At 35.3% G+C, this 1,035,184-nt stretch overlaps 2 protein-coding genes, 1 non-coding gene and 1 pseudogene across 31 annotated transcripts; 1 reads left to right on the forward strand and 3 right to left on the reverse strand.

Annotated features, from left to right (window-relative positions):
* Positions 1–5,240: 5,240 nt before the first annotated feature.
* HGF (hepatocyte growth factor) lies at positions 5,241–81,773 on the reverse strand. 7 transcript variants are annotated; one of them, XR_011502694.1, is made up of 19 exons: positions 81,190–81,523; positions 74,327–74,492; positions 69,376–69,488; positions 67,779–67,893; positions 62,897–63,039; positions 56,780–56,900; positions 55,021–55,139; positions 39,507–39,681; positions 35,758–35,885; positions 27,978–28,080; positions 24,483–24,616; positions 19,225–19,263; positions 17,915–18,011; positions 15,273–15,347; positions 14,294–14,440; positions 13,637–13,743; positions 13,369–13,514; positions 10,173–10,332; positions 5,241–6,583 (listed from the first exon to the last, which is right to left on the reverse strand). XR_011502694.1 is itself a non-coding variant. In XM_014855374.3 (19 exons), exons 2-19 carry the CDS (start codon positions 81,275–81,277, stop codon positions 10,502–10,504), a joined length of 2,193 nt encoding a protein of 730 aa, XP_014710860.2. In that variant the 5' UTR covers positions 81,278–81,319; positions 81,577–81,773; the 3' UTR covers positions 6,967–10,501. The 7 variants fall into 7 exon arrangements, 6 of the variants coding, with proteins under 6 accessions (XP_014710860.2, XP_070363361.1, XP_014710862.2 ...); XM_014855374.3 differs by lacking the exon at positions 5,241–6,583 and adding an exon at positions 81,577–81,773 and having other exon boundaries at positions 6,967–10,678; positions 81,190–81,319; XM_070507260.1 differs by lacking the exon at positions 5,241–6,583 and adding an exon at positions 81,577–81,704 and having other exon boundaries at positions 6,967–10,678; positions 62,897–63,024; positions 81,190–81,319.
* A 121,189-nt stretch (positions 81,774–202,962) lies between these two features.
* On the reverse strand, positions 202,963–719,169 carry CACNA2D1 (calcium voltage-gated channel auxiliary subunit alpha2delta 1). Of its 23 annotated transcripts, none has more exons than XM_070507302.1 (41): positions 718,432–719,169; positions 629,553–629,634; positions 612,717–612,833; positions 443,122–443,181; positions 401,884–401,925; positions 385,933–386,062; positions 340,375–340,506; positions 324,992–325,061; positions 322,750–322,800; positions 320,059–320,158; positions 295,365–295,523; positions 289,910–290,014; positions 276,835–276,913; positions 275,899–275,948; positions 274,578–274,667; positions 270,696–270,773; positions 268,695–268,769; positions 268,348–268,422; positions 264,931–264,987; positions 261,128–261,184; positions 259,700–259,771; positions 257,301–257,362; positions 250,758–250,834; positions 249,466–249,486; positions 248,759–248,819; positions 241,317–241,414; positions 237,745–237,832; positions 236,610–236,672; positions 235,855–235,958; positions 234,820–234,906; positions 233,347–233,414; positions 232,887–232,925; positions 231,298–231,369; positions 230,222–230,374; positions 230,086–230,138; positions 228,399–228,454; positions 227,882–228,011; positions 225,098–225,207; positions 223,886–223,968; positions 221,775–221,863; positions 202,963–207,075 (listed from the first exon to the last, which is right to left on the reverse strand). In XM_070507302.1, the coding sequence occupies exons 1-41, from the start codon at positions 718,524–718,526 to the stop codon at positions 207,039–207,041; spliced, it is 3,327 nt and encodes a 1,108-aa protein (XP_070363403.1). In that variant the 5' UTR covers positions 718,527–719,169; the 3' UTR covers positions 202,963–207,038. The 23 variants fall into 23 exon arrangements, with proteins under 23 accessions (XP_070363403.1, XP_044624021.1, XP_070363458.1 ...); XM_044768086.2 differs by having other exon boundaries at positions 261,128–261,199; XM_070507357.1 differs by lacking the exon at positions 718,432–719,169 and adding an exon at positions 678,745–678,930 and having other exon boundaries at positions 261,128–261,199.
* LOC123288341 (U6 spliceosomal RNA) lies at positions 365,419–365,525 on the forward strand. The gene has a single exon (XR_006532009.1). It is a non-coding gene; the product is annotated as a U6 spliceosomal RNA (small nuclear RNA).
* A 145,585-nt stretch (positions 719,170–864,754) lies between the features above and the next one.
* LOC106840182 (cytochrome c oxidase subunit 7B2, mitochondrial-like) lies at positions 864,755–865,000 on the reverse strand (annotated as a pseudogene).
* Positions 865,001–1,035,184: the final 170,184 nt, after the last annotated feature.

Below are 1,035,184 nucleotides of genomic sequence, written 5' to 3' on the forward strand. Positions count from 1 at the left end.
TCCTTCTATACCCATTTTATTTAGAGTTTTTATCATAAATTAGCCTTTCATATTTGAAAGTGGAGAGGCCATGCTCCTCTAGCCAAGCTTTGAAGGCCTGCATGAAAAGCAGATTGACCCCTGAATAGCCGCTTGCTCAGATCCTGCCCAGATGATGGCAGCATTCTCTTGTTTAAATAAGAGCTTTGCCCTTTATCCTACTTTTCTGGGCAACAATTAAATTAAATGTTCATTAGACGCAATAGAACAAAAGGGTCAAGCAGAATCAATATTGAAAATCTGCCCCTAAGTATCTTCTTATTACAAGTTATTTTGATACCTCCTTTTCTCTAATATGGATGTATTTATAGAACCTGCTTATATAACATTATAATGATGATTAAACAAGGTAAAATAGACCCCACAAAATAGAAAGCACTGAAGAGGCATTATCTATTGTTACCAAATCATCTTCAAATGTAATTAAAAAATTATTATGATAAAACATTTATCACTCTTGGGCTAGCAAAAGAAATCTGTATAATTCCATCTCTAAAAATTGCTAATGTTCTTACCATTTGAGAAATTATATTATTCTCTTGATAATAAATGCATAAACCTCTGCGAATCTACTAAGTGTCATGAGATTCTTGGGAATGTAAAAAAGAAGGGGTAAGAGTTAAAAGATTAGGAAACTGGAAAAATTGAACAAAGAAAGAGGAGATAAAGGAAACTCTGAACTTAGTTAAATGATTAGTAATGCAATGATGGAAGTGTTCATAAAATAGAAAAAAATAATATTCAAATTGGCAGGATTTAAAACTAGAAGAATGTAGAAAGATTAAGGAAAAATGAGCCAAAAAGCTCAGTAAATCTTGTTATATTTTCCAGAAGCTATTTGCACTTCTTACTTAACACTTTCAGATTCTTATTTCATGCTTGTCTTCCAGACTTGTCTGTATTTATAATGATGGTAGGGGCCAAGTTTTATTTATTGCCACTATCTAGCACTATCACTGTAAGTGATTGATAAATATGTGCTGGTGTAAAACAAAAGTGTTTCACAGAAGCCAGTAGAAATCACCTCCCCAAAACTGCCACCAAAGGAATTTGGAGATATTATTATTTTAATAGTAAACAAAATGTAGAGATTGTAAAGTGATTATATTTTGGAATTGAATAAAAAAAAAAAATCTCCAAACAGGTAATTACTGATAGATTTACTTAACAAATATTTATCATGTAGTACTTAGCCAGCATTGAAGATAAATACGTGAAGAATTTAGACCCAGCCCATGTTCTCATGGAGCTTATAATCTAGTAGGAGAGACTCTTTCTATACGTGAATATATATGTACATATATATACACATAACAATTTAATTAACTGAGGTAAGTATTCTGAAATAGAATTGCATCATACTTTGAGATGTGTAACAGGATTGAGAGACTGGGGTGGGAAGAGCATTAATGACATTTAAGCTGAAGGATGAAGTAAGCATTAATCAGGCAAAAACCTGTAGGTGGGGGTATAATTATAGCCAGAAAGAATAGCAGATGCAAAGACTTTGAGGAAGGGAAGAGCTTAGCCTATTTGCAGAATGGAAACAGTCTGATGTAGCAGGAATGTAGTGGGTGAAAGAAAAATAGGTGATGGAGGAATTGAACAGTCAAGGACAGTTCATATAGCTATTGGTAGGTCAATGGGAAATCATTAAAGAATTTTAAGCAGGAGAATAACAGTTATATTTTAAAATGTGTTCTCTGGAAATTGGATAGAAAATGGTTTGAAATATATATGGAGAAACATTTTGATATTATTGTGGTAATGAAGATGAAAGAAAGTTGTGGTTGGGCTAAGGTGGAGCCACTGGAGATGGAGATATGTGAGTGATACAAGATATTTTTGAGAGGTAAAATTAATGTCCTGGTGTTTGGATAGACAGGGAGGCATAACACAGGTAAAAAGTGACTTTCTGGATTCTGGTTTGAGAAAACCAGATTGGTGTGCCTTTTATTGAGAAGAAGATTGAAGGAGTTGGAGGGATTCGCATTTACTTTTGGATACATTCAGTTTAGATGCTGAAAGCACATCCAAGCAGTGATGCCAAGTAGACAGCTGAAGTTTTGCTTTTGTCTCCATCAAGTACTTCAGTTCTTTCCCATCGAGCTGTTTTGCTGACATTTCAGCAAGTTCACCTGTAAGTTATGGCAGTAGAAAGATGCTGAAGCTCTTGAAAATGAGAAGCACATTGTAACATTTTAGACAGCAACATTAATATAGAGAAAGCTTTGCTTTTCCCTTTTACTTTGGGTCACAGGTAAGATATAATTGAGGGAGACAGCAAGTAAAATGAATGGAGAAGATAAAAGAATAAAAATGAGACATTGACTGTGAATGTAGAGGAGCTATACTCATGCTCCATGTTTCTTCATTTTAGGGTGACTCATTATACTTAGTGTTTACAAGTGGATTTGTGAAATACAAATGGTTGTGACTAAGAAGGAAAGAGGCTAATAAAGAATAATGCTTTAGATCTTTTTGTTGACATCCCCTCCAGGGACATGTAAACACCTCCTGAAAACTTTCCCAACTCCCCTCCAAGTTTTTTTTTTATTCTTTTCTTCCATTTCCTTTTTGTTTTGTGTTACAACTATTATTTGTCTTTTTGTTCCCTTAGTTCTCCAACTTCCAAAGCTGGGAATTTCAGCAGCTAAGGGGATACTGTGAAGGCTAGTAAGATAGGAAAAAATTAGGCTACTTCATCTTTTTTGTTTTCAGCTTTGGGTGGTAAAATACTACCACCTTCATATTTTTTGTTATGAATTTTGATTTTATATTAATGATATGATATGAAAGCTCAAGTGGATGTTACACGTAGGTCAAGAAAAATATGCCTCAACTCCTCCTGTCTGAATTTTACTCAAAATGAGTATTAAAGAGCAAATCATGTAAAAAAGATTGATCTGAGAAAATTTGCCAAATGGAAAGATTGCTGGGAGATGTTTTGTCAAGAAGAAAAATGATTGTAGATTATAAAAGACAATAGAAATCTCAAACTATGTATTTACTACCGTTTCTCATTTAGGAAATAAATATGTAAATCGTTTTCTTGGACTGCATTTAAGCAGAACTCTTCCGCTAAAGGTGTAAATATTGTCTCCATAATTTTAAGGGGGTTCTATAGTACAGTAAATTTGAAGAATACGCCATATCATGCTCCCTCATGGAGCTTCAAAATGTACACGAACATCCAAAGGCTCTTGACAATGCTGCACAAAGTGACCTATACAAAGCATCCCAGCATCTCTAAAACTTATTCAAGCCCTGAACATTTTGTTCTTCTCAGCACAATTTTTAAGTATCTGTTCCACAAGAGACCAGTTTGGGTCAAACTTACCTAAGTCAGTGAAGAAATATTTGCTATTTTAAGACATGACCATAGTAAGACATTCTAGATTTTCTTATTCATTTATGTATTCTGTAACTTTCAGAATTAGGGAGTTCTACCTGGTACCTAAATTATCTGACTGAAATATTAATCTTATTTTTCCCAAATTCTTAGTTTCTTAACCAGAAGGACCTAAGAATTTCCTCTCAGGATGACCCTTTGAACAACCAAAGAAAGATATTAAATCATAGTGTACCTTCTCTTCTCACCCTAAAGATCCTTAATCACTTTTATTATTGCATAGTATCAAATTTCCACTTATTAAATTATTCATTATTTTTCTTTTATAGGCTATAAAATCTTTGTTTTAGAGTATGATCTTATATGCTAAATTATTACCACATTTGGATTTTGGCCACTTAAAAAATCAGAGGTCAGAAAACTGGACAATATTTTTGTAAAATTTTACAAATATATATACATAAAAAAGAAAATCCATCTGACTTTCCTTCACTTCATTTCATTGCAACATATTACCCAAGTCAGCTCCTCTCAGTTAAGAAAACTCATAAAATGAAAATCTTTTGCTAATTGAGTAACAATATTGTGAAACTTCTCAAAGCACAGCAGATGGCATATTTGCACATAAGTAATGAGTAGACCATTCTTGACTCAGAATTTTTTTGCAGTAATTAATACAATCCTTTTCCCCTAAATGTTATGACATCAAGGTTTCATGGAAGAAACTCAGATGGGAAAATGTTCAGCGACACAATCAAAAATGTATTAGCTTGTATGAAGTAAACACCTGTATCCACTAGCAAACTAAATCTAATTTTCCATTGTTAATACATTTACAAATATAAATGTATAAACTCTTTAAAGTTACTAATTCTTCTCTTTTCAAGCTGCATGCTTTAGTGTATGAAATACAATAAGCCATTTAAAAGTAGTGCCACTTATTAATTCAAATCTAAATAATGCAATTAAATATAAATCTCTAAAATTCTTAACCATCAGTAAGAGTTGTGCAAGTTTTACAAAAATTACAAATCTCTGGGTAATACTGATAAGACTTCAAAAAGTGAATGGATTATAAAACGTCAATAATTATAAAGTATATATAGGGTATCATGATGAATAAATAAAGAATAAACAAATACTAATAACAAAACATTGCTGATGTCTCCAGGAGCTCAAATTGAGTAGAGGTAGATTGCACATGAAAAACAAAGCAGAATAAAACAAAACAAATCTCAAGCAGTCATAGGTAGACTGTTATAACAAGTGAAAAGAATGCATCAGTAACCCAGCAGTTGGCTAAGGAAGTCATGATTTCTAGGTAAAGATGTTGAGGATGAATTCACAAGGAAAATTATGACATTTGAAGGCTTCCAGGTGTTAAAGAAAAGCCTGAAGTTCGCAGGAACTGTTTGAACACAAGCATGAAGTTTAAGTGTGAAGGTGTGTTCAAAATGATGAAAGTAAAGTGATGAGTGTTCAGTATCTAGGGGAGATGAGGGTCCAAAGTTAGTTTGGAGTTAGACAGTATGTCAGATTGATAGGTTTTGTTTTGCATTGTTTGATGTAGTTCACTTTAAAGGATAAATATACATATGAACAATGTATAACCTCACAAATCTTTTGAATTATATGAAGTTAAAAGTGCCTTTCTTTTGCCCAGAATTTTCTGTCTTGCTTAGACTTCCTTTAGGCAATAACATATTCTTCATAGTACTGTAAACTTTACCCAAATTACTACAAATATTCTTTTTATCTTGAAATTACTTTTAAATTTCAGCTTTCCCAAACAACACATGCAGTTGAGATATTTGTAAATGTAAGGGACAAAAGAAAAACAGACTGTTTAGAATAAGACTTTTAATCTGAATTTTACATGAAAGGGTTGTAATTTTGTAAAATGATACAGAAAGCATTTTTAGGATTATAGAGATTAAAAGTGGTGCCCACAGATTAAAGATGGCGCCTGTATAGGAAATTAATGAAATAGAATGGCAATAAAACTCGTGGACTAAAATGTTGAGGAAATGCAAACCAAGTGATTCTATTCAGGGCATTGACAAATGATGACATATTAAAGCATTAGAATTTATAAGAGTAAATAAACTATATTAAGAAACCAACAAAAATATTGTCCAAGTTTTATTTATCAGGCCTCAGATATTTTTCACATAGCTTGCTCTCTCACTTAATTGAGGACACTGTTCAAATACCGTTTCTTTTTTTTTTTAAGATTTTATTTTTCCTTTTTTCTCCCCAAAGCCCCCCGGTACACAGTTGGGTATCTTTAGTTGTAGGTCCTTCTAGTTGTGGCATGTGGGACACCGCCTCGGCATAGCCTGATGAGTGGTGCCATGTCCGCGCCCAGGATTCGAACTGGCGAAACCCCGGGCCACCGAAGCAGAGCATGCAAACTTAATGACTCGGCCACGGGGCTGGCCCCCCAAATACCATTTCTTAAAGAAGCTTTTCAGAGCTACTCTACTAAGGATAGCAGAACATAGGTTTAGAATGGAATAGAGTTCTAGAAAAGAGAGAGGAAAAATAAAAATTTAGAAAAATCAAGTCAATATATTTGAAATATTCTTACTGACACCAGAAATGAATAAGTGCATATATTCTGTTTGGATCATAATCATTAAGAAGATCAGATATTTTATCATGGGCTCTAGAATTAGATACATTAATCATCACTTGAGATAAGTATCTATGCCAGAAAAATTAGTAGAACAGCCTTTTTGGGGGAAAAGCAGTCTAATATAACTTTAAATAATCAATGCTGTTACAGAGCTCTTTTGGTTAGATCAATTCATAATTAGTTCTTCCAATCTTGCTTCCAATTTGAATTAAATGAGTCTACTTGATTCATATTATTTTGAATTTAATGCATATTTTTAAGATATACTCCACATTGATTAATTGAATCATTTACAATCACTTTTGAAATATATAGTGATATATGGGGCCAGCCCAGTGCCATAGCGGTTAAATTTGCGTGCTCCACTTCAGTGGCCTGGGGTTTGCCAGTTCAGATCCCAGGGGAGGACCTATGCACTGGTTATCAAGCCATACCGCAGCAGGTGTCCCACATATAAAATAGAGGAAGATGGGCACAGATGTTAGCAGAGGGCCAATCTTCCTCAGCAAAAAAGAGGAGAATTTGCAGCAGATCTTAGCTCAGGGCTAATCTTCCTAAAAGAAAAAAATAAGATAAGAAATATATAGTGATATGATAAAGGAATTTGAGTGATCATTCGTGACAATACTTTGTATATATTATAAAATTACATCATAGCACCATTCTAGCAAATATGACAAATGACTGAATAATTATATTTTACAGTGGAAGAAATCAAAGTGTGTAGAGATTAACAGTATACTGAATACCACTGATATTGCCTTGGATAGATATTGGAAGAAAATAATGATTTTTTTGTCTTAGTTCTATAAACAGGTTATATGACATTTCTTGCAACAAGGTACATGTCCTTTCTGTGAATGAGATAATTGTTGTTTTCTGCATTAAGCCCTAGAGTAGATTCAAATATGTCCATGTAAATAACTATAAGAAGGGAAACGTTTTGATAAAATATTTTATTATTATTAAGAATAATAACAATATAATCATGGTTATAAAAATAACTTTATTAACTACAGAAACTTTATATACAAGTCCTAACCACAGTATTCTCTTTTTGGGTAAGCATCCAACTATACCACTCAATAGATAGCTTATCAATTTCCTATTTACACATAAGACTAACAGTCATAATATCCACAGTATTCCATTTTCAGTTTCCTAAAGACAAAAACTTTCTGTGCAAATGGAAATGAACCTACTTAAAATTACAATGTCAAGATTTACAGGGTCCAGAGAATTTTAACATTTTTTATTAGTAAATTCTTAGTTCAAAATTCATTTGAAAGATAACTTCTTTTTGGACCTTACTGTGAAAAGTAATTTATTCACACAAAGATTGTGTCTTTTTATTCAAATTAATTTTATTTTTCAAATGAGTTTGTCCTTAAATATGGAATATAATTGATTGAAAGTAGTTATCTTTTGAATCTCAGTAAATCAGTTTAAAACTTTTTAGTGTGAGAGTTTATTAAAATTCTATACCTTATGATCTTTATATTGCAATACCAGTATTTCTTTTTTAAAAAAATATTTAGAAGCAACAAGAAAATGCCTGACAGCAATTTCACACTTCTTGACAGTGTTTTTTTCCCAAGAGAATGTTGTGGCTATAAGATTCACTTTGTACAGTACCATTGGTACCAACAAGAACTATTCACAGGAATAAGTGAAATACAGTTTTGCTATCACATGCCATTATTGTTATTTTTCTTGCCTTTCAGTGTCTCACATTTGTCATAGTTTGAAACACTTAGATAGCAAGCAAGAGCCTGTTAATACTAGAGATTGACTCAGTATAAACTATTTCACTGAGGACCTGCCCACAGCAAATAGGTAAAAGTCATTATATATTTTACAATAAAATTAAAGCAGTATACAAAAGGAATATCATCCTTTCTGCACGGCAGAGGCATTATGACAAATATTTTAATTTTACATTACTATTCCTGGTAGACATAAGAAAATGTCCACAGTTATAACAGCATATAGCCATTATTCAAACAGCCAAAAAAAAAAAAAATAGCATTGAAAACTTCTAATTTAAAAGATCCTTTTGTCCATCACTCAAAATGAAACGGATTTTTGGATATTTGGATTTTTCACTTTTGTAGTTTATTAAGAAAAGAATGCCCAGGAAATAGTATCTTCTACCAGAGAAAAATGCATGATTATATCCTGTCTTACCACCTAAGGTAACATGGATCTTGTTCATCTTGCTTTCATTGTCGATTCCACCGGTCTCCTTCTATTACAAAGGAAACTTCCCAAAGAAAGAAATGCTTTGTACACCAACTATGATGGTTTATTGGTGGTCTTGTTTTTACTCTTTAATAAAGCGGAAAACATTGAGTTCAAAATGTCTGAGAAGTTAGCTGCATCTTGTATCTAGGTAATCCCTATCTCTCTTTCCATGGAAATTTAGAGGAAAAGACATGAACAAAGTATTTTAAAATGTGACTATTTAAAAATGTTATAATTTTATAAATTTTTACAAATATCATTAATATGTGACAATAAAATTTTGCTGGCAAGAAGAAACTGAAAAATACTTTAATATTTGGGTAATATGCCTTTGAAATTTATGTGTGTTTTGATTAAAATGGTATACTGATAAGGGAAAGAGGAATATAATCAGATAAGATGGTGTGGACTGGCAACTCGTTGGATCTCTGTTTTCATTGTTTCTTAATACCAGCACATATCTTATTACAAAAAAATGTGGCACAAATTGGATAAGCATCTCTGGATTTGCTGCCCTAGACTCTTGAACTAAGCTCTTGGATAAACTTAAAACCACTCTACTCAAGATTGAATAGTGTCCTATAGAGCTTTCAGAGCATTGTCTTTATCCCTGGCCTTAATAGAGATCACTCAAGAGAAACACATAAGAGAAAGAATATTGGATTTGAATCATTCAAATAATTATTTTTAAAGATCTTTTATGCAGGAAGATTTTGTGAAAATTCAGAGCCTATCCTATTACTCTGTTATTTCATTCCTTGACAAATGCATGATCTTTAGCTAATCATGACAAATACAATAATAAGTATGGTAATTTGCTATTATCATACAAAACATGAAATTTGAATGAATATCTCCCGTGGCATTAGAAAAGATCTATGTAAAGAAAGTAAGGTAAAATGAAGATATCTTGATAAAATATCTCATTCAGCAGATTCAACTTTACTTTAAAAAATAATTGAATACAGAGTTTACAAAAGCTAGTTCCTTTCCTTTCCTGTTTTACATTTGTTTCTTCTTTTACTGGAGTAAAGTTTTATTAGGCTAAAAGACTTCCTGGGTGAGAAAGGTATTTTGATTTTTTTCTCCAATATATACTTTAATGCATAATTTACTGAAGGGCTACTTAGAAATCTTTTGAGACAAATGGAAATTTTCTTCTTATATATAAAAAAATTTAAAGAGGGTGAGCTCCAAGCCAATCACAGCAGCAAGCCTTACTGTTAACATTCTTAAAAAATTTTAAATACCAAAACATTTTAAAACTTCACTTGGAACAGTTATCTAAGAATTTAAAAAATACTTTAGGGAAATAGATCTAAAAATATCTTGCATAAATAAGTGGCCCTAAATTTGGAGGGAAGAAATAATACTAATACACATATCACCCTCTTCCCTTTAAGAATTAGAAACTACACAAAATAACTAGGTTGATAAATATATGTAAACATCTAAATTAGGTTTTTATTTAACTTTGTGGGTCATGGCCACACCTTCAGTGCCAACCAGTAAAGGTCATCTGCAAATTATGTGCAGAGGATGAGCTAGTCACTTCTACTGTGCACTTTTTCTTAATATTTCTATTTTTTTCTTAAGGAAAAACTATAGGTACTCATCTTCAGATTATTTAGGGGTAACATTAGATACACCACAATTTGAACTCTAGTGCAAGTACACGTGTACCAGGCATGTGCATATGGGTACATGATTTCGAAAAAAGTTACATGTACTAGTATTATAGGACACACAATAAGGAGAAATGAACGAAATATAAGGTACGGCATATGAGAGGTAATATAATTTGATAGAGAGTTACAATTTAAGGACACAGGTATAAATTGTTTCTGTGAGGTTAAAATAACGTTTAACTTATGATTTATTCACTATTAAAAAACTAACCTTGGAAAGCAGCATAGAGAGATTAATTGATCTTTTCCATTAAATCTTTCATCATCTAGCAATTACACCTTTGCATTTTTTAATCCATTCAAGTATCTTCAGGAGATATGTTACTGCACTTGCATGTACCTTAATTCACTTCAACATTTACAAAATAACACTGACAAACAAAACAACAGAAAACACCCATAAATATTAATGAGTATCTTAACAAACATGACACTCAAGTAGTTGTCTTAGGATTAAGTGACATTTTAATTCCATGTTCTGCAAAATCTTCATGTAAAAGAAAGTTGTATTGATGGAAGCTTCTGACATGGTTACATCAGCTACAACTGTGGTACCTTATATGTTAATATAATTTTGTGTATCCATTTTGCATAATATGCTACTCGGACAAAAATACCAGGACGATTTGGAATGGCACATCCACGACCAGGAACAATGACACCAAGAACCATTCTCATTTTATGTTGTTCACAAACAAGTGGGCCACCATAATCCCCCTAGGAAGAAGACATGCAACAATACAACAAAAAAAGTCTTATTTTAGAAATAAAAATTAATAATTCATTAACATTTCCTATATAGATTCCTACATGTATCTCAAAGGTACATAAATACAGAAAAGAGTAACTGCAACTAAAATATGAAGACATAAAATTGATGTACTAGACCATTGGTTGCCTTCTGTTAAATTACCCAAGTGAGACAGAGATAAGTACAAAAGTTCAAAGTGTTTTATCATGTGTAGTATTCATTTAAGAATGACTTGTCTTTTCCAAAATATTCACTCATCTTTCAAAATAGATTTTTCCTTTGTTGAATGCAGACTAATTAACACAAAACCATTGACAACTATTTATGAAAGTAGATTTTATATTTATTTTTATTTACTTCTGACGTTCAAAATATGTTCAATATAGAAAATTTGAAAATGTAGAAAAATACAAGAACAAATAAAACTCTACCTATAATCACACAGTTTTAACGTCTAAACTACATTAAATTTTCTCTTATTTTTAAAGGTCTTTTTTTTCTCTTCCTCCAATCCTGCCCCAGAAAGATCTTAACAAGTTAAATAAAAACTTGTGGTTGATAAAATAATTCTATTTACTTTTTGGAAATTGCCTTTCCAAGCATAAAGAAGGAATGCTCCTTTACTTACTGTTGATATTAGTTGTTAATATAGTTATATTTATATTTATACTCCTCTTTGTGGGAGGTAGCCTATGATTCTTGGCATTTCTTGTATGGTAACCCTGTTGTATCATGAGATATACATAGGTGGTAGATAGATGAAAGATGAATAGATAGATTGATAGGTTGATTTATGTACATTTTAATATACATATATATTTACACATATTGTTACACTGTTACATTACAAATGTGCTGCATCACTTTCATGTACCATGTAGCCTCCTAAGATTGCAATGACTGGCTTTTGGCATCCTTAAATGAAGAAGAGTGTTTGGAACTATCTTAACATTTCCCCAACAGTGATGTGATGAGATAGAACTAAACTACTGAAAAATTGTCTTCTGTAATAAAGGTGGAAAGAAGACAGCTATCAACATTTCACGATGGGGAAAATCAAGGAGGGGGTGAAGTAGAAGATAAAACAGTAAGGAAAAATAGTTTATTCTAAGAGACTTAATATAAGCTATACCACATGAGTTAAGAAATCTGACTTTTAAATAAATGAACCAGTGATTACTGATGCAAACTCTTCAAAGAAATTCACTTTGGGAGACTATCACTAAAGGTGATGCTGTTGCTATAATACAAACATTTGAGAGATTTCTTTTTCAGGAGTTTAGATTTCTGTGGTTTCAGTGATTATATTACCCTGTTTTAAATATCAGTGATATAAAAAGACATTCTGAAGGATAAATGCATTTTTGAGAAGTGGCAGAATCAATTTGAAGTTGTCTTGTCAATATGGATAAAAAATAACAAATACATGATAGTGTGATAAATACTTCAATGTTAAAGTTAGGTATCTAAGATTATATAGATAATAAACCAGATTACAGGCTATTCCTGAAGAGTAGTTGCCAAAGAATTTTTAGTAATGGCAGTAGGGTTGGGTTAAGTGCATAGCTTCCTAAATGATCTCAAAGATTGGGTCTATCTCAAAACTTCATACTTACAGGGCTCTCAGGGAAAGAGAAGAGAGTACAGGAGAAAGAAAGAAGAAGGAAGGAAGGAAGGAAGGAAGAAGAAAGTAGTAGATTTTTCACTTGTTATAATGAACACAGTAATACCAATTTACTGGAAAGCACCAAATTTGAAAGTGGTTATAAACACATAATCTGTTTCCAACCATATCACTTTAAAGCAGTTCTAAAAACTCTAACTTACTAAAGGTTTTCTTTTCAGGAATAAATCTCAGAGCAATATATATAACACATGCATTTCAATACATATTTATGCTCCATATTTAAGGCATTTTCCTACATGTCAAAAGATATTTCACATTATTGAACTTATTCCATGCTTTGAGACACACGGTGTTTTACAATTCCACAGCTCCCAGGCTTGGAGAGCATGTCTTTTACATTCAAAATAAATCTAAAATAACAGTGTAACAGCTTGTCTATGTAAAATAAGGATAGGAATCCTGCCAAGTTGAAAGAACAGTTGCCTAACAGATGAAATGTCCTAGCTCTTAAAGTCACAAACTTTGACCTTTGGAGTTTTTTTTAAATAGAATTTGTTTATACACACACACACACACACACACACACACTGGCTGGATCCAAAATACAACGTTTAAACTTTTAAAGGCACATATCTCTTAATAAAACTTTAATAGAGTTCATTTAGGGAGAATTTGGTAAGATCAGATAAATTTTTTAAAAATGCTAGAAAAATGCAAGCTATTGTATCAATCTGCATATTGGATACTTCTAATTTGAACAGCTTTCCCTTAGAGTTCTGGCTATGTTAGTTTATTGTTTTTGTGAGAGACAAATGTCATCATAGTTTGCTGCTAATGAAACATGGATTGTCTCACTGTTTAATTACAAGAAATGCACAAGGATAGTACAGGGTTATCTTTCCCCGTTCCTCTTTCTTAGAACAGGCTGTTGTAGAACGATTTTGATTTGAGAAAAATATAAAAAAAATAAACATAAGAAACTATGCTATCCATCACAAACTCCTTACTTAAAAAAACCTCCCTTTTTACCTCGCATGGTCCTGATACAATATTTTCAGCCCCAGCACATATTTCAGACTCATTCAAAGTCACCTTCCCTTGATGATATTGGCTGCACTTCTCATTCCCCATAATATAGAGATGTGCTACTCGTAACAGACCATCAGAGTTGATCACTAGAATGGTGCAAAAAATGTACAGTTAATGAGCACAGTGTAAGGTAAGAAAAATAAGAAACAAATACAATTTTTTAATAAAATAAATATGATATTGTCTTATCTTTTTAAAAATAGCTTACATCCAGTGTAGCCCCAGCCATAAACACTGCAAGTGGTTTTTTCAGGAATCGTGCATCCATAATTAGGTAAATCAATTGTACTAACAAAATCATCCAAGACAGCAGGCCTGAAAAGAGAAAATATAATGGTAAGTACCTTTGACTGAATTCAACACAAAATTAACATATTAAAATGTAGTGTTAATGTTTAAAATGATATTTAGAGAGAAAAGACAGTCATTTCTTTTTAAAAAAAGAAAAAGGGAGTGTCTCATATATAATGTAAAAATTTCAGTAGGTAGTAGAGAAATGAGCTATTTATTTGCTAATATTTAAGAATTAATGATCATTGCAGTTTTTTAAAAATCATTGTTATACTTGTTAAAGTTATCAGATAATTGTTCATTGAGCTTTAGTTTTAGAGCAGGCTGATGAGACTGTTGGCTCAACTTCATTTATTCATTTTTGCAAATTCTGAAAATGCCTCTCTCTCTGTCTCTGTGTATATGTGTATATTTATATATTGACTCACGTATACACATATATAAATATATATGACATGTGACATATGATTTTATAATAAATCTACATGATAGAAAGAATAGCCACATAGCTGAAGAAAAAGTTTCAACAATTCCAGTCTAGGATAAAAATACAAAACCTTCAAAAGGAACTAACCTAGTAAGCTTCAGTAATACCAGATCTGATCCTTCAGGCCCATATACCAGCTGGGAAACATTTAGAACCTGTTTGCGTTTCTCATCTCCTCTTCCATGGACATCATGAATTCCAAGCCAAGCTTCATAATCTTTCAAGTCTTTGTTTCTAAGTGAGAAATTAAAATGCAAAATGTAATTTTAAATTATGTAATATTATTCAGATTTATTGTTATTTTAGCTTATCAGGGCAGATAAATAACCTAAATTTGAAATATGATTCAAAGTATAATAAAGAGGAACACATTTGTTATGGGAGACTATGCATGCATATAAGCAGAAAGAGCTTTTAAATTGCTGAAATTCTAAATGTCTATTTTTTAAAAATTTGATTATGCTTGAAAGATTCTCAAAGTACCTTACAAAAATTATAATTCTACTGCAAATTTTCCTTTTTTATCTCAGCTGTGTATATGCTTGGTTTGTTAATGGAGGTTGAAGATTTATACTAACAAATTCAAAGTGACCTTGATGAGAATCAGGAAATAAGCTTAGAAATGCTGCCTCCTTATCTTTTTGTAAGGCTAATTTTCATTGACAATTATTCCCAGTCTGTTTCTGAGGTGGGCTCTACATAAGAAAAGAGAAGTGAGGATGGAGAGAATTGCGTTGATAATTCAGAAAAAGAATTTCTATGTAGTAATACAGAGTGCAAGTAGGAGGTTCGGGTAAAAATTACTTACATAATTCTGGCAAATTTTTCCCCCAAATGAGAGTAATGCCAATTGTGGAAAGAGGTGGACAGAAGTAGTACCCAATAAGTAAATATCAATTAAGTCAAAGTAAGTTTTGTAAGCTAAATCTAAAAAAAGAAATTTATTTGTTCACCCCATATTGCTGAATCTAGTTATATGAATACACATTCTAAGCCTAAAAGCTAAGTGGGAGCCATACATATCTTCAAATGCTCAAAACAAATATTGGTTTCAGAAACACTTTACCGAGCAGGGAAACATTGTCTTGCAGTAAGAATCCAACTTTCCTTTATCAATGATCCTCCGCAGATATGTTTATTTCTATGAGAAAGAGGAAAAAAAACAAGTAACATCTGTGCAGAAAGCATGCCTGCTAATTACTGCAAAATCTATGGCTCCATTTGTTAAAAATAAATGTATTTGAAAGGAAAATGTAGAAATTAACCCAACTAGAATAAAATGAGTAGTCCTTTTAATGAGAAGGATAGTATTTAGTGATTGTAGCATTAGCACTTTTTTTTAATAATGTGATTACAATTTTATGAATTCAACTTTATTTTTGTATAAGGAACCCTGTCACTACATAACAACATCCATTCTCAGCACACATGTTCACATGTGTGTGTCTATCCTTGTGAGAGAGAGTATGTGCCATAAATACAGGATAATTAGAATAAATAATCACAAAAGAACAACAAATCAATGTAGATCTATTTTAAATTCAGTGTTTGATATGAAAAATGAAATTTGGGTTTTTATTAAACCCTGAAAACTATCTGGTGGTAGTAATGTATAAAATTGTACATTATTGTCTTCTTCTTTCATTACCATTATATAATTCTAATATGTTAACTTAGAATACAACTGTTTGAGCAAATTTATTAGTTCAGCTTAAGACTAGCAATATAATATTTCATTTGTAAAATTTCAACCATTGTGCAGGATGTATCATCTAGGAAATTATAAAATATTTATAGAGAATAATAAATACTAGTACATTTATTTGATGATATCCAAAATCTGTAAATCTATTATGTTTTGGCCAAGAAATGGAAAAAGTACAACTTTTCACAACTTACATTTCCAAAGAGTACAGATGTTCAGAGCTTCAGAAGGCAAGAGAAGAAGATTCCCAGGCTAAGACCACAGTTATTTATGGCCTGTGCCACACAGGATGTTCAGAGCATATATCGAGTTTGAATTTCTATTTCTCTCAGTACATGCTTTGAAAGAATAACTAAACAGCTGTTGTTACTAAGAACTTGGATTTAAAATGAAAAATATTTTTTTCTAAAAGTTTATAGTTTCTGATCTGATGAAAAACAGTTTCACTTGCTTCTCCAGGGATGGAGGCTTTCAAAGAAGTGTCCTTGTACATTCTCCTATTGGCAATAATAAACTCAGAAGTATAAGCCTCTTCTTTTTTCTGGAGTTATAAGATTTGCAAAAAACCAATAATTAATTCAGAGATGTGGATTCCTGGAACATTTTCTATAATAAATAAAATGAAACATTCCCTCCAAATTTTATAGCCTTCATTAAAGCTTTGTATTGCACGATGAGCTTTAATATTCTGGTGAGTCTCACAATTATATTTCAGAGCTACACACCTAGGACAGCTATGCTACAATTATTGACATAAACATTTATAAAAGTTGATGAGTTACTCCTTAAAGAAGGACATCCTAAAAGAGAACTTTAGGCTATCTTCTACCTAGTATTTAAAGTAACATATATATCAAAGGATATAAACTCCATGCTTCCTAAGAATTGGCTTAGTCATAAAAACCCTCAGTTTCAAGTTGTCTCTATTCTACTTTAATGCTACTGTGATTTGATTCTGGTAAAAGATACCCTTTCTTTCTCTATTCTAGGAGGCTAGAGGTAAAGGAACAGGGAGGGGTTCCAAAAAGAGGAGATATTCAAGTTGGTATGTGAAGAATGAGAAGGATTTTCCAGGCATAAAATATGGAAGAAAAAAGCTGCAACATGCAGTGGCAACAACAGCATAAAGGCTTGGAAAGAGAAACATGGGTTGTTGAAAACAAAGGAAAATGTGGCAAGAATTAAGGTGGATTTTAGGGTATGTTGCATGAAGAGGTTCCGATAGAGATAAATATACACAAAGATATTTTAATATTCTCATTACCATATGGTATATATATGTAGTGTATAGAAAATTGCAACATCAGATTTTAAGTTAATTCCTATTTTTAATATTTAATTCTCATAACATAATTACTAAGCTTAATTTTTGTATAACAGCATATTTTGCAAAAAAGAAAACGTCATTGATTCTAAAGAGCATAGAGAGAGATTTGTCAAGAATTTTTTATCCACACTGAATATTATAATAGCAAGACTATTCCACTATCAATATAGTTTGTTAATTTTTTTCTTAATGATAAAATATTCTAGAATTTAAAATTATTACCATTTTTCACTAGGACAACAATGAAAAAGTCAGAAGTTAAAAACAAAATTTCTGATGCAATCATGCATAGGCTTATAGAAAATAAAATCATAATATCCTAGATTGGGAAATTAATAACATATATACTACAGCTACTATGGTAATATAAAAGTATAAGTAGGTTCTCTGCGTTGTCTTTTGCTTAATCAGAACTGAAGTGTCACTTATAATCAGGGACAATGTCAACACATATGGGACCTTTGTGAACATTTAAAAAGGCGCTTATCTGGAGGCATAAATGGGAAAATCCAGGGCTCTTTGGCAAGCATTATGTGATCAGTCCTCTCTTGTGCCGCTTTCAGATGGGTGCCCGTGTGGACAGTACAATCTGCATGATTACACAGCCCCATACTGCTGGGAAATGACTTTTGCAAAATAATCCAAAGACATGTGATTTGTGTCTATTAATAATTACCTGTATTTCAAACTAACCATCCATCCCACATTTGTTCGTGTTGGAATTCCATTTACAACTCGCAATTGTTTTGTTTTGGCGCAAGATATTACAGGATCTAAAAAGAGGACCAAACATAACATTTTGACAAAACATTTTGAAATAATCAGTGCCTCTAAGCTTTCTTAAATGCAATGGTAACTAGACAAATGTAACTGATATAATTGTGTCAGAAGAAGACTTTGGGGGGAAAAAAAAGATAAGTATTATGGCTGGAGGCCCCAAAACTCAGGCCCCAAATGTTTTCTATCCTCATCTAAGTAGACAGAAAAACTAACCAACTCAACGTCAAACAGTATTGCCAGGATAGCGAGAGGGCTTTGCTCTCCTAGCACTAATAAATTCTTCAGGTCTAACACTAATTGTATTTTCCTCACCTCCTCAACATAAAATGGAACAATGTTACTTATACTGATTTTTTCTAAATGCCAATGGAAATCAATAACCTGAGTGAAAAAAAAAACCCAAACTATATTTAGTTTTTTACTTCTGAATTTGTACAGTAAGAATAGAGAGACATTTTGAACTATGTTACTAACATTAAATTTATTGAAATTGTATCCAAATTACATAATTATGATGTCCAAATCATTATATTTAAATGACATAATACAGAATTCTTTGGAGTAAACTTTTTCCTGACCCTCCTCTGTGTTTCTTGCCTTATCCTTTCTACTCTTGTCCATGGTCTAAAATAGATTTCCATTTGCTTCTTCATCCTGGGGCACAGCAGGTAGTCTCTTAAATCAAAAACCTTGAGTAATTTCCCTCAGCGCAAGAAATATGTGAAAATCAAAAACAAGCAGCTCCCAACAGATTTTCTCAAACTGAGGATTAACTTAACCTCTCATATTGTGTCATCTCTTGCCTGGTAGAGAATGCAAAGAGCTTTAGACAGAGATGCTGCATAACTTTCCAACTTTCTGGTTTCACTCTTTCTGACTCTAGCATCCTGATTTAATATAAAGGATAAAGTCCATTATATATATTTTGTCTCAAATTAAAAGTAATATAAATGCTCTTTTCAAAGTGAAATATAACATCTTACATTTTCTGATAGAGAACTGAATTTCGATATTCAGTCTGCAGTTGCCTTTGTAACTCCTGTACACATGCACATAGAAAAAATTTTCTTAAAGATAAAAACAGATTAACTTGTTTTTATGACAGAAGTTAATGTGGTGATAAAATATTCTTCTGTGAAGAAACAATGACATCTTTTCTGACTCATAGAGGCTGAAATGCACCATATATTTTGAAAGATTACTTACGGTCTAAATTGACTATTGTAGGTGTGGTATCACCTTCACCTGTAAAAATAAATATATGCAATATACATAATTCATACATACACATTTCTGTTATATAGCACCAAAGCCATATATTGAAATCTATCCATGAATTTGATAATTTACTAAAATTCTTGACATTTTATTCAAAGATAAAATATAATAATTCTCATTTGAGTAATTGTGTATCACTTTTACTGAACAATATTGAAATTACATGCCTTCTAGTGGTGGAGGATGTGAGGACAGCTCTGTTTCATGACTGTTGAGGTTCTCAGGTGTATGGTTTAATGAGTGTTGGCAGCTTGAATTACACTGCTGGCATCAGGGAGCTGCCTCATTCTACCAAGCTGCCCAATACTGCACACAAGGAACATTTCACTGAATAAGAATAATGTTTTATTATGGTTTGCTTGGGCCATTCATATAGATAGACTTTTTTCCTGTAATTTGGCCCATTTATATTTTTTCTGAAAATTACTTTTATTTTTTTATATGGTTGAGGGTAACTGAAACTTCATATGCTTCAGAAAACTCTTCAAGAATTCTAGAAGATTGAAATCAACATTACTAATGGACAGAGGGATAAAAAATATAATTATGTTTTGTTAGAATACTTCAAAGATTGATTTTTCCAGATGGTACCAAACAGAAAAAGTATGGAAAAAAAAGAACACTGGAAACTGCAAATGAACTCTATAACTAAATCCTCATAACTTACTCCTTTTTCATAACCTCCCTACTGGAGTTTTATTGTTACAAAGAGAAAGACTTGGAAGATGCTAGGATTTGAAAATACTTGTGTAATAATGAATGAGGTACAAGACATTTCCCTGAGTTTAAGGTCTGACTGTTCAGAATTGATGGCATCGAGTTTAGTCAGGCACTATTTGGAGCCCGCTGGTTTTTAATCCCTGGAAATACCCTGAGCTCAAATAAACCAGCAACAAAACAGTAATGGCATATGGATTCCTTTGTAACAGATGCAAATTTGATTGTTATTTATAGTGAATCTCAGGAGAATTAATGCATGTTAAAAGGTTTTTATTTATGTTCATTTTCCAGATCTAGCCATTTTAAATGAATGAGGGTAAAGGCGAACGCATAAATTTCGTCATTTCTCTTTCCCTTTAGCTTATCCTGGCGAGGATTTTGTCTTAGCTGAGGTCAGTGTTTTAGTTCATAGTACAAATTAGGATTGAGGCTGACTATGGTCATTAAAACATCAAGAATATTGGTTTTTCCACTCAAGTCAATTACTTGAAAATTCTAAAATAAAAAACTAAAAATTTATTCCTTATGTTGTTGTGATGAGAAAGACTAGACTATTCATTCTATCCTTAATTGCACATCAAGTTCATAATTCTAAGTATCAAGTTAATAGGTCAACAGAGTATTTAGTTCATTATTTGTACCTTACTAAAATATTTAAAGTTTTAAAAATTTGTAGATATTGTAAATTTGGGGTTTTAATAATTGACAGTTATATTCATTATAAGTTACATTTATGCTTCCCTGTAAGCAAATATGTCTCACACTTTCGAATAAGCTGAAATACCACTTAAAATCAGATTTCTGGAGATTCTGGGGTGGTGGTTAGATTATGAATTTTGAAAAAGAATTTCAAGTTCTTCTTTTGCACACTTTGAGCAAAACTTTGAGAAACTGCCTTCTAGGTCTTTTCCATTTTATCAAGTACTGTTCTCACTTCTCTTTTACTTTTCCCCCACTATCTCCACACCAATATTCAAATCTGAAAAAACATATTTGATACAAATCTTATGTGATAAAAATCTTGATTTTGTATTGATTTAACTTAAATTTGAAGAAGGAAAATGTGTTAATGATCAAAGTTCTACTTATGGAAGAGTAGGCAAATGTGTGTGTGTTTATATGGCCTCAGGACCAAATATGAGCTCTTACTGAAAACATAGAGAAACCTTTCTTTTAGAAAATTCTTAAAGTTTTGAGTCAAGTTCAAAACTCTATGAACATCACATATTTTTCCAGGCAGAAAGCTATGTTCCCAACCTCTTTATATATTTCAGTATTAACATATATTTGTTAAATGATTATATTTGCAATTATTTACATAAATGTCTCCTCTCTATGCTGAAAATTATTTGAGGGTAAGACACATTGTTTATATTGTTGTAGACCTAGCATGTTATATACAGATTTGCACACAATAGCAGCTCAATTTAAAATTGTTCATCAATGAATAAATAAATACAAACTGAGATGGAAGTAACTTGCTCAAGGCACTTATACCAATAGAGCTAGAATTTTTACCCAGGAGGTCAGAGTTGAAGCTTGTAACCCCGACACTCTCAGTAGTTAATACTAAAGATTTTTCTATGACATACTGAATGTGTATGTGTATAAACAAATATATATGCATTTCTACAGTTTTATTTTTGTATATTTGATAATCTTAAAAATATGTTAAATATTATTTTGTAAGCAATTTTTAAAAAGGAATAAAAACCTTTACATATTTTGTAATACAAATGTATAATGTGAAAATGATTTATACAGTCTCTGCAGTTAAATAAATAAGAACTCAAATCTTCTAAAGATAAATTTTATTAGCCTTTCAGCACGAAGAAGTAAATAAATCCTGGATGCAAATATTAGTTAGAAAAATGACAGTGTAAAAATATTTAATGAAATTAATGTTCAGAATACACTGAAATAAAAATGAATTAGGGGCCAGTCCCATGGCTGAGTGCTTGGAGTTCTGCTTCGGCAGCCTGGGTTTGAGGGTTCAGATCCAGGTGTGGATCTATTCCACTCATCAACCATGCTGTGGAGGCATCCCACATACAAAATGGAGGAAGACTGGCACACGTTATCTCAGGGCTAATCTTCCTCAAGTAAAAAAAAAAAAAAGAGGAAGATTGGCAACAGATGTTAATTCAGGGTGAACCTTCCTCACCAAAAAAAAAAAAAAGTTATCTGCAATAGCCTTTAATCAAATGGTAGCAACACCCTGAAGTCTTTCAATAGCACATTACTAACTTTTAGTTTAAAAATGTTTGAAAATATATTTTGAAAACTTTTAAATTATTAGATCTTGTGTCAGTTAAGTTTATAAACCAAATCACAGTTCCCTGAGATTCTACAGAAGCATTTTACTCTCAATTTTATCTATGTGCTAAAACTAAGCTTCTGTGATTTTTACAAATCTGGAATTCTGTAGGGTAAGCAAAAGAACATGTTTCAGAAGCCAGATCATTGACTTTCTTGCTTCTTCCTAGATCATTCGATATTCTATTAGCCTCCATTATGCTTAAACATAAAGACTTTACAAAAGGTACTGTGAGGTAAAACTAATAGTTAGAAAATATAATCATTTAACCAACTAAAAATTTTTGTCTGTGCCAGAGAGGTACATGTGCTTGTTTGTTTTAGTGTTAAAACTTGAAAGGCATCTTCTGTAGAAGAACATTTTGAGGATGTATGCAAACGTACGCTAACATAGAAAAACTAGGACATTAGGAAAATACTAATTAATTTGAAAGGCTATGATTATAGACAATGAAATAAAATATAATAATATGAAATATTATTTCTTGGCAAACATATAGGATGTTATATTATTACAGAGAATTTCTTTATTAAAAATAGGTTGAGAAGTTTCGAGTCTTAACTATAGACATACTTGATTAACATCATATTTAAGGAGTTTGCCAGTTTGCCTTTTTAGGCTAAAATTTCATGAAACATGACTTGTGTTTTCACTTAAAGTGAGAAATTATCTCTTTATTTAACAAACTATGGAAAAATATAGACATGTTTGTATTACAGGTTTTAAAGCAAACATTTTAAAATTTTAAAACATTTAAAATCATTTAAAATTATTTTAAAATAGAAAATCATTTCTTCAATTAATCTCTCTTTTTAAAGTGGTTATTTTTGCTGCTGTTTTCAAGGTGTTTGCTACTGGCTTGTCTCACAAGAAAATAATTCTTAAAATTCTTATTGTCCTTTTTAAAAGTGTGTCCTTTTTAACAAGAAGGTAGCGTAACATAATGTTTAAAGACGTTTGCTGTAAACATAGAGCTATGAGATATATAGTATAGTAAAATAGTCTCTTGCTGCTGACATGGCTTTGTAATGAGGTTTTTTCACTCAATAACATTGAGGATCTTTTCCGGTCTCCATATATATTGCTCTACATCAATGGTTCTCAATGGGGATGATTTTGCCCCCCCCACCAGGGGATATTTGGCAATGTCTGGAGATACTTTTGATTGTCGTGACTGAAGGGAGGGTAGGTGCTGTTGACATCTAGTGGGTAGAGGTCAGGGACACTACTAAACATCTTCTGATGCACAGGACAGCCTCCCACAACAAAGATTTATCCAGCACAAAATGTCAGTAGTGCCAAAGTTGAAAAATCCTCATACATTTCCCCAAACTGACTTCCAGACAGACTTTCCAATTCACAATGTAGCACAGAATTGAGAAAGCCTGACTACCCAGGCCCTCACTAATACTGGAGATTAACAATCATTTTCTTATTTTTCAGCCTGATGGGTGGAAATGGTTTCTTATGCTTTTATAATTTTATTTTTTCTTACTACGTTTTAATAGCTTTTGTTTATTAGTTATATTTATTCTTGAAGATTCATTTTCTTAATTATTCTCCTGAGTTATCTCATCTTTTTCTTCTTGATATATAAGAGTTCTTTTATATAAAGTATATCACACGTATATATTTTACATATATCTTTTACTTCACACCCTAATACTCTTTTAATGAAATCATCTTAGGCTTAGAGAAGTGAATAAAATGCTCCAAGCTTCTTAGTCTTGGGGTAAAGAACTGAGAATAACATGAAGCACCACTATCTCAGGTCTGTTCATGGGTCTGTTAGTGGGCCAGGACTTTGCTGAGAGCTCTGCTACATTCAGAGGCTGAACAGGTGTTACTGCAGGTAGCGGGGTCTTTCTAGCCCAGCCATATTAGAACCGTGGCCATTGCTTGCTTCTGGGGTCCAAATGAAAATTTTCTAATTGAGGAAAACCTTCTTTAAAAGGTCAGCAAAATGTCTCCTTGTCCAGAGGAGAGATGAAAAAAAGTGTGTGTATGTGTTGCTGTCTGGAGTGCATCTTCATTTTGGGATCACCTCCAGCCCTGCTATATTATTTCCATCTGTGATTAAGGTATCACTTTGAGGAGACAAAGTATATTTAAAATATATCACCTGAAAAAGATTACTGAATGTACTTACAACGAGAAATAGGGCAATAATCCCAAGGAATGAGAGGATGCCCTGTGTAACACCAGGGACCATGAGCATCATCATCAGGATTCCGGCAGTAATTCTTATTCAGCTTACTAGCGTCTGGTTCCCAGAAGATGTGCCTGCAGAAGCAACAAACTCTGAACATCACAAGATGCTCATTTTGTCTAAGAGGAACAAAAGGTCACCAAGAAGATATAATCTTAGCACATAATTTTCATTATAGATACAACACAAGTTTCTATTTGGTGTGAATTTGGCTTATTTTGTTTGAGATTTATTTTGTTGTTGTTCTTACAGGTTGGAAGCATGGTCTCTAACTCAAGACTATGGGACAGGGCTGCATAATTAGCATAGATAAAATGATGAAAGATTTTGTGGCTTTGCTTCACTTTAATAATTACAGTGGCAAGGTAACTATACCTCTGTGCATAGAAATGGAGACATATTGCCAAAAAAAGAGCAGATGACAAAGGAGATCAAGGTTATAAAATGCATAGAAAATACAAGCTATTGCAAAAGTATTTTTTTCATGTTTTAGAAATATATGAATCATCACTAGCAACATCACCATGACAAAGTAAAGAGAGAAACACTGAAAATTAATAATAATGTGCTAATTAATTAAATTCTAAAATTTCACTGGTCATATAGTTGCAAAATACGATTTTTTGACAAATAACTGAGTAACACTTCAGTCTTTCTCATTCTACATCTTAACTAAATTTATTACAAAAGAAAAGCAAAAATACTGTGCATTATTCTTGCCCACTCATACCGTGTCCTCTCATATAACTTCAATATTTATATTTACCTCAAGAAGATTAATGAAGTTAAATTCCACAAAGCTAACCTGAGCAAGCCAAAGAAAACTTACATCTAACTGAATTTGTTTTGGATTATTAATTACTACCATACTCAAATTTAATTAATGTGTCATTAAAAATAATTGAGAAGAGCTTGGACATGGAAACTTAAGGTATCTTTGCAAACTCAGGTTCATTTTCTGGACAGGAAACACATGTGGCACTGTAGTCCTATGTGCCAGATTTTATTATATGTGATTTGCGTATACTAAAATCTTAGACCAGCCGAATGAGACAGCCTTTTTGATTATGCTATTTTATATTTGAGGAAACTGAAATTCACAGAGGACAATTACTTTGTCTAAGGTCACATGGCTTGTAAGCAGTAGAACAGGAGTTCAAACACATGGCTCTTTCCAGAGTCAGTGATCGGAACCACCGTGCTGCGTTACGTCCTCACTCGGTCACAGTTTGTTCTTAAACCAAAATGCTGCCATTCAACTTCATCATTCATCAATTTACTGCAAATTGTCTCCAAATGACTTTTAACTATTTCCAAAAGTTAAACCTAAACTCAATGAATTAACTGTTATAACCATTGTGGCCCCTGGTTAAATATGTCACATATTTCCAGCAATATGCTGGTAAAAGGGTAACAACTGGCATTTTGAGGTGTGCTTGGGGTGAGTCTTTGTTACCCTTGCTGATTTCTGTGGTGTAAATGCTTCCACCATAAACTACCATTTCCAATGTGAAATCACTGAAGGCAGAGTTGGTACAACTGTATCTCCAAAGTCTGTGAGAGCTAGAGCCAATCCATGAGGTTTCTAAAAATTCCTTCAAAAATATCAGTGTTGAAATCAGCATTTAATATTAATCATGCAAATTCCTGCCTTAATGAATCCCTTTAATGCTTGGGATAAAATCTAAACTTCTTAACACAGCTTACAGGGCTTTATATGGTCTTGCCACTGAAGAATTCCTTCTCTGTGGACATTGACCAAATTACGCTATGTTTCAACCTTACCAAAATTATTTCTGACTTTTAAACACTTCAGTCTTTGGGCTTTTGGACAAGCTATTGCTTCTGCCTGATGTACTCTTTCTCCTACACTTCCTCTGATCAACTACTACTTATCGCATATGTCCCAGCTAGTGCCCCTTCCTCTAGGAAGCCTTCTTGACCGCCTAAGTCTGGGTTGCACTTCTTTGCATTCCCATAGCACAAAATATGCTATTTTTCATGGTTTTTATATTATGGTATTGGCATTTTCTGTTTTCTGCTATTCCAGAGTGTGAGATACATGAGGGAAGAATTCTGCTTTTCTTTGCAGCCCTAGAGCTACATTGTCTAATACAGTAGCTACTAGCCACATAGGGCTACTGAGAAATTGGTGTGTGGCTAGTCCAAATCGAGAGGTGCTATAATTGTAAATATACACCCGATTTTGAAGATTTAATATGAAAAAATGTAAAATATCTTATTAATTTTCATGTTTATAATATGTATTGAAATGAAAAAGCTTTAGATATGTTGGATTAATAAAAATATATTACTAAAAATAATTTTGCCTGTTTATTTTTACTTCTTTAAATGTGGCTGTTAAAAAACTTAAAAGTACATGGGTGGCTTATGTGAGTGATTGCATCTTTATGTTAGAGAGCACTGCTTTATAACTATCACTATTTGCATTGAAGCAAATTAATTGAAACAATATCATCCACTAGTGAGTATATTTTAGAAGAGGATAAAGCTTTAAAGTTAAAGGAGGACTGGAGGCAAAGTGACTAAACGTCTCTGATCCCTTAAATTCTTATTCACACATACAGAAATATCTTTATAAGATTGTGACGGTCCAATGAAGTAACAGCTCATGTAAAGCAACCATGTTGTAGGCATTTGATCAAATGACACTAATTTTTTTTCTTTTATTCTAGTGCATTTATTCTGGGGTATTTATTAAAAATCTGTTTTATGTCACAACTATATCTCATACTTCTTTTGTAATTTCAAACATATGAGCAATATTGCTAAAGTGGAAGATAACTTCTTTTCTCTAAATGTATCCAATGCCAAAATATCTAATTCCCTGAAATATATGGATTTTGAGTTACATATACATTTAATTATAGAAAAGTTTTATGTGTCAAAATAAAGCTATACAATGGAAATCTCTCTCTAAATTTTTAGTAGTTAAGTGAATATGTAAAGTATGTGTATATATGAAAATGATCACACTGATTTTTCATGAACTGTTATAAATAATTCATTAATTATGAGAACATAATCATATAATGTACTATTTGAAAAACTAGATTTGCCACTTAATTTTACATTGTCTTATCAAGTTCATGTAATTGTTTTCTTAATATGACCATATCCTCCTTAAAGGTGGAGCCAAAATGTATGCCTACTTTTTGTTAATGTTCCCAATGGCACCTATCACAGAGCAGAACACATAGTAAACACTCAATAAATATGTGATGGATTGAATTGCTTATTTAAAAATTTGCTAAATAGAAAGAAAATGTTAACTGACTTGTACAGAATATTCAATCTAATGTTTTTATTAGATTACTATGATATATAAAAGAATAGAAAGAAATAGCAATGTACATATCTGAATATACCTATCTGCTATCACTACATAATACATATTGAAAGAAATGTACACACCTGTGTAAGTCCTCCATGTTCTTGTCCCACATTGAACATGTTAGTCCCGATCGTGTTTTGGATAAATTGCCCATGTAATTTTTGCCATTCCCACGATAACAGTCTAAACATAAAACATGTAGAAAGAAGACTAATGAAGCATAGAATGAAAATTTTTTACAAGTATATGAATTCATGAAAATCAACATAAAATTAAAACCAAGCACTCTGAAATCTGTACCAATAAAAGAGATTTAAATATCTCAGATTAAAGTATTTTTATTTTTAGCCAAATTTCCTCTTCATTAAAGTGAGAGTTCATGCATCAAATTACAAATTTAAAAAAAATCAAAGAAAAAATGAAATGAGTGGCTCTTAGGGACACTAAAAAAATGAGAATTTTTAGAATGACATACATATTTCCCAACATTTTCTTCTGAAAAATTTTACTCCACAGAAAATTCACAGGAATGATAAAATGAACACTCATATACCCATCACGTTTGTCGTGTTCTGATTTTTGTCTTTTACGAGACACACATTCTGAGTCACTCAAGCCAGCTGTTTTGCAAATGCTATCTCATTTCATTTCATCTGATTATTTTTCTCATGAATAAAATCAAGTTAAAGACAGGAATATTGCATAGGTGACATTTTACCCTCTTCAGACCATTATATCATGTGACATGTGACGTCAGTTTATTCCATTATTGGTGGCGAGTTTGATAACTTGGTTAAGTGGTACAAAGCAAAAACTTCTCTTTGTATAAATGACAACAAAAACATTGTTGGGGCTTTGAGACTAAGTAAACATCTTATTGCCAAACAAATTTTCACAAAATGGCTTAGCCATACTTTGATTAATTGTACATGAATCAGTTATTACTATTCTGGTTTTAAAATAGTTATTTTTCGATTTCTTTATCTATTAGTTGTCATTCTTCTGTAAATGACAGTTTTTCCTTCTCCCTTACTCCTTCCGTTTAAGCATTATCGCTACTAGTAGTAGTGGTAGCAGTGGTAGCAGTAGTAATACCAGTGCTAATAGTAACAGTACTAGTATAAATATGGACTCATGGATTCTCTTTTTATTCATCGTTATATGTAATCTATTCCTGTTCATTTTGATGCTCAAATCATTCCAAATTTAACCAATAGAAGCCACTTTAAACTGGCTCCTGTGTCTTTTGACATGTCCCACTTTTTTTCAGTTGGGCAATTTGTATTCTATTAAACATTGATAAAAGCGTCCATAGTCTTTAATTTTTTTTTGAGGAAGATTAGCTAACTTTTAAAAATCACATAAAGAAGTCAAGTTCTTCCAAATATGTAAGTTGTAGTTCCACATTTGAAAAGAAACACCATTCCATATCTTGAAACAATACCACATATTTAAAAAGTGACTATCTATTAAACATTCCTAATTTTTAAATGAATAAAACCCGATTTGACTATAAAATATTATCTACCAATGTACATTAACATTAAGATTATTCTCTGTTTTAAACTTGGTAAACCATGGTATATTATCGTTGGTTTTAAATATGCTACGTGGTTATAATAAATAATAGGTACAAGTCCCAATAAAAATTTTAAAGGAGTAACAATTTGTTCAGGAATCAGTTAACATAGTGAAAAAGAAGTAAAATAAGTATATCCAATAGTTATGTTTTTGTATCCATGGATCACATTTTGCAATAACACTATAAGAAATTTAAGCTTAAATATAAAAACTAAAATAGGATAGGATTTGATACAAATAATATAGCAGTCATTACTGTATACAACAAATTTTTTTTCAGAAATCATACACTTGCAAAATCTAATACTTGAACCTATGCAGAATATACCAAATAAAACATTTTCCTCTACCAGTACTTTTTTTTTTTTTTTGTATTAGGAAAGATTAAACTGTTAGGTACTAATTTCTTTAGATAGGCTCTTACTGAAGAAAGCAATTGTGCAATGCAGCTTATTGGTACTGCTTTTTTATACATCTTCATTTTTTACATCTATGTTTTCTGTGTTGGAGGAAGAGATCATCCTCACCACTACCACCTTTTATTTGAATATGGGCTATGAGCTAGCTTTTTTCCCCCAGTAAACTTTTTATTTTAGAATAGTTTTTAATTTACAGAAAAGTTGTAAATTGGTACAGATTACCAACACACAATTTCCCCTACTTCTAGCATCTTACATTAGTCTTATAGATTTTTCACAACTATTGAACCATACGGACGCATTATTATTAACTGAAGACCATACTTTGTTTACATATTCTTAGTTTTTACCTAGTACCTTTTCTATGTGTGTTCTGGGATCCCACATGATACCATATTACATTTAGTTGTCATGTCTTCTAAGGCTCTTCCAGATGTGACAGTTTCTCAGACTTTCTGTTTTGATGACCTCGACAGTTTTGAGAATTGGTTAAGTATTCTGTAAAATGTCCACCAATTGAGTTTGTCTGATGTTTTTCTCATGAATAGATTTGGGTTATGGGTTTTTAACGGGGCGACAAGAGTTTCTGAGCGCTTCTTAACTTGCTGGCAAAAAATATTCCAGCTTCATCTTGTATTTTTCTTGTCCCAGGCCTGGAACCATCAATTTCTCCAAGGAGCCCTTATTTATTTTAGCGATAAAAAGTCAGTAGCAGATAGAAGTGGGTGCCAGGGGGCTCATTGCTATTTGGTACCATCGTTTCCAGTCTTTTTCATTTGATAGAACTGGGCAATGTTTGTGTGTGTGTGTCTGTGTGTGTGTGTTTTCAGAGTAACCATTGATTCCTCTAACTCCAATCCACCACCGCAGAGTTCTTCCTTTCCTCCGTTTCATTTGTGTATTTCCTTTCTCCCACAGTGAGAACTCTGATTCTGGGTAACAGCAATATGTTTGCTCATTTTCTTAATTCTACAATGCACATGAAATAATTTCAAAGCTGCTACATCCTAATACTAACAACAAACGTACACTTTAAAGTTTGAAATGTGTTTACAGTTATTTCACTTTACATATACCTAATGAGGTTATATGCAGTCAGAAAATTGTGCCCAAAAGTTATCTGGATTTTTTTTTTCCTTCTCTGTAGTAATGGTATCCATTTGATATACAGATAGGCAGGCACATTTCTATGTTTCCTTCTATTATTTTTGAGGTTACTTTTTGAATATTTAAAATATTAATATCAGTTAATGGTCAAAACTATATGAAAACGTGTACTCAGAGAATTCTCATTTTCCCTTCTGCCTCCGTGTTTATATTTGTACCCACTATCCACCATTACAGGTAACTGATTTAATTAGTTTCCTGTTTATGGCTTCTGTGTGTTCTCTTCTCTTTATTTTTAGCAAAACTAAGCCCATATGTGTATATACACACACACACACACACAAATATATAATACAAATATGCAAATCGTTTGTATATATAGTCTATATTTGTATTATTGTATCCCATTCTTTTTTACTCGTAGTAAATCTCTTTATTCATTACTAATGGAATACCAAATACGTACTTTAGTAACTCGCTTTTTTTTAATTAATAATATACCTGAAAATCACTCCACATTAGTTCATGGAGAGTTTTATTATTCTTTTTGCAAATTCATAGTATTCAATTGTGTGTCTGTGCCAGAATACATTTGGCTTGTTTTACTATCACACAAAATGCTGCAATAAAAAACCCGTGCATGTGTTTTTGCCTATTGTTATAGCTGTATATTCAGGTAGTAAATTGTTGGGCCAAAAGGTGAATGCCTATGGAATTTTATTAATTATTGTAAAATTCTGTTGCACTCGTAAGGGCAATATGTGAGAGTTCCTTTCCTCATACGGCTTTGCCAAAAGGTGGTGTTGTCAAGCTGCTGAATTTTTGCAAATGTATATGTGACAAATGTAGGTCTCATATTGTGAGACATCGCAATACTTAGATTTTACTTTTCTCTTATTATGTGTGAATTGAAGCATAATTTCATGTGGTTAAGAGAACTTTTACATCCTTTTTTTTTTTAGATATCTTCCTCTTCGTGTATTTTGTCCATTCTTTAATTTTTTTGGTCTTTTATTTTTCAATTTCAGAGTTTCTATATATTAAAAATATTTTCTCTTTATTTGTCATATGCATTTCAAAGCTTATTTCCCAATTTTTCATTTGTCTTTTGAATTTAAATATAGTGAGTTTGTTTAATTTTTTTGCCAAGGTAAGTTTTTGAAGTGGTTTATAATTTTATTTCTTTTATTACCTCTAGATTTTGAGTGTTAATTAGAAAGCATTTTGCCACATCTAAGTTACAAAGGCATTCTTCCAAGTTTACTTCTAGTATCTATGTGGTTTCCTTTTTTATGTTGAGATCTCTTATCCATTTGGAGTTTATATTCTGGAATGGTATGAGACCTGGAATTAATTTTATCGTTTATCCAAATGATTATCTTGTTTATCCATTATTATATTTTAAAAGTTCCTTTGTCACCCAGTGATATATAGCACCACATTTTTAATGTAATAAATTTCAGTAAGCAGTCCATCTCTGGACTCAGTGTTCTGAGTCCTTTTCAAGATTTTCTTTAGTATACTTACATTTTATTCTTCCAGGAGAACTTCAGAATCAATTTGTTTGATATCAAAAAAAGACTTGTTGACCTATTTATTAATATCACATTAAATATATAAATTAGCTTATGTATAATTGATGTATTTATGATGTTGAGTTCTCATATCAAGAACAAGGGATGTTTTTCTACATGTTAAAGTACACTTTTGTGGCTTTCAGGAGTTATTTAAAATTTTTATCACATAGATTTTGCACATTTCTTTCTAGTTAATTCTAAGTTTCCACCAGTTTTATTGCTATTATAGATGCACTTTTCTCTTTAATTAGATCTTCTAACCCATATACGAATGCCACTGATATGTGTATATTAATTGTATATTCTGCTACCTTAGTGAATTTTTTTATTATTTGAATTCAGTCTTTCAAGTATATTACTACTGTATCATTTGCATAAAAAGAGACCTTTTGCTTTTTTACCCAACCAATATGCCTTTTTATCTAATTGTATAGAATACTATCTCCAATACAATGTTAAAGAGAAATAAAATGTAAAATAAAATATATTCACAATGTTAAGTAGTAAAGAAGATAGTAGGCATTCTTATTTTCTTTCTGACCTTAATAAGAATGCCTCTAATGTTTCCCCATTAAGTTAGTGGTGGTTTTATGACAGAGATACATACACACACAGATATATATATGTATGTGTATGTATATGTATGTGTGTATATATATATATATTTACACACACAACATCTGTGGGGGGAGTGTGTGTGTGTGTCTATATATGTATGTGTTAAAATGTGAATATATATGTTAAGGAAGTCTCTCTATACAGATATAGATATATGGATATGTGTGTCTATATATTCTATAAATTCTTATTTGAGTACTTTTGTGGGGAATAGGTGAACGTTGTCACAAGAATTTCAAAATCTGTCGAGATTTATTATATGATTGTTTTTCTAAGATCTTAGATGAATTATGTTAATGGGTTTCTAGTTCTGAAACTTTTTTGTCCTTAGACTAAACTCTACCCAATCATTATGTATTATTTTCCTAATTTCTTTATTAGACTGTTCATTCAAATTTCATGTAGGATTTGTATATTAATATTCACAAATGAGATAAATCTATCTCATTCTTTTTATGTGCTATCTTTATCATGTTTAGGTATCAATATTACAATTCCATCATAAAAATAATTTAAAATTTTGTTGTATTTGTTAAGCTACAGAGCAATTTAGGTAGGAGTGAGATTATCTGGTCTGTGAATGCATCTAAGCGTGATGTATTTTTGGTGGAATAGTTCATTAACAAATTTCTATATTTATTCTATAGGAATTATTCTAGTTAAGGTTTTTTTCTTTACCAGGATCAATTCAAATAACTTGAATTTTCCTAGTAAATCATCCATTTCATTTTCAAAATTTTTTACGTGAGGTTGTATAAAATAATCTCTTATGTTTTCTAATTTTCCTGTTTCAGTGGTTATTCCTCCCTTGATAATTATATTTTTATAATTATGTACAGTCATGTGTCATTTAACAATGGGAATACGTTCTGAGAAATGCATTGTTAGGTGATTTCATTGTTGTGTGAACATCGTAGAATGCACTTACACAAATCCAGATGCCATAGCCTACACCACACCTTGGCTATATGATGCTGATCTTATCAGACCAAGGTCATTTATGCGGTCCATCCTTGACTGAAATGTCTTTATGCAGCACATGACTATAAATAAAAGCATCTTAATACACACCAGAAGTTTATAAAACAATTGTTCTCATTTGCTTTTATCACTCACAAATTATCAGTAATTGTTTCAGTGAACAAGACAAAGAAGATGCAGCTGGTACCAAATCTCCCTTAATCATTGATTTCAACTTTATTTCCAATTGACCTTTAAAATCTGCCAGAGAACAGTGAAAGTGACTGAAAAGGGACTCATCCCCTCGTCTCTCTACAACTGTTTTCAGAGTCGCTCATGAAAAATGTCACTAAGGAAAAAGTTAAAGGATGGAAGAAGTATGTATAAGGCAATAAATCTACGAAATGGAGCTTTAAATTTGGCTTGGACTTTTTAGGATAATTTAGGACTGACCATGACCATGACCATCATAATTAAATTTATGTGAAAGATTATGATTATTTAAAAATCATAACTCCCATTTCATTATATACCAATGAATGCCCAGAGCCCAACATTATTATTAATCTTTGACAAATGATTTCTTTTTAAAACCTATTTCAATCTTAATTTTCTCTACAACTGCTCCCTGAAACAATTAACTTCAATGGCGTCTATGTTCCCAAGTACAACGGTGATTGATCCCAAGCCTCACTGCTACCCATCACCTCCACTAGTAATACTGGGGTCCACATCACTCTCATCTCTTGCCTGAATTACTGAAACAATCACTCAATTGATTTCCCTGTTTTGGCCCTTCTTAAAAGTTCTGGCTATTTTCCATAAGGCAGCCAGAGTTGTCCAGTTAAAACTTAAGTCAGACAGATTGTTAAATTTCCCTTCACAGAACCCTACAACAGAGCACTTTCTCTTTCAGAATAAAGGTATAAATCCTGCCAATTCCTCTAAGACCCATGCAAAGTTAGCCCAACTACTCTCTAACTTCTCTTGCTACTCTGTCTGGCTCATTCTCTACCAGCCACAACAATGTGCTGTTTCATTCCTTTAACTTTTCAAGTACTCTCCCATCTCATGTCATTTTCATTTGCAGTTTCCTCTACCTAGAATGCTTGTTATATAATATATGAACATAGCATATGGTGCTCCCTCCCACTCCTTTCAGGTTCTCCTTACATGTTACCTTAATACGTAAGATCTTCTCAAACTATTAAAATATAAAATAGCAACCCCTCTTTTTTAACTGGGACATTTTTCTCTCTGGCATGTACCACAAACTAACTTACTATCCCCACCTCAGTTTTTTATTTTACTTTTTTTCTGTTTGCTGCAAATTAGTTCGATGAGGTAGAGAAGTTCATTTTGTTTACTGGTATATGCCAGTGCCTAGAACTGTGCCTGTCACTAGTATACACTCAAATAAATAAATAAATGTTGAGCAAATGAATATGTAAAAGAAATCCAACTTCAGACTTGACTTTGTTTGCTAACCAGCAAAACCAGTGCAGAAGAAGTAGATAATTCTGCTATAAAATGTGAACTCCCTTTAGACATTTCCTCTGAATTTAATCATGTCCACACTGCAAAATGTCAGCTATTACCTTGTCCACTTGACACGTCACATTTTGGAATTTGGGAGCAGTAGCCAACTCGGATGTTTGGATCAGCGGTAAAACACCAGGGTGACTCAGCCCCATCTGGATTTCGGCAATAATTTTCTCTTAGATCCCTATTGAGAATAAGCATGTTAATGTAAGTTGCCTGAGTTCTTACAGTGGTGAAGTCAGGACTGTTACATTTCTAGAACCCCAGAATGTATGCAAGTCTACAAAGCAGCGTCCTAAGTTTTAGATTTAGGATAGATATAACAACTTAGAATTCAGTATACACAACTGACACTGCCCACATTACTGAAATAAACGCTATTAGATGTCAATATTTTCCTTCCACAGGGCTGGCGTTCCACACAAACACTACTGCTTTGTAAAAGAGAGAAATAGTACCACTTCATTCTTCTCACTCATTCTCAAGACTTGGACTCTCAACTATACCATTTTTAAAAACTGGCCTGTTTATTATGTTTTCATGGCCCATATATAACATAGAAACGACATGTATCTCTCTTTGCAGAAGAATGGCTATTATTAACAGTCATTAACAATTCTCATTTAAAATAACAGTTCCACCTATTCAGACATTTACCACAAAAAACACAACAGCTATTTCTTCCTTGAATTCTGTATTCCTTTGATTTATTTAATACACTGCAAGGATTTCTTTTAAATACAAAGTAGTTCTTCCTTGATTTAGAGAAGTTACCTGAAATATTTATAAACATTTCTGCAAAATTAAGGCCTAATTATGCTGTAGAATATCTCACTATAGAAGTTGCCAGTATAGTACATGTACATCCTTTCTTTCTTTTTTTTTTTGATGAGGAAGATTGTCCCTGAGCTAACATTTGTGCCAATCTTCCACTATTTTGTATGTGGGATGCTGCCACAGCATGGCTTGATGAGTGGTATGTAGGTCTGCACCTGGGATCCAACCTGCAAATCCTGTGCCGCCAAAGAGGAGTGCACAAACTTAACCACTATGACACCAGGCCAGCTCTTGTACATCCTTTCTTGTACCAGTGATTTAATTAGATGTTTAGAGTTCTCAGTAAGGAAAAAGTCTACACTAATATTCTCTGTATGTAAAAAGAGTCTACCTTAATACAAGATTCACATTAAATAAAATGTAGAATTTATGGGGGCTGGCCCCGTGGCCGAGTGGTTAAGTTCGCGTGCTCCGCTGCAGGCGGCCCAGTGTTTCGTCGGTTCGAATCCTGGGCGTGGACATGGCACTGCTCGTCAGACCACGCTGAGGCAGCGTCCCACATGCCACAACTAGAGGAACCCACAACGAAAAACACACAACTATGTACCGGGGGGCTTTGGGGAGAAAAAGGAAAAAATAAAATCTTTAAAAAAAAAAAAAAAAAACTGTTTTAAAAAAAAAAATGTAGAATTTATGATTTGCTCTTCTGAAAAATGCTAATTTGAAGCAAGTGTGTACTTTCTTTTTATAGATCTGTGGCTAACAATATAACAAAATTAATATTCAATCTATTGGAAACTATATTATTTACATCGCTTAGGTCCAATCACAAGTACTACAATTTCATTAATACCCAAATTGACCATTAGGAATGAGAAGTTTTTAGGAAGAAGCTTGGGTTTGGTTATAAAAATCAATAAGTAATAGTTTATCCAGTCAAAATACATCCTGATACAAACCATTATTTAAGGTTATAAGAACAGCGATTACCAATAGTTAAGACCATTGTACAGCAAGTTTTGATAGTTATAACCCATATTCAAGCCTTTAGCTTTCTTATAAAATGATAAAATTATTAATTGAAAAGTTGACGAAAATCTTTTATTTCTTTTAACCAATTTATGCTTTAAAAATTTGTCAGTACAAAATATGTGCATTGAGTTTTACATAAAGTTTACAGAAATTTGCAGTTTTAGGTAAATAATTGCTTAGTTAAATTATTTTGAGTTGTTAACTTACGACAAGATAATTAAATGGAGATCTAAGGCTATCAAAAGTCTTAGTTTAGGCCCACTCTGTATCCAGAAGCACATTACCCTAGATTAAGCAAGAATGAGAGCCAAGATTTCCCCAAATATTTTTTCCTAATTTCTTTCCCTTAAATTGAAAAGGAATTGTTTACAATTACTAAATCAAATTAGTGACTATATGATTCATGTAGATTCATCATAGTAAGTACTGTTTAGTTATAGTGTTTTAAAAATTGTCATTTGTAAGGAGTCTCAGTACTGGGGCAAATAGTGTTTAAAACAACCAGAGACACCTTACCAGCATACCATTCTCTGCTAGAGCACAAATAGTAAATGCATCAATATTGTGAACAAAATGTTGAGTCATATTTTATCATTTTTATAACACACCTCACTTTTCTCTTTTTGATATTTATATTTGGTTATCTTGACCAAATAACTAAATTAAGAAAGGATGGCTTAAATTCCAATAACATACAATAACTAAACTTTTGATAATTTTTAATTGTGAGATGTGTGAATTAAATTTCTATAATTATTCTCTTTTTCTTACAGATGAACTTCATTGGGTATTTGCACACACATAATTTCTTACTAGACTATTACCAATCATTAGAAGTTAATGAAGGAAAAGTGTGAACGGCACTGACACCGTCTCCTTTGTCTCTCAACTATTCTTTTCTCATTTTCTTTGCTTCCTCTACTTTGATATTTATTTCGGAGTTCTGAAACACAGGGGTCAGGAATAGAGAGTGAATATCTATAAATAAAATGGTGGGAATAAATGCACAATGACTACAAATTCATTCCTATTAAATGAAAAAATCATAACAGATGAATATGTACTATCTAAGCAAATACACTGAATTAACTAAAAAACTAAAAACAAAAAAACATAAAATATCTCCTCTCTTTAGTGGAGGGGCAATTGGTGCTCACAGTTCTCCATCTTGAAATGTTAAGCTCTCTTATTAAAAGCTAATTACATAAAGTCAATATATATTATTTATAGGTGCTATTTCAGCAAAGCCACTATGAATGGCATTTGTGTTATAAATTTCAAAAGCAATCATTTTATGTTCCTCGTAACAAGGTGGACAATTTAAAAACACATGGCTTGTGGCTCTATCTGTCCAACAAAAGTCAAGTGGTGAAAAAAAGCAGCCAAGGAGACGGCACATAATAACTATATAATTGATATTCAAGGGACGTTTCCTTGGCTGGATTCATCTAAACAATTGTTTTACCTCTCCACTTTTTAAAGCAAATCTAGAAATAATAGAAAACATTGATTTAAAATTTTTTACATAATTTTGTTTTGAGGCTGAAAACCTAGTTTACCATGTTGACTGAAATTAAGGTATGCCTCTTCTTGTAAGAGAAAACATATGCAACCTCCCCGAAAGTTAATACGAAAATTTAAGAAGGCACTAGTTTGAAACTTGCCTGGTTATCTTTACCACTAACTGGTTTATTAAATAGACATGCAAGAACAAAGCTGTGATCGGACACCTAGAAATGTGTTTCCCAAAGCACAGTACATCAGTCGTCTGATTTAGAATTACCTAAAGTGCTTGTTAAAATACATATGTGAGGTCCAAATATCAGTCCTAAGGAATCAAAATCTCTGGGTGGATGAATCTGCCTTATAAGTCCTGATTATCCCTAGGTACACTAAAGTTTAAGGATCACTAACACAGAAGTTAGTAAAAAGTAATCACTCTGCCTCATTTCCCCACAGCCTACTGAAACTTATAATATTTGCCTAATTTACTCACTTGCATTTGAAATTTTCAGGAGTTATATCATGCTGATGAGGATACTGGGAATCCCAACGCTGACATGGAATTCCATTCCAAATGGTATTGATGGTGCCCCGGTAACCTTCTCCTTGACCTTGAATGCATTCAGTTGTTTCCATAGGGATATCTGTGTCATTCATAGTACTGTGAGCTATTGGTAAAAAGAAACACAAACTTAAATAAAATCTTTCAACCTGTCATCCTCCTCTTAGAGTTCATTTGCATTTGTACCACCAAGGTTTTCTGTCACATAGGTTTTGCTAATAATTGAGAGGAATAAAAAATTCAATTTATCGTTATTACTATCTCACTCAACCTAAAGGAGTAAATTAACATGGTGGACTCAGTTGTGGCATTTCTCTGCTTATGAAATGTAATATTCTAGCTTGGCTATATCTAGATCCATTTGAAAAATCATGGTCTTAGAGTATTTAAATTTCCTGGATCTGTCTAGTCATTCATTAACATTAGATGTAAAATCTCTCTATTTATTAAGGTTTAAATACAGCATATATATTTTTTAAAAATCACTCTACTTTCTTTAGAAATTGAAAAACATCTATGAGTAATATAGTCACTAAATAGGGAAAAATTAAAAAGCACTGTGTTATAAGTTTGGCCATAAAGAAAAAGTAAGAAAAGGAAAATTAATGTTGGTCTAGAAATCAAAGTTACAAAAAAAATTGAATTTATCATTATCTCCACTCCAATTTTTCTTTCAAACATTAAATTAGTTTATTTGAAAAATTCTTTAAAGGCATTATACTTTCATATATCACTATAACTTATATATGCCGAATACACAGTATTTCTGAAATGACCATACAATTATTGCTAAAATTAGTTTTCTTAAATACGTATAAAGTTGGCAACGGTATTAATCATGGTTTCCCTCTAATGTGATTATATTCTAAGCTGATATATTAAATTTTTCTTTTTAATCAACTTTTGGCATTAAAAAAGCAAATCAGTTGTTCCTAGGCAGATTTATTTCTTGCTTCTTTCCTAGTGCAACTGCAATGCTTCTCATACTTCATAAAGATCATTAAAATCTCAGTAATAAAATAAAAAAAAGTACAAAATTAGAATTTTACCATAACTTAGGCTCTCTCTTTTTGTCTTTAATATTTACTTGCTTAAACAAAATATAACAAACATTCTGGAGCAACTAAAATTCATATACCCTTTCAAAAGATACATGAAAATGTTTACGGTTCAATAAAGTCAATGTAAACTTCCCAGTTACCTTTAAGTTCTTAATGGTCATTCAAGATGCCTCTGAATAAAACTCAGGTTGACACTCTCTAGAACAGTTTAAGATTTGAACAAAAGTCTTTGATTCATTCATTCTGGGATTAGATGTATCATTTCTCAAAGGAGAGGTCAGAATTAGACATGCCTTCATAGGCTAGGGATGTCTATAAAAGTGTTCCACATTTATTAGTGTAAATTCTTTTAAAATGGCTCTTAAATTTTTTTAAAATTTATTTCTTCTTTCAAATAATTACTACCTTATGTGGCTGAATGTTTCATTTTATTGAGTTCCATGAAAACTAAGTAGAGCCTAAGTTTCAAGCTATTCTAGGAAACTTTGTAAAAAAATGACGGAAGATTAATTACTGACCATTCCAACCACTGGAATATGTTGTATATACAGGTTTTCACGAATTGACCTTTTAAAATCCTTTCTTCAGCTTATTTTAAAATGGGCTTTTATTTCTTATGTATCTTCTTAAAGGAATAGAAATGTCTCAGAAATATCTTAAATTAAAAGGAAATTCAAATGGAGATGAGAAAATGTCCAGAGATTGACCCATAAAATGGTCATTGAGAGTACATAGCCTAGAGAATTAATATATATTGGTATTGGTAATAAGTATCAATTCAGGAAGAACAAGAATTGTTGGGCTGGGAGAAATAACTTGTATAGAAAAAGTTGGTGCTGGTTAGCCAAGTGCTTTATGATTTTAATATTATCTAAAGTTTTTTGGTGAAACAGAAAATAAGATGGATTTCATAGGTCCCAAGGAACTATATTTCCTCAAAACAAATTCCACTAATCTACTATACTTCTGAAGATTTGAGTTAACTGTTAAATGATTTGAGAAGACTAAGCATGAGGGGGATATCTTTAAAGGGTTATAACTCTAAAACAGGTTAAAGGTCAAGCTTATACTGACACATTCCATATCTAGTTATAAAACTAGGATGTGAAAGAAGACAAAAACAAATGTCTCCAGGAATTCATCAATTCATTAGCTTAACATTTTAAGAAAAAAAGTTTTGATTCTTCTACATCTTGGTCACAAGCTCCTGGGTAGCAAATTCATGTCCTTGGTCAGAACTCAGAATCCTAACAATGGGAGTAAGGTCAGAGGTAGGCAGCCAGAGCAAAAACACTTCCACACATCTTCTCATGGTCTTCCTTGCCTGTCTTGGGTACTTCAACTCTCTTACTTTCTTAATTATTTGTGCGTGTTTTATTTTATTTGTTTATTATTAACCCATTTTTCTCAAGTATTACTCTGGCACTGTGAACATGTAACAAAAAAACCCAGTCTTGATGAGTCCCGATGTCTATCAGGGCCACCTCTGTCTCGATACAGGTCCATCACATCTCACTGAGAACACAGTTTGAGGCTGAGCCCATCAGAGATTAACACACTCTGCTCTTTGGACATTAGTATGATTTGTCAGATAGCAACCTAAACAATGAAAAAAGGAATATGAAATTCAGACATGATTAGAGATTTGGCCATTATTTGATGGACTGTCTAAATGTTGAAACAGGTGCAGAGGGCTGTTTCCTCTTCTGTGTGAAGGCAGCTTCACACTATAAATCTATGCCTCGGTGGGGGTGAGAGAGTCAAACTTTATGTCTACAGTGTAAATATAAGATTAAATATCAGGTATCAATTCTAGAGTGTGTTATTAGGCAAGTGCAATTGGATTTTGCAAGCAATTTTTTCATAAATATCTTTTTTAAAATGATGCTCTTGTAGAAATGACCCATGATAGTTAAAATTTGAAACAATATGTAGAGCCTTAAACTCAAAAATAATTTGAATTGCACTGCTCTTTATAAAAAGAGGTGATTATTAAAGAAATATTGTCATAATTCATTAGGAAATCAATACCTGGAAAATTCAATGAGTAATTTCAAGCAACCACATGATCAACAGAAAATATTAAGAGGAATGATAAAATTTAAAAGCTAGTAAAAGATAAATACTTTCCTAATTTGAAGGTAAAGCTTTCAAATTTTAGGAGTTTCTGTGAAAAGAAATATTACAAAAACTAAGTCAAAGAAAAGACCACTCGTACATCAGGGAAAATATTTCACTGTTGAGTGATACACTGAAATTTCAGTGTCAAGTAAGAATACTTGAATTATTGGTACTAACTTTGCACCTCCACTGCAGAGTTTCCTAAGATTTAATTAAGGAATCTTTCACTTTTAAAAATAGCAATCATAAAATCCTCATTTGAACAATTATGTTGAACAGCTTTTTCTAAACTTTCATTAGTATATTTTAAAACCTTTGACATAAACTTATTTTTAGGAGTTACCAGATATTTATGAAAAGAAAATGTAAATTAAAATGGTTAAGTAAAAACCAAAATTTTGGTTTGGGAGTAAATAATTTGTATTATTTGACTCTAATTTAGAGGTAGAAACTTTTTAGTTTAGGAAACTTTTGAAATTATAAAAACCGCAGAATACAAAGAATTACTGCACATTAATGAAATACAATATTGTACAGAATATATTTCTACTTCTAATTTCATTAGGCCTTGCTATAGAGTGAATGTTGTATCTCCCTCAAATTCATATGTTGAAATCCTGATCCCCAATGTGATGGTATTAGGAGGTGGGGCCTTTGATAGGTGAGCCCTCACAAGTGGGATTAGTGTCCCTTCCACTATATGAGGACACAGTGAGAAGACAGCCATCTAAGAACCAGGAATCGGGCCCTCACTAGATACTGAATCTGCTGGCACCTTGATCTTGGACTTCCAGCCTCCAGAATTGTGAGAAATAAATGTCTGTTGTTGGGCCAGCCTGGTGGCACAGTGGTTAAGTTCACACGCTCCACTTCAGCGGCCCAGAGTTCGCCAGTTTGGATTCCGTGTGTGGACCTACACACCTGTTGTCAAGCCATGCTCTGGCAGGTGTCCCACATATAAAGTAGAGGAAGATCAGCAGGGATGGTAGCTCAGGGCCAGTCTTCCTGAGCAAAAAAGAGGAGGGCTGGTGGCAGATGTTAGCTCAGAGCTAACCTTCCTCAAAAAATAAAGAAAGAAAGAAAGAAAGAAAGAAAAAAAGAAATGTCTGTTGTTTATGAGCCACCGTTCTATAGTATTATAGTATAGCAGCCTCAACCAATTAAGACAGGCCTTATCAAGGTATAAAGAATCTAAATAATAATATTATGATTTTTTGTCTTTTATTTTAATAAGTACCTATAACTTTGAAATATATAACCTCAAACAACTTGATGGTTTTACTTATTCTTGTGTTTGAATTCAGTGATATATATTTTAACTACAAACTAGCAGTTTTCAAATAGTATTTTTCTTTAACTAAAATGTACCCTTTGAAGTTAGTGCATTTGTATTTATCCCATTTGACATTCAGCTGCTAGAAGCAACACCATAAATAAAAATTACATAATTCTGGAGACAATGTATAGAATAAATATACAGGCAAAAAAAGTATATCTATTAGTACAAGTTAACTGCATAGTTTTCATCAATAAATAAAAGTTATTATGAGACTTCGTGCAGCTGTTTGATAAATATTATCTGATGAGGACTATGATGAATGATCTGCCCATAGACTGTGTAACTGTGATATAAATGTTAGACCTTTGCTGCCTTCACTCACACTTACTATTCAAACAAAATGAATTATTCCTGAGCTGCAATAAAATAGACTCCTTCAGCTGTCCTACTGATATTTATATGTCCTATTTGATATTTATCAAAATTTGTTGCAAAAACAAAAATATTTCACACCAATTGATTTAGAAAGGGCTATTAAATGTTGGGAAAGCTATTCCTTTGGACTTAACACTTTAACATGGGACGTGAACAAGGGAAGAATTCTAAAGAATCTCTAGTGGGCAAATGAAATGTTAAAGAAGCACAGAAATATTCCCAAATATCAGCCGGGGCTGAACAAGTTTAGCCAAAGCAACACGTACTTAAAATACTAAATGCCCACATACACAAATGTTTTTGCAAGAATGTCTACCAAGCTCATACTGAAAATACCAGGAACTCTTCTGAGGGTTCCTCACAAATAAAACATTTGGCCAGGGGTGTCAATAGTAGGCACCCTTTGGAAGCAGATGCAAAGATATTTATATGATCCTCAGTGGCCTATGAGTGAAGGAATGTTTTTCTTTGATGACTGACACAAAGTTTTCTGTTTGGAAATGCTTTAACGAAAATAACATTTGCTGTTGAAATTTTTCACTGTCCTGTCAGGACATGATCAAATACAGTGGGTGCCTCTTGGAACATTAATTTCACTTTGCTGGTGTGGATGTGTCATGATTTGATTGCTACAATATTTGGTAGAGAACTTTAAGTTTTGAATAGATTTTTTGGAAAGAATGAACATTAACTGTTATATAAATCTTGGGACAAACATCTTGCCTCCTGAACAGAAAGAGTCTAGTAGAACAAAATGACTAATAATAAATCTGATCCATTTTCTCCAGGAAGCCTAGCCAAATCCTTGCAGAGAGACCACATGGCCCTGATGGAGGTCCATGAATGGCAACTGGAGAATGTGAGTGCATATATATATTACAGAGAGCCATAGCCAGGGCTCTGTAAGCTTTACATGGACAAGTAAATCCTTACATTTACACTTCCCTGTTCCCTCCAAAAATCAACATTTCGCAGTGGTGATAATGTATTGCTGTTCTTTTGCCAATATATAGAACAAGTTCCTTCATAGGCCATTGGACAAATACCTGATTATTCCTTGGAGTAGGTCAACCCAACCCAATTCTTATTTCCAGCTACTAAAGAGCAACTAAAATGTAGGATTTACTTTATGTTAGTCCCCAGAGATTGAGAACAGTCTGTAAAGCTACTCTCCTATCAACAGACTTGTGCTCTTCAGACCACGAAGGACAGGATCAGGCTCAATGGAAATTTAAAGAGCTTCTTGTTTTAAGATTGACATGGGAAAGTAGCATAAAGACCTGCAAAGTACAAACCTCAAACTGCTTGCACACTTGCTTTCCGTGTGAACCTAGGATTCCTATCTGAAACTTTTCCCTGGACTTTATCCAAGCCTTTTCTGGTATAAAATGCTTGAGAGACAAGGCTTTCATGAAAGGTCTTCAACTCTACACTCTTATTCCTTAGCAGATGACTTGGTAAAGACCTCCAAGTACAAGATCTTTCCCTTGAGAAAGGATATTGATAGCATTGTTTTTTCCTGACTCAGAATATAATAATAAGATTTTATTTCTATGACTCTCTGGCCTTGGATGAATTAATAAAATTTAGAGAAATAATCAGCTTTCTTTAAGAAAGAAAAAGAAGTTGCTAAAATTATTTTTCCAACACACAAACACACTGAATTTTAAAATGTGAGATATTCTCTTAAAATGATGCCAAAGTACATTGCTTACTAGAAAGAAGGATTCAATTATTTATTACCAATGACTGCATACCTGTATTAGTCTGCTCGGGCTGCCATAACAAAATACCACAAACTGGGGGGCTTAAACAACAGAAATGTGTTTTCTCACAGTTCTGGAGGCTGAGAAGTCCAAGATCAAGGTGCCCGGCTGGGAGGTCTCTTCTTGGTTTACCGATGGCCATCTTCTCGCTGTGTCCTCACATGGTAGAGAGAGAGATCTCTCTCTCTCATCCTATACTTACAGGGCCACTAATCCTATCAGAGTAGGGTTCCACTCTGATAATCTCATTTAACTTTAATTACCTCCTAAAAGCCCTGTCTCCAAATATAGTCACACTTAAGGCTTCAAAGTATGAATTTTTTGAGGGGAAGGGGACAAAATTCGGTCCATATCAATACTTTTTCTTTTAAAGATTTTTTTATTTTTTTCCTTTTTCTCCCCAAAGCCCCCTGGTACATAGTCGTATATTCTTCGCTGTGGGTCTTCTAGTTGTGGCATGTGGGACGCTGCCTCAGCATGGTTTGATGAGCAGTGCCATGTCCGCACCCAGGATTCGAACCAACAAAACACTGGGCCGCCTGTAGCAGAGTGCGCGAACTTAACCACTCGGCCACGAGGCCAGCCCCCATATCAATAATTTTAATAGAAATCTTAGCTATCAAAGTTCTGCCTAGGTCACACTTCTGAAATGATTTGCTCAACAGGTATAAAGTTTCAGTTATGCAAGATGAGTAAGTTCTAGAGATCTACTGTGCAACATAGTATGTATAGTTAACAATACCGCATCGTATACTAAAAAATTGTTAAGAAGGTAGATCTCAAGTTAAGTGTTCTTACCACCCACAAAAAAAGGGCAGCGGGGAGGGAGGAAACTTTTGGAGGTGATGGATATGTTTATTACCTTGATTGTGGAGATGGTTTCATGGGTATACGCATATGTTCTAACCCACCAAATTGTACACATTAAATATGTGCATTTGTTATATCAATTACACCTCGATAATGCTGTCCAAAAATAAATAAAATGGCTCTGGACACTTACATATCTAGAAGTTTAAAAAATAACAAGGAAAAGAAAGAGGAGGAGAAAAATAAGGTAAAATATGACAAAACTTGTCTATTTTGTTGGTAAAGGGAAAGCCATCAAGGCAACCAGCAACAAATGAACAAATGAACCAGGGAAGCATGAAACCTGAGGACGAGTTGAGATTATGCGAAGAAGGTATGAAGCAAATCTTCCTGGTTGGCAATGTCTGAGGAAAGCCAAGTTTTCATATGAAAATCAAGAATCACAGGAGAAATTCCAGAAGACAGAAAAAGAAAATGAAAAACTACCACTCTGTAGGAAAGTAACATTTATTCATTCAACAAATATTTGTTAAACTCCTGTCATGTGCAAGGCAATGTTCTAAGTTCTACAGGAGACAAAAAGAGACATGGTCCTTGCTCTGCTGGAGTTTACAAATTTTGATGAAGAGAACTATTAACCAAATAATTTCAAAAATAAATGTAAAAACCAGACTCTGAGAACATGGAAGGAGAAGTTTATGGTGCTCTAAATACATAATAAAGAATTTGACCAAGTCAGGGAAGTAGAATGAAGAAATGGTAAATAACTGAGGAAATAATAAGTGAGGTGAAATTTGAACAACGGGTAGCTGTCAACTAGGTGAGAAAGCAAGAGAAAAGTTTTCGAGGCAGAGGAGACAGCACAGGTGAAGGAACTATAATAAGAATATGGAAAATATGAAGTATAGGAAGAAAACTACTCTGGCTGGAACAGAGAGCCTGGAGAGAAATGTGGTAGTATATGAGGTTAGAGATAAGGGTGGGGGAGTAAAAGATGGGGTTTTTTTTTTGTCTTTGTCTTAAGGTCAAAGGGAATCACTGAAGGGATTTTAACCGGTGTGTGTGTGTGCAGTGTGTGTGCTAGGAATGGGGAATGATACACTCATAGATTTTGTTTTGTTTTTTAAAGATTGGCACCTGAGCTAACATCTGTTGCCAATCTTCTTTTTTTCTTTCTCCCCAAAGCCCCCCCACCCCATACATAGTTGTTTATTCTAGTTGTAGGCGCTTCTGATTGTGCTATGTGGGACGCCACCTCAGCATGGCCTGATAAGCAGTGCTAGGTCGCACCCAGGATCCGAACTGGCAAAACCCTGGGCTGCTGAAGTGGAGCGGGCAAACTTAACTCGGCCACAGGGCCAGCCCCAATATACTCAGATTTTTAAAATATTATTCTATTTGTAGTGTGGAGAAAGGATTGGAGGGGAAAACTAGTGAATATAGATACAACTCCACTCAGAAGGCTATTCAAAAATTCAACATGAAAAATAATACCCTTTTGGATAAAGGAGACAGTGATGGAGTGAAAAGGTCTTATTTGAGAGGTACATAGAAGCTAAAATTGACAGGTCTGAGGATGGATCAAATGTGAGGAGTGAAGGAAAGGGCATGCCTAGGATTATTCTAGGCTTTTGAATTTTAAACTGTGTAAATGGTGGTACCAATAATCTAAAAGATAGCTTAAAAAGCAGATTAGACCATCCTACAGGATAAATGAAGAAAATCAGAGAAAAAGATAATAAATGATAGAAGTCTCCAACCAGGTGTGTTGCTGATGACGAGAGGTGGGAACAATTAGAGCAGCCAACAAGCATCTCCTAGTTAGTGTACTCCATTGGGACCACATCAGCCTTATATGTCTAATATGTACCAAAAAAGTTCTCAGAGGGACTCCTAGGGTTCTGGAGATCCTTTCAGGATCAAAAGATCAAAAACTATTTTCAAAGGAGATAAAAAACCACAGGAGATCAAAACTATTTTCATAACAATGCTAAGACATCATTTGTCCTTTATACAGCGAAATTCCCAGACTACACTTGATATATGATATCTCAAAAGACTGAATGCAGAAGCAAATATGAGACACTCAGCTATCTTCTTCTAATTAAGGTGACATTAAAGAAATTTGCAAAAAATCTAGAACAATGCCATTGCTCTCCCTATTTTTCTGAAAAAATATAGTTATTTTTCATTTAAAATATATTAATATCCAATGAGATTATTATTTTTAAATGAATTAATAAATGCTTTTTAAAAATTTATGTTTTAATTTCCAATACAGTAAATATTGATTTATATAACCCACATAGACAATTTGGGGTTCTCAATAATGTTAAAGAATGTAAAGACATCTTTAGTCCAATAAGCTTATGAACAACTGATTTAGATAATCAATGAGATTTTCTAAAGGACATCAACCACAAGATAGCTTTTCAATTGCCAGAGAGCTATTAAAGTTCACTTCAGAAAAATACAATTAGTCCCAACAAATATTATTTCTCTCTGAAAAGCAGTGAACTAGTCTATATAACAAAGTGTTACTCAGAATATGAAGTTATTATAGGGAAAAGCCATAAGAAAATCAGTACTACATTCAGGCACTATGGAGAACTGCCAATCTTTTTATATGTGTGCAATGTCTTAAAATTCCATATACCTGGAAGTCTTAAAAGTTATATAGCCAGCATATTTGTGGGCTACTGCCATTTGGGTAGACATCACCTTCTGAGGAGTATGGTGAAGGAAGACTGAGAAGGCCTGTCCTAGACACCCTGGCACACGTTTGTCAGGTGATGAGTAACATTCATCCTTCACTTTCAGTGATACACTGATTGTAAGATTAGAAGATTGGAAACGAAGTGACAGGAACAAATTTGTGGTTCATTCAGCTTTTTAACAAATAAAAGGAGGGCCAGCTCCATGGCCGAGTGGTTAAGTTCGCGCACTCTGCTGCGGCGGCCCAGGGTTCGGATCCTGGGCGCAGACATGGCGCTGCTCATCAGGCCACGTTGAGGAGGTGTCCCACATCCCACAACTAGAAGGACCTGCAACTAAGATATACAACTGTGTACAGGGCGGGGTTGGGGAGATAAAGCAGAAAAGGAAAAAAAAAAAAAAGATTGGCAACAGTTGTCAGCCCAGGTGCCAATCCTTAAAAAAAAAAGGAAGATTGGCAACAGTTGTTAGCCCAGGTGCCAATCTTTAAAAAGAAAAAAAGAAACAAAGAACAAATAAAAGGAACTGAGAGCAGTATTCAAAACCTTGGCTCTGAAAGGTGGGAATATCCCAATGTCAAGGCGATGTCAACCTTTACTTTACTAGTTTGTGCTAAAGCTCTGAAATTTCAGTTTTATCATAGGCCTGGGCCTGTTTTTTTCACTTCTATATCCACAGAATCTAGGAAGTGTTAAACAACCCTCTTTATATTCTCTATGTGCTCCCTGGGAGTGCGGCTAGGCCTAAGGCTTTTGCCATCACTGTTGACTTAAGACTTTGCATGACCTTCAGAGAAGACTGAACTTAGATGTGCTGTAAGCACAGACATCAAACGCTTGCATCTCAACAATGGCAGAACTAAACTTATTATCTTTCTCCTCAAATTTATACCACTCTCAAATATGCATCATCTACCCAATAACTTAGGAACTTTTAGACTTTTCTCTTTCCCCATCTCATTTTCCACTACATCCAATTTGTCATTATAAACTGGACATTTTACCTCTTTAACATTGCTCACGTCCTCCCTCACCTTCTTATTCCCACTGCTTACTGCCCTAGCTCACATTCTCTTTTTTTGTTACTGGCCTGTTAAAATCAGCTCTTATCGGACTCTGTCTCCTTTCTCAGCCTTCTCCATGCCAATTACTCGAAATGTATTGCAATTCTTCTGGGTCACTGGTCCTTAAATGTTGGATGTTTTTTGTTTTTTGCTTTTGTTACTAGAAGAATTTTGAACAATTATTCATATTCCCTCTCATGCTTTTAAGTTGACATCTACACTTTTTATGGCAAGTTTAGTTTCAAAAGATATGATTTCTAGCATATTTTCACTATTATTTATACAAAAAAATTTATATCACTCTTTTAAGTGGATTTAATGGACTTTAAATACCACAGTGATTTGATGAGTACCTGTTTCCAGGTAAAAGGTACATTATCAAATTTTTTTCTCCTTGAATCATTTTTCCATTCTACTTTACCCACAGAATGTTATTGCAATGCAATGTATTTTATTTCATGTTAGAGAGTCTTTTATTCCTTACCCCGTCAAACTTTTCTGAAAGATTTTCATATATTGAGATTAATTTTTTAAATTTTTGGGGACTACAAAATTCTAAGAGATAAATACACACATACGCTAAACACACAAATACACATATGTATATATATATATATGTACATATTCTGGATAGAATTACAGAATTATTAGTAGTACATAAATAATAAATAGCATGAATACATAGTATTTTCAAAGGATTCTTTGTTTAGTAATCCCAAGGTTTTTATATCCCAGTACAATAAACCACTCAGGAAGGGTGGGCAGTCTACCTTTGTTCAGTAAAGTAGGCAAGGGTAGTTGTGAATGGTAAGGTAGGATGTTGAATTTGACTGATTCCTTAGGAATATGTGCATCTCAAGCAGAAAACTTTGGGAAAGAATTCGTATAGAAGCAGAGGAGCTGGACTTTGAACCCTTTAAGCTATCCATGTCCACAGACCCTTAGGAAAGTCTTTGTGTTCTCCTGGGTTTTGTGGACACCAATTTGGAGACTACTATCACAAATCAGGTAAGACCACTCTCTCTGCTTAATTTTTCAGTGTTTCTAATGGCAACTGGATGGGCTACTCTTGGATTCTACTTGACCTGCCTCCATCAATATTATTTTTCTCATCTTCTTCCATTTCTCTGTTTTCATCCCATTCCTACCCATATCAACCTAATTGCCATGTCTTGATACTGCAATGTTTCTCCACCAGTCCATATCTTTGTAAACCTTTCCTTACACCTAATCACAGTCATTTGTAGAAGTGAAATGAGGATTATTGATAGTAGATGGACAGCTGCTTTCTGTAGGTGTTAAATAAATAGTGGCAACTCCAGTTTTCTAATACAGTTATTATTTAATAAAACAAGAGTTTAAAACTCCTCCTTCAACTTATGAGAGGATAAATAACAGAATCATCAACTCTATTATTCAAACATGTTGAAAACTCAGAATGGATTCAAGCAGTCAGGACTGAGAGATAATCAAAAAGCTCACCCAAGAATAGAAGGACACAAACAAAAAGTGATAATCAATATTCTGTTACAACCAGTGCATGTAAATATGTGTGTGGTATACAGAATTCTAATATGGGCCCCAAGATTCCCACTCGTTGGTGTACACTCTGTATAATCCCCTCCCCTTGAGTGTGGGTAGAACTTGTGGATATGACAGGAGAGCCACTCCTGTGATTAACTTATATTGTACAACAAAAGTGAAGAGATTTTGTAGATGTAATTAAAATCTCTAATCAGTTGATTCTAAGTTAATTAAAGGGAGATTACTATAGATGTGTCTGACCTAATCAGGAGAGCTCTTTAAAACAAGGTTTAGGGGTCAGAGGCAGAAAGCTATCCTGTTGGCCTTGAAGAAGTAAACTGCCATTTTGTAGAGAAGGTCATATGGTAGGAAACATCAACTGGTTTCTAAGAGCTGAGGACTTCAGCACTATATCCACAAGAAACTGAATTCTGCCAACAATGAGTGAACTTGGAATGAGACACTGAGTCATAAATGAGACAGTAAGTGTGGTGGGCACCTAGATCATGGCGTTGTGAGATCCTAAGCAGAGAACCCACATGATTAATGCCTGGACTTCTGACCCATAGAAACTATGAGATAAGAAATGTGTGTTATTTTAAGGGGCGAAGTTTTTGGTAATTTGTCATGCAGCAGTAGAAAACTAATACACAATTGAAACCACCTCCAAATTTCTTGGTTTTGCATTATAGACTTTACTATACATGTAAGCCAAAATATTTGGAAGAATATTCGCAAAACATTCTCTCTCATGCTTTCCAGAGTTCCAGAATGTTAACTTCGCTTCATTCATTTTAATAAAAAGTGTAGTCTCAAGATATAATTTTACAAACTAAAAGCTGTCTTGTAAAGAAATACTTCCAAAATATTCCCACAGCTCAAAAGCTTATTTTAATTGTAGCTATATAAGTTTGGCTCACAAATTCTACCACCACTTTCTTAGAATTAACATCTTATAAACACCACCCTCTGTTTAACAAAGCCATTGGAATTATTGCATGTTAGTTACATAATATGCCAACTTCTCTTTGGATAGAAAAGAAAAAGAAATCTATGTAATAGTTAGGAAGTGCCACATTCATTCTATTTCTTTCCTCTCCCAATGTCTTAAAAATAGCCAAAGATTGGTTGGGAACTGAAGAGGAGGGTAACACTTGGATTTTTTTGGTGTGTGCATTCCAATTAAAGGATGAATGTGCTGGTGAGTGTGCATGTGAGTGTGTGTGTATTTATACTGGTCTTATTCCAGAGATGATTTATAAGAGTATCTAAAACACAAAATACAGAAAGGAAACAGGTAGTTTATTGTACTTAAATGATCTAGAATTATGGAAAGATTAACAAGATTTAAAAAGTCAATGAGTGGAACTAACTCAACCTATACAGAGAAATACTGTCACAGGAGTTATCTTTTATCTTAAAGGACCAAACAGATGACTCAATTTCTGTGAACATTGTGTTCACATTGAGAACCTTCCAGAATCTGCAGTTATTTCACATATGCCAGGCACATCCCTTCTTTGTGGGCTTTATTTGAGTGGTCTAAAACATTTCCTTTTATTAGCAGGTTTAAGTGGAGAGAGATTATCCTGGCAGTATCGTAGTGTGGATAATACTGAATTTAAATACTTGTTCAAAGGAATATCCTTATCATGCTGTTCTGGTAAAATACACAAACACTTAACCATATCCTCACAATTGTATATTTATCATTCTTGGAGCTCATACCTGATCTTATGCAGATTATTTGTCTTTTTATGGCTCTCTCTATATACATATCTTTATGTTATCAAATAAATTTATAACATTATTACACTTTACTGAATTTATGCAGTTCTACTGGTCTTAAAGCATTTTAGGATCCAGTTGAAAAAAATAAGACCTGTACTCATAGAAATAAAGACATGTCTATAACTAATTTTTATTTAGGATTATTTCAGGGAAGAGTAAAAATGTGTGTTAACTCTGGAGGAAAGGGACAAGTACAGATTTAAAGGCATAACACAAAGCAAATGAGAAAAGAAGCTTTTTATTATAAATTCAGGACAATTGGGTAAAGGTCAATATATAGAAAAAGACTAGAACTGCTGAAAAACAGGTTGAAACAGAATGCAGTGTGCGTACAAGGACAGCCAGAGAGGTGAGGATTGGCTACCAGAGATTAAAGACACCTATAAGAAGCTTCTATTAGACTTATTATTCTTCATGGCAGCCTCTGTCATTCACCAGAAGAGGTTCACAGTCAGTTGATAGCTCATGTTACGTCTGGTGAGGAAGAATAGGGAAAGTATACAGGATTGGAAAGTAAGAATCTAAGGTCCTAGCTTTTATGGCTCTGATGACGTTTATAATACCGCACTTATTCCCTGACTTCTTTCTCCCTCTCTGGAATTTTTTCTTTTTCTTGACAACATGAGAATGTTTAGGCCTTTACCCTAAGTATAAATATTTTGTGTATATGTGTGCACTTGTGTATTTATCTCTTTCAAAATAATGGCTCTCTGAAAATTCAAAAGATTGGGTAGGATTATGCGACACATTTTTAAAATATTAAAACCTGCACCCATTAAAGCATCAAGTGAAATAGCTGTTAACCTGTCTCACTAATAATCACCTGCTTAGATCCAGTCTGTGAGAGGAAAAGGAAGCAATAAATTTGACCCTAACTTACCGCACACTTTAATTGCACAGTACTCCCAGGGGGTGTCAGGGTCAAGAGTATAGCACCATGGCCTCGGCTTGCCATCAGGATTGCGGCAATAATTATCATCAAAGCCCTTGTCAGGATATCTGCAAACCACACCAAGAAAAGTGTCACATAAATCTGCCTAGAAACACCACCCAGCCCACAACTCACAAAATAATTTTCGACTTAGTTCAGATGCTACTAGCTGGGGAAAAAAGAAGTTTCCTGTTTTGCCTTACAAGGACTGCTAAATCTATTAACTTACAGATTCTAGTAAGTATAGAGTACCATCCCTTTTGCTAGTAAGTTAGGTCCATTTGGTACTTATCCACCAGTTGCGGTCCCAAACTGAATGCCTTTGTCACAAAGCCCAATTAAGAGAAAGATTACATAAACATGACCTCATGTAGAATGCTCATTAAGAAAACAGGTCCTTTTCTGGGCCAGGCTTAAAGTTCAAACTGAAAGTCAGGTTTCAATAGCTCTGTTACTAATGATAGCTCAATTTTGGAAATAGAGCCTTTCTGGGTCATGCCCTCACCTCCACCAGAGCCAGAGACAAACTCCATCACACCACTTTCTCTATACCCTCCTCCCTCTAAATTAACAGAGTCCTGAATTGGTGACTTGATTTTAATTGCTACCATATCCTTTCTGTTCTCACTTAAAAGACAAGAGATGAACTTAAAAATAAATGAGAGTTTTAATTTCATTTAAAAGAACAACAAAAAAACAAAAAGAGAAAGAAGAAAGAAAAAAAATCTGTCAGCAATTTCCAAAAAAGGTGGGGACAGTTTCCTCTATAGTTATTTGTACATTTATTCTTTATAATAAAAACAAGAGAATTCACTTTTTCTTTTTTCAGCTACAAGTTTCATGTGAAATGAATGGGCCAAAGTAGACTTTTTTTTTTTTTGAGGAAGAGTAGCCCTGAGCTAACTGCTGTCAATCCTCCTCTTTTTGCTGAGGAAGACTGCCCCTGAGCTAACATCCATGCACATCTTCCTCTACTTTAATACGTGGGACACCTACCACAGCATGGCTTTTGCCAAGCAGCACCATGTCCGCACCCGGGATCCGAACCAGCGAACCCCGGGCCATCGAGAAGCGGAACGTGTGAACTTAACCGCTGAGCCACTGGGCTGGACCCAGACATATTTTTTTTTTTAACTATTTAAACTCAAAACCTACCTCTGAGGAGAAAAGTAGACTTGGTTACCTGACTTCTCCAGATTGGCAATTTCAAAATACACCAGAATAAACCAAGCAAAAGAATTGTTTGCTTCACTTTTCATTCCCTTTCTATGAGCATGACCTATGTCATAGTGTCACAAATGTGACCCTACTTTACCTAAGTCACTGAAGATGTGGCTTTAGAAGGAGATTGGTTTGTATTTGGCAATAATGCCTCCTCCCACAGCTTGGGCCTGTCAAAGTGGTCAATATCGAATGGGCCTTTTTTTCTGCTATGGAAGAGAAAGAGGAAGCTTCTGTTAGTGCTTCCCTTCTGCACCCCATTGATGCTCCTGTGTTCAGGACCATCCTGATTTCAGGAACTCTTAACCTAGTCACCCAAAACCAGCTGAAGGTGTAACCAGCATTCTCATATACTTCATCATAAATCCCTTTTCCCCAAGACTATCCAAAAAACATCATATATAGAGAATTTCCATGGCAGTTTGTCATGGAGTAAATAATGGTATGTAAAAAGAATCACTGGAAGCATGATTTGGTGGTATTTTACCTTTCTGGCAAGAATTTGTGCCGGTGTGGTGTCTGATGATCCCAGCGCTGACAAATCTTGCCTGATTCTGTATGATCCATGGGACCACGATAACTTTCCCCATTGCAGGTCATGCATTCAACTAATAAAATTAAAGTATGGCATGTTAATTGCTTCTGACAGCAAAATCAGGACCACCACTGTTCCTTTTAAAGAACAGTAAATCACCTGTTTAGCAGAAAGATTTTTAGAAATGCTTACAACCATTTTAACTTTAAATTAGGGCCTAATGTTCATAAAATAGTGGCATAAAATACTCCCTACAGAACTCTTCATATAGTTTAAACGGGGTTTTGTAGTTAGCGTCAAACAGATTTATCATAGAGCCAGAATGCTGCCTTTCTAATTTTTCAATGTGTCCAAAGGTATGTAGACACTGAAAACATAAGATGGAACCTTGGGGATCTTCCCTTTGTTGGTCTAAAATGCAAAGGATCTCAGTATCTATACTGACAGCACAATAGTGCTCTTCTCTCAACTTATCCTCCAAATACACATACAGGAAATACATAATTTAAAATGAGTACATGTCATTCTCCTATGGTTAATGCCAAAATCAGAACCAGATAGACTTGAGAGACCATCTTTGGATAGAAATCTGGCACTCTGGTACTATTCAAAGAACATGGATATTTTCCATGAAGAAGAAATCATGAAGAAAAAGAAGAAAAGAAGAAATCGTGCTTCATTTCTGTTAGTGAACATCCAAGTCGAATAACTGGGCAGGCTCACATTCCTATCTAGCTGAGGATAAAGGGTGACCTACTATTGAACTTCTTGTACACATTGTAAAATATATAAGGTGCTCTGATTATGCAGGATCTTACTGATGACTCTGGGAGGTTAGTTAATAATTCTTTTCTGGCTGGCCTTTTATGACACACAAACTCTGAATCACATCAACTAGCTGAAAATGAGGCTTCTCAAATGGATAGGTTAATCTGTAGCACAGCAGGAATCCTGTGGAATAAATCCTTGCTTGGTTTTCCTACAAATCCGAAAAACTTCCCCAAACACACCATTTGTATCTTGTGATTACTGATCATCTAACTTTAGCTGAAGTGGGGAAAAGATATGAATGTTTGTTTTATCCACTAAGATATAGCCTAATGAGTATTTGTAGTATTTTGGGGTATAACATTAGAATCATCACTTTTGAACCTTTCATTTTTATAATCTAATAGGACATTAATTATTAACTTCCCCAAACATGAAACCCTTTGGCTTGATTCATCTACTTGTTGTCATGTAGGTTAATCTGCGAACTAAGACAAGGGACCAAAATTCAGCTTCCTCTCATTTGATACTGAGATTTCTCAGAGAACAGTCAGTAAGCACCTGAGCTATAAATAAGAGGAGTCCAAGAGCATATTGATAAAGGTGCTCTGGTTGGCCAAGGTCATTTGCATATTGAAATGCTCGACATATGTTATGCATTATCACATTTCAGCTTTCCATTTGAATGGGGTACAGATTTATTTAGCTCCTTTTTTTTTAAAAGAATGCAAGGTTTGATATCTTCACAGAAAATGATGTGGCATTTATCACAGTTGTTTGCTTCTTTATATTGAATGAAAAAGTAGAATAGAATGCTATGGTCAAACATAAGAGATAAATATCCAAATGTACAATTTCTAACCTTGTATAGTACTCAGGAATCAGGATATACCTATTTTGTCTCCATCAGCAAATACAGTTTATGAGTATATCCCTTTCTCATGAGAGTAAATAAGTTTATTTTCTGGGAAGCTGTACTATGGGCATTATTATAAAACATTTTTTCTGGACTTTAGGATTTTTAAGTTTCTTAAGGAAAAACAGCTACACAAATGAAACAGGTAATTCTATTAAGAGGAGTATTTTCTGAAGTGAGTGTGGTAGATCAATTCAATGCTTCTTCAAACTTCAATATGCATAAAAGTCACTTTGAGATCTTGTAAAAGGGCAAGTTCTGATTCAGTAAATCAGAGCTGAGGTATTAGTAACAAGCTCCCAGGGGATGCTGATGTTTCTGATCCTTGGACCTCACAATGAGTAGCAAATCTGTAGATAATTTGTTCTATTCTAAAAATGGCTTTTTGGGAGAGAATTGATTTCACTGGATCTTGAAGGATAGATGAGATTTGGATAAATTATAAAGGGCAAAATAACATAAAATGGTACAGAAACATGAATTAGTATGCTATGTTTATAGTAAGGTGAAGAGAGTTGTGGATGCAGGTGCAGACCTAATGAGATTTTAAAAACATATTAAAAGTTAACAAGAACAATGCTAGATTTTGGAAGGCAATGAAAGTTGTTGTTGGGGTGGGAATTAAATATATCTTGTGGTACGACTGAGATGCTAAATATATTATAGTTACATGTTCTGTGATTATTCAGCACTTTTAGCAAATAAGAAATCATTTGATCCTTGCAGTGAGGAAAACAAGGCTCACAAAAGTTTTAAGGGACTTACCTAAAACAGAAAATGTCAAATCTGTGCCTGGAACACAGGTCTCTGACCCATAGTCCAGTGTTCTTTCCAGTGTCTTAATTGCCTTTTTGTCCTACATATTTTAAATTGTTTCCTACACAATCTAATTGGTCATACCTTAAGATAGACTGATAAATTTAGAAAGTCACTCTCCCTGCCTTTTTCAACATTGCCCCCATTACCCTCTGCCTTCTTGTTTACAAGAGTAGGTTGGCCTCCTGTTGGATCCTCACTTATTGAAGGATGGGGGGAAAGGAGGTCACGAAAAAAAGCAACTAGATTGGCCATTTTATCTAAGACTGAAAAGTTTGTTGTTCTACCATTGCATCAGACCTTCAGGTTAGTCATCAAAATTACCTCAAGAAAGCCAAACTGTGAACTCATATTCACTTTTCTAACTTCCAGAATTCTAAGAATCTTCTAAGTTTTCCCAACTCAAAGTCAGGCAGTACAGGTGGAAACCAAGTCCACTTACTCAAGGAACCAGGTGAAAGCATGATCTATATAATAGTGCAAGAGGGTGAGGATTGCACTTCCTGCTCTATTTCATTTGGGATCTCTCTATTCTTGCCAGTGTATTATTATTTAACCATTCCAGCAAGTTCTTGCCTTTAAAAATAAAGAGCAAAATACTTTTCCAGATTATATAAACTCAAACTAAATAAATGTTTCTATTTAAAAGTAGAATTTTTTTTTTCTAAATATAGTTCTGGCTTAAATGATAGTAGAAAACTACAAAAACTACACCTGAATTGTAATATAAGTAGGATTAATTTAACATCTTTCTCATCACACTAACCAATTAAACTAAAAAAAATACTGTGTTCCTTTTTCTCAATCATAAAACCACAGGTAATCTGAGTTTACAGACTAAAATAACTACTTTGACAATATCTCTGAGAGAAATCCATGCTGGTGATCACTTTAACAAAACTGAATGTTTAAAATATGAAGTCTCACAAATCCACATTTATAAATAATAGTTTTATTTTAATCTTTAGTTTTAAAAGTCTTTCTCCACACAGAGCATAGAATCACATAAATAAAGTTATGGCAGTATTATTTGGGATTTAAAGTGTAAGGTATTAAAAAATAATGATTATGGTTTAATAAAATGTATTTACTTGAATATTTGACAATCATTACATATAACATCTGTTCCAAAGACTAGTGATTGCTTTATTTTAAATCCCAAGTAAATGTTACAACAAAAAATTGAATTTTACATACCTCAGTTTTCCTTGAATTAAATGTTAATTGTAATATTTTCTTCACACAATTATGTAAAGTTCTAAATGTGATAAGAGTGTTCATTTTCTTTTGGAATGCTTAATATATTTCAAAGGTTTAAATTATAAGAAAATATTAGTTATTGGATATCAGATATATTTCCTTTATGAATCAAAATTTCAGATGATTATTTAGCCAAGACTTTAATATAGTTACAAAAACTTCAAAATATATATAGTGTTTAACATGTCTTTTTCAAAAGAACAGTCCAAAGTTTGACCACAGGCCTTTTTCTGGTTTAATTTTAAATATACAAAATGATTTGATCATTACTACCTCATCCATAATGACGTAACCTTTGGAAGTTGCCATTTAAGAAATTAATATGCATAGATAAAAATAGCTCACCCATTATACTGTTTAAGCATCCTGGATTTTGAGGTTTCTCCCTCTTATATGTATTTTAATAGACGTTTACATCATATCTACATTATTTTGTATATTTTGTATTATCTGTTTTATAAACAGCATGCTTTTTTCTATTAGTGTAGTGACAATGCTTCTTATTTTAGATCCTATTCACTAAAATCCTGCTAAAACATTGTTCATTTTAGCATGCATTTAAATATCACAGCTCAATTCACACTTCCTGAAATATGTTTGGCCTATAGGTCAGGTGTTGATCACTTCTTTCACAGGAGGGTCATTCTATGCTATCAGACCTCTAATTGTTCCCAGAAAAATCATATCTGCAACCTTTACTACCACAGTGCCAATAGCATCATGTGCCACTAATACTAATGAGCAACCTTTTAAGAGAGGTGCAATGACCTCAAATTATTAAAGGATATTAGAGATGTATATTTAAATGAGATAAGGATAAATGGAAACAGGATTTTCCCAATCACTTCTTTTCTAGAACATTTATTCTACATTGCATATCGGTCCAGATCTACGCCAGTGTATTTTGATGAAGGTTTTTCTTAAAAACTAAGGATTGAAAAATCACATTCCCACACAGACCAGGCAGGTATCATAAATGCTAAGCTGTTTAAAGTTTGACCAAGTTAACTTCCCTTGAAAACACTTTCCCAGGTCAAACAAAACTCCTTGCCAATGACTTTCAACCTCAGAAAACTGTTGTAGTGGAGAGTTACCTAGAAGTAGGATTTTTTTCTTCCATGTGTAAATTTAAGACAAATATTAATTATAGACTTATTCATACAAAACAGACTTGTTCGTAACTTTATCACAGATCAGTTTATTATTTTTAAAAGAAAAGAAAACAATGAAGAAGTTATAGTGAACAGAATATGATATAGAATGGAAAGTAAGAATTTACAAACAGAGATGGAACTGGCTCTAGCACATGGAGCCAAGAATTTTAAATTAACTAACAACAGAAAGCAAATTCACCTTCTCTGTGACAATTAGCCAACAATGGCCTTTTTACGTGATAAATATCAACCTAATGTTTAATGGATATTTGTGGAAGAAATATTTCAAAAAAATATTTGGTTAATAACAAACAGGTAAGATATCTTACTATAAAAATTGGACAGCATTCCAGCAGCCCCTGCCCCCAAGTACTTCAAAATCCTATTAACCCATGTTTCATTCAGATTTTTAGAATTTTAGTTTCCAACAGAATAACCAGATAACTATGAAAAATGAAATCACATACAATGCTGACATGGTTACTCTTCCTTCTTGTCAGTTATTCAATTTTCCACTACAAAAGTAAGGGCAGTGCCCTTTTATGTTGGCAGAGGAGGTAAAAAGCATAGACACGGGTTTAGGGTGCCTGCCTTCAAGACAGCTTGGCAGCTACTGTTTTGATCTCTTCATAAACTATTCTAAATGGTATTCAGCTCCAGTCTATGTATCAAATTTGGTTCTAGTCACACATGGGGATATCGACCTTCCAGTGACCCCCTCCAATATTCTCTGCTGGATCCATATATCCTTGCCACACCACTTCAGAGTAGGTTTGACAAAACTGCTGCAGAAGAAGGTGCCAGGTGAATATAATTAGCATTACTTATAAAGGACTCAGTTTCATTCCGGAGCAGATTTTGAGGTATGTGAGCTCCCAACAGTGGACGAGAAAGCCCAAACTTTTACTCTCCCCAAAGAGATACCTCAGGCTCTGTTGAAATTAAAACTGATAACTCGCTTCATTATTTTGCATTTATCTGATGATAATCGTTTTTAAAAACATTATGTAAAAAATGCTCAAATCATCTATAGCTGCATTTGAAGAAACAGCATATTTATTGTGATCTGATTTGTTCCTGTTAACCTGTAACGTGAGCTGCAGTTCTACACAAAGGGGTGGCAGAGTGCCCCAGATGGCATTCAGGTTCATTTACCTTCTGAACACTGAGGAATGTCACAGACTTCGTAGCGTACCTCTGGATTGCTTGTGAAACACCAAGGTCCCCCTTCTTCCCCTCGAGGGTTTCGACAGTAGTTTTCCTGTAGGTCTTTACCCCGATAGCTCGAAGGCAAAAAGCTAGTTTTAAAATGATAATCATTACAGTATAAGAGCATGCAACTTGATTTTTGGTCTATTAATTTTACTAATTAGTTGGTACGTTTTTCCTGAAAGCAGAGAAATCCTTTATTCTGTCTCACACCTCCATATATTTTAACTTCAATTCTGTCATTCAAGAATTCAAGAATGTCTACCCATTCTTAAAATACTTAAATTTTATAAACGTTCACCTGAATTCCCATATTCAGCATCACTAAGAATGATTTGTCTCTGGATTTGCTAAAAGTCAATCAGGCTGGAACTTAATTGACGGTTTTGAACCACAATTTCAAAGCTCCACTTGAAGGCAGCAGGTGACTGAGCAAGGCCACTTAGGAGAGAACTGAAGAAACACTGCAATTGACCACGAAATCTCGCTATTACATTGCTTATCTGAGATAAATTACTTCTTTGTTTACTGCTTTTCTTATGAAGAATAGCCCCCTTTTCTTCTACACAATTGAGAAACAGATTAATGAAGTAATACAAACAAAGAGTCTAGAATCAAATTAAACCTGGACTCAAATTTCAGCTTGCTCTTTTACTAGCTGGAGACCTCAGCAGGTAGTTTAGGCTCTCTCAGCCCGTTGGCTTACCTGTACACTGAGCAGAACCATAACTTATAATATCTTATACCTTATATGGTTGTTTTGAGAAGTTCAAAGAGTAATTGACACAATAGATGCTACATATTATTAAGCACATGCCACTTAGTCATAGTGAAAAACAGAATTGCTTATTCTCTTCAAAAATTTTAATAGTTTTCTCTGTGACTGGGGCTTGGTGCTTTCAGGTTTAGTTCACAGAAGTAAGCCTTTAGTGCAGAGACTGAAATACATTACCTTTACTTAAAATTTCTAATGCCGTATTTATAGTTTCGTTACTAGCATAAAGTATTTCAACACAGTATCAGAAAAATCCAAAGCCTTTTTATTCCTTTGTACTGCTTGTGACATTGGCCTGTGACACTGCACTTGTCTGCTAGATTGCACACGAAAAACCGCAAATAAAGAATATACATCTGTAGGTGACACTAGTAAACACTTGTTTGAAAATCCAGTTACATTTTCAATATTCAGTTCAATTTTTGTTATAAAGCTTTATTTCTACTTTTACTGACCTCTGAGTTCTAAATGGTACTTAAATTAGAGTGAAATCCAAGGATTACAAACTAGCATTTGAAATATGAGGAAAAAACATAAGAGATTAAACCATATAATTGACAAAAACTATCATAAAATTAAAGCTCATCATGATTTCACAGTTCCTAACAGTATTTAATTTTCAAATGAAAAATAAGTCATTTTGTCTTAATTTTAGCCCCATTATTCCAGAATATTTTAGGATGTTTTTTGTTTGTGCCATTGTTTGAAATTTACTTTCTTTCATTTTTGCCACTTCTCCAACTTTTCCTAGTAAATTATAATGAAATACTGATGAAATTGCTGATATATTGAAATTTATAATGAAATAGTCATTTTCCAAAACTGACTTTAACTTTATATTTTTTCATAAAGTAATGCATTAATCAATTTACTTAAAAATATTCTACTATAGTTCTATTTTATGAAAAATCTTGGTATAGTAGAGTGGTAAGAATAAGTAACTGTTAATCACAAAATCTATATTGTTGCCTCATGTATCACCCAACTAGCGTATGACATTAGCCTTTGAACAATTTATTTACTCTTTGGGTTTCAACTTCTTCACCTATAAGATGAATAGAGTGAATTAGATTATTATAAGGTCCTTTATTCTGTATCATTTTATGTATTGCGTTTACTCAAGAAACTAAATAATGGATTTAGCATGTTAAATATACACGTATTAAATATTCACAATTTTAAAGAAGATTTTTGTTACACACACACATACACATAGAAACACACACATATACATACATACACCTTCCCAGTGGATTCATAAAGCCAAATGAAGCTGTGAAAAGCAGTGAAGGAATTCCATGATTTAGTAGGAAAAATACAAGTAGGAAGGAAGCGAGATAAAGTAGAAATCAAATCTAGATATGGCCAAAAGATGAGTAAAGTTTTCCCACTAGAGTTAATAAAATGTAATATGAAGAAATGAAGAGAAAGGATGCACATCTTCACAATTCTGTATCAATGCATATTAAATTCTTCCTTAGGTCATGCACAGTAAAGAGTAGTCTGGATCATCTTTTCTCTTATTCTTTGGTGTATACGACTTTTTCCCCAAATTAACTGGTTTTCTTTTGTCTTCTAAGGTGTTTAGCCTGCTTTTCCTTAGCCTCCCATACTTGACCAATGGATAAAGCCTAACCCTGCTCTTTTCACTTATATGTGTTCATTCAACAACCGTTTATGAGAACCGATTACACATATGCCCTGTGTCAGTCAATAAGTTCTATAATAAACTTTTATTCACATACATAATGTTTTTGGTTCTTTGTCTTTGTTAGCAAGGCTTTAAAAGAGATAAGTAAAGAAATATTTAAAATTGAGCTATATCCAAATATACTTTGAAATATAAATTAGATCTCCTGGAGGCTAGCGACCTTTTCTTTTCATTAATAGAAACTGCGTTTTAGGAAACCTGACCTATTCCATCATCTGCTTCATTAATGAATGCTGGGTGGCCAGTGAAGGATATAGATGTAGATATCAGGTCACCTGATTTTCTGGTTAAGCTTCTATACTAATTTCATCATCTATCATCATGTTCCCATTAAGCCACTTGTAAAATATTTCAATTTAGGGAGTCATCAATAAATCACTCCTCTAGACACAGACATATTTCTTTTTCCATTTCCCATAAAGTTAATATTTAGTTAACTCAAAAGTGTTAAGCTACCACACAGATACACCAATAAGCAGCTAACTGATGAAAATTAAGTATTGCTCCCACTGAATTAAAAACAATTTGATTAATATACATGATTCTCTCCCTCATATACCTCTATATCACAAGGAAATGTTTCTTGGTAAAATAGCTGGTTGGACTGGGAAGCCAGTTCCCAGGGAGATCTATTTCACATTTACTCCTCCCACAGAAAATCCCAATCATAGAGTATTTCGGTTGAAATAAGACCTCTACTGGGTCAGTCCAGTTCACTCTCCCTGAGTAGGGTAGGACTGATTTCCAAAGCTATTCTTTTGTTCATGAAAAACAGATCTATCAATTTAAATAAAATGTTTTCCTCACTATGCAGGAGTGACACCATCAAATCCTTATGAGAGGGCAAAACCAATTATATCGTTCCTTTCTTTTTGTAATATAAGGATAATACTATGTTTCAGAGGTATTTGTGTATAATTGTAAGTAACTTATTTGAAAAGAATTAGTCACTTTCTGTTACTGAAATACGGCAAAGCTGATCAGCTTGGATACTTACTAGCTGGTGTTAACTGACTGAGATCACAGGCTTGACCTCAATGTGGAGCAACTAACTCTTTTTCTTTACATGTGGGCCAATTATCTGCTCTCTGTTTACTGAAATAAAATCATTGCATAATTATGGCCCCCCCCTCAAAATGAATGAAATGAAATAAAAAGAGGATTCATCAAGGCAAAGTCATCAACACTACTGCAGAAACAAGTTGCAGCATTTGTCCTACTGATCAGCCAAGTGTTTCATGCCTTGGAGTTGTTAAAAGCACAGGTTATACAGTGAAATTGGCTGGGTTCAGATTCTGGCCATACTGCTTACTAGTTGTGCATGACCTTGAAAAGTTACTAAGGCTCTTTGTGCTTCAGTTTCACCATATATAAAATAGAGCTAATAAAATCACCCGCTATGGGGTTCTTGGGAGGATTAGAGATAAACCAAGTACACTGTTCAGCAAGGTAATTGGCACATGGTAAACTAAACCTTCCAATGCATTTAACAACCAGGGAAAGCTGTTTTAAAATACTTTAGCTCCTGTTAAAATTATTTGTCAAATAAATCTTGAAAAACCATGGCTACAATACATCTTGGGTATTAGATATCTATGTTTCTTCTCAATGATGATTAAAACTCTCAGACTAATTAGCCTATGGATATTATGTTTGCTCATCTTTAAATATCATTCATCTGTTATAATGAACACAAGTATTCTCTTAAGTGTAGACATTTAATCCAAGGGATGAGAAGTTTTCTCCAGCCATTAAGCAATAGGTGAAATGGGAAAGCTGGTCAATCTGAGGTATGAATTTTTAGCAGTGGTTCTCAATTGTGGCTGTACTTTGGAATCATCTGGGGAACTTTAAAAAAAAAAATACTGGCCTGGGTTATTCCCCCAAGAGATTCTGATTTAATAGGTCTGTATTGATGCCTGAGTGGTGGGAGTCATTAAGGGCTCATAGCAGGTGATTTTAATGTGCAGCCAAAGTTGACAACCACCATCTGATCCATCTCCTATTTACCACAGTCAGTTTCTCTACTGCAGCTGCAGAGTGCTGTACCTTCTCGAAGGCAAAGAGAGGGGAAAAAATCTCTACAAAAAAATAACATTTTCACTATTTCTTCACAGAAACATCAAGATCTATAAATTGGGGTTTTGAGGTAAGATAAAATGGTAAATTTAATCTTTGGCTACATATCAGTTATGAATTCACATAAGCCTTGCCCTAATACAATTCAGTAAAGTTGGCTATGTTGTTATAGAACTATAGGGTTATTCTGAAGGACTCACGTGAGATTGCTAACATGTATAAAAAAGAGAGGCTCTATCCTCTTTTCCTCATGCTGTTCTTACCTGTGCTCATGTGGTATCATGGAATTCCAGGGCTGGCATTTGATGCCACTCTTAGTGATAGACACCGTTCCCTTGTAGCTACCTCCTTTACCAATGATGCAGTTTCTAATGTAGTCTATGAGAAGAAAGTAGAGAAAAATGTTATAACCGTGTGTTACATATGCTATATTAACAAGAAAAAGAAAATTCCTTTTAAATCTTTAAGTAACTAACGCTTGTAAAACTATCTCAAATCATATTGAAATTTCTTGTCTAAAGCTTCTACTAATATTTTCAAAATAATACATTTCAGAATAATCCAAACCAACAAAAGGCAATCAAGAAGTTTTAATTTTGTGAGTATATACCTGAATAACTGCAGAGATAAGTCTGTTCTTCATATAGATTAGTCTATATACTCAACTGGCCAGGCAAATTTAATTTGGCAGAATGATTTGCTCAAATATACAGACCACTTTAAGAAAACATCAAAAACAAAAATTGAGCGATTTTTAAAACTTATGTTGAATTCAGAAAGTTACTCTAAGATAATAAAAATAATTAATTTGTCTTTATCTCAGCAAAAACTGTGTGGATTTATATATTCATGTATGTGTGCTGTAATTACATTATGTTGATTATTATTTTCCATATTTTTGCTAACGTTTCATCTGCTAAATTATAGGGCAATCACACTGAAACAAGGTGTATATTCCTATTAGATAATAGTATATACAATTGTTAGCAACCTAGATTGAAGATGGTCCTATACTAGATTATGAATTATGTTTAGGATTTATAGAATTATTGGGGTATATAGAGATCATCTTATTTTCTACCATGAATTAATTTTAATTTGTTTTAAACATCTACCCTATTACCAAGGAAATATCTGTGTATATTACCAAGTACCCAAATTATTAAGACACAGTATGATTTAAGAAAATATTAAAATTAAAATAAATGCTATTATCATAAATACAATCCATGTTTATTATTTTGTGTGCTGAGGGACTCATTTTGTAAAATTCATAATTATTTAACATTCTTCAATTATTTCATTGATATAATTCTGCTTTTGAACAAAGTAAATACCTTGTGAATACACTATCAGACTACCAATATAGACAAATTAACAACATGGTCTCAATTCTTCCTTTAAAGATTTTTTTTTAAGTATATGATTAGGAATAGATCCAACTAATTTTTCAAAATCTTCACAGTTTGTTATCAGCAATCATCACTACAACTTAGATGAGTTATCCAAAGTTGTTAAAATTTAAAATACTATAGTAAGCTCAAAATGTGCTGTAATATGAGATGTCTTAAACTAACTGGGTGGCACTTTCTAAAATGAACATGGAAAATACGAGTTCTAGCAGATGCTCCTAGAAATAAACAAAGAGGGAGCGGATAATTATGAGAATTTTGGGAAATGCTGCCTTTAATCTAAAGAAGCATACTGAAAATAGTCAAGATACTAGTGTTATCAGTCTTAATGGATGAACTGACTGCATCACAGATTCTTTATATAATTGAGGAAAGAGCACTGTGGCAGGAAATTATGTATATTTTATGCTTTATTTCATAATAAAATATTTAGGGAGAAGCCAGTTACCTTTGTTTTCATAGAGGTCGAATTCATGGCCAAACTCTTTTCTCACTCCACTTGACATACTATTGAAAGGGAACCAGAGGCATCGTTTTCTTGCTTTATCAAAAACAAAGGCCCTGAAAAAAATATCTGAATGAAAAGAAGGAATGCTACTATTTATACAGTTTTTAAAGAATGCGCACATAGTTTAACCAAAGAGGGCAATATAAAAAGAGACACATTGTTACATATATGTAATAAAAGCATGAATGATATTTGAGCCCACCATTTTTTTTTTTTTAAGATTTTATTTTTTCCTTTTTCTCCCCAAAGCCCCCCAGTACATAGTTGTATACTCTTCGTTGTGGGTCCTTCTAGTTGTGGCATGTGGGACGCTGCCTCAGCGTGGGTTGATGAGCAGTGTCATGTTCGCGCCAGGATTTGAACCAAAGAAACACTGGGCCACCTGCAGCGGAGCGCGCGAACTTAACCGCTCGGCCACGGGGCCAGCCCCTTTGAGCCCACCATTTTGATGGCCAAATGAGAAAGAACAAAATTAAGTGTTTCTAGGTGTAGATTTAAATATCACATTGAATACTATTTGGGATGTTCTCATGTTATTCTAAACATCTTGAAAAATGAGGATTTCAACAAACGAGATCAATCACAACTACTTGGATTATTTCGGAAGACTATTTTTTTGTAAGTACACAGCAAGTTGGAAGATTTTGTTTATAGTTATATGCAAATGATCATATTGTAAATATCATCATCAATTTCCAAAGTTTGTGATTGTATAAAAGTACATTCTAAAGTGACATTTCCTAAAATGCATTAGATAAATTATCACCCCAGAAAATTCTCCTAGCAAGGAAGGATCTGAAATCAAATGTTTGGAAAATTTTGCATATAATACCCCTTCTTGGTGAGTTATAAAGCACTGAATCTTATTGAAGGCTACGGAAATCTTGCTATTAGGATAACTGTTTATATAAGTCAATGTTTCCTAAATAGATTTGTTTGCATAAGCATTTTTAATTTAAAAAAACTATTAATACCATAGAAAATATGCTTTTGGTATATCATCTTGAACAAAATTACTAAAATGTGTCACTCCTACAATTATCATTCCTATCACTGTTATATTGATTTTTTTGTTCACGAAAAAATGTCTTTCTAAAGCAAAATGATAAATACAAAAATTCCTTAGCCAAGAATAGTAAACTACTTGACAGAGTTTAAAACATATTAAATGTTATCATTTCTCACAATATGGGAAATGAAGTTAGAATTTGAGCTGTTTTCCTTCTATTAAGAAATGCTATTGAGGGGGGCCAGCCCGGTGGTTAAGTTCTTGCATGCGCCACTTCAGCGACCTGGTGTGCACAGGTTTGGATCCTGGCTGCAGACCTATACACTGCTCCTCAAACCATGCTGTGGCAATATCCCATATACAAAATACAGGAAAATTGGCGCAGATGTTGGCTGAGGGCCAATCTTCCTCAGCAAAAAAAAAGAGAGAGAGAGAGACGCTGTTAAAACTCCTTCTCACTTTGTTCATGCTAATTACAATGCCACCATCTAATTAAAAGAAATACACAGATTTTCTAAGAATAAAGATTTTTCACTTTCAGTTCATATATTTTTGAGAACTCATTATTTTCTTCTAATTTTTGATATTTCAAATTAGTAATTTACTTCTAAGTATTTTGACAACTTTCAAATAATTTTAAGGGGAATAGCTTTTATAAAACAGATATTAAAAAGGCCTTATCAAATTATTTAAAATATTTTACCTATTGTCATATTTTTATTTAGTACATTTTATTCTATATCCAAATAAGTTTAAAAATTATATTCATAAACTTTATGCTTTGATTTACATACAGATATTTTGAAATATCTACATACAAGAGCACTGTAGCTGAAATAGTAATTAAGAGCAAATCATAAAAATATATTTTTGCAGCTGTAGCAGAATAACTTGATTAGAGACTTCAATTTTGATCTGGTAGGCTGAAAGCTTATGCAACACATGTTAAATTTCCTATCTCCCTAATATAGGGTGTTGGGAGGAAGGTGTTAAATGACCTTAAAGGATACAGATAAAGATAAAAACTAAACAAACATGTAAAAGGAAATTTTAAAGTAACAGAATTAATAACCTGCCACTTAACTACACATTCAAATAAAAATGTACCACACATGTATAAGCTACTTTTCTACAGATAATATGATTTTGACATGAAATCGCCTTGCATATTTGCAGATGACTCGAGAGCCCCATCAGGAATATGCAAGATTTGCCTCTGTGAATACAAAGGTGATTCCACCTGGAAAGTGAATAACAGGGTTTCCAGTTTACTGATTTCATTTACTCTTTTCTCTGATTCCATTACAATGCCATAGTCTCTCAGAAAAGTGTTTCTTTACATCATTTTACACCTCTGTATGGACTGGAGGAGTTGCATCTTCTTTTAAATTTTACTTTGAGTCTTTATCTTAGCTTTATTTTAATTACCATCTTCCTTTCAAGAATTTACTTTGTCTAGTTTTCTAGTTGTTTATGGCAAGAGGGCAATTCTCATACCGTTTACTCAGTCATGGCTAGAAGAGGAAAGCCTCCTATTTTTTCCTCCTGAGTCAATTCATGAATTAGCAATTTTCTGAAGATCTTAGGATGAGGCATTCTGGTCATCTTTGCTACCTAGCATAGAGGAACTTCAATCCCTATAAAACCAGGATTGTTGATCTCTTTCTAAGAGGAAACAGTGTTTGAGAATGTTCTACCCCATGCCCACTTGAATCCCAGATGCTTTAACACAGGTTTGGTGATATTTTTTAAGCATTTTCATATATTTGCCATTGTTTTTTAGTGAATCTGGTCCATATAACAAGGCTGCAAAAAGATCCTTTAATTTATTAAGAACTTAATTTCAGAGAATTACAGTATGTCCATTCCATTCTGAATAACTAATGTATTTGGTGATTCCAAACACATGTATATATTTATTTGGGATAGACGAGTGAGAAGGATGACACCTCTTCTGGGCAGAAGAACTTTGGCTGTACACAGGTATTATTACATGTAGATTTCTGCACACGTTGTCATAAATTTGGAGACTAAATATAACTCTACCAGAATATAGTAGGAATGAAACCTCTTATACATGGGATATGTAAAGATTTATTAATCAGGTCACCTGTGTTCTCCAATGCAGCAAAATCATTTTACTTTCTCCTAAATAAAACAGAGGGAAAGCTTTATTTATTTATTTATTTTTTGCATAAGGCTGACTAATGTAAAAATGGAGAGCTAGCAATACTTTCCTTGCTTGTGGATCCAGGAGATTGTATTTTCAGATTCAAAGTTAAAAATCAACAAGGAGGTGTGGTTCTCCAGTTCCCCTTGCCCCGCCCTGCCAACCCTGAGAGGGGAAAATATGATAAATCCAACTTCCTCAATTGCCAGAAGAATATCTCCATAAATCTACACAGCTGGGATGTTGATTGAGTGTAGTTTTCTCTAATTTATTTCTAACAATTTCAAGGCTTTCATAAGAAAGTCAGGGAATGAAACAGAATTATTATAGGAATATATGTACAAAGACGATTCCCAACTGCTCTTGCCAGGAAATATCGTCCTGACAGTGGCAGTTTGGTTCTAAAAAATACTTTCAGAAGAGCTGTCAATGAACAGAAAGGAGATAGTCTCTCCTCCCCCTAAATCTGTTGAAGACCTTCTCTGACCATGTCCTTTCCCTCAGGCTCATAACCCTCATTTCTCTGAGAATGGCAAGATGAAATTAGGACTGCCTGTCATGACATTTCTAAACCCTCTGTTCACACTATGTGTCACTAGCCAAATGTAACAGAGGAGAATTTAAAACTGACAGGATGTTATGTGCAATTCTGTAAAAAAAACATGAGATGAAATGGAACAAAAGGGTGGAAAGTAAGTGAGGGGAGGGAATGTTTATGAAGAAGAACTAGGAAATGCATTTTCTTCTGGCAGTTTGGAAGGTTATTCAGATGAAATTGGCACCTTCATGGCCCAAATTCCAAGTCTTATCCTTTGGAATCACTGGCAAAGTAGTAAGGAATTCTCTCCTGTGAGGTCACAAAGGGACTTTCAAAAGATAAGAAAACTCTCTGAGTCCCTTCATGCATCTTTCAATTGCCTCATCTCTTTTCACCTAAAACTTCATCATCTCTACCCCCTAACGGCACCTGGGCTAACAACTGTTGCCAATCTTTTTTTTTTTTTTTTTTCTGCTTTATCTCCCCAACCCCGCCCTGTACACAGTTGTATATCTTAGTTGCAGGTCCTTCTAGTTGTGGGATGTGGGACGCCGCCTCAACGTGGCCTGACGAGCAGTGCCATGTCCCAGCCCAGGATCCGAACCCTAGGCCACCGCAGCAGAGCGCTTGAACTTAACCACTCGGCCACGGGGCCGGGCCCTATATCCCCTAACTTTTTTTAAACAGCCTCTGCTGCTGATACCATTCCTTCTAGTTTTTTATCTAATTCTCTCAACACCTTTTATTTAGATCCCTAAAGACAATGACATAAATTTTGGAGTAAATTTTGGCTGTTGCCCAACTTATATTCTGAAAATTTCTCCATTCCTCTTGCAAGAAAAAAATAGTTTACTTTGAATAGACTATTTTAAAGTGTTAGAAAGGTAAAAGTCAATCTAATTGAATTTTAGTTCCTAAAGTTGAAATGTACATAAGGTGAAAAAGCATCAATTCCATACCCAAAGCCACTGCAGGGTCTAAAAGATAACAGTTTATGTTCTCTCCCTTACTCATATTTCCATCAACTGAGAGCTAAGTCTTCTGTTGTAAGGAGTAAAAACTAAAGTCAAGCTTATAATTTTACCTGCAAATTACATTGAATAAAAAAAAATGATAATAATGAGTAAATACTGTATTTGAAAAATTATCCTAAGAACAAAATGAAGCAACTTACTTGCAAGTGAATGGAAGTCCTTTATTCCTAATACATCTATTGGCACATTGGTCTGCACTGTTCATTTTTTTTGTCTTTATCTTCAGTAATGGGTCTTCTTTAATTAGAGTAGTCTTTGCTGACTTTTTGAATTCATGAAGTGTGTTTCTTCTTTTCTTCTGTCCTTCTACGAATAATGATAATTTTAAAAAATGGGGAAAAACTTTTAAGGCTCATACAAAAAAAATGTCTTTAAGGATCATCTACAAGATAACGATTTTATCTGACAACGTACTAGACCTCCAGGGATAGGAGGTGAAGTGAGTGGGGAATGATACTTTCAGATAGTTAAAGAGCAAGAGAGGAATATTGTAATCAGTGAAGAATAAATAACTTGTCATGTAGAGTCATTCATCTACATTCTTTCAAATGAAGGATGCTTTTAAAAATTAGGACAGAGTTCACTCTAAAGAAATAAATAAGATGATATTCTCTAAACAGTATGAAAGCAAGTGCAAGGGCACATCATAACATGCTCCATAATTAAATTTTTCATTTCCTCCTACAATTAGTCCTTATGAAAGCTATAGTGTTAATTAGAAAAGGCAATTCAATGACAGGTGAGAAACTTCTCACTAAAAAAGGTGCAGTAGATAAATTCTTCTGACTTACTCTTTAAAGTAGTTCATACTATTAATATTTTAGCTCTTCTCCTTTCCTATATAAGTGTTTTCTGTGCTTTTGGGCACTATTTCTTAGTATCACTGAACTGTTTGTCTTGAAATCAAGCCAAATGCTGTAAATCAAATGCATGTAAAACTTCACCCTTTAATGCAGCAATATCATTTTTCTTCATGAAAGTATTCTAGAAGGCCCCTAGATAGCATGAAGTCTCCTACTAAAAACCTGAAAAACAAAACTAAAACATCCTAACAGACTTAATCTTTTGGGTAACTTTAGAGTATCATGAACTTGCTTCTTTATTCTCAATTTGCCCAAAGTTACCCAGTTTCTCATGATGATCACTACCTTCATAATGACATCAAAATGTCTAAGAGATTGCAGCTGTTGTATGGAAAGGATGGACACGATTGTGCCCCTCCTCTGCCTATCAATTCTTTTAAAAACCCTTATAACAAAGGCAGTAATAATAAATTCATTTTTAAGATGAAGAAACCCAGACACAGGGAAAAATTAATTGACCACTTAGAATATCTGATTCAAAACCCAGCTGCCTAGCTTCAGAATCCCCCACACTTGAAAACTTACAGTGCCATCTTTAAGAATTGTTAAGAAAGTGTGTGGAAATATGGCTTGTAAACATTTCCTGAATATTTGGTTTAGGGCTATGAGTAGAGAAGAAACTTGGATGGTAGAAGAGGAAATGCATTCCTGGTCTTTGTATGTGGTGAAATGGGTCAAGAAAAGAGGGTAACAATTTTTTTGCTTAAAATTTGGGAATTTGGCTAGCAGAGTGAGTTACCAAGAATGGCATCATGCTCTAAGTTTGCCAGGAGCCACTGGTTCCAGTTGGTTTATTAAACATGCAGATACTACTCATTGATATCTATCCTATCCTAACCTGAAGTCCACAATAAATAAGAGAAAACATGAAGTCTTCTAAATTTCTGGCTCTCTGTAAAACTCCAGAACACAATCCCCAAAAGACCCATACTAATTCCCGTAATAATGCTTTCATTTTTACCTTTTCTTTGCCCTACAAAATGGAATGACTATGGTACAACAGATATAATTTAAAAGACATTTTGACATAGAAATTCCATCAACCAAATAATCTATCAACATGTTATTTATTGAGTGTGGAACAAATGCCTTGCATAATGTTGGCAGACAGACGATAGTTCTGGCATTCTTATTGACTTGCAAGATGACTTTGTTTAATTACCTGAAATGCTAATATTCCAATTATTCAATCTACAAAATTAAAGTTACATTATATCTGAACTAAAAGGAGCTATTTAAACTATCATCATTAAGTGATATTTGGAAATCAATTTAGATTAAAAAGTTATGAATACACAAAGTTTTAGTTTTGTTTTTGAAATTTCATCCTTTAACTTCTGGCATAAGAGAAGAAACTATTATTCTCCAAAGCAAAGAAGTGGTATAATTGTTTTCAAATTTTGATTTCTGCCACAGGATCATGTTAATGGAAGATAAGATTCCATTAAGAGTTTCTCCTTCTTTTGACCTTAATGCACTATTTCTTAGGTGCTGTGAAATGTTTCACAGCATAATAATCATGTGATTTCCTGTAAATTAGAATATTCTTAAAAACAAACAGTAGTTAATGGAGACAGAACATCCATTTTAAAAACTGTCCACCAAATGGAAGAATTGTATGTATACTTCTCAAATAAATGTAGTTAATATAGAATTAAAATTGGACTGATGTATAATGTGTTTATTATACATGTCTACGTGTGAGAGAAAAACATAAAACTAAATTTAAAAAGTCTAAGACAAACATTAAATTCAGATATGTATTTTACTAATTATAAAAAAAAAAATAGAACCCCTGGTGACTGCTCTAGTTTCTTTTCTCAATTCCATGCAATATGAAGGTAAGCCCTGAGGACTACTATAGAGAAAAGAGGTCTCTGTGGGATTGCTGGTTGTGTTTAATTCTTCAGATACTTAGTTGTCCTATTGAAATGTGTTAATCTGTGGCCGCGCCTTATAGAAATAGTCTACTCTTGCTTGTTAATAAATTTTTCCATCACTACCTTTCATCTAAGATCAAAAAGCATTCTGAAAACCCAAGTAAATCTATGATTTCCCTTTACTAGATAATAAATAGGAGTGAAAAGCTTGTCTGGGGCTACAATGCTAATCAGAGGCAGATACCAGGATTCCCTTTTCATTATTTATTTCTCATGACTTAGAAGCTTTCCCTTATTATTCAGTCATTTCTACTAGGTCATAACTAATTACTCAAAAATGTGAAGTTCAAGTTAGTTGTACATCATGTAATCCACACATCCATAAAGTTAATTCCTTCTTCAATAAAAGAAAAATTCAAAACAGAAGTCATTCAAAAACAGAATCGAAAATAAAATTCCTTTGCTGAAAATACTTTCAACTTTCTCTTCCTTATGTATTAACAACCAATGCTTGTTTTACTGAAAACAATTAAAAGACAAGCTTAATTTGGGAAGAAACTCAAAAATATTTTTGGATCAGATTTTTCCCTACTATTTTTTTGTGCATGACTGTTAGTTCAAGTTTATAAACAAAATATTGAAATGAAATCAAAGGGTGAGAGATCACTGCAACTTTGTCAAGCTTTCCTGTACTTTAAATTGCAAGTCCTTTTTCCTCTTCTCCCAGTATGGGAAAACATTCTGAAGGCTATATTTCTTGAAGAACATGAAGTCCTTGTTTTAGAACTGAAATCATTAGGATCTTTCTGAAAACCTACAAACAGAAAGTAGGGTCACATGTATCAAGATGCTTGAAGAAACACACATTTCTCCCTCTTGTCCCTGGGCCTCACACTCATTTCTCTCAGTACCTCATATATTTTCTTCTCTGTATGGATTAACCATTGACTTCAAAGGAAAACTGTGCAAGGAAAGGATTTGCAGGGTGTGGAAAGAAGCAGGAATCTGGCTCCACATATTCTGAGAAACCTACCCACATGATTAGTGATTAACAGCTTGAAGTGGCAAGATGTTAAGATGAAAGTACACGAATAATTAATGGAAGGGAATGGCTGTAACTGGAAATTTTAAACTTCCCAAAGGCAAGAATCATAAACACTTGTCCAAATTTTCATTGTTGCTATCTAGGACTGGGATTTCACAAATCATCTCCCCTTCTTTAGAGAAGGTAACAATATCACAAATAAGGATCTCAAGAAGAAAGGGATTGTGTCAGATTTAAATCAAATGTTGGTATTTGAGAAGCTGCATAATAAGCTCTTCTGAAGAGATTTACAAAATGAAGCAATATTCAACATGAGATTAGGGGCCTCCCTAGGTATTTCCCTCTTTTTCACTCCACTTCCTTGTTCAGGATTTCATTGTTATAGAAGCCTCCTCCTGGTTTCTTCCTTTACCATCTGTTTCTGCCTACAACTCTGCCTCCAAACAGCAACCAAAACCACCACATTGAAGTACAACTTCAGGTAGGTATCTTATCAAAGCAAAAACTTTCAGCTGCTACCCACAATGTTCAGAATAGAGGAGGTTAACATGACATTCAGGACTATACATGCTGCCATATCTTACTTTTCTAATCACAGGCCATACTGCTCCCCCTCAGCTACTCAGTAGGCCAGCCTTACATGGTTAACCATCCTTTTTTTACACTTTGTTACCCCTATGCCTTTGGCCACTTGAGTTCCCCTGACTTAAGTACTGACCATGCAACTACCCATCTTTTCATGCTCAACTTGAATATCATATACCCCCTGAACCTGGTTTGATCCTTTAAGCCAGAAATGAACTCTACCATAGTACAATAGTATTTATAACAGAGAGTTTTTCTTATATTAGTTAGTGAAATGGATTTTTAAAAGGCAGTTTCAGTTGATTTCACTGTTGCTGGCTTCAGTATAAACAAAAGGAAAAAGATTCACATATTTCATTCACATAGATTTGGGTAGGAATCTCAGCTCTATCCCTTAACTAACTAAGATTACAAGATAATTAAGGTCTTTAACCTCAGTTTCCTCATGCAAGATGAGTCCAATAATTCCAATCTTATTAGTATTAACTAAGCTTTATTTTTAGAGCTTGGTCCATAACAGTTGCTCAACAAATTTATGTTTCTTTCTCATTTTTTCATCTTTATATCACCACAGGCCCCTGGACATTAGGTGCTCATTTAATGCTTCTTTTGTAACAAGAGATTGGATACTTGCTTTCAGTCAAGTTGGGAGTGGATAGAGGGTAATTCTATGTAGACCAACTCCTATAAGGATGGCTTGGGCCCACTCTATTACATATTTCTTAAGAAACTTTTTAATAAAGTATCTCCATAATACATTCTGCTCATAAGTGGTTGTCACCTCTTTATAGTATACACTTTCTAACATTGTGCTATTTTACAGTATGTACAAGCAGAGATTTAGAGGATAAATCAAAAAGTATAAACAGAACAAGTAACAACAACAACAAAACTCTAAACGTTCAAAGTTACATGAAAAAGAACAAACTTTCTTGTATGTTCTAAGAGGGCTATCCACGTTTTCTATTTTGGAGAATGTTATTTAAAAAAAAAAAAGCTATCAAAATAAACTTGCCACACAAATAAAGGCAGAACCTCTTTTGATGACAATTTTAGCATTATCCACTTCAGGAATTATTCACAGCATATCTCTAATTCCCAGTTGGCCCCTCCTTGCCTGCCAGCACACTCTCAGGCTACATTCTCCTTATACTCAGGAAACACAGTCATTTCAACATTTGCCAAAGTGAAATATAATTACGAATGTATATCTCCTGCCAAAACTTCGTAATGAGTGCCAAAAACAAATAGACATTGTCTGTGGTTGATCTACTGTTTGAGTTTTCCACACTGTGTTCCCTTTGCATTAGCACAGATGATTTCAGGTAACCATATTCTACTTCAGACAATCAGCATTTTAATATTTAAAAATGAAAACCATGAAAATATTAGCCATGATTTCAATTTATGCTCAAAATCCCCTAAGCCAGCAATATCTTATATAAATCCATTTTAACATGACACACTTCAAACATGATAACCTGCTTTATTGAACTAACTTCTTTTTCACCTCTTCAGAAATCTTACCTAAATGTTTTCAAACTGACCCTTCCCATACATTGTTGTTTTCCAAAAGAGCTACTTCACAAAACAGAAGAAAGCCAGGTGGTTGAATTCTTGATGTTTTCAACCCTTGTATTACATCAGCAACTAGATCAGAGGTCTGACGAATTTCATATTTAATTTATCTCAAAGATACAGCCAGTTCTCTGTTTTATATTATAAAGAGGCCATGTCTACAATCTGGGCATTCGTTCTATTCTTTTATTCCCCTGTGCTCACCCATGCTGGTCACTACCTCTCCCGTTGGCATCCCAGCCACTACAATGATAATACAACCAAATACAGATGTTTCCTCTTGCCCTGATAACAACGGAAAACTTCCCAAAGCAGCAAATGAAATCTCTAAACCTCCAGGCAATATGAACTCCCAAGCAACTCCTTCCCAACCTATAAATTCAGGGGAGAAAATGGGAGACAGAAAGGAGCAGTTCTGCAGCTTTAATCAAAGTCATACAATCCTTGCCTTCCTCGCACTGCAGTTTCAAAAGGGCAGGCATCCATACCCAGAAAGAGTGAGATCTTAGAAGAGAGGCTTTCTCTTTCATTTTCATAACATGCATATACTCAGAGTTTAATCTGCCTTGTCCGAATGAAAACCTGTATAAAGTCATAATTTGGCCCTGAATGTTGACCAAGTGATGTGAGGTAGTGGATTATCATGGAAAATTATCCTCTAGAAAAAAATGAGTCCCTGCTGTACTGGCGGTCACTCCCCGCTCTTCAGACCAGACCCTCTATTCAGCTTTAAACTTGTCCAAACCAGCAAAGTTCCAGCCAGTTACCACTTTATTCCTATCCCACAGTCCACAACTATCAGGCTAAGTGAAACAGGGTTGGGTCGGCTGAGTAGGGAGGGGGAGACCCACTTAAGGGATGTTAATTATCATTTCAAATGCTTTGCAAACAGAAAAGAGTACCAAAAGAAAGCACAATAAGAGGTTTAAAAAATCCGTACCCCACACTGAGTTAAGAAAGGATGCTGGGAATAGGGTAAAGAGAGAGAGAGTTATGAAAAGGCAAGGTTAGCAAGAGAGAGTTAACATAATAACGAAGAAGAGAAAACTAACCTGCATAGGGTATGGCGATGGGAAGCAGAAGGAGATGCAGAAGGACATGCTGCAGCAGCAGGACTGGCAGAAGTTTGGTCACCCACATGGTGCTGCTGGACGTGCTAGAGGATCTCACTGCGGGAGATGCCTGGGTGAAAGAATCCTGTTACGACTCAGTGCCTCTAAGAGCCTGTCGGCTCTGAGCTGCTTTTTACTGCGATGAGCTAAGTTTGTTGTGTGATTAACTGGAAAGATCTAGGTCTGAACTCCCTCTTACGGTAAGAAACTGTTTAACAACAGCCCTTTACTCTCTTCTACTCCCTCTGCTTTCCTCACTGCTCCCCACAACAACACGAAGCAGATCCCACCCTCCCCACCCCCACTCTGCTTAGGAAAGAAACTTACGAGGAAAGGTCACTTGGCCTGAGGCCAGCTTCAATTTGGAAGCTCAAGCTCCAGATCTCAGTGGCTTCTATCCGACTGGGAAGGGAGGAGCAAGGCTCAGCCCAATAGCTAAATCAAGGCATAGCCAGAGGACCAATTTGCTAAATTTAAACAGGGAAATATATGTGTTTACATATCTATTTGGGAAAAGAGGAAGGGGAAGCAGCATAAGAAGAAAGCAAAGAGCTGCCTTTCAGTCAAATGTACCTTAGCTCCTAACCTGTCTAGTTTCCCTGCCACAGCAATTTAGTGATTCAAAACCCTGACACGGGTTCCCAAGAGTGTCAGAAACGGAGGGAGGAGAGAGGCAGGCAAAAAGGCAGAGCACCAGCAGGTCCAGCCCGGGTAGAAAGAGGTGAGGTAAGAAAAGGGTGTGGTATTGTGAGGTAAATATAAATAAACAAGAAAAACAGAAGCACCCACAATATCAGGTGGAAAAATTGCCCCTGCCCAATGGATTCACAGCAGGTAGGTTTTTTTCAGAAGCTGCGCTAAGCTCCCCAAATCACCACAAATGTTCCCAAAGTGCATAAAGGAAACATCCGATTTGAGGTCTATGATAAAATCTGATCATGGTCTCTCTTTAAATATCTAAGAGATTGGGAAGATCCACTGCCTGTCCCTGACAGATAAATGTAACATGGACTATGTGTCCCTGTACACACACTCACACTCACACATGTGTGTCTATAAGATGTGTGTGCCTTCTAAGACTATCACTGGAAATCTCTTAAGCTGTTTTAATTAATGAATAATGAATGCACCTCTCTTCTCCAGCTCCATCCTGCTGTTTGCAGCCACCAGGCTCCCAAAATCTAAGTGGAAGGATGTAGAACTTGCATGGGGGGTGGAGAATGGGGGGAGTGGATCATGTCTGTGGAATCTTTATGAGATCTTTGCCTAGACATCTCATTTTATTGAGAGGATTTGTCTTTGGACCTTGAGTGATGCTCTTACTTTAGGCAAGAGCTTGCTTTATTTTTAAAGGATTTTGGGGGATAGTTGCCCTGTGTATCTCTGAAATGGGCGCTAGTAGGAAGTAGGAACCAGCGTCTCTGTCAACAGAGGAAGGGAAAATTGGCATGATGTGGAAGTGACTGGAGCAGTGTACAGAAGTGGTAGCAGGCAAAATTAAAGCCATCGACAGAACAGCCTTCCCTCTATGTACAGCTCTCATTCCTCCACCTCCAGCCCTACCCACTCCCACCTCCAGAAAAAAGGTTAGGTTGTGGGAAAGCTAGAGAAGCTAGGGATTAAGAGAACTACTTTTGAGGAGTCCACTTTATATTACCTTTTCCTACTGTTGATCCTTCTCTTTGATCATTTTCTCTTTATATAAACAAAACCAAGCAAACTTAAAAATCGTTTGTCAGTCTCTCCCTGGTATCCCAAATATCCATTTTACTTTCCTTTTTGCTTCCTGTTACACTTTTTGGAAAAATCTCAATTTTAGTGTATTGCCAACCCATGATCCTGAATTACCCCCTGGCATCTTCTGCACTTTATTTAGGAATTCAAATTCCTTTTAAAGAAGCTAGACTTTACCATAAATAAATTCTTGTAAGTACAGAATGAAGGAGATCAATCTTTCTTTCTTTTCTTTTCTTTCTTTCTTTCTTTTTTTTTTTGAGGAAGATTGGCCCTGAGCACAAGTGGTGCTATGTCAGCGCCCGGAATCCAAACCTGCCAACCCCAGGCAATGGAAGCAGAGTGCACAAACTTAACCACTATGTCACCAGGCCAGCCCCAAGGAATCAGCCTTTCCATTTGTTTACTGTCTCTTTCAGAGCAAGCACAATCAGGGCTGTAAGTATAATTGCAATTATCATTATAGGCCTGGGGAAAACTCTGTCCTGGATAAAGACAAATAAGAGATTCAGGGCACAACAAGGAAACTGAATAAACTTATCTAATAGGTCACACATTTTCACAATTTTTATTGTTACGTTAAATACGATAAATGCTTACACCTATTTAGAAATATATATTTATATTTCTTTTGTGACTGGTTATTTGTTTTCTCTATATTGAAATGATAGCTAATATGCATTGAGTTTTTAGTGTATGCTAAGCATTGTGCCAAGTACTCTTAAAAAGATTGTCTTATTTAATCCTTACTATAAACATATTAAGAAAGAATTATTAAAATTCCCATTTTATAGTTGAGGAAACTTAAGTAAATTATTTTTTGTATTCTTAAATAACTTGCCTAAGATCCCAACAGAACAAAGATTCAAGTGTGAGATTTGAAGAGTTGGTCACACCCCATAGGATGGGGTAAATTTCTGCAAATCCCATGAGAAGAACTACCTGCCTTTTATTCAAAATTATAATCACTGAAATTAGCATAAGACCAAACATATAGGAGATGCTCAATAATAATTTACAAAATAAACCAATATATACATAATTTGAAATCTCCCAAAACTATAATGAAATGTACAGATGAAATAAATGATTAGCTGTGCTATTATTTTACTTTGCTTGATAGCACATTCTTTTTGTTCTTTCTAAATTATAGCAATGATGTTTTCCCCATGCCTTGCTATTCCTTTCTACTTCTTAAGTGTTAGTGTCTGAAAATTTTTTGATAAAACAGCAAATCCTATAAGGAGAATACTTTAAATTCTGCAATTTGTACAATTACTTAAATACAGGATGAATATGCGTTGTCCATATAATATCATTTTAAATCTGTCAGAAGATTGAGGTCCCTAGTATCCCATGTAAACTAGATGGATTGAACAGAAAAACGTACATTATTGTAGTTTTTAAAAAGGCTGCACTTGGTTCCAAAAAAAATATATATCTTTGTCTTCAAAAGCTCCATGTTTCTCAAGCACAAGTGATGTTTGCGTCTATGTACATGGGCAAGAAACTGATGTGACTTTGTGCTCTGTAGACCACTAATGAGTTCTGTGCTCTTGGACTAGTCATTTTATTTATGAAGTGACTGGCATGTGTGTGGTGCCATTCTGCATGCTGCTGCTACTCCTGTAGACTCAGTGTAGCCATATGCCGGGTTTCAAATCCCGGCTGTCTCACTTACTGTGTTACTAATTGCAAAAGTTAATTAATCTCCTTATACCTCAGTTTTTCTACCACTAAAACGGGACACTGTGCCAGGTACTGTGCTAAACATTTCACATGTATTGTCTCTCTTACCCAAAAGCCCCTTCCCCCAAGAAAGAGATATGCACATCTAGGATATGTATATTATTATTGTCGCTTGATTTACTGATGGGGAAACTGGGATTTAGAGATGATAAGTAACTCGCTCTAGTTTAAACTGCTGATAAAGTGTGATTCTAAGTTATGGCTGTCCGGGTATCAAGTCACCGCTATCAAATACTATGCCACATTGACAGAGATCCAGATAGAGAGATTTCCAATGTTCCTCTCAGCTTTAAAATTTTATTATTCTACTTATCTGAATTCTTTAGTGATCACCATACTTTTATACAATTCTTACTTTCCACATGTGAGAAAGAAGCACCTGTGTAATCTTTTGTTTTTCATAGTCCAATACTTTTTTTCTTTAGTTTTTTTTTTTAAATTTAAACATTATATATTACTTTTCTTTCCCATGCAACCATGTCTTGTCATTCTTTCCCTCCTTATTTGGTCCGTCCTCTAAAGGATAATTTTTCATCTATAGGCCTCACCACTGAATAATCTGTGTTGACTACCTTTAATGTAGGAAATATTGCAAAATTCATTAAAATTTGTATTAATTTCTTTTAGATAATACAGCTTATTTCATAGCATCTGTATATAATTTTGGTCAACACTTAATTTGCCTTGACTTATATCCAAGGTGCTATTGTCTGAATGTTTGTATCCCTCCAAAGTTCAAATATTGAAATCCTAACCTCCAAAGATGATAGTATTGGGAGGTGGGGGCTTTGGGAGGTGCTTAGGTCATTAGGGTGGAGTCCTCAATGAATGGGATTTGTGCCTTTTTAAAAAAGGCTCCAGAGAGATCTCTTGCCCTTTCTACCATGAAGGAGCATAGCAAAAGACACCATCTATGAACCAGAAAGTGAGTCCTCATTAGACACCAAATCTGCTGGCGCCCTCAACTTTCAGCCGCCAGAACGGTGGGAAATAAATTTCTGTTGTTTATAAACCACCCACTCTGTGGTACCTTGTTGTAACAGTCCAAATGAACTAAGACACAGGTATCTTTAACAGAAGCTTCTAATGAAGAAGGAATATATGCTTTAGAGAGGGAAAATGGTTATTGCGCAATTTCTTTTCAGAACACAAAATTTAAAAGCATGTCTAGTGTCTAACACTGAGTAGCGTTTCAACTAAAACTTCGGATCAGATAGATAACATTTTTAAATACCTGAAGCAGAATTAGAACACACTATGATACAAGCAGACATGATGGCATATTTATTTGAAAAATTGTTCAAGAGTGAGTACGATGGCCACAGAAAAACCCAGACCTGTGCTGTCAGTATGGTAGCCACGTGTGGCTATGTAATTCAAACTTAAATTAAGTAAAATTAAAACTAAACTTTCAAAGTTGCACTAGCCATGTTTCAAGTACTTAATAGCCAAATGTGTGTGGATAGTGGACAAGGCAGATAAAGAATATTTCATCATTGCTGAAAGTTCTATTCGATAATGTTGATCCTGTCTAAGATGATTGGCATAAATGTCATCTAAATGTGATTATGGGCTCAACAAGAGGGGCAGAGCAAGACAATAACTGTTAAAGATGTAATAAAAAGAGAATACTAAAAAGTAATCTGTACTTTGGTGACATTTAGTTTGAAATCCCCCATTTTCTTTCTATTGGTATTTTATATAGTTTGAACAAGGGTAACAGGACTTTACCTTGTCTTTTGAATATAAAGTAACTACGACAGAAGAAAGCTCATTGTCTGGAGGATGTGTCAGGCACACACCACAGACACAAGCACAGAGAAATTGGTCATGTGGAAAACTCTTTTAAATAGGCGTTTCTAACAAAACACCAATCTACTAAGGAATGTGACACAATCTACACATTCAAGTATAGGGCTTCTGAGAATGTGGCAAGTCTTTGTCTATTACGTTAAAAGAAATTGGCCTAAATGAAAACAACTGACAGGACTTTAGGACACATTATAGATGTAAAGTTTTTTCTAAACTAATTTAACATTGATTAACCACTAAAAAGACTGTAATGTTTACTCAATCAAATCGTAGACTCAACCACTCACCTATGCTTTTTGCCACACTCTCGGGAAATCTGTTGCAGAATTAGTAGTAAGACCACAAGGCGACATCATGACAGTAACAAAGTCTATCACAAGGTAGGAATTGTCAAGTGTGTAAAAAAACAGGGTTATTTTTTCTCTAGAAATATGTCATATACTTAAGCAGAAATCATCATTTTTCTTCATGCAGTTCACTAATGTTGCTAAAGCAATAGCATGGCGCATATTAAAAGAAATTCCTCTAAAACCAAAAGGACAGTTATGACTGGAGCTATTGCTTGCCTTTTGGAAGAAAAGAGAAGACAGGCATTGAGAGCACAAGGAAATCTGAGCATAAATTAAACTCTATGATGCTGCCTTTTCAGTTTTCTTTTTTGAGCCCCGAGGGGCCATTCTCTGAATTGAGGGGACCTAGTTAACTAACACTCATCACCTTATGCTTTGAGGTCAGCTTTTATATATTTCCAGGTGTTGGCTGCTTTGTTAAATCTGCAGTGCCCCCAAACTTATAAAGCCTAAGCATAGCATTCCATACTTGGGATGTTGGACACTGGCATGTTAGTAAAATGTGTGAATTTGGAGAACAGATTTCTTTTTTCTGAGTTTAGAATTCAACATTGATAAAATCATTAGTGTAAGAAAACTGAAATATTCACGATAAGGTCCTTTTCAAAGCAACTGTTTAACCCATTTGCTTTGCATCTTAAAAGCTACATAATAAAATTGAGGTTTGTCTTTTACTATATGTACATGTTGCATGTTTATTGTGGTCTTGGGGATAACTGAGGTCAACTCCATATACCAGATGGCACTCAAAACCAGGAATTACATTTCACACTCAAGAGAGAAAGGTTTCACCTGGTGAGGCACTGCTTTTGTGTGAATGTTGTGTGTGTGTGTTTGTGTGTGGCTGGGGGTGTGTGAGTTTGTTTCTTTATAATATACTATACTGTACCCAGCTCATCTAGTCTATTGACCACACTCATGAATTACTTGAAGAGCTATTTAACTAGCACTATGATAGCATGGTCCCATATAGCATAACCTTGGTAATTTTTTCTCAAATGATTAAATTTATATCTAGTTTGTTTGTAATAAGGCAGTATGGTTTAGGTTTTTAAAGAAGTTTACTCTTAAATTCCTAATCTATGAGCCTGGGACTCCTCACTTTAAATGGTAGGGTCTTTGGCAGATTCTTTACCTTTCTCAAGTTTGGGAGTATTTGCACTCACTGGACTCATGTCCTGTGGGACTATCAAATCCATCAGAAACATCACTTTTCTCTAGCCACATAGTGTTGAATATGAGAAGATAAATATCATGGTTCCTGAAACTGTCTATATTTTTTAATTATTTAGTCTTGCTATATTTATATGCTTTTACAATTCACAATAATGTTAAGGGAAAAATGGCAAAATTATGAAAAATGGCAAACTTAAAGGACAAATGAAATATATTGCTCAATGTTTTAATCTAATCCTGAATGAAGGGAGAAAACTCTAGAATGACCAAATGTTCTCACCCTGCAACTCTAAACAAAATTATACCTCATATATTGAATAGGTGATGACATTTAGCAGAACACTCATGATGGAGAATAGCAGATTATAGCTATTTTAAACTTTTTTTTTCCCTGATAAAAGAAAAATGTTCAAAGTTTTCTGAATTTCTTTTGCCTGGCTAGTTTATTTTTTATTTTTATAAATAAGAGAGGTTATAGCTTTCTTTCTATTTTTTTTTTTTTTCTTTTGGTGAGGAAGGTTCACTCTGAGCTAACATCTGTGCCAGTCTTCCTCTATTTTGTATGTGGGTCACTGCCACTGCATGGCTTAATGAGTGGTGTAAATCTGCACCTGGGATCCGAACCTGAGAACCCAGGCAACCAAAATGGAGCATGCCAGACTTTAATAACTGTCCACAGGGCAGGCCCCAGCCTTGTCTTTTAAAAGTAAATAAAATGTTTTCTTTAGCTGTCTCTGACCAACCTCAAAACAATATATTTATCCTAGCATTTCTTATATGTGTACTAATATTTTTTCCCAGTTATTTCTGTCTTTTTCCTCAGAAACAACTTCCTAACTCTCCAAAGTGCTTTTACATCTTATGGTTATTCAGCATCATCCTAAAAATTACTTATCAAAAGAAAACGTTGTGCCTTGCTTAATTTTTAATTCAGGATTTCTGTACTATATAGCTTTAATGCCCTATGATTTAACATTTCTTGTTATGGATTTATTTAATTCTTTCTTAATGTATGCAAAGTCAAGACCAGCTGGTTCAAGTCCTAATTATACCATTGACCAACTGAGAAAACCTAGACAAGTTAATTCACTTTACTCACCTGCAAAATGATTGTAATAATGGTTCTGACATTTATTTATAATTAAATTTATTTTATAATTATTAATTATAGTAATGATTGGAGAATAGTCATACAAAGCACATGGGAAATATTTAGCAACACAGTACAGTTTTAGTTATTATTATCCTTATTGATACTGAAACATTTAAGATACTCTTTTGGTCATTTAATTTCACAAACAGAAAATACCGAATTTAAAATGCAGAGTGAAGACATGCTTTTGGCATAATGATATTAGGAAACCCTCTAAAAAAGGTTTAAAAGTTATTTAATCCAAAGTGTGTGTTAATATTTTACAATAAACTTAAAGTGACACTAAATATGAACTTAACTTTTCCACATGCATCTACATATTGACTAATCTAGGGAAGCAGAGAAAGCCACAAAATTCCATGTTATGAAACACTGCTGGTGAAAAATTAAATATAAGTCAAACAATTTGATATTTTAAAATGTAAAAAGTGTTGGGCATGCTCAACTTTGCAATGGCATCTTGCCTGGATAAATGTCATTAAAATAATTTTCTTGAAGTTACTTATGGGAAATATAGCATCCAGAAACGAACAGTATTTGTGTTTTGTTCCATTAAATCAGTAAAAAAGAGATTCATTTTACATTCAAGTCTATAAAGTGTATGTTTGAATAGATATTGTCCACCTTGCACGTTAGAGCCCATAGCTGTGTCTAGAATATCTCAGGGACTACCAAAAACTGTTTAGACTTTGAATAGACTTTATTCCTTTTGATCTAACATATCCAAAATGTTTGATGTTTGTCTTCAAACAGCATGAAAAGATAATAATAAATTCGTCATTTAATTTTACCCACATAGACACACTACACACACACAAATGAATGCATAAATAAAATCTGTTGGTCAAAACCACCATAAAGTACTCTATGGAAAGCCAGTTTACCATTTAGTAGACTGCTAGATTTTTAAGTGACCCAAAGTCTGTCAATTGACAAAAGAAGAAATTGAAACTGAAAGCAAAGTTCTAATTTTCTAGGAGTCTCAGAGATCCCCTATTTTTGATACACATCTTTAGAAATTGATTTAAGACAAAATCAAAGATCCATGTCCATTGACAGTCTATTGAGATTGATTTCAGCTCCAATAAATACCATCTTAATAGTATATGATTTGTAATAGCAAAATTTAGGAGCTATTAACATGCATTGACATTAGAATTTATCTTTAATAATTGTAACAACATCCAATAATATATTTGTAAGCATATGCATATAATACATTCTGAGTTATCTTTAAATCTTTGGATTTGAAATCTTTTGTCTTCAAACAACTAGATATTTCTGTAGCCATAGTCAAATCCTGTAAATTTATGTGTAAGTGATGTCTATTTCTAAAACCTAAAACTTTCCTTATATCTTTAATATACTGCTTTATACATCTTTCTGTTCATTCATTGATTCAAAATATTTATGGAGCACTCTGCTAGGTGCTAAAGATATCACAATGATTTTACGTGCTGTAGTGGGCAGAAGAATGGCTCCCAAAGATGTCCGTGTCCTAATCCCTCAACCCAAAGAATACGTTACCTCACATAGCAAAACAGACTTTGCATGTGTGATTAAGGTTGAGGATCTTGAGAAGGGAGATTATCCTGGGTTATCAGGGTGGACTCTATATCATCAGATGAGTCCTTTAAATCGGAGAACCTTTCTTAGCTGTGTTCAGAAAGAGAGAGCCAAGAGAACTGAAGAAGGATCAGAGAAATACAAATTGCTGACTGTGACATTGAAGGAAGGGGCAACAAGTTAAGGAATGGGGGGCAGCCTCTTGAAGCTGAAAAAGGCAAGGAAACTGATTCTCCCCAAGAGCCTCCAGAAGGAACGTTACCCTGCCATCATCTTGATTTTATCTTAGTGAGACTCAGGTCAGACTTCTGGCCTACATTAACAAATAAACTTGTATTGTTTAGTCACCAAGTCTGTTGGTTGCAGTTGGTTACAACGGCAATAAAACCCATACATATGTATATGTCTTACCTCTCCGGGTAGTTTGTAAATTCTTTAAGGGTAGGAGTTAAGCCTTTATTTCCTTATATCTTTCCAAATTACCTATATCTATGCTTTCAATTTAGCAAGTGTTCAAGAAATCTTGATTGAGTGATATAACAAGGAATTTTGTTTTAAAAAAACTGTTCGTGCTGATTAGGTTGTTATGGCAATCTTAACCTCATAGTGGTTTCTGCTTTGCTCTTTGCAATGATGCATTAACTGCTCTCTGAGAGAAACATTTTGCAATGTACTGTTTATTCAAGTAATCAGGAGAAGCACAAAAATTACACTTGACATTTCAGGAAGATTAGCAAACAATAGCACTGTTTTGAAAGACAGAGATCTGTATCTTTGAAAGGGGAAGTTGCAAAATTGTCTTTTCCTTTATCTATTCAGATTCCTAAGGAAGGAGGATTTTACAACTAGTATTACCCTTGTTGGAGACTCTTTTATATGTCTGGCACTCCTCCAGTCCAAGTTTATCTGATACACTAAGGCTTCCCGGAGAGCCTCCTCTGGGATGTAAATCCAAAGTACTTGTGCAAAATTTAACTGAAAAATTTATGTGGCAATGCAAAAAATTTGCCAAATAATTTATTTAAAAGGAGCAGAAAAATATTTATAGGAATTACACAAAGTCTGTTAAAAACAGATGGGTTTTGCTAAAAATCTTGGCCACATCCTCTAGGACCTGTGGGTGTGAAGTGGGTAATTGAAAGTATTTTTATCCCCGCCAACCTTATTGGCTCATTTACTATTTCGTGGATGACTGCTGTATTTACACATCTTATTACAAACATAAATCATATATTAAAACCTACTCCAATTCTTGCACCTGCTGGGAAATGGTATTATTAATCTTTGAGTGCCCAATGTACTAATAGATATGAGGTCATACAAAGAAATAGGAGACATGATCTCCATCCCAAGGAAGAATTATCTTCTACCAATAAGCCTAGCAATGATAATGTGAGAGAACCACTAGAGATGTATAAAGTTATTTCATTTATTTTTACATTTAATTTTGTGTTTCCATTCTTTGTAGTACATTTCTAGTGATTTTTAAACTGTTAAGTAAGTTAATAGAACTGGGTTTATTCTCTTCCTTTCTTCCTCAGTTTTTCTAGTTTTTGGTCATCATGATGGCTAGTCAGTAATATTCATCCACTTCCAGTTTTTTAATCTGATTATTTTCACTATATTTTCTAATTTAAAAATAACTAGAAATACCATTTTCATTAACTTAAGACTGTGCATGGGAAATCACCAGGTTATCTTCCTTATTGCTTTTGCTATAAATAATTTAAATGCATTAACTCCAGATCGTAAATAATGATAGACAATTATTGGAGCACTATTCTAAGCACATTCCATATTTTATACTTTTTAAATATATTTTTTTAAATCGTTACAACAAACATATGGTTGGATACTATTATTATCTCCACTTTACAGATGAAGTACTGAGTTTTACTACATGCAGCCAGTACATGGCAAATCTTGGATTGGAACCCGAGCACTGCTTCTGGAGCCTATGTTGCTAACCTCTAGCAAAAAAAAAAGAAAAAGACTAAATACTGCACAGCAGTCTAAGGACAGAGAATAGAAGTTTTCCTCTAATTTGAACTTGAATTAAATGTGGAAAATGGAGAGAAATCTGTTCGTTAATAACATAACTGATCTCTCCATTTGGTAGGTGGCAGTATGGATTAGCCACTTCTCTTAGTCACTACTCAGGACTGCCCCATTCTCTATAAACATCCATATAGCCTTTTTTCTGTACCTTATTAGTGGTTACAAGTTTCTGCATATTGAAATAAAACATTGACTCTAAAATCCTAGTTACCATTGCTGCAATTGACACCTTCAACTTAGTAATTCATGCTCTCTTATTTCTTCCAAGACAAGAAATCTATCATTTTAGGTACTGTTAGAAAATTTGTACTGCTAGAAAATTCTTCGTATTGAGTGATGTGAAATCTACCACCTTATAACTTTCGTGTATTTGGTCCCGATTCTGCCTCTCAGAACCAAAGAATATAAGACTACTCACTTTCAAATACATAAAGATGCGTGATACTTCTTCAACTGACGCACCTCATTACAGTCCTTTCAACTACTCATTTTCAGCTGTTTCTTATGCTCAAATGCCCTCTTAAATCACCAAGTTCAAAGGAGAATAGAACACTATAAACATGATCTAATCCACACAGAGTGGAACTCAGATGATCTCTATTAATGAATTAAAAACTACAAAGATGTCGATTGGATTCAATTCTTATAATGCATGATCTTCCATCTATTGACAGGCTACATATGTCTAGAACTGGGAAAGAATTTTATATAACACCATACCATTTAATTTTCATAATAATCCCTGGAGGTGAGTACTTTGGGGAACAAGGCGTACTATTTCTATCCAGATGCAAGTATTCTTTCTCCACATTTTGTTCACTGTGGTCTCTCAGTGCCCACTCAGTATCACTTCTTCAAGCAGCCTTATGAAACTTCTCTTACATACTTTGTGGATATTTAGGAACAGTAAAATATAAAATGTACATAAATTTTTTATAGTAGTATTAAAACAATGTAGTAAAACTATTCACACATAATAAATCGTCATAAATGCAGTGATTTTAAAGTGTTATTTTCCCATGTAATCCATTCTTTATCTCATGCTTATAAGGTTATATCAGCTCATATATTTACATGTGATTTGATTATGTAACATTTACAGATAAATATTTAGTAATAGAATTTTTAACTTTTTTTCAAAGTTGAAATTATCGTAATTAGGAAAACATACATATCATTAAGAAAAAGCTGTCTGGAACATAAAATAAAGGCAACTATACAAAAATTATCCATAAATCACAAAGAAAAGACGTTGAAATATTTACCCACACTTAAAACCAGAGATCTTGTTTTTCAACTGGAATAAAATTTAATTATGATACCATTAGGATCAAGAATAATTGTCCAATAATGTGTTTTATATTAACTAAATGACACCTTACACTCTTTTCACATCTACTCCAGGAACCCCTGATCTTCATAGTTCACAAAAATATAAACAGACTTGTCAGACCTCACTAAATTTATTAAGGTTTGGCAGAGTGCCTGTGGGGAAAAAATCATATTTCAGAATAAAGTTTAAAATGAGTAAGAAAAATAACCTCTTGAAAGTCAAGCAGCCAAGCAAAGCAGGTTGCAGCTAACTGGTGAAATAATGAGTTCCTTTAGTATTTATCTATCATGTACTTATTGTTTCTTTTCTTTTTTGAAACAAAGTTCTAAAACAGATTGACTGCAGCCTGAGTTCTGTTCATTCTGGGAGATGTAATCAAAATCTTACTGAGGTAAAACCGTGTCATGAAAATGAGGGGGAAAGATGAAGATAAGCATATTAACTAGATGATGCTGTCACATACACTGATACCTTAAATTTGTTTTCACCTGTATCTTATATTTATATGGTACTTGGTAAATCATATCTGTTATTTTGGCTTAGTGGACTTTAGGCACAGAACATCAGAATGTGGCTATTTAAAAATAAATAATAAAACAATGGATAAGAACTGTTTCGTGATATTTATAGAAATAAATTGCAACTAAATCACCATTCTTTAATTTCTTTATTAAAAAATTAAGAAAATATTAATGAAAAATAAATGCACATATATAAATATACATTCACATGTTCAAAAAGTATGCAGAGAAATTACGAGTAGTAAATTCAAAAACATTCCTTAAAATAGTTGATAGGTTAATGTTATTATGCTTAAAATTTCATCTCCCCAAAACTGTGTTTGCTTTTATTTACAAAGATTTTGGTAACTATTCATCAAGGATTTATGGCAGTGTAACATTTTTCAAAGATAGATCCATCTTAAAATGTAATGACTCAATATGTTTGATTTAAGAATGAAAAAAAATGTTTTTTCAATATCCAAGGGCTTACTAACATGGTGCATTAACTGTGTTTATGATTAACCTAAATTTCTGCTACTGTGCTTAAAAACGTGCATAGGATCTAGTCCTGTAAATAGAGGATATGAATTTTCCAGATGAATCTGTAATTTAAACTGATTGTTAGTCACAAAAGGAAAATGACTTCTGAAAAAAATAGAATTGTTTTATAAATTCTTGATTTTACTTAAATTTTTGAAATAAAAGCAAAGAGAAGTCAACTTTTTTTAACCTCCCATTGAATATATCATAACAACAAATACATTCAAGATAAAATAGTCAAAACTCAAACAAATTTGAAGACTAAACTACTAAGTATATAATTACCCCATGAATTACAGATTGAGTGTCAGTTCTTCCAAAATAAAATTTAAATGGTAATAATTAAAATGTAATTTTAATTTTCTGCCAAGAGAAACATTGTTTTCATTCTTGCTAATCTTTTCCAGCTATTGAACTACCACTAATGTTACACTTCTCTCCAAGTAGGCCCACTGATTTCAGAGGAAAATGATAGTATATAACAGGCCAGAAATTGTGTTCTCATGTAGAGAAAGATCATTCCATTTAAAGTGTTAGATGTAGCACACATTATGATACTTTTTTCTATTGTTATTATATATTTGTTACACTATATAAATATAATATAAAAAAGCATATGGAAATTTATATTTAAAACATCACCACAGAAACATTTCAGTAATGTTTGGGGCCAAAAACGAAAGTACTGTAAATTTTTAACATATTACTTATCTTTGAATAGGACTAAAAAGACTAGAAGTAGAGTTAATGTTAGCATCTAAGTAGGCCCTACATAGTTTTTATTATCTCTGAAATTAATCAGTAAACTACAATTTAATATTTTTATCCTGTACCACAAATGTTCACCACAAAGCATTTTCTCACTTGGTTTCCATGATATTGTAGGATCATACTTTGCTATGTGCTTTTCTTTTTCTTTTTTGCATCAATTTTGTTCCCACACATCAGATCTTTGTCTGCTCTCCAGAGTTTAGTCCTTCTTTTTGTTCTTATGGCTAAACAGCTTCCCTCAGAAAACTGCTTTATTGTCATGGTTTACTCCTTAATGACAAGCAATATGCTTCATTAAATTATGAATCCTCAGTATTTAACTCAGAGACCCACATACATTTCAGTCGAATTATCTACATTCATTCCTTCCTTCTTTTACTTTTCTTCTATAAAAATTTATTGGATGTCTACTTTCTGCCAATAACAGTTCTAGGCTCTAAAAATACACTGATGATCAAGATAGGCAAATGACCCTGGTCATCTGGGGATGATATTTTACTGAGAAGAGAAACAAGTAAACAAGTAAATAAACTATTTCTAAGATTATTTCACATAATAATAAGTGCTTTGAAGAACATAAAACATGATGATGTGATAGAGAAGACAGAGAGGTGACAAAAAAGTTAAACCCGCATATCAAAAGGAATTAGTTCTGGAAAATCTGGGACAGGGAATTCCAGGCAGAGAGAACAGCAAGTATGATTTTAATGCTGTATTCCCAGAGGGAGCTTGTCACCTGATCTAGCCTCTCAATTATCTTCAGTTACCCACTGGTCATTTCAATAAATATTTAAATATAAACTCAGAGTCAGTTTATCATACCACCATATTAACTTCCTCTTTAAATTGCTTGCCCTTTTAACTTTAAAATATTTTTGGTGATGTTACCATTTTTCAAATCACCAGATTCAAAATCTTGAATTAGCTCATACCCCACATCCTTTTTTTTCAGGATGCATTAGGCATTATTCTTTCAAGATGCTCTCCTGTCTCTTTCTTACTTCCTTGGATGTGTCAACCTAGACCAGTTCACATGACTTCTTTAACACAGAGTTTCTCATCTGTAAAACAGAGGTAATAATTATACACACTTCTAGTGGAAATAACATGGGTCATGGAAGAGGCAAACAAATTTAAAATGTGGCCCACCACTTATTAGCTATGGCCTCAGGAATGACAACCTATTTTAATCTCATCTTTTTTACCTTATAAAAAGAAAATCCATTAGAATAAAAATGATGTACTACTTTTTTTCACAAGATTTTCATAAAGAATAAGGGGAAGATATCACACAAAAAGAACCTAGCAAATATTAAAAAATGAGTGTTAAGTAATTTTCCTTGTCCTTTTTGATTACAGAACTAAAGGAATTAATATAGGTAAGTACTTTACTGATGATGCAAAATAATTTGTCAAATATTCTTTTTGTTTTTCTCCCCTTGTGTTCCCAATGTCATCATCTGATCCAAGTCCTCATCTCTTCCAACTTGAATTTTTCTCTAATCTTTGGATGCTAAATGAAAAATTCAGAATTTGTCTGCCTTTAGCTCTCTCACATCAAGCGAATTGAAGTTGGGACATTGGAGCAGAGAGCCTGGAGATTTTGCCTTAGAATAGGTTATAAGAGACAAAAACTGTCATTGAGAATAGAGTTTTGGCAGTTCAGGTATCATTTGATTCTTGCTCCACCACAAGTAGTTCCTTGTGAATGAATGCCTAAGCCCAGTGTAAGATAGAAGGAGGATTCCAATCATCCTATTAGAAGGAGAACCTTCTCCATTAAACTGTGATCTCCTGGAGGTCAAAGCCAGGTCTCATTCACCTCGGTGTCACCAGTGCTCAGCACAGTTCCTAGAACATGGTAGGTACTTAATAAACGTGTGCGTTTATTTTCACCAGATGCTAATATAGTCTTCAGTGAATTTCAAATAAGGGGAATATATCACTGAATATGAAACCATCAAGCTTCATCACACTGCCCATGATTGAGTTTCAAAGTGTGCAGAGGTTCACATGGAGAAATCTGTGACCTCTGGCACCGTGTGGTTTGAGTGACTGGTTATTCTGACCACCTAGTCTTGTAAATCCCACACTACCCAGGATGAGAAGCCTGGCAGCTTCCTCTGCATACTTTGCCAACAGAGTGACTATCATGTCACAGAGCAGGTCACAGCCCTCAAAGACGAAGAGAGAATCGCCTTTTTGAAGCTATCATTCCCTACACTGGGAGGTCCAGCAAAGATCTTTTGCTGTGGTTGCTTTATTTGTTTTTTTTTTGTTTTTTTTTTTTTAACCACGTACAAGGCCAGAGAAGTGTATTGCCCATAAAGTAACCCCAGAACTTCATGCCAGAGGAATTTCTGACAAAATGAGTGGTTTCAAATGCAACAGCCTGCTACCAAGTTCCCAGCTTACGATCTCCCTGGAATCTGCGGTCTCAGATTACCCTCAGCAAAAAAGTCCCTCATTCTGATGCTTCTGCCATCCCTATTGTCTGCTCCACTTCTATGGACCCTTTGGGCTGGGTAAGCTAATTTGGACAACTAGATGTGTGGTCATACTTAAAAGCCATTTGTTCTATTGCTTCCAAATATATTTTTAAAAGAATGTGAGGAGAAAGTTGCAAAGCCTCTTTAAAAACCCAAATTCAAAACACAGCAGAAGGAACACAGGAAGTTTTACTGAGTAAATGAAGTGATTACATGCAAAGCACTTTCCCATAGTCAAGGAGTTTGAAAGGAGGGTAGAGGGTGATTGACAGCATTGGCCATGCTTGAAACTACATCCTGATTGGAGGAAATAATTACAAGCGGGGGAGAGAGATATTCAGCAGTCTACATTTCTTTATTTTCAGGTTTAATCTGGGAGAAGGATGGAAATAGTAGAAAATGAAATTTCCAAAGTTTAGAAATTTTGTTCTTGGGGAACAGGAAAGCAGGAGTTCCTGCTATATCTCCCACAGATTTTCCTCTTTTTTTCTTGTATTCATTTACTAAACACCTACTATGCTCCAGGTTATGAGAAAGGTCAAAGGATATGATGTCATGAAAGTTATTCATGTGAACTATAAACATATAAAAATATATAAGCTGTCATTGTAGATATTAACTTTTCAAGAAAAGTAATTATGACAAAGTGACAAGCTATGATGCCAGATTAAGCTTGCTGTTTGTCTGCCAGAATGTACATCCATATACACTTATGTGCAGATGGATGCTGAGCAGTTTCAGTGGAAGTAGGCATGGGGTCACTTGACTCCAAGAATCTTTGGAGCTCCAGGGAAGCATTTGAAAGCCACTAGGCTAGAAGGAAGTGTTCATGCATCTCTGTCTGCCTTGGTGCTTTGCCCTTCACAAGGAGCCAGGCTGTTTTCTTGATATCTTTGAAATGCTTCCTCTTTTTCCCCCCTAACTTGTTCTTCTACTCCAAGCCTCCTACCTTCAATGCTTGATTTTTTTTTCTAGAAAAGCAAAAGCCTGACCATCTTCCCTGATGATTCCCCGATTCACATGTATCTTTTGATTTCCCCCAGTTGCCTGTAGTAACTACTAAAAATACAGTATTTAATTGCATACTTTTTAAAATTACTTGCTTAATGTATGAGTTTCTCATCAGTCCCAAGAAGCCCATGAGATAATTATCTACATGTTTTGGAATACTTATGACAAATGCCAAGTCTTTGGAGTCAGCTTGAGAAGGCTCAAATCTTGACTCTACCAATTAATTGCCATGACCTGTAAGTAAGCTACTTACCATCTCTACAATTCATTTTCTTCATCTATCAAATGGTGATAATATTAGTGTTTACCCTTTATGGTTATTTTAAGAGTTAAATAAAATGATGAATGGACAGTGTTTAGCACGGTGCCTAGCACATATTAAGTACTCAATAAATTTCAGCTACAATTATTGTTATCAATATTATAAGTATTTTCTCAGGCAAGTTTTACTAAATGGAATTCTTTTGAATAAAAATTAGGCCTATGTTCCAGATTCTTTTGCAAGGAGAAAAATGGAAACTTTTCAGAAAATCACCCATTTACAAGAATGCATTACCAAAATCAAATGGGAGCGAACTAGAAAATCCTGAATGGAACTGGCTAAGCAGAAAGTAGATTAGATTAAACAACACGCTGGATGATGTAGGGGAATAAGGCATTAATAAGAAAACATTGGCTTTGAAATCCCTTGTCACCCATGCTCAAGTTGGATGATCACAGTGATACAGCCCAGCTGCCTTCCTTGCCACTGCTCCATCCATGTTGCAAGCATTTTCCTATGACAGGCTTAATATCAATAGCATTTAATCCTACCTTTATGTATTCTGTTCCATTTTAAGCTTAAATCATTCTGTTAGGTCTTTAGTGGATTTTAGAAATTAACTATTAGTGGCAGAGTTCAATTAGTCTAAAAACAAATGCAGAATTGGATCTTTTTAGAGACACAGTTAACCAGCTAGTCTCAGCGCAAGGACTGGACCACCAGTCTGCTGTGTGCTGTATTAGTGTGACAGAGTGGTGAACCATGAAAAGCTGAGCAAAACTTTAGATTCTACGAAACAGAAAACATTATGACATTTACAAATGAAATATTTCATAAATAGTATATACATTGAAGCGCCTTAAAAGGATTCCTTCTTTTAATCATGTTTAAGTAAATTTTTTAATCTTGCAAATTTTTCTAATTTGGTTGACATTCTCTCTAGCAATCTTGTGAACTAGAATATGTTGGCCATTGGTCCAACTCAATCTTATGTGTAAAAAATGTTACTTTGTTAATAATTGAAATTTTAACTATTTTATTCCATATGTGACATATAAGATAAAGAAAAGTATTGAATCCATTTTTGAAAAAAATAAACTATGTAAATTGTATAACACATTGAAAACATTTGTGATCACAAAATTAAGTACAGTTCCCCAGGCTCCATATATAGTGGACATTATTGGAGACAGAATAGAAGAGAAAATATTTTTAGTTTTTTAGTTATTCTCCCTATTTTTAGAAGCCCAGGAATCATAGGATAGGATTGAGCCACTCATTTAGTATATATTTATTGAACTCCTTCTACATCCCTGAATAGTTATAATCCTCTGGTATGCAAAAAACAAATTATATATGTTTTATTATATGTATCTATATGTGTGTACGTATATGCATATATATGATATATATAATATAATATGTATGATATGTACATATATATATATGATATGTATGTGTATAGCAAGCACCTACAGAGCTCTTTTTATGTGCCAGAAATTGCTCAAAGCACTTTACCCATTTACTAATTCAAACAATCCAGTGAAATATGTATTATCTTCTATTTTTGTAGATGAGTAAACCGAGACACAGAGACCCCAAATGAATTTCTTAAAATCATACAGCTTTTAAGTGGCTATAAACCTACTTAATCTGCATCCACAGAAGATGGATGAAAAGAAGAATTTTAACCAGGAAAAGGAGAATCGAGTACTGCGTTTGTTTTTGTGAAGTTCATAGCTGCTTGATGAGAGAAAAGAAAATTCCTTTCTTCTGAGTTTGAGCAAAAAGAGTTTATGTTCAAAGAAACATTTTAATCATTACTAATTAAAAAGCTGATTTCTCTCCAGTCCTTAAATCACTCTTGTATTGGTAGTAATATTAAAGAGAGGTCTCGATCAAAACACTTGGCATTTATATATGGTTTAATAAAGATAATTTTTTAATAGTCACAACACTCTAAAAAAGAAATTTTGAAAATATTATTCAGCTCAGGTTTGAAATTTTTCTTCCTCTTTTTTTTCCATTACACCAAATTACTTCCCCAGTAGTAAGGCAAATGTTATTATGTCCATTTAACAGATTAGAAAACCGTAGTGTTAAGAGGTCAAGCAACTTGCCACATCCCATTACATTGGACCAAGATGAGACTAAAAGCCAAATCTCCACATTCCTACTCCAGAGTTTTTCAGCCATTTCATGCGACCTTCTCACATCAAATGGTGCCTAATACTCTAGAAGCAGATTATAATATAACCACTGTGTTTAGATGGTAGTGGATAAGCTGCCATCCCGCCCAGTGAGTGCCTTTCCCATCCACTGTGATTTCACTTTCAATATCCAGTACCTGTGACTCTTCTTCTGAGGATGACTGCAAGAGTTTGGGAATTGTTATCCCTCTGGATGGTAAGCAGTCCTGAGGGCACCCGAGCTCCCATGCCTCGGGGAAAACTCCTGAGAAACACATAAACTTCAGAGTCCCTCTGCAGCATCAGGCTGAAGCTACCCTCTGCGGGATTTTGCCTGAGATGGCTCCTTTCTTTGGCTTACCCCCTTGCCCTCTCCTGCTTCTCCCCTCCTTTGCTACTTTCCCTGGGATGTTTCCTTAGTAAATCACTCATACCTGCATCCTTGTCTCAGAGTCTTCCTCTGTGGAACTTAATCTAAGACAGATGGTATTTGTGTATTATTATTAATATTGTTGTTGTTATTGTCATGATAATTGAATTTTTGCTTTCTGTACCATCCCATTGACTACAATACTCTTATGTCACATTCTTACCTCCTCTTGAGATCCAGGTTTGGGTTGGCAGTTACTGAGGACTCTTTACGTGGGTATTTTGAAAGTCCTTCTAATGTCCAAAAGAGAGTGCACTGTCTTCTCCACTCACTCTCACTATCTCTCCTTCTTGTCTCTGTTAGTGGAAATTTCTTAAGGAAGAAACATCAGTGGTTTAAACTTTTTATTCTTATTTACCTTCTTATTTTAAATTAGTCCCCAATACCTACATGTTCATGCATTCTTTTTCAAATATTTATTTTCTTTTCATTACTACTTAGTTTACATTTTCAAATACTCTAATAATATTCTACATTTGTCCATTTTCTATTATCTAAACTCAAACTTATCCTACACCAAAATGATCTTGAAATATGACTATATTATTTCTTTGCCTGGGGAACTGATGAGTTTCCAGAGCCCGGGATTCAAGCCGCTTCCCAAGCCAGCTCTAATGAAAATCTCTAGTCTCATCTCATGACAAATTTCTCCACTCAGCACAATGCCAAAGCTAGTCAGAACTATTGAGAAGATTTATGAATGAACCTTGCACTTTTACATGTGAGTGTCCGTGGAGTGTCCCCTCTGCCAGTACTTTTCCCAATTTATCAGGCTGTTGCTTATTTTTTATCATTCTATTTTATAACCCAACACCTCCACTGAATTATCTTCTCAGTCTTCACCAGACAAAAATAGTTCTTTCCTCTTCATTTTTACAATGAACTGGTTACAATATTTGTCACATGGTTTTGTCCAGTGTATGTCTGTCTCCCTTACCTTAGGCTCTTAGCTTCTTGTAGGCAAGGGCTTTATTAATCAGCCATGTATTTTCAGTTTGAGGCACATACTAGATGAACAAAATATGGTTGTTGAAAAAACAAATGCTAAATATTTTCTGAGTAAAGAAAAACATATTTTTTTAAAGTTTTCTTCTAATACTTTGAAGGCCTAGATTTATAGAACTCTGCTAAGTTACTTTCTTGAATTCAGAAGTTTGTCCAACTCACATCCCAATTCCAGGAAGACCATTAACAATGTCCTTAATATGTGTGGTTCACCCACAATTGGCTTCAACACAGTATTCTGAGTTTTATTTTCTTATCTGCAAATGGGAATAATTCTATCTATCTCACGGGTAATATGTAAAACAAACAAACAACAACAAAACTCAGGGTCTTAATCAGCTTTTACAAATGCAGATGTTACTGTTGGCACTAGGGAGTGACAGCACGAGAAGTAACAACCTCTGAGACAGTTTCCACTGGAAGGCCATTCCCAGCAGGGAAGATTGTTGATTATATTTGAACAAACTCGTTCTTTTTTGGGGCGGCTCTAAGTCCATATTTCAGTAAACAGTGCTCATCCACTTAATATGTTAATGAAGTTGCTATATAGTATCTTTCAAAGGACAAAAAGGAATGCTTGCATCTCTAGTATCTTTAGTGGCTAATAATTACATCAAACTGAATCATCCAAAATAGTCCATTAAGTAACCAACAGGGTTACTACAGATTTAGCTTTTTCTAGATTTATTGTAAATAATTCTGTATTAAATATCTCATCTTCTAAAACAATATCTTTTTCATTAAGAAACAGATTAAACATTATAGATTCTCTGTTCTGAAAAGGATTTATGTCTAGGAGGATGATATCATTTGCTTCTAGATATTCTTTGGTTTCATACAATCTTTGATCTGTACTCAAGAGTTAGATGTACAAATTGCTCTATAAATATTGATTGCAGGTGTATAAGCTCTGATGAACAAATGCAGGAGAATATTTAATATTTCTAGATTTAAATGCTAACATATTTAATCATGCCTTTAAGATTCTTTCTGTAACCCCTACTTCTGATTTAAAAGAACTTTAAAATATGCATATTATACATAGATGCTTTTAGTAAAATTTCCTGATTGATCTTGATCTCCCTATGTAATGCCTTCAAGAATTTCATTTCCTTGTTACATAAAAATGCAAAAATTTTCAGATGAATCATACAATGCACATTGCTCAGTGAAGTTCATGAAATGGTACGAATGGCAAGAACTTTTATTTAAATTACTCCCAGGGCTGACCCCACAGCCAAGTGGTTAAGATCGTATGCTCTGCTTCCATAGCCCAGGGTTTCACTGGTTCAGATCCTGGGCACAGACTTAGCACCACTCGTCAAGCCATGCTGAGGCGGCATCCCACATAGCGGAACCTGAAGGACCTACAACTAGAATATACAACTACGTACTAGGGGGCTTTGGGGAGAAGAAAAAAAGAAAACAAAGAATGGCAACAGATGTTAGCTCAGGGCCAATCTTAAAATAAATAAATAAGTAAATAATTACTCTCAATGGTAACGTAGATGTAGGTTAGAAAATAGGCAAGGCTCAGTAGGAAATAGGTTTACCTTAAAATGTGGTGTATATGTTTCTTTAAGTTTGAGAAAAATAAATGGTAGTTGTTTACTTCATTGTGTTATAGTCCTATGTTGAAAGATTAATAACAGACTTCCATTAATTAGACAGTGGCTAAAAAAGAATCTTTGTATGGAATTTTAAATGCATTTAACCAATGTTGGTAAGAAAACCTCCACCAGCATCAAAACATGAATAAAAATGTAAATAAAGATCAAAGGCTTTGCACAGCTGGCCACAGTGGCCACTCAATTCACACCAGGCCTCATTGAGCAGTTAGCAAAATCAAGTTTAATAGCTATGCTGAGGTCAGTGTCACTTTGAAAGCAATGTACAGTTGGAGATCAGGGAAGGAAACTGGAGAAGAGATTATAAAGAAGAGAAGCTGAAAATATCAGCAAAACTCCCAGGAAAACCTTGCCCTAGAGAGAAGAAAATTACTTGGGCATAAAACTTATTTCATCCTTAATAAGCAGATTTATTTTGCAGACAATTGCTCTAAACCATTTCTTGAATTAGTAAATATTTTGATTTTCAAAGAAAACCACAGGACAATATCCACTAACCTTAAGTAAGATTTGACACACTGTACATCATCAATTCCTCTCTTTAAATCAGGCATGCAAATTCCAAGTCACTCACCAGGGCTCAAGAGTGAATTATGTCTTGCTTATATGAGGTTGTTTTACGCACAATCTTCATTCATGGAATCATTTCAAAGAACGTAGTGATAAATATGAATTGAATTCTTCCAGAATGAGATTATTATGTAGAGCAACAATGGGTGGATCCCACAATTTGAGAAATAGACCATTACTCCCCTTCTCTTTATACTACCCTTTAAAGTCTGTCTATTATACATCTGGTGTTTGTTCTCCTAGACTGAAAATAACTAGTAGACCACCAGTAATTTAAATTGTACCTTGTTCCAAGGATATTTGACATGTGGTCCCTTTGGAAGAATTAATGCAAAAAACTGGCTCTAACCCTGTGAATAAGGTTACTATAGACTCACAGAAGTTTGCAATTAACTACTATCGAGAAGGTTAACCTGCAAATTTCTCTCTCAAATACATACTAATCTCATTTGTAAACCATTTTATGCAGTTGCAGGCAATGAAATAAGGGTTATAATGTTTAATTTTAAATTTGATTTCTTTTCTCTGAAAAGAAAAATAAGAAGGAAATGTCACATTAAGTTAATAGTTACCAGTCATGCCAAAGAACACACACACACACACACACACACAGTGAATTTATTTAATGCCTAAAGTTTGTAGATATGAGAGAGAGGGAGAGACATTCCTTCTGAAGACCATGATATCTGTTTTATTTTTATTTAAACATAAAGTAAATAAATAAGACTTTATATTTTAAGGTCTTCCTCCATCATTCTCTATCACTGTGCTTTCCTAAAGGATACACTCATTAGAATAGAGCATAAAGAGTTAGAAATTATGTAGTTTATCCACTGCAGTTTGTAGATCAGGAAACCAAAACACAGGTCACTGAAGTGATTTGCTGCAGTCTGCACAGCCAGTTCCTGGAAACACGAACTAGAAATCTGTTTTCCTGATTCAAAGTCCAGAACAGTTTTTTACAATACCATAGTGTCTCTCATAAAATATTCTGCATGTATCTCTGTAATTGATAAAATATGGGCATACTTAGCTAGAAGGGTAAAATAGTAGTATATAAAACTTGGTGACAAATTTAAATAAATTCTTGTATAAAAAAGGTTCCATTTTAGAATATTTTTTTAAATGGGGGTACAAAGAGAGTGAATTTTATAATTAAAGGAAGTAATCTATTTATTTGAATATTTTTAAATAGAATCTGATCATGAAACGGTTAAGATTTACCTATAATATAGAGAATTACTTTAGTTTCATGTTGACTATTTGGAATAAAGTGCATAAACTAGAATAGGTAGGGACTTGTTACTCCAGTATCCTATGAATTACGATGCTGTCCATCCATGTTACGGGGTTCAGGGCAGGCTGCCTCAAGATGCACCACTCTGGTATGGGGACTATTTCGAGCTGAAGACAATAACGGCTCAGAAGATTCAGGAAGAGCATTGGACCGTCCCCCGCCAAACCACCTAAAGGACTTTAACATAGAAGGCCTGTTCCAGGAAGGAGCTCGTACCTTATGACAGCTATAGTAGGATGTAAAATAGGTGTGATAAAAAGACACCAACAAACCCATTTTTTTGGTCCAGCAAAACCTGTTTAACAAACATTTGCATTCCATCTCTATGTAAATTGTCTTCCTCCCCTTTGAAGCCCCAAATCACTATCCCTAAGGTCCTTCTTGTCTGTAACTGAAGATATTTAAACAGGCAGCCTTAGCTATATGGCTGAGTTATTCAGTTTCTTCTGGGTTTCTCTCATGTATAAATGCTATTAAACTTTGTTTGATTCTCTTGCTAACCTCCCTCTTTGATTATTTGACCAGCCATAAGAACCTTAAGGAAAAGCGGGGAGAGGACAATTTCTCCCAGTTCCCCAACACATGCATAATAGGATCAGTAGAAATCCCTGTGATATTTTCTTTTTACCTCTGTTACTTAAGAGAGCATATTACAGAACCACACATCAAGCTCAAAAAGCAAAATAAAATAAAATAAAAATTGAACTTGACATAGAATATTAACTTATATGACGATAAAAACAGAAAGTTTGTCTATAAAATAATAGAGATCAATATATATTTAGCCTAAGAATAAGTAGTTTATTCATCACTTTAGTGGTTTACATTTGTCTCAAAGCCCTGCAGCACCCTCTCCCTAATGACCACCCTTTTTCTCATGTTTTCTCATCCTCTTTCTTCTTCGCTCATCTACCTATGGAAAATTGGATCACTCATTTATTTCCTCCATGTAAATATGAAATACTGAAACGTAATTTGTAATAACATTAAAACCTAAAACTGTAAATACTGTTGCACTAAAATCATTCTTAGTTTTTTATAATATATTCAAAATAAACAAAATCGAACAACAAATTTGACACTAAAGATGTGAACAAGTTCGTTGAAGTACAGATTCAACATGGGGAAGGAGATGAGCATTTGAAATACTTAACCAACGTCACTAATAATAAAGTTAATAATCCTCATAAATAAACTCAGAGATATCTACAAAAAATGTTACTTTCTGATGATGAAATTTTGACATACTGTTGAAAAAAATTTACTTCTATAGATTTGATCTTGAAAAGTGTCAAAAATCAGGAATGATATTAAATATGAGCAAAAATAATATTCAGCAACTCCTACATACATGATCAAATTAATTTCCAAAATAGATCTAAGCTACTTTTATTTTTGAGACAAAATCACCCTAAAAGGAATACATCAAATTTGATTCCAACTTTTCCTTCAAGGTCCAGAGAGAAGGTCTTCTAGAAGTGCTAAAGTAGTTACGAAAACAGAGAGATTATGGGTGTGACTTGTTGCTTCAACTTTTTAAACCACACTTTCCTCATCTGAAACTTATGGAAACCAATAAGTGTCTGGAGAATTGTGTTCAGTTTACAAACAACATATGTAAAATGCCTGGTTCAGAAGAGGAGTTTAATAAATGAGAGCTAGTGTTATTAATGTGACTGGGGGACATAGGCTCAGCAAAGCAGGAGAGAAATGTCAGACAGAGGAAAGGAATAGAAAACATGAGAATTTTGCTAGGTTTGGCAAACATCTTGGCAAGAACAAATCATTTGTACAAAGCAGCATTTTTTATGCAGGTGCAAATGCATGATTTATGCACTTATAAATAAATCTGGCTTTACACATGGTTGACTATGTAAAATGGGGCTTTTCTATCCAGAGGATTTGTGATCATAGTATCTGTGTATAAAAGAAAGCGGAATTGTTGAGAACTCATAACAATAGGAATTGTGGAAATGATGATGTCAGGAAAAGCTTGAAATATTTAACAATAATTTTTTTAAATATTATTATACCCAAGCCTATGGTCATGGTTTACTTTTTAAAAAATAATACTGGTATCTAAAACACTATAATTAACATCAGTGTACAAGAAATAATATTCTTCAAGTAATTAGAGAGCGAAAAGAACTTTAAAACCAAAATCATAGGCAATGTGCTATTACATAAAGATCTCTATGGAGAGAACCATTAAACATGGGGTAAAATTTCAATTATTCACTTGCTATCTGTGAGGCCATAGATGAAACACTGGACCTTAGTTTTATTAACAATAATCTAGGTCAGTGTGTCACAGATTTCCCATCATTTTATTTTTAATTTTCTTTGTTTAGCCATGAAATCCTTATTTCAAAAATAGCCTACTCATACTCCTGCTATGTAAGACAGATAAAATTCTATCTTCTCTGATTGAAGCAGAAATAGTACCCTGGCATTCTTCTACCTTGCAGACTGGCCTACATACCCTCATCTCGGTGCACCAAACTCGATGGAATCCGGTTTGAAACAATCTCTTCAGGAGTCTTTTGATAGTAAAAATGTTTGGTCCAATGGTTCACTTAGAACAAGTGCTATACATTCCTTAAGAATATATCTCTCTTTTTGATTATTCAAAGAAGAATAATTAGGGGCCAGCCTGGTGATGTAATGGTCGAGTTCCCGAGCTCTCCTTGGGCGACCCAGGATTTGCAGGTTTGCATCCTGGGCGCAGACCTAGCCCTGCTCATCAGGCCATGCTGTGGCAGCAACTCACATAAAATAGAGAAAGATTGGTACAAATGGTAGCTCAGGGCCAATTTTCCTCACAAAAAAAGAAGAATTACTCTCTCCCATTTATTTATAAATATAATATTTTGACATGAGTCATCTACAGTTCTCCTGAAAAGACAGTATGGTATGAAGTAAATAAGGTGAAAATCCGTTTGAGCAACAAAATCTGGTTTGGTTCTACTTGCCTCCATTTACAATCTGGGTGACCTTGGTCAAATCTCACTTCTCTGAGCCTCAGTGTCCTCAAATATCTAATGTACACAATAAAGTCTATTTACCTCAAAGGATTGTTGTGAGTTCCAATAAGCTAAATATGTAAAACTGCTTGTAATATTTATAACATTTACATTCTGTACTATAACTGTAATTTCCACAGATTTGGGTTATAAAGTTTTGTTTAATATTCAGATTGATTGCTGGTTCACTTCTCACTTTAACTCTTTGAAAGTAACTACTTCATAAAAATACTAATTCATAGAGTCACCAATGAATATTGCAGAATTTTACACCTGCAATAATAAATATATATTCATACCTCAATTACTAATAAAATTTTGACATATGAATCTTTTACTCCAAGGAAGTAAATATTCAGATGTGAAAAATAAATCTGAAGGGCATGGCCTATGTCTTTTACTGGCATTGGTGTGGCAATTAGAGTTCACAGGAGCCTAATCACTTTTCATATACAAGCTCAGAAATGCCAAAAATGACACGGAAGCAAGACATCCACCGTTTTGCATTTCCAAAGGTCAAGGCTGAAGCCAAAGCCAATTAGTCGATTTGGGATATATTTAACGACTGAAGGAGAACTTTGGTGCATCTTTGAATGTATTTAAACTACATGAAATCTTTCTTGTTTTCTATTTCTTTTATTTTGCTTTATGGAAATGATTATCATTTCAGATCTCTCTGAGGGTAATTCATACAGATTTATTCAAGTTTGCATCTGTGTTCTGAGCAGGGAAGGCCTGCTTCACAGGTGTGCAATCTGTGCAGTCTCACAGGGGTCTGTGCTCAGAAGGTCTCTCTCTCATGCACTGTGGTGGCCACCTTGAAATCTTTAATAATTGTTGAACAAGGGGAACTGTATTGTTTTCACTGGGCCCTACAGATTACGTGGCAGTTCCTGGTCCTAAATCCACTCTTTCTTCTTGGGTCAATTTTATTCTTCTCAGTTTAATTTGTTCTCTTCTTTTTTTTCAACTCTCTGTAGTCATCTTTGGTCACCTATTCATTTTTTAAGGTGAGGCAATTAAAAACGCTCTTGATATACCTGTATATCCAGGCAGGACTTTGCCTTAACATGCTCAGGCAAGGAGACTTCCTCTCCCTGCAGGAACTTAAAGTTTGTTCTTGGAACATTCAATTTCTCCACAGAAATTTCTAATTAAATGTAATACTGATACGATCACCTTTCAAGTTAGGGCCACTCCAAGGTACAATGAAAACAGACTCCTTTTTATCCTCCCCATATATAGCAGAATACATCTATATAAAATATTTTCCCAGAAAAATTCATCTCCTATGATGATCTTCTTGTTATTTTATCATCAAAAATCTAACAAATGATTTGTTTCAAGAGTTAAGCAACAGGGGGCTGGCCTGGGGCGCAGCCGTTAAGTTCATTCATTCTGTTTCTCAGTGGCCCGGGTTGGCCGGTTGGGATCCCGGGTGCGGACATGGCACCGCTTAGCAAAAAGCCATGCTGTGGTAGGTGTCCCACATATAAAGTAGAGGAAGATGGGCATGGATGTTAGCTCAGGGCCAGTCTTCCTCAGCGAAAAGAGGAGGATTGGCAGTAGTTAGCTCAGGGCTAATCTTCCTCAAAAAAAAAAAAAAGAGTTAAGCAATGGAAAATGTTAAGATTGATAAATGTTGTTTTAAGTAGCTAAAGGAAAGCCACGCTAAAGTAAGGTGATTCAGGCACACAAAATACCGAAGGAACTTCAAGAGAAGATTCTTTAGTGTTTATTATGGACATGAGAAAATGTTAATCCCCGTATGTCGCCACACACTCATATGTGGGTACATCATCTTGTCTATTTTTAACAAACGAAAGATTCCATGCATTGAGGAGAGTTGGGGATGGGTGAGAAGGCTGGGGTGGCTGAGAAAAATTAGTAAAATCAAGTGTCACTTTAATCTGTCTTACTTTCACCTATTTTATATTCAAAGTCTTAGTGTTTTAAAATTTGAAATATGCCCCAGAAGTGCAATCTTTCCAATAGTCAGTAATTCCTTTCTCAAAAGGTGCTCAAAATAATAAAAATTTAATGTACTACCTCAACCTATGCAACAGAGACACAATTTGAATTTGTAGCAATATCATATATAATTTTATATATTATATACATCATATTATATATTATCACATATATAAAATATTATGGACAGCATTCTTCTATGGATCTTAACCTAAAAAAAATCACACCTTTTTATGAAATTAAGATCATTTGGGTGTCTTTGGCAATTTATTTATTATCATTACAATTATAAATTAGTGTACCATCTTCAAGGGGAGATTGTAAAGATGAACAAATGTAAGGCACCTAACAGTACCTGGCAGATAATAAGCACTCACTAAATGTCAGATAAGATACTGCTACTGTTGTTGTTGCCGCTGCCATCTGTATTGGACATTGATCCATTTGGATTGATTGCCCAGCAATCCATCTCTTAACAGAATGGTAATTCCCTTTTGGCAAACTGCCACTCCTCATTTTGTGTAGCCTTGTGGGATTGTAAATTCAGATGCCTACTTTCCCAGTAGAGAAGCCAGTGAGATCCCTGGAACTTCCTTACGTCAGAGGCTTCTGCTCAGTGCCCCACCTGCAGTTGTACGGGTTTGTGTGTCACCCAAGCTCAGCTAATAACTCTCTCATGGGATTTTAAATCCTGAGCATTTTGCAGATCTGGAGCCATTTTTAAAAAATATCTTATACATCTTTTGATTTTTAGTGATGGCTGTTTATCTCTCTCTTTCCCTGAAGGTGATATGTTTAACTTCTCCTCCTCCTCCATCCTCCTGCACTGTGGCCTGGGGGAAGGGGTGAGGAGGAGAGAAGATTAAGATTCCCATTTAAAGTGTTTCATTTTTTTCTTGAAAAATTCTGTCTCTGGGTACAATGATATGTAGTCTTATCAGATTGTTGACTTTCGCTCTCATTTCACTTCAATATTCCCTCTCCCCTCAGAATAATTTGCTTACCTTTATTTGTCTTGACCTGACAAGGTCTACTAGCCATTGACATAGAGGGAAGTCGGGGTAGACAATGAAGGCAAGAGAAGGAAAGCAGTCCAGATCCGAGTGACTGCCACAAGGAAATACTTGTTACAGAAGCAAGGGCAATAGATAAGTGGGCTAATTCATTAGAACAGTGCCTGGGAGAAACTTGCAAACTCTTTCTGCTATTGAGACACAAGTCGTCTTTTTATAGCAATAGACACAGGGACAGCAGGGAAGTGGGACTTACTGAAGTGCTATTGCCTGGAGAGACTGGCAGACTGTTCCAGCTACTGAGACTCTAAAAAGACTGGTTCCTTTTGGGTCCAAGCCTTGTTTTTCAACCTTCCTTTTAATGCTGGGAGCTTCCTCAATATCTTTTCAATAAATTTCCTTAAGTTACTCAGAGGTGGTTTCTGCTGTTTGAAACTAAGACTAACTAAATAAATGCTGTACAATGTTACTTATGAGAGAAACTCCTGAAAACTAGTACTAGGAGAAAATTTGTTTTCCTGGCATTCTCTTATGCTTCCCATGAGATAATTTATCCTATATCTCTTTTTGCTTAGCTGCTAGGAAGTTTAGGGCATAGCTACAGTAGCTATCTTTAAGCTAGAATTTAGGGGAAAAAAATAATGCCCTCTTTTTCTTCTAGTCGCACTTCTTTACCTTATTTTAATTTTTTTAACCTTATTTTAATTTTTAACTACATATCTGCCTTTTATCACAAGTTGTTTCCTTTATAATTAAATGGATGAATAAATAAAAAACAAAACAAACAAAATTAACAAAATCAAAGAGATGGTGCATTTTCATTTCAGGCGATTAAAACATTTCCCCATTGCCATCTATTCTGCTGTTCTCCTACACATGCCCCAAAAGAATCAGCTGTGAAGACATAAATTTGTATTCAATGTAATAAGTTAGCCTTTAAGTTTCTTTTACCAGATTTCTTTTAAAAGTGATATTTGAATATATGTATAGGTATGAAATTTTACTGTAAGTCAGATTATCATGAAAATTTGCATGATTCTTTTTTCCCCTCTGATATTTAATGTCATTGGACCCTTTTTTTTAAAATTTAAACTCTTCAGTGACACTCACTAATGATTAATGACCCTCTGGTTCATGCTGCCTTATAACATGAAAGTCACCGAAATGCCTTTTCCCTGGAGAGCACTTATTCTATGGAACAATATCCCCTACTTGGTGCATTGAAGTCCCAAAGTCTGGCTGTAAAACTTGCAGTTGTAATTCCTGAAAAAGTCCAGAGAGCCAAGTTTTGAACTGCTGGGGATTTTATGCACAGTCTCATTTTACTAGAACAACTTGTTTCTTTTCTGCCTTTACTTTATAAAGATTTTGAAATAAGTAGCAGGAAAGGCAAAAACTTGAAGTAGCTATTTTTCTATTTAAGGATACCTATCTGGGAGCTATGTATTTCCCAACTTTTTGGCTTGTGAAATTAAAATACTGCTAACACAAAAAATGTACAAATTCAGGTGTGTGTATGTATTCAGATGCTCATCCATTTTGATATTTCAATGGGGTGAGACAATTAGAAAGAGAATGCAGCTCAAGCATCAGAGTTACATTCTGAAATAGTATAGAATTTCAATATATAATTCTGTATGTAAATCTCTGGTCCTTGAAGTAAAGGATGCTTCCTATTCTGATACTTCCCTTGTCAGTAGAATATTCAGAATATTTGGCTCAGGATAAGTATATAAATAAAGCCAAAATGATTAGACTTGTAAAATCTAAAGAAGTGACTAACCTCCTTGAGATATTTGATACCGAGGGATAACATGCCAGCTTTTCCCATCTGCTTATAAAAGATAATAATGCATGTTTAATGAATCAGTCAATTAGTAAAATATCACTTTTATGAGTCTTCAATTGTTTTGATGCTATGAAATGTATACGGGATATTAGTTCTCTGCAATAAGTATTTATAGTCTCCGTGGTGAGATAAATACACCATATCCATTAGAGCACAATGAAGGACCAGAGAATATGCTACTGATGAAAATCATAGGAATTCAGAAAATGGATAAATCATAATTAACTTCCTTAATCATAGAAGATGGAGGACAATGATTTTTGAGCTGAGGCTCCAAGTATGGTTACAGTTTGAATACAAGGAGAGGTAAGAAGGAAGAAGAGAAAATTATTCAAGACAAATTTTTGAAGCAGAAATAATGTGACTTGTGTAGGACAGTGGATGAAAAATGGCCTCCCTTGAGCTGAGAGTAAATGTCAGACTATCCTAAAAAACAGGCTTAGATTAGAAAGACTCAGAATCCCAGAAGTGTTTGTACTAGCTAGTGGCTGTGAATATTGACAGGCCAATGATCTGAGGCCAGAGTGGTGGATGATGGAGTGTAGGCAAGGGAGTCATCCTGAAGGCTTTTTCAGTAATTAGGGTCTGAGGTGATGAAAGACCTGAGTAGTGAGGTAGCTGTGGGAATCAAGCAAGGAAGGCAAAGTTGAAGGGACGAGAACTCTTGGGCACAGATCATAATTAGACAATGAAGGAGCAGACTGAGTAAAAGATGACTCCAAAATTTCTAGTCTCGTTCAGATGACTAGATGAATAATAGTATCTGTGAGAGATATGATGCAGTTAGGACTTGATAAATTGAATGTAGCGGCCAGACAGTTCAGTGGCAACACCCTACAAGCAGTTGGAAATATGACTCAGAAGAACTGCTGAAAGACCCAAGATATATATATATATCTTGTGTACATATATATATTTATGCATATATATATATATACATAAACGTTTATATATGTCTTGAGATATAAGTTTTTCTAGGGCACTATGACATTTGGGAGCGTGCCATAGAAATTAATAAACAGCAACCTGGGTAACTTAAACTAATTTCAATTCTGATACAAGTAAAAATAAAATGCCATATTAAGAAATCTCATTTATTCAAACTTGATATCTGTTGACCCCAGATAAGTGCCTCAGCCACTTTGCATATCAGTCTCCTTATCTGTAAGCTGCAGATAATAACTTTGGCCTTTCCCAACTTAAAAGAAAGTATGTTAACCTTTTCATCCTAATTATGCTTTATACTTATAAAAAAAATAATTCCTGGTTAATCAATAAGCCAATAAAGTAAAAAATATTTTTTTGCGTTTGAATTTTGTGTTATCTCTGGTGATATAAAGATAGCTGTAATATATAAACTATATATGGCTATTCTGACTAACATGCACATCTATATTTGTTACTTATTGATAGCTACCTCAACTAGCGAGCTCCAGGCTTACCCTCCGGGTTATTGTAGAGTATATCACTTACCTTATCCAAGTGATGGTTAACGTGAGCCAACTGATGTCTAACAAGTTTACTGCAGTGCACCACCATCTGCCTAGCACCATTACCTCCTACTTCTGCCATTCCTGAGGCCTGTGGGGAGCAGTGGAACATGGCTGCACTGATGGCTATGGGAGGAGGGGAAAGGACAGAGAAGAGTGGGCACTGTTCCCCAGATACCATCAGGCTGTTAGCAACCGTAGTATTCCACAGTCTCCTGCTACAATAGAGAAGAAGTGGAATGGAAAGAGGAGAAGAAACAGGCAAAGAGTAAAGTTGAGAAGGAGAATAAATCATGGGGAAAGGAGAGAATAAGGTTAAGACATTTTCAATCTTCAGCAGATTTTCTAGAGCACTTCTTTATCACTTTACCACTTCCCTCCTATTTCTCAGTACTTAATCTCTGATACTTGAATTCTGCTGTCTCCTCTATCCTCTGTCTGGAGTCCTTGATTTCCATAATCTTCAGGTTCAGAGTATTAAAGACAGTGCCACTAGTCTAGAGTTGGGGACAGTCTTATTTATCACCATCTACCAACATCTAGCAGGACACAAGACATGGAACAGTGAGAAATAAGAGAGTTTTCTGCCCGTTGCACTGTTGTGTGATCACAACAGTGACTTTCTTGATCTCGAAGGTCACTATTATAAATGAATTAATGTCACTGAACATGTGAAGATTTTATTGTCCTTTTCCTCTCCTTTGACTATTTATAATGCATTTTCAAAGATTTCTTAGCACGTAAGCTTTGGGAATTCTACTTTACATTATTCTCATTCATAATGTGTTTATTATATTTTTTAATCTCTAGGCAAGATACAATCATAGGTATTTTCCAATTTCTTAATTTTTTAATTAAATAGTTTAGATCTTCTCTACAATTCAGTATAAAAGAAAGCACTAAACCAAAATTTAAAAAAAAATTATTCTTGTCCCAACTCTGCCTCAGTGGCCTTGGGCACATCACATTGATTTCAGTTTTTGTAATGTCAAATGTAATATCTTGTATGTCATCTCTGAAATTCACTTCACTCAATGTAAACTTGAGATAATATTTATCTTACTGGGTTCTTGTGATCTTTAAATTATGTAATGTAATTAGAGCATTTGATAACTATTTTTATTTGATGATAGCTTTAAAGTTCTCTCTTCTGTTTTTAATGAGAGAATCAAAAATGTTTTGCAGTATGGAATGACTTCAGTAGTAGATTGGATAATGAAACGAAGTAATCAAGCCACATTATGAATTAAACATTTTTGAATTCAGAAACTCTTGATTTTATAAAGATTTAAAAATTTTTTGTCAAATAGAGAGAAAGGTTGCATTTGAAGACAAAAAAAGTTGGGTTTTTTTCTCTTTTTTTTTTTTTGAGGAAGATTAGCCCTGAACTAACATCTGCTGCCAATCCTCCTCTTTTTGCTGAGGAAGATTGGCTCTGAGCTAACATTCATGCCCATCCTCCTCCACTTTATATGTGGGACACCTGCCACAGCATGGCTTGCTAAGCCATGTGTAGGTCTGCACTCTGGATCCGAACCTGTGAATCTTGGGCCACTGAAGCAGAACGTGTGAACTTAAGCTCTGCACCAGTGGGCCAGCCCTGTCTTTTTTTTTTGAAACAAAAAAATTTTTATAAAAATAGAGTTAACAGATGTCTAGAACCTCAAACAAGTAGATAGGGCAGTAAAACCTCACTGGTCGTGATCCACTGTCTGCTTGCCACAGGCAGAACTTTTTCTTTCCCAGTTGCCACCTGCTGTGTATTTAAGTAGCATTTTAGTTCCATCATCAAGGTAGTATCAAGGGAACAGATGTGCAGGGGAACACAGGTGCCTGCTCTTGTGGGTATAATAGAAGACAACTAGATGATCTTAATGCTGTTACAAATAAACTTGTAAATATATTGTTTAATTAGCTTTGATTTTTGTTGATGATTATGATCATGAAGATTAAAAATAGAAATTTAAAAATTTTAATTATAACAAAAAATAATTCAATATTAGAAATAGTTTTGAAGATTTGCAACTTGCATGTTACATACATATCTCTTTTCTTTCACTACATAATAATGCATTTGGATACTAAATTCATATATACAGGAATGATAAACTGCATTTGTATTCTATTGAAATTTAGGTAAATATTTTATTAATGAAGCAATATAACATGTGTATATACTCTATTTTAACAAATCTCGCCTCAATTTTGCTAAATCTATGACCTTTCTACAGGCATTTCCATATTTAATTGATAAGATGTACAACTGCATGTTTATTCATCCGAAAATTAGTAATAACATTTTTCTCTATTAATTCACATTCTGAGGGAAACAATTGTGTTTCTGTATTATGATTTCTATTGTACAAATTGCTCGCTGCTATATTCTCTGGCACCAACAATCTTGAAGGGAAAAGTTTAGACTTCCTCTATTCTGGAGTTTGGGATAGAGGATTCTCCTCATAAAATATTTCCTAACATCAGAAGCTTGGTCTTTACCATGTTTAGAGATACCATAGAAAGGGTATAAACACTGGAGTAAGGCAGAGTTAGTCAAAAGTTAGCTCAGCTTCCAGAGCAAATAATTTCATTTCCCTTTGCCTCATCTGTGAAATAGGGCTAATAGTGCCTTTCTCATTGGTTGTTAGGCAGCCATGTGAAGACTTAACACATGACCCAGTAAAACTTCTAGGCACCCCTACCATACTTGGCATTGCCCTGGGGACAGGCAGTTAAGGGCACGAGCACGTGTTCACACCACATACATGCACACCCCCCCCCTTTATTTCTTAGGGCTGAAAGATGCAATGACACTGTTCTGAGAAGGCTCTATTTATTTTCTTCTAATGAAACCAAAGTTTATAAATACAAACTGTGTGCACACCAACATAAAATGCCATAGAGTTAAATTAATTTTCTCTTTGGACCTCCTGTACCTTAACCTACCAGTCACAACTTAAACTGCAGACCCTCAAGACAGTAAAGCAAGGACAAGCTTTCCTCTTTACACTTGTCTGCACGGTGAGGATGGGGCATTGTCTCAGCTTCCTGTCAGCTGGTTTATAAGAACCTCTACTCAGGCCTCGCTTAGAAGAGCACAGATCCAAGGGAAAGTCATTCTGTTTAGGACACTTCCCAAAAGATATTTAACTAAATATTAGAGCAAGTTTTAAAGGGAAAAGAAATTTTAGAAGCCCAGCTTGAATGCTTCTTTGCTATGTTGCTTTGGAATTATTGGCAGCCTGCCAGTAGGCACCTTACATGTTCATGAGAAAAGCCTTCTTAGACTTTCTAAAAATAGTTTCATCTATAACTGGAATGAGACAATACAGGACTGAGACTTGACTCTTTAGAAATAAGCACTGGGTAGGGGAAGTTTAGCTCCATATGTTGTCACACCAGAAATACCGAAGATAATTTAGGGAACTTAGCAAGGGTTTATGACAAAAATATATTTATAATACTGTAATCTTTACATTTGGTATTTTCTGGAGTTGCTTTTGCCATGCTAAAAACAGTCTGGTTGTAATTAAACACGAGAACAATAGTCCTTTATAGATGAAAAGAGAAGCAAGTGATACTCTTCTCAGAATAAACCTAGTCTCTCAGGGATTCAGGGATGAAGATACACTATGAGACTTGCTTAGAGCGGTCAGTGCAAGAAGCTGGACTTACTCCACCAGTCCATACAATCATGTGCTCCACCAAAGCCTTGCACTGACAACACAGGGATTGCTTGCTGATGCAGCAGGATTATTTTTAAGTATTATTTAGTGATCTTGAGTCCATTGTTGAAAAAAAAAAAAGCAAATGAGAGGAAGAATTCTTCTTTCTTTTTTAAGTAAGGCAATACATAGCTGGAGGCTCTGACCAGATCACCAAGACCTGATGCAGTAAACTAACCCTGTGGAATAAAGTTCCACTTCTCAGCTGACTGCTGCGGCACCACACAGAACAACTTTAGAGACAAACAGAAGGCAGCAAATCCCGTAATATTCATCTAAGACCCTTCATTTCTGTTTTTTTTTTGAGGAAGATTAGCCCTGAGCTAACATCTACTGCCAATCCTCTTCTTTTTGCTGAGGAAGATTGGCCCTGATCTAACATCTATGCCCATCTTCCTCTACTTTATATGTGGGACACCTGCCACAGCATGGCTTGACAAGCGGTATGTAGGTTTGAACCCCGGATCGGAAGCGGCGAACCCCAGGCCGCTGAAGCGGAGCATGCAAACTTTACTGCTGTGCCACCAGGCCAGCCCCAAGAGCCTTCATTTCTGAAATTCTCTTACGATATTATGAGAAGGAAATCAGTCCTTGATTGATTAAATGGGTAAGCCCTATAAAGTCTAACATTCAATGACTTCTAACACAAACTAAAAGTACGATGTGTGTATATAGACACAGGACATAGGGTCACTATGGCCAGCACTGTTGATCTTTGAAAGAAGTCAACTATGATAAGACCAGGTGCTGCCAGCTATGTGACTTTCTAAGAGGTTTCACAACTTGACAGCTCCCTAAGAGAGTTACCTGATCTTCATAACTGAGAGGTATGGAAAGTTTATTTGGTCAACACACCAGAAGTGGTCTAAAGCAAATATATTAATCTAGCTCACAGTAAACTCTGGATAAGCCAGAAGGTCAATTATCAGTTTACAACAAGAAATGCAGTTGTATTGGACACTGAAAACATTGCCCACATGACCAATTCATTTTCTTTTTGTAAGAGACCAACATGGGGATGTATCTAAACTGTAACTCGAAGCAATAAGCACCAAATCAAAACAGAGAGAATTACCCATATCATTTAAACTAGGATGCATATCTGGATCATAAGCTAGAGAGCTTGCTAAAAATATGGATCATCTAGCCACACTCTGCAGATTCCAAATGGGGCATGAGAATTGTATTTTAAAAGTGCCTCAGACAATTCTTTTGGCACCATTTCACATACGGGAATGAGTGTGAGATCATCCAATGTGCATTGCAATCTCTCTAGGACAATCAAATGTGTTCACCTCCTCATCAAACATACGCCAGCCTCCTGACTAAACAGTTCTTATCCTAATCTTGTGTCCCCCGGACATAGGTAAATGAGCACTGTCAGTGAAATTCCTTCTCAAAATATCTGTGGCGGTGTAATTACTTTTTTAACCCATGCCTTCTTTATTTACGTACATTGTTACCTTTATTTGACCTTTTTATAACCTAGGATCTATTCTGTTTCCTCAAAGGTAGATTTCTCAGATTATAATTATACTTATGGAGCACCTATTTATTAGGTACAAGATCTAATGCAACATAATTTACATACATTTTCTCATTTAATCCTCACAATTGCTCTGATAATTTATTCTTATTTTACTGATAAGGAAAATGAATTTCAGCAAAGTTAACTGGTTTGCTCAAAATAAAACTAGTAAAAAAAAAATGGTGACACTGGAAATCAAATGTATTTTGGGTTCATTGTAATCCCAACGCCATAACCTCTAGACATATTGCCTTGTACATTGTTTTTATACTTCAAGTCACAAAGAACATCGTTAATTCCAAACACTTGGTGTAGCCTCTCATTCTTCCTCTTTCTTTTCATGCTTTGCCTACCTAGAGACTTGAGATACACAACTGCCTAACAGTGCATTTACCTCAACCAAACAAAGGATTCAGGAATTTTATTTATATATTTATTTTGTCCATTTCCTCGTTCTACTCATAGGTTCGGTGAGAAAATGGAAAATGTCTACTATTGAGAGAGAGCTTTTAAATAATTTCTTTTTAAAATGGAGATTAAATAATAACACATGATAATTTTTATTAGGAGAATATACATACACATATGCTGGACTAGGAAATGGAAAATAAATATTGAAGAAAATACGTTCTTAATTCACCACAGGGTTCTTAGAAAACATAAATTTCTTAATCTTGAAATGCAGGAGGTCAGGATGCCCCCTCCTCATTTTCATTCTTTGCTTTCCTTCCCCATGATGGGAAGACAAGATTAGGGAAAGAGCTGTCTTTGGTACGATGTGGACACTATTAGCAAAGGCGAAGTTTATTTAGCTTTTGTGGTACTTCCATTGAAAACATATGAAATATTTAAAATTTCTTCCAGCTATGAAAAGTAAGGCACTGCTACCTGCCTTCAAGGATCATTGCCTTGAGTCTCCATTATTGCAAGGACATTTGTCCTAAGTCATAACTAGGGGACTTGACAGAGAATTGGAAAAAGTTGAAGAGATGATAGGAAGAAGAGAGAAGGCAGCAGGAGGCTATCATCAAAAGACTACAGAACATTGGAAAAAACTCTAATTGGGCTAAAAGTTAACTCAGTAGGAAAAGGAAATAAATGTTTGGCATCATTGAACAGCTGCTAGACTTCACTAGCATTCTGTGTCATCTAAAATAATGTTTTCTTTCAAGTAGAAGACTATATCTAAATGTCTCGCTAGATGCTAAAGATGTAACTAAGAGGTTAGCTTATATTACCCACACTTTCTTCTAGCAACTTGTCCAGCAATGAAAGTAGTGTCACTAAAGCTCAAATTCACTAAACCTCAAATTCTGCCAAGTCCTCACCTTTTAATTTTGAAAAGCATCAATGTACTTGACAAATGTCCAAAGGTGAAAAAAAGGTTAATTCTACTGCTTTCCTAGTTTCACACTTAATTCTTCTTCCCAGTTTGATTTGAAAATTCTTAAACTTCTATTTACTTACAAACTTTTATTGAATAACCACTATGATGTAGACACAGTTCCATAGTGATCAATCTGCCTGTGGATTAAAGCTTTACCACTTGATGAGCTCATAGCAAGTAACTTCTCAGGCTGTTTAATGTCTCTATACTATTGCTCAAGGTTTTTCTTCTTGCTGTCATGTCTTACTATTTTGGTCCAGAAATTAAGCATCTTTACATTTTGAAACTCAGGCCAAAGATCACCTACTCTGCTAAGGCTCCCATGACCCTTCCCAATCCTCTAGAATACTGGACACTTTCCTTTGTGCGCTGATTAAGCTTATCTCCATTTCTACAATAATATCTATGTTACATAATATATCTTTAAAAAAATCTATAATAGACATCATATTTTCTCTTCCTGGATAACTTTTGTAAAGTTATTTCTCCGCATTTTAGTCCCTGTGTTTCAGGTGGAACTGACTTCACTATCCTGCTTGCAGGCTAGATACACAACAGAGAACAAAGCCAATCATAATATTAAATTCCTCTGGCCACAATGAATAACTCAGGAAAAACAAATGACCCAAGTGGTAAAAGCCAGATTCCACTTTGAAACTGATATGTACACCTGAATAAAAAGGTCTCTTTTCTGAGATCACAGTTACCAAGCATCATGTAAATTTGCAGGTCATATTTGCCACCATTTATTGGAAACATGCCTGAACATGAAGCCATTAAAAAGTAAAGAACAATCAAGAAGTCAAGAGAAAGAGAATGAACCCTAAAAATTGTTTGAGCACCTGAATTTAGCTTTGGCTGAAGCCATTTGTACTCCTGGATATTTCAGCTATACTTGCTAATGGACATGACTCTAGGCTAGTTTAAGCTGTGTTCATCATTTGCAATCAGAAGAGTCTGCATCATGCCTGTCTCTGTCATTATACTGTGATGTAGAAATTGCCTCTTCTATGACAAGACTTGGAACAAAGTGGGTACTCAATTTGTTTACTGATTAAAGAAGAAATGAATGAAACAAAAAAAATAAATAAAATATAGGAATGCAAGAAAAAATATATTTTTTGCTGTAATCCCAGCATGTCAATAATTTGGTGCCCTTTTACCAAAACAAACAAACAAAAATCTTCCAAGTAAAAATTATTTTCAAATTATTGTACTGCATGGTGCTGGATCATAGTGGGTCATGATTCCTCAAAAAATCCTTAAGGTGGCTTACTCGGATTGGATGGATTTAGTAACTATCTCAGGATAATCAAGCCTTTTATTTACTTCTTAACACCAAATGATATACTCCAGGTCCTAAAGTTACTTTAAATGGCACATGAGATGGCATCTCTGTCAGTTCCCTTGGGATTGGGTTTCATGGTCTAATCAGACTCACCATTAATAATCTTCCCCTGGACAGGAATGGAGCTAATATAGTGTGATGAGAGAGTGTTGGCCTGTGGCTCAAGCAGCTCTGCAAGTTTGCACATGTGGATTCTATTTTCAGACCTGTGATTGATTTACTTTCTGACTATGGCAAACCACTCATTCTCCCATATGATGCTTATCAACAAACGAGGTCTGCTAACTCATTTATTGAGAAAATATAACCACATTTCAAAAATTGAAAATTATTTCCCATGAACAATTTTTGCTTTTCTTACCACAGTGCTATTCTTCATGTGTGATTTACAACCTGACCAAAATAAAGTTACTTTGGGACAGTTATTCAAAATTTTGGAAATTCATTATTTCCTCTTAATAAAGATATTGACCACTTTTGATAATTTGATATTTCTCTTATCTTAGTTCATATATTATTCATAATCTCTACCATAAAAGATACCTTTTGAGGATGCATTGTTTTAAAGTGTTCGCCAGTTTGTTCCCTACAGACTGTAAACTACTCAGATAGGGAGAGATGAGTATTGAGCAAGCATTTGTTGATTTGACTTATTGACTTTTGACCTTGAGGCAATAATCATCAGTTTCATGTATTATATATAGTGATGTGTGTGTGTGCATGTGCGTGTGTATAATCTCCAAGTACGAACTACTAGAAGAAAGGAGTGCTCATTTGGGATTCATTTTTCTTTTGATGTTATACAAATCTGAGCTAGCTTGTGTTGGAATGAAATGGCACGGGCTGTGAAAAATAATTAGAGCTTCTGAATTGCTGCTGTACCTTAAAGTCCAGAGTTAGGACAGTTGACCTTAAGGGAATCCTTTAGAAGTGATTCTGTTATTTGAAAACCAATACAACAGGAGAAATTTTATAAGACACTGTCACAGATAAATTGTCTTAAAAAATTTTTTTTAAATATACCTGTTTGTATAGAGATTTATGGTCAGAGTTATGCTGACTTACTTGTCTCCATGTTACAGAACACACTAACTAAGATCAGCATTGTCTATTCCTTCAAGGTTTTAAGAAGAAAAGTTATTTAGGAAATTGTCTAAGCTTGCACTTTGGGAAGAGTATTAACTCATGATTCGGTGGCCATTTTTACCATGGTTAATGGTTTGTTCAGTGTTTCTCTCTTTTCTAGGGTCATTTTTAAAATTATTTTGTTTTTTTCAGTTATTTATGTATTTTGATTTATATTGTAGAAAATCTTCCATTTCTTCTAGGTTTTGTCATTTATTTACTTATACTTTTGTAAAATATGCACTAAAATTGTTTAAATCACCTCTGTGTCTGGACCTTTGCACTCTTTTTTTTTATAACTGTAGAATTCGTTTTCTCATTTCATTTCTGCTTTTTAAATTAATTTATCTAAAAAAATAAGCTATTCTACTCTTTTCTATCTTTTATTCATTTTTTACTGGTTTTAACTCTATTTGTACCCTTTCCTTAGGTTTATTTTGTGGTCTATTTCTATCTTGTTCTATTAAATGCTTAATTTATTCTTTTACATTTATTTTGTATTGAATTAAGTAACTAAGGTGTAAGACTCTGAATTTTTCATCTAAGCCCAAGTTAGCTCTATCTTATATATTTTTTTATAAGTAATGGTTTAATTTTTTATATATTCTATCTATCCTGAATATTATATATATTGAAATACACATACATTACATACATATATGTTTATGTGTGTATATACATATATGTCTGTGTATATGTATATGTGTGTGCACACTGGACACTTTTTTATTTCATTGTTGTTATTTGGTCTATCTCACGGTTTGGAATGCATTGTCTAAAATACTCTATTTTTTGGAAATGTAAAATAACTTGAGTCATTTTACTCTAGTGCCATGATATTTATTCAGATATGTATCTGGATCAACCTTATATACATCTATGTCTTTTTGTTTATCTACCTGATTTTTCGTGGGATATAAGATTTCTTGGGCTACTCTGTTATTTCTATTGAGTTTCTATAGATTTTTATTTGAGATTCAGTCATTCTTGTTTTATATATTTGACTGTTTGCTATTTGTTGCATAATGATTCATTCCCCTGTTTAGGAACATTAGTTTTCTATAAGTTTAGCATTAATTCTTTGCCCAATATAAAACATCTTTTCTCTAGCTACTTTGAAGACATTATCTTTTCTATGTCAGTATTTTAGTTTTTAGATATGTATATTTAGTCTTTCTTAACAGTCATTTGTTTGTTAATTCTGTAATGATGTAGTTTTTATTCTCAAGTTGTTTCCTTGGTTCCACAGTCCTAACTTATATCACTCTGTTGTTTCATTTTCTCACCCAAGATTTATTTTTTGTTTCATAGATTTTGTGTTTGTTAGTATTTCTTCTCAACTTGAAATTATTTTTAAAGAAAATCTTTTTAAGTATGTTGTGTAAATTCTCTATGAAGGATTTTTTTTTTTAAAGATTTTATTTTTTCCTTTTTCTCCCCAAAGCCCCCCAGTACATAGTTGTATATTCTTCGTTGTGGGTCCTTCTAGTTGTGGCATGTGGGACGCTGCCTCAGCGTGGTTTGATGAGCAGTGCCATGTCAGCACCCAGGATTCGAACCAACGAAACACTGGGCCGCCGGCAGCGGAGCATGCGGACTAAACCACTCGGCCACGGGGCCAGCCCCTCTATGAAGGATTTTTTAAGCTTGTATTGCATATTATGTTCTTGAAATTGAGGTGGCATTTTTTTCATAGTGCTCTGGGGTTTTCCTTTCATCTTTCTTGTATTTAATGTGGGTAGTTATGTCTGAATATTTTTCCCCAGATAGTTTGTATGAATTCTCTATGATTCTTCTACTTCCTTATTTGAAAGCTCTTGGTGTTCACCTCAGAGTATCATGAAGTTTGAGGACTGATTATTGCCAGTTTGTGTTATGTCTGTATTTTTGTACTCTTATTTTAGATTGGAGGCATGAGCTCGCCTATAGAGGCTGTGTGTTAACATAGTTGGTGAATAGGTCTCTGGTCTTTTTTTATTAAAGGTTTTTGGAAGCAGAAGTCAAGACGGCAGCATAGGTGGACTCTGAATTCACCTCTTCCCATGCACACAACCCATTTACAACTACTCTTGGAACAACTACCCCCGAGAACGAACTGAAAACAGGATAAAAAAGAACCCCCCAAAAAAGGGTCAGTCGTGACAAGTGGAAGAGGCAGGAACTCCTTTCTGGGGAGACGGAAAGCCACTGTCACAGGCCACAGTGCTTCACAGCTGTCCAGGAGCAATCCTAAAGTACGCGGCCTTCCCTGAAGGAGTATGGGACCTGAATGGGGAAGCATTACTGCTATAAACATCCCTTGGACTCAGCACAACTGAGACAAGTGTCATAATATCTGGCTTTGCTGGCTACTAATAACAACAACAACAATGGGGAATATCCCCAGAAAAGCTATCAGACGTAAGCGGAAAAAAGCCAGCTCTTAAAGGGTCCACACACAAATTCACCGATTTCAGAAAGCAACCTAAAATCACCAGAAAGAGAGGTGCACAGTCCTTTGGTGAAAAAAGACTCACCTGATAGGCTCTGGGTGCACCTCAGTGAGAAGTGAGACCTCTTTAGGGACTGAGGCATTGGCGGCAACCATTATTGTGACCTATTGGAGAAACACTGGCAGATGCTGGCGGACACCATTGGTGTTCTACCACTGACCTATTAGCATAGGGTCTGCCCCACCCCCTAGAGCACCAATTTAATCCAGCTCAGCCTGGACAGGTAGCTTCCCTAGGGACTAGCTCCACCCAACACAAGCCCTTGGGCAACGTGTGAGACTGCATAGACTGGGTGCCTGGATCCTCTGCAGCCAGGGAAGTGGGTCTACCTCTGAGGCGTAGGGCATGCACAAGGAGTGGGTTGAGAGTGTGGGTCATTGGTGGATCACTTGTGTTTCTCAAACAGCAAAATAGGGGCTTGGCCCCACCTTCTGAAGCCTGAAACAATTGGGTGCTCCTGTGCCAGAGGCCAGCCCCACTCAGCTGCAATCCTGAGAGAGCTGATAAGAGCACTACAGGATCGAGGCCTACAGCAATTGTAAGCCCCTGAGTCTAGCAACCAGCCATACTGGGGGCTTACTTACTTAAAGAAAATCTGCAACAGTAATGTGCTATTAGACCTTGCAGCCAACTGTGCTGGGGCTCCCCATGCCTGATAAAGTGACTGAAGGCTCCATAGCAGTCACATGAAGCTGAGCATTACAACCGTCTTGCCAGGGAAACAGCCTAGCCTCCCTGGGCACCTGAATCAAGATCAAATCTGCCACAACAAGTCACACATAGCCCACAGAGGGGACACCACTGGAACACTTGGAACTGGTGATGAGAGGGAAGCACACTGCTGGGCCTCATAAGGCATCTCTTACATAAGGCCACCTCTCCAAGATCAGGAGATGTAGCTAACCCACCTAATACACAGATATAAGCACAGAGAAAGGAGAAATTGAGGAAGAAATGGAAGGGAACAGGATAAAACCCCAGAAAAAGAACTAAATGAAGCAGAAATAAACAATCTACCTGACAAGGAGTTGAAAAAAAAAGTTGTAATGGATAGACTTGGTGACAATATCAACAAAGAATTGGAAAATATAAAAAATAATTAATCATAAGTGAAGAATGTACTAATGGAAACGAACAATTTACTAGAGGGACACAACAGCAGAGCAGATGATACAGATGAGAGGATCAGCAAGCTGGCTGAAAACTAAAGGAAACCAGCCAAGCTGAACAGATGAAAGAAAAAAGAATTTAAAAGAATGAGAACAGTCTAAGGGACATCTGGGACAACATAAAGCACACTAATGTTTGTATTATAGGTGTTCCAGAAGAAGAAGAGAGAGACAAAGGGGCAGAGAATATACTTGAAGAAATAATAGCTGAAAACTTTCCTAAACTAAGGAAGGAAACAGACATCCAGGTACAGGAAGTACAGAGATAAACCCAAAGAAGCCCACACCAAGACACATTATAATTAAAATGTGAAGAAGTAAACATTAAGAGAGAATCCTAAAAGACATAAGAGAAAGGCAACAAGTTACACACAAAGGAAACCCCATAAGGCTATCAGCTGACTTCTCAGCAGAAACCTTACAGGCTAGAAGGGAGTGGGATGATATATTTAAAGTGCTGAAAGGGAAAAACCTACAGCCAAGAATACTCTACCTGGCAAGGTTATCATTCAGAACGTAAGGAGAGAGAAAGAGTCTCCCACACAAGCAAAAATTAAAGGAGTTTGTCACCAAGAAACCAGTCTTAAAAGAGATGCTAGAGGGATTTTTATTTAAGTGGAAAAGAGAAGACCACAAATAGGAAAAAGAAAATTATCAAAAAAACTCAATAAAATCACTCGTAAAGACAAAAATACAGTAAACGTAGTAGATCAACAACCTATGAAGATAATATGAAAGTCAAAAGACAAAAGTACTAAAATTACCTATTTCCATGATAAGAGGGCAATGGATACACACACACAAACAGAGAGGTTAGATATGATGTCAAAAACATAAAATGTGGGAGGATGGAAGTAAAGGGTAGACCTTTTAAGAAAGGAGAAAGGCATGGAGAATTGGCATGGAGAAAGATACTCCATGCCAATAGCAATGAAAAGAAAGCTGGGGTAGCAATGCTTATATCAGACAAAATAGACCTTAAAACAAAAACCGTAAGAAGAGACAAAGAAGGGCACTACATAATGATAAAGGGAAAATCCAAGAGGATATAACACTTGTAAATATCTATGCATCCAACATAGCATAACCTAAATATATAAAGCAATTATTAACAGACATAAAAAGAGAAATAGACAGTAACATAATAATAGTTGGTGATTTTAACACTTCACTTGCACCAATACATAGATCCACCAAACAGAAGATCAATAATGAAACACTGGCCTTAAATAACACATTAGATCAACAGGACTTAGTAGATATATACAGAACATTCCAGCCAAAAACCGCAGGATACACAGTACACAGTCTTTTCAAATGCACATGGAACATTCTCCAGGATTGATGACATATTAGGCCACAAAACAAGTCTCAAAAAATTTAAGGAAATTGAAATAATACCAAGCAACTTTTCTGACCACAATGGTCTGCAACTAGACAACAAACGCAGGAAGAAAATCAGAAAAGCCACAAATATGTGGCGAGTAAACAAAATGTTACTGAACAACGATTGGGTCAATGAAAATCAAAGGATAAATAAAAAACACCCAGAGACAGGTGAAAATGAAACTACAGCATGGCAAAATTTATAGGATGCAGCAAAAGCAGGTCTAAGAAGGAAGTTTATAGCAATACAGCCCTACCTCAACAAACAAGAAAAACCTCAAGTAAATAATCTATCAGTGCACCTAAAGGAACTGGAAAAAGAATAACAAACAAAGCCCCAAATCAGTAGAAGGAAGGAAATAATAAAAATTAGAGCAGAAATAAATGAAATAGAGATGGAAAAAAATCAATGAAACTAAGAGCTGAGTCTTTGAAAAAATAAACAAAATTGACAAACTTTTAGCTAGACTCACCTAGAAAAAAAGAGAGAAGGCTCAAATAAATAAAATCAGAAATGAAAGAGGAGAAATTACAATGGACACGTCAGAAATACAAACGATTATAAGAGAATACTACGAAAAGCTATATGTCAACAAATTGGATAATCTAGAAGAAATGGATAAATTCTTAGAATCATACAACCTTCCAAAACTGAGTCAAGAAGAAATACAGAATTTGGATAGACCAATCACCAGTAAGGAGATCAAAACAGTAATCAAAAATCTCCCAAAAAATAAAAGTTCAGAACCAGACAGCTTCCAAACATTCAAAGAAGAACTAAAACTAATACCTATCCTTCTCAAACTCTTCCAAAAAATTGAAGAGGGGAGTAAGCTTCCTAACTTATTCTATGAAGCCAACATTACCCTGATAACCAAAACCAGGCAAGGACAACACAAACAGAGAAAATTACAGGCCAATATCACTGATGACCATTGGTGCAAAAGTCCTCAACAAAATACTAGTAAATCAAATACAACAATATATTAAAAAGATCATAAACCATGATCAAGTGGGATTTATTACAGGGATGCAGAGACGGTTCAACATCCACAAATCAAGCAACGTGATACACCACATTTACAAAATGAAGAAAAAACATTACATGATCATCTCAACAGATGCAGAGAAAGCATTTGAGAAGATGCAGCATCCATTATGATAAACTCTGAATAAAATGGGTACAGAAGGGGGCCGGCCCGGTGGTGCAGAGCTTAAGTTCATATGTTCTGCTTTGGCGGCCCAGGGTTCACCGGTTTGGATCTGGGGTGTGGAGCTAAGAACTCCTTGTCAAGCCATGCCATGGCAGGTGTTCCACAAATAAAGTAGAGGAGGATGGGCACAGATGTTAGCTCAGGGCCAGTCTTTTCCAGCAAAAAAGAGGAGGATTGGCAGCAGATAATAGCTCAGGGCTAATTTTCCTCAGGGAAAAAAAAAACTTGCTAAAAAAAATGGGTATAGAAGGAAAGTACTTCAACATAATAAAGGCCATATGTGACATACCCACAGCGAATATCATTCTCAATGGACAAAAATTGAAAGCTATCCCTCTAAGAACAGGAACCAGACAAAGACGCCCACTTTCACCACTCTTATTTAACATATTATTGGAAGTCCTAGCCAGAGCAATCTGGGAAGAAAATGAAATAAAAAGGATCCAAACTGGAAAGGATGAAGTGAAATTGTCAGTATTTGCAGATGATGTGATTTTACATATAGAAAACTCTAAAGAATCCACGAAAAAACTTTTAGAAATAGTAAGCGAAGATGGTAATGTTGCAGGATACAAAATCAACATACAAAAGTCAGTTGCATTTCTATACACTAACAAAAAAGTAGCAGAAAGAGAAATTAAGAATACAATCCCATTTACAACCGCAACAAAAATAATTACATGCCTAGGAATAAATTTAACCAAAGAAGTGAAAGACTTGTACACTGAAAACTATAAAACCTTGTTGAAAGAAATCAAAGAAAAGACGAAGAAATGGAAAGATATTCCATGCTCTTGGATTGGAAGCATTAACAATTGTTAAATGTCTATACTTGCTAAAGCAATCTATAGATTCAAAGTAATCCTGATCAAAGTTCCAATGATATTTTTCACAGAAATAGAACAGAGAATCCTAAAATTTGTATGGAACAACGAAGGACCCCAAATAGCCAAAGGAATCCTGAGAAAAAAGAACAAAACTGGAGATCTCACATTTCCTGATTTCAAAATATACTACAAAGCTATAGTAACTAAAACTGCATGGTACTGGCACAAAAACAGACACACAGATGAATGAAACAGAATCAAGAGCCCAGAAATAAATCCACACATCTATGGACGGCAAATTTTCAACAAGGGAGCCAAGACCATACAGTGGAGAAAGGAAAATCTCTTCGATAAACAGTTTTTGGAAACTGGACAGCCACATGCAAAAGAATGAAAGTAGACCATTATCTTACACCATACACAAAAGTTAACTCAAAATGTACCAAAGACTTGACTGTAAGACCTGAAACCTTTAAACTTCCAGAGGAAAACATAGGCAGTATGATCTTCGACATTGGTCTTAACACCATATTTTCAAGTTCCATGTCTGATGGGGCAAAGGAAACAATACAAAAATAAACAAATGGGACTATGTCAAACTAAAAAGCACAGCAAAGGAAACCATCAACAAAATGAAAAGATAATCTAACAGTTGGGAGAAGATATTTGCAAACCATTTATCTGATAAGGGGTTAATATCCAAAATACACAAAGAAATCATATATCTCAACAACAAAAATCTAACAACTCAGTTTAAAAATGGACACAAGCTCTGAAGAGTCATTTCTCCAGAGAAGATATATAGATGGCCAACGGGCATATCAAAAGATGTTCAACATCATTAACCAGCAGGAAAATGCAAATCAAAACTACAACTAGATATAATCTCATGCCTGTCAGCATGGCTGTAATTAACAAGACAGGAAACAACAAGTGTTGGAGAAGATTTAGAGAGAAGGGAACTCTCATACACAGCTGGTGAGAGTACAAACTGGTGCAGCCACTATGGAAAACAGTGGAGTTTCCTCACAAAATTAATAGAGCTACCAAACGATCCAGCTATTCCACTGCTGGATATTTGTTCAAAGAACACGAAAACACAAATGGGTAAAGATAGATGCACCCCTAGGTTCACTGCAGCATTATTCACAATACCCAAGACTTGGAGGCAACCTAGATGCCCATCAAGGGATTAATGGATAAAGAAGATGTGGTGTATATACACAATGGAATACTACTCAGCCATAAGAAACGGCAAAATCTGGCCATTTGTGACAACATGGATGGACCTTGAGGGTATCATGCTAAGCAAAATAAGTCAAAGGGAGAAAGTCAAATACCATGTGACCTCACTCATAAATAGAAGATAAAAACAACTACAAATAATCATATAGAGACAGAGATTGGATTGGTGGTTAGCAGAGTGGAAGTGGGCAGGGAGGAAGGAGAAAGCGGTGATTAGGCACATGTGTTGGTTATGGATTCTACTTCGTCTTTGTGTGGTGAACATGATGTAATCTACACAGAAGTCTAAATATAATGATGTACACCTGAAATTTATATAATGTTTAATCCAATGTTACTACAATAAAGAATAAATAAATTGTAACCAAATAAGGTGGAAACAACCTAAGTATCCATAAATTGATGAATGGATAAAGAAAATGTGACATATGTCGATGGAACATTTTTCACCCATAAAAAGGAATACTGACACAGGCTACAACATGGATGAATCTTGAAAACATTATACTACTTAAAAGAAGCCAGTCACAAAGGACTACACATTGTATGATTCCATTTATATAGAATGTCCAGACTAGGCAAATCTAGGCACCAAAAGTAGATTAGTGGTTGCCAGACGCTACAGGGCCAGAGGAATGGGGAGTGATTGCCTATGGGTATGGTTTCTTATGGGGGTGATGAAAGTGTTCTTGAATTAGATAGTGGTGATGGTTGTATAACTTTGTAAATAAGAAAAACACTAAATTGTACATTTTTAAATAGTGAAATTGGTGAATGTTATATGTGAATTTTAATAAATTTTAATAAAATTTAATAATTAAAAAACATAAGGTTTTAAACCACCTAATTAGAGGTCCCTTGTAACCCAATAGAAGATACCTTTTAAGTTAATATCAGAGACTAATTATGAAGGCTCTATCTCTCACGGACTCAGCCAGAGGGGTTGAGTTCAATACCTTTGCCAACATTTCCCCAGCAACATGCCACCTCCTCTCTTCGCCAGAAGAGGGAAAAATAAAGTATAGAGTTGAAACAGAGCTTTCTTTGAGGCCTTTCCATTGGGTTCTTAAACAGGCTCAGAGATTCCTGTGTAACTTAGTTTCTCTTTTGTGTTTCTATCTGATAATTTCATCTTTATTGTTGTTGACCATTATTATTGTAAGTTGCCTCTACTGGCTTTCTACCTGCAAGAAAAAAACTCATTCATGTGTAATGAATAATACTTATGATGATGATGCCATTTGCCTTCTCTTACCTTTAGCTATCAGTCTGCTGATAAAATTAATTACTCTTGAAATGAGGTTTGCCAATTATTTAACCTGAAGTAATACATTTTCCACAGCTCAATCAAAATTCTGGGAGTTTTGAAACAAATGTTCTTCGTATCCACAATGGTCAATCTACCAGAATACTCATTTTCTTTGCAAAATGTCCATTTTATGTTTCTTAGTTCCATGATGATAATGAGACATGCAAGTCATAAAAAATTCCAGTATTTTAATTTTAAAATTTCGATAAGCTACAATTTCTGCAAGACTAAAGGCAAGGCCATTTCTTTAGTTTTGCCACACTAATTTGTCCTGGTCAAGCCAAAATATCATTTTAGTTCATGTGGTATTTAATTATGAACAGCAATGGCTAAAGGATTTTAAGGGTCACTAGGACCAGATGTTTGGTCATTAGTCACCACCATATAACTCACCTTCAATATAATAAATATGGATAAAATAAGGAAACACTTCAGCCGTCAACAAGATTAGTGTTCAAGACTAATAGGAGCCTGATTTCTGCTTTTTAACTTTGTTAACATTTAACCCTTTGAGGGCAGAGGATGGCACTTGAAGTAAATCTCTCCTCACACACTCTGCTCTTATTTTCTGAAGTTCATATACCTTCATTAATGACACATCTATTCACCAAAGAAGTGCAGGCATGCTTTTAAGTATTTTAATACTTAACATCACACTTCATATCTTTTTCTTAACAACATATTGGAATGTTTAAGAAGGTGGTTTTGTTGGACAAAACTGATAAAGTGACCTATGTCTGTGGCTATGGAGCAGTCTATTTGAAAGAATTTATTGGACTTATTGGGCTGATGTACTCCCCCAAGCAATAAAGATTCTTTCAAAAACTTTTTTGTGTGTTTGTTTTTCCTTTTCTTTTTCAGTATTTATAGAAAACAAAAAGGGAATATCCTAAAATTTTCTATCTTTAATGTAGTATTGCTCACCAGATGCAACAGAAATAATAATCTGCAACTATATTGTTCAGGCCTTAGACGTGAGCTACACTAGAAGCCATTTCTATCAGTTCCTCTGCTGAAAAGCAGAGAGAATAATACTAATAACCAGGGAAAGTTGTTGTCTGGATTTAATGAGATTATATAAGCATTAAATTAATGCTAATTTTCTTTTTCTTATTTATAGACCTTGTACAATAGTCTAACACATGTATTTGCAAATCAAATATCTACTTTAAAAAGCAGATGAGATTATTAAGGTGCAAAATAAACAGACTGGATCTTTTTGCTGATATTTAGCTGTTATTTTGGCATTATGTAATGCCAATAATTTTACATCTAACTCTTTTATGGAAGTTCTTATGTTTTATCATTAGATTAAGTATCACCTTGATTCCATATTTGGGGAATATTTTTACTGTCAAAACAGTCCTCATTCTGTACTTTTAATGAATCACTTAAATTCTAGGTTTATCTTAAAAAATTTCTTAATTAAAAAAATGAAAACAAAGGAAAATATATATCTTTGGCTAGTTGATTCAGTTTATTAGGATGCATTTCCAATAAAGACATAAAGGAAATTGCAACCCTCTTGAGTACAGATTATTTCTGCTCTACTGCATTGCTCCAGAACCCTAAGTCTGGCCCTGTTAAAATCACAGCTTGCCTCCTCCAAGCCTTTGAGTCCCTCTTTGACCTGTCCCAGGAGCTAGGTGGCAATGATCCAGATGGAAATAATTGTTCGACTGAAGAAAAATAGTGGGAAAGCAATGGATCCCCAAGTCCAACCAAAAGGTGGGAGTCCATTGACTAAAGCCCGGAACAGTGTCAGAAATCCTTCCTTTCTTTATGAATTGTATGGCTTTCTTCTGTTTCCTCCTACCCCTACTCCTCCTTCCTCTTCTCTCTCTCTTTGTATAATTTATTATTTTCACTGCTCCAAACATTAAGAATCATCTCATTCTATATGGTCTATTCTCATGGCACAGTGCATTTTTATGAAAAGAAAAAATAAGTAATTTATTTCTATGTCAGTTGTATGGTCATTAAAGGCCAAATTTTTGTAAGCATCTATATAATAATTAACTGCATTGTTTATTTTCTATTGAGATGTTTTCTTATTTTGAAAACTCAATCAGCTTTGGTTTTATTTAAATATTGAGCTAAATTGTTATCAATTTACTTACCTATAACCTTGATTTTTCAAGACCATTTCTCAATCAAAATATATAAAATGGTTACATTTAGTATATGTCTATAACACATGCATGGATAAGTATATATAGTTTAAAGCAGTATATGTATATATAAATGCACATAAATATTCAAATTAATAGCTATTTGTATTCGGTTGATGTTATAAATCTAAAAATAAGCTTTCCAAATGCTTACCTCAATCCCTATGGACCCTGGGAAGATCATCACAATTTATGTCATACGTTGCTATGAGGCTAAGGAGAAAGTATCCGATGTATTTTTGAATGCTGACTAAACTCTTATAGATTTTTTTCTCCATCCCTACCTATAATGCTTTTAGTTAAGTTAGTACAGCTGTTTGAAAAATCTGATTTAAAGCCTTCAAATGTTTCCTTTGTCTTAGAACAGATACCTCCGGAGACTTTCCACTAGAAAGGTACATTGGATTACCACAGCTTGTTTTCCTACTACATTCTTTAAACAGAACTGACACCTCCAAAATAGCAAGGGCAATTTATTTGTTAGGACATGTATGGAATTTAAAGAGAGGACGTATTTTTACCCTACCAATATGAGGGAGACAAAAATAGGTTGTTTAGGAAACAATTTTATATCATTTCAATGAACAAGAGGATGTCAAATGAGATACTTAAACATGTCAGGCTTCTATCAATGAAACGGATATTTGCAAAATGAGAAGAGAGGTTTACTAGTGAAGAAAATTAGTATATCAGCTTAGTAGAGCTATCAATCCAGGAATAATTGTATGCTAAAGATATTTGACATATGATAGCAATGTTGAGTGCACACATTATGATCTTGTTTTATTGGAACACACACATCAATAGAAGCCATGTTTATTGATTAGGCAGAAAAGAGGCATCGTGAGATCTAACACAGAATCTTCAACCCCTCAAGAGAATAATGGTTTAGCGCAGAACACAGCACCTGCTACTTTTCACCAAGTAAGATTTAGGGATTTATTTTTATCTTGTAACTCTGAACTGAGAATGTGGACTTTGGATAATACCTCAGAATTAGAAAACACAACTCTAAGATAAAAGATAAAGGTCTGTCACAAATTATAGAAAGCTAACTCATGAAAAGTAAAGAGGAAATATAAGCAAAATATAAAGAATCTTATTGCATTCCTCCAATTGTGTGAGGGGGGAATGTGCCTGAGTATAAGCTTCTCTTTTGGGCAACAAAGATCTTGCTATTTGGCAAAGGAATTTTTCATCTTGAAACAATAGCTTTTGTATACTGGATTCTAGCTTCTGCCTGACTTAGTTTATGCAGGCACTGGTTGTGCTAATGGTGTTATTCAAATAATGATAGACTCTCTTAAGAAGTAAAGATGAAGAATTCTCACACAAAAAACCTGCATGTGCATTTTAGCTTCATTATTTTAATAACAAAATACACATTTTAATACGTGTGGCAAAAATGTATCTGATGTGACTTGTTGAGTGTATCTAAATTTTATTTTTTCACAAAGCAATATGAAATAGAGGAATTTTTTTAAAGCAACAAAAGGTTAGACTATCAACAACAACAACAAAAATATGTATATATAATAAAGTAGCCACTATCAGTAGGAAGACTTTAAACTATAATTGATGAATTGCTGGAGGCACAGTGAGAGTTAAAAACGCAGAGGTGGCCCGTTCTTGCCAGGGGTAAGGGGGTACATTTTCATGACTTTGCTTCCAGTTACCCTATCAGGTTCTATTTGTGACGATTTGAGAAAAATTCCTCATGCTTCCAGCAGGAGGAGGGGGAAGTAACCATTTTGAAATATTTTCAGAGCTCTCTCTTCCTCGACAAGGCCTGGCCCCAAGGAAACTGTTACACCAGAGCCTAACTGATTGGGGCTTTACCAGAGCCTCCCCAAACTGGAGAAGGAAAATATCCAACTCAAGTCTTCTCTAGTCTTTGGCATAAGGAAGGAAAATACCCAACTCTGGCTCACTAAATGAATGAGACCTAATCATGAGACTAGAGATCACTTTCCCTCTCCAACACCTTACTACCATATCAATAAGGCTCCTGTATAATAACAAGAATACAGCTAAAAGAACTTCAATCCTCAGATCTTATTTAAAGGGTCTCTAGGAAAACAAAAAATTACGGGAGGCAAAAACACAGACACTAAAGCAAATTTTATCCTTTGAAACTACATCTACAGCAAATATAAATACAGCCTAAGCCTTAGACAGAAAGACATAAAACCTCACATTAAAGGCCTATCTACCTCACTTCCTTTTACCTGATAGTCATGCCTGGCTTTCAACAAAAAATTACAAAGCATGGTAAAGAAGAAAACACACTCTGTAGAGCCAAAGCAAGCATTTGAGCCAAGATCATTTATAATGGATATTTCAAAATTATCAAACTGGAAATTTAAAATAGCTATGATTAATATGCTAAGGGCTCTACTGGAAAAAGTGGACAACATGCAGGAACAGATAAGTAATGTGAGCAGAAAGATGAAAGTTGTAAAAAAGAAGCAAAAGGAAATGTTAGAAATTAAAAGACTATAACAGAAATGAAGAATGCCTTTGATGGGCTCATCAGTAGACTGGGCACAACTGTGGAAAAAATCAATGAGCTTAATGATATGTCAAAAGACATCTCTAAAATTGAAATGCAAAGAGAAGGAAAGAAAGAAAAAGGTGGAAGAGAATATCCCATAACTAGGGGATGATTCCAAAAGGTGTAACATATGTATAATGGGAATGCCAGAAGGAGAAGAAAGAGAGAAAGGAGTAGAATAAATTTTTGAAATAATAATGGCAGAGAATTTTCCAAAATTAATGACACACATCAAATCACAGATACAGGAAGCTCAGAGAACACCAAGCAGGATAAATGCTAAAAATTCTAAACCTAACACCATCATATCCCAGCTTTAAAAAAGCAAAGACAAGGAAAAAAATCTTGAAAGAAGCCAGAGAAAATAACAGCATTACCTACAGAGGAATAGGGATAAGAATTACATTGGACTTCTCTTTAGAAACCATAGAAACTATGTAAGCAAAAAGAGAATGGAGTGAAATACTTGAGGTGTTAAGTGAAAAAAACACCAACGTAAAATTCTGTATCCAACAAAATTATCCTTCAAAAGTGGAGGAAAGTACTTTGGTACTTTGCTATGTCAATAATCAGTTGTAACAAATGTACCATTCTGGTGGGAAATGTTCATAATGGAGGAAGTTATGTATGCGTGGGAACAGGGGATATGTGGGAAATCACCGTTCCTTCCTCTCAATTTTTCTGTGAACCTAAAACTGATAAAAAATAAAGTCTTTTTTAAAATTACATTTTTAGATTTTAAAAAAAGTGAAGCAGAAATACTTCTCAAAAATTCAGAGAATCCCTTGCCAGTGGATTTCTTACAAGAACTGTTAAAAGAAACTCTCCAAAGAATTCTTCAAATTATATAGGTCAGAAGCTCAATCTACAGAAAGAAAGAAAAAGCATTAGAGAAGGAGAAAGTGAAGATAAAATATATTTTATATTTCTATTCTTAATTGATCTAATAGATAACGATTTGTTTGAAAGAATAACAGTGTATTTGATGATCATAGCCTATGGATAAGTGAAATGGAATGACAACAACGTTATAAGGGATGGGAGGGTATAAATGGGAATGCTCTGTTATAGGTACTTGCATTACCCATTAAGCAATATAGTATTATTTGAAAGTGAATTGGATTAGTTGTAAATGGATATTGCAAACTTTAGGGCAAATATGGGCCATTCATTTGACATGGTTTAACTCACATAATTCATTCAACACTGTGTAGTAAATACTTATGTTCTATTATAGATGTGAAAACTAAACATACTTTAGAAAAACAAACTAAATGTTTTCTAGATGAGAAAACTTATGCTCAGGGAAATTAGTTAAACCACATAACTAATAACTGGAGGACTCATGATTTTAACCCATTTTCATCAGCTTTCAAATCCTATAATTTCCACCACAGGTTCATGATGCTTCTCATTTGTGAGCTATCTTTAAAAGATCAAGGAGTAAATTCATGACTAAATGATCCAAGAAAATTAAGGTAAAAATAGATAACATTTTTCCTTAAAAATGATATCGGGGCCGGCCTGGTAGCAGAGAGATTAAATTTGCACACTCTGCTTCGGCAGCCCAGGGTTTGCTGGTTCAGATCCTGGGTGCAGGCCTCGCACTGCTTATCAAGCCACGCTGTGGCAGGCATCCCACATATAACGTAGAGGAAGATGGGCATGGATGTTAGCTCAGGGCCAATCTTCCCCAACAAAAAGAGGTGAATTGGCAGTAGATGTTAGCTCACAGCTAATCTTCCTCAAAAAAAAAAAATGATATCAATGTAAGAAATATATTTGGAAGTAACAAATCTGCTTGTCACATCTACATTAAATAAAGGTATTGACAGAATACATATCCAAAAATGTCCCATTCTTTAAATTCCAAGGAGAGTACTGTTATCAACTAAATTAAGAGTAGGAATTGTCAAAGGATGGAAAACTGATGTCCTCCAGTGTCGCTGACAGGCATCCAATTCTTGCCTCCCAACCCAGCCAAAGGTTCCTTCATTCCTTCCATAAATGTGCATCTACCAGGTACAGCATGCCCTGAACAAGAAGACCCTCTGGTATTTCTATACCAGAACAGCTCTGATTGTTAGAAAGTTTGTCTTTATATTCTATTTAAAGCTATCCTCATTAGTCCTAATTCTGCTTTTTGAATAAAAACCAATACCTTTGCTACATGATAGTCTTGGGCATATTTGAAATATGTCTCATGACTTATCTGGACTAAACATTCCTATGCTTTTCCCTTGGCGGGGGGAAACTCATGATTTGAATTTTTCTAGCTGCTATCCTGAGAAATAGTTCCAGATTGGTGGCCCATGCTTGTACATATAGTTAAAAACATCAATTGCCAAGATTAAAAATCAGAAGATAGCAGTTAGCAATAAATAGATCTTACATTTTGATAAATATTTGAATGTCTCAAGATCAAAGGTGCCTGGAATAGTTGCCCTTAACCAAGGCATGTACTACCCACACTGCTCACTGGTTCTTATTGCCTGAGGCACACCAAGCAACAGTTGCCATTTAACATCTTGCTCTCTCTCTCTCCTCCGTTCCTCCCCCTCACTCCCTGCCTGCCTGCCTGCCTTCTTTCAATTCGAGGTTGACTTCATTCCTTTACACTACATGTCCAGCACCTTAGGCAATTAAATTTGTTCCTAAACTGTATGTCTTTACCCCTCACAAAACTTTGCATCCAGAACTAAGTGCAAAACAGCATTTTTTAGACCTCCCTCTTTAATTATGATGCTACATCCTTATCTGATGATAACAATTGCATTACATTTCTAGGTAACCAAACTAAGCTTATATTAATTTCACAGTCAAGTAAAATTCTCAAGGCTGAAGTGCTGCTCTCTATTCTTTGAAAACCATCTGCAGACTCAACACTTTCCTCCATCCTAGAGTGATACTTAGAGCTCTAACTAACTGTGAGACTAAACATAAGTCACCCCTGCAACAACCCAAAGCTATGTTCTCACAACTCAGCTGTTACCTCGTTCTCACTTGAAGCTTTGTTCCGATGTCTGGGTCCCTGCCTGTTTACCTGTGCTGAAGCTCCTTCTTGGAAACTTGCCATTCCAGAACATGTCCCTGGTCCTCAGACTCTGGTAACTGATGCTGTCACTGACTTTAATGAATGGCAAGTTGCTGGTATGTCAAAATGAATCCTGCTGCTGTATTTCCCTGTTCTCCTAGCATCTTCATTTGTCATTATTTCTTTTCTACCTTTTGGGGTTTTATGCCAGCCCTCTGCACAGGGCCCTGGTCCCCTGGATGTCAACCCTATCTTTAGCAGATAGGGCCAGATCCAGGTCCCAGGTACTGTTAGCAGTCTATATGATGCGTCTGTTAAGTAAGTTATACCTACTTTTATTTTTTTAATGTAAATAGCAGTTAAGTGATTCTTTGTACTGTAGCAGTTTGAAATTTTTGTCTTAATTAATAATAATATTTCCTAGTGGTATAATTAATAATGTAAGCATATGACTATTTTTTCATTAGTATCACGATACATTTGCAATCTATTTAAAGGGCCTTTACAGTGTCTATGTTTCCCAATTGTTCCTCCTTTCAGTCAGCATCAACCTCCACGTTGCTCATGTTAGCACTAAACTGTAAGTTATAGTTGAATTTTTGAAACAACGTATGGGATTTTATAAATGTCCCTACTATATTTACCTAGTTAGATGGAGACTTTCACTTCATTTTTAAGTGCCTTTCAGCCTTGATTAAGTCACTAAGTATATTACATATGTATTGTAATTGTAAAGCTTCTGAAAAATTGATAATTGTCTCTCTCTTATCTACAAAGTAACCAGAGAAAACTTTGAAAGGGCCAAATGTAGAGACTTGTGGTTCCTTTCTATAGACAATTTTCTGAATTAACACATTTCTTGATTTATTATGTCATTAGACCTTGAGTTTTAGCATTTTCCCCACTTCCACTATAACATTGATGTTTTTAATAGAGAATATGCAGTAAATAAATATGGATTCTGGCATTTAAAATTCTGAATTAAAATTTCTTCTTCATCAAAAACGTACAATTAGTCCAGGTAGAAATCATAGAAATCTGGTATAACTAAATATTTGAGTGTAGAATCCACAGAGCTCAAGCTAATTCAAAATGAGGTGGAAAACAAAAGCAGAGTCTAGCCTGACGCCTGAGTCTGTGATGTGTGATGGTGTAGCACAGCTAAGAGAAGAAGGGACTTAGGAAGAGGGAAGAAAATAAACTCTATTTTAGATATGAGGTTTGTCAGGGTCCTATGGATATCCAGGTATAGATGGATAAAACACGAATAGATATATTATTCTGGAACTCTAGAAAGTCTGTAGGGGAGGAAAAGATCTGGAATTCAATAGTAAACAGGCATGATGTGAAGTCGTAGGAAATAATGAACTTGCTCAAGAAGAACATGCACTTGAGAAAGGGAAATATGCAGAAGAAATAACATTGGATGATGTCACGGGACTTATTTAAATTATGACATTAACTACCCCACTGGATAAATAATATTCAAAAAGAAATTGGAAAGCCTGCCAACAACTCCATACTACTCCACAAAAGGCACTAGTTTCAAATGGTTTCATATGGAAGTTTTCACACACATTCAACTTTTGATAGCATACACCAGTGGATTTCAACCGGGAATGATTTTTTGTTTGCCAAGGGGACACTTGCCAATGTCTGGAGACATTTTTGATTGTCACAACTGGACAAGGTGATGATGTTGTGGGTGGTGGTGGGGGCGGAGAATGTTCCGTTTGGCCTCTAGTAGGAACAGGTTGAGAATGCTGCTAAACATCCTACAATGCACAGGACAGCCCTCACAGCAAAAAATTATTGTCTTAAAATGTCAAGAGTGCCAACGTTGAGAAACTCTGGCATAAAAGAGAAAAAATATTACATATAAAAAAGCTTATTCTTAGTTTACATCTGAAGGCAAATGAAATTCCAAAACTAAAATCTACTGAAGATGGCTATGATAAAATTATGAATAAAGCTTACTTACAATTGTTGATGCAATTACACCAATAAAACACGAGCAAGTCCAATGTTCTTATTAAAATAATACACCACGACAGAGAAGGCTTTATTTCAAGTATGCATGGATGATTCCACAAAAGCAAATCTGATAATGTATAATGTCAAATATAATGGAGAAAGCTGCATCTCAACATATCCCAAACAGTATTTCATAAAATTCAATATCCAACCCTAATTAAAAAATTAAAATCCCAGCCTAGTGAAAGAATCTTTCTTAACATGGTAAAAAGTACATGTTAAAATAAAAAAAATTATATTGACCAGTGAACTACTCGAAGCATGTCTATTAGAATTAGGAAGAAGAAAAGTGAGACAATCACTGGTATATTGGGTTATACTCTATAATGTAATAAGACAAGAAAAGACCTAATAATATAAATTTTACAATAGAAAAGGTAAAACAATCATTATCTACATATAATATTTTTGAATGCTTAGAGAACTCAATAAAAAAGACAGAAAAATATTCAAATTATTGAAAGAATATTTAAAATTTTATTAAAGCAAGATAAAAAAATCATTAATTTATTTAATACCAGGAATAGTCAACTAATCATCAGGAGTTAAATTGTCATTCTATTCACTTTAATAATAATGATAATAAGCTTAAAATGGAGGCTATCTTTTGTTTTTGGCTACCCACTATCTCCTCCTTTTCTTTTATATAATAACCTCCCAGTTTTATGGTGGAGAACTGGAGATGTCCTTTATGTGTTGGTATCTAGATCCCCAAAGTTACTCAGGCCATCTGTTCTTTCTGACACCATTATTTTCCTTTGTTTATAGAGATATCCAATATAGGTTCTATTGATTTGAAATTGTTTGTTGGAGTAGTTTTATGGTTTCCAACCAAAGAACTAAAACAGTGGTATGTGGAGGACCAAAAGAAAGAAAAGTCTAATCAAAAAGCAAAAGAACACATGAGCAATTCGGTATATGTTGTTCCTGGGTGGGGAGACACAATCAGCAAAGATGTAAATGTTCTCCCAAATTAATGATTATAATTCTATGCAATGACAATTCCATTATCTGGGTGTGACCCTTAACTAATTAATATTATATTATTTTTGAAAAACAAATGCAAGAAAATAGGGCAATTTTTATGAGTATAATGCAGTGGATCTTCCCATCAGGTAATAAAAACAGAACAAATAAGCCATGTTTATTATAGATGGAATCAGGAATAAACACATAGATGAAGACAAATAGAAATTCTGGCAATAACTTCACATGATAAAATTCTAATTGATAACGAGAGTTGCTATGTTCAGTATATAGTCTCTACTTTATGGAGTGTAATCCGAAATTATTAAAGCAAAGTCTGCAAGAATATATATCACATGATTATAGTGATACTGGGGGATAGGAAATTAGAATTTTTAGGTTTTTTCACTTCATACATTTCAGTACTGCTTAAAATTTTCACACAAATCAAATGTTATTTTGGTAATTGTAACACAACAATAGTTCAATTTTGAAAGAAAAGTTGGGTCAGAAAAAAATAAACCATACATTTGGACCCAATAATCTCACTTATTATAGCTGACCCAAAGAAAATAATTCAAAATAAGAAAAATCTACATAACTGCTTTATTGAGTCATAATTTATAACTGTTAAATATTAAAACCAGCATATGTGACCAACAATAAGAATATACCATTTGATGTAATATTGTGAAGCCATTAAAGTGTAAGTATGAAGACTTGTAGGAACTAGACACAACATATTTCACAAAAATAAGTGAAGAAGTAGGATATAAATTATATGTGTATAAACATTCAACTATGTGCATATGTATGAAAGATTAAAACAGGCATTCTTAATGTTGATAGGATTCTTCTTAGTGTGTATTACGTTTAATTTTTAAACTCTTAGTAATCTTATTTAATTTTATTTTATGAACATACTTTTAAAATGAGGCATGCTTTGTTTTTTTCCGTTAAGTCTCCTTGGCTGTTTAGTGAACTCCTGGGAGGGAATTAGTTTAACCATTGATTCTTCACTGCCATTTCAGATCACTTATCACTGTTTGTGATTATTTGTTTATTTGTGTAGTTATTGCCTTATAATCCTTACAAACTTAATCATGCATTCATAAATTCTAATTTTTTCCCATTTGACTCGCTAAATTCCAAAGAAGATGAGGGCAACCACCATACCTGTTTATTTCCACTCTTTTCTAGTAAAGTTGTAAAAATATTTCCACATTTATACCTAAATGGTATTAGTACTCAGAAAATAAAAATCACCCAGATATAAGAAATATATATACATAAAAAAGAGAGAAGGGCACAATAAATGGAGGGGTGGCAACACACAATTAACGTTTATTAGGTACTTGGTGCTGTTACTTATAAGCACTTTACATGCATTAACTCCTTTAATCCGCATAATGACACTATGAAGCAGGTACTATTGATAAACTATTTTATAGATGAAAAAAGCTGAATTTTAAAGACTTGAGGACTGGGTACACCCTGGCTGTAAACCCAGGCAGTCTGGGCATTCTGGCTCCAGAGTCTGCCATTCTTTTACCAATGGGATTATCTAATATGGCTTTGTGGTATTATTATTAAATGAGTATATTAACTAATATTAAGTGATATACACATTGAATAATTTATTTAAAGAAAACTCTTGAATATATGTATATATATTGCACAGTGTTGAAATTTTACTATTTATCATTTTTTTTGAGGATTTTATGTACTTACAGGAGTTGGTCTCAGGGAACCCATTAGGATCTATCTGAACTATATTTTCAGTTGAATTAATAAAGAGTTCTTTTTGAAAAGCTATCAGATAATATTCCTTTTCCCTAATTCCAAAGCATCATTTAAAATTAAGAAATGAAATTGGATATATCTAACTCATACAGAATCTAGACTATTTGGGAAGTTCATTTGTCTTCATTGGGTTTTTGAGACCGATCAAGGAAACAACACTAGCAATTGTGAAATATGGTTGGTCAAATTTTCCCCAAATCATCATAATGGATTGCTGGCAGTGGGACAGGAATTTCCACTGTATGGAAAGAAGCAGCCATTAATTCTACTTAAAGCCAATCTACTGAAAGATTTTGGTAAAAAAATGTTGTTTAGTCATTAGCAATGCAGCAGTAAAAGTATTTTCAGGGAGACAAAATGGTCATTTTTAGTAGGTAGGGTCTTCCACATGTTAAAAATGTGTTCTTCACTTATACGTAAACTGTAAACTTTACAGATTAACCTTTCACCTACTGTCAATGCAGCACAAAGTCAAGCTATTAAACTTTTTAAGCTGTAAAAATAATTAAATTATTATATACACCTTACAAAGAATGCTTTACAAATGTAGTCATAAATTCATAAATACTTTTTTTTCCCGTTTCAAAATGCTTTGAGGCTATGGTATGGCTATAGCTGGGATGGTCTATCTAATCTGATGTTATTTTATTGTTTTGGCACGTTTGACGATAAAGAACGAAATTATCTTTTCAACAAACTTAGCAATGGTGCTATGAGACATTAGCAATCAATAAAAGCAAAATAGTCATATTTTTATACCTCTTTTAAGTCAATCAAAAGGGCAATAGTGCTCTACTGTTTTGTGATATGACAATTTTTGTCTTTTTCTTACTTTGAAGTGCCCTGTGCCTTCTATAGAGAGTAGATCTTACTCCTTAGAAAGACTGTGAATATAAAACAATATAATATATGTAAAAGCACCATGGAAAGTATAACGTAGGCAAGGTATTCTTCATCATTCCTATGTCTTAATTCTTAAGCTGTTTTTTTTTTATCATATTACATCTTCCTTTCCCTTTCCTTTACCTAAATATCAAGCTTCCCTCCATTCATCCCACATAGGGTAGGTTCCCTACTAGTCATTAATCAATGAAGTCATTCAGTCTACTCAGGGTATGGTCAAGAAACTTAGCTCACATTCCAAAATTCTAATTAGCTATGTTTAAACAGTGGGAAAAGATGAGCTGTCAACTCATCCTATTGTCATTTAAAAAAATCCAACATATTCAGTTAAAGCATTTGTGATTTGACACTTCCTTTTTTAGTCTTTAAATTTCTACCTCCACCCCCTCAAAGAGAGGCTAGTTAGATTCACAGTAGGAAACATCAGGTAAAATAAAATACTCAAACTTTGGAATCTGACAAAACTGGGACATCATCTTACTTTGCTATCTCGTGTTTTTGGGTCTACCATTGACTATGTCATCTCTCTAAACATGAGTTTCCATAGCTGTCAAGTGAGCACAGTAATAAAACTTTTTAAGCTGTTACGAAACTTAATATACAATCTATGGCATTTGGTAAACTCCTTATGTGTGACATTTAGTGTATATTCTTTCTATGACACTTAAGGTCAACTTCTCTTTGGAGAGCGATTTTTAAAAGTCTTAAGTAGTCTTCTTTAATGGCACCTATATGATAGGAGTTTTAAACTCTTTGCCTCTGTCTTAACAGGAGTGACCAAATTATATGTAAACCGAATGTTCCAAAAACCTCAAAACATTATGGTATTTGTTTGACAGTTAGATGTATCTTACAGACTAATTTGGATTCTTGATGTTTAGTTTCCTCTTTCATTCTGCTTGCAACCCAGATGATAATTGAAAAGAGATATAAGAAATGTTTACAGTTTAGTTTATCCTCTGGTGTTCTTCATTAACTTACTGTGGGTGTTGTTCTTTTAAAAGGCCAAGGTTCACGGTTCTGTTTTTTAATTGCAGTTCACTCTTTCCTCCTTCCAGGAGCATCAGCTTTATCATCGCCATGAGATTTACAGCACGTCCTTCCATCGTCAGCTTGCTAATAGGCAGTTGTTGAACTCCCTAGAGTCTAAACTAGGAAATATGAGCAGTATGCAATTGCTGTAGCTGGAATTGCATTCCACTTCAGAAGCTTCTTAACAGCATTCTCAGATGTGTGAATATCCATTAGTGACCCAAGGGGATTACTCCCTGGCACCAAGTTTACCTTTATGAGGGGCCTGGATGATGAGACTATAAGCAGAAGGTGAGGAGAGGCAAGGGGCTTGGAGGTTGGTGAATTTAAAAAGAAAATGTGTGGGAAAAGACGGTGGTTTTAGAAGAGAGGAACTCAAAAGGAAAATTATAAAATTTGGCCTTGGGGGTATGTAAGTTTAATATTTATATTGAGTAAATAGTTAACTTATTTATCAAAACATCCAAGGGCAATAAGGCTAAGTAACATGACTTGGTCTTCCTGTGTCTGTTTATGCGGATGGCAATTCACAGTAAGCAATACTGAACTTTCACTTCCTGTTCACTGTATCTAGCACAGACAATACTGGGAGGATGACTCAGTTGCTCCAGCAGCAATTGCCCTTTGAGGAAAAAGCTTCCTGATTTCACCATGTCTCTTTTTAAATATTTCTACTCTTCCTGCCCACTGCCAACAGCTCTTGAACTTCTCTTTTTGCAACAACATTTCTAACCACTGCCCCTTAGATGTTATAGTGATTAGAAAGTCTCTCCTTCATAGTTTTCAAATTAAGGGAGAAATATTTTTGTATAGATGTGCCTACTTTACAGCAGAGGTTATAGGTTTCTTGCATAAATGATATCTGCATTATTACGTTTGTGCAATCAATGTGAAGGGCTACCATGTGTTCAAGTGATATGTATAGTGAGAGGATGAGCAAAGAGAAAATTCTAGGGTTAAATTTATGGATTAAACCTGTGATATCAGCAAAGTGAGGAAAGAGTTCATTCAAACTGGAATCAGGAAAGTGTCTGGCCACAGCATATAGTCTTTCACAACTCCTAGTAGAAACTTTTGCTTCTAGTAATAAGCATACTATTCTATATTAGTGTAACAAATATAGGATTTAGTAACATATGTTTTAAAATTATAAGTTTTGAATGAATATATGAATGCATGAATGAATATAAGGATCATTTAATTAGAATTAGGCCAAGAGTAATGGCTTCTATGGTTCATGAACAGATGGGTATTCAGATTTCATTCGAGTATGTTTCACAACATTGGCTACACATTAGAATCACCTAGAAAGCTTTAAAAATAATTTTTCAGTAAATATGAGTAAGAACAATACTTTTCTGTGCCTCAAAGACCTAGTAACCTAATGAATTTAGAAAACTCTGAGGTATTTTTACATGCTTATAAGACAACAAGGAATAAGGCAATTTCAGTATGAGGTTATATCAAGGTAATGAAAATATGCTGAGTGGTGGCCATATGACAAATCTTCCACTACCATAAAATGTGTATACAGTTCTAAACTTTTGCAGATCTGCATTTGTGGAAAAACTTTCTAACTAACAGATACACTGTATTAGAATCAAAGGGAAAATGCATGGATAACACTGAATGTCATTTAACCTAACCAAATCTCACATAATTGATAGAAGGCAATTATCAGATCATCTCAAAATAAATAAATGTACATCAAGATAAAAAAATGTACATATATTTGTTCCATTTAGATCTAATTTTGGTGATCTCCCTTATTGGTTAGGTTTCCATTATATTTATCAGAACAAGGTTGTTCTTGATCTTAGTAAACTTTTCACGTAATTCATTGTTGTCATTGTTGTGGTGAAGGCCAATGCTTTACTCCCAAAGGATTTTTATGATAAGGAGGCATTGCACTTCAAAGTCACTTTTTGAAGTGACTTTGGTGACTGATGTGTTTTAATTAGATCTACTCTTACAAATGTCCTAAAGGAGCCTAAAATTTTTGGTTTTATCTTTTACAAACTTATGACTTTCTGACAACCAGATACTGGTAATTAAATGTAGATCCAGTGTAAACATGAGAGGCCATAAATCATAGTATCTTTCTTCAAACTAGCTTAGTGCACTGTGTATGTATTTCAGAAAACCTGGAGGATGTTAAGCTTGCTCAAAACAAAGCAAACAAAACCCCTTTATTGCACTTGAGGTGTATTATTATTGCTGATGTTGCTGTTTAGTGATTCAAAAAAGCAACCAACTTCTAATTCATAAAAGCTGAAATTTAAAAAAATCCCTGTTTAACTTCAAAAGAATTGTTCTGACTTATCATCTAATCCTGATAATCAGACCGTTGAAAAGCAGTTACCTTCTGTAAAAAAGGAAAAGGTTAAATTGGGCAATATTATTTTTATAACTAATATCATAGAGTATGTGCTTTAAGCTGAATTAAATGATACTCATAGAGAGAATTTATGGCATTTTTCTACCTAAAATGATTATTTGTATACAGTTCTATTTATATGCAAAGAATACATTGAGAAACTATAGAAGGTTATCATTTTTTTTTACCTCACATTCTTACTTTATGGCAAAGTGTTTAACATCCATAGATATTCTCCTCTAATTTTAAGTTAATGCTAATGATTTATGAAAGGAAATGAAATATGTCCAGATTAGGTCTGCAGAAAAAAACACTTAGAGTTTTACGGTTTTTGGATACATTTTCTTTTTTTAAACATACAAAGCCCCTTCTTAGCCCACGTGGAATTATTATAGGATATTACTCACCATTAGTGATAACCCTTGACTTTTGTCATGCTGTCAAGTAGTAGGCTGAAAAAACGAGTAGCCTTAGATTCTGATAGGATCGTATACTCTTTTCAGCTGGATTTAGACAGTATTAGTGTTCAGTTACATTGCATTCATCATGATGACATGAATATGAATGATGCAGTATAGGAACAGACACCTGTCTCAAACTTCTGAACTCAGAGTCATTCTCCTTCGCATGGGTGCTTCTTGATCTGTATTCTGAATCACAGAACAACTCTTTCAGTTTGCCTGGCAGGCCAATCAAATCTGAGCATATTATAAATCCATTGGAAGTTTCGGTTACACTCCAACGTTTTGTATTTTATTTTTTGTATTGTATTTTATTTTGTATTTCATTAAGCTGTATGCTATTTTTTCATCTTTTTTCTTTGTGCACAGATCTGATTTGTATTGCCTTTTGGAGTAGGCCCTGAAATCAAAGCATACCGTTACAACAGAAAGAGGAATTGGCAAATAAAAAAATGTATCCTATATTTGTCTTATGCATATTTTAAGGGAAATGGAATTCAAATGCCTTTGCTAGATATAAAGCATAAAAATTTTGGAGGACTAGACCAAGAAATGTTTGTTTCCCATTTGGAAGAAGACAATGTTAGCACATGTATACCAATATAAAAGTCATGCATTCTATTTATGAACTCTAAGAAGGATTTAACAAATAGAAAACATTTTCTCACCTGTATTCTTTTGTGTCCCTCAAATCTCACGCACGCACACAGGCAAACACACTGCAGACTTTCTCAATGTATTGGCCCTCCTATACCTTTTACGCCACAAAGACATTTAGGTCCATGTGGGTATTGAAGAAAACATTGTTATCACTGATGTGAGACAAAATATTATTACTCTTTGCTTTTTTCTTTTAGAATAGGTGAAGTATGCTTTCTAAATTTTAAGCAACTCTCAATACAAGAAGAAAAGATGTAATATATTCTTGATGTTTTTTATTCAGATTCAGGAATAATGTTTTAAGGAATTATACATAATGATTTATGAAAGGAAATGCAAAGAAATTGAACCACAGTGCCAAAGGACTGCATAAGTCTATGTTTACTAGATTGCACGAGCAGTCAGAAGTTTAAAATGCATGTTGAGTTAATTAACTGTCATCCCCTGTAGCCCAAAGGATTATTGCACAGTTTTGCAAAATGATTAGCGTAAGTATTGTTTTGTTTTTTAAATCAGTGTGACAGAGGAATATACTTAATAGATATTAACAATATGAGTTTTACTAGATATATATTTTTAATAGATATTTTAATAGAATATATTTAATAGATATTAACAATATGAGTATTACTGATGTTATGATTACTGATCAGAGGTGGTTTGTTTTTTACATTTTTAATTCTATAATTCTTTCTCACTATCCCTCCAAGTATGAATAATTTTTTCAGTTTTGATATCTAGTGTGGGTTATAAAGGCAACAGGTATATCAAACAGTCTTTTTCATAAATTCCAGAATACTTCTCTTATCTACAAGATACATATTTGGTAAGGATGTATTTTTCAGTCCAACTCCTGGTGGAGAATGACTCTCTAGAATGATGGATTTTTTATTAGGAGTTAAAATATTATGAGTAACTATGAACCAAATTGAAAATAAAGCAAGGAACCATTTACTTGATTGAAATATTTAAAATTGTAGTGGGGGAAAATTCCCATTTGTTACTTAGGCATTTTTAACAACAAAGTAGGGGGTCATGCAATTCTAGTGAAAATATATTATCATTATCATGCCTATACTGGGAATTCTAGATTAGTATTTGTGGTCAGTTAAATAGAGGCACTGAAAAAGAGGCTTTGGGGGAAACTTGCTCTGCTGACACCTTAAATTTCAGACTTCTGGCCCCCAAAACTGAGAGAAAATAAATTTTGTTGTTGTAAGCCACCCACTTTGTGGTAATTCATTATGGCAGCCCTAGGAAACTAGTACAGTATACGACAGTATAAATTAAAGAAAATACACGCTCATTGTAATTATAGACCATTCTATAGGCATAGGCAGGGGCTCTGCTTCTTTTGGTCACCACGAATGCAGAAAACCAGGTGCATAGTACGTGTAAGTAAATATGTGTGCTAAATGGCATCTATCTTTTCTTTTGATACCACAATTCATGTAAAGTGAAAAGCATAAAAGATAGAAAGCAAAGCATAGATTTCATATCTTGTGGGTTCTTTTATTAAGTATAATGGGGAAGCAAATTTTCGGTGTTTCTAATGTTAGTGTGGAATCAACAGGAATCGAAAAGCCTGAAAGAGAACCTCACATCCCTCCTTTGTGAAAATACGCTGTGCAATATGTGTATTTTTCATGAAAGGAAAGTTTCATCTGAAAACATTGACAATTTACCATAACTTGCTTTTACCACAAAACCATGAATGAAATGGCACAAGAGTTTTTAAACTGTTTTCGTGTAATATGAGATACATACAAAAGAAAAAAGTATAAAATGTTTCATATACGTTAGGAAGCACAGTAAAAAATTAACCATGAACCCTCTGCCTCCATTCACTTAAGAATGTGAACATTAGGGATGAGATTGTTTTTACCTTTGTGATTATTCCTTGGTTTCACAATCCTTCTTCTTCCACTCATCCCATCTGTATTAGTTTTCTTTTGCTGGGGAAAAAGTTGACAAACTTAATGGCTTAAAACAACATCCATTTATTATCTTAGAGTGTAAATTCTGTACCTCATGAGAAAATTAAAGACTCATGGAGCTGTGCTGACTAAATATGTCATTGTATTAGTAAAAAGCTTCTGTCTCCCTACATAATTGGACCCAAAATGCTAGTTCCTAAATCTGTTTCTCAGAGTTTCTGGCCCAGCATGCCCAATGTATTTTGAACCAGTTGAGAAATAGATGCAAGGATCAGATTGAACTCCAAATTTTCTCTTTATTTCCAGTACAGAAATTGATCTAATTTCTAGTTTAGAAAATGAAGTTTGATTACCCAAACAAACTCAGTTATCATACTATTTCTTCCCCTGCAACTGAGTTTACCTACCCAGCCAGAAGGAGTGAATGATAAAAAGCAGAGCCTACCAACTAAGTTTACCATGGGGAAAAGAAAGCAGAGCAGAAAGCACATATTATGTGAAAGGCAATTTATTGATTCATATAGGAGCACAGTCTTTTAACTTATTAACTCTCCTAAACCATTGGGCAGGCTCTTGCAAGTCCTTGACTCCATCGCTCTGCCCATCCAGATGGATCCAGGGACTGGTGACTGTGTGAGTTACTGCCCCACCTCAGCCTTCCTTTCCTCCAACCAAGTTTATTGCAATATTATCATCCACCAGTGCGTAATCTACCCAACAGATCCTGGCCCTCAGGAGATCATAGGAAACTTTAGCTGGAACATTTAGATTCTCAGATTATGGTTGGAGACTGGAAGTCACATCAAAATGTGGAAATAATATATAACGGTCATGTGAATAAGCACTTTCAAAAGTCCTTGTAATGAGGGAAGGAGATATTCAAATATTCATTAATTTGACACATTCCTTAATATTTGACTACTTTTGTTCCTTTATAGATTATTAGCACTTTGTTCAGTCATTGTGACAATTATAGTATTGTATTATACATATACTTACATATCTATCACTCTGATTAGACTATGAGCATCTCAAAATAGGACATCACTCTTTCTCATGTTTCTCTTTAAAGCACTCAGTATTATTGCTGGCTCTACAGGTACTCAAAGAGTTTGAGTAATGAAGATATATTATTGGCTACTAAACTTTATAAGTGAAGTTAAAGAAGGAAGAAAAATCTTAGGTAAAGTGATTAAGAAAAGATGTGCCAGTTTTGATGGAACTTTATATCAAACCCATTTGGAGGGCTGACCTAGAGAACCTCGTTGATCAAGATAGATGGCTGGCAGACCCAATCCTATGATCCAAAGGAATGTGATCAACATAAATTTGATTTTGACTGGCTTCTGTATTGAGCGTAGCCTGATTTGGTGGAGGCAAACCCAGAAACTAGAATCATCAGGGAATCACATTACATTGGGTGGGAGCAATGTTATTGATCAGGATATTGGTTCATTTTAAAATAGTATCCCAGTCAGCAAATGAAAGTACAGCGAGTAGAGAGTACAGGGTTCCTCCCTACAAGACAAGAACTTTGATTGTCACTGCAGGTGGCGTTCTGAGTGCAGCTTTAAATCTAACAGGGAAATTGTAGTGCTAATTAGAATAAACTTAGTTGTAGAGAATGACTAAAAAGATAAGAGAAAACTCTGGTTTAGTGTGTTTTCTAATGTTCAGAGTTCAATCATAGACACTTCTGTACATAAAAGTTTCAACATCGATGTGAGCGTTTTGATATGAAGCCAGCCTTGTCTAGAAGGCTTTGCTTTCAAGTTAAAAGCAGGTGTGTATAAATTTAAAAGCTACTTTAAAAGATGAGACCAGAATACATGATAAAAGCTTTAGAATAGCAAATATCAGTAACTTGCAGCAATGTAACATTTAGCTCCCTTAAGAAATGATGATAAGAAATTATACTGACCATCCGTTGTTTTATAAACTGGTATTACTAAAAGAGAATTATGTTTTTTCTGTAATCTTAGTTTTCCTTCCAAAAAGGCAGGATTGAAAGTGAAACATTTTTGGTGGGCTTTTTTTTCTAAACATATGTTACTTGTGAACTCTTAATTTCTTGCATTCTTCTCGGTGCATGGATTTAAGAAACATTGCTGTATTTGACTATCCCTACCATAGGGAAACTGTAAACATAATGACATGGGCATTTATTAGCATCTCCTGGGGGTCTTTCTCACTTCATCTAGTGTGGCATAGCCTTATCACTGATATCTGCTTCTCTTCCTAGCAATACAGAATATTACATTTTCAGGTTCCCTTCAAATTAAGTTGGGACGTGTTGGCCTCGCTGTGGAATGTGGCCTGTTCTAAGGCTGTGTGTTCATCCTCACTCTGTTCTATTTCATCAGTGATCTTGGAGCCCATATGTTCAAGATGGCAGGGTCACAAGAAGGAGGAGCCTGGACCCCTGAGTCACTACTTACCCAACTCATTATCTTTTTTATGATGTGAGCAAGAAGTAAACCTTTATTGCGTTAAGTCTTTGAATGAATTTGGGTGGTTATATATTACCAACAGTAACATTAGTTAATTTGACTAATACTTCTAGTCGGAGTTAAATGTCTTCCATTTCACCATGTTAATATCATATTTAAATCTCAGTAACTTTTTTTTTAGTTTACTTCTCCCCTTCTCTCTCTCTTTGCTTGAGATATAAACACCAGCTAAACTAGTTAAGAGGGTCTAAAAAAATAGCTCTCAGTGCCCCAGGGTAATGATAAGGAAATCTTGCCTATGTCAGGGCTTCAGTGGCAGAAAAAAGTCTTCCATGAGAAGAAAAATTCCAAGCTTTCATATAATTCTGTGCACATGGCACTCTTTGGGAGGAGGGCGGAGGAGGGGCTGGAGGTGGACCTCACAAATGAAAATTAGAAAACCACGGTTAGAAAACGTCCTCCATGAGGAAGAATCAGTAAACAAGGGATCTGTCAAAATGGCCTCGTTAGACCCTTAGACCAATCTTTCAGAGTAGATATGCAAGACAACATTCATTATGCCACAATCATAAGAAAAAAGTTTTCTCCTCACCAGTATTGAAAGACATACATTTTAAAAAGCCTAAATAATTTTGAACTTTTTTTTTTAGGATATTGTATTCGTTTCCTAAGGCTGCTGTTATAAATTACCACAAATGGGGTGACTTAAAACAATAGAAATTTATTCTCTCACCGTTCTGGAGTCTAGAAGTCCAAAGTCAAGTTGTCAGAAGGGCCATGCTCCCTGGAATGGCTCTAGGGCAGAATCCTTCTTTGCCTCTCGGTTCTGGTGGCTCCAGCAATTCCTAGCAGTCCTGGATTTGTGGCAGTATAACTCCAGTCTCTGCCTCTGTCTTCACAGGATTTTATTCCCTGTGTCTCTGTGTGTCTCCAGAGCTCCCTTTCCTTATTAAGACTCTAGTCATTGGATTTAGGGCCCACCTTAATCCACTATGACCCTCATCTTGAATTGATTGTATATGTAAAGACCCTATTTCCAAATAAGGTCACATTCACAGATACTTGGGATTAGGACTTCAACATATCTTTTTGGGAGACACAATTTAACCCATGATATATATATAAACACTTGTGGTGATTCAAAGAAATAGATATTCTCATAATTTTCTGTCAAAGATTTTGCAACTTTTCTGGAGGAAATTTTGCAATAATTATCAAAAGATGTAAAACACTCATATTCTTTGGCACAATGACTTTACTTTGAGAAATGTATCTTCTAGAAATAATTGGAAAGATGTAAAAAATGAGGTACAAAGCTATAGCAACTTCATTTATAGTAAAAGAACATTTTAAAAATACATATCACTTACATAGTATTAAAGCTTTTAAATTATATATCAAGTAACTTTTAATATATAGCAAAATGCTAAGGAAATAATTTAAAGTTAAATGTAATTTTGTACCAGTTTTTTGAGGTGTGCTACTCATATTTTAAAAGATATTTTCCTAGGTGTCATAGTTTTTTATTTTGCTTTTTATATATTTGTATTTTTTTTTCAGATTTTCTCCAATGGGCATACACGTGTTACTTTTATAAGTCAGGAAAACAAAAAACAATATTATTGAAAATCCACCTATTCTCATGGTCATTTCAGCTGCAATAACCTCGCAAGCTCTAGTTATAATAGATTGTATCTGTTCATCTCTTTTTTGGTCTTTTGTTTTCCTGAATTGTAATCATGTCTTTCCTCAGGCTCTTTTGATCAACTCTGTTATTGTTTTTCATTATCCTACTGAAATAATAATGTGCTGTGTGTGATTACAGACCTGCTGAGGTAAATAGAAAGGGATTCTGAAAAACAGCTACTTAAAAAATGCTACAAAAATCCCTCAGCCACACATTTATCGAGTCACATAACACTCTAAAAACATGCTGAGAAGTTACTATTTCACAAATGTGGCAGAGAACTATCAGTGAAAAGGTAGCAAAGTAGCCATAGCGAGAAGGAAAAGGACTAAGAAAGATCATAATAATCCATGTATTGGAAACTGAGGAGCTGAATAGCTAAGATACACCAGAACTTTTGGATTATTTCATTATAACAGAAGATTTCCAAACTTTTTTTGCTATACTTATTTCAATAAAAGGTATATCCTAACAAGACTCTCTCTAGAACTCAAAAATGAGCACACATTGATAATATTTTAATATCCCACATGTGTTGAGCTCTATGGAGACCTATCAAGGCAATCCACTCTACTGGTCTGTAGGAATTTACAATCTCTTGAGGAACAACAGCCTGACATTTAGAACACTGTGGGAAAAAAGTTACATTAACATTTAAAATAAGTTACCAGAGCATTAAAGTAACACAAGAATTGAAAAGAGAGAAGTTAGATCTGAGAGCATAAATTTTAAATTGAATATTGGGGTCAAGAAGAACACCAAGAACAACTCAGGAGACAGGTGGGGAAAGCTTGAAGGGAAGAATGAGCTTTGGCCCAATCACTGGCTGCAGTAATATCTCTGCTGTGAATATGGGTCTTGATGGCTTCCAAGGAGAGGAGACTTGGTTGTTGATGAACTTGACATATCAGCAATAGTATAATGAAACATCTTGGATTCTATTTGACTTTCCGTCTTCCTCTAAAAACCTCATAGATGATAAAAGTCTTCAGATGTGTATACATAATATTTTAGTGAATCAAAGTTGTATGTGGATGCTACAGAGATATGTGATTGCATTGAGGAGCCACTAAATCTGTCATACACTTATTCTAACATTGTATATATTTTTTAACCACAAGGAATTGTCAATAAGAAATTTATTTAAAACATGCCGTGCTATTTTTAATATATCAGATTGTGAAACGTTAACAAAAATGACTGTGCTGAGTGTTGTACAGTATATGGAGAAAATACATTCTCATATGATTTGTAGGGCATGTAAATTGGTACATAATTTCTGGAGGGAAACTGCTATCTTTGAGAACAAGACAATTTTGATTAAAGATGTTGCTTCTGGGAATTCATTGCAAGGATATATAAAAACATTTTACAGTGATATATGAATAAACATGTTCATTCTATTTTTTTAATGAAGTTTATAAAAAAGGAAAACAGCCTAATATCCAAAAATGAGTGCTTCTTACATGTAAAAAGTTAAATATATATAAAATGTTAATAATTGAAAACTAAATATCTATAAATAGAAGACTTTACAGGAAATTAATAGAAAAAATATCTTGCTTCAGATTTATTGATATTAGAAAGTATCTCTGCTACATTATTTATCAAAATAAAATTAAAAAGTAAACTTTAATTATTTGGGATTATTAAGAATATGTAGGGTATGGAATGATGTCAGCATCATGGAGGAGTGAACTTGCCTGGGACTCTCTCCCACCCAACATACAGGAAAAAGGGGCATCCAGACTCCAACAGAGGACATCCTAACAACACAAAAATATCAGAGAGACACGTATCCATATGTTGGAGGGCAGGGAAGCTGGAACACCCCTTGGAGGAGCTGGAACAGGGTAAGAGAGAAGTTCACTCCCTCCCCTAAAGACTGTGATCTCGACTGCAGGAGGTTCTGTGAGGGAAGGAACAAGGGAGGTGTCACTCATTTGTGGGATCACTAAGGACTCCCTAGGGCCCTTACAGCCTCGAGAGAAGCTCTCTAATGGGACAAAAGCTTTCACAGGGGGTGACTTCATCAAGCCGACAAACCAGCAGACCAGATAGCCAGAGCTGATTGAGAAAGCCCAGAGTGCACACAGGAGAAAGTGCCCTTTCCCCTACCTGCCGCATGCTGCTCCACTGCCTGGGATATTGGCTGAAAGTGGAGGGCTCAGAATACACAGCTCTCAATCCACACCCAGTGTCAATAGGTGGTAACTGCAAACCAAAAAGTATCAGAATGCATAAGACCTGACCTACCTCTAGCAACATCAGACACTACATCAAATCTCCAGATCAGAGAGAAAACGATGAGCACCCAGAATTCAGTCCTGAGGACACAGAAATATGTAATCTAAATGATAATGTATTCAAAATAGCTGTCATGAAAAAAATCAATGAGGTAAAAGAGAATGTAGAGAAACAATTCAATGAATTCAGGAGCTACTTCACAAAAGAAATTGAAGCTATAAAGAAGAATCAATCAGAAATATTAGAGGTGAAAGACACAATGGAAGAAATAAAATAAAATACATATTCTCTGAATGCTCAAGTGGACATCATAGAGGAGCGTATGAGCGTAATCAAAGAAAGACATGCTGAAATGCTCCAGACAGAGGATAGAGAACTGAGACTAAAAAGAAATGAATAAAGTCTCTGAGAAAGATCTGACTCAATGAGGAAATGCAACCTAAGAATTATAGGTATTCAAGAAGGGGAAGAGAAGCAGAATGGAGCAGAAAGCATGTTCAAAGAAATAATAGCAGAGAGCTTCCCAGATCTAGGGAAAGAGAGGGAAATCTGTGTGGAAGAGTCTTCCAGATCTCATAGATATGTCAATGTAAAAAGACCTACTTCAAGGCACATATTAGTAAAACCAGCAAAAATGAATGACAAAGAAAGAATACTAAGGGCAGCTAGGCAGAAGAAAATAACCTAGAAAGGAACCCCTATCAGGCTTTCAGCAGATTTCTCTCCAGAAATGTTACAAGATAGGTGAGAATGGAGCAACATATTCAAATCTTTAAAAGACAAAAATTTTCAGCCAAGAATACTCTATCCAGTAAAAATATCCTTCAGATATGAGGGAGAAGTTAAAATTTTCCCAGACAAACAAAAGCTAAGGGACTTCATAGCCACAAGACCCTCCTCACAAGAAATCCTCAAGAAGGCCCTCATACCTGAAAACAAAAGGGTGAGAAAGTAATCACCAAACACATAGTAAGGAGATAAATATGTAGACAGAATCAGAATAATATACCAAATGTTCAACTATAGCATTATCAGCTCCAATGACAAATACAGGCTCAGAGTGAAGGGGTGGAAGATGATACTCCCAGCTAACGGCAAACAAAAGAATGCAGGTGTTGCAATATTTATATTAGACAAAATAGACTTCAGGATAAGACAGACAAGAGGTGTAGTATATAATGATCAGAGGGATACTCCATCAAGAAGAAATAACACTTATAAATATTTATGCACCCAACACAGGAGCACCAAAGTTCATAAAGCAACTATTAGCAAACCTAAAAGAAAATATTAATAATAGCACAATAATCATAGAAGACCTCAACACTCCACTCACATCAATGGATAGATCATCCAGACAGAAAATCCACAAAGAAACAGTGGAATTAAATGAAAAGCTAAACAAGTTGGACTTAATAGGCATATATAGAACACTCCATCCAAAAAGAGCAGAATACACATTCTTCTCAAGTGTGCATAGAACATTCTCAAGGATAGATCATATGTTGGGAAACAAGGCAAGCCTCAATAAATTTAAGAAAATTGAAATAATAACAAGCATCTTTTCTGATCTTAATGCTATAAAGCTAGAAATAAATTATGAGAAAAAAGCTGAGAAAGGGACAAAGATGTGGAGACTAAACAACATGATATTGAACAAGCAATGGATCATTGAAGAAATTAAAGGAGAAATAAAAAAAATATCTGGAGACAAATGAAAATGATAACATACCATACCAACTCACATGGGATACAGCAATAGCCATATTAAGAGGAAAATTCATCACAATACATGCACACCTTAACAAACAAGAAAAATCCCAAATAGCAATCTCAAATTACACCTAACTGAATTAGAAAAAGAAGAACAAATAAAGCCCCAAATCAGCAGAAGGAGAGAAAAAAGAAAAATCAGAGCAGAAATAAATGCCATTGAAACAAAAAAGAAAGTAGAAAGGATCAATGAAACAAAGAGCTGGTTCTTTGAGAAGATAAATAAAATTGACAATCCCCTAGCCATACTTACAAAGAAAAAAAAGAGAGAACGCTCAGATAAACAAAATCAGAAATGAAAGAGGAGAAATAACAGACACCACAGAAATACAACTGATTATAAGAGAATACTACACAAAACTATATGCCAACAAAACAGATAATCTAGAGGAAATAGAGAAATTCTTAGACTCTTACAACCTCCCAAAGCTGAATCAAGAAGAAACAGATAATCTGAATAGACCAATCACAAGGAAAGAGATTGAAACAGTTATCAGAAGCATCCCAAAGAATAAAACTGCAGGACCAGATGGCTTCACTGGGGAATTCTACCAAACTTTCAGAGAGGGTTTAATACCATCCTTCTCAAGCTATTCCCAAAACTAAGGGAAGATGGACCACTTCCTAACACATTATATGAGACCAATATCACTCTGATACCAAAGCCTGACAAGGACAGCACAAAAAAGGAAAACTGCAGGTCAATATTGTTGATGAACATACATGCAAAAACCTTCAACAAAATTTTGGCAACCCAAATTCAGCAATACATCAAAAGGATCATAAATTATGATCAGTGGGATTTATACCAGGGACACAGGGATGGTTCAACATATGCAAATCAATCAAGGTGATACACCACATCAACAATTGAGGAATGAAAACTACATGATCATCTCAATAGATGTAGAGAAAGCATTTGACAAGATCCAACATTTATGATAAAAATTCTTAACAAAATTGGGATAGAGGGAAATTACCTCAACATAAAAAAGGCCATATATGACAAACCCACAGCCAAAATCATACTCAATGAGCAAAAACTGAATGCCATCCACCTGAGCATGGGAACAAGACAAGGATGCCCACTACCACCACTCTTATTCAACATAGTACTGGAGGTCCTGGCCAGAGCAGTTAGGCAAGAGAAAGGAATAAAAGGAATCCAAGTAAGAAGGGAAGGAGTGAAACTCTCCCTGTTTGCAGATGACATGATCTTGTATATAGAAAACCTCAAAGAATCCGTCAGAAAACTAATAGAAATAATAAACAACTACAGTAAAGTTGCAGAGTACAAAATCAACTTACAAAAATTAGTTGCTTTTCTATACTCCAATAACAAACTTACAGAAAGAGAACTCAAGAATACAATTCCATTTGCAATTGCAACTAAAAGAATAAGGTACCTAGGGATAAATTTAACCAAGAAGGTGAAGGACTTACACAATGAAAACTATAAGACATTACTGAAAGAAATTGAGAATGGCATAAAGAGATGGAAAGAGATTCCATGCACATGGGCTGGAAGAATAAACATAGTTAAAATATCCATACTACCCAGAGAAATCTACAAATTCAATGCAATCCCCATCAGAATCCCAATGACATTCTTCAGAGAAATAGAACAAGAATCCTAAAATTCATATGGGGCAACCAAAGACCCCAAATTGCTAAGGCACTCTTGAGAACAAAGAAGAAAGATGGAGGTATCACAATCCCTGACTTCAAAATGTACTACAAAGCCACAGTGATCAAAATGGCATGGTACTGATACAAAAACAGATACACAGATCAATGCAACAGAACTGAAAGTCCAGAAATAAAACTGCACACCTATGGACAGTTAATCTTTGACAAAGGTGCCAAGAACATACAATGGAGAAAAGATAGTCTTTTCAATAAATGGTATTGGGAAACTGGACAGACACATGCAAAAGAATGAAGGTAGACCATTATCTCATGCCATACACAAAAATAAACTAAAAATGGATCAAAGACTTGAAGATAAGTCCTGAAACTATAAAACTCCTGGAAGATAATATAGGTAGTACCCTCTTTGACATCGAACTAAAAAGGATCTTTTCAAATACCATGTCTTCTCAGACAAGGGAAACAAAAGAAAAAATAAACAAGTGAGAGTTCATCAGACTAAAGAGCTTCTGCAAAGCAAAAGAAACTAGAATCAAAACAAAGAGAAAACCCACCAACTGGAAGAAAATATTTGCAAAGCATATATCTGACAAGGGGTTAATCTCCATAATATATAAGGAACTCACACGACTGAACAATAAAAAAATAAACAACCCTGGGAAGAGGAGATGAACAGACATTTTTCCAAAGACGTGAGACAAATAGAATCAGATATAGAAATAAAATAAAAGAGGTAAAAGAGAAATAAAAGAGGTAAAAGTGGTTCATCCATCAGGAGAATATTAAGATATATGCAACTGGGTTTTAGAAATTCAAACACAGCATAGTAGGAAGAAAGAGCACAGACCTGGTTCCAGTTCAAACTCTATCCCTCCCTAACAGTGTGAATGTGGGAAAAATAATGGCTTCAGTGAAGAGTTACCTTCTCAAGAGCCATAAATATACTTTTCCCAATCATCAAAAACAGTTGAAAGAAATTATCAGGGCCTGGCATATAATAGGTACTTAATAAGCATCTATTATTATTCTTATTAGTTTTAAATATTTACATTGGTTATAAGAGAAAGTCTCATATGACATAACAATATCAATTTCACCTGCCAAGTCAAACATGAACAAATGTGTTTTAAACAAGAGTGTTTAAAATAGGCAATCACATTTTAAATGTTCTCTTCAGCTCTAAAAATTGTCCTGCTTGTAGAATTTTTTGGCCTTGGACAGTTCGAGTAACATTATTATGACGTGTCGTCATTTAACTTTCTCCCCAGGTTAAGAAGAAATGATTAATCCTCTCTTTCAACCACAGATACTTCCTTTGCTTTTGGTCATTTTATGAATTCTCCATCTTCACAACTCTCATAACAGCTGTTTTTGACAATCTAGTTCTTACACCACAGCTTAGAAACAGGAACACATGATCAAGTACAAATTGACCACTGAAACAATTTTCATTATTAAAAACTCAAGATTTTTTGGAAGTCATCAATGTTACCAAAGATAGCTGCAAAGATGATATTCATACTAGCCACAGAATTTTGAAAGACTTTTCTTTAGTTCTGCAGATTTTCTCATATGCATGGTCCATAGGAGCAAAAAACTACATATTTTATTTATAAACCCATAGATAATAATTGTATTTTCAAATCTTATCTATAGTTTATAGGGAGAGAAGTTTCCATTTTGATGCCACCATTCTGTTTCACATGGTCAAAGCTGTTGACAAGAAAGCTCCCAGTGTAACACTTGTCACAGTCCTGGCCTACCTACAGTCTTCCACGTTTTGCTCACTCAGAGACCGATCTTTCTGAAGTATTGTTTTTCCAGCACAAAATGCAGTCACCTTAGTCTCTCATAGGTTTGATATGGTCATGCTTTCTTCAATCTGCTCTTGGGGGAATCTCCACCTGGTTGGCTTTTATGGTATGGCTCTTCAGATTTCTTATATGCAGTATTTACATTCACGTATAGTGATATTTCTCAGGTTTTCCATCCATGAGACTTTTGTTCAACATTCTTCATTTCTTGGTATGCTTGGTCATATCAAAATTTCACAGATTCCCTTGAGTGTCTTTTTCGCTATAGTAGTCATGGTCTACCAAAGTCAGTCAGCCAATATGAAACAAAGCATCATTTGTCCTGAAAGTAAATCTAGGACTGTAGAGAAAGCTCTGGTTGGATCAATAAACATTCTCCCAATGAATAATTTATTTCTGCTTGATTGATGAGGAAATTGAGGTGCAGAAATATTAAGAAATGAGTCTACACTTAGAAAGCAAGAGTAGGGGCCAGCCTGGTGGGACAGTGGTTAAGTTTGTATGTTCTGCTTCCAGGGGCCCGGAGTTCACCACTTCAGATCTTGGGTGTGGACCTACTCACTGCTTGTTAAGCCATGCTTTGGTTGTTGTCCCACAGATAAAGTAGAGAAAGATGGGCACAGATCTTAGCTCAGGGCCAGTCTTCCTCAGGAAAAAAAGGAGGATTGGCAGCAGACTTTAGCTCAGGGCTAATCTTCTTCTTCTTCAAAAAAAAAGGCAAGAGTAGCACTATGATCCATTGCCAGCTCTGCTGACTTTAGAGGCTCTGTTCTTCCCAGTCAGCAGCCACCATCAGCAAACACAAGATATTCTTGCTTTCTTATACCTGATCCTGAGTCTGGGGCAGATGCTAATTGATCACAGCACCATTTCCAGCTGAATATGAATGTAACCTCTCAACCTTTCTCAAAAGAAATTTGCACACAGGCACTAGCAATTGGCCCAGAGTTGACACTCAGCCATTTTCTGTCACAAAGTTACAATGCACCCTCTCCATGAAATAATTTAGGTTTTTGTTTACTTATCTGTAGAATGGCAGCATTAGACTGGAAAATCTCTTAAGTCTTTGCCACACTAAAATTGTTATGAAGATTATCAATCTATACATTCACAGAGAATACATAATTTAGGAATTCCTAGGTATTTCCCATAGAAAATATATTTGAATTACAGTATGTTTACAGTATAAAAGTAGCATGACCTGTGAGCTTACATTCATTTTGCCACCTTCAAATACTTCTCCTCAGGGTGGAAATTTCTTATGCTTGATCACAGCTCAAAGATAATTTGGTCCTGGAAAATACACACACTGTATCTGTATTCATCTAGAAGTCCTATCCGGTATGTGAAGAAAAAGAAAAAACAATGAAGAAGAGCCATACACAGTTGAAATATTCCATGTGTCTGGTCTTTACTGAGGCATAGCCTCCTGAGAATAACCTTTTGAATTATGTTTTACAAATTGAATTTTTAATGCAATGTATGTAGTATGAAGCCAGGAGAAATTCTTTCCTTATTTCTTTGAAGTTTCATGATTTAAAAAGAATGCCAATACAGGTTTAGGATTCTTTCAGAATTACATAACTGTGGTTTAGTCTTGCTTTTTAACCTAGAGGTACAGTCTTTTTCCCTTTTGAGAGACACCAGCAAAGCACTGCTCTGAGAAATCTCTCCCTGTCTTACCCCCTTGCCTTTTGGCCAACATTATGCTCACATCTGTCCAGAGAGGAGGAAACCCCAGCCACCATGTGCAGTCTTTGTGCTTTCAGCCTGCAGCCCAGGAAATTACTACGTGTGTGGCCAGATCCTCAGTGTACAACCATTAGGTCCACAAAATGAGGACTCAGCAAAAACAAAGAGAGAGAAAGAGGGGGAGAGAGGGAGAGAAGGGAGAAAAAGAGAGAAAAGGAAAGAAATTTCTGTCTCTTCCACCAAAATACTCACCAGCTTTTAGGGTTTCATAGCCAGGGTTATAAACAAAACAAAGTAGAATCAGGAATATGTGTTCCCTTACAAATTGAAACAAAACAAAACAAACACCCTTAATGATATAAAAGAATATTTTTACAATAATAAAAACAATATATTCACCAAGTGAAAACTCTGTGCCAGAGTTTACTCATTTACTCATCACCTCAACTCTATTTACTACAGATTGTCATCTCCACTTTATAGATGAAGAAATTGAGGCACAGAGAAGTTGAATAAATTGTGCAAATTATTGGGCTTAAGTAGTGGTGCTGGGATTTGACTCATGGGCCTCTAACTCTGACCCACAAACTTATCTCCTGGACTGTGCTGTCCCATAGCTAGAATAGATTGTTCATAGGATCTATGCATCTTCCTTAGAGCCTTCATAGCACCACAGAGTCTAAAGTCCTGTAATTATTTTTTAATTCTTAATAGAAGAGTATGAGGAAAGATCTGCTGTTTTGATGGCTCCTCACTTCCACACAGCCTTTAGCCCTTAGCAGATGCTGTTTTAGGAATTCTCTATATCATTCTCTCCTCTACAACACCCCAAGATTACCCTCTCTGTAACACAATGGGGTACTACATGACTAAGTCAACCTCTTTCATTCTGTTATGTTCTTGCACCTAATCAGATGATTTACTGTAGTACGTGTAAGGGCAGTGATACAGAATCTATAAATTCTCTTCCTTAAGGGCCGTGCAGTGCCCCGCTTCCCATAGTGAGTTGGATAACTATGTTCCAGGGAAAGAGTGCTATAGACACATGGCTGCCACTTAATCAATGCATGTCATTATTAGTCTTATCCCCAGAAAACATCCCCTTCAATTTTGTGTCCTGTTAGACATAACAAAAATTCTCTGAGGAGTATAAAGCAATATTTTATGATAATCCAAGTTGGCATTAATATATGATCAACTTAAAGAGGCAGGATGTACCAATACGATGTTTTCCTGTTTTGCAAGTGCAGCACTTCATATTTTAAGTCTAGTTTAACTATCTGAACAATCATCAGTAAACAGTAGCCTCAGAGATGTCTTAAAATGGATTTGTCAGTCTCAATTGTCTTTGAGTTCCTCCTCCTTCCTTCTCAACACTGGAAATGTTCAAGCAGGGGATGATAGCCCATCTTCCAGGGCGGTAACAGGGAAAATACCTATAATAGTAGAGAGTTTGAATGAGTTTGAATAATAAGAGCCCATCCTTTTATTAGCTTTTACAATTCTAAGATATTGTGCAGTATTGCTATAATAAGAATAAAGAAGAGTATAAGTCTTAATTATGAGTTTGAAGTTATTCAGAATATAATTTAAACCTAAACCAATTTCCATATGAGTGGTGGTACATTGAATTAGGTTTTTAAAAAGAAAATCTTCTGGCTAGATTCCCTGCAGCTAATCTATAGGGTTATGCCATGTGGTTGGGAACAGGAAACACCTGTCTCCCTGCTTGCTAGCACTCACTTAACATGATCCCTGGCAAAACAGTTTTCTCAGCCCCAGTCCAATTCACCAGAGGTCATTTCAATATGGACTATTTCAACTTGTATTACAAACCATCAGTGTTCAACAATTTTCAAGTACTTTCTGAATATGAATCATTATACAGTCACCAGAGAGTTTTAAACTATTGTCCTGAGGTCCTCTGAAAGAGATCATTTGCACATTTCAAATTCATTGGGATTTCAATACATAAAATACCTTATTTTTACATTTTTATTATCATAGAGAGAATATATCTCACCTTGCAAAATGGAATGTATATTTCTAGTTCTTTGTTTTTAAAATGCATAATAAATAAGATCTATTGTAAAAGTTTCAAATGTCCGTGCAATATATTTGGTTTAGGGCTTTTAGTTTCCTTCTTTTTTACTTTTTACAGTGCTTGAAAACAGAATTCTCATATTTAATATCCCACTCAAGTTCAGGCTTTGAATTTTGCAGTGCAAAGTTTGACATTTACCACCAATACAGATGCTTCAGATATGCTAAGAATTTCAGCTTTGGGAATGAATATCTGGACTTTTTTTTTTTAACATTAGCATGGTTTCGTAATTGGCAATCTGCCTAGGGCAAACAAAAAAACAATGAGTTTGGGCAATTGTTTTACCATTCTCTCTGGTTGTGAGTATACTCATTTTTAAAAGAAGGAGATTGGAATACATAGACTAGACTTGTTTTCCCCCCACTTGGAGGGGTTAACAGGCAAATACTGACTTGAAAATAGCAAATTGCAGAATATCTGTTATACAAAACAGTCCACAGTTACTGCACTAGTTAGTCATAGTGTAGAACTATGTGGTTGCTTGAGAGAGCTGTTTTCACCCCTGATGTAACTATTCTTTTCGACCTGTGCACCAGACAAAATTATTTGATGTCTCAAGTAAACACTATGTACAGTCATATGTCATTTAACGACCACGATGCATTCTGAGAAATACATCGTTAGGAAATTTCATCATTGTGTGAACATCATAGAGTGTACTTAGACAAACTTAGATGGTATAAGCTACTGCATAGCTACACTATATGGTACTAAGCTTATGGCCGACCATCACATATGTGGTCCATCATTGACTGAAAAGTTGTTATGGGGCACCTCACTGTAGAGTGTCCTAGAACAATAAGACTCGAAACCCCTGGTTCTTTTAATTTTGCATCTATTCTATAAGCTATCCCAGTATACTTCCCAGAAAAATGCCTTTTCCCTGTTAAATTATTTGAAGTCAGTTTCTTTTTCCACTAAGGAATTCTATTTGTCACAAAATTCAAAGGAAAGACCATTTTCTGAACAGATATACATCAGAGTTCACTCAATATAGATTTTTGGAGAATATTTTTGCCTTGGCATTATAGGCAATATTGTGGAGTCTCCTGAAACATTTAAAAGTTTATTTATGTAAGCTGCCACTCCAGAGAAGGAGATGGGAGATCAACAACATGGAACTTTCCAATCTTGGAAATATTTCTGCAGAATGAAGTCTAGAATTTATATATCAGTTTCACTACAGACAAGAATCTGAAGACACCTGGAATACTACAGCCTTCTTTTGAAGATTACTTCTGCTCAGACAACCTCAGAATTGAAATGTGAATTTCTTCATTTCTTTTTAATTTTTTTAAAGATTTTTTAATTTTTTTCCTTTTTCTCCCCAAAGCCCCCCGGTACATAGTTGTATATTCTTCGTTGTGGGTCCTTCTAGTTGTGGCATGTGGGACGCTGTGTCAGCATGGTTTGATGAGCAGTGCCATGTCCGTGCCCAGGATTCGAACCAACGAAACATTGGTCCGCCTGCAGCGGAGCGCGTGAACTTAACCACTCAGCCACAGGGCCAGCCCCCTTCTTATTCATTTCTTATCTGACAAAGACAACATTGACAAGTCATATCTTGCCAAAGGTGATGTCAGCCTTGAAGACAAAAGAAAAGATTTGACATGATTTCAAGGAAATGTCTTAGAGAATTCTGGTTTTTCTCGACATAAGCCGCACTCATCTGGAGAAGTGGTTATGAGAATTCACTCTGTTTCTGTTTGCTAATGCATACTTTTATGAGTTTGGATTTTCTGCAGCCTGCTGTTAAATAGAAAATGGTCAAAAGTAATTGCTTGTCAATAATAGCATATGTATTACCATGAGAAAGATGACTCACCAATTCAAATTATTTTTCATATCCACAAAAGCGATCTTCATGTTGAAAACTACTTGGAGCAGAATTAAACCAATTTGCATAAGTTGAATTTAGTTCCATTTTTAAGGGAAATGGCCATAAATTTTGCAGCAAAATTAATAAAAGGCAGTTTTTGAAATATAATTTCTTGAATTTTCATTGTGTGAAGGAAATAAACTTTTAATGCAATATAATGAATTTTAGGTAAACTTTTAAATGCAAGTGTTGATATATGTTGGAATAAGCAGAGGTGGAAGAGGTTTGTAGATTTATTCAATTTTAAAAAGGTCCATGAGTCCAAAAGGTTGAGTTAATTTAATATGGTTTACTTTTTTTGTTGTTATATTTTTCAGTGATTGGAAATATATACATCCTACCTGCATGAATTTTAAATTTTCTGTATAATTTTTTGATGATCAATGACAAGTCTTCTGACTTCCATAATATAAAAAGGAAAATTTACCATTATTTTCTTAACCCTTAAAATTGGAGCCTCATAGATTTCTCCTTTATTGAATATTTTTTTTTTACTTTTACATGCTGTTTATTGTTAATTACTATATTTTTAAATATCCACATGATCTTTGAAAGATTATTCTTGTAGTTAGCCTCCTCTTTGCCACCATATTTGCTAAAATTATTGAGAAGATTCTATGTTTAAATGCTTCAATATCCATCTGCTAGTTCTTTTTATTGTCCTGTTCTTTGATATTTATTTTTATATATTGAGAATATGTGTTAAGTATTTTGGGGCCATTTTCATATCTGAGAAGTACTTCCTGTGTTTTCAAACATAAAATCATTGTAACTGTAGATGGAATTCTGATTTTACAACATTTTACTTTAAAACTGCAGTGAACAGATGATTTCATTTTGTAGATCACCATCTTCAGTTTCAGTCTGATTTTTGTTCAATTTTAAATAATTTTCACACTCCTCTAAAATTTGCATTGTAAAATAGAATAAAGAATATTTTTGTTATGTTGCTTTATTTAATTTAAAATGTATCTTCTAAGTTTTCACTAATTTTTCATGGTATAAGGAAAGCCTTTTAGTTTTCTGCATAGTTTTTTTATATATATATAGTCTTAAGTTTATGTGTTTGGTTTTGTTGTTAATGTATTCTTTTTGACTTTTATGTATTTTTGATACTTTATCAAGAGTTTCTTGGGGCAGACCCCGTGGCGCAGCTGTTAAGTGCACACGTTCTACTTCGGCAGCCCGGGGTTCACTGGTTCGGATTCCAGGTGTGGACATGGCACCACTTGTCAAGCCATGCTGTGGCAGGCGTCCCACATATAAAAAAGTAGAGGAAGATGGGCAGGATGTTAGCTCAGGGCCAGTCTTCCTCAGCAAAAAGAGGAGAATTGGCAGCAGATGTTAGCTCAGGGTTAATATTCTTCTTCCAAAATAAGAATTCCTAATTTTCAAACATTGATTCCTTTTCTCTCTGTCTTTGCCATATATTTTTTTCTGTTTTCCTTAGTATAACCAACTTGCCCATTTAAACATCACTACAATACTACACTTAGATCGTTCTTGGATTTGCTCTCTACTTAATTGAAATAATTTCTACTTAAAATTGATTTGATTTCTATAGTGTCTATTCCAGCTACTGCCTAAAAATACATTTTTACTCTGCTACCAATATTTTAGTTTTGTTAAAATAATTTTTAAAATCTCATCAATGAAAAATGACAGTCTTATCTCTTCCTTACCAATATGAATACCTTTTATTACTCTTACTTGCCTTATTGCACTAGCTAGAACCAGCAGCACAATATAGAATAAAAGTGGCAAGAGAACAGATCCTTGTGTTGTTCCTAAGCTTAGGAAGAAAGTATTTAGAGTTTCACCAATAAGTGTGATATTAGCTTTAGGTTTTTCAGAGATGCCTTTTATCATATTTTACAAGTTTCCTTCCATCACCAGTTTTCTGAGAGTTGCTATTATGAATGGCTGTTGCATATTGTCAACTGCCTTGTATATGTGTGTGTAACTTTTGAACCACCTTCACTCATTTCACCCACCTCCCATCCCTCACCCTCCACCCATGACAACCACAAATCTGTTCTCTGTGTCTATGAATTCAAAGTCTTTTAGATTCCACATATATATTAGATACAGTGTTTGTCTTACTCTAACTTTTTCACTTAGCATAATGACGTCAAGGTCCATCCATGTTTCATGAATGCCAAGATTTTCTACTTTTTATGACTGAATAATATTTCATTGTATACATAAATACACCACATTTTCTTTCTCTACTCATCCACTGATGGACATTTGGCTTGTTTCCATGTCTTGGCTATTGTAGATAATGTTGCAGTGAACATTAGGGTGCAATTATCCTTTGGAAACAGTGATTTCGTTTTCATCAAATAAACACCCAGAAGTAGGATAGCAGAATCATACAATATTTCTGTTTTTAATTTTTTGAGGAACCTCCATACTATTATCCATAGTGACTGCACCAATTTACATTCCCATCAACAGTGCACAATGGTTCCTTTTCTCCACATCCTTGTCAACACTTGTTACTTCTTGTCTTTTTGCTAATAGCCATTCTAACAGGTGTGAGGTGATTTCTATTATTGATAGGTATAGACTTATTGCCATTTTGTTATTTTTTTCTGGATTTTTGTAATACTTTTTTTCCTTTCTTCTTCTCTTGCTCTCTTACTTTGTAATTTGGTGTTTTCTCTAAGGTGTGCTTATATTCCTTTCTCTTTATCTCTTGTGTACCTACTATATAGTTTTTACTTTGTGAGTACCATGAGGCTTACATAAAGCATCTATATTTATTACAGTCTGTTTTAAGTTGATAACAACTTAAGTTCAAAGTCATTCAAAAGATCTATAGTTTTACTCTCCCGCCACATTTTATGCTTTTAACGTCACAGTTTACATGCTTGTATCTTATATATCAATTTACAAATTATCATAGTTATAGCTATTTTTACTGCTTTTGTCCTTTAACCTTCATAATAGGTTTATAAGTGATAACCCACCACCATCAAAATATTATATTATTCTGAATTTAACTATATTTTCACCTTTACTAGTGAGATTTATACTTTCATATGTTTTTCTGTTGCATATTAGTAGTCTATTATTTCAGCTTTAAGAAGTTCCTTTAAAAGTTCTTGTAAGGCTGGTTTAGTGGTGTTGAACTCCTTCCACTTTTGCTTGTCTGGAAAACTCATTATCTCTCCTTCAATTCTTGAGGATAACTTTGCCTGGTAGAGTATTCTTGGTTGGCAGTTTTTTTTTTTCAGTACTTTGAATAAATCTTGTTACTCCCTTCTGGCCTGCAATGTTTCTTCTGAGAAATCTGCTGATAGTCTTAAGAGGGTTCCCTTGTATGTAACAAGTTGTTTTTCCCTTGCTGGTTTTAAGATTCTCTCCTTATCTTTATATTTTGACATTTTAATTGTAATGCATCTTGGTGTGGATCTCTTTGGATTCCTCTTACTTAGAACTTTTTGGGCTTCCTGGATCTGGATGTCTGTTTCCTTTACTTGTTAGAGAAGTTTTTAGTCATTATTTCTTCAAATAAGCTCTGCCCCTTTGTGTCTCTCTTCTCCTCTGTGAATTTTGGTCTGCTTGATGGTGTCCCATAAGTTCCTTAACTTATGTTCACTCTTTTTCATTCTTTTTTTTGGCCTTCTGACTGGAAGAATTCCACTGCCCTCCTTCAAGTTTGATGATCATTTCTTCTGTTTCATCTAGATGTAGTCTGCTATTAAACCCCTCTTTTGAATTTTTCAGTTCAGTCATTATATTCCTTAGCTTTGTGATTTCTGTTTGGTACTCTCTTATACTTTTTATCTCTTTATTGAAATTCTCACTTTGTTCATGTATTGTTCTTTTGACCTCAGTTAGCATCTTTATGACCGGTATGTCGAACTATTTACCAGTAAATCACTCTTCTCTATTTTATTAAAGTCTTTTGTAGGGAGGTTGTCTTGTGCTTTCACTTGAAACATATTCCTCTATTTCTTCATTTCCATGACTCTTTATGTTGGTTTCTGTGCATTTATAAAACAGCCACCTCTCCTAGTCTTGAAGGAAAGGTCTCATGTAGGAGATGAAGCTTATCATTCAACCCTGATCTAGTTCTTGGTTCTTTCTCAAACTTTTGTGATTGTCCAAGCAGGCTTCTTTGTTCTTAGTGTCTCCCATTAGTTGAGATGATCTTAATTAGCACCTAGATGCAGGTTGATTGGAAGCTGAATGCTTTGCAGCAGATTTTAGTGTATGCCAATATACCTCTTTTAGGAGAAGACTGGGAGATGGGCATTTCTGTTTGCCCTCTTTGCACTGAGTCCTGGGGGTATAGCCAGTTAAGAACCGTTTCTTTGTTTGCTACCATCTATTGAACCTGTGAACACTTTATCTGATATAAGTATAGTCACTTCTGCTTTCTTTTCCTTCAACCTGTGTGTGTCTTTAATTCTAAAGTTAGTCTATTGTAAACAGCATATCACTGGATCTTGTTTTTTTAACCCATTCAGCCAATGTATGTCAATTGATTGGTCAGTTTAATCCATTTACACTTAAAGCAATTATTAAGAAGGGAGGAGTTAGTATTACCACTTTGTTCATTGTTTTCTGTTTGTCTCCCAGTTCTTTTGTCCCACGCATCTTCTCTTGCTGTCTTCCTCTGGTATTTGATTTTTTTGTAGTAATTTACTTTGGTTATTTTTGCTTTATTTTTTGAGTATCTTTTATATGTTTTCTCTTTGTGGTTAGCTTGAGGCTTGAATAAAACTACTTAACTTCAATCACATAAAAAACACTACACTTCTACTCCCTCTCCATACAAGTCTTTGTTCTTGAAATTAGAGTTTGCATCTTTTCATGTTGCATATCTATTAACAAATTTTTACTATTAACTTTTATATTAGGGTTATAGTAGTATTAAAAAACCTTTACAGTATTATGTTAATCTGTATATGTCTATATATTTATCTTTACCTGTGAGATTTATGCTTTCATATTGTTCTTTAGTTGCAATTTGAATCAAAAAATGCTCCCTTAAGCATTTCTTGTAAGTCAGGTCTAGTGGTGACGGACTTCCTCAGTTTTTGTTTGTCTTGGAAACACTTTCTCTCTCCTTCTTTTTTTTTTTTTTCAGGAAGATTAGCCCTGAGCTAACGTCTGCCACTGGCCCTGAGCTAACATCCATGCCCATCTTCATTTACTTTGTATGTGGGAGGCCTGCCACAGCATGGTTTGACAAGCAGTGCATAGATCTGTACCCAGGATCTGAACTGGCAGACTGGAACTGATCAAGACCACCAAAGTGGAACATGCAAAAACCACTGGGCCAACCCCTCTCCTTCATTCTTAAAGCACAATTTGCCAAGTATAATATCCTTGGTTGGTAGGGTTTTTTTTTCTTTCATCAATTTGAGTACAGTATTCCACTCTTTCCTGGCTTGCAATATTTCTGCTGAGAAATCCACATATATTCTTATGGGGTTGCCGTATGTATGAAGAGTTGCTTTTCTCTTGATGCTTTCAAAATTATTTTTGTCTTTGACTTTTGGAATTTGATTATAATATGTCTTAGTCTAGTCTTCTTTGTGTTGTTCCTGTTGGAGGACTTTTGAATTTCATGAATCTAGGTGTCAATTTCCCTCCCAAGATATGGAAATTTTGGGGCTGGCCCCGTGGCCGAGCGGTTAAGTTCGCGCGCTCCGCTGCAGGCGGCCCAGTGTTTCGTTGGTTCGAATCCTGGGCACGGACATGACACTGCTCATCAAACCACGCTGAGGCAGCGTCCCACATGCCACAACTAGAAGGACCCACAACAAAGAATATACAACTATGTACTGGGGGGCTTTGGGGAGAAAAAGGAAAAAATAAAATTAAAAAAAAAAAGATATGGAAATTTTCAGCCATTATTTATTTAAATGTGCTTTTTGTCCTTTTCTCTCTCTCTCCTCATTTTGGAACTTCTATAATGTACACATTGGTTTTCTTGTTTGTGTCTTATAAATATTTCACTCTTTTTCATTCTTTTTTCTTTTTCCTCTGACTGTGTAATTTCAAATGACTCGTGTTTCAGTTTTCAGATTCTTTCTTCTGTTTGATCAAACTGTTGAAGTTCTTTAAAGTCTTCTTAAAGCCATTGAATCTGCTATTTTGAGGCTTTCTATTGTATTTTTCATTTTATGCATTATATTATTCAGCTCCAGAATTCGTTTGGTTCTTTTTTATGATTTCTCTTTGTTGAACTTCTCATTTTGTTCAGGTATTGTTTTCCTGACTTTGTTGAGTTGTCTATCTGTGTTCTCTTGTAGTTTTCTGACTTTCATTAAAACAATTATTTTGAATTCTTTGTCAGACAATTTGTAGGTCTATGTTTATTTGGGTTTCTGGGAAAATATTTGGTGATGTCATGTTTCCTGATTTTTTTTTCTTTTTTGTAGCCTTGTATTGATGTCTTCTCATTTGAGGGAGCAGTCACCTCTTCCAGACTGTATGGGCTGACTTCACTGGGAGAAAGACCTTCACCTATGGGCAGGTGTGATGGTGTTAGATGGGAGGAGTGCAGTAGCTCTTGCTCTATGGAGGTGCAGTGGTGTAATCTCCATGGAGTTCAGTAGTCTGAGATTAACCTTGGCAAAGACTTTAGGGGTCATCAGAGGCCAAGACTTTGTGTGTCCTTGGTAATGAGGACTGTTGGTGTCCTTGGCAGCAAAGTGTGCTGGGGTCCTCCTATTCTTTTCCCTTGTGGTTGATGGGTCCTTCTTGGCACTGGATCTGGTGCATGGGTACAAATATGGCAGCAGCAGTGCTAGGATCTGGGGAATACATATACTAATGGTGGCAGTGGCAACAGAGTCAGGGGTGCAGGTGCACACTGAGTGTCCACAGAGCCATAGTCCAGGGCTCATGGGCTTTCAGAACTATGGCACCTGGCCCAGGGTATAGTCTCACTCACCACAATGGCACCAGTGGTCACAAAGCCAGAGTCCAGGGCATGTGTGTGGTTGCAGGGGTGGGATGTTGGCTCTGGTAGGGGAGAGGGGGAGCATGCAGCCACAGATCTGACCCTTGGGGGAGTGGGAAACAGTGGTGGCTCTAGCCCAGCATATTGGATGGGTGCGGCAGTGTGGACTCCAGGCAGCTCTATCAGATGGATTCAGCACCTGAAGTCTGCAAGGGTCATCAGTGGCAAAATCTGCAGGGATCCATCGTGGTGATGTGCGCTGCTGGGATCCTCCTGCTCTCCTTTTCTCCCATGAGAGGAGGTAAAACCAAGGGAATTTCTCTTGGTGCCTGGCTGTGCCAGCCTGGGTGATGGGTTGATGCCAGCAAAATGCTTCCTTGCTTTTCTGTGCACCATCCTCAGTTTCTGTGCTCCACAGCATTTCTGTATCTCCTTTAATGTACTCCAGAGCTCTCCCAGAGCTATTTTCATTGGTATGTAATTGTTTATTCATTGTTTTTATTGGAGACGACAAGTTTTGGGATCTCCCAGTCTTCTATCTTGCTGACTTCAACTATTAGCCTTTCCTTCTTTAGTCTCTATATCTTCCCTCTCCAAAAATGATAAACCTGGCCCTCACAATCCCACCTTTCATCTTATATGTTTATTTATAAGTTCCTTTTATTCTTTAGCCCTACAGTTTCCAGTCAATCATTGTTTTCCAAGGCTAATTAAGTCAGTTTCTCCCCACTTCCTCTTCAGTGAGGTTATGTCATATATTGGTAATACAGTTACCTTCACTTGTCACAGTCTGCATCCCATCATGGGAATCCCCAAGAAACCTGGTTGATGTTCTTTTTTCTTTTCTTTTCTTGTGCTGTGAGTTTTGACAAATGTATACAGTCATGTACCCACTATTCTAGTATAATACAGAACAGGTCCCCTGTGTGTCCTCTTTGTAGTTAAGCCCCCACCCAACTTGAGCAACCACTAGCAACTATTGATCTGTTTTCCATCTTGATTGTATTGCCTTTTCCACAAGGCAATACAGAAGGAATACAATACAGAAGGAATAATTTAATAGGTGGTCTTTTCTGTCTAGCTTTATCCATGTAGCAAAATGCATTTAAGATATTCATGTACCATGAAACAATAGCTCATTTCTTGTTATTTCTGAATAGTATTACATTATTTGTTTCTCTATTCTCCTGTTGGAAGACAACTTGGTTACTTCTAGCTTTAGCTATTATGTGTAAACTGCTATAAAAAGGTTTTGCATGTGAACATAAGTTTTCAAATAATGTGAATGAATGCCTAGAAGTGTGGTTGCTGGATCAATTGGCAAGTTTATGTTTAACTCTGTAAAAAACTGCTGAACAGTCTTTCAAAGTGCCTGAACCATTTTTAAGTTCTCTAAGTAATAAATGTTCCAAATCTTTGTCTACATTTGGTGGTGTCAGGTTTTTGGATTTTAGTTTCTTCATAGTTGTATTCTGGCATCTTGTTGTTTTAATTTGCATTTCCCTAATTACAGATGATGTTAAGCATTGTTTCATGTATACATTTTTCATCTGTCTGGTGAAGTTCTGTTCAGATCTTTTGTTCATATTTTATTGGGTTGTTTGTTTTCTTATGGTTGAATTTTGAGATCGTTTTATATGTTCTAGATGAAGCCCTTTATCAGACAGGTGATTTTTAAATACTTTCACATGGTGTGTGGTTTGCCTTTTCATTCTCTTAGCATGTCTTTTGCAGAGAAATTTTTAAAATTTTGATAATATCCAACTTTTTGATATTTTCTTTTATGGATTATGCTGTTGCTGCTGTCTCTAAAAATTGATTTCCAAAGCCAAGGTGATATAGATTTTCTCCTATATATTCCTATGCATTCTATAGTTTGTTTTTTTTAAAGATTGGCACCTGAGCTAACAACTGTTGCCAATCTTTTTTTTTTCTGCTTTATCTCCCCCAAATCCCCCTAGTACATAGTTGTATATCTTAGTTGCAGGTCCTTCTAGTTGTGGCATGTGGGACGCCGCCTCAACATGGCCTGATGAGCAGTGCCATGTCCCCTCCCAGGATCCGAACTGGCAAAACCCTGGGCCACCACAGCAGAGCACGAGAACTTAACCACTCGGCCATGGGGCTGACCCCGAATTCTATAGTTTTCTGTTCTTACATTTTGGTCTATGACTCAATTTTTGTATGAGATATTAATTCCCAGTGTCTCAGAATACAATTGATTTCTGTTTATTGGCCTTGTATCTTGCAACTTTGCTTAAACTCATTTATTGTTTCCAGAAAAAAATTCTTGTAGTGTCATTGGGATTTACTACATGGAAAATCATGTCATCTGAATAAAGACAGTTTTATTTCTTCCTTTCTGATTTGTATGCTTTTTTATTTATTTTTCTTGCTGTATTGTACTAGTTAGGATTTTCAGTGTGATATTGAATAGGAGTGATGAGAGAAAACATTCTGGCCTTGTTCCAGATATTAGAGGAAAAGCATTCAGTCTCTTAACCATTAAGTACAATGTTAGCTATAGATTTTCTATAGATACTCTGCATTAGGCTAAAGATTTTGCTTTCTATCACAGTTTGCTGAGAGTTTTTATTATCAATGGGTGTCGCTTTTTGTGAAATGCGTTTTCTATATCTATTGAGATGGTCATATGGTTTCTGTTATTTAGTCTGTTAATATGGTAAAATTCTTGGTTATTTTCCTGTATTGAACCAGTCTTGCATTCTGTGGAAAAACTCCACTTGGACATGATGTGTTATCTTTTTTATATATATTGCTGGATTAGATTTGCTAATATTTACTGGAGATTTTTGTGTCTGTATTCATAAGAGATATTGGTTTGTACTTTTCTTATGATGTTTTTATCTGGCTTTGGTAATATGCTGGGGTCATAAAAAAGTTGGGAACCATTTCCTCTGATTATATTTTTCTGGAAGTGATTATGTAGTTCTGCCACTACATATGTTATATAGTTCCACTATTATAGAAAACTGGCATTATTTACTTTTAATTGCTTAGTAGAATTCTATTAAAATCATTTGGTCCTTGAGTGAGTGAGTTAAGACCTACAATTTTTAGCTACAACTTAATTTCTTTAGCACATCTAGGACTATTCAGTTTATCTATTTCTTCTTTGGTGTGTTTAGGTAATTTGTGACTTTCAAGGAATTGTTCCATGTCATTTAAGTTATTGACTTTATAGGCATAGATTTTGGGGTAGTATTTTTTTATTATCCTTTTAACCAGTTTTGATATCTCCAATTGGTACCTGATATTGGTAAGTTGTACCTCCTCTCTTTTTCCTTGGTTTCCTGGCTAGAGTGTAGACTTCAGCTAATAAAACAATGCAATTTATAAAAGATACCAGAAGAAATGAAAACAGTATGTTAGGAAAAGAGAATTTTAACTTATATTTCCCTCTAATAAAGCAAGAGGATAATTAAAGAGGAATATAGAAGACCAAAATAATATATTTAAGATGGTAGATCTAATTGATATACATCAAACTCTGTACTCTAAAAAAAAGAAATTATTTTCTTTTTCAGGGTTTATGGAATAATCATGAAAATTGATCACAAAGAAAACTTTCTAAAAATACAATCTAGTAGTACTACTATATATAACATTCTCTAATTACATGGCACAAAACCTAAATGTTAATTAATAACAAATAAAATAATTAACTGTGGTAAAACAGGGCAAAAATGAGACCAAATCAAGTTAACTAAGACATATAAGTCCTCTTTGAAAAATCACTAAGTCAACCAAAATGACTCTAGTGCATGGAACTAACCATGCAAAAATTGCTATGTGCTAGTAGTGAGTAGTATGGTTAAACATTTTTATTTCTACTTATAATTTGTGTTTATACAGAAAGTTATTTGCACAGCTTCCCTGGTTTGTGGCACGAATATGTAAGGTCTCTTTTGAAATTTTATAGAATTTTCTATCAATATGCACGTATTTTTGAGAATGCTTCTGGTTATATAATTTTTATGATGCTCTGAGGTGATTTTGAAAACATTAGGACAAGTAATTATGCATTCTATATTTCACAGCTTATCTTAAAATGTTTCTATGTTCTTATTAATATTAGAAGGGGAGAATTTTCAATTTACATAACTCTTATTACCTTTTTAATGACTTGTTTATAGGTACTGGAGATCTATGTACTAATTTGAGGTCAAACTATTTCTTTAAGATGTAATAAGTGCAGAGGCTAGCCCCATGGCCTAGTGGTTAAGTTTGGCGTGCTCCGCTTCAGCAGCCCAGTTCAGTTCCTGGGCACAGACCTACATCATTTGTCAGTAGCCATGCTGTGGCAGCAACTCACATACAAAATAGAGGAAGCTTGGCACAGATGTTAGCTCAGAGTGAATCTTCCTCAAGCAAAAAGAGTAAGATTGTCAACAGATGTTAGTTCATTGTGAATCTTCCTCAGGACAAAAAAAAGATGTAGTAAGTGCATTTAATACCACACATTGGAAAATGTGGACTTTTAAATATTATTAAATTCTTCTATAATAACACCTGCAATCAAAAAGCCATTTCCCACACACTAAAGCTTTGTATTGCATGGCAGATGCTACTGAAGGGAAAGTAAATCTCTCAAGCTTGCCAGAATTTTATATGTCTGAACAGAGTTGATGATAATAGGTTAATTTCATGTTTGATAGACTTCTAGTGAATTTCTACTCTAATTGAATGTAGTTTTTTTCATTGAGTTAGTGGCTTATTTTGAAAGATTACAAAGATTATCAAGAATAGATCTGTAGTCCTACTTAGAAAATGTGTTTGAAGCAGGGGAGATTAATTAATGTGTGGTTACAACAAAATATTCAGACACTGTTGTCATTATGAGACTATTAAGATTGGATAACAAGACTTTATAGTTCAAAATATAAAATTAAAGCATTTATGTCAATTTCATAAACAAATTAAGGACAAAAACGGCCTCATTTAATTTTCCTCAGTCTTCTTTGGAAGCTATTTTAATCCTACAAATTTTCTGTTCAATTCACATGCAAATTTGTCAGGAGTGTCAAAATGCAAATTTGTTTCAAGAAATAAAATTTGAACTCTACTTTCCGTTATAATTTTATCTTTCTACAGTTATTCACTGCAAAACACATTGGCTCACTATCAACATGATATGCTTTTAATGCCTTTATCTCAGTTCCTGCTTAATTCATCAAGGGTGGTTTCTGTCCTTAACACTTCATTTCCATCACAGTCATTAGGGTCAGTAGTTTGCTGTCTTCCATCTTCTTTGTTTAATCTCATCAATATCATTAACCTAACAGGTCAAGTGCTTTAGTTCCCCTCCCCACCGTCCTTCCCATCCTCCGCCCTTAACTCCACCTCCTTGTCATTTCATGAGATCCTTTTCTCGTACATTTCTGAAACTGAGCATAAAATACTCAGTGAAGAAGTTGAATAAAAATTTATATTTAAGTAAATAATAATGCAGTGAAAAATTTAAAATAATAATTATTTCATCTCCAGGTAAAGTATGTGTATACTGTGGAAAAAATTTCCAGAGTGACCAAAAACAAAAAAAAGTTTTCAGATGACTTGAAGGCCATTTCTATATTTTATTTGAAACAATATACCTTTCCTAAAATAAATCGTAAAATGAACATTAGTGGTAAATTAACCATATTGCTCAAAAGCTGTAAAATGGACTTGTTCTGAAACAAAAATGAATACATACAATACAGTTGCTTTGTTAATTTAAGCATTTCAGAGGTCATTTTCAAAGTATTTCATTGGCCTAGAGCCAAATTCTATGCTTCAGGTGAACACAAATTTGTCCTTTCTAAATGAACCGTACGGACTGGTAGTTTACCTAGAGGAGAGAAATGTTTAACATATTTTCTCTGCTATAACTATCAATAATGATATAGATAAACTATAAAATATAAAAGAACCTCTTTGTGAAGAATAGGCTTTACCTCAGCCCTGTGTTAAGATAAATGCAATTTTTACTCACAGAAAAACAAGAATTTTCTTTTTTTTTTTTTTTGAGGTAGATTAGCCCTGAGCTAACATCCATGCTCATCTTCCTTTACTTATATGTGGGACACAGACCACAGCATGGCCTGCCAAGTAGTGCCATGTCTGCACCCGGGATCTGAACTGACCAACTCCAGGCCACCAAAGTGGAACATGTGAACTTAACCGCTGCGCCACAGGACCAGCCCCCAAAAAACAAGAATTTAAAATAAAATTTAGTACATGTCACGTCAGTCTTAAAGGACTTACTTATATCTCATCCATATGGATGAACATCAGAAAAGACTAAGGTCAATTAGATATATATTTTTAGCAAAAGAAAAAAATAGGTGTTTTCATTTTCAGGCTTAAAATATTGCTGTTATAAATGCTTTTTTCCCCAAAGCTCATGAATATACCATACATTTAAAATAATATCACTGAATTATGAAACTGTTAACTATTCAGGGTTTGAATACATCAATAATAGATCTGAAAGTGCAGAATAAATCCATTATAGCATGTAGCACATAATTAACTCTTCATAGGCTAAGAGTTTTTAAAACTCTGAAATCAGATTGTTTTTCAGTAAAATGTAATAATTTATCTTATGATTGTGATAAGAAAATTAAGATCTAATAAAAAGTATTGTCATCAAGGTTTATTGAATCAGTGTGTAAGGACAAGTGATAGTGATTATATCTTCTTTTTAATAGTATGTCTTTTAAAACGTTTTTTATTTTCAGATGTACATCATATTTCGAATTCTGTGTACATTACATCATGTTCATCAACTGAAAACTAATTACTGTCCATCCCCTCACATGTGAGCCTAATCACCCATTTTTCCCTCCCCCCTCCCCCCTTCCCTCAGGTTAACCACCAATCCAATCTCCAATGCTATGTGTTTTTTTGTCATCGTTTTTATCTTCTACTTATGATTGAGATCATATGGTATCTGTCTTTCTCCCTCTGACTTATTTCACTCAGCATAATATCCTCAAGGTCCATCCATGTTGTCACAAATGGCCGGATTTCGTCATTTCTTATGGCTGAGTAGTAGTCCATCGTGTATAAATACCACATCTTCTTTATCCATTCGTCCCTTGATGGGCACCTAAGTTGCTTCCATGTCTTGGCTATTGTGTATAATGCTACAATGAACATAGGGGTGCAAGTATCCTTATGCCTTTGTGTTTTCAAGTTCTTTGGATAAATACTCAGCAGTGGAATAGCTGGATCATATGGTAGATCTATCCTTAACTTTCTGAGGATACTCCATAATGCTTTCCATAGTGGCTGCCCCAGTTTGCACTCCCACCAGCAGTGTACAAGGGTTCCCTTCTTTCCACATCCTCTCCAACATTTGTTGTTTCCTGTCTTGTTAATTATAGCCATTCTGACCAGAGTGAGGTGATACCTCATTGTAGTTTTGATTTGCATTTCCCTGATAGCTAATGATGTTGAGCATCTTTTCATATGCCTGTTGGCATCCGTATATCTTCTTTGGAGAAATCTCTCTTCAGATCTTTTGTCCATTTTCTAATTGGATTGTTGGTTTTCTTGTTGTTGAGCTGTATTAGTTCTTTGCATATTTTGGATATTAACCCCTTATTTGATATACGGTTTGCAAATATCTTCTCCCAATTGTTAGGTTGTCTTTTTGTTTTGTTGGTGGTTTCCTTTGCTGTACAGAAGCTTTTTAGTTTGATGTAGTCCCATTTGTTCATTTTTTCTTTTGTTTCCCTTGCCCTGTCAGACATGAGACCTGAAAATATGCTGCTCGGACCAATGTCAAAGAGCATACTGCCTATGTTTTATTCTAGAAGTCTCATAGTTTTGGGTCTTACATTCAAGTCTGTAATCCATTTTGAGTTGATTTTTGTGCATGGTGTAAGGGAATGGTCTACTTTCATTCTTTTGCATGTGGCTGTCCAGTTTTCCCAACACCATTTATTGAAGAGACTCTCCTTTATCCATCATATGCTCTTGGCTCCCTTTTCGAATATTAGCTGTCCATAAACGTGTGGGTTTACTTCTGGGCTCTCAATTCTGTTCTACTGATCTGTGTGTTCGTTTTTGTGCCAGTACCCTGCATTTTTGGTTACTATGGCTTTGTAGTGTAATTTGAAATCATGGAGTGTGATACTTCCAGCTTTGTTCTTTTTTCTCAGGAGTCCTTTGACTGTTCGGGGTCTTTTGTTGTTCCATATAAATTTTAGGATCCTGGCTCTATTTCTGTAAAAACTGTTGTTGGAACTTTGATAGGGATTGCATTGAATCTATCGATTGCTTTAGGAAGTCTGGACATTTTAACAATGTTAATTCTTCCAATCCAAGAGCACAGAATACCTTTCCATTTCTTTGTGTTTTCTTTGATTTCTTTCAACAATGTTTTATACTTTTCGGTGTACAGATCTTTCACTTCTTTGGTTAAGTTTATTCCTAGGTATTTTATTCTTTTTGTTGCAATTGTAAATGGGATTGTATTCTTAATTTCTCTTTCTGCTACTTCGTTGTTAGTGTATAGAAATGCAACCGACTTTTGTACGTTGATTTTGTGTCCCACAACTTGACTGTATTCCTTTATTATTTCTAAAAGTTTCTTAGTGGAATATTTAGGGTTTTCTAGATATAAAATCATGTTGTCTGCAAAGAGTGACAGTTTCACTTCTTCTTTTCCAGTGTGGATCCCTTTTCTTTCTTTTTCTTTCCTGATTGCTCTGGCTAGGACTTCCAACACTATGTTAAATAAGAGTGGTGACAGTGGGCATCCTTGTCTGGTTCCTGTTCTTAGATGGATAGCTTTCAGTTTTTCTCTATTGAGAATGATATTTGCTGTGAGTTTGTCATATATGACCTTTATTATGTTGAGATATTTTCCTTCTATACCCATTTTATTTAGAGTTTTTATCACAAATGGATGCTGTATCTTGTCAAATGCTTTCTCTGCATCTATGGAGATGATCATGTGATTTTTATTCTTCATTTTGTTAATGTGGTGTATCACGTTGATAGATTTGCGGATGTTGAACCATCCCTGTATCCCTGGAATGAAACCCAGTTGATCATGATGTATGATCTTTTTAATGTATTGTTGTGTTCGATTTGCTAGAATTTTGTTCAGGATTTTTGCATTGATGTTCATCAGTGATATTGGCCTGTAATTTCTTTTTATGTGTTGTCCTTGTCTGGTTTTGCTATCAGGATGATGTTGGCTTTGTAGAAGGAGTTAGGAAGGCTCCCCTCCTCTTCAATTCTTTGGAAGAGTTTGAGAAGGATGGGTATTAAATCTTCCTTGAATGTTTGGTAGAATTCACCAGGGAAGCCAAAGGTCTTGGACTTTTATTTTTGGGGAGGTTTTTGATTACTGTTTCGATCTCCTTACTGGTTATTGGTCTATTCAAATTTTCTATATCTTCTTGGTCCAGTTTTGGAAGGTTTCGAGGAATTTATCCATTTCTTCTAGATTATCCAATTTGCTGGCATATAGATTTTCATAGTATTCTCTTATTATCTTTCGTATTTCTGAGGTATCCGTTGTAATCTCTCCTCTTACATTTTTGATTTTATTTATTTGAGCCTTCTCTCTTTTTTTCTTGGTGAGTCTAGCTAAGAGTTTGTCAATTTTGTTTATCTTTTTGAAGAACCAGCTCTTGGTTTCATTAATTTTCTCTATTTTTTTTTAGTCTCTATTTCATTTATTTCAGCTTTGATTTTTATTATTTCCTTCCTTCTGCTGATTTTGGGCTTTGTTTGTTGTTCTTTTTCCAGTACTTTTAGGTGCACTTTTAGATTATCTATTTGGAATTTTTCTTCCTTGTTGAGGTAGGCCTGAATTGCTATAAACTTCCCTCATAGAACAGCTTTTGCTGTATCCCACAGATTTTGGCATGTCATGTTTTCATTTTCATTTGTCTCCAGGAATTTTTCGATTTCTTCTTCGATTTCTTCATTGACCCAATCGTTGTTCAGTAGCATTTTGTTCAATCTCCACATTTTTGTGGCTTTTCTGGTTCTCTTTGTGTAGTTGATTTCCAATTTCATACCTTTGTGGTCAGAAAAGGTGCACGGTATTATTTCGATCCTCTTAAATTTATTGAGACTTGTTTTGTGGGCTAATATGTGATCAATCCTGGAGAATGTTCCATGGGCATTTGAAAAGAATGTGTATTCTGTGGTTTTTGGATGGAATGTTCTGTATATATCTACTAGGTCCAGCTGGTCTACTGTGTCCTTTAAGGCCAGTGTTTCCGTATTGATCTTCTGTTTGGATGATCTATCCATTGGTGTAAGTGGAGTGTTAAAGTCCCCTACTATTATTGTGCTACTGTCTATTTCTCTTCTTATGTCTGTTAATAATTGCTTTATATATTTAGGTGCTCCTATGTTGGGTGCATAGATATTTACAAGTGTTGTATTTTCTTGTTGGATTGTTCCCTTTATCATTATGTAGTGCCCATCTTTGTCTCTTATTACAGTTCTTGTTTTAAAGTCTATTTGGTCTGATATAAGTGTTGCTACCTCCGCTTTCTTTTCTTTGCCGTTTGCATGGAATATCTTTTTCCATCCCTTCACTTTCAGTTTGTGAGTGTCTGTAGGTCTGAAGTGTGTCTCTTGTATGCAGCATATACACGGGTCTTGTTTTTTATCCAATTGGCCACCCTGTAGCATTTGATTGGAGCGTTTAGTCCATTGCCATTTAAGGTAGCTGTTAATAAATATGTATTTATTCCCAGTTTGTCACTGTTTTTTTCTGGGTGTTTTAGTAGTTCTTCCTGTTCCTTTCTTTTTCTCTTGCTCTCTTCCCTTGTGGTTTGATGGCTATCTTTAGTAATATATTTGATTTCTTTTGTCTTACTTTTATTCCTGCTTGTTATATGTTTCTGATTTGCAGTTACCATGAGGATCCTATTTAATATACCATGCATATAACAGTCTATATTGAGGAGATAGGCTCTTTAGCTCGACCTCTTTCTAAAAGCTCTACTTTTTCACTCCCCACCTCCCACATTATATGTTTTTCACCTCATATATAGTCTCTTGTTTGTGTGTGTCTATTCATTACCCTCTTATCATTGAAATAGGTGATTTTAGTACATTTGTCTTTTAATCTTCATATTACCTTCACAGGTAGTTGATCTGCTGCCTTTACTATATTTTTACCTTACAAGTGATTTTATTGCCTGGGTTTTTTTGTTGTTGTTATTTTGGGTTTTTTTGATAATTTTTTTATCTCTATTTGTGGTCATTGCTTTCCCACTTAAGTCCCTTCAGCATTTCTTACAGAACTGGTTTCTTGGTGATAAACTCCTTTAAGTTTTGCTTGTCTGGGAAGCTCTTTCTCTCTCCTTCCATTCTGAATGACAACCTTGATGGATAGAGTATTCTTGGCTGTAGACTTTTTCCTTTTAGCACTTTAAATATGTTGTGCCATTCTCTTCTCACCTGTAGGGTCTCAACTGAGAAGTCTGCTGATAGACTGATGGGCTTCCCTTTATATGTCACCTGTGGTCTTTCTCTTGCTGCTTTTAGGGTCTCTCTTTGTCTTTAATTTTGGACATTTTGATTATAATATGTCTTAGTAAGGGGCTCTTTGGGCTTATCTTGTTTGGAGCTCTCTCTGCTTCCTGAACTTGAATATCTGTTTCCTTCTTCAGGTGAGGAAAATTTTCCTCTGTTATTTCCACAAATAAATTTTCTGCCCCTTTGTCTCTCTCTTCTCCTTCTGGGACCCCTATAATCCAAACGTTAGCACGCTTGATATTGTCCCAGAGTTCCCTTACACTGTTCTCATTCTGTTTAATTCTTTTTTCTCTTTTCTGTTCTGCTTGGGTGATTTCCTCTAGCCTTTTGTCTAGCTCACTGATCCGTTCTTCTGCTTCCTCTACTCTGCTATTGAGTCCCTCTAGTGAATTTCTCATTTTGAGTATTGTATTCTTCATTTCTGATTTTTTTTATATCTTCCAGTTCTTTGCTGATGTGCTAACTGTGTTCATCCATTCTTCTCTGCATATCTGTGAGCATCCTCATGATACTTTGTTTGAACTCTTTGTCAAGTAGGTCGCTAGTTTCTGTTTCACTTAGTCCTTTTTCTGGGGATTTGTACTGTTTGCTTGGAAAGTATTCCTTTGCCTCCTCATTATGCCTCTTTCTCTGCGCTATTTTCTTTGTAGTAGGTGAGTCAACTAAGTCTCCTGATCTTGGAGAAGTGGCCTTATGTATGAGATGCCTTATGAGGCCCAGCAGTGTGCTTCTCTCTCATCACCAGTCCATAAGAACCAGGAGTGACCACTCTGTGGGCTTCTTGTGTCCTTCTGCTGTGGCAGGGTTGCTCACACTGCAGGTACCCAGGGAGTCTGATCTTTCTTCTCTGGCCAGCTGTTTGTAAATCCAGTTTGGGGAGCCTCAGCACTGTTGACTACAAAGTCTATCAGCACTCTCTTATTGCAGTTTTCCTCTTAATTGGGTTGTTACCCAGTGTAGCTGGTTGCTAGGCTCAGGGGTGTACAGTTGTGATAGGCCTTAGGCCAACAAGGCTGTTGTCAGTTCTCTTAGGAGTGCAGCTGAGTGGGGCTAGCCCTTGGCATGGGGGCACTCAATTGTTTCAGGCTTTGGAAGGTGGGGCTGATCCTTGTTATGGCTATTTGTGAAGCACAAGTCTTCTGCTGCTGATAAGCCTCACCCCCCACTGGACCACATATACTGTCAACACAGTCCTGGTCCATGCACTCTTCTCAACCCCCTGGAGCATACCCTGATGTCACACTGCAGAGGCCTCCACCTTTCTACCAATGCCCCCCACAGTTCACCTGGTCCTCACACAGGCCCTCCCCCACAGAGGCAGACACCCTTCCCTGCCTGTAGAGGACCAAGGCACCCAGTCAATGCAAGCTGAAAAGTAGCCTGAGGGCTTGCTGTTAGGTGGGGCCAGTCACTAGGGTGGGTTGCCTGCCCTGGCTCAACTGGATTAAATCTGTGCTATAGTGGGCATGGCAGACCTCTGGGTTAATAGCCCAAGGGATGAGCCTCAATGGCCCCCACCAGTTTCAGTCTCAGCACTTGGACCAGTTCAGAACAATGGCCCCCACCAATGTGTCAGTCTCCAGAGAGTACCTTCTCTCACCAAGATGCCCCCAGAGCCCACAAGGTGAGTCTCGTTTCACCAAAGGACTGTCAGCCTTCTCTCTGGTGATTTTAAGTTGCTGCAATGAGTGAGTTTGTGGATGGGCCCTTTAAGACCGGGGTCTTTTGGGCTGTCAGCCGATAGCTTTTCTGGGGGTGTCCCTGATGCAGTCAATAGCCAGCAAAGCCAGACGGTAAGACCCGCGTCTCGGTTGGGCTGAGTCTGAAGGATGCTTATAGCAGTATCACACCCTCTCTGGACCTCACTCTTCCTGGGCTGGCTGCGTTCCTTAGGGTGGCTCCTGCCTGGCCAGCTGAGAAGCTCCACTGCTCCCAAAGGTGGCTTTTTTCCTCTTCAGCAGTAATTACTGCCTCTTCTGCCTTCGTCAGGACTGTCCCTTGTCATGGGGGTTCTTCTTATCCAGTTTTAAGTTTTCAATCCAGGGTAATTCTTCCAAAAATTGTTGTACCCTGGTTGTGTTCACGGGAGGAGACGAATTCAACATCTGCTCACTTCGCCATCTTGACAAGATGTCTGATTATATCTTTATAGCAGCAAACAGAAAAATGCTTCGTGGTTTCAGTTGCAGATAAACAGAATAAAACAATATTGTTTGTCTTGGAATCTACAGGAAGAAAATGTATGTGAAAAACTGATAGATGGAAGAAATGAGGCCAAGGTAGGGGTAAGCTTTGGGCAGTGGAAGGGAGTTCTCAAAAACACTCAAAAATGGAAAATGTGGGTCAGATCAGAAGAACAGTGCATGTGTTATGTTGTATTTTCAGAAAGTGTAATCTTATGTTAGGGTTAGTAAGAGGAATGAAGCTGGTGAATAGCATAAATGTCTCCTATTTCAAATTAACTTTGAAAGCCTGGTTGTTATACGTGGATTCCTAAAAAAGTGGAGAAGTCAAGAATCAAACCACACAGCCCAAACTTCTATCTATGACCTATCTATGATTCAATCACCACTGGTCAGTGATTTCATCCAGGAAATAAGTCCTGCCTGGAAAAAAACCCCATAAGTTTTCATAGTCTCCTCCTTTCCTTGATGTGTTCTTTTCCATACAACCAAAATATTGTTTGTTAAGGTTGTTTTCATTTTTTGCCTCATGTAAAACTAATATTGACATGTATTCTCATAAACTTTAAAGTTAACACGTTTAGTTTTAAAGATAAATTCCTGTTATATTTAATGTTAATTCTAAAAGTTAACTTAGTGGTAACTGACATCTTTATTATAGATTTTCTAACCAAGCTCAAAGAATATTTTTCCACATTCAAGTTCTTTAGTAGCATTTATTTCATTAATTTATTTTTACACATTTCTTGTTAGTTTTTTTCCTATATATTTAATCTTTTTATTCCTATTTTTTAAATTTATTGTTTGTATATAGGAAGACTCCTAATATTGTGTATTAATTTTTTACCCACTACTTTTCTATATAGCTTGGTGCTTGTGATATTCTCTAGGGTTTAGCTCATACCATTTCATCAACAAATAGTGATAACTTTACCCTCTCCTTTCCAACTATTTAACTCATTCATTTTTTTATTTCTCATTGCACTTTATACAGTTCCATTCAAAATGACTCTTGAGCTAAAGTGTTATAATAACTTTGCTAGGTCATTTTGGAATTTTTTCATGAAAGAGGTATATTTTAGAATGCTTTAAAGTAGTGATGAACAGAACAAATGAAAGTGTAGCTATGAGCGGAATGTCTGGTGAGAAGGTTCAGAAGTGGAGTAGATGACTGAGGTGAGTGCTGAGTATTCTAAGAAATTATTTGTCAACCTCATTTTGCTGATGAAATCACCAAGGCAGAAGTAGAATCTGTCTTTTGCTTTGTCCCCTGTTTTATCTAACATACTTCGGTTTGCTGTCTTTCTCCTAACCAGTTTCTGATGCTGACTGAGGTTCTTAAGCTCCTCTGGCCATCATGTCTTGCTATATTATGGTCTTTCTTTAGTGCTAAGGGCTAAGTGTGGTCATCTTCTCAAATGTGCTACCAGTTAGATTTGGGATCTACTGCCCACTTATTTCACTGGTCACTCATGTTAATCCTGGAATGTCAGTTGTCCCCACCCTTTGTTTCTTGTTCCCACTACCAGAGCTACTGTGAAGGGACTGAGCCCCAGACCAGTGTCATGTGACCTGCTACTTCGAGGGCAAAACTTTCAAATGACCATGTAACCCACTAGTTTCCAACCTTGACAACATATTAAAATGATCTGGGAAGCTGTACAAAATTTACATGTCTGTGTTTCAACCCTAGATGTCTGTGTTTCAACCTTAGATATCTGATTTCATTAGTCGGAGGTGGGCTCTACAACTGTATACTCAGTTTGAGAACTGATATACCTTCATTCGAAAATGCCATCTTCTCCTCCTCTCTATCTTTCTGGCTGACATTCCAACACTATGTGGATACCTTTGGGTGACTATGGCCTAGATTAGCCTGGCTTTATTTTTTCCTTCAACCACTGTTCTCCGAATTTCCCCCTTAGTAGATGTTCCATTGTCACTCTAACTCACCTGTCAGCCTATTCAAATCTAGTAAACTGTTCTTTCTATCTCTCTTTACTTAGGCTGTAAGGAACATCATAATTCACACTTTAGTCACTCACATGGGTAGTTAGTGGCAAAACCAGGGCCTGAAACCAGGTGTACTGATTTATAAACATCTGTTCTTTGCATTATGCCTGAATGCCTGTAACTTAGTTCATTATTTACTTTTCCACGTTCTGGATTCTCCCTGTTTCCCGACATTTGGGCCTAGTACACTCAATAAATATATATTGGTGATCATTTTTTTTACACACTTTCTCCTTTTGTACACATATCTCATTTTAGACAATACTAAAAAGATCATGATTCATTAGTCCACATAGTAACTAACAGCTGGAGTCCATTAAAGTGACCAACTCATATACCACATGGTACAGAAGCTGGATGAAGTTTTTATTGAAGCTGGACATTGGTAATGCAATATGTAACATATATAGACCCTTTATCACATTTCATTCCTTATGTCCTTGAACTTAGGTGCTATAAGATGGCATGATCAGATCATGAGAAATTGCGATGTCAGTTTTTTCAAAGAAATAACTCTTTTTCATTCAGCTAGGTCCCCACAACTTCACTTTAAAATGAATTAGAAATACAAATTATCTTTCACACTTTAAGACTGAAAGAATCTTGAAAAAATAGAAAAATGTGACTTAAAGCATTGCTTACTGATGTTTCTTATAAGAAGTCATAGAATTCTTATTCTTTTTTTCCTCTTTAAACCATCTAGGAGCAAGAAGAAGCATTTTCCTTTTTAACTGTCATTGATAATTGGAATTTTTTATTTTAGGAATAATTTACTAGGAAGAAAAGTAATCAATCCAAATACAGGAGCTAAAAATAAGCATTCCTAAAGATCATATTTCTGTAAATTAAGCTACCATACTAGACATGTACATCATATTATATAGTTTAATACCTTGATCACTAAAAACTTAAATAGGTATCATATATGTGGCCTACAACAAATAATAGCAAATGTGGTATTTTTCAATGTTATAAAATACAATTGGAACAAAATTAAGAAAAAAACATTATAAAATATTAAACTATTTATGCCTTTACCATAGGAAACCACACTCAGATGGCATCATAGGTGAATTCCACAGGTATTCATAGACTTTAAACTGAAAACAGAGCCTTTGATTACATTACCCATGTATCAGATCACACTAGGCACTGAACTATTTTTTTTTTAAGATTGGCAGCTGAGCTAACATCTGTTGCCAATCTTTTTTATTTTTTCTCCCCAAAGCCTCCCAGTACATAGTTGTATATTCTAGTTCAAGGTCCTTCTGGTTGTGCTATGTGGGATGCCGCCTCAGCATGACCTGGTGAGCAGGTCCACGTCCGTGCCTAGGATGCTAACCAGCGAAATCCTGGGCCACTGAAGTGGAGTATGCGAACTTAACCACTTGGCCTCGGGGCCAGCCCAGCACTAAATTCTTATTCTCATTTATTTACTGGTTATGGTAGTTGTCTAAATAATGGAGAGTAAAATTTTGCCTACTACACATAATTGAGAAATGAGATAGAGATTGGAAAAGGGTGATTCTAAAATAAAATTTTCTTCTCAACAGAAATGCTTAAAGTGTAGGTTAGTCTAATTTTATTTTATGATTTATTTTTATAAATAAAAGACATTCTTTTTCTCCCATATAGGCCAGTAGTTGTGTCGTAGAGTGCTCTAATTTCTTTCATCTCTAACTTTAGTTAGCATCTTCACACTACAGTCACATTATTTATTTACACACTCTTTAGTATGTGTCCTCTACTCAAAGCATAGTTACAACTTAGTGCAAATAGAGATCCTTGGCTGTCACCAACATGGAGAAGATCAGGAAATTTCTGAATGTGGTGCAAAATGTGACTGAGATTATGTAACTAGCATGCCTGCTAAGCATTCACAGTGGAATGGGGCAAAGCGACCCTCTAGTTAAGGCTATAGAAGGAGGGTTCAAGCTATATTAGGAGATAGTTGAGTTCAGAGCAGCAGATACATGCAATAAGGACTAAGGTGGAACCCAAATTGACAGGAGAAGAACCACCAAGCTCCAGTTCAGAAAAAATACTGTACATTTCCTATGAAAGTAGAGACCATAAATTATTCCATCTGGGAACATAATTCTTGCAATGAATATGGTGGCTAATATCTTAGGTCAGATATGCGTGGCTATCAAGGACAGACATCAGTACTTGAGCAGGCACTGGACTACTAGGTACCTCCAGTGCCTACTCCTTCCTTCCACCACCAACAGAAGCAAAAGAAGAGTCCCAAGAGCCCAAGCTTTAAATCCTTAAGTATCTCAGTTACCTTGAATTGGCCATATAATTATTTCTACTACCAAACACTAATTGGGATTCATGAGCTAAAAACAAATTTCAATTAGGAAGAAATATAGACACATTAAATGGACACTGTAGTTGTGTTCATTTCGCAACTGCAACCGTTCAAAGCACATTGTAAACTCTCAGTGCATTACCCTACTGCTTCAGAACTGCTCTTGATAAGTCTGAGACTTATTATAGCCAACAGTTATTAACAGTTTGTTAGGTCTAGGTACTGTTCTAAGCAATTTAAGGTCTTAACAACCATAAAGATAAAAACTATTATTTCCATTTTATAATTGAAGTAACTTAAGCACAAGTTAAATTGTCCAAATCATGTTAACTATGTAAGTTGCAGCACCTGACTTTAGACCTCATGTGCTTAAATACTACATTACACAGCTTCTCATGACAGTCACTATCGCATTGCCCTTTAAGTGACTTTTTGGGGGGTGGGGTGAGGAGGAAAATTGGCCCTGAGCTAACATCTCCCAGATTCTCCCAGAGCCAACATCACCATTTGCTTTACTGTTAGGTCTATGTCTGCTGTGTTCCAGACGTCTAATTGTTTTCTTTCTTTCTTTTAATTGAAATATATTTGACATGTAACATCGTGTAAATTTAAGGTGTATACGTTAATTTGATACATTTATATCCTGTACTATGATTGCCATTGTAGCAATAATTAGCACCTCTATCACTTTCCATAATTATTCTTTCTTATCAGTGGTTGCAAAAATTAAGTTCTAGTTTCTTAGTGAGTTTCATGATTATAATACAATATTGTTGTCCATATTCACTATATTGTGCATTAGATCTCCAGGACTTATTGACTCTTCATTGCAAGTTTGTACCCTTAAAAGAAAGTCTGTCCTACCTCTCCACTCCCCATCCCTTGGTAACTACCAGTTTACTGTCTGTTTTTATGGATTTAGCTTTTTTACATTCCACATACTTGTCTTTCTCTGTCTGACTTATGTCACTTAGCATAGTGTGCTCAAGATCCATCCATGTTGCAAATGGCAGAATGTCCTTCTTTCTCATGGCTGAATAATATTCCATTGTATATACATAACACATCTTTTTTATCCATTCATCTATTGATGGGCACTTAGGTTTTTTCCATATCTTGGCTATATGAATAATGCTGCAATAAACATGGGACTGCATATATCTCTTCAATATCCTGTTTTCATTTCTTTTGGGTATATACTCAGAAGAGGAATTGCTGGATCATATTGTAGATCTATTTTTAATATTTTGAGGAACCTTCGTATTGTTTTCCATAGTGGTCGTACCAATTTACATTCCCTCCACCAGCGCACAAGGGTTTCCTTTTCTTCACATTCTCGCCAACACTTATCTCCTGCTTCTTGATGATAGCCATTCTAACAGGTGTGAGGTAAAATGTCTTTGTGGTTTTGATTTGCGTTTTTCTGATGATTAGTGATGTTGAGCATCTTTTCAGGTACCTGACGTTCATTTGGATATCTTCTTTGGAAAAATATCTATTAGCTCTTCTGCCCACTTTTTAATCAGATTATTTTTTGCTGTTATGTGAGTTGTTTATATATTTTGGATATTAACCCCTTATCTGATACATGGTTTGCAAAAATTATCTCCCATTCAGTAGGTTGCCTTTGCATTTTGTTAATTGTTTCTTTTGCTGCATAGAAGATTTTAAGTTTGATGTAGTCCCATTTGTTGATTTCTGCTTTTGTTGTTTGTGCTTTTGGTGTCATATCCAAAAAATCATTGCCAAGACCAATGTCGAGGAGTTTCTTCTTCTCTCTGCTTTCTTCAAGGAGTTTTATGGTATCAGGTCTTATGTTTAAGTCTTTGATCCGCTTTGAGTTAATTTCTGTGAGTGGTGTAAGAGAGGTGTCCGATTTCATTGTTCTGCATGTTTATCCAGTTTTCTCAACACCATTTTTTGGAAGTGACTATCCTTTTGTCATTGGATGTTCTTGGCTCCCTTGTCAAATATTAATTGTCCAAATATGTGGGGGTTTAATTATGGGCTCTCTCTTCTGTTCTACTGGTTTGTGTGTCTATTTTTATGCCAGTACCGTACTGTTTTTATTACTGTAGTTTTGTAGTATAGCTTGAAATCAAGAAGTGTGATACTTCCAGCTTTGTTTTTTTCCTCAGGATTGTTTTGGCTCTTTGGAGTCTTTCATGTTTATGTACAAATTTTAAGATTGTTTTTTATATTTCTGTGAAGAATGCCACTGATATTTTGATAGGGATTGCATTGCATCTATAGCTGGCTTTGGGTAGTATGAACATTTTAACAGTATTAATTCTTCTGATCTATGAACATGGGATGTCTTTCCATTTGTTTGTCTTCAATTTCTTTCAGCAAAGTCTTGTAGTTTTCATTGTATAGATCTTTCACTTCTTTGGTTAAAGTTATTCCTTGGTATTTCATTGTTTTAGATGCTATTGTGAATGGGATTGTTTTCTTTACTTCCTTTTCAGATTTTTCTTTATTAGTATATAGAAATGCAACTGATTTTTGTATGCTGAATTTACATTCTGCAACTTCACTAAAATTATTGATTAGTTTCAACAATTTTTTAGTGGAATCTTGGGATTTTTACAAAATCATGTTAACTGCAAATAGTGACAATTTTACTTCTTCCTTTCCAATTTGGATGCCTTTTTTCCCCTTTGTCTTGCCTAATTGTTCTGGGTAGGATTCCCAGTACTATATTGAATAAGAGTGGTGAGCATGGACATCCTTGCCTTGTTCCTAAGAGGAAAAGTTTTCAATTTTTCTCCTTTGAGTATAATGTTAATTGTACATTTGTCATATATGGTCTTTATTATGTTGAGGTTATGGCCCTTCTATACCCAATATGATGAGGGTATCACAAAAGGATGTTGTATTTTGCTTTTCTGCATCAATGGAGATGATCATGCAATCTTTTATCTTTCATCCTATTAATGTAAGGTTTTACATTTATTGACTTATGTTTGTTGAACTATCCTTGCATCCTAGGGGTAAATCCTACTTGGTCATGGTGTATAACCCTTTTAACGTGTTCTTAAATTTGGTTTGCTAATGTTTCGTTGGGAATTTTCACAACTATATCCATCAGAGATATTGTTCAGTCTAACTGCTTCTGAGATTTGGATAAAAACACCCAGGGAAGTTTGGATCTCCCATTTACCTTTTTACCATCCCAGCCACTAAACCCAGTTCAGTTTCTCCCACCTGTTTTTTTACCCTGAGGAAGATTCACCCTGAGCTAAAATCTGTTGCCAGTCTTCCTCTTTTGATTGTGAGCTGCCACCACAGCATGACCACTGACAAACAAGTGGTGTAGGTCCATGCTTGAGAACCCAACTCAGGCCACTGAAGTGGAGCATGATGAACATAACCATTAGGCCACTGGAGCTGGCCCCAAACCCAGTTCAGTTTTCATCAGGCCCTGTTCTCCCACTAGCAATCAGTTCCTTATTACCAAGATCTTTTATTGCAAAGTGTTTTTCTACAGTTAGCAATTATATGTTTATTTACATGATACTTTTGGACAAATTTTCTTTCTATGCTCTCCTACAGCTTGTGCGGTGTTTGTATTTCTCATCATTATTATTGCATCCATAGTGCCCAGCAGAGTAAAAAATTAGAAGTTCTGGCAATATTCTTTATACCTTAGGACTCCAAGTCTCTCTAGGCACTCTTGAAATCATCAGTGTCAGAATGATTGAGCTTCTGAGGTAAGAAGTAGAGGCCTGAAACTATTAGTGACTTATCATTGTTTTTATATACAAATACTTATGAAGTCTATAGTATAAATTGGACAGACAAGGAACAGAAAGTTAGAGATTTTATGTAACATGCCCAAGTTGGGAAGCTGGGATGTGGACCCAGGCAGTCTGACTGGAGAGCTTAGAATCTCTACCATGTACCACATCATGATCTCTTTTGCCTCAGTCAGATTTCTTTGAGGTTCTGTGGATTAAGATAGATGGGTAGTCTAAAATCAATCTAAAACATTTATCTCTTAAGTGGATCTTAAAAAGCTTTCATTAGCTTTTTATTTTATGAAGCAATAGCCATTATTTAATTAAATATGATATATACAGAAACCAGAGTGTCAAGTAATATTTCCTAATTTTATTCTGAGTTACAGGATTATTTGCCATAATAATGAACCTGATTAACGAAGTTCTCTGATAATATTTGTATTATCTGTGGTTCAACTCTATGAGACATTTACTATCATTAATATGACTTAAACAGGAATAGAATATCCTGTAGTAGGAATTGTCTAAATAGTGGTCCTGATTACAACCACAATCAATGAGAACTTTATTATGGCAGTAATGTTAAATTTCCTTGTTAAATACATTTATTTAAAAATAGTCCATTTAAATAAAAAATATTAAATAAACAGCATTGCTGATTGTACGCCAATTTACACAAAATTGTGTAGGTGCTCTGTGAATAATTCTACTTTAAGATACAAAGATTTAAGAATCAAGAAATGCCAAGGCCTTGAATTTACTGGGACCTCATGCCAGTAACTAAACATTTTCAGTGGTAGCCCAAAACTAAAAGTCAGAGATAATATGCCTTTGAGAACTAAAATTCTAAGGCCTGGTTGAATATATTGCAAAGAGAAGAGACCACCAATGTGTGCCTGTGGATGTACAAAGGAGTATTTTAATTCTGGGTTTATAACTCTAGGAATCAATAGGGCTAATGGGCAGCCGATTTTTCTGTTTTGCATAGCAGTGTTTTGAATGTGTGTGCAGGAAGGGGGAAGTAAGCCTGCAGAAAAGGGAGGCTGAATATGTTTGAGAAAGGAAAATTGATGAAGCAAGGTCCCAAGGCAAGAGGTGGGAATGGGATCAAGAGATTGATGGAGGAAATGAGGGTCTCTTGGGAGTAAGAGGGTTGATTGAGGAGATAAATATAGGATGAAGCCAGATGTTAAAACAAATGTTATTTACCTTACACTTTTAAGTAGGATTTTTTTCTGTTAAAATGCATTGATCAGAAATTACGAATCAGATTTTCTAGGAATCACCATCATTGGTACTTAGACATTACATTCCTCTCATGTGTAGGTATTTTTTCCCTCTCTTATGAGAGTCCTCAGAAGGAAAAGTAGGCTTCCATCATACTAGATTCCTCACAATATCAGGCTCATTACTTTATCAGGTGAGCACAGGAGGGCAGGTCGTAAGCTGGTGTAAACGGAAAAGGAACCAATTTTTTAAAACTCTTTTACACTAGACTTCATTGCTTCAGCTGCTATTTGCCGTATAATGGCGAGGAGAAATATTTAAATATTAGCCAGATGTAAAAAAGATATGCACACTTAAGATACTCTAAATTGTTTCTTTCTTTCTTTCTTTATTTTTAATGAGGAAGATTGTCCCTGAGCTAGCATCAGTGCCAATCTTCCTCTATTTTGTATGTGGGATGCTGCCACATTATTGATGAGCAGTGTGTAGGTCCACACCTGGGATCTGAACCTGGAGAGACATGGAAACATTATTTTTGCCTAGCGTATTTTTTTTTTTTTTTTTTTTTACAATAGAAAGCCAAAGTCTGATTTAACTAGTTCCTGAATTCTTTGATGGCAAAAGCACATGTGCGGAGAGTCAGGTTAGGTAAAGGAGCTGCAGCTGCATCTGTTTCTTTGTAATTGCAAAAGCGCTTTTGTAATCCCAAGTTTTATTGCCACAATGTAGAATTTTCTCCACAGGACGGCCTGCTTTCTTAACATATATTCATGACAGAGACCTCTGTCTCTTTCAACTGGGCTTTTATAATTAAATAATCCAAACTGTAGTGACTTTAAATGATAGGCTTTTATTCTGAATATACTGTTTTTGCACAAGATTTAACACAACATTTTCTGGGATTATAAATATTTTTATAACAGTATTATACAAATTTTTACAAAATGTTTTTATCAGGCTAGTTAATTTCCACAAAAGTTTTAAGAGAACAAAATAAAGGGGAGAAAAGATCTTTTGTTCACAAAGCCACTTGGCCTTTTGCATGGCTGCAAACTGAGCATTTCAAAAAAAAGTATCCCTAAAAGCATGATCCAACAATCATACAGCAGAACAAAAAAGACAGCTTCGTCAGGTCACACTGAAAACTCAACTGGCATCTATATGAGACAGTATCCCATTCGTCTCAGTGGAATTTCTGTGAGTTAATTATGTGGACTAGAAATAAAGTAGATGAAACGATTGGTAAGGGTTGTCTAAGTCTTCAAAATTCTGGGATGTTTTTCAAGACTTGATACTTCCATTTTATTGATTTGCTCTTTACAGAAATGTACACAGAATAGTAGCAATATTAACATTCTGCTATGGGAAAACAACACAAGCTCTAGATAATAAAATATTTGAAATTGTGAGCAAGTAAAATAATCATTCCAGTCTACCCTTAAAAAAAAGTCACCACATCCATTTTGTTTCACTGATCAAACTCCATACCTCTAGACATTTTAATGTCAACTAACATGATTAATGGAATAGTTTACAGTTTTAAATTAAGACATAGAATTTAAGCTTTGGTGGAGTCAAAGATTTAAATGAGATGTAAAATACAAGACAGCCTCAAATAAACAAGTAACACTTGGGTTGCAAAGGTCACTTAAAAGGGATACTGCCTATTTGAACCCAGTAAGGCCAGTTTTAAAGTTAATAAAAGGAATATTATAGGAAAACTTACAAATGGCGGCAACACTATGTTGTTTTTCTCCAAGTTAAGCAATAATGCTTTAAGCATTAGAAACATGAAAAAGATCATACTAAATTCTTATAGGCCAAGGACCTAAAAATCTCTTCAATCAAACTTGCTAATTATGTCATGTTAAAAACCAGTTACAAATATGGACCACGACTGGTGTTTGGCAGTAATGCTGGTTGTTCAAATGAAGAAAATATAAAGAAACCATTAATGTAAAATTTGTTCCTGTAACTCAACACCAATGCAATACCTATTTTGATCTTGTTTTAGTGACAAACTACATTAAGCTGCGTGAGTATAGCAAAAATAAGTGAAGAGTTTAAAAGCTTTTAAGTTGATCTCTTATACTGTTTAGTCTTTGAAAAATGAGTATTTATAACAGGCTATAATTTAAGTTCTTTCAACAATTAGAATTCACAGAAAAATCCTAAATTAAATATAAGAATTTGATGAATGTTACTGTTCTTTAAAAAGTATGCTAAAAGCATGAAGACTAGCATTAGGCATGAGAACGATTTTTAGTCAGAGAGCACGTTCTTACCCAATTTATTAACATGTACATGGTTCTCATAACATCTAAGTTTATTGTATAACAGAAAATAAAGGATCATAGCAAGACGTGTGTATAAATATAATTTGATGGCAAATGAAATCAAATAGGATCCTGCCAAGAGATGCCAAGTTTAACTACAATTAATACAACAATAATGTAGTTGATAAAAACAAACTATTTCAGTGACATTAGCCATGAAAATATATTTAATAGATTTTAAAGATAATTTTAAGGTAGTTTGTTGTATGCTGGAAGCAATTCAACTGTTTTAATGCATGTTGTTTATATACACAAACTCACCTAATTTTATATTTTGATATCCCCTTCCCAACACTTTCATGATTTAAAATAGTCTAGCAAAAGTTAACAATAAGTTTTAAATATTTAATTCGCAAACAACATGATTTTAACATATTGTTACTAGAGTGAGAAGTTCCATATTTTTTAAAATCACTTTGATGTTTTCTAAAATGTCAGCATCACTTACAAATGAGACTACAAAATCACAACAATGCATTAGAAATGGGAACTGATGTCAACTCTTAGAACAATAGTTGGCAAAGTGATTCCATTTCCCCCTGCCTCCATTTTTAAATGAAAAATATTTTAAATAAGGAAATGTACACAAACAGTACCTAGGGTATTTTGGTGGCATGAAGGAATTACCAATGTATGCAAAAATATAAACAAAACAAATATATCTTTTAAATTATCCTAAAGAACTGGTTATATCTTTGATGTGTGGAGCATATTAAATCATGCTGGATAATGTTAACAAGATTTTGACTTAAAAATGATATATAAGAAAATTTCCAGCATATACACATACCAATATTTGGCATGTTCAAAAAAGGAACAAATGCATTTTACCGTAAAAAAATATCTACACACTTTCAGCCTTCAGCAGAATTATTTACTATAACTAGAGTTATACATGCCTTGCTTTTACCCTTTCTTCAAATACTGTTTAATTCTGAAAATAATTTTTAAAAGCATAAATAATATTCTGCTACCGTATTAATCTATAACGAAATATCTGATTTACTACACTAACCATTTCCACCAATGAGGCTGTATAAAAACAATTTTGATTATTCACAATCAAGTATTCATGTGCATACATGTAGATTCAAGGTTTCCTATTTGTTCAGATTATTGTAAAACCCTCATCAAACTGCATGGAAATTTTAGTCAAGTGATCATACCCTTTAAAACGGAGAGACAAAAACAGCAGCAGTAGCAATTTCTAGATTGTACATGCTACTATACAAACGAACAAAGAGGAAACCTAGGATGAGTCTTCATTGAGAACATATATGTGCTTTTCAAAAAATAAATGTGTCAAATCTGATTTATGTACTTAAAATATCTGTACATAGGTTTACAGGCAAAAGCACAAATCTGTATAAAATCCATTAATTCTCATTTCACCGTTGACCTAACCCGATCGTTCAGCATTTACATCACACAGTATATTCAGAGTAGATTAACATCTTTAAAGATGACTTAAGTGTATTACACTGCAGGGCTCGGATTCTCACATAACAATAATGTCACTCAGTTCACTTCTCAATGGACTGTATTCTACAGTAAGAGAAAACAAACTGAAAGTTCAAATAGCAGCAGCATCATGCAAAATACCCTTGTAACCAAAGTTCATTAATCACAAGAAAGAACATTTTCCCCTCCCCCCAACAAGCTTTTCTTAGAGCATTTTGAAATATCTGGCTAGTACCATGGAACTTTACTGTGAATAAATGGAACATTACATCGAAGCATTTATTAAGGGCTTACATTTATGAGGAAATATGTCACATATTCAACTTTCACCCTCAAGCACCTTTAGTTTAATAATTTCTTAGTTATTATTTTCAAAAACCAATTCATTACCCCACCAAAACTTAATTGGTCATCATTTGTTGTGTGTTTGGCAGAGAAGTCACTATTCATAAGGCATTTTATTCATGGCAAATTTTTTATAGAAAATTAGCCATTATTTCTATTTCAGCAGATTATACCACTGTTAATTTTCTCTCAATATACACATTTTTTCAATAATAACTACTTAAAGCAGGAAATAATTTTTAACAGAAGAATAGTGAAGGCAAAAATAAGTCTGTATTTTTCCCACTAGGAATTTTCTTGGTAGAAGAACAAGGATTGTAGCAAGTCAAAATTCCAGGTCAATATCAAGACAATTTGTATGATTCATAAATGATTGTGCAGGGAGCCCTTTTACATGTCATCACCAGCACTGCAACGACACACTCTCAACTTTTCCAATAGAACACAGATAGAATTTTGCTTGGATGTTATACACGGATGATGCAGCATTCACACAAGTTTAAGGATCTGACACCCTGACATGCAGCCAGTGGGTGCCTTATGAGTCTGCGCCTTAGATTTATGCCATGGGATGGGCCCAGCTAGTGTTCTGCTGATTCCATGGTTGACCCTATTTTAACACAATTGAGGGCTCATGTTTTGGCAGGGTCTAGAGTTTAATTATGCAAATTTGTTTTTAGAAGGTCATAAGTGGCAGTGTCTGCTGCCAGATAAAAGCCAAAGTAGTACAAACTGGATTCCGAGGATGGACCACAGGGAGGGATTCAATCCAGAAACACCACCACAGTCAGTATAATCCTCCTGTTGGAAAGAAAAGGAAAAAGGAAAATCTTGAAAAATATTTAGAAAGACATCTTTCAGAGCACCTCATGTTTAGTCCACTTCTGAACTTACCTTATAAAATTGCTATAATTTGAATCCAAATAAATTACGTTCTCCTAGATTTTATTCTTCAACAATTTTTGATAAAGCAATTTCCCTAGTACCATTTGAAGAATGCTTTAAATTTTTAGTTGTACATTCTGATGATTATGAAAGAAAATACTTTAATAATAAATGCTGTTTTGAGTAATATATCAATTTCTAAATTAAAAAACTTACTCTCATAGTATAAAATATTCCTGTATATATTTATAAGTACAGGAAAAAAATAAAATTTAATAGTATGCTTTATAATTCCCAAGAATTATAATTTTAGCAATTATGCTCAATCAGGCAAACTTTGACAGTGGTAAAATAAATAAATCTCAGAAATGAAATTGTGTTTCACATATCCATTATATCCAGTTTCTAAGGTGAACATATCATGCACATGTAGCATCGGGACCTGCATCACGAATTAAAATGAAGAATAATGTATTCGAACCATAAATAATGAAAGGACAGTCTGAAAACATATATCCAAAATAAGGAGCTAAGCAAGCAAGAGAGATTTGTTTTGTTTAGAGAACCATGAAACATAAGCAATGAATATACTCATTTGGATTCCCCACTGTCTAGTAGTGGCTCATTAGGTTCACTATTTATACAAAGTTATTTTTTGTCTTTTATTCCTAGGTTTTGTATTCTGTTACATTTTCTACGTCTTTTACTTTTTTTTTTTTTTTTGCTGAGGAAGATTTGCCCTGAGCTAACACCTGTTGCCAATTTCTTCTTTTCTTTTGCTGGAGGAAGATTAGCCCTGACCTAAGATCTGTGCCAGGCTTCCTCTATTTTATATGTGGGTCACCACCACAGCATGGCTGACAAGTGGTGTAGGTCTGCGCCTGGGATCCAAACTTGGGCTGCTGAAGTGGAGCGCTCTGAACTTAACCACTATATCATGGGGCTGGCCCCTTTTACTTCTTTTTCATATACTGAGTTTCATTTTTAAAATCCCTCATATTTAATTATTTTACTAAACATCTTTTAAGAATTCACTAATCCAAGGTTCATCTTCCAATAACCAAAACAGGCTATGTAAGTAAATAAATTTTCTATTCTTCAGAATACTTTTAAAGAGACTCTGAGCTCCCAGAGAATAAGAACATTGGCTTTCTGCTCACTAGGGTTTAATACGGTACCTGCCATTTAGTAAATAAATATAATTACTTTCCTGATTTATATTTTACAGTAGCAGAACGTTTTTCTGTTTGTTAAAGAGAAGTCTGGGGAAAAAGAATCTATTAAGGAAAATTTTATTTTTCAAAAGCTATCTCTCAAATCTAAAGAGAATCATAAAATAATGATCATTCTTAGTCCTCATCCTATTTCACTTTTCAAGAGCATTTGATAGTGTAGAATATTCTTTCCTTGAAATATTTTCTCATGTGTCTTTGGCTAACACATCTTCTGGTTTGCCTCCAAACCTGTTTGTGGTTCATCTTACTCTCTTTGGCTTGAATTCTTTGTCTTCATGCTCCTGAAATGTTAGACTTTTCCAGCAGTTAGTATTCTCTCTTTCTTTCTTTCTTTTTTTTGGATGCTGAGGTGTACACTTATTTATTTATTTCTCATACTATTTTTTAAAATTTTACTTTTTTTTAATTGCAGTAACATTGGATTATAACATTATATAGCTTTCGGATGTACATCGTATTCCAAATTCTGTGTAGATGATATCATGTTCACTACCCAAAAACTAATTATAGTCCATCCCCTCACATGTGAGCCTAATCAATCCTTTTGCCCTCCCCCTGCTTCCCTTATGGTAACCACCAATCCAATCTCCAATGCTTTGTGTTTGTTTGTCATTGTTTTTATCTTCTACTTATGGGTGAGATCATATGGTATTTGACTTTCTCCTTCTGACTTATTTCACTCAACATAATACCCTCAAGGTCCGTCCATGTTGTCAGAAATGGCCAGATTTCATCATTTCTTATGACTGAGTAGTATTCCATTGTGTATAAATACCACATCTTCTTTATCCATTCATCCCTTGATGGGTACCTAGGTTGCTTCCGAGTCTTAGCTATTGTGAATAATGCTGCAATGAACATAGGGGTGCAAGTATCTTTATGTCTTTGCGTTTTCAAGTTCTTGGGATAAACACCCAGCAGTGGGATAGCTGGATCATACGGTAGATCTATTCTTAATTTTCTGAGGATACTCCATACTGCTTTCCATAGTGGCTGCACCAGTTTGCTCTCCCACCAGCAGTGTACAAGGGTTCCCTTCTTTCCACATCCTCTCCAACATTTGTTGTTTCCTGTCTTGTTAATTATAAGCCATTCTGACCAGAGTGAGGTGATATCTCATTGTAGTTTTCATTTTCGTTTCCCTGATAGTTAATGATGTTGAGCATCTTTTCAAATGCCTGTTGGCCATCTGTATATCTTCTTTGGAGAAATCTCTGTTCAGATCCTTTGCCCATTTTTTAACAGATTGTTGGTTTTCTTGTTGTTCAGCTGTATGAGTTATTTGTATATTTTGGATATTAACCCTTTATCTGACATATGGTGAAAGATCTGTACACTGAAAACTATAAAACATTGTTGAAAGAAATTGAAGAAGATACAAAGAAATGGAAAGATATTCCATGCTCGTGGATTGGAAGAGTTAACATCGTTAAAATGCCCATACTTCCTAAAGCAATCTATAAATTCAACACAGTCCCTATCAAAGTTCCAACAACATTTTTCACAGAAATAGAACAAAGAATTCTAAAATTTATATGGAAAAAGAAAAGACCCTGAATAGTCAAAGGATTCTTGAGAAAAAAGAACAAAGCTGGAGGTATCACACTCCATGATTTCAAAATATACTACAAAGCCATAGTAACCAAAACAGCATGATACTGGCACAAAAACAGAAATGCAAATCAATGGAACAGATTCGAGAGCCCAGAAGTAAACCCACACATCTATGGAAAGCTAATATTCGACAAGGGAGCCAAGGTCATACGATGGAGAAAGGAGAGTCTCTTCAATAGATGGTGTTGGGAAAACTGGACAGCCACATGCAAAAGAATGAAAGTAGACCATTCCCTTACACCATGCACAAAAATCAACTCAAAAGGGATTAAAGACCTGAATGCAAGACTGGAAACCATGAAACTTCTAGAAGAAAACACAGGCAGTACACTCTTTGACATCGGACTTAACAGCATATTTTTGAGTACCATGTCTGACTGGGCAAGGGAAACAAAAGAAAAAACAAACAAATGGGACTACATCAAACTAAAAAGCTTCTGCACAGCAAAGGAAACCATCAACAAAACAAAAAGACAACCTAACAATTGGGAGAAGATATCTTCATTTCTTATTTATACTTTCTCTCTAAGGGATCCAAACCAGGCCTACAGCTTTAAATTTCATATATTTGTTAATAAGTCACATTTATTTTGTTTTTTATTATGAAAAAATCTTTATGTTTTTGTTTTATGTTACTTTTTAACTTCAGTTTTATTGAGGTATAATTGGTAAATAAAATTGTAAGATATTTCAGGTGTATACTGTGGTGATTTGATATACTTACACATTGTGAAAGGATTCCCCCCATCTAGATAATTAACACATTCATCACCTCACATATTTGTCTTTTTTTTTCCTTTGGTGAGAACATTTAAGTTCTACTCTCTTAGCAAATTTCAAATTTGCAGTGTTATCAACCATGTTTTATTAGATCCTCAGCCCTTATTCATCTTATAGGTGAAAGTTTCTACCCTTTTACGAATTCTCCCTATTTCCCCAACCCACCAGCACCTGGCAACCACTTTTCTATTATTGTTTCTGAGTTTGAATTTTTTTTTTTAATTTCACATATAAGTGATACCATGCAGTATTTTGTCTTTCTCTGTCTGGCTTATTTCACCTTGCAGAATGCCCTCAAGTTTCATCTATGTTGTTGCCAATAATAGGATTTCCTTCTTTCTAATGCCTGAATAATATTCCACTGTATATTTTTACCACATCTTCTTTAACCATTCATTGCGGATGAGCACTTAGGTTGATTCCATATTTGGCTATTGTGAGTAAAGTTGCAATGAACAAAGGAGTGCAGATCTCTATTTGATATTCTGTTTTCATTTCCTTCAGATATATACTCAGAGGTGGAATTGTGGGTCATACAGTAGTTCTATTTTTAATTTGTTGAGGAACCTCCATACTGTTTCCCATAGTGGTTGAACCACTTCACATTCCCACCAACAGTGCACAAGGATCCCCCTTTGCTCCACATCCTCTCCAACACTTGTTCTCTCCTGTCTTTTGCATGGTAGCCATTCTAACAGGTGTGAGGTGGTATCCGATTTGGTGATTAGCTGATTGTGCTTCTGATTTGCATTTCCCTGATGACTAGTGGTATTGAGCAACATTTCATGGTCCTTGTTGATCATCTGTATGTCTTCTCTGGAAAAATGTCTATTCGGTTCCTCTCCCCATTTTTTAATTGGATCAGTTGCCTTTTTGTTATTGAGTTGTATGAGTTCTTTATATATTTTTGGATACTGGCCAATTATCAGATACATGATCTGCAAATATTTTCTCCCATTTAGTAGGTTGCCGTTGTATTGTTTATGGTTTCCTTTGCTGTGCAGAAGCTTTTTAGCTTGATGTAGTCTCACCTACTTACTTTTGCTTTAGTTGCCTTTGCTTTTGGTGTTAAATCCAAAAAATTATTGTCAAGATTGATGTCAAGGAACTTACCCCCTATGTTTTCATCTAGGAGTTTTATGGTTTCAGGGCTTACGTTCAAATCTTAATCCATTTTGAGTTGATTTTTGTTTATGATGCAAGATAGGGGTCCAATTTCACTCTTTTGCATATGGCTGTCCAGTTTACCCAACACCATTTATTGAATAGACTGTCCTTTGCCCATTGTATATTCTTGGCTCCTTTGTGGTAAATTAACTGATCTATATGCATGGATTTATTTCTGGGCTTTCTATTCTGTTCCACTGACTTACGCGTCTTTTTTTAATGCCAATACCATATTGTTTTGATTAGCTTTATAGTATAGCTTGAAATCAGGAAGTGTGATACCTCTAGCTTTGTTCTTCTTTCTCCAGAATGCTTTGGCAATTTGGGGTCTTTTGTGGTTCAACACAAATTTTAGGATTCTTTGTTCTATTTCTGTGAAAAATGTCACTGGAATTTTGATGGGACTGCACTGGATCTGTACATTGCTGTGGGTAGTATGGTCATCTTAATAATATTAATTCTTCCAATCCATGAAGAGGGAATATCTTTCCATTTACTTGTATCTTCTTCAATTTCGTTCCTCGATGTCTTATAGTTTTCAATGTACAGGTTTTTCACCTCCTTGGTTAAATTTCTTCCTAGGTATTTTATCCTTTTTGATGCAATTGTAAATGAGATTGTTTTCTTAATCTCTCTTTCTGATAGTTCATTATTAGTGTATAAAGACACAGCTGATTATTGTATATTGATCTTGTATGTTGCAATTTTACTGAATTCATTTATTCTAACACTTTTCTTCTGTGAAGTCTTTAGGGTTTTCTATATATAATATCATGTCATCTGCAAATACATATTGTTTTATTCCTTTCTTTCAGATCTGGATGCCTTTTATTTCTTTTTCTTGCCTAAACTCTCTGGCTCGGACTTCCAGTAGTATGTTGAATAAAAGTGATAAGAGTGCATATCCTTGTCTATGTGTCTGATAGATGTTGTCTAATCTTAGAGAAAAACCTTCCAGCTTTTTCCCATTGATGTTAGCTGTGGGCTTGTCATATATGGCCTTTATTATGTTGAGGTATGTACCTTCTATACCCACTGTGTTGAGAGTTTTTATCAAAATGGATGTTGATTTTTCTCCAATGCTTTTTCTGCATCTATTGAGATCATGTGATTTTCAACCTTCATTTTGTTAATGTGGTGTATCACTGATTGATTTGTGGACGTTGAACCTTCCTTGCATCCCTGGGATAAATCCCACTTGATCATGGTGCATGAGTCTTTTGACGTACTGTTAACTTTGGTTTGCTAATATTTTGTTGAGGATTTTTGTGACTATATTCTTCAGCGATATTGACCTTTAATTTTCTTTTTTTATAGTGTCCTTGTCTGGCTTTGGTATCAGGTTAATGCTTGCCCCATAAAAGGACTTTGGATGTGTTTCCTTTTCTTTTATTTTCAAAGGGTTTGAAAAGAAATGGTATTAATTCTTCTTTAAATGTTTGGTAGAATTCACCAGTGAAGTCATCAGGTCCTGGACTTTTTGTTAGGAGGTTTTTGATTACTGATTCAATCTTCTTACTGTGAATTAGTCTGTTCAGATTTTCTGTTATTCAGGAGTCAGTCTTGGTAGGTTGTATGTTTCTAGGAATTTATCCATTCCCTCTAGATTGTTCAATTTGTTGGCATATAACTGTTCACAGTAGTCTGTTATAATCCTTTATATTTCTGTGGTAGCGTATGTAACATCTCCTATTTCATTTCTGATTCTGGCTAAAGGTTTCTCTATTTTATTTATCTTTTCAAAAAAACAGCTTAGTTTCATCTTTTTTATTGTCTGTTTAGTCTCTGTTTCATTTATTTCCACTCTGATCTTTGTTATTTCCTGCCTTTTACAAATATTGAGCTTCACTTGTTCTTTTTCTGGTTCCTTGAGGCATAAATTTAGGTTGTCTATTTCAGATCTTTATTCTTAATGTAGGTGTTTATTGCTATGGACTTTCCTCTTAGAACTGCTTTGTCACTTCCCATAGTTTTGGTATGTTGTATTTCCATTTTCAGTGTCTCAAGATGTTTTTTGATTTCTCTTTTGACCCATTGGTTGTTTAGTAGCATGTTGTTTAATCCCCACATATTTGTGAATTTTCTAGTTTTCTTCTTATAATTAATTTCTAGTTTTATACCGTTATGGTCAGAAAAGATGCTTGATATGATTTCACTCTTCTTAAATTTATTAAGACATTTTGTGGCTTAACATATTATCTATTCTGGAGAATGTTCCATGTGTGCTAGAGAAGAAATGTGTGCTTTGTTGCTTTTGGATGGAATATTCTGTAAATGTCTGCTAAGTCCATCTGGTCTAATGTATCATTTACTCCAACGTTTCCTTATTGATTTTTTGTCTAGATAATCTATCCATTGACAAAAGTGGTGTATTGAAGTCCCTTACTGTTATTGTATTACTATCTATTTCTCTCTTTAGGTTGGTGAACATTTACTTTATATATTTAGTTGCTTCTATGTTTGGTAAATAAATATTTACAACTGTTACATCCTCTTGTTGGGCTGACCCTTTTATCATTATGTAGAGACCTTCTTTGTCTCTTATTACATTCTTTGTCTTCAACTCTTTTGTCTGATAAGTATAGCAACTTTCTTTTGTTTTCCAATTGCATGGAATATCATTTTCCATCCCTTCACTTTCAGTCTGTGTGTATTCTTAAAGTTTCAGTGAATCTCTTGTAGGTAGCATAGAGTTGGATCTTCTTTTTTAATCCATTCATCCTTTTGTACAGAGAATTTGTACATGGACTAAATTCCATTTACATTTAAAGTAATAATTGACAGGTGTGGACTTATTGCCATTTTGTTAATTTTTTTCCAGATTTTTATAATTCGTTTCTTCTTCTTTTGGTCTCTTCCTTTGTGATTTGATGATTTTCTGTAGTGATATTCTTGGATTCCTTTCTTTTTATCTTTTACGTATCTACTATAAGGTTTTGCTGTGTGGTTACCATGAGGCTTACATAAAATATATTTATAATAGTCTATTTTAGGTTGATAACAACTTAAGTTCAAATACATTCTAAAACTCTACAGTTTTATTCTCTGCCAGACTTTATTTTTGAAGTCACAATTTATATCTTTTTATCTTGTGTTCATTAATAAGTTATTGTATTAAGTTATTTTTACTACATTTCTTTTAACATTCATATTAGATTTATAAGTGATTAACCCACCACCATTACAACATTAGATTTTTCTGACTTTAACTGTATATTTCCTTTTACCTGAGGGATTTATACTTTTATGTTTTCTCATTACTGATTAGTGCTGTTCCATTTCAGCTTAAATAAGTGCCTTTAACATTTCTTGTAAGGCCAGTATAGTGGTGATGAACTCTTTAGCTTTTGTTTGTCTGGAAAACTCTTTATCTCTCCTTCAATTCTGAATGACAATATTACCAGGGAGAATAATCTTGGTTGGCAGATTTTTTTCTTTTAGCACTTTGAATATATCATGCCACTCTCTTCTGGTCTGCAAAATTCTGCTGAAAATCTGCTGATGGTCTTAGAGAGATTCCCTTGTATGTAACAAGTTATTTTTCTCTTACTGCTTTTAAAATTCTCTCGTCTTTTACTTTTGACAATTTAATTATGTGTCTTGGTATGAATGTCTTTGAATTCCTCTTATTGGTAGCTCTCTAGGCTTCCTGGATCTAAATGTCTGTTTCTTTCCTCATGTTGGGGAAGTTTTCATTCATTGTTTCTTCAAATAAGTTTTCTGCCCCTTTCTGTCTTCTTCTTCTGATACTCTATAATGTGGATATTGATCTGCTTGATGTTATCCCATAAGTTGCATAAACTTTCTTCACTCTTTTTTCTTTTGCTTCTCTGATTGGATGAATTCAATTGTTTTCAAGTTTGCCAATCCTTTCTTCCACTTAATCTAGTCTGCTACTGAAACCTCTATTGAATTTTTCAGCATAGCTATTATATTTTTCAGTTCTGTGACTTCCGTTTGCTACTTCCTTATATTTTCTATCTCTTTGTTGAGATTCACATTGTGTTCATGCATTGTTCTCATGACCTTGGTGAGCATCTTTATGACCATTATTCTGAAATCTTCATCATGTACAGTACTCTTCTCTGTTTCATTAAGGTCTGTTTGTAGAGTTTTACCTTGTTCTGTTGTTTGGAATATATTATTCTGTTTCTTCATTTCCTTGACTCTCTCCTGTCTTGGTTTCTGCACAACAGATAAAACATCTACCTCTCCAGGTCTCGTGTAGGAGATGAACTTTATCATTCAGCCCAGTGTTAAGTCTTGATTGTATTTCAAACCTTAGTGACTCCCTACAGTTGAGGGTGTGCCTTTAACTGTCAATTTCCCAATGGGGAGGAATTAAGACAGCACATAGATGCAGGCTGATTGGAGGTTAGACCCTCAGGCAGCAGCTTTTAAAGTAGGCAAACAGACTCTTTCAGGGAAAGACTGGGAGATGGGCATTTCTGTCTGTTCCCTCTGTGTGGAGCTCTGGGGGGATAGCCAGTTAGGAACTGTTTGCTAGAGTGCTATGGTACCTGTGAATTCCAGTCCCAGTGGCCACCAGAGTCAAGTGGTAAAGAGGTGTAGCCTTTGGATGGCAGCCTCAAAAGCTGGGATACCATGTGTGCACAAGCTCCTTCCAGGGGGACGCCAGCAACCTGGAGTGGGTCAGAGGGAGAATGTGGAGGCACCTCCCATGTCTCCAGGAAAGAACACAGTCAGACACTAGATGTGTGCTGAATTAGAAGGCTTACCTTCTGGCAGGAGCTTTTAAAGTATGCAAATAGGCCTCCTTCAGGGAAAAACTGGGAGAGGAAATTTCTGTCTGCTCTTTCTTAGCTGAGCCCTGGGAAGATAGCCACAGCAAGTCCTCAAGAGCCCATTAAGAACTATTTCTTTGTCAGTCTTGTGGGTCTCCTGGATGCAAGCCCTACTAGGCTTTCAGAGCTAGGTGTTTTGGGGTCCCATCCCTCAATAGGAAGTCTTAAAAGTTGGGGTACCAGATATTTAGTCAAAACTCTTCACTCCTCAGGGAGAAGCTGGGATCTGTGAGTTCCTTCCCAATTTTATGCCACTGTGCTGGGGTTGAAGCTTATGGCAAGAGTATAGCTCAGCCTTTCCTACCCCTTTTGATGTGGGTATTTTCTCATTTGTACAATGTGTAGGATTTGCTCAGCTAGTTTCTGGATTTTTTCAGAGGGAGTTGCTCTGTTTATAGCTGTAGATTCAGTGTGTCTGTGGGATGAGGTGAGTTCAGGGCCTCCTGTGTCGTCATTTTGAACCAGAACCTCAATAAGTCACACTTTTATATCTTCAGGCCTGAATTCTCCTCTGACCTCTACATTCATTGATCACTACCACCTCACCTTTCATATATCTCAGAAACATCTCAAACTTGCCCCAAAATATTATTTTTCTGAATGACACTTCTAGGAGTAGTGGATCAGATCAAAGACAAGTCATCTGTGATTCCTCCCTTTTTTCTCAAATCTAATCCATCAGCACGTCTTCTTAACTCCAGTTTCAAAATATATCCCCAAATCTACTACTTTATGCTATCTCAGGTCCAAGTCATCATCACTTCTTGCCTAAACTCCTGCAAAAGCTGCCTCACTTGCCTCACTGCTTCTACTCTTGCCCTTTTGCAATCTCTCCTCTAAAAAGCTGTCTTCTTAAAACTATATATCAAATCCTTTCACTCCTTTCTTGAAATTTCTTATCACTCTCAAAACAAAAATCCAAATTTCTTACCAAGGCCTTATGTAGCCTGAAGCCCTGTTGCCTCTGCATCTTCATCCTCCTGTATTCCTCTCCCCTCCCCCACCACTCACTTTGCTCCAATAACACTGGCTTTCTCTGCAACAAGTCAAGGTGTTTACTATCTCAGGGCCTTTGCACTTGTTCTTTTCTTTGTTTAAATACTTTTCCCCTTAGGTAGGGTAACCAGATAAAAAACATGGTGCTCAGTTACAATTTCATTGCAGCTTTTAAAAAAAATTATTTTTTAGTAAATATATCTCAAATATCTCACATGGAAGAGTAGCCTGATACATAGTAGGTGTGCAGTATTAAATAAATGTCTAGTAGGTACTCAGTAAAGTAGCACATATATTGATTGGTTAGAAGCACTGCAAATATAAAATACTAACTAAAAGGCATAACTGTCATTTCACCAGGAAGCCTCCCCAGTTCTGATTCAGTATTAACTTGATGGAATGGAAAATTAGCACACATACGAGAACCATTAATGTATTTAGGATGTATTTTGTCAAGGCAATTCTTATTAATATAAAGTACATCTTTATATTCTAGAAATGTTTTATGGAAGAAAAATATTCTCTCTGGTTCTTATTCCATTGTTTTTATTTTTTACATTTTTAGGGGTTTTTTTTGTTTTTGGTTTCATTTCCTCTGTGTGACGATGAGATATGTCTGTTTTAGTTTGGGAGGTGGTAGTTTAGATAAGCTATTTGGAGTCCCTGAAGTCTGCATGTTGATTCACACTGAAAAATCTGCCTCTTCAGTTTCCTGATCACATTTTCTCAAGTGTTTCGTCTGGTGCAACCACATATACTAAGACAAAATTATTCTGTGAAAGTAAATTGAGAGATATTCTAAAAACATTCTAAATTACAAACGCATAGATGCGGGAGAAACCTCAGCATTTTCTCTGTTTTAAAGAGACCAATCCCACTGACACGATGACCAGACAAATCAGCCTGACTTTTAAAGATTACTATAGCAAAAAATAACACATTGGTACCTTGTTTCAGTTTAACACATTAAAATAGAAAAAGGATGCAGTGCCAATATTATATATATTTATTTTAAAATATAAGAGACTACTTTTATTAGATTTCCTTCTAGGGACCTCTCTCAAAAGACTCTTAATAAAGATATCAACTTAGAATTCCTCATTACTTTTTCCTTTTCCATTTCTCAATATTCATATGATTTTCCCCATGGCTTGCTTTTTAAGAGCATGTATACTAGTAGCCAAAATCTCCTCAATTTTCTCTTGTTAAACAAGTCTTGCTAAACTCTTACTCTGCTTTTCTATTCCCAATCAGATCCTGGAACAACTAATTGCACATGTAAGAGCCAAGTGATTTTTAATGTATTTAAATAAGTTTAGAAATAAATTTTCCCAAAAGAAAATTTTCTGGTCATTTGGCTAAGAAATTTTTGTACTTTCCTTCCTGAATTATAGTCATCATTAAATTCTCTTCAAAAGGTAAATCACTGGTGAAGACATCTGCCAAATAGAGGCTAACTTTTGAATTTAGATAGGTCTCTACTTAAGTCACCCCCAGCAGTTTCAAAGAAAATCTATATTTAAAATTATTTAGGCAGGTGGAACTACACAGTAACTCTTTTAATAGGAGTAAGATCCCTAACAAATAATTTTTTCTCCTACACAGCACCTTAACACGCTTATCACATTAACTCATGAGGTAGGTCGTATATTTGTTCAACTATTTATACATGTGTGTATGCATATATACACACATACAGATACATACATTTATTTATGCATATTCAGTTTTCATGTACCCAAGAACATGCTTTTATAAATTAAGTTTTGCATAAAATAATAAACTTCCTCAATGGCACTTATTATTGGATTGTTTTACTTTCTTCTTTGATAAATAAACCTCAGCTTTTTTATTTGTTTGCTCTTCTTTTGCTCTTCCTTACCACTTAGATATTCAAAAAGCTTTTGTCAAAAGGTCTCATTTGAACACTTGTGTTTTAAAGAACTGCTCATTGTATGGGGCTTCATAATTGGATACTTATAATCTATATATCCTTTTTGAACTCCCCAGGGTACAAGGGTCCTAGCTTTGGAATGAGTCATTCTTTAGAGGATTAGGGAGATATCACCTGTTAGAAGACTTTAGAGATGACACCATCATCCCAGCTTTCCTGTGAGCAGAATCTAATCATCTACCACAAATTTCTAGTTATAGCCAGACTAACACTGAAGCTTGGATTTTGACCTTTATTAGTCCTCAGTGTGGGGAACAACTGTCAACTAAACTCTCAGTATTTTTTGTAATATTTTTTGTTACTTTTTCAACTTTCTTTTGTTTCAGAGAAAATGATACTTCCTTTGCTATCATATCAACAATCAAATAGCATAGACTGGATTTACTGTTCCATACTGCCAGCTGTTTTTAAATACCCAACCCTAGTCTTGTTAATGTAACATATATGTCATCTACATCATCTTCAAGACTACCCATTATATATTCCCCAAGGACACAGGAATATCAAGGAATCTCAGAGATGCTCTTTTCATCTTTCAAAGATAATTTCTTGGTAAATTTACAGTTATGGTGGGAAAGATATCATCACAGGAAAATTAAAAATTCTATTTTTTTGGGGGGGCCTTAGATGAAAACTTATTTTAAAATTCATTGTTACCTATAGATTTTTAAGGCTAAGGTAAAAAGGGAGCTGACCTATTCAAAAGGAAGTTGACATTTAAAAGCACTTCTTCCCATTTTGGGGTCTGATTGATAGCCTATAAATCTTATCTAAAAATTCTGTGATTGATAGAATTAAGCTTTTGAATCAAAGGTGAACATATAGTGGATTTTTACACTATTCCTCACCTATAAAATATAACGTAATTTTTTTTACCTTTATGTGCTGGTTTGCTCATTTCTAGTATCATCACAAATAGAGCCAAGTATAAAAAATATATTACTACACTTTTCATATGTAAATGGTGTGATTACCTATATAATTTTCTTTAAGGTATCAATTCTTTAAGGGATCAATAAAATTATATTTCAAATAGCTGCCTATATATCAATTTAAAAAATATGTCCATGGAGAGGGGTTATTTATTTTTGATCTTCTATTTTAATTATTAAAATAAGCTAGGTTTCCTTTACTTGGAATCTTTTGCTATGAATACCATTATTTTATTATCCTAAAACAAATTTTATTTTCTGAGATTCCCTGTGCTGTGCCATGTTTTCCCCCCTCTGATGATCTCATTCCATTCATAGTAATGACCACATCTCCACCTAGTGGTTTCCTAATCAATGAATACCTGGACAGCAGTGAAGAAAGAACACAGCAAAAGTTGCTCTAGTAACAACAATCATGGTAACTCCAAAGCATCAGAAAAAAAATTGCAAAACTGTAAATGAAACCTGAACACAAACTCAGGCTCTAAAATATCTGTTTAGTAGTATTGACTATAAAATCCAGAAACTTGTCAAAAGGCTAATAAATAATGATAATTTTGGCCTAGAGAATGTAAGCAATATTAAACCAAATAAACTTAGAAACTGGAAGCACTCCTAATAAAATATTTCAGTAAGAATATCAATATTTTTGGAGTAAAAAAATCTAAAAAGTTTAAACCATATTTCTTAAAAAAGAAAAGAAAAATTAGAATGATTGACAGAATTTCTTAAATAATGCATGATAAAATGAAATGGTTCATTGATTTTATGGTAGCATTTTTTGAAAATAAATTGAGAAGACCAGCTGTAATAATTGTCCTTAGGGTATTTGTCTTTGGTAAAAGTAAGACATCATGAAGCATGTATAATGTTTTTTCCCACATTAACTTAATCTTTATGCAAAACCTATCGAGAAAATACTGATTTTTAAATAAATAGGAAACATATGCTCTGTTGAGGATAAGAAACTTATGCAACCTTTGAAATCAGCTCTTTACAAAACAACATTAGTAGTAGGATTTTAATAACCTGGTTTCATGACATTTATTATAGTGGATTTAAGGATACGGATTATTTTTTTAAATTTCAAGCCAAAAACAAAAACAAAGAAAAATTAGAGAAAGTGACTGACCATCCACACCATATGAAAACTTGCAGTAAAATGAAGATAGGAGCTGACATCATGGTACAGGCACGACTCGTTGTGCATATAAGTTGATCCTATTAATAACGGGCAAAGTAGCAAGTACAGGAAAAGGAAAGAAAACACAAAAAAGAAGACATACAAGATGAGATTTCATGCAATTTGCTTGCAGTTAGCAGTTTATGTGAGCCTCCATCCAGAGCAGATTCACAGTGACCGTTGCAAACAAGCATTACTAAAATATTCCACTGCTGAAGAAACACCAGACATTATTAGCACAGTAAGCTACTGAGCAAGAGTTGTACTTTCACACACAATCTACTGTATAATTTATAGGAATTGTTGGAAATTTTTGTCTTAGTCAAGTCTTTTTAAGCCTTGGTCAAAAGATAGCATCTCCTAGAGTGACTCTAGCAGACTATTATTTTAGGGAATAGGGTTTCTACATGATCTTTAAAATTCATCTGAGTGAATTTAATCTGTCTTTGGTGATAAATAGTTGATGCGTGAGTTTCCCTAATAAGTGACACTACCTTTGGGCCAACATACAACATTCTTTAGGGAATGATTTTACACAGGCAAAACTCCTGAAGGTATGGTAGAACAACAGAAGTCCTCATATCTGGATTTTATTTAAGTCTAATTGGGTAAAATGGAAAAAAAAAAAAGACAACGTAGCTGCAACTTTGAATCACTTTCCCAATCAAAGAAGAATGATCAATAGTCCTCACAGAGATAACTAGAATTTACTGACTAAAACATCTTGCTTTTTTAGTCCTATTTCCCATCACTGATTTTATTTCTTCTTTGCTCCACTCCTAATTTATATTACCTAATTGCATAATATGTATCTGTGGAAATGCTTTATTTTTTCTGTGACAAATGTGGGTCGTGTACATAGTAGGTAAATCTATTCTAAATAAATAATAAAAACCTCTATAAGTGCACACTAATCAATACATGATCTGACATGTTTTTAGAATAAGCATTTCATAAGATGATAATGCTCCATGTTTGCATGCTCATTGGTTTGTGCAAGCCACTTAATGCAAAGGCAGACCTTGAAGAATCAGAATTGGGGAATATTATATTTAAACTTTGTTTTAAAAAGTAAGGAGCCAGCCCTGGCAGCCTAGTGTTAACCACTTAGTGTTCCGCATGCTCTGCTTAGGTGGCCCAGGTTTGGTTGCTGGGCGTGGAACTACACTACTGTCTTGTCAGTGGCCATGCTGTGGCAGCAGCTCACATACAAAAAGAGGAACATTGGCAGTGGATGTTAGCTCAGGGTGAATCTTCCACAGCAAAAAAAAAAAAAAAAAAAAGGCAGAAATTTTTATATGGCATTTATGTTTGAGAATAAATTAAAGTTTCTAAATTAAAATAATTTTAAATGCATAAATCTGATTAAATATACAGTAAGTCAGCATAGTATTTATTAAAAGAAGACAGCTGACCTATAGGAAAAGCAGTGGTCATCTTTAGATAATATACATTAAATACACTTCGTAAAATGTTATCAACTTAACCCTATGTAATAGACCTTGTCTAATTTCAAACAAAATAAAAATAAATTAATACCATTAAGAGAAATAATACAAATCTAATGTGTAAACGAATCAGAAACCATGTAAAAAAAAAAGAAGAATTAGGAAACAATAGGACAATAGCTGTTTAACAGGCTTTTAAATACACTGAATAAGGACTAAACACAAACTAGTAAAAATATAACAAAAATAACTTTTATATCTTCAAGATTGGATTATAATGAAAGTAGGCAACTCATATAGCATAAATAACATTTACTGTTAGTTATGTTAATATAAAGTCTTTAAAATCATTGGATTTGTGACCTTAGATTGTTAGTAAATTGATCAGAATTGTGTTTGAAAGTACAATTTCTGTGGGAAGGACAGATAGGAGAAGCGATTGTTAAGCTTATGCTAACCATAAAAAATATTGAAATGAAAAATCTATCTACCAGCAAGTACTATGGTTTAAGACATTATGTTTGAGCTAAAATTGCAATTTGTCTCTTTAAATTCTTGTGGTCAATGACCATTGAACTATGGTATTTTAATAAAGTAAACATTCGGTCTTACCAGGACATTGTTATCAAAGCAGACATCAGGCCCTTTTCGATATCTGGGTTGCTTAACCATATCACAGGGGTCTGGACCATCAGCTAAAGAAACTTGTTAAGGAATATCAAGTTAGTTTTTCTCACAATATTAAAAAAATACAATGCAATATATTTATTTCCCAAAGCCAGCAAGAGATACCTATGTCATTACGCTAGTCCAACACAACCAGTTCAAGCACTTAGGAATTTAAGAAACTAAATTGCCACAAATTTTCTCCTGTCAGACGAGGGGCTGTATGAAGAAATCAATTCTTTTTTATTTTTACTGCACATAGCATGGTCCCTGGCACACAAGAACTACTCAGTAAATATTTGTAGAATATTAGTGGATGAAATGCACAAATGATGCAGAGTATAAGATAGGGGCCTACATGTAAAACATAGCATAAGAGAGGACCAAGGTGCCTCCTATTTAGCAAGACAGAAATATAAACTAATTTCTAATAATAAACATCAATTCCAAACATAGGTGAGGACTATTTTTAATGGCAAAAATTACAGCCATTTTACAGAACCTCTGCCTACAATGTTTTAATAACCATTGCACTGTCATTTAGCATTTTACTATCAGAAGTAGTTTTAGTGTTACTGCCATTGCAGTTGTAGCATATGACAGGATTTCCTTCTTTTCTTTAAGGCTGAATGGTATTCATTGTAGGTGTATATCATATCCAGCTCCATTTCTGATGACTGACTGTTGACAGCTTTCAAGCTACATTACTCCCTTTCCCTTCTGCCCCACATCTGGGCAACCTGATAGGGAAAACCGAGTGCTCCTTCCTTTGGCACGACCTGGAAGTTCAAGCCCATAAGTCCCAGCTGGCATAGACAAAAACTCAGCACTACTCCTCACCCACATATCAATCCCCAAGCCAGCTGTTCCTCCCTGCTCTCTCAAGCCATCTTCAGATCTACTTGGGAACCTGCACTGCTCTTTCCACAAAGCCTCATTATGCAAGTAGGAAGCTTTTCACACTCTCGGTGCATGTGTAGCATCATTTGTCTTGACATCCAAGCCAAATTTTGCGTGAGGGGTCCTTTCTGCCTCTGTGAGGTGATTGTAGCACTCTATAATATTTTTTTCTTTAAAGCATAAACAATGTGACAAGGTTAAAAATGCATTACTTTAAGATGGCTTTCTGTTCTGAACATCGCCGACATCAAAGGATACAAGTCTGCTCTGCTTGGATGAGCAGTCGTGTGTCACAGGGGCAAGTCCCTTTGCTCTCAACCATTATGAATATTAAGTTGGTGTTCATAAGTTTTTCTACATGAAAGATTCTGCAAAATAAATATTTAAAAATCACAGAAAATGAACATTATCTTTTGGGAAAAGAATAAAAGTACTTCAAATATTCTCACATATTTAACTGAAAGACAGAATATGACCTCTTGAAACACAAAGAATCACCAATGCAAACAGTAAAATAGAAGGAGAATGATTTCAGAAGAGGAAGATTATCATGTTTTACCATTTATCAGCATGCACATATTACCTCTCTCAAATGAATACAAAAAAATTGCAACAGGTGTTTTAAGTGTGACTTTTGTTTTTCAAGTGTTAGTCCTCAATGCAAAGCAAGTACTATTTAGTTGTTGAAACTCATAGAAAAAATGTTTTATTTTACATGTTTAAGAAATTGTGGGGGCTGGCCCTGTGGCCGAGTGGTTAAGTTCACATGCTCCGCTTCAGCGGTCCAGGGTTTCACTGGTTTGGATCCTGGGCGCTGACATGACACTGCACATCAGGCCATGCTGAGGCGGCGTCCTACATAGCACAACCAAAACGATCTACAACTGGAATATACAACTATGCACTGGGGGGTTTTGGGGAGAAGAAGAAAAAATAATATTAATAATAATAAAGAAAAAAAGCAAGAGGAGATTGGCAACAGATATTAGTTCAGGTGCCAATCTTTAAAACAAAAAAAGGAATTGTGGTATTTATCACTGAAAGTATGCCAAAGTTGCCTTACTTTATAGATAAGAAAACTAGGACCATGAAAATGGCTAAGCAGGGGCTGGCCGGGTGGCACAGTGATTAAGTTCGCACCTTCCGCTTTGGCGGCCCGGGGTTCACAGGTTCGGATCCTGGGTGCAGACATGGCACTGCTCAGCAAGCCATGCTGTGGAAGGTGTCCCACATATAAAGTAGAAGAAGATGGGCATGGATGTGAGTTCAGGGCCAGTCTTCCTCGGCAAAAAGAGGAAGATTGGCAGCAGATGTTAGCTCTGGGCTAATCTTCCCCCCCCCCAAAAAAAAAAAAAAAAAAAAGGCTAAGCATCTTGCCCAAACTAATGGCAAAATTAAAGTGCTATTCATCAAACTTTCTGTGAAGAGGGAAATGATTTCTGCTTTGTCAAATATGGTAAACAATTGCCACCTGTGGTTACTGAGCACTGAAATGTGATTAGTGTGATTGAGGTACAAAATTTTAATGTTAATTAATTGTAGTTGATAATTGAAATAGCACCTGTGGCTGCTAACTACTGAGTTGGACAACACAGATATAGACAGAATCAAGGGCTTTAAATTCCATGCAGTGTTTTTTCCACATCTTATGCTGCTCTGCCTTCTTTAGCAACCAAGATAAAAATGTAAATCTGTCAGTAAAGAGTAACTTCTTTGTGATTATACACTTTCAAAGAAGGGGGATTTTTTTTCTTTCTTCCTCACTGAACTTGGGACACAGCATAAAGCAAATCAAAAGAAGCCATGATTCAACTTAATATCTTGATTACATTGATCTTTACATTCTACTTTAACTTTGCTATTACTGGATGTCAGGTAATGAAAGGCCCAAGGACTCTGAAACTCTTTTTCATGTATCCATTAAACAATTCTGTTTCCTGAAGTTGACAGCCTGATATGCTAATCTCTAAACAAGATGGTCTGTTTTTTCTGAGTTCATCCATGACTCCTCCCCTTTCCTCTCATTGTCATATCCTCGAACTCCTCCTAGGACACAGAGGTTTGCTAAAATAAGTCATAAAAACATACTGACCACATCTATTAAAAATTCATGCAAGTTTAACTTAACCCCTTCCTGAAAGTATTTTTTTTAATTGTTATAAACTTCTTTTCTGAATCCCGTAGCAATGAAGTATTCCAGCCCTGTCACCTGCTCAGATTACCTCACCTCCTCATATTTCCCCTTCTCTGTATTAATGTTTCTTCTAGAATAACTTGGCCTCAGTCACTAAAAACAAAGTGTCCCAACTCTGTGCCTTGTAAATTGTGACTTTCTGCTCCATTCTCAGGGATCCTGTGACATGAATTATCACTTTCCTTTCAAGACTTCAATAATCGCCACCTTGCCTTTCTCCCCTATCCCATTACAACCAAATTAAATTCTCCATCTCTTCCCAAAAAGTTTTCAAGATGTTTTATCAATACTGATGACTAACAGTAACTCTGACCTTAGGAAATGATCTCCTAGTTCCTTCAGTTTAAAATAAAAGATACATACAATTCTAAATTTATTGAAGACTAGAAATAAAACAACACCCTCCCCACCCCGAACATCTTTTGGAGAACCTGTTTAGTGACCACAGGTAAAAAGAAATATTTGGCTTAAAATTAGAATTACTTGTATAATTAACTCTAATCAACTTTATATAGGAAGGTTTTTTGTCTGGGTTCTTTTAGACAAAAAATACATTAAAATATAATCAAATTTCCCTATGTTCTCCCTAAAAGTGGGTGTGATTATTGTGATAATATAATTATTATTATAGTTGAAGGGACTACAACTTATCAAAGTTAGCATTAATTTAAAAAACTGTAAATTTTAAAAACCTACACAGAAACTGAGGATTTCTGATGTTTTCAACTTAAAACTGTTACTCATATCTCTGTCTTGAACAAGAATCTCCATTATTTCTGTAATGATTATAAAAGTGAATACAATTTTTAGTGAAATAAGACTAGTCTAGAAATATAGAAACAAATTACCTGGAACAGTTTCCACAGTCTAATACACCACTGAATGATTTGCTATCATTATCGAAGAAATACTGGGTTTGTTCAGTAATGCAACTCTGCTTTGACAGAGAGGCCGTAAAATCATCCTCTTCCATCTCAACTGTGGAGAAAACAAGGGCCATCATTATGAGAGGACACTACAGTCAGTCCCCTGGAGCCTTCATTTCTCAGGGAGCAAAATAAATGTCTAAGGGCAGGTGCCTCGACTGGCTTGTTTGCTGCTGTATAATATAGAGGCAGCCCTAACAGGTACCCAATAAATATCAATAGAAAAAATTAATTCAAATACAACTGAAAAATGGAGGCCAATGTGGCCTGGGAAAGTTTCTAAAGCGTTAGGAAAGTTTTGAAAAGAAGATTTCAACCTACAAAAGAGTCAAGTGGACAAACTCTGTCTCCTACACTTCCTCTCTGAGTTCGTAGAACTCAGCACAACCAAAAAGAAAATTTTAATGGTCATTATGACAATATCTGAGCATTTACCTACCTGCCTCAAGAAGTCGTGGGAACGTCAAACTCAAGAGAAGTTGCTGTAGAATCGACCTGGATTTTAAATATGAATAATTATTGATAAAAATCTAGATATTTTCCTTTATAAATTATATAATAAAAACCTGAGTATTTTTGCATATATACATAAACACATATTTCTTTTTCAAAAAAACTGAGAATTTGCTAACAGAAAGTTTAGGAGCATTTTATATAAGTATTTCTTAAATTATACAAAACATCGTAAATTTTTCTGTAAAAGTCATGAAGTTGGATGTGTTCATGACCAAGAGAAGGAGGCACATATATGTTTGAAGAGGTGTAATATGAAATGACATTGTGGAAAAGTGGTAACTCTAAGAGAGAGAAAGTCAACAGTTCAGTGCATAGGTTTCACATTAAGGATTTTCTCCTTATTTTAGTTTTTAAAACTCTGTGATGGAAAAAAGATGACTTTGTGCCATGAGTTTGCACACTGTTTACTTTACAATATAGAATATATTTGTAAGTACATAACGTGACATTCATGAAATAAAATATACATATTATATATAGGGCATATGACGTGTTTTGGTTTTATAATAAATGGTGAGTAAGCCAAATATTAGTATAAAATCATCTGGATCTGAGTTTAGGAAAAAAAAAGGCAGGTGGTGGTTGGGGAGGAGAGAGATTATGGCCAGAAAATGGCATAAAGGAAATCAAATATTTTGGGATTACTGTGAGATTTAGAAAACCTATGTAAATTAATATATAAATATCATTGTCACTTCAGAAAGCACCATTTTCACTATTTTTTCAGAAAAATAGGAGTTTTAATCTAAAATCTTTGCTACTTTAATAAAATGGTATAATTATTTAATTTTAGCTAGGAAAACCTCAACATCAAATGTTATAGATTAATCTACATAGAATAAGGCATTGCCAATACAGTTGGATAATGATACAAAAGAAAGGAAGAAAGGAGGAAAGAAAGGGTGGCTGGGAGGGAGGGGGGGAGGGAGAGAATGCATCCCAGATACAACAGGAGATTTAGTTACTTGACTGACCAGAACCAAACAATGACAAATTTGATCTTCCAGACTATCCACAGCGCCTCAATGAACAGTTTAAATGTCTTATTTCCATAGGTGGCAGGGTATAGGTGAGGGGGCATGAAGGAGGTAGGCAGGGTAGAATCAGTAAAAAGAAAGAATTAGACCCCTTTCAGCAAAATGATGCCTCTAAAACTATGCCAGCCTTTGCATGAATAGCAAGGAGGTAGAAAGATAAGTCAACATGCCATGATTTTGATCAATGAAGACATCTAATTTGGACATTGAAACCAACAAACAGTAACTTTCTATAGATCAGCACACCTAAAATTTAAGGAATTGAGTATAATATTAAAAAAACATGACAAGAGTTTAAGGAGATCTATAGAAAAAAAGAAGCCTCTGAAGAGGCTGAAGTTTGCATAACCATAAAATTGTTTTCATATGAAAAATTGAGTAATTGTAACAGTTTTACAGTGACCACTTAAGAAAAACTATTTATAAATATTACCAATATGTGCTATGAGAAATGAAAAAAAGAAACTCCAAGAATAATTACTTACATGTCACAAAATCTGTATTTTCACCAAATTCTTTACTATTTCACAACACCTTTCTCTCATTACCAATAAAACTACAATTTTGACTTACCAGGCAGCAGCAGTGGCCCACCAGCCAATCTGTAATATGTCTGCTATTGATGGCTATAAAATATGATAAAAAGCCATTACATTAGTCTACACTGAGCATGCCTTTGAGAGAAAGGGATGAGTTGGATATTACTGACCACATATGCTGAGCGATGCCCTGCTCCTTGTTTTGGTGTAGCTCCAGGTTCACACACTGACTGATAATCATAAGATTTGTTGAAAGCATAAACTGATATATTAACCAGGTGTCTCATCAAACTTGGATCAATCTCTCCAAAAAATCTTCCAATCTGGTACAGAAAAAAATGATAAACTTTCAAATGTAAGCCAAATATTAACACCTGAATCAGTACGATGAAAAGAAATAACACAAAGAAACTGAATTAAAACCACTCAGGAGCTTAAAAACAAAAGCAAGGAATAAACCTGTATATGACACTCCAAAAGAACTCAAATGAGATTAGGCGTTCTCATTTCTCAGAGGCTCTGTGTGATATTTGTGGAAGGAATGGACGGTTTACTTAGCATTAAGGTCACAATCAAATGCCTCCTGAGAAGAGAAAAGTAGCATAAATAAGAGAAATGGGTGGGACTAGAAAAAGAAAAGGAACTTGTAGGGCCTGTGATGACCTGCACCTGGTCCCATCGAAAGGGGGAACGTCTAGGCTAATGAACTCCAGCCCATAAACACTGTCAGTTAGGAGAAAGGTCAGTGTTGAGAGGTTTTTTCCCTTTTCTTTTTAAGAGAAGCCAGAAATGTAGATTCAGAAATGAAATTAGTTGGCAAGTAATTCTAATTTGTTTAAAACCCTGTATGAGCCAAATAACCTATGTGCTGCCAATCTGCAAATTTGGGACTAGAAATTTCATCAGTTTCAAGTCAGCCATGTATTAAGTCAGACATTACTAATTAATTAATATGTGACACTGAGAGCTCAAAAATAAAAAGTTCACATCATGTTAAAATTCTTAACTCTATAGTTTAATAGTAACTGTTAGTACCAGAAAGTAAACTCAACTAACAAATACCAAGAAAAACTAGATTTAAGATGCATTTCTTAATGGTTTATATGGTATTTAGCACTTTAAAATTTATTTTATGACAGAAATAAAGCAACTCATCAATTTCTATAATGGTTTTAAGGAGTTTCGTAACGTTGATCAGGGAAACACACTTTGGTAACAGTGCTTCTCTCCCACTTTAGGTACATACCTGGTTAGTATAATCATCATGATTTGCCATCAAAAGAAACCCACCATCATCTAAAATCACACAATCCATTACCTATAAAAATAAAAATGACAGTTAACACATTTTTAGGAAGGTTAGGAGACTGCATTATCATTATTCCATTATATGTAGATGATTATAACAATAAAATTAGGAAAGAAATTCAAATGACTATCTTCTCTTGAACATATATGATCTAGAGATTCTGATGAAATAAATGAAGGGCATGCACTGATGCATATTAAACCCTCAGGGCTGGATATTCCACCACCATCCATCTAGTTAAAACTACCAGCTCACTCTGAACAAATCATAAGAACAAATCAGAAATAATTTTTTGCCACTCTAAGGTCAACTAAATGATCCAGGAAATTGGATAGACCAAAATATTTAATAATGTATACTTATTTTATTATTTTAAACACATACTTGAGATTTTGACAGGAAAGATATTTTTAAAAATACATTTTAGTCGCTATGCTTCAGACTAAAAAAAAAAGAAAAAACAGCAGAGTGAGGATATATATAACTATTTTACACTAAAAATGTTTGATTGGATAAATTGAAATCAAAAAGCAGAAAGCAAAACAAAAAATGCCTGTGACTGAGGAAAAAAAATCATTCATCCTGAAATGAAGAATAAATTCCCAGGCAGTTTAAATCATGTTTAAATGCATGAATCACTTTAAAAATATTTATTGTATAAAATCACGATTAAAAACATTGTTTTCAGTGTTGGTGACATACGCATTCTATTTTCCTAATGTAGAAGCAACTTGCTAAAACCTTTGCTCTAAAAACAGTCTTTATAGTCTACATAAAATAGACAAGCTATAAAAAGAATTAAAATTATTGGCTATAATTTCGCACAACTAGAAGTGATAAAATGATATGAACTCCCTACCTCCCTTGGAATATGCACAAACACATAAAAAGATTAGAAGAAAATAGTGGAATTCATCCTTCTGATTCATTCTTAGAATAATTTATCTACTATTATTCTCAGAGCATCTTCAACTTTTGAGCAAAAAATTCATATTTGCTTTTTCAACTTCTCAAACAGAAATAGAAATAGAAAACAATGTAAAATCCAATCTATGTAAATGGAACATTATAATGAATTATATAATTCCAAGGTTTAGTTCCCAAAATTTTCTCATCACTATAAATACATTGTGAACAAATTCAGAGAAAGTACAAAAGACAAGGGAAGATTGCATTGATAACCAATAAGGATGGTTTGGTTAGAAACTTCCCACGTAGGAACAGAGCTAAAGGTAAGTATGTACAAAAGAACATAACACAATTAAGATTCAAGAGAATACAGTCCATACTGATATGGCTTTTTTATACCTTCCAATAATATATGAATTTTTTTAAAAATAAAAGCATTTAAGATTAGTAAATAAAAGCATATAATTCAAACTCTTATTTATGAATTAGTCCCCAATGCCTTAGAATAATTTCTTTTAGCCTTTGATTAAAATTCCTGTATTTTTTTAATCACTGAAGTCTTAGCAAGAGTAATACAAGAAAAAATTATAGTTAATTTTATTTTAAAGTTTTCTTACATCACTGTTTCTTTTGCAGTCACAAACTGGACCAGCACACTGAAAAACAAAAACACAGTTATCACCTCACATTTTATAAAACATTGGATTTTAATTATAGTCATTAATTATTACCATGTAACAATTAGAAAATTTAGACTAATTTTTTGATGATAAAAGGGCAAATGACAATCTAGTCCATAATAAAAAAAGATAATTGCTTTATCTTTAAAGTCAGAAAATATCAATTAACAGATATCTAAACTAGCATTTCAAATTATAATATTGAGATATTTTTCTTTTTATTGTTTATCAATTTACTATTTAAACAGAAAATTTTTAACAAATAGAATTTCATAATTATGCTTCAATGTAGTGGCACTGAAAATTTATTTTGCCTCTGTGTAAGACTTTACTTTTATTATTTGCATTTAAGATTTTTAAGTGTAGCTATGAATTTTTGTTAAAAAAATTATCTTACCGGATCCCTGATTGATGTTTTGGTGAAATTCTCTATCCAGGAATTTACATCAATTTTAATTCCAACAACTGAAAAATTATGTAAAGAAAAATTGACACATACATTTAAAAAGTGTAGTTATGATTTTACATATCTATTTTTCCTCTCACATTTGAAAATTCCTGAGTAGGCAAACGTAAGTTTCTTGAGATTAAAAAAGGACATTAAAAAGTTGATTCGAATTAATTTAAAAGGCTGCAATTTTATTTAGCTACAATATAATATTTGCTCCATGATAATTCAGATATTTTATACAATAGCATTAAATTTGGGTTGAATATAAAAACATTATATTACAGAGATATATATCTTGGGGTTTTCATTAAGAAATAATGCTAATAGCTCTTAAACTATTAAACAAACTTCATTTATAATCAAAACAGTTTATTCATTTCCCACAATCTGGCCAATTAACTAATATAGATAGTAAGCCAAAAAAAATTGATAGTGACAGGAATAGCCTTATAGATATGAGGTCATTCAGTGGAATGTTTTAGGAGGCTTCCCTAACCCGACCAATGCATGCAGTTTAAGAAATGTTTGTTGAAGAGTAGGTCGATGAGTGGTTGGGAGAGTGGGTAAATGAAGGAGTAACTTAGAGGAACAACTGTGAGTAAATGAGCAAATGAGTGAATGAAGAAAAGGATGAATGAATTAGTAAGTGATGGAAGAAATCTATATAGTTGAATCACTGTGGGGTAAAACTGCCCTCAGGTGCAGGAAGGCAATTTATCTATCTTCTCAATCTGGCCTAATATATGCTTTTTTAAAATTCAAACAATACTGAATCATACAGTGAAAAAAATTTTTTACTTTATTTGTATCCACTCATTCCAGCCTGCTTCCAATTCTCATTGATGCTCTGTTTTACAATTTGTTTTGTTTTCTTGTTTGATTTGTTTCACTTTACCAAAAAAGTCGTTTTCCTATTTTATTGTTGTTTTTTAAAAATAGATTCCTACCTAATTCTTTTTAACAGAGACATAGTATAGATATGCCATAATTTATCTTTTCTCCCAACGATGGAAATTTAACTTTCCATGTTTAAGTTATTACAAATATTCAAACCCTTGGTCATATAGCCTTTTGTGTATTTGAAAGTATCTTGGAGGATGGGCTTGTACAGTGCAATTGCTGGATCAATCCAGCATTTAGGATTTTGATATATGAAACTAAATTAACTCCATAAATTTGTGTCAACAGTGTATAAACACAGCACTCGTTTGACAATAACTCAACTCTATAACATATCAATTTTATTTTACCCCCAATCTCATAGGTAACTAAGTGTACTTTTTAAAATTTGCAAGTCTTTGACTTTATTTTGGCTGAGGCTTTCTGATGGCCTTCCTGATAAGCATTGCCAGTTTTTAATATAAACATTAGGTCACCGTTAATTTTGGTGATGTGCATGTGTACAATATATACGCTTACCTGCAGGTTTAAGAAGTTTTCCTTGGATATATATTTCCACAGCTTTGCTTACCATGATGCCTGATTCATAAGCACCAGGTCCACTTTCTAAAAAAAAAGAAAAACAGAACTATATAAATCCTATATAAATAAATCAAATAATATTGAGTTTATTTTGATAGGTACAAGTAGATAGCATTTTGCTTAAATATTCTAGCATAGATATGCCATAAAGAAGTCTGTGGTCTCCTCTTTTCTCTTCTTCCTCTGTACACCAGGCTAACTGAAGTATCCATGAAGTATCCATGAATTACATTACATTAATTACATTAATTGACTTTGGGTTGTGAAGGAATTATTCATCTTGGCTACATTGAATTCATAATAAAATGGATTCATGACTAATCTCAGCCTCATGACATTTGCTAAAATATTGAGGAGGCTGCTGAAGTGAAGTGGAAGGATTGATCTTAGATTCCCAAAACTGCCTTTGCATTTCAGACAATATATTTGCCCTGGGCAAAACTTTAAAATTCTCCGAACTTCAGTTTCACCACTTGTGAAACTGAGGATAAATAATACCTACCCTCAGAGAGAGGTTGAGGGATTAAATGAGAAAGTTTTGGGCAAGGAACCCAATGATATATTATAAAATACGGGCTTTTGCTAATTTTTATAAATAATATATTTAGCTAAAACCAACTAAAGGTGGAGTAAACTGATTAGTTACATTTTAAAAAATTTATTAAACATTCTTCAGTATATTCACAGTTTGTGAAATGAAGGATTATCTACATGTGTTTCTATGTATTATGTATGCCTGTAGGTATGCTGTCTCTATGTTGATGGATGACTGCTTCTTGTGTGTGCATTTTACCTCCTCAAGTCAATGGACGCTTGTGTCTTTGCAAAGTCGTACATGTAGTATATGCTTAATAATAACTATTCTGAGCAATTAACTTAAAACATATTGTTTTGGGGTAAAGCGGGTAGTAGCAGTAATTTATTTTTTTAAAAAAGGGAGCTGAGAAGGCTGAATTCCAATGTAATACTTACTGTTAAAGTAGGGAGCCGTGAAAACATAGTTATCATTATCAAGACTCCTTTTATAGAAGCTGTCCTCATATGTTTCTGGGTTTTCTTGCCAATTTTCTCCAGCCCTAGGGAGGAAATGGTTTGTCATTTTTATTCTTTAATCTACCTGATAACCTATTTTTCCCTTTGTGGACATTGTCGAACTTTACAGACATGTCTACATCTCTGGTATGTTTAAAGAAGTTAGTGGTAATTGATGGTGTAAATGATACTCATTACTAAGCAATACATCAGCATAGATTTATAAACGACCAGAAAAAGCTGACTCCTAGTTTTACTCTGCCATTTACTAGCCAGGTAATTACGGACAAGTCAGTTCAGAAGTCAATTATTATTGATAAGCCTACCTAGCCCACCTTATGGACTGTTCAGAAGATAAACAGAGAGAACATCCAGTGAAAACAATGACGTGCTATGCAAATATTGCCACTAGGCTATGACCATGACGTTCATTTAACTAGGTCAGCTTGTGTCTACAAAGAAAGATCTCTTAAATTTTGTAGTATGTATGACAAGCAAAAGTGTCACTGAAGAATCATATAATAGCATATTTAAAGAAAGAGAGTATTTTAATAACATAAGTACTTTAAACGACTTCAATGTGATCTACTAATAATCGGTTTCTCTGAAGAATGGCTTCCTTATACAGTAATGTACAGATCCTTGGAGTAGTCTTTTGTAATTTACTGATTTTTATAGATATTATTTGAACTTACTCTTTGGGATAAACTCGGGTAATCCCACCATCAGTCACAACAAACCGCGCTTTCACTCCCTTGCTGGAACAGAAGACGGATGAAGGGAATTTTTTATTTAACTTACTCTTTGTAAGATATTAATTTAGGTGTTGGTGATACAAAGAGAAATAAAATGAGTTCCTAAAATAAAGGAAGCCAAAGTAAATACATCAATAAATGAAACTATATTTTAACAGTTAAAATATCTAAGAAATAAGTAAGTAAAGGGAGGATGCTTAAAGAAGACATCTCATAGGAAGTAATGATATAGCTGCATTTTGAAGATAGAAGGGGAGTTAAGAGAGATGACAGAAAGCAGGAAGACATTGAATGTAGAGAGAAGAGTATGTTTAAGGGAAAGGTAGTGAAGAGTGATAGTATTTGGTGTAATAAAAGCATAAGGCACAAGCTGAGAAACAATAGGAAGTGAAGTTTCAAGCACAAGTTTCTTAAGAGTGGTCAGCTCATGAATGATCTTGAAATTCATGCTGGAGAGCTTCAACTTTATCCTGAAGTTAAAACTGCATTTTAAAAGAAGACTCTGGTTAGTATGTGTTGTATAGAGAACAGACTGGGGACTGTGGGGAGAGGAATGGGAAGGACCAAAGGCAGAACAATCAGCTGCTGTAATTTCTTAGACGGGGGAATTGCGACCGTGAGTCTGAAGAAGGGGGAAAACATTGCTGGAAGAAATACTAGCATTTGGTAATTGATTGGAAATGGTGTGGAGAAGAGACTGTAAATGAGGAACACAGGTTTCTCAGTTTCTTGACTGGGTATATGGTAGTGCTATCAGAAAGCCAACTGGACATTCGCTAGAAACCCTATTTTACCGCAAACACTGAAACACACACAAATACCTATTTAATTTGGTTTATCCACATTGTAATGTATATACCTGTAAAGTTGAGTAATGGCAGATGTTAGTCCTGACACACTCCCACAACTGAAAATGCAACTTGTCAACAATTGCAAAATGATTTTCTTGAGAAATTGTTTTAAAGATAAATAATAAACTTGAAACTTATGAGACCTATTTCACAAAAATTTCCAAGAGAGAAGCTAAATGGAAATGCAGAATATATATTTTTTATTAATAAGAATAAATACTTACATGTTTTTCTGCTTACTCCAGTAATTTTGGACAAGTTCGTTTGTAAAGCCTGCATCCAGCAAGACTCTATTAATCAAATTCGTGTTACCTAACAGAAAAAGGATAGCCTCAATTACACCCACACAGTTTTTTAATTAGTATAACAATGAGACAAATATATTCTCTATTTCCAAAAGCAATTTACAGTTGATAATATTTCTATGAATTTAAAAATATATCCTATATTAATTTTCTGCATTTTTTTAATATTGCTCGTCTCGCCTCACATTTTTCATACTATGGACAGAATTAGTAGTGGAAGAGCCAGTTTTAAAGGAGGCAAATTATTTTGTAAACTTCATCAAAAAGATCTATGAAATATGCCAATCAAGAAAAAAATGAGGAAATATTCTTTCTCTTTTGTTTTTGTAGGTTAGTATGGTGATTCCAAACCATCATAATACTTCATAGACAATTTTACATATAAATATAAATCAACATAATATACATAGTGTTTCTTTTTATTTGTTTTGGACAAGGAACAAAATAACTTATCACAGACTAACACTATTCTAAGAGTGGCTTTTGGAATTACTGATATTGGTGAAAGAACACAGGCTTCAGGTTGTCTGGAATAACTGAAGAGTATATTAGCAAAAGGTCAAAGATAATGGTGTGGATAGATGATGAGGACCAAGGGTCAATTAATACACATTCTTAAGCAAAGAAACTTTCTCCTGGTTCTTCTGAGCTAAACCCATGAAGCTCTGAATAACTTACAAGTATCCTCTGAAACTTCATAATTCTGATAAAATTTCATTTTATTTAGGTAGGAAACATATGATTTGACTTAATATTCTATTACTATAAGAGATAGGGGTAGGATAGGCTGGAAAACATTTTAGTTGTTTTTTGGTTTGTTTGTTTTTTGTTCTTTTTGCTGAGGAAGATTTATCCTGAGCTAACATCTGTTGCCAATCTTCCTCTTTTTTGCTGAGGAAGATTTGCCCTGAGCTAACATCTGTGGCAATCGTCCTCTATTTTGTATGTGGGTTGCTGCCACAGCATGGCCACCCACGAGTGGTGTAGGTCTGGGCCCAGGAGTCAGACCCGGGCTGTTAAAACAGAGCATACTGAACTTAACCACTCAGCCATAGGGTTGGCCCCATTTTAGTTGATTTTAATTATTTTAATTTAAAATCTCTTTCACCCAGGATTAAAAGGTAAATTTAATCCATTATTTTAGACTTCATTTCTATTCATTTTAGGAACTTTACTATTATATTATTTTAGAAGATGAATCACTTTAAAAAATAGGCTTTAGAAAATGAATGATATAATTTGATTGTCTCAAATCCTTTTGGTAAAACAAAATAAATGAGATCATTATTCTAAGTTGTAATATAAATCAATATTTCAAGTAATTTCATAATTTTGATCATATTTTCATTATGCTGTAAGTCTAAAATGTGTCTTGAAATATGTCCCCTGCAGCTGATTACATAAAATATATAGATTATCAGCATTAAGCTTTACTGTTTTACACACACATATAATATCTCACTTTTACATTAGTTCAAAAATAAAAGGGAATATGAAGATAAATACTCTATAAGATAAATATTTAGATAGCTTAATAAATTAAACATTAGGTGACAACTGTAATTTCACTGATGAATTGTCTTTTATAAAGCAAAATTAAACTTGACTGCACCTCTTTGAAAAAAACTATTCAAATCACAGATTTCAATCACTGATACTTACTTTTAGAGTTAGCTTTATGAATTATTTGATCACATGATGTAAAATATGTTTGAGAAAAATCTATAACATATAACACTGTCAGAGGAAAATATAAATTATTTTATACATATTAGCTCTTTTGTATAATTAAATCCAATAAAATCTCAATTTTTAACATGGTTATATAGTCACCTCAAACATCTCCTACTAGATCATAGGGGAGGCAGATAAAAGGCAAAATGAAACAAAGGAAGAGACTGGAAAACAGATAACAACAGTATGGATATTAGTACTCATACTGAAAATATTTTGTTTAAATGTATTTATACTTTCCTTGGACCTAGAGGCATTCAACTAAAGGAATATTCAATAATATTATTTCAGTTCTCTCTTGGGAATGCCTGTTACTTACTAATAGGAAATAAACAATAACATAAAATAACACTGAGAAGTTTCTGGCTCGGTCCGAGTGAGCGCACACTGAGTGGGCAGGTGTGGAGTCTCTCATGCTCAGATGTGATCAGTGTAGACTTCATCTACCCATGACAGGTTTTCAGAGGAGCTAATTCATGTTAGAGGTGCTAGGAAGTTATTTCTTTTTATGAGATAAATTTAAATTTGAGAGGTGGCTTTAAGAATGGATTTTCATTTTTTATAACTAGGAAGTGTTTTGTTTAATCCTTCCTGATAGAGAGAAAAATAATTTTAAAATAGAAAAGAAAAGGAAGAGAAAGAGAAAGAAGAGGAGGAGAGAGAGAGAGAGAGGAGGGAAAAGGGAGAAAGGACAAGGGGTAACAAAAAAGTCAGGTATGTATACTTTTTTTTTTCAAATTATGTTTACTAGGGTAATTTTTGCCAGTAGCTAGTTTTCCTATTTCCTTTTGCATTATACTTTTTCCTGACAGTACTTTCATAGGATTTTTTTTTTTTTTTTGAGGAAGATTAGCCCTGAGGTAACATCTGCTGCCAATCCTCCTCTTTTTGCTGAGGAAGCCTGGCCTTGAGCTAACATCCGTGCCCATCTTCCTCTACTTTACATGTGGGACGCCTGCCACAGCATGGCCTGACAAGCAGTGTGTAGGTCCACACCCGGGATCCCCACTGGTGAACCCCGGGCCACCAAAGCAGAACGTATGAACTTAACCGCTGGGCCACGAGGCTGGCCCCCATAGGGTATTTTTAAGAAGAAAAAATAATTAAGATTTTTAAATGTTTTAAAAGGCAAGAATCCATAAATCTCTATGAAGTTTCATAGTATGAATGATGCAAATTTCTCTGAAAGACAAATATAATGGTCAAAAGCATTACTAAAATTTCTTACCTATTCCAACTTGATTTATTTCATAAAATAGGAAATTATAGAAGCATTTTTTAAGATATAAAGTTAACTGTGATCAAAATAGAATGTCAAGAAGAAAACAAACTCTTAAGTGATATATCTTTATTTATATCTTCTTTTTATTCTATCCATATTAAAACTCATTATATAAATTGGAGGATATAAATAAATCAATAAAAACGTATTGTATGTTTTCCTCTATATAGTAAAAGAAATGCAATGGAAAACCTTTAAAAGATTCAAAAGTAAGTTTCTTACATCTGAAAGGAGAAAAGGTAATCATATCCTATTTATATTTAAACATTTCTATTATCTGACTTTGAAAATTTGATTTTACTTAATAATGAAATAAAATTTCTTTACTATATAAAGGGCCAAATTATTACATTTTACCATTAAATTCATAAAGCAAATAAATAAGCCAGTATAGCAACAACTAATCTGAACTAAGACTTGACCACTTTGGATATAATCACAGTGAAGCAGTTACTTTGAATTAATGCATACTTACAGGATGGGTTGTTTGGAGTTTTTCTATCAATAAACTCATTGAAATTTAATAGAAACTCAGTGTTATTTTCTGATATTTTAAGGTCATTGCAGTAATCTCTGAAAAAAATATTTTAGGATATTAGGTATTAAAATCAAAATTAAAACAAAATGAACATAATAATTACAGGAAGTGAAACCACTGGGTTTTTACGAGCTATATGACTTCGCAAGCTGCTGAACTTCTTGTTACATCCATATCCTCATCTCTACAATGGAACAATTCTTTGACCATGAGTGGTAAACATTATAGACAATATAAATTAAACACTCGGCCTCTGAGCAGTAGGTGCTCAATACATGTTAGCTTTTGTTGTTACACTATTATAACTGAATGTTGTAGGTTTACAAGCTTCACATAGAAATTGAGAAATTTTAAAATATTTACTTATTAAATATCAAGAATAAACCCCTTATATGTTAACATTTTTATGAGAAACTATTGTATTTTTGAACAAAAAAAAACATGTAGCCCCAAAAAGTGGCATCATTTTACCTATTCGGAAATTGCTTTAATTCTTGACAATAGAGGACAAGCGTGCCTCTGTAGTCAGTAAAGATTTTGTTTGGCACATAAAAAAAAAAAATGTTCTCATACATATATGCAGTTGGAAAAGAGAGGATTATCTTATTAGTCTTTTCAGATAATTATGGCTATTCTTTTTTGATAACATACCAAAACTTATCTGTAATTTCTTGATAGTTATTTGTAATATGGAATTTGAAACAATATCAATGAACTTTTTGTACTGTTACATTAAAAGTCAATGCACTGTCTTATACTTTGAATGAGTCTTTTGCCCATCTATGATTTTGTAACATCATAAATTGGTTATTTGGAAAATATGAGTCATGTAGATCTTCTAAATGATGACATATTTCATTAAGCAAATTTGAAAATTCACATTCATTAACATCTTCACTGATCTCACCAGATAAGTCTCTAACTATTGAGAAGCCGTTATGCTCACAGTAATGAATACAACTTTCCCAAAATTCTAATTTTTATTTGAAAGCTCAGATTTTGTCATTGGCAACAAATACGCTCAGTTGTTTTCTTCAAAGAAAAGGCTTACTTGATTGATTTTTCAGAAAATGTTTGCCAAATATCCAAGTTACCCTCTCAAGTAAAATCATACTTCATGAAAAATAAAAATATTATTTTTATAAAAAAATAAAAAATATTGCAGCTCTCAATTCAAACAATCACACAAATGTCTTTCCTGGTACACAGCAGAGCTTCCATTTTCATCACACAGAACATTAAAAGACACATACTCAAGGGTAAAGCTTTAAGAAAATTAATAAATTCTTACTGCTTCAGTCAGGGATATTTTAAAGTGAAACTGGCTTTTTCCCTGATGTGGGTGTTTGGCAATGAAGTTTACAATGGCTACCAGTACACTTTAGTGCCACTGCCTTGATTTCTGCTAAGGTATCAGCTCACCATTGGTTTTGTACTGTCAGTGCAAATGTCAATATGAAGATAAGATAAGCATTTAACATTGCTAGGAAAATAGCTTTGACTTTGTAAATTCTCTGAAAGGGCCTCTGGAACCCACAGGGTTCTGAGGACCATTTTTTGAGAATTGCTGTCCCGTGTTTTGGAAATTCAGAATAAATATAAAGCAACATAAATATAAGATTACCATGATAATAACTAGGTTAATACAACCAACAAATTGGATAATAAAATATTCAAGAAAAAATGCAATTAAACAGTAAACATTTTCCGATGCAAGGCCATTACCTAAACATAAAACCTCAGAGAGTAGAGAGGAATAGAGTGTCAGAACTTCAAAGAAACTTCTTGGCTCATGGAAAATTTTAGTTCAGAGGCAAGGTTTAGAAAGTTTATATGATTTATACTCATTTTGCTATTGACAGAGGTAAATTTGACTTCTTCCCACAAGGCTAGGCTGTTTTGGAAATTAGCCTGGAAGTCAAAAGGCCAATATATTGAATTATAATCTCACAGAATTAGAAGTTGATGGCAAGCCTTTAAGGACTAAATAAAATGTTGCAAATAATTATTAATAACATGGTTTTTAGGATTACATGTTATTATTTGAAGGCATTTCTAAAATTATCTTTGCTCATTTAATCCCAAAAGTAACTATCAGAAGGTATTTAATATTTTAAAGGTGAGAAAACTGAGATTCAAAGATATAAAAAGATTTACAGAAGGGTACCTAACTAGCAAATGGTCAAGCCCTGAAGAGAAGACGAGTCTTCAGATCCCTGATTATTGTGTTTTACCCATACAATGTGCTTTGAATTTTCACTTTGTGAACTTTCAGTGCTGCAAAGCTCCAGGCCAAAAGCAATTTTAACCTCTAAATAGAAGGCTTTTAGTCTTGTGAGCAATTGTGAGCAAATGTAAACAATGTTATCATGTTGTTTTTTTTTATTCTTGCTGGCTGGGTTGTGTACAATTTTGTAGTCTAAAGATATTATGGACCTGATGTTTACTAATGGCAAAAGCTGTGAAAGTATTGAAACTATCAGTAAGGAGAGTTGTTAGAATGGCAGCAAAAGTGAAAGAATTTAAACAATGAAAATGTGAGAAAACGCTAAAAAGTTGTGAGTATCAGTGGAATGAGTTCTCCAGTTGTAAGAATAATTCAGAAGGACAACAGAAAATCACCCACCATGTAGAGTATGGTGCCTATGCAGTAGGCAATAGTAGTAAGAGCCTTATAGAAATATTTGAGATGTGAATATGTGGCCAGACAAACAGCATTGGTGTTGGTTGCCTGTTAGCCTAATGTTTGTTCAACATGGGGCAGGGAGTTTGACAACTCGAGATAATTACCATTTCTTAGATTCTTGTCCCAAAGGAATCACCCCATGACAGTGAGTGGCAGGTCAGTAACTGTTGTTACCACAACTGCTAAGAAGTTCCCCCAGGACATGTGGGAAGACATGCTAACACACTTTCTATAAAGCACTGTTTTTCTAAAAGGGATCAATTTTGCACGTATTGATCATTAGTTAATCTCTTTTAGGTAAAGAATTCCTCAGAAAAGTAAAGCATCAAAGTGGAGAAATCTTTGGAAGGCTTTAAAGGAACAAATCAAACTTCAATTTGCTGAAAATACCTTCCGGGCCTGAAACCTGTATAATCTCTTTTGGTCATTTTGTATTTCTTACTACATTGGCTTTGTAACTTAAATGGCTTTGAAACTAAAAGACCCTTGGTATTAGAAATTTGGCAAATCATTTATTTCTAGAATACTGACAATGAGTTTGTTCTTATTCTATTCAACAAACTTACATAGGTTATTTCTTTCTCATTCTAACTCATCTTTGAAATGCCTTTCTCATTTCTGATTAGCCAAGAAAGATAGCGAAATTCATCCCTGTTTTCAAGTTTTCATCCCTATGACTGTGCCTCCTAAAGGTAGGACCAATCCTCCATGTGTCTATATTCTCAACGTTTTCCTTTCATAGTAGTTTTAAAATTTAAGGAAACTGCAAAAACAGAATATTAATCAGGATCAAAAAGCTTAATTATTTTGAAATTAACAAAAATGGTTCTATCTTTAAAATTTGCGAGCTTTCTTCTTTGAATTATTTTAAACTAACTACTTTTTAACACCCTTTATTAAATATCACTTCTCCTCCTGCTTCTTACTACAACCACAAATAATAATGACTTTTATTTAGAGCTCATATCCTACCAATAGCTTGCTAAATACATTGCATGCATTATCTCATTTAAAGCTTATAAAAACTCTATAAGGTAGGTATTATTGCTATTATCATTTTGCAAGGAAAGAAACTAAGGTGCAAAGAATGTGAATTACACAGCCATGACAACGAAGATCTGGGAAACAGACCCAGATAGTTTTGCTCTAGAGTTTGCTACACTGTTTCTCATCAATAACAGTGACAAAAATATATGGCCAGTGTCCTATATCACATAAATGTTTGTCTTTTTTGCTCATTTTTTCCTTATGGTAATTTTCTATCACTTTATTTTCCCCCACTCTTAGAACACACATTCAATGCTCACTTTTCCAGAAAAAGTTTCCTACAAAAATATTTTACTCAGACAGATTGGATGTTCTTTCGAGATCCCTAAGCTTTTATATCTTCAATGCACATAAATTTCTAAAACTGTCTGCTAATCTGTGAAATGGGATAATAATACTAACATATTATAGACTTCTTTTGAGCTGTAGATATAATCATGCATGTAAAGGGCTTAACACATGTTAACTGAAATGGACACTCACTGTTTTGTCCTATAAGCCACATTTCTTCCCGTCTCTGGTATTTATTCCTTCCCTAAACACATAGGAAAATTCTAGTCTTCCAGTCAGTCATATTGATTGAATGTGGCTCAGGCCACAGAAATGGTCATATGCAAATCCTTGCTGAACTAACAAAGTCTATTGTCTATTAACTGGGAATTGGAATTGAGAGATATATTTATCTTCTCTGTGAGTATCTGGACTTCTGCCATATTTTTCACCTTGTTTAATGGTGAAGCTGAGAAAGCCAGTCTGCACAGTCTGCTATTTAATAACTGAGAGAGATGAGTGAAAATGCTGCCCAGAGAAAAACACAGATCTGAGATGGAGAGTCTTATCAATACAGCACACCTAATTTTGATCTCTTCTTACATTTTTGCTATGTTAATATTCTGTGGGACACTGCTCTGTCCTTAATATTCTCCTTTCTAGCTAAAATTAGTTTTAGCAGTTAAGTTGCTCAAAATTACTTGTATCAAAAAATTGCTAATATTGCAGGTATTATTATTAAGAATATGATTTTAAAAATATTCCTCATATATTTATAGATTCTCCATTCACCAAATATTTATGTAGCCTACTGTGTGCCAGGCAATGCATTTGATATTAGGTATTGAATGGTAAGTCAAATAGATGCCTTTGTGGCTCTGTTGGGGAAATTAAATAAAATGAAATGTGACCAGAGCTTTAGTGTGGGGAATATAGGACTCTATGAAGCAGTCAGCAAGGATGCCTAGCTCAGTGAAGATGAGAAGGAAATTCCCAGATCAAGGACTTTGAAGTTGGAGTTTGATAAGGTCTGGATGTGTTTGTGTACAGTCCAAAACAGAAAAGAAATTTAGTGAATGGAAAGAGGTAAGGGGGAGGAACAATGCATTTAGGAACTGAGAGAAGTTTAGTGTGGCTGGAATTTAGTGCAGAGGTTGGCAAACTCTTTCTTAAAGAGCCAAATAGTAAATGATTCATGCTTTATGGGCTATAAGGTCTATGCTACAACTACTCAATTCTGCCTTTTGTAGCAAAAGCAGCCCTAGACAATACATCAGCAAATGAGGACGGCAGGGTTCCAAAAAAACTTTATACATAAAACAGGCAACTGATCTGCAGATAGTTTGATGGCCCCTGATTTAGAGTACAGGAGACCACACTGGTAAACTGGGACAAAGTGACAGAGCATTTGAAAGCTGTGATATAAAATACAGATTATCATGAGGACAGTCCTGAGCCATTGGTTAGTATTTAGCAGATTAGAAACATGATTTTATTGGAATTTTAGAAACTCTGATTACAGAAAGGAGACAGAATTGTGAGGTAGGGGGACCAGGAGGTGGGGGGATCAATTAGGAGGCAGCTGTAGTAGTTTAGGTGAGAGGAGGCAATGGCCTGTGCTAGGACAAAGGCAGCAGAGTTTGCCAGATACACTCGATACTCGTAAGTTAAATTCTATTTGGCAAGACTTGGTCATTGATTAGAGGTTAGATATAAAGGAAGGGGAGCAGGCAGAGACAACTATCAGGTTTTAAGCTTGGGCATTTGAGATGATGGTATTTTCTTCATTGAGGCATCACAGGAAGAAGAATTCTCCAGAGGACAAATGTTTGGTAGATATTGAATTTGAAGCACATTGAAGAGAAATTCCTGTGAGCTTTCCATAAACATGAATGTCTAATATTGAAATACATAGAGTACATATAAAGTCTGGAAATAGATACACTGTTTGATCCTATATTGTATTGTAATGTCAATAAACCACATATTATGTTTACTTTGTTTCTAGATATTTTGGCCATCCTGTAGGTTTGGGAGCCATCACTCCAAACTGTAGGCAGAATGGGTGCAGAATAAATGGGTGTCTGTGGTTGTGTGCAGAATCAGAATAAGAAGATAAGAGAGCCTAGGCCAGCAACTTCATGTAAGCGATCTGCAGAAGAAAGGAAGCTCATGGAAGAGACTGTGACTATGCAACCAGGGAAGAAGAAAACCCAGAATAAGGGAGTCATCAAGCAAGAAGAGGCAGAGTGTCAAAGGAAGGTGCGATAGCTCTATCAAACACTGAAAGGAAAGTCAAGCAGAAGAAGCTGTGTTTAAGGGAAGAGTAGCACATGAAATCAAAAATATGCTTTGTTAACAGAGATTTCTCAGAAAATTATATATATATTCTCTATTTTAAAAAAGCACCCAAAATTCAGATATTCTCATGCAGAAATAAAAGAATAACTCAGACCAATTTTTATGAGCCTTGTTTGAGTTTTTAGAGTAATTTCTTTAAGTATAAAATGTGAGAAATTAATAATGTAAGCTTCTGAATCTATTTTATTCAATAATTTAGCCTAGATTAATAGGAAATATGTTAATTTGAATATTGTATGTGTCTGCTAGAGAGTGGAAATCAAAAAACTAAGGAAAGAAATGAGAATAAAGAACACTTGTATAGAACAGAGTTTCAAATAATTTCATGAAAATAGAGGTAGGGATAAAGATGTATATTAGGGATAGAGACAGGAGATTATGTGAGAAAGAAATAAAATCGGGGAGGAGAAAAAAGAATATTAATCTGAAAAATACGTGAGAAAGCATCACTATATTAAAATGTGTTTTCCCAGAAACTTGTGTTAGAGTATTAAAAAAAATGAATTATGAGGTTAAATGAAAAAAAAAAATGAATTATGAGTCTAGCCTATGTGTATATATACCCATATATATCTGTATGCATCTATGTCTATCTGTGTGTATGTATGTCTATATGTGTATATATAGTTATGTTCATATGTGTAAATTTATATAAAGATACATATAGAGTATGTTTGTGTGTGTATACATACTTACAAAGGCAAATGCCCAATTCTTCATTATTGTGGGATGTACTGTCATTTCCAACAGGAGCAAAGATTACATCTATTTTATTCACCACTGCATCCCTCAGTCAGCATTGCTTAGCACATAGTAGTTGCTCAGTAAGTATTACTGAGTAAATGAATGAATGAACAGGATACTATTTCAGTTTTGAAGTTATTGTTCCCACTGGTTCCATAATTTGGCATGGAATTAATCCAGAGCAGTCTTGATCCCAACTCAGAACAGTTACTGAAGGCCTATCCATCCCTACAAGCTATAAAAAAAGAAAACAAAATAAAACAAAACCAACCTTGGTGCTATGAATGTATAGCCAGATTCTTCAAAATTATCTGGCTTCAGTGTTTCTGAATCTGCAAAAATAATGTTACAGCATTAGATAAGCAATCCGGAATATACACCCTGAGATTCTATGACAATAAGAAGGCATTAGAATAACCTAGAAAAATGGAAATAAACTACTTATATCCTAAATTGAAACACATCAATTAATATAAAGGTCCTCAATACTTCACAATATAATAAAATCCATTTTAATTTCATAACATGGATTATACCAGTTATACGAGAAAAAATGCTATCTATAATTTTCCCATTTACTAACCCTCCCATAACCAAGTCAACTTTTATTAGAGGTATTTTATCTATAATGTCAACATAAATATTTTACCAATATTATGGTAAAGAAAATGATTTTAATAAACCTGTTAATGCCTTTAGTGAATTAATAACATTCATCATGTTAGGTGTGAATTAGTAAGTGAAAGGAGAAAAATACATAAGTATTTAAACCTAAGAAAAGACTGCAGTGTGATACGGGTTGCATATGAAAACACAAACATATTCTTTCCCCCTTTTTTGATGCTAAGGTTTGAGTGATCATGGAGGAAAATCTAGCAAATGAGAAGCACAGAGGATGATATCCAAAAGGAATGGAAATATCAGTGGAAAATCAAGTTTACTAAAGAGAAAGAAATTGAGCAACAAGAAAATACTTGCCCTTCATTTTGCCCTTTTTTGCTGTGAAAATCCATCAGAAAGAGAAAGCAGGGAAACAAAAAAAAAGAGGGTAAAGCAAAAGGGGTCACAAACAATATTTTATTCAATGACTTTCTTGAATAAAAATATTGTGCATAGATCAAAGGTTTATTTATATACAGCTATAATCTGAAAAAAAGACACACATTTTTGAAGGCTGGAAAGTATGTCCTATCAATGACTACTGGAGCACCCTCTCTGTACTGTGGTTATTTCAAGGGTCTGTTTTACAATGTGATTAAGGCAGGTGCAATACTGATGATGTAAACAGAAGCCTATAAACAGAAACACCAATCATCAGAGACCCACTAGTCATCCCCTCATTTATTAAGAACTATCTCATGTAAAGTTGCTGGTTGTTAAAAGACCATCATATCTATCTACCAAGTGAAAGTGGAAATATCAATGTATGAATTACCACAATGTACTATGAGAACCAGGACTGCAGAGAGAAAAAAGGAACTGACAGAGAAATGAAAGAAACTGTAGTTTACATTAGGTCAGATGTAAAAGGCACCAATATATACACTTTTTGTTTACTTTATTGTAACAGAAAAAATTTAGGTTGTCAGTAATAATTGAGTGATATACAAAGGATATGATGGTCATTTCACTTTACTAAATCTAGTCACCCAAAACAAAGATTAATGACTTGAAATATGCACTAGTATTAATAATTACTACACATTCCAAATGATGCTTATAAAAAACTAATCCATTTGAGTTACTGAAGACATTAATTTGGATTATGAGAAGAAAGTTAATTGCCAAACCAAAGCCAAAGACCAATGCAATTTTATTTATTCAAACAAAGTAGAAGATGTGGAGCACAATATTCTTGCCAAATGCCAAAAAAGAGAAAGAAAAAGAAAAAAGAAAGGAAAAGAAAAGATAAAGCTTCACTAGCACAGTGCCATGAGTACAGACTATGTGAAACATTTTGTGCCAGCTAGCAGACCCTTAAAATGACAGCAACAGAGGACACAGCACTGCAATGATTCTATGAGCACAAAGCAAGGCAGGGGAGGGTGGGGGGAACTGCCAGTGAGACTGGAGTACCTGCTCATATTCTATCCAAGTAGAATATTTCTTGTTCCTTGCATGTTTGGAATGGATTAGAATCATTGCTGCAGATTTGGTAATAACACCTACTAAAATGTATAAGCCTTGGGTATTCCAAAATCTAGACGTATTTAAACATCTGATAGTAGGAGATAAGAAATAGACCCTGGAGTCACTTTCACAGTACTTACATCTGGCCTGAGTTATTGTCTCTTCTATTTTGGCTTTTATATAGTAAAAACTGTAGGTTGGTAATACCAAGGCCAAACTGCAATAGAAACAAGAGAAGCATAAACACAAACAAACAAAAATGAAACATAACTTAAAAAAAAGACACGTCGAGTTCATGGAAAATCCAAAGATCTTCCTCATGGGAAGGAAAAGACATAATACTTTGACAGGAAAATGTGTTCAGCAAATAGAGTACTTAATTCGGTCTTGCCATCCAGAGTCATCCAGTTCCTGACATTGTGGGAAATCAGAAGAGACATATGGAAAATAAGCTACTAAATGTGCCTATAGTTTAGCTGAGAAAGAAATGCCATGGGTACTATATTTCCAGAAAAGTGTGTTGAAATACTTTGAGTGTTGAAAGACAGAATAATACCTTAGTTATGTTTAAACAAAGTAAAATTTACCATACCAATTGAATACCCCTCCTTAATGAATTATATATAATGTTAAAATGCTTTGTAGCAAATGTACACTATTTAAAAATTACACTATGTATTTAAAAATGTACACTATGTAAAAATTACAAATGTAGGAAGTATTATTATTATCATTTCTATTACACAATGCATAAAATCATCTTTTGAGGGGTACTATTTTAAAACTATTCTTTAAGGCAATTTCCCCAGTGTCTGTTGGTGGGGAAATTCAGATTCCTTTATAACACTAAGAAAGACTGCCTGCTCATCCCATTGGTTCTTACCCAATAGTATAAAAAAAGTCAAAATATTTAAATATTATGCAGTTTCCAATAACACAAATGCATGTACAATTCTTCCGCTCTCGCATGGCTAATATACATGTGCAGGACATAACTAATTATTCCATACCCACATTTATTGTTGCAAATGATCTTTGCTATGCTTTAAATATAGAAGGAAACTTATGAACTAATGGGTACAAAAAAGGGAGGGTCTCTTTAAGATTCCCAATGCAATTATTTTCAAAAAGTGATACTTGATTAATGTGATCAATCAAGTCATTCAGCATTTGCTTTTAATATTTAATCTAAAATTTAGCAAGGCACAGGAAAAAGTGTGCCTTTCCAGGCTTCTGACTATTTCTAGGCATTTGTAGAAGATCTTTTAAATCACTCAAGACTCATGTTTCCGAAGCTTTTGGAAAGGATGTCCAAACTGTAATCTCATTACATATTTTTTATGGAAAATACAGAACAAGACAAAATATAAAGTTTAAGGTTTTCCTCCTCATGAATACATATGTTAAAAATTCACTGTACGAAGAGAAAAAAAGCAATGGTTTATTTATGCAGTCAAGGTAGCAAAATGGGTGGATGCTTGTTACTTCCAATTCCCAAATCTTTCTCCACCGTTAAGTAATTCATAGACTTCCTTTATGGAAAAAGGTCAGAGAAATAAAGTTTTATGTAGATTTAATGAAAATCTCTCCACTCATTTTATAGGTAACTTCCTTTAAGTGGAGGCAAGGGATTAAAATTAAAATAAGCAATGTAATTAGTCTGAAAGTAAGATGACCTTTCATGATTTACTTGCTATTTATAAAATGTAGAGCAGAATTACTGAGCATTTGAAGATTGTGTAGTACAAATTCCTCTCAAGGGAAATCAGGACATTTTTATTGCCCACTCAGCAGTCATTGCTAAGAGAAACTTCTAATTAAAACCGATAACGTTATCATGAGGCTGCTACAGTGTTACTCTATAAGCTTGGGTTACATCTCATGTACCACAAAACTAGTGTGGAGACTCATAAGGAACACAACAGAAGTTTTAAAATTGTCATATCAGATATACATTTCATTGGCCTGAAAGTCTCAGGTTGTTATTAAGAGCTACACTCCATTCTATAGAATAATACAGTTACACTTAATTTATTCCCATCTCAAGGCAACAGTTATTTCTTCAACTTATAGCAGATAAGATCTTTACCAGATTTTGAGTCAACGATGCCATCGTATGCAATGTTTGCTGTCTCTCTCTCTATAAAACCAACAGACAAAGGCTGCTTTCATTTTCTCTTAGGGATTAAAATCTAATAAAGCCAATGGCCACCAGATCAATGGTAGAGCCCATGCGATGTTTTGGAGACTCACATAAACACGGTAAACTAGTCAAATAGAGTACAACAACAATCTTTCAACTCAATCATTTATCTCTATAAAACTAAACTCTTCATTGAAAAACAGAGTAATCTATTAAAATAATTAATTACAGTCACGCACAACATAATGATATTTCAGTCAATGATGGACTGCATATACAACAGTGGTCTCATAAGATTAGTATCATACAGCCTAGGTGTGTAGTGGGTTATGCCACCTGGGTTTGTGTAAGTACACTCTGTGATGTTTGCACAGCGACGAAATCGACTAATGATGCATTTCTCAGAATGTATCCCGGCTGTTAAGTGATGCATGACTGTACAATATTTCAAAATGTGGTACCTAAGTTACATCTAGGCTTAAATAAGACAGAAATCACTAAGTGACATTTGGTACTTCATTCATTAAATGAAAACATGCCATTTTTTTTCAATTTAGATGTAACATTTTGTTAATTTACCTGTTTATAGAGATTCAGGAAAGTGCTTATAATGCAAATAGGTTTGATCTGGCTCAAAGCCGTAGATTTGAGAAGGGATGTGTGAGTAAAACTTGCAAAAGTGGAGCTGTTGGGGCCTGTTGAGAGGACAGAGATATATATAGGGAGGGTGTAGAGAAATGGCAGGGCAAGTGGGTTGAGCTAGAAATGTGTGATGTGAATATCAGACTTGGAAGTCCAAATTTAACTTGGATTAAAATGGGTGGAGACTAAAGTTTCGTGAATGAGGAATGACATACCCAGAACTGGAGAAAAGAACAATAACCTGGCCACAGGGATAGGCGTTGAATGTAGGAGACATTTGTGCGGTTACTACAAACACAGTTAAGTAAGGTATAATGAGATTTAAGATACCCCTAAAGTGTAATTATGACTGCAGTAGGCCCAACTTTCATTGCTGACTCATTGCCAGTGTCAAAGAGATCCAATTTTTCTAACTTAGAATTTGTTCATCTAAGAAACAAAAATGTAGAACACATTCCCACGCAGGCATCCAATACTGTACATGAAATCATCTCCAAAGAGACAGTGTTCCCAGATTCCCTCTCTCCTGTTATACCTTTTGACAAGTTTATCTAAAAATTGAAAGGTGGCAATAATCATGGAAGAGGAAGGAGAAATAATGACTTCCATGTGTACATAAAGATTATGTATATGCAAAGAGAAGCCTAAGAGAAGAGATAGAAATCAGTAGATAGAAACCAGTGAAATAATTTAAAAAGTCATTCTCATGTTTTTTTTTTTAAACGGATTGCCACCTGAGCTAACAACTGTTGCCAATTTCCTATTTCTGCTTTTTCTCCCCAAAGACCCCAGTACATAGTCATATATTTTTAGTTGTGGGACGCTGCCTCAGTGTGGCCTAATGAGCGGTGCCAGCGAAACCCTGGGCCGCTGAAGCAGAGCACACAAATTTAACCACTAGGCCATGGGACCGGCTCCTCTGGTGTTTCTTAAGAGGTTCAACAGTATGTCAAAACTGAAAAAGTGAAGAAAAACTGGAATGTAATGTACGATGACATTAATATCTGTGTTCTCTTCTATATTCTGTACACCGTCCTAGGAACCCAAAAAGGAAAGAGTTTCCTATGATATCAACATTGTAGCTCTAGAGAAATCCTTCGCCCTCTAGGCTTCCCTGAAATGTTTTATGGATATTCCGGGGTGGGGGAGTGGACAGTTTTGGTTTTATTAGGAAAGGAACAGTTAAGTCCACCACAGCAGATAAATTAGGCTACATATTAGTATGTAGTCAAAGAGTCCTCCATACTTGAATATTTCAATGGATGTTTGGACACCATTATTTAAATATGACAAGATAAGACAAACTGGAGATCATCTTCAATTCTGCAAATATTTACAGAATGTCTATTATTTGCCACTCTCGTGTGAGCTGGGGATTCAAAGGCAAAAGTAAATGAAGCAGGCAACAATCTTAAAATCTAACAATCTTAGAACCTTGTCCTCTTGGAACTTACTAGTGAAGGTAAGATAAATGATAAATAGTAAAACTAAACTTCTCTATATATGCTTTGTATGTGTGTATATGTGCATATATAAAATATATAAAATGTCAAATGATGATGAGGGTTACAGAGAATACAAAGCAGAAGAGTGAGATAGGGACGTTACATTTTAAATAAGATTGTTGGGGAAGGCCTTACAAAGGAGATGAAAGTAAGCAAAGGTGTGAAGAAGATGAGGAGTGAGCATGTAAATATCCAGGGGAAAGTCATTCTAGGCAGAAATAACTTCAAGTGCAAAGGCCCTGAGGCAGAAGGATACCAGTGATTATGAGGAGTAGCAAGGAGGACAGAGTAGCTGAAGCTGGACATGTTCAGTGGAGAATCTGGCAGATAAATTCAGAGAGCTGATGGTGAATCAGGTCAGATGCTGTAGGCTTCTGATGGCTGTGACAAACTGGCTTTTATACTGAATGAGATAGCAGGTTATTGGAGGTTTTGAGTAGAGAAATGAAACATCTAACTCAAGTGTTAATAAGATCACTCTTGTTATTGTGTTGAAAATAGAAAGAGAGGTAAAAGATGGAGATACAGATGCAAGTAGTTATGTACTGTGCTGGGGGGAGTTCTCTTCTGATCATTTCTATTTTTGACAGTGAAATAAGAAACAAAAACATAACCCAAAAGAAAATGGATGGGAAAGTGTTATGGGTTTGAGGAGAGAAGAGAAGCTATCAAAAGTCATCTAGGAGCATCCTAAATTTACTGGACTATTGAGAAAACTAGGCACCACTGAGGCCCATTTGAGGTTAGAGGTCGTGAATTTCATAATATATCAGTCAGGGAGGATTTTACTTCACCCATTTGTAGCTATGTGGGTACAGTGTGGTGCTGGTAATAATTTGCATTTAATCAGGATTGGGATTTGCCAAACTACTGTCTACCAAACCTGAGTATGATGAAGGGAGTTGATGCTATGTGCAAGAGAGTGAATATAATAAGACTCAAGGAGTTTATGCTGAACAAAGAGGGGTATAAGGATGAAGAGGGCAAGGGCAGTGAAAAAGCAGAAGGGATTGATGGATTTCAGGTCTTACTTGAGTTAAAGAATTGTTGGAGTTGGAATCCTAGAGAGAGAGGATAGAAATTTAAAATGTAGTAATATGAGAGGTGGATGAAAAAAATCTCAAATTAAGAATATGGAGGACTTGCAATCTTAAAAATGTGGGAGTTGCAAAATAGGACTTTGGAGTAGGTAGTTAAGGTAGGGGGATGACAAGATCATTAGAGGAGAGGAGATAAAGAAACTAAGAGTCCAGGTACCAGAAAATCATCTATGTCAATGCTACTTAAGTGTGGTCCATGGACCTGGCCCATTTACAAACTGCCTATTACCAGCTCACGACCAGTTAAATAAAAAAATCGAGAGGAAGCATTTGGAAAATTTTATAGCAATCTGATAAACTAATTTTATGTCTGTGGAATCTAATAATAAAAATTGTGAGCTTAAGTTTTTTTTATCTCTCTTAAAATTTATTTTAGTAAATAATTTTTGTTTTACTTTACATAAGTATGGGTATGTCATAAATAGTTTGAGAAACAGTGATCTATATGTGAATATAAGAGAGATTGACAGTGTGCCAGGAATTAAAATCTTATAGGAATGAACAGGTGATGACTGTTAAAAAGGAGGAATAGAGGGTGGTATGGTCTGGTGCCATGACATTCAAAGATGGGGGTTTTAGGGAGGAGGAAGAGAGAGAGTAACAAGAAGAACATACCCATATCAGCCTCAGCATTGTGAGCATGTAGGAAGAAGGACCACAGGGAAGGCCATGACTTCAGAGAAGAGTTAGAACAAGAAAGTGAAGGAAATGCTCAGCAAGTGCTGAAGAATGGAAAATTTCTAAGAGATTCTAGGATATTAGTCTGTCCGATTTTCCAAGGCCCAGTCAATTGGATGGATCAGTATATTATAGAATTGTTACTCATGGGGATAAATGATATCAACTGAACATTTTATATCAGATTATACTATGATGTACTAAGTTTTATTTTTAAGTTAATTTGCAACCTAAATGTAAGTAATATAAACTAAACGACAAGTTAAATGAGGAAGTCAGTGGAGAGGATGACTACACATTATTAAGGGAATTTTGTCAACACTCATTATTGCTAATATAAATAGACAAAATATCAAATAGACATATCACATGTATTGTCATTTCTAAATTTTTTATTTCTAGCTTTTTTCCATCATTTCCATTTTGAAAATCAAAATCTATAATTTTAATACATTATGTGGGAAACGGTAACTTTTCTATTTTAATTACATTGAACATAGCTTATGAAAATGCAAAGACAATATTCATCCACTGAAAAATGTCTACTAAAAGTAGGTGAAAGACATTGAACTGAATGCTCTTTTATACAATACACATTTAAATATAGTTAATTACCTGTAATCTGTGCCATTGACAGGAGTCCATGTGTATGTCCTATTTCCTTTGTCAATATATCTCTAGAAAAAAAGTTTGACATGGTTATATTACCTTATATTCTATGTAAATTAATATGAAGAGCAGAACACTAGGATCTATTAATAAATTCTGTGGTCATTCAATACGCTTCTTCACAAATGTCTGATCTATTATTCATTTATTCATTCTTTTATGAGTGTGTGTGTGAGGCAAAATTTTAGGACAAAACTAAACATCCAAATGATAAATTTTAAGGACTTATAAGTGCAAAGTCTTAGTAATTTATGCCAAATTATTGGCTTCAAAATTTTGAAAACATTTCCCAAAAAATAAATTTTAATAATGAAATAGGACTAAGAAATATTAGATAAGGCTCATATATTTCCATAATGAAGTACGTTTAAGAGATATTGGTAATAGCAGGAAATTAATGCACTCAGTGTGCCTAGATCCAAATATATGATTAGCATATTAATGTTCTTATTAAGTCATTATTATAGTAGCTATCTATCATAAAACACTAATTACTCAGTACCATAGAAGATTAGAAAAACAACTAAATCCACCAGGGAAAGAAGTACATAGCTAGATAACTTCACAGATATAGAATCTTTCATATGTAGCTACTGAACAATAGTAAAGAAATTATTATTCTTTCTTCCATTAGGTATAGTGATGGCACATGTGCATATTTTAATTCTTTTGTTATCTCCAGCTTTATCAACCTCATCAAAACAATACCATCCACTAAAGTGTTGCTTGGTGTTTAGACAACATCCTAAGCACTTTACAATCACTGCCCCATTTAATCAACTTCCTGGAGTAGATACTATTATTTTCCACAACTTATTGATGAAGAAATAAGTCTTAAAAATACTTAAATTGTCTGGATGGAGGGAAAAGTGTGATGCTAAATTCATTTTATAACAACTGCACATGTTGGCTCTATACATCAAACATCCCTATGGCTTTATCTATGTGTGTGGAGGATGGGGTTTGAGGGGACATCATCTGGTGAGGTTTTTGGACTAGTAAAATTCTTAAAAGAATTAGAAAAAATAAGGTGTATGTATTTGTTACTGCTCATAAAAGAACATAGCAAACTAGTGTTGTTCAGCAAGTTAAAAAAATAGTAGCAGATTAGGGAAATATATAATATAATGGTTTCTTTCAATATTATCAATAGGAAAAGTCTATAGGTGGATAGTCCCAGTAAATTGAAGGAGGGAAAATATCAAAGTGACTTAACAGAAACACAATTAATTTGTAAGTTGATGAAAGAATGCGTAGGTCAAAGAGTTCTTGGCAGAACAGCATGGAGAAATTGGCAGAACTGTTGAATGGTTTATGTCTTTCCTCAAGAAGTGAGAGGGTAAACAACGTGGCTAAAGTCTAAGTAAAGGGAATTAAGTTTCAACAATGACTGAAGTTGATATATACTTCCCCATGTGTTCCAGTAATGTGGACTTCTAATGATATTAAATGAGAAAAGCCACATGCTAATGAAGGATCATATTTAGATTCTAGGTCCATCTTAGGGGAGGATCTACTGAGGAATTCAGGAGAAATGTATACATTTAAAAACGGTGACATTGTGAGGGAAAAGATATAAGTTACATATAGAAACTTAAATTTTGAGGCTCAAAATCTTCTAGGTTCGATATATTTTTCAAATACTCAAATATATGAACGTCTATGTATTTACTCCATATGTGACTAATAATAGACAGACACATTCCTCATATACAAAGAGTTCTTCTATGTCAATATAATACAATATAAGTTGATTACAGACTTGTGCCAGTGTTGTATGGGGTTAGTTGTGTTGTCTCGATTTAATTTCAGACTTAAATGCAAGGCAATTATAATGTAAAGTGCATAAATAGTAGAAGAATATAAATCAAGGCAGACACAAGTAAACAAAAACTAGAAAAACAAAATAAATACATGAACTCAATAATTAGAATATCTGCATGCACAAACTATATAAATCCTATAGCTACTAAACATTAACTGCAATTTTGCATGATTGAAATGGCCTAAAAGAACATGGCATAAAACTATATTGTGTGCTCTATTTCTTATAATGATAAAGTATATAGATATATAATTTTCTAGAACATATTGTTAATGTTATAAAAATACATCAAAAACCCTAAAGCAACATTATTTTATAAAAAGAAGAAAAAAGAGTTAAAAATATCTAATTGAAAATATCCCTCCAGCTAAGAATACTTTAAAAAAAAGAAAATTTGTTTACTAGTGACATTCCTGTTTTATAAGTAAATATTGCTTTAATAAAAGGACAAACTATCAATATTAATTATTACTAATATATATATGTTTTTATTTAAGAAGAAGCTTGAATTAATTCTTACCTCATCTTGAGATTTAACCAGAGTTCTGAATGTTTTTTCACCACTTTCTCCATCTATCATTTTATTTCGAATCTAAGGGAAAATGAAACAAGTACTTTATTGCAGGAAATCAACTGACCTACCAAGGGGTGATTATTAAAATATTAGTTTTTCAAGATTTATACTTTATTTTAGATTGAATAAAAATAGTAAGTTGGCTTTACCAGGAGTTGTAGTTGTTCTCTGGGAAAATTTTTTAAAAGTTACCACATGATAGTCATTTCATATTACTTTAAAATAATAAAAACATCCTTAATGAAATATTTTCAGTCATTACTTTTTTGAAATGTAATCAAAACAGTAGTTAATTACTTTATGGGATTTATTGAGGAGAAAATGAGACTTAAGAGAAGTTAAATAATTTTATTATAATCACTCAGCGACGTTAGAGTCCAAAGACCAAACTCTTCACCATTCCATGATCCTACCTCCACCATGTCAAAACACTTCACAAAAAATATTCATTAATCACCTAAAACATCCCAGCACTGTGTCTCAGTCTAGGGTAATTATAATAAATAATTAAATTCTATAAGGAGGGAATAAATGTGTAAAATGTGCAAAGCAAGTACCAGTTAAAACACACTGTGACAAGTTGTAAAAGAAATATGGTGGCTGTTTCATAGATAAGAAAAGGAGTTAATACATCTGAAAGAATCTTAAAAATCTCTGTTCTGGAGTGCAGGAGCCTGGTTCAAATCCTGGTTCTGCTACTTACCAATGGAGTAACTGAAGACAAGATATTTAACCTCTCTGTACCTCAAATATATCATCAGTACAACAGATGTTATAATAATAATAATAATAACAATACCTATTTGAAAGGCTCTTGAGAATCCATGACTGACACACATCATGTACTTAATAAATGTTATTATTATTACTAAAATGGTTATCCTTATTATTATGGAAGACCCTCTCAGAGGAAGTGACATGCAATTTTGTTTTTGAAATAAAATAGAAATTTTCTGAATAAAAGGTACTAAGACAAACATAGCAGCTTCTCTCATCACATTGCTCACTGGGTGGATGGTTAGATTCCCTCCAACTTTTCTTTTAACTATACAGCAATGTCTTCCATCTCTATGTTTTTTATTGAAATTTACATGTTTATTTGTATTGAAATATTTAAAATATTTCGATCTGTGGAATGAGAAAGAAAAAAAACTAAGGTTCTACCCAACTTAAAATATTTATTCCTGTTCATATGAGCTTTTGGATGAGACAGCCCAGGATCTAGAAATTTTTAAAGACAAAAACGCTCATCTTTGTGTATACAGTACATAAGAGAGAACCTAACACAATGAAGCTGCTCAACAGATATTTGTGGAAGGGATGAATTCTAGCAACTGACTGAGAGTATTGTTCAGGCCTACTGATTACACTTACCTCCACTTTAATATCATTCTCTAATTCTGCGTCAAGAAAATCCAAAGTTACTGGCTCCTGAGATTTGGGGTTCTACACAGAAAATAATAATAATTAAGCATATATGACATTGTAAAATGATGCTGTGTATAGAATAATTCAATGGATATTTAAATATAAAATTAATTCTGTAAAAGTTACTTACCTAAGGTATATTAAATAGCCAACAAAATAATTGTATAAAGGTATGTTCTTTCATATATATATTTAAAAATAATACATAGGCTAAATATTTGAGCTTTAAAGTGCAGCAGACAAAATTTAATTAATTGCCATCTGAAGACAGTGTCACTTTAAGTGCTGTGTTAGATACTACATTTACAATCACAGGTTCTGTGGGAATATGAATTTTGAAGATCCACTCACAACTTTTTTCTCTAATTAGGATGGGAAAGGAGCAAAATATAGCCATGTGGATAACATATTTTGCAATAAAACACAGGCAATATATAAATAATATACATTCTTTATTTGTATTCTGTAAAGTAATAAGAAATTATATGATGGAAAATGTTTTAAAAACTATGTTTGAATTTGTAGGCAAAATAAACTCTTCTAACTCATTCCTCCTTCTTAAAATGCATAAAGAAAAGATGCAAGTTTTCTTTGTATATTTGAATCTCAGAAATTTTACATTATATTTTATTAAGTCAAATTAAATCAACTTTATAAAAAAATTTGTGGTCAACTCATAAGGACTCTAATAAAGATTAGCTAATGTAATTAAAGTCTAAGTAGAATAACCCCTGGGTTCACTAAATACTGTTTCCTGCTTTAACATCCATTGGTTTTTCTTTCTGGTGCTCGATAATAAATAAAATTCATTGTGGAACACGGCAGGTTATTTATTAATATAAATATATCAGGTGAAACTGTTAGCCTAACAAATTTACTTCAAATGATATTTTTAAAATTTCTCAATCATAAGATGAAGACTTATTGAACTATTTGATAAAAAAATATACTGATTCTCTTATAACACTTGCTAAGTAATGTGATACGCCATAGTAGAATTTCAAAGTTCTGTTGAACAATAAAATCATAATAGGTGTCTATAATTTTACAATTGCAAAATTTTAGAAACTAGATTTTTAACGTTTACTAAAATAAATACCATGAAAATATGATAATTAGTTCGAAAATATAAATACAAATTATATTGTATTGGTGCAAGGTCACTGGAATTTTAATAATTTCAGCCTCAAAGGCTATTCCAAAATATGCTCAGATTATCACTATTTTAGGAGGACTCACTACCCAAGACAGTAGCAATAATGAAAGACATATTAAAAGTAAACACTTTATTTATCTCAAATGCTGAATGATATGGCATATTGGCATGCATTTATTTTATAGTTATGGAAAAAATGCCTTCCTTCAAAGAGTAACTCCATTTAAACACTGAAAATTTATGATTCCCATGGGTTTTGATGAATGGGAATTCCTAAAGGTAAATTTACAAAAATAATCTCAACTGTCCGGCACTTTTACTGAAAAAATATTCATTGCTTGTGAACTCAATATCTAGAATCAGGAGGTTCTAGAATATTAAAAATAAGTATTAGATTGTTTAATAGGTGAAAATACTGACCATTGTTTGGACAGCATCTTATTGTCTCAGAAGCAAACATTCATTTGAAATGTAGCATTTCTTATGAAATCATAAGAAGAAAATAAAAATCATCATTGAAAATAATTCTAATACCTTGTTTGAAAAACAAAACCAAGAAAGTCTCTAACAAAAGAGTATTCTAAAGTTGAAAATATTATTCAGAATTGCTTAAAGTCCCATGAAATAAATCATCTTCATACAAACACCATCATATCAACATTAACATTAACAAACTCACTGCAAAACAAAGTCAAAATAATCAAAGTGATAAAATATAAACATAAATAAGAATATTATCTTACATGCAATGGATAATGCATAGCATGACCAGACCCAAACAGCATGCATGGAGGAGGCATTATCAGGAAGAATTGGCAATATGAAGATCATGTCCCAATCCAACATATAAAGACACAGAAAATAAAATGAAGTCATAAAAGAAAAATGTCAATGCATAACTTGTACTTTTTAAATGGCACTCTGGCTGACCATTTTTTAAAAGACCCATCACAGGTACAGTGATTGAAAAATTCAAAAGTAGAATGTTCTATGAAAGAACCAAGAGAGACTTAAGAACTGGAATCCAGTCCCTGTACTCCCCAAGCTTTTGTTTGATATTTTAAGTATCTAACATTTCTCATTTGTAAAATTTGAATATCAACTGACACAATGACCACACCATTTGTGGAACTAAAGTAAAAGGCAAGGTTGTTAACAAATTTTAAATTGAAATAATCAGTAGTTAGTATTATTAAAAATACTGCATAGTTCAAAAAATATTCCAAAAGTTCAGAAGTCTTGCATGGTTGCTAGTTTGCCATTTGGGGTTTCCTTAAAGGAAAACAAAAATAAAACAAACTATTTATCAGGTTGTTTATTTTTTAATTATGTCATAATATTTACATGCAATATTTGAAATTATGGCAAAAAATCACTAAAATGTACATGATTGCAAAAAGCATAATTGAAGATAATGCATCAAAAGAAACATGCAAGGAGAATAACATACAATGTAATATATCAAGAAAAGACATAAATATAATTTTAACCTCTATAAGAATCATAAAAGATAGGAAGACTGATGCAACAACATGAAATTCAAATTGTCAAAGATTTCTAGAGCTAGAAGGGAACTGAATTTGCTACTAACCCAGTGGTTCTGCACTTTAGAACAGCCTAGAGGCTTTCAAAACTAATTAGAAGGCTTACTCCCATCCCCAGCCAAATTAAATCAAATTTTCAAGAAATGGAGGCCAGAATCAATACATGTATTTAATTTCCTAGGTGAGTATACTGTGTGGAGTAGAAAACAATTATTAGTGCATCTCTCTTGTTTTTCTGATGAAGAAACTGAAGTACTATGGGGTTAGTGGACTACTCAAGGATGCAGGGTTAGCTATAAGAAGAACCAAACTAGAACTCAGCTCTACTAAAATACTTCTTTTTAAGAAATGATAGGCTCATACATAAAACCTTAAATAACAGTGAACTTTCTTTGGGATTATGAAATTCTTTTACTAAACTGTTCTAAACTGTAGGAAGTATCCTTTTATATTGATTATTTTTAGTGTGCTTATAGAAATATGCATACATATAATAACGTTTAAACTTTACTGTCAACAGAGAAAATATTTCGCAGTGAGTTTGCCAGGCAAAACAAATTCACAATCTGAGGTTTTAATTAGCTGAAGGGAAATTTCTCTAACTTCTAATCCAAAAATACAATTTCAGAAATTCAAAGAAATTTTGGCTTAAATTTTGTAGCTCATACTATCACATCAGAACTGTATTTTTATTTCCACTTAGAAGTTAATTTTACAAGCAAACTGTTAGGATTACATAGATTTGACATTAATTTTATAATATTTAATAAATTTATTTTTTAGAAGCCATCTCATTATGATTACTCTGATTATTAACATTATTATTACATAATTTGCCAGCCGTCTTTAGTTAGCCATTGCATACCCTCTGCCATCATTAATAACATTTTTGCTCCAGTTTATTGAGAAATGATGCTCATCTCCATCTCATGCTCTGGAAGCTTGATGTCACGAAAGGTGGCATTAATCATATGCTTTTAAGAAGAGAAGCTTAATTTCAACTTTGATTAAGCAAATTTGAAGGCACTGCTAACATCATTCACAGTTACCTGAAAATCGGGTCTCCTTTTTCTTAAATTAATTGTTGGTATACCTATACCAATAGGCTGAAGCAACACAAAGATGGTAATTCATCATACTACATGTCAACATAGGTAAGGGTTCTATCCTATAATCAATTTTGGTCAGATATTTTCCTTGATCAGAAAGAGGTATCATAGAGTTCATAATGAGTCAATAAAAAAATGGAAGTTTAAAAATACTTTTAGTAAATACAAATGTTATGCTAGTAAAAATGCTCAAAAAGTTTTTTAGTAAAATGACTGCTTAGGGGCTGGCCCCGTTGCATAGTGGCTAAGATTGGGGTGCTCCACTTTGGTGGCCCAGGTTCACAGGTTCAGATCCCAGGTGCAGACCTACACCACCCATCATCCATGCTGTGGCGCCAACCCTCATATAAAATGGAGGAAGACTGGCACAGATTAGCTCAGGGTTAATCTTCCTCAGCAAAAGAAGAAGAAGAAGAAAAGAAGGACGAGGAGGAGGAGAAGAAGGAGGAGGAGTAGGAGAAGAAGAAGAAGAAGATTGCTAATCTTTTCCTTTTGATCCTAGAAAAAAAGTGAGGAAGTGGGAAATGAGAAAGATGGTTTGTCTTATATAACTTTTATGCTGTTGTAAAACAAAAAAATAAGATTTTTTAGAATTTACATGATTCAAATGTGGTAGAAATAGTATAGGATATTGAAAGGTCTTAAACTTAAAGTTTGTGCCTGTTTCCTGAAGTGATACCAAATGTTATATCTGTGGAGTTAATGGAGAATTCAATCACAACACTGTAGATTTATTTTAAATATTGACTTCTAAAATGTAGATTATGCATAATTTCCTTTACAACAAAAATTTCTTAAGATTGATCAAAATGAGATATCTAATAAGTATACCTAGTCTGGTCATATCAATAAAACAAAGTGGAATAAATTTAAAAGGTATTTTGGAATAAAGCAGGACCTATAATTCAGCATTTGTCAAAACGTCATGATAGAGGCAGTATATTTTGAGAAGATAAGTAATGATTCCTTAGAAAATTAGATGGGTAAAAGGTCCATAGCTATTTTATTTACTGACATTCTGGACTTTTTAAAGGACACTTGTTCTGCCTTCTACAAACTAGAAAATTGTACTGAAACAATTTGAATTAAGATTACAGTTTCAGGAAGGAAACACAAGGCATTCAGCAAAGAATACTTGCTGAATATTTAATATTATGTATCAGACTTTGACCTTGTTAAATAATAATGGGTACTATGGAACATAGCATTATTTTCCCTTACTTCTACTTGCATATTTATGATGAAAGAATTAAAATTAATTTTGTTAGTTTACTAGCTATCACCATTTTGGTCCTTTGCATTTGTCAATTTCTAAAACAGCTGTCTTACACTATACCATCCATCCTTTTATGAAGTTCTTGTATCTCTCTTGTATCTCTTGATGGTGTATAGCATACACCATCACCCATAAAATAGAAATCTTAATGTTTAACCTGTTCATGATGAGAATTTACAAGCATATTTAATTCACAAGCATGAATTTCAGAAAAAAAGAATACATTGACTGTTCAAACATTTATTTCTAATGGGTTCCTAAAATAATCTTTTTTCTAAATATGTTTCTGTTGCATATTTGCTTTTAATAATTTCCTATACAAAAATATGAAACGCTAACATAATCCTGAAGGAAAATCACCTGGGCTATAATAGGAATTTCTATAGAATTTATATTTTTTTGTAATTCTATGAATTTTAGTAAATTATTCCAAATATGAGGCCAAATATGTTAACATCAAAAAGTAATATAATTTTTTCTATATAAATATTGAGTATTAGTAGAAGAATGTAGAAAAGGGGAAAACCTTTTTAGAATTCTTACCTCTAAATGATGGATTATATATACACAACATATGTGCATTATTCTAATTAATCTTTTTTATTATTTTGTCTATGATACATTTTAGTTCCTTTTGGAGAAGGGGTTAAGACCTACAATCTTAAAATAGGGATCTTTCAGACCCTTCAGCACATTGCATTGTCACTGCTTTTAAATCACTTTAGTTATGGGAATATAACTTAAAACACACTGGATATACAAACAACAAACAATAATGTCACGAATCTACAAAAAAAATCCTAAAAAGATTTAAAATGATAAAGATTTTCAACTGTAGCAAAATCATAGAATGTTTAGACAATCATAAATAACTCTATTAAGAGGAATCTAACATGATGTGTTTATAGAGAGCTATGATGGACTGATAGTAACATGAAAAATGCCTATACCACATTTATAATAAAATACCAACTTTAAGAATAATGCAGGGTGATCAGCAGCTACAGCTGATTAGCAAATATTTAGATCATGATGAATTTTATACAGAAATAAGTTCCAAAGTGAGATGAATTCAAATAGAGACATCAATTATAACCATTTAATACGTTTTTGCATTCAACATCAATGGTCCCTAATTATTGATTTGAGCAATATTTAAAAGACTCAGCTTTATATGAGTGTATGTGTATGCATATGCTTGTGTGTGTCTTAAAATATCACTGAATTAAATATCCATGACTGGGGAAAAGGAGGTAGTATGCGTAAGTCTGCATATACTTCCATCCAGCATGGTTTAAAGTATCTTCAGTATTATCTTCAGTTAAAACAGCAACTTGAAGATGCTTATAAATTACAATTACATAGTAAGATTTTGCCGATTTTTACTTTTAGATAAATAAATTTTACCCTACCTGAGAAGCATTAATGAAAAGTGAAAAATATTTTATATCTTGGGAAAATAAGCATAAGGATTAGGATAAAATGGTTTATATATGAAATTTTATCATTTCCAGATAACTCACTGATTAATAGGCATTTACAAATTCTGAAAATCCCCTGGGTTTTACTTATTGAATTTCATACATATTTTTACAAGCCTGCTTGAAACTAGAAAGAAAAAAACTCTTGGAGATAAAAAGGAGAGACAATTGCCAGAAGAAAAGGGGAATGGAAAATGTGGCTTGTGCACAGAGGAACATTACTTATAACTTATCAGGTTCACACCCATCTGAGGCATCTCCTTCACTACCTTACAGCCTTAAGCAAAGTCCCAAGTGGGATGTGTGAAACTCAGCCACAGTGGGTGACAATGACTGCCTTTGAGATAGGACTAAATACTGGATAGGAATATTGGATAGCTAAATTGGTAAGAGGAAATGAAAAGGGCTTTTACACTTTCATATATTATAAACTGTGGTCTTGTACCTTATTAACATTACAGAAATAACATTCCCTTATACTCAGTGCTATATGGCGAATTTAAAAATGATGAACCTACAAGAGTAGGTTCATAAAAATGAAGAACCTACAATCATTAATTTTACAGAACATTAATCACTGTGAACAAATTATATACATACCTTTGGCTGAAGATTGGGATGTAATAAAACATAACCATTAGGATCAATTGCAAAATAATAGCCATTGGGGCACAGCTGAAAAATAATGAACATAACTTAGAGATCCCTGAATCACAATCAGAAATCTACATCCTTTAAAGAAAAATCTCAAATACACATTTTAAAGCATGAAGAAGGATAACACGGTATCTTTATATTGTATTTTAGAGATCCTTTTTAACATTTAGTTCCTTTACCAAGAAAACTGCACATAATTTTTGAGAATTACTTAAGTGCTTTATGCACAAGCTAAATTAGTACAGAGCTTTAAAAGAGAAAAGATACCAAAAGAGTAAATTGCATCTTACTGTAAAACGTGGTGTTAGTCTTTTAATATCTTCCAAAGACACATCAACTCCCATCACACCAAGAATCAGCTGGTTCTATAAGACAGCAAAAAGGTCGTGCATTTTATACCAAAAATTTACATCTTTCTACACAATTATTAATATAGTCATCCTTTTACTTGACGATAGTTGTATTCCATACCAGTATAAACATATACATATAAGGGTGAGGCACTTTTGGTATCAGTTTATGACGATTCTCAGCTTTGACTGTCTTCCCACAACCTTATCATTATTACCATTTTGCTTAAAAAATGAAATCCTGATGCTTGAGGCTAAAATGTAAGATATATTAAAATTTTTATTGGCTATTTCTTGTATTTATTATCCTTAATATTTACTTTAATTGCTACTTTATAGTCAGCAACTGTAGCTCTGTATGTGTGTGTGTGTGTGTGTGTGTGTGTCTAGGTATATGAGGACTTCGTGGTGTATTATGATTAAGAAATCACAAAAATATCCAGATTAAAGATATTGGGCACTATGAATGAGAAAACAATGTATTTTTGCTGCTTATGGTACCTGTTATGTGTAACTATCCTGAAAAGTATGTGCCCTTATTCATAGTAAAAATAGCAGGAATCCTCAAAGCATTGTTTATGTTTGCTGCCAGCTTCTTATAAATACCAAACAATGGGCATTGTAATTTCAGTTGCAATCAACGAGGCTATGCGGCAAATTGCCATCATAATCCTCTATGGGACATCAAGATAGAAATAGAGTTAAAATTTAGAATCATGAATTTTTGTTTCAAATAGAATTATATAAATTATAAAATAAATTGAAATGTTACAAAGAAAATTATAAAATCCAATCGTTAATACAAGAACACTTTAAATTTTATGTAGTTACACATAGAGTGAGAAAGGGATGTCCACAACTATGCTCCTTTCCCGTGAAACAATCCCAATCTGAGCAAAAACTCCAAATTAAAGCAATCCTTTAGACAGTCCATATGAGGAGTGAGAGACTTACTCCTTTGTGAGTTACAATGTTTAGAACTCACAGATATTTAAGAGCAGTACTGGGCCCTCAAAGAGGAATAACCAATGTTTTCTATGGCTACATTATTATAATAAGCAATTAAACTGAAGTTTATAATAACTGAACAAGTAATGCTTAAGTGCAATAGACTTCATTATACCATAAACTGGAAATAAATTTCCCTCAAATCAGGAAGGCCAACCCAACTATAAAATGAGTATTGAGTATTTACTATTAAAAACATCTTAACTTCTCCTGCACTCTTAACTTCCTTCTGATGCAAGCTAAGAAATAGGAATTCAACCCTACTTTTAAATCAAAAGTATTTAAAAAATAAGAAATTGAATTTAACAAGTAAAAGATATATATTTTTCAGAACTTCCAAAAGTTTAATTGGTAGCATTTTATTGCATTGACAATATTACCAGTTTAATAGAAATCAAGACTTCCGTGAAACTCATTCAGTATTTTTCCTGAATCTTGAAAAATAGAAAAAAATAAGGAACTATTCATTTAAATCAGATCCTTAAGTTAGATAATGATTAAAAAAATACTGTATGAATGCGAGTTGGAGGAAGAATGATTCAGTAAACATATCTATATACACCTGGTACAAACATCACCATGGTCTTGTTCTTTGGATTTTCTTTCTAAACTCCATGCATTTTAAAAATATGCACACAATAGTATTGCCCATTAATCATGCAATTACTCCCAGAGTCTGAACTTGTGTTCTCATCAGGTCATAGTTTTCTAAATAAGAGTCAAGTTGAAGCTTGGCTCTGGGGAAACAGACAACTTGACCTGCATTTCCTTTTTCCCAGGTGGTTATCACACAGGCAGCTGTTGCCTTTTACTTCTGGCCTCACAAGACAGTTACATTGCATGTATTTCCTTATAGAAATATCTTATCCACATTGAGCTTCAACGTCATAGTTTATCATTTATTATTATTAATTTTATCAATTAACTTTTAACCTTTAAGTTTGTCTTATTTTCAACTTGGCCAGTTATGTTGAAGACCGGAAGAGTTCCAGTAATGACAAGTCCCAGTTCCTAAAAATAGATTCAGAGAGAAAAAGCAAATTAAAACTACAATTTAAACTTTGTCATACTGCATTAGTCTATGATATCTGACATAGCATTATATAGTTACTATATTAAGAGCCACAAAAAACTAGTAATTGATTTGAAAGCTTATTTAAAAAATCAATGAAAATGTCTGTGAAATAATCAGGATCTTTCAGGCAGCAATTGAAGCATGCAGCATTTAAAATAATACTCTAAGAAAGTATTGCAAATAACTTAAAAAAAAATCAAATGACACTAAACATTTCAGTAACTCTGCCCCTCCATTCTTTTTTTTTACAGTGAGAGTTCACCTAATATCAGGGGCCTCCATGAGTAGAGTGATATTGAAATATTATTTCAAGAGATTTACCCTCCTTGGTTGTTGTCATTCTTAATTTTTTTCATGCCCTAAGCCAAGGTTTTCATGCTAAATCACAGATGTTAGCAGAATAACATTATAAATAGAAGAAATAAGCTATTGAGACTGCATTTCTGGGCTATTCTAGGTAAATATTATGCTGTCTAAGAGAAGCAATATTGCATCTAAATACTCTCCAAAATAAATAGCACTTTTTCACAAAGTAAAATGATGTAGACAAGACAACTGCAAGCATCAAATATAAAATTTTAGTCATGAAGCTGTTTAGTATAACAAAAATAATGACATACTATTGTTATGTAGATAATTTCATATATTAAATGAATTCATTGAGATTAGTTGAAATAAACTGATTTTCCAATCAGAGGTTGCTTTTGTTATTACTGACATCTTCAGCAATTATATATTTTTTTACCACTATTTCATGTCAAAGTTACATTTTTAACAAATTACTCTTTAAAATAATTTTAAAATTATTGTTGAAAGTATTTTGAATTTTCTAAAATGAGAAAATATTAATCTTCATGTGAATAATGACCCCAAATCCAAATTTCATGACCCCTATTCTCATTCCAGAAACAGCACAGTGTCATGGAGAAAATGTCTTAGGTTATGGTTTAAATTTATACATGTGGGAAGCCCAAAAACAATGGGAACCGGACTAGTGAGGAAGAACAATCATAGAGACACTTTGAGCAGAACAAGATACCGGATTGTTTGGGACAAATAAAATTAAGAAAACAACTACATGTAGGTGCGTGATGATGATACACACATTAGTTCTCTATTTTGTCCTAAGCAAGAATATTCAACAATGAAAACATCTTTAATTAAATATGTGAAGTAATATTCACAATGAAAGCTTTCCATCTCAAAAAAGTCAGATTACAGATAATTAATAAAATTAGTATCCAAAAGAAAATTCAGGAAAGATTCCTTTTGGCAAATTTCCTATTTAAGTTCTAACGTATATGCTTAGTTTTACAAATACTAACATGGTATAAGATAAGGTATATATGGCTACAACCTTTTTCTTTGCATCACTTTTGCATCTATATAGAATACATAATTTGCTTCTAAATATGCTAATTTGTGTCCTAAAATGAGATACTAGACTTCTAACATTTTAAACAAATTCATGGATGAACTCATTGGTCCAACTTTAATTTTCTCCCTCATTTATTAAGCAGACAAAAAAATTGTACTCCATTCCTAGACATTGTACAAATCTCTAGAGGATAAAAAAGACAACTTAAATAAGATTTCTGCTCTTCTGGAATTTATTTGATATTTATTTTCTAGAGTCAAACTCTTTTCGATCTCTCTCTTTTTAAACAAAGAACCTCACTTTATCTCTCAAATAAAAGGAACCGTCCACAATATTGTCCCAGTCTTGTTTCTGTCCTTATTTCCCATTATCTCCAAAAGTGACTGAGGTATCACTCCTTCAGTATACCCAGCATTTCCACAACTTTCATACTGTACTCCCTTTGTGTGGTTTCAGTTCTCATCACCAACTGCAGAAACCTTACCTGGACTCACATGTTCAGCTAAATAATGTCACCATCTCTTTAATTTCACCCTACTCCATTCCCCAATATATGGCTACTTTCTTCTGAATTTCCAGAGCCCTTTTCATTTTGCTCATTTATTACATTTGTCTTAGAATATTTTTACATCTTCTTTCTTAACTGTTAATTTGACCAGCATATATTTTGAATCTGCTATGTGCAAAGATTATAAATAAATAATTGGATATACAAGATGGGTCACCTTTCCTTCTGCAGTCAGTAAAAAGAAAACTCCACATGTCCACTGAATAACCAATTCATGTGCCTCATTTTTTTTCTTGTTTTACATTTAGTTTCAGCTTATAGAACAGCATATTTAAAACGAAAATTTCTTCTTAACGTCATTTGTGCTATCAGTGAGAACCTTACCAACAATGCAGACATGCTGGTTAATGAACTTCTGGTCATAGGACATACAACAGGGCATAATTGTTGACTCCTCCTATCATACTCTGTCCTGTTATAGATTTGGAAAAGCGAAACATTTTGACCATAGCTTTAGATGACCATGTGACCTTAAATAAATACGTGATGTCAAGAAAGAACACTGGACAGTAATTTTAGCTAAGACTTGAGGTAAGCAAGCTTCACTTTATCTTTCTCAGCATGCAAGGCTGCTGCTAATAGTGCCTATTCTTCTTCTAACTTCCTTTATATGTTTATTTTACAAGAACCAAATGATAAGCAATTCTAAACGGATTGCATTTTGCCCTTTGGGTTCATCCCTGCATTCAGAAAAGTAGTATCAGCATCTAATTGAACATATAATTTCCAAGTAGGAAAAAGGGTTATTGAATCAGCATTTACTTTTCAGGGCTTAGTATTTTGATTCTCTCCAATATATTACATTAGTAAAATCATTAATAAAGCTTTCTTATTAAGATTAAGCATGTGAATAAATCTAAAGTATGATAATTACTATCTATAACTTTCATATCAGAAAAGTAAAAATTACGTTAAAACAAGATTTCTCAACTTCAGCTCTACTGATGTTTTGAGCCGGATATTTGTTGTGTGTCTGTGGGGAGGGAGGTGTCTTGTGCATTGTAGGATGTTTAGCACCATCCCTGGCCTCTATCCATTACATGCCAGTAGCAACCCCTACCCACTCCAGTCATGGCAATTAAAAATATCTATAGATATTTCCAAATAACCTGTGAGGAACAAATTCATTCCCAGTTAAGAACTACCACTTTGAAATATGATGGAATGCCTGTACTAAAATTTCTATTGTGCAATGGACAACTTAAGACGTTTTTGTTACTTTGTACCGGATTTGATCACCTCAATGGCCTATTTCCATAAATATCTGGAGTTGAATCTAAAGCAAGAGATTATACATGAAGAGGTGATTAGGTTTGTGATGATTTCAGAGTAGGGTAATTTTTTGCCCGTCTGCATGTACTTCTGAGTTTGTTGAGTCTGGCTTGAGTTATGGAGGCTATACATGTTTCTGTTGGCTGAAGTCTACTTTAAAAATACTTTCTTCAAAATTATTGTTCAAAATATGCAGTAACAGGAACTAATTCTCTTGACTTTCAGCATTTTTTACATAATAATTTGAAAAGTTATTGAAATTCCCATAAATTCAAGATTCTAGGTTGGAAATCTACATTCTCAATGGATCAACTAGAAAATAAAATAACACTTTGTGATTCTCAACTATACACAAGTCTAGGCTTTTGTGTAAACTATCTAAATCCTAGCAAAGAACGTTGTGACAAAGGAATTTTAGAAAAGGTTTAATGAAGAGGAAAGGAGAAATGTCACCTAGTAAGAAGTAGAAATCAGCTGTGTGCTTTGGTTATACAGTCTTTGGTTGAACAGCCAACCTCTTACCAGTGCATCCAGGTACACATTTGTCCATTGGACTTGCTTAGCTTTGTCTCCTGCTAAAACCATTGGTCTTCCCAGGACATCCAAATATTCCTAGTTATGAAGAAAAAGAGGGGAATTGAAAACTAGGAATGCCATGTTAAAAAATAACATCTTCACAAGGGAAAAATTATCTAGAGTTAAAAATGAAGCTGGAATCAAAATTATTAAGAGGGTAACTACATAATCTTTTAATTCCTACTTTGGGTACGCCATAAATGGTATGTCTACATATTTTGAATCAACAATATTTGACATATATTATTTGGACATTATACCTACCCCAGTTCTTTTCTAGCAACAATCAAGACATTCTATTTCTGAGGTACAGCCAATGATAAGTGAAATACGTTCCTTGTGAATTGTTTTATGTTAACCTAAACTATTTAAAGCTTTGTGATTTACTGGATGGAACTGCACAAATTTGAGATAATAAAGCAGCCACATACTTGTTTTCATATCAAAGATTGTTTGGCTGAAATTCAAAGCTACAGTTAAACATATTGAAATATTAATGAAAACTGTGCCAAATCTAGACATCAGACTCAAATCAAATATAGCCGCTGTTTCATTTCAACATTCAACATATTCAATATCTGTTTCCACAAATGCCGTGTTATTTATGCTAAATTTTGACTTGCTCTATTTTGTGGATCCTCAGTTATGTTTAAAATTGAATAATGATTTTAAATAGGAAGTTAAGAATATTTAAAAATAATATATATTTAGATGAAAATAATTGCTTTAATCTATAAAACAGAAATCTATTTCAACTGAATGGTTGTAGAAAAATCATTTCCCTGTTGTAAGTGTATTTTAAATAGGTAAATATATCTAGACAGGTTATTTGGAATGTATCTAAATTCTGACCAGGACCTTGTATAATTTGTGCAAAATAATTATTGTTTAATTTTCTATGTGGTACCTACAACTTGAAGAAATTTATTTCAATGATTTGTAATAGAACCAAGTACAAATTACATGACATGAGATTATTAGGAAATTTTACTTACTTTATATGATGTTTTTAACATCTAAGAACAATACACTCTTTTTTTTATGTGAGTTTTAGATGTTTGAAAACCCTTGGAATATTAATGAAATAAAAACCAATACATTACCAGGATACTCATCATTTTGTTACAAATATAGTATTTTGTTACAAATGTAATATATGAATTTCTGCATTTTCACTTATTTTCTCCATATTGAACATATTTAAAAGCAGAAAATAAATATGTTAGGCTTTGAAAAAATAGTGTAAAAAAGTTTTAAATAACCATACCTGAGTATTGATTCTTATTGCTCCAATGGAAGGAATTTCATAATAATAACCTGAAACATATATACATATTTATATTATAATAAAAGGCTACAAAATTATTTCATGGCTTTGTAGGAGAAAAGAGCATTTTTTCACTTTAATTTAGTAAACACTAAAAGACCAACACCACTGATAAATTTGGAAAATGTTTGATTATTCATAACAAATGCACAGGTTTTATGAGAAATTTCACTACATCTCTTAGATTGTATAAAATAAATGTTACTTTCTACAAAGTAGTAGGGAATGTGGGGTCATTAAAAATATTTTTTTCATTGTAGAAATTATTAAAGATGCATGATAATGTGTATCAGATAATCATTATATGTATACCAAATGTTTGCCTAAATATAACTTTCAGGATAAATTTAGGTTATTTTTATTGCTGTGTGATCACAGTTTATTTTTCAAGTAACGTCTTGTTTTTTCTGAGTACAAAGGAAATATGGGCTCACTACACAAAATATGAATTACCTAGGAATGTACACAAAGACATTAAAAAAAACAATAATTTAACCATTCAGAGAAAAAATACACATAGATGTTACACTTTCTTATATCTAAGTTTTACATAATTCAGATTTTTTTTCATTCTTAATTTTTTCATGTAAGGCTATATTTGATGAGCATCATTAAGTATCACTCAATAAAATATATCCCTTTGTGAATATACAATAATATGATCAGAAGTCTGAATTTTTATAACGTAACACTAATGTCAAAGTTTGCTGTATTGTGTTTTCTCTATAGAAAACATGTTCCACATCTTATTCTTGCCTTAATTCCTATAAAAACTAGCTACAACTTTAGATTATTTTAAATCATAATACATAGAACTAACAACTACCAAGTTATTTTTCTTCTAATAAAATGTGGTCAAGAAAACAGATCTGTTACCTTTATTTTCACAGGCCATCCACTGAATAGGTCCTCTGTCATAGTTATGTTGACCAACTGAAAACGTGAATACACGTACCTGGAGAATTGAAAAATAGCTATCTGTTAGGCTGCATGCAATTTAATCGAATGGCAAAACAAAATAGTTGAAGTAAAAAATAAATAAAAGCACGTTTTTCGGTTGATTTATGTGACAAGAAAAATCGAGGCCAGTAAAACATTCAGGAAGGCACCAGAGGGAAACCACATAACCTACTCTAAACATAGACTGCAGTTACTACATTTAAATTAGTGGTAGGGTGCCTGCGCCATACCCTGATCATGTGGAGGGATCATGACTAAGGTTTCATTTAGTAGAAATGGCATCTTTCAGGTCCAACCACAACTTTACCTGTCTCACCTGGTTAAAACATATTATCCACATATCTAGTCACTGCAAAAGAACAAATATCCCAATTTCATAGGTGTGTGGCTATAAAAATGTCTACAGAAAGGAGGTCATTGTACTTTTAGTTGCTTAAGGCAATTAAACTTAGTGACGGTTTCACTACTTTCACACCATGGAAATATTTAGCATGCACATGTATGATTATGTTAGTTATATTTCTTATTTTCTATAAAAGATGACTAGCATATATAGATAAATATTTTAAGCTCCCAGAATTTTTAAAAAAGAATCAAAATATTGACTGTTTCTAACATGCTATAACATATGCAAATATTAAAAAATTCAATTGAGATAGTTTGTAAATTGCAGCAAATTAATATTTATTGGAAGCCATTGAATTTAAATAATAGTATAAATGTTTAGAGGATAAATTCAATGATGTTAACAAACATTTAATAAAATGGCTATTTAACATATATTGACTTATACCAATTTAGCAATTTAGCGATCTAGGTAAATCAAGATTCTAAGTTCAACATTTTAGCTTTTTCTAAAGATAAACGTGCGGAAGATCACTTTTCCACGAATTCATGTTCTGGTTTGAACTATGTTAAAAGCTTTTCCCTAATTCATGTTGATTGACTGTTTGAATTGAAATTTTCTAATTGTTTTGTCTGTTTCATCTTTTGCACATGATTGCAGAGCACAAATCTCAAAAGAGACTTCACATCTGTTCTCTGTTCTTTTTACTGGTCTTGGCCACACAGAAATCACATCATAACAATCCTTGCCCTAAAATGTACATTGGGGATGTTGCTTTTTCACTTGTAAATTTTTATGTGAGCTCCCCTTAAGTCTTCTAGGATTGCCTTAACTAGTTATGTAGGAAGCCATTTAGTGGACACCTCTAAGTTTTAATCACCTCAAGTTGTAAGGAGAAATGACTTCTTCTAGGTTAACAGCAGAAGTTGGTGAGACTTATCCACCTCTCTTTTGTCTCTTTCTCTCTCTCGATTGCTCAAAATGCAAAAAGTTCATTTTCTTAAATTCTTCAGTTGGGTAATTTTTGGGGCTGTCTGTATATTTCATTGTTGTGTTACTACTTACACAGTGGAACTTATTCCTAAATAGAATATTTTTATAAAAAGGTTGGCCACCCTACTGATAATACAATTTAACTGCCATACCTTAAACAATAGTCATATGAATTCAGGGCAGAGAAATAATCCAGATGCTCCAGAAAGCACTTGGAGATCTTCATCATAATTACCATTTGAAAACATGTCTCAAATTTTCAATTTAAAGCACTGCTTTGTCTAGTTGATCCTGTTACCACAACAGTGTTCTAGTAAAATATTTTACATAAAGTACTTCTCAGTAAAAAGAAATGACTAAAATAATTATTATATCTATGTCTCTGGAAGGTAAGAGACATATATATAATCATTGTTATTGGAAGTTATTTTTAATAACATAGAGGCTACACTTAGACACACACAGTGTGATTATTTTGACCGATGTTAGTCATCAAATAGTCCAAATAAACACTTGGTTAAAAGTCAGACTAGTAAAAGTAGTTTGTTGCTTTATTTATTTTACTACAAACGTTTTGCCTAACTCCCATGGTTTGCCTACGTGGAGCCCTCAAAGGTTGTCCAAGTCAAGGACCTTGGATCAGTGTTTGGTGTGGAAGTGTACAATCCGTTCACAATTAATTATAATTTTATAAAATTTTTAAACACTAATTTTTTTTGGTCTCTGTTCTCTTTCACATAGGTCCTTGCCTATTTGAACATTAGTAGCTACATTAACTGACTGAGTCATTCCCATATTATAAATGTATAATTTGTACCCCTTGTCCCAATTTTTATTTGCCTTGATGTAGACATTTTTAAAGACACTATTTTTCTGAAATTTTCCTCTTAGTGGTTACTAGAATCGTAAGAATTACAAATGCAACCTTCTTTTTATAATTTCTGCAACTGCCATACAATATTTACAAAATCTTTCTAATATATCCAAGATGCTTATTTGTATCTCAGGGTGTGTGTGTGTGTTGTATACACATACATGCACACAAAACACATGTATATATTTAATGATTTTATAGACTATCTTAGAATTTTCAGAAAAGATTTAAAAATATATATTTAGTTGAGAAAAAGTTTAATATAAATCACTCAAAATTCTTAATTCTTTATATGATAATGAAAAAATCAATATAAACATTATTTCAATTCCAGATGCCATACCCATGCTTAATTTGATTTTGCTTTACATATTTTGGCTAATCATGTAATAAGAATTTTAACTTCATTGATTTCATAAACGTGCAGCATACATTTTATAGTACATGTACATAATAAATTGGTGAAATTTAAAAAACATTTTTTGTGCAATAACTTTCCACTTAGAATTGTAGCTAGTCTTCCTTCTATTGCATACTCTATTACTGCCACCCTGTGGAACAGTCAATGAACTAATTCTAAAATTCCAGATGCCAAAATCCACAGAGATGATCACCATCTCCCCATTCTTCTGATGTTTTCCAAGTGTTTACTTTCACAGTTTTTATTAAGCTATAATTTGGGAGAAAGAAAAAATAAAGTGATGCCTTGAAATATGCACAATTTAAAAATCAAGGTAAATTACATTCTCAAAGATGTATACTTTTAGAGTTCTTTTCTTATTAGTGCATTTGCATGATCTTACATAAAAACAAATAAAATGACATACAAAATATCTTGAAATACTTAATAGGAAGTCACACAAGTGACATACTTCATCTAAAATTTCAATTGCGTAAATTAGTTACTCTACACTCTGTCTACAGCAAGGCAAAGTCAACTTTTGTGGAGAAAACATTCCTTTACTCATGCCTAGAAGTACATTTATAATCACAATACTAGATTCATGCAACAAATGCATTATGTTTTAAGTGAAATGATCCTAGAAAATTTGGTAAATGTTCCTCAAGCAATCTGTGTGACTTTAGATAGGCTAATGTTTCAAAATGTTTACTTCTGTGAGGGTCATATATGAAACATGTGCAGTTATAGAAAGGCTTTGAAAAATATTTTTCATAATGCTGGAGCTCAGATCTTTAACAGAAATAACATGGGAAGGTAGTATTGAATAAACACGGGGTTGGGTTATAACAGTTCCATGATTGCACTACTGTATCTATTGCGTCTATTGTAGTGCCTTACATATAAATGGAAGCAAATATTTATTAAATGAAAAAAAGTGAACAGCCAAATAAGTGGTCTCAACTTCTTACCAGAAGGATCTAAGACAAGCTTTGGTGTGTTCTAACATACAAATCAGTTCATTACAATAGAGCAGAACCAAAACTGGGCTGGTAGTTGTCTTGTGTTTTGTAATTTGGGCAGTTTCATTATACTTACATCATAGTAAATTCTTAATCATTTCATTTTATATTATGCAGACTTGTTTAATGGAGTTGAAAAAAACTTTTCCAGGCAAAATAAATTATACTTAATACATATATGATTTAAGTACTGCATTATTCCTAGGGAATGAAAAAAATTTCTCATAATTCTTGACCCATGCTTAGTTACATAAGTATATTCATAAAGGCAATAGTAATTTAAGAACCTATTTAATAAAATTAAACTTAATTAAAAATCAGTCTTCATTATTTGCAAATTTACAAAATTTTGCCTTGAGGTGTTTCAAAAACCAATTTTTCTCTGAACAGAATATCTCAATTCCAGTACTATAAAGTTGATATGTCAAGCCTGGCCTACTTGATTACAGAAAATTTTTAATTAACAGCAAATCTGGTTATTAAAAAATGGATTACTGATTTGTTCCATAATATACTACTGATTTATAACTTAATCCTACAACTCTGGACTTCTGCTAATCCTGTTTTTTATTTTGTTTTGTTTTGTTTGTTGAAGACTAAAATACTTGTCTTCAATTAAGATTTTTCCAAAGCCACAGGGTCAACCTATTTTAAAAAGCCATAGGAATTTCTTGTTTCCCAGCAGAACCCAGTTACTGGAAACTGTCACCTCAACAATTATCAGTTACCCAGAGTTCAAGTTTAATATACAATAGGCAAATCTCCAAGGAATAATGAAAATGAGACTATGAAGAAAGGATGCCAATAAAACTAAAATTAAAACTTTAGCTAACGAAACATGACAGAAAAATGATGTCAGAAATGAGTTTTATTAATTTACTGTATGTACTAAAATTTTTGGCATTAAGCCTACATAAATACTAGATTGGACTGAATATTTTAGAACAGAATTCTACAGTGGAGAAAATTCTACAGAATTCCACAAATAGACCAGAATCTAGAGCATCTGACTAATGCATATCTCTAGTTTTATACCATTATGAAATAAATAAAGGTGTCCAAATTCACCTTTCACACTTATATTTATAAAGCTTGATGATCTGAAAAGTACTTGCAGCCTGCAGAGTTTTGACGGCTTAGTTTAATCCATCTTAGCCTGTGTGTTAAGGCTATGAGAAGCATGTCTCTTACTGGTAAAGTCTTGCTGTCCAACTAGAAGAAAGACTCCTGTGTGGTCAGATGATGATTGGCATGGCCACAGAGCTGCCTGGGAGAAAGAGAGACAGACGACCACCCAGGTCCATTGGCATAGCAACAGGGCTACCCAGGAGAAAGAGAGTGATGGATGGCCAGCCAAGTACATTCCACAGGAGGTTATGAAATTGGGACTGTAGATCATTTGAATTCTTGACTGCCACTTAGTAGTCATGTGACTTTCAACAAGTTACATTACTTCTCAAATTTTGGTTTTATTTCCAAAATGGGGATGATGTTGACGGTAATAATACTTTTATCATATTACTATTTCAGTTGTAAATGAAATGATACATGTAAAGCATTTATATTATATGGAAAATCATAAACTAAATAAATATTAGTTATGGTAATGAAGAAGATGATGATGATGACAATGAAGATGATGATGATTACATCAAATACAGTCAAGCTACCAGAATTCAATGAGGTAATGTTTTCCATTAGTAGGATATTAGCCATTCATTCTTCAAAAAAGAACTTAAAGTAACTCAAAATAACACCTTTCTAGAGGAACAAATTCAGCTTACTTTCCTACATTTACAATGAACTCTGAAGAAAAAGGACCAATATTGTGTAAATACCATTGCATCCATATGAAATATATCTATATAAAATTTCCCAGGATCTGACAGAGGCAAGAATTTAATCAGCGTCTGTTGAATTTTTTCAAGTAAATAACACAAAAAAACTTTAAAAAGAAAAATAAAATGTAGCAGTCACGTAGGTTTTGCATACATGATCTTAAAAACTAAGCTGATATTTTTCTCACGTCTTACATATGGGTGCGTAATACAGATACCTTCCTTAGGATTATATTGGTATTTTTAAGTTTACCACAACTATAATGAATCACTCTCACATTATCAGATTATAAGGAAGTAATTTCGGATTGCCCTTCCTTCTGCATGCACTCATAGTACTTGATAAAGGAGGAATAAGCTGTGGGCACACTGCATTTCCAAGCAACTTGTAGCTCCGCAAAGACTACCTCAGCTGAGAGAAAATAAGCTATATGATGATTAATTTCAGATGTTCTTCTTGGGTAATGCCAAATATTTCTGACAGTAATAATAAGAATACTCATGAAAAACTATGTGTTGGACTGATTAGGGTGAATGGAAAGGCACCATCAATACAATCATTCTTTATATAAACTTAAGCCTTCTCTATTTACAAGATGACATATGCCAAGAGTGGAATATCAATTTTACTCCACATTCCAATTATACAGGCAAAATTATTGTTTTAAATGATTTTTAAAAGAACAAAGCTATTGAGTTTTTTCTAACATTTATGAGTTTCTTATAGTTAACCTTAGAAGTATATTTGTTGCATATTTACCAATATGTCCAAACTATCAGTAAATATTAGTAACTACTGTGCTTCAAGTCCTATGCTAGCCTCTAAGGATTCAATGGCAGGTTTACAAACTAACAAAGCTCCTACTCATGGATCTTATAATAGAAGAGAGTTCAAAATAAAAAGTGAACAAATACATAATTACAATAATCAAAAACAGTAATCTAGAAGAAAGAAAACAAATAGGAAAGAGGGTGCTGAAATAGAGAGTGACAAAGGAGGTGTCTGGGGAAAGGGAAGTGCCCTAGAGAGACTGAGCAGGGAAGACTCCTCTACAGAGACACATTGGAAGCAGAGTTCTTAATCTGAGAAGGCAATTACAGAAAAAGCAGAACAAAGCGCCTTTTCTGGTATGGCATTTTAACATAAATAATGGACAATCCTAATTGTGGGTTGTACAATTCTACCTAGAAATTATTTCAAGTGCATTTTCTGCACTCTAAGATTTATGTCATGTTACATATTTTGTGCTTAATGTCATATTTAATCTCATTTTTCATTAGATTTGTTTTAGGTACTAAAGACTCTATAAAATGCATGGAGGTAATATTGCTTAAACCTGAAGAAAAGTTACCTGATAAGATTTTCCTTAGTTTAGGGCATTAATTGTCAACATTAATTTTATTCAAAGAGAAACGAATGTCAGTAAATCTGTCAGAGACAAGGACACACACACACACACACACACACACACATCATGCCTTTCCAAGCTGATGACCTCTCTATTGGTAGACTCAATGTTACACTGTAGTTATACAGTATATACAGCGATACAGTAATTCTAGCATAAATATTTCATTTTTATAAATAAAAGTATAATTCCTATTTTAAAGCTGAAAATATTTCGGCAACTGTTTAAAGTAGCAAAATATCTGAAATGAAACTGTTTGGAAGCAGTGCATGTGTCAAACAGTATTAAATATTTTACAAGTCTGAATGCGGTTTAGTATCATATGTTTGAACATTCCTTCCAAAGGCTTCGTTCTTGCCTGATGGAGAAGGCAGGCAGATACAGTGGAGAAGGCAGTGAATTATTTTCCCTGCCATCTGTTGAAAAACTAATTGACAATTTTCACTCTTACTATATAAAACATACACATAGTCAATCATTTGTGACTTGCTTTAGATTTTTGTAGGCTATAAATTATTTCTTTCTACTTTGGATCTGACAGAAAAATAGCAAAGACTTTTTCAATCACTTTTTAAAAAATTTAAAAAACAATAATCCAACTATTGCCAAGTGATTATAACTTTAGCTATGCATTCTTTATTTTGAAATTTATTTTATATCTATTATATGCTTTTTTCAATTTGTTCTTCTCATTCAATTCATTAGTTATTTTGAAATTTTCATTTTATTAATTTTGAATGCCTTTTCATTTTTTCATTCATCCTCAGAATTAAGCTAAGACTCAGAGAACTATTTTCTAGTTAGCTAGACAACCTTAAGTGTGTCTTGCCAGCCGATCTCTTAGCTGTTCTACAGAAAGGCACATACTTTAATATGGCTAGGCCTGGGAATTAGCTTTCAACTCTGTGTCTGGTTTTACTTTCCTTTATTCATTTGTTTGGATTCCATGATATAGTTCATTTTCGTTTTGGCACCATTTTTAAGGAAGTCTCGTACACATGGGTGAGCCCTAAGGAATGGTGTTGCTGCAGGTAAAGATTAGAAAGTGAATGCATTTTAATTTGGAACAGCTGTGAGAAAAGATTAACATGGATTCAGTTTTAAAGCTGCACCTATCTATAATCAGGTAGATTAATTCTCAAGAGTACTACATTTCACAAAAGAACCCAAACATTTTGTTCTGATTCTCAAAACTTTTGGCCTCGTTAAATCGGACTGTCTATCTGCAGCTTCATTCATCAGCTCGCCGGATGTACCTCATCACATCTACCTGGGTTGCTCTAAATGATTTCTGATGTCCTCGGGATGAAAAATGAGTGTAATTGAAGCATTCAGCAGCCACAGCAAGAGGCTTGGGGAAAAAGTAGGATTCTACGAGTAGTTTTCAAATATCTTTTTCTTTGAAAGCTCATCAAACTTTCTTTCTGACTTTGTAATTTTGATATTTTTATGTTACAAGTGGACTTTTAAAAAGCAGGTGTTTTAAAATAGTTATAATCAAAGAATTTTTAAGAGTATCGAAAGTTAATATTTTATTAAATCTATCAAATTTCATTTTTACACATTGGCCATTTGAAAGATAATGTGAATAGTGAAATTCTGAGTTGAAAATTATGTAATGAATATTAATTTTGCCCATATAGAATTAATTTGTCATACACATCCTTAGATGACAAGCATAGATAATTATCTTTTTTTTTTTTTTTTTTTTTTATTTTTTTATTTTTTTTTTTTTTCCTTTTTCTCCCCAAAGCCCCCCGGTACATAGTTGTGTATTCTTCGTTGTGGGTTCTTCTAGTTGTGGCATGTGGGACGCTGCCTCAGCGTGGTCTGAAGAGCAGTGCCATGTCCGCGCCCAGGATTCGAACCAACGAAACACTGGGCCGCCTGCAGCGGAGCGCGCGAACTTAACCACTCGGCCACGGGGCCAGCCCCGATAATTATCTTTTATATCAGTATCTGTAGGCTGCAAATCTCTCAGAGAGGATGGTTGGGTGTGAGGTAGGGAATTTTGAATGAGGGGAAGTTAGAAATGATTCCTCAATTCATCCAGAAGCATTTGAAGTCATATTTGAAGATGGTAAAAATTCCCTTTTATGCATATACACATTACTTTTAGTATGTACATATACACACTCTATGCACACATATGCCCTTAACATAAATAAACTATTAAATGTCTTGACAAAATATAAATACACTAGAAAACATAACTGAATTAAAAATGGTTGCCATCATCTGTTTTCACTGTTAGTGGATACAGAACATGAAATACCAAGGGATGAATATTTTGTTTGTTTAACAAAGTTTTCCCACATTAGAAGACGTGGGAAGGCACTGAACTGAAAGTAGAGTACATATAACATGTAGTACAGCAATGTTTCCAGAAATAGCATTCCTACTTGTCCAATTCAGAAATATATGATATTATCTCTCTCAATCCCTCCTCTTTCAAAGATCTCCATCAATTATTCTTTCTCTGTTTTGTATCTCTCAGCTTTCTATCTGTGGATCCCTTCATTAACCTATAACATATAATAATGAATTAGCTCTTCCATCTTAAAAAAACAAACAGGGACCAGCCCGGTGGCTCGGCAGCTGAGCATGCACGTTCCGCTTTGGCGGCCCGGGGTTTGCTGGTTCTGATCCTGGGTGCGGACATGGCACTGCTTGGCAAGTCATGCTGTGGTAGGCGTCCCATGTATAAAGTAGAAGAAGATGGGCACAGATGTTAGCTCAGGGCCAGTCTTCCTCAGCAAAAAGAGGAGGATTGGCAGCAGTTAGCTCAGGGCTAATCTTCCTTAAAAAAACAAACAAAAACTCACAAAAAAACACAAATATACGGGTGCTTGTGTGTATGTGTATATATGTGTGTGTGTACACAACTTGATTTGGAGTTGACTGTATTATTTTTTTTCCAATATTTCTTAGCAAATTTGCAAAGACGTTAGAAAAAAATGGTTTATATTTAGATTTCTACTTCCTCACCCCTCATTTACTTCTCAATTGTTGGCTTGTACTCAGACCACTTTACATAAGAGAGCTCATGCCAAAGTTACAAACACGGTTCCTTGTTTCTGGAGATACAATGGACAGAGCGGGTGTCCCTCTAAAATAGATATAAATGGGTATGGATAGACCTTGTATGTAGGTATGTATACACAGAAGTGCATATATCACAGAACTTTACGACAGCCACTGAAATTAGAATAACATAGACAATAAAATATCTAATTCCAAGAACATCTTAATTTTTATGTTAGATAAAAATAACATTTATTTAAAAATCACAGAACCTAAGCGCTAACTACTTAATTTTCAAAGTTGGTTTGGCATCAATAAAGGTTATGTGCCCTTAAGAAAAGTGTGTGTCCTTAAAGCACAGCAGTCAATATATCAATAGACAAACAGCAGGATTGTTGAGTAAGACTAGATGCATTAGTTTTACAAATGTAAATGTGATATGAATCATTCATTACATGGTTTAGTATGTTGCAAGTAGCCTTTATTTAAAAAGTTGTGTTCTCATAAAAGGTGAAGGGGATGAGAAGCAGTGTTTCAAGATAATATTTAGATTGGACATTTTTAGGATGTATGCATAGAAAAATGGCTTTACACTGGTAAATTCTTCATTTATTCAATCAATTGAACAATTTGTGAAAATAGAGGTTAGAATACAATTGCTGTCCTTATGACATAAAAACTCCTGTATTGTTTTTAAAAAAGGAAAAACAAAACTCCTAAGATATGCCTTCCAAGACATATTCTTGTGTTAATCCTGGATGCTAACAGAGTTTTGGAAGAGGGAAAAAGAATTTTACAAGTTTAGATGAAAATTACTTCTCTTTTTATACATTTATATTCTTTCATTTAAATTTCTTTAAAAATATTTGTGTACTCCTTAAAATCAAGGTCTATCTTAGGCACAAATTCTGATGTAGAATGTGAAATTCATTGCCATATTTGTTTAAGAAATTCTTTCTTTTTGAAGAAAAATTCCAGAGGTGAACTAGATTCCTGGTGGTTGATTTGGATATCACAATATAAGATGATTTATTTAAACTTATATCTCTTAAAAAAAATCATACAAGTAGTGGGGCTTGCATATATATACTCCTTTCATAAGATAATAAACTATACTTAAAATTATGACTAGGTATAAGATACCAAAAAGTCTCTTTCAAATTATCAAAGTAAGATCAATTAGCAGAATTTTGAGATAAATATATTTTTATTATATTCATGCAAGTTGAATTTTGTGTTAAATTTTGTTATATTTCAGTTCTTGAAAATACGGTAATGTTAGATTATTCAGAATACTTAAATAAGCAGAATATTCCTTGCCCCAAGTCATGTTCTATAATTATGAATTTTTCCTATACCAGAAATCATGCTTCCAACTTTTGTTGGTCTCAATTTATTTATTGTCATGTATTGATAACTATCTTTGAAACTTAACTCTCTGCTGGATGTCTAGAGTTCAAAATTAAACAAGACACAAGCTCAGTCATGTAGGACCTTGTAATCCGGAGAGGGATCAGTGTGAGGGACATGTAGGACTCCATACACCGTGCTATGGGGTCAGAGCACAGAATCTGAACAAGCCTGAAGGAGGAAGGGAGTGTCAGAGACATCCTCCAGGTGATGACTACATTGAATTTTGAACAATGAGTAGAAGTTACTAAATAAGTACATTATATATTAGAATAATGCACCCGCATCTCGTTACTTTTAATTCTGACAATTTCTTTGAAAGGAATATTCATAAAATCAGGTTATCATCTGAAGGTATTCACAGTTCATTAATAAGCTCAGTCCACTTATCAACTTTTTCAAAAGGAATGACTCTTCTATACCATTAAAATCACCAAGTGTTTAAAAAAAGCCCTTGCATTAAACTTATGTTATATGACATCATGTTTATAGCATGCGCAGTAGTCAAAGAGTTGAGTATTAAAAAGATTTGTGACTAATTTGAAGTTACATGCATGTATACATTTTCAATTCTTTGATCATTTTCAAATAACATACTGGCTAAAGAGTACCCAAGAGTGTTTTAAAGTGTTCCCGAAATTTTCATCAATATTGTACCCCATTATTCACAAGATTTTTCCTGCCAAAAAAATAAACCTATTCCCAAGTATATTAATTCATATTTTTCTGTCTTTTCAATTCCTCAGATGTATAAAAACAATCCATTTGAGCTAACCATGAGCCATACCTCTCTAAATGGTGAAAATTCCAATTAAAAGCAAAGCGAAATAGTATTTTACCCTGCAGTCTTCTTTTGGATAAATGTATAATTTCTGTTGGACTTTTTGAAACAGAGGAAATAGCTTATAATTTTTATTTTTTTTCTTTGTGAATCTTTAGCATTTTAGGAAACCGAGTTGAGAATCATTGCTCTCTTATAAAATGTGAAGTCACTTAGAAGATTGAAATAAGCTGATGGTGGGACTGCTAGAAAAAACAGTTACGGTTGATATTATCCACACTACCAGCAGGTTCAGCTACATGGGTGAACTTTCAAAACAATCATTTCTCTACAGTACTTTCCTCTGAAGTAAAACAACCATTTTCTAACCTCAAGACGCTCATCTTCACATTCTTCATCGCCTACTGAAATGGCATACTTTTAAAATGTTTTACTTATAAAAGGATTTGCCTTAACTCTTTTCTTGAAAGGTATCATCTTCAAATGAGGATGCAGTATTGCTGTTGTAAACTGCTTTATTTGTAAATCTACAAAATAATGTCTGTGGAGACTTTTTTATGAGTATTTAGGAATTTGAATATTACTATAATCTTTAATAATTAAGTGATATAAATTTATCTTAGAACAACTTAAATCAAAGAATAAGAATCAAATACAATTCTATAGGCTCAAATTATTTTATTAACAAATTAGTCATAAGGTACTTACGAATCTCATAAAAAATACTTAACGGTTTTCTAATTCAGCCATGGTTTATAATCCATGAGATGTATGACTTTATAATAGGCACACAGTGTTTTCAACCAAGAATTTTCCCTTTTACTCTCCTCCTACTATCTCTTTAAAAACCATCTAAATTAACATTAAAATTAAAATGTTATAAAATTGATTCACTTTTTTGTCTTTGTTGTATTTGGCAAATATCTCCTGGGCTCTCTCTTCTCCTCCATCCGTGAACAACATGATAATCTTATTGCAGTTGGCTCTGGAAACATTATACTGTAAAAAAAAAAACAAGAAAAAAGTATATCATGCATAATAAGAGGTGGGGAATATAAAGCAATATACAAAGAGCATGAACAAGTTACAAATAATAAGTGAAATGTCTCTTCAAAAAGTTTTTCCAAACCAGTTCCTGGATGAGGCCAGGGCTACCGACACAGGGTCTCCCCTCACCCCTCAGATATCTATAGGCCTCACTTCCTTTGGGTCTTTGATCAAATGTCACCTTGTCAGTGAGTACATTCCCGACAACTACATTTTAAATTGCAATCTCCCTCTCAGGCTGTATTTTTCTCCACATCATTTTACACTTTTATGTATAGTGTATATTTTATTTGTTTGTTTATTGCTGGCTTCCCCCAAGAGAATGTAAGCACTATAAGGGTATGAAGTTTTGTCATTTTGGTCAGTGTTCTTATCTTACCTAGAAGAGTGCTAAGCACATAGTAAATTCTCAGATTAATAAATAGGTTTTAAATTAATTAATGGTTATGTCAATTTTATGCCTTTATAATTTATATAAGAAACAAAGAAATAATATTAATAAAAAATGTGCATACTCTTTCACATATATCTTCAATCCATTTACTAACATTTTTCCTCTCTTCCTTCTTCTCAATCCTACTTTATTTACTTTACATTTCTGAAATTGTAAACTCCTTGTTAGGGAACACCCAATGTTCTTTCATATCTTCGTAAATGCCAATCCTCCTAACCTCTCTCAACCTGCCACACATATTCTAATCCTAAAAGGCTCAATTCCAGTGGTAATCCTCTCATAAACTTTAAGGTCCCCAAAGAGTGAGACATAGGACAACAATGGATTAGCACCAAAGGATCACTAAAATGAACACTTTCCAAAGGTGGACTTCTTGAAGTCTGAAATTATAATCTCAGCCTTTCTACTGTTGTGAAATGTGTTTGCAAGAGTGTTAAGTATAAAAGATCACACTAATTAATGAATTAATTAGCTCAGCTTCTTTGAAAATGTCAACTCTCTTGCTCAGTGCTGTTGCATGGAGAAGTGTGAGCCTAATATGTAATTTTAAACTTTCTAATAGCTACAGTAGAGAATATAAGAAGAAACAAGTAAAATATATTATTAGAATTAACTTTAGATAACTCAGACATCCAAAATATTATCAATTCAACATGCAATCCATACAAAAATTATTGAGATAATATACATTTTTTCCTTTCATCGCAACTCTTCAATATTCATGTGTATTTTATACTTACAACGCATTTCATTTCAGACCAGGCACATTTCAAGTGCTCAACGGCCTCATATTGGACAGCACAGCCCTGGCCTTTATATGACTAATATTTTTAAAAAATCGTTAGTTCTTCTGTAATGTTTGAGCTTACTGAAGCACCATACTCAATCTTATTTTTCAAAGAAAATAAACCCCATTTCATGTTTTAAAAATTAACAAAGACAGCATTTTGCTTTATTGATAAAAAGATCCTGTTTCATATTATCTCACCCCATTGACTAGTCCATTTGAACATCAGCAGTTAAAGTTTCTAACCAAGCATTGTGAAAACACAAGTATTGACTAATACAATTTGTCACATTCAAGCATGCTTCTTTTCCTTTTTTTTTTTTTGAGGAAGATTAGCCCTGAGCTACCATCTGCCGCCAATCCTCCTCTTTTTGCTGAGGAAGACTGGCCCTGAGCTAACATCCGTGCCCATCTTCCTCTACTTTATATGTGGGACACCTGCCACAGCATGGCTTGCCAAGCGGTGCTAGGTCCGTACCAGGGATCCAAACTGGCCAATCCCAGGGCCGCTGAAGCAGAACGTGCGCACTTAACCACTGCCCCACTGGGCCAAGCCCTGAAGTATGATTCTTATCTTTCAGGATAACCATCTGAGAATTTGACTATACAAAAAATTGCATATATTCTCATTAAAATACTTTTGTGAAAAGTGTTGACATCCCTTAATTAAAATTAATTTCTCTGATGATTTATCTTTTTTATCTGCATGTGTAAAACAGACAAAATAATATGTACCTAGTACCTAAAGGACTATTTCATAAAAGTGATAAAGTAAGTAAAGTTTTTACAACAGGACTTGGTTTCATTTTTGGAAGTAGTGGAGGTATTATTATTACCAAATGCAAATATTAATGTAAGTTAGCACATTGGGTCTTGCTGATCACTTGTATATTAGTGTAAATAAAATAAAAACAACCTTTCCCAGGAGAGACGGATATTAGGATTAGGGCACACACAAAAGACGGAATAAAGGAATGTTTCATTTTCAACATGATTCTTCCTAGAAGTAGCCTTCTCAGGACTTCTGCTAGAGCACAGTATATCACGGCATCCTGCCGGCGGGTTTGCAGTTAGCTGAAGAATCGCAGTCACAACAATTGCACGCTACTGACTTATAACCACTTAAGTACAGGAAAGAATTTGACGATTTCAATAAAATTACAATTAGTAGAGTTAGTAATTTACTTTAATGTGTTCTTTCCTAATCCACTTTGTTGTACCCCTGTGAGGACAGTACATAGTGCAAGATCTATGATACACGGACTCAATAAACATTTTTGGAAAAATGCATCTCAATCGATTTGGTAATATTTTATGAAATGCTATCTGAAGCTATTTAAGGTTTACTGTGGGATAAATGATATGTCTAATTCTATTAGATACTTGCTTCAGTGATCTTAAAGGTAAATCTTGCAAGGACAAACAAAGACTAGGGAATGGCATTGCTTGATAATAAGAAGACTAGAAGCGTTCAAAGAGATAAAATATGCTTTAACTTTGAATAATACAGGCCATGATATCCGGGAAAATTATTTTAAAATGAATAATTGCCATACAGAAGGAACATGTGGAAAGCAAAACATTTGAGACCTACAGCAGGAATAACTGAGAACATATTAAAAATCCTTTACAATGATGGTAAAGGTAGTATGAGAGGCCAATAGGAGTTAAATCATATTTTATCAGCAACTAGTAATGAACCGGGGAGTTACCATGGTCTTTCTAATGAGACGAGTTCTGAATAGTACATTAGGCTTGAGGCCCCTTGTCATTTCACAACTGAAATGTGAATAGGAGGGAAGGAAGTGAGGCAAATTAACAAAACTAAGAAGAATAATTTAAACACCAGGATCTAGAAAACTCTATTGTTATTTAAAAAAAATTATGCTCCTTTACTACAGAAAGAATACATCTCAATGTAATGGTCAATTAGATTTGAATTTCAAAGTTTTGAGTTTGCACTTTTGTGTGTGAGGAAGACTGTTGCTGAGCTAACATCTGTGCCACTCTTCCTCCACTTCATGTGGGATGCCGCCACAGTGGTTTGATGAGTGGCGCTGGGTCCCCGCCCGGGATCAGAACCTGCAAGCCCTGGGCCACCAAAGCAGAGCATGCGAACTTAACCACTATGCCACGGGGACAGCCCCAAGTTTGCTTTTTTTTAAATTGATGAAGGTATGTCACTTAATAAACATGCATTTTACCCAAGATTTCTTTGCTTTTCTATCTCCTTTCTTGCTTATCTAACAGTATCTAATAAATTTCACCACCTCGAACTCAACAAAACTGAAACAGCTCTTTCTACCCTCACATTCCCTCTATCTAGCTTCTTGTGTATTCCATTTCAGAGAACTTGGAGTCACCCAAATCCCCCTCCCTTGCTCAGCAACCTCTCCTGGTCCAGCCAATCAGTTACCATGTCACTCTCCTTAACATCTCTTCACTTCTATTCCAACACCAGAATTTCTACAAAAGCTTTTTAACTTAGAATATCCTCATACCATAAACTTTTAGTTTGCTCCTAAACACTTCATTAACTGATACATCATGGCCTTTCCATTTCTATCATTGCTCCTATATTGCTACGTCCCAACCATGCCAAACCACCTGCAATTCTTCCAATGTGCTACGTTGTCTGGCATACTTCTATGCCTTTGTCCACACTGTTCTTTTCATCTGAAATAATTTTCCTTCTCTCATCTAGCTACCTACATTCTACTGATTCCCCCAAATCCCGTTTTCAAGGAATTGCCACACTTTCCTGACCTCCTTTGGGTAAGTTGAGTCCCTCCTCTGTGCCACTCAAGCAAACACTCTAAACGCCCTGTAATAGCACTAACACACTGTACTAGGAATGACAATTTAGAATGTTATGCTGGACCTTCTTGCAAGCAGTCTTGTTTACTTCTGTAATTCCAGCACTTGCACTGTGACAGGAAATTGTGAGGCACTCAATGAATACTGGCTGAATGAACAAATGAATAAATCAACCAATCAGAAATCCCAAAAACTGTTTAGAAGATTCACTTAGGGAACAATGAAGTCAGATTTGCAGAAAAGACCACATATAAGGGCTTATTTAGTGATTTCACAAATATGATAGGAATTATGAGCTGACTCTGTACCAGCCATGTGGTAGTCACTAATCATGGTAATAATGACCATGACTCCAACACCAACACAACAACCTATCCTTGCATGCAGTTTACTATGAGCCAGGTTCTGTGGACAATCCTGTCCACAACCATCTGATGTATGGGCTGTGGTGACCCCCATTGTATAAGTGACTAAACCAAGGTACAGAGAGGTTAGGTCCATCTCTCAACCATTGCAATAATACCATCTCATGAGAGATATAAAACTGAATAATGGTCCCTGCTTTCAAATAGTTCAAAATGAAATAGATGGCATAGCCATTTGAAAATACAGTGTACAGCGAGATACGTGCTACGATGTGGGGCAAACAGTAGGCATGCCAGAGACTGACAGTCTAACTACAGACAATGATGGTTGATTCATTCAGAGGAATCTCCGTTGAGGAAGGAATTCCAGCTCTGGGGCTTATCTTACTGCTCATCTCAATATCTACCGTTTGGACCTATCTATTCATTTAGGAACAACTTAAACACCCAAACTAGATGTTGAGAACTAAAATATTCCCAGCAACCATTTGATAACTGAAAGTGAAAGTTTCCAGATAAATACTGTAGCAGTAGAGATAAGAAAAAAAATTATAATCTAAATATGCCAACTAAATTTCAAGTGCTTGTCAAAATAAAAGAATTACCTTATAAATGTGTTTTTTAAACATAGTTTGAAAAAAATGACAGAAGAAAAGATCTAAAAGGAAAAGAAAATCTACATTTTGTATACCTTTTGAATTTTGGATCTAAAAATAAAAATAGTTCAAAGATTTCTATTGCCTAGACAAATGTGCTTTTTAAATAAATAAAAAACAGCACTGTTATCTAATACCTAGTTAGCAGTAACTATCAAGATACTGAAATTCAGATGCTGCAATTCAATAATAAAAGAGAAAAGGGGATAGTATTGATACTTACATTAAGTAGCTGTTCAAAAGCAAAACTAAAGCCCTTCTTATAATCTGTGATTCCTTTTGCTGTGATGTTATTCACTGCATCTTTCAGCACTTTCTTATTTCTTACATTTGCCTGCACAAGGTGCTGAAAACAGCTTACATCCTGGGCATTGCTGTTAAACTGCAAAAGATAAAAAAGTAAATATATAAATAAACATTAAGGTCAATCATATAATTTTTGTTGAATTTTGTTTTTATATTACTCAGTCCTATTTCATTGCTTTCTCTTTCAAAAAGAAAAGTGAGTATATTGGTAACAAAAGTACACTAGGATCCCAGAGTTTTTTTCCTCTAAGCCCCCAACTCCTCCTGTAACCCTGAGCCTGTCACTTACCTTCCTAAAGCTTGGTTTCCCTGAGTATAAACTTGGAATTTGAGTTATGTGAGGTGCTTTCCAGGTTTCAAATTTTATAAGCATTTAGACAAACACAAAACAAAAACAAACTCAAGAACAATTAAATATATTCAGAATCCAGAAATGATATGATGATGCCTGCACAGGACACAGGGACAAACTGAGCATTTTACTTGCTTCTCACAAGAAAGAGCTAGATGGAAAACCAGTACACTGAATTAAAGGAAAAGACGTTTAGTAATTTTGCAAGTTGATGGCACAGTCTTTCTCTGGGAGTTAAAACAGGAAAGCAATCTGAAAGAATCAAGAAAAACTGGTGCCCTTTTCGAACTCTCACTCTAGAGTTTACACACACAATGCAGTGGAATCCTGGAGACAAGGCAAATGGCAAGCAGACCACTGCAGATGGTTATTGCTGTAAGTGATGAGGCCTGAACAACAAAGAGCTACAGGAGGAGAGAACGAAAACTCCAACGACACTTGCCCCAAATTGAAGATTTAAGAATAATCACCCAGTAACTTCACCAAGCCTGTAAAAAGTATTCACATGGTTCACTGGATATTTCCAAAAAGATAAGAACAATAGAAGCACTGCAATAAGATCTGGGATACTAAGATGAATGGGGTCATCCTATCATTTATTAACGCTGCTGTTTTTATCAGTCTCTCAGGCTCTTGGGGCATAGACTGTCACATCTGCAAAATGAGAATAATAACAAAAACATACTTGCCAGAAGGTAGGTCTGGCCAGATAAAACGTTGAAGATATTCTCAGATCAAAAATACATAATTAAATAATTTTAATAGGTAGATCACAAGCCAAAATTCAAATTTTATAACTGTTATATATTCTTATAAATATAATGCATCATTCTTTTTTCTCTGAAAACCACTGAAGCCTAATTATAAGGTGCACTCCATATTTCATCAATCCATTAACGAAATATTTACTAACAGCCTATTACGTGTCAAGAATTGTGGCAGGTGATAGTTTTGTGCTTTCAGGCAAATGATGCCTGTGCGCCCACACACACCCTTTATATGTATGTATATAAGCACTAATACGGTATTTACTATGTGATGCATTTACTATGTACTCTACAAATATTCTTCATTTCCTCTTTGCAAATGCCCTATAAGTATTATTATCCATGAGGAAACTTAAGCACAGAGAGGTTAAACAATTGGTCCATAGTCACATAGCAAATAAGCAACAGAGAGTCAGGACTCAGACTAGCACTGTGGCAGAAGAGTCTGGAAGGCTAGGGAGGAAGAACATTCCAAGCAAAGAGAACAATGTGTAAAAAGGCCCTGATGTGGGGGAAAAGAGCCCCTTTTAGGGAAACATAAAGGAGAGTTTAGCTTAATCACATATGAGGACAAATGACATAAAATGAGTTCAGGGAGGGAGGCAGGATCTAATGGAAATGCTGAAGAATTGGAGTTTTATTCTCTGTCAAATGGAAATGCACAGCCCAATGCAAAATAATTTAATCTAGAATTTTATGAGATCACCCTAGCTGCTCTTTGGGAAATGGATTTAAGTTGAGTAAAATTTAAAAGAGGGAGAATAATTAGAAGGCTATCGCAGTAACCTTGCTGAACATATAAAGTGGCTTTGTCATTTATGGATATGGTCAGAAAAGGAGGGATTCACAATCTATTTTGGAGGCAGAATCAATAAGACATAGTGGTGCAGTGAGTATGTGGATAAGTAAGAGAGCGGTATGTTGACTTTGGCATCTGGATGGCTGGAGGACTGGAGGAGTGACAGGTTCAGGGATACTTGAGGAATAGGGAAGAGAAGCATAGAGTTCAAGTGAGGGTGAATTTGCAATATAAGTGAGATATTCAAATGGAGATGTCAAGAAATCATAACACTTAAAGCATGGGCCTCAAATAAAGTCTTGGTTAAGGGGGAAAATATATAAGGCTTCACCATAGAAATTTGGTTTAAAACCAAGTGAATTAAAGTGAAGTAGAGGAGGAATTCCTGAGAAAACTGAGTAGGAGTAAATTCCCATGGAGGCAGAAAGGAAATCAGGAGACCCAACTGTCTTAGATGATGAGAGAAAAAAAATGTCTCAAGAAGAAGACATTACAGTTTAGAGACAGAGAAGGTGAGGACTTAAACATGCCCACTGAACTCATCCATGTTATATAGGCGGTACCTGTGCAGGCAGAACCCAATGGAAAGCACTGAAGAGCAATGGCAAGTGGTAGCACGTGCAGAGGCACACCTTCAAAGCACCTTGGCTGGGAAACAGAGAAGAAAAAGAGGGTAGCACCTGTAAGGGTCGGCCAGCCCTGGTGGTCTAGTGGTCAAGATTTAGTGCTCTCACTGTCCATGGCCCAGGTTGGTTTACCCATCAGAGAACCATACCACCCATCTGTCAGTTTTCATACTGTGGTGGCTGTGTGTTGCTGTGATGCTGCGTGTGTGACTGCGTGTTGCTGTGATGCTGAAAGCTATGTCACTGGTATTTCAAATACCCACAGTGTCACCCACCATGGACAGGTTTCAGCCAAGCTTCCAGACTAAGTCAGACTAGGAAGAAAGACCTGGCCACCCACTTCCAAAAACAAATTGGCCACGAAAACCCTATGAAGAACCGTGGAGCATTGTCTGATATAGTGCTGGAAGGTGAAAGAATGGCACAAAAAGACCTGGGTGTCCCCTCTGTGTACACAGCATTGCTAGGAGTTGGAATAGACTCAATGGCACTAGAAACAGCAAGGGTGGATCTGATGTCAAGGACAGCCTTCTTTAAAATGAACGGTGAGGGACTGGCCCAGTGGCATAGTGGTTAAGTTTGTGCACTCTGCTTCAGTGGCCTGGGTTTCACCAGTTCAGATCCTGGGCACAGACCTACACACTGCTCATCAAGCCATGCTGTGGCGGCATCCCACATAGAATAACTAGAAGGACTTACAACTAGGATACACAACTATGTACTGGGGATTTGCGCAGAAAAAAAAAACCAGGAAGACTGGCAACAGATGTTAGCTCAAGGCCAATCTTCCTCACCAAAATGTATACCTTAAAAAAAAAAGAATTAAAAAAATAAATAAATAAAATAAAATGAAGGGTCACTAGAGCAAGAGAGGATTGATATTGAAGAGAGTGGAAGAAAACGATACAGGAAATAGAAAAAAGATGAAAAATAAAGGATGGGATACGGATGGCATGTAGAGAAACAACCCTTTAAGAAAATGTGTATTGACTTCATTGTTCTAGGAAAGGAGAGTGGGATCTGAGTATAGATGCTGGGAGTACACAGATGTGGTGCTGAGAAGATGATAGTTACTGTCTGTGACTTTTGTCCTCTATGAACAATGAGGCAAGGTCACCAGGACAAAATAAGGGAGGAGATCTAAGGTTTGAAGAGAGTGGAGATGAAACAGGAAGTAAAATGTCCTGCACAGATAAATATTTGAGTTTTTTTTCACTTTTACTTTGAACACTGCTTTCAGGTACACCATATGTATGAGAACAAAGCTCCAACATAATCGTTTACTGTTTTCTATAAATTCAAATGTTGAAAACTTATTATCTTCAGATCCAAATCCCACTGCCTCTTTTTTCTTTTCTTCAATAATATGACACAATCTTATTTTACATGTTCCAATTTGAAAACCAAAGAATGTGAGAATTTCCGAGTTAGAAAGTTAAAAAAAAAATAGTGTGCCAATACATTAACAGTAATCTGTCTGACTTTAGAGAATTATTAGAAATCATTACAGGAAATATTATTAGTGATTTAGTTAAATCATGAATTTTATCATGAATCATGATAAAATGACAAGTTATGCAGAAAATGAGCACTGAATAATGTATTGCCCTGAGTCTTTCGGTTGGCCTTGACCTGCTTTTAAAAAGTGAAGTATCTCATTAAGTCACTTTAACATACACTGATTAAATGGAAATTCAATTCATTAAATACAAATTTTGTGGTGTATAACAGAAATACTACAATTATACTCATAATAAAACTCATAAATATTGGAAAAAGGAATAACCTACTACAAAGTATAAGTCCCTATAGCAAATCTTATTCTAGGAAAGGGATGAGAAATTTTTGAAAGTTCTAAATTAAACAAGTATATATTTCACAGACATCTTAGACTCATCTGCTTTTAAATAGAAAAAAGCAACAGACTTATTTTCACAAACTGAAATGGCAGTGTTTGGTAATATGTGCCCAGTTTTTAATTTATAAACTACACATTTAATATATAAACTACACATATATTAAAACCCTTAGGTTGAAAGTTTAATAATCTAACATTATAAAGCTTTCAACTGGTACATGTTAAGTGAAAATAGATTTAAGTAGCCCTGTTTTTGTCTATTAAGAAAATACTTCCTTTAAAAATGTACATTTAACTAACCCTACAGAGTGAAAAATCCAAACTAACATCACACTGATTCCTTTCTTGATCCCAGAAGATTCAACCACATAGGTTCCATATAGAACTGCTGCGAAAATCTCTGCTAGCATGCTGAGACAGGAAGCTGTGCGGGTGAATGTGAGCATCTGGGGTAGAAAGCATGATGGACTTTGTATGTCTGCTCTAGCATTTGGACATTCTTTTATTTTCTCCTTTCACATATCCTATTCCTTCTGCCTACAACACTTCTCTTCTTCACCTGGTTGTCCCACTTAAGATTATTTCCTTATAAAAGGTTCTCATCATCTTCCCTGATTAGGTCAGATCACCCCATTATAAGCTCTCCTAAGCCTAGAAATATCTTATTTTATAGATTCATATTTATTTGTATGATATATGGATAGACTCTTCCATTGGATTAGAGGCCCACCTAGTCAAAGCAAATAGACACCTCACTATTGCATCCTCGGTACTTGGCATGTAATAGGTATGCTATAAATATTTACTGAATGAATGCATGGAGAATAAGAAAATTAGAAGGTAGTGCATAATGTTGATCAATAATCAAGCTATAGACTTATAAATGTAGGAATTGTATTTTAGCTCTACAATATGTTCTTAAACTTGTACATTCATAAATATAAATATTTTGTCCAAATAGACACTTTTATTAAAATTGTCAAATGAAAATGTATATAGAACACGTAGCATAGAGTCTGGCACACAGCAGATGTTAAATCAACTGCAACTCTGTAAATTTAAAAATTATTTTGGTAAAAACATTAATATACTCAATACTGAAATCAGAAAGAGTTCCTAGATTAATGGGAAAGATTCAGATAAATAATATCAGCCCTAGTGAACTTTAAACAAAGTTTAAATGCAACTTTTAATACAAGTGTCCCTCAAACATTAACTAAACAAACATTATTTAGTGTTTGAAACAGTCTGAGATAACCATGAACAGTAAATTTCAATGCTTCCAAAGAACCTCCCTATTATATATCATGGTCAAGTATACACATCAAATTAAAAGACACTTTAGAGCCAAAAACAATCATTAATTTCTCAAATGAAGTAACTTAAACTCTTGGTTTTATAAAGGCAGCATCTATTTTTGTTCTGATGTCCTCTGTTGAATAAGAAATCATTCCACAAAATATTTGTAAGAAAGGGGGCTTTGCTGCTTATCAGATTAACCCGGGATACAAACAATGAAATGTTGGCATTGCCTTGATAAATACCATAAGTCAAAGTAGCATCAAGTTCCTAGAAAGCAACCTAGTCTAGGAACGGCACCTGTGATACACCTTCCTGAAGCACCAAGCCTCCCTTTGAAAAAGTTGGTGGATTCAAGTAATTTTACCCTAGAAGCATTAAGAACTAAAGACAGCCATCCCTGGTGGTCTAGTGGTTAACATTTGGTGCTCTCACCGCCATGGCCTGGGTTCATTTCATGGTCCTGGAACCACATCACCTGTCTGTCAGTTGTCATACTGTTGCAGCAGCTCATACAGAGAACTAAACTAACAACTAGGATACACAACCATGCACTGAAGCTGTAAAAAAACAACAGAATTAAAGACAGAAGAAACCCAGAAGTGGTATTCTTCCACTTGGAACTGCAGAGAAAGAGAAGAGGCCCGTTTAATCTTTGTCTGACCAGTCAGCATGCCTTTAATTTCCAGCCCTTCAACTCATCCATGCATTTTAAACTCCCATAAAGGCAGACTTGCTTTAGGGCACATTGTTCACTATTTAGTCGTAAAACATTCTTTGATGGGCAAAATGGACATAATTTTAATAATTCCTCGGTTTTTAAAAAATTTCTCCATATCTAAATTATTCTTTAGAACATGTTATAATGATCTGACCTCCTTCTTTTTTGCATGTGAAAAAAATACTAAAAAATTGTGAGCTCAAGCTGTGTAGATGACCAAGAAAAACAAGAACTCTGTTTTAGAACACGGGTGTTTTTTTAAATTACAAAATATGAGTGAACTTCTTTATATAATTTAATTATAATAAAACTTATATTATATAAAATAATTAATTTAAATGAATTATCTAAATTAAGTAAACAACACAATTTTGCTTATCAGGCAGTACAATCACAAATTATGGTATCAGAAGCTATCCACATTTAGGACACCAGATGGCAATGCAGGAAAATGAGAGGAAAGTGAACAGAGGCTGTGATCTTTAAAATCTTGGTTAAGTTTTATTCCTATTAATACTTTTTATTTATTTTTTCTATTTCTTATAGGAAATCTGGAAACTATAGAATATTATAAAAAACCAAAATGGTTATTCTAAAACACAGAGAAAATAGCTGATAACATTTATCCTTACACATATCTATATATTCCCAGTTAAGAATGATTTCAAAGTTCTTTATCTATTGCCAAATTACTTTCCAGAAACTTGGTGCCAATTTACATTATATGTGTAACAGTCTTACTTCACTCTCATAAACACAACATTTTTATTTGCTAAATTGTAAGTAAAAAGAATATTTCGATATTTTAATTACTTGGAATTTGTTAATGGTTAATGAAGTGAAACTTTTTCTCATATTAATTTTCATATAATCATGTGAAATGTAAGTCCTATTTTTCCAGTTTGTTGCTTACTTTCTGATTTTAACTTTTGAACCTATTCTTTATGATTTCTCAAAATAATTTTAATGTTAGAAAACCATCCATCAATACAGTCTCTGATGATTTTGTTTGCTTATTTTACAATTTGTTATTAGCCATGGTGAAATTTTGTTTGCTTATTTTACAATTTGTTATTAGCCATGGTGAAATTTCTTTCCTCTCATAGCATGAGGTGACAATTAGAATAAGCTGTTTTTTCAAATAACCAATTTTACCTTTTGTTGAATAATTATTGGTCCATGATTCATTCTTTTTTTTTTTTTTTTTTTGAAAGATTGGCACCTGAGCTAACAACTGTTGCCAATCTTCCGTTTTTGTTTTTTTTTTCTGCTTTTTCTCCCCAAGTCTCCCGAGTATATAGTTGTATATTTTAGCTGTGGGTCCTTCTAGTTGTGGCATGTGGGATGCCGCCTCAATGTGACCTGATGAGCGGTGCCATGTCCGCACCCAGGATCCGAACCAGCGAAACCCTGGGCTGCTGCAGCGGAGTGCGAGGACTTAACCACTTGGCCACGTGGCTGGCCCATTCTTTACAATAAATTAAGATTTGAGATGTATTTCCAGAATTTTTTACTCCTTTACTTTTCCTTTGTTTCACCAACTTCTTGCTTTTTAATGTTAATAATAAAAATATTAGCTAACACGTATTGAGAATTACAACTGGGCCACACTAAGCACTTTCAATATATTAATTCATTTAACCTTCATCAAGCTTCTGGTTTTAGTTTTAATACGGTTTCCATTCTACACTTGAGGAAATGAGTTTTAGAGTGTTAAGCAAAGTGCCTACAGTCACACAGCAAACAAGACTCCGAGCTTTACTTGAAACTCAAACTCCTGACACACTCCTCTAGTGTCAAATCACTTTTGATTTATACCAGAAGGGTAAGCTGCCAATACCCTGATGTGCTACTTTTTTCATGATTGTCTTCTTATTGAACTTTGGAACTATTCTTTTTGTCAAATTAAAATTGCATTCACCAATGAATCTGAGAAAAACTGACATCTTCACTTAAGTTGGCTTTTCATTCCAGGAAGAATTAGTGATTAATTCCATATTACTGGATCTCCATTTCAAGTCTTCTACATAGATCTCATATATTCTTTTCTCTTTTTAAAATGCAGGTCCTAAATATACTATTAAAAGTACTGCTAGGTAATTCACAATTTTGACTAATGTTGTGAATATGACTTTAATTTCTGTTATTAATCCCTGTCCAGGGAAAACCAGAAGTTGTGGTCACCCTCCCACAGTTAGAGACACCATGGTGCTCTGGGACTTTTAAACACTCCTGTTCTCAAATTGATGTTGCTGTCCCCCAACACCGGCTGCTGGTTTGCGGTTTCCTTGCTCTACTGTATTAAAAAGATTTATTTTTGATAAAGAATTTTCCATTTTTTCATTCAATTTAGGAAAACCAAGTCTAGTTCAGTCTTTACCTCCAATAAGCATCAGTGGCCACAACTGATTCAAAGATCTCCTTTGAACTTGAGGTTCCAACTTTCTGAAATAAAAGACTTTACTAGATCTCTTGGAAAGCCCCTCAAACTCTAAAAATCCTATCATTTAGAGCTGATAGTTTTAACTATCAGAAAAAAAATTACATAAATAAGTAGGAATAATAAATTATATGTCAAAAGAAAATGGCACCAATAAAATAGTGAAAATATTGACAAAACTATTGACACAAAATTTATGTTTGCCTATAATTATAAACCATCGCCAATCAAAAATTTTGATAAATGTTTTCACTATTAAACAAATGTTCCATTTAAGTTGAATCTCGACATATTCAAAATTCAGTCTGTTGACCTTTGTTGAAATGTTGAATGAATAAGTCCCAAGGATATTTTTTCTTTTTTGAAGAAGATTGGCCTGGAGCTAACATCTGTTGCCAATCTTCCTCTTTTTTCTTGAAGAAGATTGTCACCGAGCTAACATCTGTGCCAGTCTTCCTCTAATTTATGTGGGATGCTGCCACAGTGTTGATGAGCGGTGTTATGTCCATGCCCAGGATCCAAACCTTTGAACCCTGGTCTGCTAAAGTGGAATGCACAAACTTAACCACCATGCCACCAAGCTGGCCCCTTCCCCCAAGTAGCATTTTTAATATATTCTATTTGTGTTTTGATACAGAAAACTTTTAAACCTCTCTAATTATAAGCATCTAGAAGAATTTCAAGCAAGTGAGAGTATGCTATTCTTTTGCTTCAAAAGTAGTTTGTATTTAGCTTCTTTGCTTATCTCTACTTGATATCTGTATTTTCTCAACCATCTTTTAATTAACCACTGTGCAATCCTGATTCCATGGCATTCACTCAGCTAGAAACATGTTTACCTTTCTGTCCATAATTCTTGACATATAATAATCATATCAGTATTATTTCTACTACAAATATTTTTTCATAGCTTGCGGAAATCTGAATGCTAACTCTCAAATATGAAACTTTAATAAAATGACCAAATGATCACATATTTTTCAATCTCTTCCTCTTTATCAACACTGTGATGCAGAGCTGAGCAATATGTTCAATGTTTTCATGGCATCTGAAGCTAATTACTTGGGACATCTTTCCAGTTGAAAAAAGTGCAGTTGTGGTGATGGCTGGATTTGCTTAAAGAACACAAGAGAATGATTTACTTATCTAATGTATTTGCAGACTAGAAGTACTGCAGGACTGACACTATGAGTGAGGATGACTCTGGTCATTCAAAATATTATCACTGATTGAAACTTCTTATAAAATTCTCATATCTATGTAGCACTTTTTTTCCCAGCACTGTTATAATAAACAAAAAAAGCAGAGTCAATTCAAGAAGGACCATTATGTGCCTTTAAAAGTTCTATATTCAGTAACATTTGAGCAAAACAGACAGTGTCCCTACACTCAAAGAAGCATCCTCCTCTCAGGGAGGAGGAAGTACAGAGATACAGAAAATGAACAAAGAACAAACACGTATATAAAATATCAGGTGGAGAGAAATGCTATAAAGAAAAATGAAGTGAGGTAAGTGATAGAGAAGAACTAACATGATAGAATAAACAAAACTGGAAGCTATTAGAGATACAGGAGTCAAGGAGGGCCTCTGCTAAGGAAGCATTTGAGCCAAGTGGGGGATCAGCATGAACCTCTTTAGGCAAGGAAGCATCAAGACTCAAAGGAAACAGAAGTGATTTCTAATCTGTGCTGATATATAAGACATGCACCTAACAGAACGGATATAACTGCTTTTTAAACAAGGTTGTTAACATCACCAATAAATTCTTTTAAACATGAAATGGCATCTGGGATTAATAGTAACAGTTAATGAAAGTTATTAACTAGAGTTGAAGGAATTATAGTCAACCTAACTCAGCTCCACTGAGATTATATATATGAAAAACTTAACAGCATGATTATGGTATAAATTAATGAAAAAATTTGAACAAAGAAGATACCCATCAATAGAGCATAGGGTTAAGCAGAAGAGATTCCATGAGGAGTAAAAAAAAATTTGGAATATATTTTAAAGAGTGCAATAAACACCCTTTGAATAAAACATTAGGTGAATTAATTGTGAGGAAAAGCAAGTGCCAATATCTGTATCTGAAATTTATAAGAGACCTTAACGTGCTAATTGTCATTTTATGACAAAGTCCCTTACAATGGAACATACAACAAAAAGATTTTCATGTCTTAGCACGTTTTCAAGCTCTAACACAGACATCTAAATTCTCAAAATGCTTTTATTTTCAGTCCCTTAGGAATTTGCTAAAATGGGATTTTGCTATTCAAAAATTAAAGTTAAAGTCTACGCATTCTACTAATAAATTCCTTAGTACGGAATCAATGTATATTTTAACTTCTTTTGAATTTAAACTTGCTAAGTAATTAGGAACAAATATGCTAACTGAACTTAAATAACTGTGAACAACTCTACAAGGCCATAGCTCAGGCCAGCCCAAGTCACTCTCTTACCCATCTCAAAATGCAATGACTAACTGTACTTTCAAAAATTTTACCCAATCAGTACTGACATACATCTGTGCTTATTGGGCATGGAGTCTTTTCCTAGTCCTTCAAGCCTCAGCAAATAAGTCAATAATTTTTATATTTTTAAAAATAATAGCTCAGTTCAAAAGAAAAGCATTTTCTCTGCCTCATCTTAAGAATTACTTTGTTATTTCTAAAATTGCAAATGCAGCTAATTTCTAAGTACCAAAAACTACCTTTAGTGCATCCTTTAATTAATGGAAAACATATTTATTATGCTTGTCAACACCTTCTTATAAACTTTCCTTATACTCACAAAGCAATTAAGTTATTCTCTGGCAATCTCTTTTTTAAAAAATCAAACAATCTTGGGGCCAGCCCCGTGGCCGAGTGCTTGAGTTCGTGCTTTGTTTCGGTGGCCCAGGGTTTCGCTGGTTCGAATTCTGGGCACAGACATGGCACTGCTCATCAGGCCCTGCTGGGGCGGTGTCCCACATGCCACAGCTAGAAGGACCCACAACTAGAAATGCACAACTATGTACTGGGAGGCTTTGGGGAAGGAAAAATAAAAAAATAAAATCTTAAAAAAAAAAAAATCAAATAATCTTGAACTTGCCCTGCTATTATAATCCCTAAATTTGTCCTTCACTTCAGAATCTTTTCTTTATAGCCTGCCATTTCATTTTGTGTCTTTTAAATGAAAATAATTTTAAAAAGCACCCATCTTTACCTTAAAAAACAAGTATATAAAAGAGATAGAACTTTGGTTTGTTTAATGAGCTTAATTCTACTCCTTCATCTGTTTTTTTAAACCCCCCCTCCAAAAAGCAAATAGTTAGAAAATAAAAAAATATGCACAAACACATAGGATTACTAATTCTATGAATTATCAATATTTTAAAATCTAAGTCAATAATAAACAAGATTAGTTATAACAAGCCTCAGACAGATGCCTATTGGACTTTGCTAAATGTACCTCTCTAGTATGATAATTTCCTGTTCCACAATGACATGAAACCCACCTGTTGTACATACAATTAACAGTAATATGATCAAAACATGGCACTGGAATCGCTTGGAGAACTGCTAAATGCGGGTCCTGGCTCCTTAGGCCTGGGGTTGAGCTTGAGAGTCTACGTTTCTGACCAGCCACCGGGCAATCTTCACACTGCTTGGCCACAGGCTCCACTCTAAGCAGCAAGGGTATAAACTACAATATTCTTGTTTGTTGACATAAATGAGATACGAATCAACATGAAGTTTTCCTGAAATCTAGATGGATAACTATTTTATAAGACATGAAATGAAATTACTTTCCTGTAATTCATTTTTCACAAAATTATATTGGCATGCCAAATATTTTTTCTTTTACTTGAACTCTGGCAAAAAGAGGGCTTGTTTTGTAAGAGTGGAGAAGTAACTTTTAAATTTAAATTGTGCAACAACTTACAATGTGCTCATTATCATATGCAGAGTAGGAAGGTTCCTAAGCTAAGAAAACTATGTCCTTGTCTAGGAACAGTTGAGGCATATTTTTAGAAGGAGAACTCAAATTTAAAGCTCACAGGAAAAGGAACAATCCAAATCATATCTTTCTTGCACGTACAGGCAATTCCATATTTAAACAAACCACTAAACTGACATTAGTTGGTGTTAAACTGTCAAGTCAAGAACTAGCAAGTGTGTGAGATTTTACCCTACTTTCAAGCTAAGGAGTTAGCCTCCTACAGTTTCATAGATACTGGGAGAATAATACAAGCCCTCTGGGTCAGAGCCAAAGGCACTTTAGTACTCACAGCAATAGCAGTAACCAGAGTGACATCTTTGCTTGCACCCAAACCCCAATTCCCACAGGAGGACTGGAGGAGGGCCAGAGGTCATCTGTACTGGCAGTAGGTGTGTTTCAGGCAAGGAATCCCAAGATGAGGAAACCGCTGATCTTATAAAGGCTGTGCTAGCAGCCAGTTCATCCTCCCCTCCAGAGAGAGGCAGTATCTTAATCAGTCTGCAACATAAATTTCTTCTGGGGAAGGAGATATCTCCACTGTTACTATCCTGGAATGTACATAAATCTGAGCAAATTGTTAATGCCTAGACTTGAAGAAATGTGACAGATTCATGAAGAACTGTCTTCCAACAGTTAGTAGAAAAATGTTGCAAGATGATGATGATAACAATAACAACAACAATAATAACCATAATAATGATTAAAATATATAAGCATTTTACATGTGTCATTTCATTTGGTGCTCAACAACATTTTGGCAAGTTATATATTATTCTAGCCATTTCAAAGAGGGGGAAACAGACTTCTAAGCCTGAAGTAACTTATACAAGGTCATATCACTAGTAGTTTCAAAGGTTGTTCATTATTCCTACCTATGCAAGTCCATCTAAGAGGCAGGATTGTCTGAGAAGAGTGGAAAGTAGGTCACTTAACCAGACACAAGCCTTACTAACGTTGTAGCAAATCATGCCAACATGCTCATCCCTTCCCAGCCTCCTACCTGCTGTGTTCCTCACTCCTCATTTTCCACTTACGTTTAGAGATTGTCACTTATAGAACTGTTGTTTACTGACTACAATATGGGTAAAGGGTAGAGCTTATTTAAAAAAAAAAAATTCTCTCCTACAACTAACAGCAAAGATATCATAAGGAATTATATATTTTTTTATTCCTTTCTGATGAGTAGTCAAAGACGGCATTTTATAACCACCACAAATTAGAAAAGCTTCCTGGAAAAAAATCGATTCAAAGATCCTTAATGTAATCATAATATTTGCATTTAATTCTTAAGTGAAGAGATATGTGATTTTATTGAAACATATGACCATCTTCTTCAGATATCAATTTTCACCTATTGTCCATAATCAGCATACATTTTCCTTTCATCCTCCACTGGCTACCAATATTTTACTCCTAAAATGTCACACTCCTTCACTTTCATAAACAAATTCTACTCACTGTGTCAATATTTGGAATTTTGCCTATAAATCAGAACACGCGGTGATTGAATTGCTGCTCCTATCATCTGCCACTTACTTCAATGACAGCATATAACTGGATTAGTGGGAAAACAGCTACATTATGCTTGCATTTAAGCTTTGCCTAACAGCAGGCTTCTTTTCCGCAACAAAGAATTGCCCTGGAGATAACAGAAACAGTAGGGAATGATGCGGCAGTAGTTCTGACATCTTATACATGATTTAAGCATAAAAATTACTGTTCTTTAAAAAAAAAAAAGCTTAAAAACATAAACCTAAAAATGAGAGGCTGCTTGAGTTTTCTGTCTGGTGGTTCTAGGCAACTTTGGGAATGTGTTCATATAGGTTGCATCATAACCCTTTGGATGACTCATATGATCCGAGATATGAGGATAAAGAGAAATGCATGAGGGCTTTGTGGTAAAATTACTGTCAAAGTTAAATACAGAATCACTACCGGGTTTCCTCTGTGCCTTATTACTATGCCTCCCTGAAGTGACAAAAGCTAAAAATTATATTGTTTCTTTTCTCGATTTACAAATAGTTTCAAGGAGAAAATAGGAAAAAAACCTACATGCACATGTGTCTGCATACACCTGCCCTGCAACAGGACATTATAAATATATTTTGAAGGGTTTCTCTTTCTTAGAACTTTCATATCATTAAATTGTTAAATTTGTATTTAATGAAAAGGCCTATCTGTTAAAGATATAAATATAATTTTACTTTTCTCTTACCAAAATATTACATAAGAATTAATTCTCTTTAAATATATCAATTTTAGGCATTTTATACCCCCCCAAAAGAATGGTAACTAATCAAACTGAAGATTTCTTTTAAATTATGAAGTTAATGTGGTTGACATAAAATATCATATAAATGTAAATAAGCGTATATGAGCTTTGATAGGAACAAAAGATTCATGATAAAAGAAGTAAATAAATATATAAAAATAAGATATACTACCTAGGCAAAATCAATAATCCAGATATAGTGTTTGAGTGTTATTTGCAATCATAAGAATTAATCAAAATCATTTATGTTTTTTCCAGCCTAAATACAGAAAATTTTCTGAAAGAATTTTTCTACTCAAATGTAAATAAGATTCTTCTTTAAAAATTAATAATAAATTTAGATTTAAAAAGAAGCATTTCTCTTTGCTTTCATAACCTAATCATATTTTTATCTGAGAATTTCTAAGAATTCTAATATTTCAGGATTTTACTTAAATATATCAGATTTCACAATAAAATTAATAACCTTATTTTATATTTTTCTCCAGGATTCAACCACATAACTTTGGATTAAGTCTAGACTCATAAACAAAGATGGCTGTGCTCTAATCCTGTCTTCTTCCTTACAAGAGTTCCTAGAATTCTCTCTTTCTTTGTCTGTAAAATTAAGGATAGTAATATTATCTACCTCACAAGGTTGTTGTGAAGACTAAATGAGTTACCATGAAAAACACATAGAACAGTTCCTGTCACATGAGCAGTGTTAAAAAAAAAAAAACTCTAATAATTCCCTATAACTTGTGATTAAACTGAGGATTAATAAACAGATAAGATACACAATGAACACGTCTACTTTTGATTTTGTTTGTATTGACTTTCTGAAGGGCAAATCTATGTCTGGAATAATATGATCACTTACAATCATTTAGTGACTTTTCAATCGTGAAAATGTACCAATGATTTTTCCGAAATAAGATTAAACAAAAGTATACAGTTAATAACAAATTCAGAATACAGTTGACAAAAATATCTCAATGTGGTAAATAAGGACTATAAACAACTAAAGTAAAGTAAATTGAAGTGACTAACATAAACTAAACAAACCAATATACCAGGAGCTGACTTACTCCTGAGAGTAAAGTAGGAAATCACTATGACTTCATCTTGCAAATATCTTCCTGCAGTATTTCTCTTACAATTTGTATGAGCTGTGCATCTTTCAGTATCACTCTCTTCCCTATTTCTGAATATGTAACTGAGATATTTTTATAATTTTTAAATTGAGATATTCAGATACTTTCAGATCGACTGCACTCCCAGTTCTTTCTACAAGCAACAGATTCTATTTGCCCATATGTGTTTACCTCACATACTCAAGCTACACCAAGTTAGGATGCCCAAGTAAGGATTTACAAAGAGCTGTCAGTCCACCAATAAAATCTGTATTAACATGGTTCATAGAAATCACAAGGATATATCTTGCAATTGTGTTTCTTAAGAAGTTAGTTAACAATTTTCTTTAAAGAAATATACATTTAACAACCATAATATTTTTAGGAGAAGTAACAATCTTTAAAACTTGTTAGGCATTAAGAATCCCAATGTCAATCCCATCTAAATTCCTTATTTTAAGATTTTATTCTTTTTCTTTTTCTCCCCAAAGCCCCCCAGTACATAGTTGTATATTCTTTGTTGTAGATCCTTCTAGTCGTGGCATGTGGGACGCTGCCTCAGCATGGTTTGATGAGCAGTGCCATGTCTGCACCCAGGATTCGAACCAAGGAAACACTGGGCTGCCTGCAGCAGAGTGTGCGAACTTAACCACTCGGGCATGGGGCCAGCCCTTAAATTCCTTATTTTAATTAGGAAAGAATCACTAGTTGCTGGCTAAATGTTGAAAGCATAAAATTAATTCAAAGGCATTTCCATTGTTTAGTCAGAAATTCTTTTAAAACATATTTATTAGTAGCAGTTTTCAGTTTCTAACTGAGGCAAATGCTGTTGGTGCCCCATCCATTTTTCCATGAATGCTAGCTCAAATTTAACTGCCCGAGATTTCTAGGAGTGCTCTGCCTGTGCATATGGTGGCCTGGGAACACCAGGGAATAAACATTGCTTGGGAGCAATCATTAACTTTAAATACTCCAGCACACTTTCCCCTTGGAAAGGATAATTCTGATTCATGTAGTCTACACTGGTTCTCAGAATTGCCCCAAAAGATTAAGCTCTACTCACTCAGAGTGGTAATTTGTTTGATAATTCACTGTTTATTACTTCTCTTCTCTTTTTTGTTTTACTTGTCACATTTCTCTAGGTCTTTCCTAGAATTACTTTCTAAATAAACCATTTGTATTTGAATTCTCATCTTAGGAACTATTTTAGAGGAAACTCAATCTAAGTTGAACCATCAGTGACCTTAGGAAGCAGATCCTCAGGATAGGATTCTAGAATTAAATCATTCACCAGCCATGTGGCAACAAAGACCCCACTGGTAACTGGCTGTATATCAGTAATAACTGGAGTCAAGAAAACCCCTCTGAGGCTGTAGCATCACAATTACTAAGATTTTCATCTGTGGTGATTGGAACACAATGTAAATTGAAGGGGAGGCACCTAGCATTTGAGAAATATGGTGACAATAGTAATAATAAGGGCTTGAACTTAGCTGGTTGTTGTTAAACTCATTGAAGAAAATGACAACTTCAGGTCAGCCAGCTATCAACTAAGGGCAAAGTACGAAAGCCAGAAGACTTCTGTGGCAGCTAATAAAGAGATTCTCACCTCTTACTGTAAAAAGGTCAACATGTGCTAGAAATAGGTGCAGAATTAGATTTTCAGAGTCACATAATTATAAAGGAGGCTGCATTGATAGCCTTTGGCAGGTTTCTATACAAAAGTCAGGGCACTGATAGGCAAAGAATAAGATCTCAGAAGTAGAATGAGGACATCTGCGGGGATACAGTTAACACTGAACTTCTAGATTGCCCTATACCCTCTGTATATGCAGAAGTAACCTCTCCCCCTTAGCGGGTGGCAGTTTCTCCATTCTTAAAGATCATAAAAGATGACACTTGCTCTCTTCAAGATCTAATCCCATCTCCCCTCATGACTCAAGGCAACAAAAAGGTCAGCACTCAACATGGCCCACCTGGAAAAGTAGACTCTGCTCCAGGAAAACAAAAAAGAGGATATTTAACAAAATAGATACAAGATCTGCCCAATATGAACCAGCAGATACTGAGAGAACATACCACGGAATGAATGTTGAGAGTTCTTAGGGTAAAATATACCTGGTCATCAACTTGGTGTGGAGGAACAAGTAGCCTGAGATAAGAAAACACATGTACTCCTGTGCAGTGGCAAATGGCTTGGCTGGTTGGCCAACAACCTTGAAGGAGCAAGATTGGAAGACCTCTCCCAGACAAAGAGTTCTGGTGAATAAGTATGAGGATGGACATATGGAAATTAAGCATGAAATGTGCACATCTCTTTGTCTCACATCAGTGACCACTAGAGAGCATTCATCACAGAGGAGGTACAGAAAAAATGGGTGGATAAGATGATTTGTCCATTGGAGGTCATCCAGCCTTTGCATGTGACAACTGTAGTGCGTACAAAATGGGCCCATAAATGCAGCAGCAGGGTAGCAGAGAAGGACAGAATATACACGGGTCTAAAAGCATGTGCTCTTCCTCACCAAATATAGATACAGCTACTGCCACTGGTGAATGACCAACTCATTGGAAATTGTCCAATGCTGAGTCTTCAACATAGTATCACCTTTCAAAAAGACAACCAACAATTTAATATCAAATAGATTATACTTGATTTTATCCCTTTGGAGGCGGATGGAGTAAATTTTGTTTTTCTTGTTATTGATACATACTCCAGTTATGAGTTCTCCTTCCTTGTTTGTAGTGCCTCATCCATTATCACCACTAATCCTCCCAGTTCACTTATCATCATGGGACATAATTATGGAATCCTGCATAACGTGTTCTCAAACCAAGCAACCTATTGTATGGTAAAGGAGATCCAATAATGAACAAATGACTGCAGGATTCACTGGGTCTACCATACACTGCATCACTTGGAAGCTGCCAGGCTGATAAAACATTTGGACAGTCTCCTACATGTGCAACTAAGGCTCCAGCTTGAATATGATAATCTTTGAGTTGGAATGTTGTCCTTCAAGATGCAATATGTACTATGAACCACGGTCCCAGAACCCATTGATGTTCTGGGACCAGCCTATATCTGCTCATAAAAAACAATGCTCAGGGAAACCCCAAAGAATCCACAGAAAAACTATTAGAAATAATCAACAACTACAGCAAAGTAGCAGGGTATAGAATTAACGTGCATAAATCAGTAGCATTTCTATACACTAACAATGAACTAACAGAAAAAGAACTCAAGAACTCAATCCCATTCACAATAGCAACGAAAAGAATAAAATACCTTGGGATAAACTTAACCAAGGAAGTGAAGGGTCTATACAATGAAAACTACAAGACTTTCTTGGAAGAAATTGACGATGACATAAAGAGATGGAAAGACATTCCTTGCACATGGATTGGAAGAATAAACATAGTTAAAATGTCCATACTACCTAAAGCAATCTACAGATTCAATGCTATCCCAATCAGAATCCCAAGATCATTCTTCACAGAAATTGAACAAACAATCCTAAAACTCATATGGGGCAACAAAAGACCGCGAATTGCTAAAGCAATCCTGAGCAAGAAAAACAAAGCCGGTGGAATCACAATCCCCGATTTCAAAACATACTACAAAGCTACAGTGATCAAAACAGCATGGTACTGGTACAAAAACAGGTCCACAGATCAATGGAACAGAATTGAAAGCCCAGAGATAAAACCACACATCTATGGACAGCTAATCTTCGACAAAGGAGCAGAGGGCCTACAATGGAGAAAAGAAAGTCTCTTCAACAAATGGTGCTGGGAAAACTGGACAGCCACATGCAAAAGATTGAAAATTGACCAGTCTTTTTCACCACACACCAAAATAAACTCAAAATGGATCAAAGACCTAAAGATTAGGCCTGAGACAATAAGTCTTTTGGAAGAGAATATAGGCAGTACACTCTTTGACATCAGTTTCAAAAGAATCTTTTCGGACACTGTAACTCCTCAGTTGAGGGAAACAATAGAAAGAATAAACAAATGGGACTTCATCAGACTAAAGAGCTTCTTCAAGGCAAGGGAAAACAGGATTGAAACAAAAAAACAGCTCACTAATTGGGAAAAAATATTTACAAGCCACTTATCCGACAAAGGGTTAATCTCCATAATATACAAAGAACTCACACTGCTTAACAACAAAAAAACAAACAACCCGATCAAAAAATGGGCAGAGGACATGAACAGACATTTCTCAAAAGAAGATATGAATATGGCCAATAGACACATGAAAAGATGTTCATCATCGCTAATCATCAGGGAAATGCAAATCAAAACTACACTAAGATATCACCTTACACCCGTTAGATTGGCAAAAACATCCAAAACCAAGAGTGACAAATGTTGGAGAGGTTGTGGAGAAAAAGGAACCCTCATACACTGTTGGTGGGAATGCAAACTGGTACAGCCACTATGGAAAACAGCAAGGAGATTTCTCAAAAAGTTAAAAATAGAAATACCCTATGACCCAGCCATCCCATTACTGGGTATCTATCCTAAGAACCTGATATCAGAAATCTCAAGAGTCCGTTGCACCCCTATGTTCATCGCAGCATTATTTACAATAGCCAAGACGTGGAACCAGCCTACATGCCCAGAAACTGATGATTGGATAAAGAAGATGTGGTATATATACACAATGGAATACTACTCAGCCATAAAAAAAGACAAAATTGGCCCATTCACAACAACGTGGATGGACCTCGAGGGTATTATGTTAAGCGAAATAAGCCAGTCAGAGAAAGACGAACTCTATATGATTCCACTCATAGGTGGAAATTAGTATATTGATAAGGAGATCAGATGGGTGGTTACCAGGGAAAAGGGGGTGTGGGGGGAGGGCACAGAGGGGGAAGTGGTGTACCCACAACATGACTAACAAAAATGTACAACTGAAATCTCACAAGGTTGTAATCTATCATAACATTAGTTAAAAAAAAAAAAAAAAAAAAAAAAAAACAATGCTCAGGGGCCAGCCCAGTCGCACAGCAGTTAAGTTTACACATTCCACTTCTTGGAGGCCCGGGGTCTGCCAGTTCAGATCCTGGGTGAGGACATGGCACTGCTTGGCAAAAGCCATGCTGTGGTAGGCATCCCACATATAAAGTAGAGGAAGATGGGCATGGATGTCAGCTCAGGGCCAGTCTTCCTCAGCAAAAAGAGCACGATTGGCAGCAGATGTTAGCTTAGGGCTGACCTTCCTCAAAAGAAAAAAAAAACCAACAATGGTTAAATTTTTAGGAAGTTTTAAAGCCAGTTGACCTCACATAGGTAGTTTGAAATTGGCATTCTGGAGTATTTATGTTATGAAAATTAGCAAATGCTACAAATCAGGTTTCCCCTCCCCACATTCGCTCTGCCCCAAAAGGGCAAAATGTGAGTCTGAGAACCAAGGGAAGGAAGTAGGAATGTCTTTACTCACCATAACTCAAAATGATTTGCTTGGGATATTTGTTTATGCCCTGTCCCTGCAACTTTAGGCTCTGCTGAAATAAATGTTCTCCTTAACAAGTGGGTGTGTGTAGGTGTGGGAGCGAGGTGGTGCTTCTACAGGGGTCACGGCAAAAATTTCACTAAACCTAAATCCATAGCTACTATCTGGGTATTTTGGGCTTCTCATGCCAGTAGACTAGCATGCCAGAAAAAACACTTACTCCACTGGCAGGGCTGCAGTTGACAAGGAGATTATCATGAGGGAGAACTATGCATAGAACTCAGGGGGTGCATTCAAGCACTTCCATGCTTGGTGATATCTGTGAATGCACAATTGCAGGAACCACTGTTTGAATGGACACAGAAATAATGGATTCATAGGCCTCTGGGATAAAAGTTTGGGTCAAACCACCAAGCAAGAAACCAGCACAAGAGATGGCCAAGGCTACAGGGAAATTAGGAAGAATATTAGAGGAGAGAAAAGATTAATATAAATTACGGACTTGGTTCTAACTCTGGCAGCACACTTCTCTGATGTACTATGTTTACTCTTTTAAAACTTGTGACCAGTTGCCCAAATTTAAGGATCAGTGCCTGGACCCAGTGGACACTGGCCAGGTTTCTAACAACCATCAGCTACAACTTTTTCTTTCAGTTCTCCCTCTTGTGACCAGAATCTGTTCTGCCCACACATGTGGAAGGCTGGTCCTTAAAACCCCAGCACCTTGGCATTTAGGCAGAATAATCTTGAAGTTCATATTCTATACAGCTTCTAGGATTCCTCAGTAGGATTAAGTTCCTTTGAATTAAATTAAGTTCCTTTAATTGGCTTCCTTCCTTCCCTTGCCTCATTTCCCCACTCCTTTAACTGGCAGTGTTCACTGGGATCGTGTTTCAAATAAACTATATACACTTGAATCCATGGTGAGGATCAGGAAGAAGACAGATTAAGATATTAACCATATTTAGTATCTGCTGGTTTTATATAAATTTCATTAGATATGCCAAATCTGTACCAAATTTAATGCTTTTATGATTTTATCCTTTGCTATACCAAAGATAATATTTTGTTAGCAACCATTCCAATGTCTTTGTAATAAGCAATAGGTTTATGTACAAATCAAACTAAATGACTATCTTTTCTGATCATTTTATCTCAGAGATCAAGTGTTATATTTTACTTGTTTGCATTTTGTTGAATAAGTGGTGAGCAAACATACAGGGTCAGATTGTAAAATCAGACTGACATAAATCACAGATCTTATGCAGTATCAAATTTTACTAAATAATATTAAGGATACAGACAAACTAAAGGACTGCTAAGGGTTCACATAAAGGAGAGAAAGATCTGGACCTGGACATGGAGGGTAGTACCCCAAGTATTATGGGGTGGATTGTGTCCCCCTCAAATTCATATGCTGAAGTCTCAACCACCAATACCTCAGAATGTAATGGTATTTGAAGATAAGGCCTTCAAAAAGGTGATTAAGTTAAAATGAGACCATCAGGGTAGAGGCATGATCCAATATGACCAGTGTCCTTATAAGAAGAGGAAGAGACACCAGAGGTATGCATGAACAGAGGGATGACCATGTGAAGAGGCAGCAAGAAGGCGGCCATCTGCAAGCCAAGGAAAGAGGCCTCAGGAGAAACCAAAGCTGTCAGTACTTTGATCTTGGACTTCCAGCCTCCAGAACTGTGAGAAGATAAATTTCTGTACTTTATGATACCGAGTCTGTCATATTCTGTTACAGTAGCCCTAGAAAACTGATAGACCAGGTCATTCCTTATGGTTTTGGGGGCACCCTCTGGCCCAGATGAAAGGAGGTCTCAAAAAGAGGTTCCCAGGTTTCCTTGAATAGCGGGAGTATTTAAACCACAAAATATCTCCAATTTATCTCCCAGAGAGTTATATCACTTAAAAGACATGTTTTTAAGGAATCTTGCCTCATTCATCCTGGGTTCTATTTATGATAGTTACCCTTAGCCAGGGATATCCCGCTAAAGGCATTTTAGGAATACAGCCTCTTCCTCTTAGTAAATATCATTTATTTAATCACCTGGAGCTCAGGCTGCCGAGAGATTATACCTGGTTCCCCTGCCTGATTTTTCCCAGGGGTGCCCTTCCAGTAAAGGGAGGAAATAGATTGCAGGCCCGCTGCTTTAGCTTCTTCCTTCCAAGTGGTTTTAGAGACAGACCCATTCACCTTTGTTCAGCACAAAATGACCTCACCACAAATTCCTCTTCCCTCACCTGCATCTCTGTGAATATAACCACTTCAAATGTGAAATTGTATCCACCAGTAAATGGCCATGAAATCGTTTGCCTATATTCTATGAAGTAAAATGAGACAAGGTAACATTCATTTTGTCCTGTTTTATTTGCTTCCTAGTTTACTACTCTCTAGCTATGAGTAGGAAGGTCTAAGATGGTTCTGGGAAAATACGACTTTAAAAGAAGGACACTCAAGTATCTATTGGTTCTTGTGTTAATAAAAAAAATGTTTTAAAAATATAATACATTATGGATATGTGGCCAGTGTGAAATGAGCATTATAATGAATAGAAAATCGCCATTCAATTATACTGCCAAGTTGCTACTTATTAGGAGTTACAATGTTATCAATGAGTACAGAAGTTCATGTCATCTGTTTAAGCTCTCCCAGTAAAGGAGAATATGTGTAATGTTTTCCTTCATATGCATTACTTCATGGGTAAAGGCTTAGACATTCATAAAGGACCCTGGCATGGAAGTATAGGAGAATTAGTAACAAGACAAGACAGTTCAGTAAGATAGTCTTGAAGAGATCAGAAATACTTCAGCCTGTCTGTGATAAAACACTATAAAGTATTTAACGTCAAGGGGAGATAGAAATTGCAGATTTAATTCAGAAAAATGCAGTCATCTTGTACTTACTGAAGCTACATTCACAAAATCATCATCTGAGAGAGTTTCCAACATTTCAGAGACAGATGTTCGGATCAGTTTAAGTGTCAATCCACTAACACTTCCACTCCTATAAAAAAATGAGTCCATGCAAGTTAATGACCACATATTTAAACAACATTGGACATCCTAAAAAAAGGCAACCTATGCATAGACTCTAGATCACTTATATAATGTTCAAATAACAATTTTGTCTTTACAAAATCAGTAGTATCATATTTCTGATAGAGAAATAAATTATAAGAAATCTTGTCTTTCTTTCCTTCCGGCATCAGAATGTATATATTTCTAACTACAATGATATAAATTACACATCAAATGACAATTTTAAGGAAATATGGATACTCATGACATATTCACTTATTTAGGAAATATATAACTGAATACTCGCTTTATTAGCCAAGTTAGAAGTGAGACCTACAGAGGTTAATAGTCATTGCCTAAGGGAGCCCATTGTTTGACTTGATTTAAATCAATAATAATGAAGCTTATAACAGTTGTGATAATAGAAAGATTTGTGGACAAAATACCTTGTTTTGTATCCTAAAGTAGATATTCTCAGGGGTTTAGTCTTCATTTGTCTTGTGTCTACATATTCTATGATCCTTGGCGACCTCATCTATTTGTGTGGCTCATCTCTAGGCAACTAACTCCTACTTCTACATCTCTAACTCTCGACTTCTTCCCAGTTTTACACATCATTGCTTGTTAAACAACTACTCGATGTCCAAAATGACAAATGACTCTCAAACATATTTTTCTTTTCTATCTGTGTTCTTGGTAACAACCAGGATGGAACTCAGCCAATCAATTTCCTCCTCTCTCTCAACCTTCCTATCCATTCAGACAATCTTCCTTGTTCATTTCACTTTACAATGTTCCTAAAGCAGTGGCCTCCTCTCCATCCTCTCTCCACTCTGCCTCAGGCCTTCGTTATCTGAAGACACTGAACTAGGGTAATAGCCACTCAATCCAGCTCTTAGTCTCTTCTCCTCCCCATGCTAACAGGTGAAAATTCTGGAAACACACCTTGATCCAATACTGTTAATAGGTTATAGTTACCTACTAAATAGCCAACAATCTCAATAGTCCTGCATTCAAAAAACTTTCATAAATCTTTTCTCTCTCTCTCCTTCCTCTACCTCCTCGATATAGTTCCCCCAGATGTTCTCATCTTTGCCACTTTGCTTCTGTCAATTCTTCCACCTGAAATTCCACTCTCTTTCCTCTCCCCTCCCCATGCCTGCCTGGTTAAATCTTAGCTCTAAGGATTCAATTCTAACTTTATCTCCTTAATGAAGTCTTTCCTGACACTTTAAATCAAACTGCCATCTCCTTCCTATGGACTCCTTTAGTGCTGTGTCACACTTTATATCTATAACCTCCTACAATTATTTTAGTTATTTGTGAATATGGATAATATATTTGAATTATCTTTGAGATCAGGGACCACCTCTTAATCATATTTATCTCTATTCTATATTATTACATGGTATCTAGGAGACCCTCAACACATTTCTGTTAAAATAATTTTTAAAAATGGTATTTCAACTTCATAAACACTTTCCAAAGATTTTAATAAGAGAAATTGCTTCTGAATATTATCATATATCCAATAGGATTATAACATATTGCACAACATTTAGATCTGTACTTAAGAAGAATATCAAGGATTAGCAAGTGATATAAATTCCACAACAATTTAATTAAGACAAGATGCAATTTAAATGCATTTTAACAAATGAAATGAGAATTAACATTTAAGTTACATTTGTCAAATTCATTCATCTTCTCTTTCTCAGGCTCGGTTCTAAAGTTTCGAACTTACTTACTTCAGGGCATAATGGGGATGTTTTTAAATGCTGACACTAGCTGTGATATGGATTTAGTTGCCTACAAAACTTTGGATTCTGGTTCTTCCAATGTGGCAAAGAACATATGAAGATGTACTTTTTTCTCTTGGGGAAAATAATCTAAGCATTTTATTTCTCATGTTTTTAATTCCTTGGTATTGTTCTTAAAAACTAAATTCCATAGCAGGATACATTATTTTCTGTGTTCTAGAATTTCTTCTTCAATCTTATTAAAAGATTATAAACACACACACACACACACATCCCTTCACTTGAAGCAATGTAACAAATAAAATGACCAATATAAAAACTCTTGGAATTCTTTCTAATATATTAGCATTTTCCTTGAAAAAGTCCCATTGTTGACAATATATTTAATATTTATCTATTTTGTGGCCAAATCTCTAAAAGTTATTTGAATCATTAATGATCAAGTGCCAATGAAATGATTCTACATTATTTTTTTGGTAGCAGGAACTGCTTAGTTTTAGCAACCATGTACTTTAATATTGTTTAAAATATAAAGCAAAAAATTGGAAGCTAATGAATAATTTTTCAAAAAGCTCAGACCTTAAAACTATGCCATAATTTTCAATTCTATACAAATTCTTCTCAATTTCAATAAAATAACTTTTGTTTGTTTTGTGACTGTCTTAAATACAGCTTCTTTGTGTGGATACAAAAGTCATCATAATTATTTTTTGTCTTTTTTTCCAACCTATTTCTCAGTTCCAACATATTACTGTTATCTACAAATCCTCCCTATGTTCTCAGTATATAAAGAAATATGTAATATTTAACTACTCACACATCAACAAGAATTAGCATATCTTTAGGAGATGCAGCTCCTTGGATGTACCTGAAACAAATACCATATGAATATTTTTTCTCTTGAAAAATATCAAACATTGATATTTGTTGAATTACTATCTACTGATCTCTGAGATAAGGTATTTTCCAAGCAAGGCCCTACTTCTATTCTATTTCATAAGACAATGCTCTTTCATTCACAATTCTGTAATGTCAATTTTAAAAAGCTATATTTTACATGATAGTAGAGATGTCAGAGGCATAATATTTAAAGTATATTTTACAGATATTTATAATAAAAGATAAAGAGATGTGTTTTAAGACTAGGAGCAAAAGAAATTAACTTCTGGAAGGACAAGTTCCTGAAAAAAAAAAGAAAATTATCCTAAACTCCAATTTGTTGACCACAGGTTCTAAAACTAACTCTTAGGAATAATAATAAGGACAAATAATAATAAGATTATGTTATATTTTTGAAAGCAAAAAATAAACATAAAAACATATAAGTGGTCTATGAATATGAAAAAACAACATCAAAAGAAAAGAAATAGAGGGCTGGCCTTCATGGTCCAGTGGTTAAGTTTGGCATGCTCCACTTCTGCAGCCCGGGTTTGGTTCCCGGGTGTGGACCTACACCATTCATCTGTCAGTGGCCATGCTGTGGCAGTGGCTCACATACAAAAAGAGGAAGATTGGCAACAGCTGTTAGCTCAGGGTGGATCTTCCTCAGCAACAAAAAGAAAGAAAGAAAGAAATACAAAGGGACAAAGAAGTAATTAAAAATAGAATATATAATATTATTACTAAGAGTTTCAAGTGGTGACTCTCAAACTTTATAGCATCTGAGAATAACCTGGAGAGGCAGTTAAAAATGCTGACTTCCACACTTAACTGCAGCCCTACAGATTCAGATTCTCTGCATATTAAAGAGACTCTAGGGGAGTTCTACTTAGATAGTTTAGTGACGGAAGAGAGATAAATTTAATTGCAGGTGAACGATCCCAAAATTCATGTTGCCTGGCACAGACCGATGGGGAACAGGAGGCCTGTATTCCCTAACAGGAAGAGCTGCACCTGAACTCAACTTTCTATTTATCTCTGAGGCCTCTTTGCCCATGACTCTAAATCTAACTTCTCAGAAGCCTGCCAGATAATTTGCCAATTCATTTTCCCACAATATCCAACACAGTTAGTATCTACACAGGACTATGTGTTCATGAAGCAGAGTTTATAACTTGCACCAAAGTTTGTTTCTGTATAAGAAGGTAAAGGGGCAGGATTGCCGGGCTATTCCAATGGAAGGCAAATCTAGTTCATGTGTAGTATCTTAACACCGGTCCAGGCATGTCTCTCAACGGGAAGATGAGATGATAGGATATTGTGTGCCTCTTCTGGTTGGCACCTAGCTTGTAAGTTTCCCCCAAAACAATCAGTTCCTGAATCTAAACCCTGTGATGTCATACATAGTCTTTGCCTCCACTGAACAACCCATGACTCCATGCCACCTCCTTTGCAGAAATATTAACAAGAATAATATGTGGATTAACATTAACTAATTAAAAAAATATATATCCACACATTAAATACATTTTTTAAAAACTCAAATATTTTAAAAACTCAAATATCAAAAAAATTATTTTTACTCAAATAATGAAATTATTTTTACTCAAATAAAATACACTAGTTTAATAGTTGTTTCCCAGAGAGTACAATTATGAGTTATCTGGTATTTTTCCAGGAGAATGAGTGGCTTTAGTAGTGAGGCATAAATAAACCTTCTTTTTGGAAAAATGAAACGTAAGCTATATCATTATAACTAGGGGCAGCTCTGACCTTGGGGACTGTTCTCATTAGTTCACTGCCAGAGGCAAATTATCTTCTACTCTATCTAGACACTTTGTCAGAACTCTACTCCAAGCAAACTGGGAGCCTTTCAATAGAAATTCCCACCAGCTAAAAGAGATTCAGAGATGACATTGAATATAAAACTTAAAGTAGTCCATTTGAAATGCATCTGATAAATCATTTCAACAATATTAATTATTGTTGCCTACTTGAACTCATCATCTTCATTTACCTTCAACTGTATTTATTTATTAAAAGAAAAAAATCCACCAGAGATCTTTAAAAAATTATACTATATTCATCCTAATAATGGATAGATTTTTTTCCAACATTTTTACACAAAAGGTAACTGCTTCTTCCATTTAATCTTTTCATGACTACCTAAAAATTCTTACCATGGTCTTCTGCGTACATCATAAAGGTCAATCTTGTTTGGGGTTCTACTGTTATCAACCCATGGAGAAGCTAAAAAAAAAAAAAATAGAGAGAACCTAAATTAAATTGAAAATAGAGAAGTTAAATCAAAATATTAGATGTGATCTACAAAAATATTTTAAAACTCACAAAATACCACTGACACATTCCACTTCTCATTCTTCATTGACAGAGCAATGTCAAATGGGGAATATAATTTTTATGCCCTTAACTTTTTTCTTTTTAAAAATGGAATAAAACAGGGGCTGGCCCCGTGGCCGAGTGGTTAAGTTCGCGCGCTCCGCTGCAGGCGGCCCAGTGTTTCGTTAGTTCGAATCCTGGGCGCGGACATGGCACTGCTCATCAAACCACGCTGAGGCAGCGTCCCACATGCCACAACTAGAAGAACCCACAACGAAGAATACACAACTATGTACCGGGGGGCTTTGGGGAGAAAAAGGAAAAAATAAAATCTTTAAAAAAAAAAAAAAAAAAGGAATAAAACATTGCAGTACAAAAGAAAGTTAACATAGTCAGTTTTCCTTTTCACCATATTTCATGAAGAAGTTGTAGACATAAGGATTTTGTGGGTGCCAACTTATATGTTTTATCAGGTGTCCAGAGGATACACATTTTCTTTTCTTTCTACTAACAGAAAAATCTACCATAAAAGAAAGTTTATTTGTCACTAACGGAAATTGTACTTTTAGTTATTTGATCCTTATATTTTCATTCAATGCCATACTATCTTGTTCTATAAAAAGACTATTATTTTTCTTAGATTGTTATCATAAAATAGCATAATTTTTTAACCTTATCATTCACATATTTGATAATGGCCAGTCCATTTGAAATTATACTTAAAAGCTTAAAGTATAATTAAAATAACTCTGAAAAACTTTTCTCCTTAAATTTATTTGAATCATCTGAAGTAATTCAAGCACAAATTCAATAATTTTCTGTTAGTTTCAGAGACTTTATCATGTTGCAGTAATCAGAAAAAAAACTTTAGTCTAACTGTATTGATTTTTAAAAGCAATCAATTTACACTTATTCTAATTAAACCTATACTTACTTTAATTAAAATGTTTTACACACACACATCTTAGATCCAAGGAGATCAATAACCGCTGATAAGTTGGATGGTAATTTTCTGCTGAAGAAGTTCTCTCTTTGAACACATTTGTACATATGACTCGGGAAAATTCTTAATAAAAATCCATATGACTTATGCCCTCCAATCTATTTTGCCCTTTTCTGTATTGAGAAATTATGGAAATTATGGAGAACTTTACAGAGAATCAGGTTTATCAGCCAACTAAGATAATTTGGCCAATTGAGATATATCAAAAAATATTTCCTTGACTGTGAAATTTCTTTCCTATTAGTGGCTATATTATACAATGATTTATTCTTTTAAATGACTAATCACATTTATATGAAACAGTAAGTTTAAATATGGCACTCCCCCAACAACCATTTACCGACATAGTCAATGCAACTGAAATGGTAGATTTACTTTAATCCTTTCAATTTGAATTTGCAGAAACTTAGAGGTACTGAGATAAAATATTACTTTTGTGTGTGTGTGTGGTAGCACTGGAATTAAGCAATAAGCATGCTGGTAGAAACGACAGTTCACTTTCAATTAGTCCTCTACAATATCTGACTCCCCAAGCTGGGGTATTAGTAATAACTAAACATTTAAATAAATGATATCTTACTTTCACTACAATGTTGTGCTGGTTACACATCTATTGTCTCAGCTCCAAATTCACCCTTTTAACTTGCTCTATGAAAATGGATCTGGGCCCTTTAAATATTTTTCTTTGACCAACAAGCACAATTTTAAGCCTTGTCAGCAGATGGTAAAAGAAAGACGTTGCATGTGTAAAGGGTTTTTGCTTCCTGCTTCTGGTTTGTTTGCTCAAGGTCTCTTGCAGCAGGTGCAGCTTTACTGGTGTCGGCTCCTGCAGTGCATGCGTATTTTCCAGAGCTCAGCTCCTGTGGTGTGGGTAACTTCTCCAGCCCAAGGCTTCTGTAGCGCTCTCAGGTTTTCCAGCACCTAATGGCAGCAGAACTCCCTGAGTATTTTTTGTGGTGGAGTGCCTCCACTGAGGCACTTGGGATCCTAGAGGGTGAACTTCCAGTAAATCCTTCCAGTGTTACACTACAGTAACTTATGTCATTTCATCTGGGCCATAACTATGTCCTCTGTAAGATCTGATCTCAGCCCAGGGGCACTGGGGATTGAGGTTGCTTTCTTGGACTCTCTATCTCAGCTCTAGGGGTAGTTATTATTATATACTAGGTTATATAATATTATATCTGGTATTCCTATATTTTTCAGAGTTCTCTGTACTTTTATCCAATCCCTCATTATTCCAATACTTGTTATAGTTAATAATTCTTTATTAAAAAACAAACTTTCCCAGTTCAAAATATTGCGTTTTCTCTCTCCAGAGTGGACTCAGACTGATATAAACATGTGAGTGAGAAGAGAGATTAGTCACCACTGCCAGTACAATAGCGGCTACTACGAGTTGAAAGTAGTCAACCAATAAATCTGATAAATGGTTTAATAAAATGAACTTGAAAGTCACATTTAAATTAGATTTCTGAATTCTCTGTAGATCACACTCATCTAGGATTCCTGTTTTCACTATAATTGCTAATCAAAATTAACTGTGATATGTATTACTCTGATCCATAAAATTGCTCTTTTTTTAGAGGAAGAAAAAAAGGTTATAATTTACAATATGAGCCAGACCATTAAATTTTAGTATAGTTTATAATCTTAGATGGTTTATATTTAAAAGTATTAATAATCTTCTCTTAGAAGCCTTCTGAGATATTTACTATTAGGAAATATGCCTTGATTATACTAAATTAAGATGTTTATATTCCGGCAAAATTAAACAATGTGCTTTCTTCTGTGATATTGCTAATTTAATTATTAAACAAATTATTTGTTGTAAAATCCCATTGTGGCATTTAAGTGGTAAATTATTTATAGGCTGAGAATTATGGAAGGTCAAATACTAAAAAGGATAATAATCATACCCTGCAATTCCCTGAAATAATCAGTTTCATAATGATGCATAATGAAGCTACGTGTTTTGAGAGGAAATCAGGGCTTCCAAATTTCCTGTAAAAAGTGAAATGTTGCTCATTGTAGATGTCCCTTTCACTTTCCAATAAGATTTTGGGATGACAGGAGAAAGGAATGGAAATACAGTCCACAATGTGGGCGTCTCATTTTTGAATGCCATTATTAATGGTGATAATGATCATTTATGAGAACGGTTTTTCCCTGATCAAAAATGAACTGTGGGTGTGTCTTTGACCAAATCTACTGTACTGCAATTTTACTCCACATGATATTAAGGGTGTTTTATATTAGTTATCAAATCACTGGTTTAAAAAGGTGTTTACGTATACATTAATTCAGAATACTGAGATATGTATTAGAGAAAAATTCTTGAGAAAGTATGCAGATTGTAGAGCTATTTCTAGTTAATCTGGTCTAAAAATAATAGATTTTCAGTTTTTAACTTCAGCAGCTAGGAAATAATAAAGCTTATAATGATGAATTGAGGGCTGATTCTCTGGGTGGAAACATCAATTCAAATGACAGCTAGTTGCATTTCCAATTAACAAGTTCAAATGCATTTTTCTAATTCTAAAAGACTTCACATTTTCATCTCATGAAAAGAAAAAAAAGTAAATCTCACATACTCAAAAATGCCTTTACAAGCCAACCCTGGTCCTATTGTCTGGATCTAATTGATGTTACATGGGTCATTATTTTAGGCTTGTCTCAGTCATCTCCTATGGAATATTAGTCATGGTTCTGAACTGTAAGCCAGGATAAGGAATTTGGGCCATCTTTTAAGCCAGAATTAATTCAACAAATGTGTATTGTATAGCTCCCCAAATTTCCAGTAATCTAAGTGTTGCTGCCCTACTACTACCAACCCAGAATGGGGTCTCCACAGTCCCAAATTTGTATCATGGCTCCCACATCAATGTCCTGGATGAGTCTCATTAACATAATGCGGGTTATGTACTCATATGGAGGTGCCAGAGAATTTAACAAGACAAATAATTGGCCTCTCCGATTCTGAGTTAGGAAACAGGCTCTGCTGCCCAGTAAAATTTCTAATCTTAGAAATACCCTAAACATAGAAAGAAGATTCTGTATTCATTATAGTAGCACAAAATAACTTAATAAACAATCTCAAGTCTTTTGTTTCCTAGCACAAATTTTATTTCTCACTCATATAACAGCCTAAGTTAAATATTACTAGTCACAGAGGCATAGATTCTGCTTCAAGCAGGTATTCAGAGACCTACAGCTTGTGGAATTTTTGCCTTCTTCAACACTTAGTTTGCAAGATCACCTAGGGCATTGATATTGTGGGGACCTGAAATTGGCCACCCCAAGATATGTCTCTTTGGCATCAGGATTATTTGAGGCTGATTGCTTTTGATAAACTGGGACCGGGAAGGAAGAATGGAACTTGCCCTTTGTTACGACACATTTACATTTGTAAGGTAAATCTCTATCTGTAAAAGGTGCCTCCCTCTCTGTACCAGGAAGAAGAAAGGACATGACCTTCTCTCTAAAAACTCTTAGTCAATACCAAAGGCAAAGACTTAAATCTGCATTTTATTGTGCTTGTCTGGTAACCTCCTGTAACTGACTTCCCTCCCCCTCCCAACAGTTGGCATTTCTTTAAGGATTAAGCATTTTACCTTAGGCTAGGAACTGATTGCTGCGCTCACCTGTGACCCCCCAGCTCCAGACAATCGACTTGCCTCCTGCTACGCCCACCGAGATAGCAGACCATTACCTGCTGTGTCCATCAAGCACTGTGCCGACAGGGCAATCTTGTGACTATTGTGGGAGGGACATTTCAACCACATGTGAAACACCCTGTTTGGGGGTATATAACCACTATGTGTACCCCACTTCTTAGGTGCCCTTTCTTCCTTCGGGAAGAAAGGCCCCGGGCCATGGTTCCTCATAAAGCTTTGTTTAATTTTCTCTTGCTATTCTGTCTCATGTGAATTTAATTCGTTCTCCGGCCAGACGAACCCACATTTGGGGAGAGGAAATGTCCTCCTCCCCTACAATATGCAGTTGCTAGAGGGAGGGAGAAAGTGTGGAGAAGGCACCCCTAAGTCATAACAATCTCAGGCTTGAGGTGACACATTCAGTCATGTGCCACATAATCTTGGTTCAGTCAACGATGAAGCACATATACGATAGTGGTCCCATAAGACTATCATGGAGCTGAAAAATTCCTATTGCCCAGTGACATCATAGCCATTGTAACGTCATAGCAAGAGAAAAGGAAACTGCAGGAGAAGAAAAAGAATCTCCAAGAAAAATCACAGAGAAGGGTTTAGCCGAAGCTTTTGCAGACCTCAACAAGCTCCTTAAAAAGTTTGAAAACATAGACCTCAACACTAAAAGGTTTTCATTAATGGAGAAGAGTGGTCATGGTGCATTATCTTTTACAAGCAAATCTATGATGAAAAAAGAAACAAACTAAGCAAACCACCATGGCCATATTTCTGAAGATTGACACCTCCTCAAGAAGAGCCTCGGGCAGGTCCTTCAGTGGGTATTCCAGAGAAGGCATTGTCATAGGAGATGACAGCTCCATGCATGTTACTGCCCTGAAGACCTTCCAGTGGGACAAGATGTGGAGATAGAAAACAGTGAGACTGATGATCCTGATCTGTGTAGGCCTGGGCTAATGTGTATGTTTGTGCCTTAGTTTTTAACAAAAAAGTTTAAAAAGTAAAAAGAAAAATTAAAAATAGGAAAAAATTTAGAACAAGGATATAAAGACAGAAAATATTTCTGTACAGCTGTACGCTGTGTTTTAAGCTAAGTGTTATTACAAAAGAGTCAAAAAGTTAAAAAAATTTAGAAGTTTATAAAGTAAAAATGTTACAGTAAGCTAAAGTTCATTTATTAGTGAAGTAAAAAAACCATTGTTTTATAAATTCAGTGTGGCCTGAGTGTACAGCGTTTATAAAGGTTACAGCAGCGTACAGTGAAGTCCTAGGTCTTCACATTCACTCCCCACCCACTCACTGACTCACCCGAGAAACAGCCAGTCCTGCAGGCTCCATTCATGGTAAGTGCCCTAGACATGTGTACCATTTCTTATCTTTTATACAATATTTTTACTGTACCTTTTCTATGTTTAGATATGTTTAAATAAACAAATACTTACCATCGTGTTACAATTGCCTACAGTATTCAGTACAGTAACATGCTGTAAAGGTTTGTAGCCTAGGAGCAGTAGGCTATACCATAGAGCATAGGTATGTGGTAGGCCATACCATTTGGTTTGTGTGAATAGACTCTATAATGTTTGCACAACAATGAAATCAACTAATGATGCATTTCTCAGACTCTGTCCCCGTCACTAAGCAACACGTGACTGTATTACTTTCACCCATGTTCTACTGGTCCGACATAGATGGCTAAGCAGTCATTTTCAAAATAAAAACTTCACAATGGAATAGGAGGACAGAATTTGGGTGGGCAGCTAGCAGCCTCTGCCACAGGAACAGATGGACAATTAAAAAATGATTAATGTTCACTACTATTATAATATCAAATTTTCTGTTTTCAGCAATGTCTTCAAGTAAGCCACCTTTAAGATGACAGAGATGAGGATGGGATAACTTCCAGAACCCAGTAAATATCTAAAAGATGTTGGACTTAAGAATGATTTCTAGACTAAATCTTAGGACTGAGACTGTTTGCACAAGAAACTCACTAGAAAAAGAAAAAACTAGAAGCCAACTCAGTGCTGTCTTTGATGCCGTTTGTGTTACCAAAGAAACCTCAAGCCTAGTCTGCAGAAATCTTGTAATTGTTGTGAACCCTAAAGCAATTTTTGGGCTCTACACCTGCAGCGGAAGCAAACTATGAAAGCTGTTTAGTCCCAAGCACACTCCTTCAGATGTGCTAGTGATGGTTATAGACAAGAGAGTTACTCCCAGGAGCAATCAGATGGGCTGACCAAGAAATTTTATGCAAGAGTAGGAGATCTTTGTATTTCTTGCCTGATGCATTGTAATACATACCATGGACCAGTGATTACTATGTATTTCATCCTCTCTTTTTCGAAATTGGAGTTTTTACTGTAGTCGTCCAGAAGACACCCCCATTATATATTAGATATCTGAACAGTGACAGGAATAGGGCGGAAAAAGTAAGTGGTATTCCGTTGTATTATAAGTAACCAAATTAGGAAAAAGTCATATCCACATGATGGAGAGAACTGCATGTTACCCGGAGAACCTGGATTTTGAGCTGGATGTACTAACTTGTTGGGACTTTGGATCATCTCCTATGGAAAGGAGTATGTTCTATGTCTGTGCACATATACTTGCACTGCCAGAGGAACAGACTGTGACAGGGCTTCAATATAATTTTTTTCTTCTTCTTCCTTCTAGTAATAGTACTCCTCAAGTTTTAGTTGACTGTTCACCAGAAACTCTACTTCTTAGTCTTTCTTGCCATGGTGGGGCCATGAGATGAAATTCTAGTAAATAGCATGTGAGCAGAAGTGATATGTACAACTTTTGCATCTTGCTGCTTGCCTTCGACTAACTTTTCCCCTCTTCTTTTGGCTTCAACTGTGGATGTGATAGTGTTGATCCAGTTTTGATCATACAGATGAGGACAACAACTTAAGGAACGGCAGATAGATGGAACCTCTGTCACTGGAAACCTCATGCACCAGACTTATCCTAAATAACTGACTTACCTATTAAGTAGGAATTTTATGTGAGAGAAATGTATATAGTCTCTGTTATGATAGCCATTGTTTAAGGAAATTGAATACATATCCTGATACAGATCAGAACCTTTCCCAGACCTGAGTCAAGTTTTAAAGCTTGGAGAACGTATAGGAGGTAAAAGCTTCATAGAGTGTTTGAAATTTGCTTCACTATATTTTCTTACATTCCTCTATCTTCTTAGGAGAGTATTATTTTGGCCCTGGAAAACTATATAATATTTACATTGCTAAAATATAGGTAGTTTTCATGTCTGTCTTATCTTTCATGTATCAATGCTGAATTTTGCAGTGGACATGTATTTCTGAAAAGTGACTGGTCCCAAAACAGTGGTCATTCCCAGATCAAGTTTTCAAATGCTGAATGACTGAAGATTTATGGAGTAGAACCACCCATAAGATTCACAGGCAGAAGAGAAGACTAAAAGGCAGTCATTCAATTGGGTAAATGCCAATAGGAAGAGTCTATTCTCTTGTCTGTTCTTTAAAATTGTCTTCTCTGATTGGAACTAGCCTAGTGTAAAACTTAAAATATGAGTTTTGGAGCTAGTCTACCTAGATTCTCATTGGATAAATTACTTAACCTTTTCAGTAAAATGGGGGTAATAATAGCTCTAAACCTCAGAAGTAGGAAATAAGATTCAATGATTTATACACATAAACCCTTGGTACTAGAGTTGACACATAAGAAGCACTCATATGTGGGCATTTGAAAACAGTATCATTGAGTAACTGGGACTACTTATTATAGATTGTAGATTTTTTAAGTAACATATTATTGTAAGATGTGCTTAGATTTCAACCACTTAAAAGCATATTCCTATGACTAGGGCTTGGAATGTCATACCATTTCCCCATCCTACTCCATCCCCAGTGGTGCAGGCTGATGTCACACAGTCAATAAAACTCTAGGAACTCTGTAAACTGACTTCACTAGGTCACCCTGGAAACCCCATGGAGAATACTGGAATAGGTAAAGAGGGTAAGATGGGAAAGGTATACAGGCAGGGACCTAGATAATTATAACTCTATGTTTCCTAGCATTTTCCATCTGCTTTTCCTGCCATGTTTCATTTTATTTAGAAACTGAATTCTCTGAAATTCTACTCTGATACTTGTTTTCAGCTCTAGTATCTATGATCTTGACTTATTTATCCAGCTTAATTTAACAAATAACCATTAATCACTGTATGCACGGCACTCTGTTAGGTACACGGGATGTACACGTATATAAGTAGCCACCTCTACCTGCAGTTACTTACACTGCAATGCTTTTCCAAAAGAGCAGATACAAAATTAATTCTGAAGGAAGATAAAGTCTGACAGATGTTGTAATATAGATAAAAACCAAGTTCTCTGAGAGAAAAAAGTAAAGTAAGATTGCATGTGGGAAAGCCTTCATGTGGAAGGCAGTGTTTTTATTCTATTTTGAATGACGCACAGGATGTATATGATCAGACATGGGGCTCTAGGGTCAAAGCATATAGAGATATGAAAATTGATGACAGGATGTAGAAAATGAAATAAAAATTAAACAAGGAAGAAAAAGGGCAACGTACTTATGTAGGGGTACATGATGAAGGTTGAACTGTGTAGTAAGAAATAAAACTAGAGATGTAGGTTGGGTTAGAGTCCAAAGATGGTCTGAAGGCCACAGTAAGGGAGCCAGATGTCAAAAAGTGAAAAGTTCCAGACTGTATAATTTTACTATACTATATATAATTTTATATATGGATACATATATATAATTACTATCTAAAATTATATATAAAACTGTACATAATTACTACATGTAATTTTACTGCATGTAATTTTGAATCCTTAGAACACTTCAGTTCCTTCAAAAACAAGAGTTTTGCTGGTTCTTACCAGTTTTCCCCTCTTCCAGCTCAGACTTGACTATATTGACCTAATGAAAATGTTTTTGGTTTTTAAATTTTGTTTCTGAACAACGAGACTCAATGTTCAGGTAATATCATTGTTTCGGCTTGAAGTATCTTTGATATCTCTACTGTAGTATGTCCAGAACACCTCTCTAACTTACAGCTACACAAGTGGCAGAAACTCATACAGAGATACACAGCATTATAGGCAAGGATAAATCACCATAGTTTTAAAAATAAAAGCACTTATTACAAAGTGATTTCCTGGTAATTCTGCAGATGCCAGATAACCCATATAAAACATTTTTATTTAACATAAAGAGATATCTGTCTGTCAGCAGGAGTAGCAGATAACAAGGACAAGTTGTGTAGTTAAGTGGAATATTCAATAAAGTAAATGGTACACAGAGACTTAATCATTTAGATGGCCCATATGTGGTTATCAGCTCTGGCTCAGAAGTAAGCTTGAACATAGCAAGTTCTATAAAGTAAAAGATGAAGAGACTTTATTGGAAAATGATTTCAGATATGCACTACATAGAGAAAAATGTGAACTCTGAGAGAAAAAAGTTCTTATTTTTGTAAGCAAATCAATGCAATTAGACAATAATAATGTACTTACAAAAAACATTATGATTCTATAGGAACACATTTCCTGTTTCTACAAGTCAATAAATCTTCTTAGATAGTGATGATAATAATACAGTTCTTAACAATTTTATATTTGGTGTACCTGAGAGAAGTGCTTAAATAGTTGTCTAAAGTTTGGACAAAAATGTTTTTAATTTTTCTTAATAAAATATATTGAACATAAAATTAATTACATAGCAATGATGATTCTATATATCTAAAAATGGATGGCACACAGTATAGAAATTTAGCAATATATAAAGGAAAAAGGAACAGAATGAGGGATATCTTTTAGAAGTTAAAAATAACTAAACATTTTTAGTAATACTTATTCACATATTGTATACATGATGCTATCCTCTGTCAAATTACAGGCAGCTCCCATTTTCATATTAACATATTGTTTAACTACTCTGACCTATCAGCAATAAAATAAATCACTTAATTAATTTAAGCATGACTGAATCCATAGTTGACAGCAGAGTGAACAACTATTATAACCTTTACATGTGAAAAACAAGACAGATTCAGGTAAGAGATGACGTTATACAAAAGGCAACAAAAATAAGGCTACAGAATCACCTCTATAAATCAGGATCATTTGAGAACTTCAAAGTAATAATATTAATATTATTTTGTGTGTTTATATCTATGATATGTCCCCTAGACAACATAACCGGTGGATGGTATATAACAAAGCAAATCATTTAATTCAGAACATAAAGCTAATGGTTGGGTGTAAGTAGAACTATTCTACACTCTCCTGTCGACATCTCAAATTTTACCATTTTAAATCACTTTACTCCCCAAAATAAAAATACTTCGGATATTTTATTTCAGTAAACATTCTCATATGCACTCAAACTAAAAGTTATAGTCAACTTATACCCTATGTTTGTCACTAAATTCATTTGTTTATTTTTATATAATTTCTTATTTTATCTTTTTAAATTGACATATAATTCAGATATAACATTGTATAACACCATAACATTAAAAGTGTACAATGTGCTGACTTGATACACTTACATGAGAGCTAAGTGAAATAAGTCAGAGAAAGACAAATATTGTATGATCTCCCTTATATGTGGAATCTAAAATAGCCAAACTTGTAGAAACAGAGCATAGAATGGTGGTCGCCAGGGGTGAGGGGTAGGGTAATTAGGGAGATGGCAAAGGGTATAAACTTTTAGTTAGAAGATGAATAAGTTCTGGGGATCTAATATATAGCGTGTTGGTTATAGTTAATAATACTGTATTATATACTTGAAAGTTGCTAAGAAAGTTGCTAGAACTTAAATGTTCTCATCACAAAAAATTAACGGTAATTATGTGAGGTGATAGAGGTGTTAGTCATTTAGCAATATATGTGTATCAATTCATTTTTTTTGGTAAAGTTCCTAATACCCTCATTTTCTTATATCCAAGGATTCTTCTTTTTAAATTCCTATTTGGTCCCTTGTTCAGATCTATATACTTCCACATCTGATCATTATAATAGCATACCTTTTGGTCAAGGCTTTCTGAGTGTTTCTCCTTCCAATCAGAATAAGCACTGCTTTAACCATAGTATTCCACTGCCCAAAATGTTCGTGGTATTTCCCTACACATTACATCCCAGACAATGCATTCTGACATTCAAGGCCACATAATCTGCCATTAATAAATCTTTTGATTTGCTGTCACTCTTCCTCTGTAACAAACTGCTAGATTCGCTGGGAACACAAGCCTGCAACAGCACTTGTTCATCTACCTGCTTGTTTACTTTGTGCCTTTCTTTCCTCTAAATAGGTTTGCCTTTTCTTCTTCACTGACTTGATTTTCAATACACAGTTCATAAACCTTGCCCATGACTCTGCTCTGTAACTACCTTATCTTTTTCAAAACTCCTGTAGCAGATCTTTTGTTACTGTCTGTCTAATTTATTTGGCATTTAATCACTTAATGATTTGTCTTGTAACTTAAATTTCAAGATGTATAAATTTTGACTCTCTAATTAGATTAAAATTTCCTGCAGAGCAGAAACAACTCCTTATTTTAAAACACAGATTTGTACAGAGTGACCACAGCAGAGATACGGTAATAAATAAGAAGGTGAGAGGAAACTTTTGGAGATGATGGATGGGTTTATAGCATTGATTGTGGTAATGGAAATAAATGAAAAGCAATAAAACTAACAAGAAAAGTTAAGGTATTGAGGTATATGAGGAAACCTTTTGGTTTAAAATTGATTTGGCCCGAATTTATTTTTCTAGACTAGCCTGACTTTTGGCCTGTCAAGTATGCATTGTACATCTGCTTTAAACATTACATGGGATCCCAAAGCAAACAATCTTGCCTTTAAAGATAGGGATGAATGCCTCCCTCCAATATCAGCATTTCTTTGAGGATAAAGATTCCTTCCCAGAACCAATGTCAGATTGACCTACCATGTGCATTACTGAAATGCTACAAAACATGTTGTGACTGTAGTATTAAAAAAAATTTTTTTTAATGTTTTATGTATATTCTTTGTTCTGAAATGGTGTATAACCATGCTGTACATCTTACTCCTCCAGAGTCCTTTCTTCTCCGGTGGAGAACGCACTTCTGTGTTATAGTCCTCAGCTTGGCCATGTAATAAACTCATCTTTAATCTATGAATTGATTACTGGTTATTTGCATCAACAGTGGTGATGGTATCACAGGTGTATACTTATCTCCAAACTCATCAAATTGTATACATTATGTACAGCTTTTTGTATGTGAAAAAATAATAAAATAAAAAGAACAACTCAGCAACAGATTCACTAAAATTAAAATTGCATCTAGTGTATTCCATAGCAGTCATGAGAATCATTTAAAATAACCTCTTCTAACAAGTAACTGAATTCAGCCCATCAGTCATTTTGTCAGTCAACTTGTCTGCCAAGCCATTGCTCAAAAGCTGGGTACTGCAGGAGAACACACTTGCTTCCACAGCTAATGTGTTCTATGGGGATCACATGGATTCAGCTAAACTAAACACTTAAAGAGCTACTCCAAGGTAAAATGAACAAAAGTTAACACACTTGAAAATTTATGATTAGGGTTAAAAAAAAATTAAAGCAATCATCCCTCACTTCACATTGAAAGAATAATAGAAAGACAATGTATTAGTAAGTTTAAAAGTTAACTGCTGTTTTTAAAAAGAGCCATCTTTGAAAATTGCTCAAAACACAACTTGTCTTTCCTTCAACCTCTTGACCCCAGTGTTCTCTCCCTCTTTCTTGTGAAATCTTCTCTTGCTCCCCTTCCCATTTCTCCCTTATAATTCTTATTTGTCTCTTTCTCAGCATCATCAATTTCCCTCTGGTACTGGGCAATTGGTTTCTCATTATTATCCTAATTTGTCTCACTTATCGTTTTCCTTCTTTCCCTCAACTGCTCATATATGGAATTTTGCAATGAGGCAATATATATTAAAGTACTTAAAAGTTACATAATGTTATGTTATTGATAATTGTATTTTTATATTTGTGAATTACTGGATAGCTTACCAGGTATCTAGTTCCTATATTTAAAAATCATAAATGTTTTATAAGACCTGATATAACTTTAAGGTTTATTATATCAGGTTTATTATGTGTGTGAGTAGTGTATTCCATGGCAGTCATCACTTTTTTTCTTTATATTATCTTATATACCTAAAATTTTCAGTCTCCTGATACATGATATTGTTCATGATACCATAACAAGAATATTTTAGAAGAGTTGTATTATTCTGAAGAATGATTCTGTAAATAGGAAATTCCACTATTATGATAACAACCTATATGGTCATAATTTCCCCATATCAGATATTAACATTTTATTAACTCATGATTCTTTTTCAACATTGAAAAACAAAGTAGACATTTCCTAGCCCATTGGATTTCCACAAAAAATAATTGCCACTGCTCTTACCATTTGGCCTTTGGAACCAGGCAGAAGTTTTCTTTCCCTAATTTGAGTCTATTGAGTCTGATGATGCCCACATCATTTTATTCATTGCTATTACCATACAAAGCTAGATATGATCTAATTTCCATTTCACCCCATTTTCACTGTTGTGACTTTTTATCGTGAATAACTTATTTGTTAAACATGTTTAGAAAACGCTAGTCTCAAGAAAAATTTTCCCATATATTGTAGCTGTTTAAAGACCAACTACCTAGCATGTATCCCACAACTCAGGCCATGTCTTTGAGAAAGAAAGTGCATTTGTGCTTGTCAGCTTGTTCTAAAAGGAAGAGAAGTTAAAAACACCAAGAGACATTTCACTTAAATTCTTTTCAATGTGTTCACAGGATTTACTAGTGATTTACTTTTCATTTTAGTTATAGATTTATTTCTCCTTAGCCTTCTTTACAATAATAAAGGATATTACAAAAGTTAATTCATTTTAATTTATAAATTATATTCATCTTAACTGAATATATATCATCACTGAGATGCTCTCAAAATTAATCCAACCTGACACATAAGAATGGTCTGTTTTCCTGGAAATTTCATTTTATTTCCTGTCATACTCATGTTAACAAATCCACATTCACTAATTAAAGAAAAGCATCAACATTTTTCACATAAAAGCATAGACTTGAAATCTAGAGAGAAATATTTCAATTAGTTTTTAAAAATTCTATTCAGTTCTCTAATGTGACTCACAACTTGGTCCATGCTGAGCAGTTGGATCCTTATCTAAGGATTGTTTTAGGATTCATGATAACTCCCTGTTCCAGGTAGACAGATACCTGTTCATGGTCTCACTGCAGCCTGGCCTGATTCTAGGTGACAACCCCAAACCCACTCCCGAGCCCTGAGATGATTCTCAGGTGTTTCAGTTTAAAGTGATTTTGATAGATACAGAGCCATATAAGGAGGAATACTCTTTCCTTATAAAAGTAACATGATAACCATATTCTTCTTACAATGTAGGAGAAGGTAACAAGTGTTCTCAAGAAACATTAAGTCTGGTACTTACAATTTTATTTGATACTTATTGAAATACTAAGTATTTACCTGGATAATATCGGGCTAGGCCTGTGGCACTGCCAAACACCTGCCACAACAATGAAGGATCTTCCTCTCGATTTTTTTTGAAAACTTCATCTAAGGCACTTGTCCAGTTGAGCTCATTTAACACAATTGTTGCTAAGAACAAAAAAGGAAAAATTAATTAATTCAAATGTATAATTAATAATTGAATCTGTCTTCATTTATTTACAAAATAATGTTACAGATTTTCATTGCTTTAGCTACAAGAGTATTCTAATCCAGTGGCTATCAAAAAGTTTAGACATGGAATTATTTCTTCAAGCAAATTTTTATATTACAGTTGCCTTATTGACATTTTGGGATGGGTAATTCTTTGTTGTGGGAGCTGCTCTGTACTTTGTAAAATGTTTAGCAGCATTCTGGCCTCTACCCACTAGATGCCAGTACCATTCTCCCAGTTGCGAGAGGCAAAACTGTCTCCAGACATTGTCAGATGACTCCTGGGGGACAAAATTGATCCCTGTTGAGAACCACTGTGATACATAAAACAGACATGAGCAGAGCTCTCCTGTTTGAGAAGTGTGAGGCATGCCTCCCCTTGAGGCAGTTCTGAAGAAACCTACAGGACACCTTTGTGTACAGTTTGATGACCACCTCCCTCAATTATTGGTGATTCTCTGTGATATACTAACATAATTTGGTTTGTTACCTGAGTTAAAAAAAATAGATGTTTGTCACTGAGAATAGTGTATTAACTGTGTTTACACAAAAACATCAACAAATGTATACATTTTGAGAAAGAAAAAATTCATTCATAGGCTTGACAATATCAGTGTTAGAAACAGGAAGTAGCTGATACTTTATCACTACCTATATGAACAACAGTTTTCTTTTTTTTCTGGTTAGTTTAGTTAATATTTAGAGCATGGTACAAATAAGGGCCAAGTCATTGATTTTGATATTTGCTTAAAACTACTGACTGATCTTGAATAGGTATTAAAAATATATGCTAATCATTATAATTAAAGAGAAGCAATTATAATGTGAGGTAAAACATAGGCTAAGGCGTGATGTCAGCAACATGACAGAGAGAGCTGTTCTTGCTATCTCTCCCCCTTTGACCTACAACTAAATGGACATTCACTGACCAATGGAAGACACCTACATAGCCCAACAGGATGCCTAAGTGGCCCAGGCAGCTATACATCTGAAGGACGGACTGGGCCCCCAGGAAGTAGTGGACATAGGTGAGCACTCCCTATGCTTCCCCAGCAGCCCTGTGCACATGTGAATGCTTTCCCAGCCAGTGGGAACACCCATAGTGCCACTGTGGCCCCACAAGTGGGAATGTGCCTTGGTGTAACTGTAAGAAGAGGCAGCAGCAGCCCTGAGCCTGTCTGCAAACACATTCCTGGCTGGCAGGAGCACCTGCCACTGCAGTCCCAACGAGTGACCCTGGCTTAAACCCCATGAAGAAGCCCTGCCCACCAAGCACAGTGGCTGGCGTAACCATAAGAAGAGGCAGCAGTAGATATGCACACACCTGTGAATACTCTCCAGGCCAACAAGAGTGCCCACAGTGCTGCTGTGGTCCCACAAATGGGAATGTGCCTTGGTGCAACTGTAAGAAGAGGTGGCAATAGCCCTGAGCCTGTGCATGAATGCTTTCCCAGCTGGTGGGAGGGCCCATCATGCCTCTGCAGTCCCAATGAGTAGCCCTGGCTCAGATTCCTTGAAGTCCTGCCCACCAAGCACAGCAGCCAGTGCAATTGTAGGAAGACACAGCAGCAGATCTGTGCATGCATGTGAACACTTTCCCAGCCAGTGAGAGTACCCATAGTGCTGCTGCGGCCCCCAAGTGGGAATGCACCTTGGTGTGACTATAAGAAGAGGCAGTGGGCCCTGAGCCTGTGCATGAATGCTTTCCCAGCTGGCAGGCATGCCCACCACACTCTTACAACTTCCAGCAGACAGGATGGATCAGAAACATGGCTCCTGCTTCCCCCCAGCAGTAATAGGTGGAATCTGCAACCTGATACTACCACAAATGCACTGGCAAAGGGTTAGTTCATCAAACACGTGAAAAACTATAGCAATAATTCAGAGAAGAAGGAAAATGACAAGTCTCCAGAAACCAACCATGAAGTCTCAAGAATTTACAATCTAAATGACAGAGAGTTCAAAATAACTGTCATAAAGAAACTCTATGAGTTGAAGAAAACTCAGAAAGACAGTTCAATGGGTTCAGGAATAAAATTAATGAGAAGAAGGAATACTTCACCAAAGAGATTGGAACTATACACAAATACCAAGCATAAATTCTAGATATGAAAAACACAATTAATGAGATAAAAAAATAACCTAGAATCCTCCAAAAATAGAGCTGATGTTAAGGAGGAAAGAATTACTGATTTAGAGGATAAAAGCATAGAAATGCTTCAGGTGGAGGAGGGGAGAAAACTAAGATTTTTAAAAAATGAAGGGATTCTTTGAGAAATATCTGACTCAATTAGGGAAAGCAACATAAAGATTATAGGTATTCCAGAGGGAGAGGAGAGGGAGAAAGAAACAGAGAGCTTGTTCAAAGAAATAATAGCTTAGAACTTGCCAAAACTGGGGGGAAGAACCAGACTTATAAATACATGAAGCCAATAAAACTCCTAACTACATCAATGCAAAGAGACCTTCTCCAAGACATATAGTGGTAAAACTGGCAAAAGTCAACAACAAAGAAAAAATATTAAGGGCAGCAAGGCAGAAGAAAATAACCTACAACGAACCCCTATCAGGCTTTCAGCAGATTTCTCAGTAGAAATTTTCCAGGTTAGGAGAGAAGAGAATGATATATTCAAAATACTGAAAAACAAAAACTTTCAGCCAAGAATACTCTATCTAATGAAACTATCCTTCAGATATGATGGGAAAATAAAAGCTGTCGCAGATAAACCAAACCTGAGGGAGTTCATCACCACCAGGCCTCTCCTACAAGATATGATCAAGGATGCCCTCATATCTGAAAAAAAAGGCAAAGGTCTACAAAACTATGAGCAAGAAGATAAATAAACACACAAAATCAGAAAAATTCAGCTCTCTCTCAGAACAGGGAAGCAAATACTTAATTGTAACTTAAAGGGAAGGAAAGCATCAACACTAATTATAAACACTTGAACTTAGTCACAAACTCACAACACAAAACACAATCATTTGCGACAACGATAACTCAGAAGGGGAGGGGAAAGGTATGGAACCAGCATAGGCTAATGGAGATAAGAGGCTATCAGAAAATGGACTATCTCATCTACAGGATCTTTTATACAAACCTCATGGTAACCACTAAACAAAAACTAAGGGCAGAGCCGCAATTCTAAAAAAAGAGAAAACTGAAAAAACTACCACAGAAAACTACCAAAACAAAATGGCAGTCAGAAATAAAAAGGAAGAGAAACAAGGGAAATATAGAATAACCAGAAAACAAGAGATAAAATAGCAGTATTAAGCTGTCATATGCCAATAATCACTTTAAATGTAAAATGCATTGAATTCTTTAATCAAAAGACACACAGTAGCTAGATAGATTAAAAAACAAGGCCCAGCAGTATGCTGCCTCCAGGAAACACATCTCAGCTCTAAAGACAAACATAGGGGTCAGGTTGAAGGGATAGAAGATGATACTCCCAGCAAATGGCAAAGTAAAGAAAGCAGGTGTTGCCATACTTATATCAGACAAAGCAGATTTCAAGATAAAAAACACAATAAGAGACAAGCAGGGGCAGTATAGAATGATAAAAGGTACTTTCCACCAAGAGGACTTAACACTTAAGAATATATGTGCATCTAATACATGAGCACCAGAGGATTTAAAACAACCGTTAGCAGACCAAGAGGAAGAAATTAACAGCAATGCAATAATAGTAGTGGACCTCAAAACCCCACTTACATCAATGGATAGATCATCCAGACAGAAAGTCAACAAGGAAACAGCGGATTTAAATGAAACACTTGATCTTATGGACTTCATAGATATATACAGAGCATTCCATCCAAAAATAGAAGAATATACATTCTTCTCTAATGAGATGCGACATTTTCAAAGATAGACCATATGTTGGGAAACAAGGCAAGCCTCAATAAATTTAAGAAGACTGAAATTATATCAAGCATCTGTTCTGATGACAATGCTATGAAAGTAAACATTAACTACAGAAAAAAAGCTGAGGAAGTCACAAATATGTGGACACTAAACAGCATGATACTAAACAACCTTTGGATGAGGGAAGAAGTCAAAGGAGAAATAAAAAATACCTGGAGACAAATGAAAATGAAAATACAACATACCAACTCTTATGGGATGGAGAAAAAGCAGTTATAAGAGGGAAATTCATAGGATTACAGGCCCATCTCAACAAACAAGAAAAATCTTATATAAGTAAAGATAAAGTACATCTAGTAGAACTAGAAAAGGAAGAACAAACAAAGCCCAAAGTCAGCAGAAGGAGAGAAACAAAAATTAGAGCAGAAATAAATGTAACAGAGACTACAAAATAGTAGAAAAGATCAATGACACTGAGAGTTAGTTCTTTGAGAAGATAAGAAAAATTGACAATTCCTTAGGCAGGTTCACTAAGAAAAAAAGAGAGAAGCTTCAAATAAATAAAATTAGAAAAGATAGAGGAAAAATTACAATGGATACTACAGAAATACAAAAGATTATGAGAGAATACTTTGAAAAATATATGCCAATAAATTTGATAACCTAGAAGAAATGGATAACCTCCCAAAACTGAATCAGGCTGAAAGAGAGAATATGAATATGAATATGAATATGAAGTAAAGTGATTGAAACAGTAATCAAAAACCTCCCAAAAACAAATGTCCAGGACCAGACAGCTTCTCTGGAGAATTCTACCAAACGTTCATAGAAGATTTAATACCTATCCTTCTCAAACTATTCCAAAAAATTGAAGACGATAGAACACTTCCTAACTCATTCTATGAGGCCAACATTACCATGATACCAAAACCAGACAAGAACAACAGAAAGAAGGAAAATTACAGGCCAACATCACTGATGAACATAGATGCAAACATCCTCAACAAAATATTGGCAAACCGAGTACAGCAACAGACTAAAAGGATCATACACCATGATCGAGTGGGATTTATACCAGGGATGCAGGCACGGTTCAACATCTGCAAATCAATCAATGTGATATAACACATTAACAGAATGAGGAATATAAATCACATGATCATCTGAATAGATACAGCGAAAGCATTTGACAAGATCCAACATCCATTTATGATAAAAACTCTCAGTAAAATGGGTATAGAAAGAAAGTACCTCAACATAATAAAGGCCATATATGACAAACCCACAGCCAACATCATAATGGTGAGAAACTGAAAGCCATTCATTTGAGAACAGGAAAAAGACAAGGGTGCCCATTCTCACCACTCCTATTCAACATAGTGCTGGAAGTTTTGGCCAAAGAAATCAGACAAGAAGAAGAAAAACAAGGTATCCAAATTGGAAAGGAAGAAATGAAACTCTGGCTGTTTGCAGACGATATGATTCTATATTTAGAAAACCCTAAAGAATCCATCAGAAAACTATTAGAAATAATCCACAACTATAGCAAAGTTGCAGGGTACAAAATCAACTTTAAAAAATCAGTTGCATTTCTATACATTAATAATGAACTAGCAGAAAGAGAAGTCAAAAAGACAATCCCATTTACAATCACAACAAAAAGAATAAAATATCAAGGAATAAATTTAACCAAAGATGTGAAAGGCTGATACACTGAAAACCATAAGATGTTATTGAAAGAAACTGAAGGAGATGTAAAGAAAGAGAAAGATATTCCATGCTCATGGATTACAAGAATAAACATAGTTAAAATGTCCATATTACCTAAAGTAATCTATAGATTCAATGTAATCCCAATCAGAATCTCAATGATATTCTTCTGAGAAATAGAACAAAGAATCCTAAAATTTATATGGAATAACAAAAGACCTCGAATATCCAAAGCAATCCTGAGAAAAAAGAACAAAGCCGGAGGCACCACAATCCCTGATTTCAAAATATACTACAAAGCTATAATTATCAAAGCAGCATGGTATTGGCGCTGAAAGAGACACACAGATCAACGGAACAGAATTGAAAGCCCCAAAATAAAACCACACATCTATGGTCAGTTAATCTTGGACAAGGGAGCCAAGAATACCCAACGGAGAAAGGTGATATTGGGAAAACTGGACAGCCACATGCAAAAGTACAAAAGGAGACCATTATCTTTCGCCATATAAAAAGAAAATCAACTCAAGGGGTTGGCCCTGTGGCCGAGTGGTTAAGTTTGGCTCTCCGCTGCAGCAGCCCAGGGTTTCGTCAGTTCGGATCCTGGGCGCGGACATGGCACCACTCGTCAGGCCACGTTGAGGCAGCGTCCCACATGCCACAACTAGAAGGACTTGCAACTAAGATATACAACTATATACCTGGGGGGATGTGGGGAAGATAAAGCAGAAAAAAAAAAAAAAACCAGATTGGCAACAGTTGTTAGCTCAGGTGCCAATCTTAAAAAAAATCAACTCAAAATGGACTAAAGACTTGAATGTAAGACCTGAAACTATAAAACTCCTAGAAGAAAATATGGGCAGTATACTCTTTGAAATCGGTCTTAGCAGCATCTTTTTAAATACCATGTCTACTCAGGGAGGGGAAGCAAAAGAAAAAATTAACAAATGGGACTACATCAGACTAAAGAGCTTCTGCAGTCCGAAGGAAAGCATAAACAAAACTAAAAGACAACTACCAACTGGGAGAAAATATTTGAAAATTACATATCCGACACGGGGTTAACTTCCAAAATATATAAATCTCTCATACAACTCAACAACAAAAAACAAACAACCCAATCAGAAAATGGGCAGAGGACATGAACAGACATTTTTCCAAAGAAGATATACAGATGGCCAACTGGCACATGAAAAGATGTTCAATATCACTAATTATTAGGGTAATGCAAATCAAAACCACAATGAGATATGACCTTACACCTGTCAGAAAGGCTATAATCATCAAGACTAAAAACAACAAATGTTGGAGAGGATGTGGAGAAAAGCCCTCAGGCGCTACTGGTGGGAATGCAAACTGATCCAGGTACTATGGAAAACAGTATGGAGATTTCTCAAAAAATTAAAAACAGAAATACCATATGATCCAGCTATCCCACTTCTGGGTGTTCATCCAAAGAACATGAAATCAACAATTCAAAGATACTTACACACTCCTATGTTCAGTACAGCATTATTACAATAGCCAAGACGTGGAAACAATCCAAGTGCTCTTCCACAGATGAATGTATAAAGATGTGGTATACATATACAATGGTATACTTCTCAGCCATAAAAAAAGACAAAATCGTTCCATTTGCAACAACATGCATGGACCTTGAGGATATGAAGTTAAGCGATATAAGCCAGACAGAGAAAGACAAACACTACATTATTTCACTCACATGTGGAAGATAAACACATGGATCAAGAGAATAGATTAGAAGTTACCAGAGGGGAAGAGGCCTGGGGGGAGTGGGCGAAAGGGATAAAGGAGTGATGGACAAAAATTCGACTACTGGTGCTGACCATGATGCAGTTTATAAAGAAACTGAAAAATAGTAATGCACATCTGAAATTACACAATTTTATAAGCCATTATGATCTCAATAACATAACCGAAGAAACCCAAAAAACATAGGCTAAAATAGCCTATAATTATGGGCCTCCATGATCATAACATCTTATGTCTAACAAATTAAAAATTTAATTGGCTTAGAATATTATTTTTCCTTTACACAAAAAGATGACATGGATAATCTCATCTTTTTTTTTTTTTTTTTGGTCTCTCTCTATAAAATATGTACCATGCCTCACTCTGCACTTCAGAATCTATGACCAAGCCTAAATAGTGGAAACGAGCTTAGGATAAGGACTCAAGATATTGCTGAACTTCTATTCTTTTCTGTGACCACAGCAAATATAAGAAACAAATGCAATCATAGTTAAATCATGCACAAGATTTTTTAAAGTTAAAAGAACAAAGAACTTCTATCAAGAAAGATGCGCAGCATATGTGTTTATATTTTAAAGTTTATCATTTACAAAAAAAGGAAAACAAGTGCAATGTAAAATTGTTCTGGGACCAGCATCCTAATGGTTTCCCATTAGGGAAATTCCTAAGCATTTCCCATTATTGAAAACTAACAAGATTTCCATTTTTATAGATGTGATTACTTTCAGAAAGATCAGTTGCGTGTGTGAATATTCATGAGCTGGGTCAGATCCATAGTGCATCTGAAATACTAGTGAATTCATATTCAAAAGCATGATCTAATGAACACTAAGTGGCCAGTTTATTGAAAATTTATATTCACATAGATAACCTGAATTGATACTCACTATTCATGAATAGTTACAGTAATATACAAAACATCACAGAAAAAGAGGGACATTATGCTTTTCTCTAAACGTTCATGAATTTTACAATAATATTCTACTGAACAAATAATTATGTTTATTTATGATTCACATAGACTTCATTAATCCCCAATCTATTCTAATTATCTCTTCAATTTCCTTGACTCTTTAATTCATATTAAACAACTGATATCTAATTATTTTTAACAATGTTTTATTTGTTTTCAAAGCTGTTAATTTTTTCCTTAGATTTGGTAACTTAACAACTACTAAGTATTAGACTCTGATACACTGACTGTGAATTACACTTTTATGTACTTGGGGGAAAATCAAGCTCTGAAATATTCTTATCATCAGGACGATATGTTTTAAAATTTGCAGTTTATACATTTGAAAATTGTTTTTCAGATAATATGATACGAAAGTAGGTTTCAAAATGTTTTTCTCAAAATTTGTTCATCTGCAAATATGTACGTAAAGAATTTGCAGAATAGGCACTTGGCCTGATTTTAAATTTTACTCAGAATGAAAGAAATGTTATCGGGTACCTATTACATGAGCTAGGTTTATAAACTTGATACTGTGTAGCAAAAAGTGAGGATACAGATACTTCCGTTTGTCACTATATATTTATAAAAACGTTTGAGTACAATCATTATTCTATTAGTCACAATCTTTATTTGAACATACAGAGCAAGAAATCAAAATTCAAAGAATCTGCCATGAGAGTGCAAATTTAGCGCAGCTTCTTTAGAGGAAATTTTGGCTGTAGCTATCTATCAAAATGCACATAGTCCAACAATTCTTCTTCAAGGGATTTATACTGTGGAGAGAGTATGAATCTCTGGTCCTGAATCAGAGAATTTTAGAGCAAGAGTAAATAATTCAATTACACCATTCAAATTCCTTAAAACACCAAAACTAGAAAGTAAAATAAATTGATGCCCTATGAAATAATCTTTCTCAAACTATACGGAAAGCAGTTAAAAATGTAAAAAAAAAATGTAAAGCACCAAATCAAACACACAAACAAGTATGAATACTTGTTTCGTATTACATCCTTCTTGGTTATTTGGCTATATTTTTCTTTTTTTTTTTTTTTGAGGAAGATTAGCCCTGAGCTAACTGCTGCCAATCCTCCTCTTTTTGCTGAGGAAGACTGGCCATGAGCTAACATCCATGCCCATCTTCCTCTACTTTATATGTGGGATGCCTGCCACAGCATGGCCTGCCAAGCGGTGCCATGTCCGCACCCGGGATCTGAACCGGCGAACCCCGGGACGCTGAAGCAGAACATGGGCACTTAACTGCTGCGCCACTGGGCCAGCCCTATGGCTATATTTTTCTGATCCACATTATGAATCACATTTGACTTATAAACATACCTTATTTGGGAATCCTAAAAATGAGCAGACTTTTATCGTCTTAACCTTCTAAAATTAAATAGCTTATCCAGAACTACTAAGGTGCCCAACATTTCTCCATTTCTATGCTATTAGTATAACTCAGGATAAAGAATACTGAAATAACTGGGTAATCTGCAGATGATGGAATAATAAAACAAATGCAGAAAATTGGCCAAGCTAAAACAAGTTTATGTCATTTCCTGAATGTACTTTCTTCCTCTGCCACTTTCATTATATTTACATGCACATACACAATTTTCTCTCTCTCTCTTATTTAAATTTATAAGTAGAGGTTATTTAGGAAGATGTTTTTAAGTAACTATTCTGGCTACAACTGGGTAAAAAGCCAGGTGCATTAGAAAAGTTAAAAGGTATTATTGGGAGATCTTCTGTTTTAAATTATAAAGAGTTTCTGTGGTTATGCTGGTGCTTCTCTCTGTCCTCAGCAGGTTTTTTGTTCGCTCTTGTTTTCCTAACACTATAGTACTTAAAAGGTATAAAACATAATCCTTCCATGATGAAAAAAAAGAAAACAGGACTAAATTCCTCGGAAAATAGTTTTCAGCAAATATTACTCTGGATTATGAAACTGTACTATTCATTTGCATGAAGACATGACACTCAAGAAGCCGTTTTGCTCCTCTGAATCACTGAAGTGCAGCAGTATAAGGAAGCTCCCTCGGGCAGTGTATATTATAAGGAAGCTCCCTCGGGCAGTGTATATTATAAGGAAGCTCCCTCGGGCAGTGTATATTATATGGAAGCTCCCTCGGGCAGTGTATATTATAAGGAAGCTCCCTCAGGCAGTGTATATTATATGGAAGCTCCCTCGGGCAGTGTATATTATAAGGACTTTTAATACGGAGTTATTTTTCTGTAAGTCACAATCCAGAGCAAGAAATCAAAATTCAAAGGATTTTATTTAATTGCAGAAACATTGATACAAATTAGTAGCCAAATAATATTTCATATAAGAATTCAAGAATAACTTATCTTTTTAAAAGAACTTGAAGTATTTCTTGGCTACAAATAAAGCTTTACTTTTTATTTGGACCGATATACTTAAGAACATGGATAACAGTTCTGGCTGGTCTTCTATAAATTGTTACACAGTATTTAAAATTATATTGTATTTTATATTCTCAATTATATATTGTGTATATTTTGCATTGTTAAATATATTGTATACTATATTCACTCATGCCCTTCTTCTCTCCCACCTCCAAAATAGTAATGTTTTATATTCACACAAACTTCTAATTTCTTGCTTGAAGGGAGACTCTGTACATGAGTGGCTGATATTTTTTCCACTGTAGAAGACTAACTGGTCAATGGTAATGTAGCCTGGGACCTACAGCCAGTCGCTAACAAATTTAGCTAAGTGTCTTATGGCTACTTTAAGAGTAAAATTAGTCCTCATTTTCTGTCAACTTTTAAGAAATGAAGATCTGTATCTTTGTTGGAAAATTAGATTTTGCGAAAATAAAGTCTTTTATTGATGTCCAAGGCTAAGCTTATTGAAAGCAGTGAATGCTGGGAAAGCAAACCTTGACTTTGAGGCATCTCTCCAGAATGGTACAACAGGATTTCACTGATAATTGATTCTAAACACCAAGCATATATCTTTATTCTTAGTTTTCAAAAACATGGCCTTGATGTTCAGCAAGTTCTCTCTTTTAGAGTATTCCATTGTTCAATCTGGCTTCTCAAGGGAAGAAAGAAAATTTAATTTGTAACAACACAAAAGAAGTACCTTACATTTGCTGCTAATTCTTCTAAAATACATGACATCTCTATCTCTTGTTTACGACATGGAATACAGAATCGTTGACAGGCTGTGAATCCAATTTTCTTCTGTAAACTTCAGCCCATAAAGTGTTGCACGATTGCTGCCTTTTAGGTTTGAATACATTTTGTTCACCTGTTCAGGGTTCAGGGCCTCACTATGCACTGAAGGCACTATATGACTATTTGAAAACCCTAAGGTTATTTATAACGTCGATTACAGCTTTCAAATGAAGCAGATATATGAGAGAAAATGAAGAGAAATATATTTAGGATTCACTTAAAATATATAACTTTGATAAGTCTGAATCAAAAATACATCTTATAAAACATAAAATAGCTTTGTTAAGTCTTTGATAACACCTTTAGACATTAAAGCTATGTAAAAGACTACACACTAAAAATTATTTTTAATAATGCTAAATATGATACAATTAAAGCAAGAGAACTGGCCAAAATGTTTACTATACTATTTTTATTTAACTAATAACACCATTCTGTTGTCATGGGCTTGCCTTGAAATAAAATTAGCATATATTTAACTATTGCCACCAATAATAACAAAGTCAGTAATATTTATTAACCACTTACTGCATGCCAGCAGATATGTTAACCATTTTCTATGCACTATCATATTTAATTCCTAGCATGACTCTTCCAGTGAGACTAATATTAACCATTTCTATGTATTATCATATTTACCTTCTAGAATGACTCAGTAAGAAACTAATATTATTTCTCTTTTTAGATGACAAAAATAAAAACTCGAAAGGGGGTGCAACTTGCCAAAAATCACACAAGGAGAGGAATAGAGACACCACTCAAGTATGTGTGTCAGGTTCCAAAAGTCTTACTGTTTATGAGCTATTTACTTCTAAGCTTTCATTGTATGTGTAGTTCTGATTATTTAGAATTTTAAATCTGAAAAAAAATAATCTATGCCTTTGTAGCACAATGGTTCTCAATTGAGAATGATATTCCTCCCCACGGGACATTCAGCAATGTCTAGAGACATTTTTGATTGTCCTGACTGGTGGGAAGCTACTGACATCTTGTGGGTAAAGGCCAGAGATGCTCTAAACATCCTACCATGCACAGGTTAGCCCCCACAACAAAGGATTATCTGGCCTAAAATGTCAGTCGTGCCCAGGTTTAGATATCTTGCTCAAGTACAACCTACATGAGAGAATTAATCCACTTTCCAAAAAGCAGCATTCCCAACTAATATCATTAAGAAAAAGCTACAACAAAACTTCTTCAAAGTGAAAGTTGGTATATTTTTAAAAATATTATTTCATGATATTAAATTATATCAATATTTCAGACTACATTTTGATACCCTTTGCATTGAGCAAATTTTCATTTTAGTCTCAGAAAACTATAACACACTATTCTTGTACTTGAAAAAGTAAGTAAGGATTTCAAAGCCACTTTTTAGTGCTATCAAATGTTATCCTTCCCTACCTATTGCTTCTGGATATTTGTAGAATGTTAAAGTTTGTAGGGGTTTTTTAATGATTCAACATTTAACTGTGTGATTCTAAACTAATTTTATCTTTATAGCAAATGTTAATTTTATCCCATGATATATAAGGTAGTCATGAAAAGAGTTGCATTTAACAGACGAGCTGAGCCACATGTCACTAACTTTATTCATCAACCCTAATCTCTAAAAAGAAAAATGTTAATAAGTAGAAAGCCACTGATCCAATTAAGTGCACAGACAAAAAGAATTCACTTTAGGACTAGACAGTGTGCATAAATATTAAAATGAATGCATCTTTTCAGTGGAGTTGGCTAATGGAATCTCATTTAATCCAAGTGTACATGAAAGATAATAAGGCACAGGGAGATGGGAAGACCAATCTAATCTCTCTAATCACATCTCAGGCACCAGAATCTGCCTCCCACTGAGGATCGGAGACAGAAGGCTTCAAAGCACATGCGGACCCTGATGAGGGGATAAACCTTATTCCTATAGTTAATTTGGTACAAATATTAAAAGGCCCTTGTCCTTGTCAATTCTCTAATCCCCGTATTACCGAGATTTCTGGCCTTGCTTCCTTGCTTCCTATGTCTTTAGTTTCCCCTAGATTGACCAGCTGGCTAATACCCAGAACACAGCTGTTCTGCTTTAATGAAATCTGCAAATTGAGGAGCACATAGAAGGAGCTCAGAAGAAATCCACTTTATTATTAAAGAAAATAAGAATGCTTCAAGGGGAATAGAAGATACTAAGATCTAATGTCATGTTTATTAACTGAAGAATTTTAAATGTCACTTTCAATAAAATAATAATTACTTGTACGATTTTTCTTGGAGGGGTGTAGGGATTTTGCACAAGAAATATTACAAGAATAGGTGGCAAGGTAAAAACTTTGTTTTATCTTTCAAGCATTCTAAGTTTTTCTATTCCTAACGTTACCAAAACCCAATAAATGATTAGTAACTTTGGCAGCCAAGAGTCTCTGTCACAACATGCTACTGAAAACTCAACATTTAACTTGTTGATTCTGTTGTTCTTTCATCTAAAAACTGAACAGAAATATACGAAGGATCCTAGACAGGCTTCAGGGTTAGTATGAATGTCAAGTAAGTTTAGGAGTAAAAGGGAATCAGTGAATGACTTAATTTAAATCCCTTCCTCAGCTAGATTAAAACCCTGCAAGGTGCACGTCTCCTATAGATGTCTGACATAGACAACAACTTCTTACATCTCAGCATACTATTTTAGTCTTGTCAGTTATTTTCTTTTACTTGAATAATAACACATTTCTTTTATACACAGCAATTAGGAAGTAGTTTTCTCTATTTATTTTGTAATAAAGCCACATTCCTTCTGTATGCCCCCTAATTTATACAAAAGCTCTTACGTCATGAGACACTCTTCACTGGAATCATACAGTTGAAATGCACAGTTGAAATTTTAAACTAGGGAACACTGCATAATTTTTTACTATAAATCAGGAACTTGAGTAGTTACCTGAAGAAGAAAATATAATTTCTTCTATTGATACTATTTCACAAAGACATTTTTATCATAAATTTGACAATTTGTAATTAAAATTGTAAAAAAGTTGAATATCTATTTCTATATATTAGAATAATATTTCAGTAAACACAGAGCCTGCTAAATTCTGAACAAATGAAAATAGCTAAAAACGCCCTAAACATCTTTTATTTAAACTTTACAAAGGAAAATAAAATGTGAATTAAAAAAAATCAGAAACTATGAAGGCATAGAAATAAAATTGGAAGGCATATAAGAATGAATATGCAATTAACACCAAATTTAAAGAACTCCAAATTGAGGGGTTTTTTTTAAACAATGCATGCAATAGATTATTCTGCTGGTGATGCTTTTTCCTTTGAATAATTGGCATTTAAGAATTGAGTATGTTCATGTATGTAGTACGAGCAAAGATTATTCTCACTGACTGCCCTCCCACTCATAGGCCTCGTGTCTTTGTACCAGAAGTAGCCATTTGACCTTGGGAAAGGGTTTTATCCTCTCTAAATCTCATTTGCCTCACCTGTACAATGGGGATAATAATAGTATCTGCCTCATAGTGTTGTTTGACGATGACAGTTACTTAGAACACTTTCATTTAGGTACTGCATGATAAATGTTACCTGCCCTTATTCTCATTATTGTCTCCTTACCTGTTAATGCTCAGCATATAAAAGATTTTTAAAAATATCTTGATGGAGCAATTCTGATCAAGCTGCTAAAATGCTAGGATGAATGATTAAAACATAGTATTCTCTCCTTACCTCAGGGAACCTTTGCTCTTACCTTAGCCCTAAGTTAACGACCAACAAGACTAAATTTTCTTGCTATAAATCTCATTAAGAAAATAGCATGTAACTTTTCCAAAGTCAATTACATTGTTACAAGATAATGCAAAACTGAAAAAACATTCTAATGACAGCATTTAATGTACTGTATAATTTTGGTAAGGAGATAATTTTTGCAATGGAATATTCCCAGTGTTCCTGAAATCAAACCACATTGGTGAATGCTGCCCTGAATATCACACAGACACACTAAAATTCTGATAGAAGAAATTAGATTAAATTATATAAGATCTAATAATACATACCAGTCACAACACACACGCACACGTGCGCACGTGCACACACACACACACACACAGAATTATGTACACACAGTTCTGTTAAAGCAGAGGAGACTCCAGCTGAGAATTATAGATCAAATTAGATATGAGAAATATTTTGCCTTTTGCTCTGAAACTGGCTAACTGCATAGGGAATTTAATGTGTACATATAAATTAGGACTGCTGAATACACAAAGAAGGATCAAAAAGTATTGGAACTGACTAATGAGATACAGTTGAAGAAGGATAGCAAGGCTCCTGGGGACTAGGATGATACTGTTAATGAGGCACACTGCTCGGTACTTAAGGGTCTGTGTCAACCAGTTTTAGAACAAACAGTTGCCTGGTGATTTTAAGATGGAAAGATCAGATGCGCTGAAACACGGTACATGGTAGCTGGCTGTAATCAAGAAGAGCAATCACTTAGTTTAAACACCATGCACTGCTTTTGAGTGAAGCAAAACAAAATAAATCTAAGAAATTGAACTACAGGTTACTACTTATAGAGTCATGTTACATAAACGTATGAATGAAATCCAACACCATTTCTAAGATAACATGAGGTTAATATCCTTATGTCTCTAGTTGCACATGAAGAGAGGATTGTCCATATGCATATAAGCATAGTATACATCATTACATATTTTGATATTTATACAGATAGACATCTATATACAAAAAGAAATAACAAATACATCAACTCTGTCAGTTTTCAGGATGCTTACAACATAGTGAGTATGATTTGTTCAGATTTTAATGTACTTAGTATAGTCATTGACATATTAAATTTATATGTATTAGTCCCAGCTACTGCATTCTGCAGAAAATACCTTAATAATACAGAAATAATTATTTTCCTGTTCCAATGAGTCATGTATTTTTTTGTTTGGTTTCTTTTTTTTTTTTTTTCTGTTAGCCCTGAGCTAACATCTGTTGCCAATCTTCCTCTTTTTGCTTGAGGAAGATTGCTGCTGAGCTAACATCTGTGCCAGTCTTCCTCCATTTTGTATGTGGGATGCTGCTACAGCATGGTTTGATGAGCAGTGTGTAGGTCCATGACCAGAATCTGAAACCACAAACCCCAGGCTGCCAAAGTGGAGCATGCAAACTTAACCAATATGCCACTGGGCTGGCCCCAAAGTCATGTATTTTTAATTTTCATTCATAGCTTAACATCCCACAAAAGTTTAAATTTATCAAAGACAAATTAGTTGAAGAAGCTCAAGTTATTCTGACATAGCTTTAAAATATTATAAATGATTCAAAATCTGATCAAAATACTCCTAAGATAAGCTTTAAAAAAAATGGCTCAAAAGTTTTGATCTGATGAAATACAATAGAAGATGGTAAACGGCTAGGTCATGTTGGTTCTAGCTCCTACGTATCTCTCCTCTTGCTCCATGGCCACACTCACTTAGGTCTTTTACAATAACCTTCAAATAGTCTCCCTGCCTCCAATTTCAGCTCATTTTTCTCCATTTTTCCCCACTACTGCTACAGTATTCTACTTGGCAAATGCCTTCCCTAAGTAAAAGTCTTCAGTTATTCTCCATTAAGCCTGGTCTTTTATGATTGGCTTCTAGCCAATCTTCCCACCTCCTCTTCCACTGCTCTTCCATGCACCATAAACCCAAGCTATAATGAAAGAATTCTGCTCCTTCCAGAGGATATAATGATGACTACTACCTCCCATGTCATTGCATATCTGCTTTTTCTACCATGATGACTTGTTAAACTTCTCCCTTGTCTCATGTCACAGCTTAGCATCACCTTCTCTGGTGGGTCTTTGATTTTCTCCCCAATCTTGCCTTCCTCTAGCAGAGCATAAACTCCTTCGCCACTCTCCTATAGCTTTTCTCTATACCTCTATTAAAGCACTTCCCACATTTCACTATCCCTGCTTATTTGCACGACTTCTATTATACTGTCAGTTGCTTTAGGGTAGATACCACGTGTTATTTTTTCTCCAATACCTAGAGTATAGTGAAAGAGGCAATGGAATACGACAAATCTGTGTTTAATGCACAGTTGTACAACAACAGGCAAATTATATAATTGTATATGGTTCTAGTTTTTCAGCTACAGGATGGAGAAAACAGTACCTTTGGTATCTAGGGTTGTTATAAAAACTAAAATATAATGCTATACTTAATGCATAACAGGCATTCAGTAAACAATAATGACTAATATGTTTAGGTTCTCAAAAATATTTGTTAGTGAATGAAAGGGTAAATGAATGCATTAATTGTGATTCTCAAGTGTTGGGTCATCTTTTTAAATTAGAGGTACTTTTCAGAAAAGGGTAAAAAATTTTCAGTTCTTTAATCAACCTTCATTGTGCTACACCATATCTGAGAAAATATAAATGGTCCAATAATTCCTTTCCCTCCCTTCAATCCAATATGATAGGTGAGTGGTGGGTATCATTCAAATTGTAGGGGCTGAATCATCCTAGTCTTCTTTTTATCTTCACTTTAAGTTCCATGATAGATCAATCCCTTTTAACGCAGATGTTTTAAAGAGCCTCATAAACACACTGTGTCCCAGGCTTTAGCAAGTCGTTTAAATAATGAATATTTCTAAGAAGCTTTCTATTAAGTATCTTCCAATTTGTGCGGTTCATTTCCTAATCACCAGATTTCTATCATATACTCATCAAACAAATATTTACTGAGCACCTCTATGTGTCAGGCGCTATTCTAAGCCCTTGAACAGGAGTCAGCAAACTTTTTCTTAAAGGGTCAGATATTTTAGGTCTATGGCCCACAGGGGTCTCTGTTACAGCTATTCACTTTGCAGTTGTAGGACAAAGGCAGACATGGGCAACACATAAACAAATGGATGTGATGGTGTTCTAATAAAATTTTATTGACAAAAACAGATGGTGAGCCGGTGGGCCATAGTTTGCAGACTTATTCTCCATAGCTATAGGGTCATGAAGACAGACAGGGCTTCTAACATCCTAGTGGAGGAGACACACAATAAACAAATGAACAAATAAGAACATATCAGAGCATTATAGGTACCCTTTAAAGAATTAAAACTGGGGATGCCATAGAGACTAACTAGGTGGCTACTTTAGACAGGCTGTCAGGAATAGTCTCCCTGAAGAAATCTATTTTAACCTGAGACCTGAAAGACAATTTTCCAAGGAAAGATTGATATAAAGCATTTTATTAAGATAAGAGACCTAATAATACTGACAAATAGGAAATGCATAGTATCAAGAAAATGGCTTTATGATCTAGGGTGATATTTCAAGGATAGAATCTCACACAGTTTTCCTGCAACACCAGAATATCCAGACAGGTACATACGGCACAAAGGAATGCTGTGACAGATTAAAATGGCTTGGGTATTTTTACTGTAATAGATGAAATCCTAGAGAAATCAAGGTCTAATTCCAGTATTTTATTCAATCATTCAAAAAACATTTATTAATAATCCATGACTAGGCTCTTGGAATTAAATTCAAATAAATTATGATAATTCTTCTCAAGATGCTGTAAGTCTAATGGAGAAGACAGAGATACAAATCAAAGCATCTTATATCAAATTTTGTTTTTGTTTCACAGACCCTATTAACTGTTCCTGCTTGTCAGAAACTAAGTAAAGGTTTTGAGGGTCAGGGGAAGAGGTAGTAGTCACAAAAGACTTCCTGGAGGAGGTGGCACACACAGTTTTAAAGAAGAGTGGAGAGGTGGTAGTAGGGCTGGGTGGCTGATTCAGTGAATATCTTATTCAGGGCACAGAGGCAAAAAAGAGACATGAGGCATTCCAGGAGCTGGATATTGTTCAAAATGGTTGAATGAAAGGTGAATGTGGGACAACAGCGGGGAAAATAAGATTTAGAGGCACACTATTATGACGATCCAGAAGTACTAAAGACAAAATAATTTTATTCTGAGAATTACAGAGAGCCATAGAAGCTGAAGTGCGAAATAATCATATGTGCACTTGAGACCTCACTCAGAAGCCAGTGTGAAACAAGACTGAATGTGGATTGGAAGCAAGCCAGGTGTGAGTGGGGGAAACAAGATAGAAAGCTAGTACGCTCACGCTGGTGAGGAATAATAATGGTTTGAACTAAAAAAGCAGGAGTGGACACAGGGAGTGGAAGGAAATTAAAAAGATGTTGAGGAGAAATAATCTACAGACCATAGTGACAAATGGTGGGAAAGGGGAAAAAGGAGTCTTGGTTTTCTGCTTGTGCCTGGATAGTACTATTAACAAGCTATGAACATTGGAGGAAAGGTGTATTTGGGGACAACAATGACGAATTCAGTTTTAAGCTTAATGTGAGGTGTCTATGAAATATCCATTAAAAAGAGTTATTCAAAAGGTAGTTAGAAAAATGAATCTGCAGCTTAGCTATGAAGTCTGTGTAGAAAAATCAGATTTAGGAGTCTGTTTCAGTGACAGTGGAACTACCTGTTTGAAAAAAGTTAGCACTTACTGACACCAATAAGCTCTATGGATCCTTAAGTACTGAAGAAGCCTTACATATTTGAGGGAGATTGCCAAAAGGAAACAATGAGAACCTAACTCTTGTAAACAACAATAACATCTTTTCCCATAAAAAGTAATCAGCAGGTACTATGTTTCAATATCTATTATTTTCATTTAACAAAAACAGCAAAATATGTCTTTCAAATATGATTTTCACATCTGCATTAAGATAAATGCACTGAATACAAATTCCATATATCTATGCATGACTCACAGTCCATCAAGAAGAGATAATATGAAAAGATATTGAAACCAATAAAACCCATTATCCTCTAATGCATATTTTTGAATTTTGCCTTTTTAAAATAGCTATTGACTTAAATCAAGTACCCAGGGATACAGTGACCACATCTGTCATACATAGAGCACTTTAACTAATGCTTGCTGTGCACTGGGAGAATAGGCAATTTCCCTTCTGCCTCTGTTAGAAAGATGAGGTCATCTATGGTGCCTGTACACTTAGAGCCTCAAGAGACTGAGGCTCGACAATTACATGGTCTTATAAGACCATAAAGTTCTACCACAGAGGTCGTATGTGTATTATTAAGACACTTCAAATTGCCAAACATACTCTTCTCACCATCATTGTGTGGCTCTATTCTGCAATTCACTTGCACATTTGACTTTCAGAAGCTGCATCAGAAGCTCTGAACATACAAATGCCAACCACCCTCATTCATTAGAAGCAAGAGTGACAAGATTTAATTACTTAGAAACATATCACATTTTTATTCCAAAAAAGGCAATTTCAATTGACCTTTCAGTAAAATCTAATATCAGAAAGTAACATATAGATCAAGACTTTTTATTTTTTTGATGGGAAAGATTCACTCTGAGCTAAAATATGTTGCCAATCTTCCTCTCTCTGTCTCTCTTTTTTTCCCTTTCCAAAGCCCCAGTACGTAGTTGTATATCCTAGTTGTAAGTCCTTCTAGTTCTTCTATCTGAGCCACCACCACGGCATGGCTACTGACAGACGAGTGGTGTGGTTCTGTGCCTGAGAACAGAACCCGGGCCTCAAAGTGGAGCATGCTGAACTTTAACCACTAGGCCACCAGGGTTGGCTCCAGATCAAGACTTTTTAAATCTTATATTTCATAAAACATAAAATTAGGTACATGTTAAGAAGTAATAACCTCAATTTAATTTTAAACACATAGTTACCATTCTGATAAAAACATTGACAGTTTATTAAAATGAATTTTATTGTTCTTACCAAAACGTATTTTCTTTGATATTAATCTTATTTATGTTTTTAAAGGAAGCTTTTACTTTCTTGTTACTTTGTGTTCCGTTTCAAACAGATAGAAGCCAGAATCTTTTACGTTACTTGCTAGTTTCTCTGGCCTTCCAAATAAATCTGATGCAAAGCCTTTTCATTTCTTTGATCCAACTGCAATTTCTTTGTATTTATTCTTCTACAGTATCTCCCATTTTCTTATCCTTTCATCTGCCATTTCTAAATGTGATGTCTCCAACATTTTTTGTTTAAAACCAAAAGCCTCTGTATTTTGTTGTTGTTTAATGTTTTTAAGAATTTTTTCTATTTTTTAAATTACATATCCTAAACAAGGTTGCAACACCTTCTTAGACAGGAAGGGATGTATGTGTGTGCGTGAATCACTAAGGCCACCAGACCATATTATTTTATCAGCTATTTAAACTGACGCATACTTATGATATGCATAATCATTTTAATTTAATTAATTCATTTAAAAGCATTTAGTTATAATAGCCCTTCTAGACACTGCCAAAATTTCACGTAATAATTTTTTGGTGAGGACAGAAAAAAATTTTTTTATGGCTTTGGAAATTACAGATATAATGCGATTTAGATTGAATTTGCTGTTTCTTTGTACTATTCTCAAAGAGGCTTCTTCTGAATGCAAATTTATTCCCTTGCTTCTAAAGGTATGCCCAGTGATCTTTTCTACCACTTGGAACCCATCTTATTAATCATTTTATAGGAAATTTACTAGTTTTTTAAATCAAATTCAAATATCTCATCTTATTATCCGGAATTTTGCATCTTTTATTAAAGTTAATAAATCTTTCACAGGTATGTTTTTTGGAGCATAAATATGTGTTCATTAAAATGGAAATGTCCCTGAAATTCATAGCCATTGTTTGTTATATCTATGTCTAAACAATTCACTTCTTTCCCTAGCTCAGAATAAGTTGATATTTATGCTATCAACTTCAAAATATAGACTATGGAAGCATATTTCTTTCCTAGTTTAAGGTATTTTTACCTGAAATTTCAATCAATGCACAGCTTCCTAGAAAAAGTTCTATACTTGAATGATATACATATATGAAATGTCTACATGTGTCCTTGCATGCAAAGTAAAATAGGGGTTAATGGGAGATTTGAAATGGTATTCTAAATATTTCAATTTTCAGAATATTTCAAACAAAGGTGTTTATTTCAAACTACTCTTTTTATTTGGGGTCGTCTGTTGTCCTTAACCTTTTTACCTTTTTTATGATAAATGCTTTAGTGCCATTTCTAAGTACAGCTTGTAATTATAATTTTTGAAATGTATAAATCATAGCTAAGAACATGGTTTGAGGATAAATCTTTGAAATAAAACAGAATTAAAATATTTGGTACTATTTTACATTGACATCTAGACCTCACTATTTATATCAAACACAAATGCAGATGTAGACATAATAAATGTGTAAATCTAATATTCCTTTATAGACTCCTATCCTAGGGGATTATTATATACATAAGGTTATATAAATAGATTAAGTTTGTAGTAACTGTACACTAACATAAAATGAAAATCAAAAGAAAACAACTTTGCACATGTGCCACTGTATGTTATCAAAAGAATTTAAAGTTTCAAATTAAGAATGTCTTGCTCAGAACAAAGTTCTCAACTTTCACTGTACCAAAATCTCCCACACCTTTACCACGATAAAAGGTCTGAACTCAGCATGGCCAAAATCTTAGGGAGGCAGAGAAGAGATAATGGGTCACACATAACTTCTACATTATTTACCCAGAAATCCAACAAATGAACACCAGTAAAATGTCATATGAGAGACGGGACCCATAAGACAAATGAAAATCTAAAAGTTCCAAAATGAAACTTCTAAGTAATTTGCTATATTGTTAAACTGAAAATCAGCAAGGCATATAATGTCCCCATTTGATCCATTAAAAACCCGTAATTTTTAAAATTTTCATTAACATTTTATATTTCATTATAAGAAAATCAAAATATTTAAGTGAAGTGAATATAGCAATGCTATAATTACAGTAATGGTATGATACTATAATATATAGTCCTCTGTAATGAAAAATTGTTATATTTTATTGAGAATTTAAATTTATGTACATTCTTTATACCCTACCAGCCCAGGTTAAATTCAAACCTCTTAATTTAAATTCGCCCTCTAGTCTAATAATTACAGATTACATGTTAGTTCAATTATCTTTTGTCATAAATTATGAACACTATAATTGTGTCAGTGGGAAGGATAGTTGACATCACATATTATGGGCAATGGTTTAATTTTGAGTTTTATAAAACAAGCTAATACCTTGGAGAAAATATAATTTCAACTTATAAAATTTATGTATTTTTAGCATATTTTGATTTGACTGTTGACTTGGAAATGAGCAAAAATGTATATTTAAAAGTGTCAAGAGTCTAAAATTGATCTATTGTCTAACCTCCCAAAAGTATAAGCTGTGGGTTTTTTGCTTTTCCTGAGCTACCAAATTTGTTTAAAATCTGGATTAAGGGGAAAGAGAAAAAAAAATGAAAGGTTGAGAATAAAAGATTGCAAAGGACATTGTTTTGTAGCTCTAGATAAGATAAATCTGTTTGATGAGGGCTTTAAGGTTTGCTAGATATTAACTCAAAATTTATCTTGGAGACAGAACTTTTAGATTAAAATTTTGATTTTTAAACTTTTTGGGGAAAAAGTCCTGAGAAGCAGAGGAAGCCAGATTAGTCATTTTATAAATAGAATGATGACACAAAGATAAGTACATGAGTAGTGATATTCTAGGAAGATTAGTTAGGTAGAACAATCAGAACATAAGTGTTGTGTGAGTATGTATTTATATGAGTATTACCTGTATGCATATGTATATGATTTCAGTGGGTTAAATATCAAAGTAGTTTGTTGGCTTGTATGTTTTTTCACTCATCCAACAAATGCATAGCTTATTGTTGGTGGGATCCAGGTGTGGAAGATGGAGTAGTCCCTGCATTATGTACTCATTCAACTCAGAGGCCTAGACTGATGGAAGTTCAATCTGTGTGGTTTGAACTTCTCCATCTGGTCATGGGGAAGACAGATCCAGAAGGACTAATGTTGACAATTAAATCCACCAGCTTGAAAGTCACAAACATCACTTCCACCATAACCCATTGGACAGCACCAGCCACGTGTCACCACCTTGTTGCAGGTGGGAAAAGATGTGTAACCCTCCTATGTGTCCAAAAGAGAGATTCAGAAACAGTTGAGCAATACAGTCTCTACTGAACCTTGTCATATAGTACAATACACTGATTGAAGGTATATCCATGGAATGATTACTTTTAATTTCATTAGAAAGATAACCTATAAACTAGACAATCATGGCTTCTCTTTTAATAATGATTTACTTAGAAGAACACAAGAGGAACAATCTAATAAAAGACAGAAAGTCAGGAATGTCTTTGGAATGATCTATGGAACATGGTTCCATGGAGAAGACTGTTTGGAATGGAGCAGAAGGTTTGTTTTGATCAACAGAGGAGAAAAGGTGCTTGCTTCCGCAGCACATATACTAAAATTGGAAGGATACAGAGTAGATTAGCATGGCCCCTGCACAAGGATTACATGCAAATTCATGAAGTGTTCCATATTTTTAATTAGCATAATCGAAGATAGACAGGTTGAATGGCTCCAGACAGAGGAAGAAAGAGAACTAAGAATTAAAAAAACTGAAGAAAATCGCCCAGAAAGAGCAGATTCAATGAGAAAATGCAACTTAAGAATCATCGGAATTCCTGAGGGCGTGGAAAAGGAAAATGGCGCAGAAAGTGTGCTTAATGACATAATAGCAGAGAACTTCCCAAATATAGGGATTGAGAGAGAAATGTATGTGGAGGAAGCTTTCAGATCTCCTAGATTTGTCAATGTAAAAAGACCTACTGCAAGGCATATAGTAGTAAAAATGGCAAAAACAAATGACAAGGAAAGAATACTCAGAGCAGCAAGGCAGAAGAAAATAACCTACAAAGGAACACCTATCAGACTTTCAGTGGATTTCTCTACAGAAACCTTACAAGCAAGGAGAGATTGGAATGACATACTCAAAATGTTAAAGGATAAAAATCTTCAGCCAAGAATACTCTATCCAGCAAAAATATCCTTCAGATATGAGGGAGAAATAAAATCTTTTCCAGACAAACAAAATCTAAGGGAATTTGTAACCACAAGACCTCCACTACAAGAAATCCTCAAGAGGGCCCTCATACCTGACAAAAGAAAAAAAGGGCGAAAGGGGTCACAAAACACAGAGTAGGGAGACAGATAGAATCAGAATAGGATAGCAAATATTCAACTATAGCATTAGGATAAAGGGAAGTAAATCACCAAAGCAAAGACAATCCAATCACTCTAACCACAAACACACAACACAAGTTGGAATAAGAGATGAAGATAATAATTTAGGATGGGAGGAGGAAAGGGACTGAATCAGTTTAGGGTAAGGAAGTAAGAGACCACCCGAAAATGGACTATGTTATGTACGAGATTCTGAATACAAACTTCATGGTAGCCACTAAACTAAACAACACAGCAGAGACACAAAACATAAATAAGGAAAAATCTAAGAAACCCAGCATAAGAAATTGCAGAAGTCGATAGGTAGGCTAAAACACACAGGACGAGAAACAAAGGAAATACAGGAAAACTGGAAAACGAGCAAGAGAATGACAGCATTAAGCCCTCATGCATCAATAATCACCCTCAATGTAAATGGATTGAACTCTCCAATAAAAAGACACAGAGTGGTAAAATGGATTAAAGAACAAGATCCAACAATTTGTTGCCTCCAGGAAACACACATCAGCTCCAAGGACAAACACAGGCTCAGAGTGAAGGGGTGGAAGACAATACTCCAAGCTAATGGCAAACAAAAGAAAGCAGGTGTTGCAATACTTATATCAGACAAAACAGATTTCAGGAAAAGGCATGTAAAGAGAGACATAGAGGGCCAATATATACTGATCAAAGGGACACTTCAGCAAGAAGAAATAACGCTTATGGATATCTGTGCACCCAACACAGGAGCACCAAAGTTCATAAAGCAACTATTAGCAAACCTAAAAGAAGATATCAAAAATAACACAATAATAGTAGGGGACCTCAACACCCCACTCACATCAATGGACAGATCATCCAGACAGAAAATCAACAAGGAAACAGTGGAGCTAAAGGAAAAGCTAAAACAGTTGGACTTAATAGACATATATAGAACACTCCATCCCAAAACAGCAGAATACACATTCTTCTCAAGCGTGCATGGAACATTCTCAAGGATAGCCCATATGTTGAGAAACAAGCCAAGCCTCCACAAATTTCAAAAGATTGAAATAATAACAAGCATCTTCTCCGATCATAATGCTGTGAAGCTGGATTTTAATTAGAAGAAAAAAGCTGAGAAAGGCATAAAGATGTGGAGACTAAACAATATACTATTGAACAAGCAATTGATCAATGAAGAAATTAAAGAAGAAATAAAAAAATACCTGGAGACAAATGAGAAGGATAACATGCTGTACCATTCACATGGGGTGCAGCAAAAGCTGTATTAAGAGGAAAATTCATCGCAATACAGGCACATCTTAACAAACAAGAAAAATCCCAAATAAGCTATCTTAAACTACACCTAGCTGAATTACAGAAAGAAGAACAAACAAAGCCCAAAGTCAGCAGAAGAAGAGAAATAATTAAAATAAGAGTAGAAATAAATGCTATTGAACCAAAAAAGGCAGTAGAAACGATCAATGAAACAAAGAGCTGGTTCTTTGAGAAGATAAATAAACATGACAAACCCCTAGCCAGACTTAACAAAGAAAAAAAAAGAGAAAGCTCAAATAAACAAAATCAGAAATGAAAGACGAGAAATAATAACACAGTCTGCAGAAATAGAACGGATTATAAGAGAATACTATGAAAAACTATATGCCAACAAAAGGATAACCTAGAGGAAATGGATAAATTCTTGGAGTCCTACAATCTCCCAAAGTTTAAGAAGATGCAGACATTCTGAGTAGACCAATGATAAGGAAAGAGATTGGAACAGCAATCAAAAGCATCCCAAAGAATAAAACTCCAGGAACAGATGGCTTTCCTGGGGAATTCCACCAAACTTTCAGAGAGGATTTAGTACCTATCCTTTTCAAGCTATTCCAAAAAATTAAGGAGGATGGAACACTTCCTAACACATTCTACGAGGCCAACATCATGCTGATACCAAAGCCTGACAAGGACAGCACAAAAAAGGAGAACTATAGGCCAATATCACTGACGAACATAGATACAAAAATTCTCAACAAACTTTTGGCAACCAGAATTCAGCAGTTCATGAAAAGGATCATACATCATGATCAAGTGGGATTCATACCAGGGACACAGGGATGGTTCAACATCTGCAAGTCAATCAACGTGATACACCACATCAACAAACTGAGGAATAAAAACCACATGATCATCTCAATAGATGCAGAGAAAGCATTTGACAAGGTCCAACACCCATTTATGATAAAAACTCTGAACAAAATGGGGATAGAAGGGAACTACCTCAACATAATAAAGGCAATATATGACAAACCCACAGCCAACGTCATAGTCAATGGGCAAAAACTGAGCTCCATACCCCTGAAAACAGGAACGAGACAAGGATGCCCTCTATCACCACTCTTATTTAACATAGTACTGGAGGTTTGGCCAGAGCAATTAGGCAAGAAAAAGGAATAAAAGGAATCCAAATAGTGAGGGAAGAAGTGAAACTCTCGCTGTTTGCAGATGACACGATCTTATATAGAGAAAACCCCAAAGAATCCATTAGAAAACTCTTAGAAGTAATCACAACTACAGCAAAGTTGCAGGGTATAAAATCAATTTACAAAATCAGCAGCATTTTTATACTCTAATAACGAACTAACAGAAAAAGAACTCAAGAACACAATACCACTCACAATCACAACAAAAAGAATAAAATACCTCAGGGTGAACTTAACTAAGAAAGGGAAACACCTATACAATGAAAATTACAAGGCTTTTCTGAAAGAAATGGATGATGACATAAAGAGATGGAAAGACATTCCATGTACATGGATTGGAAGAATAAACATAGTTAAAATATCCATTCTACCTAAAGCAATCTACAAATTCAATGCAATCTCAATCAGAATCCCAATGACATTCTTCACAGAAATAGAACAAAGAATCCTAAAATTCATATGGGGCAACAAAAGACCCCATGTTGCTATAGCAATCCTGAGAAAAAAGAACAAAGCTGGAGGCATCACAATCCATGACTTCAAAACATACTACAAAGCTACAGTAATCAAAACAGCATGGTACTGGTAGAAAAACAGGTGCACAGATCAATAGAACAGAATTGAAAGCCCAGAAATAAAACCACACATCTATGGACAGCTAATCTTTGACAAAGGAGCTGAGGGCATACAATGGAGAAAAGAAAGTCTTTCCAACAAATGGTGCTGGGAAAACCGGATAACCACATGTAAAAGAATGAAAATTGAGGGTCTGGCCCCGTGGCTGAGTGGTTAAGTTTGCGCACTCCGCTGCAGGCGGCCCAGTGTTTCGTTGGTTTGGATCCTGGGCGCGACATGGCACTGCTCGTCAAGCCATGCTGAGGCAGCGTCCCACATGCCACAACTAGAAGGACCCACAGCGAAGAATATACAACTATGTACTGGGGGGCTTTGGGGAGAAAAAGGAAAAAAATAAAATCTTTAAAAAAAAAAGAATGAAAATTGACCATTCTTTTTCACCATTCACCAAAATAAACTCAAAGTTGATCAAAGACGTAAAGGTGAGACCTGAAACCATAAGGCTTCTCAAGAAAATATAGAAAGTACACTCTTGGACATCAGTATTAAAAGGATCTTTTTGGACACCATGTCTTCTCAGTCAAGGGACACAATAGAATGAATAAACAAATGGGACTTCATCAGACTAAAGAGCTTCTTCAAGGGAAATGAAAACAGGATTGAAACAAAACAACCCACTAACTGGGAAAAAATATGTGCAAGTCATACATCTCACAAAGGGTTAATATCCATAATATATAAAGAATTCACACAACTCGACAACAAAAAATCAAACAACTGGATCAGAAAATGGAGAGGAGACGTGAACAGACATTTCTCCAAAGAAGATATATGGATGGCCAATAGGCAAATGAAAAGATGTTCATCATTGCTGATCATCAGGGAAATGCAAATCCAAACTACACTAAGATATTACCTTACACCCATTAGAAAGACAAAAATAACTAAAACTAATAGTAACAAATGTTGGAGAGGTTGTGGAGGAAAAGAAACCCTCATACACTGCTAGTGGGAATGCAAACTGGTGCAGCCACTATGGAAAACTGTATGGAGATTCCTCAAAAAATTAAAAATAGAAGTACCATACGATCCAGCTATCCCACTACTGGGTATCTATCCAAAGAGCTTGAAGTCAGCAATCCCAAAAGTCCCATGCACCCCAATGTTCATTGCAGCATTATTTACAATAGCTAAGACATGGAAGCAACCTAAGTGCCCATCAACAGATCATTGGATAAAGAAGACGTCGTATATATATAGAATGGAATACTACTCAGCTGTAAAACAGAACAAAATCATCCCATTTGCAGCAACATGGATGGACCTTGAGGGAATTATGTTAAGTGAAATAAGGCAGATAGAGAAGGACAGTCTCCATATGACTCCACTCATATAAGGAACATAAAGATGTAGACAAAGAGAACAGATTAGTGGCTAGCAGGGGAAAAGTGGGGTTGGGGGTGGGCACAAAGGGTGAAGGGGTGCACTTACAACATGACTGACAAACAATAATGTACAACTGAAATTTCACAAGATTGTAACCTATAATTAACTCAATAAAAATTAAATTATAAAAAAAAAGTGAGAGAGAAGAAAAGGTTGGCCACAGTGAAATTCTTGAAAAGTAGAGAGAAATATATTAAAATATTGTGATTATGCTACCATGAAACATAGTGTTCTAATAACTAGTCTTTGTACATAATTCCTGATGTTTATCATATGTAGTGCAAACTATATACAGGATACTAGAATACCAAATAATTCAAACTTAATTTGCATTAAAATGAATTGAATTAATTCTTTAATTCATCAATTCTGTTTTGTTAAATATTTATTCAAACATTGATTTTTTTTTAACTCAATGAATGAATGGAAAAGAAGATGAGTATATGTGCTCAATTCCATGTTAAGAACTTCTAGGAGATAGCAATATTCTCATCTGACTAAGATCAAAATAATTTATACCTAAGTTTTCTCAGGAAAATGAAGGCTGCTGATGGATAAAATAAGATGCTTTGGTGTAACATTCATCCAAGAGTGGTCTAGTTATATCTTTTCCTTTACTCCTCATAGCAGTCCTTTGAGTATTACATATTATAATACTCTTACAAATGGCAACTTTGTCATAATATTTTTGCTAGAGGCCTGTTTATCTAAATATTCATTGGGATATCATTTTCCTTTTTAATTTTAAAATTTTATTTCCTACCCCTTAACTTTTTATTTTTGGTATCATTCTCTATTTATATCAAAGGCTATCCAAAGTACTCCATATTTCACACTGTATGACTTCTTCCTCAACTTTTCTACTTTGAAAAGTCTTTCAATAATCTTCAAAAACAACTCACAACATCCTTTTGAGAACAACAAATATTAGAAATTAATTGAATAAATTTGGACTCCTATGGGAAGATGTTAACAGTAGGAGTTGGTTTAAAAAATGAAATACAAATAAACAAATATGATCAATGACTTTACTGAAACTAAAATAAATAAATAGCATTCTGCATTAAAATGATTATGCACATAACACTTGCATGGTCTTTTAAAATTATAGATAGCCATCATTCAATTAAATCAACTGGACACTTAAGGGAAACTACTATTTCTGAAATAGTTTTGGAAATCCTTATCTTGAATTATATTTTAAATTGATGACAAATCTTTTGGCCCTCTCAGAAATTATTTTAAAGAAGCTGTAACTTCTTTAGAATTAAGTGTGATGAAAAACTCTGGCTGTTCTTTTTATTTATTCTTTTTTTAATATGGTAATTATTTAATTTTTTTTCCTAGGCTAGAAAACTGGTATTATAGGTAACTCCAAAAAGGAGTTGTAAGGTCAAAATACAAAAAAATAACTAATATATATGCAAAATTCTTGCATAAAACTTGTTCACATTTAGAAGGAAAGGAGAAAACATTTTCATATAGAAAGATATTGTTTTAAATTTGAGAATACAAAAACTCCAAGTAATAAATGACAAAATACAGGGGATAATTGAAGTTTTCCATTAGAAATGGGAAAATGTGGGGTATATATACTGAAAAATAATAGTTTTTCGTATTTTTTTTCTTTTAGCTTTGGGTTGGATCTGATAACTGAAGAGGATCAAAGAATTAAATTTTTCTGGAATGAGGATATTCTTCTATGGGTCAAAGAAGCCCTGTGACTTACAAAAGATGAAGATTAAATAGAGAAGCCATGGTAAGTATAAAAGATACTATCCCCATAGAAGATTAATTTCTTTCAAAAGTAAAGCCTTCCACAAATTATTTGTGTAGCTTTCCTGGGGCATTTATGTTCTATACCTAAAGTGATGTAATCATTGTTGATTTATTTCCATACCACTGGCAGTGATTACCAAGAAAGTATAAAAACAACGATTGGTCTCCAAGGACCTGCATGGATAGTAATGGGACATTTCTTCAGTCAGGTTCCAGTCTGGGTGAATGTAAGTTAATAAAGGATTGCAGTGTCCGTGGGAGCCTATCATGAACTTCCCCACAGCTTCTAGTTATTCTCACTTGCAAGAAACAAGCAAAAACAAAACAATTTTTACATAAGGCTGAAACAATTAGCAAAGCCTTTATTATAACCATTACAATGCTCTGTACCTCAAGTAATATTTTTAAAAAGTGTCATGTGTTATGCATTAAGTTAAAATCGTATGACTTTATTTGCTCTAATGACAATAAATATTGACTAAATTCCATCTCAACACTAGTATAGCTCATAGCCCCATAATTTCAAAATCTGATCTTTACATCTTGAGACAAAATAGTTTTGAAATCTTTAGTCATTTAAACTCTTTCCCTTTTTAATAGGATTTTAGAAATATCTTTTAAATGCCTCTTTATCTCTAGGGAGAAATTTGCATAAGATTTTAGCCATCTAGCACAATGCCAGATGATTAAAAAAATTCTCATCTCAAATTGCAGACCTCCATTTTCTCTCCAACTGTCAGTCCCTTTTTAATTTGCTGTGAACAGTACTATCAGTCTGTTTTGGAGGCTATTCTGATTTAAGATTTCATTATCTCTCTTCTTCAACCTTTGAATGGCCTGTCACTTGTTATACCAATCATAAAAGCTAGCCAAGTGCACTTCTGATTCCATCAATTTACAGAGGCATTGATTTGTGCACAAATCCTTTTTCACGTCTTCCCTCTCTGTTCCCTTTTTAATTTCTTTTTAGAAACAAAGAAACAGTGAATTTTTGTTTGTTTTCCCCACTAAATAATAAGAAAAAGCATAGCAAAACTGGACCTTTAACGCCTGAATATTCAGTAATAGACTAAAAAAATTCAGAGGACGTTTTCTTTATAACACAGCTCCTAATATTAAAAAATGAATAGCAATTAAAAAATTTAATAAACATATTGTACATTTGAGCTCCCCCTTAAAAAAGAGCACTGAGAAATAAATGTCAGCTCTGAGAAATTATGGAAAGATCTGTGATATTCCTTAGTGAGTTCTATGCATGCTAAACATAGTGCTGGAATTTAGGTGATCTATATATGGGTGTTATCCTTATTAGACGAGAAACATGAATACAATAGCAAGATTAACCATGTATGTTGACGGAGATTCTTAAAACCTTTTCTAAGTACTCTTGACTCACGGAACATCCTTCATGATATTCCTAAAAATAGACTTTCCATTAGCTATTTCTTATATATTTGGCCAAATATGCAACAATATGAGATAAACTTCGTAATAAAATACAGTATAAGAGACAGAGTAAAACAAAAGAACCATGAGACAGTTTTTGCCCAAATTTTGGCTAACTTCGTATCATCTGCTAGGGCTGGGATGAAGCATAAAGGATGTCACTTCTCTCTTATATTACCCTAGGTGTTTCTGGGGAGACAAATCCAAATTGCCACCCAGGGCCATGGAAGCAACTAGCAATACATTTTCACGTAGTATAGAGATGTGTGTCTGCTGGATCAAAGAAACTACAGAAGAGAAGAGTACAGTAAGAAATCTATAAATAATCCATAAAATCTCTCCTGAAGAGAAACAGTCAGTTTAAATTATCTCTAAGACCCATCATCTACCCAGCCCTGCCCTAAGCCACCCAGCTAGGTAACAGTCATCATAGAGGAAACGCTAATTCAAATTTGGAATTTTGACTATTCCATGGGAACACACATTTTAATTTCTGAATTGAGATATTTTTTTGGAGACTTTCTATGACTAAAAGTGAACAAGACCATTATATTACTTTAGAATCACTAGGAAAGTCATCTTTATCCACTGTCATTCACTGAAAAAGTTTGAGTCTAACAAAATAAATCAAGATTTTCACAACAAATCACATCACACTTGTACAACAAAGTGATTCATACAGAAAACAGAATGAGTTATAAATTTTATGAAAAATACTGTGCCCAGTTGTCATTAATATAAAATTTTCTAGATAAATTAATTATGTGAATTAAAGGAAACATATATTTGTGGGATGTTAATGTTACATGGTCATAAAAATATGGAAAATAATGGGCAAAACAACTTGAATTTTGTTTATTCCTAGCAAAATTTCTGAGCTTTTAAAGATTAATGGGTACTATGAATCCCCAAAGAAGGAGCTATAAAATACATTTCCTAAATTTACTTGACCAGCAAACCATTATCCCACTTAAGAATCTTAATATAATTTTATTACCTATAGCACAATTTAGAAAATGTGGCATGTTCTAATGAGTAGTTGTCAATACCATGGTAAGTGATATGGAAGACCATGCAACCACCATAATAGATGTCTACGTAAAAGAATCTGAGTGGACCTTGCAATAGTCTCCTTCTCAAGAGCTAATTTACAACTTTATTTTCAATGAGATCTAGAGGTTTTTATAATTCTAAATATTATTATGGGTTAAAATAACCCTTAAATTTCAAATAAGGTAGTAGGATGCTTCACAAATTCAACCAGTAGGAGAGTATTCTAAAATATAATCATTTTGTAATGTGCACAGGACAAAATTATCTGCACAGACTGGTGATGGAACATAGAATGACTGCCCAATCAATCACGTTGTTACAATATTCTTCTGCCCTCTCTTAAAAGTAAAAAAATCAAAACTACACTTCGGTAACTACAAATTTTAGTCTCTACATCTGCAGAGCCTAGGTACGCACTAAATAACAGGGAACGCTCCATGAAAACCACCAATCTAATTAGTGTTGCTATATAAAAGCCTAGAATTGCATACTAATTGTCTTTCCAATTCAAGTCTATTCATCTATTGAGCTTGGGGAGCATTACTTGATTTCCAGAGCCCATTCATTTCAAGGGGAAATGCAGAAATCAAGATTCTGAATTAAAATGCAAAAAACGGTCTTGCAAATCCAAATTTAGCTGCTAAATATTCGTAAACCATTTCTTTCAGTATGAAGTGTGAAATATCCAGCTTAACTTTTTCATTGTTTTATATTTATTCTTTTAAACCTCAGTTTAAGTCTATAATAATCTTTCTCTGGAAATAAATTTATGTCTTATTCAGCTAAGGGTGTCATAACAAAACACCAGAGACTACTTATTTTCTCAGAGTTCTGGACACTGGGAAGTGCAGTATCAAGGTGCCTGCTGATTCGGTTTGCTGTTGAGAGCTTTCTTACTGGTCTTACCTCCAAACAGGCCCTACTCCAAATATAGTCACATTGGGGGTTAGGGCTTCAACACAGGAATTTAGGGGGCACAATTCAGTCCATAAAAGTTTACAAAATCCATGAAATTGTTATTACTACTTGCTCTGTTATTCTATTTTCCTAAATGAATTACAGGACTAGTGGAAGACGACCGTATCTTTGGCATTTGGGTTTTCCTATGGTCAACATTTTCCTATCAGAAAATGAACACTATATACCTATCTATGAAATGAATGTATTAGAGAAACATCATCGGAGAAAGGCAATGAAAGAAAATGCAAACTTTACCTCAGAAGGCGAATTGCTTCTCTTTCTGCCATACTTATTAAATATGATGAAATTATCCTAGCCTAAAAATTTATATTTTATATATCAGGTTTCTCCTCAATGTCTTTTTATGATGTTCCTACTATTTCATTGCTCTACTCCTAATGAGGAGTAATGCTAATTATTTATGCTTTTTTTTTTAACAAGGGGTGATCAGTTTGTTACAGATCAACTGTTCTTCTTAAGAGGACCCTTCCTAAACACTTATAAGAAGTGGTGGGGATTTCCCACTTCTCCTCAATTATCAAAGCAGTCTTTGTTGTTGGTAGTGGTATTTTGATAAGATTTTAATAAGATTTTATTGAATGCTTAATCTGCATCGGTTGATATAGAATATTACAACATTATAACACATCTAAAATATTCAATTAGTAAGTTATTTATTTTGTCGTCATGCATTATTTTTTCATCATTGCTTTACTTTGTAAATGTATTCTTTGGAATTTTTCATCGTTATTTATAGGTGAGATTGGCTTACAGTTATCTATCTTTTTTGTCCTATGTTTTTTGCATTATATCGATCTTTTTTCTGTAAGAAGTGATATGAGTTGATAAACTTTTCCCATTTTTATGTGTTCTAGTAAAATTTTTAAAACATGAAAGTATTTATTCTCTTGAAAACTTTACAGAAATCACTCAGCATGAGGTATTTTCTTTGGTCAGAAGTTGGAATATGTTTCCAATTTATTCTTTGATTATTGACCTATCATTGAATCAATTTTTTAATTTTAATTTTCATTAATTTTTAATGAAGCTTCTTTCTTTTTTTCCCCAGTAATTTTATTGAGATCATAATGGTTTATAACATTGTGCAATTTCGGGTGTACAGAATCAATTTTGATTATTTATATTTTATAACGAACCAATCTGTTTTTCTTATACATCATAATACTTTATTATAAAATGGTATATAGTTGACAAATAAAAATGGCAAGCAATAGGATATATTGGAGAATATGAGGAAGCCATTTGGTATAAACCTAATTCGGCCTGACCTTGTCCTTTCAAAAGGGCCTGACCTAGGCCGTTGAACATGCATTGTATATCCACTTTAGATATTCCCTATGGCAAGAGCAAAAGGCCCTTGAGATAAAGGTGCAACTTCCCTCCCCCTCCCAATGTTGGCGTCTCCTTAAGGATTAAGCATCTTTCCTTAGGCTGGAGGCTGATTGCTGCGCTCACCTGTGACCCCCCAGCTTGAGACAATGGACTTGCCTCCTGCTACGCCCACCAAGATAGCAGACCTACTATCTGCTGTGTCCATCAAGTGCTGCGCTGACGGGGCGGTCTTGTGACTATTGTGGGAGGGACATTTCAATCGTATTTGAAGCACCCTCTTTGAGGGTATATAACCACCCTGTGTACCCCCACTTCTTCGGAGTGCTCTGTTCCTTTGTGGAAAGACTCTCCCGGGTTATAATCCTAAGATTTAAGCTCAGAATAAACTCACCCAAATTTTCATTTATAGATTGGTTATGGATTATTTTCTTCGACATAGTGTTCTTTTCTGATTTTAATCTCCATTTTATCCAGAGTTATACTCTCACTTTTAATATTTTTCTCTCTCTCATTTTCTAATGGCCTTGCCAAATGTTTGTGTATTTTTAAAAAAATTTGCGATTTTATTGCTAAAGTATGCTTTACCACATTTTGTTATTTTGAATTTTTAAATTCTTCATATTTATCCAAATTCAATTAAATATAATAATTAAATTCAGGCTAAGGTAAAGATGAAAACTCTACAATATATTTTGCGAGAGATCTAGTGTGTGGGAAAATCAGGGTAATTTCTAAAGGAGTTTGTTATCGTCCCCTCAGACAAACTGCTGCTACCTCTCATAGTGCCCTAGTATTTTATTTTAGACAGCTACGGAACCCAATGCATAAAAAGAAACACATGATGTTAAAGCTAGAAAAAAATTAGCAGTAAACTATTCCAACTTATTATCAGTTCTTTATACAATTGACAAAACACAACTTAAAAGATAATTTCAGTGTTCACAAAGTTGGACTTAGAAAGGCACTAATCCATTGCTAGTATAAATCTAAACTGGTACTAACCTGCAAGATCAAAGAAATTTATCAACAGCTTTGACCTTCTAATACCAGTTCCTGTATTTTATCCTAATAATGGGAGATGCAGAAATTTATTTATTCATGATGATAAAATGATAACAATCCAAATTTCAACTAGTTATGGAACACATACAGTCATGTACCACACAATGACATGTTGGTCAATGACGGACCACACATACGATGGTGGTCCCAAAAGATTAGTACTATACAGCCTAGGTGTCTTATAAGCTATTCCATCTAAGTTTGTGTAAGTACTTTCTATGATGTTTGCACATGACGAAATTGCCTAATGATGCATTTCTCAGAAGGTAACCCTGTCGTTAAGTGATGCGTGACTGTAATATTAAAATGTGATTTTCAAAAAAATATTATTAAATATACAATAAACCTTCTGGTAAGTTAAAAGGTCTAGTATAAACTTATAAACACTAACTCACTCTGGTAATATGTCAGTATTAGTATATTCCTTTAGTTTACTATATATTTACTACTAGAATATTTAGTGAATACATATATACATATATGGTATGCATATTACCATAATTTTACATTTTTTCCTTTATACTATTTTGTATTTCATAAAATCATCATGTGTTTCCTTTATAATGATAGACATAAGTATTTGAATATTGTATTTAAGTTGAAAGCAATTTTAAAAATCCTAAGACGTTTGGAAGAAAAACATACACTATTTCAGCCAAGATTCTGGTAAGTGGAACAACCCAATCAATAGTTTCACTTCAAAGAAACAGAGCATAGCATTAGTTGAATGTCATTTTTTTGGTACAGAAAACAACAGCCAAAACACTATCACGCACATACAGAAACATCAATAGTTTGTATAATTTAAAATCTGCTGATACTCTGAGGTCTATTATAGGAAATAGACTTTTGGGAGCCAGGTAAGCCCAAAAAAGGAGCTCAGCAATCTGTATCAATGTATAACAATTTATGTAAATAGGAGACATTAAGAAGTTTCTCTGTATATTTTTTCTCTATTTTCCACTAAGATTTCTATCATCTGTTCCTAACTTGTACCACTGAATGATCGGGAAAGAAACTAACTTGAATGGAATTTATTTAACTAGAAAAGAAAATTTAAAAGTTATAGAGAAAGGCATAGAGAGAGTCTTTTGATATTCTACCAAACTTTACTTTCATTTAATTCACTACTATCTAAAGATCTCAATAATTTTATCTTAGCACATTAGCTCCTTCTCAATTAAAAGTGCTTTCATGAGGTTTATTTATGAGAATTAAATTTGTATGCCACACTATTTTGAGTAACTAGGTTAATTGACTAGAATGTTTTCAATATAGAAAATTTTTGATAATAAATATAAAATTAGAAGGAAGAGAATAGACCTCAAAAATATACAAGCTTTACACATTTTTGATCGGAATACTTCCTTGGGCTACAACCTTGGTCCAAGGCCCCATCATCCCTCCTCTATTCTTGCCTTTTATGTCTATTCTCAACAAAGTATCCAGTATCCACTTTTTTTTAATGAAGCTAAGGCGAATTATGTAATTCCTCCTCCAAAAAACATCTTATAGCTTTCCGTCTCTGTTATGGACTGAATGTTTGTGTCTTCCCAAAATCCGTATGTTGAAGCCCTAACCTCCAAAGTCATGGTATTAGGAGGTCGGGGCTTTTGGGAGGTAATTAGGGATAGATGAGGTCATTAGGGTGGAGTCTCTATAGTAGGATTAGTTCCTGCCTCCATAATGGAATTGGTGTCTGTATAAAAAGAGGAAGAGAGATCAGAATTCTCTCCCTCTGTAATGTGCACAAAGAGGTCATGTGAGCATACACAAAGACGGCAGCCACCTGCAAAAGAGGAAGAGAGACCTCACTAGTAACTGAATCTGCCAGCACCTTGATCTTAGACTTCCTAGCCTCCAGAGTTGTAAGAAATAAATGCCTGTTGTTTAAGCCACCCGGTATTTTGTTACAGTAGCCTGAAATGATTAAGACATTTACATCAAAGTAAAGATCAAAGTCTTTGCAATTATCCACAAGGCTATAGATGATAAAGCCTCTGCTGCTTTGTTAGTAGAGGCAGGGCAGCTTTTTCCTTTGTAATTTGTAACTGACATCATTTGAAATCCAGTAGCTATATTTTTTAAGACAAAACAAATGATCATCCAGATAAATTACAATGCAGTATTAGCGATTATAAGTAGTTCAATTTATAAAAAGCATGTACTTTTACTAAAGCATGAGACTTCCGAAGATAATAATACAACCCATGAAAATTTTCCTGTCTTCTTTTATCAAAATGAATGTATCTTTGTGATAAAAGTATGCTTATTTTTTAATTTCTAAAATGGAAATAATAGTTGACTTGCTTACATTACAAGATAAGTGTAAACACAAAAGTATCTAGTACCTGAAAGTGTTATGCAAGTTGAGGTTCCTTATTATTTTACCTTATTAACGTTTATTCTTTTGAAACTATAATAATTCTATAAATAACTATCAACATAAATTTGTTGATAAATGAATATAGATTATTCTATGAAGACACTCTCTACACTCAAATCTAAAGTGATGAAAAAAATTAACAAACTTCTATGATTAAAACCAAATTAAGTCAGAATATACAGTCCTTCTTTTGCTAAGCTGTATGCTTGTTTTTTTTTTTTCCTTGAGGAAGATTAGCCCTGAGCTAACATGTGCTGCCAATTGTCCTCTTTTTGCTGAGGAAGACTGGCCCTGAGCTAACATCCATGCCTATCTTCCTCTACTTTATATGTGGGACGTCTGCCATAGCGTGGCTTGACAAGTGGTGCTATGTCCGCACCTGGGTTCCAAACCAGGGAACCCCAGGGCCCGAAGCAGAGCGTGTGATTAACTGCTGCACCACCATGCTGGCCCCATTTTATGCTTGTTTTTTATACTCAAACAGATAAATTAGATAGGAAATTAAGTATGTTTTGGGTGCCTTCTAAAATAAAAGTGCCAACTAGTGAAATTTTCAAAAATGAAAACTTTTAGATAATTAAATATACCATTCTAAAACTTCAAATATATCACTGAGCAAAAGTAATCACATTTCAATTCCATGGACTTTAAAAAGTAATCACCTTTGGAAGTTAGAACATGAGACTTCTTCTAAGAATGTAGCTACACAATTATCTTTACGTGAAAGGAGAGGCTGTTTCCTTCAGTTAAGCTTTCAATTAAAGTGCAATTTTGCATTTATTAAATTCAGAAACCTAAAACAATCCTGTAAATCTGATATGTTCCAATGAACTGCATGAAGAATACCAGTAATTATTAAATTTTCAAGATCTTGTTGACATTTCTGATTTTACTCCAGTCATTTACTCCCATAGCCCATAACACTGGATATGAATCTTAAAAGAGTACAGGCCAGGCAAGGGTCAGAGTCTTAGTGATGAGATTCAGAAAAGAAGGAGAAGCCAATATTAAAATAAATAGACTAAATAAGTAATCCAAAGACTAAGCTTCTTTTCCTTTTTTAAAAAAAGTATGCCTTAAACTAAAGTTTGTCTTAGGACTTCTGCAAACATCTATTTAAATATTTTATCTTATTGATTTTCAAAGTAATCAAAGTAATTTGTTTTTTAATTCTCTGAGGCTATTAAAATCATCCTCTGTAGAAATTTACAAATAATTGCATTCTAAGTTGGAAAAAAAAACAGCACTTAGACAAAGTCAAAACTAGTGTAAGATATTCAAAAAGGAGATGTGTATATTACTGTGACAATTAATATTCTTTAAAAAATGTATGCTTGGATTTACTTGGTGTCATATTTCATGTCTGTTTTAGCATGAAATAGATGCAGGCTTTAATTATCAATGTGATTTCAACTAAGAAAAAATAAAGAGTTAAAAAAAATTAGAAAATGAAGATTCTCATGCTAAGTAATTATCTTACTAACTCCTGTGGACAATCCTGGCTCCCAAATAATATAACCGAGTCACAATTAACTCAAAAGTAAAATATCAGGAATTGTATCTATAGTAGTGATTAAGATTATAAAGTTTGGAATTAGAATTGATTTGAAATCTGACTCCATTTCTTACCAATAATGTGGTCTTTTATTAAAGACTCTGGTTCAGTTTTCCCTTCTTCAAAATTATTTTGACAAAGTTATAGTAAATAAGTGAGATACTATATTAAGAACATTTAGCATGGAGTCAAGCAACTAGTAAACTCAATAAATGGTTGTTATTATTAGTCAGGTCAATGAAATTGTAGAGTCTACTTATCTTTGGTATTTGCCAAATTTACCCACAAGGTAATGTACTAGACTTGTAAATTAAGTTCTAATTATTTTAGGTTCTAATTATCTATGGAAAAAATATGAAATGTATTTTTTACTTGTCTTTATTTCTTAAACATCATACCATTGAAAAATTAAGCAAAGTTACTTTGTTTTTATATTCTCTGGGTAGTCTGCTCCTGAAGAGAAATCTTCCTCCTCTCTATTTTCAGCCTTTTAACAGGTTAGCAAAAATGTCTTCTTTACTGTAAGTGTGGAGGAAAAGCAAGTTGAAGAAGCAGTATGAAAAAATCCCATTTGGATTATTTCATTAGTTAGTGTCTGCATTTTAAAAAATATTCTATAGTACTATGCCCCAAACTGATACTCATGATTACTTTCAGGAGGTGCTACTTTTGGAGACAATCATTTTCTATGTTAAATATGTATGCAATATTAAAATTTTTGCCACTGTGGTATATGGCTTTTAGAAGAAGAAAGAAATCTGTTTTTAAAATGTGAGAGGTACTGATATCATTCATGCAGAATTTAATGGAAAATTTGAGGATTTCTGGATAATCACTATGAGATTACTCGAACTTCAAGGAAATATCCCTATACGGTAGAAAAAAGATTGACTGCTCTACATGAGTATTAAGTGCAAAGGAGTAGGAAAAGCCTCATTAAACATTTTGTATACCTGAAGAGAGGGCAATGGGGAGAGAGTAAGCAAGCGTGAGAGGGAGCTGGCAGCTAAGTCTGTGTACTACAATGAGTCTCAAATGCGATATAGAGCAGGAAGTAAGCGCAAGCCATCTTCTTTCCCAGGTTATACTAGGCAAGGGTGCCCATGTCCCGGAAAGAATGAAGCTGTGGCGCACTGGCTCCTGCTACCATATCACTCATGGAGCAGGGCAGGGAGAGGGAATCGGTGCAGAGGCAAAGCTCTCAGAAGGAACCATCTCACTTCCCCCAGCTTCTAGATCCACAAGAAAGCAGATTAAAATCACAATACACTTAACCTTGTTATTTTTCCTTTCTTTGGGCTTGGCAATCAAACAATAATCTATGAACCTGTTCTGAGAATCTATCTTGACTACCAATATTGGACAAATGGAAGGCTTTCTATTAACACAAGGTCGCAAGTAGGCAGGGTTCTGGTCACAACACATTTGTTTCGGTCATAGTGGGTTTTATTTTAATTTCTTTTTACATACAATTTTTCTATGTCAATATATATTTTAAATAAAGTGTTCCATAAACTAAAGCTGTTAAAAAAAATCACTGACTTTGAGGATCTTGCTGACATTTATAAACTACTAAATTTCAGAAATAAGGAAAAAAATCCCTCAAATAAGAGGCAACAAAACAGAAGCACAGTCATGAAAGCTTTCTAACAAATCAAAAACACTCGTGTTAACCTCAAGCTTGTTTCACATAGTAACACAGGTTGGAAAAGAATGCATGATATCCACAGAGCATTGACAGAAAATGATTTGACTCAAAACTTCTATATCCAGCCAGTTTGTTCTTCTAATGTGAATTCAATAGAAACATATAATTTTAGAGTAATAAGATTATTATCTTGTTGACATACGCAAAAAATAATAGGTGATAGAAAATTTGAAACAAAATTTTTTTAAGAAAACGAGAAACACAACCATACAGGTCAGTATTGTCTAAATAGTTGTTGTAATAACAGTTAAAAAATGTAATTATAAATATGAAAAATAATTCTTAACAAAAAGAACACAATGGTCAGAGTGAAAAAAAGTATGAATCTAAATCCCAGGTAGTTCCTATAAGAATTTGGAATTAATAGGGTGAGGTGGATTGTAAAGAAATCAGATTATGTTTAATTCTCATGTAACATCAGAGACTATCTATACACACAATTTTGTTTCTATTATACATAGAGAAAAATTATGAGTGTACTATCTTAAAAGAACTGATAGGAAGAAAACAACATGTACTTTTTGAAACATTAAAAAAAGAAACAAAAGGAATGAATAATTTGATAGAAGATGAAATTTATGTTATGAAAAGAATCATACATGTATGCCAAAATGCCCCTTTAAACAACAAATAATCTCACAGTGAATCCAAAAAACAAAAGCCAATTTATAATATTAGTCCCTGTACTTAATCCTTTGTGTCTAAGTAAACTTTAATTGTAATTAATAGTAACAGCAAACATTTATATAGCATTTTACTATGAGACTGGCACTATTACACAAACTTATATTAACTAGTTTTATCCTCAAATGACCTTTCAGGTTGGTAATCTTATCCCCATTTTACAGATGAGGAAATTCTTGCCCAGAAAGTCAAAGGATTTGCCCAAGAAAATAACACTGTTAAAATTTAGATTTAAACCCAGGCCATCTGGCTCCAGAACCCAGACAGCTCTGGATACACTCTGGATACCCAGTACACGGTACAGCCTTTCTAATTAAAGGTAATATAAGAAACATACTTTTGAAAATCTCAAGTGGTTCTTTCCCCTCACCATTTACTTATGTGAGAAAGCAGGGAAAGAGGGGTTGGGAGAGTGGGTTAGAAAATGGATAACACCGAAGACCAGAGCTATGATTGAACAAAGACCCTGCCTTCTGGGTCAGAACTGGTCCTCAAGGATGATTAGGCTGCCCTTGGGAGAATTCCTAGTTAGAATTCTCAGGCTCTGCTCTTATTAATACATAGGATGTCTCTGAGAACATCATTGTCACAAGTTTCCTCCCCTGTATCTTCCTAAATCACTTATTCCCCTCCCTTCCTCACACTGAAAGATTCCCAATCAAATCTTCCATTTGGTGGTTTTCTATTTCTTTAGGTCTATTATCTGCTTCTTTCCTGCAACATTTCTTTTTATCTTCAGCCCACAATATATGGGGAGGGAGGTATCTTTTACCTGTATCCAAGGGTAAGGCAGAGAGAGAGAGAAAGAGAGAGAGAGAGAGAGACTGGAAAACATGATAAGATGTAGTAAGAACTGGAGAGTCTAAAATATACATCAGTTTGTGCGTTTGTGTAAGAATTTTTGTGTGTGTCCACTTATGCTACAAAGTTTTGATTATTAAAGACTATATCTATTACTTTTCAAGCTATTGATGTCAATTGGGAAGGCAGAATTATTTACTAAACAATAGAGTACACAGACACCTCCAATGGACACAGACACTCTTACAAATATTCACATAATGAAGCAATATGAGCATAAACTGCTTATGAAAATCAGGTTTCTTTTTTACACAAATCAGAGTTTACCACAGATTCCTGAATGAAATGTAAATAAAACAGTATCACATTTGCTTCTTTTTTGTTTTTCACATGTGAGATACATAAGATAGATGAGAGGATGGTATTCCAGCAACTGTTCACATTCTTTTACTTACAGCCTTCATAGATGTCAGTGGGAATATGGACTGCTGCATGCTGATAGGATATTTGTCGTCCAAAATTAGTATCATCAATAAAAACAGGTTTTATCCTCTGGCTGCCTGGCTCACTGTCATTTTTTTCAGGCTATATAGGAAAAGATAGACAATAAGCAGGATATTACAACTTATGTTAACATAAGTATTCTCACATTCACTTCTTCATTTGCGAAATACCTATTCTTCAAAAAATAGATCTACAAGAGTATTTTAAAATATAGTACCATGATGACATCAGATACACAATTTCCATTCAGGTATTAGCATTCACATTTTGTCTTCATGATATTATTCACACAATAACCTAACTTCTCTAATTGCCTCAATCTTGGAGTCCCTCAGGATCATCCTGAGAAGACCAGAGCTTTCCCTTATCCAGCACTTATTAAAATGTACATTTACAGAACAGGATAAGTGCCTTTAAATACAGCCAAATTAAAATTATCCCCTTGAAATAAATTTCACTGTTTATGTTACCAAATTTATATCATGCAGTCGAGGATAACTTTTGGTTTGACAACAAATGGTACACATGACCACAAAAAGATAGCAACAAAGGATTATTTTATTTCGTGTTCCCTTGATTTTTGCATGTTTTCCAGGTATATCAATTTTTGGTTTTAAAAAAGAAAGTATACTAGGAAAGAAGAGATCTATTGTAACTCTAAGCTCAATTAAATCCTAACTTCAACCAATTAGTTTCCCAAGGTGGGAGCTAAGATCCAATCAATAAAAATTCCAGAAAATCCCGCAGGAGTTGAAAGATGAAGATTAATTTTCCATCTATTTGAACTATGCCTTGGATATTGAATTACCTTGTTGTCCTCCCCTGGCAAGAAACTAAGAATCTCACTCATTTTTCAAAATGCATCTCTATAACAATTTTTTTGGCTAATTATGTTAAACTTTTTTTTTTTTCCAGTTCAAATCTAGTTGTTTTAACTCTCCCCTAACTAAAAATGTTTTGATTACATTCAGGTCTATATTATCAACTCCATTTTAGAGACTGTTTTCTGTATACCCAAGGGAATCTCCTCAAAAAAAAAACAACCCTGAAAAAAATCATAACATTTGACTATTTTGGCAGCACACTGCAGTGATGCAAGTGATAAACAATAGAAGAGATTTAAGTCAACAATCAGAAAATTTCTTAACAATAAGCTGGCTGAATGTGGCAACAACATAAAGGCAGCAGGTCTACAAAGAAGGGGTAATGAGCAACTTTCCATATGGCTCTGAAAATTTATATGACCAGATAACACATTGGTATCCTGAGATGTTTTAACACCTATATACACACACAAACACACACGTGTGTATTTTTTTTTTTCCCTAGTGAAATTACAACATTGGAAAAATTTTTTAGACAAGATATTTTAGAATTTTTTTATGAATTCAGAAGATTTCTTTAGTTCTTCAGGTAATTAAAACCTTATAATGCCTTAGATTACCTGTGGGAAAACAATAGCATTAATACTTCAGAGACAATTTATTTAATATATTACGAAAAGAATGTTTTAATGTTAACACAAAAGGTAAATTTATAACATTAGTGGTCAAAAGAAAATCGAAGAAAAAATTCTAGTTCTTAAAGATGAGATCTACTGTAAGCCTCCACATATTCTTCTATTAGTAATTATGACGTGCAAAAGGAAAGGAAGAAACAGTCTGAAATAAGCAGACTTTGGGGGGAAAAGGGGAACATTAAGCAGCTGAAACTTGTAATAACACAAAGAAAGATAGCAAGTTAAAAAATACTGTAGGGGATATTAAAGCAAAATATACATATACACATTTTCTAAATATTACAGAGTGAGTCAAGGCAAGTATGAATATGAATCACATAAAAATGAACTACATGAAGTCAAAAAGGCACTGATCACTGCAAAAATATGTTTATTAAATTAAATTTTAAAAGCAAAAACAGACATTCTTCAAATAAAATGTATTCAGGTTGCTGATGAAGATTATGGTGATAACATTCAAAAAAGTTGGAACACAGAATCTGAGAACATTCTCAAAACTGATAGACTATGAATTTGCATGATGGATGAATGTATGTGAATCACCTGTTCCAGGACCTAGCACACAGTAAGGATGAGAGCCATCAGAATCACAATATAAGTAAGTGTGATGACCAGAAGAGTTGGCAGCTGGTTTAAATTCCACATGTAGTGTGAAATTTTCAAATCACCAGTATTAGAAAGGGACATAATACTATAAAAAATATACATATCTATTTTATACACAAATATGTAACCTAAATTTCGGGAAGAGGTAAATAGGCTATTTCTCTGTACTAAGAGATTGTGAAATAGTGTCTTGCATTTGAAAAGCACTATGTGACCTCAGATAGCCTGAAAGTTCAATATAGTCCTCTCCCATGGAAACCGTATAGTATTATACATTCAATCATAAAGCGAAAATATTTAAATGAGGCCATTTTATTTCTAAAAAATTAAAAACAAATTTTCATATCATGAATATTAAGATAGGCAAATAAACTTTTCGAAATATTGTCAGGGCAAAAGAAGTTAAAAAAATATTTTTGCAAAGTAGAAAGACCAATTATTTTCCCTTGATACCTGAAGCGGAGACAGGCTAATGCCATAAAACTAAGGTATAGTCAAAGAGCCCGGACTCCAGGACTCCAACATCTCACTTTATTTACAATGAAATAAAAACCTCTCTATGGACTGCAAGACTCCGAGTGACTATTTCTTTCCTGCTTACTCATCCAGATCTCTCGCTCTGCTTATCCTTGCTCATTGTGTTCCTACCACACTGGCCTGTTTTCTGCTCCGTGCACACATCATGCTCTTCTTGGCTTAGATGTCCTTGTGGCTTGCCATTCCCTTTGCCTGGTATGCTTTTTCCTGGTCTCCTTTCCTAGCATTAATTGTTCTTCAAGTCTCAGTTGAAAAATCCTCTCTTGGAGATTCCCCCACCTAAATTATCCCCCATAGAATCTTGAAAATATTACCCCATTTATTACCTTCAGAGCAATAAACTAATTGTAGTTATCTAACTTTGTATTTGTCCCATGTTTGCTGTCTTACTACACTAAAATATAATCTCCATGAGGGCGAGAGACTGCGTTGACATTGTTCAGTTGTATCGCAGCACCTAGCATATCACTCAGAACCGTATTTGGTTGCCATTTTTATAATATTTGTTGAATGAATAAGTAAACGTGAATCCACGTTCGCTGGTCCCCAAATTTATGCTTTTTCTATTACAGTATGAAGCAAGAACAAACATTGGAAGAAATTCGGTAAATGGACAGATCGCGCCTCAGTCAGGAATCTCAGTTCTCATTCTCATTCCAACTCTATGAATCTTTGCTGTGTCACCTCAGGTTTTTTTTTTAAAGAAAGAGAGGGAAACAAGATCTGGAAGTTTCCTTCTAGCTCTGAAAATTCTAATTCTGAAATCTATGAATTTTAACTAAAGGCAAATTTTTTACAAGACTTTTTTTTAATGCTAAGTAACTGCAAGAACATGCAAATGGTGGAATGGTGGTATAAAGAAGCATTTATCAAAGGAGGTTTTGGTATCCAAACCCCTTGTCTCTGAGAATTTCTGTCTTAATTTAGGGCAATACCTTTGTAGTGTAGAGCTATTGACATCAATCAAACAGACAGACAATTTGCAGGTGAACATGAAGTAAAACATTAGTTAGGCTTTTCTCCTGAATTTCATAGGTTTTAGTCTTTCAACTTACTTCCCTCAAGTGATAATTAAGGCCATCTTTTTCATAAGAACTTAAATAAAAATAAATACACGTGTTTCAGTGGTCTCCAAAAGAATTCATTAGAGGGCTGGAAGAAAACATTAGAACTTATACCTATTTCTAGCACATGAAGTAGGGAAAAAAATCAAAGTTTACTACTATTTACTATGTGGTTCAACATTAGCTGCCCTCCCCACCTCCCCACGCCTTACCAACTGTGTGTGAGCTGGTTTCAAGTCACCTGTTACACTCCAGGTACCACAAGGAGAAAGTGGAAACATCACACATTGACAGGTTGAGAGCTGCCTTCTCACTTGTAAGTCACTTTCAATGTACTATTCTACACTTTAAATGTAAGTTTACATATTTTCTTCTCTGGTTTAATCTATTTCATATAGTCTAGTAACTTTAAAAGATTTATGCAAATTAATAATGATTAGAGATGAAATTCTAGCAATGGAAGTGGCATTGAAAAAAAGGAAATGACAGAGATGGTGCTTCTGTTCCCAGCATGAGCTCTTCCTCATGCTCATCACAAGAAAAAAACAGTGATTCAATTAATTCAATTAGGCAAGTTGGTGAAAAAAGGTAAAATTATCAAAAAGACTATTATAAATACGATTTATATTTACTAGTGATAATAATGCCCTGTGTTCAAATGGCATGTTGAGACATTGCCAATGGTAATATGAAGTCATCATAATTAACAAAGGCTAAGCATTCAATAATTAAGCATTCAAAATAACTAAGCATTCAAAAGACCTTTACAGTTTTTCTTCTGGTGATTTTTAATGTCATATGTCATCTAAATCAATACTTTGTAAAATTTCGCTTATCTTAAAGATTTAGAAGTCTCTTTTGAGGTTTCTCAACATATTAGTTCAATAGCATATATACAGAATTTATAAGTAAATATCCTTATATTGGGCAGTGCATATTTGTAACTGATATGCACGTGCAAGCAAACAAAGGCTGAAGACATCATTCAAACAATCCAGCCCCATCTTTGTTTACCCATGTTGTACATAGGATAAGCTTACAATATCCATATAATGCTGCCAAATTTTCCAAACTTAATGTGCCCAAAGCATTAAAAAAAATCAAGATAGACTCAAAAAATTTCAAAAGAAATTCCCCAAAACATAAGGCAGATTCCCAGAAAAAAATGGAATCTGATCTAATCTACCTTTTTATGAGTTTTATGGTTTTTTCCCAATGAATACTAATGTGGCTATATTTCACACAGGGATGCATGCATTAATTTTAAGGTATCCATGGCAAATATCACTAGGAATATTGGACAGAACAGTGGAGATTTATGATTCGAAGTCTAACAACCTTTTTAATCATAGAGATTTTAGTTTACCTACTGCAAATCACTGCAAACTAACAACTGCCAGTGATGAAGCTGGTTGGATAAAATACAAGCCAAATACATCAAAATTAAATATGGACAGAATAATGGATAGGTATAATAAATTAAAATTTTAAATCAAAATCATCCCCCAAAATTTTCACCTTAACTCTTGATTTCTAACAGCTCCATCCAGGGCTCTCTTCTGTCCCCAACATGTGCCCATGGCATAGGCCAGGGCAGCATAGCTCAGTGACACACTGCTACTACTGTGGATCACACCAACTGCACTGCATTCAAGCCCCTGCACTCTCAAATACCACGTGTGCGGACACCAGACAAGTCACTTAAGCTCACTATACTGTCTTATCCAAAACTCATTAAGATAATAGTATGTTCCACAGAGGATTAATGTGAACTTAAAATGATACACTGCATATGAATTACTGCCTAGTACAGAATAAGTATATATATGTTAAGTATTATTATAATCTATTTAAACATATAGCATCCAAAATACAAACAAGGAACCCTGACTGAACCAGTTGTTATACAGAAGCAATTAATATTCTATCTCTATGCCATCACCTATTTGAGGATTCAACATCAGTCATTAGCACAGCCTGAAATAAAGGCTGCACACTATAACATAGTTTTAAAAAAGTGAGAAAAGAAACCTAGACTTTGACTCTTACTTTATTAATTAGAATAGATTTCATTGCTGTTTGATACATATCCCTATTAGCTCATTCTAGAACCAGATTTATTTATTTCTATAAAATAAAATAAGATCATAAAAGATTGAGCTTTTAAAAAGACATTTAGATAGGACTGTATGTTCGAATTATTTTTAGTGTAGACGAGACTCTGCTAAGAAAATAAATAGCAACATAAATATGCAACAGAATTCAGCAGACTAGCCAAATGTCCCAGACAGATGAAATTTTTAACACGATCAATAAAATGAAATGTAGCAAATAAATCAATTCAATTTATTGACATGGGAATTCTGGGTTGAACTTATTTCACTTGGATTTTAGTCAGAAACATAGATCTTGGAACTAGGTTAATAAGGGCTTTTACTGATCTGCTTTCTTTTTGCTTGCTTTGGGAGTTAAGAATATTGTGCAGTTTGCTGGCACAACTCAAGCCTTCTTGGGGAATCTGCTTCACGAATCTTCATGGAATTTAAGGACTTATTGGGACAGATGTCTCTAAAAACCTAAACTGAGAACTTAAATACATTTCAAAACTAAGATCTTGAATGCGGAATTTCATAAATAATTCTTGCATTACAGCTTTTTTTTATATCGTCATTTAATTTTCCTTTCAAACCTGGATATATAAAACCTACAATGATATCAAGACAAATTTCTGCCTTGTGTTCACATTTTTTTCTAAACATTTTTTGAAGATTGTACTCTGATTTTTATTTTGCTGTGCAATATGTTAAGTTTTCTACACACATGCAAGGATTATATACATAACAATAAAATGAAAAATAACTCAATATACTACCCTTTTATTATTGTTAACACATGCAAACATGCTCCATTTGGAGCTAAAATCACTTCAAATCAATCAAATTTGTAATAGTATTAATAATTATTTTTGGGCCGGCCCAGTGGCGCAGCGGTAAAGTTCACATGCTCCACTTCTTGGCAGCCCAGGGTTCGCTGGTTTGTTTTAAAAATTATACTTATTAACATTTCTGGATTGCCAAATATGAGACAGGAAATGTTCTAAGTGATTTATGTGTTAACTAACTTAATTTTCACAGTAACTGTATGAGGTAGGTATTACTATTACCTTTATTTTACAGAACAAAAGAGTGAAACACAGAGAGATTATGACTTTGCCGATATCACCCACCCAGAAAATGGCAGAGCTGGGATTCAAATCCAGGCAATGGCACTCCAGAGTACAATCTCTTAACTATCACACTCTGCTACCTCCTATGTATAACAACACATACAGTGATTATTCATATATGCCTTACTATTTAGGGCAAAAACCCCCCCAGAGTTGTGTATAGAAGTATTTTGGAGTGAAATGTCCTATCTCTAATTTATCTTAAAATATTTAAGCAAATAATAGATGAAGCAATTATGGAGAGTCACTATACTATTCTCTCTTCTGTATATTTAGAATATTTTTTCGATAAAAAGTTAAAAAAAATCTGACATTGAAACATTATGCTCATTTTAATGGCATAATCTCTTCAGAAATGAAGTTCAATAACTATTATTTATTCTAATGGTATGTAGAATCAGACAGAACTTTAGTTTGATGGAGTAATTATAACAAGCCTGATTTCATGTTTCACAGAGATTCATAATAACTTAGCTTATCAGATTGGTCCAGACTTGAAATGAAAAATCCTGATCCTTATATCACTTGTAGTAATTGCAAACAAATATTCTAACTCTGCTAGTTATCCCAAACGTGCATCAGTTTTGGAAATAGGGGAAATTATACTGCCTGTTTGACTTTACTCTCAGTTCTCATGACTGTCCCTGGGCCAATGAGAGAAAGGGGAAGATGAGAGAAGATAAGGAAAAAACGTCCACTGCCACTCCCATTTTCTATAGCCTGCCCTGTCACATGAACAAACGGAAAACATTCATATTAAGAATTAATTCAAATATATCCATAGTCACAGCCAGCTCTGCCATTCCTCTTGTAACTTTGTTCCACCCAACTTTGAAACAAAATATTTTCATTTCCACCATGCTTGCAAAGGGCTTCCTGTTTAGTTTGCAAATAGAGCATCACTTCTAAAAAATGAACGTATCTTCACAAAAGCTATGTAAGTACTATGCGTGCTGAAACAGACATCTACCCTTACAAGCATTATCTCAACAATTACTCTAAACTATTAAAGCAGGAAACCGAATAAGATCCTTACCTCAAATTGCTAAAAATTTAATAGAGAAAATTATCCCTGTATACAAATATTATTGTGTAACGTATTATAATATTAAAGCCAGAAGTGTGTAACAAGTTGTTTAGACCACCTAGAGGAAGAAAATACTATTTGCTATCTAGGAAAACCAAGAAAGGCTTCAAGAGGAGGCAGTATCTGAATTTTTTTTTTTTTTTTTTTTTTGGTGAGGAAGATTTACCCTGAGCTAACATCTGCCAATCTTCCTCTACTTTTCGTATGTGGGATGCCTCCAAGGCATGGCTGGTGAGTGGACTAGGTCTACGCCTTGGATCTGAACCTGCGAACCCAGACAGTGGAAGTGGAGCGCGTGAAACTGACCACTCAGCCACAGGCCAGCCCTGTGAATTGTGTTTTAAAGAATACTTATCATTTGATTGGAAAAGATGTAAGATATAATGATCAGGTAATTAGAGGAGAGAATGTTAACATTAACAAGCACACTGGACACAGGAATGATCGTCTTAAATTTCTAATAAGGCTCTATTCTTCATATCCTTCCATGAGAACTGTGGCTCGCCAAATAATTTAGCCCAATTATACATGCATTTTTAAGTTTCAATGAGAAATCTGTTTTTAGACGACTATAGTTATAATTTTTTAATCATATTACACAATCCTAAGTGACATTAATTCTATCCCTATTTCAGCCACTGCTGTGGTAAATCTGGCTGTCACTATTTATTTCCATACGCACAAAGTGAATATAAATAGCACTGATCTGAGTAGCACAGATATTATCAAATGCCCCTGAGGAACTTTCATATATCAAAGCCCTTGAAAAGGTTACAACTTGATAGCTGCCCACAAACTGACTAATTCAGACGCGGCCAATAGAAAGTTTACACCCTAAGGAATAATTGACCACTTTTGGATGCTCGTTTTACCTTTAGGTGAGGCCATATATCACCATTGTAATGAACAAAATCAATAGATTACACTTGAATATATCATTCTTTATATTCAAATCTCAACTTGGTGATAGACCAGCATAATAAACATGGAAGAATAATAGGAATCAGGAGATTCCAAACTTAATCCTAAACTACGGCCTCCTTCGGATGAGTTACTTCTATTATGAAAGCTACTCCTTCTTCATTTCCAGCTGCTCACAGTTAAACGTTGGTGTGCTGAGGATTCTATCCTGTACTATCTTAAGGCACTTTTATTTTATTTTATTATGTTGTATAGATGTATGAAGTGGGCTGAGAGTGAGCCAACAAGGAGTAGTAGAAGTAAAGAAAACTGGAGAACGCACCACATCAAAAGGCATTCAAACTCACTTTGTGTCAGGACACCAAAATATATCTGTAGTTGAATCTGGCCTTGCTACATATGCAGCTTCACACTTGCTGAAGAAATTTCAGCCACCTGTTTTCAAAGTCCACTCAAAAGCTAAACATCAAACTACTCTAGGCCAAACTAAATATTCAGCTGCCTAGTAAAAATCTCCTCTTGGATATCCTTGAGCGAGCTTTTGGTATAAATGTTCTTGCCTTTTAAAAATATTTGCCTGAGGGGCTGACCCCGTGGCGCAGTGGTTAAGTTCGCACATTCTGCCTTGGTGGCCTGGGGTTCGCCAGTTCAGATCCCGGGGGCTGACATGGCACCACTTGGTAAGCCATGCTGTGGCAGGCATCCCACATATAAAGTAGAGCAAGATGGGCACGGACTTCAGCTCAGGGCCAGTGTTCCTCAGCAAAAAGAGGAGGATTGGCAGCAGATGTTAGCTCGGGGCTAATCTTCCTCAAAAAAAATTTTTTTTTTTGCCTGAAAGAAACACTGTAGGTCTTTCAAATCTACAAGTATATACAGATTTCTTTGCAGATCTGAATGCTTTCCTCCACTCAACCTTTGATTATTAACTCTAATCCACATATTTTGATTTGATCGTTGGAAACACATCTCTGCATTCTGTCCTCTGTATTTGTTATCTTTTCTCCCATAATATTCTTTTTTATTATTATTATTTTTACATTTTTCACATTCTGGGAGTATTTTCTGTTTCCTCTGTGCATCACTGATGAATAATTTGCATTGTCAAATTTGTTAGCTCTTCCAATGGAAATTTTGTTTTAGCAGTTTTGGTTTAGATGATTTTATTTCAGTCAGTTTGTCATAGGACACTGGTTTTTTTTCTTTGGAGACACTAAGCATACATTTAATGTTGTTTTTCTTCGTTCTGAAGTACCTGAAGTGACACTATCTCAAAGGAAAATTTTCCTGAGTCTTAATATTTAAGTATTTCTACTGTACTGTTCCTGAATTTTTCATGGATTTCTCCATTGACTAGTTTCCATTTTATTGGTTTTAAACAAAGAAAGGCCTATCTAGTGTTTCTTCAGGTTTAGGATTATACAGTCTTAGGATTGGGAAACAGTCCAGATGGTACAGATTTTTTCCCAAGCAACGTTTTCTTTGCTGCTGTCATATTTGTAACTTGAGGGCAGAGAATGATGTACAGCATTTGGTATGGTTTCTGGTCAACAGTAGGTATTTTCTAAGAGCAAATGTTTTCTTCAGGGTGTGTATTTCAATTCCAGTCCTCCAAATTACAGAGACTCAGATAGGCCTAGGCTGAAACTGGGGTGGTAGTGATAGAGCCTCTTTAAAAATGAGACAAAGTATAGGGGACAGAAATGGAGGATATATGACTCCGGTTTTCTTCAGTCATTTCACATTTGCGTAAAATGAAGCTTCCATTTTAACTTAGATATATTGACTTACCAGAAAAAAACCTTATTGAGTGATTACAACGTGCTAGTTCCTGTAAGAGCTATGTCAGCTGCTGTGAGTATGCCAGAGTTGCCCTCCAGAAACTTATTTGACTCTAGGGAAGGACCCAAGGAAATAATCTACGCAGACAGGTTGTGCTCCAAGGAGAAGAAACTGCCATTTCATTAGAAAACTCATATCGGCTTAGGAAAGAAGCAGTAAAGTTTCTTCAGGGTCTTAAATACCAAATAAAGGCACTAATAACTGATATGAAGATCTTACCAATGAAAAAAATTATGAATATAATGTTTAGGAATATTTATATATTAACAATGTACAGAAAATTTTAAGCATCAAATATGAGACCATTTCAATAGCTCTTAAATAAATATTTGAGAATAACATCTAAAGTCAGATAATTGTCATGGAGAATAGAAGGAAGTGATTGATGTAAGAGAGCTGGGAAATAGAGAAAATGAGCACTATTCCACCAGGCAAAGATGGGAAAGCAAATCCTCTCCTGCTAATGCAGAACTGGAGAAAAAGTTAAAAATGCTAACCACAGGTTCAGAATTTACAATCTTTTAGTCTCCTTCAGGAGGCATAACATTTAAAATAGAATATTTAGCTCTCAGTTATTTATATCACCATTCAAACATATGAGGACAAATTTATTAATTGATAATATTGTTTCAATATCTCATATTCTAATTAGTTCCTTTGTTCATTATATATTAGATGTTGATATATGAGATGACAAACTCACATTATATAATCTTCAACCACCTTTTTTTTTCTTTTTTTTTTTGCTGAGGAAGATTAGCCCTGTTGTTGCCAATCTTCCTCTATTTTTTATATGTGGGTTGCTGCCACAGCATGGTCACCAATGAGTGTTGTAGGTCTGTGCCTGGGAACTGAACCCCAGCCACCAAAGTGGAGCTTGCCAAACTTAACCACTAGGCCACGGGGCCAGCCCCTACCAATCATCAATTTTTAATAACGTATATGGCTTTGTGGAATTTGAGCAATAAAAATACAAACCTAAAGGGAAACATAGTCACAACAAAGAATAGTGATGACAAGCCAATTCAAATCAAAACAATGAGATGGCATTATGATTTGTGAACATTTGATATATAAATATTAAGCATGACACGTATAAAGTTGTGAGTATAGCAGTCAATTAAATTCACCTATATATATACGTTATTGCAAAACTTTTGGTGAAGGTGAGTAAATTTCACCATCCATAGAAGTCCAACTTCATCAGACAACCAAGCATCTTCAAAAAAAGCTGTAATCGCCGAAAATCTTAATGTAGACTATCAAAGTGCAACATTTACTTATATTCCTTAACTTTCTCTCCTTGTAAGATAGTAACTATTTCCATTGCAGAAAATGTTGATCATAGTGATCAAAATACATGCATTAAGGATAGACTAAAAATTACTCACTACAGCACATAATTTTATAATCATTTTACTGCAAAAGAGAATTTTTTCCTCAGTTGCAAGTTAAAGAATTTGACTCCATTTAAATGATAGAAGTCACTCAGATACGTAAGTAGAGTTTTGGAATTAACTTTAATATATCAAGAAGAGCAAACTGAAGATATGTGCAGAAACTGCTAATTATCTCCCAGTTAGTATTCTCCCCATTCTCTCTTTCGTAATAGGACCCTATACTTTATTTGGGTGCATGTTTATTGCGGGTGGATGGGGAGAATTATATTCCACATCCTCTTCCAACTAGGCAAGGCTAGGCACTAAATTTTGGACAATGGGTACAGATAGAAGCGAGGTGTGCAAGCTCCAGAACATGCCCTTAATGGCAAAGGACATGTCCTCCATTGTCACTTGCCTCGTTCCTATTTCCTAGAATGCAAAATCATTGTGCATATTGGACCATCAGTCTTGGATCACAACGTGGAAAAGCTACATTGAGCAGAGCAGAAGACATGAGAAGCACCCTGGGGCCTGAATGGTAGAGAGGCCACATTAGGCCTATACCTGGGATGTTACATGAGAGAGAAATAAACTTTAGTCCTGCTTTAGCCACTAAGGTCTCTCTATGACAACCAAACCAATATACTAATCATTAAATCTGGTTCATTTTTCTTCAATGTCTAAGGGTTTCCAAAAGCAATAGTATTATCATAGCTAAAGTACTTTGAATTTCCCCAATAAAAAGTTGTAGTGAAGTATAAAATGAATTATCTTACAATTCTTTACAAATTCTCAGAAATTTTACATGAAATCATCCAATTCCAGCAAACTTGACTATGTTTGCAGGATTCCAAGAATATTCAGAACTGGAATGAAATATATGTATCACCTAGTCAACTGTAGCATGTCTTAAATGAGAGAAAAACAGTTTTAACTTTAATAGCTTTTAATGCCATATGGTTGATTATAATCTTAGGGCTGGACTAGGATATGAATCAAAGTCTCTGATTCCTATTTTAGCACTCTTTCTACTATGCAATATTCTTTGCAAATTATTCTGGCACTGTTATTATTTATATATAAGGAAATAGAAATAATTTCTCCAAACGCTGAGCATCTTTTTTAAATTTTAAATTTAGAAGCTGATATTTTGCCTTTTATAGGATTTTGATTTGATTTGCTAAGAGTTCATCTCATGGCCTAAAAAAGAGAACGGATCTTTTTTATAGGCATATTTATAACCCATAGTAATATTACAGGCTTTTTTGGATGGGAGAAAGCAAAAAACAAGGAAAGTTCAATAGGTTCACTTATATTAATACTTTTCTCTCTTACACAGTTTTTTTTTGAATATATGAATAAATATCTCTGTTGGCAAATTATGTAAATGTAAACATTGACACTCAAGTGTTACAAGTATATAACCTGTGTGCACTTTTCCACTTATAATGAACACATATGCTAAGTTTGCAGCATAGGGGCTGAAAGTAGAATGGTACTTACTAAAAAGTCATAACTACATTTGTGCATATGATTGCTAAAATAAAAACAAACTGGCTAGTTCTATGCAAAATAAAAAATAACTTTCTAATTAACAAGCAAGCTTGACTTAAGTAAATAGAACTGTTTTACTGAACATTAAAAGTGTAACTAAACAGTTTTAAGAAAAAATATGTATCATCATATTTAGGCAACATTAGACCTGCTAGGTCAGCTTGTTTGTAAAGCCAATCATTCTAGAATAATTCACATTATTTATTATAAAATCTTTTTCATAGTTTTACAAACTAAATGCTTAATAAAAGTTGCAACAGGAAGGTTGATGAAGACTCTGTATATATTTTTAAATGATTATATAATTTTTAAATATCAAATACTAATATTAAAGGTGAAACTAAACAACACAAAAATGATATTCATTCGGATACCAAACAATAACCTATTTAAACATTTTGTGTTAGCTGTCGGTTTGTCCTTAATAAGCCTCCTACATCATTAGAATAACACACATATTTACCATAAGAGGATAGTTAGCACTAGTGAAACACTTATGTCTAGAAAGAAGAAAACACTTTTTAAAACAATCTTAGTTCTTCAACTATAAAATGGAGAAAATAAAATCTATTTCCTTCATAGTGTTATTGTAGGAATTAAAATAATTTGAGCAAAGTGGTTAGTAGTGTGCAGGCAAAGTAGGGCTCAATGCACTAAAGCATTCACAAGCAGTAGTGATGGTAGCATAATTTGGGAAGCTATGGCACTTCAAGCAAACTATATTTATTGTTTTGTTTTTTCTGAAGACAAGCTACACTTATTTTTATATATTTTTTCACTTTCCTGTTAAATAGCTGGAATAAAATTCTATATCATAATATAGGACTATATTTTTGATTCAGATAAAAAAGTGTGGGGCCAGCCCCACGGCTGAGTGGTTGAGGTTCTGCATACCCTGCTTCGGTAGCCCTGGTTCACAGGTTCAGATCTTGGGTGTGGACCTACTCTACTCCTCAGCCATGCTGTGGAGGCATCCCATACACAAAAAGGAGGAAGATTGGCATGGATGTTAGTTCAGGGCTAATCTTCCTCACTAAAAAAAAAAAAACCAAAAAAACTGTGAATGACAAACAATATTTGTTTGATTTTTTCACTGATATATCCCTAGCTCTCAGAAGAATATTGAAAACATAGGAGGCCCTCAACAAATTTTTTCTTTTTGAGGAAAATTAGCCCTGAGCTAACATCTGCTGCCAATCCTCTGCTTTTTGCTGAGGAAGACTGGCCCTGAGCTAACATCCGTGCCCATCTTCCTCTACTTTATACGCGGGACGCCTGCCACAGCATGTCTTGTCAAGCAGTGCCATGTCCACATCCGGCATCTGAACCAGCGAACCCTGGGCCACCGAAGCATAATGTGCAAACATAATGGCTGTGCCACCAGGCCGGCCCCAACAAATATTTTTAAATAAACAAATAAGTATATGTAGACATTGTTTTCTGATGAAAAAAGTCAAATATATGAGAATTTAAGAGAACTTGAGTGTAAAATTATATTTTATAATTTAATAAATGTTTCCACCATAACTAAGTAATTCGAATGTCTCCCTAATATCTGTCCAAATTTGGCAATATTAGAATTAACTTATTCAAGCTAAAATAATCCATGTTCTAAAATTATTTGCATATGTACATTAGAGTCATTCATTCAAAAGGGCATATTGAGCATTTCTATGCTTCAAAGATTGGGTAGGCAGGGCCAGTTGTTGCACAGCTTCCAGGGTATCATTTACATTGTAGCTGAAATAAGTGATTCTTCCTGGTATGTGCAGTTCAGGCCAGAGTAGACTTGCCTAGTAACCCAGGTGACAGAAGCCAGGTTACAGAGATGGGTCAAATCCGATTTCTGTCTTTAACATTGCTAATGGAGAACAGAGTATTTAAGTCAGTGTAGTGGACTGAGATCTGGACAGGGGGCAGTGGGAGTTCAGATTCAGAGAAACACGGGGCATTTCTACTTAGGAAGATGCCAATAGTAAGTTGTTAAAGATCACATAACCACCAAAATTCATCATTACCTTGTTGGGTCTAACTAGTATTCTGCTTATGCTATAGAACACTTTTGGAAAAACTAAACCTTCTAGGCCAGCTTGTTTTGTAAAGCCAATCATTCTAGAATAATTAAATTTATCTTGGAATTTAATATAAAACTTTAAATACTCACATCAAGATCGTCCTTTGCATTGTAGTAGACAACTTCATTGCTCTATAACAAAGAAAAGAACAGTGCTTTACTGATTTGAGTAAAACATAAAAATATACTGGATCAAACACTGAATACATTTTGTGCATATTTTAAATAATAAACCCCTTATAATATTCCTTTCATGACATATTCCACAAAGACCAATAAAAATTTTCTAAGAACATATTAAAACACTTTATCAGTGATATTGAAAAATACATATTGCATTGAGAAAAAAGGTCTCAGTATAGGTCTGAGAACTGTTTGTCAAGAAAAAATAAAGAATTCCTAATGCAAAAAAGTTATATACGTACACACACACACACATATACATACACCTAAATCATAACATGATAAACAGGACAATTCAAGAAAAATGTAAAATAAGTGGCTTGTTAATATTTTGCTGAAACCATGACTTTAAAAAAATATATATCAAGTGTTGAAATTATTCTTTTTGTTTGTTTCTTTGTTTTTGTTTTCTTTGAGGAAGATTAGCCCCGAGCTAATATCTGCTGCCAATCCTCTGCTTTTTGCTGAGGAAGACTGGCCCTGAGCTAATGTCCATGCCCATCTTCCTCTACTTTATATGTGGGACATCTACCACAGCACGGCTTGCCAAGTGGTGTCATGTCTGCACCTGGGATCTGAACCGGCGAACCCTGGGCTGCCGAAGCAGAACATGTGAACTCAACTGTTGTGCCAGCGGGACGGCCCCTGAAATTATTCTTGAAGAAAGGTGTATCTGTACAATATCGGCAGAAATCTCTTCATGAGATTTAGACGAGGGATCAAGAGTAACCATGAATTTAGATAGGAAAAAATATCAGATTATCTAACACATTAATATGCTCATATTGTACCAAAGTGATTAATGAGCATTGGCTTCTCAAGAATAAATGTATCTGGATATTTCTGCTAGCCATCAACGTTACTGAAATATGCCATAAATATAAATTATGGGCATAAATTGTGTTACAGAGGGAAAATGGAAAAAGTGAATAAAATGATTGCCAGGGAAATTAAAATTCCTATTCTTCATGTCTTTGAGACTAGTTCTCTACAATGTTAAAATAATCCACTTATACTGATTTTCTTTTCCTTTCTTTTCCCCAGAACTGACTGAAGATATAACTCGTCTTCCATATGTCTTCATTATTAACTGGAGCACCATGTAAAAACCCATTTTTCTGTGCCTCTTTAACATCTAAAGCATGGATACTCTAAAATTTTATTAAAATAAAACACAATACAAAAAATGTTTTCAAAATTACTTGGGAAAAGAATTCAATATATTAGCATTTCTTAAAGTATGTTCCCCCCAAAATCATTATTTCTTTAAGATATTCTATGGTCATATGACTTTAGAAAACTATATAGATAAATAACAGAATACGTGATTCACAATACTGAATAAAACCTATGAGTTTGAATTCATTTCATTTAGAATCAACAGAACTTTAAAAATTACCATTTAGTGAAGAATTATTAAGTGGCTAACAAATTTTAACATGCATAAATTCTAATTACTGGAACATTTCTTATAGCACTAGTTTTGTAACAAAGTTAAAATACAAAAATAAGAACTCATCACATACACAAAGCAAGAGAATCTCCTGAATCCACTTTAGATCGAAATCTAATTACTAGTTTATTGATCCCTGCTGCAACTCTGTAATTTACATAACAGACAATTTTCAATTTAGAATGTGGATTCTATCAAAAGTTAAAACAGAATAAATTTATCTTCAAACATATCAATTCCTATCCTTTAGATAAAATGATGGATACAGACCAATAATATAAAATAATTTATATATCTAGGATTACACTTGGTCCATGGCACTAGAGCTAATGGACTAAATTGATTACTCAACTTTTTTCTTTATGTGTGACACACGGTCACATATAACAAAGAGAATTTGCTTATTAGACCTATGTTTAGAGTGTCACATATAGTTTCAAAAGAGGGTAAAGTATGATAAAGAAATGCTAGTCTTAACTCAAACTAAGTATTTTGATTCTATTAAGCTAAACTGGGCTTGAAATTAAAATAAAATTGAAGAAAATCTGTTTATTTGAAAATTTCTAAAAGTTTTTCATTTTTTTACTGTACTATATTTTCTATAAAACTTTATTACCCCTCCTTTACATATTTTATATTGCTTCTAAAACTTATCGAAAATATGTATTGCAAAGTTTATTTAAATTTTACACATTTGCACAAGGCTTTCTGGACTTTGGAAGACACAGAATTCCAAAACTGCTTTCTTTTAAAGCAAACTGAAAAAAAAATACATTAATCACAAACTAATACTGTATGTCCCACGTCCATAATCCTCGTAATTAGGTACTTTATATTTCTACTTTTAAAAAGCTCTTTCTTTATACAATGTTTATTTCTTACATGGTCAAAATATAAATGCAAAGAAAAACAAAAGTGTGACTTTTGTGTGTGTGTGTGTGAGGAATATTGGCCCTGAGCTAACATCTGTGGCAATCTTCCTCTATTTTGTATGTGGGATGCCACCAAAGCATGGCTTGACGAGCAGTGCAGGCGTCCGCACCAGGGATCCTAACCCGGGAACCCTGGGCTGCCAAAGTGGAGCACGTGAATTTAATGACAATGCCACCAGGCTGGCACCCTAAAGTGTGACTTTTTATAGAACAACAATACTAGCCACCAAATATATATCCAGGACCAATCTTAACAGGATTGGGACAAAGGACAATTTTCAGGAATAAAGGACAACTCACACTGAATCAGCCCAACTTCTGATGTTTTCATAGGGATGAAGTTTGCTTAAAATTAACTCTGTGCTAAAAGAAAACTGGGAAAGGAAATTATATAAAAACAGTTAAATGGCCTGAGGGGGTGGAATTAAAGGAGAAGACACAAAAGTATCATCTGAATTCCTTCTCCCTTTACCCTGTCCCCTGCCTGCATCCTACTTAGACTTTGTACAGGGAGATTTTCGGATCTCACAACGAACAGAGGGAGCCAGAACCCACTCATTCAACAATACTTTGGTGATTTCACTCTGTGCTAAGTGTTGGAGAAACAAAGATGAAAACTATCTACACCCTGACCTTCATAAGAAACAAGTTCTCACCAATTCACATAGGGCGAGAAGTTAAGGCAGCTGAGTCTCGTCCCTCTCATCTGCTACAACTGAAGAATATCTCTTATTATCCTTGGGGAGCATGAACACATAAAACCAAAACTTGCCAGGTTTCAAAATAGGTGAGAGTTAAGATTTCAGATTCCAGATTCCATTCCTCCTCTGTTGATCAATTCAAGCATGTTTGCAAGTGTGTGTTTGTGTGTGTGTTTCTTTCTGAATAAATTACCTATCCTATCACTCAAAATTCCCTCAATCCCTCCTCCAGAAAGTATACAATTATACCAGTATAACTGGTATACTTTAATATTTTAATACTTTAAAAGTATGGCATATAAACTAATTATCATAGGCACACATTATAGAATTGAGTCATCTTGTTTCTCTATTATCCTTCTGCCTAAATGTTTTAATGCAAATGATTAAACAACATCATCTTGGTGGGCATTTCACACTCAAACAGAGGCTTTAAGTGGATTTCAGTGCATTATGTGCAGTATGATAGGATAAACCCAGCAACAGCCTCAAACTAGATTCATAGATTAGTTAAACCTTTAGAGAGCGATTTTTCACAATTTAAGCACCACCAGATGACAAGAACAAATTGTTTCATTTCTGATTTTTAACCAAGTAGTTTAGTTATTTATTATCTCCTTGAAACAAATTTACCCAAATGGTCTGTGCTAATATAACACTGCTGCTTACTGAAGCTTAAAACATCCCCTAGCAAGTTGAGAGATAAATTACTGTAGTTTCCCAGTGTCTACTGGGAGTCAACATATAAATCTGGACAAAATAGACCATTCTATCTTAAAAATATATATGTTGTGAGCGACAGTCTCTTGCATGTCATTTTCTTACAAAAGTCTGCCTCTGATGAATAGTTTATGTCAAAAATCTGAAGCTAAGTACAAAGCTTCCACATGGAAATAAGATATTGCCAAGGAAAAGATTTAAATATTGGAACTGAAAATTGGGATTTTATAGCCAACATGTGAAATATAGGACACATTCAAAATTCAAATAGAGACTAACTTCTTGCCCAATTTACTAATTCTCTTTTCTTGACTCTGCACATGACCCACAGCCTGACAAATTTTGGGCAACTGTATTGTCTACTAAATTTGCTTTTTTGAAAAAAATCCCATTCTTACTGTCATTTTTATCACTCTTCAGTTCCAAATATGAAGTCAATAGGATGAACATTAAGGATACTCTGTTATCAACAAATTGTGTTAATGATTCTTGCTAACCAAGATCCGTACTGTTTAGCTCACATCATTTATAACTCAAATTTTCTGACTAATATATCTTTGTAACAATTTGATCTGGCAACCATACACACCACTGCTATTGCTTGTGCCCAAGTCAGGCATGGTACATGGGATGAAATAATTAGCAGCACTATAACATTGTGTGCATAAAAGAACTTAGGAAGATGTGTGTGTTTGGTTTTGTGTGTGTCTAATTGTGTGTGCATGCATGTGTGGTGGGGGGGGGGGGGTGTGAGTGAATGTGAGCAGATGTTTCCAAAGATAGCTGAAAGTAACTAAACCAGTAAATTAAAGACAGCAGTCCTTAAAAAAAGTATTCTTCATGTCATTATGTGTTTGAAGTTTGGAATGCATGAGCATGTTATTTATGAAGATAAAAATAAAGAAATAACACAAGTCCATCTGAAACTCACTGTTACCAGATTACCGTACTAAAAGCATATGATAAACCTACATTCATATTAGGTAACAAGATAATAAATAAAGATAATTGATGTATGTAAAGTGTTTAGCAACAGTGCCTGGCATGCAACATGTGTCCCACATATGTTATCAACTATTATTTTATATACTGAAAAAGAAAAATCAGGTATATCCATAAAATTTATCTATTAGCTATATCTAGTACTTATATATGAATTAAAGCAAATAATTATAATTTTATTTTCTCATCAGTTGGTATGCTCTGAATCTATTTAATTCGTTTAAAGTCCTTTCTTCAAAGATTCCATATAACAGAGTGGAGAAGAAATGGAATTACTAGTTGCTGTTGTTATTTTTAATCTGATAAATTAAATGAGGTAATTTATAAGAAAGTCTAACACAAAGTAATTAAGTGATGTTTCTATATGCATTCTCTTCATTAAATGTGTCGCTGTGCTCCAAACTTCTCTGTGACTCTAAGCACACTCTTTCCAACCCCACCTCTCCTTACACTTCAATCCTTATTCACTCCTGCCTAGAAAAACTCCAACATTGTATTAGACCAAAAGTTGCTTGTCCATCCCAAAACTCAAACTGTAGAATGTTGATGGAGAAAATTATACAAGCAGGACTCACGTAGAGCAAGTCAGTAGTTCTCACATTTTAAAAACTATAGTAAACATGTGGATTTGATTTGATAAATTTTCTTCTATTCAGAAACTTTACAGTCTTTGGGAAACTGTTTCTTCCAATCATGTGATTCTATTTGGCTGGCAAATCACACTGCTCCACTTCTCTGATCACAAAAATTAACAGGTGTCTAAATCTATCCGATAACAGTATCTCATTTCCCTATTCCTTATCCAGAAATATTCCATTTTCGAGGAGTAGTTATGGTCGCAAAAGTTGAACTGCTTAAAGTCTGAATCCTGATGTGCCTGAGGGTAGTTCCATCTGTTGGCTTCTTAGTTATAAAACCAATAATTTCTTATCTTTTTCTTAAGGTAGTTAGAATGTGGTTTCTAACTCTTATAACTGGTAGTACCAATACAAATACCATACAAAGTTTGTTTCCATTCTAATTTCCTGTTACTAACAGTCAAAAGCACTTGCTTATAACTATTCTTGAACTAATTCTCCTATCTGTGCCTTGGATGCTGGCCCCTCCCACATCCTTACATATCCCATTCCTTCAGCATCTCTTTTCTTTCCTGTGTGTCCATCTTCTCTTTAATCAAAAGCAGGTGATTTGCGAAAAAGATTTATGGAATGAAAATTCGGATGAGCTCTGGCATGAAACATCTTTTTTGTCAAAATTTTAAAATTTTAGCAGGTTAAAAAACCAAAGAAGCCATGAGATCAAAATTGTCTTAGTTCATATATAAATAAAAAACATTTTAATATCTTTCTAATAATTTTCTAATGTACTAAAGGTTAAAAATCCCTTAGTGACAACTTATTAGTTTGTGAGTAGTATATAAGCAAGTAATAACCATTTTAAAAATGATTTCTACCAACTTCTTTACATTAGTTCCTCACTAGACTTTAGGAATTATTTGCATGATGAAAATGGAGTAACTGTATAAATTTTGATTATATATCACTGTTTAAATCAAAGAAGATAAAAGTGAAACACTATTGCTAAATATTCCATAATCTATGTTTCCTAACAGAAAAATATATATAATCTATTCTTTCTCAGAACTCTGACCATTCATTCATAAGAATACATATATATTAAGCTATGCACACATGCCAAACCTTGTGCAAGAAACTTAAATACATGTGCTTTTTTGGGAAACTGATTGTGAAAAATAAAACAGTGAATAACATATTATCAATCGCACTTTTGCATATTGAAAAGCTCAGACTAGCAGAAGTTAAACTGAGTCTAACACACGTCTTTTTTTTTCTTAATCCAAGAATAGCTTTATTAGGCAGTTATTATTTTTCATTATTTATTTTTTAGTGGGGTAACTGGTTTATAATATTTTAAATATATTAGTATTTTAATTTATAATTGGGGTGTATGTAACTCTGCATTGTGTTCTCAAGTTCTTTGGATAGATACCCAGGAGCAGAATAGCTGGATCATATGGTAGAACTATTCTTAATTTTCTGAGGATACTCCATACTGGTTTCCATAGCGGCTGCACCAGTTTGCACTCCCACCAGCAGTGTATGAGGGTTCCCTTCTCTCCACATCCTCTCCAATACTTATTGTTTCCTGTCTTTCTATTTATAGCCATTGTGACAGCACTGAGGCAGCATCTCATTGTAGTTTTGATTTGGATTTCCCTGATAGTTAATGATGTACAACATTTTTTCATGTGTCTGTTGGTCATCTGTATAAGTTCTTGGAAGAAATGTCTGTTCAGAAATTTGCCCATGTTTTTATTGGGTTGTTAGTTTTCTTGTTCTTAAGATGTATGAGTTTTTTGTATATTTTGGATATTAATGCCTTATCCGATAAATGTTTTCAAAATATCTTCTCCCAATTGTTAGGTTGTCTTTACCTCTTGCTCATGGTTTCCTTTGCTGTGCAGAAGCTTTTTAGTTTGATACAGTCCCATTTAGTTATTTTTTCTATTGTTTCCCTTTCCCGGTCAGACATAGTACTTGAAAATATGCAGCTAAGACAGATATAAGGGTGTACTGTCTATGTTTTCGTGTAGAAGTTTAAAGGTTCCAGGTATTACATTCAAATATTTAATCCAATTTCAGTTAATTTTTGTGTATGATGTAAGGTAATTGTCTACTTTCATTCTTTTGCATGCAGCTGTCCAGTTTCCCCAACACCATTTGTTGAAGAGACTTTCCTTTCTCCCTTGTCAAAAATTAGCTTTCTGTAGGGGCTGGCCCCGTGGCCGAGTGGTTAAGTTCGCGCGCTCCGCTGCAGGCGGCCCAGTGTTTCGTTAGTTCGAATCCTGGGCACGGACACGGCACTGCTCATCAGACCACGCTGAGGCAGCGTCCCACATGCCACAACTAGAAGAACCCACAATGAAGAATACACAACTATGTACCGGGGGGCTTTGGGGAGAAAAAGGAAAAAATAAAATCTAAAAAAAAAAAAAAAAAAATTAGCTTTCTGTAGATGTGTGGGTTTATTTCTGGGCTCTCAGTTCTGTTCAATGATCTGTGTGTCTGTTTTTGTGCCAGTACCACGCTGTTTTGATTACTAGAGCTTTGTAGTATATTTTGAAATCAGGGAGTGTGAAACCTCCTGCTTTGCTCATTTTTCTCAGGATTCCTTTGGCTATTCAGGGTCTTTTGTTGATCCATATAAATTTTTGGATTTTTTGTTCCATTTCTGTGAAAAATGTTGGTAGAACTTTCATAGGGATTCCACCGAATCTGTAGACTGCTTTAGGAAGTATGGACATTTTAACTGTTAATTCTTGCAATCAAAGGGCACAGAATATCTTCCCATTTCTTTGTGTCTTCTTCAATTTCATTCAACAATGTTTTATAGTTTTCAGTGTACAGATCTTTCACCTCTTTGGTTAAGTTTATTCCTAGATATTTTATTTTTTTCCCTGCAATTGTAAGTGGGATTGTATTCTTAATTTTTCTTTCTGCTACTTAGTTGTTAGTGTATAGAAATGCAACTGATTTTTGTATGTTGATTTTGTATCCTGAAATTTCACGATATTCATTTCTTATTTCTGAAAGTTTTTTAGTGGTGTTCTTAGAGTTTTCTACATATAAAATCATGTCATCTCCAACTAGTGACAGTTTAACTTCTTCCTTTCTAATTTGGATCCCTTTTATGTCTTTTTGTCTCCTGATTGCTCTGGTTAGGACTTCCCATATTGCGTAAAATAAGAGCAGTGAGAGTGGGCATTCTTGTCTGATTCCTGCTCTTAGAAGGATAGCTTTCAGTTTTTCTCCACTGAGAAAGATATTAGCTGTAGGTTTGTCATATATTACCTTTATTATGTTGACCTATACTCATTTGATTCAGAGGGTTTTTAAAATCATAAATGGATGCTGTATCTTGCCAAATGTTTTTTCTGCATCTATTAAAATGATTGTGTGATTTTTATTCTTCATTTTGTTAAGGTGATGTATCATGATGATCGATTTGCAAATGTTGAACGATACCTGCATCCCTGGAATAAATCCCACTTGATCATGGTGTATGACCTTTTTAATGTACTGTTGTGTTCAATTTGCTAGTATTTTGTTGAGGATTTTTGCATCAATGTTTATCAGTGATGTTGCCCTGTAATTTTCTTTGTTTTGTGTTGTCCTTATCTGGCTTTGCTGCCAGGGTAGTGTTGGCTTCATAGAATGAGTTAGGAAACTTACCCTCCTCTTCAATTTTTTGTAAGAGTTTGAGAAGGATAGGTATTGTCTTCTTTGAAAGTTTGGTAGAATTCACCAGGGAAGCTGATTGGTCCTGGACTCTTATTTTTTGAGAAGTTTTGACTACTGTTTTGATCTCCTTACTGATGATTGGTCTATTCAAATTCTCTATTTCTTCTTCATTCAGTTTTGGAAGGCTATATGATTCTGAGGATTTATCCATTTCTTCTAGATTATCCAATTTGTTGACAAATAGCTTTTTGTAGTATTCTCTTATAAACTTTCGTTTCTCTGAGGTGTCCATTGTAATGTTTCCTCTTTCATTTCTGATTTTATTTATTTGAGGCTTCTCTCTTTTGTTTTTGGTGAGTCTAGGTAATTTTGCCAATTTTGTTTACCTTTTCAAAGAAACATATCTTGGTTTCATTGATTTTTTTCTATTGTTTTTTTAGTCTCTAATTTATTTGTGCACTGATTTTTATTATTTCCGTTATTCCACTGACTTTGGACTTTGTTCTTCTTTTTCCAGTTTATTAGGGGCACTCTTAGTTTGTTTATTTGGAATTTTTCTTGTTTGTTGAGGTAGCTATGACTTGCTAAAACTTCCCCTCTTAGAAAGGCTTTTGCTGTATCCCATGGATTGTGGCATGTCGTATTTCCATTTTCATTGTCTCCAAGTATTTTTTGATTTCTCCATTGACCCAATCATTCTTCAGTAGCATTCTGTTCAATCTGCACATATTTTTGGCTTTTCTGATTGTCTTCCTGCAGTTGATTTCTAGTTTCATAACTTTGTGGTCAGAAAAGATGTTTGGTATTGTCTCAATCTTCTTAAATTTATACAGAATTGTTTTGTGTCCTAAAACATAAACAAACCTGGAGAATGTTCCATGTGCATTTGAAAAGAATGTGTATTCTGTGGTTTGTGGATGGAATGTTCTATACATATCTATTAAGAGTATCTGGTCTAATGTGTCATTTAAGGCCAATGTTTCCTTATCAATCTTCTGTTTGGATGATCTATGCATTGGTGTAAGTGGAGTGTTAAAGTCCTCTACTATTATTTTGTTTCTGTCTATTTCTCCTTTCACGTCTGTTAATAATTGCTTTATATATTTAGCTTCTCCTATGTTACCTGCATAGAGATTTATAAGCATTATATCCTCTTGCCGGATTGTTCCCTTTATCATTATGTAGTGCCCTTCTTTGTCTCTTGTTACAGTTTTTGTTTTAAAGTCTATTTTGTCTGATGTAAGTATTGTTACATCAGCTTTATTTTCTTTGTCATTTGCATGGAGTATCTTTTTCTACCTCCCCTTTCAGTTTTTGAGTGTCCTTAGGTTTGAAGAGTGTCTCTTGCATGCAGCATATATATGGGTCTTGTTTTTTTTAATCCACTTGGCCACTCTGTGCCTTTTGATTTGAGCATTTAGTCCAATGACATTTAAAATAGCTATTGAGGGGCCAGCCCCGTGGCTGAGTGGTTAAGTTTGCGCACTCTGCTGCGGTGGCCCAGGGTTTTGCTGGTTCAGATCCTGGGTGTGGACATGGCACTGCTCATCAGGCCACGTTGAGGCGGCGTCCCATATGCCACAACTAGAAGGACCTGCAACTAAGATATACAACTACGTACCAGGGGGGATTTGGGGAGATAAAGCAAAAAAAAAAAAAAAAAAAGATTAGCCACAGTTGTTAGCTCAGGTGCCAATCTTTAAGAAAAAAAAAAAAGAAAATAGCTATTGATAAGTATGTGCTTATTGCAATTTTGTTACTTTTGTTCTGGGTGTTTTGGTAGTTCTTCTCTGTTCCTTTCATCTTCTCTTGCTCTCTTCCCTTGTGGTTTGATGGCTTTCTTTAGTATTATGTTTGGGTTTCTTTCTCTTAATTATTTGTGTATTTGTTATAGGTTTCTGGTTTGTAATTACCATGAGGTTCATATATAATAATCTAAATATACAGCAATCTATATTGAGTTGATGGCCTCTTTAGTTTGACCTCTTTCTTGAAGCTCTACTCTTTTGCTCCCCTATTCCTATATTTTGTTTTTGATACCATATATAACCTCTGTGTGTTTGTGTATCTATTACCCTCTTATCATTGAAATAGGTAATTTTCGTACTTATGTCTTTTGACCTCCATATTGCCTTCATAGGTGGTTGATCTGCTACCTATACTGTATTTTTGCCTATACTAGTGATTTTACTGCCTCTGTTTCTTTTTGATAATTTTCTTATTCCTATTTTCAGTCTTCTGTTTCCCACTTGAATAAATCCCTTTAGCATTTCTTGTAAAATTGATTTCTTGGTGATAAACTCTTTTAATTTTTGCTTGTCTGGGAAATTCTTTATCTCTCCTTCCATTCTGAATGATAACGTTGCCAGGTAGAGTATTCTTGGCTGTAGGTCTTTTGCTTTCAACATGTTATTTTTTGCTTGGGGTTTTTTGTTGTTTTTTGGTTTTTTTGAGGAAGATTAGCCCTGAGCTTACATCTGTCATCAAGCCTCCTCTTTTTGCTGAGGAAGACTGGTGCTGAGCTAACATCTGTGCCCATCTTCCTCTACTTTATATGTGGGACATCTGCTACAGCATGGCTTGACAAGTGGTATGTAGGTCTGCACCCTGGATCCAAACTGGTGAATCCTGGGCTGCTGAAGCAGAACATGCGAACTTAACTGATACGCCACGGGGCCGGCCCCCACTCAACACTAAATATATTTTGCCACTCCTTCCTAGCCTGTAAGGTTTTGGCTGAGAAGTCAGCTGGTAGCCTTATGGGATTTCCTTTGCATGTCATTTGTTGCCTTTCCCTTGTAGCTTTTAGGATTCTCTCTTTAATTTTGGACATGTTAATTGTGATGTGGCTCAGTGTGGGATTCTTTGGGTTTATCTTGCTTTGTGCTCTCTGTGCTTCGTGTACTTGGATGTCTATTTCCTTCTTTAGATTAGGAAAGTTTTCAGCTATTATTTCTTCAGATAGATTTTCTGCCCCTTTCTCTTTCTCGTCGCCTTTTGTGCTTGATGTTGGCCCAGAGGTTTCTTAGACTGTTCTCATTCTTTTTAATTCTTTTATCTGTTCAGCTTAGGTGATTTCCTCTAGTCTTTCTTCCAGCTCGCTGATCCATTCTTCTGTATCATCTACTCTGCTACTGAGCCCTGTAGTGAATTTTTGATTTCCAGTATGGTATTCTTCATTTCTGATTGGTTATTATATTTTTCAATTCTTTATTGAAGTTGTCACTAAGTTCACCCATTCTTCTCCCAAGATCAGTGAGCATCCTTATGACTATTTGTTTGAACTCTTTGTCAGGTAGTTTGTTTATTTCTGTTTCATTTAGTTCTTTTTCTGGGGTTTTGTCCTCTTCCCTTGCTTGAAACGTATTCCTTCGCCTCCTCATTTTGCCTCTTTGTGCTTGTATCTATGTATTAAGTGGGTCAGCTATGTCTCCTGATCTTGTAGAGTGGCTTTATGTTAGAGATGCCTTTTGAGGCCCAGCAGTGTACTTCCCTCTCATTACCACTTCCAGATGTTCCAGGAGTGACTCCTGTGTGGGCTATGTGTGTCCTTCTGCTGTGGCAGAGTTCCTCTTTCTGCAGGTGCCCAGGGAGTCTAGGCTGTCCCCATGGCTGGCTGGTTGTAATGCTCAGCTGTGTCTGCCTACTTTGGACCCTTCAGTCACTTTATTGGGTTTGGGGAACCCCAGCGCAGTTGGCTAAAAGGTGTAATAGCACACTCCTGTTGCAGTTTTTCTGTTAAGTCAGTTAGCTGCCCATGTGGCTGGTTGCTGAGCTCAGGGGCTTACAATTACTGTAGGGCTCTGGCCTGCAAGGCTGTTATCAGCTTTCTTAGGATTACAATTGAGTAGGGCTGGTCCTAGGCATAGGAGCACCAATTGTTTCAGGCTTTGGAAGGTAGAGCTGATCCCCTATGTGGCTGTTTGAGAGGCAAACGTGTTCTGCCACTGATAAGCCCCACAACCCACAGGTCTGAACACACCATAAACACAGTCCTGGCCTGTGCACACATCTTGACCCCCTGGAGCACACTCAGTTGCCCCACTGCAGAGGTCCCCACCCACTCCACCGGTTCCTCATGCATGCCCTTCCCCACAGAGCCAGACACACTTGCCTGCCTACAGAGGATCCAGGCACCCACTCTATGCAGGCCAAAAGTTGCCTGAGGGCTTGCTGTTGGGTGGAGCCAGTCCCTAGGGCAGGCTGTCTGCCCTAGCTGAGCTGGATTAAATCAGTGCTCCAGTGGGCAGGCCAGACCCTGGTTAATAGGCCAGGGGAAGACCTCCAACGTTATCTGCCAGTGTCTGTGTCAGCATGCCTGTGCTAGGTCACAATAATGGTTGTCAACAATTTCTTAGTCCCTGGAGAGTCTCACCTCTCACCAAGATGCACCCCAAGTCTATCACGTGAGTCTCTTTTCACCAAAGGACTGTGCACCTTTCTTTCTGACAATTTTATGTTGCTTTCCAAAACAGGTGAATTTGTGTGTGGGCCCTTTAAGAGCTGGCTTTTTCCACTTATATACAATTGGTTTTCTAGGGGCATTCCCTATCGTAGTTAATAGCCAGCAAAGCCAGATATTATGACACTCATCTCAGTTGTGTTGACTCCAAAGGATGCTTACAGTGGTAATGTTCTCCTGCTCAGGTCCCCCCTTCCTCCAGGGAACAGTGCATACTTTAGGATTGTTCCTGGCTGGCTATCAAGTGCTGTGGCTTGTGAAGGTGACTTTTTTCTCTCCAAAAAGGAAATTCTGCCTCTTCCACCTCAGTCAGGACTGTCCCTTGTGGCAAGGGTTCTTTTTATCCAGTTTTCAGTTCTCTCCTGGGAAAATTATTCCCAGAGTAGTTGTAACTTGGTTGTGTTCATGGAAGGAGGTGAGTTCAGCATCTGCCTACATTGCCATCTTGATGTCAATGAATACAGGTCTTCTTATCCCCAAAGAAGTACTTGTTCTTCCCATGTACTAGTATTATGAATGCAGGAATGATCTATTTCTTGGAGACAGTGAATTCCTAATATATTCTACATAGTTCATGTAATAATAAAGAGAAAGTCTAATAATCTTTGAAACACATTCATTCACTTTGGTTGCTCTTTTAACTTTGCCTTATAATCTGTTTTAAAATGTGAGTTTAATTTAATAGTAAATTCTTTAGCTTACTAGAAGAACAAAACTGGAAATAATCTTGGCCTTTTAAAGCTTACTTCTCTTATTTTTAGCAAACACCATTTTACATTTATTCATCAGGTAATTACCACTATATATTTGTAATATTATAGATTTTTTAAGTTACTATTATTGTGCTTGTAAATTGAAATATTATTTAATAACTGGCTCTGCACACAAACCAATCATCAATGCAAAGCCACGTAAAAGGAGTGGTCACAGCAAAGATGATAGAGCCAAGTGTCTTTACTATGTTTAAAGACCTAATTACAAAGATGCTAAAACACTCCAGCCCAGTACTGTACACTGAGACTAATGACACAGCTGGAAATGCCATCCTAGATGAAAGAAACATTTGTAATATTCACTAAAGGAAACGTTCACTACTTTACACAAAAGAAGTAAATTTTTTAAAAAAAGGAAAGAAGATTAAATTCTTTTGATTTGAATACAAGGTTCTATTATGCATATATTCAAGGCTAGCACAGTGTCTGGAATGTTATATGAACTGCTATTGAATGAACAGAGAAATGAATATCATAGGTCCACAAGGAAGCATTAGAATTTCTAGACTGAAAATAACAAAACACACATACACATGCACATGTGCACACACACACACAATGCATCAGAGTAGAGAAATAAGCATACAGCTTCCAAAAAAGTTTCAAATAAGTTAAAACACAGAACACTTTCTTTCTTTTAAGAAATCAAGGAGAAAGTCCAACTGGAGTGTGATTTCAGAGTTCTGTGGTTCTTGAACTTTAAAGGAGATCAATTCTTTTTAAACATTAAGAACTACAGCAATTTATAATATCTAAATTTTAATAAGAATCTGCCTGGATGCTTGCTTTTGTAGCGCTCCAAGTGATATCAATAAATATATTATATAAAACTGTAGGAGAAAAGCAAAAGTAGAACATGAGAGGATAAAGATATTATTTTCTTCAGCCACCAAATCTCCCAGGAAACTCAGTCCAGAAATGAAAACATCTATAATACTGAGGAATTTTCTTTAATGTCCCTTAATCTGTTACTCTAATGAAGATATTGGTAGATTCATCTAAAACATTAAGATTTAATCCACCAAAATATTTCACTTTGTATGCTTATCAACAGACAACCCAAAGATATTCTTGATTCATGATCAAAGTCAACAGCACTTGATCATAACAATATATGATGTCCTAGCAATAAAGGCTTGTTAATTGTCTAATGGTAATATTAGCACTGCCTTTCCAAATTAATCATTATCAACTTCAGAAAATTATCATACTTCAAGAAAATATAAAAACTTACATTATGGTCAATGAATTACTGAGTATAAAATAATCTGTCAAAAATCAGAGCTTCAAAGAATGTTAAGAAGTTGGTAATCACTATATCAATTTAATTCATCTTTCACTGGACTCCAGGGGCTATGTAGGATGGGAAAGGCAGAGACGTTTATTATGTGTCCATTATGGGATAGGCATTTACATATATAGTATCATTTAAAATTTACAAAATTCCTTGGATATGCACAAGGTACAACATGTTTTGAAAATAATAAACTGATAAAAATTTCATTAACCCTGTATCATGGAATCACTTTGTTCTTTGTATGTCCCACCCTCTTCTCTCCTCCATCCCAACACCCCACTATTGAGACAATGGGTTTCCACACTCTAGATGAAAACAGATATCAGCTGAAACAAATATATCATTGTTTATTCCGAACATTGCATTAGGTTTAAGTTCCTATCAGGAAATAGTCTTAAAAGCCAGGCTTGTTAAAGTAGAAAGTAGATTTATAAATTCCAAAAATGGATAACTTTATATAGAAAGACAAAGCTAAGAAGACCAAATGATGAGTCTAATATAATTAGAAAAAGGGAAGATCTGTTTGGGAGAAGTTCTAGAGCAGAGAGGAATGTGTCACACTTCCTATTGGGACCCTGGAATAAAGCCAGGCTACACTTGCACATCCAGGAAGCTTTCCTAATTGTGAAAAACTTTTCCCACTTCAAATTAAAGTTAGATACTCCTGTTAATGTCTCTCACAGCACCTTCTGGTATTATTCTCCTTCATAAATCAGAGAGAACTGTAGCTACCTCACTGACTGGTTGTATGGAACAAATGAGTGAAAGCCTGATCGAAAGACCAGCTACATTCCCTTCCCTAGTCTTTACACTTACCACACCATACTGTGTTAGCAGGTGTCTGAGCCCAACGTGAGGAGAGACAATGTCTCAATCATCTTCGTGCTCAATGCCTAGCCAGAGGGCTGTCAAAAGTTAGACGCTAATGACAACTGAACAACCCTGCCTCCCTCACAAGGTTGCTGAATCACCTGCTTAAGTACTTTTATCCTCCACAGACAAGGTCTTTGAGTTTCTAGCACTGCCTTAGGTTTTGTTCCCAGAAGCAGACATTGTAATTAGGATTTAAGCACAGGTAATTTATCTGGGAGGTGATCCTGGGAAATACCAATAGGAGAGTGGAGATGTGAGACGCGGAGGAGAAGGAATTCAATACAAGGTGTGTTAAAGAGCTGGTGGGCAACCAGGCCTCAGTTCCTCTGGGAATCACTGGGATGTTCTAGAATATCGCTCAAAATTGTTACGCCCAAAGAATGAGAAGAATAGGGTAGTGTTTACCCATACCAGTCATCATTGGTTCAGAGTGTTAACTTCTGCCTATTCCCGCCACTAGAGAAAGCCCTCAAGCAAAGATGTGCAGATGGCTGGAGTAGGGAGCTACAAGAAAGTATGTGTACCAAGGAGATGAGGTCAGGAAACCAACAACATCTACCATAGGTACACAGTGGGTGTTTTAGAAAGATTTACTGAGCACATGACTAAATCAACAAATGACTTTAAGCATTGACCAGTTAGTAGTTTGACTTTCTTAGGCTTTGGATCCTCATCTGTAAAATGATGAGTTAGTTGACAAACATGGTCTCTAGAATCCTTCCATCTGTATATTTCCATGTTTCCATTGAGTGACTATTTTGCTTTAGATCATATGAGGAGACTTATTAGCTGTGTTCATCTATATTTTTCAGTGAGTTTTTGATTAGTTTCTTTCTCTTCTCATGTGAACACCCAACAGAACTTAAAGAGACATCTTTTGATTCTGAAAAACAAAGGCAAAACTTCTTTTTTTATTTGAAATCTCTCTGACATATTTCTGTAGAAGCAAGTAAAAGTGTAAGAACTTCTCCATCATTATTTTTCTTTATGTCTTGAAAAGTCAAGTCAAAGAATACTCATTTATCCCTGAAAAATAATAACTGTGGTCCTAAGGATGCATGTGTTGAGACAGAAACATCCTCATACTAGCTTAAATCAATTCCATTATTCTTACCAAATACAATCTGACAATCCCTCCATCATGGCAAAAATTAACTGCTCTAGATGAACCTTTCATTAATACAATGAAATGTTATTCATTTGTTTTTAACTAAAGTAGAAATTACAGTGTTTTTTCATAGGCAATGGATTACAGTTTAAATTTGTACTGCCTCTCTGTAAAAATAATTTTGCTAACAGTACAAAGAAACGAAGGCAACTGCAGAAGAAATAAATGAAATAATTTCTGACATTTTAGAAGCATGCCATTCCATCTGAACAATATATAATTGCCTTGTAAACAAACAAAATCCCTAGTAGCCTATACGTAACTAGCCTACTTTTAGTAATTGTATTTAATTAAGTTATATTTCAAAGATCTTTTTGCATTCAAACTGTTCACTGATTCAGATATAACCTGTCTCTAAAACATGCATAATTGTTAAAGTGTTAATTTATGAGAGGCTCAATCCAAAGATTCTCAAGGAATCCAAAGACTCTCAACATAGTCCTAGTTAAATTGTTTACTGTACTTCATCTGTCATCCAAATTTTTAAAAAAGAGGGTCAGGGAAAGGGAATTCTGTGGACTATGCTTCATTCCATACCTTTATAAGTTATGCATTTTAATTTTCATAATGCATAACTTTTCAGAAAATATTTTTTTTCTTGAGAGCATTAAATAAAACTTGCATCATTTTCAAAATATTATAGGCAAAGTTGTACGAAGCAGAGGCATCATAATGCAATAATGTATTGCAAAATGTACTATATGACAAGTTAAAAGATCTGAATTCTATTCCCTAGTCTATTTATTAGCCCATGGCAGCAAACAAATAAGTACATCTATCCAAAGTTGTTCTGTCCTCTCATTTATCAATTGGGCAAAGAACTCCAACTTCAAAGGGTTGCAGGGATAATTTAATGCTATAATTTATCTGAAAGAACTTCGCAAATTTTAAAGATATATATATATATATATATATAAAACCAATATTAATACATTATCTAGTATTCAAATTATTTTACTACTTCATGGGCCAGCCTGGTGGCTCAGCAGTTAAGTGCGCACGTTCCACTTTGGTGGCCTGGGGTTCGCCGGTTCAGATCCTGGGTGCAGACATGGCAAGGTTGGCCAGCCTTGCTGTGGTAGGTGTCCCAGATATAAAGTGGAGGAAGATGGGCATGGATGTTAGCTCAGGGCCAGTCTTCCTCAGCAAAAAGAGGAGGATTGGCAGTAGTTAGCTCAGAGCTAATCTTCCTAAAGAAAAAAATTATTTTATGACTTTTATACAATTACAATCAAGATTATTATTTAACATATAATTTATTATTTAATATACAATTCTTTAAGCATCCAGAATATATCTGTTTCAGAGATATAATTATGCAAATAGAATAGACTAAGAGAAGGTGGAAACATCTAATAAAAATTTCCTAAAATTAAAAAAAAAGATATCTTGGCTAAGTATAAAAAAGGAAATTCAGTTTTTAAACAAGAAATTGAGGGAAAGGGAAGATTAACTGATCAGCAATAGGACTTGCCTAAATGAAGCTGTTTCAATCATAAGAGGCTGGTGTCACTTCAGTGGAGAGCTAAAATACTGCAGAGAAGCCCAGTCAATTATAGAGTTGTCTACATTTTAAACTATTCTTCTAGATGTGTTACTGAACAAAGGAACACATCAACATACTCATCTTTTGATCATACTGACTTCTTTCCTAATGCATAAGAAACTCAGTATGAAAAATATTTTACATTTAAAGAATCAAGAAATTTCAAAGTCAATATCCAGGTGAGAAGTATGAAGAGATGTATTAGCAGCTAATTAACCTTTACAGACACAATTTCCTCTCTACACAATTAGAAGGCTGTGTTCTTTCCTCCAATCTGTTGTATATTTTGGCTACTTTCATGGGGTATTTGTTTGGTAAAAATATAGCAGCTCTAGAAATACCCAAGAGTAACAAGTGAACTGAAAGCTGATCGAGTGAAATTATCACCTAAATTTTGTACTCTGAAAGTAAATTTTTCAAACTATATATCAACAGAGTACAAGATAAACCTAAAAATGATCAATCAAAGCTGATAAATATTACTATACATAATGTCCTTTCCAGTCACCATCAACTAAATGATACAAAAATCACAGTTCTTTGGGGCCAACCCAGTGGCATAGTGGTTAAGTTCATGCATTCTGCTTCGGTGGCCCGGGGTTCCCAGGTTCAGATCCTGGGCGCGGACCTAGCACTGCTCGTCAAGCCACATTGTGGCATCATCTCACATCCGATAGAGGAAGACTGGCACAGATATTAGCTCAGTGAAAAATCTTCCTTAAGCAAAAAGAGGAAGATTGGCAACAGATGTTACCTCAGGGCCAATCTTCCTCACACACACACACACAAATTCACATTTCTGCAATTGGCCTAGTATTGTTTAGAAATTGCTTAGAGATTGCTCAGAAAAAGAAATAAGATCTTAATAAATATAGAAGGTTGAAGAAAGGTCATTTTGAAATACAATAAGGCATCATCAAAATGGTTGCATTGATAATTTAGCAGCAGTGTATTATTTTTTGATGAGAAAACTCCTAAGAAAGATGGCTATCATATCTACCATCCCACAGATCATGTGGTTGATTCTCATCACTTGACCAACCAGGTAGTTACACACTTTCATTCAAACTGTAGACTATGTGATCTTTCTAAACTCACATAAGTCAAAGGGAACAACATTCCCAGATAGAGGCCATTCCTGATGTTAAAGGTATATGAAAGGCTGACAGTTTGGTGGAATCTGCGAATTAAGGGTTTTATTTATTTTTTTGTGTGTGAGGAATATTGACCCTGGCTAACATCTGTTGCCAACCTTCCTCTTTTTGCTTGAGGAAAGTTATTGATGAGCTAACATCTGTGGCACTCCTCCTCTATTTTGTATGTGGGATACTGCCACAACGTAGCATGATGAGCAGTGTGTAGGTCTGGGCCTGGGATCTGAACCTGTGAGCCCTGGACCGCTGAAGCAGAGTGCACGAACTTAACCACTACACCACCAGGGCAGCCCCTGAATTAAGTGTTTTAAATGACACCTAAGTAATGTTCTTCCTGGTACCACCAGTTATTTTGGTGAGAAGATAAGGAGCCTAGCTTCTTTGGGACTTCATGAAAAGGACTCCGGACTATCTGCAACAAAAAATCTGGGCCCTTATAATTTCCAATCTAAAGGCAAACTAGTCATGTATAAACAAAACAAAGTAAACTAGAAAAAACTATGTGATAAATTACACTTAATAAAATAAGTATGGATTTGTTTTTTAGATTTTATTTCCTCTTAGTTTATTCATTACAGACTTAGACTCCAATTTCCATAAGTAAAAGACAATTGCTCAGTTGCACAGATGAAAGTTGCTCATTTCACCGTTTTTCTCCAAACTTCATTTAAATGGCTCTTGGATCTATAGTAGCATCTAAAACTGACAAATTATGGAAAAGGGTATAATAGACCGTCAGATTGCCTCATGTATAATATAAATTTGTGACAAACATCACTTTTACAAATTCCAGTGCCTTAAAACTTTTAACCACAGATTTCATTGATAGTTGTATGAGCATCTATTGATGTTTAATTGACCAGTCATTGACTTACAACTGGATTGTGTATAAAGATATCAAAAAAGTTGTATTTGAAGCTCTGATGGAGATTTTTCTAAATTCCTCCTCCATCCACCAACCCCCATTAAGCATCATTGTACTCATCTATACAGTTCCATTCTTAGAGCAAACTACAAAACACCTATTGAACAGGTCAGTTAAAACAAATATTTCAGAAATAAAAGTTTTAAAAAGGAGGAAAATGATAACTATTATAGAACCTACAATTCTGTAGTTAAGCATTTAATACAGTCAGGAGCTTCTTGGCAAACTGGGAAAAAAGGAAATCATAGTAGCATCATTCTCCTTGTCTGATAAAAAGGATAAATGAGATTTTTGCCTTGACCCAGAAGCTTCTTGCTGTAACCAAAGCCTGAAGGACATTGAAAAAAATATTGGGTATACGTATTCTAAGGTTTTTTCTCAGCAAACACAGACAGATTCTCAAATAGTCAATGTGTCTGTCTGTTTCTCCCTCTCTTTCTTCATACACCTCCATACAAGACGAGTATCATATATTTTTATACATAAACAATATACAATAGTCTAATATCATTCAAGTTTCTTTATATTTGCTAGCACAAAAATTTTTGAAATATTTACTCAAGAAATGTGTGAGTTTTGTAGGTAAAGAGAGGAGAATAAAGAACCTAAGATTATCAGCACTCATTTCTTCCCGGTAGAGCAAAGAACAATACATTACGTACATATATACATGCTCACATAAATACTGAAAAGAAAAGAACTGCACTGAATTTACAGAGTATAAAATATCATTCAAAAGATGGATGCCAGATGATCTTTGTAGAGCCATCTTTAGTAAAACAAGGTATAAACAATAATAATGATAACATTATGTCCATTTATTGATAATTTAGTATGGAAACCTAGACTATCTCATGCAATGCTCACCTCTGATATTTAGGAGATGTATATTATTACCATTTACAGATGAGGAAATGGAGGTTCAGGGAGGTAAGCTAATTCCTGAAAGTTACATAGTGAGTAGCAAAATAGAATTTGAATCTAGGTCCATCAACCACCAAAGTTCACATTAATTTCTTCTACAGCAAATGAAAATTCTCTTTTCATTTACTAATCTAACACTAGTATACTATATATTTTTAAATTGTGGATTTTCAATAAATATAATGTTAAATAAAACAAGCCTCCTTAGTATGGGAATATTAAATCCAAAATATCTCAACTTCTGAGTAACAACATTCCCTACGGGTGAGCTTCTGAAATGGCATTTTTTGCCATTAGCAAAAGGAAATCAGCTCATCAAAGCTAGAATTTTCTCTAAATTGGTCTCTGTGCTTCTTCAAATCTCTCTGATTATTGTCAGTAAGCCCAAGTGCAACGCAGATGATGTAAAGAAAAAAATGACAATCAAAGGGTCAAAAGGCACAGAAAATAAGGTTTCATTAGCATGAAGAAAGGGTGTAACAACTTATCATCTTCATCACAATATATTTCACTAGAGGGCAGCCAAAACAGACAGCTAAAAGTTGAGGAGACATACAGTTAAGTCCATCAGCAAAATACTATTACGTTTGGCTAGAAATATATTCATCATGGTATATTTGCTTAGATACTGTCAATGTTCATACATTAATTACATTTGGTATTGTGTTCTGCCCTTCAATTTTTACAACATTCAATCTACTAAAAAAAAAAAAAGCAGATTTAGAACTACAAATGACTGTCTTTTTTCTTTCTTCTTCTCCTCCCTAAAGCCCCCCAGTACATAGTTGTATATTCTAAGTGTAGGTCCTTCTGGTTGTGCTATGTGGGACGCCTCCTCAACGCAGCCTGATGAACGATGCCAGGTCCATGCCCAGGATCTGAACCAGGGAAACCCTGGGACACCAAAGCACAGCGCACAAACACAACCTCTCCACCAAGGGGCCGGCCCCCAAATGACTTTTTTATATCATCAAAGATGTGGTGCTAATATCCAAGATTTAATATATTAAATGAATACCAAATGTAATTACAGAATACTTAATGTCATGATTTTTTAAAAAAAATTTTACACAAACTAGGTTGGCACATGATGCAGTCAACTCAATTGTCTACAATTTTGCTGTAATTCAATAAACCTTGCTTTTAAATTTAGTGACAATCAGTGAGAGAAGTATCTATTTAATTACTTGTGATGTTGACTTCTCTTTACTTTTGGTATCAGGTATCCCCATAGGAAACCCTTTATAACCCAGCTGCCTGGCAGAGAGAAAGCTGCAGGGGAGCAGTTCAAATCAAATTCCTGCCAGACATCAGTCTTTTCCAGGAGAGAAGATGAGAAATCAATCTGCAAGCAACTCAGAAATCAGTTCTCTCGAATTTTCTGTGTAATCAACTTTCAATCTACAATTCCAAGTAATATACTGCTACCCTACTTTTTTTAAAAAAGAAAATTATATATCTTCTCCATTTACATTACCTGCACCTCTTAAAGAGTATATAAATAATTGAGAAAGAACTATGACTTTTAGTATAACTGTTAATAAACTCATTTTTCTCCCAAAAAAGGAGAGATTCATATGCACAATCTCAAGTAATAGCTAATAACCAAGCTACTAATCACAATTTTTTTTTCTTTTTTCTTTCTTTCTTTTTTAAATGAGATGCAGAGGGATTTGAAATGAAAAGCTGAGTAGATTCTCTTTTTCATGAAAATGTGCTTGAACTTTTTCTCAAAGGCCTCTATTTGTAAATGTATTATAATCTATCATGAAAGTTGCTTAAATTTTATCGTTTCCACATTCCCAAACTGCTTAGCATTAACAGGATTAAATAGACTCTCTATCAAACTACACCACACTGTTTGATACCCTTTCAAATCAAAGTATTCTGATGAATTTAATTTGCTCAATAGGAACCTTGAATTTTACATCTCCTGAAGAACTTCAAAGCTGTTGAAAGATATGGCTCCTTGGCACTCTCAGGCAGGCTATGAATTACAGCACAATTGACTATCCTCATTCTAAATTCACAAAGCTTTCAACATGGCCAAGTAGTGCTTTATAGATAGACCTTGGCTTTTCTTGCCATTGCTGTTTTTTTTCTGAGTCATATAGCATGACTCAAGACAATTTATAATCATCAATGAACTATCCGTGACATTTGAGATTACTGAAAAAGGAACCAAGAGCAAGTAGGCCAGACAAAGCCCCCATGCCAGAGAATCCAATGTTTAAAGTTCCACAACATCCTCTTGGTGGTTATTCTGTGCTCATTCAGATAAGAAAATAAAGTTTGTTGAAAATGACAGACAATGTGATTAAACATTTATGGAATAAAATTATTCACAGCCTCCACCATTCCTCCTTGCAACAACAACTAGCAACTAACGATGAATCAGAATTTAGAAGTAAAAGCCTGCGAGACAGAAGAAACTTTTGAGATTAAAATCTAAGTTATCAAATTAATAAAATAACTTCATGAATCATAATTTCAAAGAAAACCCTGTAAAAACTAGACAAACTTCTAGGAAGCCTCAGGATTAACATCTATGATATTAAAATAACAGAAACATTGATATTCTCTGTAAAGTAGTTTCATTTCCCTTATAGCCAAAGAAATAGGCTGAAATCTTGAATATATGATTTGGTCACTGTCACTCAGCACACAGATTATGAAAAAAGAATTTAACAGTAGAACTATCATACATATATTTTAGATTTATTACAACTTGGATTCTGGAATCTATTCTCTCCTGAGTGTAACTACTGCTCATTATTTCAAAACCAAAAACTCACAGAACATAAACACGATTAATACACTCACATAAAAGTGTGCAACTGTAAAATGTATTAGATTTTACCAGTTGTCAGCTGTAAGGTAATGGGACTCCAACATTTGTACAAACACTAGGAGTGCAGAAATGTTTCAGGATGTTTTAAGAGCTTAAAATAGCTGTGCTGAAAATATACATATATATGTTTTTGCTCAAAGTAAGAATATAACTTACCAAAATGAATATTTTGATTCTTCACTACCCTCATTATTTAACATTTCACAGTTATTTGTTTTGGAAATCTTTAAAAACATGTTTCAAAGAGTACATTTGCATGTATAATCAATCTCAATGAAATGTATTGATTATGTATGTGATAATGTATATGTGAAAGGTGTTGGATGATGGCAGGTTGTTGTACACCTTGCAGATTCCAGGAAAGGAAAGCAGGCAGGAGGAATGCAAGCCCAAGTTTAAGAAACGAAAACAAAACTAAATTAGGGGGGCCAGCCTAGTGGAGCAGCTGTTAAGTTTCCACGCTCCGCTTCCACGGCCCGGATCCTGGGTGCGGACCTATGCACCACTTGTCAAGCCACACTGTGGAAATAGAGGAAAATGAGCACAGATGTTAGCTCAGGGCCAGTCTTCCTTGGCAAAAAGAGGAGGATTGGCAGCAGATGTTAGCTCAGGGCTAATCTTCCTCAAAAGAGAAAGCCTAAATTTGACTGCTAATAAAATTTCAATTATATTTGTTTAACCAACATTGAATGGAATCAATGTCTCAATAATGTGATATTATTCATATTTCTTTTATTTAAGCTCGATTCTACTCACCAAAGGATTCCATGCATAATTTTAATTAAGTATCAGAGTAACTCTGTGCTCTTGGTACCAATACTACTTTTATTTTAATGATGGTGAAACTGTTGTTTACAGATTAAATAATCAGCAAAAAATAACACAAAGGAAATAATCAAACTCTTTCTGGCAGCTTGGTTGGTAAGCCTATATATTAGAGTATGCCCCTTCTAAATATAATATTTTTTTGATGTGCTTCATGGCTTAAAAGTAATTTTAGACTTAAAATTAGACAACAAAATATTCTATTGAATGACATGGAATCAGAAGCACACTATACTCTGTAAATAATACTCATGTGCAAATGGTAATATTTGGGTATCTGTTCAAACATCAGGGTATTTATTTTCTGCTTTCTATATCTTTGTACTAGTTGACATTATGCTTTCTTTTCTTCATCATACTTTCTAATAATTTTCAAAGTGGAATTTATAATATCCAGCTGATATCTAGGAGATAATTTAGATATATATTTTCAGGAACATTTATGTTGGCCATTCCCTATTTTGGCTTTGAAAATGCAATTAATTCTACTACCTGCAGTTTTCTATTTTTACTTAATAAGTTCCAGCTGAAAACATAAAAAGGAAATAAAACCCAGTAATAAAGAGAAACAGCAGTCATCATATTACTGCAAGAAAAGCCATGGCTTAATTGTTTTTACCATAAGTCTTACAGACTTTTTGAACATTAAAAACTGACTGGAAATGTGCAAAGGAAAGAGCATATTTTGGAAGATAGTTGAGACTATTCGCCTTAGTGGAAGCCCTAAACTTTCCTTGGATTCTCTCTTTTTTTAACTTTCCCTCATCATCTTCCATAAAATCATTAGTTTATTCAGAGATTCAGGAACACACACATAGCCATTTTTTGGAAAGGAGAAGGAAAAAAGGAAAACTAAACTAAAGACATGAAATCCTAAAATAAAAGAAAGAATTAAGACGCACGGTTCTTTACAGTCTCAGAGAAATTATAGATCTATTCTTTTTTTGTTTGCTTTCAATTATTTTATTGAGGTCAAATGGGTTTATAACATTGTGTAATTTCAGGTGTACATGATTATATATCAGTTTTTGTATAGACTGCATCATGCTCACCAGCAATAGTCTAGTTTTGATCTGTCACCATACATATGTACCCCTTTACCCCTTTTGCTCACCCCCTTCACCTGTTTCTCCTCAGGTAATCAATAATCTTTTCTCTTTATCCATGTGTTTATCTTCCACATATGAGGGAAATGATATGGTGTTTATCTTTCTCTGCCTGGCTTATTTCACTGAGCATAATACTCTCAAGCTCCATCCATATTGTTGCAAATGGGACAATTTTGTCTTTTTTATGGCTGAGTAGTATTCCATTGTATAATATACCATACCTTCTTTATCCATTTATCAGTTGATGGGTAGACCTATTCTTTAAAATAGGAAAGACAGCCAGGAAAATAATGAAAGAAAATAAAAAATAAAAGAGTACAAAAGATGAGATTATAAACCAATATAAGTTGGCAAAGAAGCTGCCAGAACACAGAAAAAAATGGGAGATGCAAAAGAGATTATCTAGATAAGAAAGCCACATGAAAAGAACAAAAGCACAGATGCACGTCAAAAGAAGATCATTCAAGATACGCTTCAGGAAATCACACCAAATTAAATGTAAAAAAGCAAAGATGTTTAAAAAAGACTATAATGGAGAGGATACCAGGTTATGGAAAACAGAAAATGATATTATCCAATTTAAGTGGTATTAGTGAAGAAGAGAGCATAAAAAACTATACAAAAATATGCTAAAAGTAAACATCTTGGAAATAAAATTAAACTTTTAATACAAAGACATCAAACAACCAACAATAAGATGTATCATTCCTAGTCCAAGTTCAAGAATAAAGAACATATCATTATGGAATCGGTAAAAAAACTCAAGTCAATTCAGGATGGGGTACAGGGGCTAGAATCAGATTGGCTTCAGATTCTTGATAGCCACTACCAATAGAAGAAAGTGAAGAAATGTTCCAAAACTTTTAGTAAAAAGAAATGAATACTTAGCCAAGGTTTTTTCAAGTCCAAAATGAAATGCACAGATATTCTGAATCAGTCAAGAACTCAGGGATTAGAGCATCCCACAGCTCTTGATGAAAACACTGACAATAAAATCCATTCAATTGAAATAAGAATTTAAAGAGAAAAAAAAGAAAACAAATAAGATCAGTAATGGAGGAGATATCATAGACGTTCTGCTGATAGCATTTAACCCATCAAAATATAGAACCAGGATTTAAAATTGTGGGAATTATGGTTATAAGACAAATCTTCATGTAAAAATAATAATTTAATAAGATTTGAAGATGTATGAGGGAGGGAAGAGGAAACAAAAACATGTTGATTTATTAACAATAGAATGCACTTTCTGCTTACAAGTTTGTACATTCTGTTCATTATATATCACTACAGATCTGTGATGTTTTTGTGTATGTCATGAAAAAATTCATGAAAAAAAGATAAACAGATAAACTGAACATCATGATGCTTACTAGATGTAAACAAGAAATATAACTAGTTGTAGAGATTAAGGAAGACTTTAACTTTCCTTTTGTAGTTATCTATGTCTCTTGAATTTGTAAATTAATGATATTGAAATATTTTTACACAAACAAGTCATTATTCTTTCAGAAAGAAAGTGATTGAGCAAGCCTGATTATTATTATTACTGCTGTTTTGGTATTAACTAAATCCAACTAGATTATTTTGAGCTTCGAATGCTTATTATAATTTTCAATTGTATATCAAATCTATTACCATTCAATCCCTTATTTCTAAGCTTTAGAACTGCACTTAGACCCATCATTTTTATTTGCATAATCAATAAGCTCTCCAGTTAGTGGTTGTCAAGATTTCTTCAGTCTTAAAACACATGAAAGATAAACCATATTCCCATCAGTTATTATAGTGGCTCACTAGAGAAGCATTCTCCTCGTCTTCAGCTCCATAGGAAGTCACTGAGACCCTTGGGGAGGGGATATAAAGGTGGACTTTGAAAAAAAGGCATCCAGGTGATTCTTGTAAAATCCCCAGGAGAACTGTCCACACAGTGATGAAACACTAAAACAAAGTAAAGCAGTTTTGCAATGTAACAATTTTATAATTGTTACAGTGGAATAAATTTTTGGTATAAAATTTAATTAACATATAATATATCCCATAGCACACAATAGTAAAATGTCATGGTAACTGATTTTCTACAACATTCAGCAATTATAAGCTGTCTTGATTACCTTTTCTCAGACCATAATATGCCTTCTGATGCAGCAGAAGTGGGCATTTTGCAATTACTATTTTAATGTTTGAATTCAAATATATAAGATTTAAATTTATATAAAACCACATTTTTGTATGATTAATTTTGGCTAAAAGTAATATTTTGCTGTTTTTTTCCCATCTAGTTGTTACTTGTGCTGTCTGGATTTTATTGTTGTTGCTGCTACAAAGGCATATTTTTCATGGGCACTTTCAGAAATGCAGCACATTGCTTTCTAAATTCAGGCTTCTATTACCTACACTACTGTGTTCTGATATTTGGCTAACATATTGGTTTAAAAATTTTACAAGTTGCTCCTCAAATGTTTGTGGTAGAAGGATATAAAAAGCTAAGTTTTCCATTATCTTATAAAATTGTCTATAATAAAAATAAGTCTTATCATTCTCTTCCATTTAATTGACAGCCTAAAATCTTATTTAATTATATATATGTTGGGCCACTGCAATTTTGTACAACAAATCTGTGGATACCATAGGACAACAGAGGACATTCTTTGATCCAAAGTTTGATTAATAATTGCAAGATTATTCTGCCTGCAGGATGTGGATGGCTTAAACAAAGATGTGGGCAGTGGAGATGAAGAGAAATGAATGGCTGCATGATATATTTGCAGTTGGAATCGACAGAATTTATACATGAATTATATGAGGGGTTATGGCCTAGGCAGAAATCAAGTATTACTCCTTAATTTTGGGTAGATTAACTGAGGAGAATTGATATCATTTGGGAAGGGGAAATCAGCAGATGGTCAAGATTTAGGGGAGAAAATAATGTAAAGAATAATTCATCTGGGCATGTTAGTGGCATGTGTGTGAGATAGCTAAATGGAAAGAGCAAGTGATCAGGTAGATAAATAAGCCTAAAGCTCAGAAAAGAAATTTGGGTGGAATTATACTTACATTCAACAAAATGGATGAGGTGTCCTAGCAGAAAGTATGTGCATTAAATGCAAGAGGGCTAAGACAGTGCCCTAAATTTAGACAACATTAGAACTACTATAAAGAAAGAGGTACTAAAAAGGAGATTGAGAAGAAATAGTTAGAAAGTAGAAAAACCAGGAAAGTGGGATTTCCTGAAAAGTAATAGAAGAAAATTCTTGAAGAAAAGGAAATAGTAAGTGGTGCACTAAAATAACATAAAATGGGAGATGGTGTCAAGACGGTGGTGTAGGCTGACTCTGAATTCACCTCCTTACATGGACACAACAAATTTACAACTATTCTTGGAACAATTACCCCTGAGAGAGAATTGAAAATAGGATGAAAAGAACCCCCACAACAAGTGACAGTGCTGACTGAGGTGGAAGAGGCAGAAATTCCTTTTTGGAGAGAAAAAAGCCACCTTTGAGCCATGACACTTCATGACTGGCAAGGAGCAGTCCTAGCATACAGAGCCTTGCCTGGAGGAATGGTGGATCTGAGCCAGGGAGCATTACCACAGTAAGGAGGTTTTGGACTCAGCACAACTGAGAAAAGTGTCATAATATCTGGCTTTGCCGGCTATTAACTACAACAGGGAATATGTTGAGAAAATCTATCAGACATAAGAGGAAAAAAGTGCATGCACTTAAAGGGCCCACACACAAATTTACCTCTTTCAGAAAGCAACCTAAAATCACCAGAAAGGACAGTGCACAGTCCTTTGGTGCAAAGAGACTCACCTGTTGGGCTCTGGGTGCATCTCAGTGAGAAGTGAGACCTCCCCAGGTGCTGAGATATTGGTGGCAGCCATTATTGTGACTTAGTACAGGCGTGCTCACACAGACGCTGGTAGAAATCATTGGAGTTCTTCCCTTGGCCTGTTAGCCCAGGGTATGCCCCACCCACTCGAGCACCAATTTATTCCAGCTCAGCCAGGGCAGGCTGCCTCCCCTAGGGACTGGCCCCACCCAACAGTAAGACCTTAGGAAACTTGTAGGCCCACATAGGTGGGGTGTTGAGAACTCTGCAGCCAGGGGAGTGGGTCTGCCACTGCAGGGCAGGGCATGGGTGAGCAGTGGGCCTGTGTTGGTGGAATGTGTGGGGCCTCTGCAGTGGGGCTACAGGGTCTGCTTCAGTGGGTCGGGGCATTGGCATGGAGCAGGGCAGTATTGACAGGGTGTGTGTCCCTGCAGGTGGTGGGCCCTGTGAGCAGTAGCAGACTTGTGTTTCTCAAACAGCCACACAAGGGTTGGGCCCCACTATCCAAAGCCTGAAACAACTGGGTTCTCCCATGCCTGGGGTCAATCCCATTCAGGTGCAGTCTGAAGCGAGCACACGATAATCTTGCAGGTTGAAGGCCTGCAGCAACTGTAAGCACCTGAGCCTAGCAACCAGCTGTGTTGGGGGCCTACTTACTTAACAAAAACTGCAACTGGAATGTGCTATTAGACCTTGTAGTCAACTATGCTGGGGCTCCTCATGCCCAAAAAGATGACTGACGTGACCATAGCAGCCACATGCAGCTGGGTACTACAACCAGCTGGCCAGTGGGGATAGTCTAGCCTCCCTGCACCTGCAGCAACAGCAACCATGCAACAACAGAAGAACACACATAGCCCACACAGGGGTCACTCTTGGAACATTTGGAAGTGGTGACAAGAGGGAAGCACACTGCTGGGCTTCATAAGGCATGTCTCACGAAAGGCCACTCTAAAAGATCAGGAGATGTAGCTGACGTACCTAATACATATATATAAGCACAGAGAAAGTGGCAAAATGAGGAGACAGGGGAACACATCCCAAGTAAGGGAAAAGGACAAAACCCCAGAAAAAGAACTAAACGAAACAGAGACAAACACTCTACCTGGCCAACAGAACAAACTAAGAGTTATAAGTATGCTCACTGATCTCAGGAGAAGAATGGATAAACTCAGTGAGAACTTCAACAAAGAATTGGAAAATATAAAAAAGAACCAATTAAAAATGAAGAATAAAATACTAGAAATCAAAAATTCACTAGAGGGACTCAATAGCAGAGTAAATGATACAGAAGAACAGATCTGAGAGCTGGAAAAAGACTAGAAGAAGTCACCCAAGCTGAACAGATAAAAGAAAAAAAACATTAGAAAGAACGAGGACAGTCATCTCTGGGACAACACCAAGTGCACTAACATCCATATTATATATGTCCCAAAGGAAAAGAGAGAGATAAAGGGGCAGAGAATCTATTTGAAGAAATAATAGATAAAAACTTTTTAACTTAGGGAAGTAAGCAGACATCCAGGTACAGGAAGCACAGAGAGAATCAAACAAGATAAACCCAAAGAGGCCCACACGAAGACACATTACAATTAAACTGTTAAGGATTAAAGATAAGGAGAGAATCCTAAAAGACAGAAGAGAAAGGCAACAAATTACATATAAAGGAAACCCCATAAGGCTATCAGCTGACTTCTCAGCCAAAACCCCAGGCTAGAAGGGAATGGCACAATATATTTAAAGTGCTGAAAAGAAACAACCTACAGCCAAGAATACTCTACCCAGCAAGGTTATCATTCAGAATGTAAAGAGAGATAAAGAGTTTCCTAGCAAGTAAAAATTAAAGGAGTTTATCACCAAGAAACCAGTTTTATAAGAAATGCTAAAGAGATTTATTGAAGTGGGAAACAGAAGACCACAAAGAAAATAAGCAAATTAAGAAAAATAAAGGCAATAAAGTCACTGGTAAAGGCAAAAACGCAGTAAAGGTAGCAGATCAATGAAGATAATATGAAGATCAAAAGACAAAAGTACTAAAATTACCTATTTCCATGATAAGAGGGTAATGGATACACACACACACACACACACACACAAAGAGGTTAGATATGATATCAAAAATATAAAATGTGGGAGGAGGGGAGTAAAACAGCAGAGCTTTAAGAAAGATATCAAACTAAAGAGGCCATCAACTGAATATAGATTGCCATATACATAGGTTATCATGTATGAACCTCATGAGAACCACAGATCAGAAACCTATAAGAAATACACAAAAAGCTAAGAGAAAGGAAAGCAAACCCAACACTAAAGAAAGAGAAGAAACCACCAGGGAAGAGAGCAAGAGAAGAAGAAAGGAACAGACAGCTACTAAAACACCCAGAAAAAAGTAACAAAATGACAGTAAGTACATACTTATAAATAGCTCCTTTAAATGTCAACGGACTAAATGCTCCAATAAAAACACATAGGCTGGCTGACTAGATAGAAAAACAAGACCTATACATATGGTACATACAAGAGACACACTTCAGACCTAAAAACACTCACAAACTGAAAGTGAAGGGATGGAGAAAGATATTCCATGCAAATGGCAAAGAAAAGAAAGCTGGGGTAGCAATACTTATGTCAGACAAAATAGACTTTAAAACAAAAACTGTAACAAGACACAAAGAAGGGCACTTAATAATGACAAAGGAACAATCCACCAAGAGGATATAACATCATAAGGATAAGAGGATGTAAATATCTATGCACCCAATGTAGGAGCGCCTAAATATCTAAAGCAATTATTACCAGACATAAAAGGAGAAATAGACAGCAACACAAAAATACTAGTGGACTTTAACACTCCACTTACATCAATGGCTAGATCATCCAAACAGAAGATCAATAAGGAAATATTGGCCTTAAATGACACATTAGACCAGATGCACTTAGTAAATATATAAAGAACATTCCATCCAAAACCCAAAGACTACACATGGAACATTCTCCAGGATAGATCTAATATTAGGGCACAACACAAGTCTCAATAGATTTAAGAAGACTAAAATAATACCAAGCATCTTCTCTGACCACAATAGTGTGAAAGTAGAAATCAACTACAGGAAGAAAATCAGAAAAGCCACAAATACATGGAGATTAAACACAATGCTACTGAACAACAATTGGGTCAATGAAGACATCAAAGGAAAAATAAAAAAATAGCTGGAGACAAATGAAAATGAAAATACAACATGCCAAAAATCTATGGGATGCACGAAAAAAAAGTTCTAAGAGGGAGGTTTAGAGAAATATAGGCCTACTTCAACAAACAACAAAAAAAATCCCAAACAATCTAGCAGTGCATCTAAAGGAACTGGAAAAAGAACAAACAAAGCCCCAAATCAGTAGAAGGAAAGAAATAATAATCAGTGCAGAAATAAATGAAATAGACACTAAAAAAAAAACAAAAAAAAATTCAATGAAACTAAGAGTTGCTTCTCTGAAAAGATGAAGAAAATTGACAAATTTTTGCTAATTTTTGCTGAGGAAGGCTGGCCCTGAGCTAACATCCATGCCCATCTTCTTCTACTTTATATGTGGGACGCCTATCACAGCATGGCTTTTGCCAAGTGGTGCCATGTCCGCACCCGGGATCTGAACCAGCGAACCCCGGGGCCACAGAGAAGCAGAACGTGCAAACTTAACTGCTGTGCCACCTGGCCAGCCCCTGAGTAATTATTTCTTAATCAAAAAATTACGCATAGGCTACTGTCTGTAATGCACTGCACTGGACTACAGTTTTCTAGGTAACGCAATAGCCATAGTTCTTATCCCTAGGAAGTTTACGTTTTAGTGCTGGGAAAAACGTGGAGAAAGGAAAATCATACAGTGAGCACTTACTGGAATAGGAATATATATTGGGCATTAAGAGACTATATAAAACAGACAACAAATCCAAGATTGGTGGATCAAAGCCAAGAAAAAATTGGGGAGAGAGAGGAGAGATTTATAGGCAGAGATTGTCAAAAGGTCTGAAGATGAAGGAGAGAATATCATCTTAAGGAAATGCCAAGTAGTTTACTCTGTTTGGGGCTTAGAATTTCAGGAGAATGGGAATAGCTGCTGGGGAGACGTAATAGAAAAGTTAGGAAAGGTACAACGGAGTCAGATAATGAAGGCCTGGTATACCATTTATGCCAAATGGAAAGTCACTGAAGATTTCTAAATAAGGAAATGAAATGGATGGAAGTTTATGGAGCAAATCTTTGTAGACTATGCATTATATGTAAATTGCAGTGACTTGTAATGCTTATACATTTTTCTTCAACTTTCTAATTCTCTTGTAGTTGAGAAATTAATGCAGTAAACTCTCACCTTAATGCAAATAAGTGTCCAAAAATTTTAATAAAATGCAGCTCAAGTTATAGAGTGGTTAACAAAATCTCCAAGTTCAAAAATTCTCTTATAACAGCTGCAATTTGGCACCAGGTGGTGGCAGTAATCAACCCTGGCTTAAATATCAATGAGGATGATTCTAGGTGCTCTGCATGGTTAGAATTTTTAGTATCTTGGCAGCAAATTCAGGAATCTCCCAATAGTTTAGCAATGTTTTCATCAGCTCACTCCCAGGATATTGAGGCACAGATTGGTCTTGAAAAATACAGAGACCCGCATCCACCTCCCGTTTCCTAAGTCAGAGATGCATGTCCTTTCCAACTTCTCTCTCCCTTCCTGTGAGGGGGGCAAAAAAGAAAGAAAGAAATTTACCCAGCACCATTTAGACCTAAATTTGCATTATCTCAGGACATATCAGCGTGATGTTTTAGTTTACGCAGTTCTACTGTACTATCATGTGACCTTGGCTTTAACAGAAATAATAGAAAAAGAGGTCAAGAAGATTATCAGAAAATATTAAAAATAAAACCAATGTTATTGGCTAGGTAGTTAAAGGATAAATATTTTTGCTTATACTATTTTTCAATATAAGAAACAAAAGATAGGTGTTATCATCCAGAATAACCAACAATTTAAAGACCATGGTTATTATTTTCTACTTCGCTGTGTTATAACCTTGGGTATTTCTATATATGCATAAGTAAAAAGAGTGAAGCACCATAAATTTGCATGACTCTTTCCGTAAAATTGCTTTCCCACAATTTGGGGGTAAATCAATTTTGCATTGTGGCTTCTTTTCATCTATCTGGATAATGAGAATAGACTGACGAGTCTCAAAAGAAAAGCAGTAGAAAAAACTGTTTCCCTGCACTGTAGAAGTGTAGCAAAAACACATTAAAATATGCAAGCTCTTAATTCCAAAAGGGCAATTCAACCAAAAGTAGAAACTAAGAAAGACTAAATCCAGCCAGAGCCTAAAATCATTATGGTGATCTATTAAATTTATTCATTTATTCATTAATACAGAACACCACTCTCCCACTTTTAATTCCTAAAAAGTCAGCTCTTTGGTGCCGGTCCCACGGCTGAGTGGTTAAGTTCGTGTGGTTCCCTTCGGTGGCCCAGGGTTTCACGGGTTCGGATCCTGGGCATGGACGTGGCACTGCTCATCAGGCCATACTGAGGTGGCGTCTCACATAGCACAATCAGAGGCACTCACAACTAGAATATGCAACTATGCACAAGGGGGCTTTGTGGAGAAGAAGAAGAGGAAAAAAAATATGGGCAACCAATGTTAGCTCAGGTGCTAATTTAAAAAATAAAAAAAGCCGGCTCTTTCATATCCAAAACCTACACCAAATTATAATTTAGAAGAATGTTTATCTTTATATATTGTAACCAAAATAAATATAGAATTTTTTTATGGTTTACATATTCACAATTGTCTGTGTTGCAATCAGCAGAAGTGATGCAATTTCATGGAATGAATAGGGTAGATGCAATAATTAAATACATAATGGCAGCACCTATTAATTTAATTCATATAAACACGAAGTTTTAAATATAACAACTTTCTCTTTTTGAGGAAGATTAGCTCTGAGCTAACATCTACTGCCAAACCTCCTCTTTTTTTTTCTGAGGAAGATTGGCCCTGAGCTAACATTCATGCCCATCTTCCTCTATTTTATATGTGGGACACCTGCCACAGCATGGCTTGACAAGCAGTGCATAGATCCACACCTGGGATTCGAACCCGCGAACCCTGGGTCACCAAAGCAAAGCGTTCAAGCTTAAACGCTACACCACTGGGCCGGCCCCTAACTATTATAACTTTTAAAGCCACATTTCAAAATATCATTTGAGCAAAGTGATTTTTTGAAGAATATATAAAAATAAAGCTAAATTAGGAGAACTTAATTAGTCTGATTGATACTAAATAACATTCAACTTCACCAGAAAAATTTTCACCTTCTAATTTAGTTTCTCTGTGAAGCTGGAGCCAAAAAAGACACTTCAAATATTTTATTTACTGGCCAATTTCTAGATGTCTGTACTCAGTCTGCATAGTAACAAGCTGATACTAATAAGCCATACATACAGATCCTACTTATTAAAATACAAATTAGACACCCCTTATGTTTATACATGTGTAAGTACAATTAATATTGCACACTTAGTTAGAAACAAAATTGCTTTAGTTAACCAACCATTGCAAGCAATCAAATGAGATTTCAAATGCAATTGGAAAACATCTCTTCGGTAGAAATAATAGCAATTGTTTCACACAGAACAATTAGTTTTTCAAGCTCTTTTTTCCTTCTCCCACCTGCCCTTAATAAAGTAATTTGTCCATCATAAGTGACATGAAATGCCGCCTTTAATATCCATAAGTGGCACAGAGACCTGAAAGGTAGCTGGTAGACATAGCTCATATACAAATATTGGTTTGAACTTGTAAATGCATGATCGCATACACCTTAATCCATTTAGAGTGTATGCCCTTTCTTCCCTCAATTCTACATTCAGCGGGCATTGAGTGGGGCTGAGGAAGAGCGTGAATTACGTGAGCCCTTTCTTCCTGCCAGCATTTTAGTGCTTTCCCTTTTGTTCTTGTTGTTCATGAGATTTCTCTATATTACACAGTAGGGAATGTTAATCAACATTCTGCCTAAGTAATACTAATGAAACTTGTCTATTTACACTTGAGGGAAGAATCAGAATATTATATTTCTTTTTGAAATGTTAATGTACTTTTTAGGAAATTATTTTTGCCTTCTAAATCATCTTAGTGTTAAATTATTAAAGGGTGGCATTAAGGAATCACTGCACTGATGCAAACAGTTAAAATACCTTAAAAGATAAACAGATTATAAAATTTAAAAGGAGGACACCTTTTGGAATATGGTAGCATTTAATTTCAAATTAAACATTTTTAAATAGTTGGTTAAAATACTGATAAAATTTGCAATTGTTTTGTGTGGTCTCACAAAATAAGGAGATATTTAATATTGATAATTTCTAATTTCCAACCACAGTTTGAGTTTGATTTGTACTATGGCCTTGAAGGATTTGTTTAACTTTGCGATAAACATGAACTGAAGAGCCAACTAGCTTATCAGGGAAAAGAAGGAAAAGGGGAGAAAGTTTTTTATTTTCGCTATTTACTTACTTGAGTCTGAAGGTTGGGCAATCTCCAATCAGATTCTATTCTCAAACATAAAATCACTGCTATCTCAGTGTTCTACCATCTCACAGTATTTCAAAGGAAAGAGCTATTGTAAAGACTTTACGTATGGCTGATAAGGTAAGATATGGAAAACATCAATTCTCAGTGTGCAAACTGTGACAGATATGTGTCCTGTGAACACTACTCAGAGTCCTTCAAAAAGGGTACTCAGGAAGTGAGTTGACAGGGCTCTAAAGTAACCTAACTTGTATACCTTTTAACCATCTCTTTTGATATCAGTCAATATGTTCATGGCTCCTAAATAAATTGTGAGGTAATCTAGGGGGAAATCAAGAACAGAACTTGTTCAAGAATTCTCCCACATGGTGACCACTATTTGCTAAGAACTCCTAACACTCACTGCGTAAACCTTTTATGTTCTATTTAAGCACATAAGGTTTAGTAATGGCTTTCGTGTCACTGTGAGACTGATCTGTCCATTTGTATGACTTCCCAGCAGTGCTTCTGTCTGGATATAGGCACTGAGAGAGTAGATAATAGGGGTTACATTTCAAGGTAAATTTTTTTCATATTTTGAAATCTGACAGATAAGAATACAGCTTAAAATTGTTGGTTCATCATAATTTAATTGGCTTCATTTTTTTCTTTCTTAGCAATACATAAATGATAGGGTGTCTTACATTGACGACGGCTTCAATTCAATAAAATATGGTAATAGTTAACACATACTGTGAGTTTTTGTCTCATCTACAAGGACAATCTCCATTACTTCTGGAAGGAGAAATAAATCATTGCTAAAGTGTTAATTTAGTGTTAATGAGCCCAATATCAAAAAGTTTACAATACATCTGGGAAAGGAAACAACATCCAGAAAGCAATAACATAATAATTAAATAAAACAATGCCAATGATCTAAAAGGCATTACTATATCCTTACTTGCCAAGTTACTGTGGTAAACATTATTTCTCCCTAGAAAACTGAAAAAGACATACAACTAATAATTGACTACCTGAGATATTACTAAATTCATCTAATGCAAAGAAAAGCTTTTTGAACAGCAATGAAATCTATATATTACAGAAACTGATTTGTGTGAACTTAATAATCTTTTCAGTTCTCAGAATTACAAAGATTTAAACTAAAACAGCACTACCTGCACTACACCAATACTAGGCAGAAGACATGGTCCAGCTTTATACCTATTATGACTCGACATGCTTTTATTATGATACCTCTAAATTGGGGGGGAAAGAGCAATTTCCATTTAATATTAGTCAAAGGATATATATTTGGACAAATTAGTTTGGCTGCTTTCTGTCTATTCAAGAAACAAAAGCATTCCAGTTTACTTTCCTTTCATCTAAAACCAACTAACTACATTGTAAACCCCTCCACTCAATGAGACTACAATTTGTCCTCAGTACTCAAAAAGCTTGTGTTTTTAAGTTAATCACTGATTTTTCATTATACATTATGGAGGATCAATTGACCTTTCTTAACCTACCTACGACAAACAGTGTGTACCAAGCCAGTACTTACATGACACCAACAACTGAGGCAATATGATCAATTTACTGAAAGAATGAAACAAATTAACAGTAGTCAAACAGAGTCTCTAGTTTGTAGACTGTTTAAGAAATATAAATTAAGCAGAAAAGATAGTAAAAATAAATAATATCAGAAGTGTCAAGCATGGAAAACTAATCATTATCATATAAGTGAATGATATATCATTTAGTGTATTTTCCTTTGATATACAATACATTCATATAAATGTAAAATCAAAGTATTAATTCCTAATCCTTACTTTAGCATTCTATTGAGGCAGAATTTTCTTACCTTCACATCTGAGATTTTTGTTTTGCAAAACATTCAAAGACAATCAAACAGCACAACCAAGATGTCTCTTATACGCTAATCCTATTTTAAATGAGGGAGGTGAGGTAGAGTTTAACATCCCCAAAATGAGTTGCCTGAACTTTTCCTGTGATCAGAAACTAAAGAGATTTTCATTGTATAAATGAAATACTTCAAAAATGTAACAGAAGTAGTTTAACTGACTATTAAGGACAGACTTCTTCACTGTGCCCCTTGGTTGTAAGAAGATAGATAGACAGATAGATAGACAGACAAACAGACAGATAGCACTCATCGCAGGGAGAATTTCTGCTATTTGTATAATTTACTCAACGACTCTTGGAGCACCAAAACAAGTTTATCAAAAAATACATGCAAAAGCTAGTATCAGCTGGCATTGCTAAAAGTAAGCCAGAGTAGATGAAATATTAATTTTAGCTAAAGTGGAGCAAATTAAATTTTAAGAGGTTTAATACATTTATTCTCACTTTAATTATATAACCCACCATCAAGGTGATTACAATAAACACATTGCTTCTTACAAACTCAAAGTTGTTAAATGCACCTTATTTTTTAACTAGTATATTCACATCTACAAAAATTATTCAGATATTAAAATTTAATACTACTTTTTAATGTAATTAACTTTATAAATACCTTTGAATATGGGAGAACATTTCAAGGGACTTTTTTTTTAATATGGAACATAAGCAAGAAAATTTTGACTAACTTAATTGGCCCTAATTACTCAGAAGCAATTTTTTTAAAGCACTAAAGTGTAGCTGTGTTTTAGTCCCATAACACCATAAGATTCCATCGCTAAAAAATATTTTAATGTAATTATAAGTATCCAAACACAAAATGTCAATCTACTTAAATCAAGTGGTTAAAAAGTTTCCTTACTGCAAAATCCTCCCTCCACTGGTGGGCTGCTTGCACTTTCTCTGCTTCCAAAGCCAGGCGCTGAAAAGGAAACAATAAATTCTTAGAATACAAATAACCACATGATTATACAATTGTTATAACAAATACTTGGGTTTTCAAATCAATAATGAGGACATAAACAGCTGAAGAAATTCCTTATATATGATTCATAAATTCTAATCATTTATAATCTAACCTACTAAAATTGATCGATGTGTGTTTACCGTTCAGTAACATACTATTCTTGAATTCCATTAAGTTTACTCCCTCTGCCATCATCGGCAGGCGTGTCCTCTATGATGCTTCCTTTCAATGACTAACATTTCAGTTTTTAGAAAAACCTTCAATCAGCAGAGTATATAAATCTTGGAAGAATTTTATTTTTAGTAAATACAGTTAAAACATAAATTTCTATATAAGTGGAAGGAAACGACATTAAGAGATCAATGAATATGTGCTAAGCACTATACTGGGCACCTTCTTAACAGCATATTTAGTTTTTAACCAAAAGCCACAAAATGTAATAATTCCCTCCTTGCTGAAGCACATTCTTAACAGTAGCTCTTTCAGAGATAATCTGTGAGTAGCAAACTGTCACAATGCTCACATCTGAAAATGGCTTTATTTCACTTTCACTCTTGTATACTCAAGTAGTCAGAGAATTCTAGGTTCACTTATTTTCCTCTAGCACTTTTCAAATGTTAGTTCATAAGGTTCAGTTGAAGATAAAATGTCTCTTGTTAGTCTGCTAATCACTTTTTGTCGATAATTCTTTTTCCTTCTGTAACAGTTTTTAGAGATTTTTCTCTTTCCCATGTCACCATCATGTTGTCTGTGTAATAAACTCTTACAAGAGACAGTAACCTTTAGTGATTAAGAACACAGATCTGAAACCAGACTGCCTGGATTTACATACCGACCCTGCTGCATACCAGCAGTGCAAACTTGGGAAAAGTTCTCTCTTATTCCATTTTCTCATGTGAATAGTGTGAAAATCTGCCTCATGGATTGTTGAAAGGATTAAATGAATTATTATATATAAAGTGCTTAGAACAGTGCCTGGCAAACAGTAAGTAAGATATGAGTCACCTCTCTGACTCTGAAGAGTAATTATGATTCCATTTGCACTGTGTCCCTCTGAGAAAATAGCTCAGTGCTGAGTTCATCTGTGGCCTGCCCCCAGACACAGCTAGAAGAACGTGGCAGAAATAGGACAAGAATAACAGCAAATATAATAAATGTAAAAATATGGAAGTTCAGGCTACACTGGATAACGGAAACATCCCTTTAGTCCAATTTCTATATTAGTATATTGGATTCTATTCTCTGTTATTTAATATTATAATTTATTCATTTTTCTAAACTATTATGTAGGTATTACAAATGACTACAAAATATTGCCTAATGGGAGATCTCAACTAAAGAATCCCTAGATCAATTTAAAGGAAACCTCCAGTGCACTTAAATGACAATGGTTTCAGTTTATCAGCTACTAGACAGAAATGGAATATAAGAGGAGCTACTAAATGTTAGAAATTGTACCAGGGAGAGTAACCTAAAAAAGGTCCTCTATTCCTACAAAAACAAGAAACTAAACAGAGCAAAATTTGGAGAAAACAGTATACATTTCAGTAATACTGCATCACAATACTTTTGGAAATTCAAATTCAGTGTGAAAATGTAGCCAAAAAGTAAATAAAATGGCAAAGGAAATGGAAATAGAAGCAATTTCTTTACAGGAAACTTCAGTATGGAAAGATAAAGAAAGAAAAGACAGAATGAGAAAATAAACACGAAGGCATATTATTAACAAAATTCAGAATGTAAGTCTTCTCTCATTTTTCACAGGCAATATAAGAACAGCTAAATGTTCATATGTATGAGGCAAATAATAAATGTAAGCATTTTGTGAATTTAAACCAAATACTGGATAAAATGTAAATAAGTTAAGTAAAAGATTTTAGATTAAGAACTGTTAGAACTCTAAACTGTCTTTAAGTCTTGGAGAAGGGTAGTAAGATTTTTTTTTGCACAAAGCACAGAAGGAGGATGATACCCCAACAAACAAAACACATCAGCAGACATTCACCCACAGGGCCATACATGGTTCTCAAGCCACAAGCTCTAACTCTACCATGCTGTTCCCTACTCTGGATAACATGAGAAAGTACTACAACTTAACTGATCTGACCCAAAGTCACATGGCTTATGATATGAACATAATTCATGTTTAATAATCCATAATGATAGTAATCACAACAGTTAATTATTTCCAGAAAAAAATTAAAAAGGGATGAACAATAGCAACAAATTATAAGACAATTCTAGGAGGAGGAAAGTCCAAATAAGTTTTATTTCTAATATACATTTTTAAACACTAATTTTATGATTTAAATGCCATTTGTTGCAAGTTTCTGAAATAGTTTTAGAAACCTAGGCTATGTAGCTATGTGTAAGAAAAACAGTGTACTTTAAAAAGTTAGTTTGAAGCTCCAAAGTTGCTAATTTTATATCCCCAGGGTAGAAATCTAGAAACACACAATCATGAAAACTCACTGCTGTTATCTTCTTTGTTCAGGAAGAAATTAATGAAATATTTTTTTACCTAGCAAATTTCATGATAAAGCATAATACTGAAACCTAGATACCCAGAGAGCCTATCCTGGGGACTATTACAAACAGTTGCTGATGGTGCCTCTTTCTTGTGGCAAAAGCCCAGTTAGTCATGACTTATAAAATACTGACATGTCTTCTGGACACTTCAAGTCCCTAATTAACTGCTATTCTGGTCAAGTGACATTTTATTTCTAAAGCCAGTGATCTACCATTAAATGCCACAGGCAAACTGTGTTGAGACTGATAAAAGTCCTACCTAATAAAGTGCGAATATTTGCTCGGTAGAGCATCTCTGTTTCCATAGTTGGCTATATAAGTATATCCTGTAATGATAAGTCACTTCAGAAAAAAGAAAACGTCTTTTTTCTCATTTAATTTATAGTATACTTTAATATAGTATCAAACATTAAAAGTAGACCAAGCACTAGATAGAAACAAAAAACCCAGCTCAGCATAAATACCTATGAGAGAAAATTGAAATTTAATTCTGCTCACATTAAGATAAGCCAGAAAGACTCATTAAATGGCTTTATTATAAATGAAACAGCACACGTGTATATGAAAATCCTTTGGGTATGGAATGACAAGTATATATACAATGTCATAGATGTATTGATGCTATATACATCCCTACCTACCTATTGGTTTGAGCATTTAAAATAGAAAATCATTTTAAAGACTATTCTAAGGACTCACAAGTTTAACAAAATGGACTTGAACCCAAGCCCTATGACTCCAAAGCTTCTGCTCATTCCACAAAACCAATCTTTTGTCTCCATCAAACCCATCAAAAGTGTTTATATCACCAAATATTCACAGAATATAAGGCAGTGTAATAATATCAAAACCAAACACTATTTCAGGTTAATGGAAAATTTCCCAGCAGATTTTAGAAATTGCTAAAGACAAAATACAAAAACAGCACAAAAAAATCATATGTCAGTTTGGAAACTGTCTTTGTGTAGATCTTGCCCTCAAATCCTGAGAGAATATTGCTAATCAGAGAAAAAGCTTTTCATAAATAGTGATCTTCAGGGGAAAAAAAGAAAAGAAACAGAAACAGAGAACAAGAGAAGTTTTATCAGATCAAAGAAAGATCAGCTCCCTTGAAGGCCTATTCATTCTCCACCTTCACCTCGTGTCATATCTTTATCTCTTCCACTAGCATTGAATTCTGTCAGGTGATACGAAAGTCTAATAAAAGCAGTATAATTATACAGTGTATAAAGAAATAATCCTATCATTCTCCTTAACAATACCTAAATATGTTTTCTCAAATAGACTATTTTCCAAACCTGTAAATAATTTGATTCCTAGACTGTAAGTTAATTGCAGATAAGATAAAAGCAGTTTTCTGAAATATTTAATTATAAATAATTTTCTGTTATAACTTTGAAAGGAAACCTTCAGGGACCATATGACAGTTCAGTTAGACTCTGATAATGTTGACACTCATGTGAAAAACAGGAATTGACTCAGAAATATCATTCAAAGAAACATTTAATTCAAAACAATTGCTTCGGCTAGCATATGTCAAGATTTTTCTTTCTAATAAGGAGGCAATAGATACCCGCCATAGACTATTCCAAGTAAAACATGCATGTGTGATGAAATTAATGTTCAGTCAATGCCCAACAAGGATTAGCAAATTATTATATTATGCCTATGTTGACAATTTTTTTATCACTCTAATGAGTTTTGCCTATCTTCATCAAATATTTTTAACATATCAAAAGAATCAGAATAATTACTTGAATGATCTAACAATACCTACTGAAAATAGCAGACTTAGGTGAATGAACAGAATTATATGTTTTGAAGAAAAGTGTATAGATACAATCAATTACTTTGGAGCAACAGTATAATAAGCATGCACTTTTGAATCAGACAGATCTGATTTGCAATTCTAGTGCTGCTATTTACTGTGGGATGTTAAGCAATGGACTTAACATTTTCCAGCATCTAGGAATAATACCTTATATATTTTCTATTTGGTATGCTAAATATCTAGCACATTATAAACAACAAAGTTTTGCTTCCATTTGAATCTTACAAACATAAGTTCATAGAATAGACTATGTTAGAACTATAATCAGTAAGGACCACTTCAACATACATGAGTGAAATAAATGAGAATGTCTTAATGGTCCCTAAATTTTCACTGTATTTTGCCCTACAGAAAAGCTCTTGACTGTAGACCCATATGGAAGTCCAAAAGCATATGCAATCCAGGGAGTATAACAGTTTAATATAATAGTCAATAAAATGAGTTCAATTTTATTTTATTTTTACCATAAATGGAATGAGAAAGGAGAGCAGATCATTATGCTTTGCTTTCTCATCTTATTTTCGGAACCATTAAAAAAAGATAGTGAGGTGTGACATTTCTTCAGCATTTCTTACACTGATAGGAAGCAGTGAAGACTTCAGTAGACAAGACAACACCATACCTCCACAAATGGCTAGTATAATATTCCATCTAAAGGGCAAAAATGCTCTTCTCTTTCCAATAACCTAGCCAAATAATGGGAAACAATACAAAACATTTATTTAAAGTCACATAAAACAATGCATTACAATGTTTATTTAAACTCATATAAATATATATGCCCAGCAGAATTCTACCAAAGCCTTCTAGCAACTCGTTATATCCTAGTGAACAAGCATATTACTATGACAATCTTAATGTGTAGAGAAATTGCTTTATGTTTTTTCAAAATGACATCTGCTGTAGTTACATATTATTTAAAACGTTTCTATAAAGAAACATTATTGATACCTTGAAAGAATGTATTGGCTAAAGAAGCCAGGTTGGATACTGAGATTTGAGGTTAAAAAGTTATAGGAATAGGTTAACCAAGAGAGTTAACTTTGGCATATTTCAACACCTGAGAACTGTGAACATCAGGATGAGGAGGAAACATATCTCCAGGATAATAAGTATAGTGTTTGTTTGCTTTAATTCAATAAATATTTCCTAAGCACTTACTACATGCAAGTGTTTAGGAAATAAAAATACAGGACATATTTCTTGCTTGCAAAGGGAATTTATATACATCCACATATCATATACTATGGAATACACATATATACACACAAATAACATCATGTGGTGAGTGTTTGACACGTGCTTTCTTAATGGTTACAATATATATGCTTGTTAGTTTTACTTTACTTCAGTGGAATTTGCCACATGGAGAATAAATTTTTTGTTTTGTTTTGTTTTGTTTTTGCTGAGGAAGATTTGCCCTGAGCTAACATCTGTTGCCAATCTTCCTCTTTTTCTATGTGAGCCCTTGCTGCAACATGGCCGCTGACAGACGAGTGGTGTAAGTCCATGCCTGGGAACTGAACCCGGGCTGCAGAAGCAGAGCATGCCGAACTTAACCACTAGGCCACCAGGACTGGTCCAAAAAATTTTTAGAAGTACTGCTTTTATTGAGAATGAAAATATCTCAAAATTAAAAGACAGGAAGGATTCTAAAAAGAGTGAGTGCTGCTAGCCAATGACAGTTTTTACCCACAGGTCTTTTTATTTGCTCGATTTGAGGGCAGATTAAAAATATTGAAAGCACAGAAAAAATAGTTTGGAATCTATTACCCAGAATTCCTCTTTATCTTTTTTATATTTGCTTTATAAGTTCTCATGTACAAAATGAAATATTACAAATAACCTTGAAGTTCACCTTATTCACCTCTCTTGACCAATTTCCCTACCCAGAACAATTACTATAATGAATTAGTCTGTATCCTTTGGCATTATTTGGCATGTATTTTTTTAATTATGTAAATGTTATCTGATGTTGCTATTGCTGATTCTTCTTTCTAATAGGTTACATGCAGGTTGAATGCCAAAGAGAAACTCCAGCTTCACGGGGGGAAGGGAATGACTTGTCTAAGGAGAAACCCATTACTCTTGGAAGTGATGGTTTAGATTGGACAAGAGAATCAGTTAAGGTCAATGAACTTTGAGAAATGGTTTGTTGAGAGTTTTGGAAAGCAAAGATAATGGCTGCAGGAAGGAAAAACCTTCAGGGAAAAAAGCTGGAGCCATTTCTAAGACGCTTGTTTAGCAACAAAATTCTATGAATTTATTGCATCTTTATCATCAGAACATAAAACAGGCCTTATTTGTAAACACAGTCCTACATACTCCTTCTCCCTATCAAAAGACCATCATTCTTTTTGCACAGGCGTTACTCATGCAATTTGAAAGATTTTAAATCAACCCTTAAGCAAGGCAACTTATCCAAAGATATATCAATCCCCTCTCACCATGGTGCTGTAGGTTAGCAAGCCCACTGTTACAAAGATGACTAAATGTTGTTTTTATGCTTTACGCATGCTTGCCTAAAATATGCTTTTGCAGACTTTCTCCTTTTGTTTAATGACATGAAATATAAGCACATAATTATAATCATTATCTTTCTTTTTTACAAACTTGCTTTTGTTTTTCTAGCAGAGCAATCTCAAATTGATTCCAGAACACAAAAAATATTTTTAATAAAATTCTATTTTAATTTAGAAAAATATATTCCAATGATCTGAAAAAATCTACCAAACTTTCCTAAAATAACTTAGTACCACTCCATCTATTTGAGTTTATAGAGGAGGAGAAAAAGGAGTTTGGCTTCTTGACTATTGTTTCTTAAGAGAAAAGGAACAAGCTACATAATATACAACTTTTAACATATACTTTAATTAAAATTATTTGTAAATAGATTGATCAAGTAGAAATAAAGTGTGTAGTCTTGTTATTTACGTCTATTCAACGATGTTAACACTTCTGTAAATATTGGAATTATGAAATAAGAAGAGCAGTATCAAAATTAACAGTAAAACATTAATTTGTGATTATATTAAGACAAATCACATATAAATCTTGCACTGTATATGGTACAATGTAAGGCTACAAATTAATTCTTTTTTGATAGCCAATCATTTTTTTATGATTGTTTTCATTCCAAGTTGTGTGAAATAAAAATTTCATAATACAAACACTATTTTTCTTTCCAGTGCAAGCTTTAAAAGAGGATAATATGTGCAAAACATATAAATAAAGTTTGCTGAAATAAAGCCAGTCATCATTTATTCTTCTATTTGTGGCCCAGTGAAAAATAAATCTTTTGGAACATCGCCTCTGGATCATGTTGTATAGATTTGAGCCTAGATCTGCCATATTCAGGAAATGCTTTTGAAATTAAACACAAAGCTTCAGGTCTAATCTTCAGAGGTGTAATTAGTTCCAAATAAATTGGCAGACTCTTGGAATACAGAAGCAAGGGTAAAGGAGATGTCATCTGGTAAAAAGAGCAAAACTCCTTTTAGCAGTGGTGAAAGTAAATAATACACAACTGCTAATTATCATCACCCTTTTTTGGCTCTACCACACAAAACAATAAGATAAAAAATTGTTCAACTGAATATAATTTCCACATCAGCTCTACATTTTGACACTGGCAAAGAATCACCAGATAAGGTTGTTCAACATACCTAGACATCATACAAACCCACTCAACTCCACCAATATCCAAAGGTTCTGATTCTACACCTCATGTCATTCCCAGAAATCTACTTGTTTAATATAGTACACCTTTTCCTTTCACTAAATTTTGAAAAAACTCTTCTAGAGGGTAACATTTTAGTTATTTTAGACACATGGATTTAATTACTCTTTGAGAAACACTGTTCTAAATAGAAGCACAATTTGATGGAAGTCAACAAAAATAACCCACTGCCCTTCACTAGCGCCAAATCCTTAAGCTATCATGATACCCAACACACTATACTCAATTCTCTCTCTCTCTCTTTCCTCTCTTCTCTTCCTCTCTCTCTCTCTCAATAAATCACTAAATATGAGTTTATTAGGTGCAGGAAGCCATTCTTTCATGTGTGTACAACTCCAATATCTCATACAATGTGTGGCAGAGAGGGTTAGGTTCACTAAATCATCATCATTCATTATCACGACACTTCGAGAGGCCACTAAAGTTGCCTTTCTACATGACAAGCATATTGCTGGATTAAACATCATTGTCTAATTTTTAAAGAATGTTTGTATAGCAAACAGCCTTAGAAGACAGAGTGTCTCCCTATAGGGCAGAGAAGAGAGTCATTCGTTGCTCAGGAAAACAAAAATAATCCTATGGGGCAAAAGTTAGGCAGGTTTGCTTGTAGGCTCCCTTGAAAAGATAGTGGTTTCCCAAGCTCAGGGTTCCCCAGCTGCGACATAAACTCACGGATATGCAGTATCCACTTGGACTACTCTGCATGGCCCCCATTTGACTTGACGGTCAGGAGCAACTCATGTGAACATAAAGACCACGCTGCCTGCTATGTCAGGAGTCATCAAGTCCATTGTGTCTGACTCAGGGAGTCTCCTGAATCTTTGAAATTGTGGTTGGCTAGCTTGTTACTTTGCAGGAAGGGTAAAATCTCAGACTCTTTACATTTCTTCACACACCATATCTGGTTGAGGCTGTTTCCACAAAAACGTTCACTGATACATCTCCATATTTTCAAACTCTCAGCACCGTTTAACTGACGGCATCTTGACTTTTTCTTCACTTCTTTACTGAGCTCAAATTTTGCACCCTGCTTAAAGAGTCTTGTTGTCTCTAGAATAGTGCTTCTTCTCAAAGTGTGCCCAGACCAGCCTCTCCTGGGAACTGGTTAGACATGCACATTCTCAGAACCCGTCCAAGGCCTACTGAGTCAGAAACTCCTGGGATGGGTCCTGTCAACTAGGTTTAACAAGACTTTCTGGTGATTCTAATGTGCACTAAAGTTTGAGAAGAACTGCTCTAAAATAAAAATTCATAGCGTTCTTCAAGCAGAAGTTTTATATTATCTTAACAGCAAGCTGTTACAACTGTGAGAAATAAAACAATAACAAACTATTTGTTCTAAAGCCCTTTTTTGAAAAATAAACCTGGTAAATCAGACATATTAGAGATAATAGGTGAGGCAGACATCCCTGATTGGATTGATACCAATTCAGAAGTTTAATCATAAGTTAGAGTTTTACTTTTACTGATTATTATAGTTTATGAGCTTTGTTTCTGAGTCAATTAACTTTCACTTGGAAACTAAAATAATAAGGAAAAATGATATTTGCCTTTTTGAAAAAATATGTAAAACAACTACATAAAGTTACAGAACAGAATATTAAATGTATACTGAAACAGAAGAAATGTTATTGAATCCTCAATAAAATGTCCTACCAATAATTAATTAGAATTAATAAAATTGCAATTTATAATTGTATAAAATTATCCCCTCTTTATTATTTTCCTTCTTTGAAATATATTATTGAAACACACTGCCTTATATTTACAGTCTTTGTAATTCTCTCCTTCCTTCCTTTCTTTCTTGGATATGGGATATTAAGTGGGCTCAGACTTGTAGGAACAGATTGTAGGAACTTAGGAAGGCTGCAGGGTTTCATTATATTTTTAATATGTTAGTTGCCAAATAAAGCATAAACCACAATGGTTAATACAAGGTAGAAAGGGAAAAATTGCGATACTTTAAGAAAATGATTAAATCTTTGTAGAAAGCAGGAAATATAAAAGAACTGATAAAGTACACAATCACTTTAAACAGAAGGAAAAAGATGTGGAAAGGCCACTTTTCCCTCTCAGATGCCTTGCGTGAGGCTGTTTCTTCCTGTAAATCTATAAATATGTTCATGTGGGCCTATGAAAACAGCAAAAACACAATTTAATTGAACATGATGCAAATTGACATAATAACAACATGCTGTATAATAGAAGTACCTTTGAAAATTATTTCTTTTTACTTTATACCTACTTTCTTTGTTTTTAAGAAAAAACAGAAGGTGAATCAAAAGTCTCAACTCTCATCAAAGACCATAACTAGAGGCAAGAATATAAATAAATATATTTGACAAAAGAACATATTTTTGTAATTCACCTTTGGTTTCACATATGCATACAGATAAGTTTACGTATGTATGCATGAAACTGAAAATAAATGAAAAAAAGATTAGCAGGAAGGACAGATAAAAAATGTCTACCAAATTTATTTCTTTTTTTTCTTTTTTCTTTTTTTGAGGAAGATTAGCCCTGAGCTAACATCTGCTGCCAATCCTCCTCTTTTTGCTGAGGAAGACTGGCCCTTAGCTAACATCCATGCCCATCTTCCTCTACTTTATATGTGGGACGCCTGCCACAGCATGGCTCAATAAGCAATGCATACGTCTGCACCCAGGATCCGAACCTGGGAACCCTGGGCCACTGAAGCGGAACGTGTGAACTTAACCACCGGGCCAGCCCCTAACAAATTTATATTGATATCCTATAATGGAAACTTAAAAAGTTTATTCTATTGGAAAGGATCATTTCTTTTTTGCATATAATTTACCTTTCAGTATTTTATAATCTGTAAAATGTTCATCACCATGTTTCCTTTGTTACAATTCAAGAGTTTTATTTTATTTTATTTTATTTTGAGGAACATTAGCCCTGAGCTAACTACTGCCAATCCTCCTCTTTTTGCTGAGGAAGACTGGCCCTGAGCTAACATCCGTGCCCATCTTCCTCTTCTTTATATGTGGGACGCCTACCACAGCATGGCGTGCCAAGCGGTGCCATGTCCGCACCGGGATCCGAACCAGCAAACCCCAGGCCACTGAGAAGCGGAACGTAGAAACTTAACCGCGGCACCACCAGTCCGGCCCCTACCACTCAAGAGTTTTAAATGCCTGAATTATTACTTCCCACATCAACTCACAGACAGACATCCGTTACCTTCTACTGCTCCCGAACTGCTCTTTGAACAGATATTTGATGGGGGCAGCCACTATACATGAATTTAAAGTAGTAGTAAACGCAATAACGTCCTAATATTAGATGGGAACTAAAAATATTACATAAAGTATTCCCTCAGTTATTCTGAACATAATCTGCAAGCTGGTTTTATTTTCAGTTAAAATTTTGTGCAAGCCTTGTTCAAGAATAATTCATGAAAACTTACAAGGTGTATTGACTTTGAAAATATAGGAGAAGTTATTTAATTTCTGGGTGCCTCTGTTTCTTCATCTGTAAAGCAAAGATAACAGCACCAGTTTTACAGAACTGTTTAGGAGTTAAGTGAGATTTTTGCAAAACAAACACAGCAGTGACATCTTTGTCAAAATTAGCTATTTCAAGTCAAGAAAAGGAAAAGGAGGCATTCTTTTGTTTTATTGAAGGTACATTCAAACAGGTATATATCCGTTTGGTCTAAGCTCATCGCAGTGTACTAAAGATCCTGTCAGATTGCACCTGTGTCAGCCACCTTTCATCCTTTTAATTTTACAATAATGATTTGCAATCTCCCCCCTCCTCCTACCACCCTTGCTTTGATTCTTAATATATCAAAGGGGGTTTGTTTCCTTTACCTCAGGCTACTCTGACTGGTAGTAAACTATTTATCAGTCCTGCCTTGTTATCTTAATTTCTTTTTAAATTTAAATAATTTACTTTTGAATTTAATTAACTCACAGGCTGCCAATGTGGTGAGTGGGCTAGCTTAAAAGAAAACATGCGATTTTAGACAGTAGGCAAATTTTCTGTTTTGCTAGTGTTGCCATGGAAATACTCTTTTTTACTAATACGTTGAGGGTGAATGTATCATGTTGTATGGTAGACAGAAGTGTGTATTGTTTGCCCTCCCCACTTGTAAAATTTTTCATCCCAGGAGATTGCAAATCACTACGATGTGTAAATCAGTGAAATTGTTAAATATGCAATTTACTAGGTTTTTTTTAAATATGAGAAACATCATCCACTACCAATCTGGAAAAAAAAAATGCCATTCCTGATGCTCCCTTTTCTAGAGAATGTTTTTTTAAATGCTATAAAATATTCAGTAGTTCTTCAGTTTTCATTTTAACTTGAGCAATACTATTATTTCTCCTTGTTCTCAAGTGAGTTTTAATGATCCCAGTAAAATCTTGCAGTAACTGACATTGCCAAAATTTTCTTAATAATTCTCATATTGTTATCCTATAATTTTCTGCTCACATTTCTTGGATATATAAACTTCTAAGCAGTGACAAAATTTTTTTGGGGGGGGAAGATTAGCCCTGAGCTAACATCTGCTGCCACTCCTCCTCTTTTTGCTGAGGAAGACTGGCCCTGAGCTAACATCCATGCCCATCTTCCTCTACTTTATACATGGGATGCCTGCCACAGCATGGCTTGCCAAGAGGTGCCATGTCCACACCTGGGATCTGAATCTGCGAACCCTGGGCTGCCGAAGCGGAATGTGCGCACTTGACTGCTGAGCCACTGGGCCAGTGCCCAGCAGTAAGAAAATTTGAAACTCTTGGCTCTCAAGTGGAAAGTTCAGGAAGGTTTCTTTTTTCCTTTTTAAGAAAAATTAAAATTGTATATTCATTATACAATGTACATGATATATCATTAAGAATAATGATGGTAAAAATGTGTGGAGCTCCTTACAATTTATGAAATTTCCTCTACATATGGTATCTCAGTTGACCATCATAATGAGATATAAACAATAAGGGCCTGACATCTTTTTAGTACTTACTCTTTGCCAAGCACTTTATAGGAATTATTCCTTCCATATTTCCTATAAACTTAGTAGATACTCATTTTACAGGTAAGTAAATAGACTTCAGACAGCCAGTGATGTAGGGCAACTTAAACTCTCCAAAGTCTGTTTACTTATCTGTAAATGGAGCTGATGATAGTATCTACTAAGTCTATAGGAAAGATAGATAGGATACTTCTTATAAAGTGCTTGGCAAAGACAAAGTGGTGGGAGAGCTAGAATTTGAATAAGCCTACCTATTCCAGATCCCTTGCCTCTACTCCACCTGATGAAAGACATTATACCACTTGTTCTCAATGTCACATAAGAAGAAGACAAACTATGACTAGAGTAATTTCTTCTCATTCCATATACAGTAGAGAGTACCTCAGATATATATCAACCACTTATGCACTTGAAAAAAGTTTCCCTCAGTCTTTACTTGAATTTTTGTTCATTTTCTAAATTTGTAGCACACTTTTACATCTGATTATTTTTATCTCCCCACTCCACTGCACTCCACTGCTTTGCTCCAGCATCCATAGGCTGGGACAATAGGCCAAATGAGATAGAGTTGTGTCGCTAAAAATTAGATAAGCGTTACCCACACTGATAACTCAAAAGTGGCAATGTTACTGTTAAATAAGAATGAATATCAACAATGGAACAAAGGATTAGATCAAAACAAACAAACAAATGAAAATGCATTGTGGAGGTAGGCCTTTCCTCTCAGAAATGCCATTAACTCTTACTCCTTCCAGAGAGATCTATGACATCTATGATTTAAAAGGCTAGTGAAGGGGAAGGATGGTGCTTAGTTTGGACATATAGACTATATTCACTCCAGCAAAGTTTGGAAGGGCAAATGAGATGTTCTTGCAGAGATTTACTTACTCGAGATATCCAGGAGTTTTTAAGAAAATTAATTTTTCCTAAAGAAAGGGAAAATAGACATAAACATGTTTGCAAAAATGGCCCAGAATGGCCCAGAAAGGGCTACAGAAATGGCCCAGATTTGGGAAAGGTGGTAAAGGTTAATTCTGAGTGAAGCCTCTTGAAGATACCTCTAATTGTCAAATTCCAGAATCCAAGGACTTTTGAAAAATAATATTACAAATTATTTCTCTGTAAGGGACTAAAAGCACAAGGCAGTGCAACTTTGATGTGTGTTACAGAGCAGAGCAAAGTGGAGGGTGCAAAGTATCCTGTCATTGGCATTACTGGGGCATGAACAACCCAGAGGAGTCTCGGAAATGCCCCAGACCTGACAGAGACAGAAGGTTATTATCACAAGCAAAGACAACCTCAGAGAAATATGCTAGGGTAAATATTCTTTTTTTCCTGAGTAAGATTCACCCTGGGCTAACATCTATTACCAATCTTCCTCATTTTCCTGAGTAAGATTCGCCCTGAGTTAACATCTGTTGTCAATCTTCCTCTATTTTGTATGTGAGCCACCACCAGAGCATGGCCACTGACAGATGAGTCGTGTAGGTCTGAATCCAGGAACTGAACCCAGCCACCAAAGCAAGGCACATCCAACTTAACCACTAGGCCACCAGGGCTGGCCCTAAACATGCTTTTTAAAGTTTATTGTACTCTATTTTTATCTCCAAATTGGGTAACATGTTAGGGCAAAGAGAATAAAATGAAAGACTTCCAGAAAAGTAATCAAATAGTAATCATTAATGGCTAAAAAGTAAACAGTATATCCATATATGATAATATGATGTATCCAAGAATGATGCATCTTGGATTTAGACACAGATCTGAATTCTAACTGTGGATCTCCCACTTATTAGATATAATCTCTAAATCACAGTTTCTTCTCCTATAAAATGGAGATAATGACCTCAAATATCCTCACAAGTTTATGACGAGGATTTAATGTCACAACAAACATAACCCACCTAAGATTTAATCAGTTCAATGAATATTAGATCTCTAAAGTTATCTTTTCCTTCCATTATACTTGATCTATTTTTGAGGTCGTAAATGATAATAAATGATTTTACAAAACTCATGCATCTAAACCTCACAAATACCTAGCTGTAAATAAATATCAGTAATATAAAATCTGGCAGAGTGAAAAAAAAAACCTATTTGGTGAATACTGAAAAAAATGAGCCTATTTTCAATGGAATGCATGTAAAATCTATGTCTCTACCTTCAATCAATCTCAAAAGTTAAAGATAAGTGCCACAATAACCCATAAAATGAATACATTTCTGAAAGGATTAGTTATCCAAAATTAGAAACTGTATAGAATATTATTAAATTGGAATCCTTTCAAGCATCAAAGAATCACAAACTTAGAAATGATCGAACCTACAGAGTAGGCATGGAAAAATATAGACTGATTTAAATTTATCTGATGGAAAGCAACAGAAATAAGGACAAATGCATAATAGTATTTATCATGTCAGCAATATCTGTAGATGAGAATCATTTCAATTACAACTTCAGAAAAGGTCAAAAAATAATCTACAAATAAATGAAACATAAGAAAAAAGATAGTCCAGATTTCTGAGGAAATAGCTGATAGTCATTAACAAATTAAAATTGATTTAATTAATTAAATCAAACAACACATATTTGTGATCCCCTACTTTCCAGATGTACAACTTGATTTTAGGAGCAATGTATAAAGGTGTGATACCCAAGAGCTAAACTTCATGCTCAGATCATGGTACATCATAATCTACCTGGAGAAAAATATCACAAAGAAAAAGAAGTGTAAAATAGACCAAAAGCACAGTAAGAAATTATTAGTTTTGATTAGATGGATTTGTGAAAAGGGTAGGAATAAAAATAGGAATTTAGCAGACAGGGAAGAAATCTAGTGGGTGAGACAGTGAAAATAAAATAATATCGTGGTCATATTTAAGGCATATTTTACTTTGGTTTATTGAATGTCAAAGAAATTGATGTGGCATGAATTTGTTTAAGAAAATAAGGTAATATGTTGTTGAAAAGTATCATTGTAGGAACTTGATATAACGTCTTCCTCCTAAATAAACAAAGAAAATTAGGTTTCTAAGAATCCACCAATTTCAACACTATGAAACTAGTATTTGGGCTGCAGTGTTCTGGTCTTATTTACCACATAGGCAGTGTATAAATGGGATTCTTTAAGGGGTAGTAGAGACAAATGAGTGGGAGTCCAGAAAGATGTAGTAGACTGCATTTGTGTCTAAATTTTTCCCTGCTTGGCCAACAGCGCTCTAAAGTTTCTCCATCCAAGCTTCATTCATTTGGCCTAAACATGCATTACCTGTTCCAAAATTACTCTACAATTGACGTATCCATGGGAATAATCACCATGGGTTTTCTTAGCACAGAGCTACTATGAATTAGTTTACTATATTGTTTTTAGATAGGAGAGAAACAGGATACTAGAAAATGGGAAATTTCACAAGGATTTAAAGGCAAAGGAGAACAAAAGGATTATTTTAAAATAAAAAGGACCACCTGATTACGGCACGTCTGGGAAAAGGCTCAGAGCAGCGGGTCCTGGAGGGCAACGGAAGAGTACAGAGGTTAACTCTTACAGAAAAGGATAGAGGAGGGGCATGAACTCACACAAGAAAGGTTTCTGTAGGAAAAATTAACTTTCATTCTTGGAGTTTTTATTGAGTTTCTACTAGGCTAGCTGCTGGAAATATGCAGATGAAAAAAGAGAAGTAGTGGGGCCGGTTGGTGGCGCAGCTATTAAGTTGGCACATTCTGCTTCCATGCCTGAGGTTCGGATCCTGGGTGCGGACATGGTACCACTTGGCAAGCCATGCTGTGGTAGGCATCCCACATATAAAGTACAGGAAGATGGGCACGGATGTTAGCTCAGGGCAAGTCTTCCTCAGCAAAAAGAGGAGGATTGGCAGCAGTTAGCTGAGGGTTAATCTTCCTCAAAAAAAATAAAAGTGAAAAAAAAGAATAGTAACTGCAATAGGACTACTCAAAGGATAGACATGATTTTGCTTTAGAAAGAATTTAAACTATTTAAAAAAATTATGGATGAATTAGTTATTATAACTAATTATTAACTAATTTATTAATGTGTAAATACATTAATTAAATGGAATGATAGGAGCCACAAACTTTATCATAGATATATTTCTAAAATAGGCGATTTAGAATGAATTTGTCATTTGAAATAAGTAGCTAAGCCTACCTTGCCTTGAGAAACATTCCCTGTTGTAGAGTTTGCAATCAGTGTAGTGTCCAACCAGGAAAAATTGCCATTTTTGGACTCTTTAGTAATAGATTTGAAGTCAGAGAAGCAAAATTTTATAACTGATAGTAACGATCTTAGAAGCCAAAGTGATACTGTTATTCACATCCACAGAAAGACTCAACTCCACTGAGCAAGATTATACTTCTCTAGGTCTATGCATGGAGAATTCAGTTTATCAGTTCGTTTTTATTTATCCTGAATGTGAGCCAATGTTTAATTGCTTCATATCCATAATTGCATAAACTTTAGTTAATAAGTTGTTTTAAGTAAAAAAGAATTTTGTTCTATGGCACAAAGCAGATTAATTAGTCAACGACAATAGCAATTCTTTGCTATCAATCAAACAAGCAGAAAAACCTGGCCACTTAATGAAGATTCAGCTTCATTAACTTTCTTCAAATCTCATTTGTAATATAAAAGACCACCATATCCTCAATTCCCATAAAGATAAATTTACTTGTGGATTTGTTTACACCATCGTTACTCATTATCTAACTGCAATCTCGTGCTCTCTTCAAACTGTAATATCATCTTGTTAAATATTCTCTTTTAGTGCTTTGGACTATTTTCGATGGAATAAAAGAATCCTCCCGATATCCATAAAGCTATCACTATTTCCTCTTGGCATTATGAAAACAAATCATAAAATCATATGTTATTAAAGATTAGAAGGGATCTTAGAGGTCATTGGTCCATCCCTCTCACTTTACAGAATGACAAACTAGATTATATAAAAGACCCATCTGGGCATTGAAAAGTCAATAATGGCAACCCCAAATATTTTTGTTAGAAAGGAAGGTATGCTATCGAATGATACTACAAAATTAAAAAATGTGTTCCATTGTATTTACAGGTAAACAATTCACATTTAATAAGTATACTGCTAATGAGGGCAATAATAAACACTATCCTATAAAGAAGATGAAAGTTTTATGTACACTTCCAATAAATCTATGATCTATAAAGATTTTCTTTTCTTTCTTCATCCTATCTCCATAAGATTTCTCTTAATATATAATTAATTATTAAGGATTTGTAAAGAGAAATCTAAGAGCCAAGGAGTTATAAAGTTATTAAATTAATTTGCCTTAACTATTATTAGAAAATATGTTCTTACACATTTATTGTATATTTCATGCCTTTTAAGATATATTTCTGCATCTATTCAACATAGGATTCTAACATGCATATTTATTTAAATATCATTATAATTTATTTCCAGTCTGGGAAATAATTTTTCAAAAGCTATTAGCTTAAAAAACTTTTGCAATATTAGCTTCCCAAAGCAATCTACTGAGCTGCTTTTCAGCAAGAAAGGTGTTTAATTAGGTTGTCTCACACTTCTCTAAATCTGAAAGCCTAATCACCACCTTCAAACTCAAAGAACACTGGCAAGTTGCTTTGAATGTTAGCCTGTATAAAACCTTTGGTTTTTCCTTCCAATTATTTCCTCCTTTTATATGAGAAAACTTTGACTTTAAACGTATTTCGTATTTTTTATAATCAAAGAAAAAGTTTGTTAAAAAGTCAAACAAGTTGCAACATGAATAAACCCAGCTAATTTCCTTCTTCTCTTGTTAAGGAGGCATAGGTGTGTGCACGTCTTTGTGCATGTGTGTGCATGCGTATGTGTGCATATGTGCATATAGCAAACTTCAAGCACAAATGGATGTTTGAAAGCAGCAAGTCAAAACACAGAAACAAAGTTAGGAAAACGTAAAAACTGATTTATAGTATTAATGGATATATTTCAAAGGAACAGGCTGTAGTATACAAGCTTAGTCAGATATGCTTTTTCTCTCAATTAGGACTCACATTCATCTTAGAAACCCACAGAAAGATTATACTATCTACTGAGAGTTTAAGTCTTCAAATCCTCCAAAAAAAATCTAACCACATACTACAAGGAATTTTTAAAGTCATATTTGCAGAAATTTATGCATTTAAAAAATTTTGACTTTTCTCTATCCCTCTCCACTTTGCTCTGTGATATGAGATTTTATATATATATGATTACACACATATACAATCTTACAGTTATATACATATGATTACATATACATATATAATCTTACTGTTATATATATAAGATCACACACACATATATAATCTTACTATTATATAAGATTACATATATAATCTTACCGTTATATATTTACAAGATTACACATACATATATAATCTTACAGTTATATATATATGTAACTGTAAGCTCCAAGAAACCATCCCTACCCTCAAGAATTTTATAATTTAATGTAGAGAGACAGAGAGGGAACATTAAAAAGATACCATGATTAATGTTATATCCCAAGTCACTTACTATTCAGTGGGATTCCAAAGAATAAAATTAAGAGGAATATGACATTTAAGTACTGAGTGCCAAGCATAGTGCTAGATAGTTCCACAACTCTATCAATAGGTATTACTATTATTATTGTTTAAAGGTGTAGAAGCCCTTTTCAGAACAGGACCAAGATTACCTAGATAATGAAAAACAGGAAATATATATATTATTTTATAAGTATATTTAACATGTTAAAAATATATATATATTATATATATATATAAAATTTGACAGCAAGTGAAATGACTCTCTAAGGATGGAGAACAATTTTAAAAATGTAGGTCTGCATGGTGTGTACCCCACAGAGAAGAAAGACTGACAAGGAGCTGATTTTGATTTCTGAATCTAAATGGAATATAGGGACTGCCAAGAGAAGGAGGAGATTAAGTATAGCTAGTATAAAAGTAAATCATTCCTACTAATAATGAATTCCTTCTGAGGAATTTAAATTCTGTGAAATACAAGTTCATTTTGTTTAGCTGTGCATCTAGTTGAGATTACACATAGAACTTTGGGAACCGAACACATACAAGTTTGGCCATCTATCTAAAAAAAGTAGAATTACTCTGCATGAGGTAAAACAAAATTACAATTCTGATGCAATTCTGAGCTGCGGAGGGAAGGGAAACAAAGAAGATACTTCAAGGTCGTACACACAAGTAGAATAAATACAATGGAAGATCAGTGACAATTTCTCATTTTGGGATAGTCAAAAATATTTTAAATAATTGGGAAGTTTAATTTTCAATTTATGTCACTTTTGTGGAAGAGACAAACTCTTATTCTAACTTTCTCCAGAAATCTTTAGTATGATACTCATGGTCACTTTGGGAAGTTGAAGAAACATGTTTAGTTTCTTTTGGGCCAATAGATATGTACAAAAGAGATCACAATTGTGGAAGCAGAAGCTCAGCACAAAAATGGCATTGTTATCTTTCAAAGCCACAAAGTCTTGAGGAAGGACTTTCTGAGGAAAACATTGAAATGTTCATTTTGGAGTTTTGAGGTGCATTGGAATACGGTTAGAGATTACAATGTTTTGGAATGGGGAACTAGAGTTTAAAAAACATGAAAGCATTGACTTGATAGTCATCTTCTTATAATGAAAATTTAAAATGTGATCATAGACAGAGAATGGCAGAAAGTTGAGGGCCAATCCTTGAGAAACATCTGTTTGTGAGGTAGAATGATCAACAGAACCAGTGAAGAAAACAGAAAGTAAGCATTTAGGATGATTTAGAGTTGGTTCCAAAATGTATATGTCAGGAGCAAAAATAATGGGGGTGTAAGTATTAAATCAACTCCCTTTGGCTGGGGGTAAACTGCCTGCTATATTTTCCTGTGTTCGCTAGTCAATACTCTGAATTGTTTATATGTTCTCTATATGGATTTTCTAAATAGATTTTTGAATGCTAGTAACTTGAGTACCCATTCCTCTCTTTTTTAAATTAATTGCAACATCTAACTTAAATACTAAACACACACACACACACACACCCTCCATATATTCTGTCTCTATACCTTTGAGATTGTCTCCAGAAAGTATTATTCTCTTGTACAATGGCAACTGCCCTAACCTACATAGAAAATATTAGTCAATTAATGATATTTTAGTCATAGTTTCCATGAAACAAAAAAAGTTATTTTATGAAGGTCACCTTCAAATCTTCAGTTAAGTCGGAACTAGATTTCATCTGTTCTAATTCCTAATATCCTTTGTCTGATGCTTTTTCTGCCAAAATATATTGGTAAGTGATGTGCTGACCTCAAAGGGTATTCACAGATTTAACCTAAAGTTTTAGAGTTAGAATTAGATAAAGATGTGAATTTTACCTGGGCTCTAACCCCCCACAATCTGAAACAGTAAACAAAGCAAACAGGTGAGAGAAAGGCTTAAATGCTATTAATGTTAGACACGGCTAGAATTTTTCCTGAAGTAACTTCAAACAATACACATTTACACATTATCTACTTTTTTGATGCCATATGACAATAAAAAACTAATCTCTTCTGCCACATGTGTTTAAAATAGCCCTGGGCAAACTGACAAACATCTGGGATATTTTAGCAGTCTTTGGAATTAATAATTGATCTCATTGCAGTTTCCCAAACCTTGTGAGATGTGTGGTTTTGTGGGGGTATTTTTAAGTCTAAAACGATTTAGCATGAACCACAATAAAATGTCTCTTTTATACAGTACATTAAAAAAATTAAACAAATCTAAGAAAACATGTATTATACGTGAGCAAGCCATAATCTATGAAAATGTATAGAACATTAAAGTGAGTATAAAAAAGCTACTTCACTGAATTTCCTGGTTAGAGTTTTCTAAATCAGTTTTTGCAATGTTTTGGAAATCTTGTGGAATGCTTGCGTTTTTATCCTCCCCTCAACTCCATCCAAAATTTAATATTTCAAGAGTATATATTATTAAGAACAAATGTATTTAATGTGTCAGTTACGACACTTGATATGTTTTAACTTTATCTTTGATTAGCTGCTGTATGACCTGAAAATTCATTTGGTGGTCCTGAACGAAATCTCAGAATTATATTTATAAACGTTTTCGAAATATTCCCCTCATCTATTATGTATATTTTATAACTTAAATTTATGATCTTTTTTTTGCAGGCTGTTTTGATAAGGAAGATTGGCCCTGAGCTAAAATCTGTTGCCAATCTTCCTCTTTTTTTTCCTCCCCAAAGCCCCAGCACATAGTTGTATATACTAGTTGTAAGTCATTCTAGTTCTTCTGTGTGGGATGCCGCCACAGCATGGCTTGATGAGAGGTGCATAGATCCACGCCCAGGTTCCAAACTGGAGAACTGTGGACTGCCAAAGCAGAGTGCATGAACTTAACCACTACGCCACCAGCTGGCCCTTATTTTATGAAGTTTTGAAAAAAGGATCACATCTGTATAATTGCATTCAGAGTGGATTGGAATCTGACTATAATAATTTTGGCATCAAAATCATAAGATTACATTGCTGTTCTGGTAGCAAATTCCCTTAAATGAGGAAGTTTGTGCTGAATTAAATTTCTAAAACTAACCAACCTTATTAGAGTAAGATTTCAAAGCCGCTGCTGAAAAGCCTATGTATCTCCACACACGTTGGCACTAGACATCGGCAGAATCTACACTGTTCTCTTGTGAGCTGCTCAGTAGAGCTGGGTCTCAGTTACCATAAGCAACCTTCAGCTGGGCCAGCCTGCCGGAAGTGGTTCTGGTAGCCATATCATGGCACAGGAGCACCTGTGACTGTCTCAACTCTGCCCTTCAAAGTGACAAACTTCTTTATGTTTTGTACTAACAAGTAACAAGTAAATAAACTTCTGCAAGCTCATACAGGGTTAGAAAAATAGTCGCTACTTCCTATGCAGGAACAGCAAAAGATGAACATTTTCTTCCCTTGATAATTTGCATGTGTGGGTGTGTATGCATATGGAAACACCATGCAAGGGTTGAGGTATTTATATGGTTGATTTCACACACATTTTTCCTTAAATCTTTAGCTAGTAAGCTAAAGAAAAAGCAGAGTGGGCCTGCCCCATGGCCAAGTGGTTTAGTTCTTGTGCTCTGCTTCAGCCGTCCAGGGTTTGCCAGTTCGGGTCCCCGGTGCAGAGCTAGACACTGCTCCTTAAGCCATGCTGTAGTGGCATCCCACATAGAACTAGAATGACTTACAACTAGGATATACAACTATTTACTGGGGTTGTGGGGAGAAGAAAAAAAAAGAGGAAGATTGGCAACAGATATTAGCTCAGGACCAATCATCAAAAAAATTTAAAAATTAAAGTCAAAGCAGAAACATTAGACATCTTAATGAGAAGAGAGGGCAAACAAAACCACATTGAATTTTTATTTGACATATGATATATTTTTGTGAAAAATTCAATCTGAAAACATCTTCAGATTTGGGGAAAGAGCATCAATAACAATGCTTGGCAAAGATCAGAACAGGGAGAAGAGAGAGTAGAAAGAGAGTAAAATTATCTATAAGGAAGGACTGAAAAACCCATAATGAAAATAACACCTCTCGGTTGTATTCTATAATGAGAAAAGAAACTGTGAAAATACTTGATAGATGGAAGGTGAGCAGAGGGTGAGCAGTATTGTTCTTTTACATCTCCCCAGCACAAGGATAATGTGTGTGTGAGAGAGAGAGAGAAAGAGTTTGCATGCTTCCAAGTAGTGACATGAAGGTCATCATAACAGGCATAGGCAATATTTTTAATTTCATTCTTGTATCTTCTACAGAAAATGGTTTGTCTGCAATTTTTAAATTTTCAATTAGTGAACTATGCTCCAAGTATTTTTTCAGATTTACATTACATCTTAATTTAATGATACGATTACCAATTTATTTTCATTTATAAAATTATTTGACCTACAGTATATCAAAGACATTGCACCTGGTGTCAGCGATGCAGATATAAAAGAGAGTTCCTGCATTGAAGAATTACATAGTCTTGTAAGAGAGAGAGATGAGACCACCACTACCCAAATGGATCAGTGACTGCATTAAGTGATGTGCCATAAGAACATATGAGGGAACGCCTCAGGTAAAAGGAGGTGGGGTGTGACACTAGGGGAGGCGCTGTCAAGAACGTGATTCCTGAACTGCGTCTTAAGATCAAATAAGAGTTAATCAAGTAAGAAAGGTAATGAAAACTGTTCAAAGAATTTTGGTAAGGCATAGGGTTTGGGATTGGGGGTTGGTGGTAAAACATAAGGGTAGATAAATAGGGAACAAATATTTAACGATCTTGCTTGCTATCAGAACTGGATTTTTTTTAAATAGGTCTCTAGAACACTGTAGGTACAAGTAACTACCTTTCTCCCTTGCAATGTCAAATCTCCTTTCCCTAACCCAGGATGTTATCTCCTCCAGATTCTATAATTTTCTAATCACTTTCAGGTATTAAAAAAAAAAAAAAACAAAAAACAGCAAACCTTGGGCCTAAAGAAACTTCTATCAAACTGAACATTCAACTCTCTTGTCCTGACTCAGGCTGGGAAACTTGCAGAATAACTTGCACTATTTATATACCAGCCTCTATGACTACCCTTCCACATTTGCTGCAACCTTTAACTGTTGGTTCAGGGAAGGAAGGAGAAATAATGGCGTAAAGGTTCTTCCTTGGCTGCAGAGAGTTGTAATTTGCTGTGAGTAGGTTTGAAGGAATTCCATTGTTAACTCTGTTCTCTGGGAAGCTTTAGAGATTCTATAGAAATTCCCTCCCTGGAGGTCTCTCAATGTGGTCACCTAGCAATGGTGATTCCTTCCCCAACTAGCCTGTGAGCCTCCTCATTCAATGTGGATTCTGATAATCCGTAGCCAGGCTGTTTTGACTGGGGACATCTTGACTCCCACCAGGAGTCCTCTTTGCTTTTTACTACCTAGCCTCAAGGCAAAAGATTAGCTAAAGCTAGAACTAGATTTTGGAACCATTCTGGAAATCCTACATACAAGGTCTAATAACTCTCTTTAGAGTTTGGATACTTGGCAGTCATGATCCTTAACTTTGGGGTCTAGCCAAAATTTCCAGACAGGAAAAGTCTTATGTTAACAACCAGTTTAACATGCTATGAAGTTTGGATAAACACAACGCCACTGAAGAATTCCAGGATCTATGCTTGGAAAGAGACAGGAGGGACATACCTGAGGGATTCCTGTTGGATAGTTATTACGCAAATATCCTAGGAAGAAAACGATGAGATCTCAGATTAAACCAGGGGCATTAGGAATGGTAGTATGGAAAAAAGTCAAGAAACAGTAAGGACTTAGAATTGAGAGAATTTGGGCCTCGAGGGCCTAGAGATATTGCTGTCATTGTTCTTTTTTTATGGTTCATTAGTTGGTCTGTTTGTAGATTTGCTTGCTCTAAAGAAATAAGAAAAAACAGAATAGCTGACAGAGAGGAGCAAAGTTATGAAAGAGTAGAGAAAGAGATCCAAATAAGAAGGGAAGATTGTTAGACCTGAACAAAGAAGAGTTCAATTCACCTGAGTCAGAAATAAAGGAGATGAATGAAGATGGCTACAGATGAGAATATGTTGGATAAAGAAATTGAGAAGGTTCCCACCTGACACCCTCTATTTTATCTCTGAATGAACAGAGGTCAGTTGCTTTAAAATGAAGAAGAATATGGTAGAGTGGGAGTAAAGTAGTAGAAAATAGGTCACTTCATTAGATATTAAAATTTACATAGATTAATCTTTATTCAAGATCATTTAATTAAAAATTTGTTACTGTGGCAGGATATAAAACTTGGTAATGTTCAAAGAGAAAAACTAAAATTTAAGGGTAATTTATGAGGCAAATAGAAATAAGATATTTTTAATTTCATCCTATCCATGGTTTTCTGAATAATATATCTGATGTTTTAGGTGCTTCAGAATACATTTCTAAAATACTGATTTTTATAATTCAAGAATATTAGAAATGTTTAAAATCACATATTTGCTACAACTTTGTGAACCATAAATCACAATATAAGTGCAAGGCATTCTACTGTAAAGATTAGAATTGACAGGCATATAATTTTCTAACAGATGAGGCAGAATAACAAACAATAAATGGTCCTTTTATCATGTGGTAAAAATTACTTTTAATGTACTGTGATATGTTACAAGCTCTTAAGAAACCTAAATGCTTTGTTAAACCTGGTCATTCTTCACAAATTCGGTTGTTATGTGAATGTATGATAGACATGACACAGACTAGTTAGAAACCCTTTTTCAGAAGAATTTAAACATTCAACTACAATTACCTTTAACACAATATGCATTAAAAAAAGATTTTCAAGAAGAAAATTAAGCTACATCTTTTATCCTTCTGATATCTCTTTAAAAGTCATCTATTCCTCTATCACCTATCTTTCTATCTATCTGCTACCACATGATTCTAATTACATTTTAACTTAGCTTCTATCCTAATGTCAGTGGTGTCTATTGAAAATTTTACACATATATATGGAATACATATATTTGGAATAAAGAAAGAGGACACGTAGCACTTTTATTCCCTCACTGAAAAAACTTTTATTAAATGTCAAGGTGCTGAATGCTGACTACAAAGGAGAAAGGAATCCCAGGCCCTGTCCTCAATGAGCTATCATCTTGTGGGCGTCCCATTCATTTCTATACCCCTACTACAAAACAGCAACAACAATAAATAGATATTGCTTGCAGTAAACCAAGCACAACGCCAAGCACTTCACAGTCACGCTCTTATTGCTCACCACAAACAGTAGGTACCACAAGCCCCCATTTTACACATGAGAAAACCAAGGCACAGAAAAGTTAATTACCTAGAGAAGCAGCAGGAGGGGAGGTGTATGACAGTGAGGTGCAAGAATACTATAGCCAATCTTGGCTCAGCCACAAATATTCTGTGTGAAATTGGACAAGTCATTTCCCCTTTCTGGGCTTCAGCATTCCAAACACCAGCAAAACGATGCATGGAGCTCTGTGAGCTACCAGGCGCTAAGATGGTGGTTCCCAAATGCTGCTGCACATTAGAAATACCAAGGAGCTTCCAAATATCATGATAACCATAGCTGGATCCCAGACCACTTGAATCAGAATGTCTTGGAGTGAGAGCCAGTCATCAGCGTTTATGCAGAACTTTAATGGGCCTGTGTTAGTATGAGAATGGGAAAACAAGCCAGTCCCATCTATTCACATTCAAACCAATCAAGGAGATATCTGGCACTGAATATTAAAAAAACAAAAAACACTGCATGCCCTTACCCTCTGGATTGACATCAACGAAAGAAAAGGGATTTTGGAGAGGAAACCTAATAATGCCTTAATCTTCTATTCCTTTAATATTATGCTGTTCCAGTGAAAGTTGGAGTTTTTGATCCTCCCTTTCATTCAAAACTAACGAGTCACAATTTTTGTAGGTTCAAGTTACTCACAGGTATATATATTCAATCCATTGTAAAAAAAATTCGGCTTTGTGAGAAATTTCATTTAATAACTCAAATTGGTATTACAATAATTTCTTCTCATTTCTTCACATTTACAAGGAAAGGTTCAGATTTTCTTTTCCTCTGTCTCAATATAAGAAACAACATGCAGACATCTCCCCTCCCAGACGTTCATAATTTTAGCTTATAGCTGTGATAGTCACAGGCATCGTGTCCCCCTGTGATGTCAACTTGTTCAAAGAGAGAGGAATTATTTACATATTTTTATTATTTTCACTGATTTAGTTTACTTTTACTTGCCTGTATTTACTTATTAATTATTTCATTAATGGGCCAATTACACAAATATTTATTATTATGTGTGTGTTTTGTCTGAGAGTATGGCCTTAATATACAGTATGTTACAAAGGCCCACAATAAGATTAGGAAACAGACATATTTTAGAAAAATTAATGAAAACAAAATGACTTGCTAGGGTATGTTATGATACCTAATGTTAACTATTAAAGTAATTAGATTTATTTTTTTCATAAATGAGCATGAGTTTGGGGGCTCTGGAACATGTAAAAATGTTTTTCAATAATTCATCCTAAAAGTTTTTATTCAGTAATGAATTATGCTAGCTTCGTGAGAGAAGGTTTAATATGAGATATTTTCATATACAGGAACAAAGATTCCAACAGCTTCTGAACACTCCATCTTTAATCCTGTTTACATTATGAGAGAAAAACCAGAAATGATTAACATTTGTTCAGCCAGTAAATACCTTCATATTGAGTTTTCCTCTTTGGCATTTTCTTATAAAGTTACACACATTCCTCTCTTATGATCTAAGAATTCCACTCCTCAATATACAACTCCTCCCCATACACACACGAAATAAAAACATAGCTCCACAAAGAGACAGGAAAAGCGTCACTGCAGCGTTATTCACAATAGCATGAAAAAATCAGAGCCGACATAAATGTACATCAATAGGAGAACGGATAAACAAATTGTGGTATATTCCTAAGAAATTACTACTGCACAAACCAACACATAAATGAATCCTTAGTATGCTCTGTGAAAGAAGACAGATACAAAAAGAATGCATAGTGCATGATTTCATTTTATGAAGCACAAGAATAAGCAAAACTAATCTACAAGACGGAAGTCACAATGGTGCTTGCCTAGGGTTGGGGGCAAACTACAAGTATGATTATCCTTAAATAGAAAAAATTATCTAAAACATATGTATGTGTACACATACACACATACACGTACAAATAGATTACAAAGACAAGGCAGCAAAATATAGTACAGAAATTGTTAATGTCTGTTTTAACCTTCTTTTCTTACAAATACAAATGGAACGTATATTATATACTGTTTAGCACAAAGAAAGGTTTAAACATTTATAGCCATCAACTACATATATAAGGACAAAGTATTCATATAAGTATTTATAAAATACAGTATTCATATATTCACGCATTATAACATTCATAAGGCTATACCTTTGCATGTTGAAATTATTAAAACTTTCTATTTTTGTCATAGTCTTCCATATTGTCTTATTTTTCTTTTAATACTAAGCATATATTTTTATCAAAAATAATATTTCTATCTTGAAAACGAATAAACACAACAGTTGAGTTTAGCTAAGTTTTTATCTTTTCCCTGATGAATAAAGAACACGACTTCTTATACATTATTTGTGTGGTCTTAAATCTGTACCATGGTACCCTATATAACTTTTAGTTTTTTTGCTCTTAATTTATTTCTTGATGATTTTTTTTACTCCTTTATTTTGATCCTTCAATATCTTACTTTTTCTCTCATAAAATGTTGCCTGTTTATGAACATACCCTATTTACAGGCTACTTCATACTTTTGCACACAATTCATCTTGAAAAGGGTGTGAACACTGAATATGCAAAAGGACATGGCAGAAGGAAAGACAAGTGTAAAAACATTGAATGATTCAGGAATGTGAAGTTGTTTAGCTTATCTAACTGAAGCCGATTATGCAATAAGAAAGGCAGTGAGATATATAGCCTTTTGAGACTAGAAAGTGCTACTGGAGAATGATAGTGCATGTATGTAATGCATTGATAATACAGATGTCACTTTATAAAGGATTCTTAATAAAACATAGTTTAAAAACAATCTCAAATTGTATACGTTTGTTAATTACCTACTTATCTCGAATACTAAGTGACTCCATTCATGTCCAATGTCCATTGATCATTCACTGATGGTCTTTACATGTAAGGACCATCAAATGCTAGGCATCGAGACAGGTGCCTGTGACACAGTAGTAACACGACAGGGCTTACCACCACTGTGGAAGAGAGCTATCAACCATGTAAACCTATGTGCTGAGAACAACAGAGGAGAAGGTAAGGGTGTCAGAAAAGCCTAAATGGTATGAAGAAAGAAAAGTGTCCATTAGTGACACTGAAACCTCAGAGAGAATTTCTGTCAACTTGTGTTGTATATATTTTGCTTTTTGGGTCTCATAGTTCTAATCGCATTTGTTTTGATTAATGTGTTTACATAAAATGTATGTGAGAGAATGTGTATACATAAAAATACTTCAAATAATACATTATGTGTCTGAATAATGTGACCTGTATCATAGATTCACAAAGATTACTTAACAAATACTAGCAGATTTTCAAACATGACATCAAGTGATTGGACAATGTTGGTGCTTGCCCGCTTCCCTTCGCACGGAACTTTACATGATCAGGCACACTGGTTCCCCTGCTACAGTGAGATTTAGCTGCGGTTTATAACTGTCCCTTCTCTGGAGAATTATCCTCAACTGACCAGACTCCCTAGAGGTTTTGCCCCCCTTCCTTGCTCCCACGCCTCCTCCATGCAGCCTGCAACCAACAACTGATTCACATGGGGATACAAAAGGCCAACCCCATCTTTGATGTGAGACCAGTTTTGAGGTGTGGTTCACGCTCAAGTGTTCCTCATGGGATCAGGCTAAAGTGAGTCTTTGAGCTGAAACCATGTCTTTGCTTAGCTATTCCCTCTGATTTGTCTCTTGCCCCTTACTAGATTTTCCTGAGAGCATCCCCTAAACAAATAAGAATTTCCATCTCAAGCTCTGCTTCTAGGAGGCATGAACTAAGACAATGATACCAATAGATACATACATACATATATATTATATATATATAAAAGTATAAATTTATAGAATGTATATATGTGTATATATACTATATACATAATTTTTAAGAAAGGTCAACTAATTTTTCAAGTCAAAAATGGTTACAACCCAAATAGTCTAAGTTACAAAAAGAATGGAATGATGTATAATATAGGAATAATTGTGACTCTCTACATTCTTCTTGTAGCTTTTCACTGCAACAATATTTTCTCCCACACAGGGAAAAAGACATCACTTAGTTGGGAACAATATTTAGCTGGAAGGGGGTGAAGATTCAGCAGATACTCTTCCCCACTCTAATAGAAGCAGTCTTGATTAGCTAACAGTTCCACCAAGCCTTCAAAATGAGCATTCATTACACATACTTATTTATGTATATCCACATTACAAATTTGCATAAATATGATTTAGAAATTATATACATTATTCCAAATAACACATTTCCCTACAAAAAGTTTTTAAAAAACAGATTTACACAAATATAAATCCAACCCATATAATGTATAATTGCTGACCCTTTGAAGTATTAAAAAGCTTAACCACAGAAACCATAGAGCTGATACACCCTGAAATGTTCCCACAAAAATGACTGAATAAGTACAATCATTTCGCTCCATTAATTTCAATTGTGTATATATATATATATATATATCTTTCCTAATCTTTTGCATTTTGACAGATAAAAAACTTTAAAATTCTTAAAAAAAAATCAACTAATTAAAAGTTAAACAAAAATATAAACATAGCATGTGCTTTAATTTGGAGATTTCCCATTAATGTCTAATGGACAATTTGTTTCTAAAATATATGGTACTTCTATTAATCATAACTTTAAAATATGTATTTAATAAAATATGACACGAATGTGAATTTTATGGGGTTTTTTTTCAATTTATTAACTAAATCCTGTTTTATTATTTCTGGAAGCACATTTACAAGTTCAATGTGAATCAGTTAACCGTACCTAGGCCATACATCTTGCTATTTGTAGGTAGATGAGTATATATTGAATTGAAAGACTATGTTTTTACATAAGAAAAGACTATCAAAAATTTACCGATTTCCTTATTTAATTTCATAAATGAGGAATGTAGAAGAGATAAGTCTACAATAACTGTGAAATCAAATATTATTTTACAGTAATTGTAACTTTAAACAAGTAACAACTATGTATATTCTATTTTATTTTATTTCCTAATTTGTCAAGTGGTAACAATATTACTACTATTAACATTCAATAAACCAAATTAGATATTTAGGTAATAAAATAATTAGTATCCTTCAAATCAAGTATTAAATACATGCAAAAAAGTTGCTAATTTAATTGCAAAAAGAACAGTTTCTGCTGTTTCTTCAGGCAAATCTGGGGGCTTATTACCTTTTCCCTCAGTCTCAGAAGCAGAAGCTGACCAGTCCATTTGGTAATACCGTACAACAGCAGGATACCAAATTTAAACAAGGATACAAATTACTGTTCCAATAGTGACATTCTAACTCGGAAGAATACCAGCTAAATGGAGGATATTGAAATATATTAAAAGATATAGATACTTTCATGTGTTTGTTAAAGCCGAAAGCCAAACAGGAATGAGGAATTATAATTATTCATTTATTATTTTACTAATTCTGTTTATAATATTCTTTACAGAATATACATTTTTTAACGATACAATCTTAGACTTATTTATAAAAGCAAATGAAAACAAGGAATAAATGTACTGAGTAGAATTTAAACACACATATAAAATTATAAGAATTTCCTTTCCTGGTATGCCTGGGGATTGTCAGTGTTTCTCAACAGAGGGAATACAGGAATTTTAGGCAGAAAAAGTCCTCATGGGGAACTATCTCTGGCCCCATCCACTAAATGCCAGCAGCTGTTATTGTGACAACCAAAACACCCTCACACAATTTCAAAAACTCTCTTGGTGGGAGAGCAGGGCGAGGCAGGGCGACAGGAGGGTGTTATATCCGCCCCTGGTTGAGAACATGATCAAAATGCTTGAAAAGGAGCAGGAGGAATTCAGTAAACCTGATCCTACCCTAGTAGCTCTGTGATCTTAGGCAAATTACTGCTCTCTCTGTGCCTCAGTTTATTCTTCTGTGATGTGGATTTAACAATAGTTGCCCTCAAGTCTCACAAAATTGTTGTATAGATCAAAGGAGATAGTGACAATGAAAAAGCTTTGTATGATATCAAGTGCCAACCAAAATTATGACATTTTATTTCATTTAACAATTATCCTATGCTGTACTTTTCATGATTAATTAGGGAAGATTTGAAGTTAACAAAAAGAGTATGCAATACTGCCTAATTTGAATGCAAGTGTACTAATTTGGAGGCTCTGATTTTTCCAGTTATCCAAGCCAGAAGCAATTCTAATCCTTGACCCTGTGTTCTTAATGAGGCTCCAGTGACCTGCTGGTGGTGAAGGAAAAGAAGCCGGTACTTAGTAGGAATTTAATAACCGCTTAATGGGAAATTAATACCAAACCCTCTTTAGGGTTTGTTCTGAAAATTCCAGTCTTGCTTAACTGACAACAACAATATACCTATTTTAATGAACTTTTATGAATTTAGGAATTACAGAATTTTCCAGTCCATTATGTTTTTTCCCAGTGTTTTTACAAACATATACAAAAAACACACCTAGTCTATTACCAGAGAGGGAAACAAGTATACGTATACATAAGCACAAAACCTTCTCTCTTCTTCATTATTGAAGAAAATTTCTGCCCTCATAAGAAGCTTATAAAGCTGTTTAACTTTTAATGGCAAATAGCAACGTGTCACATTCTGATTTGCTGTGAACTTGTGCCATATACCTTAAGGGCGAGAAAAAGTGACTGCCACTTTACAGAAAGAACGGTGCTTCTATAACAGAGTGACAGAATTCACAGTATAAATGTGATAATGTAAGAATTACTAAAAAACGACAATTTCAGATTTGTTCCCTTACTTTTTAAATGCTTAATAAATAAAATGCATTATACATGTAGTAGATATGAGGATAGTGCTTAGATTCTATTCTTTGACAGGAGCTCTTATTTCATAGCATTGAGGACTTGACATCATCAATAATTTATCACGAAGCAACAGAATTTACATTAAAAATATTATAGGCATACATAACACAGGTTATATGCAAATATCTGGGATCAAAAATAAAATCATAATAAGATTAATGCATCCACAGGTAACTACTCATGCATTTTTCAGGAAAAAATACTTTTTTGGAAGAAAAATTAATTCACTTGAAATGAGTGACCTAGTCCTATCATTCAGATTCTAAATCTATTAATTATATAACTCCTCTCAAACCAGTTCCTTCATCTGTTTTTTTAAAAACTATTGAAATTGATTTTGAAATCATTTACAAGCATTTAATTAGAATTTTCACCATTCATCATCCAATTTTATCAGCTTATGTTTATCCAAGAAAAGCCCAACTTATAAATAAAAATGATTTTGAGTAATTGCTTTCTAAAGTAATTTCCAATATTTTTCATCTGTGAAGCAACTGCAAATTCACACTCACACAGGCAGGCACAAACACACACACACACACTCAATAGGTTTAAAGAAAATCCTGCAGAGCACATTTCTACCAAATTTATCTATGGAAAATTAAATCAGGAAATAGAGACCATTTAAGATTCTCAGCATACTAGCAAACTCTCCCTGCCACTACTTTTCATTCGTGAAAGCTGTCATAAATCTGTGTCCACTGATCCACTTGCATTTTGAATAGGGGCTGGTAGATTATTTATCGAAGGGATTTCTGTCAGAACGGGATTAAGATGTCCTAAAAATTCCCAAGTGGGCAATTCATCACAACACAATTTACAGAGCCACAATAGACCTTGGTAACAAAGTGGAAGTGAGTGATAGGTGAACCAAAACCCCCAGCTTGATCTAAAGAAAGCAGACAACATATACCACTGGTGTCAATCAAACAGCCTCCTGAGCAGCCTCATGAATATGAAAGAGGGAACAAACAGATTGGTTTTCCTTTCCTTGTTCTCAACAATTATAAGAAGATATTCCAATGCTAATGAGCTCATTTCTGTATGTGTGCCAGGAAGTTCTACCTCTACTTCTTTCCTGTAGTCAAAGAAACAAAAATGGGCATTATTTCTGAAATAACAGAGGTTGGGAAATGTTTTATTATTGCCAAATATCTCCCTATCTAGCCAGTGCCACACTTTTGCACTGTGTGAACCAAATAAATCTTGCTTCTTTGTTTCCATAAATTAACAAACTATATTTTTGGTACTTTCAAACAAACATTTACAACACAATCTAAAAACATCCTCAACGTAAGTGTGAAACTTCAATCAGCATGTTAATCTTGAATTTAAAAAAATAAAGAAAAGCTGCCAACTATAAAGCAAATGGCCTCATGTACCAGATTTCTCTGTGATCAGCAGCCATTAAGTTAGTTAAATTTTCTGAAGTCAAAATAAAATCAATTTTTTTCACAGATGCTAATGTAAATAAAATTATGATCAAGAAGATCTGTGCCTAGCGAAGAACAGGCACTATGCAAGTAGTTCTCGTATAAATTAATCCAGGTAACTAATAATGGGTTCATTGCTTTGTTTATTAAGATTAGTTCAAAACATCTCCTTAAAATTATGCTGAATTTGCAATAGTTTGAAACTTTAATTCTAATTTTATTTGAAGTATTCCTCATCTACTATATTTATTGCCTTGGAGAGAGACGTTTTTTGCCTATGTTAACATCTATAAAATCTGGATGAGTCTTACAATGGATGACAAGCCACAGTTAGCAGACTTTTTTAAGTGCTGTATTATTCTGTATCCTACAATTGATGGCATTCTAGATTCAAGGAACATTAGTGAAAGTAATATTTTTTCTGCTATTACTCTGATCTCTAATCATGATAACTGTCTCTAACATCCATTGTAGTACCAATTGCTATGCTAATGTCCTTGTACTATATCTGCCTGTAGGCTTTGTTTTCTCAGTTTGAGCTAAGCAGAGCATTTCTGACCCTTTAATGCCTTGCACAGGGCTAGGCACATACAATTGTTCCATATACAATTATTAACCATAAAACTGAATAATTAGTTAACGTTCTACCTGGAATCTTCCCTTGCCTTTCTGTCCCAGCTGCCCTGGAATTCCTTGGTCTTGGATCAGCACAATCTCTTATCTTTTCTACGTCTACACTACTCTATAAATTGGTACATGTTATGGACTGAATGTGTGTGTCCCCCAAAAATTCATTTTTAAAATCTAACCCCCAATGCGATGGCATTGGGAGGCAGGGCCTTAGGAAGGTAATTAGCTCATGAGAGTACAGCCCTCATGAACAGGATTATTGCTCTTATAGAAGGGACTCCCAGAGAGCTCTCTCGCTCATTGTCCACTGTATGAGTGAAAAAGAAGTTGGCAGACAGCAATTTCGGAAAGAGTTCTCACCAGAACCCCACCATGCTTGTACCCTGAGCCCAGACTTCCAGCCTCCTGAATTGTGAAAAATAAATTTCTGTTGTTTATTAGCCAGTCAGTATGGTATTTTGTTATAGCTGCCCAAACTAAGACAATATATAATCATACTCAAGCAGACTCACATTACCGTTTGCCTTTTTTTTTTTTTAAAGCTTGGTACCTGAGCTAACAACTGTGGCCAGTCGTCTTCTTTTTTAATTCTTCTTCTTTTTCTTCTTCTCCCCAAAGCACCCCCAAGTTCATAGTTGTATATTCTAGTTGTGAGTGCATCTGGTTGTGCTATGGCCTCAGCATGGCCTGATGAGTGGTGCTATGTCCGCGCCAGGACCCAAACCAGCGAAACCCCAGGCCACTGAAGCGGAGTCCAAGAACTTAACCACTCGGCCACGGGGCCGGCCCCACACTGTTTGCTTTTTAATTTATCGATATTTGCTACAACCCTCTCCTCTTCCTCCATCTGTGAGGAAAATTTTCCTTAATTTTTAAGATAAATCACTTTTCGCCTGTGCTTAGCAGTCTCCCTTCTATTGTTTTCTGTCTCTCTATTGGCAGGCCTTTTCTCCTTAGCATTTCCTCAAGGCTCTCTTAACTAAAAAAAAAAAATACTCTGTGCTTTTCCATCTAATTATGAAAGTAGCAATGGCTATCTCACAGGCATATGGATGAGAGTTAAATTAGCTAATGTTTGTCATATCCTAAGCACAATGTCTATTATATCCTAAGTGCTAAATAAATGTACGCTTTCTCTAGTATTAGGCACTAATAGCTCACCTTCTTTTACATCAGTAACAATGTGAGGCCCTTGGTCAAACAATGCATACCCTTCTTTCATAGAATTATAATTAAAGAAATGGAATACAATCACAGTAATGACAATGTTCCACCTAACTTTCCTCTTTTACATAAATGAAGGGTTACTTTACCGCAATATTGGATAAGAAAAGCCTAAATATCAGAGTAAGATGGAATTCAGTTCCTAAATTACATGCCTCTTGCAAACAATTATTTCCAAACTCTAAAAGGAAAACTGACACGTCAGTGTCTTGGTATATCTTGCCTGGTATGTTTGTGAAAGTGTTCTCTAAATTATAATGTATAAATATCAGGTGGTTTTATTATGATTATTCTTACTACAAATAAAAAAATCTGATCATAAATTTTCATTATTCTTTAGTATGCAGAAAATGATTTCAGCACTATGAACCTAATTTTTCTCTTGGCCCTTAGAGCTATGTTTTATATGATTTCACAGTATTTTTTGCTATGAATTAGGGTTGAAATGGCAACCATCTGAGGTGTGATACCACAAAGCCAATGAATTTCTTATCCTCAAAGTGTTGGTGAGCTTCTCTGTGACATATCAGTGGGATGGAGCAAGCAATGTCCAGTCAGTCCAATGAAAGGAATAATGAGACTTCATGAGTGTTGAAGGTAGATTTGGAAAGGAGGGCAAAAGACTCCTACAATCCAGGCCAATAACAGTGAAGATATAGAATAGAATCAGTCTGTCACAAAAAAGAGACAGTATTTTACATTAGTGGAAAGTATTTATTTATTTACTTATTTATTTCCCATCTATTTATTGTTAATTTTCAAAGAAGTTGAGCGATCCCTAGTTGTGTAAATATTTAAGTTCAGATTTGAGAAAAGGTGATATTGGTGGGATTGAGAAGTTTTGTTGGTTAAAAGAATATTAGGTTAAGATAATGACTATTGTTGTCTAAACTTTAGATATTTACCAATTTACTTCAAAGAGATAAACTTCAATTCCTTTTTAGAGAGATGTACAAAGAAATTTAAGAGATCCTCTCAGCTGGCCTCCTACATGCACCCAAAATAGACAGTTATGGTATAAATGAGCCTCCCTAGCGTGGTTCTAGTCAGATCCTTGTTATGGAGACTTTTGACTAGCACTTTATCTTTACCAGACAAAGCTAAACATCAGTACAACTATCCTTCCTTGAAGTTCCTATAAAAAATATAACTGCAATCTTAGTCAATTTCTCTTCAGTTTTCTGAACAAAAGGAACAACTAATGAGAACTTAAAATGAGCAGAATAATTCTTTGAATTTCTCTCTTTATAGAAAGCAAATCAATTTGTCATTTGGGATGATTGGAGATTCTTTATTGTTCCTTCTCAAAATAGTCATTTGGGCTACTTCACAACTCTAGTTTTTCTATAATATTGGGTTTATTTTGATAAGGCTTTCCTAAGTAAGACTTCTTTTACCTACTATTCATTTTATCTATTGTGGGGATTGCCTAGGAGGACATCGGAAGGTTACAGATATGCTATAAGAAATCACCATAGAAGGAACAAATAGCTCTTGAAAAATAGTCGTAACATTGACTTTTCAGGTCTTCTGAACCATCTCTCAGATGGGACTTTCCTTGTATTGGGGTGGGTGTTGAGAACGTCTCTCCCAGGCCAGAGAACTACAGGAGCAGTAATTTTTAACCTTGGTCTGTGACTTTGGTAGGTCATATGAGCTGGCAATTGGAGATAGAGTTTAGATTATTGGATGGATCTGAGCAGAAGCTACTGGACATAGGGCTGAGTCCCTGGGTATAAGGGAGACAACCAGCCTCTGTGTCTTGGAACAAGGATTTCTGCAGAACTATACACAGCTCAGCATAAGGATCCGGGGATTTCAAAATGTACATTCCCTCTGAGCTAGTAATTTCTCTCTGTTCCTAGGACAAAATCTATTTAGGGAGGGGGAAAATTCTAAAGTCCAAAGATGTTCAACAGAAGTACCTCATTATTCTCCTATAGTTTCCTTCATTCCTATTCAGATTTGAAAACATGAAAATTGTGAAATAATATAGAAGTGCTCAATACATGTTTGTTTAATGAATGGAGTAAATACTTATGTGTTAGAATTAGTAGAGCAGTAATAATATGTCTAGTAGAAAAACAGAAAATATTTACCGAGATTTTCCATGCTCAGGGCCTGTGCCAAGAGCTTTAAAAGGATTATCCCATATGATGTAATCTTCACAGAAGTTCTATTAGAAACTGTGTTTATAAAACGTTTTCATTTGTCTTTATTTTTTGTTTTCAGTCGGCAGAGCATCTCTTATCTGATGACAGCACCTTGATTTTTGTTGTAGGGCTACTTCTCTCCCTTTCTCAATACATTTGCTTTGGTGTGAGTGGGTTTAGCTAATCAAGCGTATAACCGGGCCTAGTCAACACTCCATTATCCTCATCAGAGTGATGGGTTCAGGAATAGATAAGGGCCCCAAGAAGGGTTGCCACAACTAGCAAATAAAAATATAGCATATTCAGTTTAATTTTAATTTCAGATATTGAACAGATTACTTCTTAGTGTAAGTACATTTTATGCAATGTTTAGGCCACAATTTTAAAAAATGATTCATTGTTTATTTAAAGTTCAAGTATATTCGAATTTTATCTGGAAATCCTATAAAGAGAGATGGTAAGACTCAGTCCAGGACTTAGACTGAACCATTGGACAAGAGGCACTTCATAGTTTCCTGCAATTGGTAAATTTGTAGAACGTAAGCCTAGAGTTGCTGGAAGCCATCTTTTGTTCAACATGGGGAAAGTCTGCCTGGGAATGAAGGCTTCACGGAGTAGAGCAGAGCCAAGGTTCTGATGACATCATTTGAGCTCCTGGATTCATAAGGCCTCTGGACTTTGTCTGGATTGGCATAATTCAAAGTTATTATGCCAATACATTCTCTTTCTTTTCAGTGAAACATGAGTTTAGTTTATGTCGCATGGAACTAAAATATTCTATCTAATATGTCATTATCCCCATAAACAAGAAACAGGTATTATTTTGATAGATTTAAGGTCTCAGAGCAAAGTGGATTTGGAATTTAAAACATGAAAGTGTGGGTACAATATTCTAGTTCTTAAACAATATTCTAGACTGTCTTTCTAAAAAACAAATATGATAAAATGCAAATAGCTCTTTCAAAAAATGTTTACATACACAAACTCAAAGAGAGACACCCTCTTGAGGAGCCAATCTCTTTAAGGCTGACAGATGAGAGGATCCCTTGGGTATATGCATAAGACAATCTAGGGGCAAATTTACACCTCCAAATAATACAGAAAAAACTCAGTTCTCCCTTCTCATCTGGTTGTACTTCTATAAAACTATACTCTCTCTCACTCCAAACCACTTTGAAGATTTGAAATCCAAGCTCACTAAAAACCAAAACCCCAAACAAAACCTGTTTTCAATTAAAATTATAGAATACACATCTAAAGCTTACAAATTTGATCATATCACCCTCTTGCGTACAAGCAAAGTATACTTTGCCTATGTTGATGCGGAAGAATTTTAAATTATCTTGCCACTGTCTACTTTTCTGTACTCATCTTTTGTCATGTCATTCTCTACTTGCACCTGCTGACTTGTCATGCTGAACTTCTGGCAGTTCTGTACATGACTCATGCTTTTTTTTTTGTTACCCTCCAAATAGCCTATGCTGTTCTGTGTATCTGTAATGCCCTCACCTCTTTTCCTGCTACTCACATTTGAAAAGTAAACTAACGGATCTCCTACAAGAAAGCCTTCCTTGATCTGCTACTACTCTACACTGGTGATATAACGCTCTTCTGTTTATGATAGAATTCAGTGGATAGGATGCTTCTTTCATGCTGCATTTACCACCTCGTTAACCACTCTTTGGATACAGGTTGCTCCTGCGAGAAGGCAAGACTTGAGCAAGGTGGCTTTCTTTGGCTGAGTGCCAACTATCAAAAGTCTCACAGCTGAGATAGTAAGGGCCTCAGTCTTCAAGGGGGACTCTAAAAGGAGCTCTAAGTGGGGCAATACAGCACACAGTGCCCAACCTGGAAGTTACAGGAGTCTGGAATGAAACTATTTTATCAGAGATCAGACAAAATATTCTATATTTTATAAGAATGGTCATAGTTGACACATCCATTTAAAATGAAAAACAGTGTCAATGATTGCAGTAAATCTCTTGTACACACAGCGGTTTGTTTCTGTTCACAATATATCAGAATTACTCCTTGTCACAAGTTAAGTATCAAGAAAATCAATTAACTCTTTAATGTCCTAATACTACCCTGGTGACCTAAAAAGCATTTATAAACTTACAAAGGGTTTAACTATTATGAGGTAATTTAAACAATAGAATATATAATTCCAGAATATATAATTCCAGTTTTATCAATAACCTCTTCCTTTTGGGGAAACAGCAGAGGGAAATATTACTTGTCAGCATTCCAAAGAACAACTAATTTAAAAGAAGCTTTTATAAGAAGCAGTTAGCCATATATTAGAACCATATTAGCAAGCAAGGGATCAATTACCATCTAATGTAATTCGTATATGATCTCTTTTATAAATAATTTTTAAATTTCTCCTGTTAAACCTTTTCATTTACTTAATATGTCCTGATACAGTAGGCATTTCAAATAATTTTAATTGATTAATACTCCTTTAAAATCCAATGCCACAATCTTTTAATTACTTTAAATTTCTTCTTCATGATGAGTTCTTTTATATCAAAATCCCTTTGGCAGTAATCATTTTCTTAAAGCACTAAAATTCAAAATTTGCATCACCTAAAAATAATGTTTTTCTGATTAGTTCTATAAAATTTTTGCACCTCTTTCTTATAATCAGATACATTTACTCTGATATGTCATGAAAAATTCTGTGCAAGATAAACATGCCCTATAGTCCAATTTAATCAGACATTAAAAAATAACAGACATGCAATAAATCTTAACTTTGCCTTCAGTAAAAATTCATCTGTCAAAAGCTATTTTGCCCCAAATTGAGATTTTCCTGCTTAATACATTACTTTTTCACTTTATCACAGATTCCTGGCCCTACTGTCTGATTACAAAACTATGGCTCTTCATTCTTCAATGTGTTCTGTCCTCAACATGAAGAGGTGTTACATTGTGGTCTTCAGATAAGTAGACCTCTTTATCCTATAGAGTTTATCCTCAAATATACTTAATCATACCATGCATAGAAACTTGGAAATATGCAAGTGCATTTTTAAAAGCATCTCTAATGAACACTGTGGTTCAAAAAATTTTTCATAAACAGTATGTCAGCCCAGGACCAATTTGAAGAGAGACTTGTTCCCAAGTCTAGAACAATCCAATAGAAAGGTCATAAGGAAACCAGAAGTGAGATTCCACCAAAACGAGATCTGAAAACTACTTTATTCTCTTGAACACAGGCATGTCTTTGAAAAGCACTGCTGTATTGAATTTCTGTTCTAGCATATTATAAAAGTAATAGGTAGTTTCTCTTTCTCCCTTCCATTCCCCTACAGTCACACTTTTTTTCCCCAAATATTCCTTGTATTATTTAAATTTCTCGCCACACAAAACAAATTTTTCTAGACAGAGTAATAACAGTAGAATATGAAGTACTTTATCAAAATCTATTTGGCTTGCTATATGTTCATGAGCTACTTGTTCATATTTCATTGGAAATATTCTGAACATTTCTTTTCCAAAAATTAAACAGCTGATTTATTCTTCCTTCTATAAAACATTCTTGAACTTAGAGCATCATAATAATAAGACAGTTTACTCCTAAGAATGGTTTCACTTTGTCAAGTATGTCAGTTATCCAAAGAGCAGACTTCTAGCAAAATCAAGTAACTAGAGCACAATGAACCCAAAAGTAAAGGACAAAAGGAGATAATGTCCTGAATAGCAAAGAAACCTCTAAACATAACCACCAAAAGACTAGTAAATATATCCGATGAACAAAAGAAAGCTTTAAACTCAAAACCTCTTGATCTTCAAATTGGCTATAAGCTTAAATGAATATCATGAAAGGTCTGGATAGCTGAAATACTTGAAAAAAGAAGAAAGGAAGGGAGGGAGAGGGAGAAGGGGAGAGGTGGGGAGGTAGACACCTGGGGAAACCCACTAACTATTGTATTTTCTACAAAGATGGTGTTGAAGACATTTTAAGTTACATTATATGATATGCCTTTTAAACCAAATCAGTGGAGAATTATCTTATACTCACCTACTTTATAAAGTCCTTTCTCTTTATAAAGTCCTTTCGCTTTATAAAGTCCTTTCTCTTTATAAAGTCCTTTCTCTTTATAATGTCTTTGACTATTTCCATTAACAACAGAAGCTCAGTCATTTATTCATATCACCTGACTGGCCTAGCTTGTGAAGGATTTTTAATTTGTTCCTCTCAACTATTTTTTTTTCTGAACCCTTTAAACAATATACTTCGAACTAATTGCAAGTCACATACACAAGGTGACAGAATCCTTAAGCTATAAAATCTAAAATAGGCAGATAATAAGAACAAGTAAAGATCAAGATTTTTACTTCTTGTTACATTGACGTCTGTAACATGCTGCATTTTGTTTGTTTTTTTTTATATCAGAAAAAAAGACTAAGTAGGTTTTTGGAATGAAGAAATTTCATAGCCAGTTTCAAATAAATTAGATGCGTTTTCAAAGCCAACTAAAAAATTATTTTAAAAAATTAAACAAAGGTGGGAAATTTCATTTCAGGTATAGATAGAAGTGCAATAGTTTTACTGCAGCTATTATGTTATTGCCACAAGCAAGATTTAACAGTAGTCATGGTGAGGTTTCACACACATAAAGAATATTTTCATCATAATAAAAACCTACAATTGTCTAAGGTAGTTACCTAATAAGCACTTAACTAAAAAATATGAGAAGTGTTTTGGGGTGGCGAAGTATTCTAAGAGACCTATGCAGTATATATTCAATATGGGTTAAAGTATCACAGGGCAAATGCTTGTGATTTAGTAAGAAGTTATTTGATAGTTTCATTGACAATCACATACAGTATAGTATACTTCATAAAAATTATTTTATGTAGCTTTTTTAAAACTTAGAAATCAGTATAATGGATTCTATATGTAGTAATTATTTTTTTGATTTCTGTATCACTTAAACGAAGGCATCATGATCCTTTCCAACTCTGCAATTTATGTTTCAATATTAACAAAAAACCATATGCTTTAAACTGTTCAGTATTTTTGCTGTTTGGGACTTTTAATACAAAACAACTAAAGACTATCCACCAACTACTGTATTTCTTTTTAAACAGAATTACAGCCAAATGTCTAAATGATATTACATTATGTTTTAAAGTTTCAGGAATATTTGGAAAGGAAAGTCATTTTCTTCGAATAAAAAAGATCCATTTTCATGGTTTTCCCATTGTATATTTTTTATAAACAAGAAAAGTATGAGAAAAGCTAAGAAAGTAACTTTAAATCAATTTATGCTTAAATAAAAATTATAAGCTTGATCCTTAAATTCCAACTAAATTTTAGTTACAAAAATATCTGAGCAACTTTCTCATCTATGCTTTATGATTTAATTTTATCTTATTCTGATGAGAACATTTAAATATCGACATTACAGATACCTACCAAAGAACAGACTATCCATGCAAATATTTTAGACATAGAAAAAAACTCTACAGTGTTGCCAATGCATTTTCATATGTAGACTCTTCATGAAACGATTATGATTTTCTCTTTTCATGATATAAAGATTATTGCAGTTTTGTTAATTTGGTTTGTTCTTGAAAAATACAAAGCATCACTTTTGATTATGGCAGATGACACAATTATTAACAAAAATCTTGTTATCACATCTCAGTTAGTTTGAGAGGCTATAACGAATTACCATAGACTGGGTGGCTTAAACCACAAACATTTAAAGTCTGCAAGGCTGGAAGTCCAAGATCAGGGTGCTAGCACAGTTGGGTTCTTTGTGAGGTTCTCTTCCTGGTAGGTCCTCACATAGGCTTTCCTCCATCCCAGGGGTTCTACTCTTTTTAAAAGGACATTAATCTCATCATGAGGACCCCTCCTCATGACCTAATCTAAACCTAATTACCTCCCAAAGGCCCCACCTCCAAATACCAACATTTTGGGAGCTAGGATTTCAACATATGAATTTTGGGGGAAGCATAAACATTCAGTCCATAGTAATAAGATTAAAAGTAATAACATTTTGTTCTCACTTCACAACAGAGGACAGAGAGCATACTTTTAATCTTGTCAATATCTGTTATCACCGTGGAGAAATTCTAGGCATTTGTTGTCTGATCAATTCAAAGGAGAGTCTGAAAGTAAAATACCTTTAGAACTTCATTATACAGCTCTAGTAGAAATCAATACAACAACAGTAGTTATTTTAAAAATACACAGGATGAAGATTGTGTATTCAAATATCAATGTAAATCTCCTTCAAAAATTAGCTGCCTGGGTTTAAATAGACGTTTATTGTGCTTTCTGGAAGTCAATGCACATCTTTATGTCATGGACAACAATTTTGTTACACCAGTTTTTCTCAATTGTTTTAGTCTCATGACTTCTTTACACTCAAAAATTATTGAGGATCCCAAAAAACTTTTGTGTGTATGAGTTATATCTATTAATATTTACTGTATTAGAAATTAAAATGAGAATTTTTAAAATCATTATCTATTAGTTCATTTAATAAAAACAATAATCCCATTACATGATTAAATGACATATTTTTAATGAGAAATAACTAGATTTTTAAAACAGTGAGAAGAGTAGCAGAGATATGTAGTTTGAAAACAAAGCAATATTTTAATAGTCTTTACAGATAATTGTGAATAATCTCTTGTGAAACTACTCTAAAATTCAGCAAATGGAAATTTCTTAAAGTTTCTTAAAGGGTAGTGCAATGTAAAATCTGAAATCCTATCAATGAACATTTCCTTTTCTGTTATATTAAAACCTATTGGTCTCTCTTCTGTGTGGACTATATTTTCTACCCATGCACCATTTGTACCTTACAGATCCTGTGAAAGAGTTCTGGAAACTCCCAGATGTCATTGGACCACACTTTGAGAACCACTGTGTTTCAGTGTTTTAATACAGACAACTTCTAAAACTTTGTTGCATTATATGCATATCAAATATTACACTTTAGGATTGCATATTACATGTTAAAACTCACTCCTAACCTTTTTTTCTATCATAGATTCTCAAGATTCCTATCAAAGCTATGACAAGGCCTCAGATTTCCAACCTTATGGTGAAATAACTAATTGTTATTAAATTGGTTCACTGTTGTAAAAGTATTAGTTTACTACAAATTTTGATAGAACACCAAAATGGCTTCAAGACAAGTTATAGGATATTTTCCATAACAGTTCTTTTAAAGAAAATAGACATGATTTTGATATAAAGAAAAACTCTTGTACTTTGAAAAAATTAGCAGTTTGGGGTGGTGAAAGGACTGCCAACTGTAATAAAAATGAAAATAAGAAGTTCCTTTTAATCAATCTGTAATGCCAAAGGTTTTTGCCAGTATTTGAGGAATCCCGGCCCCTACTTATCTGTGTAGATGCTGGCAGAATATCATTTTTTAAATGAGTAAAATAAGGATTCTGATGGGGAGAGAATAGATCTGCTGCTCCCAGAACTGAAAGAAGCCACCCAAAGATGCAGTTCAAACTGAAGACAATAGAAAGTAGAAACTCTCTCCAAAGAGAGTTATTACTGCATCCCAGGGATTTCAGGTAACACTCAGCCATGAATGGGGGATTTCTCAGAAGAGACTTTTAAGGGAATTATGACCAGAAGCTAATCTGATAAATGGCTAGTTGAGATCTGAGTGGCCAGAGAGAGCTATCCAAGACTATACATATGTTACACATATACCTGTAACTGCAGTTATATGTACCTGTGACTACAGCTTTATGGTTTTCTATGCTGAAAAAGGAAGACTCTTTTTTTACTCCATAGGTCAAGTGAACTTTTTAATTGTGTTCAATTGTAACATAAGAGATGACCTATCACAAATGCTTTCTTCTCTCTGAAGACTTCCCTGCCATCCATAAGACACATAACTGCTTACTGCTTTCTACTTTCTACTTTCTAATAGAACACTTGATCTTTTCCTTGAATACAGGCTATTATCATTTATTATGTAGCTAAGCTCTTGAGGGCAGGGATCACATCTTATTCATTTTTTACCCCAAGTATTTAATACAGTACCTGCCACACACTAGGCACTAAACAAAGGTAAGGACTATTTATTGAATAAATAAATATCCAACTAAAATTTAAAGTTTTTCAGGATTTTGGTTGTTGGTAGTTTTTTGTTTTTCTACTGTGTTTCTAGTGTTTTATCCTAAAATGCTAAACTGCTATTAAGCTCATTCTAAAATAAGAAGTTTTGTACTTTCAATGCATTGGATCTCAAAACTTTAAAACGCCAAAACCTGCTGTACATCCTCTTCCATTCTCCTCTACCTACCAGCCTTATCAGCTTTTTTCCCAAAGTATCTACCAGAGTTGAAACTATCTATAACATAGATGGAAAAAAAAGCTTACTTCCTCAGGCAAAGTGATTGACGTGCAGTACTAGTAATTCTTCTTTTCTCTTTTACTTTTAGTTGTAGAAACAAGGGAACACAGAGAGCATCGTGCTATCCTTGCGCTTCAGTTACGTGACCTTGGGCAAATCACACCTCTGGAATGTTAATGATATTTCCATTTTAGGGCTATTCTGTGGATTAGACAATATATACAATATATACAGTATCACATCTGCCTCATGGTAGATATTTAACATATTACCAAGTCTTTTTATACACCTTCACCACTATCAGGCTAGTCCAAAACATCATCATTTCTAATTCAAACCACTGCTATAGCTCCTACTTGACCTTCTTGATTCCATGCATGGCCCTCATTCTCCACACAGTAGCTATAGCTATGCTTCTTATAATGTAAATCGGATACATCACTCTCCTGCTCAAAATCATCCGATGACTTCCTTTCCCTCCACCTATCAGGGCTGACATGATGTGCCCCACCCCCACACTCCATAATCTCATCTCCCAACATGACATTCCTACCACTAACTCACTGGCCCCCTTGTGGTTCCTTGAACATGCCAAGCACACTTGGCCTTGGAACCTTGCTGCATTTGAAGACCCACTGCGTGGGATACTCATCCCTTCACTTCTCCTCCTTTAATTGTCTACTCAAATATCCCCTTATCATCAACCCAACCTAGCAACCACTCTCAGCCCAATTCCTGTCAATCTCTGTTCCATTCACTGCTATTTGCCCAGGATCTAGAGCAAGGCCTGGAACATAGTGGCCCCTCAAAATTATTTGCTAAATGAATGAATACATTATTGATAATAATTTCTAAAAGTTCTAGGAAGCATGCAGCAGAATTATAAAATCACGGAGAAACATTTTTCATTACCTTAAATTAAAAAATAACAACGGCTAGTATTTAACGAGTGCTTACTTACTATACATCAGGGACTAACTAATACGGTCTTCATACAAAACTTACAATGTACATATGATCACTGTCTCCATTTGGCCCTTGAAAAAACTGAAGTTCAGAAGTGATGTAACTAGCCCAAGGTAACACAGTAAATGACAGAGTTTGCTTTTGAAAAGCAGCACCCTGGTTCCAGAATCTATCTGAATTAACACAGTAATTTCCAAAAAGAACTTCACAACAAAATACTCTGGTCTCCTCAGAACATTGATTTCCTTGTAGAGTTCATAAAATCATTTCGATCTACTGTTACTATGTGCCAAATGATTTGTTATAATTCAAAGAGCCTTTTTCCCTGTCATGTTAGGAAGGGTAAGAAATAAGACAGGACCTATTTCTCAGTCAGCCCACACTTGATTGTTTATAAAGGTCTGAGGAGATGTAGCTCTGTGTCTTAACAGAAACTGTGTGAACGGCTCCTGTTCATCAATCACGTAGTGGCTGTTTACTCAGCCCCAGGCCACACTTCTCTCCACATGGCATCCCGGTCTTCCCCTCAGCAAAACTTAAATGTGCAATGACAGATGAAATTTCTGCTCCTATTTGGATGTGAAATTCAAACCTAAGTTGGAATGTCCCACTGTTGGAATACAAATTTAGATCACTAATGAGACGCAAAATTTATGTTTGATAAGACTGTCCAATGTAAAAATATATCAGCTATTTAATTATCATGACAGAAAGTTAACACTTAGAATTATATAAAAGTTATCTTTCTCTCTTAATTTTTCTAAAGGTCTTCTCACTTATTCATTACATTTTTGTCCAAGTGACCTTGCTAGATTTCTGAAAAATGGTAAAATGTGGAAAATAAATTAAATTGACAAAAATAAAGCAAGGCATAATAAGAATTATGAGCAGAAGTTTTTATTTAATGTAGAACACATGCTATAGGCTCTGATGATTACAAAGTTAAATCACTATGGATAGAGCTAGGAAATAAGGGAAGACATTGCTAAAGTAAGAATTAAGACCTAGAGACGTGACCTCACACATGTCACAATGGCCATCACCAAAAACACAACAAGTAAGTATCGGCCAGGATGTGGAGAAAAGGAAATCCTCATGCACTGTTGATGGGAATGTACATTGTTGCAGCCAATATGGAAAACAATATGGAGGTTCCTCAAAAAGTTAAAAATAGAACTACCATAGGATCCAGCAATTCCACTTCTGGGTATTTACCCAAAGAAAACAAAAACACTAATTCAAAAAGATATACAGTTGGCCCTCCGTATCTGCAAGCTCTGCATCACTGATTCAACCAAACATGGATTGGATAAGAAAGGCGAACTGTATTCATTGTACTACACCATTTTATATAATGGACTTTAGTATCCTCAGATTTTGGTATCCACAGGGATTCCTGGAACCAATCCCCTGTGGTTACTAAAGGATGACTAGATGCACCTTTATGTTCCTTGCAGCGTTATTCACAATAGCCAAGATATGGAAGCAACCTAAGTGCCCACTGACAGACCAAGGGATAAAGAAGATGTATATATACAAAGGAGTATTACTCAGTTTTAAAAATAATGAGATCTTGCCATTTGTGACAACATGGATAGACCTAAAGGGTATTATTCTACTAAGTGAAATCAACCAGATAGGGAAAGACCAATACCATACAATTTCAGTTATGTGAAGAATCTGAAAAACAAAACAAATAAACAAACAAAACAGAAACAGAAACAGACTCACAGATACAGAGAACAAACTTATGGTCGCCAGAAAGGGGGAGTAGGGGATAATGGGCAAAATAGGTGAAGGATATTCAGAGATACAAACTTCTAGTTATAAAATAAGTTAGGGGGAGATAACATACAGCATAAGGAATATAGTCAATAATATTATAATAACTTTGTATGGTGACAAGTGGTAGCCAGACATACCATGGTGATCATTTCATAATATATAAAAATTTGAAATCACTATGTCGTACATTTGAAACTAACATAGTATTTTATGTCGACTGTACTTCAATAAAATAAATAAAATAAAAATTACATTAATTCCATCCTCTAAAAAAAAGAACTAGTTTTTTTTCCCTGACAAAGGCAGCTGAGTGGCTTATCTAATTGCTTATGTTTTTCCTTCCAACTCAAGTTCCCTGAAGAGTGATGCTCACTGAGATTAATGAACCACCTACCAGAATTAGATTCAGGGTTTCCAACAATCTCTTGAAACTGTACACAAAATTTTGTGTAGGTATTTACATATTGATTTTTCTAGGACAGGTCCACATCTTATATCAGTTTTTCAAGGGAATCCATGACCTAACAGGGGTTTAGAAAAAGACTATTTAATAGAATTGTGACAAAATAGTTGACATTTGATATTTATATATTTTCCATGCACACACACACACACACACACACGCACACAAACGTAGAGAGAGAGTGTGAGAGAGAGAAAGAAGAGAAGCTTTGAAGGCATGTAACCAAGCCTTTTCCTTTGGGGAAACAGTGATCCTACAAAGAGAAATGTCTACCCATCCTCTACCAGAAGATAGTTTTAAAATTTCTATTTTCATTTATGTGTTGAGTGGAAGGAGGTGTTTCTTCTGATTCTTATTTTTTTTTAACATAAAGATATTTCTAAAGTGGCTATCAATGACCCATTTAATTGAGCACCAATACTTATTAATCATGGCTTTCCATGCAAATACAGACGTGGGGTAGAGAACTAAGGTCTGTAGAGAAACTAAATGCTATAAAGACTGTAGTTTATTCATTAGTCAGAATAAAACCAATTCTAAAATGTAAAGTATATGTTCGGAAACCCAACACAATTCTACTTTAATTTTTTAATATTAAAATGAAATTATTTTTTAAAAATTCCCCTAGGTAGCTGTTGAGTTGGCTTACTATGTAGTCAGTCCTTCTTTGATGTCTTTTGCAAAGCACAAGTGAATAAGTCTCAATTACGGCCAAGTAATTTTCTTACACCAAAGACTCATTGGTTCTCACTGATTCACAGAGGTACTAACAGCTTAAAATGCCACCATCAACGAGACCAGACAACAGAGCTTCCTCTGCTGCTCCAACGCCACCATTTATTGAGGGCTGACCCCCACTCTGCTAGGCATTTCACACAAATTTTGTCATTTGTCTTCACAAAAGAAAGAGATTGAACTGCACTTTAGATGAGGTAAGAAATTATTACCTAGACCTCCTTTCTGGCAAGAAGGCTTTTCCTACAACCTATTCTTTTTGGAAAAAGAGAAGAACTAATTTAACTTCTCAGGCAAGTGTACAGGCTCTAAGACATTTTGTCATCCTGCTAGCATATTGGCTCTTCAGAGCCAAGTCAGTTACAAGACCAAGGGAGTAGACTTCCTGAGTACAGAAAAGGAAAGAGCTCATTCAAACATCCATAGACAAAAAAAAAGAAGCAATTAATATCCTGAAGGAAGAAGAAATATGGGCTTCAGAGGCTTGATCCTATAATGTTAGACACAGAAAGCATCTTAGCTGGCTGTTATTTTGCATCCCTCAATTAAACTCTAAATTGCCTGTTTTTGTATACTTTATTACGTACTGGATATTTTCAACACTCTTCTAAATCAAGAAACAGTTGAGGTAGACACAGTGCCCAGTTTAACCGGTAATATAAAAATTGTTTTAGGAGGCCCTCTCTTTACATTATATAAAATACATAAAATATTCTAATTCTTCTTTGCACAAGGACAGTGAACAATTTTATACTACCTTGTTACTTTTTATTTCTTCAAATTCATGTTACTATTTTATCTTCTTTTAAAATCTTGGATATAGATTAGTAAAACTGAAAGATACTGCAACAGAGGTCAATAGAGCCTCTAGAATATAGAGTTGAAAAAATAAAACAGTATTCATCCCCCACTTTCTAAAAGCACAGTTATTCACTGTAAATGAGCTCAGGACCCTGGGCCTGAAAGAATATGACACAGGCTGGGATAAGTTGAAAATCAGTCAGCTGAAACTACTGTCATTGTCATGGTCTTAAATGGCTCTAGGAGAACAGGAAAAGGGCTTTAAAAGCCAAGATACACAAGCGCAGCTGATCCTCTGAAAGGAAAAGAAAACAAACTGTATAAACAACAAAGTTGAGAATTCGGTATTGATTCCAGAAAAGGCTCTAGCATGGGTTTTAAGCCCTGAGGAGATGAAATAGATTTGAGTATCAGGTTGGTGATTGTTTTAGCAAGCTACTAAGACTTCTTCCAAGCCTGAAATTACAGACCTATCCATAATAGTGGCTGCTGGGTTTTTTGGATACATATGTTCCTAGAAGGCAAAAGGGAAATTCATTAGATTAACATAGCTTAATAAAAATATCACTTGATAGCAGTATAGCCTAGTGGTTAAGAGCAATTCTTCTGGACCTATTAGACTTGGTTCTGTTCTGCTACTTGTTCCAGGTCCACAACCCTTTATCCGAAACTTTGAGGCCAGACAGAGTTTGGAATTTAGAACTTTTTTTTTTATTTTAGGAACCATGATAAATATTCTGTATATTATATTAACATTCCGAGCACCCAGTACTAGTCAAAAACAGTGAAATGTCTTAATATTCATACTAAGTGGAATAAATAAAGACTATGTATAGTCACCTCAATTTAAGTCAGATTTTGCCTCTGTAAATAAGGACTTGTGTACCTGTAGTTATGTGACTTTAGATAAATGATTTAATTGCTATAGACAAGTTATTTAATTACTATGCATTTCACTTTCCTCATCTTTAAAAGCAAGATAACAACAACTACCTCATTGGATGTTGGTGATAATTTAATAAAATAGTGTATGTAAAACACATGATATACAATACCTGGAACCACCAGGCTGTCAAATTTTATTTTTTCCCTTTCACAACCTTTGCTCTAAACCAGTGGATCTCAATACTAGACACACATTAAAATCACAAAGGGATCTTTAAAAAAATAGCAGTGCTTAGGCCCTGCACTCTAGCAATAATATTAGCATCTTTATCTCTGCTGGTAGGATTAGTACCATGGCCGTTTTAAAAGCTCCCCATGTGATTCTAATGTTCATTCAGAATGAGAACCACTACTCCAAATATATGGTCGCAGAGAATCCTGCCCCTCCCCTTTTTGGTAGCATTTAATGGCTACTTCTGAACAAATTCACCATTAAGAAAGGGAATGTCCAATCACTGAACCAGATAAGCCTACCACTTTACATAAATACTTTCCATTATAAATCTCTTAGATTATTTCAGTAGGTCCGGGCTGAGATTAGTTTAGTAGGCAGTTTATCATAGTCTCATTATTTTCGGGAGACCTGACAAATCACAGTGTTAGCCCTCAAAATACAAGAGACCAAGCCTTAGATCCAAAGTTCAACCAAAGGTGAGGCTCTTGCAGAGCACATCACTTTCCCTGTACTCCATTTCCACATGACTCCTTCTACGATGAGACTGAATATTCAAACAGACAATGCTCAGACTATATTTGCCAACAGAACTCTGACCCACAACTTCTCAAGAAACCAACTTGGGAAGCCAAGCCACCACTCTGCAGTAAACTTGCCCAGAATTATCAGAACTCAATCAAAGGCTGCCAGCCTCTTATTTTTTTTGCCATGGCTTCCAACTCAGGACCAATTATGCTCCTCGAACCAATCACATGCCAACTTCCCATGCCAACAACATCCAATCAAGGCACATCTGAAGCCTTCCCTTTTTTCACTATAAAGCTTTCCCACTCGGCTCCTTGCCTTTGAATCTCTGCCAAATGCAAATGATGGTGGCTGCTATAGAAAACTCTGAATAAATAGCCTCTGTTTTTTCTAACTGGTGTGGTCTTCATTTATTTCCACAGAGTTTGGAGGATGAGGAGCATGAATTGTTATAAGCAAAGCTCCATTTCCTGTTATATTTTTCCATTATTCACTTAATTTAACTGTTAATTTTGAAACTTTGTGTTGAAGTATAGTGAACATACAGAAAAGAATATATACTAAGTGTAAAACAGTGAATTTTCACAAACTAAACACACTTATGAAATCAGCACCCAGGTGAAAAAAATTCATGTAATCAGTAGCTCCAAAACTGCCTCTTTCGTGCTCCCTTCCAGACACTACAGTCTCCCCAAAAAGAGTGACATTTATGTTGACTTCTAAAACCATATGGTAGTTTGGCCTGCTTTATATTTTATTGATTAGAGAATAATACCTACATTTGGTATCTAGCTTCAATTTGGTATCAATAGCTCAATGTAATGTTTCAGTTTCTTCCTTGCCATGTGATATTCCAATGAATTAAGTGTATCACAGTTTATGTTTCCATTTTACTGTTGATGGACATTTGGGTTGTTTCTAGTTTAGGGCTATTGAAAACAGAGCTGCTATGAACATTCAAGGGCATGTCTTTTTGGCAATTTACATATTTCTGCTAGGAATGTATCTAAGAGTGGAATTGCAAGATCATAGTGTATGTGTATGTTTCACTTTGGTAAATATGAAAATTACTCTTGAATATAAAAAAAAAACATAGGAACAATATATTGGTGCTCAACTAAAACTAAAGAATGAATTTACTGTCCAAATAGGTACAACCCTGATCATGTGTTTTCTATCATGTTAACATTATTTTAAAAGATAGTATTAAGTTTTTTCTAAAATAACACTGCAGATATTGTGCCAGTTTTACTTCTAGAAATATACAGACTAGCTATGTGAGATGTGATTTACATCTACTGGAAATATATATATATCTGAGAATACCAGTATAATAAAAGCATACTTGGCTTTCTTTTAATGTAGTAAAAAAAAAGAGAAAGAAGCTGCTCGAATTTTTAGGGAGGCTTAAAATTAAGTAGGACAAAATTCTCCTTTATATAAGCTGCTTGAGGCAGGAACCAGGTCAAATTCATCTTTATATTCCTACCTCCATACCTCTGGTACATAGAAGGCTCTGGCTAAATGTTTGTAGAATAAATGAATCTTCAAAAAGCCATGTCAGCAAACGTTTCTCATGAAATGTTCTTTTAATGAGGTGGTAGGACACTTGATAAAATTCATTAAATCTGCCTTCCCAGCCCTCCTTTTGTTGTTTGTGCTTTTGTCCCTAGAGCACAGTACTGAGAACCTGCAGACAGGCTATATCCTACCATGGGAGGTTGGGAAGGGCCTGAACTAAAAGAAGGAGGAAAGTAAATGTTTACATTTTACCAACTCTGGTTACACAGACTGTTCACCTATGCTTTCATATAAATGCCCTCCAACCCTAAGGTGGATGAAGAGGGATTCTGCTCTAACGTGAATGTAGCTACAGCAGGGCACAAGAAGGAGTAATAAGAAACACCTAGAAGCCACCAAACCCGGAAGCTCCCAGAGGCCCCAGCACATTCAAATTTGCTGTTAAATAACTGTTTGTTAAATAACTTACATTTATCTTTTAAATTTTCCAGGAGACGTTTAGGTCAAATTTCAATGATATGTTTTGGAGAGAACCAAACACAGACGGAACTCGACAGCAAAGCACCTCAATTTTGTAAAATTTTAATATTGCCACCAAAAAAATCACATTGTACGGTAAATAGAAATCAGTATGCCAGGAAAAATGTCCTTGGTCTAATGAAAAGCCAGTGCTCTGACATTTATTATGGACTCTCCCTCTTCACCCCACTCTACCCCAAGTGGAAAGCACAAAAGTATGTCAACATTAAAGGAACATTATTACCCCATATTCCACCACATTAGCTCAAGAGACATTTACAGTTTTCCTAATTCTTGTAAAGTCTTTGTTCAATTGTATAACTATAGTAAATAATGGTAATCATGGTATGCATAGACTTTTAAAATTTTACTTTACCCCATGAAACACACTGCCCATATTGAAACAAACATTTTATAATATTTGTTTTTAAATGATATAATACTCTATCCACTGGATAAATTAGAGTTCTAACTACTCTATTATTGTGTGACATGTAGACTACAGATAATTTTTTACTAGTCTGTGGTGGTGGCATTGTTGCCTTTTTCTTACACTGTAAATTATTTTTTGAGGATAAATACTCAGCAACCAAAGCATGAAGCCAAAGAGAATACATAGGTTTATTGTTTCCAAAAATAATTTTGCCAGTTTTAAAAATCTAAATAGTCTAAAATTTAAAACCTGGTAGCACACAAAATTAGGACACCATCCTTATTTGGCCCATAGTCACATCACACTGATAAATGCCAGCTACAACATAAATGTTTTTAATCTGGCTATTGCTTTCACAAAATGATGCATATTTCAAAGTAACAAATGTTCACTTCTTTTGCTGCCAGTAAGTCAGAAAATCCATCCATTTCCAACAGTAGATTAAGGTAAAATCCTCATGGAGGAATAAGGGGAAAAAAACCTAACTTTTATTGAAAACATATCACACACCATACCTTATGCTATAGACTTTCTCATGTGTCATCTAATTTAAGGCTACAAAGTACGTAGTAACTGCTCCTATTTTTACAAAATTCAGGGTAATGCACAGTCCATGTTGTTTCTACTACAACAGCCCAAATACAGAAGAAAAAAATCAATAAACTAATTATGTAGATACTTCAGCATTGCTTTCAAGCAGAAATGTCAAAAGACATAATCAGCTAGCTAATATCTTATGACATGGAAGAAATTAATTGATCATTTACAGTAAAACTATTTCTTTCCTGACTTTGAGCTGAATATAGAAAAGAAACCCTTGATAAAGTTTATTTTAGGTGAAAGAATTAATTCTACATTATCTTAGAGTGAATTCTGCATAAAAGCATGTTCCAGAGAATATTTTATCCTTGACATATCAATATTTTTATAACACAAACATTTCTGTAATTTTCTACTGGTGTTCACAAATATTTTTTTCCTTTCTTAACTGTCGAAAAGTAGTTTAGAAACAGAAGAGTGCATAAATCAGAATTATTTTAACAAGGTAGAAGTACTCATGTGATACACTCACATCAAAAAAAACAGAAATTACCAGCATCCAAGAAACGTCCCTTGTGCTCTAACTTCTAACACCAGAGATTAATTTTGTCTCCACAGATAGTTTTTAATCTAGCAAAGCTCTGATAAATTCTTTGTGACCTTTATTGCAGTATTCATTTAGTTTCTGCCAGTTCTTCCATTTCTTCATTGAATATAGAAGTTTATCCCACGAGATCAAGTAAAGTGGACCTGATGAAAATAGTAATATCAAATTGGCACTGATCGGGACAGCCTTTAAATGTCTATCATTGGTACAAGCTATACATTACAAGATCTTTTTTTCTTTCCACTCTTACAACCATGTGAAAAACAAAAAGATTATGTTTCACTAAAACAACTCACAGATAGTAGTTATATTTGCATAATATAATCTATTTCTGTTTAGTTCACTACCATCTGTTTTCATATTTTAAGCAGAAAGATTTATATATAAAACAATCTTATGTAACTTTTCACATGCTATTTTGGAGAACAACTGGCCCAAATCTGGATTATTTTTTCTATGTATATAAAGTTATTTCCAAAAGGTAGGACACAAACTCTTAATGTCAATATTTTTTTCAGTATAAATAATTTAAAGTTTTATCACAACTGTGATAACAATTGCTTGTTCCATTTATAACAAATTATTAACTGAAATATGCATAAAAATATATATTCCTGATAGCAACTTCTTTAATCTCTATGTAAAACATAAAATATACACTGAACATAGTAGAAAAACCTTGAAAAATTTACTTTCATTAGTTTTTATTTCTTTGAAATGGCTCAAGATGTTTCCCTTAATCAAGATTAAAATAAGGGGGCTGGCCCCGTGGAGCAGCGGTTAAGTGCGCACGTTCCACTTTGGCGGCCCGGGGTTCCCCGGCCCGGATCCCGGCTGCAGACATGGCACCACTTGGCACGCCACGCTGTAGTAGGCATCCCATGTATAGGGTGGAGGAGCATGGGCACGGATTTTAGCTCAGGGCCAGTCTTCCTCAGAAAAAAAGAGGAGGATTGGCAGCAGTTAGGTCAGGATTAACCTTCCTCCAAAACAAAGAGAAAAAGAGTAAAATAGGATTATGTGAGGAACTAGATAATTATTTTAACAAAAATTTTAGGATTTAATTACCAAAAGCATATACATGATATATGCTATTTCATATCCTACTATTTTAATAGGTTTTAAATATTAAATGAATATAGTTAACATTCAGTATCATGAGACATACTTTTTTTAACGATTAATTAATACATCTATTAATACATCTAAACTATTAATACATGTAAACTAAAATATCGCAGAGGGTGGGGTAAAGAATGTAATTATTCAGGTATTTTATTCATATAAGCCTGAAAATGTATCTATTTATGTAAAAACTTAGATATGTGACCATACGATAATTAAATATCTATTCAATAAATTTGTCTTCATTATTTATCAGACTATTTCATGATTTTTGAAGCCATAGCCTTAGAGTTTTTCAATATCATTTTAGAAAAAGATAATTATTCTTCAATCTTGAGAATTTTACATTATTTGACCACAAGGGGGCCATAACTACCTTCTGTGAATTTTTTAGACAGCTAGTAGAGAAAACTGAAAATGGAATCAATCAATTCAAGAAAATTAAGTAGTTATAGGAAACATTTATTAACATAAAGATCTGATTTTTGAAAGTGAAATGAATAAGAATTACCTTGGTTTGTCCCGTACATGCTATGCATTTGAGAAGAGAAACATTTTCCTACTTCCCTCTCCAAAACAGGCATATCTATGTACCTTCTGAACTGACAAGAGACTTTTTCTTTAAACAAAATTAGTATTAAATATGATGGTTTGTGAGAATTACTAATAAAGCTGTTATTATTCAAGTGCAGTAACTTATCACTTGGCAAATATTAATCTCTACCCTATATCTAACCCAGCAATCTAAGGTGAAACTTGAGAATGAGCAAAATTACAAAAACAAGCTCACCGGGCTCAACAAGTGAACTAAAAGATGAAAATTAGGTCTAACAATGATATGCTTTACTTCTGCTCCTGTTCTTCTTAATTAAAATTACTCATAAAACAGATGGAACAGTAAGCTATATAAAGTAACTAAACATTTTGCTCAAATATTCTCTATGGTGCAATCAGTAAAATCAACTCTTCCCTCTGCGGATAAAAATGTTATAAGGCTTGTCTCCTGAAAGAAACATTCCAAACCAGTGCTAATGTAAAGTGGAACTAAACCAATTATCCTTTAATCCTTTAGTTAGTGCCTTAGAGAATGTTATCCAGCACACTGAACAGAGGCAAATGGACTTTCACTTGAGAGCAGAGGAAGCTTCTTCTACAGTACCAGGAACATTATGAATTCACTATATCCAAAGATCCTTTTAATTGCCAGTAACTCACCCCATTGTTACACATCACTTTAAAATGTGTTATACCACAGAAGTGAAGTGTTGATGATAATAATAGCAATGATAATAGCTAGAATAACTAAATATTAATTGTCTTAAGAATGCTGATAAAAGATATATTGACAACCCTTCTAATGTTATCTCATATTCATTCTCATGATTTCATAACATCTGGATTTTCGTCATTTTTCTAGATGTTGCCTAAAATGTCAAGGAATACTGCCTAATTACTCCAGTGGTTGATTTTTATGTTTGAAGCAATAGTGTCATAAAAAGCCATGAGCCATAGATAAGGGGACAAGAATGGCCTGAGTGTATTCCTAAAATGTCACTGTGTATGAGGCTCAATGATATGTCTGTACTAAAGAATTAGCATTTCCAAAACTCACTTCCCTCATCTATCTAATGGAAATATACTTATCACTTACTCTACTGATAACTGACTATGTGGCAGGGACTGTGTAAGACCTTCACATGGCAACAATGTTATTTTCTACACAGAGTTTAATAGACTGGATCCATTCTGTAGCATAGGCTCATTCCTCCTGAATGAAAAATAGAGACAGTGTGATTCCAAGAGCCAGCCTGCATTAAAAACAGTGGTAATCATGGAGCCGGCCCTATGGCGCAGCAGTTAAGTTCACACGTTCTGCTTCTTGGTGGCCCCAGGTTCGCTGGTTCGGATCCCAGGTGCAGACATGGCACCGCTTGGCAAAAGCCATGCTGTGGTAGGCATCCACGTATAAAGTAGGGGAAGATGTGCATGGATATTAGCTCAGGGCCAGTTTTCCTCAGCAAAAAGTGGAGGATTGGCAGTAGGTAGCTCAGGGCTAATCTTTTCCTTCAAAAAAAAAAAAGTGGTAATCAATAGAGTATGTGGCATCTGTATTCCAAACTGGTAGGTGTTCTAGGCATACATAGCTAATGCACAAAGTCTCTCCTACTTGTTTTTCAAAAGACCTTCAATAAGTTGCACTTGACATTCACAAAGGAGCATATTGTCTGTGATAATGCTAATTCTCTCTTCAGTTTAAAATTAAATGTGACATTCATAATTTAATCTCTACACGCACCAATTGTGTATCAGAAAAATCCACTTGGAGTAAGCATTTTCTTCATTGATTTAAGTTGCAATGAGGAATTCAAACTAAGTTATTAAAAGCTTTGTCCTTTTCTTTTTACTAGTATTTCTAAAATTGTGCTTTTTCTAAAAGTATCCAACTTGATGTAACAAAAATAGAAGAAAAACCTTAGTATTTTTAAGCTCTATTTGACTGATATGTTCCTAACAATATTTCCTCACGTATGGCAGAGTTTCACGTCATAAAACTAATTTACCATCTGCTGCAGGTGGTTTTTATTCTAAATTTTAAAATTTTATATTGAAGAGTGAAATAAAATAATGAATAATCCAATTAGGAAGAACTTGTTGAAGGAAATCTGTTTCCTCAGCAATGGTTTAATCCACCTACATTTCTACCTGGGTATTTTAATCCAATTATAAATAAAAATGTTCTTTATTTTAATGGGTCCCCCTTAAATCATATACTAGCACCTATAAAAATAAAAATTATTGCACTAATTCCATGACACTGTACTTGCAATGAACATATTTTAAACTGTCTTTTTCTAATAGCCGGGTACTTACTTATCCAATGCTTATATAAATTACTTAAAAACTCAGAACCAGAAAAAAATGTGTTCTAAATCCTAAAAACAAGATTTTCAAGTCTCCTCCCACTTTTAATAAAATTCAAAATAGTAATAATAATGTTTTCCCTCTAATTTTTTTTTAATTTGGGGTAAGGTCAGGAACTAAACAGAAAATCTAATAACTAACACTTATAAAGCTAGCTCAAGGAATTTTTACTCAACACAAGATATCAGAGCTTTATGTGTTATTAGCACAACATCACACATACACACACAAACACAAAGATATACACTTCTGTCTTGTCTTTTAGGGTGTTTTTTCTATCTTCTGCTATTTTTTCTACTGGGATTATCAAGTATGAATACATTGTCTCAAAGCCTACTCATTTAAGTACTTTTTATTCTACAACCAATTCATGAACAACTATTATCCTCATGTTAACATTTTGATCTCCTAATGGAATTATTTTCTGAGCGCAAGGCAACTGGTACAACTAGTGGCTCACCTAGAAATTAAAGATGCCAACTAAAAGTAAGGAAATAAGCGCACTTAGGATGATAAAAGCATTACTTATTATCATTGCTACTCATAGGTGTGTATAGTTACATAGCAATATTTTTTTCACACACTCTATATCTGACTTCAACCTCTCAACCATCCTACATTTTAGGTAGAGCTGATACTATTTTCCTTTCTGGATGAGGAAATTAAAAGGCAGAGGTCTTGAATTTTGTCACACAATAAATCATACAAAAAATTCATGTTGGAGAAGAGAATAGGATTCAGGATTGTCTGTCTTCTAGTCCAGCGTCCAACCACTCTCTAACATGTGCTAGAACCCACATTTTTTCTGTGTTCTTCACCAGCAGGTGGACTTATGCTAACCTTTTGAATCAGTTCTTATTTTTGACATCTCAGTTCACTCAAGTCCAATCTAAAAGGACAGCAATAAAATTACATCATACCAGTAGTCATTCCCAAAAGCATCCTGGAGCTGTTAATCAGTCACATCAGAGACAGTCTTAAGCAGATTGAGTCTTAAGAGAAAGCCTCAAAATGACCAAAGTCACTGCACCTGAAACTGCCTAAGAGTCCTAAGAAAACAGAAACACAATAGAAGTTCCAGTAGTGCTTATTTTTATGAGTATTTTACTTAATTTCTTTTTCCTTTTTCTCTAATTGTTTTACAGCAACAGATTATTAATTTAGAAATACTTTGTATCAGGAAAATAAAAGACATTGAAGAGCATGCTGCTAGTAGAAAGCTGGATCTTATTGCACCTAAATGCCAATAATTTAGTCAAATGAAACTATATGTGGGCCCAATGTGATAAAGTTATAGCACACTCTATAAAAAGATCAAGTTTATATGAAGGCACCATAAGGGAACTAAAGATTTAGTCTACTAGATCATGATTCAATGGACTAATATTTTTTAATATTCAATAGACCCCATCCCCTCCAAAAAACCCTACTGCTATAGCGATGCCTCCCTTGTTGTCTCTGAGTTTCTCCTCATTAGTAATGATAGCAGTAGCAGCAGTTAAACATAATTGTGCTATCTGGGATATTTCAATAAATTCACTGCTCTCTTTAAGAATTGGAATATTAAAAATGAAAATAGCAGTAAGCAATAGACAAAAACTACCATTTCAGACTCTCTATAGAGTGTATGGAATAAGAAAAGAATCCTCAACTTTGGAGTCATCCAGATTCAGGTTTAAAAATCCCATCCCTGGCACTCACACACAAGTTGTATAACTAGGGCTAATTAATTACTGTCTATAAACCTCCGTTTCCTCCTCTATAAAACTGAATAACATCACTGCCCGCATAAGCTTACTGTGGTTATTAAATCAAGTGATATCTCTAAAGGAGCAGGTTCTCAATATACGTTATACCCCTTCAACTTCTCCATCTCTTAATTTACTATAGATGTACTTCAAGAGCATTCAAATTGAATTCCTGATCTAATAATCCCATTTTATATTGTGGATCTAAATCTATATCTGAGTTTATAAAGCTACTGGCCTCCTTTCATGAGAACACAGAAAATACAACAAGTTTTAAAATCTCAAAGTTTAGAGGCAAGTATAAGTGCATTATTGACCTTGCAGTCTCAATGCATCCAAGAACTCTCACAAATGGTATCTTTTACTTTCTGTTGATTTAAATATCATTAATTCATCAATTAACTTAATTTATTCTATTAAATTCTTAAAGCACTCTTCCTTAAATTTTACCTAAAAGGCACCTTTAAGGTTTTGCCTAAAAGGTGTTTTAAAGTGTAGTTATGGAAATATTTCAAGACTAGAACTGAATTAAGAGTATGCAAAGCTAAGAACTTAAGTCCTTAAAATATCTTTAATTTGGTCTCAGGCTCTCAGGATGACAATTCTCCCAGTTGTATAGTAGGAATGACGTAATTCATATGTATACTGAAAATAATTTTTTGGATTTTCTCAGTAGTTATTAACTTGATTATGATCGGACACCTTTATAAGCTTTATTAATGGTTTAAATGATTACTTTTCTCTTTTCTATATTTTGCTCTCTACACCATGAGGTAGCTGCAGAGAGAATACTACTAACCTGGACTACATTTTGCATTAATTCAGGGACATCTGGAGCTCCACAGACCTGCTTTTCAGACTTGCTTAATGTCAGGCAGCTGAAGAAAAACCAATACTCCACAACAAAATTTCAAACATCATGGGAATACTCACTTCAGCTCTACGGGATCAATTTGGCGATTTATGACAAAAGGAGTCCCAAGAGATCTACTTAGACCATAACCTTCTCACTGTTCAGATTGTAATATCTCTTAATCATTCTAGAAGGCTTGAGGGGAGAGAGGGGGAGGAAGAGAGAGTGAATGACTGTGTGTGTGTGTGTGTGTGCGCGCACGCGTGTGCATGTATGTGTGCACGTGAGCCAAGGATGAATGGAAGCGAGGGAAGGGGGAGACTAGGTCAGAAGGGTTAATGCTGGGTCCAAGCACACGTATGTGGATTAATTTCTATATTTAATCTACTATGGCTATATCAACGCTATAAATTTAAATATAGTGGCAAGTTAATAACAGAAATACATGCTATTTTAAATTCTTCTAGAAGTAAAATTGCCTCGCTGTTCATTATATTGTTCTATTGAAAGACTTAGTACAGGAGAAAATATAACTTCCTGGGCTTTAAGAGCAAAATTATGATGGCACTTCCTCAAGTGCATTTAATCATTCAAATATAAGCTTCTAAAATCATTCTCCAAAAATCTTCCTCAGTTGCTTCACCTTCATAAAGAGGATAAAATCTGTCATCAAAACATTGCTATGAGGCTTGCATAAGAAAAAAAAGGTGAAAAGGTCTAGTTTAGTGCATGACCTAGATTAGGGATTAATTAACATTATGTAAATCTGAATATCCTTAAAGTAACAGTAAATGAATTTTATTGCCAAGAAGAAGAGATAATAGTATAGAGTAGCACACAATACACCAGACTGAGATAATTAGTAATACTAAATGTTTAAACCAACTGTCTAACCTATCTGAGACATTATTATCAGACAATATTCTAAGATGTAAAATGGAAGAAGAAATTTCAGATAACAGTGGTCATGGCTACCACAAACAATTTTCATAATGTTAGAATAAACATGTTATTAGCCTCATATTCAAATTCACTACAATTATTTCATTTTTGTGTTAGACAAGGAATTTTATTTGTGAATGTTAACTAATTTATACTCATTTCTCCTAGTAAGATTTTCTGTGTTGCATCTTTAAATAAAGTCTACTTTTTCATGCTCATACACTAACTGGCATTGTCTTTTATAGCAGTAATCACTAAAAATAACATGCCTCTGTCACCTGCAAAAGATCCTATTCAGCAAATCGTGTAAGACAAAAGAGATTTTCATTATATAAAACAAAAACTTTTCCTTCTCCAAATGAACTCACTGCATTGACTATTTTCTTGATTTGTCTGTTTTGTATTATACATATCCACACATTCCAAATCAATTTTATGAGTCAAGCTCATACTGAATTTACTACATAAAGAACAAAATACTTTGCAAAAGCAAAGAAAATTATTTTGTTCACATTTTATTAAAATTAAGAGTGTGCCTTGCAATCATATTAAGTGTCATGGTTAGGAAATAGTTCATTGTACTATGATAAAGTTAATGTTGTTTTAAAACCACAAATCAAATTTTCAAGGAAATCTTTAAAGTATTTAAAAGTTGTATATTTAACTCTGGATAATTATGATACCAAAACATTTTGGTATACATTAAATAGATATTTGTGTTCCCAATAACTATTTAAATTCTATATCAAAACATTTTAAACTGTGCTGTTCTGATCTTGTGTTTTATAATGAAACCAAGTCGGTAAGCATGGTATATGAAACTTAATTGTTTAGGTGACATCAGCAACATGGCAGCGTGAGCTCACCCAGGACTCTCTCCCCTCCAAATTACAACCAAAAAGAGAAACTGCTTTCCAACCAAAAAAAAAATCCTAACAACAGAAATCGTCAGAGACCCACAGCAGCCAAACAATGGAGAGCGGAGAGGCTGGAGCCACCCTTGGAGGAGCTGGAACAGGGTAAGAGAGAACTTCGCTCCCTCCACTAGAGACTGGGATCACTGCCTCAGGTGAAGGAAGGAGAAAGGGAGGGGCTGCATGTCCAGGGATTGTCCAGGACTCGCACCACCTGTGCAGTGGAAATCCTCTAATGGGGCAAAGTTTTCGTGTGGGGGAACCCCAGCAAATCAGGGCTCTGGGAGACCAGAGGGCGAGAGCTGATCAGAATACAGGTCTGTGGGTGAGAGAAAGTGCCCCTCCTCCCCTAAGTGGCACTGTGTGCCACCATCATGGCTGAAGGCGGAGGGCTCCGAAAGCGGGCTCTCAACCCCCATCTACTGGCAACAGGCTGTAACTGCAGCCAAATAATAGCATCAGGCACAAAAACCACTCCTCTACCATCGAGCAATTTATAAAAGCTCCAGTCCAAAAGGAAACAATAAAAATACAGAAGTATGTCCTGAGGACTTGGAAATAGGTAAACTAAGTGAAGATGAGTTCAAAATAGCTATCATCAAAATACTCAATAAGGTAAAGGGAAATATGGAGAAACAACACATTGAGTTCTGGAGTTACTTCACAAAAGAGATTGAAACAATAAAGAAGAATCAACTAAAAATACTAGAGATGAAAAATACAGTGGATCAGATAAAACAGAATACGGATTCCCTGAATGCCCATGTAGACACCATAGAGGAGCAAATTAGCATAATCAAAGATAGACAGGCTGAATGGCTCCAGACAGAGGAAGAAAGAGAACTAAGAATTAAAAAAACTGAAGAAAATCTCTGAGAAGTAGCTGACTCAATGAGAAAACGCAACTTAAGAATAATCAGAATTCCTGAGGGCCTGGAAAAGGAAAATGCAGCAGAAAGTGTGCTCAATGAAATAATAGAAGAGAATTTCCAAAATCTAGGGATTGAGAGAGAAATGTGTGTGGAGGAAGATTTCAGATCTCCTAGATTTGTCAATGGAAAAAGGCCTACTGCAAGGCATATAGTAGAACAAATGGCAAAAATGAATGACAAAGACAGAACACTCAGGGCAGAAGGCAGAAGAAAATAACCTACAAAGAGACCCCTATCAGACTTTCAGTGGATTTCTCTACAGAAACCTTATAAGCTAGGAGAGATTGGAGTGACATATTCAAAACTTTAAAGGATAAAAATCTTCAGCCAGTAATACTCTATGCAGCAAAAATATCCTTCAGATATGAGGGAGAAATTAAATCTTTTCCAGAAAAACAAAAGCTAAGGGATTCATAGTCACAAGACTTCCACTACAAGAAATCCTCAAGAAGGTTCTCATACCTGAAATAAGAAAAAAAGGGAGAAAGGGGTCTCAAAACAGAGAGTAGAGAGGAACAGATAGAATCAGGGTAGGATAGGAAATATTCACCTATAACATTAGGATAAAGGGAAGTAAATCACTAAAGCAAAGACAATCTTATCACTCTAACTAAAAACTCACAAGTTGGAATAAGAGATGAAAATAATAATTTAGGACAGAAGGAGGAAAGGGACTGAATCAGTTTAGGCTAAGGAAGTAAGAGACCAGCAAAGAATGGACTATGTTATGCACGAGATTCTGAATACAAACTTCAGGGTAGCCACTAGACTAAAAAACACAACAGAGACACAAAACATAAATAAGGAAAATTCTAAGAAACCCAGCATAAGAAGTTGCAGAAGTCAAAGGGTAGGCTAAAACACACAGGACGAGAAACAAAGGAAATACAAGAAAACTGGAAAACAAGCAATGGAATGACAGCATTAAGCCCTCATGCATCAATACTCACCCTCAAACGGATCGAACTCTTGAATAAAAAGACACAGAGTGGCAAAATGGATTAAAGAACAAAATCCAACAATTTGCTGCCTCCAGGAACACACCTCAGCTCCAAGGACAAACACAAGCACGGAGTGGCAGGGTGAAAGACAATACTTCAAGATAATAGCAAACAAAAGAAGCAGGTGTCACAATACTTATATCAGACAAAACAGGTTTCAAGATAAGGCAGGTAAAGAGAAACATAGAGGGCCAATATATACTGATCAAAGGGACACTTCATCAAGAAGAAATAATGCTTATAAATATCTATGCACCCAACACAGGAGCACCAAAGTTCACAAAGCAACTATTAACAAACCAAAAAGAAGATATCAAAAATAACACAATAATAGTATGGGACCTCAACGCCCCACTCACATCAATGGACAGATCATCCAGACAGAAAATCAACAAAGAAACAGTGAAGCTAAAGGAAAAGCTAAAACAGTTGGACTTGATAGACATTTATAGAACACTCCATCCAAAAACAGCAGAATACACATTGTTCTCAAGCGTGCATGAAACATTCTCAAGGTGAGACCATATGTTAGGAAACAAGGCAAGCCTCCACAAATTTCAAAAAATTGAAATAATAACAAGCATCTTCTCTGATCATAATGCTATAAAGCTAGAAATTAACTACAAGAAAAAAGCTGAGAAAGGCACAAGGATGTGGAGACTAAACAATATGCTATTGAACAAGCAATGGATCATTGAAGAAATCAAAGAAGAAATAAAAAAATACCTGGAGACAAATGAAAAGGATGACATGCCATACCAACTCACATGAGATACAGGAAAAGCTGTATTAAGAGGAAAATTCATCGCAATACAGGCACATCTTAACAAACAAGAAAAATCCCAAATAAGCAATGTTAAACTACACATAACTGAATTAGAGAAAGAAGTACAAAGCCTGAAGTCAGCAGGAGAGAAATAATTAAAATCAGAGCAGAAATAAATGCTATTGAAACAAGAAGGGGAGTGGAAAGGATCAATGAAACAAAGAGCTGGTTCTTTGAGAAGACAAATAAAATGGACAAACCACTAGCCAGACTTACAAAGAAAAAAAGAGAGAAAGCCCGAGTAAACAAAATCAGAAATGAAAGAGGAGAATTAACAAGAGACACTGCACAAATACAACGGATTATAAAAGAAGACTACAAAAAACTATATTCCAGCAAAATGGATAACCTAGAGGAAAAGGGTAAATTCTTGGACTCCTACAATCTCCCAAAGCTTAGTCAAGAGGAAGTAGACAATTTTAAGAGACCAATCACAAGGAAAGAGATTGAAACAGCAATCAAAAGCATCCCAAAGAATAAAACTCCAGGACCAGATGGCTTTCCTGGGGAATTCCACCAAACTTTCAGAGAGGATTTAATACCTATCCTTTTCAAGCTATTCCAAAAAATTAGGGAGGATGGAACAGTTCCTAACATTCTACGAGGCCAACATCACGCTGATACCAAAGCTGACAAGGACAGCACAAAAAAGGAGAACTACAGGCCAATATCACTTATGAACATAGATGCGAAAATTCTCAAGAAAATTTTGGCAACCCGAATTCAGCAATTCATCAAAAGCATCGTACATTATGATCAAGTGGGAATCATACCGGGGACACAGGGATGGTTCAACATCTGCAAATCAATCAACATGATACACCACATCAACAAACAGGAATTAAAACCACATGATCATCTCAATAGATGCAGAGAAAGCATTTGACAATATCCAACACCCATTTATGATAAAAACTCTGAACAAAATGGGGATAGAAGGGAACTACCTCAACATAATAAAGGCCATATATGACAAACCCACAGCCAACATCATTCTCAATGGGCAAAAACTGAGCAGCATACCCCTGAAAACAGGAAGCAGACAAGGATGCCCTCTATCACCGCTCTTATTTAACATAGTACTCAAGGTTTTGGCCAGAGCAATTAGGCAAGAAAAAGGAAGAAAAGGAATCCAAATAGGGAGGGAAGGAGTGAAACTCTTGCTGTTTGCAGATGGTAGGATTTTACATATAGAAAACCCTGAAGAATCCATTGGAAAACTTTCAGAAGTAACTAACAACTATAGCAAAATTTCAGGGTATAAAATCAATTTACATAAATCAGTAGCATTTCTATACTCTAATAATGAACCAACAGAAAAAGAACTCAAGAACACAATACCATTCACAATTGCAACAAAAAGAATAAAATACCTTGGGGTGAATTTAATCAAGGAAGTGAAAGACTTATACAATGAAAATTACAAGGCTTTTCTGAAAGAAATGGATGACGACATAAAGATATGGAAAGACATTCCATGTACATGAATTGTAGGATAAACATAGTTAAAATGTCCATTCTACCTAAAGCAATGTACAGATTCAACGCCATCCAAATCAGAATGCCAATGACATTCTTTACAGAATTGGAACAAAGAATCCTAAAATTCATATGGGGCAACAAAAGACGCTGAATTGCTAAACCAGTCCTGAGTAAAAAGAACAAAGCTGGAGGCATCACAATCCCTGACTTCAAAACATACTACAAAGCTACAGTAACCAAAACAGCATGGTACTGGTACAAAAACAGGTGCACAGATCAACGGAACAGAAGTGAAAGCCCAGAAATAAAACCACACATCTATGGACAGGTAATCTTTGACAAAGTAGCTGAGGGCATACAATGGAGAAAAAATCTTTTCAACAAGTGGTGCTGGGAAAACTGGAAAGCCACATGTAAAAGAATGAAAATTGACCATTCTTTCTCACCACTCACCAAAATAAACTCAAAATGGATCAAACACCTAAAGGTGAAACCTGAAACCATAAGGCTTCTAGAAGAAAATGTAGGCAGTACACTCTTTGACATCAATATTAAAAGGATCTTTTCAGACACCATGTCTTCTCAGACAAGGGAAACAACAGAAAGAATAAACAAATGGGACTTCATCAGACTAAAGAGCTCCTTCAAGGCAAAGGAAAACAGGATTGAGACAAAAAAAGACAACCCACAAACTGGGAAAAAATATTTTCAAGTCATATATCTGACAAAGGCTTAATATCCATAATATATAAAGAACTCACACAACTCAACAACAAAAAATCAAACAACCAGATCAAAAAATGGACAGGAGACATGAACAGACATTTCTCCAAACAAGACATACAGATGGCCAATAGGCACATGAAAAGCTTTTCATCATCACTGTGCATCAGGGAAATGCAATTCCACACTAAACTAAGATATCACCTTACACCCATTAGAATGACAAAAATAACTAAAACAAATAGTAACAAATGTTGGAGAGGTTGTGGAGAAAAAGAAACCCTCATACACTACTGGTGGGAATGCAAACTGGTGCAGCCACTATGGAAAACAGTATGTAGATTCCTCAAAAAATTAAAAATAGAAGTACCATATGATCCAGCTATCCCACTACTGGTTATCTATCCAAAGAACCTGAAATGTGCAATTCCAAATGTCCCATGCACCCCAATGTTCATTGCCGCATTATTTACAATAGCCAAGACATGGAAGCAACCTAAGTGCCCATCAACAGATGACTGGATAAAGAAGACGTGGTATATATGTACAATGGAATAGTACTCAGCCATAACAAAGAACAAAATCATCCCATTTGCAACAACATGGATGGACCTTGAGGGAATTATGTTAAGTGAAATAAGCCAGATAGAGAAGGACAATCTGTGTATGACTCCACTCATATGAAAAATTTAAAAATGCAGACAAAGAGAACAGATTAGTGGCTACCAGGGGAAAGGTGGGGTGGGGGGTTGGCACAAAGGGCAAAGGGGTGCAACTACAACGGGACTGACAGACAATAGTGTACAACTGATATTTCACATGATTGTAACCTATCAGTAACTGAATAAAAAATAATAATAATAAAGAAACTAAACTGTTTACCTCTTTTGTTTCAAGTACTCCCTATCTCACATCACCCTCCACCATCCCACTTTCCACAAGCACCATCAAAGAATTTTTTTATTTTTTATTATTTTTATGTGTGTGAGAAAGATTAGCCCTGAGCTAACACCTTTGCCAATCTTCCTCTTTTTGCTTGAGGAAGATTGTCCCTGAGCTAACGTCTGTGCCGGCCTTCCTCTATTTTGCATGCGGGCCGTCTCCACAGCCTAGCTTGATGAGTGGTGTAAGTCCATGGTCGGGATCCAAACCTGCAAACCCAGGCCACCAAGGCAGAGTGCACTGAACTTAACCACTACACCATGAGGCTGGCCCCACAAATGATTTTTATTTGTAATATACCTTTCCAAAGAAGAGAAGAATCTTGGCTGATTTCAGTTATAAGATTCAATTCTACAGTAGATTTCATGTCTTACAAACTTTTTTTAAAGATAGTTGGACATATAATTGCTTCATATTTTTTCCCTAAATAGGGAAACAAAATTCCCATTTGAAAAAATTAGCTATGCAAATATTTACTTGTTAGTGTTGGTAATTATGATCAAATTATTATTAAAATAGCCAACAGTTACTGAATACATGCTATTTGCTGAGTAAGATAGTGTTTTACATACATTATCTCTTAACCCCCACAACAAATCCAGGAGTAAGGTGTCACGAACCCTCTTCAGAGGTGAGACGGTCATGTAGCTTAGTCACTCTCACACCATATTACATGTGTGCAGCCAGAAGAAATCCCACATAGTTGGATTCCAGATCTTAAACCCTTAACCTTTATTCTATACAGCCTCCAATAGTGAAATCACAGAATTATTTACATATAGCTCCAGCTTTTGAACTTTTAAAAGTATGGTTTGTGGTTCTCCCATTTAAATGTCAAAATTTCCATTTTTAAAGGTGACCAGAAATCCCATACTAGCTTTACAAAGGGAATAAAGACCAAAGACTTTTGAGAATTTCCTGGGCTGAGCTCTTTGTTTCTTGAACCAACTAATTCAGACGTGTAAGGCCTTTCATATTTCACCTTGATTTGTATCGTTAAATGAGAGCAAAAATAGTTTTCATTCATTACTTAATGTGCACATTAATGAGATAATTTGTGGGTTTTATTATTTTTTCAAAGGCACTAAGCTTCTCAAGGGAAAACATTTCATAGAAACAAAGTACATTCTTGTTATTAAAATTTCCATTTTCATCTCAGTGGATAAATACTTCATATGTATATTCACTTATTAGGATTTTAATCAGCTTTAAGTTCAAATCCTTCATGACAGTAAGGGATGAGTTATCCAAACCCACACACATATCCTTTTATTTATCAGAGTTTTCTATAATCCTGTAAAACAGGAGGAAAACGAGCTTGAGGAAGAAAGAAACCTAAAGTAACTATTAATCATAATTGCATTTTAAAATGTTCTTTACAAGACATTTTTTATGTGCAAATTGAATATTTAGGTTTAGTTTTGGTTTTCTAAGAAACAGTTCTGACCTATGTTAAACTGAAATCAAGTAATAACTTCTAAGGGACATGCTTAAAGACCAGTGGAAATAAAATAATAACATGGCCAAATGTATTCCCAGCAGTTGAAATAAAAGGAAAATGAAATTAACCAAGAAGTGAAAAACAAGAAATAAAACATGAAATAATTATGATTAGAGGAAGTTAATAGCTACAGAAAAACAAGGTCACATGAAGGAAAATTCTTCTCAATAAGAATAAAGGTCTTCATTACTTAGGAATTCTTGCTGTGGGGTCCTCTTTCAGATTTTTAAAATTGAGGTCTGATTATCGTTATTATACACCTATTCCTTTATATAGGACTTCTCTGGGTCTTTCTCTTCAAAGTTTATTTATGGATCAGTAATATTTGATAGACAATCTTGGGGCAAAAATATTCAGCTAAATTTAAGTACCTGAGAAATATAAAGAAAACAGACATTAATAAATAAAGGTAATGAAAATGCAATGCTGGGCAACAGAAAATATTAATGCAAAGACATGATTTGTACCTACACAAAGATAACATATATTTCTTAAATTAGATGAATTGCTAAGCTGAAGGAGGCAAAGTAATATCTCAGCAGTAGCTCAAAAGTTGTGAAGGATATGACTGCCTGGGTCATAAAAACAGAACACAAGTATTCCACAGATATCATCTTCAGTCAGGGGCACATATTGACGGCTAGATAAAGGATATCCTAGAGGTCTCTGCTAAAGAGTAGTTGAAATATGAAGACGCAAAGGCCTTTTAAAAATCTATTTCCAAAATCTTTTCCTGACAGTCCCAACTTTCCAACTTTAACCAACTTACATAAACACAATCACTAGCATTGTTTTAAATGCATAATTTTAACTATATTACACTTCTACAATTGCAATGTGCTTTCTATCAAAATCATATAAATTATACATGGGAAAAAGTCTTTGATCATTACTGCCTCTCACGCTTGGGAAACGTGTAATAAAACTGAAAATGCAGCAATAGCTTAGAGCTGATTTTCTAACAAAGCATAAAATATCCTCCAGCATGTCACTCAACCTACGCAGCAGTGCTGATACTAAACAGGAAGTATAACATGTCGCCTGCACAGCAATGTCGGCCATGGAATGTTAATGTTTCACTATGTCAATGATTACTGTCTTACTCGAATCACCAGAGTCACAGGTGAAGCAAAATTCTCTGAATCCCCTTATGCTTACAGCTTGCTCAGCCCTGCAATGATGCACAATTTGATTTTGTCTTGAATAAACTCCTGGGATAATTCTCTATTCATGCAAAAGTCTCCAATACACAGTTAAAATTCACATTCAATGACTTCCAAGAAAAACAGAATTCTTTGGTTTGATCTTTCCCAAGATGAAAGAAAACTCTAGTAATGGAATAACTAAGTACTGGATATAGTAAAATCAGTGAGGATACTTTTATATGAATAAAAACGGAACCCGAGATTTTAGAAAAAGACAAGCATTCTTAAATATTCAGTAGTTCAAAATGTTGCAAATTCTTTACCCAACTAAACACACAGAGAGAGAGAAAGAGAGAGAGTTAGTTTAGAAAATCTTTTAGTTAGTTTCGTAAAATTCGCTTGAAAGAGAAGGTTGTCAAGTCTCCATTTTCAATTATGAGAAACTGGCAACATTAGAGAATAAAATACATGTTTATAGTTTCTTATAAAAGTCTTGGTAACTTCACCTGGCATAGCATAAGCTATAGATTTATATTTAAACATCCTTTCTGTTCTATACACGTGTATATATTTGTGGCCTCACCTCATTAAAAGTTAGGTGTTGTACTGTCTGTGTAGAATAGACTCTTTGCATTCAGGGTAACCTCATTTCAGGCTGTCACAGTAATATCCCTTCAGAGCCATAAGCCTTTGAGTCTAAGAACCCTGATCAATCACTGGTTTTAAAAGTCACCAATAAATATTCATTTATTTTATAAAGTATCTCATGCTCATTATAGAAAAAACTAGAAAATACTAATAAACAAAATAAGCAAATACTCTACAGTTCACTCACGTAATATCCAAAGTATGTATTATACATATATATACTTCCATATTTTATGCATATGTAGAGATATTAACATATACATTTAATTTATAAATATTTTATCACATTAAAATATACTTGTGTAACCTGTTCTTGCTTATGATAGCAGAATGTGCATGTATTTTCATGTCAATAAACAAATATCTGGTACCATAAACATGCATATTTAATTAACTAATCTGCTATTATTTAGTACCAAAACATCTAAGAAACATCACAGGAATTTTTTGGCACTGCATGAGAAGCATTTTACTTGTAAAAACTACATAATGAGTGCATCTGGACAAAGTCTCTTCTTTAAGCCCTGTCTAGTCTGTAAGTGTGTGTGTGTGTTGGTGGGGTAGGGAGAACGTTGGTGGCAGAAGAGAGCTGTGAGAAGGGACCTTTTTCTTTGATCAGTTGACAATACGGTTGCAATATCTGTACAAGCTCTTCCAATTGCCAGTTGTTCTGTAAAAGTGTTTTAAACTTATTTTGGGGAATATTAGGACAGTTTTGATCTTTATGAAAAAGGCAAACTATCTTTGGCTGGTGATACAGACACACAAGACTGGGGGAGAGTAAGATGGAATTTTGGTGCCCTTTTGACTTAATTCTGTCAGTTTTGTATATCAGTATACTCTTCATTCTCACTCTCCTCCCCACTGTCATGCCACAAATACACACACACTCACACCAAGAGCAGTTGAGGCATAGAGAAGCCTCTTACGCCACTTATGCCAAATGTTCTTCCATTTCCCTAGGACCATTGCTTATCCACCAGAGTTACCAGCTTTGAAAATAAGGGAAGCCACAATCTTCTAGATAGGGTATGAGTAGAAGTTTTAGGGCCACTGACCATATTAGCTTGTTTTCTCCTCTTTTAGGTCTCTTGGGGATTTAAAATGGGGACTTGGATTGGGGAAATAACCCTTCAGTAACAAACTAATTTGAAATTAAATCATACCAATCGTTTTTCAAGTCAATTTGAATGAGTAGCTCTGAAAGTGAAAGTGGAGAGACCAAACTCTTCTGACAGGGCCCATGTAGCTCTGCCTGAAACAGAGCCAATCATGTATTGTTGGATTTGTTGGTGCTTTGTCAATGGAAACACAGGTAGTGCTTGATTAGATGGCATCAGGTTGACAAAACCAGTTTTGAAAAATAGGTTAACTATAAGAAGAGAGCCTCCATGCTCAGTTTCATCTAGTGTGTAAGATTTCCTCAGAAAAAAATTAAGTTGGTGATGTTTTAACATTATAAATTTATTATTCAGTAATCCTGAAATTTGGAAAGAGATAAATATTGTACAAAGAATAAATCTGAACTCAAGGAAATACAGAGAGAGAGAGAAAGAGAGAAGCCCTATGCTCTTCAAACAATAAACTTCACTATCTGATAAGAAAAATCCCAATTATTCCTATTTTAGAGAAATGAAACTAGGAAGTAACACAAATGTGTGACAAGGCCCAGATATAAGCAATATGCAGTAAGCAACCTATATTGCGACCAAACTAACACCTTTAACACACTGAGCAGGCCAGCAAAGGATGTCTGTAGATATTACTCAGGCTGTATTTTGGATTCTAAGATGCCATAGGTCATTTGTATTTATAATAATAATAACCATAAAATGAAAATGATAAAGCACTTCATGCATAAGGTTAATGATTCCCACTCAGCAGTCAGGCATTGACTTTGACTGTTTTTTCTAAATTGTTGCCAAATTTCCATGGATCCATACGTGTCTTCCATGAGAGTTCTCTTCTCTAATGGCCCTCCTTTTGGAATACTGATAATTGGAGATAGGGACACTTCTGATGACCTGAGAAGAGAAGGAAGCTCTCTGGCGGCCCATAGAGGAACTAAACCTAGGTGTAACCCTATTTGAATTGTGCTGTTTATCTTCCCAAGCACTTTGGGCTCACAATCATTTAAAACAGGATTTTGATAGTTATGAAAATATAAAAAGTAAGATTAGAATCCATGTTTTCTTATTTACAGGCTAACTCTTCAAATAACCAAGTGACTTGTTTTCCAATTAATGAAGGTAACATTATGAAACCAGGTTAGTAATATTTTTCTTACACCTGATGCCATTTGAAACATGAATATTTTTATCAGTTTCTATAATGGATAGAATATCAGAATGCAGCTACAATTCAATTATAAAAAACAGCACTGATGTAGTATATCAACATTCTGCTAGTGCTATAGGGAGAAAGGATGGTTCTTTGGACACAATAATGAAAAAAATATCTATCCCAAAAATGCTGTAGTGAGAGAAGCCCAAAACCCCCCACTTAAAATTCAATATGGAGGCTTTCTGCTTTCCAAGGTGTCATGGGAGCACGGAGGAGAAACACACAATCAGCAGGTGCAACAGGGGTAAAAGATACTAAGAAATACTTCAAAGAGACAGTATCTTAGCCCATTCTGGCTACTATAACAAAAATACCATAAACTGGAGGCTTATAAAAACAAAATGTTATTTCTCACAGTTCTAGAGGCTGAAAAGACCAAGATCATGTCACCTGGCAGATTCAGTGTCGGTGAGGGCCCTCTTGGGCCGTCTTTTTACTATACCTTCACATGGCAGAAGGGGCAGGGTAGCTCTCTCAGGCCTCTTTTATAAAGACACTAAACCCATTCAGGAGGTTTCCACCCTCATGATCTCATCACCTCCCCAAAGGCTCACCTTCTAACACCACCTGATATCAGGCATTGGCTATCAACATATGACTTTTGGGGGCACACAAAATTTCTGCCCAGAGCAGACAGATACCCTAGAGTTGAGTCTTAAAGAATAAATGGTAGTCAGGCATGCAAGGAGCATGATTAAACAAAGGATTCTAAGTAAAGGGACTTACAGGAACAAAGAATGTGGGAGAAATGAGAGCATGGAACAACCTGGGAATTCTTCACAGGATCACATGGCTGGCTTAAAGAGTGCAACAGGGAGCATATTGGAGACAAGGCTGAAAAAGTGTGATAGAGCCAGATCATGAAAGACTAACTCCACTGTGTTAAAGGAAGAAAAGACATTTCCTTGGTTCTGACCTCCTGTATGAGTTGGTGTTAACTTTAGCACATCATCTTCAGCTTTGCCAACCTCACGGTTGCAAAATGTTGGAAAGAGAGATGAAATCATCCTTGTTTTTCTCCAAGGGGAGAATAAAAGTCATATTTGCACAATTACCGGAGCATATTCCTGAGCCTACTATTAGAACACCTGGTAATCGGTCACAGCTCTTGGGCTGATTGACCTGTAGGCAGATCTGTAGGCAGATTTTATCTCCAATCCTGAACCGAGTTGATTTAGAACAATCAGAACCACCCCCAAAGCTGAGCCAAGGATCAGTCCTACCTCCAGCTTCCAACTAGTACAGTTGGAGAGCTTTGAGAACTGGGAGAGTAGGGAATGGTTGGTGAGTAGGCAACTAGCAAAACAGTATCCACACCTACCCTGCAGTTGCTCTGCAGGTTAATGTAGCTTGATAATTTTACATGGAGAGAGAAAAACAGAGACAGAGCTGACACTATATACATGAATTTTCATAGTAGGAAAGTATTTTGTTTCTTAAACACAACATAAATAAGAACTTATCATTTTCTATTGACATGTCCTGAGGATTATTCTCCTTTTTACGTCATCATGTAACTTAGGACATACATCATTCTTAGGGATCCACAGTTAGTGGCATTAATTATCTTCTCCCTGAGGATGACCACTATTACAGAAGGAGTGTAAGCCTCAAATGTCTTGCTTAAGCAATGATTTTACATATAACATATCTCAAATTTTAAAAAATACCAATTTCTCACATACTTTAATATACTAAGACATTTTAATTTTATTTTATATTTATAATTCTGTTTTCAGTATACAGCATTCTTCTAAGAAATTAAACATTGTTTTTTTTTTAATCTGTGGTTTTAAGGTTAAATATTTTTTCTATTTATTTACTTTATTGCAGTAACATTGGATTATAACATTATGTAGCTTCAAGATGTACATTGTAATATATTTCAAATTCTGTGTAGATTACATCATGTTCACCACCGAAAAACTAACGATAGTCCATCACCTCACATGTGAGCCTAATCCCCCTTTTGCCCTCCCGCTACCACCTTACCCTCTGGCAAACACCAATCCAGCCTCTGTTATTATGTGTTTGCTTGTCCTTGTTTCTATCCTCTACTTATGAGTGAGATCATATGGTATTTGACTTTCTGCCTCTGACTTATTCACCTGGCATAATACCCTCAAGGTCCATCCATGTTGTCACAAATGGCCAGATTTCATCGTTTCTTATGACTGAGTAGTATTCCATTATGTCTCTATACCACTTCTTCTTTATCCATTTGTCCCTTCCTGAGCATTTAGGTTGCTTCCAGGTCTTGGCTATGGTGAATAATGCTGCAACGAACATAGGGGGTGCATGTATCTTTATGCATTTGTGGTTCCAGGTTGTTTGGATAAATACCCAGTAGTGGAATAGCTGGACCATATGGTAGATCTATGATTAATTTTCTGAGGAACCTCCATACTGCTTTCCATAGTGGCTGCACCAGTTTGCACTCCCCCCAGCAGTGTACAAGGGTTCCCTTCTCTCTGCATCCTCTCCAACACTTGTTGTTTCCTTTCTTGTTAATTATAGCCATTCTGACCAGAGTGAGTTGACATCTCATTGTAGTTTTGATTTGCATTTCCGTGATAGCTGATGATGTTGAAAATCTTTTCATATGCTTGTTGGCCTTCTGTAAATCTTCATTGGAGAAATCTCTGTTCAGATCTTTTGCCCATTTTTTAATTGGGTTTTTGGTTTTAAGGTTGTTGAGATGTATGAGTTCTTTGTCTATTTTGGATATTAATCCCTTATCTGATATACGGTTTGCAAATATCTTCTCCAAATTGTTAGGTTGTCTTTTTGTTTTGTTGATGATTTTGTTGCTGTACAGAGCTTTTTAGTTTGCTTTAGTCTGATTTGTTAATTTTTTCTTTTCTTTCCCTTGCCTAGTCAGACATGGTACTTGAAAATATGCTGCTAAGACCGATATCAAAGGCCCTACTGCCTAAGTTTTCTTCTAGAAGTTTCATGCCTTTGGGTCTTACATTCAAGTCTTTAATCCACTTTGAGTTGACTTTTGTGCATGGTGTAAAATAATAGTCTACTTTCATTCTTTTGAATGCGGCTGTCCAGTTTTCACAACACCATTTATTTAAGAAACTCTCCTTTCTCCATTGTATCCTCTTGGCTTCCTTGTCAAATATTAGCTGTCCATAAAGATGTGGGTTTATTTCTGGGCTCTTGATTCTGTTCCATTGATCAGTGTCTGTTTTTGTTCCAGAGCCATGCTATTTTGGTTACTATGGCTTTGTAGAATATTTTGAAATCAGGGAGTGTGATACCTCCAACTTTGTTCTTTTTTCTCAAGAATCCTTAAGCCATTTGGCATCTTTTGTTGTTCCATATAAATTTGGGGATTCTTTGTTCTATTTCCGTGAAAAACGTTGTTGGAACTTTTATAGGGATTGTGTTGAATCTGTAGATTACTTTAGGAAGTATGGACATTTTAAGCATGTTAATTCTTCCAATACAGAGCCCAGAATATCTTTCTATTTCTTCGTGTGTTTTTAGATTTCTTTCGACAATGTTTTAGTTTTCGGTGTACAGATCTTTCACCTCTTTGGTTAAGTTTATTCCTAGGTATTTTATTCTTTTGTTGCAAATGTAAATGGGAATCTATTCTTAATATATCTTTCTGCCACTTCATTGTTACTGTATAGAAATGCAACCGAAGTTGGAAGGTTGATTTTGTATCCTGAGACTTCACTGTATTCATTTATTGCTCCTAAAAGTTTTTTAGTGGATTCTTTAGAGTTTTCTATATATAAAATCATGTCGTCTGTAAAAAGTGATAGTTTCACTTCTTCTTTTCCAATATGGATTCCTTTTCTTTCATTTTCTTGCCTGATTGCTTTAGCTAGGACTTCCAAAACTATGTGAAATGGGTGGTGACAGCGGGCATCCTTGTCTGGTTCCTGTTCTTAGAGGGATAGATTTCAGTTTTTTTCTACTGAAAATGATATCTGCTGTGGGTTTGTCATATACAGACTTTATTATGTTGAGGTGTTTTCCTTCTATATCCATTTAATTTAGAGTTTTTATTGTAAATGGAAGCTGTATCTGGTCAAATGCTTTCTCTGCATCTATTGAGATAATCATGTGATTTTTATTCCTCATTTTTTTTAAAGATTTTATTTTTCTCCTTTTTCTCCCCAACAGTCCCTGGTACATAGTTGTATATTCTTCGTTGTGGGTCCTTTTGGTTGTGGCATGTGTGATGCTGCCTCAGTGTGGTTCGATGAGCAGTGCCATGTCCATGCCCAGGATTCAAACCAACGAAACATTGGGCCACCTGCAGCAGAGCGCGCAAACTTTACCACTCAGCCACGGGGCCAGCCCCTATTCCTCATTTTTTTAATGTGGTGTATCATGTTGATAGATTTGCGGATACTGAAAAATCCCTGTAACTATGGAATGAAACCCACTTGATCATGATATATGATCTTTTTAACACATTGTTGTATTCGATTTGCTAGTATTTTGTTGAAGATTTTTGCATTAATGTTCATCAGAGATATTGGCCTATAATTTTATATTTTTGTTGTACTTGTCTGGGTTTGGTATCAGGATAATGTTGGCTTCGTAGAATGAGTTAGGAAGCCTCCCCTTCTCTTCAATTTTTTGTCAGAGATTGAGACGGATACATATTAAGTCTTCTTTGAATGTTTGGTAGAATTCACCAGGGAAGCCCTCTGGTCCTGGACTTTCATTTTTTGGGAGGTTTTTAATTGCTGTTTCAATCTCCTTACTGGTGATAGGTCTATTCAAATTCTCTACTTCTTCTCAGTCCAGTTTTGAAAGGTTGTATGTTTCTAAGAATTTATCCATTTCTTCTAGATTATCCAATTTCTTAGCATATAGCTTTTCATAGTATTCTGTTAGTATCTTTGTATTTCTGAGGTGTCCATTATAATTTCTCCTCTTTCATTTCTGATTTTATTATTTGAGCCTTCTCTCTTTTTTTCTTGCTGAGTCTAGCTAAGGGTTTGCCAATTTTGTTTATCTGATCAAAGAAGCAGCTCTTGGTTTCGTTAATTTTTTCTTTTGTCTTTTTAGTCTCTACTTCATTTATTTCTGCTCTGATTTTTATTATTTCCGTCCTTCTGCTGATTTTGGGCTTTGTTTGTTCTTCTTTTTCCAGTACCTTTAGATGTGCTGTTAGATTGTTTATTTGGGATTTTTCTTCTTTGTTGAGGTAAGCCTGAATTGCTATAAACTTCCCTCTTAGAGCCACTTTTTCTGTATCCCATAGATTTGGGCATGTCGTATTTTCATTTTCATTTTTCTCTAGCTATTTTTTTATTTCTCCTTTGATGTTCCATTGACCCAATCGTGGTTGAGAAGCATTGTGTTTAATCTCCACATTTTTGTGGCATTTCTGGTTTTCTTCCTGGAGTTGATTTCTAGTTTCACTCTTTGTGGTCAGAAAAGATGCATGGGATTATTTTGATCTTCTTAAATTCATTGAGACTTGTTTTGTGGTCTAATATGTAATCAATCCTGGAGAATGTTCCACATGCATTTGAAACGAATGTGTATTCTGTGGTTTTTGGATGGAATGTTCTATATATACCCACTAAGTCCATCCGGTCAAATGTGTCATTTAAGGCCAGTGTTTCCTTATTGATCTTCTGTTTGGATGATCTATTCATTGGTGTAAGTGGAGTGTTAAAGTCCCCTACTATTATTGTGTTTCTGTCTATTTCTCCTTTCATGTCTGTTAATAATTGCTTTATATATTTAGGTGCTCCTATGTTGGGTGCATAGATATTCACAAGTGTTTTATCTTCTTGTTGGATTGCTCCCATTATCACTGTGTAGTGCCCTTCTTTGTCTGCTGTTAACAGTTTTTGTTTTAAAGTCTATTTTGTCAGATACAAGTATTGCTACCCTCATTTTTTTTTCTTTACCATTTGCATGGAATATTTTTTTCCATCCTGTCACTTTCAGTTTTTGTCTTTAAGTCTGAAGTGTGTCTCTTATACGCAGCTTATATACGTGTCTTGGATTTTTTAACCAACTGGCCACCCTCTGCCTTTTGATTGGAGCATTTAGTCCATTGACATTTAAAGTAGTTATTGATAAGTATGTATTTATTGCCATTTTGTTACTTTTTTTCTGGGCCTTTTAGTAGCTCTTCTCTGTTCCTTTCTTTTTCTCTTGCTCTCTTCCTTTGTGGTTTGATGGCTTTCCTTAGTGATATGTTTGATTTCTTTTGTCTTAGTTTTTGCTTACTTATTATAGTTTTTCTGATTTGTGATTACCATGAGGATCCTATATAATATTCTATGCATATAACAGTCTATATTGAGTTGATAAACTCTGTCGCTTGACCTCTTTCTAAAGGCTCTACTTTTTCACTCCTCTCCTCCCACATTTTGTTTTTGAAATCATATCTAATCTCTTGTTTTATGTGTGTCTATCCATTACCCTCTTATCATTGAAACAGGTAATTATTGTGTTTGTCTTTTAACCTTCATCTTATCTTGCCAGGTGGTTGATCTGCTACCTTTACTATATTTTTACCTTTACCAGTGATTTTGTTTTGATAATTTTTTTATCCCTATTTGTGGTCACCACTTTCCCACTTAAATAAGTCCTTTCAGCATTTCTTGTAGAACTGGTTTCTTTGGTCATTAACTCCTTTAATCTTTGCTTGTCTGGGAAGCTCTTTACCACTCCTTCTATTCTGAAAGACAACACTGCCAGATAAGAGTATTCTTGGTTGTAGGTTATTTCCTTTTAGCATTTTAAGTATGTCATGCCATTCTCTTCTCACTTGTAGGGTTTCGGCTGAGCAGTCCGCTGATAGCCTTATGGGCTTTCCTTTGCATGTCACTTGCTTCCTTTCTCTTGCCACCTTTAGAATTCTCTCTTTATCTTTAATTTTGGACATGTTAGTTATAATGTGTCTTGGTGTGGACCTCTTTGGGCTTATCTTGTTTGGAGCTCTTTGTGCTTCCTGTACTTGGATCTCTGTTTCCTTCCTTAGATTAGGAAAATTTTCAGCTATTACTTCTTCAAATAATGTTTCTGCTCCTTTGTCTGTCTCTTCTCCTTCTGGGAACCTATAATGCAAATGTTAGTGCACTTCATATTGTCCCAGAGTTCCCTTAGACTGTTCTCATTCTGTCTAATTCTTTTTTCTTTTATCTCTTCAGCTTGGGTGACTTCCTCTGGGCTTTCATCTAGCTCGCTGATCCATTCATATGTATCATCTATTCTGCTATTGAGTCCCTCTAGTGAATTTTTCATTTCCAGTGTTGTGTTCTTCATTTCTGATTGGTTCTTTTTTATATTTTCCAGTTCTTTGTTTATTAGTTCACTGTGTTCATCCACTCCTCTCCCAATATGTGTGGGAATCCTTATTAATTTTTGTTTGAACTCTTTGTCAGGTGGGTTGCTTATTACTTTTTCATTTAATCCTTTTTCTGGGGTTTTGCCCTGTTCCCTTGCTCGGAAAGTATTCCTTTGTGTCCTCATTATGCCTCTTTCTCTGTGCTTATATCTATGTATTAGATGATTTAGCTACATCTCTTGATCTTGGAGAATTGCCCTTATGTAATTGATGCCTTTTGAGGCCCAGCAGTGTGCTTCCCTCTTGTCACCAGTCCAAATAATCCAGGAGTGACCCCTTTGAGGGCTACTTGTGTCTTTCTGCTGTGGCAGGGATGCTCTTAATGCAGGTACCCAGGGAGTCTAGTCTTTCCTTTCCTGGCCAGCTGTTTGTAAATCCAGTTTTGGGAGCCTCCGCAGTGTTGGCTACAAGGTTTAACACCACACTCCTGTTGCAGTTTTCCTGTTCATTGGGTAGGTACACAGTGTAGCTACAAGGCTGTTGTCAGTTCTCTTAGGAGTGCAGCTGAGTGGGGCTGGCCCTAGGCAAGGGAGCACTCAATTGTTTCAGGTTTTGGAAGGTGGGCCTCATCCTTTTTATGACTATTTGTCAAGCACAAGTCTTCTGCCACTGATAAGCCTCAACCCCCAAAGGACCACATACACCATCAACACAGCCCTGGTCTGTGCACACTTCCCAACCCCTTGGAGCATACCCCAATGCCCCACTGCAGAGGCCCTCACCTCTCCACCAATGCCCCCCACAGTTCAGCTGGTCCTCACACAGGCCCTGCCCCACAGAGGTAGACACATTCACCTGCCTGTAGAGGATCAATGCACCCAGTCAATTCAGGTCAACAAGTAGCCTGAGGGCTTGCTGTTGGGTCTGTCCCTAGGGCAGGTCTGTCCTGGCTGAACTGGATTAAATCTGCACTCTAGTGGGTGTGGCAGACCCCTGGGCTAACAGGCCAGGGGAAGAATTTCAATGGCATCTGCCAGGGTCTGTGTCAACAAACCTGGACTAGGTGATAACAATGGCCACCACCAATGTCTCAGTCTCTGGAGAGGTCTTTCCTCTTACTGAGAAGCACCCAGAGCCTACCAGGTGAGTCTCTTTTCACCAAAGGACTGTCAGTCTTCTCTCTGGTGATTTTAGGTTGCTGAGATTGGTGTTTGTGTGTGGGCCCTTTAAGACCTGGGTCTTTTCAGCTTCCAAAAATAGTTGTAACCTTGTTGTGTTCATGGGAGGAGGTGAGTTCAGAGTCTGCTTACTCTGCCATCTTCCCCCTTTTCCGAATATTGGCTTGTTTGTGTGTTCTTTTCTTCTTAAAAAGATTTATGGTTTAATGGTAAATTCAAATACCTGTCATTTGAAATTTTGTTTCTATCACTATCATTTTTTTCCAATGGCTATCAGCAATCAAAAATAACTCACACTTTACCCCAACAGTATCTCATAACTTGATTTATATAATTTTTAATGTCTTTTCCAGATATTTTCAAATGTTATGAAAGTCTTTGCAGATATTTATCTATATATTTAAATAAGTGAAGCCAGGCACAATAAGAAGTCATAAGAAACATAACAAGTCAGTTATCTCTATCTGATTTCAAAAATCTTCATTAAAGCCAGGGCACAATAAAGAATGTTGATCTCTTACTCTCCCACATCTCTCATCGCTCAGTGTCATGATGTAATAAGAAGTTACTGAACAATATTAAACAAAGCCAGAAACACCACCTGCTTCTGTCACCTGCATAATTTCCACATTTTTAAAGGGCCTATATAATAGTCAGTTTACTAGCATAAAATAGTTTGCTATTTTGACATTAGAAAACAAAGACATTTCAAACTTTGCACTAAGAAATAAGAATGTCAGAGAAGAGGGCACAAAGAAACCTTTTGGGGGTATTGGAAATTATCTGTATCTTGATAGGAGTATGGGTTACATTTCTGCAAGCATCTGTCAAACTCATTGACTTTCACACAAGATTTGTGCGTTTCATTGCATATACATTGTATTTCAAATTAAATATATAAATACAAACATATACGAAATAATCCAATTTATTATCAATATATACAATCAAAATATATCAAACATACAATATATTATCATTGTTCCATTGCAGTTAGATCCTATAAAGCAGTCATTCCATTGGTTATCCCCATGAAGGGTTGTATGGGTGTGAAAGGATTGAGCTGTAATGTATATTTCCATTCCACATATAAGTGATTTGGTGCTCTCTCTGTTCTTTTTATTTTCAGAATCATACATTGAAGACATTTTTCGAGCTTTTGGTATGCCATACATTAGATTCAGTGAAATAACATGCAAGTTAATTAGGAAATGTCAAGTAGTCCATCAGTGGTTACATAGCTTGGAAGGTGCAGGAGGTGGGAGGCAAACCTGGACCTGCCTAATGCCAAATACCCAGTTTCGTAAGGAAGACCTTTAACATTTTTTGTCAATAAACACTTATCAATTGTAGAACTACAAAGGACATGTGAGATAGAAAGTCTAGCAAATCATCACTTTATTTTTATGATTCATGTACTTTTCATTACCTGAATTTGTGGGCCCTTTAAAATAGAAAAGTATCAAATTCTTTACCTGTCATTTACTACATTTTTCTTATTAGACACTACAATAATGACTATTTTCCACATATGTTCTGCCCTATTCTTATTTGTACTCTAAAATGAGAACAGAAATATGCTTTGAGAGAAGTAAAATAAAGATACGGTATACTATAATTTTGATAAACTTCCCTCCTTCGCAATAATAATAAACATTCATTTGAGCACTGACGATGTGCCAAGCATTTTGCTAACTGCTTTATGAAGTCCTTGCAACCGTGCTCTGATGTAGTTATTCTGGTAGCACTTATTTTCGAATCAGGAAAGTAACTCACAGAGAGGCTAAGCAACCAGCCTATTAGTAATAGCTGATAAGTAGTGGAGACAAAAAACTGGCAGGGCTGCCTGGCCTTATCAAACTACACTGGCCATATTCTTTCTCTTAATTAAACAAGTAGTTGCTCATTTATTAAATATATATTTAATGAATGCCCACCATAGTCATCAATGGAGACACAGAGTTTCTGGACTCAAGGAGTTACAAAATAGGAAACGTCACAGCACTAGAAAAAGTCACTGCAGTGTGATGAGACCTAAAGTGCTTAAGAAAAGAAGAAACAAAATCCAGATAGAAATTGCAGGAGCTGGAGATGGTGAGTTGGGGGACAGATAAGGGAGACTAAAATCTGGGAAGGTTTTGTGGAGTAAGCCCACTTTTAAGGATGAGAAGTTAACCAGTTGAAGAATAAAACAAAGAGTGTTCAAAGGTTAGGAGACAGTATGCGGGCATTCAGGGAGATGGAAGTGTGAGTGGCCATAGAGAACAAGGAAAGGAATGGCTGGAGAAGAAGGGCTTATGCTGGAATGCAGGCTCTGCTTGACTTTCAAAATAATTTGAATTACATCCGGAAGGGAATAAGAAATGAGTATGGAATTTTGGGTAGAAATATGATATAATAAAGCGAATTTTGAATTTGAAAAAGATGATGCAGTAGTGTGGAAAATCAATTGAATCAAAAGGCAGAGAAACTCTAAAGCATGAACACAGGTCAGAAATGACAAAGGCATGAACTGAGGAAGGGATGATGACCGTGGCAAGACTTCCTAAACTTGCTTAAAAGAGGAATCCATAAAGAGAGAAAAGAACTTTGTGATTACGGTATTGTTATATTTCATGTATAAGATATTGTCCAAGAACACTAGCCAAAGACATAATGATAAAAATTACTGGCTCTGGAAGATGATTTCATTTTATAAGGAAACTTGAAAGATACCGATAAATATTTTAACACACAAAACTAAGACAACCAAAAAGAATCTGGTAAGACATACAATATTGGAATACAAAATAAATGTACATTAATGTTGTTAATGGTATTTAATATTAAATTCTTCTCTGTTATTTTTCATTTAACAAATTTCATGGTCCCATATAATATATATTTTATCATGATTTTTACACTAGAAATAAAATATACTTAATGTTTATTCCCTGGAAACTGGCAAGAATTTAGAGCAGACTCCCTGAAGCTATTGAACCTTGAATTTAGTATGTTCCCAGATGGTTAAAAAACATGAGGTCAAAATATTTTTTAAGTGGCAGTTTGTTTGGAAAGGGACACTTTTCTTCCTTGACAACTCAATTTGTTAGTAGCTTCACCCTCCCCTTTACTCTGCTTGGGGAGAGTTTCTAATCTGACATAAAAACAAAACAACATCAAAAATTGATGCCAACAGATTAGTCATTTATCTTAAATTACCAATAGGAAAATACAAATTATATTTTTGCTTTGCTACATACTAAATAGGGGGCTATTAAAAAGTGAATTGTATGTCATTAAGGGGTTAAAAAGATCACATCTTCTTCTTTCAACTTATTCCACCTCTGCAATTTAATTTAGTTTATTCTTATTTTGTCCTTCCAAAAATACATATAAAAGAAACAAAACAAATTAACATTCAGCATAAAGCCCTTGGATATCCTGTGTTTTCCCGAAATGTCCTTAATAGGGGAAAAAAATGTAGTATTATATATATATATGCAATTTTGGAAAAAGAAAGCCATAATTGATTGCTTGTTTCCATATATCTTATATTGGTTCACTTTTCTATAAATTTTCATTTGTTTCACCCTATTACTTCTGTTCTTGATTCTTCATATGACTTTTTGGTAGAGACTGCTTGTATGGGAGGAAGGAATGTGTTTAAGACAGAAGTAAAACTGTATTTATGTCTCTTTACCAACTAAAGGGACATAATATTGCCCAAATAATGGTATCATTTTTGGGCAATGATACTGGCCAAAATTGCCCAATGATATAGCCCAAATAAGCATATCATTTTCTGAGTTAGCAATATGGAGTCAGTCACATGTTTTGAAACAACAATCATCAGAAGTATGACATTTATGGAACACTGTTGATATATATATATATATATAACGGTATGCTATCATTCATCTCTTTAGTAGCATATACAGGGAAAGTCTACAGGCTCAGGTTGTGAGAAAAAACTGACCTCAAAAGAACTCCCAGGGTGGAGTTCATAACCTTTTTAAAATTTACCACATTCCAGAATCAAGCTTTCAGCTTTACAGAGTGAGAATCCTGGTTTCATCAATGCCCTTGCAGTGGATCAATCTCTCAGATCTGGATATAAAACTTATCTACTTACTGCATTTAGAAAAGATCCAAACTCATTTATCTACAAGGTTATACTTCGTCTGACCTATCTCTACCTCTACAGCCTCATCTTATCCTACTAGCCTTCTTTGTATATTGCAACTCTAGCCTGCTCAAAACATTTTGTTTCCTCTGCTTGAAAAATTGTTCTCACTTGCTAAACAAATGTTCCTAGCCTTTAGTTCCTGGTTCAAATGCCATTTACTGACTCCCCTCTCTAAATTGCTCCTTCCCTCTCCCCCTAGTCATTTCGTGTCACATTACCACATTCATTTCCTTTAATGTGTTTTCCTCAGTGTGACTGTATTTTGTCCTGTCTCATCACTCCAGAATATCAGCTTTTTGAGGACAAGCAATTTGCCTGTTTGTTCATTGATTTATCCCCACAGTACAAAATAAAGCGAATCCCATTAGCAGGCTCTTGATAAATATTTCATGAAGGAAAGAATTAACCCAGTTCACCAGACTTTGGTATAATACAAAACTATCAATTATTTACAAGAAACATCGTTTTCTGGATTATTATCATTTGGATAACCTATACATTCTCTCCCTGCAGGAAAAACTTCTTAAAAGCCAAATGATAAACAGCTTCTGAATAAGGGGCCTTAGATGAATCAAATAGTTAACGGGAATGATTAGATTGATGCATCCAGGAATAGTCTCTCCAATGGTACCTAAATGTCAGTGATCAATGGCTAAATGTTTCCCTCTGGCAGTAATGCTTGATTTGTCACTGCCAAAGGTTTTGTCCATGATCTATCTTCTTTCTTTACTCAACTACTGACCAACTGCCCTTCCACTTAGTACCTTCATTCTTTAAATAAGTGAATACATTCAAATTACTGATGCATTCATTCTGGATTACTGAGACTTATGCTTTAGCCTTCCAATATATGTGCCTGTGCATATCAATTAAAATTTGACTACTGGAGTTTGATCTTCCCAAGCTGCTGTGCAATGCTTCATCTAATTTCCAAATACTGACGAGAATATATAAAAGTATAAATTTATTCTTATATTGTTCAATTCACTGTGTGTATTTTCTAATATATTTTGCTAAAAATCACATTAAGTCTTGCCAAAGAGTAATACTGATAATATAGAGCATGCAACCAATATATGCATTTATGGGTACAGGAAAATACAGACATATACTGATAGCTTACACATATAGCATATCCATCTAAGAGAGAATAAAGATTGTGGTATACAATTATGAGAATTGTTTTTAAAGTACACTTGAATCTTTCAAAATGAGTTTATCGTGCCATTTAGAAAACTTTAGTTGGTTATAGCTTAACTTATAAATTAAAGCTTAAAGATTAAGACCCTTAAACCATCCATTAGAAGATACTATGATAATATTATTTTGACAAAAGAAAAGCACAAAGAACCGAAATAATCTGAAGCTCTAAGTCATTTAAAACTTGGAGAAAATAATTTTAAATAAGACATATTTCATAAAAGAATGTTTGACTTAGTACATGCTCTGATTTATACTATCATCACTGGAAATAATATATCACAAGTTTCAAACATTTAAATACCTTACCCACAATGTGCACTAAGAATTCATTAGGGATGATGTCAATGATGAAGGCTGTAGCAACAAATCTAACCTTAATTATTACAATTTGTAAGTATTTTGTTTTGCTCCCAATACTAACCGGATTATACTATATTGTCTCTGTTGTTCGTATTTGTGTCAAATTTTAATACTTTTCATTACAAAGAAAAATAAAACTTCTGTGACTTTCATTCAAGAAAACAGTTCATTTTCTCCTCCTTTTATGACACTCAGTGTGGCATCTTACATAAGCCATTTTAGTTGAGCAAATCAGCTCTAGGGACTGGCACAGAATATGAGACAGGATTCTGGCCCCAAGCCCACAGCAGTCTATATTTTACCACCATTCATATACATCACTCCCGTCTTGACACTGAAAACAGACACTCAATGCCAGTCATGTATTTTCAAGGAAAATGCACATGCATCTTTGGATAATTTCCATTTACAACTGGCAACTCAATCCATTGAATTAAATTGCACTCCTTGGCTTGATTCTAAGCCAATGTGGTGATGCCTAAAATATGAATACAGACACTGATTTGCAACAATGAGATCACAATAAAGAAATGAAGGAATTAGTGAGAGTAAGAATTCTAAATTTTAGGACCATGTAAACCCTAAAACAGATAGAACAGAATAACCATAAACATGTCCTTCCTTCTTTTATGGTGTTATAGTATCCTCTTTTATGAAATTAAGTTGGTGAGATATAGCAACTGTTAGTAATTTAGACTAGTTCTCGCAATTAAAAAATATACTGGTCTGTGAAACCTGAAAATCTGGGAAGCTCTGGTATAACTTTGTCTATAAAGTAAAGTAAAAAAGAAACATAGTTAAAGGGGAAAGAGTTTAAGAACATTTATTTTGTTTGTAGCTTTATCTCATGAGGATGGGAGATATTAGAGCATGCACAAATTTATAAGTTTTGAGGCAGGAACCAGCAAACTGGAAGAGATTGAAAATAAAATAGGAAGAGAGATTGTTGTTGGAGGGAGACCCTAATGTTGGAAAAGATGAGAGGCAAATGTTTTTGAAAACAGGTAAAGCCAACAGGAAAGGACATTTTTCTGGCACTGAAGGGAAAGAAGTAGAAGCAAATACAGATAAAGTCTGAAGATATTTGAGTTCAAAGAGGAAGGAATACTGGTCCCCATTCTTATGACTAAAGCAAATCAAATATTCTCCATTCTACAGAGAATAAGAGTATATACTCATAATGCCTTTTTTCCCTTCCCCATTTACTTCAGAGATTATAGTCTTGCAGTCTTGTTTTCACTTACTCATTCTCCCTATGGGGAAGGAGGAAAAAATAATGCTTCTGTGAGTTTCAGCCAAGGAAATAGTTCCTTGGTCAATCTGAAAATATTTGAGACTGTCTAGTTCAATGTAGAACAAAGGTATATATTGCTTTCCTTAAGGAATTTCTACTCTTGAGCATTCCTGGCAGGCCCACCACTTGAGTCCTCCAGCCTTATGCAAACTTTATTGAGTCAGCAAGGTTTATAGAACTAAGGCTCCCAATTCATAACCACTACTGCTCTGACAAACCATGAATTTCTGGTTTAAAATCTGAAGTGTCACCTGAAACAGTTTAGGATGACAAGATGAAATATATCACAAAGAAAGCTCCTTTGAAGGTACTTAAATATTAACCACACCCCTGTCTTCCAAACATGGTATTCTCTTTTTGATCAATAATCACTCATCTGACCTAAGAGAAGAAAACGTAAGCCAATACTTTTGAAAGTGTGTTTTCTGCTTATGAGAAGAAAACTATAACTACTTAAGAAAATAAAATTATTTATCTAATTCCCAAATAAACATTAGTGTAGCTATGCATAGATAGGTAGATGATGATGATAGATAGATCAACAGATAGATATATAGATAGAGGTGGATGGATGGATAGATATGCTCGGAATATGGTCGGCTCTTTTGGGATTAAGTGTCATCTTTTATCTAAGAAAGAACCAATATTTATGGCCTCAACACAAATAGTATAAATGGTGGTAAGGTTAAAATGCAAAATGTAGTTTTAAAATTTTAAATTATAGACATTCCAGTGTCCTTTTATATGTATGTATATAACATTCATGTCAGATTTGATGTTTGGATTACTGGTAAGCAATTTAAAGATTTAATGTGAACTTTCTAATATTTCTATGGTATACATTTAAGTTATTAAGGCCAGAAGCCTGAATTCGAATGTGAATTATTCAGTCACTAAGCCTAACTGAAGGCCCTTTATGCTACTTACTAACATAGCCTCCCAAACCTGTGAGGTGGGTATCAACATCCCTCATTTATAAATGGGGACAAAAAAATGAAGTGGCAGAGCACTCTTTACGAATCTGGAATTTCAAAAAGGTCTCTGGATATACACACATTTTGATTGTCAAATGGCTAATCAATGTCATTTAAATAAATATTTAAAGTATTTTACGAACTTTTCACAACATAACAAATACAACTAGTCTTTTCCCATAAAGGTCTACTGAAAGATAACATAGATGGTAGCTGAACAGCTCTGAGAACCATTCAGCTGATAACTTTGTTTCCAAGAAAGCACAATTTCTAGAGGCATGGTGTTTGGTTTGATTGGCAGGTAAGGGTGAAATGATTATCAGAACTCTTTGATCAAGTAGGTATTAAGAATATAGTACTTTCAGTCCTCAGTCCTAAAGTAGGTAGAAAGACATAGTCATAGCTATCCAGGAACAATGATATTGGAAGGCTAAAGAACTGAAAAATTAGGCTTGATTTGGGTCACACGTTCTCGCAGGTGGGTGTGCAGAAGAGGGCCCTTCATGAGGGCCTTTTTCTACATATACTGTAGTGATTAAGAGCCTAGACTCTGGAGCCCTATTGCTTGGATTTGACTACTCACTCAACCACTTACTAGCTGTGTGACCTTGAGCTAATTTCTTAAGCCCTCTCTGCTCAATTTGTTTGTTGGTTGGTCGGCCTATAAAATTAAGATAATTATAGTAGATATGTTATAAGGTTGATGTAAGGATTAAATGAGTTAATATATACAAAGTACTTAGAATAGTGCCTGACACTCAACAGGTGCCATGTTTGGTCATTATTAATGATATTGTCATCAATATCAACATCATTCTTGGCAATCCCACCAGGGTCATATGGAATACAAGTACTTTTTCCATAAGAAGTGAAAAGAAATATCAAGAAGGTAAAAATAACAAATATTTACTACAGGGAACTAATGACTTCCTTTAGGAATAATGCTATACCCATGAAATAAGTAAATAATTCAAGCAAGACTCAATTAAACAAGGTTAACTCTAAGAAAACATTTGAAATAGGCAAAATATGACTTTAAAGATAACATTCTCTCAAGATTATTATCAAATGACTGCATGATAAAACTTCACTAAGAGTTCTACGTGTATTATGGCATTCTATCTTTAAAACGATCATGTGAGTAGAAATTATTTGTTCCAGTTTACAGTTGAAGGACTGGACTTCAGAAAGGTTAAGTAGCTTGCTCAAAGTTGCTTTTTTGATAGAAGTAGATTTTGTTCTCAGCTGTTCAATCACAAAGGCTGTTTTTAAAACCTACACTAGTATCTCTCAAATTGTTTCAAAGTGTGTCCAAGGAAGATTAATACCAAAGAATACTGGGGTGTGTGTATATATACATACATTTATATATATATAATATTCAAATGATATTATAATAATAAACATACGTATATATTATCATTTGAATATACAAGAAACATTGGGCTAAACAAACTTAAATAGGCTTCCTAAATGTAGGACCTTACCATGTCTTTTATATATCGAAAGGTTTAGTGAGTCTATGAGGAGAGAGATATATTATAAAGTGTGTTCAAAATTTATTGGACCGTGGCCCACTTTTTATAGAGTGTCTCTCTGAACCTGGGTGCTATGGGGCACATTTTGGTAAACCCTGCATTGTGTTATAACGCTTCCTCTCCTTAGCAGTGTGTAGCTCTAAGACACTTATTATCTACAAACTTCTCAAACTAGTTTCTTCCTTTTTTTCTCATAAGGTCAAGTGTAACTGAGGCAAAGGTGGATGCTAGTATTTTTAAAACACTGCTACGAGCTCAAAAAGACACTCATTCTGATATTTTCCTTTAAAAAAAAACATAAGATTGACCGTATCCACAGAACTAATTCTGAAATTAGAAATAAATATGACTGAAAAAATATTAGATAAAAGTGATTATTTCAATGGAGTACTAATGTATTCTGCTTAGAGACATCTTAAAAGACACATATTAGGGGCTGGCCCCGTGGCCGAGTGGTTAAGTTCGCGCGCTCCGCTGCAGGCGGCCCAGTGTTTCGTTGGTTCGAATCCTGGGCGCGGACATGGCACTGCTCGTCAGACCACGCTGAGGCAGCGTCCCACATGCCACAACTAGAAGAACCCACAACGAAGAATACACAACTATGTACCGGGGGGCTTTGGGGAGAAAAAGGAAAAAATAAAAAAATCTTTAAAAAAAAAAAAAAAGACACATATTAAAAGCGAAAATAGAGGTATGGATATATGTAACATTTTTCAGTGTTAGTGCTACTAGAACTAGTGTCCATTATTGTTGGTTATTTTTCATGGAGAGGAAGAAGAAGGCCAGGAAAGCAAAGGTGTATTTGATTTTCCTCTAAATGGTATGAATAAAGTCCACATGGGTATGGTAAGCAAAATAGAGAGGCTTGTCTCAATCTCTCTGCAAAATGAAACATATCAGTATAAGCTTTTTTCCCCCCAAGACTAGATAAAGCTATAAATAAAAACATCATATGGAGATTTTTTTCCCTCTGTTAATTTGGAGAATATTCTAGTTTTTTTTTTTTTTTTTTTTTTTATTTTTTTTTATTTTATTTTTTTTATTTTTTTATTTATTTATTTTTTTTAAAGATTTTATTTTTTCCTTTTTCTCCCCAAAGCCCCCCCGGTACCTAGTTGTGTATTCTTCGTTGTGGGTTCTTCTAGTTGCAGCATGTGGGACGCTGCCTCAGCGTGGTCTGATGAGCAGTGCCATGTCCGCGCCCAGGATTCGAACTAACGAAACACTGGGCCGCCTGCAGCGGAGCGCGCGAACTTAACCACTAGGCCACGGGGCCAGCCCCGAGAATATTCTAGTTTAACATTATTATGTAGGCTCTCACTGTTTTCAAAAACTGCATTAGGCCCATAAACTCATTCTAATTGGCAGGTAAAAAAAAAATGATGTTTATCTTTACAGATCCCAATGCTTTTGAGAAAACAGACACCCATTCCCATTTCTTTGCTTCTCAACACATCATGTCGGTGACAGATGTTTCTGAACTGTTTCAGTGTCCCTGTCCAAATATAAAATGCGCACTTAATGATTCCCATGTGTGTATATTTATAGCTTTAGTTACATCTTTACATATCTACAAAAAAATTGTTCCCCTCGGTAATTATATTTCTATTCAATATTAATGAACCATTGGTAAAGAAATATCTTTCATGTATATATCCGCACACAAAAGATGTTTTTACACATTATGATGATTATAGACACACAGAGTTACATTTATTTCAATATAAATGGTCACAGTGTTTTATATATTTTTCTTTTAAAAGCTTCAACTTCATACACTTTTTTCCAACTTGAGCTATCACTTATTGTGAGAGAGTAAAAGATATGCAGCTTAGTGTCAGCTCTGCTGTCTTTGACTAATCTGCAAGCCACCCACTTTAATGGCTCTTCATAAATAATTCAAATTTTAATTATCTTGCCAGTCTCTGACCTAAAGAGAAATAAAGAAAGAAAAGGAAAAGAATGGACAAGGGAAACCATATCAGGTGAATCAAATTTTGCCTCCAGTAAATGACTTAGTGCCTCAAAGCTCCACTCTCTTACTCAAGATGCACCTGCTTCCTCATTTATGAATTTTTAAATAAAATTAGTGTCATCCAAGAGATACTATTGATGATGGGGCCATTTACTCAAAAAAGAGGCATGCTTGCCCTTATTTTAAAGAGCTTTATCACTCTATATCTATCATATATATATATATATATATATATAGATCTAAATATATACCTATATTACAACAGACTCTCCCAACTAGATATCTCCCTCATTTCCAATTTCACCCTCTGTCTTCTCTTCTAAAAAGTCAGTGGGGTTCATCCTATTATCAGACATGTCATTATCACTGCAGTGACACTTCTGATCTCTGTTATATTACAAAAGGGACACATAAGTCTTCTCTCAAAACCAGGTCTTATAAGTTATTGTTGGAGGGATCATTGCCAAATTAATGGCTGGCTACATAGACTTAGGAAAATCTAACCGCATCTGTTGTGTAGAAAGCTAGCCAAGGTAGATCTGACAGGCGATACATGGCTGAGTGATCTCCTCCCTCCTAAAAACATCTTTTAATTGCATCAGGTCTCTCAATACACAGTTGAGCATCTGCTCATTAGGACTAAAGTGCTATTTTTCAAATTGAAATGCTAAATTTCACTGTATAATATTTTTCTAAATATTGCCTTACAATTTTCCTAAAGCAATGCAAATCCAGGCATATTTAATCTAAGATCTCTGAGGCCAAAACTAACCCATGCATATTAATGATTTTTTTCATTTGTTGGTGTCTATATCGTTTTTGTTCCTCTACTTAACAGAGAAGTTATTTGGATTTCATTCACGAAATCCCCAAATCCCATTTGCAATTGGTCCTTTTGGCTTATTTTGGGGACTCACAGATATATATCCAGAAGTCTATTTAATCTGCTCTGGGTTCCTTTTCTTCTCTGAATATCTGCCCTTTACTGCAAGCCCTGATGAAAGATTTGGAAAATCTATTTGTCTCTACCTAAAAGTATAATGCAGCTGTCACAAGGATAAATTTATCTTAAAATTATATCTTATTCTTCAACCACCTGCCATTATTTTCAGCCCATTTTCTATTTTCTTATACATTAAACTTTTGATTTTTCAATCATTCTCCTCTTTATCTCTCTTCTCCCTTATCCAGTATTTGATTCTGAAAAGTGAAAGGCAATGCAGAATCTTATAACTCTATTTTCGGTTAGCTTTTTTCAGTGGTTCTAGCTCTGTTTATATGATGATTAAACAGTTAGACGGAAATATATTTTACCTCATTAAATCATCTCTTTGATCTACAAGATGGCATATTTATGTGTGTGTGTGTGCACGCATCTAATGCACCAGTTTTTATAAAGAAGACAGTCTTACAGGAGCCATTCAATTACCTTGAAAAAAGCCACAAAAGCATTTCTATTCAATAAACCAATTTGGAAAATGAAAGAGAAATTGCCTGCCCCTTAGAAAATAATGAGGTACATCTCCTTTGTCTATTTGAAATCCAAGTTTTGATTTGAGATTTCTAAGTGCAGGGTGCTACTGGTTCTCAGTGGTCCTTCATAGGTCACTGCTGTTATAATATGCTTGTGCTTCCACTGATTTAAATAAGTATATGCTGTACTCCTGAAATTAAACAGTGTTATAAGCCAATATGACTTCCATAAAATAATTTTTAAAAATTAAAGTGAAATAAATAAGTGTATCCTTCTCCAAATACTCAAGTTAGTTTAGAAGAATATTTTGTGAAAACAGTTATTAGTTTACCATCATTTGCATGTAAAATAAATTATAACAGCTGTAGAAATCAACTCATAAGTAGTATCTTATGAAACCCCAAATATAGCAGATCAGTGCTTGAAAGCCTTCCACTACAGTCCACTGGTGAAACAGATCTTCAACTAATCCTTAACAAAAATGTGTTTGACCTTTTTCTGTGCCCAGATAAACTGAAAGAAGAACAACATTAACCTAAAGAAGACTGAATCCAAGAAGTCCTTGATTTGTTCTAAATCTACATTTCAACCACAGGACAAACTACTTCTGAAATACATTTTCATCTTCCAAATTCACCAGCTAGAAGTTCCCAGTGAATGCATACAGAGTCTAGCCTACTTAAAATTGACAAATTAATTTAAATTCAAATAGATTCAAGGAAAATATCAAAAATCCAAAAAGAATCTTTATTAAAAAAATAAAAGTTCATTTTCAGTGAAAAATATAATTGTGAAAAAAGGTTATACCAGTGTTTTGATTTGCATTTCTTTAGGAAGAGGATGAGCACTTCCATATGTTTATTGGCATATGTGTGAGTGTGTGTGTGTGTGTGTGTGTGTGTGAAATGCCTTTTCTTATACTTTGCTTCTTTTGCTTTGGATTGTCAATCTTTTGCTTATCGATCTGTAGAAAGTCTGACTTTTTGATGTAGATTCTCATGGTACAGTTCTTAAATGTCACAATTATTTATATCCCAACACCAACTGATATTAAATCCAAATCAGGAAAACAGCTCAAAATAATTTGTTTGCCAGCAAGTCATCTTAAGACATTCAATTATAGAACCTAAATGTATAATATGTATAAATGTATAATATGGTATCACTATGTAACTGAGTACTTGTCTGTTTCTCCCATTAATCTATATGTTCTTTGACTACAAGTACTAAATAGTATTCTTTGTATAACCATCACTCATACTTTTCCTCAAACACCATATCAACACATGATTGTCCTACTGAATTGAAGAAACTAAAGCTTTTAAAGCTAACCTCTTTAAAACTATAGCTTCTACGAGCTGCCTATTTGGATGACAAAAATCAACAAATTAATAAACAAGAATTATTTTACTACTTCTGGTGAATTAAGTCATTTAAAACTTTTATACAGGCAGAGGAAAAGTCTATTTTTGGCATAAAGTTTTATTTGTAATACATTTTTTAAAATTTTAGTGAAATACAAATGGAGTATGAAAAGATTGAAATTGATGAAAGGAAATACGGTGTTGTAATTGCACCAAAGTTAAAATTTGTCTTTCAAAAAAGAAACTCTATACTAAATGGCTAAGATTCAATGTTTCAGATATTCTCTCTATAAATAATCAACATACTTTAACCAAAACAGTCATAACATATCATAGATATGAAATTAACTTCTAAAGGTTCTTTTACAAAATTAGACGAAACAGCCAGTGAACCTAATATGGAGGAAACTTGAGACATACTGTTTGGGGTTCATTTAATTATAAAAATTTATTTGGCATAACCCAGTTATTCATTCTCCCTCCAATCACATGTAGTCCATTCTTACTTCTCTTCCCCTTTTACTATTCAACCAAAATGAGAAATGCCCAGGAAAAAAATGAATTACTAGAGTCTTGTGGACCATGGTTGGGCAAAAAGTTGAGAAAACTTTTGGCCACGTGGGGCAAGGTGTCTTCCATAATGATTAAAAGGATGAAAAGCTAAGATGAGCTTTAGAGAAAATGGGAATGGAAAGAGAACTTGAGAGATATTTGAGACAAACAATAAGAAAGATAAAATTAAGGACAGTGAATAGAACACAATGACAAGGAACCTTTCCAAGACAGTAAATCTGAGGAGCCTACTAAATAGCTTAGGACAGAAAAAAGACGAGAAGAGAAGAGTATACAAGAAGCTTTAATTCAGAGCTCCCAATCCCTAAGACAGGGTGGTGAGAGGAAATTGAAAAGACAGTAGTTCCTCAGGCCAGCATCAGAGCACAAGAGGAAATGGCATGGAAAAATGCCAGAAGTGTCAGCAGTTTGCAACAGAAAGTGGATGCCCCTCTTGTATACTCATTCTTCTTTAGCAAAAAATATCAGCATCCATTTATTTATCCAAACCAGGAACCTAAATAGTTTCTGTTCTCTCAATGTTCACATTCAGTGGCTCAGTGTGACCTATATGTTCTCCTCTTTCATCTCTTGACTGTCTTCTATTTGCATGAAAACTATTTCCCTTCAATCTGTCTTCACTTTCCGGTATTTCCACAATAGCCTTCTCACTGGCCTTCCTGAATGTGATTTTGAAATCCTCTAACCCATACCCAGCTAAAGCTGCCAATGTGAATTTACAATAATATCAATTCTTATTCTCCTTCTTTAATACCTTTAATAGCTTCTCTGTCATGATACGGTTACTTTCACTAAAGCAAAAGCAAGCAGGGCTTTATGCCTTTAATTCTCACAACCCTACAAAATGTACATCATATTCCCCATTTTACAGGCAAGTTATAAAATTCAAATCCAGATGTGTCCACTCCCAAGTGTGGAGGCTTCTCAGGGCACATGCTCTACAAGTGCCTTTATTATCTGGCCTCCACTTACTTCTCTAGTCTCATATCTCACCACATCCTTTATGCATCATGACTTTGCATGTGCACCACCTGAAATTACCTTAGGCTCTCTTTTCTCCTCAGAAGTTTGAGAATGCTTCCCTATGCTTCCATTGTACTTGTACATCTATTAAAGCTGTTTGTCTATTTGACAATCTTCCCCCACTGGACTGTAAACTCCTTAAGGCAAAGACAACATGTTTCAGCTGTATATCCTTAGTACCTAGCTCAATGTCTAGAACATAAGAGGTACTTAGTAAAAATTTTCTGAGGGAATGATTGAGGCATAAGAGATACCAAGAAGAAAGTGGCAGAAAACAATTAATCCCTTCACTTATATTCTCCCCTCCTCCCAAGTCATAGCATTAAACTGAGACTTCTAAGACATAAACAGCAGACAAGAGACTATTTCCTTACATTGTTACATAGTTCTACATCGTTGTTCTGCCTCTCTGGTTTCCATATCTTGAATTATAGACCTATAATTTGGCTTCAGCTAATTAAGCTCTTAAGCTGTTCTCTCCTCAGCTATTTCTGACTTCCTCTGTTATTTTTTTTTTTTACTGTTTTAGACTTTATTCATGTATCTTCATGGTCATTTGAGTCAATAGCTATCCTCCCCTGCCCCCATGCCTGCGGGAACCGCTATTATGGCTGCTGTTACCACAGATTCATTTTGCCTGTGCGTGAACTTCATATATATTAAATCATATAGTATGTAGTCTTTTCTGTCTGGTTTCTTTGGCTCTTCACCATATCTGTGAGGTTTATGACTGCTGGTGTGTGTAGCAATATGTTTTTCTTTTCACTGCTGTGCAATATTCAAATGTATGAATATACCACAGTTAATTTATCCAACCTTTGTTGAAGGACATTTGTGTTATTTTCAGTTAAGAGCCACTGTTAACAATTCTACATGACTTTTGGGAGACATGTGTACTCACTTCTCTTGGGTATGTTCTAGGAATTGCTGGATCATAGGGTTAGATACTGTCAAAGAGTTTTCCAAAGTGGTTGCAGTAAAAATGTGTATCCCCAAGTCCAATGTACTTAAGTTCTAATTGCTCTATATACTGGCCAACAACTGGCACTGTGAGTCTTAAAAATTTTGGCCATTCTGGTGAATTTGAACAGAGTTTAATGTCTTCATTACTAAACTCCTTTTAACTGCTTCTTTAGTCTCTCTCATTGTTGAACAACTCTTATGGCCTCTGCCTAACTACTCTAATATCCATGATTTTAGACTCAACTATATTTTCTCCATAACCATCTTTCTTGAACTGTATTCCTTATTTAACTACAAACTCCTTTCCCTTGCTGCATTGGATGACATGTTAATTTCACAATTCCCTTGAGAGACTGGCTCTGTTCCCCACTTCCACCTTATAAATATAGTATTATAACTACAGATTCAGGCCTCTGCTCTTGCTTTTTCATGTTAACTCTCACGTGAATGAACCTACATATCCACTACCATCCTTTCTCTTAGAAGTGTCATCCTCTAACTCCACTTGCCCTTAGCCAGCTATAGCAAGAAAGTCTACCATCACTTCAAATTCATCATGCAGAAAAGTAAAGCCACTGCTTTCTATAGAATCTAACTTCCCTCTAAATTTTCCCCTTATTATTTAAACTACCATTATTTGCCCAGTCACTCAATCTCAAAATCTTGAGTCATTTATTTTTACACTTGTTTCTCCCCCATATGCATTAAATGATGAATTATCTTCATTTTTTTCTCAAATTTTACTCTCATTCTTTATCCCATAAAATATACTTATTCCATTAAAATGGAAACTTGTAATAATAACTTTATCTATCTTCTACTATCCATAAATGAACCCATTCCAATGGGCCAAATTGCACACATGATTGCTAATTTTCAATTTGCTGATTTTAGCCCTCAGACTTTCACCACTTACCACCACCACTAACAAAGTAATAACTAGCATGTCACAGCTTTGAATAAATACATTCTTTCCTTTAACCATCACAACTTCCCTGTGGATCAGGTTCTTTTATTATCCTTATTAAGAAGTTGAGAGAAATTGAGCTTTAGATAAAGAGTTATTAATTAGAGCCAAGGAGTTAAAAATGCCTCAAGAGTAAGATAAATGGCTAAAGCCAGGAAAGCAGCTAATTACAATATAAAACTCATAATCATTTTCTTCTTTCCTGAATCTATCTTATTTGAAATAAATACTACTTATAATCCTAGACAGTAGATCATAGAACTATCCACAGAGTATACAAAAAATTATAAATTTATGGAAGTCAAAATCCATTTAAGCAGAAATCCAAAATGATTAACTCATGAGACAGAATTTATGATGGAATTTTTCCCTCAATATGATCTCTATCTAAATATAATCTCTATCTCAATATAATCTCTGTTTAAATGACAGGTATTCTATAAGACATGAATATAATCTAACTTGTAGCATTCCAAATTTTAAAAAGGAATAATTTTGACAGCAAGGGAATTGGAATATATGACAAACATGTAAAATAGCCCTTATTGAGTAACTTTTGTACTATAAACAGTGAGGTGGTGGAATTAGTTGTCCAATAGTAATAATAGTTGTAGTAATATGGCCAATGCACTGTTAGCATCCCAGTGAGAAATTAGTAAAAAACTATTGTGTGGCTTTAAAATATGTCTACAGATTCTTTGATATTCCCTTCTGCAAGTGGTAGACCTGACTTAATGACTCACTTCTAACAAACAGCATAAAGTGGAAGTGACAGCGACAGCGTGAAACTTAAGAGATTAGGTCATAAAAGGTACTGTGAATTCCTCCTCATGCTCTCTTAGATTGTTCACTGTGGGGGGAAGTTAGCTACCAAGTCAAGCAGTATGTAGAGAGGCCCAAGTGGCAAGAAACTGAGATCTTCTGCCAATAACCATGTGAGCAAGACACCTTAAAAGTAGATCTTCCAGTGCTAATCAAGCCTTCAGTTGAACATACCACATAAGAGGCCCTAAAACTACCCAGCTAAGCCACTCCTGAATTCCTGACCAGTGGAAACTATGACTTAGCAAATGTTTGTTGTTTTAAGCCACTATGCTTTGGGTAATTTGCTATGTGGCAACAGGTAACTAATACAACTATACAACAAAGTTGACTTTATGTCCTAAATAAAATCACAAAAGAAATAGATAAAAGTGAGATACCATTTGTTACCTATCAACTTAGATGCTGAAGAAATGATAATATCCAGTGTTTCAGAGGAACTAAAGATGAAGACACTCTCATATACTGCTAACAATTTCAGATGGAGAATTTAGCAAGCTGTATCCACATTTTTTCAAATAATAGTATATATTTTGATATTGTCCCACTTTAGAAATTTATGCTAAGGAAATAAGAGTTTTATACATATATTTATATATAAAAATGTTTAGGGATTGATAATTGTGGTACTAAAAAACTGGAGCTCTTCCAAATTAGCCACAGATATTAGTACATCCATATGATGTTGCCGTTAAAATTATGCTTTATATGTTATTTATTATGTATTATTATTTATCTATATAACGTAATTTGATTTTTATTATTACATTTGATGGCGTAGATACTCTCAATTCATTAAGTGCAAATAACTGATTGTGTAAAGTATAAATCCAATTTGATAAAAAGTTGCATATGTATGCATGCATCTTTGTACACGTGTTTGTGCCACTATGAATGTGCATGTGAGTGTAGAAAGATAGAAAGAGGAATAGGAATAAAAGTAACACAATGTTAATAGTTATAGCTGAGTAGAACGAAGAGTATATTTTATTTTCCTCTTCTACTTATCAATTTTTTAATGTTGAGAGCAACTTTTCTAGTAAAGAAAATAAGGTTGATCAATGTCACACATTGTGAATGCTCTTCTAGAAGACCATATGTCATCTGACCCCTGGCTGCCCTCTGAACTCTTCTTAGACACTCTCACACCTGCTCACTAAGCTCCAGTCATACTGACCCTTCTGAACCTGGAACACAAAAAGCTCCCTGAGCTTTAGGGCTTTTGGACCAACCACTCCCTCTTCCTAGAGTGGAGCTTTCACACCCACACATGGCTGCTTCCTCCGCTGCACTTTCCTCTCATGTCAGCTTAGGGGACTTTTATTTACCATCAAATTCAAAGCAGCCTCTTCAGGCAGTAAGTTAACAATTATGTTCCTCTGGTTACCAGTCTTCAGAGCACTTTTTTACTATCCAAAAATCTCTTTATTTTCATGTTTGTTTATTGTATACCTCCCCTAATTTATAAAATGTAACATTATACCAGGAAACTTGCCTGTCTTATTAACTACTGTGCGCCTAGTCCCTAGAAAAATGCCTACCAAATAGCAGAGATTTAAGAAATGTTTTTTGAAGGAATGAGTGCTATAATGAGTGCCTCATTTAATGTTGCTGACCATCACTTACTCTTCACACTGTCTCCCCTCTTGGCTTACAGGTACTGCACTCTCTAATTTTTCCTTCTTCATTTCTAATGAGTAGTTTCCTTATTCACAGAAGTCAGTCATTGCCAGGATATCCTTAGCAAAGCATGACAAAGGGTTAGAAAAAGTGGAGAACCCCACATGGTGTGGTCAACGTGTACAGGCTCATATGAATGCAATATACTTCCATGCTCAAAGAGTACTAGAATGAAAGCTCCAGGAGGGAGACGATTAGTTTTTGTTTTTTATAGCCCCTAAATCAGTGCCTGATATATATTAGACACTCAATAAATAAATTGTATAATTCATGTATTAATGAATGATTGAATGAGGAATAGCCAACAAATTTTGCTCCATGTATCATAAAAATGACATAGGGAATGGAAAAAACAAGGCAAATGTAATTGTATGCAAGGACACACATACTGTAACCTAAACCGTGTACCAATAAAAGTAGTATCCTGTAGTATGCTGAATGAAAATCACTTGCTAATGATCAGTGTACATGCAAGCATTTAAGTAAGTTTGATATGAAATAGATACACAGCTGCACAATGCACAGCTATTTCCATCAAGCAGCCAGCTCTCTGGTGCTGCCAATTAAATCACAATGTAAATTTATTACTTCAATTAAACATCAAAATTTACTTAGGATCTACAGCAAGATCCTTGGCTCTGTCATGTAGTTCCTTGAAAAGTATTGGAAACAATACCACATTTTAACGATTTTCCCAAGTAATCAAAATTTCAATACCACTCCCTTTTTATAATACTTCTTTAAATTCAAATCCATCTCAGAGAATGCATCCAGGAGTGTTTGCCCATTATTTAACATTTTCTTTTTAACTTCTCTGATCTTCTTGAAGAGATAGCACAGCTGTTCACCCAAGGTAAAGGCAGCACCCCATCAGGTTGCTCTCTGACTCTATCAGTCCTTAAAGCAGCTCTATCATTATCTCCAGAAGGGGTCTTTTCGCAGAGAGCCCATAGTTTGCTTTTGCTTTTCACACACTCTCCAGCATGAAAAACACCATCAAGCTGGCTTTACACTGCCATTTCTATTGAAAACCTGCAATTACTTTCCACAAGAAACATTTCATCCTGCCAAGCTGATTAAAGGCGGCATACACTGGAAGGTGAAGAGCAACAGTGCTCAAACACCAAAGTGTGTATCTTGTAAGCAGTAGTGCAGTGGCGTGCACACAGTAAGCACTAAATAACTGTTTTTAGAAGATAATATTTTGCCCTTTGACAGACAGTATAATTACTGATTTTCTGTTGAAACATAGTAGATTTTCAAAGAGTGAATTGAGCAGACCATATTGGGCTTTTGAACTGTCATTTATTAAAATTATTCCACCATAAAGGATATGCCATTTAAGGGTCTCCATTCACATCATTCCATTTACATCTATACCAATTAAGTAATTGCTTAACTGTTCCCACTTCTTCACAGGTAAACCAATCAAACAAGCACTTTCACCTTATCATATTCTTTAACTGAGTTGAGTCTATTTTACTTTGGCTGATTAGAGTAATCAGGTAAACCTGAAATGTCAAATCATTTTGACAGAAGAGTGTTTAGAGATAGCATTCTCAAGAGGTACTTAATTACAGTTAGCTAACTAAACTTTAGAATGGCATTCGTCTCAGTTTTTACTTATTTGTTTTTGGCCACCAAATCATCTCTCGATGTTTGCAGAATTTCTCAGTTTCTCAAGATATAAATGACATTGAGAAGCCAAGTATAAAAAATCAAAAGCTTGTTTTGCCTGCCTTTTTTGCCCCTACAACTTGGCCAGCCACTTTGAGTCAGCAAATAGGATGGACCTACCTTGGATTTTGAATGAGAAGCTAGTGACCCAGAAAAGCAGGAACAGTGACAGACCCATCCTGGCTGTAGCAGTAACATCCAATTTTAGGAACAGCAACAACAGCCGCTGGTGTCCAGTGCTGATGGTAGCAGCATAAGCCATGATGCCTATGTTCAGGGGCAATGGCAAGTGTGTCCTCCTCAGCCTGGTTTTATATGAAATTTTGTTAATTCTGTGAATTACCCCATATACTCTTTCAATAAATATGTTTGCTGTTTAAATCAGCTTGTCATTCTCTGTTATTTGGAGCTGTAAACTTTTACAAGAACAACTTCCAAGTAAAGGATACTCTGATAGGTTATACATTGACAACTTTTTATTCTTTTAACATCAACTAATGTTTAAATCATTTAGAGCTGGTTCCAAATGCTACTCCTAAGAGCCAATGGTATTACTGGACAAGGTTTTCACATTTATCTGTATAGTAGTGTTGGTGTAATTCTGTATTTGAATTTTTAATTGTATTTTGCCCCTTTTTATCTTATACAATGATTGTGGATTGGAAAAGCAAAATTACTGATACTGGGGATAGAAGCATAAATATGATTACACTAACAGATTTGGGACAATGATAGACATTTGACCTAACAAAACTGACCAATCTCTAACCTCAACTGGAGATACATGTTTATATGGAATTATACACACATACACACAAATATGTCCAGAATATATCATTTAAGATTGTGTCATAAAAAAAGGCACAACTGAAATTTGCATAATCTTTAGCTACCTGATAGCAGGGCTCTTCCCTCCCTTAATATGTGCATTAACTTCCATACAAACAACTTTTAGATATGTATCACATATAAAAACAGGAGATTACCTGTACATGTCAAACTCTTATACCATTTATACAACAGATAGAAGGCAATTTATTCACTTTTTAGAAACATCACAGATAGACTCAATGTATTGATATTAACAAACAAAATTATACATCTTCTTGACATAAGAAATTTCCACCTTTGGATGAGACTAAGTCCAAAAATGGAACTTTGGAAAATTTCCTATAAAATTCATGAATCTTCTCCTTTTATTTTTTTAGAATAAAAAATGTAATAATTCAAAGAAAAATTAATGATAGACTACAAGATTGTAATTTAATTCCCACATTTAAAGTTTTATGGGTTTCATTTCAATAGGGCATCCAAAATTTAAATGAACAAATGGCACTGGAGGGCTTTCAGGGCATAAGACTTGAAAGGCAAGCCTATGTAAGGCTCTACTTGATCAGCACGGACACTCCTGTATAATAGAACACATGAGCTCGTTCTCAGAAGGTTCAAAGGTTTCTGGAAATACAGGCGAAGCCATCTGACTTCTTTTCTAGTTCCTGGCACCCTTTAAGCCGCCTACCTACCCTTAGCTACCCATCCCACAATTTCTATCCAGGGAAGCTCTGCAGAAAAGTCAGCTGTAATGTTTTCCACTATTTTCATGAAAATTTAATTGTATCTTGTGTAACAAATGCATGATTTCAGTATTTGGAGAAAAAAATAGAATCTTCTTAACAAGAAATTCCCTTATGACTGATGGCTTTACCTGTTCCAAGGAGGATCTGCATTTTCAAAGAGGGTCAATAAAATGAATTATGTTTTGGAGAAATATGTGAGAACAGGGTCCTTTCTCCTCCTCCTTTCTATTCCAAGATACAACTTTCCCATTTCCAGCAATAGAGTGCCAATGGAACAGCCACTTCTAAAAAGTTGCCAATGCAAACTTTAGGAAAATACATACTTTGTAGATTAATAGGTCATATATAGAATGTGATTATCAACCACAGAGTCTCTATTTCTTAGAAACCAAAATGACTGGCCAATAATGTCCCTCAAAGATGTTTCCTCATCATTGAACATTAATGCTTTTAAATCTCAGAAGCTACACAGAGCTCCTCCAAGTTTATTCTTCTCTGAATGCCCATAAAACTGTATGAGATTGAACCTACACAAACTACTTAAATAACACCCAATCTCCTCTTCTCACCGAACTTGCCATAGCTGCTGTCCCCTTAAGCTGCAAGCTTTCCATAACCTACTGTTCTTTTAATAGTTGTCTTTTAAAAATTGATCTGTTGTTAGGATCTAGAAAACAATTAAGTTTCCCTGAATAAATAATTACTGTATAAAATGCTTATTATTTGTACCTTGTTGCCGTCTAGTTACAAAAAAACAAAAATGTTATTAGGTTGTAATTTGTGACAAGACTAAATTTGGCCTGGGTAATTTTCACGCAATCTGGTTTCTGTTCATAGCTTCAATAATCAAAGGTAAATTGTACTATATATTTGTGAAAACACAAAAAGCTTATAATAGCCATGTCATTTTTCACATCTTCACTCTTAAGTAATATAAAAACAAGTCACAGTGATCAAAAAAACAAAATATAAAACCTGGCATTCATTTATTAAATGAAAGTAAGTCAAATTAGAAAAAGGAGGAATTAAAAATGTTTGTTTTAAGATATAAACAATGTAATTTATCTTGAATCATAAGCGAAAACAAATTCTACTTGTAATGATATTTTTGATTGTTAGATTTTGGCTAGTTTCTATTTCAAAACATTAATATGTAAAAATATGTGTCTGGGCATATTTACATACATGTGCACACATATCATATATATGGGAAAGAAAAGTTTCAATGACAAAAGTCCTGAGGAATTATAATTTTCATAATTCTAGTCACAAAAGAACTCAGAGAAATAAAACTCAAGGCTCACGTAATTAATAAGGGAATTTTGTAGCATTTCTTGTTCATGTTAATGTCTTCCCTGACGAAAGCTTGATGTGTATCAACTTTAATGTATCCCAAAGAGTGCACAGACCTGAAGTCCTACTCTCAAATTCTATAGTTTTCTCACAAGTGCCTGAAGGACTAGTCTAGCTTTGGAAGAAGCTAATGATCTTCATCATTAACCAAAATTCAGATATTGCTTTTTTTTTCCTACTGTTAATTCAGAAACCAACTTAGGATCACGGGATTCTAGAATTTTGAAGCTCGAAGGAGCCTTTTATGTCATCTCATTCTATCCTTTTTACATAGAAATAACTTATTTGTTTCAGGTCAAACTGCAAGTAAATGGAAGAACTAAGACAAGAATTTAGAGTCCTGATTTCGAATCTAGTTCAGTACTATTTCCACAGCACCATGGATATCAACTGAGTTTCTTTAATCTGTAAATAACTGAAACCCAACTCAAACTGCCCAAATCAGTAAGGGATCTATTGGATTTGGGAACAGGGAAGTCCAGATGTAAGGTGTGATTCAATGTTCATTGACTGAGCACTTCAGCATCATCATCAAGGAATCAAATGTCCTATGATCCAAAGGCTCTCCTCCTGCTCTTATGAGAGCCAAGTTCCAGATCAGTGGGAGAAACAGAAGTCTCCCTTCCTCACAACTACTAAAGAAGGGATTGAGCTTTGCATGGATCATATTATGCCTAAACCAATCATTCTGGACAATGGAAGGCCAAGTGTTAATTAACTGAGTCCTGAGTTGTTACAAGAACCAGTCACTGTTTCAAGAAACACAGTGCCATATGAGCAACTGGTCAGCGTCATCCAAACCAAATGGAGGCTACACAAAGGAGAGGGGTGGACTGGTTGTTGAAAAGACAGTCACAATGTCTACTGCACAAGACAATGTGAGGACATAAATTTTCATATAAATAGTTACCTACTAATTTCCATCCCTTGGACAGTGAACATTCTCAATTATATTGAGTTCTACATAGATTACTATGCAACATTATCACAAAAAGCTTTCCAGCCTCTAAAATATGTACAATATATAAAAGTCAGAGAGCTGTGACATGCCTTTCATTTTATTTACACATTTTATTTACATTTTATTCCTATAGAGAAAGAAAGGATAATTAAAAGATTATAAATATATAGTGGGTATTTTATAAAGAGATATGTTTTTTTATAGTTTTTATATCAATATGACAAACAATATGAATACAAACATCAAATGCACACACATATCATTATGAACTTTAACTGAATGGGTAAATGATTTATAAATTCAAAATGTATATTTAATACTCCAAAATTCCATTTTAAAATGGCTTTTCTTCTTATGAATGTAAAGTCACACCTCCTGAAATAACTTACAGAGATTTTCTTTTTATGATAGTAATCTCTAAAACCTTCCATAATATTGTAAATATAACAAAACCAAGCAAGGAAACTCCATATGACAAAGCTAAATCTAATCTGTTGTTGCAATTATGTTTAGACCCACCGAGTGATCTGGAGAAGTTGGAGAAAGTCTGAACCAAAAGAGAACAGCAAGCTCCCACAAGTTCCAGATAGGAAATTTGTGTAAAAGTTGAGATTAATGCATCCTGATCCATGGGCTAAGCCCTGTGAGACAGGTAAGAGTTGGAGCAGAGAGGTTAGGGGACTTCTGAGGAAAATTCTTAACAGGAGGAAGGCACATCTGATTCTTTTAGTATAATGAGCCCAAGTGATTATCCCATTTTCTCACCTTTATAACTAGTTCCAGTATTGCCAACAAATAAAAAAAAAATCATGCCATTTTATTAAAGAAAATGTAGTATAAATAACATTGTAAAATGGGAGAAAACTCACAGAGGGTTATCTATAATGATATCCAAATCAATAAAACAGATTCCGAAGTGAGAACACATCTCTCAGGTTACTTCTGATTTTTTCCCTTACTTCAAATCTATTGTGTGTGTTTGGTGGAGTGGAGGAGCAACTTAGGTGCACCATGCACCTTCCTGCAATACATTACAAACTTAAACATTGCAATTCGCCCAATATAGGAATCAAATTGAGTAAAATTGTCAATGCCAGGGCAATGGTAACTGTACTTTTTCAAGAATCTTTAACTTTATAACAGAACCTTGATTTAAACATCTGAATCAAGAGACAGCTTTTGTCTACCACCCTTCTTACAAAATATTCTGGAAAACTCGCCCCTACAACTGTGTTTTGACCACATTAGACCTTCATGAAGAGAACCACTCCACTGCGGCTATAAAAAAATTGAAGTTAAAAAAATTTTATCTCAGAAAGTAAACAAATAATGTATCAATCTTTTCCAGTCTGTAATCCAAATTCAACTTGACCTTCCTCAAGTTGTTTAAGGTTTGATTTTTTTTTAAGGAGTCAACTGAACTGTTTTTTTTTTTAAGACTGGAAGCTGAACTAACATCTGTTGCCAATCTTCTTCTTTCTCGTCTTCTCCTCCCCAAAGCCCCCCACTGCATAGTTGTATATTCTAGTTGTAGGTTCTTCTGGTTGTCCTATGTGGGATGCCGCCTCACCGTGGCCTGACGAGCGGTGCCATGTCGGGGCCCAGGATCCCAAATGGCGAAACCCTGGGCCGCCGAAGTGGAGCGCGCGAACTGAACCACTCGGCCACGGGGCTGCACCCTGTTTAATGTCTTATGATACCTTTTCAAAGCTACCTTCCCCAAAAGTTCTTTCCAATAGTAGGAGAAAAACATTCAATATTTACTATACGCAAGGCTAGGGCAAGGTGAAAAAAAGATAAACCAGGAAGTTTCCAGCCTTTAAAGAGCTTATGATTTTGTGGAAGTTTAAAATTTACAAAGAGAGAATAGGTATTTATTCAAGCATTATAATACACAATAAAATGTCATAGATGCTGGAAGCCTTGCTAAGAAGCAATTGGATATGGGGATTAAGACATTAACACAGATGTTCAAGAGAACAATATCTGTGAATATGGGAAGCAAGATTATAAGGAATTAGGAGTTAAAAATTACATTTTTAAGGGTATAGGATAAAGGAAAGATTCTGATAAAACTATATTAACAACCATGAAGAATATCCACTCTTTAAATAAAATAAGGTTATACATGGACTTTCAGGTATTAAATTGCATTATAAAAGAAAAAACAACTTTAATGCATGTTACTAGTACAACAGTGTACAATTAATGGAAAAGAACTGAAAGTCTAGAAACAGAGGTGTCATTTCAAATTAGCAGGTATGATAAATTCTTTAATCAGTGGGGACATGATCCTAGAATCACCAGTTAACTATTTGGGAAAGAAAAGAATAAGTAAGGTGCCCACTTCACTGCATGTGCCAAAACCCATTCAAATGGATTAAGAGGTTAAATGTGAGGGGGAAAAATATTACAAAAATAATGATAGAATGAATTAAAAGAAAAGGAAGTAGTTCAGGTTAGAGAAGTTCTTTCTGAACAAACAGCAAAGATAGAAATTGTAAAGAAAAAGACTGACAAGTCTAATCACACAAATTAAAACACTGAAGACAAAGGCAACTGGAATAAATGTGAGCATCAGCACTGATTGTCCACAGCTCTCCAAGTGCGGGGCCCATTCAAGCTACGGCAGGGACTGCATCTCCCGTGCTTATCAAAACCCACACTTAACTACTGACTTTTAAGGGAAGGTAAAGAATGGAATCATAATCTATAAAAGCTCACACAAATCAGTAACAGAAAATAAACCAATGGAATAAAATTTGACAAAAGACATAAAAAGGAAATTTACTGAAATAGAAAAGATGAAAAGCAAGTAACAAAAAAATAAGAACATATAAAATTATTCAACCATAGTGGTCACCAAAAAAAGTGCATGGTAAATTGTCATTGTTTTACTGAAAATCACAATTTTTTTTCAGGAAGATTAGCCCTGAGCTAACTGCTGCCAATCTTCCTCTTTTTGCTGAGGAAGGTTAGCTCTGAGCTAACATCCATGCCCATCTTCCTCCACTTTATATGTGGGATGCCTACCGTAGCATGGCTTGCCAAGCGGTGCCATGTCCACACCCGGGATCTCAATGGGTGAACCCCGGGCCGCCGAAGCGGAACGTGCACACTTAACCACTGCACCACCAGGCTCGCCCCCAGAATATTTTTTAAAAAGGAATAGTATAATATTAGCTAAGGTTTGGGAAAGTAGGAAATTGGTAGTGAGTCTAAGAAAGTGTATTGGAGGCCAGTTTAGCAATATACATCAAAGCCTTGAACCAGTAATTTCATTTACAGAATGTAGGCACTTAAAATAGTCTAGAAGAATACTAACCTTTCACAACATAACTATTATAACCCTAAGGAAACAGATAAAGCTTTATCTTCAAGCATATTTACTACAATAAATTTTTTTATAATAATAAAATGAGAAGAGAATGTCAAGATGTAATAAATAAATCATATTACATAAATTTGGCATTATGGTGATCTTAAATATTCCAGAAAATTGTAAATTCTCACAATATAATTATCTGTAAGCGAAAAAGCAAACTGCAAAATAATATATATAGTATGACATAAATTCAAGCACATACATGTATGTTTCTCTCTTCCTCCCCCTTACCTTATATCTACTTAGAGCTCTAACTCTATCTTTATCTCTGTCTCTCTCAATCTTTAACTCTCCTACATATAAATCCTCTCTCTCCCTTTTCTTTGAGCAATATACATAATGATGCATAATGACTAGAGGAATATACAAAAACATTAACAGTGGTTATCTTTAGGCGGGGAAATTAAAGGTTATTTTTATTTTTTTCTTTATATTGCAATTTCCTGAATTTTTTATATAAAAAAACCTAAAAACCAAAGATTTTTGTAAATGAGTTAAGTAAGGATGATGATGCCTGCACGCCAAAGAAAAGAGAAAGGTGAGATAGTAGCTTGCATTATTCAAGAGTTGAGGCAAAGTGCCTATATCTGAGCATATTATAAGATTATAAGAAGAAGTTAATGCAAGAGGGGGAAGAGATACATGTAAGGAAGTTTGCAGGAAGGGCAATTACAATTACTGCAGATTGTTTTACAAATGTAAAACATTAAACACTTGCAAAGGACTATTACTACTAAAGGACCAGGGTCTGGTAGTCTTGGCCAGCTTTAAGCACTTGGAGACTATAAGATCTTGACAGTATTGCTCTATTACAGAAAAGACCTAAGGTATTTAACTAAAATGAACACTTGGGCAAACTCTGAGTAAACCTAAATTTATAAAATAAAATCAAAGTTTTCTTGGTCTTATGGGCTCTGCCTCACAAATGTTGTTGCAGAGTTTATAATTTTAGAGTCTTTTCTAGTCTCTATGTCCTCGGAAACAGTAAAAAGAGCATCAGTCATTAAGAGCAGAGAAAAATGGTAGTGTCTGCCTGGAGACCAAGTTCAGAGTTGTACCAGGAAAAAGTAAAGACTGATTACCATGACGACGAGTCTGAGAGGGAGCAGTGGTGGCACCAGTGTTAATGTATTTGGAGAAACTGTTTTAGAGGCGTAATTGATACATTAAAAAAGTCGCCAGAGTTTGTCCGAGTATTTGCTATTTTCCCTCTCACTGTGAGGGTTAATATAGTATATAAATTGCTTGCATTGTCTTTGTAACATACATCAGGCCCAGAGTGGTCCAACCCTTCATTCACTTGACTCTGGGAAGTTGCCTGTATCAGACTGTTATATAAATGGGCCAAAGAGGGCTTCTATATACTAGTCCCTAGGTTGATTATTTCTTCTCAGCAGACTGAGTCCTGTCAGCTCAAAAGCCCGCCAGCATCAAACTCAAATTTTACACAATCAATTATTTTAAAAACAGTCCAGACAAACAGATGTTTAGCCATTTATGGCCTGCCTCCTTTGCATGACCCTCAAAACCCCATTCTACATCTGCTAGCAATAGATAAACCCTGGACCATGAAGATAGAAAGACATGGCTGCCATTCAGAGTTCTCTGACCCAGAGACCCTCTGCAGTACTGCTAAGCAACATCACCTAGACATTTAAGGCCTTCTCTGATGCCGCTCTCCTCCAGGAGTTCCCTTGCCCTCCTCGCCTTCTGGATGGTGGCCTCTGTGCTATAAGCTTCTGGATGGTCATATGCTTCCTGCAACCTTGTCCAAGCACTGCCCAATAAAGCTTGTTGGATGTTACTGCCTCTCATGGTCATATCTTTTTTTTTCATTGATCAGGCCTAAGATCCGTCAAACTCTCTCCACAGCCTAACCCTGGATAATCCTGCAGTCCTACTCAGGGTACCTTTTGCAGACTGTGAACCATCACAGTATGTAGTAGCTACCCTTGCAATAGTTATTTCCTTATTTACTTTTAGCAGATAAGGGACTTTAAATATTTGTTAACTCTTCAGTTCTTTGATGAACCAAAAAACTATTATAAGAATCCTATGGGGCTGGCCCAGTGGCCGAGTGGTTAAGTTCGCGCGCTCCGCTGCAGGCGGCCCAGTGTTTCGTTGGTTCGAATCCTGGGCGCGGACATGGCACTGCTCATCAAACCATGCTGAGGCAGCGTCCCACATACCACAACTAGAAGACTCCACAACGAAGAATATACAACTATGTACCGGGGGGTGTTGGGGAGAAAAAGGAAATAATAAAATCTTTAAAAAAAAAAAAGAATCCTACCTACTGGATAGGGAGTGAAAAGTCTCAGAGACAAGGCTTGTAGATAAATTATTACAGCTTTGGCTGGAATACGTTGGCTGGATCCATTGTGATAAGTGGATCAGATAACATTTAGTTAAAATGGAACCCCTTGGAGAGTAAAATTGAGTGGTATATATAAATACATGGGATGACAGACAAAATTAGGAATGCCTGGGCAAACTGGAACATAAGGGTACACTAATTAGGGACTGGAGCCCACAGTACCCTCTATGAAGAATATGGGTTATGAAAAGTCTCTCCCACGTGGTGATGCAATGGATTGAATAGGTTAAATAGGCACAGTTGATAAAATGCAGTTAGGAGTATGTATTTAAATAAATAATTACTCCCATTATTTGTAGATCTAAGATGAAAAATCCAGAGTCCACTAAATTACTCCTTAGACGATGAGAGCATTTTCTCAGGCTATCCAGTAGCAGTGTTTGTTGCTTGCCTTTTCCCTTGTCTTATATTCACACTTCCCTCTCTACTCTCTATGCCCCTTATACCACACCATTGTTTCCTAATTTCTCTCTTGTTTCCACTTCTCTCCCATGTCTACCTATATAACATTTTTGTGTCTGTCAATAGCTTCCATGGATATTACTTGACACTCAGTAGCCCTGGTCATCCAGTGAGGCTCTTTTGAGAGAAAGGGTACTGACGACCAAGAAATCCCCCTTTGTGGGGCAGGTTGAATGGCATCTCCTAGAAGTCTCTGCTTTTCCTGCCTTGTCTCTGTCCTGCCTGTGCAATTCCTTTGCTCCCTTACTCTGCCACTCCTCATACTCCTTGTCGTCTTCTTACACTTCTGAAGAAGAAATGGATTTATAACCACTCAGAGGAAATTTGGATCCTCTCAAATATTTACTTAAACACACACACAAATTGTCTATCCAAAAAAAGAAAAACTATTTGAAATGGACAAGTTCAATCTAGTTAAAAAAGAAAAAAGAGATGCAAGTATCCTTAGCTTTTTACAATCTAAGATAGCAAAATATAAAGTTATAGAAACATACCAAATTGATTTTCTCAAAGTCTTTAATTTTCTAGTTTTGCTCTTTTCCCTAAGTTTCCCTAATTTCATATTCTGAGTCACTGACTCTGATTACTGATGTAACACAGCCTGATCGGAGAAAGGCAGATTAGATCATGTCTCGATACCTCATCTGCCCTTAAAAAGCTTTAGTTTGTTCTGATAAGCAAGGAAGAAGGAAGCAAAAAGAAAATGTTTTATTAAAAAAAACTCTTCCCCAATGGGTTTTTACTTCCTTAGCCAAGTGACTTTGTCTTGTTGCCTATTTAAGTGTGTGGGTTGTTTTGTGTTTTTTTCCGTTCATAAAGATGAAATGGATTCCACGGGCTGCTCGGAACACATGTGACTTGTCTATAGGTTTCAAAAGCACAGCAGGTCGAAGGGAATAGAGAAGGCAGGCAGTGCTTTCTGTTTCCTGCACCATTTAACAAGCACACACAGATTACAAGAGTAATTTCTTCTTTTTTTAAATCATCAGCTGTTGCAATTTACAGTTCATTTACTATTTATTATCACTTTGAAAACTCTTTTTAAATAGCAGGTGTTTTCAACCTAGGACAGTGAAAATTAGCACCAATGTATTTTTTCTTTTTTATGGATTTCCAGGATGTAGTTTCAAGACTAATTGTCCAGTTACTGACATACAAATCAATTAACACATGGGAAATCTAGCCTGAACTTTTTGCTTCTCCTTTTGCACATTAGAGAACCCTTTGTTTATTTCTAAAAACCAATTTCTTACTTATTTGAATTATATTTAGGTAGGTAGTTTCAGCAGTAAGGTCAGTGGCCTCAAGAATGGATGCCACACTTAGCTGGGATGTTCTGGAGAAATAACCATATTGAATTCTATTACATCTCCTCCCAATCGCATCCCATTGCGTAACTGTTTGTTTTCATTTTTCTTTCTCATACACAACATCTGTCCCATATGCTTCACTGCACTGTCTTTTCAGTGAAAAACATGCAGCTCAGAAAGGAAATGAATATCAAATTCAGAACTCCCAGGAGTGCTGACCCAAATTCTCAAATGATAGCATTAAAATGCACTTACTACTTTCACCAGATCTGGGAGATCACAATGTGATCCCTTAATGATTCAAACGTCATGTATTTTTGCAAGTCTTTTAAAAACTACGCAGACAATGAAAATAATGAGAAAATAAACTACAAACCATCTAATGACAAAAAGGGTAAAGTTCTGAGAGTTAGAAGGACTAAAAATAGAACTTGTTTATATTCTTACTTCTCCCTTGGTTACATCCTTTCATACTGTTAGGCTTTTCTCAGCTCATATGTGGAGCAGAGCGATGGATGCTGGCTGCTTGCTAATGCTATCTGTCTGCTGTATGAAATACAAATGTTTGAGCTACGATCTTCCTAAGTATTTTATACCTAGGTCTTCAGGTGCCACAGAGTAAACATTTTCTGGAGTTGTCTTCTTGACATTCATTCCATTATTAAAATTTGTTTTTGTTATTCAATATTTCTTTTAAAAATGTTACTTTTTCATGGCTCCCTTTGGCCCCACCCTGTCCTCCAAAAGTCACCCTATGAATGATTTTAAGAAAATTGAGGGGAGGGAGGATTGCTTTGGGGCTTAAGCAGCCTGGGCAGAAGATGGAAGGAGCACTCATATCAAAAGTTGGCTTCTTTGGCTTCCCTACCTAATAAATACACACACACACAGGCACAAAAATACACACACACACATCTGAATGCTTAGCTTCTTTATTAAGAGTCATTGAATTGATATATTTTGTTGAGTAGTCTAGGCAGATTAAAAATTATTCCTACTTAAATATTTGTATCTCACAAATGCACACTTGTCTCTTACAGACACCAGTTTAATATTCCATATCTGTAAGGAATCTAATGCTAATTGAGCAGAGTTTTTTCTGGTATTAATTTTTAATTATTCAGAGTAGCATGAAGCTCTTTGTAATTTCCCACCTAATGATTGGGACCCAAAAGAACAGCTGCTGATGGTTTTATGCTCCTATGAACATACTGGATATCAGAGAGTCAATAGGCTTAGGCATGAATTCTCCGTGTGTTCCGTTGAAGTTATGAAAATGAACCCTTTTGCATGAGTTCAGAGGGATCTGCGACTGAAAATGATGTCCAAGCCACTGTGCAAAATATGATGACAGTCATAGATCTCAAAGGAGCTGCCGGAAGAGAGGCTCCCCGCTGAAATGAACACAGCCCATAGTTAAATAATAAATCACAGCCCTGTAGCCAGCCTGCAGTAGCCACTTTCTATCAGAAAGGTACCATGACCACATAGTGTAAATATTTAGTTCCACACAGTTGTATATCTTGACAGGATCCAACTGATAATAGAGTTATCTATTTGTCCTCACTAAAGGAGAAGATGAATGCTATTTGTTTATGATGATTTGAGAGCTAAAATAATATTATTTGAATTTATCCAATGCAAAAAAATACAATGAAATCTAGTTATATATCCTCACATTTAAATATACCCCCTAGCATGACTGTACAAATCAAATGCCCAACATATACATAATTTAGCACAAACATCTTTTGACAGCTCATATATTTTTTTCGTCTTTTACGAAACAACAAAAGGCTTCCTGTATGAACATGCAGTATTATTCTTTCTCTCAGATATGCCGATTCAGGATACAATGAACCAGATGAATTATTCATTATGAAGTTGCAATTGTTTGTGGATAGAAGTGTGCAGAGGCCCAGGATAAAAGGTAAGTAAAAATGGGAATAGAAATCGACACAGAGAAAAGGGTCTCACCATTCCAAAGAATGTAAATAGCTACATAATTAATTTCTAACTTTGAAGTATGATAAATGAAAGGGTTTCAATTAAAAAAAATTAATATTATTCTCAGTGAGTAAAGACATTGAGGGAAAAAGAACCACCATTTAGCCTACCATAGCTGAAATACAGTCCATTGATCCTGAATCTCTCTTGACAAATACTTGAGCCACCTATTGGTTCTGAAACACCAGCCATCTCTGTGAAAACACTAATATTTACAGCCTTTCTACCAACATGACTTAAAAGGGAAGGGAGTGTCCTTCTAATCTTCATAACCACAGTAGCTAATAGAGTGTCTGGCATATATCAGTGATAAGTAAATAATGTGAGTGAATAACCTTATAACTGGCACCAGGACTAGTGACATAACATGCCTTCTCCAAGATAATTTTCCATTGAAAATATTTTGCCTCATCTTCCCCTTAACTCTTATTGTTCACTGAAAGAAGAACTTGCATCACTGTTGTGACTTCTGAAGTCTAACCTGGAAGCACTGTGGAACAAATTGAAGCAGAAAGAGACCAGGAGCTGGAAGATCATTTCAGAGGTTGTCACTATATTCCAGGTGAGAGTCAGTGAGCTTCCAGACTAAGGTAGTGTCTATGAAAGGAAGACTAAAGGATAGAGGCCAGCATAACACAGGAAGAATCAAAAGGATGCCTCAAATATTTACATACTGAGGCCTAGGAGGAGTGATAAACTGTTACTCTTTCAATCTTATTAAATGCACAAATATAGAATTCAAGAAGAAAACAAATATACTTTTCAGTAGTATTATACTGGGTAAAAATAGGCACAAATGTAGAAAAGATGCAAGAGTCCAAGCTAAATTTGGGGTTTCATATGTGATGCTATAGAAGCTATAAAAATGCAATATATTTCTTTCCAATTAGGAACTGCATACAATATTTTATTGTTAACTAAATTTTGTTTTTCTCAAATAATACAGATGCTTAATTTATTTATTTTTTATTTGTTAAGGACTGACAGCTGAGCTAACCTCTGTTGCCAATCTTCTTTCTTCTTCTTCTTCTCCTCCCCCTCCCCCTCTCCCTCCCCCTCCCCCTCCTCCTTCTTCTTCTTCTTCCCAAAGCCCCCGGAACATAGTTGTATATTCTAGTTGTACGTCCTTCTGGTTGTGCTGTGTGGGACACTGCCTCAGCATAGATTGATGAGTGGTGCCATGTCCGTGCCCAGGATCCAAATTGGTGAAACCCTGGGCTGCCGAAGCGGAGTGGGAGAACTTACTGACTCAGCCATGGGGCCAGTCCCCAGAGGCTTAGTTTAAAACTCCATCCGTACTATATGTCTTATAAGGAAAAAAGAGACTATGATTCTTTTAAATTCTGCCACACCCTTTCTCATTCCCAGGTGATCCGCAGAGCCAACCATTTTCAATCAGATTGACTTTCTTATGTTATATACCTCCATTTCTAAATATAACAAGCTAAAATTGCTACATATCATTTTTTAAATTTAGATAATTTCCATAAAATTCTTCTTTGAAAAGTATTTAGTTTTCTTATGTCACCTCCCCTTATCTACTACACACACACATACACATATACATTTTTCCATCCCTCAAGTTTTCCCGTATACATAGTCACAATTTTTAGGTAATTCAATATTCACTGTTTATTTAATTATGACAATGTAAATATTACCCATAGCTAAGCCATGTAGTGTACTGTGATAACACTTTCTTTCTTTTACAACCTTTTGATTTCCCTGGAGTTATGTATTGCCAGGTTCTCTAAAGGAAGGGTCAATAACTTCAATAGGTTCAAGACATTGAGCAATTTATTAGCTTTGTGCTTTCCCTGGAGATATCACTCAGGACCCCTCCATCATCCTGCATCTGTTTGGACTGATTCCTGGCCTGCTGTTCAGCTGACATCAGGTAATTTCCATGGCTTCTGTTTTCAATTTCTTTTTTTTTTTTTAAATCCATGTGTTCATTTTATTACTTGCGTCCTCATCTTGTTGGAGTACTTCTGCCAGTAGCTTCCAGACAAAAGGTGAATGGGGGTACAATTTTTTGATAACTTACCCTACTTCACACTTAATTAATGATAGTTGGACTGGATATACAATCTAGTTTGGAAATTATCATCCCTCAGACATTTGAAGGCATTTCCCATTGTCTTTAGCTTTCATTGTTATTCTCCAACAGTCTATTGCTGTTTGATTATTATTCCATAAGTGTCCTCTATTTTTCTCTGTGGAGCTCTAATATCATCTCTTCAATGTTCTCCAGCCTCCTGACCGTGTCTTTTCTTTCTCATACTTCATACTTACTGATTCCTATCAATCTGGTTTTCATGTCCTTTACTTATAGGAAATTATACATATGTACATATAATTCAAATATTGAAATACATATACAAATATGCATTCATGATATAAATAAAAATATATAATTAAAATCATACACATATGCATACATATGCATATCATTTCTTCTGATCTATTTTTTTCCTTTCTTTTTTGAACTCTTATTTTATTTGGGATCTCCTAGACTGATTTTCTAATTTTCTTAGACTTTGTCTTCTATTTCTTTTCTCTTTTTTTCCTAGGAAACTGTCCTCAACTTTATCTTCCTTCCCTTCTTAATGTTTTCCATTTCTGTTATTAATTTTTATATGTTCTCTTAAATAGCACTCTGATTTTTTCTCAAAAGGGAAAGTTCTCTTATCTAAGGATATTCATTATAGTTTTTTAAAGATTTCTTCGGTTTCCTGCACTGTCTCTGTTGCCTCTGTTTTTGTTTTTGTCCTTTTCTCCTTTTTATCCTATTCCATTTTGACTGTCTCATTATGCTTAAAGTTTTCCTCAAATATATGTAGTCTTTGTCTATCCATATTTAAGAGTAAGCCATTGAAAAGTTGATTTAAAGTTCTTTGTGCAGTGACACATTTGCTGATATGTGGGCTTTACCACAAGGTGATCAGCTGGTGACCTCAGCATTTTGTGGGTGAATCCCAAAATGTCAGTCTCTGTAGACCTCATCTCTTAGGCCAATATCTGCAGAAATTAAGTCTGCAAACTCCACTCTAACTCTGGGGGAATCTCACACCTCCAGGTACAGACTTCATTTAACTTTAAAAGAAGTTTACTCTTTCATAAGGATGACGTGTCATATCTCCTGGTATCTCTGAGTGCAGTTTCTTGGGTTCAACCCAAGGCTGAGTCACGTGAGGGAGAGCTTTGGGAATGTAACTTCTTTTTCTTTTTTAGTTGTCTGCATGTTTTCTTTTCTTTTTTAAAAAAATTTTTTATTGAGTTGATAGGTTACAATCTTGTGAAATTTCAGTTGTACCTTAGATTATTGTTTTTCAGTCGTGTTATAGGTTCACTGTTTGAGCCCACCCCCCCATCCCACCTCTCCCCAGGTAGCCACTAATCTGTTCTCTTTGTCTACATTTTTAAATTCCACATATGAGTGGAGTCATACACAGATTGTCCTTCTCTATCTGGCTTATTTCACTTAAGATAATTCCTTCAAGGTCAATTCATGTTAATGGAAATGGGACAATTTTGTTCTTTTTTACAGCTGAGTAGTATTCCACTGAATATATACCACATCTTCTTTATCCAATCATCTGTTGATGGGCATTTAAGTTGCTTTACCGTCTTGCCTATTATAAATAATGCTGCAATGAACACTGGGGTGCATGGGACTTTTGGAATTGCTGACTTCAAGCTCTTTGGATAGATACCCAGTAATGGGATAGTTGGGTTGTATGGTAGTTCTATTTTTAATTTTTGGGGGACTCTCCATACTGTTTTCCATAGTGGCTGCACCAGTTTGCATTCCCACCAGCAATGTATGAGGGTTCCTTTACCTCCACAACCTCTTCAACATTTGTTACTATTTGTTTTAGTTATGTTTGTCATTCTAATGGGTGTAAGGTGATATCTTAGAGTAGTTTTGATTTGCATTTCCCTGATGATCAGAAATGATGAAAATCTTTTCATGTGCCTATTGGCTATCTGTATATCTTCTTTGAAGAAATGTCTATTCATGGCTCCTGATCATTTTTTGATTGGATTGTTTGATTTTTTCTTGTTGACTTGCGTGAGTTCTTTATGTATTATGAATATTAAATCTTTGTCAGATGTATGACTTGCAAATATTATTTCCAAGTTACTGGGTTGTTTTTTTGTTTCAATTTTGTTTTCCTTTGCCTTGAAGGAGCTCTTTAGTCTGATGAAGTCCCATTTGTTTATTCTTTCTATTGTTTCCCTTGTCTGAGAAGACATGGTGTCTGAAAAGATCCTTTTAATATTGATGTCAAAGAGTGTACTGCCTACATTTTCTTCTAGAAGCCTTATGGTTTCAGGTTTCACCTTTAGGTGTTTGATCGATTTTGAGTTTATTTTGGTGAGTGGTGAGAAAGAATGGTCAATTTTCATTCTTTTACATGTGGCTTTCCAGTTTTCCCAGCACCATTTGTTGAAAAGACTTTCTTTTCTCCATTGTATGCCCTCAGCTCCTTTGTCGAAGATAAGCTCTCCATAGATGTGTGGTTTTATTTCTGGGCTTTCACTTCTGTTCCATTGATCTGTGCACCTGTTTTTGTACCAGTACCATGCTGTTTTGATTACTGTAGCTTTGTAGTATGTTTTGAAGTCAGGGATTGTGATGCCTCCAGCTTTGTTCCTTTTTCTCAGGACTGGTTTAGCAATTCAGCGTCTTTTGTTGCCCCACATGAACTTTAGGATTCTTTCTTTCAATTCTGTAAAGAATGTCATTGGCACTCTGATTGGGATGGCATTGAATCTGTACATTGCTTTAGGTAGAATGGACATTTTAACTACGTTTATCCTCCAATTCATGTACATGGAATGTCTTTCCATATCTTTATGTCGTCATCCATTTCTTTCAGAAAAGCCTTGTAATGTTCATTGTATAGGTCTTTCACTTCCTTAAGTAAATCGACCCCACAGTATTTTATTCTTTTTGTTGCGACTGTGAAAGGTATTGTGTTCTTGAGTTCTTTCTCTGTTAGGTCGTTATTAGAGTATAGAAATACTACTTATTTGTGTATATATACCCTGCAACTTTGCTGTAGCTGTTCATTACTTCTAAAAGTTTTCCAATGGATTCTTTGAGGTTTTCTATATATAAGATCTTGTCTGCAAACAGTGAGTTTCACTTCTTCCCCCACAATTGGATTCCTTTTATTCCTTTTTCTTCCCTAATTGCTCTGGCCAAAACCTCGAGTACTATGTTAAATAAGAGTGGTGATAGAGGGCATCCTTGTTTCATTCCTGTTTTCAGAGGGATGGTGCTCAGCTTTTGCACTTTGAGTATGATGTTGGCTGTGGGTTTGTCAAATATGGCCTTTATTATGTTGAGGTAGTTCCCCTCTATCCCCATTTTGTTCAGAGTTTTTATCATAAATGGGTGTTGGATCTTGTCAAATGCTTTCTCTGCATCTATTGAGATGATCACGTGGTTTTTATTCCTCAGTCTGTTGATGTGGTGTATCATGTTGATTGATTTGCAGAGGTTGAGCCAGCCCTGTGTCCCCGGTATGAATCCCACTTGGCCATGATGTATGATCCTTTTCATGAATTGCTGAATTCGGGTTGCCAAAATTTTCTTGAGAATTTTCGCATCTATGTTCATCAGTGATATGGGCCTGTAGTTCTCTTTTTTTGTGCTGTCCTTGTCAGGCTTTGATATCAGCCTGATGTTGGCCTCGTAGAATGTGTTAGGAACTGTTCCATCCTCCCTAATTTTTTGGAATAGCTTGAAAAGGATAGGTAATAAATCCTCTCTGAAAGTTTGGTAGAATTCCCCAGGAAAGCCATCTGGTCCTGGGGTTTTATTCTTTGGGATGCTTTTGATTGCTGTTTCAATCTCTTTCCTTGTGATTGGTCTGTTAAAATTGTCTGCTTCCTCTTGACGAAGCTTGGGGAGTTTGTACAGTCCAAAAATTTACCCATTTCCTTTAGGTTATCCATTTTGTTGACATATAGTTTTTCATAGTACTCTCTTATAATCCCTTGTATTTCTGTGGGGTCTGTTGTTATTTCTCCTCGTTCACTTCTGATTTTGTTTATTTGAGCTTTCTCTCTTTTTTTCTTTGTAAGTCTGGCTAGAGGTTTGTCCATTTTATTTATCTTCTCAAAGAACCAGCTCTTTGTTTCATTGATCCTTTCTACTGCCTTTTTTGTTTCAATAGCATTTATTTCTGCTCTGATTTTTATTACTTCTCTCCTGCTGACTTTGGGCTTTGTTTCTTCTTTCTCTAATTCAGTTAGGTGTAGTTTAAGATTGCTTATTTGGGATTTTTCTTGTTTGTTAAGATGTGTCTGTATTGCGATGAATTTTCCTCTTAATAGAGCTTTTGCTGTATCCCATGTGAACTGGTATTCCATGTTATCCTTTTCATTTGTCTCCAGGTGTTTTTTGATTTCTTCTTTAATTTCTTCAATGATCCATGCTTGTTCAATAGCATATTGTTTAGTCTCCACATCCTTGTGCTTTTCTCAGCTTTTTCCTTGTAATTAAAATCTAGCTTCATAGCAGTATGATTGGAGAAGATGGTTGTTATCATTTCAATTTTTTAAAAAATTTGTGGAAGCTTGCCTTGTTTCCCAATATATGGTCTATCCTTGAGAATGTTCCATGCGTGTTAAGAAGAATGTGTAGTCTGCTGTTTTTGAATGGAGTGTTCTATATATGTCTATTAAGTCCAACTGTTTTAGCTTTTCCTTTAGCTCCTCTGTTTCCTTGTTGATTTTCTGTCTGGATGATCTGTCCATTGATGTGAGTGGGGTGTTGAGGTCCCCTACTATTATTGTGTTATTTTTGATGTCTTCTTCTAGGTTTGCTAATAGTTGCTTTATGAACTTTGGTGCTCCTGTGTTGGGTGCATAGATATTTATAAGTGTTATTTCTTCTTGATGAAGTGTCCCTTTGATCATTATATATTGGGCCTCTGTGTCTCTCTTTACCTGCCTTATTTTGAAATCTGTTTTGTCTAAGTATTGCAACACCTACTTTCTTTTGTTTGCTATTAGCTTGGAGTATTGTCTTCCACCCCTTCACTCTGAGCCTGTATTTGTCCTTGGAGCTGAGGTGTGTTTCCTGGAGGCAACAAATTGTTGGATCTTGTTCTTTAATCCAGTTTCCCACTTTGTGTGTTTTTATTGGAGAGTTCAATCCATTTACATTGAACATGATTACTGATGCATGAGGGCTTAATGCTGTCATTCTGTTGCTTGTCATCTGGTTTTCCTGCATTACCTTTGTTTCTCGTCCTGTGTATTTTAGCCTACCCACTGACTTCTACAATTTCTTATGCTGGGTTTCTTAGATTTTTCCTTATTTATGTTTTGTGTCTCTGTTGTGTTTTTATTTTGGTGGCTACCCTGAAGGTTATATTCAGAATCTCGTGTATAACATAGTCCATTTTCTGGTGGTCTCTTACTTCCTTAGCCTAGACTGATTCAGTCCCTTTCCTCTTCCCCTCCTAAATTATGATTTTCACTTCTTATTCCAAATCTTCTTGTGAGTTTGTGGTTAGAGTGATAAGATTGTCTTTGCTTTGGTGATTTCCTTCCCTTTATCCTAGTGCTATAGTTGAAGATTTGATAGCCTATTCAGATTCTATTTGTCTCCCTACTCTGTGTTTTGTGACCCCTTTCTCCCTTTTTTTCTTTTTTCAGGTATGAGAGCCTTCTTCAGGATTTCTTGTAGTGGAGGTCTTTTCACTACAAAGTCCCTTAGCTTTTGTTTGTCTGGAAAAGATTTAATTTCTCCCTCATATCTGAAGCATATTTTTGCTGGATAGAGTATTCTTGGCTGAAGATTTTTATCCTTTAAAGTTTTGAATATGTCATTCCATTCTCTCCTAGCTTGTAAGGTTTCTGTAGAGAAATCCGCTGAAAGTCTGATAGGGGTTCCTTTGTAGGTTATTTTCTTCTGCCTTCTGCCCTGACTATTCTTTCTTTGTCATTCATTTTTGCCATTTTTACCACTATATGCCTTGCCGTATGTCTTTTTACATTGACAAATCTAGGAGATCTGAAAGCTTCCTCCACACACATTTGTCCCTCAATCCCTAGATTTTGGAAATTCTCTTCTATTATTTCATTGAGCACACTTTCTGCTCCATTTTCCTTTTCCATGACCTCAGGAATTCTGATAATTCTTAAGCTGGATTTTCTCATTGAGTCCGCTAATTCTTGGAGATTTTCTTCAGTCTTTTTTAATTCTTAGTTCTCTTTCTTCCTCTGTCTGGAGCCATTCAGCCTGTCTATCTTCGATGATGCTAATTTGCTCCTCTATGGTGTCTACACGTGCATTCAGGGAATGCGTATTCTGTTTTACAGGGTCCATTGTATTTTTCATCTCTAGTATTTCTAATTGATTCTTCTTTATAGTTTCAATCTCTTTTGTGAAGTAACTCCAGAACTCATTGGCTTGTTCCTCTATATTTCCCTTTACCTCACTGAGTTTTTGATGATAGCTACTCTGAATTCATTGTCACTTAGTTTACCTATTTCCAAGTCCTGAGGACATAATTCTGTGTTTTTATTGTTTTCCTTTTGGCCTGGAGCTTTTATAAATTGTTCGATGGTAGAGGAGTAGTTTTTGCACATAATGCTATTATTCAGTTGCAGTTACAGCCTGTCGCAATGAGATGGGGGGTCGAGAGCTGTGCGTTCTGAGCCCTCCGCCTTCAGCCACGATAGCTGCACACAGCGCAGGTTGGGGGAGGCGGGGCACTTTCTCACATGCAGACCTGGATTCCAATCAGCTCTCACTCTCTGGTTTCCCGGGCCCTGGCTTGATAGGGTACCCCCATGCAAAGGCTATCACCCATTAGAGGGTTTCCACTGCATGGGCAGTGGGAGTCCTGGATGATCCCATGGATGCATGCCCCCTCCCACACTCCTTCCCTCACCTCTGGCAGCAATCCCAGTTTCTAGGGGAGGGAGCAAAATTCTCTCTTACCCCATTCCAGCTCCTCCAAGGAGGGCTCCAACCACTCTGCCCTCTGTCGTTTGGCTGCTGTGGGTCTCTGACGATCTCTTAGTTACTAAGACTTTTTGGTTGGAATTCAGTTGTTCCTTTGGTTGTAGTTTGGAGCGGAGAGAGTCCTGGGTGAGCTCACTCCATGATGTTGCTGATGTCACTCAGAATGGAACTTCTTTTAAACACTCTCAACCAATCTTTATGTCATCATCCCTACCTTACACTCAACGTTTCAAAGTAACCTTTATCACATGTCTTTTTCTCTTGAATCCAGGACTTCAGAGTTATTTGTATTTGAAGTTTTTATATGGTGGCATGACTCATCAGTTATTTTTACTATAACTGGATTTTATGCTGCAACAAAAATACAACTGTTGGGGGCTGGCCCCCATAGCCAAGTGGTTGAAGTTCCACACACTGTGCTTCGGTGGCCCAGGTTCACAGGTTCAAATCCCAGGTGCAGACCTACGCCACTCATCAGTCATGCAAAGGAGGCATCCTACATCCAAAAGTAGAGGAAGATTGACACAGATGTTAGCTCAGGGCTAATCTTCCTTAACCAAAAAAAGAGGAGAACTAGCAAGAGATGTTAGCTCAGGCTGAATCTTCCTCACACACACACAAATATATATATATGACTTTTTGTACTTTAAGATGAGCTATTTTATTGTAGGGAGAGAAATATGTTTAAAAATGCAAAGATTGATTAAAGGTTAAAAATAAGTTGTATCATTAATTATCTCCTAATGTTAAAAACCTATTTCAGAAGTCAAGGAATCTAGCATGCTTAAAATAATTACAAAGGAATCCATGTAACAAAATAGATGATTATCCACATTAAGATTAGTTGTATCTCTGAAGCCCAACCATGTACAACAAAATTTAAACTAACAGTCAAGAAAGTATTGATACTATCTTTCTGAAACATCATAAACAGATTACACTAATGAATTTAAGAGCTGATTTGTTCATTTATATTTTTCTACTTACATTTTATACAATTAAAATAGTTTTACTTTTTTTACAAGATGATATATTCACTTTATAAAAACCTATAGTAACAAAAGAACAAAGAAAAAATTAAATCAGTCCAAAACATATCAACTAAAGATAACACATGTACAGAGACCTATTATTATCAATTTATTTACATGCTAAAGTAAACAGATAACAGAGGGAAGATTTGCCATCCAATTATTAATTGCACAAAATCTTTCAGGAAAGGAAGTAAAATAGGAGGTCATTTTGGGGGAAGAAAACATGTATTTCTAATACTCTATTTTGCCGATTTCCCCAAATATTCAGTAAGGTAAAAAAACTCTTAAACTTACAAGTTAATGTTCCTTGTTACAGTAAAATAACAAATATCAGAAGAGAAAAGATTCAATCATTCAATCTCAGTAATAGGAGCATCTGAGCCACCTACTCCTAAGCGTTTCCAGAAAAACCAAATTCTCTCTCAACTGTGCTCTGACTCAGACATTGTAGTCAGAGGAATAGCTTCAAAATTTACCCAGATGGGCGGTTTAGTGATTTACAGTGCATGAACATAAATGAGTCACTATTGCTGTAACACAGGACAACTTTGTGAACTGTATAAAGGACTAAAGGGTAGGGGGGAAATGTGAGGATGCTAGGTTAACATGTAGATATTGAATAGGAAAAGCTGTTTCTATAAGTGACCCTTTTAAATAGGATTAACATGTCAGGGCATTTGTGACATCTGAATCAGTCTGCTCAATGTATCAAACTAAAATTTTGCAGTCTTAAGAGCCACAGCTGCTATACGAGATGAAGCTTTGAGCTACCACAATTAATTAGCAGAAAGATGCATAATTAGAAATCCTCTTGGAGCAGCAGGGAGGATTTTGATGAATTTAGAGAAATTTAGACCTGATACCTAATTGTACATTTTCTTTTTAGACGTATGTCTCTTTTTTAAGCCATGGAACTCTTATTCACTTCAGTATGTACTGATTTACAATGTAGCCATAGCATTCCCTGACCCCACCACAAATCCAAACAAGGCAGAGTTAATCATTCTCTCCTATGTATTACCACCATAACTTGTATTTTCTTTATGGTTCACTTGTATATAGCATCCCAATTAATTGTATATGAATGTGAATATGAATTCTTCATCTCCAACATGTATGTCCCTGGCTAATAATCTATATACAAAACATAAGATTCTCACACTTGATATTAAAAAAGATTTGTGCATATAGTTGGAGACTGCCTATATATCTGCAAAGATCCTTTTATATTTCAGAGTCTAGGATACTATGTTTTTTTGACCTAAAAAAACCCCATTAAATGCATTACTCCATTCAATAGTATAACAACAATCTTGATAATCGTTTTGTGACATAAATATCTCCTGACAGCTAATATTGAATAAAGATACTACTTACCCTTAATTTCTTTGAGGGGAATAGAAGGTTGAAAAACAATCTACCAGTTGTTTCCCATAGGTAACCTAATCTAATTAAAAGTGTATTTCGTCTAATCTTACTGTAAAAGCTGTAGCATAATGGAATGTGTAAACAGAATTTGGTAGACTAGCAAACCTTAAGCAAGGTCAACATTGATTTTCAAAAGGGATTAAAATGAAGAGAAGTTTCATTGTAATTATAGAATAAGGAGGACCCCTATAAAAGAAAAATAACAGATTTCTAGTAGGTAGAGGGTACATGTATTCCTAAGATTATCTTTAGCCTTTTTAACCTAGCAATATCTTCACCAATATCTGTGTCTTATGGCATTGTTCAGCTCATTCTGTATAGCACAACCTCTCAAAAATGTATTATATTTACGGTGCTTCAGGCTAGTAATAAAAAATTTTACTATATAATAGAAATAGAATTAAGCAACCTTAAAAATAATTATGTATTCATTCACCTTCAAAAACAATCTTATTGCCAAGTGAGACCCAATCATAATTTTCCACAGTTACTTTTGCAGCATGGATAGATCAGAAGCAGAATTTATTGCCAAGGGGTAGTTTTAATTAGAATCAAGTAGGGTACAATTGAGGTTTATTTTTTTTTAAAAAAAAAACTTCCCTTATTAAATACATTTAAAAAATTATTATGAAATGCATGATTAATTAGAAAATGTTATTCAAAAAAATCTTCAATTCAATACAAAGAAATGTTTCCAAATATTGTAGAACAATATATATCAATTAGAATTACTAAATAGTATTAAGGATAAATTTTGAAAGTGCTCTAATAGTAAGTAATGGCCACAAAGATCTGTATTGTGTATTTCCCATAAACTGGGAATCCAAGAATAATGTAGACATTCCCATTGACTACCCGTCTTTTCATTCCTGAGTTTCCTAATATATACTAGAGAAAAAGACTATAACTCTAACAGCCACTAAAAGACAGATATTACAGAGTCACATTTTGAAGTCCTCTAAGATTCCATTGTCTTCCTTTCTCATACGCTTATATATTTCAGGAGTTGTCATAATCCAGATTTTCCATTCTTTTCTATAGTACTATTGAAGCCAGGTACCTGAGGGTTACTGTAAATATTCAATAAGAACATGATTACCCTTCGACCTTGTTCCCAGCACAGACACAGATGAAAAGTTAATTTTGTTATTTTGCTGTTTTCTTGTTTAACCTGAGGGATGACTCAGGGTCACAAGGATTTATGAGCTGGTTTTTCAGAAGAAAAAGAATGTCTTTAAGGAAGTTAAGATCACCAGATAACTAGCCCTCAGCTGCCACTGACCCAGAAGTCTGGTTGCCTGAAGGCTTATGTGGAGTGAAAGGAACACAGATTTCCCCTTGTTTCTCCAAAACTCCACTTCCCAAGCCTCTTAGCTCTATATAAGGCCCTGTTCTCTTCTTTTGTTAAGGCAGATTTGAGAGAACCTATCCTCTCACCTTCTTGTTTGGCCAATTCAAATAAGTCTTTCTCCATATCCAAGGCCATGTCTCATGTCTCAGTGATTGGCTTATTGTGCATCAGGTACATGTACTGAACTTGAAATTAAGTTCAGTATCAATTTCAACATCGGAATGGCAGTATCTCTGTCTTTGAAATTAGATACTACAATTCACGAATTAGTTTCCTTTCTTTATTTTAAATTTTGTAGGTATACTTCAATCACACTATGGAATTTATTTAAAATGAAGAGTCCCACAAATATCTTTTACAATGATGTGAGTTAAAGTAGGCACAATTAAATTAATAAGTAAAAACAATGGTAAATGCCAAATCATTTTTGTCTGACCTGGTGTATTGGAAAAATAAATAATCTCTCTACTTATCATACAGACATGTTGTTAACATTAAAGATATACTATACATAAAATGAAAGTGATTTGTTTTTTTTGTTTGGGATTTTTTTTAAACATTGTGTTCTCAGAAACAAGAGCAAAGATCAATTAACATAAAAAGTGAGAATAAATCTATATAATTTCAAAGTGTCCTCACTATTGTTTCATGTAAACTTTCAGTTTTATTATTATTTGAGTAGCAATGAAATAAACATGATTCAAATTCATTTCTACAGCCATAAATGATTAGGATCATGAAAAAACAGAAAATATTAGAGAGACCATTAAGGAAACAAAATTGTATTTTAATCACTAAACAACTTATTCATTCAGTAAATATTTATTGAACATTCACCATATATCAGACATTTTTTTGAAGCACTGCAGATATAAGGATGACTAAGAACTGGAATGGGTCCTTATAGATATTACCACTTAAGAAGACAATGAAAATAATAAATAAACAAAAGCTTTAATAATTAACAATTTGTGATCATTGCCCTGAAGGTAATATAGGAGTCTAATTCAGAATAACAATTATGGGTGGGGTGTCTGATTTAAACATTACAGTCAAACATGGCTATTTTGATCAACTGACTTTCACACTGAGATCTAAGGAAAGAAGATTAAGCACTGAGCTGGGGAAGGGAACACAATATTCAAATACTCAGGCAGGAATGAAGGCAAAGGAGGCCCATGAACTGAAGCATTATGAGAAGTCATGAGGAACGAAATGAAGTCAGAGAGGAAAAGACAAACCAGATCATATAAGGGCTCATAGGCCTTGATAGGAATACAGATTTTATTCTAAATGAGTAATAGTTTATAATATTTTATATAAAAGTGAATGAGAATTTGAAAAGCTCTTCTGTAATTTAACATACAGATCATGTTGTCCACATAAAACAAAATAGAAAACCCTAAGTAATTCATATAAAACTATAGTTTTATCCAAAATATGTATAAAAACTATTGGTATTTTGCATTATTTTGCTATCATAAATACACAACAAAGACTATTTTTTTAGCAGTAATTATTTCTATCTTCTTAAGTATGAACATTATCAATCAAGTATTTCAACTGAGAGCAACTGTTAAATGATAGTCAATCAATGGAAGGCTTCTTAAGTAGGAGCATTTAAAACACTGAGGTTAGAGCATTCAGAATACTGATAACTCATATCTAATCCATGTATCTGTCTTGTTCATCAAATAAAACTAAAATATGATACTGAACTAAAATATTATAAATATTATAAATATATATAATATACTTCCTAAAATTAAAATATCCATTATATCATATAACCTCTCTTTCAAAACAGAGCCCAAATATTTCAATATCGTGATAAGGAACTAGTACCTGGATTACTGGAATTAGTGATTGTAAAGAAAGAGTTGATGGCAACTTCCAAATATAAATTTTACAAAAAAAGAATAAGTTAATAATTAACATCCAAATGCAACCACTACCAATTTAATTTACACATTACAACTGCATTATAATTGCATAAAAGTTGAAACGGTAGGAAAGTGAATGGCTAAATGAAGGTTTGTTATCCTAATAGTTACCTGATACAATTACATCAATGAATATTTTTCTCTCATAAACTTGACAAATATGGTAAAGAAAACTTGATAAAATATGGAGATATTTTATATGTAAGTACAAAATGTTGTTGCCCTAGTCATATATAATGAAAAACTAGAGTTGCTAAAAATAGCCTAATAGTGTTCCTTTTCCTTTCCACCAACTTATTAGATAGCACAAAATCTGGTGTCTAATTCTCAAATATTTCAAATCTTAATTCTCTTTCTAATGAGGTTTTTTCTAAAAATGAGGAGCGTCTGCATTAAACTGTGTATTATTTTTAGTAAATTATATACTTTCCTATTTTAGAAGGAGAATATATTTAAATTTTCTTTCTTGAAAAAGGAGTGTTCCATGAATATATAAACTCTACTGAGAAATAAAATCTTCATGTAATTGTGCTCATTATCAGAACACTAGATTTTCAGGTGTTTGTTGATTTATATCACTTCATAAAGAATATTTTATTCAATGATAATGACTTATGTAGTTGACACATATTTTCAAATGATAATCCCCAATGTAGGCAAAGCTGGGAAAAAGGATACACCCAATCAGTGGCCCACATTTTCAGAGCTCAATTTAAGGATTTGTAATAAAAAGCCTTGAAGGCACTGGCCAAGTGGTATAGTGCACTTTGATGACCTAGGGTTTGCAGATTCAGATCCTGGGTGTGGACCTACACACCACTCATCAAGCCATGCTGTGGTGGAGTCCTACATACAAAGTGGAGGAAGATTGGCACAGATGTTAGCTCAAGGCCAATCTTTGTCATCAAGAAAACAAAAGCCTTCAAGTGTACACACCCATCAGCTCAATATCTAATTCTTATAATTTATTCAAGGGAATAATTCAAGATTTGGGAAATGACTACCTACAATGATATTCAGCCCAACATTATTTACAAATATGTAGACAAACATAAGTCAAACCTAGTTGTCCATGGAAGAGGGATTAGGATTAAGTAAATTATGCTATGTACAAAAGATAGTTCAGAGAACCATAAAAACCATATTATAAAGGCACAGCCAATAATACAGGAAAATGTAGGAGGTGTGGGGTATGCTAAGGAAATGATACCACATAATTTTTAAGATCAAAAGCATCAGTTGTTATCAGTTTCAAATGATCCTGACTGTAACACTGATTAGTCTTGTGATTTTGGAAAATACACTTAATTTATTTAAGTTTCAGTAACTTCTCTCCAAAATGATAATTGTGAAGATTAACATTAAAATTTCAGAAATTTTGCAAGTCTAGTGTATGCACGTACATGCACTCAAAATATGTTGGCATAAGTTTGTAAAGTAAATATTTTTCAAGTAAACATTTGTATAGTACTTTTAAATTTTAAGGTAAATATTTGTATAGAAATAATGGAATAATATATACCAAAAATATAAATCATGGTTATCTCTGAATAATAGGATTTAAAGTATTTCCCATTGTCGTATTTCTTACACTGAACACATATTCTGTAAATCAAAAAAATTACTTTAAAATAATAAGTACTAAATAAAAAAAATTAAACTATATTACATATTATGTCAAAGATTTCTACAAATCTTTTAAATATATTTTTCAGGCAAAGTAGTATACATTCTTTTTGACTATTTTTATTTATATCCAATGCTTCAATGAAAGAACACATAGCTTTTTAAAAGAATAAGACAAATAGTGATAAGCCACTACAGTTGTGATTTTAATTTTTTGTCTTTTTAAATATCTGAATTTCAAAGCATTAAAGGTTGCCAAGAGAGACAGATAAATATTTTGCTTTGCTTGATACTATTTTTTTTATTTGTTAAAATAGAACTTCTTAACTTAGTTAAAAATTGAAGAAAAAAGTTACATTTGCCTTCATTAATTTTTTACACACACTAAAAGAACTATACTTGTGTTCAAAATGCTAAAACTATTTATTCTTCCAGTTAGCCATAAGTGCTGGTCATTAAAGAATGTGAGAAAGACAGAAAATATTGTTCTTATGCAGTTCTGCCAAACACCATGATAATGAGACTTCTGACAAAAACAGTCTTCTTTGTTGTTCCTGTAATCAGTATACCAAATAAATGTAGTGAATATCAACAATAGGTGGGAAGAAGCGCAAGAAAAATAACATTAGTGAGGTGTGCTAACTATTGGCAATCTTACAGTTGCTGAGAAAAATATCTTGCCTGAATCTTTGCATTTCACTTTTCCCTTTAAAAAATATTAGAACCTCAGTTAACTTACTTGGTTCCTGTTTGGGTAAGAAATATTCACCTATTTCAAGTTGTGATTTTAAACAGCAGGCCTTCTCTCTGGACTTGAAAAATGTTTAACCACCCTAGCAGCAGGAATAATGACATTTTAATAAATGGTACGGAAATGCATGAGATAAACTTATCCATCATTATACTCATGATAATGTGATAAAAATATGACTGATGTTAACGGCTTCAGCACTCTATGTCTTTCCATTCTATTTCATATTCCACTGTGGAAAAAAGGACAAATAGCTTTGTTTCTTCTGCTCTAGTTTTTTAAGCATATTACCTTCTTATATAATATAGTCAGTGCTGAATTATCAATGAGGAAGATAAGATAGTTAAAGGAAGTCTACAAATAAACCTGAATAGAAATATGTATCTTCCTACAGGAAATTCTATCACAGTTATAAAAAGTAACCAAAACTGTCAAATTTGGATTTTTCCATATTTATCTTTAAGCAATGTCATCCTACTGATTAATGACATGGTTAGAATTTTGTATAATTTACAACTAGATAATATATCCTAAAATAGATATTAATAATTGAAAAGTAAAACAGACTTATGTCTTGCTCAAGAGAATCCAAATGTTTACATTCTTAGTATTTTTCACAGTTGGAACTAAAAGCAATAAACATGTACCGTTTTGCCATTTAATGCATAGAATTTCTCTTAGTAGGGGAGATTCTGGAAGCAAGATGACCTGAACAAAAAATGAAATAAATGTAGGGGTAAAAAGTAAAATAAAATCATGAGTTTCCATGAATAAAAAACTAAGCAGATGAATTAAAAGAGAGGGTAATCATAGTGGATATCTGAAGGAGCAGCCTAAATGATCACATGCAATAATTCAAACTGAAGAAAAATGAAAGGAATGGAAATAATAAAGAAAAAGCTAAGAGATGTGGAAAAGAGATCTAGGCAACCACCTATCATGCAAATAGAGAAATATTCCAAATGAAGAGACCATAACTAAACATACACTAGACAGAAGTGATCCTGGGGCTGGCCCCATGGCCAAGTGGTTAAGTTCACACGCTCCACATCGGCGGCCCAGGGTTTCATCTGTTTGGATCCTTGGCGAGGATATGGCACCGCTCATCAGGCCACGTTAAGGTGTCATCCCACATGCCATAACTGAAGGACCTACAACTAGAATGCGCAAATATGTACTGGGGGGATTTGGGGAGAAAAAGCAGAAAAAAAAGATAGGCAAGTTGTTAGCTCAGGCGCCAATCTTAAAAAAAAAAGAAGAAGGGAAGAAGTGCTCCTGAGCTGGGAAAAGACTTGAGTTAGAAGATCAGAATGGCGCACAGAGTTGTAAGATGAATGAATCAGAAATGGCCCTCATTTAGGCACATCCTGGTAAAATTCTTCAATTCCAAGAATAAGTAAAGTTCTTACAAGCTTTGAGACATAATGAACATGTTGCATTCAAAGGAAAAAATAATCAGACTTGCCTTAGATATCCCATCTGAAGACTAGAGAGAAGACAGTGAGGTAATATTCACAAAGCACTGAAAGACAAGACTGCAGCCCAAGAGATAAAGAGCACTGTTGGAGAATGTGGAATACAAATGCTTTAAAAATATTCTTGAAACAGAAATCACACAGAATATCAAGTAAATTCTAATAAAAAATAATCTCTCTCTTAAAGTTGTATGGATAGTATTCAGGAGAGAAGGAGAAATAGGAAGAACCTATGTCCCTTACTGACTACTGGTTGTTTGTATTTAGATATATGTTCCTGATAATTCAGGTATTTCCTTTCATTACTAATACCTTTATAAACATTAATCAACTACTTTTTCATTAAAAGTGAAAAAAAGAGATCTTGTCAAGTTGGCACTCTGAGCAGATATTGAACTCGCCTCCTCCCATGAACACAACCAGGTTACAATTTTGGGAAGAATCACCCTGGATCGAAAACAAAATTGGATAAAAAGAAGCCCCATGACAAGGGACAGTCCTGACTAAGGCAGTAGAGGCAGTAACTCTGGCTGGAGAGGAGAAAAGCCATCTTTGGGAGCAGGGGAGCTTCTCAGCTGGCCAGGCAGGAGCCACCCTAAGGTAAGAGCCCTCCCTGGAAGAGCGAGGTCCAGATTAGGGGCGATACTGCTATAACCATCCTTCAGACTCAGCCCAACTGAGATGGGGGTCTTACTGCCTGGCTTTGCTGGCTATTAACTGCAGCGAGGACACCCCCAGAAAAGCTATCGGCCAAAAGCCGAGAAGATCCGGGTCTTAAAGAGCCCACACAAAAACTCACTCATTGCAGCAACCTAAAATCACCAGAGAGAAAGCTGACTGTCCGTTGGTGAAACGAGACTCACCTGGTGGGCTCTGGGGGAATCTTGGTGAGAGGAGGGTCCTCTACAGAAACTGAAACATTGGTGGGGGCCATTGTTCTGAGCTGGTCCAGGCGTGCTGATATGACAAGGGTGGGGGCCATTGAGGTGCATCCCTTGGACTGTTAGCCCAGGGGTCTGCCCCACCCACTAGAGCACAGATTTAATCCACTCAGCAAGGGCAAGCAACCAGCCCTAGGGACTGGCCCCACCTAACAGCAAGCCCTCAGGCTACTTTTCAGCCTGCACTGACTGAGTGCCTTGATCCTCTACAGGCAGGCAAGGGTGTCTCCCTCTGTGGGGCAGGGCCTATGTGAGGACCAGGTGAACTGTGGGGGGTATTGGGGGAGAGATGGGGGCTTCCGCAGTGTGGCATTGGGGTACACTACAGGGGGTTGAGAATTCTGCACAGACCAGGACTGTGTTGATAGTGTATGTGGTCCAGTGGGGGGTGAGGCTTATCAGCAGCAGAAGACTTGTGCTTCACAAATAGCCATAACAAGGATCAGCCCCACCTTCCAAAGCCTGAAACAAGTGAGTGCCCCCATGCCAAGGGCTAGCCACTCAGCTGTACTCCTAAGAGAATTGACATTGGCCTTGTTGGCCTCAGGCCTATTACAACTGTACGCCCCAGAGCTTAGCAATCAGCTACACTGGGTACCAACCCAATTAAGAGGACAATTGCAGTAAGAGTGTGCTGATAGACTTTGTACCCAACAGTGCTGAGGGCCCCCAAACCGGATTTACAAACAGCTGGCCAGGGAAGGAAAGATCAGACTCCCTGGGTACCTGCAGTGGGAGCAACCCTGCCACAGCAGAAGGACACAAGAAGCCCACAGAGTGGTCACTCCTGGTTCTTATGGTCTGGTGACGAGAGGGAAGCACACTGCTGGTCCTCATAAGGCATCTCATACATAAGCCCACTTCTCCAAGATGAGGAGACATAGCCAACTCACCTACTAAAAGAAAATAGCATGGAGAAAGAGGCATAATGAGGAGGCAAAGGAATACTTTCCAAGCAAGGGAACAGTACAAAAAAAGAAAAAGAACTAAGTGAAACAGAAACTAGCGACCTAGTCCACAAAGAATTCAAACAAAATATAATGAGGATGCTCACAGATATGCGGAGAAGAATGGATGAACGCAGTGAGCACATCAGCAAAGAACTGGAAGATATAAAAAAAAATCAGAAATGAAGAATACAATACTCGAAATGAGAAATTCACTAGAGGGACTCAATAGCAGAGTAGAGGAAGCAGAAGAACAGATCAGTGAGCTAGACAAAAGATTAGAGGAAATCACCCAAGCAGAACAGAAAAGAGAGAAAAGAATTAGATAGAATGAGAACAGTGTACGGGAACTCTGGGACAATATCAAGCATGCTAACATTCGGATTACAGGGGTCTCAGAAGGAGGAGAGAGAGACAAAGGGGCAGAAAATTTATTTGTCAAAATAATAGAGGAAAATTTTCCTCACCTGAGTAAGGAAACAGACATCCAGGTTCAGGAAGCACAGAGAGCTCCAAAAAAGAGAAGCCCAAAGAGGCGCACACCAAGACATATTATAATCAAAATGTCTAAAATTAAAGACAAAGAGAGAATCCTCAAAGCAGCAAGAGAAAGGCCACAAGTGACATATAAAGGGAACCCCATCAGGCTATCAGCAGACTTCTCAGCCGAGACCCTAGAGGCGAGAAGAGAATGGCACAACATATTTAAAGTGCTAAAAGGAAAAAATCTACAACCAAGAATACTCTATTCATCAAGGTTGTCATTCAGAATGGAAGGAGAGATAAAGAGCTTCCCAGACAAGCAAAAATTAAAGGAGTTTATCACCAAGAACCAGTTCTGCAAGAAATGCTGAAGGGACTTATTTAAGTGGGAAAGCAACGACCACAAATAGAGATAAAAAGAAATTATCAAAAAAACAACAACAACAAGAAAAAACAGGCAATAAAATCATTTGTAAGGTAAAAGTATAGTGAAGGCAGTAGATCAAACACCTGTGAAGATAATATGAAGGTTAAAAGACAGATGTACTAAAATCACCTATTTCAATGATAAGAGGGTAATGGATACACATACACTAAACTATATATGATGTGAAAAACATATAATGTGGGAGGAGGGGAGTGAAAAAGTAGAGCTTTTAAGAAACAGGTCAAGCTAAAGAGTCTATCTACTCAATATAGACTGGTATATGCATAGTATATTAAAAAGGATTCTCATGGTTGCCAAAAACCAGAAACCTATAACAAGCAGGAAAAAAAGTAAGACAAAAGAAATCAAACACATTACTAAAGATAGCCATCAAACCACAAGGGAAGAAAGCAAGAGAAAAAGAAAGGAACTGAGAAGAACTACTAAAACACGCCAAAAAAAGAAAAAGTGACAAAATGGCAATAAATACATATTTATCAATAGCTACTACAAATGTCAATGGACTAAATGCTCTAATCAAATGCCATAGGGTGGCCAACTGGATAAAAAAACAAGATCCATGTATATGCTGCATACAAGAGACACACTTCAGACCTACAGACACTCACAAACTGAAAGTGAAAGGATGGAAAAAGATATTCCATGCAAATGGCAAAGAAAAGAAAGCGGGGTAGCAATACTTATATCAGACGAAATAGACTTTAAATCAAAAACTGTAATAAGAGACAAAGATGAGCACTACATAATAATAAAGGGAACAATCCAACAAGAAAATACAACACTTGTAAATATCTATGCACCCAACATAGAAGCACCTAAATATATAAAGCAATTATTAACAGACATAAGAGGAGAAATAGACGGTAACACAATAATAGTAGGGGACTTTAACACTCCACTTACACCAATGGATAGATCATCCGAACAGAAGATGAAGAATGAAACACGCGCCTTAAAGGACACATTAGACCAGATGGACTTAGTAGATATACACAGAACATTCCATCCAAAACCCACAGAATACGCATTCTTTTCAAATGCCCATGGAACATTGTCCAGGATTGATCACACATTAGGCCACAAAACAAGTCTCAATAAATTTAAGAAGATCGAAATAATACCATGCATCTTTTCTGATCACAAAGGTATGAAACAGGAAATCAACTACAGAAAGAAAACTAGAAAAGCAACAAAAATGTAGAGATTGAACAAAATGCTACTGAACAGTGATTGGGTCAATGAAGAAATCAAAGAAGAAATCAAAAAATTCCTGGAGACAAATGAAAATGAAAACACGACATGCCAAAATCTGTAGGATACAGCAACACTGGTTCTACGACGGAAGTTTATAACAATTCAGGCCTACCTCAACAAAGAAGAAAAATCCCAAATAGACAATCTAAAAGCGCACCTAAAGGTACTGGAAAAAGAACAACAAACAAAGCCCAAAATCAGCAGAAGGAAAAAATAATAAAAATCAGAGCAGAAATAAACGAAATAGAGACTAAAGAAACAATAGAAAAAATTAATGAAACCAAGATCTGTCTCTTCAAAAAGTTAAACAAAATTGGCAAACCCTTAGCTAGACGCACCAAGAAAAAAAAAGAGAAGGCTCAAATAAATAAAATCAGAAATGAAAGAGGAGAGATTACAACGGACACCTCAGAAATACAAAAGATAATAAGTGAATACTATGAAAAGCTATACGCCAACAAATGGGATAATCTAGAAGAAATGGATAAATTCTTAGAAACATACAACCTTCCGAAACTGGACCAAGAAGATGTAGAAAATCTGAATAGAATGATCACCAGTAAGGAGATCGAAACAGCAATGAAAAACCTCCCAAAAAATAAAAGTCCAGGACCAGATGGTTTTCCTGGTGAATTCTACCAAACATTCAAAGAAGACTTAACACCTATGCTTCTCAAACTCTTCCCAAAAACTGAAGAGGAGGGGAGGCTTCCTAACTCCTCCTATGAAGCAAATATTATCCTGATGCCAAAACCAGACAAGGATATCATAAAAAAAGAAAATTACAGGCCAATATCACTGATGAACATCGATGCAAAAATCCTCAACAGAATACTAGCAAATCGAATACAATACATTAAAAAGCTCAGACATCATGATCAAGTGGGTTTCATTCTAGGGATGCAGGGATGGTTCAACATCCACAAATCTATCAACGTGATACACCACATTAACAAAATGAAGAATAAAAATCACATGATCATCTCAATAGATGCAGAGAAAGCATTTGACAAGATATAGCATCCATTTATGATAAAAACTCTAAATAAAATGGGTATAGAAGGAAAATATCTCAACATAATAAAGGCCATATATGACAAACCCACAGCAAATATTATTCTCAATGGAGAAAAACTGAAAGCTATGCCTCTAAGAACAGGAACCAGACAAGGATGCCCACTGTCACCACTCTTATTTAACATAGTATTGGAAGTCCTAGCCAGAGCAACCAGGCAAGAAAAAGAAATAAAAGGGATCCACATTGCAAAAAAAGAAGTGAAACTGTCACTCTTTGCAGACGACATGATTTTATATCCAGAAAACCCTAAAGAGTCCACTAAAAAACTTTTAGAAATAATAAAGCAATACAGTCAAGTTGCGGGATACAAAATCATTGTACAAAAATCAGTAGTGTTTCTATACACTAACAACGAAGTAGCAGAAAGAGAAGTTAAGAATACAATCCCATTCACAATTGCAACAAAAAGAATAAAATACCTAGGAATAAACTTAACCAAAGAGGTGAAAGATCTGTACACCGAAAACTATAAAACGTTGTTGAAAGAAATCAAAGAAGACACAAAGAAATGGAAAGATATTCCATGCTTTTGGATTGGAAGAATTAACATCATTAAAATGTCCATACTTCCTAAAGCAATCTATAGATTCAACACAATCCCTATCAAAGTTCCAATAACATTTTTTACAGAAATAGTACAAAGAATCCTAAAATTTATATGGAACAACAAAAGACCCCGAATAGCCAAAGGATTCCTGAGAAAAAAGAACAAAGCTGGAGGTATCACACTCCCCGATTTCAAATTATACTACAAAGCCATGGTAAACAAAACAGCATGGTACTGGCACAAAAACAGACACACAGATCAATGGAACAAAATTGAGAGCCCAGAAGTAAACCTACACGTTTATGGACAGCTAATATTTCGACAAGGGAGCCAAGAGCATACGATGGAGAAAGGAGAGTCTCTTCAATAAATGGTGTTGGGATAACTGGACAGCCACATACAAAAGAATGAAAGTAGACCATTCCCTTACACCATGCACAAAAATCAACTCAAAATGGATTAAAGACTTGAATGTAGGACCCGAAACCATGAGACTTCTAGAAGAAAACATAGGCAGTACACTCTATGACATTGGTCTGAGCAGCACATTTTCAAGTCCCATGTCTGACCGGGCAAGGGAAACTAAAGAAAAAATGAACAAATCAGACTAAATCAAACTAAAAAGCTTCTGCACAGCAAAGGAAACCATCAACAAAATGAAAAGACAACCTAACAATTGGGAGAAGATATTTGCAAACCATACATCAAATAAGGGGTTAATATCCAAAATATACAAAGAACTCATACAGCTCAACAACAAAAAAAACAACAATCCAATTAGAAAATGGGCAAAAGCTCTGAACAGATATGTCTCCATAGAGGATATACAGATGGCCAACAGGCATATGAAAAGATGCTCAACATCATTAGCTATCAGGGAAATGCAAATCAAAACTACCATGAGGTATCACCTCACTCCAGTCAGAATTGGTATAATTAACAAGACAGGAAACAACAAATGTTGGAGAGGGTGTGGAGAGAAGGGAACACTTGTTCACTGCTGGTGGCAGGGCAAACTGGTGCAGCCACTATGGAAAGCAGTATGGAGTATCCTCAGAAAATTAAGGGTAGATCTACCATATGATCCAGCTATTCCACTGCTGGGTATTTATCCAAAGAACTTGAAAACACAAAGGCATAAAGATACTTGCACCCATATGTTCATTGCAGCATTATACACAATAGCCAAGACTTGGAAGCAACCTAGGTGCCCATGAAGGGATGAATGGATAAAGAAGATGTGGTATTTATACATGATGGACTACTACTCAGCCATAAAAAATGACGAAATCTGGCCATTTGTGACAACATGGATGGACCTTGCGGGTATTATGCTGAGTGACATAAGTCAGAGGGAGAAAGTCAAATACCATATGATCTCACTCATAAGTAGAAGATAAAAATGACCAAAAAAACCACATAGCATTGGAGATTGGACTGGTGGTTACCATTGGGGAAGGGGGTAGGGGAGGGCAAAATGGGTAATTAGGCTCACATGTGAGGGGATGGACTATAGTGTTCGGGTGGTGAACATGATGTAATGTACACAGAATTCGAAATATGATGCACATCCAAAAAAATAAAAATTAATAAAAAGTGGAAAAAAAATAATATCAAATATCCTCAGCCTTGCTGGTTCTAACTCCAATTCTTCATTCTCTCACCACTCTGAACTTCTCATAGAGACAAAAATCCAGTTCCTCAAAAGGAGACATGCCCACAACCTTTTTCCCCTCTCTGATGATAAGAACCTAATATAATGAAATGATTTTTCTATTTGAGAAGAAAAGAAAACTAAAGCAAGTGAGTCAGGATTTAATATATAAATCAAAATATCTATTTAGTAATCTTTGAATACGTAACACTCAAAGCAAATCAGAGAAGGATACACCAATGTCCTTGAGGGAACATGAGGCAGACCCCAGTCTTTCACTGGTTAATGTTAACACGTTGATTATTATCCAATTTCTAAGTAGGAGTTGAACCATATATGTGATTCTGCATTTATGTAAGCTACCAAGAGTTTTCTGGAGTTCCTCTTTCTTAAAATGCCCACATTATTTCCCTTTTTAAACACTGTCACTAAACGGAAAGGAGGAAAATTACTATTGTCACACAAACACAACAAAAATGTACACTGTGAGCTCCCTCTGTAATGGACACCTACTTATGTGGCAGTAAAACACTGGCAGATCACAGGGATAATTCCCCTGTGTGTATGTGGCTGAGAGGAAAAGTATGGCCTGCCTTGACAGGACCTGCCTTTAAGTCTTTGAACTGTCCTCCTTCCAGTATTTATTCAGTATGTCTTCTATGCAGCTGAGAAATACTGTTTCAAATCAGTAAGCATGTCTGCAATACTTCAAGGAGAGCAGCAAATGATCTTTGCAGTAACTAAAATGTGCTAAGTCTTTTCAGGGCATGCATTAGCTGCCACTTGCTGCTTCTTAATACACTGATTTAGCTTCCAACAGTGATTGGGCAACTGGTGTAAAATGTCAACTAAAGACTAGACACTACCATTTAGTGAAGGGAAATTTAATCATGGAAGTGCAGCAACTTTAAGCAGCCCTAATTTTCCTGGTCAGAAGACTGGCAGACATTTAGCAACATTGAAATTAAAGAAAGAGCTATCCTCCTGCAAATTCTCTAAAGATAACATCATTTTTAAAATTATAAAGATCCAGTAAACAATTATTTGGGGACAGGGGAATGATAGTGGACACATTAACCATCTGTAAGGTTCCGGAAGCATGAAAATACTAAAAAAGGTTTCATGAGTTCTTTGTATCCTACTAGATAAGCTCAGCTGGGCTCCATGTTTTACCTATCTCATTCCAGTATGCCTCACTCTCTGCTTAAATGGATTAAGAGGTCTTGTCCTTTAAGACTATGCCCTGCATTTCTCACTATTTTATTTATGTGTTTATTTAACATTTTTGTTTCTTAGGGCAGACTGCCACAGGCAATCCCTCATTTGGATGTGTCTGGGGACTTGGAAGATTGAATACCCTGTGTTCTACAAATGGACCTTGAGAGCTTGTTTGGAAGTTCTAAGGGGAGCACAGCTATTTGTTTACAATTGATTGAGGACTGCCCTTATGCTCTTCTTCTTTCAGGGAATATCATCCTGTTCCACTGAGTGTGCAGCTTCTAGGGAGGAAGGGGAGCTATGGGAGAAAAAAGAGAAACCACCAAGCCAACTAGATCAGTCAAACTAACCCTGGCGAACAATGGGGTGACAGACATCACAGCCAGATCACTCTTACATCCAATTTCTCACTATTTGTAATTAAAAGTTGGTTAATTTAGAGAGGATTGCTGGGAAGATGGCAGCATAGGGTGACTCTGAACTCACCACCTCCAACAGACACAACAAATTTCCAACTACCCTTGGAAAAATTACTCCTGAGAGAGAACTGGAAATGGAAAAGAGAACTCCCACAAAAATGAACATTTCTGGGGGCTGGGCTGGTGGCATAGTGGCAAAGTTCGCACACTCTGCTCTGGCATCCCGGGTTTGCAGGATCAGATCCCAGGCAGAGACCTACACACCACTCACCAAGCCATGCTGTGGCAGCACCCCATATACCAAAAAGAAAAAGAGGAAGATTGTCACAGATGTTAGCTCAGGAATAGTTTTCCTAGAGTGAAAAGAGGAAGACTGGAAACAAATGAAGTCTCAGGGCCAATCTTCCTTACCAAAAAATAAAAATAAAAAGACACCTCTGAATGAGGGGGAAGAGGCAGAAATAACTTTCTGTAGAGGAAAAAGCCACATTCTAACTGCAGTGCTTCATGAACAGGAGCAATCTTAAGTCACATAGGGAATCTGCTCCAACTTCCAACACCTGAAACAGTTGTGTACTGCCTTGCCTGGGACTAGCCCCACACAGCTGCAATCCTGAGAGAGCTGACAACAGCCTCAAAGGCCAGAGGCCTATATCAATTATGAGCCCCTGAGCCTAGCAACAAGCCATGCTGGGGACCTGCTTACTTAACAGCAAAACAGCAGCAGGTATATAATATTAGACCTTGCAGCCAACTGTGCTGGGACTACCCCCTCCCAATAAAGTGACTAAAGGGACCATAGCAGCCACACACAGCTGTGTCTTACAACCAGCCAGCCAGAGGGACAGCCTAGCCTTCCTATGCTCCTGCAGTAAGAGAAACTCCACCACAACATTATGACATATGTAGCCCACACAGGGACACTCCTGGAAAATTTGGAACTGGTAAAGAGAGGGAAGCACACTGCTGGGCTTCATAAAGCATTTCTTGCATTTCTTACATAAAGCCACTTCTCCAAAATCAGAAATAGATAGATATAAACATAGAGATATAGGAAAAATGAGGAGACAAAGGAATATGTTCCAAATAAGAGAACAGAAAAAATCCAAAAAAAAGAACTAAATGAAACAGAGATAATCAATTTACATGAGAAAGAATACAAAGTAACAGTCATATGGATGCTCACTGATCTTGGGAGAAGAATAGATGCACACAGTGAGAACTTCAACAAAGAAGTAAAAATATAAAAAAGAACCAAAGAGGAAGGAAAAATGTAATACTGCAAATGAAAACTTTCCTAGAGGGAATTAATAGCAGACAAGATGGTACAGAAGAAGGGATCAGCAAGCTGGATGAAAGACTGGAGGAAATCACCCTAGCTGAACAGAAAAAAGAATTAAAAAGAATGAGAACAGTCTCAGGGACATCTGGGACAACATCAAGTGTACTAACACCCATATTATAGGTGTCCAGGAAGGAGAAGGGAGAGAGAAAGAGAAAGGGGCAGAGAATCTATGTGAAGAAATAATAGCTGAAAACTTTCTCAACTTAAGGAAGGAAACAGACATCCAGGTACAGGAAGCACAAAGAGCACCAAACAAGGTGAACTCAAAGAGGACCATGCCAAGACACATTGTAATTAAAATGTAAAGAACTGCAGACAAAGAGAGGATCCTAAAAGCTACCAGAGAAAAGCAATAAGTTACATACAAAGGAAACCCCATAAGGCAAGCAGCTGACTTATCCGCAGAAAGCAGAAAGGCTACAAGAGAGTGGCATGATACCTTTAAAATGCTGAAAGGAAAAAACCTACAGCCAAGAATACTCTACCTGAAAAGGTTATCATTCAGAATGGAAGGAGACATAAAGACTGTCCCAGACAAGGACAAGCTCAAGGAGTTTATCACTAATAAAGTAGCCTTACAAGAAATGTTAAAGGGATTTTAAGTAAAAAAGAAAAGCGCACAACCAGGAATTAGAAAATTATCAAAAATAAAGTAAAATAACTGGTAAAGGCAAAAATACAGTAAAGCAGGCAGATAACCACCTATGAAGATACTATGAGGATTGAAAGACAAAGTACTAAAAGTATCTATTTCCATGATAAGAGGTTAATGGATACACACACACAAGAAGTTAAATATGAAATCAAAAACATAAAATGTCCCGGGAGGGGAGTAAAAGAGTATGGCTTTTAGCAAGATGTCAAACTTAAGAGACCATCAACATAATATAGATTAGTTTTACACAGCTTCTTATACATGAACCTCATGGTTAATCACAAACCAGAAACAAGTAATAAATGTACAAAAAATAAAGAGAAAGGAAGGGAAACATAATACTAAATAAAGCCATCCAACCAAAAGGGAAGAGAGCAAGAGAAGAAGAAAGAAATAAAGAACTACTAAAAAACCCAGGAAAACAAGTAAAAAAATGGCAATAGGCACATACTTATAAATAGCTACTTTAAATGTTAATGGACAAAACATTCCAATCAAAAGACAAAGGGTGGCACACTGGATGAAAAAACAAGACCTATATATATGCTGCATACAAGAGGCACACTTCAGACCTAAAAACGCTGACAAATTGAAAGAGAAGGGATGGAAAAAGATACTCCATGCAAATGGCAATGAAAAGAAAGTTGGGGTAGCAATACTAACATCAGACAAAATAGGCTTTAAAACAAAAACTGTAACAAGAAACAAAGAAGGGCACTACATAATGATGAAGGGAACAATACAACAAGATATAACACTTGAAAACATCTATGCATACAACATAGGGGCACCAAATTTATAAAGCAATTATTAATAGACATAAAAGAAGAAATAGACAAGAACACAATCACAGTAGGAGACTTTAACACTCTACTTACACCAATGGATAGATTATCCAAACAGAAGATCAATAAGGAAACATTGGCTTTAAATGACATATTAGACCAGATGGACCTAGTAGATATATACAGAATGCTCCATTCAAAAATCAGAGAATATACTGTCTTTTGAAATGTTCATGGAACTTTCTCCAGGATGGATCACACACTAGGCCACAAACAAGGCTCAACAAATTTAAGAAGATAGAAATAATATCAAGTGTCTTTTCTGACCACATCAGGATGAAACTACAAGTCAACTACAAGAAGAAAACTGGAAAGGCCACAAATATGTGGAGATTAAACAAAATGCTGGTGAACAACCTTTGGGTCAATGGAGAAATCAAAGGAGAAATAAAAAAATAGGTGGAGACAAATGAAAATGAAAATACAACACACCAAAATTTATGGGACACAGTAAAGGCAGTACTAAAGAGGGAAATTTATAGCAATACAGGTCTACATCAACAAACAAGAAAAATTTCAAACAATCTAACAGGGCACCTAAATAAACTAGAAAAAGAAGAACAAAGTCCAAAATCAGTAGAAGGAAGGAAATAGTAAAAATCAGAGAGGAAATAAATAAAATAGACACTAGAAAAAATAATGAAACTAAGAGTTGGTTCTTTGAAAAGTTAAACAAAATCAACAAACCTATACCTAGACTCACCGAGAAAAAAAGAAAGAAGGCTCAAATAAATAAAATCAGAAGCAAAAGAGGAGAAATTACAACAGAAAGTCAGAAATACAGAAGATTATAAGTAAATACTACAAAAAGCAATAGGCCAACAATTGAATAATCTGGAAGAAATGGATAAATTCTTAGAATCATGCCACATTCCAAAACTGAATCAAGAAGAAATAAAGAATTTGAATAGACCAATTACTAGTAAGGAGATTGAAACAGTAATCAAAAACCTCCCAAAAAATAAAAGTCCAGGACCAGATGGCTTTCCTAATTAATTTTACCAAACATTCAAAGAAGACTTAATATCTATAACTTTAAACTCCTCCAAAAAATTGAAGAGGAGGGGAAGCTTCCTAACTCATTCTACGAGGCCAACATTACCCTGTTACCAAAACCAGACAAAGACAACACACACAAAAAAAATTACAGGCCAATATCACTGATGAACATTGATGCCAAAATTTTCAACAAAATACTAGCAAATCAAACACAACAATACATTCAAAAGATCAGATACCAAGATCAAGTGAGATTTATTCTGGGGACGGTACATCTGCAAATCAATCAACGTGATAGACCACATTAACAGAATCAAAAATAAAAATCACAAGATCATCTCAACAGATGCAGAGAAAGCATGTGAGAAGACGCAGCATCCATTTATGATAAAAACTCTGAATAAAATGGGTATAGAAGGAAAGTACATCAACATAATAAAGGCCATATATGACAAACACACAGCTAATATCACACTCAATGGAGAAAAACTGAAAGCTATCCCTTTAAGAACAGGAACCAGACAAGGATGCCCACATTCACCACTCTTATTTAACATAGTATTGGAAGTCCTAGCCAGAGCAACCAGGCAAGAAAAAGAAAGAAAAGGTATCCAAATTGGAAAGGAAGAAGCAAAACTGTGACCATTTGCAGACGACATTATCTTATATATAAAAAACCCTAAACAATCCACCAAAAAACTTTTGAAATAATAAATGAATACAGTCAAGTCGCAGGATACAAAATCAACATACAAAAATTTGTTGTGTTTCTATACACCAACAATGAAGTAGCAGAAAGAGAAAGTAAGAACACAATCCCATTTACAATTGCAACAAAAAGGATAAAATACCTAGGAATAAATTTAACCAAAGAAGTGAAAGACTTATACACTGAAAACTATAAAATATTGTTGAAAGAAATTGAAGAAGGCACAAAGAAATGGAAAAATATTCCATGCTCTCGGATTGAAAGAATTAACATAATTAAAATGTTCATACTTTCTAAAGCAACCTACAGATTCAATGCAATCTCTATCAAACTTCCAGAAATAGAACAAAGAATGCTAAAACTTACATGGAACAACAAAAGACCTCAAATATCCAAAGGAATCCTGAAAAAAAGAACAACGCTGGAGGAATTACACTGCCTGATTTCAAAATACACTACAAAGCTATAGTAATCAAAACAGCATGGTACTGGGGCCAGCCCTGTGGTGTAGTGGCTAATCTCAGCAAGCTCCGCTTCGGTGGTATGGGTTTGTGAGTTCGGATCCTGGGCACAGACCTATGCCATTTGTTGACCATGCTGTAGCAGTGACCTACGTACAAAAGTGAGGAAGACTGGAACATATGTCAGCTCATGGCTAATCTTCCACAAGCAAAAAAAATGAGGAAGATTGGCAACAGATGTGCACTCAAGGCAAATCTTCCTCAGCAAAAAAAAAAAAAAAAAAAAAGACTAACATGGTCCTGGCACAAGAACAGATACAGTGATCAATGCAACATAATCAAGAGCCCAGAAATGAACTCACACGTCTATGGAGGGCTAATTTTCAATACGGGAGCCAAGAAGATACAATGTAGAAAGGAAAGTCTCTTCAATAAATGGTGCTGGGAAAACTGGAGAGCCACATGCAAAACAATGAAAGTAGACCATTATCTTACACTATACACAAAAATTAATTCAAAGTGGGTTAAAGACTTGAATGTAAGACCTGAAAACATAAAACTTCTAGAAGAAAACATAGGCAGTACACTCTTCAACGTTGGTCTTAGCAGCATATTTTCAAATACTATGTCTGTGAGGGCAAGGGAAACAATGAAAAAATAAACAGATGGGACTACATCAAACTGAATAGCTTCTGCACTGCAAGGGAAACCATCAACAAAATGAAAAGACAACCTATCAATTGGCAGAAGATATTTGCAAACCATATATCTGATAAGAGGTTAATATCCAAAATATACAAAGAACTCATACATCTCAACAATAGAAAAAGTAACAACCCAATTAAAAAATGGGCAAAAGATCTGAACAGACATTTCTCCAAAGTTATGCAGATGGCCAATAGGCACATGAGAAGACGTTCATATCATTAACTATCAGGGAAATGTAAATGAAAACTACAATGAGATATCACCTCACTTCCGTCGGAATGGCTATAATTAACAAGACAGGAAACAAGAGGATGTGGATATGGAGAGCATGTGGAGAGAATGTGGATGAATGGAGAGGATGTGGACAGAAGGGAACTCTCGTACACTGCTGGTGGGAGTGCAAACTGGTACAGGAGCTATGAAAAACAGTATGGCGATTCCTCACAAAATTAAGAATAGAACCACCATACGATCCAGCTATTCCATTGCTGGGTATTCATCTAAAGAACATGAAAACACAAATGCAACAAGATACATACACCCCTATGTTCATCACAGCATTATTCACAATATCCAAGACCTAGAAGCAACCTAGGTGCCCATCAAGGGACTAATGGAGAAAGAAGATGTTCAATATATACACAATGGAATACTACTCAGCCATAAGAAATGATGAAATATGGCCATTTGTGACAACAGGGATGGACCTTGAGGATATTATGCTAAGTGAAATAAGTCAGAGGGAAAAAGTCAAATACTGTATGATCTCACTGATAGGTAGAAGATAAAAACAATGACAAACAAACATACAGAAACAAAGATTGGATTTGTGGTTACCAGAGGGGAAGTGGGCAGGGAGGAGGGTGAAAGGGGTGATTATGCACATGAGTGCAGTGATGGATTGTAATTAGTCTTTGGGTTGTGAACATGATGTAATCTACAAGAAATGGAAATATAATGCTGTACAGCCTAAATTTATATAATGTCATAAACCAATGTTACCACAATAAAAAGAAAAAGGTTTGGAAACAGATAGTGGTAATGGTCGCACAACATTTGGAAGGTACTTAAAGCTACTGAATTGTACACTTAAAAATGATTAAAATGGCAAATTTTATGTCATGGATATTTTATCACAATAAAAAAAAAAGCCAACCAAAAAAAACCCAGTTAATTGAAGCATACCTTAGGTTTAGAACTGCAAGTGACCCACCTACCTCTGCATCTTTACCTTTAAGCAATGCTTTAGAAGCTAATAAAAGGTACTTCTTGAAATATCAACTAACTGAGCAGCATAATATAAAAAAAAAAGTTGTTGGTTTCATTGGTTATAATAAGAGTGTGAATATCTCCACAGTATTTAAGCTAAAGTTTAAAAATAAGAACCATTCTGATTAATTTTGATCTTTATACCACAACTGTATATGTTGTAATATCTAGACCAGAGTTCTCCTAAAACACTCCCAAAATATATTCACTTATGGGTAGAAAAGCCCCAGTACAATGTGTGGCTCACTGATACTCTAAAATGTTGGTTTTCATATGAAAGCCCAAGTAATTACACTGAGCTTAATAGAAACTTTGGGATTTTACTATCTCTGTCTCCATCACCAGATAATCACACGTTCTGTGTAACTATTTAATGCATTGCCAAAAACAGTAAGACTAGAGAACAGAAAGCCCAGATCTGGATCCTCTCTCCTTTGTTCCCTCCATTCCTTCCTTCTTCTCTTTCGCTCTTTCTCTCTTTTTATATACATTGTAATTAAAATTAAAATAAGCTATCATTACTTCTTTTGTATAGCACATCTTACGTACAATAAAACATGACAATGTATAATCTTATTATGAAATAAGTATACCAAACCAGAACTACATGACTTGGATAATATATTTAAAACTTTCTAACTGTATACTTTCTCACCTTATCACATTATATAATAGTAAGAAGACGAAGACGGTGAAGAGGAGGAGGAAGAGGAAGGAAAGGGGAAGGAAGAGAAGAAAGAGGAGGAGGAGGGAGTGGAAGAGGAAGAGAGAAGAAATTATTAAATGGAGTAGTACTTGTAAAACACCCAGTGGAGTATGTAACCCAGAGAAGGTACAAGGCAAAGTGAGGAAAAATGCTACTATAAAGCTTGGGAATTAAATGGATCTGGATTCAAACGCTTGGACAAAATATCTCTATACAATACAGATAATCTTAATTCCAAGTGTGGAAGTATGTTGCAAGGATTTAATAAGTAAATGCAAGTAAAGTCCTTAGCACAGTGCCCAGTATATAAGCATTTAATAAATTATTGTTATTACTATTATCTTTCTATATAAGGTGTCATATAGGAGACTTGTTTTTTAAAAACAATTTAATATTTAAACTAAAGATGTCATCCCTCTCTACTGAGAAATTATGAAGATTAATTTCATTTCAATGGATATAACTAACGAGTCAAAATATGGTTACTCATAAGGCATCAGACATTATATGCTTTATTAATCTATTTTAATGTGAAGTTTAAAAATACCCATTTGAGAGGGGAAAGTTGACGTATGCAAAGTCATTTAATGAAAAAGAACATTTTTGCAAAAGTCAAACTCATTACCATGAAATGCAAGCAAAACTGGCTACTGAACATCCACATTTTAAAGAAATGTTCTGAGCGCATAAACATTATACTGTGATTTATTTAATTCTTTTCCTTTTTAAGAGGTCACATTATGTTGCTCTGCTGGGGGGAAAATAGCATAGGCAGTGATGTATATGGCAACAAATTCTCTGTAAACCCTCTTATACAAAATGAGTCATTATTATTTATTATTGGACTTTTACGTTGTCTGACCTAGAATTTCTGATAAAAGACAGTGAAAACAATCAGAGGTGATTGGTTTGTCAGGCAACAATAGACCAACATTTATAAGAGTAGCTGTAATTGAGGAGTAATGAGCCCTGGGGGTAAATGAACAAATTAACTAGAGAAGAAGTAGAGTCTTTTGTAACTAATGCCTTGGCTGTCAAGACACAATTTGGTTTTTGCTCTTTACTAGGCCTTGACAGTGTCAGTTGCCCTAGAACACAAAGTCTGTCAACAGCAGAATCACTCATCCACAGTGCAGCATGTTGGCATGCTGCCTGTGGCTGGGATAACACATGCAAGATAGAGCATATGAGCTGGTATGTGTAATCAGAGCTTCAGCTCTTAAGCTGAATATTTTTTTTTAAATAAATCTGGAAGACAGATGTTTGCCCCAGCCAGCTCATTAATTTTGAACTGATTATGTTGCCAAGAACAAAGGCACAAATCTGTAGAGAACAGTATGAGTTTTTAACATTATTATAATAATTAAAAATATATCTATTATTTAAAATTAAGTCCTGCTTACAGGACCGTATTTAACTTATACTGGGCCAATGCAAACTGGTCCTCCTACTAAGTTATTCCAAAGTCCTGTTATTTAAAAAAATAACAATGAAAAGGGAGAGAAGGAATGAGTGGAAAGATTAAAGATTATTGTTTCCTTAAAAGAAAAAAATAATGCCCCATATGCTTTTTGACTCAACCATTCATTTATGTGACTTAATTTTAATAAAATAATCAAAAGTGTTCCCATAAGTAAAAATGTATGTTGTTACTGTTGTTATTTGTGTTTATGAGATGATAGTTGTTAACCAAACTTACTGTGGTAATCATTTCACAATATATGTAAGTCAAACCATTATGCTGTACCCCTTCAACTTATAAAATGCTGTATGTCAATTATATCTCAATAAAACTGGAAAAAAATTTCCCCTATTTAAAGATGTGCCATAAACAATATTAGCATTGTCTATATAAAAAATATAGACAAACTAAATGTCTAGCAATAGGAGACTGGTTAAATAAACCATACATTCATACAGTGGAAGACTACAAACCCATTAAAAAGAATTATATATGTCAATAGCCAGTGAAATAAAAATCTCCATGAAATATTGGTAAATAACACACACATGCATGATGGTCCTAAAGGGCAGTCATTAAACTGTAAAAGGTAGTTTTTCTCTGGATAGTGGACTCAGAGAATTTTTGTTTTCATTTTAGACTACATTTTTGAATTTTTTAAATTATTTACAACAAGGACATACTTTTATATTTATCAACATAATTTTAAAGTACATCAGAATCACCTAACATACATTCGTATGTTACAATCATCTAACATATATCTAACATACAACCCCCAGAGAACAAAGCAGTTCTGGCTGTAACTGGATCCCATGCAAATAAAAATAGTTAGCTGCAGTGATACTGTGCTGTATCAGAGTACCCCCCTAGGAAAGTTCTACCTCTGGTTCTGGCCTTTATGCTTTAAGAAAGTCGGAGAATAAATATTTGATAATTCCCAGAATACAAAATGAAAAAGGAACAGAAAACATGTCTATATAAGAAAGTTAAAGACATCAGTGTTCATTAGAGTATAGAGCTACAGGCATAGGCTTTAGAAGAGTCAGGGATCCCAGTCAGGGATACTTGGGTTTGAAACATCTTCTACCTGATACTCTGAGTTAGATGGCTTCGGCCTTGTTAAGCAGCATCTCTGATCTTCAGACACAGGAATTTACTTACCTCGTACGGTTGTTCTGAAGATGAAATTTGATAATACGTATAAAACATTTAACACAATGTCTGGCAATAATAATGGTTCAGCAACTGAAAATCATCATTATTTGCCAAGAACACTAATCTATGATGAGTTGATGATGGCTCCTACTACTTCCAACACACTACATACACACACACACAGACACACACACACACAAAATAAGATACTCTTGTAAGGAGAATGCCAATCAAATTTTAATGCACAAAGGGAATAGAAAATAAAATAGGTTTAAGTTAGACAAGGACATGAATATTAGAAATAATTTCCTGAAAACTAAGCTAAGCAACAATAATGGGGTGTTACAATTGTGGAAATTTCATCACTAAAAATACTTGAGAAAAGAACGAACCCCCTAACCTTGGTGGTTTAGACATTCACCTGCCTGAGAGGAGAAGGCCAAAAAACTGAATTCCCAAAATTCCTTTATGATTTATGATTTGATGATATTTTAATTAAATTAACAGGGCATTCCATCATTCTAATGGTAAATTGTGAAAGACAATTTTAAGGAAAGCACAGACAGCTCATCTTTGCAAAGGTAGTTCTTGATTTTACAAGCTCTAAAAAATTGTGGAGAATAGATTCAAAAGAACTCCTGTGTAAAAAAAAGCTAGGAGGGTATTGGGGGTCTCACAAAGGGTTTCTGCCCACATGTTAGTCAGTAAAAGATAGAAAATGAATTCACGAGGAAGGTTTAGAGACTATGTAATTCTGTGGGAAGATAATAAGTGATTAATGGGGAAAGGGAAAAACTAAACATCGAAAGATCAAAAAATGTAAGCTAACATTTAGGAATCAAACACTACTTGAAGTTCAACTCTATAAATGGCTAAAACAGTGTTTACCGTTATTAGACGCTCCTTGATCAGATTGTCTCCAAACTTATGGCATGCTATGAAGTTCTATCTAAAGAGTTCATTATGTGAATCAAAGAGAGTGGCCTTGGATTAGCACTGTTTCTCTATATTTATTTTTATATAACACACCATTTACTAGCACAAGCAGATCAGAGCATTTCTACTGTTCTGTTGGGACAAGTTTGCAATTTTGTAAAACAGGAAGTGAAATGAAATATGGATTTTTTTCTTGCCTCACTTTGGGATTACCTTTTAACAACTGTCATAGACTTCAGAGACTCTCAAGTCACTAGGTAAAGTTCGATGACTATCATTGTAGAAACAGCACTGTCCAAGTGGTTAAGAATCCCAAGTCCAGTTCCAGCTTTGCCACTAATCACCTGTGTGCAAGGGCTGGACTGCTTCATGGATGTGGTACTCATGCAGTTAGGTAGGGCCCTTCACTCAGATGGCCCCCACAACTGGTTTAATGCTCTGCTGCTGTCATCTCAAAATTCTTAATCACTTTTTAAGAGAGGCCTCCCATTTTCACTTTGCACTGGGCCCAACAAATTATGCGGTCACTCCTGCCTAGGTGAGCTTTGTAAGTCACTTCTCCTACTTACTTCTCATTTTCCTCAATGTAATCAACAAACCAAACTCTCCCTTTTATCCTAATTTTTGCAAATGCTGTGTTATCAGGGCACATATTATCTTTGTCAAATTGTCAACACAGTCATGCTCTTGTTGATACTTTAAATATCACTTTCTGATCCTATAAAATTAAGCCAACTCACAACTATGAGAATTACATTTCCAAAAGAGATTTCCTTTATTACAAAGAGACTATCATTGTTGCTTGAGACTTTCCTTGTCTGAATACCTTCTATTAAAAAGTTAGGAGCACTATACCATTAATTGCGCTCTCTATCTTAAAGGTATATTTGGCAATCACTTTCTTTTCAAAAGCGTCTTTGTTCAGACATTTAGTGCACACACTATTTCGTGGAATCGGGGAGGGAGGAAGTACACTCCAGCATTGAGTGATTTACAACAGAAAGTGTTGTTTAAAAAGACTGCACCGCTAACCTTTAGATCACATATTAATCAGGACAGAATGTTATAAAAATTAAAACACTGAGTGTGGGGGAGCATGGCAGCACAGTCACAGGTCTATGTATCTGTTTCCTTCTTAGCGTAATGGAAGAGGTCCTAAACACGGCACCTTGCGTTTCACTATCCCTCTGTTTGGCCCCAAATTCCTATTACTATAATTACTTTAGATTTAAAAACCCATAAAGATTGTACTCAAGTGTGCAACCTCAGAGAGGAAATGTGGTGGCATATCTAGAGATTTCCATTTAACACATTAACAAATGGTACCAAGAAACACAGGGATCTGCCATTTAAGCCAGTAATCTGCTTCAGAAACATCAGATGTTCTGAGTGAAGATTCTGATAGCTTATCATTTATTATGTTAAATGGAAAAAATACTTAACATATTTGTATCAATCCAGACCCCCAACCAACTTTTTAAAACCTAAGTAAACCAGTAAAATATACACTTATCAAATGCCAAAGTGCATTGAAAATTGTAAGAAATTCTCATATGAGAGAGTAAAGTGCTACAGACATCACTTCCTAATGAAACAGTGAATAAGACTGGTAAAAGACAGATGTTTGTAGGCCCTACTTGGCCTCTCAGTTCCAGCAGAAAACATGCACATCTCCTTGGTTGGCACCTGGCCTGCTCTTCAAATCATCTACACACAATTCTGATGGTCTACTAATTGTATTTGGAATTAAATCAGGACTCTTCCCAGATATCACATTGTTAAAAACTATTGAGTTTGGAGGGTGTAAATGCAATTAGTTGCCTTATAAATATCAGCAAAAAATAAACCATGAAACAAAAACATCTTATTGAGAGATTCGTCTATTCTGTGAAAATTGGATTTCAAAAATCAAGAGGCATTCTACTGTGAAACTATTAACTGGAAAGACATTCTGCAGTTTATGTATGTCTGTATTTTATTTATTAGCTAAACTATGCTCTAGGTAGGTGTTAGATGCTACAGGCAAACAAAATAGATGAAGATGCCGACTTTCGAGGACTTAAGTCTAACAGCACCATGAAAGGCATAATTAGTGTGGCTTACTAAGTTATAACAGTTACATTTCCTCTGTACAGAAATATCTGAGTTGACTACACAAATGACAGATAAATACATTTTGCCTAAGATTATTGAGATGTCACAGAGGTGAGAAATATCCTACATATAGCTAAAAGCTAGATAACCAAAAAACAATTTTGTACAATAGATACAATAGGCAACAATCACAATTTTGTACAGAGAAGTAATGGTCCAGCTAAAAACTACATTTCTTATTTCCCCTTGCAGCCAGGAGTTATCCAGTGGGATGGACACAGAAATAATAGAACAAGATTTCTGGAAATCTCTTCAGCTACCTACCTCCAGGTTTCTTGTGACACGAGAGAAAATAAACCTGTAATCTGTTTAAATCATCTTTTAGTTGGCGTGTCTGTTAATCATATTTAAACACAACTTTAAGCCTTACAGGTTCCATAACTTTTCCATTTATCACTGTATATACAACTTTTATACCTAAAAACAATCTCAACTAACCAATTAAAATATCTGATCTGGGTTAAAAATAAAAAGTCTAATGTTAATCTAAAATTCATTTGTAATCCCACTAGCAGCTTGGTACTGCTTCAGGCTGAGAAACTTCTGAAGATTCAGTTTAAGGAGTGTGGTAGACTTCTATTTCCACTCTCTGAGCTCTTCCTTCTGATCCTATCCTGACCCTACTTACCAGCTCACAGGTGGTGATTTCAGTAATGGCACTATGAGATGGCTGGCAATGGAAGGCCTTTCCTTGACTGTAATTATGTGTTGGTACTCTCTGGGATTTGTCGATGTTCAACACTGACTTATTCCTCTCTTGGATGGTTTCCTGCATTGTTTGAAGATACCCAGTTCATCCAACTGCAATGTTACACTTGTGGCTGCCATTTACACCCACCCCCACTCAGTTTCCATCTGAAAGTGTATATCTACCCTCTTTGTGCTGAACTGGCTTTGCCCCTGGCAGGAAACCCTATTAAATCAAGTCCCAGACCAGCTCTATCCCTTAAGGCCCACCTCTGCTTTGATTTCTGTAGAGGCTTATGCCCAATGAATTGCTCAGTCATCAGGCAGACATCTCTAGCCTCAGCACTTCACTTTTATCATCCACGGGCATGTATCAAATCCAAATAAATAACAGTAGTCTCAACTTTACAAAACAAGAGTGGATTATCTGGTACCTTGTACCACTCAAACTCAAAGGGAAATATTAAGCAAGCTGAGTAATCCTCTCAAAGACATACTAAGATTAAAGAGAAAGGTAAGCACACTTTTCTTTAGGGAAAACAGAAATAGCACAATATTCCACACTTTCTTCCAAAGTAATTTTTCCCTTGTTCTCTTCAGCCTGGATAAATTTATACCCCCAAGATAGATTTTGGACTAATTGTCAAAACATACATACACACATATAATTTGCATACAGCTCTTTCAAATTCATATGTAGCCTAGGACCTCATTTCTAGAAAACAAGAATGTATTATGTCTTCTGTTGTTTTCAATGTTAGGAAGGCCCTAGATTTTATTTATCAGTCATTTCACTTACCCATAGCAGACTCCTTTCACTTTTTCTTACTCTGCTCTCCCAAATCTTCAGGATGGTCCTTAAGACTCCCATAACCCCTTCTTTCTTTGCATATAATATAAATTTCTACTTTACCAAGAGAAAAGTGGTCATCCAGTGTGACCTTCAGATTTTCTCTTATCTAAAAATTAAATTGTCTTTATTCATATTTAACACCCTTCTGTCTCAAGTGAAAGATACCACCATCTTTTCAAACATAAATTGCATGACTCTGATCTTCTGTCTGCTTTTTCTAGAATCAACATTCAGATTTTTTTCTCATTTTCAAATTTCAGATTCCTTCCCTTTTGTCTACAAGCATGCTTATATGTCCTCCATTGTCAAAAACAAACAAAAAAGAAAACAAGGTACTCCATATCTCTTTCACTGTCCTACCAAACTTCATGGAAATGCAAAAAAATTTCTTGCCATTTTCTCACTTCTCAATCACTCTTTAATACTGCAGTCTTTATTCTGTTCCAATACATTCTAACAAATCTGTTCTCACAAAAGTAAACCAATGACTCCTAAAACCCAAATACAATACAGTTTAAATTCTTCCATGAGTCTCTGAAGAATTTCACATTTCTTCCTGGATATCTTTATCACTTCTTTGGACCTAATTCTCTGATAATACTTCCTATACTCCTGAGTTAAAATCTCTAGAGATGAAGGCCAGAAATCTGCATTTTTAACAAACTTTATAGGCATTGTTGACAAATGTGAAAGATAGAGAATTACTGGTCTCAGACCTAAAAAAACTTGAGAAAACAATTTGGTTAAACAACAATCATCTAGTCATTACAGAATAAAACTCTACTTTAACAGTCATTTGAAAACATTTGTCATTTTCTCCTTTTCATTATCTTATCATAAGCTGAATATTAAGGTTGAATTAAGAGTTGGGGCATATTACAGTATTTAAAGTTTTATAACAGGATAGAGCAGTTTTAACTAAAGTTAGCAGGACAACCAGATGGAGACAGGATAACCATAACTGGAAAATGTCACTAGAAAAATGTGTTTATTATAACTTTGATTCTATGTTCTTTGAGCAAAGCATTTAAAGAACTTCATTTACTCAGCAGATCCCCCTTGGTTCTACTGCTTGGTGAACACTGAGACCACTGGTTTCATTCACCTCCCTCTCTCAGGAGGCATGATTGGAGGTTGGATTGCTTTGTTGAAAAGCTTTCTCCCATGAACTGTTTATTAACATTCGCAGATTTTTCAGCCTAATTCAGGCTGAAATAAATGTTAATAACAATGTTAAATGATTTTTTTTGCTTCTAAACATTGATTTGAAATTGCTTAAGAATAATCCAACAATGCTAGCACAATAATCATCATATTGAGCCAGTTTCTGAGATAGATATAGCAAATATCAGAAAAATAATCATTTAGCAGATATATCTTCAAAATAAAATAGCTGAAATTACCAGTGTGGGCTTGGAGGAGAAAAAAAAAATGGATTTGTAAACAGAAGTCCTAATATTGAATTCCACTACAACATCATGTTATCTGTACAGTCTTAGACAAGAACCTTGGTCCTCTCTGAGTTTTTTCATTTATCAAACAAGAGCGAATACATGTTTAATGTGCCTATTTCAAAGGATTTCTCTAAGACCCTAATGCATATGAATCATCAGAATCACAACATGTTTTTATAAAGTCATAAAAACAAAACAAAACTAAATAAACAACTATTTGAGTAGAAAAGGCCGTTTTGCTATCAAAGAGATGGTTTTAGGGCAAAAGCAAGTTTTTTTTTTAATCAATTTCTCTTCCAGCGGTTCCTAAGGCTGGTTGATGGAGCAAATCAAAGACCATGGCACAAAATGAATGTGAATAAAAAGTCAGAATAAATACTGAAATTGAAAAAGAAAATACTGGTGAGGTAGCTTACAGTTAAACATATAACAAAATCAGAGAGAAGCAAAAAGCAATAGAATATGTTATATTTTAGTTTTTAATCAACAGTGCAATATCATAGATTTTACACCTATAATATATTTTCAAAGGTATCTTAGGTTGATAACCTTGAAACTAAGAAATAATAAAAGTTTTACATTTTTCACATTGAAATGAATTCTTAAAAAATATCGTATATTTTATTTCACTGAGTCATTTTTTGAAAATGGTTAACTGATATAGGATTCATTGAAAAATTCATAGCCTTCCAGAATATTCTATTAACTGGAACATCTAATTCTTATTCAGTCTGAATAAACAGTAGTTTACAGCACATTACCTAGCCCTCATTTCTTCCTGATTATGACTGTACACTTCTTCAGGCCAAAGGAAATATTTGTGTAGCAGGTAAGAATGAGACCTTGAAGTGAGACACACCTACACACCCTGAATTTGAATCCTCTTACATTCTTGCTACTCAAAGTCTAGTCTTTGTGCCAGGAGCAACAGTACCGCCTGGGAGCTTATTAGAAATGTAGTATCTCTGGCTGGATCGACTGAATGAAAATCCGCATTTTAACAAGAGCCTCTGGTGAACATTAAAGTTTGAGAAGCACTGGCATACATTGCTTTTTAAATTTGTTTCCTTGGGCAAGTTAAAGGAATCCGCAAAGACCCAGCTTCCTCATTGAAAAATGAGACTAATAATGGTGTCTGGAGCATAGTATTATCCTGAAAAATAATCAAATAATGCCACTTAGTAAACACTCACTAAGGTCTAATTGATATTAAATTTCATGATCTACCTCAAATTTGTATATTCAAAATATTTTCCAATATATTTATTTATGAAATTATATTGATATCCCATCCAGATAAATTAAAGCTCCTGTAGGGGCCTGGCCCCACGGCTGAGTGGTTAAGTTTGCACACTCTGCTTGGGCCACCCAAGGTTTCACCGGTTGGAATCCTGGGTGCGGACATGAAACCACTCGTCAGGCCACGCTGAGGTGCAGTCCCACATGCCACAGCTAGAAGGACCCACAACTGAAAATACACAACTGTGTACTGGGGCGCTTTGGGGAGGAAAAAACAAAAAGAAAAATAAATAAAATCTTTAAAAGAAAAAAGCTCCTGTAATCCAGAAGTCTCCCTGAATATAAGCCTACAACAAAAATAGAAATAAATTAATAATGCCATCTTGCATTCATTTACAGTACAATGTAGCACCTGCTTTTCAATCAGCCTCAAAATATTTCTCTTCTAAGTAATATGTTTTCTATTTTTGTAGAATAAAAAAGTTAAATAAAAATTCAGTTTGAAAACAAACATGAATCTTTCTCCCTGAGATAAACTCTAATTCTACATTGGAAATTAAGGCTGTCCTGGAACAAATACAGTAGCAGTGCTGAGATCTGTAGAACATAAAGGAGCTAAACTTAAGTTCTAGCATTATATCTCAACAAAAGACGTACAAGAATTTTACAAAGAAATTTTAAAACTTTATTGAATGGCATAAAAAAATTGATAAATGGAAAGAATATCATGGTATAAATAGAAAGATAAAATATCATAATGATATTAATTCTTCCCAATCCAGTCTGAGTCAATGCAATACCAATCAAAATCCCAGTGAAGATTTTCTTGGATAATAACATGCTGAATCCAAAATTTAGATAAAATGTGAAGGTTCAAAAATATTCAAGATCCTTCTGAAGAAGAATATGGTGACAGACTGGGCCTACCAAATATCTGGCTTGATAACTGGAGCTCACTGGGGAAAGGCAAACTATTTAAAATAAATGGTCCTGAGAAAATTGGTTAGAAAAAAATTTAATTTGGATTGCAGCCTAAAACTATATACCGATATTAGTTGCAAGTAGATTGAATAAATCTGAAAGACATGGAATCTTTTAGAATAAAAGATATAAAAAATGTTTATAACCTCAGGGTAGGGAAGGATTTCTTAAACAAAATACACAACCTAAAATACCTATAATTTTTTTAAAAGTTGACTTTGCATTAAAATTAAGAACTTATTTTATCAAAATACACCATAAAGACAATGACAAGTCACAAACTGGAAAAAGATATTTGCATCATATATAACTTAAATGAATTACCATCAAAAATACGTAACCTACCAATCAATTAATAAATAAAAATGTTCAAAAGGTATGAAGAGATATTTCACTGAAGAGGAAACAAGAATGATGAATGAATATAAAATAAGATATCTACCTCATTAGTGATAAACAGAGGTACCACTTTACACCCATTTGATTGCCTATAATTAAGAAGTCTGACATTGCCACTTACTGGCCAGAATATGGACCAATAGGTATTCATATATTGCTAGTGGAAGTCTAAATAGATATAACTATTTTAGAAAACAATTGTCATACTTTTATTAGGCTGACTTTGTGAATATTCAACAGTCTAGTAATTCTACTATCATGTATCGAGCCTACAGATATTCCTGCACACGTGTACTAGGAGACTCATTCAAGAACATCTGGCAGCACTATTCACAGTAGCACCCATCTGGAACAATCCAAAGAAGAACTGACCAACAGAAAATAAATGAATAAATTGAGATATATCCTCATAAAATAACATTTACCTGTAAATAAAAATGAATTAAAACTAAGTACACACATCCAGATAAACAAATGTAATGTTGATGGAAGAAAGCAAGTCACTGATGACTACATACAATATAATATGATTTTAATAAAGCTGAAAAAAAGAAAACTAAAATATCTTGTTTAGTAAAACATTTATGTGAAATATAACTATTTTTAAAAACAAAGAAATTAGTAATAAAACATCTAGCATACTGGCGCCCTCGGGCAGGGAGGCAGAACGATGGGATAGGAGATGACTACAAAACCAGGTTTACGGGCACTGGCAATATTCATGGGTTTTATGTTGTACGGTAGATTTAAACATTATTGTAATGCATCATAACTTACATATGTATAAAAAGATTTATGTACCAATTAAATACACTATTCCTATGTATAAAAACTGCCTAATATAAAAAATAAGCTAGTAATTAGACTGGTTTTTTTTTTGAGGAAGACTAGCGCTGAGCTAACAACCACCACGAATCCTCCTCTTTTTTGATGAGGAACAGTGGCCCTGAGCTAACAACCCTGCCCATCTTCCTCTACTTTATATGTGGGACACCTGCCACAGCAAGGTTTGATAAGTGATGCTTAGGTCCACACCTGGGATCCGAACCAGTGAACTCCAGGCCACCAAAGCTGATAGCATGAACTCAATTGCTACACCACTGGGCCAGCTCCAAGCTAACTGAATTTTGGGGGTTCACAATGAAATCATGATATTTCCTCTTTGGTGAATATATTTGATGAACACAGTTTCAAGGCAATGAAAACCTCCAAATAAAGCATGAAACATAAATAATGGACAATCATAAAATGAGCGGATCCAATTTAAACTCACCACGAGAGCTTTAGATCTGTTGCTTAGAAGTTTCTCAATATCCCTGGCTGCAATTTCCACCAGCTGGCGTGCATTATTTGGTTCCACAGTATACAAATCTTGGTATTTCTCATAAATCTGTGTGAAGGGAAAAGAATATTAATAAGAACAATTGCCGGGCTGGCCCCGTAGCCGAGTGGTTAAATTTGTGCGTGCGGCTTCCACAGCCCAGGGTTTAAGCTGGTTCGGATCCTGGCCGCGGACATGGCACTGCTCATCAGGCCACGCTGAGACGGCGTCCCACATGCCTCAACTAGAAGGACCCACAACTAATATATACAACTATGTACCGGGGGACTTGGGGAGAAAAAGCAGAAAAAAAAATAAGACTGGAAACAGTTGTTAGCTCAGGTGCCAGTCTAAAAAAAAAGAGCAACAATTGCTAATTCGGCTCATACGTTCACATTACTATGTATTTAAAACCATAAAGAATTGATCAGAAAGACCCACCCTTTCCTTTCTTCATCTTGATCTTTTTGGAGTTCAGATGTGTCAAAACATATCTATAAACATAAATTTGTTATAAGATCACCAGCTGACCAAAACATTATGTCATGTTAACAAGCTGTAAGACATCTTGTACCACAATGGTTTGTGTACGCAATTTTGTGACTTGAAGTTGTACTCTCCAATCTCAAAACCTGGTATTAACTGCCATCAGCTTTTTAAAGAAAAAAGTAGGCCATTCTAGAAAACAGAAGGAGAACTGAAGAATGGGAGGTCAAACCTGGAGGAAATGTGCAGCAAACAGAGGTAGAAGGAAGGGGAAAGCAATAATGTATTGAGGAAGACTTCCCACTCTTTCCCCTTGCTGCAACCACTGAGGCTTAACAGTATGCTGGCAAACGTCATGAAGAGAGAGAAAGACAGAGAGACAGGGAGAGTCAGAGAGTCAGAGAATGAAGCTCCTGCTAAGGTTCATCCAGGTGACACAGAGAGCTTCATTTCACAGACAGAGGAGATGAAGGTCATTAAGGTCTACATTAAAGTTTGGTTAAAACTGTAAAAGTGTAAATATTTTTAATTACCAAATTCAATTTTTTTTAAAAAAATCATTGAGTCAAACTATACTGAAAGTCAGCTAGGCAGCAAAAGAAAAACAACTACATTTCTGGCTCGCATCAGTGTCTACGGAAGGATTTCCCTACAGTGGCATAAGATGCACCTGGTTTACAAAACCTGTACACTCCTGGCAGGAGAGGAAAAATGAAAGAAACAGGGAAAAAAACAGTGACTGTGTTTGTGGCTGGAGGGCTGAGCTGAGAAGGAAATCCCTTATGCATCCAACAGATGGGTTGCACATGCATGACTAAACCATCTTTAAAAGCTAGGGCCTGGCAGGTTTTTACCATCTTATGAGAAGTGAATCCAGGCACAAGCAGGAATCAGTTCAACCCTGCTTTTTTCTGGCACAACTCCAGCATTCTGTGTTACTACCAACAGGTTCTACAACGCAGGCCCAGCTGAGCACATATGTCACTGGTGAACATTAGTTTCAAATAGACACAGATACATACGCTAACATTTATTTATAACAGAGCATGTTTCACATGGTTATAATTTTTTATTTAAGTCATTAAAAATTAATTGCTTTAGAAGATTTAAATTAAACTTTCACTCCTCAACTTGTTTGACTTTATGAGGTTTTTCCAATACACATTTGAATTTTGATCTTGAATTTTTCCAACACACATTTGAATTCCAACTATTCAAGGCACAGTAATTTAGTCATGTAAAATCCCCATTTTTAGTTTCATTCAAGATTCCTGCATATTACTGGATTGCTTATGCTTTCAGTTGAAGGGCAGATTATTGAGTCCTATTTTACGGATCCAGGTTATCCATGAAGAACACCGTCCAGCTCAAGGCTCTCTCTTTCAGCCTAAGATGTCAGCCTAAGATGACAACCAGGAATATGAACTCCTGAACAGATTAATTGATTTGGGGTACAAATAGATAAACCTCAACACCACTTTAATTGATCCACTTTAATTTATTTTGGCAATAAAATCAATATAGCTAATTGTGTGAAAGGCAGATGTGCTTTGTACCATTAATATCTTTTTCATTTCTGAGTGGAGTCTAACCTCATTTCTGCGGTATCAGGAGTTGGTGGAGATTAGTTCAGGATACGCTGTACTTCTCTCTAGGTACTACAAATAACGTCACTTATTAAGTCATTGCCTACATACGCTAGATAACTAAGGTGGTTTAAAGAATGAAAGAATCATAATCAGAAGAAACAATTTAGTTCAAGAGGATAAATATATATATATATTCTCTCAAATATATACAGAATATTCTCTCAAATTCTGTTTCTAGGGCAATTTTTAAATGCTTAGAAAACAAAAAACAAGATCCAGCTCACAAATAAGAGCATTAGGTATACTTTCTTTTCCTTTTCCTAGCTATTTTTTATTTTTTAAAAAAATAATTATTGAGGAGTGGGTGGAGCAAAATGGCAGGGTGAGCTGACCTGGGATTCTTTCCCCTCCAAAATACAACAAAAGATTGGAAGAACTGAATTTCAGAGAATAAACATAATGCCAGCTCGTTAGAGGCCTACAATACCAATAAGGCAGAGATCATAAACCTTGCAGATGGCCTCGGAGGCTCTGGAACGGTAGGAGAGAACATCGCTGCCTCCCCTAGAGTCTGCGATCTCTGCGGAGTGGGTCGGGAAGGAGCAGGGGAGGGGCCGTGTGACTGGGGGATCATCCAGGACTCCTGCCGCTGACTCAGTGGAGACCTGCTGACGGGGGTAAAGCTTCCGTTCGCGGGGACCCTATAAACCCAGGGCTGGGGAGATGAGAGAACAGAACTGATCTGAACCCAGACCAGTGCATGTGAGTAACAGCCCCACCCCCCAGTGAAGCCAGTGGGTGCAGCCATCTTGCCCCAAGGCGGAGAGCTAACACGCTGCTCTCGACCCCCATCTAGTGGCGACAGGCTGTAACTGCAACTGAATTCTACCACCATGCGAAAAAGCCGCTCCTCTACCATCCAGCAATTTATAAAAGCCCCAGACCAGAAGGAAAACAATAAAAACAAAGAATTAAGTCCTGAGGAGTTGGAATTAGGTAAACTAAGTGATAATGAATTCAGAGCAGCTATAATCAAAAAACTCAACGAGGTAGAGAGAAACATAGAGAAACAAGCCGAGTTCTGGAGTTACTTCACAAAAGAGATTGAAATCATAAAGAAGAATCAAACACAATTACTTGAGATGAAAAACACAATGGACCAGATAAAACAGAATATGGATTCCCTGAATGCCCGTGTAGACAACATAGAGGAGAAAATTAGCATAATCGAGGACAGAGAGGCTGAATGGCATCAGAAGAAGAAAGAACTAAGAATTAAAAAAAATGAGGAAAATCTCAGAGAGATAATGGATTCAATGAGGAGTAAGAACATAAGGATCATAGGAATTCCCGAGAATATGGAAAAGGAAAATGGAGCAGAAAGTATGCTTAACGAAATTATTGAAGAGAACTTCCCAAATCTAGGGATCAACGGAGAAATGTGTGTAGAGGAGGGATTTAGATCTCCTAGATTTGTCAATGTAAAAAGACCTACCGCAAGGCACATAGTAGTAAAGTTGGCAAATAGGAATGATAAGGAGAGAATACTCAGGGAAGTAAGGAAAAAAAAGAGAATAACCTATAAAGGAGCCCTTATCAGACTGTCAGCGGATTTCTCTACAGAAACCCTACAAGCCAGGAGAGAATGGAGTGATATATTCAAAGCTTTAAAGGATAAAAGCCTTCAGCCGAGAATACTCCATCCAGCAAGAATTTCCTTCAGATATGAGGGAGAAATTAAATCTTTTCCAGACAAACAAAACTTAAGGGAATTTGTAACTAAAAGCCCTCCATTACAAGAAATCCTCAAGAAGGCTCTCATACTTGAAAAGAGAAAAAAGGGAGAAAGGGGACACAATCCACAGACTAGGGAGACCGATGGATAGAACCAGAACAGGATAGCAAATATTCAACTATAGCATTAGGGTAAAAGTAAGGAAACTACCAAAACAAGGACGATCTTAGCACTCTAACTACAAATTAATAAGACGAGTTGGAATAAAAAAGGAAAATCATTATTTAGGAGGGGAAGAGCAAAGGGTCTAAATCAGTATGGTCAAGTAGGTAAGAGACCACCAGAGAATAGACTATATTATACACGAGATTCTAAATACAAACTTCAAAGTAGACACTAAAATAAAGTACAGAACAGAGTCACAAATCATAGATAAGGAAAAATCTAAGAAACCCAGCATAAGAAATTGCAGTATTAAATGGGTAGTCTAAAGCACACAGGAAAAGAAACACAGGAAAACAAGATGATGAGCGACAGATTGACAGCACTAAGTCCACATGCATCAATAATCACTCTCAAGGTGAATGGATTGAACTCTCCAATAAAAAGACACAGAGTGGCAAAATGGATTAAAGAACAAGATCCAACAATTTGTTGCCTCCAGGAAACACACCTCAGCCCCAAGGGCAAACACAGACTCAGGGTGAAGGGGTGGAGGACAATACTTCAAGCAAATAGCAAGGAAAAAAAGGCAGGTGTTGCAATTCTCATATCAGACCAAGTGGATTTCAAATTAAGACAGGTAAAGAGAGACACAGAGGGACAATATATAATGATCAAAGGGACACTTCATCAAGAAGAAATAATGCTTATAAATATCTATGCACCCAACACAGGAGCACCAAGATTCATAAAGCAACTATTAACAGACCTAAAGGAAGATGTTAAAAGCAACACAATAATAGTAGGGGACCTCAACACCCCACTCACATCAATGGACAGATCATCCAGACAGAAAATCAACAAGGAAATAGTGGAGCTGAATGAAAAACTAAAACAATTGGACTTAATAGACATATATAGAGCACTCCACCCTGAAAGAGCTGAATACACATTCTTCTCAAGTGCACATGGAACACTATCTAGGATAGACCATATGTTGGGAAACAAGGCAAGCCTCTACAAATTTAAAAAAATTGAAATAATAAGCATCTTCTCAGATCATAGTGCTATAAGGCTAGAAATTAATTACAAGAAAAAAGCTGAGAAAGGCACAAAGATGTGGAGACTAAACAACACACTACTGAACAAGCAATGGATCATTGAAGAAATTAAAGAAGAAATAAAAAAATACCTGGAAACAAATGAAAATGATAGCATGCCATGCCAACTCATATGGAATACAGCAAAAGCTGTATTAAGAGGAAAATTCATCGCAATACAGGCACATCTTAACAAAGAAGAAAAATCCCAAATAAGCAACCTTAAAGCACACCTAACTGAACTAGAGAAAAAAGAACAAATGAAGCCAAAAGTCAGAAGAAGGAGAGAAATACTAAAAATCAGAGCAGAAATAAATACTATTGAAATGAAAAAGGCAGTAGAAAGGATCAATGAGACAAAGAGCTCGTTTTTTGAGAAGATAAATAAAATTGACAAACCACTACCCAGACTTACAAAGAAAAAAAGGGAGAAAGCTCAAATAAACAAAATCAGAAATGAGCGAGGAGAAATAACAACAGACTCTGCAGAAATACAACAGATTATAAGAGAATACTACAAAAAACTATATGCCAACAGAATGGATAACCTAGAGGAAATGGATAAATTCTTGGACTCCTACAATCTCCCAAAGCTCATTCAAGAAGAGGCAGACAATTTGAACAGACCAATCACAAGGAAAGAGATTGAAACAGCAATCAAAAGCATCCCAAAGAATAAAACCCCAGGACCAGATGGCTTTCCTGGGGAATTCTACCAAACTTTCAGAGAGGATTTAATACCTATGCTTTTAAAGCTATTCCAAAAAATTAGGGAAGATGGAACACTTCCTAACACATTCTATGAGGCCAACATCATGCTGATACCAAAACCTGACAAGGACACCACGAAAAAAGAGAACTACAGGCCAATATCGCTGATGAACATAGATGCAAAAATTCTACACAAAATTTTGGCAACCAGAATTCAGCAATTCATCAAAAGAATCATACATCAGGATCAGGTGGGATTCATACCAGGAACACAGGGATGGTTCAACATCCGCAAATCAATCAACGTGATACACCACATCAACAAACTGAGGAATAAAAAACACACGATCATCTCAATAGATGCAGAGAAGGCATTTGACAAGATCCAACAGCCATTTATGATAAAAACTCTGAACAAAATGGGCATAGAAGGAAACTACCTCAACATTATAAAGGCCATATATGACAAACCCATAGCCAACATCATACTCAATGGGCAAAAACTGAACGCCATCCACCTGAAAACAGGAACGAGACAAGGATGCCCTCTATCACCACTCTTATTTAACATAGTATTGGAGGTCCTGGCCAGAGCAATCAGGCAAGAAAAAGGAATAAAAGGAATCCAAATAGGGAGGGAAGAAGTGAAACTCTCGCTGTTTGCAGACGACATGATCTTATATAGAAAAAACCCCAAAGAATCCATTGGAAAACTGTTAGAAGTAATCAACAACTACAGCAAAGTTGCAGGGTACAAAATCAATTTGCATAAATCAGTAGCATTTCTATACTCCAGTAATGAACCAACAGAAAAAGAACTCAAGAATACAATACCATTCACAATCGCAACAAAAAGAATAAAATACCTTGGGGTAAATTTAACTAAGGAAGTGAAGGACCTATATAATGAAAATTACAAGGCCTTTCTGAGAGAATTGGTTGACGACATAAGGAGATGGAAAGACATTCCATGTACATGGATTGGAAGAATAAACATAGTTAAAATGTCCATTCTATCTAAAGCAATCTACAGATTCAACGCCATCCCAATCAGAATCCCAATGACATTCTTTACAGAATTAGAACAAAGAATCCTAAAATTCTTATGGGGCAACAAAAGACCCCGAATTTCTAAAGCAATCCTGAGAAAAAAGAACAAAACGGGAGGCATCACAATCCCTGACTTCAAAACATACTACAAACCTACAGTAATCAAAACAGCAAGGTACTGGTACAAAAACAGGTGCACAGATCAATGGAACAGAATTGAAAGCCCAGAAATAAAACCACACATCTATGGACAGCTTATCTTTGACAAAGGAGCTGAGGGCATACAATGGAGAAAAGAAAGTCTTTTCAACAAATGGTGCTGGGAAAACTGGAAAGCCACATGTAAAAGAATGAAAATTGACCATTCTTTTTCACCATTCACCAAAATAAACTCAAAATGGATTAAAGACCTAAGGGTGAGACCTGAAACCATAAGGCTTCTGGAAGAAAACGTAGGCAGTACACTCTTTGACATCAGTATTAAAAGGATCTTTTCGGACACCATGCCTTCTCAGAGAAGGGAAACAATAGAAAGAATAAACAAATGGGACTTCATCAGATTAAAGAGCTTCTTCAAGGCAAATGAAAACAGGATCGAAACAAAAAAACAACCCACTAACTGGGAAAAAATATTTGCAAGTCATATATCTGACAAAGGCTTAATATTCATAATATATAAAGAACTCTCACAACTCAATAAGAAAAAATCAAACAACCCAATCAAAAAGTGGGCTGGAGACATGAACAGACATTTCTCCAAAGAAGATATACTGATGGCCAATAGGCACATGAAAAGATGCTCATCATCGCTGATCATCAGGGAAATGCAAATCAAAACTACACTAAGATATTACCTTACACCCGTTAGAATGACAAAACTATCTAAAACTAATAGCAACAAATGTTGGAGAGGTTGCGGAGAAAAAGGAACCCTCATACACTGCTGGTGGGAATGCAAACTGGTGCAGCCACTATGGAAAACAGTATGGAGATTCCTCAAAAAACTAAAAATAGAACTACCATACGATCCAGCCATCCCACTACTGGGTATTTATCCAAAGAGCCTGAAGTCAGCAATCCCAAAAGTCCTGTGCACCCCAATGTTTATTGCAGCACTGTTTACAATAGCCAAGACGTGGAAGCAACCTAAGCGTCCAGCAACAGACGAATGGATAAAGAAGACGTGGTACATATATACAATGGAATACTACTCAGCTGCAAAACAGAACAAAATCATTCCATTTGCAATAACATGGATGGACCTTGAGAGAGTTATGTTAAGTGAAATAAGCCAGCGAGAGAAAGATAATCTGTGTATCACTCATATGAGGAATTTAAAACTATGGACCAAGAACAGTTTAGTGGATACCAGGGGAAAGGTGGGGTGGGGGGTGGGCACAAAGGGTGAAGTGGTGCACCTACAACATGACTGACAAACATTAATGTACAATTGAAATTTCACAAGATTGTAACCTATCAATAACTCAATAAAAAAAAAGGCAAAAAAAAAATAATTATCTGCTTTACCATTTTATCCAATGCCTTTCCTGAAAGAAAAACAACATGGTGTCAATAATGTGAGTTTTTGGCACCAGATAGAGCTCTATTCAAATCACATGTCAACATGCTGTGTGCTAGTGGTTTCCATTTCTTCTACTAGAAAGAATGCAGTATATAAAGAGAATTCAAGACAGGATGTTTTCCCTCCTGACTGATACACTAATACGCTTTAATTTTTCTGTAGTTTAAGACTTCTCACTGCCATGCCTGACACAAGTTTTGACAAAAGAATACTTCTCTCCTGTATATTCTTTCTTTCTTACAATCTTAATGTTCTTTCACTGTTACATACACAGACCAACTTTTGCTGTGACGACAACAGAGAATATGGTTTCTCTACCTTTTTCACTGGAAACTTATTTCTAAGTCTCTTTGCTCCAATTAAGTCCATAGTTCCAAGATAATCTTCAGAATAATACATTTAAAAATAACTTCAAATGTAGTATCTAAAAAGTGACACCACTCATTGATGTAATTGCTTAATAAGCAAGCTAAGGAAATATTTCAGAAATCATGATACTCAGTATTATGCCATGGAATAATACAGATACACCACAGATACTTACTGATAGCTAGATATGCTTCCAAATTTTGGATAACCTAGAGGATTGTAATAGCAATCACTTTTAGGCAGTTAGTGTCTACCACCCTGAGGTGTTTCACATACAGCATTTACTCACTTTAAGAAACCTAAAAAATACATTTAATTAATCATTGTTATTAGTGAGAACACTGGGATTCAGGCTTTGGAATATCAGAGTGGAGGGAGTTTGAGTCCCATTTCGCATCATAAAGGAACAAACCACTGCCCAGAGAAGCAGATGGTGAAATGCTAATGTGGCATGTTTAGGCAAAGTGAGTGGCAATGCCTCTCTATGCCCGGGATCTCCCTTGGCTTCAGCAGGATATGGGGAAATAGGAAAGCTCCTTGGGATGAACAAGAAAAGTAGCCGAGAATTAAGGATCAGTATGTCTTCTAGGAGACTGTCTCAGTGCAGGATCAAGGGGATCCCAATGCAGAGATTGAGGGATGGACAGTGGGAAGCAGAGGTCTAGCTGAATAATGATGGTAAAAACCACCCAGAGCTGAGGGGCCCTCTGCAGGCAGAGGAGACTGGAGAAGTTTTTAGTAGCAATCACACTCACCACCTATGCCAGAAGAATAGAAGACAGCAAATACATCAGACATCTTGTCACCTAAGTTTCCCCTTACACCCAGCTGCCAAGGAGGAAAGTCAAGAATATTAGAGAATATTGAAAGGGAGTTGGGACTTGGAATTTATTAAATCCATAATTGACCACAAAAGGTTTTGACCCGAAAGAGACCACCCTTGAAATGGTGAGAGTAATTTTTCTCCTCTCCTGGAAGAGAGAATGGCAGCTCATGAGTAAGTTAATTTCCCTAAAGAGAAACAGTCAAATTTCTACATACTAAATCTTAAGTATGTAAATTTTGACAACTCCTGCCCTTAATACTCATACATTTACTTGCTTCCCATGAACTTGTCTTAGACAAGCAGTCAAGATCTCTGCCATGCCCACAGTCATCTTTCTAAGGAAAGTTTCCCTTTTGATAGTCCCTGATGAAAGAAGAGCCATAGGAATTTCCTTACAAATGGGTGGAAATATTCTCATGCATCACCTTGCCCTTGGCTCCTGACTAATTGCAACAGGACAAATCAGACATAGAAGCAGCTAACTTCTGAATTGATGGCCTTTGAGGAGCCAGGTAGAAAAGACCTGTTTAAACAATGATAATACACTGCACCAATCAGATTCTATCACCATTGTATGACAATTGGATGGATCAAGGGTAGAAGAAGTGAAAAGACTAGCAGGAGGAAAACAGTATTTAGACACTATTGAGTGACAGAAGCGATGGCTGTGGCAGCCAGAATATTGGCCTCCCAAGATATACAAGTCCAAATCCTCAGAATCTATGAAATTCAGCTGAAGCAAAGCTCAATTCCATCCACAAACTTGACTCCCTTTTGCCGTGTGAAAGGGAGTCAAGTTTGTAGACGGAATTGAGCTTTGCTTCAGCTGAACTTGAAATAAGGAGATTATCTTGGATTGTCCTGGTAAGTCCAATATAATCACAAGAGTCCTTCAAAGTGGAAGAGTAAGAGTTGACTATGCAAGAGAAAACCAGAGAGATGGCAGTGTGAGAAGAAATCATCCCAACGTTGCTGACTTTAAAGATGGAGGAAAGGGGCCACAAGCCAAGGAAAGGACTTCTGATCTACAGAACTGGAAGATGATAAATCTGTGTCGGATTAAGCCAATAAATGTATGGTAGTTTGTGACACTAAGAGACAACTAACACAATGAGTTAGTTGTGAAGAACTCCCGGCTAACAGGCAACAATAATAATTAGCCTCTGGGGCTGCCTTGGCTCTGGACCATTCTTCCACTGACCAAACTTCTAAATACCTCAAGTTCTTGTTGAAACCCAGGCTCTTCCTGAGTTTCCTTAAACGTGTTACCTTTATTTTCTTTTTATAAGTAATTCTACAATAAACTCCTCAAGTGATTCACTCTTCCAAAATAAATACTAGGAAAGACCTCATGCTTTGAAAGTTGTGACTAATATTATTTATTAATTACTACTTTGCACTTTCATTTCATTAGTCATTACATTCATTTCATTCATGTTCCAATGAAGAGGTACAGAAAATTAGGCTGTCAGAATTCAGAGGAAAGTAAAATAACATGGGTGTGACAGTCAAAAAGATGGGATTATAGCCACACTGTGGAGGAAACATGTATTAATAAGAAATGAAAGAAATCAGAATGTGTGTGATACAAGGAGCTATTAGAAATTAAAGATTGAAAGGCAAATTGGGACATATAATAGTGACAAACAGATAAAGAGAGATCTACTATCATCCAGCAACTTAGCAGCATTCCCCAGAGTAGTAAAGAAGACTCCCAACCCTTGTTGTTGCCTGTGTATCTTGCCGATTCCCTAGCCAATGATTAATTATGTTCTACTTCAGAGTATCTTTTTTTGGTAAATGGGTTAATACATTAAGCAGTCCACCACCTAGAAAATGAATATTCTATTTACATAAGATGATGTGACCACAACGTCCAAGAAAACGCATCAGTCTCCTAATCCTATGAGTTACTAATGAAAAGAAATTCTTTACTCAAAACACTTATGGAAATACTAACTTAATTAAAAGTACTGAATGCTCAATATTTAGACACATTTCATATTTACATCTTTGAGAGCATATTGAAATTTGAAGTTATTGATTTTTTTTGAGGAAGATTAGCCCTGAGCTAACTGCTGCCAATCCTCCTCTCTTTGCTGAGGAAGACTGGTCCTGAGCTAACATCCATGCCCATCTTCCTCCACTTTATATGTGGGACGCCTACTACAGCATGGTGTGCCAAGCGGTGCCATGTCCGCACTTGGGATCTGAACCGGCGAACCCCAGGCTGGCAAAGCGGAACTGCTGCACCACCAGGCCAGCCCCTGAAGGTATTGATTTTAATATAACTTTAACATAAGAAATCATAATGGTGAATCAAAAGCCAGGAAGTTCTATGATGATGCCTTGCAAAATTATTCTACCTTTAAAAACAAATTTCAAAAAAAAAAATTTAACCAACAAATTTTCTCAAATATGTTTGCATGTTCTAGCCTAAAATGTTACAAATCCAAACAGAATTTACACTTAAGAAGAAAGCCTTATAACAACAAGGTGACATGCACCATTTTAACTGTTTTAGATAACTAGAGGGATACAATAATCTCTGTTAACAAAAAGTTTGGATTCCCATAATATCTTTCATTATCAGAAGATACAACACAACACTAGAATTGAAATAGAAGGGAAGTATGGAGTGATGTCAGATAACGTGGGTTTTCAAATTTCAAAGATCTCAAAATAAATATGTTGTTAACATTGTAGGAATACCTATTGTACCTTACATAGCCACAAGATGAGTTTGGGAAACCTACAAAGCATGAGCAAAAGCTGTAAGAAAGACCTGACAATCTACATAGAAGAATGGAGGGGAAAGGAACAGGGGAGAAAATGTATCAGAGAGGCCTGAGATTAGTGTGAAGTCCAAAGGCTGCAAATATCTATGCCTCCAGCAACGGAGAGCAGAAGACACACAGCATGTCAGCCCTTTACTGCCTGAGGGCCCAGGCTAGGCCTGGGCACCTATGGCACAAAATTTAAGGAGATACTCACTCACTCTGACCCTCAGAGCAAGTGCCTCCTTAAACTCTGCCTCCTTCTCGATACATCATTTTCCTCATCTCAGTCCAGGGTCTGCTGAGCCCTTGTCCCTACCTGTCCCCTTCCAGAAAACAAAAGTCCTATTTGGAATGAGGAGAAACGCTACTTCTTTCAAAATATACTCTTCACGACCTGCTTTCCAATACCATATTGTGTTCTGCTTAGAGACAAAGGAGTTACAAAAGATTACCAATTGTAAATGGCAACTATCAAACCCTTCTTGATGTAATAAAGAGAAGGCTATGAGAAAGTCTTGGATTCCTAGAGGGAAAGAGGGAGTTGTGAAGAAAACAGTGCACAAAGGAGACAACACCACCCACCCTCCTACCCTCTCATCCCTAACCCCCTCCCCAGCAGGACTGTGATTGGCTTCCATTGCTGCGGTTTGTTTTCCCCAGGGCAGGGTCAGTCAAGTGCAGCAACTGAGGATTTCTGACATAGTTGCAGAGTTCTGTTTTCTTTTAATATAACTTTTTGCACATTAAAAATGCATTTTACAGAAAAGACAAACAGTTTCTATTCATCAATTTATTTCTAGAAAACTTTCATGAAGCAAATTCTCATTACTATGGAATCCATTAATTCAGAATATCTGATAATTTGGATATTGGTTGAAATTTAGGTATATCTTTATCATGAAATATTTTATCAACAAATTGAATGAAAAAAACGGTTGCTGGCAAATGTTTCATGAACTTAAAAAAATTGTTTTCAAGAATATTAAGAGCAGTTGAATTTTTTAAAATGTTATCTATTCATTAATATATGATGATCAGCCTCTCCATGTGCCAGCAAGGTAACTAAAGGAATGTGTGTGTGCGTGTTTAAAAGTAATAAAACGTCTTTTAAGATATCCCATAATACAGATTGTTGAAAAATGAATATATGTTTCAAAATCTGGAGATCTTTCTCTATTTTCTTCTTGATCTATAATGTTTAAAATATATAAATGCAGCTTACATTTTGGTTAATATATCTTTAATACACTTTTAGATATAACTTTCATAAGGATAGTATCAAATAATAAGACACATTAGTGGAAGACTGCTAGTTGTCCTCCGCTGCTTGTTCTGCCCACTTCCTCTGTGATAGTGTGGGCCACATGGTTACACAGCTAAAGACCTCATTTTTTGGACTCCTTTCTAGTTATATGTGGCCATGAGAACAAGATCTAACCATTGGAATGTGAGCAAACTATCTAATCCTTAAAGCGACTGGGTATCTGCTACCCTAATCTCTTTCCCTTTACATGATGACTGGAAAATAAGGGCAACTGGAAGAAAGACCTTGGACCCAAGAATGGAAGTCATATGCTGAGGATGGCAGGGTCACCCTACTGACCCTAATCTGCTCACCTCTAGACTATTAGATGAGAGAAAAATACATAGTCATCTTATCTTTGTGTTACATTGGCTCTGCCTGTACCCCAAGTAATACAATACAGTAACTCTCAACTAAGACAACAAACGAATGTCTGTGTTGAGTTCTGATTACAGGTCAATAAACATTTCACATGGATTATGTCATCAGTCTCAACAACTCCATGAGGTGAAACATCTTGGCCAGATTACAAAGCTATCAGGTAGAAGAACCACCAGGTATAACAGTCTTGAGTTTTAAAAAGGGTACACTATAATGCTCCATAAAAAATAAGAAGCATATTTTCTTCAGTTGGAAGACGATGAAGACAAAATCAGGAAGAACTTACTTTCTATATCATTCTTAGCAACTCTTTCAACGGATACACACACAAAACCATTTCTGTGCATACCAACAATAACAAAAGGTTTTAAATTCTGCATGTAAACTTACATCTTAGAATTTCCTTCTACACTTCCTTTTTAAGGAAGTTCAAATGAAATGTTCATGAGTGGATAACTGGTGGCAGAACTCTCTCCTCTACTAATTTATATCTCATCTATTAACCTTGTACCTAATTTGGGATCTGTTTATCCTCTCAAAATACTATTAGCAATATAAAACAGTAAAATATTAACATATATTGTAAAGCATAACAAGTTTTTTTTTTAAACTTTGGAGTCGCATCCCATTTAGTTGTTTTGTAGCCTAAAACAAAAATATAACCTTGAAAACAATTTCTTCATGCATATTAAAATGATGATGTTCCTTCACAAGCTTGACCTGAGGATTAATAAGATAATGCAAATAAAGGGCTTAGTACAGTGCATGAGCTAATGAAAAAAAAATGAGTCCTTTAGTGTGTATGTATGTATGTAGTGTATATATGTAAAAGGATATGTAAAAGGTTCCAATGTATTATACTCACTAAGAAAAATTATAATGCATTATCTCTTTCCCCTAATTTTATTTTTTTCTTACCTCAATTATTTCATCTATTTGGTGGAGGAGCATATGCAACTGATGGACATATGTATTCTCCCAATATATGATTAGAGAGAATAATTCAATAAGAGATATCTTAAAACTTGAATGCATCAAGGATAATAGTACTCCTTAAACCTATTCACTCTTGATCTTTAATAGAAGTTAGGCAGGTAACTAGGCAAAATCTCTCATTTGATGCCATAAAGCAGTTTTCATAACATTGCAAAAATGTCTTATTTTAGCTATGTCACCTCATTGCAGCTTCTTCTGAGCCTTCAGGTAAAAAGCTAGTTATACTCTGTGAAGCCAGTAAAAATAATTACATTAAATAATTTGAGAAGAATTATCATTTCCACAATATTGAATTTCAATCCAGGAAGATGCTAAGTTCCTCCATTTATTCAGCTTTTGGTTCTTATTGTGCATCCAACACCTTCAATGTCAGTTCAACTCTGGCATCCTTAGGCCAGTCTGTGCTTTAAGTTCCCACAGCCAGAAAGAAATGTACCATTTTGTCCCTCATCATGGACCTTCTCCCTAGGCAAAAGGAAAGGGGCATATGGAATCGTTTATCCATGTAAAATGACAGTCTTCGTGTATCCTAATACTTAAATTTTTTTTCCAAGAATGAATTCTGCTCTTTGTCCCTCTCTTGTTACATAATATATAATTCTTTTATTTGTATTTTTCTGTCACTATAATTAGGTATGTGTCTCATGAACAGAAAATTGTAGGGATTTTCTTTCATCCTGTCCGTTCTATTTGTTATCGTAATTCAGACAAGTTGTTACATTACTTACATTGAAATGACAGTAGTGAGACTCTAAAGAAATAACATTTAATTTTTAATAAATCTTACAGAATCTATACATACTTGGGTAAATGCTCTTATACAAGGAAAATAATCTATTTAAGATGCTGTACACATATTTATATATTGCTATCTTTTCAAAAATTATTACAAAGTGACTTTCATAGTCATTCATATATCATTAAAAAAACCATCTTTTACAGTGTCTCCTTTTCTTGCACCAAATCCTTTATTAGCTATTTCAATGACTCATTCTAGTCCCTACACATAGCTGTAAACACCTTTCAAATATTTATAAAAATAAAATCTACCCTCAAAGCATGAAGATACGCTCCCACTGAGGATATTCAAATGAAGCCATCAAGGGACTTGAAGTCACCACAATGTGAGAGATTCCAAAATATACCCTGAGGGGGGCCAGCCTGATGGTGTAGTGGTTAAGTTTGCATGCTATGCTTTGGCAGCCCAGGGTTTGCAGGTTCGGATCCTGGGTACAGATGTACATACTATTCATCAAGCCATGCTGTGGTGGCATCACATATACAAAATAGAGGAAGACTGGCATAGATGTTAGCTCAGGGCCGATCTTCCTCACCAAAAAAAAAAATATATATATATATATATACACTTACATATATATATCTAATATAAAACATATAGATATATATACACACTCTGAAAAATGGAACCATAGCATCCCAATTTGAATTTGGGGGGGGGGGGAATCTACACATCACATGAACTGATCTAAGGAAGGCTGTATGTAAATTGTAAAGTGCGGTGAGACTGCTTCATTAATTGTTAGGGATAGTGTTTCTTGTTCACAATAACTAGCAGTACCAAGGGTTTCTCTCAGAATTTCACTACCAGATTCACATGAAAAATCATGCTGTTTATAATACAGAATATAGTTTCCTAGATGATAGAACTGCATTGAAATTAAAGAAAAGATTAATAAGTTTCTTGGGATTTTACTTACATCAACAAGCTGATTGACTCCACTTGCTGTTTTTGCCAGTGTGACAAGGTCTTCTTGCATCTTATCCACCCATGACTTGATACTGCAAAAGTCAGAAAAGAGAATGTTCTATCAGATTTCTGGCAAATTAAGGCACAGACTGACATTCTATATCCATGCTTTAGATTAATTTATTAAACTGTCTTTAAATCTTTATTTTACTTCCTAGCTCCTACTATAACCCTCCCAAGCAACCTAAAAATTACAAAACAAATGAACCTTTAGCGGTCAACCTCTTAGGATGCTGAAATACCCCCAAGTCAAAAAGAGAAAAATGACATGGGTGCCTTATCAAATAAAAGGGTAAACGTTTGCTTAATTTTTGTGAAACTTCCATCAAAAATTATTTACTAAATAGAATATTCTAAACCAAACTTTGTCTTTTAGGTTACAAGTCTTCTTAATATAATTCTAAGGGTGTGCTAAATGCAGAATATCGGAAACAATACAAGAAAACATGAGAAATATTTTTAAATTTCTCATAACTGTAATACTCAAGGATGACCACTCTTAACTCTTTGATGTATTTTCTTCTAGTCTTTCACTGGTTAAAAGCATATTATATAAAATTCACATATCTTTATTGCTTAGGTCAAATGACAAATACTAGCCCACACCATTACAAATATTTTATAAACATTGTATTTTAATGTCACTTAATATTCCATTATCTATACATCTCAAAATACCCTTGACCATTTTCTGTTTTAAAAGATAGTTAGGATGTCATCAGCTGTAACCACCACAAATTACACTGCAACAAATATCGTAGTGCATAAAGCTTAAAAGTATTTCATTTCCTTAGCTAGACTCTTTGATTTGGAATTACTGGATCAAGACATAAGTTTTAAGGAATGATTTCGAGCATTAAAATTATGCTGAAGGAATTTATTTCAAATTTGTTTCATGTTTACACTTTAGATAAATGCAATGGAGATCTTAAAATATAAGCTGTGGATGTCAGGAAATTTTAGAAAAAAATTAAATCAATGGTTTATTTTACTTTTTCCTGGGATTAGAGACATTACCAAACACTACGTAACTCTCCCCATTCAAATCAATATAATTTAATTTGCAATCCCTTCATACATTTCATTTATTCAAGCTCTTGTTGTAAAAAGACCTAAAGTGTGTATTCTTTTTCTGCCCATGCCAATATAAGAAAACACCAGTAAGAATGATAGGAAATTATTTATATTTGAATTTGAACTTCTCTCTATATATGATGTATCTATCTGGTGCTTATTTATCCTGCTTCTTCAGATTGTATTAGTACTGTGTGTTTTCCCTCCTTTAACAGAACACCTCCAAGAGTGATGTAGAAAAGTGCTGTTTTGAAGATGAACTTTGTATTTCCCAAGAGCTTCGATCATACACATTTAACTGTGTTTGTCTTCTTTTCCTACGACAGATAAGAATTCTAATAGTATTACAAGGTTGCCAACTTTTTTTCAGATAAATTTAAATGTAACAGAATAAAAAATTTTATGTAGAAAAGAGTATAACATGGAAAAGGGATTTAAATGAGGTATAGGAGAACATATAAAAGAACAATGGCGTGATAAACCAGAGAGGAAGAAGGAAAACTAAAACTCACTCGTAGAAAGGATGAAATGCCTTAGATGAAAACAAATGGCTTGATTTAGACGTGAAACAAAGTAGTAAATGAAATACACAAAAGTTAGGGATACTTTCACACAAAGGAAAATAAGGAAGACTATTTATTGAATTATGCTGTATGAGTATGATCAAAAAGGTTAAATGAATATCAAGAAACAAAAAAACAAATAAATGGGAGGAGGGTGTAAACTAGAGAGAAATTTATAGAACCATTAAAATGAAAGACGCACACCACGTTATTCTAATATACTTTGGCTGCTTGTGAGCTGGTGCATATAATTGAAAAATATTATAAATAGTAATATTCTTATTAATGCTACTAGATAAATATAATTGTGCTCCATTTTTACATTAAGAACATTAACTTACAGGAGGGAACAGGTAGGAGCAAAGGCCACCGACACCATTTTCTAATTCAGATCAGACTATCTCATTTCTTGAGCTACTGAACAAACCCTAACACCCAAAGTAAAGGAATCATCTCTTCTCAAATAATTCCCAACACTGACAAATAGTAAAAAGTGTTATACATCCCTTCAGCTGAGAAATAGAGAGACAAAGAATATATATGTAAAAAAGTGAACTTCACTCATGCCTGAATTCTGATTTATGCTAAACTGACCCAAAACGTGCATTCTACCTTGACACCTGAGTATACTGTCACTGCCAGTGTTCACTGAGGTGAACCTGTTCTGGCTGAAAAGAAATTCGGGACCCATCCAGTCTCCTCTGCCCCACTGAAAAGCCGTCAAGATCACTTTTTAGGAGCAAGCGTTGTTATTTGTAGATATGAGGTGTTACCTAGTTTTCCTAAAATACATCAGCACTCTGCCTTTCAAACCTGAAATTAGAAGATTATAATGATTAGGTAATAAGCAAAGATCCCTTTCATCATGAAAATGAAAATTACAAAAGGGAAAACTCTCATATGTGCAAATTCTCTATCAAAGTCTCTTTCTTGGTAAACTGTCAAGCCCACAGACATAATCACTAACCACTATTTTATTAAATGTCCCTAGAAGGTACTATAAACTTTTAGAAAAAGTTAGACAGGATATAGCCTTTTCATGTATTAAGAAACTAACATAGAACATCACAAAGAATTTGTTGTTTGCTCTCTGTTAACCCATTCAACAAGAACTAGTACCTCCTGGAGAAGATACTAAAAGCTGGAGATGCAGAAATAAATATATATCTTACAATCTGGCTGGGTCTGGCAGAGGAGAAGAAGAATATGGTGGTATAGAGGAGGAAAAATACATTTTTCTTCTGCCTTAACTGAAATTCCTGCAACAAAAGAGAGATTAACAAGAGAAAGAACACAAATTTATTTAATATAAATTTTACACGGCACAAGAGCCTTCATAAGGAAATGAAGACCCAAAGAAATGGTTACACCTGAGTGTTCTTATGCTAGGTTTGATAAAGAGTGGAAAGATATGATAGGACAAAGAGTCTGAACTGTGTTTAGTAAACCAGGGGAAACTTAACAAAGCCTGTTCATTCCGATTCCTCTCTCTGTTCCTTGTCTTCAGAGATTAGGATGCTCCTTTCCTCCTGGTATAGGGAGAGCAACTCTCCCACGAAGGGAAGGGCAGAAAATCCTTCCTGCACATGCCATTTCTCACACTCCTTCAACTTGAAATATTCAATGTGCCAAAATATTGTTTTAGGGTAGCGTGTCCTGAATCCCAGCAGTGGGATATGTTTCAGGAACTAGCAAAGAGTCATTTAAAGTTTATTAGGTAGTAGTTGGAGAGGTTTTCTGCACTGGGAGCTACATGAAGTGAGATTTGAAAGACAAGCAGAATTTGACAAAATTGAGAAGGGAAGGAAGTAACAATGAAGGCAGAGGAAATGTAAAACGTCATATTCAGAAACAGCACGTAGTTTGAATGCCTAGAGTCCAAGGTTGGTTCAGCAAATAGTATGGAATGGGGGCAAGAATAACAGGGAATAAATTTGAGTGGCTAGAAAGGCCAGAACAGGGTCTTAAATAGCATTCCGAAGTATTTAGATTGTATTCTCGAAATAATGGAAAATGCAAAGGTAGAGAATAACAAGATAAACTAAGTGTGTATGAAAATGATAAAATAATTTCTTTGACAGCCAGTTAGATAGTGGCTTAGAGGGAGAGCAGAAAGTGAGAAGGGAGATTCTGAATAAGAGGTAAGAAATGAGGAGGATTCAAACTAGCTCAGTGGCAGTGAGAAGACAGAGGCAAAAGAAGAGACCAAGTAGAAGAAACTAGCTCAACAAAAATCCTGAAGCATAGACAACAGGATTTCATGTACTATTGGATATACACAGTGAATGGGAGAACGGATTTGCAGATGATTCATGGAGTTCCTCAATTAGACAATGATAGGACATTTTGATATAGAAAGTACAATTTGGAGGGAGAACAATTTGGAGGGACATTGAGTTTGTTTTTATTGGTTCAATTAGAGATGTTTTTGGGAGAGTCATGTATAGATATTTAGTAGAGAACTGAATATATGTGGGTTTGGAGCTCTCAGAAGAGAAGTTTCCAGTGAATTTAAAGATTTGGTAGTTACAACATATGTAAAGGACATAAATAAATCAATGTCTGAATCCCAAAGGAGAGTGTGTAAGTGAGGAAGGAAATACACAGTAGCTAAAACTCTGCAAAATAAAATTTAAAGATGAGACAGAGGAATCTGAAGAGTGGCAAGAGAGAAGGGAATCTGGGGCTGGTACCATGGCATAGTGGTTTAGTACAATGTGTTCTGCTTCAGCAGTCCAGGTTCGTGGGTTCGGATCCCAGGCATGGATCTACACTATTCATCAGCTATTCTGTGGCAGTGACCAACATATGAAGTAGAGGAAGACTGGCACGGATGTTAGCTCAGGGCTAATCTTCCTCAAGCAAAAAAAAAAAAAAAAAAGAGGAAGATTGGCAACAGATGTTAGCTCAGGGGAAATCTACCTCAGCAAAAAAATTTTAAAAAGAGAGAAGGAGAGAGAAGAGAATCTAAGAACAATAGTATCACAAAAACCAGAGAAGGGAAGTTTCCAGAGAGAGGAAGTAACTATAGAGTCACCAAATAAGGTGAGAGGAATTTAGTCACATTTTGTGTGAGGAGAATGAGAAAAACAGTGTACAACCTAAACAAGAATGGGGAACGAGGAGTTAGTTCTCCTTTTTATTTTTTAACAGGAGATATATAGGTATATTTCCATGTAAAAGGAGAAAGGTAAGTAGAGAAAGAGACATCGAAGATTCAGGAGAGAACATGTAATTTACTGACAAAATAAAGTCTTTCAAAAGACTCTAGATTCCTTAGGCTTTTTCTTGCTCACCCCCTGTGTTCCAAACATGAGGGGGTGGGGGATGAGTGAAGAAATAAGCAGAACACAGGAGAAACCTAATCCATGGCTAGAAGAGAGGTTACTTCCTCCATAGAGATTGGAGGGAAAATGAAAAGATTTTAGGTAAATGGAAATAACTAGAACAACTAGATCAAAACGTTGAGACAATTCTAATTATTGGTCTGTATTTCCTTTGTAACAAAAGAGACAAAGTCATCTGTTCAGAGATAGGCAGTAGATATTAAGGTAGGATAGTTGGAAAGAAAGTGGGAGATTTAAAAACAGCAATGGCTAGGGAGTATTTAAGGATGTGTCCTCCACTGGAGGTCATCAATTTCCATTGGTACTAACCAGCATGGCTGTGTAAATTTCTTCACCAGCACTAGGCTGGAGAGGGCAAGATGAGAGAAAAAAGGCATTCAGATGAATATAGGACAGATCCAGCAGGTGAGAAAGAGGGACAAGGAAAAGCGAACTGAAGGGCCTGAAATTTCAAGAGCTCTACTCATTCTAAATAACAAAGACTACCAAAAATATTCATTGAAATGTTTTAGTATTGTATTCATAAACAACGCTTATTCTCTAAACCCTTTCTTATGGAGCCAAAAATCCTATTACAATATTTCTAGGAAAATGCGAAAACACTGTATTGCCAAATTTTGAATTTCTCTTCATTTTTTTTGGTTTTTATGTATTTATTTTTTATTTATTAATTTTGATGAGGAAGATTGGCCCTGAGCTAACATCTGTTGCCAATCTTCCTTTTTTTTTCTTTTTTCTCCCCAAAGCCCCAGTACATAGTTGTATATCCCGGTTGTAAGCCCTTCTAGCTGTTCTATGTGGGATGCCACCACAGGACGACTTGACAAGCAATGCGTAGGTCTGCAGCCAGCATCTGAACTGGCAAACCCCGGGCTGCCAAAGCAGAGTGCACAAACTGAATCACTATGCCACTGCAACAGCCCCCCATTTTTTGGGTTTTTAGCCTAACAATCTTATAAGAGAATATGCTGGAAGACTAAATGAAGAAGATGGCCTAACTACACATATCCCACTTTAAATCACTTGAAACAATTTATAATTTTTAAAATTCCAAAATCACTGTGACATAAAATGGATTGCTCTCAGAAAGTTTATTTGAAAATTTTTCTCTTAGAAATAAATATATATTACATCTATTTATTTATTTACTAAATTCTCTCTTCTCTCCATAATCCACATCAGAGAAAAAAAATCTGCTGCACCCATGTATCTATAAACAGCACCCACTGTTCAACCAGTAGCAGATTTTCAAAATGTGACTTAATACTTTACAGGAATTATTAAATCTCTAGAGTGCCCACCTTATCACTCCGAACCTTTCAAGTGGAGACTGAATGTCATGGGAAAAACTTTGTCTTGTAATCCTTTTCTGCCCCTACAACAACTCACTACAGAGTCGACCAGCAATATATGTTTCCAACTGTTTGATGATGTCTTCAGATTCATTGTAACTTGGAGAATTCACTACGAGATCTCTAAATACTGAGACAAATATTTATTGAATAATTGAGATAATCTTTTATAACATCTACTTCATTTTATTGTACAGAACACCCAAATTCCAAAGGCAAATACATAAAATATGCAAGTTTTCACTAAATTTGAAAGAAAAATACTTGCCATGAAATTAATATTGTTCCTTTTGAGGTTGGATTTGCCTGTGAAATGGCTTTCAAAAGAATAGGGTATAGTTCAGAAAACTCTTTATTTGAAAAAGAAGAATTATGGTAATTCATTTTGCATGCATTTGAAGAACATCAAATTCAGAACAGCACAAATTATACCCCGTTTAATCTATTGTAAAGAGTAACAGTTGAGTACAAAGTGTCAAGTTTGCATAGTTATCTAGTTAATTGTTTTAAATGCTACAGAGAGAATTTGCCTTTTTACTGGTTGGAACAATGAAGCCAAAATGATAGCTAAGAATTGTTATAATGGGTCCTACCAAGACTAACTATCCTTCCTTCCTTCCTACATTTGATGTGGTAACTAGTCTGGAAAAGAGAAGAATGGGTGTGAACTTACTGTTATTAGTAAGGAGAGAGTATTAAAACATACATCTTTTTTTCCACAATCTTCTTAAATTATCCCACTAGCAATTATCATAGAGACTAGGGCAAAAAAAGGAATAGGAGATACACCAAAGAGAAAAGGGAAAGGAAGAGGGCTGTTACAGGCCGAGATTTAGAGGAGGAATGGGAGGGTGAGAAGACAAGTCTGCCCCCTCTGAAGCCCTTGTCCTAAGGCAATTCTCTGCCTATGCCACTATTTTCAAGAAATAATTTTATTTTTAATACAAGAAAATAGGAGACAGCTATGCCCTGTGGACCTGGGAAAAAATAAAAATGTCACAAGATCTAACAAACTGACACTTTCAATTGTGTTGATATATAGAATAGCTTTTCATAAATTTGAATAAGATCATATATTTCAAAAGTGTTCCACTTGCTATAAATATCCCCCAAGGCCAAACTCCTCCTGTTTTTGTTATATAATAAGCCACCCACAGTGCTCTGGTAGTTGGGTAAAAATAACATAAGTAAGCCAAAGACTTTGCTAAATAAGTATTTCTTATAACGCGGATAACTCTATTATGAAATTGTGTGTGTGTGTGTGTGTGTGTGTGTGTAAAAGAAGTGCTTGGTATCTACATAAACTCTAGGATTGCTTGTGATCTACTTTTCCACCATCTTGGATTAATTTTTGTTTTATACAAGCATTTTTTCATCGTTTTGTTACTTAGTTACTAGTTTTTGCCTCAGCTGCAGCAGTTTGCTTCCAGCTTCCAAGATGAAAAATGAGCAACACATTTTAGGATTGATATTAAGGTAGTTCTATGGATTAGCTAGAAAGGGAGGGTTGTCATATGAGGGATTTGCTCCCTTGAGGCCTTGAGAGCTTTGTTTTTTATCCTTCTACATCACAGTTACAACGTCCAGCATAGTCACTCTAGCCTGGTGCCAACAGAGGTGTCCCACACGGCCACACACTCTGCTACTGGTGTTTGTATGAACCAAATGAGCTGAATTTCTAATTGCTCATTACAAAACCTCTATTCATTTTGTGGAAGATCTTCCCATTGTTTATCTATATTTTTTCTCTGTCATTGCATTGTTCACAAAATTTATTTTAGCCTAATTCAAGAGCGTAAATGTTATTTAATGTCATGATGAAAACGTCGTCATTTCCTTTCTTCTCTAAATTATTAAGTGAGCATTCACAATATTTCCAATACTGCAAAATACTCAAATATAGTTATATTTGGATTCTGACCTAAATGGCCCCAATCCACTTCTCCACATGGATCAGTATCTGCAGTCAAGGCAGGTTAACTGTGTCGCAAACACATCAGTTTTGTCACATTATTTAATCAGTTTCCCCTACCCTGAAATGACTTCTCTAAACCTCTTCACCTCCCAAACACCTTCTTTTAAGTCTGTGCTTCAGGTCCTCTCATTCTTGGCAATCCAAGTCCTCAAACCTTCAGAAATTTTTTTCTTTTCTGTAAGTTCCTAAGACATATATAGCCCATCCTACAAAATGTCACACATATTGATATACTGGCCTATGTTTTTATTATTTTTCTCCAACAATACTTAATTTCCTTGAGTGGATGAGCCACAGTTTATAGTTTTGTATTCTGAGAGTATCTAGCACAGTTCTAAACACAGAGTAGATGATCCATAGATGATAGACAACATCTACTGAGTGCCAATGTGCCAGGAGCTGTTCTATACAGGTTATGTGAACAAACTCTTTAATTCTCACAAAAATCCATTGAGGTAAATACTATCATTAGTCCAACTTTACAGATGTGGAAACTGACGCATAGAGAGGTTACGTTACCTGCCCAAAGTCACAGAGTTAGTAAGGAGCATAGCTCAGCAATTTGCCGTCAGAAGCCAACAGAGCATATTATCTTAATAAATGTTAACTAATGCGATGATCTGAAACAACTTTTGCTTCTCATCATTAAACTACCAGACAGTAGTCTTCAACTTACCTCTCATCATAACGTACAAATGTCTCACATTTTCTATTTTATAGAATGTCATAGCCCTGGGTTCTAAGACTGCTTCATTGATGCAAAAACAGAAAATGACAATTAAAAAAAAAATTGCCTTATTTTTACAAGGCAAGAGAAAAGCTAGTTATAGCTACGAAATAAGGATTTAAACAATTGAGATAACCCAGGTATTTTCTTCCTGAAAAAATCTTTTTGGAAATATGCACGTGATTACTTCAATGTTACAATCTTTCCTCAAATTAAATTTTTTCATCAAGATTATCAAATAAACAAGCACTATTGATTTTATTTACAAAATCATAAATTCTATTGCTTTCATTAACATAACATGACATCCTCAGTATTTACACAACAATTGACTCTCATATTCTTCACAACATGCACACGGATCTGACATAAAGTAGCAGGTTAGATGTTGAGTCAGCCCGGAAGCATTTTTAAATATAAAATATTCTAAAAGCAACATTAAATCCTCAAATATGAAAGGAAAATATTACTGCTTCAGCTGGCTTCATTGTTTTCAGAATGCAGGTTCAGACACACAAACGAATGTATGAATATGAAAGCCCAGGCCCAGACTGACTCAGGTGGCACCCTTTTAAAGAGAGCCCATAGTGTAATTTGTTTGACAGCTGTTTCAGGATTGATTTTATTTAACAATCAAAAAAAAATGGGGAAAAAAGTGTCAATGTAGGGGCTGGCCCCGTGGCCGAGTGGTTGGGTTCGCGCGCTCCGCTGCAGGCGGCCCAGTGTTTCGTTGGTTCGGATCCTGGGCGCGGACGTGGCACTGCTCATCAAGCCACGCTGAGGCAGCGTCCCACATGCCACAACTAGAAGAACCCACAACGAAGAATACACAACTATGTACCGGGGGGCATTGGGGAGAAAAAGGAAAAAATAAAATCTTTAAAAAAAAAAAAAGAAAAATGTCAATGTAAGTTGACTAACTTGCAAACTGGAAAAACAGTAACTCTCTTTCTGAAGATCATAGAAAGGACCATTGTAAAGGTCACCCAGCTCCAACATTTTTATTCCTTTAGTAGTAAGCACAGGATTCTGAAAAACAGGAATGAAGCCTTCAAATACGGCAAATATCTTTCCAGCTCAGAAAATAGACTACAGTTTAATTGCTTTCACTGTTTTGTACCCAGACACGTGGTTCTCTTGGACCCTCTTTGCCTGAGCAGCACATTCATTCCCTTGTGTTCCCCTTTGATGGGCTGAGCACACCAAGATTCCAAGCAGAAGATTGCTTCTTGGATGGGAATTATAGCAGCTCCCTTTCCTGACCTGCTCAATATAAACACAAAGTTAAACTATTTTTTTAATTAAATTGTTTTTTCTCCATCAATGCAGTGAAATTAACAATAGGAATTGGGTTTAAAAATGAATTTGTTATCAAATGGTGATGAAAAATTACAATTTTTAGCACTATCAAATAACTCCTTGCAAAGAATGTGAAGCATTGGTAAAAGATTTATATAAATGTCAAAGTAACACAAGAAAAGAAATCATTTTTAATTTTTTAGTCACAATTTCAAACATTTTTTATTTGAATTATTTTTAAAATTACGTAATATTTGCTAATGCTTAAACAACCACATTACAAAATTATGAACTTTTATGCATTATATGTGGAAAAGTAGGTCAAAATCTAGGCAATTAAATAGAAAAAGACTATCAGGGAGAAAAAGTTAGCACTTTATGTAGCTAAATCCAGTTGAAGCTTCTGTGTCATACTCTCAGTAAATTAAAAAATGCCGTAAAGCATGATTCATGCGTGAATAGCTACTTAGAAGGACTTTTAAAATCCAAACTAAAAACGTTATTTTTCCAGTTAAAATAAATCTTTAATATGAGACAGATGATTTGCTATTATTAACAAAAGAAAGGGAAAAAATCACAAAGTCTTAGGATTTAAATTTTTTATACAAAATATAAAATAAACACTTTAAAACACAATGGTCTATCTCCTCATAGAAAATCTCATTTGTGTTGATGTTTATACTTTCCACATTTAAAATAATTCTTCTGCAATTAGAAAGAAAGACTTAGAAACTGATCTCATTCACTCATTTTAGAAACAGGAAGCATTTCACAATCCCTAGTGAAAAGAGGACAGTACTGTGGTACGAGGGTCCTGCTGTAGGATGACATGCCCATGTAACTCATCTTTATGAAATATAAAGGAATCATGAAGCAGCCAGTAACGTGAATTAAACATCAACATTCCAAATGAATTGTTGCAGGCTTCTAATTTTTTTACAATAATAGTCATTCCGTCACCGTTCCTAGTACTGTACTCCATTTAGAGCACATCCCAATGTGGATTTCAACAGGCAGTTTTAAAATGGACCACAGTGTATTGTAACATGAAAGTCTAAAGATTTCTGAAGCCAAATCTGTGAAACATATGTGACTCAGCAGCCTCTCACAAGCCTGACAGCCTATATATTCTGCCTCGAAATGTGCCTTCCGTAAAAGAGAAGCTGAATGGACTCCCTTATCGCTATTCAAAAAAATCCAAAAAGATTTGAGTGCAGGCAGTCCATTAGAATTCACAGTACCTGTTTTAGGTCACTTGTAGTAATAGAAAAAGAAAAAAACCCATTGCCACATCTCTTGCTGTCTGCAGAACTGTCTTTTCAACTACCCATGGTGTATTTCCCCAAAGCTCCAGATCATCCTCTCATACCTCTTGATCATATCAGGGAAATAGTAGCCTCACAGGTATTTACATCACCTTGGAACATATTGTAACTGAATTTTGATCGGAGGTTATTTCTCCAATTAATGCAGATAATAAACATTATTTTCAGTTCTAGAAACTGCAAATGAAGAAAACAACTTGGTCTTCCAGTCTACTTTCCTATTTAACGGAGGCTTCCTTTATACATCTTCCAGGAAAAGTTATCATGCCAATTCTCTTAAATATTTCCCATGAGAGGTGCTCATTATCTTACTAACCTTTTCATTTGAAGGTGAAACTGTTAGAAAGATCTTCTCGGTGAAAAAGAAATTATGGTATATTTATCTTATAAATTGTTAGGCAACCAAGATCTACTTTTTATATGCATTTCTATATTTTTTATTTTTTCAAATGATTATCACCTTAGAATTTACAAGTAAAGTTATAAAAGTTTCAGAAAAAAATGAAAAGTGTCATCAGACACCCAATTCCTAACGCCTAGCAAAAGAACAATGCTATATATTTTACAACGGATGCAGCTGACTTAGTCAGATGGAGCCAGCTGACCGCCGTAGTTTTGTTTGTCTTTATCCTTAGATTTAACCAGAATGAAAGGAGTGAATAAACATATATGTATGTGAAGGGCAAAGTGAGAATTTACATCTTCTCCCTGCTACTAAAAGAAAAGCAACAATCAGTAACTATGGACAAAATACGTGGTAATGATTAATAAACATCCCCTGTAAGTTTAACAGAAACATTTCCTCACCACATTGTGGCCAGGCGGCCATATACCTACTAAGTTCTGGAACCTGGGTTCAGGCTTTAGGAGGGGACTGGGTCTGCCCTCCCACCAGGTTCTTTGGACTAAGATCTAAGGAAGATCCAATAGCCAGTGTCAAAAAGCAAAACTGGAGCCAAGAACTAAGAAAGCAGCCCATGAGGATGATGGTTTAAGGAGGCTGAGCAGAAAGAGTGCAGGGCTCTGGCAAGAGAACAGCAACTGGAATGAAGGAGAGAGCAACCGCCAAAGATAGAGCAAGCAACTTCAGAACTAGGATCAAAGGAGTAGCCCAAGAATTGCATAGTGGTTAAGGATCTATTTATAGAGTCCCTGTGTTCTTGCCCACCAGTGGAGACAGAGGGAGCTGCTAAAAGCCCCAACTGGTTTAGAGAGATAGTCATCAAGTTTTGTTTAAAGACCTCTACTCTGTATATAATTTTTTGCTCTGAGATTCCAAAGTGTGTCATGCAAAATGCCACTACAATGGGAAATTAATTTGGTTTTCCTATTTCTTTAAGACAACTGAAGTTTAAGAAGTAAATAATACAACTTCCTTTATATTAATGCCAGGGCTCAAATTAGAACCTTATTCCAGACTCTTTCAATCAGATTCTTCCTGCTGGATTTTTCAGAAACCCCATGGAAATGACTCTGAATCAATTCAGGAACAATGTATATACTTTCTATGTAAAGAAAATACCTCTGTCAGGATTGTGGTAAAGGTGTTCTAATTTCCATTCAAGCTGCACTTGTTCTCTACATTCACTCTTCTGATTTGACAGGAGGGTGAGTTTCTGGATTGAATGGGCAGACAATAGAATTAATAAAAGAGACTCCACTGTGCCCATCACAATTTCTTTCCTTTCCATCAGAAAAATCCAGGAGTGCACAGAGCCGAGAAGCCCAGGGGAAATAACATGTTCCCGATTAACCAACTCTCCCTTAATTTATAACACAGCCACCTGGTAGTAAATAACATTAAATGAAGGAACAAGAAACTGAAGAAACTGAAAGAGATTCAATGGAGCCAACGAAAAGAAAATCAAGAGAAGGAATGAAGAAGAGGGACACCTGGAAGTTGGGAGGGGTGGGGAGGAGAGTTGAAAAAGACACGAAACTAGAAACAAACGTGCATTTTAAAAAATGAATATGGAGTTTCCCTTAAAAAGATGGAAATTTACTTCTGCACATATGAAAAAATTTGGCTCATCATCAAAAACTTTAAATGATGCCTTATTGTGCAAATAATCATTGCAACTTTTAAAATATGCAATTAACAATCCCTAGACTAAAATGATATAGCCTTTAATCCAATTATGATGGAACACATGGTTGCTTTGATCTATTTTACACCCAATTGTGAAGTCAAATCTCTTATAAGACTATTTTTATTTATAAGAAATTTTTTTTATTTATATTCAATTTATTGTTCAGAAAAGTAACATTGATTGACCTTTATATCTCAAGTAAAATTTCAGCATGTATAATTTCAGTGCGTATAATTTCAGAGTACATTTCAGTGTGGATAAGGGATTTGAATAACACTGATTTTTGTTGTGTAGACAAATGACAGATCAATAAAGTAATGGTGATTTGTTTATAGCAGTCATTAGGTTGGCTTCCTGCAGAGCAATGGAGTTCATATTCGCGCATCTTTACATTTTAGCTACTCTTATATTTGAACATTTCCATGAAAGACACAATTTTAATTATTTTATTGCACTAAATAACGAAGTGCCAGAGCATATGCTGCTTCTGAACCTTAGAAAACCATCCTTCACATTCTCTTGAGGAATTCTATGTGGCTAATAAGGAGAGGTCTAAAGAAGGGCAGAAGTTACAATGTTTGACTTGCATGATGCTACAAGTTATTTTCTGTTGAATTGGGTAGTCCAGCTACCATGGAGAGGAGGTCTTGGTTTTTCTCTATAATCCTAACTGGGGTTTCTTTACTCCCTAATATTTCAGCTAAGGAACTGGGGAAACCTCAGCACTTAGACCCTCCTAAGGGAAAATAAACCCAAATGGCAAATGACTCCTGAATCGACCTTCCTCCCAGACCACTCACTGCTACAGCAAAAGAGATGAGCCCATGCAGTCACTCACGTTTTGGGTAAGAGGAAGAGATTTAGATCTTGAACTTCTTTGTAGAATTTGACCCCATCAGTGAATAGCATGTTCTTGTCTACTGTTTCTTCTGCCTACCATGCTTTCCCTCCATGCCTTCTCATTCCTTTAAGCCCCAGGTCAAACGTCACCACCTCACAGATGCATTCCTGACCACACTAGCTAAATTCACCACTTTGCCCTGCCTTCTGTCCTCCACATCAGGCTCTTATTTTTCTTCAGGATACTCAAAACGTTGCAATGATTACATTTATCTATTTACTTGTTTTCAGTCTCTTTCCTCTAGTAGAATGTAAAGAACACAAAGTCTTTCTCATCTGAAATCAAAAGCACTTAGCTTTGCACTGTGGATAAGACAGTTGCCCAATAAAATATTAATTGAATAAATAAATGAATGACTCTTTGGGAGAGGATAAAGAAAATATTCAAACTGCAATATAAAATTTATGTACAAGGCATGATAACCAAGGCTTCGATTGGAAAAGCATGGTCTTAAATCCAATAATTTCTTTTTTTTTCTTAATTAATGGAATGGAGAAGAATGGGTAAAAAGAATCCTAGCTGACACAGAGACCATAAAGTTTCTATTAAAGTGATGTGCAAAGAAAACAGATTCCAAATGCCTGAATTTTCATACATAATGTCCATAAAATTATTTCAGGTCATTTTTAGAATGAGAAAAAAGGATCATTGTTTGCCCATAGCAAAAATTAGAAAATCCAACAGGGATGAATCCATTGTATCAGCAACTGCAATGTAATCAGAGAAAGGATTTCTGGGCGCTGTCCACCTCCACTCGTTTTGATCCAGTGCTACACACCACTGCCAGTTTGCTTAGCTAATAGACTTCTACTGCCGGTGTCTGCTTTAATTATGGGAATGCTCCTCATCACTTGCAGAAACTTCAACCCAAGGGATTGTAGAGGTATTTCCCTATGAAGTTGATGCGTTGGCATACTAGTGTAAATGTTTAGATTCTTCAGAGAAAAGCAGCTACACAAATTGTGTGGAAATAGAGGTTATTATTTAATGTTGAATGGCTTTGCCAATGCTAAAATTACTTTTAAAAACTCATTAAGTTCTATGAAGCAGGAAGTAATGATACCATAGCTGATTTCTCATTCAAAGTCAAAAGCAGAGTCAGCAATTTAAAATTAGACTATCTCAATTTCCACATTTTTAGACTTTAACAAATAAATGTATCATTTTATTTTACTTTAAACTGTTAGAGACTGTTCATTCCAAGGAATGTGTTATTATACATATTTTATATATGCTTTAATCTAGCCTCAATTTCCTAGATAGTTGCTAAGGGACTGGCATTCTCTCCACTATTGAACAATAATAACAATAAAAGGTTAAAGCCCTAAGAATTTGTTACTCATAATAGCTAGAAGCTATCATTTTACTCCGTATTCAGAAATTTCCAGGTACATCACAGTAAGTTACATTTAAATGTTTTATGAGGAGCCTCCATAAACTGGCACCTCCTACATTTCCAATCTTATTTACTATTAATATTTTCTCTTCTTTTGCCATACATAACAAAGATCCTTGTGTCATTCTCACTCCAGAAGAACATGAGTTCATCTTAAGATCATTTGGTATAAAAATTTAGAAATTTGAAATAATTTTAGTATAGGATGTTACTAACAGCTCTTTTTTTTTTTTTTTTTTGAGGAAGATTAGCCCTGAGCTAACTACTGCCAATCCTCCTCTTTTTGCTGAGGAAGCCTGGCCCTGAGCTAATATCCATGCTCACCTTCCTCTACTTTATACATGGGATGCCTACCACAGCATGGCTTTTGCCAAGTGGTGCCATGTCCGCACCCAGGATCCGAACCAGCGAACCCCAGGCCGCCGAAGGGGAGCGTGTGAACTTCACCACTCAGCCACGGGGATGGCCCCTAAGAGTAACTTGTAAGAGTAACACATACTCTTCTTTTTCCTAATGTACAAACTCTTCATTTTGTACTTTGTCTGCTGGAAATATCTCTTCCTTGAAATCTTCCTCCTAGAAAATTTCAGTCATTTTTAAGGCCAAATTCAAATATTTGCTTCTCAGTAAACCTCTCCAGGATATTGTACAAGTGGCTTACAATATCGAAAGGGTATTGTATTTCATAGTAACTATTTGTCAAGGTCTCCACTAAACTTTTAGCTTTATGGTAATGATGAGAGAGGTTAGTGCCTGACACAGAGTAAGAATTCATTCAATGTTTAATGAATTAATGTTAATTCTGTTACACAAATAACTCTTTGCCATCCCTTCCTCCTGTCCATTCTCATTATCACTGATTTTAGAGGCTTTTTCCAACTAGTGTATGAACTATTGGCAGTAGCCTGCTCACTGGTCAATCTGACTTTAGTTTTTTCTGCCTCCAGTACTTCCACGACTCTTTTTTCAGAGTAAATATTAATGAATGATCTTTTGAAATAATATTAAAGTTTATTTTTTAATTATAAAATTAACGTGTACATTAATTAAATTTTGAGAAATAGCTAAAAGGTATCCTACCATGAAAACAAACCAGGAAAAAAGAGAAAATATAAATTGATCTCACCTATGAATGTAAGTAAAAACTCTACATAAAACATTGATCAAATCAAAGAGAAATTCATATTTTTTTTGGAGGAAGATTAATCCTGAGCTAACATCTACCACCAACCCTCCTCTTTTTGCTGAGGAAGATTGGCCCTGAGCTAACATCTGTGCCCATTTTCCTCTGTTTTATATGTGGGACGCCTGCCACAGCATGACTTGATAAGTGGTGTGTAGGGCCATACCCGGATCTGAATCGGGGAACCCCAGGCCTCCGATGCGTAACGTGGGAACGCGGGAACTTAACCGCTGTGCCACTAGACTGGCCCCCCTCAAAGAGAAAAGTTTTTAAAAAATAATGCACCATGACCAAGAAGAGTTTATTCCAGAAGAAACAGATGTTTCAACATTAGGATATCCCAATACCTCCACATAGCAACTGTGTGAACTTGAACAATCTAAACAACCTCTCTGTGTCTATTTATTCATCTCATGGAGTTGTAAAATTAAAATTAATTAAAACAAAAAATCCAAATACAACAATTTCTGGAACATACTAAATAAACAATTAATGGTTAATATTGTGTTATTTTTGACTTATAATTATATTATTTTAACCTGTAATATAATCCAGCAAATTAAAGATGAAGATCACCCAATCAATTCAATAAATGCCCCTCGAAATGCTTGTACTAATATTTAATTTTTATTCTTGCTAAAAAATAGTAAGTTAGGAAGAGAAAGAAACTTCCTTAACTTAACAAACATTATTTACCAGATATACAGGAAAAAATACTTAAAGGTGAAATACTTAAAAGATTCCACTTAAATCAAGAACAAAAAGGGAGAATGTGTACTTTCATTGGTACAAAAATGTTAGAATAGAACTCATAGTTAATGCACTATGACCAGAAAAGAAATAGGAGACACAAACATTGGGAAAGAAAAGAAAAAAAATTTTTATTATTATTTTTAGACAACACTATTGTCTACATAACAATCCTAGGCAATAAACTGAAGAATTACTAAACTAACACATAGTTCAGTATGAAATTTTACAAAGTCAATATGAAAAATGTGAAGAACTAAATAAAGTATATGCAGAGGACTAGAAATTATCAGAAAAAAATGACTAAAATCATTGAAAAGAAACTCAGCCTCATTGATAACCAATTAAACAAAATACACCAAAATATTTTATTATACATCAGATGACTAAAAATTTAAAATTTGACAAACACTGGGAGATATATAATGTAAAAATAAAGATATATTTTAAAATTTTAAATATATGTAATGTAAATATATATATATATGTATACACACACTCTTTGAAGGCAAATCAGGAAATATTTTTCAATGCAAAAAATACTCATTCCACATTCATCTCTAGGTCTCTATCACAAGGAAATATTCTAAGATGTCTACAAAGTGGTATGTACAAGGATATTCACTGGAACATTATTTGTAAAAGGAAGTAAAGAAAATCAACCTGAACGTAACCACTTAAGAGGACTTCTTAAATAGCTGATGGTACATCAATTCCATGGAATATGCAGCTGTTAAAAGATTGAATGGAAAATCAAAGAATTACAAAAATAATGGAAAGATGTCAAGATCTTCAGTGGAAAAATAAGTCATAATAATGCATACAGTACGAATGTGTCCATACATACATGTAAAAAAATATATATTTGATTCTGTTACATAGACAGAGAACACTATCGGAAATACACATACCAAACTGTTAACAGTGGAGCAGGGAGTGGAAGCAGGGAGACAGGTCATAAGTAGTGGCCTCTATAATTTATTTTGTACATAATTATTATCTGCTTGTAACACAATGTATCATAATGTAACATTAATAGAACTTTTAAAGGCTAATTCACACCTCTTCATAGACAGAATGGTCTACTAATTAACAGGATTTGGAGCATTGCACTGTAGTAGCAGGATAGCAGAGTGACTGGTTAAGTTCTTGGCTCTGAGCTAGACTTCTTGGATTTTAACTCTGGTCTGGCTGTTTACTAGATGATGTGGGACAGTTACTTTATCATTTTAAAATTTAGGCTAGCAATGGTATATAACATACAGGGCTCTCGTGAGGATTAAAATAAGACCTTAGCTATAAAGTGCTTAGAACAGTACCTAGAACATAATAAATCTTCACAAAGTTTCTGTGGTTGCTCTACAAAGTCTATAATATTAGGAACTAAAGCTCAAGGTTGAGAAATAAATGTATTCCTAATCCATAGCCTCAATTTTTTCACGAAGGAACAGTTATTTACATTGGAATAACTGTGCCCCTGATACAGAAAGCCACTGAAAAATTACTTGCTCTAGGTAAGACTAAATAAATAACTTTCATTATAATCAAATTCTATGAGATGATTAATGTGCCATTTCATTACAAAATTGTAAACTTGGAATGTTATACAACTATTTGTCATTTCATGCTTTTATTAAAATTTTCAGTGTTTTTTCTATAGTTAAGAAATATTCTATTATTAGGAAAAGAAAATGAAATCAACTGATCTTCAATTTCATATATTGAACAAATTAATAAGAAACAAAAATTTTCGCCATTTGATTTGTATATTATCTTTAATACAAATTTTTGTATAATAGAAGAAAATACAGCATTAGCTTACATATAACTTCTATTCCATGGTAATAGTCTCAAAAATAAAAACATAGCAAATAAATATTAACACAAAAATAAACTATAAACTTGAAGATATTGTGTAACCTCATTGTAGCACTTCCAAAATTACTGGGTAATTTTAGCATAAGTATTCCTCAAAAAAATTTGTCCAATCCTCTGGAAATTACTGTGAGATTCTTCATTGCATTTAAGATATGCATGAATCAGTTCTCTAGGAAATAACTTACAGAACTGATTAGCACAAAGAAAATAGAAATAAATTCAATAAGGCAAAATCTCATTCTGTATAAAATTATGGCAATATATGTTGGAAAGTAGGTTTTTATTTCCTAATGTTACCCAAAACATAAAGGAATAATTTTTTTCACTTAGAATGTGGTTTATGGAAAAGAATCTTGAGAACTGTTTATGAAATCTTAAATATTGATAAAATTGGAGGGTGCCGGGAACTTACACCCATTGTTAATCATGGAAGCTACAAGAATGGATGATTAAGTATTACCATATCTAGAATCAAGAGAATGGTTTACAGTTTCCTTTATATATTCTTATATTTTACCATAGAAAAAAAGATTACTAACATGAATAAGCACAATACCGAATTAAGAAATGAATACTCTTTAGAATTACCAGATTGTTACTATACTGCCTTAACCCACGTAACTCCTTTTCTTTTGGAAAGAGGCTTCCAACTGAAGCTACTAAAATCTCTTTATTTAATTTTTTGGATATTACATTAATATCCTTCTCCTTTGTTAAGGAAGATCACACAGTCCACAACAGCATTCCAGATGTTTACAGACTACGTGATTGAACAAGATCAGTCTTCTGCTCAAGCAAGCCTCAACCACTATGATTCATTGTTAAGAACTTAATTTTCTGTGCATTGAATTTCACCTTTTTAATTGTTACAGGATCTCATACATAATGCATAATTTTATTAAAACACATCATATTGCATGGTGACAAAGCATGAGTTGTCAAGTAAAACGTAATAATCTTTGGCCTCAACCCACCCATTGACATCAATAAAAAGTGAAATACAACTACAAGCTGGCTCAAAAGGCTTTTCTACCGTGGCTCTCATAAATCCCTAGCTAATGTAAAAAACAGCTCCTTAGACACTCTCCATTCTATTACAAATCTTTTCCTATTCTGTTTTCAAGGGTTGAATTATAAATAGTGTTATTCACTAAATAAGACTATGCATTAGTCTGTCTATATTTTACAAGTAGGTTTAGTGTGATCATACCATTTAAAAAAGAAAATACGTAATTGGTGTTTCATTTGCTTATATCTAGATACATCTAGAAAAAAAGCAAGTTATAGTTTTAAACAATATAGCTGCAACTTTATTCAGGGAAATATTTTCTAAAGAAAACCCTTGCAGAGAAAAGAAGGCTACTTAACAAAACTTGTACTACCCATGGGAAGCCCTCCTTCTCCTGCCAGCAAAACGTTGGCAAGGGTCATGCCATATGAAACTGGACTTAAGTGACATTCAAGGCAAACCAGTTCCGATACAGCTCACTTCCCAGAGAACCTTACACTTCTCCAAGACAGGGTAAATGTTTTAAGGTCAGAAGAACACAATGCCTGTCAAAGTGTTTCATGTATGCTAAAAAGACAGGTAATTTAGGAAGAGTCTCTGACATTTAAAAGGAAATCAGGCTTTCACAGTCTCCCAGCTCCTCCAACTTGACACTTAATTAAGCATCAATACAAAACAACGTAATTGAACAGATGTACTAGTCATTAACAGGAATTACCCATTCTCCTATCAAATCAGAGCATACAGAGTGGGCTCTATTTGTAATAGGTTGACTTAATTGCCTGAGAATTCCCCAGAGAAATGTACAAATGGATCAAGACATCTCATATGGGCACACACAGACCCCACAGACAAACAGAGGTGCTCCTTCTAAGCTTTGAGCCATGCTTTCATCATTGTTACATCTATCTTTGCAAATGAGAATTTATAGTGGCTGCAGTAAGTACTAGAAGATCAAATAAATAGATGGAAAAATACAAAAATCTAAATGAAAGGTAGCAGAATTCAGATTTAGCAACACCTTAATAAAAATTTCCTATATAGCAATGGTTTGATAAAAATACCTGTTTAAAAATGTTTTTCACGTGGACAAAGAGAACAGTTCAGTGGTTACCCAGGAAGCGGGGTGGGGGGTGGGCACAGGGGATGAAGGGGAGCACTTATATGAGGACAGACAAGAAATAACGTACAACTGAAATTTCACAATGATGTAAACTATTACGAACTCAATAAAAAAATAAAAAATGTGTTTTTTATAAAAACAGAGCATAATAAACAGACAAAATTACCAAAAAACAAAACGAAAAAAGAAAGCAAAAAAACTTACACAGACAGACAAAGAAAGAATTGTATCTTCTGGCAATTTACTGTGAAGTATTTGTTTTGTCACAAGGACCTGCTTCACAATTCCTGCAGCTGCACGATTGGTTGATTAAAGCAGCCTATAGCCACAATCAGGGAGAGCTCAGAAAGTCTGAAAAGCGGCAAGCAACTGTCCTCACGTCACTCTGCCTTATGCAAGGCAGAGAATCCAGAAAGTTATCACAATGTATGTTTTCCTCTCCCTCTAATTAACTGCCTTTGGATATGTATATAGTATCTGCTGACTGAGGTGACTCAGTTTACCCTTATGAAAACTTTCAAGAAAAGTAGAAAATAAAGCATTTCTGTAAAGGATTAAGAATGTAGCTGGATTTTTGAATTCAGAAAACAGATTCTGGGATTTGTCTAATCCTCAACAAGATAAGGGCATTAAGTTGATAGAATATAAGAAATTTAGTCCCAAGAATATTATATGGGATCTGAATTTCTGGGGCTAACTCAAATGAAGAAGTAGCATTCCCTACTAAGATCAGAAGGAAAAATGAGTAGCAGAAAAGATACAGGAACACAACTTCCAAATTGAATGCTCCTAACACACATATCCACTCAAAACATACAGGTTTACCATTATTCTATCTGCCCTCCCCCACCACCCATTAGGGGTCTTCAGTAATACAGAAAAGCCTCCACCCAGCGCCTGCTCACCCCAAGATATATTTCAGGCCACGAGAATCAAAGGCTCTAGATTCAAATCAAAGGCTCTAGAATCAAAGGCATTTCAGATTCTAGAGATGACATTGTCAAGGATTGTTTCTGGGCATTTTCAGTGACATAGAGATTTCCTAGTCACATCATAAAATCTCTCCTACTGGAACTGCAATTGCCCAGATCAAATTTTCAGCCATGCCAGTCACAGGAGTATGGGGGAGTGGAGGGTGGGAGGGTATGCCCAGCTCAAACCTCTTCCTGTACAAAATATTCCCATTTGCCCCAGCTCCATGGCGCCCCCCTCTTCTTTCTTTCTTTTTTTTTCCTCAAAGATTGGCACCTGAGCTAACAACTTGCCAACCCCTTTTCTTTTTTTCTTTTTCTCCCCAAATCCCCCCCAGTATATAGTTGTATACTTTTAGTTGTGGGTGCTTCCAGCTGTGGCACATGGGACACCACCTCAACATGGCCTGCTGAGCAGTGCCATGTCCGCGCCCAGGATCCAACCAGCAAAACCCTGGGCCGCAGAAGTGGAGCACACAAACTTAACCACTCGGCCACGGGGCCAGCCCCTCCCCTCTTCTTTCTTTTTGGAGCACTTATTATCTACACCACTTATTTACTCAACCATTTAATTGGGTACTGCTTTCAACACTTCTTACAGTTCTGTATTTGCTACTTTTTAATATAGAGTTAACAAGCTTCCTGTATTTTCTCCTCCATAAAGATGCAGTATTTTGTGGGCAGGGCACACACATATGTGTATTTAGCACAATGCTTAGTAAATATACTCAATGTCATCTAAAAATTATCGATTTCATTGTAGATTGTCTTAATTGCCCACAGCCCCAAACAGCATGTCTGAGAGGTCTCTGGGGTGAAAATCAGTTACTGGTGAACGCCTCAGGCTCTCCTGGCTCCAGGAGCAAGCTTAATGACTGAAAACACATTGGCTAACTGTCAGTGGAACAAGACCACATGTCACTGTGTTTCTGCGTCAGCTAGAGCTGGGGGTATAGAAAATAGGTGCCATAAAGGGATCTTCAGAGTACTGGGCACCCTACTTCTTATGAAATATATGAAATCTGTGTTTCTTTTCTCAAAAAACTGTCTGGCTGATTTTTTCCAATTCATCAGCTTGGGAGCTTGGTAAGAAATGTGGCTGGATCCCAAACATTAGCAAATTTAGTTTTAAATTCTTTAAAAGCAATTTTTAAATGACTAGGAGCTTTTAATGGATATTTTTCCATCTTGCTATATGTCTTAAGCAGCTTAATAAATATCTGTCATTCACACACTACAAATGAAACAAGCTTTAATGCACATAGCACCACTGTTACAGTTCACTCTATTGTTATCATAAATATAAAATAGCTGGGAACTTGACAATGCTAGCATAACATTCATGATGTTCAGTAGATACTGTCTTTGCTTTATTACAAGGCTAACGTTGTCTTCAAAGAGAAACAACCAAGAGGTAAAATACAGCCTTTGAATATGAACTGAATATCCTTTTCATGGTAAGTAAACAATAAATATTCCAAAACATCAGGTATCTTATTAATTCAGTAGTGTCAGCAATGGTTAAACACTTGTCATCTGAAATGAACAGTTCCAGATGTCTTTTCCAAATATATACCTCTGAATCTAACTTAGAAGAATTCATGTGGGTTAGACTCTTGAATCTATATATGCATGGAATTTGCATATAGCACCTAGTCCAATTAAATTTTTCCTTGTTACTAGACTTCTCAGACACTGACAAGTAAAATATTTGGCTTTCAACAGCATTTTAGCTCACTGTTGATGAAAGTAAGCCACATTGAGCAATGTCAGGTTTAGACTTGGAGAAAATCTCTTAGGCAATAGAAGAAAACAGAAACAAAACCAATGCAACTTTTGAATAGAATGCCGAACAATGAAATGGAGGGTTACTAATTTTCTACCACTTGAAGACTGTTTTCCAGCCGTTGGCATGCTGAGATAATTATATACACATGACACTGTATTATACATGCTGTTCGCCTACTTCAAAATTGTTCTCCAATGCAAGTATTATTGATTGAGGTTTCTTATGCATCACGTTAAAGTCACAAAAAATTACCTAATTTCCAAGGGAGTTAGTCCATCACTCAAATTTGTCAAGGAAATTCTGGATGTATGGTGCAAAACTGCCAGGTTCCATTCCTAATAAAAGTTGATTTTTTTTTTTATTAGGGTCATATAGTCAGCTTGAAAAATCTAACATCTCTTATTTTGCCAAAATCTAACATTCCAGTTATTAATCAAAGCTTTAGAGTTGCTTTGGAAGGTACTAGATTATCTTTTCCATCTAGATCAGGATTGTTATATCAGATCATTACAATTGTGACCATCTGTCGGATTCAGCTCTCCACGTTGGTTTGTCTCAGCCCTTACTTTATCTACAAAGTTAGTAGGGACAGTATGGCTCTTAGCAAGTTTGGGAAAATTGTCAAGAATGCAGGCAGAAAATGCCAATAAAGATTGTAAGAGAGGGAATACTTTTGCTTTCTCCCCATAACTTGAAACATTTGTTTCCTTCTCCCTGGATGGAAGCTCACTTCCTCATCTTGCTCTACCTAAAGGAAGGATTTCATAATCTTCTTGGTTCACACTTGAAATATTGATTGACCCATGAATACTAATAATCAGGAGTCACTGTGGCTTAAAGGGCAAGGATCTTGTCAGAGAAAAGATCTCTCTCTTGCACTTTCTGCTTTTTGCCACATGACACTATCATCATGTTCTTGTTCTCTTTCTGGTTCTAAGAACATGGATGGAGAAGAAAGCATGAGTACCCTTTGAGGATCTAGCTTTCTCTTTCTCTCTCTGTCTTGCTTTAGTTCTCACTATTTCCACAAATACTTGAGCATCCTGGGCCCAAATTTTAGATTCACAAGAGATTATTTACAGCTAAGCCATTAGCTCCCAACACTGCATTAGGCTATCAGTCACCTGCAGACAGTCTATGATAGTACTTTATTCCCTGAATTAAATACTTGTATATACAACTCCTCTGAAAACTCCAAAAACAAGAGCAGTGTTTGCAGGAATTCATGCATTTCTAGATCCTTCTTTATAACACCAAAAAATAACACCAAAGACTTTCTTCTAACCCCCAAAAAGATAAAATCCCAAGTCCACGTGGTGGAAAATAGGATTGGCCTTCCTACGATATACCATTATATACTACAACCATAACTACTAGGAGGTCATGTCAATCCACACCCAGGTAAGATTGAAGAAAATCATTAAGACATGTGGTTGACATTGTAACAAAACAAAACAGACTCTTTTCCAAACGTACGTTATCTAAATACATTAAACTTCAACTTGATCTTTTTACTTGGGAGTTCAGAGTCAGAAGAATTGGGATTCCCTGTCACTCACAGCCTCTCAGATCCTAGGCAGGACACTTAGTCTTCTTGAATTGACACTTCTTGAAGGACCATTCTCCCAAGGAAAACATTTCAAAGACAAATTTGATAAATAATAGAAGCACCTAACATTTTTAACCACATAAAATTTGTAAAGCACTTTAACAAATACAAACATACTCTGATGATTATCCTTATAACAATTGTATGCCCTTACAAAAATAATCATACTTATTTAATTTATTTACATGTATCTGAACTTCTCTGAAAATAGCATTTAGGAAAATGTGTGTGTGTGTGGGTGTCTGTCTGTCTGTCTGTGTGTATAAGGATTTGTATGGTCCTCGGACACATTCAAAGATTACTGGCTACTCAGAAAATTTCCTAAAATTTCAAACTTAATATATCTACTGAATTACTCATTACCTGTTTAAAAATATAAAAGCAATACATGGTATGGAAAGTTATAAAATGAAAAGTTTCTTCTCATTCCATACCCACTTCCATTCCACGGAGGTATAACCAATTTTTTCAGTTTCTCTTTACATTTCTTGTTTTGGCCATATTCACACTTGAAATAATCTGTTTTTGTCTACAATTCCTGACTCTTTAGCTTTAAAGAGTACCTACTCTATCCTTCTATGAAATATATGGAAATTAACTCACATGCACTACTTTCCTATCTTCCCCCATATATCCATCATCTTTCTCTCTCCCTTCTTCCAACTGCTTTTAGTTATACCTTTCTATTATTTTCATCTTAACAATTAAAATAATATCTTAAGAATCTACCAGACTATCCATAGGCTTTAGGCAATATTTCTTACTCCCAAAGTATGGAAAGTGAAAAAAATTAGTACCTTGCCACATCCCTTCACCACTTACCCTTGCCCTATAACCCAGCTTTTCTCCACTATTCATATTACTTTTAAATTGTCAACATTTATTACATTTACATTCTGTTCTCTAATTGTATCCCATTGCTTTACCCAAGAAGCACAAAGTTTCTATTTGGCATTAAAGCATGGTTCATTTCAAATCTCAAATTTTCTCACCTCCAAAGATGATAAAATTTAAATCGAAAAATTAGTTTTATGACTGATTGCAAAGCTATAAAAGAGTCAAACAAATCTACAAGTCCAGCTGTGCTTTCAGGTAATTCATAATATCAACTTTGTGTCAATACTTCCTTTATGTCAAAGTTCATACATAGAGAAAAAGGTCCCATAATCATTTGTTGTTTCGAGAATTGATCATTCAATTTTTCATGTGTTGAAGTGATCCAGAACTATTATGTAAAGAAAAGCCTGCTGTAACTTTAGCCATCCTCTTGGAACACATTTTTCTGTAGAGATAGGTGGCAGGTAGGAGGAAGGGCATCCATTTAATAAGCATTTTAATCAGGTAAATTGAATTTTCAAAAACTTTCTAACCTACCAACTGCTCTTTTATTATTAACGTATATAAATATGTCCTTAAAAAGCAACAAAGACTATCTAGACTCCAGGGTCCTGTAGAGAATATATTCTTAAATTATCTGTGCCTGCCTTTATCATTAGACAGACGACAAGAAACAATATTTATGGAAGACAGTTTAAAAGACATTCCTCTGCAGTCTGGAGTTTATTTGTGGATCAAAGCTATATTCTTAGACCACTTTTCTGAGAACCCTGTAAAATTACTTTTCCTAAGTTGACTTTGCTATTACACACTCAGCTATAATGGAAAGAAGTTTACAAAATCCAGTCTTACAGTCATTAATCCTTCAACAACTCATGTATTGAAAACCCATGGAAAGAATTTCTTTCAGAACTAAGTACCAGGAAAAATACTTGAGCTCCCCTGAGAAATCAGTGCACTAATTCCATATATAAATTATATGGATTTATTTCCCTCCTTACTTTGGCCTCTAGGAAACTCAAGAATAAAGCCTGCAGGCCAATTTTTAAAAACTATGTAATACCCTGTGGTTTATACATTTGCATTCAAAGTAACCTAGCTTCTTATTTACATTTACCCTTTTCCTGTCTTTAATTTTGCACTATTTTTATATTCTATTCTATTGTTTTTATGTTCTTATAAGTACATAAATAAACACAAACATATTAACAGAAACAGTTTTTCCTAATGGACTTATTTTGCCCATATCACAAATTAGACTATTTTAAAAACTGTGTATCAGGGAGAAAAATAAAGCTCCCTAACTTGAAGAATGCATCCTCAATAAAGATACTTTGAACCCCAAAGTAATAGAAATAAAGTTCAAATTGAAGCTGGGTTATAGATGCACAGAGCTCTATTGAGAAAGCAGACATATGATTAATAACTGCATATAGCAATTCTTTTAAATTTAAAGAAATTTCCTGATGGCCAGAGTTTTGTCCTTCACCTCTACAATTCCTGAGAATTAAAGTGAAAGGAAAAACTGAAGCAACAAGTCTTTGTCATGGCTTCTCATCCTGGAGCCCTGCTCTGTCAAGTGGGTGATTTAGACTCTAAAGTGTTCTTTTGTTTTCTTTGTCTGAAGTCATTCCCAGATTAGTTTGTGACTTGCTTGAACATGTTTCCCAGCAGTGATCCTGGGCTATCCCATTCACTTCTGACCTGCACCTGCTCTTTTCAAGTGTTGCACCAAGACTGGCTGAGGCCTAAACAGAAGCATGCTGGCCCATTCACAGAGACTATTCAGAGAACTGTTAGGGGAGGGGCAGTGGGCGGGAGGACAGCCCTCCAGAGAAGAAAGGAAAGTGACCTCTTAAATCAGAAAATGACCTTCTATTTGTTATTGGTACTCTAAGTAAGTGTAAGGGGACCACCTCCTCCATAATATGCTTTGTGATACCGTAAATGTTACATGGCCTAAAATGGTACTTCTGAAAACATTAGATGAATCATTGGTATTTAAGACTAATCAAGTGACATGTTTAGATATACAGAAAGAGTATAAAATCTATTATAGGAATAGTATTCATAAATATTTACTATGTTCTAAAAACAAAGGGTAGAAATATTTGAAGACATTTCTGCATGAAAACATACAATGGTAGCAAGAGATCTGAAGATAACTTGAGTCTCTCAATGTCTAAACTTTGAGATTCAATCGTTCAATCACTTCTATTGAAATGGCATTGTGATTTCTTCTAAACCATCAGTTCCACAGTATTAGAAAGACTCACACTGATATTTTTATCTAGTAACCTAAAAGTCAGTAGAAGTTGTAAAATTAACCACTAGGGATATTTACACATTTGTCCTTCAGAATACAGCCTTGATCAGAAAACAGATCTTAATTCATGTTGGTATTTTTCTCCACTAGACGAGTTTATAGAACTCGTGCTTCAGCTCCTTTTACTGAGATTTTTGGGCTACTGATCTATTCCAAAACAGAAAAATTGGCCCTGAAGCTACACTTTGTCATCTCAAGGATGCTTGTAGGCAAGATTGCCAGCTGTAACATCGCCACTCTGAACTAAAAACTACTGGCCATTCAACTATTCATATTCAGCCCTTGTTTGGAAGAGAAAGAACTAAGGAGAAATAGAGCAGCAAATATGTAGACTGAGAAGGAAAGTAGAGGATTTTTAATAGCTACAAGGGAAAGGGCACCACAGAAGAATGATATTTGAACTAAGGGACAGAGAGAATGTCCTCAGGAATTCTGATGAAGATGGACAGCATCTATGGTCTTCATACACACAAAATGAATTAGTAGCAAATATGTATGAAAAGCTCAAAGAAATGCTTAATGAGCTGAGGCTTTCAGAGGAGGAACAACCATAGTATTTATTCATACCCTTTTTATTTATTACCTGAGCTCTACTCTACCTGAACTCATCTCTACAGGAACTTCCATCACTTTACCTAAACTCCTCTATTTTGAATTAAGTTTATTTGATATTAATGCTTATTTACTAATATTTTTCCACTAATATATTTACTAATATATTTATATATTTATTAGTAAATATATTTACTAATATTAAATATTAGTAATATTTATATTTCTATAGTAATATAAACTTTATATTACTAATATTAGTAAATATTATTTACTAATATATTTACTAATGCAGTAAGCACATTCAGCACATTACTAATACAGACCTGCTAGATTCCTATTTTATTCAAAGTTCTTTTCACACCAATTAAAATTTTCAATGTTGCCATTAGTAAATACTGATAAAATACCTCTTTAAACTAAGGCATGTAGATGAACAAAGTTTTACATATTTGAAAAGCAAATGATTTTTTTTAAATTGAACAAGCAAAAGCAGCTTCTGGAAAAATTTGCAAATCTATATAAAGTGTATACCTACCACATATAGCCAAGTCAGTGCTGAAAATATGCAATGGCGAAATATACAGAAAAACTAGCACCTCTTCAGTTATAGTATATACTTAAATCTCTCATTTATCAATTTCATTTGACTAAAACACTAGATAATTAATGCAGCTATTGAAGAAGTTCCATGGGTATTTCTTTTTATTTTAATGCTATGAACTGAATTGTGCGCTCCCCAAAATCAATATGATGAAGTCCTAATCCCTAATGTGACTGTGTTTGAAGACAGGACCTTAGGGAGATGAACAGCGTTAGATGAGGTCATGAGGATGGGGCTTTCATGATGGAAATAGTGACTTTATAAGAAGAAGAAGAAAGATGTTCTCTGCCCTGTGACAACACAGCAAAACGGTGGCTGTCTGCAAACCAGGAAGAGGGTTCTCACCAGGAACCAAATAGGCTAGCACCTTGATCTCAGACTTCCCAGACTCTACAACTGTGAAAAATAAATGTCTGCTATTTAAGCTACCCAGTCTATGTTATTTTGTTCTAGTACCCCAAGCAGACTGATACAATTAGTTGTAAAATATTTTGAAATGAAAAGAAGGGATCACTGACAGTAAAATGAGAAAAAAAGAAAAAATACTTTTGTCCTAGAAAGAACTTGTGTTTTACAACATGAAATTAATGTTGCATTAAAATGCTAAAGATAAAAGAAATGTAAAGCTTAGTTGGCTGGTTGAGGAAGAGATATTTTTCATATAATTTGAAATCAGTAGAAGTTAGAGCAGAAATCAACAGAAAGTAAATTTCATTGCTGAAAATATTAAAGATGGAGCTGTTTTTAACTGAACGTTGATGTAAGACACAAGGGAAATGGGGCATGATGTAAGAATCAATTAATGCATGTAGATGGAGCATAAATCACATTAATGTATTGAAAAGCTCCTGTACGCTTTAGCCTCTCCTGAAATACCGAACCCGACACAAACCTTTCTCCTCTGTCTGCATTAATAATAGCTCCCTCCTTCTTGTTCCAACATCTCCTACAAAACTTCACTGTTTCACAAGACAATGAATCTAAGAATTGTCTGCTTTCCCTCTGGATTGTAAGCTCCCTGAAGAGCAAGATCACATTTTGCTCAGCTTGTGATTTTCTCATCCTTCCCTTTCCACTCCTGGTACTGGCTGCCCACAGAGGCTAGACAGTCTTCACTCCCATTGCTGGAACAAGAAAGAGAGTTCAGAATCTCAAATTGGAATGGACTGTAGTTTACCATGGAAGGGAATATTAGATCTTTAGGGAAAGGGACTTTTTAATATATATTTCTTCTGCCTCCACACTTCGATCCTCCACGCCTAGTGCCTAGAAATGTCTCCCATTGTTGCTTACGATCAATAAACGAGCACAAAAGCCTGGTAGTCAAACATAGTTGAAACTGTTCTATTTTAATTTTCCATCCAGTGCACATAGGTTAAATGGGTTTTACGAACTAGCCTGGGAACCTGTTGTTTTATAACAAAACATTGTTTGTTTTCCAAAAAATTCACTTATAAATATACTTTTGGAATACTACAGCAAGATACCACCTATATTGGATATACTGACATTTTATTTAAGTTTATTTTTTATTACATAACATTAACGACATCCTGGCATTAATATTTAGAGCTGTAAGCACATCTAGAAATAACTGAGTTAGGATTTTTTTCAGGTAACTTCAAAATATTTTGGTTCATGGAATTACTATGTATGCTTGGAATATTTTGCAAAGTCCCCTAGAGACCACCAGCCACCATTAAATAAGCAGCAGCTTTTGCCTGTTCAATGGCAAGAACCACTGCAGTAAGAACATTCAGCAAGAAAAAAACAAAAACAAAAACACTACAGTATTGAACACCTCTCCATTTTAATCAACCAGATTCCCAATTCTTATTTTGTGCTGCATTCTCCTGTGGAAACTTTTACACCAACGCAATCACACATGATTAGAAAGTGCAAAATATACAATACAATACATTAGCGATATATTTGCATATGAGATTCAGGGAAGAAATTAGCTCTTGTTTCGAATAACATTTTAATATAGTAGTCATAACCTTCTGAAGCTAAGGGAGTGTCCATTAAAAACCAGTACTTAGCAGAAATACACAATGCAGGTATGAAGAGTGAAATAAAATATACTCCCACACCCATTTAAAGACTCTATATGGAAAAGTGCCAAATCCATTGTTAATTGTTTCATGGTAAAAATAAACTATGATTATTTGGCTTTTAACAATCAATTAAGAATTATCATATCTATTTAAGGCAATTAGATCAGCACCCCCTACACACACACACACACACACACACACACACACTTAATGTATATAGCACAAAGTGGTGGTATATAAAGATATTATATATCACATGGTTAAACAATAGTTGTGACAGTTTATTAATTAATGCACTTAAGATATTTCTTTGAAAAAAATACACTAATGCCAATGGTCATGTCCTTCACAAATCATTAAATGCCCTTACTATCATAGCTAGTGAAGTAACCCTTATTGTTAACCCTTCCCCAGGCTCACTTTTTTTTCATAAACAATCTTAAGAAATAATACTAATCAAGACAAATATTTGTGAAATAGCTCTTGGAAATAAGTGTAGCATTCCTCCACTTCAAAATTGAAAGCATTCTTTGCTATTCCAATCCTTCCCCATCTTAAAGACGGCATTTTCTTGAGCATTATTCTCTACGTGAAATTGAAGATCACAGCTGGATCAGTGAAGATCAGAACATGAGTGAAAAACATACATTTTTAGCAATATTGTTAGCTTGTTTTGCACTGTCAAATTTAATAATGTTTCTTCAAATTCACAAATGTTTTATCATGCTAGGAAGAGCCAAGGGGGGCAAATTTTATTTATGAAGCAATAATATATTGATATGATGATGCAACAATGAAAGTTACCAGGAAAATATCAGGCTTCACAATCCTAAATAAACCCTTAATTCCCTGAGGCACTCAGATGACCAAGAGAAATAACTAAAAAACTGGCTTTCCCACAGTATTTCAGATATTTTCCACTTCAAAATATCTGAAAACATGGTCGTAATAGTTTTGTTATTTTCTTAGCTAGATGCAAATGGAAAGTAGCAAAGGAAATTAAAATATGTCAGAATAGCATAAATTGTTCAGGTTCACAGTGAAGTTTTCTTAGTTCAGATTTAAATTGGAGCTAACCTCTCCATCTCTAGATCTGACTTTCCAGTGGCAGAGTTGTCTTCTTTATATATGAAAACAAGGAAAAAGTACTGACTTTCTACTTATAAATTCACTTTTACTCTACGAGTTAGCAAATATTCCAGTAATTTCATTATACTTGACAAGCAAAGAAGGAGGCCATAACTTTGTTTTGTGTGGCTTACTTTACTAGTGGCTAAATGGAGGTGTGATTAGCTAGAGAACAGACGGATTCGAAAATAAATTCTAGATGTTCCAACCACCAGTACTCTGTTCTGAGGGCAAAATTCACAAAACCGTGAAAATAAATTGAGGTTCGTTGGTCATTTTTCAGAGTATTTTCCATTTCACACATGATTCAAGAAGGTGAGAGCACCTCTGCTCTGAGAAGCTCCAGGGTCCATGCAAGATCAGCAACAGGATGCAGCCTAGGAGGCAAACAGTCAAGTGAAATTCAGGGGCATCAAAGATCACCAAGTTCGAGTCTCACTTGCTTCTCCAGAGTGGCATTTATTACTCAAGGAAAAAAAAAAAAAAGACTTGATTAAGATTAGTGTGAGGCCCTGTAAAATGTTCACCTTTTGCAGACAAGAGGAGACTACATAAATTTACCCCAAAGGTAGAGATGTTCAGGATCTCACCTCAAGATTGATACTCTAAACTTTGTTTTCCAGAAAAAAGAGAAAAGAAAACTGTACAATTGAAAAAAATTTAAGGTAGATCAGACAATAAAAATGGGATATTATTTGTAAATCCCTGGACTATTTTCTTTCACAGTTATCATTTTTGCTGTCATTTCTACCCCCAAACATTTTAATGCACACTACATATTAATAATATATTAAAGTGAAGGCTCACTTTAGGGGTATTTGACAAACAATTGAATTCCAATTTTCATTTATATATTACATAGGCTCTGAATTTTTAAGTATTTCTTGGGTTCTTTACTTCACCTCCATTATTAAATATGTATTCTATTAATAAAGCTACATTTAGGTGCACAATAGTATAAGGTATTATCTCTACTAGCATGATCTCCTCGTCTCCCTGTCCCATAGCCTTCTAATCATGAAGCCGGCCCACTTAGCCGATAGACGAGTTTGATGCCTCATTCTTACCTGATGTGTGACCACAGAAACTCTCAGCCTTGGTTTCCTCATCCTTAAAACACAGGTAGCAATACCTAATTTATTAGGTTGTTGGGAGAATTATATGAATTAGTGTATGCAAAAATATTTAAGCAGATAAATTAGATATATCTCACATTCTATTTTGTGTTGTTACTTAAGTTTAAAAATATGTACGTGCAATAGGATCTCGAGGGAGAAGACAATCAGAGTTGGCAGCACTTTCTTGGAACCCTCAGGGGTTAGGATAGAACAAGCAAAATGAAGATGAAACAGCATTCCCGAAATTTGCAAAGGTTTACAGAAAGAGCAGTGTGGGTGTGGCTCATTTGAATGACAATTAGAACACTTTAATTTACTCAAAGTCAGTGAAAGAATGTGTTAAGAATAAGACTGGAGAGAGCAATTCTTCTCATAGGTCTTCACCTGCCTCTAACAGAAAGTGGGGTCACTAACCCTTATCTGTGGGCTAACCTTCGTATTTTCTTGGAGAAAAAGAAAACCCTGCTGGGAAAGCTGAATATTCTCCCTACTCTCAAGAAACTGTGGAAACCTGGAGTTGAAACAGAGTTGGAACTTGATAGATTCTTCAGCAGGTCTTCGAAAGATCATCATCAACAAGAAACAGCCAATTAGCAAAGAAACGAATAGCAGGGATGCAAAATACTATTTCTAGAAAAGGGAATTATTGAGCAATTACTGTGAATGTATACTGTTCCAGAGATCTTAGAAAGTCCGAGCCCATCTCCCCTATACAAATGACTTGTAAGACATCTTTTTTCCTTAAGGTGTTTACAGTAGGTTATGGGACAGCACCTCCCCTCTACAAAATAAATGTGTACAAACCTAGGCATCCAATGTTGAAAATGTTAATTATGAAGGGATTAAGAGGGTTACAAAAAAGTGAAATAAATTTTTTAAATATTTATCATAGAAATTATATTATTTTGAAAGAAATGTTCTTTTTCATGACATAGTAACTCCATTGACTAAGGTTGGTTTCATTTAAGGTTGATGTTAGCCTGACATCCACCCTTTTTTCCCCAAAAAGAAACCTAAAGAGACCTTTGGATTCCTCCTTCCAAGGTACATAGTGTGGAAAAGCAGAAAATAAAAAGCCAAAAACTCTCCTAAAAAGCTGTACTTCTAAGCAAGACAACTGGCCCATTAACAAACGTCTCCATCAATATCTTACCATCTGCTGTTTGCACTGTACTTGTCAATATTGAGCATCACTCACAGTTCATATGACCATATAAAAGTTCAGAAAGCACAGAACACCAAGGCCAAAAACCAAGCTAATTCAAAGACGGTTTTAGAATCTGACAATGCATTCACCACACATGTATATAATTAGTTGAAAATAGGTTATGTACTCTGCATGCTTTATGTGCTGGGAGGAAATTCCTCATAATTGCTAATGTTAGACTGAGTAAGACTGGCAAATAATGCAGTGCAATCTCCACCTCTCCCTCTGACTCACCTGACTTTTTGCCCACTCATCTAATTCTGAAGGCTCACATTATCCAGACTAATCTGCCTAAATTCAAAATACACGGAAATTTTAATTATACATGTCATAAAGGGAAATCAATAGTGTGGCAAGTCAAGATAGGGTATAGCATAAAAATATTATATTTGGGGGCCGCCCTGGTGGCTGAGCAGTTAAGTTTGTGTGCTCTGCTTCGGCAGCCCAGTGTTTTGCCAGTTTGAATCCTGGGTGCGGACGTGGCACCCCTCATCAAGCCATGCTGATGCAGTGCCCCACACGCCACAACTAGAAGCACTCACAACTAAAACTACACAACTATGTACTGGGGGGTTTTGGGAGAAAAAGGAAAAAGAAATTCTATTTGGCCTTTAAATATCTTAAATGTTTTCACACAATAGACATTCTTCCCTTAAATTTTGTTTCTTTGCACAGATTAAAATCAAACAGAAAACTGGAATTGTTTGCAGAGGTAAAGTTGGTAAATCCATATGGTGAGATTTATAGGGGTTAGAAAAAATTAACTTTCTTCCCACCTATAATTAGTCCTTCATTGTTTTATATACACTTTTTTCCCTTACCTAAAATGTTCTTTTATTTTAAAATATCCCTGTGGAGGTGACGTGTTATATTATTATCAGCTTAGAATGAGTGAATTTATTAAGACTGAGAGAATAGATAAAACAATATATGAACACTAAGTCCCTCAGGAAAAAGGAAGAAAATTATTGAGCCCTGTCCACATCAATGCAAAAATTCTAATTATAAATGCTTGGCCTTGGGTTCAGGTGCCACTAAAAGTTATTAGGAAACAGTAAAGAGCAAGGAACAAATTTATTAGCCCTCATCTTGAAAGATAATGTTCCCCCTTTCCTAATAAAATTTTAGCAGTGATATCAGTTTGATTGCAGTATCAACAATTTCCATGAATTTTGTAAATATGAAGTTATAAATAATCAGTCTTTCGGCTCAATCCTGAAATACTCAAATATAATAAAATGGCAGACTACAAAAAGGGGGGCAATAATACCTGAATTACCTTAAGACAGCATCTGCATGTAAAATTTCTACCTAAATACAGATGTGTACTATCTATTTTAATGCAGTAATAGAAACAAATGTCTTGCAATAAGGAATTTCTGAATTCTTACACAAAGAATTAAGTTACATATGTTCTTAAATATAAAGAATGTATAATCCATGCTGAAGGTTACACAGATGTGTTCAAGCTACGCAATGGCTCAAATAATAGCACTGTATCTACATCAACAAAATACAGACAAATAAAAAGAGGAGTCAATAAGATATACATTTAAATTAGAAAATAGCATTAAAAATACAATGTAATCCCTTGGGTATTTTATTTCGATGTAATAAGCAAACAAAAAAGATGTACATTCTCAAATTATTTTAATGTAATAAAAACCAAGACTTGAAAAAAAATTACCAACATGTAAAATCCATTCACTATAAGAATACCTGCTAATGACTGAGCTCTCTTGGGCATAGCTACAAAATATTGCACTGTATTTATTCTAAACCTTTCATTTGTGTCTTAATGATATAAAGAAGGATAAGAAAAATAACTGTAAGGAAATATTCTTGATATCCTAAAATGTAAAATCATCAAATAAAGTTGAAAAATAATTAGACATTTGAGTTGCTGACTTATCTACATATATATATATATAATTTATACACAATTTCTTATTTATAGGCAGATGTCTTATAGAGCCCTAATGTAATACCAATGGGAAAATAGCAGAAACAACACTTTATTGAAATAAGAATTGAGGAGCAACAGAAACTTAGAGTGGGAAGTGAAGAAAAATTGCGAACGGTCAAAGGTACAAAATATTTATTGGACTTTTGGTATGTACCAAGTATACAATGCAAGGAATAGAGATAAAAACATTGTTTTCTTTTTTGTTTTTTTTTTAGGAAGAATGGGCTTGAGCTAACAAGTTGCCAATCTTCTTCTTTTTTAGTGTTTCCCTCCTCAAAGCCCCAATACATAGTTTATATCCTAGTTGTAGGTCCTTGTAGTTCTGTGTGGGATGCTGCCACAGCATGGCTTGATGAGTGGTGTGTAGGTCTGCACCCAGGATGTGAACTGGTGAACCCTGGGCCACCAAAGCAGAGCAGGTGAACTGAACCACTACACCACCAGGCTGGCCCCAAAAAGATTCAATTCTTACTCTCAGGTAATTTAAAAAAAGACAAAAATTAATTAAATAAATTAAATAAAGTATATTAAGTACATTACTAGAGGCAAGTACTAAGTGGAATGGTACCTAGAAGAAGGAGGGTTTGATTAACTCTGGGGCAAAAGTGGAGGGTGAGAGAAGTCAAGGAGAGCTCTAGGAGGACACTTTTCTGGATATGTCTACCTGAATTTGAAATCAGAATCCAGTGATTTCATCATAATACCGTCACTGCTCTTTAAAAATTTTAAATAGCTTATAAGAAAATGACAGAAAGAAAGAGAGGGAGAAGGAAAGAAGGAAAGAGAGAGGAGGGAGGAGAAAATTGGATGGAAAGAAGGAAGGGAGGGAGGGAGGAAGAAAGGAAGGAAAAAATAAAACTAAATTATCCATATTGAAATCTATCATGATAGATGGATAGGTAGGTAGGTAGATAGAGACTGTGTCAGGTTATCAATAATCAAGATCACGTGCCAGCTAGTTTGCTTCACAGACATTTTTTAAAGCAGTATATCTTGTACACAGAACACAGAAAAAGGGATAATTTCGAAAGGAGAAAAATGTATACAGTTTATTCTGGGGAGTTTTCAGGGGCTCGTTTGGTTTTTTTGGTTGGTTGGTTTATTTGTTTGTTTATGTTTGTTTTCCTAGAATCCTTTCTATTTAAAAAAGATTTCTCAAAAACAAAATAACAAACATTTCAGGCTACTATTAATGTTGAGTCTATTATAAAAGTTTTTAATCCCTTATAATATTGTACTAGACCTGTGACCTTCCAAATAAGTTTTAAATTTGGGGTAGAAAAATTACATTTAATTAGCTAAAGTTATTGCATATAAAAGCATGAAGAGGAGGAGAAATAATAAGAGAAGAGACAAATTGAGCCGCAACACCAATGGTTTGTTACTAGCCTCAAATTCAGGATGAACCCAACCATCAGAGGTAAAGAAGCAAAGCCTGATTTTCCGTGAAAGGAGACAAAAAAAAAAAAAAAGGACTAAGTAGCACAGAAGCAGCAAAGAGGTTCACGGCGACTTCAGACCTGTGTCGGTGAGGTGTATCAAAGCCAGTGCCCTCCTCTCTGTGTTTGACTACATAGAACCAGCCTGCAGGTGCTAGCAAACTGGACCAGAAGGAGAATCTCTTTCACCCTCAGCCACAACAATGGAAACTAACAATAACGATAATAAGTGATAACAATTGGCATCTTTTATTTGCCAGAAATTATAGTAAATGGTCTACTTTCAGAGCACCTTATAGGTAGATAATATAGCCCTTCCCTTTGCAGATGTATTCAAAAAATATTTATTGAATGCTTTTTACATGTAGCTCAGCATTCTAGACATTAGCAACACAATATCAAACAAAAAAAAACACAACTCTGATAGAGTGTATGATCTGATGGAGTAAATTGAGCCACAGAGAATTTAAAAGATACTTACCTGGCATGGCACACCAAGTAAGTGACAAGGGCACTGTCAAGCAATCTGGTTCCAAGACCCATTCCCTTATACCATGTGCTTTGCTGCTATGGATGCAAAAGCATACTGGTCTTGCCAGGGCTCACACATGGCATTCTGCTTTTCAGATTCTAGACTTTTCCACTTAACATAAAATTAGTAGTAACTCAATGTAATACAATTACATTTAAAAAAAAAAAACCTCTAAGCACAAAATATAAGTATGCAAGACAAAAATGTTTATTCTAAAAATTTTTGAAGAACCAAACTGAGTATTATGTTGTTCATTGATATGCACAGTCGGTTACAATTAATAGTTTGAATACAATTAATAATCTAAAGGAAGGTAGAATAGCATGCATGTCGACCTGTACTGAACATAACACTTCAGATTTTGGTCAATGTCTAGTAGTAAGTGCATATTTTCTCAGTCTATAGAAATATTTTGTAGCAGAAAGAAGATGGTAGTTAGAGTCAAGCAGACAATTCATTTAACTACTCTGAATCTCCAACAATATACGTAAAAAAATAAAATGGGCCTAGGATACATACCTGACATTTGTTTGATAGGCTTAAGTCAGATAATAAATATAAAAATGCTATGCAAACTAAAGAATGAAGGGTTCTTTATCATTTCCTCTTTACAAAATCACAGAATTATTTGGACTTTCTAACATATTTTATTACTTTGGTAATTATTGGTTAAAATTTTCCGATGTACAATTCAAAATAAAAATACTGTGCCTTTAACTTCTTAACCCAACCTCAAATTTTAATAACCGTTTTTTCTGAGTTGATATTACCTTCTCAACTGTCATATTGGTCCCTTATTCTCCAAGCTTTTTCTTTTTAACTTTCAAACTCTGTGTAATTTTCAAGCAATGCAGGGTTCCAAGTATAATCATATATATAATAGAGTGCCATAATCTTGGTCTTTAAAAATGAAGACGAGGGGCTGGCCCCGTGGCCGAGTGGTTAAGTTTGTGCGCTCCACTGCAGGCAGCCCAGTGTTTCATTGGTTCAAATCCTGAGCGCGGACATGGCACTGCTGATCAAACCATGCTGAGGCAGTGTCCCACATGTCACAACCAGAAGGACCCACAACGAAGAATATACAACTATGTACCGGGGGGCTTTGGGGAGAAAAAGGAAAAAAATAAAATCTTAAAAAAAATTTAAAAATTTAAAAAATTAAAAAAAAAAATGAAGATGAATATCTGGATAGTCTTAAATCAGATAACATTTCTTTAATATTAATATTAGCATTTCTCATGGTTGATTCACCACTTAGTGGCTACACAATATACTTCTGCCCTGTGGATTCCTTGCACTCACCACTTCTTTACTTCTAAAGAACTATTTCTCAACTTGTCATACCGCCCTTCATTTCTATTCATTATCTACCCTTTTATGTGAAGCTCACCATTATTCTGAAGCTTGATTTTCCCGGCTGCAATCCTGCTACTTTCCATATCCAAATAATGAAGAAAATCTAACTACGACAAAACCAAGATCTAAATTACTACTCAAAATATTAAAATGTGTGGTCCACAGATTATCAATATCTACCGGAAAAAAAATCAAATACTTCTAGGGAATAAAAGTTTGATACTCTCTGATGTTACAAAATAAGATTCCTTTTATTTTATATTGCTTAACTGAAAACAACGTCTAACAAAACTCAAAACCATAGATTAACATCCACTTATATATTTCTAATCAATTTCAACACAATCCACTGAAATTTTTTAAATAAAGAAGGGCCATAGTTAGTAGTTTGACTTCATTTTTTAAGATATTAGACTGCAACGTGGAGGACAAACTGCCGTAGTTAGGGGACAGAATGTTAACAGATTATTATTTTTAATAACAAAGTGCCATAATTCAGTTAAGAGGCGGAAGAGTCTTGATCTAAGTCAATATCGGTGGGGACAGAAAATGGGGCAAGGAAAAGATACAGTAGCCAATCGATTCTGGGTGGGAATGGGATGGAATAGCATTAAGAAAATGCAGTATTGAGGTGATTCTAAATTCGCTAACTTAGAACATTTAGAGGATGACATCATTAGCCAAAAGGAAAGGAAGGGAAGTTTGGGATAAAAAAGGGTGGGGATGAAAAGTGCTCTAATTTTGAACTTGTTAAGCATATCTTGGTGATGCTGAAGTCAAGAATCCAGATGATGACAAGACTCTGGAGGAAGGTCTTAAAGTTAACATATTTAAGCATCAGCATCAAATGTATCTTTGTATTAAAGCGTTTTTGGTAGCAAGAAACAGAAAACTCAAATTGCTTGCACAATTAATGGAATTATTTTTGGCTTACTTGTTAAAAATCTCCAAAGGTTATGTGGACTTCAAATGTGCTTTAATTCGGACTCTAGTTCTCTTTCTCTGCAACTGTTTTCACACTGCCTTCTTCCTTGTATCATTCACCATGGTTTCACTTAGAGTAGCAAAATCATGTAGCAATCCTCAAATTTATGTATATCCCACAAAATCCAGCAGAGAAATATTCTCTTCCCTACTTACTGAAAAATAGTCCTAGACATCATCAGAAACCAACTTGAGTGTCATTCTCACCACCATCCAGAAGGGTAGGATTGCATTGATCAGCCTGGAATCAGGACCCACCTAAACTACGTGGATGCTACGCAGTGAGGGAAAACTGGAATGAATGCTGGGGCAGCAATCTCAGTGTCTTCTTCAGTTCTTTTCCAAGGCTGACAATGGTTTATTATTCCATTACTTTCAAGGAGAATGTTTTTTAAAAACCTTATCTTGAAAAAAAGCATTTTTTTTAAATGTATAGACTTTTTAAGATTGAGCTTCCAATATCACCCAAATCCAGCCACAGTCCTTTGCCAGATGTATTAAAGCTATATGAGGAAATATATTAATAATGTATTAATAATAATATATTAATAATGTCATAGTTTTCCTAAGTGTGAAGGGATAAAATCTAGTGCTGTTAACTGAGAACTCACTATCTTCTCCCTTTCTCTGTCCCCCACCCCCAATCCCTAAATTGAGTCAGTAGTCAAAGGAGGACATCAAAGTACACAGACCAAAGAGTCAAATTCTTGGATGGCAGTTCTAAATAAGTTCTTGAAACTCTGGCCAAAAGAGAGACATGGAAGTAGCTGATAGAGGCCAGTGACCTGAAGAAACCTTTGGTTGCAATGAGGAGGACACAGAGTGATATGTGCAGGAACACACATATCTAAGGATCTGCAGTAGGGATAAAGGTCAGAACAGATAAGCTTCATTTCAAAGGATGCTAGATGAACCTTTCCTTTCGAAATCTTAGAAACTACTTAGGCCGTCTGCAGATCTTAATTGCTACCCCTGGTTCAAATGGGTTAGTGAAGAATTCTTAAATTGAATGAGGTTAGTTGCAAGTAACTAGCTTAAGTTTTCAACTATTATTCTTTTTTTTTAAAGATTTTATTTTTTTCCTTTTTCTCCCCAAAGCCCCCCAGTACATAGTTGTATATTCTTCGTTGTGGGTCCTTCTAGTTGTGACATGTGGGACGCTGCCTCAGCGTGGTTTGATGAGCAGTGCCATGTGCGCGCCCAGGATTCGAACCAACGAAACACTGGGCCGCCTGCAGCGGAGCACGCGAACTTAACCACTCGGCCACGGGGCCAGCCCCTCAACTATTATTCTTAATGAGGGCTCAAAATTAAAATCAAGTTCAATTAAAGAAGAATAAATTTATTTATATTTCTTGCATATTTGCTTTTATATGTATTACAGACTATCTACTTAAAGCCAAACTCTTTAATTCCACATTTGGCACTAATACATCACTTTTAAAACTAACATCATTTCACATCCTCAATCAATACTACTAATTTTACACTGCAGAAAAGCAATCCATGAGACTGTGTCCTACATCTTACGTAGTTTCCCTCTATAGTCAACAGAAAAGATATTTGCTGGATCAGTGAAGTCCAGAGAGAGCAGTGATTTGCCAAATATGACCCATCAGAGCACTGAGAATTTAGGATTAGGTTACAGCATTTGTTGCTGTCACTCAAGTCCTAAATCTATATTTAGTTGGGGCAATGAGTGGAGATTTACATAGAAGAATCCAAAACATCCAGCATACTTTCCTTTCCTGACTTAGCTGATTTTGAGAATTACTTTCATTGAGCTAGAATGTTTCAAAACTAGTTAAATAAAATTCTATTGGTACTAAAATAAGTTTTGTTGAGGTAAAATGGGAGGGTTAACAAGAAATGTTGATCTTCTCTTTACCACTTTGAAAATTATCTGGTTAGTCATTTCATGCCTGTTCTTGAGGATTCTGAACATAAAATATGGTCAATATTGAAAGATAACAAGTGCTTTCAAGTTAAAAATGAAGATGTGTGTCTAACTAAAATAATCATAGGGGTCACCCCAGTGGCACAGCAGTTAAGTTCGCACATTTTGCTTTGGCAGCCCAGGGTTGACTGGTTCAGATCCTGGGTGAGGACCTATGCACTGCTTGTCAAGCCATGCCGGGTAGGCGCCCCACATATGAAAAAATAGAGGAAGATGGGCATGGATGTTAGCTCAGGGCCAATCTTCCTCAGCATAAAGAGGAGGATTGGCAGCAGATGTTAGCTCAGGGCTAATCTCCCCCCCCCCCTAAAAAAAAGATAAAAAGAAGAAGAATCATAACAGGAAAATAATAGACCATTAATACATTATTAAGCATATTAAAATTAAGCAGAATGGTCTAAAAAGAGACATAAAATTAAGGTTTAAAATCAATCTCTAAATTAAGATATACAAGTAAGTTGAATTTCTATGAACAATCATATTTCTAAAAGTGGGAAAATTATTTTATTTCTAAGTAAGGGCATTACAACATCCCATGCAAAATAATTAGAAAAAACTGTAGGAGCTGGTCAGTAGGAAAATGAAGGAGAAAGTTCAGGAAATCATACTGTGGCCAAGTGGCCAGTAGCGATGTTGGCTGCAGAATTCAGAAGGGGATTCCAAGGAACACTGCTTAGAAGGTATTTACATATTATACATTGCAAATTATCAGGTCTGTACAATTAAAACACTTTTCAAGTGTTCAAGTGTGAGGGTTATAGTTTGAATGGTGTTTGTCAGAAGACATTCTCCAACCTAACACCAAAAAGCATCACATCCTCAACCTTTTCCACCTTTGGGTTATAGTTTGGATGCTTGTGTTATATATAAAAGGAAAAGGATGCTGATAATGGGGCAGGCTTTGCATATGTGGGGACAAGGGGTATATGGGAAATCTCTGTACTAGAGATTACCTTTCTCTCAATTTTTCTGTGAACCTAAAATTGCTCTAAAAAATGAAGTCTTTCTCATTTTGAAAAAGCCCTGGCTTAGAAATCATAGCTTTGGTGTTCACTGCACTGTTCTTTTTACTATTTTCTGTATATCCTTATCTATTTTAATCTTAGAAGGTTTTTTTGTCTCACCACTGTCATTCTTTGACCTTGCACTGTCTTTCCAACTTTATCCAGGGAATTTGTACAAAAAAGGAAAAAAAGATATTCAATAATTGTAATGAATTAACAGTTTAAGTAATTTCAAACTAGTTACAACAATCAAACATTCTATTTACTAGCCCTCTAAAAAGTATTATAATGGTCAAAGTCTTCTACACAAGCAAACTATGTGGTTGGCACAGAGAACTCCAGCACAGCTTAACAGCTGCCTGACAGTTGTCTTCAAATCCAGCTCAAGTGTTTTCCGAGGGATCTGCCTTACCACCCTAAGTAGTGTTACCACAGAGAGCACACACACCAGGTGTGTGAGCTCACTTTGTGAGAGCTGTGAAAATACATTTGAAATTCAAAGAGACAATGGGAAATGGATTTGAAATCCATATTTGAGTACCTTTACTTGAGTCAGAATTTTTCATATCACTAGATAAGTAAACATGCGTGAACAAAATGTCTCATAATATTTCTATCCCTCTCTAAAATGTACATTTCCTGTATCCCCCAAATACCAGAAGATTATTGCTGTTTAAATTGAATTTTTCTTGATTATCTGCACATAGGCCTGCTAAAATTTTTGAATCAAGATTCCTTTACAAAAATAAATGAACTGCATATGTCCAAATATAATTAATAACAGCACTGACATACCGTTGAAAAACAGCAAAAATTATTATGGATAATACAGTTTATACATCTAGGCCATGGGCAATGTTTGGTGCCGATAGGGTTTTGAGGACTCCTTGGATTCAACTTCATAGCCCTCTCCTCTGCTCAGTCAGAACTCCAGAACACAGATTGGGTGAGAGCATAGCAGTAAGAAAGCCAAGGAAGAGAGTTGATGAGGTCAATTTTACTCTGGGCTCGGCCATAATATTGACACTTAATGGTATATAGCTTTTCTTCAGAGTATCAGCAATCAAGAAAGACAGTTCAAAAAACACGTTAGTCAAATTTAGTGGATCATTAGATCTTTGCCACAAAAAGAAAATATTATCTGACAATACATAATTTGTTTTTCTGTTGCTTTATATTATCCTTCTTATCGTAACCTCTCAAAATGTGAATTCTATTTACAGCTATAAAGAAACAGGCCAACAGCAGTATCTTTCACAGTCCTACTCATCAGATGGTTCATAAAGTGAATGTTGTATACCATGAGATGAACTTATTTCTATACTTAAAATAAAAATTAAAATATTTGGAACACTAGAATGTCACAGCATGCTACATATGAACTCATAGGGACAGAACTATTTTTAAGAAGTTTCTGTGAAACAAAACTAAAGGTTCAATAACACAGACAAAAAGTAGATAGTGGAGAAACATTTTAAGTGCTCATTCTGTGTCCATATCGGCAGCTTTATGTGGGTAGATGGGAAATTAGAAAAACGTCACCCAGACCCATACTTCTGACACTATCTCTGATTGATCTTATTTTTCTCATATTTACCATGTAAATAAATTCTGCCCACTCTTCTTTTCTATTATTTCTTCTTTCCATCCTTCCCTTCCATTTCCTCATCTCCTTGAGTTGAGATCATCTGGACCACTACAAAAGCCTTGGTGATGCCTGTGTAGTATTCTTCCCCTGGAATCCATCATTGTCACAATTGGATACACAAAAACACCAATAAGGATTTAATTATCCAACAGTCTGGTTCAACAATAAGATATGCAAAGGACAGTTGCTGTGTCTTATTTCTCTGTCTCTCCAAAGTGTGTAGCACAGCATATTACACAAAGAGAGTTCTAGATTAAAAGCAGTCATTAATGCAACTCTACTCCCAGGGACTAGATACTGTGTAGAATACAATATGTATTCAATAAACAGTTTTCGAATGAATGAGTATTTTTTATTAAACTGATATAACCTATACATCCCTTCCAAATTAGCCTTCTACAATACCTAAAATATATTCTCCCTTCAAAAATCTTTAATGACTCCCCACTTCCATCAGGATAAAATCCATTCTTTGGACTTGAATTTAAGGCATTCCACAACCCAGCCTCTTGCTCAAACCTTCCTTTTGTCTCTTTCCAATTATTCCTTTATACGAGGGAGCACAGCAGAGTGGAAAGAGTACTTATTTTGATATCAGAAGGGCTACTGTCTTTTAATCTTGACTTGATGACTTACCAATGTATGATATTATAAACTCTTTGAATGTCACTTTTTACTAAATAAAAGTAATTAACACCTGACAGAAGTTGTAAACATAAGACAATAACGAAAATGCACTTAGCAGATACAAAACACAGAAGATGAATTATATGAACTCTGTCACTAATGCAATAACTTTCCTTTCCAGTCAGATTGTACACTCTTTACCTTTGTTTAACATGTTCTTCCTGCTAATCTGAAGCAGGAAAATTCAACCTACTATACTTGCACCTAAATTCTGTTCATTCTGTAAGGCCAGCTCAAAAGCTCTCCTGTTTTAGATAAACATCATATTCAAGTACCAAGCAGTTGCAAACACAGGGGTAATCAGCTAATGAAGGGTGGTCCTGAGACAGTGTGATTTAATGAGGAAAATTTATCTACAGGGGGAAGACCAGATAGGTCTGAATAAGTGATCTGATCTCAGCACTTTTAAGCTACCAACAAAGCTTCAAAGAGACTGAAGCTTTAAAAGAAAAGCTGTGACAGGGAGGATTGCAAACCAACAATCTGGTAAACTTTACAAATGTCATACTTTTTATGAACTCTCCATGACCACATGACCCCAGAGTTGTTCCTCTTTTTGCATTCACTATCATACTATTGTACACTGTTGCAAAGAACACATAGCTTTGGAATGTTAATTACTTTTTAAGTTATAGCTATTAGTTCCCTAGATCATAAATTCCTTGAAAACAAATAAAATACCAGATCCTTGAGTCTCTCCATCAGTGTCTTTTACATAGTATGTATTCAAAAAATATTTGACTATTATGTATAGATTATCAGGTATGGAAAGCCTTGTGACTTTTTTCTAATTAATGCTAGTATATTTTAAAATGTCATTTTCTGTAAGTAATGAAGCCCAATATAACTGGATGTATGTAATTCTGAATGCATCTTATACAGCTCTCTAGTTTTTAAAAGATGTTATTCCTTCTAATAGCTCTTAGTACAAGAAACTGACATATGAAGAAGTGAAGTGTGGTACCAAAGATAATGTAGACATTGGCAAAAGCAGAACTAATTGCTGTTGAGTTCTCTAAGTCAGTGGTTCTCAACCCTGGCTACACAATAAAATCATCCAGGGAGATTTTTTTCTTCTCCCCAAAGCCCCCCAGTACATAGTTGTACGTGTTTCTAGTTTTGCTATTTGGGAAGCTGCCTCAGCATGGCTTGATGGCAGTGCTAGATCTGTGCCCAGGATCCAAACCAGTGAAACCCTGGGGCCACCAGAGCACAGCGTGCAAACATAAGCCCTCAGCCATGAGGCCAGCCCCTAATCCATTCTTTATTAAATATTTTTTTAATCACTCTTGCACCACTATCTATCCAACATCCTTTCATTCTGACTGCCTTAGCCTTAAGAAATACTAACACATGTTAACAGGCAGTAGAAAAATTACCTCTCTAAGGATCTCCACGGGTTGAAGAAGCAAGCTACATCAGGGGTGGCTGATGCCAGATGACTGGCTTGTGACACTGAGCAAGTCCCTCACACCTGTCAAGGGAGGCAAAGACTGCAAGAAAAAGGGTGAGTCTGACTGAGAAGGCACAGAAAAGCAAACAATGCTCCAAACTGCTGTTAGGAGAGCTCTAAAAATAAACCTACAAAAGCATTGGGAAGGCAGAATGAATTCTTAACACTTGCTCTCTTCTATTTTAGTCTGTTACAAAGCAGGTGACCTCAGCACCAAGCAATGAATCTTAACTTTCTATATCCCTCACTTTCAAAAATGATCTCCAGTTATCTCGACCATGACCAAATTCATACAAGCTGTTTCAAATTCATAATAATAAAGAGAATCTTTTTTAATCTTTCAAGACCGCTCTCTCATAGGATTATTTTCTAAACTAAGCTTCTTTGATATTCATTTGCCTACTTTACTTTGAAGATGTCTTTCATATGTATTATTCTGGAAAAAATGTTTATTCCATAAGTACTTTATGTATTTTGGGGGTGGACTTATATCTAAGAAGCAAGTGTTAAAAGAATCACTAATTTACCTAAAGAAACAGTAGATTAAATATCCTCTATTTAGGATGTCAGCATCATGGCATAGGGAGCTGTTCTCTTAGTCTCTCTCCCCTAAGGTATAACCAAACAGACAATCATTAACCAACAGAGGATTCCCTACAAAGCACAATAGAACATCTGAGAGAAGCACACAGCCACACTTCTGAAGGTGGGGGTAATGGATCCCAGGGAAGTAGTAGAACCAGGTGAGCAGATTCCCTCTACCTCCCCAGTGGCAGTGATCTGGGTTGTGGGTCCCCACAAAGCAGCTGGCATGTGACTATAAGAGGAGGTGGAAGAACAAGCAGGACTGCTCATGAACACTTTCCCTTTCATGAAGTGCAGCCCAGCTCATGAGAACACTCCATACCAACCAGAAAGCCTCAGCCACCATGTGGGCATTGGCACCAAGTGCAGCAAACCGCCTGTGAGTGCAGAGTGGACCCACGTGCATGCAAAACAAAGTGCCTCTGCCCACCCACCTAGAGTACCACCTGGCCTGCTCCCCAGCCAAGGCAGAGATTCCACAACAGACCACCTGCACATGCATGTGTGACCCATCAAGTGACTGCAGCCAGGGGGAAAAGCAGACAAGCCCTATCAGTACATCTTCCAGCAGACTCAACAGGTTCAGAAAACACAGTTCCTACTCTGCCCCCAGTGATGGCAGGCAGAATCTGCAACCTGATACTACCACTACACACAGCAAGGATCACTTCATCAAACACCATGAAGAACTACAGTAACACTCCAGAGCGGAAGGAAAATGACAAGTCTCCATAAACCAAACCTGAAGTCACAGAAACTTACAGTTTAAATGACAGAGAATTCAAAATAGTTGTCACAAAAAACCTCAACAAGTTACAAGAAAACTCAGAAAAACAGTTCAAGGAACTCAGGAATAAAATTAAGAGCAGAAGAAATTCTTCACAAAAAAGATGGAAACTCTAAAAGAAACCAAACAGAAATTCTAGAGACGAAGAACACAATGAATGAGATAAGAAAAACAATGTAGCCTCCTTGAAAAACAGAGCTGACACTATGGAGGACAGAATTAATAATTTAGAGGAGAGAAACATAGAAATGCTTCAAGTGGAGGAGGAGAGATAACAAAGACTTTAAAAAAATGAAGAAATTCTCAGGAAATATGTGATTCAATTAGGAAATGCAACATAAGGATTATAGGTAGTCCAGAGGGAGAAGAAAGGAAGAAATGAGTAGAGAATTCGTTCAAAGAAGTAATAGCTGAGAACTTTCAAATCTGGGGAAGAAACAGGATTTACAAGCATATGAAGCCAATATAACTCTTACTAAAATCAACGCAAAAATACCTTCTCCAAGGCACATATTAGTCAAACTGGCAAAAGTCAATGACAAAACAAAATATTAATGGCAGCAAAGCAGAAGAGAATAACGTACAAAGGAACTCCTATCAGATTTTCAGTGGATTTTTCAGCAGAAACCCTACAGGCTAGGAGAGATTAGAATGAAATATTAAAAATACTGAAAGACAAAAACTTTCAGCAAAGAATACTCTATCCAGCAAAACTGTCCTTCAGATATAATGGAGAAATAAAAACTTTCCCAAATAAAGAAAAGCTGAGGGAGTTCATCGCCACTGGACCTCCCTTACAAGAAATGATCAGGGCTGGCCTGGTGGCACAGTGGTTAAGTTTGCATGCTCCACTTCAGCAGCCTGGGGTTCACTGGTTCAGATCCCAGGTGTGGATCTACCCACTGCTTATCAAGCCATGCTGTGGCAGGCATCCCACATATAAAGTAGAGGAAGATGGGCACAGATGTTAGCTCAGGGCCAATCTTCCTCAGCAAAAAGAGGAGGATTGGCAGCAGGGGTTAGCTCAGGGTTAACCTGCCTCATAAAAAGAGAAAAAAAAAAATCAAGGATGCCCTCATACCTGAAACAAAAGGCAAGGGTTTACAAAGCCTTGAGCAAGGAGATAAATGGACACAAAAAATCAGAAAATTGCAGCTCTCTATCAGAACAGCTTAGTAAACACTTAACTATAACATAAAAGATAAAAGGAAGGAAAGAATTAAAAGCAATATGAACACATCATTTTAACCATAAACTCACCACACAAAACAGAATAATTAGTGACAGTGACTTAGGGAAGACGAAAGGGAAGGAACCTGGTTAGGCTAATGGAAATAAGAGGCTATCAGAAAATGGACTATCTCATCTATGAGATCTTTTATACAAACCTCATGGTAACCACCACACAAAAAATCAGAGCAAGATACAAATCATAAATACAGAGAAAACCGAAAAAACCATCACAGAAAAAGACCAAATTGAATTGGCAGTCAGAAATATAAGGGGAAAAAAACATGGAAATATAGAACAACTGTAAAACCAGAAATAAAGTGGCAGTATTAAGCCCTCATATATCAGTAATCACTCTAAATGTAAATTGAATGACTTCCCCAATCAAAGACACAAAGTAGTTGGATGGATTAAAAATCAAGACACAATGATATGCTGCCTCGAGGAAACAAATCTCAGCTTCAGAGACAAACACATGCTCAGAGTGAAGGGATGGAAGACAATACTCCAAGCTATTGGCAAACAAAAGAAAGCAGGTGTTGCCATACTTATTCACACAAAGTAGACTTCGAGATAAAAAAGGCAATGACCGACAAAGAGGGGCAATATATAATGACAAAAAGGATACTCCACCAAGAGGAAATAAAACGCGTAAATATATGCACATAACACAGGAGCACCAAAGTACATAAAGCAACTATTAATAAATCTAAAAGAAGAAATCAACAGCAACACAATAATAGTAGGGAATCTCAACACCCCATTTACATCGAGGGATAGATCATCTAGATAAAAAGTCAACAAGGAAATAGTAGAATTAAATGAAAAACTAGACCAGATGGACTTAATAGATATATATAGAACACTTCATTCAAAAACAGCAGAATACACATTTTTCTCAAGTGCACATAGAACACTCTCAAAAATAGACCATATGTTGGGAAACAAGGCAAGCCTCAATAAATTTAAGATTGAAATCATATCAAGGAACTTTTCCAACCATAATGCTATGAAACTAGAAATCAACTACAAGAAAAAAGCTGAGAAAGTCACAAATATGTGGAAATTAAACAACATCCTACTGAACAACCAAAGGATCACTGAAGAAATTAAAGGAGAAATCAAAAAATATCTGGAGACAAACAAAAATAAAAATACATTATACCAACTCATACAAGATGCTGCAAACGTGGTTCTAAGAGGGAAATTCATACCAATACAGGCTCACCTCAAGAAACAAGAAAAATAACCTTAAAATATACCTAACAGAATTAGAAAAAGAACAAACAAAGCCCAAAGTCAGCAGGAGGGAAATAATAAACATTAGAGCAGAAATAAATGAAATAGAAACCAAAAGAAGAGTAGAAAAGATCAATGAAACTAAGAGCTGGGTCTTTGAGAAGATAAACATAATTGATAAACCCTTAGCCAGTCTCACCAAGAAAAAAAGAGAGAAGGCTCAAATAAATAAAATTATAAATGAAAGATGAGAAATTACAACGGATATCACAGAAATAGAAAAGATTATAAGAGAACACTATGAAAAACTATGCCATCAAGTGGATAACCTAGAAAAAATGGATAAATTCTTAGACTCATACAACTTCCCAAAACTGAATCAAGGAGGCACCTGCAGAAAACAATTTGGCATCTAAGGCTATGGTGGGTAGGGGGCGCCCCAGCATGGGGTAGCCCCCCTTCCACTCAAACCAGAACTTGACCTTGGGGAGGGTGTGGGGAGGTGGCACAGTGGGGCCTGAATCAAGAAGAAACAGAGAATCTGAATAGATCAATCACAAGTAAAGAGATTGCAACAGTAATCAAAAACCTCCCAAAAAACAAAAGTACAGGACCAGATGGCTTCTCTGGAGAATCTACAAAACATTCACAAAAGATTTAATACCCATCCTTCTCAAACTATTCCAAAAATTGAAGAAAATGGAATGCTCCCTAACTCATTCTATGAAGCCAATATTACCCTATCAAAATCAGACAAGGACAACACAAAGAAGGAAAATTACAGGCCAATATCGCTGATGAACATAGACGCAAAAATCCTCAACAAAACACTGGCAAACCAAATACAGCAATACATTAAAGGATCATACAGCATGATCAAGTGGGATTTATACCAGGGATGCAGGGATGGTTCAACATCAGCAAATCAATGTGATACACCATATTAACAAAATGAGAAATAAAAATCACATGACCATCTCAATAGATGCAGAGAAAGCATTTGACAAGATCCAACATCCATTTATGATAAACACCGTCAATAAAATGGGTATAGAAGGAAAGTACCTCAACATAATAAAGGTCATAATATGACAAACCCACAGCCAACATCACACTCAATGATGAAAAAATGAAAGCCATTCCTCTGAGCACAGGAACAACACAAGGGTGCCCACACTGACCACTCCTATTCAACATAGTACTGGAGGTTTTGGCCAGAGCAATTAGGCAAGAAAAAGAAGTAAAAGGAATCCAAATTGGAAAGGAAGAAGTAAAACCCTTGCTGTTTGCAGATGATATGATCCTATATACAGAAAATCCTAAAGAATCCACCAGAAAACTATTAGCAATAATCAACAACTACAGCAAAGTTCCAGTGTACAAAATCAACTTAAAAAATCAGTGGCATTTCTATACACTAATAACAAACTGGCAGAAAGAGAAGTCAAGAATACAATCCCAGTTACAATCACAAGAAGAAGAATAAAATATCTAGGAATAAATATAACCAAAGAGGTGAAAGACCTGTACACTGAAAACTATTAAGACATTATTGAAAGACATGAAAAATGACATAAGGAATTGGAAAGATAGTCCATGCTCATGCATTGGAAGAATAAACATAGTTAAAATGTCCATACTACCTAAAGCAATCTAAAGATTCAATGCAATCCCAATCAGATTCCCAATGACAGTCTTCACAGAAATAAAACAAAGAATCCTAAAATTTGTATGGAACAACAAAAGACCCTCAATAGCTAACACAATCCTGAGAAAAAAGAATAAAGCTGGAGGTATCACAATCCCTGACTCCAAAATATACTCCAAAGCTATAATAAACAAAACAGCATAGTACTGGTACAAAAACAGACACACAGATCAATGGAACTGAATTGAAAGCCTAGAAATAAAACCACACATCTGTGGACAGCTAATCTTTGACAAAGGTGCCAAGAACATACAGTGGAGAAATGAAAGTCTCTTCAATAAATGGTGTTGGGAAAACTGGACTGTCATGTGCAAAAGAATGAAACTAGACCATTATCTTACACCATGAACAAAAACTAACTTATAATGGATTACAGACTTGAGTGTAAGTCCTGAAACCCTAAAACTCAAAGAAGAAAATATAGGCGGGGCCCGGTCCTGTGGCTGAGTGGTTAAGTTTGCAAGCTCCACTTCGTTGGCCCAGGATTTCACCAGTTGGGATCTTAGGTGCGGACCTAGTACCACTCATCAGGCCAGCTGAGGCAGCGTCCCACATAGCACAACTAGAAGGACCTGCAACTAGAATACACAACTATGTACTGGGGGCTTTGGGGAGAAGAAAAAGAAAAAAAGAAATACTGGCAAGAGATGTTAGCTGAGGTGCCAATCTTTAAAAAGGAAAAAAATATATATATATAGGAAGTACACTCTTTTACATCGGTCTTAGCAGCATCTTTTCAAATGCTATGTCCACTCAGGCATAAGAAACAAAAGAAAAAATAAACAAATGGGACTACATCAGACTAAAGAGCTTCTACAAGGCAAAGGAAACCATGAACAAAATAAAAAGACAGCCCACCAACTGGGAGAAAATATTTGCAAATCATATATCTGACAAGGGTTTTAAGTTCCAAAATATATAAAGAAGTCATACAACTCAACAACAAAAAAACAAATAACACAATCAGAAAATGCACAGAGGATATGAACAGAAATTTTTCCAAAGAAGATATACAGCCAGTCAACAGGCACAGGAAAAAATGTTCAACATCACTAATCATTAGGGAAATGCAAATTAAAACTACAATGAGATATCACCTTATACCTGTCAGAATGGCTATAATTACCAAGACAAAAAATAACAAATGTTGGAGAGCATGTGGAGAAAAGGGAACCCTCACACACTGCTGTGGGAATGAAAATTGGTGCAGTCACTATGGAAAACAGTATGGACATTTCTCAAAAAATTAAAAATAGAAATACCCTATGACCCAGCTATCCCACTACTGAGTATTTATCCAAAGAACTTGAAATCAACAATAGAAAAAGACTTATGCACCCCTATGTCATTCTGGCATTATTCACAATAGCCAAGATGTGGAAGCAATCCCAGTATCCATCAACTGATGAATAGTTAAAGATGTGATGGAGTGCATATACAATGGAATACTACTCAGCCATAAAAAAAAGACAAAATCGTCTCATTTCCAACAATGCGGATGGACCTTGAGGGTATTATATTAAGCAAAATAAGCCAGGCAGAGAAAGACAAACACTATATGATTTCATTCATATGTGGAAGATAAACAAACATACAGATAAAGAGAACAAATTAGTGGGTACCAGAGGGGAAGGGGGCTGAGGGGTGCGGAAAAGGGGCAATGTACACGGTGACAGATAAAAATTAGACTGTTGGTGGTGAGTATGATGCAGTCTATACAGAAACTGATAAATAATAATGTACATCTGAAATTACACAATTATAAACATATGACCTCAATAAAATAATGGAAAAAATAAATGTCCTCCATTTAAAAAATCACCGGTCTAGAGAAAAAAGCTACAGATTTCCTAATAACACATTTAATGACCCAAATAAGGTCTTCCTTATTTTAAACGCTATTTTAAATGCTTGGTGCCCAAGCAGTTCTGCATGAGAAGGCAACGTCACGTAGCTGAGAGCAAGTTGGAATTAGATCGTAGTTTGTATCCCTTTTCCATTATTACTACCTATATAGGCCAGAACAGGCCACTCAACTGCTCAAGAAGTCTCTTCTTCATTTATAAAAGAGGAAAATAAGTAATGTCTATCCATTTTATAGAGTTATGGTCAGAATTAAATAATATAAGTAAGACATTGGCATACTGGCTGACATCTAGCACTCAACAGATGCTACCAATTATGTTATTGTTAACCAAAAATTGTTAACAAATAAGCAGCTAATGATCAGAACATCAAGAAGCAATATTATTTAAAATGATGTTGACATTTTAAAACAAATACATAATATTTACAGCCTAGATTCCAAAATCTCAAAGACTTTTTTCTGTACAGGTATGTGAGTATCTTGCCTCTTCCCATTTTTCTGGCATATAGAGAAGTTAATAAGAATAGAAAATACCTTGGGGAATGTTTTTTTCCTGAGTAGTAAATCTCACTGAGGGAACTTTTGCATTTTGGTACATTTCTTACAACAGGTGTGCAAAGAGATGTCTAAATTTGATGAAAAGTTGAAATTATTTCATTGAAATTGAGAGTGCCTCAAGATGTTAAACTACTTACCTCAAGCCAAAACTAACACTAAATCACACATACACACAAACACACCATCATCTGTATTTGTAGATCCTACACAAATCTTGATTCACAGTTAGTCATTATCACTTTACCTAAATCTCAAACAGTGTAATTTAGTTGAACCCACCTAAGTGTTGCTGATCACATGAGAAGTAATTTTAAAAAGTAAACTTTGATTAAAAAAACTAGCCTCATCTCACAAGCATCACCTCTGTGCTCCTGACCAGACTTCCCAGAGCCCCTTCAGGGCTTCAGTTACACATCTGTATTTGCTTTTAAAGCTATCTGTACCTGTAACCGTTTAAACAACTTCTCTGATTTGGTTCTAAAATGAAGATAGAAATCAATCGTTAATCTCCTGGTAAGTACCAATTTTATTTTTGAAATATATACTAAATTGCTTCTCACCTTACTTTTAGACCAGAAATCATCAATTCCTGGTATAAACGTGGAAAATTATGCAGAAATCTATTTTTAAAAGACTACTTGAAATTCAAAGTTAGGTTTATCTATCTATCTATTTATTTATAACCCCATTTGCAACAAGCACCTATAAAACATCCTTGATTTAAAAATCAAGAAGCAAAAATTACTGCCCAAATTCTGAGGTCACTGACATTACTTCTGGAGAGAAGTCTAACAATTTCTGAGTGCATGCCACCTCCCAGACTCTTTCAGAGAAAAACATCTATGGTTCCTATGAACTGGGGACCATGTTTGTTTTTCATTTTTAATTTTTATTTAATTTATTTAAATTTAAAAAAAGTTCACCCATTTCTCCCACCCCCATTCTCCCTACCTCTTGCAACAACCTGTATTTATGATCTTGGTTTTTTTTTTTAGATTCCACATATGAGAGAGATCCTACAGTATTTGTCTTTCTCTGCCTGACTCATTTCCCTTAGCGTAATGCCCTTGAGGTCCACGTATATAGCTGCAAATGGCAAGATCTCATTCGTTTTCTATGGCTGAATAATATTCCATTGTGTGTATATATATATATATATATACCATATCTTCCTTATCCATTCATCCATCAATGTACACTTAGATTATGTCCATATCTTGACTATTGTAAATGATGTTGCAATAAACGTAGGGTGCATATATCTTTTCAAATTAGTATTTTCATTTTCTTTGAACAAATACCTAGAAGTGGACTTGCTGGATCGTATGGTAGTTCTATTTTTAATTTTTTGAGGAACTCCCATACTGTTTTCCATTGTGACTGCACCAATTTACATTCCCACCAGCAGCGCAGAAGGTTTCCCTTTCCTCCATATCCTCGCCAACACTTGCTATTTCTTGTCTTTTTGATAATAGCCATTCTATCAGGTGTGAAGTGATATCTCATTGTGCTTCTGATTTGCATTTCTTTGATGATTAATGATATTGAGCATCTTTTAATGTACAACCAGGCACCACTTAACAATGAGGATGTTCTGAGAAATACATTGTTAGATAATTTCATCATTGTGTGAACATCATAGAATGCACTTATGCAAACCAAGGTGGTATAGCCTACTACATACCTAGCCTATATTACACTAATCTTATGGGACCATGATCATATATGCCATCTGCTGTTGACCGAAATGCAGCACATGATTGTACCTGTTGGCCATCCATATGTCTTCTTTGGAAAAATGTCTCTTCAGATCTTCTGCTCATTTTTTAACCAGATTGCTGGTTTTTTGAGTTGTATGAGTTCTTTGTATATTTTGGATATTAGCTCCTTGTCAGATATATGATTTGCAATTATTTTCTCCCATTCAGTAGGCTGCCTTTTCATTTTGTTGATGGTTACCTTTGCTGTGCAGAAGATTTTAGTTTGATGTAATCCCACTTGTTTATTTTTGCTTTCATTGCTTTTGCTTTCAGTGTCACATTCAAAAAATCACTGCCAAGACCTATGTAAAGGAGCTTACTATCTATGTTTTTTCTAGTTTTAGTTTCAAGCTTTACATTCAAGTTTTTAATCCATTTTGAGTTAATTTTATGTATGGTGTAAGATAGTGACCCAGTTTCATTCTTTTGCATGTGGCTGTCCAATTTTCCCAAAGCCATTTATTTATTGAAGAGACTGTCCTTTCCCTGCTATATATTCCTGGCTCTTTTGTGGTAAATTAATTGACCATATATGCATGGGTTTATTTCTGGGATCTCTATTCTGTTCCATTGATCTACGTGTCTGTTTTTATGCCAATACCATACTGTTTTAATTACTATAGCTTTGTAATATGGTTTGAAATCAAGGAGCATGATGCCTCCAACTTTGTTCTTTCTCAAAATTCCTTTGGGTATTTGGGGTCTTTTGTGGTTCCATATAAATTTTAGGATTGTTTGTTCAATTTCTGTGAAAAATATCATGGGAATTTTGATAGGGATTGAATTGAATCTGTAGACTGTTTTGGGTAGTATGGACATTTTAACAATATTATTCTCCCAATCCATGAGCACAGAATATCTCTCCATTTCTTTGTGTCTTTGATTTCTTTCATCAATTCCTCATACTTACAGGTCTTTCATCTCCTTGGTTACATTTATTCCTAGGCATTTTATTCTTTTTGAAGCAATTATAAATGGAATTGGTTTCTTTATTTCTCTTTCTGATAGTTCATTATTAGTGTACAGATGCAACAGATTTTTGTGTATTGATTTTGTATCCTGCAACTCTACAGAATAGTTTACTAGTTCTAACAATTTTTTGATGGAGTCTTCAGGTTTTCTATACATAACATCATGTCATCTGCCAATAGTGACAATTTTACTTCTTCCTTTCCAATATGGATGCCTTTTATTTCTTTTTCTTGCCTAAATGCTCTGGCTAGGACTCCCAATACTACGTTGAATAAAACAGGCAAGAGTAGACATCCTTGTCTTGTTTCTGATCTTAGAGGAAAAGTTCTCAGCTTTTTACCACTGGGTATGATGTTAGCTGTGGGCTTGTCACATATGGCCTTTATTATTTTGAGGCATGTTCCCTCCATACCTGCTCTATTGAAAGTTTTTTTTGTTTTTTCTGTTTTTGCTGAGGAAGATTGGCCCTGAACTAACATCTGTTGCCAATCTTCCTCTTGTTGCTTGAGGAAGATTGTTCCTGAGCTAACATCTGTGCCAGTCTTCCTCTATTTTGTATGTGGGATGCCACCACAGCATGGCTTGATGAGTGGTGTGTAGTTCTGTGCCAGGGATCCAAACCCACAAATTCCGGGGCACCAAAACAGAGCACGTGAACTTAACCACTATACCTCCGGGCTGAGCCAGTGCTCTATTGAAAGTTTTTAACATGAATGGATGTTGAATTTTGTCTAATGCTTTTTCTGCATCTATTGAGATGATAATATGATTTTTATGCTTCAGTTTGTTAATTCTATTAGTTCATTTTGTTTGTCTATTTAGCATAAACATTACACTTCTCCCTTGAGGTTATCAAACATTTGGTTAAATTTAGAAGGAACTGAAACATTTCCCAAGTTGTTTCAGAGATGTAAAATGATGAAAGAAAAAGCTCTAAAATGCTTATAAATCACTCAAATAAATATTAACAGTTAGCTAGAAGTGAGGTATTTATTTGATAAATTATTTTAACTATAATCATTTTATCTTAAAAATTAAAGTATTATTGAGGGGCTGGCTCCATGACCGAGTGGTTAAGTCCGCATGCTCTGCTTCGGCAGCCCAGGGTTTCACCAGTTCAGATCCTAGGCGTGGACCCGGCACCATTCATCAAACCATGCTGAGGCGGCATCCCACATGCCACAACTAGAAGGACCCACAACTATGCACCAGGGGACTTTGGGGACAAAAAGGAAAAATAAAATCTTTAAAAAAAAAAATTAAAGTACCATTATTTGAATTAGATCACATATCTATTTGTATCTGCTATACAAATTAAACAGATTTTCATAGACTACATCAGTATTTCTTGGATAACTCTTCTGAGCAGTTCTTAATTGGACATTTCTTAATCACTTTTTACCTTTTATATTTTGACTGAGGAACCACTTTTATATCTGTGTAAAAGCAACTTTATTGACATTAATTTTCCCTCTATAATATCTAACATTTGTCCACACAAAAGTGGGTCATCAGCAAGTTTATTTCTACTCATGCCCTGATCTCACAGCCAAAGTAGTGATGTGTCTGCATTTTCAGACCTGGGCTGAGAACTGCCTCTTTAGGGGTCTTCCATCTCTGTCTGGCTACATGTGTCTCATCCTTATAAACCTGAGGACCCTGAGGACAATGGCTGACACTGGGCTTGGTTCTAAAGCCACATTGTTCCTTAGGAGAATAAATGGAGCTTATTCTATTATGCATACTTTATGGGAAAACTTTTTGCTTTTTTTTTAAATTCTTAATTACAAACAAAACACTTATAATACCAAATTATTTATTTGTTAAATTTATTTTTCATTTTATTTTTATTATTTTTGCTGAGGAAGATTGTCCCTGAGCTAACATCTGTGCCAATTTTGTATGTGGGACACCACCACCACAGCATGGCTTGACAAGTAGTGGTAGGTCCATGCCCAGGATCCAAACCTGTGAACCTCAGGCTGCAGAAGTGGAGTGTGTGAACTTAACCACTACGTCACCAGGCAGGCCTCCAAAATAATTTAGAAAAAAAATTTAATAAAAGTAAAACAAAGCTTTAAGATAGTAGATATAAAAGTTTAACAAGTGTTAAATATTGTTAAATTATCTAAGATATGATCTGTTCTATTGACTTTGTTTCTTCAGGGACTAACATATTGCCGGGCCCACGGTTGGCAATGTTTATTAAATTATTTTATTAATAAGCATATATATTATATATATGCATATATTATATCTACACACGTACATATATTTTATATAGATATACATAAATATGAGACTATACATTGAATTGATTGAGACTATATCATGAATAACATTTATAACTTACTTTAATCTATCTACCATAATTTTAACCAATGAAATACTAGAATAATAAACCAAGATGTAATTGTAACATAGTCACAATTTTACAAGCATAGTATATAAATGGTGGTGTCTAAACTAGATGGTGTCTAAACTGTATTTCAAATGTAAGATGAGCTCAGAAAAAGCAAGCTCCTGAAACAGAGCCCAGACACCAACTTTAAAGGTGAGTTTTGTGTTATACAAATCCAACATACTGGTTTAGTGAGGAAAATGAATAGCCTAATATCACATGTCAATACTGTACTCTATAGTTTTCAAAGTATTCACATACACATTGTTTCATTTGAATGTTACAACAACACAGTGGGCTGGGTAAGCTACACCATTTGAATGCATTTTACTGATGAGGAAACAGAGACTGAGCCATCAAGCACTAGATCCATGGACCCATGGCTAGCACGAAAGCCAAAGTCACAAGTGCCTCTACACACATATTATAGAGCTGGTAAAAGGAAGTATCAAACAAACCAGGAAAAATAACTAAATAGTGGAAAGACCTACTACACATAACTTCAGACAATGAAATACTGAGTATTTATTTGTGGGAAGCAAAAGTAGCAACAAGAGATAAAAGCATGTATCAAGCGTTCTCTCCAGGGAGGCCAGAGTGAAGAGAGTCACGTCAGGAGAGAGTACACAGTTCCGGAGAGAGTACACAGTACTGATTCAGCCTACACGTGATTTCGATCCATTCTACGGAGGTGTGGAGGTCCAGAATATTTACTGTAAAAATGTTTTCTTCAAGACGGTGAACCTAGTATTAGCACTAAAAGCTCAAAGTGAGCCTGACTTCTGATTCTACAGGACTGTACACCTGGAAGTGTACACCTCTGTGAAACTGTGTGTTTAGTGCTCTGGTTATAGGTACTGTTTATATTTATAACCACCTCATTAGCATTCTAAAAATGTACATGTTAAACTCATACTATTGTAACTTAAAATGTCCCAAAGTAGAAGGTACTATCATCATATTATCTTATTTTATAAGAAGAAGAAAACTTCCCAAGCTGGCCTCCTTCTTTTCATTAAACAAATCTTTAAAAGCCTAAGGGTTCTCTTTATTTCTTGGGAAGTCTATCTGGCAAGAATCATTCTATTCACTCATCATACATTTTTCTAAAGCTGGAGCAGATCCACTGGTGTTGTGCCAGAGAGGAGTACAGAACAAAACATCACATGTAAGTCTCTGTTTGGAAAAGAATACTAGAAAAATTCCCTATACATGAAGTCTGGGAGCTGCATGAAATTCCCTAGAATTTTTGCCTGTGAGACCTAAAAGACAAGCTACATTGCATATACCTTCATTTTAGTCAGGAAGATTATGCCTGAGCCTTACTCACTGCATAGGCTATGTAGGACTATGTGTCACATAAGGCTTTGAATTTTTCACCTTTAGCTTCAATAGACTACACCTTATCTTTGGAAAAATCAGGCCTATTGGATAAATCTGGATTTTCTTATAAGAGAAAAAATATCCAGAAGAAAAGCAAGATGGATGGGTCAGTATATGCGGTGTCAGTATGTGTACACATAGCCAGCAAAAGATCATTTGGGAGTATAAATATAGGAAGCACTCATATCTAAATGTCCTACAGGAATTATTTTTAATAATGTCTCACTTAAAATGAAACCACGGTAATAACTGTGGTATATGATGATAATGTGATCCACCAGGCCTTAAATGACAATGTGATGTAATGACTATCCCAAGAGAGCAGCTCAGACAGGGTGATTGTGCCTGTATTAGTGTGCTGGGCTGCCACTAGTAGCAAAGTACCACAACCGGGTGGCTTAGAACAACTGAAATTTATTGTCTCATAGTTCTGGAGGCTGGAAGTCCAAGATCAAGGTGCATAAGGGCCATGTTCTCTCTGGAGGTGCTAGGAAAGGATCTGTTCCAGGCCTCTCTCCTAGCTTCCAGTAATTTCTTGGCTTGTGGCAGCATAACTCCAATCCTCACATGGCACTGTCCCTGTGTGTTTGTCAGGGACAAATTTTTCCTTTCTATGTGGACATCTGTCATATTGGATTATGGCCCATCCTACTCCATTATGACCTAATCCTAACTAATTACGTCTACAAAGACCCTATTTCCAAATAAGGTCACATTCTGAGTTATGGCGGGTTTGATCTTCAACACATGAATTTGGGAAAACATAAGCCAACAGGTCCTACGCAGAGACTCAAAAGCAGTCCCACAGGTAATGCATACATTAAGATTGTTCTTCATATTAATGGCTTGCATAACTTGGTAATTCTCTGTTGTTTAAAATTTTTAAACTATTACTGCAGAATATATGGTAAATATCCCATTTCTTAATGCATTTAAAGACAAGAGTATATCCAGGATATGAAGAGGTGAGAACAACTGTTTCTCAATCATTGTGTTTTTTAGAGTTCATAAATCTACAATCCAGACATATGTATAGAACTTTATAAATACTCAAATACTTCCACTGTTACATATATACATTAATAATATGTAATCTAAGTTTCCTAATGATGATACCATAAATTTGATTACACAGAAAGACATACTGGTGATATAGCCTGAACATAGGGTGACCGTATTATTTGTTGTCTGGACCTGGACACTTCTGAAAGCGAAAAGGGCATTATTAACAATTAGGCCAGGCAACAGGCAGAAACCAAAACAGTCTTAGTCAAACCCAACATGAGGGTAAACAAAAGAAAGAGCTGGGCTGAAATGAAATAATGGTAGGTATAGGATACCTTTTACCATATTTGTCTGTAGTAGAGACTGGGAAAGGCAGTGATTATTCTGCTCTTGTATTAATACTGAATACCTAAAAGAAGGTAGAAAAATGTATAGAAATGCACTAGATTTTGCAGAGAGCAAGAATGCAATATCTTTATGTTTTATTGATAAAATGATATGTATAAGAGTGATACCATAGAGAGGATAATGTGAAAAGGAGATAATGATCACATAAAAGTGGATCTTTCTAGCCTTTCCTAAGTTCATCACAGTGGAATGAATCTGAAATACTTCAAGAACCCCATTTAAGCACAATCAACCAAAAATGTAAAATATTGTATTATTTCTTTGCAGACAGACGAAAAAGAAGTAGAGAAATTACTTTTTGATCAAATAAAGCAAAAAGATTAACCTGGACCAGAGATTCTGGGTTTCCATTTTCCTCATGTAACAGCATTCCCTCCTAACCAATGTAGACGGTGCTCACCGGGTTTACTGTTTCTAGACTACACCACTCTGTGTTGTCATTCTTGTAAGAGCACTGTCCTAAAAGAACACACTAGCATGTCGTTCTTCTCCATTTATAGAAAAAGTAGATGAGCAGAAACACCTGGTATTCATACTCATCAAGATATTTTTGGTGTATGATCCATTCAGTCCAGCCCTATAAAATTTCAAAGCCCCAAATAAGACAGAACACTAGTAGCACCTAAGTTTGTCCCAATAGAGTTCTTGTTGTTTAGGGATGTCTTTTAATTGTTCCCCTCTTAAAAAAATGGAGCACTTTCAGCCAAGAAAATCTTTAGTTTACTATGCAGCTTTCCCAGGTGAAATAAATACCCCTAGCTAGAGTCTGCACCCACGTTAATTAGTTTGCCCACAGGCCACCCTGGCAACCATCCAGCCTTTCTGGTATCTGCAAAGCATTTTATGCAGTGCACACAAGGACAGGACAGCTCTTCTCATTTCCGCTCCAAACCCAGCAGGAAAGCAGACGCCAGTACACTTTTGTTAAAGACACGTTTCACTGCAAAATTTTTCTTCAGGAAATTCACAGATCTCCAGGAACAGGGGAATTTCACCCCCGTACATTTATTTATATGTTAAATAATTACACTTCCTGTGTCAGGAAGCACTAAATTAAACAGTTTAATTTACAAAATATTTGTAACTAACCAATTTACCTGTTTTAATAGCATACTTACCGGATAAATGAATAAAACTCACTGATGCAACAAAACACTAGCAAAATGCAAACACCACGTAAGCATCACGGGAGTGCGCCAGAAATGCTCACCACTGGCAACAAGAGCACTGTCTCATAGAGCAAATTATCATGCAGATTCCACTTAGATTAGTGGTTCAACCAGTAGTGATTTTGTACCCCAGGAGATATTTGACAATGTCTTGAGACATTTTTATTGTCATGACTTGGAGAAGCATTGTTAGTGGCCTCTAAGAGGTAGAGACCAAGGTTGCTGCTAAACATCCCACAATGCAGAGGGCAATCCCATTACAAAGAACTGTCTGGTCCAAAATGTTAATAGCGCCAAGATTGAGAAACTCAGCTTAGATTGTGTGGAAAAATGAGTGGCTTTGTACAAATTCCATGTGGTAATACTATCTTTCCTGGGTGCATTTTAATAGATTTTAATAGTTACTTTCAGTCAAGTTTCTCTGATTTCATTTTTCTAACTTGTCAAAATTATAATTATGAATTGTTACCAAATACTATAAAATTATTAAGAAATACAAATACCCTAAAATTAAAATAAAATAATCTAGACTTTATCATGCTGTATCTGCATTTAGGAGAGACCAAGGATTGGTAAGAAGTACATATGAGTCAAAACTGAATTGCATGTGATATTAATGGAGGATTCCAAAAACCTCTTCATTTCCAGCTTTCACTCCATTACCAACTCATGACTTTGTTTTCTTTATAAGATAAAACGCTGCTTTTAACCTACGAGGTCATGAAGGCCAGAAACAGAACCACTCTCACTGTCAGAGAAAAGTATTTAGAAATGTACCTAACTAGATATAAAGAGGAACTCCAGCTCTGTCTCTTAGAAAATGCTACAGTATCTTCTCTGTGATACACTTTAAGGAATAATCACTTTAAGCATTTTGAGGTTCTTGTTTCCTTATTTTAAGCAAGAACAATTTTTCAGAGTACTTGCCTTTGATAAATTTCTCTTATGTTTTATATGGAGCAAATTTTCAACCTTCAATTCAGAATGACATAAAATAGAAAAGTCAGAGCACAAAAAAAAACTATCAGCCACATCCTCTAGCATTGGTTCTATCATTTAGTTCTTTAAGTACATAACTCAACTGTCTTTTATACTTCTTCAAATGCATGACCTCCAAAACATCTTTGTCCTTCTTATCCTAACAGTCTGCCCCTCTTAATCTACCACCCTCGTATTCTACTATCTGTAATTTTATAAAATAGCTCTCCCACTATTATTATAAAATACCACACACATCCAGAGTAGTCCTTTACTGGGCACACTCAGTTTCTTATCACCACTTTATTATGTATCACTGATATCTATCTAAAGTGATGACCTTTTTTTAGACTAATATCTGATGTTCTAAGGGAGAGCATCTGAAGTTAGACAGAAAACCCCAAGAAATCATTCTTTGAAAACTTGTTTCATGACACTCTGCCAAGACATCCGTGAGCAAATAGCCCAGAAGCAGACAGCCCACATGTTCCTCTTATGAGACAGCGTTTGGCAGTTGCAATCACAAATCAGAAAACAACTACAGAGAAATCCTCTCTTTAAACATATGGTCTGCATTTATGTGGTCTACACATTAGGGATTTATTTGTGTTAATAAACTGCCTTTAAAATGACATCTCTAGAAAGATTTTGTCTATCCAATGGTTTGGGAAAGAAGAGTTCCTTTGAATTTTTTTTAAAGGGGGAACATAAAAGCAGGAATTTGATCAACCAAGGAAAAGAGTGTGGGCACTTGATCCATTAGGAAAGGAGTAAATATAGTGGTAGAAGGATAGAGAAAGAGAGGCAGGTGGACACAAAGCCACATTTTAACACAGTCAGTGACTGCCTCCTACACTACTAAACACCATGCCCATGTCACTTCCAGGGTGCTCACCAGGAGGTAGGGCTGGCTCACAATTAATCGGATGACATATGCATAGATGTGCCTTAACTCACAATCTAACTATAAATGAGGATTGTCAGGGAAAAGAAAGAATAGCCCAAAGATTTTCATTTCAGGACTATCTAAGGTCAATAGAATAATCTCATAGATAATTTGGAGACAGCACTCTAGCCTCATAAAAACTCCACGATGCAGCAAAGGTTTTGGTTGCCTCATCCATTTATATTCTTTAAATGTATTTTCCCTTCTTGTTGCTCCATGTAACTCTAAGAAAAAGGCCTAACCAATCCCTAACTAAAGCTGCAGACAAAGAAGATAATACTTTATTTTCAGATATGAGGTGTATAAGACAATAACATTTGGTTATAAATTCTAACACATATTTTTGGCCAAATTGCAAATATATTAAATTAAATTAAAATATTCATGTATAAGGGTCATCTTGCCAAGATGTTTTAAATAATGTGCACATAAAATGCAACAATAATTAATATATTATTGCAATAATTAACTATAATGGCTGCCAAAGTGTTAGACAATTTCCATTGGTAAGATTTCAGCAGATATCTTAGAATCACAGCCTTTGTAAAGCTCTACATTGCACATTCTCTTTCTTAAAGGGAATTTTCAAACTACATAGAAACAGCTATAATTTTTAATCCATAGGTTCCATGAAGTTATAAGGGAATTTATCAATAAGGTATTTTTTTCTGAGCTTACCTGAAAATCATTTAGAAGGGATAGCTACTCGGGGAAGTTTAGAAAGAATTTGTCTAGCCCTGTCAACATTGGTATTGTTCTTGACCTGACATCTTAACTATTAGCTAGGAAATTCAGGATCTTTATAAAAAGATCTAGTTTAATTCACTTAGTTTTAAGTGACCCACTAAAGAATAGAATAACAACACTTCAAGAGATTCTTAAAACATAATTCTGATTTTTTAAGAAAACTAGTTTATCTCAATAGTCTGGAAAAAATCTATACAAGCCCCTGAGACTAGCGTTCAGGAATAAGTGCACAGAGACAGACATAACTCAGAAGAGACTGCTTGGAAAGGCAGAAAATAAAGAGCAGATAACTTTATTGTACCAGTCTATTGATATAGCTCAATATGCCTCAGTTTTGCTAGCAAAAATCCTACATGCAATTTAAGAACATGTTTGGCAACAGGCTATCAGAAAAATCTCCAGTGGAACCAGTAGAAAAAAATAGAAATATACTTTGTCAAAAATCAACAATTTTTTTTCATACATTTCAATTTCAATGTGCACAGATGCCTAAGGAGAAATAAGAGTCTACAAAATGAAAATGTTTTGCAATTCTCAATACTTACTAAGTGCATATTTGAACCATTCTTTGAAAACTTTTAATTGCCTTTTGCAAGAATCCTATTATTTGATTCTGGCTGTGTTTCAGTACAGTGAGAATTTTTATACTTTGGCAGACACCCTAAATCTGAAATATCAATAGAGACTTTTTACATAGCCTCAGGCTCATAGGCCAAGTACACTTTATCCAAATAATTTTTTTTTAACAGAATATTAAAAAAAAACTCAACTTGCCTCAGGTATGTATTAAGATGTTTTCATCTTGATTCTGGGTCATAAGATATTTGTGGAGTAACAATTTTATATCCATCTGTTTCTTGAATATATCCAAGTAATCCTGGAATCTAAGAAAAGGGAATAGCTACCTTACACGAGCTCTGACTTGTTAAAGCAGTCATATAAAGAGTATGCAGTCCTTCCCTTTATTGCAGTACCAAAATATCTGCTCTGCCAACAGCAAGTGTTTCCACTCATTGCAAATGGTAAATGTTCTAAAAAGAGAACAATAAAAGTCAAATTAGCTTGCAAATGACAAAAAATCCTGGTAAGGAATTATGGCACGTAACAATCTGAAACAGGTAGCTGCTTTCAAACCAAAATATTATTACTTTGAGGAAAAAGGCCATAGCTATCCAATAGCCAAAATAAAAGATAAGCATTAATGTAGGGCATACGCTTTTTAAAAATAATTTAATGTGAAAACCTTCAACTTTAGTTTTTTTTAAATACTATTTTCAAACTTTTTGAAAACAGTCATTTAGTTACCTTAAATAGCCAAATTAATTAAACAGGAGTTACTCAAATTGTGCTCTGCGGGTCCAGCTCAAGGAAAGTACAGAAATGGACACTGTTTGGACACTTTTACAACAGTTTGAAAAGGTAACATTTTGACCGCTGAATCTAATTATCTAAAAACAAGGTTCATATCTTTTCAAATTGCATTTTTCCATTAATAGATTTTCACTGTATTCCACAAAAATATATATTGCAATGGATCTGAAACTTACCAATAAACAAATAAATTCTATTCCTTAGGAAAGTTTGTGTGAAAAGCACTGAGTTAAACAATTTCTCTGGCCATAATCCCCTGGTGTTAACAAATTAACAAGTGCTAGAGGAACAACAAGGCAAATCCTGACCAAATCAGACAATCAGCAGTACCTCTAAAATGAAATGACTAGGTACGCAGAGAGCAGAGCAACGGAGCACCTGTATGCAGATATGAGGGGCCCTCTTTTTAAGGTAAACTTACTGAGTACCCAGTACTTAGATATTGTGAAGAAGCATTTTATAACTCTTTCTTTGAAAAACAGAAGTCATAGATATTCACCTAAATTTATTCACTGAAGAAGAGAAATCATATATGAATGTTTTCAGTTAAATGTAAAACATTTCTGTGTTAATACTTTATAATTAGGGCATTAGAGAATGTTACCTTTCCATATGGATACACACTAAAAAATAGACTTTTGCTGTTAGTGTCATTGAGTCAATTCTGACTCCTAGCAACCCTGTGTATATCAGAGCGGAACCCTGCCCAGGCTTTTTGCACCATCCTCTCACCTTCTAGCATTATATCAGACAATGCTTCTATTCATAGGGTTTTCACGGCCACTTTTTTTCTGGAACTGAGTGATCAGGTCCTTCTTCCTAGTCTGTCTTAGTCTGGAAGCTCACCTGAAACCTGTCCACCAAGGGTGACCCTATTGGTATTTGAAATACTGGTAACATACCTTTCAGCATCACAGCAACATGCAGTAACCACAGTATGACACCTGACAGACGGGTAGTGTGGTTCCCCTGACCAGGAAACCAACCCAGTCTGAGGCAGTGAGAGTGCTGAACCTTAACCACTACACCACCAAGGGTAAAAAATACATATGCTGATTAGGATTTTAGAGGATTGCCTAGTTCATACAGACAAGGTAATGCACATAAGATCTAAGGTTCCATGAAGTATAAACCTTAATTTGGAAGTAACTTAAACCTTCACATTTCGCAAGAATTGTCTTACAATTTTTCTACACACTTATTGACAATAATTGTGTAAACTGGCTTAAACTATAGCACAGAGAATTCTTTTTCTTCGCTTTTTTCTTCAGAGCAATTCCAAAGCTTGTGAACACCTAAAGTGGGAGGGGAATGAGTATTCTTATCTTCTAGTTTTTGGTATTTTTATGACGCTTGTCTAATAATAAAACCCATGGAAGAAATAATTCTAAGACAGCTCCCATGTATCATCCACTCTCCTGAAGTAGGGTGGGACCTGTGATTATGAAGGGCTGTCCCTCCCACGATTGGGTTATGTCATGTAGCAGAGGGGAAGAGACTCTGTACATGTAAAATCCCAAATCACTTGATTCTGAGTTAATCAGAAGAAAGTTATCATGGAGGATCCAACTTAATTAGTTGAAAGTCCTTAAAAGAGCAACTGGGCCTCCTTTCTGAACAGAGAGATCTTCCTGCTGGCCTTGAAGAAGTAACTGCCATGTTGTGAGAAAATCTTTGACAGGACCATGTGGAAAGGAAGTGTGCGTGGCCTCTAGGAACTGAGAACAAACTGAAGGAGGGGGAGGTATTCCCACAACCACAAGGAAGCGTCAACAAACACATAAGCTTGAAAGGGGAGCAGAAAGTAGCCCCAGAAAGCAATGCATGCCAGTCAACATCTTACTGCAACTTTGTGAGATCCTGAGCAAAGGAGCCAGCTAAGCCACGGCTTGACTCCTCAGCATGGAAACCGTGAAAAAATAAACACGCATTGTTTTAAACCACTAAGTTTGTAGCAATATACTACACAGCACAGGAAATACCAAACTAAAATAAATAAGTGAATCTAGATTACTGAATTCTAACGAGGGATTCATTTTATCTATCAATCTTCATATAAAACGTCTTTATGAAGATTCTGTCTGGTTTTGCATTCACCGTATTTTATATTAGTGGTCAGTCTTCGATCTCTTTTGTATAATCTGATTCACATTTTTTTTGCATAAATGTCAAAGATTTCACAGGTTTTCTAACTCCTCTTATTTAATCATGCCATTACACTAGAAAGAAAGCTAAACAAGTGGGCACAAGGAAGGGTCATACTTTACGTGATTCTGCACACATACCTCTTCAAAACTTTAAGATACATGATAAGCTCTAATATTAATTCTTCTTAAAAGGTCAGAATTGAGGGTGCCAGCCCCAGTGGCCTACTGGTTAAGTTCAGCATGCTCCACTTCAGCAGCCTGGGTTTGGTTCCCAGGCATGAACCTGGATCCCTCTGTTAGAGGCAATGCTGTGCCGGTAGCCCATGTACTAAAAAATAGAGGAAGACTGGTATGGATGTTAGCTCAGGGAGAATCTTTCTCAGCAAAAAAAAAAAAAAAAAAAAAATTAGAATTGATATCTTAAACAGTATAATATAATGGATTTATTCTCTTTTCTAAAAACACATCATAATTTTCATTTATTCCTCGAGGCAAGATATGATGATGCATTTGTTGCTTGTCTTAAAAGAAAAAAAGCAACATTCTATGTTATACATAGTATCATAATTATTGCTGCTATAGTTTTAAAGTTACCATTTTCAGACAGTTTGCAACAATTACTAGAAATATATTGTCAAGAGAGAACCTCTAGGGCCTCTTTTGCATAACCAAAATCATCAGGTGAAAATGGGCCACGAACATTATTTCTCTGAACACAAGAATGCAAGGTCCCTGACTTCATTATATATTTCTTAATATGCCCTCCAATCAGAAAAGAAAAAAGCATGGTAGCATACTATGCTTTAGTGCAATCTAGGGATAGCACAGAGTGTTGAAAAGGAAGGAAAACTTCAAACTTCATCAGTTTTGCTTTCAGAAAGATCATGAGAGAGGAAACTAAATTGGGAGTTGGGAGAGGACCTTTCCAGAAGGACACTTCAAGGCAGTGGAGTACTCAAATATCAAGAAACAATTAAGACCAAGTTGCCGGGAAATAGTTGGTTGGTGAGCAATTAGATGTTAGAAGGTGCTAAAATCAGGAATTCTTCCTCACAAGATGTTACCAAGGTAGGTTCCACATCTAGTTAGTGGAGGAGGCAAACAGGGACCCAAGTCACCTGACTCCAGTAAAATCTCTAGCTTCTGATCAAATCATATTTATTCAGTGCTTTCTACATACCAGTGCTTTACATGAATTAACACTCTTAATTCTCATAACAACCTTATGAGGTTTACCAACGGTAAGGTTAACATGCTCAAGTTACCCAGCTAATAAATGGTAGAGTTGAGCTTTGAACACATACTTCTAACCAACCAGGCAAGTTCCATGAGAGAATTAAGCCATGATGTTCAAAAGCATCCATTTTTTAAAAATTAACTTCTCCTCTAGGCCTCTAGAATGGTACTAGTCATGAACCCTTTTTGAGAGAACTGAAAAAATAGTCACTCAAGTCATTATATGTGTTCTGTGGTCCAGATGAGGAAACCTGGGTAGAAAGGCTGCAGCCACACTCTAGAGGATCACTTTTTAGAATTGTAAGTACTTGATAGTCACATACAAGAATGCAGCTTTGAAGATGCTCAACATGGATCCAATATCTAGATCCATTCAAAATACAAAAGGTCTGTGTGTCTTGGCAGGAATTGGTTCTAATTTAGTAAACTGAGAGGTTATGGTTCTGACTGGCAGCTGATACAACTTGTCCTTTCTTCAAGTGACATATAACCCAGCTTCAGACTACAGTCATGACACAAAGTACAACTTTAAACACAGCCTCAGGGCACTGAGCAAGGAACAGTCTGGTGAGTTTACTTTTGACTTGATTCTCCCCTTCCCAGCCCATTCCAGGGAAGACTGTCCCCCAGCTCTAATCTACTTAACTGAAGAGAATAGGAGATTATTTAGAGAAAATAAAGCAATCCCTAGTAATCTCCATGAACAGCTCCAGGAGCAGATTAAAATGGGAGAAAAACCTCTAGTTCTAATGGTTTCACATTAGAATAAGAAAAGACAGAAGAAACTAACACTTTCCACTCTTTATTCAGAAAATCCAGTGGAATATACATATACTAGTAGTTGAGAAGCTCTAATTTAAGACTCAAAATTTCCCGTAAAAGGTATGGAGTGGATTCCTCTTTAACAGAGTACGAAACTGAAACTCAGGACAATTAACTTTCCAAGATCACACAGGCTGTATCATAGGCAGGGTTTAAGCTTGGGTTCCCTGACTCAATACTCTGATTCTTCCCACCATACCAGACTGCCTACCTTGAGTCCTCAGAACTTCCACAAGATAGACTAGCATGGTTCTGACTTTGCTTAAAGATCAATCAACATACTTACTAGCAACTTTTGGGGCAAGCAGAGCAACATGGAGTCACTATGGGGTTTGGAAAATGTGAAAGAGTAGAATCACAAGACTCAAAGCGGGCAAAAAATTAAAATTATAATGAGCAAGTGTACATCCCATCCCATCCATTCTGCTTCAATTACTCCTAAGGAAATCTGCAATCCTTCAAACACATAACAGTTCTTCTTGATACTACAAAGCATTTTCATGTTTTACAATGTCTTCTACATACATGCAACACATCTGAATCTATGTGCACATTTTGCTAGTTTTATTAAAATGTTCATTTCATAGAAATTATGATATATATGCTTATATATTATTTTAATATGTGATATATTACTATATGTTACATATATAATATATAAACATTATACATAGTATTATAATATATATGTTATAAATATAACATGTTATATAATACATATGCTGTTATAACATATAACACGTTATAATGTATAACATATATGCTGTTATATAATACATATCATATATAATGTTTATATGCCCATAGATAGATATAGATATAGTTATAGATATATAGACATGTCTGGTTCATATGTTACCCTACAATTAGGGTGGAGATGTAGAAGAAACAAAGAAGAAGGAAAAAATAGGTCCTGAGCAGTCTATTGACCCCAGGTTTAGAATCCTACGCACATCATAAGAACAGAATCTCAGGAGCCAATCTACTTCACTTGTGGAAAAACCCAGAAGGGGTAGGACCAAATCCAAGGTTTGCAACCCTCAAACCACCCCTCTGTCATGGTCATTTACAGCCAGGGACTCAGCTGGCTTTTAGACACCACACAGACAGGTTGTGTCACATCTGATAATTTAAGGAGATGAATGACCTCATCTAATTATCACGCACAGTTTGCTCTGTGATGAGTTACCATTCTGCTATGTTTATTTATTACCACTGAGTATTAATACAAATTTTAAACAATTGCTCACCAGCACACCTTGACACCATGTATCAATCCCCTGGGAACTGAGCTACTCATGTACAATAAAATTTTACCTCATAAAAATTAATTCTGATTTCTACATTTATATCAACAGGAAAATCAGATATTTTGAGAGACAATCAAGCTTAAATACTTAATTTAGAGCGATACGCACACCCCCCACTGTGCCCATCCTCCTGAGGCCTCACATGGCCTATTTGTTTGTCTCTCTTAAAATTTTCACAAATGCAAACGTAAGCCAATTCTAATAGAATGTCATAGCAAAAAAGGTTGGGATTTTTAAAGTGACAAACATCATAAGAATTTTTCAGATTCCTTTCTGTGGCAAATGTCAAAATGACTGCCATAAAAAGGCAGGTTTCTGGCACTTGAAAATTTGCTGCTTCAATGGTAATCATCAAGTTGTACTCATTAATCATAGTATTAATGTACAGTTTCATCTAAAACATCTCTTTTCTCCACAAATCAATTAAAAATATGCAGCAGAAAATCTGTTTTATTTCTACCAACAAAAAGAATAGTGTTTGTGAAAGGTTGACCTCCATTTATATTGTAAAGTGAAAGAGTGGGGTTAAATGAGTGTAACTAATCAGCTGGATGAGTCAAATGAAAATTGGCCTTTTTCAGTGTGCTCCTAGCAGATTTTTACCAACTTCTGTGTTGGTTACTAAAAATGCAACTGGTCTCAGTTTTACTATTCTGTGCTCACCCAATTTGCAGGGTTGTGTGAAAACATTTCTATAAACATCATGGATAGATTACTTTATTAACTTTCAAATATTCTGACTTGAAGCTGAAAACTCACTTCTTTGACATTGAGAGGTTATCGGTGGCAAAGTTACGACTTTTAAAAATAGATTCAACCTCCTGTGGCACAGTTCTCATACAACAAGTGCTGGCTGAAATGTCAAGATAAAACACATCAAATCCTTAGCAGTTCTGCTCTCTTCACGGGCTCATTTAGGATATAGTTTGTGTCCTTAACCGTAGAGACAGAACACTTCACTCACTCTAGTTTACCGCCTCTTTCCTTTCCTCTTCACGATTAAAGGCTACTACATAAGTTTTAGGAAGAGATATTTTTGAGGCTTGCTAAGCATTCCTTTCCCCATTCGTTTCAGATTATCCTCATGGCCCAAATGATATATTAATACAATATATCTAGCTCATTAAACCTTAGTCATCAATTCATGATCTCTTGAAGGCAGAAAAATCACATGTGGTACAAATAATAAAGTCTGGCCATTAAACAGTCCTTCAAAGTTCCCCATGCATCCTTTCATTTGATCCTCAGAATATAACACTATGATTGAGGATTAACTTAATATCATTCTTGTTCTGGAGTGGAGAAATTGAGACTGAGAGTTAGTTCTGTTCTACTTCACATTGACTTCTTTTCACCCTCAACCTCATTGATGGACTATGCAGCCAGCAACAGCTGGAACAGGTGAGAAGATGAAAGCTCCTGTCATAGAAGGGCAGCAAAGTAAGTGCAGCAGGTCAGTGCAGGACTCTAGAATCAAGTTGCTTGGGATCAAATTTTAGCTCCTAAGGAAATACAGAAGAGTTCTTCAGAGTCTAAGCTTTCCTCTTCTATAAAACAAGGATAATAATAATAATTATCTTAGGGGATAGGCTTAAAGGTTGGATGGATTAAAAACCACACAGAGTATCAATTCACAGTGCCTGGTATACAGAAGGAGCTCAAAAATCTCAGAAATTAATATTATAATAACTGAAAGATAGTTGTTACTAATTATTAGTGTCCAGACATTCTGCAGGTAGAAACATCAAATTAGCTCTAGTAAATGGTGAAGACCTATGGGAGAGGAAAAAAGCAAAGTCACAAAAGGGAAATAAACAGACCACCCTAACTCTTCTCATCTCTTGTTACAATACAAACCACCAGTGTGGTTTTTCCACAGTGCACTGGTACCAGTGAGATCCAGACTGATTCTTAGATCTGCTCGATCCTAAGCATTAATTCTTGTCATCTTGGAAACTCAGGGAACTGCTGTGACGGCAGCTGCCAGCAATTTCCAGACCTTCAGGAGACCTGAGATGCCTCTGTAAAGGTTGATCAGGGACATGCTTTGCAGGAATATTCTGTCTGGTTTGTTATCTTATCAAATTTATTATTTCTTTTCTTTACAAGGATATGTTTCAATTCAAATTCCTGCCCTCTGCTAAAGACTAGATATGGGGGGGGGGGGCACTGATAGAAGGCGGCAGTAAACCATCCCTATCTGCCAAAAAATTAATAAGTAAATAATGCTAAATTGCCAAAAGCAAGAACTATTTGTTGTGTATGTATTACATTTCGGAATCATGTCATTTCATCTTAAGAATGGAATATAAAATTTGGAACGTTCCTCCAAAAACATTTCCAGTAAATTAAAAGTGTGTCTATCCTATATTCCAACCATCTGCTTTAATTCCCAAGCCTGGTTCATATTTCAAAAGTTACTTTGGGAGCAGTGTGAAGAAGAGGAGGCGAGAGCGACCCCCGGGCCCACCAAAGGCCGCCCGCCGCTGCATCCCTGCATCCAGTGCCAACAACCCACAGCCATCACCACCACGCCCAAGAGAAAGGCTGAAGGAGATAAGGCCAAGGTGATGGACAAACCAGAGAAGATCTGCAAGGTTATCTGCTAAACCTGCTCCTCCAAAGCCAGAGCCCGCACCTAAAAAGGCCCCTGCAAAGAAGGGAGAGAAGGTACCCAAAGGGAAAAAGGGGAAGGCTGATGCTGGCAAGGATGGGAATAACTCTGCAGGAAATGAAGATGTCAAAACAGACCAGGCACGGAAAGCTGGAGGTGCTGGAGATGCCAAGTGGAAAGTGTGCATTTTTGATAACTGTGTACTTCTGGTGACTGTACAGTTTGAAATACTATTTTCTATCAAGTTTTATAAAAATGCAGAATTTTGTTTTACTTTTTTTTTTAAACTATGTTGTTAGCACACAGAACACTTCATTGTCGTTTTTTGAGGAAGGGCATGTGTCACTAATAAAATGTCTCAGAAGCTGCATCAACATGGGGGAAAAAACATCTTTCCCTTCTAGTTTTGAGAGATCTTCCTCTCGGTTCCCAAGAGGAGGGATCTCTTGATGTTGACACACATGAGCCACCTTGGCACAAATGCTTGGTGGTGTGGAAAAACTAAAATTCGTTTGTACGCCCTCTTCTCCCTCTCCGCCTTCAGCATAGACCTGACTCCTTTAAACCCAGAGACCTCTTGAGATCTGACCCCGCAAAATTGGTTACTGGTATGTCAGGCAATTTGGACTTTCCAGTGTCGCCAATGAGATGGCATCCCTCAAAAGAGCAGCAGTTCCTTTTTTAGATTGTAGATCTTCAGATTGATAATTCTGCCATTTTCATTTCCCTTCCTGGAAGTCAGGGTTGGCTAGTGAAAAGTTGTTAAACAACATACTAAACATAAAATGTCAACCCTCACTCTAAACTTTCCTTGTTCAGAGCATCAAATGAAGACTTCATTGGGTTGTATAGTGGCTTGCTGATTTTGGTAGTCCATTGAAGAAGGGAGTTTGAAAGCTGTATACTGTTAATGATTGTCTGCTCATGTCCTGCCTGAAATACTGTGAGCGTACGTGAAAAGTATCTTCAATAAAGCTGGATACAGTTTGAAGAAAAAAAAAGTTACTTTGTAAGATATTGGTTTTTTTCTTGATCCCTTCTTCATTTGCCTCTGTCAGAACACTCGACTATCAATCATGGTCTCTCTCATCTCTTTCATCTCTCTGCCATTTGGTCTATTTCCTCTGATATGTTCAAATCTCCTCCTGGTAACACTTATTTAGTTGTTCCTACAACTTTCCTCACCTCAGGCAACCAGAGCCCCCTTTCCAAACCTCATCTCCTGGTAACAACTGAATGGGCTACACATAGCCATCTGGCCCGTATTCAGACTGTCAACACATCTTCTTTAGGAGGCTATGCTTTGGACTAGGATTCTAGTCTCAAGCTGGTTCAAAGCTTCAATGGAGAAAATGTAAACCCTCACAGCCATTCAATACCATGAGCACTTGGAAGCAGATAAAGTCAATTTTCAGGGAGAGAGAAGAATGAGGAGTCCAAACAAAGAAAACCAGAGGCTGGAGAAAGAGATGACCCTGACGGCAGACCCACCCCTTTCTGTGGTTGTTGGCACATCCTTGACCTTGACTCCCATGATTGATCATCCAGTTCCACTACCATTGAAAAACATTTCCCTTTTTGGTTTAAGATAGTGCTACGGTTTTCTACTACTTGCAATGCCAAATGGCCTAATAAAGTTCCTATTCTTTACAAAAGAATGCCAAATCCCTTAAACTGTCTTCCTCTGAACTTACTCTTTATCTCTCCCTTTCCTCACATTGCCAAATTCCTTGAAAGAACAATCTGCACTTGCTGCCTTCATATCTCACCTGCTACCAACTCCTCAAGGCATTAAAACCATACTTCTGCCCACAACACTCTACTGAAACTGCTCTATTATATCATTGATGGCCTAGTGACTTCCTTAATAGGCTCATCTTGTCTGACCTCCCTGGAAAATCAAACTGTAGATCAAGGCTCTTCTTTTGAAATTCACATTGTCTATTATAATAGATACTAAAATACTTGCTAAATAAATGAATGAACCCCTTTTCTGGCTTCAAAGTTAGTGCTCTCTGAATTTGCCTCGAAATCCCCTTCAGATCATATTTCTAATAGCCTAATAGTCCTCTACAGAGATGCTATAAACTCAAAATGTCCAACAGCAAACCTATTACCTTCACCGCCACCACCAACTTGGTATTCCTGCTGTGTTCTCTAGTCTATGAAGTTCAGTATGACATGATCTACCTGTTAGAGAACTGAGAGTCATCACCAACTCTTCTCTCTTCCTGATTCTTCAAATCTCATAACCAATAGGGCCTGATTTTACTTCTACATTACGTTTCATACTTGCTTTGCTTTCCCACTGCTGCTATGCTTTTTCAGACTCTGGGCATCTCTCACTCTAGGAATACTGCAGTGGTCTACTAACTGCTTTCATTGTCTCTGCCTCATATATTGGTCCTATTTAATCCATACTACATACTATGATTCTACATACTATGATTCAAAACCTATTACTTTTATTTTTAATTTAAAAATCTTAGGATAAAGGCCAAATTTTTTTGCATATGCAGAGCTGGGGTACCACAAATGTCTATTGTATTGTGAACACTGCCCAACTCCCCTTTGGGTTGTGTGGGGAGACAGCCCTGACGCAAAAATTTTATAACCTAGACTCAAACCAATGGCCCAGTCCCACCAACATCTCTTCCCACCCAGGAAACCTATGCCTAACACAGAACAGACCACGTTTCTTCAACATGCTATGTGCTCTTCCTTGGTCGTGCTTTCACAGATCCCACTGCTTCACAGTTGGCTTGGAGTTGTGAACGTCTTCCTTGGGGACTCTCTTTCACAATCTGGATTCTTAGCATGTAGTTCAGTGCACTACATAATTTGCAATGAATAATAATAATTGCATTAATCGTTGAATTAAATTACATTTGATGTTAAAAATATTTGAAGCAGGAGACATTGAAAGAGACAGCATAAATTAAAACTGTTTGTAAAAAATAAGATGTACTATGTACTTAGGACTATTTAGCCTACCGACCTGCAAGTCATTTCATTTCTTGTAATCTAAGGGAAGAAATTTACCAATGGAATTTCTTTCTTGACTATCAGCAGTTACTCTTTCAATAAAGTGTTATATTAATATTTCTTATCCAATGAACCATTTCCCCAGGATTTTATAAAAAATAAAAATGTTTAATTGCTTCCATTCTTTGAGATCCAGACAATTTCATTGTCTTTGGTTTCTAAGGTGAATTTCCATATATGAACATTTAAGTCTCTAAATCAAATATTATGTTCAGTAAGCAACATTTCCAGGATAACGAAGCTAACACAGGAAATGGGAAAAAAAAAGATGAAAATTTAAAAAAATAACCAACTGCCACCTTTAGCATCTTAAGGTAATTTCACACCATGTAAATCTGAAGGCTCCTTTGTCTTACACATGCTTCATTTTCATTCATTTCATTCATTTTCACCACAATGCTACCTGATCACTTTTTTAAACAAGAGAGTTTCCCAGTGTGCCTAAGCCCATTTACTTCAGTGAGCCATTCCTCCTTTAAGCCTCAAAATAAGACATCATTGGGTCAGCCCTGGTGGCCTAGTGGTTAAGTTTGGCACACTCCACTTTGGCAACCCAGGTTCAGTTCCTGGGTGTGGACGTACACCACTCGTCTCTCAGTGGCCATGCTGTGATGGTGGCTCACATACAAAACAGGGGAAGACTGGCAACAGATGTTAGCTCAGGGCAAATCTTCCTCACCAAAATAAAAAACAAGACATTATTTATTAACGTCTAATCATCCTTTTATATAGCTGACAGTAGGCACCTGAGACAGAGAACCATTTTGTTAGCTCTTTCCCCTAATTATCCCCACAATATGTGAGCAAATGTCAAAATAAACAATTGTCCAGACTGTTTGACAATTTTGGTGGAAGTGTTATGTGTTACAGATTTATCTGTACATCAAAATCCCGCAACAATTTTCCCCATAGAAAGAAATGTTCAGTGGTAAGAGGAAGTCCCCTGGAACACTGAGAGAAGATTCAAGTGAGAAGGACTCAAAATTGAGGTCTGGTCACAGATAACTTGGGAGAAAACAAACCAAAAATTCCCCATTTGATGTGATGTTATATGCAAATAATAATGATTTATGATTACTAGTAAATGAGCGCATGTGTGTGAAAGAAAGAGACAAAGAGGGAGAACCAGTAATTAATTGAATAGGAAAATACAGAAATTATTTTTCAAACTCGCCAAGAAGCCATCATAATAAATTTTTAATTACTCAGGAAAAAGAACTTCAAATAGACAAGATTATACCCAAATCTGAAGCATTTAAAATGGGCAACATCATTATTTTCCATTGCGATCATTTCTAGCTTACGCTGTTCTACCATTTACGATATAGAATTTAAAACGTATCTTAATTTTTTAATCCACCATATGGTAAAAAAAAAAAAAAATCAGAAGCAAATGTTAAAATAACAGCCAGAAATAACCCACATTCATATTCAAAGAGAATTTTAAATATTGTTTCATATGTAACAGCATGATCCTGAATTATTGAAATTAACCGTAAAAGTGTGCCAGTTTGTTGAGGCCACACAGCCAATCTTTTCCTTGTTTATAATCTTGTTAGAATCTGTATACATGGCAAATTTTAAAGGCGCAATGGTTAATTTCCTGACTTGTTTTTTTTTAAATTGCTAATAGTGGTTTATTCATGTGTATCGAATTACTACAAAATATATAAAGCCTATAAGGAAGAGAAATCTAAAAGTTTATTATTTAACAAATAAAATTTTAAAATATGTGTACCTTTATCCTTCATTCCTAAAACGTCACAATGCCAAATATGTTTAACCTTACAAATTTCAAAGTATCCCATATCTAAATGGCAGAAATAAAATTGCTTAGTATGCAAACATGTTGCCCAACATTCCAAGTGCAATAGTGTTTTTCCCATATTTGTTGTTTTGTTTAAAACTGGCAAAACTATCTTTAGAATCACACTTCTCTTGGTACTCATCAATTACGTTAATATGTTGTCTCTATAGGACCTTAGCATTCTTTAGTTGCTTTTGCGTACAATATTTCATTTGATTCTGTTTACAAAATATTCTCAAACACTAGTGTTATAAAAATATTTTGAGTGAGATTTAATCCCTGAAAACAGTGGTGGATTGACAGAGATCTTAAAGCATGCAAGTGTTAATAAACTTACCTTCCTGAGGTTTTCCTACGCTAGTGCACTGCTTGAAGTTTAAAAAAGTACATATGCGTGCACACATCTACACATCTATATGTAAATATATATTTCCACACACATAAAATATTATCTATTAAATAGAATGCCATAATAACGTAAACTAGACAAACTATTTAATTATGCAACGTTAACATTTTGCATCCTCAAGGAAAAGGTGGTAAATACAGTATTTTTGACAAAGTGCTACCATTTTTACCTCAATTGACATCAAAATCAATCACCTTTTTCTTTCAACTCTGTAAACAATATGACACAACCATTTTCACGTTTTTGTGTGAAAAGAAAAAATGAATCATGTGTAAGCTCTATGGTTGGCCATCTTGGTGCCAAGATGCTTTCCAAGTTTACTGGAAAGCAACTGTATGAAAGGCTTGGGAACACTTGTGGTCCTATGCATAGATAGTCCACGAAAAGGACTGGCTGGCAGTTTAACACAGTGCTGATGCATACCACAAGCTTTAAGTAAATGTACAGTGGATGGAATAGAACAGAGTTCATTCCCTGTGGTAAGCAGCTTAGATGCTTTTTGAATTACTACAACAGACAGCTCTTCTATTACAAATGATGGAAGATTGTCACTTTACCAATAATGAAATGTTACTTTTTTAGAAATATTGAAATAAATTCTGCCCTTTTTCAAACTTCTATGTAAGATGTCTATGTTAGGAAGTGGTTACGTCCATACATGTAAAACACAGAAGGAAATCAACTAATTGGACGATTTACCTAAAATATATTTCATTTTAACTACTTAAATCTCCAGTTTAAGGTTATAAACAGTTTGAAGACACATACTCTGAAACAACATGTGAATTCAGAAGAAGAGATTAGTTTCTTAGAAATTTGCATCTGTATTGAATAATAGAGAAAAGAAAAGAAATTTCTGTGTATACGTTCTATATAATGATACTCCAGAGAATACATTAATTAAATAACATAGTTTATTATGGGCACAATTTTTTTAATTATTTTTAAAATTCCTAAATGCACTGTTAGGTCTTATGAATATATGCTTAATATAAATACAAAATTTGTATATATATTTTGCATGTGTTATTTATGTTTTTGCAAAATCTTATCATGTGTAAACCCTAGAAGGAAGAGTATTTCATTCTGTTATTTTTATCAGTGTTGGAGAAATAACAGAAAGGTGTCTATGCAGTAAAGAGGAAGTAGTAAAGTTTTCATCTATTTTCAGAATGAACAACTTGTTTTAGATTCTAGTTTTGTATGTATCTATTAAATTAAAATCAAATTAGTGAAAGCCATAAAAAAATAATAAAGGTAGATTTTATTTCCTTTTTATAAATCATAATTAGCTTAGGTTTTTGTTTCTTTCCAAAACGTTTTTTTTAGATTATATCCATTTCAGTCTGCCTAAGGCTCATTCAAATGCCAATCCAAATAGCTACACATATACCCATGTATAAATACTAATAAAGTTCACATGAGGTTACTACTGAGTTGGAAAAAGGTACCTATTGTTGCATATTTTAAACACACATCTGTGGAATAATAAATGTAGTCACACGGTTAAGATGAGAACAAACCAAAGATCTGAGAAAGGGATTTATTAATGTACATTGTTTTTAAGTTTTGTTTTAAATTTAATATTTGATTTCATATTTTATCATAAGGCACATTTCCTGGTATATGTAGTACGTAACAGGAATTGTTAAATGCAAATGAGAATAATTACATCACTTCTAACACATGGAAAAGATAGCCATTCCAATGTTACGACACACATAAGTTTATTTTCTATAGCCTTTAAATATAAATTTGTGTAATAAAATAAAAAACTTTTTATATCTTAAGTATTTAAACCCAAAAGTACCATTCTTTTACAAGATGTTATGTTTATTTCCTGTAGATATCTGCAATTCTTATTAAAATATTTACCTCATTATACAGTTTACACTAAAATTCCCAAATATCAGTGGGCTCTCAGCCAATTATTCTTGACTGATTGACATTTTGATATGACGGAGATAAAAGTTTAACATGAATAATAGTTATAACTAAAACGTTTTTTTAAAAAACAGGATTTGTAAATAGATTCTAAAATTAAAAGGGATGGATTTAAATTAACATTACAATACTGGCTGCCAAACATATTATCCTGAGTTTTAAAATAGAAGTGCTTTCACCTATGTGCCAATAAATTATTTCTAGAACAATCAAGAACTCCCTTTTTGAAAACTATCTTTTAAACTACCAATACAACATGTGCATATTATAACATGAAAATGATGTAGTTTCCATTTACATATAAACCAATATACATTAGGTGGTTGCTACCATATGGCATATTTATGTGCCACACCTTATTGACGAAATCATTTCCAAAAGAAAATCCTAACCTAGTAAAAGAATAGTATCAAAATTCCTTTGTCTGAAAAAAACTCAGTTATTTTAGTGTTAACTCAGAACAGTTTAGTTATTTTAGAATATACTATATGAGAACATATTCTAAAGCAGAGAAAATGAAAGAGATTTAGAATGATATACTATTTAGGTATTATTATAATAAAACTTAAGCCCTTAATATTACTGTAAACACTCTAGTTAAAAAAAAAAACAACCTTTGAATTACTAATCCCAATTCTGGTCCCACTCCAATGAGTGCATAATTAATTTTATACTGTGTTGATGGCATGTTCTTCCTCTTCTGATGATAAAAACTTCTTATATTACTTTCTCTGGGAAAAATAATGTCAAAAAAAGAATATATTAATGATTTCCAGAAAAATTTATATATAGGATAATAATTTGCCTTTGGTGACACTATAATCTTTGTACTCAGTTTTTATAAAACTGAAATTTTTCCCAAAGATTTGAGATTTATCCTGATAAATACTCTACATGAATTCTTTTCTTGCAAGAAAATTAAATGGCACCACATTTTGATGAAATCAATGCTGCATTTAAAAAAAATTTCATAAAGTTTATTCAGAAATCTAACATGAAGTATAAATGTCAACTATCATTTCTCCTCTCCTCAGAAGATGGTGTTACCAACTTTTCAAATAAATAATTGAGGATACAGAAGCCTTATAAAAATATTGCTAATATTCCCTATAGGAGACTGACTTAGCTCTACAAAATCTTTTATTAAGCTATTTTATGAAATAATTAATGTTTCATATTATTCAAAAACATCTTAAATGTCCATTGTCAAAAAATAAATCTCATATCCTCTCAGAGACTAGAAATTGTGGTTTCTAATTCCTATTTTTGACCACTATTTATTTACTTTCTTGTCTCTAGTGAATTTCTGACCATGAATATAGAGTTATTTTAATTTTAGGAAAGCATTTATTACAGATGTCCTTCTTACAATAAGAATTTTTACATTAATCTTTTACCATGATATGTTCAGGAATGAAAGGTTGTATTTTGTTGTATTTTAAAAAGTCGTAGTTTTCCCTGATGGTATGATGATGCATTCCCTCCAAATGATAGAAATATTGATAAATTGTAGTTAAAAATAACTGACAATTTTAAAATAATTTAAAAATATGTAAACTGAACACATTGACTCCTTTTTAAAGAATCCCTTCTTTATTTGCCACAAAATGCAAGCAAGCCACGTGAATTCTCACTTTATAGGCCAACTCACAAAAAGACTAAAAAATTAAATAAATGAAAGTGTAATTTCTTAATAAGAGTGAATAATTTGGAAGCTTCTTTGGGGTTATTCCTACTCTTTTTATGTTTCAAAATATCCACTTGGAACATTCTGCCAATTAAACCAAGATCTACAGACCACATTTACCCTTTTGCTGCATAACAAAAAGGATCTGCAATCATTTTTATGGAAGACTATCTAAAAAGGAACATGACGGTAAATCAATGACAAAAATATTAGGCACTCTCCTTCTCCAGGTTAGAATGTGCACCCTTCCTATTCTTGCACTGACACGTAATGTATAAATACCTCAAGATGAATCTTAAATAATAGCTGCAGGGTTTCAACTGGTAAAGATTCACTGTTAGAATCCACCAAAAACTCCAGTATTCAGCACTCAGCCAACAAAGGACAGCAAATAATTCCCAACAGCATAAATACCGGGAAGGCTACCTTGGGCTTTGTTTTTGTTATGTAAAATGCATTAAAGTGACTCATCTACTTAAGACTACCTACTCTTAGAAGCTTTAAAGTAGCTTCAAGAGCAAAAATAAATGCTTTCCCAGAATGCCTGATAGGCTATTCAACGCATTTAAAAATATGTATAGTATATTTTTATGTGCCACTGACTTCGGTATTTTTTCCAGCCTAAGAGAGAATTATTATTTTTCATTCCCTTCCTGCCGTGTGACTACACAGCTACCTTTAAAACCTCTATTTCCAGATCAGCAGCGAGGGTTTTTTGTTTGTTTGTTATTTTAGAAATGTTAACAGTATGAGAAAATTGCAGGAGACTCTGGAAACCCTCAGCCCCTCCCTCAAAGAATAGGTTCTATCCATTTCTAAGAACAGGAATCGCGTGTCTGTCGGCGTTTATATATTTCAAATAAAAGGTGAGGGAGGTTGGATGGCGTGGTCCCAGTACCTGCGAACCACTGGGGTGGACAGCACTTCTCTGCTGCGGGGAATGAGCACGCTTCTGACCAGAAAGACTGTCCAGCGCGCCCAGTAATTTACGATCCAAACCAGTGTGGACGGTATCGTAATTAGACGGCATCCCAGAGGCCAAGCGCAGAAGTCCACGCTACCCTGGCAAGCCTGAAATTACCTATTTGTAAAATACCCAACCATAACACAACTTTTTATTGGACCAAGTTTGATGAGAGCGGGTTATCTGGCTGGAAACTTTTTCCCCTCAGTACAGCTAAACTCTTTAAGGAATCCTCTTAGAGATGGGCTGAGGCGCCGCAAGTCGTCGGCGTCTGTTTCCCGGGACGACTCGGCCCCGGCGTCCGGCCCTGCGGAGGCGCCTGAGACGCCGCTTCGGTGCGCATTCCGGCGGCGAGCCGCGCGCACCTCCCGCTCGGCCTCTCCAGAGCCAGGCTGGGCTCGCTCCCCACCCCCACAGGCAGAAAAGCCCCGCAACTCCGAAGCGGGCGCCCGTGCCCGGCTTCCGCGGCACCCGCTGGCCCGCAAGCCCCGCCTCGCCCGGCCCGGAGACTTACGTGACAGCCGAAGGGAAGGGCTCCTCCGACGAGGGGCCGATCAGCAACGATTGGAAAAGTGTCAGAGTCAAGGCCAGCAGGCAGCCAGCAGCCATCTTCGCGATCGAAGATCAATCCCGCCTCCCTCCCCAGCCGGGGAAAGGAACGGTGCTGGAAACCGTGGGAGGAGGCGAAGGAGCACACTCTGCCGGGATCGCGGACGTCTGGAGGGCTGGCGCGCCGGGGCCGGGGCGCGGAGCGGCGCGGGGGCGGCCGGGGCGAAACCGGCGCGGGGGAAGGGGCGGCGGCGGGCGGCCCCACTAGAGCGCGCGGGCTGCTCTGCGCCGCGCCTGCCTCGCCTCCGCCGCCATCAAGGGCGACTTTGGAAACAGACCTGGGCGAGCCCTCCGGCGCTCCGACGCTCTCGCTATCTCGCTCTGTCTCCCTCTCTCCCCCTCTCGGTTTCCTCCCTGATTTATTCCCCTGATTGCCGAGAAGGAGGAGGTGGAGGCGAGGGCGGAGGAGGGGTGACGGCGCTGGGTGGGGGGGGAGGGGGGGGTGGAGGAATGGGGGAATGGCAGGCGGAGAGACTTGTGGCAGGGAGAGGCTCCGTCTGGCTTCTCCGGGCAAGTCAGGAGGAGGTGGCTGGGGGTGGGCAGCAGGAGGGCTGGGCGTCAGAGCAGTCGGGCGGAGACGGGCCCGGAGCAGCACTCCATACAAGGCAGAAAGGAACTCCCAAAGTCGGCGTCGGCTTGCTCCAGCCGCCCAGCGTGCGGAGGGGGAGCGGACCCAGCCCCGCGGGGCTCCCGGGGGACAGCTAACCCCCAGCGGGCATCCACAGGCTGCAGAGGCTCCAGCCCAGCGGTTGGCTTACGTCTTCGGGGGTTATTTTTGCATAGGCAGGCAGCGTTCCCCGCGCCCTTCTCCTAGGCGCAGAATCCACTGCCTGCCTAGGAGTCGTGGAGAAGTGATTCGACAACCAATGTAGGAGGGGTTTGTATTTGCATTTTAAAGCACCACTTTTGATTATACCAGGTGACACTATTTATTTGCCGGGGAGAGCCATAGACTAGAGCCTCTGGCGTGGCTGAATGCCAGCTGTATCAGCGGCCGCACGCCCAGGTACGGCTCACCTGGCGAGGACAGAGCCTCAGGGCCCGGGTTGAGGACGATCAGAGAAGGACTTGATGCTGTAAAATCTTACCAGTCCTACCGTTCAGTAGGATAGCGGGGTGGAGGGACGAATTCTCCATTCCGGGAGGACAGTGCTGCAAGAAGGGCTTTGTAACATCCTAGTGAGACTACCTCCAAAAGGTTCCAAACGCCCTTCTCTGGCCACTGGGCTGCCCTGCCTTAAGGTTGCTGCAGGGTGAGTTCACTTTGTCAATGTGAAAGCGTGAGAAGGGTAAGCAGCAGGAACAGGTGGCAATTTGCGAAATGCGCCTGAAATGTGGAGGAGGAATTAAGGGAGGAGGAAAGAGCTACAGAGCAGCAATGCCGGACCACTTCCACCTCCAACCTAAGGAGAAGCGGTGGCTGGGCGTGCTCAGGCTTTCTTGTAGACAGAACAGAAGGGTCTTGGATTGGGCCTCTCCTGACTGCACAGGCCTCCTGCACGGGGGAGCTGGAGCACTAGAAGTAGAAAGATTTCCTTGAACATCTTAAATTCTTAAACTCCCAATAGTAGTGTATTAGAGCACTTTTGGCATGAGGCGCAGAGAACACCGTTCTTGATGAAAAAAATGACCATCCTACCTGTGCGTAAAAGCTGTGATTATGGCGTGATTGTAAGATTTTTAATTAGCCCTTCTTGAGTTTCAGGAGGAGCTTAGGAAAAGAGAAACCCCCTTGTTAATTCGAAATTGATTGTCCAGCTCTCTGAAGGCAACCTCCCAAAACGGAGAAGACTGATGATAACAATACTTACTGGCAAAATTTACAAAGTATGTGTGATTTCGTGATTCTTGACCCAGTGGTGCTTCCTTTTCCCCTACCCCTCTTTCTGATGCCTTATTTGTTTTCTTTATATTCTCTACACCTCCATCTTGCTCTTTGTTTCTGTCTTCCTTGTCTAAGAGTCCTTACAAAAGGCACCCCATGGTGACTTAACTTAGTTTGTTTTATGCTAAGCATTGAGAGTGTGGCAGCAGGAGCTAACAATTGAGAGAGGAAATGGGATGTAATGGGATTGAGAACTAGAGCTCAGGATGAATATTTTATATAACTGAAGATAGCTTTCCACTCCCAAATTAGATAACCAAATAGTCAAGTCCAACATTTTTCTTTTAAATTTTTTATGATTCAAAAAAATATTTCCTTCCCTAGCTTGGGAATTAAGAATAACAGAATTAGATGCCCATCATTGTCTACATGATATGTTGATATCATCATAACCTCACTACATAAAAATGTTATTATAATATATTCTGTCAATTATTTCAGTAATGACTTCAGACTTCCTACTAAGGTATCCCATTTCCAATTTTATATCTTTAAGAGAAAGGGCTTAAAGAATTAAAAAATGTGATAAACTTCTAGAGAAGGTAAGTCAGCCTTCATTATTAGCTTAGTCGGCCTTTGAGCCAAATCTCAATTTCTTTGGATCACTGATGAAGCACTGTGTTCTCTAATATCTGAATCTGTTGAAGAAAGGTTCTGCTTCTACAATTCTTGCTGAGGGGATTGGTTATCAACTGTAAGACTAAATCATTGCTTAATCCTCTGTTATGAGGTTTGCTGTTAATTGCTTTTTATCAACCTAAACCTATTTAATAAGGATATTCAAAATGTGGCCTTTATTTCTTATGTATGATAGCTAAATCAAGACCATTTTCACAACATTGCCTTGTGAGTGTATTGAATTAACCATAGCCTCCTACAATGCGTTGTTTCAGCTCAGTTCTGTTATTTTGGAAAAATCCATAAAAATCAGATCATATCTCATTAATTTTGATAAATTTTGCTAAATCACCAAAATTTGCCATTCAAGGCAAAATGTTTATAAATCATAAGGATTGATGATAAAACTTGTATTGTGGGCTGTGAGCCAGAAGTCAAAAATCATTATCTACTATTCATTTAGAAGGAAATAAGCTAATAAGAAAGTAAAGATCAGTGAAGAGTTGCTGATGTTTGTACTTAATCATTTCTAGAAGAAAGTTTAAAGTTCATGCAAAGCACTGACTTTTACAAATGACAAATTTATGACTAACTCATTATTATTATATGTAAATGTTTAATTTTTTCATATACATTTCATTTTTATTCATTAAAAATGAACAAAGAACAATATGAAACTAATAGCTATGAAATATTCCCTCTTATTCCCTTTTTATTTTAGGTTGTACAATTCATATTGGTAGCATAAAATTCTATTTTTGTTGTATTTTCCTGTGAGCATATTTTTGTATGTATAAGCATGTTTTTCCGGGTTTTTTTTTTCTCAGTAAATCAAATCTAATTTCTTCAACATTTGGGCTTAAAGAATAGGGCAAAGTAACTAAAATGGTTTCTTTTTCTTGCTCTCATGTACAAACACATACACACTAGAAAGAAAAGTAATTCCTCTTGGTCAAAAAAATTTAAAAGGCAATGGTTAATTTTCTAGGTGTTTTGGCATATCTTAAGAAAACAAAGGAGAAAACTGACAACAGGCCTTATATGTTTATATGTAAATAGAAGTATATGACCTGTCTCTGAGATAAAGATGTACCATAAGAGCCATTGTCAGAAATACTTGTGATCTGAGGTGGTATCATGCTTCTGTGCACACACGGATGGGTACCAGGGAAAGCCAAAGTAAAAGACAAATGGACAGAAAGCTTCAACTGTCTATGTCCTTGGGGAATATTTTCAGGAGATGAGAATAAGAAAGCAACTTGAAAGTATCAATTCCCAGGAGAATGATTAAGGAGTGTGTAGTGGTTTTTCAGTCAGCATTCACATTCAGTATTTTTAAATTAAAGTGGCACATAGAGGCCATCATAGAAAGCCACATGGAAAGGACACTATCTTAGATGAAGAAATATGGTCAAGTATTTTCTACAAACAAGACAAATATTTAGGAAACATTTCTCCTCAGCCCAAGTAATACAGCTATTAACAGATATCGCTTTAAACTTTTGAGGAAAGAAATACCTTTTCTAAGTGGATACAAAGTAACATTAAACAAGTACTCATTGGAAGTTTATCATTTGCCATCAGAGACCTATATTGGCAAACTTCTGCTAACTTAAATATTTAGAAATATTAGCTCTTATATTTTAAAATATCATGTCTTCAACCAAGCAATAGCTTTTTTGCTGTTCTACTTTTAAATCTCTGCTAATTATAGAATTTTTCGTTCAATTCCTTTTTCTTATTTTATTTTTGCTCTTCCTCTCCTCCTTCCCCCGTTAAACACGAGCACATTCAGGCAAGATCAGCACCTACAGCGTAACTTCTCATTTAAAAAACCGTCTGTGAGACTCTAGAATCCAGATTCATGTTAAGATCCTTCTTCACTCCATAAAATAGAACTGGTGTGTTGTTTTATCTTTTTTGAAGAGTAAATTATAGCACAAACTATATGGAATCCATTTGCTTAGGCCTACCCAGACAAAAGGAAGTAGAGAATTCAGTTATTTATCCAAGCAAAAATTCGATGAGAAGTGGTTGATAAGAGGCAAGTAATAACATTTGAAATCACCCAAGTTAACTTTTGGCACTCTGTCCAGTTTTTTAAAATTTTATAAATGCAGCCTTCTGTGAGAGAGAAAGAGAAAGATCACTTATTGATATTATTCCTCTTATACTAGATTTTTAATATACTTTAAACACCATTATAACTGAGCATATTTCTATAAAAATATGGATATATTATGGATCAAATTCACCTCCTGTACAGATAATATACAATTGGATGAGTGTTCGTAGAAGCACCAAAAAGGGGTGTTGCTAGGAATTTCTCACTATGAGGTAATGTGTATGGGGGAGAAAATAAGAGAACAATCATTTTATTTTTCTAGCCACATATTTTAGATTTACATGAGTAAAATGCCTACTATTATTACGAAGAAGACCTGGCTATCTGGACAAGTCACTAAACTTAGCACTAAAATCCTATATTCCATTGATTGGTAAGTAAAATGGAGATCACATTGTCATCTATCACAGATGGGAAATATAAACTTACAAGTTTGGTATTTGGAAACATTTGAAAATCAATATAGAGTAAATATTTTTATACACTAATAGTATTTTCTTCAAGATGTAAAAGGTGATGGGGTATAATTTCTAAGGGTTCTCTGATAATTTGGAAAAAAAATACTGTGATGCCTCATCAACTGAAGGATATTGTTGGATGTTATCTAATGTTCTATTGTTTTTCATAACTGAATCAATAATATTTCAACATTTCATACCTTTGAAACTAAGAACAGGGATTTAAACAATTCTGTTCTTTAAGTAGCTTGCATTGTCTACAATTGGAATGTCTAAATTGATTTTCTTTTTCTTATTCACACTTACTTAAACTTTACTCTAAGGTGACCCATTCTCTCAGAATGTCCATAGGTAGCTGAAAAGAATTGATTTCATAAATTTACCAACCTGGGAGAAGATAGTCCAAAGTAAAAGAGTAGACTGAATCTTGAGATTCAAGCTGAGTATTTTACTACCTAGATGTTACTGCAAGTCTTTCTGTTACACAAAGATCAATCTATTTTTGCCAAGATGTTATTCACTTTTGTGGATATAATTTATACTATCAGGATACTTGCAGATTAATTTTTTTTAAAGTTTTGCTTAACCCAGTGCTGTGGGTTAGCAATGCTTTTTGGTGTTTTTTAAAGTATGCTTTTTTTGGTGAGGGAGATTGGCCCTGAGCTAACATCTGTTGCTAATCTTCCTTTTTGTTTTTCTTTGCAAAGCTCCTGTACATAGTTGTATATCCTAGTTATGTCATTCTAGCTCTTCTGTGTGGGATGCTGCCACAGCATGGCTTGATGAGAGGTGTGTAGGTCCATGCCCAGGATCCAAACCTGCAAACCCCCTGGCTGCTGAAGCAGAGCATGTGAACTTAACCACTTGGCCTCAGGGCCAGCCCTCAGATTAATTTTTAGTAAGTTTAAATCACATGTATCACTTTAAAATACCAAATGACTAACTTCAAAATGAAGATTTTTGGCTTTATAATATTCTAATAACATTTCATAATCTAGTTGCCATTAATAACCTTAACTTTAATTATGTCGTTCACATGATGAGTAGTTGTTTGTAATAAGAACAACCATGTTTGTGGTTGGGAGGGCTATGTATATTCAATCATCTCTGTCTCTTTCTCTGTTACTATCTGAAAATTCCTTAGCTTCAAGACCTGATACTTTTCAAAAGATTATTAGAATACTTTTGTATTTCCTATTTATTGGATGGACTGTACATTTCCTTTAAACTTCATTTTTATTTCTCAAAAGGTGTAAAATTTTTCTCTTTCAACAATGACAAAATACTTAGCAAAGGTAAACTGTCATCATAAACTTGTTGCAACAGGGTGACAAAACTTCAATTCAAGCCTTAACAAATGTCCATGATTCATCAGTGTTCAGGAACAGAACCCAGTTCTGCTGTTTTTTTACCCTTTTCTTCCCCAAGTTAACTAGCCAGCCCAACTCCGCCCCTTCTCCACCCCTTCTTTTGATCTTTTTCTTTCCCAACAAACAACAGTTGAGTGTCTTTAACACATTACTGAAAGAGGGACCATTTTTTAAGCAGTAAGGAGAAAAAGAAGTGGAAAAATTAAGGAATGCAAAGAGAAATTATCCAGAGAAGAGAAAGGTGGAAATATGAAGGAAAAATATGTGAAGGGAAGAATGAGTTTGTCCCTGTAACACAGATGAACACAATGCAAAGAAGGAAGAGGTAAAACAGAGGTAACAAGAAATGTAAAGGCCATATTGGCTGGGAATGAAACTAGTACTGTAAACAAGACAAAAGAGTAGAGCAGCTGAATTTATTTCAGTATTCAATCAGCTGAAATTTTTATTGCTAAATAAATACAATACATAATCTTCCATATCTCCCTATTGATAGAAAACATAATTAATCTTTCAAGATTTTTTCTCTAATTTAAAAATAAAACAGGTGAATAGGTTATATGATGTTAATATTTAATCAATTTATTTATTTTTTTTGAGGAAGGTCAGCCCTGAGCTAATATCTGTGCCCATCTTGCTCTACTTTACATGTGGGACACCTGCCACATCGTGGGTTGACAAGCAGTGCATAGGTCCACACGTGGGATCTGAACCGACGAAACCCAGGCCACTGAAGCAGAATGTATGAACTTAACCACTGTACCACTGGGCCAGCCCCTTTAATCACTTTTTTTAAATCAAAAAAGTAAACAATATTAAATTGTTATGTAAGATACAACTACTGTAACCTAAGTTTCCAAATTCCCTGTGCAGTTGATATACCCATAGGCATCAAATCTGATTACTTGAGGTGTAGGATTTTTATATGAACTCTAGGGGAAAACATCATAATCCATTTCATATAGAATATTGATTTGTATGTAACAAATATTTTTATAGTAAATCACTCATGAACTTTAATGAACCTACATTCTTTCCATTTTCAACCTCCAGAACCACTTCTTTTCCCAATTCCTTTCTTCAGAAAAATTCATGGACAATAGGAAGGTGTAAATGGGATTAGGAGGAAAGGTCAACAGTGACTTAGCTGCTTTCATGACTTTGTTCTCACCTGAAAAATTGTTCACATTTAGAAAATGTTCAGGATCCCTGAACTAAGTGTGAAACGTCCCACGCTCCTTCCTATGTCTTACATTAATTTTACATTAATTTCATCCTAATTAATGAGAAAACTTGAACTCATTGATCTCTAAGACCTCCATCAAATAAAAATCCTTGACCCTAGATATTCCGTTGACTCTAGAAATCATTAGAAACTCCTGCTCAACCGTAGAGAAATGCTCACATGCAGTGGTGTGCTAGAAATGGCACAAACATATCTAACTACAAAACCTACCTCTGTCATTAAGTAATTCAGAGATGTAGGCCAAGTTACTTAGCTTTCCTAAGCATCAGTTTTCAATTTGTAAAAAAATTAGAATAATCCTGTGAGGATTGAAGGATATAACATGATTCTTTCATTCATCCCTAGCCATGCCCCAAGTCAGGGGTGTTGCAGGACAATAGATAAAACATTTAGCCATGCAAGGTGAAAAATTTCTCCATCTCTATGGACTTAAGAGTTGAAAAGAAATCTATTTATAACAAGTCATTTTAAAGAAGATTACTTATAAGAACAATTAACTGGCATGTACACATTTAATAAATTTATGGTGCACATATGCTCTAAGGAAGTACTGTAATTTTTCTCATTCTTTTGTAATTTGTATGTGTACATGCTTTAAAATGTACCTAATATATTGATACACTAATGATTAATATAGGGGAAGACTGTTCATTTAGAGAAAAAGCTTGTAATAAAGAAAATATTGTCTGAGAATAAATAAACCATTTTCAAGGCTTAATTTATGTAGGCAAACAATGCAAAAAATAGTTATTGGAAATACATAAGGGTGTTTTTTCACAAATTATCCTTTTTTAACAACTTCATTGATAAATAATTCACATACGTACAGTTCACTCTTTTAAAGGGTATGTTCCAATGGCTTTTAGTGTTATAGGAAGATTTTCACTGTCATTTTTATCCAAAAAGATCAATCATTGCATAGTTGTACTGTGATAGTATTTGATGAGACTTGCAAGTTTTAGCTATGTAGACATGTAACAAATATTAATTCAACTTAACATTAATGTTAGACATATTTTAATGACCTGGATACTGAAATTGTACAAATTCCTCATGAGTTTTTCCAAATATAAAACCTTAGCCTCTATCCTCCACATAGTCCATGTCAAACAATTAATCACTATAAAAAGTTTATATTTAACTTCATATAAAAAAATAATCATTTGGGCCCACTGTGATACATTCATATAAAAATAATAAAATTATAATTCAGATTGGCATACACACTTCTTTATTTGTATCATTTTTGTATATGTTATGGAGTTTATTTTATGTTGTCATCTTTGCACTTGTACGATGAGAATAGTATTAATGATATCGAAGTAGGTGAGGCTGTAAACAGCATTTGCAGTCATCAGATGCATCAGCTGTACTTCTACGTGTAATCACTGGCTAGAACTATTTATTGTTGCATGTACTGTTCTCCCATTAACAGCAATACCTCAGTAGGACACACTTTCATAGTACTGATTTTGTTTTCCTTTTCAATGGGGATCAGAAAGACAGAAACATCTTATAGAAATAAAACATTTTCACCTTGATCAAGTAAATAAGAAGCTTTAAAAACTGACTATGAAAGTATCAGAAAAATTAGATCAATAAAATCTATGAATGCATTGCATTTTGACAACTTTTATTAGATCTTACAGAACGTGGAGATTTTTCATTTTATTGCTCAATGAAATATTAAGATAATTAACTGAATTTAGTGCTTTCTCTTAGAATTTTTTTTAATTTAAGTAAAAATATTTCCTAAACACTATAATAGTAATAGTAATCAAAAAATACAGGCAATCTCTAACTTATAAACCTGTGTGCCAAACAGTTATTTTTATGTTAGTCTTTTGAAACACAGGCTGCTTTTCTCATAGAAAGAACATGTGGGTTTTAGTTAGCAACCTGAGTATGCATTCAAATTTCTACTTAGCTTCAATTGCTGGGTCTAGAATCACCATTTCCAGTCATGAAGTCTAACAGACTTCACATAACATTTAAATTAATGACCTTGGAAATATCAATTGACTCATGTGGGTTGATGGTCATCACTTAATCTCATCAATAGCATTAAGAGTAACATATTATATTTCATTAAGGAAAAAAGCCAAATTTTCCCTTTCACACATGTAGCATACATGCATGAATGCATAATGGAAACCTAAAAAACTCATCTTTTTGTTTGATGCAATCTAGAAATTTAGATGTATGTCTGTATTCATTTGTTTATATATTTTTCTTAGTCATCTATTCATTAGTTATTAATCATTTGTTTGTTATTAAGAAATTACTAAGAGCTAAACATTTTGATAAGAATCACATGCTTCATATATTTGTATGTTTCTACTCACCACCCAGAAATTGGGTGAAGTGTGTGTTTATATATTATATATAAATGTCTATACGAGACCTTCACTTGTTTTCTAGTCTTAGGATGCATGATGCCCTTTGGTATTTAAAAAGAAAAAAAAGCTTTAAAACTAGAAACTTGTATCCAGAATGCCAGGCCAAGAACCTTTGTAAATTGCACTGCAGGTGGGAATTTAAAATGGGGCAGCTGCTTTGGAAAAGGTTAAACATAGAATTTCCATCTGACCCAGCAATTCCTCTACTTGGTATTTACCACAGTAGTAAAGAGAGAGAAAGTAGTACACTGGTAGTAAAGAGAGACAGAAACATATATCCACACAGAAACATGTACATGAAATGTCCATAGCATCAATATTCATAATAGCCAAAAAGTAGAAACTAGCCAAATACCCATCAACTGTGAAACAGATAAAATTGGTATATCCATTCAATGAAATATAATTTGGCAAAAAAAATTAATTCAGTACTGATACATGCTATAACATGGATGAACTTTGAAAACATGCTAAGTGAAAGAAGCCATTCTGAAAGACCACATATTATATAATTCTAGTTATAGGATATGTCCAGAATAGGCAAATCCATAGAGACAGAAAGTAACGTTTGCCTAGGACTAGGGTGGGTTGTTGGGGAGAGATGAGGAGTGACTGCTAAGGCATATGGGGTTTCTTTGGGGGATGATGAAATGTTCTAAGATTGATTGTGGTGATGGTTGCACAACTTTGTAAATATACTAAAACCATTGACTTGTATACTTTACATGAGTAAATGGCATATCAACTATATCTCAATTATATCCCAGCTATATATATGGTTACGCCTGGTGCAATTCACTAGATGGCAAATTTTGTAGGCAATACTGCCTTTAGTCAAGTCCCTGGGTCATGTTAAGCACTCTATAAGTATTCTATTAAAGAAACAAGGCAGGTAAGTAAACAAGTCAAAATATCACATGCAAGAAAAATTAATCAAAGCTTGTTATTGTGTCTATTTAAAGTAAACCCAGTAGAACTGAAATTTGTTCTAATTATCCTCGAAATGATACGGGGTCGGTGAGCCGAGGAGTCGAAAGAAAGATTTCTTGGACTCTCAAGATCTGGCAGTAGTGCTCTTTTATTTAGAGAATAGTGTGGAATAGCATGGGGACAGGACCCACGGGCAGTCAGAGATGCTGCTGGCATGGGGAGCTTCTGCTGCCCCCACTGCTGCTGCTGCTGGCATGCGTGGAGAGTAAGGCTAAATTTAAGGCATAGGTATGTGAGCCATCTCTTTATAAGACAAAGGAAAGAACATGTAAAAAAGTTAAAATGGTATCAGTGCAGGTGGGGTCCAGCCATTGGGTGGTCCCACAACTTTTAGACAAGAATCAAATCGGATTAATTAAAGGCCAGAAGCCACCACCCTAAATACTCTCTTCAGCTAAAGACAAAGGAGGATGTTGGGGTGGGGGGGGTCAGTTACATGAGGTTGCCAGACAGTAACCAACTTAAGTCCTTGCCTTCCCCATTAAGAGTTTCCAAAGACCATCCCGCCTTCTTCCTGGCACAGAGAGGGAGGCATCTTTACAGATGGAGGTTTCCCAACAAAGGCAAGCAAACTCCAGTCCTTGAAGCCTCCCTCTCATCTGCAGTTTTTAAAATTAACCAGCCTAAACATCCTCATCACTAAGAGCCAACATAAATTCCTGGGTGGGGGGAGTGAATTTGTAGAGATGAGGGTTTATCCTCCTCTAAGCAGTTTCAAAGACAAATTCAGCACTAGGAAATTGAGATAGAGGCTGGACTGAGGTGCTGCTGGCAGAAAATTCTAATGACAGGAGAAAGTGAGAGCTCTATATTTGAAGGTACAGTACCATTCATACATATCAGTGGTTCTCAAATTTGAGTGTGAATTATAAACACTTGGAAGACCTGTTAAAACACAAGTTACTGGTCCTAAGCTCTTAGTTTCTGACTCAGTAGGTCTGGGTGGGGACCAAGAATTTGCATATCTAACAAATTCGCAAGTGATACTCATTCTGCTGGTCAGGGAAATTCTACTGGTTATTCATAAAGTGAATGTTTGTAAGTGGGAAATGATGTGAGGTGGGCTAGGGAAAAGTAGAGGAAGAAATAAAAGGAAATGACACACTGAATATAAATTTTATAAATCGATAAATTAACAGAGTAAATCTTCCAGCACTGGTGGATCGTCTTGGTACACGGTGAGAATGGTGATCCAGTGAGGTGAGCTTTACTCAGGTGTTACAGATAATACCAATCTGTGAGTTAAATTGCCTTTCAGATCTCCTGCTGCCTTTCATGTATCAAATTCATTGATACTGCCATGCCCTCCAAAGAGTTCTAGCAACATGCGAGGCCAGGTTGGAAGTCTGCTCTTCCCTGTGAGAGGTGGGATGTGTCAAAGACCTCATTCTTCCCAAAACATGTATCCCTCAAGGCCATCTCCCTTCCCTACTTAGCTTAAAACTTCACTATCAAACTGATTATGTTAGGTTAGTTAAAAAGTGCATTCAAGGGACTGGCCCCGTGGCCGAGCGGTTAAGTTTGCGCGCTCCGCTGCAGGCGGCCCAGTGTTTCGTTGGTTCGAATCCTGGGCGCGGACACGACACTGCTCATCAAACCACGCTGAGGCAGCGTCCCACATGCCACAACTAGAAGGACCCACAACGAAGAATATACAACTATGTACCGGGGGGCTTTGGGGAGAAAAAGGAAATAATAAAAATCTTTAAAAAAAAAAAAAAAGTGCATTCAAATACACAAGCTATCAGGGTGGAAGCACTTTTCCTATTAACATGTAAATATCCGCTTGTCATTATCAAAAGTGACTTCATCAGATGAACTAGCTATCACTTTGAAAGAAGGCTGATTTCCAGGCTCTATGAAGGAGCTTCTTTATTTTGATTTTGGTAAGAAAAGTTAGCATGGATTTGATTCATTCCAACTATTTCACTCTGAAATAAAATGATTGGGATATTTTATTTAATTTACCATGGAAATAAACTAGCAAGAACAGCAATCAACAAGAAAACATTATTAAGAAAGAATACTTTAAATGTAGTCTTAGATGTTTCTCTAATCTACTTTATGTGACATTGAAGGGCAATATCATTCATTTTCCCTCTTTCTACTAAGACTTGGCCTCATATGAGTCACAGAATCCTTTCAGAGAACAAAAGCAAAAAATAAAAATCTTTATTGTTTAAAAAATAGGAATTGGTCTTAGTGGCTTGGAGAGAAAAGTAATCTGGATATGCCAAAGAAAATATGGTTATGGAAACAAGAATTCGATAGAGAAGGAATAGAATTACAATTTAGCTTTCCTCTTCTTTCAATACCCCGAATTGTCCAAGGAAATCTGTATCATCTGGAGACAGATGCGTGTGTTCTTTATTTCTATTATGCCAATATGAATAAACAGATAGAAGCACTAGTACACAGATTGGCACTGGTAAATACATGGGTTGGGTTATTGTAAGGTTTAGGAGTTTAAATTAGAATTTTGTAAGCATAATGACTTTTGAAAACCATTTCCAAAGCCAAAAACAAGGTATGGTAATGTTTCAATTTATAAGAAATTGCGATTGTATTTGTAACTATTTGTATTGTAATTGTAACTATTTGATAATGCACTATTACATTCAGTATCAGATTATGTGATTGAACAAGCTAATTCTTGGGTTTAAGTTAAAGGACAAGTAACATTCTTAAACTACCTTGATAGCATAAAGGAAATAAAGCACCTGAAATGTTATGGCTACTTAGGTTAGAAATAGGTTAATTCTTTTTTTTTCAATTATTTTTTATTGAGGTCACATTGGCTGATAACACTGTGTAATTTCAGATATACATTTTACATATGAGCTTCTGTATAGACTGCATTGTGCTCACCACCAATAGTCTAGTTTTTATCCAGCATCATACATATGTGCCCCTTTACCCTTTTGCCCTCCCCCCACCCCCGGCAACCTCCTTCCCTTCTGGTAACCACTAATTTGTTCTTTTTATCCATGTGTTTATCTTCCACATATGAGTGAAATCATACAGTGTTTGTCTTTCTCTGTCTGGCTTATTTTGCTTAACATAATACCCTCAAGGTCCATCCATGTTGTTGCACATGGGATGATTTTGTCTTTTTTTATCGCTGAGTAGTATTCCATTGTATATATATATATATATATATGTATATATATATATACATACATATATACCACATCTTCTTTATCCATTCTTCAGTTGATGGGCACAGGTTACTTCTGCATCTTAGCTATTGTGGATATTGCTGCCATGAAATAGGGGTGCATCAATCTCTTTCAATTGCTGATTTCATGTTCTTTGGATAAATACCCAGTAGTAGTGATGAGGATTTTTAGGCTGGTTAATTTTAAAACGGTTTATGATGAGGATTTTAGGCTGGTTAATTTTAAAAAACTGCAGATGAGAAGCAAGCTCCGAGGACTGGAATTTGCTTGCCCTTTTGAGAGACATTTGCATTTGTGAAGGAAGGGGGGATGACCTTGTAGGGACCTGAAATTGGCCACCCCAGGATATGTCTCTTTGGCATCAGGATTGTTTTGGGCTGATTGCTTTCAATACACTGGGACAGGGAAGGAGGCTCTGAGGAATGGAACTTGCCCTTGTTGGGACACATTTACATTTGTAAGGTAAATCACTGTAAAAGGTGCCTCCCTCTCTGTACCAGGAAGAAGAAGAGAGATGACCCTATCCCTAGAAACTCTTAATGGGGAAGGCAAGAACTTAAGTTGGTTGCTGTCCGGCAATCTCATGTCACTGATTTAGGGTGGTGGCTTCTGACCTTTACTTAATGCGATTTGATTCTTGTCTGAAAGTCATGGGATCACCCAACAACCAGACCCCACCTGCACTGATACCATTTTAACTTTTTTTCACGTTCTTTCCTTTGTCTTCGTAAAGAGATGACTCACATACCTATGCCTTAAATTTAGCCTTAACCCTCAACTCGGGGCAGCAGCAGGAGCTCTGACTGCCCATGGGTCCTGTCCCCATGCACCAGCTCTGCCTGCCCATGGGTCCCGTCCCCATGCTATTCTATTCTCTAAATAAAAGAGCACTACTGCCAGATCTTAAGAGTCTAAGAAATCTTTCTTTCGACTCCTCGGCTCACCGACCCCGCATCAGTAGGATACCTGGATCATATGGTATTTCTGTGTTTAATTTTTTGAGACCTGTCCATACTGTTTTCCATAGTGGCTGCACTAGTTTGTATTCTTACCAACAGTGTATGATGGTTCGCTTTTCTCCACATACACTTGTTTTTTGTCTTGGTAATTATAGCCATTCTGACAAGCGTAAGGTAATATCTCATTCTAGTTTTGATTTGCATTTCTCTAATAATTAGTGATGTTAACTTTTTTTATGTGCATGTTGGCCATCTGTATATCTTCTTTGGAAAAATGTCTCTTCATATCCTCTGCCCATTTTCTGATCAGATTTGTTTGCTGTTGTTGAGTTGTATTAGTTCTTTATATATTTTGGAAATAACCCCTTGTCAGATATATGATTTGCAAATATTTTCTCCCAGTTGCTGGTTGCCTTTTCATTTTGTTCATGGTTTCCTTTGCCTTGTAGAAGCTCTTTAGTCTGATGAAGTCCCATTTATTTATTTTTTCTTTTGCCTCCCTTGCCTGAGTAGAAATGATATTCAAAAATATGCTGCTAAGACCCACGTCAAAGAGTGTACTACCTATATTTTCTTCTGGGAGTTTTATGGTTTCAGCTCTTACATTCAAGTCTTTAATCCATTTTGAGTTAATTTTTGTGTATGGTATAAGATAATGATCTACTTTCTTTCTTTTGCATGTGGCTGTCCAGTTTTCCCAATACCATTTATTGAAGAGAGTTTCCTTTCTGCAAGTTGTGTTCTTGGCTCCTTTGTCAAAGATTAGCTGTCCATAGATACGTGGTTTTATTTCTGGGCTTTCAATTCTGTTCCCTTGATCTGTGTGACTGTTTTTGTGCCAGTATCCTCCTGTTTTGATTGCTATAGCTTTGTAGCATACTTTGAATTCAGGGATTGTGATTCCTCCAGTTTTGTTCTTTTTTCTCAGGATTTATTTAGCTATTGAGAGTCTTTAGTTGTTCCGTAAAAATTTTAGGAATCTTTGTTCTATTTCCATGAAGAATGTCATTGGGATTCTGATTGGGATTGCACTGAATCCGTAGATTGCTTTAGGTAATATGGATATTTTAACTATGTTTATTATTCCAATCCATGAGCATGGAATATGTTTCCTTTCTTTGTGTCTTCTTCAATTTCTTTGAATATGTCTTATAGTTTTCAGTAGGTCTTTCAACCTCCTTGGATAAATCTATTCCTAGATATTTTATTTATTTATTTATTTTTGCAGGGAAAGATTTTCCTTGAGCTAACATCTGTTGCCAAACTTCATATTTTTTTCCTCCTCAAAGTCCTAGTGTGTGGTTGTATATCTAGTTGTAAGTCCTTCTAGTTCTTCTATATGAGCTGCCACCATAACATGGCAACTGACAGACAGGTGCTGTGATTCCATGACCAGGAAACGAACCCAGGCTGCCAAAGCAGTTACAGCAGGAAACTTTAACTGCTAGGCCATCAGGGCTGGCTCAAAATTTTATTCTTTTTGTTGTGATTGTAAATGGCATTGTATACTTGACTTGTCTTTCTGCTAGTTCATTATTAGTGTATAGAAAATAAAACTGATTTTTGTAACTTGATTTTGTGCCCTGCAACTTTGCTGCAGTTGTTGATTATTTCTAATAGTTTCTGGTGGCTTCTTTAGGGTTTTCTATATATAGAATCATGTTGAATTCAGACAGCAAGAGTTTCACTTATTTCTTTCCACTTTGGATACCTTTAATTTCTTTTTCATGCATAATTGCCCTGGCCAATACCTCCAGTACTATGTTGACTAGGAGTGGTGAGTGTGGGCACCCTTGTCTTGTTCCTGTTCTCAGGGAGGTGATTTTCATTTTTTCACCATTTAGTATGATGTTGGCTCTAAGTTTGTCATATATGGCTTTTATTATGTTAAGGTACTTTCCTTCTATACTCATTTCATTGAATATTTATCATAAATGACTGTTGGATCTTGTCAAATGTTTTTTCTGCATCTATTGAGATGATCATGTAATTTTTATTCTTCATTTGGTTAATGTGTATCAAATTGATTGATTTGTGGATGTTGAACCCTCCCTGCATCCCTGGTATAAATCCCACTTGATTATGGTGCAGGATCCTTTTAATGTATTGCTGTATTCATTTTGCCAATATTTTGTTGTGGATTTTTGCGTCTGTGTTCATCAGCAATATTGGCCTGTAATTTTCCTCCTTTGTGTTGTCCTTGTCTGGTTTTGGTATCAGGGTGATCTTGGCCTCGTAGATTGACTTAGGAAGCATTCTGTCTTCTTCAATTTTTTAGAATAGTTTGAGAAGGATAGTTATTAATCTTCTTTCAATGTTTGGTATAATTCTCCAGAGAAACCATCTAGTCCTGGACTTTTCTTTTTTGGGTTGTTTTTGATTGCTGTTTCACTCTCTTTGCTTGTGATTGGTCTATTCAGATTCTCTATTTCTTCTTGATTCAGTTTTGGGAGGTTGTATGAGTCTAAGAATATATCCATTTCTTCTAGGTTATCCAATTTGTTGGCATATAGTTTTTCATAGTATTCTCTTATAATGCTTTGTATTTCTGTGGTATCCATTATAGTTTCTCCTCTTTTGTTTCAAATTTTTTTATTTGAGCCTTCTGTCTTTTTTTCTTTTTGAGTCTGGCTAAGGGTTCGCCAATTATGTTTATCTTCTCAAAGAACCAGCTCTTAGTTCATTGACCCTTTCTACTTTTCTTTTGCTTTCTATTTCCTTTATTTCTGCTCCAATTTTTATTATTTCCTTCAGCTGACTTTGGGCTTTGTTTGTTCTTCTCTTTCTAATTCTGTTAGGTATATTTGAAGATTACTTCTTTGAAATTTTTCTTGTTTGTTGAGGTGGGCCTGTGTTGCTATGAATTTCCCTCTTATAACTGCTTTTGCTGCGTCCCATAAGAGTTGGTATGATGCATTTTCATTTTCATTTTTCTCCATGTATCTTTTGATTTCTCCTTTAATTTCTTTCTTGATGCGATGGTTGTTTAGTAGCATGTTGTTTAGTGTCCACATATTTGTGACTTTCTCAGCTTTTTTCTTGTAGTTGATTTCTAGTTTGATGGCACTGTGGTCAGAAATGATGATTAGTATGATTTCAGTCTTCTTAAATTTATTGAGGCTTGCCTTGTTTCCCAACATACGGCCTGTCTTTGAGAATGTTCCATGTGCACTTGAGAAGAATGTGTATTCTGCTGTTTTTGAATGTAAAGTTTTATATGTATCTATTAAGTCCATCTAGTCTAGCTTTTCATTTAAGTTCACTATTTCCTTGTTGACTTTCTGTCTTGATGATCTATCCACTGATGTAAGTGGGGTGGTGAGGTCCCCTATATTATTTTGTTGCAATTAGTTTCTCCCTTTAGGTCTGTTACTAGTTGCTTTACATACTTTGGTGCTCCTGTGTTAGATGCATATATATTTATGTGTTATGTCCACTTGGGGGACTGTCTCTTTTGTCATTATATACTGTCCCTCTTTGTCTCTCATTGCCTTTTTTATCTTGAAGTCTACTTTGTCTGATATAAGTATGGCAACACCTGCTTTCTTTTGCTTGCCACTTGCTTGAAGTATCATCTTCCATCCCTTCACTCTGAGCATGTGTTTGTCTTTAGAGCTGAGATGTGTTTCCTGTAGGCAGCATATTTTTGGTTCTTGTTTTTTAATCCATCCAGTTACTCTGCATCTTTTGATTCGAGAATTCAATCCATTTACATTTAGAGTGATTATTGATATATGAGGGCTTAATACTGCCATTTTATCTCTTGTTTTCCAGTTGTTCTATATTTCTATTGTTTCTCTTCCCTTGTATTACTGACTGTCATTTCAGTTTTGTGGTTTTTTGTAATGGTTTTCTCAATTTTTTCTTTATTTATTATTTGTGGCTCTACTCTAATTCTTAATTTAGTTGTTACCATGAAGTTTGTGTAAAAGATCTCATAGATGAGATAGTCCATTTTCTTATAGCCTTTTCTCTGCATTAGCCTAAGCAGGTTCCATCCCTTCCCTCTTTCCCATCTAAGTTATCCTTGTATATGATGTTCACCATAGCATTATTCATAATTGCCAAAAAGTGTCAACAAAAGAAGTATCTCTGAAATGACAAATGGATAAATAGATATGGTGCATTCATACTATGGAATGTTATTTATCAATAAAAAGAAATGAAATACATCATGAATGAGCCTTGAAAACATTTTGTTAAATCAAAGAAGGCAGTCATAAAGAAAAACATATTATATGATTCTCTTTATGTGAAATATTCAGAATAGGCAAATTTATACAGATAGAAAGTAGATTAGTGATTGCCTAGGGTTGAGGGGAGGAAGAGAAGAAGGTTGAGAGCAAAGGAGAGTGACTGCTACTAAGTATGGGATTTCTTTAAGAGGTGATTAAAATGTTCTTACATGTTCTTATGTTGTGGTGATGATTGCACAATTTTGAAAATATACTAAATATCATTGACTTGTTCACATTAAATGAATCAATTGTATGATATGTGAGTTATATTCCAGTAAAGTTGTTAAAGGTTGAAAACAAATAAATAACAATTGAAGATCATGCTAAATTATATCCAACAATGAATTTTATCTTGTTCTTTTTTTATGGTGTATGCTTTTTTATTTTTTACTGTAGTAACACTGGATCATAACATTATATCCCTTTCAGTGGTACATCATAATATATTTGGAGTTCTGTGTAGATTATATCATATTCATCACCCAAAGACTAATTACAATCTATCACCACACACATGTCTAATCACCACTTTTGCCCTCCTCCCTCCCCGCTTCCCTGCTGGTAGCTGCTAATCCAACCTCTCTTGCTATGTGTTTGTTCCTCATTGTCTTTGTCATCTACTTACGAGTGAGATCATCCAGTATTTGACTTTCTCCCTCTGACTTATTTCACTTAGCATAATACACTAAAGGTCCATCCATGTCATCACAAATGGGCAGATTTCATCATTTCTTATGGCTGAGTAGTATTCCATTGTGTATATATGCCACATCTTCTTTATCTATTCACCCCTTGATGGGCACCTAGGTTGCTTCAAGTCTTGGCTATTGTGAATAATGCTGTGATGAACATAGGGGTGCATACTTCTTTATGTATTTGTGTTTTCAAGTTCTTTGGATAAATACCCAGCAGTGGAATAGCTTGGATCATATTGTAGATCAATTCTTAATTTTCTGAGGAAACTCCATGCTGTTTTCCATAGTGGCTGCACCAGTTTGCACTCCCACCAGCAGTGTATGAGGGTTCTCTTCTCTCCACATCCTCTCCAAGACTATGCTTTTTGATTGGAGCTTTTAGTTCATTGATATTTAAAGTAGTTTTTGATACGTATGTACTTATTGCCATTTTGTTACTTTTTTCTGCCTGTTTTAGTAGTTCTTCTCTTTTCCTTTTTTCTTCTTTTGCTCTCTTCCTTTGTGATTTATGGTATTCTTTAGTAATATGTTTGATTTCTTTCCTCTTACTTATTTGTTTATTTATTATATGTTTCTGGCTTGTGATTACCACGATGTTCATATATAATATTCTACATATATAGCAATCTATATTGAATTGATAATCTCTTTAGTTTGACTTCTTTTTAAAATCTCTACTCTTTTACTCTCCTCCACCCAAATTTTATGTTTTTGAAATCCTATCTAATGTCTTATTTTGTGTGTGTCTATCCATTACCCTCATATCATTGAAATAGGTAATTTTAGTACTTTTGTGTTTTAACCTTCATGTTACCTTCATAGGTGGTTGATCTGCTACCTTTACTGTATTCTTGCTTTTATCAGTGGTGTTATTGCCTAGTGGATTTTTTTGATAATTTTCTTATCCTTATTTGTTGTCTTCCCTTTCCCAATTAAATAAATCCCTTCAGCATTTCTTGTAGAACTGGTTTCTTGGTGATAAACTCCTTTAATTCTTGCTTCTCAGGAAAACTCTTTATCTCTCCTTCCATTCTGAATGATAACCTTGCTGGATAGAGTATTCTTGGCTGTAGGTTTTTTCCTTTCAGCATTTTAAATAAGTCATGCCATTCTCTTATAGGCTATAGGGTTTTGGCTGAGAAGTCTGCTGATAGCCTTATGGGCTCTCCTTTGTATGTAACTTGTTGCCTTTCTCTTGGAGCTTTTAGGTTTGTCTCTTTATCTTTAATTTTGGACATTTTAATTACAATGTGTCTTAGTATGGGCCTCTTTGGGTTTATCTTGTTTCATCCTCTCTGTGCTTCCTGTATTTGGATATCTGTTTCCTTCCTTAGGTTAGGAAAGTTTTAAGCTATTATCTCTTCAAATAGATTCTCTGCCCCTTTGTTTCTCTCTTCTCCTACTGGGACAACTATAACATGAATGTTAGTGCACTTGATATTGTCCTGGAGTTCCTTTAGACTGTTCTCATTGTTTTAAATTCTTTTTGGTTTCATCTGTTTAGCTTGGGTTATTTCCTCTAGTCTTTTATCCGTCTCACTGTTCCATTCTTCTGTATCATCTACTCTGCTATTGAGTCCCTCTAGTGAATTTTTCATTTCCAGTATTGTATTCTTCATTTCTGGTTGGTTGCTTTTTATATTTTCCACTTCTTTGTTGTTGTTCTCACTGTGTTCATCCAGCCTTCTCCCAATATCAGTGAGCATCCTTATGAGTTTTTGTTCAAACTCTTTGTCAGGTAGATTGCTTATTTCTGTTTCATTTAGTTCTTTTTCTGGGGTTTTTGCCTGTTCTCTTCCTTGGAACATATTCATTTGCCTCCTCATTATGCCTCTTTCTCTATGTATTAGGTGAGTCAGTTATGTCTCCTTTTCTTGGGGAAGTGGCCTTATGTAAGAGATGCTGTTTGAGGCCCAGCAGTGTGCTTCCCTCTTGTGACCCATCCAAATGTTCCAGGAGTGACCCCTATGTGGGCTATGTGTATACTTCTGCTGCAGCAGAGTTGCTTGTATTGTGGGCACCCAGGGAGTCTGGACTTTCCCCCTGGCCAGCTTTTTGCAAATCAGGTTTGGGGAACCCAAGCACTGTTGGTTACAAAGTCTAATAGCACACTTCTGTTGCAATTTTCCTGTTAAGTGAGTAGGCACCCAGTGTAGCTGGTTGCTAGGCTCAGGGGCTTACAGTTGCTGTAGTCCTTAGACCTGCAAATCTGTTGTCAGCATTTTAGGATTGCAGCTGAGTGGGGCTGGCCCCAGGCATGGGAGCATCCAATTGTTTCAGGCTTTGGAAGGTGGGGCCAATCCCCTTTGTGAATGTTTGTGAAGCAAAGGTCTTCTGCCACTGATAAGCCCCACTCCCACAGGTCCACACAGTCCTGGCCAGTGCACACTTCCTGACCCCCTGGAGGATACCCAGTTGCCCCACTGCAGAGGCCCCTACCTCTCTACCAACAGTCACCACAGTTCACCTGGTCCTCACACAGACCCTGCCCCACAGAGGTGGACACACTCACCTGCCTATAGAGGATCCAAGCATCCAGTGTATGCAGGCTGAAAAGTTGCCTGAGGACTTGCTGTCGGGTGAGGCTGGTCCCTAGGGTGGCTGCCTGTCCTGGCTGAACTGGACTAAATCTGCACTCTAGTAGGTATGGAAGACCCCTGGGCTAACAGTCTGGGAGAAGAACTCCAATGGTGTCTGCCAGTGCCTGTAACAACACGCCTGTACTAGGTCACAACAATGGCCACCACCAATGTCTCAGTCCCTGGAGAGTTCTCACCTCTCACTGAGATGCACCCAGAGCCTACCAGGTGAGTCTCTTTTCCCCAAAGGACTGTGCAGCTTTCTTTCTGGTGATGTTAGGTTGCTTTCTGAGACAGGTGAATTTGTGCATGTGTCCTTTAAGAGCTGACTTTATTCTGCTTATGTCAATAGTTTTTCTAGGGGTATTCCCCATTGTAGCTAGTAGCCAGCAAAACCAGATAGTATGACACTCGTCTCAGTTATGCTGAGTCTGAAGGATGCTTATAGCAGTAACCTTTCTCTGCTCAGGTCCCTACTTCTTCAGGGAAGGCTGCATGCCTTAGGGTGGCTCCCACCTGGCTGGCTGTGAAGCTCCACCCCTCACAAAGGTGGCTTTTTTCTCTCCAGAAGGAATTTTTCACTTTTCTACCTCAGTCAGGACTGTGTCTTGCTGTGGGGGTTATTTTTACCCAGTTTTCAGTTCTCTCTTCAAAGTAATTTTTCCAAGATTAGTTGTAACCTGGTTGTGTTCATGGGAGGAGGTGAGTTCAGAGTCTGCCTACACTGCTATCTTGATGAGATCTGTCTTTTTCTTACTTTTAAAGGAATAGGCAGAAAGTATTTTTGTACCTAAATAGTTACAAATTTTAACACTGATTAAAATAGTCACAGAACTATTTATGCACTCATGCTGTGATTTAAGGTTAACATTGATTTATGGGACAAATAAAACCCTACATTTTAAGGACTTTACGTAGAAGAAATTTATTTTTTTGTTCAGTTAGTAATCAAATGCAAGCTTGCTTTTCACCAAGCACATTTCTCCTAGTGGCAATTCAAGGAACAAGTCTTTTTCTTTCTCATGGCAGCTCTGTCTCCTAGAGCCCTAGAATCTTTTACATACAGATGAAAGGAGAAAGGGAGACTAGACAAGGAATCTCCCCTTCTTAACAGCTTGAAACATATGTCTCTTAGTCTCATTCCCTTGTGGTAAACTAGACAAACAACCTAGACACAAGTGGAAGTTGACAAATGAGACCCCTGCCTGGGCATTAACTTCCTATAAACACGATGGAAGCTGGAGCACACAAATTTTGGGGGCAAGTTAGCTACCTCTGCCACAGGCAGAGACTACCAAACGTCTATACTTCCTTCTTCCCAATATAGAATCCTCTCCTTTCCTCTCTTCTAAGTTAAATTCCTGTCCCATGTCTTCATTTAACCTCATGTCAAGGAGCTCTACACAATACACAGTTCTCTCTAACACATTCCAATATGGCTCCCCATGATGGAGAACCCTCTAAAGAATAAGCTTCCAGCTCTCCCCTCACCACACACCTACAGCATAGAGGTTGGACAGTGCAAAGAGTGGTAACAAAAGTTTCCATTTGCCAAAGGAAGAATTATTTACAGACATAGTTACTGTTCTTCAGCAATGACAAAATCCTGCTGAGTAGACCTGGTGAAGAAAGCTTACTCTTGAAGGAGTTCCATGACAAGGCCCTGATTTCTGTCTCTGAGATGGACTTCCTTGTCAGTTATTTTTTTATGGCTGCTGGTTATACCCTATGGGAGGTTTGTCTTTGTCCATTATCTTCCATGACTGCTTCTGAAATGAACAGTAGGGAGTATACCCACTGTGGGAGGCAAAGCAATATCCCCTCAAAAAGATTTACATTCTAATTTTTCAGTCCTGTGGATACATTATATTACATGGCAAGGGAAAATTAAGGTTGCTACCTAACCTTGAGAGGGGGAGATTATCCTGGATTATCTGTGTTGGCCCAATGTAATCAGAAGTCTCCTTATAGGTGAAGAAAGGAGGCAGGAGAGTCAATGTCACAATAGTGCAGCATGAGAAAGACTTGGCCAGCCATTGCTGGCTTTAAGATCAAAGGAGGACATGAGCTAAGGAACAAAGTGGTCTCTAGATGCTGGAAAAGGGGCAAAAAACCCCAAACAAACAGATTCTCTTCTAGAAGAAGGAACGCAGCCCTGTTGACATTTTGATTTTAGCCCAGTGAAACTCAATTTTGGATTTCTGACCTCAAGAACTATAAGATAATAGATTTGTGGTGTTTTAAGCCACTAAGTTTGTGGGAATTTATAACAGCAGTAATATATTTGGGGTCACAATTCCTATTATTATAAATTTGGGGGTACAGAGGGGTTCTTTTGTTTGTTTGTTTACAGTTGCAGGCTTATATTTTAGACTAGGCTCATGTTTTGTTTTGTTCTTAAGAACAGAATTCTTTAAAAGTTTAGAGGCTTCTGATCTAATTACCTCTGTCAGTACCAAGTTACAATAACCACACTCAAAAGTTATTTCCTGGAGATAATACTCAAGTCTACTTTAGTTCGTTTCTTTCCCCACCCCCTCCCTTCATGTCCCTCTCTCTCTTTTTCTCTCTGTCCTTAATATGAGTTGCGTTAGAGCGATCTGAAATTCTAAACTTCTTTGGAATGAAGCACTCTTAAACTAACCTTTGTCATAGGGCTGAAATGTTCATCCTGTTGTTACATGAGCCCTTCTCTTTCTTGTAAAATTCCATTAAGTCACACAAGAAAAATCCAACACGAACTATTTTCATTATGGATTTTTTTTTAAGACAGAGCTATCAGGTTTGGTATGTATGTAGTAGTTCCTTCAATAAGTTCTGCTGGTGACAATCTGAGAAATATTTTGACACTGAATTACATAGGTCTCTATTTTTCTAGCCTGTTAGATCAATTTCTTTGCTGATCACCTCCTGACCATTGAAGCACTGCCACATATTTTAGGGTTTTGTTCTGGTTTCACCCAAATCAGAGAAGAATTAATTTCTGTATTAGTTTGAGAATGTTAATTGTTAAAAAGAAACCCATATGTTTCAATGGCTCAACAAAATGTGCATTTATTTCCCATTCTATTAAAAGTAGATCATGAGGATTTACACAGATATTATCAGGAAAACTGGCTCAATCAGTCTAATGGCTCAAAGTTCCCTAAAACTCACACATCATCTGTAGGCGATAGAGAGGAGAAGGCAGACCTTCTTTTTAAAAGATTTGGTATAAGAGCAACTCATATTATTTCTGCTCACATTTCAATGGGGAGAACTAATTACATGGTCCTGTCTAGGTACAAAGGGGCTGGGAAATATAGTCTTTTTTCCAAGAATGGGCTTACCAAAGTCAATTTTATACTATGGGAAGACTATACAGTTTGTTAGACAGTTAGTTGTCTTTGCTACTAATACATATTCGTCATAGAGTATTTTAAAAAATTGTCATACAGGCTTTGCTAACTAGGACTATGTCCTCAGCCAGATGGAAAACTATCACTTTAGAGGCTTGACACTGTATCATAAAGAGGAAGAGTAGCAAGTACAAAAATGTTGATCACTTGGAGAACTGAGTGCTTGAATAGTTGACCTGGATAAAGGTCAGGAACATACAAGGACTGTAATAAGCTCTGGAAAATAATACCAAAAAAAGTACAGTGGTCCCTACCCTTCTGAACCTTAACATTTTGTCAGAGAAAGGCATTAGAAGAATAACATTAGTTACACAAGCTGAGAAGTGCTATAGACGAAAAACATGAGACTATAAGAGAGTTCAAGAGCAAGAATTAATACCAATTGATGAGTTAATAAATAGTTTCTCAGAGAAAGAGATATAGAAGAGAAATGACAGCCAGGTAAAGAGCAAGGTAAAAACCTCCTAAGGAGAAGAAAATTATGTGAAGGAGTTGAAGCACATTTCCCATTCTGATAGAATATGCTAGCTTGTAGGAGACCAAAATTTCTTTTGAGAACAACTAGAAAAGGCACATAAAATATTTATAAAGCATCAAAGATCTCTTAAATCAACCAGGGTAATGGGGCCAGAAGTCTGGGGGAAGGGGAACTATAAAGAGGTGAGTGAATATTCCTCAGCGAATGCCTGGGAATATGGGCTTCGTCTGGGCAAAAGATCACTGATGGAGGATAGGGACATCAGAAAAGGCTTCAGCAGTCTTGTAAGGATGAAAGGAGAAAACTAAAGGAGACCTGTGGGGCCAAGATCTTGCTGAGAAGAGTGGTTTGAAGAATTATGCCTGATACATAGCTAGATTAATAAGCTAAGAAGGAACTATCTGAAAAAAATAGCAGAGTTTTCAATAGTTTCACTGTGCTGAGGGGAAAAGATTTAGAGTTGTGGACTTCCAGGAAAAGGGCTCAGACATTCATTTAAAAGCCCTCGAGGAGCATGTTCTAGGAACAGGAGAAATCCAGAAGCAGACAATGTTATCAAAATCTCAGCCCAGAAGTTACTGACTAAGAATCAGTCTTGGTATATTTTCCTAAAAGAAGAAAGGGGAGGACAACATAATTTGGAACCTTTATTTTTTTTAATGCCCAATGTCCAGATCTAGTCAGATATTTTAGAGATGTTAAAAGACTGAACTACAAGATCAAACATTTAGAAAACTTAAGAAAATAGAAATAGAGTTACAGAGATCCAAATAGTGGTGATAGCAGACAAGAACATTCAAATAACTATGATTAAAATGTTCAAGAAGGGCCAGCCTGGTGGCATAGTGGTTAAGTTTGCACACTCCACTTCGGTGGCCTGGGGTTCATAGGTTAGGATCTCAGGCTCGGAGCTACACACTGCTTATCAGGTCATGCCGTGATCACGTCCCACATACAAAATTGGAGGAAGATTGGCACAGATGTTAGCTCAGGGACAATCTTCCTCATCAAAAAAAAAGTTCAGAGAAAGAGAAAAAAGTGGAAAAATAAAGAAATGCTTCGAAATTTTACCAGAGAATTAAAAACTATAACAAAATGGAAATTTTAGAACTGAAAAATAGCTGTGTTTAACAGTATATTGGAGATGCAAAAGACGAGATTAGGGAATTGGAATATAGATTTATAGAAACTGTCCAGACTAAAGACAAAAAATAAATACAGAAAAGTGTATACAGACATGCGGGACAGAGTGAAAATGCCTAACATACACATAATTGGAGTCTCTCAAGGAAAGGAGAAAGAATGGAGCTGAAGCAGAGAGAATGAATGAGAATTTCTAAAACTGATGAGAGATGTCAGCTCAGAGACTTGGGAAGCACTGTGAAACTCAATTAGTATACATAAAATCACATTTAAGCACATAGCAGTCAAACTGCTGAAAATCAGAAACAATGAGAAAATTTTGAAAGGAGTCTGATGAATCAAATGGGCCAAAGATAGCAAACAGTTTGTCACATTCAAGAAAAAACTTTTAAAAGACAATGTCATTGGACTTTAAACAATTTTTTAAAAAGGAAGCCTGTTTCAATATGAAGCTGAAAAATAGGTAAAGAATCTTGAAGATAGTGTTAAGGACTTTAGATTTTTATCTTAGGGTAATGAAAAGTCATTGAAGGACTTAATTGGGGAATGACGTGATCAGATATGCACAATTAAAAGTTTACATTTGCAAATCTGAGGAGAATGGATTAGGGAGGTGGGTATAAAAAAGGGGAGACCAGGAATCTGGTTACCAGAACTAGGAGCAAAAGTTTTTAAAACAAGATGAAGCACATTTGGAACCACTAAGGCACAAGTTCAGAGAATGACTACCAGCAAAGATTACTTGAGCTTACGTGTCCATGTGTTGAGTGTGATCTTCTAAAAACACCTCCAACTAGTGATTGTTGGGTTACTGGCAAGACTGAAATTACCGCACAGAGTCCAACATTTGATGATCAAATCTGTGAGGAATTGAAGATTACCAAGATGAGGACCTAGGAAATTTTATACCACTCATAGGTACTGAAAAGATACTTTGTCCATTATTTCATTGTTATCCATATAATTTTAGAGATGTTGAGGCTGCATATAGTCATAATGGGGATAAAGAAAGTCTACTTCAGTTAAGGAAAGGTAAGGAAACTAAAAACTGTTGAACACTTATTAGTGTCAGACAGTGTTGTGTGTTTTACATATATCAGTTCATTGAATTTTCACAAGCACCATGTGAAGGAAGTCTTATTCTCCTTACACAGGTGAGAAAATTGAAGCTAAATTTAAATGGTTTGTTGAGATTGAAACAAGATTCTGAAACTTGTTTAGGAAGGCATACTACCAAATAGCAGCATTGGAAATAAACTGAGGTCACCGACTTTGAAGCCTATGGTATTTTCACTCTGTCCTGCTCTGGAAAACTTAGATTTTCTTCACAGTCCCATTCACACTTCTCAGTAAGCACTGACGTGGAGGAGGATTTAGGTTCTACAGAAAGTTGGGCTGGTAAGGATGTAGTCAGTGCTGTCCTGGGGTGTGGGACTACAGGGTAGGGTAATAAAGAGAAGGTGACTCAGATTCAATGATTATTATGATCATTGTTTTCCCAACTTGGTGAGTCGTATATTTTGTTTTATTATGACTTCTACTAACTACAATGATAAAACATTAATAAGCATATATAATTCCACAGAATAAGGTCATCATAATGATATAAGAAATAAAATATGAGACAGTTTACAACTTATAGTGGCATTTTGGAAAAATATATGGAAGTTTATCATTTTTCCATGGTTTGTAACAGTTTATGATCACTTCTGTGCATAAATCTCTAAATTTGGCACTGCCCTTAGTGGGTTTTCAATTAAGACTAGGCTGAAAATATGGAAGATAGTATTAGACAATTTTATTCTTTACTGAAAGATTATGTGATACAAGGAAAACCCTAGGCATCATGACTTATTTTTCCTTTGGGAAGAAAATGAAGGACTGACATAGAGGAAGATATAGTAATTCATGAGAATGTATTTAATAAAAGTGACCTAATACCTCTGCTACAGATTTCAAACTCAGTATCTCATGAGGATGACTAGTCTTGAGAAGAGGCAGGAAGCTGTGGAATTTCTTAAAAGGTAAAGGTAGAGACTCTGATAGACTTTTAATCTTATACTCCTGAAACAGCTTGCATGATTTCCATGAGAACAGGCAAAATCCTCATAAATGATTTATTTATATTCTAGAAAAGACTCAGGGAAGTTCATGGAGACTTTGTCAGCTTGGCTAGGAAAAATCACTTGCTCATTATTTGGGAACCACGATTCTTGGAGACTTTAGACACTATGGTGTTAAGAAACCACCATGTCTGGAATGGGATTAATATTCCCACTCTGCTGCTTACCAAAAGTGTGACCTTTTCAAATTTACTGTTTTTTTTGTTTGTTTGTTTTAGGATGATTAGCCCTGAGCTAACATCTGCCACCAATCCTCCTCTTTTTTTTTTTTCTTTTTTGCTGAGGAAGACTGGCCCTGAGCTAACATCCATGCCTATCTTCCTCTACTTTATATGTGGAACGCCTGCCACAGCATGGCTTGACAAGCAGTGCATAAGTCCCCACCCCAGATCCAAACCAGTGAATCCTGGGCTGTGAAGTGGAACATGTGAACTTAACTGCTGCGTCACTGGGCAGGCCCCCCATTTACTGAGATTTTATTTGCTTCAGTTTACTAAAGTGAAAATTGGAAATATTAGTAGAACCTATCCCATGGAGTTACTGTAATGGTCAAATCAGCTAATATACACAAACCAAGAACATTGTCCAGAAAATAACTACTCCATAAACATTAGATACTACATCATCATCATCATTTTAATGTTATTATTAATATGTCATTGTAACCAACGTTTCTCTGTTCTTTGCAATTTTCCCTTTGAGATTTCCATTTTGCTCAGACTGCTTAACTATTTTATTCCCTCTTTCTTAGTCATTATTTTTCCATGTTTTTTCTTGCTTTCTCCTTCCCTCTCTCTCTTCCTTTCTTTTATAACTCCATGTTTTAAATTATTTTAAATTGAATAGTTGATATACAAAAAATGATAAATATTTATAACAGATTGTAAGTTATAATAAAATGTAAAAATTTTTTTTCAAGGCATGCTTTTCTTTCTTTCTTTTTTTTTGGTGAGGAAGATTGGCCCTGAGCTAACATCTTTGCCAATCTTCCTCTTCTTTTTTCTCCTCCCCAAAGTCCCAGTACATGGTTGCATATGTTAGTTGTAGTCTTTCTACTTTTTCTATGTGGGATGCCACTTCAGCACGGCTTGATGAGCAGTGTGTAGGTCTGTGCCCAGGATCCAAAGACTGGAACCCTGGGCTGCCGATGCAGAGCATGTGAACTTAACCACTATGCCACCGGGCTGGCCCCTAATAATTTTTATTTATATAAAATATTGTTCACATTAAATCAAACACTTCCATACTCACAACTCAGATTTGGACAAACAGTATTACTAGGATACATTGGAAGCCCCTGCTTGCCCTGGCTCCATCACCCCCTCCCCTCATTCACCATGAATTCGTTGACATCTTGAACTTTCTGTTTGTAACGTTTTGTAATGATTTTTTTTTAATCTATAAATATCTTTATCTCCTAGGTCTGTATTCCTCATCAATATATTGTTTAATGTTGCATGTTTTAAAACTCTATATAAATGAAATTTTACTGTATATAGTCTTCCATGTCTAATTTTCCCCCTCAACCTCATGACTCCAAGGTAGATTCATGCTGATTTTAGCTACTGCTCATTCATTTTTATTGCTCTCTAGCACTCCATTGTATAAATTCACCCCAATTATTTGAACCATTTTATTGTTGATATACCATTCTGTAATTCCTAATTCTTGACTCTCATCAACACTGTTTCTGTGACCATTCTTGCACCTATTTCTTGGCTCACATGTTTGAGAATTTCTTTAGGATATAATCCTAAGAATGAATTGTTGGATAGTTGGGTATGCATAATTTTACTACATAATGCCAAATTATTTGTCATAGTAGTTAACATGCTGTACATCCCATCTAACAATGTGTATGAATATGGGTTACTCCAACCTCATTTACCCTTGATAGTGTCTTTTTTTTTCCTGCTACAGCAAAAACCTGAAATGAAATTGACCTGGAATTCAGGACATAAGGGTCTAAAGCATTTTGTGGGACCTAAGGATTTATTGTTTTATCATAGTCGATTAACAATTTCATCTTTGAAACTTCCAATATTTTTACAACTTTGGTAGATGAGAATACTGGAAATAGTCCGTAAAAAGTTAAATTCATCAGTAACATAATTGGCCCTCCCATGATCAAGTAAATAAAAGTGAAAAAAAAAAAGGATATAACACGGTGGGTAGAAGTTGGAAAAATATCATCGCTATATGAAGATGTTGACAAGCTGGAGGACATTCTCTACAGAAAGCTTAGGGATAAAGGATACAGAGATTAAATTCCTCCTCCTTCATTTTTTGGAAGTGGTATTGAGTCATGCCAGCAGAGTTTGGTGTGGAGGCTGACTTTGGTGTGGTTTGCATTCTATGGCTCTGCAATTCCAGTGACGATGGCTAAAAAAAATGTGATGAAATAATTTTCACTTTTTTTATATTAAAACTATAGGCATGTAATATATATTTCTAATAATTAAATGCATAATGAAAAGAAAATCTATTTCTCTATATTTAAGATTTTTAACAGAAATTACCGTAGTTTCAAGTGTTAGAAGTATAGAGTTTGGTCCCAAAAGAAAAATTTTGAGACGGACTCTTTTGGTCTTTGAGAATTGCAATATAAAAGATTTCCAGTGGAGACAATTAAAGCATGTGTGTGTATATATGTACATAAATTTGTATATATGTATATATATGTTTGTGTGTGTATATATATATATAGTATATATATGGTGGGGGGTGAAGGTGGGGTGGGCGAAGACTGCTTGAGAAGCAAGAAAACTTGCAAAAATGATCAACCCCACAAAAATTCCATTTGGGCTGCCAAATTTGCATTAGTCCCGCCCACAGTTTGAAATGTCACCCCACCCTCTCTTTGCCATCTGCACCACCACCTACTGATTCTTATGTCTCTAGTCTTAGAGAACAGAAGCATCTGCCTGGGACAGGCACATTCAGAATTGCCCCCCAAACACAGATTCAAATGAAAAATTTCTTTACTTGTTGAGAATTAAATGATGTGGCTATTTTTCCACTGATTATTTGCCATTTGTTAATTTATTCATTCAGTACGTAGTTTTGGGACATACAATGATATGTAGAAAGTCAATAAAATATGTTTTCTCTACTTCTAAAGACCATGACCTACTGTAGTGCTATCTAATAGAAATATAATGTGTGGCACATATGGAAATTTTTAATTTTCCAGTGGTCAGGTTAAAAAGAGTAAAAACAAAAAATGAATTTTAATAGTATACTTTATCTCAATATATCCATGATGTTATCATGTCAACATGTAATCAATACAAAAATTTTTACTGAGATACTTTATGTTCTTCTTTTGGTACTATTTTCAAACTTGGGTACGTATTTTACAGTTACAGCACAACTCAATTTGGGCTAGCCACATTTCAAGCGTTCATTAGTCACTTGTGGTTAGTGGCTACTGTACTAGATAGTACTAACAGATAGGTGATATTCATTCAGAGTGAGGAAAATAGCAAATAAATAAATACAATGCAATCAAGTTGTGCTGAGAGTGATGAGAGGTATTTACAGGGAGATCAGCTCATCTTAAGAGACTGGGAAGGTTTTTCAGAAGAATTTTAGGCCGAGGACTGATTGATGAACAGGAATTACACTTGCAAAACAGAGAAGCACAAACAGAGATCATAACAGAGAGAGGGAGACAGCTTTCCAGGCCAAGTGAATAACACGTGACATATTGAGGTTCTGAAATAAGTCCAGTACAGGGAAGCATATGCAATAGATCTGGCAATTGATTATGTATAATGGATGAATGTTCAAGATGCAATAGGAGTATGTAGAATGGAATGATTCTGGGGTTAGGAAAGAAGGCAAAATTTTAGCCAGGACTTGAAGAATGAATAGTTGTTTTAAAAATGGATGAGGAGGATTGGGAAGAATAGAGCATTTCTCAGGCATAGTGTAGAGCTTAAAGCTGTGAAAACAGCATGGCAACTTGAGAAATTTGAGATAGTTCCTTTAGGCTGAAAATTAGGGTGTTGGTGGTAGTTGCAGGAAATGAATCAAAAGAGCAACCCTGGGGCCCCATCATGAAGGGCCTTGTTTGCCAGGATCAGTATGAACTTTATGCTGCAGATTAGGAGCTGCTATTGAAGAGTAAGCCAATGCCATGATCAGGTTTGCACAGTAAGGTCATCCCTCTGCATTGGAGCGAGCACTATGAAGGGCAGGAAGACTGCAGGCAGAAATGCCATTTAGGAGTCTCACAATCTCTCAGAACTGCCTTATTTCTGTTATCTAGGGAATTCTTTATGTGGCAATACTGGGATTCTTATTCGACTCTTGTCTGGTCATTTTGGCATGTGGATAATCATGAAATTGTTGACTTCTGCTTGTTTTCATGTATTAGTTAGGTTCGGCTACCATAACAAAATACTGTAGACTGGGTGGCCTAAACAACGCAAATTTATTTTCTCACAGTTCTGGAGGCTGGAAGTCCATGTTCAGGGAGCCAACATGGTTGGGTTCTGGTAAAAGCTCTCTTCCTAGCTTGTAGATGACTACCTTCACACCATGTCCTCACATGATGGAGAGAGAGATCTAGCGTCTCTTCCTTTTCATATCAGGACACCCATCCTATTGGATTAGGGCTCCACCCTTATGAACTCATTTAACCTTAATCACTTCCTTAAAGACTGTCTCTAATACAGCCACATAGGGAGATTAGGGCTTCAACAGTGAATTTTGGGAGAACACCATTCAATCTATAGCACAGCCTGAGTAGACTAAGACACCCTGATCTCTAGGTCCAGGCCACCTTAGGCCTTGGAAACCACCCTGTTGATTCCTGGCAAGGGTAATGTTGGAAAAGTCCCAAGACTGTGTAAGTCAACCTCAATCCAGCCTCATGTCTATATATTTTTTTTCCTGAATAAACCTATGATCTGGGTTATTATATTTTCTTATATTTGAGGCTAGCATATTCTAGGCACCAGAATCTTGCAAAACAAAGAAAATTCTTGCTCCTTGATCCCCATATGCTTGCCTTAGTAACCTAGAACTTCTAGGACTGTCATTTTTCCTTTTCTCATCTTTCAATTCCAACGTAAACTTGTCTTTTGATAATAGATTCTGGTGTCCTAGAAGCTGGACACATGTGATACCTTCTCATTATGTTTGCAATCCATTGTCTAGATCTGATTGGTTTTCAAGTTCTGAATATGTTCTAATAAACCATATGCATTCTTCAAAGTCTATCTTATATGCTACCTATCTAATAAAGATTTTTCTGATTTCATCCACTGTAAATGACTTCTCTTTTCTTTGAACTCCATTACTATTTATTGATATGTTTTAAATAATATACTTTCCTTGTCCAAATTTTGTCTCATATCTCTGTGACAGGATTTGTATCTTGCAATCAATACACTACAGTCTGATTTGGCAGCAAAAAGGATGGTAAAGAAAAAGGTTTGGTGTTAGGATAGTAAAGTTATGTGTTTGCCCTCCTTTGTTGGAGGTCATGAAGGAACTTGCTGATAAAAAGACATTTGATCAAAGACCTGAATGCAGTGAAGGAGCAAGCCATAGGACCGTTGAGGAGAAAAGAGTTCCATAGAATGGGCTCTAGTTTCTACTGAGGTGTGCTCTGATCCTTTGTGGAATCCTGTTCTCATCCTCTAAACCTCTTCATTCCAGGCATTTGCACTTCTATCGTGAAAGATTTTCTAAGTTTCTTTCTTTCACACCAATGTTCCATTCCCCGGGGGTTCCCCCCATCAAGACACCTCCTTCCTTCAGTGCTTGGGATGGATCACATAGATGACTTCCCCAATGATCTTTGAGCCTCTTGCAAGACCTACCCAGTAAAGTGAGCTTACTAACACCAAATATTTTTAATTTCCTCTGATGCTGTCTTGGTACTCTACAGTGTTCTTCAACCTCACACAATTTCATGAGAAAAGGGAAAGTATTTTTCTGTTTTCTCTCTCAAAATGTTTTCCTGCTCCCTAACCTAGAAAGTTCTCTAACCCTTCTTCTACAGGTGGCAAGACTCACTTTCTTGATGTTTCCCGACTTTGATGCAGATTCGAGCATTCCATCTGAAAGGCTGAGATCTTTGTATGCTAATGGAGGTTTAAAGAATTTAAAAAAGCCTTTTCTTTTTCAAAATCACCTGCAAAGAGACTAAAAAAAAAAAAGTCCAACTTTTGTTCCTGAAATATAAACAGTTATTTCTTTCTCTTTAACAACCCTAATTCCCCCCACAAACAAAAACATAGTTTATTGGGAGAAGATTGCATAGCATAGAAAGATGAAAGAGAAACGCACATTAACATATTTCAAAAGATTATTAAACCTATTACTTATGTGTAGTGATGTATGAAATTTTAAAATTCCTTGTAATATAAGTTCCACTGAACATTCATCTTGTTTCACTCATTTATTAATTGATTTAAAAATATTTACTGAGTACCTACCATGTCTAAGGCACTATCCTGGGTGCTGTATATGTAGAGATGAGCAAAACAGATGAGGTCTCTGGCCTCACTGAGGAAAGTGTTAATAGACAATGGGATAGCTAATATAGCAGTGAGGATGCTTCCTGTCTTGAGTTACACTAAAAAATCACGCTAAAATTTTTATCAGTAAGAAGACATTATCTCACATAAAATGATGTCAGGTGCTAGAAAAGTTCCAAGATGATTAATTCAAAAGCTCAGTTACCTCATCATTTACAGAAATTCTTTCTTCTTTGCCATTTTCAGCAAAGACATCGTGACTGAAGTTCAGAGAATATCTGGGAGAGTAGCATGAGAAGAAGACCAAGAAGTAGGCACTAACTAAAGCTACAGGCTCTTGTAGACCACAATAAGAAGTTGGTTTTATTTCTATTGAAAATTGGAAGTCATTGCAAGATTTTTAAGCCTGGGAAAATTTTAATCCTTTTTAAAATGGTCATTCTGGTTGCTACATAGGAATGAACTACACTGAGGCAAGAGCAAAAGCATTGAAGAAGCTAATATAGTAGAACAGGCAAGAAACAATAATGGCTAGGACAACAGTAATATTTTAAAGATGGTGAGAAGGAGTCAGATGACAGATTTATGTTGGGGTAATGCTGAAATGACCTACTAATGGATTGTTTGTCAAGAATATGGAAAAGATAGAAATCAAACCTAACTTCTGAGTTTGAGACCTGAGCAAATGAGTCAATATTTCTGGGGAATTCTTGAGGAGAAAATAATATTGCTGGACTAGGGGAAATAAAGAATTCCTTTTTGGACACATTTAGTTTGACATACCAATTGCATCCTAGTAGAAACATGAATAGAGAATTGCATATATGAGACTAGCGATCTGGACAGAGCTCTCAACTAGAGATACAATTTTGCTAATTATAATATAGGTTAGATTTTAATTTGTGGGACTGGATGGGATCACCCAGAAAAAAGTTAGATGGAGAAGAAGGCTAAAAAATTTATCCAAGGCATACTAAAATATACAGTTTTGTCATAGGAGTAAAATTTAGCAAAGTAGCCTATAGAGGAGCTGCCAATAAGGTAAGAGAAAAAACAAGATGTTGTGGCATCTTGGAAATCATAGAAGGAAGTGCTTCAAGACTGAGAGATAGTCAAATTTTTCAGTACTGTAGAGCAGTGGAGTGAGAGAAGATGTAGGATTGATCAATGGCTTCAGCAAAATAGAAGTTGTTGATGACTTTGATAATAGCCTTTAACATAGTCAACTCTATATAAAGACTTGTTGAGTTAAAATGATATTCCAGTTTGCCCTATTTTCTATCTTACTATTGTCTCAAACTCCAATTATGATGGATATCTAAAATGTAAACAGTTTAATATAATACAATACATATTTTTACTCTATGGGGCCTTAATGATTAGCCATCCTTAATACAGCTTGATTTAACATATTGTTGGGAGCACTTCTCCATAGGTCTCTTGGATTTCTGTATATCTTGCTAGCAGTGGAACTGACAGCTTTGTTCTGGGCTATCATCCTATGGATGTTTGTATAGGGAACAATCTTTGAAGATGAAGATAGTGTCTCCCTCTAGAGCAAAAAGCTGGTTTGTTTACTGTTGTGTATAAATAAATATGTCTCCTTCCGTGGCAAAGGTCACTCAGATTACTGTCCATTATAAAAGATTTTTTTCTTCAGTGTCTGGATTCCTCTCCAATAATGTGACCCATTGCATGTGTGGATAACGTTTGTCCCTCATCAAATCTCCCTGTGGGAATTGGGGTTTAGGCTTATAAATGCTGATACTCTAGTATCAGCTGATACAATGAGGAATAAAGTTCTTTGTCTTTGACCCAAGAGTTTCATGTCTTTTGTCAGCAACCACGAAACTGTGGCAGGCCAACTTATTAGCTTGAAGTATGATAAAATTTCCAGCCCTTCACAGTACTTAATACATATATCTACCTCAGTAATCTAAGCTGAAGATAATGAAAACAATGATTTCTTTCCAGTTTTTAATATTTAGCCCCAATAATTCTCCCATTACATAAAGGTTTTGCTCTATGATAACATAAAAACTGCACACTATCCAGCCTTAACTAAATGGTTTTGACTGCTATTTCCAGTAGAAAAAGTGCTGCTACTTGCAAATATTTGGTAAAATGAGGCATCCTGAACAGACAGAGATCTAATATAACAGGATATCTAAAGCTCTCCACAGATTCTACTAAATTTTGGAGTTTATATTCTACTTTTTTCTTGAACTAGACATGAAAATGAAAGTATGATGTTTTGCAATTGATATGTTAGTTTCTGTGACAAAAAAAGTGCTGCCATTCTGTTGTAACAAATACTGCTTCAATAATATGTGATCATTCATTTTACCCTTTCTCACATACTCAGAAAAATGAACTATAAAGCTAGAAGAACCTCAGAGAGCATAATTTCTAACTCCTACTTTTGCATATGAAGAAACAAAAGCTCAGCCATACTAAAGAACTTGCTCTTGTTAGCTATAATACAAGGATTGAATTTAGACTTCTGATTGTCAGCTTTCCTTCCACAGTGCTGTATATACTTGTTGCTACTGTTCTCTGGTCCCTGTTAATCTCTTAGTGCGAAGAAGGAGGAATGTTCTGAAAAATAATGTACACTAAAGAGGGCAATAAGATGGCAGACAAGTGAGAGAAAAAAGGTGAAGTTTATAGCTCAGGCTCCCAAGACAAACTTTATTAAAAATAAACAAACAAAACTGGAATTTCTAATTCTACTCACTTAAAAAACCCTATTTGTTAGGAATTCTGAGGAATTATTGTGAGCAAGTCATCAACAAATCAGAGATGTTGGGCACAGTTACCACCATCACAATATCCACTTATTCCTTTAATTATTTCCCTAGACTGGTCAATTGAGAGAATAAATCAAATTTGTGATTATTTAGGATAAAAGCTTAGGTGCTTGATACACACACACACACACACACACATAATTTCTTCCTTTACAACATGTTTTTAGGCATATATAGACATAGAACAAGTATCCTTCTGAAGCTAGAGACACAAGACTTTTTATTAATGTCATTAAAAGAAAGTTTGCTTGGTTTGTTTCATTGAGTTCATAATAGTTTACATAATTATGAAATTTCAATTATACATTATTTCTTGTCCATCACTACATGAGTGCTCCCCTTCACTCCCTGTGGCTACCCCCCCACCCCCCTTTCTCTGGTAACCACTGAAGTGTTTTCTTAGTCCACGTGTTTGTTTATAGTCCACATATGAGTGAAATCATATGGTGTTTGTCTTTCTCAGTCTGATTTTTTTAGCTTAGCATAAAGCCCTCCAGGTCCATCCATGTTGTTGCAAATGGGATGATTTTGTCTTTTTTTTCCAACCGAGTAGTATTCCATTGCATATATACCACATCTTCTTTATCCAATCATTAGTCAATGGGCACTTGGATAGTTTCCGTGTCCTGGCTATTGTGAATAGTGTTGCAATGAACATAGGGGTGCATATGTTACTTTGGATTGTTGATTTCAAGTTGTTTGGGTAGATACCCAATAGTAGGATAGCTGGGTCACATGGTATTTCTATTTTCAGTTTTTTGAGGAATCTCCATACTGTTTTCCATAGTGGCTGTGCCAGCTTGCATTCCTAACAGCAGTGTGTGAAGGTTCCCTTTTCTCCACACCCTCTCCAACGTCAGTTATTTTTAGTCTCAGTGATTATAGCCATTTTAACAGATGTTAGGTGGTATGTCAGTGTAGTTTTGATTTGCATTTCCCTGATGATTAGTGATGTTGAACATCTTTTCATGTGATTATTGGCCATCTGTCTATCTTCTTTGGAAAAATGTTCACATCCTCTGCCTATCCTTTGATTGGGCTGTTTGTTTTTTTGTTGTTCAGTTGTGTGAGTTCCTTATATATTATGGAGATTAACCCTTGTCAGATATATGATTTGCAAATGTTTTTCTCTCAGTTGATGGGTTGTCTCTGTTTTGATCCTAGTTTCTTCTGCCTTGCAGAAGCTCTTTAGTCTGATGAAGTCTCACTTGTTTATTTTTTGTTTGTTTCCCTTGTCTGAGAAGACATCGTATTCAAAAAGATCCTTTTAAGTTTGATGTCAAAGAGCGTACTACCTATATTATCTTGCAGGAGTGTTATGGTTTCAGGCTTTATCTTCAAGTCTTTGATCCATTTTGAGTTAATTTTTGTGTATGGTGTGAAATAACGGTATACTTTCATTCTTTTTCAAGTGGTTGTCCAGATTTCCCAACACCATTTATTTTCTCCATTGTATGGTCTTGGCACCTTTGTCAAAGACTAGCTGTCTGTACACATGCAGTTTATTTCTGGACTTTCAGTTCTGTTCCATTGACCTGTGTGCCTGTTTTTGTGCCAGTACCATGCTGTTTTGATTACTATGGCTTTGTAGTACATTTTGAAGTCAGGGATTTTAATGCCTCCAGCTTTGTTCTTTTATCTCAGGATTGCTTTAGCAATTCAGGATCTTTGCTTGCCCCATATGAGTTTTAGGATTATTTCTTCTATTTCTGTGAAGAACGTCGTTGAGATTCTGATTGGATTGCATTGAATCTGTAGATTGCTTTAGAAAGTATGGACCTTTTAACTATGTTTCTTCTTCCAATCCATGTGCATGGAATCTCTTTCCATCTCTTTTTGTCATCATCTATTTCGTTCAATAATATCTTATAGTTTTCATTGTTTAAGTCCTTCACTTCCTTGGTTAAATTTATTCCTAGATATTTTATTCTTTTTGTTGCAATTGTAAATGAAGTTGTATTCTTGAATTCTCTTTCTGTAAGTTTGTATTTAGAGTATAGAAATGCAACTGATTTTTATAAGTTGATTTTGTACCCTGAAACTTTACTGTAGTTGTTAATTATTTCTAACAGTTTTCAGATGGATTCTTTAGGGTTTTCTATACATAAGATCATGTCACCTGCAGACAGCAAGTTTCACTTCTTTACTCCCTACTTGAATTACTTTTATTCCTTTCTCTTGCCTAATTGCTCTGGCCAAAACCTCTAGTACTATGTTGAACAAGAGGGGTGAGAATGTGCATCCTTGTCTTGTTCCTATTCTCAGAAGGATAGAGTTCAGTTTTTCCCCGTTGAGTATGATGTTGGCTATGGATTTGTCATATATGGCCTTTATTATGTTCAGGTAATTTCCTTCTATCCTCATTTTGTTAAGAGATTTTATCATAAATTGTTTTTGGATATTGTCAAATGCTTTTCTCTGCATCTATTGCAACGATCATGCAGTTTTGCTTCCTCATTTTGTTAATGTGGTGTATCACGTTGATTGATTTGTGGATGTTGAACCATCCCCGTGTGCCTGGTATAAATCCCACTTGATCATGATATATGATCTTCTTGAGGTATTGCTGTATTCAGGTTGCCAATATTTTGTTGAGGATTTTTGCATGTATATTGATCAGTGATGTTGGCCTGTAGTTTTCCGTTTTTGTGTTGTCCTTTTCAGGCTTTGGTATCAGAGTGATGTTGGCCTCATAGAATGTGTTAGGAAGCATTCCATCTTCCCTAATTTTTTGGAATAGCTTGAGAAGGATAGGTATTAAATCCTCTCTGAAAGTTTGGTAGAATTCTCCAGGGAAGCTCTCTGGTCCTGGGTTTCCATTTTTTGGGATGCTTTTGATTAGTGTTTCAATCTCTTTACTTACAATTAATCTATTCAGATTCTCTATTTCTTCTTGATTCAGCTTTGGGAGGTTGTAAGAATCTAAGAATTTATCCATTTCCTCTAGATTGCCCATTTTGTTGGCACATAGCTTTTCATAGTATTCTTTTATAATTCTTTGTATTTCTGTGGTGTCTGTTCTTATTTCTCCTCTTTCATTTCTAATTTTATTTATCTGAGCTTTCTCTCTTTTTTTCTTTGTAAGTCTGGGTAGGGGTTTGTCAATTTTGTTTATCTTCTCAAAGAACCAGCTCTTTGTTTCATTGATCCTTTCTACCACCTTTTTTGTTTCAATCACATTTATTTTTGATCTGCTTTTTATCATTTCCCTCCTTCTGCTGACTTTGGGCTTTATTTGTTGTTCTTTTTCTAATTCAGTTAGGTGTAGTTTGAGAGCTTATTTGGGATTTTTCTTATTTGTTAAGGTAAGCCTGTATTGCAATGAATTTCCCTCTTAATACTACTTTTGCTGCACCCCATATGAGTTGGTGTGTATGTTTTCATTTTTGTTTGTCTCCAGATATTTTTTTATTTCTCTTTTTAATATTTCTTCAATGATCCATTGGTTGTTCAATAGCATGTTGTTTGGTCTCCACATTCTTGTTGTCCCTTTCTCAGCTTTTTTCTGATAGTTTATTTCTAGCTTCATAGCATTGTGATTGGAAAAGATACTTGTTACTATTTCAACCTTCTTAAATATATTGAGGCTTGCCTTGTTTCCCAACATATGACCTATCCTTGAGAATGTTCCATGTGCACTTGAGAAAAATGTGTAGTCTGCTGTTTTTGGATGGAATGTTCTATATATGTCTATTAAGTCCAACTGATCTAAAGTTTCATTTAATTCCACTGTCTCCTTGTTGATTTTCTGTATGGATGATCTATTCATTGATATGAGTGGAGTGTTGAGGTCCCCTACTATTATTGTGTTATTATTAATGTCTTCTTTTAGGTTTGTTAATAGCTGCTTTATGTACTTCTGTGCTCTTATGTTGGGTGTATAGATATTTGTAAGTGTTATATCTTCTTGGTGAACTGTCCCTTTGATCATTATATCATGCCCCTCTTAGAGATACAAAAAGACTTTTAACAGACTATGAATTAATTTAGATGGGGTCTAGGTTGTCTATATTTAATTGCTTGTTCAGAAAAGTTACAAATTTAAAATTTATATTTATCTTCCTTTTTTGTTTTTTCCCCAAAGCCCCAGTACATAGTTGTATATCCTAGTTGTAGGGTATTCTAGTTCTTCCATGTGGGATACCACCAAAGCATGGCTTGATGAGTGGTGTGTAGATCTGTGCCAAGGATCTGAAATGGTGAACCTGGGCCACTGAAATGGAGCATGTGAACTTAACCACTTAGCCATGGGGCTGGCCCCACTTAGCTAGTTTTTGATACTTGGCTAGTAACTAGGAAGTTTATTCACTGCCAGCTAAACAGTGAGAACTACGTTTACCAACATCAGTCATTTCCATGTTTAAATGAGAAGCAACAGTGTGGAGAGTCTGAGCACAGTAGTTAACAGTTGTTATGACAGAGACTTTTTTTTTTTTAAAAAAATAACATCAGAATTATAACCTCTTGCTAGTTAAGAACATTTCTGGCATTTCCTACGTTTCTAAGATATTTAAATGTACTTGAATTTATATAGTTAAGAAAACATTGGTAAACAGAAAATTTCCTTATTTAAACCAACATATACTTGAATTAATACTGATTCATATAAACAGCTAATATTTTTTAAAAAATGCAGAATAAATTGTCATGTTGCATCTAACAGAGATTGAGTATATTAACATGTTTATTCCCAAACTTGCCAATAAATTCCACTTATTACTTAACAAGTGAGATTCAATTTCACAGCAAAGGTAAAGTTAAATTCAGTTTCATTACTCATGAACAGACAAACAAACCAAAATGGATTTCTCATGAAAAGCTAGCCAATTAAAGTAGATCTCTGTAAGATCATACATTATCCTTACATCTTAAAAGCTGTGACAAAAAGCACAGGGTTCTGTCTTGTGGTCAATGTGTACTTAATTCAGTGTTACTCATTCTGTCTTGGTCTTACAATGTCTTCTGCTTTGTTGCTCATATTTTGCTGCCTCACTCCAAGACAGTCTTGCTAGCCTGTCTGTCATTTCTTCACTACAAAATATAAGTAAAAATACATTAATATTCTTCTTCAAGCTTTCTCTAGGAAAAGCTCGGCCCATTGCTTCTGTTTTTATACCCTTACTTTCTTCTCAGCTGCTGTGATTCACTCATGTTGGTTTTATGCCATTATAGCACCAATAAACAAAATTGTCACAGCATCACCCACCAACAAAATTTACCTGTCAACATTAGTTTATTTTTAAGTTTCAAGCAAATTATTAAGTTACGATCCATACTTTACAAATACTCTCAGGCATTTCATATCTGTCATCTAATCTGTTATAATTGGTTTTCTTCTCCTCAATTCTTCCCTGTCTGTTCTAAAGACTGTTTTAAAATTAATTTTATCAAATTACGGGTCTTGTATCATTATTATGTTGGAAAACATTAAGTGAGTCCAATTTTCTCTTAGAGGACAAAAGTCTTAGACATTCAAAACCTTCCATAAACTGAATCCAACCTCTTTTTCAAAACTTATCCCCTTCTAAAGTTTTTCATGGATTATAATATTTCAAAGAATGAAACTGTAAGCTATTTACTTGGGAGTTTTTTGGTCAAAAATATATTCAAGCATTTTAATTAGAATTTAGGGTCCAGGAGATTGGTGGGCGGAGCAAAATGGTGGGGTGAGCTGACCCGGGATTCTCTCCCCTCCAAAATACAACAAAAGATTGGAAGAACTGAATTTCAGATAATAAACATAATGCCAGCTCGTTAGAGACCTACAATACCAAGAAGGCAGAGATCATAAACCTTGCAGACGGCCTCGGAGGCTCTGGAACGGTAGGAGAGAACATCACTCCCTCCCCTAGAGTCTGCAATCGTTGCGGCACGGGTCAGGAAGGAGCGGGGCAGGGGCCGTGTGACAGGGGGATCATCCAGGACTCCTGCCGCTGACTCAGTGGAGACCTGCTGACGGGGGTAAAGCTTCCGTCCGCGGGGACCCTATAAACCCAGGGCCTTGGGAGACCAGAGAACAGAACTGATCTGAACCCAGACTGCTGTGTGTGAGTAACAGCCCCTCCCCCCCAGCAAAGCCAGTGGGTGCAGCCATCTTGCCCCAAGGCGGAGAGCTAACACGCCGCTCTCGACCCCCATCTAGTGCCGACAGGCTGTAACTGCAACTGAATTCTACCACCATGCAAAAAAACTGCTCCTCTACCATCCAGCAATTTATAAAAGCCCCAGACCAGAAGGAAAACAATAAAAACACAGAATTAAGTCCTGAGGACTTGGAATTAGGTAAACTAAGTGATAATGAATTCAGAGCAGCTATAATCAAAAAACTCAATGAGGTAGAGAGAAAGACAGAGAAACAAGCCGAGTTCTGGAGTTACTTCACAAAAGAGATTGAAATCATAAAGAAGAATCAAACAGAATTACTTGAGATGAAAAACACAATGGAACAGATAAAACAGAATATGGATTCCCTGAATGCCTGTGTAGACAACATAGAGGAGAAAATTAGCATAATCAAGGACAGACAGGCTGAATGGCGCCAGACAGAGGAAGAAAGAACTAAGAATTAAAAAAAATGAGGAAAATCTCAGAGAGATAATGTATTCAATGAGGAGTAAGAACATAAGGATCATAGGAATTCCCGAGAATATGGAAAAGGAAAATGGAGCAGAAAGTATGCTTAACGAAATTATTGAAGAGAACTTCCCAAATCTAGGGATCAACGGAGAAATGTGTGTAGAGGAGGGATTTAGATCTCCTAGATTTGTCAATGTAAAAAGACCTACCGCAAGGCACATAGTAGTAAAGTTGGCAAATAGGAATGATAAGGAGAGAATACTCAGGGAAGTAAGGAAAAAAAAGAGAATAACCTATAAAGGAGCCCTTATCAGACTGTCAGCGGATTTCTCTACAGAAACCCTACAAGCCAGGAGAGAATGGAGTGATATATTCAAAGCTTTAAAGGATAAAAGCCTTCAGCCGAGAATACTCCATCCAGCAAGAATTTCCTTCAGATATGAGGGAGAAATTAAATCTTTTCCAGACAAACAAAACTTAAGGGAATTTGTAACTAAAAGCCCTCCATTACAAGAAATCCTCAAGAAGGCTCTCATACTTGAAAAGAGAAAAAAGGGAGAAAGGGGACACAATCCACAGACTAGGGAGACCGATGGATAGAACCAGAACAGGATAGCAAATATTCAACTATAGCATTAGGGTAAAAGTAAGGAAACTACCAAAACAAGGACGATCTTAGCACTCTAACTACAAATTAATAAGACGAGTTGGAATAAAAAAGGAAAATCATTATTTAGGAGGGGAAGAGCAAAGGGTCTAAATCAGTATGGTCAAGTAGGTAAGAGACCACCAGAGAATAGACTATATTATACACGAGATTCTAAATACAAACTTCAAGGTAGACACTAAAATAAAGTACAGAACAGAGTCACAAATCATAGATAAGGAAAAATCTAAGAAACCCAGCATAAGAAATTGCAGTATTAAATGGGTAGTCTAAAGCACACAGGAAAAGAAACACAGGAAAACAAGATGATGAGCGACAGATTGACAGCACTAAGTCCACATGCATCAATAATCACTCTCAAGGTGAATGGATTGAACTCTCCAATAAAAAGACACAGAGTGGCAAAATGGATTAAAGAACAAGATCCAACAATTTGTTGCCTCCAGGAAACACACCTCAGCCCCAAGGACAACCACAGACTCAGGGTGAAGGGGTGGAGGACAATACTTCAAGCAAATAGCAAGGAAAAAAAGGCAGGTGTTGCAATTCTCATATCAGACCAAGTGGATTTCAAATTAAGACAGGTAAAGAGAGACACAGAGGGACAATATATAATGATCAAAGGGACACTTCATCAAGAAGAAATAATGCTTATAAATATCTATGCACCCAACACAGGAGCACCAAGATTCATAAAGCAACTATTAACAGACCTAAAGGAAGATGTTAAAAACAACACAATAATAGTAGGGGACCTCAACACCCCACTCACATCAATGGACAGATCATCCAGACAGAAAATCAACAAGGAAATAGTGGAGCTGAATGAAAAACTAAAACAATTGGACTTAATAGACATATATAGAGCACTCCACCCTGAAAGAGCTGAATACACATTCTTCTCAAGTGCACATGGAACACTATCTAGGATAGACCATATGTTGGGAAACAAGGCAAGCCTCTACAAATTTAAAAAAATTGAAATAATAAGCATCTTCTCAGATCATAGTGCTATAAGGCTAGAAATTAATTACAAGAAAAAAGCTGAGAAAGGCACAAAGATGTGGAGACTAAACAACACACTACTGAACAAGCAAGGGATCATTGAAGAAATTAAAGAAGAAATAAAAAAATACCTGGAAACAAATGAAAATGATAGCATGCCATGCCAACTCATATGGAATACAGCAAAAGCTGTATTAAGAGGAAAATTCATCGCAATACAGGCACATCTTAACAAAGAAGAAAAATCCCAAATAAGCAACCTTAAAGCACACCTAACTGAACTAGAGAAAAAAGAACAAATGAAGCCAAAAGTCAGAAGGAGGAGAGAAATACTAAAAATCAGAGCAGAAATAAATACTATTGAAATGAAAAAGGCAGTAGAAAGGATCAATGAGACAAAGAGCTCGTTTTTTGAGAAGATAAATAAAATTGACAAACCACTACCCAGACTTACAAAGAAAAAAAGGGAGAAAGCTCGAATAAACAAAATCAGAAATGAGCGAGGAGAAATAACAACAGACTCTGCAAAAATACAACAGATTATAAGAGAATACTACAAAAAACTATATGCCAACAGAATGGATAACCTAGAGGAAATGGATAAATTCTTGGACTCCTACAATCTCCCAAAGCTCATTCAAGAAGAGGCAGACAATTTGAACAGACCAATCACAAGGAAAGAGATTGAAACAGCAATCAAAAGCATCCCAAAGAATAAAACCCCAGGACCAGATGGCTTTCCTGGGGAATTCTACCAAACTTTCAGAGAGGATTTAATACCTATGCTTTTAAAGCTATTCCAAAAAATTAGGGAAGATGGAACACTTCCTAACACATTCTATGAGGCCAACATCATGCTGATACCAAAACCTGACAAGGACACCACAAAAAAAGAGAACTACAGGCCAATATCGCTGATGAACATAGATGCAAAAATTCTAAACAAAATTTTGGCAACCAGAATTCAGCAATTCATCAAAAGAATCATACATCAGGATCAGGTGGGATTCATACCAGGAACACAGGGATGGTTCAACATCCGCAAATCAATCAACGTGATACACCACATCAACAAACTGAGGAATAAAAAACACATGATCATCTCAATAGATGCAGAGAAGGCATTTGACAAGATCCAACAGCCATTTATGATAAAAACTCTGAACAAAATGGGCATAGAAGGAAACTACCTCAACATTATAAAGGCCATATATGACAAACCCATAGCCAACATCATACTCAGTGGGCAAAAACCGAACGCCATCCACCTGAAAACAGGAACGAGACAAGGATGCCCTCTATCACCACTCTTATTTAACATAGTATTGGAGGTCCTGGCCAGAGCAATCAGGCAAGAAAAAGGAATAAAAGGAATCCAAATAGGGAGGGAAGAAGTGAAACTCTCGCTGTTTGCAGACGACATGATCTTATATAGAGAAAACCCCAAAGAATCCATTGGAAAACTGTTAGAAGTAATCAACAACTACAGCAAAGTTGCAGGGTACAAAATCAATTTGCATAAATCAGTAGCATTTCTATACTCCAGTAATGAACCAACAGAAAAAGAACTCAAGAATACAATACCATTCACAATCGCAACAAAAAGAATAAAATACCTTGGGGTAAATTTAACTAAGGAAGTGAAGGACCTATATAATGAAAATAACAAGGCCTTTCTGAGAGAAGTGGTTGACGACATAAGGAGATGGAAAGACATTCCATGTACATGGATTGGAAGAATAAACATAGTTAAAATGTCCATTCTATCTAAAGCAATCTACAGATTCAACGCCATCCCAATCAGAATCCCAATGACATTCTTTACAGAATTAGAACAAAGAATCCTAAAATTCTTATGGGGCAACAAAAGACCCCGAATTTCTAAAGCAATCCTGAGAAAAAAGAACAAAACGGGAGGCATCACAATCCCTGACTTCAAAACATACTACAAACCTACAGTAATCAAAACAGCAAGGTACTGGTACAAAAACAGGTGCACAGATCAATGGAACAGAATTGAAAGCCCAGAAATAAAACCACACATCTATGGACAGCTTATCTTTGACAAAGGAGCTGAGGGCATACAATGGAGAAAAGAAAGTCTTTTCAACAAATGGTGCCGGGAAAACTGGAAAGGCACATGTAAAAGAATGAAAATTGACCATTCTTTTTCACCATTCACCAAAATAAACTCAAAATGGATTAAAGACCTAAGGGTGAGACCTGAAACCATAAGGCTTCTGGAAGAAAACGTAGGCAGTACACTCTTTGACATCAGTATTAAAAGGATCTTTTCGGACACCATGCCTTCTCAGAGAAGGGAAACAATAGAAAGAATAAACAAATGGGACTTCATCAGATTAAAGAGCTTCTTCAAGGCAAATGAAAACAGGATCGAAACAAAAAAACAACCCACTAACTGGGAAAAAATATTTGCAAGTCATATATCTGACAAAGGCTTAATATTCATAATATATAAAGAACTCTCACAACTCAATAAGAAAAAATCAAACAACCCAATCAAAAAATGGGCTGGAGACATGAACAGACATCTCTCCAAAGAAGCTATACTGATGGCCAATAGGCACATGAAAAGATGCTCATCATCGCTGATCATCAGGGAAATGCAAATCAAAACTACACTAAGATATTACCTTACACCCGTTAGAATGACAAAACTATCTAAAACTAATAGCAACAAATGTTGGAGAGGTTGCGGAGAAAAAGGAACCCTCATACACTGCTGGTGGGAATGCAAACTGGTGCAGCCACTATGGAAAACAGTATGGAGATTCCTCAAAAAACTAAAAATAGAACTACCATACGATCCAGCCATCCCACTACTGGGTATTTATCCAAAGAGCCTGAAGTCAGCAATCCCAAAAGTCCTGTGCACCCCAATGTTTATTGCAGCACTGTTTACAATAGCCAAGACGTGGAAGCAACCTAAGCGTCCAGCAACAGACGAATGGATAAAGAAGACGTGGTACATATAAACAATGGAATACTACTCAGCTGCAAAACAGAACAAAATCATTCCATTTGCAACAACATGGATGGAACTTGAGAGAATTATGTTAAGTGAAATAAGCCAGTGAGAGAAAGATAATCTGTGTATGACTCCACTCATATGAGGAATTTAAAACTATGGACCAAGAACAGTTTAGTGGATACCAGGGGAAAGGTGGGGTGGGGGTGGGCACAAAGGGTGAAGTGGTGCACCTACAACATGACTGACAAACATTAATGTACAATTGAAATTTCACAAGATTGTAACCTATCAATAACTCAATAAAAAAAAAAAAGAATTTAGTGTCCAGTGTGAAGATGGAAGCATAGGGGGACTCAGAACTCACCTCCTCCCAGGGACACAAAAAATTTACAACTATTCTTGGAACAACTGACCCTGTAAGAGAACTGAAAGCTGGACAAAAAGAACCTCCACAACAAGAGACAGTGCTGACTGAGGTGGAAGAGGCAGAAAATCCTTCCTGGAGAGAAAAATGCCACCTTCCAGTCAAGTTCTTCACAGCCAGCTGGGAACAATCCTAAGGTACAAAGCCTTCCCTGGAGGAGTGGGTGATCTGAGTGCAGGAGTGTTACCACAATGAGCATCTTTTGGACTCAGCAAAACTGAAACAAATGTCATCATATCTGGTTTTGCTGGCTATTAACAACAACAGGGAATACCCCCAGATAAGCTATTAGACAAGAAGGCAAAGAAAATCCTGCTCTTAAAGGGCCCATGAACAAATCTGCCCATTTTGGCAAGCAGCCTAAAATCACAAAGAAGAAAGGCACACAGTCCTTTGGTAAAAATACACTCACTTCATAGGCTCTGGCTGCATCTTGGTGAGAGGTGAGACCTCCCCAGGCTGGGACCACCTCCCAAGGGAATGAGACATTGGCAGTAGCCATTATTGTGTCCTAGTTCAGGTGTGCTGACACAGATACTGGCAGATGCCATTGGGGTTCTTCCCCTGACCTGTTAGGGAAGGGTTCAGCCCCACCCACTAGAAAGCATTTAGTTAAGCTCAGCCAGGGCAGGCAGACTGCCCTAGGAACTGGCCCACCCAAAAGCAGCCCTTGGGCAAATTATGGGCCCTCTTAGGCAGGGTGTCTGGAATCTCTGCAAGGTCCACCTCTGCAAGGCAGGGCTTGTGCAAGGAGCAGGCCTGCATTGGTGGCATGTGTGGGGCCTCTGCAATGGGGTGATGGGGTCTGCTTCACGGGGTTGGGGTTTGCACATAGGGCAGGGCTATGTTGAAAGGGTGTGCAGCTCTAAGGGCAGTGGCGTTTGTCATCTACAGCAAACTTGTTCTTCTCAACTAGCAATAATCCATGTGAGGGGGCCTACTCACTTAACAGAAAAACTGCAACAAGAATGTACTATTAGACCTTGTAGCCAATTGTGCTGGGACTCCCCTCTCCTAATAAAGTGTCTGAAGGGACCACAACAGCCACAAGCAGCTGAGCATTACAACCAGCTGGTCAGGGGCAAGTAGCCTAGCCTCCTGGGCACCTGCAGCAAGAGCAACCATGCCACAACAGAAGGAAACATGTAGCCCACATAGGGGGCACACCCAGAACATTTGGAACTCGTGACAAGAAGGAAGTACACTACTGGGCCTCATAAAGCATCTCTTACATAAGGCTACCTCTCCAAGATTGTGAGATATAGCTGACGTACCTAATACATAGATATAAGCACAGAGGAAGATGGAAAATGAAGTGACAAAGGAATAGTTTCCAAATAATGGAAGATGATAAAACCCTAGAAAAACGACTAATCAAAACAAAGAAAAACAATATACCTGACAAAGAGTACAAACTAAGAGTCATAAGTGTGCTCACTGATCTTGGGAAAAGAATGGATGAACTCAATGAGAACATCAACAAATTGTAAAATATGTCCACAACTAGAAAGACCTGCAACTAGGAATATAACTATGTACCAGGGGGATTTGGGGAGATGAAGAAGGAAAGAAAAAAAAGATTGGCAACAGTTGTTAGCTCAGGTGCCAAAATATAAAAAAATAACCAATCAGAAGTGAAGAATACAATATTGGAAATGAAAAGTTCACTAGAGGGACTTAATAGCAGAATAGATGATACAGAAGAATGGATGAGGGAGCTGGACAAAAGACTAAAGGAAACAACTCAGGCTGAATAGATATAAGAAAAAAGAATTAAAAAGAATGAGAACAGTCTAAGGGACATCTGGGACAACATCAAGTGCAGTAACTTTTGTATTATAGGTGTCCCAGAAGCAGAAGAGAGAGACAAAGGGGAAGATAATCTATTTGAAGAAATAATAGCTAAAACTTTCTTAACCTGAGGAAGGAAACAGACATCCAGGTACAGGAAGCACAGAGAGCACCAAACACGATGAAGTCAAAAAGGACCATGCCAAGATGCATTGTAATTAAAATGTCAAGTACTGCAGACAAAGAGAAAATCCTAAAAGCTACCAGAGGAAGGCAATAAGTTACATACAAAGGAAACCCCATAAGACTATAAGCTGACTTCTCAGCAGAAATGTTACAGGCTAGAAGGAAGTGGCATGATATATTTAAAGTCCTGAAAGGAAAAAGCATATAGCTAAGAATACTCTACCTGGCAAGTTATCACTCAGATTGGAAGGAGAGATAAAGAGTTTCCCAGGCAAGCAAAAACTCAAGAAGATTATCACCAAGAAACCCAACTTACAAGAAATGCTAAGGGGACTTGGTTAAGTGAGAAAAAGAAGACCATACACAGAAATACAAAAATTAGGAAAAATCAAAAAATCAAGAAAAACTGGTAAAGGCAAATAAACAGTAAAGATAGCAGATCAACCACCTATGAAGATAATATGAAGAACAAAAATGAAAAGAGCTAAAATTACATATTCCATGATAAGAGGGTAATGGATGCACACGCACTAAAAAGAGGTTAGACTTGATATCAAAAACATAAAATGTGGGAAGAGGGGAGTAAGAAAGTAGAGCTTTCAGCAAGAGGTCAAACTAAAGAGGCCATCAACTTAACATGGATTGCTACATACATAGGTTATTATATATGAACCTCATGATAATCACAAAACAGAAACCTATGACAAATACACAAAAAAACCAAAAGAAATGAACCCAAACATAATGCTAAAGAAAGCTAAAATACCATCAGGGAAGAGAGCAAGAGAGGAAGAAAAGAATAGAGAAGAACTACTAAAACAGGTAGGAAAAAAAAAGCAACAAAAGGGCAATGAGTACATACTTATCAATAGCTACTTTAAATGTCGATGAACTAAAAGCTCCAATCAAAAAGTATAGGGTGGGTGACTGGATAAAAAACAAGACCTATACAAATGTTGCATACAAGAGACACATTTCTCACTTAATGACACTCAGAAATGGAAAATGAAGGGATGGAAAATGATATACCATACAAGTGGGAATGAAAAGAGAGCTGGGGTAGCAATATTTAAGTCAGATAAAATAGAATTTAAAACAAAAACTGCAACAAGAGACAAAGAAAGGCACTACATGATGATAAAGGGAACAATCCACCAAAAGCATATAACACTTGTAAATATCTATGCACCCAACATAGGAGCACATAAACATATAAATGAATTATTAATATTCATAAAAAGTGAAATAGACAGCAACACAATAATAGTAGGGGGCCTAAAAACTCCACTTACACCAATGGATAGATCATCCAAACAGATCAAAAAGGAAACACTGGCCTTAAATGACACATTAGACCAGATGGACTTAGTAGATATGTACAGAACATTCCATCCAAAACCTACAGAATGCACATTCTTTTCAAATGCACATGGAACATTCTCCAGGATTGATCAAATATTAGGCCACAAAACAAGTCTCAATAAATTTAAGGAGATCGAAATAACACCAAGCACCTTTTCTGACCACAAAGGTATGAAAATAGAAATCAACTACAGGAAGAAAATTGGAAAAGCCACAAATATGTGGAGAGTAAACAAAATGTTACTGAACAAGCATTGGGTCAATGGAGAAATCAAAGGAGAAATCAAAAAATACCTGGGGAGAAATCAAAAAATACCTGGAGACAAATGAAAACGAAAATATGACATGCCAAAATTTATGGGATACAGGAAAAGCAGTTCTAATAAGAAAGTTTATAACAATGCAGGCCTACCTCAACAAACAAGAAAAATCTCAAGTAAACAATCTAACAGTGCACCTAAAGAAACTGGAAAAAGAAGAAAACCAAAGCCCTAAATCAGTAGAAGAACGGAACTAATAAAAATCAGAGCAAAAACAAATGAAATAGGGACTAAAAAAAAAGTAGAAAAAAGTCAATGAAAGAAGAGCTGGTTCTTGGAAAAGATAAGAAAATTGACACACCTTTAGCTAGATTACCAAGAAAAAAGAAAGAATGCTAAAATAAATAAAATCAGAAATGAAAAAGAAGAAATTACAAGAATTACACGTCAGAAACACAAAAGCTTACAGAATATTATGAAAAGCTATAAACCAACAAATCGGATAATCTAGAAATGGATAACTACTTAGAATTATACAACTTTCCAAAACAGAATCAAGAAGAAATAGAGAATTTGAATAGACTAATCACCAGTAGGAAGATCAAAACAGTAATCAAAAACCTCCCAAAAAATAAAAGTCCAGATGGTTTCCCTGGTGAATTCTACCAAACATTCAAAGAAGACTTAATACCTATCCTTTTCAAATTCCTGCAAACATGAAGAGAAGGAGAAGCTTCCTAACTTATTCTATGAAGCCAACGTGACCCGGATACCAAACACAGACAAGGACAACACAAAAGAAGAACATTACAGGCCAATATCACTAATGAACATTGATGCAAAAATCCTCAGCAAAATACTAGCAAATACATTAAAAAGAGCATGCACCATGATCAAGTGGGATTTATTCTAGGGATGCAGGGGTGGTTCAACATCCACAAATCAATCAACGTGATACACCACATTAACAAAATGAAGACTAAAAATCACATGATCGTCTCAATAGCTTTAGGGAAAGCATTTGACAAGATATAGCATCCATTTATGATAAAAACTCTGAATAAAATGGTTACAGAAGGAAAGCACCTGAACACAATAAAGGCCATATATGACAAACCCACACATAATATCATTCTCAATGGGGAAAAACTGAAAGCTATCCATCTAGGAAAAGGTAGCAGACAAGGATGCCCTCTTTCACCACTCTTATTTAACATAGTATTGGAAGTCCAGCTAGAGCAATCAGGGAAGAGAAAGAAATAAACGGGATACAAATTGGAAAAGAAGAAGTGAAACTGTCACTACTCACAGATGACATGATTTTACATAGAGAAAACCCTAAAGAATCTACCAAAAAACTTTTCAAAATAATAAACGAATGTGGTAAAGTTTCAGAGTACAAGATCAACATACAAAAATCAGTTGTGTTTCTATACGCTAAAAACGAAGTAGCAGAAAGAGAAATTAAGAATATAATCCCATTTACAATTGCAACAAAAAGAATAAAATACCCAGGAATAAATTTAACCATAGAGGTAACAGAGCTGTACACTGAAAACTGTAAAACCCGTTGAAGAAGACAAAGAAATGGAAAGATATTCCATGCTCTTGGATTGGGAGAATTAACATAGTTAAAATGTCCATACTTCCTAAAGCATTCTACTGATTCAATGCAATCCTCATCAAAGTTACAATGACATTTTTCACAGAAATAGAAAAAAGAATCTTAAAATTTACATGGAACAGCAAAAGACCCCTAATAGCCAAAGCAATCCTGAGAAAAAAGAACAAAGTGGGAGGTATCACAGTCCTTCATTTCAAAATATACTATAAAGCAATAGCATTCAAAACAGTATGATATTGTCACGAAAACAGACAAACGGATCAATGGAACAGAATCGAGAGCCCAGAAATAAACCCACACCTCTATGGACAGTTAATTTTTGACAAGGGAGCCAAGAACATACAATGCAGAATGGAAAGTCTCTTCAATAAATTGTGCTGGGAAAACTGGACAACCACATGCAAAAGAATGAATGTAGACCATTATCTTACACCATGTACAAAAATCAACTCAAAGTGGATTAAAGACTTGAATGTAAGACCTGAAACCATGAAACTTTTAGAAGAAAACATAGGCAGCATGCTGTTTTACGTTGGTCTTAGTAGCTTATTTTTAAGTACTATGTCTGACCAGACAAGGGAAAAAATAGAAAAAATAAACAAATGAGACTATATCAAACTAAAAATCTTCTGTACAGCAAAGGAAATCATCAACAGAATGAAAAGACAACCTAACAATTGGGAGAAGATATTTGCAAACCATATATCTGATAAGGGGTTACTATCCAAAATACAAATAACTCAAACATCTCAAAAAGAAAAAAACTAGAAACCCAATTAAAAAATGGGCAAAAGATTTGCATAGACATTTCTCCAAAGAAGATATACACATATGGCCAACAGGCACATCCAAAATTGTTCAACATCTTTAATCAGGGAAATGCAAATCAGGGAAATGCAAATCAAAACCATAATGAGATATCACCTCATGGTCATAGGCATGGTTATAATTAACAGGACAGGAAACAACAAGTGTTGGAGAGGATGTGGAGAGAAGGGCACCCTCATACACTGCTGGTGGGAGTGCATATTGGTGCAGTCACTATGGAAAACAGTATGGAGAGTCCTCAAAAAGTTAAGAATAGAACTACAATGTGACCCAGCTATTCCACTTCTGGGTATTTATCCAAACAACGTGAAAACACGAATGCAAAAAGATACATGCACCCCTATGTTCATTGGGTTGTTATTCACAATACCCAAGACTTGGAAGCAACATAGGTGCCCATCTAGGGCTGAATAGATAAAGAAGATATGGGGTATATACACAATGGAATACTGCTCGACCATACGAAAGGATGAAGTCTTGACGTTTGTGACAGCATGGATGTACCTCCAGTGTATTATGCTAAGCAAAATATGTCAGAGGGAGAAAGTCAAATGCCATATGATCTCACTCATAGGTAGAAGATAAAAACAATAATAAACAAACATATAAGACAGAGATTGGTTTGGTGGTTACCAGAGGGGCAGGGAGGAGGGAGGAGGGCGAAAGGGGTGATTAGATTCATGTGTATGGTAATGGATTGTAATTAGTCTTTGAGTGGTGATCATGATGTAATCTACACAGAAATTGAAATATCATGATGTATATGATGAAATTTATATAATGTTATATACCATTGTTACCGCGATTAAAAAAAATAAATAAATAAAAAGAAAAGTCACCCTTTCCCATCTTCATTCACCTCCCCTCCCCTCTGCAGAGATGACCATTAGTCAAGTTTGCTATGCATCGTTGCATTGCATCTGGTGTGTGATTCTATTCAGTGACATGTGCATATGGAAATAAGGTGTTTTGATTTTTCAAAAAGAAAGGAATTTACCTTATGTAAATGGTAACATTTAAATTCTTTGATTATGCTATGCATTTATTATAAGCTGTCATATGCCCATTTTTCATCTCCTGATACATATTTTTTGATCTGTGATTTTGAGATAACACTAACAATAGCAATGATAATGAACACATCATGCATGTTTTCCAATTTGCAGGATGTCATCTAATACATCGTCATTTTTCACTTTCTGAAAACTCTGTGAGGGGGCTACCAAAGTTGTCCTTTGTTTCATATCACTTAAGTGGCAGAGCTGGAAATAGAATCTCTATCTTTGATACTTAATCCAATGGGTTTTTTTTCATGCTAGCAAACTGCATCAGCATCATATCGTATGAAGGACTTTTCAGCAGCATCACCGTTATTATCACGTAAAAAGAAAAAGACAGGTGAAGATTCAAAATAGAAATAAATATTAAATATTATTAAATAATAATTATATAATTAAATATATACAGATTTCCCTCACTTTCCGAAAGAAGAGCATTCCTATAAAACCTTTCATAAGCCAAAATAGCGTAAAGCAAAGAAGCGATTACTGTTAATTTATATTGGAAAAAATTTCCAGTATTTCCAGATCCCCAAAATAACCTACCAAATCATACAAAAAACACATAAAAAGTAAAATAACACTAACATATAGTAAAAGCAGGAATGATATGATAAATGCACAGCCTCTATAAAGTAGAAATGATGTATCTACAGTGTAGTTTCACTTACCCAAACTGGGAAGACAGAAAGCACACTGGAAGGCTGAGAGGTGGTGGTGGTGGTGATGGTGTGTTAGGTGAGGCTGTGGAGGCTGGGGCATAGCAGCGAGAGGAAGGAGGTCATCTATTAACATCTCATTGCCGTCTGAATCTCCCAGGGCAAGCGGGTCACTAACATCTACACCTTCTTCTATGTCTGCCTGCCTCAATATCACCATGTAGACATGGCATGAAATTGAAAATATAGTACATTTCGATAATTTAGGAAACAGGATTTTTAGATAAGTCACATCATTGGGAAATTTTAAGATCACCGGGATTAAAGATATAGAAGTGAATAATAACCAAAAATGGGTATAAACTTCAAGATTGCATGGTAATAGATGAGAACTTCATGACTTTTAATAATCTGTTGTTTTCAGGTAGCAGAACTTAATTACTTCTAAACAAGTGAAGCTGAAAACCTGTCAATGTATAAGCTGCTAAACTGCTTGAGGTGAAATCCTGACCCTACCATTTACTGGCATGAGATTTTGAGGAAATTACTAAACCTCTCTGTTTCTTAGTTTCTTTGTCTATAGAATTGAGAAAATAATAGTATCTACTTCATAGGTTTGTTTTGAGGATTCTACAAGTTAATTCATGTTACATGCTCAAAATAGTTTTTCGCATGTTTAACAAGGTCATTATGGACTCTGAACAGTGCCTGATTCAGCAATGTCAGCCATCAACATCATCACCGTGATCATCAACAAGAGCAATAACAAGAAGGCTATGAAGTTAATACTTGTAAAATTTGAAAAGGAAGCCTATATTCAGAAGATTATACATTTTCCAACAGCAGTTTCAAATTAAAAAATAAGAGAATGAAATGCTATCAAGCTGCAAATGCTTAATCACATTGATTTAAATGAATCTAATTTGTGGCTAAAATGGAGACACTCTGAAGAAGCTCGTGAGTGTTTTTGATACTTTGAAAGTGAATCTGGGATTTATCATGAATTATAATCAATCTAAACACTCTTCATAAGTGTATTGCCAGATTTCTCTTCTGTGGTTATGCTTGAGTAACAGGCTTCATACATTTAAAGTAAGTATTGTTTTAATTTGTTAAATTAAATCTATTGGATTTATCTAAGTGATAAATAATCATAATAATTAAAACACAATGTTGTTTTAGCTTTTTGTTTGTTTTCAAATCAATCGCTTTAAAAATAAGTAGCAAAATTGTCGTCACAGCAAAGACATAGGAAAGCTATATTCTACTTAGTTGGCTCGAATCAAATCATCAAATCATCTGTATTTATAAATTATTTCAAAGTATCAGCATGACTATTTCCGTACAATGAAATTCTATGTAGATAAATAATGCTTTCAAATATAATAAATTATCATAATTTGGTTAAACGAAGTGCGTGGCAGAAATATTTTCACATGGAATTGTGACTGTGTTTTTCATTTCACCCTCTAGTGGCCTCATGCCAGTATTGCATTATCCCTTGTGGTCATTTCGCAGTAGGCTTTACTCTCTGGTTAACAATTATTTTACAGCACAATGTTAAATGATTTAATCACATCTCCAAATTCATGCATGGCAGTTTTTTAGTTTATCCTAAAATACTACTCTTACAGTCATAGAAAACGCATTCATTTTTCGTCTTAATGATGTGAATAGATTAAGGACTTAAGTCATGAGTTGGGCCATACACTTACTGTTTTCTAATTAACCGTTTTTGCTGAATGTTTCATACCCCCAAAATATGCTCTAAAGATCCTTATGGAGGGAAAAAGTAATTGACATTCTTTTGAATGTTCCTAGTCTTTAAGACAATTTTAAAATCATAACAAAGTGGTAAAAGATTATAAACGACAAAAGAAGAATAAAATCACATATTATACTAATCTTATTCAAAAGTTTGAAATATATTTCAGTTTTCTACAAAATGGCTAAAGAATGAAAAAACATACTATTTTTGCTTTGTTTTAAATTCAATCATTTATATAAATATGATAGTTTTTTAAACAAAATTTGACGTAAGCAAATGTGAAATGTCTTACTAGAATTACATGGATTCCTAACAATACCATCGAACATATGTAAAGAGTGATTGTTTGTGAACAACCATCCAGGTAACTTTCCATTATGACCCATTAATGAGAAAATCAGTCTGCGGGAGATTTTTTATTTTGCAAATAGCACTCTCTTCCCCCTCCATCTCAATAATTTAATGGACAGATTCAGAATTTAATTATTTATTATTTGATAGCCTCATTGATGACATTTTTATGTCACATGATATTCTACATGTTTTTAATTGTCCCAATAACACTAAAGTTTGCCATATGTTTAATTGTCCTATGATGAGGGATAGGTTTGAATTTTCATGATTTTCTCATGTCATTTGTTTGCTATTCTGATTGAAGGGAATTAAATATCGCCTACATGTTGCACTGTTGCCACACTGATGATAATACTTGGTAACCACATATTTCTTTTTTTGAAGCAAATTTAATCATATAGAAGACTGTGTGTGTTGTTCAGGCTTTGCTTATATGCTCTTGGCACAGAATCCAATTATGAAGAGAAAAATAGGCAGTTTTGGAAATTAGCTGGAATTTCATTAATTTGGATGAACATCTAATAAGAATCCAAACAGACAAGACCTTTGCCCTCAGGAATCCTCTAGACTTCTAGGAAGGTGTAAAATAATAATATAAGTAAATATGTGATTATTAAGTATCTGCAGTGAAGGAAGATTGAGGATATAATGGAGATCAGGACCAGAGAATGTAATTTATTTTATTTTATTTTATTTTTTTAATAAACTTTTTTTCTTTATTGCAGTAACATTGGATTATAACATTATATAACTTTCAGGTGTACATTGTAACATATTTTGAATTCTATGTAGATTACACCATGTTCACTACCGAAAGACTAGTTACAATCCATCACCACACATGTGCCTAATCACTGCTTTGGCCCTCCTCCCTCCCCCTCTCGTAACCACCAATCCAATCTCCATTGCTATGTGTTTGTAGTTGTTTTTATATTCTACTTATGAGTGAGATCAACCAGTATTTGACTTTCTCCCTCTGACTTATTTCACTTAGCATAATATCCTCAAGCTCTATCCATGTTGTCACAAATGGCCGGATTTCATCCTTTCTTATGGCCGAATAGTATTCCATTGTGTATACCACATCTTCTTTATCCGTTTGTCCTTTGATGGGCACCCAGGTTGCTTTCAAGTCTTGGCTATTGTGAATAATGCTGCAATGAACATAGGGGTGCATGTATCTTTATGCATTTGTGTTTTCAAGTTCCAGAGAACATAATTTAGATTTGGGCAGGTAGGTAAGACTTTGCTGAGAAAATAATATTTAAGCTGAAATCTGAAGGATAATTAAGAGTCAGCCAGGTGAAAAGTGGGGAACAAGATTTCCAGCATCAGAACTGTATACTTAAAAGCTCTTAGGTGGAAAATAGCTAAAAAGCTAATTGCCAAGTTACATTTATGATTATTCCTTATACTGTGAAACTATACTTATATTCTGTTTCATTTTCTTATTTAGTCTTTTTTGTATGTGGACACTCCCACATTATTGTATAATTTATTTGCAGTATCTATGTAAGTTTGGTACCTCAGTAGATGAAAATTATGATCAGTATATATCTTTGTATATGTACATTTATGTATAAAGACTTTTTTACCAATGAATGAATATTTAAGTGGCTAAAGACTCATTTATTGACTAAAATAATGAATTATTGAAGATAGTAATTTTTCTTTGAAATAAAATTATTCCACTCTTCCTCATTCCATCTTCTGGATTGGATTAACTACTACTAGTGTCGTGAGAAGGTGAAGTGAAATATTTAAAACAGGGACTGGTAAACTTTTTCTTTAAAGGTGCAGATAGTAAATATTTTCAATGTTGTGCACCATAAAGTTTCTGTCACAACTGCTCAACTCTGCCATTGTACTGCAAAAATAGCCACAGATAATATATTGATAAATAAGTGGGACTGTGATCCAACACAACTTTGCTTACCAAAACAGGCACTGGGTGAGATGTGGCCTACGAGTCATAGGCAAAATAAAAAAGGATATTATGGCAACTGCTTATTTGTGTCAAGCAGAATTTTTTCAATACAATGCTAAAAAAGCTACTAAAATAAATTGGATACTGAAGGTCATACAAGACTTCCATTAAATAGTCTTGCTGTTTTCACTGATAAAATTTGTAATAAACAAAAGTTAAAAATTTGAATATAAAAATAAATTTATATTTGGACTTCCACTTGAAGGAAGATGGAGTAGACGTATTTTTTTTCACATTCCTTCCACTAATTACAAGTAAAAATCCTGGACAATATATAACCCCAACATAAGCCTGTTGTCTCCAGCCAAACAACCAGAAATGGGCAGCTTAGCCAGAGAAACATTTTAAACAATAAACAACTGCTCTACTCCAGGAAAACACAGAAAAAATCCCATAACTCCAACTCTGCCTCTCACAGCAGCAAAGATTGAGGAAAGGTTGTCTCTAGTCTGTAGCAGGTTTCCCCAACCCATCATCCTGGGTGATGCCAGAGAAGGTCAATTTGGGATCTGGGATTTTCATCCCCACTAGGTAGTAACAAATGCCCTTTTGACACAGTGGGGAACATGTCCTTCCATTACCACTTGCACTTACTGGGCATCACTTCCTCTCCCCACTGATGTGATGTTAGAGGAAGACTAATGAAGAATCAAGACTTTCCCCAACACCCAGTGATAATGAGGTCACTCCTTCTGCCTTGATGTCACTGGAGGCCAGAACTCCTATCCCCACTCAGTAGAAAGGAAGGACTCCTAACTTTTCTAGCCAGCATGGTATCAGCATAAACCTAGAAAGGAGCTGGAATTCCACCCCTACTCGGCAGAAAAAGACCCTCCCCAGTCTCAGTGGCAGCTGAGTGGGAACTTGGACTTCTACCCATACCTGGTAGTAACAAAGTGGTGATGCTTTCTTTGCCTGCTGCAACACTGTCAGAGAAAGACAATTTAAAAAGCTTGATATGAAACCAAGAGTCTCATAACTTAATATCCCAAATGTCCAGGTTGTAATTAAAAAATCACATACCATACTGAGAAATAGGAAAAATTTAAATTTAAAAAGGCAATCAATAAATACAAACATTGTGATGATATGTTAGAAATATCTGACAAAGAGTTAAAGCAGGAATTTAGAAAAGGCTTTGATGAATATTAAAAACACACTTGAAACAAATAAAGACATAGAAAGTTCCAGAAAGGAAATAAAAAGTCTCAATAAAGAAATAGAAGGAAAAAGAAATGGAAAATCTAGAGCTGAAGTGTGCAATAACTTCAATTAAAAAGGTCAATGAATAGTCTCAACAGCAGAATGGAAAGGACAGAGGAAAGATTCAGTGAACTATAAGATAGAACAACAGAAATTACCCATTGGAAAAACAGAGAGAAAATAAACTTAAAAAAAAAATTAACACAGCCTCAGGGACTTAGAGGACAATAACATAAGACCTAACATTCATATTATTCCAGGAGTCCTGGAAGGAGAAGAGAGACAGGACAGGACTGAAAAAGTACTAAGCCATAATAACTGAAAAGCAGTACCTAGAATAATAAGGAACTCTCAAAACTCAAAATAGTAAAAAACTAAACAATCCAATTAGAAAATGAACAAAAGACCTGAAGGCTAAATTAAGGTGAATTTCAGAAAGTTTAATGTCCCAATCCTGTTGGAAGTCAGAATGACCATAAACCGTTCATTCTGGGTAACTTGGAGTTTTTTGAGCTCATAGAAACCGTACTCAGTCAAATGCATCTCTATAAAGCAACTAATAATGGAGAGTGTGCATGTGATCTAAAGGGCTATGTTTTCTGCATATCAATTACTTTTGTTAACACCACATTTCAATGAGGTATTTTCCCCTGGGAACTGTTTTCTTTCAGAGGATTGTATTTGTTGAAAATAAAAGGCTGATGACAGCAGCAAAAGGAACAGTGGTTCCTACCATCTCATTTGGGGAAATGGGGTTCTTACCACCCCATTTCCCAATGGGGAAAATTTGCTAAGAAATATTTATTTTATACATGAATATCCAAGACTGCATGACACTTTTCTGGTTTTATATCATCTGTCTATCAAAGTGAATGTGTAGCCTTACTAAAGTCTCTGTGGCTGGGTGATCCTTATAGGGAGCAACTATTAGTAATATATTATTTAACACTCATTTCTTTGATTAAATTTAGCCATATATTTATTTCTACTGACAACTCAGTGTATAGCACCCTTGATAACAGTCTGTGAGGGATAAGTATTTGAATTTCACAATACGTATTCATCAAGCTAAACAATTCCATAAAGCTTCCCTGACAGTATTCTTAAAGTTAAGATACTATATGATTATTCAGAATTCAGCTTTAAACAAAGATTTAGTCAATAAATATGCTGATAGCTTTTCCTTATATATTTGAGTATATATACTCAATATATTTGTCAAATGAATGCATGAGTGTGAATAATATTAATTTTCCTTGAAATATTTATCCTAGGTTTAGTTATCATTTTAGGGAGTATATTCTGCAAATTTACCACTGGAGTTAGAATTAACTCCCTTGGTGCTGTGTTTTGAGCATTGATTAACAAAAAAAGAAAAAAAAGATTGAGAAAGAAAAAAGCAGCCCTAGACTCTTTAAAACTGATATGACCTTGACAGTTAGGACTTAGTGTTGTCAGAATCTGGCCTGTTGCTCGCAGAGAGGCTATACTGTTGTCCCCTTGAACATAAACATTCTTGTAGAACATCAACATCAGACAAGTTCACACTAAGACAAAACAAGGCCACTGTATAATTTTATTTAAACAGACAAAACAGGGTCACTGTGCTACCTACAAACTACCAAATACCTATCTTTCCCAGCAGGTAGGAGTTACTGCTTTTTTTTTGTTTTAACTAATTACAGCTTTATCTTCATTCTAGTAGGCTCTCTATATTCATATTAATATACATTTATTGAGATACCTAGTCTTAAAATTGTCACCACTTCCTTTTTTCTGAAATCACTTTTAAATCAGACGTGTCCTGGATTGTTGGGGACTGAAGGTGTTCAATAGTACCTTTCTTTTTTCTTTTGAAAAAATGTAAACCTACAGAGGAGCTGAAAGAACAGAAAAAAAAAAAACCCATAAACCCTCCATCTATATTGAACTGTTGCTAACATTTTGCTACATTTGGTTATCTGTATGTGTATGATATATATATTTATATGTATTTTAAATATATATATATATTTAAGTTGCAGAGTTATACCTAAATAGCTAAACATGTTCTCCTAAGAATAAAAATAATTTCCTAAATAACCACAATACCATTGAGGTAGGCAGGATACTGCTCCCCCACGTCCCCAAAATTCCACCCCCTAATAACCACAACCTGTGAATAGTCACCTTACATGGCAAAAGGAACTTTGCTGACATAATTAATTAAATTAAGTCTTTCAGATGAGGAGATTATCCTGGATGACTTGAGTGGACCCAATCTAATTACATAGATCCTTGAAAGTAGAAAACTTTTCTCTCTTATGGTCAGGGGGAGATGTGACTGTGGAAGAGTGGGTAGAGAGATGCAACATTGCTGACTTAGAAGATGGAGAAAGAGAGCCCCCATGACAATGAATGTTGGTGAACTCTGAAAGCTGAAACAGGCAAGGAAATGAATTCTCCCTTATGGTCTCCAGAAAGGAATGCAGCCCTGTCAATACTTTGATTTTAGCTCTATTAGACCAGTGTGGGACTTCTACCCAACAATTGTTTAACGTAATAAATTTTTTGTTGTTTAAACCAAGGTTTGGGCAATTTGTTATAGCAGTAATTTTAAAAAAGCCAAACAAATGCAACTATTTTCATCTGCAAGAAAATTAACAATAATTCCATATAAATCGAATACAGTCCATATGAAATTTTTCTCTGTCTCCAAAATGTCTTTTATAGCTATTTTTTTTTCAAATCCAGGATACAGTCAAAGTTTACATATTGCATCAGTGGTTTTGTCTTTTTAATCTAGTCTCTTTTAATCTAGAACAATAGGCTTGCCTTTGTTTTTCATGATATTGACTGTTTTATTGAAGAGTCCAGGCCAGTTGTCTCGTAGAATGCTCCTTATTCTGGATTTGTCTAAGTTCTTTTCACATGATTAGATTCAAGTTGGATAATTTCTTGGCAGGGACATTTCATAGGCAACAAAATATACATTTTATTGCTTCAAAACTTCTGGAACATAATGTCAGATTGTCCAACTTTAGGTGAGGCTAAATTTGATCACTTGTTTGAGATGGTAACTGCCTAATTTCTTCATTGTGAAAAACTGTGGCCTTGTAATTGATAAGCCATCCACAGGGTAATATTTTGAGAGTTGCAACTGTCCTGTTCCCCAACAATTTTTCACCCAACAGCTTTACCAGTGATGTGATCGACTGATGCAAGGTGGTTGCCTTTCTCATTTTATGATTCCTTCTGTGTTTATTAACAGATATTTTTCTGTAAATGCAAGCTTTCCCATTTTCCCCTTATCTCTCCTCTCTCTGTCTCTGTCTGTCTCTCTCTCATTAATAAGGTTACTCAGGGAATTTTTAATTCTTCAGTTCAAATACTGTGTTCTTTTGAATCCCACTAGTCTTAGAGAACTTTCTTACTTTTAGGCACAATAGTATATCCCAGGTATAACCTGTTCATTTTCTGCTCCTAACTTTAATCAAGCACTTCTACATGGAGAGAGATCTCTGGTTTGTTTTAAAGAGGAAGAGAATTTATTTTTTTGTGTGTAAATATATGTTTTAATTTCTTAGGATAAACACCCAGGAGTGCAATTGCTTGGTTGTATGGTAAGTATATGTTTACTTTTGTTAGAAACTGTCAAATTGCTTTTCCACGTAGCTGCACTTTTTACATTCCCATCAGCAATGTATGACGGATTCAGGTTCTCTGCATCCTGACCAGAAATTGGCTTTGTCATTAATTTTTATTTTAGCCCTTCTGACAGATGTGTAGTAATATCTCATTGTGATTTTAACTTGCATTTTCCTGATAGCTAATAAAATTGAGCATGTATTCAACTATCTATTTGCCATCTGTATCTCCCCTACAATTAAATGTCTATTCCTACCTATCTTTTTCCCATTTTCTAATTGGATTCTTTTTTCTTTTTACTTTTTATTAAGATTATGATAGTTTCCAACCTTGTGAAATTTCAGTTGTACATTATTGTCAGTCATATTGTAGGTGCATCACTTCACCCTTTGTGCCCACCCTCCCAACCCCCCTTTCCCCTGGTAACCACCAATAGGTTCTCTTTGTCCGCATGTTTAACTTCCACCTATGTGTGGAGTCATACAGAGTTCGTCTTTCTCTATCTGGCTTATTTCACTTAACATAATACCCTCAAGGTCCATCCATGTTGTTGTGAACATGACTACTTTATGTTTTTTTATGGCTGGGTAGTATTCCATTGTATACATATATACCATATTTTCTTTATCCAATCATCAGTTGATGGGCACTTAGGTTGCTTCCATGTCTTGGCTATTGTAAATAATGCTGCATGGGACTGTTGGAATTGTTGATTTCAAGTTCTTTGGGTAGATACCCAGTAGTTGGATGGCTGGGTCATATGGTATTTCTATTATTAATTTTTTGAGAAACCTCCAAACTGTTTTCCATAGTGGCTGCACCAGTTTGCATTCCCACCAACAGTGTATGAGGGTCCCATTTTCTCCACAACCTCTCCAACAGCTGTCACTTTTTGTTTTGTTTATTTTTGCCAGAGTGATAAAATTTAGAAACCAAGATCTTAGTGCTATGTGCTCTCATTGCTTCTTGAGATGGATGCTAGATTATTGATTTCTTTTTATCGTGATCATAATAGTTTATAACATTGGGAAATTTCAGTTGTACATTACTTTTTGTCAGACACCATATAAATGTGCTTCTTCGCCACTTGTGCCCACCCCCTGGTAACCACTAAACTGTTCTCTTTGTCTGTAAATTTGTTTATCTTCCACAAATGAGTGAAATCATATGGCGTTTGTCTTTCTCTGACTGGCTTATTTCACTTAACATAATACCCTTAAGGTCCATCCATGTGGTTCCAAATGGGATGATTTTGTCTTTTTTTATGGCTGAGTAGTATTCCATTGTGTATATATACACCACATCTTCTTTATCCGGTCATCAGGTGATGGGCACTAGGGTTGTTTCCACGTCTTGGCTATTGTGAATAATGCTTCCATGAACAAAGGGGTGAATAATTCTTTTTGAATTGTTGATTTCAAGTTCTTTGGATAAATATCCAGTAGTGGGATAGCTGAGTCATAGAGTATTTATATGTTTAATCTTTTGAGAAATGTCCATACTGTTTTCCATAGTGGCTGCACCAGTTTGCATTCCCACCGGCAGTGTATGAAGGTCGCCTTTCTCCACAACCTCTCCAACATTTGTTATTTTTTGTCTTGGTGACAAAATCCCGTTAGCCATTCTAATGGGTGTAGGGTATTATCTTAGTGTAGTTTTGATTTGCATTCCCCTGATGGTTAGTGATGTTGCACATCTTTTCATGTGCATATTGGCCATCTGTAGATCTTCTTTGGAAAAATGTCTGCTCATATCCTCTGCTCACTTTTTGATTGGGCTGTTTGTCTTTTATATATCAGTTGTGTGAGTTCCTTATATATTATGGAGATTAACTCCTTGTTGGATATATGATTTGCAAATATTTTCTCCCATTTGGTAGGTTGTTTTTTCATTTTGATCCTGGTTTCTTTTGTCTTCCAGAAGCTCTTTAGTCTGACGAAGTCCCACTTGTTTATTTTTCCTTTTGTTTCCCTTGCCTGAGCAGACATGGTATTCAAAAAGATGCTGATAAGACCAATGTCAAAGAGTGTACTGCCTGTATCTTTTTCCAGAAGTTTTATGGTTTCAGGTCTTACCTTCAAGTCTTTGGTTTATTTTGAGTCTATTTTTGTGTATGGAGAAAGATAGTGGTCTACTTTCATTCTTTTGCATGTGGCTGCCCAGTTTTCCCAGCACCATTTATTGAAGAGGTTTTCCTTTCTCCATTGTATGTTCTTGGCTCTTTGTTGAAGATTAGCTGTCCACAGACATGTGGTTTTTTTCTGGGTTTTCAATTCTGTTCCATTGCTCTGTGTGCCTGTTTTTGTGCCAGTACCATGCTGTTTTGATTAGTGTGGTTTCATGATATGTTTTGAAGTAGGTGATTGCTTTGCCACCAGCTTTGTTCTTGTTTCTCAGGATTGCTTTGGCTATTTGGGGTCTTTTGTTGCCCCATACGAATTTTAAGATTCTTTGTTCTATTTCTGTGAAGAATGTCATTGGGATTCTGAGTGGGATTGTATTGAATCTGTAGATAGCTTTAGGTAGTATGAACATTTTAACTATGATTATTCTTCCAATCCATGTGCATGGAATGTCTTTCCATTTCTTTATGTCATTATCGATTTCTTTCAGTAATGTCCTATAGTTTTCCTTGTATATATCTTTCACCTCCCTGGTTAAATTTATTCCTAGATATTTTATTCTTTTTGTTGTGATTGTAAATGGCACTGTATTCTTGAGTTCTCATTCTCTTAGTTGGTTGAGTATAGAAATGCCATTGGTTTTTGTAAGTTGACTTTGTACCCTGCAAGTTTGCTGTAGTTGTTGATTATTTCTAATAGTTTTCTGATGGATTCTTTAGAGTTTTCTATATATAAAATCATGTCATCTGCAAACAGTGAGGGTTTCACTTCTTCAATGCCTATTTGGATTACTTTTATTTCTTTTTCTTGCCTAATTGCTCTGGCTAAAACCTCTAGTACTATGTTGAATAAGAGTGGTGAGAGTGGGCACCCTTGTCTTGTTCCTGTTCTCAGAGGGATGACTTTCAGTTTTTCCACAGTGAGTATGATGCTGGCTGTGGGTTTGTCACATAAGCCTTTATTATGTTGATGTACTTTCCTTCTATACTGATTTTATTGACAGTTATTATCATGAATGTGTGTTGGATCTTGTCAAATTCTTTCTCTGCATCTATCGAGAGGATCATGTGCTTTTTCTTCCTCATTTTGTTAACATGATGTATCACATCGATTGATTTGCCAATGTTGAACTATCCCGGTGTCCCTGGTATGAATCCCACTTGATCATGGTGTATGATCTTTTTAATGTATTGCTATATTCAGCTTGCCAATATTTTGTTGAGGATTTTTGCATGTCTGTTCATCAGCAATATTGACCTGTAATTTACCTTCTTGTGTTGTCCTGTCTGGCTTTGGTATCAGGGTGATGTTGGCCTCATAGAATGTGTTAGGAATTTTTCCATCTACCTCAATTGTTTGGAATAGTTTGAGGATAGATAATAAATCTTCTTTGAGTGTTTGGAAGACTTCTCCAGAGAATCCATCTGGCCCTGGACTTTTATCTTTTGGGAGGTTTTTGATTACGGTTTAAATCTCTTTACTTGTGATTGATCTATTCAGATTTTCTATTTCTACTTGATGCAGTTTGGGGAGGTTGTAAGAGTCTAAGAATTTATCCATTTCTTCTAGATTGTCCAGTTTGTTGGCATATAGATTTTCATAATATTCTCTTATAATCTTTTGTATTTCTATGGTATCTGTTGTAATTTCTCCTCTTTCATTTCTAATTTTATTTATTTGAGCCTTCTCTCTTTTTTTCTTAGTGAGTCTGGCTAAGGGTTTGCCAATTTTGTTTATCTTCTCAAAGAACAAGATCCTTGTTTCATTGATCTTTCCTACAATCTTTTTTGTTTCAATTTCATTTATTTCTGCTCTAATTTTTATTATTTCCTTCCTTCTGCTGAGTTTGGGCTTTATTTGTTCCTCTTTTTCTAATTCTGTTAGGTGTAGTTTAAGATTGTTTATTTGAGCTTTTTCTTGCTTGTTAATGAGGGCCTGTATTGCTATAAATTTCCTTCTTAGGACCCCTTTTGCTTTGTTCCATATGAGTTGGTATGGTATATTTTCATTTTCATTTGTCTCCAGATGTTTTTTGATTTCTCCCTTTATTTCTTTGCTGATACACTGGTTGTTTAGTAGCATGTTGATAGTCTCCACATTTTTCAACTTTTTTCTTGTAATTGATTTCTGGTTTCATAACATTATGGTTGGAAAAGATACTAGATATGATTTCGATCTTCTTAAATTTATTGAGATTTGCCTTGTTTCCCAAAATATGGTCTATCCTTGAGAATATTCCATAAGCACTTGAGAAGAATGCATATTCTGCTGTTTTTGGATGGGTGTTCTATATATATATCTATTAAATCCGCCTGGCCTAATTTTTCATTTAATTCCACTATTTCCTTGTTAACTTTTGCTAGATTATTGATTTTTGAGGTTTTTTTCTTCTCTATAAATTTTCAAGTGTGGCTTTAGCTGCATCCCATATGTTTTGATATGAAGTATTTTATTATTATTCCAGTTAAAATATTTTCTAAATTTTGATTGTGATTTCATATGGGTTGTTTGGAAGATTATTGCTTAATTTTCAAACCTATGAGAATTTTCTGGTGGTCTTCTTTCTCTTGATTTCTAGCTTCATTGCTCTGGGATCAGAGAAAATACTTTGTATTGTCTTAGTACTTTAAATAGAGTGTGGGGACTTTCTTGGCCCAACATAACATCGATTTTGTTGAACAGTCAGTGTGAACTTGAATGTGAATTCTACAGTATAGATGTAATGTTTATTAATATATTAGGTCAACTTTGTTAGTGGTGTTCAAATCTTCTGTATTCTTATTGATTTTTATCTATTAGTTTCATAGAGATGTGTATTAAAATTTCCACTTATGATTGTGGATTAGTTTTATATATTTTTAGGCAATGTTATTAGGTATGTAAAAGTCTAGGATTGCTGTATCTTCCTAATGAATTGAACCTTTATGAAATATTCTCTTCATTGGTAATAATGCTTCTTATAGTATAGCTATGTCAGTTTTCTTTTAGTGTTTGCATATGTAGTTTTTCCATCCTTTTGCTTTCCATCTTCCTTTATGTTTTTTATTTCAAAAATGTCTTTTGTAAACAGCATAGGCTTTTTTGATGTTTTAAACATCCAGTCTAACAATCTTAGTTAATTGGAGTGTTTAGCCTATTTACATTTACTGTAATTACCACTACGTTTGAGTTCAAATCTACCACATTACTCTCTGCCTTCTATTTGTCTATCTCTTTTGTGCATATTTTTCTCATTTCCTACCTTCTTTTATTTTCTTATTACTTATGTTGTCTGCTTTGTTATACTGATGATTACATATTCTTTTATTATTCTTTTAGTGGTTACTCTAGTGATTACATTACTGACTTATTAAAGTTCAATATAAACTAATACTCTTAGCGTTTCCTAGACAATGCAAAGATATTGGAACATATTAACTGGATTTATGCTATTCTCACATTATGTGTTATTATTAACAAGTATTTAAAACTCCATAAGATATTGTTTTTATTGTTTTATAAAGCCAATGTTTATTCAGATTTACCTTTATTATTTAGGCTTCTCATTATTCTTCATTCCTCTTTTTCTCCACACTGTCTAATTGGATCATTTTCCTCTGAGCAGATCCTTAAAGTTTACCTTTGAAATATTTGCTGAATCAAGATGACGTGTAAGGAAATGAATGTGAGATATAGCAGGGATACAGAAATCAAGTGAGTTGGGAAGTGTTAAGTTTGAAGAACTGGTAGGAGAGTCATACAGGGGTCTATTTGTGAGAGGGCTTCTGATTCTCTGAGGCTATCCACTGGCTTGCAAGTTTAAGACATTTAAATCAACCAAGAATAAGCATCAACTTTAAAACTTTTAGATTAAGCCCTAAATTGGGAAAAATTTGGCTTTGAACTGTGAGAGAACTTGGTCCAAGGACAATGTTTTGGATTGGCTTGTTTTGAGTACAATAATTCCATGCAGATTGCCCTTTACCCTCTAGAATTTATATGTAAGCCCAAAAAATGAAAAGGTTATAAGAAAAAAAAAAGGAAGAGGAGGTAGTATATTTCTTTTAGATTCATTTAGAACATGGATTCTGAGACAGACAGCCTTGAAGTTTGAATCTCAGCTTTTATACTTCCTAGGTATTTTATCTTAAAAAATTCTCTCTCTTTTTGATGTTTTCATTTCCTCAGCTAGGTAATGATGTAATAAGATTGATTACTTTATTAGATTGTTGTGAGGAATAAGTGAGATTATCCATGTAAAGTGATAAAAAGTGCTGTGTACTTATAACAGCTTATTAAATGTTATCCTACCATAGTCTTTGTGGGAGACAGATAACACAGGACAGCACTTCATGGTGGCAATTATTTGAATACAATTAGTTGGCTTATAAAATGTAACAACAGAGAGAGAAATATAGACCCAGTTTGGTATACTGACTATTGGGAGAAACATATAAATATAACTATAACCACACAAAGATCAGAAAGCAGGATTAGAAAAGGTTGGAGACAGGCTACCTGTACAAAGACAGAAATAATACAGAGAGAAATGGCACGCACTTTAAAGTAGAAAAAAAGAAGTTATGGAAGTACACATGAGATACCCTAGAACCAGGAGGGAGGGGGTGGGAGTTACAGATATTCTCCTAATGGGGTTGTAGGGAGGAAGACTTTTCCTCTATCCAATGTGGGTTCATCTGGCTGGAGAACGAGTTAAATTCACATGAGACAGAATAGCAAGAGACAATTAAAGCTTTATGAGGACCATGGCCTGGGAACTTTCTTCCCGAAGGAAGACAGGGCACTGAAGAAGTGGGGTGCAAGGAGTGGTTATATACCCCCAAACAGGGTGTTTCACATATGATTGAAATGTCCCTCCCACAATAGTCACAAGATTGCCCTGTTGGCACAGCGTTTGATGGACACGGCAGGAGGCAAGTCTATTGTCTTGAGCTGGGTGGTCACAGGCGAACGCAGCAATCAGTTCCTAGCCTAAGGAAAGATGCTTAATCCTTAAAGAAATGCCAACGTTGGGAGGGGGAGGGAAGTCAGTTACAGGAGGTTACCAGACAAGCACAATAAACAAATTCAGATTTAAGTCCTTGCCTTCCCCATTGATTAAGAGTTTCTAGAGATATCTTTACAGATGGAGAGTTCCTTTACAATGTAAATGTCTCTTACAAAGGGTAAGTAAATTTTACTTTTCAGTGGCTTTCCTGTCTGCAAAGGAACCAGCCTCAAATAATCATCATGCCAAAGAGACGTGTCTTGGGGTGGCCAATTCCAGTCCCCACAGGGCTTATCAAGGGAGTTATTTTTCTGTTATTGCCATTGCTTCTTTTTTATCGCCCTCAGATTAGTGGAACCAGAAAGAAAGAACATATATATCTTTATTTCTAACCTGAATACAGCAGCAGAAGACTTTTTCTTCTTTAGCTTCATAGGCAGTCTGGAGGAGTAGAGGGCAATATGAGTGGGAAGACCCTAATGCACAGAAAAGAACTCAAATATGTAGTGGATGGTATTGGTACCCTTCTCAGAGCCCCTTTTGTGGCCAGTGCGCCTTTCTACCAGCCGCTGTTTGTGTTAGCTGATGTCAACTCACAGCTGCCCTCTTCTCCTAAGAATTACTGCAGTGTAGATATCTCACCTGGAAGGCTATCCCTCACCCAGACCTGGATTTGATGGCATGGGAGCATACAATGGCTGCTCCTGTTGTTCCATATGGAAATAACTTGTTAATCCAATTTTTGCTCAGAGCCTTCCAGGAGTCTCAGAATGAAACTAGCTTATAACTGAGACCACATTCTTGCCCTATCCTGCTCCCATCACTTCCCTTTTCCTAAGAAATCACTTGAACAAGAATCCTAATCTCAGGATCAAATGCCAAGGAACCCAGCCTAAGACAAAAGAAAACACAAAACCAATCCAAGTAGCCTTGAAGACAAATGAACATCATTAGAGAATTTTTTTTAGACTCCAGATTGTGCTCTATATTATCCACCACATAGAAGCATCCTAAGAAATATTTAATGATCATTATTTCCACTCTTCAACTATTCACAGTTGCAAAGTACTAAAAATATCTTTTGCTTTTACTTATTGATAGAGATCTATCATCAATATTCTACTCTACACTTTAATTCACCCCAAGGTCATGTTGCCCACTCTCCTAGCAACAGCCTTGATGTCTCTACAGTTTTGTCTAATAATGATAGTAATAACAAGAAATGCTGATATTTCTTGAGTACGTCTATATCCCAACAGCTGTTAGAAGTCCTTACACGGATTAACTCATTTAATCCTCTTAACTTCCCCTTGAGATAAGGACCATTATTATCCCTGTTTTAGAGAAGGGGAAACTGAATCATTAAAGGAAACTTCTCAAGGTCACACAGGGTTCAGGATTCAAACACAGGTTTTCTGAATCTAGAGCTCAAGTTTTTAACCATTGCTCTCCTGCAACTGATATGCTCTGAAACAGCTGGGTGATACAATGGCTCCTCTAGAAGCTGGAAAAGTCAAAGAAACGGTTCTCCTGAGAGTCTGTACAAAGGAACCCAGCCCTGCCCACCTCTTGATTTTAGCCAATGATATCCCTTAGACTTCTAACCTACAGAACTGTAGATAACACATTTGTGGCAATTTGTTACAACAGTAATAGAAAGCTCATACAGGGATTGTGAGGTGACATGTGTAAGGCACTGATCATGGTGCATATGAGGGAGCACAGACCTGTTCTCCAATTATTAGATACTATTATTGTTGTTATTATTTTTCATTAATCGTATCATTCTGAATGTCTTAGAAAGCTTCAAAGAGCAGTTGTAGCCTGAACTAGTCTTGAAATATTAATAAACTGTAAACAACAGGAAGTGCCAAGTAGAAGGAAAAACTTTGGCAAAAGCATGGTGATAGAATAACACAAGATTTACTGAGTACTAGGTTTTGGAGGCCCTTCAACAACAAACTTTATTCTGCTGAAAGCTTTTACACTTGGTGATATGTTGGAAAATTTGTTTTCAAGGGTTTACTTGGTTACATAATTAATTGACACCAGAAGAATTTCAAGAAAAGGATAATGACTCTAGTATTGATGTAATGAACTAAGGAGCGCAGTAGAAGGAGAAAGAAGGGGATCATAGAATATGAGGTCCCTGCGGGCTGGCATTGTGTCTTACTTTTGGGCACATCTAAGAGATGTGATCACTGAATGTATACTAGTATAATAAGGAAAGAAACCGTTTTATTTTCTTTTTTAAATTAAGTTAATGATAGGTTACAATCTTGTGAAATTTCAGTTGTACATTAATGTTTGTCATTCGTGTTGTAGGTGCACAACTTCACCCTTTGTGCCCACCTCCCACCCCACCTTTCCCCTGGTAGCCACTAATCTGTTCTCTTTGTCCACATTTTTACATTCCTCATATGAGTGGACTCATACACAGATTATCCTTCTCTAGCTGGCTTATTTCACTTAACATAATTCCCTCAAGGTCCATCCATGTTATTGCAAGTGGAATGATTTTGTTCTGCTTTGCAGCTGAGTAGTATTCCATTGTATATATGTACCACATCTTCTTTTATCCATTCTTCTGTTGATGGGCACTTAGGTTGCTTCCATGTCTTGGCTATTGTAAATAATGCTGCAGTGAACATTGGGGTACATAGGACTTTTGGGATTGCTGACTTCAGGTTTCTTTGGATAAATACCCAGTAGTGGGATGGCTGGATCACATGGTAGCTCTATTTTTAATATTTTGAGGAATCTCCATACTGTTTTCCATAGTGGCTGCACCAGTTTGCATTCCCACCAGCAGTGTGTGAGGGTTCCTTTTTCTCCACAACCTCTCCAACATTTGTTACTATTAGTTTTAGATATTTTTGTCATTCTAATGGGTGTAAGGTGATATCCTAGTGTAGTTTTGATTTGCATTTCCCTGATGATCAGTGATGATGAGCATCTTTTCATGTGCCTATTGGCCATCCATATATCTTCTTTGTAGAAATGTCTGTTCATGTCTCCAGCCCATTTTTTGATTGGGTTGTTTGATTTTTTCTTATTGAGTTGTGAGAGTTCTTTATATATTATGAATATTAAGCCTTTGTCAGATATATGACTTGCAAATATTTTTTTCCCAGTTAGCGGGTTGTTTTTTTGTTTCAATCCTGTTTTCATTTGCCTTGAAGAAGCTCTTTAGTCTGATGAAGTCCCATTTGTTTATTCTTTCTATTCTTTCCCTTCTCCGAGAAGACATGGTGTCCAAAAATATCCTTTTAATACTGATGTCAAAGAGTGTACTGCCTATGTTTTCTTCTAGAAGCCTTATGGTTTCAGATCTCACCCTTAGGTCTTTAATCCATTTTGAGTTTATTTTGGTGAATGGTGAAAAAGAATGGTCAATTTTCATTCTTTTACATGTGGCTTTCCAGTTTTCCCGGCACCATTTGTTGAAAAGACTTTCTTTTCTCCATTGTATGCCCTCAGCTCCTTTGTCGAAGATAAGCTGTCCATAGATGTGTGGTTTTATTTCTGGGCTTTCAATTCTGTTCCATTGGTCTGTGCACCTGTTTTTGTACCAGTACCACGCTGTTTTGATTACTGTAGCTTTGTAGTAAGTTTTGAAGTCAGGGATTGTGATGCCTCTAGCTTTGCTCTTTTTTCTCAGGATTGCTTTAGAAATTCGGGGTCTTTTGTTGCCTCATATGAATTTTAGGATTCTTTGTTCTAATTCTGTAAAGAATGTCATTGGGATTCTGATTGGGATGGCGTTGAATCTGTAGATTGCTTTAGGTAGAACGGACATTTTAACTATGTTTATTCTTCCAATCCATGTACATGGAATGTCTGTCCATCTCCTTATGTCGTCATCCAATTCTCTCAGAAAGGCCGTGTAATTTTCATTGTATAGGTGTTTCCCTTTCTTAGTTAAATTTACCCTGAGGTATTTTATTCTTTTTGTTGCGATTGTGAATGGTAATGTGTTCTTGAGTTCTTTTTCTGTTGGTTCATTACTGGAGTATAGAAATGTTACTGATTTATGCAAATTGATTTTATACCCTGCAACTTTGCTGTAGTTGTTGATTACTTCTAACAGTTTTCCAATGGATTCTTTGGGGTTTCCTATATATAAGATCATGTTGTCTGCAAACAGCAAGAGTTTCACTTCTTCCCTCCCTATTTGGATTCCTTTTATTCCTTTTTCTTGCCTGATTGCTCTGGCCAGGACCTCCAGTACTATGTTAAATAAGAGTGGTGATAGAGGGCATCCTTGTTTCGTTCCTGTTTTCAGGTGGATGGCATTCGGTTTTTGCCCATTGAGTATGATGTTGGCTATGGGTTTGTCATATATGGCCTTTATTATGTTGAGGTAGTTTCCTTCTATGCCCATTTTGTTCAGAGTTTTTATCATAAATGGCTGTTGGATCTTGTCAAATGCCTTCTCTTCATCTATTGAGATGATCATGTGGTTTTTATTCCTCAGTTTGTTGATGTGGTGTATCACGTTGATTGATTTGCGGATGTTGAACCATCCCTGTGTTCCTGGTATGAATCCCACCTGATCCTGATGTATGATTCTTTTGATGAATTGCTGAATTCTGGTTGCCAAAATTTTGTTTAGAATTTTTGCATCTATGTTCATCAGTGATATTGGCCTGTAGTTCTCTTTTTTCGTGGTGTCCTTGTCAGGTTTTGGTATCAGCATGATGTTGGCCTTGTAGAATGTGTTAGGAAGTGTTCCATCTTCCCTAATTTTTTGGAAAGCTTGAAAAGGATAGGTATTAAATCCTTTTGGACACATCTAAGTGTCCTTTTGGGCACTTTTGGGCACATCTAAGAGATGTGATCACTGAATATATGCTAGTATAATAAGGAAAGAAACCATTTTTTAAAAAAGGTTTAATATGACATCATGTCTCTAACTTAACTGTAAATCCTCCAAGTTCTGAGTTGACATCTAACATCTTTCTTTCGTTCTCAGTATCCAGGTTAGTGTTTCCACTAGAGCTCAAAAACAGATCCCTTTCTGATGAGTTTTATGATTTTATTTGAGCTCAGTATTGAACTGGAGATCTGTAGAGAAGCTAGAGTGAGAGATATTTGAATCGACAGTAAAGAGGTGACTAACTGAATCCTTAATCCTAATGGTTAACAAAATTGTAGGATATAGTCTATATGTTAAGAAGCCGTGAATGGTTGATCCAGTGATTTCTATGGTTGCCCAGAATCTGAATCTCGATCTTCTCACTTCTTGACCAATGTCTTTATGCTGTGACACTGTCGTCTGATTAGAAATATTAAGCAACTAATAATTATTAGTAATTTTTCAGCAGAAAATATATCTACCTCCAACTTTACTGTGATTATTAATTAGCAAATATTTCTAATAATGTAAATCTTAGGGAGGCAGATGCTGAAGAAGTGACAGTGTTTGGAATAATTTAGAAAAAATTAAGATACTATTTTTGCATTACAAAGATTCATATGCTTTTGTTTGTTTCCAACAAAAGAATCATGATCTTTTCACACTCATTAAGTCATTTTGTTATACACTCAATCTGTTAAGAATTCCCAAATATCATGCAGTTTTAATATGATGTTTGTGTGTAAGTGTGTGTGTATTTTGGGAAAAGTGTGCTTGCTAATAAATTTAAGACAGCATGGCTGCATTTTATATGGCACATAACCTTAGTACTGACAAATATTGTCATGGTTACCTGCAAAGTAGCAGGATGTGGTGGGTGAAAGACAAGGTTCAAACAGTATAAGAATAGGCTCTTTAACAGAAACCAAAGATTATGGACAAAGAGAGGAATTTGGAGGAAAGTAGGAGGAAATGTGAGCAGATCAGTGTTCAGCTGATTTTTAAAAAGGCATTGGCTAAATAATTCTTTTCTGTTTTCATAATCTGATAATTATTAGTTTCAAATGGTTGTATCTCAGAAATTGCTTTCTTTACGGAAGTGGCCCCACAAAGATTTTTGAAGAAAGTGAGAATGAAAAATAAGGTATGAAAGTAAGAGAATTGTTTAAGAAAATGATAAATGTGTTTATTAGGACAAGGTGTGGTCCTCTTACTTTAGCCATTTTGAGGTTATTGAAACACTTAATAAACCAGCTTACAAACATTAATACATTTATATACAATATTTAGCCATTTTTGTGTTTAAAGTGCTTTGCAATGATAATTTGTTGTTTATGAAACTTCTCCTAAAAAGTAAAATTTCTTCTTATAATTATTAAAAGTCTTAGCTATTGCTTGGATTTGTCAAAATCTAGGTTGATTTGATTTATTTGTTACAATTTACTCATTGTTTGATGCTTTTCAGCAGCTTTCAAAGAGCAATATTATCTTATTATTTTTTACAGTCCTCTATGAATTTAGAGAAAAGAGAAAATGACTAAAAAGAACTAGTTTTTTTAAAAAAATCTAGATAACAGTAATAAATTCAACAACTCTATCTAGCCCTTAGCAAGTACCAATCTAAGTAGTGGAACAACAAAACTAATAAAATATGATCCACTGGGACTTTCACAAGAGTGAGAAAAATGCTACATGCACAAAACAGACAAGGAGATCAACGTAATGAGGCTTGTGCTGAGTTGAGGAAGAGAGAGATTTGGAACTAAAGAAGAAAGAACAATTAAAGAGACTAAATTTGTTAAAAAAAACTATTCAAAAAAACTATAACACAAACTTATTCATATAGTGAATGTGAGAATTGATATCTTAATTTTCTAAATATCCTACTTTAGTAATACATAAAAGTAGAAACAATCTGTCACTCAAAGAAAGCAACAATTCTTCATGAAAAGTATAGATTCCTTCAATCCTGTGATTCCAGTTTAACTATCCTAGTTCTGTAAATAATATCAAATTAATATGTTATCACTGGAAATAATTTTATTTATCTTCCCATAGCCTTAAAATCGCTTTTGAAATATACATAATATAAACATAGGTTAAATTATTCAATAAAATGAAAACGAGTTTGTCCAAAAATACACAACTTAATCTCACAGGATCAGATTTATGAAGATATTATTTTATGAGGTTTAGTTAACTTTTTTCCCTAATTGATATTTTAGTACCACCATCTCTGCAGTTTAAATTGATGCTAAAGGTGTATAGGAATGAAACTGGCAAGAAAGGAGCCATGGTTTTCTTATTCCCAGGAGAAAAACCTCAAGCTGTAGGAGAGTTTTCCTCTAGGGTCCAATTATAACAGAGCCAATTATGTTTTCTGATGTAGTCATGCTTCCTTACAATTCTCCTATATGCCCATGGAATAAAACTTCTCACTTATATGTGCTGGAATTTACTAACGTGTATTCTAGACACCGCTTCATCCATTCACAGCACTTTATCTCCAAAGGGGAAATGGGAACTAATATGTGCTTCATTAGTTTTTCAAGTAATGTCAAATTTACAGACATGTTAAAGAGCAGGCTGCTAACTCAGATTAAGCCAGGGTCCTCAAAGTAAAAACCAATGAAGATAATCAGTTTCAACTGATGTTTCAATTTTCAGTTTCAATTTGTTCTTAAAAAATACTACAACTGACTTTCTGTGTCCCTCTATCTCCCTAGCACCAAAAAGAACCCAAAATCTTTTAAGAATAAGAATCTGAGATTTCATTTGTAGCCTATTGACCCAAAATCCATGACATTGTTATGAACATGCTGTGATCAAAAGCAAACATATCACTGAACACGAGACGCTCTCTGGTTCTCATAATTGGAAAAAGATTCAGAGAGCAATATAAACATTCGCAAAGGAGAGAATCTTTTCTTATGAGCTTTTGGCATGACTTCTCCTTAAAATGAATTGAGCTGTCATTCTTTTTGCCTATAAATAAAACTTTAACTGTTTTAATACCAGCTGGTTTCCTTCCTCAGAATGCAATTTGTAATGGAAAGAGGATTCTTTTTTTGAAGAAGGAGATTCTTCTTTTCTTGTTTAATAAAACAAAGTCTTCTAATTCTTGCTTTGTCTTTCTAGAATATACAGTCAGAAAGCAATCTATGATAACCAGAAGAATATTTTTAAACTTATTAATAAAAATTTTATAGTAGAATCATAATTTTAGAGGTAAAAATTTAGAACTCCCTCTATATGAGCTGCTCGACTTTACAGGTATTGGGTTTGAGGTCCACAGAAGTGCACTGGCCAAGACCTCCTGTGAGGGTCAGAAATGACTCTAGGACTAAAATCTGATCGACTTTTTATTTCTTATTAGAGGGAGATAATAACACTTGGATCAAATATTTGGTTACATCAAAAAAAAAAAAAAAGCAGCAACAATAATGATTCTGGGTCAACAAGCGTAGACTGAAACCAAGCTTATCTCCTCTCTCCCCCAAATTGGATTACAATGATAATGATAGAATTCTTAAAATTGTACATTACTACACCAACAAAGGGAACAGGAAGCCAGGGTATCAGCAGACAAGGTTTTCATCAAATATCTGGAAGAAAGTAAGAGAACTGAAGAATTCTAACAGATAGAGCCAGCTGTGGGAATCCATCGTACAATCCTAATAGAGGAAATAAAGAGGAGGGAGTCCAGATTTGAACATGGAAGTGTCATGTATGACTGAGCCCTAGGCATTTGACACCCTCTCCCCAAACTTCCACATGCAGAACAGCCTGCTGCTGTTTGTACCCAATAAAACTTCCACAGAGTACAGGGCTCTAAAGAACTCAATAGAATTCTGGTGAGAAGTAAAAGAGCAAGTATGGATGTTGGTATCCCAGCACAAATCTCTTCTAATTCTGGAATTTAAGGCATACTCAGCATAAAAGCCAGGTCCCTGACTCTACCCTTAAAAGAGTCGGTCAACATATTCTATGCATATATAGAGTATATTCTTTCCTCTTTCCTATTATTTATGAATCAATAACCAAGACCTTATTCATATTATCATCATGAGCTAATAATCAAGATATTTGAAAGTAAAAGATCAAAATAAAAAGTAAAGACTGCCCTAGGAGGAAACTAAGGTAATTTGCAGAAGATATGAAAAAAATTGTCTACCGTCTTTAAAGACATTCACTAAGATATCACATCCATGAAAACATAATTGTATGTTACACAAAAGTAGCAATTAAAAAAATTTAAAAACTACTGGAAATAAAATATGCAATTGGGAGCTGGCCCAATGGCTTAGTGGTTAAATTCACATGCTCCACTTTAGCAGCCTGGGGTTCATGGGTTCAGATCCCAGGTGCAGACGTACACACTGCTGGTCAAGCCATGCTGTAGTGGCATCCCACATACAAAAAAAAAAAAAAAATCTAAGAGATAAATGATTAATCTAAATGTCCCAATATCTGACTAAATGTAGCTCACATAGAGACTAAATTAGAGAAAACAGAAATTTTGGGATAGGAGGAATTATGAAAGAAAAAACATACACGAGGGACAAACAAATGTTAACATTGAATACTCCCATAGAGAGCTGATGCAGACGAATCAAAAAAGATCTAAGGAGAAAGGTAAGATATTAGAAGTGGAGGGGGAGGGGCTGTGCATGAGAGAGTGAGGGGGAAAGAGATTGAGTTGAGGACACACTTTGGAAAAACAATGGATTAACTAAGAGTCATTAAGAAACTGTTTCCAGAAAAGGTGAATGGAAATCAAGGCAAGAACTGAGGAGACCACTATCCAGCAGGCCTAAAGAGCAATCTGTCCAAATTGGAGAAGGATGGAAGGTTCCTGGAAGGTATCCCTGGAAAAAAAATTTCAAAACAAAGACAATGTGACTGCAAATTTATACTAAATTGAGGACATAGAAAGGTAATGGCAGTAATTCAGATAGAAGATAAGTCTGGTAGTGGATGAATTGAGAAAATATTGCAGTTTGGTTATATTTTGAAGGTGAAGCTGAAAGGATTTGATACAATATTGGATGTGCAATGTGAAAGAAAGAGCAGGGTCAAGTACAAGTCCAAAATTTTCACTTTAACAGCCCAAGGGAATAAAAATGGGCCTTCAAAACTTAAGGATCAATTAAATATCTGTATAAGAATGTATGGTCTAAATATGCAGACAAAAGTCTAAATTAGAGCCAAAAGTCTGTGGAGTTCAAGAAGAATAAAATTAAAGAATAAATGAAATGGTTAAAATTAAACATACTGGGGATAATGTGAGATAAGCAAATGCTACTTATCAAAAAGAAAGAAAGAAAGAAAGAAAGAAAGAAAGAAAGAAAGAAAGAAAGAAAGAAAGAAAGAAAGAAAACAATGTCAGAAACTTCAAGAAAAAACAAACTAACAAAACATTCACGATCCAATTTAGAACTAAACAAAATGTGGTGTTGGTTTGAGTCATTCATTCATTTATCCTTCATTTGTAGAATGAGTTGTTATGTGTTAGGCACTGTTAGATATGAGAAAGAAACAACAGTAAAAAAAAACAGTTACGTCTTTTCTAAGCCTTCATTAAGTGGAGGAGGTGGACAACAAACATGAGAGCTCCATAATATAAGGTAGTAGTTTAAAGGTGCACTGCAGAAAACTAAAGTACAGTTGGAAAACAGATAGGGATGAAGTATACACTTAAGAATGGTGATCAAGAAAGCCTTCCTGGAGGAAGTGACGCTTAAGCAGAGACATAAGTTAAATAGGGAGAGTCACTTAGATGTACAGGGAAAAAGTTGTTCCGGAAAGTGCAAAGGTTCTCATGCAGGACGATGCATTAGGATCGAGGAAACAAGTGTGGCTGGAGTTAAGTGAGTGGAAATGCAAAAAGACAAAAGATTGGAGGAAAAATTTGGTACCAGAGCATATAAAGATTTTGTATTTTCTTCCAAGTGGGATCAGAAGTTTATGAAGAGTTCCAGACAGAGGAGTGATATGATCTCATTTACATTTTAAAAAGATTAGTCTGGTTGTTGTTGAGGGAAATTTATGAGAGTGGAGGCAAGAATGGAAGCAGGAGTTAAATTAGGAGGCAATAGCCGTAATCCAAGTGAGAGACAGGTATGGTAGTGGAGATGCTGAGAAAATATTGGATTTGGGTTATATTTTGAAGGTAAAGCTGAGGGGATTTGCTTAAAGATTGGATGTTCATTGTGAAAGGAAAAGCAAGGTCAAGTACAGCTCCACGATTTTCATTTTAACAGTTTAGTAAATGGTGCTGGCATTTATTGAGATGAGGAAGAATAGGGTGGGTCTCGTAGGTGAACACCTTTGCTATCAAAATTATTTCCTCTGTTATGCATTTCAAGGGTCTATTTGGAAAAGCATAAAAATGATTTTGACTCCTAAATCTAAGCTGTATCCATCTTTCCCTACAGCAATGCACATAGAAAGCTACTGCTGCTGCTTGGATGTTGAGGGAAGAAATGGAAACAAGCATACCTTGGGGAAAGAAACCACCATTGCTACTTCAAAATATGACCAAAATAATATGTATGTATAAATATATAGGTATATGTGTATAAACATAGATCTTACATACACATTCTTGTTAGAGCATCTATGAGGCACTTATAAAAGTTAATTCTTAAATGGTATCTTACGGGGCTGGCCTCGTGGCCAAGTCGTTGAGTTCGAACGCTCTGCTTCCACAGCCCAGGTCCAGTTTGGATCCTGGGCGCAGACATGGCACTGTTCATCAGGCCATGCTGAGGTGAGGTCCCATATAGCACAACCAGAGGCACTCACAACCAGAATCTACAACTATGTACTGGGGGGCTTTGGGGAGAAAATTTAAAAAAAGATTAGCAACAGTTGTTAGCTCAGGTGCTAATCTTTAAAAGATAAATATATAAAAATAAATAAAATGATATCTTAGTTTGGAATCTCTAGAAGTGGAGCACGAGACAGAAATTTGGATGCCTGTGATTTATTGAGGGAGTGAGTGTTTTCAGGGGGAAAATAACCCAACCATGTAAGGGAGTGAGAGAAGCAGGATAGGAATGGGGAAAGGGCTGAGCAAGGAAGTGGTCTCAGTAAATTCTAGACTTAGCATGATGGGGAAGGAGACCTCTGGAGCATAATTGCATCCACGATTTCTTTCACTTTGAGATGAGGGGGCTGGACTTTTGTATCTCTCCATAAGTCAATCATCGAGTGATTATGGGCTGCCTTAGATGGGAAGGACCTAACCTCTTGGATGAGCTGGGCCCTGTTGGCTGAGGGCAATTCTCCTGAGAAAAGGGCAATGGTGAGCCCTTAATTGCCAACACTGACAGCAGCTAGGACATGGTTTCACTGGCCTGGTAAAGGAGATTCGGGTGCAGCAACAACTGGGGCCACATAAAATTCTGAACAACTAACAAACAACAACAGCACCAGACATTGCAGGTAAGGTTAGCTAGCCAAAATGCAATGCAGTCATTAATACTAAAAGCTCCACCCTCTGAATTCTAAAATAACTTTTCCGAATAGCTATCAGTTCAAGGCAAAATTCAAACCTAAAATTATAGACTAAGTGGTTAGAGCTACACTGTTAAGAAAATTCATTTCATGAAGTATTGTCATTACTAATTGAGAAAAATCGTGTACTAAGCACTCAATTCAAGAAGTCTGAAATAAAACACAAAAATAAGGAAGGAAAAAGGAAAACAGAAATCAATTAGAATACAGTAAAATTTTATAAATAAATCCAGTATCCATATTTTTTTCCACTTTAACAGTTTTATTAAGGTATAATTTACATAAAATAAATTGCACACATTTAAATGTACAAACTGATGTTTCAACATAACTGATGTACCCTTATGAAACCACTACCATAATCAAGATAACAAACAAATCTGTCACCTTCAAAGTTCATTTTGTAATCCCTCTCTGCCTCAACCCCAGCAACTGTGGATTTGCTTTCTGATATAGTTGGTTTGCAATTTCTAGAATATTATCTAGCATGTACTCTTTTTATGTCTGACTTCTTTCACTCAGCATAATTATTTGTTTTTTGTCATGTGTGTCAATAATTCATTTCTTTTTATTGTTGAGTGCCATTCTATTTTATATATATACTAAAATTTGTTTATTTATCTGTCGATGAACGTTTAGGTGGTTTCAAGTTTTGAGCTTCTACAAATAAAATTGCTTGGGTTGGCCCTCCCTGCACTGCACCCTGGCAACTCTCTCCAGGCAGTAAACTGGAGCAATTGTAGGGCTCAGTTTGTTTGTTTTCCCTGTTGAAAGGCAATTCTCCATGGCATTTCTACATGTGTTGTGACAGCTTTTGTCCTGAACTATGTTTTCAAGGATATTTGCATAGCAAACAACCTTAGAACATAGAGATAGTTCTCCCACTGGGGCAGAGGGGAGATTTCTGACCAGGACAATAAATATGCCTTTCTCCAGGGCAGAGTTTGGCCGGCCTTGCTAGTTGTCCCTTAGTAAGATTGGGGGTGTGTGTGTGGGGGGCATCTCCTAAGCTCAGGCTACTGCTGTAATGCACTCCAGTACGTGTATAGGTAACACGTGGCCCTCATGGCGTTGCCCTGTGGGAAGTGAAGTTTGGAAAATCAGCTCCAAGTTGTTACTATTCTTCTATGTACCAAACTGTCCATTTTGGCTGATTGTTTCCTTTCTGTCCCAGCCTATGGAAGTGTGGGAAATTAACCTAGCAGCTGCCAACAGGCTGCTGCTTGCAAACTGCTTAACTACATGACATCTGCTCTCTCAGGTGTCACCTTCCTGTGCTGCCTGATGTCAAAAGTCTGAAAATCATTGTTTAATATATTTTGCACTGATTTTTAATTGTTTCAGGTGAGAGAGTAAATCCAGTTCCTGTTACTTCATCGTCATCAGATGAAGTCCCCATACTGATTTTTTCAAACAAAACTAATAATAATAAAAACAGATAGATACTTGGAAAATCTAAAGCTAAATCAGAGAAAACATAAATTCACAAAATTAGAAATGAGAAGGCTTTGTAATATATTCAAAGAAGATTAAGTATTATAAGATAATACTTATGGTAGATATCATTTATCGGCTGACCTAAGATACGTTCTCAAACTTTTTTTTTGCCTTTCTTTTTTTTTAAAAAGGTTAGCCCTAAGCTAACATCCGGCACCAATCCTCCTCTTTTTGCTGAGGAAGAGTGGCACTGAGCTAACATCTGTGCCTGTCTTCCTACATTTTATATGTGGAATGCCTGCCATAGCATGGCTTGATAAGGGGTGTATAGGTCTGCGTCTGGGATCTGAACCAGCAAACCCCAGGCTGCTAAAGCAGAACACATGAACTTAACTGCTGCACCACCCCACCAGCCTGTCCTCAAACTTTTGCCCTTAGGCCCTAGGGCAGTCCATGTGACACAGACCTGGACGATGAGTGGTAAGTTGAAGTCTGCTGGCTAGGGCTCCCAGGAAAATTTCTTTTTCTGCAATGGTCCCATCCTTTGATTTTTTTCTCTTCTCTCATTTTCCTTCCTGGGAAATGGACACAATCCCTGTATTATGAAAACAAAACTTGCTTGATAAAGATGGCAGAGCAGAAAAGTAGAAAGAATCTGGGTCCTTGATGGCATACTTTAGCAATTGTACCATTACTAAAGCACTTATCTCGAGACTTTTATTTATCTAATTATTTATTTATTTTAGAGAAATACGTTTCTATTTAAGTCAATGGTATTTGGATTTTCTGTTATTTGCAGCCAAATGCATTTCTTGTAATAACCATAAAGTATCTGATATTTTGCCCTACTTGCAAGTTAACAAGTTATGCTGCCAGTTTCATGGATGCTAGTAGAAGACACGTGACTCCTGAGTTGGAGACGTAGGACAGTTGATTACTCACAGCAACATCAGAAGCTAGAGTATCATCATTTTCTTGTGCCAGTTTCCTAAGCCCCAAATCCTGCAAGGTGTTAGGACACAGTGGGTTGTGTTATAAGAGAGAAAACCCCAATCTTTTATAATAAGTTGCAAGCAAACCTGCTCAAACTTTACCCCAGAGGGAGACATTTTTATTATACTGGGCAGCAAAAAAATCTGTCTTCTGTTCTGAAAGGAGACAGAATCTCTACCTTCCAAGGCTGTTTGCTATGTAAACATCCTTGGAAAGATAGTCTAGGAAAAAAAAATCTCACAATACGTGTAGAAACATCATGGAGAATTGCCAGTTAATGCCTCTCTCACAGGACATGCAGAACTGTGGGAGATTGACGAAGAGCTGTCTTCCTAAATTCTTAACTGATATGATTTGGAATTTTGTCATTTATATTCTATGCTTTGAAATTTTCAAAATGACTAATCTATCTGAAAAGAATACATTTAAATAAGGTCAAAAATTAAAATATGGGAAAAATGACTCATGGTAAAGGAAATTGAAAACACTTATTGAAAAATTATCCACCCTTTTCCTTTTCTTTATTTCCATTCCCTTTCCTTACCAAATAACATGATCCCAAAGCTATTAGGTGGCCTAGAGGAAAGTAGGTGTCTGCAGTTGAGGGGGGAGGGAAGTAGCCCAAAGTGGGATGTCAACCCAAGCATTCATAGGGGTGGCCCAGTGTAGGAAGTCAGAACTGAAATGGGGAGGAAGGTGTCACTTCATGGGACTATGGCCTGGAATGGAGTGTCAGAACATGAGCAAAATAAGGACAGCATCTGCACAGAAGGGTGGCCCAATATGGGATCTGGTGTCATAGCCCAAGCTGGGTGACGAGGGCAGTTGTACACCGGGCTTAAACAGGCTGAGATGGGCATTCATTCTGGGGAAATCAGGAAGTCACTGTGAAGAGTAAGATCCGAGAAAGGTGAGGAATGCACCTATGTGAAGGGGAAGTGACAGGAAAAATTTAAGATTGGTCATAAACAGGGGGTTGATCAAATAAGTAAAAGTGTTAAGCATTGTGGGAGCCAGATTCCTCAACAATATAGAAGAGAGTTAGAAATATGGAAAGGGTGAAAACTAAAATGAACCCTGTGGTGTTGAATTGGAACTGGATGTATCAGTGTAAACTAAGAGTTTCCAATATATAGATAGATAAGCAATAACTACAGAGCGCATTGTGTGTGTGTGTGTGAGCATGTGTGCATGTATACACACATACACTCTCTAGCTCTGTTTACTATCGGGAATCAGTGAGACCTCAATAACATAAGTGAAACTAGAGCTCGGATCTTGGCTTCTCAAAACCATTTCTACTAAAAGTAAGTAGGGCTCCTGGAAGAAATGATAATATCATGTCTGGGGCAAGGAAATTACAAGATGAATCTGGGACATCTTGTGCCAGAGACAGGCATTGCTCAAAGAATAATGTGGATGTGTGAAAAGGACACAAGAGCCAGTTTGAAACAGCTGCCATTGGTCACATCAGAAACAACATGGATAACCCAATAATGATAGTAATGAATTATAACTCAGTCAGTAAAATGAAAAACAATGAACCCATCCCAAAATAAATAAATTAATAAATAAATTGAAAATATGATAAGGAAGAACATATTTGTATAGCCTCAAACTACCCTCACACAAAATAGCTAATCATTTCTAAAAGAAAAGAGTAACTTCACAGTGAACAATCCCAGCAGACGTTATCTTAATCAAGTGGGTCAAGTGAACCACCAATAGTGATGGGAGAAAATGAAATCATTGTGCCACCTGAAAGGATGTAAAGAAGAGGATGCAGTCACTTCTGTTACATTCCCACTGAAGATACATAATCTGAGTCTAATCCTGAGGAAACATCAGAAAAATCCAAATTGAGAGGCATTCCACAGAATAATTACAAACTACAGCAATGCCAAAGTCAAAAAATCAAGTAAAGACTGAGGAACTCTTCCAGACTGAAGAAGACTAAAGAAATATGAGAGCACAGCTGGTAATTATAAAGTGAATTGTTTTGCAGAAAAGACATTTTTGGAACAAGTAGTGAAACTTGAACGGGATCTGAGGATTAGAAGGAAAAATGTATCAGTGTTAATTTTCTGATTTTGATGATTGTATTGTTGTTATACAGAGGGAAAGTCCTTGTTTATAGGAGTTACACAATAAGATATTTGAGGGTAATACTCGATCAGTTTGGCAAACTAACTTTCAAACCATTCATTAAAAAATCTTACTCTGCTGTGAATGTTTGATTATCTCAAAACAAAAAAATTAAATACACAAAATTGTGTATTGACTCAAAAGTATTCTCAAAATGATTCTGAAACCAAGTAGTTTGATTCCACACTTTCAAAATACGTAATTTCATATTTTACAAGAATATATGTTCTTCACACTATTAACTAGTGCAGAATCTAGACAAAAAGGAATAACATTTCAATTTGGTTTATGAAGCTATCATCATTCTGACACTCGAATTCCAAAATATAGTATATATGATATAGAGAGCAATCATTTCTGTGAATGTAATATAAAATCCCAAATGAAATACCACTATTCCGTATTCTGTAGTAGATCATGGGCAATTAAGGTTGAGACTAGAAATAGAAGATCCATATAAAATGTAATGATTAAAAGCATGGGCACTGAGGTAAAATAATGTGGCCTTGAATCCTTGGGCTGCCAACTTACTAGCTGGATGAAGTTGGATGGGTTCTGTACTTTCTTTAAGCCTCAGTTTCTTCCCTAATAACTTTCTTCATAATGTTGTAAGAAATAATTGAAATATGCATATATACATATGTGTATATATATAGGTACTAGCTAATTATTATTAAAAGTAGAAGATATATCAGTAATTATTCATGTAATCAGAAAAATTGAGTAGCTTCCTTTGATTCTAAAACACTTAATAAAGTATAATACCTAATCTACTTCGTCCAGGACAGAATTCTCACATTCACATGCATACACATACACACACAAACAACTACCAATAAAATGATTTTTCTTTAACAAAATAGAGAATACAAATCTATATTAGCCCTCTGTGGCTGCACAACAAATTACTTCAAAATTTAGTGACTTGAGACCTTTTGTTCTCTCTCAGATTCTGTGGATCAGGAGTTCAGAAGAGACAAGGCGGGGCAGTTCTGCCTTGGAGTTTCTGATGATATTGTAGCCAAGATGTTGATTGAGCTTGCAGTTATCTGAAGGTTGAAGTGGGGCTCAAAGTTCTGTTTCTAACACTGCTAAACCTTGTGGCTAACAAGTGACTAGCTGTTGGAGGAAGGCCTCAATTTTTCCCACCTGAGCCTCTCTTTAAGGCTGTTTGAGTGTCCTCATGACATGATGCCTGGCTTCCCTTAGAATAAGCAATCCAAGAAAGCAAGGCAGAAGCTACAATGCCTTTTATTACCTAGCCTTAGATGTCATTCTGTGACTTACATAGTGCTCACATAGAGAGGGCCTTTATCATTGTGTGAGGTGATTGCACAAAAGTGTGGACACCAAGAATCAAGGATCCTTAGGGCCCATCTTGGTTTCTGGCTGTCACACTATCTTAAACCAGACTGACCATAAACCAAAAAGATATGAAGCTTGAAGTAGACAGCTTTTGGTTGACTATACAGCCCTCTCATCAACTAACCAAAACCAAATCATGCACCAGATAACTCCTGTTTATAGGAACTGACTTAAGGCCATGGCCATATGACTCAGACTAGGTCAGGCAGTATCTGCTTCCTATAAATTGGCCTTAGGACAAGAAGTTTCCAGTTAAGTCTGTCTATCCTCTTGAAAGGAAGTATTCTAAACTCAGAAATGGTAGTCAGTGATGACTTTGCAGCCTAAGAGAAAAATGAAGCAATGTGCAAAGAGAAATAGCTGAGAACTGGAGAGAAAATGTACATAGCAGTGCTTACTCGTTGGTTGCCCACAGAGTATCTATTTTCCCTTTTTAAATTCTCAGCAGATCTATATTTCCTTTAGGTGGTATCAGAGATGCTAATGTCATTCCTGACTTGTGGAGCAAAGCACGTAACTAAGGCAAGGCTGATCATCACATTTCGTCTTCTGGCTTGATCTCTTTCATCAAACAGTGGCTTGAGGCCTGGTGAGCATAGTGAGCATTTGGTCTTAGCAAATATCAGATTTTAAAAGACACTTGCTCTTTCTGGAAGGAACGAGAATGCAAGAAGGTAGCCTTAGGATCTGTTGGATGCCTAATTGGAATCAGGTTCAGAATAAATCTGGCACTGAAAGAGGCAGAGGGAAGAGACAGAAAAAAACTTGGTCCTTGTTAATATATTTGAGAAATTATGGTCAGTTTTATATGAAGCCTCGCTTGCCTCTGGACTTCTCAGCTACATGAGCCAATAAAGTGTCTTTATTTTATATTTTTGAAAGCTAGAGACATTTTTATTTTGCAATTATCAAAATGTAAGAGCACCTTGTTTTTCTCAAAGATTTACTGGGAGGAAACAATAATAATTCCCAAATCTCTGGAAATAGCCTAACGAGAGAGTACTTTTAGTTCTGGCAGTATTTTTACATTTCTTTTATTTATAGAGCTTCTTTTCTCTCTTCTTATAGTTTAGTGAAATTAGGCCTTTAATTATGCAGACTGCACCCACAATGGGTATATGTTTCTCCTCATATGATCGTCAACCTAACAAAAAGGCTTAGTTCTTTCTTCTGGCTTGCATGATACAATTTGTATTCATGTCCATGGTTTCCCTGTATGTGTTTTTTCTCCTCGAACTTTTAATTTAAAAAATTTCAGGAACACCTGTAAATACTTCACCTAGATTGACCAGATGTTAATATTTTACCGCATTTGCTCACTCTCTCTTCTCCCCTATTGTGTGTGTGTTTGTGTGTGCAGATACTCATATATTCAAAGATACGCACAGATTCTTTTTCAGTTATCTATTGCTAGGACTTGTACCCCCCAAAACTTAGTGGCTTAAAGCACAATTGATTATTATCTTTCATGGTTATGTGGGTTCACTGGGCTCAGCTGGAAGATGTTTGCTTGAAGTCACTGGCTGAAGTCAGCTGAAGGTTTTCAGTGAACTGAACCCTCAGGATGGCCCACTCTCATGGCTGTCCTCCATTGACCAGAGTGTCCTCTCGTATTAACTATATTTTCTTATTTTCTGAGTTCTTGATACTCTCGCATCCGAGGCCTTGTTGACTAGGGAGAGACTGCCACTCCCAGGGCTAGCCAGTCCTTAGAGATGGCAAGTGACTTGCCAGAAAGCATGCCTTTTATACATAAACTAACCAATCAAAAGCCCATACTTTCCACTTCCTCCTCTATCAGGCTCTTACAGGAGGCAATATTCCTCTGGCCTAATTATCTCAGGGCCAGGTACCAGATAAGTAAAGACAGCCCCTAGATCCCAGAGCCTGTAGAAATTATTCAAACTAGCTAATCCTAAAACTGCTTACTCTGCCTTGCCTTGCCTTGTCTTTCTTACAGAGACCACAATAAAGACTCCTACCTCATACTTTCCTCTCACTCCTTCTGCCTCCTGACCCACTCTGGTGATTCCCTGTGTGGCCAGGCATAGTGTAGTCTGATGTGGATTAAGGCTGCCCCAGGTAGAGAAGCCCAAGGTGACCTGGCCTACATGCCAAACTATATGACCCAGTGGACTTTTTTTTATGGTATGAATTAGGACTGCCCCAGGGAGAGAAGCCCAGGGCATCCTCACCTACATGCCTATCTATATGGCCAGATTCGTAACTAAAGTTATACGACCGCACAATAACCAGACCCCATCTGCACTGAAATCATTTAATGACTTTTTACATCATCTTTTCTTTTTTCCAGTAAAAATAAGTCACGTACCCATGCCTTATAAAATTAGCCCTAACCCTCAACTCAGGGCAGCAGAAGCTCTGACTGCCCATGGGTCCTGTCCCCATGCTATTCCACACTATTCTCTAAATAAAAAGAGCACTACTGCCAGATCTTGAGAGTCCAAGAAATCTTTCTTTTGACTCCTTGGCTCACCGACCCCGCATCGTAGTCTACCCTCTCCTCTTGGGAATTGTAAGCAACAAGCTATCTTTTCAATGGCAGTTGTCTCTTGATTTGTTAGCCTCTCTATAGCTGAATAATAAGAAATCTACATTTAAAAATACTTCTATACGTGGCTTAGACTTCTCACAGATGGTGAGTGTCCATAGGAAGTGAAGTCATCCAGTCACTTAATGCTTGGGTCCAAAAACTAGCACATCACTTTTTCTGTATTCTATTGGCCAGAGTAGTGACAGTTTGCTCACATTCAAGAGGAAGCTACATGAACCCCAGCTCTCTCTGGAATGAATATCAAAGAATTTGTGGCTGTTCTCAGTATGTCATAGTCCATCTTATGTCCACAAATTATTTATGTTCCTCTCAAATGCAAAATTTACTTAGGCCCTTCCCCCTCCCAAGAAATCAAAATCCCATAAATATTATAGCATAAGTCTATGGTCTTGTCATCTAATTCAGATCCAGGTGCAGGTGAAGTTACTTGGCTGATGTTCACTGAATATGGTTGCTTTCAGTCTGAAGACCTATAAAGAGAGAAGTTATCAGTTGTCTACAGCCCTAACATACAATGGTGAAGCTGAGATAAACTAATCACAGAAGACATTCACATTGAAAAGGAGGAGAGAATGGGAAAAAGAGTCACAGTCACTGGTCCACAGCAATTCTGAAATCCAGCTGAGTATTTGTCTCAATTGATTAGGGCCTAGTCCTATTTCCTGGGAATGATTCTTTGAAACTCCTGAATCTACCATCTAGGTTCTTGATTCTACTGGCTGCATCATCCTGTCATTTTGGAAAGAAATAACCTGTGTTTGCAACTCAATAAATTTCTGGGCTTTTTACCTGCCTCTGGAAGGTTGGGAGCCAAAGGCTTTTTTTCACATTGTATTGTCTCTGTCTCATACTTTTCTATGAATCATAATGGGATTCATTCCATTATCTAAAAGTCATAGATCTCTTCAGACATGCCCTTCTTTCTTTTGCGCCCAGTGTGTAGCTTCTGTGGGATAGAGCCCTTAAGTTTCCTAGAAGTCTATTGTTTAATAGAAAGCTACTACAAGGCAACTCCTTCAGATTCTTAGAAAGTTTTTTGCTTAACTGAGTCACTTAAATTTTTCCATCTTACAGAAACAAAAGGTCCTACAAGGGTCCCCTGGGTTATTCTTTGCCCCAAAGTCATCATTTATTTTTTGAATTTTTGCTGGGACAGGCTAAGGATATGAAGCAGTTTTATTTTTAAATCCAAGAAAGTCCTAGATCCTTTATATTATTTTATAAATCCTCAAAAACCCAATGGATTCTTTGTTAGATTCTTTCTTCTTATATTTTATCATAGATAGTATATTAATAGTTTCCTAGGGCTACTATAACAAATTGCCACCAACTGGGTGCCTTAAAGCAACAGAAATTTATTCTCTCACAGTTCTGGAGGCTGGAAGTCCAAAATCAAGAGTCAGCAGGGACATGCTGTCACTGAAGTTTCTAGGGGAGAATCTATTCTATTCCTTTCTCTTAGCTACTAGTATTGCCAGCAATCCTTGGTGTTCCATGGCTGGATCACCCCAATTTCTGCCTCTACAGCAACATGGCACTTTCTCTGTGTCTCTGTGTGTTTATGTCACTTCTCTTCTTCTTATAAGGACACCAGTCGCATTGGATTAGGTCTCAACCTAATAACCTCATCTTAATTTGATTACATTTGCAAACACCCTATTTCCAAGTAAGGTCAAATTCACAGTTACTAGGAGTTAGTACTCTAAAATATCTTTTTGGGGAACACAATTCAAGCTATAATAGGCAGCTAGAAGAAGCCAGTTGCCACTTTCTAAATTCTTCCTGGAAATTTTCCCAGCCAGATTGACAAACTCATTAGGTACACTTTCTTTTCTTTTTTTATTGCAGGTGCCATTATTACCACTTTCCTCTACTCTATGGCAAGGATCCCTTCTGTCTATCTTACACTAATATTTTCAAACCCTTACTAACGGTCTTCTCAAGGATCTTTGGACTCCTACCACTGAATTCCAAAGTCAATGGCACATGTTCGGTGTTTTATGATAGAGCAATCTTAGTCTCTCTTTCTCTCTCTCTCTCCACACACACAGACTCAGACACACACACACACACATTTATGTAGAGAAAGATACTAATTTTCAGACATCATGACATTACATATCATCTCTCTCTACTTTGGCAAATGTCTCCTAAGACTTAGGCTGTTCTCTTTCATTACCACAGTACAATTACTTGATTCAATAAATTTAACTTTGATGCAATCTGCTCACTTAATATATATTCAATCTTCAAATTCCCCAGTTTCCCAATCAGATTTTCTAAAAATCCAGAATCCAATTAGGATTTAACGTGTCAATGAGTTGTTATGTCACCGAGTTCATAATTAATAATAATTTTCCAATTTTTTTGGTCTTTCATAATATCAACATTTTGGAAGAGTCCAGGTCAGTTGTTTTGCAGAAGGACCCCCCAAAAACTAAGCTGGACCATATAAATTGCTATTTGATGATTTTTGACCAAAAATGAAACTTCATAAGATTCAACATGATAAATAGGTGACATTGTGTCTTTAGCAAGGCACATGACCAGGAGGCACATGATATCAGTTTCATCATTACTAGTTTTATTAAATTTGATAAGTGGTGAAGGTTAATATCTACCAAAGTTTTTCACTGAAAACTTGTCATTTTACTTTGTAATTAGTAAATAATCTCTGAAGTAATACCTTGTCAATTCTGACTACCTTCTTCTCCAAAACTTTTCATAAAATGGTTTAAGAATCCATTGAGAATCCTTTCTTGTTTCAGTTATTAAAATGTTTGTTGGAAAAGAGTGAGTCTTAAAATTCTATCATTCCTTCAACGTTTAATAATTGCCTTTCTTTCCTTGAGCTTCCCCTAAACCTATCTGTTCATATTATAAATTAATAGATTTTTGTTATGACAATGGAAAACATTCAAAATTGTACAAATGATTGCCTTCAAAATGATAATTTTGAAGAAACTAAATGACTTGATGTGCTGGACAGATCTGAGTGTGGCCTCATGATTCTTGCCCCTGGTGTTCACACTCTGTATAATCCCCTTCCCTTGAGTGTAGGTGGGACCTGTAACTTGCTACTAACCAATAGTATGTGGCAAATCTGAAGGAATTTTGCAGATATGGTTAAGGTCCTAAATCAATTGGTTTTGAATTAATCAAAAAGGAGATTATTTTGAGCAGGCTGGACTTAGGGGAAAGCTCTTAAAACAGAGTCGGGAGCTCTCTGACGTAAGAGCCTCTTCTTGCATACTTGCAGTGGCTTTCATTGAGACAGTCAGATGGTCTGTGTCTCAGACCATGTCTCTGTCTCTAAATGGATACCAAATCAAAATTAGTATTTTATCTTTGATCAAGTGGAAACAGTTAATTCCTAACATCCTTTTAATGTCTAATATTTAGTGGTTTTATTGTCCCTTTATTGGCCAAAAAATTTATTTCCCAACTTAAGCTTAATGATTATTCTGTAATATTGGTAAGTTTTGATACTTTTGAATTAAAAGTAGAATTACATGGAAGGTCATTAGGATTGTCAATCTCCTACTATAATGACATGAATGTATTACATTACTACTGTTACTACAACTCTAAAAATTTCTCCCACCTCCAAAAAACTTCAATATGTACTTAAATCTTATTTTAATATTGTCCCCGTCTTGAGTATACCCTATAAGAAAAATTATATGTTAAGATACTTTTAATTATTTCAGAAACCAAACTAAATAGAATTTAAGAAAGTAAATTCTGATTGTAAAGCTACAGTGAATTTTAAGATAATTTGAGAAATTCTTACATAATAAATTATCTAACAATGAGAAAAAGAATTCCTCATTTCATTACTCAGAAAAATGCCCTATTTTTAGCTTCTTGAAAAATACCCAAGGTAGTTAAATTAACACAAAATATATGTGGCAATCAAACTGGACTAGAAATAAACATGTATTTTTTTCTGAAATTTTGCTCGATACTAATCAATACTACTTAATTAAATAGATGGATTTGCATTAATTGTTAAAAGGACTAAATTACTAAGATAGCATAGCTTATATAACTCTATTCTACATTTACCATATTGTTATTGAATTGCCTCTTGTATGCCATTTTTCTTGCTATGACTGTGATAAAAGCCATCATTTTCTGAAACCCTATTCCATAATCAAATCTTAGGGAAAATAGAACTAAAACCAAAAAATGAAAGATTTAAGCAGTTGTTTAGTTGATTTCCAAATTTTGATAAATTACAAAATTTGTCCCTATTGGCTGTATATTTTCACAGGAACAGAGTTCTAAATTGGTTTCTCTTACTGAAGGATCCAGCTTATATGAGAATTTCCAAATAAAAAGGATATGCCGTAGGAGATCTTGAAATGTTTGGGTTTTTTGTATACCTTTTTAGTACGCAGTGTAATGATTTTGTATTCTAAAATTATGAAAGAAAGAAGGATATCTTATATCAGCAGCAATGAAATGAAAATGAAATGCAGCCCTATCTAGCAGTGCTCTGATTGAACTTGATTTGGCTTTAGGGGCTTTTTAATCCTTCTAACTCAAAGAGCCTAAGTGAATACATCACTTTACCTATAGTTGAATACATCATTTCATTAAAAATGCCAAATAAGGGGCCAGGCCCATGGCTGAGTGGTTAAGGTGGCCTGCTACGCTTTGGCGGCCTGGGGTTTCATGGTGTGGACCTAGCACTGCTTGTCGAGCCATGATGATGCACAACTAGAAGGACCTGCAACTAAAATATACAACTATGTACTGGGGAGCTTTGGGGAGAAGGAGAAGAAGGAGGGGGGGGAGGAGTAGAAGAAGAAAAAAAGATTGGTAACAGGTGCCAATCTTAAAAAAAAAAAGCTGAATAAAATGCCATTTATTATCCTCAGTTTGCTTTTTAATATTTATTTGGCATGTCCAAACTCCAATTTTCCATGTAACAACTTTGAAGTGAGACTATTAATCTATGTGCTGGCTTATTCACTGCAAACTGCTCCTGTAAGGGAGATTAGCAAGATCATATCTGGTTTTGTTTGCAGTCTTATTTCACATCATTTTCTTTCAAGAAGTGGATGATGAAAATAACATTGAATTATATATGCACATTCAATTTAAGAAACATTACATATGGTATTGTATGAAAATTTTACCATAATTTTAAAAAGTTATATGCCATATTGAGAAAACCTTCTCAAACAAAACAAAATGTGTCCAGGTGAGGAAGGTAATTTTTGAGGTACCTCAAGTGTTAATATTTATCTTTTTTCCTTCACAATTTCATTGAATCCTCAAAAGGGAAGGAGTTAATATGATAATGAAACTCGTAAAATTTAAAAACTCAAATAACACAATTTTTTTATAGAAACTTCAACTCACAAATAGCCATAACAAAGCACTACCTTTTTGATGTGCGTAAAGTATTTTTCTCCTTAAAATTCCTTTTTATATAATGTCACTATGGAGCAAGCATTACACATACAAACAAATACATATTCCTACATTATTTTGGCCCAAATTTTGTAAGCATTTCAGGCATGCTGAATTTTCCGTAACCACTTCCACACAGGAAAAGTGTTTTAGGTTATAGTTTCAAAGCTTACTTTCTTTCAAGTCTAGGGCCTGAGGTTTCATGTTAAATTGCAGAATGGACAAAAGCATGATGGGAGAGTATATGACACACAGAAAGTAGACAATTAACATGGAATTTGTAACATCTGTATAGAAACATATTATTGCACGATATCTAATCAGTAGTCTGCTGTGCCTTAAACTAAGCAGGAATAATACTGAGGGTTATTAATCATTCAATTTTCACAGCAGTACTCCAGCATGAATTTATTTAGCACAGCCACTTGCATTATTTTGACACATTAGAAAAAAAATCGTTCTGTCTAATTGGCCTTCAAACTCCCACTTCCACCAGGACGTTGTGTTTATCTACTGCTCTTTCACGTCATAGGTGCTGTGTGGCACATAGTGAGCACAGCCTAGTTTCCGATCTGCTAACGAAGTTTCCTTGTGCCGTGCATGTATTCTCTTTAATCCTTCTCTTCTCTTTCTTTTGCAGTGATTATAAAAGGATACATCTTCAAAGAAAGTAAAGAAAGACATTAAATCTACAGTAGTGTTTTCTATATAAACCCATGTGGAATCACACTGTCTGAACAGCTGATCCAGTTTTGAAGACTGAAATGAGAGGCACAAGAACACCATGGCATGAGTGCCCCAAATATCTTTTTTTCTTCATTTCATTATGTGCAAGTAGCTTTATCAGAGTCTAACATCTAAGAATTGTTCACCATCCAGATTCTATGAAAAGTCAACATAAAGCGATTTCATAGGAAAATAATCTAAAAAACAACGTATTTATTCATTTCATGATCACATCACAGCCTTCACATATGTAAACAGATGCTTGTATTGAGGCTTGTTAGAAAAAAGATCTAATTGAGAAGCACTTTCTGGGTTTCAAGGATTATTTCATATTTCTCTTTTCTTTTCAAACTTCTTTCAGTCCCTCATTGTTTCTGTAATCTCACTGATTATCTTACCTAATATCATATCTTCTTACTTAATATAATTAATATACTTAATTCTTAATATAGTTCTTGATTATATAATCTTACTTCATATTGTATTATTACTTATATTTGATTTGTGAAATGAGAAGTAGTCATTCAGAAATTCTGAATTCCTCCCACTAATAAGAGCTTGCCTCCATCTGCACACAGGCACCGTACCTTCTCTACTACTGTGGACCAAGTCGCCCTGCTTTTGTGTAAGATGAAATTTAACTTCTCTGCTTGAGTTCTGAATGTCATCCCCTCTCACCTCAGCAATTTGTGCCTATCATTACTTTCTCCCATCTATCATCAGTTTTTCCCTTTCCACTGGATTATTTCCATCTGCTCGCAAACATGCTTTAGTACTACTTAAAACAAATAAACCCCCTCTGTCCTACATCTTTTCAACTGCCTCACCATTACTCCTCTTCACAACAAAAGCTCATCAAAGACATGCCTAAGATTATTGTCTCCACATTCTTTATCAACATCTACTATCAGCATGTTGCCGTTCTTGCTGCTTCTAATTCTGCTTTTTTCTAAGACATGTTTCAAAACAAATTTCAGACGTTGTATCTTTTTGATCATAAATACTTCAACATGTATCTCTCAGATAAAGGCATTTAAAAATAACTACAATACTAATACCACTTCTAACAAAATAACAGCAATACTTAATGATCTAATATCCAGTTAAAGCTCAATTTTTTCTAATCGTACTAAAAATACAGTGTTCCCTTACTCTTTTAAAATACCATTTATTTGTTGAAGCAACTGGATCACATATATGTACCATGAAACTAGGCCAATTACATTTTTATGATATTATTTAACTGCTCCCTGTTTCCTGTGAGATAATAGTTAGATCTGGAGGTTTAATTAGATTAAGGTTTAATTTTTTTTTTATTGAGGTTTTAATATTAGCTTTGTCAGCAACACTGCCCAGGATTCCCACCTTAAAAAATAAAGTCAGTTTTTTCCCCTAGTTCTTCACTTTTGTAAAATTTATTTTTTTGATCTTTTAATATTGCCACCTTCCTAACTTGCCATTTGCTACTTCATCTTCAATAGATAACTTCTCTGCTACTTCAGAGTGAATGCTGAAAAAAGGAAAGTCTCTCAAGATCCTGCCAATGACTTAGTAAACATGCCCACGTAAACACTTGTGTTTGTTAAACTGGGAAGTGATACCATTTTTCTTACCTAAGACTCATCCATTTCTTTTCAGTGAAGTTGCTACATTGATTTCTCTCTTATAGTTCAATTTATTTTTTTCTGCTTTTATTCCATTAGCATTTTAACATGCTCTCATTTAAAAAATAATGAAAGAACTCTTTTTTAGTCCCTCAATCCTCTCTAGCTATCTTTTTCACCCTGATTCATAACAAAATACTTTGAAAGAGTTTTCTACACTCATCATGAATTCTTTCTTACCTCCCCCACTCACCTCTCAATCCATTGCAGTCTGGCTTCTTCCTGCTAACAATTCCATTGAAATTGTTGTTGCCAAGGAAATCTGCAATTTCTGTATCACTAAATCAAATGAGCACTTCTTAGTTCTTATCTTGGTTTAGTGTCTAGAAATACTTGACAGTCTTGATGATTGCCCCCTTCTTGAAAATTTTCTGTTTTGTTAAAGGATAAGATGATCTTGGCATACCTAGAAAAAAACAAATAAAACCCAGCACTCTCAGCTACTTAGAAGTCACCTCAAAATGAATAATTTTACCAATTGCCACTTCTGCTGGTGTGACACAATTACCAAAGGAGGATCTCCAAACTGATACTTCCAGAATATAGTGCAATCTTAGGTCCAAGACTTGGTGTGCCTCTATCTTTCATAACTTCAACCTTTGCTATGAAGAACCCTCACTAATTCCTAATGCCTATTTCCTTCATACAGAGGGTTTTAATTAGATAGTTAAATGGTTAGGAGGAGAGTCAGTCTTAAAAGAAGTATGCTTTTTTATTTTATTTTATTTTATTCAGGGCATGCAAGACCTGGCATTTTTTTCCTTTAAAAGCAAGCTAATTAGAATGGTGAATGGAGTCTGCAAATAGAATTTCTGACCACCATGTTTAGGAAATGTTTATGCAGTTGATAAGGCATTATTTTAAAAAAATTCTTCAGCCCCAGGGAATTAATTAAAAGTGGATTAGAATAATAAATACCAGCGCTGGATAGAACTTGGACAAATTTTTATATTATGATAATTAGCTAAATTCTCATAATTCTATTATATATATTAGATCATCGGGATTCTCATTGTTCATTTGTAAGTAAAACATTTTCTAGTCAAATACGGTCATTAATTCATTAAAAAAATCTTATTGAATAAAATTTTTCAATAAAAATCCTTTTGATTTCTCTTTTATAAAGATATTCTGAAGAAATAGCACTGCTACCACAAATGACTAATCCAATCACAATTGGATTTTTGACATTGATTTACCATCCTTGTTAAGTCTGTTGGATGATTGTTTTGGTTTTAGCTGCACAGGAGTACAGAGAATTTTATCTTTATAATCAATAGAAATGTTACTATCTAGACTTTTTGTCATGTATGACCTGACATCATACATGATAACACATTGATATTGAAGGAAAGTCTAATTATTTAGTTAAAATTATCTGCTAGTTATAGAAAAGTTGGTTAAAAGTCAAGATAAATGCTGTTTATGGTAACATCAATTCTATTGTAGTTTTGCATAAATTAATGAAGTATTTGATTGTTATCTGGCTGCACTTTCTCCTGAATCTTTATTACATTGGTTCAAAATTAAGATAAAAACTTTGGAGTTGTTATTTCATAATTGGGCAAAATACTATCATTGCATAGTGAATTATATAGCTAAATATGCTATTAACCTCTATTCTTGGAAATAAATACAGATATAACTATACCATTAAGTAAAACTAAAAAAGATGTCATGATTACATGTGGCATCCATAATATATGACCTGCAAACTCACACCAAAGAGTCTGGAAGTCCAAGGATCACAAGGGTTTTAAAATGTAAAATTGCTCTGTATAAAATGCAAAGTGTTAACCTGACTGTATTGATGCAGAAAAATTATAATTATTACTATTATTATTTTTTGTGTGTGAGGAAGATTGGCCCTGAGCTAACGTCTGTTATCAATCTTACTCTTTTTGCTTGAGGAAGTTTGCCGCTGAGCTAACATCTGTCCCAATCTTCCTCTATTTTTTATGTGGGATGCTGCCACAGCATGCTGCTGAAGCAGACCACATGAACTTAACCACTACGCTACCGGGCCAGCCTCTATGCTTATTTTTAACATGAGAAGTAATATCCATTTTCAGAAGACTGCATATATCCGAAAATTTAAAATAAATAGAATGTAAGGGTAACTAAATTATGTTTACCATATATTTTTCATTTTTCTTACAGAATTGAATCGGGGAGTTTTTTGGCATAAAATTGACTTAGCATTTCTGGATTCTAATTGTGTCATCACTTTGTAAAGAGGTGAAAGGAATGCCTAACTTATTTCTTTCAGTGGTACTTTACTATCTCAGACATAGCTGGTGGCCTCTGGCAGCTTCTGCTCCCTGTTATTCAGTGCCCCTGTCCTATGAACAAGATACGTTATTTTTTTCCATTACTTCAATAAAAGCCCTGAGACTTACTCTGATTTGATTGCTTAGGTCAGATACCCACTGTAATTAATCCCAAGGACCAGTGAAATATGATGGTGTTTAGGACTGAGGAGTAGTGTTTACTCCTTTGAGAAATATTTGGTTTGAGAGTAGGGGAGCAGGATTTCCCAGAGAAAAATCAGAATATGGTTACTAAAGATCGGCGACATATAATGGGAGGCTGAAAAACCATTAATGTTCATCCCAGAGTTACTATATCACTTAACCTCCTTCCTTCTTTTGAAAAGGAAGGATTTCGAAACCTCCTAATAATCAAGAACTTGTTTAGCCTTTTAATGTCATTCAGAGTAATCAAAATGAAACTATCATGATGTGTCCCACAAAGAAATTTCTGTCTAATGCTTTGTTTATTCCATTAATTCTAAAGTAAGTAACCTTGACATTATTATTACCTTGGCTTTATTGCTGATATACCCCTTTCAAAGAATATTGATATTTTTGTTGGTTTTTCAATGGTTTTAAGTATACCCATTTTGTTGCTTTTCAAGGGTATTAAGTTGTATATTTCACTAGAACATATGTGACTTATTATGAATAAAATCATGGCAGCCAAAAATCCTTAGTTCTGGGATGGATTTTAGAGTACAACTATTTAACTGATCTATTTTCTAGGTGTAGAAAATGAAACCCATATAGGATAAATGGCTGGTCAAAGTCATTTAATGGGCAAACTGTGAGTGAAATTCATTTATTTCTTATAGTAGTACACTTCCAGAATCTCTGAACAGGTGACAATTCTCACACGTATTTCTGGTTAAAAAAAAAAGATTTTTTTGGGCAGAATTTATTTACATTTATTGACAATATTCATGCATCTTGATGTGGGGGGTGGGAATAGGTTTAATACAAATAAAACAAAAGCAACAGGAAGTGGAAGGAAACGGAAGCCCTAAGTGTAACAAAAGGTCCAGTGTTTGAAATTTTAAAGTGAACTACATGTAGTATGAGTGAGAGGGCCGCATATTCAAATGACAGAGGCTAGTGCACTTCCTGATGATACTGGGAATGACGTCCAAGTAAGTGAAACTTTGGGTCATATATGTCTCTGAATTTTATATTTCTTTTCTTTCTTTTTTTTTGAGGAGGATTAGCCCTGAGCTAACTACTGCCAGTCCTCCTCTTTTTTGCTGAGGAAGCCTAGCCCTGAGCTAACATCTGTGCCCATCTTCCTCTACTTTATATGTGGGACACCTATCACAGCATGGTGTGCCAAGCGGTGCCATGTCTGCACCCGGGATCTGAACCACGAACCCTGGGCCAGTGAAGCTGAACATGCGCACTTAACCACTACGCCACCAGGCCAGCCCCTGTGTCTCTGAATTTTAAAAGTAGCATCAATAGCATATCACATGAAGTCTATAAAATTGCATGTGTTAGTTTTTTACTGATTTTTATGTTAGGCACACAATAACATATGGTGAAGGGGGGAATTTTTGTATTACCAGTTTCTTGTTTACTTACCCTGAGGTCTTTTTACAGTACAGATTTTCTTTACAAATACGTTTCCCTGAGTCGTTTGTGTAAATACACTTTACAACATTGTAAAAAAGACATCCTTTTCAGGTTTCTCTTTGAGACTTGCTTTCTTTGAGGTATTTGTTGCTTTTAAATATCAGGGGAAATATTCAGAATCAATTCTATTCCATTGCAAAAGATAAAAGGATAAAAGCTATTTTAGTATGATTTGAGAATGCAGTGATTTTCTTTAGCATGGCTTACGGCCACTTTTGACCTGGTCATGTATAAGTGCAGACTCATATTCCATCATTCATTTCTATGTATTCTCTGATCTAATTATACTGAAATACTATTAAGTTATTATTTATTAAGTCATACTTTGCTAAGCACTGCCAGGTACTGTGCTAAGTACTTTACATACATAATATGAAACTTAACAACTGTATGACAGAGGTATTATTATATAATTCTCATTTTACTGCAGAAGAAACAGAAACTTAGAAAGATGAAGTCAGTGTCACTGTCAGCAGCAGATGCAAGGATTGCAATCTCCACATGATCCCAAGCCTATCCTCTTATATTCAGTGCCATATTTACCACCTCCTCCTCACTTCTCATAAACCACCATGTTATTTAACACCTTCACGTCTTTATGTACTCAACTTGCATTACTGGAAATGTCTTTATTCTTGTCCATCATAAAATTTCCTGTACATCTTTCTATCGAAGTCTCAGATCAAGCTTCAGCCTTTCTTGTCCCTCCAGTCTCCACCATGATATTTATCATAGGGCACTGTAATTGCTTGATTCCTAATATGATTTTCCTCAGGCTGTGAGATCCTTGAGAGTAGAGCTCACGTATTATATATCTTTGACCCTGCAATCTCTCACAGAGCTTAGCTGCAGAGAAGGAATGCATGATAAACATGAGTGCACTGCATCATTAGACATCTCCTTGACACTATATCGTACTGCGTAAGGAGTAGCTAGTACACTCCATAAGTAAAGTATCTTACAGTTAGCTCACTGAGCACATAATAAAATCCTCAAGAATGTTAAATCAGTTCTTTTTGTTTCTTTTCCCTTTTTTTCCTTTTTAACTTTAGGTGTAAACAATGTAAATCAACCCTTATTGAACCTACAATGTAGTAAAGATTTGAGAGCAGCTTTTCTAAGGTGTCAAACTGGTTTCTGGGGGAAGAGGGGCTGCAAAGGGCAGAGAGCTCCATTCCCTAACTGCTTTCTCTCTGCTTCCTCTCCAATTCCTTACCCTATAAATCTGCAAAGACCCTGCCTTCAGCTTGAGTTAGCAATAAATCACTACTTGATCCTGTTCTGCTCCAGCAACAACGGCAGGGGAGCAGTGCCTGTGGGGCTTCAGTTCCTGACGACGAGGCCTGGGGGAACAGAAACCTCCGTGGTGGCCAGGGCTCCAGATGACATATCAAAATAAAATTATACTGTTTACACTGGAAAGATTAATCTCCTGTTGACATAGGTTTTGTAAAAGTGTACACATATCTAGCCATGGTCTTACACAAGGATGACTTTTGTATTTGTGATTATATATGCTGGGGTCCAGAACATGGGAATAGGAGATAAGAAAGTAAATCCCTACACCCTTACAAAATATTAATCCTTATTCTAGTAGGTTTCTTCCTCCAAAGATTGCCAAATCTGGCTGATGATCAGAATCACCTGGGAAGCTTTCTTAATTCTAATTCAGCAGGTATATATTGGTGCTTTGGAACCTTTGTTTTTTAAACAGCTTCCCAATATTCTGGTAATTTTATAGGTTGGGAAGTATTGTCTTATACCCTGAGAGTAGTTATATCATTTTTATCAGTGAACAATGTTTACCACTTTCATCCCTCTATATCAAAACATACTTATTCTAGCATTTGTTGCAAGGTTCCATGTCTCTTGAATTTCTTTAGTTATAAGGATACAATTTGAGATGAGATGCCTGAAAAGAAGGAACTAAAGAAGATAAAGCTGTCACACTTACTCTTGAATTGGTGAAGATGTTATAGTCAGTTAACAAGTACTTACTGAGCGCCCGTAAGACTAATAAAGCCTGGTAAGTGCTATGACAGGAATATAAATAAGGTCTGAGGAGCACACAAAAGATAGACTGCTAAATTATATTTGGGATAATTGGGTAAAACTTCATGAAGGAAGTAATTTTGAGTTGGACATTTAAAATGAAGACCAGTTCTTGGAAGGTCATGTATGCTATGTTAAGGACTTTAAACTTGGGATGAAGGCAATAGGAAGCCATTGGAAGTTTAAACAGGCAAGTAACTTGACCAGATGTATGTTTTAGAAAGACGTGTCTACCGACAATGCAGAGTCAATAGAAAGAGTCGAGATTGGAAACAGGGAGACTGCTAGGAGACTATAATAATTACTTGGTAGTGATAAAGATGCACAGCAGATGTTAATGAGGGACAGTAATTTTTTTTCATAAATACAATCTGTGGGATAAGAGAAAAGTGGTAAGAATGATTTTAAGATTTTCTGTAATGAGCACCTAGATGTATGATGCTGATACTAACATTGGGCATAGAAGGACAGGTTTAAGGAGAGATTTAGTGTGCAGGTTTGGAGATTTTGAGTTTTAAGCACTTCCTTATCATCCAGGAGGATATGTCTGGTAGAAATATACATTTTGGAAATATAATCATTAGCACAGTACTCCTTCCAGATATCAAAATGTAATCCCTTATAGGTTTTCTTGTGATCTCTATTCTCTATCAATACTTTTTTTTTCTCCTCCAAATTAGTGAATAATTCCTGTTATAGATTTTAAATCTTTGATGTTATAAAGAAATTTACCTTTTTATTTTCAGCACAACCCCTGACTTATAACTGGTTGAATGGATGAGGGTACAGTATAATTTTCAATCAATAGCTCAAGGAATCAAAACACTAGACATAAACATTAAATACCAGATGGAAGGGGAAAATCACAACCAACTAGAGAAGATATGACTTGACAAAGGAGATGATATTTAGTCAGGCTTTGAAGAATGGGTATGTTCTGAATGAGCATACTGAAGCAGAAAAAATATTACAATTTGGGGACTTGATATGAAAACAATATATCTACATGTATTTATTGGCTTAAATTCAGTTATGATCTTAGTAAAGTTCTGTTTAGGTTAAAAAATAAAGAAATATTTGATTAAATATTGTTTATTTGTACTGTTTAGGATTACCAATCTGGATTAAAAGAAATTGTAACTGTTCTAGATTTAAAATGACTTTTGGGCCTTCAAATTATGTCCAATAGAAGATACAGTGTATGTGTTATTTCATTAGAAGGAAAAGGAATGAGGGGAAAAAAAGCTGCAAGTAGGCATAGAATTGTGAAAATTGTGTATTCTGGTTGATGCTAGTATCTGCAAAAGTAGACATTTGATTGGCACAACTCTTTGTAGAAATAAAACAAATATTAAACCAGATAAGTGCATAGAAGATACTTCTTTAACATTTGCCCTTTGACATTTGCAGTGGAAGCAGATATTGTGAAATTTCAGTGCCTTATGGGCATGAGATACCTAGGAATATTAAGCACCATCTATACAATCAACAGACATAATATCTATGTCAACAACAATAAAAATAAAAATATAAATATGGCATTGGCAAGTGGCAGATAATGGAAATAGAAACCTGTGAGTCGTGTATCTGAGTAAAGATATAAAATTCATTAAACCAGGATCAACACTGACATGTTGGCAGAATTTTTTATACTTTTATCCCAATTTTAACATTTAAAACTTCTCAATTTAAAATCATACATACACACACAAAATATTGAAAAACACTTTCTTATATTCTTTAAATGTGAGCTCCAGTTAGTATTGAATTATTAGTATTTATATCTTATTTAGTACCTTTTCTGAGAACAAGCTTTCTTTGCACAGGTAATTTATATATCACTTAGAGAATTCTAGGCTTTTTAATAATAATTTATGCTGCTCCTGATAATATAACAAGCACTGAATTCTCAATAAAGATCTTTCTTGATTTTGATAGTTGCCATAAAAATTAGGAATACCTCAGTTATTGGAGTCTCACTTTAAAGTCTTTACCTCACAGATATTAAAAATAAATCTATTATGCAATCACAATAGAGATCTTTAATTTTTTCCCCCTTGAAATCCTTATTAGATCTAGTTGTCTTAGGAGGGAATAGGGAGCTGGAATGAGCGTCAGTGGACAGAACACAATTGACATGTATATAAGTATTGCCAAGACTCCTCCTGGTTTTTAAAAGAAATTTCAATGGCTAGTATTAATTCATGACAGTTTTATTTCTAATATCAGCAGGTTGACATAAAAGAGCCTCTGTTAATTTTGAAAATGAGGAGAGGAGAATGGGAGTAGAAAACCAGTGTAATATGAGTGAACTCTGATGCACCTGAAGTGGTAGAATTTTTTAATTGGAGGGAAAAAAGAAAGCAACTTGGTCCATGAAGACATTGGCTTTCCAAATTCCCAATTAATAGTAAATACAAATTTTAAATCCTCCCCCCCCCCCCACGCCGTTGCACATAAAAACTCAGTATCATCTTATTAGAAGCTCTCTTGTTGATGAAACATTTTATTTTTGGCACATTTTATTACATGAAATGATGTTCTGACAAATTGGTTTCAGTTTCTCTGACATGCAAGTAGAATCCATCTATACTTTATTTTTACACACTTTTTGTAAAGTCATTAAGAGTAAGTGGGGGTGGTCAGGGACACCTTTGGTTTGCAATGAATAGTTAATGAAACAATATGGGTAGGTCATTTAATATAGTTGTAATCGATTGCTGCTGTTGCCTTTCTGGCCAAGCTGTTGTGCAGGAACAGATTTTCAATTAAATAAATAGCTGGGTCGGCAGGCAGGTGCGCCTGGGCGAGCAACCTGCCCTGGGATTTGGTTTGCAGCGGTTGCCTGGCAACGCAACACAGCCGGTCTTCGAACAACAGCTGCACCCTCTGTTAGCAGCTAGCAGATGCTCACACCTCAGAGAATGGAATATCAGAAATAATGATTTGCGAACAATAGTTTGTGGAACTCTCTAATAAACAGAAAAAAATAGCTTGAATGATAAGGGTCAAAGATATTCCAGACTGTTATAGTGAATGTGAATTTGGATCCAGTGAAATTATCAGAAGATAACGAAGATAAAATATTACTGTATAGTGTAGCTAAAAAAATCTGAAAACTTCTATTGCGTGTGAAGCAAAGCGAGAGGTGTTTTCATATACATTATCTCATTTACTTCTAATAAACTTCTAAGGTAGTATTACTATTACTTTAGCAGATGAGACACTACATTTCAGAGAATTTAAATCACTTATAAAGTTTTCACTATTATTTTAGTGTGCTAATTTAAAATTGTGTGAAAAGTAGAAACCAAAAACCAAATGTTTAACCTATTACAAGAGAAAATACGTGTAATGGAATAGCTGTTACTACTAGCGGCTGGTAGCCATGTCAATTTATAACTAATTCCTTATGCTAAGTCTATAGGATCATGCTTGAATTTAATATAACCAAAAGTTTGAGTAATTTGATTTGTTACAGCTTATTAAAAATATTATAAAACATATGACTGGAAATTCTTAATCTCTATACTCATAAGAACGTATAATTAAGTTGTGACAAACCAGAACCTCCTACTATTTTATTCCTCTATCTGATTATCCCATGCCGTGAACACATGGCCCCAATTTTAATGTTCCTTTTGGTACAAATTCAGTTGAATGAAATATTGTCTATTTGCATTTTGGTAAAATAGAAAAAATTTCTTTAACATATTTTAAAATTTAAATTTATAATATTTGTATTTTACAAGAGGCTTAAAAGTTTTTAAAGCAGTTTGTGAACAAGTTTCTTTTTGTCCCCAGGCCATCATCCTATGCATGCAGGGGGTATGAGGACCAAAGTACAGACATAGACTACATAATCATACAGAAAAATCTGTCTCCTCTCACAACTGCACACATATACACAATGTGATTTCTTTTTTCTTAATTTACAATAAACAGAAATTGAGTAATAATGAGGTACCTCTGCTATAAAAATACAGGAAGAATTTTTCATTTTGAACCTTTTTATAAACAAAGTATATTTTCTTTCAAAGCTATGTGCAAATAAACAACACATCTTCACAAATATTGTTCATTAATCATAATATTTTTCTGTGAATCTTTGGATGAAAAGTATTGATTCATTTTCCCTTTTAAAACTTTAAATACTTGTTACCTAAACAGCATTTTAAAAGTTATCGTATTTTTTGAATGAATAGCTACAGCTCTTTTAGAAGAAAAAGAAAATCTCTACCCAAACAATTGAATGTATAAATAATTTTGTGATATAGCATTAAGAGTAATTTAATGTGAGGTAGCTATACTAATTAATCTTTGTTGGGTCAATAAATAAGAAGTTGCGGGAAATCTAGATAGTGTTTCTTTCCTAATCTTTTCCAGGATATAAACAAATCTGATGAATGAGGCATTATACATATAAAGAATTGGGTACCCTGAAAAGGAGGGCTTTCAAGAGTAAACCCCTAGGGGAAGGATAGTACTTTTTTTGAAAAGGGCGATGTTTATTGATTAGATATATTATTAAATTATAGAAAAAAACCTCCACTCTCATTTACCCTTAAGACAGATGTAAATGCTCAATAAATTTTTGACTAATACTCAAAAACCTCTTCACTTCATTGACTTATCAGTGTCATGTATTTATTGAGGGCAGGATGTAGGAAGCGCCCTCTCCAGTTCCTTGTTTGGGCTGAATTTTTAAATAAAGTAGCTGACCACTTCAGTTTATGCAGGTAAATTTAATTTGTAAGTGGGTTAATGGTCCTCACAGTCAACCTCCTTAGACTAGGAGGACAGCGTGAATCTTCGATTTACAAAACAAACAGAGAGAAGTGCAATATCGTAAAGGACTTTATTGTACGAGGTTTAAAACATCTAACGTGGGTAAGACTATCGTGATGAAATAAAAACGTGAAAATTTACCTTTGTAGTATGATTTAAGGAGTTTTATGAGTATATCCTAATATGAGGTAATGAGCATATTGTATTTCTTCTACAGTATTCCTAAAAATACACAACCTAATCATGAAAAAATATCAGATAAACTGAAATTGAGGGATATTCTGCAACATAATTTGCCAGTACTCCTCAAAAGTGTTGAAGTCTTGAAAGAAAAGAAAGACTGAAGGACTATTCCAGAATAAAAGCGACTATAGAGAAATTATAACTAAATGCAATGTGTGATCCTGTATTGGATACTGGACTAGAAAAAGGACATCAGTGAGGCAGGTGACAAAATTTGAATAAGATCTGATTAGAAAATAGAATTGTATTAATATTAATTTCCTACTTTCTATCATCTTATTGTTGTTATATAAAATGTCAACATTTGGGGGCTCTGGTTAAAGAATAAACAGGAATTTTTTAGACTATTTTTGTGAAACTTTTGTATCTATGAATAATTTCAAAATAAAAAATTAATTAAAAAAATTGAAAACTCATTCCTCAGCATCAAGTCATTGTTGGATACAAGTCAGTATCTACTAAGAAAGAGTCATATATTAAGCTCTTTTTAACATCAACATCATGTGATGTTCTTTGTGATAATTGATATTATTAAGCATAAAAGGAAATATATACATATACATGTAGATCAAACCAGAACTTTTGAGAGTAAAATGGGGAGTGACAGGTATTGGTACAATAGGAGTAAGCAGACAGTTCAGAGCAAACTGGGGTATGTGGTAATCCTATTTAGAGAGTCTATTTAGAACAGAACTTTCTGGGCTTACAGAGGAACAGACTGTAATAACAGTGACTCATCCATCTTTGTATTCCAACCACTTAGCACAGTGCTTTGCATATAGTAAAAACTCAATACACATTTATTGAACCATACAGAAGCCTGGCAAAGAGGTCAGCTTCTTCAGTGTTGGGGGTTGGGAGGGGATGGCATATTTTATCTATGTCACAGTTTAATCTGAGACTGGCTAGCCCACTCAGTAAATAAAGTTTGAGAAGATGTCTTTCCCATCTTATTATTGTATTTTCAGAACTATTTATTACCACATATATAATACAAATCCAAGACCCAGTTGATCCTGTCAACTCAGGAGAATGAGTCTCAGAAAGAAAAGAATGGGCTGCTGGAAAATTCAGTAGAAATGTTAGGAATTTCTGTGTCGCAAAAAATATTGTTTTCTTCTTTAGAGGAAGCAATAAGCAATGAAGCATTACTGAATACACAAACTACTTTGAAGAGGGCCATCTAGCTGTTGAATGTGCCCCCTGGTGGTGTAAATCTGAAAACCAATGAACACTACTAGTTCCTGAATTCTCTATCACACGTAAACAACAGAATCTGGTGCTGTGTCAAAAAGCTTGCTAAGTGATACTTGCCATTCTGCATTATCTTTCAGTGAATAAGAATATAGTTTTTCATATGTTTCCTCTTAGTAAAAAGCACATTTTAATATATACCTGCTGTCTTTCACAAGTCAAAAATAGCAACAAAGCTTTAGATTGCTTTAGTCTGCATGCAGACAACTCAGTTCATTCCCCCTCCAACCAGTTATAAGTCTCAAGCATTAATTCTATATTTATCTATTGCTTATTTAAAGGAGTGAATGCCACTTTACCACCCCTGATTAACCTTCTCAAGTTCAGGAATAATTAATAAAGCTTACGCACTCTTGATAACTTTAAATAATGATAACATGGAAAGATTTTGTTTTCTGTGGTCACCATTTTAATTAATAATTCAATGTTTTTCTAAGTGTTGAAATAAAAGACAAATAAAATGAAGACAAAATGATTTATGGAAAGCCTAAGGAATTGGTGAGGTTGGAAGGGTATCATTAGGCTGTGGTGAGCTTAGCCAAACTTTTACGAAAGTTTGTTGATCTCATTTAGGAAAAAATTCATTTAAAAGCACACAATAAAAGAAACTGAGACATTTAGACAGTAGGATTATATTCATTTGAAATACAAGCATAGTTGCTGATCATGTTATTATTTTAAAAAGCTTAAATGATATGTTCATGAAAATGACTTCTCATTTCTCCTAAAGAAGGAGAAATTAAAAATCAGGTAGGCTTAAGCATTTATTCTCCACCTTGAGCAAGCAGATCTCTGAATTTATACTAAACTGGAAGGGTAATAGTCGAAGAAATTCCAGAAGTGGGAATGGAGGGAGGATTAGAGAGTATTAATTACGCTACACAAACAGTCCAAGATATGAAGGACATAATGGTATTATAGATATGAATTCACTAGAAACAATGCAACTAAAGATTTTTAATAGCAAAATATTCTCTCCCTTACTTTTAAAACGTCTTTACAACTTTCCTCCTACCTTTTACCCATGTGTTTCTCTCAAAGCATAGCAGATCTGTGACCCCTAAGAACTGGACAACAGTTCAGGGATCAGGCATGATAACAAGGGAGTAGAAAGTGGAAAGAAAAATTAAATATTATTTCTTTCTTCATTTTAGACTCCAGACACAAAGGAGAGAACCAAGTTTGAAATAATATATATTCCATGGAGACAGACAATATGTAAATGAACAGTATCCTACTGCTATGAAATTTATGTGGGCCAGGTGAAAGTCGTGTATGGAAAAAATTCTCATTTTACCCTTAGTTTAATGTGAATAAGAAGCTAAAATTGGGTCATTTTTAGTTATTTAAATTTAAGTTCCTTTGCTTTTGCTCCTGTCCATTTCACATATTAGGTATACTCTTAGTTTCATGAGCCACAGTCCCACCCCTAGTCTTAGCAGATATCATCTATAACTTAATGTATAATATATCATAATGTATTGTCTTAATAAATCTTTACAAGTATTAATTGCTTTCTAGTGAGAGTAACATAGAAGCCCATGAGGCTGTGGAGTGAGTTTGCTCTTGGAATCTCAGGGCCTGGGTCAAGATAATTGTTGATCTTTTATGTAAATAGGTGGTTTTCAATGTGAATTGCAAAGTAGAATAATCTATAAAGCTTTCAAAAAATACTGATTTGCAGGCCCCAATCTAGATCAATTAAACAGAATCTTTGAGCAGGGACCCAGAAAATGGTATTTTTAAAATTCCCCATGTGCTCATGTCAAGCCAGGGTTGAGAATCACTGAAGTAAATGCTGTAATAGGGATGAGGCCCTTTCAGTGGTGGAATCCTGGCTCCCCACTCCATATGAGCTGTGTGAGCTTGGCCAAGTGTCTTCATCCACAAAATGAGGATGAAAATAGTTAACTACCTCATGGGATTGTTAAACTGATTAAATGTATTTGTAAAGTAGTTCGGATAGTAGTAATGACTATGTAAATGTCTGTTAAATAAAAGTAAAAAATAGGTCAGGTTTTAGGAGTAAGAGGCAGAAATTCTAGGATAGCAAGGGGGTCAGTATAGCAGTCTGAAGTCCTGAGAGCCCTCACCGCAGTTGGAATATCATTAAAAATTTAGCATGGACTTAATCAATAAAGTCAATCAAATAGAAATTGCCAGAATATTTTGAATCTTTATTTAGTTTTAAATGATATATCTAAAACTGAGTAAAAAGTGTTGATGCACATAACTGAAAAGAACAGTGGCTCAAATGAGACCCATAAAGATTTGGAAATATTTTCTCCTCATTCTTGACTCCACTTTCCTTTCAGGCTTCTTGAGGCATGTTCCTCCTCTTCACAGCAAATAGTTCCATCTTACTTGTGTTCCCTCAGTAACTCATGAAAAGAAAGACCTTTCTTCCCCCAATAGGTTCAAGCAAAGTCCCGAGATGGGTTTCCATGGCTCTGGCTTGCCCTGTCCAGAATGATGTTAATGTACCCTTGCTTTCCTGACTTCAGAGCCTCTGGTTTGCCTTACGATGAGCTAATTACTGAGTCCAGGGGATTTGGATGCTCAAATTAATTAAATTTAAATCCTATGCTCATTTTGGGAGCCATAGTTGGAGTCAACCCTAGACAAACCACAGAGATAGAGTAAGGGACTAATAATCTCTGAAAGAAAAATTAGGTGCTATTACCAAGAAAGGGAAAATGGATTCAGGGCAGGCTAACAACAGATGTCACCATGGTCAAAGAATAATGATTCTACTCTCCTTTGAGACTCTTTTAACTAGTAGACTCCTATGTTCAGCTAGATTTGGAATCTGTAAGGTAGCTCCTTCAGAGACACTGGGAAGGATCTTCTCTCACTGTACAAAGTCTTCTTGCTTGTTAATACCTGAAATTCTTTTCAGAGAAGAAGAAGCATTTATGCTAAGACTTAAAATGCAAAATAACCCTGGGCTAGAGAATACACTTATCTAAACTCAAATTAAAATATAATTGACTGACATGAGATCCTCTCTGGGGTAAAGAAGAGTTTTGATGGGGAGAGAGGAGAGAGAAGCCAAGGAACAGTAAATGGGCACAAAAGGCGAAGCCTCGGGCACTCTGGGCAAACTGCCTACTTCCCATGGCTGCCAATGCTGGTCAGGTCCCTTGTCAGAGATGTGGAAACTACATTCTCAGCACATTACTTTCTGGAATCTTAGAATGCTAAATGTAGTTCACAATTTCACAGTCAACCTAAAGTATCTTTGATTCAAAATCAGTTCTTTGGGTGGTTATAGATGGGATGGATTGTGGGTGCCAGAACAATCCCTCAGTTCAGTGAAGGACTTGATTGTTTGACATTATGTGGATTAAATTTGTGGTTATTGACTAATTTCTTTCATATTTAAAGTTGTTGCTGGAACATCATACAGATAAGTCAGTTTTAGTCAAGCAACTGCCAGAAATGGCCAGAAATGGTGCTGAAACTTAAGACTTAAATACCTTTGTCTTGGAAACCTGACCATGAGGAGACTATGAAAGATTTTGCCTCCCTTTCCAGATACCCTCTTTAGGGTACTGTGTCTGCTTCTATTTTTATTTGGCTTGATCCTTTTGCCCTCCATCTTCATTTGCTCCTAATTAACAAGTGTCTACTCAGTGACTACTATATATCTTGCATAGTGCTCTGCGCAGGGTAATACAGTGGTTTTAAAAAAATCAGCTTCTTCATGACCTCTGAGGTGAATTTGTTAAATTCTCTCTTTAAAATTGCTTTTCATTTGAATCTGCATTGATGATTTTATCCTCCAATTTCTAACTTTTTGTTTCTGTTTCTTCACTTTGCTGCTGCAAATTAATTAGCATGCTTTTGCTTCCATGACTTCAGAGTCCTTCGTTTTCCCCTATGTCTTCTGTTGGCTCCTTCCCCATCTTCCTCATCCCTTATATGTAAGTGTTATTTTGACTGAATTTCCTTATCCTTTTAAGCTGGTTGAAATGATCCTTCTGTGTGTTTCCATAATATCATGAGGGATCAGAATTGGCCACTTCAAAATGTGTCTCTTTGGCTTGATTATTTTTAAGAACAAAAGAATCTAAAAGAAACTTGGACCTTCCCCCTGACTGCCTAAAAGAATTTAAGATCAAAGGACTGTCCCCAAGACAGGCCATCTCCATAGATAACTCTGGGTATCAGTAGACTGTGAGGGTCCTTGCTAAGCCCATTCTTATTTACCACATATTTGCTTTTCCATTTCCACGTGAATTGCCTTCCTTCCTTTTGAAATTCCAAAGCACTACTCCCTACACCCTCCTTTGTCTTTAGCTGAAGATGATATTTAAGCTGGCAACTTGACCATTCTGGTGAGTTACTTAGCTTTCCTGGGTCTCCCATCTATATGAGTTATAAAGCTTTGTTTGAGTTTCTTCTGTTATTCTGTCTCATGTCTATTTAGTTCATAGCCCAGCCTGAAGGGCCTAGAGTGGGTAGAGGAAATGCTACCAAACTGGGTTCATTTTTGCCCATCACCTAGAAAGCCAAACGCTGAGACAACATGATTGCAGCATAGTGAGGGTTTAATCACAAGGCAGCCAAATGAGGAAGTGAGAAAATGAGTCTCAAACCCACTTCCCTGAAAAATAGGAACTCAGGGATATTTATGGGGTAGGTGGGCAAGTGTTTTGAAATGTGGATAAAGGTGATTGGTGGTGAGGAGAGGTGAGGTAATTGATGGTCTGTGCAAATGTAGTCAGACTTCATGGCTCTTCATAGGATGCATGATCACAAAATGATGGCATTAACATGATCTGAGGGTGGAGTTTTTAGCCTCTTGACATCAAAAGATCACTTGTCAGACATCCACATGGGCCCAGTTGATGGGTTGCTGATCTCAACTGGCCTGAAGTGGACAAGGGGTTCTAGTTCCTGAAAAGTAGCTCAAACACTCATTACCATGATGATCCAGGCTCCAGGGAGATGTTATCTGTAGGGATCTAGTGAGAGTCAAATAGCATATTGCCTAAATGGCACAGTTAACAGTGAGTGGGTAAACAGCTAAAAGTTATAATCAGTAATTGCAGAAAGAAAAAAGAAACTTTAGTTCTTATCTACTTAACGATCAATGGCTAACCATTTCTTGGTTTTAATCCATCCTACTCTTTGGTCATTCCTCAGTCTTGAGTAATGTAGGGCAATGCCCAATCTAGCTACTTCCTGAAGAACTGGGTTGTAGATCAAGTTTAGAGGAATAAAACTGTTTAGCACTCATCTGGAAATGTTTACTTGTTCCTCGCTTCAGGTTGACATTTTGCATTATTAGAATTTTTGTATCTTGCTCAACAGTTTTGGAACAACATCTAAAGGTACATTTTACAGTCAAGTATCTGACAGGAAGGATAAGAAGTATAGACAACCCAAATTTTAACAGTCCCTGAAAAATAGACCTAGTCCCTGGGGGAATCAAAGAAAACAGTCCTGAAAACCAGTCTGGACCTGGTACCTCTGGGGATATCTGCTGATAAGGGGGCATAGGTCATTTATCCCATTGAACCAGTCTCTTAGTAAGGCATTGATGCAGGTGGGCTCCCAAAATTCCACCTATATCATATAAGCAATTAACCAGGTATTCAATAAGAAGCATTTCTAGAGAAACAAAAACAAAGTTAATTGTTGGAGCAAATTATAAACCAATTTCTGAGCCCAGGGGGCAGCTGATCAAGAAGATTTCTAGAGGTCAGGGTCAAAGCATCTTTTGCAATTTGAAATGTCTCTGGTGATGTCATTGGGCATTCAGGTATCTTTCTGAGTGGCTTACACAGCAACAGACGTGAATCTCTCTCAAATTTATATCACGTTGTCTAGCTTCAGTTTCCAAGGCTTCAGGAAAAAAGGTAGGTTCAGTTCTCAATGATTACAAATGAAAATGATGGAAAAAATTGAAAATATTAGTTTGGAGATTTGTAGCCAGATATTGCAGGATACTAGAATTCAGGATCCAGTCCGGATAACAGATATAAAACAAAAACCTCAAAGAGCGTTAGCAGAACTAGAATCTAAAATCAGTGACTGTGTACTCTGCTTTCTATTGAACCATATTTTTTCTCTCTGAAACTACCCTCATTTTTTATAAGAGATAGCCAAATTAAGACTAACTTATTTCGGTTTGCAAAATGTTTAGTTTCAATAAACTTGGCCCAATTATTTACATAAATACAGCAAGAAGAGCCACTGATCATATAGGCTCTTTTAAATCTGTTTTGCTGGAACTTTTTATAAGGAACCTCAGATTGAACTCTAAAGGCCTCTTGAGGCCAGGAGCTAAGGCAAGGATTTGTCATGAGACTTCACCTGAAATAGCTTAGATTTGGGTGAATCCCTCTCTTTTCTTGAGGTTCCTTACACCTGCCAGATAAGTGACCTTCTTTACTTACCCAGTATGGTTGCTGGGAACCCTGTACACTAGTTATGAGGCCAATATTTCCAAGTGACTTTATTCCAGAAAGTCAACCTTTATTCTTCAAAAGCTGTCTTGACATATCTGAGTCTGTATGTTGCTCTCAAATATGTCACTCCAGTCAAAGCCCTAGTATTATAACTGATGTTTCCAATTTTGTCCAGTTATAAGGAGAACAGCTTCTTATTGAACTTACGCAAATAACTATACTGCCATGAAAACGATACTCATTCATTGAGAGTTTCAAAATCCTGGAGAGATCGGGTAGGAAAAAAATAAATAAATGCTTCAATTCTGCTTACAAAGGTATAATTTACCAAATTGATACACTATAGTTAGCTGGAAAGAAATGAGAAAAAGATTTCCTTAAATCTGAAAAAACAAAACAACAGAAAACCATCAATATCTCAAATGAAAAGTCATATAAATTACAATCATCCTCATCAGTTCATTCAGTCCTGTGTTATCAATTCTTGATCTTAATCTTCTGTTAGTTTTATGAGGTCATCAGTTTCTCTGCTAGAGTTCTGTAATTTCTTACTCAGTTCAGTTTTATAATTGGAAAATTTATCAGAAGGCTGTATTCTAGAGTAAGCATCAAAATACTTTCCATGAATTTATCTGAAGATGAAACCTATTCACAAAAGCATCAGTGTAAAACAGCAACCATCTGCAATTGACAAAGAAACTTGGCTATTTCTGTGACACACAACACTTTAAGATAATAACTAGAATTATGGCTGACAACCAGGACAGATCAGAATTTTAGGAATGTTATATAACTTTTAAGACATTTATATCAATAACATTTACCCACAGAATACCACCTAAGAAGGTATATCATCAGTTATTTGACACTGCTTCCCATGTAATTTAACATACCAAATGAGCTTAATTAGTTTAGTGTCTTTCTCTTTATAGAAAGAGAAAGAGTGAATTTATTTTATTAGTCCTAGGGGTCCTCTGAAAATCTTTAAAGAAAAATTTTTCCTTCAAGTCAAAAGAAAGACTCTATTTAGGATTTGAATTTTGGGGGAAGCTTGTCAAAAATATCAAAAGAATCAAAACACTTGGTCAAATAGGAAACAACGCTCACTGCAAAACAATGCTCAGTTATCCATTCAATCAAAGTGACAACAGAAACAGTCAAGGGCAAACAGAGAGTAAAATAGTCAAAGAAATCTTAATAGAGACCTCAGTCTTTTTGTACATAGGAAATTATTTTAAGAAAACATAGATTTTCTGTCTTTTTAGGTAGACTTTCTCAAAAATAAATAAAAACCCTTCTATAACCTCTTTATCAAGAGCAGACTAAAAGTCCAGGAAAATTATCCTTTTAAGAGAGAGAGAATCAAATTTTAATTCTTGCACCAGCTTATTTTTAACACTAAAACTCATCTACTTCATTAGATTAACTTCAATGTTAACCAACTTGATCATGCGTAAAACTCTTTTTAGGATTCCTCTTCCACAACCTTTCTTGACTTTCTTTTTACAATCAGAATTTGTAGAGTGTTTTCTTCCTTCCCTTCTATTATTTTAGGACAAATTTATTTTTCTTAACCAAACAAACATAATATTTCCATTCTTTATACCTTCCTTACTGAAAACATACATTTTGCTTTCCTTGAATACAAAAACATTTCCTCATTAATTTTTGGTAGCTTTAATTACATATATCAATTAGAATTATTAACACTTACAGACCTTAATGAAACCTAAAAAGGAAGCAATTATGAACTGTCTTTTACATTAGCATTCTGTGGCTTGGCAAGTTTATAAACACTTTTCTTAATTTTTAGAAACATGCTACTTCATAGTACAATTTTTAATAAAACACGAGACATGTTTACTGATAGGCCCAAATATCTTTTAGTTTCTTTGTAATAAGAAGCCAAGAGTAGATACACTTAGACATGTCTAACAATAATGTTTCAGTTTTTATCTTATTTGAAACATGACCTAAATATTCAATGAGTTTTTTATCACTCAATTTTACCTAGTAAAATTTCAAAGTTTCAAGGTACCAGAGAGATTTTGGAAGTTATCTTAAATATACATGCCATAACACATAATTATTTTAAAAAGTTCACCCAATACTTTTATCTTTTTCACATCTGTTTAGTTTACTCACTCCTAATAATTGTTCAGATTGCGTACAAAACATCATGGGACATTTAGCAAAATTAGCCATCATTTTATGTTGTTATTTTTGTTTCTGGTTTGGTAATACAGATAACATCAGCTTATTTGACCAATAAATGTAGAAAAAAGTCTACACGTCTGCATGATATCCAGTAACATGATATCCGATAACTTTGAGGACATGTCCATTTTAATCAAACCAACAAACTTAAATAAGCTTTCAATTGCCAAAGATAATTTTATCATGTTAACTTGAATGCCATTTGGGTTAGTTTCTATTACATTTAGAGTTTATGTAAGTGCCTGGTTTTAGCCAATTGAATAGATCTCTTTAGAAATTGTACCATCTGGAGGTAAAATATCACACATATATAACATACATATGGACACACATCCACAGAGTCTCCATACCTATTGTTTTAAAGTTACTGAAATGAATCAGGTACAATAATACACCAGTTATGAATCCAAATTTTGTTTTAAGCCTTTTTACTAATATTTGTGGAGAAGACGCTCAAGATGCTAGATTTTTGGTGAGAGTGCTCTTATGGCCATTTTCATTTCCTTCCCCTCCCCCCTTTTTTTTGCTTTAGTCCTAGGAACTAATGATGGGCTAGATATTCCCTAGAGGGTTTGCAAGCTCTTTGAGATAAGGGAAATTGGTGGGACCTGAACTTCCCCTAGAGCTGCATTTCCAGCCTTGCAAGGAATTTTTTTAAGGACAGCTGCTCTTGATTTTTCAGAAATTGGGTTGTAACTTAAATGACATTATAGGTTGATCTACCTGTCCAACTACATCACAAAGGCACAGAGATATCACTCAAGTTTTCTCCAAGGTGGAGTTTCTGTGGCATAACCCACCCAATTGAAAATGTTTCTAATTAGTGAAAATGCACCCAAGGGTTGAGCCTCTGGGGGTGGTTGTGGTGTTCCCCATGGCAGTAAAGCTGGTGTCTGACCATCAGTGGGCCAGAGAAAGGGTACAGAGCCTGACTGTGGGCATCAATGTAGTTATATGATTTGGTCAAGCTCCACTCAGCCCAGGCACTTAGTCTCTGAGTCAGCACAAGGTGAGCCAGGGAGGCAAGAGGCAAAAGCCTGGAGTGGGCTGGGGGTCAGGACTCCCATCACCAGGGTTGAGAGTTAAGTCCCTGGCAGAAAGTTTTTCAAGTTTTCAATTTTAGAGAAGGTCCAAGTTCTGCTCAGGTCCAGCCTGAACTTAACTTCAACTTGATGACAACAGAGGAGGTGACAAACAAGACAGACAAAGAAGGGGAAGAGGAGATCAGGCTCACCCTTACAGCCTCTTCCCAAGGATTATCAAGATAAGGGTCACACAAACAACAGTTCCTGGTCAGGACAGTTTACAGAATAAATTATGGGTCTCCTGTCCCCATAGCTGACTCAGTAGGTGCCTAAAATACTCAACAGGTTCTTGACAGGAGACAAAACAGGGTTCCATATTGTCAGTTAAGTGACTGCCCCAGGGGCCAACCTGGAATCACTCCAGGTGCCCAAAAACCAGAGAAGAGCTCCCAGAGGTGGAGAGTGGACTTTCCAAAACCAGCCAGAAGAGAATTCCCAGGGGTGGAATGTGGAATCTCTGAAACCAGCCAGAGGAGAGCTCTCAGGGGTGGGGGTGGGGTGTGGAGCTTTCATTAGTATCTGTAAGAGGGATCTGCGACTCCAAATTTGATTAAGTTCTTAAGACTAGTCATCAGTAATATGTCATTATAAAAGAATATCACCTTTTCCTGTTTCATGGGCTCATAGCTAAAAGTTGCCCAGCTCAGGAAACTGCAGCCTAGGGGGTTACAGGTGGGAATCCAATTTGCATTTCCTATTGTTTCAGAATTTAGGCATGGCTGGTCAAAGTATAACTATGCTGCAGCTATAACCAGATCTTAAAACCACATCAAGCCAAGATAACTTCTGTGAGTGGATCTCCTAATTCTTCCTTAATATTGGGCATCCCCAAAACCAAGATCCTCACAATGAAGGGCAAACTAAATCTTCCATTTTCAGAAGTCATAGAGGGTGTCCCCTGCCAAGTCAAGTCTTCCCTTACAGAAGTCAGACCAAAAGGAAGAAGAAGTAAGAATCTGGCCACTTGTACTGAAGTTTACTCATCAAAAAGACATCTTCCAAAGCCAGAAACCATTTCTCTACTGCAAAGCAAAAATATGCACCAAGGAGTTAGCAGTGCCAAGCCAGGAAAAAAATCCTGGAACAGTCCAAGGAGAAATGCACCCAGCAGCTGCTGGACTCGTCCACAGGCTTTCCACACTGGCAAGGGGCTGACAAATCTCAGGCAAAAAAGGTTGTTCTGGACTTACCTCCTGAGTGGCTCACAAAATTGTTACTAAACTAGGTTAATTTTTGCCCATCATCCAGAAAGCCAAACACCAAGATGACAAGGTTGCAGCATAGAGAGGGTTTAATCACAAGGCAGCCAGGTGAGGAAGTGAGAGAATGAGTCTCAAATCCACTTCCCTGAAAATAGGGACTCAGGGATATTTATGGATTAGGTAGGCAAGGTGGTCTCAAATGTGGAGATTGATAATTGGAGGCGAGGTAATTGATGGCCTGTGCAAGTGCAGTCAGACTTCATGGCTCTTCAGAGGATGCATGATCACAAAATGGTGGTATTAGCATGATCTGAGGGTGGAGTTTTTAGCCTCTTGATATCAAAATGTCACTTAACAGATATCTGCATGGGCCCAGTTGATGGGTTTGTGGTCTCAACCAGCCTGAAGTCAACAAGGGGTTCTAATTCCTGAAAAGTAGCTCAAACACTCATTACCATGATGATCCAGGCTCCAGGGAGATGTCATCTTTAGGAATCTAGTGGTAGTCAGATAGCATATTGCCTAAATGGCACAGTTAATGAGTGGGCAAAGAGCTAAGAGCTATAATCAGTAATTTCAAAAAGGAAAAAATCCCTTCTGCTCCTAGCTACTTAATCATTAATGGCTGTTTGCTGGTTTCAGAATTATCTTCCTCCCCTAACGGTGGCGACTTGGAGAGGATAAAATTTTACTGACTGGATGCTGCTCGCTTCTAGACTACTGCAGCCAAGAGATCCTGGACCCCTTGGTAGGAAGTAAGAGTTCTTACTACGTTGGTTTCCTGGGTCTCTGCCTGCAGGGTCCAGTGGAAGTGAAAGTGGTGAGTTTCTTTCTCTTTTCTAAACTTAGATTGGCAGGAGAAAATATTGGTGAAGCTAGCTTCTTGGACTCAGTGACTCTGGGAAATTTGGTTAAATAGTCATGGGTTTATGGATCCTTTTCCTCCCAGAGATACTCACTATATTTCCTTGTCTCTGTCTTTTTCATCATTTGCCATGAAAAGAAAAAAACATGGGGCAAGATGCAAGCATCTCTATAAGCCTGTTGTCTGGGCTGGTCTTGCAGTCTATGGGTTATGAGGTTTTTTTCTTTTGTCTTGTTCTATGTCTGAGGGCTGGCTTTGTGACATTTCAGTCTCTGCCATCTAGAAGATACATGTGCCAGTACATATCTTGGTGGCCAGTCAAGTAGACTGAGGTTCTGGTACACACTCTCTTTGTCTGGTTGCGTCACCTCTCAGGGCAGTTTGTCATAAGGGGTCCCAGTTGCTTTCATAAGTGGCCTTTGTTGTTTCATCCTTCATTGCTTGTTCACTCTGCCTGTGCAATGAAGCCCTTTGCTTTCTCAGACTATTTGGGGAATGAACCTTCTGGATCTTGTGAGGGCTGCTTTTGCACTCTCTTTTGGGGATGGCTCTTGCATCCATGGTTAAGCTTATTGGTATGAGTCACCATTAAAATCCTACTCATCAATGTGGCTAGATGATGGATTGTTTAAATTGGGAAAACTTTCTAAATTGAGGAAAAAGTTTTTTTGAGTTCTCATCATAAATGTTTCATTGGTACCTATGAAAGGGCCAAATTAAAAAAGGAAAGTAAAAGAAAAATAATAATGACTAGCCTTAAGACCCTGACTCAGGTGATAATTAAATTGAGAAAATGTAAAAGTATAAGTATTGATAAGGTTGTAATGTTTGAGCTAGTTTTATATAAAGAGGTTATATCAGCTTTGCATGAATGTGTTTTGAAAATGGACATTGTGTCTGGCTGGAAATGCTTCCCCTATACAAAATTATAAGACCAAGACCTTTTGATAAAGTCCTAATGAAAGCTATGATTAGAGGTAGAAGAGTTGATGGAATTAAGTGATTGCATCTCTTTTTGCCTGATTGTATTATAGATTGTATTGTGGGGATAGACATTATTTCTCACTGGGCAATGTTCCCTCTGCTTGATTATAAGACAGTGTATAAACCTGCCCTTTAGACAATGGCAATTAAACTTATAAAAAGGAGGTCAATAGGGTTGCCTGAACCCATACTGTATGAAATTAAAAACTAGAGGCTAACATCGGGTGATAATAAAAAGATAATGAAAGCTTCTCCCATGAGGTAAATTGGTCTAGGGTTAAACTGTACACTTTGAAAAAAAAGGGCCTGAGAGAGGTGTCAAGATGGCTGCATAGGTGGACTCTGAATTCACCTCCTCCCATGGACACAACAAATTTACAACTAATCTTGGAACAATCACCTCTGAGATAGAACTGAAAACTGGATAAAAAAGAACCCCTGCAACAAGGGACAGTCCTGACTGAGGTGAAAGAAGAAGAAATTCCTTTCTGGAGAGAAAAAAACACTACCTTTGAAAGCTTTGGTTCTTCATGGCTGGTTGGGAGCAATCCTAAGGTATGCAGCCTTACCTGGAAGAGTAGGGTACCTGAGTGGGGGAGAATTACCACTATAATTGTCCTTTGGATTCAGTGCAACCAAGGTGAGTGTCATAATATCTGGCTTCACTGGCTATTAACTACTACAAGGCATACCCCCCAGAAAAGCTATTAGACGTAAGGGAAAAAAAATCTGGCCCTTAAAGGGCCCACAAAAAAATTCACCCATTTCTGAAAGCAACCTAAAATCACCAGAAAGAAATGTGCACAGTCCTTTGGTGAAAAGAGATTCACTTGATAGGCTCTGGGTTCATCTCCATGAGAGGTGAGAACTCTCCAAGGACTGAGACATTGGTGACAGCTAATATTGTGACACGAACACTGGCAGATGCTACTAGAGTTCTTCCCCTCATCTGTTAGCCAAGGGTCTTCCCTATCCACTAGAGCACAGATCTAATGCAGTTCTGCCAGGGCAGGCAGCCCACCCTAGGGGCTGGACTCACCTGATAGCAAGACTTCAGGCAACTTGTGGGCCTGCATAGGCTTGAAGCCTGGATCCTCTGCTGCAGATGAATGAGTCTGACTCTGCAGGGTAGGGCATGTGTGATTAGCAGGTGTGGGGTGTGGGGCATTGGTGGAGTGTGTGGGGCCTCTTCAGTGGGGCAACTGGGTCTGCTTCAGGGGACAGGGTGCATGCAGGACTATGCTGACAGTGTATGTGGCTCTGTAGGCAGTGGGGCTTGTCACCTGCAGAAGACTTGTGCTTCTCAAACAGTAGTCACATAGGGGATCAGCTCCACCTCACAAAGCCTGAAACAATTGGGTGCTCCCTTGGCTGGGGCAAGCCCTACACAGCTGCAATCCTGAGAGAGCTGACAAGAGCCTTGTAGGCTAGAGGCCAAAGAAATTTTAAGCTGCTGAGCCTAGCAACCAGCCACACTGGGGGCCTACTCATTTAATGGAAAAACTGCAACAGGAATGGCTGCTAGACTTTGCAGCAAACTGTGCTGGGGATCTCCATGCCTGATAACGTGAGTAAAGGGTCCATAGCAGCCACATGCAGCTGAGCATTAAAGCCAGACATCCAGAGGGACAGCCTAGCCTCCCTGGGATCCTGAAGCAAGAGCAACCTTGCCACAACAGAAGGACACACAGAGCCCACATAAGGGTCACTCCTGGAACATTTGGTACTGGTGACAAGAGGGAAGCACACTTCTGGGTCTCATAAGGCATCTCCTACATAAGGCCACTTCTCCAAGATCAGGAGATATACCTACCAATGTAATACATAGATATAAACACAGAGAAAGAGACAAAGTGAAGAGGCAAAGGAATAAGTTCCAAGTAAGGGAACAGGACAAAACCCCAGCAAAAGATCTAAATGAAACAGAAATAAGAAATCTACCTGACAAAGAGTTCAAACAAAAAGTTTTAAGGATGCTCACTGATCTTCGGAAAAGGATGTATGAAGTCAGTGAGAACATCAACAAAGAATTGGAAAATATAAAGAATAACCAATCAGAAATGAAGAACACAATACTGGAAATGAAAGAGGGACTCAATAGTAGAATAGATGATACAGAAGAATGGATCATGGAGCTGGACAAAAGACTAAAGGAAACAGCGCAGGCTGAATAGATAAAAGAAAAAAGAATTAGAAAGAACGAGAACAGTCTAAGGGACATCTGGGACAACATCAAGTGTGGTAACTTTCATATTATGGTGTCCCAGAAGGAGAAGAGAGAGGCAAAGGGGCAGATAAGCTATTTGAGGAAACAATAGCTGAAAACTTTCCTAACCTGAGGAAGGAAACAGACATCCAGGTACACAAAGCACAGAGAGCACCAAACAAGATAAACCCAAAGAAGCCCATACCAAGAAACATTATAATTAAAACATCAAGAGTTAAAGATAAAGAGAGAATCCTAAATGCCTGAAGAGAAAGACAACAAGTTACATGCAAAGGAAACCCCATAAGGCTATCAGCTGACTTCTCAGCAGAAACCTTACAGGCTAGAAGGGAGTGGTATGATATATTTGATGTGCTGAAAGGAAAAAACATACAGCCAAGTATACTCTACCCAGCAAGGTTATCATTCAGAAAGGAAGGAGAGATAAAGCCTTTCCCCAAAAGAAAAAATTAAAGGAGCTTATCAACAAGAAAGTAGCCTTACAACAAATGCTGAAGAGACTTATTTAAGTGGGAAAGAGAAGACAACAGTAGGAATAAGAAAATTATATATATATAAAGATGCTATAAAGATCACTGGTAAAGGCAAAAATAAAGATAGCAGATCAACCACCTACGAAGCTAATATGAAGGTCAAAATACAAAAGTACTAAACTTACTTATTTCTATAATAAGAGGGTAGGATACAAACACATAAAAAAAGAGTTTAGATATGATATCAAAAACATAAAATGTGGGAGGACAGAGGTAAAAGAGTAGAGCTTTTGGAAAGAGGTAAAACTAAAGAGACCATCAACTTAATATAGATTGCTATATATGTAGGTTATTATATATGAACCTCATGATAATCACAAAGCAGAAACCTATGATAAATGCACAAAATTTAAGAGAAAGGAAAGCAAATCTAACACTAAAGAAAGCAATCAGTCCACAAAGGGAGAGAGTAAGAGAAGAAGAAAGGAACAGAGAACTAATAAAACACCCAGAAAAAAGTAACAAAATGGTAATAAGTACATACTTATCAATAGCTACTATAAATATCAATGGACTAAATACTTCAATCAAAAGACATAGGGTGGCTGACCAGATAAAAAAATGAGGGCCATATATATGGTGCATACAAGAGACACACTTCAAACCTAAATACACTCAGAAACTGAAAGTGAAGGGATAGAAAAAGATGCTCCATGCAAATGGCAATGAAAATAAAGCTGGGGTTGCAATACTTATATCAGATAAAATTGGCTTTAAAACAAAAACTGTAACAAGAGACAAATAAGGGCACTGCATAAAGATAAAGGGGACAATCCAATGAAAGGATATAACACTTGTAAATATCTATGTGCCCAACATAGAAACACATAAATATATAAAGTAATTATTAACAGACATAAAGGGAGAAATAGACAGCAACAAAGTAATAGTAGGAGACTTCAACACTGCACTTACACTGATGGATAGATCATCCAAACAGAAGATCAACAAAGAAATATTGGCCTTAAATGACACATAAGACCAGATGGACTAAAGATGATTTTAAGTTCTCATCAAGATGGCGCTGTGAGCAGACATTGGACTTGTCTCCTCCCACGGACACAACCAGGTTACAACAATTTTGGGAAGAATCACCCTGGATTGAAAACTGAAAACTGGATAAAAAGAACCCCCATGACAAGGGACAGTCCTAACGAAAGCAGAAGAGGCAGTAACTCTGGCAGGAGAGGAGAAAAGCCACCTTTGGGAGCAGGGGAGCTTCTCAGCTGGCCAGGCGGGAGCCAATGTAAGGTACGAGCCCTCCCTGGAGGAGTGAGGTCTGGAGCAGGGTCAATACTGCTATAACCAACCTTTGGACTCAGACCCACTGAGAGGGGGGTCTTACTGTCTGGCTTTGCTGGCTATTAACTGCAGCGAGGACACCCCCAGAAAAGCTATCAGCCAAAAGCCAAAAAGATCTGGGTCTTAAAGGGCCCACACAGAAACTCACTCATTGCAGCAATCTAAAATCACCAGAGAGAAGGCTGACAGTCCTTTGGTGAAACGAAACTCACCTGGTGGGCTCTGGGGGAATCTTGGTGAGAGGAGCATCCTCTCCAGAGACTGAGACATTGGTGGGGGCTGTTGTTCTAAGCTGGTCCAGGCATGCTGATATGACACTGGTGGGGACCATTGAGGTGTGTCCCTTGGACTGTTAGCCCAGGGGTCTGCCACACCCACTAGAGCACAGATTTAATCCAGTTCAGCAAGGGCAGGCAACCCACCCTAGGAACTGGCCACACCTAACAGCAAGCCCTCAGGCTACTTTTCAGCCTGCATTGACTGAGTGCCTTGATCCTCTACAGGCAGGCAAGGGTGTCTTCCTCTGTGGGGCAGGGCTTGTGTGAGGACCAGGTGAACTGTGGGAGGCATTGGGGCAGAGGTGGGGGCCTCTGCAGTGTGGCGGTGGGGTACGCTCCAGGGGGTTGAGAAGTGTGCATGGACCAGGACTGTGTTGACAATGTATGTGGTCCAGAGGGGGGTGAGGCTTATCAGTGGCAGAAGACTTGTGCTTCACAAATAGCCATAAAAAGGATCAGCCCCACCTTCCAAAGCCTGAAAGAACTGAGTGCCTCCATGCCAAGGGCTAGCCCCACTCAGCTGCACTCCTAAGAGAACTGACATCAGCCTTGTTGGCCTCAGGCCTATCACAACTGTAAGACCCTGAGCCTAGCAACCAGCTACACTGGGTACCAACCCAATTAAGAGGACAATTGCAATAAGAGTGTGCTAATAGACTTTGTAGCCAACAATGCTGAGGCCCCTCCAAACCGGATTTACAAAAAGCTGGCCAGGGAGGGAAAGATCAGACTCCCTGGGTACCTGCAGTGGGAGCAACCCTGCCACAGCAGAAGAACATAAGTAGCTCACAAAGGGGTCACTCCTGGTTCTTATGGTCTGGTGACGAGAGGGAAGCACACTGCTGGGCCTCATAAGGCATCTCATACATAAGGCCACTTCTCCAAGATCAGGAGACATAGCTGACTCACCTAGTACAAAGAAAATAGCACAGAGAAAGAGGCATAATGAGGAGGCAAAGGAATACTTTCCAAGCAAGGGAACACTACAAAACCCCAGAAAAAGAACTAAGTGAAACAGAAACTAGTGACCTCCTTGACAAAGAATTCAAACAAAATATAATGAGGATGCTCACAGATATGCAGAGAAGAATGGATGAACACAGTGAGCACATCAGCAAAGAGTTGGAAGATATAAAAAAGAACCAATCAGAAATGAAGAATACAGTACTTGAAATGAGAAATTCACTAGAGGGACTCAATAGCAGAGTAGAGGATGCAAAAGAATGGATCAGCGAGCTAGACGAAAGATTATAAGAAATCACCCGAGCAGAACAGAAAAGAGAAAAAAGAATTAGACAGAATGAGAACAGTGTAAGGGAACTCTGGGACAATATCAAGCGTGCTAACATTTGGATTATAGGGGTCCCAGAAGGAGAAGAGAGAGACAAAGGGGCAGAAAATTTATTTGTCGAAATAATAGAGGAATATTTTCCTCACCTGAGGAAGGAAACAGACATCTAAGTTCAGGAAGCACAGAGAGCTCCAAAGAAGAGCAGCCCAAAGAGGCCCACACCAAGGCATATAATAATCAAAATGTCTAAAATTAAAGACAAAGAGAGAATCCTAAAAGCATCAAGAGAAAGGCCACAAGTGACATATAAAGGGAAGCCCATCAGGCTGTCAGCGGACTTCTCAGTTGAGACCCTACAGATGAGAAGAGACTGGCACGATATATTTGAAGTGATAAAAGGAAAAAAACCTATAACCAAGAATACTCTATCCATCAAGACTGTCATTCAGAATGGAAGGAGAGATAAAGAGATTCCCAGACAAGCAAAAATTAAAGGAGTTTATCACCAAGAAACCAGTCCTACAAGAAATGCTGAAGGGAGTTATTTAAGTGGGAAAGCAATGACCACAAATAGAGATAAAAGAAAAAATATCAAAAAAAACCCCAAAACAACAAGAAAAAACAGGCAATAAAGTCACTTGTAAGGTAAAAGTATAGTAAAGGCAGCAGATCAACTACCTGTGAAGGTAATATGAAGGTTAACAGACAAAAGTACTAAAATTACCTGTTTCAGTGATAAGTGGGTAATGGATATACACACACTAAACAAAAGACTATATATGATGTGAAAAACATATAATGTGGGAGGAGGGGAGTGAAAAAGTAGAGCTTTTAGAAAGAGGTCAAGCTAAAGAGTCTATCTACTCAATATAGACTGGTATATGCATAGTATATTAAATAGGATCATTATGGTAACCACAAATCAGAAACCTATAACAAGCAGGAAAAAAAGTAAGACAAAAGAAATCAAACATATTACTAAAGATAGCCATCAAACCACAAGGGAAGAGAGCAAGAGAAAAAGAAAGGAACCCAGAAGAACTACTAAAACACCCAAAAAAAAGAAAAAGTGACAAAATGGCAAGAAATACATATTTATCAATAGCTACTTTAAATGTCAATGGACTAAATGCTTCAATCAAATGCCATAGGGTGGCCAACTGGATAAAAAAACAAGATCCATGTATATGCTGCATACAAGAGACACACTTCAGACCTACAGACACTCACAAACTGAAAGTGAAAGGATGGAAAAAGATATTCCATGCAAATGGCGAAGAAAAGAAAGTGAGGGTAGCAATACTTATATCAGACAAAATAGACTTTAAAACAAAAACTGTAATAAGAGACAAAGATGGGCACTACATAATGATAAAGGGAACAATCCAACAAGAAAATATAACACTTGTAAATATCCATGCACCCAACATAGGAGCACCTAAATATATAAAGCAATTATTAACAGACATAAGAGGAGAAATAGACAGTAACACAATAATAGCAGGGGACTTTAACACTCTACTTACACCAATGGATAGATCATCCAAACAGAAGATCAAGAAGAAAACACTCGCCTTAAAGGACACATTAGACCAGATGGACTTAGTAGATATATACAGAACATTCCATCCAAAAACCACAGAATACACATTCTTTTCAAATGCCCATGGAACATTCTCCAGGATTGATCACACATTAGGCCACAAAACAAGTCTCAATAAATTTAAGAAGATCGAAATAATACCATGTATCTTTTCTGACCACAAAGATATGAATCTGGAAATCAACTACAGAAAGAAAACCAGAAAAGCCACAAAAATGTGGAGATTGAACAAAATACTACTGAACAATGATTGGGTCAATGAAGAAATCAAAGAAGAAATAAAAAAATTCCTGGAGACAAATGAAAATGAAAACACGACATGCCAAAATCTGTGGGATACAGCAAAAGTGGTTCTAGAGGGAAGTTTATAGCAATACAGGCCTACCTCAACAAACAAGAAAAATCTCAAATAGACAATCTAAAAGTGCACCTAAAGGTACTGGAAAAAGAACAACAAACAAAGCCCAAAATCAGCAGAAGGAAGGAAATAATAAAAATCAGAGCAGAAATAAATGAAATAGAGATGAAAAAAACAATAGAAAAAATTAATGAAACCAAGATCTGTTTCTTCGAAAAGATAAACAAAATTGACAAACCCTTAGCTAGACTCACCAAGAAAAAAAGAGAGAAGGCTCAAATAAATAAAATCAGAAATGAAACGGGAGAGATTACAACAGACACCTCAGAAATACAAAAGATAAGAGACTACTATGAAAAGCTATACGCCAACAAATTGGATAATCTAGAAGAAATGGATAAATTCTTAGAAACATACAACCTTCTAAAACTGGACCAAGAAGATGTAGAAAATTTGAATAGACCGATCACTAGTAAGGAGATTGAAACAGCAATGAAAAACCTCCCAAAAAATAAAAGTCCAGGACCAGATGGCTTCCCTGGTGAATTCTACCAAACATTCAAAGAAGACCTAATACCTATCCTTCGCAAACTCTTCCAAAAGATTGAAGAGGCGGGGAGGCTTCCTAACTCCTTCTACGAAGCAAACATTATCCTGATACCAAAAGCAGACAAGGACAACACAAAAAAAGAAAATTACAGGCCAATATCACTGATGAACATCGATGCAAAAATCCTCAACAAAATACTGGCAAATCGAATACAACAATGCATTAAAAAGATCATACATCATGATCAAGTGGGTTTCATTCTGGGGATGCAGGGATGGTTCAACATCTGCAAATCTGTCAACGTGATACACCACATTAACAAAACGAAGAATAAAAATCACATGATCATCTCAATAGATGCAGAGAAAGCATTTGACAAGATACAGCATCCATTTATGATAAAAATTCTAAATAAAATGGGAATAGAAGGAAAATACCTCAGCATAATAAAGGCCATATATGACAAACCCACAGCAAATATCATTCTCAATGGAGAAAAACTGAAAGCTATGCCTCTAAGAACAGGAACCAGACAAGGATGCCCACTGTCACCACTCTTATTTAACATAGTATTGGAAGTCCTAGCCAGAGCAACCAGGCAAGAAAAATAAATAAAAGGGATCCACATTGGAAAAGAAGAAGTGAAACTGTCACTCTTTGGAGACGACATGATTTTATATCTAGAAAGCCCTAAAGAGTCCACTAGAGAACTTTTAGAAATAATAAAGAAATACGGTCAAGTTGCGGGATGCAAAATCAATGTAGGAAAATCGGTTGCATTTCTATACACTAACAACGAAGTAGTAGAAAGAGAAATTAAGAATACAATCTCATTTACAATTGCAACAAAAAGAATAAAATACCTAGGAATAAACTTAACGAAAGAGGTGAAAGATCTGTACACTGAAAACTATAAGACATTTTCGAAAGAAATCGAAGAAGACACAAAGAAATGGAAAGATATTCCGTGCTCTTGCATTGGAAGAATTAACATTGTTAAAATGTCCATACTTCCTAAAGCAATCTATAGATTTAATGCAATCCCTATCAAAGTTCCAACAACATTTTTTACAGAAATAGAACAAAGAATCCTAAAATATATATGGAAAAACAAAAGACCCCGAATAGCCAAAGCAATCCTGAGAAAAAGGAACAAAGCTGGAGGTATCACACTCCCTGATTTCAAACTATACTACAAAGCCATAGTAACCAAAACAGCATGGTACTGGCACAAAAACAGACACACAGATCAATGGAAGAAAATTGAGAGCCCAGAAGTAAACCCACACGTTTATGGACAGCTAATATTTGACAAGGGAGCCAAGAGCATACAATGGAGAAAGGAGAGTCTTTTCAATAAATGGTGTTGGGAAAACTGGACAGCCACATGCAAAAGAATGAAAGTAGACCATTCCCTTACACCATGCACAAAAATCAACTCAAAATGGATTAAAGACTTGAATGTAAGACCTGAAACCATGAGACTTCTAGAAGAAAACATAGGCAGTACGCTCTATGACATTGGTCTGAGCAGCATATTTTCCAGTCCCATGTCTGACCGGGCAAGGGAAACTAAAGAAAAAATTAACAAATGCGACTACATCAAACTAAAAAGTTTCTGCGCAGCAAAGGAAACCATCAACAAAACGAAAAGACAACCTAACAATTGGGAGAAGATACTTGCAAACCACATATCAGATACGGGGTTAATATCCAAAATATGCAAAGAATTCATATAGCTCAACGACAAAAAAACCAACAATCCAATTAGAAAATGGGCAAAAGATCTGAACAGAGATTTCTCCAAAGAAGATATACAGATGGCCAACAGGCTTATGAAAAGATGCTCAACATCATTAGCTATCAGGGAAATGCAAATCAAAACTACAATGAGGTATCACCTCACTCTGGTCAGAATGGCTATAATTAACAAGACAGGAAACAACAAATGTTGGAGAGGGTGTGGAGAGAAGAGAACCCTTGTTCACTGCTGGTTGCAGGGCAAACTGGTGCAGCCACTATGGAAAGCAGTATGGAGTATCCTCAGAAAATTAAGGGTAGATCTACCATATGATCCAGCTATTCCACTGCTGGGTATTTATCCAAAGAACTTGAAAACACAAAGGCATAAAGATACTTGCACCCCTATGTTCATTGTGGCACTATACACAATAGCCAAGACTTGGAAGCAACCCAGGTGCCTATCAAGGGACAAATGGATAAAGAAGATGTGGTATTTATACATGATGGACTACTACTCAGCCATAAGAAATGACGAAATCCAGCCATTTGTGACAACATGGATGGAACTTGAGGGTATTACGCTGAGTGAAATAAGTCAGAGGGAGAAAGTCACATACCATATGAGCTGACTCATAAGTAGAAGATAAAAGCGACAAAAAAACCCCACATAGCATTGGAGATTGGACTGGTGGTTACCATTGGGGAAGGGGGGACGGGGGAGGGCAAAAGGGGTGATTAGGGTCACATGTAAGGGGATGCACTATAATTAGTGTTCGGGTGGTGAACATGATGTAATGTATACAGAATTTGAAATATGATGTACATCCAAAAAAATAAAAATTAAAAAAAAAGACTAGATGGACTTAGTAAATATATATAGAACATCCAAATACCACAGAATACACATTCTTTTCAAATGCACATGGAACATTCTCAAGGATTGATCATATATTAGGGTGCAAAACAAGTCTCCATAAATTTAAGCAGATTGAAATAATATCATGCATATTTTCCGACCACAGTAGTATAAAACTAGAAATCAACTACAGGAAGAAAATCAAAAAAGACACAACTATGTGGAGATTAAACAGAATTGAATTTTGATTCAATGTTACTGAATAACAATTGCGTCAATGAAGAAATCAAGGGAAAAATCAAAAAATATCTGGAGACAAATGAAAATGAAAATATGAAATGCCAAAATTTATGGAATACAGCAAAAGTGGTTCTAAGAGGGAAGTTTATAGCAACACAGGCCTACCTCAACAAACAAGAAAAATCTCAAACAATCTAACAGTGCACCTAAGGGAACTGGACAAAGAAGAACAAACAAAGCCAAAAATCAGTAGAAGGAAGGAAATAATTAAAATCAGAGCATAAATAAATGAAACAGGGACTAAAATACAATAGAAAAAATCAATGAAACTAAGAGGTGGTTCTTTGAAAAGAAAAAAATTGACAAACTTTTAGCTAGCCTCACCACGAAAAAAGAGAGAAGGCTCAAATAAATAAAATTAGAAGTGAAAGAGAAATTATAGAGGACACCTCGGAAATACAATATATTATAAGAGAATACTATGAAAAGCTATACATCAACACATTGTATAATCTAAAAGAAATGAATAAATTCTTAGAATCATATAACCTTCCAAAACTGAACCAAGAAGAAATAGGGAATTTGAATAGGCCAATCACCAGTAAGGAGATCAAATCAGTAATCAAAAACCTCCCCCAAAATAAAAGTCCAGGATCAGATGGCTTCCCGAGTGAATTCTACCAAACATTCAAAGAAGACTAAATATCTATCCTTCTCAAACTCCTCCAGAAAACTGAAGAGGAGGGGGAGCTTCCTAACTCATTCTGTGAAGCCAACATTACCCTGATACCAAACCCAGATAAGGACAAGACACGGAAAAGAAAATTACAGGCCAATATCACTGGTGAACATCGATGCAAAAATCCTCAACAAAATAGTAGCAAATCAAATACAACAATACATTAAAAAGATCATATACCATGATCAAGTGGGTTTCATTCCAGGGATGCAGGAATGGTTCATCATCTGCAAATCAATCAATGTTATACACCACAATAACAAAATGAAGAATAAAAACCATATGCTCATCTCAATAGATGCAGAGAAAGCATTTGACAAGATACAGCATCAATTTATGCTAAAAACTCTGAATAAAATGGGAATAGAAGGAAAGTACCTCAACATAATAAAGGGCATATATGACAAACCTACAGCCAATATCGTTCTCAATGGAGAAAAACTGAAAGCTATCCCTCTAAGATCAGGAACCAAACAAGGATGCTTTTACTAGTCTTATTTAACATAGTGTTGGAAGTCCTAGCCAGAGCACCCAGGCAAGAAAAAGAAATAAAAAGGAATCAGTTTAATCTAAATCCAGAATCAGACAATGGAGAAACCCACCAGAGAGATTTTTTTCACTTCCACCGGAAAACTCAGGAACCTCTCCAAAGTCTCTGTTAAAATGAGCTGTGAAATGTTGGTTTAAGATACAGGGTATAAGGAAATATAAACAAACATTAACTTCTAGTCCTTCCTCTTCCACTAATTGGGTATAATTTTCAAGTTCTTTCTACAACAGATTTTTCAGTAGTGTTTAAGATTCATTTTTCTCTAAGGACTCTTTCAACACAGCATTTAAAAAAATTATTTTATAAATGTCTGCCCCAAGTGTGTAATTATATACTGGGAAATTTTGTATTCAGTTTGAGTCTGAAGAATCAATTTTAAGATAAAATATTAAAAATGAGATTTGATGAATAAATTTTGGATTCCTATCATGTCAGTAGGGTGGTGGTGAAGACTATCACAGAGATCATTGAAGTCCTAAGGTATGACCTTACATATTTTGAATAGATATTGCTAAACAATAGCAGGCCACCAGGACATTGATGACTCCTGCTCTTTCCATTGAATGAGGTTAGAAGAGAAGGGTGATTTGCCTTTGGAAATGTTGGTCTTAAGAAGCATATTCCTAATAGGTATAAAGGGAAGATTGAATGACCAGAGCTTTTTGTAATGTTAATTGAAGTCTAATATCCTTTGGGGAACTCTGAACCTAATGAACACTAGGAAAATGGGCACTGCTTGGCTAATCAACATTAAGTTGAATGTAGATGAAGGTTGGCACTATTAATTCACACTGAGCTGACACATGCTCAACTCTGCAAATAAATAAAAATTATCCTTAAAGTTTTTTGCTTGTTTTTTTTTTTGTTAAGAAATTAGAAAAGTGAATAGAATGAAAAGTAAGCTTTATCCTGTCATATGGTCAATAAAGGTATCTGAAGCACACAGGTTGAAAAACAACTTGGAATTTGGAAGTTTTAGCTGAAAAGTCAAGAAGTTTCATCAGACCTTTCAATTTAAAGATGCCTAGTTTCTAACAAGGAAATAACATCTGTTTAGAAGCAGGGAGGAAGTAGCATTCATTCTAACTACAGTGAAACCCTACCATAACCCCAGAAGTTATGAAGAAGGCCTTAACGATACGTTGTATAAAATAAACAGTTGCTTTATTTCAAGGTTAGTAAGTGCCCAGGCCTGATGTGCTGCAGCTGACCCCCAAATTCCAGTGGTTTGGCTGCCCAAGCTAAAGCCATCCTTTCCCATCCCTGCTATGGTTTGACACCTTCCATTTGGTGGAAGTTTGGCTCTGGCTTAAAAAGCAAGGAGTTGATTCCGGGTCCCGTGGCTGGATGCAGTGGACTTCCAGGATGAGGATGGCAATTTCAGAAACTTCCTGGTTAGTTGATATGTGTTTCATCTTTCCATCAACAGAATTTGACCCATGAGAATATTGAAGGTAAGGGGATCCCCCTCACTTCTCTCCCAACATGAAGATTAGGAGGAATACACCAACCAATCCCCAATAACATTATATCCAAATTGGTGATATCATAGTATTTTACTGAATTTATGCCCATCTATAAATTCCTGGTCAAATCTTGATCCTGGAGGTTAATGCTGGAGTCACTTACTCCTGCAGAAGCCCATATACTCTTTCTCAGTTTAATTCTCTAGCTGACCATTCTTCCAGTTTCCACTGTCTCTAATTTGGGGTTATTCTAAGGTTCTACTAGGTACACCATCCCTTTTTAAGTTCATTCTCTTTTGCCTGTGAGGGTTGCAAATTCATCACTCTAGCTTTGCCTCATTATTCACTGCTGTCTTTGCTTTGTAACTTCCAGAATCTCTTCACCATTCTTGGCTGTTGGTGGGAGTGTAGTTTTGACTTGGTTTTATTTTTTATTTTTATTTGGATAGCTTTTACATTTTATAGTTTTCCAGTGGTAAATTGAATTTATTTTCATTTTTAAATTTCTTTGGCCTTCTCAAAGAGATTTGGAGAAGGAGAAGTAAACATATTTGCTTAGATAGTCACCTTGATAGGGAGTTTCTGTTCCTCTTTTTTTAATAGGTGAATTTTTCCATCTCCGTTCTATTTAAACTGCCAATCATTCTATTTCTCACTCTGTTATGGACTGGATAACTGTGTCTCTCCAAAATTCATATGTTGAAGCTCTCACCCCTCACTGTGGTGGTATTTGGAGATGAGGCCTTTGGGAAGCAATTAAGTTTAGATGAGGTCATGAGTGTGGGGCCGTTATGATGGGATTAGTGCCTTTATAAGAAGAGACACCAGAGAGCTTGCTCTCTCTCTCCCTCTCTCCACTATGGAGGACACAGCATGGAGGCAACTATCTACAAGCCAGGAAGAGAGGTTTTACCAGAACTCCTCAGCCATGCTGGTACCCTGATCTTGAACTTCTCCTCCTCCAGAACTGTGAGAAATAAATGTTTATTGTTTGAGCCTCCTGTTCTATGGTATTTTGTTATAGTAGCCCAAGCTTACTAATATATACTGTATGCTTTCTCAGATTTCTAGAGTGTTGGCCTATGCCATACATTTATTATGCCTCATTTTTTCTTCAAATAATTCTTTTCGGTCTTTGGAAAGGCTCCTCTGACCCCCACTAGTCCTTTAATGAAAAATGTTGCTTGTGATGGTCCTCTTTTGACCCTAGTCTGTTAAAACACCGCAATTCTTATGCAAATATTTATTGTCTTACAAATAGGACTTTTCTGGACAGAACAGTAGCACTTGTGACCATTGCTTTTCTTTTATTCAGTTTTTAAGAAAACTTTAGATCAGTCATAAATATAGAAAGCAAGGATTTCCATTTTAAATCTTGTATATATAGTAAGACAATGTACCTTAGCAATAGTGGTTTGTATCTATTTTCAATTTTCTTTTTATTCCAGTTTTGTTGGGAATCTTTGTCTCATTTCACTCTTCTATATGTCAGTTTTCTTATCTGTAAAATTAGAATGTTGGATTAAATACTTTGTGTTTTGTCCTATGACTTACACTATAACAACTATATTGTTATAACCAATAGCATATTTGCATACTATTTATAAAACACTTTTGTATGCTATCAATTAAATTCCCAATAGCCTTGAAATACAATGATTATAATAAACCATTTTACAAATAAGAGAAATCAGGCTTTAATTTGTCCGAGTGAGAAAAATTGGTAGATAATGGAGCTAAGATTCAAACCCAGAATCTCTGATTCCAAATTTCATGTTCTCTGCTCCATGTCACAGTATTTCCTAATCTGGGAGATCAGTGATGTATCTAATTATTTTTTTCTTTTAGTCTCTCATTTAATGGGTTTTATGTCAGATTATGCTCATTCTAAAGTGACACAAAACCTATTGTATGCCTTATTTCTCTTAAACTTTTTCCAAAAGCCAGTTCTACTTTCACAAAGACCCTCAATAAACATGTGGGAAAGCCCATACATCTCTGCTTCCCACAGTACCTCTCTTTTGAAAGTGGGAAGTTTCTGTATTATGGAAAGGTGTCAAGATCTCTACTAAGGAGAGAAAACAGGGATTCTAAGAAAAGGAAACCAGTACAATGGTATGATTTCTAGATTAGTTTTCTAACTCCAGAAAAGCCCAAGACTTAGGAGATATATCAAGAGAGGTGGTTTTGGGACTAGAAGGAGTGAAGGCTTTGATGCCAGATGAAACTAGGATCATGTCTTATCCTCCTCTGACAAGCTGAATAACCTTGCTAAACTCTGCTGACCGATTAGAGTCAAGGTTTTCTTTCTCTCTTTTTAAAAAAATTTATTTTGAGGAAGACTAGCCCTGAGCTAACATCCGTGCCCATCTTCCTCTACTTTATATGTGGGATGCCTGCCACAGCATGGCTTGCCAATTGGTGCCGTGTCCGCACCCAGGATCAAAACGGGCAAAGCCTGGGCCACTGCAGTGGAACATGCGCACTTAACCGCTGCGCCACCAGGCCAGCCCCTAGAGTCAAGGTTTTCTTGTCTGCAAAATACCTACAACATGTGGCTTTGGGGAGGCTAAAATGCCACAAATGTATAAGAAGTATCTAATTCAGTGTTAAGAGCATTGATAGCATTTGATAACATTATGTCTGATTATCTATACCAGATAGTTCAACTGAAACTCATTAGTTAAATCTCTGCATCCATTTACAATTCTGTACTATGATTTTTTTAAATGTTAATAGTACTGACACAGTAACATAAATGTCCAACTGTATACTTTGACTTGAGAAATCCATACTTGTATTGAACAAAATTCATCCGTTCAGCAAATATTTGCAGAGCATCTACTAGTGCTCAGTGCTGGGGAACAAGACAAGTATTTGTTGGTTCTCATGGAGTTTATATTATTGACACTTTCACTTAATTGTCTACATAAAGTGTAAATGCACTTTTTAGAAAATCTTGCTGTTGATAAGTCAAAATTTACTTTTACTTGGTATAAATTTCCCTTGACAACTCTAGCTCCCACAAATACAACAAAGCAATAGATATGTTTGGCAGAGCAACTCTTTATGTCCTGTCTTCTGTGTTGCCAGGGTGATGGTAGCAATATTGAAAACACTGGAGGTGGTTGTTATTGTCAAGGATCCTGAATATCATTTCCAAATGGAAGAACTGTAAAAAGCAAAATGTAGGCTGGGGTGTGGGCAGTAGACTGGCCATGGCTATACACAAACTGGATGAATGGATTATTGGTTATTAATCAAATGCAGGTGCTAGTCTTAGAAATGTAATGCTCATAGGCAATATTTCCTTAATATGTAACAATTTATGAAATTTTAGTGATTACATCAGATATTTGGATGTTTTTTGAGAAGCTAAAACCATATCATTGCATGGTTTCAAAATTGGGTTTTTTTCCCACTTTTCGCTTCCTCTCTTTCTTTCAGGGGAAAACAATTCAAAAGGTATATTGAACTTTTTTGGGTCACTTCTCTAAATCAGAATTGAAATGTTGCCACAGTACAAGTTCAGCTTGTAAAGGATTTTTTAAACATATTGATTATATACTTTAAAGAGAATAAATGATTATCTACCAATCCTGAAAAGAAAAAGTCATCTATTAGGTCAGCTGAATTTTCTTTTACATGAAAGCACCGCAGTCATGTAGACACATGAACCAGGAGGCAAGTCATTGGTGACTTTTTCATCCTTACCAACTTCATTCAATCAATCTCTTATCTCCAAGCCAACTAGTACATTGGCACTGAATTAATTAAAAACACACGAAAAAGCTCCTTGTGAGGAAAGCTGTGAATTGAACCTGTCAACCTCCATCTCTCCCTCTTGACAGTGTAGTGTGGAGAGGGACAGACAGAGACGAGAGACAAGACACTGAGATTAAAGAGATAGAGACTGAGACTACATTTATTAGATTTCTTTGCTGCTGGGTTTTTGTTTTCAAGTTTCAGATGTATTTTATTTCTCTAGTTATGCTATAATGAGCAACAGAGGGCTTAGATGACAAGTGGGTTTTGAAACAATTCTGTATTACAGCAACTGTAGTGGTTACTGATCTGTCCACTCCTTTGAGGTGACTCTACCAACAAAGGACAAGTTCCATTCTATTCCAATCTGTGTGATGGCAAGCATCCATACAATGACATGGCAAGTGGTTCTGCTGGCTAGCACAGCATTGTCATATTTGTCATGAAAATCCGGCGAGTATTTTATGTGGCTCTGTCTTGCCATAATTTGCTGAATGCTTCAGTTCTTGAGACAACTTAGAGCATTTCTGGCCAAGGGAAGCGTCATGAAGGTGTAATAGAATTGCAGTTGATTGCAGCTGCTGGTCTACTTCATTGCAAGGAGAACCGTAGGAACTCTGAAACTCAAATGCTCTTGTCAGAAAGTTCAAGATTCAGCATCTATTACCAGTTTACTATAAAATATACATTTCAGGAAAAGTCAAACGGAAGAGATGCTTAGGACAGGGTGTAGGGGTTGAGGAGAGAACTTTTATGCCCTCTCTGGGTACAGCAGCCTCCCAGCATCTTATTGTGTTCATCAACCTGGAAACTCCACTGCTGGGTTTCTTGATACAAATTAGGTTTTGCCAATCACATGCAATGTTGTGATATTTGAAAGGCAGGAGGAGTAATATGGAGACATTTCGTATATTTAAACTGTTTTGTTTGTTTCTGTTGATAATCAAAGCCATATTGATGTGAAGTCTTTCTGCACCAGTTTTAAAACTTTCCTGCAGAGTTTTAGTGTCTATTTTCTAGCTTCGTGGATTTTGAGAAGCACTGTTCAGCCAGCTCTGAAGGCCCAGTCTGGACCTCACTTCTCCAACTGTTCCAGCAATTTTTAAATTATATAATCCTCTATTAAGTCATGTTCTGCTCAAAATACCTAAAGAAGTTTTTGTTTTCTCCACTAAACCTTGTCTGATATACATCTCATGTCCTTCTCTGTTTGAAAACTTCAATACCTAACCCCTCTTTATGGGACAATATCCAAATAATTAGCATCAGATTAAAGGGGGTATATAATGACACAACATCATTCACTTCCATTAGTTTAGGTTAGTGAAAATTAATTGAACTATACTAAAAATATATAGTTAGTATATATTCACCACGAATTAACAAGAAAATATCACCAACATCATTTTGCTAGCAAGAATGAACAAATTTTGCTAGCATAGTGAACAAATTATGTTACAGACTTGACTTGTAGAAAAATGGTCTTGCCACACACTTACAGATTCTTTTCCCATTATTTGAAAATGTAGAAGAGGCAGGATTTTAAACAGGTCCTGAATTCAACTCTAAGTATACCTCTGGAAGAGTACTGGGTTATCAGCAAACACCTCAACACTTCATGCAAAATTTGTGTTTATTCGTGCACATGCATTTTTTCTGGAGGAAATTGTCCATAGATTTTACCAAGTTTCCAGAATGGTTCCCCAAAAAGATTAAGAAACACTAGTGCAACATAGTGATATAATTATTTACACTAAATAGATCTAAGAGAATATATTCTATTTATAATTACCAAAAAAGCATTCATCATTCACTATTAAATAAGGAAACTATGGTTTTACAGACAGACCAGAGAAGCCATTAAAATAAGCATTGATTAATACCTCTCTGCGCTGGAAGAAGTCAAGATGGGCCTCAGGCAGCTTGATCCCACGGAACTGATTTCCTGGCAGCAAACTTTTCTTTGTATCAGCAGCTCATTTTATCTGCTTTGGTATATCTTTTTTAAATTTGAGGTGATTACAAGTGAGATAAAGTTCTGAGATCTAATATTTTAAATGTTTTGATAATAAAAATTCATACCTAATTCTCCCTTCCCGCATCCAACTTTCTGCAGGCACAATTATTTGAGTCTTACTGGTTATAGCGGAGATATTACAGTAGAATAATATGATGGATAGCCACGTTCATTGCACAAAACTGGTACTTCTTCCTTAGGCAGTGTTAGAAGGTCAGCTTATAATCATATTGTTGGTTTACGAGATTATTCTGCCTACTAATTTGTATGAGTACAGAAAAATGAATTTGTGTGATTTAGAATCAAAAGCAAAAAAAAGTAAAAGTAATATATGCATATACATATATATACACATATAGGAGATAAGAAGTTTTTGAACAATATAATACATACATGTATAGTTAATGTCATATTTGGCATACAGCACACTTATTCCAAGAACTCTTTTATTCGATAAAATTTCAGAAAAATAGATCAACTTGGACAATACACTTGACCAAATATAATATACTTGCATTTTTCCTATCTCTGAATAATTTGCCCAGCATTTGTTTGTATTATATTATGCCAAAAATATCTCTACACAATTATTGCACCTTGAAGTGAAACTTCCTCTGAAAGTCCTAATATTAGATTTTCTAACAGACTGAGAGACTACCCAGAAGGAACATATCTGTAAGAAAATTAATTGACTTTAAAAACAAAATAAAATAAACACCACACCCAAAGGGAAGGAGAAGGAGAAATGGGGGAAACAAAGGGCGTGGCCTTTGCGGCAGAGTCTGAGGATTCCGAAAAGTCTCTGATTCTGTGCTTTCATCTTCTTAACATATGGCTGGTCTACATTTCTCCAGGTCTCTTGCAGTTGACTGTCATCCTCTGATTGATTTGTCTTGAATGCAATGGTCTGAAACTACTATGTGTCACCTTCTGGGCCTAAGTTTTCAGACTTCTACATTCTCCTTCTGCTTCCACTCAGAGCTGACCATGAAGATGACATCAATGCCATAGAGAAGAGGCTTTTAACCCTTAACCTGAGGGCTACCACTGGAGGGAATTCAATGTGTCCATGAAACTTGGATGGTGAAAAATTTTATCTTCACCTTTATTAATTTAGGATTTTCTTCTGTTGAAAATGTAGACAATAAACCACAGTTATTACTTTTTTTTAAATTAATAGTAACTGTGGCACTGGCAAAAATAGAAATCACAGATGTTTTCAAATCATATTACAACCATTGCAGATATCTTAAAATCTTGCCTATGTTCATAATTGTTTCAAACTTATGGTATTTATACCCATAATGTAGACTTTTTAAATCATATAAATTAAAGTTTAAAGAAGTATACAGTTATATATTCTGATCATGGTATTTCAATGTACTTTGTTTTCTTTTTAATCCAATGCATTTAATTTTATGCATTTAGTAAACATTATGCTGAGAAAGTGTCCATAGACTTCACGAAATTACCAAAGAGGTCCATGGCACAAAAGAAGTTTAAGACCCCTGCCTGCCCTGGAGGATGGAGAAGCAAGAACTTGGAAGGAACCTGAGTCCTTGAATGACCACAGGGAAAAGAGCTTCCTGACAGCCTAGAAGATGCAACTCAAATTTTTCCATGAGAGAAAGAAGTATCTTTATTATTTAAGCCAATCTACTTTTGCGTCCTTTTTGCAGCAGCGCTCTATGCATATCCTAACTGATATATCCTTGTATCATCAACTTCTGTTTACTTATTACAGAAAAGAAACACTATTTACAACTCTTTTATAAGAATTAAAAGAAAAAGAAAAACTTTTTAAGAATTAAAATAAGAATTCTTTCTTTATATAGAATTAGAGAGTGCTTAGTACTTTAATATAATAAAATACCTATGTAAACATTCAATTGTTAGCTATGAAAACTAAACAAAGCAATTAATTACTTGAGTATGTTATGCTAAGAAATACAAAATACCATAGATACTTTGAATATAATTATTAAAAGTTACCATCAAGGCAAAGATCAACAAACATGTACACCTCCTAAGATTTGTCATCAGTAGTCACTGTAAACCTACATCGTCACAATTTCAAGTGCCCCCTCTCTGATCAAAGAATTCTTCAAATCCAGTAAGACATACACTCTGCTAATTCTATAAAAAATTTCACTATTCCATGTTTCCTTCATGTACGCATTCCCCTTCCTACCAAGGATACATTCCACAGTCACACTTTCTAATTATTTTCTTAGGTATACCCCAAATCTCTTCCATCTTTTGTTGTGTTCTCTGCCTTTACCCAAGCATCAGTTTGGGCAGGAGAAAAACATATTTCCATAGTCACCATTCTCATTTAAACTTATGACCACAATTTTAAGTGGGCCCTTGGAGCTGTGTAACAATAATACTACACATCACTCGTCTATTCAGTCTTCCACTCTCCTAGAAAAATATTTCCTGCTTCTCTTCCTCCTTCAAACTTCTAATTAATTCTCCCATTTTCATTCTCAGTTAATATCTGTGATTCCTTGGTCATGGAGAAAATTGAAACAGAGAAAAGATCTTTTTTCCTGTTCCCACTACCACATCTACACATCTGCCATCGTCAAGTGTCCTGTACTTGGCCTCCACTCCTGAACTGTGGATGATCTGTGTCCCTTTGTAAAGCCATCTTCTCCACGTGTGCCCTAGATCCCATTTCCTCTCCCCTCTTAAGGATGTGGTTCATGCAATCACCCTCTGTACTCGATCATTCTCATTGGCATATATAATATACTGTGATTTATCACATCATTTAAAAAAAAATCTCTGGACTGCACATTCCTCTGTAGCAGCCATCTTATTTCCTTTTAGTTTTTATGGTAAAACTTGTCTAGCTGTCTATCTTTTCTGTTTCCAGTTCTCTATTTTTTCCCTTGGGCCCATTGAAATCAGCTTTAGCCCAAACCCCACTCCTACCAGGAAACTTTTCTTATTGAAGTCACTGGTGACTTCCATATTGGTAAATCCAATAGTCAGTTCCTCATCCACATGTTACTGTGCCTATGAGCAGCATTTGCCACAGTTAATGATCCTCTCCTTGTTTGAAATATTTCCTGCGTTTACAGGACAAAATTCACTCCTGGTCCTTCCCTACTCTCTGTTACCAACCACACTCCCTTACTCTCTCCTGCTGGTTTTTTTTCTCCTGAACTCATAATATTGGAAAATTCCAGGGCTCAGGCATTGACCATGTTTTATTTTTAATCTCTTCTCACTCCTTTAATGATCTTAAGTACTATATATTTAACTGACATTTATTTCTTTAGCCCACACTTCTCTGAATCCCAGGGTTATATATAAATTTCAAACTGAACAATAAAGTGAGCTCATGATCTTTCTCTCCAAACATGCTCCACCTGCAGTTTTCCCCTTCTTAGAGTGGAGGAACAGCAACTCTATTGTTCAGTTCTTCAGGAGAAAAACATTGGAGTCCCCCTTCGCTCCTCTTTTTCTCTAACACTCCACATGAGCTCTGTAAGTAAATCTTGTATGTCCTAGCTTCAAAATCCAAAAACTTCACCACCTTCCTGCTAAAACATGGTCCACAGCACCATAATCACTTACCCGGGTTATTGTCACAGCCTTCTGACTGGTCTCCCTGCTTCTACCTTGCCCAACTTCAGTTTATTCTCCACCAGATTCCCCATTCCACGTTATTCTGTTACAATGTAAGTCAGTGGAATACAATTAGAACACAATTTGTTGGGCTCATTTAGAATAAAAGCAAGATCTCTTATCAAAATCTGTAAGTCTTATATGATCTACCCTCCTCTGATTTTGTTTCCTACTCTGTTGCCCCTGATGATATTTCTCCATTCATTGACACTGACCTTGCTATTTCTCATACACAGTAAGCGTGTTCCAGCCTCAGAGCCTATAGGTCTGTTTCTTCTTCGTGGATGCTCTTCCCCCAGGATTCCTTTAACATTCCCCTTCACTAGTTTCAAGTCACTGCTCCAATGTCACCTTCTCAGGGATGCCTTTCCTAATCATCCTATTTAAAATTCACTCTCCCTTTACCTTGGCACTTCCTTTGCCCTTCCCTGCTTCAATTTTCTTCATAATTCTTATCACCCTCTAACATACTATGTTTATGTCATTTTGTTTATTGGCTTTCTCCTCCCATGACAAGGTGAGCTCCACGAAGGTAGAGATTTTTGTCTGCTATGTTGTCTTGCCTAAAAACATTCCTGACATGTAGTGGGTATTCAGCAGGTTTTAACTCTCACTCTTATAATTTTTGTTATTACTTGTGAATACATTCTCGACTATGCTACATGGAGAAGAGTGAAAACACTTTTAAAGTCTATGTGAATCAGAAAGCTAATGGAAACATTTGATAGCATTAATAGCACTTATTTTCTAAAGTGTCCCTGATTTCTCCAGAGAATGTTAAATCTTCCTCATTAAAAGAAATACTTGCAAGTTAATTTTAATTCAAAAACAGTTAAGAGTTTCTTAAGCTCTTCAAAGAAAATATTAAATGGGGCTTCATATATCTACTGTACAAGATGGAATATATGTCCATGTAAACCATAGGCTGAACATATATCCAGTACTTTTTGAAATTTTTATATTAGGAAATATATATACAGAAGAATTTTTACAATGTTTATAATAGTTTAAAAAATAAACAAATGCCCACTTGCCCACCACAAAGCTTAAGAAATAGAATATTTTGCCTGACCTGGTGGCATAGTGGTTGGGTTCACATGCTCCACTTTGGCGGCCTGGGGCTCATGGGTTTGGATCCTGGATGCAGACCTAGCACTGCCTGTCAGGCCATGCTGTGCGGGCATCCCACATAGAGTGGAGGAAGATTGGCACAGATGTCAGCTTGGTGACAATCTTCCTCACCAAAAAGAGGAGGATTGGCAGTGGATGTTAGTTCAGGGCCAATCTTCCTCATCAAAAAAAAAAAATTAGAAGATTTCAATGTTTGAAGTCCCCATGTGCCCCTCCCTTAATACTTCCCTTCCCTACCTCTAAGAAGTAAATATCAGAAGTTGTATTAATCATTTTTTGCTATATAGTTTTGCTACATATGTATATTTCCATAAACAATACGTTGTTACCTTTTGCTTGATTTTGAAGGCTATATTAACGTAATCATACTATAGGTTCTCTTCTGTAACTTTCTTTGTACACTCAATATTATGCTTCTGAGATGAACCCATGTAGATTTGTTCTTCTCTAATTCATTTAAAATGATGATCTTATTAACATTCTTGCTCATGACTTTAGGACCATATATTTGAACATTTTATTAGGCATCATAATTTTCTTTTCAAAGAAGCTATACGACTCTCTATTCCTGTCAGTGCAGTATGATGGTATCCATTGTTCCACATCCTTCCTCTTATTTGAAATTTTCACAGTAGTTTCTACTTTTTGTCAGTCTGATGAATGTGAAATGATGTTGTGAATTTAACTCGCATTTTCCTGATTACTAATAAAGTGGATACTCAGTGAAATTAAAAAGTTGTTAAATATAATGTAGGTGCATTTTTGAATCTTAAGAAAATTTTGAAATTTTTAATCTTGCTTAGGAAATTCTTTCTTACTATGGTTTCTTAAAGATATTTCCTTATATTTTTGTCTTAAATGCATTGTATTTTATATTTAAGTCCTTATCCATTTGAAATTATTTCTGAGTACATGTGAGGTAGATCCAATTTCTATTTTAGGACCATTTATTAAATAATGCAGGCTTTCCTTACTCATATGGTTTCTACATGTCTTTGAGTATATTATGGGTTCTATATTCTGTTCCTTTGTATATCAGTCACCAATAGAATACCACAATATTAGTATAGCTTTAAAATAGTCTTAATATCTGACAGAGCATGTTTCTCTAGCGCATATATAATATATATATATATATTTCAGTAATGAGTTGTTTTTGGCCCATTTGATCATCTAAAATATATTTTAGAATAAATTTGTTGATTTTAAGATGACTTCATTTAAAATTGTAGCTTGTCACAATCTCTTCTCCACTAGTTCTAATCATTTAGTTGCCTCTACTTTTTGTTCATAGTCAAGTATTATCTTTTAACATATTATACGGTTTACTTATTCATATGCCTCCTGTTATTTTATCTCCCTCTCACCCACCTATCTCCTACCCAGCTAGACAATAAATTCAAAATTGGCAGGGTTATTTCTGAATTTGCTCATTTGTACATCTCAAGCACCTAAAACGTAGATGCTTGAATAAAGATAGGTACTCAGTAAATATTGCCTAAGTTGGGGCCAGCCCCGTGGCTGAGTGGTTAAGTTCGTGTGCTCTGCTTCAGTGGCCAGGGGCTCACTGGTTCAGATCCTGGGCACAGGCCTACACATCACTCATCAAGCCATGCTGTGTCAGCATCCCACATAGAACAACTAGAATGACCTACAACTAGGTTATATAACTATGCACTGGGGCTTTAGGGAGGGAAAAAAAAGGAAGATTGGCAACAGATGTCAGCTCAGGGCCAATCTTCTCAGCAAAAATTTTATAAAAAAAGCTTAAAATTCTACCAATTCAACCCAACAATAAAAAAATATATACTTGCCAGGTCAATAAATTTAACCTGAATTTATGTCTCAACTGGGGAAAGCTGAAATCTTTATAATATTAAATTTTTTGATCAATGAATATGGTGCCTCTCTCCATCCATATAGACCTTCTCTAAAATATTTCAATAAAGTTTTATAAGTTTTCTACTTAACACATCTTTGTTAGATTTATTCTTGTGTACCTTATACATTTGTTGTCACAGACACTGTTACTATGTACTTGAAACTATTTTTTGTCCATTTTTTTTCCTTAAAGATCGGCACCTAGGCTAACAACTGTTGCCAATCTTCCTTTTTTTTCTTTTTTTAAGGATTGGCACCTGGGCTAACAACTGCTGCCAATCTTTTTTTTTTTTCCTGCTTTTATCTCCCCAAAGCCCCCTGTACACAGTTGTATATCTTAGTTGCAGGTCATTCTAGTTATGGGATGTGGGACACTGCCTCAACGTGGCCTGACGAGGGGTGCCATGTCTGCGCCCAGGATCCAAACCCTGGGCTGCTGCAGCAGGGCACGCAAACTTAACCACTCAGCCGCGGAGCCAGCCCCATATTTTTTCTATTAAAAATGTTAATATAATTCTATTTCATATTAATAGTTTGTAATATTTATAATAATATAAAGTTGATTACAACATCTGTGTAAAATATTTTGTCAGGTTTATTGAGGTATAATTTACATATTGCAAAATTCACCCCTTTTAAGTGCATAGTTCAATGAGCTTTTTTTTCTTAGGAAGATTAGCCTTGAGCTAACATCTGCTGTGAATCCTCCTCTTTTTGCTGAGGGAGACTGGCCCTGAGCTAACATCCATGTCCACCTTCCTCTTCTTTATATGTGGGAACAGTGCGGCTTGACAAGCAGTGTGTACGTCTGCACCTGGGATCCGAACCGGCGAACCCCAGGCCGCTGAAGCAGAACGTGCAAACTTAATCGCTACATCACTGGGCTGGCCCTATAGTTCAATGAGTTTTGATAAATGTATATAGTAGCCACCAATGCAATCAAGATATTGAAAATTTCCCATAACTCCAAAAAGTTCTTTGAGCCTCTTTGCAGTTAATTCCATTCTCTAACACCCAGGCTCTAGCAAACTCTAATTCATTTTCTGTTATTATAGTTTTGCCTTTTCTAGAATGTCATATAAATAGAATCATACAGTATGTGGCCTTTGTGTCTAGTTTCTTTCTTCAGTGTAATGCATTAGAAATTCATGCATATTATTGCACATTTCAGTAGTCTTTTCCTTTTTATTACTGATAGTATCAATTATATGGATGTAATGCAATTTGTTAATCCACTCACCTATGGATGGACATCTGACTTGTGTCTAGATTTTGGCCATTATGAATAAAGTTACTATGAACATTCACCTAATGGATTTTGTGTGGACAGAAGTTTTCATTCCTCTTGGGTAAATCCCTAGTGTGAAATTGCTAGAGCACATAAGAAATTGCTTAATTTTATAAGAAATTCTAAAACTGTTTTCCAAAGTGTTTGTACCATTTTTTTTCATTCTCACCAACAGAGTAAAAGAATTCCGGTTGCTCTATATTTTCACCAGCACTTGGTATTAAGACTCTTATTTTTATCCATTCTAGTGGGTTTGTATTATTTTCTCATTGTGATTTTAATTTACATTTCCTTAATGACTAATGATGTTAAGCATCTGTTCATGTTCTAATTTGTCATTCATATCTCTTCTCTTGTAAAAGATCTCTTTAAATATCTTGCCAATTCTTAAATTGAGTTTTTGTTTCTTATTATTGAATTATTTATATACTCCACAGACAAGTCCTCATTTCCCCAGCTCCACAGTAGCCTTGAAAATCATCAGCCTTGCAACCACAGGAGCTGTGAAAAACAGCAGCCTTGCAGCCACTGGACGGGGCAGACTGGGTTTGGAGCTCCTCAAAAAGTTCCATCCTCAGAGAATTATTACTTAACCTGTCTTGAAGTTCCCTAGAAAATACCTATTTACAGAGTGTTATTATTTGACCTGACATGGAGCTCGTTTGAAGGATATATCTGACACATAACTTGCATTCAGAGTACATAAAAAAGTTACAACTCAACGGTAAAAAGACAAATAATCTAATTAAATTTGGGTAAAGGATCTGAATAGACATCTGTTCAAAGACAATATACAAGTGGCCAATAAGCATGTAAAAAAGACGCTCAATGTTAGTTATCAGGGAAATACAAATCAAAACCACAATGATATACCACTTCACATCAGCTTGGATGCCTATAACCAAAAACACACATAGTAAATGTTGTCAAGGTTCTGGAGAAATTGGAATGCTCATACATTGCTGATGGGATTGTAAAATGCTGCAGCTAGTTTGGAAAACAGTTTGGCAGTTCCTCAAAATGTTTAATATACATAGAGTTACGACATAACTTTGCAATTCAGTTCCTAGGCATATATCTAAGAGAAATGAAAACACATGTCCAAGTAAAACCTTGTATACAAGTGGTTATAGCAGTATTATTCACAACAGCCCAAATGTAGAAACAACTCAACTGTTCATTAACTGAGGAATGGATAAACAGAATGTAGTATATCCACACAATGAAATAATTTTTGATAATACAAAGAAATGAAATATTGATACATGTGAACACTGATGATCCCTAAAAACATTATAAATGAAGAGGCCAGTGTGGGAGTTCTGAATTGGCCACTGCAAGATATGTCTCTTTGGCATGAGGATTATTTTGGGCTGGTTACTTTTAAAAACTGCAGAAATGAGAGAAACTCTGGAAAGTAGAATTTACTTATCCTTTGTTAAGAGACATTTACATTTGTAAAGGAAATCTCCATCTGTAAAGGTGTCTCCGTCTCTGTACCAAGAAGAAGGGGGGGATGAATTTATCCTCTAAAAACTCTTACCAATGTAGAAGACAAGGACTTAAATCTGCATAGTAACCTTACTCATGTTTACTGTGGTTTTCTGGTAATCTCCATAACTGACTTCCCCCACCCCCAACATCCTCCTTTGTCTTCAGCTGAGGATGGTATTTAAGGTGAGAGTTTCCACCATTTTGGTGAGCTACTCAGTTTGCCTGAGTCTCTTCCATGTATACATGTTATAAAGCTGTGTTTAATTTTCTCCTGTTATTCTGTCTCACGTGAATTTAATTCATTGTCCAGCCAGAAGGACCCAGAGTGGGTAGAGGAAATATCTTCCTCCCCTACACCAGTCACAAAAGACCACATATTGTATGATTCCATTTATATGAAATATTCAGAGCAGACAAATCTATTCAGATGGAAAATACATTAGTGGTTGTCTAGGGTTGGGGTAGAAGGTAGGATGGGGAGTGACTCCTAATGGATTGTTTTAGGGGTGGTGAAAATGTTCCTAAATTAGGCTATGCTGATGGTTACCTAACTCTGAGTACTAAGTAAATATACTAAAATTCACTGAATTGTATACTTAAACACATACACATACAATGAGATACTATGTCACCAGATTGGCAAAATTAAAAAGTCTGATAATGTTGCCAAGATTAGGGGATATGGAGCAGTGGGAACTGCTATTCACTGCTGGTGGGAGTACACATTAGTACAGTCCCTTAAAAAAAAAAAATTTTGCATTTAGCCATCAGTTGCACGCCTAGATAGATACTATAGCAAAACTTTTGCACACATACACTAGAAGAACCGTAGTATTCACAATAGCCTTGTTCTTAGATAAACATGGAAGACAGAACAAATATCCATAAGAGAATGAATAAATACAGCATATTTCTACAATAAAATACCATGCCTTTGTGTAAATGATTGAAATACACCTTACACATTAACATGGCTGATTATTTAATATATTTCAATGAAAAATTAAATCACAAAGAACAAATTGAATATTTATTTAAAGCACAGTAGAAAAAGATAAACAAAATAGTTTTGTGGATAAATATTTGATAAAAATATAAAGAAAAACAAGTGAAAGGCATAAAATTCAGGATAGTGGTTACCTCTGTAGAGTAGGAAGGAGCACACAGAACACTTCCAAGATTATGATAATGTGGTAAATATCATTCTTAATTAAATCCCCTGCAACAAACCTCATTGTATATCAAATAGTTAGCCATGAAGTGGGAGCAAACAGGCAATTTGGGAACAAATAGTCTATTTCCCAAATCCTAAGGCTATCTCTATAAATGTACATATCTGTGTATAATATAAAATTATATATATACAAAATTTTATATAATTACATAATTTTACATAGTATGTAACATTTTATATTATAGTTCTATTTGATAATATAATTTACATATGTATTTGAATAATGTTTATGCATAACACACACATAGTGGAAAAGAAATAAAATCAAAGATGTATTTTTAAGCAAAATCTGTTTCTATTAATAGCATATGAATTAGCATCATTTAAATATTCTACTGAAAAAAACAAAAATGTTTTGAGCTTAAATGCTGAGAGCAATGAGACTATGTTATGTAATTTTCTATCAGAACTTCAAAGTACTTTTATTCCTTCTCCTGCCTTTTAATAGTTAAATATTTTCTTGATCATTACTGATTTTTATTTCCTATCTTGTGGCAGGGAATTTTTACCACTACATATGGATTTTTCTGTTTTCAGGTTAAAATTGCTTGTGGTGAAATTTTATTTCTCTCAGAGTTAAGCATAAAAGGGGAAAGATCAGTCTATAACAGAACGATGTCATGAGACCTTAGCTAAAACATATCTGGCAGGAGAAGCAGACATGCCTCTCTGAGAGCTAAAGGTTATCTTTCTCACTGAGCTGTCTATTCTCTACCACTAATGATATCTCTCTGATATTATATTATTTATATCAACGTTAATAAACATAGACATTGAATATACATGTAAAGTATTATTGTTTAATAATTCCTTGCTATTGGCATATTGACAATGCATAAATTAACGGTATACAGTAAGATCTTAAATAGCTTTGTCTCCCCTTCACAGACCTATCCTCTTATTGTGCAATTAGAATGATCGAATTTTGAGGACCTCCCCATTTTCATTCATCCATCCGTCCATTTAAAAAATAATTTAATAATACATTTTTAGTATTATTAACTTATTCTCATTCATTTATTCAACAAATATTTATTACTTCCCTCCTGCCTGGCATTATGTTTATTTCTGGGGATACAATAAGCATAAATGGACAAAGGACCCTACCTTCATGGAACTTAGACTCTATCTATGGAAACAGATAATTGTGATCACCACTTAAAAACTGTAATCAGGCTCCTTTGTGATTAGTGGTACAAACTGAGGTGTTTGGTTTGGTTGAGGAACCTGAGGAAGAATTGAGATGAGCATGGATTCATAAAGGAAAGAGAGAAGAAACGTATGTGAACAGCTGTATAGTGGAAGGATTGAAGCTATAAGGATAGAAGGGCTGAGAGAGAGAGAGCAAGAAGAACGTGATATGTAGAGAGGATATAAAGGATAGAAGATTTCAAGTCAGGCAGGATTTTACTAGCTATGTAGTTTTTCTTTTTCCTCTTTATCTTATAAAACAATGGAAAAACATTGCAGCATTAAGCAAAGTAGAGACCTTGCCTGACTTGTATTTTGAGATCACTTAGCTGCATTTTTCAGCATGTTTCCCGCTGTTATTCAGTCTTCACCATTTCCCACGACCTCTCTTGGTGAGTTGTCATTTATCACAAGTTATGTGGCAGTTTTCCAAAAATCAAACTCCATTATCTGCCTGCCCTCTTGCATGCATTTTAGTTTGTGAACTCTGCATAGAATTTAAATTCTTCTAAAGTCTAATAGGCAATACCTATAAACACACATTTACCATCTAAGGTGATAAGAACTCAAGTAGAGACATATGCAAAGGGCAAAGAGCGACGCTGGAGGGAGTCAATCACTTTGCCTGGAAAAATAGGGAAAGCATAAAGAGAAGAGGTATATTTTATCTGGTCTTAAAAGGTATCTAAGAAGTTTCCTTGTTTTTTGTTTTGTTTTTAAAGAGAAAAATAGATACAGTATTTTGAGAAAAGAGAGTTTTATAAAACTGTTGATGTTTCCTGGGAGACAATTAGAAATTTGATGTATGGGAGAGGACAGAATGAATCCAGGAAAGAAGCTCAAGCTGGATTCTGAGAGATAAGTTATGACAGGGTAAAACAGAGTTTCCATCCTTTAAACACTAGAGAACCATAGCGGGAAAAATTAAACTGGGGAGTGACTTTCCGAAGGATAATCTTAGAACTGTTAATATCTGCTTGCAAGATTAGAATGCACCTTCCTGAATGTCCAGTTACTTTATGTAGCTGCCTGTCTACTTTGTATCATGTTTAAAGACCAACTTGCTTATATACTTTATTTCAGATACCAATAACTTTGCTCCCTACATTTCATTTTCATTCTTAGAAGTAGACTAGGCATATGAAACAGAATTTATGCTCACCTAGAGGCCACACAGCCATCCACACTAATAAGGTTCTTCTCTAGTTTGACTTACAAATTAAAAAATTTTGGGCCTTCTCTAGAAACCAAATCTTTTATACTTACCCATATATCTAAGCCAAATAACTCAAGCATATATTTATTTCTGTGAGATAAAAAATATTTCCTCTCCTAATTAATGAATTAAAGTTTTAAGTAATTTAAAAATATTTGGCTCATAAATACATATCATTATCTATTTTATTAAGATAAACAAATTATAGCTTTTAAAAATAAGATGTAGACATTGATAGAATGGGAAAATCAATGTTCTGACACAAGGGCAAATGCCAGGTTTTGAATTATATATAGTGATGATTCATGGGCATAACCATAAATCTTAAATAACAGAGAACATCTACTTTAGGGGATTGTCAGGAGCGTATGGAACCTTCAGATCCTGTAGAGTAATGACTACTAGTAGACCAGAGTGAAATTCCAGCTAAACGCCTAGGTCCACATAAGTACATGATAAAAACTACATCATTATTGGGGCCTTTTTTCACTAATTTGTTGTGAGGTCCAGAAGAGAAAATTATTACTGAGTAACTCAGATTTCAAATGATCTATTTATTCAAAAGATATATTTTTTCCAAAAAACAAGAATGGCCACACGCAAAATTACAGCCTGTGTGTACGTATAATGTCTTTGTGTGTACATTTGTGTGTTTAAATTTACAGAGTATAAATTTAGTAAGTCTCTTGTGCCGTCATGGATGTTTGAACCGGCCTTTTCTGTGGTGGTTTACGTTTAACATACAGAGATGACTTTCTTTATTAAAGGAAGCTGAATGAAAAGAGGAGGCTGGATAAACACGGAAAAGGATTTTTGATACGGGACAATATAATCCGACACAATACTTCCAGTTTTGAGCTGGATGGCTAACTATCAGTTATTTTAGATATTAAACATAAGAGGTTAAACCTAGTAAGGAGGTGCTGCTAATGAACTCTGCGGAGGAGAACTAATTGAAATCCTTCCATTTCTCAAGTGTTCTTACCTGGCTAGGACAGAAAGTCCATATTTAAAAGCGGATGCAGTATTTTTCCCTTTGGGAAACAACAGTACTCACCAACACTGAAACAACAGTGCTCAAACCAAAGTGAAAGGAAAAATCCCTCCTCAGCATCTAGAGAGATCCAACAGCGTGGCGAGATCCCTGCTGTGAGGTTCTGTTCTCTGTACAACCGAGCTTAGAGAAAGCTGCTAGTTTTTGTTTCATCAACTCCACTGGATCCCATTTGCACAAAGCTTTCAATATCTAGGCAGCCTTGGGTAACTCTCTTTTTAACAGTTCCTTTGGGATCATTCTTCCTGCTAAACCACACAGGTTATATTTAGTTTTTTTTTTTTTTTTTTTAACAACAAATCCTTCACCGTGGGACATGTAAGCCAGCTTGTTTTCCATCTGAACACCCAAAGTCGTTTTTTTTTTTAAAGATTGGCACCTGAGCTAACATCTGTTGCCAATCTTCTTCTTCTTCTTCTCCTTTTCCTTCTCCTTCTTCTTCCTGCACTTCTGCTGCTGCTGCTTCTTCTTCTGCTTCTGCTTCTGCTTCTGCTTCTTCTCCTCCTCCTTCTCCCCAAAGCCTCCCAGCACATAGTTGTGTATTCTAGTTGTAGGTCCTTGTGGTTGTGCTGTGTGGGATGCCACCTCAGCGTGGCCTGACAAGCAGTGCCATGTCCATGCCCAGGATCCAAACCAGCAAAATCTTGGCCCACCAAGGCAAAGCGTGTGAACTTAACCAGTTGGCCTGGGGCTGGCCCCTAGTTTTACATCTTGAGAGCAAAGGTACCAGGTGAGGAGGAAAAATGGAAAGATCAGGCTGTAGGGAGTTTTCAAATCCAGCCACTAAAAGCCCTACTAAGTAGAATCAATTATATACACTGCCTTCCCGAATTTATTTTAAATATTTTGCTTAAAAAATAGAATAAATATTTTGGAGTAGTTTTGTATGCAGAAAAATAAAGCAGAGAAATTCAGAAAACAATGACCAAAAAAAGAGAAAAATTCAAGTTATCTTTGTGGGTTTTAAACCTTATATCTATCAGGTTTAATTCTAACTCCTAGGAGGAAGTCAGACAATTCTGACAGGGTAAGCACAGGTTATCTTTGGCCTTAGACCATTTTCATCTGTGTGTCTGCAATTTGACTTTTGTTGATTTCTCCCAGGGAATTTTTCTGATGAATAATTAATTATAGTCCATGTCAATTTTCCATGGTCATTGAGTTCTGTAGAAATCTTCCTACAATAAAACTTTTGATTTTTAAAAAGTAATTTGGTACATATTCTGCTTTCCTTGCAGTTTCAAGGTTGTCTATATCCATATGAGAATTGTCATTAAAAACTTAATTAACTTTCAAAGCATAATGCCTGACATGCTTTTCTTGTTGTATTTTCCCTTTTATCACTTCGACAACACCCCAGGAAACTTTTATTATAGCTTGAGCTGTATGTATTTTATTAATTTGACTATGATTCAGCAACCACTTAGCACCCATGATGTATTAGACATATGTATATATATACACATATAAAAATATGTAGCTCTTGTCTGCTGTTATGGAATTTTTCATCTTTATTTGATGGAAACATTCTAAGAATTTCTGTACTAGGAAACAGCAAGTAAATAAATGATTATAGAAATAATTGAATTAAAGAATTAGAAACAAAATTTAGATAAGAGCACAAAATCTATTTGTGGTTAATCTTTGCTCTAAAATATGATGGATGATTCTACAGCTTTCCTTAGTAATCTTGAATATTTACATTTGTACATTAAGAATAGTTTTATTCACAATGAACAAATTCCATACATTAAAAGAAAATTCTTCTTCCTCAACTAAACTTTTTTTAAAGTATTTCCTTTTGGTTCTCAGTTTTCAAGATTTTCTATTTTGCCCTTTGTAAACTATTTAAGCCTTCAAATTCTTCCTTAGACAAGAAATCAAAATCATGTTCGCTATGGGTTCAATTGATTCAGAGTATGAGACACTCTATAAATCATTTCATCCCTATTTCATAAATTCTTCCATATAGTTTAATTCCCTTTAAAAAACAATATACAATTTTGCTGACTTGGATTCAGTTAAGCTCATTAAAATATATAGACATTCATCTTATTTTTTATCATTGTATTGTTTTCTTTTTTCTGATTATTTCTCAAAGTTATTAATATTGGTGAAAATCACAATACTGGATAAAATGTTGTCATATTTACTTGGAATTCATGATCTTCCACCCTCTACTGTCTTTTCCATTTTTCCTAATCTGTATCACTTATTTTTCAGTTTTCCTACACTTACATACATTAGAGACAGATTTACTCTCCCTGTGACTCAAATTTTATATATTTGTTCTTTCTCCTTCTCCACCATCACCTCCTCCTCCTCTTCTTCTTTCCATTTTTTTACCTAAGATACTCTTGCCTTTCCTCAATACCCTCCATAAAGTTTTCCTTTCATCAAAGTAATAGCTTGCATCTCTAATATCTGCAGCAGAGACTCTCTCTGCTGTCTGTTTAGGCCTCGTAGACAGAGGTCATATGTAGGAACTTCTCAGTCAGGAAGTCAAGAAGTGCTAACTTCATCTAAGTCATTTAAAACTGCCATCTCTCATACTTTTCTTTCTCTGTTCCACAGCACTTCAAGTAAAATTAATATCTAAAACTATCTTCTTCTAGAGACTCAAGAAGGTAGTAAAATCTCCTTTCCCTTTGTGTTTCTCTCATCTTACCTAGTGACCTACCCCTAGTTATGGGAGATTAAAACACATCTACAACTTTCTCCTTTACTCTGGTAATCTTTTTTCCTTTCTCCTCCCACAACTCTCAAGGACCAGAAATGACAGACTTTCCTCTTCCCTGAAAGTATCTCCTTCTACCTCAGACTTTGTGTCTAAGGTTGTTGGATAAGCACTGTGGAGGAATCTTCTGTGTTGGGTCTTCCAATTTATTTAGCAAATCACTTCACCACAACCAGGACGTGAAACTATTATCTTGGAAAAGAGGACACATTTTTACTGCCCCCACCTTTTCGGCAGTGATAATCCTCAAGATCTGGCTTTAGAGATAGGAGACCACAAATGGATCCTTACTTAATGAGGTAAATTAAAACACATCAGCTTATTCTTTACAAAATATTATCCTTGATAAACTAGGTAAGCTCTCTTACCAAACAATCCCCTCATAAACGTGGCTCCTTAGGCTTGATCTAATTGTGCCATTTGCACTCAAGAGATGGCTTTGCCAGTTCAACCCCAATAACCTGTGTGAAAATCTACCACCAGTGCAGAATTTTATTTATCACCAAAGGTCAGTCAGAAAGCAGTAGTTTAAAATAAGTCATCGTATATTAATAATTCTAAAAAGATATGCTTATTAAAACATTCAATTTTTTTCCCATCTGATTCAAAAGATTTTATCAAATCTCAGTGACTATAGCTTGGTACAAAGGGAAGAGGTGCCTTTTACAGATTGGTTTTGTTTCTCAGATTTGCATAACCCCCAGAACTACGTGATTGGTCACTGGCAGAGGATTGTATTGAAAGTAGACTCACCACACGTTTTCTGCAGATTTTAATTATAACAACAAGGTTCTCCGCTCCAGTGCAATATTAATCCCTATCTCCATTATCAAGTATTTATTGAGTTTAAACAGGTCATGTGGTACAAATGAGGGGATAATAAAGCACACACAGGCATGGGCATGGAATAGACTACAGGTAAAGTGGCATTTGGGAAAATGGGCAGTGAGACTTGGGGGCTAGTAATTCTGGACCAAAAGAACCCTAGAATTCAATGACTCTGGGTAGAGAGGCCATCTTTCTGTGTTATATTAAGAACATGAACTCCAGAGATAGATTTCCTGGGTTCAAATGCCATCTCTGCCATTTACTAGCTATGTGACCTTGGGCAAGTCACAAAATATTCCCTCTCTTATACTAGAGACACTCTCTTAGTGGGTAATGGCCTTGTAAATGTAACTTCTTAGGATTGGTCTGATTGTGCCATTTCCATTTAGGAGATTGTTTCAGCAATTAAATTACGATAACTCCTATGAGAAACTAGTTTCAGTGCAGACTTTTATTTTCTTAATTTCTCTGTACCCCAACTTCCTCACCTGTAAAATGGAGATAATGATAACATCTGCCTTATTGGGTTGTTAGAAAGATTAAATGAATTGATGTTTGCGAAGCACTTAAAACAGCCTGGAGCATATCATACACTAAATAAATAAAATAAAAATCAACATATACCCAGGAGCTGCTATTTTCCTACTAAAATTCAGTATTAGATAAAACATTTTCTAATTCCACAGTGGACAAGGCAGAACAAAGTGTTTGTAGAGCTAAAAACTACATAGAAAATATATACAATTTCCTTGGTAATAAACAACTACAGAAAGCCTTTCTTGGAGTCCATTTTGAAGAACTACAAACTTTCTTTAATTCTAGGAGCTCACAGACCTTTGCAACAGCTAGAGATAAAATAGACAAAAATTCTGTATACAAAGTCTACACTGTGAACAATCGTCTCTGTGACTGAATAGTAAATGCTGTGGCATCGAGACAACTATTCTGATGTAGATGGAGCAGGATATGAAGCTCGTGGGACTTATAAGAGGCCTGTAGGTGGTGCAGAGCTGAAAGATTAAAGAAGATTGAAATCTGAGTAGGAATAGCATGGACAGCTTCGTGTGTTCACCAAATCTTTAGTGAAAAGCTTGCAAAATACTAAAACCACACTATAGGTATTTCTGGTTTATATATATATGTGTGTGTATATATATGTATAAAACTGCTTAAATGATTAAGTGGTTTTCATCTCATAGAACCCTTCAGTCACTTTTAGTAAATCATCTTGAATAACCAACATTCAAGAGCAGCCTCTTATAAATAATTGTACAGATAGAGGTCTGAATTAGGAGAACTCTAAAATAGGCAGTTTAGATACATTTTAGAAAATGATGCCTCAATGATAAGTATCACATGTTCCTCATAAGATTATACATGATCATAGGAATTTTAATATATTGGGAGGGGTTTGTGGAGAGGAACACATGGGATTATTTACATGATTTTAATGCTAAATTTGTTACTCAAAATAAAATGGAAATATAATGATTTTTTTCTTGATTAAATTCCTTAAATAATTACATGTTGGTATGTTTAATTCTACAAACCTCTTAAACAGAAGATACACAAAAATTACTGCAAAACTCATTAAGATTATGTATACACCCCTTCTTTAAAAATTAGCACCATGACCTTACTATATTTCTTCCTTTTTCCTGTACTTGTTTTGTATCTTTCTTATATTATTGTCACTCTTACTTTGATAACCTCTTAGAGATTCAGTGAGATCATTTTGATTCCTTCTGTTTCAGTAATGCTTGCAGAGCCCCATCCCCTCCCAATAATACCTTCTTAGACTCACTAACATTATAGATATTGGGTAAAAAATCAGTTGATTCTAATGACTAACGGGTTCTTTTTGAAGTGTCAAAAATTAGATTGTGGTGATGGTTGCACAACTCTGAATATACTAAAAAACATTGACTCGTATACTTTAATTTGGTGAGTTACATGTATATGAATTATATCTCAATAGAACTATAAAAAAGGATCAACTGACTCGGCTGCTTCTCCCAAGAAAATTCAAAATCAAGGTACTAGTTGTCATCTGAATTTCCTGTTAACAGCTAAATTTTGCTCGTTTCACCAATGTGGATTTTTTTAAGTCCACACCTCTCATATGCTTTATAATTTTGAGCCTAGTGTCTTCCCATCAAAATGATTTTTTAAAAGACTTATTTGGCTACTGTATGACTCCTTAAAACAATTTTAATTCATAGGAGCTTCAAAGGCTTTGCCTTCTGGGAAGTCAGGAAGCAATCTGAGTAGCTAGACTCAAAGGGTCCCTGTGAAATGTTTCATAGTGTAGAGGTTAAGTGCACGGGTCTTAGGGCCAAACTACCTAGAGTTAAATCACAGTTCTGCACCCTGTTAACTATGTGATCATGAGCCTCTGTGTCTGAGACTTCATCTGTAAAATGGGGATAATAATAATACCTACCTCACAGGGCTATTACAAGGATTGAATGAGTTAGTATACATAAAGCACTGGAACAGAGTAATTGCTCATAGTAAGATAGTCCTTACTATTTGTTAATAAACAATACCTTTCTACTCATTGTCACTTTGTTAACTCTTTTTACATTTGATTATTTTTTTCTAACCACTGACGTTGATTAGTCCTTCCCATTGTCAATGTAGTAACTACTTATCTTTCACTATTTGGTTTACTCATTGCTTTTCATAATTTTGCTTGATCATTATCTTTTTAAACACTTTAAAATAACTTTTCTCATGGGCAGAGGAACTAAATAGACATTGTTTTCAAAGAATACATACAAATGGTTAACAGTACTTGAAAAGATACTCAACATTACTAATCATGAGGGAAATGCAAATCAAAGCCATAATGAAATATCACCTCATACCTATTAGAATGGCTATTACCAAAAAATAAGTGTTGGAGAGTATGTGGAGAAAAGGGAACTCTTGGGTACTATTGGTGGGAATGTAAATTGGTACAGCCACTGTAGAAAACAGTGTGGAGGTTTCCTTCAAAATTAAAAATAGAACTACCATATGATTCAGCAATTCCACTTCTGGGTATTTATCCAAAGGAAACAAAATCACTATTTCAAAAAGATATATACACTCTCACATTCATTGCAACATTATTTACAATGGCTAAGACATGGAAACAACCTAAATGTCCATCAATGGGTGAAGGGATAAAGACAATGTGGTATATCTATACAATGGAATATTATTCAGCCATAAAAATGAAGGAAATCCTGCCATTTGAGACATGGGCTGGACCTGGAGGGCACTGCACTGAGTGAAATGTCAGACAGAGAAGGACTAATACTGGATGATGTCACTCATGTAGAATCTAAAAAAACCTGAACTCATTGAAACAGAGAACAGATTGGTGGTTGCCAGAGGCAGGGGGTTGGGAGGTGGGTGAAATGGGTGAAGGTGTCAAAAGGTGCAAACTTTCAGATATGAGATAACTGAGGATTTAATGCACAGCATAATGAGTATAGTTAAAAATACTGTATATTTGAAAGTTTCTAAGAAAGTAGACTTTAAATGTTCTTATCACAAGAAAATTTTAACTGTGTGGTGATGGATGTTAACTAAGCTTATTGTGGCAATCATTTATGTAATATATACATATATCAAATCATTATGTTGTACACTTTAAACTATTATATGTCAATAAAAAAGTAACTTTTCTCTTTTGAATATTGTATGTCCCTATCCTTTTATAGACTCAATGTGTTCCTGTTGGCATCTTCATCATCATTAAAATCAACATTATCATTTCTAGTATTATTTTATTGCTCAATTATCCAATTTTACCAACAGAAGCTAGTTTAAGTTAGATATTGATTCTTTTTAGCATTGCCCTTGAAATTTTTGAAGTGTCTTCAAGAGGATGATCAGCATCGTCCTGATTGTTTCTGCCCTGGCACATCAAATCAGTCATCTTACAAGAAGCACTGATACCTTACAGGGATGATAATAGGATAGAGCTAAAAGTGGGTACCATAAGAGCAAAGGAGGATTTGGGGTCAGAAGAAGGATACATATAGAGAGCGATATAGCTTTTGGGCCACTTATAGTTATAGCACAACTGGGACATAAGTTCCATAGGTCATAAATTATCTCTATGGTTTTGACTTGATATTGCTCATTCCATTTTCTTCTAGTTTAGTATGTTACATTGCTACCCTATACTTTTATTACGTAATTACATCTATCACCAAAACTTTCTCCTATTCTGATAGAGTCAAATTTTGATTTATAATTTTAAAAATTCATGTCCTTAGGATATTTACTGCCTAATAAGAAGAAGTTACATGTTTCGTCATTAGCTTAATAGTGATATGCACTTTATCTTTGATTTAGTACAGTTTAGGAATTCAAGAAGCAAAAAGTGCAGAAAATTTTCTTTCAAACTAACGAATGTCTTATTAATGTGGAAAATGATTAATGTATGTCATATTGTATTAAATCTTATTTCTTTTATTTCCTTCCATTTTTCACAAACTCAAATAAAATCTTCTTTATTCTGATTTCATACATCTATTTTGCCTTGTTAAATTATTCAATAAATATTTGTGGGTGAATAACATAAAATATTGTGTCTTGATATGTTTATATACTACAACATTCAGTCTCATTGACTTATATTATACAGCAGTCCAGTGATGTGACAAGCCCTTGAAAAAGAAGGTTCCAGTCAATTTGTTTGAAGCTATCTTCAACTCTTAGTAAACTTTTTACCCTTAGAAGCATCTATAGATAATACAGCATATGAAATTGACAGATTGTGATTTATTATAAGTTGTGAAATGATAGCTATAGGTGAGGTCCTATGAAGAATAGTCTAGTTCAGAGCTGTATCTAGCCATTTTCATTTTAAAGGAATCACGTGAATTCAAAGTACATCTAACTTTTAGAAGGTTTGCTGTGAAAACCACCTATGCTTCCTCTGCAGAAATGTAGTTTTGTACCAACTCTAAAGTTAAATTGATTTAGTAAGATTATTACTACTATAAATAAAAACATTATTAGAAAAATTCTTTTTAGTATACTAGTTTGGCAACAATTAATGTGCTAATTACACATCAGAAGTAAGAGCTTTGGAATCAGACAGACTTTAATTAAAATCCTGGCTCTAGCACCTACTGGCTGTAAGACTCAGGGCAAGTTTACCTAACCTCTAAAGCTTTTGTTTTCTTATATTTAAAATTGGAATAATAATATCTACCTCTTAGAGTTATTGTGAGGATTACTGAGATAACATTTAAAGTGACAGTGAAAATTACTAGCACTGTGCAATCTATGGAAGTTATTAAATGGATTTTCTTTACGGATGTATTATATGATTCTCATAGGCCTTTCTATCTGCTCAGAGTAACAGTATTATTATATGTAGATCTTTTCCTAAAGCATAGTGAAGTGTGATGACCCCCAAGACCTGGTGTCTTTGGAAGCACCTCATGCTCTGATAGATCTGTCTATAGCCTTGCTCTATTTAAACAATCCCTTGATATTGATTTGAACCTGGCCTTTCATACATGGAAATATTAAGCAGAGTAGAAAAGACATGTGAGACCATTTGATTAAATATATATTCCCTTCAAATCAGATAAAACCTTGAACATAAAATAGTTCATCTCATTTAGGCTTCTCAAAATGTAGACTAATAATTTCTTATTTATTGAGACCTAATAAGATGTTGCTATGTGAGTTAATTTACGTAAAGCTCTTTAGTGACATTAATAAATTAAAAAATTTAATGACAATAAAAGATTAATATTTTAGTGTGGTTTAGTTAGACCTTCAAGGACTGCCATGAACCTTAGTTTGGGGAAAATATTTACTGAACAATGATGGCCTCCATTTGATGTCACAATAAAGGGGGTTTATATATTGGGAAATGACTCTGATACTTGAGATTTGTTAATTCTTCAAATCTAGAAATGTGGTGTCAAACGTGTGGTCCCGGCGCCCCTTAGTGTACAAATGTATTATTACAGTTAGGTTGATATTCTTTGTCCTTGGTACTCTTTGAGAGTGAATAAACCTCTACAGATCTGTGAGAAAAGATGCTAACATATGAATCTCAAAAATATACATCTTAAGAATAATCTCTATATCATGACTGTTTTTGTGATAAATGTAACAATCTTTGGCTATTTCTGTATTTTCAGATATCTCCTAGTCAATGAACCTGATAGATTCAATTTAGAAGTTCTTGATGCCATATTTTCGGGTTGTCATTGTGTCATGTGGGTAAACTAGGATAAAATAGATTTCCTCAGCATTCAAATCTGGCCTAGATTGTACATGGATATAGATAAAGTTATCATTTTAATGTTTGTCTCCTTATTCAAAATATGTTGTCCTAATATAGGTTGAAAATGTTCTATTGTGCTTTTCTTACACAAAAAAAATTCAGATTTTATTCACTCTGACTTATAATGAATAAACTGGATTAAGAAGAGAATGTAGAAGTTTGTCATCTTAGCTTGAATATTTTTCAATTAACAGTTTATTGGAAACTTATTTAGCCAGGGAAATTTTTTCATTGGTTTTTATTTACCTCAAATTCAACACTAAGTTCTTGTTACTCTAATTTTTTTGTTGCTTTTTAAATATTTATCCATATAGTTTTTATTAATGCTGTTCACCAAGTATTTCTAGTTCTCTTCTGAGCACTTGGAACTGTGTTTCTCTGATCCCATGAATTAGGTAGTGGCCATGTAGCTTGCTTTAGCCAATGATATGTGGATGGAATTATGCATTTTATTTCTGGAGGTAACATTCAGGAATCATCTGTTTGCACCTCTCTCTTTCTCTTTATTTCTCCCTCTTCCTCTCCTCCTGCCCCTGCCCTGCCACACCACAGTGACAACAACACCCCAAGTGGACTCTGCTTAGTTATCTCAAAAGGAAAATTCTGCAGTGTGGAGACCCCCAATGATCTGCAATGGAAATGGAGCATGAATTAGAATTTAAGCCTTTGCAATTTTAGGCCATAGAGATTCAGAGGTTGTTGTTGACTGCATCACAACATAACCTATCATGACAGATACACTCTTTTTATTTTTTCCTTTTTTTAATTGAGAAAGATTACCCCTCAGCTAACATTCACTGCCAATCCTCGTCTTTTTTTTTGCTGAGGAAGATTGGCACTGAGCTAACATCTGTGCCCATCTATCTTCCTTTATTTTATATATGGGATGTCTGCCACAGCATGGCTTGATAAGCAGTGCTATGTCCACACCTGAGATCTGAACCGGTGAACCCCCTGCCACTGAAGCAGGACATGCGAACTTAAGCGCTGCGCCACCAGGCTGGCCCCTATACTCCTCCTTTTGGATGTATCTTTTGAAAACTTCCTCATTTGTTAAAATTCCAGTGAATTATTGATAGTTTTTTTAAAAAAATATTATTTAAAATACAATCCCTAGAAGAGAGAAAATGGTGCAGAAAAAAATTGAAAAAAGAATGACCAAAATTTCCCCACATTTTGTGAAAGATATAAATTTACAGAGCCAACAAATCTCAAGCTTCAAGCATCATTTGTAGGCAAAGATCAATGGTCCCATTGGGAATGTTTTAGAAGCAAGACAAAATGAAGAAAAAGATAGAGAAAATACACAGGTGATTTAAACAAACTTTGACTACACACAATAACAAAATATGTCCTAATGTATTAAAAGAGGATAGATTGAAATAATGATCACAATAACATGTAAGTTTGGAAGGTGTAAATGTTGTTCAAGTACTGTATGGGCAGAGGGAAAAGGTAGTGATTATCCTCAAATGATGTTTTGTATGTAGGTAACTACTGAAATAGTAGAACGATAGTGCATAACATTCATAATAGGAGAGGGGACAAATAGGATGTTAGGAAATAACCAATCTGAAACTCTATACCCAGAAAATTTATCATGCAAATGTAAAGTTTAAACATAGATATTTTTTAGATGTCAAAATCTTCCCAAAATTGTCCCCATTTACTCTTTTTCAAAAAATATCTGGAGAATATACTCTGCCTAAAAAGTAGCACAATGGGGAGCCAAGGAAGCAAGAACAACATATGGAGTTGAAACAGTTTGCTAGGGTTGTCCTAACAAGATGCTAGGGACTAGAGGGATTAAACAACAGAAATTTATTTTCTCACAGTTCTAGAGGCTGGAAGTCCAAGGTGCAGACAGAGTTGGTTTCCTCTGAGGCCTCTCTCATTGGCTTGAAGATGGCCAGCCTCTTGCTGCCTCTTGACATGGTTGTCCCTCTGTACATGTGCACCTCTGGTGTGTCTGTGTATCTTAATCTCCTCTTCTGATGAGAACATCAGTCAGATTGGATTAGAGCACACTTTAACAACCTTTTTTAAATTTAATTACCTCTTTCAAGGCCCTATACTCTAAATACTCATGTTCTGAGGTACTGGAGGTTAGAGCTTCAACATATGAATTTTGAAGGAACACAGTTTAATCCGTAATGGGAGTCTCTGAAATAAGGGAAGTAGAAAAGTGTTATTTCCAGGGATGATGCTTTAATGAGGTTCCCAGCTTGACAGAGAGTAAGCAGTTCATATTGAAACAGGAAGATAGAAGATTCCCACTGTGATATTAACAAGAACAACAGTAAACTCATAGATTTACCCAAAGTGTTTGAAAATATTGAGAGATATACACCCTTTTGGAAATATCTGAGGATGAATTCTTGATAGATACATGGAAAACTAAGCAAATAAAAAATTTGGCAGTAATTAACTGCTCAGACCTGTTTCTTTCCCTCTCTTCTCCCCTCCTCCCTCTCTTTCCTCTTTTCTTTTTCCATGCAGAAAACAGCACCATCATTCAGTCAATCACCCAAGTGAGAAAACTAAACATCATATTTTTCTGATTTACTCCCAACATATAATCCCAGAATCCTATCAACTCTGCCTTTTTACAATATTTGGAATTAGTTTTCTTTTCTCCATCCCCGCTGATTCTCACACAACTTTGGTATTATTGAATTTACAGCTATTCAGAGATGTGTCAAGTATTCTCTTGCCTTTAGTTCTGATCCTTCTGCTTGGACCAATTTTCTTTCTCTTTTAGGGATCAGTAAAAGCATTGGATCTTCCAGAAAGATCCTTCTCCCTGACATATTTATCCCATTACTCGTTTTTGCCTAGATATTATATTTGTGCCCATTCTAATGATTGATACACAGAAGATACATATTTTTGTTTCAAGAATGAATAAATGAATTGATCAAATGAATCGGAACTGACAAATTATAAGAGAATCAGTCTTATTCTTCCATCATTGAGTAGCAGTCAATTCTAGGTTATTGAAGTATAGGTCAAACATTTCATGTCTGTCCCACCTAAGTTCTACACTGCACAGAAGATTTTTAAACTATTTTAATGAGAAGTCCAAATGTTCTGGCTATCATCCACAAATTCAAACATCATGGCTTTTACATAAAACAGGAAACTTCTTGTCAGTGTAGGTAGTTTCCTCTAATACATAGACATTGTGAAAGATAGCTCTTTCTACTTGGGGAGATGTCTTCTATTGGGAGGTTAAACTCAGTGGAAGAACACTGTCTACTTAAAATACATCAGTCAGAGCTTTAGCTATGCCTTCTGCCCCTTTCCTCCCTTAGTTGAGCAACTATCAGTTCCCCAGGAAAGATCTCAACCCTTGCTCTGTTAGGATGTCAAGGAGGGCATATTCGTCTGAGTCTGCTAGGGACAAGGTGAGCTTGGGAGGCTGAATTTATTTTTAGATGAAATTTATTTTAAGGTAAAAATTTTGTCCCTCACATTAGGATATAATTTTGACAGCTCAGGAGGTAAATAGTCACAAGACGTTGATGCGTGGAAAAATTCCAGTAGAGCTAACTTCAGGAAGAATTTAAAGTGAAACAACTGTTGTATAAGCAACATAATTATCTTTGTCATCTCCTTCGGCTTTTCAGCACTGGAACTTTCCAGTAGCTAACCACACAACTGCAATGAATCTATCTTCATATTTTATCATGCACATTTATAAGTAGGAGGTGGCAAAATACAGTTATGCTGCTGTATACTTTCCCCATTTTATTTTTCTGTGAATGTGATTTGGTAGAAAAAACTGCCCTTGGAAACTAAATTCTTGTGTTTGATCCTGGTTCATTCCTTATTTTGTGATCTTTAAAAAATTATTTCAAAAATTGAAGCTCAATTTCATTTTCTACAAAATGGAGAAAATATGTCTTGCCACAAAATTTTTAAAAAATATATCAAATTTATTTATATGGAAAGGTCTTATAACTAAAAAAGTGCTTTACAAATGCAAGATATTACTTCTTGTATAATATATAATATTTATTATATTATATTTTTTCAATAAGAAACACTATAAATATATTTTAATCATATTCATAATTTATAATATATTATTCTATATATACTATAGACTATAATATTTATAATTTAATATATAATTGTATGTAATTTATATGATTATAATTACATTACATAATTATATACAATGTTTATTGTTAAAATTTCCAAACCCAATTATAAGCCAGTTAGAGATATACCATACTCAACACAGATTTGTTGTTTACATGATTTGTTCATGGTGTAAGTTTAGTGAACATTTTGTCAAAGCGGGAACAATTCTCTAGAGTAAGTTAGGGTTGTGCTGTGAAAGGACTTGGTACTACGATTAGGAGTTAGGATGTGATTTGTGGTCAAAAAGGAATAGGACAGTTTTCATTCATGCTTTTATTCATGCAAATATGTTAGTTCTCTAATGTATTTGAGCTACTGCTAAGTAACCAGCTTTGTGTTAGGTGTTAAGAGTAAAAAGATGAATATCACTAGGCCTTTGTCATCTAGCTATTCACAGTCTAGTAGGGATACAGAAAGATGAAATTTTCAATAAAATACGCGAGCTATAGAGTGTTATGAAATTACAAAGGAAGAGGTAATAAATTTAAATGGGAGAAGGACAGGTCCAGAAACCCTACACAGAGGAGAAGGGTCTAGAAGGTGAAGCGTGAGTAAGGGGAGAAGGTGAGATAAGGAGGAGTTTTAACTGACGAAAGCACAATAGCACACAGTAGCATAACTAAATTTGGGTATGAAGAGCAAGCTGGTGCCTAAAGATTGGGGTGCATGGCAAGGAAAAACTGATGATTAGAGAAGAAAGGGAGGCAGGCCATGAAGAACTTCATATCACCCTAAGAAATTTAAACTTTATTCTGCAGATACTGGGCTGTCTTTGAGAGTTTTAAACAGACAAGTGTCCTTAACAGATTGTGTGCATATGTGTCTGTGTGTGTGTGTTTTATTCTGAAAATAGTGAGGAGAATAAATTCCAGAGTGAAGAGACCAAAATTAGAGTATAGGAGATTATTGTAACAGGTTAAAAAAATGTTGATGCTGTGAAATAAAATGATTTTCATGAGAATAAAGACTTGGGGGTTGATCTGGTGAATATTTTAGAAGTACAATAATAGAATAATGGTGAAGTGTGAGGGGGAAGGCAACATCCAAGTTAGGTTTGGGATATGAATATTGCTGGTAGAAAATGTTACATTTAAGATATGTTGAGTGTTACCTTTACTTCATTGAAAAGTAAGTTTTTACTAAGTCATACATACTATACAAGTCTGACCTCTGTAGAGAGGTATAACAGGTATGAGAGGGATAAATATTAAAGTTGTCATTTTATAAAGTTGATAGTTGAATTTGTTGGTGCTGATTAAAGAAGTTAAGAAGACTGTTGAATGTTAAGAAAAGAGTTTGAAGGAAGGAGAACTCTGAGTCTGAGTGTCTCATAGCTATCATCAGGTCCAGTAGCAATACTGAAATAAATCTTTCATGACATTAAAATGTTATTCTTTATTGAAATGAGATTAATTTTATTGATTCACTAATTAGTCATGTCTGCATAGAAATATTACATCAGGATATACAATAGAATAAAAAATGTAAATAAAAATTCCTAGCTATAAGTTGTATATCACTTTCTACATTTCAGAATTTTTACTGATCAGAGCGTAGCTTGAATATAATACAATCTGGGAAAATTTATTGCTTCCTACATGTTAAATTCTTCAACTTTAAAATGAAGACTTGGGGCCGGCTCCACGGCCGAGTGGTTAAGTTCGCACGGTCCGCTGCGGCGGCCCGGGGTTCAGATCCTGGACGCGGAGATGGCACCGCTCGTCAGGCTACGTTGAGGCAGCGTCCCACATCCCACAACTAGAAGGACCTGCAACTAAGATATACAACTGTGTACGGGGGGGGGGGGTTTGGGGAGATAAAGCAGAGAAAAACCAAAAAGATTGGCATCAGTTGTTAGCCCAGGTACCAATCCTTAAAAAAAAAAAAAGGACGCCTTTGAAGATTAAAAAAAATAAAATAAAATGAAGACTTTTAAGCAAAATTTTTTTAGTGAGAGAGTTCTGTGGAGTATTTATTAGTTCCTTCCTATTTCTGTGGAGCCAGGCAGGTCTGGATTTGAATCTAGGCTGTGCCACTGAGTGAGGGGCAAGGAGCCTGCACCATTGGCTTTAACCATCTTGTTATACATAACAGTTTTATGATCCTTGTAGTTCACTAGACCAGGTAAGGGGACACGACATATCATCAAAATAGCTAGGCAAAATAATATAAAGTAGGTGATAGCTATCTAGGCATCTTTGTTTAAAATTTTAATTAACAAAGACATGAAATTTTATCTATATATTTCCATCTTAATAGTTTGCTTATCGTATGGAATGGGCATGCAATCACTTTTTTAAAGAAAGGAGTAATGTGGACAGTTCTATCGTTTGATCTATGATTTTAAAATTCTGTCTCAAAGATGGGTTTGTGGTCTTGATTTGATTTTGCTTTTTGAAGGAAAAGTGGGTAATGTTTGTATATATTCCAACAACTAAAGTTACTTTAGTAGATAGATTCTCAAGAATATGATTACCTTCATGTCACTAAATATCTTCATATCACTAATATTTTTAGAAATGAAATATACAATATAATTGCACATTATTTAAGAACAGAAGACAAGAAGCAATAATTTGTCAATCTTTAATTCTTGGCAAGATACCTCCTTTAATAATTTTGATCTACTGGCCGTTCTGTAACATTCTATGACTACTTCATCACTCATTTAATACTTCTCTCCGTATGCCTATTAGTGGATAATTAAAAACTTAAGAATTATGCATCGTCTTGACAGAAAAGCTTTGTCCTTTCTATACAACTTACTGCTTTTATTTCTTCTTTGTACTTTTGAAAACATTTGTTTTTCTTTTTAAATATCATTTACTTCCATTGCATTGATATACAACATTTGATCTTCTCACTCTCTTTATATTCCTTATGCCTTAATGAAATACCTGCAGATATATTTAGTACAATATGCAGAATTTTGATATAAGGTTTTGATATTAGGATTTTTTGTGTTCATTTTATATTTTGAAACAAAATTCTTTTTATTAATATGGATATGCTTCCAAAAATTTATTTAGTATGACAGAATCTACCAAATTCAAATACCCGTATCATTCATTTTCTTGTTCATACATAGAAATAATCATTAAGCAAATTTGCCATATATACCAAATGCTATCTTAATGATTTAAAATAAAATAAGAATTGTCCTATGTTTAAACATATATTGCGCAGAAGGTAAACTTTCTTTGATGATTTATAACTGGGTCAGTAAATTTTTCTGTAAGACTAGATAAATGTTTTTCGCTTTGTGGACAAGAGGCAATATTGAAGATATTATGTAGTTTCTCATATAAAAGGAAGAAAACAAATTTCCACAATTTTTATTGACAAACTTCAAAACGTAGTAATAATTGAGTATAATATTTTTGTAATATTAGTCTGCTAGTGAGAATAAAATTGTTTTGAGGGAATAACATTTTGCTTAATTGGTATTCTAATTAGTATTCTGCTATCATCAAATCAATTGAAAATGTCCATTCTATAAGAAACATTCTTAGGTTGAAGGTCATACAACATCAGGTGAAGGCCAGATGTGGCCTGTGAGCTGTACTTTGTCAATGTCTGAGTGAAAAGATGCTTCAGCAAAGTTTGAACATTTTAAAAATGATTAAGAGAGAGAGATGGGGCTGGCCCCGTGGCCGAGTGGTTAAGTTTGCGCGCTCCGCTGCAGGCGGCCCAGTGTTTCGTTGGTTCGAATCCTGGGCGCGGACATGGCACTGCTCATCGGACCACGCTGAGGCAGCGTCCCACATGGCACAACTAGAAGGACCCACAACGAAGAATATACAACTATGTACCGGGAGGCTTTGGGGAGAAAAAGGAAAAAATAAAAAAAAATTAAAAAAAAAAATTAAAAAAAAAATGATTAAGAGAATCTTGGAAAAATTTTAATTTAGCTATATGATTTAATGAACAATAATAGAAATGAAATGCAATGTTATTAGTGATAGATGTGTCTAGAAAATTGCAGTCCACATATCGTGCCTTTTTATAAACTTCATGCTTGATTATCCCTACTACAAGTCAAACAGTGATTGTTGGCAAATTGAAGAAGACTAGCGTACAGATGAATTGCCATACTGTTAATGACACATAGTTTTCACCTTAAAGTAGGAGTTGTGCTACTGACTGCTTTTCAGGACTTAGAAACATAGCTGTTTTATTTTGTTTCACCATTCCACAGATGGAAAAATTACATGTGAATATTTCACCAAATTTTCTAGAGAAATAAGAAAGCAACTACAGAGAAACTTCCCATGACAAATAGGGTTTGACCACTTCATGTCATCCATCAATGTCTCAATATATTGTCCTTCAGATCTGAGTCTGACCTTAGTAACCTGGCCAGCTCTTATTTTCTATAAATACAGGGTGCTTCCCTCAAAATTGGAGGCTGCCTGTGAACCCCAGCCTTGAAACCAAGGCATTGCTGCCTACTTTGGACCTCCGGACATTGCATTCTAGTCTGTCTTCCTGGGTCTCTAGATTCTGGCCAACATCAGAATCTTTATTGCAGGGCCTTGCTAGTGCTCAGAAATGATGTTTTCCAAATTCTTGCCCATCATCTGGGGCCAGTCAATGATCAAGTTTTCAGTAGCAAAAAATTTAAGTAACCTATAGTAAAAAATCATTGCTTAGTGTATTTTGATTTTTCGTTATATCCTCCCCAAACTTGAGGTTGAAATGCCCTTTAATTTGTTGAATAATACTGGCATTAAGTGTTTGATATTTAAGTTTTTAGTTGAAAAAGTAAGTTGATGAGGTTTGCCTAAAGTTTTGGAATTTTATGAATCATAAAATCCCAAAGTAGGAGATGAAGCAGGACAAGTCTGGACAATTGCAGTTACTTCTCTGCAGTCCTCTCAGACACTGTTTGCCTGTCCACTATCAATTATTGACTATTCTGCTAATTGGCAAGATTTCACTTTTTCCTGTGGCCTGAAGACAGCTTTGTCCCCACGAATGGCTGTCTGGCCAAGGGTTACTTTTTATATTTTATTAATCTAGACACTGACAACTACAGAGTTCAGGTGACTTGCCTCAAGTGACAGAGTTATATGGTCAATCAACGACAAAGTAGAGGCTAAAATGAATGCTAGCAATTCAGCAAGTAACTACAAATCAAAGTGACTGAATCTATTCATCAAATCCAATTCTGTTACAGGAAATAGACTTGATGAAATACAATAAATTAATCCACTCAGAGACAACTTGCCCTATCCATCAAGCAAACAAGACATCACCTTCATATTTTTTCCCTCAAAACAACTCAACTTCCTTATAGAAACTTTCAAGATTTGTCCAAACATCTTTTTGTGCTTTACCTTCCTGTAAACTTGTGGTTTCCCTCTTTTAGTCATCTAAGAGACTACAATATTAGGATTCCATTCATCGAATATTAACAAGGTATGTAGCTTAACAAGCATTTATATGCATTTTTGCATTGTGCTCATTAGACATTTTTATTAATTATGAGCATAAGTTTAACATTTAACCTTGCAAAGAGGTTGTATTTTTATGCAGGCAACTGAAAACAATTTTGGCTGGCTGTATTTTGGAGCAATCTTTCTGCTACATTTTTCTCACTTATGCAAATGCATTATATAACAAGCAACATCTTAGATGTATATTATGCAACCAGGTCACTACTCAAGAACTGAAAATATCACAGAGATGAAAATAAATTTTAGAATAAAAAATGTTTTAGGACATGCCAACACTTTCAATTCCCCAAGTGCTTCAGCTTAACCATGATCAGCTTTGTAGTGAGAGATCCAAGGACTAGTGCAGAGTGTTGTTTATCTACTTGGAGAGGGAGGATTCATTACCTCCAACGTTATTTGACATGAAAACAGATGTTCCTCTGTCACTGCTTTGACCTCTCTAATAAGATGAATAACTAGACTAATACATTTATTGATCAGAAAAAAACTCATTCCACCAGAAATAGACAATAGATGCATACTGGTGTAAATGAGGATTTAACATCTGTTCCAAGTAGACTGGCTATTAATCTGGAATCTAAAACAACGCAACTAGCTGTTTGGCACTGCTACCTCTTATTGTAGGTACACGGATAAAAGGAATTCTTGTATATCTTAGTAGGCAATATTTTATGAATATGGGTAATTGTATATAAAACTCGTAAATCAAATATGCCAAACTCCCCCTGCATTCTAAGTGTACTGAATATTGAAAGTGTTCATCATTTTGCAATTAACTTGCCTTGCTTTTCTTTCTAAAGGTAAAAAGAAGTATTTGTGACTATTAGTAGGTGCTAAGTGATCAACTGATTCAGATACTCTTTCACTGTTATGTATATTTACAATACGTATTTATATAACATAACCTTACAAAAAGTGTTACATTAATAAAATGTTAAAATAAAGCCTGTATGTTATGAGGTATGAATAGAGTATTTTGAATGAGTGCTTTAGACAAACAAATTTGTTTAAGTTAGTGAGGAGTAATTTTATAAACTTTGTCAGTTCTAAATTCTTTTCAACTTCCTGTATGAGTTCTATTTTCCATAGTTTTTAAGGACTAAAAAAAAATAAAAAGAGCTGAAAATATTTAATGTAAGTTATATATATGACTAGGTCAGGAACAGGAACCATTCAGTAACTTCTTTGATTCAACTGAATTAAGGTATGTATGTTTCTTGAGGAAGGGAGAGTGGGAAAGCAGGACAGAATAATGGGGTCTAGACATTTTCATATATTTCCATTTCTCTTGACAGACCCCTTCCTGTCATAAAGTAGAAACAACTTTAAGTTTTAAATTTTATGTTGGATGAATATACATACAACTGATTGGACTTTCTGCCCATTTAGTCAAACTTATATAGGGAAAGAATGATGTGTGTTTACTGGGGCAAATAATTTGTATCAGGATACGTGAATCAATCAATAGATTTTTTTTAAATGATCTCAATAAAACAACTTCTGTGCCAACTCATATGCTATAAATATTAGATGTGCTATACCAAAATTGCTTTTATCCCATAGAGATTTACTGACAAATTCAAATCCTTCGATGTTCTAAATGTAGGCTTTACACAATGACAAATGTCGTTAACCATTCCTCCATCACTTGATTCACTCCTTTGTCTACGGAGCTATGCTCCTTTAACTGGATGTCACAAAGAAGAAAGATTTCAAGTTGTCACTCTTGGGGAGCTCTATTCTTTGTCATATAATAGCATTAAAAGTTAATTAAAAATCCCACTCAATAAAATTGATTATAAATTTTTAAATAAAAATTTACAAATTATAAATACAATAGTGTCAGACTCAAAAGACTTCCTGAAATTTGGAGATATTTTTGAATATTAAGGATAATTTTTGGACAATTTCTCCATCAATGTCCAATTATTCCACTTTCATTTAATAGTTTATTAATTTGAAAGTTATAAAGTCTATTACATAATCAGGACCATTATAAAAATGGACTACATAAAGAGATTTCATCCTTATGTGACTCAAACTTGCTTGTAGCACAGCCAATTTATTCACGTTAATCTTCTTAACTATCGAAGCTCTTCCTAAAGTTGCTCTAACTACAGTATATCTTAAGAATTTTGGGGGGGGCCAGCCCGGTGGCACAGTGGTTAAGTGCACAAGTTCCACTTTAGTGGCCTGGGGTTCGTCGGTTCAGATCCCGGGTGTGGACATGGCACCGCTTGGCAAGCCATGCTGTGGTAGGCGTCCCACATAGAAAGTAAAGGAAGATGGGTAAGGATGTTAGCTCAGGGCCAGTTTTCCTCAGCAAAAGAGAATGATTGGCAGCAGTTAGCTCAGGGCTAATTTTCCTCAAAAAAAAAAAAAAAAAGAATTTTGGAGGTGGTAAAAGTAACTGAACAGAAAGAATGCTTGGTCCTGTTATTTCAGACAAAGACATATTGGTCATAAGTAAGATATAGATTTTTGATGTTATCAGGATTACTACTACTTACAATGATTAATATATATACACCACTTTAATGTAGAAAAATGTTTTCACTTACATTTTTCATTTGATCTTTAAACTGATCTTAATAAACTGGCAACATAGGTAGGTAGGTAAATAAAGATATTTCTTATCATCGATAAACAAGTAGGGAAACTGAAGCAGACAATTTAAGAGACTTGTCCAAGTTCTTATTTTGAGCAGCAGTAGGCAGAGACTCAACCACTAGTCTTTTGATTCCAACTCTGGTATCTTTTTCTATCATGCTAAGCTGTTAATACAGTCAATGCCCAAGTTTAGATTATCTGCTTTCTGGTTTATGAAAGAGCATTTACGTACTGCTCTTGCTTCTGCCAGATCTTCAGTTCAGTAACATTCCACCACTTTTAAATTCAAGAAGTGTATGAGATAATCCATGATATTTGTGATTGTATTAAGAAGAGAAAGGTGAAGTCTAGAGACAAATTTCAGGACAATACAGTATTATACTTCTGGATTGTGTGCAGGAGACTACTACAAAGTTGAGATATTTGGAATTATATTTTTATAATTTTGTGGAAATACCTAAGTTACCCTTTTCAAAATTTCTCTTCTCATCCCTTCTCCACCACCAGCTTTTTGGAAAAGCTATCTGTTTATGAAATCCTCTTTTGACTTTTCCTTCCCTTCCACAGATAAAAAACTTTTTTAACTCTCTTATTTCACTATCTTCTTCACAGCAGCCTTATTAAGTGACTATCTATCTGGAAAGGATTGCAGATAATAGGCTGAAATTCAGGGAAAACTACCCCTATAGATGGCATTTGGTTGGTAGCTACAGTTATACACATATTATATTCAATTTTATATCCTTAGTGCCTAGCAGATTGTCTAGCATATAATAAACAGTCAATATCATTTCACTATTAATGAGTGGATACATGTTAACAGAGTCATGGAAAGGGAACTGACAGGTCAATAATGTAACCACCATAGAAAATTAGAAGATTAAAAAATATTATCCGTAGTAATACCATAAGCAAAATTTGAATTTTGGCCATTTTCTTTCATCTTTTTTTCCTCTTATGCATATAATATGCATATGTTTTAATAGATCATATGTATAGATTTTTATCCCAATAATTCTGTTTGACATTATGAAAACTGTTTATATGATTATGATATTCCTAAACATAATTTTTTATGCCTGATAGTGCACTGAAAGGCTACAGGAATTTACCTCAACACTTCTTCGTTAGATGCCATTCAGTTTGCTTCGATTATTTTGTGATTTTTAAAAATTAATATCTGTTTACATATATAGCTGTTTAAAAAGTTTGGATTATTTTCTTAGGATAGATTCTCAAAAGAAGAATTTAGAGTAGAAGGATATAAATAGTTTTTAAGAATGAAAGTTTTCCTCAAAGTTGGGCTTAATTTAATTTTCTTTGACAGTGTTTGAATACACCAGTTTCTCTGAGCCCTAAGTATTGTTATTATTATTATGTTAATGTGATGGAAGAATACGTTAACTCATTCAGTTAATTTACCTTTCTTTTGTACTTTTGAATTTGAATTTTTTTTGTTTACTAATCAATGGTCCATAATTTCTCTTTTATAAGTTCTTCCTTGAATTGATTTGTTCATTCATTCAATAATTTTTACTGAATGCTTATTCTTTGTCAAAAACACAAAGAATTTAAAATTGAGAAGAAAGTCCTTAGTTTCAAACAGTTTGCAGTCTATTGCATATAGAAAAGCGAAAGGGAAGCAAAAAATAATTTGCTGGTGTTCATCTTTTTCCCTCTATAAATAGTTATTAAGTAATTCCCATTATCTGACAAAATATGATCCAAGAACTTTCTTCTTGAGGCACAGATAAAAAAGTAGTTAAAGCACATGTTGTTAATATGAGCTAAAATGGTAAAATGAGCACACAATTACTGAGAGATAAAACATAGGAGTTTAATGGATAATGTCAAATGAGCCATTTAGTAAAGCATGAAATGCAAAATACCTATATACAATTTTAAAATGCAAATGATTAATAATCTCTTCCCTTTTATAAAACTGCTGTCTTCTTTTGTGACATTAGATTAAAATAATTTTTTTCTGCACAACTTTGTTTCTTTCCAAAATGCTTCACTACTATTACATCTATTTAAAATAACCGTCATCAGCATTCTATTCATTCTATTCAATGATCACTTTTAGGACATTGTAATTTGAAAAGCTAGGGTAATTATATAACGTATTTAAGTCTATAGATCTATCCTGGAACCAATTGGAGCTAATAATTAACATTTCTATCATTGTTTATAGTTTACAGAACACATTCAGTAGAACAATGTCTTGGAATCTGCAGCAAGGCATGGGAGGGAGAGATGAAGAGCCAGTGCCTGTTTCAGGAACATGGTCGTGGAAAGAGAGCCAAAAGTCTCTAGGAAGACATACAATCTTCAACATTTATCGTCAACTTTCTTTCACCTGTCTTCAGCCTTTTCTCCCTAAATATCTTTGTTCCTCACAATTGCTGTTTCTTCTGTAGTTGTCATGTAATTGACTAATTAAAAATTTCTACCAATTTCCAAGGTCCATATCTAATGTCTTTCTATAATTTTCCTCATCTCTGTCTTCCTTCATACTCTGGGCAAATTGATTACTTATTTCCGTTTCTTCTGATAGCATTTTGTAATTTCCATTATGCCATCCACAAATGGTAATACTGCTATATTTTTTCTGTTTGTCTCCCTCTCTCTCCAAGAATTCAGCACGTAGGATTACTCCTGATGTGTATTGGGTGCTTAGAGAACATTTGGTGACTGTTGGTTGTAAGTATGAATAATTGAATTGATTGTACAAGTTTGGAGTATCAAAAGTTAGGGCAGAGGTGACAGTGCATTTGGACATATCTGTAGCACTAGGTGTGGAGATTTGGGGGAAGGCAGGGAGAGAAAATAGAGTAGGGTCAACAATAAGCCTATTTAGGATTCCATCTATAGGAATTTATTTTTTGGAAAAGTACTATAATAAAGTCCTTTTCATTTTATCTGAAAATTCCATTGTATTAATCTGAGCTCCAGAGAATTTTAACACAATTTCTCATAAACAAAACATTTTGTGTTAAGATAATAAAGTTATAAAATAATTTTGTTATATTAATAAAAAATATATTATATATATTTTATATTTATAATCCCTTATAAAAAGAAATTCAGTTTTTTCACTGATTTTAATTTTTCATAAGGAAATAATTGTTCACACTGTAGTTACTTTTTACAACATTTAAAAAGAAGTGGATGAATAAAATATTTTATAAAGCTCTGGAAAATACATTGCCTTAGACTATATCTTATTATTATTAAAAGTAACAAACCGAGCTTGTCATATGAATTTGTTCTGGGGGGAAAATTCTAACAAAAATACAGGTCCATTATCCCATACCAGAAATCCTGGGGGCCAGATATATTTTAAAACTTAACATGGTTTGGATTTCTGAAAGGTAGAATATTGATGATACTTAATATTTCTTAAGTCCCCAAAGGGGTCTGGAGCAGCACTCCATAATCAAGTACATTAATATTTCTGCAGTGAATCAAAAGAATATTCAAAATAAGTAATATAAATAAAAACTAAACAGCCTTTCTCAGTTTTTTTGTTCAAGTCTTGTGGCTGGATGAATTTAGAAAAAAATTGTTTTCAGAACTCTTGAATTTCATTACTGTAGATAAGGGATTTGAGCTTATAATATAGACTGTTGATGTCAAATTCTAAACAAGCAATAGTGGACCATAATTCCTGAATTTATAGACAGCAAACTTAATGTTTAAAAATTTCTAACTAGGCATTACATTGAACATATTCTTAGTTTCTAAAAATTAAACTTGAATGAATACATTTTGCATGCATAAAAAAGTTCGTCTATGCCAGTGCTCAAAGAACACTCACATACATTGATTCTATATTGGCCATGATATGAGCATCAACATATGACAAGACCTAGAAGCTGCAGAGATAAAATTTTCTGATCACAGTTGATAGTAAACTAGAAATTACAAAAAGAAACCCTAAAAATGTATAATTCCTATCCTCTTAAGGTTAAAATGACAATTATTATTATAATTAAAAACATCTCTATAACAATTCTGTGTCAAAGAGGAAATAACACTTAATTTAACACCTAATTCTAAACACTTAATTCTAAATTTATTAGAATAAATAATATGAAACACTGCATATACAAAACTATAAGATATAGTGGTACAGTAAAAGAAGAGCTTGGAGGAATGCTATTAAATGTCACTAAACTAATGAAAATATGAGATAAATGTAACAAGTCTTCCAGAAAGAAAATAAAAACAAAAACAAAAGTTAAAATAAGCAAAGGATGAAATCAGTAAAGATAAAAAATTAGATAATCAAATCAACTATTAAATAATGCAACAATTGTCTCTTCTTAATGAAGAGTCAAATCATTTGCAAACCTATTTAAAAATCAAAAGATACAAATATGCAAAATAAGCAACAAAAATGGGAAATGAGAGGTACAATGGGAATTTAACAATGAATGATTACTTTTCCAAGTTCTATAAAAATATATTGGAAACATAAATGATTTTCTAGGAAAATATTAATAAATAAAACTGGTTACAGAAGAGACAGAAATTCAGACCAATTTTTTTAAAAGGAATTGAGAATGTAATCAAATAATTGCAATTCACCTCAAAGTGACAGACCTGTTGAATTCTTATAAAATAATTAAAGAAAAAACTTCCGAGGCTGTTTAAACCATACCAAAGCATAAAAAGAAAAACTCCCCAATTCTTCTAATGAAGCGGACATGTCTTTAACATGAAAACATTACAAAAATAGAACAATAAAACTAAAGAATAATTTCATTTATATCTATTAATTAAAGAAGTGAATAAAATTCTAGGAAAAAATCATATAACATAACAAAGTAAGATTAATTGCAGAAATGCAAATGTGCTTCAATATTGATAACTCAATTTATGAACAGACCAAAAGAGAAAAATCATAGAATCTTCTCTATTGAAATGCAAAGACATTTGCTAACATTCAACATATTCTTGCGAATATTTAATATGCATTCGTAATAATGTATATAGCTAATTTCTTAATATATCATGACAAACATTTAATGATGAATATCGGGAAAAGTTCCCTTAACATTGGCAACAAGAGAAGAACATCTAATATCACCTCATTTAATATTTTGAGGGCTATACTTGCAGACTCAATTAGAAAAAATCAAACAATTAAAATTAGAGAAGAAAACTTCCACTTCTGACCAAGATGAAGTAATAAAAACAAAACTGATCCTACAGTCTTGTGGAAGATACACTTTGGGATTATTCCCAGTGAGTCATATCCCCGTACATTTCCCTCTCCTTGAGTGCAGACCTGTGATCTGCTTCTATCCAATAGGATACTGCAAAAGGGAAGTGATTTTGCACACATAGTCAGGAGATTGTCCTGACTGGGCCTGACTTTAAAAAGCTGGCCTAGACTAGTTAGCTGCCATGTTGTAAGAGGACAAAGACCCGCAGGTGGCCTCTAAGAGCTGAGAGCAACCCCCGGGTGGGAATTGGCAAGAAAAGAGAGACCTCAGACTTACAGCTGCAATGAACTAAATTATGCCGACAACTACATGAGCTTAGAAGAGGACTGCAAGGTCCAGAAAGTCCAGTGCTGCCAATATTTTATTTTAAACTTATGAGACCCCAACCAGAGGACACGATTATGCCATGCCTGGACTCCTGACCCATGAAAACTGTAAGATAAATGTGTGTGTTGTTTTAAACAGCTTAGTTTGTGGTAATTTATTATGCAGCAATAGAAACTAACATACACTTCAAATAACTGGAAAGACAGAAAAATATATGGAACAATAGTTTTCAGACGCTGGATAATAGGCAGTGTGCAGGAATGTGAGTCCCACAATAAGGGAAATAAAGTAAGCTGTATGATTTGAACAGCTTTCTGCCTAAAGTCAATGTCTAGGCTGCAGTGCAAGGAGCAAGGATCTAAACAGATGCCTGAGGTCTCACCAAATTAAGGAGGCAGAGATCAAAGTCCAGGGGTGCCCATACAGCTAGATTTTATGGGGTATGGTACTAGAGGAAAAGTATTGCATGAACAGAGAGAGGGCTCTGGAGATTTGCAGAGGGGTCCTTTTGAATCTTTGGCTGAGTACTAATTTGTTCAAACAGTTCTAGGAATAGTTTGTGCTCCACAGTGGAAAGACCGTATGGGCATCAAGTAGAATCCTCAGCAGAGTATCACAGTAGTGGGGCCAAATTAGCCAGAGAATAATGACTACTGTGGACCTGCCCTAACAAAGCTTTAAAGCAAGCCTCCAAAGATTTTTACTGATTTTTATTAACTTAACTGCTTGCCAAAATGAAACCCAAAACCATTAAGGAATATAACAAAATCCAGCAATCAACAAAGTACAAACCACAGTTATCTGGCTTCCAATAAAAAATTACCAGGCAGGCAAGAAAGTAAGAAAATATATTCCATAATTAGGAGAAAAATTAGTAACAGGAACCAACTATGATATAACGGAAATGGCGGAGCTGGCACACAGACAGGTAGGCATTAAAACAGCTACTGGACATATGCCCTATATGTTCAAGAAAGTACACGTGGGGCTGGCCCGCGGATGTAGTGGTGAAGTTTGTGTGCTCTGCATTGGTGGCCTGGGGTTAGCCAGGTCAGATCCTGGGTGTAGACCTATGCACTGCTCATCAAGCCATGCTATGGCAGCACCCCACATAGAAGAACTAGAAGGACTTACAACTAGGACGTACAACTATGTACTGGGGCTGTGGGGAGGAAAAAAAAGAGGAAGATTGGCAACAGATGTTAGCTCAGGGCCAATCTTTCTCACCAAAAAAAAAAAAAAAAAGTAGAGGAAAACATGACCTTGATGAGAGAAAGGGAAGTTATTTTAAAAGACACAAATAAAATTTCTAGAGATAAAAAACACTATATATATGAAATGAAAAATACACTGAATTAGACACTGCAGGAACAAAAAAAAAAATTAGTAAACTTGAAGAAATAGGAACTGTCCAAAACGAAGTACATGAGGAGTCTGGGTCCTGGTGAAAAAACTATGTGATTTTTCAGGCCTGACCGTAGGTCATTACAAAGGCTTTTGCTGACAGGCCATCACGGGGCACGCTGCCCTTCCCGCACCAGGCTGGTGCACAGCCAGTGCATTACAATCTCTGAAGGGAGTCACAGTTGAGGACTCAGGGCCCCCTGGCCAGCTGTGCTCTTTGCATATTTGCATTCCTAGCCCAGGCACCTTCATTTCTAGATTTCTTTTTCTGGGGCCTTGAGCAGAAGTCTTCTTTGAGTACCTCTGTGGAGGCATCCTCATGGGGAAGCAGGCGGTATGCAGAGGGAACCCTTAAAGACACTTTCCCTATGCTGACTCAGTACCCAGTTCTTTTCCACTCCTAGCCCCTTCCCTTCATCTTTTCTCCAGCCCCAGCGTCCGCAAAACTGCCAGAGCCTTTTGTTTGGGGCCCTCAGTGAGAAGATGCTACCATGTCTACACTGATTCACTTTACCTTCTACAAGATGTGTTCCACGGGGGACAATGGAACAGGGGAAGTGGGCGCTTTCTCCAGTTTTAGCTTTTTGCTTACACTATCACAGTAAGTGATTAAAAGCTTAAGTCTTATTTTGAGCTAGTTGCTTTAATTGGCTACTCCAACCCTGGTAGCTCAGCTCTCTCTCTCCCAGCTCAGATGGGCTCTTGACAGCACAGAAAGAAAAACACCTGAAAAATAATGACAAACATCCATGACGTATGAAAAAATATCAAGCAGTTTAACATCATGCAGTTGGAGACCCTGAAGAAGGGGGAGGGGTGGTATGTAGGGAAAAAAAAGAAGAAAAAGAATGGCCAAATTTTGAAGAAAATTATAAATCCACAGATCCAAGACATTTAATGAATTCCAAGAATAAAAAAACTGTAAAGGAAGATAGGAATTATCATTTGTAAATGATATGATCGTATAATTAAACATGTCATGAAAATGCATTTTAGCAACAAGATAATTCAGTAACATTGCAGGTTACACAATTAAGTCAAAATTAGTAAAAAAAAATGTAAAGTAAAATTTCTAGAAATGAGATTTATAGGATGTGTCCAAAATCTAACTTTTGAAAGCACTTTCACTTACTGATTGCACTTTCACTTATTAAGGATAAATATTGGTTTATTCTAAATATACATTTATTTTATTCTAGAGAATGTTCTTGAATAAAAAATCTCAATTATAAAATGATGCCCAAGTTTCTCTAAATTACTACTTACAGTTTATTCAATCCCAATAAAATATCAATAGGAATTTTAGTTGACTAGAGAAGATTGCTAAATTTCATATGAAAATATGGAACACATGTTCTATGGGAAAAAAAGAAGTAATAAACAAAGACTAGCCCTATTACTGCATAAAGCCAGAAGAATTAAAAAACAATTCTGTATTGAAGGATGAATATACAGAAAAATGGAGGTTTCAAAAATAGACACAGACATAAATAATTAGTATATGACAAACATTTCCGATCAGTAGGGGAAATATTGATTAATCAATAAATGGTCTTAAGGCAGTGCAATAACTCAAAGTTCAGGGGAATGGCTATAAAACAATCTGGATCTTTTTCATATCCCTATTACCTAGGTGAATTCCAGAAGAATCAAAGATTTAAATGTAAAAAGAAAACTTTAAAATATTTTAAAAATATTAATTTAAAAAATAATCATGAGGACAAAGGTCTTTCTAAGCATGACTCCAAACCGTGAAACTGTTAAAGAATTATTAATGAATTTCACCACTTAAAATTTTTAATGTCTGTATAAAACTTATAAACAACGAACAAGTCTATCATATGTTTTGCCAAAAGTATGTATTTCACAAAAACCACAGTGGAATTTTGTATTAAAAAGCTCATAAAAATCAATAAAACTACTAGCAAACAATGAAAGATAAAGCACATGAACAGGCAGCTCACTGCAAAAGCATGTGAAAAGATGCTCAGCTCACTCACAATTAAGGAAACGTGAGTCAAAACAGAAATTTGGAGATATTTTCCCCTACAGGATTGACAAAAGTAATATTTGAGACTTCAGTGCAGAGTGGAGTATGCAGCTTTTACACTCTTTGTTAGAGAGGAATGCGGGAAGCTCTTTGGAAGGAAATTTGGTAACAGTTATCAATTATAAAAATGCACCCATTCTTTGATACAGCAACTCAATTTTTAGGAAGTTACTTAAAAAATATTCTCAGACAAGTATGCTATGATAAATTTGTAAGAATATCCATTACTGTGTTTTTGTATTAGTGAAAGACTGGAGACAATCAATATTTAATGATGTATGGTCTTGATGTAAAAAACTATGTTAAAATACAGGGGAACACTCTGCAGCTGATGGAAAGAATAAGACACAGATATGAAATGATTTCCAAGACATATTTCAAAATAAAAAACTATAAAAAAATAAGGGGCGGAAGAAAACGTATATTACGTATAAATACTAAGGAGGGTGTGTGCATATGTAATGCATCCACAGTCATAATATATAAACTGGTATAAGCATAGACTACCTCTGGAGGATATACATCTGCATCTGGTTAGGGAAATTTGGAGCCTAGAAATAATATGACACATATATCACTTTAAAATTTTTTAAAATCTTTTTAAGCTCTTTACAAATTAAGAAGTTTTAGGTTGAACAAAACTATTCAACATTAGCTAGCATGGGGGAATTTTTTTCCTTAAGTACAATAGAGCTTCCTGTTTTCAGGCATTCAGGCTAAGAGCCATTCTTGTAGTTTATTTTCAAAGTACAGTGGAACCTCAGTTTTCAAAACTTATAAAATTGTAGTTTTAAGCATATGCGTTATGTGAAAAACCCATTGCATATATAATTTATAATCCTGCTGAAATTTTACTTTGAATCGACTAACATTACATTGGCCTAGTTATCTGCACAGCATATACAATTTTTATTTCGATGTGTTCATCTCTAAATTATCTAGTTTACCTGGTAATCCTAATGTGTTAAAAGTTATGTGAAATACAGTGTGTGTATCTACGTGTACACTATTGCCAGTGATAGGAAATAAGAAATCTAGGGAGCTGCAAGTGGGTAGTTTGATTTGTGAAAATCAAGGAGAAGAACTTCCTTAGCTTTATTCCCTGAATGAAGTCTATTAAACTTACACAAGGAAACAAAGAAAGCATATGTGAAAGGATGAAATGACCTGTTCATGTTTCCCTGAGTAGATATAAGGCCTTGGCTAAGAACTGTTCAAATCATTATGCTATTCATGTTATTGGATATTCATAATTTTGGAGGACTCACAAAGGTCTCTAATATATCCTTAAAACTGTTAATTTTTTGTCCCTCCTGCATCAGGCACTGTTGTATTCCTTAGCTCTCTGGAGTTATCAAAACAAAACCTGTTAGTGCTTCGTCTGGTGGCCTATAGAGTGCTTGTGAGGGAAGCATGATGCTCTTCATTACACAGTTTGGAGATTATTTGATGGAAGCAATAGAATATCTTCCTGTAATAAATTATCTCCAAGATGAGATGTTTGATGATATGAACACTTTGCAGTAAGGATTGCTAAACAGCATGTGGGGAGTAAAAGACTTGCTGTCTTAAGGCACTGTTTCATACATGTCAATTTAGCAAGAACAAATTCTAAATGATAACCTCCCCATGCTGTCACACCTACAGCACAGTGAGCATTGCATATACCAACAACTGTTATAGCACTGAGCTGACATCAGCCTTCCAATATGTAAAACGCAGCCTGGCAGATTAAAATTTTCTGCTGTTTGAAAATAACATTCCTAGTATTTATATATTGAGTAAAATAAAAACAAGTATATGAATAAACATGGCCATTGCAGCATTACTTATACTATTTTAAACGAAAATGTGAAATAATCTAAGGAGATGTTTCTGTAATCACGGTACCTCAATATAATGCAAGATTATGCAGGCATCTATACATGAAAATATTTATTATGGAATATTAAAACAGCAAAGCCATACACAATGCTATGATAACTCATTTAAAAATTTAGGCATTTCTGGGGATGAAACTTGTGCCTTGCTTTACTTTCAGAGCTTACCTCCTTCAATATGCATGACTTCTCAAAAGAGTTGGTATATTAATCAAAAGTTACTAAAAAGAAAAATGTCTTACAAAATAGACCCAGATTAGACAAGTTATTTTGTCTTCACTTTATCTCTATAATTTAGTGCTTTGGGGAGGTATTACTGAAGGCCTGTCCTGGGAATGAAATATACCCCATTTCTTTTCCAAGTGTGGACAGCTACAAGACTGGATGGCTGTGCGGACCGGTGATGAACTAAGAATGTAATCTTTGCCTTAACACCAGTTTAAATGGGCCAAGTGGCCAAAATAGTCTATAGTTATCAAATTAAGTAATCTCATTACTGAATGCAAATCTAAATTTCTATTGAGATAAATTAGGATCCATGTATATGCTTTACCAAATAATTGATTTTTCACAAGGAATCCCCATAGCTATTCCTTAAAAAGCAAACTTAACTAACGTATTTAATATTAACTCCCTGGGAAACTTGGTTTAAATTATCTTTTAAAATGAATGTTTGTTGCATATGTTAAGATATAGCTATGCCAGGAAGTAGTTGAGTTAATACAAATCATTCAATTGGTCATTTTTCTGTTCAAGCTGAGCAAGTTTATTAGTAATTTCCCCATAATATTGTGTTTGTTCCTAGGAACAAATAATGACAAGAATTCTATGCTATTCTTTAAACAGTTATCCTCAGTGCTGAATTGTAATTCACATTTCAGTCTTCATTCTCTAACCTCTCTTAAGCATTACTTGCTCCTGAAAAGAGAGATTTTTCCTGTTCCAGGGGGTCAACATCTCATAAAACCCTATGTTAGAGGAATATGTGAACAACCCAATGGTCTGGCCTTAGATCAACTTCAATATACCCAACAGCCTCTCCTCACCTTCCTCCTTCACCAGAGCAGGGTTGCAAGGGCTGCCATAGATCCTCACATAAACGAAACACTGGAGGAATCCAGATCAGACTTCTCAGCTGAAAAATATGTCACTTAGCCTCTTAGCTGCTTAGTTACAGAGGCACAGATGCCCCCCTGAAGGCTTAACAGAAGGTAGGGAACTTTATTTTAAAGCTTCATCTGTGCAGGAAAAAAAATGAAAGCATATCTATTTAGTTTGTTTGTTTATTAAACTAAGCAGAGTGGCAAAGGGCTGAGTTAAAAATCCTAACAGAATTTTGCATTTTATTTACTTGTTATTTATAGATAATTCACTAAATGAAAGGAATATAGGATCACAGATTTAGGAAAGATGGTCTCCATTTAACCTATTAGATCTAAATTATCCACGTGATATATATATATTTTCTATTACTGTTTTAATTGAGTAAATTGATTTTTTGTCATTTCATTTTTACTACAGCTATACAATATATCTCTCAATTATTGAAATATAGTCAAAAGTATCTATACTTAAACACTTTTTTTACTGCTCATTTGAAAACTAATTAAATGACTGCTAAGTAAAACACACAGTAAATGTCTGCTTTTGAGGAAAATGGTATGAAAGTTATCCTCAATGAATGATCATGAAATTTAATTTTTAGTGTAAACTTTCATAATATTCTGCACATATCAACTTTTCCATTGAGTTTGCAGTTTCAAGATATGTCTATAGCTTAAGAAACTAGGGGAGAAGGAAGACACCAGCCTGGCCAGATGGATCACATAAACTAATTCTAGCCGTAAATAAATAAAATAAAATATGTCACAACTGAATCCTCTCATCTTTTAACCACATATGAGATCTCTAGAGTAGTAACTTACAGGCTACCATGTTTATTTATGCCATATATTTCACTGAGCATCTACTTTATGGCAGACACTGAATAAGATATCAAGATTCAAAAAGCTATCAAGAATTAAAAAGATTACATTTCTTTCCCCAGAAAGCTTACAGTCTAGTGGGTCTGAGAATGTCTGCCAATTAATCATGAAAATGTGGTGTTATTTTCAGTGCAACAGAAGTAGGTACATTTTGCCACAGGACTATAGTGAATAGTCACTAATCACTTTGGATACATTAGGAAATATCCCCCCACCTCCATCTCCCATGACATTTGATTTTGGATAACAAATATAAATATTTCTGTGTGAACCAAGGAGAAGATGGGCATTTCACATAGAAGACAGAGTTTACGCAAAAGCATGGAGATAGGAACGGATGGAGGCTGCAGCAGGGCCTGAATATTTGTAGTGGCTAGAGTGCTGAGTCCCTTTGCAAGTATGGTGAGAGGTGAGGCTCTTCCCACAAAGGTTGATGCTTAAATGGTCATATAAACCATGGTAAAGAAATTTAGCTCATCTTTTAGGATAATTTTTAAGTCTGCAGAATGACACGATCATATTTTCCTTTTGAAATGTGTTTGGAAGATTGGACAAAGGTAAGGGAGAGGGACTGACTCAGGAGATGAGCTAAGAGTTCGTATTTGTCAGGATTCCAGCAGATGACACACTCAACCTAGGATAAACCAAAGAGGGTGTGCACAGGGATTAATTTCAGTATGGGCAGAGTGTAGGGAAGTCACAAAGGATTGTACATGAACCAGGTACTATGAGCAAAAGGATGGGGAGAATGAAAGTTGATAGGAAGCTGGACAAAGAGTCACGCAAAGTGGGCAGCTGCAAAAGGAGCAGTGACTTTCTGTCATAACACAGCCACCCTTAAAAGATCTTACAGGGAGGGAACCAGGGTATTAAATACTCCAACCTGGCTCTCTTCTCTCATTCCAGTCTCCTGCTAAGGCTCTCCATTGGCCAAATCCAACCTGAAACCAGAGGGCATGGCCTCCCAGGGCATACAGCCAAGTGGAGAGGGCTAGTAAGTGAATCTTGAAGGAAAAACCAAAGATACTCAATATTGTAGTGACTCTAATGAAATAACATAAGCAAGGGACTAGGGGATAGAGAGAAGGATAGGATTTTAAAAACATGTAATAAGCATAATAACTAGGATGTGCCTAATTGTATCAAATGAGTGGTAAGCAATATTCAAACATGATTCCAAGATTTCTAGCTTGGGTAACTGAGGAGATGCAAGTGATGGTGTTGGTGATATATTACTACCCATCTTGCTCCCTTTGCAGATCTGGACCAATTTGCTCCCAATTCTAGACCATTATACTCTCCCATCTTCGTGTTTAGGCTCATGCTTTTTTGAAGTTGATACTAGTAACCCAACTATAACTCCTTTTGCCCTGCAATCTAATCATGCTAATGGCCTCCAAATAATTTCTGCAGGTCACTGAACTCAGAGCCCTAGCTTGTGCTTCTCATCCTCACCCACTCCTAGTGATTACAAAATCCATATGGGTTAGATTAATCAAAAACTAGATCGGGGGGGGGGGCCGGCCCAGTGGTGCAGCAATTAAGTTCACACATTCCGCTTTAGCAGCCCGGGGTTTGCAGGTTCGAATCCTGGGTGCAGACCTATGTACCACTTGTCAAGCCATGCTGTGGCATGCCTCCCACATAAAATAGAGGAAGATGGACATGGATGTTAGCTCAGGGCCACTCCTCCTCAGCAAAAAGAGGAGGATTGGCAGCAGATGTTAGCTCAGGGCTAATCTTCCTCAAAAAGAAAAAGCAAACTAGATCTAATTTCAGCTACTCTGTCTCTGGATGACACTTGGATCTCGACATCACCCAGCAGCCCTATACTTTAGCAACATTTTCTTTCTTAATTACATACTCTTAATTATATCTAAGAAATATTATCAGTGCTAACCTGACAAGCTCTTATTCTTCCAGCCCTCTCCTTTTATATGTCCTATGCATATTGCCTAAATACATTAAGCTATGCACAAGATACACTGGTGACTCACAGAAAAGAGGATTTATTCTGCCTATCAAGGTTAAGCTTCACAAAGAATGTAAATATAACACATTACTTGAATACTGGAAGATTATGTTTGTTAGTTCCACAAAATGCAGAAGGGAATTGTATGAATAAAATATTATGCTCAACCATGTGAAGGTATAAAATATTATGCATGTTAGGAATTGCAAGTAGTTCATTGCTAGATAGGAAGATAAAGTAAGGGATAGCAGAATCCTAAGGTAGAAATAGTGAGGAAAATTTATACTAGGTACTTGTTATTTCCTTTTATTATAAGGGCTACTAGAATGCGACATTTGGAAAAATAATTATCACTATCAATGAATTAATTTAGTAATAGATATTTAATGAGACCTATAATATTCATTAACATACAGACAGGCAACTATATAATTATCACGTATACGAACATGACCTTGTCTACTGTATTCGTTACCTTGGGCTGCCATAACAAAATACCATAGACTGAATGGTTTAAAAACAGAAATTTATTTCCTAGCAGTTCCGGAGGCTGGAAAGTCCAAGATCAAGGCTCTGGCAGGGTTTGGTTCCTGGTGAGACCTCTCTTTCTGGCTTGCAGATAGCTACTTTGTCCTCACATGGCCTTTCCTCTGAGCGTGTGCAGAGAGTGAGCACTCTGGTGTCTCTTCTTGTAAGGACACTAATCCTGTAGGACCAGGGCCCCACCCTTACGACCCCATTTAACCTCAATTATTTCTTTACAGCAAGTCACACGGGAGGTTAGGGGCTCAATATATGAATTTCGGCTGGACAAAAACAGTCAGTCTATAACATTTCACTCCTGACCCCAAAATTCATGTCCTTCCCTCATGTAAAATTCATTCATTCCATCCCAAGATCTTCAAAAATCTTAAGTTATTCTAGCATCATCTCTGAAGTCTAAGGTCCAAAGTCTCATCTAAATATCATCTAAATCAGATACGGGCGAGAATTCAGGGATGATTCAACCTGAGGCAAAATTACTCCCTAGCTGTAAACCTATGAAACCAGACAAGGTATGTGTTTCCAAAATACAATGGTGGGATAGGCGTAGGATAGACATTCCCATTCCAAAAGGGAAAAACTGAAAGGAAAAAGGGGATGAAAGATCCCAAGCAAGTTGAAAATCTAGCAAGGCGAATTCCATTAGATCTTAAGGCTCAAGAATAATCCTCTGGTTTTATGTTCTGCTCTCCAGGACCATGGAGGTGGCAGCATCATCCCTTTGGCTTGGAGGGGTGGCTCTGCCCTGGCAACACTGTGCCAAGGCCTTGCCCCTGAGGCCCTGGGCAGTTGCATTCTGGACCCCTGAAACCAAAGAGTCCCCACTCTTTGAAATGAAGGAGGAACCAGCCACCCCCCTGGACCTGCGGTGGGTGTGGCAGTCCTGATGATCTCTGCATCAACTTTGGGGTCATTCATCCTTTTTCCTGAAGGATAAAGCATGTTTGAAGCTGAATATCTCTTTGGTCTCATCCTGTAGAATCAAAGAAGTCTGGCAGCATTCCTTCATTTCATCCTGTCTCCGGCCCCTTCAGTTCAAACTGTCAGTGTTTCTGCTGACATAATACCATTCCTATTCCTGGCATCTTTTGAGATGGCTGATTAAATTAGTGGTTTACCCCAAACTAGTCTCTTTATCAAATGCTTGTTCAGTCACAGCCTTACTGATCTTTTCAGAACAATCTTTCTCATTTTTTTGTAATATGGATAGGCTGAGAATTTTCTAAATCTTCAAGTTCTCATTCCTTTGCTTAACAATTCCTTCAATTTATTTCTCTCCTCTTGCATTTTACTACAAGTGGTAAAGAGAAATCAAACTACTTCTTCAATACTTTGCTTAGAAATCTCCTCAGCTAAACATCCAATTTCATTGCTTGCAAATTCCAGTTTCCACAAAACACTAAAACACAATTCAGCCAAGTTCTTTTCCATTTTTCACCAAGGATTGTCCTTCCTCCACTTTCTGACAGGATGCTCATTTTCATCTGTGACCTCACCAGAATGGCCTTTAATGTCCATATTTCTACCGACATTCTGTTCATAGTGATACACGTACTGTCTAAGACAAAAGAAGCTTTCTCTCCAGCTCTTCCATCTTCTTTCTGAATGTTCACCAGAATCATCTTTAATGTCCATGTTTCTGCCAACAGTCCCTTCACTGCAATCTAGGCTTTTTCTAGCATGCACCTCAAAACTCCTCCAGCTTCTACTCATTACCCTGTTCTAAAGCTGCTTCTATATTTTTGGGTATTTGTTATAGCAGTACCCCATTTCTCAGAACCAGAATCTGTAATAGTCAGTTTGGGCTGCCATGAACAAAATACCACAGGCTTGGGGGTTTAAACACAGAAATTTAATTTCTCACAGTTCTAAAGACTGAAAAGTTCAAGATCAAGGCTCTGGCAGAGTTTGATTCCCAGTGAGAACTGTCTTCCTGGCTTGCAGATAGCCATTTTGTCCTCACATGTCCTTTCCTTTGAGTGTGTGCAGAGAGTGAGCTCTCTGGTGTCTCTTCTTATAAGGACACTAATCCTGTGGGATTGGGGCCCAATTCTTATGACCTCATTTGTCCTTAATTATTTCCTTATTCTAAATATAGCCACACTGGAAGTTAGCGCTTCAATGGGTGAGTTTTGGAGGTACACAAGCACTCAGTCCATAATATCTCTAAATCTAAGCTTTAGAAATAGTGAAGCTAATTATTCTACAAAAATAATCAGCCACTTACTTGGATACATGGGCCAATTTTGTCAAATGCTAAGCCTTACTCTGTTTAAAGGTTCAATACTAAATAAAAGCATACTTTTTATTGTCTATGATCAAAGTATATAGAGTTGATTTTCAAATCTCTTGCATTCCTCTTTGCACAGTCAGTCGAGTTCTGAATGCTTTTATGCTTTTTTTTTTAAGTCAAAAATTTTCCTTAGCAGATGTCCGTGACAGATTGTGTAAAATGAGACCATTGATAGGTGGATGCTATTGAGCAGAGAAATACTGCACTTCCCAAAGAATTTGCCAGACCAGAATGGCAGCTAACAGGTCCATTATGAACAGTTTAATCCTCTGAAGTGCTGAACAGCTCTAACAGCCACATATTATAGCATATGGTCTCACAAAAGTTCCATAAAATACCAGAATAGTTTTCATCTCTGTCTTTGTACCAGAATCTTCATTTAACTCCAAATCAGATGAATAGCATGCTGTTGCACTATCGCCTTCATCTCACAAATTTAACTAGGGAATGCTGTGTGCCATTCATCTTGTGTTTGTTTTCCTTGTAATTTCACAAAGTTTACTTGAAGTGAATGAAAAATTCTGTGTTGCCTACTGTAGTCTGGTCATTCTATCTTGCAAGCCAAGCACAATATTTTAATGTCAAATGCAGAGCTCAGTGTAGCTTCATCGTCAGCTCTCCAGTTTATCCAGATGGAGTTCATCTCACTCAATGTGTCATTTTTATATTAAATGAACAATCTCACCATTAAGTGCCAAAGGAAAATGAATTTGTTTTTATTCCTTTATAAGTGAACTCAGGCTCTCTTTGAAGCATTAAAAAAAGTTTGGAGAAAAATTTTGGAGGTTTCAGGGTCAAAATATCCACATTTGGAGAATATCTATTCTAATGCATCATTGTAGCATCTTTAATTTTTCTCGCATTTCATTTACTTTTATTTTTTTCTCCTTATTTTTGTCTGTCTAGTATAGTAACTTCCCTGAAATTGACCATCAACATCAATTTTTCCTTTAGTCAAATTAGAATAACTGAGGACAATTTCTCCTTCCTCCAGGAGATAAATCTTATGTGTTAACATATTCTCTCCCCTGGTGCTCCTTGGCAAAGGAAGGGTGGAGATCCTGGAGTTCAGAAGTGTGGGTTGGTGATTAATGATCATACAGGAAGTACTTATAATTGCTGCTAATGAGCCCTTCATGCCACTTTCTGAGCACCTTAATCACAGCACTGCCATTTTCTCTTTATACTTGTCTCCACTGTTAAATAAAGCTCCTTGGGGCAGGAGTATGTCTTATATAGCTTTACATTCCTCAGACCTAGGACATTGATTAGCACATAATGAATAGCAAAACTGGTTTAATTTGAAGAAGTAGTATTTGGGAGCATTTAAGAGCACTGTCTTCCAAGACAAACAGATGTCGTTTTGAGGCATGGTTTTACCGTTGGAAACCCGGGTGATTCTAGACAAGTGCAATGTGTTGTTTTCACTCCTACCGTTATTCCCCTTCTATTCTTTCGGTTGCAGAACGCCAAGTGTTTTGCCTCCTTCTGAGGAAAGAGGATGTGGATCGGGTGGCCTGATCTCATCTCCAGTTGGAGCGATGGTCATGTGATCCAGGCTAAAGAACCTGCACTTGGCTCAGAGATAGGCACATCGTTCAATCTGGCTTTCGCAGGTAAGTCCAGGGCTTGTCAAAACTGGAGAAGAGAGAGCCTCTTGTCAAGCTAAAACAACTTAGTAACGAGTTTGCTGACCTTTATTCAATAGAGAAATCCATGGATTGGGGGAGTACAGTGCCTCACAAGATGTGGAGCACTCTTCCCGAGGGATTTTGGGCAGGAGTGAGTTCTATAGCATGTTAGAGGAGGCAATGTGGAAACAGGGCAGGATTGGCCAGGAGGTCAGAGATTTCCTTATAAGACCGGCACTTCTTTTCTAGGGTAAAGTAAGCTAGCTAAGCTGAATTGGAGGATTGTGATTGGTGTATGTTAGCTTTCCTTGACAGGTGTTTCCCTTAAATGCCAGCTGATTTAGGTTTAGATTTGTGATGTGGGGTCACTGGAGTGACTTCTATTTTGTGAGTCCCAATATAGGAATTAACTGTATCACTCTTTTCAGCTAGGAGTTATCAGAAGGGAAGAGGTGTAGCCAGGGTATGTAGTTGTCCTTTCAGAAGAAATAATATGGAAAAAGCACAGATCCTGATACAATTATTTGAAGGCCATGAATACAGACTTTGCTGGCATTCCACCTCTGGAATTTTCAGCTACACAAATGAATAAATTTCCTTTTTTTAAAATTCAAAGCATTTTTTTTCAACACTGGATGAAACTGTACTTGAAAGCAGTTTATAATATTTTTAAAATTTATTTTGTTTCAATAACATTGGCTTATAACATTATATAGCTTTCAGATGTACATCATAATATATTTTGAATTCTGTGTACATTACATCATGTTCACCAGCCAATAACTATAGTCCATCCCCTCACATGTGAGCCTATCACCCCTTTTGCCCTCCCCCACCTTCCCCTATGGTAACCACCAATCCAATCTCCATTGCTATGTGTTTGTTTGTAGTTGTTTTTATCTTCTGCTTATTAGTGAGATCATACAGTATTTGACTTTCTCCCTCTGACTTATTTCATTTAGTATAATACCCTCAAGGTCCATCCATGTTGTCACTAATGGCCAGATTTCGTCATTTCTTATGGCTGAGTAGTATTCCATTGTGTATACATACCACATCTTCTTTATCCATTCATCCCTTCATGGGCACCTAGGTTGCTTCCAAGTCTTGGCTATTGTGTATAATGCTGCAATGAACATAGAGGTGCATGTATCTTTATGCATTTGTGTTTTCAAGTTCTTTGGATAAACACCCAGCAGTGGGATAGCTGGATCATATGGTAGATCTATTCTTAATTTTCTGAGGATACTCCATACTGCTTTCCATAGTGGCTGCCCCAGTTTGCACTCCCACTGGCAGTGTACAAGGGTTCCCTTCTCCCCACATCCTCTCCAACATTTGTTGTTTCCTGTCTTTTAATTACACCCATTCTGACCGGAGTGAGGCGATATCTCATTGTAGCCTTTTTTTTTTTTGAGGAAGATTGGCTCTGAGCTAACATCTGCTGCCAATCCTCTGCTCTTTGCTGAGGAAGACTGGCCCTGAGCTAACACTCGTGCCCATCTCCCTCTAGTTTATATGTGGGATGCCTACCACAGCATGGCTTGCCAAGCAGTACCATATCCGTACCCAGGATCCGAACTGGCAAACCCCGGGCCGCCAAAGCAGAACGTGCGAACTTAACCACTGTGCCACCAGGCCAGCCCATCATTGTAGTTTTGATTTGCATTTCCCTGATAGCTAATGATGTTGAGCATGTTTTCATATGCCTCTTGGCCATCCGTATATCTTCTCTGGAGAAATCTCTGTTCAGATCTTTTGCCCATTTTTTAAATGGGTTGTTGAGCTGTATGAGTTCTTTGTATATTTTGGATATTAACCCCTTATCTAATATACGGTTTGCAAATATCTTCTACCAATTGTTAGATTGTGTTTTTGTTTTGTTGATGGTTTCCTTTGCTGTGCAGAAGCTTTTTAGTTTGATGTAGTCCCATTTGTTCATTTTTTTGTTTCCCTTGCCTGGTCAGACATGGTACTTGAAAATATGCTGCTAAGACCGATGTCAAAGAGCGTACTGCCTATGTTTTCTTCTAGAAGTTTCATGGTTTCAGGTCTTACATTTAAGTCTTTAATCCATTTTGAGTTGATTTTTGTGCATGGTATAAGGTAATGGTCTACTTTCATCCTTTTGTATGTGGCTGTCCAGTTTCCCCAGCACCATTAATTGAAGAGACTCTCCTTTCTCCATCATATGCTCTTGGCTCCCTTGTCAAATATTAGCTGTACATAAAGGTGTGGGTTTATTTCTGGGGTCTTGATTCTGTTCCATTGATCTGTGTGCCTGTTTTTGTGCCAGTACCATGCTGTTTTGGTTACTATGGATTTGTAGTACATTTTGAAATCAGGGAGCGTGATACCTCCAGCTTTGTTCTTTTTTTCTCAGGAATCCTTTAGCTATTCAGGGCCTTTTGTTGGTCCATATAAATTTTAGGATTCTTTGTTCTATTTCTGTGAAAAATGTTGTTGGAACTTTGATAGGGATTGCATTGAATCTATAGCTTGCTTTAGGAAGTATGGACATTTTAACTATGTTAATTCTTCCAATCCAAGAGCACGGAATATCTTTCCCTTTCTTTGTGTCTTCTTCGATATGTTTCAACAGTGTTTTATAGTTTTCGGTGTACAGATCTTTCACCTCTTTGGTTAAATTTATTCCTAGGTATTTTATTCTTTTTGATGCCATTGTAAATGGGATTGTATTCTTAATTTCTCTTTCTGCTACTTCATTGTTAGTGTATAGAAACACAACAGATTTTCGTATGTTGATTTAGTATCCTGCGACTTGACTGTATTCATTTATTATTTCTAAAAGTTTCTTAGTGGATTCTTTAGGGTTTCTATATATGAAATCACATCATCTGCAAAGAGAGACAGTTTCACTTCTTCTTTTCCAATATGGATTCCTTTTATTTCATTTTCTTGCCTGATTGCTCTGGCTAGGACTTCCAATACCATGTTAAATGAGTGGTGACAGTGGGCATCCTTGTCTGGTTCCTGTTCTTAGAGAGATAGCTTTCAGTTTTTCTCTGTTGAGAATGATATTTGCTGTGGATTTGTCATATATAGCCTTTATTAAGTTGAAGTATTTTCCTTCTATGCCCATTTTATTTAGAATTTTTATCATAAATGGATGCTGTATCTTGTCAAATGCTTTCTCTGCATCTATTGAAATGGTCGTATGGTTTTTATTCTTCATTTTGTTAATGTGGTGTATCACGTTGATAGATTTGTGGATGTTGAACCATCCTTGCATCCATGGAATGAAACCTACTTGATCATGATGTATGATCTTTTTAATGTATTGTTGTATTCGATTTGCTAGTATTTTGTTGAGGATTTTCGCATCGATGTTCATCAATGAGATTGACCTGTAATTTTCTTTTTTTGTGTTGTCCTTGTCTGGTTTTGGTATCAGGATAATGTTGGCTTCATAGAATGAGTTAGGAAGCCTCCCATCCTCTTCAATTTTTTGGAAGAGTTTGCGAAGGATAGGTATTAAGTCTTCTTTGAATGTTTGCTAGAATTCAACATTCACCTTTTCTGACCACAAAGGTATGAAACTAGAAATCAACTACAGGGAGAAAACCAGTAAAGCAACAAAAATGAGAAGATTAAACAAAATGCTACCGAACAATGATTGGGTCAATGAAGAAATCAAAGGAGAAATCAAAAAATTCCTGGAGACAAATGAAAATGAAAATACAACATGCCAAAATCTATGGGATACAGCAAAAGCGGTTCTAAGAGGGAAGTTTATAGCAATTCAGGCCTACCTCAACACACAAGAAAAATCCCGAATAAACAATCTAACAGTGCATCTAAATGTACCCGAAAAAGAAGAACAAACAAATCCCAAAATCAGCAGAAGGAAGGAAACAATAAAAATCAGAGCAGAAATAAATGAAATAGACAGTGAAAAAAAATAGAAAAAATTAATGAAAGTGCTGGTTCTTTGAAAATATAAACAAAATTGACAAACCCTTAGCTAGACTCACCAAGAAAAAAAGAGAGACGGCTCAAATAAATAAAATCAGAAATGAAAGAGGAGAAATTACAATGGATACCTCAGAAATACAAAAGATACTAACAGAATACTATGAAAAGCTATACTCTAACAAATTGGATAATCTAGAAGAAATGGATAAATTCCTAGAAACATACAATCTTCCAAAATGGGACCAAGAAGAAGTAGAGAATTTGAATAGACCAATCACCAGTAAGGAGATCGAAACAGCAATCAAAAACCTCCCAAAAAATAAAAGTCCAGGACCAAAGCATTTTGATTAGACTTCTGATACCTGTAATTGAGATGAGGTTACTTGAACTCTTTAAGACACAGTGTCTACATGTGTAAAAAAGAGATAATACAGAATTTACAATTGGATCAGGGTTTTTTTTTTTTTATTAATGTTATGATAGATTACAATCTTGTGAGATTTCAGTTGTACATTATTGTTAGTCATGTTGTGGGTACACCACTTCCCCCTTTGTGCCCTCCCCCCACCCCCCCTTTTCCCTGGTAACCACCGATCAGATCTCCTTGTCAATATATTAACTTCCACCTATGAGTGGAGTCATACAGAGTTTGTCTTTCTCTGACTGGCTTATTTCGCTTAACATAATACCCTCGAGGTCCATCCACGTTGCTGCAAATGGGCCAATTTTGTCTTTTTTTTATGGCTGAGTAGTATTCCATTGTGTATATATACCATATCTTCTTTATCCAATCATCAGTTTCTGGGCATGTAGGTTGGTTCCACGTCTTGGCTATTGTAAATAATGCTGAGATGAACATAGGGGTGCAAGGGACTCTTGGGATTTCTGATTTCAGGTTCTTAGGATAGATACCCAGTAATGGGATGGCTGGGTCATAGGGTATTTCTATTTTTAACTTTTTGAGAAATCTCCATACTGTTTTCCATAGTGGCTGTACCAGTTTGCATTCCCACCAACAGTGTATGAGGGTTCCTTTTTCTCCACAACCTTTCCAACATTTGTCATTCTTGGTTTTGGATGTCTTTGCCAATCTAACGGGTGTAAGGTGATATCTTAGTGTAGTTTTGATTTGCATTTCCCTGATGATTAGCGATGATGAACATCTTTTCATGTGTCTATTGGCCATATTCATATCTTCTTTTGAGAAATGTCTGTTCATGTCCTCTGCCCATTTTTTGATCGGGTTGTTTGGTTTTTTGTTGTTAAGCCGTGTGAGTTCTTTGTATATTATGGAGATTAACCCTTTGTCGGATAAGTGGCTTGTAAATATTTTTTCCCAATTAGTGAGCTGTTTTTTTGTTTCAATCCTGTTTTCCCTTGCCTTAAAGGAGCTCTTTAGTCTGATGAAGTCCTATTTGTTTATTCTTTCTATTGTTTCCCTCAACTGAGGAGTTATAGTGTCCGAAAAGATTCTTTTGAAACTGATGTCAAAGAGTGTACTGCCTATATTCTCTTCCAGAAGACTTATTGTTTCAGGCCTAATCTTTAGGTCTTTGATCCATTTTGAGTTTATTTTGGTGTGTGGTGAAAAAGAATGGTCAATTTTCAATCTTTTGCATGTGGCTGTCCAGTTTTCCCAGCACCATTTGTTGAAGAGACTTTCTTTTCTCCATTGTAGGCCCTCTGCTCCTTTGTCAAAGATTAGCTGTCCATAGATGTGTGGTTTTATCTCTGGGCTTTCAATTCTGTTCCATTGATCTGTGGACCTGTTTTTGTACCAGTACCATGCTGTTTTGATCACTGTAGCTTTGTAGTATGTTTTGAAATCGGGGATTGTGATTCCACCGGCTTTGTTTTTCTTGCTCAGGATTGCTTTAGCAATTCGCGGTCTTTTGTTGCCCCATATGAATTTAGGATTCTTTGTTCAATTTCTGTGAAGAATGTTCTTGGGATTCTGATTGGGATAGCATTGAATCTGTAGATTGCTTTAGGTAGTATGGACATTTTAACTATGTTTATTCTTCCAATCCATGTGCATGGAATGTCTTTCCATCTGTTTATGTCGTCATCAATTTCTTTCAAGAAAGTCTTGTAGTTTTCATTGTATAGATCCTTCACTTCCTTGGTTAAGTTTATCCCAAGGTATTTTATGCTTTTCGTTGAGATTGTGAATGGGATTGAGTTCTTGAGTTCTTTTTCTGTTAGTTCATTGTTAGTGTATAGAAATGCTACTGATTTATGTATGTTGATTTTATACCCAGCTACTTTGCTGTAGTTGTTGATTATCTCTAATAGTTTTTCTATGGATTATTTGGGGTTTTCTATATATAAGATCATGTCATCTGCAAACAGCGAGAGTTTTACTTCTTCGTTACCTATTTGGATTCCTTTTATTTCTTTTTCCTGCCGAATTGCTCTGGCTAACACCTCCAGTACTATGTTGAATGGGAGTGGTGAAAGTGGGCACCCTTGTCTTGTTCCTGTCCTCAGAGGGATGGCTTTCAGTTTTTGTCCATTGAGTATGATGTTGGCTGTGGGTCTGTCATATATGGCCTTTATTATGTTGAGGTACTTTCCTTCTATACCCATTTTATTGAGGGTTTTTAGCATAAATGGATGTTGGATCTTGTCAAATGCTTTCTCTGCATCTATTGAGATGATCATGTGGTTTTTGTTTTTCATTTTGTTGATGTAGTGTATCACGTTGATTGACTTGCGGATGTTGAACCATCCCTGTGTCCCTGGTATAAATCCCACTTGATCATGGTGTATAATCTTTTTGATGTATTGCTGTATTCGGTTTGCCAGACTTTTGTTGAGGATTTTTGCATCTATGTTCATCAGCGATATCGGCCTGTAGTTCTCCTTCTTTGTGTTGTCCTTGTCAGGTTTGGGGATCAGAGTGATGTTGGCTTCATAGAGTGTGTTAGGGAGTACTCCATCTTTCTCAATTTTCTGGAATAGTTTGAGAAGGATAGGTATGAAATCTTCTTTGAATGTTTGGTAGAATTCTCCAGAGAAGCCGTCTGGTCCTGGACTCTTATTTTGGGGGAGGTTTTTGATTACCGTTTCTATTTCCTTACTTGTGATTGGCCTATTCAGATTCTCCATTTCTTCCTGATTCAGTTTGGGGAGGTTGTAGGAGTCTAGGAAGTTGTCCATTTCTTCCAGGTTGTTCAATTTGTTGGCATATAGTTTTTCATAGTATTCTCTTATGATACCTCATATTTCATTGGTATCTGTTGTGATTTCTCCTCTCTCATTCCTAATTTTATTTATTTGCAATTTCTCTCTTCTTTTCTTGGTGAGTCTGGCTAAAGGTTTGTCGATTTTGTTAATTTTTTCGAAGAACCAACTCTTTGTTTCATTGATCCTTTCTATTGTCTTTTTTGTTTCAATATCGTTTATTTCTGCTCTTATTTTTATTATTTCCCTCCTTCTATTGACTCTGGGCTTTGTTTGTTCTTCTTTTTCTAGTTCTGTTAGGTGTCATTTGAGGTTGCTTATGTGAGCTTTTTCTTGTTTAGTGAGGTGAGACTGTATTGTGATGAATTTCCCTCTTAGGACTGCTTTTGCTGCAGATGATTTGGTATATCGTGTTCTCATTTTCATTTGTCTCCAGATAATATTTGATTTCTTCTTTAATTTCTTCAATGATCCATTGTTTGTTCAGAAGCGTGTTGTTTAGTCTCCACATTTTTGCACCTTTCTCTGCTTTTTTCTTGTAGTTGATTTCTAGTTTCATAGCATTATGATCAGAAAAGATGCTTGATATTATTTCAACTCTCTTGTATTTATTGATGTTTGCTTTGTTTCCTAAAATATGGTCAATCCTTGAGAATGTTCCATGTGCACTTGAGAAGAATGTGTAACCTGCTGTTTTTGGATGAAGTGTTCTATATATATCTATTAAGTCCATCTGGTCTAATTTTTCATTTAATTCTATTATTTCCTTGTTGATTTTCTGTCTGAATGTTCTGTCCATTGGTGTTAATGGTGTGTTGAGGTCCCCTACTATTATTGTATTGTTGTTGATGTCTTCTTTTAGTTCTATTAAGAGTTGCTTTACAAATTTTGGTGCTCCTGTGTTGGGTGCGTATGTATTTATAAGTGTTATGTCTTCTTGGTGGAGAGTCCCTTTTATCATTATATACTGCCCCTCTTTGTCTTTCTTTATCTGTTTTGCTTTGAAGTCTACCTTGTCTGATATTAGTATAGCGACACCTGCTTTCTTTTGTTCATTATTAGCTTGGAGTATTGTTCTCCATCCCTTCATTCTGAGTCTGTGTTTGTCTTTGGGGCTGAGGTGTGTTTCCTGGAGGCAGCATATTGTTGGGTCTTGTTCTTTGATCCATACTGCCACTCTGTGTCTTTTGATTGGGGAGTTCAATCCATTTACATTTAGAGTGATTATTGAGATGTGGGGGCCTACCACTACCATTTTATGTCTTGTTTTCTGGTTTTCTTCAATTTCCTTTGTTTCTCATTCCATGGTTTAATCTGTTCTGCTGAAGAGCTGCTACTCTCTGTTGTCTTTCTACTTATCTCCTCTGCTCTTGGTTTTGTAGCCCCTTTCCTTTTTTTGATTTTTCAGGAATGAGGGTTTTCCTGAGTATTTCCTGAAGAGGAGGTTTTGTGGCAATGAACTCCCTTAATTTTTGTTTATCTGGGAAAATTTTTATTTCTCCATCGTATTTGAAGGATATTTTCACTGGGTAGAGAATTCTCGGCTGTAGGTTTTTGTCCTTCAGATTTTTGAATATATCATTCCACTCTCTTCTAGCCTGTAAAGTTTCTGCGAAGAAATCTGCTGATAGCCTGATGGGGGTTCCTTTGTAGGTTAGTTTCTTTTGCCTGGCTGTCCTTAGTATTTTCTCCTTGTCATTGACTTTTGCTAGCTTCACTACTGTATGCCGTGGGGTTGGTCTTCTTGCATTGATAAAGTTTGGAGATCTATTGGCTTCTGTCACCTGAAGATCCATCTCTCTCACCGGATTTGGGAAGTTCTCAGCCATTATGTCTTTGAATAGGCTTTCTGCCCCTTTCTTCTTCTCTTCTCCCTCTGGTATATCTATAATCCTTACGTTGCATCTCCTAATTGTGTCTGATAATTCTCAGAGAGTTTCTTCATTTCTTTTTAGTCTTACTTCTCTCTCCTCCTCTGCCTGCAGCATTTCTATATTCCCATCTTCCAAATTGCTAATTCTTTTCTCCATATTATCGGCCCTACTGTTCAGTGCATCTAGATTTTTCTTAATCTCCTCTATTGTGTTCTTCATTTCCAGTATTTGTGTTTGGTTCTTCTTTATCATATCAAACTCTTTTGTGACAAAGCTCCTGAACTCGTTGAGTTGTCTATCTGAATTCTCTCTTAACTTATTGAGTATTTTAATGATGGCTGTTTTGAAGTCATCATCATTTAGGTTATATATCTCATTTTCTTTGGGATTGTTTTCTGTGTATTTGTTATTTTCCTTCTGTTCTGGAGAATTAATGTATTTTTTCATATTGCTTGATGTTGTAGATTTGTGCCTTCTCATAGAGATAGAGTTTAGTTGCTCCTTCCATTTGTTTCTGCTGGTGTGGTGGGGGAGCAGCTGTTTATACTGCACCAACCAGGAACCCTATCCGCAGTTGCTAACTGGGCCTGGGCCCCTCCTCGTAGTCACAGTGGTCCTTTGGATTCCCTCTTCTGCCGTGGGGGCCGTCACAGAGGGGCTTCAGGCTGCTGGTGCCTACTGTTGCAGCCCACCTAGACATGTTCCCTCCTTGGGGTCTGCAACGGTGTTATGGGCTTTTCCAGCGGCCAGGGGTAGGATCACTTATATTTGCCGCTCCATCACTGTCGGCACCCACAAAATCTCACTTGTCCACTATGGGTCGCAGCAGAGCTATTGGCATCTTCTACAGTCTGTGGTTAGCTCACCTAGCTATGCTACTTTTGTCCCGGGGTCTTCCAGCCTTGTGGCTCCCGGATGGGTGCTCTCTACTAGTGTTGTGCAGAGGCTTTCCATGAGGCTGCTGTAAGCCTGTAGGGTTTCCCCCTAGGCTACAGAGCTGGGTCACTGGAACTCCACCCAGCCCCAGTCCTGTTCCCCAGGAACTCGGGGAGCCCTTTGCCCTGTCTGGGGGATAGCCGGAGATCCTGATTTCAGTGGTAGCTGGTCAGCTGCTGCCCTGCCTGATATTCTCCTCTCCAGGACCCTCCCGGTGTTGTGGATGCTGGGCGTCGCCCTCCGCTAATGGCAGACAGAGAGTTTTGTCTGCTACCCGGGTGGAACTCTGGAGCTTCCCCTCTGGGGCGCGGAGCCGGCCTCTGGAGCTTCACCCAGCCCCAGTCCTCTCCGAGATCTCTGGCAATCCCTAGCCCCACAGGGTGGGCAACGGCAGCTGGGGGGTCACCTTGCCCTCTGGGATTCTCTCTGGGACTTTCCTGGAGTTGTGAATGCTGGGTGTGGCCCCTCTGCTAATGGCAGACAGAGAGTTTTGTCTGCTGCCTGGGTGGAACTCTGGAGCTTCCCCTCCAGGCTGCGGAGCTGGCCTCTGGAGCTTCACCCAGCCCCAGTCCTCTCTGAGATCTCCGGCAATCTCTTTCCCCACTGTGCAGGCAGTGGCAGCCGGGGGGCCGCTGTACCCTCTGTGATTCTCTCTGGGACCTTCTGGGTGCCGTGAACACTAGGCAGTATCTCCCTATCAATGGCGGGGCGAGACTCTCCCCGCGGGCTCAGATGTGTAACTCTAGAGATTCCCTCTGCATTTAGGAGTAATTGTGGGGGGTTTAGGTAGGGTTCTGGTCACCTGTTTCCACCATCGCTCCTCTGGTGTGTGCTTGCTCCTGCCCTAGGTGTGTGTTGATCTTCTGGGGGCATCCGTTGGAAAAAAGCTGCTTGCAGGTACTAGGCTGTTTGGTTGGGGTTGGAGAGTTTTCACCTATCTCCACATCCTCCTGGAGGGAAGTCCGTCTGCCTTCTGATGTATAGTCGCGTGGGTCTCTCAGAAGTCCTGAGATGCTATCTGGATATCCTTTGTTAAGCGATGAGTGTCCAAATAATTGTTGACTCGAAGGGGGAGAGACAAAGAGGACTACTCACGGCACCATCTTGGATCCTCTCCCCTGGATCAGGGGTTTTAATGATATAATATAAAATTACACATTACATATTGATAAATGTAAAGTAATAGTCAATACTTTTAGAGCTCTCTGTCCAGGCACTGTTCTAAATTCTTTACACATATTAATTCATTAACCCCCATAACTACTCTGAGTCCACTATTTTGCAGATGAAGAAATTAAGGCACAGAGAATGTAGGGAACTTGTTTACAGCCGTAGAGCTCTTAAATGGTCAGGGTCGGATTCAAGCCTAAAGAGTCTGGTTCTAGAGTCTATTCTTTTAATCAGTGTGCTATACTGTCCCTCAGAAATGTTTAAAAAGCCCAGTGCTTGTCACAAAGTAAGAGGTCTGCAGGCTTATTATCTTTGCTCTTATTATTTGTAGGTGTTCCTTGAGTAATTTGTTTCTACAGCAACTGGCACACCTTCCCACAGCTGATGTTGTTTTAAAGCAATGTTTCTCACATTGGAGCCTGCTTTCAAATCACCTGCAGGGTTGTTTAAGCTCAGACTGCTGGACCCACTCCCAGAGCTTCTTACTCTCTAGGTCTGGGCATGCAGGCAAGCAGCCTTTCAGGTGATGCTGATGCAGCTGACCCACCCTCCACCACCACTCTTTGAGAACCACTTTAAAGTTATCTGGCTAAGACTCTCATGTTGATTGCTTGTGCCAAGAGAAGAGACAAAGGGTACAGGGAGCTAGTTCTTCATCTCATAACCCTGGGGAATACATTTTACTATTTGTATGATTTGAAGGATTTAAGCAGGTTCAAAAACTCTCCTAAATAACTGAATTCCTAAAATTTTACAGGGATGGGGCCGACCCCATGGCTGAGTGGTTAAGTTTGCATGCTCCGCTTCATTGGCCCAGGGTTTCCCTGGTTCAGACCCTGGGCACGGACATAGCACCACTCATCAGGCCACGGTGAGGTGGCGTCCCACATGCCACAACTAGAAGGACCCACAACTAAAAAGATATACAACTATATACTGGGAGGATTTGGGGAGGAAAAAGCAGGAAAAAAAAAAGATCGGCAACAGTTGTTAGCTCAGGTGTCAATCTTAAAAAAAAAAATTTCACAGGCAGCTGCATGAAGTCTGAGCTCATTTTACTTTGTTCCATAGTAGGTTGAGTTAAAAAAAAAAAGAGGAGACTCCATTTTTTTAAAAAGGTATATTTTTCCCACTAGAGCATTCCTCAGAAAATAGTATAACTCACCTGACTCATATAATCGAGATAAGAACGTCTTAAAATCCCATTCCATAGCCTGAGGAGAAATTCTTATCCTGAATTTCTGCAAGTTGATGAGGGCTTACATTCTTGTATCTGTATTTTATTTTTCTGCTTTCTGAATTCCTGAATTTCACTTTATATCCTCCAGCTCCACTTTGGCTTTAATTCAAATGTGTGACTCAGTCTGTTTTCCTGAGATTGACCAAAAATAAACAGAAACATCCACACAAGTGTATGTATGGACCTGACAAGGTTCAGGGAGATGGGAGAAGCTTGACATTTTAACCAAAGAACAAGTTTGTTTATCAGTTTACCACTGAATATTCGACTCTCTCCACGATGCTAAATCAAAGCTCTTTGGCCACTCTCACTCATTAACCATTCTGTTTCTCTTTTCTTCTTTCCCCTCTCAGACACAAGTGAGAAAATTAAGAGACTGAAAAAGGACAAAAAAGCTGGAATAATAGCAACTTCGTCCCATTCTGTTATGCAGCTTTTTGGTACCCCCTACATTAGTTCTGGCCTCTCTGTGTTGTCTAGAAACTATACATGCTTTGAAATTGTTTTCTGGTCACATAAATGAACTGAAATTCCTGTTTTAGCTCCCACCTGCACACTAGGACCTCCCATCCTTCTTGCAAAGTTTTGCAACGATTTGCAGGACTTCTCAAAAGGGAAAGTACTGTACATACTGAGACAGTGCACCTTTTGAGAACTCTCACATTTCCAACATTGCTGTCCCATGGATCTCCCAAAGATTCAAGTTCTCCTGATCTCAAAACATGCGGGAATGAAGGAAGTCCACGTAGGAGAAGGTAGGTTTACCTCTCATTAAACATTAGACCAGTTTTTATCACTTGAGCACCAAAGTAACAATTCTCATCTCATAAAGCCTCTCATGAAAATAACACCCTTATCTTCTGCCCTAATAGCTCTTTATCTTACATGGTGATTCTCAATGAGAGTAGAGAAGAAAGAAGACACATCAATCTAGCAAGCTTCTTTAAAGTTTCACAAGCTGTGCCTACTCCTCTTCTTACATGGAGTAACTTCAGAGAGTGTTATATCCCTCATGAGTGCATGGGTAAATAAAAACATTGAGACCCCCTTCCCTGGGACAGAAGGAGCTTAAACCTGGCTGAAGAGTAAGTTCATCTCAAGAGCTTTCAAAAAGTACCAATGCCCTGAGATCAAGACCAGACCAATTAAATAATATCTGGAAGTGGGATTCGGTTTGAGATTTTGTTGTTTGGCTTTTAAAATTTCTTTTAGCTTCTGTATTAGTCATCTCAGGCTGCCGTAACAAAATACCATAGACTAGATGGCTTGAACAATGAAAATTTACTTTCTTACCATTCTGGAGGTCGGGTGTCCAAGACAAATGTGCAGGTAGGGTAGCTTTCATTCTGAGGACTCTTCTCTTGGCTTGTAGGTGGACACCATCTTGTTTTGTGCTTACACACTGGGGGATAGAAAGAAAGAGCAAACACTCTGGTGTCTCTTCTTTTAAGGGCATCAATACTATTATGAGGGTCCTGCGTTCATGACCTCATCTAACTCTAATTATCTCCCAAAGGCCCCAGCTCCAAATATCATAACATTGGGAGGTAAAGCTTCAACATAGGAATTTGAGGAGAACACAAACATTCAGTTTGTCACAGCTTCCCAGGTGATTCCAATATGCTGCCAGAATCAAACGACTTTTCTGGAGACTGCAAACCAACTATTGAATTGTTTTGTTGCTTTGGTTTTAACTCTTCTTTGGCCACTCAAAGTACACAGTATGAAGATTTGTCTGAGGAGGGTACTCCATAAATATTTGCTGAATAAATGAGTTGTGCCATATAAGGCAGAGGTCTTTCAATAACATTCTTGGCATGCCTTTACAACATTATGGGAACCACTGGTTTAGAATTTTGAATCTTATTCTGAGTTTCTAGAAAGCATTTGTCTCTAGTTGCATTCACTACCTAATTTTCAAAAGGATAATTTTACATTATTATGATCATATACAAAAATGTCAAACAAAATCATCAACATTGCAGAAGGCAAATTTAAGTAGTGTTTGCAAAAATCATAACAGTTACGCACGTCAACAGTTACATGATTTACAGATTGGGGAAAAAATAAATTTCAAAATCATGTTTTCCTTTTTGAGTGGTCCAGGAATATCACATAAATAAAATACAGACAACAGTTGTTACATCAAGAGATATGAAAAGAAAGTGTCCATTTAGTTATTTCTCAAATGAGGATTGTCTTTGTATGTATGCAAATTAGAGTTGGCTTTTAGTATATCAGAGACTTTCTTGAACTGTCTTTCAATACCACATTTGCATGATGCTATATTTTAAATCCTGTCCACTAAGCAACTGGGGATGAATTAGTCTGTCTCTCAATCATATATAGAAGGCCCATAAGATGCCTGTTATTCTTTCCTGACCCTAGCAATGTTATCATGAAGAAGAGACAGCAAGATTCAGGTACTTTATAGACCCAGTATTTTGATTCCTGGTTTCAAACACTTTCTGCTGCAAAATATTACCTTCCTCCAATTAAAAGAAAAATCAGTAGAAAACGTTTAAAACTGCAAATGTGAACTTAAGTATTATTTTTAGCTTCCTGAAAATTAATATATTGTTTTAATAAACTCTTTCTACATCTGCATCACTATAAAAAATCCTCTGCCAGTGTTCACGCATTTGAGAGAATGTAGTAACATTTATTACAGAAAATGTCATCATTAATATTTTATAGAATGGCTGGCACAAAAAGTGGCATTAAATCTCCAAGAGGCTGCTGTCTTGCTTATTTTATGCCTTTGCTTGAATTTTGTAGTTGCAGTGGAGGATCAAGTTTGTAGGTGATCCCATTGAATTTTAGACAAATTTAGAGTACAGTCGCTATTTTTAATTTGTTCATTGTTAGCTTTACCATTCTAAATATAAAATATGTTAGTCAGTGAGGAGATAAAATATTTGGGTTATAACAAAAATAGATAAGTAACTATTAACCTTTTAAAGGAACCCTTGAACATGGATCTTTCCTTTGTAAGACACTGCAAGGCATTATGGAAGTTTGGCAGAATGTCTTCTTTACTATAGAGCAGCACTTTCCAAAAGACTGTTCTGTGATGATGAAATGTTCTATGTCTGCTGCACCATGCAATATGGTAGCCACTAGGCATGTGTAGCTTTGAGCACTTGAAATGTGCCTTTTGAGACCAAGGAACTAAATGTTAAATTTTATTTAACTTTAATTAGTTTAAATTTACATTTAAATAGTCACATGTGTCTCATGGCTACAAAATTGCACAGAGTGGCTATAGAGGTTATAAAACTAAAACCTCATTTTCACTATATCCCTTTGCAATTGAGTGTGGCCATGTGTCATCATTGATGAGACTGTATCTCAGGGTGTAGTCATGAGAACAGAGCCACAGTAATAATGACAATGATCATGATGATAATAATATGACCATGATGATGATAGTGGATACACAATTGTTGGAAGGGATGAGTGTCCTAATTTGTGAATTAGGAATGTGTTCTGTAGCAAGAAACAGCTTTCAGGAAATCCATAAAGGATGGCTTTATTATCAATGTAATAGATCTACCCAGACTCAGTGAAAAAAATGGCAATGATTCTTTATGACTCCAAAATAGGGAGAATTCAAATAATAAAGAAATGAGTCTACCATTTCCAGAATCCTTTTCAACTACAAATTTCCATTTCTATTTTAGACTTCTTTACTTGTGTTTCTGTTGTTGTTGTTATTATTATTATTTTTATTTTTCTTGCTGCTATTATCCTTCTTCCTGAAACAGTAACTTAGCATACAGTCACTGGCAACATTTCAGCAAGAAGTAAAAAGCTAGCGATATTCAATAAGGAGTGAATTCTCCAGGTTACTCTACTTTTAGGATCATAACTCCTCAAAGTAATAAATTCAATATTAGAAAAGTTGAACGTTGGCTTGTTAGAGAACTATATATTTTTTGAGTTTGTTCTGAGACATAAGACATTCAGACTTAGATGCACATTTTAAATAATGTTTCAAGGGCATTAAATCTTCTAAATAGGATACTTAATGACAGAGTGGATAATTTAGGACATTGCCATTTTCCTGATTAGAAATGTTTGATGGTTTACCTTTGTTTAAAAAGATAAATCCCAAATTTCAGAACATGGTCATCACTATGTCCTTAAACCATCTGAGGCATCTCTCATTCCTTGCTCCATCCCCTCCCAACTCGTCACCAATAAAGGAAAATGCACCGTGCTCCTATGCTGCTCTGCCTTACATTTCTTTTAACTTGATTCTTCTGCCTTTCTGTGGTAGAAAACTAGTAATAAACTTTCAGGCTCTACTCAAAGAGACTCTTCCCTTTACCCTATCAGTGACAGCCTCTATCACGTTGTACTATGTTCAGTTATCATTTTTTCCTTGTCAGTCACTAGAATCTATATTCTAGAACAGCATGGAAAGTTTTGCTGACCTCTTTATCCATTATATAATGTCTGTCATGTGATAAGTGTTCAAGAAGTGTTTGATAAATTATTTTGTCAATCAACTTAGGCCAAGTTAGGCTGTTAAAAACAAAAACAAAAAACAATGCTCATTCATTCTGGACAACCAAAGTTTATTTCCAGTTCAAGTTATATGTCTCTCACAGGTTGGCTGTGGTTCTGCCTCATGTCATCTTCATTCTGGGTCCCAGGCTGAAGGAACAGCCCCTACCTGAGACATTGCTGGTCTCCAGAGAGAGCCAGAGGAGAGGTGGAAGAGCCACACAATGGTTCTTAAAGCTTCTTCTTGAAAGTGGCCACTATCACTCACAATTTATTGGCCAAAGTAAGTCATACAGGAAATTCATGGGATGGAAATATAAGACATCATGGAATGGAAATATAAAATATTTCCATAGGGAAGGAAAAAATATTTTAATCATAATACAATTTAATATAATCATCCATAATAATCCAAAACTTATCAATCACTTATTATATATCAGGCATAATCAAAGTATTTTACATAAATTATTCCCATTAGAAGAAACTTGAGACTCCTAGAGATCAAGTAATTTATCAAGCATATAGCTAGTAAATGGCAGAGCCTAGCAATAAAGATACTTTAATTTAAAGATTAAACATTTGAGTCTTCATATTGCTTCCCCATAAAAGATTAACAAATAAATATAATTCTCAAGAACAAGAGCAGAACTAATAGCATGCTGCCTGTTTAAATTGTGATCTTTGGTTACTCACTAGATGATAAAGTACACATGTTCTTATGCAGTCTGTCACCCATCTTTGCCTAGTGCAGTGGTCCTCAACCAGGGCCAATTTTGCCCTGCAAGGGACATTTGGCAGTGTCGGGAGACATTTTTGGTTGTCATTTCTGAGAAGGGTTGCTACTGTCATCCAGTGGGTAGAGGCCAGGAATGCTGGAAAACATCCTACAATATATAAGACAGCTCCACAACCAAAAACTATTTAGTCCAAAAGGTCAATAGTCCCAAGGTTGAGAAACCTTGCTCTAGGGTCTGGATAAATGTATAGGTCACGTTTAAATATGAAAAACTTTATTCTTGAAGTAAAGTATTACAGGAAGTCATTTTCTACCTTGATTAAAAGCATATCATTAACTTTTACTTTATATAAATTTGTAATAACCCCTAATTTTTTGTGTCCGTATTTTTCTAAAAATTATCCATGATTGATTTAGAAACAATTCAAGCTCTATACAAGTTCAGAAGGAAGATGTCATTCAGTAAGAAGATGGCATTTTGAGGAGAGCCTTTGAGCACCACAGGATGTGGTCACCAGTCAAGGAGCTGAAGAGGCAGAAGCTGCTGGGAGCTCGGTGGGCTCTTGGAACCAAATCACTTTCTGATGCATTCTAGCAACAATTTTCGTCTCCTACATCTCATAAATGCACTTTATATTAATTAGCTAATGGCTAAAGTGTTGTAATAATGAAAAGTAAATAATCAGTACCATTAACATTTATTTGGCCTCCTCTTGTTGAACAAGAATAACTGAATTTGCATAGTATAGGCAGTATTATTTCCTTATTATGTTAGACTCTTGGTTTTTCATTTTTTTTCTTTTTGAGGAAGATTAGCCCTCAGCTAACTGCTGCCCATCCTCCTCTTTCTGCTGAGGAAGACTGGCCCTGAGCTAACATCTGTGCCCATCTTCCTCTACTTTATATGTGGGACGCCTACCACAGCATGGTGTGCCAAGCAGTGCTGTGTCCGCACCCGGGATCTGAACCAGCGAACCCCGGACAGTGGAATTGGAACATGCGCACTTAACTGCTGTGCCACTGGGCTGGCCCTGGTTTTTTATTCTTGATATATCCCTTGGATTATTTCTAAACCTTTTCATATTACTGCTAAATTTTAAAAAGTGTGTTCCAAGGTATTTTCTAGGCCTTGTAAACAACTTCACTGATCAACTTATGTTCCAATCTTTTTAAAATTTTCTGAATAGCATCAAATAATTTAAGTGGTGTGATTATATAACAACAAAATTAAATAAGTGTGAGTTTTAATATAAATGTCCCTCAAGCATTTTTAGATGGTGACGTGAGTTGAAGAATCAAGTAATCAATGTTGAATCAATGTTGAAAATTATTACCTGACATTTTGTTCACATAAACAAAATTGATCTGTTTATGCAAGTCAGCTATAGTGAGATTATGAGAAAATACCCTAGTACAAGGATTGTCAAGCTTTTTCTATAAATGACAGATTTTTAGGCTTGTCAGGCTGCATGCAGCTACTCAGCTCAGCCACTGTAGCACAAAAACAGCTGCAGACAATATGTAAACAAATGGGGTGGCTGTGTTCTCATACAATTTATTTACAAAAACAACAAAAAATTGGCTGGTTGTAAGTGCTCTGCAGGAAATACTTTGCTGACCCATGCCCTAGTAAAATTAAAAGACCACTCATAATTGCATGAAAAGGAAAATTTTCCCTCTAACGAGACTATATATACAACACAAACTCTCTAGCTAAGTAAGCAAAACTCTCTATCATCTGACCCCAAACTCCATTTTCAATTTTTTCTTCCTTCTGTGTTCCTTTAGCTACCTTATACACCAACCTAAATAAACCATTCTCTGTTCTTTGTGAGATTTAGGAATTTCATGCCTGTTATTCCTTCCTCCCTCCCTTATAATATTTAGCATTTTACCTTAAATTCTACCTCTCTACTCGGTGCTTAATGCTGGAGAATGACCATTGTTTGTCTTTGACCCTGTCAAGTAGTTTCCTGCATCTAATACAGAATGTCGAGACTTTAGGGCTGTGGAAAAAGCATGGGCTTTAAGGTCAAACACGTGGAATCTCAGCTCTGCCACTTGTTGGTTACGTGACTTTGCACAAGATACTTGACCTCTCTGAAGTTCATTTTTTTCCTCTGCAATACTGGATAATTAATACCTGCTTAGAAGTATTATGGTTAGGAATAAATTAAGCAATCCAATGAGATAGCAGATAGAGGAGCTCAGAGAAAGTCAGGTATTCCCCACCTCCTCTTACCTCTAGGTAAGTCTTACCTCTGGGAAGTCATTAACATAACGTGAATTGAATAAATAATTGCATAAAGTATTTGAAGACAAAGCCACCCAGTAAAATTCTTCTATTCTTATTGAAAATACTTCAGGCAGCATCATACAAAAGAAAAAAAGGGCACTGAAACAGAAAAAGGATTTTTTTAATAGAGATCCAAGCACCTAGGGCTGTTAGATTGACGGCGATTGTAGCATATCAAGTTTGCATGGGCAAAATATACTATTCAATAAGAGGTGGGGAGACTAACTGGAACAAAGAACAAAAAAAGATAAGTTCCCAATAGTTCAAAGGATTAAAACATAAAAAAAATGGGGCTGTAAATAAAACTGAGGAAAGTGAATCTATTCACAATATTGGAACATGGAAAGGCTTTTTAAGCAGCCATTAATTAAAAGATTAAAAAATTTGACGTTATAAAATTAACAAGAAACTTTTGGATGGCAATAAATAAATTTCAAAAACAAAATTGAAAATTAATAACAACTTGAAAAATTATGCATATAACAAAAGAACAATTTTCTTAATTTACAGAAAGCTTATGCAAATCAAGATGAAAAGATGAACAAACCAATTTCTTAAAAGAGCACGGCATTTTTCAAAAAATACAAATGATAATAACTTGTAAATGAGGATCAATCTCAATAACAATGGAAGAAATGCAAATCATGAAAAAAATTATATTTTCTCTCATTAAACATCAAAAATTAAAATACTTTTATTTTCCCAATGCTGTCCAGGCTGGAGATAAATGGGCTGTCTCATGCATTGTTGTTGGGAATATAAATTGCTCCCTCCTGGGGCCGGCCCAGTGGCACAGTGGTAAAGTTTGCATGTTCTGCTTTGGCAGCCAGGGGTTTGCTGGTTCGGATCCCAGGTGAGGCCCTATGCACTGCTTGGCAAGCCATGCTGTGGCAGGCATCCCAGATATAAAGTAAAGGACGATGGACACAGATTTTAGCTCAGGGCCAGTCTTCTTCAGCAAAAAAGACGAGGATTGGTGGCGGATGTTAACAGAGGGCTAATCTTCCTAAAAAAATAAAATTTCTCCCTCCTTCTGGAAGACAATTTCATAATATCTATCAAAATTTAAAATACTTGTATCTTTTGCCTACTGCTAGAAATTTATCAGTATCCTTGTGTAAGTTTGTCAAAATTTATGTACAAGGATATTCAGTGCAGAAATCTTTATGAGTAGAATGTTGAAAATAACCAAAATGTTGTTCACCAAAAAGGGACAGATTAATACACTACAATATATGAATATGATGCTATACTCTACCATAATGATAAATAATGAAATATTGATCTACGTGCTAGTGTAAAAGATCTAGTTTAATGGGAAAAAGAAAGATGCAGAATAATATGTTAGGATCACTTTTGTGAAAGCAAATTTAAAACTAGTTACATGTATGTGAATAAATGTATATTTTGGTGACGGGAAGGAATGACAAGAAACTGTGGTATGGTATTGTATACTTGGAAAGTTACTGATAGTATATCTTAAGCATCCTCACCACACACACACAAAAGAGTTAACTATGTGATGTGATAGATGTCTCGGTTATCTTGATCTTGATGATCATTCCACAATGTATATGTATGTCAAATCATAACCTTGCACACTTTAAATACACACAATTTTATTTGTCAATTACTCCTCAATAAATAAAAAGAGGGTGTTAAGGATAGGGGCTGTTTTATATGCTCTTCTATACTTTGAGAAAAAAGTGAATCAATATTTTAAATATGACTATAGACATACACACGCATATGTTTTTGTTTTTGTTTTTTTTTTTAAAGATTTTATTTTTTCCTTTTTCTCCCCAAAGCCCCCCGGTACATAGTTGTGTATTCTTCGTTGTGGGTTCCTCTAGTTGTGGCATGTGGGACGCTGCCTCAGCGTGGTCTGACGAGCAGTGCCATGTCCGAGCCCAGGATTCGAACCGTCGAAACACTGGGCCGCCTGCAGCGGAGCGCGCGAACTTAACCACTCGGCCACGGGGCCAGCCCCACACGTATATGTTTTTAAAGATCAAACTATTCTCAAGAAAATTGTTTCCAGTGAAAGTATGTGGTTTGTACCTGAGTGTGTTAAACATCAGGTAGATATGGAGCGAACAAGTGCTACAAACCAAGGAAACGGTCATTTAACAGCTTCTGGATAAAGATATCTTGGTTTCCTGGTTTCCTTCAATTTTTCTGCTCTCAATCACTCTTTCTTAAAATATTTATAATCTCCTAAACGGATGTTACTGAGGAATTACTAGCTCTACATTCTCTTTTCATTTATGTTTGATTTTTTTTAAGATTTTATTTTTTTCCTTTTTCTCCCCAAAGCCCCCCGGTACATAGTTGTATATTCTTAGTTGTGGGTCCTTCTAGTTGTGGCATGTGGGACGCCGCCTCAGCGTGGCTCAATGGGTGGTGCCATGTCCACGCCCAGGATTCGAACTGACAAAACACTGGGCCGCCTGCAGCAGAGTGCATGAACTTAACCACTTGGCCACGGGGCTGGCCCCTTATGTTTGATTTTTTATGATTTTATTGGGGAAGTGTTATTCTTTATTCTTTTCATTTGTTTATTTATATTTATTCCATGTTTTCTTCCAGAGAATGTTTAAGGCAAGATTTGAACGTATACATGATCAGCATAATAATTGTAAGGGTAGAAATAACCTGTTCATTGATGCGTACGGTACTAATAGTCAATATTGGTTGGTACTTTGAATAGAGACAGAATCTAAAAGATAATTCTTCATAGTACATTGCAAATCTAACTCTATTTAATACATGTTATCAACATTGCTTTCAAAATATCTTCAAAGGCCAAATTGTATCATTTGTAGCGAGTGCTATTTTAAGATGCTGGAGAAAATTATAGGACAAATGCACCCCTACTCACAACTTTCCTTAGTGCTGTCCCACACTATCGCATCTGTATTGAGTCACCTTTTTTTCCCACTCCCTACATCAGCTTTCCTAAATGGCCATTATATTTCTTAAAACCTTATATTAACACGGTTTCCTTTTCCCTCAGAAAATGAACAAGTTTTCATCAAAGGTACTTAAAGTTGGGGTGGATGGGGAGAGGTTAGAGTAAGTTTACACAAGCTTTTATCTGAGGGTCTGACATTGAATGTCTCAGATCCACATCACTATATCATCTAATAACATCCTATAGTCCATGTATGTCTATAAGTTTTATTGTCTTTATTCCTGTTGGGGAATAAGATAAAGTTGGATTTTTTTTTAACTTACCATACTTTCTATATAGTCTTTAGACAAGTTAGTAATGGCTAATTATTCATCCATGGATATTAAACTTTATGAAGTACAGTTATGTTTCCTAAGATGTTTAGTAGGATTTTGAAGAAGATCTATTTAAATGGATCTTTTCAAAAGAGTACCTCACTATATGAAAAATTCATAGAGTTAATTAAAATAATCAGATGAGCTCTTGAAATCAAACACAAATAGCTTCTTTTGATGCTGTTGACAATAGACCACAACTCTTATCTTTAGATGTTGGTTCTTACAGAGATAGGAGAAAAGTGAATGAAAAAAATTGTGAAAGATCTTACAAGATGAAGAGAGACTTAGATTAGTTAAACTTTTTTGTGAAACTGACCTCCTGTGCTCAGCGTGGTGGGATAAGTAGCATTCTCTATGCCAGATTGCAGACACACATCTCACGAGAGAGACCAAGATTCTGCAGGCTTGTTCAGTTTTCACCACGCTTCCCTTCTGTGATTGCAAGTAACAGTCACTTAGTGGTTCTCTATGTCCTACTGCTCAAAGACTTGAGGCTTTCAAGTGTCACCTCCTACTACTTCCCCTACAACAAAATACCTATATCTGACAATTTCTTACTCTTTTTTCCTACAGTCTTATAAGAAAGAGTTATTCCTTCTAAAGCTCATCACTTTTAAGTATTTGAAGAGGCTTGTTTTATCAAGCGTTCCATGCTTCTTCTTTTTCTTTAGCCTTTATCTTTTTCCTTAGTCTTTCTTTTCTTCATAAAAATACATTCATTGTAAAAACACTCTTGCCTTGAACTTTCTCTCTTCTGGCCATCAGAGTATCTTACTCTTTACTTAATGGGTGAGCATTTTAGAAGAGCATACTTTTTCTTCCTAATTCTGATTCATTATCTACCACTCACTTCCCAATCCATTGCAGTCTACTTTCTGCCTTTTTCACGCCCAAGGCACTGGTCATGTGAAAGCACTTGTGACTTTCCAACACTATAAACAATTGACAGTCTTCGTGTTTTACTTGACCTCTCTGTAGCATTCAAAGAGGTTGCCTCTCTCGTATTTCTTAATTAAAAAAAAAATTCATCTATCCTCTGATGTTAAGTCTCCTGCATTCTAGAGCTCACTTCTCAGTCGCTTTCACTGGATTTTTTCTTTACTTCTTATTTCCTCTTTCTTTAAGCAAACTTAACAAGATCCACAACCTCCGCTACCATCTTTAACTTCACATTTTCCAAACCTATATCTTGAACGCTAACTTCCCTCAATTCTGAGGCTCATATATTCAGCTGTTTCAGTGACATTCCTACTGGATGCCTCACAGGCTCCTCAAACTGTGCAATCAAAGCTGAACATTGCCTCTCCCTATTTACTTCAGAACTGAACAGTCTCTCTAAATCTGCTTAAAATTGAACATTTCTTCTTAAAATCAATTTCTCCTGCATATTCTTTACCTGTCATATCCAGATGTGTACCCAGTTCTGTCAAGTATCACCCTTTAAAATATTATTCCATTACTCTCCCTCCTGGCTGTAGTGGCATGGTAGTGGAGCTGGCAGCTATGGGGGCAGCATCTCAATTCAACAGGTGAGACAATGACTCCCTTAGCAACCTGGATTTGTGGTGCAGCTCTGGGAGTTATTTTCTAAAAGCTCAAGTTAGAGCCTGTGTCTTCAGCTTTGCAAATTAATTTATTAGTCCATAATAAATCTCTTGCTGCTTAGTTTAGATAGAATGGATTCTGTTCTCTGCAACTGGATCTTAAATAGTACAAACTACCAATGCAATTTTCCTGTACTAACATTTGTTACCCTCCATCACATCTTTTGTTGACATGTTCATTTTGTCTACTTGATGGTGAACTACTTGAGGACCATATCCTATAATAGTGCACATATCAGATAGTTAATATTCGTGAATTTAATGAATTCCCAAATAAATATTATATGTTATAAAGAAATAATTTCATTGCAATTGTCCTGTCTACTAAGGATTATTGAATTAAATAACATTATGTTAAAAATATTAATGAAAAATATGACTTAACTCAGTATTCTAAAACTATATTTTTGTAATAGAAATTATTTTCTAAGACATTTTTCTCTAATAGTTGTATCTCATTTCCAAATTTTCTTTGATCAAGAAAATTCCTTTTGCTTTTATTCTAGAAGTTTTCATGTGTGATTTAATTTTCTATCTTGCACTCAGAAATAGAAACTGAAGTTATAAAGTTATAACCTTAAGATGCATTGATGCTGTCAAGCTGAAGGCCATGTAATTTATTCTTTGCATTCCTCCATGGTTCTTAGCATGTCAGGGATGATTAGTCACTTTCATTAAGCACTATGACCTGGGTGTGAAAATCCAGAGATATTGTGGGGCTTGTCAAAACAGCTGAGCTCTTTTAGCGTCTCTGAGCCACTTCTTTTTAAAGTAAAACCAAAGATCAATTTTTTTAATTGAATAAATTTGGTTTGTAATACTGTGTAAGTTTAAGGTTACCAGTGTGTTACTATGATACATTTATATATTGTAATATAATTGCTGATGTAGCAATATCTATCACATTATATAATTATAGTACAATATTATTATCTATATTCATTATGCTGTGCATTAGATCTCTTTGGCTTATTTATTACTCGTTACAAATTTGTACCCTGAAACACCTTTAATCTTATCCAACTCAATCTGCCGCTAACCACCATTTTACTGTTTTTTATAGGTTTAACTTTTTTAGATTCCACATATAACAGATATATAGTATATGTCTTTCTCAGTCTATCTCACTTAGGATAATGTGCTCAAGGTCCTTCTACATTGTCATAAATGAGGGGATATCTTCCTTTCTCATGGTTGAATAATATTCTGTTGTATGTATGTACCACATCTTTTTTATCCATTTATCTGTTGATGGGCATTTGGGATTTTTCCATATCTTGGCTATTGTGAATAATGCTATGATAGACATGGGAGTGCATATACCTTGAAAAAATCCTATTTTCATTTCCTTTGGGTATGTACCCAGAAGTGGAAATTCTGGATCGAATGGTAGATTTATTTTTCATTTTTTGAGGACCCTCCATATTGTTTTCCATGGTAGGTGGACCAATTTACACTCCCACCAACAATGCATAAAATTCCCTTTTTACTACATCCTCACCAGCACCTGTTGTCTCTTGTCTTCTTGATGGTAGTCATTCTAACAGCTGTGAGGTGACAGCTCATTGTGGTTTGGATTTGCATTTCCCTAATGATCAGTGATGTTGAGCATCTTTTCATGTGTTTGTTGGCCATTTTGATATCTCTTTGGAGAAATGTCTGTTTAGTTCTTCTACCCATTTTTACCTCATTTTTTTTGTTTTCTTCTTATTGAGTTGACTGAGTTTCTTATATATGTTTTCTTTGTGTGTGTGTTTTTTTTATTGTGATAACATTGGTTTATAACATTAAGTAAACATCAGGTGTACATCATTATATTTCAATTTCTATGTAGATTACATCATGTCCACCACCCAAAGACTAATTACCATTATCACCATACTCATGTGTGAATCATCCCTTTCACCCTTCTCCCTCCCTGCTTCCTTTCTGGTAACCACCAATCCAATCTGGGTCTCTATTCATTTGTTTGTTGTTGTTTTTATCTTCTATTTATGAGTAAGATCATACAGTATTTGACTTTCTCCCTCTGACTTATTTCGCTTAGCACAATACCATCAAGGTCCATCCATGTTGTCACAAATGGCAAGATTTCATGTTTTTATGGCTGAGTAGTATTCCATTGTGTATACATACCACACCTGGTTTATCCATTCCTCCCTTGTTGGGCACCTAGATTGCTTCCAATACTATGATACTGTGAATAATGCCACAATGAACATAGGGGTGCATATGTCTTTATGTATTCAAATTTTCATTTTCTTTGGATAAATACCCAGCAGTAGAATAGTTGGATCAGTTCTATTCCTAATTTTCTGAGGACTCTCCATGCTGTTTTCCATAGTGGCTGCAACAGTTTGAACTCCCAGGAGCAGTGTATGAGAGTTCCCTTTCTCCACATACTCTCCAACACATGTTATTTCTTGTCTTGTTAATCATAGCTGTTTTGATGGGAGTGAGGTGATATTTCATTGTAGTTTTGATTTGCATTTCCCTAATAATTAGTGATGTTAACATCTTTTCATGTGCCTGTTGGCCATCTGTATATCTTCTTTAGAAAAATGTCTCTTTAGATATTTTGCCCATTTTTTAATTGGGCTGTTTGTTTTTTTCTTGATGAAATGTATGAGTTCTTTGTCTTTTTGGATATTAACCCTTATCAGATATATGATTTGCAAATATCTTCTCCCAATTGTTGGGTTGTCTTTTCATTTTGTTGATGGTTTCCTTTCCTGTGCAGCAGGTTTTTGGTTTGATGTCATCCCACTTGTTTACTTTTTCTATTGTTTCCCTTGCCTGGTCAGACATAGTACTTGAAAATATGCTACTAAGACCAATGTCAAAGAGCATACGGCTCTATGTTTTCTTCTAGAAGTTTCATGGTTTCAGGTCTTCCATTCAAGTCTTTAATCCATTTTGGGATTATTTTTGTGCATGGTGTAAGGTAATGGTCTACTTTCATCCGTTTGGACGTGGCTGTCCAGTTTTCCCAACACCATTTATTGAAGAGACTTTCCTTTCTGCGTTGTATGTTCTGGCTCCCTTGCCAAAAATTAGCTGTCCGTAGAGGGGTGGGTTTACTTCTGGGCTCTAGATTCTGTTCCATTGATCCGTGTGTCTGTTTTTGTACCAGTACCATGCTGATTTGATTATTATAGCTTTGTAGTATATTTTGAAATCAGGGAGTGTGATACCTCTAGCTTTGTTCTTTTTTTCTCAAGATTGCATTGGCTACTCAGTGTCTTTTGTTGTTCCATATAAATTTTAAGAGTCATTTTTCTATATCTGTGAAAATGTCGTTGGGACTTTATTAGGGATTGCACTGAATTTGTAGATTTCTTTAGGAAGCATGGACATTTTAACTATGTTAATTCTTCAATGCAGGAGCATGGAATATCTTTCCATTTCTTTGTGTCTTCTTCAATTTCTTTCAACAGTGCTTTATAGTTTTCAGTGTACAGGTCTTTCAACTCTTCGGTTAAATTTATTCCTAGGTATTTTATTTGCTTTGTTGCAACTGTAAATGGGATTGTATTCTTAATTTCTCTTTCTGCTACTTTGTTGTTGGTGTATAGAAACACAACTGAGCTTTATATGTTGATTTTGTATCCCGCAACTTCACTGCATTCATTTATTACTATTAAAACATTTTTGGTGGATTCTTTAGGGTTTTCTCTATATAGAATCATGTTTGCAACCAGTAACAGTTTCACTACATCCTTTCCAATTTGGATCCCTTTATTTCTTTTTCTTAGAAGATTGATCTTCCAAGGACTTCCAATACTATGTTAAATAAAAACAACGAAAGTGGGCATCCTGTCTGGTAAATGTTCTTAGAGGGATAGCTTTCAGTTTTTCTCCATTGACAATGATATTAGCTATGAATTTGTCATATATGACCTTTCCTATGTTGTGGTATTTTCCTTCAGTAACCATCTAATTCAGAGTTTTTCATCATAAATGGGTGCTATATCTTGTCAAATGCTTTCTCTGCATCTATTGAGATGATCATGTGGTTTTTATTCTTCATTTTGTTAATGTTGTGTATCATGTTGATTGATTTGCAGATAGTGAACCATCCCTGCATCCTGGAATAAATGCCGCTTGACCATGGTATATGATCTTTTTAATATGTTGTTGCATTTGATATGCTAGTATTTTGGAGGATTTTTGCATCAGTGTTCATCAGTGATATTGGCCTGTAATTTTCTTTTTTTGCATGGTCCTTACCTGGTTTTGGTATCACGGTAATGCTGGCCTCATAGAATGACTTAGGAAGCTTCCTCTCTTATTCAATTTTTTTGGAAGACTTTGAGAAGGATAGAAATTAAGTTTTCTTTGAATGTTTGGTAGAATTCACCAGGAAGTCAACTGGTCCTGGACTTTATTATTTTCGGAGGTTTTTGATTACCGTTTCCATCTCCTTATTGGTGAGTGGTCTATTCAAATTCTTGACTCAGTTTTGGAGGTTTGTATGATTCTAAGAATTTATCCACATCTTCTAGATTATCCAATTTGTTGGTGTATAGCTTTTCATAGTATTCTCTTATAATGTTTTGTATTTCTGAGGTGTCCATTGTAATTTCTCCTCTTTCATTTCTGATTTTATTTATTTCAGCCTTCTCTTTTCTTTTCTTGGTGAGTCTAGCTAAAGATTTATCACTTTTGTTTATCTTTTCAAAGAACTAGCTCTTTGTTTCATTGATTTTTTCTATTTTTTAGTGTTTATTTCATTTATTTCTGCTCTGATTTTTATTATTTCCTTCCTTCTATTGATTTTGGGCTTTATTTGTTCTTCTTTTTCCAGTATATGTAGATGCACTGCTAGATTGTTTGAGATTTTTCTTGTTTTTTGAGGTATGCCTGTTGATATAAGCTTCCTTCTTAGAAACACTTTTGCAGTATCCCATAGATTTTGACATGTCATATTTTCATGTTTATTTTTGTCCGGATATTTTTTTATTTCTCCTTTGACCTATCATTGTTCAGTAGCATTTTGTCTACTCTCCACATATTTGTGGCTTTTTAAATTTTATTCCTGTGGTTGATTTCTAGTTTCACACTGTTGTGGTCAGAAAAGACGCTTGGTATTCTTTCAATCTGCTTAAATTTATTGAGACTTGTTTTGTGGTCTAATATGTGATCTATCCTGGAGAATGTTCCATGTGCATTTGAAAAGAATGTGTATTCTGCAGTATTTGGATGAATGTTCTGTATGTATCTACTAAGTCCATCTGGTCTAATGTGTCATTTAAGGCCAATATTTCCTTGTTGATCTTCGGTTTATATGATCTATCCATTGGTGTAAGTGAAGCAGTAAACTCCCCTACTATTATTGTGTTACTGTCTATTTCTCCTTTTATATCTGTTAATAATTGGTTTAAATATTTAGGTGCTCCTATGTTGGGTGCATAGATATTTACAAGTGTTGTATCCTCTTGTTGGTTTGTTCCCTTTATCATCATGTAGTGCCCTTCTTTGTCTCTTGTTACAGTTTCTGTTAATGTCTATTTTCTCTAAGTATTGCTGCCCCAGCTTTCTTTTCATTGCCATTTACATGGAATATTTTCTCTCATCCCTTCACTTTCACTTTGTGAGTGTCTTTAGGTCTCAAGTGGGTCTCTTGTATGCAACATATATATAGGTCTTGTTTTACTATCCAATCAGCCACCCTATGTCTTGATTGGTGCATTAAGTCTGTCGACAGAGTAGCTATTGATAAGTATGTATTTATTGCAACTTTGTTACTTTTTTCTGTATGTTTTAATAGTTCTTCTCTTCCTGTCTTATTCTCTTGCTCTCTTCCCTTATGGTTTGATGACTTTCTTTAGTATTATGTTTGGGTTCTTTTCTCTTAATTATTTGTGTATTTATTATAGGTTTCTGATTTGTGATTACTATGAGGCTCGTATATAATAAACTATGTAAATGACAGTCTATACTAGATTGATGGTCTCTTAAGTTTGACTTCTTGGTAAAAGCTTAACTCTTTTATTCCCTTCCTCTGACATTTTATGTTTTTGATATGATATTTTACTCTTTTTATTCATGTGCTTCTGTTATCCTCTTATCATGGAAATAGATAATTTTAGTACTTTTGTCCTTTGACCTTTGTATTAGCTTCATAGATGGTTGATCTGCTACATTTACTGTTCATTTGCCTTTGCCAGTGATTTTACTGTTTTTTTTTTTTTTAATAATTTCCTTATTCCTATTTGTGGTCTTTTCTTTTCAACTTAAATAAGTCCTTTTAGCATTCCTTGTAAGGCTGCTTTCTTGGGGATAAACTCCTTTAGTTTTTGCTTTTCTGGAAAACTCATTTCTCTCTCCTTCTATTCTGAATGATAACATTGCTGGGTAGAGTATTCTTGGCTGTAGCTTTTTTCCTTTCAGCTCTTTATATATATCATGCCACTTGTTTATAACCTGTAAGGTTTCTGCTGAGAAGTCAGCTGACAGCCTTATGGGGTTTCCTTTGTATGTAACTTGTTGCTTTTCTCTTGCAGCTTTTAGGAGTCTCTCATTATCTTTAAATCTTGACAGTTTAATTATAAGGTGTCTTTGTGTGAGCCTCTTTGGGTTCATCTTGATTGAAGCTCTCTGTGCTTCCTGTACCTGAATGTCTATTTTCTTCCTTAGGTTAGGAAAATTTTTACTTATTATTTCTTCGAATATATTCGCTACCCCTTTGTCTCTGTCTTCTCCTTCTGGGACTCCTATCATATAGATGTTAGTGCCCTTGATTTTTCCCAGAGGTCCCATAGACTCTCTTCATTCTTGTTTATTCTTTTTCTTGTTTTTTTCCTTTTCTTTCTCCCCAAAGACCCCCAGTACATAGTTGTATATTCTAGTTGTAGGTCCTTCTGGTTGTACTATGTGGGACACCACCTCAGCATCACCTGATGAGTGGTGCCATGTCCATACGCAGGATCCAAACCAGTGAAAGCCTGGGCCACCGAAGTCAACTGTGTGAACTTAACCACTCAGCCATGGGGCTGGCCCCTATTCTTTTTCTTTTACCTGTTCACCTTGGGTATTTCCTCTAGTCTTTCCTCCAGCTCACTGCTGTATTCCATGTCACCTACTCTGCTATTGAAGCCTTCTAGCAAATTTTTATTTCCAATATTGTATTCTTCATTTCTGATTGGTTCTTTCTTATATTTTCCAATTCCTTATTGAAGATCTCACTGAATTCATCTCTTCTTCTTCCAAGATCAGTGAGCATCCTTGTGACTATTAGTTTGTACTCTTTAACAGGTAGATTGCTTATCTCTGTTTCATTTAGTTGTTTTTCTGAGGATTTATCCTGATCTCTTATTTGGAACATTTTCTTTTGCCTCCTTATTTTCCCTCTTTCTCTGTGCTTATATCTATGTGTAAAGTAGAGCAGCTATTTGTTCCAATTTTGGAGATATGGCCTTATGTGAGAGATGCCTTATGAGGCCCAGAGTGAGCTTCCCTCTTGTCAGCCATTCCAAATGTTCCAGGAGTGTCCCCTGTGGGGGCTACATGTGTCCTTCTGTTGTGGCAGGTTTGCTCTTACTGCAGGTGCACAGGTAGGGTAGGCTGTCCACTTGGCTGGCTGATTGTAATGGTCAGCTGGGTGTGGCTGCTATTGTCCGTTCAGTCACTTTATCAGGCATGGGGAGCCAAAGCACAATTGTATACAAGGTCTAATAGCATTCCTGTTGCAGTTTTTCTGTTAAGTGTGTAGACCTCTAGCGTGGCTGGTTACTAGGCTCAGGGACCTACAATTGCTGTAGGCCTCTGCCCTGCAAAGCTATTTTCATCTCTTTCATGACTGCAGCTTAGTGGGTCAGCCCCAGGCATGGCAGCACACAATTGTTTCAGGTGTTGGTAGGTGGGGCCAATCCCCAATGTGATTGTTTGACAAGCATAAGTGTGCTGCAGCTGACAAGTCTCACTGTTCACATACCCTGTCAACAGTCCTGCCTCTTGTGCATGCCCCAATCCACTGAAGTGGACCTACTCACCCTGCTACAGAGGCCCCACACTTTGCCCATGCAAGCCCACCACTCATGCACACCCTTTGCTGCAGAGGCAGACTCACTCACACCGAGGCAGAGGTTTCCACACACCTCTCCTGTGCAGGCCCACAAGTTGCCCAAGGGCTTGCTGTTGGGTAGGGCCAGTCCCTAGGGTGGGCTGCCTGTCCTGGCTGAGCTGGATTAAATCTGTGTTCCAGTGGGTGGGGCTGACACCTGTGGTAACAGGCCAGGGGAAGTATTCCAATGACACCTGCCAGAGTCTGTGTCACCAGGCCTGTATGAGGTCACAATAATGGCTACTGCCAATGTCTCAGTCCCTGGGGATGTGGTCCCAGCCTGGGGACATTTTGCCTCTTGCAGAGATGTGTCTAGAGCCTACCACATGAGTAGTTTTTCACCAAAGGACTGTGTACCTTTCTTTCTGGTAATATTAGGTTGCTTTCAGAAATGAGTGAATTTGAGCATGGGCCCTTTAAGAGCAGGCTTTTCCTTCCTCTTATATCTGTTAGCTTTTCTGGGGGTATTCCCCATTGTTGTTAATAGCCAGCAAAGCCAGATATTATGACACTCATCTTGGTTGTGCTGAGTCCAAAAGCTGCTTATTGTGGCAAAGCTCTCCTACTCAGATCACCCACTCCTCTAGAAAAAGCTTCATATCTTACAATTGCTCCCAGCTGAAGTGCCATGATCAAAATGTGGATTTTCTGCTCCAGAAAGGAATTTCTGCCTCTTCCACCTCAATCAGCACTGTTCCTTGTTGTTGGGGATATTTTTAACAGTTTTCAGTTCTTTCTCAGAGAGAGTTCTCTCTCTTGTTCTAAGAGTAGTTGTAAATCTGTTGTGTTTGTAGGAGAAGGTAAGTTCAGAGTCCATCTACGCTATCATCTTCCTAAAAACTCTGATATTTTTAATATTAACTCCTTATCCAATATATGGTTTGCAAAAATTTCGTTCTATTCTACAGGTTGTCTTCTTGTTTTGTTAATTGCTTCTTTTGCTATGCAGAAGCTTTTGAGTTTGATGTAGTCCATATGTTGATATTTTCTTTTGTTGTTTTTGGTTTCAGCATCCTGCCCTAAAAATTATTTTCAAGACTAACGTTAATGAGCTTCTTACTTATGTTTTTTACTAGGAGTTTCATGGGATCAGGTCTTATATTTAAGTCGTTGATCAATTTTGAGTTAATTTTGATGAGTGATGGGAGATAAAGAGCCAATTGCATTGTTCCATAAATGTCCCTCTATTTTTCCCAGCACCATTTGTAGGACAGACTATACTTTCCCCATTGGGTATTCTTGGCTCGCTTGTCAAATGTTAGTTGACAATATATGCCAGGGTTTAATTCTGGGCTCAAAGCGCTTAGTGAAAAATGACATAATTACAGTTAATAATAATGAATGCTAACAAGTTATAAATGATATTTAATAGTGCTTATATGAAATAAAGTTAGCTGGGCATAAAGGGTACAAAGTTTAATGATTGTGGGGATAGGGCAAGTTATGTAACTAAGTGAATTTGTCAAGTTCTGTAACCAAGTGAATTTGGCTAGATTGAACTTAATGATTGAAGAGGACTAAGGGATATAAAATCATATTTGTGGTCTAAAGAGGTTATCACTGCTCAGGAGGAGCAAATTATTGCCTTGAAGAAAGGTAGGCCAAGTGTGGCCACATCTCATTTTTGTTGTTGTTGAGGAAGATTGGCCCTGACCTAACATCTGTTGCCAATATTCCTCTTTTTTTCCTCCTCAAAGCCCCAGTATATGGTTGTATAACCTACTTCTAAGTCCTTCTAGTTCTCCTATGTTAGATGCCACCACAGGATGGCTTGATGAACAGTGCATAGGTACACACCCAGGATCTGAACCAGTGAACTCCAGGCTGCCAAAGCAGAGTGCTAAAACTTAACCACTATGCTACTGGGCTGGCCCCCCAATCTTCCTCATTTTGCTTGTGGAAGATTGTCCCTAAGCTAACGTCTGTGCCTATCTTCTTGTATTTTGTATGTGGGACACTACCACTGCATGATTTGATGAGCAGTGTGTAGATCTGTGCCTGGGATCCGAACCCATGAACCCCAAGCAGCCAAAGTAGGGCTTGTGAAGTTAACCACTGTGCCACCAGGTTGGCCCACAGATCTGATTTTTAAAAGAGAAAATAGGAATCTAGAGTTTGTATGAATTCTCCTCAATTTAGTTAATTATATTGATGTCACACTGGTTTATAACATTATATAAATTTCAGGTGTACATCATATTTTATATTCTGTATAGATCGCATTGTGTTAACGATCGAAAGTCTAGTTTTCATCTGTCACCATACATATGTGCCCCTTTACCCTTTTCACCCTCTCCTTACCCTCTTCCCCTCTGGCAACCACCGATCTGTTTTCCATATCTATGTATTTGTTTGTATATTTATCTTCCACATGAGTGAAGTCATATGGTAATTGTCTTTATCCTTCTGATTTATTCCACTTAGTGTAATAGCCTCAAGGTCCATCCATATTGTCCCAAATGGCAATATTTCATCTTTTTTTATGGTTCAGTAGCATTCCATTGTATACATACACCACATCTTATTTATCTGTCCATTCATTGATGGGCACTTAGGTTTTGCTTCCAAGTCTTGGCTATTATGAATAATGCAGGAATGAACATAGGGGCGCATATATCTTTTTGAATTAGAGTTTTCATGTTCTTTGGATAAATACCCAGAAGTGGAATAGCTGGATTGTATGATAGTTCTATTCTTAATTTTTTGAAAAATCTCCATATTGTTTTCCATGGTGGCTGCACAATTTACATTCCCACCTCTCTGACAAATAAAATTGGCAAGTAATAGGATATATTGGAGTATAGGAGGAAGCCATTTTGTGTAAACCTAATTCGGCCTGACCTTGTCTTTCCAAAAGGGCCTGACTGAGGCCGCTGAGCATGCATTGTATATCTGCTTTAGAGATTCCCTATGGCAAGAGCAACAGGCCCTTGAGGTAAAGGTGCAACTTCCCTCCCCCTCCCAACATTGGCGTCTCCTTCAGAATTAAGTATTTTTTCTCAGGCTAGAAACTGCTGCACTCACCTGTGACCTCCCAGCTTGAGACAATAGACTTGCCTCCTGCTACGCCCACCAAGATAACAGACCCACTACCTGCTGTGTCCATCAAGTCCTGTGCCGACAGGGCAATCTTGTGACTATTGTGGGAGGGACATTTCAATCACATGTGAAACACCCTCTTTGAGGGTATATAACCACCCTGTGTACCCCCACATCTTTGGAGTGCTCTGTTCCTTTGTGGAAGGACTCTCTCGGGTTATAATCCTAAAATTTAAGCTCAGAATAAACTCACCCAAATTTTCATTTATAGATTGGTTATGGATTATTTTCGTCGACATCTCCAACACTTGCTATTTCTTGTCTTTTTGATGATAGCCATTCTGATGGGTGTGAGGTGATGTCTCATTGTAGTTTTGATTTGCATTTCTCTAATAGTTAGTGATGTTGAAGATCTTTTCATGTGCCTAATGGCCATCTGCCTATCTTCTTTGGGAAAAGCGTCTGTTCATATTGTTTGCCCATCTTTTGATCAGGCTGTTCATTTTTTTGTTATTGAGTTGTGTAAGTTCTTTATATATTTTGGAAATTAACCCCTTGTTGGCTATATGATTTGCAAATATTTTATCCTCGTTGATGGGTTGTCTTTGTGTTTTGTTGATGGTTTCCTTTGCTGTGCAGAAGGTTTTCAGTTTGAGATGGTCCCATTTTTTAATTTTTTGTTTTCCCTTGCCTGAGCAGATTTGGTATTCAAAATATACTCTTAAGACCAATGTCAAAGAGGGGACTGCCTATGTTTTATTCTAGGAGTTTTATTGTTTCAGGCCTTGCATTCAAGTCTTTAATCTAATTTTGAGTTAATTTTTGAGTATGGTGTAAGATAATGGTCTACTTTCATTCTTTTGCATGTGGCTGTCCAGTTTTCCCAACACCATTTGTTGAAAAGACTTTCCTTTCTTCAATGTATGTTCTTGGCTCTTTTGTTGAGGATTAGCTGTCCATAGATCTGTGGTTTTACTTCTGCACTCTCAATTGTGTTCCATTGATCTATGTATCTACTTTTCCGCCAGAACCATGCTGTTTGATTATTATAACTTTGATTTTGGTATCAGGGTGATGTTGGCCTCATAGAATGAGTTAGGAAGCATTCCATCTTTTTTAATTTTTTTGGAATAGTTTGAGAAGGATAGATATTAATTCTTCTTTGAATGTTTAGTAGAATTCTCCAGAGAAACCATCTGGTCCTGGACTTTTGTTTTTTGAGATATTTTTGATTACTGTTGCAATCTCTTTGCTTGTGTTTGGTCTATTCAGATTTCTCTATTTCTTCTTGATTCAGTTTTGGGAGATTGTATGAGTCTAAGAATTTATCCGTTTCTTCTAGGTTATCCAATTTGTTGGAGTATAGCTTTTCATAGTATTCTCTCATAATTCTTTGTTTTCTGTAGTATTAATTGTAATTACTTCTGTTTCATTTCTTATTTTATTGATTTAAAGGTTTCTCTCTTTTTCTTAGTGATTCTGGCTAAGGGTTTGTCAATTTTGTTTATCTTTTCAAAGAATCAGCTCTCAGTTTCATTGATCCTTTTGATTGTCTTTTTAGTCTCTATTTCATTTATTTCTCCTGCGATTTTTATTATTTATTTCCTTCTACTAACTTTAAGCTTTGTTTGTTCTTCTTTTTCTAATTTTTTTAAGGATAGTGTTAGATTGTTTATTTGAGATTTTTCCTGTTTCTTAAGATAGTCCTGTATTTCTATAAACTTCCCTCTTAGTATTGCTTTTGCTGCATCCCACAATTTTTGGTATGTTGTGTTTTCATTTCATTTGTCTCCAGGTATTTTTTAATTTATCTTTTGATTTCTTCATTGATCTAATAGTTATTCAATAGCATGTTGTTTAGTCTCCACACATTTGTGACGTTTCCAGTTTTCTTCTTGTAGTTGATTTCTAGTTTCCTAGCATTGTGTTTGGGAAAGGTGCTTGATATGATTTCAACCTTCTTAAATTTATTGAGGCTTGTTTTGTTTCTCAACATATGGTCCATCTTTGAGAATGTTCCATGTGCACTTGAGAAAGTTGTGTATTCTGCTGTGTTTGAATGGAATATTCTCTCTATATCTATTAAGTCCACCTGGTTTACTGTTTTATTTAAGGCCACTGTGTCCTTGTTGACTTTCTGTCTGGATGATCTGTAAGTGGGGTGTTAAAGTCTCCTATGATTCTGTTGTTGTCAATTTCTCCCTGTAGGTCTGTTAATAGTTACCTTATATACTTTGGTGCTCCTATGTTAATGGCATATATATTAAGAAGTGTTATGTCTTCTTGATAATATGTCCCTTTTATCATTATATAATGTTCATCTTTGTCTCTTGATATCTGTTGAAGTCTGTTGTTTCAGGTATAAGTATAGTTACTTATAACTATATTTTATATAGTTACTTATAACTGCTTTCTTTTGGTTGGCATTTGCTTGGATGATAATCTTCCACCCCTTCACTCTGAGCATGTTTGTTGTTAGAGCTGAGATGGGTCTCCTGGAGGCAGCATGTTGTTGGTTCTTGTTTTTTAATCCATCCAGTCACTCTATGTCTTTTGATTGGTGAATTTATAATCTACAATGGAATTTACAATGTAAAATCCATTTACATTTAGAGTGATTATTGATAAAGACTTAATACTGTCATTTTTCTGTTGTTTTCTGGATGCTCTATATTTCCATTGTTTCTACTATCTGCCATTTCAGTTTGGTTGTTTTCTGTGATGTTTTTCTCTTTATTTATGTTTTGTGACTCTGCTCTGATTTTTTATTTTGTTGCTACCATGAGATTTGTATAAAAGATCTCATAGATGAGAAATGCCTTTTTCTGTTGATAGCATTTTACCTCCAGTAGCCTATGCAGGTTCTGTCCTTTTCCTCTTCCACTTCTATAATTTTGCTGTCAAAAATTATCCTTTTTTGTGTTGTGAATTTTTGACTGAATTGACACAGTTATAGTTATTTTTATGCTTTCTTTACCTTTATCCTTTATGCTATAATTGTTTATTAATCTATTCTGATATAAAGTTGCAATTTCCTGATTCTGTCTATTTATCACCTTGCTCAAGCCTTTGTAATCCTTTGCCTTTTTGTTTCAGGTAGGAGAATTCCTTTCAATATTTCCTGTAAGGCTGGTGTAGTGGCAATGAACTCCCTTAGCTTTTGTTTATGTGGAAAAGACTTTAGTTCTCCTTCATATCTGAAGGATAACTTTTCTGGGTAGAGTATTCTTAGATCATAGTTTTTGTCTTTCAGTATTTTGAATGTATCATTCCACTCTTACTTAGCCTGTCGAATTTCTGCTGAGAAATCCACTGATAGCCTGGGGGGGTCTTGTAAGTTATTTTATCCTCTCTTGCTGCTCTTGATATTTTTTACTTGTCATTGACTCTTGATAGTTTTAATAAAATGTGCTTTGGAGGAGGTCTTTTTGCATTGAGATAATTAGGAGTTTTATTGGCTTCAGGTACTTGAATGCCCAGTTTCTTCCCTAGGTTTGGGAAATTCTCAGCTATTATTTCTTTGGATAAGCTCTCTACTCCTTTCTCCTTCTCTTCTCCTTCTGGGATACCTATTATCCTTATGTTCCTTTTCCTAATTGAGTTGGATATTTCTCATAGAATTTCTTCATCTTTTAAAAAACTTAGTTCTCTCACCTCTTCCACCTGAATCATTTCTAGATTTCTATCTTCAAATTTACTAATTCTCTCTTCTATATAGTCTCCTCTATTTCCAATGTTTTCTAGTTTATTTTTCATCACATTAATTGTATTCTTCACCTCCAAATTTTTGGAGTTTTTTTTTAAGAGTTTCACTCTTTTTGATGAAGCACTCCTTCTGTTCAGTAATTTTATTCCTGAGCTCATTGAACTTTCTTTCTGAGTTTTCTTGTAACTTGTTGAATTTTTTCATAACAGATATTTTGAATTCTCTTTCAGTTAGATCACAATATTCTGTGACTTTAAGTTTGGTTTCTGGAGAGTTGTCATTTTATTTCTACTATGTTATTGTAGTTCTTCATGCTGTTTGATGGGTTGATCCTCTGCCAGCATATTTGTGATAGTAAATACCTTTCTTATTTGGATAAGGCTTTAGTTACTTTGGTTCGGAGCTGCTTCTGGTTGTATTTGAGATCCTGCACTTTTCACCCTCCACTGCCTCTGTAGAGATGTCATCAGTGCCCTCCTTGTGCTGCTTGTGACTCTGAGGTTGCTGATGCCTTGCTTCTTATAATGATGCTGCAGTCACAAGTGTTGCCACCAGCATCACCAGACTCTGAACACCTCTGCTGTTTCTGGGGTCGCCTAGGTCTCATTTTTGCCCAGTGGCTCTCCTCAGGTTTTGCAGACTCATGCACTATCTGTGCTGCTGTTCCCAGGTTATCTGGGAGTGCGGATAGCACTGCTGCCAGAAGCACTGGATTCACAGATGTTGCTGCCATTGCCAGCAACCTGGAGACTCACATGCAGCCTCTGCTGCTAGTAAGGCTGGTGTCAGGGGTACTGCCATGTAGGCTGGGTCACGGGTTCTGCTGTGGTTGGTGAAGCCACCACAGTTGCCACCTACCACTGTAGGGGCTGAGCCATGGGTGCTGCTGCCACTCCCAGAGCCTCTGGTCTCTGGCTCTGGTGCACTTTTGTAACCTCAGGTCAGGATACAACTGCTTCTGCTGGGGTATCAACATTTTGGATGTGGCTCTTGCTGCTAGAATGACTGGTTTCAGAGTTGCTGCTACCTAGGGATGGGGAGGAGGCTGAGTTGCTGGCACTGCTTTGTTTCCTGAAGCCTGAGGTCATAGGCAGTACCCACCACTGCTAAATATTAAATATTGCCAAATATATCCAATTTACTTAAAGCTAAAACTAAACTAAAACTGTGTGAGTCAGTTTCAGCTCACTGGTTACTGGGTGTCAAGTCTAGGTTAGAATCCTTTAAGAGGAGAAGAGTTCATCACCACAATATGGTTTCCATGCAATATATTTGCATTAAGTTTCCAGGAATAAACATTTATTTTTAACTACATGTGTAGCTAACTACATATTTTAGCAAAAACAAATGGACTTTGGCCAATGATTTCTGAGGGTTTTTTTTTTTGTTAGATCACCAATTAGAAACCTAAGTAGTATTTAGTTGGTTTTATTAAATAATTGAAAAAATATTTGAGTGAATGAATAGCATATAGGGTAAGAAAGTGAATGTGGAGGAAGGCCTCACCATTATTTTTTAAAAGTATGGATCTTGGTGTCTGAGACTCTACAAAGCCATTGGAAAAAGTGAATATTTAAAGAAAAAAGTTAATTTAATATAGAATGCAATCAATCACTGCAAAATAGTAAAATTTAATTAACTGTTACACTTAGACTAGGAAGGTTTTCATTAATATATCAAAGCAAGTCCATTCCTAAGGGAAATAATGCTCAGGGTAAATAGAAAATGCAAAAGAGGAAATAATTCACAATGTTTTGTATATTAGATATACATGTGATTTTATGTAAATGGGTGCTATGTATCCATGAAGGACTTTTATATTTATCACCAATATAATGAAATGACATCAGGTTAATTACCCAGGCTTAGTAGTGAGACATCTTGGCCTAATGTCAGATTTGCTGCTTCTTAGCTGTGTACTTGAGTATGTTACTTGACCAAACCCTCAGTTTCTCCATATGGTAGTGTTGTTAGGAAGATGTACTGAGAAAAGCACTTGAGACAGGGAATATTACATCATAAGAATTCAATCAGTGTTAGCCACTATTGCTATCTAGCATTTCCCTAAAAAATGGAGCTTGATTGGCTGATGGACTACTTCATTTCTTGATTCTCCAAATTTTTCATCTACTGAACAAATATTTTAAGTACAATGTGTTAGAGCAACAATGAGAGAAGATGTAGCTTCTATCCTGGAAGTGCTCAATTACTAACAGAGGAAATAGAAATGAATGTGTGGGGGATTAGAATTGCCATCCAAAGGTATGTCTCTTTGGCATGAGCATTATTTTGGGCTTGTTACTTTTAAAAACTGCAGACAGGAGAGAAACTCTGGAAAGAAGAACTTACCCTTTGTTAAGAGACATTTACATTTGTAAGGAAAATCTCCATCTGTAAAGGTGTCTCCTTCTCTGTATCAGGAAAAGGGGGATGACCTTATCTCTAGAAACTCTTATCAATGCAGAAGGCAAGGACTTAAATCTACATAATAACCTTACTCTTGTTTACTGTACTTGTGTGGTAATCTCCCATAACTGACTCCCCCCATCCCCAACATCCTCCTTTGCCTTTAGCTGAGGATGATATTTAAGGTGAGAACCTCTGCCATTTTGGTGAGTTACTCAGTTTTTCTGGGTCTCTCCCATGTATACATGGTATAAAGCTTTGTTTAACTTTCTCCTGTTCTTCTGTTTCATTTGTATTTAATTTGTAGCCCAGCCAGCAGAAGGATTTAGAGTGGGTAGAGGAAATGTCTTCCTCCCCTACATATGCGTACTAAAAGCTGCCAAACAATTTGACTTATGTTGATAGAGAATTTTTATAAAATGTTAAGGAATATATATAGACCTGGAAGGGTCAAAGGGACATATACAGAGGTGATATTTTAAGGTAAGTGAGTCTTGCAGGAAAAGCAGAGGTTTTTCAAGATGGAGGAAAGAAAGAAATCCATAGTGAAGGAGAAAACAGCCCCAACTATGTGACAGGAACATTTTTTTTCTCTCAAGAACATGTTCAGCATGAGTAGGAAATGGAAAGTAGTTTTGACTCAGTGAATTGTAGGAAGATGAGAGCCTGGCTTATCTTGAAAGCCACCATGGTTCATTTGTAGATCAAATTAATTTTCCCACAAAACAAAATTGCAAACTTTTATATAGAGTTTGTTATGCACCAATCTCTTTACTTGTGTTAACTTTTAGTCCTCACACTTCTATGAGGTTGGTACTATTATTATCATTCCATTTTTACAGATAAGAAAAATAAACACAACGACATTAAATGACTTTTCCAAGATCATATAGATAAGAAATAGCAGGGCTGGATTCTGAGCCATGCTCACCCCTCTAGTATGATGATTCTCACAAAGTCTTACTATCTCTGCAGGTGGTTTTCTCAATGTAAGCTTGGTGGCCTAGTTAGAAATGTTTATATGTTTGAAGATGGTCATTATTATGTGTAAGGATATAGCAAAGTAATGGTTAGTTCACTTAAATTACACTTATTTTATGGCTTTAATTTTGGCAAAACTAGTTATTTTCTAGAATTATTTATAATTCTAAATAAGTGGTTATATTTTTATGATTGACTTCTTTATTTTTGTGCTATTTTCATGAATATCTTGATGTTTTACAAAAGAAGATATGGGATTTCAGAGACTGTGCCCAAAATTAATGATATCGATGACCTTATCAATAAGATTAATAATACATTTCATCACAAAATAAATAATAAAATGGGTTTTTACAGTCAGAAAAATACCAACACCAGTGTTGAATATAATAAAATATTAACAAGTGACGTGAATATCTAGCCTCTTCCTTTCTTACAGTGAAGACTTCATCACACAAATGAAAACAAATATGAGAAACAATGAGGTCAATTAAGCTTCACACTCTAGGCTCCACTTTTTCTCTTTCTAGAATAAATGGAATGATGGATCAGATTAGTCCTTCTCTTCTTACTTACATCTGCCCTTTCTTCTACAGCAACGTCCTAAAATATTTGCACTCTTGGTAATAATTGATTTTCTTGTTGTTCTTTCTCTACTTGGGATTGCTGGGCTTTAATAGGAAATATCACAAAAGTATGCAGGTGGATATCGTTACAAACTTGTGGGCTACAGCCTCTCCTGGAGCCTCTATCCACCACTGCCTGGTGAATTTAGATTTTCGTGGGTTCTTAAAGCCACTCCTCACTGAGGCTATTTTCTTCCCTTATTTCTTCAAGTTCCACCACCTCTCCTCTCACCATCAGAATTCTTGACCAAGAAAATAAGATTATTAGCCAAGAGATTTCTCAACTCCCAATTACCTACCTACAAATTCTCATGCATCCACAGCCACACTTGCCTCCATAAACAAAGCATTGCTCTCTGCCCCAGGTGTCCAGGGTCCACTTTCCCTGGCATGAGCATGTTCTCTGCCTAACACTCTCCTCTGTGGTCCACCAACCACTTTGCCTTCTGCATCCACCTGTAACACTTGGGCACATTCCCCTTGATTGCCTGCTTCTTTTCTCCACAAGAATCATCAAGGAGATAGATGTGAGACAGATTTTCTTCCTCTTTTCTGCCCTGTGCATTTAGAATCTTTATCATGATCACATAAAGCTGAATATGAGGATAAGCTATTCTTTAAGGAAAGAGCAGACTAATGATAAGCAACTATAACATAGGAGAGGAAATTGTGTCAAATGTGACTTACTGCCCCCTACACACCATAATTTAAGGGGAAAGAATTTAGGAAGTAAAACTTTGTAAAGAAGATCCTGACTCAAATAAAAGCAATAAGATTATTCCAGAAATTCAAAATTTTGAATTGTGATATATTAAGGCTTTGGAACTGGAACTAAATATCAGCTCTGTAAGAAAACGATCTATTTGTACATTTGTACTAAAGGATACCTGGAGCTGCTCTGGTTTCTTCTTTGCCCAAAGCTTGATTGTACAACTTTTCTTTAGTTTCTTTGGTACTTTTTGAGTAAAGTGCCTTTTTTGTCAAAACTATCCAGTGAGTTTCATTTGCTTGCATTTGAAAGAGGCTTAACTACTAACAAATGATATAGACACATAGAAGAAAATTTAAGGGCAAAACAACAAGTACAAGAAAAGATGGTCAATGTCCTTTGTTATCAAGGAAATGCAAATTAAAATTACAAAGACCCACTAGAATATCAAAAGTTAAAAAATTAGATAACACCCGTGTTGGTAAGGATATAGAATGACTGGAAATCCATTTATTGCTTGTGGGTATGCAAAATTGAATAGCCATTCTGAAAAATAGTTCTGCAGTTCCTTATAAAGCTAAACAAACAACGTATAACTGAGCAATTCAGTTCCTATTTACCTAAGAGAAATGAAAGCACCTGTCCAGCCAAAGACTTGTCACTTGTATTCATATTAGCCCCAAACTGAAAACAACTAAATGTTCATCAATAGGTGAATGCAATGAATATCTGATATATGTAACAACATGAGTGAATCTCAAAATCATTATGCTAAGTGAAAGAAGCCAGAGACAAAAGTATATACACTGTACAATGACATTTATTTGAGAGTTTAGAAAAGGCCAACTAATCAACATGTCAGAAAGTAAATAAGTGATCATTTGGGCTAGAAATTGAGGAAATGACTTCTAAATGGTACAAGGAACTTTTTGTGGCAATGGGAGTAGTCTATATTTTGATTGTGATAGTGGTTACATAAGAGTACACATTTGCCAAAAACTCATCAATCTGTACACTTTAAATGGGTTCATTTTATTGCATGTGAATAAAGGAAAAAATAGGAAAAGAAAAATGGGAGCACAATAAAGTTATTCCTTTGGGTTAATTGCCTAGATGTACTTGCTTAGCTCCATATCATTTCAGCATGAAAATTAATTATAAACTTTGATTGTTGATGTCTGTGGTTATGTCTTACTACATCCAACAACACTCAGTAAAATGCATTATATATAGTGATTACTAAACAAATATACATAAATTAGACTAATAGAACTTCTCTCTTTCAAATCATAACTCAGAGGTTCTGTCTTATGTTATATGGATAAAACTTTTTATCTGGCTATCAGTTAGCCAGAATTTCTGCTTTTTTTGTTGATATTGTTCTAAATACTACCATCTCAGATATTCTGGAAATTCTACAAGAAAATCACATGTCTAGCTCTTGCTCTGTATTCAGGAAGGCTGTTTTTGAGGGTTATACAGATATCAGGGGAATCATGAAAAGCTGTATGAATTGCATGTATCTCTACCCATTATGTTTGTTTTTATTAATGATAATTCTCCCTATCAAATGTAAAATAAAGGGAAACAAGTCTACGTTGTTCTATGAACATCCAAATATTACTGCCAGAATAAGTTGACCTAATAATTCTCCTAGAGGCAGTTTGAATGAGATTAGAAACTGTTTTTTTTGAATTCATATTTGCCAAGATGATTTAAAAAGTTCTCTGTTATTTCTATGCATATTCCTTTAGACATCATCCTTGCGTTTTCTTGGATGAAAATCTACCTTTTCTCAGACTGAAATTGCTGAGTATAAGCTGTAATATAAGGCTTTATAATGTTCTATTCTGATTTCTCAAAAGGTTTAGTTGAAATTTTACCTATGATGACAGATGGAATAAGGAAGACAGGGCAAGTTTCTTTACTCTGCCTATATTCTGGAAGGATTTATGTCCTTGTTTTCTACAAAAAATAGAAGATGCCAGGCTGCTCTTATAAATCTATTTACTTTTCCGTGGAATGAATATCACAGCCAAATGTTTGAGTCGATTAATTTTGGTTTTGAAGGAGTCAAAAATGGGAAAAACATGGGATGATGGAAGAATGATATCAGTAGTGTTCTGGTAAATGTTTAAAAGCCATCTTTCTGAAAAAGAAAAAAACACCTAATGCTGATTTGTAGCATTTACTAATTTCCTTGGTGTAAATACTCCCACTATTTCCAATTTCAAGCCACCAACGTGATGTCAACTGGCTTACAAATTTCTAAAACTTCAATGCTGATTTTTGTGATAGCTATTATAAGCTGACTTCAGCAGACCAGTGAATGGAATACTGAGATTTATTTTTAGCAATCAGTTTCAAGTTCATTAATAACCTGATAAAAGGAGAATTACAGTTCATCTTTCAAGCTAAAATGGAAATTAAGCTTTAGCCCTTATTGCACCAAACTGACGTTACTGTATTATTCCTTTAATATAAAAGAAAAAATATATAATCTTTCGAAAAATGACGTAAAATATCTCTTTTTCATATAGTGGATTGTTTGGGGTGTGATCTTCCTGCAAGCACCTATTTACTTTGAAATTTACATTTAGGAAAATAAATCTTGGAAATTAGGAAGTGAATGGAAACAGTCTTCCTCCAATTTCTTGGATTAATATTGTAATAGTGTGTCAAGTAATCAGAATAGTTCTTATCTATAGACAAAGCCTGGAGTAAAAGGAAGCTAGTGCACAAAATATATCTACCAAAAGATATACAATGCATATAAAAATTATTAATCACAATACATTTTAATATTTAATAGTACAGAAAGGTTAAGTGATCTGTCTAAGGTCATACAGCTGGTAAGTAGCAGAGCAAGGACTCAATCCAAAGTCATACTTTTAACAATTAATGTCCGTTTGATGCAGTGCCTGAATAATATCCTTTTAACATTTAGTTTAGGATCAACTACGCATTCACTGTTAGCAGGAGAGGCTTACTCATGTTTCCTCAAGTAATTTGGGAATAATAAAAACAGGAATAGTATTTTGCAGCCAAATCTCTTTATAACCTAGAAAAAGCCACACATCCAACTTTCAAAGAAGAAAAAAGAATTGCTACAGCCTATACTTCATAAGATACTGCAACACCATTCTGAATTCAATGCAACTCTGGCTCTCACATAATCTTGATGCTCCCTTACAGCAAGAGTTCATTGATCTCTACTATTGTGTTCTGGAATTGATTAGACTCCACTACTGTTTGTGTTCTTCTAAATTCCTTGCTCAAATTGTAGAGAAAGAAACTCAGATTAACCCAGCCAATTAGCATTGTCCCTGTGTAAGCAGAACTTTGTGTGAAGGCATCTTGAAAAAGGACACTGATTATTAAGGAGAGAGAGGGAGTAGGAGAAATCAGGACTTTAAGCTTTGGCAACTAGACAGATGTCAGTGTCATTCATCACAATAGAAAATACAGGAGAATGAGGGAATGATGATGTCAATATTGGTTGACTTGAGTTTTAGTACCTGCAAAATACATAAGAGGGGCTATTCATTAGCAAGGAAAATTCAGAGGCCGGGAGAGCCCACTGGACAGCGACCCATCGTGTACTTGTCATGGTTAAATGAGTATCTCTTACTCATGTAATAACAGTCTCATAACCCTCCCTTCTTATTTTCATTTAAAGTTGTGTTTCAGTTAAATATTTAAATTAAATCCCAGTGCATTTTGGGTGTGAAGTTTTAATTAAAAGTCAGTACACTATGGTTTTCTCATGTAAATTTGTCGCTTGAAGGCTGTCTGGAAAATAAAGAAAGGATAAAACAGAAAATGTCTTTGAGGTAAACTCAGCAAAATCATAAGTGCAGTTCCTCTGAGTACTGGTGCATTGAAAATCCCTGCAGAGATAGGAAAAAATATTCCCGCCTGTGGTACTGCACATTCCCTAAACTACGTTCTTCTGAAGCAGTCAGCAACATCTGCATCCTCAGTGCGGAGTAGAGTTTTATGGCCTCACTGTATGTGACAATGGTAAGCATTGTTAAAAAGGTAATTAGAATAAAAATGGAAAGTTCCATATATCTTTTGAAATACATCAGATGTAGTCTGTCCTTGAAACCAGAAAAGGGCACAGTAATAAAGTTAGCTTTTCTCCTTTCTAAAATACATGGACAGAATAAGAAGGAAGTCTCTAGATTGCTTTAAAAGACACGATAATTCCAGGACAAAATGTTAAAAATAGGAAATTTCAGTGGATACTCAAGTAAGTGCAATAATGTTTTTAGGACAACTAATTTAGCAATATAGTAGAAGGATAAAGAAACAAAACACACATAATGTCTCTGAAGAAACCATAGGGTCAAGCAGAAAAAATTTATTGCTAAGATTAAAGAAAGTTAGGCTGGCCCAGTGGTATAGCAGTTAAGTTCATGTGCTCCACTTTGGCAGCCCGGGGTTCATGGGTTCAGATCCCAGACATGGACCTACATACTGCTCATCAAGCCATGCTGTGGCAGCATCCTGCATACAAAATAGAGGAAGATTGGCACAGATGTTAGCTTAGCAACAATCTTCCTCATGCAAAAGGAAGATTGGCAACGGATGTTAGCTCAGGGCCAGTCTTCCTTGAAAGAAAGAAAGAAGAAAGAGAGAGAGAGAAAGAAAGAAAGAACATAAATGTCCAACCTAAATATAAAACATCCATATGACACATTATGCTAACACTATCAGGTGTTTTTAAAGTAACAGTTAATAATAGAGAAATACATTTTAACTATAAATGAAAAAATTTAAGATATCCAACTCCATAGAGAGAATGATTAAAATTCATAAGATCAAATACTTCGTAACAATTGTGTCACTTCACTATACATTCTCCTCCAGAACCATTAACCAGAAAGCAAGTAATAATATTTTTAAAAATTATTTAAACAATGAGTTAGTTTTTTACATGCTTTCCGGTAAATTTTCCTATCAAGTAAGCTAAATACTGAGCAACATGAGTTCTACAGGAATACTAGGTATGAAATGCAAATTTGGGGAAAATAGTCACAATCTGTGACTCAACTGAATACGAAGTGATCCCTCTGCTCCAGCACAGGGAGATGGAGGTTTAATTCAAAAGATCATTCTTGTGTCGTTTATGAAAATTGTATGCTTCAGCTTGGGGTTTAAGGATTGCTGAACTGGTGCACATATTTTTGTTTATTGTGCCTAGTCTTGATTTCAACTGTGCTTGCTAAACAACCTCCATCGAAAATTAGTATACGGTTAAATACATGCACTATTTAGAAACAGCTTTTTATAAAACATAAAAATGTACTATAAAAACCAAAAAAATGTTTAAACATTAAAATTTCCATGGAAAAAGTTAAATATTTCTGATAAACATATTGTTGTGAGAAATACTTCCTAAACTGGTTCAAATATTGACGTGCTAGAGATGATTTATGAATTCACTAAGGCACTTTGAAATTGAAAGCCATGATTTCCATTAGGAATGAATTTACATTCTGCTTCAGGGGAACAAGATGTCTTTCACTTCTTCATCATTCAGTGTTAAGTGCTTAGTCACAACTTTAGCCTCTAGCCTCTGTGGGGGACTAAGGAGCAGACACAGGAAAAGACTGACAATGCTAAATTAAAGATTGACGAAGTCCTGACTTAATAAACAGGGATATTTTTTTCTCACCAAATTTAAATTTGTAACCAGGATCATATTCTCATATAAAAACCATTTTGAAGGTTAAAGGATAAAAAAGAAATTTAAATTTTAGTCTGCATATGGAAGAAACCCTTAAAACTGCCTGTTTGATACATGATGGTACTAGAAATCTTGGTCTCACTGAAGAAAATTTGCATCTATCCTCACAAAAGACTTCCTTTTTATAAATCCAGCTGGAGGCTAGTCATTTGGTTGATGGTCAGGGGCTGCACTTCCTGGTATGACTTCCTTGTTGCTGCTGAACAGCACTGTCTTCAAGGTGTCCCCAGCAGACTTCCCACAGGGCTTTTGCTGGATCAAAGTGTAGACCAAAGACAAATAGTAGGGACATCACTTGGAAGCTTGTTAGAAATGCAAAATGCAAAACCTGAGGCCTACTCAAGATCTAGTGGTTAAGAATCTCCATTTTAACAAGATCTCTGGCTGATTTCTCTGCACATTAAACTGAGAAGTATTACTTTAAGCTCTTTAATGTCTCACAGGTAGGATCATCACCTTCCTTAAATGTCCTCGTACCCTTTCTCTTTTAAGTCACAACTACTACCTAAGCACCACTTCACTCTCCAGTAAAATTACTGAGTTCCAGGGTCCCTCTTTTGTTTTAAAGTTCTCATTCTAAGTTTCAGTCAGTTAAGTTTCTTCTGCTGGGTAATAGGAGGGATGATATTAAGGCACCTTGGAAGTGGGAGAAATGACCCTGGGTTTCTTGGACTCGAGTTACCACTAATTTTCCTCTTAAGTACCAAAAATAGTAGACGTATCTCAGACTTTGAGAATTATTTTCCTGCTGAAACCCTCAGTTAGTCTACATGAGATATAAGATTTCCTTTTTGTTTATAACTTAGACCTTATTTTACTAAAAGAGAATTCCCCACCTGGCCCTACCCCCAAAAGATGTATGTTTTGGAAGGAGTGGTTACTTACATAATGAGTTTCTTCAAATGCTTCCTTTCCTTAAAAGAGGCCAAGTTTCTTCCAGTTTCATCAGAATAAAGTGTGGAAAAGCCCTCTTGCATAAAGTAACTTGTTATTATATAAATAACAGTTTTAATGACTTACTGCCTCAAGGAAGAACCCATCACACTGACAATTGCAAATGGCAGCTCATGAGGGGAAGTGAGAGCAGGTTTTTATTGCTTATGTATTGCGCTCTGGAGTTCTTAGAGCAGGCTCTCAGAAGATAAGCATGTCTTTGATTGGCTGATTTCTTAAAAGTGGATGTAAGTGAGATGAGATTCTAAGTGAAGAAAAAGTGTCATGGGAGTCCTCAGACATTGTGTGGGTGCAGTCACGAAATTGATGATAGTGGTTATTCTGTTTCTCAGGGAGATGGAGGAGAAAGGCAATTAAACTAAAATGTTACGCTTTTCAAAAATTAAAATCTCTACTTTTGGAATTATTCACTATATGAGTTATACTCTAACAAAAGTTCAAATGCACAACATAAAATACCCAGTGAAATGCCATCTTGCCCTCAACAGCTAAAAGCTATGCTGTCATTTCCATCCCCATGCTGTATGTTTGTGTAAATAGCTTGTTTTATAAAACTAAAATATTTCAGAATAGGAAGATAGCTATCTAAATTCTTCATTTAATGGTTGTGAAAACTGAGATATAAAGTTTCTATTGAATATTCTGAATCCATTTGTTCATTCTTTCCTTTACATACTATGACTACTAGCTAGTACTAAGAATGCCCAGCTCTGAGGTTATGATCATGTACAGCAAAAATAGACTTGGCCCATGTTTTCCTGTGATATAATTTAATGGTGAGATACACATAAGTCATACTGATGAATGTATAATTATAAAGTGTGACAACATTGAACTTTACCAGAGCCCTGATACCAGAAAACAGGATCAAAGTAATCCCCTGCACATTCTGTCTAGGAAATGGCTACTGCAAAGAACCCTGCTTTCCCATATGATTAAGATAAGACTCATGGATGCCCCCTGTTTTTGATCTACATCAAGGCCAGACACAGACCCCCCCCAAATTCCCATTCTTTGCCTCAGAAATGATTAGCTGAACTGCTTGCCCCTACTGATGAATAGGAACAAAATGATTGTTAGTTAAACTTTGTTTAAGCTTCTCTCCTTCTTCTAGGCTCCCTACCTTTGACCTACCCTCAGCCTGAGCTGGCATATAGCCTGTCTTGAGTATACTGTACTTTGGCTTTGTCTGTCTGTTGTCCTACTGTGGTGGCTGTGTGTTGCTGTGATGTTGAAAGCTGTGCCACTGGTATTTCAAATACCAGCAGGGTCACTCATGGTGGAAAGGTTTCAGCAGAGCTTTCAGACTAAGACAGACTAGGAAAAAGGCCCTGGCCACCCACTTCCAAAAGAATTGGCCGTGAAAACTCTGTGAATAGCAGCAGAGCATTGTCTGATACAGTGCCAGAAGGTGAGAGGATGGCACAAAAAGACCGTGCAGGGTTCTGCTTTGCTGTACACAGGGTGGCTAGGAGTCAGAATCCACTTGATATCACTAACAACAACAAACATTGGCCTCAGGGTAAAATATTCTTTGATCAGCTATGCAACCAAGTTACCCTTTCACCCCACTTGCCCACACTACTTCTTTCTAGGCTTGTATCTTCCTCTCAGTAAAAGAAAGACCCTTTTTGCCTAACCCTTGAGAATATGCAGATCTTCTGGTCAGAGCTCTGCTTATTGCAGTGGCCCCACCCTCCCTAGGTGTCTACCTCCACTCCTTATAATAATCCTTTCAAATAAAGTCTCTCCTTACTTAATCCAGCTTTGTTTTTTATTTGACAAGTAAGATAAGGGGTTTAATGAAAGAAAAGCTGTTTATGAAATCTGTCTGAAGGCCTACAGAAGGCTTCCTTGAAGAGAACACTTGAGATGAGGAAGAGGCAAAGTGAGATGTGCCGCACTGACAGAAGACTGAGGAACTTCTAACATCTACTGGAAAGGCCCATGGGCTGAGTTCCCAGGGTAGAGCTGGGCCCAGCCTGGGGATGGAGAAAGGTAAAGAGAAGGAAAGCTAAGCTGCCACTTGGAGTGGGCAAGCATATTTAAAAGAGCTACACAATATTGCATCATAATCATCAAACTTGTTGAGATACTAGATCTTAATTATTCCCACCCCACCCAAAAAGCCAATAATTTGTGACACGGTAGAGGTGCTAACTCTTCCTACAATGGCAATCATATGACAATATATAAATGTATCAAATCCATATGTTGTACCTCTTAGATTTACACACTGTTATGTATCAAATATATTTCAATAACAAAAAGGTCTACCATTTGACCAACTTCATTACAAGTCTTGGGATCTTGCTTTTATACTGCATCCTCTGTTTTTCATCTTTGTCACAATAAATTTCATTAAAAATACTATATAAACTTAATGTTTTAAAAATCTGTCAGGTTACCACCGGACACTCACTTGTTTTTAGTTAAATTTTCACATTCATTTTTATTATATTTCTTGAAAAGAAGAGAGTTAGAAGAAGAAAAACCATACATTTATATTTTGAATTTAATTTTAAAATCTTTTTCCATACTTATGCATTTGCATTCTTTGTTCTCATTTTAACTTTTCAATTAGATTGAAATTCTCACTCCATCCATATTTTTCTAATGTGAAAATCCTCAAAAGAAAAATGGCCAAAATTGTGCATTGAGCACCCAAATACTTACCAACTAGATTTTATAATTAATATTTTATTAGCTTTTAGCATATTCCTATGCATATCATTAGATAGAATTCAATATTGGTTCACAGTTTCTTTTTCTGGTAAAATTTACATACAATGAAATATACAATCTTAAGTATAACATCACTGAAGTTCTCTGATGTCCCTTTCCAAGCATTTCCCTCCCCTTCCAGAGTTAAAGGACATTCTGATTTTTTTCCCATAGCCTAGTTTTGCCTGCTCTAGAACTTCACATAAATGGAATCATTCACATGTTCTTCATATAAACATAATTACTTCAGTGCCCTTTGTGTAAGGATATTTTAAAAAATTACTGAGTATAATGCTTTTGAAATTCTTTCATCTTGATATTAGTCATTCATTGTTGTGTAATATTCTACTGTATGAATGTGGCATAGTCCATCATTCTCCTAACAATGGAGACCTGGAATATATCTAATTTTTTGTTATTATGACTAAAGCTGCTATGACCGTTCTTGTGTAAGTCTTTTTGTGAATATATGTTTTTGTTTCTAAGTCTTAAGTCTAGGTTAATTTTATAAAAAATAGTCAGATCATTTAAAGTAGGGATGCCATTTAACTCTCCCAGCCAACAATTGTGTGATAGTTTGTGTTGTTTCACAACCTTGTCAACATTTGTCATTGTCACTTTTAAAAATTTTAGCCTCTCTTGTAGGTCCACTCATATTTAATTTAATGAAAAATTATACAAATTTACTTTTTCAGTTCCTATTTAATTTTCCCATTAATTATGTTTGCCTAACTGTTGTACTTCTATTTTTTTTCAAACCTTCCAAAATAGGCTTAGAAATACCACTATATATTAATATCTGGGCAAAATGCACCTTCTTATTTGCATCAAAATGGGATAAATCTTGGAACTTAGGGAAAATGACCTTCTGTATAGATGTAATGGAATCTCCAACAAATTACCCTGAAAAGGAAGTTAGTATTCTTTCGCATAACAAGAATCATTTCTAAAGCAACCCTGACAAGTGGTCATCTATATTCTGCTTGACTACCACCAATAACAGAATTATCTGCTTAATACGGCATTCTGTTTCATGGTTTTTTGGTTCATATTTAGCTGTTTTTGAATAATTCCAATAGGATCTTAAGTTTTTATGGAGTACATCTGATTATGACAATGTGATCTATCACTCATTCATTCATGTTTGCATGCACTTTTTTTTTTTTTTTTTTGGTGAGGAAGATTCACCCTGAGCTAACATCTGTGCCAATCTTCCTCTACTTTGTATGTGGGCTGCTGCCACAACATGGCTTGATGAGTGGTGTAGGTTGGTGCCTGGGATCTAAACCTGAGAACCTGGGCGACTGAAGCAGAGTGTGCTGAACTTAACCACTATGCCATGGAGCTGGCACTTGCATGCTCTTTTATAACAAATATAGTCACATATTCAAGAGAGTTTCTAGACATGGTATTCAGGATTCAGTAGTACATAAAAATGTCCCAACCTTCATGAACCTCTTAGTCTAGAAATAAACCATTCTCTAACAATGTTAATTACTTGGTTTTCCCTAGTTTCTTTTGCAAAATACTGACTAGCACTTGTAGGTAAATTCTAGCTGCTATATAGATATATTTATATCAATACCAGCTGGGGATTTTTTAATACAAGTTTTGATGAAAATAATTTATGGAAATAATTAAAAATTATTGAACATATGGAATTTACTACATGGTTAACTCAAATTTAGTTATAAACAGCAAAAATATATGCATCATACAGAATGGGTTTCTGATATCAATTTCCAATTCTTTCTCACTGAGGAATTAGTGAGACCCTTTAACTGGGTGTGGATGAGAGAATTGCTTTGGTTATGGTTTAGTCTGGGTTTTTCTTCTGGAGCCATCATATTCTACTAACCCTTTTCTGAATGCCTCTATCTGTTTTTGTCTCTTGTCATTCTAAACTGCCATTGTTCTGTACAGATTCCTTCTCCAATGACCCAAAGGACTATATTTCCAAAACTCCTCATTTACTTGAGAATATGTCACTGATAAATTTAACACTTTATGGTGAAACAGTGTTCTAAAAATATTTACTAAAATACAATAATAATGCCCATTAAAAAAGAATATACTTTAATTATCTGAAACAAAAATATTGTTTTCTAATACCCTCTTCCATTTACCATGTCTAGCATGTTACATATTTTTAAATTAAAAGTTTTCTGAAATGCTGATGCTTTGCTAGTTAATGTAATTTTTGCACACAAAAGGTATATTAAAATGCATTTTCTATGATTTGCCCTGTGTTCTGTGCAGCTGATAGGTTCTAGTCTTTGTCTAGAAAGTCCAACATCTGGGTTTCCTCAGGGACAGTTTCTATTGGCTACTTTTTTTCTTGAGTGTGGGCCATACTTTCCTGATTCTTTACATGTTTCAATTTTATTTTTTGTTATCTTATTTTTTACCATTTTAGATATTTAATAGCATAATATGCCAACTCTGGAAATTAGATCCCCCTGCCATACTTGGGTTTGTTATTGAGCTGTTTCTTGTTGTTGTTATTGTTGTTCCTGTTTACTTAGTGAATTTTCTGAACTAATTCTTTAAAGTCTATATTCTTTGTTGTGTGTGGCCACTGAAATCTTTGCTCTTTTAATTTAACATTCAGGTAATTACTAAATAGAGATTCTCTTAAGTGCTTTGAATGGATAAATCCCCCAACTTTTGCCATTGTGTGTGTGCATGTGTGTGTGTGTGTGCATGTATCTGTGTAAGTATGTTTTTGATGCTCCAGCAGGCAATTTACAACTCCTCCTTAGCCTTCATTTTCAGCTTGTGCAGAGCTTCAAGGTCAGCCAGAAGAGAGAGATTAGAAACTTGTTAGGTGCTTTGTGGTCATACACACAGTCCTAAATGTGCATGTGGACTTTGAAATTCCCAGGAAAATGCCAGGGTATTTCAAAGCCCCCTGTGGATTTCCAAGTCCTCAGTTTTTTTTTTAAGGATTTGGATCAGCATCTTATTAGCTCCAACTTAGTACTACCTCAGGCAGTTCCGATGTTAACCTATTGCCACTGGTTGTTTTCTACTAATGTCCTGGGGTTAGTGCTGCTCAGCAGAGGGATCTCTGAGTTGGGTCAGATAAAAACAAGCCCTGAGAACAGAGCGTCTTAGCAAACTTCCAGATATGTCAAACAGTGACAATTCTTTGGGGATAGGGTTTTTGAGACACTCCAAACCAGTGTGCTTCTTCCAGGGTCTGCTGGGCTGCTGTTTTCACAATGATTACAGCTGCAAGTCTTTGGGTTCTCAGGGCTACTACAGAGCAGGGGAGAAAGGATAGCATTATGGCACATTAAATGCCAGAAACCTCACTGTTCATATGAAGATTCAACTCTTTTTCTTGAATAAATGCTCCTCAACTTGTTACACACTTTAATTTCCAAAATTCTGAAAATGTTTATTTGACAGCTTTTGGCAGTATTCTCATTGCTTGTATGGAATACTAGATTTTTGGAAGTCCTTACCTTGCCCTTCCAGAAGTTAGCCCTCCAACTTGCAAATTTTATTATTACAAGTAGAAAAATGCTACCATCTCACGACACTAACAAATCAGTTTATGCTTTTCTAAATGCTCTTCTAGTCCTCTTTCAGATGAATGGATTTATATAAGTAATAATATCAAGATTTGCAGTCTAGTTATTTTTTTCTTGATAGCAGGTCATAAACATTTTCTGTTTCTACATCTCTCATTTTGTATTCCATACCATAAACATCTTATAATTTGATGCTTTTTTTACTTCTCAGAGTATTTGTCTCCTGTTGTTTGATACTGTAAAAAGATTCTGTGATGTCTATTTTTATTAATATAACATATTTCTGCCTTTGGATCATTTTATTATGAAAAATTCCCAGGGAACAGAATTAACAGATCGAAAGATTCTTATATTGCTTTTAAAAAGTACAATATACTTTCAAAGGCAAGACTTTGTTAAGAGTTATTTATTATTTCTTCCCTCTCTTTCCTTTTGCCAAGATGCCTGCCTTATAAACATCTCCCATATCTTTTTACTTTATGAGGTTAAAAGACCCACCAATCACAATTTCTTTGGTTTTCATAAGCATGTATACATCTAATCTATTTGTACTTTTGGTAACATTTCATAAAATCACTTGAATTAAGCTAATTTAAATGCTTTATGCTATTTAAACTACAATAATCTTTATTAATATAACATCTATGATAAATGCCTCACTGGGTAATTTTGAATTTCCTTAAACAAATGCTTCTAAAACTTTATTTTGGCTATTATTCAACTGGGAATTTTTGTTAAAGTGCAAATTCTGAATTAGCAGATCCAGAGTAGAGCCCAAGAGTACATTTCTGGCAAGTTCTATCAATCGGGGACCACACTTTGAATAACAAGATGCTAGGACATTCTTCTGCGTTAGTATGACAGACCAGACCTTTAAGAGGATGAAGTTAGTCAAGTTACTTTTCTTAGTCCTGGTCAAATCTTGTCTTGAAATATTCACTTTCTTTACAAAAGTATAATGGGATCAGGACACAAAGGGGAACAGACAAATTTAACAATGATTCCTAGTGTGTCCTCATGGATAAGACATCTTCACTGGTTAGCTTCTCATCCTTCTAAAGACAGTATCCTTTCCTTTTTCCCATCTATCCACTCCTCAAGAGCTTATTTTAGAACCATTGCTTAAAGCTGAAAGATAGATAAAACACTTTGTTATTTTTCACTGGTTGTTAAATTGTGTCAAGGATATAAATTGTTTCAAAGAACAACATATTTTAGTATTAGTACTTACTTTCCTCTCTGATTTTTAAACTTATAATTTAAACAGCACACTCCCTGGAAGTATTTGCCTTAGAACAGGAGGCAATATTTCCAGTTCCAAAGTCTTTATGATATGCTCCTCTTCTACTCTTTTTCAAAAAAAAAAAAATGCATACAGATGACTACTTAGATTTAATAAATGGATTTAAAAACATAAAGTATATTTATCTGGATGTGCATTGTCAGTAGGATTTAGGATAATAGTTTATTTGTTGTTTAAATTTTTAAGTATTACATTAGAATTCCTTTCTTTTTTAATGGAACTAAGTATTATTTGAATTAGATGAAAATAATTTCATCTTTAGTTTTAAAAGAATTAAGTGCTTTATATGACCTAATAATATAAAGTAAGTATTGTAATATTAAGTGGGCCACTTCAATCCATATCTAAGTAAACCACAAGGACCTCGTGACAACCATATCATATAGTGCAGGTCTAAGAAGAGAACATCTTAGAAATATCGTACTCTAAAGGTGAGAATGAGCCAGGTGTAGAACAGATGATACAAAATCATAATCTGTTAAAATTTCCTAGGATTTCTAGAAAAATTTATGTCTTTTATCTTAGTTTGTTAGTTGTAAATTGATTGTGCCCTCCTAAGGCAGAAGTGTCTTATTTACTATATTGTAGGCTTCAAATTATTTCTTTAAATAATTTTTCAAGTACAATACCAAAAGATCCAAAGAAAACTAGCCACTAAATATAAGTAGATCTCAGGAGTGAAAAACAGCAAAAACACTAATAAGAGCAGCAGCAGCAGAAACAGCTCAAATGCTTAAGATATTGCAATTATTATATCAAACTATAAAACAATTATGTCAAGTATACTTAAAGAAGCAACAGACAGGCTTGAAGGAACCTGCTGGAAAGAGAAAAGTAAAGTGACACAGAATTATTAAAAAGGAACTTGAAACCTTACAAAAATAAAAATATGTGACAACAGCCAAAAATTAAAAAAAAAATCAACACATCAACTTAATAGCAGATTACACATAGCTAAAGAGAAAATTAGTGAACTAGAATTTATGTCAGAAGAAAATATTCAGAGTATAGTACAGAGAGACAGAAAATGAAAATACAGAAGAGCAGAGAAGTGACATAGAGGATATATTGAGAAAGTGTAACACAGGTTCAGTCAGGATCCCAGAAGGAGAGAGAGAATGGAATGAGGTGATATTTAAAATGATACTTGCTGAGAATTTTCAAGAACTGATAATAGACTTTAATTCATAAATTCAAGCAGCCAAAAAAATCCAAATCTAGATAAATAAAGGAATTCTACACCTAGACACATCACAAAGAAACTTGAGGGGAAAAATAGAAAATTCGTAAAGCAGACTAAAAGTGACAGATTACTTTAAAAGAAGTTTCAGTTAGACTAAGAGAAAAAAGGAAGTAATTTACGTTTGAAGATAAATGAAATCCTGAACATATATGGAGCAATTGATCTTTGAATGGAAAAAAACATGTACTCTGTTGTTACAAAAAGGAATAAAATGGTTGTAGTTGAAGACATGTTTATAAATTCATGGAGGAGATGAGAGAGTTTCCATCAATGAAATATGAGTCAAATAGTGGAAGACTAGAAAAATACATAATAGGATTGTAAGCAGTAATGGGTGATATTAAATGAAAATTATGGGAAAGTGATGTATTAGACAGCAGCTATAGCTTGGGAAAAGCAGCTCCACGGACTACAGAAGATTTGAGAGATTTTCGCAGCAGAGTGGATCAAATGACCAGGGGCAGGAGGCTGGCTGAAGTGGCAAATGGCAATCAGGATGCATTTTGGAATATATTCAATATTTCAGCAGTTTCCACCAATCCTTAGGGAGTGGAACCTAGTAAAATGTCATTCATGCTGCCTGCAATAAAAATCACTGGGACTTTCTAGATAAACATTAGATTCATATGTGATTTCACAGACTGGTTGAATCTGAGATCTCTAGTTTACATGTGCAACTAAATATCTACCCAAGATCGCAGGTTGTATTCTCTGCCACATTTACTCACTGATCTCTGACTGCTTGTATGGACATAGAGCTGCTCTATAACATTGTCTTGCCCATGTTTATCACATTTCTTTACAGGTTCATCTTTACTATAAAGCTGTGGAGAAGCTCAAAGGCTGTGGAAAAGCTCAAACATCGTTTCTTAGGCGTTATTTCATCTACTCTTTTATGAAGTAGCAATAGTCAAGCACATTGGAATATTTGAATTAGCTTATTGATATAATCACTAGTTTAGTTTGAAAAAGAAAGAGACTAAGTAACTTATGAACTCTTGTTCTAGTTACAGTTTATAAAATATTTGAACAGCTGGGCAAACATTTCCTAACTAAATCAAAAGGAGGTAAAAGGTAATTAATCACTGGAATAATGGTACATAAGTGGGTCCAACAAAAGCAGTAGTGGTGATCATTACGTCGTAAGGGAACGCTAGGTTCTTACTGCCCTTAACTAGCCTTGAGTTGCTGAGGAAGAAGAACCTTTTTGAGGTATGAGGTAGCTCTAATCAGGGACTAAATTGAGTTGTTACAAATTCAACATCCCTGAAAGTAAAAAATCATTTAAAAGGTCAGTAACCAATTTTTTTCCAACAATAACGTATTTTTTTATTATTGTGCTATTCAGATTTTTGCTGAACATTCAGCTTATAAACCCATTTAGAATTTTTCAAAATTCCCTGGAGTCTTCCTATAGTTTGTAAAATGATAAGTTTGATACTCTGCACAGAGTAGCACCTCAGTAATTGAGTATCAATTTCAGGGCTGAATGGAGTTATTATTTCAGTGTTTTATTTACTATTGTATTTCTAGCATTTGGGTCAGTGCCAGTACTTTGGGGTATGTAATAAATATTTCTTGAATTAAATTACTATACTTAGTATACTCATATTAAAATGCTCAAGGTCAAAGTTTGGAGCATAGTTAAAGTAGTTTTTAGAAAGATCTTTACCTAAAATTGGAGCGACGATGACTGTAGTGCTCTATATTATTTTGGGGTATCTATGTTATATTATTATACATATTCTATGTGTGACATAATTTATTATGTCTCTTAGGGAAGCCTTGTTTGTCACTAGGCTCAGGACTGGTCCTCAGTTTGTGTTGATTTCTAAACTTAAGTTCTGCCAGTGGTTAGACTTGGAGGTCGACTCATTGTAACCAAACTCTCACAGAAGTGTGTGTGTGTGTGTGTGTGTCTGCACGTGTATTTGATGTATTATTTACAATGTAACTGTTAAGGGGAACATCACACTCTTTGAGTGGGTAATACAATTATTTTCACATTGATTTTTGTTTGGTGAGTACTGGGTCTAGACTAGGGCTTTATTTTGATATTTTAATGGATAATTGTATTCAACTAGGGTATCTTGATTCATTGTTCCCCCTTAAATTGTTTGCCAACTACAGGGGTTTGTCATGATAAAATTTATACTTTAGGACTCCTCCCAGAAGAGTCAGCAAGAACACTGTAGTGTTGTCTTTATCATCTTTTGTTTGTTTTTGATTTTCATGCAGGCCAAACCATTTACCTGTTTTTCTCATGACCTTTTTCTTTAACAAACTAATTTCATTGTTAAACTTTAGATAAGAGAATAGGATCAGAATGAAGTTACTTTCAGATTTCTGGCTTGAAATGTTGCCCCTCCCAGAACATCTTAGACGCTTACTCATTTGATCTTAAGGTAATGCTCTTTGTTTTAAATATACTTTTCTGCACCTGAGGCACTGCTGACAAAGTAAGGCATAATTGCCCAAGCAATAGAGGCAAAATTAAAGTCTGGAAAAATCATTTAATATCTTTTGCTTCTAATTCAAGTTGCTCAATAAATGGAATGGATAGAGAATTTGGTGAAATCAGGTCAGTAATAATACATTCTCATGACATGTTATATTTTACAAAGCACATTTACAAACATTACCTCAATTTAGTTATTAGCCCAAATCTTCTTTACTGGGATTAGCCCAGTTTTACACGTGTCACCTAGGCTCATAGAGGTTAGGTCATAGCTAGTAGTAGAAAATGTGGAGCAGCCCAAGGGATGTTGGTAACCATTTTCTGCATGTTAAGATGAATGCCAGTGGACAGTAATCAAGTTGAAAGATAATGTCTGTTACGTGGAAAGAGAATACACCAATAAGTAGGTGCTTAGAGGATTGCCAGAAGTGAGTGGCTCAGACAGTAAGTAAAAAAGGTATAAAGAAATATTGTTGTAGGAGTGTAATGGAGATAGAAACTGAGTGAATCACTTTTGTAAAGATTGCTATTTTTGAAACCACTCAACGTGAACTTTGAAGTATTAAAGTAAGCTTAAGTGAAAAAGTTCTCAGAAGCCATGCTATATATATTTGTTCTTTGACCACTGGAAAGTATTTATTTATTCATTGAAGTTAAATATTCTTTGACACTGTAGCTGAATTAATGGACATTCAAATTTTGTCAGCTTCTTTGTGATTTATCTTGCTCATATTCTAAACATAATTTTCTATTGACCTTTTGTTTATGAAATAAATATCTACCATGAACCTTGGAGATGAGTTTGAGTTCAATACATATTCATCAAATATATCATACTTTTATTGGTACTTTTTTTTTTGTTTTCTCACAGATCTGTGAGCAAACATTATCACAGAATATTATTCAAGACATTGACAGGAAGATGAAAATACTATGAGAATATTCAAAAGCATTTCATTGCTAAATATCATTGTTATAATTCAAATCTAAATTTTCCTAAATAATACATGAGAACAGTAAGCATTACCTAATGTTCTAAATGCAATAATAATTCACCAAATAGTACATTAATATGAATGATAATTTTCTAAATCTTTCATGATACAAGTTTTTCCTCTCAAAAAATAATTCCTGAGCACTTTTCTAGCTTGAGTAAAAGTTTCATGTCTTTGTAAAACCCCTTGAGTAGAAATCTAATAAGAGAATATGCATTCAGCACAGACTTGCTGAATATTTTCTGTTTCCCTTGGTTCCAACTTTTACTCCTGGTGTAAATACTATGAATAAATCTAAATGTTAGAATTTTTAATAGTATTTTTATATCTCAGAATATAATTTATCTAGTATTAATAATTTCTTGGTTACCAAAGTCTATCAAGTACAGTATTGTTTTATTTTAACCTCTTACCTTAAATTAACATAATACTGACCATTATAGAATGAAGAATCTTACAGAAGACAACTGAAGGTAGACTGATGGTTCTTGGCCACAGACTCTTGTGGTTTGAATCCTGGTTCCATTGCATCATTAATTATTAGTGAATATAATCCTGGAAAAAATTCAGCTCCCGCATCAAAAAAATCATATCTGTATCTGTATAGCTACATAGATATATGCTTAGATGTATAGATACATGGAGATATGGATATATGAATATATATGGATATATATAAACATATATATACACACACAAAACATTTGTATCTCCGGTTTATTGTGAAAAGTGAATGAGATAATATATCTAAAGCACCCAGAATATTCTAGGCAATTAATAAATATATGTTTTATTTCTTTTTTTCTAATTAACTTTTTATTGAGGTGTAGTTGACATACAATATTATATTAGTTTTAGCTGTACAAAATATTGATTTGACATTTACATACATTATAAATATTTGTTTTGAAATAGCAATGATAATGGCTAACTTTTATTGAATGTTTAATATGTGTCAGGCCCTAGAGATAGAGTGCTGAATAAAACAGTCAAAGTAGTTCAACTCAAGGAGTTTATACCCAGAAGGCAGTAGAGAGAAAATAACCAGGTAAAACAATAAATAAAGATTTAAATAAATTATCTGAGTGATGTTATAGAAGGTATCTGGTAGAAGTGCTTTAGACAGGGTGAGAACTGAAAGCTTTCCTAAGGAGATGCCATTTGACCAGAAGTGAAAGGAATGAAAATTAGACTACATAAAAAGCTTGAGTGAAGACCAAAAAGTATGAAGCTAGCTTGAGGAACCAAAAGCAGGCCAGCTTGACTCAAATATTGTGAAAGAAGGATTGTTTTATAAGATAAGATCTGAAGGGAAGGCAGGAGCCAACTCATATACATTGTTGTAAATCATAATAAGGAAATTGAGTTTTATTCTAGAGCATTCAGAAGCCGCTGAAAGTTTCTAAGTAGGAGAGGTGTCATGATCAGAATTTAAGAGTTTACCCTGGGTGCTATATGGAGAATGAACTGTAAGGAGGTAAGAGTAGAAGCAAGAGATCAGTCTGGAATCATTTTAAGTTGGTCTGGTAAACAAATGATAGTTTAGACTAGGACAGTGTCAGTAAAGATGGAATCAACCAAATGGATTCCAGGTATATTTTGGCTGTGGAGTTAACATGAATTATCTGTAGAGAAGGGAGGTTGAGGAAAAGAGAGAAAACAAGAATGGTTTCCGTATTTGTGGCTTGATTGATTTGATTGATTGATGGCTCTATTTCTTAAGATATAAAATAAGTTTAGGAGAAAAGATGGGAAAAATCAAGAATTTTATTAGTACTTACTAAGTTTGTGATGTCCACTAAGTATTCAAATAGAGATGTCAAGTGAGATGTATGGAGTTGTGGGAATGAGTCTGAGTTAAATATTTAAATTTGCAATTCATTAACATATGGATGATATTTAAAGCCATAGGACTAGAAAGATTTGCCTAGAGAGAGAATAACAAATATATTTTCATTAATGATACAATACAATGTGTTATAATATCATGCAACACTATATTAGAATACTATACTAATGTAATCTCAACTGCTTCCAGAATTTAGCTGGGAGGTTAAGAGGTGTTGGTCAGAAAACAAAATGTATGAAATTAAGAGATGGTATAGTTGCTAGTTGAACTACGAGAAAATATTGGTTTGTCAAATAAGATTCACTAAAATTAAAGATCTTACCATTAAGCTTCAAATAAATAATCAAGAAGCATAGGAAGAGCAGGAAGAGCACTGGGATCCAGAGTATGGCTCCTCAGCTTCTTCCTTCATGCATCAGACATGCCTCTGGCCCAGAGTCACAGATGAACAATTGAGCAAGTTGTGCTTGTTACCTCACACAATTGGGAGCATTTTAAGTTATGAAACATATCCATTTTGTAAGAGCAGATTTTATAACATTCTCCAGGAAGCTATACCTCATAAAGTCATAGACTTAGGCTTGTCCTACTAAAAGCCTTCCTATAGATAAAGATTTTCCTCCTACAATATACTAGAGATCTGATCATTAGAGAGTGAGTTATTAACATATTTACTTTGAGATTAGATAAAATCAAATGGGATCTTTCGTTTCTGAAAATGATTCCCCCCTACCTCCAGTAAAGGGAGAGAAATGGAACAGGCCTAGCCGCTTAAATCTTTCCTTGCCACTGGTATCATCAAGGTGCAAGGTGTGACCATGGGAATGGATGATATAAGTAAGATGGCAGGAAGCGTTTTGGGCAGAGAGGACAAATATAAAAAAGAACGGAGAGGGTGGAGTGTTGGCATTCTTATTCACGTGAATGCTGAGGTCATGGAATAGTATGACAGAAATGGATTAAAGTGAAAGATAGCATATTAGGAGTCTTTAATTAATGAGGGTGAATGACTGGCAGGTTGGAAGATGGCAAAATTAAGGAGTAAGGATGATGTATTTGAATGACACAAACTTCAAAGGAGAAGAGGTTTCTGATGGAGAAAGGAAGCAAACTTTTTTGAAATGGTTATGTGAGAATAAAGCATATAAAAACTCCATCTCCTCACTTCATCTTGATTAAATGTCAGAGAAAAGTAAGCAAACAATTCAGTCTTCTTTTAAGAGAGCTAGAAGAAAAGTGGTATCCTCAGGGATTTAATTTAAGCTGAAGAAGATCAAGAAGAACTTCATAAAAGAGGATGAGGGTGAAGGGAAATTTGGGAGGGTAGATGATAGGGACAGATAAAGAACCAGAAGTTGGGTTGGAATTCTTGTCTATACTTGGTTGTCATCAGGGGGGTTGATATCCCTGCATTTTGACAGGATTAGTCTTGAGATCCTCTTAAATGAAGGTCAGTGATCCAATTTGTTTTTTCCCTAGTAAGGTCTTGAGACAACTTCACTCCTCCTTCCTCAGATTCATGACACTAAATTTCAGTGAGGAGATTAAGATGAAAGGAAATTGCTGCTTAACATTTCATATGGGTTTTTTTTGGTTTATTTTTATAATGTTTGTCTTTACTGTAAGATCTCATTTAACAGTAATGAACTAGGTTGAGAATGCTTAGTTTTTTTTTTAATATTTGTTAAACTGAATTAGTGAATGAAAACTAACACAAAACTTGGGAAACTATCCAAAAGATACCTGAAACTTGCAGAAACCATATAGGAAATTGGATTGTTTTGGGGGCTTTGCTTCCTTCTCCTCCTCCTTTATCTATCTACATATAGATCAAAAACTATATAATACTATTCGAAGACCTTGTTTAGAATTCACTTTAGAGTTTGAAATGCATTCTTCTTAGCTAAAAAAAAAAAAAACCCTTTTAAGAGGCTGGTCCAGTGGAGCAGCAGTTAAGGCAGTTAAGTTCGCACATTCCGCTTTGGCAGCCCAGGCTTTGCTGGTTCGGATCCTGAGTGTGGACCTATGCACTGCTTGTCAAGCCATGCTGTTGTAGGCATCCTACATATAGAGGAACATGGGCACAGATGTTAGCTCAGCCCCAGTCTTCCTCAGCAAAAAGAGGAGGATTGGCGGTAGATGTTAGCTCAGGGCTAATCTTCCTCAAAAAAAAAAAAAAAACCCCTTTATGAAAATATAAGAAGCTGAAGCCACTCAAAGACAAATCTGGTTAATAAAACATAAAATCAAGGTGAACGATGCTGTATTTTTAGTGGGAATGAAATATGACTATAACAAGTACATTTTAAAAACAGATGTTGAAGATAATTCCAAAAGAAGTACTCCAAAAATATTTTAGGAAATCATAATATTAAAATGTGTTTGACAAATTAAGGATAATATTTATTGAAATAGAAAACCTCTGGAGTTTGTCAAAATAAATATAGACTTACTAATTTATGTGTATGCAGCATAAATTATGCCCCCAAATCCCTATTTTCTCATAATCTCAAATTGTAATCAGTCAAGTAGTCAAGTGGTTCCTAAGGAGCAGTGACTGCTCAGCTTGCCACACTTCCATATATTTGGTTGGCAAGGAGAAAACAAGCCCAAATGGCTTTAGAAAGTTTATTACTCATGGCAAAATAGGCAGCATAAAGTTCATGTTCCCATTGGTTCCTGTTGGCCCCAAGTCCCATAGGGGCAATGCAGAGGTGGGCTGAGAAGAATGCTGCACACATAGTAAATCTGTGTCACAGCTGAATAATCTTGAGACTAAGGGGACCTTGATGTTTTGTAGGGGTTTCTGGTAGACCTGCCCCTCCTACCTTCTAGAAAGAGACATTATCTTTAATACCCTTGAATGTTTCTAAGGAGAAAGACTTCAGCTTTATTACCCTGAGATATAAGCCAGTCTGATCCCTGTTTCAGAGCAGTTTTACAAACATCCTTGAACAAAACTGTCAAGGCCTTTTGCTCAGAGAGCTGCAGAAACACCAGAATTAGCTTCCAACACACCTATAATGAAAATTTTAAAGGAAGGCATGACTGAGGCTTAAAACAGTTCAATGCAGAGTATCTCAAATTACTTCAACTTCAAAACATCTTGTCATTGCTCAGAAGATGGCATCATAGGAGAATTCTGAACTCACCTCCTCCCACAGACACAACAAATTAACAACTACTCTTGGAACAATTACCCTTGAGAGAGGACCAGAAATTGAATAAAAAGAACCCCCACAACAAGGGACAGTGCTGACTGAGGTGGAAGAGGCAGAAATTCCTTTCTGGAGGGGAAGAAGCCACAGCATTTCATGGCCAGAAGCAATCTTAACGTACATAGATTTCCTGGAGGTGTGGGGTATCTGAGCAGGAGAACTTTGCCACAGTAAGCATCTTTTGAACTCAGCACAACAGGGAAAAGTGTCATAATATATGGCTTTGCTGGTTATTAACAACAGGGGAAATACCAACAGAAAAGCTGTCAAACATAAGAGAAGGAAAGTTTGCTCTTAAAGGTCCCATGCACAAATTCACCCATTTTGGAAAACAACCTAAAATCACCAGAAAGAAAAGGGCATAGTCATTTGGTGAAAACAGACTCACTTGATAGGCTCTGGGTGCATCGCTGCAAGTCAGGAGGCAGCTTGGATCACTGCCCCAGGGACTCAGAAATTCACAGCATCGATTGTTGTGAACTAGTACAGGTATGCTGACACAGACACTGGCAGATGCCATTAGAATTCTTCCTTTAACCTGTTATCATAGGAGTCTGCCACACTCAATAGAGCACAGATTTAACCAGCTCAGCCAGGGCAGGCAGCCTGTCCTAGGGACTGGCCCTACCCAATAGCAAGCCCTCGGGCAACTTGTGGGGTCACATAGATGGGGAGTGTGGGACCTCTGCAGGAGGCCAAGTGTGTCAGCCTCTGCAGGGCAGGGCATGTGTGATGGATAGGCCTGCATTGGTGGAGTGTGTAGGGCATCTACAGTGGGGCAAGTGGGTCTGCCTCAAAGGGTCAGGGCATGTGCGAGGGGCAGGACTGCATTGATGGGGTGTGAGCATCTGTGGGCAGTGGGATTTAGCTGCAGTAGACTTATGCTTCTCAAAAAGCTATGCAGCGGATTGGGCCTACTTTCCAAGACCTGGAACAATTGTGTGCTTCCACACCTGGGGCTGACCCACCCAGCTGCACTCCTGGAAGAGCTGACAACAGCCTTGGAGGCTGGTGGCCTACAGCAATTGTAAGCCCTTAGCCTAGCAACTAGCCATGCTGGGGGTCTACTCACTTAATAGAAAACCTGCAGCAGGAATGTGTTATTAGACCTTGCAGTCAACTATGCTGGGGCTCCCCATGCCTGATAAAGTGCCTGAAGAGACCGCATCACCACATGCAGCTGAGCATTAAAACCAACCAGCCAGGGGGACAGCCTAGTCTCCTGTCCAACTGCACCTAGAGGGACCCTGCCACAACAGAAGGGCACACACAGCCCACACAGGAGACACTCCTGAAACATTTGGAATTGGTCAAAAGAGGGAAGCACACTGCTGGGCCTCATAAGGCATCTCTTACATAAGGCCACCTCTCCAAAATTGGGAGACATAGCTGATCTATGTAATACATAGATATAAACACAAAGAAAGAGGCAAAATGAGGAGACAAAGGAATATGTTCCAAATAAGGGAAGAGAGTAAATCCTGAGAAAAATAACTAAATGAAAGAGAGATAAACAATCTACCTGATAAAGAGTAGAAAGTAATAGTCATAAGGACGTTCACTGATCTTGGAAGAAGAATGGATGAATTCAGTGAGATTTTCAGCAAAGAATTGGAAAATATAAAAAAGAAGCAATCAGAACTGAAGAATACAGTAATGGAAATAAAAAATTCACTAGAGGGAATCAATTGCAGAGTAGATGGTATAGAAGATTGGATCAGCAAGCTGAATGAAAGACTAAAGGAAATCACCTAAGCTGAATAGATAAAAGAAAGATGAATGAAAAAGAATGAGGAAAGTCTAAGGGACAACAGCAAGTACACTAAAATCCATACTATAGGTTTCCCAGAAAGAGAAGAGAAAAACAAAGAGGCAGAGAATATATTTGAAGAAATAAAAATGAAAACTTTCCTAACCTAAGGAAGGAAACAGATACCTAGGAACAGGGAGCTCAGAGAGCACCAAACAAGATAAACCCAGAGAAGCCCACACAAAGACACATTATAATTAAAATATCAAAAAGTAAAGATAAAGAGAGAATCCTAAATGCCATAAGAGAAAGGCAATAAGTTACATACACAGAAAACCCCACAAGACTATCAACTGACTTCTCAGCAGAAACCTTACAGGCTAGAAGGGAGTAGCACAATATATTTAGAGTAGAAAGGAAAAAACCTACAGCAAAGAATACTCTACCCAGCAATGTTATTATTCAGAATAGAAGGAGAGACAAAGAGTTTTCCAGACAAGCAAAAACTAAAGGAATTTATCACCAAGAAAGCAGCCTTACAAGAAATGCTAAAGGGATTTATTTAAGTGGAAAAGAAAAGACTAGAAATAGGGAAAAAAATTGTCAAAAATAACCAATAAAATCACTGGTAAAGGCAAATGAACAGTAAATGTAGCAGATCAATCACCTATGAAGCTAACCTGAAGGTCAAAAGACAAAAGTACAAAATTATCTATTTCCATGATAAGAGGATAATGGATACACATACACAAAAAAAGAGATTAAATAATTAAATATGATATCAAAAACATAAAATGTGGGACGAAGGGATCAAAACAGTAGAGCTCATAGCAAGAGGTCAAACTTAAAAGACTATCAACTTACTATACACTGCTATTTATATAGGTTATTATATATGAACCTCATGGTAATCACAACCCAGAAACTTATAATAAATATGCAAACAATTAAGAGAAAGGAATCCAAATGTAATACTAAAGAAAGTCATCAAACCACAGAGGAAGAGAGCAAGAGAAGGAGAAAGGAACAGAGAAGAACTACTAAAACACCCAGAAAAAAAGTAACAAAATGGCAATAAGTACATACTTATCAATAGCTACTTTAAATGTCAATGTATTAAATGCTCCAGTTGAAAGACATATGGTGGTCGAATGGATGAAAAACCAAGACCCATATATATGCTGCATACAAGGGACACACTTCTGACCCAAAGACACTCACAAACTAAAAGTGAAGGGATGGAAAAAGAGGATACTCCATGCAAATGGCAATGAAAAGAAAGCTGAGGTGGCAATACTTATGTCAGACAAAATAGACTTTAAAACAAAAATCGTAACAAGAGACAAAGAAGGGCAGAACATGATGATAAAGAGAACAATCCAACAAGCGGATAAAACACTTGTAAATATCTATGCTTCCAACAAAGGAGCACCTAAATATCTAAAGAGATTATTAACAGACATAAAAGGAGAAATAGACAGTAACACAATAATAGTGGGGGACTTTAACACTCCACTTACACCAATAGATAGATCATCCTAACAGAAGATCAATAAGGAAACACTGGTCTTAAATGGCACATTAGACCAGATGGAATCAGTAGATATACACAGAACATTTCATCCATAAACCACAGAATACACATTCTTTTCAAATGCACATGGAACATTTTCCAGGATAGATGACATATTAGGTCACCAAACAAGTCTCAATAAATTTAAGAAGTTTGAAGTAACACCAAACATCTTCTCTGACCACAACAGTATGAAACTGGAAACCAACTACAGGAATAAAATTTAAAAAGCCACAAATAGGTGGAGATTAAGCAAAATGCTATTGAACAATGATTGGGTCAATGGAGAAATCAAAAGACAAAGAAAAAAACACCTGGAGACAAATGAAAATGAAAATATGACTGCCAAATTTTATGGGATACTACAAAAGCAGTTCTAAGAGGAACATTCATAGCAATACAGGCCCACCTCAATGAGCTAGAAAAATCTCAAATAAACAACCCAATAGTGCACCTAAAGGAACTGGAAAAAGAAGATCAAAGCCCAAAATCAGTAGAAAGAAGGCAATGATAAAAATCAGAACAGAAATAAATGAAATAGACACTAAAATATAAAAAGAAAAATGAAATGAAGAACTGGTTCTCTGAAAAGATAAACAAAATTGACATCCCTTTAGCTAGACTCACCAAGATAAAAAGAGAGAAGGCTCAAATAAATAAAATCAGAAATGAAAGAGGAGAAATTACAACAGATACCTTGTAAATGCAAAGGATTATAAGAGAATACTATAAAAAGCTACACACCAAAACTTGGATAATTTAGAAGAAATGGATAAATTCTTTTTTTAAAGATTGGCACCTGAGCTAACAAATGTTGCCAATCTTCTTTTTTTCCCTGCTTTTTTCTCCCCAAATCCCCCCAGTGCATAGTTTTTTATTTTAGTTGTAGGTCCTTCTAGTTGTGGCATGTGGGACACCGCCTCAACATGGACTAATGAGCGGTGCCACGTCCATGCCCAGGATCCGAACCCAGGGCCGCCAAAGTAGAGTGTGTGGACTTAACAACTCGGCCATGGGGCCAGCCTCCGGATAAATTCTTAGAATCTTACAATCTTCCAAAACTGAATCAAGAATAAATAGACAATTTGAATAGACCAATGCCCAGTAAGGAAATCAAAATAGTAATCAAAAACCTCCCAAAAAATAAAAGTCCAGGACCAACAGCTTCCCTGGAGAATTCTACCAAACATTCAAAGAAGACTTAATACCTATCCTTCTCAAACTCTTCCAAAAAATTGAAGAGGAGGGGAAGCTTCCTAACTCATTCTACCAGGCCAACATTACCTTGATACCAAAAACAGACAAGGACAACACAAAAAAGAACATTATAGGCCAATATCATTGATGAACATCAATATAAAAATCCTCAACAAAATACTAGTAAATCAAATACAACAATACATTAAAAAGATCATACACCATGATCAAGTGGTATTTATTCTAGGGATTCAGGGATGGTTCACCATCCACAGATCATTCGATGTGATACACCACATTAACAAAATGAAGAATAAAAATCACATGATCATCTTAATAGATGAAGAGAAAGCATTTGACAAGATATGGCATCCATTTATGATAAAAATTTTGAATTAAATCTTTACAGAAGGAAAGTACCTCAACATAATAAAGGCCATATATGACAAACACACAGCTACTATCATACTCAATGGAGAAAAGCTGAAAGCTCTCCCTCTAAGAACAGGAACCAGACAACGATGCCCACTTTTGTCACTCTTATTTAACACAGTATTGGAAGTCCTAGCCAGAGCAATCAGGCAAGAAAAAGAAATAAAAGAGAACCTAACTGGAAATGAAGTGTAACTGTCACTATTTGTAGATGACATGATTTTATATAGAGAAAACTGTAACAAATCCACCTAAAATGTTTTAGAAACAACAAATCAATATGGTAAAGTTGCAGGATATAAAATCAACATACAAAAATCAGTTGTGTTTCTATACACTAACAACGAAGTAGCAGGAAGTGAAATTAAGAAGACAATCCCATTTACAATTGCAACAAACACAATAAAATACCTGGGAATAAACTTAACCAAAGAAGTGAAAGACCTGTACACTGAAAACTATAAAACATTGTTGAAAGAAATTAAGGAAGACACAAAGAAATGGAAAGATATTCTGTGCTCTTGGATTGGGAGCATTAGCATAGTTAAAATGTCCATACTTTCTAAAGCAGTCTACAGATTCAATGCAATCTCTATCAAAGTTCCAATGACATTTTTCACAGAAATAGAACAAAGAATCCTAAATTTTTTATGGAAAAACAAAAGACCCCAAATAGCCAAAGCAATCCTGTGGAAAAAGAAGAAAGCTGGAGTTATCACACTCCCCGATTTCAAAATACACTACAAAACTATGGTAACCAAAACAGCATGGTACTGGCAGAAAAACAAACACACAGATCAATGGAACAGAATGGAAAGCCCAGAAATAACCCACACCTCTGTGGACAGCTAATTTTTGACAACAGAGCCAAGAACATACAATGCAGAATGGAAAGTCACTTTAGTAAATTGTGCTGGGAAAACTGAACAGCCACATGCAAAAGAATGAAAGTAGACCATTATCTTACACCATACACAAAAATTAACTCAAAATGGATTAATGACTTGAATGTAAGACCTAAAATCATAAAAATTCTAGAAGAAAATGTAAGCAGTATGCTGTTCAACATCGGTCTTAGCAGCATATTTTCATATACCATGTTTGACCAGGCATGGGAAACAAGCGAAAAAATAAACAAATGGGACCACATCAAACTAAAAAGCTTCGCACAGCAAAAGAAACCATCAACAAAATGAAAAGACAACCTAACAACTGGGAGAAGCTTTTTGCAAACCATATATCTGATAAGGAGTTAATATCCAAAATACATAAAGAACTCATCCATCTCAACAATGAATAAAGAAACAACTCAAATAAAAACCCAGCAAAAGATCTGAACAGACATTTTTCCAAAGAATATATACAGGTGGCCCATAGGCACATGAAAAGATGTTCAACATTACTAATTATGAGGGAAACACAAATCAAAACTACAATGAGATATCACCTCACACCCATCAGAATGGCTATAACTAACAAGACAAGGAATAATAAGTGTTGGAGAGGAAGTGGAGAAAGGGAACTCTCATACACTGCTGCTGGGAGTTCAAACTGTTGCAGCCACTATAGAAAATGGTAGGGGATTCCTCAAATTTTAAGAATAGAACTAACATTTGATCCAGCTATTCCATTGCTGGGTATTTATACAAACTACATGAAAACAGGAATTCTTAAAGATACAAGCACCCCTATGTTTCATTGCAGCATTATTCACAAAAGCCAAGATTTGGAGGCAACCTAGGTTCCCATCAAGGGACGAATGGATAAAGAAGATGTGGTGTATGTACACAATGGAATTCTACTCAGCCATGAAAAAAGTGAAATCTTGCCATTTGTGACCACATGGATGGACCTTGAGGGTATTCTTATAAGTGAAATGTCAGAAAGAGAAAGTCAAATACTGTATGATCTCACTCATAAATAGAAGATAAAAAACAACCACCACCACCACACACATAGATACAGAGATTAGACTGGTGGTTACCAGAGGGGAAGTGGGGAGGGAGGAGGGCAAAAAGGGTGACTGGGCACATATATATGGTGATGGCTGGTAATTAGTCTTTGGGTGGTGAACATGATGTAGTCCAGATAGAAATCTAAATATAATGACGTACACCTGTAATTTATAATTTTATAAACCAATGTTACTTCAATTAAAAAAACCCTCTTTCATGTCTATTATTTATGTCTATTTTTAAAACCGCTTTCTAGTCCCAAGTGAAAACAACAAATCAAAAATGTGATGAACAAAAACACTAGAATTAACACAAGGAATGCTATTGTTTTATATTATTATTGGATATACAATAATTTTATTTTTCTAATTGTCATGAAATGACCCATGCCATTTAAGTGAGTTTTCCAAATAATTAAAAATTAATTTGTCACAAATAAAATAATTCCAAGCATTGCTTAAAATTTGGATTATATTAGTTTGCTGATCTCTTACCTTTAACAAAGCTAGGACTTGAAGTTCTCTCATAGTTTTAGGCTTGTTTGCAAGCCCATAAACTTGAAAAAGAATGAGATATGTTTCAGGGTTTTATGGATAAGGCCTTTATATTCAGATACTTTTTTCCATATATTCCTTAATTTGCTAGTAATTTTCAGAGGACTGAATTGTCACCTCTGTTACCTTCGAATAGCTTTTTCCAGAAATCAAATTCCCTCATCATTTTTTAATATTAAGACTCATTAAAATTCCACTAAAAGCTCCAAGCACTTCTAATGAATATCTAGCAGCCACACAGAAAGCAGACAGTGAGCACTTGGGAGCTCAGAGGTAAACAGACAATTTCTAATCTAGGAAATTAAGGTCTGTTTCAGGTCAATCTAAGCATTACCACACTCGACCACAGGTCTTTTAATCTAGCCTTTACTGTCATAGACTATAGGAAATGGCACTCCAGAGGCCTATGACTACTTTTTAAATAATCTGTATTATTTTTCTCCTCATTACAGATATGTTGTAACAGATTTGAACATAAAAATATAAGCAAAATAATGAAAATCATCCATAATCCTATTACCCACATAGCACAGCTGTTCAAATTTTGGCTTATTTTCCATGATGGTTTCTCTCGTTCCTCTTTGTAAACAGGTGTGGGTCTAAAATTATTGACATGAAGCTCATAGTTTTGCATACTCTCTCTTTTCATTTATAATATCATGACCATTTTCTCACGTCAATATTTTTTAGTCATTTTCAATTCTTGAACTTCCCTCCGTTACTGTGCTTTTAAATCCTTCCCTTCCCAGGTCAGCCCTCTAACCTGAGTTAAACTGACTGCCTCCTTGTGCGCCCAGGGACTCCTGCACAGTTTTGCCACAACACTTAGGACACTTCAATTTGCTATTTCTTGTCTCTGCCATTAGATCATACACTTCTTGAAGTCAAGAGCAACATCCTTCACCTCCATATCACTAGCATGTCACATTTTACCCGAAAGGCAAGCTGTAGAAGCTCGCTAAAATTTTCTTAAATCAATGTCAAGTCAATAATCATTGTTTCAGGATAAGTTCAAATATTGCCTTTTTCACAGTAATTACCTCCATGGGAGAGGACTATCTCCCTTTTGGGGGCCTTTATATTACCCTGCTTTTCATGGTGGTTTTTTCTTTGCATATTTTTTTCTCATGAAAATGAAAACTTCTTGAGGGCAGAGGCAATGCTATCTTTAATGTCATACCCCTCCTCTAAGTGCCTTGTAAAGAACTTAGGTGGAGGAAATTGTCAAGCACTTACGTTGAATTAGAAGGATATGACCTACCCAATTCAATCCTTTCCATAAAGAACCAGTGACTCAAACATTAATGTTTTATGAATGATCATTTCCTCAGATGAGGATATCTAGAGAAAAAAAGCCATAAAGTAAATATCACCATTCAAATTTTTATTTATGAGAGGAGATTTTCATAAAGATTACTTACTATGACATTCATGTATATTCAGAACATAGAAAGAGAAAGGGTTGTTCCTTTGTAACTTATTTTGTCATAGACAAACATGGTCAATAAAATATTTTTTGTGGTTATGATGGCATGCGTATCTACTTATTTTAAATTCTAGTTGTGTATGCTTTTTGGTGAGGGAGGTTGGCCCTGAGCTAACATCTGTTGCCAATCTTCCTCTTTTTCTTTGCCTCCCCAAAGTCCCAGTACATAGTTGTACATCCTAGTTGTAAGTCCTTCTAGTTCTTCTCCATGGGGTGCCACCACAGCATGGCTTGATGAGTGGTGTGTAGGTCTGTGCCCAGGATCCAAACCCTCGAACCCTGGGCCACCAAAGCAGGGCACACAAACTGAACCACTGTGTAACCAGGCTGGCTCCCATTTTAAATTCTAACTTGTATCACTCCAAATTTACCTTCTTGAGACTTTTTCATGACAACTATTAGATTTCTTCTCTCTCTCTTTTTACATAATCAAATGAGGGCATTATTTTGGCCAGAATTTTTGAATTTATCTTCTGAAAGAAAGTGTAAGTTTATGTCAGATTGTGTGATGTTCTCTCTTGTTCTACAAATGCTTATTTTGAAACTGTAATATAAATACTAGGATTCATAAAAATTGAAAAAATATGGCATTATTCTGACCTGCTGTGCTCCTTTTTCTAAAAATAACTCATTTATTAAATTTTCTCATTGAAATTTTAATATTTGGGTATTATAGTAATAACACTGTTCACTAAATATGTAATGGTTGATATTGTTATGTTAATTTCCTACTTTACATTATAGTTATACATAATTTTGAAAGCCATAAAGGTGATTGAATATTATAATAAAGTTTAAAACAATTATAACATTTTTCAGTTTTATTTCAGGTAACAGAACATTTTATTCCAAGCATCTGGTAACCATAATATTTGAATATCTAGTGGTATATATGGTGTTCAAGCTATCATGTTCCATTAGAAATGTCCTTGGACTAGAAATTTAAAAGCTGAGGTTTTCAATCTAATTTTACCATTATACCAGAAGCCATTTGAATTTAAGCAAGTTCTTATCCTAAGTCCAGTTTCTTTTTCTGCAATATTCACTTCAAACACTCAAACATTACCTGGGCCCCTGCTAGACTCCAAACACCATGACTATTGGGTTAAAAGGCACAAATTCTAAGAGATTAGTGACGTTAGGTATAATTTTTTTTCAAAAAGTCAAATATGTAACTTTCATATGAACATAAAGTGAGCACATGTCAAATTTTAATTCACTAATTAAGGATAGAATCTGTAAGATGGTAAGGATGGTTCAAAGAGAATTGAAGGAAGTATTTAGAGTGGCTGAAAGAATGAATGCTTGAATAAATTACTAAGTTAGATATAAATCTAGTTAATGTCCTATAGGGCACTAAAACTGCATTGCTATAGGACAAGTATCACTTGAGTCTACTAGTTAATGACTGTCCTAATAGAGTTGTAAATTATCTAAACCAATAGTAAAATAGCAAGTGAAACAAAGGCATATACTCCTAGGAATCAGATAATCCCTGGCTGGGTCTGACAATGCTCAGCAAAAGTAGTGAAAGAAAACACAGCAATCCCTTTAGTTTATTCACAATTTTTAGGTATTTTTCTCAGCAGAGAGAAAGAGAGGTCAGTAACTCAATGATTAAAGGATGATAAGTGTTTTGATATAGGCAGTGGCGAGTTACTATCAAGTTACAGCAAAACAGCACCTAATGGGGATTGTGCAACAAGAGCAGAGGTGTTTTCAAGGAAGATGCAGAAATGCTTAGAACATTTTTCCTGAGACCTGAGAAACAGATAACCAGGCAGTAAAGGCTCTTTTAGGAAGATAAACAGAATGTTAAGAACTCTGCCTTTGACACCTCAGTGTCTGTTGTTTATAGCATATGATACAAGAAACATAGAAAAGAAAATAATCTGATTATATTCAAGGGTAGGGTGTAGACTTTTTGTAGAAGATTAATCTGGCTCAGAAAGTCTGGAGCAAATTAGGACACACACAAAGGACACAGTCTTGGTATCATCAGAAATGCTTCAACTATCTTGGGAAAGACAACTGACTGGGGAACAATTTTTGGTATCTTGACCATGGATTACCTGCAGTTTTTGTAAAATAACAGTACTGTTTTTTTACTTTATTATTAACTATTTATTGTTACGTTCTCTTGTCATGGTTTCCCTAGAGACACAGCTATTATAATTTGATGTCATGTTTCTAGATTCGACAGGGACACTTTTTCATGTCTCTAACTGTGCTCAGTGACAGACCAACAAAATTTCATCATCTGACTCTATGATACAAGCAAGGGGAATGCTTAGCCCCATTTTACACTTTTTCTCTTCAATCATAAACTCTGGACTCTCATTAAATTTTTATTTGATTTATCTGAATAAATCACCATGCTTTCTATTTAAAATTTATAATTTTTGTCTTTTTTCTGAGATGGAAAAAAAAAAGCCTGTTGAAATTCCCATTATGCCAATTTTGGGCAACAGAAACCTGAATTAATAATGTAAAGTTCTTCTGTTTAAAATATCTCTCGCTATCTTTTAACCCAGGGCTTTAGAAATCCAAATAAAAATTTTAACGTATATATTCACGTTACTGAATAAAAGTTATTTATAATAATAACATGTAAAATTGTGCATAATAATCTGTAAATTTTATACACCAGAGTCCTGAGAGACCACTTTCAAATCCATTTTGACTGAAGAAGTGACTTCAATAATTAGTCTTGCTTACCTAGAAAATTATCTATAATTGATCTGTGCATGTTTTTTCCTTCTTTGTTTTCCAAGATTTGCTCTTCTATTATGTGCCCTAACTTATTTCTTGTGAGAAAGAGAAAAGCAACCTCTCATAGCTAGGAACTGCTCTTGAACCATCAGTTAGACCTTGATCTTCTTAGCTGCTAACCTTGTGTCTTGGTGTTTTCCTGTTGAACATAAACAATTTTTTAGGACACCAACATCAGACAATGCCACAGATGCCTCCAACATTTGTGACTGTAATGGATGAACACGAAAATAAGACGACTCCATAATCATGTCTAAACAGATAAAAACACAAACATCATCAAAAGCACAAAAATGACCAAATATCCCCTTATTGTGGCTAATATGAGCAAGTGCTGCTTCTTTACTATCAGAGCTTTAGGTGCACACTCTCTTCTTCTTTAATCTAGATAAGATTCATTACGATACCTATAGCAAACTGACTCCAAAATGATCCAACTATCCCACCTACTAGTTGTCACACCTATGTGTAATCCCTTCTTTGTACGTAGGCAGGATCCCTGACTTGCTTTTAACCAGTAGAATATGGGAAAGATGATGAGATTTTTACTTTCTTGATTACTCTATCTAATGTTGCAACATCCTTCTTGTCAGCAGGCTCTCTTTATTGACTGACTAGTTGTCCTTTTCTGACTTTGACAAAGTAAATTGACGTATGGAGAAGCCCATGAGGCAAGAGACTGAGGGTAGCCTACAGATGACAGCCAGCAAGGAACTGAGGCCCCCAGTATGACAACTCATGAAGAACTGAATCCTGCCAACATCCACAGGAACATGGAAAAGGATCCTTCCCCTATTGAGCCTTAAGATGAGACCGCAGTCCCAAGTGACACCTTGATTGCAGTCTTGTGAAAAACTCTAAAGCAGAGGATCCACCTAAGCTATGTCTAGAGTCCTGACCCACAGAACAGCGAGATAAATGTGTTCTGTTTTAAACCGCTAAGTTTGTAGTAACTTGTTATGCAGCAATAGATAGCCAGCATAATAGCCAATGGTAGAATTGCCTCAAATTCCTGACAACATTCAATCTACAGCAAAGCTCCACTTCTTTCAAGCTGTCTCCAAATCATCTAATAAAAGCTGAAATTTTATGATGCTTTCCTAACATGCTTCTATTGAGACAAGCCCATGATTCCCCATGGTGTGCATTTTTCCTTGTTGCAATGATTACTTCCCTTCCCTCCCCCAGCACTTTGTTCTACTGTATTTAGTTATATTTGTGTATAGGTGTATTTGTGGTGATATTAGGCTATTGGGCGTTGACACTTGTTCTTCATCTTTTAATACTGAGCTAGTTATATCTGTTGACCATTGACCTCCCAAAAGGCCAACAGAGATACTCATTGATCAAGTAAATCTAAGGTTATTAGACCTACTGCAGAGCCTGAGCTTGACAAGAGTCTTAGTAACATCTTAAAATGAAGAACTTAGGGGAGTATATTTATAAGGTTTTAGGACCTTGGCTAAGTGATTTTAAAGTAGATATTGAAACATAGAGAAATGAGCCAAGTTTATGGCAAAATTATTTTTGATTAGTGGGTACAACAAGGCGACGATCTTGAAATGAGCCTTAATGAACAAACGCTTTCATTTTGATCATTCAGCTATTTTAATTTATTCCTTGTTATATTTTAGGAGCAAATATTTCCTGGATCAAATAGCTAAATTGTGTTTAGTTGCACTCAATATTGTTTAACAAAGGGACATAAACGTATGTTTTGACTCAGTATTGTTTAACACAGGAGCAGGGAAATAGATGGGTTTCAATTTTGATATCATTGTATCATAGCCCTTGTTGCAAGTTGTACATAATGTTCTGCTTAATAGCATAGTTAAAAGTGCACTTTAAATGTAGATTCTATCTGTTCTGTTGCTAAGGAGGACTACCGTTAGCTAGATACCCCATATTTAATTTCTATTTATATCTCTTTGAGCTTCTCTCATTCTCTATTTTTATCGTAGGGTTCTATGACAATGTAGCAGGAGGATTCACAAAAGAAAAGTTCTTAGCTTGTTCTTTTTTAGCCAAATCTTAGTCTCAGGCCTGAGTCATGAGTACACTCTTCCCTGGGCAAAGCATGCAGGTCCTGCTTCTTTGGAGTAACACTATTAAAAATCCTTCCTTAAGGGGGCTGGCCCCGTGGCCGAGTGGTTAAGCTCGCGCGCTCCGCTGCAGGCGGCCCAGTGTTTCGTTGGTTCGAATCCTGGGCGCGGACATGGCACTGCTCATCAAACCACGCTGAGGCAGCGTCCCACATGCCACAACTAGAAGGACCCACAACGAAGAATATACAACTATGTACTGGGGGGCTTTGGGGAGAAAAAGGAAAAAAAATAAAATCTTTAAAAAAAAAAAATCCTTCCTTAGGGCAGCGTTTTAGAGTTCTGCTATTTAACAGCCTCACACCCTGTATCCTACAGTTATACTTAAAATTTTTCTAATGTTATTTAATATTAGAATATTATTAGAATATTAGAAATATGACTATTTCCAATAATAGACTAGCCCTTTCCTACCTAATAAAATCTCCTTTCCCACAATCCTAAACAAGAATAAAAATCTTCTAAACTGCATTGCCTTGTGTCAAAGTTATGTCTTATTAATAGTAAATCAGTGTGGCTTTAATTTAAAGCAGGAGATCATCTTTCTGCTCTTGCAGCTTTCAGTCCCACCAAGTGCCTAATTGCATCTCCTTTCCACCTGCTGGCCACACATAGAAAGGCAGTTTCTTCCCTTACTAGTCTTATCAGGAAAGTAAGTACAAGTATATAAAGTATGAACTACATATATACATTATGGGGACAAAGCAAAGTATCATAATAACTGGAAATTTATATTAACCATCGATTAAGGCACATGAAATGCCAGGAACAGATATGTACAACACAAGTAACAAATTTGAGGCAATTAACTCTGCTTTAATTCACTCAGAGAAAATAACCTCTTTTTCCCCTGCTCTATGTAAGAGCTGGTACATCATAATAGGTTCACAATAGATCGTTGTTGATTGATTTCAAGACAAATAAGTTAAATAGACATGGCTGAGTGCTTATTACATGCCAGTCACTTTGATAGGTACTTGTGACATATCAGTGAGGAAAAAGATCCCTGCCTTGTGGAGTTTACATTCTAATTGGTGGAGCCAGAAAATAAATAATACACATAATAATTAAACTATGTGGTTTGTTAGAAGGTGATAAGTACTATTATCAAGGAAAACCATTGCCTGAAAGTAGTTAAACTGGTAAAAACAGATTTTATTCAAGAACTATTGCAATAGGAAAAAAGACCTCAGTATAGAACTGGGCTCAATTCCAAATACAAGAAGAAAAGTGGGAATGTATAGCCAAGCTATGGAGTGGAGGGTTAGTGGATGGAAAATTACTAAGAGGAAGCATCAGGGGTAAAAAGAGATTTATGGCTAGACCAACTTGACAGAATTCTTGCTGAAAGCAGACCAGGGAGATCAGATATCACATGGAGAATGGTGGGGGGATGAGGTTTGATCAGACATCAAGGGTGACCAGTTATTGAGGGTGAAGGATTCTGGTTAAAGTGTCTTAGCAGGATACTTGCTAAAATTGGGTTCTTAAGGAAAAGACCGAAGGACAGAGGGCCTAGTCAAAAAGGGGCTCAGAGGAACCTGTCTAGAATTTGGTCAAGGAGAGAGTCTTTGTCACTACATGAAAAAGAAAACATAGAGAAAGGTGAGAGGAATGAGATGGTGGGAGGGAACAGTGGGGAAGATGTTACTACATTAGAACAGTCAGGCTTCTACGAGAAGGTAGAGTTTGCCAAACCATATCTCAAAGGAGAGTTTTTCAGTTAGGATAAACAGCCAGAACAAAGGTTCAAGGATATGTCCTCAGCATGTTAGAAAACTTGCAAGAAAGCCAGTGTGGCTGGAGCAGAGTGAGCAAAGAAGAAAACAACAATGGAGTTAGAGAAGTGATTTCTTCACTTGTTTCATTTCAGAGTTAACCATGACTTATTCGATCAAATTTATCTTTTTCAAAAATCACTTCCATGAATAGCAATAGCCAAACGAATATAGGAAATATTTTGACATTTATTATTCCCCAGACTAATGCTAATGGTAAATGGCATTTATATTTTATTAAATATTTTATTCCCTGATAAATGGATCTCATTTGAAGTTATAAAAGATAGATGGACAAGACTCAACTATGCTGCCTACAAGAGACTCACTTCAGCTTTAAGGACACACACAAACTGAAAGTGAAGGGATGGAAAAGATATTCCACGCAAATGGAAACCAAAAGAAAGCTGAGATAGTATACTTACATAGGAAAAAATAGACTTCAAGTCAAAGACTGTAATATGAGAAAAAGAAAGTCATTATATGATAAAGGTGTTAATCCAACAAGAGGATATAACATTTGTAAATATTTATGCACTCAACATAGGAGCGCCTAAACATATAAAGCAAATATTAACAGATCTAAAGGGGGAAATAGACAGCAACACAATAATAGTGTGGGACTTTAATATCCCATGTCTGTGAATAGATAAATCATCCAGACAGAAAATCAATAAGGAAATATTGGACTTAAATGATGTGTTAGACCAGTTGGACTTAATATACATTTACAGAACATTCCACCAAAATGCAACAGAGTACACATACTTCTCATGTACACATGGAACATTACCCAGGACACATCATGTCCGATAACAAAGCAAGTCGATAAATTTAAGAAGATTGAAATCATATCAAGCATCTTTTCCAACCACAATGGTGTGAAACTAGGAATCAATTAGAAGAAGAAGACTAGAAAATTCACAAATATGTGGAGATCAAACAACATGCTACTGATCAACCAATGGGTCAAAAAAGAAATCAAAAGAGAACCCAAAAAATATCTTGAGACAAATGAAATGAAAATACAACATACAAAAATTATTTAATGCAGCAAAAGGGGTAAGTTCATGGCAATAAATGCCTACATTAACAAAAAAGGAAATCTCAAATAAACATCCTAACTTTACACCTCAAGGAACTAGAAAAAGAATGAGAAACCAAGCTCAAAGTTAGTAGAAGGAAGGAAATAACAACAATCAGAGTGGAAATAAATGAAATAGACACTAAGAAGATAATAAAAAGATCAATGAAACTAAGACTGGTTCTTTGAAAAGATAAACAAAATAGACAAACCTTTAGCCAGACTCACCAAGAAAAGAAGAGAGCAAACAAAGATAAATAAAATCAGAAATGAAAGAGGGGCTGCTACAACTGATATCACAGAAATACAAAGGACTGTAAGAGAATACTATGAATAATTATATGCCAACAATTTGGACAGTCTAGAAGAAATGGCCAAATTCCTAGAAACATATACCTTACCAAGACTGAATCATGAATTAATAGAAAATCTGAACAGACCAATTACTAGTAAAGAGATTGAATCAATAAACAAAAACTTACCAACAAACAGAAGTCCATGACCAGATGTCTTCACTGGTGAATTCTACCACACATTAAAAGAAAAATTAATACCAATTCTTCTCAAACTCTTCCAAAAAATAGAAGAGGAGGGAGCACTTCCAAACTCATTTTACGAGGCCAGAATTATCCTGATACCAATACCAGACAAGGACACTATGAGAAAAGACAATTACAGGCAGATATCCCTGATGAACATAGATGCAAAAATCCTCAAGAAAATATTAGCAAACCAAATTCAAAAACATGTTAGAAAGAATCATACACCATGATCAAGTAGGATTTATTCCAGGGATGCAAGAATGGTTTAATATCAGCAAATCAATGTGATACATCACATTAACAAAATGAAGGATAAAAATCATAAGGTCATCTGAATAGATGCAGAAAAAGCCTTTGAGAAAATTCAACATCCATTCATGATCAAAACTCTCAACAAACTGGGTACACAGGCAATGTATTTCAACATAATAAAGGCCATATATGACAAGCCCAAAGCTAATATCATACTCAATAGCAAAAATCTCAAAGCTTTTCCTTTAAGATCAGGAACAAGACAAGGACACTCACTCTTGCCACTTTTATTCAACATAGTACTAGAAGTCCTAGCCAAAACAATTAGGCAAGAAAAAAGAAGTGAAAGGCATCCCAATCAAAAAGGAAGGAGCAAAACTATCTCCATTTGCAGATGACATGATATTATACGTAGAAAACCCTAAAGACTCAACCAAAAAACTATAAGAACTAACAAATGAATTCAGGAAAATTGCAGGATACAAAATCAATATACAAAAATCAGTTGCATTTCTCTATACTAATAATGAACTATCAGAAAGAGAAATTAAGAAAACAATCCCATTTATGATTGCATCAAAAAGAATAAAATACCTAGGAATAAATTTAACCAGTAAGGATAAAAGACGTGTACACTGAAAACTATAAGATATTGATAAAAGAAATTAAAGAAGACATAAATAAATGAAAAGATATTCCATGCTCATATATTGGAAGAATTAACATTTTTAAAATGTCCATAGTACCCAAAGCAATCTACAGGTTCAATGCAATCCCTATCAAGATTCCAATGGCAAAAGTCCCATAGAACAAACAATCTTAAAATTTGTGTAGAACTACAGAAGACCTCAAATAGCCAAAGCAATCTTAAGAAGGAAGAACAAAGCTGAAGGCTTTTCCTATTTAAAACTATGCTACAAAGCTATGATAATCAAAACAGTATGGTCTTGGCATAAAAACAGACACACACGTCAATGGAACAGAACTGAGTCCAGAAATAAACCCACGCATATATAGTCAATAAATTTATGACAAAGGAGCCAAGAATATACAATGAGGAAAGGACAGTCTCTTCAGTAATAAATGGTGTTGGAAAAACTGGGCAGCCACACGCAAAAGAATGAAACTGAACCCTTATCTTATACTATACTCAAAAATCAACTCAAAATAGATTAGAGACTTGAATGTAAGACCTGAAGACTCCTAGAAAAAACATAGGGAGTAAGCTCCTTGACACCGGTCTTGGCAATGATCTTTTTGATTTGATGCTAAAAACAAAGAAAACAAAAGCAAAAATGAAATGTAGGACTACATCACTAAAATGTTTCTGCACAGCAAAGGAAACCATCAACAAAATGAAAAGGCAACCTACACGTTGGGAGAGAATATTTGCAAATCATAAATCTGATAAGAGGTCAATATCTAAAATATATTAAAAACCCATACAACTATGAATAGAAAAAAAACCCGCAAAGAATCTGATTAAAAATTGGGCAGAGGATTGGATGGACATTTTTCCAAAAAAGACACACAGGTGGCCAACAGGTACATGAAAAGGAGCTCAACATCACCAATTAATAAGGAAATAACAAATCAAAACTACAATGAGATATCACCTCACACGTCTTAGAATGGTTATCATCAAAAAACAAGAAATAATGTGTTGACAAGGATGTGGAGAAAAGGAAACACTTGGTGGGAACGTACACTGGTGCAGCCATTATGAAAAACAGTATGGAAATTCCTCAAAAAATGAAAAATAGAACTATATGACCCAGCAATGCCATTTCTGGGTATTTAGCCAAAGGAAATGAAACCACCATCTTGAAAACATATCTGCACTCTCATGTTCATTGTAGCATTATTTACAATAGCCGAGAAATGAAAGCAGTCTAAGTGTCTATCAATGGATGAATGGATAAAGAAAATGTAGTATATATTCACAATGGAATATTATTTGGCCAAGCAAAAGAAGGAAATCCTACCATTTGCAACAATATGAATGGATCTGGTGGGCATTGCTAAGTGAAATAAGTTGGACAGGGAAAGAAAATACTGTATGATATCGCTTATATGTGGAATCTTACAACAAACAAACAAACTCATAGATACAGAGAATAGATTGGTGGTTTCTAGAGGTGGGGGTGGGAGTGACAAAATGAGTGAAGATGGGCAGAAAGTACAAACTTTCAGTTATAAGATAAGTAAGTGTAAGATAAGTAAGGATGTAATGTACAGCATAGTGACTATAGTTAAGAATACTGTATTGTATATTTGAAAGTTGCTAAGAGAATAGATCTTAAAAGTTCTCATCACAAGGAAAAAAATTTATCACTATGTGTGATAATGGATATTAACTAAACTCATGGTAATCATTTCACAATATATACATATACCAAATCATTATGTTGTACACCTAAAACTAATACAATGTTATATGTCATTTGTATCTCAATTAAAAAAAAAATATATCCTGCATAGAGACAAAATGGCGAGGTCTTTATACTCCTACTTTGCTCAGTCAATAGAAGTGGGCTGCCCTGGGAAGGACCTAACTGCCGCATAGGTGGTTCTCTGCAGCTGCAGCAGAAGGAGCTGATAGCTGGAGGCTGTCTGCGGGCCACGTTTGCAAGATACCCTCAAATGTCTACCACGGTAACTAACACAAATGTCTCAGTTTGGTGCAATTATGAATAAAGCTGCTACCAATATAAAAAAGTGAAAAAAATAATTAAAAAAATTCAACTTTGAAAGAATAAACATTTAATAGATCAACTACCAAGTTCTAAAAGTAAAGTTCAAGGCAGTGAAAAACACATATAAGACCCAATCCTGCTATATTTATCACATTACGGAATCTCCCTTAGCATTGGCTGTGTCTAGATTTGCGTGTTTTTCTAGTGATTAGTGGCACCTAGTGGCATTTCTTGGTATAGCAAACAAGAGTTTTAAAACATAATTTTCCTTGTTTTATCATTTTAAGAAAATATCACTTGTTAAATTGGTAGAAAAGGAACAGAAATTGCAGGTGCATCAGCAACACTGAAATACTAATTAAACCATTTAAAGCCTGTTAAAATAGTGACGAGGCAAACCACCAAACTTTGTCAATGAGGGACTGACAGCCTCTGCACTCACAGCCCAACTGGTCCCAACGGACATTGGACAGAAGATTTTCAGAAACAGGTCTTTGTCTTTTTATTAGAGTTTATCAGAGTCAAATAATTTAAGACGCTTCACAAACCACACAGAAATTACAAGCAGCAATCATTGCAATGTGGGACCAGATGGTGTTACCACTCACTTAAGGGTAAGAGTGAAATGTTTCAAGAACATTTAGTCCAATCAAACTAAAAATTAACCTAATTCATTCCATAGCCTAGTTTAAATCTTTTCAGCTCAAAATCTTGGTTGATTATTCACCTCACTAAACTCTCCATTATTGTTGACACAGTTTTTGGTGTCATTGTTCCATTGAAAGTTCACTTTTTAATTGTATCTGTTAAAGTGAGTCTGAGGTTTATTTTCAGATGTCTTTACTTGTTCATTGGTTGATTGACTGAATAATTTATCCTTTATGGAGGGTCAGCTCCACCAGTTCTTTGGGTGGGTTAAGGTATTCCCAAAAGAGCATTGCTCTGGAAACCACGAGGCCCAGTTTCTGATCCAGCTCTGTCACTATCCCTACGAATTTAGGTCAATGTGAGTGCGGGTTTCAATTGTCTCAACTTAAAAATGAGACAAGAAATTTATCGCTCTTAATGTTATTACAATACTGTATTATACCACTGCTTTGTAATAAGAACATTATTATTACGAGATATTATTAATAATATTTTCTATTCAATCATGCACTTGAATCTTGGAAGTTACAAAAACAATGGAATATTTTTCTCTAGGAAATTTTAGTTCGGTTAGAAGATTAAAGAAGATTATCACGGAGACAGGAAGCTAAGATAGAAGGGAATTTTTAATTGTTCATAATAAAACGAAATACTGACATTATTTAAGAGGATAGATATCTAAATACACATGGCCCTATAAATATTTTAGACCTAAAGGAAAGTGTTCTGCTAGTTGTTGTCCCTGGATTTTAGTACTCTGTTCACTTTTTAATTTTAGGGGTGTAAAGTCAGCGAGGCAAATTATTACATGCTTTTTAAAAATCTCTTATTTTATAAGAGATTTTATTAACTCACTATTGCTATATGATGTTTGAATTGTTAATAGTTTACATGTATCACTAAAATACATATTCGATATTTTCAGCACTTTTAAATCGAGAAAGCTTTTTATATCTGTTTTTACTACATTGCATAGTGTGAATTTCACTGGGATATTTTTGTAACCGAGTACAAAATATCTTTTATACGTATCACTTTTTTGACTATAAAATAAAATACAAAAAATCTTTTCTACAATACATCGCTTGCCCAAATCCTCAGAAAAGTAGTATTAAAGAGCCCAAATGAGCATTATTTTAATTTTATAATCTTGATTTTTGAATCTTGAGGTAAAAGGTACAGTTTTGGAAATGGGTGATTTTAAACAACATTATAAGAGGAGCAGTTAATCCCAAAGACAACAATCAATCAGTAGTTTTTAAACTTGTTTGATGATAAGAATCATAGGATACATTTGTTCAAAATATAGTTTACTAGGTCCCCATTCCAGACCTGCTGAATTAGAATCTTTAGGTAAGGAATCTGAAAAATTTGTGTTTCTAAAGTGTACCCCCTGGAGATTATTGTCATGTTAACTCATAAAACGTACCTCTCATTCTTAACTCTAAAACCTAACATAGAACTGAATATTCAAAGGTCAGATAAGTAAGAATCCCTGCTGCTTTGAGCTTTGGTTTTCTATTCTGAAAGAGGACGACACTGATGCTACTTCAGTAACGATAGAACAGGGGGCATTGAGTCACTGGATGCAAAACACCGAGTGCAGTGTCTGGCACAAAATAAGAGCTTAGATAACATCAGCTGTGATCGTTGTTTATCATCATCATCATTACTACAAGATTGATTTCAGTTCTTGGAATTTATCTAGTCACTTAAGAAAAACTTACACTAGAAAATTTCTGCAGTTATTAAAGCCATATAGAAATTAAACCGTGAAACAAAAATAAGCTGTACCTATGTTTTACATTTGTTTTTATAAATCTTGAAATAAAATACCTTTTGGAAGTGTTTTGTACAAAGAGTTATACCACCACCTTGTGGCAAAATGACGATAGAACAAAGAACAATTTACCAGCCTGTTCCTTAGTTATTACGGAATAATTATTTATAGAAGTGAGAAAAAATGCAATTCTACAAATATTGGTCAATAAATGTAAATGAATAAATGAATGAGTAAACAAATAACCCTAAATAGAGAAGTAAAATTTAGAAGTACAATTCAAACTTGAGAATTGCAAATTTTTCAGAGCAGGAAGCTGCCAAGTTACTGTCTTGCCAGGTGCACAAGTTGCCCCTGGGCCACAGACAGCCAAGTGAATAGCTGCAATGCAAGCTTGAAAAGTCAGCGCAGTCCAGGCATTAAGTATCCAGGCGAGAGGCAACTCTTACCACATCTCAGACAACTTACCTTAAGTAGGACATTGGACAAGTTTACAAGTGAATTTATGCCTACCATAACATATTTGTAGATATATACATTACACATAGAATTATATTCCTAAGATCATTTTGTAAATGTGTTTTTAAAATCCTCCTAGAGAAATATTTAAGATGAATTTTACATGGAATTCCATCTTTCTACCTCCCCTTGCCATCCTGACAATTTTCAAAATGAAAGGATATTTGATTTAGAATGTCAGCACAACCTTCATGAAAATTTTATATTATTTCAATGTCATTGTTCAAAATGAATATACAAAAATCATTTATTTAAATTTACCACTAATGTGAAATACATTGATATTTATTTCTTTTTTGTCAACTTTAATCAGTGCAAATGTAGATTTTACTGCTTATAGACTTTTTTTCTGACCAGAAGAAATTAATTTTAAAAAGTCACTTGGTATGAAATAATTAAGTAAATGCTTGTAATCGTCTCAGCATTTTCCTATTTTTTCTTTAATGAAACTTCTCTGAACCTACCTTGACATTTCCTATTTAATTCTCACCCATCAGTATCCAATTATCACTTTATTAAAATAAACGCCAATCATGGCTGTCTTAACCTACTTTACCAGGCTAATAATTAGCAGCAGATTACCCATGAATGTGGGGATGGGAGGGGAACATCTCCTAATACATACACAGTATATGGTTCTCTGAATTAGAGAACCATGATAGTCCATAGACTAACCATTTGAAAAATTTTCCTGTTTTTTTAAAAAAATGCATCTCTAAAAATTGAATGTAGAAAGATTAAAGCTAAGAAGAATATGAAAGACTCTTAGCTGTTGTATTTGGTAATGTGATGATGTTACTGAACCAAAATGAGTTTTCTCCCCAGTGAATTAAAATCAGACTTTTCACCAGAAGTAGTTGTCACAAAGGCAAAGTATATTTGCAGCAAATAGGACACCATGGGGAATCATTTCCAAAGTCATGGCTCTCCAGAATAAAGGGAAGCAGGTCCTTTAATTTTGGATGGGGAATCAATATTTAGAACAGAAGTTTCGTCATCACATGTAGAGGTGGGCGTTAGCTGGCGCAGGTGCAGTCTGAAAACGCACTCTCACATACATTGCATGTTAGGCTAATAAGACCTAGGTTCCTCTTAGGGTGGAAATTATAGTGTTAAGATGAGGAGAAGGGCATTTTCAGGTCACTGCACAGGCACTGCCCTTGCAGTGGGGTTCAATCTTGCTCAGGCCAGTCGACGCTGGTCTCTCTTCCTGACACAGCTCTGAAAAACAACCTTGAGGGAGTGTTAAGCACCTTTAAACTTTCTTTGAGCTGCTTAGCGAATGCACCGGTGACAATGATACAGGGTTTCAACAAAGCTTATTTATTACTCAATGATTATTCAAAAGTTTCTAGATATAATGCATCAAACCATCCACATATATTAATCAAGTCGTACCTTGGAAACGTGGTCTTCAATGAGCTTCTCCAAAAAGGAGAAGAGAAAAATACTATGGGAACAGTTCTAATATATAATAGCAACAGCTAGGAGACTTCGGAGATGAGAGAGGTTACTTCTGAAAGTAAGTACTACTAACTCTTTCTCTCCCCAACAATTAATATTTGACACAATGTGACTATTCTCACCTTCTAGAAACTTCCTCTTTCTTGGCTACCGTTGACAACTTGTTACCTGGTTACTGAAGTAGGGGGGAAAATAGCTTTTTCCTCTACCCTTCTAAGTTCTCTGCTGTGGCCCCTGTAACAAAAAACAGCCTAACAAGAGAGAAGAATACCCATTTCTTTCCTCTAAGTTCCACATGACACGGGAGCCTTCTTAAGGAATTGAAGATCCGAGGAAGTGGCTCGACCTGAGTGTTTCATCCTAGACTTGATGAAGAGTGGAAGGCCACGGGAAAATGTGGTAGGACAAAAAGGGTGTGTGCTGTGTGGTAAAAGTGGAGGTGGGCAGCCAGCAAGCCCTGTTCTTTCTGTTTCCTCTGGGTGTCTTGGCGATAAGGATGTACCTTTCCTCTGGGTATATAGAGGACACCCCTCGCATAAGACTTTTAGGACCTGCTTCAGGGGCGGGTCAGAGAGTCCTTCCTAAGTATACTGTTTCTCAACTCCTTCAGCTTAAAATATTCAATAGGCCACACTGTCATATTTTCTCACGTTTTTTTCCTGAACCCTGTCAATATTTAAGACCAATAGCCTACTATTTAGGGGACCACAATTAGTTTCATAATAAAATGGCATTTACTTGGTGGCTGTAAGTTCCAAAAGTAAATTATTCCATAGACTTCTTCAAAGACGCTAAACATGTGACATTTGAAATGACTTCTAAAGGGTGATTATTAACTGGGCCAAGAGAAAGGCCTGAACAAATGCCCTGGGGCAACAAGGAAATAGGGACGTTTTGAGATACTGCCAAGTCAGTGTAGCTGCAACAGCAAGAAAGATGGGAGAGTCATGAAAGAGGAGGTGGGGTGGGAGCCCAATCACATCAGCCTTTGTAGGATCTACCCTAAAAGCAATGGAAAGCCACTGGAACTTAAAGCTGGGGTTGAAATGATGAGATTTCCTTTCCAAGTGAAAGTTTTCTTTCCGACAGCTACTTCTTGCCTCGTGACTATGACTTGTAGCTCATCTCTAGTGCTCCTTCCAGGGTTCGTTGATCTGGTATGGGCATGTGATAATGAGGCAGCAGATCCAAAGGTGGCAGGTGATCAATAAACTGGGTTTTCAAGCTCAATAAGATTAGCTAGGACACACTGATCCACTTTCTTAGGAATTTGAACAAATATATAAAAATAGTATTTCAGTTATAAGAAGCTATCATAATAGTTGAGAATCTCTCCAGAGAAGCTATGAATTAGTTGGTAACATAAAATTATAAATTATAAATTTTGACTTGGAAATAAAATTAGGTACTTTCACAATTGTGAGTAATTTGCAGCAAGCCTCTTAAATACACCAGCATGCATACTGCCTTTTTATTCAATATCTGAAAACACAGGTTTTTGTCTGTTTCTAAAAAGGCAAGATGTTTAATATGAGTTTATTTACTTCTATTTAATGAGGCTTATACTCTCGTTTTTCCTTCACTGCACCCACTGCTAATCTTCTTGCTCTGTTAAAGTGAATTGCATGAACACAGAGAAGGATTTGTGTGTGCACACACATGCACGTGCATCTCATTGTCACTTTTTAACAGATTTCTAGCACTTGGAAACCCACTATTTGGTGTTCTGAACACCCCAGTTCCAATATGTGGAGGGGAGATGGTTTCTACCACCAAGAAAGTCTCCATACACCAGCTGGGTGTCCTACAGTTCAGCTCAATTCTGACACTACCTATCTGGAGATAACGTCGGCTCCCGTAGGTTAAAGGGCTCAGTTCTACAAGACTGCCCCCAACATACACGGATATTTCAGTTGCCAATCACAAGCTCAGGTTGTCACCTGTGCTTCTGACCAATCTGCTATAGATCAGAGGTTCCAACAACCCCCTTTTCAGGTTCAATTAATTTGCTAAAGCAGCTCACAGAACTCAGGAAACCTGTTTATTCACTACATCACTGATTTATTCTAAAAGGGTATGACTCAGGAACAGCCAGATGGAAGAGATGCATAGGCAAGGTATGGGGAAAGGGCATGGAGCTTCCATCCCCTCTCCAGTTGTGCCACTCTCCCCAAATCTTCACTTATTCACCAACATAGAAGCTCTATGAACTCGTCCTTTTGGCTTTTTATGGAGGTCTCGTTATAGAGGCATGATTGATTAAATCATTGGCTGTTGGTCACTGAACTCAATCTCAGTCCCTCTCCCCTCCCCGGAGATCAGGAAGTGGGACTGAAAGTTCTGATCCTCTAGTCATAAAGTTGACTCCACTGGCAACTAGCCCCCATCCTTACGTACTGTAGTTTCAAAGTCACCTCATTAACATCAGAAAAGACACCTTTCTAGTTTTCTAACCTGAGGAAATTCCAAGGATTTTAGGAGCTCTGTGCCAGGAATGGGGTCAAAGATCAAATATATATTTCTTATTATAAATTACAATATCTCACTCACTGAAACAGCTTTTCAACATTGCTTTAGCGATTGTGAACTCTGTGAGGAGGGATAACTTGATTTAGTTAATCAAGTTTTGGGCCCTATAGTTTATAGGAAAAACCAACCCTGAATTGTGACATTAATGCTACCTGGTGCAATTTTCTCTATCAGCTACCCTTGACTTCACAATCCCATACCTTGCATATAGTTTTGTTAACTCTAAGAGTTTGCTACAATGTTGTTACAGGTGTTCATAAACAGTGAATTATTAAGGATGCCATTATAAAGAAAAATTCCATTGAAATAATGTTTAAGTACCTGACATCTCTGCCTCCTACTAGTAATCTTAGTTCTTTTTATATAAATTGTTTCTGAGAGATAGTAATTTTAATAAGTCACAAAACTAGATGTGTGTTCACAAGCTGAAAAAAAAAATTCCCAAAGTAGCAGCCAGAAGAATTCCTTCCAAGTAGGACACAGGAAGTCTTCTCTGGGGAATTTGAGCAGCCCGAGAAGAAAGCTCTAAAGATGCTATCGTCAGGACTTCCACAAGGAAATGTCCCAGCCAGATCACTCTACTGTGAAGACCACAGTTGAAGAGGCTCATCTGCCCTCAGAGCATCCATTTGGGTTTTAATCCACCACTCTTAAGTATAAGCAAATACACAACAACAAAACAAGCAGGAAAAAGCAGAGAAAACACGAATTAAGCAGAGAGAAGAAAAACATCATAGAAATACCACACATATTCTTGGAGTGATAAGAAAATATTGCATTCATAAACTAAAATGGATGCTTTGAAAAAGTAACATTGAAAGAACTAATAGAGGTACTTTGTAAATTGAAAATATGATAGCAGAAATGAAAAACTCAAAACAAGTTTTGGAATATAAAGTTAGTGGTTCTCCCGTGAAGTAGAGCAAAAAACCAATTAAATAGAATCTAGTGAAAAAAAAGAAAGGAAACAGTCCAGGAGATCTGATAGTAATTTCCAAAACAGAAAAAAAGTACACAGAGAGGATAAAGTCACAAATAAAATAATTTGCAAAAGATTACTAGACTTTGAGAATATGAATTCGCACTCCAAAAGGACGCACACAGCGTGCCTAACATAATGGAAGGAAATAGGGCCCATCAAGGTAGATATCTTGTGAAATGAGAAAGGAGAACTGCAGAGAGCGGGGGGAGAGAACCAGACTTCAAACAAAAGATCAAGAATTTGAATGATTTCAGTAACACTTGGGACTAGAAGACAGTGGAGAAATATGTTCAAAATTTTGAGAGACACCAGTTCCCAATCTAGTACTCAATACTTTACTAAACTATTACGTGGAAAGACAATAGAATAAAGGAATATTCACATATGCAAATTCTCAGAAAAAAAATTTTGTATGCAATTAGGAACCTGCCAGAAGATGTACTCCACCCAAACAAGGAACTAAACAAACAGACAAACTAACAAAGGCAAAAACCCCAACACAGGAGGATATGGGATCCAGGAAGTAGGAGATCCTGCAAAATAGATAGATGAAGGGAATCTTAAAATGATAGTGAAGACAGAGTCCAGGACCAGAGGTGTGCATGGAGAGGAACCAGTCCAGATTGTAGCAGGTCAGAGGTTTCCAGGAAAGTTAATTTTTTCTAAGAAGAGAAAATTGGGAGAAGGCCTAACATGCTTGAATATAATAAGAGGTTTATTATATAACAGAAGGAGACTTTGAGATTGAATTAGTAAAGAATACATATAAAATTCATCAAATTTAAAAGAGATAAATATTAACCCAAAGTAAAACAAAATGTTGTACCAAAAAAAAAAAAAAGTAATCATAGTATACTGGATTCAGTCCTAAAGACCAAAACCATAATCCGAAATTTGACTCTTACTAAATTGAGAGGATGTGTGTATGTGTATAACTGGGGTAGAGAGGGGGTTGTGGAAAGATAAAATTTCTCATCTTCCAGAAAGGGAATAGATAATTTCAAGGAGAAAATACAGGAAGCAGAAACATGTATAAGCATATTTTATGGAGATGCAGAGGTGAATACCAATATATCAAATTGAAAAATTCAAAGTAGTTACCACTTGGAAGTAGGAAGTGGAATGGCAGAGAGCCTAATAGACCCATTTGATACTTTAAGCGCTGTGCCAGTATTTCCGTAATTAAATAAAAACCAAACGGGGTGAAATGAAAAGGAAGTGAAAGATAAAATAATCTGGAAGAATGTAATAAAAAGAGAAGATGCTATGCCTTTCTCTATGGCTTGAATTTGTAGCAACTAAGGTATATCATAATTATAATAAAAGATCTATTTTAAAAATTAAATATATGCATAAATAAACAAATAATGCACAAACATGTTGGCCTAGCCAGTCTGTTCAATAGTGAGGATTTTTATTATTAGTAGCAGCTTTTTGACAAGTTTAAGGAAGGAAACAAACCTCACTGTTCCTTTAGTTTTTTCACTATGAAATTACACTTCTTTTCCTTTTAAAATATTTTAAAGATACAGAAACTTTATCCCACCACTATAAATATTATTCCTCCCTCGCCCCCCCCCCCAACATGTTCTTCAGCTGTTACAATGATTTGTATACTTGAATAAGTACTTGTACTTAATTGCCTGGTTCTGCTCATAATGCTTCTTTTTAAAATCATATTAATGTTCTGATGGGGGGAAATTATTACCTTCTCTAAATTTTGTTTTTTTAGGTGTAGTGAATATCAGAAATTTATAGTCTTACTATTTTAACACAGACATAGACTTTGGAATATGTCTAGACAGGTTTAAATACTAGCTCTGCCACTCAACAGCTGTGTAACTCTGATCAGACTGTTTCTGAGTTTCAATTTCCTCATTTTAAAAATGGGAATTATAATACATACATTATGAGTATGTTGTAAAGATTATAAATAATTTATATAACATAGTAGGGACTCAATAAATGATTCCTATTGCTATCAATTTAGATTACCTGGGAAAGGACAACAAATACATCCAAATTTTCTAAAGCATGACGTCTCTTAAATTGATGGAGATTGTGCTTTTTGTTTTTTGACATAAAATACAATGGAACACCATTGGGATGTTTTTAGCAAACTGCAAAGAGCCTATTTTCTGTTCTTCACAGGAACTGCTTTGGGGATCCTTTAGGACAGCCTGAGTGGGATATCAGTGGTGTTAAAGGGCGCAAAGTATTGATTTGGATTTATAGTAAATGCAATTTTCTTTAAATATGAGACTCCCCTCACCCCTACAACTACCCTGTTGGCACGAAGAGAGCTTTTGTGGAAGACAAAGGTCTCACAGAATACTGGGAGGTAGAAGTAAGTGTTTCCTAATACTTGTATGGGACGTGAACATCTTCTACCTATATATCTGTATATAGGTGATGAGAAAAACTAAAACACTTTAAACATAGATTTTGCTGTTATGGACAGGAAATGATATAAGCAGAAAGCCGAGGACACAGACTGTCAGAAAAATCTGACTAAGCTTCATTAGTCATTTGAGAAATAACCGTAAATAGATCACAGTAGAAAGGCTCTGTCTCTGAGGGACTGCGGAGCACACATTTTTGTGCATCTTCTCCAGTAGCAGGGTCATCATTGATTAAAGAGTTCTTATTGGTGCTCTCGGCATAATCATGCGGTACTGATTCCACAATCTTAAACCAAACCCGTGGGGCTCCAGCAGAGGGCGTGATTCACAAATCCTGAGCAGGGGAAGCTTTAGCAATGTGTATATAAAGAGAGAGAGAGATGGATCTGGAATTCCCAGCCTGTTTCATCCTCAGATCCCTTTCCTTTTGCAGTAGGCTCAATTCAGGTAACTAATAATTCAAGCTAATGTAACATAATTCACACTTTTTACCCTAAAAAAAAAAAAGCAGTGAGAAACAAGAAGCTTATTTTCTGGAGAGAGAGTAATTATTGAACAAAATATTTTAAAATATTTACTGAAAAAGGATTTTTATTTGTAAATTAAATTTTTTTCTTTAAAATGCTTGGATATGTCTCTTCCTTTATGGATCTGGGTTGCCTTATTGAGTCTAGAATCTAGAGGAGGGAAAAAAAATTTTAATGCTAGGTTAACAGCATATCTTAGGGAGGAAAAGTGACTATTGCGAGAAAGTACCCACAGCTTGATAAGGGTTCTTAATAACGAACTCTAAACAGCACTAAAAATTAAAAGACCTCACTGAATAATAATTAGCTTTGCTTCTTAGGCGAGCGTCTGAAAATATATATGTTGTACTTAAAAAATATATTCCTCGTGTCAAAAATATTCAGGGAATATGAGGAAACTGATGGAGATGCCAAGGAACCAATCACCGTCATCAGGATTCCTCAGCCTTCTCGGGATCTCCTGACCTCAGAAGAGATCCACAGAAATACTGCGCTGGGGTGGGGTCAGGGCTCTCCGCGTCCAGTTCAGGCTAAAGTTCATGATGATTGGAAGAAAAAAGTTCCCATAAGCTCTCTCACCTTCCAGCTCAATATCCCAACATTTGTTCTTCATGTTTCTGAGAACTATGGGTTTGCCTTTCCAGCTTTAAATTGTATTTGGCCCTCAGCCCAGAATCTGTCCTGTTGTACATAGGAGACTGCAAAAAAAAAAAAATTAGCTCAAATTGGGTAATATTTAACACATTAAAGATAGAGTGATACTTTTAATAGTGACTTTTGATAATTTTGGTGAGAGTGATGGAGATGAAGAACATTATGTAAAAAGAAAAAAGAACAAGAGAGAATATAGAAAACAAATATTAGTTGAAAGGACAATAGGCTAGATATGTTTCAACTGAGGCCCTAGACTTTAGTGAAACAAATAATTTCCATCTCAATTACATATCTGAATATATCTAGGTCCTGCTTGTTTACTCATCAACAAGTAAGGCACTGAGCCAATGTTATTCCTTTTATCTTAGCATTTTAGTGCTCTCTTTGTATAATCTTTTTTTAAAGGGCAAACTTTACCTGTATAATATCATATTTGTATATGAAATAGCCTATTTGAGGAAACCATATTTATTTGAATTAAAAACCTAAATGATACTTTAAAAAAACCCCAAAAACTGTATTCAGTTTTCTCCAAAATGGGATGGAATATAAGATACACTGGTTTCTAATTCTAAACCTAACCTCAATTTTTCCATAGTCTTAAGTTTTAATTGCCATTAAACTTCTCTAGCCTAAATTTGTATATTTTACTGTGGATTCTTGCTAATGACTTCTGATGGCTGTGGAAGTGCTCACTCCTCCATGAAAACCTTCTGTGAGAGCACAGAAGCCCGAAAACTTTTAATTGCTACCCTCATAAACACTGAAGCCAGGCATCTCCGAATCTGCTCCCAGCCAATGGCTGAGCAGGCAGAGGTACAAGAGCCAGCCCATGCCTGCCTGTAGTGACATTTCTCTAAGAACAAATTTTCCTTGAAGCCTCCCCTCAGCTTGTTCAAGATTTTCTCAGAACTGTTCTGTGGTCTGAGGATCCCCTCCTTTCCAATCCTTCCTTTTCCTCTCACTCTTCACAGTTGTCATCCTTCCATCTCAGTCTGAAGGCTCTCTCTGCCTGCTTCTCTTCCCCCTGCTTTATCTTTCACAGGCAATATCCCAAATCCCTTGCACATCCAATCCTGCCCCGATGTCTATTTCTTGGAAGACCCCAACTGACACAAATAGTACATAGGGTGGCCCAAGGAAACAGGTGGCAAGGTGGACCAGGTCCTTGAGGACTGAGTCGCTCACTGTCTAGATGGCAAGTGAGACCTCATCTGGAGTGAAATGTGAGGCATAGATAGTTCCTGAGTGAAGTGGCAGCCCGATTTCTGATGATTTCATGAGTGGCTACTTAGAAAAATGTCCCCATAGAGAGAAATGTCCTTGCCGGTGTGATGATGAAGGCATTTGAAAGATATAGGGTGAAAATGCCTATAAGGACAGCACAGTTGACTGTTTTCTACTATATTGAATTGAAGCCTTATAAAAGGGCAATGAGAAATTGAGGGCAGTTAACAAAATAAGTAAAGTTACGTGTGACAATGGAGGGCCTCTATGGCCATTTACATGGAAGCCCTTGTTTCACGCGTTGGAAAAGCAGAGGCAGTAGAGAAGCTGACCCAGATTTCACAGTTAGAATAGCAGAGTTCCAGAAACACTTAAATGTTCAGCAAAGACAGTACTGGTACCCTAAGGTCAAGGCAGTGGTTGGGAAAAACTGGAACCCTGATAGAATTGGGACACCTGAGTGAATGCTGACCAAGATGGCCTTAGTGTTCCCCTCAGCTTGATTAAACTTTAGACAGACTTCTTGCCTTCAAGCCCCTGACCTCGTTTTCCTTAGAGCATTTACTTAAGAAAACATGTACTGTAAATTTTTCTTTGACTCTTTCAGATGTAAATCCTTTTAAAAGCCTCTTGACTGTTTTTCAATACAGGAAAGCCTTTCTCAAGGATGAAAGTCATCCTTTCCAAATCTAATTATCAGGAAAGATAATGGACCACCTCCCAGTCTCTGTCGGAGGGTAGGAGCCTAACTTCCATCAGCACCAATGAGCAAACATGGATGGCTTCATAACAGAGAAAAATGTTTGCAAATTCAGGAATAACACAGTGTGCTAGACACATCGCATTGATAAACCCCTGCACCCCTCACATCCCCCAGCACTCTTCCATTAGCTCACCCCAGAGCCAAAATACCCTCCTGCCCTCCCTTTTTTTTCATGGAGTTGAGCTCCGACTGGATTCTGGCCTCTCTTGGCTATTCCAATAGCCTTGAATAAAGTCTTTCTTGTCTATTTAACATTGTCCTGTACAACTTTTGCTTTAACAACATCCCCGAAAATTGTAGCTCTTCGGATCCCTCTGGCCCCCAGAACTTGCAGAAGGGAGGAGGCTGATCCTCCTTAGTTAAAAGTTAGCACTTCTCCCATGCAGGAAGAGGCTGCAAGACAACAATACCCCTCTCAAAAGTGCCCCCCCCCACCCCCATCCCATCCTGGTTACCAGGATAGCTATGATTAAATTTTAGCATAATTTAACTAGAGACATGCTGAGCCAGATGAGGGAGGAACAAAATTGTACACTGAAAGAGCTGTAAGAATTAGCTATCATGTACAAGCAGTAGCTGAGAGAGTACCCCTGGGATTACATTTTGAGGGTGCTTGATCAAGGGGCCAGAATTAAAAACTAAATAGGGACAATTTATTGACTTGGCAGCATTTTCTTAGAATATTTGATTTTACACCCTGGTAAGAATCCCAGAAAATGGAATAAATTCACTGCTATGGGGGCTCTTAGAAGCCAAGAATAAATGATGGGCCAGACTGAGCCAAGTGCAAATGGCTGTGTTGCCTGGCAGGTTGTAGAAGAAGAAGAAAAAGACTCAGGAATGTAGGCCGAGTGAATTGGATATTTTGTGAGGCCTGAAGACCCATTAGGGTATTATGCTTTGTGGGAGGTCCCATGGAATCCAGCATTCAGCAAGGCCTTCAGGAATGCATTGGTAGGGAGCACCAGCATCCTTAAGAAGTTCAGTGGCAGCTCATCTCAGAGTGACAGGACAGTCAATAGGAGAGGTCCTCACAGAGCCAGTCTGATTAGCATGCATGAGGATGATGAAGGCCTAAAGTAATTGAGGCTAGGTGGTAGTGTATAACTGCAAAAAGCAAGGGACCATAAGATTGGAGCAGTAGCCAAGGGGGGCTTGACCTTCAGGGAGTTATAGAGATTGTTAATAGAACATGACATCACCAGGGGCAAAACAGACAGGTAACCAAGGAGTGTGCTGTTTTATGTCTACAATCAGAAGCAGGCTAGAATGGAGGAGCAGGAAGCTGAGGGCAGTTGCTTCAATTAAAAGTTGCAATTTTTTGTCCAATTTTCAATCCTAAAGCAGTCTTTATATCCAGAATCCATTGACTGAAGAAATGACCATGTGCCTGGCAGGAACAGGTCTGCAACACCACAGCAAGTATATACTGTAATGATTCCTCAAGTCCTTCCTCAAAGGGACTTACAGCCACTTACTCATGTGGCCATGTACTAGGGAAAGGGAAATACCCAGAGGACTGTTGGACACAGAGTCTGAGTTGACATTGATACCTGGAGACTCAGTGCATCATCATGGCCCCCTAGTTAAGGTGGAGATTACAGGAGCCATGTTATAATTGGAATCCTGCTAAAGTCTGCCTTAGAGTAGGTCCACTGTGTCCCAAGATACACCTGGTGGTCATTTCCCGGTCTCTAAATATGTAATTGGGATTGTCACTGGCAGTTGGAGCATTCCCCATGTTGGGTCCTTGGACTTGGAAAGACCAAGTGGAAGACTCTAAAATTACTCCCTGCTTCCTCCTCCCAGCCAACATAGTAAATCAAAGTGCCCCTGGAAGACAGGAAGGTATAGTAGAAATTAGCACCACTATTAGAGATCTAAAAGATGCAGGGGTATGGCCCTAATATATCTCTAATTCACCATTCTGACCCCTGGAGAAAATGAATGGATCATGGAGAATGACTGTAGACTTCTGTAAGCTCAGCCAAGTAACAGCTTTGGTTATAGCTGCTATCACATATGTGATGTTGTTGCTAGAGCTCACTAATAAGGCTTCAAGTACATGGTATACAGACATGGGTTTTGCAAATTCATACTTTTTTCATTCTGATCAGAAAAGATCGGGAAAAAGTTGCATTTATGTGGAATGACAGTAATATCACTTACAGTTTTCCCCAGGGACTATATTCACTCTCCCACCCCTCTATAATAATATATTCCAAAGAGATCTGGATCGTATGGACATTTCACAGATTATCACATTGATTACTATGTTGATGCTAATTCGGGCAGTACAAAAAAAACAGTGTTTACTAAATTGGAGGCCTTGCTAAGACACATTTCAGGGAACTGCTATTTAGGGGTCCAAGTGGTCAGGGGCATTTGAGATACCCCCTGAAATGTAAAAGACGAATTGATGTATCTTCTAATTCCTGTCATAGAAAAGACAGCACAACACCTGGTAGACATTTTTGGGTTCTGTCTGGAACACATTGTGCACATAGAAATACTGTTATGGCCCTTAAGTCCAATGATATAGAAGGCTTCCAGATTTGAATGAGTCTCAGAGTAGAAAAGGGAGCTGCAGCTGGTCCAGGCTGTGGTACAAGCAGCCCCACAACTTGGGCCATATAATCTGTCAGGCTCTATGTTGCTGGAAGTATCAGTGATGGAAAAAGATGAAATGTAAGTTTATGGCAAATCCCAGTGGGAAAATCATAATGCATGCTACTGGGATTCTGGAAGAAGGCTATGCCATCTGCAATGGAGAAATGGTATATTTGAGGTCAACTCTAAATGAGAACAGAAGGCAAAGGCAAGCTACATGAGCAGGTGGCCCAGACCCCGTGTCACTCACAAGATTTGTACTAGTACCCTTTTGTGGGTAAATTCACTTGACCAGCTAAAGAAAAAGGAAAAACCCCAAGCTTGATTTATGGATAGGTAGGCTCAGTACATGAGCAAACTGAAACTATAATGGCAGATAGCAGTATTGCTTGATAATAGTGGAGAAAGAAAATCTTACCGATGGGTAGAAGTGCAAATGGAGAACCTTGTCATGCACTCTTTGTGGAAGGACAAGGGGTCTGAGAAGGGAATACATACAGATTTCTGGATATTTACTAATGGTCTAGTAGACTGGTCAGGAGCATGGGAGGAAAAGCCTGGAAGATTGGAGACGAGAAGGTTTGGGATAGCTTGTGGATGGACATGTGCCAGTTGGTAGTGACTATAGACATATGTTAATGCCTAACAGAAAGCATCTATCAAAGAAGAGGCACTGAACAATAAAGTAGACAAAATGATTTGGCCAGTTGACATTTAGCCACCTTTGTCACTGACCACTCCAGAATTGGCATTTTGGGCACATGAATGGAGTGGCCACGGTCAAGATACTAGTATTTCTTGATCATGAGCAAAGATTAGATGGTGTTTATGCTTATCACTTTATCTTTTAATTGTCCCCATACCATTCTATTGTGCTAAAATCTAGAAATCAAGAATTATGACAATTACATAAACAAGTCATGAGGTTCAGAAGAAAATGATCAACACGAGAATTATGTAGCAAGACAGGGTTCTACCACAGTAGAAATAGTAAGTTCCACAGAAAGTGAGCCTTATTTTATTGATTACATATATTTAGATTCAGACGTTTACTCAGACTGAGTATAAAAATATTGTTTTAAAAATTGGCTAATTTTAGTGACTTTGTGGGGCGGAGGGTGGGGGGAGAAAAATTACATAAAATGGGCCTTAAACAGAAAGGTTTTGTTTAAGGAATGCAATAATGTTCTCAATTTGTTAGATCTGCAGGAAACCTTGTGGATTAAATTCAGGATTTGAGAAGGGAGATATAGCACTAATTAGTGGTAAAACTATGGTTAGAATCCAATTATTCTGGCTGTCTAGTGTTTTTCCACTAAGTCATATAGTCTTTGGTACATAGAATAAAGTTATTTTAAAATGCTATGATTACTTATGTGAAATTTGTATTCCTTGAAATTACTGATCTCATAATTTATCTTAATAATGGCCCCAAATAACTTTTGCGTTTTCTTCTTTCAAAAGAAAAATTAAAGATGCAATTCAAGAAAGTGGTGGTAACGCTGATAAGTGTGAAAAATGATAGCAGGTTGAAAATTCGCAAATTGCTAATTTGTCCTAGCTATTTGCTCACATATTTGACAGTGAATATCTTTTGGAAAATGTTAATTAACCTATTCCACCTCTGGACACTCTTGCTTTGATTACTATATACCTTCTTGAGGTGAGGTTATAGATTTTTTATTTATCCTCAGCTCTAGGATCTCATTTAAAATTTTAATATGCTTTTGATCAGTTAAATAACAACAGCTCACTTTCAGGGTTATTTCCATTTCAGATTCTAAACTTCAGATTATTTCTGGGGCACAAGCTAATCAGCATTTCACACTGATTTTCTTTAAACTTTTTTTCCTTCTCAGATTCCTCGTCAATGCAAGTATTTTCATTACTCAGGTGATGATACTGAGATCAAAAGGTGAGAAAAGCTTATCTGAGAATAATTTTCCCCTTCTTCCCTATATGCTTTACAAATTCAATAGTCTTTTACTGTGAAATATTTTTTACTATGTAAAATTTATGGTACATAATATTGATCACTTTATATTAAATTCACTGACAAAAAATATTTAATTACAAGGAAGTTCTGCCAGAATTTGTAAGAAATAAGGTCCACTCATCAAATAGTTGACTGAATGCTAGAATCGGGAAGGGAATCTTACACAAAGCCAAGAAAATTTAAGTGACTTTTCACCTCTCCTGTCCTTTAGAATACTGACAGCCACGATAGTGTGTTGTTCTACCAATTCCATTCTGGTCTCATAGTCCTTTTTCCTCTTCTCCCTTTCTACACCACACTTCCTGACGAGCCATCACTTCACTCCCAGCCCTCCTCCTTATAAAGTTCTGAGAGGGATGTACCTCTCTGTTCTGTTAGTATTTCTCCTGACTTAGATTCTGCCTGTTTTTTGTCTCTTTCCTTTCCAGAGAAAAGGAAAATCTGTGTGTGGGCATGTGTGCGTGTGCGCGTTGTGTGTGTATTCAAGACGGGTTGAGTGGGAAGTAAGCAGGTGACCAAAACGGCCTTTACATTTCACCCACCTTAACCAAACTTTAGAAAGGCTTCTTCTCGCCTCTAGGCCCCTGACCTCTTTTTCCTTAGAGTCTACTTTGTTTTAATTTTTATTGTTTAACAGCTTTATCGAGGTATAATTGATATACCCAAAAAACACATATTTAATAGATACGATTCAATGAGTTTGGACATAGACGGATACCTGTGAAACTATTAACATAATCAAGGTATTAATCACTTCCAAAGGTTTCCTTATGTTTCCCCCCACTTTCATTAGTGGAAAAACACTTAACATGAAAACAAACAAACCAATTAACATGAGATTTACCCTCTTAAGAAATTTGTAAGTGTACCATACAGTATTGTTAGCTATAGGCACTATATTGTATGGCAGATCTCTAAGTTACTCATCTTGTATGGCTGAAACTTTATAACCATGGAACAACAACTCCCCACTGCAAGTGGGGAATTAGACAGAAAGCATTTGAAATAGTCTAAGTGTGAGAGAGAATTAGAAAAATAAAAGGAGGAGTTTTTTTAATAACTTGAGTTTGAGTGAAAGAGAAGGTGGTGTCAAGGATGATGTCCAGTTTCTGGCCATGGTTTTGGCAATGGGAACCCCTGAGAAGTTTTAAGCAGGCAAATGTTATGCTCAGATACATGTTTCAGAAGGTCACAGGTGGCTATGTGGAGGATACATTTGAAGGGTACAAGGCAGCAAGGCCATTAAGAGGCTGCTATGAAATCCAAATAAGAGTTGATAGGGTCTGAATGAGGCATAACTGAATTAAATATTCTAGGCAGCTATAATTCATTTAGTCTGCAAGTCCTAACTACTATTAAAAGGAAGTAACTCCTAGTATATGACTTTCTTTTAAATGTCTACAGCACTAGAGTTGAGTGGCCCCTTTTAAGGGAATATTTGAACCATTCAAAGTCTCTAATCAATTGATGATAATAATTCCTTGAATTTCACAGGTAGACCAGAAAATTAAGTTCTCCAGCTCAACAGAATAAATCTGGCCCCCATAACAGAAACTTTCCTTCATTGTAAGTAGAAACGTCATCTAAACATCTTGAATATTCTTATGCTCTTTGTACTTCAATGCAAATTTTATAATTAGCTTATCAAATTCAACACACATTTAGAAAATTTAACTGCATTGAATCGATGGATTTGTGATTTGGAAGAATTGAATATCACTACAATATTCAATTTTTCAATCAATGAACATTGTATTTAGGTCATTTAATATCTCAATAAAATTTTATTATTTTCTTTGTGGAAGTCTTGAACTTCGTTGTTAATTTATTCCTAGGTGTTTGATACTTTTGATTCTAGTAAAAATGTGCCTTGAAACTTTCATTTTCTATTTTTTGTTCACATTCAGAGAAGAAATTTATTTCTGTGTAATTTTTATATCTAGTAAACTTGCCAAATTCTCTTATATATTTTAAAACAAATCGTTGATTGTTTTGGATTTTCAAATCACAAAGCCATATAATTTACAGATAATTATATTTCCTCTCCACTTCTTACTCCTTTATCTGTATTTTTTTTTCTTGTCTTGACACAATGGCTAGCAACTCTGGTAAATATATTGAATAGAATATATTTATATGAATATAAAAAATATATGAATACATGAAATATGAATAAATTAAATATATGAATAAATATATTTTATTCAAAAATAGGCGTAATTGCATTGTTTCTGGTCTCAAAAGAAAAGCCTTCAATCCTTTTACCAGTAAGTTTTTTGGTAGACAACATCCGCCACTTTTAAACAATCTTCCATCCCAAGTGTGCTGTAAAGTTTTTATTATAAATGGATTTTGAATTTTATCAAATATTTCCCAGCATCTTAGGATTTTTATACTTTAATATATTAATATACTGGATTTCCTTAATTCATTTTCCAACATTGAAATAATCTGTGTAACGTGGGTAGTTCAACTTGTTCATGTTTCTTATTTCTTTTATACATTGCTAGATTGGGTTTGGCTTTGGAGCTTGACATTGATGTTAATTTCTCGTACCTGATAATGGTAATTCGGCCTTCTTTATCCTTTATTTGCCACAGGTTTGTTAATATTATTGATTTTTTCAAAGAAGGTCATTTTTTACTGAATAATTCATGGAAATGTTTTGTAACTTTTACAAATAATCAAATAAAAATATAACACAAAATAAAATAAAAAATGAGCCAGCCTGGTGGTGTTGTGGTTGGGTTCACGCACTCCACTTCAGTAGCCCAGGGTTTGCAGGTTTGGATCCTGAGCATGGACCTACATACTGCTCAATGAGCCATGCTGTGGTGTTATCCTACATATATACAAAAAAAAAAAAAAATAGAGAAAGATTGGCACAGCTGTTAGCTCAGTGACAATCTTCCTCAAGCATAAAGAGGAAGATTGTCAATAGATGTTAGCTCATTGACAATCTTCTTCACCAAAAAAAAATTTTAAATTAAACTTTTAAAATAAATTTTTAATTTATTTGGAGTTGTGGGTTAAACAGAGAGAAAAAATTTCAACCTTTTTGCCATCATACTTTTAAATAAAGAATTATTTTGGCTCAATTTACTACAAAATCTTTATAGATGTGAGGCATTTTCAGCTCTTAAATGCCTAGATAATAAATAGTCAAAAAGTCAAACTTACTAATCATTCATCTAATTACAACCTTTTAGATCTGGCATTATCTTAAAAAAAAGTTCCAAGAGATACTTCACCTAAGAAGGCTCTTGAACGTTTACCATAAGCATATTAGATACTACACTTGACACTACACTTGATCTTAGTCAAAAGGTTGAGAAGCCATAGTGTATTAGAAAAAAGTTGATCACTCAGTGTCAATGCATTCCTAAATTTAATTATTTTATAGAGATAAATAGAGGGAAAATAATAAAAATTCAAGTTAAACAGATCTCCTATACTGTTTTAAGGTTGAAGAAATAATATATAACTTTCTTGCCATAGAAAGAAATTTGCCAAGGAATATAAGAAACATGTAAGCTCACTCAAAGATGTCTCCATTGGCCAAAAAGCATAAATTGGAGCATTAAGAAGAAGAGCTTCAATGAATTAAAACACATCAAATTTGTTTCATTCCTTGATTCACAGTGATATTAGGAAAATAAAAACAAAAATTAATTGGTCATCTGTGGAGGATGCTAGGGAACCATTTATTATTTTTAAAAATGTTAAGTAGATAGAGGAAAATTTTCCAACTTTCTTTGCCTTTTACTAACTTTCCTATATAAACTATACCACTGGGTAATCAAATACTGGTTGAGGGAAAGTTTATCTTCTTAAAAGTATTCCAAGAAGAAATGATGATTGAATTAGAATACCCCCATTTATAACATCTACTTAATTAATGGATTTATTCTAGGCACTGAGAACAGTGGCCTTAAACAGGAAAATGAGAGTGAGCCAGACATTATGTGCCTCCTAATGGAAGAATGCAGCACCATTTGTGAGAGCTTGAACATGAATCAAGTCAAATCTGTGGAGCAAAAGACCAAGTTACAGGCTATACAGAGGCAGAGGAACTTGTTAACTACACTATGAGCATGCAATCAGCAAAATCCAAATTTCGGGAAACCCAACAGGAAGAAAAACCAGGTTTCTTCAAAAAATAAGATTCACTGAAAAAGAAGGAATGGAGAGGAGAATGTGTAGATTAAAAGAGGCTTAGAAAACACACTAAAAATAAAACAGAAAAAGTATACTAGTGTTTACTAGGCAGCTGTCAGTGATAACAAGGAAATAATTATCATAAAAATCAGCGTAGTTGTTAGGAGTTTTGGGAGGGAGTTGTGATAGAGATGGTTTAAACAGGTTTTATGAGATGGGTGGCAAAGTTCACTTTCTTGATCTGGGCAGTTGTTACAAGAATGTCTGTTGTATAATAATTTATTAAGCTACATATTTGTTTAATTCTGTTTTCTGTATCTGTGCTGAGTTTAAAATATATTTTTTAAACTGGGTGAGTGAATGTATTTATGATATAATTTTCAGAGAAAAATATTCTGAAAAGTTCTATTTCTATATTAAGTATCAATTTATCAAGTTGATAAACACAAGAAGTCAAAGTTGATATTTTCAATATTTATTAGTAAGGCTGAGGCAACAGCCTTTATAGAGCACAATTTGCATAAGTTATCAAGATACATCTTGTATACAATCACAAAACCAAGACATATTTTTACATAGAGTAAAACTCAAGACAGATTTACAAGCATTTTTTAATACAATTCTCATGTATTTGAGTTCAATTTATACAACCTTTTTGTCCAAGAATTTTTATTTGTTCATTAGATTTTCCAGAGAGATTTGTGTAGAACAGAAAAAAAGAACACAGGAAATCACCAACACGGCATGCAACATATAGCTAGAAACAAGACATATCCAAGTACTTTTTTTTTTATTTTGAAATCAATTTTATTAGGTTATTATTTTTCAGACAAGAATTTTTTTCCTTTAACATCAGTTGTGTTTTTGTTCGGATATCAGAACATACGTTAATCAGTAGTGGGAGCACCTGAGCACATCACCAACAACTATACAGACACAATCAAACGATAATCGTATTCACATGCTGAATGCCAGATGAAATTAATATTTCAACTTTGTTTTACCAAAGGTATAGTTATGTACACGGTAACGAATTAAGAAAATGCTCTCAACCTACCTATCAGATAAGGAATCATTTGGTTAAGTGATTTTGATTTAATGGGTATCTTTAATAATAACAACATGGACCATATACAAAACATCAATGTGTCATATTCAATGAGAATATCTGTTTGCTCATTCATTCTTATATTACATCAAAGGCAAGTAATTATTAAAGAGACAGCTCATAATTATTCATTGAACTTTCTTTCACTTCCATCTCAGGCTTGAAAAGAGGGAAAGTCACTCTGTCACACATAGAGTTATAAACACATATATAGCTGTAGTTGGCTGCTTTTGGAATCTTAGACATTGTAGCAATGAAAATAACCTTTTAAAAATATTGTTAGTTATGATTTAAATAATAAAGTAAAAAAATACTATAAACATCTTTATGATATCTTAATGAAATGAAACATTGATTGAATAATTTCTAATAAATTGGGCACAATATAGTATATAATTTTACTTCACATCACCACCAACCTAGTGTCGCTACTGCTATCACCACTATCATCACAACCATTCCTATAATAAGAATCAATATCAGCTGGTTACCAGCTATAATATTCCCACAATATGACTATTTTAATGTGTGTGATCCACAAAATTAAGTCCACTGATATGCTGAAAATATGCATTTCTTAGTGTGATTAATTACAATATGGGTAATAGTAAGGAGCAAAGACAATCACTGCCCCTTAGTCTTGGATACTGTTCTTTTAAACTGAAATGGTAAATAATGAGTTCAGAGTTACCAAAACCTCCATAATCTTAGGTAAAAACAGGGAAACACCAACTTCTTGCTATTAGTGTTCTCTCTGTCTATAACAACCGATCTATAAATCCCTGTCTTTTGTAAAAATTCACTTTGTGCTTTTGCTTCTACAGCTAAAAGTTTCTTTAGGACCAAATTTTAAACCAACAAGCAACTTCAGTCTCTGATGACTCAATGAAATTGTGGGAAAAGTTAAGATGCTTTTTAAGGTTTAAGTACTGTATTTGGACTAATCATATGTTATTTAGAGATTACAAACTTTGTCACTAGCAGGATAAAAAAAAAGCTGGTTCCAATAAAATAAAATAAAAAGTGGAAAATCATGTGCTGTGATATATAAAAAAAGTAAAAAATACCAAGAGCCCTATTTGCAATTAAAAAAGAAATCGTTTTGTTGTAAGAAGGGTAATCAACATCATTCAGAAGAAATGCATTTGTTTAAGGATCAGTGTTGCATAGAATAATTCCAGTACAACCTAGGAGTTTGGTCAGCTGCAAACTTGGCACACTTTGGCAGGATCTTATGCTCTCTGAAGGGGGATGCTGGTGCACAAAAAGAAGCCCTGTGG

Source organism: Equus asinus, chromosome 1 (genome assembly GCF_041296235.1).
Source record: "Equus asinus isolate D_3611 breed Donkey chromosome 1, EquAss-T2T_v2, whole genome shotgun sequence".
Lineage (NCBI taxonomy): Eukaryota > Metazoa > Chordata > Mammalia > Perissodactyla > Equidae > Equus > Equus asinus.

Coding starts and splice junctions, on each gene's coding strand:
- HGF (XM_014855374.3), bottom strand. CDS start 81,277: ATGTGGGTGACCAAACTTCTGCCAGTCCTGCTGCTGCAGCATGTCCTT. Junction 28,081..35,757: donor TGACGTGTCAAGTGGACAAG/GTAATAGCTGAC, acceptor TTTTATGTTTAG/ACTGTTATCGTGGGAATGGC. Junction 10,679..13,368: donor TTGTATCAGGACCATGCGAG/GTAAAAAGGGAG, acceptor TCTTCTTCCTAG/GGGGATTATGGTGGCCCACT.
- CACNA2D1 (XM_044768086.2), bottom strand. CDS start 718,526: ATGGCTGCTGGCTGCCTGCTGGCCTTGACTCTGACACTTTTCCAATCG. Junction 274,668..275,898: donor CAATAAGAATCAATACTCAG/GTATGGTTATTT, acceptor CTTCATAACTAG/GAATATTTGGATGTCCTGGG. Junction 250,835..257,300: donor GTCAATGGCACAGATTACAG/GTAATTAACTAT, acceptor TTTCTATTGCAG/TTTGGCCTTGGTATTACCAA.